Source organism: Panthera onca, chromosome F1 (assembly GCF_046562875.1).
Source record: "Panthera onca isolate mPanOnc1 chromosome F1, mPanOnc1 haplotype 2, whole genome shotgun sequence".
NCBI classification, from domain to species: domain Eukaryota; kingdom Metazoa; phylum Chordata; class Mammalia; order Carnivora; family Felidae; genus Panthera; species Panthera onca.
The window spans coordinates 721,773-1,875,205 of NC_138355.1; the positions used below are offsets into that span (position 1 = coordinate 721,773).

The 1,153,433-nt window shown below is 43.0% G+C and overlaps 3 protein-coding genes, 3 long non-coding RNA genes and 8 pseudogenes across 18 annotated transcripts; 8 read left to right on the forward strand and 6 right to left on the reverse strand.

Annotated features, from left to right (window-relative positions):
* Positions 1 to 1,072: 1,072 nt before the first annotated feature.
* On the reverse strand, positions 1,073 to 14,603 carry LOC145713372 (uncharacterized). Its single transcript, XR_014136478.1, has 3 exons — positions 14,565 to 14,603; positions 9,931 to 10,003; positions 1,073 to 1,635 (listed from the first exon to the last, which is right to left on the reverse strand). It is a non-coding gene; the product is annotated as an uncharacterized LOC145713372 (long non-coding RNA).
* A 3,390-nt stretch (positions 14,604 to 17,993) lies between these two features.
* LOC145713330 (uncharacterized) lies at positions 17,994 to 31,510 on the reverse strand. The gene is made up of 3 exons (XR_014136394.1): positions 31,472 to 31,510; positions 26,841 to 26,913; positions 17,994 to 18,556 (listed from the first exon to the last, which is right to left on the reverse strand). It is a non-coding gene; the product is annotated as an uncharacterized LOC145713330 (long non-coding RNA).
* Positions 31,511 to 34,901: 3,391 nt separating this feature from the next.
* LOC145713331 (ankyrin repeat domain-containing protein 26-like) lies at positions 34,902 to 78,637 on the reverse strand. 3 transcript variants are annotated; one of them, XM_081791798.1, is made up of 10 exons: positions 78,167 to 78,635; positions 73,349 to 73,463; positions 73,015 to 73,188; positions 66,673 to 66,779; positions 62,600 to 62,667; positions 55,732 to 55,768; positions 50,305 to 50,377; positions 47,328 to 47,388; positions 47,013 to 47,215; positions 34,905 to 35,462 (listed from the first exon to the last, which is right to left on the reverse strand). In XM_081791798.1, the coding sequence occupies exons 1-10, from the start codon at positions 78,415 to 78,417 to the stop codon at positions 35,328 to 35,330; spliced, it is 1,224 nt and encodes a 407-aa protein (XP_081647924.1). In that variant the 5' UTR covers positions 78,418 to 78,635; the 3' UTR covers positions 34,905 to 35,327. The 3 variants fall into 3 exon arrangements, with proteins under 3 accessions (XP_081647925.1, XP_081647924.1, XP_081647926.1); XM_081791800.1 differs by lacking the exon at positions 50,305 to 50,377 and having other exon boundaries at positions 78,167 to 78,637; XM_081791799.1 differs by lacking the exons at positions 47,013 to 47,215; positions 47,328 to 47,388 and having other exon boundaries at positions 34,902 to 35,462; positions 78,167 to 78,637.
* A 408-nt stretch (positions 78,638 to 79,045) lies between these two features.
* LOC132676164 (IQ motif and SEC7 domain-containing protein 1-like) lies at positions 79,046 to 139,380 on the forward strand. Of its 5 annotated transcripts, none has more exons than XM_078441073.2 (14): positions 79,046 to 80,540; positions 81,091 to 81,224; positions 98,983 to 99,055; positions 101,924 to 101,984; positions 102,097 to 102,299; positions 121,743 to 121,904; positions 124,738 to 124,860; positions 126,395 to 126,561; positions 131,463 to 131,572; positions 133,649 to 133,774; positions 134,991 to 135,090; positions 137,599 to 137,760; positions 138,598 to 138,774; positions 139,083 to 139,380. In XM_078441073.2, the coding sequence occupies exons 6-10, from the start codon at positions 121,849 to 121,851 to the stop codon at positions 133,742 to 133,744; spliced, it is 552 nt and encodes a 183-aa protein (XP_078297199.1). In that variant the 5' UTR covers positions 79,046 to 80,540; positions 81,091 to 81,224; positions 98,983 to 99,055; positions 101,924 to 101,984; positions 102,097 to 102,299; positions 121,743 to 121,848; the 3' UTR covers positions 133,745 to 133,774; positions 134,991 to 135,090; positions 137,599 to 137,760; positions 138,598 to 138,774; positions 139,083 to 139,380. The 5 variants fall into 5 exon arrangements, with proteins under 5 accessions (XP_078297199.1, XP_078297200.1, XP_078297203.1 ...); XM_078441074.2 differs by having other exon boundaries at positions 133,649 to 133,740; XM_078441077.2 differs by having other exon boundaries at positions 133,670 to 133,774.
* Positions 139,381 to 149,025: 9,645 nt separating this feature from the next.
* LOC144614945 (uncharacterized) lies at positions 149,026 to 176,568 on the reverse strand. 7 transcript variants are annotated; one of them, XR_013553283.2, is made up of 4 exons: positions 176,409 to 176,557; positions 161,622 to 161,727; positions 160,630 to 160,725; positions 149,026 to 149,420 (listed from the first exon to the last, which is right to left on the reverse strand). XR_013553283.2 is itself a non-coding variant. In XM_078441343.2 (4 exons), the coding sequence occupies exons 1-4, from the start codon at positions 176,465 to 176,467 to the stop codon at positions 154,627 to 154,629; spliced, it is 288 nt and encodes a 95-aa protein (XP_078297469.2). In that variant the 5' UTR covers positions 176,468 to 176,568; the 3' UTR covers positions 151,827 to 154,626. The 7 variants fall into 7 exon arrangements, 2 of the variants coding, with proteins under 2 accessions (XP_078297469.2, XP_078297468.2); XR_013553282.2 differs by lacking the exon at positions 149,026 to 149,420 and adding an exon at positions 150,447 to 151,818 and having other exon boundaries at positions 176,409 to 176,556; XR_013553281.2 differs by lacking the exon at positions 149,026 to 149,420 and adding an exon at positions 151,827 to 154,694 and having other exon boundaries at positions 176,409 to 176,555.
* Positions 176,569 to 223,548: 46,980 nt separating this feature from the next.
* LOC144614857 (uncharacterized) lies at positions 223,549 to 938,992 on the forward strand. Its single transcript, XR_013553092.2, has 3 exons — positions 223,549 to 223,893; positions 278,394 to 278,566; positions 938,572 to 938,992. It is a non-coding gene; the product is annotated as an uncharacterized LOC144614857 (long non-coding RNA).
* Positions 385,264 to 423,164, forward strand: LOC145713349 (vomeronasal type-1 receptor 90-like; annotated as a pseudogene).
* On the forward strand, positions 438,380 to 439,316 carry LOC132676802 (putative vomeronasal receptor-like protein 4; annotated as a pseudogene).
* Positions 515,928 to 540,637, forward strand: LOC145713373 (vomeronasal type-1 receptor 5-like; annotated as a pseudogene).
* Positions 575,639 to 576,669, reverse strand: LOC144614929 (putative vomeronasal receptor-like protein 4; annotated as a pseudogene).
* LOC144614924 (putative vomeronasal receptor-like protein 4) lies at positions 794,726 to 795,760 on the forward strand (annotated as a pseudogene).
* Positions 938,993 to 1,001,351: 62,359 nt separating the features above from the next.
* LOC144614843 (transmembrane protein 65-like) lies at positions 1,001,352 to 1,016,127 on the reverse strand (annotated as a pseudogene).
* A 50,571-nt stretch (positions 1,016,128 to 1,066,698) lies between these two features.
* Positions 1,066,699 to 1,078,132, forward strand: LOC132676913 (vomeronasal type-1 receptor 90-like; annotated as a pseudogene).
* Positions 1,078,133 to 1,089,568: 11,436 nt separating this feature from the next.
* On the forward strand, positions 1,089,569 to 1,090,555 carry LOC132676637 (putative vomeronasal receptor-like protein 4; annotated as a pseudogene).
* The last annotated feature ends 62,878 nt before the right edge of the window (positions 1,090,556 to 1,153,433 follow it).

Here is a 1,153,433-nt window from a genome sequence, read left to right on the forward strand (position 1 = left end):
TCGGGCACTGAGTATCCATAAGCCTCGTACTGGCAGACAACATTTCACTTGTGCTGTCCTAATTTCATGATGGAGGAATTTAGCACATCCTGCTAACTCCATAGAGAAAGGATTGCTGGAAGCCTGCGCTTGGTTTCCTCTGGCCTTCACCCCATGCACCATTGCTCGGTGCTCATTGGCCTTTCTAGCCTGTCCCCATACCAAGCCACACGCATGACTACAACTATATGCTGAGTCCTGTGAGCTCTTCTAGTGAATAATCAAATCTGGGTGTCATTGGGATGCCTCTAACACAACTGCATTATATGGAATTTTATTGTTTCGGTTGATGTCTTTCACGTGGTTACAGTCAGAAGGTTATGTCACAGAATACCTTTCCTGGAATCTCTTTTCTTGGTGTTTGCCTTGAAAATTCCTACATCCCTACATATCCATTTGAAGAAAGGTTTAAAAGGAATAGATGAAATCATGATGTCAGAAAGTGTGAAACAAGCAACAATCTTATTTTACTCTGAAAAAAAAAAAAAAAAAAAAAACAGAGAGAGAGAGCAAATCCTGGTGATTGCCCCTATGTTCTACCATATAAAAGTTCTCTGAAATATGAAAAGTCAGTTAATTTTCTCCAACTACCTAGGACTTAGTTCATTTTTCTGGCAGATAGGAATCAAAGAAGTAACAGGGATCATTCTACAACAATCAGAACTGTCAGACAGAATATGAAAACATACTACTGATTATAGTGTTCTTTTGTTTCTTTTCCTTATGTTCCTAGAACATTAAAAATATAGTTCACCTATTAGAGGCAGTTATCGCCAAAATAATCAAAACTCACAAATACGGCATCCAAAATGTCAGATGAGTTATCTTGATGTCTCCCTATCTGACCCTCCTTCCAATTCTCTTATTTTGCCCTAAATGATACTACCGTATGAAGTACCCCCATTTTATATGGCATTAACGTATATACATTTATCACTGACTACAAATGCTTATGTTCGTTCACCCATGGTAGTTAGGACATAACTCTGCATCATCAGCTAGGTCAGTCCTTAATGTCTTGCCAACAGTGAGGATCACAGTAAGAGTGGGGACATTTGGGGATACTACTCTGACAAATTCTGGTACGAGAAGCTCACCTGATAGTGTTGCTGCACTTCAAATAGTCTGCTCTTCCCTTTAAAGGACTAGTGTATTTTACCACCTTCCAGTAGAAACACAATACACACCGGCTTACTTTCCTTCATTTACTCCCTGTAGTCTCCGCCATTCACATCATTCCCTGTTTGGCTCGTCTCTTCTTTCCTGAGGTTCCTTAGGCCTTCCAGTGTGTTGAAAGGGAACTAGCCATTTAGGTCCTTTGGTGGCACTCTCAATTTAATCTGTTGCTGACACCACATACGATATGCAACTTATCTCCTTTTCACATCTCTTTCTCTTTCCTATGCACTTAACAGGCCGTTTTCTTTAGATATTAGAATATATCAGTATTCCTGTTTGAAATCAACATTCTGTCAAATGACCTTTGAATAAAATACAGTTCTTACCTTCTACTTGTCCATTTAATACACTTTGCCCTTTCTGATCCACAGCTCCAGAGACATGAGGAACATCTTTGTTGGGCTTCTCAGACACACACTGTTAAAAGTAGCATCAGTAATGAGTTGCGTGAAGACTTCCTAATCCTTTTCCAAGAAAATATCTGAATTTATGATTTTAATAACTATCAGACTTGCAAATAAGAAAACCGTATTGAACACCAAAACATTTAAATACAAAACCTCATATATGCTCTCTTGATTCAGCGTCCCTTTGAATCTTCATTTGGCTATTGACTCTCTAAACTGATCATGGAAGGCCAGAATAAATACTTTCAAAGGCAGAAGCCTGGCTTGTATGCAGATTTCAAAAAGGAACTAACAAAACCCCTTCCTTTGCATTCCTGACCAAAATAAAAGGACATGTGAAATAAGTTTTGAAACAAAATCTTTAAAAGTGTACTTGCTATAAATGAAAACTGCTTCTAGTAAAATGGCAGACATTTGTTTCAGTGTCAATTCATACCTCACATGATCAGAAACTTTGGAGTATATCATGCTGTGTATCAACAAAACACTGTCGTAGCTGCTGCTTCGTTTAGGTAAACAGAGGCTTGACCTTTTTCTTGACGAAAGAAGGGTTGGATCGAATGGCAAAGTAGTAAGAAAAACTTTTCTTAAAATTATGATGAACTAGTAGCAGAAACAATGTAGATATAGGTATGGAACTCTTCAGAATGTGTAGTAAGCATTCAAACGGCAAGTATAAGAACATGTATGTCTTAGTCACCTAAAATGTGCCAAGCACTCATTTCACTATGCACATTTTCTTTTTTACACACAACAACAATAATGATGATGATGATGGAGTGAGCCTTCCTACAGCTTGGTCACTCTAAGACGTTGGAGTAAAATGATGATCCGTGGTCCTCTCTGTCCAGAATGTCCCTCGCCACGGTCTACACGACTGGTCCTTCTCATCTTTCACTTGGCACCTTTTGCCACTCTCAGATCTTTTCTGACTACCAAAATTCCCACTCCCACTCTCATCCTCATCCTCACTACAAACGCCCCCAATATTCTCTCAACTAACATCGTCCATTCCCTACCGATGAAGCCTTTATAGTGACTTATAACAGATTGCTGTTGACTTACTTTTCTGCTCCGACCACAACAACCTAAACCCTCCACTTGTACACTCAGTAGCTAACTGCTTGGTACGTACTCAGTATACAAGGACCAATTAATTAAGGTCAAAACATTTACACTAATCTCACTGAGAAGATCTCAAAAGTACCAAATCACTATACCGTTGGCCCTTGAACAAAGCAAGGGTTACGGGCTCTGATGGCCATGCCCTCGAAAATCCACAAATATCTTTTGAAACCTCAAAACCAAATCAAAAAAACAAAAATTCCTACCGAATTTCCTACTTTAAAAGCAATCACACTTAAAAATCAAAAAGTATATATGTATTGAAAACCAGAACATTAAAGCAGAATCGCTTGTATATGCTCTCTAGGTCTAATCTACCTTTTCGGCCTAGTTTGGCCATTGACTCTGTAAACTGAGCATGGGAGGTCAGAGTTAGGATAACGGAATGCTGAGCTTACCAACAATATACACAGTCGATTAATGCATGTTTTCCCTGTTATATGTATTACATACTGTATTTTTACACTATAAACTGAAGGAAAGGTTACTAAGAAACTCGTAAGGAAGGGGTGCTGGGTGGCACTGTCGGTTCAGGGTCAGGCTCTTGACTTTGGCTCAGGTCATGATCTATACTTCCTGAGTTGAACGCTGACAGTGTGGAGCCTGATGAAAATTCTCTCTCTGCCCCCACTTCCCTACTCACGTGCTCTGTCCTCTCTCTCTCTCCCAAAATGAATAATTAAAAAAAAAAAAAAAACCAAGATGCAAAAGAAAATCATAAGGAAGAGAAAATATGTTTACAGGATGGTACTGTATTTATTGAAAAAAATCTGTATGTATGTGGACTCCCACAGTCCAAACGCATCTTGTTCAAGGGTCAAATGTATACCTTTATGATGTCATCGCTAAGAGCTTACGGGAACTTATTATAGCCCCAAATGAGAACATCAAAAACCCATTCTAACTTTGCCATTCTTTTCTGGACACAAGGGCCATTTTATTGGCCTTTGAACATCTTCCCATGGAAAACAAGTATTCTTTGGGGGGCCTGGGTGACTTAGTCGATTAGGCACCCAACTTTGCAATTGCGAAAAGCAAAGCAAAAGGTGGAGGGGGGAGTTAAGATGGCAGGGGAGGGGATCAGAATTTCCCTTGTCCCTCAAACACAGCAGTATTGAGGTCACAACACTTGGAATACCAGGAATACAGGCTGCAGAGGGACAGAAAAATCTCCGCAGGTGCAGAGTGACAGCTTGGCGGGACAGAAGGGTGTGTATGAGAATTGGGAGAAATAAAATGGGCAGCACAGGCATGCAGTGGGGGAAGGCCTTTGGTGGAGAAACGAAAGGAAGGTAGAGAGAGAGAGGCTGTGGCAAGTGCATTTGGATATGAGAAAGCCTGTCCGGACCACAGACCAAGGAGAGGTCCAGAGAGCCAGTTTCTACTTTGGAAAACAGCCGTAGAGGGTAAAAAACAGAATTTTCAAGGTGGCCACACTTTCTCTCGACCAAAGCTACCACCTCCCATGCCTGGTGGGGAGGGAGCCGCCCCTAGGCTTGGTAGCAATCTCAGGGCTACACTGGGAGAGAACACCTTGAGTATGGTGGAAAGGGGAGGTATTGCCCTGCCCAAGGGAAAAAGACCGTGCAGGCACGAGCCAGAGGCCCTCTGTCCACTGGGCAGAGTGGCGCAACTCCACTACCAGGTCCGAGCAAAGCGGGATCCTGCAGGGTTTTGAATCCCAGCTCAGTACTCAGGTGGCACAGGGGACTGTGCAGCAAGGCAAGCCGGCTCCCCAGGCTATTCCGTGAGGATAGCCTAAACAGTGAGTTTTGAGACACCTCGTGTGGGCAGGATAGATGGGGTGTCGCCATGTCTCTCCCCATGACCAACATCGTGGGGCTTCAGGGAATGGACAGTGAGCCTCAGTGAAGGCAGGCCCATTACACCAAACCCTGACACTCTGTGCCTCGTAACTGCTTCTCTATAGGAGTGAGACTGACACTGATGGGACCAGATAGCCCCTGCTCTAGACCAGCACAGCCACCAGTCCCAGGCACCAATAGACAACTCTCCTCCGGTTTTCTATCTTAGTTTGTTTGTTTGTTTGTTTGTTTGTTTTCGTTTGAGTTATTATTCTTTTGTCTTTCCTTTTCTTTTTTAATGTTTATTTCTTCATTTTGAGAGAGAGAGTGAGTGATCAAGCAGAAGAGATGCAGAGAGAGGGAGAGAGAGAGAATCCGAGCAGGATCCATGCTCTCACTGCAGAACCTGTTGGGGGTTTCGAACCCACCAACAGCGACAACATGACGTGAGCCAAATTCAAGAGTCAGACGCTTCACCTACTGAGCCACCCAGGCGCCCATCTTTTCTTTCCTTTGCTTTCCCTTTCTTCTCTTTTCCCTTTTTTCTCTTTCTACTCTCCTCTTTCCCCTTCTCCCTTTGGAAACAGCCTAGTAGTCTCGAGTTGACGTGGGTCAAAGCTAATTATATATCTACATTTATCTCTATATCTTAATATATACCTATATATCTATACACAGATATATCTATAGATATATCTATATATTTTTTTCCTTTGATCCTCTGTTCTGGTTCTTTGTTTGTTTGATTGTGCATTTTCTCTATACTTTTCTAGATCTCCTTCTTCATTTTCCTCCCTCTCTTTCTGGATTAAGCCCTCTAGCTCCTTTGAGTCACTTCCTGGTCTTTTTTTCAACTCCAGTCATTTCTCTTTTTGTTTGGGCTAAGGATTCTTCCCCATCTTCTTCCCCTTTTTTCCAGGATTACTTCAACAAACAAATCAAAGCACACCTGTTGGAAGGCCCAAACCGCCACTCCAAGTAGCGAGAACAGCAGCCAAAGACGCACCGAAAGAGTGCACACAACACACTCAAAAAAAATTTGTTCAACTGCCAGGCCCTGGACAGTGTAGGGGGTCTTTTTATTACAGTAGTACTCGCAGGTGTGGGACACAGAACAAGCTATTAACACACATAAAGGGCAGGAATCTAGCCAAAACGACGAAATCGCAGAATTCCCCTCAAAAAAATTCCGGGAAGAAAGGACAGCCAGAGAAGGGCTCAAAAGAGACAGAAACCATATATGTGAGCACATTTTTGGAATGACACTCATAAGACGCATAGTTGCGCTTGAAACCACGCATAGAAGACAGCAGACAATCTACTGCTTCAGAGATCAAGGACCTAAGGAATCGTCACGATGAACGCTGAACATGAAATGGTGTAAAGGAGATACAAAGTAAACTAGATGCAGTGACAGCAAGGACGGGAGAAGCAGCAGACAGAATCCGTGAAACAGAAGATACAATTGTGGACAAAGATGAAGCAGGGAAAGGAAAGGAAGGAAATGACTAGATCACGAGGCAGGTACTAGAGACCTAGGTGATTCAGTGAGATGAAATATTAGCCAGATCCTAGGAGTCCCAGAAGAAGAAGAGTGAGAGAAAGGGGCAGAAGGTTTTTTTTGAACAACTTATAGCTGAGAGCTTCCCTCATCTGGGGAAGGAAACGGGCATCCAAGTCCTGGCGGCACAGAGAATTCCTTTCCAAATCAACAAACCCAGGTCAACACCACGACATGCCATAGCGAAACTGGAAAACTACAAAGATAAGGAGAGGATTCTGAAATCAGCTAGGGACAAACGGGTCTTAATCGACAAGGGAAGACACATAAGGGTAGCAGCAGACCTGTCCAAAGAAACTTGGCAGGGCAGAAGGGAGGGGTAGGAAACGGTCAATGTGCTGAATGGGAACATCTGCGGCGAAGAATCCCTTCCCAGGCAAGGCTGACATTTAGAACAGAAAGAGAGAGAAAGGCTTTCCCAGACAAACAAAACCTAATGGAGTTCATGACCACTAAACCAGCCCTGCGGGAGATCCTAACGGGCGACTCTGTGAGTGGAAAGCAGCAGAGACTACAAAGGACCAGAGGCCTCACCAAAAGCATGAAACCTTCAGATAACACAATGACACTAAATCCATATCTTTAACTAATCACTCTGAATGGGAATGGACTCAATGCCGCAATCAAAAGACACAGGGAATCAGAATGGGTAAAACACAAAACAAAACCAAACAACAAGATCCATCTATATGTTGTCAACAAGACACTGATTTTAGACCCCAGGACACCTCCAGGTTCAAAGTGAAGGTATGGGGAACCACCTATCATGCTACTAGAAGTCAAAAGAAAGCTGGAGTCGCCACACTTCCACCAGACAGACTAGATTTTAAACCAGAGGCTGTAGTAACAGATTCAGAAGGGCATTGGGTCATAATTAAGGGGTCTATCCATCAAGAGGAGCTAACAATTGCAAGTGTTTATGCCCCCAAAGTGAAACGCCCACACATATGAATCGATTACTCACAAACATGATTAAATGTATACATACAAATACCATGATTGTAGACGACTTTAAGACTCCACTCATGGCAAAAGGCGGATCGTCAAGGCAGAAAATCAGTAAGGAAACACAGATCCAATGTGTCATTGGACCAGATGTATTCAGATATACATAGATATATATTGGCCTCATATATATACATTTATATACATGGATATCAACACCGATATATTAAGATCTTTTCATCCAACAGCAGTAGAACGCACATTCTTCTTAAGTGCACATAGAACATTCTCCAATGTCTCCAAGTGACATCCTGGGTCACAAAACAGCCCTCCACAAATATAAAAGGACTGAGATCATACCTTGCATATTGTCAGATCACAACAACGAGCACTTGCTCATTCTTTCTCTCTCTCCCTCCCTTTCCAAGAGAAATGCAAACATTTCAAAAACATTTATCTCAGCCCCTTCCAAGAAAGAGAAAAACAAGAATAATAAACCTTGTGGGGCAACGAGCCCTGGATGGAAACCACACACAGACAGTAGAATTCCATAACCAATATGTTGACAATGGAGTTGACAGACAGTGATGTACTAAAAGAACAGACACTAAAGAAATAGTTTCTGCAAGGACAAATTAGGGTAGGGGTAAACCATTAAAAACGAGCCCGGTGCGGGGAACACATATGTGGCACAGTCAGTTCAGCATCCACCTTCAGCTCATGAGTCATGATCTCACGGTTTGTGGTTATCAGCCCCACGTTGAGCTCTGTGTTGACAGCTCGGAGCCTGCAGCCTGCTTTGGATTCTGTGTGTCTCTCTGTCTCTGCCCCTACCCCGCTTGCACTCTGTGTCTCTCTCTGTCTCAAAAATAAATAAACTTTGAAAAAAAATTAAAAATACCGTAATAAGCATGGGTTGAGAAGAGGGAAAAAGGAAAAAACAAAACAAAACAAAACAAAACAAATGACCAATCAATCAAGCATGAGCTTAAGACAAAAAAGAAAAGGAAAAATGTGAGCCAAAGAAGGTAAGTGGAAACAACATACATTTTTCAACAGGTACATAAGTAGGATTGGGAATATACTATGAAAAATAGTCCCTTTTAAACCTTTTAAAGATATATGTCTTTATATATGTGTGATATACATATATATATATATATATATATATATATATATATATATGTATGTGTGTGTGTGTGTGTGTGTGTGTGTGTACGTATAGGTGTACATAAATATGTATACATATAAGTGTGTATTTATATATAAGTGTAAATATATGTGTATATATGTGTATATTATATATATCTCTACCTATATCTATCTATCTATATCTATCTATCTATCTATCTATCTATCTATCTATCTATATCCATATCCATCTATGTATCTATGTATATAATATTTATGTAAAAGAGAGGCTTTGATTCACAGTATATCCCTAATAATACTGACTCTTATCACTCTACAGTTATCTGGTTATAAATACTGTAATAAAGAATTTAATTTTTTTCACTATAAATAAATTGTTCAATTCCTGGCATCTATCGCTTCCGAAAAGCTAGAAATTATTACTAGACTAACAAAAGAACAGAAAAAGAGAGGTTCCTAACACGTCAACATTCACTATGGAGAAAGAATTGGGAATGAGAATTCTAGGAAGAAATGGGAACATTTAAAGGATGTAGGTAATGGGACACAGATGGGGTTCAACCAACAAAGGCTGACGACTTTTTCCCTGCACTTCTAAGCTCACAATGGGAGGATACTAAAAATATACTGTAACCTTCTTTCTTATGTAACTCCTGATTGCCTCAATAGGATTCATTTGCGTGTATACATGTTAAACACTAAAACGGAATATAAACTGAAGCCTGACTTTTTAAATTCACATATTTAATTGTGATATATCATGCGTATTTTGTTACTTTTCAAACTCCATTCTACGGAATTCCATTTCCCTACTCATTTGTTCACATTCAAAAACCATGACATTGCTTCTTCCAAGCAAGACTTTATTTTAGGAGCTCCAGGAGTCAAACCAGTGCGTTTCCTAACCTCCAGGAGCTTATCATGATTTAGGGGCTTTGAAATGAATACTGAAATAAATATCAGATGTCTGAAACTTTAAATTTTAGAATCTGACACAAGGACTAGGAGGAGATAGTGTTCAAAGCTAGAATGGGCAAGATTTCTGAAATTAGAAATTTGACACCTTGGCTATGAAGAGCCTCTGCCCATAGAGCTACTCTTTTCAGCAAAATACGTATTCTTCGGGGAGATGCACAATTTTAACTTACTCTTCATGGAGTTATTTCAAAACTACAGGGGAACACCTTTGTAAGGTAAATGTTGAGAAATAATGTAAACATCTAAATTTCTACATTTTCTAATATGGTTTTATTCTAAATGTAGAACAAAGGATAGAGCCAAAGGAAAATCCTGTATCTCACCAAAATAAAACTTGCCCGGGGCGGGGGGCAACCTACAATAGATACTTGGACCCAATCACGTTTCATTTAGGCGTGAGTATTATCAGTCATGTTACGATCACAGTAAGAATCCTTATCCTTAAGCAAACGTCATATTGCCTCCATTGTGGGAAAGCTTGTCCCAATATAATTTGACGGTCATTATATATTTTCCAGCCCATTCTTTTATCAGCCTCCACCTGTAGGATTTACCAAAGTACAACAAAACAAAACAAAACATTCAACGCGTCATGTATCTGTAAAGTGGTTTGTTCTTGCCAACTTTCCATGACACACATAAAATGATGATACACAGGCTCCTCTTAAATTTTCAGAGTGAATAAGGGAGAAAACTCAATTCAGAGCAGGAAAGTGAGTTTCACAGGAGGGTACTTTACCTTGGTACCAAAATCTAAGTCTTGGCTAGATGAGGTAGACCATGAATCGTCAGGACCAGGTTTGTCGGAAAGCCTTTAGAGCAAAAAAATACAACAAACACATGTTCATTCATTTAAAAACAAAATTTAAAAAAGTTAAGGGAAAGGTCACCTATCTGTTTATTCCACGAAGTTTCTTGGTATAATGAAAAGTTGGCCTCTGGTTTTGTCATTAAGTTTTATTTTAATTCCGGTAATAGGAACATCCAGAGTTATAGTAGTTTAAGTTGTACAAAATAGTGATTCACCAACTCCATACTCACCCCGTGCTCATCATGACAAGGGCACTCCTTCATCCCCATCATCTCTTTCACCCCTCCCACCACTCACCTCCTCTCCACAACCATCCGTTTCTTCTCTGCAGGTAAGAGCCTATTTCTTGGTTTGTCTCCCCTTTTGTTTCCTCCCTTTGCTCGTTTGTTGCTTCTTAAGGGCTACATGAGTAAAATCATATGGTATTTGTCTTTCCCTGACTTTGCTTACCATACTACCCTCAGGCTCCATCCAGGTGATTGCAAATGGCAAGATTGCATTGTTTTATGGTTGAGTAATATTACAGTGTGTGTGTGTGTGCATGTGTGTGTGCGTGTGTGTGCGTGTGTGTGTGTGTGTGTGTGTGTGTGTGTGGATATACATATACACACACACATACATTCATATAGGGCTTCTTCTTCGTTCACTCAGCTGTCAATGGACGCTTGCGCTGGCTGTTGGAAATAATGCCGCAATAAACACAGGAGTGCGTGTGTCCCGTGGAATTCTTGTTTTTGTATTCTCTTGGGTAGTATCCAGTAGTGCAATTACTGGATCATAGGAGAGTTCTGTTTTTAATTTTTTGAGGAACCTGCATACTGTTTTCCACAGGGGCCGCACCCATTTGCATTTCCACCAACGGTGCAAGAGGTTTCCTTAGTCTCCACATCCTCGCAAACACTTGCTTCTTGTGTCTTGGAGTGTAGCCATTCTGACAGGTGTGACGTGGTATCTCGTTGTAGTTTGGGGGAGCATCTTTTCATGTGTCTGTTGACCATCTGTATGTTGTCATTGGAAAAGTGTCTGGTTATGTGTACTGCTCATTTGTAAACTGGGCTTTTTTGGAGGGGGGTGATGTTGACATGAATCAAGTTTTTAGACATTGTGAACACTAACCCTTTACTGGATTTGCCAAATATTTCCAAATTTGTTCTCCCATTCCAGAGGTTGCCTTTCAGTTTTGACTCTTTCCTTTACTGTGCAAAAGCTTTGTAGGTTGAAGTAGTCCTCAAACTTTATTCTTGTTTTATTTCCCTTGGCTCAAGAGACATAAATAGTAAAATGTTGCTACAGCCAAAGTTACAGAAATGACGGCCTGTGCTCTCTTCAAGGATTTTTTTTTTTTTTTTATGGTTTCAAGCCTCACACTTAGGTCTTTAATTCATTTTGAGTTTATTTGTGTGTATGGTACAGAAATTGGTCCAGGTTCATTCTTTGGCATGTGGCTTGTCCAGTTGTCCCAACACCATTTGGCGAAGAGACTGCCTTTTCCCCACTGGATAGTCTTTCCTGTTTGTGGAAGATGAACTGACCATACAGTGGTGGATTGATGCCTGGGTTTGCGGTTCTATTCCACTGAGCAATGAGGCTATTTTGTACGCCAGTACCCACAATACTGTTTGGATACCACACACACACAAACACACACGCAGACACACACACACAATGAAATATTACGCAGCTCTAAATGAGAATGAGATCCTGCTACCTGCAACATCATGGATGTACCTAGATGGCATGAGGATAAGTGAAATAAGTCAGACAGAGAAAGACAAATCCTCTATGATTTCACTTCTGTGTAGAATGTAAAAAGGGGAATCAATGAACAAACAGAGCAAAAGCAGAAACACACCCATAAATGCAGAGATTTGACTCTTGCCAGAAGGGAGGGGAGGTGGGGGGATGGACAAAATGGGGGAAGGGGAGAGGGAAGTTCAGGGTTCCAGTTATAGAATGAATAAATCACAAGGCTCAAAGGTACAGCATAGGGAATCTAGCCTGTGGTATCGTAATAGCCTCATACATTAACAGATGGGAGCTACGCTTATGGCGATCACGGTGAAACATCCAGAGTTGTTGCATCACATATTACATTGTGTGTCACGTAGACCTCCGTTTAAGTAAACGTATCGAAGTTTAGGTTTCTATGTTATGAGTGGTAGTACTAACTAGAGATTGAAAGACTCAAAGTTCCCAAGGCCAACTTTGTTCCCACACTGGTCTTGCCTTACTTAGGTCCATAATAACTAGCAAGACACTCCAAGCCTTCAGGGGCATTCAGCTACCCAAGGAGGGAGACTGTGATCAAAATGGTCCTGGTAGTTGTGCCTCTATTTCTCTATACGCTGCCTGAATATTTTCTTCCCTATGAGCTCCCACTCCTACATCACTCTTCAGCACGGTTCTGTGGCATTCCCCAACCTTTCAATCTGTAGCCTATGAAGCCATACACTCCTACAACAAGGATGGGCTCCAATGACCGAGGGTAGGGACCATGTCCTGCTCCTGGAGAACAAGCGAATTGGGAGCCTCACTCATCCACACAGTCACCTCAACATAGGCATGTTACCACCGATCCAGATGAAGCTCCCTTGCTGATTTCACAAGTCAGACCTACCCCTGCCCAGCCCTACAAGTACATGGGAAGGGCATCACAGATTTAGGAAAAGAGGTGGAGTGAGGAGACAGCTTGCCTTGGGCCATACATCTCTGATGTTCGGAATCTTCACCCCCACCCCCAATTCCTTGAGAGGATCTAAGCTATCCTCCCTCAGTTGGGGTGGAAGTAGGGGATATCATATTTCTATCTGCTGTAAACAGACTCTTCCCAGAAGCTCAAATGATTTTTAATCTCTCTCATCAGAAAATCTGAGGTATGCTCGCACCTTTAATGAAACCAACACACACAAAAGCAGAAAACTGATCACGACCCTCTTGAACTCTCTATTTGAATATGCCTTTCTAAACAACTCCCCTAATCCTGGGTCCTTCATTCCTGTCATTCACCTTTATCTCACTTGGCATAACCCCCCAAATTCTGACATCTTTTCTCAAACTCGTATTCCTAACCAACTCAGTGTTGTTCTCCTTGAAACCTGGTCTCCTCTGCTAATTCGATTCTTACCCTCCTTCACTCTATTCATTAGACCCACTCCCCAGCCTTCTATTATTAAAACAGTTGCCTGCAAGATCAAGACAAAAAAGAAGGAAGGAAAGAAAGAAAGAAAACCAGAATTTAAATCGCATTTCTGTCACTTATCATATCCAAATAGGTCACTTCAATCTCTTTTGAGTTTCCAATTCTCCAGGGAAACAACCATTGGGCAAGGAGGTGAAACATAGGTTGACGGACCAGAGGGTGTTTTGAGGAATTAATCTCTGAGGTTCCCTAAATCTGGAGACTCTAAGTGCTTTTGATTTGGCCTCTGGAATAATGGAGAGTCCTTAAATGGCAGAAGTAGGGAAATTATTGGAAAAAAAAAAGAAGAAATACCAAGGAAAAAAGAGAAGAAAGTCAAAAGGCAAAAACACAGAACAAAAAGTCATTGGAAAAAAAAAAAATCCAAAAAAACCCGAAAAGATTCCTAGAACTAGACAAGGATACTAGCCCAAAGGGAAACCAGCCTGGGAACTTAGGCAACAGAGAATCATATAGCAATATCCTCGAAATAGAGAGTGAGTTTAGTTAATGTAACATGGTCTACAACTAAATATCCTTCCCTTACAGAAAACTCATTTGTCTCAAGAAGAGGGGATATCACTACATGTAAGGAGTTGCCTGATGACATCTTGCTTTTTATGGAAAAGCCTTGACACCATGGCCATAGCTGACAACCACCCTAAAATCTCGGATGGTAAAAACAAGGGACTAGTTACCACTGCACTAATGACTTTGGTTGGCACTAGTGGTCAAATATATGAGGCCAAATGCTTGGACTAACCTGGGTTCTTAAGCAAACCCTAAATTAGTGTTCCGACATCATTACCTTTGACATTCTGAGTTGATCTGCCCTAGGATCTGTATCCTCATCTCAGTGCTGCTGAGGAACCAGGGAATGGATGTGGAAGCTTCACGGGCTGATGGGCAAAGCCCCTCAGCTACCCGTTAACTATGGAATCATGGTCGAGTCGTCAACCTCCCTGAACCACAGTTGCCAAAGTAATAAAATGTAGGCTACAACAGCACAGCTACTTGGCAAAGCTATACAATGACTATATAACTGAACAGATGTTACCCATAGGATATAGTGTCTGGTCCAGTGTAGAACACGCAACAACTGCTTTTGTTCTCTGCGTTCCCTTAGGAGACACATAATTTTCAGTTCATTCATTCCCTTCCCTTTCCTTTCATTATCCGTTTCATTTCATTTCATTCCTTTATACTTTAAGAGTGAGTGCCCACAGAAGTCGGGAAAGATATCCTAAGGAGGCTGTGAGCGCAAAACCCGACGGGGGGCTTGAACTCACAAACCTGAGTTGAAATCAAGAGTCACACCCTTAACCGACTGAGCCACCCGGGTGCCCCAGCAAATGTCATTTTTACAAATCCATAAATATCCTACCTGGCTATAGAATCTTCCTCAGCATTCTTATCTGCTCCTAAAGATGAAAGCAAAATACATGTTAAATCAACAATCGAAAAATAGAGGAAAATTACAAGTGTACGGCTTATGATTTGTTAAAAAGTATTGCTTTGGGACCACACCTGGAAACCACACTACACTGAATGGTAATTATACCATTCGTAGGCTTAAAGCACTAAGAAATCTTACTTTCTCCTCTATATTGACCAAGAGCAAGAATGGGTTTTATCAGAATTTGACACCTACAGGGGGACTGATGTTTACAATGGCCATCACTGACCGACACTGTGACACTGGAGGAAACTGGTATCGTTAGGAGAATGATTATCATGAGCTGACAATGTCAGACTGAAACTAGCATGATTTTTCTGGACTTTCAGTACTAGAGGAGTTGAAAGAGAGTATCTTTGTTTTGCTGTAACACGGCAGAACCTCCCCAGCTCTTCAACAGACACTCTTCAGTTTTAGGAGGAAACACCCCCTCACAAAGTGTGCTCTATAGCTATTGTACTTTGCAGCATGGCCAAACCATAGCAAACAGACTCTCCCTCGTCTTATTTCCAATGGCAACGTAAGAAGGAAAGATTTGGCATTCCACTTTGATATAGTTCTAACCTCTTGAGGCTGTCTCCTTCCATTGCTAGAGAGTCTATCTAGACCCACCGCACATCACAGAGGAGGATGATCCCAATGTGAGTGCTCTGTAGTGGTTCATGAGGTCATTTTTCTCAACCCTCCCCATTAGGTGACACACATCTAGAGAAATCATACTTTTTGTCATGGAAGGCAGAGGTCATCAGATCCTCTACTGATGAGCAACTAAACAAAACAAAGGGCAAAGAATATCTTGAATGCCTACATTCAATTACCAGGATATTTTCACTTTCTAAACATTCAAAGACATCCACTCTATGATTCTAACTACATGACACCTGGAAAGAGCAAGGCTATGGAGCTAAGGGTTGGGGTGAATGTAGGGAGAAACGGGCACAGCACAGAGGACTTTTCAGGCAGTGGAACTCTTTCACACGGTACCACAAAGGTGGATTCACATCATTACACCTTTGTTAAGACTCATAGAATGTATAACACCAAGGCTGAACACTAATGCAAATTAGAGACTTGGCCTCCAAATGAAGAGTTCGTGTCCAGAGAAAATGCACCACTGTTGTCAGGGTGCCTGGGTGGCTCAGTTGGTTCAGCGTCCAACTCTGGATCTGAGCTCAGGTCATGATCTCACAGTTCATGGGATCAAGTCCTGCATCAGGCTCTGGGCTGACAGCACAGGATTCTTTCCCCCCTCTCCCTCTGCCCCTTGGCTGCTCACACGCATGCATGCTCTCTCGCTCAAAACTCAACCAAGGAACTGAAAAAAAAAAATTCCTACTCAAAATGGACCACTGTCGTGCAAGATGTTAACAACAGGGGAGGCTAGGCGTGTACGGGAGCATGGTATGGTATATGGAGACTCTGTACTTCCTATTATATTTTGCTGTGAACTTAAAACTGATGTAAAACATCAGGCTTACTAAATGTATGAAACAACAAAAACAACAAAATATGGTTTCCATTGAAGCTACTCTTAGCATATACTAACTCATGATACAGTCACCTTGAACATTAAAATAGAGATCAAAGTAACACAATAGGGGTACTGTCTCCCATTTGGAAGTGTATGAAAATGCATAAACAAAACACAAAAATACAACAGTTATTTGTATACTTAGGCAACAAAACAATTGATGAATATGATCCAAAATCTTATACCTATAAACAGGGGTTCAGCACCATAGGAATCAAACCTGGGTTTTCCATATAATTACGAGATTTTCATTCTAATTTTAAATCAAAAATCATTATGTTGATCATACCTCAGAATCATAATGAAAGCTTAATCACATAAAAAAAAGAGATTATAATGACCTCATATTGCCCTAGTAATTTTTATACAAATACCTACTTCATATGGATGATGAAACTGAAACCAGTACCATGGTAACCATCATGTTACTTGCTAGTAAAACAAAATTTGAAGACACCACCAAAAATGACGTCAGGGCTATAATTCCTATGCAGAACAGATTTCATCCAGCAGGCCAAAGATGGCTACCCTCAGAACATCCTACTTGAATGACTGGCCCTTGGTTGTTCCCTGGGATCTTGGATTTAAGGAGGGTTCCCACCATTCCCTAGCTGGTTAAGAGTGGTTCACTGTGCCTAAGTGCTGGTACAAGCAATGTCCTTAAGGCTGTACACTTGATTTCCTTGGTGGAAACCTGGAATTTTGGGACATGCTAAGGAGAAGATGCCTATGTGATTAGCATTTGATGAAAACCTCGGGCACTGAGTATCCATAAGCCTCGTACTGGCAGACAACATTTCACTTGTGCTGTCCTAATTTCATGATGGAGGAATTTAGCACATCCTGCTAACTCCATAGAGAAAGGATTGCTGGAAGCCTGCGCTTGGTTTCCTCTGGCCTTCACCCCATGCACCATTGCTCGGTGCTCATTGGCCTTTCTAGCCTGTCCCCATACCAAGCCACACGCATGACTACAACTATATGCTGAGTCCTGTGAGCTCTTCTAGTGAATAATCAAATCTGGGTGTCATTGGGATGCCTCTAACACAACTGCATTATATGGAATTTTATTGTTTCGGTTGATGTCTTTCACGTGGTTACAGTCAGAAGGTTATGTCACAGAATACCTTTCCTGGAATCTCTTTTCTTGGTGTTTGCCTTGAAAATTCCTACATCCCTACATATCCATTTGAAGAAAGGTTTAAAAGGAATAGATGAAATCATGATGTCAGAAAGTGTGAAACAAGCAACAATCTTATTTTACTCTGAAAAAAAAAAAAAAAAAAAAAACAGAGAGAGAGAGCAAATCCTGGTGATTGCCCCTATGTTCTACCATATAAAAGTTCTCTGAAATATGAAAAGTCAGTTAATTTTCTCCAACTACCTAGGACTTAGTTCATTTTTCTGGCAGATAGGAATCAAAGAAGTAACAGGGATCATTCTACAACAATCAGAACTGTCAGACAGAATATGAAAACATACTACTGATTATAGTGTTCTTTTGTTTCTTTTCCTTATGTTCCTAGAACATTAAAAATATAGTTCACCTATTAGAGGCAGTTATCGCCAAAATAATCAAAACTCACAAATACGGCATCCAAAATGTCAGATGAGTTATCTTGATGTCTCCCTATCTGACCCTCCTTCCAATTCTCTTATTTTGCCCTAAATGATACTACCGTATGAAGTACCCCCATTTTATATGGCATTAACGTATATACATTTATCACTGACTACAAATGCTTATGTTCGTTCACCCATGGTAGTTAGGACATAACTCTGCATCATCAGCTAGGTCAGTCCTTAATGTCTTGCCAACAGTGAGGATCACAGTAAGAGTGGGGACATTTGGGGATACTACTCTGACAAATTCTGGTACGAGAAGCTCACCTGATAGTGTTGCTGCACTTCAAATAGTCTGCTCTTCCCTTTAAAGGACTAGTGTATTTTACCACCTTCCAGTAGAAACACAATACACACCGGCTTACTTTCCTTCATTTACTCCCTGTAGTCTCCGCCATTCACATCATTCCCTGTTTGGCTCGTCTCTTCTTTCCTGAGGTTCCTTAGGCCTTCCAGTGTGTTGAAAGGGAACTAGCCATTTAGGTCCTTTGGTGGCACTCTCAATTTAATCTGTTGCTGACACCACATACGATATGCAACTTATCTCCTTTTCACATCTCTTTCTCTTTCCTATGCACTTAACAGGCCGTTTTCTTTAGATATTAGAATATATCAGTATTCCTGTTTGAAATCAACATTCTGTCAAATGACCTTTGAATAAAATACAGTTCTTACCTTCTACTTGTCCATTTAATACACTTTGCCCTTTCTGATCCACAGCTCCAGAGACATGAGGAACATCTTTGTTGGGCTTCTCAGACACACACTGTTAAAAGTAGCATCAGTAATGAGTTGCGTGAAGACTTCCTAATCCTTTTCCAAGAAAATATCTGAATTTATGATTTTAATAACTATCAGACTTGCAAATAAGAAAACCGTATTGAACACCAAAACATTTAAATACAAAACCTCATATATGCTCTCTTGATTCAGCGTCCCTTTGAATCTTCATTTGGCTATTGACTCTCTAAACTGATCATGGAAGGCCAGAATAAATACTTTCAAAGGCAGAAGCCTGGCTTGTATGCAGATTTCAAAAAGGAACTAACAAAACCCCTTCCTTTGCATTCCTGACCAAAATAAAAGGACATGTGAAATAAGTTTTGAAACAAAATCTTTAAAAGTGTACTTGCTATAAATGAAAACTGCTTCTAGTAAAATGGCAGACATTTGTTTCAGTGTCAATTCATACCTCACATGATCAGAAACTTTGGAGTATATCATGCTGTGTATCAACAAAACACTGTCGTAGCTGCTGCTTCGTTTAGGTAAACAGAGGCTTGACCTTTTTCTTGACGAAAGAAGGGTTGGATCGAATGGCAAAGTAGTAAGAAAAACTTTTCTTAAAATTATGATGAACTAGTAGCAGAAACAATGTAGATATAGGTATGGAACTCTTCAGAATGTGTAGTAAGCATTCAAACGGCAAGTATAAGAACATGTATGTCTTAGTCACCTAAAATGTGCCAAGCACTCATTTCACTATGCACATTTTCTTTTTTACACACAACAACAATAATAATGATGATGATGATGGAGTGAGCCTTCCTACAGCTTGGTCACTCTAAGACGTTGGAGTAAAATGATGATCCGTGGTCCTCTCTGTCCAGAATGTCCCTCGCCACGGTCTACACGACTGGTCCTTCTCATCTTTCACTTGGCACCTTTTGCCACTCTCAGATCTTTTCTGACTACCAAAATTCCCACTCCCACTCTCATCCTCATCCTCACTACAAACGCCCCCAATATTCTCTCAACTAACATCGTCCATTCCCTACCGATGAAGCCTTTATAGTGACTTATAACAGATTGCTGTTGACTTACTTTTCTGCTCCGACCACAACAACCTAAACCCTCCGCTTGTACACTCAGTAGCTAACTGCTTGGTACGTACTCAGTATACAAGGACCAATTAATTAAGGTCAAAACATTTACACTAATCTCACTGAGAAGATCTCAAAAGTACCAAATCACTATACCGTTGGCCCTTGAACAAAGCAAGGGTTACGGGCTCTGATGGCCATGCCCTCGAAAATCCACAAATATCTTTTGAAACCTCAAAACCAAATCAAAAAAACAAAAATTCCTACTGAATTTCCTACTTTAAAAGCAATCACACTTAAAAATCAAAAAGTATATATGTATTGAAAACCAGAACATTAAAGCAGAATCGCTTGTATATGCTCTCTAGGTCTAATCTACCTTTTCGGCCTAGTTTGGCCATTGACTCTGTAAACTGAGCATGGGAGGTCAGAGTTAGGATAACGGAATGCTGAGCTTACCAACAATATACACAGTCGATTAATGCATGTTTTCCCTGTTATATGTATTACATACTGTATTTTTACACTATAAACTGAAGGAAAGGTTACTAAGAAACTCGTAAGGAAGGGGTGCTGGGTGGCACTGTCGGTTCAGGGTCAGGCTCTTGACTTTGGCTCAGGTCATGATCTATACTTCCTGAGTTGAACGCTGACAGTGTGGAGCCTGATGAAAATTCTCTCTCTGCCCCCACTTCCCTACTCACGTGCTCTGTCCTCTCTCTCTCTCCCAAAATGAATAATTAAAAAAAAAAAAAAAACCAAGATGCAAAAGAAAATCATAAGGAAGAGAAAATATGTTTACAGGATGGTACTGTATTTATTGAAAAAAATCTGTATGTATGTGGACTCCCACAGTCCAAACGCATCTTGTTCAAGGGTCAAATGTATACCTTTATGATGTCATCGCTAAGAGCTTACGGGAACTTATTATAGCCCCAAATGAGAACATCAAAAACCCATTCTAACTTTGCCATTCTTTTCTGGACACAAGGGCCATTTTATTGGCCTTTGAACATCTTCCCATGGAAAACAAGTATTCTTTGGGGGGCCTGGGTGACTTAGTCGATTAGGCACCCAACTTTGCAATTGCGAAAAGCAAAGCAAAAGGTGGAGGGGGGAGTTAAGATGGCAGGGGAGGGGATCAGAATTTCCCTTGTCCCTCAAACACAGCAGTATTGAGGTCACAACACTTGGAATACCAGGAATACAGGCTGCAGAGGGACAGAAAAATCTCCGCAGGTGCAGAGTGACAGCTTGGCGGGACAGAAGGGTGTGTATGAGAATTGGGAGAAATAAAATGGGCAGCACAGGCATGCAGTGGGGGAAGGCCTTTGGTGGAGAAACGAAAGGAAGGTAGAGAGAGAGAGGCTGTGGCAAGTGCATTTGGATATGAGAAAGCCTGTCCGGACCACAGACCAAGGAGAGGTCCAGAGAGCCAGTTTCTACTTTGGAAAACAGCCGTAGAGGGTAAAAAACAGAATTTTCAAGGTGGCCACACTTTCTCTCGACCAAAGCTACCACCTCCCATGCCTGGTGGGGAGGGAGCCGCCCCTAGGCTTGGTAGCAATCTCAGGGCTACACTGGGAGAGAACACCTTGAGTATGGTGGAAAGGGGAGGTATTGCCCTGCCCAAGGGAAAAAGACCGTGCAGGCACGAGCCAGAGGCCCTCTGTCCACTGGGCAGAGTGGCGCAACTCCACTACCAGGTCCGAGCAAAGCGGGATCCTGCAGGGTTTTGAATCCCAGCTCAGTACTCAGGTGGCACAGGGGACTGTGCAGCAAGGCAAGCCGGCTCCCCAGGCTATTCCGTGAGGATAGCCTAAACAGTGAGTTTTGAGACACCTCGTGTGGGCAGGATAGATGGGGTGTCGCCATGTCTCTCCCCATGACCAACATCGTGGGGCTTCAGGGAATGGACAGTGAGCCTCAGTGAAGGCAGGCCCATTACACCAAACCCTGACACTCTGTGCCTCGTAACTGCTTCTCTATAGGAGTGAGACTGACACTGATGGGACCAGATAGCCCCTGCTCTAGACCAGCACAGCCACCAGTCCCAGGCACCAATAGACAACTCTCCTCCGGTTTTCTATCTTAGTTTGTTTGTTTGTTTGTTTGTTTGTTTTCGTTTGAGTTATTATTCTTTTGTCTTTCCTTTTCTTTTTTAATGTTTATTTCTTCATTTTGAGAGAGAGAGTGAGTGATCAAGCAGAAGAGATGCAGAGAGAGGGAGAGAGAGAGAATCCGAGCAGGATCCATGCTCTCACTGCAGAACCTGTTGGGGGTTTCGAACCCACCAACAGCGACAACATGACGTGAGCCAAATTCAAGAGTCAGACGCTTCACCTACTGAGCCACCCAGGCGCCCATCTTTTCTTTCCTTTGCTTTCCCTTTCTTCTCTTTTCCCTTTTTTCTCTTTCTACTCTCCTCTTTCCCCTTCTCCCTTTGGAAACAGCCTAGTAGTCTCGAGTTGACGTGGGTCAAAGCTAATTATATATCTACATTTATCTCTATATCTTAATATATACCTATATATCTATACACAGATATATCTATAGATATATCTATATATTTTTTTCCTTTGATCCTCTGTTCTGGTTCTTTGTTTGTTTGATTGTGCATTTTCTCTATACTTTTCTAGATCTCCTTCTTCATTTTCCTCCCTCTCTTTCTGGATTAAGCCCTCTAGCTCCTTTGAGTCACTTCCTGGTCTTTTTTTCAACTCCAGTCATTTCTCTTTTTGTTTGGGCTAAGGATTCTTCCCCATCTTCTTCCCCTTTTTTCCAGGATTACTTCAACAAACAAATCAAAGCACACCTGTTGGAAGGCCCAAACCGCCACTCCAAGTAGCGAGAACAGCAGCCAAAGACGCACCGAAAGAGTGCACACAACACACTCAAAAAAAATTTGTTCAACTGCCAGGCCCTGGACAGTGTAGGGGGTCTTTTTATTACAGTAGTACTCGCAGGTGTGGGACACAGAACAAGCTATTAACACACATAAAGGGCAGGAATCTAGCCAAAACGACGAAATCGCAGAATTCCCCTCAAAAAAATTCCGGGAAGAAAGGACAGCCAGAGAAGGGCTCAAAAGAGACAGAAACCATATATGTGAGCACATTTTTGGAATGACACTCATAAGACGCATAGTTGCGCTTGAAACCACGCATAGAAGACAGCAGACAATCTACTGCTTCAGAGATCAAGGACCTAAGGAATCGTCACGATGAACGCTGAACATGAAATGGTGTAAAGGAGATACAAAGTAAACTAGATGCAGTGACAGCAAGGACGGGAGAAGCAGCAGACAGAATCCGTGAAACAGAAGATACAATTGTGGACAAAGATGAAGCAGGGAAAGGAAAGGAAGGAAATGACTAGATCACGAGGCAGGTACTAGAGACCTAGGTGATTCAGTGAGATGAAATATTAGCCAGATCCTAGGAGTCCCAGAAGAAGAAGAGTGAGAGAAAGGGGCAGAAGGTTTTTTTTGAACAACTTATAGCTGAGAGCTTCCCTCATCTGGGGAAGGAAACGGGCATCCAAGTCCTGGCGGCACAGAGAATTCCTTTCCAAATCAACAAACCCAGGTCAACACCACGACATGCCATAGCGAAACTGGAAAACTACAAAGATAAGGAGAGGATTCTGAAATCAGCTAGGGACAAACGGGTCTTAATCGACAAGGGAAGACACATAAGGGTAGCAGCAGACCTGTCCAAAGAAACTTGGCAGGGCAGAAGGGAGGGGTAGGAAACGGTCAATGTGCTGAATGGGAACATCTGCGGCGAAGAATCCCTTCCCAGGCAAGGCTGACATTTAGAACAGAAAGAGAGAGAAAGGCTTTCCCAGACAAACAAAACCTAATGGAGTTCATGACCACTAAACCAGCCCTGCGGGAGATCCTAACGGGCGACTCTGTGAGTGGAAAGCAGCAGAGACTACAAAGGACCAGAGGCCTCACCAAAAGCATGAAACCTTCAGATAACACAATGACACTAAATCCATATCTTTAACTAATCACTCTGAATGGGAATGGACTCAATGCCGCAATCAAAAGACACAGGGAATCAGAATGGGTAAAACACAAAACAAAACCAAACAACAAGATCCATCTATATGTTGTCAACAAGACACTGATTTTAGACCCCAGGACACCTCCAGGTTCAAAGTGAAGGTATGGGGAACCACCTATCATGCTACTAGAAGTCAAAAGAAAGCTGGAGTCGCCACACTTCCACCAGACAGACTAGATTTTAAACCAGAGACTGTAGTAACAGATTCAGAAGGGCATTGGATCATAATTAAGGGGTCTATCCATCAAGAGGAGCTAACAATTGCAAGTGTTTATGCCCCCAAAGTGAAACGCCCACACATATGAATCGATTACTCACAAACATGATTAAATGTATACATACAAATACCATGATTGTAGACGACTTTAAGACTCCACTCATGGCAAAAGGCGGATCGTCAAGGCAGAAAATCAGTAAGGAAACACAGATCCAATGTGTCATTGGACCAGATGTATTCAGATATACATAGATATATATTGGCCTCATATATATACATTTATATACATGGATATCAACACCGATATATTAAGATCTTTTCATCCAACAGCAGTAGAACGCACATTCTTCTTAAGTGCACATAGAACATTCTCCAATGTCTCCAAGTGACATCCTGGGTCACAAAACAGCCCTCCACAAATATAAAAGGACTGAGATCATACCTTGCATATTGTCAGATCACAACAACGAGCACTTGCTCATTCTTTCTCTCTCTCCCTCCCTTTCCAAGAGAAATGCAAACATTTCAAAAACATTTATCTCAGCCCCTTCCAAGAAAGAGAAAAACAAGAATAATAAACCTTGTGGGGCAACGAGCCCTGGATGGAAACCACACACAGACAGTAGAATTCCATAACCAATATGTTGACAATGGAGTTGACAGACAGTGATGTACTAAAAGAACAGACACTAAAGAAATAGTTTCTGCAAGGACAAATTAGGGTAGGGGTAAACCATTAAAAACGAGCCCGGTGCGGGGAACACATATGTGGCACAGTCAGTTCAGCATCCACCTTCAGCTCATGAGTCATGATCTCATGGTTTGTGGTTATCAGCCCCACGTTGAGCTCTGTGTTGACAGCTCGGAGCCTGCAGCCTGCTTTGGATTCTGTGTGTCTCTCTGTCTCTGCCCCTACCCCGCTTGCACTCTGTGTCTCTCTCTGTCTCAAAAATAAATAAACTTTGAAAAAAAATTAAAAATACCGTAATAAGCATGGGTTGAGAAGAGGGAAAAAGGAAAAAACAAAACAAAACAAAACAAAACAAATGACCAATCAATCAAGCATGAGCTTAAGACAAAAAAGAAAAGGAAAAATGTGAGCCAAAGAAGGTAAGTGGAAACAACATACATTTTTCAACAGGTACATAAGTAGGATTGGGAATATACTATGAAAAATAGTCCCTTTTAAACCTTTTAAAGATATATGTCTTTATATATGTGTGATATACATATATATATATATATATATATATATGTGTGTGTGTGTGTGTGTGTGTGTGTGTGTGTGTGTGTACGTATAGGTGTACATAAATATGTATACATATAAGTGTGTATTTATATATAAGTGTAAATATATGTGTATATATGTGTATATTATATATATCTCTACCTATATCTATCTATCTATATCTATCTATCTATCTATCTATCTATCTATATCCATATCCATCTATGTATCTATGTATATAATATTTATGTAAAAGAGAGGCTTTGATTCACAGTATATCCCTAATAATACTGACTCTTATCACTCTACAGTTATCTGGTTATAAATACTGTAATAAAGAATTTAATTTTTTTCACTATAAATAAATTGTTCAATTCCTGGCATCTATCGCTTCCGAAAAGCTAGAAATTATTACTAGACTAACAAAAGAACAGAAAAAGAGAGGTTCCTAACACGTCAACATTCACTATGGAGAAAGAATTGGGAATGAGAATTCTAGGAAGAAATGGGAACATTTAAAGGATGTAGGTAATGGGACACAGATGGGGTTCAACCAACAAAGGCTGACGACTTTTTCCCTGCACTTCTAAGCTCACAATGGGAGGATACTAAAAATATACTGTAACCTTCTTTCTTATGTAACTCCTGATTGCCTCAATAGGATTCATTTGCGTGTATACATGTTAAACACTAAAACGGAATATAAACTGAAGCCTGACTTTTTAAATTCACATATTTAATTGTGATATATCATGCGTATTTTGTTACTTTTCAAACTCCATTCTACGGAATTCCATTTCCCTACTCATTTGTTCACATTCAAAAACCATGACATTGCTTCTTCCAAGCAAGACTTTATTTTAGGAGCTCCAGGAGTCAAACCAGTGCGTTTCCTAACCTCCAGGAGCTTATCATGATTTAGGGGCTTTGAAATGAATACTGAAATAAATATCAGATGTCTGAAACTTTAAATTTTAGAATCTGACACAAGGACTAGGAGGAGATAGTGTTCAAAGCTAGAATGGGCAAGATTTCTGAAATTAGAAATTTGACACCTTGGCTATGAAGAGCCTCTGCCCATAGAGCTACTCTTTTCAGCAAAATACGTATTCTTCGGGGAGATGCACAATTTTAACTTACTCTTCATGGAGTTATTTCAAAACTACAGGGGAACACCTTTGTAAGGTAAATGTTGAGAAATAATGTAAACATCTAAATTTCTACATTTTCTAATATGGTTTTATTCTAAATGTAGAACAAAGGATAGAGCCAAAGGAAAATCCTGTATCTCACCAAAATAAAACTTGCCCGGGGCGGGGGGCAACCTACAATAGATACTTGGACCCAATCACGTTTCATTTAGGCGTGAGTATTATCAGTCATGTTACGATCACAGTAAGAATCCTTATCCTTAAGCAAACGTCATATTGCCTCCATTGTGGGAAAGCTTGTCCCAATATAATTTGACGGTCATTATATATTTTCCAGCCCATTCTTTTATCAGCCTCCACCTGTAGGATTTACCAAAGTACAACAAAACAAAACAAAACATTCAACGCGTCATGTATCTGTAAAGTGGTTTGTTCTTGCCAACTTTCCATGACACACATAAAATGATGATACACAGGCTCCTCTTAAATTTTCAGAGTGAATAAGGGAGAAAACTCAATTCAGAGCAGGAAAGTGAGTTTCACAGGAGGGTACTTTACCTTGGTACCAAAATCTAAGTCTTGGCTAGATGAGGTAGACCATGAATCGTCAGGACCAGGTTTGTCGGAAAGCCTTTAGAGCAAAAAAATACAACAAACACATGTTCATTCATTTAAAAACAAAATTTAAAAAAGTTAAGGGAAAGGTCACCTATCTGTTTATTCCACGAAGTTTCTTGGTATAATGAAAAGTTGGCCTCTGGTTTTGTCATTAAGTTTTATTTTAATTCCGGTAATAGGAACATCCAGAGTTATAGTAGTTTAAGTTGTACAAAATAGTGATTCACCAACTCCATACTCACCCCGTGCTCATCATGACAAGGGCACTCCTTCATCCCCATCATCTCTTTCACCCCTCCCACCACTCACCTCCTCTCCACAACCATCCGTTTCTTCTCTGCAGGTAAGAGCCTATTTCTTGGTTTGTCTCCCCTTTTGTTTCCTCCCTTTGCTCGTTTGTTGCTTCTTAAGGGCTACATGAGTAAAATCATATGGTATTTGTCTTTCCCTGACTTTGCTTACCATACTACCCTCAGGCTCCATCCAGGTGATTGCAAATGGCAAGATTGCATTGTTTTATGGTTGAGTAATATTACAGTGTGTGTGTGTGTGCATGTGTGTGTGCGTGTGTGTGCGTGTGTGTGTGTGTGTGTGTGTGTGTGTGTGGATATACATATACACACACACATACATTCATATAGGGCTTCTTCTTCGTTCACTCAGCTGTCAATGGACGCTTGCGCTGGCTGTTGGAAATAATGCCGCAATAAACACAGGAGTGCGTGTGTCCCGTGGAATTCTTGTTTTTGTATTCTCTTGGGTAGTATCCAGTAGTGCAATTACTGGATCATAGGAGAGTTCTGTTTTTAATTTTTTGAGGAACCTGCATACTGTTTTCCACAGGGGCCGCACCCATTTGCATTTCCACCAACGGTGCAAGAGGTTTCCTTAGTCTCCACATCCTCGCAAACACTTGCTTCTTGTGTCTTGGAGTGTAGCCATTCTGACAGGTGTGACGTGGTATCTCGTTGTAGTTTGGGGGAGCATCTTTTCATGTGTCTGTTGACCATCTGTATGTTGTCATTGGAAAAGTGTCTGGTTATGTGTACTGCTCATTTGTAAACTGGGCTTTTTTGGAGGGGGGTGATGTTGACATGAATCAAGTTTTTAGACATTGTGAACACTAACCCTTTACTGGATTTGCCAAATATTTCCAAATTTGTTCTCCCATTCCAGAGGTTGCCTTTCAGTTTTGACTCTTTCCTTTACTGTGCAAAAGCTTTGTAGGTTGAAGTAGTCCTCAAACTTTATTCTTGTTTTATTTCCCTTGGCTCAAGAGACATAAATAGTAAAATGTTGCTACAGCCAAAGTTACAGAAATGACGGCCTGTGCTCTCTTCAAGGATTTTTTTTTTTTTTATGGTTTCAAGCCTCACACTTAGGTCTTTAATTCATTTTGAGTTTATTTGTGTGTATGGTACAGAAATTGGTCCAGGTTCATTCTTTGGCATGTGGCTTGTCCAGTTGTCCCAACACCATTTGGCGAAGAGACTGCCTTTTCCCCACTGGATAGTCTTTCCTGTTTGTGGAAGATGAACTGACCATACAGTGGTGGATTGATGCCTGGGTTTGCGGTTCTATTCCACTGAGCAATGAGGCTATTTTGTACGCCAGTACCCACAATACTGTTTGGATACCACACACACACAAACACACACGCAGACACACACACACAATGAAATATTACGCAGCTCTAAATGAGAATGAGATCCTGCTACCTGCAACATCATGGATGTACCTAGATGGCATGAGGATAAGTGAAATAAGTCAGACAGAGAAAGACAAATCCTCTATGATTTCACTTCTGTGTAGAATGTAAAAAGGGGAATCAATGAACAAACAGAGCAAAAGCAGAAACACACCCATAAATGCAGAGATTTGACTCTTGCCAGAAGGGAGGGGAGGTGGGGGGATGGACAAAATGGGGGAAGGGGAGAGGGAAGTTCAGGGTTCCAGTTATAGAATGAATAAATCACAAGGCTCAAAGGTACAGCATAGGGAATCTAGCCTGTGGTATCGTAATAGCCTCATACATTAACAGATGGGAGCTACGCTTATGGCGATCACGGTGAAACATCCAGAGTTGTTGCATCACATATTACATTGTGTGTCACGTAGACCTCCGTTTAAGTAAACGTATCGAAGTTTAGGTTTCTATGTTATGAGTGGTAGTACTAACTAGAGATTGAAAGACTCAAAGTTCCCAAGGCCAACTTTGTTCCCACACTGGTCTTGCCTTACTTAGGTCCATAATAACTAGCAAGACACTCCAAGCCTTCAGGGGCATTCAGCTACCCAAGGAGGGAGACTGTGATCAAAATGGTCCTGGTAGTTGTGCCTCTATTTCTCTATACGCTGCCTGAATATTTTCTTCCCTATGAGCTCCCACTCCTACATCACTCTTCAGCACGGTTCTGTGGCATTCCCCAACCTTTCAATCTGTAGCCTATGAAGCCATACACTCCTACAACAAGGATGGGCTCCAATGACCGAGGGTAGGGACCATGTCCTGCTCCTGGAGAACAAGCGAATTGGGAGCCTCACTCATCCACACAGTCACCTCAACATAGGCATGTTACCACCGATCCAGATGAAGCTCCCTTGCTGATTTCACAAGTCAGACCTACCCCTGCCCAGCCCTACAAGTACATGGGAAGGGCATCACAGATTTAGGAAAAGAGGTGGAGTGAGGAGACAGCTTGCCTTGGGCCATACATCTCTGATGTTCGGAATCTTCACCCCCACCCCCAATTCCTTGAGAGGATCTAAGCTATCCTCCCTCAGTTGGGGTGGAAGTAGGGGATATCATATTTCTATCTGCTGTAAACAGACTCTTCCCAGAAGCTCAAATGATTTTTAATCTCTCTCATCAGAAAATCTGAGGTATGCTCGCACCTTTAATGAAACCAACACACACAAAAGCAGAAAACTGATCACGACCCTCTTGAACTCTCTATTTGAATATGCCTTTCTAAACAACTCCCCTAATCCTGGGTCCTTCATTCCTGTCATTCACCTTTATCTCACTTGGCATAACCCCCCAAATTCTGACATCTTTTCTCAAACTCGTATTCCTAACCAACTCAGTGTTGTTCTCCTTGAAACCTGGTCTCCTCTGCTAATTCGATTCTTACCCTCCTTCACTCTATTCATTAGACCCACTCCCCAGCCTTCTATTATTAAAACAGTTGCCTGCAAGATCAAGACAAAAAAGAAGGAAGGAAAGAAAGAAAGAAAACCAGAATTTAAATCGCATTTCTGTCACTTATCATATCCAAATAGGTCACTTCAATCTCTTTTGAGTTTCCAATTCTCCAGGGAAACAACCATTGGGCAAGGAGGTGAAACATAGGTTGACGGACCAGAGGGTGTTTTGAGGAATTAATCTCTGAGGTTCCCTAAATCTGGAGACTCTAAGTGCTTTTGATTTGGCCTCTGGAATAATGGAGAGTCCTTAAATGGCAGAAGTAGGGAAATTATTGGAAAAAAAAAAGAAGAAATACCAAGGAAAAAAGAGAAGAAAGTCAAAAGGCAAAAACACAGTACAAAAAGTCATTGGAAAAAAAAAAATCCAAAAAAACCCGAAAAGATTCCTAGAACTAGACAAGGATACTAGCCCAAAGGGAAACCAGCCTGGGAACTTAGGCAACAGAGAATCATATAGCAATATCCTCGAAATAGAGAGTGAGTTTAGTTAATGTAACATGGTCTACAACTAAATATCCTTCCCTTACAGAAAACTCATTTGTCTCAAGAAGAGGGGATATCACTACATGTAAGGAGTTGCCTGATGACATCTTGCTTTTTATGGAAAAGCCTTGACACCATGGCCATAGCTGACAACCACCCTAAAATCTCGGATGGTAAAAACAAGGGACTAGTTACCACTGCACTAATGACTTTGGTTGGCACTAGTGGTAAAATATATGAGGCCAAATGCTTGGACTAACCTGGGTTCTTAAGCAAACCCTAAATTAGTGTTCCGACATCATTACCTTTGACATTCTGAGTTGATCTGCCCTAGGATCTGTATCCTCATCTCAGTGCTGCTGAGGAACCAGGGAATGGATGTGGAAGCTTCACGGGCTGATGGGCAAAGCCCCTCAGCTACCCGTTAACTATGGAATCATGGTCGAGTCGTCAACCTCCCTGAACCACAGTTGCCAAAGTAATAAAATGTAGGCTACAACAGCACAGCTACTTGGCAAAGCTATACAATGACTATATAACTGAACAGATGTTACCCATAGGATATAGTGTCTGGTCCAGTGTAGAACACGCAACAACTGCTTTTGTTCTCTGCGTTCCCTTAGGAGACACATAATTTTCAGTTCATTCATTCCCTTCCCTTTCCTTTCATTATCCGTTTCATTTCATTTCATTCCTTTATACTTTAAGAGTGAGTGCCCACAGAAGTCGGGAAAGATATCCTAAGGAGGCTGTGAGCGCAAAACCCGACGGGGGGCTTGAACTCACAAACCTGAGTTGAAATCAAGAGTCACACCCTTAACCGACTGAGCCACCCGGGTGCCCCAGCAAATGTCATTTTTACAAATCCATAAATATCCTACCTGGCTATAGAATCTTCCTCAGCATTCTTATCTGCTCCTAAAGATGAAAGCAAAATACATGTTAAATCAACAATCGAAAAATAGAGGAAAATTACAAGTGTACGGCTTATGATTTGTTAAAAAGTATTGCTTTGGGACCACACCTGGAAACCACACTACACTGAATGGTAATTATACCATTCGTAGGCTTAAAGCACTAAGAAATCTTACTTTCTCCTCTATATTGACCAAGAGCAAGAATGGGTTTTATCAGAATTTGACACCTACAGGGGGACTGATGTTTACAATGGCCATCACTGACCGACACTGTGACACTGGAGGAAACTGGTATCGTTAGGAGAATGATTATCATGAGCTGACAATGTCAGACTGAAACTAGCATGATTTTTCTGGACTTTCAGTACTAGAGGAGTTGAAAGAGAGTATCTTTGTTTTGCTGTAACACGGCAGAACCTCCCCAGCTCTTCAACAGACACTCTTCAGTTTTAGGAGGAAACACCCCCTCACAAAGTGTGCTCTATAGCTATTGTACTTTGCAGCATGGCCAAACCATAGCAAACAGACTCTCCCTCGTCTTATTTCCAATGGCAACGTAAGAAGGAAAGATTTGGCATTCCACTTTGATATAGTTCTAACCTCTTGAGGCTGTCTCCTTCCATTGCTAGAGAGTCTATCTAGACCCACCGCACATCACAGAGGAGGATGATCCCAATGTGAGTGCTCTGTAGTGGTTCATGAGGTCATTTTTCTCAACCCTCCCCATTAGGTGACACACATCTAGAGAAATCATACTTTTTGTCATGGAAGGCAGAGGTCATCAGATCCTCTACTGATGAGCAACTAAACAAAACAAAGGGCAAAGAATATCTTGAATGTCTACATTCAATTACCAGGATATTTTCACTTTCTAAACATTCAAAGACATCCACTCTATGATTCTAACTACATGACACCTGGAAAGAGCAAGGCTATGGAGCTAAGGGTTGGGGTGAATGTAGGGAGAAACGGGCACAGCACAGAGGACTTTTCAGGCAGTGGAACTCTTTCACACGGTACCACAAAGGTGGATTCACATCATTACACCTTTGTTAAGACTCATAGAATGTATAACACCAAGGCTGAACACTAATGCAAATTAGAGACTTGGCCTCCAAATGAAGAGTTCGTGTCCAGAGAAAATGCACCACTGTTGTCAGGGTGCCTGGGTGGCTCAGTTGGTTCAGCGTCCAACTCTGGATCTGAGCTCAGGTCATGATCTCACAGTTCATGGGATCAAGTCCTGCATCAGGCTCTGGGCTGACAGCACAGGATTCTTTCCCCCCTCTCCCTCTGCCCCTTGGCTGCTCACACGCATGCATGCTCTCTCGCTCAAAACTCAACCAAGGAACTGAAAAAAAAAAATTCCTACTCAAAATGGACCACTGTCGTGCAAGATGTTAACAACAGGGGAGGCTAGGCGTGTACGGGAGCATGGTATGGTATATGGAGACTCTGTACTTCCTATTATATTTTGCTGTGAACTTAAAACTGATGTAAAACATCAGGCTTACTAAATGTATGAAACAACAAAAACAACAAAATATGGTTTCCATTGAAGCTACTCTTAGCATATACTAACTCATGATACAGTCACCTTGAACATTAAAATAGAGATCAAAGTAACACAATAGGGGTACTGTCTCCCATTTGGAAGTGTATGAAAATGCATAAACAAAACACAAAAATACAACAGTTATTTGTATACTTAGGCAACAAAACAATTGATGAATATGATCCAAAATCTTATACCTATAAACAGGGGTTCAGCACCATAGGAATCAAACCTGGGTTTTCCATATAATTACGAGATTTTCATTCTAATTTTAAATCAAAAATCATTATGTTGATCATACCTCAGAATCATAATGAAAGCTTAATCACATAAAAAAAAGAGATTATAATGACCTCATATTGCCCTAGTAATTTTTATACAAATACCTACTTCATATGGATGATGAAACTGAAACCAGTACCATGGTAACCATCATGTTACTTGCTAGTAAAACAAAATTTGAAGACACCACCAAAAATGACGTCAGGGCTATAATTCCTATGCAGAACAGATTTCATCCAGCAGGCCAAAGATGGCTACCCTCAGAACATCCTACTTGAATGACTGGCCCTTGGTTGTTCCCTGGGATCTTGGATTTAAGGAGGGTTCCCACCATTCCCTAGCTGGTTAAGAGTGGTTCACTGTGCCTAAGTGCTGGTACAAGCAATGTCCTTAAGGCTGTACACTTGATTTCCTTGGTGGAAACCTGGAATTTTGGGACATGCTAAGGAGAAGATGCCTATGTGATTAGCATTTGATGAAAACCTCGGGCACTGAGTATCCATAAGCCTCGTACTGGCAGACAACATTTCACTTGTGCTGTCCTAATTTCATGATGGAGGAATTTAGCACATCCTGCTAACTCCATAGAGAAAGGATTGCTGGAAGCCTGCGCTTGGTTTCCTCTGGCCTTCACCCCATGCACCATTGCTCGGTGCTCATTGGCCTTTCTAGCCTGTCCCCATACCAAGCCACACGCATGACTACAACTATATGCTGAGTCCTGTGAGCTCTTCTAGTGAATAATCAAATCTGGGTGTCATTGGGATGCCTCTAACACAACTGCATTATATGGAATTTTATTGTTTCGGTTGATGTCTTTCACGTGGTTACAGTCAGAAGGTTATGTCACAGAATACCTTTCCTGGAATCTCTTTTCTTGGTGTTTGCCTTGAAAATTCCTACATCCCTACATATCCATTTGAAGAAAGGTTTAAAAGGAATAGATGAAATCATGATGTCAGAAAGTGTGAAACAAGCAACAATCTTATTTTACTCTGAAAAAAAAAAAAAAAAAAAAACAGAGAGAGAGAGCAAATCCTGGTGATTGCCCCTATGTTCTACCATATAAAAGTTCTCTGAAATATGAAAAGTCAGTTAATTTTCTCCAACTACCTAGGACTTAGTTCATTTTTCTGGCAGATAGGAATCAAAGAAGTAACAGGGATCATTCTACAACAATCAGAACTGTCAGACAGAATATGAAAACATACTACTGATTATAGTGTTCTTTTGTTTCTTTTCCTTATGTTCCTAGAACATTAAAAATATAGTTCACCTATTAGAGGCAGTTATCGCCAAAATAATCAAAACTCACAAATACGGCATCCAAAATGTCAGATGAGTTATCTTGATGTCTCCCTATCTGACCCTCCTTCCAATTCTCTTATTTTGCCCTAAATGATACTACCGTATGAAGTACCCCCATTTTATATGGCATTAACGTATATACATTTATCACTGACTACAAATGCTTATGTTCGTTCACCCATGGTAGTTAGGACATAACTCTGCATCATCAGCTAGGTCAGTCCTTAATGTCTTGCCAACAGTGAGGATCACAGTAAGAGTGGGGACATTTGGGGATACTACTCTGACAAATTCTGGTACGAGAAGCTCACCTGATAGTGTTGCTGCACTTCAAATAGTCTGCTCTTCCCTTTAAAGGACTAGTGTATTTTACCACCTTCCAGTAGAAACACAATACACACCGGCTTACTTTCCTTCATTTACTCCCTGTAGTCTCCGCCATTCACATCATTCCCTGTTTGGCTCGTCTCTTCTTTCCTGAGGTTCCTTAGGCCTTCCAGTGTGTTGAAAGGGAACTAGCCATTTAGGTCCTTTGGTGGCACTCTCAATTTAATCTGTTGCTGACACCACATACGATATGCAACTTATCTCCTTTTCACATCTCTTTCTCTTTCCTATGCACTTAACAGGCCGTTTTCTTTAGATATTAGAATATATCAGTATTCCTGTTTGAAATCAACATTCTGTCAAATGACCTTTGAATAAAATACAGTTCTTACCTTCTACTTGTCCATTTAATACACTTTGCCCTTTCTGATCCACAGCTCCAGAGACATGAGGAACATCTTTGTTGGGCTTCTCAGACACACACTGTTAAAAGTAGCATCAGTAATGAGTTGCGTGAAGACTTCCTAATCCTTTTCCAAGAAAATATCTGAATTTATGATTTTAATAACTATCAGACTTGCAAATAAGAAAACCGTATTGAACACCAAAACATTTAAATACAAAACCTCATATATGCTCTCTTGATTCAGCGTCCCTTTGAATCTTCATTTGGCTATTGACTCTCTAAACTGATCATGGAAGGCCAGAATAAATACTTTCAAAGGCAGAAGCCTGGCTTGTATGCAGATTTCAAAAAGGAACTAACAAAACCCCTTCCTTTGCATTCCTGACCAAAATAAAAGGACATGTGAAATAAGTTTTGAAACAAAATCTTTAAAAGTGTACTTGCTATAAATGAAAACTGCTTCTAATAAAATGGCAGACATTTGTTTCAGTGTCAATTCATACCTCACATGATCAGAAACTTTGGAGTACATCATGTTGAGTATCAACAAAACACTGTTGTAGCTGCAGCTTCATTTAGGTAAACATAGGTTTGACCATTTTCTTGACAAAAGAAGGGTTGTTTCGAATGGCAAAGTAGTAAGAAAAACTTTTCTTAAAGTTATGGTGAACTAGTAGCAGAAACAATGTAGATATAGGTATGGAACTCTTCAGAATGTGTAGTAAGCATTCAAATGGCAAGTATAAGAACATGTATGCCTTAGTCATCTAAAATGAGCCAAGCACTCATTTCACTATGCACATTTTCTTTTTTACACACAACAATAATAATGATGATGATGATGGAGTGAGCCTTCCTACTTCTTGGTCACTCTAAGATGTTGGAGTAAAATGATGATCCGTGGTCCTCTCTGTCCAGAATGTCCCTCGCCACGGTCTACACGACTGGTCCTTCTCATCTTTCACTTGGCACCTTTTGCCACTCTCAGATCTTTTCTGACTACCAAAATTCCCACTCCCACTCTCATCCTCATCCTCACTACATAGGCCCCTAATATTCTCTCAACTGGCATTGTCCATTTCCTATCGATGAAGCCTTTATAGTGACTTATAACAGATTGCTGTTGACTTACTTTTCTGCTCCGACCACAACAACATAAATCCTCCACTTGTACACTCAGTAGCTAACTGCTTGGTACGTACTCAGTATACAAGGACCAATTAATTAAGGTCAAAACATTTACACTAATCTCACTGAGAAGATCTCAAAAGTACCAAATCAGTATACCGTTGACCCTTGAACAAAGCAAGGGTTACGGGCTCTGATGGCCATGCACTCAAAAATCCACAAATATCTTTTGAAACCTCAAAACCAAATAAAAAAAAACAAAAATTCCTACTGAATTTCCTACTTTAAAAGCAATCACACTTAAAAATCAAAAAGTATATATGTATTGAAAACCAGAATATTAAAGCAGAAGCACTTCTATATGCTCTCTAGGTCTAATCTACCTTTTCGGCCTAATTTGGCCATTGACTCTGTAAACTGAGCATGAGAGGTCAGGGTTAGGATAACGGAATGCTGAGCTTACCAACAATATTCACAGTCGATTAATGCATGTTTTCCCTGTTATATGTATTACATACTGGATTCTTACACTATGAACTGAAGAAAACGTTAGTAAGAAAATTGTAAGGAAGGGGTGCTGGGTGGCACTGTCGGTTCAGGGTCAGGCTATTGACTTTGGCTCAGGACATGATCTATACTTCCTGAGTTGAACGCTGGCAGTGTGGAGCCTGATGAAGATTCTCTCTCTGCCCCCGCTTCCCTACTCTCGTGCTCTGTCCTCTCTCTTTCTCCCAAAATAAATAAGTAAAAAAAGAAAGAAAAACCAAGACGAAAAAGAAAATCATAAGGAAGAGAAAATATATTTACAGGATGGTACTGTATTTATTGAAAAAAATCTGTATGTATGTGGACTCCCACAGTCCAAACGCATCTTGTTCAAGGGTCAAATGTATACCTTTATGATGTCATCGCTAAGAGCTTACGGGAACTTATTATAGCCCCAAATGAGAACATCAAAAACCCATTCTAACTTTGCCATTCTTTTCTGGACACAAGGGCCATTTTATTGGCCTTTGAACATCTTCCCATGGAAAACAAGTATTCTTTGGGGGGCCTGGGTGACTTAGTCGATTAGGCACCCAACTTTGCAATTGCGAAAAGCAAAGCAAAAGGTGGAGGGGGGAGTTAAGATGGCAGGGGAGGGGATCAGAATTTCCCTTGTCCCTCAAACACAGCAGTATTGAGGTCACAACACTTGGAATACCAGGAATACAGGCTGCAGAGGGACAGAAAAATCTCCGCAGGTGCAGAGTGACAGCTTGGCGGGACAGAAGGGTGTGTATGAGAATTGGGAGAAATAAAATGGGCAGCACAGGCATGCAGTGGGGGAAGGCCTTTGGTGGAGAAACGAAAGGAAGGTAGAGAGAGAGAGGCTGTGGCAAGTGCATTTGGATATGAGAAAGCCTGTCCGGACCACAGACCAAGGAGAGGTCCAGAGAGCCAGTTTCTACTTTGGAAAACAGCCGTAGAGGGTAAAAAACAGAATTTTCAAGGTGGCCACACTTTCTCTCGACCAAAGCTACCACCTCCCATGCCTGGTGGGGAGGGAGCCGCCCCTAGGCTTGGTAGCAATCTCAGGGCTACACTGGGAGAGAACACCTTGAGTATGGTGGAAAGGGGAGGTATTGCCCTGCCCAAGGGAAAAAGACCGTGCAGGCACGAGCCAGAGGCCCTCTGTCCACTGGGCAGAGTGGCGCAACTCCACTACCAGGTCCGAGCAAAGCGGGATCCTGCAGGGTTTTGAATCCCAGCTCAGTACTCAGGTGGCACAGGGGACTGTGCAGCAAGGCAAGCCGGCTCCCCAGGCTATTCTGTGAGGATAGCCTAAACAGTGAGTTTTGAGACACCTCGTGTGGGCAGGAGAGATTGGGGTGTCGCCATGTCTCTCCCCATGACCAACATCGTGGGGCTTCAGGGAATGGACAGTGAGCCTCCGTGGAGGCAGGCCCTTTACACCAAACCCTGACTCTCTGTGCTTCATAACTCCTTCTCTATAGGAGTGAGACTGACACTGATGGGACCAGACAGCCCCTCTTCTAGACCAGCACAGCCACCAGTCCCAGGCACCAATAGACAACTCTCCTCCGGTTTTCTATCTTAGTTTGTTTGTTTGTTTGTTTTCATTTGAGTTATTATTCTTTTGTCTTTCCTTTTCTTTTTTTATGTTTATTTCTTTATTTTGAGAGAAAGAGTGAGTGATCAAGCAGAAGAGATGCAGAGAGAGGGAGAGAGAGAGAATCCGAGCAGGATCCATGCTCTCACTGCAGAACCTGATGGGGGTTTCAAACCCACCAACAGCGACAACATGACTTGAGCTAAATTCAAGAGTCGGACGCTTCACCTACTGAGCCACCCAGGCGCCCATCTTTTCTTTCCTTTGCTTTACCTTTCTTCTCTTTTCCCTTTTTTCTGTTTCTACTTGCTTCTTTCCTCCTCTCCCTTTGGAAACAGCCTAGTAGTCCCGAGTTGACGTGGGTCAAAGCTAATTATATATCTACATTTATCTCTATATCTTAATATATACCTATATATCTATACATAGATATATCTATAGATATAACAAGGACGGGAGAAGCAGCAGACAGAATCGGTGAAACAGAACATACAATTGTGGACAAAGATGAAGCAGAGAAAAGAAAGGAAGGAAATGACTAGATCACGAGGCATGTATAGAGACCTATGTGATTCGGTGAGATGAAATATTAGCCACATCCTAGGAGTCCCAGAAGAAGAAGAGTGAGAGAAAGGGGCAGAAGGTTTTTTTGAACAACTTATAGCTGAGAGCTTCCCTCATCTGGGGAAGGAAACGGGCATCCAAGTCCTGGCGGCACAGAGATTCCCTTCCAAATCAGCAAGCCCAAGTCAACACCACGACATGCCATACCGAAACTGGAAAACTATAAAGATAAGAAGAGGATTCTGAAATCAGCTAGGGACAAACGGGTCTTACTTGACAAGGGAAGACACATAAGGGTAGCAGCAGACCTATCCAAAGAAACTTGGCAGGGCAGAAGGGAGGGGTAGGAAACGGTCAATGTGCTGAATGGGAACATCTGCAGCGAAGAATCCCTTCCCAGGCAAGGCTGACATTTAGAATAGAAAGAGAGAGAAAGGCTTTCCCTGACAAACAAAACCTAATGGAGTTCATGACCACTAAACCAGCCCTACAGGAGGTCCTAAGGGGCGACTCTGTGAGTGGAAAGCAGCAGACACTGCAAAGGACCAGAGGCCTCACCAAAAGCATGAAACCTTCAGATAACACAAGGACACTAAATTCATATGTTTAACTAATCACTCTGAATATGAATGGACTCAATGCGCCAATCAAATGACACAGGGAATCAGAATGGGTAAAACACAAAACAAAACCAAACAACAAGATCCATCTATATGTTGTCAGCAAGACACTGATTTTAGATCCCAGGACACCTCCAGGTTCAAAATGAAGGTATGGGGAACCACCTATCATGCTACTAGAAGTCAAAAGAAAGCTGGAGTCGCCACACTTCCACCAGACAGACTAGATTTTAAACCAGAGGCTGTAGTAACAGATTCAGAAGGGCATTGGGTCATAATTAAGGGGTCTATCCATCAAGAGGAGCTAACAATTGCAAGTGTTTATGCCCCCAAAGTGAAACGCCCACACATATGAATCGATTACTCACAAACATGATTAAATGTATACATACAAATACCATGATTGTAGACGACTTTAAGACTCCACTCATGGCAACAGGAGGATCGTCAAGGCAGAAAATCAGTAAGGAAACACAGATCCAATGTGTCATTGGACCAGATGTATTCAGATATACATAGATATATATTGGCCTTAATATATACATTTATATACATGGATATCAACACCGATATATTAAGATCTTTTCATCCAACAGCAGTAGAAGCACATTCTTCTTAAGTGCACATAGAACATTCTGTAATATAGATCACATCCTGGGTCACAAAACAGCCCTCCACAAATATAAAAGGATTGAGATCATACCATGCATATTTTCAGATCACAACGCTCAGACACTTGGAATCAACCACAAGAACAAAAACCCGAAAGCCTCCAAATGCATGGACGTTACAGAATTTCATACTCAAGAAAGAATCGGTCCACCAGGCGATTAAGGAAGAAATTGAAAACCATATGGAAGCAAATGAAATTTAAAAAACGCAATCCAAACCCTTTAGGATGCAGCAAAGGCAGTCATTATAGGAAAATACATTGCAATCCAGGCCTATCTCCAGAAGCAACGATGGTCCCAAATACAGAAACTAACTTCACTCCTAAACGAACTAGAAACACAGCACAAAGACAGCCTAACGTCAGCAGAAGTAGGGAAACAAAAAAGAGTAGCAGAAAGAAATCCTATAGAATCCAAAAACAAGGTTGCAAACATCAATCAATCTAAGAGATGTGTTTTTTTAAATAAATAAAATTGATAACCCCCTAGCCACACTTCTCAAAAAGAAGAAAGACAGGCCCAAACAGATAAAATCACAAATGAAAGACGAGAGATCACAACCAACACCACAGAAATACAACAAGGATCCAAGGATACTATGAAAAAGTATATGCCAACAACCTGGACAACCTGGAAGACATGGACAAATTCCTAGACACCCACACACTACCAAAAGCCAAACGGGAAGAAATAGAAAACGTGATCAGACCCATAACCCGTGAAGACATTCAATTAGTTATTAAAAATCTCCCAACAAATAAGAATCCTGGGCAGGATGGCATCCCAGGGGAATTCTACCAGACCTTTAAAGCAGAGTTAATTGTTCTTCTTCTCAAGCTGTTCCAAAAAAATAGAAACAGAAGGAAAGCTTCCGGACTCCTTCTATGAAACCAGCATTACGTTGATTTCCAAAACAGAGACCCCACTAAAAAGCAGAATGACAGGCCAATGTCCCTGATGAAAATGGATGCAAACCTTCTCAACAAGATACTAGCAAATGTAATGCAACAGTATATTAAGAGAATGATTTGCCAGGATCAAGTGCAATTCTTTCCTGGGCAGCAGGGCTGGTTCAATATTCACAAATCAATCAACATGGCACGTCCCATGTAGAGAAGAAAGGATAAGAACCATATGATCCTGTCAATAGATGCAGAAAAAGCATTTGACAAAATACAGCACCCTTTCTTAATACAACCCTCAAGAAAATCGGAGAGAAGGAATAGACCTTCAAACCCTAAAATCCACATATGAATGGCCCACAGCTAATAGCCTCCTCCATGGAGAAACACTGAGAGCTTTTCCCCTGAGATCAGGAACATGAAGGGATTTCTACTCTCACCACTGTTGCTTAACATAATGTTGGAAGTCCTAGACTCAGACATCACACAACAAAATGAAATAAAAGGCATCCAAGTTGGCAAAGAAGAGGACAAATTTTCATAGTTTGCAGATGACATGATACTCTATGTTGACATCCTGAAAGCCTCCACCAAAAAACTGCTAGAATGGATACATGCATTCAGCAAAGCTGCAGGATAAAAATCAATGCACCCAAATCGGTTGCATGTCTATACACCAATCATGAAGCATTAGAAAGAGATATCAAAGAATCGATTCCATTTACCACTGCACCAAAACATTAAACACCTAGCATTAAACATAACCAAAGAGGTAAAAGATCTGTATGTTGAAAACTATAGACAACTTATGAAAGAAACTGAAGAACACACAAAGAACCCGGAAAATATCCCATGCTCATAGATTGCAAGAACAAACATTGTTAAAATGTCAATACGACCCAAAGCAATCTGCACATTCAATGCAATCCCAAACAAAATAACAGCAGCATTCTTCACAGAACTAGAACAAACAATCCTAAACTTTGGAGAGAACCACAAAAGACCCAGACCAGAACAACCAAAGTAAGGTTGAAAAAGAAAACCAGAGTGGGGGAGTCATCACAATCCCGGACTTTAGACTGTACTACAAAGCTGGACCCCTCAAATGCATGGTATTAGCTCCAAACAAGCACAGAGGCCAATGGAATAGAATAGAGAACCCAGAAATGGACCCACAGATGTGTGGCCAACTAAGCTCCAACAAAGCAGGAAAGAGTAGCCAAAACAAAAAAGACAGTCTCTTTAGCTAATGGTGCTAGGAGAACTGGACAGCAACATGCACAAGAGTGAACCTGGACCACTTTCTTACACCTTACACAAACATAAACTCCAATTCATGAAAAAGGTAACCGTGAGACAGGAAACCATCAAAATCCTAGAGGAGAAAACAGGCAACCACCTCTCTGACCTCGGCTGCAGCAATTACTTACTTGACATGTCTCCAAAGGCAAGGGAAAATAAAAGCAAAAGTGAACTTTTGGGACCTCATCAAGATACAAAGCTGGGGGGTGCCTGGGTGGCTCAGTTGGTTAAGCGTCCGACTTCGGCTCAGGTCACGATCTCGCGGTCCGTGAGTTAGAGCCCCACGTCGGGCTCTGGGCTGATGGCTCAGAGCCTGGAGCCTGCTTCCAATTCTGTGTCTCCCTCTCTCTCTGCCCCTCCCCCATTCATGCTCTGTCTCTGTCTCAAAAATAATAAAATAAACATTAAAAAAAAAAAAAAAAAGATACAAAGCTGGACACACTAAAGGCAACAATCAACAACTTTAAAGGCAACCAACGGAATGGGAGAAGATATGTATTTGCAAATGGCATATCACATAAAGAGTTAGGATAAAAAAGTCTATAAAGAACTTGCCAAACTCAACACCCCAAAACCAAGTAAGCGAAGAAAGGGGCAGAGGACGTGAATAGACAACTTTTCCAAAGAAGACATCCAGATGGCCAACGGACACATGCAAAGATGCTCAACATCATGCATCATCCAGGAAATACAAATCAAACCCCACTGGGATAACACCTCAATCAGTCAGAGTGTGGTGGTGAAATTCACACTTCTGGAAATAACAGATGTTGGCGAGGATGTGGCGAAATGGGAACCCTCTTGCACTGTTGGTGGCAATGCAAACGGGTGCAGCCACTCTGGAAAGCAGTGTGGAGGTTCCTCAAAAAAATTAAAAATAGAATTACCCTACAACCCAGCAACAGCACTATTAGGCATTTATCCAAAGGATACAGGAGTGCTGATTTGTAGGGGCACACGTACCCCAGAGTTGATAGCAGTTCTATCAACGATCGCCAAATTATGGAAAGAGCCCAAATGTCCATCAACTGATGAAAGGCTAAAGAAGAGGTGGTGGTCTATCTACAATGGAATAATACGACTCGGCCATGAAAAAGAATGGAATCTTGCCATTTGCAACACTGTGGAAGCAACTGGAAGGTATGATGCCAAGTGAAATAAGTCAGTCAAGAGAAAGATATCGTATGTTTTCACTCATAAGTGGAATTTGAAAACTTCACACAAGATCATAGGGGAAGGGAAAGAATAAATAGTTACAAATACCTAGAGGGAGGCAAACCATATGACGCTCTTAAAAGGCAGAGAACAAGCTGAGGGTTGATGGGGGTGGGGAGATAAGGGGGTGGAAAAAAGGGATGGTGGGCATTGAGGAGGGCACATGTTGGAATAAGCCCTGGGGTTATCCGGAAGTGATGAATTCCAGGAATCTACTCCCTAAGCCAAGACTACACTGTACACACTATATATTCCCTTATTGGACACTAAATTGTCAAATAATAAAAATAAAGAATAAATAAAGAATAATAATGAAAACAGGGGAGGGGCGCCTGGGTGGCTCAGTCAGTTAAGTCTCCGACTTTGGCTCACGTCATGAGCTCTTGGTTCATGACTTCAAGCCCCGCATCAGGCTCTCTGCTGTCAGCACAGAGCCTGCTTTGGTCCCTCTGTACGCCTCTCCCTACCCCTCCCCTTCTCCCTCACTTTCTCTCTCTCAAAAATAAACAAACACTAAAAATATTCTTAAGGAGTAAAAATAATACAATCACAAAAGCAGGGGAAAAAAAAACATGAGATTCAAGATTTCAACTCTATATTTCAACAGTAGTTTTAAGGATGTAAAATATGCTTTTACTAATATACACAAATAGTCATTTCTGTAGTGAATAGCATTAAGAGTCATAAAAAGTTTTAACTGTGAAACACTAATTCAGGATTTTATAAGAATACTGCTTTTTAGTAATTAATCTTGGGACGCCTGGGTGGCTCAGTCAGTTGCACATCCAACTCTTAGTTTCAGCTCGAGTCATGATCCCAAGGCCGTGGGATCAACCCCTGCGTCAGGTCCACACGAAGCATGGAGTCGGCTTGCGATTCATATTCTCCCTCACTCTCTCTCAAAAATCAACATTAAAAAAAATAGTAAAACGAATGAAAAAGTTAATCTTAAGGGACAAGATTTAAAGTATAGAAGAGAAATACAGGATTACAGAATTTTGAGCCATTTTCCAGCACTACCACGATGTCTAAGAAAAATATAAAACCCGATTTTAAACTTCATATAGTTTTATTATTCCACTGGGAACAGCATATGAAGAGCTCTAATTTCCTATCTACACCATATAGGAAGGTGGTTAAAGACCCAAGAAGGAATCTAGCATTAAGCAACTAATATATTTATGATCATCCAATTTGAAGATTTTAAAGTCTTCAAATACATGTTTGATTATCAAGGAAGACTGAACATTCCCAGGAGGAAAGAAGAAAGGGACCAAAAAAAGAAAAAAAAAAAAAAACAAACTCAGCAGTCTTTCTCAGTTTTAGACATGAAAGAATAATTTACATGCTAAGTTGAACAACTATGAATACTAAAGTTTCCCCTGAATAATATAAAATGTATCTTGGGGTGCCTGGGGGACTCAGTCGGCTAAGCATCCGACTTCAGCTCAGGTCACGATCTCATGGTTCCTGAGCTCGATCCCCGCATGTCAGGCTCTGTGCTGACAGCTCAGAGCCTGAAGCCTGCGTCAGATTCTGTGTCTCCCTCTCTCTCGGCCCTTCCCCCACTCATGCTCCATCTCTCTCAAAAATAAATAAATATTGTTTTAAAAATGTATCTATTGTCGGAAATATTCAAAAAAGTAAAAATCACCTCCTACAACGAATTTTGCATACCCTCTTGGCAACCTTTCATTCCTTATGATTCTGTCATGACAAAGAGTTCATATTAGACAAAAATTTATACATGTTGAGTTCATTCATTTGAAATGTGTGTATGTGTCTATTCTATGCAGATACTATTAAAACAAGAGTGGCACCTGGGTGGCTCAGCTGGTTAAGCGTCCAACTTGATTTGGGCTCAGGTTATTCAAGTTCTGTGTCGGGTTTGACACTGGCAGCACAGAGCCTGCTTAGGATTCTCTCTCTCTCTCTCTCTCTCTCTCTCTCTGCCTCTGTCTTACTCTTTCTCTCTCTCAAAATAAAGACTTGAAAACTCAAAATTAAAAAAAGATAATTCAGAATGCAGAAAACATATTTTATATATTTTTTTCTTTCAGAGTGTGGCAGCTTAAGTGGCACCTGGGTAGCTCAGGCAGTTAAGCATCTTGATTTGGGCTCAGGTCGTCATCTTGCAAACCGGTTTGTGAGTCTGAGCTATGCATCGAGCTCTGTGCTGACAATGAAGAACCTGTTTGGGATTCTCTCTGTCTCTCCCCTCTCTCCCTGTCCCTACCCTGCTTGCTCTCTCTCTCAAAATAAATAAAGAAGCTAAAAAACAAAAAACAAATTCAGTGTTGCAGCTTCAAATTTAGTTTTTCATTTCATGGATAAAGAACCTTATTTACATCACCAGAAATTTTATTTAATGAAAAGAATAAATGTTTATTTCCTCTCTTTCTACTCAAAAAGACCTAAAATATACCAAGATTATACCACACAATAGGTTACCTTAGAAACCCCAAGAAAGACAATAGCCAAAAAGTGAAAATTCGCAATCAACCTGGTATGGACTAAAACAGATTTCACTTTGCATTCCTTAGAAACACAGGTTTTGCTAAACTAAATCTAGGATATCACCTTTATTAAACTGAAAGGCAAGGGCAAAATTTCTTTCGGTTCTTCAAAGAAATCAGCTGTAAGTCATTCAGAAGAGTCTAAGTATTTTTTGGTTGTTACCTGGCTTTTTTTTTCTTAATTTGCACTGAAAATATTCCCTCCCACATTTTATAATTTAAAGAGCATCTTCTCTGCCTTAATCCTACTATTGCTGCTGTGATTTTATGATACTTTCTCTCAACTCTTCATACTTTAAGTTCAACTCGCCCTTCTAAAATGAATTCTTCCCCTTCACCCCCCTCCTCATCTTCATATGCATCGAGCTATTCTTTCCAGCTGCCTTCTCCTTCTTTGCTTCCATAACGGCATACCCGAGATTTGTCTACTCCCACCAAACTTTCTAAATTTCAATCCTGTACCTTCCTCTCTGTTGTCATTACACTGATTTCTATTATGATCTTGAGGACTTCCATTTCTTCCTAAGATCCTTTTCATCATTATAAGGAGCAAGAGGATGGTACGGGTGGGGGCAGTATAAAACGAAACAACTTACATTTGCAAGACCAAGGACAGCTAACGTCTTGAGAGAAGGTTTCAGAAGAGATTTAGATGATGGTAAAACAGGAACAGGATCGCCATAAACTCTGACTGGTGGTTTGGAAAGAGTTTCAGCCATATCTTTATTTTCAGAATCAGGATTGCTGTCCTCAGATAAGGTTCCATCTTCTGGTTTCATAGTGCCACGTTTTGGTCTCACTTAGTAGAAAACAAAGTAAAGAGGACATGAAAATATCTGTAACTTCAAATTAGTGAATAACACAAGAATGGACAAGAATTAGTGAATAATACAAGTCTTCCAATAGCTTACTGTTTTTAATGAATTGCCAAGAAGAATGCAGTAGCTTTGCTATGCGTGATTTCGGGACATTCTAGAAAAGAATTAATAGCTTTAAGGATTACAAGAATCCAATTCGATAAAATCATTGTAATATTCACCATTACCAAATGAGCACCATTACACAAGGAACACAGGCTTTGGAATCATTCAAATGTAGATTCACATCTCAGTTATGCCGTTAACTATTTATTACCAGTCTCCATTTCCTTATGTGGTGAGGATTAAAAGAGATCTCATAAGTAGTCCCAAATGTTACTCGCCGTACCTGTAACTGATTAATATCGGGTAAATACTTTACCAAAGTAACCTCAGATAAACATTGAACCCTAGGTAATTGAAAGCATGTTGAAAAAACTAACACTAAGAAATTTAAATATGTTATCTTGTGAAGTGTTTGCATGATTTATACTGGCATGAACTATCTCTTGTAAGAGAAAATATACAAACTTACTCTTCAGTAGTATCTTATGTTGGTAAGTTGGAATTGCAAACAGTTTAAGTGGCTTATGTTTCTCAAAACACTAAATACAAATAAGACTATTTAAATGTAGCTCCTTCTGGGACGCCTGGGTGGCTCAGTCAGTTAAGTGACCCAGTTTTGATGTCAGCTCAGGTCATGAACTCACAGTTAGTGGGGTTCAAGCCACACATCGGGCTCTGTGCTGACAGCGTGGAACCTGCTTGAAATTCCCTCCTTCCCTCTCTGTCTGCGCCTCCCTACTAGCACTTGCTCATTCTCTCTCTCTCTCCCTCCCTTTCCAAGAGAAATACAAACACTACAAAAACATTTAGCTCAGCTCCTTCCAAGAAAGAGAAAAAAGAATAATAAACCTTGTGGGGCAATGAGTCATGGATGAAAACCACACACAGACAGTAGAATTCCATAACCAATATGTTGACAATGTAGTTGACAGAAAGTGATGTACTAAAAGAACAGACACTAAAGAAATGTTTTCTGCAAGGAAATATTAGGGTAGGGGAAACCATTAAAAAAGAGCATGGTGGTGAGAACACATAGGTGGCTCAGTCAGCTCAGCGTCCAACTTCAGCTCATGAGTCATGATCTCACGGTTTGTGGGTTTGAGCCCCACATGGAGCTCTGTGTTGACAGCTCCGAGCCTGGAGCCTGCTTTGGATTCTGTGTCTCCCTCTGTCTCTGACCCTACCCCGCTTGCACTCTGTCTCTCTCGCGCGCTCCATAATAAATAAACTTAAAAACATCAAAAATATCTTTAAAAGCATGGGGGGAGAAGAGGAAAAAAGGGAAAAAAAATGAGACATGACCAATCAATGAAGCATGAGCTTAAGACAAGGAAGAAAAGGAGAAATGTGAGCAAAATAAGGTAAGTGGAAACAACATACATTTTTCAACAGGTACATAAGTAGGACTGGGAATATACTATGAACAATAGTCTCTTTTAAACCTTTGAAAGATATATATATATATATATATATATATATATATATATATATATATATAACCTATACGTAAAACAGAGGCTTTGATTCACAGTATATCCCTAATAATACTGACTTTAATCACACTACAGTTACCGGGTTATAAGTACTGTAATAAATAATTTAATTTTTTTCACTATAAAATAAATTGTTCAATTCCTGGCATCTACCACTTAGTAAAAGCTATAAATTACTACTAGACTAACAAAAGAACAGAAAAAGAGAGGTTCCTAACACATCAACTTTCACTATGGAGAAAGAATTGGGAATGAGAATTCTAGGAAGAAATGGGAACCTTCAAAGGATGTATGTAATGGGACACAGATGGGGTAAGCAAACAAAGGCTGAGGACTTTTTCTCTGCAATTCTAAGCTCACAATGGGAGGATACTAAAAATATACTGTAACCTTCTTTCTTATGTAACTCCTGATTTCCTCAGTAGAATTCATTTGCGTTTATATGTATTAAACGCTAAAACGGAATGTAAACTGAAGCCTTACTTTTTAAATTCAAATATTTAATTGTGATATATCATGCATATTTTGTTACTTTTCAAACTCCATTCTACGGAATTCCATTTCCCTACTCATTTATTCACATTGAAAAACCATGACATTGCTTCTTCCAAGCAAGACTTTATTCTAGGAGCTCCAGGAGTCAAACAAGTTTGTTTCCTAACCTCCAGTAGCTTATAATGATGTAGGGGTTTGAAATGAATATTTAAATAAATACCAGATGTCTGAAACTTTAAATTTTAGAATCTGACACAAGGACTAGGAGGAGATAGTTTTCAAAGCTACAGTATGAAAGATTTCTGAAATTAGAAATTTGACAACTTGGCTATGAAGAGCCTCTGCTCATAGAGCTACTCTTTTCAGCAAAATACGTATTCTTCGGGGAGATGCACAAATTTAACTTACTCTTCATGGAGTTATTTCAAAACTACAGGGGAACACTTTTGTAAGGTAAATGTTGAGAAATTATGTAAACATCTAAATTTCAACATTTTCTAATATGATTTTAGTCTAAATGTAGAACAAAGGATAGAGCCAAAGGAAAATCCTGTATCTCACCAAAATAAAACTTGCCCGGGGTGGGGGGCAACCTACAATAGATACTTGGACCCAATCGGGTTTCATTTAGGCATGAGTATTATCAGTCATGTTACTATCACAGTAAGAATCCTTATCCTTAACCAAATGTCACATTTCCTCCATTGTGGGAAAGCTTTTCCCAATATAATTTGACAGTCATTATATATTTTCCACCCCATTCTTTTATCAGCCTCCACCTGTAGGATTTACCAAAGTACAGCAAAACAAAACAAAACATTCAACGCGTCATGTATCTGTAAAGTGGTTTGTTCTTGCTAACTTTCCATGACACACATAAAATGATGATACACAGGCTCCTCTTAAATTTTCAGAGTGAATAAGGGAGAAAACTCAATTCAGAGCAGGAAAGTGAGTTTCACAGGAGGGTACTTTACCTTGGTACCAAAATCTAAGTCTTGTCTAGCTGATGTAGACCATGAATCATCAAGACCAGGTTTGTCGGAAAGCCTTTAGAGCAAAAATATACAACAAAAACATGTTCATTTATTTTAAAAGAAAATTTAAAAAATTAAGTGAAAGGTCAGCTATCTGTGTATTAAACCACGTTTCTTGGTATAATTAAAAGTTGGCCTCTGGTTTTTTTCATTAAGTTTTATTATAATTCCAGTAATAATAGCATCCAGTGTTATATTAGTTTATTAATATAGTGATTCACCAACTCCATACTCACCCCATGCTCATCATGACAAGGGCACTCCTTCATCCCCATCACCTCTTTCAGCCCTCCCACCACTCACTTCCTCTCTGGCAACCATCTGTTTGTTCTCGGCAGTTAAGAGCCTATTTCTTGGTTTGTCTCTCCTTCTTTTTCTCCTTTGCTCATTTGTTGTTTCTTAAGTGCTACATGAGTAAAATCATATAGTATTTGTCTTTCCCTGACTTTCCTTAACATACTGCTCTCAGGCTCCATCCAGGTCATTGTAAATGGCAAGATTTCATTGTTTTATGGTTGAGTAATATTCCAGGGTGTGTGTGTTTGTGTGTGTGTGTGTGTGTGTGTGTGTGTGTGTGTGTGTATGAAAAACATATAAACACACAGATACATACATATAGAACTTCTCCATTCACTCAATTGTCAATGGACGTTTGCGCTGGCTATTAGAAATAATGCTGCAATAAACACAGGGGTGCGTGTGTCCCATGGAATTCGTGTTTTTTGTATTTTTTTTGGTTAGTATCCAATAGTGCAATAACTGGATCATAGGAGAGTTCTCTTTTTAATTTTTTGAGGAATCTCCATACTGTTTTCCAGAGGGGCCGCACCCATTTGCATTTCCACCAACAGTGCAAGAGGTTTCCTTTGTCTCCACATCCTCGCAAACACTTGCTTCTTGTGTCTTGGAGTTTAACCATTCTGACATGTGTGACATGGTATCTCGTTGTAGTTTTGGGGAGCCTTTTTTCATGTGTCTGTTGACCATCTGTATATTGTCTTTGGAAAAATGTCTGGTTATGTCTTCTGCTCATTTTTAAACTGGGCTTTTTTGGAGGGGAGGATGTTTACTCATATCAATTTTTTATACTTTGTGGATACTAACCCTTTACTGGATTTGCAAAATGTTTGCAAATATGTTCTCCCATCCCAGAGGATGCCTTTTAGTTTTGACGTTTTCCTTCACTGTGCAAAAGCTTTATAGGTTCATGTAGTCCCCATAGTTTCTTCTTGCTTTATTTCCCTTGGCTCAGGAGACATAACTAGTAAAATGTTGCTACAGCCAAAGTCAGAGAAATGACAGCCTGTACTCTCTTCAAGGATTTTTTATGGTTTAAGGTCTCACACTTAGGTCTTTAATTCATTTTGAGATTATTTGTGTGTATGGTACAGAAATTGGCCCAGTTTCATTCTTTGGAATGTGACTTGTCTGGTTTACCCAACACCATTTGGTGAAGAGACTGCCTTTTCCCCACTGGATAGTCTTTCCTGTTTGTGGAAGATGAACTGACCATACAGTGGTGGATTTGTTTCTGGGTTTCGGTTCTATTCCACTGAGCTATGAGGTTATTTTGTATGCCAGTACTCACCATACTGTTTGGATTACTACAGCTTTGGAAGAAAACTTGAAATCTGAGACTGCGATACCTCCAGTTTTCCTCTTTTGCAATACTGCTTTGGCCATTCAAGTTTTTGTGGTTCTATACAACGTTTAGGATTGTTTATCTAGCTCTGTGACAAATGCTGTTGGTATGTTGACAGGGATTGCATGACATCTGTAGATGCTTTTGGGTAGTGTAGACACTTTAAAAATATGTATTCTTCCCATCTGTGAGCATCGGATGTCTTTCTCTTTCCGTCACCTTCAATTTCTTTCATCAGTGTTTTACGGTTTCTAGAATACAGGTCTTTCACAATTTGGACCCTGTTTTAAAAAAACTTTCAGTTCTCTATTTTGACTCCACCTCTGCTAACCTGTGAAATCTCCAGGAAAGACCCAGTCTGAGTTTCCATAACCAAATGTGACAGGCAGGGAATGCTCTGACACGGTTGAAAATTAAATGTATAAACGTTACTACAATGACTTCTCACCTCACATCTGTCAGAATGGCTCAGTTTCAACACACAGGAAACAACAAGGGTGCTCAGGATGTGGAGAAAAAACAACCCTTGTGCACCGGTCATGGGATGTAAATTGGTATCACCACAGTGAAAGCCAGTATGGAGGGGCCTCAACAAATTAAAAACACAAATACCATAGGATCCAGTGATTCCACTACTGGGTATTTATTTACCCAAGGGAAATGGAAATACTAATTCAAAAAAGATATATGCACCCCTATCTTTATTATAGCATTATTTACAATAGACAAGATATGGAAGCAACCCAAGTGTCCACCAATACATGAACAGACCAAGCACACACACACACACACACACACACACACACACACACGCACACACTCACACAATGAAATATTACGCAGCTATAAAACAGAATGAGATCTGCAACATCATGGATATACCTAGATGGTATGAGGCTAAGTGAAATAAGTCAGACAGAGAAAGACAAATCCTATATGATTTCACTTCTGTGTAGAATGTAAAAAGGGGAATAAATGAACAAACAGAGCAAAAGCAGAAACAGCCCCATAAAAACAGAGAATTGACTATTTCCAGAAGGGAGGGGAGGTGGGGGGATGGACAAAATGGGGGAAGGGGAGAGGGAAGTTCAGTGTTCCAGTTATAGAATGAATAAATCACAAGGATCAAAGGTACAGCATAGGGAATCTAGTCAGTGGTATCGTAATAGCATCATACTTTACCAGATGGGTGTTACACTTATGGTGAACATGGTGGACCATCCAGAGTTGTTGCATCACATATTACATTGTGTGTGAGGTAGACCTCCGTTTAAGTAAATATATCAAAGTTTGGGTTTCGAGATTATGAGTGGTCGTACTAACTAGAGATTAAAAGATTAAAAGTTCCCAAGGCCAACTTTGTTCCCACTCTGGTCTTGCCTTATTTAGGTCCATAATATCTAGCAAGACATTCCAAGCCTTCAGGGGCATTCAGCTACCCAAGGAGAGAGACTGCGATCAAATGGTCCCGGTAGTTGTGCCTCTATTTCTCTATACGCTGCCTGAATATTTTCTTCCCTATGAGCTCCCACTCCTACATCACTCTTCAGCATGGTTCTGTGGCATTCCCCAACCTTTCAATCTGTAGGCTATGAAGCCATACATTCCTACAACAAGGATGGGCTCCAATGACCGAGGGTAGGGACCATGTCCTGCTCCTGGAGAACAAGCGAATTGGGAGTCTCACTCATCCACACAGTCACCTCAACATAGGCATGTTATCACCGATCCAGATGAAGCTCCCTTACTGATTTCACAAGTCAGTCCTACCCCTGCACAGCCCTACAAGTACATGGGAAGGGCATCACAGATTTAGGAAAAGAGGTGGAGTGAGGAGACAGCTTGCCTTGGGCCATACATCTCTGATGTTCAGAATCTCCACCCCCCACCCCCAATTCCTTGAGAGGATCTAAGCTATCCTCCCTCAGTTGGGGTGGAAGTAAGGGATATCATATTTCTATTTGCTGTAAAAATACTCTTCCCTGCAGCTCAAATGATTTTTAATCTCTCTCATCAGAAAATCTGAGGTATGCTCACACCTTCAATGAAACCAACACACACAAAAGCAGAAACCTGGTCACGACCCTCTTGAACTCTCTATTTGAATATGCCTTTCTAAACAACTCCCCTATTCCTGGGTCCTTCATTCCTGTCATTCTCCTTTATCTCACTTGGCATAAACCCCCATATTCTGACATCTTTCCTAACACTCTTGTTTCTATCCAACTCAGTGTTGTTCTTCTTGAAACCTGGTCTCCTCTGCTAATTCGATTCTTACCCTCCTTCATTGTATTCATTAGACCCACTCCCCAGATTTCTATTATTAAAATATTTGTCTGCAAGATGAAGACAAAAAACAAAGAAAGAAATGAAAGAAAGAAAGAAGGAAAAAAACCCAAATTTAAGTCTCATTTCTGTGACTTATCATATCCAACTAGGTCACTTCAATCTCTTTTGAGTTTCAAACTGTCCATGTAAGCAACCATTGGGAAAGGAGGTTAAACAGAGGTTGAATTACTAGAGGGTATTTTGAGGAATTAATCTCTGAGGTTCCCTAATTCTTGAGACTCTAAGTAGTTTTGATTTGGCCTCTGGAAAAATGGAGAGTCCTTAGCTGGCAGAAGAGGAAATATTAATGGAAAAATAAAGAAATACCAAGAAACCCAGAGAAGAAAGTAAAAAGGCAAAAACACAGTACAGAAACGTCATAGGGAAAAAATCTCCAAAAAAGAAATAGCTTCCTAGAACTAGTCAAGGGTACTAGTCCAAAGGGAAACCAGACTGGGAACCTAGGCAACAGAGAATCCTTGAAATATCCTAGCAATATCCTTGAGATAGAGACTGAATTTAATTAACGTAACATGGTCTACAACTAAATACCCTTCCCTTACAGAAAACTCATTTGTGTCAAGAAGAAGGGATATCACCACATCTAAGGAGCTGCCTGAAACATCTTGTTTATTATGTAAAAGCTGTGACACCATGGCCATAGCTGACATCCATCCTAAAATCTCGGATGGTAAAAATAAGGGACTAGTTTCCACTGCACTAATGACTTTTGTTAGCACTAGTGGTCAAATACATAAGGGCAAATGCTTGCACTAATCTGGTTTCTTAAAAAAACCCTAAATTAGAGTTCCGACATGATTAGCTTTGACATTCTGAGTTGATCTGCCCTAGGATCTGTATCTTCATCTCAGTGCTGCTGAGGAACCAGAGAATGGATGTGGAAGCTAAACAGGCTGACGGGCAAAGCCCCTTAGCCACCCATTAACTATGGAATCATGGTCGACTCATCAACCTCCCTGAACCACAGTTGCCAAACTAATAAAAAGTAGGCTACAGCAACACAGCTATTTTGCAAAGCTATGCAATGCTATATAACTTAACAGATGTTATGCGTAGGAAATATTGTCTTGTCCAGGGTAGACACTCAACAACTGCTTTTGTTCTCTGCGTTCCCTTAGGAAACACATAATTTTCAGTTCATTCATTTCACTTCCTTTCCTTTCATTTTCCATTTCATTTCATTTCATTCCTTTATACTTTGAGAGTGAGTGCACACAGAAATCGGGAAAGATATCCCAAGGAGGCTGTCAGCGAAAAACCTGACATGGGGCTTGATCTCACAAACCTGAGTTGAAATCAAGAGTCACACCCTTAACCGACTGAGCCACACGGGTGCCCCAACGAATGTCATTTTTACAAATCCATAAAAATCCTACCTGGTTATAGAGTCTTCCTCAGCATTCTTATCTGCTCCTAAAGAAGAAAGCAAAATACATGTTAAATCAGCAATCGAAAAATAGAGGAAATTACAACTGTACAGCTTATGATTTGTTAAAAAGTATTGCTTTGGGACCACACCTGGAAACCACACTACACTGAATGGTAATTATACCATTCGTAGGCTTAAAGCACTAAGAAATCTTACTTTCTCCTCTATGTTGACCAAAAGCAAGAATGGGTTTTATCAAAATTTGACACCTACAGGTGAGCTGATGTTTACAATGGCCATCACTGACCGACTCTATGACACTAGAGGAAAATGGTGTCGTTAGGAGAATGATTATCACAAGCTGACAATGTCAAACTGAAACTAGCATGATTTTTCTGGACTTCCACTGCTATAGAAGTTAAAAGAGAGGTTTTTTTTTGTTTTTGTTTTTATTTTGCTGTAACACAGCAGAACTTCCCCAGCCGTTTAGTAGAGACTGTTCAGTTTTAGGATGAAACAACACCTCACAAATGTGCTCCATAGCTATTGTACTTTGAATCATGGCCAAACCATAGCAAACAGACTCTCCCTGGCCTTATTTCCAATGACAAGGTAAGTAGGAAGGATGTGGCATTCCAATTTGATAAAGTTCTAACTTCTCGAGACTGTCTCCTTCCATTGCTAGAGATCTAGACCCAATGAACATCACAGAGGATGATCCCAATGTTAGTGCTATGCAGTGGCTCATGATGTCATTTTTCTCAACCCTCCCCATTAGGTGACACACATCTAGAAAAATCATGCTTTTATTCATGGAAGGCATATGTCATCAGATCCTCTACTGATGAACAACAAAACAAAACAAAGTGCAAAGAATATCTTGAATGCCTACATTCAATTAGGGGAATGTGGGGAATTTTAATGTTCTAAACATTCAACGATATCCACTGTATGATTGTTACTATATGACACTCTTTAAAGAGCAAGACTATGGGGTAAGGGTTGGGGTGAATGTAGGGAAAAAGGGGCACACCCCCGAGGACTATTTTTTAAATTTTTTTAACGTTTATTTATTTTAGAGACAGAACATGAATGGGGGGAGGGTCAGAGAGAGAGGGAGACACATAATCGGAAGCAGGCTCCAGGCTCCGATCTGTCATTCCAGAGCCTGTCACGGGGCTCGAACTCGGGAACCACGAGATCATGACTTGAGCCAAAGTCGGACACTTAACCGACTGAGCCACCCAGGCGCCCAAGCACAGAGGACTTTTAAGGCAGTGAAACTCTTTCACACGATACCACAAAGGTGGATTCACATCATTACACATTTGTTAAAACTCATAGAATGTATAACACCAAGGCTGAACACTAATGCAAATTAGAGACTTTGCCTGAAAATTATGAGTTAGTGTCCATATAAAATGCACTCTTGTCAGGGTGCCTCAGTGGCCCAATTGTTTCAGCGTCCATGTCTGGATCTGAGATCAGGTCATGATCTCACAGTTCATGGGATCAAGTCCTGCATCAGGCTCTGTGCTGACAGCACAGGATTCTTTCTCCCTTCTCCCTCTGCCCCTTGGCTGCTCACACGCATGCATGCTCTCTCACTCAAAACTAAACAAAGGAACTGAAAAATAATTACTACTAAAAATGGACCACTGTCGTGCAAGATGTTAACAACAGGGGAGGCTAGGCGTGTACGGGTGCATGGTATGGTATATGGAGACTCTCTGTACTTTCTATTATATTTTTCTGTTTACTTAAAACTGCTGAAAAAATAAGGCTCATTAAATGTAAAAAACAATCAAACAAAGTACAACAACCAAACACGGTATCCATTGAAGCTACTCTTAGCATATATTAACCATGATACAGTCACCTTGAACATTAAGATAGAGATCAAAGTAACACAATAGGGGTACTGTCTCCCATATGGAAGTATATGAAAATACATAAAGCAAAATACAAAAATACAAGTTATTTGTATACTTAGGCAACAAAACAATTGATGAATATGACCAAATATAACTATAAACAGGGATTCAGCACTATATGAGTCAAACCTGGGTTTTCCATATAATTGAGATTTTATTCTAATTTTAAATCAAAAATCATTATGCTGATCGTATCTAAGAATCATAATGAAAGCTTAATCACATAAAAAAAGATGATAATGACCTAATATTGCCCTAGTCTTTTTTGTACAAATACCTACTTCATATGGATGATGAAACTGAAACCAGTACCATGTTAACCATCATTTCACTTGCTATTAAAATAAAAATTTAAGACACCACCAAAAATGAATTGAGGGCTGTAATCTCTATGCAGAAAAGGTTTCAACCAGCAGGCCGAAGATGGCTACCCTCAGAATATCCTACTTGAATGACTGGCCCTTGGTTGTTCCCTGGGATCTTGGATTTAAGGAAGGTTTCCACCATTCCCTAGCTCGGTAATAGAAGCTCACTGTGCCTAAGTGTTGGTAAAATCAGTGTGCTTAAGGCCATAAACTTGATTTCTTTTTGGAAACCTGGAATTTTGGGACATGCTAAGGAGAAGATGCCTATGTGATTAGCATTTGATGAAAACCTCGGGCACTGAGTATCCATAAGCCTCATACTGGCAGACAACATTTCACTTGTGCTGTTCTAATTTGATGCTGGAGGAATTAAGCACATCCTGATAACTCCATAAAGATAGGATTCCTGGAAGCCTGTGCTTGGTCTACTCTGGACTTCACCCATGCACCTTTTGTCTGTGCTGATTGGCCTTTCTAGCCTGTCGCCATAACAAACCATAGGCAACAACTATATGCTGAGTTCTGTGAGCTCTTCCAGTGAATAATAAAATCTGGGTGTCGATGGGGTGCCTCTATCACAACTGCATTATATGAAATTTTATTATTTGGGTTGATGTCATACACGTGGTTACAGTCAGAAGGTTATGTCACAGAATACCTTTCCTGGAATCTCTTTTTCTTGGTATTTGCCCGGAAAATTCCTACATTCCTATATATCCATTTGAAGAAAGGTTTAAAAGGAATAGATGAAATCATGATGTCACAAAGTGTGAAACAATCAACAATCCTATTTTACTCAGAAAAAAAAAAAAGAGAGAGAATCCTGGTGGTTGCCACTATGTTCTACCATACACAAGTTCCTCTCAAATATGAAAAATCAGTTAATTTTTCCAACTAACTAGGACTTAGTTCATTTTTCTGGCAGATAGGAATGAAAAGAAGTAACAGGGATTGTTCTAGAAAAAACAGAACTATCAGACCCAGTATAAAAACATACTACTGATTATAGTTTTTTGTTTCTTTCCTTTCCTTAATTTCTTAGAAAATTAAAAATATACTTCACCTATTAAAGGCAGTCATTGCCAAAATAATCAAAAAGACATAATTACTGTGTCCTCATTCCTGCTGCTCTCCTCTGTTCATCTGATAAAGTCCTACACATTTTTCATGTCCAATTTACATGCTGGCACACATCCTGGAAACTTCTGAATCTTCTGAGAGTCCTCTCTCACCCCCTAACTTTTCATATTCAGGAATCACAGATTCGTATTAACTATACAGTTTCAGTCTCTGCTTTATCTTTTCCCTGCCATTGCCCTAGTCAAACATGAATTCTTAACTGATAATTTTCGCAGGGAAAAAAAAAAGCCACAAAATATTATTGTTATTTCTTAAATGAATACAAAAAATAAGCAAAACAAATGAGAAAGACACAAGGCCCTGAAAAAAAAATTAATGGAATAAATTGAACCCCCTGACGTTTTCAAACTACACAGCTGAAAGTTTCACAATGGACTAATACCAGGCTAAGAAAACAAGAGCTTCCTTTGCCTCCCAGTCTCTTTATGTGGTTTCCTATAACCTATCCTTCATATGAGGGTTCAGCAAGCTACGGCCACTGGTCAAATCCAACCTGCCATCTGGTTCTGTAAATAATGTTTTATTGGGGCATAGCCCCATGTCTTCACTTACATATTGCTATGGCTGCTTTCACAAGGGCAGAGCTGAGAAACCACATCACCTAAATTATTCACTGGCTCTTTAGGAAAAAGGCTTGGTGATCTGTATTTTATGCCATAACCAGAGTGTCCTAACTCAAAACTAATCTTAGTAGTCTTCTGCTTCAAATTCTCCAAAATCCCTGCATCAAATACTGCTGGCTCCCTCCCTAAGAGCCATTCCATATTCTTCATTCTTGGTAGAGAATCACAATTTATTTGGATATTTATTGTCTCCATACACAGAGAAGGTGGCCTCACCCTGGCTTCAAAAAGAGAAAGGATTATTCCAAGCTAATCACAGTACCTGATTTACCAGGGACCAGTTTAGGAATGAGTATGTGACATAACCTAGTCTTTAAAATGTTAGAGGAAGTCTACTGCAAGTCTCTTCCTAGTGAAAAGAAACACCTAAAGAAAAGCAGTCCTTCCCACCCACTGGATGTTGCCATGTGAGAATATGATACCTGGAGCTGTTGCTAATTAGCCACCCCGGAAAGGAGAAATAAAAATACCAGCAACTCCAAAACTGAACAAGAGATGACTGGGATCCTGATGACATCACTGATCCATCAAAACATTTCTGGTTCCTACTGGTTTAGTCACTGTTAGAAGTCACCTATTATTTGCCGCTAAAAGCATTCTACAGAAGAAATTTCCCAAGGCATATCGGGTAAGATCTACTCCTTTCTATAGCACTAACAAACTTCCATAAGCTTGTCTTACCTAGGTATTCACCTCATTCCCAACCATTCCCATAGCACACGTTTTCTACCAGCAAAACCCAACTGCTCATAAATCCTGCTAAGTTCACTCGTACACCTTCGCCTCTGCACTGCTGTGTACTCCGCCAAACACGTAATCGTGATAGTTTACAAACATTGTCAAACATACAAATGTTGGTCCTTCTGCCTCTCTACCTGGCAAACTGAACTCTTAACTCTGCATGCTTACCATAGATTCTACCCAGTCCTTGAAAACTCGGATTCCTCACCAGGAACTTACGGTAACTGGAACAAATGTCAATACAAAATAACAATGATAATTATAAGCACTACGAGACTCTGGCACCCAGTAAGCACTAAATAGAGTAAATAACACAAACGGCAGTGGGAGTAAATAACACAAACGGCAGTGGTAACAACAAAGTCCTGGGGTGCAGAGACTGGTTTTTGAATGTTTGTATTCTACAACAACAGGATAACACTTAGTAGCTAACAGGCACTTAAGAGTTACTTGTGAAGTGAACAAATGGACATGAATAAAAATGATTCCTTTGAAAATTATTTTTAAAAACCACAGAAACTTTTCTGTTTCAAAAACCGCAGGGACAGCTCTATTCTGTTATGAGCACCTTAATGATCAAAACGCTGTCTGTTCTACCTTTACCTTTCTTGTAACTTCCAAAACTAACCTACAGAAGTCCTTTGGTAACAGTCTACCAAGCTAAAGCTTTCTTCTTACTTTTCAGATTGTACAGTGCACTGGGTCCCACAACTAGGGAGAAACAGTAGCATTTTGTGTGTGTGTGTGATTGTGAAACATCTTTGTGCTGTTATTATAATTTCTGGAGCCCAAGTTGCCCTATTTGAATACTTGTGAAGATAAAATTTTGACTAATGGCAACAGAGTATCTTATTCTAACAAAATTACAGTGTCATGACAATTCTCCAACAAACAGAAGAAAACATTGTTCTAATGAAGTCAACATATCTCATTCTGGATTTGTTGTTGTTGTTGTTTTTAAATGTTTATTTTTTTTGAGAGATACAGAGCATGCATGTACAGGGGAGGGGCAGAGAGAGAAGAAAAAGGGAAAATGCCACACAGGCTCTGAGCTGTCAGCAAAGAGCCCAACAGAGAAGTCTGACACAGGACTCCAACTCACCAACTGTGAGATGATGATGACCTGAGCTGAAATCAAGAGTTGGACACTTAACTGACACAGCCACCCAAGCGCTCCTCTCATTCTGTCTTGATTTATGAGGAGTGAAGATGATAATGGTGAGACCTTGTTGAGACAATATGTGAAATAACCTATGCCTCTCAACAAGGCAGTGCTTTTCTTCGGTACTCCTGGAAGCTATCTATAAAAAAACAATCTCCTTGGGAGTGCTGCACACTAGCTAAGATTTTCAGTTCTTATTATTTGCCATTTGTTTATGGTACCAGGAAAGTACTGTAGAATTCCCAGTTTTAGGGCTGGTTCATTTTTTAATGAGACAAATCGCTAGGTAACAATATTTTCTAAATATAATCCATTTGTAAACATTTTATACAAGATCCATTTTTATAACAAGTGCAATTTGTTATAATATGTTTATGGAGGAAACATAAAACATGCTAACTTAAAAATCTTTTTTTCCTCTGGGCACCTGGATGGCTCAGTTGGTGAAGCATCTGACCTTGGCTCAGGTCGTGATCTCGCAGCTCACGAGTTCGCGCCCCACATTGGGCTCTCTGCTCTCAGTGGTGGAGCCTGCTTTGGATCCTCTGTCTACCTTCCTCTGTCCCTCTCCTGCTCTCTCTCTCTCTCTCTCTCAAAATTAAATAAACAGTTAACAAAGCATTTTCATATTTATTACACAAAGATGTCACATGGTATTTTAGGGGTCATGACTAAAATAATGAATTTCTTTTCAGATAATACTGCCTCATATTTTCAATTACCTACAGTTAACTTCTTAAATCATTCTGAACATTAGACTATAAAGAAAGAAATTAAGAAAGAAAAAAATACGTATGCAATTTACACATTGGTGTTCTTTTCTTCATTGTTCTTTCTTTATCAAAACACCCTTACTCTGACTTTACTTATGTTAGGACCACCAAGAGCAATTCACTATGTAAAGTCTTACCAGGATTGCTGTTTTGCAAAGAATTTTTAAGCATGATTTCTTCTTTATGTCGACAAATTATTTCGTAACTGCAAGGTATAAAAAAGGGTGATAAATAATATTACTATTTTAACGCTGATACGAAAAACATTTACCAAATACATCAAATTCTTAGAGTATTTCAAATAATAACAGAGCAAATATCAAAACTTGAATTACCCAATATACTTCAAATTTGTACGTTCTAGAAGCTTTTCATTAAGTCTGTACTTAAAGAAGAAAAAAACAGGAAGATGAACCAGTCATGAATTGAGGGCATTCTAGCTTAGTAAATTAGAACTAGCTTGCCAGGGGCACCTGGGTAGTTAAGCGTCCAACTTTAGCTCAGGTCATGATCTCACGGTTTATGGCTTTGAGCCCCACGTCGGGCTCTGTGCTGATAACACAGAGCCTGGAGCCTGCTTCGGATTCTGTGTCTCCCTCTCTCTCTGCAACCACCCCCCACCCCAGCTCGTACTCCGTCTCCCTCTATCAAAAGTAAATACACATCAAATAGAAATGAGAATAATTAGAATTCGCTTGCCAGAATGGAGTGTTTGGAACTCAGAGGTTCCAAAACTAGCTCTATAACCTATAGCTATTTGTTCTTGGAGAAGCCACTTCTCTTTGGCTCAAAATCTCCCTCTATAAAAGAAGGGAAATTACTGCTTTATTTTACAAGGTTGATAAGAGGATTTAATGAGATATTATACCCAAAACATGGCCTCTCAGGCCACCTCTTAGGTGATGCTCATTACTCTGGGAAGGGCAAGATGAGACCTTCCTTGACTTCAGAAAAGATGCTCCACAGGATTTAAAGCGGTGGTCCAGGGGCACCTGGGTGGCTCAGTCCGTTGGGCATCCAACTCTTGATCTCAGCTTGGGTCTTGATCTCAGGCTCGTGAGTTCAAGACCCATGTTGGACTCCACGCTGGGCATGGAGCCTACTTAAAAAAAAAGGCAGGGGTACAGATCTGGTAACAAAGGAGAAAGGGAAGTCCGATCTCTTCCTGCAGCATCATTTGAACCTCTCTGACAGCTTAGAATGGTCCCAACTAACATCTTCTGGCAAAAAAAAAAAAAAAAAAAAAAAAAAAAAAAGACAAACAAGATCCTCAAAGGGTAACTCATAAGGAAAGTCTAGGCTAAGATATGGGTTCCACATAAGGTCTTTGAGTGTGGAGGGACAGGGGTGTATGGCGAAAGCCAGGAGGCCCAGCTGCCCAAACAGGGTGCTGGTGCTTTGGGATAGCTGCTGAGCATATGTGCATGTGCAGTGAACAAAGAAACTTTGTAGCTTTGAAATCTAAGTGTGGAACACCATGAAGACTGTAAACTCTGGATCAGCAAGGGAATCCTGGGAGTAAAGGTCAATCACGACCAGACTGCAGCACCAGTTTCAACAGCAATGCCACAGCAACAGAATCAAAGGAAACTGTAGAATGATCAGGATGTCCTTTTTTCCCCCTCCAAATGACTTGTGAAAGAGGACTGTCTCTTTGGTCTTAGGGTGCTCCTTAGGTTCTTGGAAAATTCAAGGGACAGAGTACAGGAGATAGCCCTCAAAGGAAAGTAGAGGGTCTTCTACAAAACTGAACATTTCAAGACCCAAGTTACTAGTTAGAAAACACAGATGTAACATTATTTGTGTCCCATGCAGAGGGGTTATACTTGAAATGAAATGGATAAGGTTAGGCTCCTGGAGGATAAAGGTCTCAAAAGTCCTGAGATAAAGAATCCTGCACACATTCCTACTTCCAACTAGTCTAGTCCTTTGCTTGATTTCTGGCTAATGTTGTGGACTAACCGACTGCCATTCCAAAACTGCCTGACCAAACTACGAAATCCCATCTGTTACATACGAAGTTAACAGTTAAATTATTTTAAGCCTCAGTTTAGTAATAACTAGCATTTTAGTACAAACACTTACAGATTAAAACCCTTAATATAAGCATATTCATCTGCAGCCCATCCATATACATCTTGAGGAAAGGGGTCAATACCTTGCTGAAGAAGAAGCCTGACTACATTTGTTGAGTCATAATTTACAGCAAGCATGAAGGCTGTTCTAAAATAACAGAGATAACTTCACTCTTAGGAATTTAGAGTTATTTAAACAGCTAATTTGATATACTTTATCAGGTTAATATCTTGCCTATCTGTTCAGAATCGACCATTTACATGTTTCAGTGTTCATCTGTGTAAATGATCTCCAAGACTAAAATGAAGGGACAAAAAGGAAGCTTCTTGTCCCACCTGGGTAATGTATTATAGAGTTGCTAATTTAGAGTCGTTTGATAAACAAGAAACTATGCTAGGTCACTTATCTGAATAGGTAAAGATTTAAAAAAAAATAATTCCCCATGTCTTCTTCATCTGATACAGTGCACTTCAAAGCCATCTAGAGGTCAAGTAAGTATAAAAACTATCTGCAGGCTTGAAATGATAATATTTTAATGCGAATGCTAACAAAATAGGCATAATTATAGTTAACGATGCTGATAAGCATATGGTAGGCACTAAATTAAATGCTATGTATATAAAATATGATTTACGCACAACCACCCTTGAAGGATATATTATTATCCTCCTTTTTATATCAGGAAACATATTTAGTGATGATACGTAACACTCCCAAGGTCACAACACCTAGCTAGTAGGAAAGCTATGAATCAACCTAGTCTTGTGTGAATCTAAAGCACAGCTCTTCCTTCTTTATCACCCACCTATAACTTATCCTCATTAAAGGAAAAGTCTATACGGTTAAAGTTATTTTTCATCTTTCTACTCCTACCAATTGAAAATAAAATCAAAAATACATATACTGTACATGAAAAAGGATAAAACCTGATGAGACTTGGCAATAGTAATTAATCATCATTTAGAGATCACCTAACGACATCAGTATTACTCAAAAAGGAAAAAAAAGCAATTTAAAGAAAAGTGTCATCCAAAAGACACAACTCTATGTTTAATATGCATCTTTTTTTTAACATTTATTTGCTTTTGAGAGACAGAGCTCAAGCAAGGAGAGGGAGAGAGAGCGGTATACACAGAATCCAAAGCAGCTCCAGGCTCCGAGCTGTCAACACAGAGCCCGGCGTGGGGCTCGAACCCACGAACCATGACATCATGTCCACAGCCAAAGTCATAGACTTAACCAACTGAGACACCCAGGCACCCCAATAAACATCTTTGAAGGAAAATGTATATGAAGTAGAAATTCTTTTTTTTTTTAAGTTTATTTACGATTTATTTTGAGAAAGAGAGTGAGTGCACACCAGAGTGTGGGCAAGAGGCAGAGACACTGAGAGAGAGAGAGAGAGAGAGAGAGAGAGAGAGAGAGAGAGAGAGACAGAGAGAGAGAGAGAGAGAGAGAGAGAGAGAGAGAGAGAGATTGAGAATCCGAAGCAGGCTCTGCACTGTCAGCACAGAGCCTGATGTGGGGTTCAACCCACGAACCATGAGATGATCACCTGAGCCAAAGTTGGATGCTTAACCAACTGAGCCACCCAGGTCCCTCTATGAAGTAGAAATTTAAAAAATACCATAAAAGGGTTAAGAAGGCCAATATTGTGCCATTAAGTAAATTAAGAGCTGAGAGTCCACATTTTATAAAACTAAAATGAAATCCCTTTAGTTAATACAAAATCATGTGGCAGAAAAAAAAACAAAAAAACAAAGAAACAAACAAAAAACTGAGCAACTGGGTGACTCAGTTGTTTAAGCATCAGACTCTTGACCTCAGCTCGGGTCTTGATCTCAGAGTCATGAGTTTAGGCCCAGCATTGGACTCCACGCCGAACATGGAACCTACTTAAAAATAAACACTGCAAATGACATGAGTCAACATCATCAAGGAATATGAATTCTGCTATACCCTGTTCTTCATGTTGCCCAGTCAGAATAATTGCTTTCTACCTAACTGGTGATGTGTTGACATTTTTCACTATATAATTATAAATTAATCTTCTTCTTCTGAAGTTAATCTTCCTGACTTGAATAATTATTACCACTGTAGAACCATACTAAGGTTGAAAAGAAAACTACTGCACCTTTTTAATTTATCCTCTGCATGTATATTTGTTGCCTTTTCTACCAGAACTTCCACTATTTGCTGTTTGTTTTCATTTACGGCAACTAGAAGTGGTGTGATGTTATCCTGTAAAAGAGCAAAAACAATTTAGAATTTACAAAATTACACCTTTCCATACGGAATTTTAAAACATACAAAAGATCCTCTAAACTGAAACATATAATACAAAAAGTAAATAAAAAATGGCCTCTTCCTTCCCACCACTGTGCTTTCACCTGCTGCTGCTTCTCTTTAAAATAGCCCTCCTCCACTGGGGCACCTGGGTGGCTCAGTTGGTTAAGTGACCAACTGCAGCTCAGGTCATGAGCTCAGGGTTTGTGAGTTCAATCCCTGCATTGTGCTCTATGCTGGCAGCGCACAGCCTGGAGCCTGTTCCAGATTCTGTCTCTCTGTCTCTCTCTCAAAAAGAAATACACATTAAAAATTGTTTTTAATAAAATAGCCCTTCTCCACCTTCTTCAACAGATCATATGAAGTCATTCTCCCAAACTCACTTCAAACACTCACTGGTTCCAAGATTGTTGCTTCTATCACAGTACTTATCATGGTATACTGTATTGTTCCCTATCTAAACCAAGAGCTTCTTGAGATCAGGGGCTATTTCTTATCTCTGTATCTCCAAACTCCAAAACACAGCAGTATATGCTTTAAGTACTTTTACTGAATTAATAACCTAAATGATGATCTCTGGAGTAGTGTTTCTTAAATTATCTTCCAAAGAATACCTACTTTGCCAGAAGGTAAGTACTATGTCCCAATGGAAAGATTTCATGATCATCTATGTTTGAGAAATATTATAAAACTGCATTATATGTCTGGCATTACAGAAATCCATGTAAATCTGCTCAGTCCCCATTTGACAATCCTTTTTGTGGCAAACATTCACATTTGAGGAATCAGAGTTTCCGGGATATAGTTTGGAGAGATTTCCGATAAAGGTGAAGCTTTTCCCCAAGTTATACAAACTTGCTTGTCTTCTGTCAGTGGTATCAGGATCCACTGACATCCGAGATGTCAACATAAGGCATCGCTGCTCCAAATGGGTCACTAAGGAGATGGGCTCAGAACTCCAAGAGTTAAGCTTCAAACGAACTTTGATTACTTAATATTAAATAGCCCATGGGCTTTCTCCTATTATAAAATGCTAAATTTTTATCTTAACTGTTAGGAAGCTCCATATGAAATTTTATTGTCAATTATAATAATCCTGGGACCCTAATACGTATCTACTTCTAAAAAAATCTGTTTGTATTCTAGTTGTATTCCAGTTTCCACTGGAATAGCTACTTACTTTATATTTTAGGCAAACTATAAATTGGAAATAAAAATGTAATGGCTTATCAATAAAAATTCAAACACTGATTTATACAGATCATTTTTAGCATAATGAAAGTGACTACATTATTTGCATTTTTAGGGAACAATGCTGAGGAGAAAGAGAATATTGTCTGCAATAGACATAACCTATTCAACTGTAACCATGATTAATCTAATACGGTTTGCAAATATTCCAATAGGAATACGATTATTCAAATGTTGTTTCTTTTAATGTTATTTAGTTTTGACAGAGAGAGACAGAGCCTGAGTGGGCAAGGGGCAGAGAGAGAGGGAGACACAGAATCCGAAGCAGGCTACAGTCTCTGAGCTGTCAGCACAGAGCCCCACCCGGGGCTCAAACTCACAGACAGCGAGATCATGACCTGAGCCGAGGTCAGACGCTCAACCGACTGAGCCACCCAGGCACCCCAGGAATACGATTATTTATAGTACACAGAAGGAATAAGTGTCTTGTTTTCAAACTAACTTATGGGGCACCTGGGTGGCTCAGTCAGTTAAAAGGCTGACTTTGGTTCAGGTCATGATGTCATGGTTTGTGAGTTCAAGCCCTGCATTGGGCTCTATGCTGACAGCTCAGCCTGGAGCCTGCTTGGGATTCTGTGTCTCCCTTTCTCTCTGCCCCTCCCCCACTCATGCATGTGCTCTCTCCTTCAAAAATCAATAAACGTTAAAAAAATGAATACAATACAAAAACAACTTAGAAAGTTTAACTTGGAAAATTCAATCCTATTCCGAAGACATTAACATAAAATACAAAATATATATTATGAATTAATATGGATTGCCTTGAAAACCTTGAAATATTTATCAAAATAGACCATAAAACAGAGGCACCTGGGTAGCTCAGTCAGTTAAGCATCTGACTCTTGACTTTGGCTCAAGTCATGGTCTCATGATTCATGAGTTCAAACCCAGTGCCTCCTAGGGATTCTCTGTCTCTGTCAAAATTAACTTTAAAAAAAATTACCAAGGTTTCTTGGTGTCCAAAAGAGATCTGATTAGCACAGTCTTATATATATATATATACATATATATATATATATATATATATATATATATATATGTGTGTGTGTGTGTGTGTGTGTGTGTGTTTGTGTGTGTGGATATATATATATATATATATATATATATATCATAAAACATATATATATATGTATGTTTTATATATATATATATATATATATATATATATATATATATATATCATAAAACAGTAATTGTAAACGCAATGCTTATGGAGGCAAAGTAGGTGACTTGAGTAAGTGAAGAACCTAAGTGGGGACAGTAGCAAACTGGAGACACACATAACTCATATAAACAGTCAGCCACTGGAATGCATACCAAACAGTAGTATGGGCTCAAAGTACCAGGTATGATTCTATAAGAAAAGTCTGAAATCCAGATTTCTGCATGGGTGTCATAATTTTAAATGTTGACTCAATTTATGGAGGAAAGGAAACACATCCAGGGGCCAAATTTAGTCAATAGCCCACGGGTATTTTGGTTGTGCATAAAGCATATATTTGTATGTAAATCTTTCCTGAAGTATCAGTATCACGTTTTACCAAAAATTTAGGCCCCAACATGTAATAAAAATTGCTATTAAGACTCATAAGAGGGGAGCCTGGGTGGCTTAGTCAGTTGAGCATCCGACGCTTGACTTCAGCTCAGGTCATGATCCCAGAGTTGTGGGACTGAGTCCTGCATCAAGCTTGGCACTGAGCTTGGAACCTGCTTGAGGTTCTCCCTCTCTCCCTCTGCCCTTCTCCCCCACTCACGCTCTCTCTGTCTAAAAGAATCACAACAAAAAGACTTGTAACACCCACCTTAAGAATTTTTCCAACGCTTATTAAATCTTTTTTTTTTTTTTAACGTTTTTATTTATTTTTGAGACAGAGAGAGACAGAGCATGAACAGGGGAGGGGCAGAGAGAGAGGGAGACACAGAATTAGAAGCAGGCTCCAGGCTCTGAGCCATCAGCCCAGAGCCCGATGCGGGGCTCGAACTCACGGACCGTGAGATCGTGACCTGAGCTGAAGTCGGATGCTTAACCGACTGAGCCACCCAGGCGCCCCTCCAACGCTTATTAAAACTGCAATCTATCTGTGTTTAATTCTCCCAGACTGTTAATCAAATAGACAAATTAGTTCACAACTATGCTGAAACTAAATTCTGAAAACAATTCCCAACTGTATTGTCACTAACTACATTTCCATGTTTAAAACTACCATTTGGATTATGTCAGGGCTATATGAATTTAACAGACATCATAAGACAGTCGGTCACATAGCTTCAACTAATAAAGAAGATTCAAGATTTTCTCCTATTGCAATCAGGAAAACACTGCTTGTAATAACCAAATGGCTATGAATATGAGCGAGAGAGAGAGAGAGAGAGCAAGCGTGAGCGAGTGGGTAGGGGCAGGGAGAGAGACTCTCATGTGTCTCTGCACCATCAGTGCAGAGCCCAATGTGGGGCTCGAACTCACAAACCATGAGATCACAACCTGAGTGGAAGTCGGACGCTTAATCAACTGAACAACCTGGGTACCCCTCCATTCAGTAGTTAGCTTTTTAAAATTTTTTTTTAAATGTCCACTTTTTGTGGAAGAGAGAGAAAGAGCATGAGCAGGGGAGGGGCAAAAAGAGAGGGCGACTACAGAATATGAACCAGGCTCCAGGCTCTGTCTAAGCTGTCAGCACAGAGCCCAACACGGGGCTAGAACTTGTGAACTGTGAGATGATGACCTGAGCCTGAAGTCAGACGCTTAACCGACTGAGCCACCCACACACCCCAGTAGTTCTTAACCAAGAGTTGTAGCACAGTCTCAAAAAAAATATTTCTAAATATCCATGTCTATGTATACATGTTACTAGACTTACTCAAACTCTTCAGGGGAGAGTTTAGGGTTGTTTAAAAAAAATTGAAACCTCCCCAGGGCACAGGGATTCACCACCACAATTCTAGCTGAGAGCTGATGCAGCAGACTATCACATCAGTCTCATCTATGTGGCCAACTCCCTCTATCATTTGAAGATTTAGCCAAAAGAATGACTTATCAAAACTGCATTTAATTTCCCTGAGCAGAGGTAGAACAGGGACTAAATGTAAAGTCAAAATGCAACTTGATTTCATTACTTTTAAACTTCTTACTTCCCATCAAGATATTCTAGATTTCAGAGCAGAGTTTAGACTCTTACCTAAGTGGGTGTTTCTGCCAGAATAGGATTATATGACAGTTAATTATTTGTTTTTCTTCTCCTTGCCCACATAATCAACCACCTGTTCACTGCCAATCTGATTTCCTCTGAGTCCTCCTACACTTGGTCTCTAGGCAGGTTTGCAACTCACTCTTTCCCTAAGTAACAACTATTCCCCTCAAAAATTGAAGACTCCTTGACTAAACATATAAACTGAAGGGGAAAAATAATAAAACAAACAACCTCTTCTTGTTATTTTTTCTCACTTGTCAAATTTCCAAATTGGCCCACTTAGTTCTGACTGCTCCCTCCTTTCCCCTTTTATCTCTTAAGCCTTGGCCAATAAAAGATAAATCCCATTTTTATAAATCACTTTTTTATCAAATAGAAACTTGTCAACAGCAGCAATATTTTTTATTGTAAAATGCATTTGTTTTCTTTGAGTTTTAAGACAAAGCCTAGGGCAAATTTTGCTTTCCTGTGTTGTTTTTCACTAATAAAAAAAATTGGATGGGAAAAATATTTGAAAACAAAATAAGTTTTACCTTTAACAAATATATTGTTTTCATAAATATTTGCCATAAATACATAAAACAAAGCAGTATTCTCTGTTTCTTTAGAAGTATCCTCATTTAAAATGAAATCTTAGGGGTGCCTAGGTGGCTCAGTTGGTAGAGCATCCAACTTCGGCTCAGGTCTTAATCTCATGGCTCATGAGTTCATGCCCTGCATTGGGCTCTGTGCTGACAGCTGGGAGCCTGGAGCCTGCTTCAGATTCTGTGTCTCCCTCTCTCTCTCTGCCCCTCTCTCCCTCTTGTTCTGTCTCTGTCTCTGTCTCTCTCAAAAATAAATAAAAAATATTAAGAAGGAAGGAAGGAAGGAAGGAAGGAAGAAAGAAAGAAAGAAAGAAAGAAAGAAAGAAGAAATCTTAGATAAATAAGTTATTGCCAAATATTTTCATTCAGGGAATCCTTGAACTTCCAAATACGTAAAATTGACCCTGCCCGTGTCAACCAAGGGTGTTCCTCTAGGGGCTTCAGCAATGAAAGGTAATGCATGTCAAAGAAAAGGAAGGTGGGCCAGCAAGTGTGGCCATCATCTACTCCCCATGTACAGCTACAACCCTGCTGAGGAGCTACACAAGGTTAAGCAGGAGCTACTCTCTGAAGTGGGACACCCCAACATGGTACATGGCTGGCTGAGTGGCTACCAACACAAGTAGATGTCTTTGCTGGATGTCAAGACGTGACCTGACCCCAATGCCCTCATCTTCAGAGCACCGGGGCCTGCAGTGCCTAGCACCTACAACCTGCTGCTTTCTCCTTCCACTTGCACACATCCAAGCTCTCCCTGCTGGGTCTGGGTCTCCATTCCTCCTCCCACCTATCCCCAGCAGCACCCCTTGCCTAAGCCCCTGCATTGCACCCAGCCTCCATCATCACCTCACTCCCCTCTAGACCTTTAGTCCTTTATGGGCTCTGAGACTACCATCCACTTGTAGGCACTAATGGAAACATTTTCTTTCTGGGGTGGAAGGGTGGCTGGGAGATACAACTTTGCCCTTTCTGTGGGCACTACCTTTTTCTAGCCCTCCCTGACTTGGCATTGGAGTTATTTCCATGATGACAGGGCCTGATGTATAGAATTCAGTGAGTGAGTGTGTGTGTGTGTGTGTGTGTGTGTGTGTGAAATAAAACATTTTGAGGCTAACATATTCATGTATATATATAAAATTTCAAATAATGTATAAATCAGTTATTTACCTTATTTCTTGCTTCAGTATTCGCATTGTATAGCAGCAGCTTCTCTATTATGGATATATTATCACCAAAGGCCGCATAGTGGAGAGCAGTGTTGCCACTCACATCCCTAATATTTGGATCGGCACCATTTTCCAATAGTATGTTTACACATTTCTCTTCCTGGCACTGTACAGCCTGTCAGTGATATGCCAAGAACAGAGTGTAAATTCTGAGAATTTAAAGTAAGCATGCCACAGGTTTCACCAATTCGTTTTGTTTCAAGTCAATAACTTCATTTTCATTCTAAGTAATGACATCAAATCTATCTCAGGCAGATATAGCTGGTACTACATACCTTCATGAGAGCTGTCCTGTTTTCATGATCACAGAGGTCAAGATGACATTTCCTCTCTACTAGGAGGGTCACCACTTCTGGATGGCCATAGGCACAGGCCAAATGGAGAGCAGTCCTAAAAACGTGAGAGGAGTTTTTAGGAAATGATAGTGCAATGTCTCAAAACTTGCAGTTAATTCAGGAAATTGTAAACATTAAGTAGCATGTTATTCCTATGCCTCCAAAACAAAGATTCAGTTTTCCTCTGGAGAAAGTACAATATTTAGTAGTGATTACTCATCACGCTAATAAAAGAGCAGCCTGTTTGAAGACAAAGAGCATGACCTCGGGATTCAGCTCCACTTGGGTTTGAATCCTAGTTTAACTCTGTCACTCACTAGTTATTGCTTAGACTTATCCTCAATGTCCTCAACAAAAGGGGATAAAAATAGTAGTTGTCTTGTGTCACCTGGCTAGCTCAGTCTGAAGAGCATGTAACTCTTGATCTCAGGGTCGTGAGTTTGAAGCCCCACAGTAGGTGTAGAGATCAGTAAAAAAAAAAAATAATAATAATAATAAAATGAAATGAAATGAAATAAAATAAAATAAAATACTGAGTAGTTATCTCACAAGACCTCGTTGTGATGCTTAAATGAGGATCTATGCAAGTATTTAGAACACTTCCTAGCACAAATAACATCTCAATAGTTGTTGGATAATATAATTTTTACCATTACTACTGCTTTACATAGACAACACTTCAATTAGGTACCTTGATACAATTACACCTAATTTGCAGACATGTTTTAAGGATTAGCAAGAATACTGCATTTCAATGATTCTAACATGCTCATTTTGTCACATTTTAATATCTCTGACATTGGAATGCAATTTATAACTCAAAATGTCTTACAACTGAAAATGGCAGGACTTTAAAAAAATAATTGGTATATAAAATAGTGGGACACCATAGAATCTTGGTGCCTTCCATTATGTGAAATGAGGGTATATACAATAGGTCTATTGCAGTTCTAGTCATATGATTGGCACTTAAATAAATTTTAGTTCTGAAAAGCATTATAGGAAAAGAGGACTAAATTAGCAAAAGGAAAACATTTTTAAGAACTTCTTACTTTGCTTCTCAAGAAAGTTTAAGCCACAGGAAACTCAGGATTCCAATGACTAGGAACAGCTCATTTTATTAAATATTGAGGTCTACAGATTGTACAAAAATCAAGTATTTCCAGTGATCGATATTAGTAGTTACTACTCTCATAAATTTCAGAAGGTCAGGTAAAGGTTATCTTTTACAATTTCCTATCTTCAGAAACTTTGAAAGGAAGGAGGAAAACTTCCCATTGAGATTAAGTCCTAATACTTCAATGTAAAATTTCTCATCTTAGGGGTGCCTTGCCGGCTCAGTCAGTAGAGCATAGGACCTTGATCTCAGGGTTGTAAATTTGAGCCCCACGATGGGTATAGAGATTACTTAAAAATAAAATCTGGTGCAGAGCCTGCTTTAGATGCTCTGTCCCTCCTCTCTCTTTCCCCTTCCCCCTGCTCATGCTTTCACCCTCAACAATAAATAACACTTAAAACATAAAGTAAACAAGATAAAAGCTGGGGCACCTGGGTGGCTCAGTCTGTTAAGCGTGCAGCTCTTGATCTGGGCTCAAGTCACGATCTCATGTTCACTGGCTCAAGCCCCGTGCTGGGACTCTTTGAAAAGTGTATTGGAAAAGTTCCTGCTTTCAGCACGGGGCCTGCTTGGGATTCTCTCTCTGTCCTTCCATTCCCCCCACCCCCACCCCCACCCCATCCTTCTCAAAAAATAAATAAATAAACTTAAAAAAATAAAATCTTTAGAAAATAAATAAATAAAATTCCTCATCTTTCTCATACTGTGCAAAATGAAGTCTTTGAGAACAAAAGGATCTTGGGTAGAGTATGTCTGCTATATAATGTATGTGCAGGTTCTAGGTGATAAATGGATGGAAAGAGTGGATAAATACATTTGGAGAGTTCAATATTTTTAAAGAAAAGGTATATAAAGGAAAGCATACTTCTGAAACAGTAAATAATCACTTATATTTGCTAGGTCTTATTTTTTTCACAAGGACACAACTAATATATTTTATTTTCATGATTAATATAAATCATTTACCTATTACACGTAATAAAGCTACCTATAACAGAAAACATATGTATAATATATGCATAATAAAATCTACAAGTGCAAATAAAAATACTCCCTTTACTTCTGAAGAGGCCAAAAGTTGTCCAAATATGCCAATCCTCAAAAAACATTTTAATTAACTCACTTTTCTTATTTTACATCCAAAAATATTTTTTAACACAAAGTGAGAAATTATTTTTATGTATATAAGATCAATATTCTTGCTCTTCTCCAGGATTACTTCAACGACAATAAACCCTTTCTGTTGATAATAAACTTTTAATAAGACCTTTATACACCTTTTCATGTAGAAAGCACAGATTTTCTTTGAAGGCAAAGAAAAATGCATGTAAATACAAAGGCTCAGAAATAACAAATGTCATCACATTTTGTGCATTTTTGGGCCTAACATAAAACCGTAGTCTGCTTGTGTGTACCTATGATCACACTGATTTTTGTTCTCACTTAATGATCAACTAAAGCACAGCTCTGCATGTCTGTGTATATCTATTATCTATGCCACTTTCAATGATCACATATCCATCTTATGGATGTAATGACATTTACTTATAAAAGCCATTATACGAGTTCTTCTTAATACATTGCTATTTTAAATAGTGCTGAGAAAAGCAAAATGTATGCCATTTATCTCTAGTGATTTCCTAAAGATATTTTAGTAGAAATAAAATTGATGGATAAAAGGAATACATATTTTTAAATGTGGTACTTACACCAAATTGTCTATTGGAAAGTCGAAAACAACTTAAACTTTAAGCGGCAGTATAAGCACCATCACTCTATTTTCACAAAGGTTGTAGACGGAAAACCGTATTTCAGTCCCTTTTTCACTTAAATTTCTTTTTTCCCAGGGACACTATATTTCCCTATGTCCACTGGTCCCTTGTAGATATGCAAAGAAATACTTTGCACGATTTCAAATTACAGGTTTTTGTTCGTTTTGATTTCAAAGACTTTCCTGTAAAACGAAGATAGATTCTGTTGTCTGATACAAATATGTTGTAAATATTTGCAAGTGCATTGTCTTTTATTTTAATAATATTATTTTCTGATGGAGGCTTTTACTTTTTTATGTTGCTAAATCAATCTCCAGAATTCTTGATTTAAAAAAATATTTTTTAATATTTATTTATTTTTGGGAGACAGAGACACAGCGTGCAAGCAAGGGAGGGGCAGAGAGAGAGGGAGACACAGAATCTGAGCTGTCAGCACAGAGCCTGAAGCGGGGCTCGAACCCACAAAGCACGGGATCATGACCTGGGCCAAAGTCAGACAGCTTAACCAACTGAACCATCCAGGGGCCCCAATTTTTTCTTTTTTGAGACAGAAATAGAGAGAGAGAGAGAGAGAGAGAGAGAGAGAGAGAGAGAGAGAGAGAGAGAGAGAGAGAGAGGCAACACAGAATCCCAAGCATGCTCCACATTGACAGCAGGGAGCCCGTCGAAGGGCTTGAACCCATGAACACCTGAGATTATGACCTGAGCCGAAATCAAGAGTCAGAGGCTTAACTGACTGAGCCACCCAGGCACCCCCCAAAAGTCTTGCTTTTCAAGTCATTCTTAGGATGGGTAAATAGGCATTTGTGGGATTTTTTTCTGTCACTTTTCTTATTTTGCATATTACAATTTTTAAATTGATATCCCATCTGGAACTTATTTTAGGGAGATAAAATTCTAACAAGTTTTCTCCAAATCGGCTGTTTCTCCACTACTTATGAATAATTCACCTTTTCCTACTAATATGAAATGTCACCAGTATCAAATTCAAAAGTCTTATGTATATTTGAGCGTTGGTCACGTTCTACTCTGCACCACTCCTTTATCGGTCTTTTCAGCTGTTTGTAAATGAATAATTTGTGGAAATTTCAGGTACATTTTGATATCTGGAAGGGCAAATCTACCTCCTATACAAAAACATAAGTTCTTAGGTTAATTCCAGTTTGTTAACATACAGTGTTCTATCACTTTCAGATGTACAAGATAGTGAGTCCAAAAATTTCCTTAATGACATCACAAGAAGAGCATGTGTAGCTCAAAATTCTTAAAACCAGGATGCTTTCATTTGCTTTACCTAACACTGACAAATACAGGAAGGGTACACATTTTGAGAAAAAGGAGTCCTCCTATTCAGAGCCATCTTCCACTTGAAAATGTCCTTCCAAGGTCCCTCAGGAAATAGCATACATACCTAAGTGTACACAGACATAAACTGGATACTGGATTTTGTCCCAAGAATTTCTAGCCCAGAAGTTGATTACAGGAATTATTTCTCCCATTATGCGCTTTTCTATGATGTTATAGTATGAAAATGAGTCCATTAAAAACAACATGTTGCCGACACTTAATTTCGTGTGTATTACTATTGAAATTTGGGTAAATCACGTCAAACTTGAGAGTCAAGTGGTCTATTCAGGAATTACCGGGTACGTGCCAGGGCAGCTGAAGACTCTGTTTTTGCCGCTCACGCTGTCGGCCTGGTGCTAGACCACATAGGGTTCCCACGACCGAGGGGCAGCGGGACCTCAGGAGGGAAGAGAACCCAGCTCCCCGAGGGAGGGCTCGGATGCACAGATAGAGCTAGGCCAGGTGTGCTCTTCTCCCAGGTCCGTCCCGCCTCCTCCCTGCCAGCCTCCAAGCCCCTGTTACCTGTTCATCTTGTCTCTATCATCCACGCCATTTTCCGCGAAGAACAGAATCTGCTGCACTTGTGCTGCGTTGCCCACACAGGCAGCCTTGTGGATCTTTCTGAGATCTCTGTCTTGGACATGGTAACCCAGCAGCAAGTTGTCAATTCCATTGTTCTTCTGCCCAACGCCCCTGCCCTGCCTCTGCAAGCTAGAAGCGGAGCCCAAGGGCGACATGCCCTTCTCCCTCCCGAACCCCCAATTCCTCTTCATTGTGAAGCCTGCGGGCTCCACAGAGACTTCACCCCGCCCTCCCTTTCCACTACCTCCCGAGCCCAACACTAGCGCCGGAGACAGGCCAAACCCGCCTGGCCACAACACCCCAGCAGTGAGGATCCGCGTTTGGGTAGCTGCCACTTCTCAGTAACCGGCAACAAGCAATACCGCCAGACACAAGCGCGCTTGCGCACTTCAGAAGAGGCAACCACTGCGCATGCGCACAGAGGCCTAACTGTCAACGGTAACCAACGCTCCGACGCCCCCCACCCCCCCACCCCAGGCCCAGCGCGGCGCAGCGAACAGAGAGGAGGGGGCTCCGGTGGGGGGTGGGGCGGGGTCCAAAGCCGCGGAAACTAGCGGGAGCCAGCACCTCTGCTCGCCACGCTCGGGTCTCGCCTTGGCACCCTTCTCGCCCCACGCGCGCCTCCCGAGGGGCCCCTTCCCCGCGCCGCAGCCCAGGGTGCAGCCAGGTGGCCGTGCCTGGACCACGGGAAGGGGTGGAAGTGGGGCGTGAGGCGGGGATAGGGGCCGGGCCCGGGGCCGCGACGCCCGCGAAGCCTGGAGCCCGCTGCAGCCGCCACCGGATCTCGGGATGGGACGAGAGACTGCGGCGGAAGCCACCATCTCCCAGCCTGGGGCTCCAGGAGCCGCGGAGCCAATGCCGCTGCCGCCGCCACCGCCGCTGTTGCCTCCGCTGCTGAGACCAGGCTGGAGATGGGTGAGTTGACATTGGCGTCCCGGGGGACCCGCGCCACAGCCCCTCCATCCACGCACTCCTAGCCCTCCGCCTTGAACTCCGCGCTGCCGGCACAACCCCCCTCCCCTCACGCCTTCAGGGCTCCCACAGCCCCCACCCTCCCTGAGCATGACCCTAGGGGCGGGAGCGGGAACCCCGGGCCCGGGGGTTGGGGGCTTCGATACAGGGAGGTGGGGACCGGATGCCAGGGAGACTATTGGGCTCCCACTCCCACGCCCAGGCCCAGCGGGGCACTGTGAACGGAGGTGGGGGGGCCTCCGGTGGGTGGTGGGGCAGGGTCCGGAGCTGCCAAGCCAGGCGGGAGCTGGCACCTCTGCTCGCCGCGCTCCGACCTGCCTTTGGCACCCCTCTCGCCACATACGCCCGTCCCAGGTGGCCCCTTCCCCGCGCCGCGTCCCAGTGTGCAGCCTGGCCGCCGTGCCTGGACTGCGGGAAGGGGTGGAGGTGGGGCCGGGACGCGGGGCTATGGGCCGGGCGCGGGGCCGCGATGCCCGCGATGCCGGGCGCATGCCTCAGCCTCCGCCCGAGCCCGGGATGGGGTCAGAGGCTGCAGCAGACGCCAGCATCTCCCCACGGGGGCCTCGAGGTCCGCGCAACCATCGCCGCCGCCGCCACCGCCGCTGTTGCCTGCGCTGCTGAGACCAGGCTGGAGATAGGTGAGTTGACCCTGGCATCCCAGGGAACCCGCTTCGCAGCCCCACCATCCACGCCCTCCTACTGGCCCTCCGCCTCCATCTCTGCGCTCCCGGCACAACCACCCTCCCACGGCGTCAGGGCTCCCACAGCCCACTCCCTCCCTGAGCGTGACCCTTGGGGCAGGAGTGGGAGCCCCGGGCCCGGGGGATGGGGGCGTGGAGACAGAGAGGTGAGGGCCGGATGCCAGGGAGACTATTGGGCTCCGACGCCCCCCCCCCCCCAGGCCTACAGGGGAACTGCGAGCAAAGGGCAGGGGGCTCTGGTGGGGGAATGGGATGGGGTCCGGAGCCGGGGAGCCTGGCGGGAGCCAACACCTCTTCTCGCCTAGCTCGGCCTCCCCTTGACACCCCTCTCGCCCCACACACCCTTCCCGTGGGGGGGCCCTCCCCCGCGCCGCGTCCCAAGGTGCACCCTGGCGGCCTTGCCTGGAGGCGGAAGGGGTGGAGGTGGGGGCGTGAGGCAGGGATGTGGGCCAGGCGCTGGGCCGCAAGGTCCGCGATGCCGGGCGCGTGCCTCAGCCTCCACCAGAGCCCGAAATGGGGTGAGAGGCTGCAGCAGACGCCAGCATCTGCCCGCCAGGGCCTCAAGGGCCGCGCGGCCATCGCTGCCGCCGCCGCCGCCGCCGCTGCTGTTGCCTGCGCTGCTGAGAACAGGCTGGAGATGGGTGAGTTGACCCTGGTGCCCGGGTGACCCGAGCCGCAGCCCCTCCATCTAAGCGCTCCTGGCCCGCTGCCTCCATCTCCGCGCTCCAGGCACAACCCCCCACCCCCAGCATTCAGGGCTCTCACAGCCCCCTCCCTCCCTGAGAGTGACCCTAGGGGCATGAGCGGGAGCCCCGGGCCAGGGGTTGGGGGCGTCGAGACAGGGAGGTGGGGGCTGGATGCCAGGGAGACTATTGGGCTCCGATGTCCCCTCCAGGCCCAGCTGGGCACTGCGAAAGGAGGGGAGGGGTCTCCGGTGGGGGGGTGGGGCGGGGTCCGGAGCCTCCGTGCCAGGCGGGAGCTGGCACCTCTGCTTGCCGCGCTCAGGCCTCGCCTTCGCACCCCTCTCGTTCCACACGCCCCTTCCGGGGGCACCCGCCCCCGCGCTGCGTCCCAGGGTGCAGCCTGGCGGCCGTGCCTGGACCGCAGGAAAGTGTGGAGTTGGGGGCGTGAGAGGGGGATGTGGGCCAGGCGCTGGTTCGGGATGCCCGCGATGCCCTGCGCTCGCCCCAGACTCTGCAGGAGCTCGAGATGGGGTGAGAGGCTGTAGCAGACGCCAGTATCTCCCCGCTGGGGCCTCGAGGGCCGCGCAGCCATCGCCGACGCTGCTGCTGTTGCCTCCGCTGCTGAGACCAGGCTGGAGATGGGTGAGTTGACCCTGGCGTCCAGGGTAACCCTAGCCGCAGCCCCTCCATCCCCGCACTCCTGGCCTTCCGCCTCCATCTCTGGGCTCCTGGCCCAACCCCTACCCCGCCAAGCCCTCAGGGCTCCCACAGCCCCCTCCCTCCCTGAGCGTCACCCTATGGGAGGGAATGGGAGCCCCAGGACCAGGGGTTGGGGGCATAGAGACAAGGATGTGGGGGCGGGATTCCAGGGAGTCTACTGGGCTCTGACGCCCCCTCCCCCAACCAGGCTGGCCCCAGGACCTTTCCCAGGCCCTGGAGGGCAAAGCCTCATGCCTTAGATCCCCTCCCTAGGCCTGGGCAGGGGCCTCCCCTAGGCGCTGGGCTCAAAAGGCTCTTTGTGAGCTGTGCCCCCCACTTCCCAAGCCTCCAGTGGGGTCCTGGAACAGGGCGGGTGCGGAGGCTGGGACTGTGACTGCTTGTCTGGACCAGGCGGAGGGGCATGGGGAGAGCACCCCTAGTCCTTTCCTTGAGGTTGGGGCGGGGGGGGGGGGGGCGCATCCAGGCTCATGTGCTTTTCACTGCACTGCCCAGGGTGGGGAAGGGAACCTGGCTGGAGGAGGGCTCTATCAATATCTGCAAATAGTGTGTTCTGGAAGCTGGGTTGGGGAGGGGAGCTTGGATGTAAGTCAGAATGGTGGCACCTGAGCTGGAGTGCCATGAGAAGCAGAGGTGGGTCTCAGCCAGCCCTAGTAGCTGGAGGTCAGGTGACTCTCCTGGCTCTGGAAGACTCCCTAGAAGGCCTGTGGGCAGGAATACTACCCCAGAGAGACCCCTCCATTGCCCCCCAGGACTGGCACTGCCCCATCCCCATAGCACTCCTTGCCACTCCTGGGACACCAGTCCTGACCTGACAGCGAGGAGCTGATGGGGCGGCAGTGCTGCCATCTGGCTCAGCAGCCCCTCTGGAGTCTGCCCAGGGTCCCTGCTGTGGTCAGGGCTGCTTGGCCCACATCTGCCGGTGGCTGGACCACCCCAAGCAAGTCTGCTTTCTGAGTCTCAGTGTCCACATCTGTCAAACGGGGAGACTCCTCCACAGGGTTGTGGAGAGGTCTTTATGAGGTGATGAGTGTAGGGAGCCCAGCACCTGAGAAGGCCTCGGGAAATCCTTGGCCGCTGTGCCAGTACATTTACCTGGAAAACGGGGGCATTGATGTCAGCTGATGGGCCAGGCTCACTTTACCTTGTGGCGATGAGGATCCTGTGAGGGCTGGATGTGACCCAGGGAAGTCAGGGCTGGGGGCACTGCAAGTCCGTGTGCTCATGCTATTCTGGAAGAAGAGAGAAGCAGTGGGCGGTGGCCGGGGTGGGGTGGTCCTCCTTGTGCCCCTATGGGCACCTTAGCCATGGCATTCAACGGACCCTGCTGTGTTCCCCAAGGCCAAAGCCTCTTCGTTCTCCATGCTGCACGATGCACCCCTTCCTCCTAGTCAGCACTAGCTCTGCACATGGGGGACCAGGGCTCCCTTCCAGAAGGTTCTTCAGACAGTAAGACCAACAAACACAATATCTTCCTGTCAGGGGCACTGTCATGGGCAGCTGGGTGGAGAGGACACAGACCTTAGCCCTAGGAGAATGGAATCTAGTTGGGCAGCAAAACCAGTCAGGCCTCCCTGGTTTTGCGTATCCCTGTGCTGGCTGCTTAGGGGTGTGTGTGGGGGGCAGGGGTGGGGGGCTGGGCATTGCAATAATTGCACCATGGGACAGTCAAGGGCAGAAGTGAAAAGCAAGGACTCCAGATCCAGTGGCCCAGGTTCAAATCTCAACTCTGCCACTTCTTACTGTGTGAACGTGGACTGGTGACTCTGCCTCTCTGTGCCTCTGTTTCATTGCCTCTAAAATGGGAACGAGGCACACTAGTGCTATTTGAACAGCTTGGTTCAGTTTCTAGTGGGGATTTATGCCCCCTTTTCCAGAATGGGTCCCCCAGTTCACCCCTGCGTCCTGGAAGACTACACAGCCTGCTCCAGTAGGCTATCGTCTTCCTTTTGTGTGAGTCCCTATAGGCAGGGGCCTGCCTTTCTGTGTCCTTGCTTGGGCAGGGGGCAATGGTGTGCTGGCAACAGGCCCTCTGGGAGAAAAAGTACCTGATAAACAGCGTTGGCAGGTTTCCATGGTGTAAATCTCCCAGCAAGACTCATTTGAGGCTACCAACAGCTTAACCATTCGCAGTGGGAGCTGGTCCATGCCAGCTTTAGCACCCAGGCATTCAGTAGGTGCTTAATAAATGATGGTTGAATAAGGAGAGAAGGCTCCAGAGACTTGGAGAGCTGTCAGGCCATACTGTAGCTGAGAGAGGGAGGCATCCGACAGGCTGAGGCCAGGACAAGAGACCACTCTGAATAAGTAACCCGTGGTGAGATGGAGGGCAGAGGGGAAGGAGGACTGGTGTCCTCCCTTCCTGGGAACCTCTGCACCTCTGACCCTGCGTCACTTCTGCTCTGGATCCTCTTGACTTTGGCCTGGTTTCGGCTGTCTGCACAGAATGACCTAACTGGATCCCAAGCATTAACCTGACAGAGCTCTGAGAAATGGTCCAGACGGGTCTCAAACGTCAGATTCTATTCCCTTGCTTATGCTGTTCCCTCTGCCTGAATGTCTGTTCCACTCACTTCTTCCTATGTGCCCTGAAGCTCTGTCACCCTTCAAAAGCTTCCTCCACCCCAAATCCCACAGACCCTCCTCCCCTTCTGCTGTTTCTCTGGCCTTGCAGCCCCTCTCGTGTGCACCCTGCCTGCCCATAAAAATATTAGTAGCTAACATTGCATCTGGACAGCAACCTATGATAGAGGTACCATGATAATCCCTTTTGCAGATGGGGGAATGGAGGCTCTGTCTTGTTAACGACTACCCATCCTTTGCCTCTCGGCTTCAGCATCCGTTCATTGTTCAGAGAGGCTCCTTGCTGTGGGCTGGGCAGAGCACCACTTCTCTTTCTTCAGTGTGTTTGCTGTGGCGTGTTCCACTAGGCCGTGAGTTCCCTATCATATAGGAGCTTAAATGAATGAATGAATGAATGAAATGAATGAGTGAATGACTTTCAGCCCCAGGGAGCATCCCTGTTCTTTTACCCATTCCTCCTCCCTTTCCATCCCTGTGGGAGGAGACTGACCCTCCAGAGGGCATCCTCACACCATGGAGGGATGGTCACAGGGACCCTGCTTAGCCACACCTGCCAGAAGGGAAGGGGAAGTGAGGCTTTGGGTGGGGCTGAAAGCAGGATTTCTTTCTCTTTCTTCTTTGCATGGTTATTAGTGGGTTTTGGTATATGATAAGCATTAATTTGTATATCACCTCTTCTGCGTGTAGCAGTCTATATTAAGCTGATGGTCACTTAAGTTAGAGCTAATTTATTTTCTCCGCCCCATGATTTGATAAGCTATTATATTGTATATCATTTTTGGGGGCATTCCTTGACGATTTTTTTTTACAGAAATATACATTTTTACTGCTTTTACATTTCCTGCCTTTATACTGTCACTTTTGATTTCTCCTTTCCACTCAGAGTCCCGATAATATTTCTTACAGGCTGATTTAGTGGTCACACACTCCTTCCATTTTTGTTTGAGAAATTCTTCATCTCTCATTCTATTATGAATGATAGCCTTACTGGATAGAGTATATTTGGCTGCAGATTTTTCTCATTCAGCACTTTGAATACATCATGCCATTTCCTTCTGCCTTGCAAAGTTTCTGTTGAAAAATCTCCTGCTAGCCCTGTGGGTTTTCCCTTGGAAGTGAATGACTTGTTTTGCTGCTTTTAAGATTTGTAGCAGTGGGGCACCTGCGTGGCTCAGTCGGTGAAGCATGACTTGATCTTAGCTCAAGTCGTGACCTCGCAGTTTGTGGCTTTAAGCCCTCCAGTGGGCTCTGCACTGACAGCACAGAGAGTGCTTGGGAATCTCTCTCTCTCTCTCTCTCTCTCTGCCCCTCCCCTGCTTGTGTCTGCGTTCTGTCACGGAAATAAAAAATAAAAAAAAAAAAAAAAAAAAAACAAAACACTAAAAAAAAAAAAGATGTTAGCAGTATATTTTGCAAATTTCATTACAACATGTCTTGGGTATTGATTTTGATGGTAGTTCTCTGTGCCTCCTGGATCTGGATGTCTGTTTTCTTCTCCACATTAGGGAATTTTTCAGTTATTGTGTCTTCAAATCAATTATCTGTCCCCTTCTCTCTGTCTTCTTCTTCTGGGACTCCTATCATATGAATGTTTTTACATTTGACGGAGTCACTGAGTGCCTTAAGTCTATTCTTGCATTGGATAATTCGTCTTTGTTTCTTCAGCTTCACTACGTTCCATTACTTTGTCTTCTAGGTCATTAATTTGTTCCTCTGCTTCTTCCAGCTTGTTGTTCATTTTTACTTCACTCTTCATCTCTGATTCTTCAACTCTTTTTTGTCTGTGGTAAGGGTCTCTTGGATGTCTTCCATTCTTTCCTCAAGTCCAGTGAACATCCTTATGATCATGGTTTTTAAATTCTCCATTAGGTGTGTTATTTACATCTGTCCCATTTACGTCTCTGGCCATGGCCTTATCCTGTCCTTTCATTTGGGATAAATGCCTCTGTCTTTTCATTTTATCTAAGTATCTGCCAGCTTCTGTGTGTTAGAGAAGCCAGTTATGTCACATGCTCCCGAAAGTAATGGACTTAGGAAAAAGACGTCATGTAATGCCCAGGGTCTAGCACTTCAGGGAGTGTCACCAGTGTGTGCTGCGTGTGTTCTGCTGTTGTGTTCTGGCTATGCTATCCTTCAGGCCAGTCGTCTGCAGAGGCTCTCCTTGCCTGGTCTGGTGAGTGTTTGGTCCCTGGCCTGAACATAGCGAGTTTTAACTAGGTGTGCTCTGGTCTGCTTATGAAATGAGACCTGTCACCACCTCTCCTGGAACTGAGGCCAAGGGAAACTCTCTGGTTGGGAGATGTGGTGTGGGCAGGCATTTGTCCTGGTCTTCTGGGGGAGGGGTAGCTGTGCTGGAACTCAAGCAAGAGTGATTGAGAAAGGAAGTTCCACCAGAGTGCAAGGGGGTGGCGTTTTGTGTAAGCAAGTTAGGTAACCAGAGTTAGCAATGCACTGCTTCCTGCAGGTGGGTTTATGTTTGTGGTGAGGGGCAGGAGAAGGAGATGGTGCCAGCCAGCGGCTTTGTTCCTACAGACAGGTCTCTCTGAACTTTGCCTCTGAGGGACGTGCTCTGAGAAGAGCAACTAATCTCGCCACTGTGTGCCCCAGGCACTCTTCAGACCACTGTACCCATGCTATATGCTCCCACGTTGTTAGCCTGCCCTCTGTCCAAGAGCAGTGCGTACCTCAGGGCACTAAACCAGCTAAACCGGATGCGCTTTAAAACTCCAGACTTTATGCACTGCTGGTTGCAAGAACTCACGAAATGCAGCCCCTCGTTTTCCAAGCCAGTGGGTATGGGGAAATGTTCTCTTTCTGCGTTCCCTTGTGCGTTCCTCTCTCTCACCCTTACCCACATCCTTGACTCCCTCCCCTCTGCAGAAGCCAGGATCTGTTTCTCTTCTAGACGACATTTCTGCATCAAGGACCTTCTTTGATGTGGCCTCTTCTCTCCCTTTTGTTGTGGAGTTTGTTCTGTCAGTCTTCAGGTCGATTTCTGGGGTATTTAGGGTGAGCTGATTGTTATCTAGTTGTATTCGTGGGATGAGGCAAGCCTATAGTCCTCCTACTCCTCTGCGTTCTTCCTGTCTCTAAGATCTTTTTCTAAGATTCCCTTCAATTCCAACAATTCTTACAAGTAAGCAGGAATGCCTCTTTAGAATGTCCCCTCAAGTTAAGGTAGAAGCACAGAGACATACGATTTGAAGCACAATAGTTGAAAAACTAGAAAGAGTCAATTGGATAACCAAAATTGGCCCTTTGATCTGATTTCAATTAAAGGAAATAGGCAGCTTTGAGTATTTTTTAATCCATTGAATACTCAATCTTCATTCTCCTTTCCTCAGTGAGGAAATAAAGAGAATGTCATGGAATCATTTTTCATCTTTTCAGTAGCAAAACAAATGTACTGTCCTTTAGCACTACTTAAATTAAGTGCGCATTCTCCTTTACCTTATTCCAACCTTCTTTGTGTGGGGAGGTAAGACCATTTCATCTTTGTGTTGTCCCACAATGCTTCTCCATATCATACAAGTAGGCTTCAAAAGTTTGTTGTCATTCAAATTACCAATCTACTATTTGTCTCTGATAAATCAACTTAATACTACCTCACTTTGTACAGCTGTATTATTTGAATGATGTAATGTTTATTCCATTAATTATACGCTGAGCTATAAAATATAGCTATGCATATCTTTCTATTTAAGTGAAAGAAGGGGAAACAGGCTACTGTGTTTTCCAAGAATGTAGGATCTGTGCAAGAACAGGATTAACACCAGTGTTACACACAAGAACCAGGTCAGAAGAGGATCTCATTGTGAATTGCAAGATGATGGGTTAGCAAGATTGTTTAATAGGAAAGAGGAATACCCAAAGTTAATCTTTTCCTTCCTAGATGGTGAAAACTATGGATGAGTCTATGCATTATAATGAGATAATAAAACATAATGAAGTGAACGGTAGACTGAGTCAAGAGATCTTATGGCCAAGATTTGATGGAAATGAAAGTGGGCAGCACTGACTGAGACACTAAAAGTTTGCACAGGCGGGGAACCTGGGTGGCTCAGTCAGTTGAGCCTCAACCTCTCAGGTCGTGATCCCAGGGTCATGGGATCAAGACCCCTGTCAGCCTCCACACTAAGTGTGAAGCCTGCTAAAAATTCTCTCTCCTCTCTCCTGTCTCTCTCTCTCTCTCTTTCTCTCCCTACACACCCCCTCTTCCTGCTTGTGCACGCACTAAAAATGTATATAAATATAGATAAATAAATAAATAAAAGTCTGAACACACTAAAGAAAGAGCATTTTATGTTTTTGAGCCTGACTTCACATCGAGTCATGGGGTCAGCAAGGCATAGGCTGGTGAAAGGGTTCTTCAAGAAACAAAAATCTCTATAGGAGCAAAGTTAAGTTCTACTACATTGACTTTTTATTATTACATAAGTGACTGGTAATTTGCAAGATAACTAGGAAAAAGTTTTCATAAAATTTGATATGGTACTGGCATAAGGACAGACATATAGATCAATGTATTGACATTGAGCATCTAAACATAAACTCTCACATTATAGTGAACTGATTTTCTACAAGGGTGCCAGACAATTAAATGGAATAAGACTAGTCTTTGTAACAAATGGTACTGGGACAAATGGATATCCACATGCAAAATAATAAAATAAGACCTCTACCCCATAGCATATATACAAAATTACTTAAAATCTAAGAGCTAAAATGATAAAACTCTTAGAAAAATGCTTACGTGTATATGTTTGTGACTGGATTTGACACTGATTTCTTAGACATGACACCAAAAGGCAAAAGCAGATTAAGTTCACTTCATCAAAATTAAAAATTACTATGCTTCAAATATTACCATCAAGAAAGTGAATAGGCAAGTGACTAAATAGGAGAAAAATACCTGAAAATCCCGTATCTGCTAAGGGATTTGTATGTAGGATATTTAAATAACTCTTCCAATAATGAAAAGACAATCCAATATAAAAACGGGCAAAAGAATGGATTAGTTCTTTAAAGACAATACAGAAATGGATAATAATCACATTAAAAGGGATATGTTCGGGGTGCCTGGGTGGCTCAGTCAGTTAAGCTTCTGACTTGGGCTCAGGTCACGATCTCACGGTTCGTGGGTTCGAGCCCCGCATCGGGCTCTGTGCTGACAGCTGGGAGCCTGGAGCCTCTTTCAGATTCTGTGTCTCCCTCTCTCTCTGCCCCTCCCCTGCTTACACTGTCTCTCTCAAAAGTAAAAGAGACACGTTCAACATCATTAGTTATAAGAAAATGCAAACCAAAAACCACAAGATGCCATTTCATAGCCACTAGAATTGCTATCATAAAAGCAACAGATAATGACAAACATTGGCAAGAATCAGGAAAATGGGAACTCTCAAAAACTGCTGATGAAAATGTAATGTTGCTGCCACTTTGGAAACATTCTGGCAGTTCCTCAAAAGGTTAAACTAGAAAAACAATTGTTCTACACTTATTTGAGAGAGAGTGCACAAGTGGGGTAGAGGAACAGAGGAGAGGAAGGGAGAGAATCCCAAGCAGGCTCCATGCTCAGAGCAGAGCCCAATGTAGGGCTCGATTCCACAACCCTGAGATCATGACCTGAGCTGAAATCAAGAGCCGGCCACTCAACCAGCTGAGCCACCCAGGTGCCTGCCCCTCCTCAAAAGGTTGAAAAAACAAAACAAAAACAAACAAACAAAAAAGGTTTATTTAACAGAGTTACCATATGAACTAGCAACTGTATTTATAGGTATATACCCAAGAAAAATCAAAACATGTTCACATAAAAAGGTGTTCATCACACAAAAAATAACCTCAAAATGGATGAAAGACCTCAATGGAAGACAGGAAGCCATCAAAATCCTCAAGGAGAAAGCAGGCAAAACCCTCTTTGATCTTGCCTACAGCAACTTCTTATTCAAAACGTCTCCAGAAGCAAGGGAAACAAAGGCAAAAATGAACTAGGGGGACTTCATCAAAATAAAAGCTTCTGCACAGTGAAGGAAACAATCAGGAAAACTAAAAGGCAACCGACAGAATGGGAGAAGGTATTTGCAAATGACATATCAGATAAAGGGTTAGTTTCCAAAATCTACAAAGAACTTATCAAACTCAACACCCAGAACACAAGTAATCTAGTGAAGTAATGGGCAAAAGACATGAATAGACACTGCTACAAAGAAGACATCCAGATGGGCATAAAAATCAAAACCACACTGAGATACCACCTTGCACCTGTCTCTGTTTTCTAAGAAATTAAGGAAATGAAACAAACAAACAAAAAACTATAATCAGTAGTATGTTTTTATACGGGGTCTGATAGTTCTGTTTTTTCTAGAACAATCCCTGTTAATTCTTTTGATTCCTATCTGCCAGAAAAGTGAACTAAGTCCTAGTTAGTTGGAGAAAATTAACTAATTTTTCATATTTGAGAGGAAATTGTATATGGTAGAACATAGTGGCAACCACCAGGATTCTCTTTTTTTTCCTTCTGAGTAAAATAGGATTGTTGCTTGTTTCACACTTTCTGACATCATGAATTCATCTATTCTTTTTAAGCCTTTCTTCAAATGGATATATAGGAATGTAGGAATTTTCCAGGCAAATACCAAGAAAAAGAGTTTCTAAGAAAGATATTCTGTGACATAGCCTTCTGACTGTAACCATGTGTAACACATCAACCCAAATAATAAAAATTTCATATAACGCCATTGTGTTAGAGGCACCCCAACGACACCCAGATTTGATTATTGACCAGAAGAACTCCCAGACCTCAGCATATAGTTGTACTCATGCCTGTGGTTTGGTATGGGGACAGGCTAGAAAGGCCAATCAGCGCAGAGAAAAGGTGCATGGGGTGAAGGCCAGAGAAGACCAAGCGCAGGCTTCCAGGAATCCTTTCTCTATGGAGTTAGCAGGATGTGCTTAATTCCTCCAACATCAAATTAGGACAGCACAAGTAAAATATTGTCTGCCAGTACAAGGCTTATGGATACTCAGTGCCCGAGTTCTCATCAAATGCTAATCACATAGGCATCTTCTCCTTAGCATGTCCCAAAATTCCAGGTTTTCAGAAGGAAATCAAGTGTACGGCCTTAAGCACATTGATTGTACCAGCACTTAGGCAGAGTGAGCCACTTTTAAGCAGCTAGAGAATGGTGGGAACCCTCCTTAAATCCAAGATCCCAGGGAACAACCAAGGGCCAGTCATTCAAGTAGGATGTTCTGAGGGTAGCCATCTTTGGCCTGCTGAATGAATGAAACCTGTTCTTCATAGGAATTATAGCCCTGACATCATTTTTCGTGGTGTCTTCAAATTTTATTTTACTAGCAAGTAATATGATGGTTACCATGGTAGGCCTTTCAGTTTCATCATCCATATGAAGTAGGCGTTTGTACAAAAATTACTAGGGCAATATTAGGTCGTTATAATCTTTTTTTATGTGACTAACTTTTCATTATGATTCTAAGATACGATCAACATAATGATTTTTGATTTAAAATTAGAATAAAATTTCTTAATTATATGGAAAACCCAGGTTTTGTTCCTATAGTGCTAAATCCCTGTTTGTAGTTATAAGATATTTGATCATATTCACCAATTGTTTTCTTGCCTAAGTATATGAATAACTTTTGTATTTTTGTGTATTGCTTTATGTATTTTCATATACTTCCATATGGGAGAGAGTCTCCATATTGTGTTACTTTGATCTCTATCTTAATTTTTAAGGTGACTGTATCATGCGTTAATATATGCTAAGAGTAGCTTCAATGGATACCGTGTTTTTTTTATTATTGTTGTTTTATACATTTAATAAGCCTTATTTTTCACAGCAGTTTTAAGTTCACAGCAAAATATAATAGAAAGTACAGAGAGTCTCCATATACCATACCATGCTCCCGTACACACCTAGCCTCCCATTGTTGTCAACATCTTGCACGACAGTGGTCCATTTTAGTAGTATATTTTTTTCAATTCCTTTGTTTAATTTTTAGCGAGAGAGCATGCATGTGTGTGAGCAGCAAAGGGGCAGAGAGAGAGGGGAGAAAGTATCCTGTGTTGTCAGCACAGAGCCTGATGCAGGACTTGATCCAATGAACTGTGACATCATGACCTGAGCTCACATCCAGACTTGGATGCTGAACCAAATGAGCCACCCAGGCACCGTGAGAACTGTGATGCATTTTATATGGACACTAACTCATCATTTTCAGGCCAAGTCTCTAATTTGCATTAGCGTTCAGCCTTGGTGTTATACATTCTGAGTTTTCACAAATGTGTCATGATGTAAATCCACCTTTGTGGTATCGTGTGAAAGAGTTTCACTGCCTTAAAAGTCCTCTGTGCTGTGCCCATTTCTCCCTACATTCACCCCAACCCTTACCTCCATAGTCTTGCTCTTTCCAGAGTGTCATATAGTAAGAATCATGCAGTGGATATCTTTGAATGTTTAGAACATTAAATTTTCCCGGTAATTGAATGTAGGCATTCAAGATATTCTTTGCCCTTTGTTTTGTTTAGTTGCTCATCAGTAGAGGATCTGATGACCTCTGCTTTCCATGAAAAAAACATGATTTCTCTAGATGTGTGTCACCTAATGGGGAGGGTTGAGAAAAATGACATCATGAACCACTACACAGCACTCACATTAGGATCATCCTCCTCTGTGATATGCGGTGGGTCTAGTTAGACTCTCTAGAAATGGAAGGAGACAGTCTCAAGAGGTTAGGACTTTATCAAACTGGAATGCCAAATCCTTCTTACTTACCTTGCCATTGGAAATAAGGCCAGGGAAAGTCTGTTCGTTATGGTTTGGCCATGAAGCAAAGTACAATAGCTATAGAGCTCTAGCTCTATAGAGCCCACTTTGTAAGGGGGTGTTACATCCTAAATCTGAACAATCTCTACTGAAGGGCTGGGGAAGTTCTGCCGTGTGACTGCAAAGTAAACATACTCTCTTTTAACTCCTCTCATAGTGGAGGTCCAGAAAAATCATGCTCGTTTCAGTTTGACATTTTCAGCTTATGATCATCATTCTCCTAATGATACCATTTTCCTCCAGTGTCATAGAGTCAATCAGTGATGGTCATTGTAAACATCAGCTCACCTGTAGGTGTCAAATTCCGATAAAACCTATTCTTGCTTTGGTCAATATAGAGGAGAAAGTAAAATTTCTTAGTGCTTTAAGCCGACCAATGGTATAATTACCATTCAGTGTAGTGTGGTTTCCAGGTGTGGTCCCAAAGCAATACTTTTTGACAAATCACAAGCCGTACACTTGTAATTTCCTCTATTTTTCAATTGTTGATTTAACATGTATTTTGCTTTCTTCTTTAGGAGCAGATAAGAATGCTGAGGAAGACTCTATATCCAGCTAGGATTTTTATGGATTTGTAAAAATTACATTTGTTGGGGCACCTGGGGGCTCAGTCAGTTAAGGGTGTGACTCTTGATTTCAACTCACGTTTGTGAGTTCAAGCCCCATGTCCGGTTTTGCACTGACAGCCTACTTGAGATATCATTCCCTCCTTCTATGTGCGCTCACTCTCAAAGTATAAAGGAATGAAATGAAATGAAACAGAAAATTAAAGGAAAGGAAAGGAAAGGAATGAACTGAAAATTACGTGTTTCCTAAGGGAACGCAGAGAACAAAAGCAGTTATTGAGTGTTCTACCCTGCTCTAGACACTATATCCTATGCACAACATCTGTTAAGTTATACACTCATTGCATAGCTTTGCAAAGTATCTGTGTTATTGTAGCCTACTTTTTATTACTTTGGCAACTGTGGTTCAGGGAGGTTGATTACCCGCCCCATGGTTCCATAGTTAATGAGTAACGAGGGGTTTGCCCGTCAGCTTGTGTAGCTTCCACATCCATTCTCTGGTTCCTCAGCAGCACTAAGATGAAGATACAGATCCTAGGGCAGATCAACTCAGAATGTCAAAGCTAATGATGTCGGAACTCTAATTTAGGGTTTTCTTAAGAACTAAGTCCAAGCATTTGGCCTTATATATTTGACCAGTAGTGCTAACAAAAGTAATTAGTGCAGTGGTACAATTCCCTTGTTTTTACCATCAGAGATTTTAGGGTGGATGTCAGCTATGGCCATGGTGTCACGGCTTTTACATAATAAGCAAGATCAAGTCAGGCATATCCTTAGATGTCGTGATATCTCCTCTTCTTGAGACAAATGAGTTTTCTGTAAAGGAAAGATACCTAGTTGTAGACCATGTTAGTTAATTAAATTCAGCCTCTATTTCGAGGATATTGGTATATGATTCTCTGTTGCCTAAGTTCCCAGGCTGGTTTCTCTTTGGGCTAGTATGCTTAACCAGTTCTAGGAAGCTTTTTCTTTTTTTGGAGATTTTTCCCCATGATTTTTCTATACTGTATTTTTGCCCTTTTACTTTCTTCTCTGGTTTTATTGGTATTTTTTCCATTAATTTTTCCAATTGTGCCAGCTAAGGTCTCTCCATTTTTCCAGAGGCCAAATCAAAAGCACTTAGAATCTCAAGATTTAGTGAACCTCAGAGATTAATTCATCACAATACCCTCTGGTACTTCAACCTATGTTTAACCTCCTTGTCCAATGGTTGTACCCATGGAGAATTTGAAACTCAAAAGAGATTGGAGTGACCTAGTTGGATATGATAAGTGACAGAAATGAGATTTAAATTTGGGTTCTTTTCTTTTTTCTTTACTTCCTTTCTTTCTTTGTTTTTTTGTCTTCATCTTGCAGGCAAATGTTTTAATAATAGAAAGCTGGGAAGTGGGTCCAATGAATACAATGACGGAGGGTAAGAATCGAATTAGCAGAGGAGACCAGGTTTCAATATGAACAACACTGAGTTGGATAGGAATAAGAGTTTTAGAAAAGATGTCAGAATATGGGGGTTCATGCCAAGTGAGATAAAGGTGAATGACAGGAATGAAGGACCTAGGATTAGGGGAGATGTTTAGAATGGCATATTCAAATAGAGTGTTCAAGAGTGTCCTGACCAGGTTTCTGCTTTTGTGTGTGTTGGTTTCATTAAAGGTGCGAGCATACCTCAGATTTTCTGATGAGAGAGATTAAAAATCATTTAAGCTGCTGGGAAGAGTCTGTTTACAGCAAATAGAAATATGATATCCCATACTTCGACCCCAACTGAGGGAGGATGGCTTAGATCCTCTGAAGGAATTGGGGGTGGGGGGTGGAGATTCTGAACTACAGAGATTTATGGCCCAAGGCAAGCTGTCTCCTCACTCCACCTCTTTTCCTAAATCTGTGATGCCCTTCCCATGTACCTGTAGGGCTGGGGAGGGCTAGGATTGACTTGTCAAACCAGTAAGGGAGCTTCATCTGGATCGGTGATAACATGCCTATGTTGAGGTGACTGTGTGGATGACTGAGACTCCCAATTATCTTATTCTCCAGGAGCAGGACATGGCTCCTACCCTCGGTCATTTAAGCCCATCCTTGTAGGAGTCTGTGCCTTCATAGGCTAAAGATTGAAAGGTTGGGGAATGCCACAGAACCGTGCTGAAGAGTGATGTAGGAGTGGGAGCTCATAGGGAAAAAAATATTCAGGCAGTGTATAAAGAAATAGAGGCACAACTACCAGGACCATTTTGATCGCAGTCTCTCTCCTTGGGTAGCTGAATGCCCCTGAAGGCTTGGAAGGTCTTGCTAGTTATTATGGACCTAAATAAGGCAAGACCAGTGTAGGAACAAAGTTGGCCTTGGGAACTTTTCATCTTTTAATCTCTAATTAGTACTACCACTCATAACATAGAAACCTTAACTTGGATATATTTACTTAAACGGAGGTCTACGTGACACACAATGTAATATGTGATGCAACAACTCTGGATGTTCCATCATGCTCGCCATAAGCGTAGCTCCCATCTGTTAATGTATGATGCTATTACGATACCACTGACTAGATTCCCTATGCTGTACCTTTGAGCCTTGTGATTTATTCATTCTATAACTGGAACCCTGAACTTCCCTCTCCCCTTCCCCCATTTTGTCCATCCCCCCACCTCCCCTCCCTTCTGGCAAGAGTCAAATCTCTGCATTTATGGGTGTGTTTCTGCTTTTTCTCTGTTTGTTAATTTGTTCCCCTTTTTAGATTCTACACAGAAATGAAACCATATAGGATTTGTCTTTCTCTGTCTGACTTATTTCACTTAGCCTCCTACCGTCTATGTATATCCATGATATTTCAGATGGCATGATCTCATTCTGTTTTATAGCGGCATAATATTCCATTGTGTGTGTGTGTATGTGTGTGTGTGTGTGTGTGTGTGTGTGTGGTCTTTTCATGTGTTGGTGGACACTTGGGTTGCTTCCATATCTTGCCTATTGTAAATAATGCTATAATAAAGATAGGGGTGCATATATCTTTTCAAATTAGTATTTCCATTTCCCTTGGGTAAATAAATACCCAGTAGTGGAATTACTGGATCCTTTGGTATTTGTACTTTTAATTTGTTGAGGCCCTTCCTTACTGGCTTTCATTGTGGCGATACCAATTTACATCCCATGACCAGTGCACACGGGTTTTTTTTTTTTCCACACCCTAAGCAACCCTTGTTGTTTCCTGTGTGTTGAAACTGAGCCATTCTGACAGATGTGAGGTGAGAAGTCATTCTGGTAACGTTTATAGATATAATTTTCAACCATTTCAGAGAATTCCCTGCCTGTCACACTTGGTTATGGAAACTGAGACTGGGTCTTTCCTGGAGATTTCACAGGTTAGGAGAGGTGGAGGCAAAATAGAGAACTTAAAGTTTTTTTTTTTTTCAATATATGAAGTTTGTTGTCATATTGGTTTCCATCCAACACGCAGTGCTCATCCCAAAAGGTACCCACCTCAATACTCATCACCCACCCTCCCTTCCCTCCCACCCCCATCGATGCTCAGTTTGTTCTCAGTTTTTAAGAGTCTCTTATGAGTTGGCTATCTTCCACTCTAACCTCTTTTTTTTCCCTTCCCTTCCCCCATGGGTTTCTGTTAAGTTTCTCAGGATCCACATAATAGTGAAACCGTATGTTATCTGTCTTTCTCTGTATGGTTATTTCACTTAGCATAACACTCTCCAGTTCCATCCATGTTGCTACAAAGGGCCATATGTCATTCTTTCTCATTTCCACATAGTACTCCATTGTGTATATAAAGCACAATTTCTTTAACAGGGTCCAAATGTTGAAAGACCTATACTCTGAAAACCGTAAAACACTTATGAAAGAAATTGAAAGTGACAGAAAGAGAAAGACATACAATGCTCATAGATGGGAAAAATACATATTTTTAAGTGTCTACACTACCCAAAGCAATCTACAGGTGTAATGCAAGCCCTGTCAACATACCAACAGCATTTGCCACAGAGGTAGACAAACAATCCTAAAGGTTGTATAGAACCACAATAGACCTTGAATGGCCAAAGCAATATTGAAAATGAGGACCTGGAGGTATCACAATCTCAGCTTTCAAGTTTATTTCAAAGCTGTAGTAATCCAAACAGTATGGTGGGTACTGGCGTAAAAAATAGCCACATAGCTCAATGGAATAGAACCAAAAAGCCAGAATTAAATCCACGACTGTACGGTCAGTTCATCTTCCACAAACAGGAAAGAGTATCCAGTGAGGAAAAGGCAGTCTCTTCACCAAATGATGTTGGGAAAAACGGACAAGCCACATGCCAAAGAATGAACCTGGACCAATTTCTTTACCATAACAGAAATAAAGTCAAAATGAATTAAATACCTAAGTGTGAGACCTGAAACCATAAAAAATCCTTGAAGAGAGCACAGACCGTCATTTCTGTGGCTTTGGCTGTAGCAAAATTTTACTAGTTATGTCTCCTGAGCCAAGGGAAATAAAGCAAGAATAAACTATGGGGACTACATGAACCCACAAATGTTTTGCACAGTGAAGGAAACTGTCAAAAGTAAAAGGCAAGCTCTGGGATAGGAGAACATATTTGAAAATGTTTTGCAAATCCAGTAAAGTGTTAGCATCCAGAATATATAAAAAATTGATACAAGTCAACATCCCCTCCCACCAAAAAAGCCCAGTTCAAAATGAGCAGAAGACATAACCAGACATTTTTCCAAAGACAACATACAGATGGTCAACAGACACATGAAAAGATGCTCCCCAAAACTACAACGAGATACCACGTCACACCTGTCAGAATGGCTATATTCCAAGACACAAGAAGCAAGTGTTTGCGAGGATGTGGAGACAAAGGAAACCTCTTGCACTGTTGGTGGAAATGCAAATGCGTGCGGCCCCTGTGGAAAACAGTATGCAGGTTCCTCAAAAAATTAAAAACAGAACTCTCCTATGATCCAGTAATTGCACTACTGGATACTACCCAAGAGAATACAAAAACAAGAATTCCATGGGACACACGCATCCCTGTGTTTACTGCAGCATTATTTCCAATAACCAGCGCAAGTGTCCATTGACAAATGAGTGAACGAAGATGTCCTGCATGTATGTGTGTGTGTTTGTATGCGTAATTCATACACACACACACACACACACACACACACACACACACACTGGAATATTACTCAACCATGAAACAATGAAATCTTACCATTTGCAATCACCTGGATGGAGCCCGAGAGTAGTATGGTAAGCAAATTCAGGGAAAGAGAAATACCATATGATTTTACTCATTTAGCACTTAAGAAACAACAATTGAGCATAGGGAGAAAAAAAAGGGAGATACAAACCAAGAAATAGGCAATTAACTGCAGAGAATAAACAGATGGTTCCCAGAGAGGAGGCGAGTGGTGGGAGTGGTGAAAGAGGTGATGGGGATCGAGGAGTAGCCTTGTCATGATGAGCACGGGGTGAGTATGGAGTTGGTGAATCACTATATTAATAAACTAAAATAACCATGGATGTTACTATTACTTGAATTAAAATAAAACTTAATGAAAAAACCAGAGGCCAACTTTTAATTATACCAAGAAACTTTGTTTAATAAACAGATAGCTGAACTTTCACTTAATGTTTTAAATTTTGTTTTTATATAAATGAACATGTGTTTGTTGTATATTTTTGCTCTAAAGGCTTTCCCACAAACCTGGTCCTGATGATTCATGGTCTACATCAGCTAGCCAAGACTTAGATTTTGGTACCAAGGTAAAGTACCCTCATGTGAAACTCACTTTCCTGCTCTGAATTTAGTTTTCTCCCTTATTTACTCTGAAAATTTAAGAGGAGACTGTGTATCATCATTTTATGTGTGTCATGGAAAGTTAGCAAGAACAAACCTCTTTACACATACATGACGCGTTGAATGTTTTGTTTTATTTTGTTTTACTTTGGTAAATCCTAGAGATGGAGGCTGATAAAAGAATGGGCTGGAAAATATATAATGACGGTCAAATTATATTGGGAAAAGCTTTCCCATAATGGAGGAAATATGACATTTGGTTAAGGATAAGGATTCTTACTGTGATAGTAACATGACTGATAATACTCATGCCTAAATGAAATCTTATTGGATCCAAGTATCTATTGTAGGTTGCCCCCGCCCTGGGCAAGTTTTATTTTGGTAAGATACAGGATTTTCCTTTGGCTCTATCCTTTGTTCTACATTTAGACTAAAATAATATTAGAAAATGTAGAAAGTTAGATGTTTACATTATTTCTCAACATTTACCTCACAAAGGTGTTTCCCTGTAGTTTTGAAATAACTCCACGAAGAGTAAGTTAAAATTGTGCATCTCCCTGCAGGATACGTATTTTGCTGAAAAGAGTAGCTCTATGAGCAGAGGCTCTTCATAGCCAAGGTGTCAAATTTCTAATTTCAGAAGTCTTTCATATTCTAGCTTTTAAAAATATCTCCTCCTAGTCCTTGTGTCAGATTCTAAAATTTAAAGTTTCAGACATCTGATATTTATTTAAATATTCATTTCAAAACCCCTAAATCATTATAAGCTACTGGAGGTTAGGAAACCTACTTGTTTGACTTCTGGAGCTCCTAGAATAAAGTCTTGCTTGGAAGAAGCAATGTCATAGTTTTTGAATGTGAACAAATGAGTAGGGAAATGGAATTCCGTAGAATGGAGTTTGAAAAGCAATGAAATACGCATGATATATCACAATTAAATATGTGAATTTAAAAAGTCAGGCTTCAGTTTATATTCCGTTTTAGTGTTTAATACGTATAAACGCAAGTGAATTCTATTGAGGAAATCAAGAGTTACATATGAAAGAAGGTTACAGTATATTTTTAGTGTCCTCCCATTGTGAGCTTCGAATTGCAGAGAAAAAGTCCTCAGCCTTTGTTTGTGTAACGCCAACTGTGTCCCATTACATACATCCTTTGAAGGTTCACATTTCTTCCTAGAATTCTCATTCCCAATTCTTTTTCCATAGTGAAAGTTGATGTGTTAAGAACCTCTCTTTTTCTGTTCTTTTGTTAGTCTAGTAATAATTTATAGCTTTTCGGAAGGGATAGATGCCAGTAATTAAACATTTTTTTATAGTGAAAAAACTTAAATTCTTTATTACAGTATTTGTAAGCAGATAACTCTAGAGTGATAAAAGTCAGTATTATTAGAGACATACTGTGAATCGAAGCCTCTGTTTTACGTATAGTGTTTATATATATCTTTAAAAGGTTTAAAAAAGACTATTGCTCATTGTATATTCCCAATCCTACTTATGTACCCGTTAAAAAGTGTATGTTGTTTCCACTTACCTTATTTTGCTCACATTTCTCCTTTTCTTCCTTGTCTTAAGCTCATGCTTGATTGATTGCTCATGTTCTGTTTTTTTTCCTTTTTCCTCTTCTCCCCCCATGCTTTTTAAGGTATTTTTGATGTTTTTAAAGTTTATTTATTTTGGAGGGAGAGAGAGAGACAGAGTGCAAGCAGGTTAGGGGCAGAGACAGAGGGAGACACAGAATCCAAAGCAGGCTCCAGGCTCCCAGCTGTCAACACAGAGCTCAATATGGGTCTCAAACCCACAAACCATGAGGTCATGACTCATGAGCTGAAGTTGGGCACTGAACTGACTGAGCCACCTATGTGTTCCCCCCACCATGCCTTTTTTTTCATGGTTTACTCCTACAATAATGTTTCCTTGCAGAAAACATTTCTTTAGTGTCCTTTTAGTACATCACTTTCTGTCAATTCTGTTGTCAACATATTGGTTATGGAATTCTACTGTCTCTGTGTGGTTTCATCCATGACTTATTCCCCACAAGGTTTATTATTCTTTTTTCCTCTTTCTTGGAAGGAGCTGAGCTAAATGTTTTTGTAATGTTTGTATTTCTCCTGGAAAGGGAGGGAGAGAGAGAGAGAATGAGCAAGTGCTAGTAGGGAGGGGCAGACAGAGAGGGAAGGAGGGAATCTCAAGCAGGTACTGCACTGTCAGCACAGAGTCTGCTGTGTGGCTTGAACCCCACTAACAGTGAGTTCATGACCTCAGCTGAAATCAAAAGTGGATCACCTAACTGACTGAGCCACCCAGGCATCCCAGAAGGAGCTACATTTGAACAGTCATATTTTTTTAGTGTTTTGAGAAACAGAAGCAACTTAAACTGTTTGCAATTCCAACTTACCGACATAAGATACCACTGAAGAGTAAGTTTGTATATTTACTCTTACAAGAGATACTTCATGCCAGTCTAAATCATGCAAACACCTCACAAGATAACATATTTAAATTTCTTAGTTTTTTCAACATGCTTTCAATTACCTAGGGTTCAATGTTTATCTGAGATTACTTTGGTAAAGCATTTACCTGATATTAATCACTTACAGGTATGGCGAGTAACATTTTGAGACTACCTATGAGATCTCTTGTAATTCTCACCACATGAAAAAATGGAGACTGGTAATAAATAGTAAATGGCATAACTGAGATATGAATCTACATTTGAATGATTCCAAAGCCTGTGTTCCTTGTGTAATGGTGCTCATTTGGTAATGGTGAATATTACAATTATTTTATTGAATTGGATTCTTATAATCCTTAAAGCTATTAATTCTATTCTAGAATGTCCCGAAACCATGCATAGCAAAACTCCTGCATTCTTCTTGGCAATTCATGAAAAACGGTAAGCTATTGGAAGACTTGTATTATTCACTAATTCTTGTCCATTCTTGTGTTATTCACTCATTTGAAGTTACAGATATTTTCATGTCCTCTTTACTTTGTTTTCTACTAAGTGAAACCAAAACGTGGCACTGTGAAACCAGAAGGTGGAACCTTATCTGAGGACAACAATCCTGATTCTCAAAATTAAGATGTGGCTGAAAATCTTTCCAAAACACCAGCCCGAGTTTATGGTGATCATCTTCCTGTTTTACCATCATCTAAATCTCTTCTGAAACCTTCTCTCAAGACGTTAGCTGTCCTTGGTCTTGCAAAGGTAAGTTGTTTTGTTTTATACTGTCCCCACCCCATACCATCCTCTTGCTCTTTATAATGATGAAAAGGATCTTAGGAAGAAACGGAAGTCCTCAAGATCATAATAGAAATCAGTGTAATGACAACAGAGAGGAAGGTACAGGATTGAAATTTATAAAGTTGGGTGGGAGTAGACAATTCTCGGATACGCCTTTATGGAAGCAAAGAAGGAGAAGGCAGCTGGAAAGAATAGCTCGATGCATATGAAGATGAGGAGGGGGGTGAAGGGGAAGAATTCATTTTAGAAGGGCGAGTTGAACTTAAAGTATGAAGAGTTGAGAGAAAGTATCATAAAATCACAGCAGCAATAGTGGGATTAAGGCAGAGCAGATGCTCTTTAAATTATAAAATGTGGGAGGGAATATTTTAAGTGCAAATTAAGAAAAAAAAAAGCCAGGTAACAAAAAAATATGCTTAGACTCTTCTGAATGACTTACAGCTGATTTCTGTTAAGAACTGGAAGAAATTTTTGCCCTTACATTTCAGTTTAATAAAGGTGATATCCTAGATTTAGTTTAGCAAAACCTGTGTTTCTAAGGAATGCAAAGTGAAATCTGTTTTAGGCCATACCAGGTTGATTGCGAATTTTCACTTTTTGGCTATTGTCTTTTTGGGGTTTCTAAGGTAACTTACTGTGTGGTATAATCTTTGTATATTTTAGGTATTTTTGAGTAGAAAGAGAGGAAATAAACATTTATTCTTTTCATTAAGTAAAATTTCTGGTGATGTAAATAAGGTTCTTTATCCGTGAAATGAAAAACTAAATTTGAAGCTGCAACACTGAATTTGGTTTTTTTTGTTTTTTAGCTTATTTATTTATTTTGAGAGAGAGAGCAAGCAGGGTAGGGACAGGGAGAGAGGGGAGAGACAAAGATAATCCCAAACAGGCTCTTCATTGTCAGCACAGAGCTGGACCCATAGCTCAGACTCACAAACCGGTTTGTGAGAATATGACCTGAGCCCAAATCAAGATGCTTAACTGCCTGAGACACCCAGGTGCCACTTAAGCTGCCACACTCTGAAAGAAAAAAATATATATAAAATAGTATTTCTGCATTCTGAATTATCTTCTATTAATTTTAAGTTTTCAACTGTTTATATATTTTGAGAGAGAGAGAGACAGAGATTGAGACAGAGGCAGAGAGAGACAGAGAGAGAGAGAGAGAGAGAATCCTAAGCAGGCTCTGTGCTGCTAGTGTCAAACCTGAAACAGAGCTTGAATAACCTGAGCCAAAATCAAGTTGGACGCTTAACCAGCTGAGCCACCCAGGTGCCACTCTTGTTTTAATAGTATCTGCATAGAATAGACACATGCACACATACCAAATGAATGAACTCAACATGTATAAATTTTTGTCTAATATGAACTCTTTGTCATGACAGAATCATAAGGCAGGAAATGTTTCCAAGAGTGTATGCAATATTCTTTGTAGGAGATGATTTTTACTTTTTTGAATATTTCCGACAATAGATACATTTTTAAAACAATATTTATTTATTTTTGAGAGAGATGGAGCATGAGCGGGGGAAGGGCAGAGAGAGAGGGAGACACAGAATCTGACGCAGGCTTCAGGCTCTGAGCTGTCAGCACAGAGCCTGACATGCGGGGATCGAGCTCAGGAACCATGAGATCGTGACCTGAGCCGAAGTCGGATGCTTAGCCGACTGAATCCCCGTGGCACCCCAAGATATATTTTATATTATTCAGGGGAAACTTTAGTATTCATAGTTTTTCAATTTAGCATGTAAATTCTTTCATGTGTAAAACTGAGAAAGACTGCTGAGTTGATTTTTTTTGGTCCCTTTCTTATTTCCTCCTGGGAATGTTCAGTCCTGGTTGATAATCACACATGTATTTGAAGACTTTAAAATCTTCAAATTGGTTGATCATAAACATATTAGTTGCTTAATGCTAGATTCCTTCTCGGGTCCTTAACTACCTTCCAATATGGTGTAGATAGGAAATTAGAGCTCTTCATATGCTGTTCCCAGTGGAATAATAAAACTATATGAAATTTTAAATCGGTTTTTATATTTTTATTAGACTTCATGGTAGTTCTGGAAAATGGCTCAAAATTCTGTAATCCTGTATTTCTCTTCTATACTTTAAATCTTGTGCCTTAAGATTAACTTTTTCATTTGTTTTACTATTTTTTTAATGTTGATTCTTGAGAGAGAGTGAGGGAGCATATGAATCGCAAGCCGACTCCATGCTTCGTGTGGACCTGACGCAGGGGTTGATCCCACGGCCTTGGGATCATGACTCGAGCTGAAACTAAGAGTTGGATGCCCAACTGACTGAGACACCAAGGGGTCCCAAGATTAATTGTTAAAAGCAGTATTCATATAAAATCCTTAATTAGTGTTTCACAGTTAAAATATTTTATTACTCTTAATGCCATTCATTACAGAAATGACTATTTGTCTATATTAGTAAAAGCATATTTTACATCCTTAAAACTACTGTTGAAATATAGAGTTGAAATCTTGAATCTCATGTTTTTCCACCCTGCTTTTGTTATTGTATTATTTTTACTCCTTAAGAATATTTTTAGTGTTTGTTTATTTTTGAGAGAGAGAAAGTGAGGGAGAAGGGGAGGAGTAGGGAGAGGGGGACAGAGGATCCAAAGCAGGCTCTGTGCTGACAGCAGAGAGCCTGATGCGGGGCCCGAACTCATGAACCAAGAGCTCATGACGTGAGCCAAATTCAGAGACTCAACTGACTGAGCCACCCAGGCGCCCCTCCCCTGATTTCATTATTATTCTTTATTTATTCTTTATTTTTATTATTTGACAATTTAGTGTCCAGTTAGGGAATATATAGTGTGTACAGTGTAGTTTTGGCTTCGGGAGTAGATTCCCGTGATTCATCACTTCCGGATAATCCCAGGGCTCATTCCAGCATGTGCCCTCCTCAGTGCCCACCATCCCTTTTTTCCACCCCTTTAACTCCCCATCCCCATCAACCCTCAGCTTGTTCTGTCTTTTAAGAGCGTCATATGGTTTGCCTCCCTCTAGGTATTTGTAACTATTTTTTCTTTCCCTTCCCCTATGGTCTTGTGTGAAGTTTTCAAATTCCACATATGAGAGAAAACATATGATATCTTTCTCTTGACTGACTTATTTCACTTAGCATCATACCTTCCAGTTGCTTCCACAGTGTTGCAAATGGCAAGATTCCATTCTTTTTCATCGCCAAGTCGTATTATTCCATTGTATATAGACCACCACCTCTTCTTTAGCCATTCATCAGTTGATGGACATTTAGGCTCTTTCCATAATGTGGCAATTGTTGATAGAACTGCTATCAACTCTGGGGTACATGTGCCCTTACAAATCAGCACTCCTGTATCCTTTGGATAAATGCCTAATAGTGCTGTTGCTGGGTTGTAGGGTAATTGTATTTTTAATTTTTTTGAGGAACCTCCACACTGTTTTCCAGAGCGGCTGCACCAGTTTGCATTGCCACCAACAGTGCAAGAGGGTCCCCGTTTCACCACATCCTCGCCAACATCTGTTATTTCCAGAGTTGTGAATGTCACCACCACACTCTGACCCACTGAGGTGGTATCCCAGTGGGGTTTGATTTGTATTTCCTGGATGATGCGTGATGTTGAGCATCTTTGCATGTGTCCGTTGGTCATCTGGATGCCTCCTTTGAAAAGTGTCTATTCACGTCCTCTGCCCCTTTCTTCACTTACTTGGTTTTCAGGTGTTGAGTTTGGCAAGTTCTTTATAGACTTTTTTATCCTAACCCTGTATGTGATATGCCATTTGCAAATACATATCTTCTCCCATTCCGTCGGTTGCCTTTAATGTTTGTTGATTGTTGCCTTTCCTGTGTGGCAGCTTAGTATCTTGATGAGGTCCCAAAAGTTCACTTTTGCTTTTATTTCCCTTGCCTCTGAAAGTAAGTAAGTAATTTGAGCCTTTGGCTCAAGTAAGTAATTGCTGCAGCAGAGGTCAGAGAGGTTGTTGCCTGTTTTCTCCTCTAGGATTTTGATGGTTTCCTGTCTCCCGGTTAGCTTTTTCATGCATTGGAGTTTATGTTTGTGTAAGGTGTAAGAAAGTAGTCCAGGTTCACTCTTGTGCATGTTGCTGTCCAGTTCTCCCAGCACCATTAGCTAAAGAGACTGTCTTTTTTGCATTGGCTACTCTTTCCTGCTTTGTTGGAGCTTAGTTCACCACACATCTGTGGGTCCATTTCTGGGTTCTCTATTCTATTCCATTGGCCTCTGTGCTTGTTTGGAGCTAATACCGTGCGTTTGAGGAGTCCAGCTTTGTAGTTCAGGCTAAAGTGCGGGATTGTGATGCCTCCCCCACTCTGGTTTTCTTTTTCAACCTTATTTTGGTTGTTCTCGGTCTTCTGTGGTTCTCTCCAAAGTTTAGGATTGTTTGTTCTAGTTCTGTGAAGAATGTTGCTGTTATTTTGTTTGGGATTGCATTGAATGTACAGATTGCTTTGGGTAGTATTGACATTTTAACAATGATTGTTCTTGCAACCCATGAGCATGGAATACTTTCCAGGTTCTTTGTGTGTTCTTCAGTTTCTTTCATAAGTTGTCTATAGTTTTCAGCATACAGATCTTTTACCTCTTTGGGTAGGTTTAATGCTATGTATTTTATGGTTTGGTGCAGTGATAAATGGGATCGATTCCTTGATATCTCTTTCTAATGCTTCATGATTGGTGTATAAACATGCAACCGATTTGGGTGCATTGATTTTTTATCCTGCAGCTTTGCTGAATACATGTATCCATTCTAGCAGGTTTTTTTTGGTGGAGGCTTTCAGGATGTCCACATAGAGTATCGTGTCGTCTGCAAACTGTGAAATTTTGACCTCTTTGCCAACTTGGATGCCTTTTATTTCATTTTGTTGTGTGATGTCTAATGCTAGGATTTCCAACACCATATTAAACAACAGTGGTGAGAGTAGAAATCCCTTCGTGTTCCTGATCTCAGGGGAAAAGTTCTCAGTGTTTCTCCACGGAGGAGGCTATTAGCTGTGGGCCATTCATATGTGGCTTTTAGGGATTGAAGGTCTATTCCTTCTATCTGACTTTCTTGAGGGTTGTATTAAGAAAGGGTGCTGTATTTTGTCAAATGCTTTTTCTGCATCTATTGACAGGATCATATGGTTCTTATCTTTTCTTCTCTTGATGGGATGTGTCATGTTGATTGATTTGTGAATATTGAACCAGCCCTGCCGCCCAGGAATGAATCGCACTTGATCCTGGTGAATCATTCTCTTAATATACCGTTGCATTACGTTTGCTAGTATCTTGTTGAGAAGAAGAAGGATTAACTCTGCTTTAAATGTCTGGTAGGATTCCCTTGGGAAGCCATCCTGCCCAGGACTCTTATTTGTTGGGAGATTTTTAATAACTGATTGAATGTCTTCACGGGTTATGGGTCTCTTCATGTTTTCTATTTCTTCCCGTTTGGCTTTTGGTAGTGTGTGGGTGTCTAGGAATTTGTCCATGTGTTCCAGGTTGTCCAGGTTGTTGGCATATACTTTTTCATAGTATCCTCGGATTCTTGTTGTATTTCTGTGGGGTTGGTTGTGATCTCTCGTCTTTCATTTGTGATTTTATCTGTTTGGGCCTGTCTTTCTTCTCTTTGAGAAGTGTGGCTAGGGTGTTATCAATTTTGCCTATTTAAAAAAAAAAAAACATCTCTTAGATTCATTGATGTGTGAAACCTTGTTTTTGGATTCTATAAGATTTATTTCTGCTCTACTCTTTTTTGTTTCCCTTCTTCTGCTGACGTTGGGCTTTCTTTGCTGCTGTGTTTCTAGTTTGTTTAGGAGTGAAGTTAGTTTCTGTATTTGGGACCATCCTTACTTCTGTAGATGGACCTGGATTACAATGTATTTTCCTCTAAGGACTGCCGTTGCTGCATCCCAAAGGGTTTGGTTTGCGTGTTTTCATTTTCATTTGCTTCCATATGGTTTTTAATTTCTTCTTTAATCGCCTGGTGGACCCATTCTTTCTTGAGTAGGAAGTTCTGTAACCTCCATGCATTTGGAGGCTTTCCAATTTTTGTTCTTGTGGTTGATTCCAAGTGTCTGAGTGTTGTGATCTGAAAATATGCATGGTATGATCTCAGTCCTTTTATATTTGTGGAGGGCTGTTTTGTGACCCAGGATGTGATCTATATTGGAGAATGTTCTATGTGTACTTAAGAAGAATGTGCATTCTAATGCTGTTGGATGAAAAGATCTCAATATATCGGTGTTGATATCCATGTATATAAAGGTATATATTAAGGCCAATATATATCTATGTGTATCTGAATACATCTGGTCCAATGACACATTGGATCTGTGTTTCCTTACTGATTTTCTGCCTTGATGATGCGCCTATTGCCATGAGTGGCATCTTAAAGTCATCTACAATCATGGTATTTGTGTGTATACATTTATTCATGTTTGTGAGTAATCGATTCATATATGTGGGCCTTTCACTTTGGGGACATAACCATTTGCAATTGTTAGCTCCTCTTGATGGATAGACCCCTAAATTATGATATAATGCCCTTCTGAATCTGTTACTACAGTCTTTGGTTTAAAATCTAGTCTGTCTGATGGAAGTATGGTGACGTCAGCTTTCTTTTGACTTCTAGTAGCATGATAGGTGGTTCCCCATACCTTCACTTTGAATCTGGAGGTGTCCTGGGGTCTAAAATCAGTGTCTTGTTGACAGCATATAGATGGATCTTGTTGTTTGGTTTTGTTTTGTGTTTTACCCATTCTGATTCCCTGTGTCTTTTGATTGGGGCATTGAATCTATTCACACTCAGAGTGATTAGTTAAAGATATGGATTTAGTGTCATTGTATTATCTGAAGGTTTCATGCTTTTGGTGAGGCCTCTGGTCCTTTGTAGTCTCTGCTGCTTTCCACTCACAGAATCTCCCCTTAGGGTCTCCTGCAGGGCTGGTTTAGTGTTCATGAACTCCATTAGGTTTTGTTTGTCTTGGAAAGCCTTTCTGTCATTTTCTATTCTAAATGACAGCCTTGCTGGGGAAAGGATTCTTCACTCCATATGTTCCCATTTATCACATTGACTGTTTACTACCCTTCCCTTCTGCCCTGCCAAATTTCATTGGATAGGTCTGCTGCTACCCTTCTGTGTCTTCCCTTGTCGATTAAGACCTCTTTGTCCCTAGCTGCTTTCAGAATTCTCTCTTTATCTTTGTATTTTTCCAGTTTCGCTTTGACATGCCGTGGTGTTGACCTGGTTTTGTTGATTTGGAAGGGAATTCTCTGTACTGCCAGGACTTGAATGCCTGTTTCCTTCCCCAGATGAGGGAAGTTCCCAGCTATCTTTGTGTCTTTTCCTATAACTGGAACCTCACAATAGATGCCTTTGTGTCTGCCCACACATTCTAAGATGGGACAGATTAATATTTGTATTTTGTGTTTATTTGAAACAGGATTTTTCTCATTTGATATTGAAATCCCCAAAGGATTAAAAGTTGGATGTGAAAAAATTAGACCCCTTTGGTAAAATTGGTCATAACCTTAGGGTAGAGGCTCCTGTTTCTTCTGTGACACCATAGCCTGATGCCAGGGAAGACATGGTTGTTGCCCCTTTGGTGAAAACATAAAGAAGGAAATGCAGAAAGCTGGACAGTGGCACCACATAGGGGAAAAGTGTTACTCACACCCAACTCCAGAGAAACGTTTCCCAAGCCTCTGTTCCTAAAATACTACAAAGTCCATGTGTTCCTAGGATGAAGAGCAGACACATGCAGGTCCAAGGGGAGGTGACCTCCATGGGGAGCAGTTGTCAGAGATGTGGGGCATTCCTGGAAGGAATTCAGGCAAATTAAACCCTATGGGGCAGTGCTGATCGCCCTCAGATGGTGGTTTATGGTCTGGGGAGCAGCAGGTCCGTTGACAACATAAGGAAACCAAGCCCCAGGAGATTCACAGTGAGAAGTCCTGACCTGAAGGGGAGCAGCTGTCCAGTACCAGGAGAGTTCATGGAGCCCAACTCATCTGGTATCAAGAGAAACCACAGAGCCCTGGTGGTCCCATACTGGGAGAGCCTACAGAGCCCAGGGTCCTCCCTTTCCCAGCCACCATGTCTGGTCCCAGGCTGATGGCTCAGCTCTGCTCCCCTGAGTTCAGAGGGGCCTCATGGCAGGAGAGTGGGGTGCTCCAGGAGGTAGGATCTGAGTTCCAGAATGCTGAGATACAGGCCTGATGTTATGACAATCGAAAGTCAAGGGTACTGGGATGCTCACCTAGCTTGTTTTACTAGTGAACCCAGGCTGTGATGTTAGCTTTAGTTTCCACATCTGTGACTGGAGGACATAACTTGGCCTTCTTGATGGGTTGTCTGTTGGATTCTCTGAGAGATGAGGTGAATCATTGCCTGGTGCCTACAAGACATAAAGAGCCACCTGGCAGGTTGCCACATGATCCTCTAGGGCAGGGCACTCCTGGAAGACCCTGCTCAGGTCTCTGCCTGGTTCCCACCTCCTGGGAACATTCAGCATTGTCTGAGGAGATGGAGATGATCCCAGATATCAGCAGGTGCTACACGAAGGAAGGCCAGCCATGGGAGGAGAGCAGGACACACCCTGTGCCACCTTCTAGGACCCAGGCTGTTATACCCTCTGACCTCAGCCCAAATAAATTCCCCTGCTGTGTGGACTTGACCTCCATCATTCACTTCTTCACTCCTTCTCTCATTAACTCCCTCATTCACTCACTTCTTCTTCATTTAGCAGGTGATCTCTGGTCCCTGCCATGTGCCCAGCACACTGACTCCATCCATGAGCATGACCCCAAGGGGTCACCACATGAGGCATCTTCCTTTGCAGAGTCTGTGCCTTCCTGCGCTCTGCCTCCTTTGACGAGGCTCAAGTCTGCTGTGTGACCGTGTCCCCCTGACCAGCTCTGTCCCCAGGGCTTGAGGTCCTCAGAATATCTGTGCTCCCAGGCTGCCAGGAGAGGATGTGCCTGTGAGTGTGGTGAAGGACCGAATCCTCTGGCAGAGTTCAGGGTCACAGATGCGACTCTTCTGCAGGGGCAGGTGGACTCTGGGGGCATGAGGTGTCATCAGCAGGACTGCAGTGCTGTCCTAGTGCATTGCCAGCTTCAGTTTCCCAAATCCAGCACCAATACCCTAACAGCACCTGCCATACACCCTTTTGCTGTCAAAGTGACAGTCCCCATCCTGTGTCCCTGCTTGCAGCCTGCTCTCTTTGCATTTGATCATGTTCTGTCCTGACTTGGGGAGGTGGGGTCCTTCTTCTGTGTGATAAGATTATAAACAAGGAACATGGAGGATCCTGCCTTTGTGTAGACTTGGATTCTCAATGTTTCTCTTATCTAGAAATAGAGTGGATGCAGAACTGAATAAAAGAGTGGCTACTGTCAGGAAGGAGAAAAGAGCCCTGAGTAAGGGTCTTTGCTCTGTATTTTTAGCATCAGAAGGCTTACCAACATGATGGATGTATAGAAAGAATAAAAGGTTGATTATTAACCTATGTGTGTGAGAGAAAGGAGCTTTTTATGTTATGTGGTGTTAGGGTTTGGGTCAATATAAAAAACAAATCCTGGCATCCAGCAGATGGCTCTTCATGACAGGCATGAGACACATTGTCTGTTTATCTTAATTTGCCTACGGATTAGACAGAGAATGCTACCTCAGAGTTAAGAAGGCAGGTTTCTGTTGCTGGTTAGCTCTGCTCCAGGTGATTTCACCCTGTTGAGGCTGTATTTATCCCTCTTTACCTGTATACCTATTCTGGAGCTTCCATCTTCTGAAAGCAGCTTTCTGCTTTTGTACTATGCTGGGGGTGCTTTCGCCCTGTTTACGTAATCTTGGATGCTTTCACTCTGTGTCTTCCTATTCCTGTGTCTTTGTTCTATGTTGGGGGTGCTTTCCCCCTGCTTACCTCTTCTGGATGCTTTCATCCTGCGACTTCCTTTCCTCTGTCTTTTTCCATGCTCAGGACGCTTTTTCCCTGCTTACCTAAACTTGGATGCTTTCATCCTTAGCCTTGTTAACCCATTGGTACAAGCTCTGGGATTCCTATACTCAATTCCTACAGTCCCACCTTTTTTTTTTTCTTGGTTTTCTCTAGTTTTTTGTTCACAGACCATCATGACAATTCCTGGTCCTTGTTTTGTTTTTGGGTGGCTTGGCGGGTGACTCTGCAAAGATATAAAAAGAGACACGGTATAAGTATTCTGCTTCCCAGAGTTATCCATAATTTGACATGTGTGCTGGCTGTAAGTGAGAAAAGATTTAAGTCATGCCACATTGCCCAGGAATCAGGCCATTCATTTCTAATTTGGTCGTCTGTATATTGTAGCTGTTGGCTCAATGTCACAACCACATTTCCTATAATGTTAGAGGCATAGAAAGGAAAAAAAAAAAAAAAAACACTGTAAAGGTGTGTCTGGAAAGCATCCCAGGCTTGGGAGTGACCATAAGGAATGGCAGTTATGCAAATATGCTGGTCGTTAAGGTCACGGGGCAGTTTAGAGTGGAGAAACAAGGCCTTTTTCCAATAAATTCCACTGCAGCTTCAAAAGCTTCAAGGCAGGCCAAAGCTTGTCTATCAATAGAAATTTGGTTTAATTTTTTGGTAGTATTGACCACAAATTTAACGAGGACATGGGCAGTTTGATGTAGGCCAATTCCAGTGACAGTGACAGAGGGGATAATGCTTACTGCTGCTAAGGTGCCCATGATTAAATGGCCAACAAATCATTTTTGCCTTAAAGCTGAATACCAGTGTTTAACAAGCTTGGAAAGTGAGCCTCATCCTGATGGATGCATATAGGGCTCAGAGCTATTAATAGGAACCCAGGCTGAGACACACTAAGAACTAATAAAGAGGGGAAATTTAATTGGTAGATGTTATATTTATTTACTCGGGACATAAACCCACCCATGGTGGTAGAAATGTTATACTTATTTTCTATTGGTTGGGTTTGTAAAGTGGAGGTAATAAAGAGAATGTAAGGAGAAGGAATGAAAATAGTAGGCCATGCAAATTGGTCAGGGAGTCCCATGTTTTGTTAATATGTTTATTTATATAAATTCCATCATGGCTAACACTATGAGTCAAGAAGGGAAGGCCTAGGTCTCAAAGATTAACAACCATTTTACATTTTCCTTTATGAGTAGAAATATAGGGCCAGACCAACCTCTGTCCTTCCAAAAAAAAATATTATTCTTACTAGATTGGTCGAAGGATATGGTCTTATTCAAATATTTTGTTTCAAGGTGGCCTCTGGGACCCAGTCAATTAAGGTCCAAGTGACCTAGCGAATATTATGCTCAGTCTCTCCATACCAGGTTGTCCAAAGAATATTATTCGAGCGGTGGTATGAATACTTGAGATTAGAGCAAGCTAGAAGATTAGGAGTATGAGATAAGTTTGTTTTTGAGGTATATCAAAATTTGTGGCTGAGAAAAATTTTAAATTGTCTGGCCTTGTAGAGGTTTTGGGCTGTACATGTAAATGCCAGTTGATTCTTCATTTGAGACAAGCACATAAGCTACTAAGTTTAGTAACACACCTAAGGAGGTTCTGAAGTAAGCCACCATTGTGGTCTAGTCATATAAAGCCAGTGCTCTTGTTCAGCTTGGAAGGGTGGGTTAAGATTGACTCCTCCCATGATCTCCATGTCATTATTGCTAATAGGTATATCCCCATCTAGGAGTGTTAAGCTTGTCACATATAGGTGTGTTATGTAGATGAGCATAATCTAAATATTGAGCTTGGCCTGGACAAATGAAGGCAAGGAGAAGAATCAGGGTTACCTGTATCGAATTCCTGTCAGTGATTGATATCATGGCTATCAGATGCATTTCAGAAGTATATGCAATACCATTGTGTTGTAAGAGGATGCTTGCCTGGTTAGACAGACATTTGAGGCTTCCCAATGTTATATCAGGGACAAAGACTTGCATTTGCGAAGTGGCTTCAGGGTGAAGAGTCAATGAAGAGGGTTCTTCCAAAAAGGGGGGCGTGGTTTCCCATTCTTCCGAGACTCATTCCCTGGAAGTCCTGGTCATTTGGAAGATATCATGGTGGTCTCCACCATGCCATGGTACAGCTTTACCAACTGAGAGGGAACCCACAGAAGTCCAAGAAAGAATACAGTCCTAAAAGAACACAGGAATATCCTCAACCCATGTGGAAGTTTAGTGGGCCAAGTCTGTGTGGGCCCCCCTCCAGGGGTTTTGTATAGCACCATAGGATGAGAAGGTTTCTCTGATTTTGAAGGATGTGGCATAGCTGTGGTTAGTCCTTGAGGATTAAGATTTTAGAAGTTAAGAATAATCACAGCACAAAAAGGAGCTGAGGTTGTTATGCAGACAGCCAAGGTATCCCCCCCTTTTCTGATATATATTTGAGCTTATTATGTGCTCATTTTACAATTGCTTTGCCTTATAGATTAAAAGGAATGCATAATTCTGACCAAGCCTTAAGTAAGAAACTCAAAAGGGCATGCTATTCTGTTTTTTTAAACCCTATTTGTTAAGATTGTGTTTTTATTTATTTATTTATATCTTTAACAAAAATATGTTTTTATTTTCGTATCTTCTTTTACATATCTCTTACTCTTTTATACACAGAATGACTTTCTTTATTTACATTAGCCTAATTACATTTAGCAGAATTTTAAAGCTTAGAGACCTAAGTCTCTAGTGAAAACTTAGTAGTAACATTTGTGAACTCTGCTATATCAGAAATTTTGTAGGTGGCAGACTTATGAAGCACAAGTTATATTTTTAATGGATTTTAGTAACTTTAGGTTTTTTTTTTTTTGCCAAAGAAACCCATAGCACAAATCTATATTTACTAAGCAATGCTTCAGCATTCTATTTGTTGTGGAAGAGACCTCAATGTCCAATGGATTTAACTTAATTTATCATTTAAATAAAAACTAAAGTGTAAGGATACCAAAGTCCCGGAAGGGCATCTAAACAATTACCCATGAAAAGTAGAGATGGACAAAGTTAACGATTGCTTTAAGTTATCCTTTTGCTAACAAATTGGAACACAGATAACATGAGCTAATTTGACCTTCAGTAAACCTTAGTACAATGAGTGAATATTTATTATTCAATTCTGATCATTTAAAAGAAATGAGCCCTGGGTGTTGTCTGCAAATCAATTTGTCAATCAATTATATTAAAATAAATAAAATGCATGTCTATCCTAATTTTATTTCATTTGTGTCCTCTTAAAAGTTTACCATTGTCACTTTTTTCCTGTGGAAGCAGTGAGGAAATCTGAAGTGAGTGGTGAAAGTCTAAGGGGGATATTTTTTGCTCTTTGACAATGTGGAGATAGTAGGTAATGCTGCTTGAGACACTGAAGAGCCAGATATGCAGACCTCACCCGAGGTGGTGCAGAAATTGTAGGAGGGGGAAAGGAAGGCAGAAAAATTGAGGTGCCACCAAGTAGCCTGGAGGCAGACAAAGGCACAGAAGGTAGAGGAAGAGTTCTCATGGTCCCAAAGCCTGTCAGCTCAGATATATGAGCAGGTACAGATTTTTGTTTTGTTTTATTTGGTTTTCCACTAGTGCATTAGGCAGTCCACGTCAGGCCAGAGATGACAGGGACATTCCCCAAAGCAAAAGGAGCTTCAGCGGCTGCTAGGGAATATTCCTTAAAGTCTCCATCCCGAGGTACACTAATCAGAGACAATTGGCTCTATTCATTATAGTCATTGGCCCAGGAAATGAACGAGAGAGAAGCTCACACATAAAGTTAGATATTGGGAGAAATGGGGAGAGACAGTTAGAGTCCCCTTCAATAGGGATGGCCTGTGTAGAATATGACACACTATTTTAGTGCATTGTTGTTTGACAATTATTCGAAGCTGGGCTAGCTGCCTTAGTTGGGAATAGTGTCCTGGGCCAGAAAATTGTTCAAAAGACACCAGGATAGCAGCATCAAAGTTAAGCATGACATGAGTCACACAAGCATATAAAACACTTGGGTATACACAGCATGGACGGCTGGGCTCAAAATGATTTTCAGAAGAGAGCCCCCATCACAGGCAGACATGGAATAAGTGCCACAAATAGGTTCTAAACTGATGATTTTAAAAGGGCTGTGGAGACCATTCAACTGAACTGATTTCTGCAATTCTTTTACTATTTGGCAGAGCAGGACTTCATGGACATATTGCCCATTTTGCCTGACAGTGTGAAATGGCTGGAAGTCACCGGTCTTATGGGCATCCTTAATGTACTTTTGCATTGGGGTGAGGACTTTATCAGAGCTAGTCAGTGAGGTTTCTGGACGCTCAATATCTTCTAACCCTTTTGAGTGGGGGGAGGAGTATCTTTTGGCTATAAAGGCACCAAAGGCACAGGCTGACTATAAAAGTTTATTTCCCCTCTCTTTTGGGTAATTCTACATCTTCATATACATCGTCTGAACTCAAGGGGAGAAGGGAAGAATGGACAAGGGACTGAGTGAGGATTACCTCGGGGTTGGGGGCATTAGCCTCCTCAGAATGTTGAGCTTTTAATGTTTTCTGTACTCATTCCCAGATATCCAGATCATAAGTTCTTTGTTTGGGGAACCAAGTGCATTGTTGCTTGTTAATAATTTATAACTTAAGGAGTGCTTTCTGATTGAGTACATTGGTGAACCTATCCCAAAGATTGTAAAATATGAATGTTAGTATTTCTGCTCTGGGGATAGGAAGTCTCCCATAAAAATTCTCTCAAAAGTCCCATGGCAGCAAATCCTTATATAGTTTCACTGTTCTCTGACCTCGTCAGGGAAAGATTGAGGTCTGATGCATTTTTTGTAGAGATCTTTTGTCATTCTGCAGAGTTCTGCTGTCCTTGAGTTGTGTCAGCTTCTGGCCATGTTCACTTCTAATCACGTTGACTTCTAGTCATGTCAGGGTCACGATCTGTCACAGACTTTGAGTCTGGAGTTCTCTCTTGTCCTAAAATTTCCCTCCTCATTTTTCTTTCTTTCTTTTTTTACTTTCTTTATTTATTATGAAGAGAGAGAGAGAGAACCAGTGGGGGTGGGGCAGAGAGAGAGGAAGATAGAGGACCCTACGTGGGCTCTGTGCTGACAGCAGAGAGCCCAATGCGAGGCTCAAACCTATAAACCACGAGATCATGATCTGAGGTGAAGTCGAATGCCCAATGGACTGAGCGCCCCAGGCAACCCTAAGTTTTCTCTCACTAAATAATCAACATTACTTTAGGATACAATTACTTCTTTGTTTCCTCAAGAAAAAGTACATCTTCTTTTCTTTTACTGAAAGCAAAGGTTTGGCTCTGGTGATAAAATGACAATTCAACACGTCAGGACATTTTGTTGCTGTGGCCAAGATTGTTTACATTAATAACTCCTTTTTTCTGGAAAACTCAATGGAAGCCACAGGCACAAAATCAGTAATTTGCAGAGACAACAGTGGGGAAGGAAAGCAGGAACAAAAAATCAAGCTAATTCTGACTCAGCAACAAGCCACCTGCTCCCTCTGCCCACTGTGCCTGCACCATAACCCCAGGTGACGTGTTTGCTCTTCAAGGTGTCAGGAGAAAGGGACTGGGTTTTCATTTAGCAGCTAATTCTGGGGACCTCAGTCCAAGGACACCTTGTGCCTTGTGCCAGCAGTGCACCGTTGAGTGTGAGGAAGAGACAAGGCTTAAAGCTAAGGTCCTAAATTCATGATGCTCCTCCATGAACCTTTTCCTCATGTGTGCTTGGCTGTGGTGGGATTATGATTCTGAAATCTCAGAACTGTTAGAGCCCTGAGGAAGCCATGGGTTCCATGGAGCCCTGGTCATAGCCAAATATCTTTCATCCTGAGAATGGAGTCTCCATGCTGGTGGACAGTTCGAGAGCTGTCACATACCCCATCTCCAAATCCTATTTCCTGAGATTTCCTTTGGCCCCTTCACTGACTGCACTGAGGACAAGGAGTCCAGGTCCTGGTGCTGATGCTGACTGTGCTGTAAATTCCCCAAAGACTGTTCTGGGTGTATTAGGGGGTGCTGTAGGTGGAGGAGTGATGAGGGGCAAAGGACAAACCTGGTTCTAAGCATGTGAGCCTCTTATTTTGGCTCCGTGCTGCCACAATCCCTTTCTTCTAGAAGAGGACAGCAGGAGCCAGAGGCTACAGTGCAGATCTTAGTATGTGAGCAGGCTGCCCCGCCCCAGAAACCCCTCACTTACAGCTGCATAGTTGCCTGGTCTCAGCCCCACTGAGGCTGCAGACCCACAGGGCATCCAAAACGTTTCTTAAATGATCACTTGGTTGAAGAGATGTAGGAGCAGATATGGGGACAGGGAGGGGAAATTCAACTTGTATAAAAAAAGGCACTGGAGTAGTTAAAATAGGTACCTGTTGATTTCAAAAGGTGAGAAGCCAGTAAACCTACCGTTCCACCCACTTTGATCCCAAGCTCTTTTTATGCTCAGTGGCTTGTGTTGAGGGAAGCTGAATGCCTGCGGCATGGGGACATGCCTGCTCCTGGGCTGTCTTGTCTGGAGACAGAGACTTCTCCAACCTCATGCTGTGTCTTCAGTATTCTCACAGCCATCCTGGCTGGAAGAACTTCCCTTACAGCCTCCAAACCCACCTGCAAAGCAAAGAGGTTGTGTCCTGTATGGTCACCATGTGCTCCTGCAGAATTTTGGGCAGAAGTAATTCCTGCATCCCCCAAGGCCAGCCACACAGAGGTTCAGGGTGCCCTGGGGGTGACCTACCTGGCAAGCACTTCTGCCCCTGAACCAGTGGCCTAAGTGAGCCATTATGCAGAGCAGTCCATACAGAAGGCTGAAGTTGCTCAGGATGCAGAAGCTGAAGGTTGGGCACAGAGCCCAAAGTGGGACACGAGGATACCAGTGACCACCACACCTCACTTGTTGCCCTAAGGAGCATGGGCTGGTAGGTGCCCATGGGCAGTGCCTACTTGATATCTGTGTGAGGAACCCGGAGTCTGAAATGTGCCCCATATATGTGGTTCTGGGCCTTTCAGAGCTGTGGCTTTACTCCCCACCCCCTACCATGGTCCTGTCCTGAGGCTCCATCTGCCCTGAGTCTCGTATCCATTTGGATTTAATGCATGGTTTACCCAACAATAAATCAAGCCCACTCTGGGTTCAGGGCCCACTCAGAGGAAAACCAGATTCCCCCTGTGGCCTCCACAGTGCTGTGGGGTCTCGCCCACCCTCCCTGCTGCTTTTCTGCCCCTCCCCTCATGCCCCCACTGTCAGCCACCCTCAAGCAGCTTCCTGGTCCTCAATCCTGCAAAGCCCATGGCTGCCTCAGGGCCTTTGCATGCACTATTGCCTCCACCTAGGAAGCTCCTTAATGACTTAGGTGCCCAATGTCACCTGCTCAGAGAAGTCCTCTGATTCACCCGCAGGAGAACTTCCCTACACCCTCCTGCCATCATTCTGTCCCTTTGTCCTTGAGACCAAGGGTTAGAGCCTGCCTTTGTGCTAGGCATCCGTTCATGACCAGCCCCGTTCACTGCTATCATCCTGAGCTGGGCCTAGTGAAAAGTAGACTCTCTGTCCTTAATTTTTGAAGAATCCGCATTCCCCTGGCCCCTTGTAAGACTCTCCTTCCAAAGTGCATTCCACTTTCCCTCTGCATTCTGCTCCTCCCCGGGTAGAGGAGCCCAAATCTTGGAAGTCTGACATCCTGTGTGATGTTGGCAGGCTGGGCCTGGATCTGGGCCCCATATTGGGGACTCAGGGGAGGGACCAGGCAGGCCCCGGGGTGGGTGGCTGATGCAGGGTGCCTGAGCGAGGAGGTCCAGCCCAGCTCTCCAGTCATTGCCACACGGGATCACAGGCCCAGGAGTGCCAGACAGCCTGATTTTTCAAGAGAAGCCAGAAATCTAGATTCTGTGTTGACCTCTCCCAATTTCTAAATGCTGGCGACTAACTAGAATTCTTTCCGCTAATGTCGCATGAGCTAAAGAAAGCCCATCTGCGGGCTTGCCGTGGTGACCCCTTGCCACAGGGCTGGAGTCCTGTAGGGGCTGGCGTGAAGCAGGGCTGTGAGGGAGCATGACCTGCCCTGACCACAGCATGAGCAGCTGAGTGGCTGGGGAGGTCTGGGACGGGAGCAGTTCTAGGTTGGATACACCAGAGTCATGGGGAGGAATGGGGTATGTGGCAGGGGGTGGAGGTAGGGTCCCACCAGGGGTGGGGGAGCAATGCTACTCTGTCACGACTTCTGTGCTGGGCCCAGCTGGCCAGCAGCTGCTCCCTGCCAAAACTCCTGAAGGTGATGTTAGGGTGTGTGGTCATCCTGGGGTAAAAATAGCAAGGTCACCTTGCAGCAGGAAGTTTGCTTTCCCTGGCAGGTGGAAATACAGTACCTGCTGGACGCTGCTCTCAGCCAGGAGCTTCATGGTTTACGGGGACAGGTGGACACTGGCTCTCACCTTCCAGGCTCCTGGGGGACAGCAGTACACGGATCTCTACCTGCTGGAGCAAGGGAGGGGGAGGCTCCCAGTCAGCAGGTAGCCCTGCTGATCTCACCCCTGCACGGTGGCAGGTACACCACAGCGGTTCCACAGCTCCTCAGGCCCGTCTGAGGCTCGGGAGTTGTCAGAGGACACCTGCTTTCCTAGGGTCACACATGTGGCCCCGTCACACCACCCTGTGAGGTCAGCCAAGCCTGTCCTGGGCCTCCTGCCCAGCCCCTGAGGGGGCTCCCTCCACCACAGCCCACCAGGGCCCCATGGCTCCCAGTGCAGGTGGACACACTCAGCCCTGCAGGGCCAGCCCAGCCCTTCCCGGAAACTCCCTTTGCCCAGGAGGGGTCAATGCTGCACCTTTGCTTCCTCTCCCATAAGTTGGAGCTAGTCACGAGAACCTTCCACGGTGCTTACCGCACAGATCATTCCAGGCACCTGACTCTGTTCAAACTCAGGAAGTCCTTACAAGGGTGGTTGAGGCCCCTGGTGAGGTGACGGGGCTGTCAGGCTCCTAAACAGCTCAGGTTACAAGAGTGCCAACCGGCAGGGGGAGTGTGAGAAGAAAGTTAATATGTGTAGGTGCTTGGACATTGGTGCTCAGAGTAAGTGCTCAGCGCCTATTAGAGACTGTTTACTCTCGGTAGGTGGAGGGCAGGCCAGCATATGCTGGGCAGGGGGTTCCAGTCTGCCTGGCTGTGAAGTACAGGGCAGTGCAGAGTGGTAGGGGGGTGGGGAGGGTCCCTGCTCCAGCACCCGTGCCCACACTCCTGCCAGTGGCCCAGTCCCAGCCCGCGCCCGGTGCACAGTCTGGGCACTCCCGGGTTCCCCCATATTGCGGGCTCCGGGCGGAACAGGATAGGGCACTTAGGGTACCCAGGGAGGAGAGAGGCAAGCCAGGAGGGGCCGGGACAGCCAGGGCTAAGCCTTTCTCTCGTCCCATCCCCAGGAAGCCTGAGAAAGGCGTCCAGTACCTCATCGAACGTGGCTTTGTGCCTGACACGCCAGTGGGGGTGGCCCACTTCCTGCTGCAGCAGAAGGGCCTCAGCAGGCAGATGATCGGCGAGTTCCTGGGCAACCGACAGAAACAGTTCAACAGAGATGTGCTGGAGTGAGTTCCACGGCTGGGGGGGTGGGGGCAGGGACCTGTGGCGCATGCAGCGTCAGATTCGCCTGCTTGCTGGAGCATACACCCAATCCTCCCCTTATCTCTTTATTGCTCTGAGACACAAACGGATGCCCCCCACCGGTTCATACATCACACCCTGCTGCATACGTGCGTGCTTGCACCCTCGGGCACCATATGTCACACATGGACCCCACGGGCCCCCTGGCACACACCCTCAGCACCTCCATCCCTCTCCAGCAGAGCCGAGCCACTGCAGGGCTGGAGGGTTGGAGGTCTAGGCTCCCTTCCCCAGCTTGGCTGCCAGCTGTCCCAACACACCCTCAGGGCGAGGGGTGGGGAGCCCAAAGAGACCCCCGGTGCCTCCCTCCCCTGCCTCTTTCCTGCCTCTCCTGGCTGGGAGATCTCAGGGTGAGAGTCCAACCATGGCTGACGGCCAGAGCCCTCCCAGCTACTTGGAACTCTGCAGAAAGCCGGGTTTCCAGCTCCCTGGAAACTGCCGACAGTTTGAAAAGCTCGGACCCCAAATCTCTCCATTCCTCCTTGAGACTGCCCTGAGTAGACAGGCACCCTGCGCTTGGACCCTTGGGTCTGTTGTAGTGCAGTTACTGTGCACAAGCCCTGTGTCTTCCCCTCACACGCAGGGGTCGGGGGATGCCGGGTCTCGCTAACTCCCTCTCTCAGAGGAGGAGCCAAAACTGCAGAATAGCATGGCACAGGGTGGCTCAGGGCCTGGGGGAGCACCTGCAGCCCGTTGAAGATTTTCCTGACCAGGCAGCTGCACAGACATGTAGGCCAGGAGCAGAAATCAGAGCAGGGTAAAGAGCGGACTGTTAGTAACAAGGGCAGTGCCCTGCATCTGTCCAGCTCTGCCCCACGGGATGAAAGAACAAAGCAAGGGGGGGCGGGCTCAGGCCTGCTGGGGCAAGGCGCCTCTGCAATAAGGAAGAGCCTGGCCATGCGTGTTCCCGCCATCTCTACACTTCCCTGGGAGGAGGCGGGCATCTGCCTGGGGCCTCTTTTTTGGCTCAGGGAGGGGCTGGCCTCGGTGCTCCCCCCATCCCCACACACACACACGGACTCACGTACACACGTTTGTCCTCATTTCGGCACACAGACACCCACTTGTACACACAGGTAGATGCGCAGGCACACAGGATGCAATGAGCCAGGCCTTTGGTGGCAGCTGGCTGTGCCTGGCACCGGGCATGCCCACCTGGGCTGCTTTCTCCCTGCTTGGCATTTGTGTTCCCCCATCAGGAAAAGCCTGCTGCATTGTTAGTGTGGCTAGTGCCCCTCTCTCCCTTTAACCCAGCCTCAGGAAGCAGTCCAGGGGAAAGCAGATGAGGTCCTTAGAGAATTGGGCCTAAGGCTGTCTTGTGCCAGTCCTCCATCCACTGCCCCCGTTCCTGCGTTCCCCCCCACACACCCCAAGCTGGCTGCTGGTGGTAGGAAATCCAGGCATTGTTCTTCCCCATCAGAAAATAGCAGCAGCCTGAGGAAGTAGCAATCCTAACCGCACCCCCCACCCCCCCACACCAGGCGTCCAGCTCAGATGCTAGTCAGCAAAATTACTCAGTGTGGCCCCATCCCCCTCCCCCACCTGCTCTGCCCCAGCCTCCAAGGATGCTGCCCCCAGAGCTGTGAGCACTCAGAGAAGTTGGGGGCAGCACAGTTTATGCTCAAGCCCATGGCACCCAACAGAGGGAGGGCGGCCCTGGAAGCGAGGACTAGGCCCCCCCCCATGGCCGAGACCTCTGCAGCCACACCCGAGGTGGCCATGGCTTTGTTGCAAATGGATACACTGGATACCAGAGCCTGCTGAGTGGGTCCCTGGTGCAGACCCCGCCTTCTCTGTTCAGGAAACGGAGCAGGCTGTGCTGGGGGGCAGCGCTGGGATGAGTGGAATGAACCAAAACCCGGTTACCAGTGCCTTCTGTCAGCTCCGCCTCCACTCGGGGGATTGGCAGATGAGGATGGCAGAGGTTCTCCAAGATGCCTCTCGAAAATCCCCGGCAAAACCCAGGCACCTCGCCCCAAACCCTCCACGTGGGAGGACCGGCTCAGGGCAGAGTCACTGCCTGGCGAGGTAGCACCCTGGGCCTCCGCTTCCTCCTGGAGAAGATAGGCACGTGCTCCTGGAATCCCTCGAGGACAGCCCGAGCAGACTGGAGCAGTAACGTCTCGCTTTGTGCCCTGTGGACGTCTCGCTTTGTGCCCTGTGGACCACGCGCCCCGAGAGCCGATTGTTTGTGCCCCGGCGGCCTTTATCAGGAGCAGCCATAGGCTCTGTCTGGCTCCTCTATAGAAAATCACACACGTACGAGGTGCCCGGGTGGCGCAGTTGGTTAAGTGTCTGACCCTTGATTTCATCTCGGGTCATGATCTTGCAGTTGTGTGAGTTCAAGCCCCACGTCGGGCTCTGCGCTGGCAGCAGGGAGCCTGCTTGCAATTCTCTCTCCGTTGCTCTCTGCCCCTCCCCCACTCATGCTGTCTCTGTCTCTCTCAAACAATTTTTAGAAAAAAGAAAAAATTACACACATAGATATAAGAACTAATGTCTTCCCATAGTTTCAGTGGGGTCTGTAGACATCCCAGAAGCATGGGGGGTCTTTGGGCTACATAATCTGAAGTGTTTGCTGATTGGAGGAAGCCGGGCGGAGGACCCTCCTGGACAAGAGGCGGCCGGCCCTCCCGGCTCCAGGCAGCTCAGCACCTGCCCCTGCACTGACTCCCTTTGCGCTCCGCCCCCAGCAGGAAGGCCGGCAGAGGCCCTGCGGGCAGCAGGCGCTGACGTGGCCTTGGTGTCTCTTTCCAGCTGCGTGGTAGACGAGATGGATTTCTCCGCCATGGAGCTGGACGAAGCTCTCCGGAAGTTCCAGGCACACATCCGGGCCCAAGGGGAGGCTCAGAAGGTGGAGCGGCTCGTCGAGGCGTTCAGGTCGGGGGCGAGGCAAGGCATGGGTGGGTGTGGGCAAGAGGAAGGTTACTTGTCATGAAGCCCAGGTCCAGGGCCCGCATCCCCCTTCACCCCCTCCCCTAAGCAGGGTCAGGTGGCCTTGCCCTTGCCTGGGGAGATGAGGCAGTGGCCCCTTCTGCATGCCAGGGGCTGTGCTGGTTATTGCCAGAAGCAGACTTTTGGACAGTCCGTCTTCCTCCAGGTCCTCATGAGCGTCACTCACTCGTGAGCCCATGTCCCCATCGTCCGCCCATTCACAGAGGGCAGCCAGTCTCACACAGTGACCCAGAGCACAAGCTGCAGAGCCACACGGCCTGGCTGTAGCACCCGCTCCACCGCTTACTAGCTGTGTGACTTTGCCCTAGTGACTTCATCTCTCTGTGCCTCACGTCCTTGCCTATAGAGTGGGGATAATGAAAGTACCTGCCCTGGACAGAGTGGAAGGACTGAACCCCTTTGGACGTGTGGGCACGCTTAGCCCATGCCTAGCATGACAGAGCCCATAGTCAAGGGCAGCTACGACCCTACAGTCATTCATCCCGGGACTGTGTGCACAGTGACTGGGTGGGATCCTCTGTGCACTTGCTGGGTATGGGACACATGAGTCAGCCACTGACCCAGCCCTCCAGGCTCAGCACCACTGGTGGGGCCAAGGTGGGGAATGAGGACACAATAGGAGGACAACTCTGGGGCCCTGAGTGGGGGGTTGTTCAGGCACTTCCTTCCAGGAGGGCTTCTTGGAGGTGGTGGCACTAATGGAAAAGGCAGGATTGAAGCCCACGTCATCTGAGCTGTGATAGCCACTGCCTTAGTCCTGGCACCCCATGGTTCCTCTTCTCTGATCTGCCCCCCTCACCCAGCTCCCCCTGAAGTCCCCAGTGGCTGGGGGCCTCTTGGAGTTTGGGGCAGGGGCGCACATTTGAGGCAATGAGAACAATAAGCAGAATACATTAGTGAGGCTGTTGCTTCAGCTGCTGTAACAAAGATGCTCCAGCAGCCGTGGCTGAAACAAGATGGAAGTGCATCTCCCTCTGAGCTGGCATGAAGGAGGCCCAAGCCGGGCTCCCTTCATCTCAGGGTCCCAGGGAGCAGGGCCAACACACACCACCACAGGGGAGAGGAGTGGGCTCTGCCTTTTAAGGTACAGCCTCGAAGATGCCCACATCCCATCTGCTCTTATCCCATTGGCCAGAACTTAATCACCTTCTGGGCTGCATCCAATCCCGAGGGAGACTGGGGCATGCAGTCCTCGTCCTAAGAAGACATTGCCAGCCTAAATACAGGTAGAAGATGTAACCAGTGTGAGAAGGAGAGAGTGGATAGAGCGGCACTCTGCCTGGCAGGTGTTACTTACCCCCGTTTACCAGATGCAGAAACTGAGGCTTGTAAGGCAGCACCCGGCCTCAGCCATTAGGTGCCAGGGCCCAAGTGAGGGTGACTGCCAGGCGTGAGGGCTAGACCCACTCCCTGCCCTGACTGAAGTGGTCCTGACCCTGCTCCCTCTCCCAGCCCCCAGCCAGCGGTACTGCATCTGCAACCCTGGGGTGGTTCGGCAGATCCAGAACATAGACACCATTTTCATCCTGGCCTTTGCCCTCATCCTGCTCAACACAGACATGTACAGCCCCAACGTCAAACCTGAGCGGAAGATGAAGCTGGAGGACTTCGTCAAGAATCTGCGAGGTGAGCGGCCCCGGGACCCGGACTGTGGCATACAACCGTCCCACAATCTGCACACACACCCAGCTGGGCGTGGGGCCAGGACGTGAGTGTGCTGGGCTCAGGGCAGCGCAAGGGAGCTGGGCTCCAGCGCACCCAACCATCGCACATAGGGGCCTTGGGTGAGCACCGGCTCCACAGACACGGCACAAGTCATCCTGAAGAGGGCAGACTCCTGTCACGCTCCGTGACACACACTGGGAGCATGGACAGAGTGACCCATACCCGGGTCTTGTGCTGTGATGGTTTTAGCTTGTTTCGCAAAGATGCACAGGGATTCGACAGGTGGGCAAGCTCAGCCCAGCTCGGGAGGGCCAGGCCAGACATGGTCCACAGAGGCCGATGGGGTGATGTGTGGGAGCACAGTCGGGAACAGGGCAGGAGGGGGGAAGCCAGGCAGGGGAGGGGCCGGGCAGAGTGTCTGTGCCACCATCCCTGCTGTGCCCTCTCCTACACTCCGTGTTCCTTATGAAACTGACTTGACTTTTTTTTATGTTTATTTTATTTTAGAGAGAGAGACAGAGTGGGAGCGGGGGAGGGACAGACACACACACACACACACACACACACACACACACAGAATCTAAAACAGGTTCCAGGCTCCCGAGCTGTCAGCACAGAGCCGGACATGGGGCTCGAACCCACAAAATGTGAGATCATGACCTGAGCCGAAGTTGGACATGACTGACTGAGCCACCCAGGCATCCCCTGACTTGCTTTTTGTGTGTGTGTTTTTTTAATTTTTTAACGTTTTTTATTTATTTTTGAGACAGGGAGAGACAGAGCATGAACAGGGGAGGGTCAGAGAGAGAGGGAGACACAGAATCTAAAACAGGCTCCAGGCTCTGAGCTGTCAGCACAGAGCCCGACGCGGGGCTCGAACTCACAGACCATGAGATCGTGACCTGAGCGGAAGTCAGACGCTTAACCGACTGAGCCACCCAGACGCCCCTTGTGTGTATTTTTAAGAGGAACCTTATATAAGCACACTGTAAACAGGAAGACCGTATCATTTGCCACACGTAGGCAGCCATTGTAAAAATGAATTCAGTGCACGAAAACACCAGGCCGGGGCGAGTGGCCCATGTTAGACAGGTGCTAACGGTGGGCAGCAGGAAGGAAGGCCTTCCTGGTGTTGTTGCAGAGGAAAGGAATTGAAAAGGAGACAGCTGTCTCCCAAGTGGCACCATGTTAGCTGACAGCATGTCCTCGTTTACCTGGAGTCCCTGCAAGGAGGAGGAGGGACTATGTCCCTTTCCTTGGGAAACACCAAGCTGCAGCAGGCTGAGATCCCCTTAGGGTGTCATATTTTTTTTAAAAAAGGAAAAAAAGTTGGTCTGAATCAGGTCCAACTTTGTCAGCTTGTTGAGCTATTTTTTTTTCCTACCCAGTTCTTTAAGTCTTCTGAACTGATGACAAAACTTTAAGTTTTTGATCTTTGTTGCGCCATTTAAATTTCCTATAAAACCACCGCTCTGTCGTCCCCTTTCCTGGGGCAGGAAGGCCCTCCCCTCCCACCCCCCCCCCCACCCACCCGCAGCAGGGTTTGAACTGTCCTGGTGCGCCCCCTGGTGGTGGGTACCCTGCAACAGGCCAGCTAATGGGGTGCCCATCCAGAAGAGTGCCAAGCTGCCCGCTTTTCCCAGCTGGGCTCCAGGACCTGATCAGTCAGGGAAGCGGAGGGGCAGGGCTTGGTTCAGACCAACCAGACGGCCATTCCCTGCCCAGAGCACTCATGGTGTGTGGTCCTCTGCTAGATCTCAGGAGTGCTGTGGACCCCAAGGAATTCAGGTCTTAGCTACAGTTCCCAGGAAGCTAAGGAATCTGGGAATTTTCTTAATGGCAATTCAGCACCAGAGCGTGCGAGAGAAACCAGCAGATGCTTTGATGGGACAGGGGCTGTCTCTCCTCACAGGGCTGAGCCTGATTCTGGTCTTCACAGGGTCCCCCGTGGCCTTAGCGTGTAGGCCTGTGCTCCCTCGCTGCCCAGAGAGCAGGCTGTGTGCTGCATGCTGTTGGTGACCCCATGCGCTGCACTTTAAAGGTCTTTGCGATTTGACTCTGATTTTTTTTTCTGCCTTTAGACCTCACCCACATAATTGGGACTCCCCTGTATGGGGAACAACAGGAGCAGCCTGAAATGATTAGCCCAGAGGAGAGAAGGCTCGGGGAGGGAAGGGTTTCTCAGTCAGATTGCCAGTTGGCCACCCTCACATCAGTGGCTTTGTCGTTTGTATCCGGCCTTGCACCCGACCATCCCAGCAGTCTGGGGGAGTTATCATCCCACTTCTCAGGAGATCGAGCTGTCAGCTATCTCCCAAGCCTGAACCATTCCCTCCAAATCCCATCTTTTCAAGCCAGGAACTCAGGAGTGTTCTGTTCAGTCTTCCTTGTGTTCAGAAGGGTAGCCAAGGCAGAGGGAAGGGATCTGCCCAAGGTCACGTCCACGGGGGCAGGACTCTGGTCTCCCACAGCCTGGCTGGTGCTCCGCACCAGGCAGACGTCCAGCTTGGTGTTTGTAGAGGAGACCTTCCCCCCTGTACACACTGGGCGCATTTTCTCTGGAATTCCTCACTCTGGTTCCCCCGGGGAGACCCTCAGCAGGAGTGCCTTTGGGGGGTTGGAGGGTAAGCGGGGGAGGAATCGCTCACCAGCATGGCAGCCAGACGAGCAATGATTTTCTTTTATTGATGTTTGTTTTTAAGTTTTCTAGATTAATTTTTTTTAATGGCTATTATCCTCACATAGTTTCAAAAAAAAAAAAAACACACAAAGTAAGACAAGCTAGCAATCACATTCTTTGGTATTTACCCAAAGGAATTGAAAACCCCGTACATCCACACAGAATCCTGCACAGGATGTTTATAGCAGTTTTATTCATAGTTGCCAAAACTTGGCAGCAGTCGAGAGATGTCGTTCGGTGGGGGAACGGATACATAAACGGTAGTCCATGCAGACAATGGAATATTATTCAGCACTAAAAAGAAAAAAGCCATGAGAAAACAGGGAGGAACCTTAAAAATGCATACCACCAAGTGAAGAAAGCCAGTCTTAAATGGTTGCATACCATAGGAGGCCAGCCATATGACCTTCTGGAAAAGGCAAAACTATGGAGACATAAAAGATCAGTTGTCACCAGGGATTGGAGGGAGGAGGGGCGGAGGAGGTAGAGCACGGGGGAGTTTTCGGGCAGTGACACTATTCCACCTGACTCCGTGATGGTGGAGACGTGTCGGTAAACGTTTATTATCGAACACACAACACCAAGAGTGAATCCCAATGTAAATTATGGATTTTGGGTGATAATAGTGTGTCAGTGTGGGTTCACTGGTTCTAATAAATATATGACTCTGGTGTGGGAAGTTGGTAGTGTGTGGGGGCCAGTGTTACGGGGAAATCTATGGGCTTTCCCCTGAATTTTGCTGTGAACTTAATTGCTCTAAAACACAGTACTAAAAAATAGTCTGGTTTTAAAAAATGTGTGGGGTGCCTGGGTGGCTCAGTTAGTTGAGCGTCCAACTCTTGATTTCAGCTCAGGTCATGATCCCAGGGTCATGGGATTGAGCCCTGTGTTGGGCTCTGCTTAGGATTCTCTCCCTCTCTCTCTGTCCCCCCCTCTTCCCTCTGCCACTCTCCCCGCTCTCACACTCTGTAAATCTAAAAAAAAAAAAGTATGAATGGTCAGTAGCAGAGCCCCTCCCACCCCTACCTGTGTGCCCAAGGCCACACCCTCCCCCTTACAGTTCCGTGTCCGTTCCCTGTGGTCATCCTCATTTTCCTGGCAGCTGTGTGGTATTCCATTGCACCTGTGCAGGGATGGCTTAACCAGTCCCCTATTAATGGGTAAATGGGTGAATCCCAATCTTCTGCTCTTTGGAAACCATGCTGCCATGAGTGCCCTGGTCTGTGCATCATGGCCCATGGGATAAATTTCCCCCGGATGCAACCACTGGCCCAGAGGGGCTTTGAGTGTATATTTGTGACCCTCCCACCAGCAGTGGCTGGGAGGCCCCTTCCCACAGCCTCGCCAACTGCGCAGTTTACCAAACCTCTGGACCTCTGCCAGTCTGTGGTCTGAGGACTGGCATGGGGTTGCGTTTCTCTCTTGAGTGGGGCCGAGTTTTCCTCGCAGCAGTTTTTCAGGGTATAGCGGAAAGGGTGCATGCCTGTCTTCAGAACAACCTGGCTTCAAGGCCAGACCCCAGCTTCTTTCGCATGTGACGTGGGACAACAGCTGGTGGCGCTGCTCAGGTGCACGGAGTTCTCGCTTTCTGGGAACGCACCGCCGCTGCTCTGTCTTCTTCATGAGACCTCCATGAAGTCACCCGTGCGCTTGGTGGCCCACTTCACAGAGGACCCCCAGTGCAGAGACTCGGTCCCACGGCTCGTGAGGGGCAAAGCAAGAACTTAGGCCCATGCCTGTGGGAGCCTGAAGCCACAAACACCAGCTTCACAGCCACCCCCAACCCCGGGCCCTTCCCTGAGCCTTGCTTTCCCAGCTGCGGAATGGAGACGGTCACACCCACCCAGCGGGGCTGTGGTCAGGATTAGCAAGCTGATGTTTATAAAGCCCTTGGAGCATGGCTGGAAGCTGGCACAGCCCTCTGTGTGCTGATCTGGGTGGCTATGCTGGCCTTGTCCTGGTGGAAGGATCCTAGGGCATTTCATAATTGACTGAAGGTGTTCAGTAGCTGTGGGTCTGGAAGGTCTCTGGTTCTGCTGAGGATTGATGAAAGGGATTGATATTCTGATTGGGTTTAGAAACTTGGTAAATCAGGGGTGAGCCTGGGGCCCTGAAGCTGAGTGGTGCCACAGCCACCCAGACCCTGGCCCGCCCTGATGCCTGGCTACTGTCTCCTTCCCAGGTGTGGACGATGGTGAGGACATTCCCTGGGAGATGCTAATTGGGATCTATGAGCGCATTCGCAAGCGGGAACTGAAAACCAACGAGGACCATGTGTCCCAGGTGCAGAAGGTGGGAAAGCTCATCGTGGGGAAAAAGCGAGTATGTGGTGGCCCTGCATCCCTGGCTCCCTCACTCCCACCCACCCCCCTGATGTGACCCCAGGCCTGCCCCACTGGCATTAGCTTTGGACAGGGGCCCTGATGCCATTTGGAACCTGGCTTCTTCAGGGCATAGTTGGGGGGGGGGGGCGGTTCCTTTAGGTTTAGGGTGGCTCCTGCCTGATATGGGGGAATAATAACCATTGGCCCTGGGTTATATTTAAAGAGAGCCTGAGGCTCTTAAGAAACCAGCCCAAGTTGAGCAGTGGTCCCTTGGTGGCCTGGGAATGCCCTTATCGGCCTTTCCAAGTTCTGGCAGCGAGGAGGTCTCCTGAGCTGTGTGTGGCATGTCTGGACAAAGGCTATGGGAACATGCCTCTGGAGGGGTGCTTACCTACTCGGATGTCATCCCATTAGCTCTCTCATGTCCCAGGTGCATGCTTTGGATCATTAATATCTTTTCTTGTTTGTTTAATGTTTCCCACATGGATTGGATCCCTGCATCACGGGCTTGGCTGTGTGAGTATCCCTCTGCTTTTACATCCTGGCTGATATCCCGCACCAGGTTGGGGTTGGGGTGGGGGCAGAGAGGTCCACCATGTTCTGTGTTCACCTCCCTGCATGCCCTGGTTCCCAGATCTACAATTCTGGCTGCTTGAGTTCCTTTCCAGAGTGATAAGAAATTTGATTTTCATAATTCTCCCAGCCTCGAACCTCTGCAGGCCCAGACTGCAGCCACCTGGGGAGTGTTGTGTACCCTCAGGCCAGGGCAGATGGTGTCCCTCCCTCTCATCCGGCCCGGTTGAGCGCAGAGGCCAAGGCTTGCCTCCGACCTGAGGCACTGTGCCCAAAACAGATGAGGCTGATGGGCCATTGCAGGCCTGCCCACCCAACCAGCCCTCTGCCGCCCACACTCCACTGTCACCACCTTGAGCAGGTCTGCCTGCCTGCTCACCCCAGGAGCAGCAAGGCTAGCCTTGCAGTCACGTGGCACTTTCCTTATGTGTCCGTCTTTACCCTTCACCAGGCAGCCTGCACTGCAAGAGTCAGTGTCGCAAACCGGTCTGCTCCCCCCTCTTCCCACCTTGGCCTAGAGACAAACCACTAGACGCTGCCGTGGCCAGCCCTCACCCACCTCTCTGGCCCCGCCTCCCGCCACCCTCTCCCCTTCATGCTTTTATCCCAAATGATGCCCCTCCCTGAGCACGCCAGCCTGGGCCAAGCCCTTCCTCCCATCTTCCTGATGCGCTGAGCTCCGGCCTCCCACCAACAGGGCACCCGTTGCAGAGTGAACCCTCCCTGCCAGCACATCCCTTTACAGGAGACCTGCTGTCTCCTGCATGAGCCTGGGTGCTCCAGAGCCACCACTGGGCCTTCCCAGTGACTTGTCACCACAGCCCTTAGACACCATACAGGTTGTACCTGGCCTTGTGAGTGGCTCGGCCTTCGGCAGAGTGGGGGGTTCACGTGAACTCATGGCAGGCGTGCTCCGTGTGGAGGCCCAGGCCAGGCCCCAAGGGGTGGTGTGGCTGCCGGCCCAGGAGTTGGGGCAGGGAACCATCAGAAGCATCGGGATTCTTTAGGAGGGGCCTGGAATCCTCTCTCGGCTCTGCACCTTCCCAGTTGTGTGACTGAAGCAAGTTGCTCAACCTCTCTGTGCCTCAGTGTCCTCATCTCAAGTAGACACTCTGGAGAAATCTTTGCCGGGACTAACAGGCTTATGTGTGTGATGGGCACTTTATGGGGACTGAGAAATCACGAATTCCTCACTGTGGGGGCTCCCGTGTGCACGTGATGCTCTAAGACTTCTGGGACCTGCCTGAAGGAAAGGAAAGGAGGTGTCGCGAGAGGCAGGGACGCTTTCCACGGCCCTTCAGGAGAACTCCTGAGGAAGAGCAGGGAAAGTTGCAAGGAGTCCAGACACGTCTGCTGTGTGCGGTTGGTGGGAGAAGGCGTTTTCGAAGGCCAGGCCCAAGGCTGGGTTCCCAGCACACAGGGACTGCAGCGGAGGGGCTGGGGGCTGACGCAGCGCTTCCTCCCCATACAGGTGCTCTCTCTGCCCCACCAGTGGCTGGTCGGCTACTGCCGGCTCTTCGAGGTTCCAGACCCAAAGAAGCCCCAGAAGCTCGGGCTGCACCAGTGAGAAATCTTCCTGTTTAATGACGTCCTGGTGGTATGTGGTTCCCCAGAACGTGTCATGGCTGGGACCCGTGGTTTGGGGCAGCCTTGAACTATAGCTCAGGTCTCCCATCTGGCCTTGTGTGCCTGCGCTTGGGGAAAGGCACCCACGTGCGTGGGGTGGAGGTGAAGGGGATGGAGTCAGCCCCACGGTCTTGGGTTACAAGAGGCAGAATCTAACTCATAGTGCGGCCGACGAAAACAGGGCTTCGTCAGCTTATGTAAAAGCCCAGAGGGGGGTGTGGGGCTTCAGCCCCAACTATTTCTAGAAGCTTACACAGTGTCAGTGGGACTGCTTTATTAGGCTCTCTGTCTCTCAGCTGCGTGGGCTCCCTTCTCAGGAGCTCTGTCCACAAAGAGAAAGTCAGTCTCCGCAGTTGCAGGCTTAATCCTGCCCCCTCCCTGCATCCCCAGCCACCAGGGGGATTTTCTTGGGAAGAGTCCTGGCAGAGGTCTTACTGGTTCCCGGGCCCATGCCTGAGCCGCTCACAGGGGCCAGGCAGGTGCAGTGCTGTCTCATTGGCTAAACCTGGGTCACTGCTCACCCCCAGGAGTGCCGGGTGGCAGAGAGGGGGTTCCCCAAAGGGAAAATGCGGAGCTCTTGCCCAAAAAAAGGTGGCATGGATGCTGGCCACTGGGGATAAAGATGCCCCTGGAGACAATGGGGGGAAACTGTCCCTTAGGTCTTTGTCTCTCCTGCATTCCCCGAGCTTTCTTGCTAGAGGCCCTTGTCCCTGACCCCTCCCTGCCTGAGAACCAGCCACTTCTCTATGACTGCTGAGGTTGGAATCTGGACCTGTGGGTTTCAAGTCTTTGCCAAGAGTCCCTGACCTCAAGCAAGTGACTTCAAATTCCTGATCCTCTGTTTCCTCCTCCAAAATCTCTCAGGCAGTCACAGAGCTTAGGTGGGGTCCCGGGTGTCCGAGCCCGGCCTGGCACCTTCGGGGTCATGTGCAGCACGGTGCCTGCCACCTCTCTGCTGAGGGGCTTCATCGCCAGCCAGGACGACAGCTGGGATTCACGGGAGCGGATGCCAGCATCCATGTCAGGATGTGCCTGGACACACAGGCCTGCCCTGCCCCAGAGGCCTCCTGACCTCTGCACTGCTGAGAGGGTTTTGACGTTAGTCTCGGTCAGAATCCCGAGCACCCAGAGTTGCCCCTGAGCGGTGCAGGCGATACAACTCAGCCTATGTCTTTGGCTGCCCCCAGGTGACCAAGATCTTCCAGAAAAAGAAGAACTCCGTGACGTACAGCTTCTGACAGTCCTTCTCCCTGTACAGCATGCAGGTTCTGCTCTTCGAGAACTAGTGTAAGTCCGTGCTGGGGGCCTGCCGTGGCCCGGCCGCGAGTGTGCGTGCTGGAGCACTCGTCCACACGTGGCCGTGTGTTACGTGGCGGAAACGGTGTCACAACTCCCACCTTGTAGTCACGAAGTGCTGTGCTCCCCAAGGATCTCCCCCTGGGGATCTCCCCCAGCTCTCCCACGTGTGTTCCGTATTCCTGCTTCGCCAGCAGAGAGAAGTTTGCAGGCCAGGGGTCTAACGAGCAACAGTACCTGGGGAGATTTTGATAACATTGTACATGGTGGTGATCGCCTTTGCTTTTGCTCCTACGTCTTCTTACCGTGTGGTTAAGATTTTTTTTAATTCAGGGAGGAGTGGATTTATGCCAATAAAATGTTGCCTGGAAGACACCAAGTAAATGGCACAGTGATGTGCAAACACAGGCAAACAAACAGGTGCAGGAAAGGCCTGGGGGGCTGTAGGACAGGAGCCCGGTCCTGAGCGGAGAGCCCGGGTGCAAATGCGTCAGGTCCTAGAGGTCCCTGGGCCACATTCCCTTTGTCTGTAAAGTGGGGTGATAGCACCTACCTCAGGGACTTAGGTGAGTCCATACATGAAGTGCTTAGAGCAGGATTTATTCTTAGGTGTTATTGGAGTCTTCTCTGGGTATGAGTGGGCCATGGGGCCTGAGGACTTGGGGGAGGAGCTGACACCCCCACTGACTTTTTTCTGTTGACCTGGTCTTTCTCTGATACCCAAGCCCTTCCCTTTACCTTTCTCCCTCTTTTTCCCGTCCCTGTTGGAGGTCCCTGAGCTGTAGGCTGAGCCAGGCCTCCTGAGATGGGGGGTGAGGGGGAGATCCTGTTGCCCTGCCCATTTTGCACTGGCCCCAGGGGAGGACCGTTCCAGTCAAGCGTCATGATATCTCCAGCAGCAGGGAAGCCCTCATCCTCTCAGACAGGTTGCCAAGCTACCGTCTGATCCGCTTTCAATCTGCAGGTTGAAAAAGAACCAGGGACCTGTGCCTGGGCCATCCCTGCCTTGCCTTGGTTTCTACCAGGGTGGAAGGTGGCCTCAGGGAGCATGGTGCCACCCCACATCGTCCTGACCGGAAGGCCCTCTCTCCGAAGGGGTGGCGGTGGTTGTGATGCTCCCAGCAGTGGGCCCGACCAGACTGAATCTGCAGGCAGAGGCTGTGCCCTCCTCGTTTTTACATTCCCAGGGCTCAGCCCTCAGCCCTGAACCCAAGATCCTGGCATAAGCCCAAGAGTCGACACTGACATTTCTATGGGACATGCCTTCATAGCAGGGATCTCAAAGTGGTAGCCGTGGGTCAGTCGCAGCCCAGTTATGTGTTTGGTTTACACATTTAAAAAAATTTGTTGAGCTGATACTTAATATATAAAATTACTAAAATTGGGGGCACCTGGGTGGCTCAGCCCATTAAGCGTCCAACTTCATCTCAGGTCATAATCTCACAGTTCGTGAGTTTGAGCCCTGCATCGGGCTCTGTGGTGATGGCTCAGAGCCTGGAACCTGCTTTGGATTCTGTCTCCCTCTCTCTCTCTTTGCCCCCTCCCCCCTCACACTCTGCCTCTCTCTCTCTCTCTCTCTCTCTCAAAAATAAACATTAAAAAAATTGAATTAAAAAATAAAATAACTAAAATTTTAGATATTTTTGAGTTTTCTTGAAAACCGAGAAGGTTTTTGCTAGGCCCACATTCCCACGTCATGTGGCTGTCATGGGCTGCACGCCCATCACCCCCCCCCCCCCCCACTCTGTTGCTCAGTCTCATGTGGTTTACTTCCTACATTTATGGGAACACACTAGGCATTTGAGTTCCCTCCCTTGACTTAGGTCTGAGCAAAAGTGGGTTTGGTGTTTGGACCAAGAACTTCCAAACATCCAGTAGCTTATGCTTGATTCCCACTGAGGAGAGAGATGCTACCAGGGGACAAAAGCCACAGAGATTCTGTGAGCTTGGAGGTGGCACCAGGCAGGTCACAGGCCAGAAAGACTGAGCATTCAGCATAGAGTGCATTGGGTATGGGGCGCCCATGAAGCACCCAAGGGAACTGAGGGTCTGGAGGCCACTTGTGAGAGAACAGAGCTCAGTGTGCACTCAGAATTGCCCAGGGAGACCAGATAAGACTCCCCCCCAGCACAGGACACTGACTGTGACTCCCGGACTCCACCCCTGGCCATTCTCGAGCTTCAGGCAATGACCAAGGACCTTGACTTGAAGGGTCTAGGCTCCATGACCTTCAGGTTGAGGAAGTAATAGGGGCCCTGACCTCTGTTCAGATTGGCCAAATCTGCCCCAGACTTCTGCATAGAACAACACAGACCCAAGTCAGGAGATGGGGATTTCCTGGCAGTCTCTCTGGTCTGCCCTGTGGATGCCTTTCCTCCCTGGTTAGACATGTCTGCTGAGAGCCTGGACCCTTAGACTTAGCATTTTCTTGACCAGCAGAGAGAGTGCAGAGAGCACCCAGGGATCCATGGGTTCTTCTCCTCCCCTTCTCCTTTGTAGACTACCCCAATGGCATCCAGCTCACATCTGCTGTCCCCGGAGCAGACATCAAAGTGTTAATAAACTTTAATGCTCCCAATCCTCAAGACCGGAAGAAGTTCACCAACGACCTGTGGGAGTCCATCAAGGAAGTGCAGGAGATGGAGAAGCACAGGATAGAGTGTAAGTCCCAGGCCCCCTGGAGAGGAAGAGCCAGCAGCCCCGGCATCTCATGGGACTTGCTGGACGCGGCCGTTGGCTCCCATCTGGTGCCAGGGACTCTGGGGGCCCACAAAAGTGAAGTGCCCTGGTCTCACCTGGCCTTCCCACAGCCCTGTGACAGGGCAGCCCCCATACCAGGGCCAGAGGAGGTGGCGTGGGGAGGGCAGCAGAGGCCTCTGCGTGAGAGTGAGGGCTTCCATGGCCCAGGCCCATCCTGCCTGTGGGACCACATGGCATGGCCTGAGAGAGCCTGGTTCCCCCGTCGCCCCACGAGACGAGATTTCCCGGAGATCCGGAGCTGATCTCGTTTCACCTTGGTGTGCTTATTCTTCTTTTGTCTTCCACGTCAGGGAAGTCACCACCAAGCCCATCCTGTGGGTTTCATCGGACCTGATTATCATCTTTTCTCTCCTGGCTCCAAGCCTCACTCCCTGGAGACACACAACTACCCCCACCTTTGGGCCCCACCCACGGCAAGGTCGGGTTACCCCTTGCTCATCCGCAGACCCAGGCCAGACAGTCTCCTTGCCAGCCCTCAAGCCTGCAAAGTGACGGTCTTTCCTGCAGACCCCAAGGCCCGTGCCTCTCCAGCCTCCCTTTCAGAGTTTCCTCCTGGCTCCCTTTTGTCAAAGGCAGCGTTCACACCTTCTCTTTCTTTCCCAAGACAGCTGTGGGCCCTGACTTTTCCTCAGGCTAAACAGATGGCAGCTGGGTGTGATGCCAAGCCTACACAGAGGGCCCAGAGCCTCCCCCTCAAGGCTTTGTTTTCTCACTGGTCCCTCGCCCCCTCTGTTTCAGCGGAGCTCGAGAAGCAGAAAGGCGTCATGCGGCCCAGCATGTCCCAGTGCTCCAGCCTCAAAAAGGAGTCCGGCAACAGGACGCTGAGCCGAGCCTGCCTGGATAACAGCTAAGCCAGCGGTGAGGGCCTCAAGCGCAGTGCCCTCAGCAGCTCCTTGCGGGACCTCTCTGAAGCGGGTAAGAGCGGGCCAGGACCCCCTTCCTAGCCCAGCACACGCAGGACTCAGACCGGGCAGCTGGGGCACGCGTTGCGTGCCGGGAAAGGACTGCAGTGGCGGCTGGTGGCGGCAGGGCTAGGACGGAGTGCCGTTGGGTTTCCCGTGACTGTCCCCAGACCTTAGTAGCATCTGACCACACAGAGAGGGTGTCCCAAAAAGGCCAGAGGAAACAGGATCCAGTTGTCAAGGCAGAACAGCCAGGAGGTTACCCCTATTCTCCCTTTCTTCTTCTAGGGTTTTTATTTTTTTCTTTTATTTATTTTCCAGAAACTGCTCTCACACAGAGTGAGCCAGGCCCCACTGATGGATGTGTCCCTTGTCCTCTGTGCTGCCGTGTCCCTGTGTTTTATGCTGATGAATGAAATGGAGTGAAGCCCTCGAAACTGTGTTTGGAGACCCCCCTCTCCCACTGTCCCTGGTCTCATTTCCCTCACGGAGGTCTCCCTTCCTGGGAAACCCGGACCCCCATCTGGCCCAAGGGCAGTGGCCGCAGCTGCCCCCTGGATGTTGTGGCGGTGGGGGGAGGGGGGAGAGCCCTGGCACAACCGTGGTTTTTGTTACTGTTTCTTTGTTTCTGTGTGTGTTTATTTGCTGCCAGCCTCTTAACCCCTAAGCAAGCAGCACCCCTAGAGCCTCCCAGATTTCCCAGGGGAGGAGGTGTGTCTAGAGTGTCAGGGAGCTTTTGGGGGCCGCTCGCCCGGCCGGGTCCCCTGGGCCAGCCACCCGTGAGTGTTGTTTAGCCTGCTTTGCCTGCAGTGCTGTCAGAGAAGCTGTGGAGGGACAGCCCCTGAAGCCCCCCAGTCACATCTCAACAGGCAGCTTCTCCTGGGAGGAGGCTCCAGCTACAATGGAGCAGAGGTTACAGGACGTTGTCCCACAGAGGGCACGCGGCTCTGGGTGTCCCGGCTCTAGGAGCCTGATTGCAGGCCCTGGGTTGTCGGAAAAGACCCTTTCTTGGGCCAAGATCAGCCGCCTCCTCTCCAGGGGCCTGGCAGCCCCCTCCACTTCTAGGGGCCTCACCTGCCCCACCCTGCCTCGGACATTACCTCGTGGCCAGCCCTGGGCCCTGCTACTAAAAGAGCCCGCTCATGACTCCATCCCACACCTGCCCCACCGGCCGCACTGCCTCCCTCCAGCTTACTCATTTCCCAGAATTTTTTTTTCTTTTTTTTCTTTTTTTGAGTTGGAATTTTTTTGTCCTTATTTTGTCCTGTCATTTTTTTTTTATAGTAAAAATCAGAAATCCATTGCCAGCATGAGGGTTTACCCAGGGTTTCTCAACCCCAGCACCATTGACGTTTTGTGCCAGATAATTCTGTGCTGTTGGAGGATGCTGTCCTGTGCACTGCAGGATGTTTACCAGCATCCCGGGCCTCTACTTAATAGATGCCAAGAGTATCCCCCCCCCCAGTCATAACAGACAATGTCTCCAGAAATGTCTAGGGGTCCTCTGGGGGACAAAAATCACCCCTAGTTGGCAAAGTGCCACGGGTTGAGAACCACTGGTTTTCCCTATGGCTTGTTAAACCCAGCTAAACGTAATTGGACAGCTCTGGGCCTCTGCAGGCTGGTAGCTGGGACCTCTGTTTGGGTTTGTGCAGTGGCATTAGGCCTGGCCTCTCTGTTCCCTGATGCAGCACCTGGAGGGCGGATGGGTCCCGTCCAGTCCCTCAGGTAACAGTGGCTCTGTTGGAACCAAGGCTCCCAGCGTAGACAGCCACACCTAGGGCTCCAGCTCCTGGGGGTCAGATAGAGCTGCACCCCCAGGCCTGTGTGAGGGACAGAGTGCTGGAGTTCAGCTGCTTTCCTTCTATCGTCGCCATTGCCATTGTCGTTTGGACATTCTGAACTAAGAAAAACTCTAGTGATTGAGTCTTCCCAGGAGACCATGTGAAGAATCCCCCGGGAAGGCAGCCCCCTGTCCCCAGGAAGCCTGGAGGGTGTGTTTGAATCCTGGCAGCTGCCAAGGCCCCAGACTGGGAGCCCTCCACGTGCAGTCTCCAGAGGGAGACCGGCCAATGTTGGCAGCCATCCAGGAAGATGCTGGGCTCAGCACCCGAAGACGTGCCCCAGACTGGGTCGGAGTGAAGCTCTCCAGAGGCAATGTCACTCTCCCCACCGTGGCCCTCACTAAGAGGGCTGCTGGAGAAAAGGCAAGGCCTCGGGGATACTCTCTCCCTTCGGGAAAGCTAGTGCTCAGTTGTTGGCACATCACTGCTCTGGGGACGTCTGCCCTGGACCTGCAATCACACGTCATTCCGGGTGACGACACACCTCAGACGTGGAACCCCCCACCCCCCACCACCAATTCTCTCCACACGGTCTTCCTTCGTCCGGGATCCATGCTCATTTCAGTGGCACCAGAGCCCTGTCGGACTGCGATCAAGGGCCTGCGTGGACCAGGGACACAGGTGTGACTGCGGCCTTAACCCCTGGCCCAGATCAGTCAAGTCATGATGGACACTATCCCCAAGCCCCCAGGGTCCTCCTTCCCCTCCCAGCCAAGCTGCCCAACATCAGTCTCCAGAGAGAGGATGTCTCCCAGAGGCCATGGGACCTGCCTGCACCTGTCATTGCTCCAGGGCCTAGCCAGAGACCTGCCACGTTCTGCCCCAGGGAACCCGGGAAGCCCTCTCAGGGGAGATTTGGTGGCTCCTGGTGGCCAGTGTCCAAAGCAGCACCTGCTCAGCCTCCAGCATTATTAAGGACCACAGGGTAGGACCCTGCGTTGAGAGCCCTTGCTTCATTCTGTGCCGATACCAAGAAGCAGGAGAAAGCTGTGAAGAGCCATGCTGGGAACTCCTTCCAGACGTGGTTACTGATTCTGGCCACGGTTGGCCTGGCAGGGCCTGATCAGGTTCTGGGAGAGGCACTGGGCGGGGCAGGGCTCACCTGTGGCTGGTGCAGGACCCCCCCCCCCCCAAGAGAGAGGGAGCATAGCAGGAGATAGAGTGCAGGTGAGGGATAGTGTGGGTGCATGGGTGAGAGCCACTTTCCCAGCATGCTTCACCTCCATTAGCACATGATGTGCACCTGTGTGCACACACCCGGACACAGGTCTATAGCGAGCAGGTGTCTGTGGGGTAGGCCCATGACTAGGTGCTCTGGGACTGGACTGCAGACAGCAGTGAGGTAGGGATACCTCACATCTCATGTTTATTTGGGAAGTTGAAAAGATGGATTCTGAGAAACTTAGCATCACTCAAAGACATCCAAGTTAAAAGTGTCCTAAGTCTTGGCCCACTTGGGGGCAGGAGGAGGAGGGTTTTGTTGTACTTCAGGTCAGATACCACACAGAGCCCCCAAACCTAGCTCCAGGCCTGGCCTAAGTCCCCTTGAGAGAAGCACATCAGTCGGAAGACATTGCTGGGCACTGGTGGGACGGGCTGGCCTTACTGTGTCCCTGGTTTTCAGTTAAGGGAGCCCTCTAGGCTTCGAGGGGCCAGAGAGCTGATTTTAAAACCGCAGAGACAGCAGAGATCTGACTTCAGCATTTCTGCATGGTGCCACAAGATCCCGAGTATCTGATGCTCACGTCTACCCTTCTCAGAGGAAGGCGCGTACCCATTTCACAGACGCAGAAACTGTGCTAAAGAATCAAAGGAGTGCCAGGTGGGGTTACCTCTTCAGCCAAAGAGCCTCATTCTGCTCTATGTCCCTGGACCACTGTGTTGGGACAAAAAGCAGGAAGGGAAGATGGCCAGCCTCTCTTCTCATATGAGCTGAAAGATGAGGATATGTGACGACCCTCATCTTTCTTCCAGCTGGGAATAAGGGCCAGGTCCTACGTGGTTCTCCCTGGTCCTCAGCAACTGGTGGAAAACACTCTTGCCCTAATCTTCTGTGTGGCCCTGTCCTGAGCGAGCTCTGAAGCCCTCTCACACATGCCTGAGTCAAGCAAAGTTCCCAGCTGGGACTCAGGTTTGGGGGTTGGCAGGCCAAGGAAAGGGTCCGAATGTCCCCCGAGTCCACTGTTGTATGCCCAAGATCAAGGCTCCGTCCCAGTACTCTCAGACGCCACGGTGAGGCCTGAAGGACCCACAGACCCACTCTCTACGCCGCACAGGGACAGCTTCTTGGCCACAGAGAGGCACGTAGCAGCCTTTCCATCTTTCAGGCTCCTGGGCTCACTCAGCCTGCATTCCACTCAGAAGGCAGCATGGCCAAGCTTCCCAGCCCCAGAGATGGACAGGCAGACCTGGGTGTGAGTCCCGCTCACTCACTGTGGAATTGGACAGTCGGTCCATGAGCCTCAGCCTCCACCTCCTCCTCCTGCTTGGCACAAAGGGACACCTGTACTGCATTGCTGCGGGGCTTGACCAAGAACAAATGTGTTCGGCTCGTGGCCAGGGCTGCACAGGTGGAAGCCTCCAGAACATCAAGTGGGCGGCCCCTTCTCTGTCCCCTCTTCCTATCTGCTTTCCTGAGGGCTGGACCCCGAAGCTTGGGCACCCACCATTCTTGCCAGCCTCAGTGTCCTGCAGGAATCCATGGAGAGGGCCTCCAAAAGGACCCTGGAGGCCAGGCTGAGCCTTAGGCCTCCAGAACCAAGAAGACACAGCCTTCCTGTAACACAGCCAACATATATTGAGTGCCTATATATGCCATGTGCCGGGGGGTAGTAGAAAGCCATCGGCAGGCAGCGCTCACAGCTGAGGGAGCACTTGTGGCATCCGGAAGGGTGGTACCCGCAGAAGGGAAGCAGGACTCTGGGCTCTCCCAGCAGTCCCTACCCTGCCTCCTGCCCCTGGCCAGGGCACTGCACAAACGAAACAGTTGGCTCCAGAGGCACCAGTACATTTGAGCTCCCCAGAAGGAAAAGACAGGACACCAAGTTTAGTTTTCTCCTAACCATCAACCCCACCCTGCTTGCAAGGGGGGAGATGTATATGTATGTGTGAATATGCATATACATATGTATATGAAATCCACGCAGTCAGGGCCTCATAGGACCACATCTTGTTTGTTTTGAGCCATTGGAGAAGCTGCCCCTGTCCCATCCCCTGTTGGCAGGTGGCTGGAGCCAGGGCATCTGGCCCCCACTGTGCATGCGCCCCAGCCCACCTGGAGGCATCCCCCCACCCCCCACCTCCCCACCAACAGACTGCCAGTCCAGGAGAAGTGGTATCAAGTTGGGGCTGGTTGAAAACGATTTTTTTTCTTTGAACTCCCCCTCCTTTTTTTTTTTTTTTCTTTTGAAACTCATTACTGCCCTCCCAGGGGCTTCCCTATGGAGCCAGTCCTCTGACCGTCCCCCCCTCCTGCGGCAGTGGTGACCCAGGGCCAGGCAGGCGGCGGCCTGGCCTCATGTCCGTGTCTAACCTCTGGTATTGCATGTTCTGGGCAGGGAGGCGAGGGCGTCGCAGCAGTGTGGGATCGCTAGAGAGCAATGTGGAAGTAAGTAGGAAGCGCCTACGTCCAGCTGGCTGTCGTGTGTTGCCTCCCTGATCCTTGGTTTATATCTGTTGTCTTTTTCTTTTCGGTTTTTTTTTTCCGTTTTGCTCTTCCTTCCCCCTACTACACAGAGGCGCAGACACGCCCCGTCCCCCATGCCTGCCTCAGCCCCAGTGCATGCCAGCTTCCCCCCTCCTAGAATCGCCCGTGTCTCTCACCGCTTGTTTGGGCTGGACCCATGGGAGGTGGGGGTGGTTCTGGATTTCGTGTTTTAGTTCCCGCTTAACCCCGTCCCCTGTGCCCCCCCCCCAAGCATGGTTAACATCCCTGCTTCCTGACACTCCCCCACCCCCACCCCGGGGACCCGGCCTGCCGACACTGCTCCTGGGCGGGAATCACCGCCCGCCAGGCATCTGTGCACCCTCCATCCTCACTGTCGGGGGCGTGAGGGTGGGTTTTGTCCATCTCTTGACTTCCATGCTCCGCCATCCCCATCGCTTCCTTCTTGGAGTTCCGATTGCTGTGTGTCTGCAGTCAGGACATCATGGAATTGCTTAGCTAGCTCGGGGGAGGAAAGCCATGAGAGAAAGAAAAAAGTCCGTGTGGATTTCATGAGATTACATTCATCTGCCAACCATTTCTATATTACTGTTCACATCGTAACCTCAGCTTGCAGACCTTTTTGTTTCCTTCTTTTTCCTTGTTTGATTTGCAGTAGGTAGCTGCAGTGAAATGCCTAGGCAGCCCCCCCACCCCTCCAACAAGGACAAGGTCCCCCGAGCCCCCGCCCTGTCCCTACCACCAGCTTCCCAGAAAGCTCGGGGCCCACACAGGCAGAGCAGATGGTGCAGTTTTAGCAGGAACGGGGTTCTTCTTCATGCACATCAGCCCAGCCTACTCCACACAGCACATGGCGCTCACAGGCACCCCCGGGCCAGTCTTTCTGATCCGAAAGCTCAGGCCGCCTTCCGTATCAGGACGAGAGCAGAAGTCACACTTATGTTTCTGCTGCTGCTGCTTTGACCAGACAGGAGCTTCCCTCATCCCCTACCCCATCCCCACTCCTCTCAGTGGAAGGCCACCCTGGGTCCCTGTGGCCCCCAGTCGCATGAGAAGAGGTGGCACTGACCCAGCCTCACCCAGCCCCACCCTCTGCAGCCAGAGAGTTAACTAAGGCTTAGCAGTCAGTGGGTGAACATTTTACATCAAAAAAAAAAAAAAAATCCTTCTGACATAAGTGCTGTAAGGTCTTTTAATTTTGATTTCTATGAATTTCCTTTTTAGGGGTCCATCATTAGCAGTCCTCACATGCGCCAGAGAGCTACATCAACATGAGAGTGTCCATCTCACCCACACCAGACTATGCCTAACTCACCCTCCCTCCTGGGCTCCTTATTTGGGAGTAAGAGAGGGAAGCCCCCTCCCCAGGCCCACCTGCCCTCAGCCCCTCCCCAGCCACCCCCCACCCACCGGGCCTGCCCCACGCGCAGCACTCTGGGGCCAGCCACCACCAGGGGCCTGCTGAGGGCCTGCCCCAGGCCCAGGAGCACGGGCACCACGCCCAGTACTGCCACGTGCAGCAGAACCCGCCCCCCTACCACCACCACCACCACTACCACCCCCCCAGCACATCCAGCATGCACACCAGTACCACCACGGCCCCCACGGGGGGCACCCACCCTATGGGGCCCACGTGCACAGCCACCCACCGCTGCCCTCGGCCCACGCCAGCCACCAGGGCCACATGGGCCATGGCCACACAGTGCACCACCATGGGCAGCCCCTCGCCCCACTGCCCAGCGGCATCAGCACAATTGTGTAGACAGCCTGGGCGGGGTCCCAGACTGCCTTGGAACACCTGCACACCACACAGAGCCATGCCCGGGGGCGGCCGGCCTCAGACCAGACCCAGGGCACCTCTGTTTCCACCTCTCCCCTCTGCTCCCCGCGGCCTGGATGGAGCCCTCTGAGCCCACGGGGCTTGTGTTGCAGGGAACAAAGTTCACGATCTCACTTAGCGTTGGTGTCCTGGGTTCCATCCACTTGGACCCAAGGGGTGGGCCTCGGCCACCATCAGCCTTGAAAACGGCGCCACCGGCCACGTAGATGTTGAGCTGTCCCCCACCCCAAAGCAGCCCTCACCTCTGCTCCCCAACTGTACACGCATATGAAAACCCAGCCTAGGAAAAGAAGAAACGAGACACAAAAACCAGAGACAGAACAAGACAAAACAAAAACAAAAACAAACCAAACTTGCTGCATTTATTGCTCTTTTATTGACAATGGGCAGAAAATTAAGTAGACCTGATATGGTTGATGAAAATACGTAAGTAAACTTTATATAATATAAATATTATTAATAAATATAATAATAAAAATAATAAATATAAATATAAATATTATATATATATATATATATATATATATATATATATATATATATACTGTATAGGTAGTATTTGTGTGAAAGGAAATGTCTCAGTCCACAAAATTAGCAATATAGACTTTCCAAGGAGCTCCCCTTACCCGCTAGGAAGACAGTATCTTACATGAATGTGAGAGAGTAAACCAAAAACGTAAACGCTAGGAACAAATTCAGATACTTCCATATTTTCATAAAAAAAAGAGGAGAAGTCCCTCCAGGGACTGGCTAAATTCTTTACGCAATCATTACTAACTGTGCCAAGTAACATAGCATCTAACTGTTTAGAAAGTCCAATATTGCTTTGTATAAATCCTTATTTTATTAACAGAAAACTATCATAAGTAATCAGTATTATAAACTACTCTGTTATTTCAGGTAAGCAAATAGATACAAATGCAGGAAACTCTACAGTAGCAACTCAGGACAAGTGGTTAGGAACTGGTTGAGGATATTGGTTCCACAGATTCTTAGACACTTTAATGGCTGTGATAACTGTGAATTTCCATGATCCGTATTTCTTTTATATGCATATGATTTAATGCACACTCATTCAGAGTCCTCTCAGGGGGGCACCCATCCATGGCAGAAGTGTTCATCTCCAACATGAGGGCGGCCATCTCCAACATGAGGGCGGCCAGCTCCCATAATCGCCTCCCCAACACCATAACTAACTCATCCTGTGTCCAACTGCCACAGGCACCACCCCCACCCCCACCCCACCCCAGTGAGTTTCCGCTGGGAACCGCTCCAAACCCGAAGGCTGATTCTAGCATGTAGCAACCCAGGGCGGTGTGTGTGTTTCCCATTTTGTTTTCTGAGCGGTAGCCGCGATCATCGTGATTCCATGTGGCCATGTGCTAGCACAACCCCTGTGTCCTCACCGTGGCCCCTCTGACCCCCACCTCCTGGCCAACGAGTGCCGGCCCTCGCCAGCAAAGCCCCCTCTGCCTTCCCATGGTACAGTTAGCTGCCAGGGCATCACATGACTCTCAGCTGTGCTCTTGTCGCTCCCGTGTTGTGGTGACACCATCGGCTCCCCTGGGGCCGGGTGCCGCACGCGTCCAGTTCTGTGACTGAGTCACCCACGGGCCGTACTTTGTAGTTTCAGCCTTTCGAGCTAGTGCAGCTGCCAGTGCTATACTCCTAAGCCGTGGGACTGGAGGACTGCCCCGGTGGAGAGCTCTTTCAGAAAGGGCGAAGGTAGTGCTGCACTCCGCGGGCCACAGGCTCCGCATGCCATGGACGGCGTGGTGTGCCGTGGCCAGATGGCAGGACGACAGAGGGGAGCCCACCTGGCGGGCCGGCCGGGGGCCCCTGCCCGTTTCCCTCCCCACCCGCCCCTTTGTCATATCATCAAGGCCACCATAGCAGCAAATCTGCAAACCAAGCACTTTGTTAATCTCCACAGAGAGCAAATACAGCAATCTAGAGTTTAGCCTTTTTTTTTTTTTTTTTTTTTTTGGAAGAAGTGTGACTTTAACCTGCCCACCTTTATCTTCCCATCATGTCGTGTTTCTCTCCCGGGCACCTGCTCGGAAGGAGGGATGTGTACAAAGCACGGGTGCGTCTCATCTGGTCCAGGCCAGGCTGGTGGGAGGCTCCCTGCTTCCACCGGTTCCTAGATTCTTGGTTTTCCTGCAGAATCAGGCTCCCCGAGGCGTTCTCTGTCTTGTGGTTTAAAGGTTGTTGTTCTGACCAGGAGAAGTCGAATTGTACTGCATGCCATCTGGCGTCAGTCGTGTGAGGCCACACTCTATGTATTGTGTATTTGCAAACTATATCAGTGTTACTGTTGACAAATAAAGTGATAACATATTAAATATGTCGGCCTTTCTTCACCCTCTGTACCAATAGTAGAGTCTACCTGTAAACTTGAGGTTATTCCAGAAAAGACGCAGGCTGTTTGGCACAAGGTTGCCCTTTCTGAAGGGGTGACCACCGATGAAAAAGGGTGGACAGCAAAGCCGATGGGGTCGGGTTCGGGGGCGTTGTCTCCATCGCCGTCCTTCGTGCACCACGGGCCACTCAGAACCCTTACTTCCAAAACTGCCGTCCATGTGTCCTGAAGCGTGGTCTGGTGGCCACACGGCTGGATCTAGTGAAAGGGGGCTTCTGGAACCAATTCCCTTTCTCCCCATGTGTCCAACTTTGTATAGTGTGTTGGGCTCAGGTCAGCGAGGCTTCATCATTCTTTGTTTGATTTACATGCTTACCTTGGGAAGCGTCTCCAGGGAGTGTTTCCAAGGAGGCTGGAGCCACGCTGCCCGGAATCTCATTTGGGAAGCAAAAACTGCCAACAGATTGCTTTCCCGTGCCCCACCCCCACCCCCTGGGTGGCGCTCTCGTGGGACTGTTCTTTCTAGACCCCAGCCTGCCACAGGGTCAGCGCTGTGGGGGCCTGCCGTCCACCCACCCCCCACCCCGGGGATAGGCAGCAGGACGCCGAGCAGGACGTTTGTGTCCTCCTTCCCCACTGTCAGGACACACTTGGGACCTTTCTCTCAAGTCGTGCAAATTGTTCCAGTGAAACGGTCATTTCTGACACGAGCAGGAGTAGAGGAAGCGGCAGGTAGCACCACAAAAATCTGTTCTGGGACAACAATTAAATCATGTGTTTGTATTTTTTTTTAAGTTTACGAATGAATTGTACAACAATGTAAAAATAAAGTTCATCCTAATATGATGTGCACATCTTGCTTAAAAATGTCTTCAGTCACCCAGCATAGAGCGATGTTTCCATTACGCGCTGCATGCAGAAGAAGCCTCTTGTTTGTCTTTAAAAGGAGCTGAAAAGACAGCAGATATGTAAACACGATCCTAGGTGTTGACGCAGCACTCCCTGCAAAGCTGGGTCTCTACGGGTAAGCATGCATCTTACGGTTTCGTTGTAAAATACCATCACTTTTCCTGCCTGAAAACTGAGGAATTTTGTAAAGTATCTCCAATAACAACAATAATCCAGGAAACATATTTCGAGACAGATCAGTGCCAAGTGGGGGGTGGTGGAAAGGGAGAGGTGGGAGGAGGGGCGTGTGCCTCTTTCTTACCCACAAAGGGGCACACGTTAGCCTAACCGCGGTCGCATCGAGGTCCCACACAGGACCCGTCTCCTCTTGGGAACTGTCGTCCCATGTGGTACTCATGTCAGTGAGAAATCCAGAAATGTTTCTGTGGTCATCTGGAATGTACACACAGCATTTTGTTTTGATGAGAGTAGAAGTTACACCTTGTGCAGCAGTTAGCACATATGCCATTCTATTTTGTAGAACTGTTTTCTGCATTCGAGTTATGTTCGTATTTAACACTATAATAGTATGTTGAGAGTCATTTAAGGCCTTAACTGTGTAACAAGTGATGTATGTACAGCCATCCTGTAGACTCTGTTTGGTTCAGTAAGCAATCAGCTAATTAATCAGAGGTACTCTTCTGGAACCGAGAAAAATGAGGGTGACTGGTTAGAGCAAATTACAAACTTAGTGTTTCCCAGTGCTGCCAGTGAGATGTTAGATGTCGGGCAGGAAGCATCCTCAGAGGAGAGTGGGAAGAGGCAGCAGGAATGAGGTTGGTCTTTCTGGTTTGTACCTCAAATGTCTGTGGTGGTCCTTTTGAATGACCCATTGTAAGAAGGACTTGTTAGTAGAACTTGGGGAAAGAGAATGAAAAAGAAAGTTGCCATCATCATAAGAGGTGTGAACAAGTGTTCCACAGGTTCACAGGAAGAAGAAGGCACATTCGTGTGCTCATGGATTTCCTGCGAAAGGGGGTACAGGTTTCATTTAGATACGGGTGCCCGTGAAAAATGCCCCTGTAACTTGACTGCAGCCCTTTTATTTTGGAGTCAAATCCCCTGTTGTATTCGACTTTCCATCCTTTGAATAAACCAGGTCTTTTGGGTTTCTATGGGGTAGGTTTCTAGTAACTGTCAGATCAGGTTTAGGAGGGATATGTTTGCATGCTTAGAGATTTATGAATTAACCCAGCCTCAAGTGAAGGATGAATAAACCACTAGCCTCTTTGTCTATTGATAGGTGAATCCATCCCACATTCCAGTCGTTTAAATCATATACCCATGGGGTTATTATTCCTGGAGAATAACAAGCAAGAAGATTGTCCATACCTGTGCTACTGTGACAAAGTTTACCTCGAGTTGTCTAGCTTAGGCAAACAACAAACTTTTAAAGACAATCATAACTAGGATTTACCATCCCTAACGATGCATTCTTGAAACATAGTTTGTCTCTGTAAAAACCCTCATTTCCAGAGATGGCCAAATCGAGACTAATTGACTCGTAGGACAAGTCCAGCTTTAACAACCTTGGCCCAATTGTTTCCATAAATTCAGCAAGAATAGCGATGGATCATAAGGATCTTTTCAAGTCTGCTCTGCCGGAACCTTTTATCAGGAATCTCCAGACTGAACTTTTTGTAGCCTCTCCGGGCCAGAAGCCAAGCCAGTTACTTCTGTCAGACAGGCCTGCAATATCTGTGGAATTGGACGAATTTCTCTTCACGAGGTCCCCGAGATATCCTGAGGTTCCTGCACCTGCCAGGAAGTGACATTCTTGACTCACCTGGGGAGGCTACTGGGAACTCTGGAAGCAAGGTATCGGGTCAACATTTCCAAGGGGCTGTATGGCTCCATGTTTCCCAAAGTCAACCTTGGTCCCTTGGAGCTACACGCTCACACCTCTGAGTCTGTGCATGGCTCTCAAATAGGACATCCCAAAGCCTTGGTAAAAATAACCAGTATTTCCAATGGTGTCCCATTCCAAGGACTTAACGCAAATGAGTACGATTGTCACGAGGGAAAGGATACTCACTGGGAGGGTGTGAATGCCAGAGGGTTTAGGCAGAGAGAAAAGATAAATGCTTCCACTCACAAAGGAATGCTTGATGACATTTCCGTAGATCATAGCTATCTTAAGAGGAAGTTTCCTTCACCAGAAAGAGCAAACATCAGAAAACCAGCAGTGTGTCTGACAAGAGTCCCAAAACTCTGATCTTCCTCAGTTCGTTCAGTCCCACGTTCCCAACTCTTGTTCAGTTTGATTGCGGCTTTTTAATTCTGAATCTGGACATTCTTACCCGTTTTCAAACGCTTTCAAACCCGTGTTTGTCCACAGAGCCCTTTTTCCGAATCGAGAGGTCCTTAAGGATGCAGCTGACGAGGAAACTCAGTTATTTCTGCAACACATAACACTTCAATAATCAGACTATCAAGTGAGAACCTTATGCCAAAACACTGAAAACTTTAGGAATCGCGTGTAGAGTGGGGGTAGTTGCAACATTTACCCGTGCAGTACAGCCCAAGGTTTACCATCATTTGATAGAGCTTTTCTGAGTAACTTAACATACCAAATGAAAAGGCCTACCTGGTCAGAAAGACTTCATTTACAATTGAAATCTTGGGAAAGTCTGCTAAAACCTTGGAAGGTTATGAGGCCTGTCCCAAATAGGATTGCAGGTCATTACAAACCTTACAACTTTATTTATTCAACCAAGGTTGAAGGTGGCAATGAGAGATCCTACAGGCAAACGTGTAGCATCATAGAGCTGTTAGCAAAGCCTAGCTCCTTTACCAAGGACACGTTTTCACTTGAGGTCATCAAAGACCTGATCTTTAGAAAGCTTTAGAATGCTTTAGAAAGCTTTGGTTCTCCTGGCAGACAACTGAGAAAAAGAACCTTGTTTCCAAAGCAGACAAACCTTATATTTAGGAATCAATGCTTGAGCACTCGGTCCTATTTGGAAAAAAAAACAAAAAAAAACCTAGATATCCAATGAACTTCATCTCCTTTGCATGCAGACTGGAAAGAAAACTTCGAAGTTTCAGGTTACTGAAGCGCCTGGGTGGCTCAGTGGGTTGAGCGTCGGACTTCGGCTCAGGGCATGACCTCCTGGTCCGTGAGTTCAAGCCTCATGTCAGGCTCTGTGCTGACAGTTTGGAGCCCAGAGCCTGCTTCGGACTCTGTGTCTTCCTCTCTCTCTAGCCCTCCCCCGTTTGCTCTCTTTCAAAAATGCATAAATGTTAAAAAAAAAAAAAACAGCAACAACGAAACCTTAAAGTTTCATGTTACCAAAGACTTTGAAAGCTATCTTAACCTGTGACAACTTTGAACCAGGCACAACTAACCATTATTTTAAGTCATCTTTGTGCTAACAAATTGCAACCAACATAAAATGAGCTTCTCTGACCTTTGGCAAACCTTGGTAGAAAAAACGTTTTCTATTTAATGCAGATAAGTCTAAAGACAGGTCCACCAAACTTAGGTGAGTTTCAACACTGAATTTTTTCACCTGCGTCCACTTAAAAAAAGAAAATCCGTTTGTTCTCCCGGGATGCCAGTGGGGGGGGGGGATCTGGGGCGGGTGGTCCCAGGGGTGCTCTGGGCTCCTTGACCTGGAGGGTAGGAGAAGGAGCCGGCGGTGCCGAGGCACTGAGGATGGGATAGGAACCAGGTACTCAGGCCACAGCCAAGGTGGTGCAGAAACAGGAGGAGGGGGAGGGGAAGGCAGAAGAGGTGAGGTGCCAGCAGAAGGCAGGCAAGGACAATTTCCTGGTTCCAACCTCATCAGCTCTGTCAGAGGCACAGATGCCATGTTTTCTGTTCCCCCAAAGTGGAAATGGGCGATCTGGGTCAGGCCAGAGAAGAGGGGAAAACAAATGGAGTTTTAGCAGCTGCTCGGGAATATTCCTTCAAGTCCCCGTCCAAGGAAGACTAAGCACACGTGGCTTTAATCATAGCTGTGAAGCCGGGAAATAAATGAGGGAGAAGCCCTCACATCTAGTAGGAGGAGGAACAGAGAGAAAGAGTCTGCGTCCCCTTTGTCAGGGATGGCCTGAGTTTCCTCCCTTAACCTGGGTTCTCTTAGGAGGAAGGAGGCCTGTTGAGACAACTATCTTCCGATATATCAGGAGGGAGTTTCCTGACCTGGTTCCTGAGCACGTTCCCCAAGGGGCCCCAGGGTCCGGGTAGCCATGAAGGCCTGGAGGTGGGTACCTCTGTCCGTTTACTAAGGCCACACAGTGTTACAGGATCAGTCCTTTCTGCATTTTGCAAGCCCAGTTGTTGCCAGTGGGTTACAAAGGCATCCCAAGGGAGAATCTTTGGAGACTGAAGAGAAGCCCCCATGCTCCTCCCAGAGAGAAAAGTCGAAAGAAAAGAGAGAGAGGCTCCGTTGCCGCTGACCATGCCCCCGACTCCTGGGTGGCACCCCATGCACACGGTATGTCAGAGCTTCCTGGTGTCAATGTGCCCCAGGCGTCCCTTGAATAAAATCTCCATGACCGCCAACTGGCCGAGTAAGGGCTCCTGAAGGAGGGATGCTAGTGTCCCCCCACTTCCCCGTTGCATTCTAGACTGCAGATGGGTGCCCGGCGAATGGACCGAAATACCTTACCCCGAAGGCCGTGCTTGAAAAGGGCCCTGATGGTCATGTCCTGATTCCCTGGTCTTTGAAGAGCATGCCACAGAGGCCAGGCTCCAGGTTCTTGAAGAACCTGCCGTTTGTAACCCACGGAAAACACTAGAAAAGTTTCACAAGGGGGAATCAATTGCACAGTCTTGTAATTTCAGTAGTAGTTAGTAGAGGACATTGACAGAAAGCAGCACAGGTGTAAATCCATCATGGTCCAAGTGACAGTCCCACCCATAGAGTCTTCACAAGCAACTCCCCTAGGGAACGGTCCCCAGTTGGGTTTTAATTCACTCAGGTACTGGTTCCTGCTGTCTCCCAGTGGAGCTGTTGCGGCCACAGGTGGCTAGTCCAGAGTGGTGGAGGGGATCGCATTAGACCCCTGACGAGGAAACCTCACTTGGGAGTCTTAGGCTTCGTGGCTTAGGTGGCTGTCCCGTGCCCTACGCAGACAACGTTGTCTAAGGACAGGAGTGAAGACAGGACATCAAGTTTCTGGATCTCATTACCATCCCGGCCAGGGTACCAACTTGCAGCCAAAGGGCAGGCGCTCTCCTCCCCACAGAGTGGCCGGGGCTAGAGGGTGGCAGCTTGCTCAATCGACAGGAGAGTGTTCCAGTAAGACCACACTCCCCGAAAAGCCCCTGAAATGAGAGTAAAGGAGGAAAAGAGAAAAGTAGAAGCTTGCAGGATGATTGCCAGCTTCTATCGTGGGGGACTTGAGACAAAGGAAGCAGACTTCCTCGAAGGAAGGATCCTCAAGGATCCTCGAGGTTGGGATCATGTGAAGCTAAGGTTCTCTTTTGTCCCCCACCACAATGTCATCCTCAGGGCAGCTGAACTCCCACAGGGAGGCCACTCTGCCTGTTTCAAGGACTTGTCAAAGGGCTGTAGGCAGTAAGGGGATTTATTTTCCACTGGCCTTACTTTCCACACATCACCATGGCAAGCCCTTAAACCCCTTTCCTTTCTTCTTGGGTAGCCAGGACTGTCTGGGGTTATCAAACATATTCCAACCAGGGGGGTGGGAGGGGTGCAGTACCGGCCTGTATTTTGCCCTCAGCCTACCTTATGCTCCCTCATCACAGGGCACACCATCATGGTAAGGCCCTCCCGTTTTGCCAACTCCCACAGCCACAGTCCTTCCCCAAACCAGGAGGTACAACAGGTCAGTGGCAGGACAAAAGACTGCCAGCGAGCCCGCTATACCTGCCGAACTCCTCAAAGAGAAACCGAGGCCCGAAGAGCACCAGGTGACAGAGCACAAGGAAAAAATGCCAGACAGTCTCCCAGCCAGCCTAGAGTCCAGGATCCCCAAAGGGAGCCCAGCCCCCTAGCGGAGCCCTGGAGCCTTCTCCTCCAGCTCCAGCTTAGCCCCGCCCCGCCCCCCCCCCCCACTGGAGCTTGGGCACATCATCCGGCAGCAACACCCCCAGCAATAGGCTGAGCCCCAGAGGGAACAGACAGGACCCAGCCTCTGTCATGGGGAACAAGGTCCACCGCCAGTAGTGAATACTGGGAGCCATGGACAATGACCCCAGGATCCCAATTTGGCAACACGAGCCAAAAGGGACCGGTACAAAGGTTATTCAGATTCTTAGTAACAGCGTTTTGCTATGTGACACCTAATAAAGGGAATAAAATCATACCCCTTTGACCTTAATAAATATCAAATAACACCATTTGAAACCTACCCTGAAGGAAGATAGGAAGCTGCACCGAAGGAAGCAGCTGAGCCACAGTCCATGTCTTTATTTTGTTCTTTCACTTTACCTGGGTTTTATTGTATTTGATTATTCTTTTTATCTGTTTATATTGGTTTAATCCATGCCCATTGTAGTTTACAAAGTGACAAGACAAGTACCTTTGTATACAATATACAGACACAGCGTTGCACAGTGGGGCCCAGGGGTGGGGCAGAGGAGACCACTTTCCCTGGGAACAAAAGTTCTAATGCCAGGAATGGATCTGGGTAGAAGGCTGGGCAGCCAGCCATGCCAGCCCCTGCTTAGGTCAATTCCCATTTCCTGGGTCTCCCCTCTCCCCCCAACTCCTAAAAAAGAGCCCCAGAGATAACACCAAGGACGGGATCCTGTCCCATTGGGCGAGTGCCCACGTCAAGAAATATACACCCCTGAACACATAGCACGTGGGAAGGGATACCGTTTCAAAAAACTTAAATGAATATTTACTTAGAGAGGGACAGTGCGAGTGGGGGAGGGACAGAGGGAGAATCCCAAGTCTACTCTGTGCTATCAGCTCGGAACCCGACGCGGGGCTCCAGCTCACAAAACTGTGAGATGGCGACCTGAGCAAGACCAAGAGTGGGACGCTTGAGCCACTGAGGCCCGCCCAGGAGCCCCGTCCCTGCATTTTAAGTGCAGGGAATGATGCTGAGCTCCAGGAAGCCCGGGGACATGGCACAGGAGATTGGCCAGGGCGATGGGTGGGACCAGATCCAGAACAGTTTCACAGGCTGGAGGAGTGTCGGTGGGATAGTGACCTGCTGGATTTGGAGTTGTAGGAAGCACAAGGTGGAGGGCCACACCATCATGGTGAGGCCCTTCCTTTTTGCTGACTCCATGAGCCACAGCCCTTCCCCAATCCAAGTTCCAGCCATCTGGGGCGGCGGGGGGGGTTCTTCTGGGATGCGCCAGGACAAATACCGAGCGGGGAATACAACTATGTTCTAGTATTTGCGACCCTTAAATGAGAAAACCTTTGGAGGAAATTGATGAGCGTCCACCCAAGCAAGAGAGCAGAGTTCAAAGCCGTTATGAAGGGCCGATGGGAAAATATAGGGCAGGAGGAAGGACTCAGTCCTTATGTGGAGCCAGGCCATGACACCGAGGACCCCCCAGCTGCCTCAGGTAATGACAGAGAAGAAGGCAAAATGTCCAGGCAGTCTCCCACCAGCCTAGAGCCCAGCCCTCTCCTGGAGCCTCATTCCAGCCTTCTGCAGCTCCAGCATATTCTCAAAGCGGAGCCTTTTGACTTCTGTAGGAACCAGCATCATGAGAACCATTAGCCCGGCCAGGTGTGACCCATTCACCACAGACTCAGACACGCACGGCGAACGCTGGGAGCCAGGGAGCACATCCCTAGAGCCAGAAAACCGCTGTGTAGAAACTGCATACAGATTGAAAAAAAAGATTTTTCAAAACAGTAAAGTAAAATAAAACCCAAATGAGAGAACCACGGCTCCATGCCTCCATTTTATTTTGTTTTGTTTTGTTTCATTTTTGAAGTTTAAAGCAACTTCAATAAATACTTGTTTTGAAAGAGAGGGACAGTGCGAGTGCTGGAGGGGCAGAGAGAGAACCCAAGCAGCCTCTGTGGTGTCAGCTCAGAGCCTGATGTGGGGCTCCAACTCACAAAACTGTGAGATCACGACCTGAGCAAAACCACGTGTGGGATGCCGAGGGACTGAGGCCCACCCAGGTTCCCCATCCCTGCATTTTAAGTGCAGCGAAAGATGCTGAGCTCCAGGAAGCCCCGGGACAGGTGCAGGACACTGGCCAGGAATCGGACCCAAACCCACGCGGGTGTGTGTGATGCAACGTGCGTGCACCGTGTGGACACAGTGGCCCGGGCAAGCAGATACTGTCCCGTGGACAACGGGAATGTGCACACCCCTCAGAGTTCTCTGCAGTGGATTCCCATCAAGAGGGTATCTCGTGTCCGCGGCCTACGAGAGGAGAGGCCACCCTAGCTGCGGGTCTGTCCTTCTGTCCCCAGCTGGGTGAAGCTTTAGAGACTGGGCTGCTTTTCCTGAGGCATCTCTCTCCTCCCCTGCTCTTGTGTTTTTTGTATGGGGAGGAGGGAGGCCGTTATTCCAAATCTTGTAATGAAGTCGGTGCCACAGAAAGGTGTATCACAGATACTCTGTTTGCATCCTCGCCGCACAGAATTGGGGCCGCGCATGTCACGGTCGGAGGAGTGTGGAGTGATGCAGTCCTAGGGAATTCACCAGAACAACTAAATGGAAAAATCACCTAAGGGACTTGTCGTGGGAGTATTGCAGGGCAGAAATGCCCACTGTGGAGGCGCCTGGGTGGCTCAGTCGGTGAGTGGCCGACTTCGGCTCAGGTCACGATCTTGCAGTTCCTGGGTCCGAGTTCCTCATCGGGCCCTGCGCTGATGGCTTGGAGCCCGGAGCCTGCTTCAGATCCTGTGTCTCCCTCTCTCTCTGCCCCTCCCCAGCTCTCACTCTGTCTCTGTCTCTCTCGAAAATAAAGAAATGTTATAACAAAAATTTTTTTTTTTTTACAGAAATGTAGAGATTGTGGGGCGCCTGGGTGGCTCAGTTGTTTAAGTGTCCCAATTTAGCTCAGGTTGTGACCTTGCAGTTTGTGGGTTCGAGCCCCGCGTCGGGCTCTGTGCTGACAGTTTGGACCCTGGAGCCTGCTTCGGATTCTGTCTCACCCCCTCTCTCTGTCCCTCCCATGCTCATGCTCTATCTCTCTCTGTCTGTCAAAAATAAATAAACATTAAAAAAGTTAAAAAAAAAAAAAAGAAAGCAATGTAGAGATTGTATCCTACCTTCCTACACTAACATTGCCCCACATTTTCAGAAGGGCCAAGGGGAACATTTAGGTCCTGTGGCCTATGTTGCTTATGACCAAGAGTTCACAACAGGGTAACAAAGTCCCGAGAACCGGCCTGGGTGGGAGTGGAAATGGCGTGGGGGTGGGACCCCAAAGTAGCTTAGGGGTCTCAAACATTGCAGCTGAGTCTCCACTGTAATGCAGGAGTCTAGCTTTTCCATGTCCCACATGGGGAGCGATTCCCCCCCCCCCACCACAGGAACCTGGAGGGTTTTAACACCAAAGGAAGCTGTGCACATACAGGACAGAGGTGGGGGAGGCAGGCAGGGGTGGGCATTTGGAGCAGCACCCCTTATTTCCAGGACCACACCCACTAGTGCATTTTGCTCTGCATCCCCAAACTTGAATGTCCCCTAGCTCAGGGCCTGGGAAGCAGTCTGCTGGGAGCATGGGATGCTCCACCAATGAGACTTTCTCCTGTGAGCTCAGGGCCCCTGGCTACCTCTGGTCTCCTTAGTCCAAGTGGGTTCTTGGGGACAGTCTTCATGTTCTAAAGAGTGGGGACCAATGTGATGACTTCTGCGACTCAAAACACCTTTGGCTGCAGGTACTCAGTGGGCTCTGGGTGGGGAGCTTCAGAGACAGTCATCACGTCCCTCAGCGATTTGACACCCCTGGTGGGTTCTCACCTGCTTCCTGAATTATGAAATTACTTCATAGAGCTTGTGCGATGAACAGTCTCTCGTAAAACATGAACTCAGGGTAGAGAGTGGTCAGTGCTGAGAGAGGACATTAAAGGGGATGTGGCAGACGTGTCCATGTGGCTCCCGGTGGCATTATCCACTACTCAGAGTAACCAGACACCGGACTTTGAACTGCGCGTGTGGCTGCCCAAGACCCTAGGGTTCCCGGCATCCTCTGTAGCAGGGCCGGTTGAGTGACCAGACTCTCCGCCCTGGATGGGACAGGAAGCGATTTGTCCTTCTGGGGTGTCTCCTAGCAGAGAATCAGGCCCTTTCTGCTTCTCTCCCTGTCCTGCTGCTGGGAACGCAAACTCCCACACTGGCCCCAGGGTGGCTCCTCTGGGATGACAGGGCTTTGGGGAGAGGAGCTTCCTGGGGCAGCCCTGCCAGGCCAGCCCTGGACCGTCTGCCTGTAGACCGAGCCAGAGAGAGATGCAAACTCATGCGGGGCACCTCCATGACAGCAGCTGAACCTTGTCGTAACCAGGACAGCAGTCTTGGGGCAGACTTTTCCGTGTACTTCCTTTGGGCCAGGCTGCTCCCAGAACCACAGCCCTCCGAAATTCTCAGCCCTTCCTTCCGTGGGGTGAACAGCCAAGCTCGGCTCTAGCCCTCCCCTCTTCAGGGGCTTCCCTGGAAATACAAGAGGCTCCACGCTCCCAACGTAAGGAGTCCACCTCGTATCTTCAGGGACTTCATCCTCTTCCCTCCCACACTGTGCATTCCCACCCTCCGCCAGAGAGGTAGCTGGCTTTGAAATAGGCTGTGCTGACTCTCGCCCAGCTAATAGCTGCGGATTCTAATTAAATAACTCCGGGAACAGGCCGTCTCGTGCACGGTGTAACTTGATTATTGCTTGAAAGATGAGTTTGGAGCTGACAAGTTCCCTGCGAAGCTGACAAGTCTAAAAGCTGAATTTGACAAACCGACCAAACAGCAAGCACGGTAGGAAGGTGGAGCCCGAGACTTGGGGATGACTGGACCTGAGCTCTCAGTCTGGGGAGACAGATACCGAGAACTTCGCAGGTGCCTGGTCTGCTCAGGGTCATTTCCTATACGCCCTCCGCTCTTACGGAACCTTCATCTTATGGGGGGGAAGGACTTCTAATAACATTAACTTTGCTGAAGATGTCATGACAACGTATACAGTCCATTTGTTTGTTACTCTTAATTGTCTGCAAAGGGTCTGGTAGTGCCGCATTAAAATAAAGTGTATCTAGAGAAAATCTGAGGTTCAGTAAGGCCTACAGATCAGGAGACGATGCCTTTGAGAAGAGTTTGTTACTCACGGTTCCCAGGAGGAAGGGGCACGCCACACTGTGCAGGGCCACGTGACGAAACCCCAGGAGGAGGGACAATTGTGACAGGCGCCTTACTTGTGGTTTCTGCAGGAGGGAACAAGCAAGGCAGGTGACACGCTTAGGATTGGCTAATGTGGATAATTTCAGGACCCTGGGGCCTGGGTGGGGGCTGTCCGAATGATCTGGTACCTGGCCCGGGGGTGATTACGCCAGGTAGACAGTGGCCCAGAGTCGGAGAGTCTGACAGCCTGGAAGGAGGTGGGGGGCTGTGGGCTCTGCGTTGGTCATTTCTATTTGGCGAGTGGGCCCCTAGAAGGAGGATTCTTCCTGGGGGCGGGAGGGGGTGGTGACAAGCCAGAGAGGTCAAGTCAAAGTGACTCAGCACGCGACCTGTCAGGCAGACAGACGCATGCACACCGGCCTCATCTTACGTGTCACCTTCTCGGAGGAACCATCCCCGCCTACCCAACCCCCAGTCACAGCATCCCCCACCCCTAGTCTCCCTTGCCATTACCAACTTCATCCCTTCGGGGCATTCAGGCCTCCACCCCTGCTCGAGCACCCAGGCACGGCTCCCCCATCCGGAGGAAGAGTCCTCATGCACAAGGGCACCAGGTCCTGTGCAATCTCTTCTCCCATGATTGTTCCCCCACGCCCCAGCCGTGGCTGGCCCCCAACCTCCTCCAGCCCCACCCTGGCACTTCTGAGCCTCCTGACTCCTGCCTTTCCTCTGCCGTGCATGCCCCTTCTAACACAGTGTGCTCACTGTCTACCCTCCACAGTGTCTTTGCCTCAGGAGCAGGGCACAGAGGTATCTGGGGGTTCTTGTTTGTTTGTTTGTTTGTTTCTTTTGTCTCATTCATTGCTGTGTCTATGCCTAGGTCGGTGCCAGGCACACGTAGGGGGTCAATAAAGGGTGAATAAACAGCCCTCAGCACTACCCAGGACATTCTGGTTTGTGGTCTACAACATTCACTCACCCGGGGCACATTCACTGAGGCCCTCACATGCCAGGCTGGTTCCAGACACCAGGGCACAGCGGTGGCTCAAGCCAGCAGGGGTCTCCATTCTCATGTAGCCAACGGTCTAGTGGGAGAGACGAAAAAAAAAAGAAGTGATGTGTACACGAAGTCAGGTGGCGGCGTATAGAGTGGAGAAAAATAAAATCAGGAAGGATGTTGGACGCAGTTCCTAAAGGTGTTTCGGGAGCAAGTGATGCACTGGGCAGAGTTCCAGGTTGCGAGAAGAGCAAGTGCAAAGGCCCTGAGGCTGCAGTGGGATGCCCGTGTCTTAATTATTAGTGTGGAATCTTAGCTTTGTCTCGAGTCTGTATTTCGTGCATTCGGTACTCCTTGGTTTCACCTTTCTAGCTAATTAACCCGAGTCTGCGTTATCAATCTGTTGAACTCAGCCAACCCCCAGGGGGCAGGTACAAGTACACGTGGGGATACTGAGGCCACCCTGGGGGATGTTGCTAGGAATGATGAGCAGTGTCCTGGAGCAGAGGACAGAGCAGGACTCCCATGCAGCCAGCTCAGGCTAGGTGTGGCAGCGAGAGGGCCATAAGGACAGGTGTGTGGCAGTTATCACACTACAGCCCTCCCACTCAGGGTGCCTCGCGTTTCCACCCGGGCCTGGGCTGGCTGCTCCTTCTTGCTCTCTGTTGGATGGGCACCCATTTGTTCATTCGTTCATTCATTCATTCACTTACTCATTCATCATGTATTCCCATTGCTTCCCTGTGGCCAGATGATGGCTCATCCTGGGAGACCCTCCTCCTCGAAGCCCTTCTTGGTTCTCACCGCCTTCCACAGCCCCCTCTGGCCTCACCGAGATCCCTCCAGCACAGGGCTGTGATCACCCTGGTTCCTCTCCAGTCCATGAGCTCTCTAAGGGCTCTGGGCCAGATGCAGAAACGTGCTGAGAAAAATGTGATGATAGATAGAATACTGAATAGACACAGGCCACCTGTGGGTCAAGCCCACCTCCTCCCTCTCTCTAGGACCAGAAGGGCTCCATCATTAATAGGAGCCGAGGGACCTTCTCTTACTCCCGTGCTCATTTACACCATTAATAGTCTGGATTTTTTTTTTCCAATTTTAATTTATGTTAAACTTTGAGGACATGTCAGGATGGTACCTCTCGGTAATGAGAAACTAATTATCACTTCAAGGGCCGGAATCCATCTGTTGTGTCTGAGCCAAGACAGGACAGTGTGGAATCTCAGGACGCTGAGGAGATGGCTAGGGGGCCGGGCCTTGGGGCAAGAGACAGATGGAGACGTGGAGCCAGGGCTGCCAGGACATGGGTGGAGCAGGGAGGAGGGGGGAATCTGGGGGCTTCCACACGTGGGGGCGAGTGTGCCCAGCGTCACCTTCTGTCCCACCCCACTGCTCCTGCCTTAGCATGTGAGCCCTGTCGCCCCCATTGCATCCCACCCCTGGGCGTTTGCACAAGCTGGGTCCTCAGCACCTAGCAAAGCCCCTCCCCCTTCAGGACTCTGCTCTTCCAACCCTGCCTGCCCACTGCCCACCCCCACCCTGACACACTCACCGCATCTATACTCAAATCACCTGATTGTAACTGCCTGATGACCGGTCTCCTGGGGACATGGTCTGCTTTTTGAGGCGCAGCTTTATAGACTGGCAGAGTGAGGTTCTAACCCCTATTAGTGTGCATGACCTCGGGCAAGCCCCTTGTCTCCCTGCAAGTGGGCCTGGCCACAGCCGCCTCACAGGATGCTGTGCTATACATGAGCACATGTGCCATACATGAGCTATACATGCCAGAACTGGAGCGCTGGGCCGGGCGTCTGCTGCTGTGTGCCCTCAGTGTTGACCTTGGGACCACAGACACCCGCTGGCTGGGGTCTGCAAATGCCTGATGGAGGGCCATATGAGGGACTGTTAGGGTGGATCTTGGGAATTCAGAAGCCGTGGCATACCTTGGGGACACTTCCCAGAGCCCTTGTTCCCAACTCCTGGCCCACCTCCTCCCCTTCTCAGCTGCCTCTGCAGGGCTGGCCTTGAGGGCTAACTTCTCAGCCCATTGAGACCCCTGGCCAGGGACTGGGGCAGGCTGACATGGCTGTGGCTCATGCCCAGATGAGGAAGTGAAGCTCCATGAGGCAGCAGGGAGGACAGCAAACTCAGATGACTCCAGGGGCCGAGTCTGGAGAGGCAGGGGGAGCTTAGGGAGCAGTGGGGACTGTGGAGGGGGACAAGCTCTGTCCACAGGATGGCTCCAGCTCAGCCCCAGAAGAGAGCGGCCCGGAGGGAATGTCCCCCAAGCGTCTGGATCTTCTTTTTCCGTTTATATTTATTTTTTTGACTTTATATGCAAGTTAGTTAGCATATAGTGCAACAATATAGATTCCTTAATGCCCCTTACACATTTAGCCCATCCCCCCTCCCACAACCCCTCCAGTAACCCTCTGTTTGTTCTCCAGGTGTAAGAGTCTCTTATGTTTTGTCTCTCTCCCTGTATTTATATTATTTTTGCTTCCCTTCCCTCTGTTTTGTATCTGAAAGTCCTCATAGGAGGGAAGTTATAGGAATTTGTCTTTCTCTGACTAACTTCACTTAGCATGATACCCTCTAGTTCCATCCACGTAGTTGCAAATGGCAAGATTTCATTCTTTTTGATTGCCGAGTAATACTCCATTGTATGTATATACCACATCTTTATCCATTCATCCAGAGATGGACATTTGGGCTCTTTCCATACTTTGGCTATTGTCGACAGTGCTGTTGTAAACATTGGCATGCACGTGTCCCTTCAGAACAGCATACCTGTATCCCTTGGATAAATATCTAGTAGTGCAATGGCTGGGTCATAGGGTAGTTCTATTTTTAATTTTTTGAGGAACCTCCATACTGTTTTCCAGAGTGGCTGCGGCAACTTGCATTGCTACCAACAATGCAAGAGATCCTCTTTCTCCGCATCCTCGCCAACATCTGTTGTTGCCTGAGTTGTTAAGGTTAGCCATTCTGACAGGTATGAGGTGTTCTCTCAATGTGGTTTTGATTTGTATTCCCCTGATGATGAGTGACGTTGAGCATTTTATCATGTTTTGGTTGGCTATCTGGATGTCTTCTTTGGAGAAGTGTCTTCATGTCTTTTGCCCATTTCTTCACTGGATTGTTTGATTTTTGGGTGTTGAGTTGGATAAGTTCTTTATAGCTTTTGGATACTAACCCTTTATCTGATATGTCATTTGCAAATATCTTCTCCGATTCTATTGGTTGCCTTTAAGTCTTGCCGATTGTTTCCTTCGCTGTGCAGAATTTTTCTTTTGATGAGGCCCCAGTAGTTCATTTTTGCTTTTTGTTTCCTTGCCTCCAGAGACGTGCTGAGTACGAAGTTGCTGTGGCCAAGATCAAAGAGATTTTTGCCTGCTTGCTCCTGGAGGATTTTGATGGCTTCCTGTCTTATGTTTAGGTCTTTCATCCATTTTGAGTTTAGTTTTGTGTATGGTGTAAGAATGTGGGCCAGGTTCATTTTTCTGCATGTCGCTGTCCAGTTTTCACAGCACCAATTGCTGAAGGGACCGTCTTTATTCCATTGGGTATTCTTTCCTGCTTTGTCAAAGATTAGTTGGCCATACATTTGTGGGTCCATTTCTGGGTTCTCTATTGTGTTCCATTGATCTGAGGGTCTGTTTTTGTGCCAGTACCATACTGTCTTGATGATTACAGCTTTGTAATAAAGTTTGAAGTCTGGGGTTGTGATGCCTCCCGCTTTGGTTTTCTTTTTCAAGATTGCTTTGGCTCTTCGGGGTCTTTTGTGGTTCCATACAAATTTTAAGATTCTTTGTTCTAGCTCTAGGAAGAATGCTGGTGTTATTTTGATAAGGATTGCATTGACTATGTAGATTGCTTTGGATAGCATTGACATTTTAGCAATATTTGTTCTTCCTATCCAGGACCATGGAATATTTTTCCATTTCTTTGTGTCTTCTTCAAATTCTTTCATAAGCTTTCTATAGTTTTCAGTGTATAGATTTTTCACCTCTTTGGTTAGATTTCTCCCTAGGTGTTTCATGCTTTTTGGTGCAGTTGTAAATGGGATCGATTCGTTGATTTCTCTTTCTGTTGCTTCATTGTTGGTGTATAGGAATGCAACTGATTTCTGTGCATTCATTTTATGTCCTGTGACTTTGCTGAACTCATGGGTCAGTTCTAGCAGTTTTTTGATGGAATCTTTTGGGTTTTCCATATAGAGTATCATGTCACCTGCAAACAGTGAAAGTTTGACCTCCTCCTGGCTGATTTGGATACCTTTTATTTCTTTGTGTGGTCTGATTGCTGAGACTAAGAATCTCAATACTATGTTGAATAACAATGGTGAGAGTGCACATCCCCGCCGTGTTCCTGACCTTAGGGGGAAAGCTCTCAGTTTTTCCCCATTGAGGATGATATTAGCATTGGGTCTTTCATATATAGCTTTTATGATCTCAAGGTGTGATCCTTCTATCCCTACTCTCTTGACGATTTTTATCAAGAAAGGATGCTGTCAAATGCTTTCTCTGCATCTATTGAGAGGATCATGTGGTTCTTGTCCTTTCATTTATTGATGTGATGAATCCTATCTATTGTTTGCAGATATTGAACCAGCCCTACATCCCAGGTATAAATCCCACTTGGTCATGGCGAATAATTTTTTTAATGTATTGTTGGGTCCTGTTGGCTAATACCTTGTTGAGGACTTTTGCATCCATGTTCAGCAGGGAAATTGGTCTATAGTTCTCCTTTTTAGTGGGGTCTCTGTCTGGTTTTGGCATCCAGGTAATGCTGGCCTCATAGAAAGGGTTTGGAAGTTTTCCTTCCACTCCTCTATTTTTTTGGAACAGCTTCAAGAGAATAAGTGTTAACTCTTCCTTAAATGTTTGGTAGAATTCCTCTGGAAAGCCATCTGGCCCTGGACTGTTGTTTTGGGGGAGATTTTTGATTACTATTTAGATTTCTTTACTGGTTATGGGTCTGTTCAAATTTTCCATTTCTTCCTATTTCAGATTTGGCATTTATATGTTTCTGGGAATTTGTCCATTTCTTCGAGAGTGTCCATTTTATTGGCGTATAATTGTTCATAATAATCTCTTATTGTTTTTATTTCTGCGTGTTGGTTGTGATCTCTCCTGTTTCATTCCTGATTTTATTTATTTGGGTCCTTTCCTTTTTCTTTTTGGTCAAACTGGCTAGTGGTTTATCAATTGTGTTAATGCTTTCAAAGAACCAGCTTCTGGTTTCATTGATCTGTTCTACTGAGTTTTTGTTTTGTTTTGTTTTGTTTTGTTTTTTGGTTTCGATAGCATTGATTTCTGCTCTAATCTTTATTATTTCCTGTCTTCTTCTGGTGTTAGGTTTTCCTTGCTGTCCTTCTTCCAGCTCTTCAAGGTGTAAGGTTAGGTTGTGTATCTGAGACCTTTTCTCCTTCTGTCAGAAGGCCTGGATTGCTATATCCTTCCCTCTTATGACCGCCTTTCCAGTGTCCCAGAGGTTTTGGTCCCAGTACATGATCTATTCTGGAGCAAATTCTGAGCGCACTGGAGAAGAATGTATATTCCATTGCTTTAGGATTTAAATTTTTTTTAACGTTTCTTTATTTTTGAGACAGAGAGAGACAGAGCATGAATGGGGGAGGATTAGAGAGAGAGGGAGACACAGAATCTGAAGCAGGCTCCAGGCTCTGAGCTGTCAGCACAGAGCCCGACTTGGGGCTTGAACTCATGGACCACGAGATCATGACCTGAGCCGAAGTTGGACGCATAATTGACTGAGCCACCCAGGCACCCTGTGTTGCTTTAGGATTTAATTTTCTGAATATATCTGTTAAGTCCATCAGGTCCAGTGTGTCATTCAAAGCCATTGTTTACTTCTTGATTTTCTGTTTAGATGATCTGTCCATTGTCTTTTGTTTTTGTTTTTGTTTTTGTTTTAAATTTTTTTAACCTTTATTTATTTTTGAGACAGAGAGAGACAGAGCATGAATGGGGGAGGGTCAGAGAGAGAGGGAGACACAGAATCTGAAACAGGCTCTAGGCTCTGAGCCATCAGCACAGAGCCTGACACGGGGCTTGAACTCACGAACCGCGAGATCATGACCTGAGCCGAAGTCGGACGCTTAACCGACTGAGCCACCCAGGCGCCCCAATCTGTCCATTGTTTTAAGCGGGGTGTTGAATTCCCCTACTATGATGGTATTATTATCAATGAGTTTCTTTCTGTTTGTGATTAATTGACTTATATCTTTGGGTCCTCCTACATTTGGAGCATAAATCTTTACAATTGTTAGGACTTCTTGGTGGATAGACCCTTCATTATGATATAATGCTCTTCTTCATCTCTTGTTACAGTCTTTATTTTAAAGTCTAGATGGTCTGATATAAGTATGGCTACTCTGGCTTTCTTTTGTCAGCCATTAGCATGATAGATGGTACTCCATCCCCTTACTGTCAATCTGAAGATATCTTTAGTTCTAAAGTGGATCTCTTGTAAACAGCATATACATGGATCTTGTCTTCTTATCCATTCTGTTACCCTATGTCTTTTTATTGGAGCATTTAGTCCATTGACATTTAGAGTGAGTACTGAAAGATATAAATTTATTGCCATTATGTTTCTTGTGGAGTTGGAGTTACTGGTGGTGTTCTCTTGTCCTTTCTAGTCTTTGTTGCTTTTGGTCTCTCTCTCTCTCTCTCTCTCTCTCTCTCTCTCTCTCTCTCTCTTTTTCATCCTTTCCCCCCTCAGAGAGTCCCCCCTAAACTTCCTTGCAGGACTGGTTTAGTGGTCACAAGCTCCTTTAATTTTTGTTTGTCTAAGAAACTTTTAATCTCTCCTTCTATTTTGAATGACAGCCTTGCTGGATAAAGAATTTTTGGCTGCATATTTTTCCAATTCAGCACATTAAATATATTCTGCCACTCCTTTCTGACCTGCCTAGTTTCTGGTGATAGGTCTGCTGAAAACCTGACCTGTCTTCCCTTGTAGGTTAAGGACTTGTTTCCCTTGCTGCTTTCATGATTCTCTCCTCGCCTGAGTATTTTGTGAATTTGACTATGAGATGCCTTGCTGATGGTCAGTTTTTGTTGAATCTAATGGGAGTCCTCTGTACCTCCTGGATTTTGATGTCTGTGTCTTTCTCCAGATTAGGACACTTTTCTTCTGTGATTTGCTCACTTAAACCTTCTACCCCTTTCTCTCTCTCTTCATCTCCTGAGACCCCTATGATTCTGATGTTGTTCCTTTTTAATGAGTCACTGATTTCTCTAATTCTTAAATCGTGCTCTTTTGCCTTGGTCTCCCTCTATTTTTCTGCTTCATTATTCTCCATAAGTTTGTCCTCTGTATCCCTGAATCACTTCTCTGCCTCATCCATCCTTGCCACCATGGCATCCTTTCAAGATTGCAGCTCAGTATAGCATTTTTTATTTCATCCTGATTAGATGTAACTTCTGTTATCTGTGCAGAAAGGGGTTCTAATCTATTTTCGACTCCAGGTAGTATTCTTATTATCGTGATTCTAAATTCTGATTCAGACATCTTGATTGGGTCTGTGTCGGTTAAAGTCCCTGGCTGTCGTTTCTTCCTGCTCTTTCTTTTGGGGTGAATAACTTCATCTTGTCATTTTCAAGGAAGAAGAGGAATTAATCATGTAAAAAATATAAAATTAAAAATTAAACACACACACACAAAAATCAAATAAATGATGCTAGATCCTAGGTGTGTTTTGTTCTGGTTATTGAAATGAGATTGATAGATTGGAGGGGAAAGGGGGGGGGAAGGAAAACATTTGAATATTTGAAAAAAAATGAATATAGAATGAAAAATGAATATAGAATAAAATGAAATGATGGAAGTTAAATAGAATTTGAAAACTTACAAAAAAGTAAAAAGTATAGTAGAAAGAAAAATTAAAGAAAAATTTTTTAATAAAAATTGAAAATAAAAATAAATTTTTTCTCTTCCTGTAGTCAAGAAAAAGAAAAGAAACAAAAAAAGAAAAAGAAAATGGAATAGATGGACCAGCAAAGAGCCTGAAATATGGTTGAAATTACATCCTTTTCCCCTAGAAGTCAAACTATGAAGCACTTTATAGTCCATAAACTAAGCAAGCAGAGAGACTTGTGGTGTTCCTGAAGAGCGAGGTTGGCCCACTTGGGCGGGGCTTAGTGTAACGGCTCCATTCTCCACTAGATGGCGCTGCTGAGCTTACTGGGGTGGATTGTTGTGGCGCTTGTAGGTATGTATGCTCATGCACGGGAGGGGTGAAAATGGCGACTCCCGGCTACCCAGTCTCTAGTATGGGAACTCTGCTCTCCCCAACCAGCAGTCGCACACCTGTCCTTTGTCTCCGGCTTCCATTCACTGCCTGCTTTTACACTGTCCGTGACCAAGCCGTCAGGTTGCCAGGCGGCACCTCCCTCCTGAGTTTTATCTCAGATGCAGCGGTGTTTCCCGACCCCTCATTTCTGAGGGTCTGTGGCTTTGACCCGCTGAGACTTTCCGCGGGAGAGTCTCACTGAGCAATGGCCAGGTGCCAACCGCACCCAGGAACGTTCACAGGACCGTGCTGCTGATGATGCGCAGAGACTGCGACCGGGTGCCAGCCCGCCCCAGAAAAAGTTCACGCAATCATATAGCGGCAGCATTTCAGGGATTATGCAAAATCACTACACAATTCTGGTGCCAGGCTTCACCCTTGACAACCTTGTTCCAGCACCAGCGAATATGGTTGTTCTCCAGGGTCTGCTGGTACCTGTGCCTCTGTGGGGGCCGCACCGCCTCTACCAGATGTTCTCCCAGCAGGGGAACCACCTCTCCCCTGTGGCTCGAAGACCCACTGGACTTCACTCTCCTCCTGGGGATTTGCCCTTCCCACCAGAGCACTGCCAGGTATTGAGCTGTGGACGTCCAGGCTCTGCGTTCCACCTGTTTATAGCATCTTAATGGAATTTAAGCCCTCTCCTTTCTCCTTTCTCCCTTTTTAGTTCAGTCACTGTGGCTGTTTCCACTTTTTCACTTTCTCTCCAAATGCTTTTGGGGGGGGGGAGTGCTTTTCCCATACCTCACCCCCCCGCCCGCATCTCCATCCTCTCTCTACATGCAAAAAAAGCTCCCTGCCCTCCGCAGCTTCTCTCTCCCCCAGTTCGCCTCTCCGTGTCGTGTACCTGCTGAGTTCTGTGGTTCAGGTTGTGCATGTTGTTGTGTTAATACTCAAATCAGTTTTCTAGGTGTGCAGGATGGTTTCGAGTTGATCTGGCTGTATTTCATGGATGCAAAATGCAAAAACAACTTGCACGCTCTCCCTCCATGTTGGCTCCTCCCCAGCTAGATCTTCTCATGTCAGATCACACAGCCACCACTAAAATCGCCACACCTGGGTTTCCATCTGAACTCTCCCAATATTGAATGGAAAATTAATTCTTTCAAAGTCTGGATTTGGCCCCTGAGGCCTAATTCCTGGCCCTTGGTTAAAGTCGCTTGACTAGAGATGGGTTGAGGGCCAGGAGCCCCAAGACAGGGTCCAGATTCAGGATAGGCGCAGCCCCTTTGCCCCTACCTGGTGGCCTCCTTGTGGACATGCAGGGGCACCCTTTCACCACCACCACCACCCCAAAATCATCCTCCTGGGCAGGGTGCGGTGGCCTGCAGGCCACTAGGTCTCTGCCTCCCTGGCAGAGCTGCCTCACTGCCTAGAGCTGGCTTCGGATTCCGTGTCTCCCTCTCTCTCTGGCCCTTCCCTTGCTCACGCTCTGTGTGTGTCTCTCTCTCTCAAAACTAAATAAAAAACGTTAATTAGAAAAATTTAAAAAGTAGTTGCTGATTTCAGCACCATGGGGACAGGAGGACTTGGCGACTCACCCGGAGACAGAGTCAGGATTCAAACCCAGCCTGGCACCCTGGAGACGTCCCTGTCCTTCCTCCCTTTTATGACTGCCTGGTTGTTGGGCAGGGATGGCTCCCGGGGCTGATAGCTGGTACCTCTCCGAGGGACACTGGCATGTGTCATGATGGCTCCTGGGGAAGTAGAGAGTGTGGGCCTGGGCATCAGGTCTGCATCAGACCCCAGCTCTGCCCCTACCTGCTGTGTGACCTGGAAATAGCCCTGACCTCTCTGTGCCCGGCTTTCCCAACCTGACTCGTAGGGTTGCTGTGCTTGGCACGCAGTCGGCTCTCCATCGAAGGACAGAAGCCAGTGCTTCCAAAGGGACCTTCTCTTACAAGCTGAAAGGTGACACACGTGGGCCATGTGTCACCCAGAGCTGCTCCTTGACAGGCCAGGCTAGCGTGACCCAACAGGTCCTCCTGCCCACACACCCCTCCCACCTGAGGCCTTTCCCTTGTCACTGACAGTGATGAAGAGCAGGTCACAGTGCCCCAGGAAGTCTGAACTGAGTTTGTGTAACCTGGGCGAATCCCCTGTCTCCCACGACTGGGTTTCCAGGTCGTTTGAATAAGGGACAGAGCGCCACTCACTCGGGTCTTAGCTGCAAGGCCCCCAGGGGCACGATTTACTAATTGCCCCACTGCTTGGGGGCCGGGAGGTATGGATTCCAGGGCACATGAGCCTCTGCCCGGGGACTTTAGGGGACTCCAGGGGACTCATGCCCAGCCAGCCTCCTAGAACAGGGTTAGTGATCCAAGGCCAAGTGTAACTTGTTGGGAAAACAACCCTGCCCACTGCTGAAAATGCGACTGCGACACATGGCGGGTCCCAGGTGCCTGAACCCCCATCACCCAGAAAGCAGTGCTGGAGAGTGCGGACTACCTATGGCTAAGGTTTGTTTTGCACCAGAACAGCAGAGATGAGGAGTTGTGGCAGACACATAGGCGGAGTAAAATGCTTTATGGAGAAAGCATTCCGACCCTGCCCTGGAAGACAGGGATCACGACAGCAATGATAGCGTGTCTGGGAGTACACTCAGCCCCAACCAGCTTCCGAGCTAACCCGGTGTTACCTCGCTTAATTACCCCCCCCCCACCCCACCCTAAGAGGGAGGGCTTTCAAGAGTCCCAGTTTACAGATAAGAAAACTGAGGCTCATTTTCCTTTTGATGACTAAGTGATGGAGCCAGCTTTGAATGCCAGTGTTCCTATTTCAACGCCATGTCTCGCCACCTGGTTTGGAGAAAGGGCGGGTCCAGGCAGCTGGGACACTCCATCTTTCACACATACAGCCCCCCTCCGGGGCCTGCTGTCCTGGAGGCACCTGGATGAATCCACTTAATCAAGTTCCTCTAAACCCACTCAATCCCTGGCGGCAGCTCTCCTGGCGGCCTGACACTTTGCTGGCTGAGGTTTTCTGGGTGAATCCTTGGTGCCCACCCACCCGCCCTGCTTGGTCAGACAGGCCCCTCCAAGCCTTGTGATTCTAAACCCTCAGCTCAACGTTTTACAGAACTGCATGAAAAGAGGCCTACTGGCCTGTGTGCGAGGGGGAGTTTATTGGGGTGGCCTCTTAACACTAAAGTCAACGCAGGAAGGGAACAGAATTGATATACATAATGGTACTCAACTTGAAGCTTAGAAGCTGTGGCGCCAGAAGAAATCAAAGCTGAGGCTGAGGGCTACAAGAGAGCAGGATTGGGGCTTGACTAGTGGGTTCTCAATGTGCCATTTAATTAAAAAAAATCAGCCGCCTGGATGATACCAGCTTGCCCTTTAAGGCCAGAATTGGCTGACCTGGCAACCCGGGCACCTGTCCATCCCAGGATGTGATTTCCTGGAACAGAGGGTCTTCATTAGGGCTGCTGCCCTCTCAGACACGGGCTGGACCGTGAGGGCCTCCCCCGCGGTGCACCTGCCCACCTGGTCACCCCCGGACTGTGTGGTCCCTGCAAGAGCAGGGTATTCTTAACACTTGGCTTGGAGGGCCCCAGGGCATAACAGATGGATGACATGTTTATGGGGTCACATGTGTGTCCTTCTGCATGGGTGAGCATGGCACAGAGCAGAGCCCTCCTCCCTCCCCTCCCCATGTCCTCTCCCTTCCCATCCTCTGATCCCCCCCTGGTGGAGCGCTGGAGTGAGCAGGAGTTCTGAGCCCCCCTTGGGTTTGTTTAGCCAATAAGCAAACTTCCTAAAGTCCTGAAGTCATACATAGCACGGTGGACGGGGAAAGGTAGCGGCTCTGGTGTCACACCCTACCCCACACCTCACAGCAAGCCCCCACTCACTTCTAGCCTCTGCTGTCTTTTCTGGAGAGTGGGACACAGTCAGCCCCACCCTCGAGCTGGGGGCATCCCGTGTACATGACAACACCGGGCACCGAGTCATTTCAGGCACCCTGGGGCCTCCGGCTGGAAGCCAGGCTGAGGGAAGGTGGGACCGGTGGGGGCCACAGGGTCGCGGATGTGACATAGTAGCTGTCTAAAGGACCAGGCTGAGGGTGTGCGTTCTAATATCCAGAAACAGGTAGCTGCCACTACCAAATGTATGAGTTAAGGTCATGTTTGCTCTCTCTTGTCAATTATAATCATCCGTTTGAATAGAGGCCACCAGAGTTTTATTAGCGACATTATTGGCTGTCACAGAATGGCTCTACTCCGTTCCTAAAGTGCCCGTACAAAACTGCAATTTCCCCTCTGCTCCCGCACTCACTCTCATGCTCAGCATCTCCTAGGAGCTCCCCATAGCCTAAGGCCTGCCCCACTCCAGGCCTAAACTGGAAAATGAGGACCTGCCCAACTTTCCCACCTGTGCTCTGTTCCCACGGTAATGAACCAGCAGTAATCCCGAGCACCCAAGCTGTCCCCACACCTCTGCACCTCTGTGCCATTCCTTCTGCTCTCCATCCCCTGTGCTTTGAGCCCTCAGCTCCCTTATCCACTTGTCCCTTCGAGCTGGATGGTGTCAGATGCTCACATAGTAGCCTTTGTCCAGCCCACCCTGCCTTCTTCCTGTGGATGCTCCACTTGGAGGAATCAGGGTTGGTCCAAGCCAGTCACGGCAACCACTTTTCCTGCAGCTGGTGACTGGCTGGGGAAGGGGCTCGGGACCCAGTTCTGGCCAATGAGGTATTAGAGGAAGTCTTTGGGGGCTTCTGTGAGAGATTCTCCTTCTTGAGTAGAGGTGGGCAGGGTTCAAGAAGGTGCCCCCTTGCTTCCGACTTGAGTGCTAATTGTGCAGATGTCACGGCTGGAGTGGAAGCAGCCACACGGCAACCGTGAACCAGTGACACCAATATTCTGTTAACGGTATAACGGAGAGGCAGGAGGCACCTGGGTCACTGATGACATTGTGAGCCACCAGACCACCTCTGGACCTCCCATCTCTCACATCGTCATTAAACATTCAATGTTAGATGCCTTCATAGTTTAAGCCACTCTTGGTAGGGTTTTCTGTCACTTCAGCCAAACACATCCAACTGATACAGCCTTCTAGTGTCGGTTAAAATTTCTCTGTTCTTAACTAGTTCCCCAGCAGACTTGGATCTCTGCCCCTGTCCCTGTACTCTACACCCATGAGCTACGGTGCTCTGTCTGTCTGGTTGGCCCATTCATGTTTGGTCTGTGAACACCTCTGAGACAAGCCTCTGCCTTTTCCTCTCTGGCCAACCTGACCCTGCACGCAGTGGGCCTTCGGGTCACCCCAAGGGACCTCACCACACCCTCTCCTCCCCCATCATGGCCAGAGCCTCCAGCCGTCATGAAGTCTTCCAGTTCACTTTGGCCCAAGCACTGCTTCCGGACCCTGAGGGCTTCGACAGCCTCTTCAGTTTTAAGCGTGAGGTCTTTTCTAAATAGAACTTTCCAGCTGTCAGCTCTTGCCTCGTGTGTCCCTTCAAGTGCTAAGCTGTTGAGTTCTTGTCAGCTTGGCCTTTCCTGTGGCAGGCATGGGAGGCCACAGTGCACAGAAAGGAGTGCACGAGTGAGACATGGAAAGTGCAGTGATGGATACATCCCATTCTAAACCGAGTGAGACTCTTGGCATGTTCTGGAAAAGACCTCGGGTGTGCAAGTCGGGCGTCAGGTTCCCCAAGGCTCCAAGGAAAGAGATGTCCCCAGGCATAGTGGAGGGGTGAAGGCTCTTGGCCTCCCTTGTAGCAGCTCCCAATGCCGGCTGTGAATGGGGGACTGCCCTGTGGTCACAAGAGCAGGACTCTTCCAAGGAAAGCAAGGGAAAGAGAGGGATTCTAGTCCTCGGGGAACTGGGAAGGTGTGTTAGTGCTGGGGAAAGAAGGTCCCTGCCTGCCTCAGTGCACATTGCTTTTTTGAGTCTTGTAACAGGCACATGACAGTTACCAAGTCTCAGGCACCCACAGAATGCCAGGCGTGGGGCCAGGTGCCCTGACACACGGACAGGCCATACCATGAGGCTTCTCAGGCTGCACACAGCAGAATCCAGGTGTGCAATCTTGGCTCCACACTTCCAAGCTATAGCCTTGTCACCTCCTTTCTCTGAGCCTCTGCCACGTCCTCTAAAATGGGGTCATCAGTTGCTACCTTAACAGGGTCGGTCCTATGAGGATTAATTTGGGTAATGTGACTGGCCCAGCCTATAGCAGGCCGCCAACAGATACGGTTTGAATCCATTTGGATCTCCAGGTTAGACTGTGGAGTTTTGCACTGTTATCTCAAAGTCCCCCTTGAACCTAGCCTAAATCCATACTGTCACAATTCCAGGATGCTCCATTTAGACAACTTCAAGGAACAATTGGAGTTGTTGTTGTTGTTGTTGTTGTTTTTTGATAGCCACTGAGTGACAGAAAAACCAAATCGGCCTAAACAAGCAATCAAACGAAGCAGGAGAGAATGATTTACGTACCTAAGAAGGCTAAGGGCAGACAGTTTTAGGCAAGGCCGTACCTGGGTGCTTGATGACATCAGTAGCAATCATCTTTCCCGACCTCTTGGCCTTGCTTACTTTCCTCTGTGCTGGTGTCATTCTCAGCTGGGCTTTTCTGTTAGGAAAGCAGGATGGCCCCCAACAGTCACCTTCAGCCTCCCAACAGAAAAAGAACCCCTCATTCCCTATGATTCCAGCCCTAAGGTCTGGACCCACTGGGACCTGACTGGCACATACCCAGTGCTGAGCCAATCACTGTGGCCAGGGAGGATGGCCAGATTGAGGTCATGTGACCACCCTCCCTAAGGAAACTCCTGAGCTGTTCAACCTGTTTTCCTGGGTGGGAGTGAACCTGAGAGAACAGAGGTTAGTGTCCAGTTGCTGCCCTCCTCTGTGCTCAATATCCTGGGTTGCACCTGCTCTTATCCTCTTCCCGCCACCCCACTGTCTTCGTGGCAGCACTTCTTACCTTCCCCCACTGCTTTCTTCGGTACCATTTCACCCATACCAAAAAGGAACACGACTTCCTGTTTGAATTCAGGATCTGGGGCCCAAGCCCAGCTTCAAGATTTTTTTTTTTTTTTTTTTTTTTTTGCGTCCCGGTATAATCGTTTATTCAGTCAACCAGTGTCCAATGAGTACCTACTATGTGCTCCAGTGAGTTTTCAGGGTCTAATTATTCTGGGTTTCTGGGGGGAAATCCCAGGAGCCTTCCAAGGAAATGAGTTTTGTCTGAGCAAGCATCTAGAGGCTAGCTTCCAGTCCCTCGGTGCCACCCACTGTGTGGCCCCGAGGGAAGTCTTTCCCCTCTCTGGACTTGTGCTTTCTTATCTGCAAAATGAGGCACTGGGAAAGTTGAAATCCTGGAGCCCTCTCAGCTCTGACATCCTGTGTGGTTGGGTCTTAGAACAAGCCTCTCCAGGTGAGTCAGCCTGTAAGCACCATGGACAGTGACCACAATACTCCCTCTGCTGCCACAGGGAGCATCTTGTTTGCTGTCCCCGTGGGTGCGCTGAACTGAGTCCACAACCATACAGTTCTGTGTCTGAACCTTTCACTTCTTGGCTAATGAGAACATCCAGGGCAGAGGAGACCCCACGGCTTTCTGTGCCTGTGTGGACCCCAAGGCTCTAAATTCCTGTAAGGTGGCCTAATGCTGCTGCTACAGAAATTCTCTTTTGAGGTGTTTGTGAATCCCAAGCCCTCCCACCACCGAAAGTCAAGTCTGGAACTCTGAAAAGAAAGCATAGGGAGGGAGGCTACATGGAGGAGAGGAGAGGATTCTATAGAGGTTGCTATATGTCCATGGAGTCCATCCTTCCTCTGCCTCCCTGTCCCTCCCTTCTTCTTCTCTCACCCACTCCCCTTTCTCTGTTATAGCCGAAATTGGTCATAGCCCCGTGGAAGAAGAAAGATGCCTGATGTGTCAGTAGGGAGGCAAGGGATCCTTTTGAGGCATGCCCAGTGGGAGGACTTTCTTTTTCTTCTGGTTGAGTCTAGTTTCTCTTCACTCTTAACACTTGGAGACATGAATTAATTCCCTTGGTCACTGTGTCACTCATTTGTCAGCTCACTCGCCTGCTCACCACATCCATGTGTTCCCATCTTTATTTAGTTCAGCCGTTTTTTTTTTTTTTTTCAAGCAAGAAGGGAGATTTCTTAGGAGAACATAGAGAACCCAAGGACAAGTAGAGAATAGAGTAGCTGGTCCTCCCCAAAGATGGGAGCCAGCAACTGTTTAAGACATGAGAAGCCAAGCCTGCTGTATCTTTTCACCATTCTGGCATCACACATTCACTCACCTCTGCTCCTCTTTGTACATCACTAGATCCTTCCATCTTTTAAACCTCTTGGCTTCTCTCCATTTCCACTGCCATGACCCTAGTGTAAAGTACTTTTCTTTTTTTTTCCCTGGGAAACTGAGGCAGCCTCCAGAATTTTCTCCCGAATCCCACCCTTGCCCGTTTCCAATCTGTGTCTCTCACTACAGCCAGAGGGATTTTTAGAAATGAACAGTTTATTCAACAGATTTCACTGATCCTAGGAAAGACGTCAAAATCATAAGCACGGTGTGGAACTGGATTACCACTCCCCCACATTCGGTGCCCTGTATCGAAGTGCCCTGCTCGGTTGGAGGATTATACAGCATGGCCCATGTTGTCCTCAGGCATGGCAGAGGGGCTGGTGAACAGTGAAAACAGATGTGAGCACACGCTTTAAGAACCAGTGAGTAATTTACCACTTTTCTTTTCCTTTTTCCACGACAATGGCAATATTCCAGACAGAGACAGACTGCTCTGTCAACCTGAGTCCAGAGGGGAGAGGAGACGAAGGAGAGCCACATGTGCGTGTAGTCTGAGACATAAAGAAACTTTATTGTAGGCCACGGAGATTTAGAGAATTGTGTGTTATGCAGCGTAACCCATCCTAACCTAACCGATATGCATAATCCATGAACTCTTGCCCATCGCCCCATTGCTTTGCTGAGGCACCACTGGCCTTTCGGTCCTTACACAAGTTGCTCCCTCCCACCTTACAACATTTGTCTGTGACTCTCTCTCTCCTGGGAAAGTTCTTCACTCCCATTGTTGGGCAGTTGACAGTTACTCACCAATGAGGTCTTGGCTTCACTGTGAAATACTCAGGAAAGGATTGCCTGGTCTCTGTTCAGAATACCTAGAATTTACCTTCTTTGTCATTAGAGCTCTTTCACTACACTCTAAGTTTGAGGAAAACAGAGCCCAGGGATTTAGATCATGCTTCTTTGAGGCCCTACTCCACCCCCCCACCAATGTGCCCGGGCCCATGTTGAGGGGCTGGAGGTAACGGGGGTACATCAGCCCTGTGCCCTGCTCCCACCACCTGCCCCGTGACGGGGGAGATAGGTGTGCAAGCAGCAACATTTGAACCCATTATGATCGTTCTAGCAGGAAATTAGTGTAAAGAGGCCAGCAAGAAGGCAAGGAGACTGCCTGGAAGAGGGGGAGTCAGAGATGGCTTTGAGTAGGATTTGGAGATGTCCAGGTGGGGGGAGCTTCCTGGGAGAGTGGGCGATGGGGGGATCTGATGGAGGGATTGTAGGGCAAGAAGTGGTGCCCAGAGTTTCCAGGACTTGAAAGAGGATGAACCCAGGAGAAGTTGGAACCAGAAGTAAATATCTGGCATCTGTGTGTATTCCTGGGAACACAAGTGAGCATTCCTGTTGGAGTGCCTTTGCAAGCCCATGGTGTTTGCTTCTTGGGGAAGAGGGATGGTGATAAAGATGACAGTGGGTTCCAAGCCCTTTCACACAGTGGATATCAGTGGCAGGCTCTGATCCGAGGTTGTGGTAGGCGTGTGTGGGCAGCTGTGTTCCCAGACACAGCAGCAGGAGAGACATCTTTGTCTCCACTCTGCTCATTGGACACGTCTGGATGCCTTAAATTCCTGACCTTGTCTTCTAAGAAAACCCACCACGGTTCTTTCTAGCAAATCAAGGCTTCCTGTGTACATAGCCCAGTAGTCATTTAAAACATGTATCAGGTGAACAAAATGAAAGAGAGACGAATCGCCGAAGCATCACGTCCCTGGGTATGATGTCTCTCCACATGATCTTGTTATTAAAAGAATCCGCAGGGACACGGATGAAACCAGATGCTTCATGATTAGGGGCTGTGGTCACTCAGCAGGCCCCTGCTCTGGGGAAATGAGGTGTTTCCTGGGGTTTGAGGGCCCTGATGGGACATGACAGAAAAGCTTCTCAGCCTCCCAGAAGGTTGGAGGGTGGGCAGTGATGCTGGAGAATTCACCCACCTCTGTGGCCCTTGAGTTTCTCACTGTTGGAATAGGGAGGGAGGTACCATTCCCCGACTGCCAACCTCACTGGCTGTGCGGCTTAGGTAATAGGTGGACAGTTCTCGGAGAAGCCCATTGATTCCAAGGAATTGTGGCTGTTTGATGGTATTATTTTGTGAGGTGGACCCTGCTGGGCTCCCCATACTGGAGGGGACAGACACCCACAGAAACTGGACCAGACCGAGCACACAAGCTCTCCTCGGAAAAGCTGACCTCTGTGTGGTGGTTGTCTAGAGGAAGGGACGTCAGCGGTCACTGGGGGGGGTGGGGGTGGGAGGTAGATGGAATAGCACAACCAAGGAGGAGTCTTGTGAGCTGGGACCATAAGGGGAGGAAGAGGGGACAGGCGGGGGCAGGGGGGGCAGGTAGGGAGGGGAGCAGAGGAGCAAAGGCCTGCAGGCCCAGACAGGCCTAGGCGGTGGTGAAAGGAATGCCATCCTCCTGCCTCAGAGAGCTTGTTGAATCTGGCACAACGGGGCCGCTTCCACGGCTCTTTGGGCTAGAGGGTGTTGCTGAGCTCCTGCCTGGCCCTTTGCCTGTCTTGCCGTTTTCAGGTCCAGCAGAGCTCACCCGCAGAGTGTAGACATGAGCCTGCCCACCCGACGGATGGGAGCACGGGCTCTGGTCAGATGATGGGGGGGGCAGGGACCCCCCCCACGGCGGACCAGAGGCCACAGGCGTGGGCTGTGTAGAAGCTGAGGCTGCACGCTGCCAGGGTCCGGCTAGGGTCAGTTCCAAAGCCAGTCGGCTCCTCCTTAGGGCCCCTGCCTCTCAGACTAGCTAGTGACTGCTGGTGAGGCTTCAGAACCTTCCAGGCCACAGCTGGAGGGACTCTCTCCAGATCAGCATGTAAGTATTTATCACTTAGTGTGCCCTCTCAGACTGGCATCCCTGGCAGCCTGCAGGGCCCAGCTGTGGAGTCCAATGCTGCGTGTCTGTGCTCCATGTGAAACAGTGCTGCAATCCATGAGTGGTGTCCACAGCGGGTGAGGAAGGGGAGACCTGGGTTATGCACGCCAGCCATTTGCCACTCCTGGTACACCCCCTTATCTTGCATATGGAGAAACTGAGGCCCAGAGGGAAGAATGCCCTCGTCCAATTGCCTGTCCTTTCACTTCCCACTCTGGCCTCTTGACGGAACTCTTGGTACCCCCCGTGACACCACGTGAAAACAGTGAACTATGTGTGTGACAAGGAAATCATACTGGATGTGTCTGGACCCACACCATGTTTCTCTTCTTGTTTTTCTCCTTTGCCTCTGTTCTGTTTTAATACTTCGTGTGTTTCGTGCATTATGAAGGATGGTGGGACAATGAACATCCGTGGGCCCGCAGCTCAACTCCAGAACTAGAACATTCCCAGTCACTTCCATCTTCTCCTTGCCTGGAGGTCACCCCTCTCTGCAATTTGGTGTTTGTTTGTTTGCTATTCTCTTGCTCACAGGCCGACTGAATAAGCCTAAACATTAGATTGCTTCTTTGTTCTCAAGCGGTAAAAACTTGCTCTCTGTATGTAGATCTCTAAAATTTGCATTTTTGTACTCAACATTTCCCTGTCTCTAAGCTTGAGCTGTGCTGCTGTGTAGCTGGAGTTTGCTGTCACCAGTGTGGAAAGAAATTGTGTGACTGTGCTACAATTTCTTTTTGCATTGCTCTGTCAATGAGTATCTGGGTCATTTCCTTTCTTCCCCTCCTCTTGCTAACAGTGCTGCGACGAACTCTTCTTGGGTGTGCCTTGTGTGACTCCTGGGAGTGGATTTGCAGGGTTCTAAGGTATGGGACTGGTCAACCTAACAAGAAAAGGCCAAAGTGGTTTTCAGTGTGGCCAGACCAGGTTTCACACTCATCAACTGTGGGTGCCAGCTGATCCTCTCAGACCCTCGGTGCTTTCAGATGTCACATGTCTTCCTCACTGTGAGCCTGATGGATGTGAAATCTCTCACGGGGACCTTACCTTGCACTTCCCTGCATCCTCGTGACATCCGGCAGCTTTTCCCGTGTTCATCTGTGCACTCCATTTCCTCCTCTACCACATGCCTGCTGTGGTCTTTTTGCTCATTGCCTCTCTTCTTCCTGTGGATTTGTAGGACTTCTTTATGTATTCTGGATACTGATCCTTTGCTAGTTGTACATATGCCAGAGGTCTTCTGCTTTTAGTGATTTGTCTTTTCACCCGTCATTTGGTGAAGGGAAATTTACATTTTCCTGCAGTCAAACCTATCGATTTTTTTTTATGCTTACTGAGATTTTAACACCTTGTTAAAGAAATTGTTCCCAACCCCAAGTTTGGAAAGATATTCCCCCAGAATATCCCCCTCTTCAACTTCTCTTTTTCAAATATAGATTTTTAATGTGTCTGGAATTGGTTCCGATGTCCCAGCACCGTTTACTAACTGGGCCCCCTTTCTCCAGTCACATGTCAAGAAGCCTTTTTAAAACTCCTAAGAATTGAGCTCTTCAGATCTCTGATCATTTGTAGCACACCTGCAGTCATTCATGCCTGCTGTCCACATGTTCTCCCCTCTCCCTCTTTTTACCATTGCGATCCCTGGTACGTGCAGGTGCCCCAGGAGGCCCTGTGTAGCCATGTATGGATATTTTTTTCTATGTTTCTTTCTTTATCATTTTTTTGAGAAGGAGAGAGAGAGAGAGTGGGGAAGGGGCAAGGACAGAGAAAATCCTAAGCAGGCTCCATGCTGTCGGTGCAGAGCCTCATGTGGGGCTCAGTCCCCTGACTCTGAGATCGTGACCTGGGCTGACAGCAAGAGTCAGACGCTTAACCAACAGAGTCACCCAGGCGCCCCATCCATGGATGTTTTTGTGAGGATGAGGAAACAGGATCACAGAGGAGGGTTGAGTTTGTAATGGCCACACAACGACCGTGTTGGGTGACCCCAACGTGGAGTCTGTCTCTGATTCTCTGAAGGCGGGTTCTGTGTTCCTTCCTCTTGGTGTCTGGCTGTGCACAGTAGGGCTGGTGGGTTGGGACCCAGGACCCTGGGGCTGTCAGTGGAGGGATCAGACATGACAGCCTGCCTTTCCGTTTCCATCCCATGGGCTCCCCTGAGCTGCTGTGAAACTATTTGGGCACATTGTTCCTGGGGGCCTGAAAACCTCCTGTCACCTCTGCTTCTCACCCCTGCCTCATCCCTCCTGCTGTCCTTTTGATGATGAAGCAGCTGAGGTTTAACTCCTGCCTCTCACTCCCCACTAGCTCCTTGCCCAGTAAGGGGAGGGAGAGCCCTGGGAGCAGTACCCCAGCAGCCTCAAACCTGGAACAGAGTCGAATCCTTGCTGGGAAGACTCCACCCTTGCTCTGAGTGATGCAGAGTCATGGCCTCTGATGATGTGGATGACAACTCACTTCTGCAGCATTTGTGATGTGCTGGGGCCCAGTCTGAGCATTCCGTGGGGGTCCTCGCCACCCTGTGAGGAGACACTGTTTTTACACTCATCTTATAGATGCGGAAGCTGAGGCTCAGAGCTGTTATGAGGCTTGCCTGGGGTCACTCAGCAGGGCAGTGATGGAGTGAGCTGCAATTTGATCCCAGGCAGTCTGGCTCCAGACTCCACGCTCTTTACCACGAGACTGCATGGTCCCTTTGGACCCCAACCAGGCCCTAGCTCTCCCTCCTGGTGACTGGTCCAGGACTCTGGGATGGGTCTGCCATGGGGCCCCTCACGGAGTACAGAAGAGCTTTGTCCCTGAACCCTGGATCCATGGTGGGTCTGGGCCTGCCCTGGGCCTCCTTGGACCTGGAGGGTGCCCTTCCCAGCTTCCGAGGCTGAGCCAGGCCACCCGGTGTTGCTCCTGTTTGCGGCCGGGGAGTCCCAGCTCCAGTTAGAGACTTCTCTCTTTTGTAGGCTCTAGAAACTCTGAGAAGGGACCTAAATGGTGGGCCCTCGATTAAGGGGTTTCAGAAGGCAGGAGCCCCAGGGACACCTTGCTTTGTGAAGCCTCTTGTGTTCCAGGGAACTGCTCTCTGTGGCCACCTCAAGATGAGGTGTTTTTGACAAACATGTGTCACCTGCACAACACTTGTAAGCAGTTATGCCATGGCCATAAACCTGGGCTTGTGCTGCCGAGTGAGATACCAGCTCTTACATGTGGCTAAAGCACTGCCAACAGTGTCTCTGCTGGTTTGTCTGGCAGTGGGGGGTGCCAGGCTGCTTCAGGACACATCAGCTCCCAGGCAGTGGCTGTGTGCTATGAAGGTCCCAACGCCGACGTCTTTCTCAGCATCCCACCCTCCCTTCCTAACCTTCGCTGGCTCCCTCTGGATGTCTCACAATGTGGACACTTTTGCACCCAGTCATGCTAATTGCTCTGAAAAGAAATAAAGCGGACAGTGACACAGGCCATTTGGTAAGAATGATCTGTGATCTCTGGTTTGTTTAACAAAGCCTACTGGGTCAGAGCCTGAAAGAAAAGGGGGGGAGCCGTGTGGGTATCTTGGAAGAGCATGCTAGTCAGGAGAGTTGCACATGCAAAGGCCCGGAGGTCAGGTTAGGTCTTATGGGTTGGAGGCAGGTGTGTCTGGAGTGCAGTGAGAGGCACAAACCTGGGAGCAGGGTGGGAATAGGGAGCATGGTGTGGGATGGTGTGGCATTTGGGTTTCACCTGGAGTGTCATGGAAAGCGGCTGGAAGGCCCTGGGTAGGTCCAGGAAACCGTAGAGGAGGCCAGATGGCTTAGGCGCAGCCACTACCAGGCCAACTATACCTTGGTTGTAACTGTGAGGACTGTAGATCCTAGCTGTACAGCAGAACCCAGGTAACAGCAAACATGAGGGCCAGGTGAAGGTCCCAAGGCCAGCCAGTCCATCTGTCTGCAGCCAGGCCTCTGCCTATAAATCCTGCAGCCTGTGCATCCTGCCCAGAATGCTGGGATGCCTGGATCTGTTAGTTTCTGCTGCGGAATAACCACCCCGAAATGTACCAGCTTGCACCAACTGTTGAGTTAGCTGAGCAGCTAGCTGGTCGGGCAGGTCTTCCAGGCTCCCTCAAGCATGTGTGGTCAATGGCAGAGGTCGGCTGATTGCTGGCTGGCTGTTGGCCGGGGCGACTAGGGTGGTGGTGAGTAGACTACATGTGTCCCATTCTTCCAGGAGGCCATCTGGGCTTCTGCACATGGTGGTGCCAGGGTCCCAAGAGGGTGGGCACGCAAGGCCACGAGGCTCTTTGAGGCCTACGCCTGAAATTGGCACGGCATCATTTCCACCACATTCTGTCGGCCAGAGCAAGTCACGGAGCCAGTGCAGATTCAAAGCGGGGGGATCTAGACCCCTCCCCTGATGGGAAGAGCTACCCCATCATAGTGCAAAGGGTACGGAGACAGGGGGGTGGAAGAACAGAGCTGTTTAGGGGTCAACCGCAGTGTCCCGTGTTCTTGAGAGAGGAGCAAGGCAGGAGCCGGGGCCCCAGAACAGTCAGCCATGGCTGTGTCTCTGTCGCCCTGAAGAAACCAGACCCCCAACAATCCAGGACTAGGCAGAGGAAGCTCGGACCATTTGTTACTTTGTCACCAAATGCCACATAGCCAGTAGCGATAGACTCAACAGTCCCCATGGAGGTGTCTTTCTCTGGGATGCTTACACCCAAGGACTGCAGAGATCATATGGAACATCACACACCTTTGGCACCACCTCTTCCAGGAAGCCCTCCAGGCTTCTTCTGGGCTCTCCCAGGCTCACCCCCCCCCCCCCCCCCCCGTCACAGAAGACAGTGTATTTGTGTCCCTCATTGGTGCATGTGTGTGTCAGCCTCCTGAATCAGAAAGGCCAAGGCCAGAGGACGGGGCTGTGTCTCACTCACCCCAAATCCCTACGGCTGGGAGTGTGCACTGAGGATGAGGCTGGCAAGGTATGGGTATACTGGGGACCTGCATTCAGTGCTGACTCACAGTTGATGTCTGCAAGGGAAGGGGAGTACTGTGCCTGGTAGCAGGCCCCAGATGAGCTCGGCCTGGAGCGGGGACAGGGGGTGCTGGGAACGGATGCTGGATGCAGGTGGCAGCCAGAGCTCAGTGGAGCAAGGGCAGAGACCAGAGTCCTCTTGCAGACAGAAATGGGTCTCAAGCTCTGGGCGCCAGCACCAAGGCAGGAAGGCAGCCCACAGGAGAGCATGCAGAGAAGCCACTCTGGGTGTTCAAGGCCAGCACTGGGCAGATGGAAAGGCAGGCAGGGCCTGCCAACCCTGAGGAAAAAAGAAACATCAGCCACGTTTGGCTATAGTCAGCTTTTGTTTACTGGAGTTTCGCTTGCCTGAGATCCACTGTACCCAAAATCAATATTATTGGCATTAAAAAAGAGAAACAAGCCAACTAGGATGTAGCAACCCTGAATGCACTGTGGTTTTGGTGCCATCACAGCGCACGAGAAAAATCTTCATCACCTTCTCATGCATACCAGAGACCAAGGAGGGAAGAATGGAGGCGGGGGGGGGGGGGGCGGTCTTCACGAGGCCTCCAGGAGTGCTTCCCTGGGGCTCATAGTGAGTTAAGCCAGCCAGGCCTGCTAGTGTGCCAGCTCATCCTGCCAACCTGGTGTCAGCACCATTGCCCCGGGCTGGGCCGGGCAGTCTCCCTTGGGGAGAGAGCTTGAAGCTTTTGCAGTTTGTAGTGGTCTGTTGTATTTAGAAACCCGAGCATCCCAGAGTCATAAATTACCCTGAACTAGTTTGCTAACCCTTGTGACTCGATACAGCACCTTTTCAGAAGCGGCCAGTTATGTAACTGACTGAGTCAGGCATGGCCCAGTCCCCTCAGTGAGGCAGTGTGTGCCAGGCCTGGCGTGGATGGTAGCCACCCAGGACCACGGGGACAATGCAGGGAGGTTCCGCAGGTCTGTGCACGGCATTTCTGTGGAAATGCACTCCCAGAAGGGAGAAGGGTCTGTGAGTCCATGAAGTGGGATTCTCACTCCCAGCACGTGGTCGTGAGATCTGTTCCACATGGAAGAGGCAGAGCGCACCCTGTAGTTCAGCATCTCCTGTTACATCCCTGTTAGAGGATCAGCTCCTGCTTGCACCTTTCCAGGGATGGGGGCTCATCACTGCCTGAGAAATTTCACACTGACAGGAAGTTAGCTTCCCGCAAATTCCAGCTCCATCATCTGGGTACATGTTCTGAATCCATGCTTGCAACAGCCTGGACAGAGTGGGAGGCCGTTGCAAGGCTGCTGGCCAGCTAGGACGACTCTCCCAGCCTTTCCTCCATTGCCACAGCCCTCTGGTCACAACAGGTGCTAAAGGGCCCATCTGGTTAGACATTCCGAGTTTTATCCCTGCACTGCAAGTTCATTGGCCACGGCAATGTTGACATCAAGAGAAACACGTGTCATTTTCTTATCTCTAAAAAGCGCTCCAACCCCCTCCCCGTTTTTGTATTCAGAGAGCAGAGGGGTGACCCACACTTTCTGGGGTCATGGGGAGGAGATTCAGGTGTGAAGGGAGCATCTGCTTGTAATGTGGGATCCAGTTCCAGCATCCCCTGGGGTTCCTTGAAATTTGCTGGAGAAACAAAACCCATTTGATGTTCAAACCCAGGCTTCCAACAGAATGGGACAGCTGAAACACCCCAAAAATGGACAAACCACATGAAACAGGTTTTGAAGGCCACAGCCTTTCTGGCAGTCTGAGCCTCCCCGAGCAGCAGGGAACAGGTTTTGGTGAGAGACGCCCGTTTGCGATGGCGCAAGTGCTACTTTTCCCCTGGGCGAGACAGGTGCAAACTCAGATGTATTCATTTTCCACAAACGAAACGACTCGGCTTTGACCATGTTGCAGACCTAGGACTTGGCTCCCTTGTTCCTGCGGGGCATGTGTCTGGTTTTCACTCCATTCCGAAGGAGCCTGTGGAGGCTCCCAACTTTGAACCTTCTAATGATAATGATTTACTGGTTTCAGGGGGTTCGGGGTGGGGGTGGCGGGGAGAGGTGGGACAAGAAGAGTGATGCAGAGTTTAGAGTCTGAAGGAATGATTAGCTGCGTGGAGGGCCCGGGGCCAGTGCTGATGCTGTAGTTAAGGCACAAGGACTTTCCGCAGCACCAAAGCATCACCTTTTGCTTCTCATCAACCCCTTGAAACGAACTCAGTCATGTTCACTGATAGGAATCAGTACCACGTAATGAGTGTTCGCCATGAGTTGGGACCTCACTGCACCTGTACAACCAACCCCACCCGTTCAAGAGGGTTATGGTGCGCCCCAGTGTTTGAGCTCTGGGAAACTGGGGTAGAGAAATGCTGAACAGCTTCCCTAGATAACACGGCTTTCAAATGCAGATCTGAGACTTCCCACCCAAAGCCTTTCCAGGTCCTGTCCTTGGTGCCAGTGGAAGGTACAGATTTCCAGGCCCTGTCCTTGATGTGTCTGACTCGGTAGGGTTGGGGGGTGGGGCCCGAGACTCTGAATTTTGCCCCTTTCCTGCGTGATTCCAGCAGGCAGCCTGGACACCCAGCCTCTGTCCAAGCAGGCCGGCGTCCAGTATTCGGCTGTGCCCAGCTCACCAGTGTGAGCTCAGAAACATGGAACCAAACAGTTCCCGTAGGTCCCCCCACCCCCCACCCCTGGCAGAAGAATCCTAAAACCCTGACTGGCATTTTCCAAAGGTCCCAGCAAGCTTCTTGGGACCCTGAACAGCCAGCCAGTGAAACCTGAGGACTGCTTGTTTGGGGAGTGTGGGGGCTGCTTCCGGAGAAGGTGGGCTTGGTTACAAGTGTTGTCTTAATTGGAACGAGGACGTGGAAGGGAAAGCAATGAGTCCAAATTAATCCGTTTTCCTGTGAACATCTCCCACCACTCCATGCCAAGGCGAGGCAGCCTTTGTAATTAACTGACTGGGCCTTTTCTCCCCCCAAACCCAAAATGGGAGCGTGCAATTTATTTTGTGTGCGAGGTGGTATGAAAATTGCCAAAGTTGGCAGATGAGGCTGGGATGTTGGTGGAGCTGGGTAAACAGGGCTGAGCTGTCTGTCACCTCCAGGTCAGAATGGGGAGCTGGCTCCAAAGCAGGGACAGGAGCTGGGGCCACGGAGGTGCTGTGCCAAGGGCTGAGCAGGTGGCCTTGGCAGGAGAGCAGAAACTTCTTAGCACTGTGGATGGGAGTAGAGGCACTACAGTTCTGAAATCAAACCCTTCTCCTCATCCTACCCTGTGTCACCACGGACCAGACACTTAACTCTCCAAGCGTCAGAGTCCACGTGGGTTCAGCAGTCTTTACTGAGTGACTGCCATGTGTAGTGAACCCAAGTTCATCTGTCTGATGCGCATAAAGACCATCACTGACATGGAGTATAAAGCAAAGCAAGAGTTTATTCCAGAGGCAGGAGGACGAGCCTCACATCCACCTCCCTAGAGGAGGAGAGTCAGGGGTACTTAGTGGCAAAGGAAAAAGGTCAGGGTACAAAGTTGCGGCTGCTAACCCTTTGGTGACCCTTTTCAGTCCCCAGGGTCTTTTGATCCGTCCTCATTCTTGTGGGTATTGGGACCACGACCCGGCCGCGGCCGTTACTTCCTGCTGAGGTGGGGTGAAGACTGGGGTTAGACAAGTGGAAATTTTGGGGTGGAAAGGAATGTTCTGCATTACTGGGATTTTTGTACTTTGGTCAATAGTTCCTGTACCATGTTGTGTCTAGGGTTTTAGGGGTACTAGAGAACAACAGGTAGCATGTTGTACTCATGGCTTGATTCCCTTGGACCAGTTCCCCCGAGTCGGAGTTTCAGGTCCGGCAGAGGCTCACTGGTCTGAGCCGGGTCCCTTTCGACCTCCTCCCTGCTGACAGGGTGTAGGGAACCTGTGGATTCTTGTTATTCAAGTGTGAATCCATGGCTCAATTCCCTGTAGTTTCGGAGGAGTGGGGGGTCAACGGCACCTCGCAGGGTCTGACCTGTCCAGTGAGGCTGGAGCTGGTCCTCTGGGCTCCCGCTCTTCAGGTCTTTAGTGACATCTTTAGTGACACCTTTGGATGTCACTAAGGGATTCAGGCAGCGTGAAGACACATCTGTGAGGTACATCAGCCTGCCGGAAGCAAACTCAGGCCCTGGATGTACCTGATAGTATCCAAATCGCTGGTGGGAGCCCCGCCAGCAACTCCCAGGTCATGAAAAGGACATAGAAAGTCTTCCATATAACATTCCACAGGGGCTTAAACCAAGCCCTCTTCTAGGGAACACTCTTTCCCAAAGCAGGGCAGATGGCACGGGTTGTTCCCAAGTGAAGTGGGTTTCTTGGCAGAGCTTTGCCAAAGTTCATTTTTTTCCCCTTTTTCCACTCTCTCGGTGTCTCCAGGAAGCGTGTGATTTCCACTGAATGCCCAAGGCCTTGGACGCTGTGGTTGTTATTCCATTGTCACTCTGAATTATTAGCGGCAGTCCAAACCTAGAAATGATCTTGCTTAAAAGCATTTTGACAACTCCCATGGCCTTCTGTGAACAGCAGGGAGGAACCTCAACCCCATTGACAAAGGTGTCTGCAGATACAAGCAAACCCTGAGAATTACCCATTGTTCTTTGCATTCCGGGAAAGGCTGCTTGCTGGTCTTCCCCAGATTTGGGGCCTCTCAGTTGTATACCCTTGAGAACTTGTGGGCACCCAGTCTTAGGATTGTTTTTAGCACAAGTGTTGCCTTTTGTAACATTTTGCTGAAATCGGAGCCCGCAGTATACTTCTGGATCCACTGGAGAGTGGCATCTTTCCCATAACGGGTGCTTCGAGGAATGTGGCTAATTATTTCTTTCATCAGATGCTCTAGGGTAAGGATTCATTCTATTTCCAGCCAGTGTCAATGCCATCACAGTGTCCAAACCCCCACTCCTTACTTAACTCCTCTTTGGTCTTCCAAGGGACGTTGGGGTTGATTGTAGTTAAGTCTATCTTTGGCACTAAAGCTCTTCCAGAGGGTCTTGGAGTCTTCGACGGGCTGCCAGCATGGTTCCCTTGGGCAGTCGGTCCACTTTGTGGCGTCTTCCGCAGCGGACGATAGCTGATGGGTCACCACTGCACCCAGCTCTTCCTTGTCTTTGACCCGTGAAACTGTCCCCATCCATGAACACGTCCACGTCTGGATGCTCCGATGGCAGCTTGTCCAGTCAGGAAAGCTGTGATCAGCTTGTTCAGCTATCCGTGTGTCTCTGGTGATCTTTCTGAGTGGCCCTTAGATCACCGGGCCACTTTTCTCTCACGTGTACCTCGGGTGGTCTAGCTTCGGTTTGCGGGGCTTCAGGGAAAAGCAGTTTTCATTCTCAGTGCTCCCAGTCAACACAGTGGGAGAAAACTGGAAACCTTAGTTTGGAGAGTCAGGGTCAGACATTCAAGGAAACCAGAAGAATTCAGGACCCAGCCCAGGTGTATAGACAACCAACAAACCCTCAAAGACGGTTCATCGGAACTATGATCTTACATTTTCACAGGTGTGTTACTGGAACAATCTCTCTCTCTGAAACCACGCTCATTTCCACAAAAGATAGCCAAATTAGGACACATTTGTTTGTAAAATTGTCCAGTTGAAGCTGGGCCTGTTTACACAAGCACCATCACAACGGTGATTGGTCATATAGGTGTTTGGTTTTTTCAATCTGCTTCGCTGGAACTTTTCGTAAGGAATGTCAGATTGAACTTTAACAGCCTTGTCAGGCTAAAGAAGCCAAGCCAAATACTGGCCATCAGCCTTTGCCTGCCATACCTATAGATGTGGGTGGCTCCCTCTCTTCTCGAGATCCCCCAAATACCCTGAGGTTCCTGAACCTGCCAGGAAGTGACAACCTTCCTTATTCACCTGGTAGGGCTGCTGGAAACTTTGTAAGCAAGGTACGAGGCAAGTTTTCCAAGGGGCTTCATTGGCTCGGCAAAGTCAAACTTAATTAGTTCCTTAAAGCTCTCTGATTGTAGCTGAGTCTAGGCATATCTCCCTCAACTATGACATTCCAGTCAAAGCCTTGGCAACATGACCAATGTTTCCAGTGGCGTCCTGTTGCAAGGAGAACGGATTCGTATCGAACTTCTGCAAATAAATACACTGCCGTGAAAATACGAGAATAATCCCTGAGAGTTTTGAATTCTGGTGGTACCAGGTAGGGAGAAAGGGATAAATGTTTCCTATCTGTTTATGAAGAAATTATTTACCAAACGTCTACCAAATGTCATAGGCAGCCTTAAATTTAGAAGAGCAAACATTAGAGGATCAGCAACGTTTACACAAGTGTCTGTTTGAAAGCAGTTTCCCCATTAGTTCTGGGAATTCTTACTAAGCTTAGCTTTATGATCCTGAAGGGATCAGAGAGCTGTATTTGTCAATGCAGTGCAGCTGGCAAGAAGATTCTGTGACACACGATACTTCAGTAGTTAGTATTACAAGCGATGACGCTATACCAGGACATATCAAAACCTTAGGAATCTTATAAAATCTCTAGGACACTTAGAGCAATCACCCATACAACAAAGCCTAAGAAGGTTCCTCATCACTTATTTGATGATGCCTCCCATGTCATTTGACACACCAGGGAATAAGCCTAATTTGTCAAAAAGACTTCCATTCACAAGCTGGGTTTTTGGAAGTTGGTGAATTACCAGAAGGTTTCAAAACACATGCCTAAATAGGATTACAGATCGTTACAAAACAGGATACTTATTTAGCCAGGATGGCAAGAAGAGATTCTCAAGGTAAATGCAGACAGCAAGGTAAATGGAGCTGTGAGCAAACCTTAGCTCTCTTAACACTGAGCAGATTCAACTTTCTTAAGTAAGCAAAGACCTAACAAAGACAAGACATAGAAACTTTGTTTTTCTAGGCAGATTAAAGATAAAGAAAAACCTCTGTTGATAATTTAGACCCATCATCTAAGAAGCCTCTGTCACATTAACAGCGATAAAACCCAAATTCCAGTCTTATACTGCTGTACTTTGGATATTAAAACTCATTCGTTGCAACAAGATGAATTTTTAAAAAGACATGCAGTCCCTTCTTTCTTCCTCCATGTCACCTCCCACGTTGATACATACTTATTTGGACAAGGACATCAAGGGCACTGCATGGGTCTGAGTTCTTGTGATGGGTGTTGGGATGTGCTGACCAGAATCTCCGGCAGGAACCAAGGTCTCCCAGCCATAGCAATGCTGCCTACAGCCTTCGACACTCAGACATCATCAGGGATCGCCGTGACTGTAGACAGCGGCCTTGCCAAGGGCATTGCCCGCTGCCCAGGTGGTCAAATCCAAAGACGCTTACGAAGAGCCAGCCTCTTTCACCTAAGTTTGGATGCTTCCGAAGGGCAGTCCAACTTTTGGGACTGCTCAGAGATTCGGCTAAGGCTTCCGTTGAAGTGTCACTGCTCAACTTCTGCCTGACATCGTTCTCTGCCTCCCCCTTCTCTTCCCTGGGGGTCGATTGCTGCCCTCATAAACTTGTTTCTTACATGCAAAACTCCAGAATCTCGGTCCTGACCATGCATAGCATTTCTTTCGAAAGATTCCCTTCTCGCAAACCTTCTGCAATTTTCCCTTTCGCATTCCTTCAGATTTTGTCCTACGTTTTCCCCTCTTTTTTTTTTTAATTTTGTTTGAGAGAGAGAGAGCACAAGCGGGGGAGGGGGGAGAGAGAGACACAGAGAGACACAGAGAGAGAGAGAGAATCTCAAGCAGCCTCCACTTGGAGCCTGACACGGGGCTCAATCCCACAACTCTGGGATTATGACTTGCGCAGAGGTCAGGAGTGGGATGCTCAACAGACTGAGCCACCCAGGTACCCCAAGTTTTCCCTCTTTGAATAACCAGTCTCACTTTCATTAAATACAGAATTTTTCCCTTATTTTTTCAAGTAGCCTTAATTACATTTATTAAAATTATTTACATCTGTCTGTCTGTCCTTCTCTTGCCCATAAAGCTTCAGAAGCCATTGGACAGCACTCTAACGTCTTTTTCTTTTCCATCACATTTTGTGACAGTCACAACGCCAACAGCTGGTTTGACTTACAGTAAACACAAGCAGAGTGAAACTATCATATTTAATGTTGGCAATTCTAAAGACTTATGTCCATTTTAACTAAACAAACAACGTTACATTAGCTTTCATACCAAATATTATCCAAGATCACTTGAACCTGAAAGACACCTGGGGTTAGTTTCTATCTTTCTGAGTTTTAGAACACCAGTTCTTTTTTTCTTTTAATTTTTTTAATGTTTATTTACTTTTGAGAGAGAGACAGACAGACAGAGAGAGACAGAGCATGAATGGGGGAGGATTAGAGAGAGAGGGAGACACAGAATCTCAAGCAGGCTCCAGGCTCTGAGCCCTCAGCACAGAGCCCTATGTGGGGCACGAACCCACAGACCACAAGATCATGACCTGAGCTGAAGTCAGACGCTTAACCGACCGAGCCACCCAGGCGCCCCTAGAACACCCAGTTCTTACAAGCACTTGCCTTCAAACCAGCTAAGTAGAGCACTTTTACAAATTAATTTTCACAACCACCACCCGGAGGTACAGAAACGATCTCACATTTACAACATACATAGACATACGTACCATTCCACAAACAGGGTGCAAGCAAAACCTTAAAGGCCCAGTTTCCTAATATCTCCCTTTTACAAAACACAGCTAAGTGCAAGATGGTCTTACCATTTATGGATCCCTTCATCGGTCGTCTTTCTCAGGAGTCTGATGAATATTGTGGTGGAGCAGAGTTGCCAAAAACAAACGATGGCCTCGTTTGGGAGACTCCAGCCCATAGGGCTGGATGTGCAGATAGATTGTCCTTTCCCAGCGTCCAACGAGGACATGGCTTGTTGTATTCAAAGATGCCCAAAGCAGTCAAAGCAGCTGACAGACCAATTGAAGCCCAGGTTACCTCCGTGAATTTTCCCCTCCCCAACTCACCCCCTGCCCCGCTTCAGCTGTGTCCAGTCTGCGGTGTGGCCCATCCGTTGTGGACGGAGGCTCTCAGAAGAGGTCCATAGATGTTCAGCCTGATTCTGGAGACACTACTGGTCCTCTCTTTCCACAGACAAGAGAAAGGTCTCTTTTGTCGCTGAGAAAATAACTCATGTGGCTGGATGTTTTAGAAAACTCCTCTGGTGGCTGTCTGGAAGGTGGCCCAGAGATATTTAGGGTGCATCAAAGCAATGCCGGCCTGATAGAATTAGTTAGGAAGTGTTCTTTCTCCTGAATTTTTTGGAAGAGTTTGAGAAGATTGGTGTCAATTCTTCCAATGTTTGGTAGAATTCACCAGTGAGGCTGTCAGATCCGGGGCTTTTTTTTGTCAAGTGGTCTTCGATTACAGCCTCAATCTCCTCCCTAGTTATGTACGAATCTCTTCCGATTTTCTCTTTCTTTGTGATTTAGTCTTGGTAGGTTTTCTAGGTCTAGAGATTTGTCCATTGTATCTGGATTCTCCAATGAGCTGGAATACACTTGTTGATAGCACTCTAACCCTTTCTACGTCTGTAAGGAGTCAGTGGCAATGCAGTCATTGAGTCTTCTCTGCCTGCACCGGCAATCCGGCTAGCAGTTTGGTGTTTTCATAGGACCAGCTCTTGGGTCCATTGATTTTCTCTTTCGTTTTTCTAGCCTCTGTTTCATTTATCTCCGCTCTAATCTTTATTATTTCCTTCCCTTTGCTACCTTTGGCTTTTTCTAGTTTCTTAAGTTGCACGTCTATGGTGTTGATTTAAGATCTGTCTTGATGTTTACTGTGAGCGTTTACAGCTATAAATTTCCCCCTCACCACTGCTTTGTTGTTTTCCAGGAGTTTTGACGCGTCGTGTTTCATTTCCCTTCACCTCTACATATTTTTGCATTCCACTGTGATTTCTTCCTCGACACATTGGTTCTTTGAGAGTGTGTTTTCAGTTTTCACAGCTTTTTAAATTTTCCACTCTTCCCTCTGTTACCGATTTCTGACTTCATCTTCTTGCGGTTGGAAAAGATACTTTGTATGATATCTATCTTGTAAAATCTACTGAGACTTAACTTGTGACCTAATGCAAAGACTGTCTCAGAGAAGGTCCCGCGTGCCGTTATTGTTGGGTGGGGTCCCGTGCCCATCTGTTAGATCTGGTTGGGCTATCGTGTTCTTCAAATCCTCTGTGTCCTTACTTACCTTCTGTCTGGTTGTTCTGTCCATTATTGACAGTGGGGTATTGAAGGCTCCAACGATTATTATAGAACTATTTTTCCCTTCAGTTCTGTCGATAAGGGCCTCTCATTATGTGTGTAAATGTTTATCATTTTTTCTTCTTGCTGTACTGAACCTCTTAATTCATATAAAATGTCCTTCTTTGTCTCTTGTAACATTTTCTGATTTAATGTCTGTTTTGTCTGGTATTATTACAGCCACTCCACCCTTTCTTTTGGTTACTATTTGCATGGATTATCTTTTTCCTTCCTTTCATGTTCAATTTTTTTGTGTCTTTGGATCTGAGTCCCTTGTAGGTAACAGATAGTTGGATCCTATGTTTTTATCCATTTCACTAATCTGTTTAATCTGCTTACATTTAAAGTCATTACTGATAAGGAAGGAATTCCTTCTGTGGTTTGCTCTTTGTTTTCTATATGCCTTAATTGCTTTCTGTCTCAAATTTTCTGCATGACTATCTTCTTTTGCATTTAGTTGATTTTTTTTGTAGTGAAACATTTTAATTCCCTTCTCATTTACTTTTGTGTATGTTCTGTGGCGTGTGTGTGTGTGTGTGTGTGTGTGTGTGTGTGTGGTTGTGTGTGGTTACCATGGGATTGCTTTTAACATCCTAAAGTTACAACATTGTAATGTCAATTTATACCAGCTTAACCTCAATAACACATGAAAACTCAGCTACTTTACAGCCCTGACCCCACCTTCTTTCAGTTGTTAATGTCACAAAATTACATCTTTATGCATCTTGTGTCCAAAAGCGTAGATGAATAATTAGGTTTTTAAATATATCAGTCTCTTAACATAGAGAACAAAAAGTAGAGCTACAGACCAAAGTCATAACAGTACTAGCGTACATAATTGTCTGTCTATTTACTTTTACTGGAGATTATTTCTTCAGAAGGCTTTCAGTTACTTGTTCAGTGCCCTTTCATTTTAACCTGAAGGATCCCCTTCACTGCAGGGCTGGTCTAGTCATCAGGGCAAGGCTTTCAGCTTTGGTTGATCTGGGAATGTCTTCATTTCTTTCTCATTTTTGAAGGACAGTTTTCCCAAATGTAGGATTCTTGGTTGACAGCTTTTTTCCTTCAATGCTTTAAACACATCAACCCATGCCTTCTAGCCTCCAAGGTTTCTGAAGAGAAATCTCCTCACAACCTTATCAGTGAAAATATGATGAAAAGCAATCTTCCTCTGAGCTTTATAGATGTTAATAATGAGCCTTATCGTGTTTTACACAACACAACATTTCCTTATACGTTGTAGCTCCATTTTGAGACCAGGAACTGCGTATTTTAAGTGTAGACATTACGAGGTCTATACAAGCCAAAATTACAGTTTTCTAAGCTTGAAGTGAAAAGGCCACTGAACCATCTTATAGATTTTGATTTCTAACAAAGTAAATATCAATCTTGAAAAGCCCACACAAACAAACAAAAAGCCCATTGGGGGTCTTTTTTTTTTTTTATTGAGTAAAGGGGTTTTGGGAATAAAAAGTGAGGAAACCACTGTGGTCTCAGACATCCCCAGCCATGATTGCATAATTGGCCCATTTCTTGCTGTGCCCTCACAAAGCCCCATGGTGAAGTCATGGCAAGACCTGTCTATATAAGACCCTAGCTCGGCTGGGTGTTTGGTCTTTACAGCCCAGGAAGCTTTGGTGACCTGTCGGCCTCTGACCCTAGCTAGTTTGATTTCGACTTCTCTTTTTTTCATTTTGTTTATTTATTTTTTTATTTTCATTTTTCTTTTTTCTCTACTCCTTTTCTCTCCCAATATTTTTTGCCTTTTTCTGTTTTTAATTTTTTTCTTTTTTTCTGCTTTTTTAGTTTTTCTTTTTCTCAATTTTTCTTCGTTTCCTCCCTTCATTTTCTTTGTGTGTGTGTGTGTGTGTGTGTGTGTGTGTGTGCACGTGTGTGTTTTTCATTTGTTTTTTTGTGTTAGTGTTTTAGTACAGTTAGTATAGTTCATATTGTTAGTATATTTCATACTGTTAGTATAGTTCATAAGCATAGCATTGTTAGTAGTGGCAAATTTTGTAGGTTGGTATTGTTGGTTAGCATAGTCCGTGTAATTAGCATTATTTAGCGTTAGTATAGTTAGTAGGTCACCATGCTTCAGGGGCGCAAGGCCATTACCGCTGGTGAGGAGGACATCTGTATTTACGAGATCCCCGAGACCACCAGTGAGGACAGCGTCCCCCCCAGGAAGCAGTCAGATGTGATGTTCATCAGGAAAACCCAGAAGGACCCCGCTGGCCTCCAGGGACTTTGTCGTGAAGCCCAGAATATGAAGACCTCAAGTCACCCAAGTATTGTCAAGTCACTCGAGGTGATCAACACCAAGGAAATGTTAGTCCTCCTTTGAGAATACGTAAGCAGAGACAACATGTGTGACAATTTTACGCACCATGGCCAAGTGATGGAGGAGGTTCCAGACAAATTCTGCCAGCTGTTATCGGTGGTGGAGTACTGCCACCAACAAGGTATGATAGGCGGGTATCTGAAGCTAGAGACACTGCTTTTTGACAAGAAGCTGAAGGTAAAACACACGGGGGTTGGACTGAGCATCCAGTTTGCTGGCTACAAACTCAACACTTTCTGGGACAGCCCCCCTTATTCTGCCCTGCGACTCTTCCTGCAGCAAAGGGAGGACAACCCTTCTGCAAACGCTTGGAACCTGGGGGTGGTTTGGTACTGCTTGGCCACCGGGTTGGAGCCGTTTGAGGAGGAAGTCTTCTGGGACGCGGAACGAAATATCGAAAACAGGGAACACAGTGCTCTGATTTTCATGTCCCTGGAGAGTGAAAACATGTGGTACACGTTGACAACTATCCAGCCCACGATCAGCACACCAACCACAGTCCTCTCCTGGAGCTCCATCGCAACCTGTTCCAGCACAGGCCTGTCCTCAGAGCGGAGTAGTCTGACCTCTGAAGGGAACAGCATAGGGACCACGATTAGCGGGCCCAGATGCAACTCACCAGCCACAAACTCCGACACCAGCAGTGAATACAGGCAGCCAGGGAGGATGTCCCTAGAGCCAAAAAATCAGGTTCTCAAACCTCTTGATAAATTAAAAAATGTATTCAAAAAGAACAATAAAATACAACCCCAAAAAAATGCAAATAAATGAGAGCCATAAGAGAGCCACGTGTCCGTGCCTTTATTTTATTTTGTTTTTTAACTTTAAAGGAACTTAAATGTTTGTTTTGAAAGAGAAGAGACAGTGCGAGTGGGGGAGGGACAGAGAGAGAACCCCAAGTCTACTCTGTGCTATCAGCTCGGAGCCCGACGCAGGGCTCCACCTCACAAAACAGATGGTGACCTGAGCAAGACCAAGAGTGGGACGCTTGAGCCACTGAGGCCCACCCAGGAGCCCCGTCCCTGCTTTTTAAGTGCAGGGAACGATGCTGAGCTCCAGAAAGCCCGGGGACATGGCACAGGAGATTGGCCAGGACGACGGGTGGGACCAGATCCAGAACAGCTTCACAGGCTAGAGGAGTGTCGGTGGGATAGTGACCTGCTGGATTTGGAGTTGTAGGACGCACAAGGTGGAGGTGAAGTTTTGGAGTGATGGGGGGTTCGTGGGTCTGGAGCCGATGGCCAAGGAAGAATTCGTGAAGAAGTCTTTGGTGAAAAAAGGTGATTTTATTAAATCACGGGGACAGGTCCCATGGGCAGGGAGAGCTGCACTGGCGTCGTGACGGGTAGCTCATTATATACCCTCAGGTTGGGAGGGGGTTAGGGAGAGAGCCAGAATTCCTTGGAGACTTACTCTAGGACTCAAGGTTCCAGGACCTTGAGGGGCTAGCTGTTGCCAGGAAAATGCCATTTCTTGCTGTTTAATGAAACCTCAGCCATGAGACCCATTAGATGGATCTGGGCAGGCCATAAGCGTGGAGGATGATTGCCAGCATATATGTTGTGGGGGTTGAGATGAAGTAGATTTGTCATTATTTGTCATAATGGTGTGTGGGCAGCAGGGGCCCCGGGGGGTGGGTCACAATGGGGTGTGGTCAGCGGGGGCCCCGGGGATGGTTCACAATGGGGTGTGGGCAGCGGGGGCCCCGGGGATGGGTCACAATGGCGTGTGGGCAGCGGGGGCCCCGGGGGTGGGTCACAATGGCGTGTGGGCAAAGGGAGCCCCGGGTCCCCTTCCAGGGACTGCCCAACTGGTGGGGAAGGAATGAGCTGGGTGGAAACACTCTGGATATCACCCTCTCTTTCCTGTGCACCTACTGGGGACCAGACCTCAGCCAGTGGATATCCCAGCTCTCCCTACCCCACCCTCCCCCCTGCTGTCCCCCTCCTCCCTTCTGCCCTGGGTCCAGACTCACCTGCTGTCACTGGTCACAGGTGCAGGGTCCATCATGGCCCCCTTCCCTTCATGTCTCACTTTGGCCACCTCCAGAAGCTGACTTGGATGACCACGCATAGCAGGCTCTTTTTGCCCAGATGTTGGGTCAACAGTAATCCACTTATCTCACTGGAAAGTCTTAAGACACCACATAAAACCAAATCATGGCTCTGTGCCCTCTGTATACATGACAGAGAACCCCAATATAACAGACTGGTGAGGAAGGAGGTGGGGTGAGATCAGAGGGTCCCTGTTAATGGCCCCCGAGTTGTAACTACTGAGGGGCTTGTCACCTCTGCGTGCCCCAGGAGATTCACTCCTCTCTCCCCTTCGTCCCCAACCAGAAACACTCCAGATTTGTGCCAGCAGACTGGTTGTCTGTACTGTGTTTTAAAGGACAAGGAGTGCGTAATTCACTCGTTTATTCACTCAACAAACACGTTTACATGATGGTATATATGGTGGAGGTTCCATGGGGCACAGGACCCAGTTCCTGCCCTTCAGAGCTGAGGCCACTGGGAATAGGTAAGGGAGTGTGGAGTGCAGTTCCAGAATCAGGTTCAGATCGCAGCTCTACCACTGACTCGCCATGTGACCTTGGGGAAGTCACTTACCCTCTCGGGGCCTCAGTCTTCTCACCTATAAAATGCATACACTAGTGATGCCTGCCTCGAGGACAGCTGTGAAATTGAAATAAGGTCATTTAGAGAAGCTCTGGGAACACTGCCCAGGGCAAAGTGCGGCAAGTATTTACTGCTCATTTAGTGGCCATTACTGAGCACCTACTATGTGCCAGGCACCAGGGATGCAGCAGTGATGGAGACACTGATGGGGTGCTAGGCCCCAGAGGGGTAGAGAGGTGAGCAGTGCGGAATACCCAGGAGACCCCAGGTGTGGGAAAGCAGAGGCTCCTTGGGATCACACTCCCTCCACCTTTTCCTGCCGTGAACCTACAGCTGCTGGCCCCTCCTGCTCACCTGCCAGCCAGACCCCATTGTCCTGTGGCATCTGGGGAGCGCTTTGCCAATTGCCTGCCTCAAAGGTGCACTTGTCCTAGCTCTTGACAGCTGGGGGACCTCAGGACACTGCCTTGGCCTCTCATCACCTGCTTTCTTTCTGTGAGGGAGGACCCAGCCCCTTCCACGGTGGTTCAGCAAGGAGCAGGGGACAGAGTGGATGGCATCCAGCCAGCAGGGTCAGCTCCTGCGGTGACCGGAAAGCAGCTGGTCAGCTTTAAACACACCTGCAGCTCCCCCGTGGCTCGCGGAGCCTCGTGGTCTGTGGTCTGCAGAGGCGGCCCAGGGCAGGTGATGTATCTGTGCCCCAGGTGTGGTGGAGGGGGGTTAATTAAAAAGGTGGCTGGGAGGTGAATTTCTGGAAACACAAATTGGAAACCAGTGGAAGCTATTGATCTGCCTAATGGGAAGCCGATGGTTTCTGAGCGTGCAGACAGCTCCGGCACAGGCAGGTGGCAGGAATCGATGTGGCCCCTTCCCCGAGCTGATCAGCCCCAGGTGCACTGGGAACATGGGTCGGGGAAGGGCCGAGGAGGTGCCCACAGCCTCCCGGTTGGGCCCTGGGGTACTGATTCTGGCTCAGAGCTGGGGAGCCTGCTGCATTTCTGCTTGGGGTCCTCATCAGAGGAACTCCTATCCTGCCTCAGTTTCCTCATCTGGAAACTCCCGACCCCTGGTATTATTGTCAGGTTAAGTGGGTTGTGAAAAATACCATCCTCAGTGCTGGGTACATGGTAGTAAATACCCTGGCCCACGTCTCAGCCCTCCTGGAGCTCACACTCTAGTGGGTGCGACACACAATGAGCAGATACAGTTTCAGGGAGAACTGCCTGTGCAAAGGCCTTGAGGGGGGAGGACCCGGTGGCCTGCAGTTGGCAACAGTAGCCTGTGATGTGAATAGACATCACCGTGGCAATCCACAAATATCCCCCAAATTTCAGATCCCCACACCCCCAGGGGACTGCGGCACCATTGCGGAGAACCAGTGATGTGGATCTGCTCCTTTCCTTTTCACGGAGTCCCTGCGGCATACACGTAATTTTATGCCCGTTACACAGATAAACAAAGTAGAGCTCAGAGACGCTTGGCCAGGGCTGAAGGCCACACAGCTAGGAAACCGAGCCTCCAGTGCAGTGCTTTGCCACAGCTCATGGAGCGGGCGTGGCTGTATTCCTTTGGTGTCCCCGCACTATCACAGCAGGGCTGGGCCCAGGGCCTGGCTCACCAGCTCCAGCCCATCTTGTGCTGCGCTGCTTTAGAATGTAGGCAGGTGACTGTTCACACTGCCCCTGGTGAGTGGATGCCATTGAGGCGTGGGCAGACTTTATCAAGCTCCGGCTGGTGCCTGGGCTCCTGTCTCACCGCACCCCCTCCTTCCCTCCCTAGACCAGAGTCATTTTGAAAGCACTTACTCATGAAATGCTCTCTCATGATTTGGGTGGGGAAGATGGCCAGTGTTAGTCTGCTTATTGATCGCTGGACTTTATAAGGGTTTATCTCTGAAACAATAAAACTGAAAGATGGCCTCTAAATTTATATCTCCAGCCTATATCTCCACCGCCTCCCCCCCCCCCCCCCCCCCCCCGCCAATTCCAGGCTTTTTAGCACCAGTGGCCCTTCAGGCATCACACTGTCCATCCACCCAAGGGCCTCCTGGGTCTCCGTTTCCTTTCTACTGTCTCAGTAGGGGGAACTTTTATAAGCACAAACCACATCATGTTGCTGGTTTGGAACACCCGATGCTTTGCACTTTGCCCAAAATCTAGATTCCCCATCACACCTGCCCCGCCTCCCCCTCTACCTCCCCTGAAGGGGCACTCCCCTTCAGACACTCCGTTCCCCTTGCAGCTCATCAAGTACACAGGGTGTTCTCTGGCCTCAGGGGACTTTGCACTGGCCACTCCCTGTCTGAACCACTAGTATCCCAGGTCTTTGCATGACTGGTGCCTTGTCACTATCCAGGTCTCAGCTCACAGGTCACCTCCTTGGGAAACACTCCCGGACCATCCACAGACACCTTCACGGTGCGTAGTGCCCTCTCCAAGTTTTGAGTGTGCACCTGTGCACAAGCTTCCCGTCTATCCCTACCCCCATGGTAGCAGGAACTGTCTTTCCTACTTACCGCCCCATCCCCAGGGCCTAGGCCAGGGTTCGGTAAACATTTGTACAATTAATCAATGAACAGAGTGTGAGGCTTTGCAAAAATTCAGCCAGAGACACAACCTGACTTGGCCCGGAATTCTGGGCTTTGCTGGATTTACCCACACTTGGTGGCATTGTGCTGGGTCTGCCCGCCACCCCCTCCACCAGTCCCAAACCACTGACCTGAGGATAGGTAACCCTGTGGTGTCCTCAGCCCCTGGCTCTGTCCCAGCTCAGAGGGCGGGCCTCAAGTGGATGTCCTGGAGGCCGGTCTGCACTGAAAGTCCAAGCCCTCTGTGTGTGTTGAGGGGAAATGCCTCACCCTGGACTGCCAACCCCAGCAGAGGAAACCACCCCAACACCCAAGGGGTTAGGACTTGAGGATGAAGTTTCACCAGGCAGTTGAGGAGAGAGGGAAGAGTGTCCTGGGCAGAGGGAACAGTGTGTGCGAAGGCCTAGATGTAGGAAGAGCCTGGTATAAAGACAGAAGAGGAAAGAGCCAGCCAAACCTCATTTTGGAAGGAGGACTATGGTCTTCATCTGTCTCATTTGATCTCCCCCACCACTCTATGCTAAGGAGGAGTCGGTGGAGCTTCACTCAAGATCATGGGGAAGTCTTTTCCCATGGCCCCTTGTACCAGCCTCCTCCCTGCCCTCCCTGTTCCTGCCCTTGCCACCCTGCTATCTGTTCTCAGCACAAAGCCAGAGGGGGCCTTCCCAAAGCTCCCACCTTAGAGTAAAGGCCAAGGCTATCCAAAGCCTGCACCAGCTAGTCCTCTGACCACCCCTCCTCCACTGTCCCCATCACTCCCTCTGCACCAGCACAGCGGCCTCCTCGCTGATCCTGGAACACACCAGACACACTCCTACCTCACTCAGGGCCTTTGCACGTGCTGAGCCCTCTGCCCAGAACCACCTCCTTCATTGCTGGTTCTGCTTTTATAGGGAGACAAGGTGAATTGGGCACGAACAGGGAGCACTTTGAGGTTGAGGGGGCTTTCCTGGTATCTAAAGCTGCCCCAAGGGAGACCTTTTGGGGAACACTGATGGCTATTTTCCTAAAACTTAGGGCCAAGAAGCCCTCCCAGAGCTGGAGCCCCAGGGTGATCTGGGAGAAGTCCCATTTACCTTGGCCTGCTTCATTCCTGTAAATACTGACTTTGGCTTCCCAAAAGATCGAGCTCTGCCAGTGATGTGACTTAAGCGGGGCCTCTAAGGGCTACGGATGCCTGGGCCAGCACTCAGGCACAGAATGGCCACTACCCATAAGCCCCACCTGGTGCCGCCTCCGCTCTTTCTGAACAGAGGACGGTAGTGACCTCCATGACCACCTGAGGGACCTGAGCCTGAAAAGCATTTGTCTCACTGGCTCTGAGACGATGCAAGTCTTAGTGGTATTAAAACGTCAGATTCTCATGAAATGCCATCCAGCACACCTGATGTGGCATCCCCTCCCACCCCACCGAGTACTTATCAGCACCCCCAGGCCGGAGTCTGACATGCCCACGTGCCCAACTCTGGCATCAACTTCCCCAGGTGGCAGACACAGGCAGCCTAGTCCAGCTGCACCCATTCCTGGACCTGAAACTCCACTCAGGTCTCTGCTCAAGTGTCGACTTCTAACCCCCCTCCTCATCTTATCCCAGTTCCTTCTCCTTCAGGGCACTGTTGGCTACCTGACATGTGACATAGTCATTGTGCAACAGCTTCGTCGGTAGGTAATTTACATACTAGAAAACTCACCCGCTTAAAGCATGCAAGGCAACGGTTTTAGTATATTCAGAGTTGTGCAACCATCACCACTGTCTAATTTTGTGATGTTTGCGTCACCCATAAACCTATATCCATTAATAGTCATTCCCCATTATTACCCCCATCTTCCAAGCCCCTGGCAACCACTTACCCATTTCCTGTCTCTGTGGACTCGCCTGTCCTGAATATTCCTATAAACGGGACCATGCGCTCTGTGGTCTTTTGTGACCGACTTCGTTCATGGAGCAAAGTGTTATTTCTAATCATCCATTTCCCCCTACCTCAGGGCCTTTGCACTGCTGCTCCCTTTGCTGTGAATGTTCTTCCTCAGATACCTCTGCGGCTCCTTCTTTCACTCCCCTCCTCAGCAAGGGTTTCCCCAACCCCTATTTAAATGGGTAATTCTTGCCCTCTTCCTGGCCCTTCCAACCTTACCAGCTTTGCTTTCCTTCAGAGATCTTAGCTTCCCCCCACTCCCCGACATCGCTGCACTTCCCTATGATTCTGTTATCAGCCTCCCCAAAAGTCAGGGACCTTGTCTCGCTCACTGCTCAGTGCCCCCCAAAATGGCTGCATGTAATAGCTGCTCTGTGTTGGTTGAATGAAGAAATTCCAGGATCTTCTGGGATCCTTTTAACCTTATTCAGAGCCAGCCTAGGGTCTGGTGAGGCCATGAGCCACCTGGGGGCTGGCATGCATCAGGAGCGCTATCACCCTGGGATGCTCAGTTTCTGCCTCTAGATGCTGCCACAGTGCTCAGGGTTCCAGGGGCCTAGCTCAGCAAGGGCCTTAAGTGTCCGAGGCCTTCGGTGCCCACGAAGGGCAGCTGGGCATCTCCCACAGTGCCATGGAGCTGGCCATGAGGACAAGGTCTGCAAGCAGGGCTCAGTCCTCAGCCTTCCCCGGTGACAAATGGCTGATAATTAATGTTGGTCCCGCACGTTATTGATCAATTTAAAGTCGAGTGCGCAGCCAGAAGCGATTCTGAGGGAAAAAAATGTTCAGCCCCACATCCTCCTCATTCTTACTCATCAATCACCAATTTTGCAGGCAGCTTATTAAAATGTAGAGAAAAGCGTGGCTGGAGAAATAAAAATCCCTTAAAGGCCCAGAGATGGTTTATCAGCGTTTTGCAGATGCGGAGGCAAAGGGTGGGGAGAGGGGTGTCTGGAATGGCAGAGCTGAGGGGCCAGGCCCCATTTCACAGAGGGAGGGGCTGAGGCCAGATCCTCAAAGGTGAAGGGCAATGGTGTGAAATCCAGAAGGGTTCATGCCAGCCCAGGATCATGGCCAGAGGGTCGAGCCCCCAGCCCAGGAGGGGTGTGAAAGGGGGGGAGGTGGGTGGAGCTTGCATAACATGCCAGCAGACAGAAGGAAGATCCCATGTGGAGGACTTAGTGACCGAGGACAGCGGATCTAGATCCAAATGCAGGGCAGGGGAAGACCATTGCTTTGGAGTTAGGTAGATCTGGATTCAAACCCCAGCTCTTCTCCCGACCAGTGGTATTAGCGGGTAAGTCACTTTCTGTCTTGGAGCCTCAACTTCCTCCTGAGCCAGGAGAAAACCAGACCACTCTCAAAGGTTTGCAAGCATGGAAGGAGACCACGTATACGAAGGTCTGGGAGACTTTAGGCAGAGAATAGATGCTCAGTAAATGAGAACTATCTCTGAAGGCCCAGAACTGGTCACAGACCACAGCTGGTGTTTCTTCCGTGTCTCCGGAGGGCATGAGGATGTATTTTGAGTCTAGAGCCAAGCAGGTTTGCCCTCTGCTCGGACAGTCTTTCCAAGCACCAGAAGTCTGCTATGCTTTTGCTTGTCCTGTTTCTTTTCTGGGAGTGTGCTTTCTTGTCTCCTTCCCCTAGGGAACTCTTACGCATCCTTCAAAACCTAGCTCATACGGCACCTCCTCTGTGCTGCCTTCCCAGTACTGTCAGTTGCTTGACTTCTGTGTTCCAAACATACTGGATTCTTGCGAGATTGTGAATCCCTTGTGGGAAGGGCCTTGCTTTGTGCTGCCTCAGGCGGTGACATAATACCTTTAATTGGATGAATAACTAAAGGGATGAGCAAATAAATGAATGGCCATTTACCCCTTCCCTGATGTCACTTAGAGGCCTGTCCCTCACCATCCTTTGCCTCCATGACTGTGAACTTCTCAAGAGCCAGAGCCTGGTCTAAGGGTTTTGCCTTTGTCTGTCTCCCACTGGCCAGGTCCATTCTTGATACATACTAGCTACTCAAAAGATGTCAGAATGACCGAGAGGGAAAAGAGGAGACGGGAAAGCTGAGCCCATGTTTAGTAAGCACCTACTAAGAGTCAAGGGTGGTGCTGAGCATTTTTACCTGTATGATCCTTTTTTTAGCGTCATACCAAGCTCATGGTGCAGATGTGGGTACTGGGGCAGAAGGACCCAGATATGTGCAGGAGCCAGAATTTAAACCACAGAGTCTGAATGACCCTTGAGAGCTGTTGCCATTTCATGATGATGCCTTCCAAAGGCGTTCATGCATGCATGAGTGACTTAATGAGTACACAGATAAATGAATGAATTACAGAGTTCTCAGGAGAAGACTGCTGCCTCCTTCCTCTCTCACGCCAGTCCCTCTGCCTCCTGCCCAGGCCTTTTTCCGGTACAGCTGGGTCAGCGCTTTTATTTGGGGCTGTAGAATGAGACCTGGCCCGCCCCATGCCTTTGCAGGACTCCTACCTCCCTGCAGATTTTCCTGTGCGCCGCCCCCCTCCTACACCCCACCTTTCCTTGCTCTGCAGCTGCTGGCCCTTCCTGCTCCCCTGCCAATCAGACCCCCATTGTCCTGCCACATCTGGACTGCTCTGCAAATTGCCAGCCCCGAAAGGCTCACTCAGCATTCTCTGCAAGAAGACGTCCAGGCTTCATTCACAAACACGCGTTCCTAAAAGGCTGGTGATTGTGTCCTCAGCATCCCCATTAGGGCCTACCTGGAGACTTGGAGTGGCAGAAAAAGCCCCAGATGGCTGGGGAGGGAGGGGTGATGGAGCAGGAATGGAGCTTGGCCTCTGGGAAGTGCAGGGCATTCATTACAATATCCTTTGCTCCATCAGCCGGCCGCCAAAGCCTGTGTTCCTGCCTCTCGAGAGGTAGTGTCTCCCTAATAGGGCTGCAAGGATGTCGGCGGGAAGGCTGTTAACACCCCGAGGGCTGGACCTGCCCCGGGGTTCTGGTTCAAGAAGCCTGGGGTGGACATTTGATGCTTTGGTTAGGGGAACCATGAAGAGGCTTCAGGAAGGGCGAGACCCTGCCCAGCTGGGCTCGCCTCTGGGGAAGGCAGTGACCATCTGGACCGGGTCACACGCAGCCTAGGGGAACCAAGGGACAGGGATGGTGGCAGTCTCTGGCTCATTTGCCTGTGCAGTAAGCCTAGAGCAAGGTGAGGAAGAGGGAGGGTGCTCAGAGAGCAAGATCTGACTGGTGCCAGCTCACTGATGACCATGGTCACTACCATGGTGAAACAGCAGCAGTGGCCCCTCTGAACCCCTACCGTGCGCCAAGTACAGAACACCTACCTCACTTAGGTTCTGATTTGACATCAGTGAAGTCTTTGTTTGTGAATAATCTGAATGTGCCCCTCTGCTTTCTGGGGAGGTAATGATTGAACTGAACTCCCACCCTCCCTGAATTTCCAGTAGAAGCCCAGAGAGGGCATGCACTCTACCCCAGGTCACACAGCTTAGCAGGTGCAGGACTCACTGAGAGAAGGCCCTCGTGAACATGTGGTTGCTGGAATCAGTTGGCCTGGGTTTGGCTCCTGGGCCCCTCTGCTCAGCTGTGTGGCGAGAGACAGACCCCAAGCTTCACTGTCCTCAGTTTCTACTTCTGTACTATGGGCCTGAGGAGAAGACAGAGGCTGCTGTGACCACTCATGCTCAACCCCCCATCAGTGGACGTGGCTGCTTCTCTGCCACCACCTCCTTATGGCAAACCTGAGAGATGAGGAGCCTGAGGGTCAGGGTGAGGCGGTCCCCAGGGTCACACAGTGCAGTCCCCTCCTGAGACATCGCTTCTCCTCTGGAAGCTGCTTTTAGAGGCTCGTGGCCTCCTGGGAGAACATGTGCAGGCTGTGCTCACCCTGAACCTGGTATCAGAGCCGGGGTGAGGATCTTCCTGAGCACAGGCAGGGCAGGGCCAGGCCTATAAGCTCCTCACAGGGCTGTGGGAGGCAGGACTCAAAATGCCTTGGATTAAAATACATAAGAAAAACGGACAGTGGAAATTGATAAATGCGAAATTAGTGTCCTCACGGTAGGATATGGCAGCTGACCAGGCACAGCGCGGCCCACCTCCCTGGGCTCTCAGAGCAGACTGCCGAGGGACACCGTGTGACTTAGGACCTGGGTGGGTCACTGAGAAGTGACAGTATCTGAGTGGGACCTTCAAGTCTGACTTAGTGCATGGGTGAGGCCACTGAGGGGTGACTTTGGACCTGGGTGGGGCTAAAACAATCCCACGCACGGAGATGTTGCCAAAAGGATCCAATCTAGAAACAAGATGCTAGGGACTGGTGTGGGTGTGGAGGTGGTGAGTGGTTACATGGGCAGGCCTGGGAGGGAGCCAGGTCTGTTGGGCCTCTCTGGACCTCCTTGAGTCCCAGAGGTTTGGGGTTTTGCCAGCAACTCTTTCCAGGACTGTGTGGCAGCCACATTCTGCCCTCTGCTAGGACATCGTAGTATTACACCCCATGACATTGGGCTTGGGGCAACACCAGGGCTTCCCTGAGAACTTCATGGGGACATCCCTGGGATCCAGAGTCCTCAGGGCTGGCAGAGCCTCCCAAGGCCTTCTTCTGCCCCTGATAGACCCTTGCTTTCTTAGTCACGGAGACGGGGAACTCACTCCTTTTTGCAGTCAGCTTCAACCCTGCACAGCGCGGATCAGCTTGGCCCAGAAGGCGTTGCAGTTGGCTCCCTCCTGGTGTCATCTCTGCTCTCTGGGTTTCAGGACTGCCTGTAGAGCCTGGGGGTGCTGAGCTTCCCTCCACCAGGCTGCCCTGCTCCAGACCGGGCTGTCTGGTTCCTCCAGGCCCTGCCCACCCTAGCCCTACACAAGCTGCCTTATGCCTGCTCATCTTCCATGGGGAGCTCCAGACCAAAGAGACCTGGCAGGAGCTCCAAACAGCTGAGCACCCCCCCTCCCCTGGAGGGTGAGGCTTTCTCAGGAAAATCCCTGCAGATCTCCCAGACTTGCCTGTGTCTTTGTTTCTATGCCAGAGATGCTCAGTGTCCCTGGATCCAAAGGGAGGCTGACAATGGGCCAGGAGTTGAGGAATGGCTGGATATGGACAAAGGGGTGAATGGCCGGCTCAGAGAGGCCAGCCAGGGTGAGGCCGCCGCACAGGCGGGAGCTGGGACTTCTCTGGAGCATCATGGGCAGGTCCCACAGGGGGCTCTCAGGACCTTCCACGCCCAAGTTCCTGCTCCTGCAGGAGCCGCAAAGGAGGGTATTCTCAGGGAGGCCAAGGAGAAAGGAGAGGAGAGGGGTAAGTTGGCAGGCTTGGTGGTGAAGGAAGAGGACCGATCACTTGAGTAAAAAGCCCAGCGACTTTATCCGTCATCATGTAAGCAGACTCGTTCATTTGCTCGTTCCTCAAATATTTTTTGAGTACAAGCACACCTAACCTTATTGTGCTTTGCAGATACTGCATTTTTTTTTTTTTTTTTTTTTTTTTACCAATCGAAGGTTCGTGGTGACCCTGCTTTAAGCAAGTCGGTCGGCACCCTTTCTTCTGCAGCATTTGCTCGCTTCACATCCCTGTGTCACATCTTGGTAATTCTCGCAGTATTTCAAATTTTTTTGTTGTTAATCTATTTGTTCTCGCGATACGTGATCAGAGATTGTTGAATGTTGCTGCTGTAACTGATTTGAGGTGCCGTGAACCGCGTCCATAAAAGATGGGGAATTTAATCGAAAGATGTGCGTGTTCTGACGGTTCCAGCGACTAGCCCCTCCCCTTCCCCCCTTCCTCTCCTCGGGCCTCCCTGTTCCCCAATACACAATAATATTGAAATCAGGCCAGTGAAGAGGCCTACAGTGGCCTCTACGCGTTCGAGTGAAATGAGGACTCCCACGGCTCTTACTTTACGTGAAAAGGTAGAAGTGATTCCGCTTAGTGAGGCAAGCGTGTCAAAAACTGAGAAAGGCCCCAAGCCAGGCCTTGTGCAGCAAATAGCCAAGGAACGTGGCTGTGATGCGAATGCGAAGGAAAAGTTCTGGAAGGAAATTCAAAGTGCTCCGCCAGTGAACACAAAAACGGTAAGAAAATCACGCAGCCTGAACGCAAATATGGAGAAGGTTTTAGTGGTCTGGATAAGAGATCAAACCAGCCACAACATTCTCTTAAGCCAAAGCCTAATCCAGAGCAAGGCCCTGACTCTCTTCAATTCTGTGAAGGCTGAGAGAGGTGAGAAAGCCACATAAGAAATGTCTGAAGCTACCGGAGATTGGTTCATGAGGTTTAAGGAGAGAAGCTGTCTCCCCAACATACGAGTACAAGGTGAAGCAGCAAGTGCTGATGTAGAACCCACAGCGAGTTATCCAGAAGGTCAGGCTGAGATCACGAATGAAGGTGGAGTCACTAACCAGATTTCCAGTGTAGATGAAACAGCCTTCTGGTGGAAGAAGATGCCGTCTAGGATTTTCATAACGAGAGAAGAAAAGTCAATGCCTGGCTTCAAAGCTTCAAAGGACAGGCTGCCTCTCTTGTTAAGGGCTAATGCAGCTGGTGACTTTAAGTCGAAGCCAGTGCTCACTTACCATGCAGAAAATCCCAGGGCCCTTTCTCTCTCTGCCCCTTCCGTGTTCATGGTCTGTCTCTCTCTGTCTCAAAAATAAATAAACGTTAAAAAAAATTAAAACAAACAAAAACATCCAAGTTAAAAAAAAATCAGCTTAAAGTGAGCCATTACGTGGATACTGGTGCAAAGGGCACAGTGTTCACGGTGGCAGAGGGTTGAGATTGGCTCATGGACTCCTTCCCGGAGAGGTGGGTGTTATCACCCCACTTTACAGATGAGGAACTGGAGACTGAGGGAGGTAAAGGGCTTGTCTCCAGGCCTCCCGCGTGCACTTGAGGCTCTTTCTGCACCAAGAGACTTTTCTCCCATGAGCGGTGAATTTGGGAGCTCTCCGAAATAGCCAGGGAACGTTCCACATGCAAATATTCCATCCGGTCTATTAACTAAAATCGCAGCAAAAAAACTATAATCATAAGACCTATTATTAGTGCGGATGCGCAAGTAATTGCCCTGTGCAGATTTAGACTGTGGGAAGAACATTCGTCTGGGCTGGGATTTTTACCAAACCCACAGAGGTTGTGACATGTGGAAATAATGAGAAGCTACGGGGTGGTACACATGTTCCCTCGGATCCAGTGGGGATGAGCCAGGTAGTGTGGCTTGAGATCATCCATTTATGTTTTCAGCTGGTGAACATTTATTAGGCACCTACTGTATGCCAGGGCAACATCAGTGCACTGGGAGATGCTGTGATGACCAAGACAGGTGTGGACTCTGTCCCTGGGGACCCAACATTCTCTTGATGGCAGACAGATGTTGAAAAAGAAGAATAAAAAAAACAACTAAACAGATTGATTTAAAATACTCTGGATGAAATAAAATGGGCCCAGGGCAGGGGGTGAGGAACATTTCACCAAGGGTGCTCAGGAAATGCCTCCCAAAGAGGTAATTTCTGAGTGGAGACCTAGAGAGTGAGCCATGCAGAGATTGGGGGGGGGGGCGGCGGGGAGGGTGTTCTGACAAGGGGAATATCATGTGCAAAGGCTCTGAGGCAGGAACAGGTTGGCATGGAACAGAGCGGGCGAAGGGATGAATGAGCCTGGCAGAGCCGTAATGCCAAGCCAGGCATGTGGATTCTATTCTGAGGGCCATGGGAAGCTAGAGAAGGACAGATCTGATTTGTGTTTGTGTGAGATGATGTGCCACAGTCTGAGTTGGCAGTAATCCAGACTAGGGTAGAGAAAGATCCTGACCCTCCCAGAAAAGATTCCCTCTGGTTCTCACTCCTGGGGGTGTCTCTGCGCATCTAGCCTCCTCCAGACCCCTCTCCCGAGGCTGAACCAGCATGGAGACAGGGACAGACCTCTCAAGGCCGAGGACTACTATTTTGCATGCCCTCCCTGAGCCCAGGCTTCCCCTAGTGTGTGTGTGCTGTGGCAGGCACATCTCCTGTAACCCTTCTTGTGTCTGTTCCCAGTTGGGGTCTGCTTTTCCCATTTTCCAGGGTAGGAACTGAGGCACAGAGACGGGCAGTCCCTTGCCCAATGTCACACAGCAGGTAAGCGGTTGGTGGAGACCTGAACTGAGGAACTGAGGCCTGAGAACAGAGTCTGTGTCTGCTGTGCCCCCAGCCTGCCCCAGCCCAGTCTGCCCTGGGAACAGCCCTCATCAGACCAGACAGACTATGTCTCTCTGGACAGGGTGACTCCAGACCCCAGCCCTCCCACAAGGGCCCCACTCGTAGCCCAGCTCACCGGCCAGATCAGCCCCAGCCAGCCAGAGAAGAATCACCTTCCAAATCCCCTCTACGGAGAGGACAAGCGGGTGACAGACAGGAAAACTCAGGCCCAGAGCCACCTGGAGACATGGGGAGAGGAGACCGCAGGGCCCGGGCTCCCAGGGTCAACCTTGTCAGTGGTCCTGTCCTCAGGCCCCACCTGGCCTCCAGGTCTGGGGCCCGACAGAAAGAACTAGGACAGCCGCTCCCACCTTCTGGAGCCGAGTGGAGCCTCGCTCTAGGCCCAGACTCCCACACGCCCTTCAGCCCAGGAACGACTTTCCTAGGGAGGCTCCAGACGTGGCCTCGGGGCTTCATGTCCAGCCTCAGTCCCCATCGGTAACACAGGGTCTGGCTCCCAGGCTTCCAGGGTACTGAAGGTGGCGCTTTTGTGCACCATGGACGCTCGGTTCAGCAGGACCCACTCAGGATGCGGCCAGCGCCCAGCCAGTTACACATTGTGCCCAAAGGGTCACCTTCACAGCATCCTGATTTTGTGACCTCTGAGGATGCTGGTCATCTTTGTGCAACACCTGTCTGGCGCACCCACTCTTCCTGGCTCGCTGCCTACATCCACCTGTCTGGTACCCATGTAGGCCTGTGCGAGGTGCTGGGATGAACCTTTGGAGGGAAAACCAGACTGGAAGGAGCTAGAAGGCGCCCAGCACCGAGGCAGGGCAGGGAGCTGGATTCAAACGTACATGTGACTCCGAACCTATGTGCTGGCCCCTGCAGAAAACGGTATTTTCCCTTATTATATTTAAGCATGTTGTAGAAATTGTGGAAAACAAAACGAAAAGGGAAATAAAGTTGGCCCGTACTTCCAACACTCAGAGGTGGCAACGAAAAATGGTGGCATGTTGGCATGTGTGCTTCCATTTTTCTCTTTGTTTAAAAAAATTTTTTTAATGTTTACTTTTGAGAGACACAGACAGAGTGTGAACAGTAGAGGGGCAGAGGGAGGGAGACAGAATCTGAAGCAAGCTCCAGGCTCCCAGCTGTCAGTGCAGAGCCTGATGTGGGGCTTGAACCCACAAACTGTGAGGGATCATGACCTGAGCCGAAGTCAGACGCTTAATGGACTGAGCCACCCAGGCGCCCCTGGGCATTTTTCTAGCTGTGTGTTACACTCACATCACAGGGTTCATACTACATATATACTTTGAGAACCTATTTTGTTTTAATTTCTTTTTTAACATTTATTTATTTTTTGAGAGACAGAGAGAGACAGGACATGAGCAGGAGACGGGCAGAGAAAGAGGGAGACACAGAATCCAAAGCAGGCTCCAGGCTCTGAGCGGTCAGCACAGAGCCCCACACGGGGCTGGAACTCACGAACTGTGAGATCATGACCTGAGCCGAAGTCAGCGCTTTACTGACTGAGCCCCCCAGGTGCCCCGAGAACCTACTTTTTGCTTAACTAACAAACATTAACATCATTGCTTGTAAACATGTCCTTTAAAGGCTGCCTGCTAGCACGTGCAAAGCCATGCATTTTTAGGCAGCTCCCAATGTTGGACATTTACCTTAATATTTGTTTGGAGTTTTGGTTTGCTCATTGTTCTTATAAATAATGCTGCGATGAACATCTTTGAACATGAAGCTTGGTGCTCATTTGGGATTCCTTTTTGCTAAGAAATGCCATTCTTATGTTATCTCAGGTCCTTGGAGAGGCAAGAGCAGGTCCTAACTCACTGTGGCAGGACAGGGCAGATGGCGGATCCCCAGGAAGGACCTGCAGGGGAGGGTCTGCGGAATGCAGCTTGCAGCTGTGGGCAGGGAGCTCGCCAGGCCTCTTCCCACTGCTCCAGCGGCTCCTTCTCCCTCTCCTTTGCTGGCCTTTGCTTCTGCCCATAAATATCCACATGCCAGGGCTCTGCCCGGCCTTTCCTCTTCAACCCACTCTCTCCCCACCTCTCCCTCCTGGAGCCAGGCCTCCAGCCAGATTCTTATAGCCTCCTGGATGCTTCTCCTGAGCATCCCCGAGGCTCCATACCCCAGCACATCCAAAAGGGGCCGGGTCGTCTCTCCTTATACCCTGTACCTCTTCTTGGGTCCCCAGGTAGGTAAATGGCACTACCATCCATCCAATGCCCAAGCTAGGAACCTGGGTGTTGACTTTGACCCTGCGTCACCGTCATACCTCACTCATATGTCTCCCCAACACATTTCTTCTCTCCCATCCCACCCCTTGCTGTATACAGGGCAGAGAGAAGTACCGACTGTCCACCACAGGCCTCCAGTCCTGCCGTTCCCTTTCTCCAGAGGCACTGTCCTCCTGCCTCTAACCTCTCCCCCTTGAACCCATACCCTGCAAAGGGATTTATTTAGTTTCATGTCCCTCCTCAGCATCCTTCCGAAGAAGCCCAAGCCCTTCAGTAAGTTGACTTTCGCTGTTGTGCTTCTCACCTCCACGCCTTTACACATGCTGTTCCATATGGATGTAATGCCTTTCCATGCACTGTCTGCCTGACAAGCTTCTAGTCATCCTTTTAGACTCAGCTTCAACATCCTGGAAATGGAAGCTTCCATTTTTCCTTCCTATATCTCTTTTCTCAAAGAACTTGCCCCTCCTTCCCTCATATCATATAGTTTTCTGTGTACCCTTCTATTGAAACAATCACTCAATATTAAAATATCCATTCAGAATTATAACTATTAGAAGGTAAATGGATTAGGACTTTTGGTTGCAAGTGACAGAGTGTCCACTTCAAACTGGCCTAAATGAAATGAGATTCTCACATATCCCCAAAGCTTCAGGCATGGCTAGATCCAGAAGTTCCAGTCCTGACCCTGGACCTGTCCCTCTTCTGCTCTGAGTCTAGCTTCCCCCTGCATTGGCTTCCTCCTCACGGGGCCCAATGGAAAGTGCTGGCTCATCCCTTTCACATTTAAGTTTGAATTCAAGGTCAGAGCTTCTCTCTTGCGACAGTGTCAGTGAAGCCTGGGCCTGCCTCTCCTGGGCCCAGCTTGAGTGCCATGCCTGTTCTTGGGAGCAGAGTCAGGCCCACCTGAGCCCCAGACACTGAGAGGGATGCAGGGGTGATTGCCAGGAGGGGAGGCAGCTGGGCAGGGAGAGGTGTTGGCTGTCAAGGCCTCAAGATGTGTTCCCTTCCTCCGGGCAGGACACATGGCTTTTTATCTCACCTTGTACCCCCACTGCCTAGACTGGGCCAGGCCCAAAGCAAGAAGTAGTCGGCATTCTATGGATGGAGATACAAGCGAATAGAGAATTAGTGCTGCTCTGTGGTCAGGAAATGCTCATGGCCCTGTGAGCTGGGGGCTGGGCACACTTGCTGGTCCCCAGCCACACACGCAGCCCAGCATGACTTCGCAGATTCCCATGAAGACCCAGGAGGAGACCACCCAGCAGACCAGCCTGTGGCAATGATATAAGGTGGCCATAGAGGACTGCTGTCCCCTTCATATGGGCCTGAGGCCTTTCCACTCTGTTTCTGAGGAGCGGTGCCAGTCACCAAAAATAGACACAGATAGACACACACACACACACAGGCGGATGCACACACACACAGGCACGCAGAACCCCACAGCTGAGGCAAGCAAGATGGATTCCTGGAGAGGAAAGTGAGTCGCCACCCCCACAGTGACCACGGATAGCCCTGTGACCTTCCCCAACACTGCCACACGTATCCCTGGTCTTTTCTGACCCAGCTTACAAGCAGGGCCATCCCCGCTGCCCGCCCCGACATCTGCCCTGTGTCCACCCTGCCTGGTGTCCCCAGCATCAGCCCGGGGTTTTCCAGCCAGGGACATTCAGACCCCTGAGGCCAAGGGAGGGCTTCAGGCGAGCAATTTTTCTTTCATAACCCTATTTATCTGAGTATTTATTTGTGGTGTAACTAGCCCATCAAGTACACGATTTACCACAGTGACAGGAAGTTTCACTTTCAAATAAAAACTAGTTTTAGATTTAAGAAAACTATTAGTCAAATTCGTCAGGAGGGTGAGAAACGGGAGGTGCTGTGAGGTTGGTTTGGGGTACACCGCAGGCTCTCATCTCAGCTGGGGTGGTGGGGAGGTGTCACCCCCATCTTCTAGCTCCTGTTCCCTGCGAATTTCAGTTCTGTGAACTTTCCAGCAGCCCGGCCAGCTCGAGAACAATAACCAGCCTGGCTGACACTTCTGGGGCAAGGAGGCATTACCAGGCCCTGGTCTAAGGGCTTTGCCCACGGTAACTCGTTTAGACCTTGCCTGGAGGCAGAAGGAGATGCCCTGTGAGCCTCAGTGCATAGATGCAGAGGCTGACATTGGGTCACCCGCCCAGAGTCACATGGCTGGTGGCAGAGGTGGCTCCCAGCCTGGACTACCAGGCTACGTTGCCTGCTGAGCAGATGCAGGTTCTTGGGTGGGGGAGAGTGGAGAGGCAGTATGTTAGGAGAGGGAGGGAGCCTACACCCCAAGGCACACTCAGACCCATCAGCTCTGGCTTAGTGTCTGTGGCTGGTTCATCCTACACGGGCCTCAGGACACCTGCACTTGACCAGTGGTGCCTCTCGTTCACAGCCACGCCAGCCCTCCATCACGCTGGGGGGCTCTCGGAGGCTCACGAGTGGAGGCTCAGAAAGGCAGGGGCTGTTCCCAGCACCCTCTGCTCCTGCTAGTTCTCACCCTCCAGGTGAGCGGGACATAGAGGCTCAGCCCCTGCAGAAGCAGACACACGGAGCAGCACCCCTCTCCCGCACCCCCTTTCCTGCACCAGCACGGCCCAGATGTAGCAGGAGCTTCTGCAGGCAGTGTCCTCCTGGCCACAGCCCCCTCGCTTGTCACGGGCCTCAGCCAGCTCCGGAGACCAGGGCCGTCCTTGGCAAGCCTGGCACAGCAGTGGGAGGGCAGAGACTGATGCCAGCCCTGTGGGCTTCCAAGTCTCCATTGGTCGGGGCTCCAAATGGCCCTGAGAAGCAGCAGCCATTGCATTCCAGCGGCATGTCAGGGACCCCCTCCTACAGCCATCCAGGGGCCAGGGTCTTGTCTTCTCCCCAAGTACAGGGGACAGGGCACCTTGGTATTTTGGTGCAGTGCAGAGAGGGTGTCTGCCAAGCTTCCAGGAGTCCACATGCGTTTCCAGAGATATTTGCAGTAGCTGCCTCCTCCCTTCCTCTGCTGCCTGCACTTGAGGAGCAGGGGTGGGACGGGGGCGGGGGTGGGGGGAGGCGGTTTCAGAACCAAATGAGGCCTGTGCAGGAGCCTGCCAGACCCCTCTCAGCAACAAGAGCCCAGCCCACGACTGTGATCAGAAAAGCCTAGGATTTGGCCACTCAGCAAAGAAGAGTCTGGTTTAGAGATTCCATCAGTCGGTGCCCCGAGTGGAATGTTGACTGGGGAAAGAGGATCGCAGAAAGCGACGTCAGTGTGATTCTGTTTGTGGGAAGTTTAAAAACATGTGCAAGCATCCCTGCCCTTTGTGGGCACCTGTCTGAGTAGGAACGCTGTATAGGAATGATTCACTCTGCAGTGAACTCACTGTGTAAATGTGAGGAGGGAAGGGCTGGGGAGGAGGCAGAAGAGAGGCAGCGATACGGCTTCCATCAGCTTCGTGATGGTCTGATTCTTGTAGGAGGCCCTGCGGACAACAGAGTTTACTGTCTCTCTCTCTCTTTCTCTTTTTTCAATATTTTACTTTTGAGAGAGAGACAGGTAGAGCATGAGCGGGGGAGGGGCAGAGAGAGAGGGAGACACAGAATCCAAAGCAGGCTCCAGGCTCTGAGCTGTCAGCACAGAGCCCGAAGGGGGCTCGAACTCACGAACTGTGAGATCATAACCTGAGCTGAAGTCAGACGCTTAACCGACTGAGCCACCCAGGTGCCCCACTGTATCTCTCTTTATGACTTTTGGTGTATTTAAAGTTTTAAAACTTTCATAACTTAATATGATGCCATTTTTTAAGGTCCGTGCATGTAATTCTTCATATTTTCTATAGGCATATAAATGTAGCTAGCTAGAGACTTCGCTAAAGTTCTGGAAGCATGTGCTCCAAACAGAGGACAGCAGTTACCTCTATGGAGGTGGGCAAAGGGAGTGAGATGTAGGGGTGCGGTCAAGGGGACTTCATTGTGTTGAAAGAGAAGAGATTTTCAGATTATTTGTGCAATTAAGGTTCTGTTTCTTTCCGATGTGAAGCTTACGCTAAAAGGGAAAAAAAAAATCCAGGATTTGAAGGATTTGTGATTCTGAGCTTTGAAGAGTCAGAATGTTGACAGTTCTGTGTTTCCACGGCTAGAACAGTTGGTGGCTTGAGGACAAGGACTGGAGCTCCATCCTGCCCCCGTGGAAGAGGTTCAATCCCTGGGACTCCTGGGCTGGCAGCCTGAAAGGTGCTGTGGCCTGGGGATCTGTGGACTGTGTGTTCCAGCCCTTTCTGTCCTGCCTCTTTCCAAATGCCATTGTGCCTTCTTTTGTGCTGGGGACAGATGGGGACACATGGGCAGCAGGGTGCAGGAGCCAGACATTCCCTGCGTGAATCTGCCTGTCAACCTGCAGGTTGGAATTTTCCAGTCCAGGAGGGGAGTCCTGGGTGTGGAAGATTTCCCCACCTGCTCTTTGTCAGCCACTTTCTCATCCTAGTCTGGGTTGCTTGCAGGGGGCCACAGACAGATACAAGGTGTGGGTGTGTGTTTGGGGGGGGTTGTTTGTGCAGGCATTTCCAGAGGGGCCTTGAGAGTGAGTGGCGGCTGCAGCTGTCCCAACGCCAATTCCCTGCCGGGCCTTGGATCCACGAGTTTTGGAGACTCTCTGGTGCCTGACCCTGTGGTGGACACCCACCATCAGAAATCAAAAACAGCCCGGGGGTCCTGTAAACACAGCCCAGGTGCCTACGCTCTTGGCGTTTGCTTCCGAATGCATGTTTTTGCCATGTACCCTATTGTGAAATAACAGCATAACATACAAGAAACAGACATGCAAGTTTGTTTTTAAGGAGAAAGTGCCAAAAAGTAGTTAATATGCAGAGGGGTGTCCTGGCCCCCCCAGGGAGGCTCCCTGGGGCACTGGGGCAGGAGAGGAAACCCAGGAAAAGGATGCTGGTGCCGGCACTGCAATCAGGGCCTGCCTGGGCTCTGAGCCTCAGTTTCCTCTTCTGGAAGATGGGGGTGATAAAATAATCCCCATGTGGAGGAGGCCGTGCGGGGAGTTGCTAGGGCCCAGGCTTGGGAGTCACGGAGAGGTGGCTTCGAGTCTGCTCTGCTGCTGTGTAGACGTGAGACCTCTCTGCGTAGGAGGGGAAATCAACCTACTTTGTACAGTGCCTCTACGAATTCACTGAACATCATATCAGATCTGAAGCAAAATGATCCTCCTGAAGCCCTCGTGGTTGTAGCTGCTGCTATGTTTGTATTGTTATTAAAGTCTTGTCCGAAAATAAAAAACAAAAGAACTTGTCCAACTCCAGGAGAGACAGGGGAGGGGGGAGGGGCAGGGGGGATCTGTAACATGTTAAGCCCACAGAAATACCAATTATGTCCATGAGTGCATTATTCTCAGGGAGGGAAGCCCCCTGTGTAGGAAGCTTGGTCATTCAAAGATTTGTTATAGGAGGTGAATCAGGAAGCATCGTGCTATTCTGATGCCATTTACCAGTCACTCAGATGCTCCGCTCTACCCTGGCCCCATAAGGGACATGGAGCCAGAGGAACTGGGTCCCAGTCCCACTTCTGCCACCCAGTGCTGTGCAACTTCAGGCACATCACTCACCCTTTCTGAGCTCCATTTTGTCCACTGTGCAAAGGAAGGAACAAAACTTAAGGATGCAGGATCCCTCCTTCCCCTAACTTCAGTGAGTCTGAGACTCCAGAGAGAATAGGAAAAAGGGAATGGCCCTCACAGCTGCCCAGGGCGGGTGGGCTTTTCACAGCCGTTGTCTCATGTGATCTTCCCAAAGAGGAAGATTTGCAGGTGCTTAAGAGCCGGGACTCCAGAGCCAGACTCCCCTGCCATACCACTCACCAGCTGTGTGGCTCTGGGCCAGCTGCTAAACCTCTGGCTTTAGTTTTCTCCCTGGAGAATATGATGATAATCTTATACCTCATTGACGTCATAAAGATTATAATGGAAATAAGAATTATAGGTGTGTACATATACGAGATAGATTTTGGATTCCTGATTTACAGACGAGCAAACAGACTGATCAGTGAAGCATCAGACAAGAAGAGAGAGATCTGCGCGTGAAAGAGAAAATCTGGAGGGGAGAGGGTGGATGTAGGCCTTCTCACCCTCACATCCTTGTGGTTCACCACTTGCGGCCACTCTGGCCTCCTCAGTGTTGCTCAAACACACTCCGCTCCTTCCTGCCTCAGGGCCTTGACACTAGCTTTTCCCTCTGCCTGGAATGCTCCTTCCCAGGATCTTCCATTATTCAGCCCACACGTGCCCTCTTAGAGAGGCCTTCCCTGAGCACCCCATCTGATGTATATGGCTTCCTCCTTCTTTCCTGCTGTCCCCCTCCCTTCTACCTCTTCGGCTTTACTTTTTGTCCTCCTCCTTACCATGTAAAATTATATATTTGACTGCATGTTGATTTCCTGTTTCCCTCTTAAGAGGTGAACACCATGAGAGCATCGCCTTATTCATCACTGAGCTGCCAGTCCAGAAACAGTAAATGAGTGAGTGAGTGGTGAAGGAACGAATGGGCTCCACAGCTACAGCAGAAATTCTCCCTAGCTCCAGGACATGGCCAGCACACATCATAACAGCTATGCATCTGTGCAGCTACTGTGTGTGACAAGCCCTCCTGGACCCCTGTGACGTAGCCATTATGATCCCATTTCAGGATAGCATCAGTCGAGGAGGCTCCCAGAAGGGAAGCGGCTTGTCCACAGCCTCGAGGCCCTTAGGGGTCAAAGCCAGCCTTGGAACCAGTGGGCCTGACTCCAGGGCGCCAGCCTGTTGCGCTCCATGGCTTGCACGACTCCGTGCCAAAGGCAGAAAAGCCACCCTGGAAAGCAGCGTCATCGCAGGCTCTGGACAGCGTCGTGCCTTTTAGCAACGAGATTTCCAGGTTTCCAGAGCCAGCCAGGAAGGGGCCCCGGCAGGCTGCAGGCTGCGGCACCCTCGCACTGCAAGGGCACTCTCAGTGGGGCGGGTGGCTTTGCCGCGAGGGCGCCGCCAGGTGGCCGCGCCTGATGCTACAGTTGTCATGGCGAGGAGCGCCTTGGCGATTGGTCCAGCGCGGCCACACTACCTTGCTCCTTGGCGCCCAGAAGCGGTGGGGGGGCGGGGGGAGGCTCGCGAGCGCCCGCCCCTCCTTCGGATGCTGAGAGAGCAAAGCGGGCGCAGATTCCCCCCAGCACCCCCTCCTCCCCGCGCTCGGCCACCCCGGATGTGCGGAAGGGAAAAAACCGGAGGTGGTCCCAGGTACCAGCGAGGCCGACGCCCCCGCCCAACCTGGCGACCATGGTGACTGGATGACTTGGCAGGCTCTTGGGCATGGTGTGAGCCCTGCTGTGCCCGGGGCCCCTCGGAGCCTGCTGCTGTCACCCCCCAACCCCTGCTCCCGCCCCAGGGTAGGAGCCCGCCGCCCCCGGGGAATCTGACTTGCCCCTCTATTTAATTTTATTCCCTTCCACTTCTCGGCTGAGCATCCTGCTCCTCCTCTAACCACGCGGAACCTTCCCAGCTGGGGAGAGAGAGGGAAGGGGAAAATTGCCCCCAGACAGGATGGCATGCAGAAGACACTACTTGTGAGTATATGTGGCAGGTATATACCTGAAACCAGGGGCGGAGGCCAGAGGGGCCCGAGCTGAGCTTGGAGCCGGATTGGGGGCTTGGTGGGGGGAGGGGGGGTTACTGTGCAGGTGTCTCGCAGAGGGAGCTGGCCTCCGGGCAGAGGTTGTCAGCGTTTGTGCCCTGCAGTGGAGCTATTTGTTGGTGGTGACGACGAGGAAAAGGTTGTTAGTCAGCAGGTCTCCATCGTGCTGTGAAATTCCCTATCGCTGAGGGCAAGTAATCCCCCCAAATCCATATCCAGGGTTTTCAAAGCCACCACTACCATTTCGGCTTTTGGTATAGCCCTCAGCATGACTATTTGGAAGAAGGTTCTCCTGCCCAGCTCATCCCTGACCGGCAGTTCTGCCGTGCCTGATGGAAGGCTAGCAGGCAGGTCGGGGTGGGGACAGGATGCCGTGTCCTCCACAGACAGGTGAAGGTCCGGCCTGCCATCGAGAGCAGGGGTGTTGGTGTCCTTCTGGGCCACGCAGGTGTTCTGTGGGCTAGCGGCAGACCACTTGTCTGCTGGGCCTACAGCCAGTGGCAGAAGCTGTTAAACTATGCATGGGGTGGTGACATCACGGGTCCAGGTATTTATGGAAACCAAAGTCCATAAAGCCTCATTAAGCTAGGCTTCCCGGGGGGGCAACGGATTAGAACACCAGCTTGCCTCACGGCTCTCGGGCTCTGCACCGTGCTGTTCTAGAGCGAGGAACCTTCGGTCTCTGGCCTTGCAGGATCCTTCCTCTAGGGCTCGGAGCTGTAGGGTGGGACACAGCTACACATCTCCACCTGCCCTAGGCAATTTGCCCCACACCTCAGCTTTCCGGGGCTGTTCAGTGACCTCAGACCTTGTAAGGTTAGAGAACAGAGTTGGAGCCTCTTGGGCTGGGCTCCATCCCCAGGACTAGAAAGGAGAAGCCTGGAGCCTTATTTAGGGGGACATCTTGGGGGCCACTCCAAGGCCCCACGACCCTATACCGTGACAAGGACCTGTGGAGCTCCCAGTTAAGCAGCACCCCCACCCCTCCGGGGAGGGACAGCTCTCTCGCTAATGGAGCGTGAAGGAAAATAAACATACTTCTTGCCATGCGCCAGCAGGCCCCGACAGGAGCCCTGGGTGGTGGTGAATGTGGCCTGTGTCTATGGTTTGCTGTGATGTTCATTTGCTTTTTTAGTGGAAAAGCCCACAGGTTGTGGTGCTGATGTGAGCAGGACACCCCAGTGTTCTCTCTCACTCGCTGTGACAAGGCCCTAGCTGTATTTTTGGAAACAAATAGTAAATCCTTCCCCACTGTTGCTGCATCCGCCACCGTTGCTGGGAAGAGGGCCCTCCCCGGGCAGCCGTCTTCTTCCTGCCACACCTTTGCCCGGGCCCAGGACCTGGCCAAGCCTATCTGCTCACGGTCTTGCCAGGGACACAGTTGCCATCCAGTACTTGCCCCAATACCAGTACAGACTGGTTCGGTCCGCCAGGAGCCCTGGAACCTGCACTTTAAGCTCCTGGCAGTTTCGTCTCCTGGACGAAGCCAGCCCTGCCCTGCCCAGCTTGCCTGGGAGAGGGGCTGAGCCGGTGCAGAGGGAGGGCCTGTTGGGGGGCTCTGTGCCCCCTGCCTCTCATTTGTGTGGGTCCTTTTATGCTCCGGCTCTCAGGCTCCTACAGCCTGGTACCGTGACATCCAGCACCCAGGTGCTGCCACAAACCTATGGCTACCAGAGGTGGCAAAGAGGCTGGGGAGGGGGCGACTGGAGATGAGCCATTGCCCCATTGTTTTTAGGGAAAGACTTGGGAACCAGAGCAGGCCTACTTGACAAGGCTGCACAGCAGACACAGAGCCCTGTGTGTTTGCTCCCCACTTCACCGTGGCCAAGAACCAGGGCTCTCCTAGCACCTGCTGCTCGACCTTTGTTCCCAGCGCTTTTGATGCGGTAGGGGGGACGGGGGACGGGGAGCGGCGTGTCTCTAGCTGTTTAACTCTCAGGGCAGCTGGAAACCCAAGCATGGTAGTGTCTGGCTGACATACTGTTGTACCATTTAGCTTCAGAGCCCTTTCCGCCCAGTTGCCCTGTTGGTTCTCACCAACTGTTCTAGAATGGGGGTGTTGTTGATATCATCTTACAGAAGAGGAAACTGAGGCTCAGGGAGGGTAGGAGCGTGGCCGAGGCCATGTGGCTGTTTCCTGCTGTATCCTCGACAGTGGGGTCCCTCCCCTGGTATGTCACGTTCCAGACTCGACCGACTCGCTCCGGGGTCCCCGTGCGTGGCAGGATCAGGGTGTCCCGTGGCTTAGAGGAGCTCGTCCAGGTAGCCATCCTCTGGGTCCCCTGGAGCAGGCCCTAAGAGAGTGTTATGACATTTGGGCTCTGTCCGAGGGTGGGTACCTGCCGGCGGTGGGGGGGGGGGGCTCAGTCACTTACAGCGGTGGCAGAGTGAATAAGATAAAGGACGGCAATATGACACGAGCAGGAGATTTATTAATGCAACGGGGGGAAATCGCGAGGTCTCCAGAATCAGCTCCTTAATCGAATTTGCTAACAACTGAGATCATTACCATACTGACAGCTTAATTAATGGTGTCTTAATTAAGGTGAGCCCCTTTCAGACTGTAACTACACTTAACAGGGTAACCACTGTCTTACGGGCACGTCACATCCTGCTGCTTGAACACGGTGAGCTGGGGCTGCAGTGAGTTCGCACTGAGTGTGAAATTCACAGCTTCTGGGGGGTTGGGGGCTGAAGTGGGGCGCCTCCTGCTCATTCGTTCATTCACTCTGGCTGGAACTTCCGTGACCCCTCACCTGACATTCCTCTATTCCTTCTCTGCCCAGCGCTGTCTCCATCTGCCCGCTGCCGTTGGTTGATTTGCTCACCTGCTAGAACGTACCAGGGCAGAGAGGTTGACAGTGTGTTAGCTGCTGCTACCCTAGCATCTAGAAAAGCACAGGCATATAGTAACTGCTCAGTAAATCTCTGTTGAATGAATGAATTATGGATCTGCAGTGGGCACTGCCCTAAGCAGTGGGGCACATTGCTGAGTAATAGATAGTTTCTGCCTTCTGGGAGCCTGAAGGCCGGTGGGCGAGACAGACATGAACAGACACTCTCAATACACAGTGCCAAGGGCTGGGACAGGAAGATGACCCGGCGATGGGGAGGGTCACTGCATCCTACAGCAGGCATGCAGTGTGAATGGGAATTTTCCAGGTGGTCAAGGAGGGAAGAGCACTCCAGGTACACAAATGTTAGGCCACAATCGCAAGAGTTTTGCAGGCATAAGCTCGTTTGACCTTCACAGTGACCCTGGGAGGTGGGGCTCTTATTATCCCTATTGTGCTGACAATGCCACTGAGTTATCAAATAACTTGTCCCAGGTGGCACCCGGTGAGGGGGTAGCACAGGGCTTGAGGCTGCACAGCCAGCCCCTAAAGCCCAGCTCCGGTGCTGTGCGTATACTAAAGGCTTTTACTGAAAGCAGCTACGTCTGGTCCGAGCCCCAAGCGTGAGGGAAAAGACAGAGACGACCCTGAAAATGTGGGCAGGACCCAAGGCAGAAGTCACCTGGAGTGCCAGGAGTAGACTCTCTCTGCAGGTAGTGGCCAGGAGGGAGCCATGGAGGGTCCTGATCAGGGGTGGTGGCCATGGTTCCATGGCTGGACTGTGGGGGCAGTTGGAGGGGAGGCCAGACAGGGCTCTCCTTTGTCCTTTTCCCATGCCCGTAGCAGGGCACATGTGTCCCCAGAGACTAGTGACATCCTAGGGCCTCAGACCTCCACACCCCATTTGGACAGCCAGGAAAACTGCTGGCGAGGCAGAGGCTGGCTAAGCAGGGGTGAAGCTTGCTCCCTGCAGGTCTGCTAATGGCAGGGGCTGGGAGCCAGGATGCTCCTGAGAATGACCCCGGATCACGGTCTAACCCCGGTTCTGTTGTGGTCAACAGGGGCCCAGGAGGCATTGTTGTTGGGTGCCGACTGAGCACCCACCGGCTTATCTGAGGCTGCCACTTTCCCTTGCGTGTCTCACCCCACCTGCACTCTGGCTCCTGTTGTCTCTTTGCCACCTCACCCCTGCCCCTAGGTCTCTGAGGCCCTCCCAGGGTCTTCTAGAACAAGAGAAGGACATTCCACTCCAGCTCTGGCCCTGCTTGGCTCTGTGATCCTGGGCAGGCCTCTCACCCTCTCTGGGCCTGTGTTGTCACCCGGAAGCAGAGCAGCAGGGTCAGCTCTTGCCGGGTGCCGGACCGCATGGGTGGCTGGGAGGAGAGGGACTGGCGGCTCCAAGAAGGGGAAGCTGCATTCAGACATCCTGAATCTTTCACACACACCCGAGTCTGCCTGTCATACGTGGTCACCGTGGGATCATCATCCACGCGCCAATTCATTCATCCGACCCGGTCTGTGCGCCTGGTGGGGCACTCGCAGCAAGTAGCTGCGGTCCGGAGGGACAGTGAACAAGGCCACAAGGGCCCAAGCCCTGGAGAGACGGAGGGAAGAAAAGAGGGCTGGCACCATAGAGCAGTGGGGGGCCCTGCTCGCACACTCCCCGTCTCTGGCTCCATGGCCCCTACTGCTTCCCGCTTCTCCTATCCTGCGCTGACACCGCTGCACCCCACTCCTGCCCAGGCTCTTAGGAGACAGAGTTCACGCCTCCACATGTTGGCCCCTGCTGGTTCCTCTTCCAAGGATACCCTTTCCGCCCCTCGCCTCAGGCCCCAACATCCAGCTCGTGCCTCTTTCTGGACTCCCCAGGCAAATGGGTCCCCTCGCTGGGCTCCTGGATCCCCGGGCCTCCCCTGTGCCACACTACAGGGCCCTCTGTTGTCACCGACTACCCGCTTCCCTGTCTCCCCCACCAGACTCGGGGCGTTCCTTGCAGGCAAGGCCCCACTTTGTTTCTCGGCAGCCCTGCAGACCCTGGCCTGGCAAGGCACCGACAACCTTCTTCTTAAAGTTGTGGTAAAATATACACATAGCATAAAATTTACCATTTTAACCATCTGTAAGGGTGCAGCTCAGTGGCATGAGATACAGTCACAGTGCTGGGGAACCAGGGGGCTCAGTTGGCTGAGCACCGTCCTCTTGATTTCGGCTCGGGTCATGACCCCAGGGTCATGAGGTCAGGCCCTCAGTGCTTGGGATTCACTCTCTCCCTCTGCCCCTCCCCCCCCAAATTAAAAAAAAAAAAAAATATATATATATATATATTTTCACACGGTTGTGCAGCCTTCCCCACCATCCATCTCCAGAACCTTTTCATCTTCCCAAACTGAAACTCTGTCCCCATTAAACACTAACTCCCCATTCCCCTCCCCCAGCTTCCGCCACCACTTACGTTTTGTCTGCTCTAGAGGCCTCATATAAATGGGATCATAGGTAGGGTATTTGTCCTTTCGTGACTGGCTGATTTCACTTAGCATTACGTCCTCAAGGTTCATCCATGTTGTAGCGTCTCTCACAATGTCCTTCCTTTCTAGGGGTGAATAATATTCCATTGTGTGGATTGACCGCATCTTCTTTATTAGTTCTCCCGTCAGTGGACACTTGATGCATCCACGTTTAGCTCTTGTGAATAACACTGCCATGAGCATGTGTGTACCAACATCTCTTCCAGACCCTGCTTTTGATCCTTTTGGTTACATACCCAGAAGTGGAAATGCTGCATCATCTGGTAATTCTGTATTTAGTTTTTAAAAATTGTTTAGTTATTTATTTTGGGCGGGGGGGGGAGGCAGAGAGACAATCCCAAGCAGCCGCTCCACTCAGCATGGAGCCCGACGCGGGGCTTGATCCCACAAAGTGCCAGATCATGACCTGAGCCCATATCATGACCTGAGCTTAACCGACTGAGCCACCCAGGTGCCTCGATATTTAATTAATAAAACATTTTTTTAGTGTTTACTTTTGAGAGAGAGACAGACAGACACAGCCTGTGAATGAGGGAGGGGCAGAGAGAGAGAGAGGGAGACACAGAATCCGAAGCAGGCTCTAGGCTCTGAGCTGTCAGCACAGAGCCCGACGCGGGGCTTGATCCCACGGACTGCGAGATCGTGACCTGAGCCAAAGCTGGACGCCCGACCGACTGAGCCCCCCAGGTGCCTGTGTATTTAATTCATTGAGGAACCAGTGTATTGTATTCCACAGCAGCTGCACCATTTTACGTTCCTTCCAGCAATGCACACATGTTTCAATTTCTCCGCATCCTCAACAGTACTTGCTATTTTGTGCTTGGGGTTTTTCATAACAGCCATCCTCATGGTGTGAAGTGGTCTCTCATTGTGGTTCTGATCTACCCTTTCTTTGATAAAGGCTGAGCGATGCAGGCCTCGCACTTTCTGTTGGACAGCTTAGCTCCGGGGACCCCTGGCGTTGACTCAGGAGGGGTGGGACTGGCTGGGCACCCGGCAGTGCCTCCACTGCCTTCACTGGGGTCTCTGTCCAGGGACAGAGGGGAGATTCGGGGGGCTCTGGGCCCTCCATCCAGAACCCAGTCCTTAGGACATAAGCATTCCAGGAGGATGGGCTCTCTGGGGGTGCCTGGCACACAGTAGGTGCTCAAACAATTTTTAATCACACAAGTAATACCTGCTTCGATCTGGTTTTTTTGGTGATTATTTATTCATATAATTGAGAGATAATTCATCCACATGGAACAAAACTGCCTGTACACAAGAGCACCTGGGTGGCCCAGTTGGTTGATCGTCTGACCTTGGCTCAGATCATGATCTCACAGTTTGTGAGTTCGAGCCTCGCGTCGGGTTCTGTGCTAACAGCTCAGAGTCTGGAGCCTGCTTCAGATTCTGTGTCTCCCTCTCTCTCTCTCTGCCCCTCCCTGGCTTGCACTCAACAAAGTCTCTCTCTCTCTGTCTCAGAAATAAATAAACATTTTTTTAAAATGTACACAGTACAAAATCAATTCCTCCCTCCTTGTCCATCTACTTAGAGGGACACTGCTGTGTCTGCTTCCTTTGGGTCCTTCAGGGAAGTTCTGTGTATTTGCATATGTGCTTTATTATTGAGATGCCCCAGCTGCCAAGCCAGTTGCATAAAGCAATTTTGTTTCCAAGCACTGCTTTGAAGTTCCGGATTTGAGCCAATTAAAAGCTCAGTTTGGAGGACATGGTGACCAACGGGCCCTTAAAGGAAGCAGCAGTCTCCTGATGGGAAGCCCTGACCCACCAGGCTTCAGGGGAGCCAGTTCATCATAGCTTCACCATTGTCACCTTGGCTGACTCTGTCCAGATCAGCCCTATTGGGCACATTTATTAGCACCTGTCCAGCACCGGGCCTGGGCTGGATCCTGGAGGACCACAGCCCCTGCCCCTGGGGAGACAAATACAAGTGGAACTGTCCGTGTGGGGACAGAGAGTGAGTTGTGGGGACTTTCAGCAGGGCCACACTGCCTCCTTGGGGCCATTGGAGATGTTAGCAAGCATTATGGGGGCCTCAAGGAAAGGTGTCTGGCTGGCAGGGGTCAGAGGTCTAGCTCCGTGCACCGTGTGAGGCAGGCCTGCACAGCCAAGAACCTGCGAATGTCTAACCCCAGATTCACGGGATTGAAAATCCGTGTGTAATTAACTGAGCCTGGGACCTCACTCCATTCGACATCCGAGCTACAAAATGCATTTCATATGATTTTAATATACATTGAGTTTCCCAGGAACACACTGCTCTTCTCACAGTCGAGGGCAGATCAGACTTTGGTATGTTCAGAGCTTTGGCAAGTGCTGTCACCATTCAAAGAATCCCGTCACAGAGGGCAGCATCCCCTGTGGCACCGACTGGACGGCAAGCCCCTGCATCCATCTGGGTTGGAGCCACCATCTCCTAGAGAGGCAGGCAGCTGACTTCCTCATTTGCCCTGTGGGACAGCCAGACCCACCGCTATCACACCTGATGCCTGTCACTTCCTTGTGGGTCACTTTCCTCCTTTTCTGTGTTGTTACAGTGAGAGCATTCTATTGACTTTTGTTTTAAAATATGCATGTAGATAGATCCGTTATCTGTGAGCTCTGTTTCAGAACAGAGAAGGGGGTCGCAGAAGGTTTGGGTTGTAAAAGAGAGGGGTGGATGAGGGCTCCTTGTAATGGAACGGTTGCGTGTTTTGACTGGGAGGGTGGGTATGTGAACCTGCACGTGCGATGGGAGGACATGGAACCAAACTCACACCTGCACGCATGGGCACACGCACACATGCAGACGCATGCACATGAGTGGTAGTAAAACGGGAAATCCAGGATGATGGACGGTACAACGTCAGTATCCTGGTGGTGATATTGTCCTCTACACATAGGATTTCTCTCTATTACTTTCATCAACTACCAGTGAATCTACAGGGGTCTCAAAATAACAGGTTTAACTTTTTAAAAGGGCTGAGGACTGGTGCTGGGTCTGATGGGCTACTACGAGACAGGAAGACCAGCAACCCCCTGTCTTGGTCCTTCCAGGAGAAGCCTGTGTGGTCACTGACCTCTGTCGCCCTCCCCTCCCTGACAGGTGAGACCCCTTGACCTCTCCCCAGCCAGGGGCACGGGGACCTGCTTCCTTCCCTACCCCAGAAAGACAACATAGGCCCCTTTTGCTGCCAGCCGGTGCCTGGTCAGCCCTGGCAAGAAGGTTGAGAGTCTGGAGCTCTCCCTAGAGACCCTAACCCCAAAGCACCCCACCCTCCCAAAGCCTGGGCCCGGCCCCACCTAGAGGCTCCCCCAAGTGGGCCTGTCTGCTCCCCTGTGCCTGCGGACCGTCCACTCCCTCCCGCTCAGCCTCCGCCCAGTGCCACCTGTGTGGGTGATAATACAGCCACCTCATTCTTCCTCTGTCCCCTCTGTCCCTCTGTGCCCATTCTCAGGGAGACACAAATCAAACCTTCGTTCAAATGCCATTTGAAAGCAAAAACGTAACCCGGCCAACTAAAACAAAAAGGTTAAGGGAATTGAGTGTTTTTGATGAGCTTGTCGTCCTGCAAATTGACTATTCAGTGAACGGGATTTTGGCAAATTGACTTGTCACGGGTTGAGGGAGAGCCAGGACAAGGCTGGTGATGCTGGGGACAGCGGGGCTGAAGCCAGACCGAGTGTGGTGTGGGCTCAGGGCCTGATCCACCTGGGATCTCGGGGGCTGGGCTCCCTGGACAGACCCCAGATGGAGGACTCTGGCCTCCTACTCTTGTCCACCTGACCTTCTGGGGATGAGCTGGGGACACGAGGCCTGGGCTGGAGATGCCCCGAGTCTCCCAGTCTCCGGTCACGCCTGACCTTGTTGGACACTGGTGCATTGGCCTGTCCTCAGAGCGACAAATCATCCAATTGTGACAGGGTCCCACTGGAGCAGCCTCAAAGCTTAGCGGGCAGCCCATCTGAGTGTGGCTAATTGCATGATGTTTTATTGGCTTCGGCGGTTCCATTCCTCATCAAGACGGTCCCGGCATCTGTTTGGAATGGTTAATAAGGGAAGTGATGCATTTTTAATCACCACAGCCCTCACTGAAAATCACAGCCTGTGTCTCGCCACGCTTGCTGGGCCCTGCGATAACACAGAGAGCCTTCCTCACATTTGCTCTCATTATCGAACAAGAGAGAAACGCCCGGCTTCACTCCGTTGTCACCCAGATGGCTGCAGGCACCTTCCAAGTCCCTCAATCCCCCATCCTGGGTCGGCTTCAGTCCCCGACAATCTCCAGGGCTGCTGGGTGATCAGGCCGCCTCAGAGGAGCTCCCTGAGACTAGGGCAGGGGTTGGGGGGACAGCGGAGCTGGGAGGGGGCACCGTGTTGGCATTCTCGAGGGCTTTTCCAATATCACCCCCTGCCACAGGGCCCAGCCACCCTCCAAGAAGTTGCTCAGATGGAGCCCCGTATCTGCCACCCGGTGGCAGTGGGGCTCGGGACAGATGGCTTAACCTCTCTGAAGCTCAGTTTCCTTTTCTGTCAAGTGGGGCCAATAATTCCAGCTTTGCAGGGTAGCCACCGGGATTCAGTGAGGTAATAAAGCACTTGGTGGATCTGTGACCCAAAATACTGTTCTCGTCCCCTGCCTTCCCTGGATTCTCACCACACAGAGAGAAGCTTTGGGACACACTGGGGCTTAAGAAACATGGACATCTGGGAAGGGAAGGAAGCCAGGCCGGGGCTGGGGAGCGTACTTAACCCAGGAGCCCTTGGGTGGCAAAGGACAGAAACTCGAGTCAGAAGAGATTTGAATGGTTACTATCCGGGCACAGCCCAGGGGTCTGCTTCAGTGTGGCTGGTTCCAGGGGCTCTAATACTCTGCTCCCCTGTTTGTCTGCCCCTGGGGTCATGTTCCCCTGTGGGAGCTCTGGCCTCCCATCTCACTGGTCAGCCCTGGGGCTCATGGCCACTCCCGAAACCACCTCCATGGCCCAGGGAAGGCTGTATGCCAGTCAGCTAGCTTCTGTCGGTGGTATTGGGAGGCTCAGTGGGCCTCCTTCTCCAAGCCAGGCTTCGTTCCTGCAGCAGATGCCTGGCCTGGCCCCGTGCGCCACAAGAGGGACCCTCACCTTGAACGTGCACAGCTGGCTCCCGCCTCAGGCCTTTCCCTTGCTTATCCATTACACGGAGCCCCGCCCTTCAGAGTCAGCGGTCACTTCTTCTTAGGGGCTTTTCTTGGCTAGTGTCTCTCCTGTCTCGTGCAGCTGCTCCTACTTTCTGTACTGGTCCAAGCGGCCTTGTCTGTGCACATATCCTTATCTACTTTTCTTGTGTGCCCCCTCCGTCCACACAGACAGTGATGGGTCTGTCTTATTCACTCCGTATCATCCTGTGCTTGGAATAATGCCCCTGATCACATCCGGCAGCCTCTGTTTTCTCATCTGTGAAGTGGAGATAAGGACATCCCACATCGCAGGCTGGCTGTGAGGGTGATGTGAGTCAGTCCTAAGCTCTTAGAGAGCCTGGCCCAAAGTGGGGACTGCATGGTTGCTAAGTGGGATGAATGAATCACTGTCCCCAAATGGCCTGACGCACCCCCCCCCACACACAGAGTGAAGAACCACTTCTTTAGACAAACACCCTCATGGTGCAGGCAGGGAAACTGAGGCCCAGAGAAGGACTAGATGCCCTCGGGTCTCACCCAGGGCCCCTGACTGGCCACCCTGATCTCTCTCTCCACACCTCTGCCCAGGGGACGTTGCAAAGAGACACATCCCACCCCCATCCCACCGCCAGCAGGGAGTTTTCCAGACTCAGGCTGAGCTCCTGGGCAGAACTGCCTGGCAGGACGGAAGGGCACAGAGGCCAGCCTGGAGATAATTGTCTCACTTGCTGCTGGGCGGTAGGGCCTCAGGCTGCCAGGCAGGGCTGTCTGGGGCCCAGAGCCAGGACAAGAAGACAGAGGGTGGGCGGGCAGGAGCCCTCTGTGGCCTTTTCAGAGGGAGGCCCCAGGTGGGGTTTGGGGGACTGGGCGGGACAGCCCGGGCATGAGCCAGCATGGCAACACTTCACGTCCGTCTGTTTACAAGGCACCTCCAGTCTGTAAGCTCCCAGGAGCCTCATTAACGGTCTCTGAGGTGGGAAGATCAGCCCCGTTTCATAGATGAGGAAGAAGAGACTGGGGCAGGGTCATTTCGCTTGTGAGACCAGAACTGGGAACCCCAGCTGGTGGGCAAAAAGCCTCACGCCTGAGGGATAAGGGCACCTTCTCTGTGTCTCTGCTTCCATGCCCCCAGAGAGGCACTCTGCTTACTGACTCTGGAGGCCAGTGGTGAGGGGCGAGCCCCAGACCTGGCCCTGGCTGTTAGCTACTTTCTCCCGACAGCCAGTGGAGGGGTCAGAAGCACAGCCCTGGTGCACCATAGCTCACACAGCCTCGGCGGCATGTCTCATGGCTGATTCCTGTGGACCTGGTGTCGAGTAAGGGCATTCTGCGTGGGGCACAGTGCCACCCAGCACCTTCTCCCTTGCGCTCATCTCTGCCCCAACAGAGAAATTTCTGGAGCCCCGAGATGGCCAAACACTCACCATCACTGCCACCAGGAATGTGTTGGCCCAACCTCTTGGGTCAGCGTCTGTGTGTACCCAGAGACATCAAAACACTCCCACCCTGTGACCCAGAAATTCCAGGAATGTGTCCTAGAAGAACATCCCAACCTGTGCACAGAGGTCGCATTGATGGGACGGTCCCGCAGCTTTGTTTACCAGGAGAGGAGAGATGGACCTAAGGCCAGCGCCCACCTGGGGCGATGAGGAACCCACAGGGCTTTCAGGCAGCTTCCAAAGGGGTGACGTGGAGGGATGTTTGAAGACCTTAAAACATGCTTGAGACAAGTGTGGGGTGAGGGGGTGGATGTATTTTATAGAACAGAATGTATTTCTGTGTAACCAAAAAACATATATACGCCCAGTCACAGGCACACATTTAGAGAAAGGCCCAGCCAGAAAGTACCCTCAAATAGTTACACTGGTTAGTCCCTAGAGAGCTGGGACGGCGGATGATTTTATTTCCTTGCTGTGCTCTGCTGTTATTTCTACAGTTGGTGCAGTGGGCATTTATTGCTTATTTAATGAGAGGGAGGGGGCCCTGTAACTGGCAGGGGTACGGCCTTCCCCACCCCTTTGGAGACTGACGTAAACTCCACAAATAGGTCCATTCAGGGGCCTGCAACAGTCTGGAGCTGGCTTGCCTCAAGTTCCCTCCTGGCTCATGCCCTCGCCCTAGACATGGACTTAGCCACTCACTGCTCTGTACGAGACAGTAATACCTGTAGAGGCTCCCGTGGGAGGGAGGGGTCCCCTCCTCTACCACGTGGCCTCCAGAGCCTCCTTCTCCCCTCTGTCTCTGCTCTCTGTTTTCTCCCCATTCCTTCTCAGGAACATACAAACTTCCCCCTCTGGCCTGAGACACAGTAACTCCAAGCCACCTGTAGCAGCCTGGACCCCACCACAGAACTCTGCAGGTAGCCCTTCCAGAAAGCGCAGGCTGCCCAGAATTCTTACAGCAGCGACCATGTTCTTTTTAAAACTGACAGAACTTCCCAAGCTCGGAAGCTCCTAGGGGATTAGCTGGTCACACATCAAACCCATCCGGGGAGCATTTAAAAATGAAGGTGCACGCGAACAGACATTTCACCAAAGAAGATACGCGGCTGGCAGGTAAACACACGTAACAATAATGGCCAACAACATGGGCCATCAGTGAGATGCACCCCAAAACCACAGTGAGCTCTCGCCCCGTAGCTATTAGAGTGGCTGATGTAAAAAAAAAAAAAAATAGTAGCAGCATGAGACGCTGGCAGGGATGCGGAGAAACCGGACCGCTGCTGCCTCGCTGTTGGGAATGTAAGATGGTCCAGCTGCTCTGGAAGACAGTTTGGCGGTTTCCTTTCAGAGTAAATGCACGCTTCTTGTATGACCAAGCTATTGCACTCTTGGGCATTTATTCCAGAGAAATGAAGACTTATGGTCACACAACATCCTGTATCAGAATGGTCATCGTGGTTCTATTCAGAACAGCCCCCAAACTGGAAGTTGCCCCGATGCCCTTGGGGGGGTGAATGGATACTAAACTGGTGCATCTGTGCCGTGGAGCAAGTTTTCCGCAGCCATCAAGAGGAAGGAAGTAATGATGAACTTCCAGGGACACTGAGTGAAAGACTACGATTTCATTTGTATAGCATTCCTGAAAGGGCAAAATGGTGGAGCCTGGGGACAGATTGGTGGCTGTCGGCGGGGAGGGACTGTGGAGGACAGGTGGGCGTGGCTACGGGGGGTAGCACCGAGCGCCTGGTGATGGAACAGTTGTCTGATTGATCACGGCGGGGGACTACCACAAGCGATCCGGGTGTAAAATTACACGGAGACCCACATGCACGCACACGCATGTGCTCGTCTGGTGCAGTCAGAATAACCTCGGCAGATTTACCTATGTCAGTTTCCTGGTCTGGTTGGTGTCTGCAGTTGCAAGGGGTTATGGCTGGAGGAGGCTGGGGATGGGGATTCATGGGACCTCCCAGGATGTTGTATTTTACAGCTTCCTGTGAAGCTATGGTTTTTTCAAAGGAAAGAATTAGAACAAACAAAGGTGCAGAAACACACCCCCAGAGGCTGTATGACTTAATTGGTCCGTCTTAGGGCCCAGGCATCTGTACATCAGTGTTTCTCAGAGGCTCCCTTCCTGCTGTACAGCCAGTAATAGACACACTGACCACTTCCTCATTCAGCAGAGGGAAACTGAGGCCACAGAGGGGAAGGGGTTTTCCCAGGGCCACAGAGCTGCTGCAGGGTGACTGAAGGGGATGGCATCCAGCTGCAAGTGGCCCAAGGTTTTTCCTGCTGCCCCGGGGCTGGGACCGAACCAGGCAGTTTGTTTTCATGTAAACTTTTATTAAAATACAGTGTACAGCTTATTGCATTGTCACAAACAACACACTCACGTAATCAGCACCAAGCCCCAAAACCAAGACGACCCAGGCCCCCTCTAGAACCCCTCTCATAACAAACCCCCTGGGGCCCCCATGGGGCCCTGCCAGTCTTGGCCCATCCCCCAGGGGAGCCCTCCCCTGACTTCTTACAGCACACAGAGTAGTTTTTCCTGTTCCTGAACTTTGTGTAAATAGTTGGGTGCTGTTTAGAAGCTGTGCCAGGGGAGACTGGAGCACCCAGTTTATTCTGAAGGAAAAGGAAGTGGCCTCCCCAGGAGCCCCACAAAGGAGGGCTGGGGGTGGGGGATTCAGAGGAAGGACTGTCCCAGGGCGGTCTTCCTTGTCCAGGGTGGCCGGAATGAGCTATTTATGCCCTGAGCTAGAACTGGAGACCAGAAGAGGAGCTGGAGCCCTGCCTAGCTGACTGAGAGCCCTGTGTCCATGAACCTGGTCCAGGGTCCCCCAAAGATCCTGGGGCCCCTGAGCAGGGGGATGTACAGCAGCACCAGTCCTCATGTAGGACTGGTGGCATTGAAGAAACCACCTCTCAGTTTCCCTGCATATAAAATGAGGATTTTATATATGTGAATAACACAAATATCTACTAATGTAGAATCAATGTTAATGTAACACATTAATATTTCACTTCTATACTGTTGGTGTTAGACATTAATATATTCTATATCATATGTTACATAAGATATATTGAGTAATACGCAAATCTTTTGAATCCTATCTATACTAGTGATAGCTGGCATTTATGGAATGCTGATTCTGTATCTGGAATTTTCTTAAGTGCTTTAAATGTATAAACCAATAGGGTGGCTGGGTGGCTCGGCCAGTTAAGCATCCAGATTCGGCTCAGGTCATGATCTCGTGGTTCATAAGTTCAAGCCCTGCATCGGGCTCTGTGCTGACCATCTCATCTCACATCATCCGTGTGAGGTGGAGCTCTTATCACCGGAGGAGAAGGTCGAGGCTTCGAGTTTCTGTCGCCCCCAAGGTTGGACTGGGGTGTGAGCTCAGGTGGTTGGTTCCAAAGCCAGGTATGCTCAGCCAGGCAGTCTCTCGTGTTCTCCGAACACCCTCAACCTGGGCCTGTCCTGCACGGGCCTGAACCTTTCCTGTTGACCACTGGGCTGAGCAGCAGACAGTGGTGAGCGGAACGGGCTTCCATCTGTGACTCCAAAGCTGCATGGACCCAGCAGGGTGCATGGCAGAGGCTGGTTCTCCTCTTAGAGCCAGTCCTCACTGGGCTGATGGCGGGTCAGTGAGACAGCAGGAAGGGGACCGCCAAGGGGCTCAGGCCACCGAGGGGACCCCAGGGATAGGAGAGAGGGTGGGGAGGAGTGGAGAGCCCAAGCAGAGGTCACCACCCGCCACAGGGTTTAGGGTTGGGCCACGGCAGGCCAGGTCAGCCCTGCATGGCTATTAGGGCCCCTCAGTCCTGTGGGGGCAGGTGGTGCTCAACAGACAGTCCCCGTCTTCACATGCATACTTCAGTGACAGTACTATCTGCTTGGAAAATCTCATGCACCCTTCAACATCTTGGACCCGTGTGTCACAACATAGCAGAGTGTCACTGTACCTCCCTCCTGGGCTCCGGCGAAGACTGAATGAGTTGATCGCCGTAAAGTGTTAACAGCTACGCCTCCCCCGTAGCACATAGGAACTGCTCAAAATATACTCATGGTCATTGGGGGAGTGGGAGAGAGAAGGAAGGGAGGGAAGGAGGGAGAGGGGAAAGGAGGAAGGAAGGGAGACGGTAGTCTGCGTGGGGGGTCAGGGTGGGCAAAGAAGGCTGCACCAAGGAGTTGACATTTGAGCACAGTTTTGCAGGGTGAATAGGAGTTTGCTGTGGGATAAAGAGGCAGGGGATGGAGTGGTGTTCCGGGTATAGAGTGCCTCTGAGCTGCACTGGTAGCATTTGTAAATTCCTTGTGCCTCATGAGGTTTATGCAAGGGTTAGATGAGAAAGGCACCTGGCACTAGGGGGCTCTCGTACTGGTATCTCCTCACCTGACTGGAGAGGCCAGTCACTGGGCGACAGGCGTTGAGGGCTGGGTCCCCTTGTCTGGACTAGGGGCTTCCCAAAGGCAGGAATTGCTCGCCTCTGCCAGTGAGGGTCCTGGCGCGGCAGGGAGGTGAGGCCTGCCTCGCCAGCCCCACCCTCTCTCCCTCCCAGAAAAGCCATTGCTCACTGGGGCAGGCGCAGGACAGCAAACAGTCTGGGACAGTGACGGGGTGGCATCCTGACACCGTCCTTTACGTCCCCTTTTCTCATTGGGCTCTGGCAAGGTGCTGTTGACACAGGCACAGTGCACGGCCCTGGGGCAGCTCTGGCTCCAGGGGGGAGGGAAGCTTGTCCGTGGCCTCTTCAGCCCGGGCTGGAGAAGGAGGGGGCGCCTGGGGCAGGGCTTGGTTCTGGGGAAGCTAATCTGCTGAATACGGGACCCAGAAAACCAGCGATGCTTTCATTGGACCGGAAGTGGGGATGTGGAAGGGGCGGGGGGTCAGCCTCCAGCAGGGAGAGTTTCCATCAAGGCTGTGGTAAGGACAAGTAGGTAAACCGAGGCCGAAGCTCAGATGACCCGTGGTAAGCACCCATCATTGGCTCAGAATGGCAAAGCCCAAGCGCCAAGCACAGGCCCACGGGAAGCAGGGGCCCTGGGCTTCTGAGACATTGGGTGGGGGAGAGGTGTGCAGGGGACCCCCAGTGGGGAGAGGTGGTGTCACATGAGGAAAGGCAGCCTGGCGTGGGAGGAGAGGTCCAGGGACAGTGCCTCCACGGCTGTGTCGGCTGTCATAGCAGCCACTGCCCAGAAAGGCAGGGACAGGGCAGGGGGAGCCAGGCCACCGAGTAGTGACAGGCACACCCTAAGACCCCAAAGGCCTCAGACACTGGCCATGCCACCGTGCGTAGCAAACAGAGGCTCCTGTTTCTTTCTCCACAGTCATTTCACATCCATTATTTCCCCCTGTGAGTGACTTACTGTTACTTACCATCATTTTACAAATGTGGAAACTGAGGCACAGAGGGCAGAAGGGACTTGTACCAAATCCATGGTGAGTCAAGGGCGGAATGGGCCCTGACCTCAGGTTGGGCTGTCTCTGGGGCCAGATCCAAAGCTGGACATCAAGTCTCTTTGCCGGGCCTCTGGGCTCTGGGCATGGAGATCGTAGGCCTGGCCTGTGGTCTGCAAGGACTCGGCCAGGAGGCCTCTTTGGGGACAGAACACAGTGGTCCCAGGCCAGACAGACCTGAGTACCAACCCCAGCCCAGCCTCTCAGAGCTGTTAGACTCTGCGCATGGTGCTAACCCCTCTGAGCCTCAGTTTCCTCACCCCCAATGGGGGCTAAGAGGCTGCCTCACAGGTTGCTGTGGGACCTCGGGCAGGGCCCCCTCCTCTCATCTGACTGCACCCACCTGCCCTTAGTGGAGCTAAAAATGTCCAGGGCACACAAGGCCCTGCCTTTGGGGAGGGACACCCGAAAGGCAGTGAACAAGCACACAGATAAATGGCTTAGCCCTTTTCACATAGGGCTCTGAAAGAAATAAAACTGAGTGATGAGTGGAGAGCATAAGGGGCTGGGGCCTCTATAGACACCAAGGAAAGGCCTCCCTGGCAAGTGAGTTATGGGGACTGAGCATCCTAAGTAAAGGGAACAAGTGCAAAGGCCCTGGGGCAGGAGCATGTTGCAGGAAAAAGCAAGGCAGCAAGTTGGTTGGTGGTGTGTCCACGTGGGCAAAGAGTGTATTGTGGCCTTGGGCAGTGTTTACAGCAGGACCTGGGTTCAAATCTGGCTCTGCTCACCAGCTGAGAATCCTGAACAAGCGGCTTCTGTAAAATGGGGTAAGATGAGAGGAGGGTGAAGACGCAGGGGCCAGCTCCTGCATGGCAAGGGTTTGTCAGTGGCGGGGGTGGGGGTGGGGGCCATGAGCAGAGCTGCACACTAGCAGGCCAAGGCCCCAGTTGGGTCTCTGACTACAAAGAGCCTCGGCCTGGGAGACTCCCTGGGGGACCCCGGGCCTTGGCTTCCCCAGCGAACAAAGAGCAGCTGGACTTGATGCTGCTAAAGATGCTTTGTAACTGAGCTCTCTGAGTGGGGGTGTGGGAGAGAGACAGAGGGCGAGAAAGCACATGGTGTCTTGCATGTGGGTGCCAAACCCTTCCCGGGGCTGCTCACCCACCCCAGGACCTGTCCTGGGACCACCCAGTGTGGCCTGAGCCGGCACGGCCCCCGGGAGCATTTGTTGTGTGTCGGGGGTCACCGGTAACCGTGTCTCACTTGTGTCACCCTCAGGAGTTCCCTGGAGACCAGAAGCAGCCTGTCCACTGACCGCTACGGGTACCGTCGCTCCCTCCACTCTGGGCCCACTGTTCCCATCGGCACCGCGGGTGGGCCCCAGGAGGCATCAAGGGAAATTAGTCCCCCCATTGGGCCCTCAAACTCCCCCAGGGACCAGCAGTACTGCTGACACATCCCCTGAGGACTAGTCCAGCTAGGAATGGTCCCTCAGGGGCTCGGCTAAGGGTACCTCTGAGAACCAAGGCTGGTGGTCCCTCTGAGGGCCAGCCCGCAGCCGCCCGTTCCCATGACGCCCAGGCTGCAGCCCAGGGGCCAAGCTGATGCTTCCAGTTGGTTTTCCGATCGCGGTTCGTGGAAGCCGGGGTGTCTGAGGACCTCTGCCTTCACATGGCTTTTGGATCTTGTCATTTCTACGAGATGTCTTCAGAAGGAGGCATTGCCTAATGTTACAAGAAGGGGCCAGAGACTGAGGCACACAGGAAGGTCCCCTGGGTCGGAGGTCAGCCGATCTCTGCTCACAGGCTGGGGCCACAAAAGACCAGGAAGGGGCAGCTAGCTGGCCCCGGCGCGGTGTTGGCATGGGGAGCCACGTCCAGTGTAGCGGCGTGAGTCAGGGAGGGGCGGACTGGGCCACGCTGACTGGAAATAGGCGCATCCCTCTCCGTGGGTGGGAGATGCGCCACTGCCAGGAAAGGGCATATACCCGGTGAGGAGCCACAGGGCTGGATGTGGTCGGACGTGCCCAGCCGGGGAGGGTGAGGCAGAGGGCCCTGCGGAGCTGAGTCGCACCAAGGGGCCCGAACGGCCGAAAGCAGGCCCAGTGGTCGTGAGCCCCCTGCATTGGCGACACGACAGGGCCTGGGCCCCCTGTGCAGGGGGCGGGTCTAGTAGTTGCTCCCCTGGGACGAGACGGTCATGGCCACCAGCTCTGAGACCCTAAAGCTGCCTGAGGCTGTGAGAAGGGCAGAGGGGTGCTTTCCTGAGCCAGCGTGGGGCTGGCGGCTGCCGGCACACTCCAATAACCCTGTAGGGGGACGCTCCACGGCCACAGCCACACGTGACGCTAACAGGCGTGCGCGGGTGCCACGAAAGCTGACGGTGTCCTACTTCCTCACGAGCACTCGGAACGGGTTGGTGTTAGCACTCGGAACGGGTTGGTGTTGGAAACGGGTTAGTTTCACAGAAGTCCCTGGTTCAGGATTCTCAGCTGGCCAGCAGAGCCGGACTTGAACCCAGATCCTGCTGTGAACGCTGCCCAAGGCCACAATACACTCCTTGCCCCCGTGGACACACCTCATACCCCCAGCTCTTCGCACAGCGCTTTGCACAGTCTCACACACACCGCGTGCAGAGCATCGGCACCCTCCGTTGCTCACACGGGCAGACCCTCACTCCATCCCTCCTGTGCGTGGGCTCACCCCCCCCCCCAACCACTGGCCACGCTCTGCTTTCCCAGGCTCACAGCTGGATGCCCCTGCCTGGCCGGCCTGGGGTGCTGGGCAGGTGTATGGGTGTCTGTGGCAGAACGGGCTGAGCCCAGGGTGAGAGGCTCACGAAACTCCTGTAAACCAGCTGAGCCACCGGCTTCTCTGAAAGCCACCAACATGTCAGATGGCGGTGTGGCTCCACCCGCTTTGCCTACCCCCGACAGCCAGCTAGTCAGCACTCTGCTAGGGGCCAGGCCGGAGAAGGCTCTGGAACGAAGGGGGGCAGGGGGTGAGGCTTTTGTCCCAGGTGTCTGGGGGTTGGGTGGGGACTGTCACGTGTCCCCCTGCCCCCTCAGGTTTAACCCAGACCCAGCTCTCGCCAGGCCTGGCAGGCGGCCGTGGTCAGGGAGCGGCCATAGTAATCACCCCCCTGAGGCTGGCCGCACTTGACCCAGTGCCTTCACAGTCCCAGAGGACCAAGCTAGGGGTCAGAGCAGACAGCAGGACCACCTTGAGCTCTGCTCTATCCCCTCTTCCCCCCAGCCCTTATTTCAGGTGTCAGGTGCTTGCTACACCACGGTCAACAGTGCTGCCTTTGCTGGGCTACTGTGTTAGGCAGGGGCTCAGGCAGCAAAGGAAAAAAGGAATCAGGTTTTAATATACTATGTTGGGTGGCAAATGCTATGAAGGAAAAGAAATCAGGGTGAAGGAGATAGAGAGCGATCAGAGGGTGGCCAGGGAAGGTCTGTGAGGAAGTGCCGTTTAACCAGAGACCAGAAGGAACGTGGGGGTGAGTCCCATGACTGGAGGAAGAGCATCCAGGCGGTGGAGATGGCCAGTGCAAAGGTCCTGAGGTGGAGCATGCTTGGCCCATTTGAGGAACAGAAAAGAGGCAGGCACTAAACAGGATCTGCCCCCATTCCTGTGATCCTGCAGTCCCACGCGTCCTGACTGCTGACCCTCGCAGCAGCCTTGGGACACAGGCAGAGCCAGGCTCGATGTTCATATTTCACAGATGAGGAAAACTTGAGATGCAGAGACCAGAGGGATATTGGTGCCAGATCCAGGCCTGGGACCCAGGGCCCTCACCTACCCCTACCACCACGTGGCCTCTGTGCCCTTTTCGTGCAACAGGGTCACCAGCTCTGCTGTGGGAGCCTCTGGGAAACCTGGCCCTCAGGCCCCAGTGGAGGGGAGGAGGTGCCATTCGAGGTCCTGGACGCCCCATTCACGGCTTGGGAATTCAGAAACAAAGGTCCCAGCCAGTAATTGCCTCCTTTCAAAGGCACAGCCGCCTTCCTCTGCCACAGGCGTGAGAGGGAAGCTGATGTCCTTGTCCGGGGGAGAGGGGCGGGGCAGCACTCCACAGGGCCTGTGCTACCTTGGCAAACAGGCCAACAGGCTCATCACCCTTGGCAGATGGCCACTGTCACCCTCTGTCCCCATCTATCCCCCAGTTACCAGCCCAGTTATCCAGTGGCTCGTCTCTCCCCAGCCCCAGAACAGCGTGGGGCTTCCTGGGTCCAGCTTGGACCCATCCTGTTGATGCTGGGTGTGCCCTTTCCCTCACTGGGCCTCCCTCTCCTTGTTTATACAAGAGGAGGCTTGGACTGAGCCATTTGAAATGCCCTTCCAGTTCTGGCTGTCCACGATGGGACATTTCTGAGAGTGCTACTCTCCGAAGCAGGGGAGGGATCATTCTCTGGCGTGGGAGCTCTCCTGAGCCCTAGGGGATGTTCAGCAGCATCGAAATGCCGCTAGATGCCAGTAGCACACTCCTTCCCGGTTGTGGCCACCCCAGACTTCTCCAGACATTGCCAAGTGTCCCCTGGTGGCGAGGGGGACGGTGCCCTAACAGTCGCTGGGTGAGAAGCTCTGCTCAGCATGTTTGCCAACAGCAGACAGAAAACTGCCCTCCTGAGCCCGTTGACCTTATTCTTGGGCTTTGCCAGAGCACGGGGCTGGGGTCAGGCCCCTGAAGCCTGGCGGGCTTGCTCAGCGCCGGCTCCCATCTGCAGCCGATGTCTCCTGGATGTCACCCCTCACCCATGGGCATATAGTCTTTTCTGAGCCTCAGCTTCCCCATCTTCCAGCAGGGGAGGGTTGTAAGGATGCCGAGGGACCACCGCTTTGTAAATGATGTTGAGCAAACTGGGGACCTGAAGGAGCGGAGGTGTGAGCGTGCTGTGCTTTGTGGGTCCAGACCCTTCCGTTCTGCTACCCAAGACTCTTTGTTCCTTCAACTAATGATGACAGGGTGCCTGCGGTGGGTGAGGCGTGAGGCTGGCCCGTGAGATGGGCTGTGAAAGGAGGGGTGTGGGCCCTGCCCGGGAGATGCCCAGGAGATGCTCGTGCTGCAGCCACGGCAGAGAGGCAGAAAACGAGTGAATAAACGGGATCGTTTCAGAGGATGGTGTGTCCAGGGGAGAGAATGAGACAGGGTGTAGGGTGAAGGAGGCTCGGATGGTCAGAGAAGGCTCTGAGGAGGTGTTGGAGGTGATATCTGTTGGATGATGAGTCTCTGCCCCGGGGGAGGGGGCACCCCCAGCAGAAAGCCCTGCACAGAAGACCTGAAGGGGGTGGTGGGTCAGGGGGTGCAATGGGGGCCAGGTGTCTGGGAGTCGGGAGCCTCAGAGAGGTCAGGTGGTGTGGTCTGTCAGTCCATCAGCAGGAGCCGGTCACCAGTTGGGAGTTTGGCCTTTATTCTGAGAGCAGCGTGGGGCCACATGAGGGTGTGGCCAAATGACACGAAGGTCCCTGTGGCTGGTGTATAGGGAATGGTCTCTAGGGTGGTCAGAGCAGAATCAGGACCCACGGGCAGGGATGGAGAGAGAGGCCCCGCTGGTGGTTCTGCTCCATTGCCTGTGACTGCCAGGTCCCGAGGCCACCGAGCCACCCACTCTGCCTGTCCCCCCCCCCATCCTCCCACCCCGTTCCTGCCCAAAAGCCCCTGGCTGGCCTAGGCCCCCAGCCTAGCCCAACAGCTCTTCTCCCTCCCTCCCTCACTAGCTACAGGAGTTCCCCTCCCGGCAGCCGATGAACAGCTGTCATCGAGGTTCCATTTTAGATTTTATCAATGTGACCCTGTCGCCCGGGCAACCGCTCCTGGTGGCCCTGTCAGTCTTTCTCCGCCTGTCTTTCAGAGCCAAGCTGCTCCCACCCACACCATGTGGCTATGTGGTGAGTTCTCGCTCACTCGGACCGGACCAGGATTCCACCAAACGTAATTGATCTGGGTGTCAAGGTCAGCGTTTGTCTGTCATTTCGCCCCCTCCTTGCCTCACGCCCGGGTCTTTGGGGCCTGAGTCACTCTGGGCCAGGCAGGCGGGTGGCCGACTGCCTGGCCAGGTGCAGGCACGGTCGCCAAGTGTCCGGGGCCTGGCTGGAAGAAGAGGCTTGGGGAACGGCCATCAGGAGCCCCCAGCATCCAGGCCCCCCAGGATGACAGTCCAGGGGCCCCTGCAGCTCGGCACAGCCAGGGCTACCTCGGCGTACCCTGGGGACCCGCAGAGGAGCCCCAAGAAGAACCAGCCGCCAGAGACAGCAGCAGTCTAAGACTGGCCGGGTGAGCCGCACCAATGAGTTGCTAGGCTTTTGTGCACGCTGCTCTTTGTATTGGAGGCCTGTGCTCTAGGAGCGGGCTGGGCAGGGCCGGGCCATGTGAGTGGGGGCCGCCGTAGGACCAGGGTGGGCCTGCGTGGCCGTCCCCCAACCACCCCCAAACCCTCTCCAACCCCGGTGGAGGAGCCCCAGTGGTCCGGCTGGAGACTGAAAGGTGACAATGCTCAAGTTCAAGGCCTTTTGCCTGGATTACTGGCAGTTCCTGTGCCTGCAGCCGCTGCATGGAGTCTATAAAAGGTATGTGCACGGTCTGGGGAGGACCTCCGCCGTAGGCAGGGGGCTGTGAGGTAAAGTCCCCCCCACACCCTGGCCTGCCCACTGGAGGGCCTTCCCAGGTCGGCCCAGGGTCCTTGCCACCGGCCAAGAACGGCGGCGGCCTGTGCTGTGGGTCACTTTGCAACTTGGCGTGATTGTCCCCTCCTCTCCCTCCGGCCCTGAAACCGGTAGGCTTTCTGCAGGGAAGTGGTCACCCCAGAGTGTTCTGTGGCCAAATGCTGCTTTCATTGTTTCTTGCTGTCGGGGTCCTCCCTGGAGCGGACTTGATCCTGGGCAGGGCTGACCCCACAGGAGGGCAGCCTGGCCCTGCCGGGGTACATTCCCTCCAGCCTGATGGGTGGCTCATCTGATTAACAGGCACGACTACCTGGATACCAAGCAGGAATTTGAGAACTGTTTGGGGAGGCTGAATGGGGGATCCCTGTTCTGGAGGTCAGGAGACCAGAGTTCAAGTCCCTTCCCTTGCTGTGTGACTTTGGGCAGGCTGCTTTCCCTTGCTGAGTCCCGGTTTCCCCATCTTTAGGTATTTGGAACTGATAACAGCGGCATTTGGGGACTGCTCCCTGAAATGATGCAGGCTGCCAACACCATGCGTTCAAATGTTAACAAACCTGACAATATGGTCTGCACGTGTGTTCTGTTTGCTCGCACCCCTTGGCCGAGAAACGCCCGTGCCTAGGCCAGCAGAAGGGGCATCGTGGAGCCATCCCCGTGGTTGCCTTGAAAGATCTGGGAGGAGGGAATCAGAATATCAGCTATTCTGAGGGAATTAGTTTTTCCTGATTTCACACTCTGTGAATTCCATGGGCATTAGCATGCGAGCAGTTCTGGGAAAGTGTGGGAACTTTTCTTTTCTCTTCCAGGGGCTTTCTGCAAAAGGGGCGGGCACTGGGGGTCTCACGGCTGCCTCAGAAAGGAAGTCCCTACTCTTGGGGGGGTGCCAGCGACAGAGGCCTGTCCTGCATCTGATTAGCACGGCCACATCTGAGCAGAAGGCCACACCAGGTGGGATCTGCACGCTGTGCAGGTGGATGAGTCTTCACCCCCCACTTTGGGGAGTTTGTTGTTAGAGCCTTGGGGCACCTGGCGTATTCTGGCTGTTGGTTATTGACTGCTGAGGGCGGGGCACTTTACCTGATGGTTAAACCCTCACCCCTTCTGTAAAAGAGGCATTAAGCCCCCGCTTTGAGCAGGTGAGTCGAGGGAGAATGAAGGGCAGGTAGCCAAGTCAGCGGGGCCACAGTATTTGGAACTAAGGTCTCTCTTGTCCCAAGATGATCTCTCCGGAGTGCTCACGGCTTGAGGCCTTGCAGCACACCGGGGTCTTGGGGTGAGAGGATCAGAGGAAGCTGGGGGAGTGGGCTGGGCCCCCGAGCAGGACCGCTGTGCTCCCTGGAGAGCCGCCCAGCTGTGAAGAAGGCTGCCTGCATCCATGGAGCCCTCAGCTGTGTGTCTCCACTCAGGAAGTAAAGTCTGGGGCACGAGTCTGACGGGTCCGGCGTGGGCCATTTCCTGCCCCTCACTGTGCTGAGGCCAGGGGGAGTATCTGTAGGAAGGAGCCTTCAGGGACCCCTTGGCCCCCACCCCCACCAGCACTACACTCTGTGTGGGAGAGGCCGGGCCCTGGGCTATACGGGAGAGCTGTTAGGAAGGAGTCGTGGGGTGCGAAATGGCCCGTGTTCCCCGTGAGCGTGGCCTCCCCATTCAGGCACTGCTGGACCAGAGTGAGGCATGGTGATGTATACACCAGAGGCTCAGTGTCACCAAATTGTCAGGGGCCTGGAGAAGCTGGGCTTCAGTGGGATAGTCAGGGAAGGCTTGAGGATCCGGGAGCCAGAGCTGAACCTAACTCAAGTTCAGAGAGACTGCGATGAGGCCGCCTGCCTCCATCCACCTGTCCTCCCCAGGTGCATCTAGAGGGCGCTGGAAGCAGGCTTCAGGGCTCCAGTCTTTCACGCTTGAGGTGTCCTGGCAGCCTTGTGTCTTAGCAACAACCCTCTGGTGGCCGGCGGGCATGGGAGAAAATACTGGCTCTCCCCAACAACCACTTTTGTCTTGGCAATTGCTGGACTTTGCAATGAGATTATCCAGACTGAGTGATTGTCTGCACCTCAGCCCTGTATTGGCAGCCATTGGATGGATGGGTCAGCCTGCCTGGGGAAGGGCATGCCAACATGAGGGGCCCCAGATGCCCACGCAACTCACAGGAGGAAAGAGCTAGGCCCCAAAGCTTATAAGCTGGGTCCCTTCTCTAGTCAGGGCCTGTTATGGGGTCAGTTGTGCCCCCCACCCCGAGTTTATATGTTGAAGTCCTAACCCCAGTAACTCAGAATGGGACTGCATTGGAGATACAGTCTTTAAAAGGGCCATTAAGTTAAAATGAAATCATTAAGATGGCCCTCATCCAATATTACTTGTGTCCTTTTAAGAAGATATTAGGGCAGGGGTGCCTGGCTGGCTCATTTGGAGGAGGGTGCAACTCTTAATCTCAGGGTAGTGAGTTTGAACCCCATGTGTAGAGATTACTTAAATAAACAAAACTTAAAAAAAAAGAAGGGGTGCCTGGGTGGCTTGGTTGGTTGAGCATCCAACTTCAGCTCCAGTCATGATTTCACAGTTCATGGGTTCGAGCCCCCATCGGGTTCTGTGCTGACAGATCAGAGCCTGGAGCCTGCTTGGGATTCTGTGTCTCCCTCTCTCTCTGCCCCTCCCCTGCTCATACTTGCTCTCTCTCTCTCTCTTTCTCAAAAATAAACATTAAAAAGAAATAGATTAGGGCACAGACATACACAGAAGGAAGACCATGTCTGATGATTAACTTTGTGTGTCACCTTGACAGGGTGAGGGGTGTCCACATCTTTGGCTAAACATCCTTCTGAATGTATCTGTGACAGTGTTTCTGGATGAGATGAACATTTGAATCAATAGACTGAGCAAAGCAGATTGCCCTCCCCAGCGTGGGTGGGCCTTGCCCAATCAGTTGAAGGCCTGAGTAGAGCACAAACTCCCCCTGCCTGCCTGCCCTTGAGCCCTGGCTCTAGACTCCCACCAACACCTCGGCTCTTCCTGGGTCCAGAGCCTCCCAGAATTTGGACTGAAACTTGCCATCAGCACTCTGGGTTTCCAGCTTGCCAGCTGCCGACCTCGGGACTTGCCGGACTTCCTAATCGTTTATGATAAATAAATGTGTGCGTGTATGTGTGCGTGTACACAGACACATACATCCCGTTGGTTCTCTTCCTCTGGACGACCCTGAATGATTCATGGCGTGAGGACACAGGGAGAAGAGGCCATCTATCCACCAAGGAGAGAGCCCTCGGAGGAAACCAACCCAACCCTGTGGACACCTAGATCTCAGACCTCTAGCCTCCAGAACAGAAAAAAAAAAAAAAAATCATTTCTGTTGTTTAAGCTCTCTAGTCCGTGATACTTTGTTATAGCAAACCTCTCTGTGTTCATCTGTGAAGTGGGCCCAAGGGCCCCTCCCCAGGCTTACCATGAGACTGCCACGCACAATGGGGTGAGGCCAGTGAGGCCCTCCCCGCGGGCACAGGGTGGAAGCAGGCACCAGACAACCCTCAGCAATCAAGCAAATCAAATGTCAAAATCATACCCAAAGACAGGCTGCTGTTTGATTTACGGTGCTGCATCACTGAGCCACGGGAACGGTCATTTCTACAGGGGCTGCAGCCCGGTGTCCCCCGTAGGCTAGGTTTGTGAGGGTTGGCAGTGATGTGCAAATAGACAGAGAACCCTGAGGCTGTGTATATGTTCTTTTATTATTATTACTATTATTTTAAAGCCTTATCAACCTTTTCACTTTGTTCAAGATACAGCATGTTCTTTTGGTAAGTGTATGTAGGGGTGCACATTTTTCCCTTCACAGGGGGCTCTGATGTGACTCTGCCCTGTGCTATAGCTGGCCCTGAGCCAGCTGTCCACATGCTGCGTTGTCCACTTTAAAGGGTCAGGCAGGGTGTTCTCCTTGGAAGGCCATCCCGAGACTGCATTTCCCTCTGGATATGTATAAAGGAGGCTTAAGAATGAGGGATTGGAGGGGCGCCTGGGTGGCTCAGTCAGTTGAGTGTCTGACTTTAGCTCAAGTCATGATCTCACAGTTCATGGGTTCCAACCCCACATCGGGCTCACTGCTGCCAGCGTGGAGCCTGCTCCGGATCCTCTGTCCCCCTCTCTCTCTGCCCCTGCCCTGCTATTGTTCTCCCTTTCAAAAATAAATAAACATTTAAAAAAAAGAATTAGGGATTGTTTCTCCATAGAGGACATCGTTAGGTCAGTTGGCAAGTTTGAATAAGATTCGAGGATTAGATAATAGTATTGAATCAATGTTGATGTCCTGACTTTGAAAACCATACTGTGATTGTGTCAGAGAACGTCCTTGTTTTAGGGCAGACACTCTGGAGTAGCAGGGGCTTGAGGTGGGCAACTTACTCTCAGAGAATTCTGGGGAAAAAAAAGTACGTGTGTGTGAGTGGGTGTGGGTGTGCTTGTACGTGTGGAAGTGTGGGGCGGGGAGGGGGGGAAGAAAGAAAGACAATATGATAAAGCAAATTGGGTACAGTGTGAACGTGTGGGGAATCTGGGTGAAGGATACAAAGGGTTCTTTGTACTCTTCCCCCCACTTTCCTGTAAGCCTGAAATTAGCTCAAGATATTTTAAAAATAGTGTCGGGGTGACTGGGAGCTAGTTCACTGCTCACGCTCTCCTTCTGCAGCCTCCTGACCCCAGATTTCTCCTCTGCCTCCTTCCTAGACCTTTAGGTCTCAGCTGGAATGCCACCTCCTCGGTGAGGGCCTCCTTGATCACCTTGTCTGGCACAGCACCACCCTGTCCTACTTGTCATCTTTCACGCCCGCCAGTTTTGTTTGATCGCCCTCACCAGCATCAGAAATTATCATACCATTTGCCTAACGGTTGTCTCTTCTGCCCCCTCCCTCCAAATGTCAGCTCTATGGAACTCTGTCTTGTCCCTGCCCCGCACCCCCCTCCATCCTCTGTGCCTGGCACACAGTAGAGCTGCAGGTCAAAAAACTCCGAGTCTTGTCCTTCCTGGTTTCCCCCTCAGACTTGCCAAGTGACCTTGGGCAGTGTCCCACCCGACTCTGGCCTTCCATTTCTTCATCTTGACCCCAGCTCTAAAGCTTTTGGACTGTGTGATACAGAAAGCCACAGGCTGCTGCACCGTCTCAGTGTCCCCCAGCTGAGATCCTCTCTGCTGCCGGGATTGCCGGGCCCCTCACTGCTCTGTCCCCGAAGAGGGAACGAGCAGAAGACAATGTGTTTCGTGCACCTGACCTGTCAAGACACTGTCCCCAGACAGTGGGCCCACAAGGAGAGTGGGTTCACTTCTCTCCCCTGGCTTCTTCAGAACAACGACGGGGCAGATTTTAAGCCCAGCGCCTGTGTTTTGTGCACCTGACCTGTCAGGACACTGTCCCCAGACAGTGAGCCCACAAGGAGAGTGGGTTCACTTCTCTCCCCTGGCTTCTTCAGAACAACGACGGGGCAGATTTTAAGCCCAGCGGCTTCGGCAGGAAACAGTATCTGCCTGAAATTGAATAATATTGTCTTGTTTTCATGGTAACCTCTACTTCAGCAAGTGATATGAGTTTTCCATTTGGGGGAGTGATACAAAGTTTCCTTTTAAAATAAATGTATTCAGTAGTGAAAGCCAGTTAGTTTGGTTTCTTCGTGCATTGTTTTTAAACTTTTTTTTTTTTTAACATTTATTTATTTTTGAGAGAGGCAGACAGAATGTGAGTAGGTTGGGGCAGAGAGAGAGGGAGACACAGACTCCAAAGCAGGCTTCAGGCTCTGAGCTGTCAGCACAGAGCCTGATGCTGGGCTTGAACTCACAGACCACAAGATCATGACCTGAGCATAATTCATTCATGCATTAAATGAACTATCAGCATGTCCACAGAGAGAGTCTGCAGCATAAGGGTGGGGTGACAGTGGAGCTGGGAACTGCCTGTGAACAGAGGAAGGAAATGGTTGGGACTCAGCCAGGGTGCTGACCCGGACAGGGTAGGGCTGCGGTATTGGGAACAGCCCTGAGGCAGGGAGGCCACTGAGGAGATGGGGTCCTGGCCCAGGGTGGTGCAGTCCTCATCAGTTCTCTTTGAAGGAGTTTCGTGTGTGGGCACAGTCAGTCAAGGGGAGATTTCCTATTTGGAGTCTCTTGACCTGAATGCCAAGATCCAGGAATCTAGGAGCCAGGGGCCACAGATGTTAGGCCTTTCAGCACCTGATGGGCATCCAAGGGAACAGCTTTTCTCCTTTGCCCGAGAAGGAGCTAGGGGCTGGGCTCAGCCAGCAGCAAGTGGGATTTAGGTTAGGCATAGAGGAGGACTTCCATACCGGAGGAGGAAAGTTTTGTTTACTGGTGGCTATAATGTGTGTTTTGAAGCAAAAGTGCTTGGGCCCAAATCCTTGCTCTGCCATTTCCTATTTGTATAACCCAGGGCATTCTGGTCAGCCTCTCAGTGCCTTAGTTTCTCCACTCTATAGATGAGGTAATAACAGTACCTACCTCAAGGACGGGCTTAAGGATTCAGTGAGGTAATCACATGTAGGGCACTGGCTACGGTGTTATTGTTATTAGATGACAGTGAGATGTCTCTCCCTGGAGGTTTTGGTGGTTGCCACACCCAGCGACTCGAGAGACTAGAAGCTCCAGAGAGCATTGCTTTCCGTTCATGATCCTTTGTGAACTTCTCAAAGCACGATCACATAGCATCGGCTCCTTGGATGCACTTGCTATTCACAAAACACCCCCAAGGCAGGTTTTGTTCTGTCCCCGTTTTGCAGATGAAGACACTGAGGCAGTGGGGGCCGGGCGGGTATCAGGAATGGATTATAAAGACCCCCCCAGCCAGTGCAACTCAGTGGTGTGGAGAGGATACAGGTCTTAGTCAGGACCCCTGGTCAGAGTCCCAGATCTTCTGCTCCCTGGCTGTGTGATCTTAAGTCACTTAACCCCTCCGTGACTCCGTTTCTCCATCTCCAACATTAGGGAATGGGAGTTGGACCTCCATCGTTTCAACTGTCTGGTTTCCCTATGTGGCAGATCAGGGCACCAACCCTGAAGGCCCCAGTACTGCCTTCGCCAGGGCCCAGAGAGAACGGAGTCATAAGTCCCAGAAGAGAGAAGCCAGGAGGACTGACTGTCGGTGTGAAGGATGGCTGATGTCAGACCCCGCCCCTTGGGGCTCCACCTGTCCCACAGCCAGGCTGCCTGCAGCGGTGTCCAGTCCTAGCCCTGAGGTCTGGCTCTGCCCAGATCCCAGCGGGCATCCACCATACCAGGCATGTCCCTGGAACAGTCTCCCCCAACCCACCCCGACACTTAGGAGCTTCCTAGGGTCCTGGCTTTCCCTCCACTGGCAAAACTCGATAAGCTCGTGGTGCCGTCTTTGTACTTCCTGCCCCCACCCAGTCTCAGGGGCAGGTGACACACAGAGGCTGGATGGTGAGCAGGTCCTGGCCCCAGACCTCATCCAAGGCAGGCCGTATCCTTTCTCTGGGCCTCAGTTTCCTCACTTACAGTGTTACCAAATAAAAAGGCAGACAGATCAAGTGAAAGAGCTATTCCTTCATTCAGCACATACTCATTTATTAACTCCTTCTTGGGGCCAAATTGTCTACCAGGGCCTGAGACACTGATGAGCAAATCCCATGTCCACCCTCGGTCACTCCCAGTCTGGCTTTTGCCCTGGCATCAGGGCTGTGAGGAGCCACAGGCATCTCTGGAGCTGGACCAGTCATGGCAGCATCCAGTAGGACATGGCAGCTCAGAGAGCCTTGGCGGGTGAGAAGGAACTCTTGAGAGTTCAAGAGGCGGTGACCCACGAGCCAGACACCCACAAATGGACTTTATTTGGCCTGCATGGAATTAGCCCTAACAGGGCATTTTAAGTTTGAATTTATTGCAGATGTGTAAAAACTGAGAGCTTTCAGGGAAAAATCTGGATTTCTGACTTCTGAGAAAACAGAGCTCTCATTCCTACAGAGCAACAGTTGTCTGTTTAGACTGCGTGGTTCCCACCCCTCCGTCCCACCTGACCATCCTCCCCACCTCTTCCCACAAGCCGTCCCCATGTCCCCATCGCCGTCCGTGGAACCTCCAATAGCCCAGTTGCTCAGGCCAGAAACCCAGGCATCATCTCTGGCTGGACTTTCTGTCTCACCCCTTATTGTATCCATCAGCAATCCCTACTGGCTCTCTGCTTTGAGAACATTTCAGTTACTTGTCCCCACCATCTGGGCCACCCCCCGGGTCCAGGCACCAGCTGCTCCCTGATCCTTGCTTTTGTCATTGCCCTCCAGAGTCTCCTGTCTGCACCACAAGCCAAGTGAGACCCTGCGCACCCAGTCGCGGACCTTGGACACAATGTGCCTCATGCTCCCCAAGATGGGTGGGGCAAAGCTCTTTCTCTGGCTTCTTCCTCAACACCTGACCTGAGTCAGTGTCCTGCTTTCCTGCACCCTCAGCCATTAGTGGCCTTCTGGGCCTGAGACAAGGTGGCAGGAGTCAGGTTGGCCAGATGCCCAGGGGCTTGGGAGCCCAGCAATGATCACCCGTGAGCCAAGGCTCTTAACCACCTCGGGCCTCCATTTTCCCATCTGAAAAATAGGGGCATCTCTGTGCATCCTCTTCGTAAGACAAACACCGCTTAAGAGGCAGGAAGGTTAAGGGTTTCAACATTCAGCCAACTTGGCATGCATCGAGTGCCTGCCTCACGCCTGGCCCTGCTCTGGGCACCACGGGAAGTCTCTCAATATACATGATGGGTGATTCATTTTGCTTTCAGCTTGAGGCAGGAGAAAGAGCTCTGGCTTCGGAGTTGGATGGGCGGAGCCAGGCTTAGAGGTTACTCTGGACAAGGCATCTGAACCTCGGTGTGTTAATTTGTAAAAGAGGCAGATGATAATGAGTGCCATTACTCAGGGTGTGGGGAGGTGTGCAAAGAGCTAAGCTCTGTGGGTATTTGCCCCGCCTCCTACGGGCTCCCAGAGCAGGGAGGGAAAGGGATACAGACACAGGCGATGTCCATGCAAGGTAAAGACTGGCTGTAGCCCAGGCTCAGGGACTGGAGAGGATGTGGGGCGGAAGAGGCGGGAGCCCCAGAAAGCTTATCAGGTTCATTTATGTGCTTTGTGCTGGTTGTTCCTCCCACACCAGACATCAGCCCTGCTTGGCTTCACGGTCTTCCTCGCCGGGTCTTCGAGTGGCATCCTGCACAATGAGGCAGTAAAGACGTGTACACTGGATGAAGGAACACCTAGAGTGATGGCCTTGGAAGGGCCACCTTCCAACGTGTATGGAGGGTTCACCAGAAGTGTGTGTGTGTGCAATGCCGGCCACACTTGAAGTGGGGCCGCGTGCAATGGTGGGGAAGCCTTACAACCCAGGCCCTGAGGATGGGGAGAGAGAGTAGTTACGTGCAGCAGGGGAAAGAGAGAGAGAGAGAGATAGAGCTGTGTGGAAAGGGCCACCTGCCAGGCACTGTGGCTGCAGAGGGGCAGTGAGTGCCCTGACCACACCCCCGCTCCTCTGCCTCCTGCCCTCCTGCCAGGGTCTCCCACTGGCCACAGCCAACAGGTAACAGAGGGCATGGGGGCCTGGTGATTCAATCCATGGGCCCAGAGCAAAGTAGACAGTCCCATCTGCAGGACATTTGGAGAAGAGCGGGCCCAGGTATGCAGAGCTCCTGTCCAGAGAGGGTAGGCTTGGAGCCAGGAGGGCTGGGGTGTGGCGGGACCACTTGTGGGGATCAGCAAGCTTCATGTGGGTGGCAGATGGCAAGGGGTCTTGCCTGCCTAGCTGTGGTTTGGCCAGGAGGAGGCCACATCCAGCGGCAGGGAGGATGTCTGGTGTTAGAAGGAACCTGATGATGGACAGTGGGAGGCGGGCCGAAGGCAGGCAGAGCACTGGGGAGGCTGCACGGAGATCCAGAGAGCGGGGAGGGGGCCGATGTCTGGCCTCATAAATCCCACCATCATGTCAAGCCCAGTGCTCAGGAGTGGGGCAGAGTGTGACCGTTTTGTGGAGGAGACAGGCAGACGGGGAGCGATAACCTGCCTTTTAAGTCAGAGGCAGAATCTGGGGGGGCTTTAGAGCCCTGAGCCCACAGGCCCTGCTCACAGATAAGTAGAAGGGGCAAACCCAGCTGGGGCTGGAGGCTAGACCCTCCCTTGGCCTGCAGAGGAGGGATGCACCCCACCCCCCAGTCTCCATCTCCCTGAACAGTGTCTCCACCCACTGCCCTCCCCACTGGTGCGGTTGGGTCCCTCCAGTGAGCACAGGCCCTGAGCCGTGTCCTGCCCTCACAGGCCAAGTTCACCATGGCATCGGCATCTCCCAGGGAACAAATGTATCCTTTTCTTTGCCTGGGCGGCAGTGACTTCATCCCCAGTGGGCCGTGTGAGTCACTGCACCGAGGGTGGAGGGCTGGCCAGCTCTCCGCAGAGCCAGGCTTTGGCCGTGTGGCTGGGGAGAGGGAGTAGCTGAAGGTGTGAACGTTTCCATGCAGACCTACCTCACTTCTCTCTCTTCCTGCTGTGGCCCCCTGGGTCCCACCGGGGAGGGAAGGGCAACGTCACCAGTCACCTAACACAAGCCCCGCAGTGCCAGGGGCTTTTGAAATGACCATTGATAGGAAGATGCCCCTGAGAGGCTGTCTCACACCCAGGGCCACACAGTCCTTTTTTTCCTCCCCACAGCCAGGAGGGTAGGGATGCTTATTCCCACTTGGCAGAGGAACACTGAGACTCAGAGCGATGAGATGACTGGTGTTAGGGACGAGGGAGTTAGAGGTGAATAAGGAGCCCGACCCCGTTCTTGGGGACAGGCCACCCTCAGTGATGAGGACAGACGGAGTGTGTGGTAAGAGCACGTTCAGGAAACCTCAAAGCACTTGGAGCCTCGCGTTCCTCACCTGTAAAATGGGGATAATGACAGCCACCCCTCAGGGCTGTTGAGAGAACATGTTAAGAGGGACCATCACGAAGGGAGGCAGCACAGCCCCAGGGCACCTCCGCTGGGACCCCACTGTTTGACAACGACTGCACCATCAGCACCCTGCGAAGTCGGGGACCAGGTTGACCGCCAAGGTGTGGAGACTGCCCAAGCCTTCTGAAAGCAGATCCTTGAGGGCCACCCGCAAGGGAGTGTGGGAGATGGCTCAGAGCTTGGCCCCTGCTGGGTGGCCGCACCCTCAGCGCTTCCCTGAAGCTGTCCTAACCCTCCATCGGCTCCCCCCTCCCTCCCCATCAAGCCAAGGCAGCAGTATTCTGAGAAGCAGGCGATGCCCTGGCAGCTGGGGAAAGCCGCACTCATCCTTTCTCGGTGCCTTAGTTTCCCCATCTGTAAAGTGGGGGCGAGAAGCCCGAGGGCAATGCTGTTAGAGAGGTAGACACAGGTGGATGCAGCCAAGGGGAACAACACAGAAGTGAGGCCTGGGCCCTCCAGGCGCTTTGGTGTCAGCGGTGTGTTCCAGGACACAGGGACTTGGAAGGGGCCCCCCACAAGGGCCTCGGCCTCCTGTCTGAAAATGACACCTCTCTCTGAGATCACCTCCAGGGCCCAAAGTTCCACTTTTCCCCTCTCCGGGTGGAGAGGTACCTGCCATGACCGGTGTCCCGCACAGAGCAGGCATGGGAGGTGCACGTGACAAATACTCCTCCCCTCTGAGTGATGAGTGGCTCTGGGGCTAAGCCCAGGCCTGGCAGGGGGCGGTGGGGGGGTGGTCTGCCCCAGACAGAGCCTGAGGCCATAGGGCCCAAGAGACATGGGAATCCAGAGCCTGGGGGACATGGGGCAGGAAGTGAGAAGGGTCAGGTTTGCCAGGCATGTGACAGGCCATGGGTTGAATCCTGGGGGATCAGGTGAGAGGCTACGGGCTGGTAGGGAGGCTGAGACGAGGGTTCTGGAAGATGCCTCCGGAAGAGAAGGGGGTCTCTGCCATCGCCTATCATACCTCTTCACCCTGTGGGGATAAGGGGCCAGCCAGGGCCATAAGGGGAGTGAGTGAGGGGACAGACGGAAGGGAGAAGAGAGGACAGACGGGCGGATGATTGGAAAGGAAGAGGTTGAGGGCTGGGGGGGATGCGCATGGATGTCTGAGTGGGTGAGTGAGTCCGTGGATGGTGTGAATATAGTGGTGGCCGGTGGAGATATGTAAACAGACTGCCTCCACCCACAATAGATGTTGACAAAACTTTCACCAGCAGCACAGACCAGACAAACTCTTGAATGGAGGTCTTAGGCTGTGTGGCTCATGGAAGTGAGGCTCTGTCCCAGGGAGAATTTCCTTAGGTCAGCAGAGGTTCATGATGCAACGGCAGCCTCGAGAGGTAATGAGCTTCCCATCACTCAGGGTGTTCAAACCGAGGCTGGGCAGCCAGTTCCCCAGGGTGCCGTGGAGGAGCTCCTAAGGCAGGCACTGGGCTGCTGTGGTAGCTTCTGGTGACAAGGAAAGAGAATTGGGGTTCCTGAGCTCCCCCAGGGAGGACACAACCTTTGTAGAAGCCAGTCTTGCTTTCGGATAGAAAGTTCTTTCCAGGCTTGGGGGACAGACAAGCATTCAGCTGCTGGTCTTTGCTGTGGGAATCAGGCTGGAATCCGAGACATCCCACCCAGGCCAGGGCAGGGGGCCTGGGGACAGAGCAAGGCTTCGACCTGGAGACCCAGGCTCAGGCCCACCTCTGAGCCTCAGTTTCCTTCTAGGTGGAATGGGGGCCTTGGTGGCCACTGGACGTGATGACACTGGCTGCTATGCCTGATGCCCAGGGCCTTGCAGGGTGCCGAGATCTGGACCCACCTGACCCTGGGGGACTTCCTGGGGGCTGTGGGTGGATAGAAGTAGGTTCTGTGAATGCAGACCTTGAGCTGTGAGTCATTGTACCTGGGTGCTCTGCTTGGGAAACCCCAGCTGCCTGCCCTGGGCTGGGCCTAGGAACAGCTGGTAGGGGGTGGAGAGCAGGGGCGGGAGCTCCAGCTGGGACCCCGGTCTGGAAATGCCCCAGACCCAGCTCAGGCCCAGGCCCCACGGCCGCTCAGAGGGGCCGAAGCCCTCCAGCCCACCCCCCACCCCCCACTCCCACCCAGAAGAGATGGCGTGCGCTTGCTGCTCCCAGAGCCAGACTGCCAGGGCACAGATCCCACATTCACCGCTTCTTAGGGCTGTGACCTGGGGTTAGTGACTTCCCCCGTCTGTGCCTCAGTTGCCTCACATGGGAAATGGAGCTGATGATAAAATCATAAGGCCGTTGGGAGAACTGGACGTGTTGGTTCTCCACCCGTGGAGAGCTGACACCACTGCCCAGGGCTCCCTGAGCCCGAGGTGGTCAGGGAGGAATGAAGGTCACAGGGGCCAGCCACACACAGCATCATCCGTCACAGGGTGAGGAAGTGGTCTGGCCAAGCCTGGGAACTTTGTCTCTCCCAGCAGACGGAGACCCTCATGGGCCAGCTACTCTCCCAGGAAGCAGCCCTGACTTCGTCTTTCCTTTGTCTCCCGTGCACCCCGAGCTCCCCGCCAGGAGCCAAGCAGGCAGAACAGCCCCTTTCCCCTTCCTGGCTGGCTCCTGGTCCCTGCTTGGGGTGGGCCAGGCTGCAGGGTGGGTGTTGGGTTTAAGCCTCTGGGGAGATGGGGGAGGATGTGGGCCTGCCCTCGCCTCCCTGCCCACCTCCCTCCCTCTCGGGCTTAGCCTCTGCTGTCCCAGGCCAGCCTCTGGACACAGGACCAGCACTCTCCCTCACCTGGCAGATGCCCCTCACCCATCCTGCTCCGAATGACTCACTGCTCCCCTGGCCCACAGCCACCGCTGTCTCCTGGCAGGAGGCAGGCGCAAGGTTGTGCAGAAGCCACGGGGTCTGGTGCGAGAGGGCTGCTCAACCAGGAGGGTCTGGAGCAGACGGACAGGCCAGCTCGCAGAGGCTGGCCTGGGGACAGCAAGGCCGGTGGCTGAGACTTACAGTGGCCAGTGGGAGCCAGTGCCTCCCCCCTCTCCTGGCTTTTAGGCCTTGTCTTTCTTCTTCCCACCATGAAGAAGGAAGTGACCTGAGAGCCAGCAAAGACAGCCAGCCCCCGGCCGGGAGGAGTCCAGGGTTGGAGGGCTATGGCTGTGGGTCCTTCAGCCGCCGGCTCTCCCAACTAGCCAGGCATGAAGGGCGGTGGCAGTGCCGTGTGGAGCCTTATGTGGAAATACTGCATCTCCGTGAGGACCCTCAGGTACCAGGGGATGTGTGTCTGGAGGCAGCTGTGCCTGGCCATCGCCTGGCGGGAGGGGAGTCCTGGGCACCAGGCCGGCAGGTTTGCATTGACTCTGTGAGGTCCAGGACAGCTCCAGCCTGGGGGGGAGCAAGGATGGAGGGCAGGAAAGGTCATGCCTGGTGCCCTCCGGAGAAACTCAGAGTCTCTAGCAGGGAGGGAGGGAGGACAGAGGAACACTAGTTAGGGAGTGTGCAGGCATTTGGCCGGGACCCGGAGTGCCCACTGGAGTATGCCAGGGGCAGGTAGTGTGTCTGGCAGGTAGTGTGTCTGTCCCAAGTGAGCACGGAAACGGGCGTGTGTTACGTAACATGCCGGCACTGAACACAGCCGGTGACCTTGGCCCCGTCCCCTAGCCTCTCAGAGCCTACTCCCCATCAGTGAAATGGGGGCTCACGCTCCTCCCTTCAGACGACGATTTCGTGTGACTGTCAATGGCAGTCACCGAGTGGCGGAGAATTCGGCCCCGACTCTGGCACCGCGCTGCCCAAGTTCATACCTGGCTTTGGCGTTAGCACAGGCGTGAAGGGGACTCATCTCTGTGGCCATGGCTTCCCGCCTGCAGGTCCTTACAGGATTAGCATGAGGATTAAATGAGATGGTGTGCAAAGAACAGGGCCAGGCACACTGCCAGCTCGGGGTAAACATTAGGTGTGATTACCGCTGCTGTCATTCGGTACCTCCCCCCCTCAGCCAGATGGATGGGGAGGAGTGGCTGGAACAGAGCCCCTGTGCTTGTCAGTGGAGATGGGGTGGGGGAGGGGGCGCAAGGCTCTTTGCCCCCTGGGGAGGGTGCACATCTCTGGGTTGACTCCCGCCTCTGCACCTGCCGGAGGGGTCCAGACCAGGGAGTGGGAAGCTGGATCCTGTGTGATCTCAGGCAAGTCTGGGGCTCATCTGTAAAGGGGGATTAGGTGGGGCCAGGATTTTAAAGGGCGGGGCTTAGAGGCAGCTGCTTGGAAGGGCTGGAAAGAAGACATCTATTTAGATACTAGCTAAGGGCATATTTGTTACTTCAAGGGGAGGTTGTACAAAGGGGTAGGGATCGGAAGATGCTCCCTCTTTCTTCCCGCCCTCATCACCTGGTATATAAACTATATTAACTCTCCTTTCCTTCCTTCCTTTTTTCCTCTCCAAAATATTTGTGATCACTTATAGGAAATACCTACAATAAATAAAATAAAATATCCGGAACAGGGTAAGCACAATATAGAACAGAATGCCGTGACCTACGGGAAAAAAATAGAATGGAACAGAGATAAACAGGGTCCTGAGGTCATTCTGTTGAGCTAAACATTACTGAGCTTCCTGGCAGCCAAAGAGAAAGGGGAAACCTAGCCCCTCAGCCCACACTCACTGTGATAGGACATCATCATTACAATGGCCATAGTTGCCTTTGCTGCTGAGTGAGAGTGTCTGGGACCTTGGGCCTTTGGCCTGAACAGGTGTGTGGGGGAAGGTGAGAGACATTGCAGAGATAGGCCTGGGGCCTGGTTTTAGGAGAACGGGGCAGACAGAGAGGGCAGAGGCATTCTCTTGGATGGGGATGTGGCTGACTATGGGAGTAGAGAGAGGAGAGCTCACCCCAGGGGTGAGTCAGCGGCCACCTGTCCCTCCTTAGACCCTGGGATAGGCCTCCTTGGGTGGGGACCTTGGAGGTCAGGCCAGGCAGGGGGTGAGTCCCCGGGCTCTGGCAAGAGCACTGTGTGCCTTTCCCTACAACCTCAGCTGGATTTCCCTGTGTCTCATTCTCTCCTGTGGTTTCCGGGGACTGGCACTACGGAAACCTCGAGGGCTGTTTACAGGATGCAGGGGGCCCAGCACTGGGAGGCCCAGCCGTGCTCTGCCAGGGGCTCTCCCGCGCTCAGGAGGAGTTGCGCAGCTTCACAGAGCCCGGCAGACCAGCCTCTCCGTGCCTCAGTTGCCACATGTACAGCACAGGGGTAAAGGCACAGGGGCTAACTACCAGTCAGGGCTGTGGGGTAGAGCCTCGCGTGGCTCGTGGTAAGTCCTCCAAGAGTGTTTTTTGGCCTGGTGGCCCGACAGCATCGCAGGGCTGGAAGGCAGCTCTGGGTGGGTGCAGACATCGTAATTGGCACCGGGTTGGCCCCCAAACCCGCACTTAGCACCTGTAAGTACAGGGCACTTCCATGGTTAGCTGGGGAGGATGGCCCTTAGGGGGCTCCGGGAGACTTGCTCTGCTCTCCAGACCCCCCCACCCCATTTTGTTAGGAGGCCCCCGAGAGGGTGGAAGGTGCTCCAAAGTCAGACAAACAGACAGACGGACAGAGCAGGCCCTCGGCGGGATCCCAGACCCCTCAGCTGCCAGGGAAGACCTGAGTCAGCAGGTCTGCGGCCTGAGGAGGGGCTGGCGGCAGCTACAGTGACAAATTGGAGGGTTGCGATCGGACAGCACATAGTTTTCCACTTGCGTCTTCAGATTCCCCTCCGCCTGGGTCTGTCACTCCTGGCCCGGACCTGCTCACATCTGAAAAAGCAAGAGGTATGTGCGGGGAGCGGGCTGCTGGCCGGCCAGCCCTGGCCCCTTGCCCAGGGGTTCAGCGACTGCAGCCCAGAAGCCAGGGACGGGGTCTCTGGGACTTCAGCCCCAGGCCTCCGAGAGAGGACACCACAACTAGGAGCCGGGCACGCCGGGGCCCAGAGCACAACGGTAGGTTGTATGAGGTACATTTTGGGGCGAGTTGCTAGACCCCCTCTGGGCCCGTTTCCTTGGGCAGCGGGTAATGAGAGGAGAACGGTGCCAGCTAGGTGCTCCTTGGGAAACTCACAGATGGGTTCTGTTGGCCCAGCACCCGGCGGAGCGTCTCCCTGTGATACCCGCTCCCTTCTTCCCTCTCAGCCTCAGTGTTGAAGAGGCGGAGTGATGGAGTAGGGAGGACACGGGCTTGGCAGTCAGGCCTGTCTGGGTTCGAAACCCTGCACAGTCTCTTTCTAACGTGTAAGTGACTTTTAGGGCTGTTCTGGGATGAAAGGAGTCGGGCCTGTAGGCCTGCCGGGGAAGGGTCGGTGCCGCGCGGTGGCCCTGTCTCTGAGCACCCACCTCCAGGGCCCTGTCTGTCGGAAGCCTTAGTCTGTGGTATTGGTAATCCTCAGCCTCCAGGGCCAGGCTGGAAAATCACTTTTGCATCTGGTGTTATTTTGGGAACGAGAGATCGTTTTGTGCCTTGAGGGCCCATGGGACATTTGAGCTGCCTGGTGGGCAGAGGCAGCCTGCTTGGGGTGCCTGTGGGGGGTGGGGTGGGCAGGGGGCTCTGCTGAGCAAGCCCCGCCCCCACCCCTCCCCCACTGTGGTGTGTCTGAGGAGGAGGGCCTGGGAGCAGTTGGCAGTGGGTCTCTGGAAACTTCCAGGGCGCTTCCCTGACAATTAGCCATCTGAGATTGCCCCTCCGCGGGAGGCCCTGTGTGAACACACCTCCTGGGACACAGAGCTCACCGCCTCCCAGCATGGACCATGCCTGGGCAGCTCTGATACAAGGAAATACTTTCCCACTTGGAGCTGACACCCCTCTTCCGATGATGCACCCCACACACACACACCCACGCACACACACACCCACACACACCGGGAGGGCGCGGCCCTGCTCTCAGGGCCCCTAACCCATCCGCTTTGCCGTCCTGGGAGAGCCTGCAGTGGCCAGGATTCCCTGAGGCTGCGGATGGGTCTCCAGTCCCCTCCCCACCTCCTTCCCCTTCTGGACAGGCCCAGACGATCCCTGTCCCTCCCTGAGCAGAGTCTGGGGCTGAGTATGGGACTGGGGAGGAGCTCCTGGGCAGGACTGCCACCTCCCTAAGCACACACGGATCCTTCTGGCAGCTGCTTTACCCTTTCATACATGGGACTTACTGCCTCAGCCTTGTCCTCCCCCCGCCTCCGCCCCTCCCCATCCCCCCCTTCCAGTCTTTGTGTGGGGTTGAACACCTACTCTGTCCCTGGCACTGTGTCGGATGCTCATGTACAGCCTCCCATCCAGCCAGCTAAGGTCTACCCGTGAAGGCCACTATCCCACTGGACAGAGGAGGAACATGGGGCTCCAGAGCCTCGAGTTACTGATCCCCATGCTGGGTCACTTGGTGAGGGCCGCACATGTCCTCCGAGCCGGGCAGGGAGATTGGGCATCTCGCTGGAAAAAGGCTTCGTTTGGCCAGCGAGTAAATATTTGCTGGGCCCCTGCTCTGCATCAGGCCCGTGCCAGAGCCCTGGGAATATGGCAAGGAGTAAGGCGGCGGCCCAGACCTCATGGAGCCGAACATTCGGGGTGGGGGTTGAGGGGGGTGGACAGAAACAGTAAACAGAGCAAAAGGATGAAGGTGCCTTTGGCCAGGGATTAAAGGAAAAGGATAAAACCGGGAAGGCTTATCAAGTGAGGGGAGCAGAGAGGGCACGTGACCTGGGTGGTGAGGAAAGGCCTGTCCCAGCTGCGCACTGGCTGATGAGCAGACAAATGAAATGGGGTCTGTCCACATGACGGAGTGCCATGCAGCCGCGAAGAGAAATTAAGTGGTGCCCTGTGTCACAGCACAGAGCAGCCCTTGGAAACGTTATGCTAAGAGAGAAGCCGGAGCCACAGAACACAGGCCTCGGTGTGGCACAAAACCAACTCTGCCTCTTCCCAGCTGTGTGGCTTCGGTGATGTTGCCTCCCCTGTCTGAGCCTTGATTTTCCCATCCATGAGATGGGGCTCCCTGGAGGGGATATGAAGCTTGGCCAGGTGACTTATACCTATTAGATGCCCCAACAAGTGACAGCTGTCAACATCAGCATCATCACTGCCGCTTCTCTTTGGAGAGCTACTGAGTTAAAGTGGCTCCTAGCGGTTTTCTTTTTCAGTGGCTCCTGGAACTGCATGGCTTTTTGTGCAACCCCTGTCCTTGAGGGTAAGGCATGGTCCTAGCTGCTCTGACTTTAATGTCCTTTTATGCATTATTTGAACGTAGCCATGGCTTCCCTGCTTCTTGATGGAGAGGGTCATTCTTTCCGTTTTCTTTCCTTGGTTTGCCGCTTTCCTAACATGGTGACAGTCTAATCTGAACTGAAGGCCCAGATGCAGAAGCATAGCAAGAGTCCTTCCTTGTTTGTCTGGATGGGGAAACTATGGCCACATTTGTTTTTTCCTCTTTGCTCAAAGGTCAGTGTAGTAATAATAATAATAGCATTCCGTCCCCATTTGGGGAACAGTTGGGGAAAGGTTATGTGACTTGCCCAGGGTCACTGGCCGGCAGGTCTTAGAGCTGGGATTTTGCACTCAGTCTGCCTGGCTTTGGGGTCTATGTTCTTCATTAGCCAGCCCTTGCCTCCTCTGGGATTAAATAACCTTTAACAAAATATGTCACGTCACAATGGAGTCTTTTGCATCTTTCCCAAGCCATGGAACAGGTGTGTCTGGTATCCCCTGGTGTCATCATTTCCAAAATGTTCCCAAATGTCCCAGCCTCAGGCTGGTTTGATGACAACCCTCTGGGCCCCCCTGGGGTCTCGCCAGACCCCTCAGACCCCAAGAGCTCCTCCCCCAGATGCTCCAACCGGAATCTGAGACCAAGCCCTTTGGTCCCGAGCACTTGTGCAGTCTGAAGGGAGCACACTTGCCCCAGGCCAGCCTCAGCACAGACCGGGCTCTTGGGGACAAAAGCCAGCTGTCCCCTGACTCTCTGCAGGAGCAGTGCAAACACAACCAGCTTCTGCATGGTGAGGAAACCCAAGGCCAGGGCCTTTGACGTCATTAGGAGACACACATGCATGTGGGCTGCTGAACTCGCTCCCACGAGAGAGGAGAAGGACTGTTAATAAACTGGAAAGTTTGGAAGAATCCCCAGCTAGGAGACAGCCTCCTCATTCAGGTTCCCCAAAATCACCTGTTGCCCAAGCCCAGTCCAGGTCTGTCCACCACCATGAATACTTTGTCCCCGGTGGCTGTTTTAAAAGATGGAAGAAACTGGTGTTTGCTTTTCCTTTTTCTGGCAGGGAGGCTAGGTGGCACAAGAATTAAATGAGTCAGTACACGTGAAACACTTAAAACCGTGCCTTATCGTATTATATACAGTAAGTGCTCAATAAATGTTAATTATAGTCATTGTGGTTGTTACTATCCATCCTGATTCTTGCTAAGCTTGGAAGGTTCTCTCCCTCCAGAGGCCTGGGCAGAGCTGGCTCTAACTGGCTGTTGGCATTCAGCCTCCCTAGAAGCTCCGGCGCCCATCACCTCTTCCCATCCCCTTTCTGGGCCTTGGTTTCCCCTCTGTGAAGAGGGATGGGCTTCATGACTCTTGTGGTCATTCGCTGAGGAAGGACGTTTGACCCAGTGTTACAGGAGCAGATTCTGTGGCCAGCCCGCCCATAGCCCTAACCCCAGCTCTGCTCCGCACACTCTCTGTGATCTCAGGCATGGTCCTCAGGCTTCCTGTGCCTTGGTTTCCCCATTTGTAAAACATAGGTGACAGTAGGAACCAAGGGAGTTTCTGTGAGGATTAAACAAATTAATCCATGTGAAGTGCTTAAATGCCACACAGTTAACACCCGAGAGGTGCTAGCTTTTAGCTGTGACATCAGCGCTTCCAGGTCCAACTGTGCTGAAATTGGACCGTGGTACTCATTCAGGGGAGATGTGTTGTTAGACAGGAATGCATCTTCTCTCCTTTTGGCCACAGACAAAGCCAGGGGTAAGAGTGAGAAGGAAGAAGAGGGGTGCAAGTTGAGGGGAGCCACGCGAGGGTCGTGGTGCTGCTCACGAGTGAGACAGTCGCAGCCTTGGTGACAGGCGATGAAAGCCCATAAGCTTGTGCATGTGCTTGTAGCCTGCTAAGAGAGGACGGTCCAAAGCATTTTGGGAATCGCTTTGCCTATGTGTTGGAAAAATTGCAAAATAAGGTGGCTTGGCTCTCAGCTAGAGTGAAGGTTTCTTAGACAGGACAGGGAAATGGTCTGCACCATGGGTGATGGAGAGGCCCCCTGGGGACACTTCAGGAGTGGGGACATTGAGGCTGATGTCTCAGCCCCGTGCCCCTGAGGTGGGGCATGGTGGCCTCCGGAGTTCTCGGCCGGATGCCTGTGCTGAGATCTGGTACTTAGGGAAAGTGTGGCATCTGGTCTACCTGGGGTTGCTCCTGGTGCCAAATGCAGCTAAGAGCTCCAGAGCCTGGCCTTGGGTCCTTCACTGTGCTGTCCTGCCCTCCCCAGCCTGGTCCAGCTGCCAGGCAGTGAGGCAGCTGGCCGCAGCGGGAAGAAGGTGACATTTGGGCTGGAGAAAGTTGACATGAGTCCCAATTCTGCTCCTCTGTGAATGAATGGCCAGGGCAAGGTGGCCACCTCTGTGACTGGGGATCGTGCGAGGTGGTTGTGGGTGGCATATACAACAGTGCCTAGAACCTGCTGGTATGAAAGGGAAAGGGTTCAGCTGGCTTTGAGCAAAGCCACAACTGTTTTTGGTGGGTCTGGAGTTGGCAGAGGTTTGAGACCGGAGCCAGAACAGGCCACAGAATAAAAATGATAGTATCTGACATTTGGGTGGCCTTTGAATTTTACACACTTACCTTATTTGAACCTCCCCAGACCCTTAGGATGTAGCTGGTGGCATTCCCACTTTACGGATAAGCAAACCAAGACAAAAATGAAAATAATGCCCAAGCTTTGCAGAAGGTCATTTGGTATTCTGGTTAATGTATCTTTCCTGCTCCCTGACATCACTAGGTGGGGGGAGTCTGGGCCTTAGAATGGTGGGCAGAGGAGAGGGAGGGCACCGGCAGGACCCCACTGGGCCCTGGCACTCAGATGGGCACAGAGGTGCACTGTCATTTTGCAGAGTTGACAGAGGACCCTTGGAAGCCCTGGCAAGTGGCCTTGAACCCCAGCAGCAGTGTTTGCCAGCCCCAGGAGGTCATCTGGGTGTAAGAACTGTCTTCCACATTCCCTGGGATGACTCTCCACGGAGATGACGAGAAAGGGGGGGCTAGAACGGTGCCAGACTTGTAGTAGGTGTTCACTAAATGCCAGTCGTTCCTACGGTTCTTATTAATTGGTATCGACCACAGTTGTTATTCCTGCCGTGATTTCCCCGTACAGGCCCTGGACTGGACCCCGAAGTGCAATTAGTCCCATGCAGGGGTGGGGAGGGGGGGTGGTTGGAAAGGAAGTGTTTGGGGAAGCAGCTCTTTCCTCTGCTGTTACCAGAGGAGGAAGGAGCAGGGGAGGTGCAGCCATGCAAACTCCTCTCTGTTTCTTTGGGGCCACTGACTTTTCTAAGAGCCTTAACTTAAATGTGCAGGAACTGGGATTTTGTTTTTATTTTCCTACTTAGTAAAAATTGGCGAAATGGCCCGGGGAAGGCCTTGATGTGGATAGCAGATTCTTAGCACTATTTTGAACTTTTCCTTATGGAATATTATAAACATACACAGAACTAGAGAGAATGGTACGATGACCCCTATGGACAATTGTATTTCATTGCCCCCAGATTATTTCAAAGCACATCCCAGACATTTTGATGGTTTTAGTCAAGGGCCTGTCGTGTGGAGGCGGAGATGTCTAGTTTGTTGGGGTGGGTTCCCAGGACAAAGCGTAGAGTTCCTTAAACAACCCTTGGCCACGTTGACCCAACTGGGGAAGCTGGAGGCCGGGCCAGTTTCCCAGCCTTGAAGACCAAGCGATGCCTGCCCAATTCAGAGAAGTCTGTGTCAAAGGCGTTGTGTCTACAGGTGGCTAGGGGAGGCCAGGCTCGTGCGTCCCCATCAGGCGAGGACTTTCCTGGGCTCGCATCAGGTCAGGAGTGCCCCAGGCTCTTGCCGTCATGCCTCGGCTCCCCAGGCAGGACTGGGACTCTGCTGAGTGGCTCCACAGGCCCCGCCTGCTGCCCTCCTTGCCCCTTGCCTGCTGGCAGAGTTGGGCAGTGGCACCTGCCTTTGCCCCGAGACAGGTTGGTCCCTCACCTTGCTTGGCCTCTGGACACTCTGAGCGCTCTTCCCTGGCCTAAGCGACCAGGCTTTCCCGGCTTCCTCCCGCCACACTGTGTCAGTCCCGGGCTTCCCTAGGCCTCTGCCAGGTCCCCTTCCCTTCTCACCACGTGGTCTCTTCCACCCTGCTGCTTCTAATGGTGCTGCTTTTGGAGCCTGGCACATAACAGGTGCTTGGCAAATTTTAGTTGCAATTCCTGTATTAGTTTCAATAATATTCTGATATATTTTTAGGAACATATACTACCCCTTGCACCTTACAGTGCTTGGCACCCAGTGGGCCCTCAACCCAGTTTAGTTAAAAAAACAAACCGTGGGCCTGAGTCCCATCCCTGTTCTGCTCTGAGCATTGGCCATGCCCTGTCAGCTCACCCCTTGCTCTCCTCAGGTGCACGTGCTGGGGCTGGGTCACAGGGTCCAGCGCCTACTTGTGAACAAAGGGTGTGCTTAAGGCTTCTTCCCATTGTTGCACACTCACAGCCTTAGAGTCCCTCCCTTAGTCCCCATGGCCCCCGTGCACCGTGGGGAGTAATAATCCTGTATTGTGATAATAACAGCAGCTACCCTGAGCACTCTGGGTGACAGGCCCCAGGCTGAGGATTTGTGTCTGCATTATCATTTGCCTGTGAGATAGACAGTACCCACATTTTACGGCCGACAGATGGAGGCACAGAGAAGCCAAGTCACTTACCCAAGGTCACACAGCCCCTTTCTGCCAGGTGCCAGACAGGCAGTCTACAGGGGAGGGCCGTGTGCCAAAGCTGCAGATGCAGGAGGTTGAGGGGTTGGTGCTCCCTACCCTGAGCCTCCATCTTTCCCCCAGACGTGGGCAGATGGGGGGCGGCGGGTGACGGGGAGGCTTTCCCAGGAGAGGGAAGACCATGCGGAAGGTGGGGGGCGTGAAGTGCTTGGCCCGGTGCCTCAGTCACCTGCGTGGGTGTTGTGTGGGCTGTGCTAAGTCACATCGCCCCACTGCACGTCAGTTTCTCCATCCATGAAATGGGGAGATGACGCTGCATCCGTCTCCAGTAGTGGTTGCCCGCACCACCAAGAATGAAGCCTCCTGTAATCTGTGGACTTGGGGTGAAAACCTCATGTCAGTATAGGTCCATGGATTAGCAAATGCAGCACAGAGAGGGTTGGGGAGGTGAGAGCCGGGGAGGTTATGCGTGGGGCCGGGGGATGACGGAGAATATGGGATATCTCTACTTTCTGCTCAGCGTTTCTGGGAACCTAAAACTGCTTTAAAGAATGAAAATCTGTTTTAAAACATTGTGACAGGACGCTACGAGTTATTTCTGTGCGAGCATCTGTTGTTGTCAGCGTAGTATTTTTTGCGCCGTCGTCCATTCATTTATTTGCTCATTTACATATTTTATACGTGGGTTTTCATCCCCAAGGACCCAGACACATGAAATGCGCTGCCTCCTAGGGTCAGCTCACAGCTGGGCAGAGCAGTCCCGTGGGCTCTCGTGGGCTCTGCTCCCCCAGGGTGGCACATCCAGGGCCAGGCCAGGAGTCACAGCACTGCAGAACTGCAGCCTGGGAGTGAGGTGGGGTCAGTGGGAGAGGCAGCAGTCTGGGAGGTGGGTTGGGAGCCTGTGGGAGGGCAGAGGAAGTGCCCCATTGAGACGCCTGGACCATGACAAAGATTTTATGCCCGAAAAGACTTGAGCGATTTGCAATTTAGAAAGTGCTTTTCTGGCTGTTGAGGGTAGGCAAGCTTAGTATGCGTGCCAGTCTGGGTGGGACTGGAGAGCTGGGGCCGAGGCTGTCCCAGGCTCCCAGATGGCCACATGCCTGGCCCTGGCCAGCAGGGTGGGGCGGAGGCAGCGAGGCCTGCACAGCGGGCATCTTCCTCCTCTCTGCCAACACTCTTTCCCAGCGCCAGCCTCCCCAGCCTGTGCCTCCCGCCCGGCACTCCTTGGGCATCCCTGGGGCCTGGCCCAGCCCTGTCTGCTGGAGCCTGCCACAGAGAACTACTTTATTTGAGTCCATTTTGCACGTATGGAAATAACTAGAGGCCTCTGTATTTAATTTGGCTCAGCCAGGAAGATTTTTGGCTGTGTGTGTGTGTGTGTGTGTGTGTGTATTCTGAAAAATCTTTCCGAGTGAGCCCCAGGGGTTGGAAGCTCTGGTCGTCTTTATGCAGTAAAAAGTCAAAACCAACAAGGACTACCCTGGCTTAGCTGGGGGTGAGGGTCTGGCAGAGTATATAGAAAATAGCTATATAGAGAGAAAAGGAAGAGGGCAATGCCATACACAGATGAGATCATAGTCAGGGAAGCTGTTTTGTAAACTTTATTGCTTGAGACCAGGTAAGCAGTGGGAAGGATGCAGGGAAAGGGGCTTCTGAAAGTATAAAGCTCTGTACAGATCCACAAGAGACATTTCTGGTTTCCCAAGCAGGAAGTGCTTAGTTTGGTGCTTGGCTGGAGGACACTTATCCTGAATCCCTCTTTTTGGCCTTGACAATCCCAGCAAAAGACTCTCTACTGAGCCCTTCTTCTCTGATCAGCAGTGGGAGCACAGCAGAGACAGCCCCACATGCCTACACAGGGGTTTGTAGCTGGCAAAGTGTGTCCCCTCTTGATTCCCACATTTCTGTTGGGCAAGAAGGGCAGGAATGATCCCCACTGCAAAGATGAGACAACCAGAAGCCCAGAGAGGTGAGGTAACTTGCCCCAGGTCACTCAGCCCAGAAGTGGGAACCTCATCTCAACATGGTCTGATCTCACCGATCTTCCCCATACTCTCTGTGGGTGCTTCTGGAGCCATGAGGGCATTGTTCCAAATACAGAGACAGGCAGAGGAGGCGGCCGAGGGTGGGCAGAGCAGAGCTTCCAACCCCAGGAGACCACCTGAGAGTCCAGTTTGAGAATAAACACCAGGTTATCACAGGGCTCTTTTCTTTTCTTTTCTTTTCTTTTCTTTTCTTTTCTTTCTTTTCTTTTTTTTCTTTTTAATGTTTATTTATTTTTGAGACAGTGAGAGACAGAGCATGAACGGGGGAGGGACAGAGAGAGAGAGGGAGACACAGAATCTGAAGCAGGCTCCAGGCTCCGAGCTGTCAGCACAGAGCCAGACACGGGGCTCGAATCCACGGACCATGGGATCATGACCTGAGCTGAAGTCGGACGCTTAACCAACTGAGCCACCTAGGTGCCCCATCAGAGGGTTTTTCAAATGATATCTTGACCATATGGAACTGAGAAATGAGGGCATCTGGGAAATTGAGGCTTGGTGGCTATGATGGCCACGTGGTTTTGGATCAGAACCAGTGTGGTGGCATTACATTGGTAAGGTCTTGTAAAAGTTAAATACATGATGCAGCAGAGCAGAAGGCCCTGACGTTCCCACTAGCCATGCAGAACTGTGGGAAGTCTTGGATCCTGCCCCTCGGGACTTGGTGTTCTAAATCAGGTTCCCTGGGAATGGCTGAGCCTGGGTCCGCAGATCAGACTGCTGCTCTTTGAGATGGGTCCTCTGTGAGCAGGGCAGCAGGCAAGAAGGTGGCCAATGGGGGAGGAGCAGGCCGAGTATGGCGAGCAATAGGGAGCGGTGAGGACTAGGGCGGAGGAAGAGCATGCCCCATCTGGGTGTGGCTACCCCTGCTCTGTCTGTCATCAGGCAGGACCCTGGGCCCAGTATGGCCAGATCCTCAACCGTTTCTCTCCCCAAGAAAAGTCAGAAGCCTGGATTTGCATTTAAAGGAGAAAAAATACCTTCTAGATGTCAAGTGTGGTGATTTATTATAGCTTTGGAGGGTTTTTTGTTTGTTTCTTTTTTAAATACTCTTTAGGCCCAGGGCTGCTGACCTGGAGCTCTGTGTTGAGACCCCGTGAACCATGAGCAGAGAGACTCTCTGGCTTTCAGGGAGCTCTGTGAGGTCTACAGTGTCTGTATGGGGGAGGGGAGCATCAGGCCTCCCACCCAGCTTTGCCCCGGCGGCAAGGCTCAGGGTCCCGGATGGGCCTCACCCTGCCTTGGCCTGGCCCAGATAGCACTGGGGAGAATAAAGGGCTTTTTCATAGCCTCTCTGTGGAAAGGCTGCCCATCCTGGGCTTGACTGCAGGACTGGTGTTGAAGCCTGATTATTCTCCTGGTTTAGGCCTATCCCCAGCTTAATGCTCCGGACTCCAGGATGTACGGTGAGATCCCAGGTAAGTTGAAAACCAACTGCTCTGGGACTAATGGCGATGCCACTAGGACTGGCCCCTCACCGAGCCGAGGCCATGGCTGGACTTGACTGCAGGGTGTTTGTGTCGGCCCCGGGCGCCTGCCCTCGTGCAGAGTTTCATGGCCAGCCCTTTGCCAGCTGGCTTTCAGCCTAAGTAAAAGGGCACATTCACCAACTTATGGAGTGAGACTCTGTTTCTGCTTCCTGTCTGCTGTCCCGCCAGAGCCGGCCTGGCCTCACAGCCTTCCCAGGATTGTGGGAGATGGGCACAGGGCAGAGGTAGGCCCAGGGGAACTGAGCCGGGGTCCCCAAGGAGTGGGACCGCATGAAGCCCCTGTCCCCCTGTGACTCAGGCCTGGAGAGCAGTGTTCTGGGTGCAGACCACATATCTGTATCTCGGAGAAACATTCTGCAGCCGTTTAATATTTCTGAGGCCCAGCTGCAGGGTGAGGGAGTGAGCCCCATCTCGGCTGTGCAGTGTGTCAGTGACCCAGCTAAGCCTCGCTCCCCTCCAGGCCTCGGGGCCCCTGCTTGCAAACCAGAGAGGAGTGAGCCCTGCCCTGGGTTCACAGGGAGTGAACAAGGGGGCCCAGCTGAAATGCCAGGGGACAGTGTGATAAGGGGATGCCGCCCAAGGGTCTTAGAAAGAAATGAGAAGGGTTTGGTCCCGCGGCCCTTGGTCCAGGGGAGAAGGTCAGATGAGGTGCGGTTGTGGGAGGGTGCACCTGGCATAGAGCTCTCTGTGTTTGTTGAATGGACAGATGAGTGATACTGCCTTCCAGGTTCATGTGGGCTCCTTAGTCACCAGTAGCATCCATCACTCATCCATCCATCCATCCACAAATACTAACTGAGCACCTGCTTGTGCTAAGCCCTGTTCACAGCACTGGGGATGCCTGATCCAGAAACAGAAGTAGCACAGGCAGCCACACCTCCACCCTTCTGGAGTCAGCTTTCTCACAGCAAGAGACAGACTTACAGAACAAATGGATGGAAAAAAGATAGTGAGGTGTGCTATGAAGAGACCCAAGAGCTCGACATGACTGAGACAGTGGAGGTGGCACTTGTAGATCTAGAACCCCTTTTCCTTCCCTCCTGCCTGGGTGACCCCTTTCCTCCCCACATTTGCCATGCTCTGAGCTCCATGGGACCCCCTGGGCAGGCACCCATGCACCATGCGGGGCCTCCCCTGGCCTTGCATTGGGCTCAGTGTTTATGAACAACCAAGACCCTCATCCCCATGGGAGCCCCCAGGATCATAAACATTCAAGGGATATCTGATTGCAGGTTCCAAGGGCTGCCCTCCCACCCGTCCCTGTCTCCAGGACCCTGAATTCCCATCTCCAAAGCCCGTTCTGGTCCTCCGGGTTATTTTAATGGGACTGACTCACAAGCAGAGAACTGGGACAGTCCAGCCCATCTCCAGCAGGCTGGAGACAGATTTTCTTTATGTTTAGGAGTGAGGCCTGGGCTGGGGAGACTGGAGCCACCACTTCTCCAGGGCCAGAAAGATGACCTTGGAAAACATGTTGACAGGACAGGGTGAGGGCCTGGCTGCATGCGCTGGCTTCACAGGACAGCAGACTTTTTTCTTCTCTCTGGCTGTGCGCGGATGAGAACAAGCCCCAACTGAGGAAGGGTGCTGCCGAGGCCCTTCCTGGATAATTCCCTCTAATTAGGCAGGGTATTGGCTGTCTGCAGGGCTCCTTGCCAGGGCGCCATTCACCTGACTCCATCACATTGCCTCGAAGTGGTGGCCGTCCCCCCACCCCAGGCAAGTGGGAAATCGAGGCTCAGGGAAGCTGGGGTTGGAGATTTTCCCTGTCACTCATGTTGTCATGACATTAGGATGGAGGCAGACCTTGCAGAGCTGTGCAGGGCGCTCAGGACCAGAGGGCAAGGAGCAAGAGCTGGCTGCCACCGCCACGCGCCCGCCAGCTTGGGCGTCCAGCCAAATGGCCCCTTTCCTGCTATGCTCGAGAGGTCTGAGAAGACCCCACCATTCCTAAGCGCTGCCTACATATCCCTGTGGCGCCTGCCCATCCCGCCGGGAGCTGCTGACAAGCAGGGAAATGCTGGATGCTGGTTCAGTAAGCATAGCTCTAAAAATAGGCTCTGCTTTGAGAAGTTTATTGTTCAGAGCTGTATATTTTTATATGTATACAGAAAGTTACTCCTGTAGATCAAGGTGCCGGGTAATGAGAGATCATGCTATAGCCTGGGAGGTATATCTGGGCCAGATCTTGTCTAGGCCTCGGCAGGGCAGGCCTCAGGGTAGGGAGTCAGCAGGCCGGGACTGGTTGTGGCTCTCTTCCCTGAGATAAGGGGGCAGTCAGCAGAGAGGCAGCTGGGCACCCATGTAGGGATTCTTTAGAAGCAGCTATTATGGGCTCAGGGTCCAACTGAGAGGTCTGTGGGCCCCCTTCTTGCAATGTGGCACAGGCTTGGAGTGAACCCCCATTTTCTCTTGATTGAGACCTCGGGCCAAGGTATGGTTGAGACCTGAAGTTGGCCATGCCTTGGCCCCAGCCTGCTGGTGGGAGGCGTCAGGCCCCCTCAGCAGACCTCTGACACCCTTCCCTGCCCCTCAGGGAGCAGGGAGACCCCCAGAAGATGGGCCCTACCTGGCTGCATCCCCCCCTAACAGCTCAAATCTCAGGGACCCCAGACCCATGCCTAACCCTAACCCTAAGCCTAACCCTAAACCCTAACACCTAACCCTAACCCTAACCCCTAACCCTAACCCTAACCCTACCCCAATACCAGAACCCTCCACCGAAACCTAAGCCAGCCTCGAACCCTATCCCTCCACTAGAGCTGCCCCATCGCATGGGCCGTCACTTCAGACTTCGAGGGAGATCACGAGTCCGGAGTCACTTCGGCCCTGGCGAACTCCATGGACGAAACCCTAATCCTAGCTACTGCTCTCTCCCCATGGGGACCCAATAGAAAAGTCTGACAACACCACGCACCTAGGGTCCAGAAGCGGTGCAGGATCACTCAGCAGGGAACCTGGAAGCTCACCATGTCTTTTCCCAGGCCTGGCTGCAGCTGCCTGAGAGGATTCCTGAGGCCTCCCCGACCAGGGTCCCATCGACTTGTGTGGCCTTGGCAGCCAAAGACTGATCCTGACCGGCACCCTCCCTTGTGCCCTCAACTGAGCCCTCGGGGAGACCACTGTCCTGCTGTGGGTTCAGCGCCTGGATCCTCCTGTATGTATATATCTATATATCAATATATCTATATATCTATATCTATGTACATATGGATTATGTTTATTCATTGGAGAGAGACAGAGTGCAAGTGGGGAAGAGTGAAAGAGAGAGGGGCACACAGAATCTGAAGCAGTCTCCAAGCTCTCAGCTGGCAACACAATGCCTGACCTTGGGCTCGAACTCACGTACTGCAAGATCGTGACCTGAGCTAAAGCCAGATGCTTAACCAACTGAGCCTCCCAGATGCCCCAAGAATGGACCTCTTTCTTTGGCCACATACAGAAATATGAACTCATAAGACATTAAATAGCAAAAGTAGTCAAAATGGCAGAGTAGTAGGGGGACCCTGGACTTGTCTTCTCCCTTGTACACAGTACACAGCTACATCAACTACAAATCATTTTGAACATCTAGGAAATAGATCTGAGAATTAAGAAAACAATGTACATAATTTGAGTGAGAGACGTGGCAGGCATTCTGTGTGGAGACATAAATTGGGGGTGAGAAAAGACTCAGTGTCAAAGAGGGGATAGAACTCTTTTTGCAGAGAGGAGAAAGACAGAAGGGGAGAGAGAGTACTGCATTGGGTTCACTTAATCAAAGCACTCCTCCCAAATAATTTAACTTGGGAATTGGGAGGAATTTAATATTGCACATTTTTGCAAACATTGGAGCTCAAATTATGAGAGTTCATAAGTGTGTGTCATTTTCCAGAATCAAACCTGGTGGGATGTGATGCTCCTGGGGTTGGGGCAGAGGCACAGAGCAGAAAGCATGCTGTGGGGAAATCCTGGTTTGCACTGGCAGAGAATGTTCCCCCTCCTGGAGTACATTTGGAAGAGGGTTTATAGTCTCTCAAGAACAAAAGACCCCCTGGTACCTTTGAGCAACTGTTCAACAGCAAGGACAGAGTCCCACACAGTGGGTACATAACCTGGTCACAGATTTCCCTGTGCGTTACCATAAACTCCAGGCCCTTGCTCGGGCATACAATTGTTTTTCCAGCACAGAAGGGACCAGGTGTAGTGGTGAGAGGCTCTCCTCCAGAGGAGGGGATTGGGTCCACAGCTTGCTGAGTCCTGTAAGATTTGGAGTTTTTAATACCAGCCATGCACCAGAGATAAAACACAGGAGAGCTGTGATGCCAGGCATGTCAATGTCCCAGGCAGAGATGAGTTGAGGGCAGAAATATGATGGAAACCTGAGACATAGAAGAGGAGATTTCTTTTCTGTTATGGATCCCTGAACAACAGTGGGCGTGAGATCTCCCACCTGGGACAGAAGAGCAAGGTGATGCCATCTTCCCTCTTCGCCCACTGCCCACTTGCAAGGTCAGAATTCAGAGAGCAATTCAACACCCCTAGTGGAGGCTGGGGCTGCTTATATCAGCCACCTTCTACTCATCCACCACCCCCCTGTCGTGCGGGTTCTCTTTACCAGGACAGTTCTGCCAGCAGACATTTCCCCCAGGGAACCAAGACAGTCCTTCCTGTCATGGATGCACCAGGTCTTCTGATCACAAAGTGCTCCAAATTATCAGCTCTAGTGTGGTGGAAATAGCACCAGCGTTTTTCTTTTTTTTTCTTTTTTTCTTTTCTTCTTACTTTTCTTTTTTTCCTTTCCTTTCCTTTCCTTTCCTTTCCTTTCCTTTCCTTTCCTTTTCCCTTTCCCTCTTCCCTTCCCTTCCCTTCCGTTCCCTTCTCTTCCCTTCCCTTCCCTTCCTTTCCTTTCAATTACTTTCCTTTCCTTTTTTTCTTTTCCTTTGAGATGCAGCAAAGTTAGTCCTAAGAAGAAAATACAATGCAATCCACTCCTATCTCAAGGAACAAGAAAACTCAGTAGAACAGATCAATGAATCGAAGAGCCTTTTTTCTTTATGAAAAAAAAAATTGATAATGGTATAGCTAGACTTCTCAAAAAGAATAGAGTGGTCCCAAATAAATGAAATCTCAAATGAAAAATAACAGACCACAATCAACACCACAGAAATATAATCAATTATTATAGAATAGTATGAAAAATGATATGCCAACAGTCTGGACAACCTAGAGGAAGTGGACAAAATCTTAGACACCACACCCTACAACAACTCAAAATGGGAAGTAATAGAAAATTTTTACAGACCCATCACTAGCAAATAAATTGAATCAATTATAAAAAATATCCTAAAAAAATAAGAGTCCTGGTCCAGTTGGCTTACCAGGGGAATTCTACCAGATATTTAAAGCAGATTTAATATTGCTTCTTTGAGAAGGATAGGATCCAAAAAAGTAGAAACGGAAGGAAACCTTCTGGACTCATTCTATAAAGTGAGCATTACCTTGATTCTTAAACCAGGCAGAGACCTCACAAAAAAGGAGAATTACAGACCAATATCCATGATGAACATGGATGCAAAAATTCTCAAGAGGATAATATCATATCGATATCAATAGTACACAAAAATTATTCACCGTTATCAAGTGGCATTCATTCCTAGGCTGTAGGACTGCTTCAAAATTACAAAATTAATCAAGTGAAACAACACAGTAATAGAAGAAAAGAACCATATGACTCTGTCAATAGATGCACAAATGGCATTTGTCAGAATACAGCATCCTTGATTTTTTTAATTTTTAATTTTTAAAATTTTATTTTTAATATACTTTACTGTCAAATTGATTTCCTTTCAACACCCACTGCTCATCCCAACAGGTGCCCTCTTCAATGCCCATCACCCACTTTCCCTCTCCCCACCCCCCCATAAACCTTCAGTTTGTTCTCTGTATTTAAGAGTCTCTTAAGGTTTGCTTCCTTCTCTCTCTGTTTATAATTTTCCCCTTCCCCTCCCCCATGGTCTTCTGTTAAGTTTCTCAGGATCCACGTAGGAGTGAAAACATATGGTATCTGTCTTTCTTTGACTGACTTATTTCACTTAGCATCATTTTTTAACAAAAATCCTCAAGAAATTCGAGATAGAAGGAACGTACCTTAACATGACAAAAACCATATATGAAAAGCCCACAACTAATATCATCCTCAATAGGGGAGCAGTGAGAGCTTTCCCCATGAGATCAGGAACACTACAGGGATGTCCACTCTCACCACTGTTGTTTAACATAGTGTAGGTAGTCCTAGGCTCCCTCAGCAATCAGACAACAAAATGAAATAAACGACATCCAAATTGGCAAAGAAGAGGTCAAACTTTCATTTTTCTTAGATGACATGATACTCTACATAGAAAACCTGAACGACTCCACCAAAAAGTTTCTAGAACTAATACATGAATTCAGCTAAGTGGCAGGGTACAAAATCATTGTACAGCAATCGGTTGCATTTCAATACACCAATAATGAAACAACAGAAAGAGAACTCAAGAAATTGATCCCATTTACAATTGCACAAAGAAACATAAAGGACCTAAGAATAAATGTAACAAAGATGTAACGACCTGTGTGCTGAAAACAATAGAAAACTTTTGAAGAAAATTGAAGAAGATCCAAAGAAATAAAAAAAAAAAAATCCATGCTCATGGATGGAAGAACAAATATTGTTAAAATATCAATACTACTCAAAGCAATCTATAAATTCAATGCAATCCTAATTAAAATTGCACCAGAATTCTTCTCAAAGCTAGAACAACCCTAAAATTTGTATGGCACTACACATGAATCGAAATAGCCAAAGTAACATTGAAAAAGAAAACCAAAGCATGAGACATCACAATTCTGGACTTGAGCTTCTACCAAAAGCTGTAATCAACACGACAGTATGTACTGGCACAAAAAAAGACACATAAACCAATGGAATAGGATAGATAATCTAGAATTGGACCCACAAATATATGGCCAAGTAATCTTTGACAAAGTAGGAAAAAGTATCCACTGGATAAAAGACAGTCTCTTTAGCAAATGGTGCTAGGAGAGCTAAGTAGCAACATGCAGAATGAAACTGGACCAATTTCTTACACCATATACAAAAATAAACTCAAAAGGAATGAAAGACCTAAAAGGGAGGCAGGAAACCATCAAAACTGTAGAGTAGAAAACAGGCAACAACCTCTGTGATGTCGGTCAAAGAAACTTCTTACTTGACATGTCTCTGAAGGCAAGGGAAATAAAAGCAGAAATGAACTATTGGGACCTCATCCAGATAAAAAGCTTCTTCACTGCAAAGGAAACAATCAACAAAACTAAAAGGCATGGGAATGGCATGGAATGGGAGAAGATATTTTCATATGACATATTAGACAATAGGTTAGTATGCAAAATCTATACAGAACTTACCAAACTCAACACCCAAAAACAAATAATCCAGTGAAGAGATGGGCAGAATTCACAAATAGGAACTTTTCAAAGGAAGACATCCAGATGCCCTACAGACACATGAAAAGATGCTCAACATCAGTCATCATCAGGGAAATACAAATCAAAACCACACTGAGCTACTATCTCACACCAGCCAGAGTGGCTACAATTAAAAACCTAGGAAACAACAGATGTTGGTGAGGATGTGGAGAAATAGGAAACCTCTTGCACTGTTCGTGGGAATGCAAACTGGTGTAGCTGCTCTGGAAAACAGTGTGGAGGGTCCTCAAAAAATTAAAAACAGAACTACCTATGACCCAGCAATAGCACTGCTAGGCATTTATCCAATGGATACAGGAGTGCTGATTCAAGGGCAATGTACCCCAATGTTTATAGCAGCACTTTCAACAATAGCCAAATTATGGAAATAGCCCAAATGCCTACCAACTGATGAATGGATAAAGAAAAAGTGGTTTGTATAAACGATACAATACTACTTGGCAATGAGAAAAAATGAAATCCTGCCATTTGCAACAATGTGGATGAAATTAGAGGGTATTATGCTAAGTGAAATAAGTCAAGCAGACAAAGACAGACATCATATGTTTTCACTCATATGTGGAATTTGAGAAATTTAACAGAAGACCATGGGACAAGGGAAGGGGAACATTTAGTTTCAAACAGAGAGCGAAGCAAACCATAAGAGACTTAAATATAGAGTAAAAACTGAGGCTTGATGGGGAGGAGAGTTCCCTTGATGGGGACTCCCCTTGATGGGGAAGAGAGTCAGGGAGAGAGGAAAATATGTGACGGGCATTGAGGAGGGCACTTATTAGGATGAGCATTTGATGTTGTATGTAACAGTGAGTCACAGGAATATATCCCCAAAACTAGGAGCACACTGAATACATTGTATGTTAGCTAAATTGACAATATGTTTTAATAAAAATATAAAAAATAGAATAAGATGAAATTATGTCTCCTAAAATAAATAAAGAACAAGAGTAAACTAGACATTGACATTAACAATTAATAAATGACTCTTGGGATGCAATGGAAATAAAACCAAAGATGAACAATTGTGACTGTATCAAAATAAACATTGTGCACAACTAAAACCACATACACAAGTTCACACACACACACACACACACACACACACACACACACACAAACCCGGCAATTTAACAAAAGGACCACATCCAAATGGGAGAAGATATTGGCAAAAATTATTTCAAAAACACGAGTTAATAATCAAAATATACAAAGATCTTATACAACTCAACTCTAACACACACACACACACACACACACACACACACACACACAGAGTGATTTAAACAATGGGCAGATGACCTGAATATTTTACAAAGAAGACATCCACAACCAAAAAATAAAATGAAAAGTTAATGAAATGAAATGAAAAGAAATGAAATGAAAAGAAATGAAATGAAAAATTGCTCAGCATGAGTGTTTGTCCAGAAAATGCAAGTGAAAAGCACAATGAGATATCACCTCAGGCCTGTTTTAATGACTAAAATAATTGTAAGAAATAATACATATTGACAAGGATATGGAAAAAAGTGTATAAATTATCATACACTGTTGGCAGCAATGTAAATTGGTTCCACCACAATAAAAAACAGTATGGAGTTTTCAAAAAAAGAAGAGTAGAAATACAAAGTGATCTAGTCATTCCACCATGAGCATTCATACAATAAAACGAAAACCTAATTCTAATATATGTGAATATTTTGTTTATTACAGAATTATTTATAGTAGCCAAGACATGGAAGGAAACCAATTGCCCATCCAAATATGAATGAATAAAAATGTGGCATATGTACAGTGGAATATTAGTCAGCTATAAAAAATAATGATATCCTGCCATTTGCAACAACGTGAATGGACATTCAGGGTATCATGTATTGTGAAATACATCAGAGAAAGACAAATACCATATTAGTTAATTATATTAAATTTAACACAAAACGTACAAACAAAAAATGAACATAAAATAATGAACCAAATAGGGGCACCTGGGTGGCTCAGTCGGTTGAATGTCTGACTTAGGCTCAGGTCATGATCTTGTTGCTCATGGGTTGGAGCCTTGCATCTGGTTCTGTGCTGACAGCTCAGAGCCTGGGGCCTGCTTCAGATTCTATGTCTCCTCTCTCTGCTGCTCCACTGCTCATGCTCTGTCTCTCTCTTTCAAAAGTAAATGAACTTAAAAAAATTAAAAAAAAAATTAAACCAAACAGACTTATAAGTAGACAGAACAAAATGGTGGCTGCCACATAAGTGGTGATGGTAGGATTTGTGAAGGACACAAAGGGGATTAAGAGATACAAACTTCAAGTTATACTATAAATGTCACGGGGATTTAAAAAGTACAGCATAGGGAATATAATTAATGATATTGTAATAAAACTGTATGATTAAAGATGGTGACTACATTTATATTAGTGAGAATAAAACAATGAAAATAATTTTTAAATCAATATGTTGTGAACCTGACACTAATAAAGCATTGTATGTGATATAATTCAATAATAATAATAAAATTACCATCCAACAATCCCTTAGAAGTGAGACAGCAGATTTTACATTAGAAACTTTAATGCAAGAGGGGAACGGAATAATAAGTGGAAAATCCTAGGAGAAAGAAAACTACCAAACAAGAATATTATTACCAGAATAATTGTCCATCAAACATAGGACAAAATTGTCCTTTAAACAAGGAGATATCACAATTGCCCTCGTTAAACAAAATTTGATGCAATGTATCACCACTAGATTTAAAGATGGGATAAAAGCAATAGTTTTAGTTGAAATAAATGGACAGGGGAAAAAATATCTTATTAAAGTAAAAATATCACTGATTATAATAAATATATAGATAAATAGAATATTGGAATAGTTTTATGGTGGGTAAATCAATTATAATACTAGTAAATGAGAAAATGAGCAAATGTATTGGGAATAATAATAACTACAAAATCTTTAATATATACACAACATAAGAAATAAGTTGTGGTATCAGAACTTAAATAATGTGGATTAATAGTAGTGCACAGCATTTTAATGACATTGATGTTATCTTGTTACCAGATTAAAGAGACATTTATGTCCATAATAGTTTTATATCGTATTTCAACACAGTAATAGCAGATACACAAAGGTTAAAGAGAAAAAAATCAAATTGTATCACCAAAGATGATCAAACCACTAAGAAAGACAGGAGGAACATAGTTAGGAACAAGAGAACTACAAAATATAAAGAAAATTGTTAATAAAATGGAAATAATAAGTTTTTACATTTGAGTAGTTTCTTTAAATGTAAATGGAGAATTATGCCAATCAATGCAGACATATAGATTGTTCAATGAAAAAGAAACAAAAGCAAACTAAAAAATATGTTATTTGCAGGAAACATCTTTGATTTATAAACACATAAATCTTAAAGTGAAGGTACAGAAGTAGATATTTTATGCAAATGTTTACAACAGGGATAGTAAAAAACAGGGGGAGTCAGCTATGCTTAAAATACACAGGAAGTCAATATTTGCGACAAGAGAAAACAAGTTCATTACATAATGACTAAAGGTTTGAATCAATAGCATGATACAACAGTTGTAAATACATGTGTCCCCAACACCTGAATATTTAAAGCCAATATTGATACATCTGCAGGGAGAAATAGACAGCAACATCATAGATAATAGACTTCAAGAACCCACTTGTTATAATTGGTATATCATCCAGAGAGACTATATATAATAATCGTTTTAAAAACCAGACTTGAAAAAGATATAAACCAAATGTGTGAATCAATTCCATACAGAACATTCTACCCAACAACAGCAAAATACATCTTCCTATCAAGCACACTTAAATAAAACATTGCCTACATTGGATCACATACTAGGTCACAAAGCAAATATAAAGTGATTTAAAGGGAATGTGGTTATCCCAAGGATCTTTTATGAAAAAAAAAATGAAAAATGATAGCGATAACTTAAGGAAAAGAGAAAATTCAAAATTATATGAAAATTAAGCAGCACACTGTTGAACAAACACGAGGGTAAAATAAAATAACATAAGAAAATTTGTCTCCAGACCATGAAAAAAAAAACACAAAAGTTAAAACACAACATACTAAAGCCTATGAGATTGAACATAAAAAAGTAGTAAAGATGGAAAATGCCTACATTAAAAAAAAAATTTAATAAATAAGATGCCTACATCTCACAACATTTGAAAAAGAGGAAACTGAGGTCAAAGTTGGCAGAAGGAATTAACATGGTGTATATCATAAATATCAAATAGAGAATGACAAATTTAAAAAGTAAAATCAATCCAATTAACAGATCTGTTTTTTTCTTGGAAATATAAGCAGCTTCAGTTTTTTTTTTGTTTGTTTTGTTTTGTTTTTTCCTGGAGTGAGACAGAGAGTGAAAGAAAGGATAAATGGAAGGAGGAAGGGAAGGAAGGAGAGATATAATAACAGATTATTATAACTACATGTCAAAAATGTATACAACTTAGATAAAGATAATAATTCCTATAAACACAAAATCTACCAAGATTGAATTGAAAGGAAGTTGAAAGTTTGAACAACCCAATAATAATCAATGAAACAATATCAAATATCTTTCAGTAAAACAAACCCAAAACTAGATATATTCCAGGATAATTCTATTAAATAATTTTAAAAATACTTAATTGTGGGAGATGCAGGAGAGAAGCATCAAAGGAAAAGACTTCAAAAGGGAAGGGCTGGAGAAGGTGCAAGGCCTTAGGACATGTTTACATAGCTGAACTTGGCTGTGGCTCCTAAGGAATGCCTAGAGACATTAACATCCTCCAGGGCCAGATCCTCCTTCACACCTGACCCTTCCTAGTTTATAGAAACCAATTAACTCAAAATTCAACCTTGAAAAGCTAAACCGCTAGACTGATTAACACACTTGCTTAGCTGACTTTGTGCACGTAGTCTTTAGCAATTATCCTAATAAAGAGAAACTCCATTCTGGAGTCAGGGCCTCATTCTGACTCCAGTATGAGGACCTTCACTTAACTGCATATTGTTTGCGGACTCATTTTTTGAAACTCCAGCCATACTTCCTGCAACACTTAACATTGACTCTTTCTCAACTCTTCCAAAATGATAAAGAGGAAACATTTCTGAGCTCATTTTATGTGGCCTTATTACACTGATGCCAAAGCATGAAAATTACACTACAAAATAGGAAAGCTACATGTCAATACCCTGATGAACATAGATGCAGATATTATTTTTCTTTATGTTTTTTTTTCTAAATTTATTTTTGAGAGAGAGAGAGAACACAACTTGGGAAGTGCCATAGAGAAAGAGAGAGACACAGAATTTGAAGAAGACGGGGCTCAAACCCATGAACCCTGAGATCATGACCTGAGCTGAGGTCAGATGCTTAACCGACTAAGACACCAAGGAACTCATAAATGCAGAAATTCTTAACAAAATAGAAGAAAAACAAACAACACATGAAAATATTCATATATCATGATCAGCAGAATATCTTCCTAATACACAACATATATAAATCAGTCAGTGTGATAAGCCACATTAGGAAATTATGGAGGGGTGACCTGGATGGCTTGGTTTGTTAAGCCACTGGCTCTGGATACCAGCATAGGTTACGATCTCCCAGGTTCATGAATTTGAGCCCTGGATCTCTTTCTGTGGTGGCAGTGTGGAACCTGCTTGGAATTGTCTCTCTGTCCCCTCTTTCTGCCCCTCCACCCACTCATTTTGTTGCTATCTCTCAAAATAAATAAATAAACTTTAAAGAAATATGGATTAAGATTACAGGACTATCTCCATTGGTCCAGATAAAACATTTGACAAAATTCAGCCCCTTTCGTGATAAAAATTTTCAAGAAATAATTTATAGTAGTATGTTAGCACAACACAATACATGCCATGTAACTCAACCTCACATCTTCCTCCTGCTCAATGGTGAAAAACTGAAGTTTTCTTTTTCCTGTATAATTTTACTAAGGACAAAATTCCCCATTCTCATTCCTCCTATTCAATATCATATGGTTATTGCTAGTCAAATTAATTGTATCAAAAATAAAAATAAAAGGCATCCAAATCTGAAAGGAAATTTTAAATTAATATTTATTTGCAGCTGGCTTAATTCTACATAGAATCAATAAACAAACTTAGTAAGTTTTCTGGATTCAAGGTCAACACATTTAAATTTTTATACTACCTATGAAATATCTGAAAAGTAGATCACAAAAACAATCCCATTTTCAACAGTATCAACAAGAGTAAAATACTTGTGAATAAGCCTATACAGGGAGGAAAATAATTGTATGTACACTGAAAAGTATAAAACATTGCAAAATTTGAAAAAGACAGAAATAGTTAGAAATATATTCTGGATTTATAAATTGGATGAATCAATATTGTCAAAATGTCCATACTAACACTGTAAATTACACATTCAGCAGAGACCCTATCAATACCCCAATGACTTTTTTTACACACATAAAAAAATACACTTAAAAGTTTTTTGGAACCATGAATTACAATGAATATGCAAATCAGTCTTGAAAAAAGAGAAGCAAATTGGGGAAATAACACTCCTCTTTTCAATATATATTACAGGCTAAAGTGTAGTACTGGCATATAGACATGCACGATAGACGAAAAACGATTCTGAAATTAATGCACACATATAGAGACAATTGATCTTTGATAGTAGGTTAAAGAGCATATCATGGCCAAGCTAAATCTCCACAAAAAATATATTTTTGGAAAATTAATAATGACATGTAAATGAATTAAATCCCACTATTTCCTTATACTATACATAAACACAACTATATACTAATTAAGATTTAATGAAACCCCTAAAAATGTAAATCTATTAGAAAAAAAAAACATAGAGGAAAAACTTCTTGATTTTATCTTTGGGAATTATTTCATACATGATACCAAGAGCATGTAAACACAAAATTTCATTTAAGCAAGATACTAAGTTCTAGAAAGCTGCTGTACAACATCCTACTTATATTCAACAATAATACATTGTACACACAAAACTATGTTAAGAGTATCAGTTTAATGTTAAGAATTCATTTCAAAATAAACTGAATCTAAAAAATAGCATAACATAATCAGTTCAATGCTTTAAGTGTATTTGTATATTTATTTTATTAGATTTATTAATCCATAATTTAAATACAATCACAGATATTAAAAAAAAACAATTCAATGCTTTTGAAATGTGTAGTGACTCACATAGCAAGATTATAAACTTGGAATATTTTGACCTACATAGCTGGACAAACCTACATTCTATTTTGAAGGATTATTTTAATGTATAACTTTTGTCAGGGAAATCATACATTATATGGTCTTTTCTATATGGTTTATTTCATTTAATATGATGTACTTTTGAGGTTCATACGTGCCATGTGAGATATTATCTCTTTTCATTGTGGAACACTACCCAATTGTATGGATGCACCACCTTTTTCTTTGGCTTATATATTTTATTATTGTTAGAGACCAGAGACCACAGGGGACAGTGAACTAATACAAATGAAAAGCTTGCAAGCAGATGCCATAAGGCAGTGGAAGGAGTAGAAGAGAGGCTTAAAGAGACCACAGGTAAGGAGACAAGAAATGAGAATGTGGCCATGAAGGTACCTCTTTAGAAAAGAGAGGGTGGATGATTACCCACCACCAGAGGGAGTCTACAGGTAACATCTTTCCCCTCCCTTTCCTCTGGCTATGTTCAAATGCCCTTTTGAGTTTCCTGTTCTCTGGGAAGTTGTCTTTGACAGCCAGGTCCATGTGTGTTCTGAGAATACCCTGGATTTTCTCCTATCAGAACACTTATTCCACAGCACAGCAACTACCTATCAGCTATCTGTTTCTTCCACTGTTCTGTCAGGAGCTCCTAGAAGACAGACACTATTTTCTCTGTATTGTCAGTACCAAAGACAGAGCCTGACACACAACTGGCTCCTTCTCTGTTGGGCAAACACGCATCAAGCACTTGCTATCTGTTACCATTGTATCAACAGTATAGATACATCAGGAGCAGGGGAGACACATTTGGTCGCTGCCTTCATGGAGCCTGTTTAACTGGTAAGTGCTACAAAGGGCACCAGGGACATGTCTACAGTGGGAGTGATACATGAGTTGGGGGAGGTGCTTGGTAGCCCAAAGGGAAAAAAAAAAACAACTCTCATTGGCCAGAGGAGGAGGGATTGGGTCTGGAGCAGAGAGTGGAACACAGAGAGCCAAGGAGACTACCTTTTGACCTCATCTCAGAACAACACATAGCCTTTAAAGGTTTTTAAGCATTAGGGCCCTGGTGGTAGCTTTGGCCATGACTTTACAGGGCCAATCTTTCATCAAACACTCATGACTGAGAGCCACCTCACCTCAAAGCTAGATTCCACTCTAAATCCCATTCACCCCTTTTCTTTATGGCTTAGCACACCCCAAATGTATCCCATCCTCCTCCTAGACAGAACGGGTCCCTCTGTGCTTTAAATCAGTTATCTCAAACTTTATAAATGTATACTCCACCAGGAAATGCTTTTTGCCCATGAAGCCGGAACCACACATCCATTTTTCAACTGTATTCATGCTCAAATGTGTTTTTATACACAGCATGAAATCCACAAGACCAGGATTTAGGATGTGGGGATGGTGGCTGCAGTTAGAAGTGACTATTTGTACACAGGAATGACTCTTCTTCCATGAGACTATCTTCCATTTGTGAGCCAGACAAGGGAATCACTAAGGAGACAACCTGCCCATGTGCCACTTACTAAATTTCACTATATGCTCATAAAATAACTCCTATAAAAATCACAAATAAGCTCCAATTACAGACATAGTGCACAAAACAGCATGGTACTGGCATAAAAATAAACACATGGATCAAGGGAACAGAAAATAGAGAATAGAAATGAACCCATATACATAGAGTTAATGATTTACAACAAAGAAGTCAAGGACACAAAATGGTGAAAGAACAGTCTCTTCAATAAATGGTCCTGGGAGAATCGCAAGCCACATGCTGAAAAATGAACCTGGACCCCTATCTTCAACCACACCTAAAAGTCTCTTCAAAATATGTTAAGGAGTGAAACATAAGACGTGAAACCATAAAACTGCTAGAAGAGAATGTAAGTGGTAAGCATCATGACATCAGTGTTTGCGATGAATTTTTTGGAGGGATTTCACACCACAAGTAAATAAATGTAAAAATAAACAAGTGGGACTATATCAGACTAAGAGTTTTGCACATCGACAGAAACCACCAATAAAAATGAAAGGGCAACCTAATGAATTGGTAAAATACTCTCAAATTTTAATCTAAAAAAGGGTCTACTCTCCAAAATATAAAAATAAAATAGTTTCTACAACTCAATAGCAAAACAGCCATTCATCCAATGAAACCATGGAAAGTGCTGACCAGCAGGAAAATCACAATAAAAAACACAAAGAGCTATCACCTCACACCTATCCCAATGGGTTTCACTAAAAAGACAAGAGATAACAAGTGTTGGCAATACTGTGGAGAAAAGGCAATCCTGTGCACAGTTGGTGGGAATATAACTTGGTACGATCCCTCTGGATAACAGCATGGTGTTTCCTCAAAAATTAAAACTGAAACTAACATACATTCCAGAAATTCACTTCTGGGTATTAATCTGAAGTAAACAAAAATGCTAATCCTAAAATATATATCCACACCCACAATAACTGCAGCATTGTTTACAATAGCCAACCTCTGGAAACAGCCTATATGACCATAGATGGATTATGGGTACAGAAAACATCGCGTGCACGCGCGCACACACACACACACACACACACACACACACGAGTACAATTTAGCCATAAAAATAATTAAATCTGGCCATTTGTGTCAACATGGATTGACCTTGAGTGCATTATGCTAACTGAAGTAAGTCAGAAACAAATACACATTATCATTTATATGTGGAATTAAAAAAAAAAACAATAAAACTCCTAGATACAAATAAGAGATTGGTAGTTCTGACGTGGGGTCAGGAAGTGGGTAAAATGGGTGAAAGTGGTCAAAAAGTATAAACTTCCAGTTAGACACACAAACCCTGGGCATATAGCTAACATGCAGCATGGTGACTATAGCTAATGATCTTGTCTATTTGAAAGATATTAAGAGAGTTGATTTTCACTAGAAGAAAAAATGTCACGCATGGTGATGAATATTAACTACATGTTCTGTTGATATTTTCACACTATATACAAATATCAAATCATAATGTTGTATGCCTAATACTGTTATATACCAATTATATCTCAAAAACAAACAAACAAAACTACTATGTAATGTGTAAGAAGATACATGTGAGAACATGAATATTTAGTGACATTGAAGGTAATAATAATGGTGATCCTGACTGGGCACATTCTAAGGATAGACACTGTGCACAGGGTTTCATATGCATGATCTCATTTAAACCACACACAACCCTAACAAGATATGCACATGATGTCATTTTACAGAGAATGAAACTCAGGCTTACTGAAATTAAGAAATTGTCTTAAGACAGCACATGGTAGGGCAAAGATTCAGTCTCAGGTATTTCATGTAAAACTAATTTAGAGCACAAGTGATGGACATTCCCTAAAAAGGAACATACCTGAAGCAGATAACTGCAAACTCAGCAGGCAGGTAGGAGGGAGGGATTCCAGGTGGTAGAACCACAGGAGCTATGCCAGCATCCTGCTTTGGGGAGGGTCTTGAGCCTGTGACTGTAGAAGCCGGGGTGGGGGGGGGGGGGCGGGTGTCTCCTGCTTCAACCTCTGTCTTCACTTCCAAACTTCATTGCCCACCTGAGAACCCCAGGCTGGGGAGATTCTGATTGGCTGGTCCTCTATGACATCATGTGTGCACTGGACATCCACCTGGGATGCTGCCATGATGGTATTTGTGATGCAATCCTCCTTTACTCTAATGAGTGTCCATGAGCACACAGTAACACACAGAAACTAGCAAATGCTAGTACAAACATGGGCGTATAGTACACAGACTAGTTCACATTAGCATGTCTAGCACACTCTACTACTCACTAGCACACAATAGCACACAAGCTAGTACTCATACTAGGACAAATATAAGTACACAGCTAGTACATGCACTAGTACACACTAGTATACAACTGGTGTATGTCAGTACACATAGTAGTATGTTCAGTACATACTACTACACATCAATACACAATAACACACATGCTATACTGAACCTAGTACACAGACTTGCAAACCTATTACACATTAGCACACAAGCTAGTACTAGTGCACACTAGTGAACACACTGGCATCGACTAGTATACACACTAGTACATACTAGCATACATTAGCACATCTCATACACACTAACACATACTAGTACACATACTAATTTCCAAATATTAGTTCACACGAGTACACCTATGAGCACACACACTATCATATGCAAGTACACATGCTAGTATACACATGAGCACACACAAGCAGTAGTTGTACACTCACTGGCACGCCTAGGACACATATTAGCACACACCCTAGCAGGCACAAGTACACATGCTAGTATACAAAGTTTCCACACTAGCACTAGCTGTAGGCTCACTGGCACACCTAGAACACATACTAGCACACAATAGCAGAAACAATTACACACACTAGTATACACACATTTACACACTGGCACTAGCTGTATGCCCATTGGCACACCTAGGACACATTAGCACACACAACAGCAGACGTAAGTACACATGCTGGCATGTGCACTAATGTGCACTAACACTACTAACAGTACACACACGGAAATCCTGGAACACATCAAGTGGGAAGTCCGACACAAAACTTGTGACGTGTGTGTCTAAATGCCCAATTTACCTCTCTCAGTACTAAAAATATGCACTGCAAGGGGTGCCTTGGTTGCTCAGTCAGTTAAGTGCCTAGCTCTTTTGGCTCAGGTAATGATCTCACATTTCCTGTGTTTGAGCCTCATATCGGGATCTGTTCTGACAGTGTGGACCCTGCTTGGATTCTCTTGCTCCTTCCCTCTCTCTGTCGCTCCCCTGCTCTATCTCTCTATCTCAAATAAATAAATAATTTTGGATTCTAATTAAAAGTAGCTGGCAATTGAAGAGTGTAATTTGTGATTTTTCAATTGCATTTACTTTCCTGAAGGTGTCTTATGTATAAGTTCAAGTCTGCAAAAAGAATCAGGCAGGTACAAAATATCAATTTGTGGCTTTCAACAAGAATTCAGTAATTTATCATAATTAACAATAATAATTTCCAAAATGATCTTTTTGGCTTGCTATTGACCACCGTAAACAAAGAAATGAGATGGTTTTCTTTTTTAGGTACAACTGGTTCTTTGGTAAAAACATAATTTAATGTTTTTATGAAAGAGAAATATAAAACACTTTTCTACAGCAGTTTCTCAGTTAGGAGCCATGATCATAGAAATGTGTAAGTACCAACACTCACACACACAACCTGTGTCAGATGCTTTGATAAGCTAGGAACACAGATATAGGGTAAAGTTAGAAAGAAAGGGAAGTAAAAGGCATCCACATAGAGAGGATATTTACACACATCTGATGAAGTGGGGCACTTATTTTCAATCCATTTTGATATGTTTATACTAAAGTTTTCACACTGCTGTGGTGTATATCTTTTTTTAATTTTTTTTAAAAAAATGTTTTTATTATTTATTTTTGAGACAGAGCATGAGCAGGGGAGGGGAAGAGAGAGAGGGAGACACAGAATGTGAAGCAGGCTCCAGGCTCTGAGGTGTCAGCACAGAGCCCGACATGGGGCTTGGGTTCACGGATGGTGAGATTATGACCTGAGCTGAATTCGGACACTTAACCGACCGAGCCACGCAGGTGCCTCTAGTGCTGTGGTGTATTTCAGGAATACAGCACACTTCAGGGCTCCCCTTGGCATATCTGCTCCTGGAATATATGGAAACAGAGTGGGAGGCAGGGAGTGGATGAGAACTCCCCTCCCTGTACTTATGTGAGCACAGAGTGTTTCATTTGGACAAGTGCTTGGGTCACTGCAGTGTAAGCCCAGTCCTTTCAGTGATGTTATCATTAAGACACTCAGTCTTACTTACATAAACTTCAGAGTGTTCCCAACACAGAAAAAATGATGGACATTTCTGTTTTTGCTAGGCCACTCACACACACACACACACACACACACACACACACACACAAAACAAACAAACAAACAAACAAACAAAAAACAGTATTAATAGAATTAAAAATCAAAGAAAGCTGTATTGAAATCCAAATAGAGTAAAATTATATCAGCTTTTCTTCAGTCTGTTTTGGAAACAGAAATATTATTATAACATTTATTGAATATATTTGGCTGACTTCTGTGAAAACATACAAACAAATAAACAAAAACTACAAACACTGTTTTCCTGGGGTAGGTGTAAATAAAGGAAGGGAGGTACAAATAAGATAGGTGACCTTGGTGGAAAACCTCATCGTGGTTTACTTAAATGTCAACCTATGGGTACCTAGCATTGACAACAACGTAGGATTATATGCAAAGAAGCTGACATGTCTTTACACGATACTGGTTATTTGAATTATATGGGAATATAGGCATTGGAACCTTTATAACAAAATTTTGGAAATGGTTGTAAACTCCTTTTATCTGAATGACTGCAGATTGAAATGAAAGAGCCACTTTTTTGAGTATCTTAACATTACCAATTGTCCATTGTGAAAAATGGGCTTCAGAACACTGGTGAGTACTAGGCATTTTCTATTCATAATTCAACTGAGTCTAACAAGGCCTAGTACCGAAGTTGATATTGATGAGATACGTAAGGAGCCACCATTGGCATGAAAGACACAGAAGAACCTCTTTCTGAAGATCATCAAAACAAACAGAGTCATGACAGTTCTCTACCGTGTGTATTGTGGATAGACATGAAATCTTACAAAACCCTAGATAAGATAGTGATGGGATTTATTCAAGGAACACTCCATTCTATAGTATGCTAAATATGTTTGCTTTCTTATGGTGGGGTGTTTTCTATTTTATGTTTATATGTCATATGTGTCTGTGTTATTTTCATATATATGATATTTTTCCAGGTAGAATTAAATTATATTGCTTTATTAATTGATCAATACCAGGATTGGGGTGTCTGGGTGGGAAGCCCATGTGAGGTCCAGGGTGGTACAAATAAGGCAGGAGGGCTCTCAGAATCCATCTATGCACAGTCCTCCCCTCCCCCACTTCTTTATGCCTCACCACATGCAAGGTAATCCTGCCATCCCTGACTATATTCTAAGGGATCAAATCCCTCTCAGAAATGAAGGAAACAATAGACCAACAATTGTAGAAAATTCCATGTCGCTCTGTGCTGACAGCTCAGAGCCTGGAGATGCTTGGGATTCTGTGTCTCCCTCCCTCTCTGCCCTTCCCCTGCTTGTGCTCTGTGTGTCTCTCTCTCTCAAAAACAAACCCCACTTTGGTTCTTTTCTCTACCATCTATTCTAGACACAGGGTTGTGGAAGGACTAAAATGAAATAATGGATGTGTCCAGGAAGTTATTAAAGTTACATTCCAATGCAAAGCATTAATGCTAGGAGTCTGAACTGTAATCCATGACTACACACCCAAAGCAAAACTTTTGGTGGACACAGGGGTTAAACCACTTCCTTTCAGAGGACACAACATGGAGTAAGATACTCTAGAACTAGAGCTTAGAGATGGAATGGAGAGGAAATCTTAAAGTCAAGGAGTTTAGTGGCGGGACACTGTCTTAGAGCCCCAAAGAACATGCAAAAGCCAAACACCCTTCCCCAGGTCCTGGGCTCTTGGAAGATAAGTCTGCTTCAGCCCACCTCCTTCTGTCCCCCTGCTGGCCCACCCCCACCAGGTTATAGTTTATGTACTAGGCAGAAGTTACCACAGAAGGCATGCATTTGAATGAAACCTCAGATGTCTCCAACTACTCAAAGTCACTACAGAAAATTCTTTCTAGAACTGAAGAGAAATAAAGGTGTATTTTTTTCTCAGCATGTATCAGCAGCGGGCAATTTTATGCTTAACTGTTTAATGAGAAGACAAATATTCAAATCCACTGCAAGAGAACATACCAGCATAGAGGAGAAGTATGGTGCCTCCTGTTGGTTTGCAGTTCCTCTCTCTAATGTCCTTCTGCCTGAGGCACAGAATCCAGTAACATATGCCAGGCTGCATATCTGTGGACCAGCCATCACAGACTGGCACATAGCATGCTTGGTCTTGGCTAGGCACTAAGGTGCTATAGAAAGATAGCCTTTGAGTCATATGGGCCTGGATTCATGTGACTTTCCTAGGTGACCTTGAGGGAGGTATTTATTAATCTTATGCATCAGTTCCCAACTGTGTAAAATGAAGATAATTCCTACTTCATGTGTGTGTGTGTGTGTGTGTGTGTGTGTGTGTGTATTAAACTGGATGATGTATATAAAAGTGCACTTTTTATTTAAAAAAAACTTAATGTTTATTTTTGAGAGAGAGAGGCACACAGAGCGTGAGGAGGGGAAGGGCAGAGAGGGAGACACAGAATCTGAAACAGGCTCCAGGCTCTCCACTGTCAGCACAGAGCCCGATGTGGGGCTCAAACTTATGAACTGTGAGATCATGACCTGAGGTGAAGTCAGGCACTTAACCGAGCCACCCAGGAACCTCAAGAGTTCATTTTTTTTAAACTTTTTTTTTTAATTTTCTTTTATTATTTTTTTTAATTTTTTTAACGTTTATTTATTTTTGAGACAGAGAGAGACAGAGCATGAACGCGGGAGGGTCAGATAGAGAGAGGGAGACACAGAATCTGAAACAGGCTCCAGGCTCTAAGCTGTCAGCACAGAGCCCCATGCGGGGCTAGAACTCACGGACCGTGAGATCATGACCTGAGCTGAAGTCGGCCGCTCAACCAACGGAGCCACCCAGGTACCCCCACAAGAGTTCATTTTTTAAGGATGTATAAAAAGCATAGGGCTTGGCACGTTGAAGAGACTCAACAAATATTAATTTCCTTCCCTTCTCTACATTCTGATTCAAGGGAGTTATAATCAAATTCGTTAGTTCACAAATTATGTCTTTACTTTTTTTTTTTTAATTTTTAACGTTTATTTATTTTTGAGACAGGGAGAGACAGAGCATGAACGGGGGAGGATCAGAGAGAGGGAGACACAGAATCCGAAACAGGCTCCAGGCTCTGAGCTGTCAGCACAGAGCCCGACGCGGGGCTCAAACTCACGGACCGCGAGATCATGACCTGAGCCGAAGTCGGACGCTTAACCGACTGAGCCACCCAGGCGCCCCAATGTCTTTACTTTTAAATCTCCCTCTTCTCTGAAAACACCCCTTCCACCAACACTCGTAATCACAGATACACATACACACATTCTCACACCTTTGACTGGCCTGTGTTCTACTTCCCAGCCCAAACTTCTAACCCCAAATTTCATTTCCAGAAACCATTTTGGTGCTTCTGGCCCACAGCAGATCCTTCCTGTCTGAACACTTCTAGCCATAGATATATAAGCCACTCGTTTAATACTCACTGACAAGAAACACAGTGGTATTAACACACACACACACACACACATACACTCACAGCCCTATCTTACAAATTCTCTGAATCTCAGCCTCCATTTTTCAATGGGAAATAGCACTACTGTTTTTTTTTTAAGTTCATTAATTTATTTTGAGAGATCAAGAGAGAGCATGAGCAGGGGAGGGGAAGTGAAAGAGGGAAAGGGAGTATCTCAAGCAGGTTCCACGCTGTCAGTGCAAAGTCTGATGTGGGGCACAATACCATGAACCTTGAGATCATGGCCTGAGCCAAAACCAAGAGTTGATGCTTAGCCAATTGAGCTAACCAGGTGCCCCAATAACACTACCTTCTCTGTCTACCTCACTATTTTGCTTTAGGCTCAAGTAAGATTACCTGTATGGAAGAGCTATGTGATCTGCCAGTATTACACAAGTACAAGGTCTCTTCTTTACCACCATCATCGTCATGACTATTCCCATCACCACCATCACCCCTCCATCATCATTAATATCACTATCACCACTACCTCCAAAATCATCACTGCTCCCATCATCACCATCATCATTACCACCATCACTTCCATCGTGTCTACCACCACCTCTATCATCACCATGATCACTACCTCCATAATGATCACCACCACCTTCACTACCACCATCACCACTACCACTCTCGTAAATACCCTCATCACCATCACCTCCACCTCTACCACCATCACTATCATCACAATGCACAAAGGGTTATTAGGGCTGTAGGCACTCACATAAATCATTGAATTCACTAGCTGCTTCCAGACTGGCTGTGTAATGGAAATTTACTTCTGTCAGGCTTTTCCTTGAAGACAGTGGTTATGTATGGCAGTCACCCTGAAACAAGGAGTGGATAACCCTCCTACCCACACACACCCTTGGCCAGGGCCCTGGAGAAAGGAAAATTCAAACTTAGCCAGCCAAGTGTCCATGAATATCATTGTAAGCCCCAGAACATTCAGTTCAGCTGCTGAGCAGCAGACTGAAAATTCATGCCTGCTAACCTGGTCAATTCTCAAGATTTCTGAGTTATTGATACTGCACAAGTATGTGAAATCCAAGTCCCCAGTTTCCTGGGATGTAAGAGAAACTGGCACAATGTCCTCCTATAAATGGCTAACCAAAAGTAGATGGTACTAAGGATTCTAATATTCTACCCCACTGAATTCTCCCAATCTGATTCTACCCACCTACATTAACCTTGACTCCTCATGGACTCCCATCCTCAGGGAACACCTGAAATCTGTCTGCTTATGGAAAACCTTGAAGTTCTTGCCCAAATTTCACCTGTTGCTGGAAGTAGGTCCAGGACTTCCCACCCCACGATGGTCAACGATCCACAGAAGCTTTCTTGCATCAACATCATGGATCTTAGTTCTTAAGAGTAAGCTCTATCAAAGTGCTTCTTGACCAGCCAGTGAGCTCCTGATGCTTATGTTCCAGCATTCTCTCCTGGGTTCATTGCTGGCTGGGCATATCTTCCGTACATAGTAATTACTTGCTGATAAGATTTGGTAAAATGAAGGATGCTTAAGAGGTCAGGGGAGATAAGTATGAGAACAATTTGCAAGTTTATCATGCCTGTAATAAAGGAAAGGGGAAAACCCTCACCCTTCAGTACATGACCTAAATCTCAGAAATGAGCAACTCGTCATTTTAAAGAATAATCTACAAGTCCTGGTGGCCTGACACCAGGCTCCAGATATTTCTCTTTTTGCTGGGAGTCCTAGCCACTGCAATCAGACAACAAAAAGAAATAAAAGCATCCAAGTCAGTAAGGAAGAAGTAAAGCTTTCACTATTTGCAGGTGACATGATACAATATGTATAAAAAATCCAAAACACTGCACAAAAAAAAAAAACCCTGATAGAATTGATAATTGAATTCAGTAAGTTGCAGGACATAAAATCAATGTACAGAAAAATGCAGATTGTGTGTATTCAGAAATACACACAAAAGATTATTTGTGTGTATTTCTATACACAAATAATGAAGCAGCAGAAAAGAGAAATTAAGAAAACAGACCCATTTACAATTGCACCAAAAGTAAGACACCTAGGAATAAACCTAACCAAAGAGGTGAAAGACCTATACTCTGAAAACTATAACACACTGATGAAAGAAACTGAAGAAGACACAAAGAAATGGATAGGCCTTCCATTGCTCATGGATTGGAAGAACAAATAATGTTAAAATGTCTATACTACTGAAAGGAATCTACACATTTAATACAATCCCTATCAAAATACCAACAGCATTTTTCACAGAAGTAGAACAAACAATCCTAAAATTTGTATGGAACCAATAAAGACCCCGGATAGCCCAAGCAATCTTGAAAAAGAAAAGCAAAAGTGTAGGCTTCACAATTCCGGACTTCAAGTTATATTACAAAGTTGTAGTGACCAAGACATATGGTACCAGCACAAAAATAGACACACAGATCAATGGAACAGAATAGAAAACTCAGAAATTAACCCACATGATATGGTTAATCACTCTTTGACAAAGCAGAAAAGAATATCCAATGGTAAAAAGACAGTCTCTTCAACAGATGGTGCTGGGAAAACTGGACAGCTACATGCAAAAGAATGAAACAGCCAATTTCTTATACCATGCACAAAAATACATTCAAAATGGATTAAAGACCTAAATGTGATACCTGAAACCATAAAAATCCTAGACTAGAACACAGGCACTAATTTCTCTGACATCAGCTATGGCAACGATTTTAAAGAGAGATCTCCTGAGGCAAGGGGAATAAAAGCAAAAATAAACTATTGGGATTACATAAAACAAACAAACAAACAAACAAACAAAACAAAACAAAAACAAAACAAAACAAAACAAAACAAAAAAACACTTCCGTACAGTGAAGAACACAATCAACAAAACTAAAAGGCAAACTATGGAATGGGAGAATATATTTGCAAATGGCACAGCTGATGAAGGGTTAGTATCCAAAATATATAAAAAAACTTATAAAACTCAACACCCAAAAAACAAATAATTCCGTTGAAAAGGGGGCAGAAGAACAGATATTTCTCCAAAGAAGACATCCAGATGGCCAACACACACACAAATGCTCAACATTACTCATCATCAGGGAAATGCAAATCAAAACTAAAATATCACTATATCACCTCACATATGAGAGAATGGCTAAAATTAACAACATAAGAAACAACAACAAGTGTTAGTGATGATTTGAAGGAAAAGGACCTCTCTTGCCCTGTTGGTGGGAATGTAAGCTGGTACAGCTACTGTGGAAAACAGTATGGAGGTACCTCAAAGGAGGCAACTGCACAATGGGGTATTTACCCAAAGAACACAAAAGCACTAATTCAAAGGGATACATGCACCCCTATGTTTATAGTAGCAGTATTTACAATAGCCAAGATATGGAAACAGCCCACAGATCCACGGATTGATAAATGGATAAAGATGATGTGGAATATATATACAATGGAATATTACTCAGCCATAAAAAGTAATGAAATCTTGCCATTTGCAACATGGACGGAGCCAGAAAGTACAATGCTATGTGAAATAAGTCAATCAGAGAAAGATAAACACCATATGATTTCGTTCATATGTGGAATTTAAGAAACAAAACAAATGAGCAAAGGGAAAAAAACGAGCAAGAAACCAAGAAACAGACTCTAGCTATAGAGAACAAACTGATAGTTACCAGAGAGGAAGGGGTTGAGGGGATGGGTGAAATAGGTGATGGGGATCAAGGAATGCACCTGTGATGAGCACTGGTGGTTAAAATAAAAATAAAGCCTTTAGCAAGCTTATCCTTGAGGCAGAGTTGGGTACCTTTTTTAAAATTAACCCTGCCTACCATGCCCATCATCACTTTCCCTCGTCCTCTTTGGTGTTCCCTAGTTTCCCCTCACTGAGCCTATCTATGAACTCTGGCTGTTTAGTCCTGGCTGCCATGGACCCTGAAGCTGGTCCCTTGTCCTCTGTTCTCAGAGCTGTCCACATCTCAGCTAGATGATGAGCCCTGAGGCATCCAGAACTCTGCTGTCCTCTGCACAGCCCAGGCCTGGCTTTGGTAACTAGCCTGTGCCTTCAGCCATGAACACCTGCCCTCAATCCAAGGTCTGCATTTGGGTCTCACTTCCCCCATCAATCAATTTTGTGCCACCAGTACAAATGAAAACACTTGTTCTTCTCAGCGTTGTGTTTGGGCCAATGATAAAACAACAGCATCTCTAATATTTACAGAGCACATACTATTTGTTAGGCACTCTTCCAAACACTTTATGCGTGTTCTCTCCTTTAAGCGTTATGACAACCTCATGAGGCAGGGGGCTGGGTATTAGTATTTTTCCTGGTGAGTTAACTAGGCCAAGGTCCCATTGCTGGAAAGTGGCAGAGCCCTGTACAATGTGGGCAGGAGGCTACATTCCCAACCTCCCTGCTCTCCATTCAGCACCTATATGCAGTGAAGAATTCAACCAACCCCAACATCCATTGTTTTCTTAATGCCTCCTCTGTCTTCAGTCCTTCATCTTTCTATTCGGAACCAACTGATCTGGTAAAGAAAGACTCAAGTTTGTACAAGGATTTCTTTCTTCAGGAAGTGGACATATCAGTTTTACCTGTCCACAAAAGTATATTTGTTTCTTTTTGTTAAAATGATCAAGAAACAGATTACTTAGCAACTACATGGCTGGGCCAGGGAGTTCTACTGTCTGTCCCCATGCATGGGGAAAGGTTCCTGCCTAAGTTCCTGAGAAACTGAAGTCGCAGGGGAAGACGATTCTCCCTCCACAGAGAATATGGACCAGTGGATTGGATCCATTTGTTTATCGGGAATGAAGTCGTGTGGAGGGAGACCTCACATTCATACACCTCCCTCTCTTCCTCCTCTTTTTATCTCCACAGAGTCTAAGACAAAACAAACTCATATTTAAGTAAACGCTGATTTAGTCACACCCTTTTCTCAAAACTTCTGATAAACCCCTCTCCTCACATTGCCTGTTGCACCCAAGAACATTCAGCTCTGGTCAGTGAGATTCCCACATATTCCTAACCCCACCTCCCCCATGGAGGCTTACCAACACTGTGAAGTCTGAGCAAGAGCCCCTGATCTGGTTCCTACCTCATGAAGTCCATGCTACACAAGTCGGCACTGAAATAACTATACATCTTCATGCACTGTTTTACATGTGTCTTCTCAACTAATCCAGGGATAGAAATCAAGTGTCTTACACTTATGTATCTTCCACAGAGTCTAAAATGGTGTCAAGTCGGCAATTTGCCAGTCAGATCCTACTGACCCCACATAGTATCTCTTCCTCTGATCCTCAGGCCCTCTTCTGTGAGCCTCAGGGAGTTGGGCTCACAGCTGTCCCATCAGGGTGCCGTTCTGGGCACACAGGCACATTTGTCTGTCAAAGGACTAGTTAAATCCTCCCAAATGATCCAGCCCTCCTATCTGCATAACTGAAAGCTGTCAAAACCTCAAGAAGTGGTAACTATCAGCTCAGGGGGCCAGGGATCTATACATTCTGCATTTTCTAAAATAATTTTAGTGCCACCCTCTCTCCAACAGAACCTTTCTGAAATGCTCCTCACTCGGGGAGACTTATTCCTCCCCATACAAATGAATAGTCACTCTGAGGAAAATTCAAAAGCACCATTTCCCTCCCCTCCTTTATACACACACCACTCAATTTCTGGTTCTTTCCTTTATCCTGCTTTACAGATGTGTGGTATTTGCTTTCCTCTTATGTCCTGAAGAATCACCAATCCCAGTAATCCTGGGGATATCGAACACGATCTTTTGTGTACTTGCTATTTCCAATGTCAAATACATGAAGGATGTACTACCCTGAAGTTATAGGGATTTAGAATAAAAGCAGACCTGTGAGAGAACGGTTTGGTGGGTTTTAGGCACCTGAGCATATCCCAGCACCAGATGAGATACCCACCTGTGGCCTCAATTCCATGATAATCTCCAGGCAACCAAAAGCCAGCTACTTAGCAACAAGAGCTGGAGGATCTTGCCTCTTGTTAAGCACAAGTCTCCACTGCAGGTGCCCTGGGCAGCCCCAATTACTGGCAGAGGTGGGGCACACAGGCTTGGGGTGAGGGCATACCAGGAGGAATTGTTTAGTGATTACAGAAAGTGGGAAGTGAGTGGGTGGCAGACTTCCCGGAATTTAAGGAAGGAATTCCAAATGAGACACTGGCTACAATTCCAGGGAGGGAACTTAACCCCTTCGAGGGGTTCTGTAACACTGCCTTGCACTTAACTTCTTATTCCTCCATTTCCCTGTCTGGACACTAAACCCCTTGAGGTCGCAAGGGGACCCTGGCTTCAGAAAGGTCTCAGAGTTGGTTAGTCGTTCAGCCAGTACAAAGAATTTTGGGGCCTCTACTGCAACTATTTTCCATTGGACCACAAATAAACCTAAGTGTAAAACCGATAGGGATTCCTGAAACCACTATTTAACAGATTGCTATGGAACTCAAGCTTTTCCAGATGCTCTGAGGGGTAGCAACAAGAACATAGGATCAGAAAGCAAGCTGTGATTTGGAATATAGGATACCTGGGGTGGACATCAGACTATCACTCACCAGCTCTAGAACCAGAGGAAAAAAACGCTTTCCAAATCTCATCTATAAGAGAGGGATAATAAGCACTTGCCTTGTTCACCCCAGTGTTGCTGCAAAGGTTAAATGAGAAAATGGGTGTCTGCAAGAATTCTGTGGAGCTCTAGTATTAATACTATGCAGGGTGCCTGGGTGGCTCAGTTGGTTGAGCGCCCCAGTCTTGATTTCAGCTCAGGTCATGATCCTAGAGTTGTGGGATCGGGGCCCATGTTGGGTTCTGCAGTAAGTAAGGGGCCTGCTTAAGATTCTGTCTCTCCTTCTGCCCCTATCTCCCACTTGTGCCCCCACTCACGTTCTTGTGTCCTCTCTCTATCTCAAATAAATTAAAAAAATACTATCATAGATCAAGACACCTGTCCCGAGGGGTGCTCAGCTAGAGAGAGACCAATGTATGATATAATGTGAACTAGGGACCAGGCAGCTGGCAAACCTGTATGAAAATGGAATCGAGACTGGAGTCTCTTTTTTCCATTGCCCAGTTTCCTAACCACTTGCCTAAAAGCTGGGCAATGAAAAGTATAGGAAAAACAATTTACATTAATCCAGAGGGGTCCTTGGGGACAGTTCCTTTGAAATAGGGCTTAACTGTTCCCTGTCCTGAACCAATTCTATGGATTTTAATTATCCAGGCTACCGCAACCCCCCAGAGCCAGAAACAGCCTCAAGTGGATGTCACTGGAGACACACTCATGCCATCTCCACTCCAGAGCTTTCGGTGTGACCTCCCAGAGGAACAATAGCTCATTAGCAACCACACACATGTCATCAGGTATCGTTAAGAAAATCAAGTCCCTAAACGGAAGATGTCTTCTGTGCAGAAAAGGTTTTTGAGATCTCAGAGTACCTGCCCACTTATAATCTCATTTGAATCTTAGACTCACTTTCCTATATAAGGGTGCAAATGGATATATATATATATATATATATATATATATATATATATACACACGTTCATATATATATACGTTCATATATATATACATTCATATGTATATACATTCATATATATATACGTTCATATATATATATATATACGTTCATATATATATACGTTCATATATATATATATATATATATATATACGTTCATATATATATATATATATAATTTATAATTATACTTCTATCCCCACTGCTGACAAATATAGAAACCAATCTAGAAATCAGTTAACCACCTTCATTTGTTATACATCCAAATTATGTATCGAGTCCTTTCTATAAGCAAGCAGGCATCACACCAGGAGGAGATACCAAAATGAAGACAATACTAGATGTGCCCTCCAAGGTCATACAGAAGGGCTATGGCCCAGGGGTGTCACACAAGTGTACCTTTGCTATGGAATGGCACATGTGGGAAATGATAGTGTTTGGTTAGCACATACACGTACCTGGAGGAAACTGCTTATGGCCAGAGACAGCAGGCCAGGGGCTTGGGCCACTGGGACCGGCTTGTCAATTTATCCTAGCTCTGCCATTTGCCAGCTGTGTGATCTTAGGCAAGTAACCCAACTATCTGAGTTTCCTAATCTAGAAAACGGGGATGCTAATAGCAAATAACTCATTGGCTTGTCTTGTGAGGAACAAATACACTAAGACATACAAAACAGTGTCTGGAAAAGCAGAAGTGTTCCATTAAGGCCAACAATCACCAATTTTCCCCATCTTTTAAGGGGAACCCATTAACTCTTTTTAGACAATTGCACCTTATTCATCTATATTTTCTATCATCGTCAGTCAGTTTCTCTCGGAGGACATAGGAATTTCAGCAGCTCCAACTCCACATATAGTACATCTCCTATTTACAAAAACTGGGGGATTCTATCAAGGGCTTTGACATGTAAGATGCCCCCCCCAGCCCCCCAACACACACACAGCTGTATTTGGCCCATATTCTTCAATATCCTCTGGTTCATTGAAGACCTCTGCCTAATCATTGGCATTCTTTTCTGTGATATATTTTTAAGTCAATATTTTAGGGCAGGGGCCATCTGCAGACTTCCTCGTGTCTGACGTCCATCTTAGAGTGTGCGTCTCTCATTTCTGAAGCTCAGTTTAGCAGGAATGGGCTGAGTGTCTGGCCGCTTGTTAGAAATGTTTAACCATAGGCCCAAGCAAGGCGAGGGGAGGGAACAATTATTGGGTTGATCGTTTTACAAAACTTCACATACCATAATTTCATCCCTTTAAACTATACTATTCGATGCATATAGACTTGTGCAACCATCACCACAGGCCATTTTAAAGCACTTTTTCACCTAAAAAAAAGCCTCTTTTAAACTGTCACCCCCATAACTCTCCAATTTCCCATCTCCAGCCTAGTCAACCACTAATGCATTTCCTATCTACAGATTTGCCTACTCTGGACATTTCACATGGTGGAACCCTCTAACACCAGTATTTGTGTCTGGTTTCTTTTACTTAGACAATATTTTCAAGGCTTATTCATGCTGTACCAGGTATCCATACTTCATTCCTTTCTATGGCTCAATAACATTCCCTTGTATGAATACTCCATATCTCACTTATCCATTCAACAGTTTACAGACATGTGTGTTGTCTCTGCTCTTTGGCTATTGTGAATAATGCCACAAAGACCGTTACAAGTTTTGTGTGGACATAGGTTTTCATTGCTCTTGGGAACATACCTAGAAATTGGAATTGCTGGGTCAGGTACATCTATGTTTATTCACTGGAGGGACTGGTAGACCATTTACAAAGCAGCTGCACCATTTACACTCCCCTATGTGATTAATTATCGAGCTGTCATTTAGAAAGCCTAAAGCTGAAGCCCTAGTGTACACCCCTTCACCTTCTAAAGTTTTGCCCTCAAGCTTAGGTCACTTTACTTCCTTCATGAGACCTTAGGAATGAAGCTTTTCTCTTGCCAAAGAGAAACTTGACTGTGAGATTGTTCAGACCCTGCCTTAACACTGCAGAGCAAAGCAGTGTCCTTACCTCCCAGTGGGGCCACTGGCCTCCGCCCCACCAGTCTTGAGGCTGGAGATGAAGATGACAGGGGTGGACTGCCGTGGCTGGGCCACCATGCAGGCATGTGGAAACAAAACCTGAGACCCGCTGGCTGGCCTGAGATCACTGGGCAAATGGAACGGTTGGGGTGACACAAAACAGGTCTTGATTCCAAGTGCCTTCCTCTTCCCTTTACCAGTGTCTCTCCTTTACCCGCCTGAAGCCTTCCCATGCCTGACAGACACACATCAAGCATATTGAGCCAGACTGGAGGGTGGAGGCAAACACCTTCACACACATGGCCTTCCCTGTGGCCTCCCTCACTAAGTAATTTGGACATGCCTTGGAAAGGAAGAGGATCTCTGAGTCCAAGCCAGTGCCCGAAGATCCAACATGGCCTGCCCACAGCTGGTCTTCTCGGGGAAACTGGTGCTGACAAGTGTCAGCCTGCTTCTGCTTCTGCTCTCTGGATGGGCTCTCTGTGCTGCATCACCCCTGCCCCCAGCTCAGACCAGGCCTCTTTCCCATGGTCCACCCACCCCCTCCCTTCCTCCTCTCTGGGACCTGATGTGCTCCCATTTTCAACTAAACTGAAGTGAAACCAGCTATCTCTGCAGAGCCACCTCTATTTACATAGGCCTTATTCAAGCCAGAACCAGCTGGCTTCATGTCTGTTCTGACACACTCTCTGGGTGGTTGTCTCTCCCACTGGAACAGGCTGGCCTCTGCCACATCCTGCCAGCTCTTCCCAGTGAGCGTCTCCAGGCCCCTGAGGTAGCTTACACTCTCCTCCCTCTGCACCCATTAGCAGCCCCAACCCCCCTTCTCCAGCCCAGCCCACAGATGCCTTTCCTGGGGATGCGGCCCACAGTCACTCCCTCCCCCTCCCTCTCTCTACTGGCCTGTCCCTACCACCTGCTCTGACATTCATTTTCATCTGTCTGTGACATCTCTTGAATAGCAACCTTTTTATTTCCGTCATGAACTCTATATAAGATTATCGAAGAAAATCTGGCCAATTAAACAGGTGTGGAAGAAAAGCTATTCAAAAACTCCACCATCCAAACACAGAACTGTTAGCGTTTGGAAGTATTTCGTCTCAGAGCCATCTGTGTATGTGTACACCTCACAGATCTTGCCTTGTTTAGCTTTTCAGTTCTGCCCTCCCTGTATACCTATCTGAAAAGGATGCTCCTTGAAGACAAGGGCTGTTTGACAGGAAGGACAACATAAGTTGGGCCCTGGAAAGAGCTGTGAGGCCTTCCAACTGCTTCGACATCTGGCCTAACAACAGTGTCTGTCCTCTGGGCTTCTGCAAAAACACAGACAGGCTTGTGGGACTCCAGCTCAGTGGCCTTTCACTGCCCCCCAACAGGCTCCTGTGTGCCCCACCCTGCTGTCAGCCTTGGCCAGCCCCGCCACAGAGGACTCAAGCTGGCAGTAAACATGACCCATGAAAAATAATTCCTATCTATGCCTTTACTTTCCAGCTGGTGTACAGATGGTTTACTATACACATGAAATCCATGAAAGTTTCAGGGATTTGGACCGAATTTAATTATCTGATTTTAAAGGAACTATAGAAACCTAAAAATGATTTCTATGGTGATTTTCCCTTCTGAAATTCCATTTATTGTCTGAACCTTTTTCTGGTCCTTAATCCCAGGTAGCCTTTATGGTCATCATCTACGTATGTGTGTTTATACACACAGGCCTTCACATAAGAAGAGCCACCTCTGCCTTGGCTCCTTGACAAGTCAAGATGCTTCTTGGTTCTGGTCATGCTGTGCTCCACAGTCCTTGCAAAATGGTAACCAAAGAATAGAGGCATAATGCCACATGTTTGGTACAATGATCAGAGCTTCACTAAAAATACAGGAGTTGTGATTTTGAACAAAAGTTAGAGTAAAGTGCTTTCAGAGAGCAGACACAGAGAGACGAAGCTAGAACCCTCCTTACAAACCTCCTCCCTCACAGGTCGGGGGAAGAATTGCCCACCCACCCCTCCCATGGAGAGCAGGCAAAGTTGCATGTGCAATATTAAGTGAGCTGATGAATATCAAGATGGGGCTTTACTGTGTTGGGACAGTATGTTCTTATAAAAGTATAGCCAAGAGAGACCAGAGCATTGAACATTCTCTATTTGGCTAAACAAATACTCAGTGTGAGAGGATGTGGAAATTACCCAGGTAAAATGCTATTACTGCAGACATGCATCTGTCAAGTAAGACATTTCCCCAATGCAAACAGAAGAAACCCATGACACTCTCCTGCCATAAAAATACTATGTCCTAGAAAACTTTCAAGGGAAAGTAAGTCATGCAGGGAGAGACCACCACATGCCCACGATAGAGCAGAGGGGTCCTTCTCTGTGTATACATTTCCTTCTCAACCTGATGGCCTCTCCTCTCATGAGCCCCAGAACCACCCTAACTCTCCAACTTCTACCTTCTTTTCACAGTAAAGGGTGAGCTCCTTTCGACCGATTTGGAACACGGTCCTACCTTTTCTGGCTGATGGCAATTCTAAGAGGATGTGGATGCTGCAGAGGTCTCCATTGCCGGGGAGGGGGGTTAGGGACAAGTTTCTCCCAGGTTTGTTCATCCCACCCACATCTCTTGTGACCTCCCCTTTGAGACCAAGAGCATACAGGGATGAGTCACACCCAAACAAGGCCAGGACACAGCCCCACTAGCACCATCCCCCGCTGAGCTAACCAGAAAATGTGGAAAAGATGGTGTGGGTTTGGTACCACTTTGGGAAGGTTTGAAAATCTAAGTCCATCTCTAGGAGGCTACGGTGACTATCATTTGCCCTTTTTTTTCAATCCTCATGTAAAAAATAATTGCTCCTAGAGAGGTCCCAGGGGGAACTAATCTCTAATGATGAGGGGCTGAGTTCTTTAGGGTTCACTGGAGCTTTAGTGAATTCTAGAATACTCATAAGAATAGCCAATTCTCAATTTCATTAATATTTAAAACCTTTCTTTTTATAAATTCATAGCATGGATATTGAAGATGTGTTTAGATGCTAACAACGGATGTACCAGCTAAACACTTTTTAAAAAAACATCTATTCATTCCTTAAAAAAAAAAAATAAATATTCTCATTGGGCTGAAAGAACAGCATGCCCTACTCCTCCATTGTTTTGAATTATTTTGCACAAAACTTCAGATGCAGGGAATGAACAAAAATCTCTTCAGTCTGAGGGGAGCCTTGGTGGCTCAGTCGGTTAAGCATCTAACTTTTGATTTAGGCTCAAGTCATGCTCTCACGGTCGGTGTGGTTGAGCCGCATGTTGAGCTCGGTGCTGACAACCAGAGCCTGCGTGGGATTCTGTCTCTCTCTCTCTCATTCTCTCAAAGTAAATAAATAAACATCAAAAAAATCACTTCAGTCTGAAATTATACAGTATGGTAAATCCTAAGAAAAAGATTTTTTTTTTTTTGGTGGCTGATAATAAGGGAAGATATAAATTTGAGGAAGGAAGCCCAATAAAGATTTCGCTATTGGGTTTACATGTGTAATCCCCAGGGCTGGGTGCTCTGGGAGAGCTATGCATGGTATTCATTCATTTCTATGTATGTCAAGCCAATAAAAGAAACACTTGAATAATTTGCCATCAATGAAAGAATCTGTGGACTCTTAAAAAATTCCTAATCTGATTATGGCTCATCAACTTTAACAGGAAACTGAGAATAATATTTGATGTTGAGAGTCATATACCCCCTCCTCCTAGTTAACCCCAAAACCAGAACTTTGTAAAGTGGGTCACGCAGCCAAGCAGCCTCACTTTACAAATGAGGAAACCAAGGCCCAGAGATGAGATGGCTAACCCAGGGTCATATCACTAGCACTGACAGAAGCAGAAGTCCTCGCTCAGAGCACTAATTTGCACTGAATTTAGTGAAGTGTGCTCTCTTTTTGACAAACGTTCAAAAAAGTTCAAAAGGTTCAGAGATGCTAAGGTAGGCTCATGAAGACTCTTGCTCCTGTAATACCCTGAATCGCTTAAGTCAACAAAAGGAAAAGCTTCAGAGAAAACAAAACCCGCTTTTTTTCTTTTTTGCAGGGCTGTGTGTGTGAAGGCCATGACAGATTCACTCTGTAGAGCTCCAGGGATTGACCAAAGCCTGCCAGAGTGAAAGCTTTAGGTAAGCTGGGTTTGGATCAACCCCAAGACAAGTTTCTAACAAGAAGGTGCATCCCACGATGCATGGAATACCTGCTGTTCTGTGAGGAAACAGCTTACAAATGAGGCTATTCATGCACATCCCTGCTGGCAAACAGGAAGAGAAAGGCTGGCATCCAGCGTCTTGGTTATCACTGGCCAAAAGTAATATAAAAGGGGATCCTCTTTTGGCTGCGAGTTTGAACCAGACAAGCAGATCTTCAACATGGTTGATGTTTGGACTCTCTGGGAATGCTTTCTCATACCAATTACTGAAAACAACGGGTATATATCAGCCTGGAAATAGGGTAATTAAAAAAATTATCTGATTTCAATGATTGTACAAATATGGAGCCAATGAAATGGGTCAGTGGCTCCCATACTTTTTGACCACGACCCCAGAGTATGAAAAACTATGTTTGGCAGAGAAACTCAGGACACACACATTCATATAACTGAAAGAGAAGTTTCACAGAACAAATGTTGCCCCTACTGCATATGATGTGCTTTGATATTTTTTTAATTTTGTGTGTGTGTGTGTGTGTGTGTGTGTGTGTGTGTGTGTGTGTATAAAGTTATTTGAGATTCACTAAATTCACTTCACAACCAACTATGGGTCACTTTGAAAAATACTGAAAATCTCACATCCTTTCAGTCATTTTACATGTGGTTTGGTTGCTTTAGGTATAGATGAGAAGGGATAAGGCAGAACCCTGAAGGAAACGGCTCACTCAAAAAACAAATATTCAGGGGTGCTTAAGTGGCTCAGTTCGTTAAGCATCCGACTTTAGCTCAAGTCATGATCTTATGGTTCATGGGTTTGAGCCCTGCATTGGGCTCTGTGCTGACAGCTCAGAGACTGGAGCCTGCTTCAGATTCTGTGTCTCCTTCTCTCTCTGCCCCTCCCCCACTCGTACTCTGTCTCTCTCTCTCTCAAAAATAAATAAAACATTAAAAAAAGTATTTAAGGAGGTGGCTGCTAAAAACAAAACAAAACAAAAACAAACAAACAAAACCCCAAAAACCCCTCATAGGTAGGCACCTACTGAATCTTTCAGAGCAAAATATCTGAACACACCTCTTGCACAAGAGTTATCTTCCCTTTGGAGACCTTTGAAGAGGCAACAAAGATCAGGCTAATCTACACAGCTCAATTACACTAGCAATGGAAAGAGTGTTTCCTTCCTTTGCATCTGAATTATTATTTGAAGAAAATGGTTGTTAATTAAAAATGCAGGAAAACTTACTCAGAGCCCAGGGTGCTCCATCAGTGTCTGGTCAAGGTGGGCGTTGTGGCCCCAGTCCCATGGCTTGGTAGCCAGTGCATGCCCTTCCTGGTAAAGGGAGCTCCTCAAGGCCACCTGAGCATATGCAGCTTTTCAAACTGTTCAGAGAAGGGAAATGCACACCTTTTGCCCCATTTCTCTTCTCCCAAGGTAGTTTGGGTCCTTCTTACCTGATACCTGGATTATTAACGTGTGATATGGAGGAAAGCGCAGAGCAGTGCTTCTCACATTTTAAAGTGCATGTATCTCCTGTCCAGAATAAGCTGGGGGCATGCAGGTGGTGGAATAAGATGATCTTACCAAACATCTTATGTCTTCGTGAGATAATCTTTCTTTCACTTTCCTACCCTTGCCCCTCGCTGGGCTATTTTGAATGAGTTGTTTGCTAAATTTAGACTTCTAACTGGAGGAAGAACGGTGCCTGTCTAAGCCCAGGCTCTTCGGTCTCTTCAAAACATCTCATGGTCAGAAACATTAGCCTGGGCGGGGCTTTGGCATTCTGGCATTACCATTTTCTACAAGAGGGAGGAGAGATTTTAAAGATACTTGGTTACAACCAAATGCGGCCTGAGAAAATCTTTAACAAGACGGTACGGACTGCTGGGATAGCTTGCATTTGCGGTGAAGTTTGGTACCTCTATTAATCGTGCATTCATTGATGCACCATGTGTTCATCCACTGATTTTTCTGTATGCAGAATCGACTGTTGCATGCCAGGTATTAGGAATATAGGGAAGAGAAAGTTAAAGACTGGTCTTAGAGTAGAGATGGAAGGAGATACAACTGATCAGTTCATTTTTCTCCAGGAGCTTTGAGATTTTTATTTTTTTCTACCTTTTCCTCGGTATTTTAAGATAATTTTAAAGTAAACATTTTTAATTTAAAATTATAATTGTTTTTATGTTAGAAAGGAATTGTAGATATTTTAATTTGGCTTTTTATTTTTAACCTTTTATTTACTTAATTCTAAGTAGGCTCTAGGCCCACAGTGGGGCTTGAACTCATGACCTGGAGATCAAGAGTCCCATGCTCCACTGACTGAGCCAGCCAGGCACCTCTTAAATAATTATTTTAAAAAAATAACTTAATTAATATTTTTAAAGAATTGTATGTGGTGAAGCATATATAACATGAAATTTAGCATCATAAGCATTATTTTAAAAAAAATAACGTTTATTTTTGAGAGACAGAGCATGAGCAGGGAAGGGGCAGAGAGAGAGGGAGACACAATCTGAAGCAGGCTCCAGGATCTGAGCTGTCAACACAGAGCCCTATGTGGAGCTCAAACCCATGAACAAAATCATGACTTGAGCTGAAGTCAGATGCTTAACCAACGAGCTACCAAGGCACCCCAGCATCATAAACATTTTTAAGTGTGCAGTTCAGCACCATTAAGAACATTCACAGTGTTGTGCAGCCATCATCTCCACAACTCTTTTCATCTTGCAGGTCTGAAACTGTACCCAGTAACAGAAACCACCCCCCTCTCTGGGAGATTTCAGCTGTCGCCAGTTTTGGTTTTTTCCTACATGGTGGTCACCTCTTCATCCTATATAAAATGGGAGTCTTTGCTGTGCCCCCCTCCGCCTTGCATTAAATACTAATTATTTGTTGGGTTTTCATTTAGCACTATTGGGTCTTTTTCAGTGTGGGGAAGAGAAATGAGGGTTAAGAGGGTGCTGCACAAATGAGGTACAAAATAAAATCTCTGCCCTCCAGCATTTTCACTTCAGATCCAGGAAAAGCTGTGGGACAGCAGAGGCCAAGAGACTACCTATTAAAATGGGAGGCACACAATCTCAGGGACTAAAATAGAGGAGGGAGGCTTTGAGTGAGCTAAGCTGTATTTTGGAGGATAGGCAGACAAAATAAGAGTGAATTAAGGAGAGCATTATGGATTGACAGGGAGATGTCTATGGGAAGACTGTTCATCTAGGAGAGAGGGGTAGAATTGTAGTGAGGAGGCCTCAGGCAGGTAGGGCACACATCCCTGTTTCTTTCCTTTACTGAGCATTTTCTTTGCTCCAGAGTTCTGTTCGAGGCGACTCAGGTCAAAAGATGAATTCCTTCTACAATTAGAGGGAGTATTTTTGAGCATCTATTCACATTTAACCAGTGTCACATCGCTGAATTCTCATAAGAACCCTGTGCAGGTATCTTCATTCTACAGAAGGAAGCTGAAGCTCTGAGTGGTTAAAGTAACTTAGCCAGTCAATACGTAGTCAATACCTTGAATAGGCAGTAGTGCTGGGATTCACATCCAAGCCTTTCTACCTCGAAGGCTGAGCTTTCTAAGAAGGAGGGAACAGGTGACGTTTTAAGAGTTCGAAGAAATGTATTTATTTATTAATATTTTTTTTAACGTTTATTTTTAAGAGAGAGAAAGACAGATCCTGGGTGGGGGAGGAGCAGAAAGAGAGGGAGACACAATCTGAGGCAGGCTCTGGGCTCTGAGCTGTCAGCACTCAGGCCCGAACCCACATATCCATGAGATCATGACCTGAGCTGAGGTTGGATGCTTAACTGACTGAGCCACACAGGCCCCTTAGCAGTTCAAAGAAATTTAATCTTGGGGCACCTGGGTGGCTTGGTCGGTGATGTCTGACCCTTAATTTATGCTTAGGTCATGGTCCTGGGGTTGTGGGATTGAGCCCTGTGTCAGGCTCTGTGCTATATAGAGCCCAGACAGCGTGGAGCCTGCTTGGTATTCTCTCTCTCGCTCTCTTCCTGCCCCTCCTCATTTTTCTGCCCCTCCCCCCAATAAATAAATATTAATAAAAGAAAAAAATAAACTGCATGTATCTCACCTGAACTTTATTCAGGAGTTTCTGAGTAGGTCTGGGGTGGGTCTTGAGAAGCTGCATTTCTCATCAGGTCCCAAGTGATGCCCATGTTACTGGTACCCACACCACACTTTGAGTAGTAAAATACCAGACTTCAGAGCCAGGCATACTGGGATTTGAATCCCCACGCCACCATGCTCTGTTTGTAGTACCTTTGGGAAAACTGAATAACCTTTACGGGGGTGTGTGAGAGCAGGGTTTCTGTTTGTAATAGTAATGTGAAAAGGGACAAAATATTTCAACTCTCTGAGCCTGGTCTCCTCTGTAATCAGAAAACAACAGCCCCCACCTCAGGGGGGTGGTGGATATTAAAAGCTCTGACCTTTACTTTCTCCTCCCCTTACAGTCCTGAAGGTGGCCCCTCCTAGTCCCTTCAGTGCACCTGACCTTGCCCTCAATTTCCTTTTGACATGTCTCTCACCCAGAATGTTAGATTCCAACAGGTGTTGCTGCCCTGCTGTCATCTGGATCCCTCATGAACATCAGAAACTAGCTTCCTCTTTGTGCCTAAAGACTCTTTGGTTTGGGGAATAGCCCCCACCTCCACCTCCCGGTTTTTCTTCAGCTCCTCTGGTCAGCCCTCCTCCTTTGGAGATTCTTCTTCCTCTCCCTGTCCAAGTATCTGGGGATTCCTTAGACTCCTGCTTTTTGTCAGATTCTTCTCCACACACTTCCTTGACCATCTGGCACTGGGATTCTCCAAATGTTGGCAATTCCCAAAACTAGATCGACAGCATGGAACACTCCTCAAAGCTCCAGACCCAGAGAGCCACCAGCTCTTTGTCCTCAAGACACCCCCAACTTCACACGACTGAACATAATTTGTCTCTTGTGTTCACATATTCAGTCCCTGGGCCTGCAATCCACCCACCTTAGCTATCTGAGGGGCTGTGGCATTTACCCTACACTGGCCTGTATCATTCATTACTTCTTGAATTCACACATGGATTTATTATCTCCCTAACAGCTATGTAGTAAAACTCCCTAATGCCTTCAGAACACTTAAACTATACCCATACTTCTAATTTAAGTCACCAATAAGTTATTTCAGAAACCAGCGTGTGAATTACACTTTGCTGCAAACGCAGAGAAAACTGCATCCACTAGTAGCTCTTGGCTTTTTTAATGTTTCTACTTGGAAGAAAAGTACTACGTTCCATTAAGTTTGTAGGTCACAAATAAAATCTCAGAAATAAAAAAGGGGGGAGCATGGGATCCTTGTTTTCCTAGGACTTGAATAAACACTCGAGTTTTGGCTGCGGCATTATCACTATTGTCCTGGAATTATCACAGATGAGGGGTACACAGTGTATTGCACAATCACATGTCTATTTATACACCTGGCTTCTTTCCCTGACTATATAGTAGGTAGACGACAGGTTACAGTCCCAGAAGCCCAGAGCTGTGCTCAATGTATTAGAGTTGCCTGACTGAGTAGATGGACAAGTAGACAAAAAACTGGTCTACTGATGCTTAAGTAGGCCTTTGCACCTTAAGTCTTAAAAATGGGCTGGAGAGATTAGAACTGGCCTCACACTTCAAGAAGCCCTCAGATGAGATCATCTAATTCAATGAATACCAGAACCCAATAATCCTCTTTGTGTCTGACCATGATCTCTCCTTACACAAAGTAAACACAGGCTCTGTCTTCTCCATAAATCCAGGGGTTAGAGAGTACATATATCATGGGGTACTTGTCTAGCTCCCTCATTAACTTGCTCCTGAGTGCCAATTCCATACAGTGCAGTAACATCACTGCTATTGTCCTATCTCGAGTGGCCCAGTGAGTTATTGGCTTGAACTTCAAGATGTTCACTCCAGCTCTGGTGGGAGTCAGCTGGCAGCCCCCAGGAGGCTCCCAGGCAGTACACTAAAAATGTACAGGTGGGTCCTTTCCCAACACCTGAGCTAACTCAGTCTGTTTTGTCATTTCCAAACCTTCCACGTCACAGACTTTCTAAAGCTTTTCCTTTGAAAGCTATTCTGTATTAGAAGCCCCCACCTGGCTGAAGCCAGGGGCCAAGAATGGGTCCTGGCTCCTCCAGTTGCGTTTCTGGTGAGACATGCTTCTAAGATTGGTCTCTGAGGCCACTCCAGGCCACCTGAAAAGCCTGTCTCTCAAATGCCCCCCATGGAGGCTCTTTCCAGCCTCCTGAATGATCACCCCCACCAGGAGCTGTCAGATGCCTTCTTCTCTGACAAAGGCTTGGGCTAGGAGTCTCAACCCCTCTGTAGTCAGGCTCTGTAGTGTATGGCAGAACCTGGCCCCCACCCACCCCGCAGGAAGCTAAGGTTCCAAGGCAAAGTGCCCCCCTCCCTCAACTGAAGGCAAAGCAGATGAAAGGTGGTGGGGGTGATAGCTGTATGTGATTTCCTTCCTCTCTCTCCTTCATTGCACCTGGAGCATGCTCAGAGGGCAGTGCCACTGACCTGCAGTAGGGTGGCATGTATCATCGGGCCTCCATCTGTCACTGACAAGCCTGATGGCTTCAGCCAGAACAAGTACCCTGCATCTCATCTATCATGCAAGATAACACCTTTCCTGCCTTTCAGAGTGTTGTAAGGATCCAGTGAGATTAGGAGTACGTTTGCAAAACACTTGCTTTCATCCAGGTGTTTTCCGTATTGCTATGACCAATATGCCCCACTAGTGAGAAGCCACTCTCAGGGTTCTTCCTTAAATTCAGTTACCAATAGGTTTAGGCAATATTCTCCTGGCTCTCTAGCAAACTAAACATTCCCTATTTTTCTCTACTTTCTTTGTCAATGTGCATTCCTGTGACAGCTGAGCCACACTGCCTCCAGTCCTTGAAGCCAGATACCATTAGCAGTCCAGATTCCCAAAGTCTCCGAAAATGCACAGAGGCTCTGAGTGGTGATATAACCAATCCATCCTCTGCCTTTGGGTTGGGCTTACAAAGAATACTCCTTAAAATCAATTTCTCATCTGGCCTCCAGGGTTTAGCAGAAACGAAACCACATACAGCCCAGGAGCATGCATGGCCTTGCCGGGACTAGAGTCACAGCTGCTTCCAGTCACACTTAGGATTTGGTGACCCATTGTCCCAAGGGACCATCATGCTCTGCATCCATAATGCACTTCTGAACCAGCAGCACACTCATCCCCTAGCCCTCTGCAGGCGTGATCTACTCCTAGGGCCTATTTCCTCAGTGATTCATTGGTTTTGTTTTTGTTTTTGTTTGTTTTGAGAAATGTCGGGGAGGGTTGTGTAGCAGTAGGGCTGGGGAAGGTGCTTACAGCAAAAAAGACACAGGGTTTTTCTTTGTTTGTTTCTTTGTTTGTTTGTTTGTTTTTTAAAGAATGCATCACTTCCTAACCTTGATTCATAAGCCTTTTCCCTAGATTTCAGTCAAAAGAAATTTGTAAGGAAAATCCCTTCGGGCTGACAGTGCTGAAGGTGCATATCTCTTTGGTAAAGGCAGAACACACAGGCCTTTGCCTAGGTTTGAGCAACAGTGCACTGCTGTGGGCCACCTACAGCAATTGGTGCAGCTAATGTGGAAAACAGTGATCCACTCCAACCCCTTCCCCACTCTCAACTCTCCCCTGCCCTTACACCCTTCCTCCCCCTCTGCCACTGCTCTGCCCTCCTCTGATAGGTGGGAAGGAAAAGAAGGATGGAACTAGGAGTGTTCAGGGAGGGCCTGCTACATGCAAGACCATCCTAGGCTCTTCAACGTGCACCATTTCACTTTGCACTGGTAGCCACCTGACTGAGAAGTCAAGGCGCCCAGGTACCAAGAAGCCAACAAAGTCCCTGAGCTCCTGAGTGGAAGATTTATGATCTGATCCACAGCCTGCCTCTGGGAGAGGCGCTCCCAGTTTCCTTTCCACTGCACAGCTGGAACACAGATGCAGTGCTGGAGAATGGGTACATTATGGTCTTCCCTCCAGATGGCAAATCCTTTCAGGGCAGGATTCCTGTTTGAGCACTCTCTAGATTACCCACCACCACCTCCTCTCATTTCCCAGTTACCCCACCTGGAACATTGCAGGCAGTTGTAGGGACTCCAGAAGAACTGGGTCCCAGTAACAGTGGCCTTCAGAGCCAATTTTATGGTGAGACTCTCCTTGTGCTTGGTCACTTTTTTTTTTCTTTTTTACACAGCAACTTAGCAGTACTTTCCTGGAATCAGTAACTACAAAAGAAGCTTAGAAGGGATTGTTCTCAGGTGTCTTGTTTTGCTGTAAGTACCCTGTGGGGTGAGTTTCAGGGCCCTGCTCACACATTTCTGGGCACTCGGATGGGGGCAAGTTTACCAGCAGGGGCTGCTCACAGACATGCAGCTCTGTCACTTCCACTTTGCACATACTCACAAGTGTGATCCCAGCTCTATTTGAGGGAGAAGGCAGTAGACGGTCTCTATGGCAACTGGAAGCAGCATGTGAAATAGCCTAAACAAGGTTTGGGGAAAATTCAGTTGTGGCTTGCCACCTGTCCATCCCACCTTGTCAAGGCCAGTGGCTTGAAATGCCTTCCTGAAGGCAAAAGAAAGGTGTGGTGACCTGGAGGAACCATTCCAGAAAGGAGTCCAACATGCACCACACAAATGACCCCCTGCCTGGCTTTTCTAAATGCTTCCCTGAGGGATGTCAACCTTGCCGGGAAAACCAGGCAAAGTGTGTGTGCACACATGTGAAATTGAGAGAAAGTGAGAGAACAACTAACTTATAACACGTTTTCTAGCTTATTTCTCTATGGCTTGGTTTTCTCTGACTTTGTTCACTCTATTCACTTTTTCTAAAAACACTTTTTTAAACTTCAGAGCATTCTCAGCTATGCACTTAAGCAACAATGTGACCACTGTCATTTCAAGAAGACTCTTAACACAGCTGCAGGAAGGCCACACTATGAGTGTCGTCTCTGGTATGGCATCACGATGCCTGGGCTGGGGTGAATTATGACCCAGGGGATCAGCAACTGGTTCAACTAATTCCACTCCATATGAATATGCACCCACATCCCAATTCTGTCTCCCCCAGCTCCCTGTGATCCTGACAAGCTCATAAACCAATCTGAGCCTCAGTTTCCTGAAGATGATAATCTTTTATCCCATAATGGATTTTTAAGTATCAGATAAGATAATGGTGGTGAACGTGCTTTGTAAAATAGAATATAACCGACAAATGGAAAAGAGTGCTATTATCGTATTATTAATAAATGCAGGGTTTAATGCAAGGAGGTTGCATTACTAATGACGTTATTTTAGTCAAACAGCTTGCTGTTTTTCCTCCCTAACCTTCTTCAGAGTTCAAAGAGACAGTGAAAGACAGAAACCTGCTTGGCTGGCTGGCTGGCTGGCTTCAAGGTCAAAACTCAGTCATGCATTTTTTTGTGGCACAAAGTGTGGCCAATCGATTGAACACAGAAATCAGAGCGCTAAGTAGAATGCTACCTGAACAGATGACTGCAGGGCTCAGAGGATGGAGCAGGAGGTACCAATCTGTCAGCTGCACAGCAAGCCCACTCCCCTCTATCTAGGGATGCACCCGCCCTGGAGGATAACCCTTCTCTCTCGGGAAGAGCAGAGCAATATGCTCTCAGAGAGGTCCTCCACTTTTCCCCAGTAGGACCTCACCAGCCTGAGTGAGTTGTTCCCATCCAGCTGGTGTTGAGAAACCTGTGAGCCAAGAAGGAAAATAAAAGCCATGCACTACATAAATAGAAGCAGTGCACACTGATGGGAAAAGATATCTGGCCCATGCCCATGCACCCTCTACACCCTCACCACTGGACCAGGTCCATGAACAGTGCATGGGCAAGACTGGGAGCTGGGGAGAAATGCAGAACCTGTGGCTGTACGTGGACCCACTGAGTCAGAACCTGCATTGTAATGTGATGCCCGGGCTCCCCTGGTACAATTCAAGTCCAAGAAGCACTGCTCTTGTACCCAAGGGGTAGGAAATGGGGTGAGCACTCCTCGGCTTGTGTTTGGTGAGCTTCTCCCATCTGCTTTGATTCTGATGAGTTCTGGCAGCCCCTGCCTCCTGATCACTTGGTACAGAGCAGGACCACCACCCGGAGTGTGCCACTTTTCGACAAGAAGCCCATAGGCCAGATCAGCTTTCTCCTCCTCTCCACCCAGGAATAACAGGTGACCTCAGCCTCTTCAGTGCTGTGGGAAATTCACCTTTCCTGTTCACTAAGCCCCTGTCCAAAGAACTTGAGGGGCTGGAGCGGTCACTTCCAATCACACTTCCTTAGCAGTTGGGAGCAGGCTGCACGCTGGACCTTTAAGCCTAGACTGTGGGGTTGGTCCCCTCTACAGGCTGTGCAGTGCCTGGCCTGCAGTGCAGTCCCCTCCCCCATCGGGGCCTGGCTGCTTCCTAGGCACTTACTTCTTCCAGGTGATTAGGACTGACTTTGTCATCTGTTAGTTTGTATTCATCCCATGCCCAGCGATTGGGCCCCTACAGTGGATGACAAGACTGGGAAACTGAGGGAAAGTGGAGAAACTCGGATGCAATTCCTTCCCCTCTGAAGGTGGTATGGTCGACGGCTCGGCTCCTTGGTTTCCACTCTGCCCAGCCACTAACCAGCCATGGACACTCTGGCAAGTTCTCCAAAGTCCCCTTGTATTTTCCCCATCTCTAAAATGGGCGAAAGTCCCTCCACACCTTAGAGGTTTGTAGAAGATGAAACAGAATTACAGGAAGTGAAAACTTGGATGAACAGATCATTCTGGACAAGGTGTTTTATTCATTAAGATAGGCTGAGGGCACAGCTCTCAGCACCTTAAGCATGCTGAACCTGAGTTGGAACAACAGGGCCTGGTTTAGGATGAGACCTGGAGACCCAGAGTCAAGGAGTTTGCCCACGGTCACCCCTGTGGAAACTGGCAGAGGGGTGCTGTGATTCCAGGTGGAGCTCCAGGATGGTGTTCCACAGGGACTCAGAGAGGAGTCCTGCCTTGACAGTTGTCTAGACTGGCTCTCAGGCTGGGGGAATACACAAGATGCATGACAAAGGTCAGCCACACCCTCTTCATCCTCCTCCACCAGGAAGCCCTCAGAGAAATGTGCTCCATCCTTGGCTACCACCTGGTCAGGGACAAATCCAGTCAAATTTAGTTTTTTTGTTTGTTTGTTTGTTTGTTTGTTTTCTTTTTTCTTTTTTTTTTCTAAATGCACAGGAGAGTGACCCCCAGGAGCTCTTTAGAAAACACACAACAGCCTCAAAGAAGTTCTTGACCTCTGAACCCAAATACAATCTGGAGCATTCAAATGTTTCCTCAGTATCTAATTGGTCTTGCCTCTGACTCCTGAAAGTTGCTCAACAGGGGGTTGCTTTATTTCTCCCTTTGCCAACTGCCAACCCACTTAAAACCCTGTTACTCCAAGTCTGATGCTCTGTGATATGTAAGCTTTGACTTTCTTCTTTCTCAGGCTATCTCTTCCATTGCTGATCCAGTCACTTCTGCCCACCATTTAACATTTGCTCTTGAGCAATTTAACTTACCAGATGCCCCCTGGACTCCTTTCATCTGTCTTTTACCACATACCTCCCCTCTCTTGTTCTGGGGCTGACCAAGGAGGCTTCCCCACATGGTGCCTGTGGGGGGCCATGAGAGATTTCCCCCTATGTGCCCCCTACAACTCACCAGGGGCCCCCCACCAGGTTCTCTGGATCTGGACTGACCAGCAGAATCCAGTGTGGCCTGCATGGAGGACAATAGGCAGACACCTTGCAAAACCCTGCCCCAGCCAATGGTGGGACAGTCTCCAACAGGAGTTTCAGTCAGTGCTGGTTTGGGCCCCTCCACCAGGCTTGCATGCTCAGCCATCTTGGAAGCTGATGGAATATTGACACCCAGGGGCAGAGGCAGCAACACATCATGGTATTTGCTCCTGCTGCCCCTTAATCAAGGGACATGGGGAGGAGCACACCACCTTGTCAAGGCAGAGACAGCCACCCCCCCTCCCACTTCCCAGCAGTAAGATCGAGGGGTGACCCACAGATAAACACCATCCAGGCCTGTGTTCAGAACCAAGTGAAAGACAATCAGGGAAAACACGCACCCTGCACCCTCCTTCCCACCTGGGTTAAACCAAGGCGTGCATAGCCCCACAGATAGAAAGGGCTCACCTTGGTTTAACTGTGGGAGTTTGATCTTTCTTTTAATAAACACACAATTTTAAATCTTCAGAGTCTCTCAGAGCAATTTTGCAGCTGGTGAGCTATAGGGGTTTAATTAGCCTAATTACCTTCAACTTCCTGCCTCCAGAAACCTGTTCTGTAAACGTTGGCAGTGACCTGGCCCTGCGGTCTCGGCCCAGGCAGAGCTGCCTGTACCCTGTGAGCTGGGCTAGACTCTCAGACTCAGCATCGTCATGCCTAGCAGTGACCCCGATGGGCAGGAGTTGCCCAATAGTCCAGGGGCCAAGACTGTTCAAGTGTCCATGGCACAGCTAATTAGGAGAATCCATATGAGATTCCCACGTACTACCACAAAGCACGTCACTCTCCAGACCTAGGGTCATGCAGGTGGGAGGAGCTCCACTGAAGGCAGCCCTCCTCCAGACTCCCTTCAGCCCATGCACACTTGCACACAGACACACACATGCACACACATCATGCTATGCACAAACTGCCCTCCTCCCACTGAGACTCTTGGAATAATGGCCTTAAAGGAAATGGCTTTCCAGTGTAGATGCAATGTCTCACCCAGCTTGGGATCCTGAGAACAGAGCTGGGGAAGCAGTTCAGGGAAAGACATGTGCTTCTGGACTGCAAGGGGCAAGAGCCAGCCCCCGTGAGCCCTTCAATACACATCCTGCCTTCACATCACAGTTGAGGGGCTTTGCCCCCAGCATCCACCCTCCTGTCAGGCTCCTGTTCACCCCAATACCTGCAGAGGCTTCATCTGGGGCCCAAGCCAACACCTCTGTCTTTTAGGAAGAGCTCACAGGGCCATGATACAGGGCTCAGCTCAGCCTGCTCTGGCAGGCTTTCAGGAAAGCACAAAGGGCTCCGATGTGCGGAAGCTGTGTTTTGCTAGACTTCAGGATATATTTAGCTGACTATAAAGTCATGGTCTACTATGGCCCATCAACAACCAATTTGGCCCCACTAAAATGGGTTCCAATTCCCTTAGTACTAGTCTCCTAGCAATCAGCTCATCAATATACATCATGTTTAGAAGCTGGGATATTGATTGTGGAATTTAATGGACTCATTATTTAGGATTCAGCTTGACCTCTGGAATAAACTTTTTTGGAGCTCCCCTCTCTTTCCACTACCAAATTCCAAAACGGGTGGTTGTGTGGGGCAGCAGGGATGTTGAAGGACAAGCAAAGAATTTCCTGGGGCTTGACCATAAGTCAAGAATGCTCATAATCCAGGGTTTTCCCCCGAGCCCACATGAAGTGGCCTATTCCACTGCTTGGCCCCAGATTCACTGAATTAACAAGCAGCTGCCATTGCCATAGGATACAGCAAGCACCAGTGGTGTGATTAACATGGGTGGCACCAGTGTGTCACAATGCCTGCAGAGATGACTTGGAGTCCATGCCAGTGCCTGTTCAATGATCAACAGAAGCTCCATGCCCCGACCCTCATATATGGCCCCCAAAGCCTAGTTTCCCAGTGTTCCCTGACTCCTCACTCAGGGCCACCAACACCCATTCACTGCACAGGAGCTGTCCCCAACCTCCTAAGTCCCTGCTGTCAGGAGTATGTCCCACACACAGCTGGGGAAAGGTGGGCTCCTGGGGCAGAGAGGAAGTGGGGGGGTAAGTCATCAGGAAGAGGAGGATAGCTGTGGTGGGCAGTCCAGCTACCCAGCAGGTCATGGGGAGACCTTTCCCACAAAGAATTTGGTTTGATTCTTTCTCCTCCTGATGATATCCCTGAGCAGAGACCGCTGATAAGGCCTGACCTTTTAGTAACAACCAAACCATCACTAAACATGGAACAGAGATATTCCACTTCCCAGCAGGGAAAGGGACACCAGAGTCTGTGTATCCCAACCAAGGATAGCCCTCCCTGGCCAACCTCCATTTACAGATCTTTTGGTTTCAAGACTTTTAGGTTCAGACACAACTGGCTTCTTCCTACAAAACTATTGGCTTTTTTCATTTTCAGATCTGTGCTTTTGGGAGTAAACTTTTGATTGTGACATTTGTTTGCAAAATTGTGTGAACCACCTAAAGGCTATGACCTCTCACATACAAACTCTCCCATGCCCAGGAGAATGTGGGTGACCACAGGGAGGGGGCTTGAGGATGTAGTCACACATCTCCTTGGAGGAGGGCCTAGGCTCTCAGGAACTTGGCATACATCCACTTTACCTTGCCTTTACACTGTTAATCACTTTCTGGTCCTAGAGTGGCTAGGCTCCCCGAGCATCTCGGACAAGAGTGTAAGATTTAGAAAATAAAAATACCAGATGCCTTGTGAACTTTCAATTTCAGGTAACAATGAATAATTTTTGTGTGCAATTATGTCCCATGCAGTATCGGGGACACAGTTATACTGAAAAATTATGCAGAGTTGACCTGAAATTCAAATGTAGCTGGCATCCTGTATTTTATCTGGCAAGTCCTCTGTGCCAGCTAACCTCCAAGGCTCTGTCTCTATAGTGAGGCTATGCTGTGGATACAAAATCCTTCCCCATATTTTAAGAGAAGCAAGGGCATAACAGTAACAGAAACAATATTTTGTGAAGCCTATGTTATGTGTGTATTCATATCCTGGGGAATAACTTCTGAACAAAGATGGTATTTAAATCCAAGCTCCATCCTTGAAGGGCCACTTATTTGCTGGTTTCTTTAAATGAAGTCCCTCTAAAATCCTTCCAATGAATCCACTTGGGCATTCAGACCACTGAAAACATGACTTTATTGCTAGTGACTTGCACTGAAAAAAACACATGGAAGTAAAATCATTTAGGTTAGCATTTCCCCAACTCAATTACATTCTTTGCAACCCTATTCCTACAGGAACCTCCTGGAGAAAATACATGGTTTGTGGTCAAATAAACAGGAAACTGCATGTTATGTATGCCCATCTGGGAAAGTCACTGTGAATGTCATCATATAAAAGGCCTGAGGAGTATTGCAGCAAGGAAAATCTCATTTGCTTATTCTAGCACTATCCAAACTTATTTGACCACAGAGCCCACTGGCCTCCAATTCCCCCTTTTAATACTTATGAGCCCTAAAGATAAAACTTTGGATATTTGAAACAGATGAATGCTTGTGTTAGCTAACAACTAACCCTTGAGTTAGTATTTCTATTCCTTACTTGGATCCGGGGTTCTTCTGGGTTCTTCTAAAGTCTTTTCCTAGCCTCGCTTAGGGGAATACAAAAAAGAAGCTTAAGGGGAAAAACAAGCATTCAGGTGGTTGGTCACACTATCCTTGAAGCAGGATAAGAAGCTGAGACTCCCAGGAGACAGAATGGAGCAGAGAGGTGCTTGAGCCTGTGTAGACCACCTGTAGGCAAGAGCTATATGTATTTGAAAGAGGTTACCATGACTCAGATGAGGTAACAGTGCTGGGCACCATGCAGGGGCAACATCCGTGTAATAAACACAACTTTGTGGCAGACTTCCCCGGCTCAGGCATGTCCAGGACAGCCATCCTAAAGTGCTGTGACTCTCTGTCAAGTGCCTTCGACACCTGAGGCCTTCCTCATGGACACATATTCATGCAGAGAGCCTTGGCCATGGCCCACACACCGGCTCCTCTAGAACCCTTGCTCATGCCCCCACCTTTCCATATTAGTGGCTCCATCCTCCGTGCCCCGCAGCACTTCTGTACCCCTGTACCTATCTCATCTTGCCAAGACAAGTCCTGGTTCCCTGACACACTGGGATGGGAAGCGTGCCCTCCTCCACTTGGGTTCCCCAGCCCTTAACAGAGCAGAAGGGCTCTGTAACATGTGACTCAGCTGAGATGGCAAAGCTTACATCACCCGCCCTACATGCCTTAAGAGTGACTTCTACCAAATGATGAATAAAACATGATCACTTTGCATAAATTCAGAGAAGCATTTTTCTCCTAACCAAACCGAAGAAGTAAAGAATGAATTAGGCCATCCTCGTGTCATACAGTTACTCTTCTTAAAATCACCACATGGCTGTCTTTCTTGGTCCCATGCACTATTTACCCACACAGTCTGAGGGCAGTCAAATGCCATTAGAGTACCTGGAGACAGCCAGACCTACTCCCACCACCACTGGGGAGCTACCGTCGCAGCTGTCTGTGTTCTGGAGGAACACACCAACACTCTATCGTGTGACCACGAGTGAAAATGAACCAGAACAGAAATCAACTTGTGAAAACACAGCCAATCTACACCCTTTATGCTACAAAAGTTATATTTCTTGGCAGACATTCTTCTCAGCATGCAGCCAAACCCTTACAACTTAATTCTGTCAACAGGCACTCCTGTCCGTCTAAGTTCTTGAGTCTACCCAGACCCAGAAAGGAGCATGGATAACAGGATCGGACCCACTTTGAAAATGGTCAGGTATTTCCCCTTCAGAGGGAAGTGGTCACATCATCTAACTGTGTGCCAGGCAATGGGGAGAGTGTCTCACATATACAGCCGAGTCTGTATTCGCATCAACTCTGAGCACTGGCATTACCCCCACCCCAAGGTTAAGAAAAGGAGCTGGCACACTGAAGAAGGTGAGAAAGCTGCCTCCCTGACACCCTGCCAGGCTGCCTTATGCATCCCAGCTATTCTTCTGCTTAGGTTTATCCTATTAATTTATTTTTTATTTATTTTTTTAAATTTTTTTAACATTTATTTATTTTTGAGACAGAGAGAAACAGAGCATGGACGGGGAGGAGAAGAGAGAGAGGGAGACACAGAATCAGAAGCAGGCTCCAGGCTCTGAGCTGTCAGCCCAGAGCCCGACGCAGGGCTCGAACTCACAGACTGTGAGATCGTGACCTGAGCTGAAGTCGGACGCTCAACTGACTGAGCCACCCAGGCGCCCCTATCCTATTAATTTTTATCTTTCCATTTACTGAATGATTAACTTCCTCTCTCTTAAGAGGCCTCTACCTGGCATTCACCAGATATTCATTTCTCAGCAAAGCAATTAGTTACCTTAATCTTCCTTTATCATCAAACCTGCATCCTTAATCCCTCAGCATAAGTTCCAGGTCCCCCCAGTGATTCTAGATCCAAATGCTAGCAGGATGAAGTCAGAGCCCTAAAAGAAACCTTCAAAAACAGATGTCATTAAACTCTCATCACCATCTACCAGCACGTATCGACAGAACAACTATTATGCACGGAACCTGTGTGGTTACCTGTATGGGCTGCAGGGGAGGGGAGAGGGTGCTCATTTGGACAGCATGTGCTGAATGCCCACTATAGGTTGACCACTTTAATGAGATACATGTGTGTCCTTTTTACAAATGAACACACTGAAGGTAAAGATCTTCACCTGGAAGCAGAGAGGCAGGATTATGGCCCTAGAGCTGGGCCCTCCCCCTTCCCCCCATGCTGTTTGGCACAGTGCTAAGTACCCTAGGGCATACACAGAACAAGCCAGTTCCAGGCTCCAAGCACCAGCCTGGCTGTTGAAAAAAATAGGGCCCATAATTCAAGTGAGTGTTTGCAGAGGGATGAATGGCTGTCTGCAAAGAAGGGGCCTGCCCCTGAGGCAGGAGAAGATGGGCTTCTGGGGAGGCCCTGAGCAGAAAAGACACGAGCCAGCTGTGATGAGGGAGATAGAGGCTGATCTTGAAGGACAACCTCACTTCAGAGCCCCAGCACATTGACCCCACCGGATGGCAGTCATTCTCATGGGCCTTTCCTTCCACTGCCCACTCACCACAGGCCTCAGGAGGCACGGGTCACTTCTCTGCTTCCACCAATTGCCCAGCCCGACACTCTCTTGGTGCCCCTACTCTTCCTTCTCATTCCTCCCTACTTGATCTTTGCTGTGGACATGGCCCTGAGGGTTCTGTGAGGGATGTAAATCATCAGCCCAAACTGAGGGCCCCCTTTAAACACTTTTCTGGACAGATGAATGAGACTTATGGGAAAGTGGGCAGAAGGCCCTGGACTGTGTCAAGATGATTTCCTGAATGCCTGAGGATGCTGCCCATGAGAAGTCACCTGTCATCAGAAAGCCCAGCCAGCAGAGTGGGAAGGTGAATTAGTGACACCTATGCATTTCTGAGCTCTCTGAACCCTCCTGCTGCAAAGACCACAATGATCTATCTCAAAGTTCCCCACTGTTGCTCGAGCACATGCCACTCTTGCCTCTATCTAAACAAAAACATGCTGAAATCTCCAGAAAGCCTCGCTGCTGGACTCTTGGCCTCCTTCAGAACATCGTTTCAAACCAGGTGGTGCTCAGAGTACGCCTGGAGCACACAACCCAAGTGTACTCCACAAACAGAGCAGATACACAACCGCCCCATCTTCCCAAACTCACCTTCCATGCCAGCTTGCCTGACCTCAACTTAGGCTCATGGTTTTCTACCTCTGCGTTTTACATTTGACCTTCCCTGCGTCTAATGTCCCCTCCACTCTTCATTCCTTCTTTGAAAAAACAAAGCATCAAATGTCTGGGGATCTCCCATGTGCTCAGCACAGTGCTGGAATGTAAGAGAAATACAAGGAGCTGCAGCATGCTGTCCGATGAGCTCATCAGTCTACATGAACACACGTGGGGCATGAAGGGGCCCAGTAAATGCACAAACGTGCCACAGGCTAAATGCAGGCAGTCCCCTCTCTCTGGGGATGTACACGGAACCTGAGTGGAAGAGAACTTTGCTGTGTAGGCAGCAGCAACTAAGGTCTTCTGGACAACAGAACAGTCAGTGGACAAAGCATGAAGCCAGCAAGGCACAGGGTGTACCTGGGGACCTGCTTAGTCAGGGAGAAGAGTTTCCAGAATGACAGACAAGGTTGCAAATGGAGACCAGATGTCGACTGTGGAAGGCAGGGCCAATGGAAGGAGTCAGTCTTCATCCCCCAGGCAACAGGAGGATAGCAAAGAATTTTCGAGCCACCGTGCTGTTTCGTGGGGATGGGTGCAGCAGCGGCCCCGAGTGGGAGGCCTGCAGGTGGGAGCCACCAGAAGGAACCTGCTCAGATGCTCTGAGACACCTGCTGGTGAGGGGGCCCTGGGCTCTTGAGGTTGCCACGGGAACAGAAAAACAGGAGTGACGAATGTAAATGGCTTTCTTAAGGAAAAGGAAGGTGTTGTGTCCCTGCTGAGAGCAGTGGAGAGAGAACAGTCCATGAAGACAGTGATGCTCAGAGTGGACACTTCTGTTTTGAGGAGCTTAGCATCGAAACCCTTTTCTATCTTGGAAGAACATCCCCCACCCCATCGCATGCTTCTTGACGGAAGGCAGAGCCTGTATCTTCTAGAGTAGTTGAAGGAGACAGACTGTCCTCTCCCTCTCCCCTTGGCAGCCTATGTTCAGAGGTATGACCTCCCCCAGATGGTCCCACCTGATCTGCAAAACTCAAGGGGTGACAAGGACATAGGGACAGTTTAGGATTCAGTCCCAGGGGAGGCATCCAGCAGCGATCAGGGCTGAACCTGGGGCCATAATCAAGCCAGAGAGCTTCTGTGGTTTGACTTGGGCCGGGCTTCCTGTAGTCTGACAGACTGTGGTTCTCCAGCCCTGCTTCAGCCTGGAGATTCCTGAGTTACTCAATAGGCCCCCAACAGATTCCTTTAGTCAGAATCATACTGGTAAAAATATTAAATCTACTCCTGAAATCCTTGTTGCACTATATGCTAATTTGATGTAATCTTTAAAAAATAAAATAAAACAAATCAAATCAAATCCATTCTCTGTGCCCTTCCTCAAAGCCTTTGTCCCCAAACACCCAGATGGCACAGCCTCTTGTCAGTTGAACCTTTCTATCTCCTCTGAACAGATGTTCACTAGGTACCCCCTTTGTACTCACTTCTATCAGCCAGAGATACACTGACTAGGCTTTAGGTGCAGCCAGGACAGAACCCACATTTTTTAAGGGTAGGGAGGGGCAGAGGGAGACAGAATTTTAAGCAGGCTCCATGTTCAGGACAGAGCCCAACATGCAGCTCGATCCTGCATCCCTGGATCATGACCTTAGCCGAAATCAAGAGTCCCACTGAGCCCCACAGGCGCACCCACATCTTCTCTTAAACTTACCTCCGTTGCCTTTCTCTACCCCACCCATCAAAACCTGGCCCACTCTCACAATAGCACAACTCTGTGGGTAGGGCAGGCACTCTGGATACACCTACAGAAGGATCTGAATTTCATTTAGTCACTCTGGGAAAAATCTGAAAAGCCTCTCACAGGAGTTAAAAGTCCACAATGATGCAATGTTTGGAAAATTTTTTGTAAAAATATTGAGAGATAAGGTAGAGAAAGAAGAGGGCTGGTAGAGTAACATCAAAATATATTTAATGATAATTTTGTCCTCAAAATAATCCAGGGGAAAGAAGAACTTCTTTCAAGTATAGATTCAACATGGGATTTATTTTACTATTCTCTTTAGTTTTGATGTTGAAAATTTCCACAAAAAAACCTTAAAACATTCAAGATATCAACATTTAATGGCTGTCTTGAGAGTCTAAGCATGAATGGAGAAGGGATTGAAATCTCCCATGACCGTGTGATAATTGCTCAGGATGGAGAGTAAGCAGCAAGCTCCATGCATTTAGGAAAAGCTTACATTTAGTCATAATGCTAAAACTTCCATTTATTAAAGAGCTTACAGGGGTGGGAGGTGGGAGATAGTGCTTCAGTAATGGAATCAGCATGGAGGGATTTCAGCCCAAAGAGCACACAAAGGGGAAGCAGTGGTGATAATACCCACTGGTATAGTGCATACAGTTCCCTGCCCCATCTGCTCCTCAGGGTGACTTGGAGGAGAATGACTGATACCCATGATTTACCTTTGTATACATAAGAAACTGCCATCCATCCCATAATCTCAGGGTCAGTGAACCAGAGCACATAAAGATATAAGGAGTCAGAAACATGCTCATGACCACAGAGACGTAACTTCCACCTTTTGATCTTGTAAATCCCATGTCCCCGTTCCTGGGAAAGCTGCCTATAAATCTATTTAAGGCATGGCGGACTGACCTCCTGTGGGAACCCACCTGGTGTTCAGAAACAGAGGTGTACACTGAGATTTTTTCAAAAACCTGGTGCATCATTTCAGTGCTTTGACCGAAACTTCATAAAGGGCTGGCTTGAGAATGACACACCCTTGCCACAGATGACCTCTGTGTCAGATGGTAAAGGCAGAAAATTAAAATCAATAGAAGATGAGCTATAAGAGAGAAGTCCATCTCTGAAGGGTTCTGCTCTTACCCTCTTCTGCATCACTGGAGTTTCAGAAGGTGCTTACTGACTACATTTACTACTGGTCCAATCCTCATCTCCATCGCTGGGATTTTGCCGCCATCCTGGCTGCAAATTCTTCTAAGAGGGGGTCTGTCTTCCCCTGCCCTCAGCTGCAGCTGTCACTCACAGAGGTTCCCTGCACTCATCCCTGCCTCCCCCTCTCTACCCAGGACACTCATCAGAGACTCTGAGCTCCCTCTCCTGCTGACTTTATTTTCCTTGAGCTAAATGCAATTCCTTCCCTGCAACACCACCTGCTTCTGTAACAGATCAACACACATGAGATGTGGCCTATCGCTGATTAACACTGTATTATTGTTGTAACTTCTAGTGATTACAAGCCTACTTCCTTAGAGGCCCCTAAATGTGCCATCTGGGTCCCTAAGGGAACCCCCTCTGTCCACACAGGCTCATTTCACTAGGCAGGTGAATGTCCCCTCCTTTCTGGTTCTCCTTGAAGGACACGGCATCACCCAACCTTTAGGAAACCCTATCATTTCAATGGTAAATGTTCCTGATTGAGGCTACAGAAAAGGTTCAGTTCCTTGGAAATGAAATAAACCCCTCCTCCAAGGAACTCCCTTGCTTCCTCTTTGAATTAGAAGGAATGTGTGTTCCCCCACATATGTTAGGGAACACTACTTCTATGTCTCTTAAAAGCAGGGCTTTCCTGTGACCAAGTTGGGAGAAACTTGCATTCTGTATTCTCGCTGAGGAGAGATTCACACACATATTAGTATAGTAAAGACTAAAACTAGGACTGTAATGTATCATTTCCCCTAATAGCATCCAGTGAGATTAGAATTTTCTAGAACTCCCCCTTGGGATGTTGCAGCTACAGCTTAATAGTCCCAAAGAAGCTAAGCAGAAACCAGAGGGCAAACCTGTGGCCTTTGCTGCTTTTAACTCCTTGCCGTCTGTTATCTGGAGTCATTAACACATAAACCCCGAAAGATTTATGACGATTCCATGCTCTGGCTATAACTTCATTTCTGTCCACGTCAGCTGACTCAAAAATCAAGGCCCATTTCTACTGACCATCAAGCATGGAGTACACAAAGGATTGGCTTTCAGCACACATGCTATTCTCCTCCCAGTGTTCCCACCTATTCTGCAGGGGATGCAAAGCCAGAACCACATCTCCCAGATCTGTCAGGGCTAAGGTTCCAGATGTGAGTTCAGCGGGGCCATTTAGATGTACTGTTGGGAAATTTGGAAAGCAAAAGTGAGGCAGAGGTCATAGTTCTGTTGTCACTCCTTCCACAGCAAGCCAAGTCCAAGAGGCACTCAGTTCTTCTATGATGGTTTTAGCCAAGGTTCCAGCATGCAGCTGCCAGTTTCATGGGTGTCAGGAGCAGGACTAAAACACCCATGTGTGGCTATAGATCACATCAGTGTGGCTGGTTTTGATTGAGGCAGCCTCTTAAGCATGGCAGTGCCAACGTGGTCCTGGGGATGCTGCTCCATCACTGTAGAAGAGGTAGCAGCTTCCTTGGTGGTCCAGCTCTCTAGTATGGCTTTCGGACACTCAGTTGTGAAACCTCGATCTGGAGAACAGCGTCATAAGAACTCTTAATAATTAAAGCCAGTCAATTCCCTGCAACAAATCCCTTCCTCCTGCAGTTTGCTATAGAGTATTCTGCTTCCTAAAACTGAATCTTGATCCATACTCCAGCTCTGTGTTCCTGCAAGGATGACCTAACCTCTCAGTCGCACTGTAATGACTGGGATTCTGAATAGCCATAGACTACATTCCATCCAGGCAGGAAGCCTCCTGTATGGATGACTGTGGGAAAAATGATGAAAACCTGGCCTTCTGAAACCAAGCGTGCATCCTGGGTCCGGTCGACATAGATGCCTGCCTCTCAAGTAAGTAATGATGCCAAAACTCCTAGAGTGGCAACTATATGTTGCATGCCACCAGAAGTTGAAACCATGTAAATCCCAGGCAGCAGAGTTTACCAGAAGAAGAAATATACCTGGGTTCTAACTGCAACCCATGCCATTTAAACTGTGAGTTGCAGACCCCCTGTTCTTCCCAGTGGGGGCAGTGACATCACCCACCTCAAAGGGAGACAGAAAAGAAGAGTAACCTGAAAGGTCTTTGGGCAGCAGGGGTGGGGTAGGGGGAAGGGTGTTGGTGGGAGATGAAGAAGAGTATTATTATTATTATTATTATTATTATTATTATTATTATTATTGAAGGGTGGTATTTATTACTACTAATTATTATTAGGATACAGAAATCATAACCAAGAAAAGTATATTTTCCATACTTTGAAATATACTGGCTAAATCTTTAATACTCATAACTTTTCAGCACATTGGAATTTAGAGACAAAGTTTAATGAGCCTCATAAAAAGAAAATCACAGCAATAAAGTGCAATATTTCCTTTAGATTACAGTCAAACATTGGAAAGGTTTTTTGTTTGTTTGTTTGTTTTTTTCTCAAAAATCATCTGATTTCAACAGTACTACCAAGACCCATGGCAGGGTTATTATTTTCCGGTCAGTTATCCTTTTGTGCTGTCCCACAAGATAGCTGGAATATTTCCTGTACCTCCATGGCTCTGTTTGTGTTTTGTTGTTGTTGCTATTGTTTTTGTTTTTGAGCAAGAATCATTCCTGTTTCTTCAGTTTTTGACACAAAAGGAAATTAATATGGCAGGTTTGTATCACTGCTAGCCTTAAAATGCCATGACCCCTTGAAGCAAATACTCGATACAATCTCAAATTGCTGCTCTAAGATAACAGAGAGCCACAAGGCAAGGAGTTCTTGGGAAGAATTAGACTAACAGGCAGGAAAGCAGGCAGTGGCCAGACCAAGGGGAAGGAGGTCAGTACTGTCAGTGTGCAGCAGAGCAGCAGGGTAGGAATTGGGACAAGTGACAGAAGGGGACTGAGAGTCGTGTAGCCAGAGCTCCCTGGGATGAGGACAGTTCTGAAATCAACTCACCATGCATTCCAGGACCCAGAACATAAGTCAGCCACAGAGTAGAGCCCAGAGCCCATGGGCTATGGCAGGTAAGGGTTATACTTGCCAGCAAGAGCTGGGTTCATCACAAGAGACCAAGGGAGGCCCCTGGGGAGGTCTCTGATCAGGGAGCCCTGAGGAAAGGATCCAGACCCTAAAGAGGGGGTAGGTCCAACAGTGTCTCCACCACTGATTCTTGCACTTATGTTACCAAAAAGACTTCAGTGAGACAAAGCAAAACACATAACTCAACAGGATTCCTTAAGGTTCCCTAGCACATTTAAAATAGGATTTAGCTTTTTTAAATGGTCTTACATGTAACATTTTGGGAAAATAGCATAAAAATCAAAGCACCAAAACCCTGTAAATCTATGGATTTTTTTTGAGCCATAAGAGAAAACATTTCACCTTGCAAAATGAAATCCTAGGAGGTGCTCTAACCTTAAAATATCCACTTTAGGATGTCTCAAGTGTTTGCTTTAACCATGGAACTAAACCAAATTTGTTGCCAATGACAGGCAAAGAAGTCAGACTAGGGGATGATTGTGTAGTGCTCAAAGAGCAGGCAGGTCCAATACAATCAAAGGGATACATGAATTCATGTAGATTAACTGATTTTTAAAACAAATTTGGCTAGATTTGTGTGTAGGGAGACATGTTTTAAAAATACATGCAGCCATCTTCTACGATCCAATTAATGGCAACAGCTTTATCCAAGGACACTGAAGAGTTAGCTGCAAATATAAATGTTCCAAGAAGGAGGGCTCTGCAAACAGGGCTGCCTGAAGACAGCTTTGCTATATTCTCTCGGATCCAAAAAGGGAAGGTTTGTCAGGTCCTTCCCTCCACACACACACACACACACACACACACACACACACATCATTTTATTTGGATGTCACATTGTGTGATTAAATTTAACTGGGTGGGCCAGTGGAAAACCATAGCATTAACACCATAATTTTTTGAGGAGAGATTCTTTCTGCCAAGTGCAAAGGAGATAATTCTGAAAGTGGTGAGCTGCTAAGAACTGCTTTCAGCATTTTTTAAAATCTAGAGGTACCAAGATAAAAAATCTCTGCTCATTATGGCACTGCTTCTTAATAACCAAATCCGGGGAGTGACCTGGGTTTTCATCATTTGGGCTCCTGGTGGAAAAAAAATCATAGCCCATATAGGAGAGATTATCTGTTTACACAACTTATAGAAGTTAATGTCTGTGTGTGTCCATGTGCCCAGTTTCTGGAAGGTTACAGAAGAAGTAAACAGAAGTCATCTCTGGAGAATAGAACAGATTGGGGGAGGAGTGTCTTTCCCTCTCCAGTTTACACCCTTTTGTCCTAGCTGAAATTTTATGCTAAGTATTACTTTTATAGTAGAAAAACTAGCCATGAACATATGTTTAAAAATCACTTTAAGGGGCGCCTGGGTGGCTTGGTTGGTTAAGCATCCGACTTCGGCTCAGGTCATGATCTCATGGTCCGTGAGTTCGAGCCCCGCATCGGGCTCTGTGCTGACAGCTCAGAGCCTGGAGCCTGTTTCAGATTCTTTGTCTCCCTCTCTCTCTGCCCCTCCCCTGTTCATTCTCTGTCTCTCTCTGTCTCAAAAATAAATAATTGTTAAAAAAAATTTAAAAAAATCACTTTAAGAGCCCAGAGGCCAGGAATCCAAGAAAGCTCAGTCTCAGCCCTGCTCAGTCACCAGGAAACTATAAAGCTAGAAATACTCTACAGCTGTAACACTCCCTACAGTTTCCAAGGCCTACACTGCCTCCCTTTATTCCTGTAACACTGTCATAGGTGTCAAGACAAGACACTACTCTGATTTCACTCATAAAGAAATGGAGGTTCTGAAGACTAAATATCCTGCCCGGGGCCACAGGGGCTACAGCTGGGGAAGCTGCACTTGAACCCAGGCCAACTGCATCATTGCCATCCTGCCTTCATTCTGGAAACCTTGTGCAGGTCACGTCTGGGTCTTGGACCACACATCAATAAAATGGAGACATTATCATAGGCATCCTTTCAACAAATAAGTAAATAGTAGCTTATTTTACTAAAGACAAAACTGAACTCAGGTCAAGTAACTTCTTGTCCAGGGACAGACAGCACTTGAACCCAGAAGCCCTCTCACTCCATTTTCTGGCTGCTATTCCAGACATCTCTCCCAATTGTCCCTTCCACCTAAAACAGGGCTGGTTTCAGGCGCCCAGATGTTCACAACAGTCTTGATTTTCAAAAATACGTGTCCTAGAATGTTCATGGCAGGGACAAGTGCTGATAACCCATCCACAGAGTCACCCACTGTTGAAGCATTTGCCTAAAATCTGCTCCATGCCCCAGAAGACCTCAAGCAAGCTCAAGGATTCCAAGCTGCTCTGCAGGAAAGGAAAAAATAAACTTCAGCTCTGCATAATGCTGACAATTAGGGCAGAAACTTCCAAGGAAAGATTCTCAGGACCTTTCCCCAAAGTTGGAGCCTGCACATTTCTCCAGGAGATGCTGGGAGAATGATGGTCTCCCCCATTCCCCTGCCTTTGCTATGCCCTGATCTCCAGTGCCCACTCCAGCTGTGCAGAAACAGACTTGCCAGCCCTACCTGCCCTTCCCCACAGTGTTACAGGGAGAGAAGAGAAGTCCCTCCTAAGATATGGACTAGACATGATCCGCGCAGGGATGGGAGACAGGCACTACAGTCTTACGGGCTCACTTTTAGCACATGCCATGAGAACAACTATCAATGTGTGAAAAGTACAGTATAAATTTAATTCCTCCTGCCCAGGAAAAGCAAAACCCCATCCAGAAGAGCCGGGAGGAGGAGTCCATCAGAATGGCCAATGCAGAGGGAAGTAGCTCCATCTGTAACCCTAACACACAGGGAGCTCACCCAGGAACCTTTCACACTTGGGGCCTAGCTCCCTTGGGACAGCAGCCACTGACCACAGCTCAGGATCCTGTAATGGGCCTGGGGCCCTCACCCACACCCTGGGGCCAGCCGAGGGTCATCCCTGCAGGGCCCTCAGAGTCCTCTCCCAAGTGCCCTGCAATTGCTCTACAGTTTCCAATCAATGCAAACTCAATATCCAGTTAATCTCTACAAAATCAAAATCTCTACTTGGCTCTATTCATGAGCAAACTTGTAGGGAAGCCCCCACATGGCCAGCTGAAATGCTGTGAACACACACAATGACCACGCACAGTGTCTGGCTACAGCAGTGACAGTGAATACCTAAGACTGGGACTAAGACATTCACTTGTATATGTGAGTTGTTTTGTTTGTTTCGTTTTGTTGTCCCCCCACTAAGATTTAAAGCCCAGATAGCCAAATAGTTTTGTGGTGACTGGTCATTGCTACACATTGCTGTGGCATGTGGTTTCCGTCCAGGTCTGGAGGAGCAAATGGCAAACCTTTAGATTTCCAAATGGTGGCCATCTTTATTAACAATATCCAAGTCCTTCTGAAGGAAGCCTGCTTTCCTCCACACAGGTTGGCCCTGCCAGGGCCAGCGACAGAAGCCAGAGATACCCAGGAACCCGTGAACTCAGAGGTGCCACATGAAGACTTCAGAAGAAAGTGCAGTGCAGGCTCCAAAGGGGCATGTGGAATCTTGAACTCTAACTCACCAGGCACTTTCCATTCACTTTCCTCCTCATCGTTTTCCTCCACTTGTGGATAGGTCCCCAGGGTCAGAGAGTTGCTGAGAATTAGGCTGGTTTTGGGGGTAATGCAGGAAAATAAAAATGCCCACCAAAATATCAAGGTGAGGAAAGGCATTTGGGAAAAGGCGATCAATGACTTTTTATCCCACAACAGAAATTTTCCAAGCATCATTTTCCCCCATCATTGAATGCATATCCCCAAGATGTCTTTGTATTCTTGGAGCCCAGCTGTTTTAGAAGGACCCAACACCACAGAGTAGCCCTCCCAACGAAGAAATCCTCAGAATCCCACAGCCTCAGATCGCTGTGTGACTTACACTGTCAGGGCAAAGCTGTTGCATTAACTCCCACATGTCCCTTCCCAGCTTCTACATAGTCATGTACAACGTGACAGCCACACCATGAAAGCTGGAACCTGCTCTCCACAGAGGAGTAACTGCATCCCCACAAAATACAAAGGAAGTAGGCGAGACATGTCACCAAAGAAGAGAACCCCTTCTAACATAGCCATTTATTCTTTACACGTTAAAAAAAAAAATACTTATTTTTGTTTTTTTTTTCTTTCCACAGAAAAACTTCATTTCCCTAAGCCAGCCAGACCTGACACAGTTGTTTTTTTTTTTTTTTTTTTTTGAAATAACTCAAAAATCCAATGGAAGGCAGGAAAATGCCCCTGCAGAGGCTATGGCATAAAGATGCACAGAGCTCCAGAGGTCCTGGAGCTACCACTAAGCATCTTAGTCTTTGGTTCACATGCACAGCACCACACAGCCCTGGATAGACTCAGAAAAGCCACTTAGGATTCAATCTTGTTCCTTGCAACCCTAGAATGGGCAATTAAGAAGACACACATCAGAGCCAGAGGGAAGGACTCTGTTCAAATCTTGATGCTGCCTCTTACTCTGTGATCTAGTTACTCCATCACACTGGGCCTCAGTTTCTTCAACTATAGAAATGGGGATGATAAGAGCATCTACCCCACAATATTGAAATGATTAGATAAATTTATAGAACATAGTTAATATACTTCTTGAGATATAGCAAGCATGATGTAAGTGTTGGCTATTATTTTTTTTAATTAATGTTTATTTATTTTTGAGAGAGAGAGAGGCAGAGCATGAGTTGGGGGAGAGGGGGCAGAGAAAGAGCGGGAGACACAGAATCCGAAATAGGCCGCAGTCTCTGAGCTGTCAGCACAGAGCCCGATGTGGGGTTTGAAATCCCAAACCATGAGACCATGACCTGAGCCGAAGTCAGACGCTCAAGTGACTGAGCCACCTAGGTGCCCTAAGCACTGGCCATTATTAGCTAGAATTGCTTAATTCACTGAGGGCCTACTAAGGACTGTGAATACAAAAGCTTCTAAATTGCAATAATAACTATATTCATAAATTTCTGACTCGGGTACTTGAAGGTTATTGGTGCTATGCATTATCAAAATATACTAGTGAGGCCTGCAAATTCTGTTGATTTGAAATGTGTACACCTAGATATTTTTAGAGTTGTACACCTAGATTCCAGATGTGCTCCCCCTTTGTTTTTCAGGATGTACGGGACAAAATTCAAACACAGCATGTCTTATATGTGGATTGCCTTGATTCTGTGGTTTGGTCTCTTCTGGCAGATGCTGCATAGAGAAGGTGGGCATGTTCAAATGCCAGCTGCAGTCTCTGAAATCTTGAAAGACCTTTTCCAAGCCATTAGGATGTAGCTCTCACTTACTGATCCATGAGAATGTGACAAATGGTGCTTCTTGATAGAACTGTATTCAAACCACCATAGTCCTTTGCATCTAGCCAGAACCTACAGACCCAACAAATACTCTGCTGCATTCATTTTCCTAGAGACCAGATATTTACTGTGCACCTACTATGAATGAGACGCTGTGCTAGACACTGATATACGTACACTCTCTGCCCCCACATAGCCATCCAGGCCGATTTTTTTAATCATGAAAATACACATAAAAGTACAAATTGAGATAAATGTATGAAGATAAAAACAGGGTTATGAAAGTGTATATGGAAGAGACATAATGGATACTGGCCTTAGCCAATTCTCTGCTGGAGAAGTGACATCCAAAGTGAGACCTCCAGTTTCTGGTAATGGTAGACTAGGTAATGGTAGTTGGGCCGACTGTACCACCAAAAATAATGAGCAGATTAAAAAAATGTCAGATAAAATTATTCTTTAAACCACTGAAAAGTATAGGGGTGCCTGGGTGGCTCAATCAGGTAAGCATCCAACTCTTGATTTTCGCTCAGGTCATGATCTCGTGGTCCATGAGATTGAGCCTGCATCGTCTGGCACTGTGCTGACAGCGTGGAGCCTGCTTGGGATTCTGTCTCTCCCTCTCACTTTGCCCCTACCCTGCTTGTGTGAGCAAGTGCTCTCTCTCTCTTTCTCTCTCTCTCTAAAAATAAATAAATATTTGAGACAAAAAATAAATAAATAAAGCATCAAAGTGTAGATGAGATAGTAGTGAAGAACTAGGGAAATTTCAGAGAAATAGGAACACAAGGAGCCACTTTTGCCCTGAGGGTATTTCTGAAATAAATTTTTCAAATTTTGAAAAATTTGTTGTTTACAAGCCACTCAATCTATGGTATTTTGTTATAGCAGCCCAAAGAATCTAAGACAGAAATAGCAGCCTGGATGGGATAAGACAGAGACTCCAGCCCTAAACTTGGCTTAAGTTGGCTCTGGAAAAGAGGCATTAAGCAGAAACAAATACTAGAGGAAGGCACCTTCGTAACAGGTCCCAAATACAAATCAGCACAAAAACCAAAGATAACTAAGTCCATAAGGAAAGAAGCACCATGAGTAAGAACTAGTTGAAAATAATAATAATAAAACCAGAACTACAAAAAATTCAAGTATTGGAACTGTCAGACCATAAACTATGCTTACAAATGGGAAGATTTTAAAAAGAACAATTGGAAAATATGTACCAGTAATAGGAAAACCAGTGACCTAAAAGATTTAAAGAAGAACCGAATACAAATCTAGAAATTAATATACTACCAACAATTTAAAACTCAAGATTTTAATACCAAATTAGATACAATTAGGGAGAGATGTGAACAATCAGACTAAATTATCCAGAGTATACCATTTAAAGACAGAAAGGATGGAAAATACAGAAGACAGGATAGAGAATGCAGAGGAAGAGAAAATGAAGTGTTCTGTAATCAAGACCTCAGAAAGAGAAAAGGGGATGCAGTAGAGGTAATACGTGAAGAGATAAAGGCTGATCATTTTCCAGAATTTTTGTTTCTTTTTTTTAATCACAAAAAAATTTTTTACATTTACTTTTGAGAGTCAGAGCACAAGTCGGGGAGGGGCAGAGAGAGAAGCAGACACAGAATACGAAGCAGGCCCCAGGCTCCGAGCCATCAGCAAAGAGCCCGACGTGGGGCTTGAACTCACAAACCGTGAGATCATGATCTGAGCTGAAGTTGGACACTTAACCCACTGAGGCACCCACGTGCCCCTTTTTAAAATTTTTTAATGTTTACTTTTTAATATAATTATTGTCAAATTGGCTAACATACAGCGTGTAAAGTGTGCTCTTGGCTATTAGGGTAGATTCCTGCAGTTCATCGCTTACATACAACACCCAGTGCTCATCCCAACAAGTGCTCTCCTCAATGCCCATAACCCATTTTCCCCTCTCCACCACCACCCACATCCAATCAACCCTCAGTTTTTTCTCGGCATTTAAGAGTCTCTTATTTATTTTTGAGTGACAGAGCATGAGCGGGGGAGGGGTAGAGAGAGAGAGGGAGACACAGAATCCAAAGAGCTGTCAGCACAGAGCCTGACACAGAGCTCAAAACTTGAGATCATGACCTGAGCCAAAGTCAGATGCCCAGCAGACTGAGCCACCCAGGTGCCCCTCCAGAACTTTTGAAAGACATTAATATGTAACTTTAAAACCTCATTCAGTTCTAAGAAGGAAAAATGAAAAGCCAAACCTTAACACAATACGATTAAAATGTACACCACTAAAGATAAGGAGAAAAATCTTAAAGGGATCCTGAAATAAAGCCAAACATATTACCTTCAATAGTGACAGCCTGACGGGTATCCTCTCAGTGAGGACAATGCACGATAGTGGAATTTTTCCTTTAATGTGCCAAAAGAAAATAACTCCCTACCTAGAATTCTATACCAACGAAAACAACAAAATCATCCAGGGATAAAGGTCATCAAAATATTTTTTTAAAAACTAAGAGTGTTTGCCATCAGCATACTGAAATGTGAATTGTAAGGGCAATTATAAAGGATGTACTTTAGGCAGAAGTATCCTAAATGATAGACTTGAAGTATAAGAAAGAACAAATGGCAAAGAAAGTGGTAAATATGTGGTACTATCAACAAAATATTGGCTATGTAAAACAATAACAATAATGTTTTATAGTCTCCTTTAATTAAAATTTTTATCATCAGTAAATAGCATGTAAGATGAGCATGGGGAAAATAAATGTAATTATTCTAAGAGCCTCATATTATCTGAAAAGAGGGTAAAAGTTTGATTAAACTTTAAAGTTTGAAAGTTTGAAAAATTAAGTGTCAATTTCCAAGGTAATTACTAAGAGAAAAAGACATTTTCCAAACTAGTAAATGGCAAAAATAAAATGTTAAAAAAAATCAAGAAAGGAGGTTAAAATACCAGGGTACATGTAGAAAGAATAAAATGTTAGGTTTAAATCTAAATATATCAGCAATTACATTACATGTGAGTAGATAGAGATATTCTAGTGAAAAGGCAAGAACTATCAGACTGGATTTTTAAAAAAATTCCGCAGTATGATATTCACAAGAGACAATGTATAATATAAAGAATCAGAAGTTGATCTGGCCAACAACAGTATTCCAGGCAGAAAGAATAACATATGCAAAAGACCAGCAGTAGGAAAGCCCAACTGATAGGAGGTCAGTGTGGAAAGGTGTAGTGATTAAAAAGAAATACAGTCTTAACTGAGCTGGAGGTGTAGGCTTAGCCACTCCACACAGGTGCAGGCAGAAAAGAACAACAAAATTTATCCTAAATGGCTGAAAAGTATTGGAAGAAATACACAAGACACAATCTAGGATCTCAAGATGCAATGCAATCGACTTAAGCACAAATAATAAAAGAGCTAGTGCTTCTAAGGGCACCTTGGTCCATTTGTGAAATGGTGTGGTTCAACTATGATTTCAGAGGTGAGGATAAGCTGAAAGTGACCTGGGAAGAACCACAGGGATGATGGAGGGCTTGTATTCTGATAAGGGAATGTAGATTTGTACGTTGCAGGTGATAGGAGACTGTTGAAGGATTTTAAGCTGTAGAGTAATTTGATGAGAAGTGCATTTAAAACTAATCAGGCATGACTCTGGAAGATGAAATAAGAGGGGGAATGGAAGTAGGGAGACGAGTTAGACCACTCATGATTTCAGAGCCACTGTCATTTTTTCTTACTACCTCTCATACTCAGCATTGTACAGAGAAACAAGCACTCTTTAAGTTTATGTATTTATATGTTTTGAGAGAGGGAGAAAGTAGGGAAGGGGGGAGAGAGGGAGAGAGGGAGAGAGAGAGAAAGAGAGAGAGAGGGAATATCTCAAGCAGGCTCTGCACTGTCAGAGCATAGCCCAATGGGGGGCTCAAAATCAAGAGCCTTAATGGGGCGCCTGGGTGGCGCAGTCGGTTAAGCGTCCGACTTCAGCCAGGTCACGATCTCGCGGTCCGTGAGTTCGAGCCCCGCGTCAGGCTCTGGGCTGATGGCTCGGAGCCTGGAACCTGTTTCCGATTCTGTGTCTCCCTCTCTCTCTGACCCTCCCCCGTTCATGCTCTGTCTCTCTCTGTCCCAAAATAAATAAAAAACGTTGAAAAAAAAAATCAAGAGCCTTAAGATCATGACCTGAGCCAAAATCGAGTCTGGTGCTTAACTGACTGAGCCACCCAGGTACCCCAAGAAGCATGCATTATTATCTCACATTCCCTAGAGGGACCAAAATCAGAGAAGCAGAAATGGATTTTCAAGCACCCATAGATTATTCCCACCATGGTACCAAACTGTAGAAAATTGCTTAATTTTGAAATTATAAAATCTACCCACTGTACTATTAATTAGCAAACATTAATTTAGCATTTTCTGAGGACTAGGTATCTGCTAACATGGTGGGAAATACAAAAGACTTAGCACTTTTAACTGGGAAGAGATGTTATGTCATTCGCTTTCCAAAATGGCTGTGAGGCCTTTGACAACTCATTAAGTTCGACCCTCCAGGCATTGCCCAAACCCCCTGTAGGTCATTATCTCGAGGTTCTGGAGTTCAAACCCTGCATCAGGGTCGCTACTGTCAGCATAGAACCTGCTTCGGATTCTCTGTCCCCACCACACTCTCGGCCCCTCCCCTGCTGTACTCTTCCAAAAATAAATAAGTATTAAAAAACAAAGCTCCCAGGTGTCATGCTCTCCTCCAGCTCTCCTCCAGACTTACAGTTCCATAGACTGCCTACCTGCTCTCGACTCCTCAGTTCATATCTCCAGCCTGGACCTCTCCCCTGAGCACCAGAGCCATATATCCTGTGGCCTACTTGATGCCTACCCTCAAGATCTCCCAGACATCTCAAACTAAAACGTAACAAAGGCAGAGCTCCAAAATACCCACCATCCCTCTTGGTCTCTCCCATATCAGTTAATGGCCAACTCCATCCACGCAATTGCTCACACCAAACATCTTGGAATCATCCTTGATTTCTCCTTTTATCTTGCAAATTCCAACATATAAATAAAATTTTCAACTTACATGCTCACATGTACCCCAAATGCAACTCCTTATCATCCTCACCACCATGATCCAGGCCACACCATTCCACTGCTGGCCTGACTTATGACTCTGGTTCTGCCTTTGCTCCTCTGCTTTCCACTCGTGCACGGCAGCCAGAAGGATCCTGTTAAAACCCAGATCACCTCTCCTCTGCTCAGAACATTCCAGGCTCCCCACGCACCCCCCACCTTTCTTCAGGGCAAAGGCAAGAGTCCCAACTGTAATCTGCAAAGCCCTATGTAAGCGGACTCTCTGCTGCCCTCTGACCTTGCTTTTTATCCTTTGCCTCTTTATTCTCTCTGCTCCAGTCACACAGGCTCCCTTACAGTCTTTCACTTGCTGTTCTCTCTGCCCAGAATGTTCTTCTTCCATTTCCGCAGAACTCATCCCCTGATTTCCTTCAGGAATGTACCCAAAGATCTCCCTGGTCCCCTAACATCTCAGGGTCCGCCAACCCCTAAAATTCATATCCCACTTTCTTAATGTTTTCTCCTTAGCAGTTACAATTAGGTAATGATCCCTCATCTTGTTCGCGGTCTGTCTCCCGAACCAGAATGTAAGCGCTCGAGGGCAGTGATTTTGTGTTTTGTCCAGGGTCCAGCCCCAGGGTCTACTACAGTGCCTGGAACAAGGTAGGTGGTCAACACATCTGTGTAACAAGGGAAGGAGTTCTGAGGGTCACTGGTCTAGCTGGTCCAAGGTCTTCTGGTGGCCCCTTCTCCACTTGGTCACCAGACCCAGACAGCAAACATCTCAGGCCTAAGGGGACAATTCCAGCAAGGCATGATAAAGGCCCATCATCATAGCTTGGGCACGGTCTTGGGAGGGGACTGCACAGATGTCCGCTCCTCACAAATGCCCCAGCTTCCACAGCTGCTGCTGTGCACCCTCATCTCTGCAAAGGAAATTACCCCCTAGGATGTCTTTAAAAACCAAGTCCCATGTAAACCCTTCAGCTGTTTGCCTGAATTCCTTTTAATCTCCTATAGAGATGTCACTAAATAACCAGCTCTCAAGGGCTCCTCCTCAGAAAATGTTTTTATCACCCTGCTGCTGAGGAAACAGGATTTAATTTCCATCAAGAGAAGTACAAAGCAATAGAGCAATTATTCATATTTTTCCTCAGTGCTGGATTATCTAACCAGGGGTCTCAAAGCATTTAATCTCCAACAGGTAAAGGGTTTTACCCAGGCAAATTCACCTTCAGACAAAGATCTCGAGCCCCACTTGCAGGCTTGTGTGTGAACCTGCTGGACCTTCCATTTGACCTCATCATGGAGGTCATGAAATACTCTCAAAGGCAGAGCCATTCACAAATGAGAACTTTCTCTTTTGGGGTAGGAGGTGGGGGGCAGAGAGGGTCTCTTCCATCTCTGTGGTTCATGGGATGTCTGATGTCTCATTCCACATCCAATGGCATTCCCTCTGAGAGGAGCAGGACACCCCAGAGGATCTCAAGACAAGAATCACCTGGAAGGCCCTGAGGCACTCTACTCTCTGAGAAGTCCCTTCCACAACATCCCAGACAACCGGGACCCCAGGTCCACTGTTTTCCCAAATGCTTCTGGGGATAGGGCATTCACTCTCCATCTTCTGGAAAGCCTGTTCTTCCTAAGTGCCATTGGTCCCCCGGGATTACTCTTTTCAAAGATCCTGGGTCTTTGTAATCACTGAGTGTTCACACGGTGCCCAGCACTATACATAATTTACTTCACTTAATTACTCTAGTCTGAGGAGAGAATTGCCATCCCCATTTTCAGATGGGGAAACGGAGGCTTCCACTACTTCCATCCCTTCCTAGCCACTCTCCTTGTGACATGGGTTCTAATGCGGCATTTTATTTTAGGAACGCTGCAACCACGACAGTAATCTCTTTACCTCTTATTCTAGAAACACAGGCTAGCACTTGTAAACACACTAAAGTCTTCAAAGACAGGGATAAAAAGAAAAAAAAAAAAAAAACCCACAGCATGCTTAGCCTAAACACCAAGAAAGAAATTGAAGAAACTCAGGTTCATCACAGGAATAAATAATGTGGCAGGTCAGCCTCTCAGCTGATATGACTCAAAATTAGATGCCGACCCTGTGCACCTTAATTTCACCAAGGCCTTCTATCATCTTTGAAATAGCTTTTAGAGTAGTTTTAGTTTTATGTGAAAATTAAACAGGAAGTACAAAGTTCCAAAAAACACCCTGTCCCCAGAAACACAGTTTCCTTTCTTATTTACATCTTGTCTTAGTGTGGTACATTTGTTATAACTGATGAACCGATATTGATACATTAGCATCTACAGCTTCCTTTAGGGGTCACCCTGTATTATGTTCTATGGGTTTGGACAAATATATAATGACACGTGTCCATCATTACTGTATACAAAATAGTTTACCGCCCTAAAAATCCCCTGTGTTCTACCTGCTCATTCCTCCCTACCACCCCCCTCCACAACTCCACCCTCTGGGAACCACTGATCGCAAATGACAAGAAACCCTGGAACTAATAAGCAATTAGAGTAAGGTTGCCTAATACAAGCAATTGCTTTCCTATATCCTAGTCATGAACGATTGGAATTTGAAATTAAAAACACATTAGCAACAAACAAACAAAAACCAAAAAAATGCTCAGGTATAAACAGATATGAGGCTAACAAAATATTAACATGATCTATAGGAGGAAAACTATAAACCTCTGATGAAAGAAATCAAAGATTTACATAAATGGCTATTCCTTCATTGAACTTTAAGAGAAAATCCTCCAATTGCCTCTGTTACCCCGATCTCAAATTGTAGCAATAGTTAACAGACAAAATCTCCAAGCAGATGTAGCCCCATGGATGTGCTGCTACAAACACAAAGTTCAGGCCCTCTGCCTAACGTGGCCTGTGGCAGGGAAAGAGGTGCCCAACGGGGAAGGCATATAAAATACAAACAAGTGCTTAGTATGTATACGTCCCAAACATTGCATGGAACATATTTACACTAAAAATTAGAAGGTAACTGTTAGTGTCAGGCATTGTGTGGGGTAAAGATAGGAGTGAGAGTCAAAAACAATTTTTGCAGTATAAGGCCTTATTGGGAACTAAGGTTCCAGGCGAGGTTCCATGACTCAAGGAGGGAGTCAGGGAAGTTGCACCCAGGTATGGTGGGGTAGGGTTTTTAAGCTGTAGCAGTTCTGGGTTTAGGCTCCGGTGGGTCTTTCTCTCGTGCCAGGTTGTGCTGTTGCTCGGTAATTGGTTGACCTTCAGTTGTTCTGGAGAGCCGCTGGGGGCTCTCCGCTGGGTTGTGCTGGCGCTTGGTGATTGCTTGCCCTTCAGTTTCTTCTGGCCCGCTGGCGATGTTTCTTCCTGCGGGCTGGCGACAGGGCCGTCCCCCTCCAGGGACATCCTAACAGTAACTTGTACTTTAGCTAAATTTGAAATTTACCTGGGGCTCCTGTATGTTTATTTGCAGTATCTTGCAACCCTACTCCAAGGCCTCACTGAAGCCAGACTGGGGGTGGGAGGAAGGAAGACAAGGCAAAGTAACAAACCTGTTATTGTACCCAGTGCTTCATATTTTTCAAAGCTTTTTCAACTCTCTTTCTCCAGATTTGCTACATGTCTGAGAGGAAAACAAGACAACAATTTCCACCCTCATTAACCAGAGGAGAGGGCGAAGACAAGCACCAAGCAATGGAGCCAAGACTGTGAGAGTCAAGAACACAGCTGGCTTTCATGATGCCTTAGCCCACCTGTTCAATTAGTCCAGTGGTTGCAACTTTGGATCACCTGGCGAGCTGCCAAAAGCCCCTGAGGCTTGGGCCCCACTCCTAATGCCTGGGTATCTTTTAAAAAACTTCACGATAGGGGTACCTGGATGGCTCAGTCCGTTGAACGTCTGAGTTCGGCTCAGGTTATGATCTCACAGTTCGTGGATTTGAGCCCTGCGTCGGGCTCTGTGGTGACAGCCTAGAGCCTGCTTCGGATTCTGTGTCTCCCTCTCTTTCTGCCCCTCCCCTGCTCATGCTCTGTCTCTCTCCCTCAAAAATAAATAAACATTAAAAAAAACTAAAACACTTTGTGGAGGAACTGCTTTTTTAGTTTTTAAAAATGTTTAGTTGATTTCAATTCAAAAAGTCACAGGCAGCTGGTGGCTATGTATTGGATACCCCAGATCAGTAATCTCACCCATTTCTCCCCACCACGTTTTTCATTTTTTAAGTTTTTATTGAAATTCCAGTTAACATACTACCACGTTGTTTTAAAGCAAATCCCAAACATATTATTTAATCCATGTACCAATATCTTTTAAAGCTTTCCAGATGATTTAACTGTGAAACCACGGTTGGAAACCAATCACTAGTCTATCAAATACTCAAAACTGTAACACTTCATTTAATTTGGGGACTTTCAGCAACTTCACAACCTTGACAACCAGGTTCTAACCTTGAGTGCATATCCAATCACCTGATGAGCCCAGACTCCACTCCCAGAGATCTGGATTTGGGGAGATAACTTTTTCTCTCCCTCATCCTCTTGCTCCTTCCCCATTTTTCCACAAGCTCGTTTTGTGATTCTAATGTGCAGTCTGAATTGAGAAGCACTGCTTAAAAGTCTTTCTATATAAAGCATCTTCCACAGACCAGCCTCACCTGGAAGCTGGTTGAAAACAGCAGAATCTAGGGGCCCAGCCCAGACCTTCTGAATCAGAATGTACATTTTAACAAGCTTCCCCAGGTGCACACTGAACATGCACACTGAAGTTTAAGGAGTACTACTCTAAAGCAGTGGTTCTCAGAGTGTGGTCCCCTGACCAGGACCCTTGGGCTGCAAACTTGGTAACAGTATAAGTTCTGGAGCCTCATCCCAAGCCTACAGAATCAGAAACGCTGGGGGCCAGGCAGAGCAAGCTTTATTTGTACTTTTACCAGCCCTCCTGGTGATGCTGATGCACATTCTAGTTCAAGACCCACTGCTCTGAAGTCTAGAACTTGACTGTATTGCCCAAGCAGCAAGTACTGCTTACAAAAACAACACTTCACTTCAAAATAGAAGCTGAAGCCATCCTTGGGCTTCTACACAAACAATTCTACATAAATTAAGATATCTCTTTTTAACTCTCTTTGACATATGAAAGTAAGGAGTGCAATTAAAAACAAAGCAACCTGGGATCCTTAGGAAAGTATAGGCCAATAACTGATGTTCATAAAAGCATCCAAGATACTAAACATGTCGGTGATGTTCCATACATTCTCCTTGAGAAGGCACCCAAGTTTACATTTTAGAAATAGTTCTATTACAATGTTGTACATTTCTTCCAAGCAAAAAAGAATTGCTTAGAATAGTCTATTGTGTCACACAGTTCATTCCTAAAATGGGGAGGTGGAGGAGGGGCACAAGAAGAAAAGTCCTTCTAGGATGGCATGGGAGGACCCAGCACCACTCTCCGGAGAATTTCCTGTTAAGCTTTTTGAGGTCTTGAATTCTTCTGAGAACTGGAGCAAAGACCTTCTGCCTTTAAAATGCGTGTCCAGAATGTACATAAAATTTTTCACAGTGTCAGAGGAGTCAAGGCACTTAAGCCAATGGGTATGATGCTGAGGATGCCTATTCCGGTACAGAAAGCAGGCAGAGAGAAGAGAATGCAGCTGTCTCCAGGACAGAACCATTCAGACCCCTGCCAAATCCTAGCTTATTCTCTCACCAGCTAAACAACAATCAGAGATTCATATTCCACTGAAAAAGTGGGTGCAGGAAGACCGGTTTTACTGCTGCCATCTACGAGTAAGGAAACTGAAATCCAGAACAGTGAGAGGCTAGTCTAGGTGGGCCAGTGACAGTCAAACTCGACCTTTCCACTGGCCCATCTCCTGCATACTAGGATGCAAGAACTCTGCCTTCCTCACAGCTCCAGGACTGCCAGGCACACCGGTCTCTCTCTCTTTACTGCCCACCCTTTAGAGCCCATCTCCCACACAGTCACAGCCTGCCATCCATTACCCTTTGTCGCCTCCTGACCAGGGAAAGCCCATTTCTGCCTCCAAGCCTCTATTCCAAGCTGGGTAGTGTTGGCCAGCCCATCCTTGAAGCCTCAATGAATCCTGAACAGGAAGAAGTCTTAAATCAATGACACTCTGGCGCTGACTGTTGTAATGCCTTTTCCCACAACTAAAAACATGAGATCCTTGCGAGTAGAGTCATGTGCCTCATGTCTGCATCCCCAGAGTTGACCAGTGAGCACTCAACCAACCGATGAGGCAGGGAGGCCAGACACCACTCCAGACTGTGGAGATTAATAATGGAGAAGACTTCAGGCCTTTGCAAGTGTTAGTTTACCCTGGTATTGTGTTTGCAGACAAGGCTATCTCCAGTACTAAACTTTAAGCCCCTGAGGACACAGGTGAGTTTCCTATCTTTATGTGAGAAGTACCAAGGGCCATGTTGTATAGGCGTTATATATAGAGCGGGTGGCCTTAAGACCCTCCATTTTCCTGAAGAGTCAAGTTCTTCCAAACAAAGTAGCCATAGGGTCTAGGCTGAATGCTAACGAGATATCAGGAAATGGGGAGCCTAATCCTACACACCACCTTTCAGGAACCCCAAACACACATTAATTGGACAAACTGCAGGTCAGTCTGCCCTCTCCCACAGCCTCACAGCTCCTCAAACCACACACACTGTCCCCAACTTCTCTCTTCTCCTCCAACAGAGCCCCAGCAGGCTGCTTTTTGCAAAACTGTTCTCATCCATCACGCTCTGACCTGGGGTGAGAGGGTGCCTGTGTTTCCAGCACCAATGTCACTTCTGTAGAGCTTCCAGAGGACACGGCATCTGGCAAGCTTGGAGCCCAGGGGCACACCACACAGGTGATTGTGAATGCATGTGAATGTGTGTGTACGTGAATGTGCACAAGCATGTACAAGCACAAGTCTTGGGAGCTGGAACACAGTTGACTTTAGTAACTGGCTGCCTGCCCTGAGTCCTAGCAGCAAGCAAAGCCCTGGGTATCGCACCCTTATTCCTATCACCTGTAAGGGGATGAGGTAGTATATGTTTCCCAGCACAGCAGCCCTTGGGAATGGGCCACAGAAGTTGTGACTCAATTCCAGCTCCAGGAGCACAGACAGCCCAAAGTCCCAGGCAAAGAGATCCTTGCCCCTCAGGCTGCAACTTGATGCCTCCTCATACAGTGTCATCTTCTTTCCTGACAGTCTATTTGAAGAGCAGTGATAACCGTGAAATAAGGCAGAGAACAACCTAAGAGAGGCCTAATGTATTGCTAAGCTGTGCAGTCAGAGAGTCCTGAGGGGCTTCAGAAATGAGGCCAAGCTACACCTTCCGGAGGGGTCCCAGGGTGCTATGGCGGGGGGGGGGGGTGAAACTTGCAAATGTGACGGAGGAGGTAGTAGTCATGTATGCTAGGAGACAACATGGTGAGGAGTGCAGATGAGCAGATTACAAATATATGCTCAAGATAAAAAGGACATGGGGGCAGGAAAGAGTCCTTTGCTCCCATTCCAACTTGTCAGAGGTAAAATTTTGTGTGTGTACACATGTCCAGCACGTATATGTGTGTGTGTTTCTTTTTGCACGATCATACCATATCTATGATTTCAACTTACTTACTTTACTCAACCATTAGTTTTGAACATCTCTCCCTGTTAATATATAACAATCAGCCTGAAAACTTGTAATGGTTGCTTATTCCTCTACAGGAGGGTACAGAATTGCCCCTTAGCTGTAGGATTTTTGCTTGTTTCCAATATTCTGCTATTTCAAATCCAGAAATTTGTCTTTGCCAGTGGGATAACCCTACAGAAGAATTTCTGGGTCAGGGGCAACTCCAAGTACATTCCTACCAACAGTTCAAATGGCACTTACTGAGCATTTACCATGTGTACAGAAGCAGTAAAATAAAACAGCTTTTATTTTAATGGCACTGAAAGTAAACTGATCCTCAGCTACTGACCCCAACAAGGAGGAGACCATTTATTGAGGGATGAGTTCAGGGCCTTTCTACTCTTTGTACATATTTTTCTATTGCATGCACATATATATTTATTATAAATATTAAATGTGCATTCTAACATGTGAGTTATGAAACATCAGTGCATATCAGGTGCATATTTACCCCAATCTAGTATACATCATAAATTCTTTTCACTGTCTTCAGCACAACCCAGTGTGAGATGAAATTATGTCCATAAAAAAAAAAAATCACCCTGCACTTTTTTAGAATTCTCTCCCAGGGGTTGCAAGGATTGCCTGTGGGGGAGAACCAAATTAGTCTATAGCCTCAAACCCACTCCCACCCCTCATACCAGCCCCAGCATGAAGGAACATTAACATCAGGCAATAGCTCAGCTTGCTGATTTTCCAGCTGGAAAACCAGTGAGTAGGAAGCAGGGCTCCGCACTTGGGTTCTGATTTCCTACAAAGCCAAATTCTCATAGCTCTCCCCACGCAGACCCTTTCTCTGCCCCCACCCTTTGGTCAAAAGTGACAGTCACTGCCACAGCACACAAGCCTTGGCCTCAAAGATCCGTGTTACTCACTGGTTCCCAGAAAAGCACTTGTCTGGGACACGGCTTAAGGAGCAGCCAAGAAGAGTTCATTGATCTCTGTCTCCAGGGCTCAGTGGCTTTGGCACCAGGAGGGGCTAAGGCTTTCCAGATGTTCCAAGGAATGGCTGGAGTAGCTCCAGGAAAGCCCTGAAGGCCTACAAAGGGACGCCTGTTCCCCAAGTGTGGGCCATTCTAAATCACAAGCTCTCTGAGGAGAGCGCCCTCCAAAGCAGGCAGGGCCTTCATAGAGAGGTCTACAGGGTCCTCACTCCGTGTCCTGGGCCACCACCCAGCTCTGGAGCTCTGCCACTTCCATGACACCCCTCCCCCAGAATTCACATGCACAAACATTTCCCCCAAACTACCAGCTCTGGTTTCTATAGCAACAAAGCAAAAGCCAACAGGGTTTGAAAAAGCAGCACACTTGATGGCAACCATGCAGATGGGCAGAGAAAAAATCCTGGGAAACTCTGGCCTCTTCCTAGCAATCTGCCCTCAGAGGAGTGCCAGCCCACCAGGGGCCGGAGCTACAAATCTAAAAACTGAGCTCTCTGCTCCCAAGGGTGCAATTCCCTTCCTTTGGCTCCACCTACCCTCCCTGGAAAGAAGAAGGCCATAGAATACACAGAATAGTGCCCTACACAAGTTGGAAAGTTATCTGAACAGGGAGCAAATCCTAAATACAGCATTGGGATGATCACACTGCGATAATACCATGACTGCTACGAATACCACTGGCTCAAACTCACTGCACACTTTTGAGCATGTAGTTTGTGCCAGGCACTAATCCAGATTGCCAGGAATGCAATGACAACCCAGCAAGATAAAATATTTGCGCTCTGCAGCTTATATGCTAGAAAAGCAAATAGATAACAAGTGAAAAAAAATGTCAATAATAATTTCAAAAGACACCCAGTGCAATTAAAAAAAAAAAAAGCAACTCAACAACAAAAAAAGATTTCCAGAGAAGATGTTATGGTATAGAAATGAAGACTGTATGACAATGTAGAAAAAAGTACACTTTCCATCTATGTGTATGGTGCTTTACTTTCAAAGTGGGTTTTCATGCATATAAACCCCTCCCGCCATCACTCTCTTTTAGTGAGTAGGATGGGAATGCATCAGGACGCTCACTTGATTGAGCAGAAACAGAAGCCCAACCATGTGAAATGACATGTTCTAGGTCCACACGTTTCACTTCTAGGATCTCTATTTACCAGATGGCCATAGAGAGAATGTAAATATCAGCCTCATATAAACATTAGGGGAAGATATTTGCAACAAATGTAACTGACTCTGAAGCTATAAGATTTAGAAAAAAGCTATGTAAAAGTTTAAAAAGTAATGAACAACTATCTTTCAGGAGTGATCAAAAACCTGTAGATACATAAAAAGTTTCTCAATATCACTAATAATCAGAGAAATACAAATTAAAACTCCGAGGAAGCATTCCCCACCATACTAGCAGAAATGTAAAAGTCTGATAATACCAACTATGAAGCTATAAAGTGATTGGAAACCATAAACATGTCTGGTGGTAGCAGCAACTGGCATGATAGTTTGAACAACAATTTATCATTACCTAGTAAAGTTGAACATACACAAAAATATTGAGCCATCATTTCCACACGAAAAGAAACCTAAAGAAACTGTAGAAGCAAGTATGCCCCAGAACACAGTATTGTCCCCGATAGCAAAAACTTAAAAACGACCCAGATATCCTGAATAGAACACCTAAATGAATTTTAATATATTAATGTAATAGAATAAAAAATGAATGAACTACAGCCACCCACATCAATATGGATGAATCTCAAAAATATAACACTGCATGAACCACAAAAAATTTTACATAGGATGTTACCACTTAAATAAACCTTCAAAAGTAAGTAAAAACAGGGGTGCCTGGGTGGCTCAGTTGGTTAGGCGTCTGACTTCAGCTCAGGTCATGATTTCACGGCTCGTGAGTTTGAGCCCCACGTCGGGCTCTGTGCTGGCAACTCACAGCCTGGAGCCTGCTTCGGATTCTTTGTCTCCCTCTCTCTCTCTACCCTTCCCCCACCACTCATGCTCTCTCTTTGTCTCAAAAATAAATAAACAGTAAAAAAAAAAAAAGAAAATTAAAGTAGGTAAAAAAAGATATTATTTAGGGAAACATAAATACAGGTGGTCAAATCATAAAGAAATGGGAGAAAACAACACACAATTCAGGACAGTAGTTACCTTTGGGGATAAATGGTGAAGACAAGATCACCAAAGTGTCACAGGGGGCTACAAAGGCACCAGAAATGTGCTTTTTCTCTATCTGGATCATAGGTACATATTACCCATGATACATAATATATAATTTCCAAATAAAAATAGTGGGAAGAGAGTAAGGGAGAGACAGAGGGTAAGGCTGATTTAAATTAACCTCAAAGGAGAGATTGATACAAGGGAAACAGATCACAAGAGGGTCTTATTTCCTCCAGTCAAACCAATAAATTATCATTTTTCATTTTCTAGGGCAAGACAGTCTGGTGAGGGCCTCGGGCAGTATGGGAAGGAAATTGAAAGTACTCTGGTTTGATTTATGTTGTAAAAAATTAAAAATAAAAACAAAATAGGTCCTTCTGCAGTGCAAGCTAGGTCTTTCTAGTTCGCCTGGCAGTATAGTGGCTTCAAAGACCATAATTACAGCCAGGGAGAAGTCCAGTGGCTAGACGGACATCTGTAGGCAGGTGAAGTCTGCCTTACAGGCTCCAGGTGCTTGGCCGACAACCCTGCTGACCCCAAACCCACCTATGACAGGCAGTTCTGGGCATCCATACATTTCGGATTCTGACAACACACATGGATGCTCGGCTGACAGCTGGAAATCGCGTTTCACAGTGGTGTTCTCTGCCTGCCAAGCCACTGTGTCACCTTCACGCCTTCACCATACTTACCTGGACACTCATTAATTCATGCAACAAACATTTCCGAAGTATGCCTGGACCCTGGTGCTGTGTGAGGCCATGAAGGTAGAGCAGAGAACAAAACAGACATCGTCTCAGCCTCCATAGAGTCTAAAGAGTCTAAAGAAAGTGATTTTGCAATTATTTTAATATTTTGCTGTTTTCTGCTTTTTTTGTTGTTAAATGAAAATAATAGTAAGAAAAAATGGGAATATCGGCCTTTGTGATAAGATACATCTTTTCTACTTCGGAGAGTAGATTCTAATATAGCAAATCAGCAAAGGGTCCTCAGGGGGCTGCAAAGGCCCCTAGTTAGCCTCAGCTGGACCCTCCCAGCCTGTAAACAGGTCGATAGGTTGCCCAAATGACCAAGTGGGGAAGAATGCTGCAAATAGGATTAAAGACAGTATCTAAACAACAAGACACAATGAGAGCCATTTTATAATGTATTTTTGTTCTCTGACATACGTAGAAAAATGCTGCTACAGACCACGTCAAAATAAATTACTGCCTATACTTTGTTCTAATACATTTATGGTTTTAGGTCTCAACATTTAGGTCTTTAATCCATTTGGAGTTTAGTGTTGTGCATGGTATAAGAAAGTGGTCGAGTTTCTCCTGCATGTAGCTTTCCAGTTTTCCCAATATCATTCAATAAATTATATTGAAAAGACTTGTTTCCCCACTACCTTCATCATAGATTAGTTGGCCAAAAAATGTGAGTTTATTTATGGGCTCTCTATTCTGTTCCATTGATCTCCATGTCTGTTTTTGTGCCAGTTCCATATTGTTTTGATTACTACAGCTTTGTAATGTATCTTGAAATCCGGGATTGTGATACCTCCAGCTTTGTTCTTTCTCAAGATTGCTTTGGCTACTCAGGGTCTGCTGTGGTTTCATACAAAATTTAGGATTATTGGTTCTGATTCTGTGAAAAATGCTGTTGGCATCTTATAGGGATTGCACTGAACCTGCAGATTACTTTAGGTAGTGTGGACTTTTTTTTTTTAATGTTTATTTATTTTTGAGAGAGAGAGAGTGAGAGAGAGAGAGAGAGAGAGAGAGAGAGAGAGAGAAATGGGGGACAGGCAGAGAGGGAGGGATACAGAGAATCCAAGGCAGACTCCAGGCTCTGAGCTGTCAGCACAGAGCCTGACACGGGGCTCAAACTCATGAACTGCAAGGTCATGACCTGAGCAGAAGTCAGACTCTCAACCAGCTGAGCCACCCAGGTGCTCCAGTAGTGTGGATATTTTAACTGTGTTAATTCTTCCAATCCATGAGCATGGAATATTTTTCCGTTTGTTTGTGTTGGGTTCAATTTCTCTCATCCGTGTTTACAGTTTTCAGAGTACAGAGCTATTATTTCCTGGTTAAAATAATTCCTAGGTATTTTATTCTTTTTGGTGCAACAGTAAATATTTTAACTCTCTGCAATGTAATCTCCCATTACAACATTAACTCAGTTATTCAAACTTTCACTATTTTAACCTCCAGACACCTTTTTAGAAGTGTGTACAAATTTAAGGACCTACCTACAAACATAGCTGTTGGTTCTCTGAGCATGAGGAAATTCAAGAGATACTTAGGATTTCATCTTTCTGTAAGGATTGGTCTTTTCTTTTCCTTTTTCTTCTTTATTTCCTTCTTTCTTTCTTTACTTCTTTCCTTTTATTTCTCTTTATTCCTCTATTTATTCCTTTCCTTACTTCTTTTTTTTAATAAAGGAATAGTTAGATATTCCATAAGTATCAAGAGGTTAAACCAGCAACACATGAAAGTTCTGAAGGTAAAATATCAAGCACTTAAAAATATATAGGTAAACGTTAAGGGGAAATGGTCATGCGCCTTCCTGGTGCCCACCTCATACAGGCAATAAATTATTAATTGGAGTTTTTATACCAATACATCACAAACCATGGTGAGAATTTATCTATTCAAAATCAAACCATTTCTCAGGGCAAGAAGTTGAGTAAAGTCCAATCAAAGGAACTTCCATTCTTCCTACATCTATACCTCCTGTGCTTCTTAAATCTGAGGAGAAATTCTTTACTCACGGAACACATGAACTGATTCTGTTTCCCCAAAGTCTGAGGAGAAGATACCCTCAGCACAAAGAACTGATGATCCTTCCACTAAGTCTAAGGAGAAACTCCTGATGCCCAGCACGTAAGCACTGATTCTGTTTCCCTCAAGTGTGTGGAGAAATTCCTTACCCCAGCACAAATGAAATGACGCTGCTTACCCTAAGTCCGAGGAGAAATTCCTTACCCTCAGCACCCATGAAGTGATGCCGTTTCCCTTCATTCTGAGGAAAAACTCCTTACCCCCAGCACGCATGCACTGATGCGGTTTCCCCAAAGTCTGAGGAGAAGATACCCTCAGCACACATGAACTGATGGTCTTTCCCCTAAGTCTAAGGAGAAACTCCCTACCTTCAGCACCCATGAAGTGATGCTGTTTCCCTTAAGTCCGAGAAGAAATTCTTTACCCCCAGCACCCATGAAGTGATGCTGATTCCCTTAAGTCTGAGGAAACCTGCTTACCCCAAGCACACATGACCTCATGCTGTATCCTTCAAGTTTGAGGTGAAACTCCTTACCCCCCAAAACCATGAACTGATGCTGTTTCCCCTAAGTCTGAGGAAAGCCTCCTTATGCCCAGCACACCTGAACTGATTCTGTGTCCCTACGTGTGAGGAGAAAATCCTTACCCCCTGCACACATGCACTGATGCGGTTTCCCCTCAGTCTGAGGAGAAACTCCTTATGCCGAGCACATATCATCGGTTGCTGTTTCCCATAATTCTGAGGGGAAACTCCTTACCCAGCATGCTGAACTGATGCTGTTTCCCCTTAGTCTGAGGAGAAACTCCATTCCCCCAGGATACATGAACTCATGCTGTCCCCCTAAGTCTGAGGGGAAACTCCTTAATGCAGGCACCCATGATCTGTTGCCGTTTCCCTTCATTCTGAGGAAAAACTCCTTACCCCCAGCACGCATGCACTGATGCGGTTTCCCCAAAGTCTGAGGAGAAGATACCCTCAGCACACATGAACTGATGGTCTTACCCCTAAGTCTAAGGAGAAACTCCTTGCCCTCAGCACCCATGAAGTGATGCCGTTTCCCTTCATTCTGAGGAGAAATTCATTACCCCCAGCACGCGTGAACTGATGCTGTTTCCCCTAAGTCTGAAGGGAAACTCCACACCTCCAGCACGCATGAACTGATGCAGTTTCCCTTGAGTGTGAGGAGAAACTCCTTACCCCCAGCACACCCGACTTCATACTATTTCCCTGACTCTGAGGAGAAACTCGTAGCCCAAGCACACAAACACTGAACCTGTTTCCCTTAAGTCTGAGGAGAAACTCCTTACCCCCAGCACGCATGCACTGATGCTGTTTCCCCTATGTCTGAGGAGAAACTCCAAAATGCCCGGCACCCATGGACTGGTTCTGTTTGCCTAAGTCTGAGGAGAAACTCCTTATCCACTGCACATGGGAACTGATGCTGTTTCCCTTAATTCTGAGGAGAAACTCCTTACCCAGGGCATACATGAACTACTGCTGTTTCCCGTACATCTGAGGAGAAACTCCTTACCCCAAGCACACATGAACGGATGCTATTTCACCTAAGTCTGAGGAGAAACTCTGTACTTCCTCAACTGATGCTGTCTCGCTCATGTCTGAGGAGAATATCCTTACCCCAGGCACACTTGAACTGATGCTGTCTCACTTCATTCTGAGGAGAAACTCCTTAACCCTGTACACATGAAACGGTTGCTTTCAGCCTTTCTTATTGCCGAGTAGCTTTCCATTGTATATACAAACCAAATCTATTTTATCCATTCATTAGTGGATGGATATTTAGGCTCTCCATAATTTGGCTATTGCTGAATGTGCTTCTATAAACCAGACCATGCCATCTGCACCAATATAGATGTAACTGAAAGGCATTATGCTAAGTGAAATAAGTCAGGCAGAGAAGAACAGATATCATATGTTTTCACTCATATGTGGATCTTAAGAAACTTAACAGAAAACCATTGGGGACAGGAAGGGGGAAATTAGTTACTAACAGAGAACAGAGAAAAATTAAAGAATAAAAAAATAGTTTTAGACAGATTTCTTTTTCTTTGTATATAATACTATTTTGTTGTAAAGGATAGGCACCCATAGATACACAGTTAAGTAATCAATGATGAGGTTCTCCACCAGGGACACCTGTTATATTGATACATCCCTTCCTTATTTAAACCTAGCCCAGGAAAACTTTGTTTGCTGTTTTATTGTTGTTGTTTGTTTGTTTTCACAAGTGTAAGCCAAATATATTCAATAAACATGTTAAAATAATAGTTCTGTTTCCAAAAAAACCACTGAAGTCAAAGTGTTTTAAATTAATTCTATTTGGATTTCATTCCATCTTTCTTTGTTTTTAATACTATTAATACTAATTTGTGTAAGGGGTCTGGTAAAACCAGAAATGCCCTTAACCCTTTCTATGTTGGGACAACTTTGAAGTTTATGTCACTAAGACTGAGAGTCTTTAATTATAACACTGGGAAGTACAGGGGTTACACTGCAGTGGTCAAGGCACTTGTCCTTCACAATCACCTTCTGTGCTCATGTAAGTACAGGGAGGGGAATTCTCATCCACCCACTGGGTCACACTCTGATTCCATATATTCAAGAAGGCAGGTATGCCAAGGGGAACCCTGAGGTGTGCTGTGTCCCAGAAATACACGTACCCTAACAATGTATTTTTCCCTCAGGGTTCCCACGCGCTATATCTATGAAAAGAACAGAATCAGGGCCCAAGCCTGGCACAGAATGATGGAGTGAGAAGCCAAGACATTCCCCATGCTGCCTCCAAGCCAATGATGGGGCTACAGTAGGGGAGTTTCAACTCACTCCTACACACTGCCCACGTACTCGGCTGGCCCCTGAGCCAAAGTTCTCAGCCTGAACTGCAACCTGAACCTCCCCTCATCTCAGACATCCTGGGGAACCACTGTCTGCAGTTGCTTTGGATCATGTCTCCGCCCAGGACCTACCCTAACCATAGCCTTGGCTCTGGCCTTAGGTGTCCCTCGTCCTAGCTCTGAAGAATCAATTGAATTGAGACCCATGACCTTGCAAATCTTGTCAGGAAAGAAGGGGAAACATCACCATGACATTTTCATGTATGGGGTGGAGCTCCAGAAAGGGATCCCCAGCTAAAGCATAAGCCTTTCCCACAGGATCAACCAACGCCTGAACCCAAATCCTAATGCTGACCGGCACCCTCACATTGCCCCCAACTCACCCTGCCCTGGAGATCACTGCACAGCTGGCTGTTTTCCCCTTGCCACCTCTGGGGACCAAACCCTAACCCCATGATGCCACTGCACATGCTCCTGCAGATAGGAAGAGAAAGATAAAGGTCATTATTTCATCCCATGTAAATGTGAACTAAACACTTCTTTCAGATACTCCATTCTTACTAAGGAGCTTCTATTACCATAGAGCAAAAGTCAAACTTATGAGATCTATTCAGAATTTAACCCAGAAATGTCTTTAAGAAAATTTCTTTTCAGAAAGAGCTTTAAGCAGTAAAAGATAAATTCTAGATTCCTTTTGTCCATCTTCATGAATTTGTTTCTTACTCAACTCTTTCCCTTACCATTTATGTAAAATGAGCTTTAGATTTCAAAAAAAATGCAAAATTTTGATAACCAGTTGAAAAATACATTGATAATTAAAGACATCATAAATTAGTGCTTATAGGCACTGCATGAAAGGAAACTGGATAGTCAAACCTAATTCTGTAACCAGGCATAAACTGGTCACTTTGGGAAATAATGATTGAAAAAAATGTCCTTTTATATTTCACTTTAATCCCCTATATTTTCAATGTTCTTAACATCAGCAAGTTGGCAATCCATAACCTGTATGTGTAAGTTCAAAGAGAGATGTCCTACAGACATAGTCCCCTGTTTCACTGCTGGTTTAGAGAAGAAATAGGTGCAATAGCCAGAATACAGGATGAGTTGAGTGCTCAGAAAAAAATCACAGCATGGACATAGTAGGAGAAGGAAAGAACTCTTCTGACCTCTTACTTTAAAACATGATACAAATCCACTTCCAGAATCAATTCCCTTAGTTAAAAGATGCACCTAAGGAACTGAGAATGTTGTAAAATGCTGTCCCATATTTGTAGGGCATTTCCTAAAAAGATCCAATTAATATTAGCAGTGTCAGTTTATACTGAGAAGCTGGTGTCCTATACTGCATCCTGGCTTTGCACTTTCGGTCCAGGTAAAGTGGTCATGAAGCTTGTGGCCATGGTGTACTGGGAAACACATGTCTGGAACTTCATCACTGAAAACAGCTTAAGACAAAGTGCCCTCATTTCTCATCGAATGAGGCTACAGAACACCACCATGAGTTGGAGATATAAAGAAATTTAATATCTGAACTATCGAAGGGCCCATATAGTGGGAGAGGCAGATACATAAACAGATTGTTTTAAAAACACTGTGGTCAAGTAACACCCAAGAGTAAAAAGTTGCAAGGTAGCATAAGAAGTTGTTTTGAGAAATGACGAAATAACTCATGAAGCAGCAAAGGTTGAAAGTGGCTGCCTGTAGGAAAACATACTGTTGACTGTTGTAGACTGCTGACTGGTATTTTAAGGTTTGTGCACATGTAACTTTGATGACAAACACATAAAATTTGTTTCTTTTGCTTGGTTTCAGCATCCCTGGGGAAAAAAAAAACCACCCATCACCAACCCTTGATATACATTCTTTTTTTTTTCTTCTAATTTCCTCAAAGATGTTTTGTTCAATCCTTTGTAAAAACATACAGTGGCAACACAATGCACCAAATTTTTTAAATTTTTTTTGAAATTTATTGTCAAATTGGTTTCCATACAACACCCAGTGCTCATCCCAAAAGGTGTCCTCCTCAATACCCACGCCGACCCTTCCCTCCCACCACCCCCCCATCAACCCTCAGTTTGTTCTCAGTTTTTAAGAGTCTCTTATGCTTTGGATCTCTCCCACTCTAACCTCTTTTTTTTTTGTTTGTTTTTTGTTTTCCTTAGCCTCCCCTATGGGTTCCTGTTAAGTTTCTCAGGATCCACATAAGAGTGAAAACATATGGTATCTGTCTTTCTCTGTATGGCTTATTTCACTTAGCATCACACTCTCCAGTTCCATCCATGTTGCTACAAAGGGCCATATTTCATTCTGTCTCATTGCCACGTAATACTCCATTGTGTATACAAACCACAATTTCTTTATCCATTCATCAGTTGATGGACATTTAGGTTCTTCCCATAATTTGGCTATTGTTGAGAGTGCTGCAATAAACATTGGGGTACAAGTGTCCCTATGCATCAGTACTCCTGTATCCCTTGGGTAAATTCTTAGCAGTGCTATTGCTGGGTCACAGGGTAGGTCTACTTTTCATTTTTTGAGGAACCTCTACACTGTTTTCTAGAGTGGCTGCACCAATTTGCATTCCCACCAACAGTGCAAGAGGGTTCCCGTTTCTCCACATCCTCGCCAGCATCTATAGTTTCCTGATTTGTTCATTTTGGCCACTCTGACTGGCGTGAGGTGATATCTGAGTGTGGTTTTGATTTGTATTTCCCTGATGAGGAGCGACATTGAGCATCTTTTCATGTGCCTGTTGGCCATCCGGATGTCTTCTTTAGAGAAGTGTCTATTTATGTTTTCTGCCCATTTCTTCACTGGGTTATTTGTTTTTCGGGTGTGGATTTTGGTGAGCTCTTTATAGATTTTGGATACTAGCCCTTTGTCCGATATGTCATTTGCAAATATCTTTTCCCATTCCGTTGGTTGCCTTTTAGTTTTGTTGGTTGTTTCCTTTTCTGTGCAGAAGCTTTTTATCTTCATAAGGTCCCAGTAGTTCATTTTTGCTTTTAATTCCCTTGCCTTTGGGGATGTGTCAAGTAAGAAATTGCTACGACTGAGGTCAGAGAGGTCTTTTCCTGCTTTCTCCTCTAGGGTTTTGATGGTTTCCTGTCTCACAGTCAGGTCCTTTATCCATTTTGAGTTTATTTTTGTGAATGGTGTGAGAAAATGGTCTAGCTTCAACCTTCTGCATGTTGCTGTCCAGTTCTCCCAGCACCATTTGTTAAAGAGACTGTCTTTTTTCCATTGGATGTTCTTTCCTGCTTTGTCAAAGATGAGTTGGCCATACGTTTGTGGGTCTAGTTCTGGGGTTTCTATTCTATTCCATTGGTCTGTGTGTCTGTTTTTATGCCAATACCATGCTGTCTTGATGATGACAGCTTTGTAGTAGAGGCTAAAGTCTGGGATTGTGATGCCTCCTGCTTTGGTCTTCTTCTTCAAAATTACTTTGGCTATTCGGGGCCTTTTGTGGTTCCATATGAATTTTAGGATTGCTTGTTCTAGTTTCGAGAAGAATGCTGGTGCAATTTTGATTGGGATTGCATTGAAAGTGTAGAGTGCTTTCGGTAGTATTTATTGATATTTTGACAATATTTATTCCTCCAATCCATGAGTATGGAATGTTTTTCCATTCTTTATATCTGCTTCAATTTCCTTCATAAGCTTTCTATAGTTTTCAGCATACAGATCTTTTACATCTTTGGTTAGATTTATCCCTAGGTATTTTATGCTTCTTGGTGCAATTATGAATGGAATCAGTTTCTTTATTTGTCTTTCTGTTGCTTCATTATTAGTGTATAAGAATGCAACTGATATCTGTACATTTATTTTGTATCCTGCGACTTTGCTGAATTCATGTATCAGTTCTAGCAGACTTCTGGTAGAGTCTATCGGATTTTCCATGTATAATATCATGTCATCTGCAAAAAGTAAAGCTTGACTTCATCTTTGCCAATTTTGATGCCTTTGATTTCCTTTTGTTGTCTGATTGTTGATTCTAGAACTTCCAACACTATGTTAAACAACAACAGTGAGAGGGGACATCCCTGTCGTGTTCCTGATCTCAGGGAAAAACATTGAGGATTTTGTTAGCTGTGGGCTTTTCATAAATGGCTTTTATGATGTTTAAGTATGTTCCTTGTATCCCAACTTTCTCGAGGGTTGTTATTAAGAAATATTGCTGAATTTTGTTAAATGCCTTTTCTGCATCGATTGACAGTATCATATGGTTCTTATCTTTTCTTTTATTAATGTGATGTATCACTTTGATTGATTTGTGAATGTTGAAGCAGCCCTGCATCCCAGGAATGAATCCCATTTGATCATGGTGAATAATTCTTTTTATATGCTGTTGAATTCGATTTGCTAGTATCTTATTGAGAATTTTTGCATCCATATTTATCAGGGATATTGGCCTGTAGTTCTCTTTTTTTACTCTGTCTCGTAAACGGTCTCGAAAGGGTCTCTGTCTCGTTTAGGAATCAAAGTAATACTGGCTTCATAGAATGAGTCTGGAAGTTTTCCTTCCCTTTCTATTTTTTGGAATAGCTTGAGAAGGATAGGTGTTGTCTCTGCTTTAAACATCTGGTAGAACTTCCCTGGGAAGCCACCGGGTCCTGGACTCTTCTTTGTTGGGAGATTTTTGACAACTGATTAAATTTCTTCACTGGTTATGGGTCTGTTCAAGCTTTCTATTTCCTCCTGATTGAGTTTTGGAAGCGTGTGGGTGTTTAGGAATTTGTCCATTTCTTCCCAGGTGTCCAGTTTGTTCGCATATAATTTTTCATAGTATTCCCTGCTAATTACAATGCACCCAATTTACATGAATCAACACGTCAACAAATCGTAATACATGATTTTCGAACAAACAGTACTAAAGTAGCTCATATTCCGTTTAACTAAAGTTATGGTGCTTTCAACAAAGAAATAGCTAACATGAGAAATAAGATTCCAGTTTCAATTTGAAGTAAGGTTATTTGTGACAAGTACCATGAAACAATGATTTAATGACATCGTTATCTTAAAGAGTACCATTTTTCAGAAGTTACAAAGCACCAATACTCATGTAGAATAAGATCTTAAAAAGATGTAAACTTAAGGCAAATTGTCTCCATTTTTTGAAAATTAATTATCTGAATGATTTGAATTTTTCTTTCAATAAATTAAAAGATCTTTCAACATGAAAGAAATATATACTATGTTCTGACACCTCAAATAATTCTGCAGACATTCAGCTCAGCTGAAAGCTTCTGTAGGACTACTTTCAAGACCAAAAAGTGGAAACCAACAATCAAAAGCCCTTTCTATACTCACAGACAAGGACTCTGGATATGGGATCTAATGAATAAGAAGAAAATTTAAGTATCACAATAAAATACTTTTTAGAAAACAGAAAGGACTGGCAATATACAAGTTGGGAACAAAAGCATGTATATGTTTACCCCCACTCCCCAAATTGTTTAAATAAGCACTTGAATCCTGTCAGCTAAAGTAACAAAGAAGTTCTTTTTGGTGTGTGTGTGTGTGTGTGTGTGTGTGTGTGTGTGTGTAGTACTAGGTGGAAGATAAAACCACAATTCCGTTTAAGAGGTCAAGTTCTGTAATTCTAATTTGATCAAATGAGTCTGTTGTATTACCTGTTCATAATAAGAAAGTTATACATTAATTTTTACATTATATGATTTATTTTCTTCTTTTTCCTTGAAATCTATGATTAAAGGATAGCTTTAAATTATTTTGAAGCTCACAGAGCAGAAATTATGTCAAATGGCTTTGTAGGAAAAAACAGCCCCTCTGAAAATAAGAGGTCTAAGTAATTATGTGCAAATAAAACTTCAAAATAAGGTAGCTGAAAATATATCCTTCTTAGAAGTGTCCCTTCTGTTGTCTCTATTTAGAATATAAATAATTTCAGTGGCCCAAACAGTAACTTTCTTTTTTTTAATATGAAATTTATTGTCAAATTGGTTTCCAAACAACACCCAGTGCTCCTCCCAACAGGAGCCCTCCTCAATGCCCATCACCCAGCCTCCCCTCCTTCCCGTCCCCCATCAACCCTCAGTTTGTTCTCAGTTTTTAAAAGTCCAAACAATAACTTTCACTTCAGTTTTTCTTCTCCATGGTGTTTACTCTTACAAGTAAGAGTAATTTTAGCATATGCTAAAAGTAAAACTTATGATTCATATATAGTTATGCTATATTTCAGGTATGGAAGGCTGAACATAAGTAATTTCAACCTAGAACATTACTTGAACATCACAAAAGAAAAAAGAAGACAAAAAAGATTTCTCCTCACATCACTTGGACTACTAGACTATTCATAGAAAAAAAGCAAAATATAAAATATATAGTTTTCAGCTCCATGTAATTATCCGGAAATAAAATTCACTAAATGAGATAAGACACCAGAATTATGAGTATAGAGTACTCAGAGTCGTTCAAAGCAGATGAGAAGACACATTGGGGAAATGAAATCCATCCCAAACAATATAATTTTATCTCATCAACCCTCTAAACACCACAACTTCACCGCTTATACCATAAGCCTTCTCAACAGTTCCCATTTTCTTCTTCTCTAAAAAAAAAAAAAAAAAAAAAAAGGTTTTAGAGTCCTAATTTCCAAGTGGCATTTCAACCCCCTTATTTTACCCTCATTCCATACTCCGGATTTATAAAAGACCCTAAAGTAATCATTTTCTTCACCTAAGCAGTTAGAAATGACCATGTATTGACTCAAAATTGAGGAATTAAAGGTTAAAAACATCAACTGAAAATACACTTATTAACATTTATACTTTTATGTAGTAGGGACACCACATAATAACTCATTCTGATTAACCTCTGGCTCCTGAGATAGTGAGGTCAGAAAATTAAAATGAGTAATAGATTCGTAAAATACTTGAAGTGTGCATCTATCTTGAATAGGATGAGTTAATAAAGTGACTGAAATTATATGATTATAAATGTTTACTGTAAAACAGTACAAGATTGATGTTATCAAATGGGTAAAAAAGAAAAACCTTTAACTTAGACTAAATATCTTCAGTACTGTGGAAAAAGGTCTCAAGGTTGAATAGTAACTAGAGAACAACAGCCACAAAGGAAGACCCTTTCATGCATGCACACACATGAAATAACAAATAAGGAAACCCCAACTCAGTACAGTACATCAATGACTGATACTTAAATGATATTTTGATATATATAGAAAAGCTAAAATGTTGACTGCCATTGATAAAAAAACATTTCACCAATTCATACAAATGATACTAAACATTTTTTTAAAAGATGTCCTGTGAAAACCAAGCCACAATAAGTTACTGTTTTCCATTAAACATGCTGAATTATTTGATCCCATATTCCATACACTTTTATTGTGTTAAATCCTAACTGTTGTGACAGCATGCTTAGTAACTAGGGTACATTACTTTACATCTTTTTATAGATAATCTAGGAGGGTTAATTTTTCTTTTCCAGTTTTTAATCTTCCAAGCAGCACACATTCGTTGCCTTAGCATTCTGGGGCTGGAAGTTCCAGATTCAGGTGTCAGAGTGTTGGTTTCTTCTGAGGGTATGAGGGAGAATCTGCTCCAGGCGTCTCCCCCAGCTTCTGGTGGCTTACTGGCAGTCTTGGGTGTTCCCCAATCTCTGCCCTCATGTTCACTTGGTATCCTCCTTGTGCATGTCTGTCTGTTCACATGGCTCTGTTTTTTGAAGGACATCAGTCCTATTGGGTTAGGTACACACCCTATTTCAGTATGACCTCGTCTTACCTAATTACATCTGGGATGGCCTAACTTCCAAATAAGGACGTTCTGGAGTTAGGATTTCAACTGCGAATTTTGGGGAGTACAGTTCAGCCATGACAGTGGGACTTCCTGACGTCCATTCACCTTTGGAGCCCCCACAATCCTGATGACCTCACCCTCTTCTCTAGACACACTCACCGTGCTCCCTCCGCTTTCTCATCCTGTTGGGTATGCTGGGTGTACATGGGGTGGGGAGTGGATCTCCAAACCCCTGAGTGTACCCTGTTGTTCCCAGAACGGTGTGCTGGTCCCTAGATTGTCCTAACCTCAGCCTTCACACATGCTCTTCCCCCTTCCTGGGTTCACCTAAGTCATCTTTTGGGAAACATTCTGTGATGATTATGATCATTAATATGATGAAGAAAACAAGCTAGGTAGCCTGAGGAGCTCTGTGTGGACGGGCTCATTAATTGTCTGACACTGATAAAGATAGTACCCTGTGTTTTACAGGAGTCAGGGGAAAGCAGGCTGCTGGGACCACACGTGTCATCATTAGGCCCCCCAGGACCATGAGGGGCTTCCCTTTGATGGAGACACTGCTCCCCCAGAGGCTTTCTCTGGGACCAAGGGGGCACAGAGATGCTGGGTACCATCTCTTAATGCAAAGCAGACAAGCCTTGTTAGGCCTCCTCAGCTGACTGCTTCCTTTTCTCCATGGAACTACACCCTGGACTCACCCAAGAGGACCCTCGCTGACTTCCTCCTGGCCCACCCATTTCCAACTCTCTCCCATATACTCTCTGCCCACCTGGGTGATCCCTGTCCGTCTCCCTGGCCCTGCCTGCTGTCAACTCCTCACTGCCTGGTGTCATGCCCTACTGGACTGTCCTTAGGCAGGTCTGACAGTTCCAATGAGAAACCATGTTTCCTGGCATTGTGCCCTGCCAGGAAGAGGGGCTATTACCACGCCAGACATACTGCCCCATCAGGGACTGGAAGGCCAGGGAGGAGCTCTCTCAGGGGGACCTTGGGCACCATATCAAGGTGCTTGGAATGGAAAAGGGGTCAGGCTTGAGGAGAGGAAGCAGCTGGCAGGTGCAGTCTTGCACCCAGGCAGAGTGGAGAGACGAAGACCCACTTCTTTGTACCACAGGGTCTGTGGCATCGTCATCCCCTGGAACTATCCCCTGATGATGCTCTCCTGGAAGATGGCTGACTGCCTGGCTGCTGGGAACACAGTGGCGATCAAGCCTGCCCAGGTGGGTCTGGGTGTGTTCCAGGTGGGTCCTATGGACTGTAGAGGAGGAGACAGGTGCCCCGTTGGGCCCTCTGCCCACCCAGGACTGGTACGTCCTCAAGGGAGGAAGGGTACTGCTGATGAGGGCTGGCCTTCCGTGGGCTCTGCTCACAGTGGCAGAGTCAGCACGCAGCAGGGGTCAGTGTGGGCTGTATGCAGAGTCAGGTAAGCTGTGTGTGTACCTGCATCTACTTGGTGAGCAGAGTTAGGGATTTTCCCATAGATGCCAGCCCTCTGAATTTGGGAGAGAAGAAACCCTGTTTCGTATCCCTTGTCCAGGCCACATGCTCTGAGAGAGCTTTGGTGCTTTATTTGGCTTCAGAGCCTGAAAGTCCTGGAGGGAGCAAGGGAGGGTGGGGTTTGTACACATGCACCCCCCCCCCAGCCCCTCACACAGAAGCTGCATTGGTAGATGTTAGGGTCACTCAGGCAGGCTGGAAGAACCTGAGCAGTGTCCCCTGGGGATGAGGACATCCCCTGCACGAGCCCCAGCTTCTTCACCTGTATACTGAAAGTAACAGGCTGTCCCCTGCCTGCCCCCAGGGGTGTTAGGGACTGAAGGCAAGATGCTCCATCATGTGGCTCTGGACAGCATGCTCAGGAGGTCTTCTAGCTGCTTTGGGGCAACTTGGATCTAAGAAAATTACAATTTAAAACCCAACAATAGTGACAGCTAGCATTTACAGTATTAACCCTGTGGCAGCATTTTAGTCCATAACAACTTACATGAAAATTAAAAGTTTGCATACATTTGCTTATTTGAGCATGGCAACAATCCTCTGAGATGACCCATAACCTCTCGCATTATTGGGGTTTGCTGTGCACAGATCCAGGAATTGTCCCTAGAATGCCCGGTAGTAGGCCTGTGCCCTCCCAGGGCCAGCACCCCACAGATTTTGTGGCTCACCCTAAGAACACGTGGTGGGCGGAGCACAACCCAACCTTTACAAGGAAAATTACCTGGGTTAGAAGAGGAGCCACTGCTCACAGGGCTGAGGAAGGCAACGGCCTCAAGCCACAAGGTGGTAATTAGAATCTCACACCCATCAGGGAGCTGTTGGCACTGCCTGGCACTGAGGTGCTTCCAGGCAGTCCTGGATCGCTCCACTCCCTGAATGAAGTAGGTATGAACATTCAGGAAGGGCCCAGGCCTGGCTACAAGGCTGGAGCCTGCTAGGAGAAGGCACTAGAAGGTACAGGAGGGAGCACCTTTACTCCCCACCTTCCCCTGGAGCTGTGGGGTAGCTACCTGGGGTAGCTCTCTTCTTCTTCTTCTGGAACTCCTATGATATGGATATTGTTCCGTTTGATTGCATCACTTAGTGCTCTAATTCTCCCCTCATACTCCTGGATTTTTTTTATCTGTCTTTTTCTCAGCTTTCTCTTTTTCCATAATTATATCTTCTAATTCACCTATTGTCCCCTCTGGCTCTTCAATCCGTGCTATGGCCAACTCTATTTTATTTTGCATCTCATTTATAGTATTGTTTAGATCCTTCTATTTCCTAGTCCCTTGATCTCTGTAGCAATAGATTCTTTGCTGACCTCTATGCTTTTTTCAGTGCCAGTGATTAATTTTATGACTATTATTCTAAATTATTTTTCCGTTATATTGCTTAAATCGTTTTTGATCAATTTGTTAGCTGTTGCTACTTCCTCGGGGTTTCTTTTGAGAAGAATTCTTCCATTTCATCACTTTGGGTAGTCCCTGAGTTGACTCCAAACTACAGCCACTTCCCCTGTGCTGTCTGGAGTAACTTGTGTTGGTGGGCAGGGCCACAGTCAGACCCGATGTCTGCCCCCAGCCCACTGCTTGGGCCACAGTCAGACTTGTGTGTACCTTATCTTCCCCTCTCCCAGGGGCAGGACTCACTGTGGAGTAGTGTGGCCCTTGTCTGGGCTACATCCACACTGCCAGGCTTGTGGTGCTGCTTTGATGGGAACTGGCCAAGGGCGTATTAGAAGGGGTGGATCTACGAGGTGCACAAGGGCTGGAGGGTCAGGCTTAGCTAGCTTTGCCACCGGTGGTCCCCTGCGGGAGGGGCCCTAGAGCACCATGAGGGAGACAGGCCAGTCAGAGAGATGGATCCATAGAAGCACAACATTGGGCATTTGCCCGCTGCAAGCAAGTTCGGTGATGGAAACTGGTTCCCTTTGGAATTTCAGCTGGGGGATGGGAGAGGGAAATTGCACTTGCCAGTGCCTTTGTTCCCTGCTGAGCTGAGCTCTGTCTTCCTGGGCTCAACAACTCTCCCTCCTGGAGTCCTCTCACCCTCCCTGCTCTCTGAGAGCAGAGCTGTTGACTTTTAACATTCCAGATGTTAAGTCCCACTGGCTGTCAGAACTCACAGAGTCCAGCCCCTCCACTTTTGCAAGCCAGAATTTGGGGGCTCTGCCTTGCAGGGCGGGCTGCCCCTCCACTGCCCTGTCTCCCTCCCGCCAATCCGCGTAGTGCGCACCACCTCTCTGCCCTTCATACCCTCTTCTGTGGGCCTCTTGTCTATACTTGGCTCCAGAGATTCCATTCTGCTAGTCTTTTGGCAGTTTTCTGGGTTATTTAGGCAGATGTGGGTGGAATCTAAGCGATCAGCAGCACGTGGTAAGCCCGGTGTCCTCCCACACCGCCATCTTCCCCTCTGGAAGCAACTTCATAATAGACATGCCTCTTTTGCTAGGGAGATAAAAGAAAAATAGAGTATTGGGAATTCATGTATATAAAATGTTTCTGAACAGTGAACTAAATTATCAACAAAACTAAAAGGCAACCTTTAGAATGGGAGAAGTCATTGCCAACATCATACCTGATAAATGGTTAGTATCCAAAATGGATTAAAAAAAAAAAACTTATAAAAATGAGCACCAGAAAACAAATAATCAACTTAAAAATGGTCACAAGGCAGTAATAGCCATTTTCTGAAGAAGATATAGAGATAGCTAACAGACACATGGAAAGATGCTAAAATCACTCATCATTCATTCTTTTTTTAAAAAAAATTAATTCTTATTTACTTTTGACAAAGAGACAGAGGAGTGAGTAGGGGAGGGACAGAGAGAGAGGGAGACATAGAATCTGAAGCAGACTCCAGGCTCTGAGCTTGGCAGCAGAGAACCAGATGAAGGGCTCAAACTCATGAACAGCAAGATCACAACCTGATCTGAAGTCAGATGCTTAACCAACTCAGCCACCCAGGCACCTCAACTCATCATTCATTCTTGTGACTGCTTTTGGTGCATCCCAAAGGTTTATTTATTTATTTTTTACATTTATTTAGTTTTTTTGAGAAACAGAGTGAGACAAAGCATGAGTGGGGGAGGGGCAGAGAGAGAAGGAGACACAGAATCTGAAGCAGGCTCCAGGCTCTGAGCAAGTGGTCAGCACAGAGCCTGATGCAGGGCTCGAACCCATGAACTGTGAGATCATGACTTGAGCCGAAGTCAGATGCTCAATCGACTGAGCCACCCAGGTGCCCCCCAAAGGTTTTAGACTGCTGTGTTCTCATTATTATTTGTTTCCATATATTTTTCATTATGTTTTTAAATTTCTAATTTGGCCCATTTATTCTTTAGCAGTATGTTGTTTAACATTCATGTATTTGTGGTTTTTCAAAAAAAAATATTGTGGCTGACTTCCAGTTTCATAGCATTGTGGTTAGAAAATAATCATAGTATTATCTAAATCTTTTTGCACTTATTGAGACCTTATTTGTGACCTAGTATGTGATCCTCCCTGGAGAATGTCCCATGTGCACTTGAAAAGACTGTGTAGTCTGCTTCTTTAATATGGATAGTTCTGACTATATCAGCTAAATCCATCTGGTCCAGTGTGTCTTTCATAGCTATTATTACCTTGTTGATTTCTGCTTAGATTATTTGTCCACAGCTGTAATTGTGCCATTAACATCTGTTAATACTATTAACGACTTCCTGTGTATTTGTTACTGTTCTGTGTATTTGAGTGTTCCAATTTGGGCATAAATATTTACAATTGTTCGATCTTTTTGTTAATTAGACCTCTATATTATGATAGAACGACCTTATTCATCTCTTGTAAGCCTTTGGTTTAAAATCTAGTTTCTCTAATGTAAGTATTGTTCCTCTGGCTTTCTTTTGACATCCATTTTCATGATAAATATCTCTCCATCCCTTCACTTCAGGGTGCAGGTGTCTTTAGGTATGAAGTGATTCTCTTAAAGGCAGCATATTCACGGGTGTTGTTTTCCTTATGCATTCTGACACCCTATGTCTCTTGATTGGAGCATGTAGTCTACATTCAGAGTGACTATTGACAGTTATTAATTTACTGCCATGTTTGTTTTGTCATTGCTTATGGAGATTTTCTCTTTTTCCTTCTAGTCTTTGTTGTTTTTGTCTTTCTCACTCAAAGAATTCCCTTTTACTATTTCTTGAAGGTCTGGTTTAATGGTCATGAACCAATATAGTATTGTTTGTCAGGGAAACTATTTATCTCTGCTATTCTGAATGACAGCCTTCATGTATAGAGTATTCTCAGCTACACATTTCTCTCATTCAGTGTGTTGAATATATCATGCCACTCCTTTCTGCTGGCCTGGTTTCTGTGGGGGAAGTCTGATGTTAACATCATTTGTCTTTCCTTATAATTTGGACTTCTTTTTTCTTCTACTTTCAGAATGTTTTTATTATCTCTATATTTTACAAATTGTATTACAATATGTATTTGATTTTGGCTTGTTTTGTTGAATTTGATGGGGTTTCTCTTTATCTTTTGGATTTGGATGTCTCAGATTATAGAAGTCTTCAGCTATAATTTCTTTTTGGAGCAATTATAGACGAGATTTTTTATCTTTCTGCTACTTCATCACGAGTATAGAAATGAACAGACTCCTGCATAATAATTGTGTATTGTATAAATTTATTGAATTAATTTTCAATTCCAGTGGTTTATTGGTAGATTAATTAAGGTTTTTTATATAGTATCATATCATGTTTTTATATAGTATCATATCATCTGCAAATAGTAAGTTTCCATTCTCACTTACCATGTTGGATGACTTTTCTTTCTTTTTTCTTGTCCTATTGCTATGTTTACCACTTTTTTGTATTATGTTGAACAAAGATGGTGAAAGTAGATATTTGTACTTCCTTCCTGATCATAGAGGAAAGGTTTTCACTTTGTCACCATTGAGTATGTTAGCATGTTTTATTTTTATACATGGCCTTTTTCATGTTGAGATATATACTTTCTTTTTTAAAATTTTTTTAATGTTTATTTATTTTTGAGACAGAGAGAGACAGAGCATGAGCAGGGAAGGGGCAGGGAGAGAGGGAGACACAGAATGTGAAGCAGGCTCCAGGCTCTGAGCTGTCAGCATAGAGCCCGAAGTGGGGCTCGAACTCACGAACTGTGAGATCATGACCTGAGCCGAAGTCGGACGCTTAACTGACTGAGCCACCCAGGTGCCCCAAGGTATATACTTTCTAAACGCACTTTGTTGAGTTGTTAAAATGAACAGATGATGTATTTTGTCAAATGCTTTGTCTGCATCTATAGAGATGATCATATGGTATTTACCCTTCATCTTTTTAAGTATGATTTATAAAATTGTTTTACCTGTGAATTGTGAACCACCCATGCATTCCTAAAATAAATCACAGTGGATTGTGATTAATGATGTTTACATTTTAGGGGCACCTGGGTGGTTCTCTCAGTTAAGCGTCCGACGTCGGCTTCAGGTCTTGATCTCATGGTTCGTGAGCCATTTGCTGAAGGGGAACATCTCTATAGATTTCCATTCTCCATTTTCAGAGAAGAAAGATGTCTACAAAGGTTTCTACAATGCAATCATGGTCCACCTTCAGCTTCACTGTCCTGTGACACCCTCACAACCCTGTTTCTGGTGAGTCTATCGGGGCCATTGCTCAACTGTACCTGTCTCAGCCCCTCCGGTCCTCCACCCTTCAGTCTGGTCCTCCCATTGCTGCCACACTGAGGGGCGTGCAGCACGAACAAGCTGAACTCATCTTCAGGTTTCCCATATGGAGCTGAAGTATCTGACTTTGAGAAGTGGTTATAGACGTCACTTCCATTTCAGGAAAATGACTCCTTGCAAGTAAGGGTCAGGGTTAATTTTGGAAAAATACAAAAAACAAAAACAAAAAAAAACCTTCCCAAAGATATGTTTTACTTAGCCCATAATGAATGAGCTCCCCCATCTTTGTGGCCAGACTGATGTAATATTGGGGAAAGTTCTGGTAGGGACATATTTGGGTTGAAATGACTGATCCATACATTGGGAGGTACAAGGACATTCCCCTCATCCTGTCTAACTGGGGTTATCTGAAAAGTCAACTTATTCCAGCCATTCTGTGTTGCTGTGTTCTCCAGTGTAAGTGAAGATGCTGGTTTTGCCTAAAGAGAGGAAGAATTAACCTGTCAGGAAACAGGCACATGGGCCGTGCTCCCCAGAAAAGGCTGGACTAGGGATGGAAATGTTCTTGGGTGTATGCCTGAAGGAAGAACATGAGACCCCGGGTCCTGTAATTAATAGTGAGTGTTCCACATCTCCTATGGAGTGCCAAGGTGAATGTCAGAGGACACCACTCCTGTCCCAAGTTTATGCAGAGAGAGGGAGGGACTGGCCTTGAGGTTGCCAGATGAGCTGACCACCAGCATGTTCCTCTGTAACTCCACTGTGGTGGTGGGCATGAGGCAAAGTTCATTCCCAAGCAGGCATTCAGGAAGTGTGGCTACAGTGGATGTGTCATGTCTCACACAAGTCAGCACACCAGTTCAGGGCTCACTCCTCTATCTGACCTGGCTGCCTTTGGCAGGTCTTGGGAGGGATGATATTTAGGCTAAAGACACCAGTAAGAGGAGCCAATTTGATGTAAGTTTTGAGCAAGCCCAACATCAATGACAACCATCCCATTAAAACCCATAATTACCTACTTCTACTAGAATAAACTAAACTTCTCAAATGCCCTCAACACACAGAACACACTTTTCCTCAATAATTCCAACTGTCAACCAGACTTTTGGTCTTTACAAGTACTTATCCTTCCATCTTTGGAAATACATTTGGCAAACAATGTGTTTTAGCTACCTTATGCACTCATCGTTGCCTGTAGAGAAGAAAGCCATGATGATGTGACTTTCCACACAGGTTGCCCTGTATCTTCCCAGCTGTGTCTGGCCAGGGCTCACTGTGCTCCTTCTGGTTTAGGCACAGAACTGGGGCTACATTTGCTAGTCACAGTCTTATTGACCCACCACTTGCTAACACACCATGTTTAAGAACATCCAGAGTCTTATGACACACCCTAAATATGAAAGATGAATAATTAAGAACACTCGCCAAATAAACCCCAGAGAAATGTCATCTTTAATATGTCACACAATTCACAGACCCCCAAAGCCAATGATAACCTAGGAGTTAGGATTCCCAATGGATTTGAAAGGAGACATCATTAAAAAAATGCTTTGCCAAGCAATTACAAAAGTGTTTGAAACAAATGAGAATAAGTCTCAGGAAATGAAGAAAGGTGTAAAGAAGTACATAATGGACAATTACAACTGAAAAGTATAATGACTACAATTTTTAAAATACAAACATATACACAGACAACACAAAGAATAAAACCTAATATTTATGTCACAGGAGTCTCAGAAGGAGAAAATATAAAAAAGTAGGGACTAAAAATATATTTCAAGAGAAAAATAAAAAAAAATTGTTTCAGGAAATCATGGCTGATTTGCCAAATTTGACAAAAGATGTGAACCTAATGATCTAAGAAAATGAGTAAATACCAAAGAGTTGAAACCTCAAGAAGTCCACCAAGAAACATGCTATGGACTACACTATGCTCCCACCCCATTCACAATTTTCCAGTTCTATCCCCATAAACTTGCATGTGGGGACTTGGAAGGTAATGAGGTTATGTTAGGTCACAAGTTTAGGACCCTCATGATGAGGTTAGCATGCTTACAAGGAGAGATGCCAGAGAGCTGGCACACTCTCTCCATGCACACATACAGAGAGAGGTCATGTGAGCACAAAGCCAGAAGGTGGCCATCTGCAAGCCAAGAAGATGAGTCTCCCCAGAACGTGACCACACTGGTGCCCTTGTTGGATTTCTACCCTAGAAACTGTAAGAAAGTGCATTATGGATATTTATCCATTGGCTTAAACTTAGTGCATTTTTACACATTTCAATAAAGCAAGATTCAGGAACTAAAATACATGGTGAATTGGACTTTATCAAGGTTAAAACATTTTGCTCTTTTTTTTTAAATTTTTTTTAACGTTTATTTATTTAGACAGAGAGACAGAGAGAGACAGAACACGAACGGGGGTGGGTCAGAGAGAAAGATGGAGACACAGAAGCTGAAACAGGCTCCAGGCTCTGAGCTGTCAGCACAGAGCCCGACCCGGGGCTTGAACTCACGAACCGCAAGATCATGACCTGAGCTGAAGTTGGACGCTTAACCGACTGAGCCACCCAGGTGCCCCATTTTTAAATTTTTTTTTAACGTTTATTTATTTTTGAGACAGAGAGACAGAACATGAATGGGGGAGGGTCAGAGAGAGAGAACATTATGCTCTTTTAAAGACCCTGTTTGTTAGCTAACAATATAACATATATTACAATTGTATTAATTATATAAATAATAAATATAATTAATTATAATGATAATACTATAATGTAAATTATATTGAAAATAATGTAGGGGCACCTGCGTGGCTCAGTCCATTAAGTGTCCGACTTTAACTCAGGTCAAGATCTCCTTGTTCATGTGTTCGAACCCTACATCAGTCTCTGTGCTGACAGCTCAGAGCCTGGAGCCTGCTTCAGGTTCTGTGTCTCCCTCTCTCTCTGCCCCTCCCCAACTTGCACTCTGTCTCTCTCTGTCAAAAAAATAATAAACATTAAAAAAATCCTGTTAATATGATAAAAATGCAAGCTATACACTAGGCGAACATGTTTGCAAACCACACATGTGACAAAGAACTTGTATATACACAGTATAAAAAATTTCAGAATGCAACAAAAAATAACAAAAAATAATAAGGAAAACATTTTCCAAATGGGAAATGGACAAAATACATGAAGAAACATTTCAGCAAAGACAACATACAGGTGGCATAAGCACATGAGAAAATGTTCTACATCACTAGCCATGAGGTAAATACAAATGACAACTGAGTAATCACTCCCAGCCTGTTAGAAGAGCTGGTTCAACTAACACAGTGAAAAGATAAAATGTTGGAAAGAGGCGGTTCTCTCATGCATTGCTGGTGGGAAAGTAAATAGTACAGCCACTCCGGTAAGACAGTTTGATAGCTGAACATAAACCCTACAACCTAGCGGTCAGATTCCTGGACAGTTATTTATCCCAGAGAATTAAACTTAAAATCCCACAGAACACTGAGCACAAATGTTCACTGCAGGGTAATGTGTAATAGCCAAACCACTGAAAGCAAACAAAATGTCCCTCGAATGGATAAACAAAGCATTCCATCCACACTAGGGAGCCCTACACAGTGATAAAGAACATATATACATATATATGTACACACACACACACACACACACACACACATACACACACACAAAGTAAACTCAGCTAAACAGTCTTCTCAGTGGAGATGCAGAGCCAGGAGGGAGGCATCAGCCTAAGGTTCAAAATGAAATGGAAACATCATTCACTTACATTTCAATATGTGCCATGACATGGAGACACACGTCAGGGTTCTGGTAGGTAGGAAGCTGCTTCCAAGGAGAATGCAGGCAAATGCTGTGTATAGAGCCAATGAAGCAGGAGTCCACTTCTGGGATGAGACTGATAAATGAGGCAGAAAACTGGTAAAGTTTTTAATGCTAGCAGAGGTCATGGGCTTTTGTATAGCATGAGATCATTTACATTGCCCCTGGGGGGAGAAAGGTTTTGCATCTCTATTCTCCTAGGCTTGAGGCTTAGTTTTCTCTTCACTTGTGCACTTGAAAGAGTCCTAACAGGTCCTCATTGTACACAGTATGTCCAAGTTGCCAGAGTCCAGAGTCCCTTGGTGGGCTTGTGTGATGGTGCCCTTACCATAACCATGAAGTCCACAGACGAGTTTTGTGCTTTTCCTGTAAGTCCTGCTTCTAACCTGTCCAGTCTGGGGGTGCCTATTTTCAAGTCCTCAGTTGAGGACATGTGATGAAGGCTGGAGATTGGGACTAACCTTTGATGATCTATATTTCCATGACTCCCTGTTCTCCTTCCAGTGCTGCGTAGGTTCGTGCCTTTGATGCTCCTTTCGTATAAACCCTTGACTACTTGGTCTCTCTACTCCTCCTCACCCTGTATGGTAGTCCTGTGGCTACCCTTGAAACCTCAGGCATAAGTTTTCTTGCCCACCTCTGCACACTGGCCCGCCAGATCAGGGTCTGGTACACCTTACACGTTCAATAGATGCTTGTTGAAAAATTGCACGTGGATGCCCTGTCTCTCTCTGTCACCAAAATAAATAAACATGAAAATAAATTGAAAAAAAAGAAAAGAAAAATCGCACGGATGAGTTGGGATCCGAGGCACACTGTGAAGAAAACATGGGGGTTGGGAGGTAGTGGAGGTGGAAATGCAGTTCCACAGAGTTGAAGGACATGACAAAGTCAGCGATGGCAGGGTGGTGTAGTCCAGGTAGAGCCATGGGAAGGGCATGCAGAGCTGAAAAGCACCGACATTTCAAGCAGAAGGGAGGTGGAAGGAGTCTCGTATTCCCAGTGTGTCTCCCTGTCCCTCAGGGCTGCCCTTTCAGTCATGGGTCACGAGTGGGGAGGGTGCACAGCTGCAGATGTCCACAGTTAGCAGGAACCTGAGGGAGACTGAGGAACAAACACAGAGGCCTAGGATGCAAGAGGGAGCACTAGGTTCATGTACAGCCACCTCCCTGTGAAACCAGCTTTTCAAAACCTTCCTGGGTCTCTTCAGGGATGACAGGGAGGTCTCCACCTGGGGATGAGACACCTGACAGTCCCTCTCCCACTAGCCTGGTCTCTGGAGTCCTCTCTCTGGCTCCTGGCCGTCAGGCTGGTGGGCAGGCGGCCATATCATCTGGTGGGCACACAGAGGTGCGGTGTTGCAGACCCTCGCGCCCAGCAGCTGTGTCCCCTGCAGGGGGTGGGGGAGGCGGGGAGGGAATTGGATCCTGGATACAAGAGGTGTGCAGGAGTGAGCCCACTGGTGCGCATAGGTGCATGGGTCAGGGGCGGAGCCCGGTGAGGGATGCAGCTGAGGGTGCAGCTGTGCTGTGCATCCTGGCTCCCAGACCACCTGCCACCCCAAGCTCCCAAGTCTCTCTGCCAGCCAGGGGCTTTCGCCCACCCCACTCTCCCACCAGGGACATGGCTGTTGCCTGGCACCTGTGTCCAGGTAGCTGTGGAGGTAACGGTAGCGGGGCACTTGCAGGGAGGACTGGGAGCCATGAGCCTCCAGCCCCGGAGGGTGGCAGCCCTGCTGCTCCTGCTGCTCCGGGAGGCAGAGGCCAAGTCCCTGGATGTGCTCCCAAAGGCGCCTCTCAGCTGCAGCTGCGCTCCTGAAGCACCAACACTGCCAGGGGCTGAGCATGATGCGATGCCCCCAGGTGCCCCCAAAAGACCATCTGGAGAAGCCTAAAGGTGGAACAGCTGAGACCCACAGCCTCCCTCCAGGACCTGCCTCAGTCGCGGTGCTGCCAAGGTAGGGATCCTAGTGACAAGGTGCCATGTGGACTTCCCCCTGCCCCTCTCTGTCTTCCCCTTTCATCCCCACCCCCCTCCCTCATGCTACGGGGTTCTTCTTGGGCTCCTTTCTGGCTGTGGTCATAGGAGTGACCTTTATGGGTTGTACCCTGGTTCCCTGGAGGAGGAGGGTCCGAGATGGAGTAGAGGGTTAGGCTCCGGTGGTGGGGAGAAGAGCAGGTACAGAGAGGGGACGCCCTGAGTGCCCTTGGAGGTCTGACTGGGTTGGTGGCTGGAGGGTGGAGGTGTGAACAAATGAAGGAAAGAACGCGTGGACCTGCGGTTGTCGGACAATGTCAAGGCAGAGCCAGGGAAGTCACAGTCATGAGCAGGATGAAACAATCCTACCTGTGAAAATGAAGCGCAGGGACCTCAGTTTGCAGAGAAACATTCCAGGGAGAGTCAGGGTGGTGGGCTTCAGTTGCTGGAGCCCAGCAAGGGAACTTGTTGAAGCCATTTATAGTGGAAGCGGCAGGTGAACACAAGCCTCCTGCCTCCCCCCTCCACACCCCCTGCCCTGCCCCACCCCGCCCCTGGTAGCAAGGGTGCACCCTCTGATGGGGCAGGGAGATCCCACCCCGCTTTTGGCTAAAGGCAGTCCTCTAACATGGGAGTTAATGGGACTATGGGGTATGGAGTCTGAATTAGGGGTTGTGCAACTCCCTTTGAGTTCTTCATTTCTGAAGGCAATTTGCATTCAATCGATGAACTCAAAGCAAATGGGCGATGAACAAGTGGAGCTTCGTTCTTTTAGAGGGTGGTCCAGACTCTTTCATACTTGGAGTTGTGTGCTGGAGAGGACTGGGTTTTTGGGATTCAGCACAAAATAATCTTTGGGAAATGTTCGGTGGGAACGTCTTCTTCGCAATCTCACAAGGAAAGTGGATGGAAAGGCTCCTTGTTCCAGGCAGACTTTTCGGTTTTGTTCTTCATATCTGGGGGGCGTGGTGCTTCATGTTTCTGTGGAGCGCCTCCTCTCTTGCATTCATCCTGTGTTCCAAGAGTTTCATACCTTAGGAATCACATCTCCTCTGGGACTCACCAGGCAGCACGAGGGAGAATTGACTCTGAGACCACCATGTCCCTAGAAAACAGTGCATGTGTATGTCAGCAGGCAGGGCTCACCTCTCAGCCTCCTTCTAAAATCAGCTCTTGAGCAAATGCTCTTTCATTCCATGGGTTCTCCCTCTCCCATGTTGTTGGTGTGTGTGTGTGTGTGTGTGTGTGTGTGTGTGTGTGTGTGGTGCTGTGGACTGTATGTAGTCTGGACCACGATACGGTCCCAGTTCTTTCCAAAGACACTGTTTTGTTGCATGGGAATATCTCAATTCAATAGACTGTTCCAATCTTGTCTCAAAGGTTGAAAACACCCTGAAGGCAGCACCATGACCTCACTGAAAGCAAAAGCCTAAGAGCAGAGGCTTTCACAAACTTACATATCAAGATGACTGGTACTTTAGGTTTTCAGTAACATGGTGTGGTGTAGGCCACTTTCAGCAGCAGCTGCTCCTAAGCATCTGTTTTGTCCTTGGGGGGTGGGGGGTGAGTTGTCTCTCTCAGGAATTAAGGAGATTATGATTATCTTGAATATTGTTATTTTCATGATTACCATGATTGCTATATTCTTCATATCCCATCGCATGGAATTTGATACATGTGCTCGATACCCGAAATGTTTTCATCACAAAATGCTCGCTACAACAAGGAGGAAAAACTCACTGTTGTGCGATGGACAATGTACCTTATCTTTATTGTACTGTTTTAGTGGTATGTACATAGGTTGACTGATGAGAGTGTCCACTTAGATCTAAGGGGATTTTTGTGATATAATGATACTTCAATAAACCATAAAAATAATTGAAAATCTGACATAGCTAGTAATCTAAGCACTCTGTCCTCTTTGATATGAAATACTAAGTAAAGAAATCATCTTTCAAAAACTTCTGAGTCATCATAATTCCTTATTATTCAGGTAGGCCTGGTGAATGTAATGGAATGAACTAAGGTCTTTGAAATAGAAGAAGCTAGAATTTGAGCTATTGAAGTCATATTTACTATTTCCCTGTTGACATGGTCTTTTTTTATTTGCTGATGTCTTTTGCCCTTTATGTCTTTTGTCTATTTCCCTCCTTCCTGCTCCTCACCTTTGCAATCATCTTTACGTATTTATGAGTTTGTTTTATTATGTTTTGAGGATTTTTGTATTTTGTTTTCTTATTTTTGTTACATTTTCTACATATATGTGTGAGCATTTAGTATTTGTCTTTCTCTGTGTGATGTATTTCACTTAGCATAATGCCCTCCACGCTATTAAAACCAATGTGTCTTAATACAGGTGTGAAGGTATTTTGGGGAGTTAGTGATTTCATGTGTTCTGAGCAATACCTAGGGGGGTTATTGAGGGAAATTGCTGGATCATATGGATGTTCTAGTTTGAATTTTTTGAAGAAATTTTATATTGTTTTCGACTGCTGCTGCACCAAGTTCCAATCCCACCAACAGTGCACAATGATTTGCTTTCCTCCACAGTTTACCCAACGCTTGTAATTTCTTGCCTTTTTGATAAGATCATTCAGACAGGTTTCAGGTGATATCTCTTTGGCTTTGGCTTTTTATTTCCCTAATGTGGAGTGACATTGAACATCTCTTCATGTATGTGGTGGCCATCTGCATGTCTTCATTGGAAAAATGCCTCTTCAGGACTCTGCCAGTTTCATCATTGCTCTTTGCTTTTGCATTGTTGTCCTGTAGGAGTTCTTCATATCTTTTGTGTATTAACCCTTTACCATGTATGTAGTTTGCAAGTATTTTCTCCCATTAACTATGTTGCCTTTTCATTCCTTTGAAGATATTTTTGCTGTGCAGAACTCATTTTTTTTAGTTTCATGTAGTCCCACTTCTTTATTTTTCCTTTGTACCTTTGGCTTCTGGTGTCGAATCCAAAAACTCAGTGTTTAGACTGAGGTGTGTCTTGTGGTCAGCAGAGGGTGTCGTGTAGCTGCTCATGACAAGGACACTGCTCCCCAGATGGGGCTGGCAGGTGCAGGGCGTCACTGCTGGAGGAGCCTGAAGGGTGGAGGGGCTTTACTCGGTATCAAACCCTTGACTGAGTCTCCATCCTGCAGTCTCCTTGAGCTCCTGATGTGCTTTGTAAAGGACTCTCTTCCTTGCCGAGGTTCAAGTGGGTCTTGCTGTTGTCACTCAATCCTCAGGATGAACACATTCAGGTCATGGTCTTTAACTCATTGACCTGACCTGCACTTACAGGTACTTTCCTGAGAGTAAGGGACCCAGCCTGGGTGGAGGGCCAGCAAGCAGACAGCAGTGGCCCAGTCTGCATCCTCCACGGTCTGAAAGCAGGGACTGGTTGCTCTACCGAGAAGTAGAGCTATGGAACAGGAGGTGCACAGGTGGCTAGGTTTTATCATGGGACGGGGCCTGGATGAGTGTGTTCCAGGACATGGGGTCAGGGATGCTGTGCAGAAGGTCAGAATGAGGGAGTGTGGTTTCTTTCCTGCCCCATGGGTCACTCCTAGGTACCCTGATGGCCTCAGTGCTGGCTTGTCCTCCTATTTCTTCAGGTATCCGCTCAGTCCCAGGGGTCCCTGCTTTTCACATAAGGCCCCAATGTATAAAGAGTCTGTAGATATTTGAAAGTGGAAGCAGCACCCGAACAATGGATATAAATAATGTTCCAAAAGTTGTGCTCGGTGTACATGCCTAAAGAAAGAAAGATTTGTGGTACAGATGTACCCTTTTGTACAATGATGAGAGCCAAAATATTGGAATGGGCTCAGTCATTCAGCTTCTGGAAACGCAGAGTAAATGATGATGTGTGGCCACTGAGAATGAAGAAGGGGACAGGACTGTGCCTGCCCACTGTGGGGACATCACGTACTACAAGACCATAGTCCTGGATCCTTACACGCCCAACCTGTCACATCACTCGTAGACACAAACACAGACACCTGCTACAATCAAAGCAAAAGGACTGTGAATATGACACCATGTCTTATAGGCAATTATTTCTTTGAAGAATATAAATTTTTTCTCCGTATTTATTTTTTTTTTCATATTTATTTATTTGGAAAGAGCGAGAAGGAGAATTCTGACCAGGGCTTCAAGCTGTCATTGCAGAGCCTGACTTGGGTCTTGATCTCAAGAACCATGAGATCATGACCTGAGCCAAATTCAACTCGGAAACTCAAACGATTGAGCCACCTTGGTGCCTGTCCTCATTATTTAAATCTTAATTTTACTACTTAAACGTCACTTATAGAAAACTTTTAAGAACTTCATACTTTATTGTCTAATAGATTAGCATAAATGGGATATTGAATATTTCATTTGGGTATTTTTATAATATACACATTAGACCGATATCAACATGGCCTGTCCAGGGAAATGAAAGATTTTCAAGGTATCACTCTGGTCCACACATTTCTCTTCTGGCATATCTGGGTTGAGACATAACTCTTCATTCTTACCTCCTTCTGGTCCCAGATTCGCGATTGTGCTTCTCAGGGATGGTCCATGTATTTTTTGCCCAATGGATATAATTCTAGCATGTACTTCCTTAGGATGTCCTCAAGCATATGTGGGATGATACCTGTGAAATTGGAGGAGTGGTGTCACCCATTGGAAATTTATCCAACCATATTTACTTCAACTTCTCGCCTCCTCTGATTCTGCTGCTCCTCTGATCCCAAGTGTGCATACGTGTGTGCCTACGTGTGTGCATGCAAGTGTGTGTATGTGCATGTATGTGTGTTTACCGGTGCTCATTTTCTGGAGTCCCAGAAGATAACATCCCCACCTAGGGAAGGATGGCCAAAATTTTCTTAAGAGCTTAGGTTCTCTAATTTCTAAAGTGATCCCTACAGATGGGATTGCAGTTGTGGTCTAATAGGACAGAACTGAATTTACCTAGACTTTGTAGTTGTGTGCCATGAGCCATTCCCTCCCACTCCACTGGGTACAGTGGGGTCAGGGTTGTACTCAGTGGGTTGCCATAGCCTGGAGTGCTCCTCAGAGAAGAACATGCTGGAATGCCTCCTGTTACACTCCTCTTCAGCCTCACCCCCATGCCACCTCCATGTCTGCACACAGTTACAGTGACACAACATTTTCCAGAGCCCCCTCAGAAAACCTGGGTCAAGACAAGGTCCCCATGTTGAGGACATGGAGTTGGGTTCATGCCTGGTTCGGACTTTTTACCAGTCTTTGGTTCTGGGCAAGGCACTGACCCTGGCAGGGTCTTCACTTTCTCCTCCTCTCAGTGGCTCCCTGGGATCCTCACATCCTGTAAACACATCCTTGTGTAATTTCCTCCTTGGAGTGTGGTATGGACTTAGTGTTTCATTTCTGTTCCAAAGAAGATGGCAATGTGACCCCCAAACCACCAAAGTTTTGGTGATAAAAAGTCTATGACACTGCCACGTGCACACTGTCACTCTCTGTGTTGTCTCTCAGATCCTCACACTGGGGAACAACACCCTGTGTTGAGTAATGACACAGACAGTACACACAACCTAGCCCTGAGAGACAACAACAGACAGGGAAGAACTAAGGCATTCAATGTGGACTGAATCCTGCCACCACCCTGAAGTGAGCTCAGGGGTTGAGTGAAGCAGGTTCTGTCTCAGTAATGATAGCAGCCCCAATGTCCTGAGAGGCTCTGGCAAGAGCCCTCAGCAGAGCACTGCTGAATTCCCGGTCCCCTGGGCCTGTGAGATGGTAAGTTTATGGGGAAGCCATTAAGGGTGAGGGAATATTGTCACACAGCACTAGAGCAGAGTACTGAAAATGTCCTCCTGCCCCAGGCCCTGGCCCTCCTCACCCTCCCTCTCTGCTCTCTTCCCCAGCTCTTTCTGGTCTCCCTGGTATCCTTTCACATGTCCACCCTGACAACACCGACCTCTGCCTCCGAGGGTCTGCACCACTGTGCCTTCTGCCAGGCTGCATATACTCGGATTTGTGCAGGGCTGACTCATTCTTGCACTGCTGCAGGAGGTATTAATGTTTCCTCAGCACAGACTTGTCAGACCCTCACCTGGTGGAGCTCAGGACCCTGTTTAGCACCTTGATTTTTTTCTATGGAGTCATTGCTCATGTCATTCACATTTTTCTTTCATGTTCTTTCCATCTTCCTGTCTAGATCTTGAGCTTCTAGAGGGAAGGCCTGGCTTCCTTACCAGCACTGGCACTATCTGAATGCTCAGATGTTCATTCCCAGTGGCTGAATGAAGAGGTAAGGGGATCCATCCCACCATTTAGCAGCCCAGTCATTATAGCCTGATTTACTTGGGTCATTTTTCAATACATATTTTATTTTATATTTTTTCAGTCTACTACACTCCTAACTTGGGGTGTAAAATCACACTCCAAGATCAAGAGTCTCACGCCCTACTGAGTGAAACAGCCAATTTTAATGGAACTAGACTGATTTATAAGTTATCTTGAAGGTTAACATTTTGTAGGTATATTAAGTTATGCTGAATTACCAGAGAACGCGCCAAATTTCAATAGCTTGTCCCCATAGATTTCCTCACATGACAGTGCTGGGTGCGTGTTTAGATTGGAGACTAAACTTCTTCATATGGTCTTTCAGGAACCCAGAGTTCCTCCATTTTGTCCCGTCTCCCTCCTGAGGTTATCAGGTACTTCCACAACCAATGGCACAAGGTGTGATAAAGGGGAAAGGGAACAAAGAAATCCACATGGGAGCATGTTATCAGCCAGGTCTAGAGTGCCTAAAATATCTGCCTTTACACTCATTCCGTGTTTTAAAGGCAAGGGTTTTTAAATAATGATCTGTGAGAAACTATGTCCCACAAAACATAGAAAATGCATCCCTAGATATGCACCACAAAATATACAAAAGGTAATTCCTGAGCTGAAGGAAAATTTTCTCCCTCCAGTAAACATTTATGAAGGAAATAAGAAGAGTAAAAATCTATGTGTGTGTTTGTGTGTGATTTATACATATTAATGAATATGACGTTTAATGAATATATATGAATATTTTAAGTGAATGATCATTAACTTTTAAATAGAAGAATTAGTAAAACAATAAGTTAAAAATAAGAATTAGTGAGCTTACAGACATATAGTATTAAGATATATGACAGTATCGAGGCGCCTGGGTGGCTGAGTCAGTTGAGTGTCCGACTTCATCTCAGATCATGATCTCATGGTTCGTGAGTTCGAGCCCCGCATCGGGCTCTGTGCTGATATCTCAGAGCATGGAGCCTGTTTCAGATTCTGTGTCTCACTCTCTTTCTGCCCCTCCCCCACTCACACTTTGTCTCCCTCTGTCTCAAAAATAAATAAACATTAAAAATTTTAACGACATTACATTAAGATATATGACAGTATGAATTAAACGATTGGTGGTTGAGAAATCAATTAAGTGCCTCTTAAAATTGTTTTCAAGTACGAAAACTCTTTAAACCACTTGACTGTAAGTATAGTGTAAATATTGAAACTCCAGCACAGTTAGCCAGTTAAATTGAAAGAATTACATATATCTATGTTCACTTACACTTAAGCACCCCACTCTTTGTTTCTGTTCAGGTCATGATCTCTGGGTAGTGAGAACGCTGAGAGACAGAAGAAGTTCAAAGGAGCCCCCTTGTGTCTTGGTGCTGGTGACATGGAGGGGGCTATTGTGGGACCCCATGTTTTCCTAGGTGTCCCCGGTCCAGGAATATTACAACCCTCCCTAATTCCCCTGCACAAACCGGGGCTAGGCAAGGAGGTTGTGGCTGCCGCAACTTCCTGTAAGATTTGGCCCGAGATCTCTACATATTTGACCTAAGATCTCATGATATTTGCCCCTAGATCTCATGACATCTATCAACAGGACAGAGTTGGCCCATTGCTCTGAGATTAGAAGAAACACAGACTCCCCTGAAGGTTCCATAGCCTGGGAGAATCATGAGGGCTTATTGTGTGTTCAGAGGAGCCAGGTCCTGCGCACTTTCCTTTCCTCTATGCATCCTCACCTCCCATTTCAATCCCCTCTAGCTTCACAGAAATAAAGGGCCACCAGGCCAAGTCTTCCCTATTTTAGTGGTGGTTCTTACCCCCACTGCTCTTAGAATGCTGGATGAGTTGGAAAGTATGAGCCAGGGACCTCATATCCTTTTGGTGGTGGCTTTGGGTTGTTTGTGGGACCCTGGGTGTTGGTAGCACTCCACAAACCAGGAGTGTCTCAACCTGCCTATTTACACTTCATAAAGGTGACTACACTAAGGAGTTCTCATGCCTGCCTCCTTCTGGCTATATTTGGCCTGACATCTCATGAGATTTGGCTTGGGGATCTCATAAGATTGGTCAACAGAGCAGAGGTGGCTGCATCTTTTCGAGTCACAACAGACACAGACTGCACTAAGTGTCCATGGCCTAGGACAGCACTCAGAGATACTTTTTCTGTGTTCACAGGAGTCAATTTCTGTGCACTGTGATTCACCCCACACCTCCTTCTCTCCTATGTCTTGTGCCTCTAGTTTACTGGGAATAACAGGCTAGTCTGGTTCAGCAGCCCCTGTTTCTGTAGCCAGGTGTTTCGCCCACCACATCTAGGATGCTGAGACAGACAGGAAATATGAACACGACCCCCCGTGTCTTGGTGCTGGTGACATGGCAGGGTCTATTGTGGGACCACAGGTTTTCCAAGGTGTCCCCTACCCAGGCATATCACAACTCTACTATTTTATCCTGCACAAAAGAGGTTATGCTACCTAGTTCCCGCTCCTGCCAAGTTCCCAGGAGGTTGGAAGAGATCTTGCCAAATTTGGCCATAGATCTCATGAGATCTGCCCCTGGATCACAGGAGACTTGTCAACAGGGACAAGGTGGATGTGTTGTCTGGAGGCAGGAGAGACACAGAATACCCTGAAGTTCCTGCACCCTAGGAGGTGCAATGGCAGACTGCCTGTGTGTTCAGAAGAGGCGGCACTTTCTTTCTCTCTGTACCTCCTGACCTCCTTTTTGTATCACCTCTTATTTAGCATGAACAATATGAAGTCCAGCTGTTACAGCAAATGCTGTGCCCAGAAAGAGACAAGCCACAGAACTCAGGGAATCTGAAAAACTGTTTATTGTGCACCCATGACGCCCCAGCAGAGTCACCTCCAAAGGCTGAGCCCCGTACCTTGGCATTCACCTCCTTATCTGGCTGTGATGCTAGGCAGTTGGGAGACAATGGAAAAATAGAGGGGTCCTTACCAGTGGTGCTAAATGGATAGTTGGTGGAGGCAGGAGGAAAACAAGATTACAGAAGAAGCCAAAAGAATGCATGGGAAGCATGCAGCCTCAGGCATCTGGCTGGCCCCTTTTATCTTGTTGTTGTTGTTGTTGTTGTTGTTGTTGTTTTCCCTAGTTTTTCTTCTCACAGCCATTCTCTCCTAGGTCAGTGGTCCTTGTTACCCCCACTGCTCCTAGAATGCTGGGAGGGATAGGGACTACTAGTGAGACACTTTATGGCATTTTGATGGTGGAGTTTGAAGACATTTGTGGGACCCTGGTGCTCCTAGGTGTCCCCAATCCATGAATGTCCCTGCCATGCACAAAGCAGACTTGGCTAGGGGGTTCCCCCTCCTGCTGTGTTCCTGGGAGATTTGGCTCCAAATCTCCTGAGAGTAACAGTGAGATCTTGCAAGATTTGGCATTATATCACACGAGAATTGTCCCTAGATCATGGGATACTTGTGAACAGGGGACTGGGGCTTCGTTTTACAGACCCAGGATGGAAACAGACTATGCTCAAATGTCCAACGTCTAGAACAGCTCTCAGGTAGCCTCTTTGTGTGATCACAGAAGCCACTTTCTGTGCACGTTGTTTCTGCCTTCCCCTCCTGCCCTCAGGTTTCTCTGTCCTGTAGTTCAGTGTTCCAAGTGGGCCTCTGGTCCATTTGTTCTTATTTCATTGGTCTGTGTTTAGCTCTAATGTACCTAAAGGCTGGGAGCGGCAGGAAGTATGAGTGAGGCGCTTCGTGTGAATTGCTTATGGTATCTGTTGGCTTTTGTACAACTCTGGATGTCGCAGCAGTCCCCATCCAAAAATGTCCCAGCCCTGGCGGTGTGCCTTGCAGGTACCAGGCAAGACCAGGGAATTCCCCCTCCTGCCAGTTTCCTGTGAGATGTGACTCAAGGTCTGGTGAGCTTGGGACACATGTGTTCTGAGATATGACCTTAGATCTCAGGAGATTTTCCCCTTCGTCAAGCGCTTTTAGTCAACAGGGAAGAGTGGCTGTGAATTCAGGAGCAGGACGACACAGACTGCACTGAAATGTCCAAAGCCTGGGAAAGTTCTCAGGGACTCGGTTCATTTTTCAATCATCTGTATCTGTCATAACAGATTACCAGTTTTAGTTTCTTAAAACTACACCAACTTATTCTTATGGTCTGAACATGAAAAGTCCACGAGGTTCACTGCACTAAAGTCAACAAGGCAGCAGGGCTGCGTTTCTTTCTGGAGGCTCCATGGAAGAATCTGTTTGTTGTCCCTTCCAGCTTCTAGAAGATGCCCACATTGTCAGCTCAGAGCCCGTTCCATCTCCAAAGCTGGCCATGGCTGATCAGTTACTCTCAAAATACGGTATCTTGACACTGACTCTCCCTCTTTCACTTCCATGGACCCTTGTGATTACATTGGCCCCTCCAGGCTAATCTCCTCAGATCAAGTTCCTTAATGTAATCACATCTACAAAGTCTCTATGCCATGTAAAGTAGCATTTCCCCAAATTCATGGGGTGATCATGTGGACATTTGTGGGAAGCTCTACTCTACCATAGGTACCCCCATCAGTGAACACATTTCTAAAGCATGTCAATCAATGCAGTCTCCGCATTACTGTAAATCAGCACGTTACCACATCTTAGTCTACTTCTTTTGAGTGCCAACCTGCCATCAGCTGACACCAGCTCATTTATGTCCTTGACATTCACCATTTCCAGAACTCCACACTTCCCAAAAATTCTACATAAGATCAGCAGTGTGGCCAGTTCAGAGAGACCATGAGTGACTGACGGGGCTTGTCCTTCCTGAAGGAAGCAATACATTCAGCTCTGTGCTTGGTGCTGCAGAAATTATGAGGAGAGATTGTCATTTTTCAACATATTTCAGTATTATGTGTATACACTTACCAGAACATAACTAAATGAAAGGGAAAAGAGAAAGAAAGACCATGCACGTACCAGTGTTGAGGCATTTGAATTGGGGAGAAGGAAGGAGAAAATCTGTGGTGAGATGAATATGAGGATCCTGTGCTTCAAAGGTTCTCAGGGATCAGAGCTGTGTGCTGCAAGCAGTTTTAAGGGGGGCCAGGGCTGAGGGAGTGGGTATGGATTGACTGTGTCCTGTTAAAATTCATACGTTCAACTCTAATGCCCAGTGTGACTGTACTTGCAGAAAGGCCTTTACAGAAGATATAAGGTTAAATGAAGTTAAGGGCATGGGGCCCTTGATCCAATAGGTTTAATGTCTCTGAAACAGTGAGCTTGAGCTCCCCACCTCCCACCTGAGCACAAGCACCCAGAAAAGGACACATGAGACCACACAGCAAAGAGGGTTCTCTGTGAGGACAGGAATAGAGCTCTCACTCAAACCTGAATTGCTGAGAACTTCCAGTCTTGATCTTAGATTTCCAGCCTCCAGAATTGAGAGAAAACACCTGTCTCTTAAATCCATGTAACATGTGGTATTCTGTGAAGGCAGCCCAAGCTGACTAATGTGGGTCTCACTCAGTCATTGGCCTCAGCAGCTTATCCTACCTGGGCATTTCCAGACTCGAACTCAGTTTTGTCTATATTCTGGAACTGGCACTCACTATCCACTTTCTCCTTGTGAAGAATGATCTGTGAATTTCCTTTTTTTTAAGTTAGCTCTATGCCCAATGTGTGGCTTGAACTCACTGACCCCAAGATCAAGAGTCACATGCTCTATCAATGGAGCCAGCCAGGTGTGACTGACCTGTGACTTGTCACATGGTTGATGATTTCATAGCACAATTTACCACATGTAGGAATGACCTAGACCAAAGATCTTCCTGGATTTTCTTTTGATCAAGTTTGACCTCAAATATCAACCTAGAATGACCTGGGAATTCTAGATCCAGATTCTGCAGGGTGACTCCTTGACCCCACATGGCATGCTCTTCCTTTTCTCTTGGAAAATTTCTGTGCTTCTGACTCTCCAGAACCACAAGACATGTATTTGACTACTGTTGAGGGAGCTGGGCTTAGTCTTGGGGAGACACAGTTGAAAAGGAAAGAATCCCCAGAATCAGGGCATGTTGGGGTGGATGGAATTATAGAGGATGTGGGAGGAAAAGAAGCTGAGGATGAGAGCCCCTCTCGCACTCCACTTTTTTGAGGGCCAAAAATTTCCTTTTCTAGGAGCAGCAGATGAGACACTTCCAGCAATAGTAAATAATAATAATATTAATAATAATAATAATAATAATAATAATTTATAGAAGCAAGGATTCAGTGCAGCCTCTAGGTTTGAAGGCCTGGAGGCTCTTACATAGATGCCAAGCCAGCACAGCAGAAGAGGACCTCAAAGTCCGTGAAGTGTGAGTTCACCAAGCAGATAAGGAGCTCTTTGCAGATAGCCGGAGTGTGCTTAGTGGAGGTGATCTCGCAAATGAAAACTCAGGTGGGAAGAACATGCACAGGCCAATGGCACTGTGGGCTGAGGGAGAAGACAGTCTGTTCCAGCGCAGGTGTATCTGCTCATGGCCACCAGCTCCATTTGGGCAGGCACAGGTACTCTGCTAATCTAGGTTTGCTTGGCTCCGCCTTGAAGTCTTCTTTGACACAGGCCAACACAGGAAATGCTGTGTCAGCCTGAGGGGAAGATGAAGGAAAACTTTCCACCAGCAAGAAAAGCACTAATCTTTCTCCCTGTTTGATCAGATCCTGGGGAGCGCAGCATTCATGGCCACCTGCCCCCAGACCCTTCCCCCTACAAGACTAGGCATGACAGGTCTTAGGCCAATGTTGGGGGAAGGGTGACCAAGAGTCAGGAAGCCCTGGGCATTCAGGATGACATCTGCCTGCAAAATCTCCACGCACTGAACATTGAGTGCCTGCTTCTACATTGTGGGTTCCGAGAGCAGGACCATGGCGCCCCTCGTGGCCTCTTGGGGGAGGCGCACAAGGATCCCAGGATTGAGGCAAGGGCATGTATAAAGGATACAATCCCACCTTCCCCTCTAGACCCAGCTGAGAGTTCACAGCAGGAGGTGAGCCGGGTTCCAGGCACACCTCATCCTTCCCTTCAGTTCCTCCACAACTGTACTTTGGATGAGATTTCTGCAGTCCAAATCAGCCCTTGGAAGGAACGATACCATGTCTTGAAAACAAAACAAAACAGCTATTCCGAAGACACTAGAAGAATCTGGGCAATTTTATGTTCATCAGCGGACACTTCTAGGATTCTGATTGCCTATGTCTGGATTGCGCCTCTAGGTACTGTCTTACTTTTACATACACACACACACACACACACACACACATATGTATATACATACATATATACACATATATATGTATATGTATATGTACATATATATGTATATATATTTCCAGAATCAGTTGCTCTAGTAATGAACCCTCTACCTTCACTGCCCTCTTTTAGCTTCTCTTGGTCTTCTTTATTGCTACCATTTCCTTTGAGCATCTATTGGGTCATTATTATGGCTGAACTGCCAGATTCTTTGTCCATTTAATAGGCTTCATGAGGTACTGTACTGCATCTTTGTGAGATCTGTGAGATCATTTTGGTGTCTATTTGTATGGTATTTGTGTTGTACTTTCCTATGATCCTGTTGCCAGAGATTGATTCTAGAGCTGCTTTAATTAAGTGGGCTGGGTTGTTGGTGCACTACTAAGAAAGAATGAGTCCATCAGTAAGTATATTTTGTCATGAAGACCTTGGCTTGCCTCCTATGTCTTCCCCATTGTGTCTTGAACATTCAGGACACTCTCTTCTATAGATGTGATCTGACTGGCTCTATCACAAACCTCCTGTGGACCTTGTCATATGCAGATAAGATAAGCCAAGAGATTCACATTGAGTTTTCAGTGACATTAAAATCTTTTGACAAGGGTTCCTGGTAACCCACAAATCTTCACAACATTTGTGGAGATGTATACTGTAATTTACATTTTTTGAAAACTGTAAATGGGGCGCCTGGGTGGTTCAGTCAGTTGAGCGTTTGACCTTGGCTCAGGTCATGATCTCGCGGTTTGTGTGATCACCGAGTTGGGTTCTGTGCGGGGCCTGGAGCATGCTTCAGATTCTGTGTCTCCCTCTCTCTCTGCCCCTCCCGTGTTCATGCTCTGTCCATCTGTCTGTCTCTCCCTCTCAAAAATAAAACGTTTAAAAAAACCCTGAAATTGAGGTCAATATATTTATTGTAATTCTATTTTACATTAACATTCTTCATCTCATCTTGTTAAACTTGTCAACATCTGTTTGGGTGGTGACTCCGTCCATTTGGACTACTCTAACAAAATAGACCAAAGAAATTTATTTCTTAAGGCTCTGGAGGCTGCAGATGTTTCGGGAAGAAACACAAACTCCACACACACACGCAGAAACACACATACACACACACAATGAGAGTTACAGCACATGGATTCACATGTAGACACATCTACTTCCCTGCACACAAACTCACACCACCTAATGACACTACTGTGCTGCCAGGGACACTCCCAAGTGAGAAAAACTCCAATGTGACCATCGTTCTTTTCCTGGGAAACCCCTATGGACTGCCATGTCCCTTATTCTCTTTCCAAAAGGAGGTATAATCATAGTGGCCCTGCACAATAAGCCTGCAAAACAGCCCCACCTTTCTCATATTCCAGATTTCTCCTCACATAGGTAGGGGCTGCAGAATACATTCCCCATTCACATTCCCGCAGTGTGCTCTGCAGTGTCAGAACAGAAAACACTATGAGGAACAGATCATGCTGTGTTTTTTTGCACATCTCTTTTGTTATGTTAGTGACAGGAACAAACCAGATGGGAAAGAGTGATAGAGGCCAGGGAACCTCAAAGTAAGAGCAGAGCAAATATAGTCACAGACAAAGATATCATATATTCCTACAGGATGTGCGTTTCAAGTCCTTTTTAAATTTTATTTTTTAATGCGTTTTGGTTTTAAGAGGGAGAGACACACAGAGTGAGGTCAGGATAGGGGCCTAGAGACGGGGATACACAGAATCCAAAGTAGGCTCCAGGTTCTGAGCTTCAGGACACACCCCTATGCAGGGATCGTCTTCTTGCTCCGTGACATCATGACGTGAACCAAGTTCGGGCATTTAGCAGACTGGGCCATCCATGCACTCCACAAGTTGGTTAGGAAAAATGATATCCAAGAATGTAATTTGGATGCTCGTGAAAAGCTCAGGATCCTGCAGACAGTAACTGATTCTGCAATTTTTCAACACCTTTGTAATCATGTATCTGTTGGTAATGGACTGTCACTGGACATTGTCACTTTTGACTGTTATATACCAATCAGTGTGCACATAATTAGAGTCATATGCCTTAATTCTATTGAAGGAGAAAGAAAATAATCTTCATTCTTACATAAGGAAAGGGAAGCTTACTTCCGAAGTCGATGTGGAATCTCCTTCTCTGTTCTCCATGGAAATTCCATCATTCAGGTCACTGATGGAACCTAAAAAGATACACAGATAGTTTCAGGACACCAGTGGGACTGCTCAGGAGTGTTCCCTGGTTTTTGCTTCGTGGAGTTATTGACACAAGTATATGGAGACCGGTGGTTCCTGAGTATCAACAGACCTGCTGCTGGGTCATCCTTGGTACATAAAGGAAGGTAAAGGAAAGGAGCAGGGAAGCAAATGGAAACAAGGCCTGTGAATTTTCGCTGCAGGGAATATAATCAATGGGAAATATTGGAAACAGTGAGATGCATGCTATGTTTTGCTAATGGATCCCAATGATCCTAATGCTTGTTTCAAGATCAGGAAATGATCCTGCATTGCGGACATTTTCAAGACAATGTGTTTGCCCTGACTATGCAGGACATATGCAACCAGGTGGTGGAAACAATCCTCACTACCAAAGTTTGATCTGGGTTCCTGTTTACCACGGTCCTTTCAGTGTGCACGTTAAGGTTTGAGTACTTCCTAAGGCTTATCATACTGTTATGAAATTGACTAGAAATCTTCCTGATTCTTCACTGCCTAGGCCCCATATGAGAGATGCTGTTAAGTGTGAAAGATTTTGGGCCATTTTTTTTTCCTTCTTTATCTCCACCTCCCTAGAGGGAATACCAAACAAACTTTCAGGTGCATCTGTCCTGAGGGAAGAATGTACTGTTGTAGGCAGTGTGCACTGACCCTGACTTAGAGTCCTGGAAATTGGTCACCTGAATTGTTGTGTGTGAGTAGCACATATCTTCTGAAGAAACACCCACTCCACACACACACACACACACACACACACACACACACATCACAGAGAAACATCCACCACCCTCATACACAAAAACCACACCAGCTAAATGGTCTACGTGCTGTCCATACCTGTAGAACAAGGTTTTTGTCTTACCGTACAATCCGTTTTCCTCACAAAACTCCATCTGCCACTCCCAGCAGGAACCCAGAAATCAGGGATTCTCTCCAGACCAAAACAGATGAGAAAGCCTCACCCTCAGAGTCATCAAGAGTCCTTCTCAAGAAGTTTCCAATTCCAGAATATATACCATGAACGTTTACTGTGGCCTCACCCTGCAATTACAGAATAGGCAACAATATGAGGTTCACATCATCCTGTGCACAGGGTTTGCACATGAATTTTGTTCTCTTGGTGATGTTAGCAGCTAATCGGGATGCAGGTTTTGAGTCAATGACTTCAATCATACAAAGGTGACCTGTGAAAAGGCTTCCGTTTTCAAGGTCACATCTCCCAAGTCAGTTTAATCAGCACATACAAAATTCTTTTCCACAGAGGAAAATGATCTCCTGACAAATGCTGACTACCATACAGTTTCTCACTGGTGGTGTAATTATTACTTTTTTCCCTTGGTGAAATCATATCAGTTGGTGATAGAATCACAGGAAAAAACCTTCAACAGTAATAAATTGGATATAACCTCACAGATGGCCAAGCACAGATGTTCATATCTTAATTCCCTTGAAATCGAAGTAAAGCAATCGTGCTCTTTCAGGTACAGAAAATATCTTTACCTCAGGAAGAGTTGTGGGTGCTTCTTCCACCTTTGTGCTGGGAAGCTTTTGCATCAGGTCTTCGGGGGCAGCTAGGAGGAATCAGAGCAACCATCAAGACACTGGTGGGGCAGCTCAGGAACTAGTCAGAGGTTTTATTGATTGAACATGAGGCAAGCGTGTGCATGTGGGTGAAGAGTAATTATGGACTGTGCTGCAGCTGGGCATTCTCTAGGGGGACCAAGGATGGCACAGAAAAGGAGCAGGAAATAAATGGGCTACAGGGGGTTTGTCTTTCCAGCAGAGACGATCCTGAGGGAGATGAGATAGTTAATGAAAGTCGTGGAAAGCCTGAAGTGCCTTGCATGTCAAGATTGAGTCTCCTGGCCTCTCTTGATTGTTTGAAGGTCAGCCCATTTATCACTGTCTGCCTCTTTGAAAATCTGTTCTTCTGCCAGAATCCCCATCGTGTATTTGCTAGGAATTTATATTGATCATGTCTACTTTGGAATTTGTCCTTGACGAAATGCAACTTTGAATGTGAAGGTGCATTTCATCCTAGGAAAAGAATCCTCTTAGATTTCCTCATGAATCATTTTGTCATAAAGATTATTACATCTAGAAGCCTTGAAAATACTGGCATCCCATCATGTGAAAGGAAACACTATTGATCCCCTTGCTATACTCCGCCCACTTTTCTTTGGTCTGTAAGATGTACGTGTGTCCAGGGAGTCAGTGCTGTCCATCATGGCCCATGCCATCCAACAAATGACAAGTTCCTTGTGGAGGGGAGGCCTGGAATGAGCACTGAAAATGTCTACCATTGCCATGCAGGAGGTTTGAAATAAAAGTGCTAGACACGTAGCTTACTACCCAGTTTTACTTTGAGTTCCTCTTTCAGAATGGCCTATGGGTGTGTGCTTACAGTTTTGTGGTATTTCTTTCCTTTTGTGTTCATGGTTATTTCTTTAGTTTGAGAAAGTGCATGAGATGGGGAAGAGCAGAGACAATGAGAGAGAGCATCCCATCAGGCTTCGTGCTGTCAGCATAGAGCTTGACGTAGGGCTTGAACTCCAGAAACTTGACAACATAACCTGGACCGAAATAAAGAGTCAGACGCTGAACCGACTGTGCCGCACAAGAGCCCACAGAATTGGAGCACTTTTAATGCTATTGGTAATGTCATCAAATACACTAAGTTGTCTCTCTTCCTTTTCTGCTATTGGCTATGTGTAAGCAAAGACCCCAGCTATGAGAGATGTGGACTTGCACTGTCCTCCATGCAGCGTCTCACTTTCCAGAATCTCTGGGCTGACCACAAGAATGTGGTCCTTTTATGTGCATTTGAGACAACGACATGCCCAAATCATCTGCGCCTACTTCTCTGCCCTGCTTATGTGACTACTTAGGACACTGTGTGAGTTTAGGAGGTGATTGGGCCTTGTAGAGTCTAGCATTTCCAGGCAGCTACAAATTGCTAAAATTCCTTTCCTCTGTGACTAATGGTGCCATGGCTGAGTGCTAGGTGTATATTAGTAGTCCAGAGCAACTGGGGACTGACTCCTGCGTTCAGATCTTGGCTCTCCATGTAATAGGGCAAGTTTTAGGGTCATAAAGCAAACATGGTCATAGTGCTTTACTGGACATCTCTCTCAGTACACCTTAACCATCATTCCCAGGAGGAACACAGACACAGGACACAACCTACTTTATCCCACAAAGTTTTCCACAAAGACTGATTTTCCTAAATATGAACACTTTTCCTTTGCCCCAGCATCGATCTGTAGTTGAGAAAATAAAACACGATGAAGATCACACCATCCTATACACTTTGGCATAGGTCTTTCATTTGGTGAAGATCAGGAGATAAAACACTATGTACAGTGGTTGAGTCTTTTCCCACCCCCAAGTTAAGGAAGACACACATAAGGATTTTGAGCTTGTTATGCCAGATGTGTCAAGTTCATTCTTATCATCAAATCCTAAATTCTTTTTAGGAGGAACATGTCCTGCTGAGGAAAGTGTTCACTGACATATAGTTTGAAACAGGGACTCTCACGTTTTATTTCCCTTTTGTACTTGCTGTCACTGGGTAATAGACTTTCACTCAGCATTCCCCCAAGCAAGGAAACTGCATATCTAATCATTAAGTTTCATTGTCAGATTTACCTCTCTGCATTTGATTGAAGAGGTAAGAAAGGAAGTAACACTTCTCAGAGAAAGTGAAGTGAGCTTACCTCGGAAAGAGATGGGACTACTTCCTCTGCCCTGTCTCCGGGAAGGTCCTCAGATGGCTCCTCTCAGGCATCTAGGAGGACACAGAGTAGCTGTCAGGACATTGGTTGTGCTGCTCAGGAATGACTCAGGGAGATTTGTTTGAGTGGACATGGAGCCACAGTGCATGCATGTGATTCCTGAACAAGCAAGGCCTGACATGCTGATGATCCAATGTCCTTGGTGGACAAAGAGGAGCAGGAAGGAAATGAGATAGAGAGCCTTTGCTTTCAAGCCAAAGGGATCTACTCAATGTGAAATCATCAGTCTCAAATAGGGAAACGCTCAATGCGCACTGTGTTTCAGTGATGGAGTCCGCTCACTTGTCCTGCCCACTGGAAAGGGCCATTTCAGCTTCCAGGCCTGCATATATGCCGCTGGCGAATTTGTCTTCTATCCTTCTGCGTTATTAGGTTTGTACAGGATGAAATACACATTAATTTGATCCTTCTATGACTCTACAAGTACACACTGGGTGGCATTCTTTACACGAATAATGCTGTGGACTCAGCACTAATATCTACTTCCAAGACATTTCCATTCTATTGTAAATAACCTCTCTCTCTTTCCACTGCTGCAGCCATCCTACCTTCTACTTTCTGCGTCTACAAATTTGTTTACTCTAGTTTCCTCATATAGTGGTATGTCTTTCCATGTGAGTCTTCTTTCAAAGAGCATATTACTTATTCAAAGTTCATGCATTTTTTAGCATATGGTAAAATTTATGATATTTTATGTTTGAATAATTTTCCATTGACTGCACAGATCATATTTTATTTATACTCTCATCACTTGATGGACTTTTGGGTGGTGTCTCTATGTCTACTGGAAAATCTGCTGCCATGAATATTTGGTGCAAATTTCTGTCAGTTACTGTAATGGGGATACTTGTAATTCTGCATTTGTCAGTCGCATAGAACCCTGAAGCACAAAGAAGGTCTTTCAACATAAACTGTGTTTTGACTTCATAAGAAGTATGTATGTTCTTTCCTGAATTGTGATATATGTAATACCCTCATGTATGATGTTGTGAATGGGGGAAAGTGGAGGGGTGGTATATTGGAACTTGCTGTATTATGTGTTAAAAGTTTATGTTAAGTGAACCTGTTGCCAATCATGTCTACTATTTTCGAAAAATCGGAAAACACTGTTTCATGGAGAGATCTATATTGATCTCTGTTCAAAAGGTAGCTAATGTGCATACATTCAGGTACTAGACACTTGTGTACCATTCAACATGGATCCTTCATTGATATAGAAATGTTTCTTAATTTCTATAGTTATTGTAGTATGATTGACTCAAGGAGTTTAAATTTTTAGCCTTGAAATCGCTGAAACGCCTGCCTCGACATTTTATACTGTTCTGAAAGTACAGGACAATGAATGAAAAAAATAATTCTTAATCAACTTAATGAGTAAATTTCCACGGTACCTTCCTCCCTCTGGTACAGGAAGATGGTGCACCCTGGTGTGCGACCAGAAGCAGTCTCTTTTCTTCATGGATATTGTTGTCCTGGGTGGCACATCTTGTGCTTCATTTCCACAGCAATTTCCTGGGCAATGCAGAGAAATAGTAAGGTTGGCATCTTGATGGAAGAAGACCATAGAACAATTTGTCATGCTTTTCTCGTAGTTCATCCTTCCACTCTCCCTGCTCACCAGCTGCGTGACAAATCTCATGCATCAAAAATGGACTTAGGAAAATGTTGAGCTTTGGTTTTCACCTCAAATGGCTCACAGCCAGGTTTGGTGGGCCAATCCTGTTATTTAGCAGAGACATTAATAGAAATGCAGTAAAGCACAGTCACCACACATGATGGCCAGGGTTGACATCACAATAAGAATCTACACATACCTGACAGTGGTAAGAGAGGGCTCTGTTCCTCAGTTTCCTGTTCTCACATGTGAACGTGTTAAGATGCTGTGCTCATTCATGGCTCTGATGGGGCTAAAAGTGATGTACTACAAGTGAAACCTCGAGAACAACAAATGTTGGGTGCTTTACAATTTCTCTTTAAGTGTTCAGTTACTGCATGTCTATAGGAAGAGTTAGACACATGATAACGGTTGGCTCCAGAGAGGATACTTGGAGGGATGCACCATGTTGGAGGGTGGAACCTCACTGTTTCACCTTCCCATGGTAGTGATTCTCTACAGCTCAGAGAATACATGTATTATCTACTCTTATCATCCCCGTGTCAGTACTGTTGGGAGGGCAAGCAGAGGCTGTCCCCAATATTTCACAGTGGTTGACAAAGAAATTTAGGGACACGAAGTGACCTGATTGGAGTGTCCACCATGATGTATGACGTATCCTGGAGAGCAAGGTAGTTACGTCTCTGGTTCAGAGATCGCTGACCACCTGAGACCTGTCCAGGGTCTGTGAGGAAGTGCTTTGTACCTCTGAATCAGGAACTGCCCTCACTTACAGACATCCTCCTGTCCCAAGATTCTGTGGGAGACAGTGGGTGCCGGGCAGGAGGGGCCTGTGCTACGGAAATAATCTGCATCCTACCCCAGCCTCCTGCCTCTCTGTTTCAGTCCGTGACAGAAAATATGGTGCAGTTTTTCCAAATGAAGACCCAATGGAAGACCAGGGAAGTGTACCTTTAGCCATCCTCCCCCAGCTTTTCAGAAAGTCAGCTCACTCACCTAAGGCATTCCCAATAGCTATTTGAACATTCACATGGACCAGTGGTCTGCTTGGCCCCAAAGATGATTCAATATTTGGGCCATTCCAGACCAACTGCCACACTAGGACTCAGACAAGACTTTGCTTCCCTTCAACTGACCAACCCTGATGAGAAGTTTGTGGGGATGAACAGGAAAGTTACCATCTGTGCTGGGGCTTGCTGATTGAATGACTTAAGTTTATGATGCTCAGAGTGTTACTATTGATCTGAGGAAAATCCTAAGGGGCCTGGAATAAGGTCTGGCCTAGAGCCACTGGCTTGGATTCAGTGGCTGCAGTGAACACCTCCTTGCTCCTTCCTTCCTCTCCCACATCTAGTCTTTATTTTTAGGTCTCTTTATCCTATCTGGACACTGTAGGTATAGAGTTCAGACTCCTGTCTGTTTTTAGAGCGTCTCCTCCTTGTGCCCAGCCTGGAGACCCCACCTGAGGTCTCCCTTTGACTGTTATCAGGCAGTCCGTTACTAAGTTGCCAAACATTGCCAGACATTTATTCCACCCACCCAATGGCATGTTCCCTTCTCCTTTGCCCTCAGGCATCACCCAGACAGCTCGTGGTCCCTTCCATACCAGCCCAGGACAATACCCAAGAAATCCTAGTTCCTTTCCGTCTAAAAATGTCGCGATTTAGACTACTCATATTTACGTTCAGAATTTGACATCTGCATTCAGAAGAGTTGAGTTCCAATTCCCTTCCCTGTCATGTCTGTTGCTGGGGTGGAATCAAGATTCTCCTGACCCAATGAGAGCAGTGTGGGTGTGTTCTCTGTGTGTGTACTCAGTAAGACTGTGTACACACTGGGAATTCAGAAATAGCACAGTTTTCTGTATTGTGGAAGATCTTTATGAAAGCCAGCTCCATGGAAAAATCAAACGTAGAACTTAAGTTTTACAGCAAAATAAGATAGTACATTCATAGAACTCAGTTGACAAATTAGGGGTGGAGGTGAACACCAAGAGAAAAGTTCAGTGGCAGATAGCCTACTTGAAAGAACAGAATTCAGAAAATGAGTAGGAACATACCTAAAGAACAACAATTCACATTTCCCATCATGGGGGAACTTCTCACCAGTGACCAAACTGCAACAGCTCAGCTCACACGGTAACAATTGGAATGGAAGCAAAGGTGCATCATCACATCTCCATGGTGATGGGTCATCAGACAACTTTCAGAGTGAAGGCACCTCTACATTCTGTGGTTCCAGCTTGCTCCTGTCTTGCCTAGTGTATGTCCTCATGGGCAAGTGGGCCATTTAAGACGGTATGTTTTGTTTTGAAACATGATTCCTATCCCACACCATATTCTCTGTGAAAACAGGGATAACAGAAAAAAAAAAAAAGAATAAAAAAGAAAAAAAAAGAAAAGGAAAAGTCCTGCTTTCTAATGGAGTTAATGGTGAAATTTTCAGTGTGGAGAGGAATAAATGGAATATGTTCAGAATGCAAAGATATTCCTTTCTTGAGTAGAAATCCCAGCTCATCCCATTTCTGATATTCCTCATTGATGGGACAAATTTAGACAAACCAATTCACATTTGTTCTAGAGAGAAAATGAGCATCAGTAGGAATTCAATTTTAAAAAATTATAATACTTTCTCAGAACATAACTATCAAGTTATATCTTATCATCATCCTATATTAAATATGTTTACACTGTATGCAACAAAATCTGTACACTTAGTTAACCCTTCTGAGCTCCTTGAATATTGTCACTGTTACAATACATATACAGTGAGCAATTAATAAAGTAAGACTCAGAATATTCCCATCCAAGTGTTCAGTAAAAACATAATCAAGGCTATTTTTGTCTCAATGTACTTATTAATGTGTTTATTGATTTCTTTGTTCATTTCCATGTGTATTTACCTAATTTATTTGGAGAGCTTGAGATGTGGAGAGGGTGTGAGGTAGAGAGAGTGAGGGAGAAACAAAAGCATGCTTCATGCTAGCACGGAGGTCAACGTGGGGCACTAGGGAGACCCTGAGAAGGCCAGGATTTGTGCAGGGTCACACTCATGGTCAGGGGCAGGAGCCTGGCCTCAACCCAGCCTTGTGTCATCAACGCTGAGGCACTGGCTGCGCCCAGGCCTCCTGGGGGCATTTGGTGAGGTGTGTTGGTGTCACTGTATGGACAGGGTATGGGGTGGAGTGGAGCCCTTCTGCAGCCTGAGTGCATGGTTCTTGCATGAGGAAGAAGTCTGGTAAGGGGACCACAGGCAGTGACCTCACGTCCTTGACAACAGAACACAACAGAATTCACAACACAGTAAGCAGGCACCCACATTCTGGAGACAGCGTCTTGCTGGGCTTATTTGTTTGGAAACCTGCACATAAGCAACATGCTTTCCTGCTGTGTGCCCATGTCACAAGGCTATCAGCTCAGGAGAGCCAACAGTGACACTGTTTCCCGATCCTGGAGACAGTGTGTCATGTCTCACACGGGGCGCCTCTGGATTCTAGCTTGGAAAGACCCAAAGGTAACAGAGAGAGTCCCAGATCTGTCCAGTCAAGCCTGATACCTCTTTTACTGACCTGTGCGGCCCCACTTCCCCTTCCCATGTGTGTGTCTATGTGTGGAAGGAAGGGTCATGTGTGGCAGGCCCACCTGAGGGGATACAGTCTGATAAAGGGTCAGATGCCCAGTGGATGGTCATGCTCACAACCCAGGTCAAGGCTGGCTGAAAGGGACAGGGTGTTCTGGGGCTTCCCTCTTGTCCCCAAGTTTCATCCTGAGACCTAAAGGTGTATGTCACTGCGTCCTGGGTGCAGGGCTGTAGACAGGTTAGTTATCAAACTGGGAGCATCCGTGGGAGAAGACAGAAGGACCCTGACGATGGCTGGGCAGGTCTGTGATACCTCTGGGACAGCGGCTATTCAGTGCCTTTGCAGAAGACTACAGATAAGATCAGGGATTGGCTGGCAGACCCATGCTCTGTCTATCCTGTTGAGGTGCCCATGTGTGCAACTTCCCAGGAGGGCCACTCTGGACACAGGGAGAATGTGACCAATGGGGAGTCTCCAGAAACAAGAGCTGACCCTAGCCCTGTTTCTGCTCCTGCCCCCAGCCCTCCCACAGTTCCTGCCCCTGGCCTCGCTCCTGCCCTGTTGGTGCCACTGCCCCTGCCCCTGCCCTTGGTCCTGTTCTTTCCTTGCCCCTGCTCCTGCCTCTGCCCCAGTCCCTGCTCCTGCCCCTGTTCTTGCTCTTTCCCCTGACCTTTTCCCTGTCACTGCCCCCACCAGGATCCCAGAGACCTTGTGAGCCCCCACAGCCCCATGGGGACACTTAGTTGTAGGATGACACTTAGGATGTAGGATGACACTTAGTTCAATCACCCAAGCCCAACACCCTAGCAGAATTCTTCTTCCTCTCCCTATTTGTGCTTTCATCCCCTAGGATGTCCACATCCAAATCTTCATATCTCTAATGTGAGTACAATAGTTTATGTGTCAATTGTAGAAGAACGATTAATAATTATCTGATTTTAAAGTGAGATCGTTCTGAATTATGAGGATAAGCCCAATGTAAATATGATGGTCCCTAAGGGTGGAAGGAGGAAGAAGAAAGGGTCACAATTCCTGATGGAAACCTCACCTGGACATTATTTTTCCCAAATGTTTGATTGACAATTCTTTCCCATTAACATAACATATACAACAGCGCAACTATACAAACACTTGCGCATTCTTTTTATGACTATTAGTATTCTTGGTGCTGAATATGAGACAGGATAACGCAGAACAGAAATTTAAAAAAAATGCATGTACCATAGCAGTGTGAGAAATGGATACATTATCTTGACATGAAGTTGAATATGTTGTGTGAAATCTATCTCTCCCTCTCTCTCTGTCTTTGCCCTCTTTCTCTCTCTCTCCCTAGTTAGTGATAAATAGGTGATGGATATAGATTGATAGATAGATAACATACAGATTTCAGATACGTATGTACATATGTAAAATGCTCACAAACTCAAATTGGATGTACAAATAATGTTGAGAATGTATTTCTAAGACAACATAGCTTTTCTGACAAATTGGATGAAATACATTTGAGTAAATTAAAAACTGTGATATGGTGATGAGTTTGACAACAATGTAAATGACATTAATGTTGTGAGGTCTTGTTTTTCAGATACACAAAATACGTTTTTTCTTGGTGCCTATGATAAACACATTTTCCATTTACATTACTATTAAACTATGCCAACTTTTACAAATAGGCATTAGAATCAGCCAACCCAGTCCTCCTTCTCTTCCATACCTTCGTACTCCTGCATCACAGGCCTAAACCCACTGACCTTATGATTGGTCACTTCGCCCTTGTCCACATAACGAAACAATTCACTATACTGTTTATGATGTCTACAGATCTGATTGAAATATTAAACTTTTGGAATACTTTCAAGTGTAAGGCTTTATTCTGCAAAGACACTTGGTCTGTCTATGAGCACCACCTGCCTCCTGAGCATCCTCTAGGCCATCATCATCATCATCGCCAGCACCTCCTGGTTGGTCAGATTTAAACAGAAATGCACAGGGATGCCTGGGTGGCTCTGTTAAGTGTCTGGCTTCATCTCAGGTCATGATCTCATGGTCCATGAGTTCAAGCTCCACATCGGGTTCTGTGCTGACAGCTCAGAGCCTGGAGCCTGCTCCAGGTTCTGTGTCTCCCTCTCTCTCTTCCCCTCCCCTGCTCTTGCTCTGTCTCTGTCTCTCTCAAAAATAAATAAGGATTAAAAACTCTTTAACAGAAATTCACAAAGTACATCTTTCATTCTTTTATCATCCAGTGGCTTCTGTTTGTCTCTCAATAATAACTGTATCTTCCATACTTCTGCTTCTAATGTGACCCAGAGGAATCTACTGCATGTCAGTAAATACTGTCCATTTTACCACATAAGCTCCATCATCAGGTGCTGTTTTTCATTTTGACATTATCCAGGGATTTTTTCTTCATGGGAGTCAGGCTGCTCTCAAGTGCATACATGGTGACTTTCTTGTCCAGGCATCAGAGGCAGTGCCAGCACCTTCACAGCACCAGCCTCTCCTCAAGAGTCTCCCCAGAGACAAGGGTCACCCAGACTGTCCTATTGTTTGTGAGTTTCTTTGTGGCCATGTACTGGGTGGACGACATCATCTCCTTGTCCGCTACTCTGTTATGGACATAAGATAGAGTCATCCTGGATTTTCAGAAGCTTGTGTCCAATGTCTATGCCACTATCAGTGCATTGGTGTTAATTTGTTCTGACAAAAGAAAAAAAATGTGTTTCAAAAGTGTAGGAAAATGACAATCAATTTACAATTATTTATTCATGAAGTAATTAACCTGAAAATTGGTTCTTTTCCTTTAATCAAATGTCAGATTATTTGTTTTATGTAACATTTAAACTGTAGTTTTAATTTAAAGGTAATTTAAAATTATATTTTGGGGGGTACCTGGGTGGCTCAGTCAGTTGAGCATCAGCTTCAGCTCATGTAATGATCTCACACTTTGTGAGTTACAGCCCCATATTGGCCTCAGCTTCTGTCGGCCTGTCAGACTGCTAGCAAGGTGCAGTGTTTGGATATTCTGTCCCTCTGTCTTCCCCTTCCCAGTTTGCGCTCTCCCCCAAATGAATAAATATTTATAAAAATAGTATCAGGAGTTCTGGGTGGATCAGTGCGTGTTAGCGTCTGATTCTTGATTTCCGCTCAGGTCATGATCTCATGTTCTATGAGTTCAAGCCCCACATCAGGCTCTCTGCTGACAGCACAGAGCTTGCTTTGGATTCTGTGTCTCCTTCCGTCTCCCTCTCCTTCTCTCCTGATTGAGCTCTCTCTCTCTCAAAAATAAACACTAAAAAGTTAAAATAAATAAATAAACTTAAAAAATAAAAATAAATAAAACAAAAAATATCTTAATTTATCTAAATATTTTGAAACCTGTGATGTGAAGGAGCCTCCAGTTTGTTTAGTTTACCATTCAGGAAGATTAGATATTCCTATGCATTTACAATTCCTGTCTCTTTCACTTTAATTCTCAAACTCCCTTTAGGAAAATTGTCTCTTGTACAAGAAAATTACACTCTAAATTATTATTGTGAATTAGTACAATGTTAGTATTACCTATTGGTTATGCAGTATTTTTAAACTTAAATTTACTCTTATTCAAGAGACTTAGCTATGTATCCAATTTTACTTAGCAACAATTTCTCTCTGCCCTCTTTATACTTACTTCTCTGTGTTCTGGCTTCTATTAAGGCTGCAGAGATTTTACCCTCACCTTTGTAGTTTTTCTCTATTTTATCTTTCATTGCTTTTAAACCTCTCCCCCCTTTTCTCAGTGCTTTTACATTTTTTTTTTTGCTTTTCTTTTTTTAAATTTTTTTTTAATTTAAATTCCTGTTAGTTAACATACAGTGTAATATTAGTTTCAGAGGCACAAAATAGTGATTCAACACTTCCATACATCACCCCCTGCTCATCAAGACAAGTGCACTTTTTAATTCTCATCACCCTTTTAACACAGCATCCACCCATCTCCCCCCGGGAACCATCAGTGTGTTCTTTATACTTATGAGTCTGTTTGTTGGTTTGCCTCTCTCTCTCTTTTTTCCCCCTTAGTTTGTTTTGTTTCTTGAATTCCACATATGAATGAAGTCATATGGTATTTGTCTTTCTCTGACTGACTTATTTCACTTAGCATTATCCTCTCTAGCTCCATCCATGTTATTGAGATTAAAATGTTTTTGATGGCTGAATAATATTCCATTGCATACATATATGTCACTTCTTTTTTATCTATTCATCAGCTGATGGACACTTGGGCTCTTTCCATAGTTTGGCTATTGTTAGATATGCTGCTATAAACATCAGGGTGCATGTATCCCTTTGAATTAGTATTTTTTTATCCTTTAGATATTTCCTTTTCTTTTGTGTTATCCAGTTTGGTTAATATTTTATGTAATTTTAGTACATTTTTGTTACAATGAATTTCTGATTTGTAACATTATTGTCTAAATTTGAATTTAGAAATTTATTAATCATTTATTTAATTTTATTTTCTATTTTTATATACTCTAGTGAACCAACTTTTTTCCTCTCATTTTGATCTTCCTACATCTGTAGTGAAAAGTGAATTCCTCATAATACTCCAGTCTTTAATGTGCTTGGTTGCAATATTGCTTCTCAAGATTCTAGCTATTATAACTTTCATCAACTTAGATTCATTTTTAAACTTTTAAAATTTATTATTTAAATTTAAGTTCATTAACATACACTATAATATTGGTTTCAAATGCATAACCCAGTGAATAACCACTTACATGCAACACCCAATGCTCATCCCAACAAGTGTCCTCCTTAATGCCCATCACCCTGCTGCCCCATCATTCACACAGCTCCCCTCCAGCAACTCTCAGTTTGTTCTCTGTGTTTGTCTTTTATGGTTTGCCTCCCTCTCTGTTTTTCTCTTATTTTTTCCCTTTCCCTATGTTCATGTGTTGAGTTTCTAAAATTCCACATATGAGGGAAATCATGTATTTGTCATTCTCTGCCTGACATATTTTGCATATCATAATACCCTGTAGTTCCATCCACATTGCTGCAAATGGCAAGATTTCACTCCTTTTCATCACTGAGCAATATTTCACACTGCTCTCTCTCTCTCTCTCTCTCTCTCTCTCTCTCTCTCTCACACACACACACACACACACACACACACACACAAATCACCTTTTCTTTATCCATTCACCATTTGATGGATTTGGACTCTTTCAATAATTTGGATATTATTTAAATTTTTTTTTCAACATTTTTTATTTATTTTTGGGACAGAGAGAGACAGAGCATGAACGGGGGAGGGGCAGAGAGAGAGGGAGACACAGAATCGGAAACAGGCTCCAGGCTCCGAGCCATCAGCCCAGAGCCTGACGCGGGGCTCAAACTCACGGACCGCGAGATCGTGACCTGGCTGAAGTCGGACGCTTAACCGACTGCGCCACCCAGGCGCCCCAATAATTTGGATATTATTGATGGCACTGCTATAAACATTGGTGAGCATATGCCCCATCATAACAGCTTTTTGGTATCATTTGAATAAATCCCTAGTAGTGCAATTGATGGGCCACCAGGGTAGTTCTATTTTTAATTTTCTAAGGAAACTGAATACTGTTTATCAGAGTGCTGCATCAGTTTCCCTTCCCACCAACAGTGCAAAAATATTCCCCTTTCTTTCCCACCTTGACAACATCTGTTTTTTCCTGAGTTGTTAATTTAAGACATTTTTTTTCAGGTGTGACATGATACCTCGTGGTTTCAATTTGTATTTCCTTGATGATGAATGATGTTGAGCTTCTTTTCATGTGAGCATTAGCTCTCTGGATGTCTTCTTTGGAAAAGTGTTTATCCATGTCTTCTACCCATTTATTCAATGGATTGTTGTGCTTTTATTTTTTTTGTTTCTTTGTTTTTAATTTCTGGGGGTGTCTGCTAAGTTCTTTATAGATTTTGGATACAAACTCTTTATCAGATGTGTTATTTGCAAATATCTTGTCCCATTCAGTTTACTTTTTTTTTTTAGCAGAAGTGTAAATTTGTTTAATACTTATGGAAAACAATTGATAATTGGCAATATTGATAAATGTAATGTCCCCTCTGGCCTAGAAATTACATTTTAAAAATTTTACCTTAAAATCTATCAGCACACACACATGAAATTGCATTGATTTCAGCAACATTTGTAAAAACAAAAGATTGGAAACAACCCAGATACCAGATGTCCACGCACAAAACTGACTATGGTACATTCATATAGTAGGATAGTATGCAACTATTAAAAAGCATGAAGATGTATACCAAATACTTTTTTTTCAATATATGAAATTTATTGTCAAATTGGTTTCCATACAACACCCACTGCTCATCCCAAAAGGTGCCCTCCTCAATACCCATCACCCACCCTCCCCTCCCTTTACTTTTGCTGATTGTTTCCTTTGTTGTGCAGAAGCTTTTTATCTTGATGAAGTCCCAATAGTTCATTTTTGCTTTTATTTTTCTTGCCTCCAGTGACATGTCTAGTAAGAAGTTGCTGTAGCTGAGGTCAAAGACATTGTTGCATGTGTTCTCTTCTAGGATTTTGATGGTTTCGTGTCTCAAATTTTGTTCTTTCATCCATTTTGAATTTATTTTTGTGCATGGTGTAAGAAAGTGATCCAGTTTCATTTTGCTGCATTTCGCTGTACAGTTTTCTCAAAAACATTTGCTGAGGAGATTTTTTTAATCTTTATTTATTTTTCAGAGAGAGAGACAGTGCACAAGTTGGGGGAGGGGCACAGAGACATAGAGACAGAATCTGAAGCAGGCTCTGGGCTCTGAGCTGGGCTCTGAGACCCTGATGTGGGGCTGGAACTCACGAAAGGTGAGATCATGACCTGAGCCAGTGTTAGATTCATAAACCACTGACTCACCAAGGCACCCAAGACTGTTTTTTTTCTTCCATTGGATAATCTTTCCTGCCTTCTTGACGATGAGCTTACTATATAGTTGAGGGTCCATGTATTCAGTTTCAGTAATCAATCTGTTTTTGTTCCAGTACCATACTGTTTTCATGACTTCAGCTTTGGAATATAGCTTGAAATCCAGAATTGTAATGCCTCCAGTTTTATTTTTTAGGATTTCTTCGCTATTCAGCGTCTTTTGTGGTTCCACACAAAGTAGGATTGTGTGATCTAACTCTGCATAGAATGCTGGTGGTATTTTGTTAAGGGTAGCATGAAATGTGTAGGTTGATTTGGGTAGTCATTTTCAGATTGATTTGGGTAGTATTGTTCAGAGTATACACCTCTTTAGTTAGGTTTATTCCTAAGAATCATATGTTTTCTGGTGCAATTGTAAATGGGGTTTATTCCTAGATTTATTTTTCTGTTGTTTTGTTATGTTGTATAGAATTGCAACAAATTTCTGCACATTGATTTTATATCTTGCAACTTCCTTAATTTGTGGATTAGTTCTAAAAATTTTTTGGTGGATATCTTTTGTGTTTTGAATATAGAGTAGCATGTAATTTACACATAATGAAATTTTTATTTTTCCTTGCCAATTTGTATGCCCCTTATTTCTTTTTGTTGTCTGATTGCTAAGGTTAAGACTTCTACTACTTATTAATTAGAAATGGTGAGTGTGGGCATCCTTATCTTGTTCCTGACCATAGGAGAAAGGCTCTTGGCTTTTCCCCAATGAAGGTGAAATTAGCTGACGGTCTTTCATTCATTGTCTTTGTAATGTTGAGGTATGTTTCATCTACCCCTACTTTGTTGAGTTTTTTTTTTTTTTAATCAGGAATGGATGCTGTACTTTGCCAAATGCTTTTTGTGCATCTATTGACAAGATCATATCGTTTTTATTCTTTCTTTTATTAATGTGGTTCTGTCACATTGAATGATCTGCAAATATTGAACCAGCCCTTCAATACAAGAATAAATCCCTGATCATGATGAATAATTCTTTTAATGTACACTTGAATTCAATTTTCTAGTATCTTGTTGAGAATTTTTCCATACATGTTTATCAGGGGTATTGGCCTGTAATTCTCCTTTTTAGTGGGGTCTTTGCCTGCCTTTGGAATCAAGGTCATATTGGTTTTATAGAATGAATTTGAAGTTTTTGTTCTGTGGCTATTTTTATGGAATAGTTTGAGAAGGATAGGATTCACTCTTCTTTAAACATATGGCAGTATTCCCCTGGGAATTTATCTGGCCCAGAACTTTTACTTGTTGAGAATTTTTTGAAACTGATTCAATTTCCTTGCTGGTTTTGGGTCTATTTAAATTTTCGATCTTTACTCTTTCAGTTTGCAAGTTGGTAAGTGTCTAGGAATTTGTTTATTTCTTCCACATTGCCCAGTTTTTGGCATATACTTTTTCATAGTATGCCCTTAACAACTATAACAACTTTGTTATAATTAACTTTAAACTTTATCCTTGTCATAACTGCATTTATGTTTCTGTATCATACACCATGGGTTACTTCAGTGGTGACTTTATTCTATAAACAACCAAAGAGGCTGTATATGCATGACTTGTACTCTAAGACATTCTGTAAATATCAAAATTGCAGAGAAATGAAAAGATCAATGATTGCCCACCTTTACAAGAAGAAACAGTGTTGAATATTTGGAATACAGGGGACTTTTAGGACAACAGGGACACTGTGTATGATTCCAAAATGGTGCCTAGAAATAACTATCCATTTCTCCAAACCCACACAATGTGCAACACCAGAAGGGCACAATAATGTAAACTCTGGAATTTGGGTGATTATGATGTGTCAAAGTATGTTAAGCAGTTGTAACAAATTGTACTACTGCAGTAGAGGATGGGTATATGGAGGAGGCTATGCATGTGTGGAAACAGAGTATATCTGTAGCTTTATCTCAAATTTTCTGCAAAAAAATAATTTGAAAATTTGAAATGTTTACAAAACATAAGATTTACTACATAAGCAAAGTGAACAAAAGTCTATTTGCACCACTTGCCACCTAATCATAAACAAGGTCATCAATGACAGTCCCAGAACTTTCTGGTTGCAAAATAAAAAAAAAAATTTCACCATCTAGGAATATAAACTAAGAAAAAAATAGAACTATTAATGAATTCAAGAGCAGATTCTTTAAAAAGATTTTCAAAAATGGTGAGGCAATTGGAAAATAGATAAAGCTCAGAAGTTGTGCTAGACTTCTCATAAAAAGAGAAGACAACTAAGTGAAACCATAATGAATGGGGAGAAATAAGAACCGAGAACACAGAAATGGAAATAATTATAAGATTATATTATTAAAATTATATGCAAACAAATTGAACACTACGGAATAAACTTATACATTATCAGAAACATATAATCTTCCAAAATGAATCAGAAAAAAATATAGAACATTTGAACAGACCAATAATTTGTAATAAAATTGAATCATTAAACAAAAAATCTCCCAAAAAGCAAACTCCAGGGACTGCATTGAATGTGTAGATTGTTTAGGATAACATAGATATTTTACCAATATTAGTTCCATCAATCCATGAGCATGGAATGTTTTTCCATTTCTTTGTGTCTTCTTCACTTTCTTTATAAGCTTTCTATAATTTTCATAATACAGAACTTTTACCTCTTTAGTTAGGTTTATTCCCAGGTATCTTATGGGGTTTTTTTGGTGCAATTGTAAATGGGATTTATTCCTTGATTTCAATTTCTGGTGCTTCTTTATTGATGTATAGAAATTCAACCAATTGCTATACATTGATTTTATGTCCTGTGACTTTAGTGAATTTATGTATCAGCTCTAGCCAATTTTCAGTGGATTTTTTTGAGTTTTCCCTATAGAGTATCATGTCATCTGTGAAGAGACAGAGTTTGACTTCTTCCATGCTGATTTGGTTCTTTTTGATTTCTTTTTGTTGTCTGATTAGGAGGCTAAGACTTCCAGTACAATATTGAACAACAATGGTGAGAATGGACATCCCTGCCATGTTAAGATCTTAGGGAGAATGCTCTTAGTTTTTCCCCATTGAGGATGATATTAGCTGTGTGGCGGAAATGAACAACTCAGGAAACCACAGCTGTTGTTGAGGATGCAGAGAAAGGGGAACTCCTTTGCACTTTTGGTGGGAATGTAAACTGGGGCAGTCACTCTGGAAAATAATATGGAGCTACGTCAAAAAGTTAATAATAGAACACCTCTATGACGCAGCAATTGCACCACTAGGTACTTACCCAAAGGATACAAAATACTGATTTGAATGGGACCATGCACCCCAATGTCTATAGCAGTTCTATAAACTATAGCCAAATTATGGAAATAGCTCAAATGTCCATCAACTGATGAATGGATAAAGATGTGATATATATAATACACACACACACACACACACACACACACACACACACACACACAATGGAATGCTACCCGGTAAAAACATCTAACATTTTCCCCTTTCCCTCTCCCATGGTCTTGCATTAAGTTTCTCAGGATCCACATAAGAGTGAAAACATATGGTATCTGTCTTTCTCTGTATGACTTATTTCACTTAGCATAACACTTTCCAGTTACATCCACGTTGTTATAAAAGGCCCTGTTTCATTCTTTCTCATTGCCAGGTAGTATCTCAGCTATGATTTGTTCAAGTACATCTTCAGCCCCTTTTTCTCTCTCTTCTTCTGGAATTTCTTTGATATGGATATTGTTCCATTTGATTGCATCACTTATTTCACTAATTCTCCCCTCTTGATCCTGGATTTTTTTTTTATCTCTCTTTTTCTCAACTTCCATTTTTCCATAATTCTACGTTCTATTTCATGTATTCTCTCCTCTGCCTCTACAATCCATGTTATGGCCATCTCCATTTTGTTTTGCACCTCATTTATAGCATTTTGTAACTCCTCATGACTATTTTTTAGTCCTTTGATATCTGTAGCTATAGATTCTCTGTTGTGCTCTATGCTTTTTTCAAGCCCAGTGATTAATTTTATGACTATTATTCTAAACTCTTGTTCTGTTGTATTGCTTAAATCGGTTTTGATCAATTTGTTAGCTGACACTACTTCCTGGAATTTCTTTTGAGGAGAATTCTTCCGTTTTGTAATTTTGGGTAGTCCTTGTGGTAGCTCCAAAGTACAGGGAATTTTCCTGTTATTGTCCAGAGAAACTTGTGTTGGTGGGCGGGGCCACAGTCAGACCTGATATCTGCCACCAGCCCACTGCTGGGGCCACAGTCAGGCTGTTGTGTACTTTATCTTCCCTTGTCCCAAGGGAAGGACTCACTGTGGAGTCGTGTGGCCTCTGTCTGGGCTGCTTGCACACTGCCAGGCTTGTGGTGCTGCTTCTATGGAATCTGGCCCAGGCCATATTAGCTTGGGCGGATAAGCAAGCTGCACAGGGGCAGGAGGGGCAGGCTTAGCTAACTTTCCCATAGCTGGTGCCCTGTGGAAGGGGCTGTGTAGTTCTGGGAGAGGGCAGTCCTGTCAGAAGGATGGATCCACAGAAGTCTAGTGTTGGGTGTTTGTGTGGTGCAAGCAAGTTCAGTGATGGGAACTGTTTCCCTTTGGAATTTCGGATGGGGGATAGGAGAGGGAAATGGAGCTTTCCAGCACATTTGTTCCCCCAGAGTTCTGTCCTTCTGGGCCTTAACAACTTTCCATCCTGGCATCCTCTGGCCCTCCTTGCTCTCTGAGAGCAGAGATGTTGACTTTTAACATTCCAGAAGTGCAGTCCCACTGGCTGTCAGAACTCATGCAATCTGGCTCCTTCTCTTTTGCAAGCTAGACTTCAAGGGCTCTGTTTGCCCAGCAGGCTGTCCCTCCAAAGCCCAGGCTCCCTCCTGCCAGTCAATGTAGCAAACATCTCCTCTTTGCCCTTCCTACCATCTTCCAGTTTTAATACACACAGTATCATGTCATCTGCAAGTAGTGAACGTTTGAATTTTTGCCGATTTAGATGCCTTTTATTTCCTTTTTCTGTCTGATTACTGAGGCTAGGACTTCCATTACTATGTTAAATTCCAATGGTGAGAGTGGACATCACTGTCTTATTTATGACTGTGGAGGAAAAGCTCTCAGTTTTTTTCCTTCCCATTGACGATCAAGTTAGTTGTGAGTCTTTCATACATGATCATTCTACTGTGGAGGTATATTACCCATACTCCTACTTTACTGATGACTTTTCTCAAGAAATGACACAGCGGTTTGTATACATTTTTTCTACGTAGTTTTAGAGGACCATATAGTTCTTATCCATTTTTAATTCATATTGTACATCACATTGAAATTTGTGAATATTGAAGCACCATTTCAGTCCAGGAATAAATACCACTTGAATGATTCTTTAAATGTACTGTTGGACGTCACTTGCCAGGGTCTTGTTGAGAATTCTTGCATCCATTTTCATTAGGGTTATTGCCCTGTATTATCTTTTCTAGTGGAGTATTTTCTGGTTTTGTATTCTTGCATTGAAAGGTAAAGATTGCCTTGTAGAATGAGTTTGGAAATTTCCTTCATTTATATTTTTTTGGGGGGATCTGCTTGAGAAGAATGGGCATTAACACTTCTTTTAATGTTTGGTGGAATTCCCCTGGAAAACCATCTGGCTGAGGACTTGTTTGTTTGGGGCGTGGGGTTGATTACGAATTCAGTTTCTTTGTTGGTTATAAGTGTATTCAAGCTTTCTATTTCTTCCCGTTTCAGCTTTAGTAATTTGTATGTTTCTAGGAATTATCCAATAATTCCAGATTGCCCAACTGGTTGGCATTAATTTTTCATAATATCCTTTTACAATTTGTTGCATTTCTGTGTTGTTCATGGTAATCTCTTCTTGCTCATTCGTAATTCTACTTATTTGGTTCATTTCTCTTTTAGTTTTAGAAGTCTGGATGAGGGTTTATGAATTTTACTAATTTATTCAAAGAAACACCTTCTGTTTCATTGATCTGTTCTACTGATTATTTTTATTTTTTTCTATATCATTTATTTTAGTATAATTTTTATTATTTCCATTTTTTCTGCTAGCTTTCAGATAAATTTGTCGTGCTTTTTCTAGCTCTATGAGGTGTAAATTATGGTTGTGTATTTGACCCTTTTCCTACTTCTTCAGGTAAGCCTATATTTCAAAACACTTCACCGTTATGATTATTTGCTCCATCCCAAATGTGGACTGTCATGTATTCATTATCATTTGTTTCCATGTATTTCTTCTTCTTTTTTTTTTTAATTTCCTGGTTGGCTCAGCCATTCTTTAGTAGGATGTTGTTTAGCCTTCATGTATTTGTGATCTTCCCAATGTTTTACTTGTGGTTGACTTCAAGTTATATACTGCTGTAGTTGGAAAATATGCATGGTACAATCGCAATATTTTGTACTTATTGAGGTAGTTTCTGACTAAGCATGTGATCTAATCTGGAGAATGTCCCATAAGCACTTGAAAAGAATGTGTATTATGACGTTATAGGATGGAATGTTCTGAATGTATCTGTTAAATCATCTGGTCCTGTGTCTCTTTCAAAGCCATTGTCACGTTGTTGACTTTCTCCTTAAATCATCTGTCCATTGTTGTAATTGGGGTGTTAAAGACTCATATTCTATTATTATCAAAGGGTTCCTTTATGTTCGTTAGCAAGTGTTTTATGGATTTTGTTTGTATCAAGTTGGGGCATAAGTATTTACAATTGTTAGATCTTGTCAGACCTCTTTATTATGATATAGTGATGTTCTTCATCTCTTGTTACAGTCTTTTGCTTAAAATCTTGTTTCTTTGATAGAAATATTGCTACTCTGGCTTTGTCTTGACTTCCATTTGTGTGATAAATGCTTTCCAGCCCCTTACTTTCAATATACAGGGGTCTTTAGGTATAAAAGCAGTGTATTGTAGGCAACATATTGATGAGTGTTGTTTTTGTTATCCATTCTGACACTCTGTGACTTTTCTTGGTGCAATTGTGAATGGGATCAGTTTCTTTATTTGTCTTTCTGTTGCTTCATTGTTAGTGTATAAGAATGCAACTGATTTCTGTACATTGATTTTGTATCCTGCAACTTTGCTGAATTCATGTATCAGTTCTAGCAGACTTTTGGTGGAGTCTATCGGAATTTCCATGTATAATATCATGTCATCTGCAAAAAGCGAAAGCTTGACTTCATCTTTGCCAATTTTGATGCCTTTGATTTCCTTTTGTTGTCTGCTTGCTGATGCTAGAACTTCCAGCACTATATTAAACAACAGCGGTGAGAGTGGGCATCCCTGTCGTGTTCCTGATCTCAGGGAAAAAGCTCTCAGTTTTTCCCCGTTGAGGATGATGTTAGCTGTGGTCTTTTCATAAATGGCTTTTATGATCTTTAAGTATGTTCCTTCTATCCCGACTTTCTCAAGGGTTTTTATTAAGAAAGGGTGCTGGATTTTGTCAAAGGCCTTTTCTGCATCGATTGACAGGATCATATGGTTCTTCTCTTTTTTTTTTGTTAATGTGATGTATCACGTTGATCGATTTGCGAATGTTGAACCAGCCCTGCATCCCAGGAATGAATCCCACTTGATCATGGTGAATAATTCTTTTTATATGCTGTTGAATTCGATTTGCTAGTATCTTATTGAGAATTTTTGCATCCATATTCATCAGAGATATTGGCCTGTAGTTCTCTTTTTTTACTGGGTCTCTGTCTGGTTTAGGAATCAAAGTAATACTGGCTTCATAGAATGAGTCTGGAAGTTTTCCTTCCCTTTATATTTCTTGGAATAGCTTGAGAAGGATAGGTATTATCTCTGCTTTAAACGTCTGGTAGAACTCCCCTGGGAAGCCATCTGGTCCTGGACTCTTATTTGTTGGGAGATTTTTGATAACCGATTCAATTTCTTCGCTGGTTATGGGTCTATTCAAGCTTTCTATTTCCTCCTGATTGAGTTTTGGAAGAGTGTGGGTGTTTAGGAATTTGTCCATTTCTTCCAGGTTGTCCAATTTGCTGGCATATAATTTTTCATAGTATTCCCTGATAATTGTTTGTATCTCTGAGGGATTGGTTGTAATAATTCCATTTTCATTCATGATTTTATCTATTTGGGTCATCTCCCTTTTCTTTTTGAGAAGCCTGGCTAGAGGTTTGTCAATTTTGTTTATTTTTTCAAAAAACCAACTCTTGGTTTCGTTGATCTGCTCTACAGTTTTTTTAGATTCTATATTGTTTATTTCTGCTCTGATCTTTATTATTTTTCTTCTTCTGCTGGGTTTAGGCTGCCTTTGCTGTTCTGCTTCTATTTCCTTTAGGTGTGCTGTTAGATTTTGTATTTGGGATTTTTCTTGTTTCTTGAGATAGGCCTCGATTGCAATGTATTTTCCTCTCAGGACTGCCTTCGCTGCGTCCCAAAGCGTTTGGATTGTTGTATTTTCATTTTCGTTTGTTTCCATATATTTTTTAATTTCTTCTCTAATTGCCTGGTTGACCCACTCATTCGTTAGTAGGGTGTTCTTTAACCTCCATGCTTTTGGAGGTTTTCCAGACTTTTTCCTGTGGTTGATTTCAAGCTTCATAGCATTGTGGTCTGAAAGTATGCATGGTATAATTTCAATTCTTGTAAACTTATGAAGGGCTGTTTTGTGACCCAGTATATGATCTATCTTGGAGAACGTTCCATGTGCACTCGAGAAGAAAGTATATTCTGTTGCTTTGGGATGCAGAGTTCTAAATATATCTGTCAAGTCCATCTGATCCAATGTATCATTCAGGGCCCTTGTTTCTTTATTGACTGTGTGTCTAGATGATCTATCCATTTCTGTAAGTGGGGTGTTAAAGTCCCCTGCAATGACCACATTCTTATCAATAAGGTTGCTTATGTTTATGAGTAATTGTTTTATATATCTGGGGGCTCCGGTATTTGGCGCATAGACATTTATAATTGTTAGCTCTTCCTGATGGATAGACCCTGTAATTATTATATAATGCCCTTCTTCATCTCTTGTTACAGCCTTTAATTTAAAGTCTAGTTTGTCTGATATAAGTATGACTACTCCAGCTTTCTTTTGGCTTCCAGTAGCATGATAAATAGTTCTCCATCCCCTCACTCTCAATCTAAAGGTGTCCTCAGATATCGTGCCAAGCCTTTCTGGCCTGCCAAGTTTCAGAGGAGAGATCAGTCACGAGTCTTATAGGTCTCCCTTTATATGTGAGGGCACGTTTATCCATTGCTGCTTTCAGAATTTTCTCTTTATCCTTGTATTTTGCCAGTTTCACTATGATATGTCATGCAGAAGATCGATTCAAGTTACGTCTGAAGGGAGTTCTCTGTGCCTCTTGGATTTCAATGCCTTTTTCCTTCCCCAGTTCAGGGAAGTTCTCAGCTATAATTTCTTCAAGTACCCCTTCAGCACCTTTCCCTCTCTCTTCCTCCTCTGGGATACCAATTATGCGTATATTATTTCTTTTTAGTGTATCACTTAGTTCTCTAATTTTTCCCTTGTACTCCTGGATTTTTTTATCTCTCTTTCTCTCAGCTTCCTCTTTTTCCATAACTTTATCTTCTAGTTCACCTATTCTCTCCTCTGCCTCTTCAATCCGAGCCGTCGTGGTTTCCATTTTGTTTTGCATTTCGTTTAAAGCGTTTTTCAGCTCCTCGTGACTGTTCCTTAGTCCCTTGATCTCTGTGGCAAGAGATTCTCTGCTGTCCTGTATACTGTTTTCAAGCCCAGCGATTAATTTTATGACTATTATCCTAAATTCACTTTCTGTTATATTATTTAAATCCTTTTTGATCAGTTCATTAGCTGTTGTTATTTCCTGGAGATTCTTCTGAGGGGAATTCTTCCCTTTGGTCACTTTGGATAGTCCCTGGAGTGGTGAGGACCTGCAGGGCACTTCCCCTGTGCTGTGGTGTATAACTGGAGTTGGTGGGCGGGGCTGCAGTCCGACCTGATGTCTGCCTCCAGCCCACCGCTGGGGCCACAGTCAGACTGGTGTGTGCCTTCTCTTCCCCTCTCCTGGGGACGGGATTCACTGTGGGGTGGCGTGGCCCCTCTGGGCTACTTGCACACTGCCAGGCTTGTGGTGCTGGGGATCTGGCGTATTAGCTGGGGTGGGTAGGCAAGGTGCACGGGGGCAGGAGGGGCAGGCTTAGCTCACTTCTCCTTAGGTAATCCACTTCAGGAGGGGCCCTGTGGCAGCGGGACCGAGTCAGATCCGCTGCCGGAGGTTTGGCTCCGCAGAAGCACAGAGTTGGGTGTTTGCGCAGAGCAGGCAAGTTCCCTGGCAGGAACTGGTTCTCTTTGGGATTTTGGCTGGGGGATGGGCGGGGGAGATGGCGCTGGCGAGCGCCTTTGTTCCCTGCCAAGCTGAGCTCTGTGGTCCGGGGGCTCAGCAGCTCTCCCTCCCTTTGTCCTCCAGCCTTCCCGCTTTCTGAGCAGAGCTGTTAACTTATGACCTCCCAGACGCTAAGTCACGCTTGCTGTCGGAACACAGTCCGTCCGGCCCCTCCGCTTTTGCCAGCCAGACTCGGGGGCTCTGCTTGGCCGGCGAGCCACCCCTCTGCCTCGGCTCCCTCCCGCCAGTCCGTGGAGCGCGCACCGCCTCGCCGCCCTTCCTACCCTCTTCCGTGGGCCTCTCGTCTGCGCTTGGCTCAGGAGACTCCGTTCTGCTAATCCTCTGGCGGTTTTCTGGGTTCTTTAGGCAGGTGTAGGTGGAATCTAAGTGATCAGCAGGACGCGCGGTGAGCCCAGCGTCCTCCTACGCCCCCAAAGGGGTGCACTCTGTGACTTTTGTTTGGAGCATGTAATCATTTTACATTCAGATTGATCATTGATAGATATGAATTTAGTGCCATTTTATTATTTTGTCATTGCTTCTGGAGACTTTCTCTGTTTCATTCTAGTCTTCATTTCATTGGGTCTTTCTTCTTGAGTCCCCCTTTAATATTTCCTACAGGCTTGGTTTAAAGGTCATCAACACTTTCATGTGTTGTTTTTTTTTTTTTTTGTCTGGGTAAGTCATTATCTCTCCTGATACTATGATCAACAGCCGTAGTGGATAAAATATACTTGGCTGCATATTTTTTTCCCATTCAGCATGTTGAATGTATTATGCCACTACTTCTGGTCAGCCCAGTTTCTATGGCGAGGTCTTGTGCTAACCTCATTCATCTTCCCTTGTAAGATGCAGACTTCTTTTCTCTTGTTGCTTTTACAGTTTTCATTATGTCTATATTTTGCAAATTGTACTAAAATATACCTTGATGTTTGCCTGCTTTTGTGATTTTGATGGCACTTCTTTGTGTCTCTTGGATTTGGATGTCTCAGATGAGAGAAACCTTCATTTATAATTTCTTTCTCATGCAATTGTAAATGACATTTTTTTCTTTCTGCTACATCATAATGAATGCATGAAATGCAACAGAACCTGTATATTAGTTGTGAATTTTACAACTTTACTGAATTAATTTTCAGTTCTAATATGTTTAGGTGGATTCAATAAGGTTTGCATATAAAATGTCATGTCCTAATTCCTAAACACCCACACTCTTCCAAAACTCAATCAGGCAGAAATAGAAAACTTGAACAGACCCATAACCAGAGAAGAAATTTAAACAGTCATCAAAAATATCCCAACAAATAAGAGTCCAGGACCAGTTGGCTTCCTAGAGGAGTTCTACCAGACGTTTAAAGCAGAGATAATACCTATCCTTCTCAAGCTATTCCAAAAAATAGAAAGGGAAGGAAAACTTCCAGACTCATTCTATGAAGCCAGTGTTACTTTGGTTCCTAAACCAGACAGAGACCCAGTAAAAAAAAAAAGAGAACTATAGGCCAATATCCCTGATGAATATAGATGCAAAAATTGTCAATAAGATACTAGCAAATTGAATTCAACAGTATACAAAAAGAATTATTCACCATGATCAAGTGGGATTCATTCCTGGGATGCAGGGCTGGTTCAACATTCGCAAATCAAACAATGTGATACATAACATTAACAAAAGAAAAGATAAGAACCATATGATCCTGTGAATCGATGCAGAAAAAGAATTTGACAAAATTCAGCAACGTTTCTTAATAAAAACCCTTGAGAAAGTCGGGATAGAAGGAACATACTTAAAGATCATAAAAGCCATTTATGAAAAGCCCACAGCTAACATCATCCTCAATGGGGAAAAACTGAGAGCTTTTTCCCTGAGATCAGGAACACTACAGGGATGTCCCCTCTCACTGCTGTTGTTTAACATAGTGTTGGAAGTTCTAGCATCAGCAATCAGACAACAAAAGGAAATCAAAGGCATCAAAATTGGCAAAGATGAAGTTAAGCTTTCACTTTTTGCAGATGACATGATATTATACATGGAAAATCCGATAGACTCCACCAGAAGTCTGCTAGAACTGATACATGAATTCAGCAAAGTTGCAGGATACAAAATCAATGTACAGAAATCACTTGCATTCTTATACACTAACAATGAAGCAACAGAAAGACAAATGAAGAAACTGATCCCATTCACAATTGCACCAAGAAGCATAAAATACCTAAGGATAAATCTAACCAAAGATGTAAAAGATCTGTATGCTGAAACTATAGAAAGCTTATGAAGGATATTGAAGAAAATATAAAGAAAAGGAAAAACATTCCGTGCTCATGGATTGGAAGAATAAATATTGTCAAAATGTCAATACTACCCGAAGCTATCTACACATTCAGTGCAATCCCAATCAAAATTGCACCAGCATTCTTCTCGAAACTAGAACAAGCAATCTTAAAATTCATATGGAACCACAAAAGGCCCCGAATAGCCAAAGTAATTTTGAAGAAGAAGACCAAAGCGGGAGGCATCTCAATCCCAGACTTTAGCCTCTACTACAAAGCTGTAATCATGAAGACAGCATGGTATTGTCCCAAAAACAGACACATAGACCAATGGAATAGAATAGATACCCCAGAACTAGACCCACAAACATATGGCCAACTAATCTTTGACAAAGCAGGACAGAACATCCAATGGACAAAAGACAGTCTCTTTAACAAATGGTGCTGGGAGAACTGGACAGCAACATGCAGAAGGTTGAAACTAGACCACTTTCTCACACCATTCACAAAAGTAAGCTCAAAATGGATAAAGGACCTGAATGTGAGACAGGAAACCATCAAAACCATAGAGGAGAAAGCAGGAAAAGACCTCTCTGACCCCAGTCGTAGCAATTTCTTACTTGACACATCCCCAAAGGCAAGAGAATTAAAAGCAAAAATGAAGTACTGGGATCTTATGAAGATAAAAAGCTTCTGCACAGCAAAGGAAACAACCAACAAAACTAAAAGACAACCAACGGAATGGGAAAAGATGTTTGAAAATGACATATTGGACAAAGGGCTTGTATCCAAAATCTATAAAGAGCTCACCAAACTCCACACCCGAAAAACAAATAACCCAGTGAAGAAAAGGGCAGAAAACATGAATAGACACTTCTCTAAAGAAGATATCCAGCTGGCCAACAGGCCCATGAAAAGATGCTCAACGTCGTTCCTCATCAGGGAAATACAAATCAAAACCACACTCAGATATCACCTCACGCCAGTCAGAGTGGCCAAAATGAACAAATCAGGAGACTATAGATGCTGGCGAGGATGTGGAGAAACGGGAACCCTCTTGCACTGTTAGTGGGAATGCAAATTGGTGCAGCCACTCTGGAAAACAGTGTAGAGGTTCCTCAAAAAATGAAAAGTAGACCTACCCTATGACCCAGCAATAGCACTGCTAGGAATTTATCCAAGGGATACAGGAGTACTGATGCATAGGGGCACCTGTACCCCAATGTTTATAGCAGCGCTCTCAACAATAGCCAAATTATGGGAAGAACCTAAATGTCCATCAACTGATGAATGGATAAAGAAATTGTGGTTTGTATACACAATGGAGTACTACGTGGCAATGAGACAGAATGAAATACGGCCCTTTGTAGCAACATGGATGGAACTGGAGAGTGTTATGCTAAGTGAAATAAGCCATACAGAGATAGACAGATACCATATGTTTTCACTCTTATGTGGATCCTGAGAAACTTAACAGAAACCCATGGGAGAGGGGAAGGAAAAAAAGAAAGAGGTTAGAGTGGGAGAGATCCAAAGCATAAGAGACTCTTAAAAACTGAGAAGAAACTGAGGTTTGATGGGGGGTGGGAGGGAGGGGAGGGTGGGCGATGGGTATTGAGGAGGGCACCTTTTGGGATGAGCACTGGGTGTTGTTTGGAAACCAATTTGACAATAAACTTCATATATTGACAAAAATAAAAAAAAATAAATAAAATGTCACGTCCTTTGACAATTGTAAGTTTTCATTCTCCTTTACCTATTTGAAATATTTGTCTATCTTTGTCTTATGTTATTGCTGTGTTTACCACGTTCAGTACTATCTTGAACAAAGGTGGTGAAAGTAGGTATTTGTGTTTCCCTCCTGATCTTACAGGAAAGGTTTTCATTTTTTCACTATTGAATACGATTTTAGCATGTTTTCCCCATATTTGAACCTTTAATATTGAGATATGTTCTTTCAAAAACCGCTTTCTGCGCCTTATTATAATGAATGAATGTTGTAGTTTGTCAAATGCTTTCTCTGCACCTACAGGGAGGATCCTATGGGTTTTACCCTGCATTGTTTTGATGGCATTTATCAAGTAGTTTTAATTGTGAATTTTCAACCACCCATGGATCACTACAAAAAATCCCAGTGGAGGATGGGTAATGATTTCTAAAATTTAATATTGAATATTGTTTGGTAAAATTTGTTGAGGAATTTCTGCATCTATATTCATCAGAGTCATTGGCCTGTAGGTTTTGTTATTTTATATTTTAGTTTCTTTGTCTGGTTTTTGATATCTGCGTAGTAGTGGCCTTTATAATCGATTTGAAAGTTTTTATTTATCTTCTATTTTGTTTTGGTTACTTTGGAAATAGTTGTTAATGCGTCTTTAAATATTTGATAGAATTCACCTGTGAAGCCATTAGATTGTGGATTTGATTTAATTTGTGTGCGTGTGTTTTGGTTACTGATTCAATTTCATTATAATAGCATGTTCAAACTGTCTATCTCCAGGAATTTATCTGTTCCTTCTGGTTTGTTGAGTTGTTACCATGTAATGTCTTTCTATATTATTTTATAATTCTTCTCATTTCTGTGTTTCTTCTGTCAGTTTAGTTTCTTTATTTCTGATTTTATTTATTTGAGTCTTCTCAAATAAATGTTTTGAGACTGGCTGTAGTTTTTCATTTATGATTGTTTTTTTCAAAGAACAACCTCTTGGGGCGCCTGGGTGGCTCAGTCGGTTGGGCGGCCGACCTCCGCTCAGGTCATGATCTCATGGTACGTGAGTTTGAGCCCCGCGTCGGGCTCTGTGCTGACAGCTCAGAGCCTGGAGCCTGTTTCAGATTCTGTGTCTCCCTCTCTCTGACCCTCCCCCGTTCATGCTCTGTCTCTCTCTGTGTCAAAAATAAATAAACGTTAAAAAATTAAAAAAAAAGAACAACCTCTTGATTTAAATTATATTATTTTATTTTAGTGTTTTAGAAGGTTGATTTTTTTTTAATTTGGAAAACAGGAAATGCTGAGTCTGTTATTTATTGCCTGGTACCTGCTTAGGTAGCAAGGGTTGTAGATGGAGACCACTCTTCATTGTCATGGTGAAATAAATCTTACATTTTTAAAGACTATGTGCCAACAGTGATTTTTATTCAAAGAAAAATGAGAATAAGGTATAGAGAATTTCAATATACTTTATGCTTCCACACATGCATGGCTTCCTCCAGAATCAACATACTCTACCAGAGTAGAACATTATTTACAATAGATAAACCTACACTGACACATTACAATCAACCAAAATCCATAGCTTGCATTATTGTTCATTTGTGGTGTTGCACATTTCTTTTGTCTTTGAAAACATGGTATGTTGAGTTGTACGTACCATTATAGAATGACACAGAGTATTCTCAATGTCCAAAAAGTCCTCTCTTTTATAAATACTCCTCCCTCTCTATTTTTGCAACTATTCATGTTATTATTTTCTCTGCGCTTTCACTTTTTCCAGAAAGTCTTATAGTTGGAATCATACTGATGCATAATTGTTATTGGTTTATAAAAGAAGAAGTCATTACTCAAATACCGGATTAGTTGCTTGATAAAGAAAATGGACCACAAAACAACAATCATTGTAAGGATTAAGGTTAAACTTAACAATAAAAAGTTGCTGTGGATGGGTATTATTAAAGCAAACATTCTGTAAGTCTCTAGAATTGTTTCCTTGGTGCAGCGTGTGTGAAATAAAGAAACTTATAAAAAGAAGCAACTGAGGAAAAGGATTGGGAGTGACAGAATACACCACCGCAGGAGACTACAATTCTAAGTCAAATGAGACATTGTGGCAAGAGTGTATATCTTAACCTTAAGTGATGCTTGAATGTAGATTCACTTTTTATGTTTACTAAGTGCATCTGGCCAAGCTGGTGGAGGATTAGATTCTTAGAAGTCAGGTTACAATTTTCACACCATGAAGATGCCCTGTAATACTACTGAGTTCCCTCTACAAATGAGAACTTCAAGGGAGGTGGGATGGCACAATTTGTTAAGAGTCTCTTGATTTCAGCTTTGGTCATGATCTCGTTGTTTGTGAGATTGAGCCTTGCACCAGGTTCTCTCTGCTGACAATGCAGAGACTGCTTAGGATTCTCTATCTTCCTCTCATCCACTGCCTCAACACTCTCTATATCTCTCAAATAAACATTAAAAAAATCATTACTGCACCCAAGTGAAGTGGAGGAGACACTATTCACTCCCAAATGTTATAACTTAGCTATGCTCCTGAGACTAATTTAGAACACGTGTGAAGTCTTCTGAACACTCTTGAATCATCAGAGATACACTGGGCAATATGACATGGTGATCTGCTCATTTGAAGTTCATGTTATGCGAAGACTTTGGGTTTTTTGACAAATATTGAGACCACAAAACTCCTAGAAAGGTTACCTAGAGAAATGAACTTATGTTGTAGAAAAGTTTGAAACCCAGTTGTTTCTCACCATTCCCCAGGAATTAGACAATTTCAGTTTTCCCTGTTGTGTCCGTACTTCCTAAAAACCCCAAAGTTAGGCATGTCCTGTTTCGACAGGTGACGTGACACATGTAGGCACTAGGGAGATGAGCTGAGGACAACCATTACCTATAACCTCTTTTTGTAGTCCCATTTCCCACAATCTGACTCTAAAGTCTCATTCGTGTAGGTGATTGTTTCTAAGCTTCACTAACAATGAGTGTTCAAGACTCAGATGGGAGGTGAGATGAGGCAGGATTGTGTGTGTGTGTGTGTGTGTGTGTGTGTGTGTTAAAGTATTAGAATTCTCTTCTCATAGTTTCAGTCTTTTATTGAACTATAAGTACCATCAGTTTATGTTTCCAGATTAAAGGTGAATTTAAGTAATGTTATTAGAGTATAAACTTATATATAATATATATATATTGTATGTATATATACATATATATGTATATATGTTTCCATATATACATATGTATATATGTAATATATATGTATATGTATATACATATAATGTATAATACATTGTATATACATGTATATACATATACATATGTATATGTATATGCATATAATACATTGTATATACATATTGTATATATACATGTATATACATATACATATGTATATGTATATACATATAATATACATGTATATACATATAATAATACATATATATATTGTATATATATACATATATATGTATATTGTATATTATATATATAATATTTGTGTTTTCCTGATGTTCCATTTAAATTTGAATGCTTTTCACTTTTTCTCACTATGCTTTTCCCCAGTATTTCTGAAAATTAAATGCCTTAAAAAGAATGATATCTTTGTCAGAAATCATTGTTTTCCTCTTGGTTCTGTACTAATTTCAGATGCTTTTCAGTTATTCAAAAGTATCTGGTGACTAAAATACATAATATTTTGGTATTGAAACATTTTTCCAAAAACATTTTCATGGAACTTATCTATGTAGTGTTTTTTTTTCTTTTTGAAATTGCCAACTCCGTTTCTCATGGTGCCACTATCACCACTGAACCAACCAACTTACTTGCACCTTTTCACTTGCAATTCTCATAATGACTTTATCCTATCAATAACTAGTCATATGTATTGCAATTTTTAATAGAATATAGTAAAGTTAGTTGGGGATATGATGTTATAGACTAATACAATAATAAAATACAAGACAGGATGTGCTTCGTCATTTTGATGATATATTGTGTGTGGACAAGTCTGGAAAGAACTGTGTAAATATAAGATATATTAAATACAACTCTCAATGCAAGATTTTCTATACCACTGAGGAAATACATTTTTTTCATACTTATTTCCTCTATATAACATAAAATCTACTGAGAAATATAACTTGTGCTTTTATAAATGAATTCTTTTTCATTACCCCTTAAGTTTTCAGACATTTTATTTCATTCCAAAAAAAAAAAAACTTATGGTGAGTGTTTGTGCCAGGTTTGTTTAATGGTGACATTTATCCACTATTATCTATGGGTATAATGATACATAATTTGGCCTTAAAAATTGAAAATGCCCTCAAGCGACAGCATACAAATTAGAAGGAACTTCATACGCATCATCTGTCTTCTGGCACAATTCAGGTTTTGCACCTTCAGCACCAAACTTGTCTCTTAGACGGAGTGCTGAGATGTGTATTTAGGTTTATAAGGTTTCAACATTTGAGCCAGGTCCATGTTCCCCTTTACCTATTCACCATTCTATGAAATCTACATTTTTATATCTCATTTCTCCAGATACAGTCTATATTTTCCCTATTCCATGATTTTTCCTTAGTAGCGTTGCCAGATTTACTGAATATAAGCACATGATGCAGAAATTGAAACTCAGAAAAGTGGCGATGACTTTTATGGGCCACTATGAAATACTTGCTTATTTACATGTAATATGTGTAGGCAATAGTTGGGATATACATCTACTAAAATAATTATTCATCACTGCTTGATAATGAAATTTAACTATCTAGCACTTTATTCCCCAACTCAAATCTATGAGGAACATAGTACTTTCTTGTCCAGGCTCATACAAAAATTATCAAGAGTGTCACCGGATGAAGAAAAAACATTATTTATTTGTTCACCAGGAGTATGCCTTCAGTATGTGATAGCCATTTACAGAAAGCAGACATGAATTAGAGGAGGCCAGACATATATACCATAAGCTGGCAGAATAAAATATTAATATTTTTCCATATCATTTTATTGAATATATTTTACTATATCTTTTTAGGACATGGCTTGTGATATATGTCGTATATCTTTAAATGATTCAAATATACACTTCTTAAATAATTACACCTTTATGTTAGTGGCCAACATGCTAATGTTTTAGTGAGACTCGACTGTGATCCCCCAGATTTGTATATAATTGTGCCTTTAAGCAAATATCATCCTTGTCCTTAGGGTGAGAGCAGACCCCAAGTGTTCAGTGGGTACAGATATGTTTGTAGCAACTATTGTACTATTGTAGTTTTTTGTTTGTTTCTTTTTTTATGATATTGAAGGTAAATTTTCTTCAGATAAGAAAAGGTAATAAAATTTTGGAAAAATAGTCACAGACATTTAATCAAATGCACAATCACTTCATAAAAAACACATATCAGGTGATTAAGAGCAATGTTTTACTTCAGCAAAGACATTCTGAGTTTCAGTCAAGAACACTTACTCTCAAAATTTCTTCATTGAAGACAAAACGTAGCACTCTTTCCTTTCAAGAGAAGAACAAATAGAATAAGTACTATGGCTAAATATTTCAAGCCTTGGATCACATTAATTGGGTAAAATAATTATGACTGCATACAGGGCAAATTACATGAGAAAATAATTGCAAAACTGTTCATTGACATTTTACAAAGATTTTGATATTGGAAATGTTCTGATGAGGTATGAATATAAGCATTTTTATGGGACCATTTTTGAAATTGTTTATTTATTTTGAGGGGGTGGGATCTTCAGAGAGAGAGGTACAGAGAAAATACTAAGTAGCTTCTGAGCTGTCAGTGCAGAGGTTGACACAGGGATCAATTTTATGACAATGAGACCATGAATTGAGCTGAAGTCAATAGTCAAACCCTTAACCGATTCAGACACCCAGGCTCCCCTATTGAAGAATTTTTAATGGAATGAGAGTATATCCTTTTATTAAATAAAATTCCCAGAATAGATATCCATATAAGCATTTTGACACAAATTTGTGGATGTCATAAATTGGAAAATTGTGTGTTGTCTTCTTGTCCTCTTGAAAATTTAGAGCTGGCAATCAGCAATTTCTTACTGATATAAAAAGAAATTATAGAAGGAATCATTGTGAATGAAAAAAAAGTAATGATCCATGTTCATGTTGAATAAATTTTGTTAATATGATTTGTAATAAAAGAATATTTCTACCCCCTGGGATGCTTATATCCAAATCCTCATATCCCTGATATAAATACATTAGGTTGTGTGACAATGAGAATTAATGTTGTAGATAGAAGGATGATTAATAAGTATGTGATTTTAAGTTGAGATTATGCTGAGTTATCAGAATAAGCCAAATGTAGTCACAATGGTATCTAAATGTGGAAGTACGAAGAAGAGAAATTGTGAAAGTTTCATGGTATGTGAAGGAAAACTCACCTGGGCATTACATTTTTGCAATTATTTGTTTGGTAATTCTTTCCCTGTTAGTATAAAATGTATATCACTTCAACTATACAAACACCTATGCATACTTTATATAGATATTGGCATTCTTAATGCTAGATATGAGACAGTATAAGGCAGAACAGGAAAGCAAACTTTCTAAAAAAGAGTATAGGGAATGGTACATTATCCTGGCATGAGGAGTATAGGGAATGTGTACATTATCCTTGCATGAATATCTATATGAGATATCTCTCTCTCCTTCCTATATTTCCTTCTCTCTTTCTCCCTATTTAGATAATACATATATTATAGATGACAGATACATAGATAGATAGATACTACATAGATATGAATGTGTATAATATATGCCTACACTTAGAATTGGTATACAAAAACTTTTGATACTGTATTTCTAAGACTTTTATGACATAGGTTTAATGATTAATTGGGTGAAATAAAAATTGTGTTGTGTTGATGGTTTTGATCACAAAGTGAATGGCATTGATGATGTAAGGTCTAATTCTTTAAGATACAAAAAAGTATATATTTTCTTGGCCACTGTGATGATGATATCTTCCATTTATATCACTATTAAGATAGGACGATTTTTACAAGTTGGTATTGTAATTTTTGTCACCACCTTCTTCCTTCTCTTCCATATCTTCACACTGCTTCTGGATTACAGGCCTAAATCTTCTGACATGATCATCTGTCTCTGGGCCCTTGTCCACATAATGAAACTCTTCACTGAACTGTTTCTGTTGTCTACAGACCTGTTTGAAGTTCTGAAGTTTCTGCATGATTTCAAAAGTAAGGCTTTATTCTTCATGATCACAGTGTCACAAAGAATCTCCGTGAGCAACACCTGCCTCCTTACCATCCCCCAGGCCATCATCATCAGCCCCAGCACCTTCTGGTTGGCCAGGTTTAAACATAAGTGCACAAAGTACATCTTCTGTGCTTTTATCATCTTATGGTTTCTTAGTTTGTCTCTAAATAGTAACTGCCTCTTGTATACTGCTGCTTCTAATGTGACCCAGAGCAATCTACTGCATGTCAGTAAATACTGCTCATTTTCTCACATAAACGCCATCATCAGGAAAGAGTTTTTCACTTTTTTTTTATTATCCAGAGATGTTTCCTTTATAGGAGTCATGCTGCTCTCAAGTGCATACATGGTCATTCTCTTGTCCAGGCCTCAGAGGCAGTGTCAGAACCTTCACAGCACCAGCCTGTCCTCAAGAGTCTCCTCATAGACAAGGGCTACCAAGACCATCCTGTTGTTGGTTAGTTGCTGTGTCATTTACTGGGTGGATGTGTCATCATCTCCTCCTCAAGTCTGTTATGGACATATGACCCTGTCATCCTGGATTTCCAGAAGCTTGTGCCTAATGGATATGCCGCTGTCAGGAATTGGTAATAACAGGTTCTGATAAAAAAGTAAAAAATGTGTTTCAAAAGTTTTGGAAAATTATGGGGTGCCTGGGTGGCTCAGCCAGTTAAGCGTCTGACTTCAGCTCAGGTCATGATCTCGTGGTCCGTGAATTCGAGCCCCGCGTCGGGCTCTGTGCTGACCGTCCAGAGCCTGGAGTGTGTTTCGGATTCTCTGTCTCCCTCTCTCTCTGACCCTCTCCCATTCATGCTCTGTCTCTCTCTGTCTCAAAAATAAATAAACGTTAAAAAAAAGTGTTGGAAAATTATAATCAAGTTGTAACTGTTTATTCATGAAATAGTTATTGAAAAAATGATTGTTTTTATTTTCTTCAAATGATAGAGTATTTATATGACATTTAAAATTTAATTTTAATTTAAATGTAATTTAAAGGTATATTTTACTTTTTCTAAATATTTTTGAAACCTGTGATGGCAAGGACAGTCCAGTTGCTAGTTTAGTATCAAGAAAGATTCGATATTCCCATGTGTTTACAAGTTTCTTTATCTTTCATTTTATTTCTCAAACTCCCTTAAGGAAAATTTTCTCTTTATACAGGAAAATTGTACCCTAAGCACTACTATTATACTTTAGTTCAATGTTAGTGTTCCCTATTGATAATGCAATATTCTTAAATTCAATTACACTCCTTACTTCAAGACATTTAGCTACACAACTAATTTTAATTGAGCAACAGTTTCTCTCTGCACTTTCTACTTATTTCTCTGTGTTTTCTGAGTTCTGGCTTCTGTTAAGGCTGCAGAGATTGTACTCTCACCTCTGTAGTTTTTTCTATTTTATTTCTCTCATTTTATTACACGGCGTTTCTGTTTTATAACATCATGCCTAGGTTTAAAATTAGAAATTTATTTATTTTTACTTTTTAACTTAATTTCATTTTTGAGTGAGAGAGAACACGGGGCGGGGTGGGGCGGGCAGAGAGTGGGGAGAGAGCCTCCCAAGCAGGCTCCATATTGTCAACGCAGATCATGATGCAGGGCTTGAACCCTTGAATTGTGAGATTCTGATCTGAGTTGAAATCAAGAGTCAGACACTTAACCAACTGAGCCATCCAGGCGCCCCTGAAATTAGAACTGTATTAATCATCATTTCTTTAATTTTATTTGATTATTTTGTATACTCTAGTGAAACTATTAAATGTTTGTTAATTCTTCCCATTCTGATTTTCATTTATCTGTTGTGACAATTGTATTCTCTCTCTTTTTTTTTATTTTTTTTTACTGTTTATTTATTATTGAGAGCGAGGGAGAGAGAGTGAGCACAAGCAGGGGAGGGGCAAGAGAGAAAAAGAGACAGAGACAGAGAATCTGAAGCAGGCTTTGCACTGTCAGCACAAAGCCTGACGTGGGGCTTGAACCTATGAGCCCGAGATCATGACCTGAGCTGAAGTTAGATGTTCAACCAACTGAGCCACCCAGGCGCCCCAACAATTGTATTCTCTATAAATGATCTTACTTTAATGTCCTTGGCTGCAATATTTTTGCTCAATATTCTAGTTTATTATTTTTTAAATCACCTCAGACTAATGTAATATTTAACAAAAATATTGTGTACTAAATTGTGTCATTTTATTTTTCAAGATGTAATTATATTAGGCTCCTTTTTAATATATTTGACTATTGTATAGTTTCTTACTCTTTCCACATTACTTTGATTTCCTATTTTTCCTGCCTTTACTTAACTATTTTAAACATACTGTCAATATCTTTATTGTGTGACATGTAATTTCTTCTCCCTTTTACTCAATACCTTATTCAATGGTGTCTTTCACCCTAATTCCCTTATAAAATTTGGGACATATCAAAGTGGGTATCCAGTCACTTTGTTTCCTTTTTGTACCAATCATCCTGAGGGCAAGTTGGAGTACCAAACAGGTTTGAACTCCTTATGGTCAGCCAGGATCTGGATGAGGAGTTGTCTTTTTATTTTGATTAATACTTTTGACGTATAGATGACTTTGTCTATAGACGGACACATGAAAAGATGCTCAACACCACTTATAACCAAGGGAATATGAATAAAACCAAAAGAATTTCCATGTCACAGTTGTCAGAATGACTAAAATCAACAACACAAGAAACATCATATGTTGGTGAGGATATGAAGGATGAGGAACCGTTTTTGCCCTATTGGTGGGAATAGAAATTGGTGTAGCACATTTGAAAATAGTACAGAGGTCTCTCAAAAAGTAAATATATAAAACTGCCCTATACCCAGCAATTGATTTACCCAAAGGGTAAACAAATGCTGATACAAAGGGGTGCATTAACCTCAATATTTATAAGTACCACAATGTTAATAACAAAGTCATCTACAAATACCTGAATTATGAAATCAGCCAAGATATCCATTGAATGATTATAAACATACACACAAAAATTCCCCCTCACACACACACACTGGAATATTACTCAGACATAAAGTCAACAAAATCTTGCCACTTGTAAGCCATAGATGGAGCAAGAGTTTATTATGCTTAACAAAGTAACTCATAGAAAGACATATACCACATGATTTCACTCATATGGGGAATTTAAGAAACAAACCAAATGAACAAAGAAAGAAAAAGAGAGAGGGGAACCAAGAAATAGGTTCTTACCTACAAGAGCACTCACAGATAGTTATCAGAGGGGAGGTGGGGAGGATGGGTTAAATGGATGATGGGGATCAAGGAGTGCACTTGTCATTAGCTGTAGGTTATATATGTAGTTATGAAATCATCATATTTACACCTGAAATTATAGTACACTGTAAGTTAATTAACTGGAATTAAAATAAAATATTAAAATAAGTTACATGGTGATTAATGAAACAATTTTAGCTGTAGTGGACAATTTCGGCCACAAGCACAGAATGCTGTTAAGGTAACTTCCCTTTAATGTCACTGAAGTATGTAACAGAATTCACTTTGCAGTGAACTGTCAAAAAAGGTCCTTGCTATGTTCTTTGAAACAGTTATGGGTTTTAAAAAGATATGTATCAATGACCAATCTTGCTATTGATCAATTGATAAAGCAATATATTTTAATTCTACTAGTAAAACATCAACACATACAGTAACACTAGTAACACACCAACACATACATGACACATAAACATGAAAAAGAAAACACAAAACCATAAAAAAGCAAATAAATTTAGCATGTTATAAAATGGAGTGTTCCTTGAATAAAGCTTAACACTAACTTATATAGGTTTTGTAGGATTTCATGTCTACCCACCATAGACAGACACATTATAGAACTGTCATGATTCTGTTAGGTTTTGATGACCTTCAGAAAGGGGTTCTTCTGTGCCTTCCGTGCCACCAGTGGTTCCTTATGTATCTGGTCAACATCAAATTCCCTACTTAGAACATGTCAGACAAAACTGAATTATAAATACAAAATGCCTAGTACCCACCAGCGTTCTGGAGCCAATTGTTCACAATGGACCATTGGTAACATTACAATACTCAACAATGTGGCTATTTCATTTCAATTTGCAACCATTCAAATAAAAGGGATTTACAAACACTTCAAAAATTTTGTCGTAAGGATTCCAATGCCTACATATCCATATAATTCAAATAACAGTTTCATGTAAAAGAGATGTCAGTTTCTTTGCATATAATCCTATGTTGTTGTCAATGCTAGGCACCCATGGATCGTCATTTAAGTAAACGATGATGAGGTTTTCCACCCAGGTCACCTGATTTATTAGTACAACCCTTCCCTTATTTAAACCTAGCCCAAGAAATCGTGGTTTATTTGTTTTTGCTTATTTGTTTGTGTTTGTTTCGTTTTCTTTTTCATATTTAGCAAATATGTTATAATGATATTTCTGTTTCCAAAACAGACTGAAGAATAGATCTTTTAAATTCAATCTATTTGGATTTTAATCCAGCTTTCTTTGATTTTGAATCCTATTAATACTGTTTCTCAACAGTCTTGCCAACACTTATTTCTTGTCTTTTGTGGTGAAAGCCATTGTGACAGGTGGGAGGTAATAGCTCTTTGTGGGGCAGACTGTTATTTTCCTGATAATTAGTGTTTCAGCACTTTCCATGTTTTCATTGGATGGATTATTGTTTTGCTATTGAGTTGTGTAAGTTGTTTTATTTTTATATTTTATATACTAGTCCCTTTTTCAGATTATTATTTGAAAGTATTTTCTCTCTTTCAATAGGTTTCTTTTCATTTTAATTGATGGTTTATTTTGGTGTGCAGAACTTTGTAGTTAGATGTAGTACCACTTGATTATTTTTACATTTATTTCCTTTACTTTTGGTGTCAAATCCTGACCCCCCCAAAAAATTCATCACAAAGACTGATGTCAAGATGCTTTTCACCTATGTTTTATTGTGGCAGTTTTATGGTTTCAAGTCTTATGTTTCACTCCTTAACACATATTAAAGTGACTTTTTCATGTGGTTGAAGAAAGGGTCACAGGTTAATTTTTTTCATGTGCCTGTTTGTTCTTCCAGCACCATTAATTGAAGAGACTGTCCTTTCCTCATCGTGTGTCCTTGGCTCCTTTGTTGTAAATTCATTAACTATATGTACATGGGTTCATTTCTATTTTCTCCATCCTCCTCCATTGATCCATGGACTTATTTTTATGCCAGTACCATGATGTTTTGTGTACTATTTCTTTGTAATTGGAGTTTATTTTTTATTATTTTGATACGAGTTATTTTATGAGTAGAAAATGGATTTTAGTAAGTGGCACAGCTGCAGGTTGCCTCCTTAGCGATGCCCATGCTAGCTCACAAATGGGAGTTAGGCTCAGAGAAGGAGAGTCATTCCTCTGTGCAGATAAAGTAACTTCTAACTGCAGCCACTTTCCCCACATCTTAAATCGTGGTCATGTGAGTATTATGCTGTGTATAAAAACACAGTTGAACATGAATATAGCTTACAATGGTTGTGTGATTCAGGATGTGTGGCCAATAGTGTTTTTCTAATAAGTGTACATTCAAAAGTTTGAGATAACGCAATTAAAGCACAGAGAAATCTGTTGTCTGGAGCGATGATGGGGCACATTTGAGGTGTGTTAAGTCACAAAGAAAAGGGGTGGGAGAGATTTAAAGAAGCATCTAGCTGTGAGGTGAGGTGGCTGTTAGTCATGATTGTTTGAAAAGACTGGCCCTGTTGACGTCTTGGCGAATGGTGACCGCCAGGGCCCTAATGCATAAAACTCTTTAGTATCTACGTGTTGTCCTGAGATAAGGCCAAAAAGTTGACTGTGGTCTTCCAGTCTCTGTATGTTCCCCTCTCTCTTCCAGATGCATTCTCTTTTCCTCTAGCCAAAGAGACTTTTTCTCTTTGGTCTTCCAAGTACCCTTCCCCAACCATGCATCACTTCTTCTGTGGACCTGTCCCTGTTCCACTTTATAGCATGTACCAGTAAATCATGCTCCATGAAGTCAAAGACCAGCTGTGCTCCTCTCGCCCCTCTTGTGTCTATATTGCTAATACAGTGGTAGGAGATAGCAAGTGCTTGATGAGTGTATGAAAAACAAGGAAGGAGTCAGTGGTGTGGCAGGTCCAGTTTCTGGTGCTAGCAAGAAAGAGAAAATCATCCCTGTCTTCAAGGAGCTCCTGAAAGTGCAGTAGAAGAAACAAGTAGCTGGCAGGCAGTTGCCGTGCTGTGGTCTCCATGCTCTGGCAGAAGAAAACCCAGGGCACTCTGAGAACACACGTGGACCTGGTTGTCAAAGAAACCTTCCCAGAGAAGAGGAAACTCAAAAGGACATTTGGACACAACCAGGGGAAAGGGAAGGGAGAGGTGTTACCTATAGGCTCCCTCTGCTGGTGGGTAATCACCCACCCTGTCTTCTCTCAAGATTCAGCTGCATGGCCACATTCTCATTTCCTGTCTCTCTCCCTGTGGTCTGTTTGGGCCTCTATTCTACTCCCTCCAGTGTGTCATGGCAGATGCTTGCCACCTTTTCATTTACATTAGGATACTGCCCATTGTGGCCTCTGGTTTTGTCCTTGTAGTTGCTTGGCAAATGACTGTTGGTGGTATAACTTTCTTGTGATCATGTATTCCTATTGTGGGACGGAACCTTGTAGACCATCTCCTCATTGTATGGATGGACAAACTGAAGCTAGGAGGAAAAATTACTTGCTAAAATACAAACCCTTGGCTGGCCCAAATGAAGACCAGCACTTATTTTTCCTGACTGTTGAGGCAAAGACTCCATCCTAGGCATACTTCCTTTTTTTTTTCCATGTCTTCTTTTTCTTTTCCTTTTCTTTTTAAATTCAGGTTAGTTAAGATACAGTATATTCTTGGTTTTGGGACTAGAAGCTAGTGATTCATCTCTTATATATGACACCCAATGCTCATTCTGTAAAGTGCCCTTCTTAATGCCCATCACCCATTTAACTCCTCCAACCACTCCCTCCCCTTCCAGCAACCCTCAGTTTTGTTCTCTGTATTTAAGATCTCTTATGGTTTGCTCCATCTCTGTTTTTATGTTATTTTTCCTTCTTTTCCCCTTGTTCATCTGTTGTGTTTCTTAAATTCCACATATGATTGAAATCATATGACATATGTCTTTCTCTGACTAATTTCACTGAGCATAATACACTCTAGTTCCATACATGTCATTGACAATGGCAAGATTTAATTCTTTTTTATGGCTGAATAGTATTCCATTGTATACACACCACATCCTCATTTTTAAATTTTTTTAATGTTTATGTAGTTTTCAGAGATACAGAGACAGAATGCGAGTGGGGGAGGGGCAGACAGAGAGGGAGACACAGAATTCGAGGCAGGATCCAGGCTGAAAGCTGTCAGCACAGAGCCTGACATGGGGCTCGATCTCACGAGCTGCGAGATCATGATCTGAGCCGAAGTTGGACACTCAACTGACTGAGCCACCCAGGCACCCCTACACTACATCTTCTTTATCCATTCATCAGTTGATGGACATTTGGGCTCTTTCCATAGATTATCTATTATTGATAGTGTTGCTATAAATATTAGAATGTATGTGCTTGAGGACTTATAACTTGAGACTTTAATCTGCTACCATCTGCCCTATACAAATAATACACAACACAATAATAAATCCATTCCCGTTTTTGAGCACTCTTCCATTCTTGTCCTATGTTTTACTTGACATTTGCTACACAATCAACAGTATATTGCTTTTATAGTCACTTAAACTTTCCAGTATCTTGTAGAGGCAAATTTTAAATGAGATGATGAAAGCCTGACATATTTCCAATTACTGTTTCTACCCAACTTATTCTTTCCTAAATACAAGTGCTCATCTTGTACCATTGTCTGTTGGCCTAAAGAATTCCCATTCACTTTTATTGTAGCGTGAGTCTATTCTCAGACACTCTCAGTGTTGATATGCCTGAAATTGATTTATTTGTCTTTATTTATTAAAGAAAATTCTGCTAGGCGTGGAATTCTGTGTTGGCAGGGTCATTTTTATTCTTTAAGATTTTGAAGATGTCATTCAATATTATTAGTTTGCATTTTCTTCTAAAAAAGTTTTCGCAGTTCATTTACCCCTTTTTCCCATGTGTATCATGTGTGTTTTCTGCCTGTTTTCAGATTTTCCCTTTCTCACTGATTGCCACAATCTCATTATTTCAGTCCACTGTTTGCTTTTGTGTGTGTGTCTTTTGCTTGGGGTTCACATAACCACTGATGTGTGTCCTTTGATGGGGTTTCATGACCCATGTATTGATTCACATTGGTGTGTTATAGTGAATGGTGATTCTGAGTGACACGTTTGGCTTTGTTCCAGTTGACTCTTTCAACATCACCATGAATGTACTATAAATATATCCAAAATATTAATTTTCACCATGAAGAAATGTTAACATGTTTTCCTTTAAAACATGGTGTCCAAGCAATGATGTCAGCAGGGCTAATGAGAAAGCCATCTGTTATTGGCTAGCTGAGCTGCCAGGTGATTGGCTGCATGATCAAGGCCAACCTAAGAGAATCCTGGTGATTGGCCAGATATGGTTTTGATGTCACAAGAGAGCAATATGATGAACCAGCGCTTTAATAAAGGCAGGCAACAGCTCAGGCCATACTGAGGAAAGAGATGGCAAGGCCACCACAGCTCTTCCTGCTGTTCCTCAAATTATCTGTCCTGTTCCCTGCCCCTGATGATGGCAAGATGTGTGCTTACTCCCCAGTGTGAGGCCTCTTGCTGACACTCTGCATTCCACATGCATGTTTGTTCTTACCTTTACACCCTTATGTAGTTCTGAGGGTCTGTGTAACCACACCTCATGTTTCCAGGACCTATTTCCCACTGTAAGTTTGGCTGGGCCACTCACCTATGCATTCCAACTTGGCAAGTGGGTCGGGGCACTAGTAAACAGAGTACAGTGGATTTTCAGCCAGGTGGGAGAGCCCCTCCCAAACTTCTGTGATCAAAACAAGGGTCAGCACAGGAAAGCCAAGGCCATGTCCTGAGAGAACCCAGAACACCTTACTCCCCTTGGAGTCCTGCAACTCAGCACAGGGCATATAAATGCTTGGCACATCAGGCTGACCCAGATGTTCACAATGTGGACAATGCTCACAGACACCTGGAAAAGAGGAGATTTTTTTGACACAAGAAAGTACTGGGAGGAGTCACCACAACACTGGACACAGTGGAGGTCTTTGTAACACAGAACAATGAGCTGTCTTATCCAGCTCAGTGGTGGGAAAACAAATTCCCAAGACACTTGGGTGACCAGAAGCCATTAGAGCACTACCATTCCAACCCAGAATATCACAGTACAATCGAATCCCCAGAATACCGGGTTTGTTAGGAGCCACTCTACCATGAGTCCTGCATACCAGCTCAGTATTGGGCAAAAGAGTCACCTGGAAACCAAGCTGACTAGAGGCCCTTGAACTATGGGACCTTCAACTCAGGATAGAGGACAATTGAGTGCTCGGGACACTAGATTTGCAAGGTGCTTTCAGAAAACAAGCATTCCAATTGAGAAGAGGAGACATCAATCAAGTCTCCAGAATACTGGTCTTGCCAAGACCCATCAGACCATGATTCCTCCAACCCAGCTATATACTAGGCTAAGGAGTCATTTGGACACTGAGCTCACCGCAAGTCAATGTACCTGTAGCCCAAAAAGCCATGTCTGCACTAGGCTATGTTCTCACCTGGTCAGTGAGCTCACCATGTGCCCTTAGGCCTGGAGTCCTCCAAAAGAGCAGAGCGCTGGACAATCAAGCCTCCAGAATACCAGGTTTCCCATGAGCCTTCAGATTATGAACCATTCAATTCAGCTCTCCATGAAGCCAAGATGTGACCTGGACAGTGGACTCACTATTTTCCCTTGGACCTGGAGGACTCCAAAGCAGCTCAGTACTAGGCCAAGGAGTATCTTAGAGAGTGGGGTCACCACATGCCCTTGGATCTGGAGCCCCACAATAGAGCACAGCACTGGGAGATAAATTCTCCAGAACCCCAGGCTTTCCAAGAGCCATCAGACCATGATTCCTACAACCCAGCTCTGAACTAGGCCAAGGTGTCACCTGGACAACATGCTCAACACATGCCCTGGAACATGCAGCCTGAAAACCTACTTCTGCACTATTCCATGAAGTCATCTGATCGGTGAGATCACCGTGTACCCTTGGACCTGGAGACTTCCAAACAGACTGCCAGGGCGATCAAGTCGTCAAAACACTGGGCTTACCAGGAGACTTCAGACCATCAGGCATTCAACCCAGCTCTGTACTAGGCCAAGAAGTGATGTGGACATTGGGATCACCACCTGCCTGTGGAGTTGGAGGCCTCCAAATGGCTCAGAACTAGGCCAAAGAGTGTCCCGTTTAGTTGGCTTATCACGTGCCCTTGGATCTGGAGCACTCCAACAGAGCAAAGCACAAGGCAATCAAGTCTCGAGAACACTGGGTTTGCCAAGAACTTCAGACTACATGCCATCCAAACCAGTTCTTCCCTAGGCCAAGGAATCAGGTGAAAAGGAGGCTCACTATGTGACCTTGTAACTGGAGCCATCCACCACAGCTCTACACAACATCATGTAGTCACCGGGAGAATGAGCTCACTATGTGTCCTTGGACACGGGGCTGTACAAGAGAACAACACGACTCTAATCAAGCAGAGTTCAGGGCAACTGAACACAGAGCTTGCCAATTGGCTTTAGTCTATGAAACCTCCAAGCCCAGCTCAGCACTGCACCCACGTGTCCACTGGACCTTTGGCCAAATGGGAGCCTTAAAACCATAAGCCCTCCAACTCTGCTTAGCACTGGGCAAAAAAAGTCACTGGAACACTGGCCTGACCCAATCGTGTCTCTCTAGGAGCCTTCCAACCCAGCACAAAAGTGAGCAATTGAGTTATCAGGACATCAGTTTCACTGGTAGCCCTGTGACCCCCAAGCCCTCTATTCTAGCTTGACACTGGACCAATGGTTACCATGGACACTGCGCTAACTGGGACTTTCGACCAAAATCTCCACATCCCAATAAAGCACAGGAAAACTGAGTCCCTTTGCACCCAGGACTGACTTCAAACATAAGTCCTTGTGGTCTGTAACCTGTGAAGCCTTCCTCTTTTGGGAGTCCCCCTCTTCAGAAGAAACAAACACCATCCAATAAAAGAAGAGACAGACCATTTTTTTGAAGACTTTGTACTGAAACTCATGGCAGAACATGAGCAGGGGAGCTGGGAGGAAGTTGTAGAGGAAACCTAGGCCCTTAACACAGAGTAGTCATTGAATGAAATCCTCCAGATAAAGGAATGGTGTTCCCACCTGGAGAAATGGGGCCTTAGAAGAACAGGCCAAGTAGTGAGGAGGGAGACAGGCTCAGCTCCATGAATTAGAGAGATTCTTTGTGCACGTGGCGGTCTTACTGGATGCTTTTTACTTCCAAGCAATGTCCAAGGAGTGCTGCCCTCCGTCCACACAAGATGACATAAAAGGAGAGCATCAAAAAGTGTGGTCATCTCCAGAAGTGGGGTCATGTCATAAGTTTATAATTTACATGAGTTTTAAATGAATAACTGAGAATGATATTATAAGAATAATGACGAGGAACAATCCCTGGGTGATTGTGATGTGCAGATTGGCTCAGTCAACACTGCTTTATGCCACATAACATCATCCTAATGGTGGACAGTGTCTCCACGGCTCTGAGAAAGTGTAAGTGAACTACAGGGAGATGACCTTGATCACAACATGCCTGTCCCCATGAGCACATTCACACACAGTGACTTCTCAAACCCAAGGTCAGTTGATCAAGTCAGCTCTATTCTGATAGAAAGGATAAGAGAAGCAGTATGTCTGTACTCAGGTATTTCTGCATAAAGCATTTCTGTCCTGAGACGTCCCAGACACGTTGTTGCTAAACTTGAGTATGGACCCTGATGCCATGGCTTCAAACACAAGCCGTGGAAGCGGATGTTTGTACACTTAGGTTTCTTTTCTGATCCAGGCCTTTGAAGAACAAATATCACACGAATACCAGATAACCAGAGAGGAGGGAGGCCAGGGGCATTGGATAATTCCCTGTCTCTGCTTGAGGAGGTGCAGTAAGCAGAGAGTGGTGTGAGGGGCCATGATGGTGGGTTCTGTTCTGACAAAGGAAACAATGAAGGACTTGGGACACACATGTGGGATTCAAATTGGGTGTTTTAGATGCAGAGGTCGGGGACAGAGGAAGGCATAGTGTGAAAGAGGTGGAAACAGTTGCATCTTGACAATTGTAGGGTGTGCATAGGCATGACGGAAAGTGGTCACTCTCAAGAGGCAGAGCTAAGATTCCTTCGTGAATTGGGCACTGGGGTTAGAAGATACTTGGAGGTTAAATTTTCAGGCTCAACCCCTCCTGGGAAATGGTCCCTCTTAGCTCCAGGGATGTGGGGTGGAAGCTCAAGTGTGGTGCAGAACCAGTGAGGTGGGGCCCACCTATAGTTCCACCTGAGATGCGAGGGAATTGTCTAGTCCAGTGGCTCCTGAGCTCACCTCAAGGCAGTGTGCTCCCAGCCACTGGGCATAAACTGATGGGAACCATGAGGAAACTAGCTGTGGAGGTGGAATATGAAGTTCATGAGGACATAGGAAGTGTAGGATTCTGTCTTTAAGATGGATGGTGTCTGAGCTTATATTAGAGCTGCTGCTTTTAGGAGCCTGTGGGGAGGCTGGTGGAGTCTGGGTCACTTAGATGTAAGGGAGATGTATGTCGCTTATGTGATCCCACCATTGGAACATCCTATGTGTGGCTGCTCACACCCTGTTCATCACACCCTGGGTTTCCAGAAACATCAGACTGCTGGTTGAGCTGAGACCCCAGAGCTGCTCATCCCCAAGTCCCCATTTTGTCATGTGTAGAATGTAGACAACTTGGGTGGGAGGTGTTTATGTGAATAAGAGGCAAAAGATGGCAGGTTTGGGAAGGGGATCCACAGGGTACAAGAGAGATGTTTTCTAATAGATGGAAAAAAGTGGAAGGTCCGCTTTGATCCTGGTCCTTTCTTCCTAAAGGGAAAATTTCAGGTCTGGGAGGATAGAAGCCTGGGTTCTGCTTCTATCCCACACCTGGCCTACACTGACCCTCAGGATTACAGTTTGTCACAGGGCAGCACTTGCCCAATCACAGCCCAGAATCAGACCCCTCTTGCTCCTTCCATGCTGCTTGATGCCCACAGCTTATGGTCCTGGGGAAGCTTGGAACTCCAAGAAGCCAATATGAGACTGTTAGCTTTTCTGAGATGTAATGACATGTATGACATTAGTGAAGGTAGATAGGTATATAGGTAGGTAGGTATTTTTGTAGACTTATAGGAATCTTGAGGTTTTACAGAAAGGTCCCTTCACAAAGGCACCTTTCACTCTCTCTACCACAATGTAACATCTGCTAAAGAATAGTAACATCAGGAAACCAACAGTGGCATGATTGGTGTGTCTGGGTCTGTCAGTTTGTCATCTACATTTATGTATCCAACAGCACAATCTATGTGTGGAACTGCTCTATCAGCATAAAGATTTCCCTAATGCTATTGACTCCTGCCCCAGCATCCCTGGCCATGGCAATAACCAATGTGTTTTACATTTTGGGAGTTTGGGCATTTTGTTAAGGAGGAGAATCCTGCAGTTGTGATATTTGATGTAGGTTTTGTTTATTGCTTGTTTGTTTTGGTTTCACTCAGCATAAAGATCCTCAGATCCACCCAAATCTTGTGCATGAATTTTTTAAAAATACTTTATCATTGAGTAGGGATCCCTAGTGTGGATGTAACATTTAATTCAGCCATTTGAGGGACATTTTGTATGTTTCAAGTGGTTCGGCTATTACACATTACCCTGCCGTGAACATTTGTACACAATGTTTTGTGGGATCTTAAGTTTACATTCTCTGGGATAAATGTCCAGGAGCCTGACCACTGGGTTGTATGGTTTATGTTTAGCTCTCAAAATGACTTTCCAGAGTGGCTGTGTCATTTACATTACCATCAGCAATGTATGAAAGAGCCACCTCTTTACAATATTTGATCTTTTAACTATTTCATTTTAACCAGCTGTTCTAACATTTTGGAAGTAATTATGCAGTCAGGGTTTCATCATTTCATTTCATTTCATTTCATTATTCCATTCCATTCCATTTCATTTACCTCATGGCTAGTGATGTAGAACGTTTTCTTATGTGCTTATGCGATCTGTATGTATTTTATAATGATATGTCTGTTCATGTCTTTTACCCATTTCCTACTTGGACAGTTTTTTTATTTCTGTTGCTTTTTCAGTGTTTTAATACGGTGTAGATACAAGTCCTTCATCACTTATATGGTTTGAAATATGTTTGCCTAGTCTATAGTCATATTTTATTTATTTTACATCTTTTTTAAAAGTATAGTTATATATTTTGAGAGAGTACAAGCAGGGGAGGGCCAGAGAGAGAGGGAGAGAGACAGAAAATCCAAGGCAGGCTCCACACTGACTGCATAGAGCCTGATGCAGCGCTCAAACCCACGAATCATGAGAACATGACCTCAGCCCAAACCAAGAGTCAGACGCTTATCCAACTGAGCCATCCCAGGCGTCCCATGATTTCTTTTTTGTTTATATATTTTTGAGAGAGAGAGACAGAGACAGAGACAGGGACAGAGACAGAAAGTGAGCAGTGGAGGTGCAGAGAGAGACACACACACAGAATCTGAAGCAGGGTCCAGGCTCTAAGTTGTAAAAACATAGCCCAAACAGGGGCTTTAACTCATGGACCGCAATATCATGACCAGAACTGAAGGAAGTTTGACCAACTGAGTCACCTGGATGACCCTTGTAGCTTGTATTTTCATCCACCTAATAGGAGCTTTACTAGAGCAAAAGGTTTTAATCTTGTTAAAGTCCTAATCACCATGTGTTTTAGCTTATAAGTCATGCTTTCATATAATATGTAAAATGCACTAATTTTAGGCCAATGACTAAACATCCGTATTGTACTTTCTCACAGTTCTGTAGGGTAGAAGTCCAACATAGGGCACCAGTGTGGTCATGTTCCAGCAAGGCCCATATTCCTGGCTTTCAGATATCCACCTTCTGGCTGTGTGTTCACATGACCTCTGTCTGTATGTGTGCACTGAGAGTGCCGACTCTCTGGTTACTCATCTCCTAAGTATCCTAACCCCATCATGAAGGTCCTAACCTTGTGCCCCAAGTCACACTCAGAGTCTCCTGAAGCCCCACAAGCAAGCTCATGGGAATAGGACTGGAAAGATGTGAATGGGGTGGGTGCATAATATAGTCCATACCATGTGTCCTGGGGATATCTTGGGGTTTCAAGTCTTCTGTTTTTAATCACTTTCATAGATCATTAGGTTCATGTTTTTGGTCAAATTTATGCTATTATTAGCCATTTTTTGAAATATTTTTATCCCTATTTTTTTTTGTTTTATTCTGAGATTCCTGTAACATGAATATTAGGTTTTGGTTTCTGGGTTTTTGTTCATTGGTTGGTTATTTCTTGTAGTTTCTCATGCACGGGGGACTCTGTTCATTTTTTTTCCAGCCTATTTTTTCTCCATTGTTCACATACGGTACTTTCTGTTGTTCTACCTTCATGTTTACTGACTCTTTCTGGTGTCATATCCTTTGTCCTTCTGAGGCAATTGACTGTTTTAAAATTTTTACTTATTATATTGTTCAGTTCTGTTAATTTCTTCTTTACATATTTCTTTTCAGAGACTTGCTCTTATTAACTTCAAGCACGTTTGAAGTTGCTTCTTGAAGCATTTTTCTGATGGTTCCCTTCAAATCAATTGGTAATCCCACATCTAGGTCAGAATTTGATTTGGAGATCTATGGATTGTGTGACATGTTCAAGATGACATTTTCTGGGCTTTGCTTTCGAGAGTGTTCTTAATTATACATTTTTCGTATGTGAGGTGTGTCATAAGACTCTATATCTTCTTAAATCTGGTGTGTCAGCAGGTGGTGGGTCTACAAGGCTGTGGCTAGCAAGTGAAGCCCCATTAATGTTCCCAAACCAGAAGAAAGTTATAGGACTACTGTGTAGAAAGACACATCATCATCATGGCATTCTTTCCTGCAGGCAACAGTGAATGTACAATGCAGCTAAAAATATTTTGTCTACTGATTATTTCTAAGATGGAATGATGAGACTTTATAAAGACCAAAAGTCTGGTTGGGAGTGGGAATGTTTCAGGAAAAGTGTGTTCTGTGTGTTGAGGATATTGGAGAATTTTAGTTTACACCACAGGAAGTAGGTAAGCATACACTTTACTGGGACATTTGGCATTGATGTTGGGCTTGCTAAAACCTTAAAGCAAGGTGGCCTCTCTTATTAGTGTCTTCAGCTTAGATAGCATATCCCAGGGTCTGCCAACACAGATAAGTTCACTGGTGGGGATGAGCCCTGAGCTGTTGTGGTTACTTGTGTGACACGGGATACACTCCTCTATACCCACTCTCCTCATATGCCTGCTTGGGAATGACTTTTGCCCACATCACCACCAGCACAGTAGAATCACAGAGGGAGAAGAACCTGGTGGTCAGCTCACCTGGAAGCCTAAAGGCCAGTCTCTCCTCCTTTGCGGATGAACCTGGGGCAAGGGTGGGGTACTCTGACATATACCTTGACACCACCTAGAGAGTGTGGATCTCTCAAAACTGACTAAAGGACCAGAGATCTAAAGGAGGGTTATCACTTCAGACATACACCGAGGACCATTCCCAGTTCTGATCCAGATATCTCTCCTCTGCCAGCCAAAGGTATTTATTTCCTGATGATTAAATCTTCCTCTGTTTAACCAAATCAAGCATCTCCACTTGAACTGGAGAACCCACGTGACATGGAGCAGCTGGAATAAGTTGACTTTTCAGATCATCCCAATTAGACAGGATGAGACTATCCTTGTGACTCCCAATGTGTGTATCATTCATTTCAACCCAAGTCTGCCTTTATGAGAACTGCCCCTACGGTCCATCAGTCTGGCTCCACAGATGGGGGAGTCCATTCATTCTGGGCAAAATAAAACATATCTTTCGGGGAAAATTTTTTGCCAAATTTACCATTACCATTTCCTGCAAGGAGTGGTTTTCCTGAAAATGGAAGTGATGTCCTTAGTCACTTTTCAAAGTCAGACACTTTAATTCCACACCGGAAAACTGAAGGTGAGTTCATCTTGTTAGTGCTATGCTCCTGAGTGTGGCAGCAGTGGGAAGACTGGACTGCAGGGTGGAGGGATGGAGAGACTCTCTGGGAACTGGTATAACGATGCTCCAGGTAGACTCACCAGCAACAGGGTTGTTAGGATACTACAGGACAGTGAATCTGAAGGTGGAACATGCCTGAACCTCACCTTGTATAAGCCTTTGTAGACACCTGCTTTCTGCTGTGTAAATGAAGAAAGCACTGTGGGGTATTGCTATACAAATCCATGGTGATGGTCACCCCAACTCCCATTCATCAAATGGCCACAATCTACCTGCTCATGCCCACGACCAAAGTGTCTCCATAGACAACCTTCCTGCACACACACATCTCCCTGGCTTTGTTTCTCTCTGCCTGAGCAACTGTTCTCCCTGTGGCAGCCTGAATAAAGCTGAGCAAATCCCCTGTATCCCACCATAGCCCTGAACAGTCCTCATGTGGATGCCAGGACACATGTTCCTTGTTTGACCCCACCCAACAGGGTCCCCCAGTCCTGCATTCACCCACTCTATCACTATCTATTTCCCCTGGATTGCTCCTCACCACCGCCATGTGCTTGGGGCATGCACATTCCTTAAGAAACTCCCAAAGATCTCTCTCCACAAACTAATCCATCACCCAGCACTCTACATCCAGCCCCGGATCTAACACACTGGCCCCAGGATTCCTTACGATTACCTCATTTCACTGTCTTAGTTCTCCCAGAACATTATCTCCATGAGCACAGAGACTTAACCCCTTAGTCTGGTCAGTGTCCAGCAGGTATCTTTTTCACTAATTATCACATTTTTTTAGATCAAGCCACATTGAAATATACAGTCTAACTAAATCTAGGTCTATGCAATATGGAGTAACATCTGAACAGTAGCTCTTCATCCAAGGGCTCCACTGACCCCACAATCTTTATTAAATGCCTTAATGCATTGTCCTTGTGAACAGGACAGAGAACTACCCTGAACCCAGAGTGGGCTTGATTTGTTGTTGGGTAAGGATGCATTAAATTCAAATGGATATGAGACTCAGGGCAGATGGAGCCTCAGGACAGGACCATTGTAGGGAGTGGGGAGTAAACTACAGCTCTGAAAGGCCCAGGACCACATATGCTGGGCACATTTCAGACTCTGTGTGCCTCACACAGATATCAAGTATGCACTGCCCATGTGCACCTATCAGTCCGTGCTCCTGAGGGCAAAAGTTGAGGTGTGGTGGTCACTGGTGCCCTCGTGTCCCAGTTTGAGTTCTGTGCCTCACCTCCATTTTCTGCATCCTGGATGACTTCAGCCTTCTGTATGGACTACTTTGCATAATGGCTCACTTTGGCTACTGGCTCAGGGGCAGAAGTGCTTGCCTGGTAGGTCACCCCCAGGGCACTCTGAGCCTCTGTTTGGTTGGCCTTGGGGGATGCAGGAATTACTTCTGCCCAAAATTCTGCAGGAGCATATGGTTACCATACCGGACACAGCCTCTGGCTTGCTTTGAAGGTGGATGTGAAGTCCATTGGGGAAGTTCTTCCAGCCAGGATGGCTGTGAGAACACTTCAGACACAGCATGAGGTTGGAGAAATCTCTGTTCCAGATAGGACAGCCCAGGAGCAGGCATGTTCTCAACTCACAGGCATTCAGGTTCCTTCAACTCAAGCCACTGAGCATAACAAGAGCTTGGGACAAAGGTGGGTGGAACGGTAGGTTAACTGGCTTCTCACCTTTTGAAATAAACAGGTACCTATTTTAACTACTCCACTGCCCTTTTTTATACAAGTTGAATTTCCCCTCCCTGTCACCGTATCTGCTCCTACATTTCTTCAACCAAGTGATCATTTAAGAAATGTCTTGGATGCCTTGTGGCTCTGCAGCCTCAGTGGGGCTGAGACCAGGCAACTGTGCAGCTGTGAGTGAGGGGTTTCTGGGGTGGGGCAGCCTGCTCACACACTAAGGGCTGCACTGTGGCCTCTGGCTCCTGTTTTCCTCTTCTAGAAGAAAGGGATCTTGGCAGCACTGAGCCAAAACCAGAGGCTCACATGCCCAGAACCAGGTTTGTTCTTTGCCCCTCATCACTCCTCCACCTACAGCACAACCTAAAAGACCAAGAACAGACCTTGTGGAACTAACAACACAGTCAGCATCAGCACCAGGACCTGGACTCCTTGCTCTCAGTGCACTCAGTGAGGGGCCAAAGGAAATCTCAGGAAATAGGATTTGGAGATGGGGTGTGGTGACAGCTCTTGACCTGTCCACCAACATGGAGACTCCATCCTCAGGATGAAAAATATTTGGCCATGATCAGGATTCCAGGGAAACCATGGCTCCCTCAGGGCTCTAACAGATCTGTGCTTTCAGAACTGTAACCCCACCACGGCCAAGCATGCATGAGGAAAGGAGAATGGAGGAGCCCCATGAATTTAGGGCCTTAGCTTTAGGCATTGTCTCTTCCTCACACTCAACCATGCACTGCTGGCATAAGGCACAAGATGTCCTTGGACTTAAGTCCCCAGAACGAACTGCTAAATGAAAACCCAGTCCTTTTCTCCTGACACCTTGAAGAGCAAACATGTCACCTGTGGTTATCTTGCAAGCTCAGTGGGCAGAGGGAGCAGGTGGCTAGCTGCTGAGTCAGAATTAGCTTGATTTTTTTGTTCCTGCTTTCCTTCCCCATTGTTGTCTCTGCAAATTACTGATTTTGTGCTTGTGGCTTCCATCGAGTTTTCCAGAACAAAGGAGTCATTCAGGTAAACAATCTTGGCAGCAGCAGCAAAACATCCTGAAGTGTTGAATTGTCATTTTATGGCCAAGGCCCAACTGTCTGAGAAAGGGCCCAGGAGGTCTGATTACCCCATGTCCTGGATCCCAAGAACCCCCTGTGTACTGTCTAGGTGACATGCTACACTAAGATCACACAGAATTTGTGTTCTCCAGGATGATGGGAAAGCATCTGTGATGCTGGCATATTGGTGGCCTTTCACTCACAGATTGATTGTTGAAACTCACAGTCAAACTGAAGAGGAAAGCCTGACATGCCTCCCTCCCTGCTGACCTCTACCTTAACACACAGCAAACAAATGTAATCATGTTCTCAGGCATATCTGGGAGACTGCATCATCAGACTCTGTCCTGAGGACACACAAATTCACCTTCCACTAAGGTGTGACAGCAGGGAGACAGGCAGGCTGTGGGTGGGCCTGGCCTCACCAGGGAGGGGCAGGCAAAGGATTTATGAGCTTCAGGGGACCTCCCATTCTGGAGGTGCGAGAGTGCCCACCTGACACTTCACTTCCTCCTGCACGGGGGTCTTCACATCAGTGTCCATCTGCACCTGGAGGAACAGAGGCAGGATATGGGTGTCCATAAGGCACCCCACAGATAAGTGCAGAAGCCTGGTGGGACTTTGCCTCACTCACTGCTGTGGCCTATCCACCCACTAGGTCCTTGCCAGCATGTCTCAGCCGTGGGCTCCCATCAGCACCACATGAAACACATCACCCACCTCCAGAGTGGGTCATCCCCTGTGACAGGATGGAGCATGGGCACCTGCATTTCCAGCCTGTTGCTTCCCGGGACCACCATGCTGACCCAGGGCCAGCACATCCCTCAGCAGGGGTCACAACTTCACTCACCTCTAGGCCTGCTATGTCCACTTCACTCTGGTATCACACCAGGACTTTTAGGAGTACTTTTCACATAGTTTCCCCACATCTTTTTTGTATCCTGAAATCTTCATGAGGGTAAAGTTAAGGGTTGAGTAAAGTTAAATTCTCTACTGCATATCATGACCATTTCCAAATATGATGAAATAATGAGATGTTCTTAGTCAACATGAGTTTACCCATTTTTGGCTCCCTCAACATACAAAACTGGAAGGTAAATTTAGGTCTCTTAATAAACTCATTTTGTGCTTTATTGAAAGATTGTACTGTGCAGATGCCCACATTGCTGGGACTTAAGAAATTTTTTTCTGAAATATGCCGGTGTAATGGATGGTGGTACAGCAGATTGTCTGCAACTCCTTACAATTAGTTTTCACTAAAAGTTAGGGTTAAGAATTCTAATTCATGTAGTGGTTGAAGCTACTAGAATAAATAAGGGGAAAACCTCCATGCAAAAAAGTAGGATTCATGCTTTCAGTAAAAGAAGATACACTTTTTTCCTGAGGAAAAAAGAAGTAATTGTATCCTAAAGTGATGCTGATTATTTAGTGAGAGAAAATTTAGGGTTGCCTGGGGGGCTCAGCACAGAGCCCACCTACGGCCCTCTATCTGCCTCTCTCTCTGCCCCACCCCCACTGGTTCTCTCTCTCTCTCTCTCACTCTCTGACTCTCTCTCTCCATAATAAATAAAGAAAGTAAAAAAAGAAAGAAAGAAAGAAAAAAAATTAAGAGGGAAAATTTAGGGCAAGAGAGAACTCCAGACTCAAAGCCAGTGACAGATGGTGACCCTGATGTGTCTAGAAGTCAACGTGACTAGAAGTGAACATGGCCAGAAGCTGTTGCGACTCAAGGACAGCAGAACTCTGCAGAATGACTAAAGAGCTCTACAAAAAAAAAAAAAAATGCTTCAGACCTCAATTTCTTCCTGACGAGGTCAGAGAAAAGTGAAACGATATTAAGATTTGCTGTCATGGGACTTCTAAGAGAATTTTTATGGGAAATTCCCTATCCTCAGAGCAGAAATAATACATCCATATTTTACAATCATTTGGATAGGTTCACCACTGTACTCAATCAGAAAGCACTCCTTAAGTTAAAATGATTAACAAGCAACAATGCACTTGGTTCCCAAAACAAGGAACTTATGATCTGGATATTTGGGAACGAGTACAGAAAACATTAAAAGCTCAACATTCTGAGGGGGCTAATGCCCCCTCCCCCACGAGGTAATCCTCACTCAGTCTCTTGTCCATTCTGCCCTTCTCCCATTCAGTTCAGACAATGTATATGAAGAGCTAGAATTACCAAAATAGAAGAAAAAAAACTAAGCTTTTTATAGTTAGCCTGTGCCTTTGGTACCTTTATAGCCAAAAGATACTTCCCTCATCCCATTCAAAGGGTTGGACAATATTGAGCCTCTACAAACCTCACTGACTAGTTCTGATATAATCCTCACCCTAATGCAAAAGTACATTAAGGAAGCCCATAAGGCCGGTGACTTCCAGCCATTTCACACTGTCAGGCAAAGTGGGCAATATGTCCATGAAGTCCTGCTCTGCAAAATAGTAAAAGAATTGCAGAAATCAGTTCAGTTGAATGGTCTCCATAACCCTTTTAAAACCAGCAGTTTATGGGACCCAAGGAATTTAACAAAAATCCCCTACCCCTGGACAAGCAGATCAAGACTAACTCCATTTTGTGCTACACCCACCATCTCATGTATAACCCCCACATGACCTACTTATTGCTTAAGACACTCCCCCACCCTAGTCAAGCTGCTGAGCGCATCCTTACTGGAAACTGGCTCATATAGGAAAGTGGAACCCCTAACCGCCAAAGAATGTAAACCCCGCCTTTTGCCCGCCAAACTTGCACGCCAATTCTGACCAGAGTGATAGGCTAGTTCAAACAGTTACTATAGGTAAATTGTAATTCAATTGGCCACCTGCGTGTGGACTGACATGACTATGCAACTTTCTGTGTGTGTTACAATCTCATTGGCCACAGGCCCCTATAAAACTGCTACGCCTCTTAACTTAGGGGTCCAAGTCCCTGCTCCGCTGTGTCGGGTATACTTGGGCCCAAGCTCGAGCTTGCAAATAAACCCTCATGCGTTTGCATCGGTATCTGCTCCTTGGTGGTCTCTCGGATTCGAAATCGGGGGGCATTACACAGTTTAGAACCTATTTGTGGCACTTATTCTATGTCGGCTGGGATGGGGGCACTCTTACGAAAATAATTTTGACCCCAAGCATCTATGCTGTGTATGCTCAAGAGTTTTATAATGCTAATGTGACTCATGCCATGCATAACTTTGATGTTGCTATCCTGGTGTCTTTTGAACAATCATCTGGCCCAGAACACTATTCCCAACTAAGGCAGTTAGCCCATCTTCCAATAATTCTCAAACCACAATGCACTAACATTTTACACAGACTATCCCTACACTCTAACTCTCTCTGTTTCTGCCAATACACTCTGTTTACTCTAACTTATGTGGAAGCTTCTCTCTCATTCATTTCCTGGGCCAATGACTATGATGATTAGAGCCAATTGTCTCTGATTAGGCTACCTCGGGATGGAGACTTTAAGGTATATTCCCAAGCAGCCGCTGAAACTTTTTTTGTTTTGGCGAAAGTCCCTGTCTTCTCTGGTCTGACATGGACTGCCCAATCCACAAGCGGAAAACCAAATAAACAAAACAAAACAAAAATCTGTATCTGCTCATCTATCTGAGCTGACATGCTTTGGGACCACAGGAACTCTTTCTCTACCCTCTGTGCCTTTGTCTGCCTCCAGGCTGTGTGGTGACACCTCACTTTTTCTGCCTTCCTTTCCCTCTCCTCCAGTTTCTGCACCATCTGAGGTGAGGTCTGCATATTTAGCTCTTCAGTGCCTCAAGCAGCATCACCTCCTACACCCCACATTGTACCAGAGCAGTAAATACCCCCCCCCCCACCCTTTGACTTTCACCACCCACTTCAGATTTCCTCACTGGTTCCACAGGAGAAAAATGACAAAGGTAAACTTTCAAGAGGATACAAATTGAAAGGCCTACGCCGGCTGACTCCATCTTGTTCTGTGTCCTTCACCTTGACCACGCCTCCTCCCCTTGAGTAAACTCTCACTCACCCCTTCAAATTTCCTGATCAAAACACACCCGGCGACCTGTGTAACAGGACTCTGACCCTTCCCCAGGCAATAGGCTGAGGCCACAGCCAATACCTCACCAACTGCCCCTAGACCCCAATGAAACCTTTGTGCTTTTGTAACTCGTTTTCTCTCTCCGCCTGGTATCTCACCTCTACGTTGGTGCAGGTAGGGGATTGAGCTAGAGATGCTCGAGTAAAGGCTCTTTTGCATTTGCATCAGACTCAGCTCCCTGGTGGTCTTTGTGGATCACGAATTCTGGGCATGACACAAATGAAATAGAATTAAGATAGATATGCATTTCATTTATTTTTAATATAACTTATTGACAAATTGACTTCCATTCAACGCCCAGTACTCATGTCTTTTAAATTATCATAATTGAATAATAAATATTCATTCTACTAAGGTTTACTGAAGGTCAAAGTAGCTCATGTTATCTGTGTTGCAATTTGTTAGCAAAAAGATAATTTAAGGTAATGGTTAACTTTGTCTATCTCATACTTTTCATAGGTGATTGTTTAAATACCCTTCAGGGACTTTGGTACCCTTACACTTTAAGTTTTTATGTAAATGATAAATAAAGTGAAATCCATTATACATTGTGGCCTCTTCCATATCAAATAGAATGCTGAACAATGGCTTAGTAAACATAGATTTTGTACTACGGGTTTCTATGGGGAAAAAAAGGATATTTATATCTGTTAAAAAATGCTTTGTGCATAATGGATTCATAAGTCTGCCACCTACAAAATTTCTGATATAGCAGAGTTCACAAATGTTACTACTTAGTTTTCACTATAGACTAAGGTTTCTAAGAGTTAAAAATCTGTTGAATGTAATTAGGCTAATGTAAATCAGGAAAATAATTCTGTGTTTAAAAGAATAAGAGACATGTAAAAAATGTATGAAAGTAAAAATATATTTTTAAAGGTAATAAACAAAAAAACAAACATGATCTTAACAAATAGGGTAAAAAAAGAGTAGCCTGCCCTTTTGAGTTGTTTACTTAAGCCTTGGTTGGAATTATGCATTCCGTTTAATCTACAAAGTGAAGCAATTGTAAAATGAGCACATAATACGCTCAAATATATGTTAAAAAATGGGGGATACCCTGACTGTCTGCATAACAACCTCAGCTCCTTCTTGATCCTGCTATGATTATTCTTAACTTTTAATGTCTTAATCCTCAAGGACTGACCAGAGCTAAGCCACATTCTTCAAAATCAGATAAACCCTCTCATCCTATGGTGCTATACAAAACCCCTGATATGGGGCCCACACAGACTCCGCCCACTAAACTTCCACCTGGGTTGAGGATATGTTTGTGTTTTCATATTCTGGACTTCTGTGGTCCCCTCTCAGTTGATAAAGCTGTACCATGGCATGGTGGAGACCACCATGATATCTTCCAAATGACCAGGACTTACAGATAATGACTCAATGGGCAACCACCCTCCCCTTTTTGGAAGATCCCTCTTCATTGACCCTTCACCCTGAAGCCACTCCACAAATGCAAGTTTTTGTCCCTGATATAACATTGGGAAGCCTCAAATGTCTGTCTAACCAGGCAAGCATCCTCTTACAACACAATGGTATTGCATATACTTCTGAAATGCATCTGATAGCCATGATCTCAATCACTGACAGGAATTCGATACAGGTAACCCTGATTCTTATCCTTGCCCTCATTTGTCCAGGCCAAGCTCAATATTTAGGTTATGCTCATCTACATAACACACTTATATGTGACAAGCTCAACACTCCTAGATGGGGATATACCTATAAGCAATAATCACTAGGAGATCATGGGAGGAGCCAATCTTAACTCACCCTTCCAAGCTGAACAAGAGCATTGGCTTTATATGACCAGACCACAATGGTGGCTTACTTCAGAACCTCCTTTGGTGTGTTACTAAACTTAGTAACTTATGTGCTTGTCTCAAATGCAGAATAACTGGCATTTACATGTACAGCTCAAAACCTCTACAAGGCCAGACAATTTAAAATTTTTCTCAGCCACAAATTTTGATATACCTCAAAAACAAACTTATCTCACACTCCTAATGTTCTAGCTTGCTCTAGCCTCAAGTATTAATACCACCGCTGGAATAATATTCCTTAGACAAACTGGTATGGAGAAACTGAGCATAATATTCGCTAGGTCACTTGGACTTTAATTGACTGGGGTCCCAGAGGCCACCTTGAAACAAAATATTTGAATAAGACCATATCCTTCGACCAATCTAGTAAGAATAATATTTTTTTGGAAAGACAGAGGTTGGTCTGGCCCTATATTTCTACTCATAAAGGAAAATGTAAAATGGTTGTTAATCTTTGAGACCTAGGCCTTCCCTTCTTGACTCATAGTGTTAGCCATGATGAAATTTATATAAATACACATATTAACAAAACATGGGTCTCCCTGACCAATTTACATGGGCCACTATTTGCATTCCTTCTCCCTACATTCTCTTTATTACCTCCACTTTACAAACCCAACAAATAGAAATAAGTATAACATTTCTACCATCATGGACTGGTTTATGTCCTGAGTAAATAAATATAACATCAACCAATTAAATCTCTCCTCTTTGTTAGTACTTAGTGTGTCTCAGCCTGAGTTTCTGTTAATAGCTCTGAGCCCTATATGCATCCATCAGGACGAGGCTCACTTTCCAAGCTTGTTCAACACTCGTATTCAGCTGTAAGGCAAAAATGATTTGTTGGCCTGTTAATCATGGGCGCCTTAGCAGCAGTAAACATTATCACCTCTGCCACCGTCACTGGAATCAGCCTGCACCAAACAGCCCATGTCCTCAATAAATTTATGGTCAACAGTACCAAAGAATTAATAAACCAAATTTCTATTGATATACAAGTTTTGGCCTGCCTTGAAGCTTTTGTGCTGCAGTGGAATTTATTGGAAAAAGACAGGAAACCTTGTTCCTCCACTCTAAACTGCCCTGTGACCCTAAATACCAGCATATTTCCATAACTGCTATTCCTTATAGTCACTCCCAAGCCTGAGATGCTTTCCAGACACAACTTTGCAGTGTTTTGTTTTTCTTTCTGTCTCTAAGAATATAGGAAATTTGGATGTGATATTGAGCTAACAGCTACAATATTACAAACGACAAAATTAGAAATGAATGGCCTGATTTCTGGGCAGTGTGGCATGACTTAAACCTTTTCTCACTTATAGCCAGCACACATATCAAATTCTGGATAACTCTGGGAAGCAGAATACTTATACCGTGTCTCTTTTTATAACTTTGCAGAGTCACCCGCCAAGCCACACAAAAACAAAAGAAGGACCAGGAGCTTGTCATGACGGTCTGTGAACAAAAAAAAACTAGAAAAAAAAACAAGAAAAAAAAAAGGTGGGATTGTGGGAATTGAGTATAGGAATCCCTGAGCTTGTACCAATGGGTTAACAAGGCTAAGGACGAAAGCATCCATGATTAGGTAAGCAGGGCAAAACCGCCCTGAGCATGGAAATAGAGGAATAGGAAGCCGCAGGATGAAAGTATCCAGAAGAGGTAAAGAGGGTGAAAGCACCCCCAGCATAGAACAAAGACACAGGAATAGGAAGCCACAGATGAAAGCATCTAAGATTAAGTAAACAGGGTGAAAGCACCCCTAGCATAGTACAAAAGCAGAAAGCTGCTTTCACAGGATAGAAGGTCCAGAATAGTTATACAGGTAAAAAGGGCTAAAGACAGCCTCAACAGGGTGAAATCACCTGGAGCAGAGCTAACTAGCAACAGAAACCTGCCTTCTTATCCCTGAGGTAGGATTCTCTGTCTTATCTGCTAGACAAGTTAAGATAAACAGACAATGTGTCACATGCTGCTATAAACAGCCATCTGCTAGGTGCCAGGATTTTCTTTTCTTTTTTTCTTTTTAATATTGACCCAAACCCCCAACACCACATAACATCAAAACCTTCTTTCTCTCACACACGAGTTAATAATCACCCTTTTATTCTCTCTTTCTACATGTCCATCTTGTTTGTAAGCCTTCTGATGCTAAAAATACAGAGCAAGGGCCCTTATTCAGGACTCTTTTCTCCTCCCTGACAGTAGCCACTCTTGTATTCAGTTCTGAATCCGCTCTATTTCTGGACAAGAGAAACCCCAAGAATCCAAGTCTGCACAAGAGCAAGACCCTCCCTGTTCCTTGTTTATAATTTTGTCACACAGAATGTGGCCCCCACCTCCCCAACTCAGGACAGAACATGATCAAATGCAAACAGAGCAGACTGCAAGCAGGGACACAGTATGGGGACTGTCACTTTGACAGCACAAGTGTGTGTGGCAGGTGCTGTTAGGATCTTGGTCTTGGATGTGGGAAACTGAAGCTGGCAATGCACTGCAGTCCTGATGACACCTCATGCCCCCAGAATCCACCTGCCCCTATATGAGAGTCGCAAATGTGACCCTGCACTCTGCCAGAGGACTCGGTCCTTCCCCACAGTCACAGTCACATCCTCTTCTCGCAGTCTGGGAGCACAGATATCCCAAGGACCTCAAGCCCTTGGGACAGAGCGGGTCAGGGGGACACGGTCACACAGCAGACCTGAGCCTCATCAAAGGGGACACAGCACAGGAAGGTGCAGACTCTGCAAAGGAAGATGCCTCATGTGGTGACCCCTTGGGGTCATGTTCACGGATGGAGTCAGTGTGCTGGGCACATGTCAGGGACCAGAGATCACCTGCTGAATAAGGAAGGAGTGAGTGAATGAGGGAGTGAATGAGAGAGGGATTCAGGAAGTGAATGAGGGAGGGTCAAGACCACACAGCAAGGGAATTTGTTTGGGCTGAGATCAGAGGGTGTAATAGCCTGGGCCCTGGAAGGTGGCACAGGATGCGTCCTGCTCTCCTCCCATGGCTGACCTTCCTTCGTGTGGCACCTGCTGACATCCGAGATCATCTCCATCTCCTCAGAATATATGAATGTTCCCAGGAGCTGGGCACCAAGAAGAGGCCTGAGCAGGGTCTTCCAGGAGTGCGCTGCCCTAGAGGATCATGTGGCAACCTGCCAGGTGGCCCTTTATGTCTTGTAGGCACCAGGCAATGATTCCACCTCATCTCTTAGAGAATCCAACAAACAACCCATCATGATGGCCCAGTTATGTCCCCCAGTCACAGATGTGGAAACTGAGGCTAATAGCACAGCCTTGGGTCACTAGTAAGACAAGCTAGGTAAGGATCGCAGTCCCTTTGACTTTTGATTGTCCTAACCTCAGGTCTGCATCTCAGCATTCTGGAAATCAGGTCCTGCCTCCGGAGCACCCCACCCTCCTGCCATGAGGTCCCTCTGAACTCAAGGGAGCCGAGCTGACCCATCTGCTTGGGACCAGACATGGTGGCTGGGGAAGGAAGACCCTGGGCTCTATAGGTTCTCCCAGTACTGGACCATCTGGGCTCTGTTGTCTCTCCCAGTAACAGACCAGCTGGGCTCCATGGACTCTTCTGGTACTGGACAGCCACTCCCCTTCAGGTCAGGACTTCTCACAGTGGATATCCTGGGGCTTGGTTTCCTTATGCTGTCAACTCGCCTGCTGGTCCCCAGACCATAAACCACCATCTTAGGGTGATCAGCACTGCCCCCATAGGGTTTCATTTGCCTGAATTCCTTCCAGAAACATCCCACATCTCTGACACCTGCTCCCCATGGAGTTCACCTCTCCTTGGACTTCCATGTGTTTGCTCTTCATCCCAGGAATACATTGGCTTTGGAGTATTTTGGGAACAGAGGCCTGGAAACCCTTCTCTGGACTTAGGTCGTGAGGAACACTTTTCCCCCTTTGTGGTGTCATCGTCCAGCTTCCTGCATTTGCCTCTTTCTGTTTTGGCCACAGGATGAACATCCATGTCTTGTTGTGAGTCAGGCTGTGGTGTCACAGGAGGAACAGGGGTCTCAACCCCAAGACGTGCCTTTTCTTACCAAAGTGGTCTTATTTTTTCACATCCAATTTTTAACCCATTGTGAATTTCAGTATCAAATGAGAAAAATTCTATTTCAAATAAACACAAAATACAAAAAGTAATCTGTACCATCTTAGAAAACGTGGGCAGACACAAAAGCATCTATTGCAAGGTTCCAGTTATAGGAAATATCCATAGTAGGTTAAGAGCAGGGAGAAAGCAGACTCATGGTTCACAGAGGCTGGGTGAGGGGACAAATGGGAAGTGAGGGCTTCAGGTACATGGTGTCCCTTGGGGACTGAGATATTCTGCAACAATATTCTGTGGCGTGTTTTCAGAGCATTGTGAGTGTACTGAATGCCCAGGAATCGTACAATTTCAATCATATACACATTTCTTAAAAAATTAATAATAAATACTATACAAAACACAAAATTATAAAATAATAGTTGAACTATAGCAGGAAGAAAGCACAAATGGGGAGAGGAAGAAGTATTCTGCTGGGGTGTTGGGGTTGGGTGATTGAACTAAGGGTCATCCTACAACTAGGTGTCCCCACGGGGCTGTGTGGGCTCTCAATGTCTCTGGGATCCTGGTGCGGGCAGTGACAGTGACAGGGGCAGAGCAGGAGCAAGAACAGGGACAGGGGAAGGAGCAGGGGCAGATACAAGGCAAGAACAAGACCAAGGGCAGGGGCAGGGGCACCAACATGGGCAGGAGTAAGGCCAGGGGCAGGAACTGCGGGAGGGCTGGGGGCAGGAGCAGGAACAGGGCCGGGGGCAGGAGCAGGAACAGGGCCAGGGGCAGGGGCAGGGGCAGGGGCAGAACAATGGCAGAGGTAGGAATAGGGACAGGGGCAGAGGCAGTGGCAGGGGCAGGAGTAGGAACAGTGGAAGCCACAGAGGCAGGAGCAGGAAACGTGTCAGGAGAAGGAGCTGGAATAAAAGCAGGAATAGTGTCAGGAGCTGAGGCAGGAGCAGGGGCAAGAATTGGAGCAGGAGCTGGTTCACTCTGCACAGGTGCTGGCTGTCCTGCACATGTGCCAGATCACCTTCTGGCTCCTGGACTCCTGCAGGAGTCCCTCCAGACAGCACCTTCCCTGCAGAGCGGTTGATGCCAGTGATCATGTGGCCTGGAGACACAGTGGCTTCTGCTCCTGCACCTGACTCTTCAGAATAATACAGAGTGATATTTGGAGCAAGTCTAAGTCCTAAGCTGTGAGATGAGAAAGATCACCCCCATGCCTGCCTCTGCAGGTGCCTTGGCATAGAGAGAACACACCCCTGAGCATCCCAGACAAGCCACAGCCAGGAACCCACACCAGGACCTGTTCCCTTCTGCAAACCACAGCTGGGTACTCTGAGGCCAGAGTTTGCTCCTGTCCCCCACCATGACCTGGGGGCTCCTCCCTGGGTGAACAATTACTGACTGGCCCCATACACCCACATCACCCATCCTTAGCCTTCTCACCCTCTGGATCTACCTCCGCAGGCTATAGCTCCTGGACCAGTGACTGGCTGACCATTGTCCTGTACATTGTTCTGGACTGTGACCCCTCCAAGCAATCTCCACTCCCTGTTTCTGGAGACTTCCCACTGGTCACTTTCTCCCTGTGTCCAGGCTGGCCCATCTGGGTCGTTGGACACATGGGCATCTCAACAAGGTAGACAAAGCATGGGTCTGCCAGCCGCTTCCTGATCCCATATGTAGTTTTCTGTAAAGACATTGAATAGGAGCCATCCCAGAGGTGTCACAACCATGCCCAAACATCCTCAGGGTCCTTCTGACTTCTCCCACTGATGTTTCTAGATTGGACACTGACCTGTGTACAACCCTGCACCAATGACACAATGACATACAACTTCAGTGCTCAGGATGAACTTTGGGGACAAGAGGAAAGCCTCAGAACACCCAGTCCCTCTCCGACAGCCTTTACCAGGGTTGTGAGCATGACCTCCCACCAGGCCTCTGAATGCTCATCAGACTGCACCTTCTCAGCAGGCTCTCCACATGACCCTTCCTTCCACACATAGACACATACACATGGGGGAGGGTGGGTAAGTGGGGCCACACAGGTCAGTAAGAGAGGTATCGGGCTTGACTGGCCAGATATGGGACTCTCTATGTTACCTTTGGTTCTTTCCAAGCTAGAATCCAGAGGTGCCAGTGTGAGACATAGCACTGTCTCCAGGATCGTGAAGCAGTGTCACTTTTGGCTCTCCTGAGCCGAAAGCCTGGTGACATGGGCACACAGCAGGAGAGCATGTTGCTTATGTGCAGGTTTCCAAACAAATAAGCCCAGCAGGACGCTGTTTCCAGAATGTGGGTGCCTGGTTACCCGAGTTCTGAATTCTGTTGTGCTCTGTTGTCAAGGAAGTGAGGTCACTGCCTGGTGGCTCCTTGCCAGGCTTCTTCCTCATGCAAGAGCCAGTCCATCAGGCCTCAGTTGAGACGGGCTCCACTCCACCCCATGCCCTGTCCATACAGTGACACCAACACACCTCACCCAAAGACCCCAGGAGTCCTGGGTGCATCCAGAGCCCCAGTGTTGAGGACATAGAGCTGGGTTGAAGCCAGACTCCTACCCCTGACCATAAGTGTGACCCTGCACAAATCCTGGCCTGCTCAGGGCCTCCCAAGTCTCCCCATCTTCACTGTGTGGTCATTCTGGCATCTACTTCTAGGCACACCATCAAGGGAGTGGCCTATAGAAACGCCCGTACTTGCTATCACATGAGGCTTATGAATACACAAGGCCAGGGAAGGGTGATAAAAAGGTGACCATGGCATATAACACACTCTAAAGGGCCTGAGTTGACTCTGGGGTCCAGAAAGAGCCACCCCTTCCTGCCTGGTTCCCAGGGACAGTGGGAAATTTTAAATGAACTCATTCAGATCTTGTCCCACCTGACACACACTTACAGGGGCTCCCATGATATTTGGGCTCAGGTCCCAGTGTCTCCTCTGGGCCAAAGTGCTGAGCAGGCCCCATAATGTCTCCCAGTGTTTCTGAATCCTGGTCACACATCCCTCCACTCCCGGGTGGGTGGCCCATCTGACTTTGTTCTAAGGGATAGAAGAGAATGATGGTGTGTCATTTCCAAGGTGTTTTGTGCAAGTCTGTGGTTTCTCCTGGTTTCCTCTCTCCTTTGACCATTCTGTTTCTGCCTCACACTGTCTGTCTCTGTGTCTCCACATGACCAGAGCGGGTGGAATTCAGATTCCAGATGAGAATCCTCAGAATCCTCCCTGGTGCCCTGTTTTCCACACATGTCTTGGTATTCATATCCCTCCTGAGGCATCCTCCCGCATCCAGGACTGCCTCTGGAACCACTTCCTAGGGAGGACCTGAGACTCCAGCAAGGAAGCTCTTGACCTTGGTCCCCACAATGGCATCCATTGCTCTGCTGCGTTCCACAAACAAAGGTCCTCAGTCCTCCAAGTCCCAGGTTTTCCTCTGTTCATGACCTTGAGGGAGTAGAAGCATTGTCCTCGGATGGGATATATGCAGTATATTCTCCACATCCATCCTGTTATTGCAAATGGCAAGATTTCCTTCTTCTTTAAACAGTATAATGCTAAGCAAAATAACTCATAAATTGAAAATTCCATTTTATTTCACTCATATGCACAATTTGGAACCTAAGCAAATCAATATTAGAGGAAAGGAGAAGCAATCCAACAAACTCAGAAACAAACTGTTCGACACCAGAGAATAGGTGAGTGGGAGATTGAGTGAAATGGGTGATGGGGATGATAAATATATATATACATATCTTGAACATTTTTGGCATTTGGAATATTTTGTGATTAATGTTGAAAATGTAAAAATAAAATGTATATTCCCTTACTTCTAATTGCATACAGGAAAAAAACCTCTAGAAACAGCAAGAAATGGATGACAAAAGTTTATTCTCAGAGAGCACAGATTTACAGTGACTGAAATTGTATATTTATATTTATTTTCACATGAGAATACCTTCCTATCATCCAGCTAAGATTACTTCTTTTTCATTGTAACATAAATCCTAAAAATCATTCACCATCATGTGTCTTGAACCTGTGAGGGTGTGATAAGCCCAATTAAAATTTTAAAAATTCTGAAAAAAAATGTTTTAAGAAGATGGCAGCGTAGGAGGATGCTGGGCTCACTGCGCATCCTGCTGATCACCTAGATTCCACCTACACCTGCCTAAATAACCCAGAAAACCGCCAGAAGACTAGCAGACTGGAGTCTCCATAGCCAAGCACAGACCAGAGGCCCACGGAAGAGGGTAGGAAGGGCGGTGAGGTGGTGCGCACTCCACAGACTGGTGGGAGGGAGCCGGGGCGGAGGGGCGGCCCGCCGGCCAAGCAGAGCCCCCGAGTCTAGCTTGCAAAAGCGGAGAGGCCAGAAGGAGTGTGTTCTGACAGCAAGCGGGACTTAGCATCTGGGAGGTCATAAGTTAACAGCTCTGCTCAGAAAGCGGGGAGGCTGGAGGACAAGGGAGGGAGAGTTGCTGAGCCCCAGGAGGACAGAGCTCAGTTTGACGGGGAACAAAGGCGCTCGCCAGAGCCATCTCCCTCGCCCATCCCCAAGCCAAAATCCCAAAGGGAACCAGTTCCTGCCAGGGAACTTGCTCACTCTGTGCAAACACCCAATGCTGTGCTTCTGCGGAGCCACCCCTCTGGCAGTGGGTCTGACTCCCTCCCACTGCCACAGGGCCCCTCCTGAAGTGGATCACCTAAGGAGAAGTGAGTTAAGCCTGCCCCTCCTGCCCCCGTGCACCTTGCCTACCCACCCCAACTAATACTCCAGATCCGCAGCACCACAAGCCTGGCAGTGTGCAAGTAGCCCAGGTGGGCCACGCCACCCCACAGTGAATCCCGCCCCTAGGAGGGGGGAAGAGAAGGCACACACCTGGCTGACTGTGGCCCCAGTGGTAGGCTGGGGACAGACATCAGGTCTGACTGTGGCCCGCCCACCAACTCCAGTTATTCAAACAACACAGGGGAAGTGCCTTGCAGGTCCGCACCACTCCAGGGACTATCCAAAATGACCAAACGGGAGAATTCCCCTAAAAAGAATCTTCGGGAAATAACAACAGCTAATGAACGATCAAAAAGGATTTAGATAATATAACAGAAAGTGAATTTAGTATAATAGTCATAAAATTAATCTCTGCACTTGAAAACAGTATAGAGGACAGCAGAGAATCTCTTGATACAGAGATCAAGGGATTAAGGAACAGTCCGGAGGAGCTGAAAAACGTTTTAAACGACATGCAAAATAAAATGGAAACAACCAAGGCTCGGATTGTAGAAGCAGAGGAGATAATAGGTGAACTAGAAGATAAAATTATGGAAAAAGAGGAAGCTGAGAAAAGGAGAGAAAAAATCCAGGAGTATGAGGGGAAAATTAGAGAAATAAGTGATACACTAAAAAGAAATAATATACGCATAATTGGTATCCCAGAGGAGGAAGAGAGAGGGAAAGTGCTGAAGGTGTACTTGAAGAAATAATAGCTGAGAACTTCCCTGAACTGTGGAAGGAAAAAGGCATTGAAATCCAAGAGGCACAGAGAACTCCCTTCAGACGTAACTTGAATCGATCTTCTGCATGACATATCATAGTGAAACTGGCAAAATACAAGGATAAAGAGAAAATTAAGAAAGCAGCTAGGGATAAACATGCTCTAACATAAAAAGGGAGACCTATAAGACTGGTGACTGATCTCTCTTTTGAAACTTGGCAGGCCAGAAAGGATTGGCACGAGATCTTCAATGTGTTGAACAGAAAAAATATGCAGCCGAGAATCCTTTATCCAGCAAGTCTGTCATTTAGAATAGAAGGAGAGATAAAGGTCTTCCCAAACAAACAAAAACTGAAGGAATTCGTCACCACTAAACCAACCCTACAAAAGATCCTAAGGGGGATCCTGTGAGACAAAGTACCAGAGACATTGCTACAAACATAAAACATACAGACATCACAATGACTCAAAACCCGTATCTTTCTATAATAACACTGAATGTAAATGGATTAAATGTGCCAACCAAAAGACATATGGTATCAGGATGGATAAGAAAAACAAGACTCATCGATTTGCTGTCTACAAGAGAGTCATTTTAGACCCGAGGACACCTTTAGATTTAGAGTGAGGGGATGGAGAACTATTTATCATGCTCCTGGAAGCCAAAAGAAAGCTGGAGTAGCCATACTTATATCAGACAAACTAGACTTTAAATTAAAGGCTGTAACAAGAGATGAAGAAGGGCATTATATAATAATTACAGGGTCTATCCATCAGGAAGAGCTAACAATTATAAATATCTACGTGCCGAAAACCAGAGCCCCCAAATATATAAAACAATTACTCACAAACATAAGCAACCTTATTGATAAAAATGTGGTAACTGCAGGGGACTTTAACACTCCACTTACAGAAATGGATAGATCATCTAGACACACGGTCAATAAAGAAACAAGGGCCCTGAATGATACATTGCATCCGATGGACTTAACAGATATATTTAGAACTCTGCATCCCAAAGCAACAGAATATACTTTCTTCTTGAGTGCACATGGAACATTCTCCAAGATAGATCATATACTGGGTCACAAAACAGCCCTTCATAAGTTTACAAGAATTGAAATTATACCATGCATACTTTCAGACCACAATGCTATGAAGCTTGAAATCAACCACAGGAAAAAGTCTGGAAAACCTCCAAAAGCATGGAGGTTAAAGAACACCCTACTAACGAATGAGTGGGTCAACCAGGCAATTAGAGAAGAAATTAAAACATATATGGAAACAAACGAAAATGAAAATACAACAATCCAAACGCTTTGGGACGCAGCGAAGGCAGTCCTGAGAGGAAAATACATTGCAATCCAGGCCTATCTCAAGAAACAAGAAAAATCCCAAATACAAAATCTAACAGCACACCTAAAGGAAATAGAAGCAGAACAGCAAAGGCAGCCTAAACCCAGCAGAAGAAGAGAAATCATAAAGATCAGAGCAGAAATAAACAATATAGAATCTAAAAAAACTGTAGAGCAGATCAACGAAACCAAGAGTTGGTTTTTTGAAAAAATAAACAAAATTGACAAACCTCTAGCCAGGCTTCTCAAAAAGAAAAGGGAGATGACCCAAATAGATAAAATCATGAATGAAAATGGAATGATTACAACCAATCCCTCAGAGATACAAACAATTATCAGGGAATACTATGAAAAATTATATGCCAGCAAATTGGACAACCTGGAAGAAATGGACAAATTTCTAAACACCCACACGCTTCCAAAACTCAATCAGGAGGAAATAGAAAGCTTGAACAGACCCATAACCAGCGAAGAAATTGAATCGGTTATCAAAAATCTCCCAACAAATAAGAGTCCAGGACCAGATGTCTTCCCAGGGGAGTTCTACCAGACATTTAAAGGAGAGATAATACCTATCCTTCTCAAGCTATTCCAAGAAATAGAAAGGGAAGGAAAACTTCCAGACTCATTCTATGAAGCCAGTATTACTTTGATTCCTAAACCAGACAGAGACCCAGTAAAAAAAGAGAACTACAGGCCAATATCCCTGATGAATATGGATGCAAAAATTCTTAATAAGATACTAGCAAATCGAATTCAACAGCATATAAAAAGAATTATTCACCATGATCAAGTGGGATTCATTCCTGGGATGCAGGGCTGGTTCAACATTCGCAAATCGATCAACGCGATACATCACATTAACAAAAAAAAAAGAGAAGAACCATATGATCCTGTCAATCGATGCAGAAAAGGCCTTTGACAAAATCCAGCACCCTTTCTTAATAAAAACCCTTGAGAAAGTCGGGATAGAAGGAACATACTTAAAGATCATAAAGGCCATTTATGAAAAGCCCACAGCTAACATCATCCTCAACGGGGAAAAACTGAGAGCTTTTTCCCTGAGATCAGGAACACGACAGGGATGCCCACTCTCACCGCTGTTGTTTAATATAGTGCTGGAAGTTCTAGCATCAGCAAGCAGACAACAAAAGGAAATCAAAGGCATCAAAATTGGCAAAGATGAAGTCAAGCTTTCGCTTTTTGCAGATGACATGATATTATACATGGAAAATCCGATAGACTCCACCAAAAGTCTGCTAGAACTGATACATGAATTCAGCAAAGTTGCAGGATACAAAATCAATGTGCAGAAATCAGTTGCATTCTTATACACTAACAATGAAGCAACAGAAAGACAAATGAAGAAACTGATCCCATTCACAATTGCACCAAGAAGCATAAAATACCTAGGAATAAATCTAACCAAAGATGTAAAAGATCTGTATGCTGAAAACTATAGAAAGCTTATGCAGGCAATTGAAGAAGATATAAAGAAATGGAAAGACATTCCCTGCTCATGGATTGGAAGAATAAATATTGTCAAAATGTCAATACTACCCAAAGCTATCTACACATTCAATGCAATCCCAATCAAAATTGCACCAGCATTCTTCTCGAAACTAGAACAAGCAATCCTAAAATTCATATGGAACCACAAAAGGCCCCGAATAGCCAAAGTAATTTTGAAGAAGAAGACCAAAGCAAGAGGCATCACAATCCCAGACTTTAGCCTCTACTACAAAGCTGTCATCATCAAGACAGCATGGTATTGGCATAAAAACAGACACATAGACCAATGGAATAGAATAGAAACCCCAGAACTAGACCCACAAACGTATGGCCAACTCATCTTTGACAAAGCAGGAAAGAACATCCAATGGAAAAAAGACAGTCTCTTTAACAAATGGTGCTGGGAGAACTGGACAGCAACATGCAGAAGGTTGAAACTAGACCACTTTCTCACACCATTCACAAAAATAAACTCAAAATGGATAAAGGACCTGAATGTGAGACAGGAAACCATCAAAACCTTAGAGGAGAAAGCAGGAAAAGACCTCTCTGGCCTCAGCCGTAGCAATCTCTTACTCGGCACATCCCCAAAGGCAAGGGAATTAAAAGCAAAAGTGAATTACTGGGACCTTATGAAGATAAAAAGCTTCTGCACAGCAAAGGAAACAACCAACAAAACTAAAAGGCAACCAACGGAATGGGAAAAGATATTTGCAAATGACACATCGGACAAAGGGCTAGTATCCAAAATCTATAAAGAGCTCACCAAAATCCACACCCGAAAAACAAATAACCCAGTGAAGAAATGGGCAGAAAACATGAATAGACACTTCTCTAAAGAAGACATCCGGATGGCCAACAGGCACATGAAAAGATGTTCAACGTCGCTCCTTATCAGGGAAATAGAAATCAAAGCCACACTCAGATACCACCTCACGCCAGTCGGAGTGGCCAAAATGAAGAAATCAGGAGGCTATAGATGCTGGAGAGGATGTGGAGAAACAGGAACCCTCTTGCACTGTTGGTGGGAATGCAAATTGGTGCAGCCGCTCTGGAAAGCAGTGTGGAGGTTCCTCAGAAAATTAAAAATAGACCTACCCTATGACCCAGCGATAGCACTGCTAGGAATTTATCCAAGGGATACAGGAGTACTGATGCATAGGGGCACCTGTACCCCAATGTTTATAGCGGCACTCTCAACAATAGCCAAATTATGGAAAGAGCCTAAATGTCCATCAACTGATGAATGGATAAAGAAATTGTGGTTTATATACACAATGGAATACTACGTGGCAATGAGAAAAAATGAAATATGGCCTTTTGTAGCAACATGGATGGAACTGGAGAGTGTGATGCTAAGTGAAATAAGCCATACAGAGAAAGACAGATACCATATGGTTTCACTCTTATGTGGATCCTGAGAAACATAACAGAAACCCATGGGGGAGGGGAAGGAAAAAAAAAAAAAAGAGGTTAGAGTGGGAGAGAGCCAAAGCATTAGAGACTGTTAAAAACTGAGAACAAACTGAGGGTTGATGGGGTTGGGAGGGAGGGCAGGGTGGGAGGAAGGGCAGGGTGGGTGATGGGTATTGAGGAGGGCACCTTTTGGGATGAGCACTGGGTGTTGTATGGAAACCAATTTGACAGTAAATTTCATATATTAAAAAAAAAAAAAAAAAAACAAAATCTCCACATCTCAGCAAAGCACAGGAAAACTGAGTCCCTTTGCACCCAGGACTGACTTCAAACATAAGTCCTTGTGGTCTGTAACCTGTGAAGCCTTCCTCTTTTGGGAGTCCCCCTCTTCAAAAGAAACAAACACTATGCAATAAAAGAAGAGACAGACCATTTTTTTGAAGACTTTGTACTGAAACTCATGGCAGAACATGATCAGGGGAGCTGGGAGGAAGTTGTAGAGGAAACCTAGGCCCTTAACACAGAGTAGTCATTGAATGAAACCCTCCAGATAAAGGAATGGTGTTCCCACCTGGAGAGATGGGGCCTTAGAAGAACAGGCCAAGTAGTGAGGAGGGAGACAGGCTCAGCTCCATTATGTACAGAGATTCTTTGTGCACATGAAGGACTTGCTGGATGCTTTTTACTTCCAAGAATGTCCAAGGAGTGCTGTCCCCCGTCCACACAAGATGACATAAAAGGAGAGCATGGAAAAGTGTAGTCATCTCCAGGAGTGGGGTCATGTCATAAGTTTATAATTTACATGAGTTTTAAATGAATAACTGAGAATGATATTATAAGAATAATGATGAGGAACAATCCCTGGGTGATTGTGATGTGCAGATTGGCTCAGCCAACACTGCTTTATGGCACATAACATCGTCCTAATGGTGGACATTTTCTACACAGCTCTGAGAAAGTGTAAGTGAACTACAGGGAGATGACCTTGATCACAACATTCCTGTCCCCATGAGCACATTCACACACAGTGACTTCTCAAACCCAAGGTCAGTTGATCAAGTCAGCTCTATTCTGATAGAAAGGATAAGAGAAGCAGTATGTCTGTACTCAGGTATTTCTGTAGAAAGCATTTCTGTCCTGAGACGTCCCAGAAAGGTTGTTGCTAAACTTGAGTTTGGACCCTGATGCTATGGCTTCAAACTCAGGCCGTGGCAGCAGGTGTTTCTACACTTAGGTTTCTTTTCTGATGTAGACCTTTGAAGAACAAATATCACACGAATACCAGATAACCAGACAGGAGGGAAGACAGGGGCATTGGATAATTCCCTGTCTCTGCTTGAGGAGGTGCAGTAAGCAGAGAGTGGCGTGAGGGGCCATGATGGTGGGTTCTGTTCTGACAAAGGAAACATTGAAGGACTTGGGACACACATGTGGGATTCAAATTGGGTGTTTTAGATGCAGAGGTCGGGGACAGAGGAAGGCATAGTGTGAAAGAAGTGGGAACAGTTGCATCTTGACAATTGTAGGGTGTGCATAGGCATGAAGGAAAGTAGTCACTTCCAAAAGGCAGAGCTAAGATTCCTTCGTGAATTGGGCACTGGGGTTAGAAGATACTTGGAGGTTAAATTTTCAGGCTCAACCCCTCCTGGGAAATGGTCCCTCTTAGCTCCAGGGATGTGGGGGTGGAAGCTCAAGTGTGGTGCAGAACCAGTGAGGTGGGGCCCACCTATAGCTCCACCTGAGATGCGAGGGAAGTGTCTAGTCCAGTGGCTCCTGAGCTCAGCTCAAGGCAGTGTGCTCCCAGCCACTGGCCATAAACTGATGGGAACCATGAGGAAACTAGCTGTGGAGGTGAAATATGAACTTCATGAGGACATAGGAAGTGTAGGATTCTGTCTTTAAGATTTTCACTCTCTCTACCACAATGTAACATCTGCTAAAGAATATTAACATCAGGAAACCAACAGTGGCATGATTGGCGTGCCTGGGTCTGTCAGTTTGTTATCTACATTTATGTATCCAACAGCACAATCTATGTGTGGAACTGCTCTATCAGCATAAAGATCTCCCTAATGCTATTGACTCCTGCTCCAGCATCCCTGACCATGGCAATAACCAATGTGTTTTACATTTTGGGAGTTTGGGCATTTTGTTAAGGAGGAGAATCCTGCAGTTGTGATATTTGATGTTGGTTTTGTTTATTGCTTGTTTGTTTTGGTTTCACTCAGCATAATGATCCTCAGATACACCCAAATCTTGTGCATGAATTTTTTAAAAATACTTTATCATTAAGTAGGGATCCCTAATGTGGATGTAACACTTAATTCAGCCATTTGAGGGAAATTTTGTATGTTTCCAGTGGTTTGGTTATTACACATTACTCTGCCGTGAACATTTGTACACAGTGTTTTGTGGGATCTTAAGTTTACATTCTCTGGGATAAATGTCCAGGAGCCAGACCACTGGGTTGTATGGTTTATGATTAGCTCTCAAAATAACTTTCCAGAGTGGCTGTGTCATTTACATTACCACCAGCAATGTATGAAAGAGCCACCTCTTTACAATATTTGATCTTTTAACTATTTTATTTTAACCAGCTGTTCTAACATGTTGGAAGTAATTATGCAGTCAGGGTTTCATCATTATTTCATTTCATTTCATTTCATTTCATTTCATTTCATTTCATTTCATTTCATTTCATTTATTTCATTTCATTTCATTCCATTCCATTCCATTTCATTTACCTCATGGCTAGTGATGTAGAATATTTTCTTATGTGCTTATGCCATCTGTATGTATTTTTTGATGATATGTCTGTTCATGTCTTTTACCCATTTCCTACTTGGACAGTTTTTTTATTTCTGTTGCTTTTTCAGTGTTTTAATACGGTGTAGATACAAGTCCTTCATCACTTATATGGTTTGAAATATGTTTGCCTAGTCTATAGTCATATTTTATTTATTTTACATCTTTTTTAAAAGTATAGTTATATATTTTGAGAGAGTACAAGCAGGGGAGGGCCAGAGAGAGAGGGAGAGAGACAGAAAATCCAAGGCAGGCTCCACACTGACTGCATAGAGCCTGATGCAGCGCTCAAACCCACGAATCATGAGAACATGACCTCAGCCCAAACCAAGAGTCAGACGCTTATCCAACTGAGCCATCCCAGGCGTCCCATGATTTCTTTTTTGTTTATATATTTTTGAGAGAGAGAGACAGAGACAGAGACAGGGACAGAGACAGAAAGTGAGCAGTGGAGGTGCAGAGAGAGACACACACACAGAATCTGAAGCAGGGTCCAGGCTCTAAGTTGTAAAAACATAGCCCAAACAGGGGCTTTAACTCATGGACCGCAATATCATGACCAGAACTGAAGGAAGTTTGACCAACTGAGTCACCTGGATGACCCTTGTAGCTTGTATTTTCATCCACCTAATAGGAGCTTTACTAGAGCAAAAGGTTTTAATCTTGTTAAAGTCCTAATCACCATGTGTTTTAGCTTATAAGTCATGCTTTCATATAATATGTAAAATGCACTAATTTTAGGCCAATGACTAAACATCCGTATTGTACTTTCTCACAGTTCTGTAGGGTAGAAGTCCAACATAGGGCACCAGTGTGGTCATGTTCCAGCAAGGCCCATATTCCTGGCTTTCAGATATCCACCTTCTGGCTGTGTGTTCACATGACCTCTGTCTGTATGTGTGCACTGAGAGTGCCGACTCTCTGGTTACTCATCTCCTAAGTATCCTAACCCCATCATGAAGGTCCTAACCTTGTGCCCCAAGTCACACTCAGAGTCTCCTGAAGCCCCACAAGCAAGCTCATGGGAATAGGACTGGAAAGATGTGAATGGGGTGGGTGCATAATATAGTCCATACCATGTGTCCTGGGGATATCTTGGGGTTTCAAGTCTTCTGTTTTTAATCACTTTCATAGATCATTAGGTTCATGTTTTTGGTCAAATTTATGCTATTATTAGCCATTTTTTGAAATATTTTTATCCCTATTTTTTTTTGTTTTATTCTGAGATTCCTGTAACATGAATATTAGGTTTTGGTTTCTGGGTTTTTGTTCATTGGTTGGTTATTTCTTGTAGTTTCTCATGCACGGGGGACTCTGTTCATTTTTTTTCCAGCCTATTTTTTCTCCATTGTTCACATACGGTACTTTCTGTTGTTCTACCTTCATGTTTACTGACTCTTTCTGGTGTCATATCCTTTGTCCTTCTGAGGCAATTGACTGTTTTAAAATTTTTACTTATTATATTGTTCAGTTCTGTTAATTTCTTCTTTACATATTTCTTTTCAGAGACTTGCTCTTATTAACTTCAAGCACGTTTGAAGTTGCTTCTTGAAGCATTTTTCTGATGGTTCCCTTCAAATCAATTGGTAATCCCACATCTAGGTCAGAATTTGATTTGGAGATCTATGGATTGTGTGACATGTTCAAGATGACATTTTCTGGGCTTTGCTTTCGAGAGTGTTCTTAATTATACATTTTTCGTATGTGAGGTGTGTCATAAGACTCTATATCTTCTTAAATCTGGTGTGTCAGCAGGTGGTGGGTCTACAAGGCTGTGGCTAGCAAGTGAAGCCCCATTAATGTTCCCAAACCAGAAGAAAGTTATAGGACTACTGTGTAGAAAGACACATCATCATCCTGGCATTCTTTCCTGCAGGCAACAGTGAATGTACAATGCAGCTAAAAATATTTTGTCTACTGATTATTTCTAAGATGGAATGATGAGACTTTATAAAGACCAAAAGTCTGGTTGGGAGTGGGAATGTTTCAAGAAAAGTGTGTTCTGTGTGTTGAGGATATTGGAGAATTTTAGTTTACACCACAGGAAGTAGGTAAGCATACACTTTACTGGGACATTTGGCATTGATGTTGGGCTTGCTCAAACCTTAAAGCAAGGTGGCCTCTCTTATTAGTGTCTTCAGCTTAGATAGCATATCCCAGGGCCTGCCAACAGAGATAAGTTCACTAGTGGGGATGAACCCTGAGCTGCTGTGGTTACTTGTGTGACACGAGTCACATATCTCTATACCCACTCTCCTCATATTCCTGCTTGGGAATGACCTTTGCCCACATCACCACTGGCACAGTGGAATCACAGAGGTAGAAGAACCTGGTGGTCAGCTCACTTGGAAGCCTAAAGGCCAGTCTCTCCTCCTTTGCGGATGAACCTGGGGCAAGGGTGGGGTACTCTGACATATACCTTGACACCACCTAGAGAGTGTGGATCTCTCAAAACTGACTAAAGGACCAGAGATCTAAAGGAGGGTTATCACTTCAGACATACACCGAGGACCATTCCCAGTTCTGATCCAGATATCTCTCCTCTGCCAGCCACAGGTATTTATTTCCTGATGATTAAATCTTCCTCTGTTTAACCAAATCAAGCATCTCCACTTGAACTGGAGAACCCACGTGACATGGAGCAGCTGGAATAAGTTGACTTTTCAGATCATCCCAATTAAACAGGATGAGACTATCCTTGTGACTCCCAATGTGTGTATCATTCATTTCAACCCAAGTCTGCCTTTATGAGAACATCTGCCCCTACAGTCCATCAGTCTGGCTCCACAGATGCGGGAGTCCATTCATTCTGGGCAAAATAAAACATACCTTTGGGGGAAAATTTTTTGCCAAATTTACCATTACCATTTCCTGCAAGGAGTGGGTTTCCTGAAAATGGAAGTGATGTCCTTAGTCACTTTTCAAAGTCAGACACTTTAATTCCACACCGGAAAACTGAAGATGAGTTCAGAACCTCCTTAGGTGTGTTACTAAACTTAGTAACTTATGTGCTTGTCTCAAATGAAGAATCAACTGGCATTTACATGTACAGCTCAAAACCTCTACAAGGCCAGACAATTTAAAATTTTTCTCAGCCACAAATTTTGATATACCTCAAAAACAAACTTATCTCACACTCCTAATATTCTACCTTGCTCTAGCCTCAAGTATTCATACCACCGCTGGAATAATATTCCTTAGACAAACTGGTACGGAGAGACTGAGCATAATATTCACTAGGTCACTTGGACTTTAATTGACTGGGGTCCCAGAGGCCACCTTGAAACAAAATATTCGAATAAGACCATATCCTTCGACCAATCTAGTAAGAATAATATTTTTTTTGGAAAGACAGAGGTTGGTCTGGCCCTATATTTCTACTCATAAAGGAAAATGTAAAATGGTTGTTAATCTTTGAGACCTAGGTCTTCCCTTCTTGACTCATAGTGTTAGCCATGATGAAATTTATATAAATACACATATTAACAAAACATGGGACTCCCTGACAAATTTGCATGGGCCACTATTTGCATTCCTTCTCCCTACATTCTCTTTATTGCCTCCACGTTACAAACCCAACAAATAGAAATAAGTATAACATTTCTACCATCATGGACTGGTTTATGTCCTGAGTAAATAAATATAACATCAACCAATTAAATCTCTCCTCTTTGTTAGTACTTAGTGTGTCTCAGCCTGGGTTTCTGTTAATAGCTCTGAGCCCTATATGCATCCATCAGGACGAGGCTCACTTTCCAAGCTTGTTCAACACTGGTATTCAGCTGTAAGGCAAAAATGATTTGTTGGCCTGTTAATCATGAGCGCCTTAGCAGCACTAAGCATTATCACCTCTGCCACTGTCACTGGCATCAGCCTGCACCAAACAGTCCATGTCTTCAATACATTTATGGTCAACAGTACCAAAGAATTAATAAACCAAATTTCTATTGATATACAAGTTTTGGCCTGCCTTGAAGCTTTTGTGCTGCAGTGGAATTTATTGGAAAAAGACAGGAAGCCTTGTTCCTCCACTCTAAACTGCCCTATGACCCTAACTACCAGCATATTTGCATAACCGCCATTCCTTATAGTCACTCCCAAGCCTGGGATGCTTTCCAGACACACATTTGCAGTGTTTTGTTTTTCTTTCTATGTCTCTAACAATATAGGAAATTTGGATGTGATATTGAGCCAACAGCTACAATATTACAGACGACCAAATTAGAAATGAATGGCCTGATTCCTGGGCAGTGTGGCATGACTTAAATCTTTTCTCACTTATAGCCAGCACACATATCAAATTCCGGATAACTCTGGGAAGCAGAATACTTATACCGTGTCTTTTTTATAACTTTGCAGAGTCACCCGCCAAGCCACCCAAAAACAAAAGAAGGACCAGGAGTTTGTCATGACAGTCTATGAACAAAAAACTAGGAAAAAAAAAAAAAAAAACAAGAAATAAAAAGGTGGGATTGTGGGAATTGAGTATAGGAATCCCTGAGCTTGTACCAATGGGTTAACAAGGCTAAGGATGAAAGCATCCATGATTAGGTAAGCAGGGCAAAACTTCCCTGAGCATGGAAATAGGGGAATAGGAAGCCGCAGGATGAAAGCATTCAGAAGAGGTAAAGAGGGTGAAAGCACCCCCAGAATAGAACAAAGACACAGGAATAGGAAGCCACAGATGAAAGCATCTAAGATTAAGTAAACAGGGCTAAAGCACCCCTAGGTTCCCAGGAGCTGGGCACCAGGAAGAGGCCTGAGCAGGGTCTTCCAGGAGTGTCCTGCCCTAGAGGATCATGTGGCAACCTGGCAGGTGGCTCTTTATATCTTGTAGGCACCAGGCAATGATTCCACCTCATCTCTCAGAGAATCCAACAAACAACCCATTAAGATGGCCCAGTTATGTCCCCCAGTCACAGATGTGGAAACTGAGGCTAGTAGCACAGCCTGGGGTCACTAGTAAGACAAGCTGGGTGAGGATCGCAGTCCCTTTGACTTTTGATTGTCCTAACCTCAGGTCTGCATCTCAGCATTCTGGAAATCAGGTCCTGCCTCCGGAGCACCCAACCCTCCTGCCATGAGGCCCCTCTGAACTCAAGGGAGCCGAGCTGACCCATCTGCCTGGGACCAGACATGGTGGCTGGGGAAGGAAGACCCTGGGCTCTATAGGTTCTCCCAGTACTGGACCATCTGGGCTCTGTTGTCTCTCCCAGTAACAGACCAGCTGGGCTCCATGGACTCTCCTGCTACTGGACAGCTGCTCCCCTTCAGATGAGGACTTCTCACTGTGTATCTCCTGGGGCTTGGTTTCCTTATGCTATCAACTGGCCTGCTGCTCCCCAGACCATAAACCGCCATCTTAGGGTGATCAGCACTGCCCCCATAGGGTTTCATTTGCCTGAATTCCTTCCAGGTAATCCCACATCTCTGACAACTGCTCCCCATGGAGGTTGCCTCCCCTTGGACTTCCATGTGTTTGCTCTTCATCCAAGGAATACATTGGCTTTGGAGTATTTTGGGAACAGAGGCCTGGAAACCTTTCTCTGGACTTAGGTCGTGAGGAACACTTTTCCCCCTTTGTGGTGTCAGTGTCCAGCTTCCTGCATTTGCCTCTTTCTGTTTTGGCTACAGGATGAACATCCATGTCTTGTCGGGAGTCAGGCTGTGGTGTCACAGGAGGAACAGGGGTCTCAACCCCAAGACCGTGCCCTTTCTTACCAAAGTGGTCTTATTTTTTCACATCCAATTTTTAATCCATTGTGAATTTCAGTATCAAATGAGAAAAATTCTATTTCAAATAAAAACAAAATACAAAAATTAATCTGCCCCATCTTAGAAAATTTGGGCAGACACAAAAGCATCTATTGCAAGATTCCAGTTATAGGAAACATCCATAGTAATTTAAGAGCAGGGAGAAAGCAGATTCATGGTTCCCAGAGGCTGGGTGAGGGGACATATGGGGAGTGAGGGCTTCAGGTACATGGTGTCCCTTGGGGACTGAGATATTCTGCAACAATATTTTGTGACATGTTTGCAGAGCATTGTGAGTGTACTGAATGTCCAGGAATCGTACAATTTCAATCATATACACATTTCCTAAAAAAATTAATAATAAATACTATACAAAACACAAAATTATAAAATAATAGTTGAACTATAGCAGGGAAAAAGCACAAATGGGGAGAGGAAGAAGCATTCTGCTGGGGTGTTGGGGTTGGGTAATTGAATTAAGTGTCATCCTACAACTAGGTGTCCCCATGGGGCTTTGGGGGCTCTCAATGTCTCTGGGATCCTGGTGCGGGCAGTGACAGTGACAGGGGCAGGGGCAGAGCAGGAGCAAGAATAGGGACAGGGGAGGGGCAGGGGCAGATACAAGGCAAGAACAGGACCAAGAGCAGGGTCAGTGGCACCAACAGGGGCAGGAGTAAGGCCAGGGGCAGGAATTGTGGGAGGGCTGGGGGCAGGAGCAGGAACAGGGCCAGGGAAGGGGCAGAACAATGGCAGGGGTAGGAATAGAAACAGGGGCAAAGGCAGTGTCAGGGGCAGGAGTAGGAACAGTGGAAGCCACAGAGGCAGGAGCAGGAAGAGTGTCAGGAGAAGGAGCTGGAATAAAAGCAGGAATAGTGTCAGGAGCTGAGGCAGGAGCAGAGGCAAGAATTCGAGCAGGAGATGGTTCACTCTGCACAGGTGCTGGCTGTCCCTGCACAGGTGCCAGGTCATCTTCTGGCTCCTGGACTCCTGTAGGAGTCCCTCCAGACAGCACCTTCCCTGCAGAGCGGCTGATGCCAGCGATCATGTGGCCTGGAGACACAGTGGCTTCTGCTCCTGCACCTGACTCTTCAGAATAATACAGAGTGAAATTTGGAGCAAGTCTAAGTCCTCATCTGTGAGATGAGAAAGATCACCCCCATGCCTGCCTCTCCAGGTTCCTTGGCTTAGAGAGAACACACCTCTGAGCCTCCCAGAGAAGCCACAGCCAGGAACCCACACCAGGACCCGTTCCCCTCTGCAAACCACAGCTGGGTACTCTGAGGCCAGAGTTTGCTCCTGTCCTGGGTGACATGACCTGGGGGCTCCTCCCTGGGTGAACAATTACTGGCTGGCCCCATACACCCACATCACCCATCCTCAGCCTTCTCACCCTCAGGCTCTACCTCCGCAGGTGGTAGCTCCTGGACCAGTGACTGGCTGACCATTGTCCTGTACATTGTTGTGGACAGTGACCACTCCAAGCAATCTCCACTCCCTGTTTTTGGAGACTTCCAACTGGTCACTTTCTCCCTGTGTCCAGGGTGGCCCTCCTGGGTGGTTGGACACATGGGCATCTCAACAAGGTAGACAAAGCATGGGTCTGCCAGCCGCTTCCTGATCGCATATATAGTCTTCTGTAAAGACATTGAATAGGAGCCATCCCAGAGGTATCACAGCCGTGCCCAAACATCCTCAGGGTCCTTCTGCCTTCTCCCACTGATGCTTCTAGGTTGGACACTGACCTGTGTACAACCCTGTACCCATGACACAATGACATACAACTTCAGTGCTCAGGATGAACTTTGGGGACAACAGGAAAGCCCCAGAACACCCAGTCCCTCTCCGCCAGCCTTTACCTGGGTTGTGAGCATGACCCTCCACCAGGCCTCTGAATGCTCATCAGACTGCACCTGCTCAGTGGGCTCTCCACATGACCCTTCCTTCCAACACATAGACACATACACATGGGGGGGTGGGAAAGTGGGGCCACACAGGTCAGTAAGAGAGGTATCGGGCTTGACTGGCCAGATATGGGACTCTCTATGTTACCTTTGGTTCTTTCCAAGCTAGAATCCAGAGGTGCCCAGTGTGAGACATAGCACACTGTCTCCAGGATCATGAAGCAATGTCACTTTTGGCTTCCCTGAGCTGAAAGCCTGGTAACATGGGCACACAGCAGGAGAGCATGTTGCTTATGTGCAGGTTTCCAAACAAATAAGCCCAGCAGGACTCTGTGTCCAGAATGTGGGTGCCTGGTTACCCGAGTTCTGAATTCTGTTGTGCTCTGTTGTCAAGGAAGTGAGGTCACTGCCTGGTGGCTCCTTACCAGGCTTCTTTCTTATGCAACAGCCAGTCCCTCAGGCCTCAGTTGAGACAGGCTCCACTCCACCCCGTGCCCTGTCCATACAGTGACACCAACACACCTCACCCAAAGCTCCCAGGAGTCCTGGGTGCAGCCAGTGCCCCAGGGTTGAGGACATAGAGCTGAGTTGAGGCCAGACTCCTACCCTTGACCATAAGTGTGACCCTGAACAAATCCTGGCCTGCTCAGGGCCTCCAAAGTCTCCCCATCTGCACTGTGTGGTCATTCTGGCATCTACTTCTAGGCACACCATCAAGGGAGTGGCCTATAGAAACGCCCATACTTGCTTTCACATGAGGCTTATGCATACACTTGTCCAGGGAAGGGTGAGAAAAAGGTTACCATGGCATATAACACACTCTAAAGGGCCTGAGTTGGCTCTGGGGTCCAGAAAGAGCCACCCCTTCCTGCCTGGTTCCCAGGCCCAGTGGGAAATTTTAAATGAACTCATTCAGATCTTGTCCCGCCTGACACACACTTACAGGGGCTCCCATGATATTTGGGCTCAGGGCCCAGTGCCTCCTCTGGGCCAATGTGCTGAGCAGTCCCCATAGTGTCTCCCAGTGTTTCTGAATCCTGGTCACACATCCCTCCACTCCCGTGTGGGTGGCCCATCTGACTTTGTTCTAAGGGATAGAAGAGAATGATGGTGTGTCATTTCCAAGGTGCTTTGTGCAAGTCTGTGGTTTCTCCTGGTTTCCTCTCTCCTTTGTCCATTCTCTGTTTCTGCCTCACACTGTCTGTCTCTGTGTTTCCACATGACCAGAGCTAGTGGAATTCAGATTCCAGATGAGAATCCTCAGAATCCTCCCTGGTGCCCTGTCTCCCACACGTGTCTTGGTATTCATATCCCTCCTGAGGCATCCTCCCGCATCCAGGACTGCCTCTGGAACCACTTCCTAGGGAGGACCTGAGACTCCAGCAAGGAAGCTCGTGACCTTCGTCTCCACAATGGCATCCATTGCTCTGTTGCGTTCCACAAACAAAGGTCCTCAGTCCTCCAAGTTCCAGGTTTTCCTCTGCTCATGACCTTGAGGGAGTAGAAGCATTGTCCTCGGATGGGATATATGCAGTATGTTCTCCACATCCATCCTGTTATTGCAAATGGCAAGATTTCCTTCTTCTTTAAACAGTATAATGCTAAGCAAAATAACTCATAAGATGAAAATTCCATTTTATTTCACTCATATGCACAATTTGGAACCTAAGCAAATCAATATTAGAGGAAAGGAGAAGCAATCCAACAAACTCAGAAACAAACTGTTGGACACCAGAGAAGAGATGGGTGGGAGATTGGGTGAAATGGGTGATGGGGATTATGACTATATACATACACATCTTGAACATTTTTGGCATTTGAAATATTTTGTGATTAATGTTGAAAATGTAAAAATAAAATGTATATTCCCTTACTTCTAATTGCATCCAGGAAAAAAAAAACCTCTAGAAACAGCAAGAAATGGATGACAAAAGTTTATTATCAGAGAGCAGAGATTTACAGTGACTGAAATTGTATATTTATATTTATTTTCACATGAGAATACCTTCCTATCATCTACCTAAGATTACTTCTTTTTCATTGTAACATAAATCCTAAAAATCATTCATCATCATGTGTCTTGAACCTGTGGGGGTGTGATAAGCCCAATTAAAATTTTGAAAATTGTGTTCTATGAAAATTTTCTTTTTGATAGTAACATAATACCATTTAAGCAAACAAAAAAAGAACAAAATAATGAAAAATGACACAAACATATGGGAAGATATGCAATCCTCATGAATGGGAAGAATTAATATTGATGAAATATATATACAACCAGAGTAACCTAGGGATACAGTGGACTCGCTATCAAAATGCTAAAAGCGTTTTTCACAAAAGTAGAATAAAGATGCCAATATTTGAATGGAACCACAAACAAATCCACATAGAAAGCAATTTTGAAAAAAAAAGAAAAAGAAAAAGAACAAAGCTGGCATCATCACAATCTCACATTTCAAGATACACTGCAATGAGAAAAACCACAAAACATCATGGTATTGGCACAAACATAGTTACACAGATCAATGAAACTGAATAGAGACCCACACTTATATGGTCGATATATTTACACCATTAGAAAATTGAACAGGCATATGCAAAAGAAAGAACCTGGATCATTTCTTAATGATATATAAAATACCATCAAACTCTACTAAAGACCTAAATGTGAGACCAGAACACCATATATATATATATGTTTTTTAATTTTTAATTTAAATTCCAGTTAGTTTACCTAAAGTGAAATATAGTTTCATATATAGCATATAGTGATTCAACCTTTCCGTACATCACACAGTGATCATTACAAGTTCACTCCTTAATCCCCATCACCTATTTACTCCATTTCCCACTGACCTCCCTCTTGGTAACCATCAGTTTCTAATCAATACTTAAGAGTCTGTGGTTTGATTTGCTTCTTTCTCTTTTTACTCATTTTCCTCATTGATTTTCTTTCTTGAATTTGACATGTGAGTGAAATCACATGGTATTTGTCTTTTTTCCCACTGGCTTATTTCGCTTAGCCTCATACCCTCTCTCTCAGCCACATGACCTTGCTAATAGCAAGAATATGTTGTTGTTGGCACAAGAGCAGATACTAAGATCAATGGAACAGAATAGAGAACCCAGAAATGGACCCACAAATGTATGGCCAACTCAGCTTTGACAAAGCAAGAAAGAACATCCAATGGAATAAAGACAGTCTCTTCAGCAAGTGGTGCTGGGAAAACTGGACAGCGACATGCAGAAGAATGAACATGAACCACTTTCTTTCTCCATACACAAAAATCAACTCAAAACGGATAAAAGACCTCAAAGTAAGACAAGAACCCATCAAAATCCTCGAGAGAAAGCAGGCAAAAACCTCTTTGATCTTGCCCACAGCAACTTCTTACTCAACACGTCTCCAGAGGCAAGGAAAACAAAAGCAAAAATGAACTAGTGGGACCTCATCAAAATAAAAAGCTTCTGCACAGCGAAGGAAACAATCACCAAAACTAAAAGACAACCGACAGAATGGCAGAAGATATTTTCAAACGACATATCAAATAAAGGGTTAGTATCCAAAATCTATAAAAACTTATCAAACTCAACCCCCAAAAAACAAGTAATCCAGTGAAGAAATGGGCAAAAGACATGAATAGACACTTCTCCAAGGAAGACATCCAGATGACCAACCAACACATGAAAAAATGCTCAACATCTCTCATCAGGAAAATACAGATAAAAACCCATGAGATACCACCTTACACCTGTCGGAATGGCTAACATTAACAACTCAGGCAACAACAGATGTTGGCAAGGATGCGGAGAAAGAGGATCTCTTTTGCATTGTTGGTGGGAAAGCAAGCTGGTGCAGCCAATCTGGAAAATATTATGGGGGTTCCTCCAAAAGCTAAAAATAGAACTACCCTATGACCCAGAATTTGCACTACTAGATATTTTTTCCAAGGGATACAGTTGTTCTGTTTCAAAGGGACACATGCACTCCAATGTTTATAGCAGCACTATCAACAATAGCCAAAGTATGGAAAGAGCCCAAATGTCCATCGATGGATGAATGGATAAAGAAAGTGTGGTATATATATATACAATGGAGTATTACTCGGCAATCAAAAAGAATGAAATCTTGCCATTTACAACTATGTGGATGGAACTGGAGGGTATTATTCTAAGCGAAATTAGTCAGAGAAAGACAACAATCCTAAGACTTCACTCATACGAGGACTTTAAGAGACAAAACAGATGAACATATGGGAAGGGAAACAAAAATGATATGAAAACAGGGGAGGGGGGACAAAACAGAAGAGACTCATGAATATTGAGAACAAACTGAGGGTTGCTGGAAGGGTTGTGGGAGGGGGGGTGGGCTAAATGGGTAAGGGGAATTAAGGAATCTACTCCTGAAATCATTGTTGCACTATATGTTAACTAACTTGGATGTAAATTTAAACAAATAAAAAAATAAAATTAAAAAAAAAAGAAAATAAAAAGAATACTTTGTTGTTTGTTTTGTTTTCTTGGTGTAGAAATATTCCATTATATGTAATACCTATACATGCATTTCCTTACCTATTCATTGGTCAATGGACACTTGACCAATTTTGGCTATTTTAGGTAATGCAAGTATAAACATCTGGGTGCACATATTCCTCTGAAATATTATTTTTGTGTTCTTTGTGTAAGTACCTAGTAATGCAATCGCAGAATCATAGGGTACTTATATTTTTCACTTTTTGAAGAAACTCCATACTGTTTTCCAGAGTGGCTGCACCAGTTTGCATTCCCACCAACAGTGTAAGAGGTTACGTCCTTCTCCACAACCATGCTAACAGGTGTTATTTCCTGTTTTGCTGATTTTACCCATTCTGAGAGTGTGATCTGATATCTCATTGTAGTTTGAATTTGCATTTCCCTGATGATCATATATTGGGCATATTTCAAAGGGTCTATTGGCCATCTCTATGTCTTCTTTTAAAAAATGTCTTCTCATGTCTTCTGCCCATTTTTAATTGTATTAATCAGTTTTTGCATATTGGGTTTTATAAGTTCTTTATATATCTTGGATACTAACACTTACCAGATATGTTATTTGAAACTATCTTCTCCAAGTTTGTAAGTTGCCCTTTAGTTTGTTTGACTGTTTCCTTCACTGTGCAGAAGCTTTTCCTTTTAATGAAGTCCCCAAAATTTATTTTGCTTTTGATTCTTTCTTCAAGACACATATCAGTAAAGAAGTTGCTACAGCTCAACTGAAAGAAGTTATTGCCTGTGTTATTTTCTAGGATTTTTATGGTTTTAGGACTCACATTTACATTTTTAATCAACTTTGATTTTAATTTTGTGTATTGTGTATGAAAGTGGTACAATTCCATTTTTCTCATGTCGCTTGCCACGTTTCCAAACACTCTTTGTTGAAGAAACTGTCTTCTGCATAGGATATTCTCTCCTTTTTTGTCAAGATTATTTGACTTAGGGGCAGATTCATTCCTGTGTTTTCTATTCTGTTCTATTGGTCTGTGTGTCTATTTTTATGACAGTAGTATACTTTTTTGATTATTCCAGATTTTATTTATTTATTTATTCATTCATTCATTCATTCATTCATTTATTTACTCCAATACAGTGGAGTGTTGACATCAGGAGTAGAACCCAATGATTCATCACTTGCATATAACACCCAGAGCTCAACCTATCAAGTGTCCTTCTTAATGCCTACAACTATTTAGCCCATCCCACCCCTCACTTTCCCTCTGTCAACCCCCTGTCGGTTCTGTGTATTTAATAGTTTTTTATGGTTTACATTGCTCTCTGTTTTTCTCTTACCTTTCCTTCCCTTCCCCAGTAATTCTGTTGTGCTTCTTAAATTGTGCATATGAGTGAAATCATATGATACCTGTTTGTCTCTGGCTGACTTTTTTTCCCTAGCTTAATACACTATTTCCATACACGTTGTTCAAAGAGCAAGGTTTCATTTCTTTTCCTTGCTAAAGAGTATTCCATTGTATATATATGCCACATCTTCTTTATCCATTCATCAGTTGATGGACATTTAGGCTCTTTCCCTAATTTGTCTGTTTTTGATACTGTTGCTATAAATTTGGGGTGCATATGGTTTTCAAATCAGCACGTTTGTATCCTTTGTATAAATACCTAGTAGTGAAATTGCTGGCTCATAGCCTAGTTCTATTTTTAATTTCTTCAGAAACCTCTGTAATGTTTTCCAGAGTGGCTGCACCAAGAATACCTAACAATTATAAATATTTAAGATCCCAGCATCGGAGGGCCCAAATATATAAATCAATTAATCACAACCACAAACACATTTACTAAAAACAATGCTGTAATACTAGGTGACTTTACTACCTCACTTACAACATTGGGTCACTCCACCTTTGTAATATAATTTGAAATCTGGTATTGTGATACCTCCAGCTTTGCTTTTCTTTTTCAAGTTTCTTTGGTCTATGGTGTTTCCATATTCATTTTAGGATTGTTTAATCTATCTGTGTCAAAAATGCTGTTGGTATTTTCACAGGGATTGCATAAAAGTGTAGACTCTTGGGGCGCCTGAGTGGCTCAGTCGGTTGAGCGGCTGACTTTGGCTCGGGTCATGATCTCGCGGTCCGTGAGTTTGAGCCCCGCGTCAGGCTCTGTGCTGACAGTTCAGAGCCTGGAGCCTGTTTCAGATTCTGTGTCTCCCTCTCTCTGACCCTCCGCTGTTCATGCTCTGTCTCTCCCTGTCTCAAAAATAAATGTTAAAAAAAATAAAAAAAAAATGTGTAGACTCTATTGGACAGTATAACCTTTTTAACAATATATGCTTTTTAATCCATGAACATGGGACATTTTCCCATTTCTCTGTGTCATCTCCCATTACTTTTCAGAGCACAGGTATTTCACCCCTGTCCTTTTTAAATTTTGGTTTATTTTTAAATATCTGATGCAATTGTAAATGGAATTGATTGCTTATTTTCTTCCTGCTGCTTCATTACCATTGCATAGAAACATAATAGATTTCTGTACATTGAGTTTGTGTTCTCAGGGTTACTGAATTTGTGTAACAGTTCTAGCAGTGTTTCTGTAGAGTTTAGGTTTAGTATAGAGATTATCCTGTTATCTGCAAAAAGAGAACCTACTTAGTATTCTTCTGTGTCATTTGCATATCCTTTATTTTTATTTAATTTCAATTTTTATTTTTGTCTATTTGCTGTGGTGTGGGTATGACTTCCTGTACTATCTTAAATAACAGTGGTGAGAACACACATCCTTATCATCTTCTTCAACATGGAGGAAAAGCTCTCAGTTTTTCTCCATTGAGGATAATATTAGCTGTGGGGTTTTCATAGATGGTTTTTATTATATTGAGGTATGATCCCTCTACACATGCTTTAATGAGGGTTTTTAAAATAAATGGATGCTTGTCAATTATTTTTGTGTCTATTGAATGGATTAGATTGTTCTTATCCTTTCTCTTATTGACATGATGTATCACATTGATTAATTTGTGAATATTGAACCACCCTTGCAGCCCAGGAATAAATCTCACTTGATCATGGTGAATAATTTTTTAAATGTATTGTTTGGATGACTACTATTTCATTGAGAATTTTGCATCTCTGCTCATCAGGGATATTGGTAGTTATCTTTCTTAGTGGAGTATTGATCTGGTTTTGGTATCTGTGTGATGCTGGACACTTAGTGTGAATTTGCAAGTGTCCCTTCCTTTTCTATATTTTAGGAAAATTTGAGAAGAATGGGTATTAATTTTTGTCTAAATGTTCGACAGAAGGTTCATGTGAAGGCATCTGGCCCTAGATTTGTATTGTTTGGGAGATCTTTGATTATTTACTCTCATTCTTTGCTGGGTATCCGTCTGTTAATGTTTTCTATTACTTCCTCTTTCAGTTTCGGTAAACCACATTTCTCTGCATTGTCCAATTTCTTGGCATATGGTTTTTCTTTACATTATTATATAATTGGTGGCAGTTTTGTGGTGTTGACTGTTATTTCTCCTTCTCATTTTTTGTTTTATTTATTTGGGTCATTTCTCTTTTCTTTCTGATATTGTGACTAGACGTTTATCATATTTTTTTTCAACAATACTAGCTCCAGGTTTCATCGATCTGTTCTCTTTATTCTTTGTTTGGTTGTTTGTTTGTACTTCCTATATTATTTATTTCTACTCTCTATATTATTTCCTTCCTTTGGTTGGTTTCATTTCTTGTTTGCTTTCTATCTCCTTTAGGTGTAAAATTGTGTTGTTTGAGCTTTTTCTAGTTTCTTGAGGTAGATCTGTATTGCTATATACTTCTCTCTCATGCTCACTTTTCTTGCATACCAAAGGTTTGTACCATTGCATTTTCCTTTTCATTTGCTTCCATGCATTTCTAAAATTTCTTCTTTGATTTCCTCATTTCCTCATTATTGTTTAGCAGCACGTTGTTTAACCTCCATGTATTTGTAGACTTTAGAATTATTTTCTAGTGATTGACTTCTAGTTTCATAGTGTTGTGACCAGAAAATATGCATAGTATGATTTTAATATTTTGTATTTTCTCAGGCATGTTTTGTTACCTAGTATGCAATGCATTCTAGAGAATGTTTCGTGTGTGCACTTTATGAGAATGTGTATGATGCTGTTTTAGGATGAAATGTTCTGAATATATCTGTTATCCAGTGTATCATTCAAATCTACAGTCTCCTTGTTGATTTTCTGTTTATATGATCTTTCCATTGAAGTAAGTGGGGTTTTAAATCCCCTAACTTATTTTAGTACAATCGGTTAGTTCCTTTATGTTTGTTAGTAATAATTTTATATATTTGTGTGATACCATGTTGGCTGCATAAACATTTGCAATTACTATGTCTTCTTCTTGCATTGACACTTCTATTATTTTGTACTGTCATTCTTCATCTCTTGTTTAATGTCTTTGTTTAATATCTAGTTTCTCCATGTAAACTTTGATGCTCTAGCTTCCTTTTGACATTCACTTACATGATTCACACTTCTCCATCCCCTCACTTTCAATATGTAGGTGACTTTAGCTCTAAAACACATCTCTTCTAGGCCGCTTTCAGTTGGATCTTGTTTCCTTACCCATTCTGAAACCCCTTACATTTTGACTGGAGCATTTAATCCATTTTCATTCAAGCAAATTATTGATAGATATTTGTTGGTAGGTTATATTTGTTGTTAGATATTTATTGATAGTTATTGTTTCTGGAGTTTTTCTCTGATACTTTCTTGTCATTGTCACTTCTATCTCTTTTGTTCACTCAATCAGTCCTTTATATTATGTCTTTCAGGACTGGTTTAGTGGTCAGAAACTCATTCAGTTTTCATTTCTCTGGGAAAATCTTTATCTCTCCTTTTTCTCTGAATGAAACCCATTCCGTATACTGTACACTTGGCAGCAGATTTTTCCCAATCAGCACCTTGAATAGATCATCCCACTCACTTCTGACTTGTCAAGATTTTGCTGAGAAATCTACAGCTAGCTTATGGGCCTTATCTTCTTTTGTCTTACTGATTTTAAGATGTTGTTTTTATCAGTATAAGTTGTAAATCTATTGACCACATACCTTGATTTGGGTCTGGTCTTGTTGATTAGGTTTGGGCTTTCTGTGCCTCCTGGGTCTGGATATCTGTTTCCTTTTCCAAATTAGAAAATTTTACAGCTATCGTTTCTTAGAGGAAATTTTCCACTTCTTTCTTTCTCTTCAATCACTCCTATAATACATGTTATTATATTGGATGGAGTCACTGAGGTCCCTAAGTCTATTGCCATTTTGCATAATACTTTTTCCTTTTTGTTCAGCTTGATTACCATCCAGAACTGTGTCTTCTAATCTTAATTCATTCCTCTGTTTCTTCCATCCTACTTTTTACTCCTTCAAGCATGTTTCTCATTTTAGGCACACCACTGAGTTTCAAAACTCAAATTTTAGGGATTCTCTCAGAATGGACCTCTGCTGCTTCTTGGGGGAGGGTCTGGCCATGCTTTTGCTGGCCTTTGCAAAACAAATAAATGAACAAAGCAAAAAAAGCAATTGCATGACTAAGCGACTGTTCAGTTTCACTCATAACAGAGCAGAAAGCACGCACCCCTGCTTGTAGCCCTCAGCTGGAGCAAGTGCCCTCTCTTATGCCTGGAAATAGCACAGCACATTGGCAGGACCTATCTTTCTTGTGACCCAAGGGATCCTCAGAACACACTGTCACTCCTGGGATTCTATTGTGTTTCACCACTTGAGCCCCTTAACCAGGCACTTCCCCTACTGTGGAAAACTGCTGAAAGGTTGAGATTTTGCGCGATGTTCCTTATACTACTTTGCTGTAGCTTCTGTAAGCAGGCTCCGTCCTGGTGGCTGGACCCAGAGCAATTTCTCCCCAGGTAAACTCTGCATCTCCTACCTTCCAAACAGTGGTCCGTTTTCTACATAAAGTTTTGCAGTTTTTGTTCATTACAGATTCTGATTTATTTCTTTGGATTTCAGAATGATTTAATAACTGTCTAGCTGTGTTCAAAGCATGAGACAAGCTTAGGGTCTCCCTACTCCTCAACCATCTTAACTCCTGCCTCCATCACCATACATAGTTATATTTTTTTCTTGTGATGAGAATTGTTAAGAGGTACTTCTAGCAACTTTCAAGTATGCAATACACTATTAACTATATTAAATACCCTTATGACATTATTTTATAACTGGGCGTTAGTACCTCTTTACCCCATTAACCAATTTTGATCATTTTTCTATCCCTACCTCTGGAAATCACCAGTCCATTCTCTATACTTTTGAGCTCTATTTTTCTTAGCTTCCATATATAGGTATTTCTCATGGTATTTGTCTTTCACTGTTTGACTTATTGTACTTAGAATAATTCCCATAAGACCCATCCATCCATGTTCTAAAAGGCAGGATTTTTTTTTTTAACTCAATAATAGTCCCTTCATATTTGTCCCACATTTTCTTTGTCCATGTATCTATTTGATGGACCCAAGTTGTTTTCATATTTTGGCTACTGTAAATAATGCTGCAATGCACATGTAGATACATATATATTTTTTTAGTGTTTATATCATTTCTCAATATATACTCAGAAGTGAAATTGCTAGATCATGTCTTAGTTGTATTTTTAATTTTTTAAAGAAACCTTTACACTGTTTCCCATAGTGGCTGCATGAATTTACATTCCCACCAATAGTACACAAGTATTTCCTTTTTTTTCTATATACATGCAAACTCTTTTTTTATTATTTCTTGGCTTATGATAATAGCCATTCTACTCCATATGAGGTAATGGCTCCTTGCTTTCATTTGCATTTCTTTGATAATTCCTGGGGTTGGCCACCGTGACATTTACCTCTTTTGCCATCTGCAGGTCTTCTCTTTATAGCTATCTATTCAGATTTTCTGCTCATATTTTATTTGAAATTTTTGAGATTTATTTAATTTTTAGAGGGACAACATGCAAGCAGGGGAGGGGGCAGTGGAAGGGATATAGACAATTCCAAGACAATTCCACACTCACCCCGGAGCTTGATGCAGGGCTTGATCCCACAACCCTGGATCATGACCTGAGCCAAAAATCAAAAGTTGGATACTCAAATGACTGAACCACCCAGGTGCCCCAATTGGCCCATATTTTAAAGAAATTATTTTTTTCTTTGTTATGAAGGTATATACATTAAAGAGTAAACCCCAATCAAATAAATAATTTATAACTATTTTCTCACATTCAGTAAGTTGCCTTTTCACTTTGTTTTTGGTAAATAGATACGTTTCAATCATAACATCAGAGTTATCTGTACCATTTTAATAACAACAACTTCCTATAAAGATAGCACTAAAAACAAAGAATAGAAGCTTGAATTTCTCTAGAGCACCGCCAATCCACTAAAGATGTATGGCTTATAAAACAATGTCCACAGCTCCCCCCCAAAATTTCCATACTTTATCCACTTCTTGTGGATTAAGGTATTTTGACTGAAGTTCAATCAAATATGACTAGGCAATATGTTATTGAGAAGAACAACCTGGGCACTATGTTGAACAGGGATTCACTCATACAGAAAGTGTAGTAATGATTATGAATATCAGTGACACTCAGAACTACCTGAAGGAAGCTGAACTTACCATGGCCAAAATAATATCTGATCAAACCTGATGGAGAAAATTTCTCATTCATTAGATTGGATGAAATTATTTCAATGTAGTCAGTACACTGAGATGATATAACTCAGGTCAAATGACAGTTTCTAACATATAATTAATAATTGTATCATTCAAATATCCTCCACCAATTTAAACCCATATTTGCCATGCAGCTACCACATCATTTCTTTCTTTCTTTTCCTTACAGCACAATTCCTGAAACTCACTGCACTCCTTGTCTCCATTTTTGCTCTATTTATTCTCTTAAAGGGAGGGTGAGTTTTGGTTTCCTCCCAAACTCCACTCTAGCTTCTAAATTTAATATAAGATACCAGATCTAGCTTTCTATCCCACTTAAACCACACACCTGATGCTTCTTCTCTGGTTGCTTCTCATCACATGATGTCTGGGACCCCACTCTCAGCCGTCTTCATTCCCTGGAAGACACTTCAAATTTAACAAGTCCAGAATTTACAATCTGAATTACTTTGTTCCAAATTTCACCCATTGTCCCCTCCATCTCTGCTAATTAAAAATTCACCTCTAGTTTCCAAGATCAAACACCTTGGAACTTTTTTGGCTCCTCTCTTTTGCTTACACCTTGTCCTTTGTTAACATAATTGTCCAATCTACCAGAGAAGACCATAACTAAAACACTTTGACTGACTTCCTAGCAACATCCCAGACCCTGTGACCATCATTTCCATTTAATTTTTCATTAGCATCTTTTTCCACCATGTTGTTTTTAAGTGTTTATTTTTGAGAAAGAGAGAGACAGAGACAGAGACAGAGACAGAAGGTGAGCAGGGGAGGAGCAGAGAGAGAGGGAATCCAAAACAGGCTCCAGGCTCTGAGCTGTCAGCACAGAGCCCGATGCGGGGCTGAACTCATAAACCGTGAGATCATGACGTGAGCCAAAGCCGGACACTCAACTGACTGAGTCACCCAAGCGCCCTCAAAGTAATATCTGTGTATGTTTTGTTTGTTTTAGTTTATTTTGTTTTATATACAAGTTAGTTGATATACACTGCAGTCTTTGCTTCAGGAGTAGAACCCAGTGATTCATCTCTTATTTATGACACCCAATCGTAATCCCGAAAAAATGCCCTCCTTAATGCCCATCAACCATTTAACTTACCCTGTGCCCCCTTCCAGCAACCCTCCGTTTGTTCTCTGGATTTAAGAGTCTCTTAGGGTTTGCCTTCCTCTCTGCCTTTAGCTTTTTTTCCTGTTCCTGCCCTTATGTTCACCTGTTGAGTCTCTCAAGTTCCACATATGAGGAAATCATATGATATCTGTGTTTCTCTGACTGACTTATTTGGCTTGTTGCAAATGGCAAGATTTCATTCTTTTTCATCATGGAGTATATACCCATTGTGTATATGTACCACATATTTTTTATCCATTCATAAGTTGATGGACATTTGGTTTGTTCATAATGCTGCCATAAACATTGGGATATATGTGCTCCTTCAAATCAGGACTTTTTTATTCTTTGGATCACTTCTTAGTAGTGCAATTGTCAGTGTTGCAGAGTTCTACTATTTTTGATTTTTTGAGGAACTCCCACCCTGTTTTCCATAAGGGCTACACCGGTTTGCATTCACACCAACAGTGCAAGATAGTTCCCCTTTCTACTTCCTTGCCCACATCTGTTATTTTCTGAATTGCTAATTTTAGCCATTCTGAGAGGTGTGACATGGTATCTCATCATGGTTTTGATTAATATTCTCCTGATGATGGGTGCAGTTGAGCATCTTTTCATGTGTTTGTAAGCCATATGTCTTTTTGGAAGTGTATATACATGACTTCTGCCCATTTCTGCACTGGATTATTATTATTATGTGTGTGTGTTGAGTTTTGTAGGCTCTTTATGGATGTTGGATACCAACCCTTTATCTGATATGTCATTTTCAAATATCTTCTCTCATTCTATCGGTTGCAATTTAGTTTTGCTGATTTTTTAAATTTTTTGTGCAGAAGTTTTTAACTTGATGAGGCCCCAATTGTTCACTTTTGCTTTAATTTCTCTGGCCTCTGGAGACATGTCAGTTAACAAGTTTCTGTGGCCTAGGTGAAAGACATTGCTGCCTGTTTTCTCCTATAGGATTTTGAAGGTTTCCTGTCTCACATTTAGGTCTTCATCCATTCTGAAGGTATTTTTGTGTATAGTGTAAGAAGGTAGTCCAGCTTCATTGTACAGCATGTTGCTTTCCAGTTCACCCAGCATCATTTGATAAAAAAAAAAAAAAAAAAAAAAGAAAGTATATATATATATTTTTTCCATTGCATAATCTTTCCTGCTTTGTAGAAGATTCACTGGCTATATATGTTCGTGTCAATTTCTGGGTTCTCTAATCTATTCCATTGATCTATGTGTGTTTTTTTGTGCCAATATCATACAGTCGTTATTATTACAGCTTTGTTATATAGGTTATAAGTCAGGATTGTGATGCGTCCAGGCTTGGTTTTCTTTTTAAACATTACTTTGCAAATTCAGGGTCTTTTGTGTCTCCACACAAATTTTAGAACTGTTGCTCTAGCTCTGTGAAGAATGCTGGTGTTATTTTGATAGGAATATCACTGAATGTGTAGATTGCTTTGGGTAGTATCTACATTTTAACAATATTCCTTGTTCCAATCCATAATCATGGAATGTTTTCCCGTTTTTTTGTGTGTCTTCTTCAATTTATTTCATAAGCTTTCTATACTGTTTAGCATACAGATCTTTTAACCCTTTGCTTAGGTTTATTCCTGGGCATTTTACGGGTTTGGGTGTCATTGTAAATAGTATTGATTCCTTGATATTTCTTTCTGTTGCTTCAGTATTTGTATATAGAAATTCAACTGATTTCTATACATTGATTTTATATCTTGCGACTTTGCTGAATTCCTGTATCAGCTCTAGCAGTTTTTTGGTGGAGTCTTTTAACTTTTCTATGTTATATGCGAGGAATGGAACTTTGACTCTTTCACTAACATCTTTTACTGAACTTCCAGATTCCACCCCACTCTGCATTCTGATCTTTCAACCCAGCAGCCAGAGTGACACTGTCACAATGTCAGGTTGCATATGTCATTCGTTTGGTCAAGACCCTCCACTGGCTTCTAATCTCATAGTAAATTTTTCATCCTTTTTTTCCACCTGCAAGTCCCTAAGGGCACTGATCTTTTCTTCAGCTGATGCTTATTTCATGAGCATTCGGTATTACACTACACGTGAGGAGTTAAAATTACTTCTCCATTCCACGTCCTTTTCCACCTGCCTGCAATTTTTCTTCCAATTTCCACACACTCATGCCCTTACTTCTTGAGGTTGTTCCCTCCAAAGTCTTCTTCCTATCGAGAACTTCCTTAGTCCTGTCTTCTCAACTGTTTTACCTGCCTTATACTTCATTCTCTCTTTTTTATGTATGTTGCCCTCTTTTAATTAGCTCTCTAAGAATGACATAGGTTTTTACATGTTTACTTAATGTCTTACTTAGTGTTCATATGTTACAGTGGTAGCATAAGCATCATTACATTAGTAAATGTTGTCTTTTTTATTCCAAAGTTGCATTATCAGCTTATACAACTGTCCCTTGAGGCCTGGATGAGAAGGAAGTTCTTAATTGTCATCTGAAAATAGAAGCTAATGGGGAACATGTGTGCAGACCACTAGAAAGTACTTGAACCTATGGGGTGCATTAAGGAAATGTGACACACTATTCTATTCATCTGGAGTAAGAGTTATTGTTTAAAATTTTGTTGACAAGAACTGAGACAATATAACCTACCAGGGCAAGGTGACATAGGAAAACAAATTCACCCATGGGAAAGTTTGGAACCCAGATGCTTCTTGTTATACTCCAAAAATAAGTTCAGTTTTTCTTTTGGTGGCTCCTATGTCTAACCATCCAAACACCAGGTCTTGTTTAGCTTCTATAGATGACATGATAATTATGGAGATGAGCTACTGAATCCCGCCTTAAAACTATCTTAAATAGGCCTCTGCTTATATACACGAATGCACTGCAATGACAGTCAAGTAAGTATGTATTTCTCAGTTTTATTAAATATGAATATTCAAAACTCAAGAGGAGGGTGAGATAAGGAAAGTGTTTTCAATAAGATGTTAAAGGAATCTAATTCACATATTCAAACTCTTAGTAAGTCATAACAAATACAGTAGATGCTTCAGAGAAAAAAGACAATTTTTGTAAATCGTATGAGACAATAAGTTTATAGATTTTTGAAAACACCTTTCAAATTTTGTGGTATTTTATTTGAATTGGAAGTACACTTGTCTTTTTATTATTTTATTTATTTTCACAATGTCACTATTATATGCTTTTAGTAAAACATCTTTGATCTTAAAAAAATAGTGTTTATTTTTGAGAGAGAGACAGAGAGTGAGCAGGGGATGGGCAGGGAGAGGAAGAAACGGCATCCAAATCAGGCTCCAGGCTCTGTACGGTCAACACAGAGCCTGACGCGAGGCTCAATCCCATGAATCGTGAGATTATGACCTGAGCCAAAGTCAGACACCCAACTGACAGAGCGACCCAGGCACCCCAGTACTTTTATCTTTAAAAGAGAAGTTGTTTGAAATAATTTAGAATATTGTAATTATATGTCTTTACTCTTTTAAGCTTGTAGTTACTTTGGTGTGTGTGTGTGTGTGTGTGTGTGTGTGTGATATATATATATATATATATATATATATACACACATATATATAATTTTTTTTAATGTTTATTCATTGGAGAGAGAGCGTAAGTGGGGAAGATGCATAGAGAGCGGGGCACACAGAATTGGAAGCAGTCTCCAGGCTCTCAACTGGCAACACAGGGCCTGATCTAGGGCTCGAACTCATGTACTGCAAGATCATGACCTGAGCTGAAGCCAGATGCTTAACCAACTGAGCCAACCTGATGCCCCAAGAATGGACCACTTTCTTTGGCCACATACACAAATATAAACTCATAAGATATTAAATATCAAAAGTAGTTAAAATGACAGAGTAGTACGGTCCCTGGACTTGCCTTCTCCCTTGTACATAGTACACAGTTACATCAACTACAAATCATTTTGAACATGTAGGAAATCGATCTGAGAATTAAGAAAACATTATACATAATCTGAGGGAGAGAAGTGGCAGGTATTCTGTGTGGAGAGATAAGTTGAGGGAGAGAAAGCCTCAGTGTCAGAGAGGGGAGAGAACTCTTTGTAGAAAGGAGAAAGACAGAGGGGAAGAGAGAGTACTGCATTGGGTTCACATAAGAAAAGGGCTCCTCCCAAATCATTTAACTGGGGAATCAGGAGGAATTTCTTATTGCAAATTTTTGCAAACAGTGGAGCTCCAATTATGAGCTTTTTTAAGCGTGTATCAATTTCCAGAGTGGGATGTGGGATGTGGTGGGATGTGACGCTACTGGGGATGAGGCAGAGGCCCAGAGCAGAAAGCATGGCATGGGGAAATCCTGGTTCATACAGGCTGAGAATATTCCCCTTCCTGGAGTACGGTTGGAAGAGTCTATATAGCTTCTTAAGAACAAAAGACCCTCTGGCACCTTTGAGCAACTGTTCAACAACAAAGACAGAGTCCCACACATTGGGTGCATAACCTGGTCACATATTTCTCTGTGGTTCACCATAAACTCCAGGCCCTTATTCGGGGATGCGATTTTTTTCCAGCACAGAAGGGCACCAGGTGTAGTGCTGAGAGGCTCTCCTCCAGAGGAGAGGATTGGGTCCACAGCTTGCTGAGTCCTGTAAGATTGGGAGTTTTTAATACCAGCTATGCACCAGAGATAAAACACAGGAGAGTTGTGATGCTGGGCATGTCAATGTCGAGGCAGAGATGAGTTGAGGGCAGAGATATGATGGAAGCCTGAGGCACAGAAGCAGAGATTCCTTTTCTGTTAGGGCTCCCTGAACAACAGCGGGTGTGAGATCTCCCACCTGGGACAGAAGAGCAGGGTGATGCCATCTTCCCTCTTCACCCACTGCCCAGTTGCAAGGTCAGAATTCGGAGAGCAATGCAATACCCCTAGTGGAGGCTGGGGCTGCTTATATCAGCCACCCTCTACTCACCCACCACTCCCCACGCTCTGAGGGGCATCTTTACCAGGACAGTTCTTCCAGCAGACATTTCCCACAGAGAACCAACACAGCCCTCCCTGCCATGGATACACCAAGTCTACTGATCACAGAGCACTCCAAATCATCAGCTCTAGTGGGGTGGAAATAGCACCAGCGGTTTTTCTTTTCTTTTCTTTTCTTTTCTTTTCTTTTCTTTTCTTTTCTTTTCTTTCCTTTTCTTTTTTCTCGTTTCTTTTTTTTTTCGTTTCTTTTTTTTCTTTTTCTTTTCTTTTCACTTTCTCCTTTCCTTTACTTTCTGTTCCTTTCCTTTCCTTTCCCTTCCTTTCATTTCCTATCCTTTCCTTTTCATTCCCTTCCCTTCCATTCCCTTCCATTCCCTTCCCTTCCCTTCCTTTCCTTTCCTTTGCTTTCCTTTCCATTTGTTTCTTTCCTTTCCTTTCCTTTCCCTTCCCTTCCTTTCCTTCCTTTCCTTTCGCTTCCCTTCCCTTCCTTTCCTTTCTTTCCCTTCCCTTCCCTTCCCTTCCCTTCCCTTCCCTTCGCTTCCTTTCCCTTCCCTTCCTTCCCTTTCCTTTCTGTTCCATTCCTTTACTTTCCTTTCCATTCCTTTCCTTTCCTTTTTTCCTTTTCCTTTGAGATGCAGCAAAGTTAGTCCTAAGAAGAAAATACATTGCAATCCACTCCTATCTCAAGGAACAAGAAAAATCAGTAGAACAGATCAATGAACCGAAGAGCTGTTTTTTTTTTCTTTTTGAAAAAATGAACAAAATTGATAACGCTATAGGTAGACTTCTCAAAAAGAATAGAGAGTGGTCCCAAATAGACCCACAATCAACACCATAGAAATATAATCAATTATTGTAGAACAGTATGAAAAATGATATGCCAACAATCTGGACAACCTAGAGGAAGTGGACAAATTCCTAGACACCCACACCCTACAACAACTCAAAATGGGAAGGAATAGAAAGTTTGACCAGACCCATAACTAGCTAAGAAATTGAATCAATTATAAAAAATCTCCCCCCAAAATAAGAGTCCTGGTCCAGTTGGATTCTGAGGGGAAATCTACCAGAAATTTAAAGCAGAGTTAATATTGCTTCTTTGAGAAGGATAGGTTACGAAAAGTAGAAACAGAAGGAAAGCTTCTGGACTCATTCTATAAATGAATATTACTTTGATTTTTAAACCAGACAGAGACCTCACAATATAGAATAACAGACCATCATCCATGATGAACATGGATGCTAAAATTCCCAACAAGATAGTATCAAATTGATATCAATAGTACACTAAAAGTATTCATTGTGATCGAGTGGGATTCATTCCTAGGCTGCAGATCTGGTTCAATATTACAAAATTCATCAACGTGAAACAGCACATTAATAGAAGAAAAGATAAGAACCGTATGACTCTGTCCATAGATGCACAAATGGCATTTGGCAAAATACAGCATCCTTTTTTTTTTTAATTTTTAAATTTAAAATTTTATTTTTAATATACTTTATTGTCAGATTTATTTCCTTTCGACACCCAGTGTTCATCCCAACAGGTGCCCTCTTCAATGCCCATCATCCACATTCCTCTCTCCCCCAGCCCCCATAAACCCTCAGTTTGTTCTCTGTACTGAAGAATCTCTTAAGGTTTGCCTCCCTCTCTCTCTGTTTATAATTTTCCCCATTCCCCTCCCCCATGGTCTTCTGTTAAGTTTCTCAGGATCCACATAGGAGTGAAAACATATGGTATCTGTCTTTTTCTGACTGCTTATTTCACTTAGAATCACTTCTTACCAAAAATCCTCAAGAAATTTTGGATGGAAGGAACATACCTTAACATGACAAAAGCCATGTATGAAAAGCCCACAACTAATATGATCCTCAATAGGGGAACAGTGAGAGCTTTCCCCCTGAGATCAGGGATGTCCAATCTCACCACTATTCTTTAACATAGTGCAGGTAGTCCTAGGCTCCCTCAGCAATCAGACAATAAAACGAAATAAAAGACATCCAAATTGGCAAAGAAGAAGTCAAACTTTCATTTTTCTCAGACGACATGATACCCTACATAGAAAACATGAAAGACTCCACCAAAAAGCTTCTAGAACTAATACATGAATTCAGCCAAGTGGCAGGGTACAAAACCAATGTACAACAATCGGTTGCATTTCAATACACCAAAAATGAAACAACAGAAAGAGAACTCAAGAAATTGATCCCACTTACAATTGTACCAAGAAATGTAAAGGACCTAAGAATAAATGTAACAAAGATGTAAAGACCTGTGTGCTGAAAAGTATAGAAAACTCATGGAGGAAATTGAATAAGATCCAAATAAATGGAAAAACATCCCATGCTCATGGATGGAATAACAAATATTGTTAAAACATCACTACTACTCAAAGCAATCTACAAATTCAATGCAATCCTAATTAAAATTGCACTGAATACTTCTCAAAGCTAGAAAAACGCTAAAATTTGTATGGCACTACACATGAATCCAAATAGCCAAAGTAACATTGAAAAAGAAAATCAAAGCATGAGACATCACAATTCTGTACTTGAGCTTCTTCTAAAAGCTGTAATCAACACGACAGTATTGTACTGGCACAGAAACAGACACATAGACCAATTCAATAGAATAGATAATCCAGAATTGGACCCACAAATCTATGGCCAAGTAATCTTTGACAAAGTAGGATACAGTGTCCAATAGATAAAAGACAGTCTCTTTAGCAAATGGTGCTAGGAGAGCGAGGCAGCAACATGCAGAATGAAACTGGATCACTTTCTTACACCATATACAAAAATAAACTCAAAAGGAATGAAAGACCTAAAAGGGAGGCAGGAAACCATCAAAACTGTAGAGGAGAAAACAGGCAACAACCTCTTTGACATCAGTCAAAGAAACTTCTTACTTGACATGTCTCTGAAGGCAAGGGAAATAAAAGCAGAAATGAACTATTGGGACCTCATCCAGATAAAAAGCTTCTGCACTGCAAAAGAAACAATCAACAAAACTAAAAGGCAACCGACAGAATGGGAGAAGATATTTGCAAATAACATATTAGACAATGGGTTATATCCAAAATCTATACAGAACTTACCAAACTCAACACCCAAAAACAAATAATCCAGTGAAGAGATGGGCAGAATTAACGAATAGAAACTTTTCAAAGGAAGACATCCAGATGGCCTACAGACACATGAAAAGATGCTCAACATCAGTCATCATCAGGGAAATACAAATCAAAACCACACTGAGCTACTATCTCACACCAGCCAGAGTGGCTACAATTAAAATCTCAGGAAACAGTAGATGTTGGTGAGGATGTGGAGAAATAGGAACCATCTCGCACTGTTCGTGGGAATGCAGACTGGTGTAGCTGCTCTGGAAAACAGTGTGGAGTTTCCTCAAAAATTTAAAAATAGAACTACCTATGACCCGGCAATAGCACTACTAGGAATTTATCCAAAGGATACAGGAGTGCTGATTCAAGGGGAACATGTACCCTCATGTTTATAGCAGCACTTTCAACAAGAGTCAAATTATGGAAAGAGCCCAAATCCTTACAAACTGATGAATGGATAAAGAAAAAGTGGTTTGTATATATGATAGAATACTTCTTGGCGATGAGAAAGAATGAAATCCTTCCATTTTCAAAAATGTGGATGAAATTAGAGGGTATTATGCTAAGTGAAATAAGTCAAGCAGACAAAGACAGATATCATATGTTTTCACTCATATGTGGAATTTGAGAAATTTAACAGAAGACCATGGGACAAGGGAAGGGGGACATATAGTTTCAAACAGAGAGGGAAGCAAACCATAAGATATTCTTAAATATAGAGTAAAAACTGAGGCTTGATGAGGAGGAGAATCCCCTTGATGGGTACTCTACTTGATGGGGAGGAGAGTCAGGGAGAGGGGGAAAATAGGTGATGGGCATTGAGGAGGGCACTTATTGCCATGAGCATTGGGTGATGTATGTAAACAATGAGTCACAGGAATATATCCCCAAAACTAGGAGCACACAATACATTGTATGTTAGCTAAATTGACAATACATTTTAATAAAAATATAAAAACTAGAATAAAATGAAATTATAAGTCTCCTAAAATATATAAAGAACAGGAGTATTCTCCTAGACATTGACATTAACAATGTATTAATAAATAACTCTTGGAATGCAATGAAAATAAAAACAAAGATGAACAATTGTGACTGTATCAAAATAAAATTGTGCACAAGTAAAACAACATGCACATGCACACACACACACACACACACACACACACACAGAAACCCAGAAATTTAACAAAAGGACCACATCCAAATAGGAGAAGATATTGGCAAAAATTATTTCAAAAACACGGGTTAATAATCAAAATATACAAAGATCTTATACAACTCAACTCTAACATACACACACACACACACACACACACACACACACACATCTGCACACACACACACACACACACACACACACACAGTGATTTAAACAATGGGTAGATGACCTGAATATTTTACAAAAGATATCCGCAACCAAAAAATAAAATGAAAAGATTGAAATGAAATGAAATGAAATGAAATGAAATGAAATGAAATGAAAAATTACTCAGCATGAGTGTCCAGAAAATGCAAGTGAAAAGCACAATGAGATGCCACCTCAGGCCTGTTTTAATGACTAAAATAATTGTAAGAAATAATAAATATTGACAAGGATATGAAAAAAAGTGTATAAATTATCATACACTGTTGGCAGTAATGTAAATTTGTTCCACCACAATAAAAACCAGCATGGAGTTTTCAAAAAAAGAAGAGTAGAAATACAAAGTGATCTAGTCATTCTACCATGAGTATTTACACAATAAAATGAAAACCGAATTCTAATATATGTGAGTATTTTGTTTATTGCAGAATTATTTATAGTAGCCAAGACATGGAAGCAAACCAAGTGCCCGTCCAAATATGAATGAATAAAAATGTGGTTAATATGTACAGTGGAATATTAGTCAACTATAAAAAATAATGATACCCTGGGGCGCCTGGGTGGCGCAGTCGGTTGAGCGTCCGACTTCAGCCAGGTCACGATCTCGCGGTCCGTGAGTTCGAGCCCCGCGTCAGGCTCTGGGCTGATGGCTCGGAGCCTGGAGCCTGTTTCCGATTCTGTGTCTCCCTCTCTCTCTGCCCTTCCCCCGTTCATGCTCTGTCTCTCTCTGTCCCAAAAATAAAAAAAATAAAAAAAAAAAAAAAAAAAAAATGATACCCTGCCACGTGCAAGAACATGAATGGACCTTCGGGGTATCATGTATTGTGAAATACATCAGAGAAAGGCAAATACCATATTCATTATATTAAATTTAACACAAAACCTAAAAACAAAAAACAAACATCAAATAATTAACCAAATAGGAGCGCCTGGGTGGCTCAGTCTGAATGTCCAAATGTCTGAATGTCCGACTTAGGCTCAGGTCATGATCTTATTGCTCATGGGTTGGAGCCCTGCATCTGGCTCTGTGCTGACAGCTCAGAGCCTGGAGCCTGCTTCAGATTCTATGTCCCCTCTATCTGCTCCTCCACTGCTCATGCTCTGTCTCTCTCTTTCAAAAGTAAATAAAAAAAATTAAACCAAATGGACTTATAAATAGACGGTACAAACTGGTGGCTGTCACATAAGCGGTGATGGTGGGATTGGTGAAAGAGACAAAGGGGATTAACAGATACAAACTTCTAGTTATACTATAAATGTCACGGGGATTTAAAAAATACAGCATAGGGAATATAATTAATGATATTGTAATAAAACTGTATGATTAAATATGGTGACTACATTTACATTACTGAGAATCAAACATTGAAAATAATTTTTAAATCAATATGTTGTAAACCTGAAACTAATGTAGCATTGTATGTAATATAATTCAATAATAATAATAAAAATTATCGTCTAACAACCCCTTATAAGTGAGACAGCAGATTTTACATTGGAAACTTTAATGCAAGAGGGGAATGGAATAATAAGAGGAAAATCCTAGGAGAAAGAAAACTACCAAACAAGAATATTATTACCAGAATAACTGTTCATAAAACATAGGACAAAATTTTTCTTTACACAAGGAGATATCACAATTGCCCTCGTTAAACAAAATCTGATGCAATGTATCACCACTAGACCTGGTTTAAAGATGGGATAAAAGCAACAGTTTTAATTGAAATAAATGGACAGGAAAACAACAAAAGATCTTGTTAAAGTAAAAATATCACTAGTTAGAGTAAATATATAGATGAATAGAATATTGGAATAGTTTTATGGTGATGGGTAAATCAATTATAATACTAGTACACGAGAAAATGAGCAACTGTATTGGGAATAATAATAACTACAAAATCTTTAGTATATACACAACGTAAGAAATAAATTCTGGGGTGGCGTGTCCCGTCTGGGCTACTTGCACACTGCCAGGCTTGTGTTGCTGGGGATCTGGCGTATTAGCTGGGGTGGGTAGGCAAGGTGCACGGGGGCTGGAGGGGCAGGCTTAGCTCGCTTCTCCTTAGGTGATCCACTTCAGGAGGAGCCCTGTGGCAGCGGGAGGGAGTCAGATCCGCTGCCGGAGGTTTGGCTCCGCAGAAGCACAGAGTTGGGTGTTTGCGCAGAGCGAGCAAGTTCCCTGGCAGGAACTGGTTCCCTTTGGGATTTTGGCTGGGGGATGGGCGGGGGAGATGGCGCTGGCGCCTTTGTTCCCCGCCAAGCTGAGCTCTGCCGTCCGGGGGCTCAGCAGCTCTCCCTCCCTTTGTCCTCCAGCCTTCCCGCTTTCCGAGCAGAGCTGTTCACTTATGACCTCCCAGACGCTAAGTCGCGCTTGTTGTCGGAACACAGTCCGTCCGGCCCCTCCGCTTTTGACAGCCAGACTCGGGGCCTCCGCTCGGCCGGCGAGCCGCCCCTCCGCCCCGGCTCCCTCCCGCCAGTCCGTGGAGCGCGCACCGCCTCGCCGCCCTTCCTACCCTCTTCCGTGGGCCTCTAGTCTGCGCTTGACTCCGGAGACTCCCTTCTGCTAATCCTCTGGCGGTTTTCTGGGTTCTTTAGGCAGGTGTAGGTGGAATCTAAGTGATCGGCAGGACGCGCTGTGAGCCCCGCGTCCTCCTACGCCGCCATCTTCAGGAACCCCCCATTCTCAATTCTTATTCAAAATACCTGTCTTTAATTTGTATTACTGTATTTTTTACTTTTGCGTAATTTTTTTCAAATTCTACTTTACTTCCATCATTTATTTTAGTCTATCTCAGTGAACTCATCTTTCAAATTTTCAAACAATTTCCTTTTTTTCTTTTTTTTCTCTTTCATTTCTTTTCTTTACTTGAATGCAGAAAGAGAAAACGTCATTTTTACTTTCAATTTCTTTTAAATTATTTTTAACTTTTACTATAATTTTGCTTTTATGTAAAATTCTTATTTAAATTCAATCTTACTCCCATTATTTTATTTCAGTCGACTATAATATATTCACTTTTTTCAAGTTTGTAAATGATTTCTTTTTTCTTTTCTTTTTTTCTTTTTTATCTTTTTTCTTTTTCATTTCTTTTCTTTTTTCTTAAATACAGAAAATGAAAAAATTCATATTTCTTTTTAATTTTTATTAAAAATATTTTTCTTTAATTTTTTTCTACTATATTCTCTACTTTTGTGTATATTCTTTCAAATTGTATTTTACCCACATCATCTCATTTTAGTCTACTTTATGGTATTCATATTTTCAAATTCTCAAATGATTTCCTTTTTTTTTTCCCCCTGTCCCTCCCGTTTTCCTTTGCGTTTCTCTAATCTGTCAAACAACTTTCAACACCCAGACCAAAACACAGCTAGGATCCAGCATCATCTATTCAATTTGTGTGTGTGTTTTTGATTTTTAATTTTAATATTTTTTTAATTTTATTTTTTTAATTTCAATTTTTCTACTTCATTAATTCCTTTTATCCCTTCAAAGTGAAAAAAATGAAGGAATTCACCCCAAAAGAAAGAGCATGAAGAAACGACAGCCAGGGATTTAACCAACACAGATACAAACAAGATATCTAAACCAGAATTTAGAATCACGATAACAAGAATATTAGCTGGAGTTGAAAATATATTTGAATCCCTTTTTGCAGAGATAAAATAAGTAAAAAATAGCCAGACAGCACCCCTCCCTACAGAGCAGCTGATGCCAGTGATGGTGTTGCCTCAATTTCTGGAGACACAGTGGCCTCTGCTCCTGCACTGACACTTCAGAGTACAAAAGAGTGATATTTGGAGAAAGTCTAAGTCCTCAGCAGTGAGAGGAGAAAGGTCACCCAGATGCCTGCCTCTCCAGGTGACTTTGCAGGAACAGAACACACCCGTGAACCTCCCAGAGAAGCTACAGCCAGGAACCCACACCAGGACGTCTTCCCTCCTGCAATCCACAGCTGGGTACTCTGAGGCCAGTCTTTGCTCCTGTCCCCACCAGGCCCTGGGGGCTCTTCACTGGGTAACTAATAACTGACTGGCCCCATACATCCACATCACACACCCTCAAACTTATCACCCACTGGCTCTGCCGCCGTGGGCTCTAGATCCTGGACCAGCAACTGGTGGACCACTGTCCTGTGCAGTAGTCTGGACTGTGACCTCTCCAGGCAATCTCGAGGCACTGCTTCTGGAGAGGTCCCATTGGTCACTTTCTCCATCTGTCCAGGGAGGCCCTCGGGGTGTTTGGACACATGGCCACCTCAACAGGGTAGACGGAACATGGGTCTGCCAACAACTCCCCGATCTCATCTGTAGTCTTCTGTAAAGGCATTGAATAGCAGCTGGCCCAGAGGTATCTCAGCCCTGCCTGAACATCCTCAGGGTCCTTCTGCCTTCTCCCCCTGCTGATCCCAGATTGGAAACTAACCTGTCTACAGCCCTGCACTCAGGACGCAGTGACATACACCTTCAGGTCTCAGGATGAACCTTGGGGACAAGAGGGAAGACCCAGAATACCCTGTCCCTCTCAGCCAGCCTTGACCTGGGTTGTGAGCATGATGGCCCACCAGGCATCTGACCCCTCTTCAGACTGCACCTGTCCAGGTGGGTCCTCCACACATGACCCTTCCTTCCACACATAGACACATACACATGGGGAGAGGATGTGGGGCTGCACAGGTCAGTAACAGAGGTATCGGGGTTCACTGGTTAGATCTGGGACTCCCTATGTTACCTTTGGGTCTTTCCAAGCTAGAATCCAGAGGCTCCAGTGTCAGACATGACACACTGTCTCCAGGATCGGGAAACAGTGTCACTATTGGCTCTCCTGAGCCAATAGCCTCGTGACATGGGCACACAGCAAGAGAGCATATTGCTTATGTGCAGGTTTCCAAACAAATAAGCCCAGCAAGACGCTGTCTCCAGAATGTGGGTGCCTGGTTACTGGGTTCTGAATTCTGTTGTGCTCTGTTGTCGAGGAAGTGAGGTCACTGCCTGGGGTCCCCTAGCCGGGCTTCCTCCTCATACAAGAGCCACTCACTCATGCTGCAGAAGGGCTCCGCTCCACCCCATACTCTGTCCATACAGGGACACCAACCCACCTCACCCAAAACCCCCAGGAGGTGTGGGTGCAGCCAGTGCCACAGCTTTGAGGACACAGAGCTGGGTTGAGGCCATGCTCCTGATCCTTATCAGGAGTGTGACCCTGCACAAATCCGGGGCCTCTTGGGCCTCCCAGTCTCCCCATCTGCAGATGTCCCATTGGTCATTCTGGCATCTGGCTCTAGGGACACCATCAGTGGAGCTGCCTGTAGAAATGCCCCACACCTGCTATCACATGAGGCTCACGCACACACTTAGCCATGGAAAGGTGAGAAATGGGTGGTCATGGCATACAACACACTCAAAAGGGCCTGGGTCTGCCTTGGGGTCCAGGCACAGCCACCCCTTCCTGCCTGGTTCCCAGGCCCGGTGGGAAAGTGGAAATGAACTCATTCAGATCCTGTCCCCACCTGACACACACTTACATGGCCTTCCATGATATTTGGGCTCAGGTCCCAGGGTATCCTCTGGGCTGATGATGCTATGGGGCAGTCCCCATAGTGTCTCCCAGTGTTCCTGAAATCTGGTTACACATCCCTCTCATGCCCTCCCCTCCCGGGTGGGTGGCCCATGTGACTTTGTTCTAAAGGATAGAAGAGAATTAGTGGATGTCAGTTCCAAGCTGCTTTATGCAAGTCTGTGTTTTTTCCTGGTTTCCTCTCTCCTGTGTCCATGCTCTGTCTCTGCCTCAGTCTGTCTCTGTGTCTCCACATGAACAGAGCTTGTGGAATTCGTGTTCTAGGTGAGAATCCTCAGAATCCTCCCTGGTGCACTGTCTCCAACCCTTGTTCTGGTGTTCACATCACTCATGAGGCATCCTCCCACATCCAGGAGTGCCTCTGGAACCAGTTCCTAAGCAGTACCTGAGACTCCAGCAAGGAGGCTCCTGACCTTGGTCCCCACAGTGACATGCACTGCTCTGCTGCAATCTGCAAACCAAGGTCCTCATTCCTCCAAGTCCCAGGTTGTCCTCTGCTCATGACCTAGAGGGAGTAGAAAGCATTTTCCTAGGATGGGATATATGCACTATATTCTCTAGATCTATCCTGTTATTGCAAATGGAATCATTTCCTGAATTTTAAACCGTATAATGCTAAGAGAAATAACCCAGAAGACCCAAAATCCATTTTATTTCACTCATATGCACAATATAAGAAATTAAGAAAATCGATAAAAGGAGGAAAAGAGAAACAGTCCGACAAACACTCTTAACTCTTGGAAACACTGTTGGGCACCAGAGAGAAGAGGTGGGTGGCAGATTGGGTGAAATGGGTGATGGGGATTAAGACTATACATATCTTGAACACTTTTGGAATATGAAATATTTTGTAATTAATGTTGAAAAGGTAAAAATAAAATATATATTTCCTTCACTTCTAAGTGCATAGAGAAAAAAATGTCTAGAAACAGCAAATAATGGATGATAGAAGCTTAATATTAGAGAGCAGAGATTTACAAACACAGTGACTGAAATTGTATATTTATATTTATTTTCAAATGAGAATACCTTCCTATAATCTCCCTAAGATTATTTCTTTTTCAGTGTAACTTAACTTAAAAATCATTCACCATCATGTGTCTTGAACCTGTGAGGCTGTGAGAAGCCCAACTGAAATTTTTAAAATTGTGTTCAATGAAAATTTCCTTTTAGATAGTAACAAAATACCATTTAAACAAACAAACAAACAAACAAACAAAAGACAACAAAATAATGAAAAATGACAAACATATGGGAAGATATACAATCCTCATGAATGTGAAGAATTAATATTGATAAAATATATATACTACCAGAGTAACCTAGAGATGTAATGGACTCCCTATCAAAATGTTAATAGCGTTTTTTCACAAAAGTAGAATAAAGAATCCTAATGTTTGAATGGAACCACAAATAAATCCACATAGAAAGCAATTTTGAAACAAAACAAAACAAAACAAAGCTGGTGGCATCACAATCTCAGCTTTCAAGATGCACTGCAATGATAAAAAACACAAAACATCATGGTATTGGCACAAACATAGTTACATAGATGAATGAAACTGAATAGAGACCCACATTTATATGGACGATATATTTACACCATTAGAAAATTGAACAGGCATATGCAAAAGAAAGAATCTGGATCATTTCTTAATGATATATAAAATACCATCAAACTGTACTAAAGACTTAAATGTGAGATCTGAGTTTTATTTAGGAAGGTGGCGGCGTAGGAGGACGCTGAGCTCACCGCGTCTTGTGGATCACTTAGATTCCACCCACACCTGCCTAAATAACCCAAAAAATTGCCAGAAGACTAGCAGAACGGATTCTCTGGAGCCAAGCGTAGACGAGAGGTCCACGGAAGACGGTAGGAAGGGCAGAGAGGCGGTGCGTGCTACACGGACTGGAGGGAGGGAGTCAGGGCGGAGGGGCAGCCCCCCTGCAAAGCAGAGGCCCTGAGTCTGGTTTGCAAAAGCGGAGGGGCCAGACGGAGTGTGTCCGGACAGCAAGTGGGACTTAACACCTGGAAGGTTATAAGTTAGCAGCTCTGCTCAGAGAGCGCAGAGCGCGAGGGCTGGAGGACAACGGGAGGGAGAGTTGTTGAGCCCCGAATGACAGAGCCGCTTGGCGGGGAACAAAGGCACTTGCCAGGGCCATCTCCCTCACCCACCCCTCAGCCAAAATCCCAAAGGGAAACAGTTTCTGCCAGGGAACTGGCTTGCACCGCGCAAACAACGAACACTGTGCTGCTACGGATCCATCCCTCTGACAGGTCTGACTCCCTCCCAGTGCCACAGGGCCCCTCCTGAAGCGGATCACCGAAGGATAAGCTAGGTGAGCCTGCCCTTCCCGCCCCCTTGCACCTTACCTATCCACCACAGCTAATACGCCAGATCCCCAGCACCACAAGCCTGGCAATGTGCAAGTAGCCCAGAAGGGCCACGCAACCCCACAGTGAAAGCCACACCTAGAAGAGGGGAAGAGAAAGTACACATCAGTCTGACTGTGGCCCCAGAGGTGGGCTGGGGGCAGACATCAGGTCTGACTGTGGCACCGCCCACTAATGCAAGTTATTCAAGACAACACAGGGGAAGTGCCCCCCAGTTTCACACCATTCCAGGGACTATCCAAAATGACAAAACGAAAGAATTCCCCTCAAAAAAACCTCCAGGAAATAACGACAGCTAACGAACTGATCAAAAACGATTTAAACTATATACCAGAAAGTGAATTTAGAATAATACTCATGAAATTAATCGCTGGGCTTGAAAACAGTATAAAGGACAGCAGAAAATCTATTGCTACAGAGATCAAGGGACTAAGGAACAGCCAGGATGAGCTAAAAAATGCTATTAACAAGCTGCAAAATGAAATGGAGACGATCACAGCTCAGATTGAAAGGGCAGAGGAGAGAATAGGCGAACTAGAAGATAAAGTTATGGAAAAAGAAGAAGCTGAAAAAAAGAGAGATAAAAAAAATCCAGGAGTATGAGGTGAAAATTAGAGAACTAAGTGATGCACTAAAGAGATATAATCTACGCATAATTGGTATTCCAGAGGAGGAAGAGAGAGGGAAAGGTGCTGAAGGTGTACTTGAAGAAATATAGCTGAGAACTTCCCTGATCTGGGGAAGGAAAAAGGCATTGAAATCTAAGAGGCACAGAAAACTCCCTTCAGACATAACTTGAATCAATCTTCTGCACGACATATCATAGTGAAACTGGCAAAATACAAGGATAAAGAGAAAATTCTGAAAGCAGCTAGGGATAAACGTGCTCTAACATAAAGGGAGACCTATAAGACTCATGACCGATCTCTCTACTGAAACTTGGCAGGCCAGAAAAGAATGGCAGGAAATCTTCAATGTGATGAACAGAAAAAAATATGTAGCCAAGAATCCTTTATCCAGCAAGTCTGTCATTTAGAATAGAAGGAGAGATAAAGGTCTTCCCAAACAAACAAAAACTGAAGGAATTTGTCACCACTAAACCAGCCCTACAAGAGATCCTAAGGGGGATCCTGTGAGACAAAGTACCAGAGACATTGCTACAAGCAGGAAACCTACAGATATCACAATGACTCTAAACCCATATCTTTCTATAATAACACTGAACGTAAATGGACTAAATGCACCAACCAAAAGACATAGGGTGTCAGAATGGATAAAAAAACAAGACCCATCTATTTGCTGTCTACAAGAGACTCATTTTAGACCTGAGGACACCTTCAGATTGAAAGTGAGGGATGGAAAAATATTTATCATGCTACTGGAAGTCAAAAGAAACCTGGAGTAGCCATACTGATATCAAACAAACTAGATTTTCAATTAAAGGCTGTAACAAGAGATGAAGAAGGGCATTATATAATAATTGCAGGGTCTATCTATCAAGAAGAACTAACAATTATAAATGTCTATGCGCTGAATACGGGAGCCCCAAATATATAAAACAATTACTCACAAACGTAAGCAACCTTATTAATGAGAATGTGGTAATTGCAGGGGACTTTAACACCCCACTCACAGCAATGGATAGATCATCTAGACACACGGTCAATAAAGAAACAAGGGCCCTGAATGATACATTGGATCCGATGGACTTGACAGATATATTTAGAACTCTGCATCCCAAAGCAACAGAAGATACTTTCTTCTCGAGTGCACATGGAACATTCTCCAAGATAGATCACATACTGGGTCAGAAAACAGCCCTTCATAAGTATACAAGAATTGAATCATACCATGCATACTTTCAGACCACAATGCTATGAAGCTTGAAATCAATCACAGGAAAAAGTCTGGAAAACCTCCAAAAGCATGGAGGTTAAAGAACACCCTACTAAAAAATGAATGGGTCAACCAGGCAATTACAGAAGAAATTAAAAAAGATGTGAAAATAAATGAAAATGAAGATACAACAATCCAAACGCTTTGGGATGCAGCGAAGGAAATCTTGAGAGGAAAATACATTACGATCCAGGCCTACCTCAAGTAACAAGAAAAATCCCAAATACAAAATCTAACAGCACACCTAAAGGAAACAGAAGCAGAACAGCAAAGACACCCCAAGCCCAGCAGAAGAAGAGAAATAAGAAAGATCAGAGCAGAAATAAACAATATAGAATCTAAAAATACTGTAAAGCAGATCAACGAAACCAAGAGTTGGTATTTGGAAAAAATAAACAAAATTGATAAACCTCTAGCCAGGCTTCTCAAAAAGAAAAGGGAGATGACCCAAATAGATAAAATCATGAATGAAAATGGAATTATTACAACCAATCCCTCAGAGATACAAGCAATTGTCAGGAATACTATGAAAAATTATATGCCAACAAACTGGAAAACCTGGAAGAAATGGACAAATTCCTAAACACCCACACACTTCCAAAACTCAAACAGGAGGAAATAGAAAGCTTGAACAGACCCATAACCAGCGAAGAAATGGAATCAGTCATCAAAAATCTCCCAATAAATAAGAGTCCAGGACCAGATGACTTCCCTGGGGAATTCTACCAGACATTTAAAGCAGAGATAACACCTATCCTTTTCAAGCTATTCCACAAAATAGAAAGGGAAGGAAAACTTCCAGACTCATTCTATGAAGCCAGCATTACTTTGATTCCTAAACTAGACAGATACCCAGAAAAAAACAGACAACTACAGGCCAATATCCCTGATGAATATGGATGCAAAAATTCTCAATAAGATACTAGCAAATAGAATTCAACAGCATATAAAAAGAATTAGTCACCATGATCAAGTGGGATTCATTCCTGGGCTGCAGGGCTGGTTCCACATTCACAAACCAATCAATGTGATACATCTCATTAATAAAAGAAAGATACGAACCATATGGTCCTGTCAATCGATGCAGAAAAAGCATTTGACAAAACTCAGCATCCTTTCTTAATAAAAACCCTCGAGAAAGTTGGCATAGAAGGAACATACTTAAACTTCATAAAAGCCATTTATGAAAAGCCCACAGCTAACATCATCCTCAATGGGGAAAAACTGAGAGCTTTCCCCCTGAGATCAGGAACACGACAGGGGTGTCCACTCTCACCGCTGTTGTTTAACATAGTGTTGGAAGTACTAACATCAGAAATTAGACAACAAAAGGAAATCAAAGGCGTCAAAATTGGCAAAGATGAAGTCAAGCTTTCACCCTTTGCAGATGACATGATATTATACATGGAAAATCCGATAGACTCCACAAAAGTCTACTAGAACTGATACATGAATTCAGCAAAGTCGCAGGATATAAAATCAATGTACAGAAATCAGTTGCATTCTTATACACTAATAATGAAGCAACAGAAAGACAAATAAAGAAACTGATCCCATTCACAATTGCACCAAGAAGCATAAAATACCTAGGGATAAATCTAACCGAAGATGTAAAAGATCTGTATGCTGAAAACTATAGAAAGCTTATGAAGGAAATTGAAGAAGACACAAAGAAATGGAAAAAGATTCCGTGCTCATGGGTTGGAAGAATAAATATTGTTAAAATGTCAATACTACCCAAAACTATCTACACATTCAGTGCAATCCCAATCAAAATTGCACCAGCATTCTTCTCGAAACTAGAACAAGCAATCCTAAAATTCATATGGAACCACAAAAGGCCCCGAATAGCCAAAGTAATTTTGAAGAAGAAGACCAAAGCAGGAGGCATCACAATCCCAGACTTTAGCCTCTACTACAAAGCTGTCATCATAAAGACAGCATGGTATTGGCACAAAAACAGACACATAGACCAATGCAATAGAATAGAAACCCCAGAACTAGACCCACAAAATTATGGCCAACTAATCCTTAAAGCAGGAAAGAACATCCAATGGACAAAAGACAGTCTCTTTAACAAATGGTGCTGGGAGAACTGGACAGCAACGTGCAGAAGGTTGAAACTAGACCACTTTCTCACACCACTCACAATAATACTCTCAAAATGGATAAAGGACCTGAATGTGACACAGGAAACCATCAAAACCCTAGAGGAGAAAGCAGGAAAAGACCTCTCTGACTTCAGCCGTAGCAATCTCTTACTTGACACATCCCCAAAGGTAAGGGAATTAAAAGCAAAAAATGAACTATTGGGACCTCATGAAGATAAAGAGCTTCTGAACAGCAAATGAAACTATCAACAACACTAAAAGGCAACCAACAGAATGGGAAAAGATATTTGCAAATGACATATCAGACAAAGGGCTAGTATCCAAAATCTATAAAGAGCTCATCAAACTCCACACCCGAAAAACAAATAATCCAGTGATGAAATGGGCAGAAAACATGAAAAGAGGCTCAACATCGCTCCTCCTCAAGGAAATACAAATCAAAACCACACTCAGATATCACCTCACGCCAGTCAGAGTGGCCAAAATGAACAAATCAGGAGACTATAGATGCTGGTGAGGATGTGGAGAAACGGGAACCCTCTTGCACTGTTGGTGGGAATGCAAATTGGTGCAGCCACTCTGGAAAACAGTGTGGAGGTTCCTCAAAAAATGAAAAATAGACCTACCCTATGAGCCAGCAATAGCACTGCTAGGAATTTACCCAAGGGATACAGGAGTACTGATGCATAGAAGCACTTGTACCTCAACGTTTATAGCAGCACTTTCAACAACAGCCAAATTGTGGAAGGAGCCTAATTGTCCATCAAATGATGAATGGATAAAGAAATTGTGGTTTATATACACAATGGAGTACTACATGGCAATGAGAAAGAATCAGATATGGCCCTTTGTAGCAACGTGGATGGAATTGGAGAGTGCGATGCTAAGTGAAATAAGCCATACAGAGAAAGATATATACAATATGTTTTCACTCTTATGTGGATCTTGAGAAACTTAACAGAAACTGACGGGGGAGGGGAAGGAAAAAAAAGAAAAAAAAAGAGGTTAGAGTGGGAGACAGAGCCAAAACATAAGAGACTCTTAAAACCTGAGAACAAACTGAGGGTTGATGGGGGGTGGGAGGGAGGGAGGGTAGGTGATGGGCATTGAAGAGAACATCTTTTGGGATGAGCACTGTGTGTTGTATGGAAACTAATTTGACAAAAATTTCATATAACAAAAAATAAATAAATAAATGTGAGACCTGAACACCACATGTTTATTTTTTTTTTAGTTTTTATTTAAATTCCAGTTAGTTTACATATAGTGAAATATAGTTTCATATATACCATATGGTAATTCAACATTTCCATACATCACAGGGTGATCATTACAAGTTCACTCCTTAATCCCCATCACCTATTTACTCCATTTCCCCCTGACTTCCCTCTTGGTAACCATCAGTTTGTTATCAATACTTAAAAGTCGGTGTGGATTCGCCTCTTTCTCTTTTTCGTCATTTTTCTCATTGGTTTTCTTTCTTGAATTCCACATATGAGTAAAATCACATGATGTTTGACTTTTTTTATCACTGGTTTATTTCTCTTAGCCTCATACCCTCTAGCTCAATCATATGACTTTGCTAATAGCAAGAATCCTTTGTTGTTGTTTTTGGTTTTGTTTTTGTTTGTTTTCTTTTTATGGCATAGTAATATTCCATTATATATGATACCTATATATACATTTCTTTGTCCATTCATTGGTCAATGGACACTTAAGCTGTTTGCAAATTTGACTATTGTAGGTAATGCAGCTATAAACATCTGGGTGCACATATTCCTCTGAAATACTATTTTTGTGTTCTTTGGGTAAATACCTAGTAATGCAATCGCTGACTCATGGAGTACTTATATTTTTAACTTGTTGAAGAAACTGCATACTGTTTTCCAGAGTGGCTGCACCAGTTTGCATTCCCACCAACAGTGTAAGAGGGTTACTCCCTCTCTAAATCCACGCAGACATGTGCTATTTACTGTGTTGTTGATTTTATTCATTCTGACAGGGGAGAGGTTCATTGTAGTTTGAATTTGCATTTCCCTGATGATCATATTGAGCGTCTTTTAAAAGGTCTGTTGGCCATCTGTATGTCTTCTTTGAAAAAAAAAGTCTTTAAATATCTTCTGCCCATTTTTAATTATATTAATCAGTTTTGGGGTATTGAGTTTTATAAGTTCTTTATATATTTTGGATATTAAAACTTACTAGATATGTCATTTGAAATTATCTTCTCCCATTCTGTAAATTGCCTTTTAGTTTTGTTGATTGTTTCTTTCACTGTGCAGAAGCTTTTCCTTTGATGAAGTCCCAAAAAATTATTTGTGCTTCTGATTCCCTTGCTTCAAGACACATATCAACAAAGAAGTTGCTACAGCTCAACTCAAAGAAGTTATTGCCTGTGTTCTCTTCTAGGATTTTTATGGTTTCAAGTCTCACATTTACATGTTTAATCAATTTTGATTTTAATCTTGTGTATGGTGTAAGAAAGTGGTGCAGGTTCATTCTTTCTCATGTCGCTAACCACGTTTCCCAGCACTATTTGTTGAAGAGACTGTCTTCTGCATAGGATATTCTTTCCTTTTTTGGTCAAAGATTATTTGACTTAGGTGTGGGCCCATTCCTGTGTTTTCTATTCTGTTCTACTGGTCTGTGTGTCTATTTTTATGCAAGTAGAATATTGTTTTGATTACTCCAGCCTATTTTTTTTTTTTAATTTACTTTTTCATTCAAGTTAGTTAACATACGGTGGAGTATTGACATCAGGAGTAGAATCCAGTGACTCATCACTTGCATATAACACCCAGAGATCAACCTATCAAGTGTCCTTCTTAATGCCTACAACTATTTAGCCCTTCCCACCTCTCAATTTCCCTCTATCAACCTCCTGTCGGTTCTCTGTATTTAATAGTCCTTTATGGTTTGCCTTGATCTCTGTTTTTATATTATTTTTCCCTCCCTTCCCCATTTCATCTGTTGTGCTTCTTAAATTCCATATATGAGTGAAATCATATGATACCTGTTTGTCTCTGGTGACTTATTTTGCTTAGATTAATACACTCTATTTCCATACACGTTCTTCAAATATCAAGATCTCAATCCTTTTCCTTGCCAAGGAGTATTCCATTGTATCTATAAGCCACATCTTCTTTATCTGTTCCTCAGTTGATGGACATTTAGGCTCTTTCCCTAATTTGTCTGCTTCTAATACTGCTGATATAAATGATGGGGGTGCATGTGGCCTTCAAATCAGCATGTTTGTATCCTTTGTATAAATACCTAGTAGTGCAATTGCTGCCTCATAGCATAGTTCTATTTTTGGTTTCTTCAAAAACCTCTGTACTCTTTTCCAGAGTGGCTGCACCAAGAAGATCTAACAATTATAAATATTTATGATCCCAGCATCGCATCGCCCAAAAAGATAAATCAACTAATCACAACCACAGAGAAATTTACTGAAAACAATGCTGTAATAGGATGTGATTTTAATACCCCACTTACAACATTGGGTCACTCCACCTTTGTAATATAACTTGAAGTCTGGTTTTGTGATACCTCCAGCTTTGCTTTTCTTTTTCAAGGTTGCTTTGGCTATTCAGTGTCTTTGGTGTTTCCATATTCATTTTAGGATTGTTTAATCTATCTGTGTCAAAAATGCTGTTGGTATTTTGAGAGGGATTGCATTAAATGTGTACACTGTTTTGGGTAGCATAGCCTTTTTAACAATATATGCTCTTTAATCCATGAACATGGCTTATTTTTCCCATCTCTCTGTGTCATCTTCCATTACTTTTATCAGTGGCGTATAGTTTTCAGAGTACAGGTCTTTTACCTCTGTCCTTTTGAAATTTTGGTTCAGTTTTGGGGCGCCTGGGTGGCGCAGTCGGTTAAGCGTCCGACTTCAGCCAGGTCACGATCTCGCGGTCTGTGAGTTCGAGCCCCGCGTCAGGCTCTGGGCTGATGGCTCGGAGCCTGGAGCCTGTTTCCGATTCTGTGTCTCCCTCTCTCTCTGCCCCTCCCCCGTTCATGCTCTGTCTCTCTCTGTCCCAAAAAAAAAATAAATAAATAACGTTGAAAAAAAAAAATTTAAAAAAAAAAAAAAAAAAGAAATTTTGGTTCAGTTTTAAATGTCTGGTGCAATTGCAAATGGAATTGATCGCTTATTTTCCCTTCCTGCTGCTTCATTACATTGTGTAGAAATGTGATGGATTTCTGTACATTAGTTTTGTGTTCTGCAAGGCTACTGAATTTGTGTATCAGTTCTAGCAGTGTTTTCGTAGACTCATTTAGGTTTAGTACAGATATTATCCTGTTATCTGCAAAAGGAGAACCTAGTATTCTTCCATGCAATTTGGATGGTTTTTTTTTTAACTTTTATTTAATTTTAATTTTTATTTTTGTCTGACTGCTATGTGTATGACTTCCCGTACTATGTTAAATAGCAGTGGTGAGAACGCACATCCCTATCTTCTTCCTGAACATAGAGGAAAAGCTCTCAGTTTTTCCTCATTGAGGATAATTATAGCTGTGGAGTTTTTATAGATGGCTTTTATTATGTCGAGGTATGATCCCTCTACACATGCTTTAATGAGGGTTTTTTTTTTTTAAATAAATGGATGCTTGTCAATTAATTTTTGTGTGTCTATTGAATTGATTAGATTGTGCTTATCCTTTTTCGTGTTCCTATGATGTAACATGTTGATTGATTTTTTAATACTGAACCACCCTTGCAGCCCAGGAATAAATCTGTTGATCACGGTGAATATTTTTTTAATGTATTGTTTGGATTACTACTATTTCGTTGAGGATTTTTCATCTCTGCTCATCAGGGATATTGGTCTATAGTTCTCTTTCTTAGTGGAGTATTGATCTGATTTTGGTATCTGTGTAATGCTAGACTCATAGAGTGAATTTACAAGTGTTCCTTCCTTTTCTATATTTAGGAAAATTTGAGAAGAATATGTGTTAATTGTGGTCTAAATGTTGATAGAATGTTCCTGTGAAGGCATCTGGCCCTAGATTTCTGTTTTTAGGAGATTTTTCATTACTTACTCACTCTCTTTGCTGGGCATCAGTCTGTTAAAGTTTTCTATTACTTCTTTCTGTTTTCGTAGTTTATATGTTTCTAGGAATTTATCAATTTCTCCAGTTGTCCCGTTTGTTGGCATATATTTTATCTTTATATTATCATATAATTGGTGGCGGTTTTGTGGTGTTGGCTGCTATTAATCCTCTCTCATTTGTGTTTTTTTTTTTTAATTTGGGTTATTTCTATTTTCTTTGTCATATTATGACTAGAGTTTATCAGGATTATTTTTTCAACAAAACTAGCTCCAGATTTCATCCATCTGCTCTCTTTTTTTTTATTGTTTGTTTTTTTACTTCTTATATTAAGTATTTCTGCTCTCCTCTATATTACTTCCTTCCTTTGGCTGGATTCATTTGTTGTTTGCCTTCTAGCTCCTTTAAGTGTAAAGTTGGGTTGTTTATTTGACCTTTTTCTAGCTTCTTGAGGTAGATATGTGTTGCTATATACTTCTCTCTTATGCTCATTCTTCTTGCATACCAAAGGTTTGTACCATTGTATTTTCCTTTTCATTTGCTTCCATTCATTTCTAAAATTCCTCCTTTGATTTCCTGGTTTACTCGCTATTGTTTAGTAGCATGTTGCTTAACCTCCATGGATTTGTGGACTTGAGAATTATTTTCTAGTGATTGACTTCTAGTTTCATAGTGTTGCGGTCAGAAAATATGCATAGTAGGATTTCAATCTTTTGTATTTGTTCAGGCATGTTTTGTTACCTAGTATGTAATGTATTCTGAAGAATGTTCCCTGTATGCCCTTTATAAGAATGCGTATCATTCGGTTTTAGGATGAAATGTTCTGAATATATCTATTAACCGGCGTACCATTCAAATCCATTGTTTCCTTTTTGATATTCTGTTTAGATGATCTTTCCATTGAAGAAAGTGGGGTTTTAAACCCCCTAAGCTTATTGTAGTAAAATGGATTAGTTTCTTTATGTTTGTTATTAATAATTTGATAAATTTGTGTGGTACCATGTTGGTTGCATAAACATTTACAATTCCTTTGTCTTCTTCTTGCATTGATACTTTTATTATTTTCTACTGCCATTCTTTTTTTAATTCTTTTTAATTTTATTTTTTATTTTTTAAAATTTATATCCAAATTGGTTAGCATATAGTGAAACAATGATTTCAGGAGTAGATCCCTTAATGCCCCTTACCCATTTAGCCCATCCCCTTCCTACAACCCCCCCAGTAACCCTCATTCTTCATCTCTTGTTACAGTCTTTGTTTTAATGTCTAGTTTGTCTATGTAAGCTTTGATACTCTAGGTTTCTTTTGACATCCATTTACATGATTCACATTTCTCCACCCCTGACTTTCAATATGCAGGTGAATTTAGGAATAAAATACACCTTTCTTTTTTTTTTTTTTTTTTAACATTTTAGATTTTTATTAATGATTATTTCCCTTGAAAATAATATAACTATTTATTACTCATATAAATTTACTGATAGCAAGAATTTAAGAACTAGACTGTATTCATGATATGCCTAGCAAGTTCCACATTATCAAGAAGAATTTGAGGACTACTAAAGGTAATGAAATTTCCCAATATCTTAAAACTAGGTAGTGGCAAGACAATTAAAAAAAATGTTTCTACCACACTCAGGCCAGTGTTTAGAACCTATTCATGGTAATATTGAGTCATACAAATTATAATTATCTTTGTAAAATACACCTTTCTAGGTCACTTGTAAGCGGATCTTGTTTCCTTATCCATTCTTAGACTCTTTACCTTTTGACTGGAGCATTAAATCCACTTTCATTCAAACTAATTATTGATAGATATGTTTAGATAGTGTCATTTCATCACTTGTTTTGTTATTGTTGCTAGAGTTTTTCTCTGATACTTTCTTGTCATTGTCACTCCTGTCTCTTTTGTTAACTCAAATACTCCTATTATGCCTTGCAGTGGTCACAAACTCATTCAGTTTTCATTTCCTGTGTGCTGTGTGTGTTGGCTGTGTACATGCCAACTCTTTTTTAATTTCTTGGTTTTTGATAATAGCCATTCTAATAGGTATGAGGTAATAACTCCTCATTTTCATTTGCATTTATTTGATGATTCGTGGGGGTTACCTTGTTGTCATTTACCTCTTTTGCCATCTGCAGGTCTTCTTTTTATAGATATCTATTCAGATTATCTGCCCATATCTTATTTTAGTTTTTCTAAGATTATTTCATTTTTAGAGAGACAGCATGCAAGCAGGGGAGAGGGGCAGAGGAAGAAAGATAGATAATCCCAAGCATGCTCCACACTTACCCTGGAGCCTGATGCAGTTCTTGTTCCCACAACACTGGATCATGACCTGAGCCAAAATCTAAAGTTGGATACTCAAACGACTCAGCCACCCAGGTGCCTCAATCTGCCCATATTTTAATGAAAATTTTTTCTTTGTTATTGAGGTATATACTTTAAAGGGTAAACCTCAACCAAATAAATAATTTGTAACTATTTTCTCACATTCAGTAAGTTGCCTTTTCACATTGTTTTTTGATATATAGATCAGTTTCAATCATAATATCAGTTATCTATACTATTTTAATAATAATAACTTCCTGTAAATATATAACTAAAAGAAAAGAATAGAGGCTTGAATTTCTCTAAGGCACATCCAGTCCACTAAAGATGAAAGGCTTATAGAACAATTTCCACAGCTCCCCCCCAAATTTCCATACTTTATCCACTTCTTGTGACTTAAGGTATTTTGACTCAAGTTCAACCAAATATGACTAGGCAATGTGCTATTGAGAAGAACAACCTGAGCACTATGTTGAAGAGGGATTCACTCATGCAGAAAGTGTACTGCTAATGATCATGAATATCAGTGACACTCAGAACCACCTGAGGGAAGCTGAACTTACTATGGTGAAAATATGTACCTAATCAAGCCTGATGGAGAAAATTTCTCATTCATTAGATTGGATAAACTTATTTCAATGCAGTCAGTACATTGGGATGATATAACTCAGGTCAAATGACTGTTTCTAATATACAATAAATAATTGTATCATTCAAATATCCTCCACAAATTTAAACCCATTTTTGCCATGCAGCTACCACATCATTTCTTTCTTTCCCTTTACAGCAAAATTCCTGATGCTGCGCTCCTTGTCTCCGTTTTTGCTCTATTCATTCTCTTTTAAAGGCAGTCCCTAGCTTCTAAATTCAAGATCAGATCCCAGGTTTAGCTTTCTTCCCCATCTGAACCACACACCTGATGCTTCTTCTCTGGATACTTCTCATCACATGCTGTCTGGGACCCCACTCTCAGCTGTCTTCATTTCCTGGAAGACGCTTCAAATTTAACAAGTCCAGAATTTACAATCTGAATTCCTTCCCTCCCAATTTCTCCCATTGTCATCTCCATCTCTGCTAATTACAAATTCACCTTCTAATTTCCAAGATCAAAACCTTTTAACTTTTTGGCTCCTCTCTTTTGCTTACAGCTTATCCTTAGTTAGCATAATTGTCCAATCTACAAAAGAAGACCATAATTAAAACACATTGACCAACTTCCTAGCAGCATCCAGGACCCTGCGACCACCATTTCCATTTAATTTCTCATTAGCATCATTTTCCCCCATGTTTTAAGTGATATTGGTTTATGTCTTGTTTATTTCATTTTGTTTTATATACAAGTTAGTTAATATACACTGTGGTCTTGGCTTCAGGAGTAGAACCCAGGGATTCATCTCTTACATATGACACCCAGTGCTAATCCTGAAAAATGCCCTCCTTAATTCCCATTACCCATGTAACTCATCCTGTACCCCCTTCCAGTTAACCCTCAGTTTGTTGTCTGGATTTAAGAGTCTCTTATGGTTTGCATTCCTCTCTGCCTTTATCTTGTTTTTCTATTCCTGCCCTTATGTTCACCTATTAAGTCTCTCAAATTCCACATATGAGTGAAATCATATGATATCTCTGTTTCTCTAACTGACTTATTTGGCTTGTTGCAAATGGAAAGATTTCATTCTTTTCATCACGGAGTATGTACCCATTGTATCTATGTACCACATCTTTTTATCCATTCATAAGTTGATGGTCATTTGGGGTCTTTTCATAATTTGGTTATTGTTGCTAATGCTGCCATAAACATTGGGATACATGTGCTCCTTCAAATCAGCACTTTTGTATTCTTTGGATAACTTCTTACTAGTGCAATTGTCATTGTCTCAGGGTACTTCTATTTTTAATTTTTTTTTTTTAAGAACCACACTGTTTTCCAGAATGGCTTCAGTGGTTTGCATTCCCACCAACAGTGCAAGAGGTTCCCCTTTCTCCACATCCTTGCCCACATCTGTAATTGCCTGAGTTGTTAATTTTAGCCATTCTGACAGGTGTGACATGGTATCTCATCATGGTTTTGAATAGTATTTTCCTGATGATGAGTGTTGTTGAGCATCTTTTCATGTGTCTGTGAACCATCTGATGTCTTCTTTGGAAAAGTGTCTACATATGACTTCCGCCCATTTCTTCACTGGAATATTTGGTTTTTTTATGTGTTGAGTTTGGTAAGTTCTTTTTGGATGTTGGGTACTAACCCTTTATCTGATAAGTCATTTGCAAATATCTTCTTCCATTCCATCGGTTACATTTTAGTTTTGCTGATTTTTTTGTTGGTTGTGCATAAGCTTTTAACTTGATGAGGTCCCAATAGTTCACTTTTGCTTTAATTTCCCTGGCTTCTGGAGACATGTCAATTAAGAAGTTGTTGTGTCCAAGGTCAAAAAAGTTGCTGCCTGCTTTCTCCTGTAGGGTTTTGAAGGTTTCCAGTCTCACATTTAGGTCTTTGATCCATTTTGAATTTATGTGTATAGTGTAAGAAATTAGTGCAGCTTCATTGTTCTGCATGTTGCTGTCCAATTCACACAGCACCATTTGATAAAGAGAGTGTCTTTTTTTCCATTGCATACTCTTTCCAGCTTGTCCATGATTAGTTGGCCATATATTTGTGTGTCCATTTCTTGATTCTCTATTCTATTACATTGATCTATGTGTCTGTTTTTGTGACCATATCATACTGTCCTTATTATTACACCTTTGTTCTATAGGTTAAAGGTCAGGATTGCAAATGCCTACAGCCTTGGTTTTCTTTTTAAATATTATTTGCAAATTCAGGGTCTTTTTAGCTGCACACAAGTTTTAGAATTGTTGCTCTAGCTCTGTGAAGAATGCTGCTGTCATTTGGATAGGGATTTCACTGAATTTGCAGATTTCTTTGGGTAGTATCTACAGTTTAACAATATTTGTTCTTCCAATCCATAGGCATTGAATGTTTTCCCATTTTTTTGTGTGTCTTCCTCAATTTATTTCATAAGCTTTCTATACTGTTCAGCATACAGATCTTTTAGCTATTTGCTTAGGTTTATTCTTAGGTGTTTTATGGGTTTTGGTGTCATTGTGAATGGTATTGATTCCTTGATATTACTTTCTGCTGCTTCATTATTGGTGTATAGAAATGCAACTGATTTCTATACATTGATTTTATATCCTGCGACGTTGCTGAATTCATGTATCAGCTCTAGCAGTTTCTTGGCGGAGTTTTTTTTTTTTTTACTTTTCCATGTAGAGTATCATGTTATCTGTGAAGAGTGGAAGTTTGACTTCACTAACATCTTTTACTGAATTTCCAGATTCAACCCCATTCTGCACTTTGATCTTTCAACCAAGCAGCCACAGTGACACTGTCACAATGTCAGGTTGCATATGTCATTCCTTTGGTCAAAACCCTCCACTGGCTTCTAATCTCAAAGTAAATTTTTCATCCTGTTTTTCCACCTCTAAGTTACTAAGGATCCCTGATCTTTTCTTCAGCTGATGCTTATTTTATGAGCCTTCTGTACTACACTACACTTGAGGATGTGAAATTACTTCTCCATTCCAGGTGCAATTTCCACTGCAGTTGTTTGCACCTTTTCCTTCTGCCTGCAATTTTTTTTTTTTTCTTTCAGGTTCCAACAGAACTCATGCCCTTACTTCTTGAGGTTGTTCCCTCCAAAGTCTCTTTCCCCCTAAGAACTTCCTTAGTCCTGTCTTCTCAACTGTTTTTTCCTTCCCTCAACTCATTCTCTCTTTTCTAGGTACATTGTCCTCTTTTAGTTAGCTCTCTAAGAATGACATAGATTTTTATATGTTTACATAATTTCTTACTCAGTGTTCACTGTAACATAAGCACCATTAAATTAGTGAATGGTGTCTGTTTTATTCCAAAGCTGTTTTCTCAGCTTATACAACTGTACTTTGAGGTCTGGATGAGAAGGCAGATTCTTAATTCTCATCTGAAAATAGAGATTAATGGGGAACATGTGTGCAGACTACTAGAAAGTACTTGAACCTGTAGGGTGCATTAAGGGAATGTGACACGCTATTCTATTAATCAGAAGTAAGAGTTACTGTTTTAAATTTTGTTGACAAGAATTGAGACAATATAATCTACCAGGGCAAGGTGACATAGGAAAACAAGTTCACCCATGGGAAAGTTTGGAACCCAGATGCTCTTCCTTCTTTGTTGTTCTCCAGAAATAAGCTCAGTTTTTCCCTTTGGTGGCTCCTATGTCTAACCATCCAAACACCAGGTCTTCTTTAGCTTCTATATATGACACGATAATTATGGAGATGAGCAACTGAAATCCCTTCCTTAAAACTATCTTGAACCATCGTCTTCTTATATACATGAATGCACTGTAACGACAGTCAAGTAAGTCTGTATTTCTCAGTTTTATTAAAATGAATGTTCAAAACTCAAGACGGGAGGTGAGATAAGGAAAATTCTTTCAAAAAGATGTTAAGGGAATCCAATTCACATATTCAACCTCTTAGTGAGTTATAACACATACAGTAGAGGTTTCAGAGTAGAAAGACCACTTTTTTAAATCTTATGAGACAATAAATTTATAGATTTTTGAAAACACCTTTATAAATTTGTGATTGTTTTGAATTGCAAATACACTTGTCTTTTTCTTATTTTACTTGTTTTTCCCAAGGTCACTTCTATATGTTTTTAATAAGACATCTTTTATCTCTTTCAAAAAAAATTCTTTATTTATTTTTGAGAGAGAGGCAAAGAGAGAGTGAGCCGGGGGTGGGCAGGGAGAGGGAGAAACAGCATCCAAAGCAGGCTCCAGGTTTTGAACTGTCAGCACAGAGCCCGATGGGGGTCTCAAACCCAGGAATTGTGACATCATGACCTGAACCAAACACGGTCGCCCAACCGATTTAGCCACCCAGGCACCCCAGAATTTTATCTTTAAAACAGAATTTGTTTGAACTAATTTAGAATACTTTAATCATGTGCCTTTACTCTTTTAACCTTGTAGTTATATAAGGTTCTGGAAAATGAAGATCCTCTCTCTCTCTCTCTCTCTCTCTCTCTCTCTCTCTCTATATATATATATATATATATATATATATATATATATATATATATATAATACGTAGGGATTTTACCTACCAAGGTATGGAAAAACATGAGATGTGGTGGTCAGAAAAAAACACCGCTAGTCAGGAGTCTTGTAGTTCACTTATTATTTAATATGACTGTAATCAAAGCTTTCCTGTAGTTTTTTGTCTCTTACTTTTTCAGTGAACACTTTCCCTTCTTTTATTTTCCATAGGGGAACTGAGAAATTAATGTCTGGAAATTATAAATACCCTTCTCAGGAAACAAAGTGTTTATGGCTTCACCCTACACTAAATAAATTGCCACACAATCATAGATGAATTTTATTTATTCAATTTGATATGGGTATCTGATTTCTTCTTTGGCATTTGTACACTCAACAAAGTTCTTCTTATGACTAACCTTGGTGAGGAAAATGATTTCCTTTCCTGGCATTCTTAGCTCTGTTTTCCATGTTACCAAATAATGTCATTGTTTCCATTCACAGAAACCCTCAAAATTACGTAATTCTGTCAGTGTCCAGTCACATGTCTCAAATGATATTCATAGAATATTGTAAATATAATGAAAATGAAACTCTTTGTTAGTGTAATCATAAGTAGAACACAGTATGTTATTTTGTCATGTGGATCATATATTTAAATAAATATACAACAGACTGAACGCAAATATCTGTAAAAATAATTGTAATCCTTATATAACATAATTCTAACAATCCCATATTATTGTCAATATAAGGGAACAGATTTTATCAAACTTTCCTTTATTCAAAAGAACATATTCATCTTATGAAAAATAGCACATGCTTTTTTGTAAAAATCTTCTTCATTTTATTACATCTCTAGTTCAATGAACTGATTTAAGTGCCAACTTTATGGTTAGTGTCTTGTTTCATCCATTCAGTGCCATTTTTTCCTAGAAATATTCACAATTATGCATATATTTGGGGACTTGTAATATTGAGAATTTCCTGAAATGAAAGCCAGTAGAATGAAGATAAATTTGACTTTTATTATCTGTCTTCTACGAATGTTCAGGAACATCACTTCTTCAACAGCAAATTTATCACTGTTCATAGTGAGTGCTCCTATATGCATTTAGATGTTAAAGTTGTTAACGTATCTAATAGGACCCCATTTTTCTTCACACTCTGGTCTATCTCTAGGTGACCTCTATGAATTTTTTCTCTATTTCATTTTTTCCCATATTATCACTATATTATTTCAAATTCCACAATTTGTTCATGTTGGAGTTTCCAAATTCATCAAAGAAAAATGCAAGACACAGAGTTAAGAATTTAGATAAATTTTAAAAATTGAGGTGAACAAGTATGTTCATTCCTGGGAACTATTAGTTACTCAGTTCCCAAGGTATATATAAATATCCAAATATACACTAAACATTATAATTTAGCTTCCCACCCAATGAGTGGGAACCACGTTACTTTCCAGTCCAAGCTGTCCTCAAGAGTCTCATAGCAAAAATAATGCATATGATGGTCAAGAAGATAAACTCTTTTTCAGGATTTAATCATCATTTACAGAATAAGGGGCATGAATTACAGTATATGAGCTGAATATCCCTTGGAACTTAAATATAATGGATTTAAATTCTTATGAATGTTATTTTATCTAATCATTTTGTTGTTGAAGGACTTCTGATGTATGTGGTATATCCACATATCAGTTATGTACTCATCATATATTGAGCTAATCAATAATTGTACTTATATTGATGGTTAGATTATGCCCAAACATTCTCTGGCTACATGTCCAAGGACACTGTTCCTTGGAAAATGAAGATCCTTATTCCTTTAAGTCAACATCCTATCGTGCTTCCCCTGAGTCCACCAGGACAATAAAAAAAATGTACTGAGGTTTCAGATGTATGTTGGTGGGAATTATCAGTTTTCTTGTTCTATCACATACAACATATGTGTCCATCTATTAGATTAGGCTTGGTAAAAAATAGTATCAATCATAATCAACTATACATTTTAAAATAAATTTACACCATACTAGGTTATCTTAGATTTTTTAGACCAATGTTCTATCTCAAGCTTGGGATTCTGAGCATTTGCCAAGAGGAAGAAATGTCAACATTTCTGCATCTGATTACATATTTATATTTATTGTCCATCTAGTTATAAGTGATTTTGAATATATAATTGAACACTATTGCATAACAAAAAAACAAAACTGGAGTGAATGTGGCTTTTTGTTCTATTTTATTTGCAGCATTCAACTGATCACTGGACTAGAATAAATACAGAAATGATTGTGCACGTATCAAGGAAAAATAAAGTGAAAAGTAATGGAGAGTTATTTGGTGAATTTTAACAGGATGTCTTGATACTGCAGATATCTTGATAACATCCTGAGTGGAAATTTCTTCATTTTTGAGGACCTAAATATTTTTCAACTTATGGGAGGATATCCATGTGGTACATGAGGACTTCAGTATATGATCCCCCATGATAATGTTTTAAATATGAAATTTATTGTTAAATTGGTTTCCGTACAACACCCAGTGCTCATCCCAGCAGGTGCCCTCCTCAATGCCCATCCCACACTTTTCCCTCCCTCCTCCCCCATCAACCCTCAGTTTATTTTCCATGATAATTTTGATGCAACCTCACTGATGTCATAAAGTAAATAAATGCAATGTTTCTTTTTTGGTATTGAGAGCTAGAATTTCGCAATTCACTTCTGAGGTTAGAAAAGTTTACATGAGGGATTTCTGTGATAAAAACTGAGCTAGGAGGGATCCAGGGCTATTTTGAGGTCATACAGTTAGAGGAGTTGTAGAAAAAAAGTCATCAATGATATTTATGTGCAAGTCTCAGATACTTGAACATTAGATATTTTGTCAATAAAAAATAAGGTGTTAGAGGTAATCAAGTATGCTTATCTCACTAACTAATATAGGGGATTATTCTGTATTCTGTATTCTTGAGGCCATAGTCACTATGGTTCATAAGTGAGGAAATGATGAATAAGAGAAAATGTCAGGGTTATTTGATGTGAATCCAACTGGAATATTTTTCAATTTTTCTTTTGAAAGTTCTTTCACCACTCATAAAATTTTATTCATTGAACCTTAAAAACGAAATGAGTAACTTAATATACTGATCACTTTTTTATTTTTTTTAATTTTTAAATATTTTTATTTATTTATGAGAGAGAGAGATTGTGAGTGGAAGAGGGAGAGATAAAGAGGGAGACACAGGATCTGAAGCAGGCTCCAGGCTCTCAGCTTTCAGCACAGGGCCCAAAGCGGGGCTCAAATTCAGGAACTGCAAGATCATGACCTGAGCTGAAGTCAAATGCCCAACCAGCTGACCCACTCAGGCACCCCTACTTATCACTATTTTAAATGTTAATTATTAAATGAGGAAATGGGTAATAGAAAATAATACTATTTAACGTGTGAGGCTAAAATACTTGGGCAACCTATAGAGACATGTTCGTGGGGTTCTTAGGGGTTAGATATATACACTATATTGTATATAATATATACTACATCTATGTTATATTTTGGTAAATCTACAAAATATACATATAATTTAGTGCAGAAAATAAGCATGAGACTTAATTTTCAAAGATTTACACAAGATAGATTGAGTAAAGAATATTTGAGAGAAATAAAAATAATTATTTTAATACTGAAGAAATATGTTGATGATATGAAGTTTTTTTTTTTTGAAGTTACACAAAACATGTTTTACTCTATGCCATGAAGAAGATCACTTTCCATTTATCTTAATTTTTTTTCAAGCTGGAATTGGACTCTTAGCCACACTTTTCTCCTTTTTTTTTTCTGCATCTTTATGTTTTTCCTGGATTGAGGCCTAAGCCTACTGACCTTGTCAGCTGTCACTTGTCCTTCATCCACATGGTGAAGTTCTTCATTGCAGTGTTTTTGGTGTTTCCAGAACCTTTGAGTCAGTGAGTTATAAGGCACTTTTTTTTTCTTTTTTCGTGAGCAAAGTGATGATGAGCCTTTCCATCTGCACCGCAGACCTTCTGAGCACAATCCAGGACATCACCATCAGCCCCAGCACCTCCTGTTTGGCTACATTTAAACTGAAATCTTCAGTTTACATCTTATATTGCTTATCCTAGTTCTGCTTTCTGAGTTTATCTTTCAATATCAACCTGATATTCCACTTTGTACATTCATCCAATGTGACTAAGACCAGTTTAGTCAATGTTAGAAAATATTGTTCACATTCCCCCCATGAACTCCATTATCAGTAGCATGGTTTCCATTCTGACGATATTCAGGGACATCTTCTTTGGAAGGAAGGATTTATGCTTGTATCAAGTGTGTATATGGTAAATTTCTTGTCCAGACCTCAGAGGCAGTGCCAGCACCTTCACAGCACCAGCCTCTCCCCAAGAGTCTCCACAGACAAAAGGGCCACACAGACGGTCCTGCTGCTGGTGAGTTTCTTTGTAATAATGTATTGGGTGGACTCCATCATCTCCTCCTCCATAACCCTGTTATGGACATAAAACCCAGTCTTTCTGGGTGTCCAGAGGCTCGTGGTCAATGTCTATGCAACTGTCAGTTCTTTGGTGTTCATTGATTCTGACACAAGGTTAATGAATATTCTGCAACATATATGTAGCGAAAGTATCATCAATTTTTAAAAACTTAAGAATGAAAACATTTATCTAAAAATAGATTATTCTCAAATCAGTCGAATTACCCAAATATCTAGGGATTTACTCTGATTTGATTAAAATGTTATGTCTGAAAACTTTTGAAACCAATGGTCCAAGCACTCTTGCTCCTTCACCCAATGTGCAGCATGATTTGATTTTCCCATTGCAAATCTTGTACTCATCATTTTGATTTTCAGACTTTCATATAGAAAAAAAAAATTTCCTTAAGTGGACTTTTAAGGATCTCCTATTGAGAATAAAGACTTTTAAAATATTTTAATTTTCCCTTATTCATTATATATATTTTGCCTATGTGGTCCAATCTAACTTAAATAATTTCTACAATGGTTTTAATATATATATGTCCCTGTGTACTGGCTTTAAACAGATTTTTTTTCAACCCTGTAGGTCATCTCTCTTTCCCTATCACTGCTTTATTTATTTATGTTTTTAAATTCTCTTGGTGTGTCATTTGTGTGAACACCTAGTAGTACAATTGGTGGGTTGTAGAGAAGTTCTATTTTTAACTTTTTGAGTAACCTCCATAATGTGCTGCACCAATTTACCTTCCCACCAATACGGTATGAGGGTTCTCCTTTCTCCACATCCTCGCCAACCTGTGCTCCTCTTGTGTTGTTAATTTTAACCATTCGACAGGTGTAAAGTGATATCTCATTGTACTGTTCATTGGAGCTTGTACATGATAAGTGATGTTGAGCATCTTTTCATTTAGCTATTGGCTATTGGCATGTCTTCTTAGGGAAAATGTGTATGCATGTCTTCTACACTCTTAGGGTTTTTTAGTGTTCATTTATTTTTGAGAGAGAGACAGAGCACAAATGGGGTAGGGGAAGAGAGAAAGAGAGGGAAACACAGAATCTGAAGCAGGCTCCAGGCTCTGAACTGTTAGCATGGAGCCCAGCATGGGGCTTGAACTATGAACTATGACATCATGACCTGATCTGAAGCCGGATGATTAAAAAAGGAGCCACCCAGACGCCCCTATTTTTGTGTATGGTGTAAAAAAGTGGTCCAATTTCACTCTTTTGCATGTTACTATCCAGTGTTCCCAACACAATATGTTGAAAAAACTGTCTTTTTCCCACTGGCTATTCTTTCCTGCATTCTTGAAGATTGATTGACCATATATTTGTCAGTTCATTTCTGGGTTTTCCATTCCATTCAATTGATGTATGTGTCTATGTTTGTTCCACTACCATACTGTATTAATCCCTACAGCTTTGTAATCATATAACTTGAAGTCCAGGATTGTTCTGCCTCCAACTTTGCTTTGCTTTTTCAAGCAAAGGCTATTCAAAATTTTTGTGGTTGCATACACATTTCAGGATTTCACAGTTTTAGCTCTATAAAAATGCTGTAGTATTTACGGGGCTCCTGGGTGGCTCAGTCGGTTGAGCTTCCGACTTCAGCTCATGATCTCACATTCTGTCAGTTCGAGCCCCAAGTCCGGCTCTGTGCTGTCAGTTCGGAGCCTGGATCCTGCTTCGGATTCTGTGTCTCCCTCTCTCCCTGCTCCTCCCCCACTCATGCTCTGTCTCTCTATCAAAAAAATGAATAAACGTTAGAAAAAAAGGTAGTGGTATTTTGATAGGGATTACATTAAATATGTAGATTGCTTTGTGTAGTATAGCTATTTTAGCCATATTTCTTGTTCTGTCCTTGATCACAGAATGTCTTTCTGTTTCTTTGTGCCATCTTCAATTTATTTCATCTGTCATAGTTTTCAGAGTACAGGTCTTTCACTCTCTGGTTAAGTATATTCCCAGGGATATCACTGTTTTCAGCGCAATTGTAAATCAGATCGCTTCCTCGATTTCACTTTCTGTTGCTTCATTACTTTGTATACGTTAATTTTGTAACCTTGGACCTTACCGAATTTGTGTATCAGTTCTAGCGGATTTTTATAGTCTTTGAAGTTTTCTGTATAGAATATCACTCATCTGCCATTAGTGAAATATTGACTGCATCCTTACTGATTGTATGTCTTTATTTTTGTCTTATTGCTGAAGCTAAGACTTCCATTCCTATGTTGAATATTAATGTTGGAATTGGACATCTCTGTCTTGCTCCTGACTCTAGAGGAAGAGCTGTCAGTTTTTCAGCATTGAGGATGATATTAACTGTGGGTCTTTCATATATGGACTTTATGATGGTGATGTATGTTCCTTCTATCCCTATGTTGTTGAGAGGTTTTTTTTTTTTTAAATAAAAAATGGATGCTATATTTGATCAATTGCTTTTTGTGCATTTATTGAGAGGTTTCTTATCCTTTCCATATTGATGTGGGGGATCACTTTGATTAACTATGTATATTGAACCACTCCTGCAGCCCAGGAATAAATCCCACTTGACACTGGTGAACAATTCTTTTAATATATTGTTGGATTCAACTTGCTAGTATCTTGTTCAAATTTTTGCATCTTTGTTCATCAAAGACATTGGCTTGTAATTCTGCTTTTAAGTCAGGTCTTTGTCTGGGTTTGGATTGAAGGTAATTCTAGCATCGTAGGAGTGTAGAAGTTTTCCTTCCACCATTTCGATTGTTTAGAAAAGCTTGAAAAGAATGGGTATTATTTCTTCTTTAAATAGCTGGCAAAAATCCCATGGGAAGCAATCTGGCCCTGGAATTTTGGGGAGATTTTTTTATTATTATTATTGATTCTATTTCCTTGCTGACTATGAATTTTTCTATTAAGAAATTTTCTATATCTTTCTGTTTCACTTTTCTTAGTGTGTGTTTATATTTAAATTTTTTTTTACAGATTTCCTAGTTTGTTGGCATACATTTTTATCATATACCATTAAAATTGTTTGTATTTCTGTGGTGTTGGTTGTGATTTCTCCTCTTTCATTTGTCATTTGTATTATTTGGGTCCTTTTATTTTTCTTTTGATAAGTCTGGCTAGGAGTTAATAAATTTCATTAATTCATTCAAAGAAACACCTCTTAGTGTCATTGATCTGTTATGGTGGATTTGCATTTGTTTGTTTCTACATCATTTATTTCTGCATTAATGTTTATTGTTTTCTTTCTCCTACTGGCTTTAGGCTTTATTTCCTGTTCTTTTCTAGCTCCCTTAGGTGTAAGCTTAGGTTTTGTATTTGAGATTTTTCTTCCTTCTAGAGGTAGGCCTGTATTGCAATATACTTCTGCCTTTTTTTTTTAATATGAAATTTATTGTCAAATTGGTTTCCATACAACACTCAGTGCTCATCCTAACAGGTGCCGTCCTCAATGACCATCACCCATTTTCCCCTCCCTCCCACCCCCATCAACCCTCAGTTTATTCTCAGTTTCTAAGAGCCTCTAATGGTTTGCCTCCCTTCCTCTCTAACTTTTTTTTTCCTTCCCCTCCCTCATGGTCTTCTGTTGTTTCTCAGGATCCACATATGAGTGAAACATATGGTGTCTGTCTTTCTCTGCCTGGCTTCTTTCACTTAGCATAATACCCTCCAGTTCCATCCACGTTGCTACAAAAGGCCATATTTCATTCTTTCTCATTGCCAAGTAGTATTTCATTGTGTATATAAATCGCAATTTCTTTATCCATTCACCAGTTGATGGACATTTAGGCTCTTTCCATAATTTGGCTCTTGTTGCAAGTGCTACTATAAACATTTGGGTTCATGTCCCCCTATGAATATGCACTCATGTATCCTTTAGGTAAATTCCTAGAAGTGCTATTGCTGAGTCATAGGGTAGATCTATTTTTAATTTCTTGTGGAACCTCCACACTGTCTTCCAGAGTGGCTGCACCCATTTGCATTCCTACCAACAATGTAAGAGGGTTCCCATTTCTCCACTTCCTCTCCAGCATCTATAGTCTCCTGATTAAACACATTTTTAAAATATGCATTGCATTCTTGGTCCTATAAGAATAGAAATACATATTTTAAACATGTTTTTTCTTTTTTTTTAATTTTTTTAACGTTTATTTATTTCTGAGACAGAGAGAGACAGAGCATGAACGGGGGAGGGTCAGAGAGAGGGAGACACAGAATCTGAAACAGGATCCAGGCTCTGAGCTGTCAGCACAGAGCCCGATGCGGGGCTCGAACTCACAGACCGTGAGATCATGACCTGAGCTGAAGTCGGCCGCTTAACCGACTGAGCCACCCAGGCACCCCTACATATTTTAAACATGTTTTTCTTAAAGTAAATTAAGAAAAGGCAAGACATATACATTCTTACTGTTTTTTATTTTTTATAATTCTTGCAATGTTTACTTAGTTTGAAAGAAACCGAGCATATGATGGGGAAGGGCAGAGGGAGACACAGAATCCAAGGCAGGCTCCAGGCTCTGAGATGTAAGCAAAGGGCCTGATGCGGGACTTGCACTCAGGTGCCATAAGATCATGACCTGAGCCAAACTCGGACACTTAACTGACTGAGTCACCCAGATGCTCCCTTACTATCTTTTATAATTATAAAATCATTTATACTGTTACTATTTGTGTGTGTGTGTGTGTGTGTGTGTGTGTGTGTGTGTGTAGGCATGCACGCATACACACACAAGAATGTGTATACTGTTTGTGGTCATATGTTTTCTAACTGAAGAGCTTCCTCTAGTATATAAGGTGGCTAGCAACAATTTAACTCAAGTTTTCTTTTTCTGGGATGTCTTCATTTTTATTTTTCATAGTTTCCTGGGTACGGGATTCTTGGTTGAAAAGGTTTTTGTTTGTTTGTTCATTTGTTATTGTTGGTTTTTTTTTTTTTTTGTTTTTTATTTTGGAGTGCTTGTTGGAGGCGGTCAAAGAGGACAGGACTGTTGGTTGGCCTGTGAGCTACAACTGGACATTTAGAGAATCCTCGCCCTTTCCCCTGTCTTTGGAAGGTATATGCTACACCAATCCTATGGTGGGAGCTATTTCAAGGACCATAGCCTTGGAGAGTAAAGTGTATTTGAGACCATCTGGATGGTGTTCATGACTAAGCCCAGTCATGTGCTATGTAAACTTTAAGATTTTGGTGAGAGGATCCAGATCTCTACTCATCTATTCATCTTGCAGCCAATCTAACTGAACTTTGTATGTGCTACTGCTTATTAAGTCTTCCACCTACCAATCTGGACTGTTCTGCCTATTTTTTCTTTTTCTTATCTCTTGTCCTCTGTGAGTACAGGGTCCAGTTTCCAACCCAAAAGCTCTATACAAAAAAATTTAAAAGAAGGAGTTTAGAGAGATTTCAAAATGGTAACAAATACTAGACCTAAGAAATTGTCCTGGATTCGACAGTGTCATAGTGATAGGGGCGAATAATAGATTGAGCTGGATTGATGGCAGAAATAATTGTAATTTTAGACTGTAGAATACTGTAGAACAGGTACTTCTCATGCCAAATGAATATTTTTTTTGGAGAAGCACAGAATGATTTGTGAGAAGTATACTATGTTGAGTTCAAACAGGCTAAGAACTGGTATCCTATTCATATATTCATAACTTTAGAAATACAAAAGTCACCAATTTAAGAAAAATGATGTTTTGATAAGAAAGGGAACAGAAACGTGTCAGTCATAACTAAGGTTAGTGTTAAGGTTCAGGGTAGTTATAATAAAGATGCAGTTGATCGGTGTCACAGACAAAAAAATAGAAATGACAGTTGCTAAGGAGTGTTCGGTCTAATACGGAGTGTGTGACATAAAACAACCTGTTGGGTACAAGCATCAGAATGGACTAAGTTATGGGCCAGGCATAACACACCTCTACGAGATCCTGACACTTCATATCAAAGTAAGATATCTTTGCACAGACATTTCATATTCCAACCGCCATCTCTGCTTGGATGGAGCTGTCCTTTCTGCCACCTATAAGTTCCCCTGAAAAAATGGGTGGAGGAGTGAAAAACAGCCTGAATTTTTCTCCCCATGCCAGATTGCTTTTTACTTCCAGAGCTGTGTTCTTAGGAGGACAAGATTTTACCCAGTATGGGTCAGGATGAGAGGACATTTTCCTAACTCCTCAAATGAGCTTGTAGTTTAGTTTTGACCTAAAATAGAGACCAGTTGGGAAACATGTAAAAGACACTTGGAATCACTTAAATTAGTGTGGTATCCTGGAGAATCTTCCATGGTATTCTACTTCTTTTGAAATTAGGATGGTTGATTATTTTTTGTTGACAGTAACCAAAACAATACAATCCACTGGGACAAGGTGGCCATGCAAAATGAGATCATACATGGAAAATTTGGGAAAGCAACTGCTCCTTGTCTATTCTTGCCCTGGAGTGAAATAAGTTTAGTTTCCCTTTCGTGGCTCCAAGTATAGCATTTCCAAGCCAGGGCTTGTCCTAGTTCTACAGGTGACATGATAATTCTGGACCTGAAGGGAGATTATCTAATGGAGTCTTTTCTCTTATAACAGTATAATGTGGGACACATCTCACAAACAGACTCACCCCAAAGACAGTCTGGTGAGGGTCTATTCCTCAGGCTCATTAACCGAGACTGCTCAAGAAGCAGGTGGGTGATGGGATGAGAGAGGATATTAACAAAGTATTATAACTTCCTTATAATTCCAGGCATTTTCCAGCAAAGCATACTTAGATACAGCAGACGTTATAAGACTAAAAGACCAATTTTATGAATCATGGGAGGTTAACAACGTTTAGATTTTTGGAATAATTTTTTATAATTTTTGATATATTTTAACTGGAATTGTTTTTCTCTTTTTCTTATTATACCATTTTTTCTCAGTTTATGTGTTTGGGTGTTATTATGTGTTTTAATATATAAGGAATCTGAAATAACTCAAAATGACAATTATACTTCCTTCCTTTAAGTCATTTTTAACATTTTGGGACTCATTACAATTATTATGTCATAAAAGTGATGTTTTAAACATTTTTTACATGAATTCTATATTAGCATATTAATGTAAATATTTTATTTTATTCCTTTATAGTGGGTTCTAACATAGCAAAATTGTCTTGTTTACAAAAATTTGATCTGGGAATTCCACTTTCTGGCACTTATATAATATTTGCAGAAATAATGAAGATAGTACATGATATGTTGAATATTCATACATGAATATTACAAGAATGCTTAGTCTGCATGATTTCAAATTCCATTATTTCCTAAAATAAATTCTGTTTACATATTTTAAATATAGTAAATCATAAGATGTCCTTTACATTAATTTTGTTGAGATAGATTAAGAACAGAGCAACAGTTGGGCAAAATGGAAAGACAAAGCATTATCTTGTGATAAAATTTATTTTCTAAATATTGTGACCATGCTGTTTCTTCTGAACACTTCAAATTGTTATTTGTTCATTGGAACTTTTACTGACAAATGTGCAGGTAAACTATAATTTTATTATTAAAATCCATAACTAAAGTAAGTGAATTCATTTGGCATAGTGCCTTCCAGTGTGTATGCTCTAAAAGTATGAGAAAGAATTGGTGTAGGATAAAGAAAGATATGATGATAAATGTCATTGCTTATTTGCATGAGGACATCAAGCTCTCTTGGATTTCAAACAGTAAAAACCCTCTCTGCCTCTGGATATGAAAAAATGTTAAGATTTCAAGAGAGAACTCATGTAAAAAAAAAGTCTACCCTTCATGCAATTAGGGAGGATTGTGTCAAGAAAGAGACAGCTTGAGTGATTCTAATTAACATACTTAGAAAACAGAATATACTCCTCCAAATTCCAGTTTCACAATTGATGATATCCCTACATGTTAATTTTTTTATACACTTGATGTGACTCCCTTTTATTACTTTGTGGAACACACTCACAATGATAAAACACTTTGCAAGATCTTGGAATAAAAAAGTGTTATACTTTTCTGTCATCCTCTGTTGTGATGGCCACAAAGGCACACCACCAAGATTTTTACATTTTTCCAAAATTTATTGCATGATATTTCTGATAAAGCTCTTCCAGCATTTTTTCTGTCTCCTAATTCTGCAGTGATATTTCCTTCTTATGATTTTCCCCAGGGAAACTAAGAATTAAATATCTTGAAATTGCAAATCTCCTTGTCAGCAAACATAGTGGTTTCAGCTTTACCCTACTCTAAGATCCATTGCCAGACTACTACATGCATTTCAGTTATTCAATGACTTCTGATTCTTATATATATTAATGTGGGACTTGTACCTTTTTTAAAAATAAATTTTTATGGAACTAATTTTAATGAGAATGGTGTTTTCTTTTCCTGAAATTGGCAGCTGTACTTCTCAGGTAGAAACCTATTGCCACTGAAACAAAAAATATCCACTCATTTATTTATCTGCAATTCCAACAATCACTTTATGTGTTACGATGTCCAGTCATAGAGTATACAATGCTCTTCATATAATATAATGACATTGATCACTAAAATGATACTTTTTATTTGTATAGTAATAAAACAAACATATATATTTTTAAATTTTTTAACGTTTTATTTACTTTTGAGACAGAGAGAGACAGAGAATGAATGGGGGAGGGGCAGAGAGAGAGGGAGACACAGAATTGGAAGCAGGCTCAAGGCTCTGAGCCATCAGCCCAGAGCCCGACGCGGTGCTCAAACTCATGGACTGCGAGATTGTGACCTGAGCTGAAGTCGGACGCTTAAACAAATGTGCCACCCAGGTATCCCAAACAAACATAATATTTTATTGCACAGATAATATTCTGAAAACTATAATGGGGAGTGTGCCAATATCTTGTACTTCATAAAATAATGCAAATTTAAAATTGGATTATTAAAAATTTGGTAAAACAGATGTTACAAAATTTTGTTACTACAAAAAGCATTTTCGGGGCGCCTGGGTGGCGCAGTCGTTAAGCGTCCGACTTCAGCCAGGTCACGATCTCGCGGTCCGTGAGTTCGAGCCCCGCGTCGGGCTCTGGGCTGATGGCTCGGAGCCTGGAGCCTGTTTCCGATTCTGTGTCTCCCTCTCTCTCTCTGACCCTCCCCCGTTCATGCTCTGTCTCTCTCTGTCCCAAAAAATAAATGAAAAAAAAAAAAACAAAACAAAAAAAAAAAAAACGTTGAAAAGCATTTTCATCTTACACAAAATAGTCCTTAAGTTCTTGAAAGTTATGTATTTTTTTTTCTTTCTTATACTCCTCTTTACTCCAGACAGCTGATCTAAACCCATAGACTTTATGATCGGTCTTCTGTCTGGTACATGTAACAGTGTTATTTTCCCCACCATTATCTGGTATTGTGTACATACTTTGGGACTTCCAATATTTATTATAGGCTGGGTAAAAGTCAATGCAAGAGCATAAATTTGACCTGCATTTTGCCTTCTGTGAGGGATCAGATGCAAGTCACTTAGCTCGTCCAGCCCATTATTGTCACATAGTAAATTGTCAGATGCACATCTGATTTTAAGTTCTCAATGTATCAGTTTGGATCCAATTATACTTTGCACTCTAGCCATCTATAGATGCCAGCCATAGATTAATTTTGTTCGAATTCTTCTGGGCCATTACTATATTATTGCAAATCCTAACATCTTTCCATCGTGGAGCTATAGGCTATTTTTTAAAAACAGAAAACACATCATTAAGTTTAAATTAAAGAGAAACAAAGATGACCTTTTGATATCTTGATGACAACTATCAGTTGTTTGGTTCTAGAAGTTAAATTAAATTTTCACATTTTGTACTGAAAGAAGTTACACTTTACACCCTAGTCCATGGGCACCATAACTAGTTTGTTGTCCAGACTCAGCCTTATTGAGCTGAAGAGCCTCCCTGGAGAAACATAACATTTGATGATCCAGATCAAAGATTTTGTCAGTGACATAGTCATTTACAAAATGAAAGATATGAATTAGAATGCAAAAAATGGAGAGAACTTGGTCTGAGATAAAAAAAAAAAAAGTATTGTCAGTATAAGAGTCTCTTACCGTTTGCCTCAGGGTTGATGGGAGTGGGGGAGAGGGGAAAGTGGGTGATGGGCATTAAGGAGGGCACCTGTTGGGATGAGCACTAGGTGTTGTATGGTAACCAATTTGACAATAAATTATATATACAAAAATTAATTAATTAAATAATTAGAAATTTTCAAAAAGTATTAGAATTCTTATTTATGTTACTTTATTTATCTCTCTACACGATGTGCCATAAGCTATGTGTGGTATATTAATAAAATGATTCAGATATATTGTTAATAAGTAAATTTATCTGTAAGAAGTCTCTTATGCCCATATATTCTGTTATGGTACCGGAGCATGATCCTTTTAATGTGGAAAGCATTGTGACATTAAATGAATGCTTTCCTCTTGCTTTTCCTGTATACCACATAAAAATAGAACCCATCAATGCTGAGGTTGCAAATGTATTTTGGTGGCATTTGTCAGTTGTTTAGTTCTTATAGATAGGGTAAATGTGTCCCTTTTTAGATCAGGCTTATGAAGAAAATGTAAAATCCATTAAATCCACTACAAATATGTCCTTTATAAACTCCTGCTTGGGAGGCAATTTTAGAAAATGTTCAACCTCAGACATTAATTTCCAAGCATGAGCCAATAACATTAATACCAAACATTTCTGTATTGTCTCACATATTTATATGTATTGACCAGTATAATTATAAATGCCCTGAATATATAATTGAACATTTTTCCACCTCAGAGTAATCTGTGAATGTGATGGTCTTTCATTATACTTCACCATACTTAAGCCGTATGGTTTAAGTTTTGTAAATCATGTATTAAATCATATTGATAAAATAATTATGCCTGCTTCCAGAAAAATAATATAAAATCTTAGGTGCAAAATTATTCAGTTACAAACTTTGTAAAAATTATGATTTGAGATATTTTGATAACCTTTAGAGGAAATATTTTACTCTTGATACCCTAGGTATTTTTCAAGGCATATGGATATAGACCTATATTAAGTAAAGTTTCAAAAAAAGGAATTAATACATAGTTATTTCTATGCAACTTCATGAGTGTAACACAATAGATAAATGTTGTTTTTATCCTTTTGATAATTGATAGTTGGGCTAGCATTTAACTCCTGAGATGAAAATAATTTACATTAGAGACCTCGGGAATGGAAATTAAACGGGGAGAGAATCAATTTGTAGTTGTGGGAAGATAATTTTGATACGGTTTGAGTTAAGGAGAATAATTCTTTTCCCACAACTATTTTTGTGTCTTTATCGCCAGAACCTGGAAATATTTTGGATTTAATGGAAAATGGAATATAATTTTATGGAGGCTGGCAAGATTACTAATATCCTTGTTTAAAATACAGAAATTATGGGAGGCTGGGTCGCTCAGTCAGTTAAGCGGCTGACTTCAGCTCAGGTCACGATCTCATGGTTCGTGGGTTCAAACCCCACATCGGGCTCTGTGCTCCCAGCTTGGTACCTGGAGACTGCTTCAGGTTCTGTCTCTCTCTCTCTCTCTCTCTCTCTCTCTCTCTCACTCTCTCTCTGCCCCTCCCATGCTCAATCTATCTCTCTCGCTAAAATAAACAAACATTAAAAAATTTAAAATAAATAAAGTAAAATACAGAAATATATGGGATTGTTAAAATATGTCACATATAATCACAATGGACCACAAACTTGGGAGAATAAGAAAATTAGAAAATATCAAAGTGATGCAATGAGACAAAAACTCAATTTGGAAATTACTTTTTTTCTCATTATTTGCTTAGATTAGTCTTTCTTATTTGTAAAAAAAATTCAGTTTTCCTTACAACTACCTTTTTTTTGGATTTTATATGCACATCACTGTCATGGGTGCTAAAAAGTAAGTTAACATAAAACAAGAAAAATGTTTTGCAAAGAGGAGGACTCGGGTACAATAGGAATATTCATAATGGAAACCTTATGTAGGCATGACTGTGAGTGTGTTGGTGTTTGATATATACTAAAGTCATTTGGTCTAGAAAATATTGCTGAGGCAATTACTAAAAATAATGAGGTGAAAACCCTAATGGCTGTGAGGATTTTGACTCCTGAAGAAAGAACATTGGTGATAAGTAGTTTATTTTTTTCCCAGATATACAAAACATTTATTACTTATGTCATTAAGACCATCTCTGTTCCCTTATTTTTACCATTAAATAATGTGGTTTTTTTTTCAAGCTGGCATTGGACTTTCAGCCAACTTTTTTCTCATTTTCTTCCACATCTTCACACTTCTGAATCGCAGACCTAAGCCTACTGACCTGATCACATGTCACTTACCCCTTGTCCAAATAATGATGCTCCTCATGATACTGTGATTGTTGTATCCAGACCTGTTTAACTCACTGTTTTCTCAGAATGACCTCAAATCTAAGGTATTTTTCTACATGTACAGGGTGAGGAGGAGTCTCTCCATCTATACTACCTACTTACTGACCATGAGTCAAGCCATCACCATCAGCCCTAGCACCTCCTGTTTGTCCTGTTTTAAACATAAATTCACAAATTATGTGATCTATATTTTTGTCTTCTCATGGTGCCACAGTTTGTCTTGCAGTAGTTACCTGATCTTCTACACTATGGCTTCTTCCAATGTGAACCAGACACAACTGCTGTCTCTCAGCAAACTTTGCTCACTCTCCCCCATGAAATCTATTATTCATGAACTGTTTTCCACCCTGAAAACATCTTGTGATATCACCTTTATAGGGATCATGCTTCGTTCAAGTGCATACATGGTAATTCTCTTGTTCAAGCCTCATAGACGGTCCCAGCACCTTCATATCACCAACTTCTCCACAAGAGTCTCCCCAGAGAAAAGAGCCACACACATACACACACACACACACACACACACACACACACACACAATTATGCTGCTGGTGAGTTTCTTCGCAGTCATGTACTGGATGAACCTTATTATGTCATCATTGGCAATACTGTTTTGGGTGAATAACTCAGTCATCTTGGGTATCCAGAAGCTTGTGGTCAATGTCTATGCCACTATCAGCCCTTCGGTGCTAATCATCTCTGATACAAGAATAACTAATATTCTCCAATGAAAATGTCATCCATTTTTAAAAAGTTAACGCTGCAAAAAAACAAACAAACAAACAAACAAACAAACAAAAAACTGGATACTTTTTTTTTTACCCATTAAAAAAATGTGTGAAATAACAAAATAACACCTTTAATTATATTTGAATACTCTTAAAACCAATATTGCCAATGATGATATAGTTCTTTTAGTCCCATGTCCACCATTACGTTCTATTACCATACAGTGGAACTTACCCATTCATTTTGATTCTTAGACCTTTCTACAAGATACCTTTTCTTTCCTCTTGAAGTATACTATTAGGAAGCTCATATTTCTCTAAAGGATATCAAAATGCTGATTCCAATGGGCACATGCGCTCCAATGTTTATAGCAGTGCAATCAACAATAGCCAAGTTATGAAAAGACCCCAAATATCTATCACTGATGAATGGATAAAGAAAATATGCTGTCTATACCCCGGAATACCACATGTTGATCAAAACAAATGAAATCTTGCCATTTGTGAAAACGTGGATGGAATTAAAGTGTGTTCTGCTAAGAAAAATAAGTCAGTCTGAGAAGGACAAATATATAATTTCACTCATATGTGGAATTTAAGAAACAAAACAGATGGGTATAAGTTAGGAAAGGGAAAATAATGTAAAAACAGAGAGGGTGGCAAACCATAGGAGACTTTTTTTTATTTTTATTTTTTTTTGAAATTTATTGTCAAATTGGTTTCCATACAACACCCAATGCTCATCCCAAAAGGTGCCCTCCTCAATACCCATCACCCACCCTCCCCTTCCTCCCACCTCCCATCAGCCCTCAGTTTGTTCTCAGTTTTTAAGAGTCTCTTATGCTTTGGCTCATAAGAGACTCTTTAATACAGAGAACACATAGGGTTTCTGGAAAAGAGGTGGGTGGGAAATGGCTGAGTCATAGGCATTAAGGAGGGCACTTGGGATGAATACCAGGCATCATATGTAAGTGATGAATCACTAAATTGTACTCCTGAAACCAATACTGCACTATACGTTAACTAACTTGTATTTAAATTAAAAAAAAAATAAAAAATATATACGTAACATGGGGGAAAGAAGGAGTAGAAAATTGCTGGGATAGTGTGTGTGGGGAAATAGGGAGCGGCTGGTAAAAAGGTGCAAACTTTCAACTATAAGGTCTGAGACTAATGTGAAACTTGGTGACTATCATTGATAACACTGTATTGTATAATTGAAATTTGATGAGAGTAGAACTTAAATTTTGTATCAGAAAGAACCATGTGAGATGATGGATGGGTTAATTAACTAGATGATGGGATTGCTTTCACAATGTATATGCATATCAGATCACCAAAGTGTACACATTACATGTCAAACAATTTTGTCAGTTATACCTCAATAAAGCTGAAATTTAAAAATCAAGTCCTTAATGTTAGTCAAATTTCTTAGGCTTTTACTTTTTTTTTTTTTTAAGGGAGCAAATAATTTATTTATTTATTTGTTTATTTTACTTTTATTTTTTTAAATTTACATCTAAATTAGTTAGCATATAGTGAAGCAATGATTTCAGGAGTAGATTCCTTAATGCCTCTTACCCATTTAGCCCACCCCCCCTCCCACAACCGCTCCAGTAACCCTCAGTTTGTTCTCCATATTTATGAGTCTCTTCTGTTTTGTCCCACTCCCTGTTTTTATATTATTTTTGTTTCCCTTCCCTTATGTTCATCTGTTTTGTCTCTTAAAGTCCTCAGTGCTTGTACTTTTGAAAATAGTATTCTTATTTATTAAAGTTATTTAATTATCCAGTTTTGGCTTGAATGATAATTTGTATGGGCATCAATATTTTTTTTTCTTTCTTTTCTGGCAATACAATAGCTGTGGAGATTTTGCTCTCATATTTGTAGGTTTTCTATCTCTTTGTCTCTCACCCTCTCTCTCACACTGTTTTTAATCCTTTTTTCAACTTGTGGAGTTTCTCTGTTTTACTAACATATATTTTAATTATTTTATTTATCTCTCTTTGGCACAACTCTCTTCTAAATTCAAGTCTTCTTGTCAGGTGTTTGAACTCAAGAATTTATAATTCGCTATTTATTTGATTATTCATTTTTTATTTTACATATTTAGTGAAACAGTTGGATGTGTCTATTGTCTTATTCCTTCTCATGCTAGTATTCATGTTTCTACAACTAGTATGTACAAGTTGTACATACTTTTGACTAAATTTTTTAGTCATTGAGTTTCATACTCCAGTTTACTCTTCCTCTCATCATCTCAGTCTAATTTAATCTTTAACTCTTATATATGTATTAAGTGTATTATGTCTAGAATTTTATTTTTTATATGACCATTGCCAAGCTTATGGTGTCTTGTTATTCCACAGTATTTTGATTTTCTGTTTTTCCTACATATTTTTTTAACATTTTAAACATAATGCCAATATCTGACATTTATGTGACATCTAATTTATGACACACCATTCTGATTTTGTATTTTCTTATGGGCTTTATGTTTACTTTTTATTTATTTTTGAGAGATAAAGAGACACACCAAGAGTGGGGAACAAGCAGAGAGAAAGAGAGAGAGAACGAGAGAGAGAGAGAGAGAGAGAGAGAGAGAGAATCTGAAGCAGACTCTAGGCTCTGAGCTCTCGGCACAGAGACCAATGTGGGGCTCCTACCCACAGACTGTGAGATCATGGCCTGAGTTGAAGTTGGCCGCTTAAATAAGTGTGCCACCCAGCGCCTTGGGTTTCAAAATTTTTAATTTGATTCTTACTTTTGGGAAATGTCACATTTGAAATTCAGTGCATTTGTTTATTCCATTTGCCCTGGGGGAAAAAAAAGTTCAACACACATGAATTTTAAGTCCCAGTGATAAACCATTATCTGGAGGGAACACTTGCTTCTTAGACAACTCATCTAGATATTCCCTTGATGTATTTCTGCTCTAGAGGAGTTCTCATATTTACCTTCCAATTCTATTCAGCAGGTTTTAGGGTTCTTGTAACTTCTTGAAGGTTTTTTATTACCTACATTAAAAGATTAGGAAATAACTAGTATTTTACTTAAAAGCACATATATCCAGTGACTACACTAGTAAACTATTTCACAAAGATATTTTTGGCAGACAACAACATCTCATGACTCTCAACTTTGTATATTTCTGTAATTATAAATATATTTATAGTAATACTAATTTGTAGAATATAAATAATTTTTGTTAAGTTTTGAAAATTTATTTTATGTTTTACACAATTTCATGGTATGATATACTCCACTGTATTTAATATTACCCGTATATGGTCAGAATTAGTTATTTTCTTAGCATTATGCCACCATTAATATAGTTATTTACCTGAATTTATGTCTTTGACTTCAACGCTCTTTTAGCTCATGCCCCCCTTTCACTTCCAAGGTCATTTTGAAAAATCTCAGGTTTAATATTTATTTATTCTACAATATACTTAAAATTCTATTAACATCCTGTGAGATTTATGTTTTCAGGAAGTTAATTATGATTAATAGGTATACAGCCATTATCATTAAAATTTATGCTTTTTATATGAAAACAATGTGTATCCTATATTCACTGGTTTAAAATGTTAATATTTTGTATTTATCTCTAATTAAAGAAACTGCTTAACAAAGTCACTTGTAATCCTTTATATTTATTGTAGTATACAAAACAATTTCTTATCTATGATGGCTTAAATGTCATTTAATATGATAAAGATGTACCAAGTTGGCATCTTCCATAAATTTAAGTTGAACATTTTTAATTCAAGTGTCACCTAAATGTATAAAAGACTAGTGTCTAACAGACTGTATTTTCTAAGTTTGTTTTACCCATTGTGATTCATGAAATGTTTATTTTTATAACTTTCTTAATTTACTATGTCATTTTTCATTTGTTCTTATGGAAAATTTAGTATTAGGTCTAAACTCAATATTTATTTTGAAAAAAGAACCGGATCCTTCTTTTGTTTTGATAAAATCTAAATTCAAAAGACATTATTCATAAATTCAGTTTGTATTTCGCATCTATTTTGGTCACACAATAAACATGAGTGTTTATATTCATAACCTGTATCCTACAACAGTATAATCATTGGATCATTAATTGATTTCTCCAAATCATTATTCTCATGATTTATTATTCCTGATTCGTTTATGCCAACTGACTAGAAAATCATGAAACAAAGAATACTAAACATTAGCAATAAACACCTCGATATGCACAAGGTACAAAGATAAATCAAGAAATGAAATATCTGAATAGACATTTAGAGAAAGAAATATATAAATAGATTTATAGCAAGAAAAAGGATTAATTAAAAATAACTTCACAGACAAAAACGAAAACCTAAATGACTTAATTGGTAATTTTGCCAAATATTTAGTGACTAATTGATTCAAAGTCTGCACAAACACTTCCAAAAAATACTAGAAGTGGGAATACTTCCCAGGTAATATTAGGTGATTAGTATTACTCTGATTCCAAAAGCAGACCGAGGCATGATAACAAAAGAACATGACAGATTATTATCTCTTGAATATAGACTCACGTTCTCAAAAAGAAAGCAAATGAAATTCAGCAAAATACATACAAATTATACTCCATGAATTTTGAGATTATTTCACACATAAAACGTAGGCTAAACTTCCAAAAATCAATGTTTTCCAGAATGGAAAAAAAAAAAGGAACTAAAACTGCATTTTGTTACACATGATATGATTCTGTATATCAAATTTGTAGGGAGTTACCGAAATTTCACAAGAAATAATAAACAAGTTGAACAAGATGCAAGATACAAAATCAATATTAAATAAAAACCTAAAATATATATTTATATACTAGCAATGAAAAAATTGAAAAGGAAATGAAAAATACATCCATAATTGTATTAAACAAATAAAAAACATTTAGAAATAACTTGAAGAAATGAATTTAAGGTATTGAAAATAAGGAGATATAAATTTAAACTTTTTACAAGTAGGGGCACCTGAGTGACTCAGCTAGCTGAGGGTCTGTCCTCAGCTCAGGTTATGTTCTCAGGGTTTGTGAGTTTGAGCCCCATATTGGGCTCTCTGCTATCAGCCCAGAGCCCTCTTTGGATCCTCTGTCCTCCTTTCTCTGTGTCCCACGCCTTTCACGCTTTCTCTCTCAAAGATAAATAAAGCTTTAAAAGCTAAAGTTGTTGAAAATAAAATATTCTTAGCTACATAAACTTTAAAAATCAAAAAAAACTTAGAAAGACGTTAGATGTTTAAGGATAAAATTACTTATTATTTAAGAGTAGGAGGCCTCGAAGTTTGCCTTCTCCTTCAAACACAGCTAGATAAATGTTAAATCATTCTGGACACCCAGAAAATCAATTTGAGGACTTAGAGAACAAAACTGCAATTCTATAAGAATCATTCAAGATAGGAGATGCAAAGAATTGATTTCGTGTAGATAAGGACTGAGGGTGTTGAAGGTGTTGCAGATGGGAAGGAACCCTGCTTACTGTGTCTACCACAAGACATTATAAGCAGCAGAGTAAAAACTCTGAAGATTTAGAAGTTCACCACCTTCAGGGTTATGACAAGCTCAGTGATACTATTTTGGGAAGAAGGGCAGAGACACTGGACTGGACAGTGTGGTCTGAGGATCTCCTGGGTCACACAGGGGAAAGGCTCCTCCACTTGGAGTGCATTTGAGAGTGGCAGCGAGGTCTCTATGGGGACAGAAGGAAGGGTGGTGCCCACCTGCTGCACCATCCCAGACATAGGAGCAGCAGCTGGGGGTTGTGAGTCTTGGTACCAACTTTCTGCTCCACTTTGCCATAACTTATGAACCCCTGGGCGATTGAGTTAATGTTTTCCTGGGAATGGACAGGAAATAGCAGAAATGTATTGAGGTCCTCCCCCAGAATCAACACTGGACCACCGCACACAAGTCTCTAAAATTTGGAGTTTAGAAACCCAGCCTGGTGCCTGTGATAAAACAACTCTTACACACACAGGGTGAAAGTAAGGATCTGGTGGAAGCTGGGTACATAAGAAGGGTGATTATTTATATTCTTTAAGGACATACTGATGAGTGGCAGGCACAAGCTCTCCACCTCTGGGACAAGAGAGAGGGTGAGGGAGGAAGAAATAAAACATTCACTCTTTGCAGATGTCATGGTACTCTACCTGGAAATCCCAAAAGACTCCACAAAAAAAAAAAAAAAAAAAAAAAAAAAAAAAAAAAAACACAACAGCTAGAACTGATACATGAATTCAGCAAGGTGACAGGAAACAAAATCAACATAAAGAAATCAGTGACATTTCTATACACCAATAATGAAGCAACAGAAAGAGAAATCAAGAATTGACACCTTTTACAATTAAACCAAAAACTTTAAAATACATAGGAATAAACGTAACAAAGAGGTAAAATATCTCCATGCTGAAAATTATAGAAAGCTCATGAAAGGATTGAAGAAGACACGAAGTAATGGAAAAACAGTCCATGCTCATGGATGTAGAGAAAGAGGAATAATCTCTTTGCATGGCTTGTAGAAATTCAAACAGGTACAGCCACTCTGAAAAACAGTAGGGAGGTTCCCCCAAAAATTAAAAGTAGAACTACCCCAAAACACAACAATTGCAATACTAGGTATTTATTGAAAGGATTCAAAAATGCTGATTTGAAAGGGAACATGCATCCCATTGTTTACAGCAGCACTATCAACAATAGCCAAATTATGGAAAGAACCCAAATGTCCATCACTGATGACTGGATAAAGAAGATGTGGTCTACATATATACAACGGAATATTACTTGGCAACCAAAACAATGAAATCTTGCCATTTGGAACAATGTGGATAGAAATAGACTGTATTATGCTAAGTTAAATAAGTCAGAAAAGGAAATACATCATATGATTTCACTCATATGTGAAATTTAAGAAACAAAATAGAAGATCATAGGGGGAAGGAAGGCAAAATAAGATAAAAACAGAGATGGAAGCAAACCATAATTATGAGACTCTTAAATACAGAGAACAAACTGAGCATTGTTGGAGAGGTATTGGGTGGGTGTCTGGCTAACTGGCTGATGGGCATTAACGAGGGCACATGTTGGGATGAGCACTGTGTGTTATATTTAAGTAATGAATTGCTAAATTCTATTCCTCAAATCATTATTAGAGTATGTGTGAACTAACTTGGATTTAAATAAAAATTTAAAGACTAAAAGAAATAATCTAAACTAATGTAAGAGAAATTATTAACAAGAGAGAAAGGGTGAAGTTATTTTGGCCTCATCCATTAAGACTAAAAAAACTCAGTGAGCTAAACATTGCCACCAACTGGGGACTGGAGCAAAATACACCAAACCCAGTCGCTTTATGCCCTGCAGGTGCATCTCTAAACAGGCAAGTGAGCATAAGACACAGTGCAACAGGCCCTTCCCACAGAAGACTAGCACAGACCACTCACATGCACCAAATCTACTGATCATAGACTGCTGCAAACCTTCAGTTTAGTGCAGATAGAATCTGCACAGAATATATATATTCTTTCATTATTTGGATCTACCTTATTTTTTAAAAGATTTTATTTTTAATTACTCTCCATTCCCAACATGGAGCTTGAACTTACCCAAGTTCAAGAGTGGCAAGCACACCAACTGACCTAGCCAGGCGCCCTAGATCTAGCTTCTTTAAGAAACATAACAAAACACTCCTAAGATCAAGCTTGCTTGCTTGCATGCTTTCTCTTTTTCTTTCTTTCTTCATTTGTTTCTTTTTCCTTGACAAAATGGCAAAACAGAGTAATTCACTGCAACAGATAAGAACAAGAAGTAGAAGTAATAGACATGGATTTAATCAACAGAGGTATAGGTAAAATACAGACATAAAATTTAAAGTGACAATTATAAGTATGCTAGCTTGGCTTCAAAAAAGAAAAGACTATAGAGAATCCTTTACAGCAGAGATAAAAGAGTTAAAATCTAGGCCGAAATTGGAAATTCTAGAACTGAAATGCAAACCATACGGAAAGCCATAAAAAGAGGGTGCATAAATCAGACGTATGAATCAGTGATGTAGAAAAGTATGCAAAATAATGAAGCTGAAAACAAGGGGGGAATTAAAGTATTTGGATCATGAAAGTACACTGAGCAAACTCAGCAAATTCTACAAATGTAATCACATTCATATGAAGGAGTCCCAGCAGATGAAGAGAGAACCAAAAGGGCAGAAGGTTTACATGAGCAAATTATCGCTTAAAGATTCCTGAATCTGGGGGAAAGACACAGACATCAACATTCAAGAAACCCAGAGATCTCCTGTTAAATTCAACAAAAGCCAGCTATCACAAGACATATCATAATAAAATTCACAAAATACACAGTCAAAGAAAGAATCCTGAAGCCAACAAGGGAAAACAAGTCCTTAACCTACAAAGGAAAAGAGATCAAGTCTGCAGCAGATTTCTCCAAAGAAAGTTAGCAGGCCACAGTGGAAAGTCAGTATATATTCAACATGCTGAAAGTATGAAGACAAGACTACTTTATCCAGCGAGGCTGTCATTCAGAATGGAAGAAGTAGTTTCCCAGACAAACAAAAACTGAATAAGTTTGTGACCACTAAACAAGCCTTGCTAAAAAATATTAATGGGTACATTGTGTGTGGAGAAAAAAGCCCAAACAATAAAGACTGGAAGGGAGCAGAAAACATCACAGAAACACAAGCTTTACAGGTAACATAACGATATTAAATTAATGTCTTTCAATAATAACTCTGAATATAAATGCATTAAATATTCAGATCAAGACATAGGGTACCAGAATAGATAAAAATAAGACCTAGGTACAGGCTGCCTAAAGAGACCCATTTTAGTCCTAAAGACAACAGCAGATTGAAAGTTAGGGATAGATGGGGCACCTGGGTGGTTCAGTTGGTTAAGCCTCTGACTTCAGCTCAGGTCATGATCACATAGTTCATGATTTGAAGGCCCACATCTGTCTCTGCACTGGTGGCACAGAGCCTGCTTTGGGCTCTCTCTGCCCTTCCACACTTGCATGCTTTCTCTCAAAATAAATACATAAACTTAAAAAAAAACATAAAGTAAGGTAATGGAGAACCATCTGTCATATGAAAATATTTCAAAAGAAATCTTCAATAGCCATACTTATATCACACATACTATACTTTAGAAACAGAGTGTAACAAGAGGTGAAAACTGGCATGATATAATAATCTAAGGGATCTATCCATCAATAAGATTTAACATTTGTAAATAATTGTGTCCCCAACATGGTAGATACCATACTGCAATACAATACAATACACACTACAGTAATCTAAGAGACAGTGATAACCCACTTAGGGAGTGGACAAAGTATCGAAGCAGAAAATCAAAAGGAAACAATGACTTTGAATGACACACTAGACCACATGGATTTAACAGATATATTCAGAATATTTCATCCCAAATCAGCAGAATACATATTATTCTCAAGTGCACATGGGACGTTATCTAGAATAGATCGCATAGTGGGTCACAAAACATCCCTCAACAAATGCAAAAAGATCGAGATCATAGCATGAATATTTTCAGACCACATCGCTATGAAACTTGAAGTTGACCTGAAGGAAGAATTTAGAAAAGCTACAGATATACGGAGGTTAAAGAACATCCTACTAAAGAATGAATGTGTTAACCAGTAAGTTAAAAAAATACATGGAGACAAATGAAAATAAGAATACAACAGTCCAAAACTTTTGGATTCAAAAAAAGGCAGTCCTAAAAAGGAAGTGTATTCCAAATCAGGCCTACCTCAAGCAGCAAGAAAGATCTCAACTAATCATACTAGCCTCATACCTAAAGGAACTAGGAAAGGAAGAGTACACAAAGCCTAAAGCCAGAATAAGGGACATAATAAAGACTAAGAAAAAATAAATGGTATGCAAACAAACAAACAAAAATAATAGCACAACAGGGCACCTGGGTGGCTCAACTGTTCAAGCGTCCAACTCTTGATTTAGGATCAGCTTATGGTCTCATGGATGTGAGATCTAGCACTGCATAGGGGCTCTGCTGTCAGTGCAGAGCCTGCTTGGGATTCTCTCTTTCCTTTCTGCCCCTCCCCTGCATTCTTTGCCTCTCTCTCAAAATAAATAAATAAACATTTTTAAAAATACCAGTGGAACAGATGACTGATACTAAGAGTTGTTTCTTGAAAAAATTAATAAGATTGATAAACTCTGAGACAGACTTACCAAAACAAAAAAGAAAGAAAATAAATAGATGAAATATTGAATGAAAGAGGAGATCAAAGCCAACACCACAGATATACAAATAATCATAAGATAATACTATAAAAAATTATATGGCAATAGTCTGGCAATCTGGAAGAAATGGTCAAATTCCTAGAAACTCATAAAGTACCCAAACTGAAACATTAAGAAATAAATATTTGAGAAAACATATAACTAGCAAAGAGATGGAATCAGTATTCAAAAATTTTCCAATAAACAAAACTCCTGGTCCAGGTGACTTCCCACGTGAGTTCTACCAGACATTTATAGAAGATTTGACACATATTCTTCTCAAAATTTTCTAAAACTACAAATGGAAGGAAAACTTCCAATCTCCTTCTGTGATATGCTAGAATTACCTGAAATCCAAAACTTCACAAAGATCCTACAAGAAAGTAGAAATACAGACTAATATCCCTCATGAACATGGATACAAAAATTCTCAACAAGAGAGTAACAAATCAAATCCAACAGTCATTAAAAGAATTATTCACCATGATCAAGTGAAATTTATTCCTGGGATGAAGGGCCGATTCAATGTTCGCAAATCAATCAACGTGATAAACCACATTAATAAGAGATAAGAATCATATGATTATCTCAATATGTGAAGAAAAAGCATTCAAAAAAATACAGAATCCATTATTGATAAAAAAAAAAAACTCAAAGAAGGAAATAAGGGGGCCCTGGAAGAAGATGGTGGCGTAGGAGGATGCTGGGCTCACCGCGTCCTGCTGATCACTTAGATTCCACCCACATCGGTCTAAATAACCCACAAAACCGCCAGAAGACTAGCAGAACAGACTCTCTGGAGCAAAGCATAGACAAGAGGCCCATGGAAGAGGGTAGGAAGGACAGAGAGGCAGGGCATGCTACACTGACTGGCAGGAGGGAGCCAGGGCGGTTGAGGGGCAGCCCGCCCTGCAAGGCAGAGCCCCCGAGTCTGACTTGCAAAAGCAGAGAGGAGGTACAGAGTGTGTTCTGCCAGCCAGTGGGACTTAACATCTGGAATGTTATAAGTCAACAGCTCTGCTCTGAGAGTGGGAGGGCTAGAGGACAATGGGAGGGAGAGGTGTTGTGCCCCAGAGGACAGAGCTCAGCTCAGCGGGGAACAAAGGAACTGGCCAGAGCCATCTCCCTTGCCCATCCCCCAGCCAAAATCCCAAAGGGAACCAGTTCCCATCACGGAACTTGGTTGCACTGCGCAAACATCCAATGCTGTGCTTCTGTGGATCCATCCCTCCAATGGGTCAGCCTCCCTCTCGGTGCCACTGGGCCCCGCCCACAGTGGACAACCAAAGGGAAAGCAAGCTGAGCCTGCCCCTCCAGCCCCTGTGTACCTTGTGGATCCACCCCGGCTAATACGCCAGATCCCATAGAAGCAGCAAGACAAGCCTGGCAGTGTGCAAGTAGCCGAGACAGGGGCCATACCACTCCACAGTGAGTCCTGCCCCTGGGAGAGGGGAAGATAAGGTACACACCAGTCTGATTGTGGCCCCAGTTGTGGGCTGGGGCAGACATCATGTCTGACTGCAGCCCTGCCCACCAACACAAGTTACTCCAGACACCACAGAGGAAGAGCCCTGCAGTTCCGCGCCACTCCAGGGACTATCCAAAATGACAAAACGGGAGAATTCTCCTCAAAAGAAACCCCAGGAAGTAGCGACAGCTGATGAACTGACCAAAAACGATTTAAGCAATATAACAGAAAATGAATTTAAAATAATAGTCATAAAATTAATCGCCGAGCTTGAAAAAAGTATAAAGGACAGCAGAGAATCTATTGCTACAGAGATCACGGGACTAAGAAACAGTCAGGAGGAGCTAAAAAATGCTATAAATGAGGTGCAAAATAAAATGGAGACGACCACAGCTCGGTTTGAAGAGGCAGACGAGAGAATAGATGAATTAGAAGATAAAATTATGGAAAAAGAGGAAGCTGAGAAAAAGAGAGATAACAAAATACAGGAGTATGAGGGGAGAATTAGAGAACTAAGTGATACCATGAAACGCAATCATATACGTATAATAGGGATTCCAGCAGAGGGAGAAAGAGAGAAAGGTGCTGAAGGTGTACTTGAAGAAATCATAGCTGAGAACTTCTCTGATCTGGGGAAGGAAACAGGCATTGAAATCCAAGAGAGACAGAGAGCTCCCTTCAGATATAACGAGTCGATCTTCTGCATGACATATCATAGTGAAACTGGCAAAATACAAGGATAAAGAGAAAATTCTGAAAACAGCTAGGGATAAACGTGCTCTAACATATAAAGGGAGACCAATAAGAGTAGTGACAGATCTATCTACTGGAACCTGGCAGGCCAGAAAGGAATGGCAGGAGATCTTCAATGTGATGAACAGAAAAAAATATGCAGCCGAGAATCCTTTATCCAGCAAGTCTGTCATTTAGAATAGAAGGAGAGATAAAGGTCTTCCCAAACAAACAAAAACTGAAGGAATTCGTCACCAATAAACCAACCCTACAAGAGATCCTAAGGGGGATCCTGTGAGACAAAGTACCAGAGACATTGCTACAAGCAGGAAACCTACAGACATCACAATGACTTTAATCCATATCTTTCTATAATAACACTGAATGTAAATGGACTAAATGTTATAACCAAAAGACATAGGGTATCATAATGGATAGAAAAATAATACCCATCTATTTGCGGTCTACAAGAGACTAATTTTAGACCTGAAGTCACCTTCAGATTGAAGGTGAGTGAATGGAGAACTATCTATCATGCTACTGGAAGTCGAAAGAAAGCTGGAGTAACCATACTTGTATGAGACAAACTAGAATTTCAATTAAAGGCTGTAACAAGAGATGAAGAAGGGCATTATATAATAATTACAGGGCCTATCCATCAGGAAGAGCTAACAATTATAAATATCTATGCGCCGAATATGGGAGCCCCCAAATATATAAAACAATTAATAACAAACATAAGCAACCTTATTGATAAAAATGTGGTAACTGCAGGGGACTTTAATAATCCACCTATAGCAATGGATAGATCATCTACACACAGGATCAATAAAGAAACAATGGCCCTGAATGATACATTGGATCAGGTGGACTTGACAGTTATATTTAGAATCTCTGCATCCCAAAGCAACAGAAGATACTTTCTTCTCGAGTGCACATGGAACATTCTCCAAGATAGATCACATACTGGGTCAGAAAACAGCCCTTCATAAGTATACAAGAATTGAATCATACCATGCATACTTTCAGACCACAATGCTATGAAGCTTGAAATCAATCACAGGAAAAAGTCTGGAAAACCTCCAAAAGCATGGAGGTTAAAGAACACCCTACTAAAGAATGAATGGGTCAACCAGGCAATTACAGAAGAAATTAAAAAAGATGTGGAAATGAATGAAAATGAAGATACAACAATCCAAACGCTTTGGGATGCAGCGAAGGAAATCTTGAGAGGAAAATACATTACGATCCAGGCCTACCTCAAGTAACAAGAAAAATCCCAAATACAAAATCTAACAGCACACCTTAAGGAAACAGAAGCAGAACAGCAAAGACACCCCAAGCCCAGCAGAAGAAGAGAAATAAGAAAGATCAGAGCAGAAATAAACAATATAGAATCTAAAAATACTGTAAAGCAGATCAACGAAACCAAGAGTTGGTATTTGGAAAAAATAAACAAAATTGATAAACCTCTAGCCAGGCTTCTCAAAAAGAAAAGGGAGATGACCCAAATAGATAAAATCATGAAGGAAAATGGAATTATTACAACCAATCCCTCAGAAATAAATACAAGCAATTATCAGGGAATACTATGAAAAATTATATGCCAACAAACTGGACAACCTGGAAAAAATGGAGAAGTTCCTAATCACCCACCCACTTCAAAACTCAAACCAGGAGAAATAGAAAACTCAAAAACACCCATAACCGGTAAAGAAATTCAATCAGTCATCAAATATCTCCCAACAAATAAGAGTCCAGGACCAGATGGCTTCCCAGGGGAATTCTACCAGACATTTAAAACAGAGAGAATACCTATCCTTCTCAAACTATTCCAAAAAGTAGAAGGGGAAGAAAAATTTCCAGACTCATTCTATGAAGCCAGCATTACTTTGATTCCTAAATAAGACAAAGACCCAGTAAAAAAAGAGAACTACAGGCCAATATCCCTGATGAATATGGATGCAAGAATTGTCAATAAGAAACTAGCAAATTGAATTAAACAGCATATAAATAGAATTATTCACCATGATCAAATGGGATTCATTCCTGGGATGCAGGGCTGGTTCAACATTCACAAATCAATAAACGTGATACATCACATTAATAAAAGAAAAGAGAAGAACCATATGATCCTGTCAATCGATGCAGAAAAAGCATTTGACAAAATTCAGCACATCCTTTCTTAATAAAAACCCTCGAGAATGTCGGGATAGAAGGAATGTACTGAAACATCATAAAAGCCATTTATGATAAGCCCACAGCTAATATCATCCTCAATGGGGAAGAACTGAGAGCTTTCTCCCTGAGATCAGAACACGACAGGGATGTCCACTCTAACCACCATTGTTTCACATAGGGTTGGAAGTTCTGGCATCAGCGATCAGACAACAAAAGGAAATCAAATGTGTCAAAATTGGCAAAGATAAAGTCAAGCTTTCACTTTTTACAGATGACATGATATTATACATGGAAAACCCAATAGACTCCACCAAAAGTCTACTAGAACGGACGCATGAATTCAGCAAAGTCGCAGGATACAAAATCAACGTAGAGAAATCAGTTGCATTCTTATACACTAATAATGAAGCAAAAGAAAGACAAATAAAAGAAACTGATTCCATTCACAATTGCACCAAGAAGCATAAAATACCTAGGAATAAATGTACAAGATCTGTATGCTGAAAACTATAGAAAACTTATGAAGGAAATTGAAGAAGATATAAAGAAATTGAAAAATATTCCATGCTCAAGGGTTGGAAGAATAAATATTGTTAAAATGTCAATAATACCCAAAGCAATCTACACATTCAATGCAAATTTAATCAAAATTGTACCAGCATTCTTCTGGAAGCTAGAACAAGCAATGCTAAAATTTGTATGGAACCACAAAAGATCCCAAAGAGTCAAAGTAACATTGAAGAAGAAGACCAAAGCAGGAAGCAACACAATCCCAGACTTTAGCCTCTACTACAAAGCTGTAATCATCAAGGCAGCCTGGTATTGGTACAAAAACAGACACATAGACCAATGGAGTAGAATAGCGACTCCAGAATTGGACCCACAAAAATATGGCCAACTCATCTTTGACAAAGCAGGAAAGAGTATCCAATAGAAAAAAGACAGTCTCTTTAATAAATGGTGCTGGGAGAACTGGACAGCAACATGCAGAAGAATGAAACTAGACCACTTTTTTACACCATTCACCAAAACAAACTCAAAATGGATAAAGAACCTGAATGTGAGACAGGAAACCATCAAAGCCCTAGAGAAGAAAGCAGGGAAAAACCACTCTAACCTCAGCTGCAGAAATTTCTTACTTGCTACATCCCCAAAGTCAAGGGAATTAAAAGCAAAAATGAACTATTGGGACCTCATGAAGATAAAAGCTTCTGCACGGCAAAGGAAACAATAAACAGAACTAAAAGGCAGCCAATGGAATGGGAAAAGATATTTGCAAATGACATATCAGACAAACGGCTAGTATCCAAAATCTATAAAGAGCTCATCAAACTCCACACCCGAAAAACAAATAATCCAGTGAAGAAATGGGAAGAAAACATCAATAGACACTTCTCTAAAGAAGACATCCAGATGGCCAACAGGCACATGAAAAGGTGCTCAACGTCGCTCCTCGGCAGGGAAATACAAATCAAAACCACACTCAGATATCACCTCTCGCCAGTCAGAGTGGCCAAAATGAACAAATCAGGAGACTATAGATGCTGGAGAGGATGTGGAGAAGTGGGAAACCTCTAGCACTGTTGGCAGGAACGCAAGTTGGTGCGGCCGCTCAGGAAAACGGTGTGGAGGTTCCTCAAAAAATTAAAACTAGACCTACCCTATGACCCAGCAGTAGCACTGCTAGGAATTTAACCAAGGGATACAGGAGTACTGATGCATAGGGGCAACTGTACCCCAATGTTTATAGCACCACTCTCAACAATAGCTAAATTATGGAAAGAGCCTAAATGTCCATCAACTGATGAATGCGTAAAGAAATTGGGGTTTATATATACAATGGAATACTACTTGGCAATGAGAAAGAATTAAATATGGCCTTTTGTAGCAACGTGGATGGAGCTGGAGAGTGTTAAACTGAGTGAATATATATATATATATATATATATATATATATATATATATATATATATATGACGTATATACTTGGCAATGGGACAGAATGAATCCAGCCATTTGTAGCAACGTGAATGCATGAATGAACTGGAGGGTATCATGCTAAGTGAAATAAGTCAGATAAAGGCAGTTAATAATGTTTTCACGCATATGTGGATCTTCAGAAACTTAACAGAAAAACATGGGGGAGGGGAAAGGGCGAAATAACAGAGGGAGGGAGGCAAACCGTCAGAGACTTAAATGCTGAGAAAAAAATGAGGGTTGATGGGAGGTGGGGGAGATGGGAAAGTGGGTGATGGGCAGTGAGGAGGGCACCTGTTGGTATGAAAACTAGGTGTTGCATGGAAACCAATCTGACAGTAAGTTGTATTTAATATATAAAAAAAGAATGCATAGGTTAACCAGGAAATCAGCAAATAATTTAAAAACATATACATGAAAGCAAATGAACTTGAAAACACGACTGTTCAAACTCTATGTGATTCAGCAACGATCATCTTAACAGGCATATACATAAAAGTCTATCTCAAGAAGCACGATAGGTCCCAAAATACACATCTCACGTTACACCTAAAGAAACTAGAAAATGTGCAGCAAATAAAGCCAAAAGCCAGCAGAAGAAGGGGAATGATAAACATTAGAGCAGATATAAACAATATTTGAAACCAACAAACAAAACAGTACAATAGATAACTAAAAGTAAATGTAGGTTCTTTCAAAGAAAAAAAAAAACTGATAACATCCCTAGTCAGACTTATCAAGAAGAAAATAAAGAATACTGAAATCGAAAAAATCACAAATAAAAGAGGGAAGACCACAATGTATGTCAAAGAAATATAAACAATTATAAGATCCTGGACAAGTTGGCTTCCCAGGAAATTTCCACCAGGCATTTAAGAGGAATTAATACCTACTTTTCTCAAAGTTTTCCCCAAAAATATAAATGGAAGGAAGTCTGCCAAACTGATTCCAGGACACCATCATTACCTTGGATCCAAAACCAGACAAAGATGCCACACACACACACACACACACTCACACATACACACAAAACAAACAAACAAACAAACAAACAAACAAACAAAGGAGACTTATCGGCCAATATCAGTGATTAACCTGGATGCAAAAATCTCAACAAGTACTAGCAAATAGAATTCAACATTACGTTAATAGAACTATGCACAGAGATCAAGTGGGATATATACCTGCACTGCAGGGCTTATATAAATATTTGCAAGTAAGTCAACGTGATATACCACATTAATAAAAGTAAGATAAGAATCATGATACCCTAAATAGATACAGAACATGCATTTGACAAAATACAGCACTCTTTCTTGATAAAAACCCTCAAGAAAATAAGGATAGAAGGAACAATCCTCAACATTATAAAGGCCATATAGGAAAGACCCACACCGAATATCATCCTCAATGGCAAAAGCTGAGAGTTTCCCCACAAATGTCAGGAACACGACACAGATGTCCATTCTCACAGCTGCTGTTCGGTATATTACTGGAAGTCCTAGCCTCAGCAATCACACAACAGAAAGAAATAAAAGACATTCAAATTGGCAAGGGAAAGTCAAATTTTCACTCTCCACAGATGACATGATATTCTATGCTAAAACCCCAAAGACACCAAAAACTGCTAGAACTGATTCATGTATTCAGAAAGCTGCAAGGTATAAAATCAACATACTGAAACTGGTTTCATTTCTTTACACCAATAGTGAAACAGCAGGAATAGGAACCAAGGAATCAATCCCATTTACAATTACACCAAATGATGTAAAATACCAAAAAATAAACCTAACCAAAGAGGTCAAAGACCTATATGGTGAAAAATATAGAAAGCTTATGAAAGAAATTGAACACACAAAGTGGGGCGCCTGGGTGGCTGAGTCAGTTAAGCATTTGACTTTGGCTCAGGTGATCATCTCTGAGAGTGTGATTTAGAGCCCTGTGTTGAGCTCTATGCTGACAGATCAGGACCTGGAGCCTGCTTCGGACTTTGTGTCTTCCCCCCCCCCCCCACTCACACTTTGTCTCTGTCTCTCAAAAGTTAATAAACACTTAAAAATTTTAAAAAAGAGGACACAAAAAAGCATAAACATTCCATGCTAGTAGATTGGAGGAACAAATATTGTTAAAATGATTATACTACCGAAAACAATCTATACATTCAATGGAATCCTTATTAAAATAACACCCGCATTCATCAGAGTTTGAAAAAACAACTTTGAAATTTTTATGGAAAGAGAAACATCCCCAAGTAGCCAAAGTAATGTTGAAAAGGAGAAACTATGGAGGCATCACATTATGGACATCAAGCTGTATTACAAAGCTCTAATCATCAAGACAGTATGGTATTGGCACAAAAACAGACACATAGTTCAGTGGAACAGAACAGAGCATCCAGAAATGGACCCACAATGTGTGACCAACTAATCCTTGACAAGACAGGAAAGAATATCTAGTGGAAGAAAAGACAGTCTCTTTCGCAAATGGCGCTGAGAAATCTGGATAGTGAAATGCAGAAAAATGAAGCTGGATCACTTTCTTATACTATAAACAAAATTAATATAAAAATATATGAAATCCCTAAATATGAGGCAGGAATCCGTCAAAACCCCAGAATAAGAAACAGACAGTAGCCTCTTTGAACTCTGCAACAGCAAATTCTTACTAGACATACCTCCGGGAGAAAGGGAAATTAAAGGAAAAATGGACTATTAGGACCCTATCAAGATAAAAAATCTGCACATCAAAGGAAACAAACAACAAAACTAAAGGACAGTGCATGGGATGGTAGAAGAGATTTGTAGATTAGATATCAGATAAAGGGTCAGTATCCAAAATAGGTACTTATTAAACACAACAACCAAAATACAAATAATCCAGTGAAGAAATGAGCAGAAGGCATTAATGCACAATTTCCAAAGAACACACCCAGAGGACCAACGGACACAGAAAAGATGCTCAACCTCACTCATTATCAGAGAAATACAAATCAAAATCACAATGAGATACCACCACACACCTGTTAGAATGGCTAAAAAAACAAGAGAGGAAACAACAGATTTTGGTGAGGATGTGGAATTAGGAGAACGCTTTTACACTTTTGGTGGAGATACAAACTGATGCAGTCACTCTGAAAACAGCATGGAGGTTCCTCAAAAAATTAAAAATAGACCTACTGTATGACCCAGCAATTGCACCAGTGGGTATATACCCAAAGGATACAAAAATGCTAATTCAAAGGGACACATGCACCACAATGTTTATACCAGCACTATTAACAATAGCCAGAGTATGTAATGAGTCAAAAGGTCCAATGACTGACGAATGGATAAATATATTACATAGTGGAATATTATTCAACAATCAAAAAGAATGAAATCTTGCCATTTGCAAACATGTGGATGGAACTAGAGTATTATGCTAAGGGAAATGAGTCAGAGTAAAACCAATATATGATTTCACTCATATGCGGAATTTAAGAAACACAACAGATGACTATATGGGAAGGTAGGGAAAATGAGATAAAAATGGAGAGAGGAAAACCATAAGAGACTCTAAAATACAGAGAACAAACTGAGGGTTGCTGGAGTGGTGTTTGTTGTAGGGATGGGGTAATTGTGTGACGGGGATTAAGAAGGCAGTTGTTCAGATAAGCCCTGGTCATTATTGAAAGGGATGCATCACTGGGTTGTACTCCTTACAACAATACTACACTACAAGTTAACTAACTTTAATTTAAATAGAAAAAAATATATATAAAATACAAAAGTAAAAGAATCCTTATAATGTACAGCAAGGATAATAATAAAATATAAGATCATCCCAGAAAGCTAAGTAATTCAAGTTAAGGATCTAAAGAAGCAATCAAAATCAGAGACCGTCTCGCCATCCAGATCTTGACTGACTACAAGGAGCTCAAACCTGTGTGGTACTCCAATTCGTCCTCAGGGTGATTGGTACAAAGAGACTAGAGATACCTGCACTGTGATATGTCCCAAAGTTCACAATGAAATTATTAATGGTGAAACACAATTAAATTAGTTTTGGGTATAGGGTAGAAGAAATTACATGTCACAAAATAAATATATCAGCAATATGTTTAAATTATTTGATAGTTATTGAGGAGGGCACCTGTTGGGATGAGCACGGGGTGTTGTATGGAAACCAATTTGACAATAAATTTCTTCTACAACATATAAAATATTTAAGTAAAGACAGGAAAAATAGGAAATAAAAATAATGTCGAAAGACAAACTATACACATGTAAGAGATATTGTGAAGAAGAGGCCTAATACAATTAAATCTTGAAAATTAAATAACTCAATTTAATACATAATAATTTAGTTAAATATTGTATTAGTCTGAGTTGATGAAAGAAATAATAAACTAGAATATTGAACAAAAATGTTGAAGCCAAATCCATTCAAGAGAGAAGATTTATAGAGAATGGAATTGTCGCTATATTATATGAAGATCAGAATGGGAAGAAATAAGAATCATTTAAATGTTTCACTACTGTATACAAATTAAAAAACAAAACCAAAAAAATGACGATTATAAATTTCTAATTTCAAAACTAGGCATGAAGTTACAAATAAGAAATTAATTGTAACAAAAGCAGATAAAATACTCACCAGAAATATTACTCAAACTGTGTAAATAAAAGAAATTAAAAAATATATATGTTGTAACATGAGACAAAGTTTACAACCTTTAAAAGAAGAGAATGATAAATTTGAAAACATACAGAGGTGAGAGTACACTCTCTGCAGCCCTAATAGAAGCCGGAACTCATAGAAATAAATATAAATAGTGCTGAGAAAAGTGTTGCTCAGTTAAAATTAGAGGCAAAGCTAAATATCTTGAAGTAAAAAGAGTAAACAGAATTTTCAAATGTTGCATTAGCAACAAGTAATGCATTGTAATAGAGTACAATAGTCATGCTTTAGAGTGTATTTTACTTTTATAGAGAAAATTATCCTTAAGAGTGTTTGAGAAATAAAATGAAAGATAAAGGAATGTTCAACACATGGCAATATTGAATCTTACTTGATACTAAACTCAAAAAAAGCTGGTGGGTAATTGTTACCAGAGGTTTCAAAAACATTTATTATTTATACACAGTAAACCTTTCAATAACATACAAATTAAAATTACATTTAAATGTTATATATAAATACTCTATAATTTGAATGAAATCAAAATGATCAGTTCTAGATAATGATTTCCACAGTATGTACCTATAACTTGATTGCAATTTTCCCACACTTTCGAAACACATTTTCTATCCTTTTATCAGAACTTATTAGCACCAACGCACTGACAGTGGCATAGACATTGGGCACAAGCTTCTGGAAATCCAGAATGACTGTGTCATATGCCCATAAGAGAGTGGAGGATAAGGAGATAATGACGCCCACCTAGTACATGACCACAAAAAAACTTGCCAACAGCTGGATGGTTTCGGTAGCCCTTCTCTCTGGGGAGACTCTTGAGGAGAAGCTGTTACTGGGAAGGTGCTGGCACTGCCTCTGAAGCCTGGACAAGAGAATCACAATGTACACACTTGAGAGCAGCATGCCTCCAACAAAGAAAACATCCCTGGATATTGAAAACGTGAAAAACAGTCCCCTGATGATGGAGTTTAGGTGGGAAAGTGAGCAGTGTTTACTGACACACAGTAGATTGCTCTGGGTCACATTAGAAGGAGCAGCAGTATACAAGATGCAGGCACTAATGAGAGACAAACTGAGAAACCATAAGATGATAAAAGAATGGAAGATGTCCTTTTTGCACGTATGTTTAAAGCTGGCCAACCAGGAGGTGCTAGGGCTGATCATGATGGCCTTGAACATGCTGAGGAGGCAGGTGGTGCTTAAGGAGAGACCCCGTGTCACCCTGATCATGCAGAATAAAGCCATGCATTTGAAATCATTTAGAATGTTCAGTACTTCAAACATGTCTGTAGACATTAAAAAAACAGTGCAGTGAACAGTTTCATTATGTGGACAAAGGCCAAGTGATACATGATCAGGACAGTTGGCTTAGGTCTGTGATCCAGAAGTAGCATGAAGATGTGGAAGAGAAGCAGGAAGGTGTTGGCAAAAATTCCAATACGAACTTGTAAAAACTGGCCTATCTTCATACAAATATAATGGACAATATCATCATCACAGTGACAAAGAAAAAACATATTTTGTCTATCTGAAAAGTTAGACCTCACGTTATCAATGTCATTTATTCCTTTGTCAAAATCATCACCACAGATCATTTTTTGTTTTACTCAATTAATCATTAAGTCTATGTTGTATAAAGTCTTAGAAATAGAGTCTCAATATTTTTTGTACACCATTTTACTGTGTGTATATTATGTACATACGTATCTATATGTTATCTTTCTATATCTATCTATCTATCTATCTGTTTGTCTATATGTGTCATCTAAATTGGAAAGGAGAGAAGGAAAGAGAGGAAGGAGAGAGACATAGAGAAAGAGAGATCTCATACCCATATTAATGCCAGGATAATGTCCCCATTCCCCATACTCCCCGTACAGTATATTCATTTCTTTTTTAAAAGTTTGCTTTCCTGTTCTGCACTTTCCTGTCTCATATTCAGCATCAAGAATCCTAATAGCCATTAAAGTTTGCATAGATGTTTGTATAGTTCAACTGTTGCACATTTTACACTAATGGGAAAAGAATTACGAAAGAAACAATTGGGGGAAAAATTATGCCCAGGCAAGTCTTCCATCAAATACTGTGACACTTTTTCTTCTTCTTCCTTCCAAACTTAGAGACCATCATGATCGCGTTTGGTCTATCCTGTTAATTCAGCACAATCTCCCCTTAAAATTAGATAATTATTAATAATCTTTCAACAAAAACCTTAATTCTCATTGTCATACAACCTAATGATTCATATCAGGGATATGAAGATTTGCATACAAACATATGAGAGGATGGAAATAACAATTGTATTACAAATCCTATTAACAAACTTTATTGACATTGAACCTGGCACACTGCCCTTTATTTTCATCATGGTGATTCATTTTATAATCTCTTTTTATATCAGTAGGGAATTGCTGAAGTTCAACTCTCAATTTTCAAGAGGACAAGAGGACAAACAACTAATATCCACTTTATGATGTCCACAAAATTGTTTTCAAATATTTTTATGGAGATCTTTGCAGGGAACTTCATTTAATAAAAGGATAGCCTCTCATGCCATTAAAAAATCTCCAATAGGGGCACCTGAGTGGCTCAGTCAGTTAGGGTCTGACTCTTGATTTTGGGTGTGGTCATGATCTCAGGGTAGTGACTGATGTAAGCCTCTGCACTGACAGCTCAGAGCCTACTTGGGATTCTCTCTCCCCTCTGTCTCCCCTTGCCCCCTCTCACACACTCACTCTCAAAATAAATAATCATTTGTAAAATTGATTTGTATAATTGGACATATTGGATACACACACACGCTCACACAAATATATGAATATATGCTCATCCTTGTGTGTGTGTGTGTGTATATATATATATATATATATATATGCTCATCCTCATGTCTCTTCAGGATATTTCCAATATCAGAATACTTTGTAAAATGCCATTGAACTCTTATCATGGTATTTGCCCTATATGTAGGCATAATTATTTTACTCAATTAACGTGATAAGAATATTTAGCTGTATACATATTTCATTTATTCTTCTATTGAAATGAGAGAGTACTCACCTTTGTTTTCAGTGAAGAAATTTTGAGAGTGAATATTCTTGGCTGAAATTCAGAATATCACTTGCTCTATAAAATTGCTGGGGTAAAAAATTGCTCTATAATCAATCACCTGATATATGGGATTTTATAATGCAGTAATTATACATTTGATTAAATGGCTGTAACTATGTTACCAAATAATTATTATGTGAGAAATTTATCAAAAAGTCAGAAACAAAAAACTAACAGTTGCCACAAATATATATCTGTACCGCAGTGCACTTAGGTTATGCTGCCTATTAGGCCCTAGAGACTAGAACTTATCTATTAGGCTATACTGCCTTAAAGGCACAATGATATCCAAATTGTAGGCATTATATTCCAGTGTCAGTAAAGCCACATTTGGATCATGGCCACTAACATACATGTATAATTACTTAATAAGTGTATATATGAAATATTATTTTTTTATTTTAATTTTTAATTTTTTTATTTTTTAAAAATTTACCTCCTAATTGGTTAGCATATAGTGCAACAATGATTTCAGGAGTACATTCCTTAGTGCCCCTTACCCATTTGACCCATTCCCCCTCCCACAACCCCTCAAGTAACCATCAGTTTGTTCTCCATATTTGTGAGTCTCTTCTGCTTTGTCCCCTTCCCTGTTTTTATATTATTTTTGTTTCCCTTCCCTTATGTTCATATGTTATGTCTCTTAAAGTCCTCATATGAGTGGAGTCATATGATTTTTGTCTTTCTCTGACTAATTTCACTTAGCATAATACCCTCCAGTTCCATTCACATTGTTGCAAATGACAAGATTTCATTCTTTTTGATCGCTGAGTAATACTCCATTGTATAGTATATATACGACACTTCTTTATCCATTTATCCATCGATGGACTTTTGGGCTCTTTCCATACTTTGGCTATTGTTGATAGGGCTGCTATAAATGTGGGGGTGCATGTGTCCCTTCGAAGCAGCACAGCATACCTGTATCCCTTGGATAAATACCTAGTAATGCAATTGCTGGGTTGTAGGGTAGATCTATTTTTAGTTTCTTGAGGAACCTCCATACTGTTTCCCAGAGTGGCTGCACCAGCTTGCATTCCCACCAACAATCCAAAAGAGATCTTTTTTCTCCGCATCCTTGCCAACATATTTTGGTGCCTAAGTTGCTAATGTTAGCCATTCTGACAGGTGTCAGGTGGGATCTCTTTGTGGTTTTGATTTATGTTTTCCTGATGATGAGTGATGTGGAGAGTTTATCTGGATGTCTTCTTTGGAGAAGTGTCTATTCATGACTTTCACCCATTTCTTCACTGGATTATTTGTTTTTCTTTTTGTTTTTTGTCTTTTTTTTTGGTGTTGAGTTTGATAAGTTCTTTATAGATTTTGGATACTAACTCTTTATCTGATATGTCATTTGCAAATATATTCTTCCCTTCTGTCGGTTGTCTTTTAGTTTTGCTGATTGTTTCCTTTGCTGTGCAGAAGTTTTTATTTTGGTGAGGTCCCAGTAGGTCATTTTTTCTTTTGTATCCCTTGCCTCCAGAGACGTGTTCAGTAAGAAGTTGCTGAAGGCAAGATCAAAGAGGTTTTTGCCTGCTTTCTCCTCGAGGATTTTGATGGCTTCCTGTCATACATTGTATGTACACACATACATACCTCAATGTATGAGGTCTTTCATCCATTCTGAGTTAATTTTTGTGTATGATGTACGAAAGTGGTCCAGTTTCATTCTTCTGCATGTCGCTGTCCAGTTTTCCTAGGACCACTTGCTGAAGAGACTTTTATTCCATTGGAGATGCTTTCCTGCTTTGTCAAAGATTAGTTGGCCATACACTTGTGGGTCCTTTTCTGGGTTCTCTATTCTGTTCCATTGATCTGAGTGTCTGTTCTTGTGCCAGTACCATATTGTCTTGATGATTACAGCTTTTCAGTATAGCTTGAAGTAAGTAATTGTGATGCCCGCTGCTTTCGCTTTCTTTTTCAAGATCGCTTTGGCTATTTGGGGTCTTTTCTAGTCCCATACAAATTTTAGGATTATTTATTCTAGCTCTGTGAAAAATGCTGATGTCACTTTGATAGGGATTGCATTGAACATGTAGATTGCTTTGGGTAGTATTGACATTTTTACAATATTTGTTCTTCCTATCCAGGAGCATGGAATCTTTTTCTATTTTTTTGTGTCTTCTTCAATTTCTTCCATAAGCTTTCTATAGTTTCATTGTATAGGTTTTTCACCTCTTTGGTTGGATTTATTCCTAGGTATTTTATGGTTTTTGGTGCAACTGCAAATGGGATCGATTCACTGATTTCTCTTTCTGTGGCTTCATTGTTGGTGTATAGAAATGCAACTGATTTATGTGTGTTGATTTTATATCCTGCAACTTTGCTGAATTCATGAATCAAGTCTAGCAGTTTTTTGGTAGAATATTTTGGGGTTTCCATATAGAGTAGCATGTCGTCTGCGAAGAGTGAAAGTTTGACCTCTGGTGATTTGGATGTCTTTTATTTCTTTGTGTTTTCTGATTGCAGAGGCTAAGACTTCTAATACTATGTTGAATAACTGTGGCGAGAGTGAACATCTCTGTCTCATTCCTGACCTTAGGGGGAAAGCTCTCAGTTTTTCCCCATTGACCATGATATTAGTGTTGGGTCATTCATATATGGCTTTCATGATCTGGAGGTATGATCCTTCTATCCCTACTTTCTTGAGGGTTTTTATCAAGAAAGGCTGCTGTATTTTGTCAAATGCATTCTCTGCATCTATTGAGAGAATCATATGGTTCTTGTCTTTTCTTTTTCCGATGTGATGAATCACATTAATTGTTTTGGGGATATTGAACCAACCCTGCATCCCAGGTATAAATCCCACTTGGTCATGGTGAATATTTTTTTAATGTATTGTTGGATCCGGTTAGCTGATATCCTGTTGAGGATTTTGCATCCATGTTCATCAGGGAAATTGGTCTAGAGTTCTCCTTTTTAGTTGGGTCTCTGTCCAGTTTTGGAATCCAGGTAATACTGACTTCATAGAAAGAGTTTGGAAGTTTTCCTTCCATTTCTATTTTCTGGAACATGTTGAAGAGAATAGATGTTAACTCTTCCTTAAATGTTTGGTAGACTTACCCTGGGAAGCCATCTGACCCTGGACTCTTGGTTTTTGGCAGATTTTTGATTACTAATTCTATTTCCTTACTAGTTATGGGTCTGTTGAAATTTTCTATTTCTTCCTTTTTCAGGTTTGGGAGTTTATATGTTTCTAGGAAGTTGTCCATTTCTTACAGATTGTCCATTTTATTGGCATGTAATTGCTCATATTCTCTTATTATTGTTTTTATTTCTGCTGTGTTGGCTGTGATCTCTCCTCTTTCATTCTTTATTTTTTTATTGTGTCCTTTTCTTTTTCTTTTTGGTCAAACTGGCTAGTGGTTTATCAATTTTGTTAATTCTTTCAAAGAACCAGCATCTGGTCTCATTGATCTATTCTACTGTTTTGTTTTTGTTTTTGTTTTGTTTTTGGTTTCAATAGCATTAATTTCTGCACTAGTCTTTGTTATTTCCTATCTTCTGCTGGTTTTGGGTTCTATTTATTGTTCTCTTTCTAGCGCCTTAAGGTGTAAGGTTAGGTTGTATATCTCAGAACTTTCCTCCTTTTGTAGGAAGTCCTGGATTGCTATATACTTCCCATTTATGACCTCCTTTGCTGCGTCCCAGAGGTTTGGGTTGTGGTGTTATCATTTTTATTGACTTCCATATACTTTTTAATTCCCTCTTTAACTGCTTGGTTATCCCATTCATTCTTTAGTAGGATGTTCTTCAGTCTCCAAGTATTTGTTACTTTTCCAAATTTTTTTCTTGTGGTTGGTTTCGAGTTTCATAACGTAGTGGTCTGAAAACATGTATGGTATGATCTCAATTTTTGTTCTCACTTAGGGCTGATCTGTTGTCCAGTGTATGGTCTATCCTGGAGACCATTCCATGTGCACTGGAGAAGAATGTATATTCTGCTGATTTAGGAGGAAATGTTCTGAATATATCTGTTAAGTCCATCTGGCTCAGCATGTCACTCAAAGCCATTGTTTCCTTGTTGATTTTCGGATTAGGTGATCTGTCCATTGTTGTGAGTAGGGTGTTGACGTCTTCTACTATTATGGTATTACTATTGGTGAGTTTCTTTATGTTAGTGATTAATTGACTTATATACTTGGGTGCTGTCACATTTGGCACATAAATGTTTACAATTGTTAGGTCTTCTTGGTGGATGACCCCTTGGTTATGATATAATGCCCTTCCGTATCTCATGATACAGTCTTTATTTCAAATTCTAGATTGTCTGACATAAGTATGGCTATTCCAGCTTTCTTTTGTTGACCATTAGCATGTTAGATGATTCTCCATCCCTTACTTTCAATCTGAAGATGTCTTTAGGTCTAAAGTGGGTATCTTGTAAACAGCATATATATGGATCTTGATTTCTTAGCCATTCTGTTACCCTATGTCTTTTTTTTATTGTTTTAATGTTTTTTTTTTATCTTTGAGACTTAGAGAGACAGAGCATGAATGGGCAAGGGGCAGAGAGGGAGGGAGACACAGAATCCGAAGCAGGGTCCAAGCTGTCAGCACAGAGTCCAACATGGGGCTCAAACTCGCAGACCGTGAGATCATGACCTGAACCAAAGTTGGACACTCAACCAACTGAGCCACCCAGGTGCCCCTACCCTATGTCTTTTGATTGGAGCATGGAGTCCATTGACCTTTAGAGTGAGTACTGAAAGATATGAATTCATTGCCATTATGATGCTTGTAGAGTTGGAGTTTCTGCTGGTGTTCTCTGGTACTTTCTAATCTTTGGTGCTTTTGGTATATATACCAAAACTACCATATATTTTTCATCTTTTCTCCCCTCAGAGAGACCCCCTTAAAATTTCTTGCAGGGCTGGTTTAGTGGTCACAAACTCCTTCCATTTTTGTGTGTCTGGGAAACCTTCTATTTTGGATGACAGCCTAGCTGGATAAAGAATTCTTGGCTGCATTTTTTTTTTTTTCTGATTCAGCACACTGAATATATTTTGCCACTCTTTTCTGGCCTGCCAAGTTTCTGTTGATAGGTCTGCTGAAAACCTGATATTTCTTCCCTTGTAGATTAAGGTCTTTTTTTTCCCTTGCTGCTTTCACGATTCTCTCCTTGCCTGAGTATTTTGTGAATTTGACTGTGATATGCCTTGTTGATGGTCGGTTTTTGTTGAACTTAATGGAGGTCCTCTGTGCTTCCTGAATTTTTATGCCTGTGTCTTTCCACAGATTAGGAAAGTTTTCTGCTAGGATTTGCTCACATAACCCTTCTACCCCTACGTCTCTCTCTTGCTCTTCTGGGACCCCTATGATTCTGACATTGTTCCTTTTTAATGAGTCACTGATTTCTGTAATTCTTATATCCTGCTCTTTTGCCTTAATCTCTCTTTTTTTCCTGCCTTGTTATTCTCTATAAGTTTGTCCTATATATCACTGATTCTCTGTTCTTCCTCATCCATTCTTGCGCCTCCGCATCCATCATGAGGGCAGCTCATTTATAGCATTTTTAATTTCATTCTATTTTTTACTTCTTTTATCTTTGCAGAAATGGATTCTCATCTATTTTCGACTCCAGATAGTATTCTTATTGTCGTGATTCTAAATTCTGGTTCAGAAATCTGGCTTGTATCTGTGTTGGTTAAATCCCTGGCTGTCGTTTCTTCATGTTTTTCCTTTTGGGGTGAATTCCTTCGTTTTATCATTTTGAAAGAAGAAAAGGCATGAATGAGGTAGAAAGTTAAGATTGAAAAAAAATAAAATTTAAAAATATTAAAATTTAAAAAATTAAACACACATACACACACAAAAATTGAATAAATGATGCTAAATTCTGTGTGTTTGGTATGGGTGTTGAAAGCGGTTTGACAGATTACAGCAAAAAGAGAGGGGGAGACAAACAAGGCAAGTCATTTGAGAATTGGAAAAAATGAATATACTGAAGTAGACTAAAGTGAGATGATGTTAGTAAAATAGAATTTGAAAAAATCTACACAAATGTAAAGAATAAAGTAAAAAAATAAAGAAAATTAATAAAAATGAAACATAAATTTGAATCTTTTCCTTTCCTGTATTCAAGGAAAAGAAAAGAAAAGAAAAAGAGTAAAAAGATTTTAAAAAGATTAGAAGAAGAAAGAAGGAAAAAGGAAATAGTTTGAAAATTATAAAACGTGGATACACTGTAGTAGACCAAAATAAAATGATGGAAGTCAATAGAATTTGAAAAAAAAAATACATAAAGGCAAAAAATATAGTAAAAAATAATACAAATTGAAAGTAAAAATGAAATTTTTCTCTTTCTGAATTCAAGAAAAAGATAACAAACGAAAAATTAAAAATAGAAAAAGAAAGAAATAAAAAGGAAATTGTTTGAAAATTTGAAAAGGTGAATACACTGAAGTAGACTAAAATAAAATTATGGAAGTAAAAAATAATTTGAAAAAATTTACTCAAAAGTAAAAACAAATATATAGTAATAAAAATTAAAGAAAACTATTTTTAATAAAAATGGAAAATAAAAATGATTTTTTTCTTTCAGTATTCAAGAAAAAGACAAGAAGTGTAAAAGAGAGAAAAAAAAGAAAAAAATAAAATTGAATTGATGGACCTGCTAACAGGTTGAAGTATGATTGAAATTACCTGGTCCTCCCCTAGAAGTCAGTCTATGTAGCGCTGTAGAGTCCATACACTAAGCTGGTAGTAAGACTTGAGTTCTTGGGAATGAAGTTGGCCCAGTTGGGTGGGGATTAGTGTAAGGGCTCCGTTCTCCACTAGATGGTCCTGCTAGCCTACTGGGGTGGATTTTTGCAGAGCTCATGGGTGCTTATATGCATGTGCGGGAGCAGTGAAAATGGCTCCATCCAGCTATCCAGCATGTTCTCCTGGATCAGCAAACATGCACCTGTCCTCTGTCTTCAGCTTTCCTCCACTCCCCATGTTTTCACTCACTGTGAGCAGGCCCCAGGCAGTACCTTTCCCCCAAGTTTTGTCTCAGATGCGACTGTTTTCTCCAGCCCCTTACTTCCAAAGGACTGCAGCTTTGACCAGGAATTATCCAAGAAATGAAAATGAAAATGAGGAGGGGCGCCTAGGTGGCACAGTCGGTTGAGCGTCCGACTTCAGCCAGGTCACGATCTCGCGGTCCGTGAGTTCGAGCCCCGCGTCAGGCTCTGGGCTGATGGCTCGGAGCCTGGAGCCAGTTTCCGATTCTGTGTCTCCCTCTCTCTCTGCCCCTCCCCCGTTCATGCTCTGTCTCTCTCTGTCCCCAAAAAAAAAATAAATAAAAAACGTTGAAAAAAAAATTAAAAAAAAAAAAAAGAAAATGAAAATGAGGAGCCATTACCTTATACCAATTAGAATGGCTATTATCAAAAACCAAGAAATAAAAAAGAGTTGGTGTGTTTATAGAAAAAAGAAAAGGGAACACTTGAGTACTATTGGTGGGAATGTAAATTCATGCAGTCACTATGGGAAACAGTATAAAGGCTTCTTTAAAAAATTAAAAATAGGGGCGCCTGGGTGGCGCAGTCGGTTAAGCGTCCGACTTCAGCCAGGTCACGATCTCGCGGTCCGTGAGTTCGAGCCCCGCGTCAGGCTCTGGGCTGATGGCTCGGAGCCTGGAGCCTGTTTCCGATTCTGTGTCTCCCTCTCTCTCTGTCCCTCCCCCGTTCATGCTCTGTGTCTCTCTGTCCCAAAAATAAATAAAAAAACGTTGAAAAAAAAAAAAAAAAAAAAAAAAAAAAAAAAAAAAAATTTAAAAAATTAAAAATAGAACTAAGACATGATCCAGCAATTTCACTTCTGAGTATATACTGAGAAAGAGTATAAACACTAATAAATATACACACATTTTCATGTGCATTGCAGCATTATTTACTGTAGCCAAAATATGAAAACAACTTGTGTCCATCAAGTAGATACATGGACAAAGAAAATGTAGTGCAAATATGAAGGGACTATTATTCAGTCAAAAAGCAATCTTGCCTTTTAGAACAGCATGGATAGATGGGTCTTATGGGCAATATTCTATGTGAAATAAATCAGACAGAGAAATACAAATACCACATGAAATATTTATATGTGTAATCTTAAAAAAAAAATAGAGCTCATAAATACAGAGAATAGACTGGTGGTTGCCAGAGGTGGGGGTATGAAAATGATCAAAAGGGGTAATGGGGGAAAAAGGTACTAATGCCCAGTTATAAAATAATGTCATAAGGATATATGATACAGTTAATAATATTGTATTGCATACTTGAACGTTGCTAGAGTTATCCTTTAACAATTCTCATCACACACACAGAAAATATAACTATGTATGGCGATGGGGGCAGGTGTTACAATGGTTTAGAAATAGGGAGACCCTAAGCTTGTCTCATGCTTTGAACACAGCTAGATAGTTATCAAATAATTCTGAATGACAAAGAAATCAATCAGAGTCTGAAATGAACAAATACTCAAGACTTCATGTAGAAAAGGGACCATCATTTGGAAGGTAAGAGATGCAGAGAGTTCCCCTGGGGACATATTCCTCTGAGTCCAGCCACCAGGAGAGAGCCTGCTTACAGAAGCTACAGCAAAGTAGTGTAAGGAACATAGTGCAAAATCTTAATCTTTCAGCAGTTTGTCAGGTGGGGGAAGTGCATGGTTAAGGGGCTCAAATGGTGAAGCACGATGGAATCGCAGGAGTGACAGTGAGGTCTGAGGATACCTTGGGTCACAAGAAACATAGATCATGCCAAAGTGCTGTGCTACAAGGCATAAGAGAGGGGACTTGCTCCAGCTGAGGGCTACAAGCAGGGGTGCCTGCTTTCTGCTCTGTTATGCGTGAAACTGAACAGCAGCTTAGTCATGCAATTGTTTTGTTTGCTTTGTTCATTCATTTGTTTGTTTTGCAAAGGCCAGCAAAAGCACGGCCAGACCCTCCCCCAAACCAGCAGAAGTCCCTTCTCAGAGAATCCCTAAAATTTAAGTTTTGAAACTTAACTTAGTTTCATGCTTGAAACATGCTTGAAGGAGTAAAAGTAGGATGGAAGAAACATACGAATGAATTAATGACCTAGAAGACAGTACAGGAAGGTAATCAACTGAACAAAAAGGGAAAAGAATTATTCAAAATGACAATAGACTTGGGACCTCAGTGATTCCACCCAACATAATAACATGTATTACAGGAGTGACTGAAGAGAAGTGGAAAGAAGTGGAAAATTTACCTTAAGAAATGATAGCTGAAAAAATTTCTAATTTGGAAAGGTAAACAGATACCAGACGCAGGAGGCACAAATAGCCCAAAACTTAATCAACAACAGCAGACCCAAATCAAGATATGTGGTCAATAGATTTACAAATTACACTGAGAAAAACAACATCTTAAAAGCAGGAAAACAAAAGAAGTCATTGACTTACAAGGTAAAGCCTATAGGCTAGCTGTAGATTTCTCAACAAAATCTTGACAAGTCAGAACTGAGTGGTATGATATATTCAAAATGCTCATTGGGAAAAATCTGCTGCCAAGTATACACTATACAGAATGGGTATCATTCAGAGTAGAAGGAGAGATAAAGAGTTTCCCATACAAATGAAAACTGAATGAGTTTCTGACCACTACACCAGTCCTGAAAGACAGAAGGGACTGTTTGAGACAACAAAAGAGATCGAAGTGACAATGACAAGAAAGTATCAGAGAAAAACTCCAGAAACAATAACTATCAATAAATATCTATCAACAAATATAAACTATCAACAAATAACTATCAATAATTTGCTTGAATGAAAATGGGTTTAATGCTCCAGTCAAAAGGTAAAGGGTTTCAGAATGGATAAGGATACAAGATCCACCTGAAAGAGGCCTAGAATAGATGTATTTTCGACCTAAAGTCACCTGCATATTGAAAGTGAAGGGATAGAGAAGGGTGAATCATGTAAATGAATGTCAAAAGAAAGTTAGGGTATCAACATTTACATAGAGAAACTAGACATTAAAACAAAGACATTAAAACAAGACATGAAGAATGGCAGTACAGAATAATAAAAGTGTCAATGCAAGAAGAAGACATAGTAATTGTAAATGTTTATGCAGCCAACATGGTAACACACAAATATATAAAATTATTAATAGCAAACATAAAGTAACTAATCCATTGTACTAAAGTAAGTTTAGGAATTTTAAAACCCCACTTACTTCAATGGAAAGATCATCTGAACAGAAAATAAACAAGGAAACAATGGATTTGAATGATACACTGGATAACAGATACATTCAGAACATTTCATCTTAAATGAGCATGCTCATGTAAGCATGCTACACATTCTTATAAAGTGCACACAGGGAACAGTCTTCAGAATACATTACATACTAGTAACAAAACATGCCTCAACATATACAAAAGATGGAAATCGTACTCTTTAGAGAAGTGTCCATTCATGTTTTCTGCCCATTTCTTCACTGGGTTATTTGTTTTTCGGGTGTGGAGTTTGGTGAGCTCTTTATAGATTTTGGATACTAGCCCTTTGTCTGATATGTCATTTGCAAATATCTTTTCCCATTCCGTTGGTTGCCTTTTAGTTTTGTTGGTTGTTTCCTTTGCTGTGCAGAAGCTTTTTATCTTCATAAGGTCCCAGTAATTCATTTTTGCTTTTAATTCCCTTGCCTTTGGAGATGTGTCGAGTAAGAGATTGCTACGGCTGAGGTCAGAGAGGTTGCACCAGATATTTTAAAATAAACCAAAATTTAAAAAGGACAGAGGTGAAAGACCTGTACTCTGAAAACTATAAAACTCTGATTAAAGTAATGGAAGATGACACAGAGAAATGGGAAAATATCCCATGTTTGTGGATGAAAGAGCATATATTGTTAAAAAGGCTATACTATCCAAAACAGTCTATACATTTAATGCAATCCCTCTCAAAATACCAACACCATTTTTGACACAGAGAGATTATACAATCCTAAAATTAATACGAAAACACCAAAGACACTGAATAGCCAAAGCAACCGTGAAAAAGCAAAGCAAAGCTGGAAGTATCACAATACCAGTCTTCAAGTTGTATTACAAAGGTGGAGTGACCCAATGTTGTAAGTGGGGTATTAAAGTCACCTACTATTACAACATTGTTTTCAGTAAATTTCTTTGTGGTTGTGATTAATTGATATATATTTGGGCGCTCCTATGCTGGGACGATAAATATTTATAATTGTTAGGTCTTCTTGGTGCAGCCACTCTGGAAAACAGTACAGAGGTTTCGGAAGTAATTAAAAATAGAACTATGCTATGAGCTAGCAATTGCGCTACTAGGTATTTATACAAAGGATGCAAACATGCTGATTTGAAGGCCACATGCACCCACAATAGTTATAGCAGCAGTATTAGAAACAGACAAATTAGAGAAAGAGCCTACATGCCCATCAACTGATGAATGGATAAAGAAAATGTGGCATATATTCCTTGGCAAGGAAAAGGAATGAAATCTTACTATATGAAGAATGTGTATGGAAATAGAATGTATTAAGCTAAGCCAAATACGTCAGCCAGAGACGAACAGGTATCATATGATTTCACGCATATGTGGAATTTAAGAAGCACAACAGATGAAATGGGGAAGGGAAGGGAAAATAAGATAAAAACAGAGAACAAGGAAACCATAAAAGACTATTAAATACAGAGAACCAACAGGAGGTGGATAGTGGTATAATATGATGGGCTAAATAGTAGTAGACATTAAGAAGGACACTTGATAGGTTGATCTCTGGGAGTTATATGCAAGTGACGAATCACTCAGTTCTACTCCTGATGTCAATACTCCACTGTATGTTAATTCACCTGAATGAAAAAAGTAAATTTAAAATAAATAAATAAATAAATAAATAATAAATAAATAAAAGCTGGAGTAATCAAGCAGTACACTACTGGCATAAAAAATAGACACACAGACCAGTAGAACAGAATAGAAAACCCAGAAATGAACCCGCACATAAGTCAAATAATCCTTGACAAAAAAGGAAAGAATATCCTATGCAGAAGACAGTCTCTTCACAAAAATACTGCTGGGAAAGTGGCTAGTGACCTCTGATAGAATGAAACTCTACCACTTTCTTACACCATACACAAAATTAAAATCAAAGTTGATTAAAAATGTAAATGTGAGACCTGAAACCATAAAAATCCTAGAAAATAACACAGGCAATAACGTCTTTGAGTTTAGCTGCAGCAACTTCTTTGTTGATATGTGTCTTGAAGCAAGGGAATCAAAAGTAAAAAATAAATTTTGGGGACTTCATCAAAAGGAAAAGCTTCTGCACAGTGAAGGAAACGACCAAATAAACTAAAAGGCGACTTACAGAATGGGAGAAGATAGTTTCAAATGACATATCTGGTAAGTGTTAATATCCAAAATATATAAAGAACTTATAAAACTCAATACTCAAAAATTGATTAATATAATTAAAAATGGGCAGAAGATGTAGAAAGATATTTTTTCAAAGAAGACATACAGATGGCCAAGAGACCCTTTAAAAAATTCTCAATATGGGGTCTCCTGGGTGGCTCAGTCGGTTAAGCGGCCGACTTCAGCTCAGGTCATGATTTCGCGATCCGTGAGTTCAAGCCCCGCGTCGGGCTCTGTGCTGACATCTCAGAGCCTGGAGCCTGTTTCAGATTCTGTGTCTCCCTCTCTCTGACCCTCACCGGTTCATGCTCTGTCTCTCTGTCTCAAAAATAAATAAACGTTAAAAAAATTGTTTTTTTTAATATAAAAAAATTAAAAAAAATTCTCAGTATGATGATCATCAGGGAAATGCAAATTCAAACTACAATGAGATATCACCTCACCCCTGTCAGAAAGGCTAAAATCAACAACACAGGAAATGACATGTGTTAGTGTGGATGTAGAGAAGGAGGAACCCTCTTACACTGTTGGTGGGAATGCAAACTGGTACCTCCACTCTGGGAAACAGTATGGAGTTTCTTCAAAAACTTTAAAAATATAAGTACCCTGTGACTCAGCGATTGCATTACTAGGTATTTACCCAAGGAACACAAAAATAGTATTTCAGAGGAATAAGGGCACCCAGATGTTTATAGCCGCATTACCTATAATAGCCAAATTTGCAAACAACTTAAGTGTCCATTGACCAATGCATGGACAAAGAAATGCATATATAGGTATCATATACAATGGAACATTACTACACCATAAAAAGAAAACAAACAACAACAACAATGAATTCTTGCTATTAGCAAGGTCATATGACTGAGCTAGAGGGTATGAGGCTAAGCAAAAGAAGCCAGTGAGAAAAAAAGACAAACACGATGTGATTTCACTCATATGTGGAATTCAAGAAAGAAAACCAATTAGGAAAATGACGAAAAAGAGAAAGAGGCAAATCCAAACACAGACTTTTAAGTATTGACAACAAACTGATGGTTACCAAGAGGGAGGTCAGTGGGGAATGGAGTAAATAGGTGATGGGGATTAAGAAGTGAACTCATAATGATCACTGTGTGATGCATGGAAATTTTGAGTCACTATATGCTATGTATAAAACTATATTTCACTATATGTAAACTAACTGGAATTTAAATAAAAATCAAAATATATATAAATGGTTTTCAGGTCTCACATTTAGGACTTAAGTACATTTTGATGTTATTTTATATATAATTAAGAAATAATGAAGGTCCTTTCTTTTGCATGTATCTGTTCAATTTTCTAATGGTGTAAATATATTGACCATACAAGTGTAGGTCTCTATTCAGTTTCATTGATCTGTGTAACTGTGCCAATACCATGACATTTTGTGTTTTTTATCATTGTAGTGTACCTTGAAATCTGAGATTGTGATGCCGCCATCTTTTTTTTTTTTTTTTTTCGAAATTGCTTTCTATTTGGATTTGTTTGTAGTTCCATTCAAATATTAGTATTCTTGGGGCGCCTGGGTGGCGCAGTCGGTTAACCGTCCGACTTCAGCCAGGTCACGATCTCGCGGTCCGTGAGTTCGAGCCCCGCGTCGGGCTCTGGGCTGATGGCTCAGAGCCTGGAGCCTGTTTCAGATTCTGTGTCTCCCTCTCTCTCTGCCCCTCCCCCGTTCATGCTCTGTCTCTCTCAGTCCCAAAAATAAATAACGTTGAAAAAAAACCCAAATATTAGTATTCTTTATTCTACTTTTGTGGAAAAAAACGCTATTAGCATTTTGATACGGAGTCCATTGTATCTCTAGGTTACTCTGGTCATATATATATTTTATCAATATTAATTCTTCCATTCATGAGGATCGTATAACTTCCCATATGTTTGTGTCATTTGTCATTATTTTGTTGTTTGTTTGTTTGTTTAAATGGTATTATGTTACTATCTAAAAGGAAATTTTCACTGAACACAATTTAAAACGTTTCAGTTGGGCTTCTCACACCCTCACAGGTTCAAGACACATGATGGTGAATGATTTTTGGATTTACGTTACACTGAAAAAGAAGTAGTCTTAGGTAGATTATAAGAAGGTATTCTCATTTGAAAATAAATATAAGTATACACTTTCAGTCGCCGTGTTTGTAAATATCCGCTCTCTGACATTAAACTTCCATCATCCTTTACTTGCTCTTTCTAGAGAATTTTTTTCCTCTAAGCAATTAGAAGTGAAGGAAATATACATTTCATTTCTACATTTTCAACATTAATTACAAAATATTTCAGATTCCAAAGTGTTCAAAATATATATAGTCTTAATCCCCATCACCCATTTTATCCAATCTCCCACCCACCTCTTCTCTAGTGTTCCAACAGTTTGTTTCCGAGAATTAAAAGTCTGTTTGTTGGACTGTTTCTCCTTTCCTCCTTTTATTAATTTGGTTTCTTAAATTCTGCATATGGGTGAAATAAAATGGAATTTGCCTTTTCTGGGTTATTTTTCATAGCATTATACTGTTTAAAGAAGAAGGAAATCTTGCCATTTGCAATAACAGGATGGATCTAGAGAATATAGTGCATATATCCCATCCTATGCAAATGCTTTCTACTCCCTAAAAGTCATGAGCAGAGGACAACCCGGGACTTGGAGGACTGAGGACCTTGGTTTGCAGATTGTGGCAGAGCAGTGGATGTCAGTGTGGGGACCAAGGTCACGAGCCTCCTTGCTGGAGTCTCAGCTCCTCCTTAGGAAGTGTTTCCAAGGCAGTGCTGAATGCAGGAGTATACCTCATGAGTAACCTAAACACCAGGACAGGGGTGGGAGACAGGGCACCAGGGAGGATTCTGAGAATTCTCACATGGAACCTGAATCCCACAAGCTCTGTTCATGTGGAGATGCAGAGACAGTCTGAGGCAGAGACAAAGCATGGACCCAGGAGAGAGGAAACCAGGAAAAACCACAGACCCGCATAAAGCAACTTGGAAATGACACCCCACCGTTCTCTTCTATCCCTTAGAACAAAGTCACATGGGCCACCCACCCAGGAGGGGAGGGCATGACAGGAATGTGTGACCAGGATTCAGGAATGCTGGGAGACACTATAGGGACTGCCCATAACATTGGCCCAGAGGAGGCACTGGGACTTGAGCCCAAATATCATGGGAGAGACCCTGTAAGTGTGTGTCAGGTGGGGACAAGACCTGAACGAGTTCATTTCAACTTTCCAACCAGGCCTCGTAACCAGGCAGGAAACGATGGCTGTATCTGGACCCCAGAGCAGACCCAGGCCCTTTTGAGAGTGTTCCATGCTGTGTCCACTTCTTTCTCACCTTTCCATGGCTAAGTGTATGCATGAGCCTCATGTGATAGCAGGTATGGGGCATCTCTATAGGCAGATCCCCTGATGGTGTCCGTAGAAGTAGATGCCAGAAGGACCCCACAGTGGAGATGGCGAGACTGGGGAGGCCCTGAGAAGGACGGAATTTGTGAAGGGTCACACTTCTGCTTGGGAGAAGGAGCCTGGCCTCAAGCTATCACTGTATCCTCAAGGCTGGGGTACTGGCTGCACCCAGGCCTCCTGGGGGCTTTTAGGGAGGTGTGTTGGTGTCACTGTATGGACAGGGCATAGGGTGGAGTGGAGCCCTTTTTCAGCCTGAGGGAGTGGCTCTTGTATGAGGAAGAAGCCCAGCAAGGGGACCCCAGGCAGTGACCTCACTTCCTTGAGAGCAGAGCACAACAGAATTCAGAACCCGGTAACCAGACACCCACATTCCGGAGACAGCGTCCTGCTGGGCTTATTTGTTTGGAAACCTGCACATAAGCAACATGCTCTCCTGCTGTGTGCCCAGGACACGAGGCTATTGGCTCAGGAGAGACAACAGTGACACTGTTTCCCGATCCTGGTGACACTGTGTCATGTCTCACACTGGGTGCCTCTGGATTCTAGCTTGGAAAGACCCAAAGGTAACATAGGGAGTCCCAGATCTGACCAGTCAAAGCTGTTACCTCTCTTACTGATCTGTGTGGCCCCACTTCCCCTCCCCATGTGTATGTGTATGTGTGGAAGGAAGGGTAATGTGTGGAGGGCCCACCTGAGCAAGTGCAGTCTGAAGAGGGGTCAGATGCCCAGTGGGCCGTCATGCTCACAACCCAGGCCAAGGCTGGCTGAGAGGGACAGGGTGTTCTAGGGCCTTCTCTTGTCCCCAAAGTTCATCCTGAGCCCTGAAGTTGTATGTCACTGCATCCTGGGTGCAGGGCTGTGCAGAGGTCAGTGTTCAATCTGGGAGCAGCAGTGGGAGAAGACAGAAGGACCCTGAAGATGTTCGAGCAGGTCTGTGATACCTCTGGGCCAGCTGCTATTCAAAGCCTTTACAGAAGACTACAGATGAGATGAGGAAGTGGCTGGCAGACCCATCTCAGTCTACCCTGTTGAGGTGCCCATGTGTCCACCCAGGAGGGCCACCCTGGACACAGGGAGAAAGTGACCAATGGGAAGTCTCCAGAAACAGGGCCTGGAGATTGCCTGGAGTGGTCACAGTCTAGACCACTGCAGAGGACAATGGTCCACCAGATGCTGGTCCAGGAGCTAGAGCCCACGTAGGCAGAGCCAGAGGGTGAGAAGGCTGAGGGTGGGTGATGGTGGTGTATGGGGCCAGTCAGAGATTGGTCACCCTGGGAAGAGCCCCCAGGTAGTGGTGGGGGATAGGAGCAAACACTGACCTCAGAGTACCCAGCTGTGGATTGCAGAAGGAAAGAGGTCCTTGTGTGGGTTCCTGGCTGAAGCTTCTCTGGGAGGCTCAGGGGTGTGTTCTATGCCTGCAAAGGGACCTGGAGAGGCAGGCATGGGGGTGATTTTTCTCATCTCTCAGCTGGGGACTTAGACTTTCTCCAAATGTCACTCTGTTTTATTCTGAAGAGTCAGCTGCAGGAGCAGAAGCCACTGTGTCTCCAGAGCTTGAGGCAACGCCATGTCTGGCATCAGCAGCTCTGTAGGGAGGGGCGCTCTTTGGAGGGACTCTTGCAGGAGTACAGGAGCCAGAAGATGACTTGGCACCTGTGCAGGGACAGCCAGCAACTGTGCACAGTGAACCAGCTCCTGCTCCGTATTTTGTCTCTGTTCCTGCCTCTGCTCCTGACCCTATTCCTGCTCCTATTCCAGCTCCTGCTCCTGACACTGTCCCTGATGCTGCCCCTGCTCCTGACAATGTTTTTTCTCCTGACATTCTTCCTGCTCCTGCCTCTGCTGCTTCCACTGTTCCTGCTCCTATTCCAGCTCCTGCCCCTGCCACTGCCTCTGCCCCTCTTCCTGTTCCTACCCCTGCTATTGTTCTGCCCCTGTACCTGTTCATCCTCCTGCCCCCAGCCCTCCCACATTACCTGCTCCTGGTCTTGATCCTGCCCCTGTTTGTGTCATTACCCCTGCCCCTGCCTTTGGTCCTGTTCTTGCCTTGCCTCTGCCCAACACCCCAGCAGAATGCTTCTTCCACTCCCCATTTGTGCTTTCCTTCTGCTATATTTCAACTATTATTTTATCATTTTGTGTTTTGTATAGTCTTTATTATTAATTTAAAAAGTTGTTTACATGATTGAGATTGTAGAATTCCTGGGCATTGAGTACACTCACAACCTCTGCAACCACAGCACACAATATTGTTGCAAAATATCTCAGTCCCCAAGGGACACCATGTACCCAGAGCCCTCATTCCCCATTGACCTACTCATCCAGCCTCTGGGAACCACTAATCTCTATTCTGTCTCTTTTCCTTACCTACTCTGGATGTTTCCTATACCTGGAACCTCACAAAAGATGTCTTTGTCTCTGCCCACACATTCCAAGATGTGACAGATTAATTTTTGAATTTTGTGTATATTTGAAATAGATTTTTTCTCATTTGATATTGAAATCCACAATGGATTAAAAATTGGAAAAATGTGAAAAAATGTGACTTTTTGGTATAAATGGTCATAACCTTGGGGTAGAGACCCATGTTCATTCTGTGACACTACAGCCTGATGCCAGACAGAACATGGCTGTTCCTCCTATGGCAAAAACAGAAAGAGAGGAATACATAGAGCTGGGCAGGGACACCACAGAGGGGAAATCATTCCTCACAGCCCAAGTCCAGAGACAGGTTTCACAGGCCTCTCTTCCCAAAATGCTCCAAAGTCATGGTGTTCCTGGGATGAAGAGCAAATACATGCAAGTCCAAGGAGAGGCGAACTCCATGGGGAGCAGTTGTCAGAGATGTGGGATGTCCCTGGCAGGACTTCCGGAAAATGAAACCGTAAGGGGGCAGTGCTGGTCACCCTCAGATGGTCAGGTTTATGGTCTGGGGACAGCAGCCCAAGTGAAAAAATAAGGAAACCAAGCCCAGGAGATCCACAGTGAGAAGTCCTCACCTGAGGGGAGCAGCTGTCCAGTACCAGGAGATTCCATGGAACCCAGCCGGTCTGTTGCTGGGAGAGACCACAGAGCCCAGGTGGTCCAGCACACGGATAGCCTACAGAACCCAGCGTCCTCCCTTCCCAGCCACTATGTCAGGTCCCAGGCAGATGGGTTAGCTCTGCTCCCCTGTATTCAGAGGGACCCTATGGCAGGAGGATGAGGTGCACAAGGAGGAGGGACCTGTGTTCCAGAATAATGAGGTGCAGGCCTGAGGTTAGGTCAATCCAAAGTCAAGGCAGTGGGGAGCCTCACCTAGCTTGTCTTACTAGTGACCCTAGGCTGTGCTATTAGCCTCAGTTTACCCATTTGTGACCAGAGGACATAACTTGGCCTTCTTGATGGGTTGCTTGTTGGAATCTCTGAGAGATGAGCTGATATCATTGCCTGGTGCCTGGAGGACAAAAGAGCCACATGGCAGGCTGTCACTGGATTATACAGGGAACAGGCTCCTGAAAACCCTGTTCAGGCCTCTGCCTAGTACCCAGATTCTGGGAACATTCATCATTGCCTGAGGAGATGGAGATGATCCAGGATGTCAGCAATTCCCATGTGAAGGAGGGTCAGCCATGGGAGGAGAGCAGGACACATCCTGTGCCAATTTCCAGGGCCCGGGGATTACATACTCTGACCTCACCCCACACAAAGTCTCCTGCTGTGTGGACCTGACCCTCCCTCATTCACTTCCTCACTGCCTCTCCCATTCACTCCCTCATTCACTCCCCCCTCTCCTAATTCAGCTGGTGACCTCTGGTCCTTGTCATGTGCCCTGCAAGGTGACTCCATCAGTGACCCAACGGGGTCCCCACATGTGGCATCTTCCTTTGCAGAGTCTGTACATTCCTGTGCTGTTTCCCCTCTGACAAGGCTCAGGTCTGCAGGGTGACCATGTGCCCCAGACCAACTGTGTTCCCAGGGCTCGAGGTCCTTGGGTGTCCGTGCTCCCAAGCTGCCAGGAGAGGTTGCTACTGTGGGGAAGGACTGAGCCATCTGGCCGACCTCAGGGTCACAGATGCTATTCTTCTGCTTAGTTAGTTAGACTTCGGGGCCATGAGGAGTCATCAGCGAGGATGCAGCACATTGTTGGCTTCAGTTTCGCACATCCAAGACAAAGATTCCAACAGCACCTGATGCACACCGTTGTGCGGTCAAAGTGACAGTCCCCATATGTGTCACTGTGCTGCTTGTAGCCTGCTCTGTTCGCATTTGATTATCATCTGTCCTGACTTGAGGGGTCGGGGGCCACCTTCTGTGTGACAGGATTGTAAACAAGGAATAGGGAGGTCTTACTCTTTCACAGATTTGGATTCTGGAGATTGTTTTTTGTCAATCAAGAGAGCGGACCCACAATTGAATACAAGAGTATCTAATGTCCAGGAGGAGAAAAGAACCCGAGTAAAGGTCCTTGCTCTGTATTTATTAGGATCACAAGACTTGCAAACGTGATGGACGTTATAGCTAATGAAATCCCTGGAGTTTGCTTTTCGGGAGATTTTTTGTTTTGTTTTGTTTAATGATTCAATTTTATTACAAATCATTGGCCTGTTCAAATGTTTTATTTTTCCTGATTCAGTTTGGAAGATTGTATGTTTCTCATAATTTATCAGTTTATTCCATATTGTTCAATTTGTTTGCATATAATTTTTAATAATATTGTCTTATAATTCTCCCATTTGTTATATGTTGTTGGTTCTTATTTCTCCTCATTCATTTATGGTTTCATTTATTTGTCTTCTCTTTTTTTGGGAAGTCTAGCACAATTTCTGAGTTTTATCTATTTTCCAATTGAGTCATCATTTTTGAAAATCTTTTTAAAGAATCTGCTCTTGAATTCATTAATAGTTCTATTTTTTTTTCTTAGTTTATCTTTCTAGATGGTGTATTTTTTTATTTTAAATTTTGCAACCAGAAAATTCTGGGACTGTCTTTGGTGGCATTGTTTATGATCAAGTGGCAAATGGTGCAAGTAGACTTTTCTTCACTTTGATTATGTAGTAAATTTTATGCTTTGTAAACATTTCAAATTTCCAAATTATTTTTTTGCAGAAAATTTGAGATAAAGCTACAGATATACTCTGTTTCCACACATGCATGGCCTCCTCCATATACCCATCCCCTACTGGAGTAGTACAATCTGTTACAATTGATGAACATGCTTTGGCACATCATAATCACCCAAATTCCAGAGTTTGCCTTATTGTTCCCTTCTGGTGTTGCACATTGTGTGGATTTGGAGAAATGGATAGTTGTTTTTATGCACCATTTTGGAATCATACACAGTGTCCCCATTGTCCTAAAAGTCCCCTGTATTCCAAATATTCAACACTGTTTCTTCTTGTAAATGGGGCAATCATTGATCTTTTAATTTTCTCTGTAATTTTGATATTTACAGAATGTCTTAGAGTACAAGTCATGCATATGCAGCATATTTGGTTGTTTACAGGGAAAAAGTCACCACTGAAGTAACAGATGGTGTATGATGCAGAAACATACATGCAAGTATGACAAGGATAAAGTTTAAAGTTAATTATAACAAAGTTGTTATAATTATAAGGGTATGCCCTGAAAAAGAATATGCCAAAAAACTGGGCAATGTGGAAGAGGAACACATTCCTAGACACTTACCAACTTCCAAACTGAAACAGTAAGGAATCAAAAATTAAAATAAACCCACAACGAGCAAGGAAATTGAATCAGTATCAAAAACTTCTCAACAAACAGGAGTCCTGGGCCCGATCAATTCCCAGGGGAACTCTGCCATATATTTAAAGAATCCTATCCTTCTCTAACTATTCCATAAAATAGAATCGTAATTGATGGGTATTGAGGAGGGCACCTTTTGGGATGAGCACTGGCTGTTGTATGGAAACCAACTTAACAATAAATTTCATATTTAAAAAAAGAGGTTTTCTTAAAAAATAGAAACAGAAAGAAAACTTTGAAACTCATTCTATAAATCCAATATGATCTTGATTACAAAGGCAGACAAAGGCCCCATTAAAAAGAAGAATTAAAGGCCAATATCCCTGATAATTATGTATGGAAATATTCTCAACAAGATACTAGAAAATTGAATTCAAGAGTACATTAAAAGAATTACTCACCATGATCAGGGATTTATTCTTGGACTGCAGGGCTGGTTCAATATTTGCAAATCAATGAAAGTGATAGAACCACAGTAATAAAAGAAAGAATAAAATGATATTATCCTGTCAACAGATGCAGAAAAGCATTTGACAAAGTACAGCATCCATTCCTGATTAAAAACAACAACAACAACAACAACAACAAAGTAGGGGTAGATGAAAAATCCCTCAACATCAAAAAGCTAGACTAATCCCTAGTCTAGCTAATTAGACCTTCAGCTAATTTCACTTTCATTGAGGAAAAACCCAGAGCTTTTCCCCTATGTTCAGGAACAAGATAAGGATGCCCACTCTCACCATTACTAATTAATAAGTAGTAGAAGTCTTAACCTCAGCAATCAGACAACAAGAAGAAATAAGGGTCATATAAATTGGCAAGGAAGAAGTCAAAATTCCATTATGTGTGAATGACATGCTACTCTATGTTCAAAACACAAAAGATCTCCACCAAAAAAATTCTAGAACAAATCCATAAATTCAGCAAAGTTGCAAGATATAAAATCAATGCGCAGAAATTTGTTGCAATTCTATACAATGTAACAAAACAACAGAAAAATAAATCTAGGAATCAATCCCATTTACAATTACACCAGAAAACATATTATTCTTAGGAATACACCTAACTAAAGAGGTATATATTCTGAACACTACCACCCACATCAATCTGAAAACGACTATGCAAATCAACCTACACATTCATGCTATCCTTAACAAAATACCACCAGCATTCTATGCAGAGCTAGATCACACAATCCTAGTTTGTATGGAACCACAAAAGACCCTGAATACCCAAAGCAATCCTTAAAAAGAAAAAGAACACTGGAGGCATCACAATTCTGGATTTCAAGCTATATTCCAAAGCTGAAGTCATGAAAACAGTATGGTACTCGAACAAAAATACACACAGACTGATTACTGAAACTGAATACAATACTCAGATATGGACCCTCAACTATATAGTAAGCTCATCTTCAAGAAAGCAGGAAATATTATCTAATGGAAGAAAAAAAAACAGTCTTGGGTGCCTTGGTGACTCAATCATTTATGAATCTGACACTGGCTCAGGTCATGAACTCACCTTTCATGAGTTCCAGCCCCATATCGGGCTCTGTGCTGACAGATCAGAGCCCTGAGCCTGCTTCAGATTCTGTCTTTATGTCTATGAGTCCCTCCCCCACTCGTGCTCTGTCTCTCTCTCTCAAAAATAAATAAAGATTAAAAAAATCTCTTCAACAAATGTTTTTGAGAAAACTGTACAGTGAAATGCAGAAAAATGAAACTGGATCACTTTCTTACACCATGCACAAAAATAAATTCAAAATGGATGAAAAAACAAATTTTGAGACAGGAAACCACCAAAATCCTAGAGGAGAACACATGCAGCAATGTCTTTGACCTCTGCTACAGCAACTTCTTACTAGACATGTCAGTGAAGCAAAGAAAATAAAAGGAAAAATGAACTATTGGGACTTCATCAAGATTAAAAGCTTCTGCACAACAAAGGAAACAATCAGCAACTAAAAGTAAACTGAAGAAATGGGACAAGATCTTTGCAAATAACATATCTGATAAAGAGTTTGTACCCAAAAATCTACAAAGAACTTATCAGACACCCACCTAAATTAAAAACAAACAAAAAAACCAATAAAAACACAACAATCCATTGAACAAATGGGTAGAAGACACAGATAAACATTTTTCCAAAGAAGACATCCAGAGAGCTAATGCTCACATGAAAAGAAGCTCAACATCATTCATCATCAAGGAAATACAAATCGAAACCACAATGAGATATCATGTCACACCTGAACAAAATTCTTAAATTAACAACTCAGGAAACAACAGATGTCGTCAAGGTGGGAGAGAAAGGGTAATCGTTTTGCACTGTTGGTGGGAAGGGAAACTGATGCAGTACTCTGGTAAACAGTATACAGTTTCCTTAGAAAATTAAAAACAGAACTACCCTATGACCCATCAATTACACTACTAGGGATTTATTCAAATGATACCAAAAAGCTGTTATGACGTGGCATATGCTCACCAATGTTGAAGTGAGGTCCTTAAACACTTTTCAAAGTCAGACACTTCAATTCCACACGGGAAAACTGAAGAGTACTTCAGCTTGTTCATGCTGTACTCCTGAGTGTAGCAGCAGTGGGAAGTTTATACTGCAGGGTGGAGGGATGGAGGGGCTGATCCAGGCACAGGTGCAGGGCTGCTCCAGGTAGACTCACCAGAAACAGGGTTGTGAGAATATCACAATACAGTCAAGTTGAAGCAGAGCATGGCTGCACCTCAACTTGTATAAGCCTCTGTAGACCCCTGTTTTCTGCTGTGAAAATGAAGAAAGCACTGTGGGGAGTTGCTATACAAATTCGTGGTGATGGTCATCCCAACTCCAATTCATCAAATGGCCCCATTCTGCCTGCTCATGCCCACAACCAATGTGTCTTCATAGACAACCTTCCTGCACACACTCATGTCCCTGGCTTTCTCTCTGCCTGTGCAGCTGTTCTCCCTGTGGTAGCCTGAGTGAAAGCTGAGAAAATCCCATGTATTCCACCCTGGCCCTGAACCGTGGCCATGTGGATTCCAAGACACATGTTACTTGTTTTACCCTACCCAACAGGGTCCCCCAATCCTGCAGTCACCCACTCTGTCACTATCTATTTCCCCTGGAGTGCTCCTCACCACATCCATGTGCTTGGGACATTCACATTCCCTAGTAAACGCTCAGGGTAGGTCTCCCTTCACAAACTAATCCATCACTCAGCACTCTACATCCAGCCCCTGAGCTATAATTGAAATATACAGTCTAATAGAATCTAGTTCTATGCAATATGGAGTAATATCTGAACAGCAGCTCTTCATCCAAGGGCTCCACTAACCTCACAATCTTTATTAAATGCCTTCACGCATTGTCCTTGTGAACAGGATAGAGAACTACCCTGAACCCAGAGTGGGATTGATTTGTTGTTGGGTAAACCATGCATTAAATCTAAATGGATACAAGACTCAGGGCAGATGGAGCCTCAGGACAGCATGGTAGGGGGTGGGGAGTAAAGCCACAGCTCTGAAAGGCCCAGGACCACATATATGGGCACATTTCAGACTCCGGGTTCCTCACACAGACATCAAGTAGGCACTGCCCATGGGCACCTACCAGCCCATGCTCCTTAGGGCAACAGGTGGGGTGTGGTGGTCACTGGTATCATCGTGTCCCACTTTGGGGTCTGTGCCAAACCTTCAGCTTCTGCATCCTGAGCGACTTCAGCCTTCTGTATGGACTGCTCTGCATAATGGCTCACTTAGGCCACTGGTTCAGGGGCAGATAGGTCACCCCCAGGGCACCCTGAACCTCTGTGTGGCTGGCCTTGGGGGATGCAGGAATTACATCTGCCCAAAATTCTGCAGGAGCACATGGTGACCATACAGGACACAACCTCTTTGCTTTGCAGGTGGATTTGGAAGCTGTAAGGGAAGTTCTTCCAGCCAGGATGGCTGTGAGAATACTGAAGACACAGCATGAGGTTGGAGAAGTCTCTGTCTCCAGACAAGACAGCCCAGGAGCAGGCATGTCCCCATGCCGCAGGCATTCAGCTTCCTCCAACGTAAGCCACTGAGCATAAAATGAGATTGGGATAAAAGTGGGTGGAATGGTAGGTTAACTGGCTTCTCAACTTCTGAAATCAACAGGTACCTATTTTAACTACTCCACTGCCTTTTTTTATACAAGTTGAATTTTCCCTCCCTGTCCCCATATCTGCTCCTACATCTCTTCAACCAAGTGATCATTTAAGAAACGTCTTGGATGCCTTATGGCTCTGCAGCCTAAGTGGGGCTGAGACCAGGCAACTGGGCAGCTGTAAGTGAGGGGTTTCTGGGGTGGGGCAGCCTGCTCACATACTAAGATCTGCACTGTAGCCTCTGGCTCCTGCTGTCCTCTTCCAGAAGAAAGGGGTTGTGGCAGCACGGAGCCAAAATAAGAGGCTCACACGCCTAGAACCAGGTTTGTCCTTTGCCCCTCATCACTCCTCCACCTACAGCACCCCCTAACACACCTAGAACGGTCCTTGTGGAATTTACAGCACAGTCAGCATCAGCACCAGGACCTGGACTCCTTGCTCTCAGTGCAGTCAGTGAAGGGGCCAAAGGAAATCTCAGGAAATAGGATTTGGAGATGGGGTGTGGTGACAGCTCTCGACCTGTCCACCATCATGGAGACTCCATCCTCAGGATGAAAGATATTTGGCCATGACCAGGGTTCCAGGGAACCCATGGCTTCCTCAGGGCTCTAACATTTCTGAGTTTTCAGAACCATAATCCCACCACGGTCAAGCATGCATGAGGAGAAGGATCATGGAGGAGCATCACAAATTTAGGACCTTAGCTTTAAGCCTGTCTCTTCCTCACACTCAACCGTGCACTGCTGGCACAAGGCACAAGGTGTCCTTGGACTGAGGTCCCCAGAATTAACTACTAAATGAAAACCCAGTCCCTTTCTCCTGACACCTTGAAGAGCAAAGACGTCATCTGGGGTTATGGTGCAGGCACAGTGGGCAGAGGGAGCAGGCGGCTTGTTGCTGAGTCAGAATTAGCTTGATTTTTTGTTCCTGCTTTCCTTCCCCACTGTTGTCTCTGCAAATCACTGATTTTGTGCCTGTGGCTTCCATTGAGTTTTCCAGAAAAAAGGAGTTATTAATGTAAACAGTCTTGGCCACAGCAACAAAATGTCCTGAAGTGTTGAATGGTCATTTTATCACCAGGGCCCAACCTTTGCTTTCAGTAAAAGAAAAGAAGATGTACTTTTTCTTGAGGAAAAAAAGAAGTAATTGTATCCTAAAGTAATGTTGATTATTTAGTGAGAGAAAACTTAGGGTTGCCTGGGGCGCTCATTGCATTGGGCATTTGACTTCAACTCAGATCATGATCTCGTGGTTTATAGGTTTGAGCCTCGCATTGGGTTCTCTGCTGTCAGCACAGAGCCCACGTAGGGTTCTCTATCTGATTCTCTCTCTGCCCCACCCCCACTCATTCTCTCTCTATATATATTCATAATAAATAAAGAAAGTAAAAAAAGAAAGAAAGAAAAATGAGGAGGGAAAATTTAGGACAAGAGAGAACTCCAGACTCAAAGTCTGTGACAGATGGTGACGCTGATGTGACTAGAAGTCAACGTGATTAGAAGTGAACATAGCCAGAAGCTGACACAACTCAAGAACAGCAGAACTCTGCAGAATGACTAAAGATCTCTACAAAAAAATGCATCAGACCTCAATCTTTCCCTGATGAGGTCAGAGAAAAGTGAAACTACATTAGGATTTGCTGTCATGGGACTTTTGGGAGAATTTTTATGGGAGACTTCCTATCCCCAGAGCAGAAATAATAACATTCATATTTTACAATCATTGGGATAGGTTCACCAATATACTCAATCAGAAAGCACTCCTTAAGTTATAAATGATTAACAAGCAACAATGCACTTGGTTCCCCAAACAAAGAACTTATGATCTGGATATCTGGGAATGAGTACAGAAAACATTAAAAGCTCAACATTCTGAGAAGGCTAATGCCCCCAACCCTGAGGTAGTCCTCACTCAGTCCCTTGTCCATGCTGCCCTTCACCCCTTGAGTTCAGACGATGTATATGAACATGTAGAATTACCCAAAAGAGAGGGGATATAAACTAAGCTTTTATAGTCAGCCTGTGCCTTTGGTGCCTTTACAGCCAAAAGATACTCCTCCCCCGACTCAAAAGGGTTAGAAGATATTGAGCGTCCAGAAACCTCACCGACTAACTCTGATAAAGTCCTCACCCCAATGCAAAAGTACATTAAGGAAGCCCATAAGGCCGGTGACTTCCAGCCATTTCACACTGTCAGGCAAAGTGGGCAATATGTCCATGAAGTCCTGCTCTCCCAAATAGTAAAAGAATTGCAGAAATCAGTTCAGTTGAATGGTCTCCACAGCACTTTTAAAATCATCAGTTTAAGGGGCGCCTGGGTGGCGCAGTCGGTTAAGCGTCCGACTTCAGCCAGGTCACGATCTCGCGGTCCGTGAGTTCGAGCCCCGCGTCGGGCTCTGGGCTGATGGCTCAGAGCCTGGAGCCTGCTTCCGATTCTGTGTCTCCCTCTCTCTCTGCCCCTCCCCCGTTCATGCTCTGTCTCTCTCTGTCCCAAAAAAAAATGAATAAAAAACGTTGAAAAAAAAAAATCATCAGTTTAAAACCTATTTGTGGCACTTATTCCATGTCTGCCTGTGATGGGGGCTCTCTTATGAAAATGATTTTGACCCCAGCCGTCCATTCTGTGTATGCTCAAGAGTTTTATATGCTTGTGTGACTCATGTCATGCATAACTTTGATGCTGCTATCCTGGTGTCTTTTCAACAATTTTCTGGCCCAGGACACTATTCCCAACTAAGGCAGCTAGCCCAGCTTTGAATAATTGTCAAACAACAATGCACTAAAATAGTGTGTCGTATTCTACACAGGCCATCCCTATTGAAGGGGACTCTAACTGTCTCTCCCCGTTTCTCCCAATATCTAACTTTATGTGTGAGCTTCTCTCTCATTCATTTCCTGGGGCAATGACTATAATGAATAGAGCCAATTGTCTCTGATTAGTGTACCTCCGGATGGAGACTTTAAGGAATATTCACTAGCAGCCGCTGAAACTCCTTTTGCTTTGGCGAATGTCCCTGTCTTCTCTGGCCTGACATGGACTGCCTAATCCACTAGTGCAAAACCAAATAAAACAAAACAAAAATCTGTACCTGCTCATCTATCTGAGCTGACAGGCTTTGGGACCATGAGAACTCTTTCTCTACCCTCTGTGCCTTTGTCTGTCTCCAGGGTACTTGGTGGCACCTCCCTTTTTCTGCCTTCCCTTCCCCCTCCTACAATTTCTGCACCACCTGGGGTGAGGTCTGTATATCTGGCTCTTCAGTGTCTCAAGCAACATTACCTACTACCTACACATTGTCAAAGAGCAAAAAATATCCCCCTTAGACTTTCACCACTCACTTCAGATTTCCTCATTGCTTCCACAGGAAAAAAGTGACAATGGTAAACTTTTAAGAGGACACAAATGAAATAAAATTAGGATAGACATGCATTTTATTTATTTTAATATAATTGATTGACAAATTGATTTGCAGACAACACCCAGGGCTCATTTCTTTTAAATGATCAGAATTGAGGGGCGCCTGGGTGGCGCAGTCGGTTAAGCGTCCGACTTCAGCCAGGTCACGATCTCGCGGTCTGTGAGTTCGAGCCGAGTCAGGCTCTGGGCTGATGGCTCAGAGCCTGGAGCCTGTTTCCGATTCTGTGTCTCCCTCTCTCTGCCCCTCCCCCGTTCATGCTCTGTCTCTCTCTGTCCCAAAAATAAATAAAAAACGTTGAAAAAAAATTAAAAAAAAAAGATCAGAATTGACTAATAAATATTCTTTCATTCTACTAAGGTTTACTGAAGGTCAAATTAGCTCATGTTATCTGTGTTCCAATTTGTTAGCAAAAGGATAACTTAAAGGAACCGTTAACTTTGTCTATCTCTACTTTTCATGGGTAATTGTTTAAATGCCCTTCCGGGACTTTGGTATCCTTACACTTTAGTTTTTATTTAAATGATAAATTAAGTTAAATCCATTGGACATTGAGGTCTCTTCCACAACAAATAGAAGGTTGAAGCATTGCTTAGTAAATATAGATTTGTGCTATGGGTTTCTATGGAAAAAAAACAAAACAAAACAAAACAAAACCTAAGGTCACTAAACTCTATTAAAAATATAATTTGTGCTTCATAAGTCTGCCACCTACAAAATTTCTGATATAGCAGAGTTCACAAATGTTACTACTAAGTTTTAACTAGAGACTAAGTTCTCTAAGCTTTAAAATTCTGCTAAATGTAATTAGGCTAATGTAAATAAAGAAAGTCATTCTGTGTATAAAAGAGTAAGAGATATGTAAAAATAAATATGAAAATAAAAACACTTTTGTTAAAGATATAAATAAATAAATTAATTAATTAATTAACTAACACAATCTTAACAAATAGGGTTTAAAAAAACAGAATAGCATGCCCTTTTGAGTTGTTTACTTAAGGCTTGGTCAGAATTATGCATTTCTTTTAATCTATAAGGTGAAGCAATTGTAAAATGAGCACATAATAAGCTCAAATATATGTCAAAATAGGGGGGGACACCTTGGCTGTCTGCATAACAACCTCAGCTCCTTTTTGTGCTGTGATTATTCTTAAATTTTAACGTCTTAATCCTCAAGGACTAACCACAGCTATGCCACATTCTTCAAAATCAGAGAAAGCTTCTCATCCTATGGTGCTATACAAAACCCCTGGAGGGGGGCCCACACAGACTGGGCCCACTAAACTTCCACCTTGGTTGAGGATATGCTTGTGTTCTTTTAGGACTGTGTTCTTCCTTGGACTTCTGTGGGTTCCCTCTCAGTTGGTAAAGCTGTAACACGGCATGGTGGAGACCACCATGATATCTTCCAAATGACCAGGACTTCCAGAGAATGAGTCTCAATGGGCAACCATGCCCCCTTTTTTGGAAGAACCCTCTTCATTGACTCTTCACCCTGAAGCCACTTCGCAAATGCAAGTCTTTGTCCCTGATATAACATTGGGAGGCCACAAATGTCTGTCTAACCAGGCAAGCATCCTCTTACAACACAATGGTATTGCATATACTTCTGAAATGCATCTGATAGCCATGATCTCAATTACGGACAGGAATTCGAAACAGGTAACCCTGATTCTTCTCCTTCCCCTCATTTGTCCAGGCCAAGCTCAATATTTAGATTATGCTCATCTACATAACACACCTATATGTAACAAGCTTAACACTCCTAGATGGGGATATACCTATTAGCAATAATGACATGGAGATCATGGGAGGAGCCAATCTTAACCCACCCTTCCAAGCTGAACAAGAGCATTGGCTTTATATGACCAGACCACAATGATGGCTTACTTCAGAACCTCCTTAGGTGTGTTACTAAACTTAGTAACTTATGTGCTTGTCTCAAATGAAGAATCAACTGGCATTTACATGTACAGCTCAAAACCTCTACAAGGCCAGACAATTTAAAATTTTTCTCAGCCACAAATTTTGATATACCTCAAAAACAAACTTATCTCACACTCCTAATCTTCTAGCTTGCTCTAGTCTCAAGTATTCATACCACTGCTGGAATAATATTCCTTGGACAACCTGATACGGAGAGACTGAGCATAATATTCGCTAGGTCACTTGGACTTTAATTGACTGGGGTCCCAGAGGTCACCTTGAAACAAAATATTCGAATAAGACAATATCCTTCGACCAATCTAGTAAGAATAATATTTTTTTTTGGAAAGACAGAGGTTGGTCTGGCCCTATATTTCTACTCATAAAGGAAAATGTAAAATGGTTGTTAATCTTTGAGACCTAGGCCTTCCCTTCTTGACTCATAGTGTTAGCCATGATGAAATCTATATAAATACACATATTAACAAACATGGGACTCCATGACCAATTTGCATGGGCCACTATTTGCATTCCTTCTCCCTACATTCTCTTTATTACCTCCACTTTACAAACCCAACCAATAGAAAATAAGTATAACATTTCTACCACCATGGGTGGGTTTATGTCCTGAGTAAATAAATATAACTTCTACCAATTAAATTTCTCCTCTTTATTAGTTCTTAGTGTGTCTCAGTCTGGGTTCCTGTTAATAGCTCTGAGCCCTATATGTATCCATCAGGACGAGGCTCACTTTCCAAGCTTGTTCAACACTGGTATTCAGCTGTAAGGCAAAAATGATTTGTTGGACGTTTAATCATGGGCATCTTAGCAACAGTAAACATTATCCCCTCTGCCACTGTCACTGGAATTGGCCTGCATCAAAAAGCCAATGTTCTCGTTAAATTTGTGGTCAATACTACCAAAAAATTAATAAACCAAATTTCTATTGATAGACAAGCTTTGGCCTGCCTTGAAGCTTTTGAAGCTGCAGTGGAATTTATTGGAAAAAGGCCTTGTTCCTCCACTCTAAACTGCCCCGGGACCCTAACTACCAGCATATTTGCATAACTGTCATTCCTTATAGTCACTCCCAGGCCTGGGATGCTTTCCATACACACCTTTACAGTGTTTTTTTTTTTTTTTTTCCTTTCTATGCCTCTAACATTATAGGAAATTTGGTTGTGACATTGAGCCAAAAGCTACAATACACAGACGACCAAATTAGAAATGAATGGCCTGATTCGGGGGCAATGTGGAATGACTTAAATCTTTTCTCACAGCCAGCACACATGTAAAATTCTGGATAACTCTGAGAAGCAGAATACTTATACTGTGTCTCTTTTTATATCTTTGCAGAGTCAAGCGCCAAGCCACCCAAAAACAAAAGAAGGACCAGGAACTTGTCATAACGGTCTGTGAACAAAAAACTAGAGAAAACTAAGAAAAAAAAAGAAAGGTGGGACTGTGGGAATTGAGTATAGGAATCCCTGAGCTTGTACCAATGGGTTAACAAGGCTAAGGGTGAAAGCATCCAAGTTTAGGTAAGCAGGGCAAAAGCGCCCTGAGCATGGAAAAAGACAGAGGAATAGGAAGTCGCAGGATCAAAGCATCCAGAAGAGGTAAGCAGGGCGAAAGCACCCCCAGCATAGAACAAGGACACAGGAATAGGAAGACACAGAGTGAAAGCATCCAAGATTAAGTAAACAGGGCGAAAGCACCCCCAGCATAGTACAAAAGCAGAAAGCTGCTTTCAGATGATGGAAGCTCCAGAATAGGTATACAGGTAAAGAGGGATAAAGACAGCCTTAACAGGGTGAAATCACCTGGACCAGAGTTAACTAGCAACAGAAACCTGCCTTCTTAACTCTGAGGTAGCATTCTCTGTCTTATCCATAGGTAAATTAAGATAAACAGACAATGTGTCTCATGCCTGCCATAAACAGCCATCTGCTGGATGCCAGGATTTTTTTTTTAATATTGACCCACACCCTAACACCACATAACATAAAAAGCTCCTTTCTCTCACACACATAGGTTAATAATCACCCTTTTATTCTTTCTATACATACATACATACATCATGTTGGTAAGCCTTTTGATGCTAAAAATACAGAGCCAGGACCCTTACTCAGGGCTCTTTTCTGCTTCCTGACAGTAGCCACTCTTTTATTCAGTTCTGCATCCACTCTATTTCTAGACAAGAGAAACATTGAGAATCCAACTCTGCACAAGGGCAGGATCCTCCCTGTTCTTTGTTTATAATCTTATCACACAGAAGAAGGACCCCACCTCCCTAAGTCGGACAGAACATGATCAAATGCAAAGAGAGCAGGCTACAAGCAGGGACACAGGACTGTCACTTTGACAGCACAAGGGTGTATGGCAGGTGCTGTTAGGGTCTTGGTCCTGGATTTGGGAAACTGAAGCTGGCAATGCTCTGCAGTCCTGCTGATGACACCTCATGCCCCCAGAGTCCACATGCCCCTGCAGAAGAGTCGCATCTGTGACCCTGAACTCTGCCAGAGGATTTGGTCATTCACCACAGTCACAGGCACATCCTCTTCTGGCAGCCTGGGAGCACAGATATCCTGAGGACCTCAAGCCCTGGGGACAGAGCTGGTCAGGGGGACACGGTCACACAGCAGACTTGAGCCTCGTCAAAGGAGGCAGAGCACAGGAAGGCACAGACTCTGCAAAGGAAGATGCCTAATGTGGTGACCCCTTGGGGTCATGCTCATGGATGGAGTCAGTGTGCTGGACACATGACAGGGACCAGAGATCACCTGCTAAATGAAGAAGAAGTGAGTGAATGAGGGAGTGAATGAGAGAGGGAGGGAAGAATTGAATGATGGAGGTCAAGTCCACACAGCAGGGTAATTTATTTGGGCTGAGGTCAGAGGGTACAACAGCCTGGGCCCTAAAAGGTGGCACAGGATGTGTCCTGCTCTCCTCCCATGGCTGACCTTCCTTCGTGTAGCAACTGCTGACATCCGGGATCATCTCCATCTCCTCAGACAAAGATGAATATTCCCAGGAGGTGGGAATCAGGAGGAGATCTGAACAGGGTCTTCTAGGAGTTCTCTGCCCTAGAGGATCATGTGTCAAACTGCCAGGTGGCTCTTTATGTCTTGTAGGCACCAGGCAATGATTTCACCTCATCTCTCAGAGAGTCCAACAGACAACCCATCAAGAAGGCCAAGTTATCTCCTCCAGTCACAGATGTGGAAACTAAGGAAACTAAGCACAACCTGGGTTCACTAGTAAAACAAGCTAGGTGAGCATCCCAGTACCCTTGACTTTCGATTGTCCTAACATCAGGCCTGTATCTCAGCATTCTGGAACTCAGATCCCACCTCCTGGAGCACCCCACTCTCCTGCCATGAGGCCCCTCTGAACTCAGGGAAGCAGAGCTGAGCCATCAGCCTGGGACCAGACATGGTGGCTGGGAAATGGAGGACCCTGGGCTCTGTAGGCTCTCCCAGTACGGGACCACCGGGGCTCTGGTCTCTCTTGATACCAGATGAGTTGGGCTCCATGAACTCTCCTGGTACTGGACAGCTGCTCCCCTTCAGGTCAGGACTTCTCAGTGTGGATCTCCTGGGGCTTGGTTTCCTTATGTTGTCAACGGACCTGCTGCTCCCCAGACCATAAACCACCATCTGAGGGTGATCAGCACTGCCCCATAGGGTTAAATTTGCCTGAATTCCTTCCAGGAACGTCCCACATCTCTGACAACTGCTACCCATGGAGGTCGCCTCCCTTTGGACCTGCATGTGTTTGCTCTTCATCCCAGGAACACATGGACTTTGGAGTATTTTGGGAAGAGAGGCCTGGGAAACGTTTCTCTGGAGTTGGGTTGTAAGTAACGCTTTTCCCCTCTGTGGTGTCACTGTCCAGCTTTCTGCATTTCCTGCTTTATGTTTTCACCAAAGGGGCAACAACCATGTCTTTTCTGGCATCAGGCTGTGGTGTCACAGAAGGAACAGGGGCCTCTACTCCAAGGTTATGACCAATTTTACCAAAGGGGTCTAATTTTTTCACATCCAACTTTTAATCCTTTGGGGATTTCAATATCAAATGAGAAAAATTTTGTTTCAAATAAACACAAAATACAAAAATTAATCTGTCCCATCTTAGAATGTGTGGGAAGACACAAAGGCATCTATTGTGAGGTTCCAGTTATAGGAAAAGATAAAAAGATAGCTGAGAACTTCCCTCATCTGGGGAAGGAAACAGGCATCCAAGTCCTGGCAGCACAGTGAATTCCCATCCAAATCAACAAAAGCAGTTCAACACCATGACATGTCAAAGCGAAACTGGAAAAATACAAAGATAAAGAGAGAATTCTGAAAGCAGCTAGGGACAAACGGGTCTTAATCGACAAGGGAAGACACATAAGGGTAGCAGCAGACCTGTCCAAAGAAACTTGGCAGGGCAGAAGGGAGGGGTAGGAAACGGTCAATGTGCTAATTGGGAATATATGCAATGAAGAATCCTTTCCTCAGCAAGGCTGTCATTTAGAATAGAAAGTGACAGAACAGCTTTCCAAGACAAACAAAACCTAATGGAGTTCATGACCACTAAACCAGCCCTGCAGGAGATCCTAAGGGGCGACTCTGTGAGTGGAAATTAGCAGAGACTACAAAGGACCAGAGGCATCACCAAAAGCATGAAACCTTCAGATAACACAATGACACTAAATCCATATCTTTAACTAATCACTCTGAATGTGAATGGACTCAATGCCCCAATCAAAAGACACCGGGAATCAGAATGGATAAAACACAATACAAAACCAAAGAACAAGATCCATCTATATGCTGTCAACAAGACACTGATTTTAGATGCCAGGACACTTCCAGATTCAAAGTGAAGGTATGAAGAGCCACCTATCATGCTACTAGAAGTCAAAAGAAAGCTGACGTCGCCATACTTCCATCAGACAGACTAGATTTTAAACCAAAGACTGTAGTAACAGATTCAGAAGGGCATTGGATCATAATTAAGGGGTCTATCCATCAAGAGGAGCTAACAATTGCAAATGTTTATGTCCCCAAAGTGAAAGGCCCACATATATGAATCGATGAATCACAAACATGAATAAATGTATACATACAAATACCATGATTGTAGACGACTTTAAGACTCCACTCATGGCAATAGGTGGATCATCAAGGCAGAAAATCAGTAAGGAAACACAGATCCAATGTGCCATTGGATCAGAGGTACTCAGATATACATAGAAATATATTGGCCTTAATATATACATTTATATACATGGATATCAACACCGATATATTGAGATCTTTTCATCCAACAGCAGTAGAATGCACATTCTTCCTAAGTGCACATAGAACATTCTCCAAAATAGATCACATCCTGGGTCACAAAACAGCCCTCCACAAATATAAAAGGACTGAGATCATAACATGCATATTTTCAGATCACAACGCTCAGACACTTGGAATCAACCACAAGAACAAAAATTGGAAAACCTCCAAATGCATGGAGGTTACAGAACTTCCTACTCAAGAAAGAATGGTCCACCAGGTGATTAAGGAAGAAATTAAAAACCATAAGGAAGCAAATGAAAATGAAAACACGCAATCCAAACCCTTTGGGATGCAGCAAAAGCAGTCCTTAGAGGAAAATACATTGAAATCCAGGCCTATCTCCAGAAGCAAGGATGGTCCCAAATACAGAAACTAACTTCACTCCTAAACGAACTAGAAACACAGCAGCAAAGAAAGCCCAACATCAGCAGAAGAAGAGAAACAATAAAGAGTAGAGTAGAAATAAATCCTATGGAATCCAAAAACAAGGTTGCACACATCAATGAATCTAAGAGATGTGTTTTTTTAATAAATAAACAAAATTGATAATACCCTAGCACACTTCTCAAAAAGAAGAAAGAGAGGCCCAAACAGATAAAATCACAAATGAAAGACGAGAGATCACAACCAACACCACAGAAATACAACAAGAATCCGAGGATACTATGAAAAAGTATATGCCAACAACCTGGACAACCTGGAAGACATGGACAAATTCCTAGACACCAACACACTACCAAAAGCCAAACGGGAAGAAATAGAAAACGTGAACAGACCTATAACCCGTGAAGACATTCAATCAGTTATTAAAAATCTCCCAACAAATAAGAGTCCTGGGCAGGATGGCTTCCCAGGGGAATCCTACCAGACATTTAAAACAGAGTAAATCCTTCTTCTTCTCAACAAGATACTAGCAAACATAATGCAATGGTATATTAAGAGAATGATTCGCCAGGATCAAGTGCAATTCATTCCTGGGCAGCAGGGCTGGTTCAATATTCACAAATCAATCAACATGACACATCCCATGAAGAGAAGAAAGGATAAGAACCATATGATCCTGTCAATAGATGCAGAAAAAGCATTTGACAAAATACAGCACCCTTTCTTAATACAACCCTCAAGAAAGTCGGATAGGAGGAATAGACCTTCAAACCGTAAAAGCCACATATGAACGGCAGGCCCACAGCTAATAGCCTCCTCCATGGAGAAACACTGAGAGCTTTTCCCCTGAGAACAGGAACACGAAGGGATTTCTACTCTCACCACTGTTGTTTAACGTGATGTTGGAAGTCCTAGCATTAGACATCACACAACAAAATGAAATAAAAGGCATCCAACTTGGCAAAGAGGACAAATTTTCACAGTTTGCAGATGACACGATACTCTATGTGGACATCCTGAAAGTCTCCACCAAAAACCTGCAAGAATTGATACATTCATTCAGCAAAGCTGCAGGATAAAAAATCAATGCACCCAAATAGGTTGCATGTTTATACACCAATCATGAAGCATTAGAAAGAGATATCAAGGAATCGATCCCATTTACCACTGCACCAAACCATAAAATACATAGCATTAAACCTAACCAAAGAGGTAAAAGATCTGTATGCTGAAAACTATAGACAACTTATGAAAGAAACTGAAGAACACACAAAGAACCTGGAAAATATTCCATGCTCATGGGTTGCAAGAACAATCATTGTTAAAATGTCAATACTACCCAAAGCAATCTGTACATTCAATGCAATACCCATCAAAATAACAGCAGCATTTTTCACAGAACTAGAACAAACAATCCTTAAACTTTGGAGAGAACCACAGAAGACCCAGAACAACCAAAGTAAGGTTGAAAAAGAAAACCAGAGTGGGGGAGGCATCACAATCCCGCACGTTAGCCTGAACTACAAAGCTGGACTCCTCAAACGCACGGTATTAGCTCCAAACAAGCACAGAGGCCAATGGAATAGAATAGAGAACCCAGAAATGGGCCCACAGATGTGTGGCCAACTAAGCTCCAACAAAGCAGGAAAGAGTAGCCAATGCAAAAAAGACAGTGTCTTTAACTAATGGTGCTGGGAGAACTGGAGAGGAACATGAACAAGAGTGAACCTGGACCACTTTCTTACACCTTACACAAACATAAACTCCAATGCATGAAAAAGCTAACTGTGAGACAGGAAACCATCAAAATCCTAGAGAAAGCAGGCAACCACCTCTCTGCCCTCGGCTGCAGCAATTACTTACTTGACATGTCTCCAAAAGCAAGGGAAATAAAAGAAAAAGTGAACTTTTGGGACCTCATCAAGATACAAAGCTGCCACACAGCAACGGCAACAATCAAAAAAGCTTAAAGGCAACCGACACAATGGGAGAAGATATGTATTTGCAAATGGCATATCATATAAAGGGTTAGGATAAAAAAGTCTATAAAGAACTTGCCAAACTCAACACCTGAAAACTAAGTAAGCAAAGAAAGGGGCAGAGGACGTGAATAGACACTTTTCCGAAGGAGACATCCAGATGGCCAATGGACACATGCAAAGATGCTCAACATCACGCATCATCCAGGAAATACAAATCAAACCCCACTGGGATACCACCTCAATCGGTCAGAGTGTGGTGGTGACATTCACAACTCCGGAAATAACAGATGTTGGCGAGCGTGTGGCGAAACGGGAACCCTCTTGCACTGTTGGTGGCAATGCAAACTGGTGCAGCCGCTCTGGAAAACAGGGTGGAGGTTCCTCAAAAAATTAAAAATAGAATTACCCTACAACCCAGCAACAGCACTATTAGGCATTTATCCAAAGGATACAGGAGTGCTGATTTCTAGGGGCACATGTACCCCATAGTTGATAGCAGTTCTATCAACAATCGCCAAATTATGGAAAGAGCCCAAATGTCCATCAACCGATGAATGGCTAAAGAAGAGATGGCGGTCTATCTACAATGGAATAATATGACTCGGCCATGAAAAAGAATGGAATCTTGCCTTTGAAACACTGTGGAAGCAACTGGAAGGTATGATGCTAAGTGAAATAAGTCGGTCAAGAGAAAGATATCGTATGTTTTCACTCATATGTGGAATTTGAAAACTTCACACAAGACCATAGGGGAAGGGAAAGAAAAAATAGTTACAAATACCTAGAGGGAGGCAAAGCACACGATGCTCTTAAAAGACAGAGAACAAGCTGAGGGTTGATGGGGGTGGGGAGTTAAGGGGGTGGAAAAAAGGGATGGTGGGCATTGAGGAGGGCACATGTCAGAATGAGCCCTGGGGTTATCCTGAAGTGATGAAACACGGGAATCTACTCCCGAAGACAAGACTACACTGTACACACTATATATTACCTAACTGGACACTAAAGTGTAAAATAATAAAAATAAAGAATAAATAAAGAACAATAATGAAAACAGGAGAGGGGCGCCTGGGTGGCTCAGTCAGTTAAGTCTCCGACTTTGGCTCACGTTATGAGCTCTTGGTTCATGAGTTCAAGCCCCGCATCAGGCTCTCTGCTGCCAGCACAGAGCCTGCTTTGGATCCTGGGTCCCCCTCTCCCTACCCCTCCCCTTCTCCCTCACGTTCTCTCTCTCAAAAATAAACAAACACTAAAAATATTTTTGAAGAGTAAAAATAATACAATCACAAAAGCAGGGGGAAAAAAACATGAGATTCAAGATTTCAAGTCTATATTTCAACATTAGTTTTAAGGATGTAAAATATGCTTTTACTAATATAGACAAATATTCATTTCTGTAATGAATGGCATTAAGAGTCATAAAATGTTTTAACTGTGAAACATTAATTCAGGATTTTATAAGAATACTGCTTTTTAAAAATTAATCTTGGGACTCCTGGGTGTCTCAGTCAGTTGGGCGTCCAAATCTTAGTTACAGCTCGAGTCATGATCCCAAGGCCGTGGGATCAACCCCTGCATCAGGTCCACATGAAGCATGGAGTCGGCTTGCGATTCACATGCTCCCTCACTCTCTCTCAAGAATCAACATTAAAAAAAATAGTAAAACAAATTAAAAAAATTAATCTTAAGGCACAAGATTTAAAGTATACAAGAGAAATACAGGATTACAGAATTTTGAGCCATTTTCCAGAACTACCATGAAGTCTAATAAAAATATAAAAACCGATTTAAAATTTCATATAGTTTTATTATTCCACTGGGAACAGCATATGAAGAGCTCTAATTTCCTATCTACACCATATTGGAAGGTAGTTAAGGACCCAAGAAGGAATCTAGCATTAAGCAACTAATATGTTTATGATCACCCAATTTGAAGATTTTGAAGTCTTCAAATACATGTGTGATTATCAATCAGGACTGAACATTCCCAGGAGGAAAGAAGAAAGGGACTAAAAAAACAAAAATCAACTCAGCAGTCTTTCTCAGTTTTAGACATAAAAGAATTTACATGCTAAATTGAAAAACTATGAATACTAAAGTTTCCCCTGAATAATATAAAATGTATCTTGGGGTGCCTGGGGGACTCAGTCGGCTAAGCATCCGACTTCGGCTCAAGTCTTGATCTCATGGTTCCTGAGCTCGAGCCCCGTGTGTCAGGCTCTGTGCTGACAGCTCAGAGCCTGAAGCCTGCTTCAGATTCTGTGTCTCCCTCTCTCTCTGCCCTTCCCCCGCTCATGCTCCATCTCTCTCAAAAATAAATAAATATTGTTTTAAGAATGTATCTACTGTCGGAAATTTTCAAAAAAGTAAAAATCATCTCCTACAAAGAATTTTGAATACTCTCTTGGAAACCTTTCCTGCCTTAAGATTCTGTCATGACAAAGAGTTCATATTAGACAAAAATTTATACATGTTGAGTTCATTCATTTGGTATGTGTGCATGTGTCTATTCTATGCAGATACTATTAAAAAAACAGTGGCACCTGGGTGGCTCAGCTGGTTAAGCATCCAACTTGATTTTGCCTCACGTTATTCAAGCTCTGTGTCAGGTTTGACACTAGCAGCACAGAGCCTGCTTAGGATTCTCTCTCTCTCTCTCTCTCTCTCTCTCTCTCTGCCTCTTCTCACACTCTCTCTCTCTCTCTCTGCCTCTGTCTAAATCTCTATCTCTCTAAAAATATATAAACAGTTGAAAACTTAAAATTAAAAAAAAGATAAATCAGAATGCAGAAAACATATTTTATATATTTTTTCTTTCAGAGTGTGGCAGCTTAAGTGGGACCTGGGTGGCTCAGGCAGTTAAGCATCTTGATTTGGGCTCAGGTCATGAACTCGCAAACCAGTTTGTGAGTCTGAGCTATGCATCAAGCTCTGTGCTGACAATGAAGAGCCTGTTTGGGATTCTCTATGTCTCTCCCCTCTCTCCCTGTCCCTACCCTGCTTGCTCTCTCTCTCAAAATAAATAAATAAGCTACAAAAAAAACCAAAACAAAACAAAACAAACAAAAAACAAATTCAGTGTTGCAGCTTCAAATTTAGTTTTTCATTTCACAGAGAAAGAACCTTATTTACATCACCAGAAATTTTACTTAATGAAAAGAATAAATGTTTATTTCCTCTCTTTCTACTCAAAAAGACCTAAAATATACCAAGATTATACCACACAGTAAGTTACCTTAGAAACCCCAAAAAGACAATAGCCAAAAATTGAAAATTTACAATCAACCTGGTATGGCCTAAAACAAATTTCACTTTGCATTCCTTAGAAACACAGGTTTTGCTAAACTAAATCTAGGATATCACCTTTATTAAACTGAAACGTAAGGGCAAAAATTTCTTCCAGTTCTTCACAGAAATCAGCTGTAAGTCATTCAGAACAGTCTAAGCGTTTTTTTTTTTGATTGTTTGTTTGTTACCTGGCTTTTTTTTTTCTTAATTTGCACTTAAAATATTTTCTCCCACATTTAATAATTTAAAGAGCATCTGCTCTGCCTTAATCCCACTATTGCTGCTGTGATTTTATGATACTTTCTCTCAACTCTTCATTCTTTAAGTTCCTCTCGCCCCTCTATAATGAATTCTTCCCCTTTACCTCCCTCCTCATCGAGCTATTCTATGCATTGAGCTATTCTTTCTAGCTGCCTTCTCCTTCTTTGCTTCCATAAACACATACCCGAGAATTGTCTACTCCCACCAAACTTTATAAATTTAAATCCCGTACCTTCCTCTCTGTTGTCATTACACTGATTTCTATAATGACCTTGAGGACTTCCATTTCTTCCTAAGATTCTTTTCATCATTATAAGGAGCAAGAGGATGGTATGGGGTGGGGGTAGTATAAAACAAAACAACTTACCTTTGCAAGACCAAGGACATCTACCGTCTTGAGAGAAGGTTTCAGAAGAGATTTAGATGATGGTAAAACAGGAAGATGATCACAATAAACTCTGGCTGGTGGTTTGGAAAGAGTTTCAGCCATATCTTAATTTTCAGAATCAGGATTGTTGTCCTCAGATAAGGTTCCACCTTCTGGTTTCACAGTGCCATGTTTTGCTCTCATTTAGTAGAAAACAAAGTAAAGAGGACATGAAAATATCTGTAACTTCAAATTACTGAATAACACAAGAATGGACAAGAATTAGTGAATAAAACAAGTCTTCCAATAGCTTATCGTTTTTCATGAATTGACAAGAAGAATGCAGTAGCTTTGCTACGTGTGGTTTTGGGACATTCTAGAATAGAATTAATAGCCTTAAGGATTACAAGAATCCAATTCGATAAAATCATTGTAATATTCACCATTACGAAATGAGCACCATTACACAAGGAACACAGGCTTTGGAATCATTCAAATGTAGATTCACATCTAAGTTATGCCATTTACTATTTATTACCAGTCTCCATTTTCTCATGTGGTGAGGATTACAAGAGATCTCATAGGTTGTCTCAAAATGTTACTCGCCGTACCTGTAACTAATTAATATCGGGTAAATGCTTTACCAAAGTAACCTCAGATAAATATTTAACCCTAGGTAATTGAAAACATGTTGAAAAAACTAACACTAAGAAATTTAAATATGTTATCTTGTGAAATGTTTGCATGATGTATACTGGCATGAACTATCTCATGTAAGAGTAAATATACAAACTTACTCTTCAGTGGTATCTTATGTCAGTAAGTTGGAATTGCAAACAGTTTAAGTGACTTCTGTTTCTCAAAACATTAAAGACAAATATGAATGTTTAAATGTAGCTCCTTATAGGACCCCTGGGTGGCTCAGTCAGTTACGTGACCCACTTTTGATTTCAGCTCAGGTCATGAACTCACGGTTAGTGGGGTTCAAGCCACACATCGGGCTCTGAGCTGACAGCGCAGAACCTACTTGAGATTCCCTCCTTCCTTCTCTGTCTGCCCCTCCCTACTAGCACTTGCTCATTATCTCTCTCTCTCTCTCCCTTTCCAGGAGAAATACAAACATTACAAAAATATTTAGCTCAGCTCCTTCCAAGAAAGAGGAAAAAAGGATAATAAACCTTGTGGGGCAATGAGTCATGGATGAAAACCACACACACACAGTAGAATTCCATATCCAATATGTTGACAACGGATTTGACAGAAAGTGATGTACTAAAAGAATAGACACTAAAGAAATGTTTTCTGCAAGGAAACATTATTGTAGGGTTAAACCATGAAAAAAAAAGCATGGTGGGGGGAACACGTAGGTGGCTTAGTCAGTTCAGCATCCAACTTCAGCTCATGAGTCACAATCTCACGGTTTGTGGGTTTCAGCCCCACATTGAGCTCTGTGTTGACAGCTGGGAGCCTGGAGCCTTCTTTGGATTCTGTGTATCCCTCTGTCTCTGTCCCTACCCTGCTTGCACTCTGTCTCTCTCTCTCTCTCTCGTTCCAAAATAAATAAACTTTAAAAACACCAAAAATAACTTAAAAAGCATGGGGGGAGAAGAGGAAAAAAGGAAAAAAAAAAAAAAGACATGACCAATCAATCAAGCATGAGCTTAAGACAAGGAAGAAAAGGAGAAATGTGAGCAAAAGAAGGTAAGTGGAAACAACATACACTTTTTAACGGGTAATAAGTAGGATTGGGAATATACTATGAACAATAGTCTCTTTTAAACCTTTTAAAGGTATATATAAAATCTATACGTGAAACAGAGGCTTCGATTCACAGTATATCCCTAATAATACTGACTTTTATCACTCTACAGTTATCTGGTTATACATACTGTAATAAAGAATTTGTTTTCACTATAAAAAAATGTTCAATTACTGGCATCTATCACTTCTGAAAAGCTATAAATTATTACTAGACTAACAAAAGAACAGAAAAAGAGAGGTTCCTAACACATCAACTTTCACTATGGAAAAAGAATTGGGAATGAGAATTCTAGGAAGAAATGGGAACTTTCAAAGGATGTATGTAATGGGACACAGATGGGGTTACACAAACAAAGGGTGAGGACTTTTTCTCTGCAATTCTAAGCTCACAACGGGAGGATACTAAAAATATACTGCAACCTTCTTTCTTATGTAACTCCTGATTTCCTCAGTAGAATTCATTTGCGTTTATATGTATTAAACACTAAAACGGAATGTAAACTGAAGCTTACTTTTTAAATTCACATATTTAATTGTAATACATCGTGCGTATTTCGTTACTTTTCAAATTCAATTCTACGGAATTCCATTTCCCTACTCATTTATTCACATTCAAAAACTATGACATTGCTCCTTCCAAGCAAGACTTTATTCTAGGAGCTCCAGAAGTCAAACAAGTAAAACAAGTATGTTTCCTAACCTCCAGTAGCTTATAATGATGTAGGGGTTTTGAAATGAATATTTAAATAAATATCAGATGTCTGAAACTTTAAATTTTAGAATCTGACACAAGGACTAGGAGGAGATAGTTTTCAAAGCTAGAATAGGAAAGATTTCTGAAATTAGAAATTTGACAACTTGGCTATGAAGAGCCTCTGCTCATAGAGGTACTCTTTTCAGCAAAATACGTATTCTTCAGGGAGATGCACAATTTTAACTTTCTCTTCCTGGAGTTATTTCAAAACTACAGGGAAACACCTTTGTGAGGTAAATGTTGAGAAATAATGTAAACATCTAAGTTTCTCTAAATGTAGAACAAAGGATAGAGCCAAAGCCAAAGGAAAATCTTGTATCTCACCAAAATAAAACTTGCCGGGGGCGGGGGGCAACCTACAATAGATACTTGGACCCAATAAGATTTCATTTAGGCATGAGTCATGTTACGATCACAGTAAGAATCCTTATCCTTAACCAAATGTCATATTTCCTCCATTATGGGAAAGACTTTCCCAATATAATTTGACGGTCATTATATATTTTCCAGCCCATTCTTTTAACAGCCTCCACCTCTAGGATTTACCAAAGTAAAATAAAACAAAACAAAACAAAACAAAACACAATACAAAACATTCAACGTGTCATGTATCTGTAAAGTGGTTTGTTCTTGCTAGCTTTCCAATACATACATAAAATGATGATACACAGGCTCCTCTTAAATTTTAAGAGTAAATAAGGGAGAAAACTAAATTCAGAGCAGGAAAGTGAGTTTCACAGGAGGGTACTTTACCTTGGTACCAAAATCTAAGTCTTGGCTAGCTGATGTAGACCATGAATCATCAGGACCAGGTTTGTCGGAAAGCCTTTAGAGCAAAAATATACAACAAAAACATGTTCATTTATTTAAAAACAAAATTTAAAAAATTAAGTGAAAGTTCAGCTGTTTATTAAACGAAGCTTCTTGGTATAATTAAAAGTTAGCCTCTGGTTTTTTCATTAAGTTTTATTTTAATTCCAGTAATAGTAACATCCAGGGTTATATTAGTTTATTAATATAGTGATTCACCAACTCCATACTCACCCCGTGCTCATCATGACAAGGGCACTCCTTCATCCCCATTACCACTTTCACCCCTCCCACCACCTCCTCTCTGGGAACCATCTGTTTGTTCTCTGCAGTTAAGAGCCTATTTTTTGGTTTGTCTCTCCCTTTTTTTTCCCTTTGCTCAATTGTTGTTTCTTAAGTGCTACATGAGTAAAATCATATGGTATTTCTCTTTCCCTGAATTTGCTTACCATACTACTCTCGGGCTCCATCCAGGTCATTGCAAATGGCAAGATTTCTTTGTTTCATGGTTGAGTAATATTCCAGTGTGTGTGTGTGTGTGTGTGTGTGTGTGTGTGTGTGTGTGTATTACGTATACACACACACATACATACATATAGGACTTCTTCGTTCACTCATTTGTCAGTGGACGCTTGCGCTGAGTATGGGAAATAATGCTGCAATAAACACAGGGGTGCGTGTGTCCCATGGAATTAGTGTTTTTGTATTCTTTTGGGTAGTATCCAGTAGTGCAATTACTGGATCATAGGAAAGTTCTGTTTTTAATTTTTTGAGGAACCTCCATACTGTTTTCCACAAGGGCCACACCCATTTGCATTTCCACCAACACTGCAAGAGGGTTCCTTTATCTCCACTCCTCGCAAACACTTGCTTCTTCTGTCTTGGAGTTTAGCCATTCGGACATGTGTGACGTGGTATCTCGTTGTAGTTTTGGGGAGCATCTTTTCATGTGTCTGTTGAACATCTGTATGCTGTCTTTGGAAAAATGTCTGGTTATGCCCACTGCTCATTTTTCAACTGGGCTTTTTTGGCGGGGGGGGGATGTTGACTTGTATCCATTTTTTAGACATTGTGGATACTAAACCTTTACTGGATTTGCAAAACATTTCCAAAATTGTTCTCCTGTCCCAGAGCTTGCCTTTTAGTTTTGACGGTTTCCTTCACTGTGCAAAAGCTTTGTGGGTTCATGTAGTCCCCATAGTTTATTCTTGCTTTATTTCCCTTGGCTCAGGAGACATAACTAGTAAAATGTTGCTACAGCCAAAGTCAGAGAAATGACGGCCTGTGCTCTCTTCAAGGATTTTTATGGTTCCAGGTCTCAAACTTAGGTCTTTAATTCATTTTGAGTTTATTTCTGTGTATGGTAAATAAATTGGTCCAGGTTCATTCATTGGCATGTGGGTTGTCCGGTTTTCCCAACACCATTTGGTGAAGAGACTGCCTTTTCCCCACTGGATAGTCTTTCCTGTTTGGGGAAGATGAACTGACCATACAGTGGTGGATTTATGTCTGGGTTTTCGGTTCTATTCCATTGAGCTATGTGCCTATTTTTTACGCCAGTACCTACCATACTGTTTGGATGACTACAACTTTGAAATACAACTTGAAATCTGAGATTTTGATACCTCCATGTTTCCTCTTTTTCAATATTGCTTTGGCCATTCAAGGTCTTTTGTGGTTTTATACAACCTTTAGGGTTGTTTGTCTAGCTCTGTGACAAATGCTGTTGGTATGTTGACAGGGATTGCATTACATCTGTAGATGGCTTTGGGTAGTGTAGACACTTTAAAAATATGTATTCTTCCCATCTACGAGCATCGTATGTCTTTCTCTTTCCGTCACCTTCAATTTCTTTCATAAGTGTTTTACGGTTTTCAGAGCATAGGTCTTTCAACATTTGGACCCTGTTAAAGAAATTGTGGTTTATATACACAATGGAGTACTATGTGGCAATGAGAAAGATGAAATATGGCCCTTTGTAGCAACATGGATGGAACTGGAGAGTGTTATGCTAACTGAAATAAGCCATACAGAGAAAGACAGATACCATACGGTTTCACTCTTATGTGGATCCTGAGAAACTTAACAGAAACCCATGGGGGAGGGGAAGGAAAAAAAAGAGGTTAGAGTGGAAGAGAGCCAAAGCATAAGAGACTCTTAAAAACTGAGAACAAACTGAGCGTAGATGGGGGGTGGGAGGGAAGGGAGGGTGGGTGATGAGTATTGAGAAGGGCACCTTTGGGGATGAGCACTGGGTGTTGGATGGAAACCAATATGACAACAAACTTCATATATTGAGAAAAAAAAAACTTTCAGTTCTCTATTTTGCCTCCACATCTCCTAACCTGTGAAATCTCCAGGAAAGACCCAGTCTGAGTTTCCATAACCAAGTGTGACAGGCAGGAAATTCTCTAAAATGGTTGAAAATTATATCTATAAACGTTACCACAATGACTTCTCACCTCACATCTCTCAGAATGACTCAGTTTCAACACACAGGAAACAACAAGGGTTGCTCAGGGTGTAGAGGAAAAAACCCGTGTGCACTGGTCATAGGATGTAAATTGGTATCGCCACAATGAAAGCCAGTATGGAGGGGCTTCAACAAATTAAAAAAAAAATACCATAGGATCCAGTGATTCCACTACTGGGTATTTATTTACCCAATGAAAATGGAAATACTAATTTGAAAAGATATATGCACCCCTATCTTTAAGATAGCATTATTTACAATAGACAAGATATGGAAGCAACCCAAGTGTCCACCAATACATGAACAGACCACACACACACATGCACATACACACACACACACACACACACACACACACACACACACACAATGGAATATTACGCAGCTATAAAACAGAATGAGATCTTGCCATCTGCAACATCATGGATATACCTAGACGGTATGAGGCTAAGTGAAATAAGTCAGACAGAGAAAGACAAATCCTATATGATTTCACTTCTATGTAGAATATAAAAAAGGGGAACAAATGAACAAACAGTGAAAAAGCAGAAACAGACCCATAAATGCAGAGAGTTGACTCTTGCCAGAAGGGAGGGGAGGTGGGGGGATGGACAAAATGGGTGAAGGGGAGAGGGAAGTTCAGGGTTCCAGTTATAGAATGAATGAATCACAAGGCTCAAAGGTACAGCATAGGGAATCTAGTCAGTGGTATCGTAACAGAATTATACATTACCAGATGGGAGCTACACTTATGGCGATCATGGTGGACCATCCACAGTTATTGCATCACATATTACATTGTGTGTCAGATAGACCTCCGTTTAAGTAAATATACCAAAGGTTTCTATGTTATGAGTGGAAGTACTAACTAGAGATTAAAAGTTCCCAAGGCCAACTTTGTTCCTACACTGGTCTTGCTTTATTTAGGTCCGTAATAACCAGAAGACTTTCCAAGCCTTCAGGGGCATTCAGCTACCCAAGGAGAGAGGGTGCGATCACAATGGTCCTGGTAGTTGTGCCTCTATTTCTCTATACCCTGCCTGAATATTTTCTTCCCTATGAGCTCCCACTCCTACATCACTCTTCGGCACGGTTCTGTGGCATTCCCAACCTTTCAATCTTTAGCCTGTGAAGGCACAGACTCCTACAACAAGGATGGGCTCAAATGAACGAGGGTAGAAGCCATGTCTTGCTCTTGGAGAACAAGCTAATTGGGAGTCTCAGTTATCCACACAGTCATCTCAACATAGGCATATTATCACCTATCCAGATGAAGCTCCCTTGCTGGTTTGACAAGTCAGTCCTACCCCTGCCCAGCCCTACAGGTACATGGGAAGGGAATCACAGATTTAGGAAAAGAGGTGGAGTGAGGAGACAGCTTGCCTTGGGCCATACATCTCTGTTGTTCAGAATCCACCCCCCACCCCCAATTCCTTGAGAGGATCTAAGTCATCCTCCCCAAGTTCGGAAGGAAGTAGATGATATCATATTTCTATTTGCTGTAAACAGACTCTTCCCAGAAGCTCAAATGATTTTTAATCTCTCTCATCAGAAAATCTGAGGTATGCTCGCACCTTCAATGAAACCAACACACACAAAAGCAGAAACCTGGTCAGGACCCTCTTGAACTCTCTATTTGAATATGCCTTTCTAAACAATTCCCCTAATCCTGGGTCTTTCATTCCTGTCATTCACCTTGATCTCACTTGGCATAAACCCCCATATTCTGACATCTTTTCTAAAACTCTTATTCCTATCCAACTCAGTGGTGTTCTTCTTGAAACCTGGTCTCCTCTGCTAATTCGATTCTTACCCTCCTTCATTGTATTCATTAGACCCACTCCCCAACTTTCTATTATTAAAACATTTTCCTGCAAGATGAAGACAAAAAACAAAGAAAGAAAAGAAAGAAAGAAAGAAAGAACCCGAATTTTAATCTCATTTCTGTCACTTATCATATCCAAATAGGTCACTTCAATCTCTTGAGATTCAAATTCTCCATGAAACAACCATTGGACAAGGAAGTTAAACAAAGGTTGAAGTACGAGAGGGTATTTTGATGAATTAATCTATGAGGTTCCCCAAATCATGAGATTCTAAGTGCTTTTGATTTGGCTTCTGGAAAAATGGAGAGTCCTCAGCTGGCAGAAGTGGAAAAATTAATGGAAAAAAAAGAAATACCAAGAAAACCAGAGAAGAAAGTAAAAAGACAAAAACTCAGTACAGAAAAGTCATGGGAAAAAATTCTCCAAAAAAAGAAAAATCTTTCTAGAATTAGTCAAGGGTACTAGCCCAAAGGGAAACCAGACTGGGAACTTAGGCAACAGAGAATCATATAGCAATATCCTCGAAATACAGGCTGAATTTAATTAATGTAACATGGTCTACAACTAGATATCCTTCCCTTACAGAAAACTCATTTGTCTCAAGAAGAGGGGATATCACCACATCTAAGGAAGTGCCTGACTAGATCTTGCTTATTATGTAAAAGCCGTGACACCATGGCCATAGCTGACATCAACCCTAAAATCTCGGATGGTAAAAACAAGGGATTAGTTACCACTGCACTAATTACTTTTGTTAGCACTACTGGTCAAATATATAAGGGCAAATGCTTGGACTAACCTGGGTTTTTAGAGTTCTGACATCATTACCTTTGATATTCTGAGTTGATCTGCCCTAGGATCTGTATCTTGAGCTCAGTGCTGCTGAGGAACCAGAGAATGGATGTGAAAGCTACACAAGCTGACGGGCAAACCCCCAGGTCAGCTACTCATTAACTATGGAATCATGGGGCGGGTATTCAACCTTCCTGAACCACAGTTGCCAAAGTAATAAAAAGTAGGCTACAATAACACAGCTACTTTGCAAAGCTATGCAATGACTATATAACTTAACAGAGTTTACGAATAGGATATAGTGTCTAGTCCAGGGTAGAACACGCAACAACTGCTTTTGTTCTCTGCGTTCCCTTAGGAAACACATAATTTTCAGTTCATTCATTTCCTTTCCTTTCCTTTCATTTCCCGTTTCACTTCATTTCATTCATTTATACTTTGAGAGTGAGTGCACACAGAAAGAGGGAAAGATATCTCAAGGAGGCTGTCAGTGCAAAACCCACCGTGGGGCTTGAACTCACAAACCTGAGTTGAAATCAAGAGTCACGCCCTTAACCGACTGAGCCCCCCAGGTGCCCCAACAAATGTCATTTTTACAAATCCATACAAATCCTACCTGGTTATGGAGTCTTCGTCAGCATTCTTATCTGCTCCTAAAAAAGAAAGCAAAATACATGTTAAATCAACAATTGAAAAATAGAGGAAATTACAAGTGTACAGCTTATGATTTGTTAAAAAGTATTGCTTTGGGACCACACCTAGAAACCACACTACACTGAATGGGAATTATATGATTGGTAGGTTTAAAACACTAAGAAATCTTACTTTCTCCTCTTTATTGACAAAAAGCAAGAATAGGTTTTATCACAATTTGACACCTACAGGTGAACTGATGTTTACAATGACCATCACTGATGGCCTCTATGACACTGGAGTAAAATGGTATCGTTAGGAGAATGATGATCATAAGCTGACTATGTCAAACTGAAACTAGCATGATTTTTCTGGACTTCCACTATGAGAGGAGTTAAAAGAGAGTACGTTTATTTTGCTGTCACACAGCAGAACTTCCCCAGCCCTTCAGAAGAGACTGTTCCGTTTAAGATGAAACACCCCCTCAAAAAGTGTGCTCTACACCTATTGTACTTTGCAGCACGGCCAAACCATAGCAAACAGACTCTCCCTGGCCTTATTTCCAATGGCAAGGTAAGTAAGAAGGATTTGGCATTCCAGTTTGATAAAGTTCTAACCTCCTGAGACTGTTTCCTTCCATTGCTAGAGAGTCTATCTAGACCCACCGTATATCACAGAGGAGGATGATCCCAATGTGCTATGTAGTGGTTCATGATGTCATTTTTCTCAACCCTACCCATTAGGTGACACACATCTAGAGAAATCATGCTTTTTTTCATGGAAGGCATATATCATCAGATCCTCTACTGATGAGCAACAAAACAAAACAAAGGGCAAAGAATATCTTGAATGCGCACATTCAATTACGGAGGAAGTATAATTTTCTAAACATTCAAAGATATCCACTGTATGATTCTTACTATATGACACTCTGAAAAGAGCAAGACTATGAAGGTAAGGGTTGGGGTGAATATAGGGATAAAAGGGCACAGCACAGAGGACTTTTAAGACAGTGAAACTCTTTCACACGATACCACAAAGGTGGATTTGCATCATTACACATTTGTTAAAACTCATAGAATGTATAACACCAAGGCTGAACACTAATGAAAATTAGAGACTTTGCCTGAAAATGATAAGTTAGTGTCCATATAAAATGCACCACTGTTGTCAGGGTGCGTGGGTAGCTCAGTTGGTTCAGCGTCCAACTCTGGATCTGAGCTCAGGTCATGATCTCACAGTTCACGGGATCAAGTCCTGCATCAGGCTGTGTGCTGACAGCACAGGATCCTTTCTCCCCTCTCTCCCTGCCCCTTTGCTGCTCACACACATGCATGTACTCTCGCTCAAAACTAAACAAAGGAACTGAAAAAAATATATTACTAAATTGTACCACTGTCGTGCAAGATATGACAACAGGGGAGGTTAGCCGTGTACAGGAGCATGGTATGGTATATACAGACTCTCTGTACTTTCTATTATATTTTGCTGTGAACTTAAAACTGTTGTAAAAAATAAGGCTCATTAAATGTAAAATACAAAAACAACAAAAAAACACGGTATCCACTGAAGCTACCCTTACCATATATTAACGTGTGATACAGTCACCTTGAAAATTAAGATAGAAATCAAAGGAACAAAATAGGGGAACTGTCTCCCATATGCAAGTATATGAAAATACATGTAGCAAAATACAAAAATACAAAAGTTATTCGTATACGTAGGCAAGAAAACAATTGGTGAATATGATTAAATATCTAATAACTATAAACATGGATTCAGCACTATAGGAATCAAACCTGGGTTTCCATATAATGAAGAGATTTTATTCTAATTTGAAATCAAAAATCATTATGCATATCATATCTAAGAATCATAATGAAAGTTTAGTCACTTAAAAAAAGATTATAATGACCTACTATTGCCATAGTAATTTTTGTACAAATACCTACTTCATATGGATGATGAAACTGAAACCAGTACCATGGTAACCATCATATTAGTAGCTAGTAAAATAAAATTTTAAGACATCACCAAAAATGACGTCAGGACTATAATTCCTATGCAGAACAGGTTTCATCCAGCAGGCCAAAGATGGCTACCCTCAGAACATCCTACTTGAATGACTGGCCCTTGGTTGTTCCCTGGGATCTTGGATATAAGGAGGGTTCCCACCATTCCCTAGCTGGTTAAGAGTGGCTCACTCTGCCTAAGTGCTGGTATAATCAATGTGCTTAAGGCCGTACACTTGATTTCCTTTTGAAAACCTGGAATTTTAGGACATGCTAAGGAGAAGATGCCTATGTGATTAGCATTTGATGAAACCCCGGGCACTGAGTATTCATAAGCTTCGTACTGGCAGACAACATGTCACTTGTGCTGTCCTAATTTGATGTTGAAGGAATTAAGCACATCCTGCTAACTCCATAGAAAAAGGAACCCTCGAAGCGTGTGCTTAGTCTCCTCTGGCCTTCACCCCATGCACATTTTCTCTGTGCTGATTGGCCTTTCTAGCCTGTCCCCATACCAAACCACAGGCATGAGTACAACTATATGCTGAGGTCTGGGGGCTCTTCTAGTCAATAATCAAATCTGGGTGTCATAGGGGTGCCTCTAACCAACTGCGTTGTATGAAATTTATATTATTTGGGTTGATGTCTTACACGTGGTTACAGTCAGAAGGTTATGTCAGAGAATACCTTTTCTGGAAACTCTTTTTCTTGGTATTTGCCTTGAAAATTCTTACATTCCTATATATCCATTTGAAAAAAGGTTTAAAAGGAATAGATGAAATCATGATGTCAGAAAGTGTGAAACAAGCAACAATCCTATTTTACTCAGAAAAAAAAAGAGAATCCTGGTGGTTGCCACTATGTTCTACCATATACAAGTTCCTCTCAAATATGAAAAATGAGTTAATTTTCTCCAACTAACTAGGACTTAGTTCATTTTTCTGGAAGATAGGAACCAAAAGAAGTAACAGGGATTGATCTAGAAAAACAGAACTATCAGACCCAGTATAAAAACATACTACTGATTATAGTGTTTTGTTTCTTTGTTTCTTTTCCCTAATTCCTTAGATAATTGAAAATATAGTTCACCTATTAAAGGCAGTTATTGCCAAAATAATCAAAAGTCATAATTACTGTGTCCTCATTCCTGCTGCTCTCCTCTGTTCATCTGATAAAGTCCTACACATTTTTCATGTCCAATTTAAATGCTGATACACAACCTGGAAACCTCTGAATCTTCTGAGAGTTCTCTCTCTCCCCCTAATTTTTATATTCAGGAATCACAAATTCGTATTAACTATACTGTTTCTGTCTCTGCTTTATCTTTCCCCTACCACTGCCCTAGTCAAACATGAGTTCTTAACTGATGATTTTCACAGGGAAAAAAAGCCACCAAATATTATTGTTATTTCTTAAATGAATAAAAAAATTTTAAGCAAAACAAATGATAAAGACACAAGGCCAAGAAAAAAAAAATAATGGAATAAATTGAACCCATGACGTTTTCAATCCACACAGCTGAAAGTTTCACAATGGACTAATACTAGGCTAAGAAAACAAGAGCTTCCTTTGCCTCCCAGTCTCTTTATGTGGTTTCCTATAACCTATCCTCCATATGAGGGTTCAGCAAACTACGGCCACAGGTCAAATCCAACCTGCCATCTGGTTCTATAAATAATGTTTTATTGGGGCATAGTCCCATGTCTTCACTTACATATTACTATGGCTGCTTTCACACTACAAGGGCAGAGCTGAGAGACCACATCTCCTAAAATATTCACTGGCTCTTTAGGAAAAAGGCTTGGTGATCTGTATTTTATGCATCAACCAGAGTGTCCCAACTCAAATCTAATCTTATTAGTCTTCTGCTTCAAATTCTCCAAAATCCCTGCATCAAATACTGCTGGCTCCCTCCCTAAGAGCCATTCCATATTCTTCATTCTTGCTAGAGAATCACAACTTTATTTGGATATTTATTGTCTCCATACACAAAGAAGGTGGCCTCACCCTGGCTTCAAAAAGAGAAAGGATTATTCTAAGCTAATCACAGTACCTGATTTACCAGGGACCAGTTTAGGAATGAGTATATGACATAACCTAGTCTTTAAAATGTTAGAGGAAGTCTACTACAAGCCTCTTGCTAGTGAAAAGAAACACCCAAAGAAAAGCAGTCTTTCCCACCCACTGGATGTTGCCATGTGAGAATATGATACCTGGAGCTGTTGCTAATTAGCCACCCCGGAAAGGAGAAATAAAAATACCAGCAACTCCAAAACTGAACAAGAGACGACTGGGATCCTGATGACATCACTGAACCATCAAAACATTTATGGTTCCTACTGTTTTAGTCACCATTAGAAGTCACCTATTATTTGCTGCTAAAAGCATTCTACCAAAGAAATTTCCCAAGGCCTATCGGGTAAGATCTACTCCTTTCTATAGCAGTAACAAACTTCTATAAGCTTGTCTTAACCTAGGTATTCACCTCATTCCCAACCATTGCCATAGCACACGTTTTCTACCAGCAAAACCTAGCTGCTCATAAATCCTGCTAAGTTCACTCATACACCTTCGCTTCTGCACTGCTGTGTACTCCGCCAAACCCGTAATAGTGACAGTTTACTAGCATTGTCAAACATACAAATGTTGGTCCTTCTGCCTCTCTACCTGGCAAACTGAACTACTCACTCTGCACGCTTACCGTAGATTCTACCCAGTCTTTGAAAACTCGGATTCCTCACCGGGAACTTACGATAACTGGAACAAATGCCAATACAAAATAACAATGATAATTATAAGCTCTATGAGACTCTGGCACCTAGTAAGCACTAAATAGAGTAAATAATACAAATGACAGTGCTAACAACAACTCCTGGGGTGCAGAGACCGGTTTTTGAACGTTTGTATTCTACAACAACAAGATAACATTTAGTAGCTAACAGGCACTTAAGAGTTACTTGTGAAGGGAACAAATGGACATGAATCAAAATTCATTCCTCAGGGCACCTGGGTGGCTCAGTCAGTTAATCGGCCGACTTCGGCTCAGGTCATGATCTCGCGGTCCGTGAGTTCGAGCCCCCCATTGGGCTCTGTGCTGACAGCTCAGATCCTGGAGCCTGTTTCAGATTCTGTGTCTCCCTCTCTCTGAACCTCCCCCGTTCATGCTCTGTCTCTCTCTGTCTCAAAAATAAATAAACGTTAAAAAAAATTCATTCCTTTGAAAATCATTTTTAAGAACCACAGAAACTTTTCTGTTTCAAAAACCACAGGGACAGCTCTATTCTGTTATGAGCACCTTAATGATCAAAACGCTGCCTGGTCTATCTTTGCCTTTCCTGTAACTTCCAAAACTAACTTACAGAAGTTCTTTGGTAACAGTCTACCAAGTTAAAGCTTTCTTCCTACTTTTCAGATGGTACAGTGCACTAGTGTCTGGCTTCGGCTCAGCTCATGATTGCACAGTTTGTGGGTTTGAGCCCCGCATCGGGCTCGGTGCTGACAGTTAGAGCCTGGAGCCTGCTTCGAATTCTGGGTCTCCCTCTCTCTCTGCCCCTCGTCTGCTCATGCTCTGTCTCTCCTTCTCCTTCAAAATTAAATAAAAACATTATTTTTTTTAATAGAAAAAATAAAAAAGCCACTGACTGTTAAGGCAACAGTTCTAGAAAGAAGGGTGGAAGGTGTCTCTGGGCAAGGCTGTGACAGGCAGGGATGTGGCTCCTCTGAACCCAGAAAATGGGGAGAAGGAATAGTTGACTTGATTCCTGGATTTCTAGGCGAAGGGCTTCCCTATGCCACTCCACTGGAGCCTGGCTCTCTGATACTGGGGGGAGATGCTCCCCAAAGAGGTAGGCAGAGAAGGGAAGGAGAGAGGAAGTCGGCTTTGGTGGGACATGGGCTTGTGGCCATGCCCTCAGGGGGCACCCGTGCTGAACAAAGGGCTCACAAACAGAAGACCTGAACTTGTACTTTACTGGTTCTGTGCCCTTGGGACATCATTTATTCTCTCTGGGCCAGTTTTCACATCCATGTGATGGAAATCATGGCACCACACATGCTGACATTGCAGTGCTGTGTAGACGTGGATGGACACGTTTGGGTTATGAGAGGTAAAAGCGTAGCTATGATGTCAGACAGACCTGGGTGTGAATTCCCGGCTCCACACCCTGTTGACTGTGTGCTCTTGAGCAACTCATGCCTCCCTTCCAAGCTCGGTTTCTCTGTCTGTAAAGTGGGGACAATTGCACTCACCTCAGAAAGTTACCTGTACACACAGGGTACGGCACAGAGTAGCCCCCAGTAAATTGAAGTTCTGATTCCTGAAATGTTGTGCCCCAAGAAATACAGAATTCAGAATCAGCCACCAACTCACTACTGTAAGGCATGCCTTCTGACTGCAGATCCGGAGTCAATGGGCGCTAGAGGCCTTTTGCCCAAATTTGCAAGGTTCTGTCCCTGGCCCCCTGAGGCACCAAGTGGGATGCCACACAGGTCCCTCTGATCAGGCGATGGCCTTTGCCTCATGTCAGGCAGAAAGCTCATTCCATTGCCCAAATTCGCCTGCTCCCAGGAGAAAGGACGCAGGCCCACACCTCTGATCACCAGGGGCAAAGTATACCCACCCCTCCCCCCCACCCCGTGGCCAATAATCAAACTAGACTGACATGGGTGGGACCTCCACCCATGTACGCTCCTTCTCCACATGTGGAAACTGAGTCCTTGAGAGGAGAAAGGCCTTGTCCATGGCATCCAGGGAGATGCTGGCAGAGCTGGGACCAGGGTCCCAGCTGGAGCCCTGCCCAGAGGCAGATGCCTTGTTCACACATTCTTCTGCCTGTGGCCCCCACTCCCAGTTGAACAGCCAACCATTTCCTTGAAAACACAGCCATTTCAATTGCAAACATCTGGAGAGCACATATTACAACTAGGTTTGGTTAAACAATGAACAAAGAGTCTGCAGGTTTTTAACCTGAAGGCTTTTGGGGGAGGTGCTAGAGACATCCTCCCCTAACATAGTCATCACGATATTGTAGCTCTGTATGTTTTGTTGGAAGGTGGTCTATCTACATAGAGCTTTCTTCAGGTCCCCACAGGGCCTCTAAGAGGCCTAAACTGAAATCATCTGGGCGTTTCTGAGGAATTCCACACATCCCACCTTATTCCAAAATGCTAGAATGAGGGGTGCCTGGGTGGCTCCGTCGGTTAAGCATCCGACCTTGGCTCAGGTCATGATCTCGGGGTCTGTGAGTTCCAGCCTCGCATTGCGCTCTGTGCTGATGTCTCAGAGCCTGGAGCCTGCTTCAGATTCTATGTCTCCCTCTCTCTCTGATCCTCCCCCATTCATGCTCTGTCTCTCTCTGTCTCAAAAATGCATAAACGTTAAAAAAATTTAAAAAAAAAAAAAAAGAAAAACGCTAGAATGTAGAGTCAGCCCTGGAGCTGATTCTTTCAACAACACGGGACATGCCACACCTAGAGACCTATACACAGACATATGCCCCAGCTTTCTGAGCAGGGAGGGGCAGCAACAGGTCCTGGCTTCAAGGCTGTCCTTTGGTGGCTGTCTGCCACCAGGCGGGGAGGGGCTTCTTGGTGCTCAGTGCTGACACCAGATGCGGACACCCTCAATACACTACACAGGCACAGAATTTAGGCCAGCCCCCAAGGTCTGTGGGCATTTCTGGTCTCAGGCTGAGGACTCAAGATACAGGTGTGAGGCAGCTCAGCAGTGACGGGGTCCCAGGATGTGAAGTGACATAAGGAAGGTAACAGACACACATACAATCACACATACATGGTCACGGCCTCACCCATGTACACAGAGACTCATACATCACACAGATACACCTCATACTCAAGAAAACACATAAACCCACAGACCCATGTACACGCAATAAGAAGATATACTTGGATATCTCCAGACCGATGCACAGACATCCTCGGAGGCACACACTCACAGCCACATGTCCTCGCCCACACAGGCATGTGCATGCTTTACACACAACGCACACACACAGTCCAAGCATCTAAATGCTTCCCAGGAACCAACCACTATGGATTCTCCCCTCTGTGGGAAGTCCAGGGCTAGAAACTAAAGGCTGGACTGGGGTCCCAGTTGGCCCCAAGGAGAGGGAAGGGACAGAGACACAGTTGAACCTTGCTTGCTTCTCACTCTACTGCATGTGGGGGTGGGGGAAGGGGGAAGGGAAACCCACCTGCCAAAACAGCAGGGGACAAGTCCACAAATGGGGTAGTAACCCACTTGCCAGGGGCATTCAGGGAGGGGGGCAGGGAGAGCCTCTTGGCTCCTGGGGTTAGCTCCAAGGACTGAGAATTTGCGGGAAAGGGGAGATCTGGGATGAGGGGCATTTTTCACAGTGATCTGTAAGGGTTAAATTGTAGTGTAGGGCTAAAGCTTAGCTTGAAAAATAACAGCTTTGTGTTGATACTGAAGGTTAAGAGATAACATCCTTGCTTTACTCTGGTAAACTACGCCTCATACTCTTGTAAATTAGGCTTCACCAATTAAGGAAACAAAAGTTCAAAGAAAAGAGCATCAGAGGCAGGGTCAAGGAGATCCACTGGTTGCAACTTAGAGGCAGAAAGTCTAAAATAAACACCTCATTAGGCAGCTGTTTCTAACTCATCTGGCAACTGTTTCTGACTCATCTGGAAACTGTTTCTTTGTTCTGTTCCCAGGTGATGATAAAACGATGTGATCAGCTATAAAAACTCAGTACCCCGGCTGTTCGGGGCCACACTCTTATCAAGAGTGTTGGTCCCGTTCAGTCGGCCTTGCCTCTCATTGTAATAAACTTTTGTGACTGTCACTGATGCCCGTAGCATACTGTTTCAGGAGTCGTGTGATGCAACAGAACCTTTTCCCCCTCCGAAGTCTGGTCTTCCTTCTGCAGCTCCATTCAGCCCCCACCACACAATACGCCCAGTCAGAACCCCCAGGCGCTTGCCTCACCTTACTGAGATCCAACCACAGGCTCCTCCACAAGAGGAGGTCCTACCCAGACATATCCAGGGGTGCCCCACACCCGGGGAGCCCTCCTGCTGCACCCGCCCCTGCACACAGCATAAAAATATCCACAGTCCCCCTATACCCCCACCCCCAAACTCACCGGCATCCCGTTCCTTGGGAGGTAAATACCCAGCCAGGTGAGCCCCAAACCGGAAATGGCCATCCCCGCCACCGCCACCGGCCACCTCTCCTTTGGAGACCCTTCCCCTGGTGGCTTGGAAGCCCCCTTCACCAGGATTGCGCCCCCCGCCCCCACCCCCACCTCAGGCACCCCCCTCGTTCTTGACAGTGCATAGCAGACTCTGTTGAGTGTTCGCCTCTGTGGGATGAGACGAGGGGGCAGCCGGTCAGCCGAGCGCTGGGGGCAGGGGGCCGGAGCTGGCCTCCCACCGCCCCCGCGCCCTGCGCCTGCTTAGCCGCTGCACCGGAGGCCATGGCCGCACGCGCCGCGTTCCCAGCACAGGCTGCAGCGGTGCCCGCTCTCTGGTTGTGCAGCTGAAGCTTCGGCAGGGCCAGCCAAGCGCCCAGTGACCTCAGGCCCCTCCTCGCAGCCACGCCTTGCAGCCTGGCCCCTGGCGGGAAGGTCCTGGGGGCCTACGCACGCTCTGAGCCCCTACCACCTGCAGCCCCACCTCTGCGGGAAGCCCCGCCTCCCACGCCTGGCGGCCCAGCTCCCACCCACTACCCCTCTATTGGGCAGGACCAAAATGTATCCCTCATTCCCAGATCAGCTCCTTGCCTGTCTGCAGGAAAGTGGCCTGAGGTGGTGGGGCCTGTTATTGACACTCTCCAAGCCTCAGGGTTCTCATCTTTAAAATGGATGTAATAGGGGAGCCTGGATGCCTCAGTCAGTTGAGTGTCTGACTTCGGCTCAGGTCATGATCTCATGGTTTGTGGGTTTGAGCACTGCATCGGACTCTGTGCTGACTGCTCAGAGCCTGGAAACTGTTTCCGATTCTGTCTCCCTCTGTCTCTGCCCCGACTCCGCTTGTGCTCTGTCTCTAAAATAAATAAACATTTATATATATATAATGGATGTAATAGGACCACCTCATTGGAACAATACGAGACGTAAAAATATAGTGAATGTAAAGCACTTAACTGAGAGCTAGGAAAAAAGAGCAGCAACCATAAAAGCTGCCATTATTATTATTATTATTATTATCGAGTCTTCTAAAATACAGTGGCTCTCCACCCAGATTGGCCAGGCCTTACGTGGCTCTCTCCCCCACACCCAGGTCACTGGGAGAGTGGCAGAGTGGGATCCTTCCAGGACCCGAATAGGGCACTTGTCAGCCAGGATCTCCAAGACTCTTTGCGACCAACACTCATTCCACCAAGTTCCTGACCGCTTCCACCCAGACAGCAACACGGGTTTACAAATGTTTATTGAGAACCTACCACATGCCAGGTTACTGTACTCAGGATACGGAAGTGAGCAAGATGGACAAAAGCCAGCCCTCACAGGGCATAGGAGGTAGACAGAAAAATAAATAAGCAGATGATGTGGTATGTTGGAAGTTTCTGGAGAAAACTGAAGTAGGCAGAGGAGACAGGTGCAGTTTGTATTTTTGAAGTAGGGTGCTTGAGGGAGGCCCCATGAGGAGATGCCATTTTAGCAAAGAAGAGAAGAGTAGATTGGGGGAATTCTGGAGGAAGAGCATTCCAGTCAAAGGAAACAGCAAGTGCAAAGGCCCTGAGGTAGGAGGGTGCCACTGGGTGTGACAAATAGCTAGGAGGCCAGTGGGGCTGGAATGGCATGAACAAGAAGGATTGGCAGTCTTCCAAGGTCCTGTTAAGGCCTTGAAGTCCACTTAAAGGACTTGCATTCTGCCCTCAAGAGGCGCCCGGGTTTCAGCCCTCCAGTCACTAGGACTGTGGACAGCTCAGAGCAGCCCTTTTGCTGAAGAGATTCAGAGTCCCTTTTCTCCATTTGTCAGTGCCATAAGCAAGAGCAGATGATTTTGACTAGCCTAGGGAAAAGAAAATAAGCTGGAAGGATAATGGGTATTCCCAGAGTCCAAGGGGGGCCTGGAGGACTGGGTTGAAAGCAGGGTGGCTCCAGAAAGAGAGAACCTTGGGAATAGTTGCCTGGCAAGGACAGAGTGGTTAGGGTGCCACCACTCAGGCGGAAGGAGCTCCAGGTGTTGGAGGTTCCCGTTCCAAGGAGGGAGCATCCTACTGGCCTGGCCTGAGACCTACGCCTGCTTCTTGCTGGGCAAGGGGAGTCTCAGCCACAATCCCACCACCCCACTATCTCCAGTGAGAGTCCCTGGGGAGCCCAGAGAATGTGAAATGGTTGCTTGGTAGCCAACACCCCCCCTATATATTAGAACCATATATTGAGGACCTGCTGTGTGCCAGCCACTGCATTAAGGGCTTTAGGGTTTGGGTTGCCTCCTTTCAACACAACACGGACATGAGCCCAAGCTTCACTTTTGGCTTCTTAATATTATGTTCTTCAATATATTACATTGTGAAAGGTGTAATGAAATAGTCACTTATGTCAACAGGTTTTCAAATGGAGCCAGAGGCCAGTAAGGAGATGGGCCTTATGCACATCCTCACCGGTAGGAGAACCACAAATGTTGGAACGGGGCCATACTGCAACTCTTCCAGGGACTCGGCCCAAACACCTGCAGCTTGCTATAGTGAGAGACCCCACTTAGTGATAGCCTTAGAAACCAGGTACGGTCATCAAATTTACTTTCCTGCCACCAACACCAATCTTGGTCATCAGAATTCTTAGTAAATGACATATACAAGCATTCCCTTTTGTCTTCAAAAACCTCTTACTTTTCTTCCCTGGATGGGGGTGGGGAGGGTAGAGGCACTCTTTTGGTTTCTGCCCACATGTGTCTTTCCCAAACTGCAATTCTGAGACCCCAAATAAATAACTTTGTTTTTATTTCAGCTCTGCTTCTTCTCTCAGTTGACAGAGTACATTGTGCATCGCTAATTAGGAATGCACAAATGCTTTTTTCACAGCTTCTAGGCCTCTTAATTTTGATACAATTTGAAACCTGTGGGGGTGGTGGGCGGAGGAATTCAAGCACAGCACAAAGCATCTTGATATATTGACCAACTGAATGCATCAGTTGTTAACTGCGATTCACCAACTGTTAACACTTGCTGCATTAACTTTATGTTCTCTGTCTCCCTCTTTTTACAACAAATTGCACACATTGATTGTATGCATCTTGATGAATTTTCCCCTATTCGCTCACCTTTAATACCATCACTATAACGAAGGTACTGAACATATTCATCACCTCCAGAAATGGATGTGTGTTCTTTCGTGGTTATTTATTTATTTGGGTAGGAACGTGCATGTGATCTATCTCCTAGAAGCAGAAGCGTGGGAACAAGGTGTGGGAGGGAAACATGAAGGAAGCAGAGAGGGAGCACTTGATGTGATTTTATGCAAGGTGGTGTAGACAGCCATCCCTTTTACCCAGGTTTCTCCTTTACTTTGCAGAGGCCTGCTAATTATTCCTCTTCTCATCCTTTCCCTCTGTGTGATCATTTCTTCATTATATTTGCAAAGATTCTCGGCGCTTTCTTTTTGTCTTAATTAGGCTTCTTGGTGGTTTAGCCACTTAGCTGCTATCTGATTTCTTAAAGAACCACCTTAGTTTTTTCACCTTCCATTTTGTCAGCCTCTTCCATTAGGTTTATTTTGGTGTGTGATTGTGTTTTCTCATTTCAGGTGTAAATACATAGATACATACTTTAGTTTATGCAAGAATGTGTGTGTAGATCCAATATATGTAGAAACTGTATATCCAAATTGCATTTACTCGTCTACCGCTTTTTGACTGTGTATCCCCACTTTTCCAACTTAAATACCACCTTCTCTCCCACTGCCCTCCACTCCTTTTTTTTTTTTTTTTTTTTGCCCAGAAAGAACACTAGCAGATTCCTGCATGTCATCAGGAAAGTAATGATAATCAGATCAACTCTGTGGCATTTGGGGTTGTTTATAAGAGTTATAAGTCAGGGGCACCTGGGTGAGTCAGTCATTTGAGTGTCTGACTTCGGCTCAGGTCATGATCTCGCGGTCCATGAGTTCGAGCCCGGCATCAGGCTCTGTGCTGACAGCTTAAAGCCTGGAGCCTGTTTCAGAGTCTCTGTCTCCCTCTCTCTGCCCCTCCCCAACTCATGCACTGTCTGTGTGTGTGTGTGTGTGTGTGTGTGTGTCAAAAATAAGTAAACTTTAAAGAAAACAAAAGAGTTATAAGTCAGTCAGATTTCCCAGGGATTCATCATTAAATGTAATCAATCATTCAAGCATCCACCGATTCTCTCTTAACATATGAATTGAGTGCCTAGTCCTGGTCAGGTACTGTTATCTCTATTGGGGAAAGAGCAGAGAAAGAACAGATCCTTCCCTTGAGGCGCTTCTATTCTGTTGGTGAAAGACTAGTCATAAGTAGTGATGTAGACTCTATGGAGCTCAGGACAAATTCAGTGCATGACCCGTTAATGCCAGTGGGCAGAAAGTGGTATAACTTTCCTGAAAGGCATGAGAGAAGACTTACTTGGAAGTGTCCCAAGTGTCATGAAGAGGCAGATCCTTACTGAAAGATGCATCTCAGGTGTGCTTAATACTAAGAACCTGCTATACCCAAGGACTGGGCTGGACTCAGGGCACGACGCCAAGTCCATAAATGATGTCGGGAGTCTCATCCAATTTGCTATTCCAGAGTTTTCTCCTCTTCTTCTCCCTACACCCTCTCACAGGTTACTCTCCACCAGACAAACCAGAATCTGAAACCAGAACACTCAGTACATATGGTCCCCACCCCGGGGAACCTGGGAGCCAGTTTCCAGGGTGCTCTCTGTACAGCAACCTGGATAACCCCAAATATATTCCTTGGAATCACTTATGAGCACAAGTATTTTCCAGGAAAACCTTAGTGAAGACTCTGCAACTCAGAAGAACTAAATCAATGTCTAAATTCAATCCAGCCTCAGAGTCACCAGGCAATGGCATTTATTATATTCTGGAACTTAATACACTGACTCAAAAACTCATTTGAAGGAACAGCCAGGGATTTTCAAGTGCTTAGCCAATTTAGGCTTTTCTAGTCTTTAGCATACTTTCAAGATCAACGAACAAAACATCATGTTACTGGTACACCAGACAAAGCAGAACTGAGTTTGGAATTAGAGCCAAAGGCACACACAGGTTTCTGCAGAATTACGATGGGACTTCAAAGCAGGGGCAAGCTTAGGATTATTTTAGAAATGGGGTCAGATAACTCTCTCTGAATTAAAATGAGTGTCCAGTGGAAACTAATGCAATGCTGTAACGCTAACCGGAATTAAAATAAAAAAGTTAAACAATGAAATGGGTATGCAGTATGTGCATCAAGGATTTAAATGCAAGACAATGCAATTACAAAAATTAAAGAATTAGTGAATTAAAAAAAAAAACAATTTTAAGTGCCAAAGTCAAAGAGTGACAGAAACTCGGAAACAATGGACAAAAAAGCCTGATTCAACAACAACAATTTTTTTTTAAATTTCCCCAATACTTAAAAGCTTACAAATCACTGAGAAGTGTCAGAAGATGGCGGAGGAGGAGGACGCTGGGCTCACAGCGCATCCTGCTGATCACTTAGATTCCACCTACACCTGCCTAACTAACCCAGAAAACCACCAGAAGACTAGCAGAATGAAGTCTCCAGAGCCAAGCACAGACGAGAGGCCCACGGAAGAGGGTAGGAAGGGCTGCGAGGCGGTTCGTGCTCCACGGACTGGTGGGAGGGAGCCGGGGTGGAGGGGCGGCCCGCCGGCCAAGCAGAGGCCCCAAGTCTGGCTTGCAAAAGCAGAGGGGCCGGACCGAGTATGTTCCAACAGCAAGCGGGACTTAGCATCTGGGAAGTCATAAGGTAACAGCTCTGCTCGGAAAGCGGGAAGGCTGGAGGACAAAGGGAGGGAGAGTTGCTGAGCCCCCGGACGACAGAGCTCAGTTTGGCCGGGAACAAAGGCTCTCGCCAGCGCCATCTCCCTCACCCATCCCCCAGCCAAAATCCCAAAGGGAACCAGTCCCTGCCAGAGAACTTGCTTGCTCCACAAAAACACCCAACACTGTGCTTCTGCGGAGCCACCCCTCCGGCAGCGGGTATGACCCCCTCCAGCTGCCACAGGGCCCCTCCTGAAGTAGATCACCTAAGGAGAAGCGAGCTAAGCCTGCCCCTCCTGCCCCCGTGCACCTTGTCTACCCACCCCAGCTAATACGCCAGATCCCCAGCACCACAAGCCTGGCAGTGTGCAAGTAGCCCAGACAGGCCACGCCACCCCACAGTGAATCCCGCCCCTAGGAGAGGGGAAGAGAAGGCACACTCCAGTCTGACTGTGGCCTCAGCGGTGGGCTGGGGGCAGACATCAGGTCTGACTGTGGCCCCGCCCACCAACTGCAGTTATACACCACAGCACAGGGAAAGTGCCCTGCAGGTCCGCACCACTCCAGGGACTCTCCAAAATGACCAAACAGAAGAATTCCCCTCAGAAGAATCTCCAGGAAATAACAACAGCTAATGAACTGATCAAAAAGGATTTAAATAATATAACAGAAAGTGAATTTACAATAATAGTCATAAAATTAATCGCTGGGCTTGAAAACAGTATAGAGGATAGCAGAGAATCTCTTGCTACAGAGATCAAGGGACTAAGGAACAGTCAGAAGGAGCTGAAAAACGCTTTAAACGAAATGCAAAATAAAATGGAAATGACGACGGCTCGGATTGAAGAGGCAGAGGAGAGAAAAGGTGAACTAGAAGATAAAGTTATGGAAAAAGAGGAAGCTGAGAGAAAGAGAGATTAAAAAATCCAGGAGTATGAGGGGAAAATTAGAGAACTAAGTTATACACTAAAAAGAAATAATATACGCATAATTGGTATCCCAGAGGAGGAAGAGAGAGGGAAAGGTGCTGAAGGGGTACTTGAAGAAATAATAGCTGAGAACTTCCCTGAACTGGGGAAGGAAAAAGGCATTGAAATCCAAGAGGCACAGAGAACTCCCTTCAGATGTAACTTGAATCGATCTTCTGCACGACATATCATAGTCAAACTGGCAAAATACAAGGATAAAGAGAAAATTCTGAAAGCAGCAAGGGATAAGCTTGCCCTAACTTATAAAGGGAGACCTATAAGACTCGTGACTGATCTCTCTTTTGAAACTTGGCAGGCCAGAAAGGATTGGCACGAGATCTTCAATGCGTTGAACAGAAAAACTATGCAGCCGAGAATCCTTTATCCAGCAAGTCTGTCATTTAGAATAGAAGGAGAGATAAAGGTCTTCCCAAACAAACAAAAACTGAAGGAATTTGTCACCACGAAACCAGCCCTACAAGAGATCCTAAGGGGGATCCTGTGAGACAAAGTACCAGAGACATTGCTACAAGCATAAAACATACAGACATCACAATGACTCTACTCCCGTATCTTTCTATAATAACACTGAATGTAAATGGATTAAGTGTGCCAACCAAAAGACATAGGGTATCAGAATGGATAAAAAACCAAGACCCATCTATTTGCTGTCTACAAGAGACTCATTTTAGACCTGAGGACACCTTCAGATTGAGAGTGAGGGGATAGAGAACTATTTATCATGCTCCTGGAAGCCAAAAGAAAGCTGGAGTAGCCATACTTATATCAGACAAACTAGACTTTAAATTAAAGGCTGTAACAAGAGATGAAGAAGGGCATTATATAATAATTACAGGGTCTATCCATCAGGAAGAGCTAACAATTATAAATGTCTATGCGCCAAATACCAGAGCCCCCAAATATATAAAACAATTACAAACATAAGCAACCTTATTGATAAGAATGTGGTAATTGCAGGGGACTTTAACACTCCACTTACAGAAATGGATAGATCATCTAGACACACGGTCAATAAAGAAACAAGGGCCCTGAATGATACATTGGATCAGATGGACTTGACAGATATATTTAGAACTCTGCATCCCAAAGCAACAGAATATACTTTCTTCTCGAGTGCACATGGAACATTCTCCAAGATAGATCATATACTGGGTCACAAAACAGCCCTTCATAAGTTTACAAGACTTGAAATTATACCATGCATACTTTCAGACCACAATGCTATGAAGCTTGAAATCAACCACAGGAAAAAGTCTGGAAAACCTCCAGAAGCATGGAGATTGAAGAACACCCTACTCAAGAATGAGTGGGTCAACCAGGCAATTAGAGAAGAAATTTAAAATATATGGAAACAAACGAAAATGAAAATACGACAATCGAAACGGTTTGGGACGCAGTGAAGGCAGTCCTGAGAGGAAAATACATTGCAATCCAGGCCTATCTCAAGAAACAAGAAAAATCCCAAATACAAAATCTAACAGCACACCTAAAGGAAATAGAAGCAGAACAGCAAAGGCAGCCTAAACCCAACAGAAGAAGAGAAATCATAAAGATCAGAGCAGAAATAAACAACATAGAATCTAAAAAAACGGTAGAGCAGATCAACGAAACCAAGAGTTGGTTTTTTGAAAAAATAAACAATATTGACAAACCTCTAGCCAGGCTTCTCAAAAAGAAAAGGGAGATGACCCAAACAGATAAAATCATGAATGAAAATGGAATTATTACAACCAATCCCTCAGAGATACAAACAATTATCAGGGAATACTATGAAAAATTATATGCCAACAAATTGGACAACCTGCAAGAAATGGACAAATTCCTAAACACCCACACTCTTCCAAAACTCAATCAGGAAGAAATAGAAAGCTTGAACAGACCCATAACCAGCGAAGAAATTGAATCGGTTATCAAAAATCTCCCAACAAATAAGAGTCCAGGACCAGATGGCTTCCCAGGGGAGTTCTACCAGATGTTTAAAGCAGAGATATAGCAGAACTCTCAACAATAGCCAAATTATGGAAAGAGCTTAAATGTCCATCAACCGATGAATGGATAAAGAAATTGTGGTTTATATACACAATGGACTACTACGTGGCCATGAGAAAGAATGAAATATGGTCTTTTGTAGCAATGTGGATGGAACTGGAGAGTGTGATGCTAAGTGAAATAAGCCATACAGAGAAAGACAGATACCATATGGCTTCACTCTTATGTGGATCCTGAGAAACTTAACAGAAACCCATGGGGTAGGGGAAGGAAAAAAAAAAGAGGTTAGAGTGGGAGACAGCCAAAGCATAAGAGACTGTTCAAAACTGAGAACAAACTGAGGGTTGATGGGGGGTGGGAGGGAGGGGAGGGTGGGTGATGGGTATTGAGAAGGGCACCTTTTGGGATGAGCACTGGGTGTTGTATGGAAACCGATTTGACAATAAATTTCATATATAAAAAAAAATAAAGGAGAGATAATACCAATCCATCTCAACCTATTCCAAGAAATAGAAAGGGAACAAAAACTTCCAGACTCATTCTATGAAGCCAGTATTACTTTGATTCCTAAACCAGACAGAGACCCAGTAAAAAAGGAGAACTACAGGCCAATAACCCTGATGAATATGGATGCAAAAATTCTCAATAAGATACTAGCAAATCGAATTCAACAGCATATAAAAAGAATTATTCACCATGATCAAGTGGGATTCATTCCTGGGATGCAGGGCTGGTTCAACATTCGCAAATCAATCAACGTGATACATCACATTAATAAAAGAAAAGATAAGAACCATATCATCCTGTCAATCGATGCAGAAAAGGCCTTTGAAAAAATCCAGCACCGTTTCTTAATAAAAACCCTCAAGAAAGTCAAGATAGAAGGAACATACTTAAACATCATAAAAGCCATTTATGAAAAGCCCACAGCTAACATCATCCTCAATGGGGAAAAACTGAGAGCTTTTTCCCTGAGATCAGGAACACGACAGGGATGCCCACTCTCACCGCTGTTGTTTAACATAGTGTTGGAAGTTCTAGCATCAGCAATCAGACAACAAAAGGAAATCAAAGGCATCCAAATTGGCAAAGATGAAGTCAAGCTTTCTCTTTTTGCAGATGACATGATACTATACATGGAAAATCCGATAGACTCCACTAAAAGTCTGCTAGAACTGATGATTGAATTCAGCAAAGATGCAGGATACAAAATCAATGTACAGAAATCAGTTGCATTCTTATATACTAACAATGAAGCAACAGAAAGACAAATAAAGAAACTGATCCCATTCACAATTGCACCAAGAAGCGTAAAATAACTAGGAATAAATCTAACCAAAGACGTCAAAGATCTGTATGCTGAAAACTATAGAAAGCTTATGAAGGAAATTGAAGAAGATACAAAGAAATGGAAAGACATTCCCTGCTCATGGATTGGAAGAATAAATACTGTCAGAATGTCAATACTACCCAAAGCTATCCACACATTCAATACAATCCCAATCAAAATTGCACCAGCATTCTTCTCGAAACTAGAACAAGCAATCCTAAAATTCATATGGAAACACAAAAGGCCCCGAATAGCCAAAGTAATTTTGAAGAAGAAGACCAAAGCAGGAAGCATCACAATCCCAGACTTTAGCCTCCACTACAAAGCTGTAATCATCAAGACAGCATGGTACTGGCACAAAAACAGATACAGAGACCAATGGAATGGAATAGAAACCCCAGAACTAGACGCACAAACATATGGCCAACTAATCTTTGACAAAGCAGGAAAGAACATCCAATGGAAAAAAGACAGTCTGTTTAACAAATGGTGCTGGGAGAACTGGACAGCAACATGCAGAAGGTTGAAACTAGACCACTTTCTCACACCATTCACAAAAATAAACTCAAAATAGATAAAAGACCTGAATGTGAGACAGGAAACCATCAAAACCCTACAGGAGAAAGCAGGAAAAGACCTCTCTGATCTCAGCCTTAGCCATCTCTTACTCGACACATCCCCTTTTCTCTGATCTCAGCCTTAGCAATCTCTTACTCGACACATCCCCAAAGGCAAGGGAATTAAAAGCAAAACTGAATTACTGGGACCTTATGAAAACTGAAAGCTTCTGCACAGCAAAGGAAACAACCAACAAAACTAAATGGCAACCAACGGAATGGGAAAAGATATTCGCAAATGACATATGGGACAAACGGCTAGTATCCAAAATCTATAAAGAGCTCACCAAACTCCACACCCGAAAAACAAATAACCCAGTGAAGAAAAGGGCAGAAAACATGAATAGACACTTCTCTAAAGAAGACATCCAGATGGACAACATGCACATGAAAAGATGCTCAACGTCGCTCCTTATCAGGGAAATACAAATCAAAACCACACTCAGATATCACCTCACGCCAGTCAGAGTGGCCAAAATGAACAAATCAGGAGACTATAGATGCTGGAGAGGATGTGGAGATAAGGGAACCCTCTTGCACTGTTGGTGGGAATGCAAACTGATGCAGCCACTCTGGAAAACAGTGTGGAGGTTCCTCAAAAAATTTAAAATACACCTACCCTATGACCCAGCAATAGTACCGCTAGGAATTACCCAAGGGATACTGGAGTACTGATGCATAGGGGCACTTGTACCCCAATGTTTATATCAGCACTCTCAACAATAGCCAAATAATGGAAAGAACCTAAATGTCCATCAACTGATGAATGGATAAAGAAATTGTGGTTTATATACACAATGGAGTACTACATGGCAATGAGAAAGAATGAAATATGGCCCTTTGTAGCAACGTGGATGGAACTCGAGAGTGTGATGCTAAGTGAAATAAGCCATACCGAGAAAGACAGATACCATATGATTTCACTCTTATGTGGATCCTGAGAAACTTAACAGAAACCCATGGGGGAGGGGAAGGAAAAAAAAAAAAGAGGTTAGAGTGGGAGACAGCCAAAGCATAAGAGACTTAAAAACTGAGAACAAACCAAGGGGTGATGGGGGGTGGGAGGGAGGGAGGGTGGGTGATGGGTATTGAGAAGGGCACCTTTTGGGATGAACACTGGGGGTTGTATGGAAACCAATTTGACAATAAATTTCATATATTGAAAAAAAAAGCTTACAAATCACTGCAAACCCACTTGTAGGGATCTAGGCCAAGGAGACGATGATGAAGGAGCCTAGATTTGGATCCAAGGATAGTCACAGTGGTTACAATGTAGTTTTATTGGGATCCGTGGGGAACTGGTTAAAGTATTAAGTGGTAACGGCCATAGTTTCTGGAGCTCCATGTGCACTTCTTTGGTGAAGTCACTGGCAGGTTAATCGGGGGATGGTTGGTGGGGGAGGTTGGGTGGGGCAGGAGAGTGGGCAGAACCACTCACGCCCATCTCCCTGAGACTCAGAGCACCTTTGAAACCGCCAGGTGCACTACTAGGTAGGCCTCATTTGGGCCCGGATGGAGGCGGTGTCTGAGGGGGCTGGGCCAGCAGGGTTGAACTAGAAATGAGGGTGGGGGCTGGTTGGGGCCAGCCTTGCTGACTGTGGGAGTGTCCCACAAGGAGGCCAGGCTAGTCCTACTGCCCCTCGGTGACCACGGCGAGGTACAGGTACAGGGCCAGTCCCGGGAAAGGCTGAACCTTTCCGAGAGGAGCTTTGCCCCTCTGACCCCGCGGATGTCAGCGCTCAGGCGCTGCGGGGCTGGAAGAGGAACTCTAGGCTACAGGGCGTGAAAGAAGGCAACTAACACCCCACAGATCAGACTAATGCTTCAGGAGGCAGGAACGAAGGTGAGTTGTGTCAGCGGAGTCAGGGGTGGGTGACCCGTTCGGGTGGCGGTAGCCCTGGGTGTGTGTGCGTGTGGGTGTGGGGTGTGTGTGTGTGCACGCGCCATGGGGATAGGTGGTAGGTGTGAACTCCGTGCACACCGGGCTCCTACAAGCAAGCAGGGTAACCCACAGTGACGTGTCACTTGGTGTGGGGGAAAAGAATCCTAGTAAATAATGATCTGCACATCTCTAAGAATGTTTTACTAGGTTCCCTGTTACCACAGGATCCTTCTCTGACAACTTGGCAGTTAGCAGTATTTTGGGTGTGATTGGAAAACACGTGTAGTTAGCAACTGGATGCCTTCTTCAAAGTCCTGGTTTGTAAAAGGTGACCAGACAACTACCTAGAGAAGTCGAACATAACTGTGCCCCCTTCCAGGGTCTGTCTGCTTCAGGGTAGCAATGTCAGGTCGGGCCAGGACCCGAACCCGAGGCCGCGTGCAAGTTCGGGCGCCCTCTCAACCCACCCTGCCGCAGGGAGCCGCCGCACCTCCACCGCCTGGAGCCTCCAGAGCCTGTTCAGTCTCCTTGGTGCAAAAGATGCTTTATCTTCTTCCGCTACTACTTCCTTCTCATGCGTTTTCTCATATGCAAATAGACTTACCTACAACCTGAGTGGATGGAATGGTTTCTAAAGAGCTTGGCCCTAGCCAATGACCCCTCTTTGAAAGTGACTTCAAAACAGGCAACTAACACCCCACAGACATCTCTGAGTTCCTGATTCTCCCTCCCAGACTTGTCTGGCTTGCTTCGTTGGAAGAAGCTCCATTCTTCCAGTTGCTCAGGCTAAAGTCTTTGCATCCGCCCTAGATTCCTCTCTCGACCCCAAACTTCCTGCACACCAACATCCAGGAAACACTGTCATCTCCCAATTTTCCAAAAACTATCTGGCATCTGACAATGTGTCACCACCTCTGTTACTACCCTCTGATCCAAGCCACCAGCATCCCTTGCTGCATGTGGCAAGTGGTCTCCAAACTAGTCTTCTTGCTTCCACCCTGGTATTTCCTTCTACCTGTTTCCCAGCACACAGAACCATATAAATGGTCCATGCAGTTCCTTTGCCCGACATCCTGTAAAGGTTCCCATTTTCTCAGTCAGAGGCACATTCTTTGAGATGGCTTCCCTCCTGGGGTGCACCAGTGGCTCATTCCATTAAGCCCTGACTTCAGCTCAAGTCATGATCTCACGGTTTGTATGTTTGAGCACCAAGTGTGACCGTGCAGAGCCCGCTTTGGAACCTCTGTCTTCCTCTCTCTCTCTCTCTCTCTCTCTCTCACTCTCTCTCCCTCTCTCAAAAATAAACATTGAAAAAAATGGCCTCTCTCCCACCACGTCTCTGACCTAAGCTTCTCTACCTCGTGCTCACCTTGCAGTAGTCACATCGGCCACCTTGTTCTTTCTTGCACGTTTCTACATTAGAAAATTTGCTCTTTCCTCTACCTATGGCTCGTATAACCTTGTAACTCACTCTCCTCTTTCCAGTCTTTGATTCAGCGGCAACTTCTCACTGAGGGTCTGCTTTGTCCCCCATGAATTCAACCAGCCCCCTCGCATCCCACCTTCTGGTAATACCCAGTTTTCTGTACTTTGCTTGTTTCTACATTCATATGTCTGTTTGCCATTTATATGTCTTCTTTGGAGAGATGACGATTCAGGTCCATACCCATTTTAAAAAAATGGGTTATTAGGTTTTTTGGCTATTGAGTAGCAGGAGTTCCTTATATATTTTAAATCAACCCCTTATCAGATACATGGTTTGCAAATACTTTCTCCCATTCCATAAGTTGCCTTTCATTCTGTTGATTGATTCATTTGCTGTACAGAAAGTTTTTAGTTTGAATTCCCACTTGTCTATTTTGCTCCTGTTTCTCTGCTTTTGGTATTCTCTGTTGTAGATACGTTTATAATAAACTGAGACAAAATCCAGACCCCGTAAGACCACGTGATAAACATGAATATACAATATTAAGATACCTATTTTTATCATCTATGTCACATCTCAGGGGTTTTTAATATTTTATGTAAGTACACTGTATGTAGCAAGTACTAATGGATGATGCTTGGTGTTTTCTTTCACTGAAGTTGAATATGATAAATTTGATTGCTGGGTGTGTCAGGAATTAGTTGAGAGTTTGATAAAAAATCATTTAAAAACTTATGTGTAAAATGAAATAAGATTTTCCTATTATGGAAATTCAGACTGTGTTTTTATAAGAGCATCATAAGCTAGGGATAATAGCTTCCAGAAGTAACATTTTGAAGAAAACCAGTTTGTGCAACCCAAGGCATGGACTGTATTACCCATTTATGGAGGTTTCTTTCATAATATGTGAAAGATTGCCTTGCACTGTGCTCAAATATTCACCTTGTAAAATAGTTAAATTAGATGAATATTACAATGTGATAAAAATAACATGAGAGCCTTTCCCAGTTGCTGTTAAAAAAATTTATCAGTTGTTTTTAAAAAAAAACCCTGAAATTGGCTTTTGATAAGTTTTTTTTTTCAGTTTGTTTATGTAGATATACCGAGAGAGCAAGAGCAGGGGAGGGGCAGAGAGAGAATCCCAAGCAGACTTCATGCTGTCAGCACAGAGCTCTGATGCAGGGCTCGAATTCAGCAACTGTGAAATAATGACCTGAGCTGAAACCAAGAGTCCTCAGGTTCATCCACTGAGGCCACTCAAACACCTCTCATGCATTTTTTTTTGAAAGGACTGCTTATTTACTCAGCATTTTCTGATGCCCACTAGAGGGCACTCTGATACCAGGTGATTAGCCAATAAAGAAGGTAGAGAAAGGACAAAGTTTCTGATTAGAAGAAGCTTGCACTCTGAACAAATACCGGATGAAAGGAGGCAAACACCATAGCAGCAATGAATGCGGTGCTAGGGTAGCTGCTGACATGGAATGGGGTCTTGTTGAGAAAGGCTTCTGGGTAACATTCACCTTTTCTGGTGATCCATTACTGAACTACTATTGTTTGGATCCTTTAACCACCCTCTTTTCTACCTCCAACTACCTCAACTTAAGTTGTACTTAACATTGTCCTTTGTTTAAGTTTCCATTTGTTTTTTATCATATAAAATTCATGGTTTTTGCATTTCTTTCTGTGCAGAGGAACTTCAGCTGGGGGCTGGATTGCAGGCACTGTCGCTGAAGGGGAAAAGCGGTCTTGGAGCCATTTTTCAAGACCAGGTGGTGAATATCCGACGGTACATGGAACATGTGAAAGACTCCACAACAGGTGTGCTGGCCTTTAACAACCTAGCGTTATGGAATTGTTCGTGTTGATCTTGTTCTGAGGTTCGTGTTTGAGAATCTTAGAGCTTCACCCTATCACTGAGTGGAGGTACCTTCCCACCCCCTCATGTTGTAATAACCTCCACCTTTGCAGAAATAGAGACTTATTTTAGGGACCTGGATGTACTCTTCAGTTTTCTTTTCCTTTTATATCAACTAAAATCAAATGACCCAGTTCTTTGGTTGTGCTGAGCCTTTTTTTTTTCTTATGCTAAACACTATTACAAACAGTGGCTCCCCACTCGCCCTCCCCTTTTGGAAGCTTTGTGTTCCAAAGGATTTCTTTTGATCTCTTGTTATTGTTAATTTAATATTTTAATCTCCTATTTTAACTCTAAATGTATGTTTGTGTGAGGATTCCTCCGAAAGGCCGGTACATATTCTGGGCATCAGGTGTGTGTAAGTGTTCGTTACTTGTTCATGTCTTGGTTTGACCTAGCTTAAGCTCTCAAGATCGTGGTGTCTCCATTGTTTTGGGAGCGATTGGTCAACTTGTTTCATTATTGACATGTGCCTCGGTTTTTGCAGGAATGCAAGGTAGAGTGGTGAAGCTATTCCCCAACCATTTCCGAGTGACCTCTTGCCCTGAACTCCTCACTTATAAGTACAACATTGATTACATGCCAGAGATTGAAGATGGAAAGGTTCGTACAGATTTGCTTTGCCAGCATAAACATGTAATTGGAGAGTGTCCTATATTTGATGGGAACTCTTTATTACTGCCTCATAAACTACAAAAGCAGGGTAAGTAATGTGATTGGACATTTTCTTTTTCTTTAAGTTTATTCACTTATTTTGAGAGAAAGAAAGCACATGTAGGGGAGGAGCAGAGAGAAAGGGAGAGAGATTCCCAATCAGGCTCTGCACTGATTGTGCAGGGCCACAGGGCTTGAACTCACAAACCACAAGATCATGACCCGAGCTGAAGTCAAGAGTTGGGCACTTAACCAACTGAGCCATGCAGGCACTCCTGTTAGTGGACATTTTCTTGACCTTTGTTCTTTCTTTCTCTCACATTCTCCCTGTATTAGAGCAAATATACCAAAATCATACAATGGTTCATGGACACCTCTCGAAGATCTCTTTCCCATAGGATTTGTAACAAAATCCACATGCCATGTTTGCCTATCACTGATGTTCCCTCATGCCTCATTTTGGTGGTTAAAATGAATTTAAGAGCAAAATATATATTTTTTACCTTTCCAATGGCAAATAGGGCTCAAATCCTGATGAAGTATTGAAAAAGTTTTTATTTCTTGTTCCAAAACTTCACACACACACACACACACACACACACACACACACACACAGAGAGAGAACTGGAAGGACTTAATACTCCATTTCTTTTCCTTAATTTAATATTTTTGAGAACGAGCAATTGGGGGAGGGGCAGAGAGAAAGAATCTTAAGCAGGTTTGACACAGCACAGAGCTTGAAGTGGGGCTCAAACCCCTGAACCATGAGATCATAACCTGAGCTGAAATCAAGAGTCAGAGGCTTAACTGACTGAGCCACCTAGCTGACCGTCTTCAATAAACCTTAAAAAATATTTTTTAAAACGTTTATTTTTGAGAGAGAGAGAGAGAGAAAGAGAAAGAGAGAGAGAGACAGGCAGAGTGTGAGCAGGGGAGCGGCAGAGAGAGAGGGAGACACAGAATCTGAAGCTGGCTCCAGGCTCTGAGCTGTCAGCACAAAGCCCGATATAGGGCTAGAGCCCATAAAATGTGAGATAATGATCTGAGCTGAAGTCAGCAATTTAACTGACTGAGCCACCCAGAAACCCCACTTCAATAAACTTCTATATTTATTTACCAAGTGCATAATTTACAGGAGCTTGTTTAAGCTAAAAAAAAAAAAATCATTGTAAATATTTGATTCGGACCCTCATTTGGGTCTCCTAAATCGTATTTTCTACCTGCATGTTTCTCTGGAGGTTAAGATTGCTCCTGCCAGACACCCAAGTGACCTGTTGCTTTGTGGTCCAGTACTGAGCGTACTCTCCTTGGAAGGAGCACTAGACCTTTTTGTTTTTTCTTTACCTCAGAAAACAGAACTGGTCAGCTGGTGGGGCAACAAGATTGTGAAGGTCATCACTGAATTCTTCAGTGAACTCAAACCCACCTCACTGGACTGCTTACATTATTACAACATACTCTCTAGCAAGTGTGTTTTTGAGATTTCATTTCCTTGAGATTTGGTTGCATGTTAGTGTGTCAGTGGCACTGTACATAGCTGTTTGGTCCTAGAATTTGTGTTCTCGATGTCTCCTCATGTTCTGGGAGGGCAAGCGATCTTTGAGATGCATCGGCACTTGAACCTCACCTAGATGTGCTTGAGTTGTGTGGATTATTGTTGACATTGTTCTTCCTGCCTACCCCCACATCCCATGTCTGCTCCCCGTCTAGGGAGGGGCAGATGTCAACTGTGCACAATGATGCCTCTTTCTCCCTGGAGTAAGTGTGCATTTGTTTTCTTTTCTAAATGAGAGAGCACAAGCAGGGGAGGGGCAAAGAGAGGGAGACACAGAATCTGAAGCAGGATCCAGGCTCTGAGCTGTCAGCACAGATCCCATGTGGGGCTTGAGCCCTCAGTGGAAGAACATGCCCTGAGCCAAAGTCTGGTGCTTAACCGACTCAGCCAAGAAGGCACCCCTACATTTGTTTGGTGTTCTACACTTATGGTGATGCACAAATAGTGAAAATGAAAATTGGAGGCACATAGTCTGCAAAAGAGGTTTCAGTTCATTTCTGGGAATGAAGGACCTTCTGATGACCTTCCCATGACCCTTTGTTGTAGATTATGTAAAGGAGGGAAAAAATGGAGGTTCAAGGGGCCTTAATATCTACCTTACTATGTCAGTTACTTGTTGTATCAGGCACTTCCTGTTAATCGTTTGTAAGACAAGGTCACTGATCGATTTCTTTCCCCCAGTGTATCTCCGTGTTTGTTAGTAAATGCTTAATAATATTCACTGCTGTTTCCACAAAATCCATTCTTCCAATTTCTAGAATTTTGAAGATGATGGATTTGAAGCAAGTTGGTCGCAACTATTACAAAGAGAATGAGGCCACGGAGTTCCTCAATCATAAGTACACAGTGGAAAGTTTCACATTCTACAGACCTGACCATAGAAGCATTTGAGAAAGTGACTCTCATTTGAAGCAGTAGGATTTATAAGTGATGGTCTTTTCAGTAGTACCCACTGGCCATGAACGATTAAGTTAGAATTTAATGTAAATTTGAAACGAAGTGAAAAGATTCACTCTTAACAATCCTAGAGTGATAAGCATAAACCTTGAGGTATTCGGTAGTTATATAAACCTCATAAGAAGTCTAAATCTTCTAAAATTTGGATAATAAATTTCTCTTAAATACTTTCAATCATAGTAATTATAGCTACATGTATGTATGTGTATATATTGTGTATATGTTTGTAATTGATACACCTATATCCTATATATTCTCACATACATACATACGTATGTGTGTGGCTATAGGTGTGTGAGCCTGTGGGTGGTAACAATATGGTTTAACAAAGAGAGTGTAAGAGTTATAACTAGCACATCAGGTAAATCTCTATTGGAAAGGTCCTTCAAAAGATCAGCTCTTACTAAAAATAAGAAATTGAAACTGCTTGACTCCTAAGCACCAATTTTAGACCCCAAGTTCCAACCCTGGGACTCTTGCTTCTTTGTTCAGAGCTTGGACTTTGACCCTTACATCTAATGTCTTCTGTTTGCGGGCTGGTAATCTGGCCTGGATATAGTGCTTCTAATCTTGAGTATGAAACCAGCATTACCCTCTGTGCTGATGTGAAACACAAACTGCTCCGAATGCAAACTGCTTATGACCTAATAATGCATGTTGATAACAAATCCCAAAGGAAAGAAGCTATGGAAATTTTAAAGAATTAGTTGGATCAATTGTTTTTACATCTGTGTTTATTAACTATTTTAATGTTTATTATTTTTTTTGAGAGAGAGAAGCTGAGAGAGTGTGGGGGAGGGGCAGAGAGAGTGAGACAGAGAGGGAGACACAGAATCCGAAGCAGGTTCTAGGCTCTGAACTGTCAGCATAGAGTCTGATGTGGGGCTCTAACCCACGAACCATGAGATCATGACCTGAGCTGAAGTCGGACACTTAACCAACTGCGCCACCCAGGTGTCCTGTGAGTGTGCTTTTTAAAAACCTATCCAATCACTTTGAGAACTTTTTCCCCCCATAAGAGATGGTCCTATAGTTTTTGAATCAATAAACGTTAAAGGTCAGAGGCAGAAATAGCATGGAAATGTTGAGAATCCATCCACGCTTTTCTCATCTGGCTATACAGCATGAGAGAAAGATAAGTTTCAGTTGTAGATTTTGCTGTTCTTGTGATTCCTGATGTTGATCCAGTCACCTGCTCTGAACCCTCACTCACATGTAACAGAATATGCTCCTTCCAAATTTCTTTTCTCTTGCTTTGTGTCTAACTATTTTTAAAAATCAGGGCTTAATTATCATCCATTAGCAAATTTCCACTTGATGGAAGTGTTTTACTTTTAATCTTCTTCTAGACCAGACATTTTAAGCTGAAGAGAGTGGATGTAAAGCTGCTTGGCCAGCATCATCTTTGGAGTTCTCAATTTTATTCTTGCTTCCCAATTTCAAAATTTACTACAAAGCTCTAGGAATCAGGACAGTGGGATACTGGTATGAAGATAGACCTAAAAATCAATGGAATAGAATTGATAATCCTGGAGTTAACCCTCACATTTATAGTCCATTGATTTTTTTTTCCAGCAAGAGTTTCAAGACCGCTTTCTTGGGGAAGGAATACTCTTTTCCTCAAATATTGCTGGGACCACTGGATATCCACCTGGCCGTTCCTCACAGAAGATACAAAATTAACTCCAATTTATCCCCAAAATTAACTAAAAATAGACCTAAATGTAAGTGTTAAAACTCTATAAAATTCCTAGAAGCAAGTCTAGGAGTAAATTTTCTTGACTTTGGGTTAGACAAAACTTTATAAAATAAAATGCCAACAGAGAAAGGATGACAGAAGGAAAACATAAATTGGACTTCACCAACTTTAAAACTTTCTTTCTGTAAAGTAAAAAAAAAGGGGGGGCGCCTGCGTGGCTCAGCCGGTTATGCGTCCAACTTCAACTCAGGTCATGATCTCGCAGTCCGTGAGTTCGAGCCCCGCGTCAGGCTCTGGGCTGACGGCTCGGGGCCTGAAGCCTGCTTCAGATTCTGTATCTCCCTCTCTCTCTGCCCCTCCCCCGTTCATGCTCTGTCTCTCTGTGTCTCAAAAATAAATACACATTAAAAAATTTTAAAGTTTAAAAAAAAGAAAGAAAAAAAAGGAACAGAATGAGAGAACATTTGAAATCACATATCTCCGAAACAACTTGCATCTACATATGTAAGAAATGTTGACAAGTCAATAATTAAAAGAGAACCTAACTTTTACTTATTTATTCAACCCAACTTTCAAAAAATGGGCAAAGGATCTGAATAGACAGGCCTCCAAAGAAAATATACAAATGGCCAATAATCACATGAAAAGATACTCAGTATTATTGGCCATCAGGGAAATGCAAAGTCAAACCACAGTGAAATGCCACTTCATATATGATGGCTAAATTTGAAAAGGCAGAGATTAAGTGTTGGCAAGGATGTGAAAAAGTTGGAACCACCCGTCAAATACTGCTGGTAGAAGTAAAAATGGTGTGGTCTCTTTGGAAAACAGGATGGCCCTTTCTCAATATGCTAAATATAGTGTCACCATATGAGCCAGTAATCTATTCCTAGTTTTATACCCAAGAGAAATGAAAACCTGTGTGTACCAGAATTGATACATGAATGTCCATAACCTCATTATTCATAATAGCTCAAGGGTGTTAACAACTCAAATGTTCATCAACTGATAAATAGAAAAATAAAAATGTATATCCATAAAATAGAGTGTCATTTGGCAACAAAAAGGAATGAAATACCAATACATGCTACAGCATAGATAAACCTTGAAAAATAGTACACTAAGTGGAAGAAGGCTGTCAGGAAAGGTCACATACTGTATCATTCAATTCATGTGAAATAGGGTGGGTAGGCAAATGTATAGGATTTACAACTCTGTGAATACACTCAAACCATTGGACTGTACCCTTACATAGGTGAATTATTTGTCGTATGAATTTACTAAAGTGGATATATCCTGAAATTTCTTGTAGGATTTAAAGCTTCTCACTTCTTACATGATCCCATGCCATAAATATGTTAGGAATACTACTATGTGTTGTGACCATTCCACAGGTATAACAATAGAACCTATCGAGTGGATGCTATTAATTGGGAGGAGACTCCCTGAAGTACATTTAAGAAATCAGGTGGTGAGGAAATCAACTTCATAGACTACTACAAGGAGGTAGGAAATCTCCTGTCTTTCAGTGTATTTAAATCTCATTTTGTTCTTATTATGTAGTCAAATATTTGTCTCCTAAAAATACATGTGCAATATAGAGTCCTATATGTTAGATTATAATAATATAACATCATCTATTAACCTATAACATATATATAATCTATTATAAAATTTCTCCTTAGTGGTATTGTAACTTGACAGATCTATTATCCATGCATTCGAGGGCCTCATGTATAGGGTAATGTCACATGATTAGAATGGCTCCAATATGGCCTCTCTCGTGGGCCTAAGAGGAGGCTATGGTAGTTTGAAACATGTTGATGGATCATTGGGTAGAAAATAGAATATGGCAAGACTTCATGTGTGAACACTTTCCTTATATAGAAGTTTGAGCCCTATAGAATTTGGTTTGAAAAGAAGAAACAAATGACCAATTACCATCTGGAAAGATGTCAGTTGTGTGCTGAATCTCAGAACTCATGGATTCCTCAATCTCTGTTCACAAAGACATAAGTAAACTTAGCTTGGTGCACAAATATACACTAGTTGAGGAGATTAGTTTTCTAGCTTTGGCAGATGAGAGAAAGGAATTACAGATATCCGTAGCAAATGGAAAGAACTTATAATTTTTTGTTTAAAAATTATAAGCTTGTATTTTTATACTGGAATCCAAACCATGGCTACTTGGAACCACCAAGGCTACAAGGGGATGGTGCTATTACATTATCCTCACTTGTGCTTCATACTTAGTTCTTGTTCATTCAATCCAAAAAAGCACTTAATGAATGCCCATTACACATCTTGGGTATACATTGGTAAGACCACTGAGTTGTCTGTTCTTAAGGAACTTGAATCCTTATGGCAGGAAGAGAGACAGCAGACAAGAAGACTATTCTAAGGATTATGAGGGATATATCCAGATAATTAAAATTGAGAGGTATTATGGACAGTGTCTGGTGGTTCAGAGTAGGGGGTCATGGAAAGCTCTGAGAAGCTGGTATGTGAATGTCTGAAAGGAGCAAGCTGTGTGCAAATGAGCGAGAAGAGAAAAGACCCCACTTTCCAGATGGGCAAGATGTATCCAGATCCCAAACAAGGCTAGATTATTCTGTGAAGAAGTGCCCATGGTTGCAGGGAGGACATCCTTGGGTTGTAGGATATGAAATCAGAGGATGAAGTGGGGGCCACGTTGTATAAAGTTCTGTCCACTGAGGCAAATCAAATATTGTCAGATGTTATACAGATGGATGAAGTGATATATTTTATTTTACAGATATGTGTCTAATTACAAGGAATGGGCTGTATGTGGGTAAAAAAGGAGGCAGAGACATCAGTGAGGAGGTGGCTAAGTCACTTTAGGTCAATGATAATGGTGACCGGAATTAGGGTGGGAGAGGTAGGAAGTGAGTGGATGCCAGAGTCATTTACTACAAAGGGGGAGTCGGTGTGAGAAGATTGGGGATTTGGGGGTTGACTTAGGCCCTGATGGAGGTGGTAGATGGAGATACCAGGCTGATATTTGCTTGTTCATTCTCCAAATTGACCTCAAATGTCATTGAGAAGAACCATGCTGGGTATCCAGAGTACATCTGCCCCACCCCCACACCTACCTGCAACCTCAGACCTCTGTGTAGTCCCCCTGTTCTGTTGTGCTCTTGCATTTCATAGCATCTATCCCAATTCATAATTCTGTATTTGAGTGGTTATTTTATTAATCTCTCCCCTCTCTGTAGACAGAGTTCCACCAGGGCATGACAATGTTGGTTTTGCTCCTTGTAAATACCTCTTCTGTCTTATACCATGACTAGCACATAGAAGTTCAAATATATATAGGTTGTAGTAAATTCACACATGCTAGCATCACAGAGCAGTGGGCTTGGGGATAATTAGAGGATTTGTCACATGAAGACAAACCACCTTCCTGGCACGAGTTGATAGGCAGGAGCCTTGGATGTAAAAGAAACATAAGACTGTGGTTTCAGCAGATTTAATTGAGAAAAAAGAGATGGGCTGAAATATTTGAAATTATTTGGGTCGTCTTGGGATGCCCTGGTGGGAACTCAGTCTAATGACAGATGGCAATTTAGTTGTCCTGTTGTCATGAGATCTAGAAAAATCCTGGAATCGATCGATGAGTCCTTATAAAGAAGGTACAATCCTGGCCTTCAAAAAAGATTTCATAATGCTGCAAAGAAGAACCATAGAACTCCTGTTTAGGTGCAGAGGTTGATGTTGGAGGAGGAGATCCTTCTAGGATGTTGCATGGCAGCTTTGGGAAATAAGAGGTGTGTTTCCCAAAGTTTTTGACAGGAAGAATAGCTCGTCCCAAGGTTTTGATAGATGAGGCCCTAAAAGGATGCCATGATTCTACACACAGTAGATACCTGCACAAGCTTGGGCCTTCAGACGCTAGAACCAGGAAAATGGGGGTGAATCCCAGCTCTCTTTCAAATAACTAAAGACCACTCTAAGAGTGAAAAAAAAAACATGTATAGTCTGCAATGAGATCATAAGAAGTAAAACTAATAGTTCAGCTTAAGAGAAAAAGAGCCATGAGCACTGGATTTGAAGTTTTGTCTCGGGTAGGAACTCCTTTGAAGTTCTCGGGATGTTTAGCAGGCATATAATACCAGAATTCATGTGGCTAAATTCTTACTGATGAGGACCTTGCTGATCGGCATGGAAGGATCTATGAAGAACCACTGCTGTGTGTTGGAGAGTAAAGGCAGTTTGTGGCACGGAAATTGCATCCCAGGGGTAGGATGTCTTGGCAAATATCTCTTCCTCCTGGAAGCAGGGACTGAGAGTTTAGGGGAAATGATGCAGGAGACATGTTGGGAATAGATGTGGAATTGCAACTCTAAAAAGTTGACTGGGTTTTTTGCCCACCCCTTTGTCTGGGAATCGTCTTGAAAGTTCTCAAGTGTGTTTGAGGAATCTTTAAGACAGTGCTGTAGTGAGAAATACAGATCCTAAGAGTATGTCATATGTTTACATATATGTAATGAAAGGATTGTACAATGACCCCCAATATAATGTCTGTGAGGATCCCGCTCTCCTTGGCTACGTGTGTTGACAGAGAAAAAAAGAGGCCATCTGTGGGACGTCTAACTAAGAGAATATTAAGAGAATCTTTAATGTGTTCTTAAACTTGAGGAAACCGTATCACCAGCCCAGGCCTCTGTTGGTGACCCCAAAATGCACTTCTGTACATATTTCTGTGACTTCGCTGAGGCTTCACTGATAGTTACAGCAGTGTTCTTTCTTGTTTCTGTTGAGCAGCGACATGGTCTACTAGTCACTGACCTCACTCAGCCACTTTTGGTCAACAAAGGAAATGGAAAAAGAGCCAACAGGACATGCCCCATGAGCCTATAATGCTGGTTCCTGAGCTATGCTACCTGACAGGTACTACAGATTTATGCAGTCTTCAGATAAGTCCACCCCTTTTAAGCCCCAGGTGTTAGGATGTAGAAGTACCGGCTTTTCATAATACTCCATATGGCCCAGAGCTGCATTCTCTCTGCTGGTTCTCCCTCTTGCAGGTACAGTGGTCAAGGCTTCTCTCGTGTAAATCTATTCTTGCTTCTTTAGCTATATCTTTTCTAAACTTTTTAGTTTTTGTTTTTGTAAAGGTCTAACAGGTGAAATTCATAAAGACTACAGAGGGATGAGAGACTTGGCTATGCATACAAGGTTGGATCCAGAATTACGAAGATGCATGAATATTGTACAAAAGTAAGTGTTATTTTTCTGTGTGTGTGTGTGTGTGTGTGTGTCCTGAAGTGGAGACTGTGTAGAACCCCTGGCATCTCAGATTCTCGAACTAAAATATGACAGTTGGGACGAAAACGATATCTTGGAGGAAACAACTCTATTTTTTGTCTGTCAGTACAAAGTTAGGGGAAGTCTGGAGGGGGAGAATTATATACAAAGATCCTAAGACCCTGCGCAAATGTGAGAGCAAAGACATGATTTCAGGGTACCAGGGACCTTCTTTGTACCATGTCAGCACAGAGGACAATAGAAGACATCTTTAGATTAGAGGAGAATTTTATAAGTGGATCATTGCCTTTGCTTATTTTGTTTGGATTGATTTGTGGAAATTTTAACTTTCAGAAATAAGAGTGCACAAAAGGAACTCCAACACTGGGATTTGAAATTTGACCCCAACTTCGTGTCCTTCTCAGGAAGAATTATGAAAGAAGTAAGAATTCTTCAAGGAAGCAGAGCGGTAAGACCATTTCAAAGTGGCCATGTTTCTTTCTCTCTCTTTTTGTCACCTTCTTTTTCCATAATTTTATCTTCTAATTCACCTATTCTCTCCTCTGCCTCTTCAATCCGAGCTGTGGTCACCTCCATTTTATTTTGCAGCTCATTTATAGCATTTTTTAGCTCTTCCTGACTGTTTCTTAGTTCCTTGATCTCTGTAGTAATAGATTCTCTGCTGTCCTCTATACTTTTGTCAAGCCCAGCGATTAATTTTATGACTATTATTTTGAACTCATTTTCTGCTATATTGCTTACATCGTTTTTGATCAGTTCGTTAGCTGTCGCTACTTCCTGGAGTTTCCTCTGGGAGAATCTCCAGGAGTTCTCCTTGAGGAGAATTCCTCCGTTTCGTCATTTTGGATAGTCCCTGGAGTGGCGCGGAACTGCAGGGCTCTTCCTCTGTGCTGTCTGGAGTAACTTGAGTTGGTGGGTGGGGCCACAGTCAGACCTGATGTCTGCCCCCAGCCCACCACTGAAGCCACAGTCAGACTGGTGTGTACCTTATCTACCCCTCTCCCAGGAGCAGGACTCACTATGGAGTGGTGTGGCCTCTTTCTGGGCTACTTGCACACTGCCAGGCTGGTGGTGCTGCTTCGATGGGATCTGGTGTATTAGCTGGGTTGGATCTGCAAGGTGCACAGGGGCGGGAGGGGCAGGCTCAGCTCACTTTGCCTTCGGTGGCCGCTTTGGAGGGGCCTAGTAGCAATGGGAGGGAGGTAGACCTGTCGGAAGGATGGATCTGCATAAACACAACGTTGGGTGTTTGCAGGGTGCAAGCAAGTTCCATGACAGGAACTGGCTCCCTTTGGGATTTTGTCTGGGGAATGGGCGAGGGAGACGGCACTTCCAGCGCCTTTGTTCCCCGCCAAGCTGAGCTCTGTTGTCCAGCGCTCAACAACTCTCCCTCCCACTCTCCGAGCACAGCTGTTGACTTACGACATTCCAGATGTTAAGTCCCACTGGCTGTCACAACACACTCCATCCAGCCCCTCCGCTTTTGCAAGGCAGAGTCGGGGGTTCTGCCTTGCCGGGTGGGCTGGCTGTCCCTCCATCGCCCTGGCTCCCTCCCGCCAGTCCGTGTAGCACGCACCGCCTCTCCACCCTTCCTACCCTTTTCTGTGGGCCTCTCGTCTATGCTTGGCTCCAGAGAGTCTGTTCTGCTAGTCTTCTGGTGGTTATTGGGGTAAATTAGGCAGATGTGGGTGGAATCTAAGCGATCAGCAACCAATCCTTCAGAAATACAAGCAATTATAAGGGAATACTATGAAAAATTATAGGCCAACAAACGGGACAACCTGGAAGAAATGGACAAATTCCTAAGCACCCACACACTTCCAAAACTCAAACAGGAAGAAATAGAAAACTTGAACAGACCCATAACCAGTGAAGAAACTGGATCAGTATCAAAAATCTCCCAACAAATAAGAGTCCAGGACCAGATGGCTTCCCTTGGGGAATTCTATCAGACATTTAAAGCAGAGATAATACCTCTCCTTCTCAAGCTGTCCCAAAATATAGAAAGGGATGGAAAGCTCCCAGACTCATTCTATGAAGCCAGCATCACTTTGATTCCCAAACCAGACAGAGACACAGCAAACAAAGAGAACTACAAGCCAATATCCCTGATGAATATGGATGCAAAAATTCTCAACAAGATACTAGCAAATCAACATTTATATGAATTCAACATCATATAAAAATAATTATTCACCATGATCAAGTGGGATTCATTCCTGGGCTGCAGAACTGGTTCAACATTTGCAAATCCATCAATGGGATACATCACATTAATAAAAGAAAAGATACGAACCATATGATCCTGTCAATCAACGCAGAAAAAGCATTTGAAAAAATTCACTATCCGTTCTTAATAAAGAAACCTCGAGAAAGTCGGGGACAGAAGGAATATACTTAAACATCATAAAAGCCATTTATGAAAAGCCCACAGCTAATATCATCCTCAATGGGGAAAAACAGAGTTTTCCCCGAGATCGGAAATACCACAGGGATGTCCACTCTCACTGCTGTTGTTTAACATAATGTTGGAAGTGCTAGTATCAGCAATCAGACAACAAAAGGAAATCAAAGGCATCCAAATTGGCAAAGATGAAGTCAAGCTTTCTCTTTTTGCAGATGACATGATATTCTACATGGAAAACCCAACAGACTCCACCAAAAGTCTGCTAGAACTGATACATGAATTCACCAAAGTCACAGGATACAAAATTAATGTACAGAAATCAGTTGCATTGTTATACACTAATAATGAAGCAACAGAAAGACAAATAAAGTAATTGATCTCATTCACAATGGCACCAAGAATCATAAAATACCTAGGAATTAACCTAACCAAAGATGTGAAAGATCTGTATGCTGAAAAGTATACAAAGCTTATGAAGGAAATTGAAGACGATACAAAGAAATGGAAAAAACATTCCATGCTCATGGATTGGAAGAATAAAATTGTTAAAATGTCAATACTATCCAAAGCAATCTGCATATTCAAAGCAATTCCAATCAAAATTGCACCAGCTTTCTTCTCCAAGCTAGGACAAGCAATCCTAAAATTTGTATGGAACCACAAAAGACCCCGAATAGCCAAAGTAATATTGAAGAAGAAAACCAAAGCAGGAGGCATCACAATCCCAGACTTTAACCTCTACTACAAAACTGTAATCATCAAGACAGTATGGTATTGGCACGAAAACAGACACATAGACCGATGGAATAAATAGAGACTCCAGAATTGGACCCACAAACGTATGGCCAACTCATCTTTGACAAAGCAGGAAAGAATATCCAATGGAAAAAAGACAGTCTCTTTAACAAATGGTGCTGGGAGAACTGGACAGCAACATGCAGAAGAATGAAACTAGAGAACTGTCTTACACCATTCACAAATATAAACTCAAAATGGATAAAGGACCTGAATGTAAGACAGGAAACCATCAAAACCCTAGAGGAGAAAGCAGAAAAAAACCGCTCTGAACTCAGCTGCAGCGATTTCTTACTTGACACATCTCCAAAGGCAAGGGAATTAAAAGCACAAATGAACTATTGGGACCTCATCAAGATGAAAAACTTCTACACTGCAAAGGAAACATTCAACAAAACTAAAAGGCAACCGATGAAATGGAAAAGATATTTGCAAATGACATATCAGACAAAGGGCTAGTTTCCAAAATCTATAAAGAACTTACCAAACTCCACACCAAAAAACACATCCTCCAGTGAAGAAATGGGCAGAAGACATGAATAGACAGTTTTCGAAAGACATCCAAATGGCCAACAGGCACATGAAAAGATACTCAATGTCACTCCTCATCAGGGAAATACAAATCAAATCCACACTGAGATATCACCTCACGACAGTCAGAGTGGCTAAAGTGAACAGATCCAGAGACTATAGATGCTGGAGAGGATGCGGGGAAATGGGAATCCTCTTGCACTGTTGGTGGGAATGCAAACTGGTGCAGCCACTCTGGAAAACAGTGTGGAGGTTCCTCAAAAACGTAAAGATAGATCTACCCTATGACCCAGGAATAACACTCCTAGGAATTTACCCAAGGGAAACAGGAGTACTGATGCATAGGGGCACTTGTACCCCATCGTTTATAGCAGCACTTTCAACAATAGTCAAATTATGGAAAGAGCGTAAATGTCCACCAACTGATGAATGGATAAAGAAACTGTGGTTTATATACACAGTGGAATACTACTTGGCAATGAGAAAGAATTAAATATGACCTTTTGTAGCAACGTGGATGGAACTGGAGAGTGTTATGCTAAGTGAAATAATGTATCCAGAGAAAGACAGATACCATATGTTTTACTCTTATGGGGCTCCTGAGAAACGTAACAGAAGACTATGGGGGAGGGGAAGGAAAAAAAAGTCAGGGAGGGAGTCAAACCATAAGAGGCTCTTTAAAACTGAGGATAAACTGAGAGTTGATGGAGGGTGGGAGGGAGGGGAAAGTGGGTGATGGGCTTTGAGGAGGGCACCTTTTGGGATGAGCACTGGGTGTTGTATGGTAACCAATTTCACAATAAATTTCATATTTAAAAACAAAAAGACTCCACCAAACAACTGCTAGAACTGTTACATGAATTCAGCAAAGTCACAGGATATGAAACCACTTTACAGAAATCAATTGCATTCTATACACCAATAATGAAGCAGACGGAAGAGAAATTAAGGAATCTATCCCATTAACAATTGCATCCCAAACCATAAGATTCATAGGAATAAATGTACCCAAGGAGGTAAAAGATCTGTACGCTAAAAAGTATTGAGAGCTGATGAAGAAATTGAAGAAGACACAAAGAATTAGAATGACATTCCACGCTCATGGATTGGAAGAAAAAATACTGTTCAAACGTTGATACTCCCCAAAGCAATCTACAGCCTCAATGCAATCTCTATCAAATAACATTAGCATTCTCCACAGAGCTAGAACAAACAATTCCAAAATATGTATGGAACCGGAGAAGACCCCGAATAATTCAAGTGATGTTGAAAAAGAAAACCAAACCTGGAAGCATCACAATTCCAGACCTCAAGCTATGTTACAAAACTATAATCACTAAGAGAGTATGGTACTGGCATAAACACAGATACATACATCCATGGAACAGAATAGAGAACCCAGAAATGGACTCACAAGTGTATAGCCAAGTCGTCTTTGACAAAAGAGGAAAGAATATCCAATGGAAAAAGACAGTATCTTCAGCAAATGGTATTGGGAAAACAGGATAGTGACATGCAGAAGAATGAAATGGGACCGCTTACCTACTTTACACAAAAATGAACTCAAAATGGATGAAAGACCTACATGTGAGACAGAAAGCCATCACAATCCTAGAGGAGAAAACAGGCAACAACCTCTTGACCTCAGCCACAACAGTGTCTTAATAGACATGTTTCAGGAGAGAAAGGAAACAAAAGCAAAACAAAACAAAACAAACAAACAAACAAAAACAAAACTCTTGGGACCTCATCAAGATAAAAAGCTTCTTCACGGCAATGGAAACAACCAACAAAACTGATGGAATCAGAGAAGGTATTTGAAAATGACATATCAGATAAAGGGTTAGTTTTCAACATCTGTAAAGAACTACCAAACTCAACACCCAAAAAACAAAGAATTCAGGGAAGAAATGGTCAAAAGACATGAACAGACGTTTTTCCCAAGAAGACAACCAGATGGCTAACAGACACATGAAAAGAGGCTCAACAGCAGTCATCATCAGGGAAATACAAATCAAAAGCAGAATGAGATACCACCTCATACCTGTCAGCATGGCTCAAATTAACAACACAGGTAACAATAGATGTTGGCGAGGATGCGGAGAAGGGGGAACACTTTTGCACTGTTGATGGGAATGCAAACTAGTGCAGCCACTCCAGAAAATAGTATGGAGGTCTGCAAAAAAATTAAAAATAGAGCTACCCTACATCCTAGCAATTGCATGACTAGATATTTATCCAAAGGATACAGGAGTGCTGATTCAAAGGGGCACATGCACCCCAGTGCTTATAGTGGCACTGTCAATAATAGCCAAATTATGGAAGTAGCCAAGGTGTCCAGTGACTGATGAATGGACAAAGAGGATATAGATATATACATATATACATACATATATATATATATATATATATATATATATATCTGTCTATCTATATTTAGATATCTATTTCTATATCTATATCTATCTATCTATATAGAATAGAATATTATTCCATGATCCAAAAGAATGAAATTTTGCCTTTTGCAAATATTATTCCATTATCCAAAACAATTAAATCTTGCCTTTTGCAAATATTATTCCATGATCCAAAAGAATGAAATCTTGCCTTTTGCAACAACATGGATGCAACTAGAATGTGTTATGGTAAGCAAATTATGTCCGTCAGAGAAAGACAAATATATGATTTCACTCATGTGTGGAATCTAACAAAATAGATGAACATAGGAGAATGGAAGGAAAAATAAGATAAAAACAGAGATGAAGACAGTCCATAAGTGACTTGATTAACTCTTCACACACTGAGGACTGTTGGAAGGGTGTTGGGTAGAGGGATGTACTAAATAGGTGATGAGCATTAGGGAGGGCACTTGGTGCGGATGACCACTGGGTGTTATATGGAAGTGATAAATCACTAAATTCTATTACTGAAACCATTATTACACTATGTGAACCAACTTGGTTTAAAAAAAAAACTTTAAAAAGATGATTACAGACAGAGCACATTCAAAGCCCAGAGGGAGACCACATCTATTCTATTAAAAGACGCTACTATTATATTAAAAGAACAAAACAAGGCTTTGCACATCCTTGCTTTGTCTTTCTGATTTCATACCTCCCACTCTACGTCTACAAAGCAGCAGGTTTAATGTATAAGGGAGTTGCTGCTCAAGTGAGGCCATGCTGGCTCAGCTGGCATCACTTGACCTTCCTCTGGGTCCTCAGACCTTCCCTGGGCTTGGCAGAGGCAGAGCCCTTCAACAAGGCATTGACCACAGTTGCAAACCTTCAAGCAAGAGAAAGGATCCCCCTTCATCTTGTACTTCCCCAGCTGCACTGGATCATGATAGCTCTCACCAGCGCAAGAAGGTGCCACCTACGCAACCTGACATTCCAACTGTTACAGACAGACATAGGGTTTGGCGGGTTCCACGAGCAGACCCTGTGCCCGGCTCAGAGCAGCTGCCCAGAAGAACCCTCTGTGAGGGTGGAAATATTCTGCGTTGTAAACATGCGTCTGCTGGGCACCAGAAATGTGGCTAGTGTGGCTAATGGCTATGTGGAAAGTGGCTTCTGCCCTGGATAGCACAGCTTTAGGATGTACACATGAGGAAGACGTGACCTCCCAGTCCTGGAGGTTTCTGCAGAGGAGCTTGCTGGCCTGATCTGATCATTCATTTGTAGGTTCTCCCTGGGCTCATACATATGTGGCAGCCACTGCGTGAGGCCCTGGGGACACTTAGAGTGGGAGGTCAACACCCAGGTCTTAGGGGAATCCCAGCAGGGGCACATTATAAACAGAGCAAAGAGCATGACATCCCCACACTCATGCTGGATGTAATCAGAGCCGCGGGGCAGAGGGGGAGCACCTCACTGTCTTCAGGAGCCGACCCTTCTCATTCTGATCTGGACTAGTGCCTGGGCAGACAGCTAGCATAGTGTGGGGCCCAACAGGCCTGGGTGAGCTAAGGAGGGGCCTTTCCACCCTTAAACTAGTTCCCAGCCCAAGGCTGTGAACAGCAGGCGTTTATTGGGGCCCAACATGGGCTGCATAGGGCTGAGCCCCTGGGGGACAAGCAATGATAGAGACGCTGTCGGTGCCCTTGAAGTGACCATCCAGAGCTATGGCTCCTGTGCCCATGAATGGAAGGAAGGTCAGAGACAGTATTTGGACCTGACAGTTCCCATACCTTTCAGACAAACTCTCACACTGATGTCCTCGGGCCAGGAAAGAGCACAGCAAGGACCACCTCCACTCTGAAATCAGCCCCCACCACTTTGCTGAGCTCCCTGTGCACTGTAGCCTGTGCCCCTCTCACCTCCTCTGCAACTGGAATGTTCTACAGCTGCCCTGGTCACATGGGATGAGATCCCTTTTGTATGAATGTGTTTCCAGCCAGACAACCCTTGGCCAACAGTGTGTAGACAAGGACTGGCTGTCAGGTGACCGCCAGAAGCAGGTGAAAAGTGAAAACTGGTCCCTCCTGGCCCAGGTGGATCGGGCCTGGAAACGTACTTGTGTCTGGCATGACCCTGGTTCCATCCCTGCTGGTGTGTCCCAGGTGGGAGAACAGGAGACTTGACTCCATTGTCTGCTCCTCCCCAGTGTCCACCAATGAAAGAGTCTGGTAGATGGAGAAGAGGCTGGCACAGGAAGGATGCCCCTCTCCCCAGGCTTTTAGGAAGATGTCCATACGGTGCTCTCACCTGGCATGCCGGTTCGTCCTATCCTCATCCCACCCAGAAGGAGCCCAAATGTCATCCTCGGTGAGGATAAGGCTGGGCCCAGGTGCTGATGCTACACTGATTCAAATAATCCTGCCACCGTGGTGTCCCCTCCCACCCTCACATAGCCTGGATGTTCTTCATGTCTTCCCTCTGCAATCTCTCAGTATTTCCCGCTTAACATCTAGTCCAAGACCATGGATCGTGCTCTTACCCTTTCAAGCTGAAGTCTTTGATGGAGCAAGGACTCTTAGAGCCTGGCTGCTGGTTTCATTCCTGCATTCGACCACGCACAGCAGGCATTATCTTCCACACCACTGGGATACTAAGATCTAGAGATAAAGGATTTCTAGAAGCTGGAGGATCCTCTTCTCAGATGCCATCCAGAACTGGGTGTGGCATACGCCTGCACCAGGGGCCACCTGCCCCAGCCCTCCAGCTAAGAGGGGGAGGATTCCTTCTCAGGCTCCTTGAGTCTCCTTTTTGGAAAGGATAGGAGGGGCATGAAGGCAGTAATCCTGGGGTAGTTATCCCTTTACTGCTGAAGTATGATGGAGCAAGGACTCTGGGATCACTCTAGTCTCAGCTCTGGAGGGTGCCCCACACAAGGAGGGTCAGGAACAAGGATTGAAATGATTACTGATGACAAACTCAGCCTAGAAATTCAGGGTCTGCCTCAGAAAGTAGAGATGTCAGAGAAAGTACTAGGAATTGGGGGTTAAAGGGCCTCGTCTCCCCATCCAGCCCCCATCCCCACAGCCTGTGCCAACCCCTCCATAATTCATCACTTCCATAAGCTTCCTTTTCTCAGAGGCCAATTAGATACCATTAGGGCTCCTTCTCTTTCATCAGGATTGATCCAAGTGCCCTGAGGGCGATGAAACAGCCCCCTCAGAGTTGAGGTCTACCCTGAACCGAAGTCATGATTCACAGAATCATATGGATTCTGAAAACATATTTCCCTTTCAGAATCCTGTGAATATTTTCCTGGCTACTAATAGGTCTTTTTTCAGCCTAAACAAGCTATATTTGGTGTATAATATACTGACTATATTTAAATTTTCCATATTTATATACTTTGACATACAGACACATATCATGAAGCTCGGTGATGGGATTTTTCTTATAAATGACAAAGTTCACACCAGCAACTGTGCTATTTAGGGAAATGCAAATCTAGAAACACAGAACCTTCTCACACAGAGACCACATACAAGCACATACCTGCTCACTTCACACACTTGTCAGTTCACAAAGAGATTCACCCAATCTTCACGCACATAAACTCACTACCTGAATGCCACATGCATGCTTGTAAACACATGAACATGGTTTACCCTTCAACAAATCGCTTTGTCACTACATCTGTGATCCTCATTTCAATGGAAACCCAAAGTCAGAAGGACTTCCCTGACTAAAGACAGCAAATGATTGATTCCTGAATACCTACCATTCTCTGCTGCAAGCTGAGCTATCCAGCCTGAGTGGCAGGGCCCAGGCTGTCAACGGATTGGTGACTGAAGGGCGGCCCACCGACAGTGAAGCTTCTTGTACTCCAGCTTTTAGGTAATTTGGCCTTAAAACTCCCTGGGGTATTGTCTGTTGTGCAGTTGCCCTCAGCAGGCTCCCTGGGAAAAGAACCATTAGGGAAGAAAATAAGGTTCCGCAAGAAATTGTGCAGCCTTACGTTTAGCCCTTGCCATTCCCTATGGAGACTCCTCTACTTACAGGAAGGATAGCTTTGTACCTTTGTCAGCAAAGAGAGCCTGTATAGGAGAGACATATGGATTTGAAAGCCTCACTCCATCAACTAAGGAGTGTATCTCTGGGCACAGGTGACTTCAACCCCTAGGCCCACCTGGCCCCCCGGAGGTATTCCACATGATGACTGAACCTAGTCGGTTAAGCTACAGAATGGTTCATTGGTTCCTAAGTGCATTCTCTCTGAGAACGTATGAGGCATGGGTTTCTAAGGCCCTTTCAGCCCCTTTCTGGCACCTCGGACTGAGGCAAACACATTATTCTTCTGGCCTCATGTGGTTAGGAGGTCATGTCCCTGTAACTGTTCCACCTGAGGTGTTGAGAAATGGAGGGCCTTTCACAAGAACAGCAAAGCAAATGCTTTGTACATTATAGATAAATGCAGATGCATAATGGAATAATGTAAGAAATTAATCTATAATCAAAGGGTATGCGGGAAAGTTAGGGGAAAATCACCATGTTATTTCTTAAAGGTCGTTTATACATAGGAACATTTTCAAAATTAGATAATGTTAGAAAAACATAGATGACGTACGCTACAAGGAAATCACTAGCATATATAATGCCATGTTTACTGCAGTAAATCGTCCAGATCAACACACTGCTCTTGTCTGTGTCCATTTTTATTTTAGTTTTAGTTTTTTATTTTAGTTTTTTATTTTCCAGGTTTTTTTTTATTTTAGTTGTATTTTATTTTCACTGACGCTGTTCTTCCTTCGGGAACCCCTGGACCTGCTGGAGCTGGACTCCAGCAATTCTCCATGGTTCCAGAGACCACAGGAAACTATAGAAAAGAAAATAGCATAAGGGTAAGAAGGTGAGGCACACTGATTGCACCACTCTTTAGATCTTGTTGATATTAGGATCCAATAGGGAACACAGTGGTTGAGTCAAAGGCCACAAAAGCAAATGAATATCAGAAGTTGTGTATTCTGGGGGATGTGTCTCTCAAGTTCACTTAGTATGGAGACTCTAAAATTCTTCACCCAAGCAGGGAAAATTTCTGCTGATAAAATTAATCCTAACACACTGTTTATCACCAGGTTTGGCATTGCCAGTGGTAAATGTCCTCTTTTTTTTTTATTTTTTTATTTTTTTATTTTTTAATATATGAAATTTACTGTCAAATTGGTTTCCATACAACACCCAGTGCTCATCCCAAAAGGTGCCCTCCTCAATACCCATCACCCACCCTGCCCTCCCTCCCACCCTGCCCTCCCTCCCACCCCCCATCAACCCTCAGTTTGTTCTCAGTTTTTAACAGTCTCTTATGCTTTGGCTCTCTCCCACTCTAACCTCTTTTTTTTTTTTTTTCCTTCCCCTCCCCCATGGGTTTCTGTTACGTTTCTCAGGATCCACATAAGAGTGAAACCATATGGTATCTGTCTTTCTCTGTATGGCTTATTTCACTTAGCATCACACTCTCCAGTTCCATCCATGTTGCTACAAAAGGCCATATTTCATTTTTTCTCATTGCCCCGTAGTATTCCATTGTGTATATAAACCACAATTTCTTTTTTTTTTTTTTTAATTTTTTTTTTCAACGTTTATTTATTTTTGGGACAGAGAGAGACAGAGCATGAACGGGGGAGGGACAGAGAGAGAGGGAGACACAGAATCAGAAACAGGCTCCAGGCTCTGAGCCATCAGCCCAGAGCCTGACGCGGGGCTCGAACTCACGGACCGTGAGATCGTGACCTGGCTGAAGTCGGACGCTTAACCGACTGCGCCACCCAGGCGCCCCTAAACCACAATTTCTTTATCCATTCATCAGTTGATGGACATTTAGGCTCTTTCCATAATTTGGCTATTGTTGAGAGTGCTGCTATAAACATTGGGGTACAGGTGCCCCTATGCATCAGTACTCCTGTATCCCTTGGATAAATTCCTAGCAGTGCTATTGCTGGGTCATAGGGTAGGTCTATTTTTAATTTTCTGAGGAACCTCCACACTGCTTTCCAGAGCGGCTGCACCAATTTGCATTCCCACCAACAGTGCAAGAGGGTTCCTGTTTCTCCACATGCTCTCCAGCATCTATAGTCTCCTGATTTGTTCATTTTGGCCACTCTGACTGGCCTGAGGTGGTATCTGAGTGTGGTTTTGATTTGTATTTCCCTGATAAGGAGCGACGTTGAACATCTTTTCATGTGCCTGTTGGCCATCCGGATGTCTTCTTTAGAGAAGTGTCTATTCATGTTTTCTGCCCATTTCTTCACTGGGTTATTTGTTTTTCGGGTGTGGAGTTTGATGAGCTCTTTATAGATTTTGGATACTAGCCCTTTGTCCGATGTGTCATTTGCAAATATCTTTTCCCATTCCGTTGGTTGCCTTTTAGTTTTGTTGGTTGTTTCCTTTGCTGTGCAGAAGCTTTTTATCTTCATAAGGTCCCAGTAATTCACTTTTGCTTTTAATTCCCTTGCCTTTGGGGATGTGCCGAGTAAGAGATTGCTACGGCTGAGGTCAGAGAGGTCTTTTCCTGCTTTCTCCTCTAAGGTTTTGATGGTTTCCTGTCTCACATTCAGGTCCTTTATCCATTTTGAGTTTATTTTTGTGAATGGTGTGAGAAAGTGGTCTAGTTTCAACCTTCTGCATGTTGCTGTCCAGTTCTCCCAGCACCATTTGTTAAAGAGACTGTCTTTTTTCCATTGGATGTTCTTTCCTGCTTTGTCAAAGATGAGTTGGCCATACGTTTGTGGGTCTAGTTCTGGGGTTTCTATTCTATTCCATTGGTCTATGTGTCTGTTTTTATGCCAATACCATGCTGTCTTGATGATGACAGCTTTGTAGTAGAGGCTAAAGTCTGGGATTGTGATGCCTCCTGCTTTGGTCTTCTTCTTCAAAATTACTTTGGCTATTCGGGGCCTTTTGTGGTTCCATATGAATTTTAGGATTGCTTGTTCTAGTTTCGAGAAGAATGCTGGTGCAATTTTGATTGGGATTGCATTGAATGTGTAGATAGCTTTGGGTAGTATTGACATTTTGACAATATTTATTCTTCCAATCCATGAGCAGGGAATGTCTTTCCATTTCTTTATATCTTCTTCAATTACCTGCATAAGCTTTCTATAGTTTTCAGCATACAGATCTTTTACATCTTTGGTTAGATTTATTCCTAGGTATTTTATGCTTCTTGGTGCAATTGTGAATGGGATCAGTTTCTTCATTTGTCTTTCTGTTGCTTCATTGTTAGTGTATAAGAATGCAACTGATTTCTGCACATTGATTTTGTATCCTGCAACTTTGCTGAATTCATGTATCAGTTCTAGCAGACTTTTGGTGGAGTCTATCGGAATTTCCATGTATAATATCATGTCATCTGCAAAAAGCGAAAGCTTGACTTCATCTTTGCCAATTTGGATGCCTTTGATTTCCTTTTGTTGTCTGATTGCTGAGGCTAGAACTTCCAGCACTATGTTAAACAGCAGCGGTGACAGTGGGCATCCCTGTCGTGTTCCTGATCTCAGGGAAAAAGCTCTCAGTTTTTCCCCGTTGAGGATGATGTTAGCTGTGGGCTTTTCATAAATGGCCTTTATGATCTTTAAGTATGTTCCTTCTATCCCGACTTTCTCAAGGGTTTTTATTAAGAAAGGGTGCTGGATTTTGTCAAAGGCCTTTTCTGCATCGATTGACAGGATCATATGGTTCTTCTCTTTTTTTTTGTTAATGTGATGTATCACGTTGATCGATTTGCGAATGTTGAACCAGCCCTGCATCCCAGGAATGAATCCCACTTGATCATGGTGAATAATTCTTTTTATATGCTGTTGAATTCGATTAGCTAGTATCTTATTAAGAATTTTTGCATCCATATTCATCAGGGATATTGGCCTGTAGTTCTCTTTTTTTACTGGGTCTCTGTCTGGTTTAGGAATCAAAGTAATACTGGCTTCATAGAATGAGTCTGGAAGTTTTCCTTCCCTTTCTATTTCTTGGAATAGCTTGAGAAGGATAGGTATTATCTCTGCTTTAAATGTCTGGTAGAACTCCCCTGGGAAGCCATCTGGTCCTGGACTCTTATTTGTTGGGAGATTTTTGATAACCGATTCAATTTCTTCGCTGGTTATGGGTCTGTTCAAGCTTTCTATTTCCTCCTGATTGAGTTTTGGAAGAGTGTGGGTGTTTAGAAATTTGTCCATTTCTTCCAGGTTGTCCAATTTGCTGGCATATAATTTTTCATAGTATTCCCTGATAATTGTTTGTATCTCTGAGGGATTGGTTGTAATCATTCCATTTTCATTCATGATTTTATCTATTTGGGTCATCTCCCTTTTCTTTTTGAGAAGCCTGGCTAGAGGTTTGTCAATTTTGTTTATTTTTTCAAAAAACCAACTCTTGGTTTCGTTGATCTGCTCTACAGGTTTTTTAGATTCTATATTGTTTATTTCTGCTCTGATCTTTATTATTTCTCCTCTTCTGCTGGGTTTAGGCTGCCTTTGCTGTTCTGCTTCTATTTCCTTTAGGTGTGCTGTTAGATTTTGTATTTGGGATTTTTCTTGTTTCTTGAGATAGGACTCGATTGCAATGTATTTTCCTCTCAGGACTGCCTTCGCTGCATCCCAAAGCATTTGGATTGTTGTATTTTCATTTTCGTTTGTTTCCATATATGTTTTAATTTCTTCTCTAATTGCCTGGTTGACCCACTCATTCGTTAGTAGGGTGTTCTTTAACCTCCATGCTTTTGGAGGTTTTCCAGACTTTTTCCTGTGGTTGATTTCAAGCTTCATAGCATTGTGGTCTGAAAGTATGCATGGTATAATTTCAATTCTTGTAAACTTATGAAGGGCTGTTTTGTGACCCAGTATATGATCTATCTTGGAGAATGTTCCATGTGCACTCGAGAAGAAAGTATATTCTGTTGCTTTGGGATGCAGAGTTCTAAATATATCTGTCAAGTCCATCTGATCCAATGTATCATTCAGGGCCCTTGTTTCTTTATTGACTGTGTGTCTAGATGATCTATCCATTTCTGTAAGTGGGGTGTTAAAGTCCCCTGCAATGACCACATTCTTATCAATGAGGTTGCTTATGTTTATGAGTAATTGTTTTATATATCTGGGGGCTCGGGTATTTGGCGCATAGACATTTATAATAGTTAGCTCTTCCTGGTGGATAGACCCTGTGATTATTATATAATGCCCTTCTTCATCTCTTGTTACAGCCTTTAATTTAAAGTCTAGTTTGTCTGATATAAGTATGGCTACTCCAGCTTTCTTTTGGCTTCCAGGAGCATGATAAATAGTTCTCCATCCCCTCACTCTCAATCTAAAGGTGTCCTCAGATCTGAAATGTGTCTCTTGTAGACAGCAAATAGATGGGTCTTGTTTTTTTATCCATTCTGATACCCTATGTCTTTTAGTTGGCGCATTTAATCCATTTACATTCAGTGTTATTATAGAAAGATATGGGTTTAGAGTCATTGTGATGTCTGTATGTTTTATGCTTGTAGTGATGTCTCTGGTACTTTGTCTCACAGGATCCCCCTTAGGATCTCTTGTAGGGCTGGTTTCGTGGTGACAAATTCCTTCAGTTTTTGTTTGTTTGGGAAGACCTTTATCTCTCCTTCTATTCTAAATGACAGACTTGCTGGATAAAGGATTCTCGGCTGCATATTTTTTCTGTTTAGCACACTGTAGATATCGTGCCAAGCCTTTCTGGCCTGCCAAGTTTCAAAGGAGAGATCAGTCACGAGTCTTATAGGTCTCCCTTTATATGTGAGGGCACGTTTATCCCTTGCTGCTTTCAGAATTTTCTCTTTATCCTTGTATTTTGCCAGTTTCACTATGATATGTCGTGCAGAAGATCGATTCAAGTTACGTCTGAAGGGAGTTCTCTGTGCCTCTTGGATTTCAATGCCTTTTTCCTTCCCCAGTTCAGGGAAGTTCTCAGCTATAATTTGTTCAAGTACCCCTTCAGCACCCTTCCCTCTCTCTTCCTCCTCTGGGATAGCAATTATGCGTATATTATTTTTTTTTAGTGTATCACTTAGTTCTCTAATTTTCCCCTCATACTCCTGGATTTTTTTATCTCTCTTTCTTTCAGCTTCCTCTTTCTCCATAACTTTATCTTCTAGTTCACCTATTCTCTCCTCTGCCTCTTCAAGCCGAGCCATCGTGGATTCCATTTTGTTTTGCAATTCGTTTAAAGCGTTTTTCAACTCCTCGTGACTGTTCCTTAGTCCCTCGATCTTTGTGGCAAGAGATTCTCTGCTGTCCTGTATACTGTTTTCAAGCCCAGCGATTAATTTTATGACTATTATTCTAAATTCACTTTCTGTTATATTATTTAAATCCTTTTTGATCAGTTCATTAGCTGTTGTTATTTCCTGGAGATTCTTCTGAGGGGAATTCTTCCGTTTGGTCATTTTGGAGAGTCCCTGGCGTGGTGAGGACCTGCAGTGCACTTCCCCTGTGCTGTGGTGTATAACTGGAGTTAGTGGGCGGGGCCGCAGTCCGACCCGATGTCTGCCCCCAGCCCACTGCTGGGGCCACAGTCAGACTGGTGTGTGCCTTCTCTTCCCCTCTCCTAGGGGCGGGATTCACTGTGGGGTGGCGTGTCCCGTCTGGGCTACTTGCACACTGCCAGGCTTGTGTTGCTGGGGATCTGGCGTATTAGCTGGGGTGGGTAGGCAAGGTGCATGGCGGCTGGAGGGGCAGGCTTAGCTCGCTTCTCCTTAGGTGATCCACTTCAGGAGGAGCCCTGTGGCAGCGGGAGGGAGTCAGATCCGCTGCCGGAGGTTTGGCTCCGCAGAAGCACAGAGTTGGGTGTTTGCGCGGAGCGAGCAAGTTCCCTGGCAGGAACTGGTTCCCTTTGGGATTTTGGCTGGGGGATGGGCGGGGGAGATGGCGCTGGCATGCGCCTTTGTTCCCCGCCAAGCTGAGCTCTGCCGTCAGGGGGCTCAGCAGCTCTCCCTCCCTTTGTCCTCCAGCCTTCCCGCTTTCTGAGCAGAGCTGTTCACTTATGACCTCCCAGACGCTAAGTCGCGCTTGCTGTCGGAACACAGTCCGTCCGGCCCCTCCGCTTTTGCCAGCCAGACTCGGTGGCTCTGCTTGGCCGGCGAGCCGCCCCTCCGCCCCGGCTCCCTCCCGCCAGTCCGTGGAGCGCGCACCGCCTCGCTGCCCTTCCTACCCTCTTCCGTGGGCCTCTAGTCTGCGCTGGACTCCGGAGACTCCCTTCTGCTAATCCTCTGGCGGTTTTCTGGGTTCTTTAGGCAGGTGTAGGTGGAATCTAAGTGATCGGCAGGACGCGCTGTGAGCCCCGCGTCCTCCTACGCCGCCATCTTCCGGACCATCGGTAAATGTCCTCTTGAACCAGGCAACAGTTGGCAAGACACAACCTCTCACCACTCTCCCCACCAGCAAATTAATGGTATCATCTGAAACGTCCATTGACAGATTTACAACTGAATGTGATTGGAAGGTCACTAAGGAAGCAACATGAATTCCTCAGTCAAAGAAAGGCAAGCTCACCTTGGCCACAGATTGGTCCTCCTTATAGTCCCGCATCGTCACATCTACTATGCAAAGGTCTTCCCTCTCATGGGTTCCTAGAAGGACACAGAAGATATGTCAATACATTGGTGGTGCTTGTCAAGAATAACTCAGGGAGTATTGCTTGACATCAACATGGGCCAGAGCATATGGAGGATTTGGTTGTCTGCATGGACTGAATGCTACTAATGGGCCATGCTCAACAATATTTCTATAAAGTATGCAGTGTGTGGAGGTTTTTTGAAAAGGTAGACATTGACCATTGTGCAGTGTCAGTGACACATATCTCCTAGGGAAACACACAACTCTCTCTCTCTCTCAATGTGTGTCTCTTACTCTTTGTGTGTGTTTTTCTGTCTCTTTCTCTGTCCCTCATTTTCTCTCAAACACACGAACACAAAGACACACAGTCACACTGACAATCAAACTACAAAGAGTCACACAAGACACCTTGAAGCCTAATGTACACACATATCCACAACATACACAGTGAATGCATTGCCTTCCTCACACTGTAATGATGGACATAGGTTTTCACCTGGATAATCCATCATTCCACCACACCTCAAGCATCTGTCCTACCAGAAAGCTGGAGTCACAGTAGCTCTCCAGACTGAAGACAGCAGGAAAGCACAATCTGCCTGACTCCAGAGTTTTTCATCAGCAAGAGACTGATCCAAAATACATACCATTATCCATTGCGCCCGAGGCCACCTGAATGTATAGAAAAGAAACACCATCAGGGTCATATCATGGTGTATACTCACTGCTACTCTCTTTAGTTCTCCTCTTGACTTTAGGAAACAAGATGGCACACAGTAGTTGAGTCAAGAGTCCCAAAAGCAAATAAATAGGAAGCCTGTCAGAAGTTGTTTTTCCTGGAGATGTGTCTTTCAAGACCACTTAGGTTAGTGACTACAAAATTCTTCACTGAAGCAGGAAAAATTGCTGCTGATGAAAAAGATCCTATGACACTGTTTATTATCAGGTTTGGCACGGTAAGTGATAAATGTCTCCCTGACCAAGGTTACAGTTGGCAAGACAACCAGGGACATTAACAATATGTTTCTCCCTGCAGGGAAAATAACAATATCATCTAAACTGTACATTGTCATATTTACAAGAGAAGTTGATTGGAAAGACTCTAAGAAGCACTTGTGTTCCTCAAGGAAAGACAGGAAGCTCACCTCAGCAACAGCCTGGTGACTCATGACAGGAAGGGACCGCCGCTTTTCCTCCTTAGGGACAACTAGAAGGACACAGAATACATATCAGAACCCTGTTGGTGCTGCTCCAAAATAACTCAGGGACTGTTCCTTGATATGAACATGGGCCAGAGCATATGGAGGATTTGGTTACCTGCATGGACTGAATGTTACTGCTGAGCGTGGCTTGAAGAGTGCAGTATGAAGAGGTTTTTGAAAATGAAAACAGGGGCGCCTGGGTGGCTCAGTTGGTTAAGCGGCCGACTTTGGCTCAGGTCATGATCTCATGGTCCGTGAGTTTGAGCCCCGCGTCGGGCTCTGTGCTGACAGCTCAGAGCCTGGAGCTTGTTTCAGATTCTGTGTCTCCTTCTCTCTGACCCTCCCCTGTTCATGCTCTGTCTCTCCCTGTCTCAAAAAAAAAAGTTAAAAAAATAAATAAAGATGAGCAGTTATTACCTTTAAAAAAAAAAGAAAATGTAAACACCGGTCATTGTGCAGTGTCAGTGGCACATATCTCCTGGGCAAACCCACCTCTCTCTCTCTCTCTCTCTCTCTCTCTCTCTCTCTCTCATGTGTCTGACCCTTTCTGTGTGTGGCTCTGTCTCTCTGTCTCTGAGTCTCTCAAGAAAACGCATACACACTCACAATCATGCGACATACAGACCCATACAGAACAACCCCAAGACTCATGCACACAGAATCACACTGCACAGAAGTAATACATTATCTTTCTCATACTGTAGAAACAACACCTAGTTTTTCACCTGGGACATCGGTCTTTCCCCCCCACCCTCAAGCACCAGTCCTCCCAGGACTCTGGAATTAGGGTAGTTCTCCAGAATGAAGACAACAAGAATGCCCCACCTACATCACCATCTAAAGATTTTCCTCAGCAAGAAACTGTTTCCAGGATACATACCTTTTTCCTGTGCTCCTACGGCCACCTGAATGTTAGGAAAGAAAACACCATCAGGGTGAGATCATGATATACAGTATTTGCACCACTCTTCAGTTCTCTTGGTGACTTTGGGATACAACATGGGACACAGTGGTTGAGTCAAGGCCACAAAAGGAACTGAATAAGATGCCTGTATGATATTGTTTTCCCTGGGGATGTGACTCTAAAGAACACTTAAGATGCAGATTACAAAATACTTTCCCCAAGCAGGAAAAATTGCTGCTGACGAAAAAGATCCTTTGACACTGTTTCTTACCATGCTTGGCACTGTCAGTGGTCAATGTCCCCCTGACCAACGTTACAGTTGGCAAGAAGCAATCAGGGAAATTGACAATATGTTTCTCCCCAGAGGGAAAGTAACAATGTCATCTGAATTGTACAGTGTCACATTTACAACAGAAGTTGATTGGAAAGACTCTAAGAAAGCACTTGTGTTCCTCAATGAAAGACAAGAGCTCACCTCAGCAACAGGCTGGTGACTCATGACAGGAAGGGGTTGCCACTTTTCCTCTTTAGGGACACCTAGAAGGACCAGAATACATGTCAGTACCATGTTGGTGCTGCTCAAGTATAACTCAGGGACTGTTCCTTGATATGAAAATGGGCCAGAGCATATGGAGGCTTTGGTTACCTGCATGGACTGAATGTCAGTATTCCTTGAAATGTGCAGTATGAGGAAATTTTTGAGAATATAGACATTGGTTATTGTGCAGTGTCAGTGGCACATATCTCCTGGGGATGGACACATCTCTCGCTGTCTCTCTGTCTGTCTCCCTAATGAATGTGTGTGTCTTTCTCTCAGTGTGTTTCCCTGCCTGCTTCCCTGTCCTGAAGTTTCTGTCTCTCTCAAACATACACACACTCACACACACACACACACACACACACACACACATACACACAGTGAATACATTGTCTTCCTCACACTGTAAACATGGACATAGGTTTTCCCCTGGGAAATCTCTTTTCTCCACACCCTCAAGCCTCTGTCCTACAGGGAACCTGGAGTCAGGGTAGCTCTCTAGACTGATGCCAGCAGGAATATCCCAACTTCCTGACCACATAGATTATTTCATCAGCAGGGAAATGATTCCATAATCCATACCATATTCCCTTGCTCCCGCGGCGACCTGAATGTAGAGAAAAGAAACACCATCCGGGTCAGATCATGATGAACACGCATTGCACTGGTCTTTGGTTCTCCTCTTGACTTTAGGAAACCAGATGCACACAGCGCTTGAGTCAAGGTCCCCAAAAGCAAATGAATAAGATGCCTATCAGAAGTTGATTTTTCTTGGGGATGTGTCTCTCAAGACCATTTAGGGTGCCGACTACAAAATTCCTCACCCAAGCAGGGAAAATTGCTACTCAGGAAAAGATCCTATGACACTGTTTATTAGCAGTATTGGCATTGTCAGTGGTTAATGTCCTCTAGATCAAGTTACAGTTGGCAAGAGACAACCACTCACCAATCTCCCTATCAAGGAATTGAATGCTATCATGTAAAATGTACCTTGTCATATGTCACCGAATATGACTGGAAATACACTAAGTAATCAACTTGTCTTCCATAGGCAAAGACAGGCAAGTTCACCTCAGCAACACCTTGGTGTCTCCTGACAGGAATGGCCCACACATTTTCCTCTTTAGGGACACCTAGAAGGACACAGAATATATGTCAGTACATTGTCGGTAATGCTCAAGAATAGCTCAGGGACTGTTCCTTGATAAGAACATGCACCACAGCATATGGAGGCTTTGGTAGCCTGCATAGAATGAATGTTACTGCTGAGCCACGCTCGGCAATAATCTTTATGGTGTGCAGTATGAGGAGTTTTGTTGAGAAACTAGACATTGGGTATTGTGCAGGGTCAGTGACACATATCCCCTGGGGATACACACATACATATCTCTCTCTCTCTCTGTCACCCTCCTCTCTCCCTCTCTCTCTCTCATGAATGCGTGTGTCTCTTTCTTTTTGTGTGTTTCCCTGTCTCTTTCTCTGTCCTTCAGTTTCTGTCACCCCCAAACCCCCACGCACACACCCAGAAACACAACACATAGTGAATACATTGTCTTCTTCACACTGTAAACATGGACATAGGTTTTCCCCTGGGAAATCTCTTTTCTCCACACCCTCAAGCCTCTTTCCTACAAGGTACCTGGAGTCAGGGTAGCTCTCTAGACTGATTCCAGCAGGAATATCCCAACTTCCTGACCACATAGATTATTTCATCAGCAGGGGACTGTTTCCAAAATCCATACCATATTCCGTTGCTCCCGCGGCGACCTGAATGTAGAGAAAAGAAACACCATCACGGTCAGATCATGATGAACTCTCATTGCACTGGGCTTTCATTCTTCTCTGGACTTTAGGAAACCAGATGGCACACAGCGCTTGAGTCAAAGGTCCCCAGAAACAAATCAATAGGATGCCTATCTGAAGTTGTATTTTCCTGGGGATGTGTCTCTCAAGACCATTTAGGGTGCCAACTACAAAATTCCTCACCCAAGCAGGGAATATTGCTACTCAGGAAAAGATCATATAACACTGTTTATTAGCAGGATTGGCATTGCCAGTGGGGAATGTCCCCCTGACCAAGGTTACATTTGGCAAGAGACACCCATACTCCACATTCCCCACCACGGAAAGTAACAATATCATCTACAATGTACATTGTCCTATTTACAACAGACGTTGATTGCAAAGACACTAAGAAATGACTTGTGTTCCTCAGGGAAAGACAGGCAAGCTCACCTCAGCAACATCCTGCTGCCTCCTGCCAGGAACGGCCCACATCTTTTCCTCCTCAGGGACACCTAGAAGGACACAGAACACACGTCAGTACATTGTTGGTGCTGCTCAAGAAAACTCAGGGACTCTTCCTTGATATCAACATGGGCCAGAGAATACGGAGGCTTTAGTTACCTGCATGTGCTGAATGTGACTCCTGAGCCACGCTCAGCAGTATTCCTTGAAGTGTTCAGTTTGAGGAGTTTTTTGAGAATATAGACATTGGTTATTGTGCAGTGTCAGTGGCACATATCTCCTGGGGAAGGACACATTTATCGCTGTCTCTCCTCTCTCTCTGTCTCTCTAATGAATGTGTGTGTCTCTTTCTTTTAATGTGTTTCCCTGTCTCCTTCCCTGTCCCTCAATTTCTGTCTCTCTCAAACATACATGCACTCACACACACACACACACACACACACACACACATACACACACAAACACAAATGCACACAGTGAATACATTGTCTTCCTCACACTGTAAACATGGACATAGGTTTTCTCCTGGGAAATCTGTCTTTTCTCCTCACCCTCAAGCCTCTGTCCTACAAGGAACCTGGAGTCAGGGTAGCTCTCCAGACTGATGCCAGCAGGAATGCCCGATCTTCCTGACCATATAGATTATTTCATCAGTTGGTTAAATTCCCCACTCTTGATTTGGGCCCAGGTCATGATCTCAAGGTGTCTGGGATCAAATCCCTGACTGGGATTCCACCCCACTCCCTCAATCAACCAAGCAATCAATCACCTTTTAAAAGTTACCCAACAGAGAATGTAAACTGATGCAGTCACTATGAAAAAACAATATGGACGTTCTTCAAAACATTTAAAAAAGAACTATCATTTGATCCAGCAATCCCCCTTTGGGCTAACACATCCAAAAGTATTGAAATCTTGTCTTCCAAATGATACCTGAACTCCCTTGTTCTGCATTCACAAAAGCTAATATAGAGAAACAACAGAAGGTCCATTGATGAACAAATGCACACAGACAATGTGGTCTGTTCATACATTGCGAGACTATTCAGCCTTAAAAAGGAAGGAAATCCTGTCATTTGTGACAACATGGATGGCCCAGGGGACTTGTGTTAAGCGAAATAAGCCAGACACAGAAAGACAAATACTGCAGGATGTCACTTACATGTGGAACCTAAAATAGTCAAATGCATAGAAACAGAAAATAGAATAAGGGCTGGAGGGAGGGGAAAGGGAGGAAATGTTGGTGTTCAGGGCACCAAGTTTCATTTATACAAAAGAAGTTAGTTGTGGAAACCTACCTTGCAACATAGGGCCTGTGATGAACTGTTTGAAAATCAGTGAGAGTGAGTTTGTAGGTTGAGTACCATTACCACGAAAGAAAAAGAAGAAACGCTCCAACAGACATTGTGTGGGCAAATACCTTTGTCTGGGTGAGACACTATAGAAATCAGAGCAATCCAGTCATTGGGAGCATGGGGTTGGTGCCAGTTGGGCTGTGCCTATGTTCCCTGTACTGCACAATGAAAACTTTCTTAGGGTCTGCTTATTAGTCTTATGGTATGAAGTTGAAAGTGATTAAATGCAGGAAAAGTCTTCGGAAAAAAATGACTGATGGTTCAGAAGCAGTGTGTAAGTGTTCAGTCACTAACTGTCTGGAACATTAACCTAAACACTTGGTAGTGGTTGAATCTAGAGTGGGGACTTGGATGGCTATAGGACAAAGGAGGATGGAAGCTTCCTTTTCATCCTGTCCATGGCTAGGATGCTTTACAGCTCATGGGGAAGACCTGTTACCATCTCCTGGGATCCCCATATCAACCTGTGGGGCAGAGAGGGCAGGGCCTGTGACCCATATTTTCTGTAAGAGATTAAGTGACTCACCAAGATTCACTATTCTGAAGAGTGGGAGGTCCAGGATAGGAATGTAGATGTTCCCCGGGGATAGAGATCCCTGAAAATCTGGGACCTTCCCAGGTCACCTGAGATCATGCCTTGAACCCCTGAGCCAGGGGCTCCCCCAGTCTCTTTATCAAATCTTCCTCCCCAAGGTCTCTGTGGAAGACAGTTGATGCCCTGGAGGAGGTGCCTAAGCTAGGAGAAAAAATGCAAATCCTAACTCAGCCTCCCACCTCTAGGTTTCAACCCCTGACCCAAGGCACAATGCAGTTACCACCAAGTGAAGCCCTTCTGAAGGAGCAGGGGGAGCCCAACAGTGGCCATCCTCACCCGGCGTCCACACTACCAGGGCTCTCACAAGGAGCCTTCCTCAATGGCCACTTGGCCACCTTCAGTGGCCAGTGGTCTGCTCAGCTCCCAAGCTGACTCCGAAGCCACGACATTCAAAACCAACTGTCATGTGATGGCTCTGCCCAGAATTAGCTTCCCTTCAGTTGACTAAGCCTGGCTGAGCAGCTACTGTGAATTAACTGCGAAATTGGCGCATCAAGCTGGTGCTTTGATGGTTTATTGAATGTAGGCTGGGACACTTAACGTGGCACTGACTATTGGTCTGAGGAACCATCTGAGCAGCCAGGACTAAGGCCTGGCTGGTGGAGGGCAGGGGCTGTACTGGCTCTGAGTGGGCCCCTTCCCAGTTCCTCCTCCTTCCCCAAAATCTGATCTCTATGGACTCCTCATCCTTCTTGAGACCCTGCAGTGGCAGGGGCCCATGTCCCATCTCCTTTTAGATGGACCCCTCTATACCCACGGCCTGGAGAAGCCTCCTCCCTCTCCACTGCCATGACTCTCCCTAAGGATCACCCGGACCTGCATTGATCTTTCATCTGCTGTTTACTGTTTTGCAGGTGATTATAAACAACCCTTTACTGAGAGACTAGATTCAAATCTAGGCACAGCAGTCTGTGTTATTTAATCATAAATCCTTTGTTATGAACCTCATCAATTATTAACAAATTGTACATAAGTAAAGCCCACCGTTGAAAACCAAACAGTATTATTATGTGCTATTTTTCTTCTAGTCTTGCTTTGCAATGCTACCCGGATATACATTCATTAAGCATGTCAGCTATTGGCTTTCATTTACTAGCAAGCAATGGGATAGTTCATTAAGGAGCAAAGGCCCCACTGGAGCATGGGTGAGAGTGTCAAAACAAGGAGGATGGACACCGGGCTACTAATCATATGTTTGAGTTCTATTGGTCACGGTCCCTATGGTGTGTAGTTCATGGGAATCAAGCTGTTTTTAGGGCTCATGCTGATAATGTTACCGAATATACTACATTATGTCCCTGAATCTTTTTTCCTTAATGAGTCTTCACACACCACATGCGACGGGGCCTGAACTCATCACCCAGGGAGCAAGAGATGCATGCTCCAGCAGCTGAGTAAGGCACCATCCCATTATGTTCCTGATTCTTACCAGATTTGAGCCGTGTCCTGAAGAATGTCCACACCGTGAAACTGAGTGAGCAGGCACTGACCAGCTCTCTAACTCAGCTGTACAAGGGAGTAGCAATGAGGGTGATGGCACAAGGTTCATTGTGAATTGGTACTTTGAGGCCTCATTTTCATTGTCTCACGGGTAGACTCACAGAACTTCAGCATTACTAGTGCTGACTCATATTGACAATGCCATCCAACACCTCTAAAGGATCTCCTCAGTCCTTACTGGACTCAGGCCAAGTGCTGAGGAGTAGCTCAGCACTGGCAGAATTCGACCAGGTTTTCCTAACTTGTGCCTCCAAACTTTCAGAATCTTTGAACTGACCAGAACCATGTAAGATTTCTAGATCCTTTTCATATTAGTGACTAAGGCAAGTTCTATAATAATCTGCCTTGAGAGTTTCCCTGGGCTATGGGACCACAGAGACTACCTCATAATAATAGAGAGCATGTGGCATTTTCCTTGGTCCAGGTGATTCCTGACATACACACAGATGCTGGAACTCCTTTGCACACACAGTGATCCAATGGCTAAGTAGAAGTGCAGTTCAGTAGTTAAAGCATGAGCATTGGGACTACATTCCTGGGTTCACATCCTGACTCTTAGGAGTTCATGCTCCTGGACACAAGAATCTCTGTGCCTCAGTTTCTCTTCCTGAGAAGTAGGAAGAGAAACAAACCATCACATATGTTTGTGATGGCATTGAATGAATTATTGCATGTAGAGTGTGGTGTATAACAAGTGGTCAGAAAGATTCATTAGAGGGTATAGATATTGAATGAGACCTTACAATTTTGCAAGTTCTGGAGGTGGATTCAAACCTGGGAGTCTGAGTTCCCAGACCATTGTTCTATGACACACAGCTGCTTTGCTTTGCCTAAAAACTATCATTTTACCTCAACATAATTTAGTTTTGACAGAATCAGAGGCATCAAAAAAAAAAAAAGAACACAAAAGAAAAGAAAAAAAGAAAAAAAAAAGTTGTTCATGACCCTGGATCCCACTCTCTGTGGCCCTTGACCAGAAATATTCATGATTGTTCTCCAGGGTGATCCAATGTATACAGTGTAATTCTGGATAACACCCAAAGGATAAAAGTAAATGTGTGTTTGGGGGCCACAAATTGTTGAAACTCTCATATTGTTAGGGTCTCTTTTGGACAACTCTTTATGTGAATGAAGGAACACATCTCCCCAGATATTGAACCCAATACCCCTTTTTGGTATAAAGAGTATAGGGAAAGCATGTTAAAAACAATGATGGATACCTTCCATATCAACCACCATTCTGGATTCACTCTACATTTCTGTAATGAATAATTTGAATACATACTTTTGGAGTTTTAAAAGATCTTACATTACAATAGACATTGCCGTGTGTTTTCCCCTAGGAATACCTAGTGGTGACAAGAAAGGGGTGCAGGATATAGTCCATTTTTCTCAATGGAGAAAAAATATCAAGGGAGCTATCTTGATAGAATAACCGAAAATCAAGAGATAAAACAAAACTATAAAACATATTCATAACTCTGTACGACCAGATAGAGAGAGGAGATTTTAAACCATGGAAAAACATTTTAAGCAACAGCTAACTGTCCAGTTAGTAGGAGACAGTGTTAAGAAGATCTTTATGAACATACCACGGCAGCAACAATTCAGATTGCCCATCTTCGAAGACGCTAGGTACAGATCTGAGAACTCACTCGCTATCAGATTTCAACTGCTCAGCTCAGAGACTGGCAGTTGGAAAAAAGGGCATCTTCCATCATTTCATCGCCATGGCAACAGAGCTTTCATGGGGAATGCAGGTGCACACCGTCCAACTTCTGCTGTGTGGACAGTTGTGTCTCTACAGAGACAGGGGCAACATTGGAGATTAAGTGCTTATGTTTCAAAAGTTGAACCCTGGTCTCACACATTATCATTCTCTGTTTTGAAAATAAATTACATGAAGGGAAATGACTTGACCCCTCCAACACCAATTACAATCACTAGTCAAAATTTCAGGGTGAAGAGGGAAAAAGAAAATATTTTGAGAACAAAGAGAGGTCCCATTTTTTTTTAATTTAAAACACAATCCATTCCCATTTCTACCAACCTGAGTCAAAGGACATATCTAGAATGAAGTTTAAAATTTGTCCCAGATGAAATATTAGAAGTAATCATTATATCTTAAAGTAATTTAGTCAGGTTATAGACCCATTAATTATAAACACAATTTGATGTAGAGTACTTACATAGAAGGCATATTTATTTTCTTAGCAAAGGTGTGGGACAAGGAGTTTACCTTTAGCTCTTCACTGAAACACACATGCCTGTGTTTTTGATAAAAAACTAACAGCCACATTAATTACATGTTTTTTCTCTACCAAATTAGTCTAGAAGTTTAGAATCAGGGATGATACATATAGAAAAAGTCATAAAATGAAAAATAGTAATTAAAATAATATTTACATTAAGAAAATATAATAAAAAGAAAAATTTCAACTAAAACTAAGGGAAAATTTTCTTGTGTCAATATGGGAAAGGTGAACAGAAATGTTATCGTGTCCTTTTTGAATAGTAGAATCAGACGTCTATTAATTTTATATGTTCTAAATCTTAAGATTTTCTACTTTGTCATTGTATGTATGTTTTAATCAGAAAAACAATAGGAAAGGTATTAAATTAAGATAAATTTTATAAAGGTATAACATTAAGTAATAAAGATATGTATTTACATTGCAAAAAAATGTCCAGGGCTTTGAGCTGAGATGCAAGGAGGACCCAGACTTAGCAGGATCCCCCGTTCTGTCTTCATGTACTACCTGGCGTAGACATGAACCCAGAACAAAGGTGACTTTCAGGATTCCAACAGGGCACAATTCTCCACCTTCTAGGTCACTGTTCTCTGATAAAAATTATGCAAAGCACATACATAGTTTCGGCTTTTCCAGTAAATACACTGTAAAAAGGAAAATCAAAAACAGTAAAACAGTGAAGCTAATGTGAGTAATATATTTTTAATCCGATATATCCAAAATGTTAAGATTTCCACTGTGACACATGAAATGTGACCACATTTCAAGGGCTTGAGAGCCGCTCAGAGCTGGTTGCTACTGTAGAGGACAGTGTAGATGGAGTTCATTCACAGCACACCAATAGAGTGGACAGTACTGTTCAGGATCTCCTAGGCTATACTTTAGGAACATAATGAAATAATCCAATTTGTCAGACTGAGTACTGAGAATCACATCTCTACCTGGAATCTCCAGACCCAGAGTCAGTGTGTGACAAAACCACATCCATGTTGCCAGGCATGGATTGGATGGTAGGCACTCAGTAATGGTTTAATCATCTAAATTCTCCATCTTGCTATCTCCTTAGCCATCTTCTTTAAAATGTGAGAAACCAATTAATTTAATGAATGTATAGGAATCATTTAAATTAACTAAAATAATTCAACGCTCCCCTCACCTCCCCTTGAATCCTGGCCTCCAGACTTACATTGGAGTTTCTCTCACTCACTGTATTCACACCCTCTCAATGTCTCATTAGTCCAATATTACTGTTACTTAATTCAGGTACATACTAGATTATTGTACCTGGAGAGAGTACCTTCCCAGTTCTCTGGGACACATGATATTGGCTTCTGGTGGCCCCCAATCAGGGAGAAATTGGCCCCCCAGGGGACATCTGGAAAATTCTGGATACATTTAAGGTTGTCAACAGTGGGGAAGGCACCGCTGGCATTTGGCAGGCTGAGGCCAGGGATGCAGCTAAACATTTTGTAAGACATCCTGCAGCTCCTCACAAGACTTATCTTGCGCAAAATGTCGACAGAGCCCAGTTTATGAAACCCCGTCTTAAGCCATGTCTATTAAGTCTCTTTAAGAAAAAGGAGGATTCCTCCCAATCTCTGAACCCAATGTTAAAGGGTCGATATCTATCTATCTATAAAGAATTAGGCACATTCACTGGTGTGAATGCAATAAATATATTCTCATATTTAGATTTTGTAAAAAGTAATGAGGGCTTGCCTGGTTGGCTCGATCTGTGGAGCGTATGACTCTTGATCTCGGAGTCGTGAAGTTGAGCCCCAAATTGGGTGCAGAGATTACTTAAAAGGAAAATTAAAAAAAAATAAATTAATGTTTATTTATTTTTGGGAGACAGAGAGACAGAGTAGGGGAGGGGCAGAGAGAGAGAGAGGGAGACACAAAATCCAAAGCAGGCTCCAGGCTCTGAGCCAGTCAGCACAGAGCCCGACACATGGCTCAAACTCACGAAGCACGGGATCATGAACTGGACCGAAGTCGGATGCTCAACTGACTGAGGCACCCAGGCGCCCCAAACATAAACTTTTTTAATGTTTACTTGTTTTTGAGAGAGACACAGACAGACAGAGTATGAGTGGGGGAGGGGCAGAGAGAGAGGGAGAACACAGAATCCTAAGCAGGCTCCAGGCTCTGAGCTGTCAGCACAGAGCTGATGTGGGGCTTGAACGTGTAAAACAACAAATCATGACCTGAGCCAAAGTCGGATGCTTAACTGACTGAGCTACCCAGGGGCCCTGTTAAAAACTAAAATGTTTTAATGAAATGTAACAATCATTGCTTCGAGAAGTGTACTCTAAAAGCTCACTCCGTGGACACCATCATTTCTCCCCAGATATTTCTCTCTGTGATTGCAAATATGTATTTTCAAGGATTTCTTTTTTTTTTCTTTTTTTTATTATTTTTTTTATTTTTTAATATATGAAATTTACTGTCAAATTGGTTTCCTTTTCAAGGATTTCTGAAGCAAACTTGAGTGTGTGCAAAATCACAGGAAATTGGACAACAACGTTTCTGTTTTGAATCTTCTGCTACCGAGTGTAACAGAAATGAGACTACTAATGTTACAATAAATCCTATCCTGCATCTTCTATCTAAACTAAAATTCACATCAAAACTACTATTGATTAGCCATTTCACAGAATTTCCAGGCCTTGGTAATCCTAGTAAAGTGTATGAGGTTTAAATCTGTTGGTGGCTGACAAAGGTGTGAACTCAGAGCATTTATAATCCATTTAGAACAATGTCTCTCAAAATCAAAAACAACCACCACTTTTCAATATTGGCATTGTATGAGTTTCACGTTTGCTTTCCTTTGTTCAGCTCAAGTTTGGACATGTGTGAAAATGTACAAGAAGCACGAGAATTGTAGATTTAACTTCTGTGGTAGGAAATTAGAAATAATTCTTAGATAATCTTAGTATTTCCCCTTCTTGATGTCGTGCCACAATTCAGGTAAGTTTCCTTTGCTTTATTCTTTATATAGTGTGCAATCAAGTTTTCTCCCTTCCATTATGTTCTGTTGTTTGTATTACTCCTAGATAACCAGGAAAGTGTAGGGAGAAGCAAGGTCAGGAGACAATGTATAGGAAATCTGATGGATTTCAAAGTATTAAGTCATAGATCAATCCAAGAGTCACTATTTGTTGTCTACTTTTCTCCTTGTATTTGATATCCAAAATCAAGACCACAGGCCCAGCTCTCTTCTAAATTTGTGTCATGAAAGAAAATTTAAGACCACCCCCATCCAAATAAATACAGTGACGGATTCTATCAGAAGCCCCCGCAAGTTGTCCTGGGAGAGCAAAGTACAAACATCATTTGTCTTGGGACAAAAGGAAATGTTTCTACAGGTAGGAACAATTGAGGGGACATTGGGTGTAGTGGAGTTTGGCCACACAGTAAGGATGGATCAAAGTTCCCCGGAAAATGGGAAGGCTGAACACGTACCTACGAGTTGAAATGGCTACAGTTTTTAATCGTCCTGTTAAGAAGCAGGGGGTGAGGCTACCCTTGGTTATCAGGAGACAGAAATGTTTACTGAACGGAGCAACTGGAGGATCAGGTGGGTGTTTGCCTTCCGGTGGACATTTCAGAAGGTAAGAGTGGATGCCTTAAGCCTGCATGAGGCCAGGGAACAGGGAATTGCTTCCATCGTCTTTGACATACCTCCACCTAGCGGCCAGCCATGTTTACTACCACTCGGTTCACCCAACCTTCTTCCTGTGTCTGCCAGTCACTCAAGAACTACAATCCTTCTGCTTTTCTACAGTTGAAGAATAAAGACCCAAATAAGTGACACACAACAAAAACTCCTCAAATTTCATCGACAGATCACTAATAAAGATATTTAAAATGCGTGTAATTTACCAATTGTTGTTATGACCTTCCCATATTTTGAAGCTCAAATCTGTTTAAAATATGCTTGGTGGGCTTTGATACACCGATAATCTTATATTTTACTGTGCAGGAAAACGTGATGGCAGTACGAGATTTCTACTTTCTAGTCACTGAGTGGCAATAAAATCAAAGTGAAGAATTTATCTCCTAGGAGTGGAACCAAGCACAGCCAATTTCCATCCCCTCCTCAGCTTGGTACCCCCACGGTTCCTCAAAAATAGGTTCTGTGCCCATCACTCTGGGCCCACATGTTTCAAATCGTTGAGCTAACATGAGTGAAAATTCATATCCTATAGAAGCTAAGTGTATTAAGTAGTAAACCAGAAGGTTTTAATTTTAAACAGTGAGTCAAATTGAAATGGGAATTTTATGACACATTATGTGCTTGACAGATGAAGCATATTTGTGTAAGCAACATAACTATGGAGTATTGTATAGAGAGAGTAATAGTAATGAAATTAAATATTCATGTCTGGTTTTGTCCACAAGACAAGGAAAACATGATATTTATTGACCACAGATAATTCTTCACATTTATCAATTCTCACATTCAAAATTTCTGAAACTGCTGTTTCTTTTGAAATTTCGGTTCCATGTGGAATAAAAACACATGTGGCACCATTTCTGTCATCAGGAAATCTCAGTCCTCCCATAATTAAATTAAAACATAATCGGATGATGAAATAGGTGAGTCCTGGTATGGCAGAGTGGCAAGAGGACCCTTTAACATAAGAAGCCCATTCTGAATCAATCTCATTTCAGAACTGAGTCCCCTTGGAAGGGAGTTGGAAACCAGACAAGAATCTCCTAGAGGAGGAGTCCACTCTTCTGCAACCTCCTTTTTGCTGGTCGGTGTTCTACAAAAGGCACATGGGAGACGGCAAAGTCCAGGGAACAAATCCTTCTATGAATATAGCAAGTGTTATTGAGGCTACGTCCATCACAAACACAGTGTGTGCCCCTAGGGACACTGTATACGCCTGGGCTCTTTGCTCTAGGGGCTGTGGGCGGGAGTAGATTTTCAGTACCCAGGCTTGAGAGATGACATATTCTTTCTTTTCCCTAAACAGATCATGACTTGGACTGTTGTACGAGATGTTGAATTTTCTCCCATTGATTGGTTCAAGCTCTCAGCTGCTGCTGTGGGTCTGAGCCACGGCCAGGTTGGAGTGGTTCTGCGAGTTGGGAGGATCTCTCAGCCTAGAGTGGCAATCGCAGGCAGAAATAGAATGGGACCCACCCATGTCAACTACAGATTGTCTAGTAGCTCTATGGTAAAAAGAAACAAGTCAAAAATCAAATCATTGTAATGGGCAAAATGGTACTACTTCAACATGTCTTTGATTTCAAAAATACATTGTTTTTAAAACCTCAACAAGAAAGTTTCTTCTTCTTCTTTTTTTTTTTCTTATTCTGTCCTCAGAATCAGTGTGCATGTCACACTCAGAGCACAGCTCAATTCAGAGGAGCTGAATTCCAGGGGCTTGATTTCCACAGGCGGTTGGTGGCTACAATATTGAACACTCCAGGTCTGGTCTATTTTACCAGCTCAGGTCAAAGCTGAATGACCAACTGAGTCTTTAGTTCTACTTAGCATCTAAAATATCAGAAGATATCAGAAGAGCAGCACCAAGAGTCACTTATGTTTATATTTGTAGTGCGTGGCATTTCCTAGTAGAGGGAGGACACGTAGTAGGTATGTGACATGTCTATGCAAATAAAGAGGATAAAACCCAAAGCAGTCCTGTTTCTTTAGGTCCTTAGGAAACTCTAATATCATGTTCATTTTTCCACCGAGAGTGGGTATGGATGAACATTTTAAAGAAGGAAGGAGATGTCTCATCTGCCTCAGTTATCTTGAAAAACCCATGTTCCTAAAATGTGGTGATGTCCGCTGCCTCCAGTGTGTCAATTCATGCCAGAAGGAGCCCTGTGAGGATGGTTTGTTGTGCCCATTTTGTCTGTGCTCACTTAGAAAGATAAGATCAAGACAGGTGGTTAGCTGGGGAAGCTGGTGTCCGAGATTGAGGACCTGGAGTGACCTTGGAGAATTATTCTCATCCTTTTCAAAGAAGGATGCTGAAACACCAAGGTGAGGCATCTGTCCTGTCCCAGGTCCTCTGACTCACGTCCGGGGACAGGAGGTAGGAATTGGCCTTGGCTAAGTTAGATGTTGAAACGCAAGGTCCAAGCAAGCATAGGTGGCCCTTATAGACCGGATCCTTTCCTATGGGCAAGGAAAGCTTTACCACTCTCCCAGGGGGAAACAGACCAGCTCCTCTCTACACAAAGCTCCAATTGGGGAAGCTAACGAAAAGAATTACAAGAGGAAAAGCCCAAGTCCCACCCTCTGGGCCCTGTGAGGAACAAGAGGTCTAATGATACAGGGTGGTGAGAGTGGCGACCCTGCTCCCCACCCCACATGCAATACAGACTATCATGACACCTGCACAGTCACAATGGACTGTGAAACTCTCCGCTCTTTTCCTCACTCACAATCCTTCTTCCTAACACCCCATCAAACTTTGCCTACAGCTTTCAATTAAAACACAATCAGTACGCGTCCTATTGAAATCATGAATTATATGTCTTTAGCATATTCCAGCAAGGTAAGGTCACAGAAGACACTGATTTTTAAAATATAATACAAGTTCTATTTCTTACATTTATTTACAAAATTGGAAAGAGAAATGTAAGTAACTGGAAAACCTGACTCCTTAACATATTCCAAGTTAGCACTGCATTGAATTTGCTTGAAAATTGTCTGCTCTCTTTGGCTTTTCTGCATATATGACAAATCTGTAGAATCCCAGTCTGAGAAATGGTGCCACAAGGTGACCCAGGGTGTGCAGAGGACTCTGAAGGGTTTGGGGGGGTGACTGGCCTTGGGAAACTCCCAGCCCGGACTGGAGGCTGCTGTGGCCCCTATCTAAAGACAGGCTGCTCTGTGCCCATGAGGATGCGGAGCTGAGCCAGGGGAACCACCTTCTTTGATTCACAGGGAGACTCCCGGCCTCTGTCCTCCTCCCTCTTTCCCCGGGAGCCTGAACTGGGAAAAACCCAGCCCACCCTGCACTATCTCACCTTGTTGAGTGGCTGATGTGCTCCCTGTTTCCCTTGAGAGGGGTGGGCAGCATAGGGTCCTGCAGGACTGAGATGTTGAACCCTCCAGGGACACCTTTCCCAAAGAACACAATGTGACCTGCTCCATGTAGCCCCGCAGGGGCCTCCAGCCCTGTCGCCCAAATCCAGGAGTCCATGGAGTCAGGAGTCAGTGTCCCAACCGAGTTAGGGCTGGGCAGGGCATGGCTATCTGCTCCCTGGGCTATGTTGTCAGTACACCCTTCACTTGTGGCACGTGGCCATAACCTTCAGGTCCTCCTGCAAGGTCACGTGCATTGTGGGCTGCCCCAGTGAGCTCCTGGGCGTTTTAGTTCCCTGAAGGGCACTTGTTTGCCTTCTGCACTTCCTCCTGCCTCTCTGCACTCCATTTCCTCCTCCTGTTCCACTCCATTCCCCTTCTTTCTTGACACATTCTCTTTCATCCACGACAGGAGGATTTCTGGAATCAGATTCCTGATGGAATAATTCTTGTTTTAAAATTGTGTGATCTTGGTAGCTGTAAGGCAGAAGACAGTCATGTGATTGCAAAGGCCCCCATCCCCATCTCTGGGGCAGGAGAGCACCAAGACGGGCTCGGCCAGGGCAGACACAGGCTCCCAGGGGGGCCCTCCAGCAGAGCAATCCCAGCCCTCCTCATTCCAGCCTGGTGCCCAACCCACCACACAGGGCTGCTCAGCCCTGGAAACAGGGTGCTGCTGGGAAAGCTGGTGATGGGATGCTGGGGAGATTATATAGACACTGGAGATGCTAGGCCCTCCTGGGCCTGGATGGGACTGGGTCCTTCAGGATGGGAATCATCCAAAGAGGGAGCAGGGAAGAGTCACACAGGAGACTTAAGCGCCAGAAATAAATAGAAAAGAGCCAGAAGTAGGAAGTCAATTATATGGGCAGATGGCTAGTGTCTGAATCCTAATCCTCAGGATCTGTAAAACAGACTTCTGCATGCACAAGGGCAGCGACAGTGATGGGGTGGCCGTGGGAAAGAGAGGATGAGGTCAGGGGAGGTGAGAACTCAGGCTGCTGCTTCTGGGATTACATCCCTGACCCCAGATGGCAACTGTGCCCTCACACTACAATCCCCCTGGGGCCCTCTTCCCACCTTTCTCCAATGTGATGAGGAGCAGGTCCAGGGACTCCAGGTCCTTCCTAGTCCTCAGATTCCATACCTGGGACCAGGAAGCAGCACCTGAGCCACCCCGTCCCTCCAAGAGGCAGTCACTGTCTCTAGGACTTTGTGTGCAATACACTGCCTGCCTCCCAAGTTCCCTCCCCAATGACCACCTGGACTCCTTCCTGCCTCTAGATTCCTGTCCATTTCCTGTCTCCTGGTCAGCCTCCACCTTTGTATTTTCCTCTAATATGGGGAGAGTGGAACCCAAGTGTGCATGCCATGGCTATACTGCCACCTTCCCTAACCAATCAATCCATCAATTAATCAATCCAGCCAAATCCAGGGGCACCTTCATGGTTGTGCTGGGCCGTTGGAGAAGACAATCCATTCCCCATACCGTGTGGCTGGCCTGTGCTTGCTCTGACCTTAGGTACCTGGAGGACACTGGACGTTCCCACAGCCCTTTCCTCCACATAGGTCCCAGCTCCTTAGGGACAGTGACCATGACATTAGAGGTAACATAACTTGCCCAAAGTCCACAGTCTATAGGTGAAGCGAGGGGAAAACATCAACAGGTGCAGCCATAGAAAACCCTGTGCCTGCCAGCCTCTGCCCTGAGCACTGGAAGGAGTGGGGGAGGACCCAGGCAGGCATAAGAAAGATCACACGGAAGGCTATAACCGTGGTGTGGGGAGCAGGCCCATTGTTGTGGCTGGAAGAGTGGGATCTGACAGGGACAGGAACCTCAGCCCACTGCCAAGAGCCTCTTTCCTGGGGCTGTTCACTCCCAGGAGACAGCTCAGAGGGGCCTGGAGACCCATTGTGTGCGAGGGCCCAGCGGCATTCACACAGACCTCTAGAAATCCTGCCAACCAGGGAGGGTATCAGCGGGTGGGAGGGGGGAGCTGCACAGAGTCCCTTCCACGTGGAGGAAAGTACAGGATTTATTCGGCTCCAGGGACCCAGGATTTGGGTGAGAAGAGGAGGAGAGAACTTGCACCAGGGAGCACCTCCCACCTTACTTCTTCACAGGGTCCCAGGAGGACTTGCAGGAGCTGGAGAGGAAACATTCTCTGTGATGCCCACCCAGGGAGCACCCTTACACCCAGGTGCAAAGCTGAAGGTAGCCCATACAGGTGCTGCTCTGTGACCTGAAGGTGCAGAGGAGAGGGTCCCCGGGTCCCCAGTACCCAGCTCACATAGAAGAACTTTGTCTCCGTTTCAAGTGTGCATGCCAGAATATGCCTCATCAGACAACCTCTGTCACAGATCACACCAAATCCGACCCAGTAAACTGCCCTTGCTCAAGTCCCAAGACATGTGAACCTACCGTAACCAAGGCTTTAATGCTTGGCAGAGGCAGAGCAGAAGAGAGCAGGTCTTAGCGGAAAGAGAGACTTTAAATAACAAAGCAAGAAAAGATTGAGAACAGTACACCCTAAGCCAACAGACATAACAGCTCTTATTCCTACAGCATTAAAATATGAGAAGGACGCACATTTCCTTTTCTCTCTGATTTCATACCCACCTCCCTCAGTCTCCAAAGCTGCAGGTATAACCTGACAGCTCCCAGAAACCATTTCCTGATACACCTGAGGGCTGTTCCCTACCTAGGGGTTCTTCATCCTCGCTGCTCAAATCATATCTTCAGTGGACAATCCAATCTTTACAGACACAAGCATGAGCAAGCAGGGTACTAGAGAGAGGGTCTCCCCTGTTCCTGCTGCTCCATCTAGGCCATGCTGGCACACCCAGCATCAGCTGTCCTTCCTCTGGGTCCTCAGAACTTCTCTGGGCTCGGTGGAGTCAGAGTCCTTCAACGAGACATTGACCACACTTACAAACCTTCACATGAGAGAAAGGATCCACCTTCACCTGGCACTTCCCCAGTTGCACTGGATCGTGATAGCTCTCGCCTGGGCACGAACCAACCTGACCTTCCCACTGTGATGGACACATGTTGGGTTAGGTGGGTTCCATGAGCACACCCTGGGCCAGGCTCAGAGCAGCTGCCCAGGAGAGCCATCTGTCGGGATGGAAATGCTCTGTGTTGTAAACATGCACCTGCTGGGTACCTGAACAGTGGCTAGTGTGATGAGGGATGGAATGTTTAACTTCATTTACTTTAATTAATTTAAACATGTGTCAGCACATCTGGCTAGTGGCTTCCCCCCTGGATAGTGCTTCTGTAGGATCCAAAGATGCAGAAGACGTGACATGCCTGCCCTGAGGGTGCCTGCAGAGGATTTGCTGGCCTGACACGGTCTTTCATTAATAGGTTCTTAGGGCTCATACACATGTGCCAGGCACTCCATGAGTCCCCGGGAACACTCAGAGAGGATGGCCACCACCCAAGCCCTAGAGGAATCCCAGAAGTGGCCCACTTGTAAGCAGAGTGAAGAGCATGACCCCCCACACCTGTGCTGGATGTAATCAGAGCAGCAGGGTAGGGGGGAGCACCTCACTGTCCTCAGGAAACCACCCCTCTCTCTCAGATCTGGACTAGAGCTGGGGCAGATACCTAACTTAGTGTGGGGCCCAATAGGCTGGGACAAGCTGAGGAGGGACCTTTCCACTCCTGAACTAGATCCCAGCCCAGAGGTTTTACAAGAGGCGCTTCTCAGTGCTGAGCACTGTGTGAGACAAGAGTGAGGGAGATGCTGTCAGTGCCCTTGTAGTGACCACCCAGGGCTAGGGCTCCTGTGCCTACGAGTGGAAGGAAGGATACGGATAGGGTTTAGAACCGAGAATTCCAATACCTGTCAGACAAACTCTCCAACTGATGTCCTCGGAGCCAGGGAAAGGTACAGCGAGGACTACCTTAACCCTGCGATCAGCCCCCACCACTTTGCTGAACTCCCTGTGCACTGGAGCCTGTGCCCCTCTCACCTCATCTGCAACTAGAATGTTCTACAGCTGCCCTGGTCATGTGGGGTGAGATCCCTTTTGTATGAATGTGTTTCCAGCCAAACAACTCTTGGCCAACAGTGTGTAGACAAGGACTGGTTGTCAGGTGACCCCCAGAAACAGGTGCAAAGTACAAACTGGTCCCCCCTGGCCCCCAGTGGACCAGGCCTGGGAACCTCTTTGTGTCTGGAATGGCTCTGGTTCCATCACTGTGGTATGTCCTGGGTGGGAGAACAGGAGACCTGACTCCATTGTCTGCCCCTCCCCAGTGTCAATGAAGGAAAGAGTCTGGTAGATGGAGAAGAGGCTCAGACAGGAAGGAAGGCCCTCTCCCCAGGCTTTTGGGACGATGTCCATGCGGTGATCTCACACGGCACCCCAGCTCGTCCTGCCTCATCCCTGCTCATAAGTGGTACCCAGGCAGGGGATGCGTGAGACACAGTCCATGGGGCTGAGGGCTGAGGGCCTCGTTGCAGTGCCTGGCTCCCCATCCAAAGGCTGTGCTATTCCCCATAATCCATCACCCTCTCTGGCCTCCCTTTTCCCAGAGGTCAATTAGATACCATTAGGGCTCCTTCTCTTAAATTAGAATTGATCCACCTGCCATGGGGTTAAGGAAACAGCCTGCTCAGAGGTGAGATCTATCATTAAATGAAGTGGTTATTGACCCAATAATGGTGATTCTGAAATAGTTTTGTCCACTTAGAATGCTGGGAACCCTTCCCACCTGGCAATGGGATTTCCCCCCAAGTTTATTAGCATACAATGAACTGTACACACTCAAAGTGCAGAATTTGATCAAGTTTGAAATACATATAATTGCATGAAACAATGGTGATGGGAATTTTCACTTAGAAGCTGATGTTGTCAACTGTGTTTTTGGAGGAGACACCAGTCTAGGGACACACACACACACACACACACACACACACTCAGAGCCACATCACCTAGATTCACACAGGGAAGAGCCCACCACCATACACACAAACCCTCACCACCCAAAGGGAGCAAAAGTGCTTGTGAAGAAATGGCCACAGTTCTTTCCCTGTAGTGTCAGCCTCGTTCCCCACATCCCCAGCCCCCGTTCCCAGCAGGCACCCAGAATCGGGATGGTGCTACCAACGAAAGCCAGCAGGAAAGCCCCGCGTCTCTTACCACCTAATCTTTCCCCAGCAAGTGTGGGACTCTGCAGAACTTACTCTTTTCACTTACTCCCGAGACCACCTGCAATGACAGAAAAGCATGAGGATTAGATCGCTCCCATGTATCCTCTGGGTGACTTTAGAGACCTAGCTGGGAGACCATCCAGTAGAAGCCCCAAAGACCAGAGTAGAGAACGCTGCTGAAAATTCCTGGATCACGTCCTCTCAAGTCCATGTCGGTTGTCAATCATGAAATTCTTAATCCGATGAGGGGGGATTTCTGCTAAGGGAAGCCCTTCCCCCCTCAACCCCCCCCCCCCCACACACACACACAGTCTACGAGCTGGTGCAACCCTTTGCAAACAGCCGCATGAACCAGATGTCACTGGTAGGACTTGACACCCATCCCCAACAAGGAATTGATAAATATCGTCTCTGATGAGCCTGCCCACATTTTCATACATGAATTCAACTGAAAGAAAGAAACCTAGAAAGCAGCGTTTGTGTCTCAGACAAAGGCAGGTCAGCTCACCGTGGCATTGGACGGGGCCTTTGCCTCAGCCCTGTCCCAGGATGCTGTTCCGCCAGGCCCTCGGGGGACAGCCAGGAGGACACAGTGTAACTATCACTCAATGGTGGTGCTGCTGTGCTCACGTAGGGGGTTCTGCTTAACATGACATGGGCCCAGCCTGCCTGGCAGCAATGGGTTAACAAGCAAGAACTGAGCTGTTCGGGTCACCTGTCTTGGTGAAGGAAGGAGGCAAAGGAGAGGGGCTGGAAGGGAGAGAGAGGCAGAGTCCAGGCTGATAACAAAGTGCATATTGAGTTCCTGTTTGTCACTGTCCCCGGCCATTAGGCTCACGCAACCCAACGCTTCAAGGGCTTGTGATGATCCTATTATTAAATGCCCTAAAGTATCTCCCTGAGTCTTATCTGCTTTGGGCCAGAGACTGAGGAGTGACCCCAGCACTGACAGGTGTTGACCTACATTGTCTGAGGTGGCCTCACACTTCTCAGAAACTGTGGGCCGACTGGGAGCACAGGGCTTGCTACGTGCATTTCACACTAATGACCGTGCCGAAGTCAGGTGAATGCACATGTGGCTGCGGGGGGCTGCGTGACCGATGAGGCCACCTTGTAAGGCTGGCAGGATCTGGGACCTGGGTGGACTCCGGCGCTCCAGGTATGTTCCCAGATGCCGTAACTCCCTCGCCCCACGTCGAGTGCGAGTGACGAGTGCAGGTCAGAGTTCAGAGCTGAAGCCACGTGCCTGGGGGCCACATGGTAGCTCCTGAGCTTGGGCCCTTCATCTCTGCACCTCTGCCCCTCTCCCCAAGGGGCAGGGAGAGAAAGCCAACACCAGCACAGCTGTGGCGAGGGGTGAACAAGACAATGTATGCAAAGCATGCGGGGTGATGGGGTTCTTTCTGAGAAAAAGGACCCAGCGTTGTGACGTGTACATGGGGCATATATCTACTTGGGAAACACATGCTCTTACCCACAGACACTGCCCACACCAGATGTTCACACCACACAGACGCACACAGAGACCCTGCCCATAAAGGCCATACACACAGACCCACACCATATAAGGGAACATGGCTGTTCCCAGGGACTATAGCACTGGCCATGGTTCTTATCTGGAAAATCGGTCCTTCCAGAAATGTCCCCTTTCCCAACAGGAAGCTGGAAATAGGGTAACCTTCCAGACTAACACCAGCAAGAAAGCCCCACCTTTTCCTTTCTTAAGGATTTTTCCTCCATAGGTAAATGATTCTAAAACACGTACCATTTTCATGGGGCCTTGAGTCCCCCTGCAATCACAGAAATGAAAACACAGTAAGAGTCAGTTCATACTGTATTCTGCTTGCATGGGGCTTTCGGTCTCTAGGTGAGTCTAGAAAAACTGATGGGAAAAAGCAGTTGACTCAAGGGAACCCAAAAGCAAGAGTAGAGCAAATGTACTTATTCCAGAAGGCACCAACTTTTCCTGGACAGTAGGTCTCAGGTCCATTTTGATTGGCAATTATAAAATTCTTGTCCAAGGAAGAGAAATGCCAAGATGTTCACTACTGTCCAGTTTGGAATGGATGCTGTCATTTTTGAGTGCCCTCTTGACTCAGGTATCTGTTGGTAAGAAACTCCCAACTGACACTCTCCCCACCATGGAAACTGCATATGCCATCCATAATATACACTGTCAGATCATCCTGCGTGAAATCCATCAAACCAGAAATAAACCGCCAAAGCAACATATCAATCTCAAAGACAGGAGACCTTACCTTGGCGTTAGATGGAGCCTCTTCGTCTGCTGTGTCATGAGGAATTTCCTCGATAGGCCCTGTGGGAGATCTAGAACGACGTGCCAGTCATGGGTGGTGCTAGTTGGCACTTAGGCAGCTTTGGTTGACTGGGCACGGAAGGGGGCTTATGGAGCCGGTTAGTTAATATCCATGACCAGGGTTTTCCTTGGTGGAAAAGGAAGGCAATGGGAAGAAGCAGAAGAGAAATGAGAAACAGAGCCTTTTGACTTTCCAGTAAAGGCCATCTAAGTCACAGTGAAATGTTCATGATTGCAACTGTATGACATTTTGGAAAGGGCAGATCTAGAGAGACACTAAAAAGATGAGGGGTTTCAAGGAAAGAGGAAGGGGTGAACAGGTGAAACCAGGGGATCATTAGAGCAGTGAGACTCTTCTGGTGGTTGGTACCAGATATTCAGTATTTTTCCCAAATAAGGACATAGAAATTGGGGCACCTGGGTGGCTTAGTTGATTATGAAGCATCCGACTCTTGATTTCAGCTCAGGTCATGACCTCACAGTGCGTGGGTTGGAGCCCTGCGTCAGGCTCTGCACTGACAGCTTGGGATTCTCTCTCCCCCTCTCTCTCTGCCTCTCCCCCATTTGCACGTGTGCACGCTCTCTTTCCAAAATAAATCTTTAAAAAACAGAAATGTACAACACAAGGAGCGAACATCAATGTTGAGTACCCATCAATATTGGCTCACTAATAGTGACAGGCATAGCACAAAACGATTAGGGGTGAGTAATAAAAGAAATAGGATGGGGGGAGAGGATAGGGCATAGGAGAACTTCCTCTGTTATCTGTTCCATTTTTATGTTAATCTGAAGATCTTCAGTAATTACAGAATAATTTAATTAATTAAATAATTTATTTTTATTAAGAATTACTTTTACAACACCTGTTTTATTAAGTTGAAAATAATCTGGCAGCCCTGTTTCAAGGAGAGATCTAGCTCCACTAATGTTCAGCAACCAGTTAATATGCAAACATTAGCTTGAGACATTGTTTCCCATGAAATGTCAACAAGGCTGAGTTGTTAACCCATGTTCACTTCCACGGTCATAGCGTTACTGTCTGTCTGATACAGTCAATGAGAACTTTTCACATGTGGAATAAAAAAGCATATGGCGTAGCATCTTACACTTTTCAATTATACGGGTACACTGAATAAACTTCCATCAGTATTGAATTTGCTTAATGATTTAATTTCTACAGTACCTTGCATTGATTTGTTTGCAGGGTGCACCCTGGGGTGCGGCAGGATGCTGTTTTTGTTACCCGCTGCTGGGGGTGAGGTGTGTGTCTTCTTAAATGAGGAACACATTGTCTTTCCATATCCATCTCATACCATTCTGGGAAATGCATTCACACAATAAGAGCTAGTGGGCACCTTGCCGGCAGAAGATCACAGTGAAAGTAGTAATGACTTATTCACAGTTCAAACTTTTGATCTCCTGTGCACCAGCTGATCCTGCGCTCCAGGATCTTGCAGTGTGCTCTTAAAAAACCCAGCAGATATGGGTGCCTGGGTGGCTCAGTCGGTTAAGTGTCCTGATTTCAGCTCAGGTCGTGATCTCACAATGCCTAGGTTTGAGCCCCGCGTCAGGCTCTGGGCTGACAGCGCAGAGCCTGGAGCCTGCTTCAGAGCAGGGCCTGGGGACCCCTATCTTAGAGTTGCCGGCATGGAACCTTAGAGACCTTCAGAGATTCACAACACCGATGAGTGATGGATCTTGGACAGGAATGCAACGGGTTCCTGGGGACAGAGATCCCTGAACCCCCAAGCAAGTCCTTTGGATCATGCCCTTGACTCCTGAACCAAGGGCTTCCCTCCCTTCAATCCTCAACTCCTCCTGCCCCAATGTTCCTCCTGGAGGAGGCGTCTGAGCCACAAAAGCAGCCTGAATCGCAGCTCAGCCTCTTCTCTTTGTCTATCAATCCCTGACCCAAAACATGACACTGTTTTCCCCAAACCAAGCCCCACTGAAGGAGCAGGGGAAGCCCAGCCCTGCACATCCTGCCCTCACACCTTCACACCATCAGCCGCCTTGTGTGGAGCCTTCCCCACTGGCCAGTTGACCACTGTCAGTGGCCAGGCATCTGCTCGGCTCCCAAGCTGACTCAGAAGCCAGGACGCCCCAAACCAACCGTCACACGACGGCTCTACCAAGAATTAGGTTCCTTTCAAATGGCCAACCCTGGCTGAGCAGCTAATGTCAATCAACTGGGAACGTGGCCTGTTGGGCTGGCGCTTTGGTGGTTTATTGAATGAAGTCTGGGACTCTCAGTGTTTCATTGACTGTTGGTCTGAGTAACCGACCAAGCAGTCTGGGCTAAGGCCCGCCTGACAGTAGGGAGGGGTTGTACTGGCTCTGAGGGGGCACCTTCCCTGCTCCTTCCTTTCTCCCCAAAATCCAGGCTCTAGGACTCCTCATCCATCCCTAGACTCTGCAGGGACAGGGGACAGAGTCCCATCTCCTCTTAGATGGTCCACTCCTTAACCACAGTCTGTGACCCCACTCCGGGATTTCCCGAAGGATCCCCAGACCCTTATGACCTCTGCTACCAAATGCTTATTTCATGAACCTGAAGGAACTGTCCCTTCTCACCACTCTCCCAGGCAGACAAGGCCAGGAGAGAATGCTGCTTTGTTCTGGATTCTTTTGGCAGAAGGCAGAGGGGAAGGGCTGTGGGCAGGGGTGTGAGAGAGGGCAGGGGGGTGGTAGGGAAAGGGGAAGGGACAGCATTCTTGAACATTCCTGCAGAGACCAGCAGAGCCAGAAACCCAAGGAAGGAGCTGGTGTCCAGAGGGACGCAGGCCCAACTGCTGATGGGCGGCCCAGAGCCATGGAGACGCCCAGCTGCGCCCTGCACAGAGCCCTCTCCTGCCCAGTCATCCTGAGTGCTGGGGACGTGGGGGCAGTGGAGGCAGTGCCCTTAGCTGGACACAGTACAGATGGAGCAGAACAGGGAAGATGGGCCTCTGAGCCCGCGGACCTGGAGACCCAGCACCTGGGGAGGCCAGGAGGGAGGGATGCAGGGAGAAGGCTGTTCTGGCACTGGCCCTGAGTCTTGGGTCCTGTTAAGGGGACCTTGTCTAACCTCCTGTGCTGAGGGCACCAGCTCATGCGGGTCACATTCCTGGCTTCTGTGCCAACCTCTGTCCCAGCCTCTGAAACTATCTCTTCCAAATGTCATTCCCTTCCACTAGATGCTGCTCTACCATCCGTTACAACACCCCCATTTCTGATTCCTCGGTCCTCGTGTGGACGAGGCATGGAGGTGATCTGGGGAGTCCTCCCCATTCCCTGCAAGGTGAGTGGAGATCCGAGGGGTTGCCTGGGCTCCTTGACATCAAGGTGGCAATATTAACTACTAGAGCTAGAGCTGGAAAGGCGCTCAGCCTGAGTCAGGCTCTTTTCACCCGTCAGCTTCTTAACCACCACCAGGCCCCTTGAAGTTCGTTCCTGCCCTACATTCCAGGAAACTGAACCTCAGAGAGGTGACGCGACCTGCCCAGAGTCACACGGCACGTGAGTGGACAGGCTGTGATTCAAACCGAGGTTCCTAGGTTCCAAAGACCAGAGACTGAACCACTTTTCTGTCCCATTGTCTAAGGCAGTGGCTAATGATTGAGTGCCTTCTACGTGCTGGACAGCAGCCAAAGCTTAGGGAACGGAGATAAATAAGTCAGACTCACTGTGTCCCCTCTCCTGGGAATCTAGCCCCCACAATGCCCCAGCATCTAGCACAGAGCTTGGCACAGACTGAGGCCTCAGTCAGTGACGGATAAATGAACAGGTATTGGTTATACAATAAGCACTTAAGTCTGAAGACTTTTTGTGGTCCATCCCAGGGAAAGTGCAGGACAGACGATGTCCTGGGACCTCACGTTTTTCCCATCCGGGCATCTGTCTGGGTCCTCAGGTATCTGTTTGGGTCTGTCAGCTTAACACCACTGGACAATCCCAAAGGCTCCTCCCGGTCCTGGAGTGCCGCTCTCTGTAAAACAGTGGTTTAGGATGACTTTCCCAGTGGCACATACTTCTTCATTTTTCCCAGGGTTTCTCGATTTCTTGGGAGCCTTAAACAGTATAGAGAATATGGTGAGTTCTGTAGATGCCTCCCCCTGAAAAGCACACGTGAACCCGTAGTTTACATCCAGTTTCAGGGGCTTCCTAGACCCTAAGTTAAGAATCTCGGCCGTAGAGGATCTTGAAGACCACAGACATTCAAAACAAACAGAACCGCATCTCAAAGGGTGCCATGGATTCAATCAGCAAATTCGTATCAAATTCACGCCATGCTCTGTGCATCATGTTGGGTTCTGGGGACCTCAGGGGACAGCTGCAGCATCCAGGGGAGTCAGGAGGCAGCTCCTGGGAAGCAGGAATCCAGTCAGCAGCCTCTAGGCTCCCAAGCAACACCTACAGAGTGAACTCCAGTGGCTTCCATAGATTCCCACATCCCTGAGGTGCCTGTGACTTTTCTCCCTCCTGGTCTCTCTCCATTAGAGTCCTCGGAAGCAGTCTTATCCAAAGATGAAGGTGGATGATTCTGAATGTAGGCACTGTCCTTAGTGCTTCTGCTCCAGAGTATATCCCACAGGTGTGCAAGTTCAGCTGCCAACTTAGTGTTACAAGTTCAAAGCCACCCTCATCCTAACTTCCTCAACAAAATGTCAGGAACCTCTTCCTCTCCTTTTTGTTGCTAACAATAATAATGACAACCACCAATAATAACAAAAGATTTAGCCATTCATTGGGCAGATGTGTATTGCTCCTCTGGGGGCACCTGGGACTATGGGGTGAACAAGATCCCAGGTGCCCAGGTGGCTGAGGGGTAGGGGTGGGGACAGGATGAGTTGATGCCTGGCCACAAGTGCCAATCTACATTTCACAGGGTCTGAAACTGCCAGAATTTTGAAGACCGCTTTGAGGAAAAAATTAAAACTGCAAAAACAAATTTTGGTTCAAAAGTGGCAAACTACAGCGTTAAGAAAAAGTCTAAATATTGGCGACATTACAAACCCAGAAAATAATGCTTTCCTGTATTGCCTGCCAAACGTATAACACTTCTCATTTTTTTTAATTTTAAAAAATTTACTTTGATGCCATGGTTTTTGATCGCTTCTCCATAGGGCAATGCTTTTTCTAATATGTTCTGAAGAACAAGTAAACTAGGATTGCAGTCTTTCTTCTAACATAGAAGATACCAACTTGTTCTTTCTTAGTTTACAAAACAACGTCAGTGTTGGGGTGCCCAGGTGGCTCAGTCAGTTAAGCATTCGACTCCTGATTTCGGCTCAGGTCATGATCTCACAGTTTCGTCAGAACGAGCCCCATGTTGGGCTCTGCGCTGACCCTGCGGAGACTGCTTGGGATTCCCCCCCCCCCCCCGTCTGTCTCTGCCCCTCCCCTGCTAGTGCTCTGTCTCTCTCAAAATAAATAAACTGAAAAACAAACAATGTCAGTGTCGCATATCATCATTTGTAACACCATCTAAGTTTTTGAGATTGTTGTCAAATTTGGGAAGGACTTTCCTGAACTTCTATCATTATGTGATAATGTCCATGATCTGAGCATTTTGAGTGTTCTTTGTGAACTGATTAACTTTTAATACTCTTTGAGGTAATCACACTCAGTAACTAATTGGTCATCAATGTAAATTTGTAAAGAGTTTTCTATTATCTTGATTTTGTGTGAACCCAGTCAGTCAGAACTTTTTCTATTCCTTCAATAGGTTAAGATTTACTCCACTCTCTTAATTTGATTATCAAATAATCCAAGAGCCTAATCTTTGATTCTATTTGAAATTTATCTCTTCCTCTTCATGAATGGTGACTTTTGATATGAAAAATCTTTGTGTTAGAATCCTCATTGTTTGGTGCATTGATAACGATATATGCTGCACTATTGAGTTTATTCCAGTAGGAATGGATACCAGCATAATTCTGTTGGCTCAATATGTCCTAACTGAGCACTCCAACTTGTTCATTAAGGAAAAAGTTCAATCCTGAGTATTTGGGGCATGAAAACTGTGGCAAAAAGTATTGGATAGGAAATGTTTTCCCTTGGTGATTAAGGACACACACACACACACACACACACACACACACACTACATATCCATTTTCTCCATCATTTCCTAAAAGGGAGGCCATTTTAATACACAGAGTAAGAAGGACATAACTGTAGAAAAAACGAACAATAGCCCTTTCCAGGCAGGGACAGTTGGCAACTTGTAACACTGGTTTATGGATTTCAGTCTTGTTCCATTACCTCCTAGCTGTGTGACCTTGGGTGAGTAACCTGGCCTCTCTGTGCCTCACTGCCTGCTCCAGGTCCTTGGGAGGATGAAGTAATCTAATCAGTCACAAGGTTAAACTACTGCAGCTGGTTGTTGCCTTTGTTGTCATTTACGGGGCAACAGTGCCACTCAGTGTCCTTTCATTCAGGCTTCAGACAGGCCGCTCCTGAGCAGCAAAAATGAGTGGGAACCTTGTGCATCCGCCAAGGCTGAGGCCCAAGCAGAGGGAAAGGCCATAAATGTTCATGGAATCCGGAATGAAGTTGGACCTTCCCCTCACACTCAAGGCAGAAGTTAATTCAAGGGCCCCTGGGTGACTCAGTGGATTAAACATCTGACTCTTGATTTTGGCTCAGGTCATCAGCCCCACACAGCACGGAGCCTGCTTGGGATTCTCTCTCTCTCTCTCTCTCTGCCCCGCCCCCCACTGGCAGCTCCCCCCACCAAAATAAATAAATAAGCTTTAAAAAGGATTAAGACAGTAAATTTCATATTCTGCATATTTTAGCACAATTTAAAAAATGAATACAGAAGTACCACAAAAGACAACACAAAGTTAAAAGTTAAGACACAGACTTTAAGAAAAAACATTTGTCGTAAAAGAAAAAAAAAAGAAAAAACATTTGTAACTCATATGCAAATAAACCTACAGACTATATAAATAACATTTCTCTATAAATAGGAAATGATTGAAGATCAAGTGACAGAAGAATAAAATACAAATGGCTATTAAATATATGCAAATATATGCAATCTCACTAATAATTTGAGAAAAAGAAGTTAAAAGGAAAAATTATTTCTCAATCACCAAATTGACTAATTATGATTGATCATATTCTCTGCAATCAAGGCTGTGGGTAAATAGGAATTCTCATATACTGATGGTGGTACCCTAAATCAGTGACTTCTTTTTGGAACGCCAATCTTTCATTTTTACCAAAATATTAAATATCCACACCTTTTCCTTAGTATTCTATTTCTAAGATCAATCATTGAAGAAAAAAATATAGCTTATGTAAAAACCAATGAATATATAGGTTATGTCCCATTCAGTATTATTGATAAAAGTACATAACTGATACCAATGTGTCTCTCAATAAATAAACCTTAAAAAATTAAGAATTAAAAAGAAGACATCATCATAGGTACAGCAGAGATAGAAAAGACAACAAATGGATCTTATGAACACATTTATGCCAATACATTTGAAAAATGTGTACCAAATGTACAAAGTCTTTGAAAAACACAAATTTCCCAAATGGATTCTTTTTTTATAATGTTTATTTTTGACAGGGGGGGAGGGGTAGACAGAGCGAGACGGAGACACAGAATCTGAAGCAGGCTCCAGGTTCTGAGCTGTCAGCACAAAGCCTGACGCGGGCCTCGAACTCACGGACTGTGAGATCATGACCTGACCCGATGTCGGAGGCTTCACCCACTGCACCACTCAGGTGTCCCCAAAACGGATACTTAGACAAATGTAACCTCAAAATAGTCTTATAGCCGTTGAATAAATGTAATCATAATTTAAAAGCTTTTTTTCTATTTCTCTCTCTCTCTCTCTCTCTCTCTCTCTCTCACACACACACACACACACACACACATATACACACCAGTCCTTATTGGTATTATTGGCTAAATACCAAAGTTTCTTTGGAGATGTCATTCTAATCTTATTGCAATATTTCCATGAGTGGTGAAAAGGGCTACTTTCCAATCCATTCGATGAGAACACTGTGATCTTAATACCAAAATCAGACAAAAACTAAGTAGAAGAAAGAAGAACTATAGGCCAGTCTTCCTGTGGATCACTGATAGACAAAAGAAACAGGAGGAGAAGACATTGACCCAGTCTTCAAGTCAAAGAACCTAACGCAACCCAAACCAAACCAATTTAGTGTATGGTTGAAGATAACATACCCTGAAGTGCTAAAAACTGTTAATGACTTTAAAAATATTAGATAAACAAAGACTGGGGTGGGGGATGGCTGCTGGAGAAATTCTCATGAAGGAAGTAGGATAGGAAATAACCATTTCAATTAACAACTCAGGCAACAACAGATGTTGTTGAGGATGCAGAGAGAGAGGATCTCTTTTGCACTGCTGGTGGGAATGTGAACTGGTGCAGCCACTGTGCAAAACAGTATGGAGGTTCCTCAAAAAGTTAAAAATAGAACTACCCTATGACGCAGCAATTGCACTACTAGGTATTTATCCAAGGGATACAGGTCTGCTGTTTCGAAGGGGCACATGCACCCCAATGTTTGTAGCAGTGCTATCAACAATAGCCAAAGTATGGGAAGAGCCCAAATGTCCATTGATGGATGAATGGATAAAGAAAATGTGATATATATATATATATATATATATATATATATATATATATATACACACACACACACACACAATGTAGCATTACTTGGCAATCAAAAAGAATGAAATCTTGCCATTTGCAACTCTGTGGATGGAACTAGAGGGTATTATGCTAAATGAAATTAGTCAGTCAGAGAAAGACAAATATCATATGACTTCACTCATACGAGGACTTTACGACACAGAACAAGGAACACAAGGGAAGGAATGCAAAAATAATATAAAAACAGGCAGGGGGACAAAACATAAGAGACTCTTAAATATGGAGAACAAACAGAGGGTTACTGGAGGGCTTGTGGGGGGATGGGCTAAATGGGTAAGGGGCATTAAGGAATCTACTCATGATCATTATTGCACTATATGCTAACTAACTTGGATGTAAACTTAAAAAATTAAAAAAAATAAAATCTGGGAAAAAAAGAAAGAAAGAACCATTTCAGGGGTACCTGGGTGGCTCAGTCGGTTGAGCGTCCGTTGAGCACCTCGCTCTTGATTTTAGCTCTGGTCCTGATCACAGGGTGTGGGACAGAGGCCTGCGTCAGGCTCTGTGTTGAGCATGGAAGCTGCTTGAGATTCTCTCCCTCTCTGCCTCTCTCTCTCGCTCTCTAAAAACTGAAAAAAATAAAAATAAAAAAATAACTGTTTTAGAAATGTCTTTAAAAAGCAGTCTTTGTTTTCTCTCCACAAGGAAGGAGAAATATGGTATTGCATGTGTGGGGAGCTTGGTATATGTGGGTAAAAGTGAAGAAATCTGCCTGGCTGGAACAGAGGATGTATTAGGGGCATATGGAAATAAGATAGGAGGAGAAGATGGGGTGCCTGGGTGGCTCATGCGGTTAAGCGTCCCACTCTTGATCTTGCCTCTGGTCTTGAACTCAGGGTTGTGAGTTCAAGTCCCATATTGAGCCTATTTAAAAAAAAAAGATAGGAGGAGAAGATATGATTGTTTAATCACAATCAAACAAGATCGATTTGTTGAACACAGTTGGTGGCTATGGACGGAGTGTTTGGAACTGTCAGCCCAACAGCTGACACACAGATCCACGTGATCGATGATGGATGGATAGACAGACTCATAGACACACAGATGAAGGGATGGATTTCATCTGTGACAACTTGTCTCACAGTTTGTGGGTTCAAGCCCCGCATTGAGCTCTGTACTGACAGCTCGGAGCTTGGAGCCTACTTCAGATTCTGTGTCTCCCTCTCTCTCTACCCCTACCCCACTCGGGCCCTGTCTCTCTCTCTCTCAAAAATAAATAACCATTAAACAAAATTTAATCGATTTTGTCAGAGGCTGAATTTAGTGACATTGAAAGACACACCCCAAGCCAGGCACACAGAGTCCCTACGTGAAAACCAATTGTGAACCGGATAGTATTTTCTTCAGGACCATCATCAGCTTCTTCCTGTCTTTTCTCTTCTGCATCTATATTGATTTATTCCTCTGAACTGTTCCGCAGAGCTCATTTGGCATGGGCGATACAGTTGCCCAGAGACCACAGTCAAGTACATGAGTGATGGGCAAATGTTTACAGTTCTATAATGTGACCTCCTAAAAAGTCATTCTGAAATTTTCTGATCATTACTAGTGAGGTCACATGCATGATGAAAACGCTGCCATTCCTGTCCCCCCCACCCCCACCAAAGAAGATGTCCTAGCCTGCGACCTCACCCTCCTCCTATCCTTAGGAAAACTTCCCATTTTGTACAACTCCTTGGAGCATCTCTCCTTGCTAGCTGTGATGCTGCCGGATTTGTGGACTGCTTAATATAGTGAATTAGATCTCCAAATGTACTCCATTGGATTTTGTTTTGTTGTTATTTTTTTTTTTAATTGAGGTAGAGTTGGCATACAATGTTGTATTAGTTTCAGGTATACGACATAATGATTCAGCAATCCCGTACATCACACAGTGCTCCCCATGAATTTGATTTTGAACATTACCAATCAAGATGCCTACAGATCCAAGGTCTGTGGTCACATGATCTCACGGGAAGGAGGATCCCACTGTGCTGCCTTTCCCAGTGTTTATGTGCAGTGCAGCTGGTTTGAGATGAAGGATACCCCCCAGGACACACACTTCCTCCCAGCATGAGAAAGATTCAGAGTCTGAGGCTGTGGGTGAAAATAATTGCCAGTGAGGAGGGGTGGCCTTGACAAGTATATTACAATCTGGCTCTGTTTCATGAGCCATGGTGTAGCTTCTGGAGCCACGTCAGGAAAGTCCTGCCATGTGAGAACTCCCTCCGAGAGCTAAGCCTCTTGCTTTAGTTCAGCGGAGTGGGGGGATACAAAGTCCAGAACATTTGGCTCTACATTGGGGCAGGTGCTCAGGTTGCCCTACTACCAGTCCTCGAGGCAGAGACTTGATCTGCTTGCATCTTCGCAGAAATACCCCCCACTCTTAGCATATGTCATTTTATGGATGTGTTCTGTCTCACATATTTCTAGGATGACGTTTCAATACCACACGAGACCCAAGAATGTCTTTATGCCTCAATATAATGTGAGGTACTTTATGCCCATAGCATGCATGCCTAAGGGGTTGCCTCAATTTTGGAATCAAGAAGTATTCTAATCCAAAAATGCAGCTGTCATCTGAGAGAGCTGTACAGAATTCTCTCAGAAACTCCAGCCTGGTGGTGTCTGGGTGGCTCAGTCAGTTAAACATCTGACTGCAGCTCAGGTCATGATCTCATGGTTTGTGGATTCGAGCTCCGCATCAGGCTCTGTGATGACAGTTTGGAGAGTTCCCCCTCTCTCCCTCAAAATAAATAAATAAACTTAAAAAAAGAAACTCGAGCCTGGTGTGGGGGCTTAGTTGCTTACACTAGCATTTGAATCAGAGGGGCGATTTTCCACTGTCCTCTTGGAATACAAAACTCTTTTTTCCTTATATTTAATTTTGGGAGAGTGCAAGTGGGGGATGGGCAGAGAGAGATCCTTAGAGGATCTGAGGCAGACTCCTCACTGCCAGCAGTGAGCTCAATGTGGCGCTTGAACTCAGGAACCACGAGATCATGACCTGAGCTGAAGTCGGACGCTCAACCAACTAAGCCACGCAGGCACCCCATGACTCTTGAATATTTACTGCATAGGTGGGCTCAGACAAAGCAACGGGCTCCCATTTATTATGGGCAATTCAACTGGGCAGAGGATGGGCTTGCCAGTGTTCATCTAAGAGCTGGTGGTCGGACGCTCAACTGACTGAGCCACCCAGGTGCCCCTGACTTATAACTCTTATAAACAACCCCAATTGCCACAGAGTTGATCTGATTATCATTACCTTTCTGATGACATGAAGGAATCTGCCAGTGTTCTTTCTGGGCAAAAAAAAAAAAAAAGAGTGGAGGGCAGTGGGAGAGAAGATGGTATTTAAGTTGGAAAACTGGGGATACACAGTCAAAAAGCAGTAGACAACTAAATGCAATTTGGATATACAGTTTGTACATATACTGGATCTACACACACATTCTTGCATGAATGTATGTATGTATGGACTTTTTACACCGGAAATGAGAAAACACAATCACACACCAAAATAAACCTAATGGAAGAGGCTGACAAAATGGAAGGTGAAAAAACTAAGGTGGTTCTTTAAGAAATCAAGATAGCAGCTAAGCGGCTAAAACACCAAGAAGCCTAATTAAGACAAAAAGAAAGCGCCGAGAATCTTTGCAAAGATAATGAATAAATGATCACAGAGAGGGAAAGGATGAGAAGAGGAATAATTAGCAGGCCTCTGCAAAGTAATGGAGAAACCTGGGCAAAAGGGATGGCTGTCTACACCACCTTGCATAAAATCACATCAAGTGCTCCCTCTCTGCTTCCTTCATGTTTCCCTCCCACACCTTGTTCCCACGTTTCTACTTCTAGGAGATAGATCACATGCTACACGTTCCTACCCAAATAAATAAATAACCACGAAAGAACACACATCCATTTCTGGAGGTGATGAATATGTTTAGTACCTTCGTTATAGTGATGGTATTACAGGAGAGTGCATAGGAGAAAATTCATCAAGATGTATACAATCAATGTGTGCAATTTGTTGTAAAAAGAGGGAGACAGAGAACATAAAGTTAATGCAGCAAGTGTTAACAGTTGGTGAATCGCAGTTAACAACTGATGCATTCAGTTGATCAATATATCAAGATGCTTTGTCCTATGCTTGAATTCCTCCGCCCACCACCCCCACAGGTTTCAAATTGTATCAAAATTAAGAGGCCTAGAAGCTGTGAAGAAAGCATTTGTGCATTCCTACTTAGCGATGCACAATGTACTCTGTCAACTGAGAGAAGGGGCAGAGCTGAAATAAAAACAAAGTTATTTATTTGGGGTCTCAGAATTGCAGTTTGGGAAAGACACATGTGGGCAGAAACCAAAAGAGTGCCTCTACCCTCCCCACCCCCATCCAGGGAAGAAAAGTAAGAGGTTTTTGAAGACAAAAGGGAATGCTTGTATATGTCATTTACTAAGAATTCTGATGACCAAGATTGGTGTTGGTGGCAGGAAAGTAAACTTGGTGACCGTCACTGGTTTCTAAGGCTATCACTAAGTGGGGTCTCTCACTATAGCAAGCTGCAGGTGTTTGGGCCGAGTCCCTGGAAGAGTTGCAGTTTGGCCCGGTTCCAACATTTGTGGTTCTCCTACCGGCAAGGATGTGCATAAGGCCCATCTCCATACTGGCCTCTGGATCCGTTTGAAAACCTGTTGACATAAGTGACTATTTCATTTCACCTTTCACAATGTAATATATTGAAGAACATAATATTAAGAAGCCAAAAGTGAAGCTTGGGCTTATGTCCATGTTGTGTTGAAAGCAGGCAACCCAAACCCTAAAGCCCTTAATGCAGTGGCTGGCACACAGTAGGTCCTCAATATATGGTTCTAATATATAGGGGGGGGTGTTGGCTACCAAGCAACCATTTCACATTCTCTGGGCTCCCCAGGGACTCTCACTGGAGATAGTTGGGTGGTGAGATTGTGGCTGAGACTCCCCTTGCCCAGCAAGAAGCAGACGTAGGTCTGAGATCAGGCCAGTAGGAAGCTCCCTCATTGGAACGGGAACCTCCAACAGCTGGAGCTCCTCCCACCTGAGTGGTGGCACCCTAACCACTCTGTCCTTGCCAGGCGACTATTCGCAAGGGTCTTTTTTTCAGGAGCTACCCTGCTTTCAACCCAGTCCTCCAGGCCCCCCTTGGACTCTGGGAATGCCCATTATCCTTCCAGCATATTTTCTTTCCCCTAGGCTAGTCAAAATCATCTTCTCTGGCTTATGGCACTGACAAATGGAGAAAAGGGACTCTGAATATCCTCAGCAAGAGGGCTGCTCTGAGCTGTCTCCAGTCCTAGTGACCAGAGGGCTGAAACCCGGGCGTCTCTTGAGAGCAGAATGCAAGTCCTTTAAATGGACTTTAAGGCCTTAATAGAATATTGGAAGATTGCCAATCCTTCTTGTTCATGCCACTCCAGCCCCACTGGCCTCCTAGCTATTTTTCACACCCAGTGGCACACTCCTACCTCAGGGCCTTTGCACTTGCTGTTTCCTTTGCCTGGAATGTTCTTCCTCCAGAAATCCCCCAATCTACTCTTCTCTTCTTTGTTCAAATGGCATCTCCTCATGAGGCCTCCCTCAAGCACCCTACTTCAAAAATACAAACCCCACCTGTCTCCTTTGCCTACTTCAGTTTTCTCCAGAAACTTCCAACATACCACATCATCTGCTTATTTATTTTTCTGTCTACTTCCTACACCCTGTGAGGGCAGGCTTTTGCCCATCGTGCTCACTTCCGTATCCTCAGTACAGTAACATGGCATGTGGTAGGTGCTCAATAAACGTTTGTAAACCCGAGTTGCCGTCTGGTTGGACGCGGTCAGGAACTTGGTGGAATAAGCATTGGTCACAAAGAGTCTTGGAGATCCTGGCTGACAAGTGCCCTATTGGAGTCCTGGAAGGATCCCACTCTGCCACTCTCCCAGTGACCTGCGTGTGGGGGAGAGCGCCACGTAATGCTTGGCCAATCTGGGTGGAGAACCACTGTATTTTGGAGGACTCCATAATAATAATAATAATAATAATAATGACAGCTTTTATGGTTGCTGGTCTTTTTTCCTAGGTCTCGGTTAAGTGCTTTACATTCACTATCTCTTTTATGTCTCATATCGTTCCGATGAGGTGGTTCTATTACATCCATTTTATACATATACATATATTTTAATGTTTATTTATTTTAGAGACAGAGTACAAACGGAGTCGGGGAAGAGACAGAGGGAGACAGAATCGGAACCAGGTTCCAGGCTCTGAGCAGTCAGCACAGAGCCCGACGCGGGGCTCGAACCCACGAACCATGAGATCATGATCTGAGTCAAGTTGGACGCTAACCGACTGAGACACCCAGGAGCCCCTATTACATTCACTTTAAAGATGAGAACCCGGAGGCTTGGAGCGTGTCAAGAACAGGCCCCACCGCCTCAGGCCACTTCCCTGCAGCCTGGCAAGGAGCAGATCTAGGAATGAACAATGCATTTCTGCCCTGCCCAATAGAGGGGAGTGGGAGCTTGGCCGCTGGGCGTGGGAGGCGGGGCTTCCTGCGGAGGCGGGGCTGCTGGTGGTAGGGGCCCAGAGCGTTCGTCCGCCTGAGGACCTTCCCTCCAGGGGCCAGGCTGCGTGGTCTCCGCAGCGGCTCACCGGAGGGGCAGGGCGGCTGCGCTGCGCAGCTGCACGGCCAGGCCTGAGGTCATCGGGCGCTTGGCCCGCCCCGCCGCGGCTGCAGCTGCGCACCTGGAGAGTGGGCACTGCCGCCACCTGGGCTGGGAATGCAGCAGCGTGCGCGGCCATGGTCTCCAGCGCCGCGGCTAAGTGGGCGCAGGGTGCGGGGGTGGCGGGAGGGCAGCCCCAGGCCCCCGCCCCCAGCGGTTGGCTGACCGGCTGCCCCCTCGTCTCGTCCCACAGAGTCTGACACTTGACAGAGGCTGCTGCGCACCGTCAAGAAGGAGATGGGTGCTGGAGGCGGAGGCGGGGGCGAGTGGCGCGATCCTGGGGGAGGGGGCTTCCAAGCCACCCTGGGAAGGGTCTCCGAAGGAGAAGTGGCCAGTGGTGGTGGCTGGGACGGCCATTTCCGGTTTGGGGCTCACCTGGCTGGGTATTTGCCTCCCGCAGAACTGGAGGTGGGTGAGTTTCGGGGTGGGGGTATAGGGGGACTCTGGATGTTTTTATGCTGTGTGCAGGGGTGGGTGCAGTGGGAGGGCCCCCCGGGTGTGGGGCACCCCTGGATATGTCTGGGTAGGACCTCCTCTTGTGGAGGAGGCTGTGGTTAGATCTCAGTAAGGTGAGGCAAGCACCTGGGGGTGCTGACTGGGCGTATTGGGTGGTGGGGGGCTGAATGGAGCTGCAGAAGGAAGACCAGACTTTGGAAGGGGGGAAAGGTTCTGTAGCATCCACACAACTCCTGAAACAGAATGCTACGGGCACCAGTGACAGTCACAACAAAGTTTGTTACAATGAGAGGTAAGGCCAACCGATCGGGACCAACATTCTTGATAAGAGTGAGGCCCCGAACAGCCGGGGTAGAGAGTTTTTATAGCCGATCACATCGTTTTATCATCACCTGGGTACAGAACAAAGAAACATTTTCCAGATGAGTCAGAAACAGTTGCCAGATGAGTTAGAAACAGTTGCCTAATGAGGTGTTTATTTTAGACTTTCTGCCTCTAAGTTGCAACCAGTGGATCTCCTTGACCCTGCCTCTGATGCTCTTTTCTTTGAACTTTTGTTTCCTTAATTGGTGAAGCCTAATTTACAAGAGTATGAGGCATAGTTTACCAGAGTAAAGCGAGGCTGTTATCTCTTAACCTTCAGTATCAACACAAAGCTGTTATTTTTCAAGCTAAACATTAGCCCTACACTACAATTTAACCCATACATTTCCCCTTTTTCTTGTCAGTGAATCAATCCCTTGATTCATCATTAGGAACTAAGGGGATATAATTGGACCTAATCACCATAATTTTTATTTCACTAACTCGCCTCTTGACATATTGTACTAACCAATTGATAATGCATGGGCCAATAGTTAACCCGAGAAGTAACAATAGCAGTGGCCCAGATACGGCGGTAAGCAGTGATGTGAGCCAGGGGGACCAAGAGAATAAACTCTGATGCCAATTATTGCTGGCCTCCCTGGCACGTTCCCTGGTCCTAAGATTATCCCTGACCAAACTGAGAGTGTCTCGGATTACTCTGGAATTGTTCGCATAAAAACAGCACGTTTCTCTGAGGGCCACGCAGAGGCCCCTTTCCTTCATGAAGAGTAAATCAAGCCCTCTTCCGTTTTGTAATACAACCTCGGTAAAGAGTCTACTTAGTGTTCCAGCCAAGAAATTGAAGTTTCCAAGTAGCCTAGGTCTCGGTCTACTTGCTTGCTTACGGTTTTGAAATTTTGGTCCCCCACAATGAGTCCAGCAGTTCCAATAGCTGTGGATCCTGCAATTCTCAGTCCCACTAGGAGTGGAATGAGGACTGGTGCTGCCCTTTTTACCCTGGTATGTTAGCAAATTTTTGTTCTTGATCCCTGTGTCCACATCCATAGGTAACCATATAGGGGTTTTCTGGGACCGGAGGAGTGAAGCCTGTTGGCTGTTTATAATTAATAACTAAAGACACCCATGAGTCCCCACCAAGTCGCATAAATCAAACAAACAACAAAAAAAAACAAGGCACAGTGGAATAGGTATTAGATGCTATCACCTTCCCCGTGACAGTGACCCTGAGTTCCCATTGGTATGGCCAAAAAGATAGGGGATGCAATTCCATACAGCCCCCCACACTTAACACCATACAAACCCAGAAATTTATTATTATGCCCGCATCAGTCTTAGCTTTAAAGGATCCTCTGGGTGACTTTGAACCTTCCATTGCTGTTTGTTATCTGGTTCTGTATCAGTCTGGGTTGTTCCCACCTTCACACAGTTTTTCTTAACCTGAGAGTGATGAATCCAGGTTCGGACACCATCTACCTTGACGGCCATGTTCATAGTCAGAATCACGGTGTGTGGTCCTTTCCAGCATGGCTCCAGGGTTTTAGGCCCCTGCCTTTTGACCCAGACTAAGTCTCCTGGTTGAAAGGGGTGGGTAAGAACAGGGGGATGAGCGAACGCTTCTCTCAAGGCCCTGCTTATTTCCTTCTGTACATGTTGCAGGGCCATGAGTGAAGCCAGCAAATGGTCCCATTCCAACTGTTCCATTACGTCGTCTCCTAGCCTCGGCAGGATAGGTGGAGGTCTGCCAAATAAAATTTCATAAGGGGAAAATACCTTGATAAATGGAGTACAAAGCACTCGCAAAAGGGCAAAAGGCAGGACATCAACCCAATTTTCGCGTCTCAAGGGACAATTTGGTTAAGGTCTCTTTTAGGGTCCGATTCATCCTTTCTAATTGACCCGAGCTCTGGGGTCTATATGTACAATGTAATTTCCAATCTATTCCCAATGCCCAGGCTAGACCCTGGGACACCTGCTCCGTGAAGGCCGGGCCATTGTCTGATCCTATGCTCAGAGGCAGCCTGAATCTAGGAATTATTTCATTTAATAATTTCTTAACTGTGCCTGACCCGTTTCTGATTCAGTGGGGAATGCCTCGAACCACCTGGAGAAGGTGTCTACAAACACAAGCAAGTATTTATATCCGTATTTCCCTGGTTTAATCTCATTAAAATCTACTTCCCAAAAGCGGCCTGGCTCAATCCCTCTATCTCTTTTAGCTTATGAATCCTTCCTATTTGCACCCTGATTTACTTGGGCGCAACTTACACACCTTTCAGCCATCTCTTCAATCTCTTTTCCCAGCCCTTGCGCCCTGAACTTTCTCTGCACTAATTCCGCCATCCTCGTTTTTCCCAGATGAGTCCCTTGGTGGAGCTGACACACCATGCACCACCCCAGTGCAGCGGGTAAGAATATCTTACCTTCAGGATCTTGAAACCACTTTTGTCCCGGCATCTTACTTCCCCCTTTTCTGGAAATCCACTCCAAATCTTTAGGAGTGTAACTGGGCTCCAGTGGAAGCAAGTGCTCTGTCAAGATCTGAAGCTCCAAGGCACTTTCACTTTTAGTTAGGGCAGCTTCTCGGGCTGCTGCATCAGCCAGGCGGTTTCTGATTGCCTCTAGGGAGTTGCCTTTTTGATGTCCTGGGCAGTGAATGGTTGCCAGCCTTGCAGGTTCCCAGATGGCTGCTAGAATATCTAAAATTTCAGGTGTATTTTTGATGGCCTTGCCTTCTGCCATGAGGAGACCGCACTTTTGATAAATGGATCCGTGTACATGCGTGGTTGCAAAAGCATAGCGGCTGTCCATATAAATGTTAACTGACTTGTTTCTTCCGAGTTTTAGGGCTTTTGTTAGCATGATGAGCTCTGCACGTTGGGATGAAGTTCCTGGGGGAAGGGTCTGTTGCCATAAAACTTCACGGTGTGTCGTCACTGCAGCACTGGCATACCTTTGCCCTTGAAACACAAAACTACTGCCGTATGAAAACATGCTGATATCAGGGTCATGTAAAGGAATGTCTGTAAGATCAGAGCAGAGAGACGAGATCGTTACCAAGGTTTCTGGGCAAGAGTGCAGAGGGGGATTCTGTCCTTTGGGTAGCAAAGTGGCTGGGTTTAAGGTTGTGGGAGCACAAAAACGTATTCAGGGCTCATCGAGTAGCAATGCTTGATATTGGGTAATCCAAGCATTTGACAGCCATCACTCTGGGGGAACCCGCAGTAAAGTTTCCACTTCATGGGGCCCCGTGATAGACAATGCTTGCCCCAAGGTTAGTTTGTCTGCATCTTTAACTAGAAGCGTGGTGGTGCCAATTTGTCAAATGCATGGGGGCCATCCAGAAGCAACTGGGTCCAGCCGTTTGGATAAATAAGCCACCGGTCGGTGCCAAGGTCCTAGGTTCTGAGTCAGAACTCCCTTGGCTATCCCCCCTTTTTCAGCTACAAACAAATGGAATGGCTTGGTGGGATCTGGCAAAGCCAAGGTTGGTGTGGTTATGAGAGCATCTCGTAAGGCTTGGAAGGCTTTAGTTTGAGTCTTTCCCCATGTGAAGCACTCTGGAGATCCTTTGAGACTGGCATACAAATGGGCTGCCAGTTCAGCAAAGCCAGGTATCCATAGTCTGCAGTGGCCTGCCGCCCCAAGGAACTCGCGGACTTGTTTGCGACTTCTAGGCTGAGGAATATCGAGTATAGCCCGAATTCTTTGTTCAGTGAGATAGCGCTTACTTTTTTTAAGGTTGTAACCTAAATAGGTCACTGCAGTACGACAGATCTGTGCTTTTCTGGATGACACTCGGTACCCCAGTTTTTGTAGGAGACTCAAGAGTTCTTTGGTGGCACTCAGGCATCCTAAATGAGAGGGGGATGCCAACAAGATATAATCAACATATTGCAATAGAGTTACCTGTGGGTTGGAGATCCGAAATGGCTCTAAATCTTGGTGCAGGGCTTCATTAAAAAGAGTAGGAGAATTTTTTTTTAATGTTTATTTATTTATTTATTTATTTATTTAATATATGAAATTTACTGTCAAATTGGTTTCCATACAACACCCAGTGCTCATCCCAAAAGGTGCCCTCCTCAATACCCATCACCCACCCTACCCTCCCTCCCACCCCCCATCAACCCTCAGTTTGTTCTCAGTTTTTAACAGTCTCTTATGCTTTGGCTCTCTCCCACTCTAACCTCTTTTTTTTTTTTCCTTCCCCTCCCCCATGGGTTTCTGTTACGTTTCTCAGGATCCACATAAGAGTGAAAGCATATGAAATCTGTCTTTCTCTGTATGGCTTATTTCACTTAGCATCACACTCTCCAGTTCCATCCACGTTGCTACAAAAGGCCATATTTCATTTTTTCTCATTGCCACATAGTATTCCATTGTGTATATAAACCACAGTTTCTTTATCCATTCATCAGTTGATAGCACTGCTAGGAATTTATCCAAGGGATACAGGAGTACTGATGCATAGGGGCACTTGTACCCCAATGTTTATAGCAGCACTCTCAACAATAGCCAAATTATGGAAAGAGTAGGAGAATTTTTAAATCCCTGGGGAAGTCGTGTCCAGGTGAGCTGTCTGGCTTTTCCCTCTTCAGGATCAGTCCATTCAAATGCAAATAATGGCTGGCTTTGTGGGGCCAGTGGGATGGCAAAGAAGGCATCTTTTAAGTCTAGAACTGTATAATACACTTGAGAAGGGGGAAGCAAACTAAGGAGAGTATAAGGGTTGGGCACAGTGGGATGAATGTCCATTACCCTGGCATTTACTGCTCTTAGGTCTTGCACTGGCCAGAAATCAGATGAGTTAGGCTTCCGGACTGGAAGAAGTGGAGTATGTCATGGCGACTTGCATGGGATCAAAATGCCAGAGTCGTGCAAACGCTTGATGTGAATAGCGATTCCCCGCCTAGCCTCCCCGGACATGGGATATTGTTTTAGTCTTACCGGAAGTGCGGATGCCTTAAGTTCTACTATTATGGGAGCATGATGAATTGCCAGCCCAGGTGGATTGGTTTTAGCCCATACCTGGGGGAAATTCGCCTGGAGGCTTTTAAGGAGGGGATCGACTGCATGGACATTTTCATTAGTCACTGGAGTGAGCAGGCCCTCTTCCCCAAGTGGCACAGTCACCGTTACTGTTGTTGGGTCATCCTGGCCGACTTTAATATGCATACCCCCTTTAGTGAATTTCAAAGAAGCCGTTAGTGTATGTAGTAGGTCTCTACCTAGTAATCCAGGATAGGGGCATTCAGGCAGGATTAGGAAAGAATGTGTAACAGTTTTAGGGCCTAAATCTACTTGTCCTTCAGTGGTCCATTTACAAGTCTGTGACCCAGTTGCTCCTTGCACCAGGGTTGCCCCTTGCCTGGTGGGGCCAGGATCTTGTTTTGGAACTGAAAAGGTTGCCCCAGTGTCCACCAAGAAGGTCTTAGGTTGCCCCCCCCTATATTAACAGTAACCAACGGCTCAGAAGGGGCCACGAAGCCACGGCCCCGTCAGTCGGAATCGACTCCCATCACAGATACCTGGGGTGGCTGAGTTTTGCATTAGGCTAGTTGGGGCAATCCTTTCTCCATTGTCCCTCTTGTTTGCAATATGCACACTGGTTTTTTCCTAGTGACACTTTAACCTTTTGTTTATCTTTTTTCTTTTGTCCAGACCAGAATTCATTGGGAGTTCCAGGTCCTCTTCCCTCACGGGCATCCAGGAGAGCCGCCACCACCCTACTTAATTTTTTTTTTTTTGTCTGTCTTTCTTCCTGAGAATCCCTATTGTTGAAAACTTTTTGGGCTATTTCAACTAACTCAGATAATTTTTTTCCTTCAAACCCATATACTTTTTGTAACTTTTTCCGAATGTCTGGGGCTGCCTGTGAGACAAAAGCCAGATTTAATGCCCTTCTATTTTCAGGTGCTTCAGGGTCAATAGGGGTAAATGTGCCGTACGCCTCCATGAGCCTTTATAAGAAGACTGACTGGCTTTCCTCAGCTCCCTGAATTACTTCTGTTACCTTAGACGTGTTTGTGGGCCGGCGGGCGGCCGCTCGGTGACCTCCCAGTAGAATCTGGCGAAATAGGGTCAATGACTGCCTACCGTGAGGAGTGTTTGGGTCCCAATTCTCAGGATGCAAGGAAGGAAAAACTTCCTAGAGCACAGCAGGATTCTCGGTGGGTTGCCCGTTTGGCCCCATCACTAATTTCTGGGCCTCGCGTCGGATCTTATCTCTCTCCTCAGTGGTGAAGAGAACCTGTAAGAGCTGCTGGCAGTCATCCCAGGTTGGCTGATGGGTCACAAATATAGTGTCAAGAAGAGAAATTAATATTTGGGGTTTCTCTGAGAATGAGGGGTTTTGAAGCTTCCAATGATAAAGGTCACTAGTAGAGAAGGGTACATAAGTCATAAAGGGTCGGATATCACTCTGCAGGGGTGGCCCCGGATGAAGGGGTAGGGCAGCAGGAGGGGGGGGTGGAAGGGAGTCCCTGACTGGGTGTGAGACAGGCTCAGGAGAATGTCCTGACTCTGGCTTGCCTCCTGATCTGAAGCATCTTGACCCGTATTTTTTTGGGAGAGAACTATAGGATGGCGGGTGCAAAGTTTCTTCTTCTTCCTCCGGTGCAGGTGATAGAGGGGGCAGCCGCTTGTTCCCGTCAAGATTCTTATTTTGAGCTCCAGAAGGGCTGCCTTTGAGTGGTAAAGCCTGTACTTTAGGGAGGCAAGGGGGAAGGGGAAGGAGAAGTTTTAACCAATCTGGAGGGTTTTCGATGATGGTCCTCCATGCCCCAATTTATGGGATTTGGTCTTTGTGCCTAGAAAAGACGATATCATGAACCTTATATACCAATATAAGGTCAAAGGTCCCCTGTGGAGGCCATTCCACCTGAAAGGTGGTCCATTCCACCTCGCAGAGAGTTCAAAGGACTGGCTTTTTAACATCGAGGCCGAAAACTGAGGTAGGTCTCCTATAGTCCTGGAAATGGGTTAGTATGAGACTCAGAAGGGTGGGGGTACTCTGATTTTGACTCATGAGAAAGATAGGCAGAACTGACAAGGACTCACAGACAGTCAACAGGAAGAAGACAATTAAGACATGAAGAAAACACAAGTTTGAGATCTCTAGGTCAGTAGGCCGTGGCAGCCACCTGAAACTAGGATCCTTCTTGACAAAAACCAAACCAAATGGGGTCCACCAGCATCCCGGTAGGATCCCTGACTCTGGGTCTATAGCCGGGTCCAGCAGACCCTCCTGAGTCATTCAAATGGCACACCCCAAGAATTCCTTACCTCTCCCAATCCCGAGCTTCTTCCCAGGGGTTGGAGGAACAATCTGAGGAAAGGGCCCTGTTTCAGACCTTTAACTTTCCCAGCCAATGCACCAAATGTTGCATCCACACGACTCCTGAAACAGAATGCTACGGGCACCAGTGACAGTCACAACAAAGTTTGTTACAATGAGAGGCAAGGCCGACGGATCGGGACCAATACTCTTGATAAGAGTGCAGCCCCGAATAGCCAGGGTAGAGAGTTTTTATAACCGATCACATCGTCTTATCATCACCTGGGAATAGAACAAAGAAACAGTTTCCAGTTGAGTCAGAAACAGTTGCCAGATGAGTTAGAAACAGATGCCTAACGAGGTGTTTATTTTAGACTTTCTGCCACTAAGTTGCAACCAGTGGATCTCCTTGACCCTGCCTCTGATGCTCTTTTCTTTGAACTTTTGTTTCCTTAATTGGTGAAGCCTAATTTACAAGAGTATGAGGCATAGTTTACAAGAGTAAAGCAAGGCTGTTATCTCTTAACCTTCAGTATCAACAAAAAGATGTTATTTTTCAAGCTAAGTGTTAGCCCTACACTACAATTTAAATCTTACAATTCACTGTGGAAAAATGCCCCTCATCCCAGATCTCTCCTTTCCCACAAACTCTCAGTCCTTGCAGCCAACCCCAGGAGCCAAAGGACTCCCCCCCGCCCCCATCCATGAAAGCCCCTGGCAAGTGGGTTACTACTCCATTTGTGGGCTTGTCCCCCGCTGTTTTGGCAGGTGGGTTTCCCTTAACCCCTACCCCACCCCCACATGCAGTAGAGTGAGAAGCAAGCAAGGTTCAACTGTTCCTCTGCCCCTTCCCTCTCCTTGGGGCCAACTGGGAACCCAGTCCAACCTTTAGTTTCTAGCACTGGACTGCCCGTAGAGGGGAGAATCCATAGTGGTTGGTTCCTGGGAAGCATTTAGATGCTTGGATTGTGTGTGTGAGTTGTGTGTAAAGCATGCACATGCCTGTGTGGGCGAGGACATGTGGCTGTGAGTGTGTGCCTCTGAGAATGTCTGTGCATCGGTCTGGAGATATCCAAGTATATCTTCTTATTGGGTGTACATGGGTCTGTGTGTTTATGTGTTTTCGTGAGCATGAGGTGTATCTGTGTACATGGGTGAGGCTGTGACCATGTATGTGTGATTGTATGTGTGTCTATAGCCTGCCTTATGTCACTTCACATCCTGGGATCCCGTCACTGCTGAGCTGCCTCACACCTGTATCTTGAGTCCTCAGCCTGAGACCACAAATGCCCGCAGACCTTGGGGGCTGGCCTCATTTCTGTGCCTGTGTAGTGTGTTGAGGATGTCCGCATCTGGTGTCAGCACTGAGCACCAAGAAGCCCCTCCCTGCCTGGTGGCAGACAGCCACCAAAGACAGCCTTGAAGCCAGGACCTGTTGCTGCCCCTCCCTGCTCAGAAAGCTTGGGCATATGTCTGCATATAGGTCTCTAGGTGTGGCATGTCCTGCGTTGTTGAAAGAATCAGCTCCAGGGCTGACTGTAAATTCTAGCATTACTTGCTTTCTTTTTTTAAATTTTTTTAAGGTTTATGTATTTTTGAGACAGAGACAGAGCATGAGTGGGGGAGGGTCAGAGAGAGAGGGAGACATAGAATCTGAAGCAGGCTCCAGGCTCTGAGACGTCAGCACAGAGCGCAATGCGAGGCTGGAACTCACAGACCACGAGATCATGACCTGAGCCAAAGTCGGACGCTTAATGGACTGAGCCACCCAGGCACCCCTCATTCTAGCATTTCAGAATAAGTTGGGGTGTGTGGAATTCCTCAGAAAGGCCCAGATGTTTTCAGTTTAGGCCTCTTAGAGGCCCTGTGGGGACCTGAAGAAAGCTCTGTGTAGATAGACCACCTTCCAACAAAACATACAGACCTACAATATTCTGAGGACTATGTTAGGGGAGGGTGTCTCTAGCACCTCCCCCAAAAGCCTTCAGGTTAAAAACCTGCAGACTCTTTGTTCATTGTTTAACCAAACCTGGTTGTAATATGTGCTCTCCAGATGTTTGCAACTGGAATGGCTGTGTTTTCAAGGAAATGGTTGGCTGTTCAACTGGGAGTGGGGGCCACAGGCAGAGGAATGTGTGAAAAAGACATCTGCCTCTGGGCAGGGCTCCAGCTGGGACCCTGGTCCCAGCTCTGCCAGCAGCTCCCTCAATGCCCTGAACAAGTCCTTTCCCCTCTCAAGGACTCAGTTTCCACATGTGGAGAAGGGGCGACCTTGGAGGTCCCACCCATGTCGGTCTAGATTGGATTATTGGCCGCGGGGTGGGGGACTGGGGTGGTGGCGTGGGTATACTTTGCTCCTGGTGAGCAGAGGTGTGGGCCTCCATCCTCTCTCCTGGGGGCAGCCGAGTTTGGGGCATGGAATGAGCTTTCTGCCTGACATGAGGCCAAGGCCATCACCTGATCAGAGGGACCTGTGTGCCATCCCACTTGGTGCATCAGGGGGGCAAGGACAGAACCTTGCAAATTTGGGCAATAGGCCTCTAGCGCCCTTTGACTCTGGATCTGCAGTCAGAAGGCACAGCTTACAGTAGTGAGTTGGTGGCTGATTCTGAATTCTGTATTTCTTGGGGCATATTGTTTCAGGAATCAGAACTTCTGTTTACTGGGGGATACTCTGTTCTGTATCCTGTGTGTACAGGAAACATTCTGAGGTGAGTGCGATTGTCCCCACTTTACAGACAGAGAAACTGAGCTTGGAGGGGAGACATGAGTTGCTTGAGCACACAGCCAATAGGGTGCGGAGCCAGGGACTTCACCCCCAGGTCTGTCTGACATGAGAGCCAGGCTTTTCCCTGTCATAACCCAAACGTGTCCATCCACATCTATGCAGCACTGCAACCTCAGCACATGTGGAGCCATGATTTCGATTGCACGGATGTGAAAACTGGCCCAGAGAGAATAAATGATGTCCCAAGGGCAGAGAACCAATAAAGGACAAGTTCAGATCTTCTGTTTGTGAGCCATTTGTTCAGCCCGGGTGTCCCCTGAGGGCATGGCCACAAGCCCATGTCCCACCAAAGCCGACTTCCTCTCTCCTTCCCTTTCTCTGCCCACCTCTTTGGGGAGCATCTCCCCCAGTAACAGAGAGTCAGGCTCCAGTGGAGTGGCATAGGGAAGCTCTTTGCCTAGAAATCCAGGAGTGAAGTCAACTATTCCTTCTCCCCATTTTCTGGGTTCAGAGGAGGCACATCCCTGCCTGTCACAACCTTGCCCAGAGACACCTCCCACCCTTCTTTCTGGAACTGTTGGCTTAATAGTCAGTTGCTTTTTTATTTTTTACTATTTAAAAAAAATTAATGTTTTTATTTATTTTTGAAGGAGAAAGAGAGACAGAGCATGAGCGGGGGAGGAGCAGAGAGAGAGGGAGACCCAGAATTCGAAGCAGGCTCCAGGATCTAAGCTGTCAGCACAGAGCCCAATGCGGGGCTCAAACCCACAAACTGTGCGATCATAACCTGAGCCGAAGCTGGACACTAGTGCACTGTACCATCTGAAAAGTAGGAAGAAAGCTTTAACTTGGTAGACTGTTACCAAAGAACTTCTGTAAGTTAGTTTTGGAAGTTACAGGAAAGGCAAAGATAGAACAGACAGCGTTTTGATCATTAAGGTGCTCATAACAGAATAGAGCTGTCCCTGGGGTTTTTGAAACAGAAAACTTTCTGTGGTTTTTAAAAATAATTTTCAAAGGAATTCATTTTTATTCATGGCCATTTGTTCACTTCACAAGTAACTCTTAAGTGCCTGTTAGCTACTAAGTGATATCCTGTTGTTGTAGAATACAAACTTTCAAAAACCAGTCTCTGCACCACAGGAGTTTGTTGTTACCACTGTCCTTTGTATTATTTACTCTATTTAGTGCGTACTAGGTGCCAGAGTCTCGTAGAGCTTATAATTATAGTTGTTATTTTGTATTGGCATTTGTTCCAGTTACCGTAAGTTTATGGTGAGGAATCCGAGTTTTCAAAGACTGGGTAGAATCTACGGTAAGCGTGCAGAGTGAGTAGTTCAGTTTGCCAGGTAGAGAGGCAGAAGGACCAACATTTGTATGTTTGACAAATTTGTAAACTGTCACGATTACGTGCTTGGCGGAGTACACAGCAGTACAGAGGCGAAGGTGTACGAGTGAACTTAGCAGGATTTATGAGCAGCTGGGTTTTGCTGGTAGAAAACGTGTGCTATGGCAATGGTTGGGAATGAGGTGAATACCTAGGTAAGACAAGCTTATAGAAGTTTGTTACTGCTATAGAAAGGAGTAGATCTTACCCGATAGGCCTTGGGAAATTTCTTCGGTAGAATGCTTTTAGCAGCAAATAATAGGTGACTTCTACAGTGACTAAAAGAGTAGGAACCAGAAATGTTTTGACGGTTCAGTGATGTCATCAGGATCTCAGTCGTCTCTTGTTCAGTTTTGGAGTTGCTGGTATTTTTATTTCTCCTTTCCGGGGTGGCTAATTAGCAACAGCTCCAGGTATCATATTCTCACATGGCAACATCCAGTGGGTGGGAAGGACTGCTTTTCTTTAGGTGTTTCTTTTCACTAGGAAGAGGCTTGTAGTAGACTTCCTCTAACATTTTAAAGACTAGGTTATGTCACATACTCATTCCTAAACTGGTCTCTGGTAAATCGGGTACTGTGATTAGCTTAGAATAATCCTTTCTCTTTTTGAAGCCAGGGTGAGGCCACCTTCTTTGTGTATGGAGACAATAAATATCCAAATAAAGTTGTGATTCTCTAGCAAGAATGAAGAATATGGAATGGCTCTTAGGGAGGGAGCTAGCAGTATTTGATGAAGGGATTTTGGAGAATTTGTAGCAGAAGGCTAATAAGATTAGATTTGAGTTAAGACACTCTGGTTATGGCATAAAATACAGATCACCAAGCCTTTTTCCTAAAGAGCCAGTGAATATTTTAGGTGCTGTGGTCTCTCAGCTCTGCCCTTATAGTGTGAAAGCAGCAATAGCAATATGTAAGTGAAGACATGGGAGTATGTCCCAATAAAACATTATTTACAGAACCAGATGGCAGGTTGGATTTAGCCTGTGGCCGTAGTATGCTGAACCCTCATATGGAGGATAGGTTATAGGAAACCACATGAAGAGACTGGGAGGCAAAGGAAGCTCTTGTTTTCTTAGCCTAGTATTAGTCCATTGTGACACTTTCAGCTGTGTAGATTGAAAACGTCAGGGGGTTCAATTTATTCCATTAATTTTTTTTTTCTTTGCCTTTTGTCTTTATCATTTGTTTTGCTTAATTTTTTTATTCATTTAAGGAATAACAATAATATTTGGTGGTTCTTTTTTTCCCTGTGAAAATCATCAGTTAAGAACTAATGTTTGACTAGGGCAGTGGCAGAGGAAAGATAAAGCAGAGACAGAAACAGTATAGTTAATATGAATTTGTGATTCCTGAATATAAAAAGTTAGGAGGAGAGAGAGAACTCTCAGATGTTTCAGAGGTTTCCAGGTTGTGTGCCAGCATTTAAATTGGACATGAAGAATGAGTAGAACTTTTTCAGATGAAGAGAGGAGAGCAGCAGGAATGAGGACACAGTAATTATGACTTTTTGATTATTTTGGAAATAACTGCCTTTAATAGGTGAACTATGTTTTTAATTTTCTAAGAAATTAAAGAAAAGGAACAAACAAACAAAACACTATAATCAGTAGTATGTTTTTTTACTGGGTCTTATAGTTCTGTTTTCTCTAGAATGATTCCTGATACTTCTTTTGGTTCCTATCTGCCAGAAAAATGAACTAAGTCCTGGTTAGTTGGAGAAAATTAACTGATTTTTCGTATTTGAGAGGAACTTGTATAAGGTAGAACAGAGTGGCAAACACCAGGATTCTCTTTTTTTTTTTTTCTGAGTAAAATAGGATTGTTGCTTGTTTCACACTTTCTGACATCATGATTTCATCTATTCCTTTTAAACCTTTCTTCAAATGAATATATAGGAATGTAGGAATTTTCAAGACAATACAAAGGAAAAGAGTTTCCAGGAAAGGTATTCTGTGACATAACCTTCTGACTGTAACCACGTGTAAGACATCAACCCAAATAATAAAAATTGCATATAACGCAGTTGGTTAGAGGCACCCCTATGACACCCAGATTTGATTATTCACTAGAAGAGCTCACAGACCTCAGCATATAGTTGTACTCATGCCTGTGGTTTGGTATGGCGACAGGCTAGAAAGGTCAATCAGCACAGAGAAAAGGTGCATGGGGTGAAGGCCAGAGGAGACCAAGCGCACACTTCCAGGAATCCTTTTTCTATGGAGTTAGTAGGATGTGTTTAATTCCTCCAGCATGAAATTAGGACAGCACAAGTGAAATGTTGTCTGCCAGTACGAAGCTTATGGATACTCAGTGCCCAGGGTTTCATCAAATGCTAATCACATAGGCATCTTCTCCTTAGCATGTCCCCAAATTCCAGGTTTCCAGAAGGAAATCAAGTGTACGGCCTTAAGCACATTGATAGTACCAGGACTTAGGCACAGTGAACCACTCTTAACCAGCTAGGGAATGGTGGGAACCCTCCTTAAATCCAAGATCCCAGGGAACAACCAAGGGCCAGTCATTCAAGTAGGATGTTCTGAGGGTAGCCATCTTTGGCCTCCTGGATGAAGCCTGTTCTGCATAAGAATTATAGCCCAGATGTCATTTTTGGTGATGTCTTAAAATTTTATTTTACTAGCTACTAATATGATGGTTACCATGGTACTGGTTTCAGTTTCATCATCCATATGAAGTAGGTATTTGTACAAAAATTACTAGGGCAATAGTAGGTCATTATAATCTTTTTTTAAGTGATTAAGATTTCATTATGATTCTTAGATACGATAAATATAATTTTTGATTTAAAATTCAAATAAAATCTCTTAATTGTATGGAAACCCAGGTTTGTTCATATAGTGCTGAATCCCTGTTTATAGTTATAAGATATTTGATCATATTCACCAATTGTTTTCTTGCCTAAGTATACGAATAACTTTTGTATTTTTGTACTTTGCCTTATGTATTTTCATATACTTGCATATGGGAGACAGTTCCCCTATTTTGTTTCTTTGATCTCTATCTTAATTTTCAAGGTGACTCTATCAAACGTTAGTATATGTTAAGAGTAGCTTCAGTGGATACCGTGTTTTGTTGTTGTTTTTGTTTGTTTATATTAATGAGCCTTATTTTTTACAGCGGTTTTAAGTTCACAGCAAATTATAATAGAAAGCACAAAGAGTCTCCATATACTATATCATGCTCCCGTACACGCCTAACCTCCCCTGTTGTCAACATCTTGCACAACAGTGGTCCAATTTAGTAGTATATTTTTTCAGTTCCTTTGTTTAGTTTTGATCGAGAGTGCATGCATGTGTGTGAGCAGCAAAGGGGCAGGGAGAGAGGGGAGAAAGGATCCTGTGCTGTCAGCACACAGCCTGATGCAGGACTTGATCCCATGAACTGTGAGATCATGACCTGAGCTCAGATCCAGAGTTGGACGCTGAACCAACTGAGCCACCCAGGCATCCTGACGACAGTGGTGCATTTTATATGGACACTAACTCATCATTTTCAGGCAAAGTCTCTAATTTGCATTAGTGTTCAGCCTTGGTGTTATACATTCTATGAGTTTTAACAAATGTGTAATGATGTGAATCCACCTTTGTGGTATCGTATGAAAGAGTTTCACTGCCTTAAAAGTCTTCTGTGCTGTGCCCATTTATCCCTATATTCACCCCAATCCTAACCTTCATATTCCTGCTCTTTCCAGAGTGTCATATAGTAAGAATCATAGAGTGGATATCTTTGAATGTTTAGAAAATTAAAATTCCCTCGTGATTAAATGTGCGCATTCAAGATATTCTTTGCCCTTTGTTTTGTTTTGTTGCTCATCAGTAGAGGATATGATGATATATGCCTTCCTGAAAAAAAGCATGATTTCTCTAGATATGTGTCACCTAATGGGGAGGGTTGAGAAAAATGACATCATGAACCACTACACAGCACTCACATTGGGATCATCCTCTTCTGTGATATGAGGTGGGTCTAGATAGACGCTCTAGCAATGGAAGGAGACAGTTTCAAGAGGTTAGAACTTTATCAAACTGGAATGCCAAATCTTTACTTCTTACCTTGCCATTGGAAATAAGGCCAGGGAGAGTCTGCTGTGGTTTGGCCATGCTGCAAAGTACAATAGCTATAGAGCACACTTTGTGAGTGGTGTTTCATCCTAAAACTGAACAGTCTCTACTGAAGAGCTGGTGAAGTTCTGCCGTGTTACAGCAAAATAAACATACTGTCTTTTAACTCCTCTAGGAGTGGAAGTCCAGAAAAATCATGCTAGTTTCAGTTTGACATTGTCAGCTCATGATAATCATTCTCCTAACGATACCATTTTCCTCCAGTGTCATAGAGTCGGTCCGTGATGGACATTGTAAACATCAGTTCACCTGTAGGTGTCAGATTCCGATAAAACCTATTCTGGCTTTTGGTCAATAAAGAGGAGAAAGTAAGATTTCCTAGTGCTTTAAGCCTACGAATGGTATAATTACCATTCAGTGTAGTGTGGTTTCCAGGTGTGGTCCCAAAGGAATACTTTTTAAGAAATCTTAAGCCGTACACTTGTAATTTCCTATATTTTCGATTGTTGATTTAACATGTATTTTCTTTATTCTTTAGGAGCCGATAAGAATGCTGAGGAAGATTCTATAACCAGGTAGGATTTTTAGTGATTTATAAAAATGACATTTGTTGGGGCACCCGGGTGGCTCAGTCGGTTAAGGGTGTGACTCTTACTTTCAACTCAGGTTTGTGAGTTCAACCCCACGTCGGGTTTTGCACTGAGAGCCTCCTTGAGACATCTTTCCCTCTTTTTGTGTGCACTCACTCTCAAAGTATAAATGAATGAAATGAAATGAAAGGAAATGAAATGAATGAACTGAAAATTATGTGTTTCTTAAAGGAACACAGAGAACAAAAGCAGCTGTTGAGTGTTCTATCCTGGACTAGACACTATATCCTACGCATAACATCTGTTAAGTTATATAGTCATTGTATAGCTTTGCAAAGTGGCTGTGTTATTGTAGCCTTTTTATTACTTTGGCGACTGTAGTTCAGGGAGGTTGATTACTTGCCCCATGATTCCATAATTAATGAGTAGCTGACCTGGGGGTTTGCCCGTCAGCTTGTTTTGCTACCCCATCCATTCTCTGGTTTCTCAGCAGCACTGAGATGAAGATACAGATCCTAGGGCAGATCAACTCAGAATGTCAAAGGTAATAATGTCGGAACTCTAATTTAGGGTTTTCTTAAGAACCCAGGTTAGTCCAAGCATTTGCCCTTATATATTTGACCAGTAGTGCTAACAAAAGTAATTAGTGTAGTGGTAACTAGTCCCTTGTTTTTACCATCAGAGATTTTAGGGTGGATGTCAGCTATGGCCATGGTGTCACGGCTTTTACATAATAAGCCAGATCTAGTCAGGCACTTCCTTAGATGTGGTGATATCCCCTCTTCTTGAGACAAATGAGTTTTCTGTAAGGGAAGGATACATAGTTGTAGACCATGTTACATTAATTAAATTCAGCCTGTATTTCGAGGATATTGCCATATGATTCTCTGTTGCCTAAGTTCCCAGTCTGGTTTCCCTTTGGGCTAGTACATTTGTCTAGTTCTAGGAAGCTTTTTCTTTTTTTGGAGATTTTTTTTCCCATGTCTTTTCTGTACTGTGTTTTTGCCTTTTTACTTTCTTCTCTGGTTTTCTTGGTATTTCTTTTTTTTTTTTTCCATTAATTTTTCCACTTCTGCCAGCTCAGGACTCTCCATTTTTCCAGAGGCCAAATCAAAAGCCCTTAGAATCTCAAGATTTAGGGAACCTCAGAGATTAATTCATCAAAATACCCTCTGGCACTTCAACCTCTTTTTAACCTCCTTGCCCAATGGTTGTTTCCATGGAGAATTTGAAACTCAAAAGAGATTGAAGTGGCCTATTTGGATATGATAAGTGATTAAAAATTAGGTTTACATTTGGGGTTTCTTTCTTTCTTTCTTTTCATTCTTTGTTTTTTGTCTTCATCTTGCAGCAAATGTTTTAATAATAGAAAGCTGGGAAGTGGGTCTAGTAAATACAATGAAGGAGGGTAAGAATCGAATTAGCAGAGGAGAAGAACAATAGGAATAATAGTTTTAGAAAAGATGTCAGAACATGAGGATTTATGCCAAGTGAAATAAATGTGAATGACAGGAATGAAGGACGCAGGATTAGGGGAGTTGTTTAGAAAGGCATATTCAAATAGAGAGTTCAAGAGGGTCCTGACCAGGTTTCTGCTTTCTTGTGTGTTAGTTTCATTGAAGGTGCGAGCATACCTCAGATTTTCTGATGAGAGAGTTTAAAGATCATTTGAGCTGCTGGGAAGAGTCTGTTTACAGCAAATAGAAATATGATATCATCTACTTCCTTCCCAACTTGGGGAGGATGGCTTAGATCCTCTCAAGGAATTGGGGGGTGGGGGTGGAGATTCTGAACAACAGAGATGTATGGCTCAAGGCAAGCTGTCTCCTCACTCCACCTGTTTTCCTAAATCTGTGATGCCCTTCCCACGTACTTGTAGGGCTGGGCAGGGATAGGACTGACTTGTAAAACCAGTATGGGAGCTTCATCTGGACAGGTGATAACATGCCTATGTTGAGGTGACTGTGTGGATAACTGAGACTCCCAATTAGCTTGTTCTCCAAGAGCAAAACATGGCTTCTACCCTCGCTCATTTGAGCCCATCCTTGTTGTAGGAGTCTGTGCCTTCACAGGCTAAAGATTGAAAGGTTGGGAATGCCACAGAACCGTGCCAAAGAGTGATGTAGGAGTGGGAGCTCATAAGGAAGAAAATATTCAGGCAGCGTATAAAGAAATAGAGGCACAACTACCAGGACCATTTTGATCGCAGTCTCTCTGCTTGAGTAGCTTCATGCCCCTGAAGGCTTGGAAGGTCTTGCTAGTTATTATGGACCTAAATAAGGCAATACCAGTGTAGGAACAAAGTTGGCCTTGTGAACTTTTAATCTTTTAATCTCTAGTTAGTTCTTCCACTCATAACATAGAAAACTTTGGTATATTTACTTAAACGGAGGTCTACCTGACACACAATGTAATATGTGATACAACAACTCTGGATGTTCCACCATGCTCGCCATAAGTGTAGCTCCCATCTGTTAATGTATAATTCTATTACGATACCCTGACTAGATTCCCTATGCTGTACCTTTGAGACTTGCGATTTATTCATTCTATAACTGGAACCCTGAACTTCCTTCTCCTCTTTACCTATTTGTTCCATACCCCCACCTTCCCTCCCTTCTGGCAACAGTCAATTCTCTGCATTTACTGGTCTGTTTCTGCTTTTTCTCTGTTTGTTCATTTGTTCCCCTTTTTAGATTCTACACAGAAGAGAAATCATATAGGATTTGTCTTTCACTGTCTGACTTAATTCACTTAGCCTCGTACCGTCTAGGTATATCCATGATATTGCAGATGGGAAAATCTCATTGTTTTATAGCTGGGTAATATTCCATTGTGTGTGTGTGTGTGTGTGTGTGTGTGTGTGCATGGGTGTGTGTGTGTGTTTATGCATTTGTGAGTGTTGGGTCTGTTCATGTATTGGTGGACACTTCGGTTACATATCTTGTCTATTGTAAATGCTATAATAAAGATAGGGGTGCATATATTCTTTGAAATTAGTATTTCCATTTCCCTTTGGTAAATAAATACCCAGTAGTGGAATTACTGGATCCTATGGTATTTGTATTTTTAATTTGTGAGGCCCCTGTATACTGGCTTTCATTGTGGTGATACCAATTTACATCCCATGACCAGTGCACAGGGGTTTTTTTTCTCCACACCCTGAGAAACGCTTGTTGTTTCCTGTGTGTTGAAACTGAGCCATTCTGACAGATGTGAGGTGAGAAGTCATTGTGGTAAAGTTTATAGATATAATTTTCAACAATTTCAGAGAATTCCCTGCCTGTCACACTTGGTTATGGAAACTCAGACTGGGTCTTTCCTGGAGATTTCACAGGTTAGGACAGGTGGAGGCAAAATAGAGAACTGAAAGTTTTTTTTTTCAATATATGAAGTTTATTGTCATATTGGCTTCCATACAACACCCAGTGCTCATCCCAAAAGATGCCCTCCTCAATACTCATCACCCACCCTCCCTTCCCTCCCACCTCCCATCAACCCTCAGTTTGTTCTCAGTTTTTAAGAGTCTCTTACGCTTTGGCTCTCTTCCACTCTAACCTCTTTTTTTTTCCTTCCCCTCCCCCATGGGTTTCTGTTAAGTTTCTCAGGATCCACATAAGGGTGAAACCATATAGTAACTGACTTTCCCTGTATGGCTTATTTCACTTAGCATGACACTCTCCAGTTCCATCCACGTTGCTACAAAGGGCCATATTTCATTCTTTCTCATTGCCACATAGTACTCCATTGTGTATATAAACCACAGTTTCTTTTACAGGGTCCAAATTTTGAAAGACCTATACTCTGAAAACCGTAAAACACTTATGAAAGAAATTGAAGGTGACGGAAAGAGAAAGACATCCGATACTCATAGATGGGAAGAATACATATTTTTAAAGTGTCTACACTACCCAAAGCAATCTACAGATGTAATGCAATCCCTGTCAACATACCAACAGCATTTGTCACAGAGCTAGACAAACAATCCTAAACGTTGTATAGAACCACAAAAGACCTTGAATGGCCAAAGCAATATTGCAAAAGATGAAAACTGGAGGTATTGCAATCTCACATTTCAAGTTTTATTCCAAAGCTGTAGTAATCCAAACAGTATGGTGGGTACTGCGTAAAAAATAGCAACATAGCTCAATGGAATAGAACTAAAAACCCAGAAATAAATCCACCACTGTATGGTCAGTTCGTTTTCCACAAAGAGGAAAGACTATCTAGTGGGGAAAAGGCAGGCTCTTCACCAAATGGTGTTGGGAAAACCGGATAAGCCACATGCCAAAGAATGAACCTGGACCAATTTCTTTACCATACACAGAAATAAACTCAAAATGAATTAAAGACCTAAATGTGAGACCTGAAACAATAAAAAATCCTTGAAGAGAGCACAGGCCATCATTTCTCTGACTTTGGCTGTAGCAACATTTTACTAGTTATGTCTCCTGAGCCAAGGGAAATAAATCAAGAATTAACTATGGGGACTACATCAACCTACAAAGCTTTTGCACAGTGAAGGAAACCGTCAAAACTAAAAGGCAACATCGGGGATGGGAGAACATATTTGCAAATGTTATGCAAATCCTGTAAAGGGTTAGTATCCACAATGTATAAAAAATTGATACAAGTCAACTTCCCCCCCCAAAAAAGCCCAGTGTAAAAATGAGCTAAAGACATAACAAGACATTTTTCGAAAGACAGCATACAGATGGTTAACAGACACATGAAAAGATGCTCCTCAAAACTACAACGAGATACCACATCACACCTGTCAGATTGGCTAAACTCCAAGACACAAGAAGCAAGTGTTTGCGAGGATGTGGAGACAAAGGAAACCTCTTGCACTGTTGGTGGAAATGCAAATGGATGCGGCCCCTGTGGAAAACAGTATGGAGGTTCCTCAAAAAATTAAAAACAGAACTCTCCTATGATCCAGTTATTGCACTACTGGATACGACCCAAGAAGATACAAAAACATGAATTCCATGGGACACATGCACCCCTGTGTTTATTGCAGCATTATTTCCAATAGCCAGCGCAAGAGTCCACTGACAAATGAGTGAACGAAGAAGTCCTATATGTATGTATGTGTGTGTGTATACGTAATCCATACACACACACATACACACCCTGGAATATTACTCAACCATGAAACAATGAAATCTTGCCAGTTGCAATGAACTGGATGGAGCTCGAGAGTAGTATTGTAAGCAAATTCAGGGAAATACACATAACATATGATTTTACTCATGTAGCACTTAAGAAACAACAATTGAGCAAAAGGAGGGAAAAAAAGGGAGAGACAAACCAAGAAATAGGCTCTTAACTACAGAGAACAAACCGATGGTTCCCAGAGAGGAGGTGAGTGGTGGGAGAGGTGAAAAAGGTGATGGGGATGAAGGAGTGCCCTTGTCGTGATGAGCACGGGGTGAGTATGGAGTTGGTGAATCACTATATTAATAAACTAATATAACCCTGAATGTTAGTATTACTGGAATTAAAATAAAACTTAATGAAAAAAACAGAGGCCAACTTTTAACTATACCAAAAAAACTTCGTTGAATAAACAGCTGAACTTTCACTTAATTTTTTAAATTTTGTTTTTAAATAAATGAAAATGTGTTGTATATTTTTGCTCTACCTCTAAAGGCTTTCTAACAAACCTGGTCCTGATGATTCATGGTCTACATCAGCTAGCCAAGACTTAGATTTTGGTACCAAGGTAAAGTACCCTCCTGTGAAACTCACTTTCCTGCTCTGAATTGAGTTTTCTCCCTTATTCACTCTGAAAATTTAAGAGGAGCCTGTGTATCATCATTTTATGTATGTATTGGAAAGCTAGCAAGAACAAACCACTTTACAGATACATGACACGTTGAATGTTTTGTTTTGTTTTGTTTTGTTTTGTTTTATTTTACTTTGGTAAATCCTAGAGGTGGAGGCTGTTAAAAGAATGGGCTGGAAAATATATAACGACCGTCAAATTATATTGGGAAAATCTTTCCCATAATGGAGGAAATATGACATTTGGTTAAGGATAAGGATTCTTACTGTGATAGTAACATGACTGATAATACTCATGCCTAAATGAAATTGTATCGGGTCCAAGTATCTATTGTAGGTTGCCCCCCGCCCCAGGCAAGTTTTATTTTGGTGAGATACAGGACTTTCCTTTGGCTCTATCCTTTGTTCTACATTTAGACTAAAATAATATTAGAAAATGTAGAAATTTAGATGTTTACATTATTTCTCAACATTTACCTTACAAAGGTGTTCCCCTGTACTTTTGAAATAACTCCATGTAGAGTAAGTTAAAATTGTGCATCTCCCCGAAGAATACGTATTTTGCTGAAAAGAGTAGCTCTATGAGCAGAGGCTCTTCATAGCCAAGTTGTCAAATTTCTAATTTCAGAAATCTTTCCTATTCTAGCTTTGAACACTATCTCCTCCTAGTCCTTGTGTCAGGTTCTAAAATTTACAGTTTCAGACACCTGATATTTATTTCAGTATTCATTTCAAAGCCCCTAAATATGATAAGCTCCTGAAGATTAGGAAACACATTTGTTTGACTCCTGGAGCTCCTAGAATAAAGTCTTGCCTGGAAGAAGCAATGTCATAGTTTTTGAATGTGAAGAAATGAGTAGGGAAATGGAATTCCGTAGAATGGAATTTGAAAAGTAATGAAATATGCATGATATATCACAATTAAATATGTGAATTTAAAAAGTAAGGCTTCAGTTTATATTCCGTTTTAGTGTTTAACATGTATAAACGCAAATTAATTCTACTGAGGAAATCAGGAGTTACATAAGAAAGAAGGTTACAGTATATTTTTAGTATCCTCCCATTGTGAGCTTAGAATTGCAGAAAAAAACTCCTCAGCCTTTGTTTTTTTAACCCCATCCATGTGCCATTACTTACATCCTTTGAAGGTTCACATTTCTTCCTAGAATTCTCATTCCCAATTCTTTTTCCATAGTGAAAGTTGATGTGTTAGGAACCTCTCTTTTTCTGTTCTTTTGTTAGTCTAGTAATAATTTATAGCTTTTCGGAAGGGATAGATGCCAGTAATTGAACACTTTTTATAGTGAAATAAATTAAATTCTTTATTACAGTATTTATAACCAGATAACTGTAGAGTGTTAAAAGTCAGTATTATTAGGGATATACTGTGAATTGAAGCCTCTGTTTTACGTATAGACTTTATATATATCTTTAAAACATTTAAAAGGGACTATTGTTCATAGTATATTCCCAAACCTACTTATGTACCTGTTAAAAAATGTATGTTGTTTCAACCTGCCTTATTTTGCTCACATTTCTCCTTTTCTTCCTGTCTTAAGCTCATGCTTGATTGATTGATCATGTCTTATTTTTTCCTTTTTTCTCTTCTCCCCCCATGATTTTTAAGGTGTTTTTGATGTTTTTAAAGTTTATTTATTTTGGAGCGAGAGAGAGAGACAGAGTGCAAGCAGGGTAGGGGCAGAGACAGAGGGTGACACAGAATCCAAAGCAGGCTCCAGGCTACCAGCTGTCAACACAGAGCTCAATATGGGTCTCAAACCCACAAACCGTGAGATCATGACTCATGAGCTGAAGTTGGATGCTGAACTGACTTAGCCACCTATGTGTTTCCCCCACCATGCTCTTTTTTCATGGCTTACCCCTACAATAATGTTTCCTTGCAGAAACTATTTCTTTAGTGTCTGTCCTTTTAGTACATCACTTTCTGTCAACTCCATTGTCAACATATTGGTTATGGAATTCTATTGTCTGTGTGTGGTTTTCATCCATGACTCATTGCCCGACAAGGTTTATGATGCTTTTTTCCTCTTTTTTTTTTTGGAAGGACCTGAGTTAAATGTTTTTGTAATGTTTGTATTTCTAGTGGAAAGGGAGAGAGAGAGAGAGAGAGTGAGCAAGTGCTAGTAGGGAGGGGCAGACAGAGAGGGAAGGAGGGAATCTCAAGCAGGTTACACGCTGTCAGCACAGAGCCCGATGTGTGGCTTGAACACCACTAACCGTGAGTTCATGACCTGAGCCGAAATCAAAAGTGCGTCACCTAACTGACTGAGCCACACAGGGGTCCCATAAGGAGCTACATGCAAACAGTCATATTTGTCTTTAGTGTTTTAAGAAACAGCAGCAACTTATACTGTTTGCAATTCCAACTTACCGACATAAGATACCACTGAAGAGTAAGTTTGTATATTTTCTCTTACAAGAGATAGTTCATGCCAGTCTAAATCATGCAAACACTTCACAAGATAACATATTTAAATTTCTTAGTGTTAGTTGTTTCAACATGCTTTCAATTACCTAAGGTTCATTGTTTATCTGAGGTTACTTTGGTAAAGCATTTACCTGATATTAATAAGTTACAGGTACGGCAAGTAACATTTTGAGACTACCTATGAGATCTCTTGTAATCCTCACCACATGAGAAAATGGAGACTGGTAATAAATAGTAAATGACATTACTGAGATGTGAATCTACGTTTGAATGATTCCAAAGCCTGTGTTCCTTGTGTAAAGGTGCTCATTTGTTAATGGTGAATATTACAATGATATTATCGAATTGGATTCTTGTAATCCTTAAAGCCATTAATTCTATTCTAGAATGTCCCAAAACCATGCCTAGCAAAGCTACTGCATTCTTCTTGTCAATTCATGAAAAACAGTAAGCTATTGGAAGACTTGTATTATTCAGTAATTCTTGTCCATTCTTGTGTTATTCAATAATTTGAAGTTACAGATATTTTCATGTCCTCTTTACTTTGTTTTCTACTAAGTGAGAGCAAAACGTGGCACTGTGAAACCAGAAGGTGGAACCTTATCTGAGGACAACAATCCTGATTCTGAAAATTAAGATATGGCTGAAACTCTTTCCAAACCACCAGCCAGAGTTTATGGCGAGCCTCTTCCTGTTTTACCATCATCTAAATCTCTTCTGAAACATTATCTCAAGATGTTAGCTGTCCTTGGTCTTGCAAAGGTAAGTTGTTTTGTTTTATACTGCCCAACCCCATACCATCCTCTTGCTCCTTATAATTATGAAAAGAATCTTAGGAAGAAATGGAAGTCCTCAAGATCATAATAGAAATCAGTGTAATGACAACAGAGAGGAAGGTACAGGATTGAAATTTAGAAAGTTTGGTGGGAGTAGACAATTCTCAGGTATGCCTTTATGGAAGCAAAGAAGGAGAAGGCAGCTGGAAAGAATAGCTCGATGCATATGAAGATGAGGAGGGGGGTGAAGGGGAAGAATTCATTTTAGGGGGGCGAGAGGAACTTAAACTATGACGAGTTGAGAGAAAGTATCATAAAATCACAGCAGCAATAGTGGGATTAAGGCACAGCAGATGCTCTTTAAATTACAAAATGTGGGAGAAATATTTTAAGTGCAAATTAAGAAAAAAAAAAAGCCAGGTAACAAAAAAAATGCTTAGACTCTTCTGAATGACTTACAGCTGATTTCTGTGAAGAACTGGAAAAAAATTTTGCCCTTACGTTTCAATTTAATAAAGGTGATATCCTAGATTTAGTTTAGCAAAACCTGTGTTTCTAAGGAATGCAAAATGAAATCTGTTTTAGGCCATACCAGGTTGATTGCAAATTTTCAATTTTTGGTTATTTTCTTTTTTGGGGTTTCTAAGGTAACTTACTGTGTGGTATAATCTTGGTATATTTTAGGTCTTTTTGAGTAGAAAGAGAGGAAATAAACATTTATTCTTTTCATTAAATAAAATTTCTGGTGATGTAAATAAGGTTCTTTATCTGTGAAATGAAAAACTAAATTTGAAGCTGCACACTGAATTTGGAGTTTTTTTTGTTTTGTTTGGTTTTTAAGCTTATTTATTTATTTATTTTGAGAGAGAGAGCAAGCAGGGTAGGGACAGGGAGAGAGGGGAGAGACATAGAGAATCCCAAACAGGCTCTTCATTGTCAGCACAGAGCTCGACGCATAGCTCAGACTCACAAACCTGTTTGCGAGATGATGACCTGAGCCCAAATCAAGATGCTTAACTGCCTGAGCCACCCAGGTGCCACTTAAGCTGCCACACTCTGAAAGAAAAAAATATATAAAATATGTGTTCTGCATTCTGAATTATCTTTTTTCAATTTTAAGTTTTCAACTGTTTATGTATTTTGAGAGAGAGAAAATATGAGACAGAGGCAGAGAGAGAGAGAGAGTGAGCAGAGGCAGAGAGAGAGAGAGAGAGAGAGACAGAGAGAGAGAGAGAGAGAATCCTAAGCAGGCTCTGTGCTGACAGTGTCAAACCTGACACAGAGCTTGAATAACCTGAGCCAAAATCAAGTTGGATGCTTAACCAGCTGAGCCACCCAGGTGCCACTGTTTTTTTAGTAGTATCTGCATAGAATAGACACATACACACATACCGAATGAATGAACTCAAAATGTATATATTGTTGTCTAATATGAACTCTTTGTCATGACAGAATCATAAGGCAGGAAGGTTGCCAAAAGAGTATGCAAAATTCTTTGTAGGAGATGATTTTTACTTTTTTGAAGATTTCCAACAATAGATATATTTTTAAAACAATTTTTATTTATTTTTGAGAGAGATGGTGCATGAGCGGGGGAAGGGCAGAGAGAGAGGGAGACACTGAATCTGAAGCAGGTTTCAGGCTCTGAGCTGTCAGCACAGAGCCGGACACGCAGGGCTCGAGCTCAGAAACCATGAGATCATGTCCTGAGCCAAAGTCGGATGCTTAGCCGACTGAGTCCCCCAGGCACCCCAAGATACATTTTATATTATTCAGTGGAAACTTTAGTATTCATAGTTGTTCAATTTAGCATGTAAATTCTTTCATGTCTAAAACCGAGAAAACTGAGTAATTTTTTTTTTTAATCCCTTTCTTCTTTCTTCCTGGGAATGTTCAGTCCTGATTGATAATCACACATGTATTTGAAGACTTTAAAATCTTCAAATTGGATGACCATAAACATATTGGTTGCTTAATGCTAGATTCCTTCTCGGGTACTACCTTCCTATATGGTGTAGATAGGAAATTAGAGCTCTTCATATGCTGTTCCCAGTGGAATAATAAAACTATATGAAATTTTAAATCGGTTTTTATATTTTTATTAGACTTCATGGTAGTTCTGGAAAATGGCTCAAAATTCTATAATCCTGTATTTCTCTTCTATACTTTAAATCTTGTCCCTTAAGATTAATTATTTATTTGTTTTACTATTTTTTTAATGTTGATTCTTGAGAGAGAGTGAGGGAGCATATGAATCGCAAGCCGACTCCATGCTTCGTGTGGACCTGACGCAGGGGTTGATCCCACGGCCTTGGGATCATGACTCGAGCTGAAACTAAGATTTGGATGCCCAACTGACTGAGACACCCAGGAGTCCCAAGAGTAATTTTTAAAAAGCAGTATTCTTATAAAATCCTGAATTAATGTTTCACAGTTAAAATATTTTATGACTCTTAATGCCATTCATTACAGAAATGAATATTTGTCTATATTAGTAAAAGCATATTTTACATCCTTAAAACTAATGTTGAAATATAGAGTTGAGGGGCGCCTGGGTGGCGCAGTCGGTTAAGCGTCCGACTTCAGCCAGGTCACGATCTCGCGGTCCGTGAGTTCGAGCCCCGCGTCAGGCTCTGGGCTGATGGCTCGGAGCCTGGAGCCTGTTTCCGATTCTGTGTCTCCCTCTCTCTGCCCCTCCCCCGTTCATGCTCTGTCTCTCTCTGTCCCAAAAAAAATAAATAAAAAACGTTGAAAAAAAAAAAAAAAAGAAAGAAATATAGAGTTGAAATCTTGAATCTCATGTTTTTTCCCCTGCTTTTGTGATTGTATTATTTTCACTCTTTAAAAATATTTGTAGTGTTTGTTTATTTTTGAGAGAGAGAACATGAGGGAGAAGGGGAGGGGTAGGGAGAGGGACACAGAGGATCCAAAGCAGGCTCTGTGCTGACAGCAGAGAGCCTGATGCAGGGCGCAAACTCATGAACCAAGAGCTCATAACGTGAGCCAAATTCGGAGACTTAACTGACTGAGCCACCCAGGCGCCCCTCCCCTGTTTTCATTATTATTTTTTATTTATTCTTTATTTTTATTATTTTACACTTTAGTGTCCAGTTAGGTAATATATAGTGTGTACAGTGTAGTCTTGTCTTTGGGAGTAGATTCCCGTGATTCATCACTTCAGGATAACCCCAGGGCTCATTCCAACATGTGCCCTCCTCAATGCCCACCATCCCTTTTTTCCACCCCCTTAACTCCCCACCCCCATCAACCTTCAGCTTGTTCTCTGTCTTTTAAGAGCGTCATATGGTTTGCCTCCCTCTAGGTATTTGTAACTATTTTTTCTTTCCCTTCCCCTATGGTCTTGTGTGAAGTTTTCAAATTCCACATATGAGTGAAAACATACGATATCTTTCTCTTGACCGACTTATTTCACTTAGCATCATACCTTCCAGTTGCTTCCACAGTGTTTCAAAGGCAAGATTCCATTTTTTTCATGGCCGAGTCGTATTATTCCATTGTAGATAGACCACCACCTCTTCTTTAGCCATTCATCGGTTGATGGACATTTGGGCTCTTTCCATAATTTGGCGATTGTTGATAGAACTGCTATCAACTATGGGGTACATGTGCCCCTAGAAATCAGCACTCCTGTATCCTTTGGATAAATGCCTAATAGTGCTGTTGCTGGGTTGTAGGGTAATTCTATTTTTAATTTTTTGAGGAACCTCCACCCTGTTTTCCAGAGCGGCTGCACCAGTTTGCATTGCCACCAACAGTGCAAGAGGGTTCCCGTTTCGCCACACGCTCGCCAACATCTGTTATTTCCGGAGTTGTGAATGTCACCACCACACTCTGACCGATTGAGGTGGTATCCCAGTGGGGTTTGATTTGTATTTCCTGGATGATGCGTGATGTTGAGCATCTTTGCATGTGTCCGTTGGCCATCTGGATGTCTCCTTTGGAAAAGTGTCTATTCACGTCCTCTTCACTTACTTGGTTTTCGGGTGTTGAGTTTGGCAAGTTCTTTGTAGACTTTTTTATACTAACGCTTTATGTGATATGCCATTTGCAAATACATATCTTTTCCCATTCCGTCGGTTACCATTAAGGTCTGTTGATTGTTGCCTTTGCTGTGTGGCAGCTTTGTATCTTGATGAGGTCCCAAAAGTTCACTTTTGCTTTTATTTCCCTTGCCTTTGGAGACATATCAAGTAAGTAATTGCTGCAGCCGACGTCAGAGAGGTGGTTGCCTGTTTTCTCCTCTAGGATTTCGATGGTTTCCTGTCTCACAGTTAGCTTTTTCATGCATTGGAGTTTATGTTTGTGTAAGGTGTAAGAAAGTGGTCCAGGTTCACTCTTGTGCATGTTGCTGTCCAGTTCTCCCAGCACCATTAGCTAAAGAGATTGTCTTTTGCATTGGCTACTCTTTCCTGCTTTGTTGGAGCTTAGTTGGCCACACATCTGTGGGCCCATTTCTGGGTTCTCTATTCTATTCCATTGGCCTCTGTGCTTGTTTGGAGCTAATACCGTGCGTTTGAGGAGTCCAGCTTTGTAGTACAGGCTAAAGTACGGGATTGTGATGCCTCCCCCACTCTAGTTTTCTTTTTCAACCTTAATTTGGTTGTTCTGGGTCTTTTGTGGTTCTCTCCACAGTTTAGGATTGCTCGTTCTAGTTCTGTGAAGAATACTGCTGTTATTTTGATGGGGATTGTATTGAATGTACAGATTGCTTTGGGTAGTATTGACATTTTAACAATGATTGTTCTTGTAACCCATGAGCATGGAATATTTTCCAGGTTCTTTGTGTGTTCTTCAGTTTTCTTTCATAAGTTGTCTATAGTTCTCAGCATACAGATCTTTTACCTCTTTGGTTAGGTTTAATGCTATGTATTTTATGGTTTTGTGCAGTGGTAAATGGGATCGATTCCTTGATATCTCTTTCTAATGCTTCATGATTGGTGTATAGACATGCAACGGATTTGGGTGCATTGATTTTTTATCCTGCAGCTTTGCTGAATGAATGTATCAATTCTTGCAGGTTTTTGGTGGAGGCTTTCAGGATGTCCACATAGAGTATTGTGTCATCTGCAAACTGAAAGTTTGATGTCTTTGCCAACTTGGATGCCTTTTATTTCATTTTGTTGTGTGATGTCTGATGCTAGGACTTCCAACATCATGTTAAACAACAGTGGTAAGAGTAGAAATCCCTTCATGTTCCTGATCTCAGGGGAAAAGCTCTCAGTGTTTCTCCATGGAGGAGGCTATTAGCTGTGGGCCTGCCATTCATATGTGGCTTTTACGGTTTGAAGGTCTATTCCCCCTATCCGACTTTCTTGAGTGTCGTATTAAGAAAGGGTGCTGTATTTTGTCAAATGCTTTTTCTGCATCTATTGACAGGATCATATGGTTCTTATCCTTTCTTCTCTTCATGGGATGTGTCATGTTGATTGATTTGTATATATTGAGCCAGCCCTGCCACCCAGGAATGAATCACACTTGATCCTGGCGAATCATTCTCTTAATATACCGTTGCATTATGTTTGCTAGTATCTTGTTGAGAAGAAGAAGCATTTACTCTGCTTTAAATGTCTGGTAGGATTCCCCTGGGAAGCCATCCTTCCCAGGACTCTTATTTGTTGGGAGATTTTTAATAACTGATTGAATGTCTTCACGGGTTATGGGTCTTTTCACGTTTTTTATTTCTTCCCGTTTGGCTTTTGGTAGTGTGTGGGTGTCTAGGAATTTGTCCATGTCTTCCAGGTCGTCCAGGTTGTTGGCATATACTTTTTCATAGTATCCTCGGATTCTTGTTGTATTTCTGTGGTGTTGTTTTTGATCTCTCATCTTTCATTTGTGATTTTATCTGTTTGGGCCTCTCCTTCTTTTTGAGAAGTGTGGCTAGGGTGTTATCAATTTTGTTTATTATTAAAAAAAAAACATCTCTTAGATTCATTGATGTGTGAAACCTTGTTTTTGGATTCTATAGGAATTATTTTTGCTCTACTCTTTATTGTTTCTCTTCTTCTGCTGACGTTGGGCTTTCTTTGCTGCTGTGTTTCTAGTTCGTTTAGGAGTGAAGTTACTTTCTATATTTGGGACCATCCTTGCTTCTGGAGATAGACCTGGATTGCAATGTATTTTCCTCTAAGGACTGCTTTTGCTGCATCCCAAAGGGTTTGGATTGCATGTTTTCATTTTCATTTGCTTCCTTATGGTTTTTAATTTCTTCCTTAATCGCCTGGTGACCCATTCTTTCTTGAGTAGGAAGTTCTGTAACCCCCATGCATTTGGAGGCTTTCCAATTTTTGTTCTTGTGGTTGATTCCATGTGTCTGAGTGTTGTGATATGAAAATATGCATGGTATGATCTCAGTCGTTTTATATTTGTGGAGGGCTGTTTTGTGACCCAGGATGTGATCTATATTGGAGAATGTTCTATGTGCACTTAAGAAGAATGTGCATTCTACTCCTGTTGAATGAAAAGATCTCAATATATCGATGTTGATACCTATGTATATAAATGTATATATTAAGGCCAATATATATCTATGAATATCTGAATACATCTGGTCCAATGACACATTGGATCTGTGTGTCCTTACTAATTTTCTGTCTTGATGACCTGCCTATTACCATGAGTGGAGTCTTAAAGTCGTCTACAATCATGGTATTTGTATGTATACATTTATTCATGTTTGTGATTAATCGATTCGTATATGTGGGCCTTTTACTTTGGGAACATAAACATTTGCAATTGTTGGCTCCTTTTGATGGATAGACCCATTCATTATGATATAATGCCCTTCTGATTCTGTTACTACAGTCTTTGGTTTAAAATCTAGTCTGTCTGATGGAAGTATGGCGACTCTAGCTTTCTTTTGACTTCTAGTAGCATGATAGGTGGTTCCCTATACCTTCACTTTGAATCTGGAAGTGTCCTGGCATCTAAAATCAGTGTCTTGTTGACAGCATATAGATGGATCTTGTTCTTTGGTTTTGTTTTGTGTTTTATCCATTCTGATTCCCTGTGTCTTTTGATTGGGGCATTGAGTCCATTCACATACAGAGTGATTAGTTAAAGATATGGATTTAGTGTCATTGTGTTATCTGAAGGTTTCATACTTTTGGTGAGGCCTCTGGTCCTTTGTAGTGTCTGTTGCTTTCCACTCACAGAGTCACTCCTTAGGATCTCCTGCAGGGCTGGTTTAGTGGTCATGAACTCCATTAGGTTTTGTTTGTCTGGGAAAGCCTTTCTCTCTCTTTCTATTCTAAATGACAGCCTTGCTGGGGAAAGGATTCTTCGCTGCATATGTTCCCGTTCAACACATTGACTGTTCCCTACACCTCCCTTCTGCCCTGCCAAGTTTCATTGGATAGGTCTGCTGCTACCCTTATGTGTCTTCCCTTGTCGATTAAGACCTGTTTGTCCCTAGCTGCTTTCATAATTGTCTCTTTATCTTTGTATTTTTCCGGTTTCACTTTGACATGTCGTGGTGTTCACTTGTTTTTTTGTTTTTTTGTTTTTTTTTTTTTTTTTTGATTTGGAAGGACATTCTCTGTGCTGCCAGGACTTGGATGCCTGTTTCCTTCCCCAGATGAGGGAAGTTCTCAGCTATCTTTGTATCTTTTCCTATAACTGGAACCTCACAATAGATGCTTTTGTGTCTGCCCACACATTCTAAGATGGGACAGATTAATTTTTGTATTTTGTGTTTATTTGAAACAAAATTTTTCTCATTTGATATTGAAATCCCCAAAGGATTAAAAGTTGGTTGTGAAAAAATTAGACTACTTTGGTAAAATTGGTCATAACCTTGGGGTAGAGGCCCCTGTTCCTTCTGTGACACCACAGCCTGATGCCAGAAAAGACATGGTTGTTGCCCCTTTGGTGAAAACATAAAGCAGGAAATGCAGAAAGCTGGACAGTGACACCACAGAGGGGAAAAGCGTTACTCACAACCCAACTCCAGAGAAACGTTTCCCAGGTCCCTGTTCCCAAAATACTCCAAAGTCCATGTGTTCCTGGGATGAAGAGCAAACACATGCAAGTCCAAGGGGAGGCGACCTCCATGGGGAACAGTTCTGAGAGATGTTGGAGGTTCCTGGAAGGAATTCAGGGAAATTCAACCCTATGGGGTAGTGCTGATCACCCTCAGATGGTTGTTTATGGTCTGGGGAGCAGCAGGTCCGTTGACAACATAAGGAAACCAAGCCCCAGGTGATCCACACTGAGAAGTCCTGACCTGAAGGGGAGCAGCTGTCCAGTACCAGGAGAGTTCATGGATCCCAGGTCATCTGGTATCAAGAGAGACCACAGAGCCCTGGTGGTCCCATACTGGGAGAACCTACAGAGCCCAGGGTCCTCCATTTCCCAGCCACCATGCCTGGTCCCAGGCACATGGCTCAGCATTGCTCCCCTGACTTCAGAGGGGCCTCATGGCAGGAGGGTGGGGTGCTCCAGGAGTTGGGATCTGAGTTCCAGAATGCTCAGATACAGGCCTGATGTTAGGACAATCGAAAGTCAAGGGTACTGGGATGCTCACCTAGCTTGTTTTACTAGTGAACCCAGGCTGTGCTATTAGCCTTAGTTTCCACATCTGTGACTGGAGGAGATAACTTGGCCTTCTTGATGGGTTGTCTGTTGGACTCTCTGAGAGATGAGGTGAAATCATTGCCTGGTGCCTACAAGACATAAAGAGCCACCTGGCAGGTTGACACATGATCCTCTAGGGCAGAGAACTCCTAGAAGACCCTGTTCGGATCTCCTCCTGATTCCCACCTCCTGGGAACATTCATCATTGTCTGAGGAGATGGAGATGATCCCGGATGTCAGCAGTTGCTACACGAAGGAAGGTCAGCCATGGGAGGAGAGCAGGACACATCCTGTGCCACCTTTTAGGGCCCAGGCTGTTGTACCCTCTGACCTCAGCCCAAATAAATTACCCTGCTGTGTGGACTTGACCTCCATCATTCAATTCTTCCCTCCCTCTCTCATTCACTCCCTCATTCACTCACTTCTTCCTCATTCAGCAGGTGATCTCTGGCTCCTGTCATGTGCCCAGCACACTGACTCCATCCATGAGCATGACCCCAAGGGGTCACCACATGAGGCATCTTCCTTGCAAAGTCTGCACCTTCCTGCGCTCTGCCTCCTTTGACGAGGCTCAAGTCTGCTGTGTGACCGTGTCCCCCTGACCAGCTCTGTCCCCAGGGCTTGAGGTCCTCAGGATATCTGTGCTCCCAGGCTGCCAGGAGAGGATGTGCCTGTGACTGTGGTGAATGACCAAATCCTCTGGCAGAGTGCAGGGTCACATTTGCGACTCTTCTGCAGGGGCAGGTGGACTCTGGGGGCATGAGGTGTCATCAGCAGGACTGCAGTGGATTGCCAGCTTCAGTTTCCCAAATCCAGGACCAAGACCCTAACAGCACCTGCCACACACCCCTGTGCTGTCAAAGTGACAGTCCCCATCCTGTGTCCCTGCTTGCAGCCTGCTCTCTTTGTATTTGATCATGTTCTGTCCCGACTTGGGGAGGTGGGGTCCTTCTTCTGTGTGATAAGATTATAAACAAGGAACAGGGAGGATCCTGCCCTTGTGCAGACTTGGCTTCTCAATGTTTCTCTTGTCTAGAAATAGAGTGGATGCAGAACTGAATAAAAGAGTGGCTACTGTCAGGAAGCAGAAAAGAGCCCTGAGTAAGGGTCCTGGCTCTGTATTTTTAGCATCAGAAGGCTTACCAACATGATGTATGTATGTATAGAAAGAATAAAAGGGTGATTATTAACCTATGTGTGTGAGAGAAAGGAGCTTTTTATGTTATGTGGTGTTAGGGTGTGGGTCAATATTAAAAAAAAAAAATCCTGGCATCCAGCAGATGGCTGTTTATGGCAGGCATGAGACACATTGTCTGTTTATCTTACTTTGCCTATGGATAAGACAGAGAATGCTACCTCAGAGTTAAGAAGGCAGGTTTCTGTTGTTAGTTAGCTCTGCTCCAGGTTATTTCACCCTGTTGAGGCTGTCTTTATCCCTTTTTACCTGTTATACCTATTCTGGAGCTTCCATCTTCTGAAAGCAGCTTTCTGCCTTTGTACTATGCTGGGGGTGCTTTCGCCCTGTTTACGTAATCTTGGATTACGTAATCTGTGTCTTCATATTCCTGTGTCTTTGTTCTATGCTGGGGGTGCTTTCGCCCTGCTTACCTCTTCTGGATACTTTCATCCTGCGACTTCCTATTCCTCTGTCTTTTTGCATGCTCAGGGCGCTTTTGCCCTGCTTACCTAAACTTGGATGCTTTCATCCTTAGCCTTGTTAAACCATTGGTACAAGCTCAGGGATTCCTATACCTAATTCTAACAGTCCAGCCTTTTTTTTTTCTTAGTTTTCTCTAGTTTTTTGTTCACAGACCGTCATGACAAGTTCCTGGTCCTTCTTTTGTTTTTCGGTGGCTTGGCGGGTGACTCTGCAAAGATATAAAAAGAGACACGGTATAAGTATTCTGCTTCCCAGAGTTATCCAGAATTTGACATGTGTGCTGGCTGTAAGTGAGAAAAGATTAAGTCATGCCACATTGCCCCCGAATCAGGACATTCATTTCTAATTTGGTCGTCTGTATATTGTAGCTGTTGGCTCAATGTCACAACCAAATTTCCTATAATGTTAGAGGCATAGAAAGAAAAAAAAAAAAACACTGTAAAGGTGTGTCTGGAAAGCATCCCAGGCTTGGGAGTGACTATAAGGAACGGCAGTTATGCAAATATGCTGGTAGTTAGGGTCGCAAGGCAGTTTAGAGTGGAGGAACAAGGCCTTTTTCCAATAAATTCCACTGCAGCTTCAAAAGCTTCAAGGCAGGCCAAAGCTTGCCTATCAATAGAATTTTGGTTTATTAATTCTTTGGTAGTATTGACCACAAATGTAACGAGGACATGGGCTGTTTGATGCAGGCCGATTCCAGTGACAGTGGCAGAGGGGATAATGCTTACTGCTGCTAAGGTGCCCATGATTAAACGGCCAACAAATCATTTTTGCCTTACAGCTGAATACCAGTGTTGAACAAGCTTGGAAAGTGAGCCTCGTCCTGATGGATGCATATAGGGCTCAGAGCTATTAACAGGAACCCAGACTGAGACACACTAAGAACAAATAAAGAGGAGAAATTTAATTGGTAGATGTTATATTTATTTACTCAGGACATAAATCCACCCATGGTGGTAGAAATGTTATACTTATTTTCTATTGGTTGGGTTTGTAAAGTGGAGGTCATAAAGAGAATGTAGGGAGAAGGAATGCAAATAGTGGCTCATGCAAGTTGGTGATTGTGCCAGGAGGCTCATGTTTTGTTAATGTGTTTATTTATATAAATTTCATCATGGCTAACATTATGAGTGAAGAAGGGAAGACCTAGGTCTCAAAGATTAACAACCAATGTCCTTTATATTTTCCTTTGTGAGTAGAAATATAGGGCCAGAGCAACCACTGTCTTTCCAAAAAAATATTATTCTTACTATATTGTTCGAAAGATATGGTCTTATTCGAATATTTTGTTTTAAGGTGTCCTCTAGGACCTCTGTCATTTAAAATCCAAGTGACCCAGTGAATATTATGCTCAGTCGAAAGACCAGATTGTCAAAGGAATATTATTCCAGCAGAGATATGAGATATGATACTTGAGGCTACAGCAAACTAGAAAATTAGGAGTGTGAGATAAGTTTGTTTTTGAGGTATATCAAAGCTTGTGGCTGAGAAAAATTTTAAATTGTCTGGCCTTGGAGAGGTTTTGGGCTATACATGTAAATGTCAGTTGATACTTCATTTGAGACAAGCATATAAGTTGCTAAGTTTAGTAACACACCTAAGGAGGTTCTGAAGTAAGCCACCATTGTGGTCTGGGCATATAAATCCAATACCCTTGTTCAGCTTGGAAGGGTGGGTTAAGATTGGCTCCTCCCATGATCTCCATGTCATTACTGCTAATAGGTATATCCCTGTCTAGGAGTGTTAAGCTTGTCACATATAGGTGTTTTATGTAGATGAGCATAATCTAAATACTGAGCTTGGCCTGGACAAATGAGGGCAAGGAGAAGAATCAGGGTTACCTGTATTGAATTTCTGTCAGTGATTGAGATGATGGTCATCAGATGCAATTCAGAAGTATATCCAATACCATTTTGTTTTAAGAGGATGCTGACTTGGTTAGACAGACACTTAAGGATTCCCAGTGTTATATCAGGGACAAAGACTTGCATTTGCAAAGTAGCTTCAGGGTGAAGAGTCAATGAAGAGGGTTCTTCCAAAAAGGGGGGCATGGTTGCCCATTGAGACTCATTCTCTGGAAGTCCTGGTCATTTGGAAGATATCATGTTGGTCTCCACCATGCCATGGTACAGATTTACCAACTGAGAGGGAACCCACAGAAGTCCAAGAAAAACATATTCCTAAAAGAACACAAGTATATCCTCAACCCAGGTGGAAGTTTAGTGGGCCCAGTCTGTGTGGGCCCCCCTCCAGGGGTTTTGTATAGCACCATAGGATGAGAAGGTTTCTCTGATTTTGAAGAAAGTGGCATAGCTGTGGTTAGTCCTTGAGGATTAAGATTTTAAAAGTTAAGAATAATCACACCACAAAAAGGAGCTGAGGTTGTTATGCAGACAGCCAAGGTATCCCCCCCTTTTTGACATATATTTGAGCTTATTGTGTTCATTTTACAATTGCTTCGCCTTATAGATTAAAAGGAATGCATAATTCTAACCAAGCCTTAAGTAAACAACTCGAAAGGGCATGCTATTCTGTTTTTAAACCCTATTTGTTAAGATTCTGCTTATTTATTTATTTATTTATATCTTTAACAAACTTAGTTTCTAGTTAAAACTTAGTAGTAACATTTGTGAACTCTGCTATATCAGAAATTTTGAAGGTGGCAGACTTATGAAACACAAATTATGTTTTTAATAGATTTAAGTAAACTTAGTTTTTTGTTTTTTTTTTCGTGTTTTTTTTTTTTTGCCATAGAAACCCATAGCACAAATCTATATTTACTAAGCAATGCTTCAGCATTCTATTTATTGTGGAAGAGACCTCAATGTCCAATGGATTTAACTTAATTTATCATTTAAATAAAAACTAAAGTGTAAGGATACCAAAGTCCCGGAAGGGCATCTAAACAATTACCCATGAAAAGTAGAGATGGACAAAGTTAAACGATTGCTTTAAGTTATCCTTTTGCTAACAAATTGGAACACAGATAACATGAGCTAATTTGACCTTCAGTAAACCTTAGTACAATGAGTGAATATTTATTATTCAATTCTGATCATTTAAAAGAAATGAGCCCTGGGTGTTGTCTGCAAATCAATTTGTCAATCAATTATATTAAAATAAATAAAATGCATGTCTATCCTAATTTTATTTCATTTGTGTCCTCTTAAAAGTTTACCATTGTCACTTTTTTCCTGTGGAACCAGTGAGGAAATCTGAAGTGAGTGGTGAAAGTCTAAGGGGGATATTTTTTGCTCTTTGACAATGTGTAGGTAGTAGGTAATGTTGCTTGAGACACTGAAGAGCCAGACATGCAGACCTCACCCCAGGTGGTGCAGAAATTGTAGGAGGGGGAAGGGAAGGCAGAAAAAGGGAGGTGCCACCAAGTACCCTGGAGACAGACAAAGGCACAGAGGGTAGAGAAAGAGTTCTCATGGTCCCAAAGCCTGTCAGCTCAGATAGATGAGCAGGTACAGATTTTTGTTTTGTTTTATTTGGTTTTGCACTAGTGGATTAGGCAGTCCATGTAAGGCCAGAGAAGACAGGGACATTCGCCAAAGCAAAAGGAGTTTCAGCGGCTGCTAGTGAATATTCCTTAAAGTCTCCATCCGGAGGTACACTAATCAGAGACAATTGGCTCTATTCATTATAGTCATTGCCCCAGGAAATGAATGAGAGAGAAGCTCACACATAAAGTTAGATATTGGGAGAAACGGGGAGAGACAGTTAGAGTCCCCTTCAATAGGGATGGCCTGTGTAGAATACGACACACTATTTTAGTGCATTGTTGTTTGACAATTATTCAAAGCTGGGCTAGCTGCCTTAGTTGGGAATAGTGTCCTGGGCCAGAAAATTGTTGAAAAGACACCAGGATAGCAGCATCAAAGTTATACATGACATGAGTCACACAAGCATATAAAACTCTTGAGCATACACAGAATGGACGGCTGGGGTCAAAATCATTTTCATAAGAGAGCCCCCATCACAGGCAGACATGGAATAAGTGCCACAAATAGGTTTTAAACTGATGATTTTAGAAGGGCTGTGGAGACCATTCAACTGAACTGATTTCTGCAATTCTTTTACTATTTGGGAGAGCAGGACTTCATGGACATATTGCCCACTTTGCCTGACAGTGTGAAATGGCTGGAAGTCACCGGCCTTATGGGCATCCTTAATGTACTTTTGCATTGGGGTGAGGACTTTATCAGAGCTAGTCGGTGAGGTTTCTGGACGCTCAATATCTTCTAACCCTTTTGAGTCGGGGGAGGAGTATCTTTTGGCTGTAAAGGCACCAAAGGCACAGGCTGACTATAAAAGCTTAGTTTATTTCCCCTCTCTTTTGGGTAATTCTACATGTTCATATACATCGTCTGAACTCAAGGGGTGAAGGGCAGCATGGACAAGGGACTGAGTGAGGACTACCTCAGGGTTGGGGGCATTAGCCTCCTCAGAATGTTGAGCTTTTAATGTTTTCTGTACTCATTCCCAGATATCCAGATCATAAGTTCTTTGTTTGGGGAACCAAGTGCATTGTTGCTTGTTAATCATTTATAACTTAAGGAGTGCTTTCTGATTGAGTATATTGGTGAACCTATCCCAATGATTGTAAAATATGAATGTTATTATTTCTGCTCTGGGGATAGGAAGTCTCCCATAAAAATTCTCCCAAAAGTCCCATGACAGCAAATCCTAATGTAGTTTCACTTTTCTCTGACCTCATCAGGGAAAGATTGAGGTCTGATGCATTTTTTTGTAGAGATCTTTAGTCATTCTGCAGAGTTCTGCTGTTCTTGAGTTGTGTCAGCTTCTGGCTATGTTCACTTCTAATCACGTTGACTTCTAGTCACATCAGCGTCACCATCTGTCACAGACTTTGAGTCTGGAGTTCTCTCTTGTCCTAAATTTTCCCTCCTCATTTTTCTTTCTTTCTTTTTTTACTTTCTTTATTTATTATGAATATATATAGAGAGAGAATGAGTGGGGGTGGGGCAGAGAGAGAGGCAGATAGAGAACTCTACGTGGGCTCTGTGCTGACAGCAGAGAACCCAATGCGAGGCTCAAACCTATAAACCACGAGATCATGATCTGAGTTGAAGTCAAATGCCCAATGCAATGAGCGCCCCAGGCAACCCTAAGTTTTCTCTCACTAAATAATCAACATTACTTTAGGATACAATTACTTCTTTTTTTCCTCAAGAAAAAGTACATCTTCTTTTCTTTTACTGAAAGCAAAGGTTGGGCCCTGGTGATAAAATGACCATTCAACACTTCAGGACATTTTGTTGCTGTGGCCAAGACTGTTTACATTAATAACTCCTTTTTTCTGGAAAACTCAATGGAAGCCACAGGCACAAAATCAGTGATTTGCAGAGACAACAGTGGGGAAGGAAAGCAGGAACAAAAAATCAAGCTAATTCTGACTCAGCAACAAGCCGCCTGCTCCCTCTGCCCACTGTGCCTGCACCATAACCCCAGATGACGTGTTTGCTCTTCAAGGTGTCAGGAGAAAGGGACTGGGTTTTCATTTAGTAGTTAATTCTGGGGACCTCAGTCCAAGGACACCTTGTGCCTTGTGCCAGCAGTGCACGGTTGAGTGTGAGGAAGAGACAGGCTTAAAGCTAAGGTCCTAAATTTGTGATGCTCCTCCATGATCCTTCTCCTCATGCATGCTTGACCGTGGTGGGATTATGGTTCTGAAAACTCAGAAATGTTAGAGCCCTGAGGAAGCCATGGGTTCCCTGGAACCCTGGTCATGGCCAAATATCTTTCATCCTGAGGATGGAGTCTCCATGATGGTGGACAGGTCGAGAGCTGTCACCACACCCCATCTCCAAATCCTATTTCCTGAGATTTCCTTTGGCCCCTTCACTGACTGCACTGAGGGCAAGGAGTCCAGGTCCTGGTGCTGATGCTGACTGTGCTGTAAATTCCACAAGGACCGTTCTAGGTGTGTTAGGGGGTGCTGTAGGTGGAGGAGTGATGAGGGGCAAAGGACAAACCTGGTTCTAGGCGTGTGAGCCTCTTATTTTGGCTCAGTGCTGCCACAACCCCTTTCTTCTGGAAGAGGACAGCAGGAGCCAGAGGCTACAGTGCAGATCTTAGTATGTGAGCAGGCTGCCCCACCCCAGAAACCCCTCACTTACAGCTGCCCAGTTGCCTGGTCTCAGCCCCACTTAGGCTGCAGAGCCATAAGGCATCCAAGACGTTTCTTAAATGATCACTTGGTTGAAGAGATATAGGAGCAGATATGGGGACAGGGAGGGAAAATTCAACTTGTATAAAAAAAGGCAGTGGAGTAGTTAAAATAGGTACCTGTTGATTTCAGAAGTTGAGAAGCCAGTTAACCTACCATTCCACCCACTTTTATCCCAATCTCATTTTATGCTCAGTGGCTTACGTTGGAGGAAGCTGAATGCCTGCGGCATGGGGACATGCCTGCTCCTGGGCTGTCTTGTCTGGAGACAGAGACTTCTCCAACCTCATGCTGTGTCTTCAGTATTCTCACAGCCATCCTGGCTGGAAGAACTTCCCTTACAGCTTCCAAATCCACCTGCAAAGCAAAGAGGTTGTGTCCTGTATGGTCACCATGTGCTCCTGCAGAATTTTGGGCAGATGTAATTCCTGCATCCCCCAAGGCCAGCCACACAGAGGTTCAGGGTGCCCTGGGGGTGACCTATCTGCCCCTGAACCAGTGGCCTAAGTGAGCCATTATGCAGAGCAGTCCATACAGAAGGCTGAAGTCGCTCAGGATGCAGAAGCTGATGGTTTGGCACAGACCCCAAAGTGGGACACGATGATACCAGTGACCACCACACCCCACCTGTTGCCCTAAGGAGCATGGGCTGGTAGGTGCCCATGGGCAGTGCCTACTTGATGTCTGTGTGAGGAACCCGGAGTCTGAAATGTGCCCCATATATGTGGTCCTGGGCCTTTCAGAGCTGTGGCTTTACTCCCCACCCCCTACCATGCTGTCCTGAGGCTCCATCTGCCCTGAGTCTTGTATCCATTTAGATTTAATGCATGGTTTACCCAACAACAAATCAATCCCACTCTGGGTTCAGGGTAGTTCTCTATCCTGTTCACAAGGACAATGCGTGAAGGCATTTAATAAAGATTGTGAGGTTAGTGGAGCCCTTGGATGAAGAGCTGCTGTTCAGATATTACTCCATATTGCATAGAACTAGATTCTATTAGACTGTATATTTCAATTATAGCTCAGGGGCTGGATGTAGAGTACTGAGTGATGGATTAGTTTGTGAAGGGAGACCTACCCTGAGCGTTTACTAGGGAATGTGAATGTCCCAAGCACATGGATGTGGTGAGGAGCACTCCAGTAGAAATAGATAGTGACAGAGTGGGTGACTGCAGGATTGGGGGACCCTGTTGGGTAGGGTCAAACAAGTAACATGTGTCTTGGAATCCACATGGCCACGGTTCAGGGCCAGGGTGGAATACATGGGATTTTCTCAGCTTTCACTCAGGCTACCACAGGGAGAACAGCTGCACAGGCAGAGAGAAACAAAGCCAGGGACATGAGTGTGTGCAGGAAGGTTGTCTATGAAGACACATTGGTTGTGAGCATGAGCAGGCAGAATGGAGCCATTTGATGAATTGGAGTTGGGATGACCATCACCACGAATTTGTATAGCAACTCCCCACAGTGCTTTCTTCATTTTCACAGCAGAAAACAGGGGTCTACAAAGGCTTATACAAGTTGAGGTGGAGCCATGCTCTGCTTCAACTTGACTGTATTGTGATATTCTCACAACCCTGTTTCTGGTGAGTCTACCTGGAGCAGCCCTGCACCTGTGCCTGGATCAGCCCCTCCATCCCTCCACCCTGCAGTATAAACTTCCCACTGCTGCTACACTCAGGAGTACAGCATGAACAAGCTGAAGTACTCTTCAGTTTTCCCGTGTGGAATTGAAGTGTCTGACTTTGAAAAGTGGTTAAGGACCTCACTTCAATATTGGTGAGCATATGCCCCGTCATAACAGCTTTTTGGTATAATTTGAATAAATCCCTAGTAGTGTAATTGATGGGCCATAGGGTAGTTCTATTTTTAATTTTCTAAGGAAACTGTATACTGTTTATCAGAGTACTGCATCAGTTTCCCTTCCCACCAACAATGCAAAAATATTCCCCTTTCTCTCCCACCTTGACAACATCTGTTGTTTCCTGAGTTGTTAATTTAAGACATTTGTTCAGGTATGACATGATGTCTCATTGGGGTTTCGATTTGTATTTCCTTGATTATGAATGATGTTGAGCTTCTTTTCATGTGAGCATTAGCTCTCTGGATGTCTTCTTTGAAAAGTGTTTATCTGTGTCTTCTACCCATTTGTTCAATGGATTATTGTGTTTTTATTGTTTTTTTTTTTGTTTGTTTTTAGTTTAGGTGGGTGTCTGATAAGTTCTTTGTAGATTTTTGGATACAAACTCTTTATCAGATATGTTATTTGCAAAGATCTTGTCCCATTTCTTCTGTTTACTTTTAGTAGCTGATTGTTTCCTTTGTTGTGCAGAAGCTTTTAATCTTGATGAAGTCCCAATAGTTCATTTTTCCTTTTATTTTCTTTGCTTCACTGACATGTCTAGTAAGAAGTTGCTGTAGCAGAGGTCAAAGACATTGCTGCATGTGTTCTCCTCTAGGATTTTGGTGGTTTCCTGTCTCAAAATTTGTTTTTTCATCCATTTTGAATTTATTTTTGTGCATGGTGTAAGAAAGTGATCCAGTTTCATTTTTCTGCATTTCAATTTACAGTTTTCTCAAAAACATTTGTTGAAGAGATTTTTTTAATCTTTATTTATTTTTGAGAGAGAGAGACAGAGCACAAGTGGGGGAGGGACTCAGAGACATAAAGACAGAATCTGAAGCAGGCTCAGGGCTCTGATCTGTCAGCACAGAGCCCGATATGGGGCTGGAACTCAGGAAAGGTGAGTTCATGACCTGAGCCAGTGTCAGATTTATAAATGATTGAGTCACCAAGGCACCCAAGACTGTTTTTTTTCTTCCATTAGATAATATTTCCTGCTTTCTTGAAGATGAGCTCACTATATAGTTGAGGGTCCATATCTGAGTATTGTATTCAGTTTCAGTAATCAGTCTGTGTGTATTTTTGTTCGAGTACCATACTGTTTTCATGACTTCAGCTTTGAATATAGCTTGAAATCCAGAATTGTGATGCCTCCAGTGTTCTTTTTCTTTTTCAGGATTGCTTTAGCTATTTAGGGTCTTTTGTGGTTCCATAGAAACTAGGATTGTGTGATCTAACTCTGCATAGAATGCTGGTGGTATTTTGTTAAGGATAGCATGAATGCGTAGGTTGATTTGCATAGTCGTTTTCATATTGATGTGGGTGGTAGTGTTCAGAGTATATACCTCTTTAGTTAGGTGTATTCCTAAGAATAATGTGTTTTCTGGTGTAATTGTAAATGGGATTGATTCCTAGATTTATTTTTCTGTTGTTTTGTTACATTGTATAGAATTGCAACAAATTTCTGCGCATTGATTTTATATCTTGCAACTTTGCTGAATTTATGGATTTGTTCTAGAAATTTTTTGGTGGAGATCTTTTGTGTTTTGAACATAGAGTAACATGTCATTCACAAATAATGGAATTTTGAATTCTTCCTTGCCAATTTGTATGACCCTTATTTCTTCTTGTTGTCTGATTGCTTAGGTTAAGACTTCTACTACTTATTAATTAGGAATGGTGAGAGTGGGCATCCTTATCTTGTTCCTGACCATAGGGGAAAAGCTCTGGGTTTTTCCTCAATGAAAGTGAAATTAGCTGAGGGTTTAATCAGCTAGACTAGGAATTAGTCTAGCTTTTTGAGGTTGAGGGATTTTTCATCTACCCCTACTTTGTTGTTTTTGTTGTTGTTGTTGTTGTTGTTTTTAATCAGGAATGGATGCTGTACTTTGTCAAACGCTTTTTCTGCATCTATTGACAGGATAATATCATTTTATTCTTTATTACTGTGGTTCTATCACCTTCATTGATTTGCAAATATTGAACCAGCCCTGCAGTCCAGGAATAAATCCCTGATCATCGTGAATAATTCTTTTAGTGTACTCTTGAATTCAATTTTCTAGTACGTTGTTGAGAATAATTCCATACATGTTTATCAGGGATATTGGCCTGTAATTCTTTTTAATGGGCCCTTTGTCTGCCTTTGAAATCAAGATCATATTGGATTTATAGAATGAGTTTGAAGGTTTTCTTCCTTTTTCTATTTTTTAAGAAAACCTTTTTTTAATATGAAATTTATTGTTAAATTGGTTTCCATACAACACCAGTGCTCATCCCAAAAGGTGCCCTCCTCAATACCCATCAATTACGCTTCTATTTTTATGGATAGTTTGAGAAGGATAGGATTCTTTAAATATATGGCAGAGTTCCCCTGGGAATTGATCGGGCCCAGGACTCTTGTTTGTTGAGAAGTTTGTGATACTGATTCAATTTCCTTGCTGGTTGTGGGTTTATTTAAATTTTCGATTCCTTACTGTTTCAGTTTGGAAGTTGGTAAGTGTCTAGGAATTTGTTCATTTCTTCCACATTGCCCAGTTTTTTGGCATAGTCTTTTTCAGAGCATACCCTTACAATTATAACAATTTTTTTAAAAATTAACTTTAAACTTTATCCTCATCATACCTGCATGTATGTTTCTGTATCATACACCATCTGTTACTTCAGTGTTGACTTTTTCCTATAAACAACCAAATAGGCTGCATATGCATGACTTGAACTCTAAGACATTCTGTAAATATCAAAATTGCAGAGAAAACTAAAAGATCAATGATTGCCCCATTTACAAGAAGAAGCAGTGTTGAATATTTGGAATACAGGGGACTTTTAGGATAACAGGGACACTGTGTATGATTCCAAAATGGTGCATAAAAACAACTATCCATTTCTCCAAATCCACACAATGTGCAACACCAGAAGGGAACAATAATGTAAACTCTGGAATTTCGGTGATTATGATGTGCCAAAGTATGTTCATCAATTGTAACAGATTGTACTACTCCAGTAGAGGATGGGTACATGGAGGAGGCAATGCATGTGTGGAAAGAGAGTATATCTGTAGCTTTATCTCAAATTTTCTGCAAAAAAATAATTTGGAAATTTGAAAAATTTACAAAACATAAAATTTACTACATAATCAAAGTGAAGAAAAGTCTATTTGCACCACTTGCCACCTGATCATAAACAATGCCACCAAGACAGTCCCAGAATTTTCTGGTTGCAAAATTAAAAAAAAATCCACCATCTAGAAAGATAAACTAAGGAAACAAATATAACTATTAATGAATTCAAGAGCAGGTTCTTTAAAATGGTTTTCAAAAATGATGAGTCAGGGGCGCCTGGGTGGCGCAGTCGGTTAAGCGTCCGACTTCAGCCAGGTCACGATCTCGCGGTCCGTGAGTTTGAGCCCCGCGTCAGGCTCTGGGCTGATGGCTCGGAGCCTGGAGCCTGTTTCCGATTCTGTGTCTCCCTCTCTCTCTGCCCCTCCCCCGTTCATGCTCTGTCTCTCTGTCCCAAAAATAAAGAAAAAACGTTGAAAAAATTAAAAAAAAAAAAAACAAAAAAACAAAAATGATGAGTCAATTGGAAAATAGATAAAACTCAGAAATTGTGCGAGACTTCTCAAAAAAAAAGAGAAGACAAATAAATGAAACCATAAATGAATGAGGAGAAATAAGACCAACAACATATAACAAATGGGAGAATTATAAGACAATATTATTATAAATTATATGCAAACAAATTGAACAATATGGAATAAACTGATAAATTATGAGAAACATACAATCTTCCAAACTGAATCAGGAAAAAATAGAACATTTGAACAGACCAATAATTTCTAATAAAATTGAATCATGAAACAAAAAAATCTCCCGAAAAGCAAACTCCAGGGATTTCATTAGCTATAACGTCCATCACGTTTGCAAGCCTTCTGATCCTAATAAATACAGAGCGAGGACCTTTACTCGGGTTCTTTTCTCCTCCTGGACATTAGATACTCTTGTGTTCAATTGTGGGTCCTCTCTCTTGGTTGACAAAAAACAATCTCCAGAATCCAAATCTGTGAAAGAGTAAGACCTCCCTATTCCGTGTTTACAACCCTGTCACACAGAAGGTGGCCCCCGACCCCTCAAGTCAAGACAGATGATGATCAAATGCAAACAGAGCAGGCTACAAGCAGCACAGTGACACATATGGGGACTGTCACTTTGACCGCACAATGGTGTGCGTCAAGTGCTGTTAGAATCTTTGTCTTGGATGTGCGAAACTGAAGCCAACAATGTGCTGCATTCTCGCTGATGACACCTCATGGCCCCGCAGTCCAACTACCCAAGCAGAAGAATAGCATCTCTGACCCTGAGGTTGGCCAGATGGCTCAGTCCTTCCCCACAGTTGCAACCTCTCCTGGCAGCTTGGGAGCATGGACACCCCGAGGACCTCGAGCCATAGGAACACAGTTGGTCTGGGGGACATGGTCACCCTGGAGACCTGAGCCTGTCAGAGGGGAAACAGCAGAGGAATGTACAGACTCTGCAAAGGAAGATGCCACATGTGGGGACCCCGTTGGGTCACTGATGGAGTCACCTTGCAGGGCACATGACAGGGACCAGAGGTCACCAGCTGAATTAGGAGAGGGGGGAGTGAATGAGGGAGTGAATGGGAGAGGCAGTGAGGAAGTGAATGAGGGAGGGTCAGGTCCACACAGCAGGAGACTTTGTGTGGGGTGAGGTTAGAGTGTGTGATCCCTGGGCCCTGGAAATTGGCACAGGATGTGTTCTGCTCTCCTCCCATGGCTGACCCTCCTTCACATGGGAACTGCTGACATCCTGGATCATCTCCACCTCCTCAGGCAATGCTGAATGTTCCCAGAATCTCGGTACTAGGCAGAGGCCTGAACAGGGTCTTCAGGTGCTTGTTCCCTGGATAATCCAGTGACAGCCTGCTATGTGGCTCTTTTGTCCTCCAGGCACCAGGCAATGATATCACCTCATCTCTCAGAGATTCCAACAAGCAACCCATCAAGAAGGCCAAGTTATGTCCTCTCGTCACAAATGGGAAAACTGAGGCTAATAGCACAGCCTGGGGTCACTAGTAAGACAAGCTAGGTGAGGCTCCCCACTGCCTTGACTTTGGATTGACCTAACCTCAGGCCTGCACCTCATTGTTCTGGAACTCAGGTCCCTCCTCCTTGGGCACCTCATGCTCCTGCCATAGGGTCCCTCTGAACACAGGGGAGGAGAGCTAACCAATCTGCCTGGGACCTGACATGGTGTCTGGGAAGGGAGGGCCCTGGGTTCTGTAGGCTATCCGTGTGCTGGACCACCTGGGCTCTGTGGTCTCTCCCAGCAACAGACCGGCTGGGTTCCATGGACTCTCCTGGTACTGGACAGCTGCTCCCCTCAGGTCAGGACTTGTCACTGTGGATCTCCTGGGGCTTGGTTTCCTTATTTTGTCACCTGGACTGCTGTCCCAAGACCATAAAGCTGACCGTCTGAGGGTGACCAGCACTGCCCCTTTAGGGTTTCATTTTCCGGAAGTCCTGCCAGGGACACCCCACATCTTTGACAACTGCTCCCCATGGAGTTCACCTCTCCTTGGACTTGCATGTATTTGCTCTTCATCCCAGGAACACCATGACTTTGGAGCATTTTGGGAAGAGAGGCCTGTGAAACCTGTCTCTGGACTTGGGCTGTGAGGAATGATTTCCCCTCTGTGGTGTCCCTGCCCAGCTTTCTGCATTCCTCTCTTTCTGTTTTTGCCACAGGAGGAACAGCCATGTTCTGTCTGGCATCAGGCTGTAGTGTAACAGAAGGAACATGGGTCTCTACCCCAAGGTTATGACCATTTATACCAAAGGAGTCACATTTTTTCACATTTTTCCAATTTTTAATCCATTGTGGGTTTCAATATGAAATGAGAAAAAATCTATTTCAAATACACACAAAATACAAAAATTAATCTGTCCCATCTTGGAATGTGTGGGCAGAGACAAAGACATCTATTGTGAGGTTCCAGGTATAGGAAACATCCAGAGTAGGTAAGGAAAAGAGAGAGAATGGAGATTAGTGGTTCCCAGAGGCTGGATGGGTAGGTCAATGGGGAATGAGGGCTCTGGGTACATGGTGTCCCTTGGGGACTGAGATATTCTGCAACAATATTGTGTGCTGTGATTGCAGAGGTTGTGAGTGTACTCAATGCCCAGGAATTGTACAACTTCAATCATGTAAACAACTTTTTAAATTAATAATAAAGACTATACAAAACACAAAATGATAAAATAATAGTTGAAATATAGCAGAAGGAAAGCACAAATGGGGAGTGGAAGAAGCATTCTGCTGGGGTGTTGAGCAAGGCAAGAACAGGACCAAGGGCAGGGGCAGGGGTAATGACACAAACAGGGGCAGGATCAAGACCAGGGGCAGGTAATGTGGGAGGGCTGGGGGCAGGAGGATGAACAGGTACAGGGGCAGAACAACAGCAGGGGTAGGAACAGGATGAGGGGCAGAGGCAGTGGCAGGGGCAGGAGCTGGAATAGGAGCAGGAACAGTGGAAGCAGCAGAGGCAGGAGCAGGAAGAGTGTCAGGAACAAAAACATTGTCAGGAGCAGGGGCAGCATCAGGGACAGTGTCAGGAGCAGGAGCTGGAATAGGAGCAGGAATAGGGTCAGGAGCAGAGGCAGGAACAGAGGCAAAATACGGAGCAGGAGCTGGTTCACTCTGCACAGTTGCTGGCTGTCCCTGCACAGGTGCCAGGTCATCTTCTGGCTCCTGGACACCTGCAGGAGTCCCTCCAAAGAGCGCCCCTCCCTACAGAGCTGCTGATGCCAGAGATGGCGTTGCCTCAAGCTCTGGAGACACAGTGGCTTCTGCTCCTGCAGCTGACTCTTCAGTATAAAACAGAGTGAAATTTGGAGAAAGTCTACGTCCCCAGCTGAGAGATGAGAAAGATCACCCCCATGCCTGCCTCTCCAGGTCCCTTTGCAGGCACAGAACACACCCCTGAGCCTCCCAGAGAAGCTACAGCCAAGAACCCGCACCAGGACCTCTTTCCTCCTGCAATCCACAGCTGGGTACTCTGAGGTCAGTTTTTGCTCCTATCCGCCACCACGACCTGGGGGCTCTTCCCTGGGTGACCAATCTCTGGCCCCATACACCCCCATTATCCACCCTCACCCTTCTCACCCTCTGGCTCTGCCTACATGGGCTCTAGCTCCTGGACCAGCATCTGGTGGACCATTGTCCTCTGCAGTGGTCTAGACTGTGACCACTCCAGGGAATCTCCAGGCCCTGTTTCTGGAGACTTCCCATTGGTCACTTTCTCCCTGTGTCCAGGGTGGCCCTCCTGGGTGGACACATGGGCACCTCAACAGGGTAGACTGAGCATGGGTCTGCCAGCCACTTCCTCATCTCATCTGTAGTCTTCTGTAAAGGCTTTGAATAGCAGCTGGCCCAGAGGTATCACAGACCTGCCCGAACATCTTCAGGGTCCTTCTGTCTTCTCCCACTGCTGCTCCCAGATTGAACACTGACCTCTGCACAGCCCTGCACCCAGGATGCAGTGACATACAACTTCATGGCTCAGGATGAACTTTGGGGACAAGAGAAGGCCCTAGAACACCCTGTCCCTCTCAGCCAGCCTTGACCTGGGTTGTGAGCATGACGGCCCACTGGGCATCTGACCCCTCTTCAGACTGCACTTGCTCAGGTGGGCCCTCCACACATGACCCTTCCTTCCACACATACACATACACATGGGGAGGGGAAGTGGGGCCACACGGATCAGTAAGAGAGGTAACAGGTTTGACTGGTCAGATCTGGGGCTCCCTATCTTACCTTTGGGTCTTTCCAAGCTAGAATCCAGAGGCGCCCAGTGTGAGACATGACTCAGTGTCACCAGGATTGGGAAACAGTGTCACTGTTGTCTCTCCTGAGCCAATAGCCTCGTGTCCTGGGCACACAGCAAGAGAGCATGTTGCTTATGTGAAGGTTTCCAAACAAATAAGCCTAGAAGGACGCTGTCTCCAGAATGTGGGTGCCTGGTTACCGGGTTCTGAATTCTGTTGTGGTCTGCTCTCAAGGAAGTGAGGTCACTGCCTGGGGTCCCCTTGCTGGGCTTCCTCCTCATACAAGAGCCACTCCCTCAGGCTGAAAAAGGGCTCCACTCCACCCCATGCCCTGTCCATACAGTGACACCAACACACCTCCCTAAAAGCCCCCAGGAGGCCTGGGTGCAGCCAGTACCCCAGCTTTGAGGATACAGTGATAGCTTGAGGCCAGGCTCCTTCCCCCAAGCAGAAGTGTGACCCTTCACAAATTCCGTCCTTCTCATGGCCTCCCCAGTCTCGCCATCTCCACTGTGGGGTCCTTCTGGCATCTACTTCTACGGACACCATCAGGGGATCTGCCTATAAAGATGCCCCATACCTGCTATCACATGAGGCTCATGCATACACTTAGCCATGGAAAGGTGAGAAAGAGGTGGACACAGCATGGAACACACTCAAAAGGGCCTGGGTCTGCTCTGGGGTCCAGATACAGCCATCCTTTCCTGTCTGGTTCCGAGTCCCGGTTGGAAAGTTGAAATGAACTCGTTCAGGTCTTGTCCCCACCTGACACACAGTTACAGGGTCTCTCCCATGATATTTGGGCTCAAGTCCCAGTGCCTCCTCTGGGCCAATGTTATGGGCAGTCCCTATAGTGTCTCCCAGCATTCCTGAATCCTGGTCACACATTCCTGTCATGCCCTCCCCTCCTGGGTGGGTGGCCCATGTGACTTTGTTCTAAGGGATAGAAGGAACGGTGGGGTGTCATTTCCAAGTTGCTTTATGCGGGTCCGTGGTTTTTCCTGGTTTCCTCTCTCCTGGGTCCATGCTTTGTCTCTGCCTCAGACTGTCTCTGCATCTCCACATGAACAGAGCTTGTGGGATTCAGGTTCCATGTGAGAATTCTCAGAATCCTCCCTGGTGCCCTGTCTCCCACCCCTGTCCTGGTGTTTAGGTTACTCATGAGGTATACTCCTGCATTCAGCACTGCCTTGGAAACACTTCCTAAGGAGGAGCTGAGACTCCAGCAAGGAGGCTCGTGACCTTGGTCCCCACACTGACATCCACTGCTCTGCCACAATATGCAAACCAAGGTCCTCAGTCCTCCAAGATCCGGGTTGTCCTCTGCTCATGACTTTTAGGGAGTAGAAAGCATTTTCATAGGATGGGATATATGCACTATATTCTCTAGATCCATCCTGTTATTGCAAATGGCAAGATTTCCTTCTTCTTTAAACAGTATAATGCTATGAAAAATAACCCAGAAAAGGCAAATTCCATTTTATTTCACTCATAGGCAGAATTTAAGAAACCAAACAAATTAATAAAAGGAGGAAAGGAGAAACAGTCCAACAAACAGACTTTTAATTCTCGGAAAGAAACTGTTGGAACACCAGAGGAGAGGTGGGTGGGAGATTGGATAAAATGGGTGATGGGGATTAAGAATATATATATTTTGAACACTTTGGAATCTGAAATATTTTGTAATTAATGTTGAAAATGTAGAAATGAAATGTATATTTCCTTCACTTCTAATTGCTTAGAGGAAAAAAAATTCTCTAGAAACAGCAAGTAAAGGATGATGGAAGTTTAATGTCAGAGAGCAGATATTTACAAACACGGCGACTGAAAGTGTATACTTATATTTATTTTCAAATGAGAATACCTTCTTATAATCTACCTAAGACTACTTCTTTCTCAGTGTAACTTAAATCCAAAAATCATTCACCATCATGTGTCTTGAACCTGTGAGGGTGTGAGAAGCCCGATTGAAATGTTTTAAATTGTGTTCAGTGGAAATTTCCTTGTAGATAGTAACATAATACCATTTAAACAAACAAACAAACAAACAATAAAATAATGACAAATGACACAAACATATGGGAAGTTATACGATACTCATGAATGGAAGAATTAATATTGATAAAGTATATATATGACCAGAATAACCTAGAGATACAATGGACTCCGTATCAAAATGCTAATAGCGTTTTTTCACAAAAGTAGAATAAAGAATACTAATATTTGAATGGAACTACAAACAAGTCCAAATAGAAAGCAATTTCGAAAAAAAAAAACAAAGCTGGCGGCCTCACAATCTCAGATTTCAAGGTACACTACAATGATAAAAAACACAAAACATCATGGTATTGGCACAGTTATATAGATCAATGTAAATGAATAGAGACCCACACTTGTATGGTCAATATATTTACACCATTAGAAAATTGAACAGATACATGCAAAAGAAAGGACCTTCGTTATTTCTTAATTATATATAAAATAACATCAAAATGTACTTAAGTCCTAAATGTGAGACCTGAAAACCATTTATATATACTTTAATTTTTATTTAAATTCCAGTTAGTTTATATATAGTGAAATATAGTTTTATACATAGCATATACTGACTCAAAATTTCCATGCATCACACAGTGATCATTACGAGTTCACTTCTTAATCCCCATCACCTATTTACTCCATTCCCCATTGACCTCCCTCTTGGTAACCATCATTTTGTTGTCAATACTTAAAAGTCTGTGTTTGGATTTGCCTCTTTCTCTTTTTCGTCATTTTCCTAATTGGTTTTCTTTGTTGAATTCCACATATGAGTGAAATCACATGGTGTTTGTCTTTTTTTCTCACTGGCTTCTTTCGCTTAGCCTCATACCCTCTAGCTCAGTCATATGACCTTGCTAATAGCAAGAATCCATTGTTGTTGTTGTTGTTTGTTTTCTTTTTATGGTGTAGTAATATTCCATTGTATATGATACCTATATATGCATTTCTTTGTCCATGCATTGGTCAATGGACACTTAAGTTGTTTGCAAATTTGGCTATTATAGGTAATGCAGCTATAAACATCTGGGTGCCCATATTCCTCTGAAATACTATTTTTGTGTTCCTTGGGTAAATACCTAGTAATGCAATCGCTGAGTCACAGGGTACTTGTATTTTTAAAGTTTTTGAAGAAACTCCATACTGTTTCCCAGAGTGGAGGTACCAGTTTGCATTCCCACCAACAGTGTAAGAGGGTTCCTCCTTCTCTACATCCACACTAACACATGTCATTTCCTGTGTTGTTGATTTTAGCCTTTCTGACAGGGGTGAGGTGATATCTCATTGTAGTTTGAATTTGCATTTCCCTGATGATCATCATACTGAGAATTTTTTTTTAATTTTTTTTATATTAAAAAAACAATTTTTTTAACGTTTATTTATTTTTGAGACAGAGAGACAGAGCATGAACCGGTGAGGGTCAGAGAGAGGGAGACACAGAATCTGAAACAGGCTCCAGGCTCTGAGATGTCAGCACAGAGCCTGACGCGGGGCTTGAACTCACGGACCGCGAAATCGTGACCTGAGCCGAAGTCGGCCGCTTAACCGATGGAGCCACCCAGGCGCCCCCATATTGAGAATTTTTTAAAGGGTCTCTTGGCCATCTGTATGTCTTCTTTGAAAAGATATCTTTCTACATCTTCTGCCCATTTTTAATTATATTAATCAATTTTTGAGTATTGAGTTTTATAAGTTCTTTATATATTTTGGATATTAACACTTACCAGATATGTCATTTGAAACTATCTTCTCCCATTCTGTAAGTCGCCTTTTAGTTTGTTTGATCATTTCCTTCACTGTGCAGAAGCTTTTCCTTTTGATGAAGTCCCAAAAATTTATTTTTTACTTTTGATTCCCTTGCTTCAAGACACATATCAACAAAGAAGTTGCTGCAGCTAAACTCAAAGACGTTATTGCCTGTGTTATTTTCTAGGATTTTTATGGTTTCAGGTCTCACATTTACATTTTTAATCAACTTTGATTTTAATTTTGTGTATGGTGTAAGAAAGTGGTAGAGTTTCATTCTATCAGAGGTTGCTAGCCACTTTCCCAGCAGTATTTTTGTGAAGAGACTGTCTTCTGCATAGGATATTCTTTCCTTTTTGTCAAGGATTATTTGACTTATGTGCGGGTTCATTCCTGGGTTTTCTATTCTGTTCTACTTGTCTGTGTGTCTATTTCTTATGCCAGTAGTGTACTGTTTGATTACTCCAGCTTTTATTTATTTATTTATTTATTCATTTTAAATTTACTTTTTTCATTCAAGTTAGTTAACATACAGTGGAGTATTGACATCAGGAGTAGAACTCAGTGATTCATCACTTGGATATAACACCCAGAGATCAACCTATCAAGTGTCCTTCTTAATGCCTACAACTATTTAGCCCATCCCACTATCCCACTATCCACCTCCTGTTGGTTCTCTGTATTTAATAGTCTTTTATGGTTTCCTTGTTCTCTGTTTTTATCGTATTTTTCCCTTCCCTTCCCCATTTCATCTGTTGTGTTTCTTAAATTGCACATATAAGTGAAATCATATGATACCTGTTCATCTCTGGCTGACGTATTTGGCTTAGCTTAATACATTCTATTTCCATACACATTCTTCATATAGCAAGATTTCATTCCTTTTCCTTGCCAAGGAATATATGCCACATTTTCTTTATGCATTCATCAGTTGATGGGCATGTAGGCTCTTTCTCTAATTTGTTTCTAATACTGCTGCTATAAATATTGTGGGTGCAAGTGGCCTTCAAATCAGCATGTTTGCATCCTTTGTATAAATACCTAGTAGTGCAATTGCTAGCTCATAGCATAATTCTATTTTTAATTACTTCCAAAACCTCTGTACTGTTTTCCAGAGTGGCTGCACCAAGAAGACCTAACAATTATAAATATTTATCATCCCAGCATAGGAGCGCCCAAATATATATCAATTAATCACAACCACAAAGAAATTTACTGAAAACAATGTTGTAATAGTAGGTGACTTTAATACCCCACTTACAACATTGGGTCACTCCACCTTTGTAATACAACTTGAAGACTGGTATTGTGGTACTTCCAGCTTTGCTTTGCTTTTTCAAGGTTGCTTTTGCTATTCAGTGTCTTTGGTGTTTTCGTATTAATTTTAGGATTGTATAATCTCTCTGTGAAAAATGGTGTTGGTATTTTGAGAGGGATTGCATTAAATGTATAGACTGTTTTGGATAGTATAGCCTTTTTAACAATATATGCTCTTTCATCCACAAATATGGGATATTTTCCCATTTCTCTGTGTCATCTTCCATTACTTTAATCAGAGTTTTATAGTTTTCAGAGTACAGGTCTTTCACCTCTGTCCTTTTTAAATTTTGGTTCATTTTAAAATATCTGGTGCAACCTCTCTGACCTTAGCTGTAGCAATCTCTTACTCAACACATCCCCAAAGGCAAGGGAATTAAAAGCAAAAATGAATTACTGGGACCTTATGAAGATAAAAAGCTTCTGCACAGCAAAGGAAACAACCAACAAAACTAAAAGGCAACCAACGGAATGGGAAAAGATATTTGCAAATGACATATCAGACAAAGGGCTAGTCTCCAAAATCTATAAAGAGCTCAGCAAACTCCACACCCGAAAAACAAAGAACCCAGTGAAGAAATGGGCAGAAAACATGAATAGACACTTCTCTAAAGAAGACATCCGGATGGCCAACAGGCACATGAAAAGATGTTCAACGTCGCTCCTCATCAGGGAAATACAAATCAAAACCACACTCAGATATCACCTCACACCAGTCAGAGTGGCCAAAATGAAGAAATCAGGAGACTATAGATGCTGGAGAGGATGTGGAGAAACAGGAACCCTCTTGCACTGTTGGTGGGAATGCAAATTGGTGCAGCCGCTCTGGAAAGCAGTGTGGAGGTTCCTCAGAAAATTAAAAATAGACCTACCCTATGACCCAGCAATAGCACTGCTAGGAATTTATCCAAGGGATACAGGAGTACTGATGCATAGGGGCACTTGTACCCCAATGTTTATAGCAGCACTCTCAACAATAGCCAAATTATGGAAAGAGCCTAAATGTCCATCAACTGATGAATGGATAAAGAAATTGTGGTTTATATACACAATGGAATCCTACGTGGCAATGAGAAAGAATGAAATATGGCCTTGTGTAGCAATGCGGACGGAACTGGAGAGTGTGATGCTAAGTGAAATAAGCCATACAGAGAAAGACAGATACCATATGGTTTCACTCTTATGTGGATCCTGAGAAACTTAACAGAAACCCATGGGGGAGGGGAAGGAAAAAAAAAGAGGTTAGAGTGGGAGAGAGCCAAAGTATAGGAGAATTTTAAAAACTGAGAACAAACTGAGGGTTGATGGGGGGTGGGAGGGAGGGGAGGGTGGGTGATGGGTATTGAGGAGGGCACCTTTTGGGATGAGCACTGGGTGTTGTATGGAAACCTATTTGACAATAAATTTCATATATTGAAAAAAAAAAAAAAAAAAAAACAAGGGAGGTCTGAGAAACTATCACAGCCAAAAGGAGTTTAAAGAGACATGACAACAAAGTGCAACATGTCCTGCATGGGATCCTGGAACAGGTGAAAACTCTTTGGAAAAACTAGTGAAATTTTAATAAAGCATTACTTAATTATAATGTATCAATATTGGTCATTCATTGTAACAAATATCATAGCAATCTAAGATGTTAACAGGGGAAACTGGGTGTGGGGTACGTGCCAACTTTCTGTACAATTTTTGTATCTGTTCTAAAAATCTAAAGCTATTCTAACATGAAAAAAGTTTGTTTTTAAGAAAACAGAATTTAGAAATAAAGCATTTGCTTTTTTCTTTAAAAAAATGAAAATAAATAAAAATAAAATATCTGGTGCAATTGCAAATGGAATTGATTGCTTATTTCCTCTTCCGGCTGTTTCATTACCATTGTATCGAAATGTAATGGATTTCTGTACATTGATTTTGTGTTCTGCAAGGTTAATGAATTTGTGTGTTAGTTCTAGCAGTGTTTTGGAGAGTCTTTTAGGTTTAGTACAGATATTATCCTGTTATTTGCAAAAAGAGTACCTGGTATTTTTCCGTGAAATTTGGATTTTTTTAATTTTTATTCAATTTTAGTTTTTATTTTTTCTAATTGCTATGGGTATGACTTCCCGTACTATGTTAGGTAACAGTGGTGAGAACTCACATCCATACTTCTTTGTGAACATAGAGGAAAAGCTCTCAGGTTTTTTTTTTTTTTCCATTGAGGTTAATATTAGCTGTGGGTTTCTCATAGATGGCTCTTATTATGTTGAGGTATGATCCCTCTACATATGTTTAATGAGGGCATTTAAACTAAATGGATGCTTTTCAACTATTTTGTGTCTATTGAATTGATTAGATTGTTCTTATCATTTTTCTTATTGATATGATGTATCATGTTGATTGATTTGTAATATTGAACCACCCTTTCAGCCCAGGAGTAAATCTCACTTGATCATGGTGAGTCAGAATCAGAATCAGAATCAGAATCAGAATCAGAAGCTATATGCTTCTCTCTTATGCCCGCTCTTCTTGGATACCAAAGGTTTGTACCATTGTATTTTCCTTTTAATTTGCTTCCATGCATTTCTAAAATCCCTACTTTGATTTCCTGGTTCACTCATTATTGTTTAGTGGCATGTTTTTTGACCTCCATGTACTTGTGCACTTTAGAATTATTTTCTAGTGATTGACTTCTAGTTTCTTAGTGTTGCTGTCAGAAAATATGCATAGTACGATTTCCATCTTTTGTATATGTTGAGGCGTGTTTTGTTACTAGTATGTAATGTATTCTGAAGAATGTTCCCTGTGTGCACTTTATAAGAATGTGTAGCATGCTTACATGAGCATGCTCATTTAAGATGAAATGTTCTGAATGTATCTGTTATCCAGTGTATCATTCAAATCCATTGTTTCCTTGTTTATTTTCTGTTCAGATGATCTTTCCATTGAAGTAAGTGGGGTTTTAAAATTCCTAAACTTATTTTAGTACAATGCATTAGTTACTTTATGTTTGCTATTAATAATTTTATATATTTGTGTGTTACCATGTTGGCTGCATAACCATTTACAATTACTATGTCTTCTTCTTGCATTGACACTTGTATTATTTTGTACTGCCATTCTTCATGTCTTGTTTTAATGTCTTTGTTTTAATGTTTAGTTTCTCTATGTAAACTTTTATACTCTAGCTTTCTTTTGACATTCATTTACATGATTCACCCTTCTCTATCCCCTCACTTTCAATATGCAGGTGACTTTAGGTCGAAAATGCATCTCTTCTAGGCCTCTTTCAGGTGGATCTGGTATCCGTATCCACTCTGAAACCCTTTACCTTTTGACTGGAGAATTAAACCCATTTTCATTCAAGCAAATTATTGATAGATATTTGTTGATAGTTTATATTTGTTGATAGATATTTATTGATAGTTATTGTTTCTGGAATTTTTCTCTGATACTTTCTTGTCATTGTCACTTCGATCTCTTTTGTTGTCTCAAACAGTCCCTTCTATTATGTCTTTCAGGACTGGTGTAGTGGTCAGAAACTCATTCAGTTTTCATTTGTCTGGGAAACTCTTTATCTCTCCTTCTACTCTGAATGATACCCATTCTGTATAGTGTATACTTGGCAGCCGATTTTTCCCAATGAGCACTTTGAATATATCACACCACTCAGTTCTGACTTGTCAAGATTTTGTTGAGAAATCTACAGCTAGCCTATAGGCTTTACCTTGTAAGTCAATGACTTCTTTTGTTTTCCTGCTTTTAAGATGTTGTTTTTCTCAGTGTAATTTGTAAATCTATTGACAACATATCTTGATTTGGGACTGCTGTTGTTGATTAAGTTTGGAGCTATCTGTGCCTCCTGCGTCTGGTATCTGTTTACCTTTCCAAATTAGAAATATTTTCAGCTATCATTTCTTAAGGTAAATTTTCCACTTCTTTCCACTTCTCTTCAGTCACTCCTATAATACATGTTATTATGTTGGATGGAGTCACTGAGGTCCCAAGTCTATTGTCATTTTGAAGAATTCTTTTCCCTTTTTGTTCAGTTGATTACCTTCCAGTACTGTCTTCTAGGTCATTAATTCATTCGTATGTTTCTTCCATCCTACTTTTACTCCTTCAAGCATGTTTCTCATTAAGTTTCAAAACTTAAATTTTAGGGATTCTCTCAGAAGGGACTTCTGCTGCTTCTTAGGGGAGGGTCTGGCCATGCTTTTGCTGGCCTTTGCAAAACAAACAAATGAATGAACAAAGCAAACAAAACAATTGCATGACTAAGCTGCTGTTCAGTTTCACGCATAACAGAGCAGAAAGCAGGCACCCCTGCTTGTAGCCCTCAGCTGGAGCAAGTCCCCTCTCTTATGCCTTGAAGTAGCACAGCACTTTGGCATGATCTATGTTTCTTGTGACCCAAGGTATCCTCAGACCACACTGCCACTCCTGGGATTCCATCGTGCTTCACCACTTGAGCCCCTTAGCCATGCACTTCCCACACTGTGACAAACTGCTGAAAGATTAAGATTTTGCACTATGTTTCTTACACTACTTTGCTGTAGCTTCTGTAAGCAGGCTCCCTCCTGGTGGCTGGACTCAGAGGAATATGTCCCCAGGGGAACTCTCTGCATCTCTTACCTTCCAAATGGTGGTCCCTTTTCTACATGAAGTCTTGAGTGTTCATTTCAGACTCTGATTTCTTTGTCATTCACAATTATTTGATAACTATCTAGCTGTGTTCAAAGCATGAGACAAGCTTAGGGTCTCCCTACTTTTAAACCATTGTAACTCCTGCCCCATCGCCATACATAGTTATATTTTCTGTGTGTGTGATGAGAATTGTTAAAAGGTAACTCTAGCAACGTTAAAGTATGCAATACAATATTATTAACTGTATCATATATCTTTATGACATTATTTTATAACTGGGCATTAGTACCTTTTTCCCCCATTACCCCTTTTGATCATTTTCATACCCCCACCTCTGGCAACCACCAGTATATTCTCTGTATTTATGAGCTCTTTTTTTTTAAGATTCCATATATAAATATTTCATGTGGTATTTGTATTTCTCTGTCTGATTTATTTCACATAGAATATTGCCCATAAGACCCATCTATCCATGCTGTTCTAAAAGGCAAGATTGCTTTTTGACTGAATAATAGTCCCTTCATATTTGCACTACATTTTCTTTGTCCATGTATCTACTTGATGGACACAAGTTGTTTTCATATTTTGGCTACAGTAAATAATGCTGCAATGCACATGAAAATGTGTGTATATTTATTAGTGTTTATACTATTTCTCAGTATATACTCAGAAGTGAAATTGCTGGATCATGTCTTAGTTCTATTTTTAATTTTTTAAAGAAGCCTTTATAATGTTTCCCATAGTGGCTGCATGAATTTACATTCCCACCAATAGTACTCAAGTGTTCCCTTTTCTTTTTTTCTATAAACACACCATCTCTTTTTTATTTCTTCGTTTTTGATAATAGCCATTCTAATTGGTATAAGGTAATGGCTCCTCATTTTCATTTTAATTTCTTGGATAATTCCTGGTCAAAGCCGCAGTCCTTTGTTAGTAAGGGGCTGGAGAACACAGTCGCATCTGAGACAAAACTTGGGGGAAAGGTACTGCCTGGGGCCTGGTCACGGAGAGTGAAAACATGGGGAGTGGAGGAAAGCTGAAGACAGAGGACAGGTGCATGTTTGCTGATCCAGGAGAACAGGCTGGATAGCTGGATGGAGCCATTTTCACTGCTCCCGCACATGCATATAAGCACCCATGAGCTCTGCAAAAATCCACCCCAGTAGGCTAGCAGCGCCATCTAGTGGAGAATGGAGCCCTTACACTGATCCCCACCCAACTGGGCCAACTTCATTCCCAAGAACTCAAGTCTTACTGCCAGCTTAGTGTATGGACTCTAAAGAGCTACATAGACTGACTTCTAGAGGAGGACCAAGTAATTTCAATCATACTTCAATCTGTTAGCACGTCCATCAATTCAATTTTATTTTTTTCTTTTTTTACTCTTTTACACTTCTTTTCTTTTTCTTGAATACTGAAAGAGAAAAAAAATCATTTTTATTTTCAATTTTTATTAAAAATAGTTTTCTTTAATTTTTATTACTATATATTTATTTTTACTTTTGAGTAAATTTTTTTCAAATTATTTTTTACTTCCATCATCTAATTTTAGTCTACTTCAGTGTATTCACCTTTTCAAATTTTCAAACAATTTCCTTTTTACTTCTTTCTTTTTCTATTTTTTAATTTTTCGTTTGTTATCTTTTTCTTGAATTCAGAAAGAGAAAAATTTCATTTTTACTTTCAATTTGTATTAAATTTTTTCTTTAATTTTTTACTATTTTTTTTGCATTTATGTATTTTTTTTCAAATTCTATTGACTTCCATCATTTTATTTTGGTCTACTACAGTGTATCCACGTTTTATAATTTTCAAACTATTTCCTTTTTCTTTGTTTCTTCTTTCAATCTTTTTAAAATCGTTTTTCTCTTTTTCTTTTCTTTTCTTTTCCTTGAATACAGGAAAGGAAAAGATTCAAATTTATGTTTCATTTTTATTAATTTTCTTTATTTTTTTTTACTTTATTCTTTACATTTGTGTAGATTTTTTCAAATTCTATTTTACTACCATCATCTCATTTTAGTCTACTTCAGTGTATTCATTTTTTCCAATTCTCAAATGATTTGCCTTGTTTTTCTCCCCCTCTCTTTTTGCTGTAATCTGTCAAACCTCTTTCAACACCCATACCAAACACACAGAATTTAGCATCATTTATTCAATTTGTGTGTGTGTGTGTGTTTAATTTTTTAAATTTTAATACTTTTAAATTTTATTTTTTTTCAATCTTAACTTTCTACCTCATTCATTCCTTTTCTTCCTTCAAAATGATAAAACGAAGGAATTCACCCCAAAGGGAAGAGCATGAAGAAATGATAGCCAGGGATTTAACCAACACAGATACAAGCAAGATTTCTGAACCAGAATTTAGAATCATGACAATAAGAATACTATCTGGAGTCGAAAATAGATGAGAATCCCTTTCTGCAGAGATAAAAGAAGTAAAAAATAGAATGAAATTAAAAATTCTATAAATGAGCTGCCCTCATGAAGGATGCAGAGGCAGCAAGGATTGATGAGACAGAACAGAGAATCAGTGATATATAGGACAAACTCATAGAGAATAACAAAGCAGAAAAAAAAAAGAGAGAGAGATTAAGGCAAAAGAGCAGGATATAAGAATTACAGAAATCAGTGACTCATTAAAAAGGAACAATGTCAGAATCATAGGGGTCCCAGAAGAGCAAGAGAGAGACGTAGGGGTAGAAGGGTTATGTGAGCAAATCCTAGCAGAAAACTTTCCTAATCTGTGGAAAGACGCAGGCATAAAAATTCAGGAAGCACAGAGGACCTCCATTAAGTTCAACAAAAACCGACCATCAACAAGGCATATCACAGTCAAATTCGCAAAATACTCAGGCAAGGAGAGAATCGTGAAAGCAGCAAGGGAAAAAAAAGTCCCTAATCTACAAAGGAAGAAATATCAGGTTTTCAGCAGACCTATCCACAGAAACTTGGCAGGCCAGAAAAGAGTGGTAAGATATATTCAGTGTGCTGAATCAGAAAAAAAAATGCAACCAAGAATTCTTTATCCAGCTAGGCTGTCATTCAAAATAGAAGGACAGATAAAAAGTTTCCCAGACACACAAAAATGGAAGGAGTTTGTGACTACTAAACCAGCCCAACAAGAAATTTTAAGGGGGTCTCTCTGAGGGGAGAAAAGATGAAAAATATATGGTAGTTTTGGTATATATACCAAAAGCACCAAAGATTAGAAAGTACCAGAGAACACCAGCAGAAACTCCAACTCTACAAGCATCATAATGGCAATGAATTCATATCTTTCAGTACTCACTCTAAAGGTCAATGGACTCCATGCTCCAATCAAAAGACATAGGGTAGGGGCACCTGGGTGGCTCAGTTGGTTGAGAGTCCAACTTTGGTTCAGGTCATGATCTCACGGTCTGCGAGTTTGAGCCCTATGTTGGACTCTGTGCTGACAGCTTGGACCCTGCTTCGGATTCTGTGTCTCCCTCCCTCTCTGCCCCTTGCCCATTCATGCTCTGTCTCTCTAAGTCTCAAAGATAAAAAAAAACATTAAAACAATAAAAAAAAAGACATAGGGTAACAGAATGGCTAAGAAATCAAGATCCATATATATGCTGTTTACAAGATACCCACTTTAGACCTAAAGACATCTTCAGATTGAAAGTAAGGGATGGAGAATCATCTAACATGCTAATGGTCAACAAAAGAAAGCTGGAATAGCCATACTTATGTCAGACAATCTAGAATTTGAAATAAAGACTGTATCATGAGATGTGGAAGGGCATTATATCATAACCAAGGGGTCATCCACCAAGAAGACCTAACAATTGTAAACATTTATGTGCCAAATGTGACAGCACCCAAGTATATAAGTCAATTAATCACTAACTTAAAGAAACTCACCAATAGTAATACCATAATAGTAGAAGACGTCAATACCCTACTCACAACAATGGACAGATCACCTAATCCGAAAATCAACAAGGAAACAATGGCTTTGAGTGACATGCTGAGCCAGATGGACTTAACAGATATATTCAGAACATTTCCTCCTAAATCAGCAGAATATACATTCTTCTCCAGTGCACATGGAATGGTCTCCAGGATAGACCATACACTGGACAACATATCAGCCCTAAGTGAGAACAAAAATTGAGATCATACCATGCATGTTTTCAGACCACTACGTTATGAAACTCGAAACCAACCACAAGAAAACAATTGGGAAAAGTAACAAATACTTGGAGACTGAAGAACATCCTACTAAAGAATGAATGGGATAACCAAGCAGTTAAAGAGGGAATTAAAAAGTATATGGAAGTCAATAAAAATGATAACACCACAACCCAAACCTCTGGGACGCAGCAAAGGCGGTCATAAATGGGAAGTATAAAGCAATCCAGGACTTCCTACAAAAGGAGGAAAGTTCTGAGATATACAACCTAACCTTACACCTTAAGGCGCTAGAAAAAGAACAATAAATAGAACGCAAAACCAGCAGAAGATAGGAAATAACAAAGACTAGTGCAGAAATTAATGCTATTGAAACCAAAAACAAAACAAAAACAAAAACAAAAACAAAACAGTAGAAGGATCAATGAGACCAGATGCTGGTTCTTTGAAAGAATTAACAAAATTAATAAACCACTAGCCAGTTTGACCAAAAAGAAAAAGAAAAGGACACAATAAAAAAATAAAGAATGAAAGAGGAGAGATCACAACCAACACGGCAGAAATAAAAACAATAATAAGAGAATATTATGAGCAATTACTTGCCAGTAAAATGGACAATCTGTAAGAAATGGACAACTTCCTAGAAACATATACACTCCCAAACCTGAAACAAGAAGGAATAGAAAATTTGAACAGACCCATAACTACTAAGGAAATAGAATTAGTAATCAAAAATCTGCCAAAAACCAAGAGTCCACGTTTAGATGGCTTCCCAGGGTTAGTCTACCAATAATTTAAGGAAGAATTACATCTATTCTCTCGAACATGTTCCAGAAAATAGAAATGGAAGGAAAACTTCCAAACTCTTACTATGAAGTCAGTATTACCTTGATTCCAAAACTGGACAGAGACCCAACTAAAAAGGAGAACTCTAGACCAATTTCCCTGATGAACATGGATGCAAAAATCCTCAACAGGATATTAGCCAACTGGATCCAACAATACATTAAAAAAATATTCACCATGACCAAGTGGGATTTATACCTGGGATGTAGGGTTGGTTCAATATCCCCAAAACAATGTGATTCATCACATCGGAAAAAGAAAAGACAAGAACCATATGATCCTCTCAATAGATGCAGAGAATGCATTTGACAAAACAGAATCCTTTCTTGATAAAAACCCTTAAGAAAGTAGGGATAGAAGGATCATACCTCCAGATCATAAAAGCCATATATGAATGACCCAACACTAATATCATGGTCAATGGGGAAAAACTGAGAGCTTTCCCCCTAAGGTCAGTAATGAGACAGAGATGTTCACTCTTGTCACTGTTATTCAACATAGTATTAGAAGTCTTAGCCTCTGCAATCAGAAAACACAAAGAAATAAAAGGCATCCAAATCAGCCAGGAGGTCAAACCTTCACTCTTCGCAGACGACATGCTACTTTATATGGAAAAACCAAAATATTCTACCAAAAAATTGCTAGACTTGATTCATGAATTCAGCAAAGTTGCAGGATATAAAATCAACACACATAAATCAGTTGCATTTCTATACACCAACAATGAAGCGACAGAAATAGAATTCAGTGAATCAATCCCATTTGCAGTTGCACCAAAAACCATAAAATACCTAGGAATAAATCCAACCAAAGAGGTGAAAAACCTATACAATGAAACTATAGAAAGCTTATGGAAGAAACTGAAGAAGACACAAAAAAATAGAAAAAGATTCCATGCTCCTGGGTAGGAATAACAAATATTGTAAAAATGTCAATACTACCCAAAGCAATCTACATGTTCAATGCAATCCCTATCAAAGTAACATCAGCATTTTTCACAGATCTAGAATAAATAATCCTAAAATTTATGTGGGACCAGAAAAGACCCCATATAGCCAAAGCGTTCTTGAAAAAGAAAATGAAAGCAGCGGGCATCACAATTACTTACTTCAAGCTATACTGAAAAGCTGTAATCATCAAAACAATATGGTACTGGCACAAGAACAGACACTCAGATCAATGGAACAGAATAGAGAACCCAGAAAAGGACCCACAAGTGTATGGCCAACTAATCTTTGACAAAGCAGGAAAGTATATCCAATGGAATAAAAGTCTCTTCAGCAAGTGGTGCTAGGAAAACTGGATAGCGACATGCAGAAGAATGAAACTGGACCACTTTCTTACATCATACACAAAAATTAACTCAGAATGGATGAAAGACCTCATACATTGAGGTATGTATGTATGTACATACAATGTATGACAGGAAGCCATCAAAATCCTCGAGGAGAAAGCAGGCAGAAACCTCTTTGATCTTGCCTGTAGCAACTTCTTACCGAACACGTCACTGGAGGCAAGGGATACAAAAGCAAAAATGAACTACTGGGACCTCACCAAAATAAAAAGCTTCTGCACAGCGAAGGAAACAATCAGCAAAACTAAAAGGCAACTGACAGAATGGAAGAAGATATTTGCAAATGACATATCAGATAAAGAGTTAGTATCCAAAATCTATAAAGAACTTATCAAACTCAACACCAAAAAAAAAAAAAAAAAAAAAAAAAGACAAAAAACCAAACCAAACCAATAATCCAGTGAAGAAATGGGCGAAAATCATGAATAGACACTTCTCCAAAGAAGACATCCAGATAAATTCTCCACATCACTCATCACTAGGAAAATATAAATCAAAACCACAATGAGATCCCACCTGACACCTGTCAGAATGGCTAACATTAACAACTTAGGCACCAACATATGTTGGCAAGGATGCGGAGAAAAAATATCTCTTTTGGATTGTTGGTGGGAATGCAAGCTGGTGCAGCCACTCTGGGAAACAGTATGGAGGTTCCTCAAGAAACTAAAAATAGATCTACCCTACAACCCAGCAATTACATTACTAGGTATTTATCCAAGGGATACAGGTGTGGTGTGCTGCTTCGAAGGGACACATGCACCCCCACATTTATAGCAGCCCTATCAACAATAGCCAAAGTATGGAAAAAGCCCAAAAGTCCATCGATGGATAAATGGATAAAGAAGTGTTTTATATATACTATACAATGGAGTATTACTCAGCGATCAAAAAGAATGAAATCTTGTCATTTGCAACTATGTGGATGGAACTGGAGGGTATTACGCTAAGTGAAATTAGTCAGAGAAAGACAAAAATTATATGACTTCACTCATATGAGGACTTTAAGAGACATAACATATGAACATAAGGGAAGGGAAACAAAAATAATATAAAAACAGGGAAGGGGACAAAGCAGAAGAGACTCACAAATATGGAGAACAAACTGAGTGTTACTTGAGTGGTTGTGGGAGGGGGAATGGGTCAAATGGGTAAGGTGCACTAAGGAATGTACTCCTGAAATCATTGTTGCACTATATGCTTACCAATTAGGATGTAAATGTTAAAAAATAAAAAAATAATAAATTAAAAATTAAAATAAAATAAAATAAAATATTTCATTCATACACTTATTAAGTAATTATACATGTATATTAGTGGCCATCACCCAAATGTGGCTTTACTGACACTGCAATATAATGCCTACAATTTGGATATCATTGTGCCTTTAAGGCAGTATACCCTAATAGATAAGTTCTAGTCTCTAGGGCCTAATAGGACAGCATAAACCAAGTGCTCTGTGGTACAAATATATATTTGTGGCAACAGTTAGTTTTTTGTTTCTGACTTTTTGATAAATTTCTCACATAATAATTATTTGGTAACATAGTTACAGCCATTTAATCAAATGTATAATTACTGCATTATAAAATCCCATATATCAGGTGATTGATTATAGAGCAATTTTTTACCCCAGCAATTTTATAGAGCAAGTGATATTCTGAATTTCAGCCAAGAATATTCACTCTCAAAATTTCTTCACTGAAAACAAAGGTGAGTACTCTCTCATTTCAATAGAAGAATAAATGAAATATGTATACAGCTAAATATTCTTATCACGTTAATTGAGTAAAATAATTATGCCTACATATAGGGCAAATACCATGATAAGATAATTGCAAAAGTGTTCAATGACATTTTACAAAGTATTCTGATATTGGAAATATCCTGAAGAGACATGAGGATGAGCATATATATATGATAATATATATCTCCAATATATTCATATATCCTATATATATATCCTATATATATATATATATACACACACACACACACACACATGAGGGTGAGCATATATTCATATGTGTGTGTGTGTGTATCCAATATGTCCAATTATACAAATCAATTTTACAAATGATTATTTATTTATTTTGAGAGAGTGAGTATGTGAGAGGTGGCAAGGGGAGAGAGAGGGGAGAGAGAATCCCAAGTAGGCTCTGAGCTGTCAGTGCAGAGGCTTACATCAGTCACTACCCTGAGATCATGACCACACCCAAAATCAGGAGTCAGACCCTAACTGACTGAGCCACTCAGGTGCCCCTATTGGAGATTTTTTAATGGCACGAGAGGGTATCCTTTTATTAAATGAATTTCCCTGCAAAGGTGTCCATAAAAATATTTTAAAACAAGTTTGTGGACATCATAAAGTGGATATTAGTTGTTTTTCCTCTTGTTCTCTTGAAAATTGAGAGTTGAACTTCAGCAATTCCCTACTGATATAAAAAGAGATTATAAAATGAATCACCATGATGAAAATAGAGGGGAGTGTGCCAGGTTCAATGTCAATAAAATTTGTTAATAGGATTTGTAATAAAATAGTTATTTCCATCCTCTCATATGTTTGTATGCAAATCTTCATATCCCTGATATGAATCATTAGGTTGTATGACAATGAGAATTAAGGTTTTTGTTGAAAGATTATTAATAATTATCTAATTTTAAGGGGAGATTGTGCTGAATTAACAGGATAGACCAAACGCGATCATGATGGTCTCTAAGTTTGGAAGCAGGAAGAAGAAAAAATGTCACAGTATGTGATGGAAGACTTGCCTGGGCATAATTTTCCCCCCAATTGTTTCTTTCATAATTCTTTTCCCATTAGTGTAAAATGTGCAACAGTTGAACTATACAAACATCTATGGAAACTTTAATGGCTATTAGGATTCTTGATGCTGAATATGAGACAGGAAAATGCAGAACAGGAAAGCAAACTTTAAAAAAAAAGAAATGAATATACTGTATGGGGAGTATGGGGAATGGGGACATCATCCTGGCATTAATATGGATATGAGATCTCTCTTTCTCTGTGTCTCTCTCCTTCCTCTCTTTCCTTCTCTCCTTCCCAGTTTAGATGACACATATAGACAGACAGATAGATAGAGAGGTAGATATAGAAAGATAACATATAGATACGTATGTACATAATATACACACAGTCAAATGGTGCACAAATAATATTGAGACTCTATTTCTAAGACTTTATACAACATAGACTTAATGATTAATTGAGTAAAACAAAAAATGATCTGTGGTGATGATTTTGACAAAGGAATAAATGACATTGATAACGTGAGGTCTAATTTTTCATATAGACAAAATATGTTTTTTCTTTGTCACTGTGATGATGATATCGTCCATTATATTTGTACGAAGATAGGCCAGTTTTTACAAGTTCGTATTGGAATTTTTGCCAACATCTTCCTGCTTCTCTTCCACATCTTCATGCTACTTCTGGATCACAGACCTAAGCCAACTGTCCTGATCATCTATCACTTGGCCTTTGTCCACATAATGAAACTGTTCACTGCACTGTTTTTTAATGTCTACAGGCCTGTTTGAAGTACTGAACATTCTAAATGATTTCAAATGCATGGCTTTATTCTGCATGATAAGGGTGACACGGGGTCTCTCCTTGAGCACCACCTGCCTCCTCAGCATGTTCAAGGCCATCATGATCATCCCTAGCACCTCCTGGTTGGCCAGCTTTAAACATATGTGCAAAAAGGACATCTTCCATTCTTTTATCATCTTATGGTTTCTCAGTTTGTCTCTCATTAGTGCCTGCATCTTGTATACTGCTACTCCTTCTAATGTGACCCAGAGCAATCTACTGTGTGTCAGTAAACACTGCTCACTTTCCCGCCTAAACTCCATCATCAGGGGACTGTTTTTCACGTTTTCAACATCCAGGGATGTTTTCTTTGTTGGAGGCATGCTGCTCTCAAGTGTGTACATTGTGATTCTCTTGTCCAGGCTTCAGAGGCAGTGCCAGCACCTTCCCAGCATCAACCTCTCCTCAAGAGTCTCCCCAGAGAGAAGGGCCACCCAAACCATCCTGCTGCTGGGAAGGTTTTTTTTGTGGTCATGTACTAGGTGGGCGTCATTATCTCCTTCTCCTCCACTCTCTTATGGGCATATGACACAGTCATTCTGGATTTCCAGAAGCTTGTGCCCAATGTCTATGCCACTGTCAGTGTGTTGGTGCTAATAAGTTCTGATAATGATCATTTTGATTTCATTCAAATTATAGAGTGTTTATTTATATATAACATTTAAATGTAATTTTAATTTGTATGTCATTGAAAGGTTTACTGTGTGTAAATAATAAATATTTTTGAAACCTCTGGTAACAATTACCCACCAGCTTTTTTTGAGTTTAGTATCAAGTAAGATTCAATATTGCCATGTGTTGAACATTCCTTTATCTTTCATTTTATTTCTCAAACACTCTTAAGGAAAATTTTCTCTATAAAAGTAAAATACACTCTAAAGCATGACTATTGTACTCTATTACAATGCAGTGAAATACACTCTAAAGCATGACTATTGTACTCTATTACAATGCATTACCTATTGATAATGCAACATTTGAAAATTCTGTTTACTCTTTTTGCTTCAAGATATTTAGCTGTGCCTCTAATTTTAACTGAGCAACACTTTTCTCAGCACTATTTATATTTCTTTCTTTTTTTTTTTAACATTTATTTATTTTTGAGACAGAGAGAGACAGAGCATGAACGGGGGAGGGTCAGAGAGAGAGGGAGACACAGAATCTGAAACGGGCTCCAGGCTCTGAGCAGTCAGCACAGAGCCCGATGCGGGGCTCGAACTCACATACCGCGAGATCGTGACCTGAGCCGAAGTCGGACGCTTAACTGACTGAGCCACCCAGGCGCCCCTATTTATATTTATTTCTATGAGTTCCGGCTTCTATTAGGGCTCCAGAGAGTGTACTCTCACCTCTGTATGTTTTCTAATTTATCATTCTCTTCTTTTAAATGTTGTAAACTTTGTCTCATGTTACAACCTATATATATTTTTTAATTTCTTTCATTTACACAGTTTGAGTAATATTTCTGGAGAGTATTTTATTTATCTGCTTTTGTTACAGTTAATTTTTTATTGGTAACTTAATGCCTAGTTTTGAAATTAGAAATTTATAATCGTCATTTTTTTAGTTTTGTTTTTTAATTTGTATACAGTAGTTAAACATTTAAATGATTCTTATTTCTTCCCATTCTGATCTTCGTATAATATAGTGACAATTCTATTGTCTATAAATGTTCTCTCTTGAATGGATCTGGCTTCAAATTTTTGTTCAGTATTCTAGTTTATTATTTCTTTCATCAACTCAGACTAATATAATATTTAACTAAATTATTGTGTACTAAATTGAGTTATTTAATTTTCAAGATTTAATTGTATTAGGCCTCTTCTTCACAATATATCTTACAAGCGTATAGTTTGTCTTTCGACGTTATTTTTATTTCCTATTTTTCCTGTCTTTACTTAAATATTTTATATGTTGTAGATGAAATTTATTGTCAAATTGGTTTCCATACAACACCCCGTGCTCATCCCAACTGGTGCCCTCCTCAATAACTATCAAATAATTTAAACATATTGCTGATATATTTATTTTGTGACATGTAATTTCTTCTAACCTATACCCAAAACTAATTTAATTGTGTTTCACCATTAATAATTTTATTGTGAACTTTGAGACATATCACAGTGCAGGTATCTCTAGTCTCTTTGTACCAATCACCCTGAGGACGAGTTGGAGTACCACACAGGTTTGAGCTCCCTGTAGTCAGTCAAGATCTGGATGGCGAGACGGTCTCTGATTTTGATTGCTTCTTTAGATCCTTAACTTGAATTACTTAACTTTCTGGGATGTTCTTATATTTTATTATTATCCTTGCTGTACATTATATGGATCCTTTTACTTTTGTATTTTATATATATTTTTTCTATTTAAATTAAAGTGTAGTATTGTTGTAAGGAGTACAACCCAGTGATGCATCCCTTTCAATAATGACCAGGGCTTATCTGAACAAGTGCTTTCTTAATCCCCGTCACACAATTACCCCATCCCTACAACAAACACCACTCCAGTGACCCTCAGTTTGTTCTCTGTATTTAAGAGTATCTTATGGTTTTTCTCTCCATTTTTATCTCATTTTTACCTCCCTTCCCATATATTCATCTATTGTGTTTCTTAAATTCCGCATATGAGTGAAATCATATATTTCTCCATTCCTCAGTCAATGGACCTTTTGACTCATTACATACTCTGGCTATTGTTAATAGTGCTGCTATAATCATTGTGGTGCATGTGTCCCTTTGAATTAGCATTTTTGTATCCTTTGGGTATATACCTACTGGTGCAATTGCTGGGTCATACAGTAGGTCTATTTTTAATTTTTTGAGGAACCTCCATGCTGTTTTCAGAGTGATTGCACCAGTTTGTATCTCCACCAAAGTGTAAAAGGGTTCTACTAATTCCACATCCTCACCAAAATCTGTTGTTTCCTCTCTTGTTTTTTTAGCCATTCTAATAGGTGTGAGGTGGTATCTCATTGTGATTTTGATTTGTATTTCTCTGATAATGAGTGATGTTGAGCATCTTTTCTGTGTCCGTTGGTCCTCTGGGTGTGTTCTTTGGAAATTGTGCATTAATGCCTTCTGCTCATTTCTTCACTGGATTATTTGTATTTTGGTTGTTGTGTTTAATAAGTACCTATTTTGGATACTGACCCTTTATCTGATATCTAATCTACAAATTTCTTCTACCATTCCATCGGCTGTCCTTTAGTTTTGTTGTTTGTTTCCTTTGATATGCAGATTTTTTATCTTGATAGGGTCCTAATAGTCCATTTTTCCTTTAGTTTCCCTTTCTCCCGGAGTTATGTCTAGTAAGAATTTGCTGTTGCAGAGTTCAAAGAGGCTACTGTCTGTTTCTTATTCTGGGGTTTTGACGGATTCCTGCTTCATATTTAGGGATTTCATATATCTTGAATTTAGTTTTGTTTATAGTATAAGAAAGTGATCCAGCTTCATTTTTCTGCATTTCACTATCCAGATTTCTCAGCGCCATTTGTGAAAGAGACTGCCTTTTCTTCCACTAGATATTCTTTGCTGTCTTGTCAAGGATTAGTTGGTCACACATTGTGGGTCCATTTCTGGATTCTCTGTTCTGTTCCACTGAACTATGTGTCTGTTTTTTGTGCCAATACCATACTGTCTTGATGATTAGAGTTTTGTAATACAGCTTGATGTCCACAATGTGATGCCTCCATAGTTTCTCCTTTTCAACATTACTTTGGCTACTTGGGTATGTTTCTCTTTACATAAAAATTTCAGAATTGTTTCTTGAAACTCTGTGAATGCGGGTATTATTTTAATAAGGATTCCATTGAATGTATAGATTGTTTTCGGTAGTATAAGCATTTTAACAATATTTGTTCCTCCAATCTACTAGCATGGAATGTTTATGCTTTTTTGTGTCTTCTTTTTTTAAATTTTTAAGTGTTTATTAACTTTTGAGAGACAGAGAGAGACAAAGTGTGAATTGGGGGGGGGGGAGGACACAAAATCCGAAGCAGGCTCCAGGTCCCGAGCTGCAGCATAGAGCTCAACACAGTGCTCTAAATCACACTCTCAGAGATGATCACCTGAGCCAAAGTCAAATGCTTAACTGACTCAGCCACCCAGGTGCCCCACTTTGGGTGTTCAATTTCTTTCATAAGCTTTCTATATTTTTCACCATATAGGTCTTTGACCTCTTGGGTTAGGTTTATTTTTTGGTATTTTACATCATTTGGTGTAATTGTAAATGGGATTGATTCCTTGGTTCCTATTCCTGCTGTTTTACTATTGGTGTAAAGAAATGCAAACAGTTTCAGTATGTTGATTTTATACCTTGCAGCTTTCTGAATACATGAATCAGTTCTAGCAGTTTTTGGTGTCTTTGGGGTTTTAGCATAGAATATCATGTCATCTGTGGAGAGTGAAAATTTGACTTTTCCCTTGCCAATTTGTATGTCTTTTATTTCTTTCTGTTGTGTGATTGCTGAGGCTAGGACTTCCAGTAATATACTGAACAGCAACTGTGAGAATGGACATCTGTGTCGTGTTCCTGACATTAGGGGGGAAACTCTCAGCTTTTACCATTGAGGATGATATTCGGTGTGGGTCTTTCCTATATGGCCTTTATAATGTTGAGGATTGTTCCTTCTATCCTTATTTTCTCGAGGGTTTTTTATCAAGAAAGAGTGCTGTATTTTGTCAAATGCATGTTCTGTATCTATTTAGGGTATCATGATTCTTATCTTTACTTTTATTAATGTGGTATATCACGTTGTCTTATTTGCAAATATTTATATCATCCCTGCAGCCCAGGTATAAATCCCACTGGGTCTCTGTGCATAGTTCTTTTAACGTAATGTTTAATTCTATTTGCTAGTACTTGTTGAGATTTTTGCATCCAGATTAATCAGGGATATTGGCCGATAAGTCTCCTTTGTTTGTTTGTTTGTTTGGTGTGTGTGTGTGTGTGTGTGTGTATGTGTGTGTGTGTTTGTGTTGTATGTGTGTGTGGCGTCTTTGTCTGGTTTTGGATCCAAGGTAATGATGGTGTCCTGGAATCAGTTTGCCTGCCTTCCTTCCATTTATATTTTCGGGGAAAACTTTGAAAAGTAGGTATTAACTCTTCTTTAAATGCCTGGAAGAAATTTCCTGGAAAGCCAACTGGTCCAGGATCTTATAATTGTTTATATTTCTTTGACATACATTGTGGTCTTCCCTCTTTTATTTGTGATTTTTTTCGATTTCAGTATTCTTTATTTTCTTCTTGATAAGTCTGAGTAGGGATGTTATCAGTTTTTTTTTTCTTTGAAGGAAACTACATTTACTCTTAGTTATCTATTGTACTGTTTTGTTTGTTGGTTTCAAATATTGTTCATATCTGCTCTAATGTTTATCATTCCCCTTCTTCTGCTGACGTTTGGCTTTATTTGCTGCACATTTTCTAGTTTCTTTAGGTGTAACGTGAGATGTGTATTTGGGACCTATCTTGCTTCTTGAGATAGACTTTTATGTATATTCCTGTTAAGATGATCTTTGCTGAATCACATAGAGTTTGGACAGTCGTGTTTTCAAGTTCATTTGCTTCCATGTATATGTTTTTAAATTATTTGCTGATTTCCTGGTTAACCTATTCATTCGTTTTTTTTAATATATTAAATACAACTTACTGTCAGATTGGTTTCCATGAAACACCTAGTTTTCATCCCAACAGGTGCCCTCCTCACTGCCCATCACCCACTTTCCCATCTCCCCCACCTCCCATCAACCCTCATTTTTTTCTCAGCATTTAAGTCTCTTGCAGTTTGCCTCCCTCTCTCTTTGTTATTTCCCCCTTCCCCTCCCCCATGTTTTTCTGTTAAGTTTCTCAAGATTCACATAAGCTTGAAAACATTATTAACTGCCTTTATCTGTCTGACTTATTTCACTTAGCATGATACCCTCCAGTTCATTCACGCATTCACGTTGCTACAAATGGCTGGATTTCATTCTGTCCCATATGTGTGTGTATACACACACACACACACACACACACACACGCACACACACACCTATATATGCAATATCTTCTTTATCCATATGTACGTTGCTGGACTTTTAGGCTCTTTCCATAATTTGTTTATTGGTGAAACTGCTGCTATAAACAATGGGGTACAACTGACCTTATGCATCAGCACTCCTATATCCCTTGGGTAAATTCCTAGCAGTGCTATGGCTGGGTCATAGGGTAGATCTATGTTTAATTTTATTAATATGAAATTAATTGTCAAATTGGTTTCCATGCAACAGTCAGTGCTTATCTGAACATGTGCCCTCCTCACTGCCCATCACCCACTTTCATCTCCTTCCCACATCCCATCAACCCTTAGTTTATTCTCAGTTTGTAAGAGTCTTTTATGGTTTGGCTCCCTCCCTCTCTAACATTTTTCTCTTCCCCTTCCCCATGGTCTTGTGTGAAGTTTCTCAGGATCCACATAAGTGTGAAAACATATGGTATCTGTCTTTCTCTATATGACTTATTTCACTTAGTTTAACACACTCCAGCTCCATCCACGTTGCTACAAAAGGCTATATTTAATTCTTTCTCATTGCCAAGTAGTATTCCATTGTATATATAAACCCCAATTTATTTACCCATTCATCAGTTGATGGACATTTAGGCTCTTTCCATAATTTAGCTATTGTTGAGAGTGCTGCTATAAACATTGGGGTACTGTTGCCCCTATGCATCAGTACTCCTGTATCCCTTGGGTAAATTCCTAGCAGTGCTACTGCTGGGTCATAGGGTAGGTCTAGTTTTAATTTTTTGAGGAACCTCCACACCGTTTTCCTGAGCGGCCGCACTAATTTGCGTTCCTGCCAAAAGTGCAAGAGGGTTCCCATTTCTCCACATCCTCTCCAGCATCGATAGTCTCCTGTTTTGTTCATTTTAGCCACTCTGACTGGCGGGAGGTGATATCTGAGTGTGGTTTTGATTTGTATTTCCCTGAGGAGGAGCGACGTTGAGCAGCTTTTCATGTGCCTGTTGGCCATCTGGATGTCTTCTTTAGAGAAGTGTCTATTCATGTTTCCTGCCCATTTCTTCACTGGATTATTTGTTTTTCGGGTGTGGAGTTTGGTGAGCTCTTTACAGATTTTGGATACTAGCCGTTTGTCTGATATGTCATTTGCAAATATCTTTTCCCATTCCATTGGCTGCCTTTTAGTTCTGTTGATTGTTTCCTTTGCTGTGCAGAAGGTTTTATCTTTATGAGGTCCCAATAGTTCATTTTTGCTTTAAATTCCCTTGCCTTTGGGGATGTATCAAGTAAGAAATTGCTGCAGCTGAGGTCAGAGTGGTTTTTCCCTGTTTTCCTCTCTAGTGTTTTGATGGTTTCCTGTTTCACATTCAGGTCCTTTATCCATTTTGAGTTTGTTTTGGTGAATGGTGTAAAAAGTGGTCTAGTTTCATCCTTCTGCATGTTTCTGTCCAGTTCTCCCAGCACCATTTGTTAAAGAGACTGTCTTTTTTCTATTGGATTCTCTTTCCTGCTATGTCAAAGATGAGTTGACCATACTTTTGTGTGTCCAATTCTGGAGTCTCTATTCTACTCCATTGGTCTATGTGTCTGTTTTTGTACCAATACCAGGCTGCCTTGATGATTACAGCTTTGTAGTAGAGGCTAAAGTCTGGGATTGTGATGCCTCCTGCTTTGGTCTTCTTCTTCAATGTTACTTTGACTCTTTGGGATCTTTTGTGGTTCCATACAAATTTTAGCATTGCTTGTTTTAGCTTCCAGAAGAATGCTGGTACAATTTTTATTGAATTTGCATTGAATGTGTAGATTGCTTTGGGTTGTATTGACATTTTAACAATATTTATTCTTCCAACCCATGAGCACGGAATGTTTTTCCATTTCTTTATATCTTCTTCAATTTCCTTCATAAGCTTTCTATAGTTTTCAGCATACAGATCTTGTATATCTTTGGTTAGATTTATTCCTAGGTATTTTATGCTTCTTGGTGCAATTGTGAATGGAATCAGTTTCTTTTATTTGTCTTTCTTTTGCTTCATTATCAGTGTATAAGAATTCAACTGATACTCTACGTTGATTTTGTATGCTGCAACTGTGCTGAATTCATGTGTCCATTCCAGTAGACTTTTGGTGGAGTCTATTGGGTTTTCCATGTATAACATCATGTCATCTGTAAAAAGCAAAAGCTTGACTTCATCCTTGCCAATTTTGACACCTTTGATTTCCTTTTGTTGTCTGATTGCTGATGCCAGAACTTCCAACCTTATGTGAAACAACAGTGGTTAGAGTGGACATCCTGTCGTGTTCTGATCTCAGGGAGAAAGCTCTCAGTTCTTCCCCATTGAGGATGATATGAGCTGTGGGCTTATCGTAAATGGCTTTTATGATGTTTCAGTACATTCCTTCCATTCCGACATTCTCGAGGATTTTTATTAGGATGTGCTGAATTTTGTCAAATGCTTTTTCTGCATCGATTGACAGGATCATATGGTTCTTCTCTTTTCTTTTATTAATGTGATGTATCACGTTGATTGATTTGCGAATGTTGAACCAGCCCTGCATCCCAGGAATGAATCCCACTTGATCATGGTGAATAATTCTTTTTATATGCTGTTGAATTCAATTTGCTAGTATCTTATTGACAATTTTTGCATCCATGTTCATCAGGGATATTGGCCTGTAGTTCTCTTTTTTTACTGGGTCTCTGTCTTGTTTAGGAATCAAAGTAACGCTGGCTTCATAGAATGAGTCAGGAAATTTTTCTCCCCTTCTATTTTTTTGGAATAGCTTGAGAAGGATAGGTATTCTCTCTGCTTTAAATGTCTGGTAGAATTCCCCTGGGAAGCCATCTGGTCCTGGACTCTTATTTGTTGGGAGATTTTTGAGGACTGATTCCATTTCTTCACCGGTTATGGGTCTTTTCGAGTTTTCTATTTCTTCTGGTTTGAGTTTTGATGTGGGTGGGTGATTAGGAACTTCTCCATTTCTTCCAGGTTGTCCAGTTTGTTGGCATATAACTTTTCATAGTATTCCCTGATAATTGCTTGTATTTATTTCTGAGGGATTGGTTGTAATAATTCCATTTTCATTCATGATTTTATCTATTTGGGTCATCTCCCTTTTCTTTTTGAGAAGCCTGGCTAGAGGTTTATCAATTTTGTTTATTTTTTCCAAGTACAAACTCTTGGTTTCATTGATCTGCTTTACCTTATTTTTAGATTCTATACTGTTTATTTCTGCTCTGATCTTTCTTATTTCTCTTCTTCTGATGGGCTTGGGGTATCTTTGCTGTTCTGCTTCTGTTTCCTTTAGGTGTGCTGTTAGATTTTGTATTTGGGATTTTTCTTGTTACTTGAGGTAGGCCTGGATCATAATGTATTTTCCTCTCAAGACTTCCTTCGCTGCATCCCAAAGCGTTTGGATTGTTGTATCTTCATTTTAATTTGTTTCCACAACTTTTTTAATTTCTTCTCTACTTACCTGGTTGACCCACTAATTTTGAGTAGGGTGTTTTTAACCTCCATGCTTTTGGAGGTTTTCCAGAATTTTTCCTGTGGTTGATTTCAAGCTTCATAGCATTGTGGTCTCAAAGTATGCATGGTATGATTCAATTCTTGTATACTTATGAAGGGCAATTTTGTGACCCAGTATGTTATCTATCTTGGAGAATGTTCCATGTGCACTCGAGAAGAAAGTATCTTCTGTTGCTTTGGGATGCAGAGTTCTAAATATATCTATCAAGTCCACCTGATCCAATGTATCATCAGGGCCCTTGTTTCTTTATTGATCCTGTGTCTAGATGATCTATCCATTGTTGTAGGTGGAGTATTAAAGTCCCCTGCAATGACCACATTCTTATCAATAAGGTTGCTTATGTTTGTGATTAATTGTTTTATATATTTGGGGGCTCCCATATTCGGCGCATAGATATTTATAATTGTTAGCTCTTCCTGATGGATAGGCCCTGTAATTATTATATAATGCCCTTCTTCATCTCTTGTTACAGCCTTTAATTGAAAGTGTAGTTTGTCTGATACAAGTATGGTTACTCCAGCTTTCTTTTGACTTCCAGTAGCATCATAGATAGTTCTCCATCCCCTCACTTTCAATCTGAAGGTGTCCTTAGGTCTAAAATTAGTCTCTTGTAGACAGAAAATTGATGAGTATTCTTTTTTTATCCATTATGATACCCTATGTCTTTTGGTTAGAGCATTTAGTCCATTTACATTCAGTGGTATTATAGAAAGCTATGGGTTAAAGTCATTGTGATGTCTGTATGTTTCATGCTTGTAGTGATGTCTCTGGTACTTTGTCTCACAGGATCACCCTTAGGATCTCTTTTAGGGCTGGCTTATTGTTGATGAATTCCTTCAGTTTTTGTTTGTTTGGGAAGACCTTTATCTCTCCTTCTATTCTAAATGACAGACTTGCTAGATAATGGATTCTCGGCGCCATATTTTCTGTTCATCACATTGAAGATCTCCTGCCATTCCTTTCTGGCCTGCCAGGTTTCAGTAGATAGATCCGTCACTAGTCTTATTGGTCTCCCTTTATATGTTAGAGCACGTTTATCCCTAGCTGCTTTCAGAATTTTCTCTTTATCCTTGTATTTTGCCAGTTTCACTATGCTATGTCGTGCAGAAGATTGATTCAAGTTACGTCTGAAGGGAGTTCTCTGTGCCTCTTGGATTTCAATGCCTGTTTCCTTCCCCAGATCAGAGAAGTTCTCAGCTATGATTTCTTCAAGTACACCTTCAGCACCTTTCTCTCTTTCTTCCTCTGCTGGAATCCCTATTATACTTATATTATTGCGTTTCATCGCATCACTTAGTTCTCTAATTCTCCCCTCATACTCCTGTATTTTTTTAACTCTCTTTTTCTCAGCTTCCTCTTTTTCCATAATTTTATATTCTAATTCATCTATTATCTCATCTGCCTCTTCAATCCGAGCTGTGGTCGCCTCCATTTTATTTTGCACCTCATTTATAGCATTTTTAGCTCCTCCTGACTGTTTCTTAGTCCCTTGATCTCTGTAGCAATAGATTCTCTCCTTTCCTCTATACTTTTTTCAAGCTCAGCGATTAATTTTATGACTATTATTTTAAATTCATTTTCTGTTATATAGCTTAAATCGTTTTTGGTCAGTTCACTAGCTGTCGCTACTTCCTGGAGTTTCTTTTGAGGAGAATTCTTCCGTTTAGTCATTTTGGATAGTCCCTGGAGTGGCGCAGAACTTCAGGGCTCTTCCCCTGTGGTGTCTGGAGTAAATTGTGTTGGTGGGCAGGGCCGCAGTCAGACCTGATGTCTGCCTCATCCCACCGCTGGGGCCACAATCAGACTGGTGTGTATCTTATCTTCTTCTCCCCCAGGGGCAGGACTCACTGTGGAGTGGTATGGCCCCTGTTCTGGCTACTTGTACACTGCCAGGCTTGTCTTGCTGCTTCTATGGGATCTGGCGTATTAGCTGGGGTGGATCCACAAGGTGGACAGGGGCTGGAGGGGCAGACTCAGCTTGCTTTCCCTTCAGTGGTCCACTGCGGAGGGGACCCAGTGGCACCGAGAGGGAGGCTGACCCGTTGGAGAGATGGATCCACAGAAGCACAGCATTGGGTGTTTGCGCAGTGCAACCAAGTTCCGTGATGGGAACTGGTTCCCTTTGGGATTTTGGCTGGGGGATGGACAAGGGAGATGGCTCTGGCCAGTTCCTTTGTTCCCCGCTGAGCTGAGCTCTGTCCTCTGGGGCTCAACACTTCTCCCTCCCATTGTCCTCTAGCCCTCCCGCAGTCAGAGCAGAGCTGTTGACTTATAACATTCCAGATGTTAAGTCCCACTGGCTGTCAGAACACACTCTGTCCCACCCCTCTGCTTTTGCAAGTCAGACTCAGGGGCTCTGCCTTGCAGGGCGGTCTGCCCCTCAACCGTCCTGGCTCCCTCCTGCCAGTCCATGTAGCACGCACTGCCTCTCCGTCTTTCCTACCCTCTTCCTTGGGCCTCTTGTCTATGCTTGGCTCCCTAGAGTCTGTTCTGCTAGTCTTCTGGCGGTTTTGTGGGTTATTTAGGCAGATGTGGGTGGAATCTAAGTGATCAGCAGGACGCGGTGAGCCCAGCATCCTCCTATGCCGCCATCTTCTTCCAGTGCTCCCTTACTTCCTTCTTTGAGGGTTTTTTTTTTATCAATAATGGATTCTGTATTTTTTCGAATGCTTTTTCCTCATATATTGGGATAATCATATGATTCTTATCTTTTATTAATGTGGTTTATCACGTTGATTGATTTGTGAACATTGAATCGGCCCTTCATCCCAGGAATAAATTTCACTTGATCATGGTGAATAATTCTTTTAATGACTGTTGGATTTGATTTGTTACTCTCTTGTTGAGAATTTTTGTATCCATGTTCATGAGGAATATTGGTCCGTATTTCTATTTTCTTGTAGGATCTTTGTGCAGTTTTGGATTTCAGGTAATTCTAGCATATCACAGAAGGAGATTGGAAGTTTTCCTTCCATGTCTATTTTTAGAAAATTTTGAGAAGAATATGTGTTAAATCTTCTATAAATGTCTGGTAGAACTCACGTGGGAAGTCACCTGGGCCAAGAGTTTTGTTTATTGGAAAATTTTTGAATACTGATTCCATCTCTTTGCTAGTTATATGTTTTCTCAAATATTTATTTCTTAATGTTTCAGTTTGGGTACTTTGTGAGTTTCTAGGAATTTGACCATTTCTTCCAGATTGCCAGACTATTGCCATATAATTTTTTATAGTATTATCTTATGATTATTTTTATATCCGTGGTGTTGGCTGTGATCTCCTCTTTCATTCAATATTTCATCTATTTATTTTCTTTCTTTTTTGTTTTGGTAAGTATGTCCCAGAGCTTATCAATTTTACTAATTTTTTCAAGAAACAACTCTTAGTATCAGTCATCTGTTCCACTGGTATTTTTAAAAATGTGTATTTATTTATTTTGAGAGAGAGGCAAAGCATGCAGGGGAGGGACAGAAAGTGAAAGAGAGAATCCCAAGCAGACTCTGCACTGACAGCAGAGCCCCTATGCAGTGCTAGATCTCACAACCATGAGATCATAAGCTGATCCTAAATCAAGAGTTGGACGCTTGAACAGTTGAGCCACCCAGGTGCCCTGTTGTGCTATTATTTTTGTTTGTTTGTTTGCATACCATTTATTTTTTCTTAGTCTTTATTATGTCCCTTATTCTGGCTTTAGGCTTTGTGTGCTCTTCCTTTCCTAGTTCCTTTAGGTATGAGGCTAGTGTGATTAGTTGAGATCTTTCTTGCTGCTTGAGGTAGGCCTGATTTGGAATACACTTCCCTCTTAGGACTGCCATTTTTGAATCCAAAAGTTTTGGACTGTTGTATTTTTATATTCATTTGTCTCCATGTATTTTTTTAATTTACTGGTTAACACATTCATTCTTTAGTAGGATGTTCTTTAACCTCCGTATATCTATAGCTTTTCTAAATTCTTCCTTCAGGTCAACTTCAAGTTTCATAGCGATGTGGTCTGAAAATATTCATGCTATGATCTCGATCTTTTTGCATTTGTTGAGGGATGTTTTGTGACCCAGTATGCGATCTATTCTGGATAACTTCCCATGTGCACTTGAGAATAATATGTATTCTGCTGATTTGGGATGAAATATACTGAATATATCTGTTAAATCCATCTGGTCTAGTGTGTCACTCAAAGTCATTGTTTCCTTTTGATTTTCTGCTTGGATACTTTGTCCACTCCCTAAGTGGGTTATCACTGTCTCTTAGATTACTGTATTATGTATTGTATTGTACTGCAGTATGGTATCTACCATGTTGGGGACACAATTATTTACAAATGTTAAATCTTATTGATGGATAGATCCCTTAGATTATTATATCGTGCCAGTTTTCACCTCTTGTTACACTCTGTTTTTAAAGTATAGTATGTGTGATATAAGTATGGCTATTGAACATTCTTTTGAAATATTTTCATATGACAGATGGTTCTCCATTACCTTACTTTATGTTTTTTTTTTAAAGTTTGTGTATTTATTTTGAGAGAGAGCATGCAAGTGTGGAAGGGCAGAGAGAGCCCAAAGCAGGCTCTGTGCCACCAGTGCCGAGACAGATGTGGCCCTTCAAATCATGAACTGTGTGATCATGACCTGAGCTGAAGTCAGATGCTTAACCAACTGAACCACCCAGGTGCCCCATCTATCCCTAACTTTCAATCTGCTGTTGTCTTTAGGTCTAAAATGGGTCTCTTTAGGCAGTATGTACCTAGGTCTTATTTTTATCCATTCTGGTACCCTATGTATTTTGATCATTTAGTGCATTTATATTCAGAGTTATTATTGAAAGACATGAATTTAATATCGTTATGTTACCTGTAAAGCTTGTGTTTCTGTGATGTTCTCTGCTCCCTTCCAGTCTTTATTGTTTGGGCTTTTTTCTCCACACAGAGTGTACCCATTAATATTTTTTAGCAAGGCTTGTTTAGTGGTCACAAACTTATTCAGTTTTTATTTGTCTGGGAAGCTACTTCTTCCATTCTGAATGACAGCTTCGCTGGATAAAGTAGTCTTGTCTGCATACTTTCAGCATGTTGAATATATACTGACTTTCCGCTGTGGCCTGCCAAGTTTCTTTGGAGAAATCTGCTGCAGACTTGATCTCTTTTCCTTTGTAGGTTAAGGACTTGTTTTCCCTTGTTGGCTTAAGGATTCTTTCCTTGACTGTGTATTTTGTGAATTTCATTCTGATACATCTTGTGATGGCTGGCTTTTGTTGAATTTAACAGATCTCTGGGCTTCTTGAATTTTGATGTCTGTGTCTTTCCCCCAGATTCAGGAAGCTTTAAGCGATAATTTGCTCATGTAAACCTTCTGCCCTTTTGGTTCTCTCTTCATCTGCTGGGACTCCTTCATATGAATGTGATTGCATTTGTAGAATTTGCTGAGTTTGCTCAGTCTACTTTCATGATCCAATACTTTAATTCCCCCCCCTTGTTTTCAGCTTCATTATTTGGCATACTTTTATCTTCTACATCACTGATTCATACGTCTGATTTATGCACCCTCTTTTTATGGCTTTCCGTATGGTTTGCATTTCAGTTCTAGAATTTCCAATTTCGGCCTAGATTTTAACTCTTTTATCTCTGCTGTAAAGGATTCTCTATAGTCTTTTCTTTTTTGAAGCCAAGCTAGCATACTTATAATTGTCGCTTTAAATTTTATGTCTGTATTTTACCTATACCTCTGTTGATTAAATCCATGTCCATTACTTCTACTTCTTGTTATTATCCGTTGCAGTGAATTACTCTGTTTTGTCATTTTCTCCAGGAAAAAGAAAAAAGGAAGCAAGAAAGAAAAAGAGAGAGAAAGCATGCAAGCAAGCAAGTTTGATCTTAGGAGTGTTTTGTTATGTTTCTTAAAGAAGCTAGATCTAGGGCGCCTGGCTAGATCAGTTGGTGTGCTTGCCACTCTTGAACTTGGGTAAGTTCAAGCTCCATGTTGGGAATGGAGAGTAATTAAAAATAAAATCTCTTAAAAAATAAGGTAGATCCAAATAATGAAAGAATATATATATATTCTGTGCAGATTCTATCTGCACTAAACTGAAGGTTTGCAGCAGTCTATGATCAGTAGATTTGGTGCATGTGAGTGGTCTGTGCTAGTCTTCTGTGGGAAGGGCCTGTTGCACTGTGTCTTATGCTCACTTGCTTGTTTAGAGATGCACCTGCAGGGCATAAAGTGTCTGGGTTTGGTGTATTTGCTCCAGTCCCCAGTTGGTGGCAATGTTTAGCTCACTGAGTTTTGTCAGTCTTAATGGGTGAGGGCAAAATGACTTCACCCTCTCTCTCTTTTTAATAATTTCTGTTACACTAGTTTAGATTATTTCTTTTAGTTTTTAAATTTTTATTTAAATCCAAGTTAGTTCACACATACTCTAATAATGATTTGAGGAGTAGAATTTATCAATTCATTACTTAAATATAACACGCAGTGCTCATCCCAACATGTCCCTCGTTAATGCCCATCAGCCAGTTAGCCAGACCCCCACCCATTATCCCTCCAACAATGCTCAGTTTGTTCTCTGTATTTAAGAGTCTAATAATTATGGTTTGCTTCCATCTCTGTTTTTATCTTATTTTGCCTTCCTTCCCCCTATGATCTTCTATTTTCTTTCTTAAATTTCACATATGAGTGAAATCATATGATGTATTTCTTTTACTGACTTATTTAACTTAGCATAATACAATCTATTTCTATCCACATTGTTGCAAATGGCAAGATTTCATTCTTTTGGTTGCCAAGTCATATTCCGTTGTATATATGTATACCACATCTTCTTTATCCAGTCATCAGTGATGGACATTTGGGTTCTTTCCATAATTTGGCTATTGTTGATAGTGCTGCTGTAAACAATGGGATGCATGTTCCCTTTCAAATCAGCATTTTTGAATCCTTTCAATAAATACCTAGTATTGCAGTTGTTGTGTTGTGGGGTAGTTCTACTTTTAATTTTTGGGGGAACCTCCCTACTGTTTTTCAGAGTGGCTGTACCTGTTTGAATTTCCACAAGCCGTGCAAAGAGATTATTCCTCTTTCTCTACATCCATGAGCATGGGCTGTTTTTCCATTACTTCGTGTCTTCTTCAATTTCTTTCATGAGCTTTCTATAATTTTCAGCATGGAGATATTTTACCTCTTTGGTTACGTTTATTCTTAAGTATTTTAAAGTTTTTGGCTTAATTGTAAAAGGCGTCGATTCCTTGATTTCTCTTTCTGTTGCTTCATTATTGGTGTATAGAAATGCCACTGATTTCTCTATGTTGATTTTGTTTCCTGTCACCTTGCTGAATTCATGTATCAGTTCTAGATGGTTTTTTTTTTTTTTTTTGGTGGAGTCTTTTGGGATTTCCAGGTAGAGTACCATGACATCTGCAAAGAGTGAAAGATTTTTTTTCTTCCTCCCTCACCCTCTCTCTTGTCCCAGAGGTGGAGAGCTTGTGCCTGCCACTCATCAGTATGTCTTCAAAGAATATAAATAATCACCCTTCTTATGTACCCAGCTTCCACCAGATCCTTACTTTCACCCTGTGTGTGTAGGAGTTGTTTTATCACAGGCACCAGGCTGGGTTTCTAAACTCCAAATTTTAGAGACTTGTGTGCGGTGGTCCAGTGTTGATTCTGGGGGAAGACCTCAATACATTTCTGCTATTTCCTGTCCATTTCCAGGAAAACATTAGCTGAATCGCCCAGGGGTTTATAAGTTATGGCAAAGTGGAGCAGAAAGCTGGCACCAAGACTCACAGCTCCCAGCTGCTGCTCCTATGTCTGGGATGGTGCAGCAGGTGGGCACCACCCTTCCTTCTGTCCCCATAGAGGCCCCGCTGCCACTCTCAAATGCACTCTAAGTGGAGGAGCCTTTCCCCTGTGTGACCCAGGAGTTCCTCAGACCAGACTGTCCAGTCCAGTGTCTCTGCCCTTCTTCCCCACAAGACCATCACTGAGCTTGTCATAACCCTGAAGGTGGTGAACTTCTAAATCTTCAGAGTTTTTACTCTGCTGCTTATAATGTCTTGTGGTAGACACGGTAAGCAGGGTTCCTTCCCATCTGCAACACCTTCAACACCCTCAGTCCTTATCTACACGAAATCAATTCTCTGCATCTCCTACCTTGAATGATTCTTATTGAATTGCAATTTTGTTCTCTAAGTCCTCAAATTGATTTTCTGGGTGTCCAGGATGATTTAACATTTATATAGCTGTGTATGAAGGAGGAGGCAAACTTCGAGTCCTCCTACTCTTAAATAATAAGTAATTTTGTCCTTATACATCTAATGTCTTTCTAATTTTTTTTGGTTTTTAAAGTTTATGTAGCTATGAATATTTTATTTTCAAAAACTTTAGTTCTTTAAAGCTTTATTTATCTTTGAGAGAGAAAGCATGAATGGATGGGACACAGAGAAAGGAGGACAGAGGATCCAAAGAGGGCTCTGCGCTGACAGCAGAGAGCCCAATGTGGGGCTCAAACTCACAAACCCTGAGATCATAACCTGAGCTGAGGACAGACCCTCAGCTAGCTGAGCCACTCAGGTGCCCCTACTTGTAAAAAGTTTAAATTTATATCTCCTTATTTTCAATACCTTAAATTCATTTCTTCAAGTTATTTCTAAATGTTTTTTATTTGTTTAATACAATTGTGGATGTATTTTTCATTTCCTTTTCAATTTTTTCATTGCTAGTATATAAATATATATTGTAGGTTTGTATTTAATATTGATTTTGTATCTTGCATCTTGTTCACCTTGTTTATTACTTCTTGTGAAATTTCGGTAACTCCCTACAAATTTGATATACAGAATCATATCATGTGTAACAAAATGCAGTTTTAGTTCCTTTTTTTTTCCATTCTGGAAAACATTGATTTTTGGAAGTTTAGCCTATGTTTTATGTGTGAAATAATCTCAAAATTCATGGAGTGTAATTTGTATATATTTTGCTGAATTTCATTTGCTGTCTTTTTGAGAACGAGAGTCTATATTCAAGAGATAATCTGTCATGTTCTTTTGTTATCATGCCTCGGTCTGCTTTTGGAATCAGAGTAATACTAATCACCTAATATTACCTGGGAAGTATTCCCACTTCTAGTATTTTTTGGAAGTGTTTGTGCAGACTTTGAATCAATTATTCACTAAATATTGGCAAAATTACCAGTTAAGGCATTTAGATTTTCGTTTTTATTTGTGAAGTTATTTTTAATTAATCCATTTTCTTGCTATATATCTATTTATATATTTCTTTCCTAAATGTCTATTCAGATATTTTATTTCTTGATTTATCTTTGTGCCTTGTGCATATCGAGGTGTTTATTGCTAAAGTTTAGTATTCTTTGTTTCATGATTTTCTAGTCAGTTGGCATAAACTAATCAGGAAGAATAAAACATGAGAATAATGATTTGGAGAAATCAATTAATGATCCAATGATTATACTGTTGTAGGATACAAGTTATGAATATACATACTCATATTTATTGTGTGACTAAAATAGATGCTAAATACAAACTGAATTTATGAATAATGTCTTTTGAATTTAGATTTTATCAAAACAAAAGAAGGATCCTGCTCTTTTTTCAAAATAAGTATTAAGACCTAATACTAAATTTTCCATAAGAACAAATGAAAAATGACATAGTAAATTAAGAAAGTTATAAAAATAAACATTTCATGAATCGCAATGGGTAAAACCAACTTAGAAAATACAGTCTGTTAGACACTAGTCTTTTATACATTTAGGTGACACTTGAATTAAAAATGTTCAACTTGGGGCACCTGGGTGGCTCAGTCGGTTGAGCGGCCGACTTCGGCTCAGGTCATGATCTCACGGTCCGTGAGTTCGAGCCCCGCGTCGGGCTCTGTGCTGACCGCTCAGAGCCTGGAGCCTGTTTCAGATTCTGTGTCTCCCTCTCTCTCTGACCCTCCCCCGTTCATGCTCTCTCTCTGTCTCAAAAATAAATAAATGTTAAAAAAAAAATGTTCAACTTAAATTTATGGAAGATGCTAACTTGGTACATCTTTATCATATTAAAGGACATTTAAGACATCATAGACAAGAAATTGTTTTGTACACTACAATAAATATAAAGAATTTCAAGTGACTTTATTAAGCAGTTTCTTTAATTAGAGATAACTACAAAATATTAACATTTTAAACCAGAGAATATAGGATACACATTATTTTCAAATAAAAAGCATAAATTTTAATGGTAATGGCTGTAGACCTATTAATCATAATTAACTTCTTGAAAACATAAATCTCACAGGATGTTAATAGAATTTTAAGTATATTGTAGAATAAATAAAAATTAAACCTGAGATTTTTCAAAATGACCTTGGAAGTGAAAGGGGAAGCATAAGCTAAAAGAGCGTTGAAGTCAAAGACATAAATTCAGGTAAATAACTATATTAATGGTGGCATAATGCTAAGAAAATAACTAATTCTGACCATATACAGGTAATATTAAATACAGTGGAGTATATCATACCATGAAATTGTGTAAAACATAAAATAAATTTTCAAAACTTAACAAAAATTATTTATACTCTACAAATTATTATTAACATAAGTATATTTATAATTACACAAATATACAAAGTTGAGAGTCATGAGATGTTGTCTGCCAAAAATATCGTTGTGAAATAGTTTACTAGTGTAGTTACTGGATATATGTGCTTTTAGGTAAAATACTAGTTATTTCCTAATCTTTTAATGTAGGTAACAAAAAACCCTCAAGAAGTTACAAGAACCCTAAAGCCTGCTGAATAGAATTGGAAGGAAAATATAAGATCTCCTCTAGAGCAGAAATACATCAAGGGAATATCTAGATGAGTTGACTAAGAAGCAAATGTTCCCTTCAGATAATGGTTAATCACAGGGACTTAAAATTCATGTGTGTTGAACTTTTTTTTTTTTCCCCAGGGCAAATGGAATAAACAAATGCACTGACTTTCAAATGTGATATTTCCCAAAAGTAAGAATCAAATTAAAAATTTTGAAGCCCAGGGCGCCTGGGTGGCACACTTATTCAAGCGGCCAACTTCAACTCAGGTCATGATCTCGCAGTCTGTGGGTAGGAGCCCCACATTGGTCTCTGTGCTGAGAGCTCAGAGCCTAGAGTCTGCTTCAGATTCTCTCTCTCTCTCTCTCTCTCTCTCTCCCTCTCTTTCTCTCTGCCTCTTCCCCACTCTTGGTGTGTCTCTTTATCCTTCAAAAATAAAGAAAAAGTAAACATAAAGCCCATAAGAAAATACAAAATCAGAATGGTGTGTCAGAAATTAGATGTCACATAAACGTCAGATATTGGCATTATGTTTAAAATATTTAAAAAATATGTAGGAAAAACAGAAAATCAAAATACTGTGGAATAACAAGACACCATAAGCTTGGCAATGGTCATATAAAAAGTAAAAATTCTAAACATAATACACTTAATACATATATAGGAGTTAAAGATTAAATTAGACTGAGATGATAAAAGGAAGAGTAAACTGGAGTATAAAACTCAATGAGTAAAGAATATAGTCCCAAACAATAAAGTATGTGCATACTGGTTGTAGAAACATGAATACTAGCATGAGAAGGAATAAGACAATAGACACATCCAACTGTTTCACTAAATGTGTAAAATAAAAAATGAATAATCAAATAAATAGTGAATTATAAATTCTTGAGTTCAAACACCTGACATGAAGACTTGAATTTAGAAGAGGGGTGTGCCAAAGAGAGATAAATAAAATAATTAAAATATATGTTAGTAAAACAGAGAAACTCCACAAGTTGAAAAAAGGATTAAAAACGGTGAGAGAGAGAGGGTGAGAGACAAAGAGAAAACCTACAAATATGAGAGCAAAATCTCCACAGCTATTGTATTGCCAGAAAAGAAAGGAAAAAAAATATTGATGCCCATACAATTTATTATTCAAGCTAAAACTGGATAATTAAATACCTTTAATAAATAAGAATACTATTTTCAAAAGTACAAGCACCGAGGACTTTAAGAGACAAAACAAATGAACATAAGGGAAGGGAAACAAAAATAATATAAAAACAGGGAGGGGGACAAAACAGAAGATACTCATAAATATGGAGAACAAACTGAGGGTTACTGGAGGGGTTGTGGGAGGGGGGATGGGCTAAGTGGGTAAGAGGCATTAAGGAATCTACTCTTGAAATCATTGCTTCACTATATGCTAACTCATTTAGATGTAAATATAAAAAAATAAAAAATAAATAAATAAATAAATAAATAAATTACTTGCTCCCTTAAAAAAAAAAGTAAAAGCCTGAGAAATTTGACTACATTAAGGACTTGATTTTTAAATTTCAGCTTTATTGAGGTATAACTGACAAAATTGTTTGACATGAAATGTGTACACTTTGGTGATCTGATATGCATATACATTGTGAAAGCAATCCCATCATCTAGTTAATTAACCCATCCATCATCTCACATGGTTATTTCTGATACAAAATTTAAGTTCTACTCTCAGCAAATTTCAATTATACAATACAGTGTTATCAATGATAGTCACCAAGTTTCACATTAGTCTCAGACCTTATAGTTGAAAGTTTGCACCTTTTTACCAGCCGCTCCCTATTTCCCCACACACACTATCCCAGCAAACAATTTTCTACTCCTTCTTTCCCCCATGTTACGTATGTATATATATTTTTTAATTTAAATACAAGTTAGTTAACGTATAGTGCAGTATTGGTTTCAGGAGTAAAATTTAGTGATTCGTCACTTACATGTGATGCCTGGTATTCATCCCAAGTGCCCTCCTTAATGCCTATCACTCATTTAGCCATTTCCCACCCACCTCTTTTCCAGAAACCCTATGTGTTCTCTGTATTAAAGAGTCTTTTATGAGCCAAAGCATAAGAGACTCTTAAAAACTGAGAACACACTGAGGGCTGATGGGGGGTGGGAGGAAGGGGAGGGTGGGTGATGGGTATTGAGGAGGGCACCTTTTGGGATGAGCATTGGGTGTTGTATGGAAACCAATTTGACAATAAATTTCAAAAAAAATAAAAATTAAAAAAATTAAAAAAAAGTCTCTTATGGTTTGCCACCCTCTCTGTTTTTACATTATTTTCCCTTTCCTAACTTATACCCATCTGTTTTGTTTCTTAAATTCCACATATGAATGAAATTATATATTTGTCCTTCTCAGACTGACTTATTTTTCTTAGAAGAACACACTTTAGTTCCATCCACGTTTTCACAAATGGCAAGATTTCATTTGTTTTGATCACCATGTGGTATTCTGGGGTATAGACAGCATATCTTCTTTATCCATTCATCAGTGATAGATATTTGGGCTCTTTTCATAACTTGGCTATTGTTGATTGCACTGCTACAAACATTGGAGTGCATGTGCCCATTGGAATCAGCATTTTAATATCCTTTAGAGAAATATGAGCTTCCTAATAGTATACTTCAAGAGGAAAGAAAAGGTATCTTGTAGAAAGGTCTAAGAATCAAAATGAATGGGTAAGGTCCACTGTATGGTAATAGAACGTAATGGTGGACATGGGACTAAAAGAACTATATCATCATTGGCAATATTAGTTTTAAGAGTATTCAAATATAATTAAAAGTGTTTTTTTGTTATTTCACACTTTTGTTTAATGGGTAAAAAAAAGGATCCAGTTTTTTTTTTTTTTTTTTTTTTGCAGCGTTAACTTTTTAAAAATGGATGACATTTTCATTGCATAAATTGGAGAATATTAGTTATTCTTGTATCAGAGATGATTAGCACCGAAGGGCTGACAGTGGCATAGACATTGACCACAAGCTTCTGGATACCCAAGATGACTGAGTTATTCACCAAAAACAGTATTGCCAATGATGACATAAGGTTCATCCAGTACATGACCCCGAAGAAACCCACCAGCAGCATAATTGTATGTGTGGCTCTTTCCTCTGGGGAGACTCTTGGGGAGAAGTTGGTGATATGAAGGTGCTGGGACCATCTATGAGGATTGAACAAGAGAATTACAATGTATGCGCTTGAACAAAGAACGATCCTTATAAAGGTGATATCATAAGATGTTTTCAGGGTGGAAAACAGTTCATGAATAATAGATTTCGTGGGGGAGAGTGAGCAAAGTTTGCTGAGAGACAGCAGTTGTGTCTGGTTCACATTGGAAGAAGCCACAGTGTAGAAGATCAGGTAACTTCTGCAAGACAAACTGTGGCACCATGAGAAGACAAAAATATAGATCACATAATTTGTGAATTTATGTTTAAAAGAGGACAAACAGGAGGTGCTAGGGCTGATGGTGATGGCTTGAGTCATGGTCAGAAAGCAGGTAGTATAGATGGAGAGACTCCTCCTCACCCTGTACATGTAGAAAAATACCTTATATTTGAGGTCATTCTGAGAAAACAGTGAGTTAAACAGGTCTGGAGACAACAATCACAGTACGATGAGGAGCATCATTATTTGGACAAGGGGTAAGTGACATGTGATCAGGTCAGTAGGCTCAGGTCTGTGATTCAGAAGTGTGAAGATGTGGAAGAAAACGAGAAAAAAGTTGGCTGAAAGTCCAATGCCAGCTTGAAAAAAAAAAAACACATTATTTAATGGTAAAAATAAGGGAACAGAGATGGTCTTAATGGCATAAGTAATAGTTTTGTATATCTGGGAAAAAATAAACTACTTATCACCAATGTTCTTTCTTCAGGAGTCAAAATCCTCACAGCCATCAGGGTTTTCACCTCATTATTTTTAGTAATTGCCTCAGCAATATTTTCTACACCAAATGACTTTAATATATATCAAACACCAACACACTCACAGTCATGCCTACATAAGGTTTCCATTATGAATATTCCTATTGTACCCAGGTCCTCCTCTTTGCAAAACATTTTTCCCGTTTTCTGTTAACTTACTTAATATTTAGCACCCATGACATTTATGTGCATATAAAATCCTTAAAAAAGATAGTTATAAGGAAAACTGAATTATTTTTTTTTACAAATAGAAAAGACTAATCTAAGCAAATAATGGGAAAAAAAGTAATTTCCGAATTGAGTTTTTGTCTCATTGCATCACTTTGATTTTTTCTAACTTTCTTATTCTCCCAAGTTTGTGGTCCATTGTGATTATATGTGACACATTTTAACAATCCCATATATTTCTGTATTTTACTTTATTTATTTTATTTTTTTAATGTTTGTTTATTTTAGCGAGAGAGATAGACTGAGCAGAGGGGGCGGGGCAGAGAGAGAGTGAGAGAGAGAGAGACAGAACATGAAGCAGTCTCCAGGTACCAAGCTGTCAGCACAGAGCCTGATGTGGGGTTCGAACCCACGAACCATGAGATCGTCACCTGAGCTGAAGTCAGCCGCTTAACTGACTGAGCCACCCAGCCTCCCCTAATTTCTGTATTTTTAAACAAGGATATTAGTAATCTTGCCAGCCTCCATAAACTTATATTCCATTTTCCATTAAATCCAAAATATTTCCAGGTTCTGGCGATAAAGACACAAAAATAGTTGTGGGAAGAGAATTATTCTCCTTAACTCAACCCTATCAAAATTATCTTCTCACAACTACAAATTGATTCTCTCCCAGTTTAATTTCCATTCCAGAGATCTCTAATGTAAATTATTTTCATCTCAGGAGTTAAATGCTAGCCCAACTATCAATTTTCAAAAGGATAAAAACAACATTTATCTAGTGTGTTACACTCATGAAGTTGCATAGAAATAACTATGTATTAATTCCTTTTTTTTGAAACTTTACTTAATATAGGTCTATATCCATATGCCTTGAAAAATACTTAGGGTATCAAGAGTAAAATATTTCCTCTAAAATATCTCAAATCATAATTTTTACAAAGTCTGTAACTGAATAATTTTACACCTAAAATTTTATATTATTTTTCTGGAAGCAGGCATAATTATTTTATCAATATGATTTAATGCATGATTTACAAAATTTAAGCTGTATGGTGCAGTATAATGAAAGACCATCACAATCACAGATTACTCTGAGGTGGAAAAATGTTCAATTATATATTCAAAGCATTTATAACTATACTGGTCAATACATATAAATACATGAGACAATACAGAAATGTTTGCTATTAATGTTATTGGCTCATGCTTGGAAATTAATGTCTGAGGTTGAACATTTTCTAAAATTGCCTCTCAAGCAGGAGTTTATAAAGGACACATTTTGTAGTGGATTTAATGGATTTTACATTTCTTCATAAGCCTGACCTAAAAAGGGACACATTTACCCTATATATAAGAACTAAACAACTGATAAACGCCACCAAAATACATCTGCAACCTCAGCATTGATGGGTTCTATTTTTATGTGGTATACAGGAAAAGCCAGAGGAAAGCATTCATTTAGCGGCACAATGCTTTCCACATTAAAAGGATCATGCTTCAGTACCATAACAGAATATATGGGCATAAGAGACTTACAGATAAGTTTACTTATTAACAATATATCTGAATCATTTTATTAATATACCACACATAGCTTATGGCACATCGTGTAGAGAGATAAATAAAGTAACATAAATAAGAACTCTAATACTTTTTTAAAATTTCTAATTAATTAATTAATTTTTGTATATATAATTTATTGTCAAATTGGTTTCCATACAACACCTAGTGCTCATCCCAACAGGTGCCCTCCTTAATGCCCATCACCCACTTTCCCCTCTCCCCCACCCCCCACCATCAATCCTGGAGGCAAACCATAAGAGACTCTTAAATACTGACAATATATATTTTTTTTAAATCTCACACCAAGTTCTCTCCACTTTTTGCTTTCTAATTCATATCTTTAATTTGGTAAATGACTATGTCACTGACAAAATCTTTGATCTTCTGGATCATCAAATGTTATGTTTCTCCAGTGAGGCTCTTCAGCTCAATAAGCCTGAGTCTGGACAAGAAACTAATTATGGTTCCCATGGATTAGGGTGTAAAGTGTAACTTCATTCAGTACAAATTGTGAAAATTTAATTTAACTTCTAGAACCAAACAACTGATAGTTGTCATCAAGATATCAGAAGGTCATCTTTGAGGAGGGAAGATGGCGGCGTAGGAGGACGCTGGGCTCACTGCGCGTCCTGCTGATCACTTAGATTCTACCTACACCTGCCTAACTAACCCAGAAAACCACCAGAAGACTAGCAGAATGGAGTCTTTGGAGCCAAGTGCTGACGAGAGGCCCAAGGAAGAGGGTAGGAAGGGCGGAGAGGCGGTGAGCGCTGCACGTACTGGCGGGAGGGAGCCGGGGCAGAGGGGCAGCCTGCCAGCCAAGCAGAGCCCCTTAGTCTGGCTTGCAAAAGCAGAGGGCCGGACGGAGTGTGTTCTGGCAGCAAGCGGGACCTAGCATCTGGGAGGTCATAAGTTAACAGCTCTGCTCAGAAAGCTGGAAGGCTGGAGGACAAAGGGAGGGAGAGTTGCTGAGCCTCGGGACAACAGAGCTCAGTTTGGTGGGGAACAAAGGCGCTTGCCAGCGCCATCTCCCTCGCCCATCCCCCAGCCAAAATCCCAAAGGGAACCAGTAACTGCCAAGGAACTTGCTCGCTCACCCAACGCTGTGCTTCTGCGGAGCCAAACCTCTGGCTGCGGATCTGACTCCCTCTCGCTGCCACAGGGCCCCTCCTGAATTGGATCACCCAAGGAGATGCGAGCTAAGCCTGCCCCACCTGCCCCTGTGCACCTTGCCTACCCACCCCAGCTAATACGCCAGATCCCCAGCACCACAAGCCTGGCAGTGTGAAAGTAGCCCAGATGGGCCATGCCACCCCACAGTGAATCCCGCCCCTAAGAGAGGGGAAGAGAAGGCACACACCAGTCTGACTGTGGCCCCAACAGTGGGCTGGGGGCAGACATCAGGCCTGACTGTGGCCCCACCCACTAACTCCAGTTATACACCACAGCACAGGGAAAGTGCCCTGCAGGTCCGCACCACTCCAGGGACTATCCAAAATGACCAAAGGGAAGAATTCCTCTCAGAAGAATCTCCAGGAAATAACAACAGCTAATGAACTGATCAAAAAGGATTTAAATAATATAACAGAAAGTGAATTTAGAATAATAGTCATAAAATTAATCGCTGGGCTTGAAAACAGTATAGAGGACAGCAGAGAATCTCTTGCTACAGAGATCAAGGGACTAAGGAACAGTCAGGAGGAGCTGAAAAACGCTTTAAACGAAATGCAAAACAAAATGGAAATGACGGCTCGGATTGAAGAGGCAGAGGAGAGAATAGGTGAACTAGAAGATAAAGTTATGGAAAAAGAGGAAGCTGAGAAAAAGAGAGAAAAAATAATCCAGGAGTATGAGGGGAAAATTAGAGAACTAAGTGATACACTAAAAAAAAATAATATACGCATAATTGGTATCTCAGAGGAAGAAGAGAGAGGGAAAGGTGCTGAAGGGGTACTTGAAGAAATAATAGCTGAGAACTTCCCTGAACTGGGGAAGGAAAAAGGCATTGAAATCCAAGAGGCACAGAGAACTCCCTTCAGACATAACTCGAATCTATCTTCTGCACGACATATCATAGTGAAACTGTCAAAATACAAGGATAAAGAGAAAATTCTGAAAGCAGCAAGGGATAAACGTGCCCTCAATATAAAGGGAGACCTATAAGACTCGTGACTGACCTCTTTTTTGAAACTTGGCAGGCCAGAAAGGCTTGGCACGATATCTACAGTGTGCTAAACAGAAAAACTATGCAGCCGAGAATCCTTTATCCAGCAAGTCTGTCATTTAGAATAGAAGGAGAGATAAAGGTCTTCCCAAACAAAAACTGAAGGAATTTGTCACCACTAAACCAGCCCTACAAGAGATCCTAAGGGGGATCCTGTGAGACAAAGTACCAGAGACAATGCTACAAGCATAAAACATACAGACATCACAATGACTCTAAACCCGTATCTTTCTATAATAACACTGAATGTAAATGGATTAAATGCGCCAACCAAAAGACATAGGGTATCAGAATGGATAAAAAAACAAGACCTATTTGCTGTCTACAAGAGACTCATTTTAGATCTGAGGACACCTTTAGATGGAGAGTGAGGGGATGGAGAACTATTTATCATGCTACTGGAAGCCAAAAGATAGCTGGAGTAGCCATTCTTATATCAGACAAACTGAACTTTAAATTAAAGGCTGTAACAAGAGATGAAGAAAGGCATTATATAATAATTACAGGGTCTATCCATCAGGAAGAGCTAACTATTATAAATGTCTATGTGCCGAATACCGGAGCCCCCAAATATATAAAACAGTTACTCATAAACATAAGCAACCTTATTGATAAGAATGTGGTAATTGCAGAGGACTTTAACACTCCACTTACAGAAATGGATAGATCATCTAGACACACGGTCAATAAAGAAACAAGGGCCCTGAATGTTACATTTGATCAGAGGGACTTGACAGATATATTTAGAACTCAGCATCCCAAAGCAACAGAACATATGTTCTTGTCAAGTGCACATGGAACATCCTCCAAGATAGATCATATACTGGGTCACAAAACAGCCCTTGATAAGTATACAAGAATTGAAATTATACCATGCATACTTTCAGACCACAATGCTATGAAGCTTGAAATCAACCACAGGAAAAAGTCTGGAAAACCTCCAAAAGCATGGAGATTAAAGAACACCCTACTAGAGAATGAGTGGGTCAAACAGGCAATTAGAGAAGAAAATAAAAAATATATGGAAACAAACGAAAATGAAAATACAACAATCCAAACGCTTTGGGATGCAGCAAAGGCAGTCCTGAGAGGAAAATACATTGCAATCCAGGCCTATCTCAAGAAACAAGAAAAATCCCAAATACAAAATCTAACAGCACACCTAAAGGAAATAGAAGCAGAACAGCAAAGTCAGCCTAAATCCAGCAGAAGAAGAGAAATAATAAAGATCAGAGCAGAAATAAACAATATAGAATCTAAAAAAACGGTAGAGCAGATCAACGAAACCAAGAGTTGGTTTTTCTGAAAAAATAAACAAAATTGACAAACCTCTAGCCAGACTTCTCAAAAAGAAAAGGGAGATGACCCAAACAGATAAAATCATGAATGAAAATGGAATTATTACAACCAATCCCTCAGAGATACAAACAATTATCAGGGAACACTATGAAAAATTATATGCCAACAAATTGGACAACCTGCAAGAAATGGACAAATTCCTAAACACCCACACTCTTCCAAAACTTAATCTGGAGGAAATAGAAAGCTTGAACAGACCCATAACCAGCAAAGAGATTGAATCAGTTACCAAAAATCTCCCAATAAATAAGAGTCCAGGACCAGATGGCTTCCCAGGGGAGTTCTACCAGACGTTTAAAGCAGAGATAATACCTATCCTTCTCAAGCTATTCCAAGAAATAAAAAGGGAAGGAAAACTTCCAGACTCATTCTATGAAGCCAGTATTACTTTGATTCCTAAACCAGACAGAGACCCAGTAAAAAAAGAGAACTACAGGCCAATATCCCTGATGAATATGGATGCAAAAATTCTCAATAAGATACTAACAAATCGAATTCAACAGCATATAAAAAGAATTATTCACCATGATCAAGTGGGATTCATTCCTGGGATGCAGGGCTGGTTCAACATTCACAAATCAATCAACGTGATACATCACATTAATAAAAGAAAAGAGAACTATATGATCCTGTCAATCGATGCAGAAAAGGCCTTTGACAAAATCCAGCACCCTTTCTTAATAAAAACCTTTGAGGTTGTCGGGATAGAAGGAACATACTTGAACATCATAAAAGCCATTTATGAAAAGCCCACAGCTAACATTATCCTCAATGGGGAAAAACTGAGAGCTTTTTCCCTGAGATCAGGAACATGACAGGGGTGTCCACTCTCACCGCTGTTGTTTAACATAGTGTTGGAAGTTCTAGCATCAGCAATAAGACAACAAAAGAAAATCAAAGGCATCAAAATTGGCAAAGATGAAGTCAAGCTTTCACTTTTTGCAGATGACATATTATACATGGAAAACCCGATAGACTCCACCAAAAGTCTGCTAGAACTGACACATGAATTCAGCAAAGTTGCAGGATACAAAATCAATGTACAGAAATCAGTTGCATTCTTATACACTAATAATGAAGCAACAGAAAGACAAATAAAGAAACTAATCCCATTCACAATTGCACCAAGAAGCATAAAATACCTAGGAATAAATCTAACCAAAGAAGTAAAAGATCTGTATGCTGAAAACTATAGAAAGCTTAAGAAGGTAATTGAAGAAGATATAAAGAAATGGAAAGACATTTCCTGCTCATTGATTGGAAGAATAAATATTGTCAAAATGTCAATACTACCCAAAGTTATCTACACACTCAATGAAATCCCAAACAAAATTGCACCAGCATTCTTCTCGAAACTAGAACAAGCAATCCTAAAATTCATATGGAACCACAAAAGGCCCCGGATAGCCAAAGTAATTTTGAAGAAGAAGACCAAAGCAGGAGGCATCAAAATCCCAGACTTTCGCCTCTACTACAAAGCTGTCATCATCAAGACAGCATGGTATTGGCACATAAACAGACACACAGACCAATGGAATAGAATAGAAACCCCAGAACTAGACCCACAAACGTATGGCCAACTCATCTTTGGCAAAGCAGGAAAGAACATCCAATGGAAAAAAGACAGTCTGTTTAACAAATGTTGCTGGGAGAACTGGACAGCAACATGCAGAAAGTTGAAACTAGACCACTATCTCACACCATTCACAAAAATAAACTCAAAATGGATAAAGGACCTGACTGTGAGACAGGAAACCATCAAAACCCTAGAGGAGAAAGCAGGAAAAGACCTCTCTGACCTCAGTCGTAGCAATTTCTTACTCGACACATCCCCAAAGGCAAGGGAATTAAAAGCAAAAATGAACTACTGGGACCTTATGAAGATAAAAATCTTCTGCACTGCGAAGGAAACAACCAACAAAACTAAAAGGCAACCAACGGAATGGGAAAAGATATTCGCAAATGACATCGGACAAAGGGCTAGTATCCAAAATCTATAAAGAGCTCACCAAACTCCACACCCGAAAAACAAATAACCCAGTGAAGAAACGGGCAGAAAACATGAATAGACACTTCTCTAAAGAAGACATCCGGATGGCCAACAGGCACATGAAAAGATGTTCAACGTCGCTCCTTATCAGGGAAATACAAATCAAAACCACACTCAGATATCACCTCACACCAGTCAGAGTGGCCAAAATGAAGAAATCAGGAGACTATAGATGCTGGAGAGGATGTGGAGAAACGGGAACCCTCTTGCATTGTTGGTGGGAATGCAAATTGGTGCAGCCACTCTGGAAAGCAGTGTGGAGGTTCCTCAGAAAATTTAAAATAGACCTACCCTATGACCCAGCAATAGCACTGCTAGGAATTTACCCAAGGGATTCAGGAGTACTGATGCATAGGGGCACTTGTACCCCAATGTTTATAGCAGCACTCTCAACAATAGCCAAATTGTGGAAAGAGCCTAAAAGTCCATCGACTGATGAATGGATAAAGAAATTGTGGTTTATATACACAATGGAGTACTACGTGGCAATGAGAAAGAACGAAATATGGCCCTTTGTAGCAACATGGGTGGAACTGGAGAGTGTGATGCTAAGTGAAATAAGCCATACAGAGAGAAACAGATACCATATTTTTTCACTCTTATGTGGATCCTGAGGAACTTAACAGAAACCCATGGGGGAGGGGAAGAAAAAAAAAGAGGTTAGAGTGGGAGAGAGCCAAAGCATAAGAGACTGTTAAAAACTGAGAGCACCTGAGGGTTGATGGGGGGTGGGAAGGAGGGGAGGGTGGGTGATGGGTATTGAGGAGGGCACCTTTTGGGATGAGCACTGGGTGCTGTATGGAAACCAATTTGACAATAAATTTCATATTTTGAAAAAAAAGGTCATCTTTTTTCTCTTTAATTTAAACTTAATGATGTGTTTTCTGTTTTTAAAAAATAGCCTATAGCTCCACGATGTAAGGATGTTAGGATTTGCAATAATATAGTAATGACCCAGAAGAATTCGAACAAAATTAATCCATGGCTGTCATCTATAGATGGCTTGAGTGCAAAATATAATTGGATCCAAACTGATACATTGAGAACTTAAAATCAGATGTGCATCTGATAATTTACTATGTGACAATAATGGGCTGGACGATCTAAGTGACTTGCATCTGATCCCTCACAGAAGGCAAAATGCAGGTCAAATTTATGCTCTTGCATTGAATTTTACCCAGCCTATAATAAATATTGGAAGTCCCAGAGTATGTACACAATACCAGGTAATGGTGGGGAAAATAACACTGTCACTTGTAACAGACAGAAGACCGATCATAAAGTCTATAGGTTTAGATCAGCTGTCTGGAGTAAAGAGGACAATAAGAAAGAAAAAAATACATAAATTTCAAGAACTTAAGGGCTATTTTGTGTAGATGAAAATGCTTTTTGAAGTAACAGAATTTTGTAACATCTGTTTTACCAAATTTTTAATAATCCAATTTTAAATTTGCATTATTTTATGAAGTACAAGATATTGGAACACTCACTTCCCATTATAGTTTTCAGAATATTACCTGTGCAATAAAATATTATGTTTGTTTGGGGCGCCTGGGTGGCTCAGTCGGTTAAGCATCCAACTTCAGCTCAGGTCAGGATTTCGCGGTCCGTGAGTTCGAGCTCCGCGTCGGGCTCTGGGCTGATGACTCAGAGCCTTGAGCCTGCTTCCAATTCTGTGTCTCCCTCTCTCTCTGCCCCTCCCCTGTTCATGCTCTGTCTCTCTCTGTCTCAAAAATAAATAAAACGTTAAAAAAATTAAAAAATATATTATGTTTGTGTTATTACTATACAAATAAAAAGTATCATTTTAGCGATCAATCTCATATTATATGAACAGCATTGTGTACTCTATGACTGGACATCGTAACACATAAAGTGATTGTTGGAATTGCAGGTAACTAAATGAGGGGATATTTTTTTGTTCAGTGGCAATAGGTTTCTACCTGAGAAGTACAGCTGCCCATTTCAGGAAAAGGAAACACCGTTCTCATTAAAATTAATTCCATAAGAATTTATTTTTAAAAAAGGTACAAGTCCCAAATTAATAAATATAAGAATCGGAAGTCATTGAATAACTGAAATGCATATAGTAGTCTGGCAATGGATCTTAGAGTAGGGTAAAGCTGAAACCACTATGTTTGCTGACAAGGAGATTTGTAACTTCAAGATATTTAATTCTTAGTTTCCCTGGGGAAAATCATAAGAAGGAAATATCACTGCAGAATTAGGAGACAGAAAAAATGCTGGAAGAGTTTTATCAGAAATATCATGCAATAAATTTTGGAAAAATGTAAAAATCTTGGTGGTGTGCCTTTGTGGCCATCACAACAGAGGATGACAGAAAAGCATAACACTTTTTTATTCCAAGATCTTGCAAAGTATTTTATCATTGTGACTGTGTTCCACAAAGTAATAAAAGGGAGTCACATCAAGTGTATAGAAAAATTAACATGTAGGGATATCACCAATTTTGAAACTGGAATTTGGAGGAGTATATTCTGTTTTCTAAGTATGTTAATTAGAATCAGTCAAGCTGTCTCTTTCTTGACATAATCCTCCCTAATTGCATGAAGGGTAGACTTTTTTTACATGAGTTCTCTCTTGAAATCTTAACATTTTCTTATATCCAGAGGCATAGAGGTTTTTACTGTTTGAAATCCGAGAGAGCTTGATGTCCTCATGCAAATAGGCAATGACATTTATCATCATATCTTTCTCTATCCTACACCAATTCTTTCTCATACTTTTAGAGCATACACACTGGAAGACACTATGCCAAATGAATTCACTTACTGTAGTTATGGATTTTAATAATAAAATTATAGTTTACCTGCACATTTGTCAGTAAAAGTTCCAATGAACAAATAACAATTTGAAGTGTTCAGAAGAAACAGCATGGTCACAATATTTAGAAAATAAATTTTATCACAAGATAATGCTTTGTCTTTCCATTTTGGCAAACTATTGCTCTGTTCTTAATCTATCTCAACAAAATTAATGTAAAGGACATCTTATGATTTACTATATTAAAAATATGTAAACTGAATTTATTTTAGGAAATAATGGAATTTGAAACCATGCAGACTAAGCATTCTTGTATTATTCATGTATGAATATTCATCATATCATGTACTATCTTCATTATTTCTGCAAATATTATATAAGTGCCAGAAAGTGGAATTCCCAGATCAATTTTTTGTAAACAGGAAAATTTGGCCATGTTAGAACCCACTATAAAGGAATAAAATAAAATATTTACATTAATATGCTAATATATAATTCATGTAAAAATGTTTAAAACATCATTTTTATGACCTAATAATTGTAATGAGTCCCAAAATGTTAAAAATGATTTAACAGAACAAAGTATAACTGTCATTTTGAGTTATTTCAGATTCCTTATATATTAAAACACATAATAACACCCAAACACATAAACTGAGAAAAAAAATGGTATAATAAGAAAAAGAGAAAATAAATTCCAGTTCAAAATATATCAAAAATTATAAAAATTATTCCAAAAATCTAAACGTTGTTAACCTCCCATGATTCATAAAATTGGTGTTTTAGTCTTATAACGTCTGCTGTATCTAGGTATGCTTTGCTGGAAAATGCCTGGAATTATAAGGAAGTTATAGTACTTTGTTAAGAATATCCTGTCTCATCCCATCACCCACCTGCTTCTTGAGCAGTCTCGGTTAATGAGCCTGAGGAATAGACCCTCACCAGACTGTCTTTGGGGTGAGTCTGTTTGTGAGATGTGTCCCACATTATACTGTTAAAAGAGAAAGAGTCCATTAGATCATCTCCCTTCAGGTCCATAATTATCATGTCACCTGTAGAACTAGGACAAGCCCTGGCTTAGAAATGCTATACTTGGAGCCACGAAAGGGAAACTAAACTTATTTCACTCCTGGGCAAGAACAGACAAGGAGCAGTTGCTTTCCCAAATTTTCCATGTATGATCTCATTTTGCATGGCCACCTTGTCCCGGCAGATTGTATTGTTTTGGTTACTGTCAACAAAAAATAATCAAGCATCCTAATTTCAAAAGAAGTAGAATACCATGGAAGATTCTCCAGGATACCACACTAATTTAAGTGATTCCAAGTGTCTTTTACATGTTTCCCAACTGGTCTCTATTTTAGGGCAAAACTAAACTACAAGCTCATTTGAGGAATTAGGAAAATGTCCTCTCCTCCTGACCCGTACTGGGTAAAATCTTGTCCTCCTAAGAACACAGCTCTGGGAGGAAAAAGCAATCTGGCATGGGGAGAAAAATTCGGGCTGTTTTTCACTCCTCTACCCATTTTTCCAGGGGAACTTATAGGTGGCAGAAAGGACAGCTCCATCCAAGCAGAGATGGCGGTTGGAATATGAAATGTCTGTGCAAAGATATCTTACTTTGATATGAAGCGTCAGGATCTCGTGGTGGTGTGTTATGCCTGGCCCATAACTTAGTCCGTTCTGATGCTTGTACCCAACAGGTTGTTTTATGTCACACACTCCGTATTAGACCAAACACTCCTTAGCAACTGCCATTTCTATTTTTTTGTCTGTGACATGGATCAACTCCATCTTTATTATAACTAACTTTAACCTTAACACTAACCATAGTTATGACTGACACGTTTCTGTTCCCTTTCTTATCAAAACATCATTTTTCTTAAATTGGTGACATTTGTATTTCTAAAGTTATGAATATATGAATAGGATACCAGTTCTTAGCCTGTTGAACTCAACATAGTATACTTCTCACAAATCATTTTGTGCTTCTCCAAAAAAAAAAAGTTCATTTGACATGAGAAATACCTGTTTTACAGTATTCTACAGTCTAAAATTACAATTATTTCTGCCATCAAAATCCAGCCCAATCTATTATTTGCCACTATCACTACGACATTGTCGAATCCAGGACAATTTCTTAGGTCTAGTATTTGTTACCATCTTGAAATCTCTTTAAACTCCTTCTTTTAAATTTTTTTGTATAGAGCTTTTGGGTTGTAAACTGGACCCTGTACTCACAGAGGACAAGAGATAAGAAAAAGAAAAAAAATAGGCAGAACAGTACAGATTGGTAGGTGGAAGATTTAATAAGCAGTAGCACATACAAAGTTCAGTTAGGTTGGCTGCAAGAAGAGTAGATGAGTAGATCTCTGGATCCTCTCACCAAAATCTTGAAGTTTACATAGCACATGACTGGGCTCAGTCATGAACACCATCCAGATGGTCTCAAATACACTTTACTCTCCAAGGCTATGGTCCTTGAAATAGCTCCCACCATAGGATTGGTGTAGCATATAACTTCCAAAGACAGGGGAAAGGGTGAGGATTCTCTAAATGTCCAATTGTAGCTCACAGGTCAACCAACAGTCCTGTCCTCTTTATGACCACCTGCAACAAGCACTCCAAAATAAATAACAAGAAAACAACAACAATAACAAATAAACAAACAAACAAAAACCTTTTCAACCAAGAATCCTGTACCCAGGAAACTATGAAAAATAAAAATGAAGACATCTCAGAAAAAGAAAACTTGAGCTAAACTGTTGCTAGCCACCTTATATACTAGAGGAAGTTCTTCAGTTAGAAAACATTTGACCACAAACAGAATACACGTACTTGTGTGTGTGTGTGCGCGCGCACACACACACACACACACACACACATAGTACCAGTATAAATGATTTTATAATTATAAAAGACAGTAGGGGAGCATCTGGGTGACTCAGTTAAGTGTCCGAGTTTCGCTCAGGTCATGATCTTATGGCTCCTGAGTGCAAGCCCCGCATCAGGCCCTTTGCTTACATCTCAGAGCCTGGAGCCTGCCTTGGATTCTGTGTCTCCCTCTGCCCTTCCCCATCATATGCTCTGTTTCTTTCAAACTAAGTAAAAATTGCAAGAATTATAAAAAATAAAAAACAGTAAGAATGTATATGTCTTGTCTTTTCTTAATTTACTTTAAGAAAAACATATTTAAAATATGTATTTCTATTCTTATAGGACCAAGAAGGCAAAGTATATTTTAAAAATGTGTTTAATCAGGAGACTGTAGATGCTGGAGAGGAAGTGGAGAAACGGGAACCCTCTTGCATTGTTGGTAGGAATGCAAACGGGTGCAGCCACTCTGGAAGACAGTGTGGAGGTTCCACAAAAAATTAAAAATAGATTTACCCTATGACTCAGCAATAGCACTACTAGGAATTTACCCAAAGGATAAATGAGTGCATATTCATAGGGGGACATGAACCCAAATGTTTATAGCAGCACTTGCAACAAGAGCCAAATTATGGAAAGAGCCTAAATGTCCATCAACTGGTGAATGGATAAAGAAATTGCGGTTTATACACACAATGGAATACTACTTGGCAATGAGAAAGAATGAAATATGGCCTTTTGTAGCAACGTGGATGGAACTGGAGGGTATTATGCTGAGTGAAAGAAGCCAGGCAGAGAAAGACAGACACCATATTTTTCACTCATATGTGGATCCTGAGAAACTTAACAGAAGACCATGAGGGAGCGGAAGGAAAAAAAAGTTAGAGAGGGAGGGAGGCAAACCATAAGAGGCTCTTAGAAACTGAGAATAAACTGAGGGTTGATGGGGGTGGGAGGGAGGGGAAAGTGGGTGATGGTCATTGAGGACGGCACCTGTTGGGATGAGCACTGTTATATGGAAACCAATTTGACAATAAATTTCATATTAAAAAAAAAAGGCAGAAGTATATTGCAATACAGGCATACCTGTAGAAGCAAGAAAAATCTCAAATACAAAACCTAACCTTACACCTAAGGAAGCTAGAAAAGGAACAGGAAATAAAGCCTAAAGCCAGTAGGAGAAAGAAAACAATAAATATTAATGCAGAAATAAATGATGTAGAAACAAACAAATGCAAATCCACCATAACAGATCAATGACACTAAGAGGTGTTTCTTTGAATGAATTAATGAAATTTATTAACTCCTAGCCAGACTTATCAAAAGAAAAATAAAAGGACCCAAATAATACAAATGACAAATGAAAGAGGAGAAATCACAACCAACACCACAGAAATACAAACAATTTTAATGCTATATGATAAAAATGTATGCCAACAAATTAGGAAATCTGGAAAAATTTTTTTTAATATCTAGAAACACACACTAAGAAAAGTGAAACAGAAAGATATAGAAAATTTCTTAATAGAAAAATTCATAGCAAGGAAATAGAATCAATAATAATAATTAAAAAATCTCCCCAAAATTCCAGGGCCAGATTGCTTCCCCTGGGATTTTTGCCAGCTATTTAAAGAAGAAATAATACCCATTCTTTTCAAACTTTTCTAAACAATCGAAATGGAAGGAAAACTTCTACACTCCTTCTGCATTTCTAGAATTACCTTCAATCCAAAACCAGACAAAGACCTGACTTAAAAGGAGAATTACAAGCCATTGTCTTTGACGAACATAGATGCAAAAATTTGAACAAGATACTAGCAAGTTGAATCCAACAATATATTAAAAGAATTGTTCACCAGTGTCAAGTGGGATTTATTCCTGGGCTGCAGGGGTGGTTCAATATTTATAATCAAAGTGATCCCCCACATCAATATAGAAAGGATAAGAAACCTCTCAATAAATGCACAAAAAGCAATTGATCAAATATAGCAACCATTTTTTATTAAAAAAAAACCTCTCGGGGCGCCTGGGTGGCGCAGTCGGTTAAGCGTCCGACTTCAGCCAGGTCACGATCTCACGGTCCGTGAGTTCGAGCCCCGCGTCAGGCTCTGAGGCCCGCGTCAGGCTCTGAGCCCCGCGTCAGGCTCTGAGCCCCGCGTCAGGCGCTGGGCTGATGGCTCGGAGCCTGGAGCCTGTTTCCGATTCTGTGTCTCCCTCTCTCTCTCTGCCCCTCCCCCGTTCATGCTCTGTCTCTCTCTGTCCCAAAAATAAATAAATAAAAAAAAAAAAAAAAAAAAAAACGTTGGAAAAAAAAAAAAACCTCTCAACAACATTGGGATAGAAGCAACATACATCACCATCATAAAGTCCATATATGAAAGACCCACAGTTAATATCATCATCAAGGCTGAAAAACTGACAGCTCTTCCTCTAGAGTCAGGAGCAAGACAGAGATGTCCAATTCCAACATTAATATTCAACATAGGAATGGAAGTCTTAGCTTCAAGAATAAGACAACAATAAAGACATACAAACAGTAAGGATGCAGTCAATACTTCACTAGTGGCAGATGAGTGATATTCTATACAGAAAACTTCAAAGACTATAAAAAGCTGCTAGAACTGATACACAAATTCGGTCAGGTCCAAGGGTACAAAATTAACGTATACAAAGTAACGAAGCAACAGAAAGTGAAATTGAAGAAGCGATCTGATTTGCAATTGCGCTGAAAATAGTGATATCCCTGGGAATATACTTAACCAGAGAGTGAAAGACCTGTACTCTGAAAGCTATGACACACAGATGAAATAAATTGAAGATGGCACAAAGAAACAGAAAGACATTCTGTGATCAAGGACAGAACAACAAATATGGCTAAAATAGCTATACTACCCAAAGCAATCTACATATTTAATGTAATCCCTCTCAAAATACCACTAGCTTTTTTTCTAACGTTTATTTATTTTTTTGATAGAGAGACAGAGCATGAGTGGGGGAGGAGCAGGGAGAGAGGGAGACACAGAATCCGAAGCAGGCTCCAGGCTCCGAACTGACAGCACAGAGCCCAACTTGGGGCTCGAACTGACAGAATGTGAGATCATGACCTGAGCTGAAGTCGGAAGCTCAACCGACTGAGCTACCCGGGACCCCCGTAAATACCACAGCATTTTTATAGAGGTAAAACTGAAATACTGAAATGTATATGCAACCACAAAAATTTCGAATAGCCTTTGCTTGAAAAAGCAAAGCAAAGTTGGAGGCAGAAGAATCCTGGACTTCAAGTTATATGATTACAAAGCTGTAGGGATTAATACAGTATGGTAGTGGAACAAACATAGACACATACATCAATTGAATGGAATGGAAAACCCAGAAATGAACCGACAAATATATGGTCAATCAATCTTCAAGAATGCAGGAAAGAATAACCAGTGGGAAAAAGACAGTTTTTTCAACATATTGTGTTGGGAACACTGGATAGTAACATGCAAAAGAGTGAATTGGACCACTTTTTTACACCATACACAAAAATAGGGGCGTCTGGGTGGCTCCTTTTTTAATCATCCGGCTTCAGCTCAGGTCATGATGTCATACTTCACGAGTTCAAGCGCCACTCTGGGATCCATGTTAACAGTTCAGAGCCTGGAGCCTGCTTCAGATTCTGTGTTTCCCTCTCTTTCTCTCTTCCCCTACCCCATTTGTGCTCTGTCTCTCTCTCAAAAATAAATGAACTCTAAAAAACCCTAAGAGTGTAGAAGACATGCATACACATTTTCCCTAAGAAGACATGCCAACAGCCAATAGCCAAATGAAAAGATGCTCAACATCACTTATCATGTACAAGCTCAAATGAAAAGTACATGAGATATCACTTTACACCTGTCGAATGGTTAAAATAAACAACACAAGAGGAGCACAGGTTGGCGAGGATGTGGAGAAAGGAGAACCCTCATACATATTGGTGGGAATGTAAATTGGTGCAGCACATTATGGAGGTTACTCAAAAAGTTAAAAATAGAACTTCTCTACAACCCACCAATTGTACTACTAGGTGTTCACACAAATGACACACCAAGAGAATTTTAAAAAATTAAATAAATAAATAAATAAATAAATAAATAAATAAAGCAGTGATAGGGAAAGAGAAAAAAAATCTGTTTAAAGCCAGTACACAGGGAAATATATATTAAAACCATTGTAGAAATTATTTAAGTTGGAATTGACCACAGAGGCAAAGTATATATATATATATATATATATATATATATATATATATATATATATATATTGAATAAGAGAAAATTAAAATATTTTAAAAGTCTTTATTCTCAATAGGAGATCCCTAAAAGTCCACTTAAGGAAGACTTTTTTTCTATATGAAAGTCTGAAAATCAAAATGAGTACAAGATTCGGTATGGGAAAGTCAAATCATGCTGCACATTGGGTGAAGGAGCAAGAGTGACATCAGTGAGGTTGCATCAAAATTATCATGGAAAATAAACTGAGGGTTGATGGGGGAGGAGGGAGGGGAAAGTGTGGGATGGGCATTGAGGAGGGCACCTACTGGGATGAGCACTGGGTGTTGTATGGAAACCAATTTGACAATAAATTTCATATTTAAAACATTTTCATGGGGGATCATGTACTGAAGTCTTCATGTACCACATGGATATCCTCCCATAAGTTGAAAAATATTTAGGTCCTCAAAAATGAAGAAATTTCCACTCAGGATGTTATCAAGATATCTGCAGTATCAAGACATCCTGTTAAAATTCACCAAATAACTCTCCATCACTTTTCACTTTATTTTTCCTTGATACGTGCACAATCATTTCTGTATTTATTTTAGTCCAGTGATTAGTTGAATGGTGCAAATAAAATAGAACAAAAAGCCACATTCACTCCAGTTTTGTTTTTTTTTTTTTGTTATGGAATGGTGTTCAATTATATATTCAAAATCACTTATAACTAGATGGCCAATACATATAAATATATAATCGGATGCAGAAAGGTTGACATTTCTTCCTCTTGGCACATGCTCAGAATCCCATGCTTGAGATAGAACATTGGTCTAGACAGGGGGGTTCCGGAAGATGGCGGCGTAGGAGGACGCGGGGCTCACAGCGCGTCCTGCCGATCACTTAGATTCCACCTACACCTGCCTAAAGAACCCAGAAAACCGCCAGAGGATTAGCAGAAGGGAGTCTCCGGAGTCAAGCGCAGACTAGAGGCCCACGGAAGAGGGTAGGAAGGGCGGCGAGGCGGTGCGCGCTCCACGGACTGGCGGGAGGGAGCCGGGGCGGAGGGGCGGCTCGCAGGCCAAGCAGAGCCCCCGAGTCTGGCTGGCAAAAGCGGAGGGGCCGGACAGACTGTGTTCCGACAGCAAGCGCGACTTAGCGTCTAGGAGGTCATAAGTTAACAGCTCTGCTCGGAAAGCGGGAAGGCTGGAGGACAAAGGGAGGGAGAGCTCCTGAGCCCCCGGATGGCAGAGCTCAGCTTGGCGGGGAACAAAGGCGCCAGCACCATCTCCCCCGCCCATCCCCCAGCCAAAATCCCAAAGGGAACCAGTTCCTGCCAGGGAACTTGCTCCTTCCGCGCAAACACCCAACTCTGTGCTTCTGCGGAGCCAAACCTCCGGCAGCGGATCTGACTCCCTCCCGCTGCCACAGGGCTCCTTCTGAAGTGGATCACCTAAGGAGAAGCGAGCTAAGCCTGCCCCTCCAGCCCCCGTGCACCTTGCCTACCCACCCCAGCTAATACGCCAGATCCCCAGCACCACAAGCCTGGCAGTGTGCAAGTAGCCCAGACGGGACACGCCACCCCACAGTGAATCCCGCCCCTAGGAGAGGGGAAGAGAAGGCACACACCAGTCTGACTGTGGCCCCAGCGGTGGGCTGGGGGCAGACATCGGGTCGGACTGCGGCCCCGCCCACTAACTCCAGTTATACACCACAGCACAGGGGAAGTGCACTGCAGGTCCTCACCACGCCAGGGACTCTCCAAAATGACCAAACGGAAGAATTCCCCTCAGAAGAATCTCCAGGAAATAACAACAGCTAATGAACTGATCAAAAAGGATTTAAATAATATAACAGAAAGTGAATTTAGAATAATAGTCATAAAATTAATCGCTGGGCTTGAAAACAGTATACAGGACAGCAGAGAATCTCTTGCCACAAAGATCGAGGGACTAAGGAACAGTCACGAGGAGTTGAAAAACGCTTTAAACGAATTGCAAAACAAAATGGAATCCACGATGGCTCAGCTTGAAGAGGCAGAGGAGAGAATAGGTGAACTAGAAGATAAAGTTATGGAGAAAGAGGAAGCTGAAAGAAAGAGAGATAAAAAAATCCAGGAGTATGAGGGGAAAATTAGAGAACTAAGTGATACACTAAAAAAAAATAATATACGCATAATTGGTATCCCAGAGGAGGAAGAGAGAGGGAAGGGTGCTGAAGGGGTATTGAACAAATTATAGCTGAGAACTTCCCTGAACTGGGGAAGGAAAAAGGCATTGAAATCCAAGAGGCACAGAGAACTCCCTTCAGATGTAACTTGAATCGATCTTCTGCACGACATATCATAGTGAAACTGGCAAAATACAAGGATAAAGAGAAAATTCTGAAAGCAGCAAGGGATAAACGTGCCCTCAATATAAAGGGAGACCTATAAGACTCGTGACTGATCTCTCCTTTGAAACTTGGCAGGCCAGAAAGGCTTGGCACGATATCTACAGTGTGCTAAACAGAAAAACTATGCAGCCGAGAATCCTTTATCCAGCAAGTCTGTCATTTAGAATAGAAGGAGAGATAAAGGTCTTCCCAAACAAACAAAAACTGAAGGAATTTGTCACCACGAAACCAGCCCTACAAGAGATCCTAAGGGGGATCCTGTGAGACAAAGTACCAGAGACATCACTACAAGCATAAAACATACAGACATCACAATGACTCTAAACCCATATCTTTCTATAATAACACTGAATGTAAATGGATTAAATGCGCCAACTAAAAGACATAGGATATCAGAATGGATAAAAAAACAAGACCCATCTATTTGCTGTCTACAAGAGACTCATTTTAGATCTGAGGACACCTTTATATTGAGAGTGAGGGGATGGAGAACTATTTATCATGCTCCTGGAAGCCAAAAGAAAGCTGGAGTAGCCATACTTATATCAGACAAACTAGACTTTAAATTAAAAGCTGTAACAAGAGATGAAGAAGGGCATTATATAATAATCACAGGGTCTATCCACCAGGAAGAGCTAACTATTATAAATGTCTATGCGCCAAATACCCGAGCCCCCAGATATATAAAACAATTACTCATAAACATAAGCAACCTTATTGATAAGAATGTGGTCATTGCAGGGGACTTTAACACCCCACTTACAGAAATGGATAGATCATCTAGACACACAGTCAATAAAGAAACAAGGGCCCTGAATGATACATTGGATCAGATGGACTTGACAGATATATTTAGAACTCTGCATCCCAAAGCAACAGAATATACTTTCTTCTCGAGTGCACGTGGAACATTCTCCAAGATAGATCATATACTGGGTCACAAAACAGCCCTTCATAAGTTTACAAGAATTGAAATTATACCATGCATACTTTCAGACCACAATGCTATGAAGCTTGAAATCAACCACAGGAAAAAGTCTGGAAAACCTCCAAAAGCATGGAGGTTAAAGAACACCCTACTAACGAATGAGTGGGTCAACCAGGCAATTAGAGAAGAAATTAAAACATATATGGAAACAAACGAAAATGAAAATACAACAATCCAAACGCTTTGGGATGCAGCGAAGGCAGTCCTGAGAGGAAAATACATTGCAATCCAGGCCTATCTCAAGAAACAAGAAAAATCCCAAATACAAAATCTAACAGCACACCAAAAGGAAATAGAAGCAGAACAGCAAAGGCAGCCTAAACCCAGCAGAAGAAGAGAAATCATAAAGATCAGAGCAGAAATAAACAATATAGAATCTAAAAAAACTGTAGAGCAGATCAACGAAACCAAGAGTTGGTTTTTTGAAAAAATAAACAAAATTGACAAACCTCTAGCCAGGCTTCTCAAAAAGAAAAGGGAGATGACCCAAATAGATAAAATCATGAATGAAAATGGAATGATTACAACCAATCCCTCAGAGATACAAACAATTATCAGGGAATACTATGAAAAATTATATGCCAGCAAATTGGACAACCTGGAAGAAATGGACAAATTTCTAAACACCCACACGCTTCCAAAACTCAATCAGGAGGAAATAGAAAGCTTGAACAGACCCATAACCAGCGAAGAAATTGAATCGGTTATCAAAAATCTCCCAACAAATAAGGGTCCAGGACCAGATGGCTTCCTAGAGGAGTTCTACCAGACGTTTAAAGTAGAGATAATACCTATCCTTCTCAAGCTATTCCAAGAAATAAAAAGGGAAGGAAAACTTCCAGACTCATTCTATGAAGCCAGTATTACTTTGATTCCTAAACCAGACAGAGACCCAGTAAAAAAAGAGAACTACAGGCCAATATCCCTGATGAATATGGATGCAAAAATTCTTAATAAGATACTAGCAAATCGAATTCAACAGCATATAAAAAGAATTATTCACCATGATCAAGTGGGATTCATTCCTGGGATGCAGGGCTGGTTCAACATTCGCAAATCGATCAACGCGATACATCACATTAACAAAAAAAAAGAGAAGAACCATATGATCCTGTCAATCGATGCAGAAAAGGCCTTTGACAAAATCCAGCACCCTTTCTTAATAAAAACCCTTGAGAAAGTCGGGATAGAAGGAACATACTTAAAGATCATAAAGGCCATTTATGAAAAGCCCACAGCTAACATCATCCTCAACGGGGAAAAACTGAGAGCTTTTTCCCTGAGATCGGGAACACGACAGGGATGCCCACTGTCACCGCTGCTGTTTAATATAGTGCTGGAAGTTCTAGCATCAGCAATCAGACAACAAAAGGAAATCAAAGGCATCAAAATTGGCAAAGATGAAGTCAAGCTTTCGCTTTTTGCAGATGACATGATATTATACATGGAAAATCCGATAGACTCCACCAAAAGTCTGCTAGAACTGATACATGAATTCAGCAAAGTTGCAGGATACAAAATCAACGTGCAGAAATCAGTTGCATTCTTATACACTAACAATGAAGCAACAGAAAGACAAATGAAGAAACTGATCCCATTCACAATTGCACCAAGAAGCATAAAATACCTAGGAATAAATCTAACCAAAGATGTAAAAGATCTGTATGCTGAAAACTATAGAAAGCTTATGCAGGTAATTGAAGAAGATATAAAGAAATGGAAAGACATTCCCTGTTCATGGATTGGAAGAATAAATATTGTCAAAATGTCAATACCACCCAAAGCTATCTACACATTCAATGCAATCCCAATCAAAATTGCACCAGCATTCTTGAAACTAGAACAAGCAATCCTAAAATTCATATGGAACCACAAAAGGCCCCGAATAGCCAAAGTAATTTTGAAGAAGAAGATCAAAGCAGGAGGCATCACAATCCCAGACTTTAGCCTCTACTACAAAGCTGTCATCATCAAGACAGCATGGTATTGGCATAAAAACAGACACATAGACCAATGGAATAGAATAGAAACCCCAGAACTAGACCCACAAACGTATGGCCAACTCATCTTTGACAAAGCAGGAAAGAACATCCAATGGAAAAAAGACAGTCTCTTTAACAAATGGTGCTGGGAGAACTGGACAGCAACATGCAGAAGGTTGAAACTAGACCACTTTCTCACACCATTCACAAAAATAAACTCAAAATGGATAAAGGACCTGAATGTGAGACAGGAAACCATCAAAACCTTAGAGGAGAAAGCAGGAAAAGACCTCTCTGACCTCAGCCGTAGCAATCTCTTACTCGGCACATCCCCAAAGGCAAGGGAATTAAAAGCAAAAGTGAATTACTGGGACCTTATGAAAATTAAAAGCTTCTGCACAGCAAAGGAAACAACCAACAAAACTAAAAGGCAACCAAAGGAATGGGAAAAGATATTTGCAAATGACACATCGGACAAAGGGCTAGTATCCAAAATCTATAAAGAGCTCACCAAACTCCACACCCGAAAAACAAATAACCCAGTGAAGAAACGGGCAGAAAACATGAATAGACACTTCTCTAAAGAAGACATCCGGATGGCCAACAGGCACATGAAAAGATGTTCAACGTCGCTCCTTATCAGGGAAATACAAATCAAAACCACACTCAGATACCACCTCACGCCAGTCAGAGTGGCCAAAATGAAGAAATCAGGAGACTATAGATGCTGGAGAGGATGTGGAGAAACAGGAACCCTCTTGCACTGTTGGTGGGAATGCAAATTGGTGCAGCCGCTCTGGAAAGCAGTGTGGAGGTTCCTCAGAAAATTAAAAATAGACCTACCCTATGACCCAGCAATAGCACTGCTAGGAATTTATCCAAGGGATACAGGAGTACTGATGCATAGGGGCACCTGTACCCCAATGTTTATAGCGGCACTCTCAACAATAGCCAAATTATGGAAAGAGCCTAAATGTCCATCAACTGATGAATGGATAAAGAAATTGTGGTTTATATACACAATGGAATACTACGTGGCAATGAGAAAAAATGAAATATGGCCTTTTGTAGCAACGTGGATGGAACTGGAGAGTGTGATGCTAAGTGAAATAAGCCATACAGAGAAAGACAGATACCATATGGTTTCACTCTTATGTGGATCCTGAGAAACATAACAGAAACCCATGGGGGAGGGGAAGGAAAAAAAAAAAAAAAAGAGGTTAGAGTGGGAGAGAGCCAAAGCATTAGAGACTGTTAAAAACTGAGAACAAACTGAGGGTTGATGGGGGTGGGAGGGAGGGCAGGGTGGGTGATGGGTATTGAGGAGGGCACCTTTTGGGATGAGCACTGGGTGTTGTATGGAAACAATTTGACAGTAAATTTCATATATTAAAAAAAAAAAAAAAAGAACATTGGTCTAAAAAATCTAAGATAACCTAGTATGGTGTAAATTTATTTTAAAATGTATAGTTGATTATGACTGATACTATTTTTTACCAAGCCTAATCTAATAGATGGACACATATGTTGTATGTGATAAAACAAGACAACTGATAATTCCCACCAACATACATCTGAAACTCAGTACATTTTTTTTATTGTCCTGGTGGACTCAGGGGAAGCACTATAGGATGTTGACTTAAAGGAATAAGGATCTTCATTTTTCAAGGAACAGTGTCCTTGGACATGTAGACAGAGAATGTTTAGGCATAATCTAACCATCAATATAAGTATAATTATTGATTAGCTCCATATATGATGAATACATAACTGATATGTGGATATACCACATACATCAGAAGTCCTTCAACAACAAAATGATTAGATAAAATAGCATTCATAAGAATTTAAATCCATTATATTTAAGTTCCAAGGGATATTCAGCTCATCTACTGTAATTCATGCCCCTTATTCTGTAAATGATGATTAAATCCTGAAAAAGAGTTTATCTTCTTGACCATCATATGCATTATTTTTGCTGAGACTCTTGAGGACAGCATGGACTGGAAAGTAACGTGGTTCCCACTCATTTGGGTGGGCAGCTAAATTATAATGAAGTTTAGTGTATATTTGGAAATTTGTATCTACCGCGGGAACTGAGTAATAGTTCCCAGGAATGAACATACTTGTACACCTCAATTTTTTTTTTTTTAATTTTTTTTTAACATTTATTCATTTTTTTTGAGACAGAGAGAGACAGAGCATGAACAGGGGAGGAGCAGAGAGAGAGGGAGACACAGAATCTGAAACAGGCTCCAGGCTCTGAGCTGTCAGCACAGAGCCCGACGCGGGGCTCGAACTCACGGACCGTGAGATCATGACCTGAGCCGAAGTCGGACGCCCAACCGACCAAGCCACCCAGGCGCCCCTACACCTCAATTTTTAAAATTTATCTAAATGCTTAACTCTGTGTCTTGCATTTTCATTTGATGAATTTGGAAACTCCATCATGAACAAATTGTGGAATTTGCAATAATATAGTGATGATATGGGAAAAAATGAAATAGAGAAAAAATGCATAGAGGTCACCGAGAGATAGACCAGAGTGTGTAGGAAAATGGGGTCCTATTAGATACATTAACAATTTTAACTTCTAAATGCATATAGGAGCACTCACTATGAACAGTGATAAATTTGCTTTTGAAGAAGTGATGTTCCTGAACATTCGTAGAAGACAGATAATAAAAGTCAAGTTTATCATCATTACACTGGCTTTCATTTTAGGAAAGTCTCAATATTACAAGTCCCCAAATATATGCATAATTTTGAATATTTCTAGGAAAAAAATGGCACTGAATGGATGGAACAAGACACTAACCATAAAGTTTGCACTTAGATCAGTTCATTGAACTAGAGATGTAATAAAATGAAGATGTTTACAAAAAAGCATGTGCTATTTTCATAAGATGAATATGTTCTTTTGAAAAAAGGAAAGTTTGATAAAATCTGTTCCCTTATACTGACAATAATATGGGATTGTTAGAATTATGTTATATAAGGATTACAATTATTTTTACAGATATTTGCATTCAGTCTGTTTATTAATTTAAATATATGATCCACATGACAAAATAACATACTGTGTTCTGCTTATGATTACACTAATAAAGAGTTTAATTTTCATTATATTTACCATATTCTATGAATATCATTGTGAGACATGTGACTGGACACTGACAGAATTACGTAATTTTGAGGGTTTCTGGTAATGGAAACAATGACATTATTTAGTAACAAGGAAAAGAGAGCTAAGAATGCCAGGAAAGGAAATCATTTTCCTCACCAAGGTTAGTCATAAAAAGAACTTTGTTGAGTGTACAAATGCCAAAGAAGAAATCAGATACCCATATAAAATTGAATAAATAAAATTCATCCATGATTGTGTAGCAATTTATTTAGTGTAGGGTGAAGCTAGAAACACATTGTTTCATGAGAAGGGTATTTATAATTTCCAGACATTAATTTCTCAGTTCCCCTATGAAAAATAAAAGAAGGGAAAGTGTTCACTGAACAAGTAAAAGACAAAAAACTACTGGAAGGCTTTGATTACAATCTTATTAAATAATCAGTAAACTACAAGAATCCTGACTAGCGGTGTTTTTTTCTGACCACCACATCTCATGTTTTTCCATACCTTAATAGGTAAAATCCCTAAGTATTTATATTAAAGGATCTTCATTTTCCACAACCTTATATAACTACAAGGTTAAAAGAGTAAAGGCATATGATTAAAATATTCTAAATTAGTTCAAACAAATTCTGTTTTAAAGATAAAAGTTCTGGGGTGCCTGGGTGGCTAACTCGGTAGGGCGTCCGGGTTTGGTTCAGGTCATGATGTCACAATTCCTGGGTTTGAGACCCCCTTCGGGCTCTGTGCTGACAGTTCAAAACCTGAAGCCTGCTTTGGATGCTGTTTCTCCCTCACCCTGCCCACCCCCGGCTCACTCTCTCTTTGCCTCTCTCTCAAAAATAAATAAAGAATTTTTTTTGAAAAGAGATAAAAGATGTCTTATTAAAAACATATAGAAGTGACCTTGGGAAAAATAAGTAAAATAAGAAAAAGACAAGAGTATTTGCAATTCAAAACAATCACAAATTTATAAAGGTGTTTTCAAAAATCTATAAATTTATTGTCTCATAAGATTTAAAAAAGTGGTCTTTCTACTCTGAAACCTCTACTGCATGTCTTATAACTCATTAAGAGGTTGAATATGTGAATTGGATTCCCTTAACATCTTTTTGAAAGAATTTTCCTTATCTCACCTCCCATCTTGAGTTTTGAACATTCATTTTAATAAAACGGAGAAATACAGACTTACTTGACTGTCATTACAGTGCATTCATGTATATAAGAAGAGGCCAGTAAGACAGTTTTAAGTAGGTTGCTTAAGTTTTAAGGAAGTTTAAGTTTGCCCATCTCCATAATTATCATGTCATCCATAGAAGCTAAAGAAGACCTGGTGTTTGGATGGTTAGACATAGGAGCCACCAAAGGGAAAAACTAAGCTTATTTCTGGAGAACAACAAAGAAGGAAGAGCATCTGGGTTCCAAACTTTCCCATGGGTGAACTTGTTTTCCTATGTCACCTTGCCCTGGTAGATTATATTGTCTCAATTCTTGTCAACAAAATTTAAAACAGTAACTCTTACTTCTGATTAATAGAATAGCGTGTCACATTCCCTTAATGCACCCTACAGGTTCAAGTACTTTCTAGTGGTCTGCACACATGTTCCCCATTAATCTCTATTTTCATATGAGAATTAAGAATCTGCCTTCTCATCCAGACCTCAAAATACAGTTGTATAAGCTGAGAAAACAGCTTTGGAATAAAACAGACACCATTCACTATTTTAATGGTGGTTATGTTAAGTGAACACAGAGTAAGAAATTATGTAAGCATATAAAAATCTATGTCATTCTTAGAGAGCTAACTAAAAGAGGACAATGTACCCAGAAAAGAAAGAATGAAGTTGAGGGCAGGAAAAAACAGTTGAGAAGACAGGACTAAGGAAGTTCTTAGGGGGAAGGAGACTTTGGAGGGAACAACCTCAAGAAGTAAGGGCATGAGTGCTGTTGGAACCTGAAAGAAAAAGAAAATCGCAGGCAGAAGAAAAAGGTGCAAACAACTGCAGTGGAAATTGCACCTGGAATGGAGAAGTAATTTTACGTCCTCAAGTGTAGTGTAGAACAGAAAGCTCATAAAATAAGCATCAGCTGAAGAAAAGATCAGGGCTCCTTAGTAACTTAGAGGTGAAAAAACAGGATGAAAAATTTACTTTGAGATTAGAAGCCAGTGGAGGGTTTTGACCAAAGGAATGACATATGCAACCTGACATTGTGACAGTGTCACTGTGGCTGCTTGGTTGAAAGATCAGAGTGCAGAGTGAGGTGGAATCTGGAAAAGATGTTAGTGAAGTCAAACTTCCACTCTTCGCAGATAACATGATACTCTACATGGAAAAGTCAAAAGACTCCACCAAGAAACTGCTAGAGCTGATACATGAATTCAGCAACGTCGCAGGATAAAAATCAATGTATAGAAATCAGTTGCATTTCTATACACCAATAATGAAGCAGCAGAGAGAAATATCAAGGAATCAATACCATTCCCAATGACACCAAAACCCATAAAACACCTAGGAATAAACCTAAGCAAATAGATCTGTATGCTGATATGTATAAAAGATCTGTATGCTGAACAGGATAGAAAACTTATGAAATAAATTGAGGAAGACACACAAAAAAATGGGAAAACATTCAATGCCTATTGATTGGAAGAACAAATATTGTTAAACTGTAGATACTACCCGAGGAAATCTACAAATTCAGTGAAATCTCTATCCAAATGACAGCAGCATTCTTCACAGAGCTAGAGCAACAATTCTAAAACTTGTGTGCAGCTACAAAAGACCCTGAATTTGCAAATAATATTTAAAAAGAAAACCAAGGCTGGAGGCATTCACAATCCTGACCTTTAACCTATAGAACAAAGGTGTAATAATAAGGACAGTATGATATTGTCACAAAAACAGACACATAGATCAATGGAATATAATAGAGAACCCAAAAATGGACACACAAATATATGGCCAACTAATCATGGACAAGCCAGAAAGAGTATGCAATGGAAAAAAAGACACTCTCTTTATCAAATGGTGCTGCGTGAATTGGACAGCAACATGCAGAACAATGAAGCTGGACTAATTTCTTACACTATACACATAAATTCAAAATGGATCAAAGACCTAAATGTGAGACTGGAAACCTTCAAAACCCTACAGGAGAAAGCAGGCAGCAACTTTTTTGACCTTGGTCACAACAACTTCTTAATTGACATGTCTCCAGAAGCCAGGGAAATTAAAGCAAAACTGAACTATTGGGACCTCATCAAGTTAAAAGCTTATGCACAACAAAGAAAAAAATCAGCAAAACTAAAATGTAACCGATGGAATGGTAGAAGATATTTGCAAATGACATATCAGATAAAGGGTTAGTACCCAACATCCAAAAAGAACTTACCAAACTCAACACATAAAAAACCCAAATATTCCAGTGAAGAAATGGGCGGAAGTCATATGTAGACACTTTTCCAAAGAAGACATCAGATGGTTCACAGACACATGAAAAGATGCTCAACAACACTCATCATCAGGAAAATACTATTCAAAACCATGATGAGATACCATGTCACGCCTGTCAGAATGGCTAAAATTAACAACTCAGGCAATAACAGATGTGGGCAAGGATGTGGAGAAAGGGGAACCCTCTTGCACTGTTGGTGGGAATGCAAACCACTGAAGCCATTCTGGAAAACAGTGTGGTTCTTAAAAAAAAATTAAAAATAGAAATACCCTGAGACAATGACAATTGCACTAGTAAGAAGTTATCCAAAGAATACAAAAGTGCTGATTTGAAGGAGCACATGTATCCCAATGTTTATGGCAGCATTAGCAACAATAACCAAATTATGAAAAGACCCCAAATGTCCATCAACTTATGAATGGGTAAAAAGATGTGGTACATAGATACAATGGTACATACTCCGTGATGAAAAGAATGAAATCTTTCCATTTGCAACAAGCCAAATAAGTCAGTCAGAGAAACAGAGATATCATATGATTTCACTCATATGTGGAATTTGAGAGACTCAATAGGTGAACATAAGGGCAGGAATAGAAAAAAAAAAAACATAAAGGCAGAGAGGGATGCAAACCATAAGAGACACTTAAATCCAGACAACAAACTGAGGGTTAACTGGAAGGGGGTACAGGATGAGTTACATGGGTAATGGGAATTAAGGAGGGCATTTTTCAGGATTAGCACTGGGTGTCATATGTAAGAGATGAATCCCTGGGTTCTACTCCTGAAGCCAAGACCACAGTGTATATTAACTAACTTGTATATAAAACAAACTGAAATAAGCAAGACATAAACAGATATCACTTAAAACATGGGGGAAAATGATGCTAATGAAAAATTAAATGGAAATGGTGGTCGCAGGGTCCTGGATGCTGCTAGGAAGTTGGTCAATGTTTTAATTATGGTCTTCTTTTGTAGATTGGACAATTATGCTGACTAAGGATAAGCTGTAAACAAAAGAGAGGAGCCAAAAAGTTAAAAGGTTTTGATCTTGGAAATTAGATGGTGAATTTGTAATTAGCAGAGATGGAGATGACAATGGGAGAAATTTGGAGGGAAGGAATTCAGATTGTAAATTCTGGACTTGTTAAATTTGAAGCGTCTTCCAGGAAATGAAGACAGCTGAGAGTGGGGTCCCAGACAGCCTGTGATGAGAAGTATCCAGAGAAGAAGTATCAGGTGTGTGGTTCAGATGGGGAAGAAAGCTAAACCTGGGATCTGATCTTGAATTTAGAAGCTAGGGACTGCCTTTAAAAGAGAATGAATAGAGCAAAAACGGAGACAAGGAGCGCAGCATCAGGAATTTTGCTGTAAAGGGAAAGAAAGAAATGATGTGGTAGCTGCATGGCAAAAATGGGTTTAAATTTGTGGAGGATATTTGAATGATACAATTATTTATTATATGTTAGAAACAGTCATTTGACCTGAGTTATATCATCCCAGTGTACTGACTACATTGAAATAAGTTTATCCAATCTAATGAATGAGAAATTTTCTCCATCAGGCTTGATTAGGTACATATTTTCACCATAGTAAGTTCAGCATCCCTCAGGTGGTTCTGAATGTCACTGATATTCATGATCATTACCAGTACACTTTCTGCATGAGTGAATCCCTGTTCAACATAGTGCTCAGGTTGTTCTTCTCAATAGCACATCGGCTAGTCATATTTGGTTGAACTTGAGTCAAAATAACTTAAGTCACAAGAAGTGGATAAAGTATGGAAATTTGGGGGGGAGCTGTGGAAATTGTTCTATAAGCCTTTCATCTTTAGTGGACTGGATGTGCCTTAGAGAAATTCAAGCCTCTATTCTTTTCTTTTAGTTATATATTTACAGGAAGTTATTGTTATTAAAATAGTATAGATAACTGATATTATGATTGAAACTGATCTATATATCAAAAAACAATGTGAAAAGGCAACTTACTGAATGTGAGAAAATAGTTACAAATTATTTGGTTGAGGTTTACCCTTTAAAGTATATACCTCAATAACAAAGAAAAAAATTTTCATTAAAATATGGGCAGATTGAGGCACCTGGGTGGCTCAGTCGTTTGAGTATCCAACTTTAGATTTTGGCTCAGGTCATGATCCAGGGTTGTGGGAACAAGAACTGCATCAGGCTCCAGGGTAAGTGTGGAGCATGCTTGGGATTATCTATCTTTCTTCCTCTGCCCCTCTCCCCTGCTTGCATGCTGTCTCTCTAAAAATGAAATAATCTTAGAAAAACTAAAATAAGATATGGGCAGATAATCTGAATAGATATCTATAAAAAGAAGACCTGCAGATGGCAAAAGAGGTAAATGACAACAAGGTAAACCTCACGAATCATCAAATAAATGCAAATGAAAATGAGGAGTTATTACCTCATACCTATTAGAATGGCTATTATCAAAAACCAAGAAATTAGAAAAGAGTTGGCATGTACACAGCCAACACACACAGCACACAGCAAATGAAAACTGAATGAGTTTGTGACCACTGCAAGGCATAATAGGAGTATTTGAGTGAACAAAAGAGACAGGAGTGACAATGACAAGAAAGTATCAGAGAAAAACTGCAGCAACAATAACAAAACAAGTGATGAAATGACACTATCTAAACATATCTATCAATAATTAGTTTGAATGAAAGTGGATTTAATGCTCCAGTCAAAAGGTAAAGAGTCTAAGAATGGATAAGGAAACAAGATCCGCTTACAAGTGACCTAGAAAGGTGTATTTTATTCCTAAATTCACCTGCATATTGAAAGTCAGGGGTGGAGAAATGTGAATCATGTAAATGGATGTCAAAAGAAACCTAGAGTATCAAAGCTTACATAGACAAACTAGACATTAAAACAAAGACTGTAACAAGAGATGAAGAATGAGGGTTACTGGGGGGAGGGGTTGTGGGAAGGGGATGGGCTAAATGGGTAAGGGGCATTAAGGGATCTACTCCTGAAATCATTGTTTCACTATATGCTAACCAATTTGGATATAAATTTTAAAAAATAAAAAATAAAATTAAAAAGAATAAAAAAAGAATGGCAGTAGAAAATAATAAAAGTATCAATGCAAGAAGAAAACAAAGGAATTGTAAATGTTTACGCAACCAACATGGTACCACACAAATATATCAAATTATTAATAGCAAACATAAAGAAACTAATCCATTGAACTACAATAAGCTTAGGGGATTTAAAACCCCACTTTCTTCAATGGAAAGATCATCTAAACAGAGTATCAAAAAGGAAACAATGGATTTGAATGGTACACCGGTTAATAGATATATTCAGAACATTTCATCCTAAAACAGAATGATACGCATTCTTATAAAGGGCACACAGGGAACATTCTTCAGAATACATTACATACTAGGTAACAAAACATGCCTGAACAAATACAAAAGATTGAAATCCTACTATGCATATTTTCTGACCGCAACACTATGAAACTAGAAGTCAATCACTAGAAAATAATTCTCAAGTCCACAAATCCATGGAGTTTAAGCAACATGCTACTAAACAATAGTGAGTAAACCAGGAAATCAAAGTAGAAATTTTAGAAATGAATGGAAGCAAATGAAAAAGAAAATACAATGGTACAAACCTTTGGTATCCAAGAAGAATGGGCATAAGATAGAAGTATATAGCAATACATATCTACCTCAAGAAGCTAGAAAAAGGTCAAATAAACAACCCAACTTTACACCTAAAGGAGCTAGAAGGCAAACAACAAATGAATCCAGCCAAAAGAAGGAATATAGAGGAGAGCAGAAATACTTAATATAAAAAGTAAAAAAACAAACAATTAAAAAAAAGAGAGCAGATCAATGAAATCTGGAGCTAGTTTTGTTGAAAAAAAATAATACTGATAAAATTCTAGTCATAATATCACAAAGAAAATAGAAATAACCCAAATAAAAAAAAAACCCACAAATGAGAGAGGATTAATAACAGCCAACACCACAAAACCGCCACCAATTATAAAGTGGTCATCTCCAGGAGTGGGGGCATGGCATAAGTGTACAATTTAAATGAATTTTAAATAAATAATTTACGATGATATTATAAGAAAAATTATGAGAAACAATCCCTGGGTGATTGTGATGTGCAGACTGGCTCAGTCAATACTGTGCTTTATGACTCATAACATCGTTCTGATGGTGGACAGTGTCTACATGGCTCTGAGAAAGTGTAAGTGAACTACAGGGAGATGACCTTGATATCAACTTGCCTGTCCCCATGAGCACTTTCGCACACACTGACTTCTCGAACCCCAGGTCAGTTGATCAAATCAGCTCTATTCTGTTAGAAACAATAAGAGAAGCAATATGTCTGCACACAGATATTTATGCATAAAGCATTTCTGTCCTGAGATGTCCCAGCCAGGTTGTTCCTAAACTTGAGTTTGGACCCTGATGCTATGGCTTCAAACTCAGGCCATAGCAACAGGTGTATCTACACTTCAGTGTCTTTTCTCATGCAGGCCTTTGAAGAGCTAATGTCACAAGAATACCAGGTAACCAGAGAGGAGGGAGGCCAGGGGCACTGGATCATTCCCTGCCTCTGCTTGAGGAGGTGCAGTAAGCAATGAGTGGGGTGAGGGGCCATGATGGTCGGTTCTGTTCTGACAAAGGAAGCACTGCAGACTTGCGGGGACACATGTGGGATTCAAATTGTGTGCTTTAGATTCAGAGGTCTCGACAGAGTAAGGCAGTGTGTGAGAGAGGAGGAAACAGATACACCTTGGCAATTGTAGGGTGTGCATGAGCATGAAGGAAGTAGTCACTCTCAAGAGGTACAGCTAAGATTCCATGATGAATTGGGCACTGGGTTTAGAAGGGATTTCGAGGTCAAGGTTCCAGTCTCAAACCCTCCTTGGAAATGGTCCCTCTTAGTTGCAGGGATGTGGGGTGGAAGCTCAAGTGAGGTGCAGAACCAGTGAGGTGGGGCCCACTTGTGGCTCCACCTGAGATTCAAGGGAAGTTCCTAGTCCAGTTGGTTCTCAGCTCAGCTCAAGACATTGTTCTCCTAGCCACTGGGCACAATTGATGGGAGCCATGAGGAAACTAGCTGTGGGGGTGGAACACGAATTTCAGGAGGATATAGGAAGTGGAGGAGTCTGTCTTTAAGATGGATGGTGTCTGAGCTGACATGAGAGCTGCTGCTTTTAAGAGCCTGTGGGGAGGCTGGTGGAGTCCAGGTCACTTAGATGTAAGGGGGATGTGTGTTACTTATGTGATCCCTACACTTGGAACATCCTGTGCATGGCTGCTCAGACCCTGCTCATCACGCCCTGGGTTTCCAGAAACATCAGACTCCTGGTTGAGCTGAGACCCCGGAGATTCTCTCACCCCCTGAATCCCCATTCCTTCATGTGTAGAATGTGGACAACTTGGGTGGGAGGTGATTGTATGAATAAGAGCCAGGAGAGGGCAAGTTTGTGGAGGGATCCACAGAGCACAGGAGAGATGGTGTCCAATGGATGGAGGAAAAGTGGAAGGTCCACTTTGATCCTGGCTCTTTCTTCCTAACGGGAAAATTTCAACTCTGAGAGGAAAGCAGCCTGGGTTCTGTTTCTATCCGACACCTGGCCTACCCACATGTTTACCCACAATACACAGACACTGTATACAACTGTCATGACTCTTATGTGTTGATGATCTTCAGAAAGGGATTCTTCTGTGTCTTTCATGCCATTTCATGTGGTTCCTTACATGTCTCGTCAATATCAACTTTGGTACTAGGCCTTGTTAGATTCAGTTGAATTATGAATAGAAAATGCCTAGTAATCACCAGTGTTCTGAAGCCCATTGTTCACAGTGGACAATTGGTAATGTTAAGATACTCAACAAAATGGCTCTTTCATTTCAATCTGCAGTCATTCAGATAAAAGGAGTTTACAACCATTTCCAAAATTTTGTTATAAGGGTTCCAATGCCTACATTCCCATATAATTCAAATAACTGGTATCGTGTAAAGACATGCCAGCTTCTTTGCATATAATCCTATGTTGTTGTCAATGCTAGGTACCCGTAGATTGACATTTATGTAAACCACGATGAGGTTTTCCACCAAGGTCACCTATTTTCCAACGTTTTTTTTTTTTTTTTTTTTTTTTTTTATTTATTTTTGGGACAGAGAGAGACAGAGCATGAACGGGGGAGGGGCAGAGAGAGAGAGGGAGACACAGAATCGGAAACAGGCTCCAGGCTCCGAGCCATCAGCCCAGCGCCTGACGCGGGGCTCAGAGCCTGACGCGGGGCTCGAACTCACGGACCGTGAGATCGTGACCTGGCTGAAGTCGGACGCTCAACCGACTGCGCCACCCAGGCGCCCCACAAGGTCACCTATTTTATTTGCACCTCCCTTCTTCTATTTAAACCTACCCCAGGAAAACAGTGTTTGCAGTTTTTGTTTGCTTTCTTTGTTTGTTTGTATGTTTTCATAGACGTCAGCCAAATATACTCAATAGACATGTTACAATAATGTTTATGTTACCAAAGACTTTCTTCCAAGACTGAAGAAAAGGTGATATAATTTCACTCTGGATTTCAATTTAGCGTTCTTTGATTTTGAACACTATAATTCTGGTGTGTGTGTGTGTGTGTGAGCAGCCTTGAGAAAACAGAAATGCCCTTAATTTTTTCTATGTTGGGAACACTTTGAAGTTTATGTAGCTAAGAGTGAGGATATTTAATGATAACAGCACTGGAAGGACTGGGTTTACACTGCAGTGATCCAAGCACTTGTCCATCTGAAACACTCTGTGCTCACGTACGTACAGGGAGGGGAGTTCTCATCCACTCACTGCCTCCCACTCTGATTCCATATATTTCAGACGCAGCCATGACAAAGGGAACCCTGAAGCGTGCTGTAGTCCAAAAATACACCACCCCACTGTGAGGACTTTAGTATAAACATGTTAAAATGGATTGAAAATCAGTGCTCCACTTAATCAGATGTGTCTAAATATCCTCTCTGTGGATGCCTTTTCCTTCCCTTTCTTTGTAACTTTACCCTATATGTGTGTTCCTAGCTGATCAAAGCATCTGACACAGGTGGTGTCATAAAAACATTAAATTGTTTTTTTTAACGTCTATTTATTTTTGAGACAGAGAGAGACAGAGCATGAACAGGGGAGGGGCAGAGAGAGAGAGACACACAGAATCTGAAACAGGCTCCAGGCTTTGAGCTGTCCGCACAGAGCCCGATGCGGGGCTTGAACTCACGGAACGTGAGATCGTCACATGAGGCGAAGTTGGACGCTTAACCGACCAAGCCACCCAGGCACCCCTAAATTATGTTTTTACCAAAGAACCAGTTGTATCTAAAAAAGAAAACCTTCTCATTTCTTTGTTTATGGTGGTCAATAACAAGCCAAAAAGATCATTTTGGAAATTATTAATGTTAATTATGATAAATTACTGAATTCTTGCTGAAAGCCACAAATTGATATTTTGTACCTGCCTGCTTGTTTTTGCAGACTTGAACTTATAAATAAGACACCTCCAAGAAGGTAAAGTCAATTGTAAAGTCACAAATTACACTCTTCAATTGCCAGCTACTTTTAATTAGAATCCAAAATTATTTATTTATTTGAGGTAGAGAGATAGAGCAGGGGAGCGACAGAAAGAGGGAAGGAGCAAGAGAATCCAAGCAGGATCCACAGTGTCAGAGCAGATCCCGATATGGGGCTCAAACACAGGAAATGTGAGATCATGACCTGAGCCAAAAGAAAGACCTAGGCGCTTAACTGACTGAGCAACCAAGGCGCCCCTTGCAGTGCATATTTTCAGTACTGAGAGCAGTAAATTGGGCATTTAGACACACGTGTCACAAGTTTTGTGTCGGACTTCCCACTTGATGTGTTCTGTGTTTTAGTGTGTGTAATGATGTAGTGTTAGTGCACATTAGTGTATATTGCAGCATGTGTGCTTACGTCTGCTGTTGTGTGTGCTAATGTGTCCTGGGTGTGCCAGTGAGCCTACAGCCAGTGCTAGTGTGGAAACTTGTGTATACTAGCATGTGTACTTGTGCCTGCTAGTGTGTGTGATAGTATGCGTCCCAGGTGTGACAGTGAGTGTACAACTACTGCTTGTGTGTGCTCAGGTGTATACTAGCATGTGTACTTGCATATGATAGTGTGTGTGCTCATAGGTGTACTCGTGTGAACTAATATTTGGGAACTAGTATGTGTACTAGTGTGTGTTAGTGTGTATGAGATGTGCTAATGTATGCTAGTATGTACTAGTGTGTATACTAGTCGATGCCAGTGTGTTCACTAGTGTGCACTAGTACTAGCATATGTACTAATGTGTAATATGATTGCAAGTCGGTGTGCTAGCATTCATGCTAGGTTGAGTATAACATGTGTGCTATTGTGTATTAATGTGTAGTAGCATTTACTGAACATACTACTATGTGTACTGACATACACCAGTTGTATACTATTGTGTACTAGTGCATGTACTAGGAGTGTACTTGTATTTGTCCTAATATGAGTACTAGCTTGTATGCTTTTGTGTGCTAGTGAGTAGTAGAGTGTGCTAGACATGCTAATGTGATCTAATATGTATAATGTGTAGTAAATTACACCAATGTTTATACTAGCGTGTTCCAGTTTGTGTGTGCTAGTGTGTGCTCATGGACACTCATTAGAATAAAGGAGGATTGCACCACAAATACCATCATGGCAGCATCCCAGGCGGATGTCCAGGGCACATATGATGTCATAGAAGACCAGCCAATCAGAATTCCCCCAACCTGGGGCTCTCAGGTGGGCAATGATTCTTGGGAGTGAGGACAGAGGTTGAAGCAGGAGACCCTCCACCCCAGGGTTCCCATGGTCACAGGCTCAGGACTCTTCCCACAACAGGGATGCTGGCATAGTACTTTGGTTCTACCACTTGAATCCCTCCCTCCCACCTCCCTGCATGGATCCTGCCACCTGAGTTTGCAGTTACCTGCTTCAGGTATATTCCTTTTTAGGGAATGCCCATAACTTGTGCTCTGAATTAGTTTTACTTGAAATACCTGGGATTGAATCTTTGCCCTACCATTTGCTGTCTTAGGAAAATTTCTTAATTTCAGTAAGCCTGAGATTCATTCTCTATAAAATGACATCATGTGCATATCTTGTTAGGGTTGTATTTGGTTTAAATGAGATCATGCATATGAAACTGTGTGCACAGTGTCTATCCTTACAATGTGCCCAGTCAGGATCACCATTATTATTACCTTTAATATCACTAAGTATTCATGTTCTCACAATGTATCTTCTTACACATTACATAGTAGTTTTGTTTGTTTGTTTTTGAGATATAATTGGTATATAACAGTATTAGGCACACAACATAATGATTTGATATTTGTATATAGTGTGAAAATATCAACAGAACATGTAGTTAATATTCGTCACCATGTGTATTTACATTTTTTTCTTCTAGTGAAAATCAACTCTCTTAATATCTTTCAAATAGAAAAGATCATTACCTATAGTCACCATGCTGCACATTAGTTATATGCCAAGAATTTGTGTGTCTTGTAACTGGAAGTTTCTACTTTTGGCCCACTTTCACCCATTTTACCCACCTTCTGACCCCACTTCAGGAACTACCAATCTCTTCTTTGTATCTAAGAGTTTTATTGTTTTTTTTTTTAATTCCACGTATAAATGATCATGTATATTTGTTTCTGACTTACTTCAGTTAGCACACTGCACTCAAGGTCAATCCATGTTGACACAAATGGCCAGATTTAATCATTTTTATGGCTAAATAGTACTCCACTGTGTGTGTGTGTGTGTGTGTGTGTGTGTGTGTGTGTGTGATGTTTCCTGTACCCACACATCCATCTATGGTCATATAGGCTGTTTCCAGATGTTGGCTATTGTAAATAATGCCACAGCGATTGTGGGTGTGGGTATATATTTTAGGATTAGTGTTTTTTGTTTCCTTCAGATTAATACCCAGAAGTGAATTTCTGGAATATATGGTAGTTTCAGTTTTAATTTTTGAGGAAACACCATGCTGTTATCCAGAGGGACTGTACCCAGTTACATTTCCACTAACTGTGCACAGGATTCCTTACTCTCCACAGTATGCCAACGCTTGTTAGCTCTTGTCTTTTTACTGAAAGCCATTGGGATAGGTGTGAGGTGATAGCGCTTTGTGATTTTGATTATGATTTTCCTACTGGTCAGCACTTTCCATGGTTTCATTGGATGAATGGTTGTTTTGCTATTGAGTTGTAGAAATTATTTTATTTTTATATTTTGGATACTAGACCCTTTTTCAGATTACAATTTGACAGTATTTTACCAATTCGTTAGGTTGCCTTTTCATTTTTGTTGATGGCTTCTTTTGATGTGCAGAACTCTTTAGTCTTATGTAGTCCCACTTGTTTATTTTTACATTTATTTACTTGTGGTGTGAAATCCCTCCAAAAAATTCATCACAAAGACTGATGCCATGATGCTTACCACTTACATTCTCTTCTAGCAGTTTTATGGTTTCATGTCTTATGTTTCACTCTTTAACATTTTGAAGAGACTTTTGGTTGTGGTTGAAGATAGGGGTCTAGGTTCATGTTTCTGCATGTGGCTTTCTATTCTCCCAGCACCATTAATTGAAGAGACTGTCATTTCACCATTGTGTGTCCTTGGCTTCTTTGTTGTAAATTCATAAACTCTATGGGATCATTTCTGTTCTCTCCATTCTGTTCCATTGATCCATGTGTTTATTTTTATGCCAGTACCTTGCTGTTTTGTGTACTATCTCTGTAATTGGAGCTGCTTTTGTGATTTTTATAGGAGTTATTTTATGAGAATAAGGTGAAATTTAGTAAGTGGCACAAGGGCAGGTTGTCTCCTTAGTAAATCCTTTGGCTCACAAATGGGAGATAGTCTCACGGAAGAAGAGCCATTCCTGTGTACAAAGAGTCACTTCTAACTGAAGCCACCTTCCCCACATCCTAAATCCTGATCATGTGGGTTTTATGCTGTGTATAAAAACACATTTGAGCATGAATACAGTTTAAAAATGAATGTGTGGTTCACGCAGAATGGGAAAAAAGCATTTTCTGGTGGAGTGTACATTCATAAAGTTTGATAACTGATTTAAAGCACAGAGTGATCTGTTCTGTCTGGGAGGAGGATGGGGTACATTTGGTGTGTGCTAAGCCATAAAGAAAAGGGGTGAATGGGATTTAGAGTGGAATCTAGCTTTGAGGTGAGGTGGCGCTCACTCATGAGTGTTTGATGAAAGATTGGCCCTGTAAAGTCATGGCCAAAGCTACCACCAGGGCCCTAATGCTTAAAAACCTTTAATGGCTATGTGTTGTTCTGAGATAAGGTCGGAAGTTGGTCTCCTAGGCTCTCTGTGTTCCACTCTGTGCTCCAGACCCAATCCCTCCTCCTCTGGCCAATGAGAATTTTTTTTCCCTTTGGGCTTCCAAGCACCTCCCCCAACTCATGTATCACTTCCACTGTAGACATGTCCCTGGTGCCCTTTGTAGCACTTACCAGTTAAACAGGCTCCATGAAGGCAGAGACCAAATGTGCCGCCCCTGCTCCTAATGTATCTATACTCTTAATACAATGGTAGCAGATAGCAAGTGTTTGATGCGTGTTTGCCAAACAGAGAAGGAGCCAGTTGTGTGTCAGGCTCTGTCTTTGGTACTGACAATACAGAGAAAATAGTGTCTGTCTTCTAGGAGCTCCTGACAGAACAGTGGAAGAAACAGATAGCTGACAGGCAGTTGCTGTGCTGTGGAATAAGTGTTCTGATAGGAGAAAACCCAGGGTATTCTCAGAACACACATGGACCTGGCTGTCAAAGACAACTTCCCAGAGAACAGGAAACTCTAAAGGGCATTTGGACATAGCCAGAGGAAAGGGAGGGGAAAGATGTTACCTGTAGACTCCCTCTGCTGGTGGGTAATCATCCACCCAGGTTTTTCTGAAGAGGTACCTTCATGGCCACATTCTCATTTCTTGTCTCCTTACCTGTGGTCTCTTTAAGCCTCTATTCTACTCCCTCCAATGGCTTATGGCATCTGCTTGCAAGCTTTTCATTTCTATTAGTTCACTGTCCCCTGTGGTCTCTGGTCTCTAATAATAATAAAATATATAGGCCAAAGAAAAAGGTGGTGCATCCATACAATTGGGTAGAGTTCCACAATGAAAAGAGATAATATCTCACATGGCACGTATGAACCTCATAAGTACATCATATTAAATGAAATAAACCATATAGAAAAGACCATATAATGTATGATTTCCCTGACAAAAGTTATACATTAAAATAATCCTTCAAAAAAGAATGTAGGTTTGTCCAGTGATGTAGGTCAAAATATTCTAAGTTTATAATCTTGCTTCTATGAGTCACTACACATTTCAAAAGCATTGAATTGTGTTTTTAATATCTGTGATTATATTTAAATTATGGATTAATAAATCTAATAAAATGAATCTATAAATACACTTAAAGCATTGAACTTTTTGTGTTATGCTATTTTTTAGATTCAGTTTATTTTGAAATGAATTCTTAACATTAAACAGATCCTATGTTAAGAGGATTGTACACACAATGTATTATTGTTGAATATAAGTAGAATGTTGTACAGCAGCTTTCTAGAACTTAGTATCTTGCTTAAATAAAATTTTGTGTTTACATGCTCCTGGTATCATGTATGAAATAATTCCCAAGGATAAAATCAAGAAGTTTTTCCTCTATGTTATTTTTCTAGTAGATTTACATTTTTAGGGGTTTCATGTAAATCTTAATCAGCATATAGTTGTGTTTCTGTATAGTATAAGGAAATAGTGGGATTTAATTCATTTACATGCCATTATTAAGTTTTTAAAAATATATTTGTTGTGGAGATTTAGCTTGGCCATGATATGCTCTTTAACCTACTGTCAAAGATCAATTGTCTCTATATGTGTGCATTAATTTCAGAATCCTCTTTGGTCTATCGTGTATGTCTATATGCCAGTGATACACTTTAGCCTGTAATATATATATTGAAAAGAGGAAGTATTATTCCCCCAGTTTGTTTCTCTTTGTTCAAGACTGATTTTCATTTTGATTGTAATTTATGCTTCCAAAAAACTTTTCAGTGTATATTTTTATGTCTGTAAAAAACAGTCATTGGGATATTGATAGGGGCTCTGCTGAATGTGTAATTTAGTGTTAGTATGGACATTTTGACGTTATTGATTCATCCAATTTATAAACCCAGAATATATTTCTAACTATTTCTGTCTTTTTCATATTTTGCAATGTTTTACACTTTTCAGGGTACATACAATTATTTTCCTCCCTGAATAGGCATATTCACAATTATTTTACTCTTGTTGATGCTGTTGAAAATGGGATTGTTTTTGTGATCTACTTTTCAGATATTTCATAGGTAGTATAAAGGTTTTAATGTGTTGACCTTGAATCCAGAAATATTACTAAGTTTGTTTATTGATTCTAATTGTGGTTATAAGCCAGTTGCAAACAAATATTTTAAAATTTCCTTTCAGACTTGGATGTCTTTTATTTTTTTGATACAACTAATTTGACTAGCAATAACCATATGATATTGAATAGGAGGAATGAGAATGGGGAATTTTTTTCCTTATTAAAATTTTACAGGAAAAATAAAACTTCAGTTTTTCACCACTGAGCAGGAGTAAGATGTGAGGTTTAGTTACATGGCATGTATTGTGTTGTGATAACTTACTCCTCTAAATTATTTGTTGAAAATTTGTATCATGAAAGGGTGCTGAAGTTTGTCAAATGTTTTGTCTGCATCCATTGACATAGTCCTGTAATCTTAATCCATATTTTTTAAGGTTATTTATTTATTTTGAGAGATAGCAACAAAATGAGCGGGTGGAGGGGCAGAAAGAGGGGACAGAGAGACAATCCCAACCAGATTCCACACTGCCACCACAGAACGAGATCCTGGGCTCAAATTCATGAAGCTGGGATATCATAACCTAAGCTGGTATCCAGAGACAGTGGCTTAACCAAAAAAGCCATCCAGGTCACCCCTCCATAATTTCCTAATGTGGCTTATCACACTGACTGATTTATATATGTTGTGTATTAGGAATATATTCTGCTGAAAATTACATATGAGTATTTTTATGTGATGTTTGATTTCTCTTTCCTCTATTTTGTTAAGAATTTCTGCAATCAGGGGCTCCTGGATTGCTTAGTTGGTTAAGCATCTGACTTCAGCTCAGGTCATGATCTCAGGGTTCGTGGGTTTGAGCCCTATATACGGCTCTGTGCTGACAGCTCAGAGCCTGGAGCCTTCTTCAGATTTTGTGTCTCTCTTTCTCTATGACACTTCCCAAGTTGTGTTCTCTCTCTCTCTCAAAATAAATTAAGAAAAAGAATATATGCATCTATGTTCATCAGGGTATTGGCAGGTAGCTTTCCTATTTTGTAGTGTAATTTTCATGCTTTGGTATCAGTGTAATAAGGCTACATAAAATGAGCTCAGAAATGTTTCCTCTTTATCATTTTGGAAGAGTTGAGAAAGAGTCAATGTTAAGTGCTGCAGGGAGTATGGCTGGAGTAGCAAAAGATGAGTCTGCAAACAAAATGCTATTAAGTGAAGGTCCTCATACTGGAGTCAGAATGAGGCCCCAACTCCAGAATGGAGTTCCTCTTTATGAGGACAATTGCTAAAGACCACGTGCATAAATTCAGCTAAGCAAGTGTGTTAATCAGTCTAGCGGTTTAGCTTTTCAAGGTTGAATTTTGAGTTAATTGGTTTCTATAACACTAGGAAGGGTCAGGTGTGAAGGAGGATCTGGCCTTGGAGGATGTTAATGTCTCTAGGCATTCCTTAGGAGCCACAACCAAGTTCAGCTAAGTAAACATGTCCTGAGGCCTTGCACCTTCTCCAGCCCTTCCCTTTTGAAGTCTTTTCCTTTGATGCTTCTCTCCTGCATCTCCCACAATTAAGTATTTTTAAAATTATTTAATAGAATTATCCTGGAATATATCCAGTTCTGGGTTGGTTTATTATTGGGTTGTTCAAACTTTCAACTTCCTTGCAATTCAATATTGGTAGATTTTGTGTTTATAGGAATTATTTTCTTTATCTAAGTTGTATAAATTTTTGACATAACATTTATAATAATCTCTTATTATATCTCTCCTTCCTTACCTTCCTCCTTCCATTTATCCTTTTTTTCACTCTCTGTCTCAGTCCGGGAAAACAAAACAAAACAAAACTGAATCTGCTTATATTTCCAAGAACAAAAACATATATCTTATCTTGATTGATTTTACTTTTTAAATTTGTTGTTCTCTATTTGATTTATTTCTGATATACACCATGTTAATTCCTTCTGCCAACTTAGAGCTCAGTTTCCCCTTTTGCAAATGTTGTGAGATGCAGGTATCTTGTTTATTGAAATGATTTTTTAATGTAGGCATTTTCCATCTTTACTACTTTTTTCATGTTGCATCCCATAGGCTTCAGTATGCTGTGTTTTAACTTTTTTTTTCGTGGTCTGGAGACAAATTTTGTTGTTTTGTTTTAACCTCATGCTTGTTCGACAGTGTGCTGCTTAATTTTCATATAATTTTGAATTTTCTCTTTTCCTTAAGTTATTGATATCATTTTACATTTCGTTTTTCTCAGAAAAGATACTTGGGATAACCCCATTTCTTTAAATCACTTCATATTTGCTTTGTGACCTAGCATGTGATCCAATTTAGACAATGATGTATTTAAGTGTGCTTGATAAGAAGATGTATTTTGTTGTTGTTGGGTAGAATGTTCTGTATGGGATTGATTCACACATTTGGTTTATACCTTTTTCAAGTATGATTTTTAAAAAGATTATTATATATATTCTCTCTGGATGAGATACCAATTATCACAAGTGGGTTCTTGAAGTCTACTATTATATATGATGTTGCTGTCTATTTCTCCCTGAAGCTGTATCAATATTGGCTTTAAATATTCAGATGTTGGGGACATATGTACTTATAACTGTTGTATCATGCTATTGACTCAAACCTTTAATCATTATGTAATGAACTTGTTTTCTCTTGTGGCAAATATTGACTTCATGTGTATTTTAAGCATAACTGACTCCCCCTGTTTTTTACTACCCCTGTTGTCAATATTTGCATAAAATATCTATTTCTGTACCTTCACTTTCAGATTTATGTGTTTATAAATCAAAGATGTTTCCTGCAAATAATGTATGTTTTAGTTTGTTTTTGTTTATTTTTCATTGAACAATCTATATGTCTGCATTGATTGGCATAATTCTCCATTTACATTTAAAGAAACTACTCAAATGTAAGAACTTATTATTTCCATTTTATTAACAATTTTCTTTATATTTTGTAGTTCTCTTATTCCTAACTATGTTCCTCCTGTCTTTCTTAGTGGTTTGATCATCTTTGGTGATACAATTTGATTCTTTTCTCTTTAACCTTTGCGTATCTACTATTACTGTGTTGAAACATGATAGAAAACTATTATAGACATAAATGTCTCTTTAAACAAGTAACAAGGTAACATCAATGTCATTAAAATGCTGTGCACTACTACTATTATTTTCTTGTTCCTTGAGATAGGAGTGGATTATAACGTATTTTCTTCTTAGGACTAACTTTGCTGCATCTCAAAGGAAAACGAAAAAAGTAAGGGAAAGGAATGGAAAGGAAAGGAACAGAATGGAATGGAAAGGAAAGGGAAGGAAGGGAACGGAAGGGAAGGGAAGGGAAGGAAAGGGAAAGGAAGGGAAGGGAAGGGAAGGGAAAGGGAAGGGGAAGGGAAGGGAAGGGAAGGGAAAGGAAAGGAAAGGAAAGGAAAGGAAAGGAAAGGAAGGGAAGGAAGGGAAGGGAAGGGAACGGAAGGGAGCAGAAGGGAAGGGAACGGAAAGGAAAGGAAAGGAAAGGATAGGAAGTGAAAGAAAGGGAAAGGAAAGGAAAGGAAAGGAACAGAAAGTAAAGGAAAGGAAAAAGGGAAAAGAAAGTAAAATAAATAAAAGGAAACAAAAAAAAAAAGAAAAAGAAAGAAAAGAAAAGAAAAGAAAAGAAAAGAAAAGAAAAGAAAAGAAAAGGAAACAAAAAAACAGAAAAAAAAATGCTGGTGCTATTTCCACCACACTAGAGCTGATAATTTGGAGCACTCTGTGATCAGTAGACTTGGTGTGTCCATGGCAGGGAAGGCTGTGCTGGTTCTCTGTGGGAAATGTCTGCTGGCAGAACTGTCCTGGTGAAGAGGCCCCGCAGGGAGTGGGGGGTGGTTGATGAGTAGAGGGTGGCTGATATGAGCAGCCCCAGCCTCCACTAGGGGTGTTGCATTGCTCTCCAAATTCTGACCTTGCAAGTGGGCAGTGGGCAAAGAGGAAAGATGGCATCTCCCTGTTTTTCTGTCCCAGGTGGGAGATCTCACACGCGCTGTTGTTGAGGGAGCCCTAACAGAAAAGCAATCTCCTCTTCTGTGCCTCAGCCTTCCATCATATCTCTGCCCTCAACTCATCTCTGCCTCGACATTGACATGCCCAGCATCACAGCTCTCCTGTGTTTTATCTCTGGTGCATAGCTGGTATTAAAAACTCCAAATCTTACAGGACTCAGCAAGCTGTGGACCCAATCCCCTCCTCTGGAGGAGAGCCTCTCAGCACTACACCTGGTGCCCTTCTGTGCCGGAAAAACAATCGCATCCCCGAACAAGGGCCTGGAGTTTATGGTGAACCACAGAGAAATCTGTGACCAGGTTATGCACCCAATGTGTGGGACTCTGTCTTTGTTGTTGAACAGTTGCTCAAAGGTACCAGAGGGTCTTTTGTTCTTAAGAAGCTATATAGCCTCTTCCAAACGTACTCCAGGAAGGGGAATATTCTCAGCCAGTATGAACCAGGATTTCCCCATGCCATGCTTTTTGCTCTGGGTCTCTGCCCCATCCCCAGTAGCGTCACATCCCACCAGGTTTGACTCTGGAAAGTGACACGCGCTTACAAAAGCTCATAATTGGAGCTCCACTGTTTGCAAAAATTTGCAATAGGAAATTCCTCCAGATTCCCCAGTTAAATGATTTGGGAGGAGTCCTTTTCTTATGTGAACCCAATACAGTACTCTCTCTCCCCCTCTTTCTTTCTCCTTTCTACAAAGAGTTCTCTTCCCTCTCTGACACTGAGGCTTTCTCTCCCTCAATTTATGTCTCCACACAGAATACCTGCCACTTCTCTCCCTCAGATTATGTATAATGTTTTCTTAATTCTCAGATCGATTTCCTAGATGTTCAAAATGATTTGTAGTTGATGTAACTGTGTACTATGTACAAGGGAGAAGGCAAGTCCAGGGACCGTACTAATCTGCCATTTTAAATACTTTTGATATTTAATATCTTATGAGTTTATATTTGTGTATGTGGCCAAAGAAAGTGGTCCATTCTTGGGGCATCTGGGTGGCTCAGTTGGTTAAGCATCTGGCTTCAGCTCAGGTCATGATCTTGCAGTACGTGAGTTCAAGCCCTAGGTCAGGCCCTCTGTTGCCAGTTGAGAGCCTGGAGACTGCTTCCAATTCTGTGTGCTCCTCTCTCTATGACTCTTCCCCACTTACACTCTCTCTCCAATGCATAAACATTAAAAAATTATATATATACATATGTGTGTGTGTGTGTGTGTGTATCTCACACACACACACACACACACACACACACACACACACACCCCAAAGTAATTACAAGCTTAAAAGAGGAAGGCATATAATTACAGTATTCTAAATTAGTTCAAACAACTTCTCTTTTAAAGATAAAAGTACTGGGGTGCCTGGGTCGCTCAGTCGGTTGGGTGTCTGACTTTGGCTCAGGTCATAATCTCACGATTCATGGGAATGAGCCTCGCATAGGGCTCTGTGTTGACCGTACAGAGCCTGAAGCCTGATATGGATGCTGTTTCTTCCTCTCGCAGCCCATCCCCTGCTCACTTTCTGTCTCTCTCTCAAAAATAAACACTATTTTTTTAAGATTAAAGATGTTTTACTAAAAGCATATAATAGTGACATTGTGAAAAATAAGTAAAATAATAAAAAGACAAGTGTAATTCCAATTCAAATAAAACACAACAAATTTTGAAAGGTGTTTTCAAAAATCTATAAATTTATTGTCTCATAAGATTTACAAAAATTGTCTTTTTTCTCTGAAACATCTACTGTATTTGTTATGACTAAGAGTTTGAATATGTGAATTAGATTCCTTTAACATCTTATTGAAATCACTTTCCTTATCTCACCCTCCTCTTGAGTTTTGAACATTCCAATTTAATAAAACTGAGAAATACATACTTACTTGACTGTCATTGCAGTGCATTCATATATATAAGCAGAGGCCTATTTAAGACAGTTTTAAGGCGGGATTCAGTAGCTCATCTCCATAATTATCATGTCATCTATAGAAGCTAAACAAGACCTGGTGTTTGGATGGTTAGACATAGGAGCCACCAAAAGAAAAACTGAACTTATTTTTGGAGTATAACAAAGAAGAAGCATCTGGGTTCCAAACTTTCTCATGGGTGAATTTGTTTTCTTATGTCACCTTGCCCTGGTAGGTTATATTGTCTCAGTTCTTGTCAACAAAATTTTAAACAATAACTCTTACTCCAGATGAATAGAATAGTGTGTCACATTTCCTTAATGCACCCCATAGGTTCAAGTACTTTCTAGTGGTCTGCACACATGTTTCCCATTTGTCTCTATTTTCAGATGACAGTTAAGAACTGTCTTCTCATCCAGACCTCAAGGTACAGTTGTATAGGCTGATAATGCAGGTTTGGAAAAAAAAGACACCATTTACTAATGTAATGATGTTTATGCTACCACCATAACATATGAACACTAAGTAAGACATTAAGTAAACATGTAAAAACCTATGTCATTCTTAGAGAGATAATTAAAAGAGGGCAACATACATAAAAAAGAGAGAATGAAGTATAAGGCAGGGAAAACAGTTGAGAAGACAGGACTAAGGAAGTTCTCGATAGGAAGGAGACTTTGGAGGGAACAACCTGAAGAAGTAAGGGCATGAGTTTTGTGGGAATCTGGAAGAAAAATTGCAGGCAGGTGGAAAAGGTGCAAATACCTGCAGTGTCAATTGCACGTGGAATGGAGAAGTAATTTTAAGTCCTCACGTGTAGTGTAGTACAGAATGCTCATGAAATAAGCATCAGCTGAAGAAAAGATCAGAGCCCTTAGGGACTTGCAGGTAGAAAAAAAGGATGAAAAATTTACTATGAGATTAGAAGCCAGTGGAGGGTCTTGACCAAAATAATGACATATGCAACCTGACATTGTGACAGTGTCACTGTGGCTGCTGGGTTGAAAGATCAGAATGCAGAGTGGGGTGGAATCCGGAAGTTCAGTAAAAGATGTTTGTGAAAGAGTCAAACTTCCATTCCTCGCAGATAACATAGAAAAGTTAAAAGACTCCACCAAAAAACTGCTAGTGCTGATACATGAATTCAGCAAAGTGGCAGGATATAAAATCAATGTTTAGAAATCAGTTGAATTTCTATATACCAATGGTGGAGCAACAGAAAGAAATATCAAGGAATCAATACTATTTACAATGGCACCAAAACCCGTAAAATACCTAGGAATAAACCTAAGCAATGAGTTAAAAGATCTGTATGCTAAACAGTATAGAAAGCTTATGAAATAAATTGAAGAAGACACAAAAAACGGGAAAACATCCCATGATTATGGATTGGAACAAGGAATATTGTTCAAATGTAGATACTACCCAAAGCAATCTACACATTCAGTGAAATTCCTATCAAAATAACACCAGCATTCTTCACAGAGCTAGAGCAACAGTTCTAAAATTTGTGTGGAGACACAAAAGACCCTGAATTTCCAAAGTAATATTTAAAAAGAAAACCAAGCCTGGACGCATCACAATCCTGACCTTTAACCTATATAACAAAGCTGTAATAATAACGACAGTATGATATTGGCACAAAAACACACACATAGATCAATGGAATAGATTAGAGAACCCAGAAATTGACACACACACATATATAGCCAGTGAATCTTCAACAAAGCAGGAAAGATCATGCAATGGAAAAAATATATACTTTCTTTATCAAATGGTGCTGGGTGAACTGGAAAGCAACATGCTGTACAATGAAGCTGGACTACCTTCTTACACCATAACCAAAAATACCTTCAGAATGGAGGAAGACCTAAATGTGAGACAGGAAACCTTCAAAATCCTATAGGAGAAAACAGGCAGCAACGTCTTTCACCTAGGCCACAGAAACTAGTTAACTGACATGTCTCCAGAGGCCAGAGAAATTAAAGCAAAAGTGAACAATTGGGGCCTCATCAAGTTAAAAACCTCGGCACAAAAAATTTAAAAAATCAGCAAAATTAGAATGCAACTGATAGAATGGGAGAAGATATTTGAAAATGACATATCTGATAAAGGGTTGGTATCCAAAATCCATAAAGAGCCTACAAAACTCAACACACACACATAATACTACTACTACTAATAATCCAGTGCAGAAATGGGCAGAAGTCATGTATATACACTTCCAAGGAAGACATCATATGGCTTACAAACACATTAAAAGATGTTCAACAACACTCATCATCAGGAAAATATTAATCAAAACAATGATGAGATACCATGTCACACCTCTCAGAATGGCTAAAATTAACAATTCAGACATTAACAGATGTGGGCAAGGACGTGGAGAAAGGGCAACTATCTTGCACTGTTGGTGTGAATGCAAACCGGTGTAACCATTATGGAAAACAGGGTGGGAGTTCCTCAAAAAATAAAAAATAGTAGAACTCTGCAACACTGACAATTGCACTACTAAGAAGTGATCCAAAGAATAAAAAAGTGCTGATTTGAACAAGCACATATATCCCAATGTTTATGGCAGCATTATCAACAATAACCAAATTATGAGAAGAAACCAAATGTCCATCAACTTATGAATGGATAAAAAATATGTGGTACATATACACAATGGTTATATGCTCCATGATGAAAAAGAATGAAATCTTGCCATTTGCAACAAGCCAAATAAGTCAGTCAGACAAACACAGATATCATATGATTTCCTCATATGTGGAACTTGAGAGACTCAACAGGTGAACATAAGGGCAGGAACGGAAAAACAAGATAAAGGCAGAGAGGGAGGCAAACCCTAAGAGACTCTTAAAACCAGAGAACAAACGGAGGGTTGCTGGAAGGGGGCACAGGGTAAGTTAAATGGTTGATTGGCATTAAAGAGGGCATTTTTTGGGATTACTTTTGGGTGTCAAAAATAAGAGATGATTCACTGGGTTCTACTCCTGAAGCCAAGACTGCAATGTATATTAACTAACTTGTATATAAAACAAAATAAACTAAAACAAACAAAATATACACAGATATTACTTTGGGGGCGCCTGGGTGTCTCAGTCGGTTGAGCAGCCGGCTTGGGCTCAGGTCATGATCTCATGGTTTGTGAGTTCAGCCCCCGTAGGGCTCTGTGCTGACAGATCAGAGCCTGGAGCCTGGTTTGGGTTCCCCCTCTCTCTGCTCCTCCCCTGCTCACATTCTGTCTCTGTCTTTCTCTCTCTCAAAAATAAACATTTAAAAAACAACACGGGGGAAAAAGATGCCAATGAAAAATTAAATGGAAATGGTGGTCACAGGGTCTGGGATGTTGCTAGGAAGTCAGTGAAAGTGTTTTAGTTATGGTCTTCTCTGGTAGATCGCACAATTATGTTAACTAAGGACAAGCTGTAAGCAAAAGAGAGGAGCCAATAAAGTTCCAAGGTGTTTGATCTTGGAAACTAGAAGGTGAATTTTTAATTAGCAGAGATGGAGAGGACAATGGGAGAAATTTGGAGCAAAGTAATTCAGATTGTAAATTCTGGACTTGTTAAATTTGAAGTGTCTTCCAGGGAATGAAGACGGCTGAGAGTGGGGTCCCAGACAGCATGTGATGAGAAGCATCGAGAGAAGAAGCATCAGGTGTGTGGTGTAAGTGGGGTAGAAATCTGGATCTGGGATCTGATATTAAATTTAGAAGCTAGAGTGGAGTTTGGGAGGAAACCAAACTCACCCTACCTTTAAGAGAATAAATAGAGCAAAAATGGAGACAAGGAGTGCAGTGAGTTTCAGGAATGGTGCTGTAAGGAAAAGAAAGAAAGAAATGATGTGGTAGCTGCATGGCAAATATGGGTTTAAATTGGTGGAGGATATTTGAATGATACAATTATTAATTATATGTTAGAAACTGTCATTTGACCTGAGTTATATCATCTCAGTGTACTGACTACATTGAAATAATTTCATCCAATCTAATGAATGAGAAATTTTCTCCATCAGGTTTGATCAGATATTATTTTGGCCATGGTAAGTTCAGCTTCCTTCAGGTGGTTCTGAGTGTCACTGATATTCATAATCATTACTACACTTTCTGTATGAGTGAATCCCTGCTCAACATAGTGCCCAGGTTGTTCTTCTCAATAACATATTGCCTAGTCATATTTGATTGAACTTCAGTCAAAATACCTTAATCCACAAGAAGTGGATAAAGTATGGAAATTTTGGGGGGGAGCTGTGGACATTGTTTTATAAGCCATACATCTTTAGTGGATTGGCGGTGCTCTAGAGAAATTCAAGCTTCTATTCTTTGTTTTTAGTGCTATCTTTATAGGAAGTTGTTGTTATTAAATTGGTACAGATAACTCTGATATTATGATTGAAACGTATCTATTTACCAAAAACAAAGTGAAAAGGCAACTTACTGAATATGAGAAAATAGTTACACATTATTTATTTGATTGGAGTTTACTCTTTAATGTATATACCTTCATAACAAAGAAAAAAAAACCAATTTCTTTAAAATATGGGCCGATTGGGGCACCTGGGTGGTTCAGTCATTTGAGTATCCAACTTTTGATTTTTGGCTCAGGTCATGATCCAAGGTTGTGGGATCAAGCCCTGCATCAGGCTCTGGGGTGAGTGTGGAGCCTGCTTGGAATTGTCTATCTCCCTTCCACTGCCCCCTCCCCTGCTTGCATGTTGTCCCTCTAAAAATTAAATAAATCTCAAAAATTTCAAATAAAATATGAGCAGAAAATCTGAGTAGATAGCTATAAAGAGAAGACCTGCAGATGGCAAAAGAGGTAAATGTCAAGGTGGCCAACCCCAGGAATTATCAAAGAAATGCAAATGAAAACAAGGAGCCATTATCTCATATGGATTGGAATGGCTATTATCATAAGCCAAGAAATAATAAAAAAAAGAGTTTGCATGTATATAGAAAAAAAAGGAAACACTAGTGTACTATTGGTGGGAATGTAAATTCATGCAGCCACTATGGGAAACAGTGTAAAGATTTCTTTAAAAAATTAAAAATACAACTAAGACATCATCTAGCAATTTCACTTCTGAGTATATATTGAGAAATGATATGAACACTAAAAAATATATGTATCTCCAAGTGCATTGCAGCGTTATTTACAGTAACCAAAATATGAAAACAACTTGGGTCCATCAAATAGATACATGGACAAAGAAAATGTGGGACAAATATGAAGGGACTATTATTGAGTCAAAAAAAAAAATCCTGCCTTTTAGAACATGGATGGATGGGTCTTATGGGAATTATTCTAAGTACAATAAGTCAGACAGTGAAAGGCAAATACCATGAGAAATACCTGTATGTGGAAGCTTAAAAAAATAGAGCTCAAAAGTATAGAGAATGGACTGGTGATTTCCAGAGATAAGGATAGAAAAATGATCAAACTCGGTTAATGGGGTAAAAAGGTACTAATGCCCAGGTATAAATAATGTCATAAGGGTATTTAATATAGTTAATAGTGTATTGCATATTTGAAAGTTGCTAGAAGTACCTCTTAACAATTCTCATCCCAAGAAAAAAATATAACTATGTATGGTGATGGAGCAGGAGTTAAGATGGTTGAGGAGTAGGGAGACCTTAAGCTTGTCTCATGCTTTGAGCACAGCTAGACAGTTATCAAATCATTCTGAAATCCAAAGAAATAAATCAGAATCTGTAATGAACAAAAACTGCAAAACTTTATGTAGAACAGGGACCACTGTTTGGAAGGTAGGAGATGCAGAGTTTACCTGGGGAGAAATGCTCTGGGTCCAGCCACCAGGAGGGAGCCTGCTTACAGAAGGTACAGCAAAGTAGTATAAGGAACATTGTGCAAAATCTCAACCTTTCAGCAGTTTTCCACAGTAGGGGAAGTGCCTGGTTAAGGGGCATAAGTGGTGAAACACAATAGAATCCCAGGAGTGACGGTGTATTCTGAGGATCCCTTGGGTCACAAGAAAAATAGGTCCTGCCAATGTGCTGTGCTATTTCCAGGCATAAGAGAGGGGACTGGCTCCAGCCGAGGGCTACAAGCAGGGGTGCCTGCTTTCTGCTCTGTTATGAGTGAAACTGAACCGTCGCTTAGTCATGCAATTGCTTTTTTTGCTTTGTTTGTTCATTTGTTTGTTTTGCAAAGGCCAGCAAAAGCATGGCCAGATCCTCCCCCAAGAAGCAGCAGAGGTCCATTCTGAGAGAATCCCTAAAATTTGAGTTTTGAAACTCAGTGGTGTGCCTAAAATGAGAAACATGTTTGAAGGAGTAAAAAGTAGGATGGAAGAAACAGAGGAATGAATTAATGACCTAGAAGACACAGTTCTGGAAGGTAATCAAGCTGAACAAAAAGGAAAAAGTATCATGCAAAGTGGCAATAGACTTAGGGACCTCAGTGACTCCATCCAATATAATAACATGTACTATAGTAGTGATTGAAGAGAAGTGGAAATAAAAGGAAAATTTCCTCTAAGAAATGATAGCTGTAAAATTTTCTAATTTGGAAAAGGAAACAGATATCCAGACCCAGGAGGCACAGAAAGCCCAAACCTAATCAACAAGAGCAGACCCAAATCAAGGTATGTGTTCAATAGATTTATAAATTATACTGATAAAAACAACATCTTAAAAGCAGTAAGACAAAAGAAGACAAAGCCCATAGGCTATCTGTAGATTTCTCAACAAAATCTTGACAAGTCAGAAGTGAGTGGGAGGATGTATTCAAGGTGCTGATTGGGAAAAATCTGCTGCCAAGTGTACAGTATACAGAATGGGTTTCATTCAGAGACAAAGGAGAGATAAAGATTTTCCCAGAGAAATGAAAACTGAATGAGTTTCTGACCACTAAACCGTCCTGAAAGACATAATATAAAGGACTGTTTGAGTGAACAAAAGAGATAGAAGTGACAATGACAAGAAAGTATCAGAGAAAAACTCCTGAAACAGTAACTATCAATAAATATCTAACAACAAATATAAACTGCCAACAAACATGTATCAATATTTTGCTTGAATGAAAATGGATTCAATGCTCCAGTCAAAAGGTAAAGGGTTTCAGAATGGATAAGGAAACAAGATCCACCGGAAAGCGTCCTAGAAGAGATGTATTTGAGAGTTCAAGTCACCTACATATGGAAAGTGAGGGGATGGAGAAGCGTGAATTATGTAAATGAATGTCAAAAGAAAGCTAGATCATCAAAGTTTACATGGAGAAACCAGACATTAAAACAAAGACATTAAAACAAGAGATGAAGAATGGCAGTACAAAATAATAAAAGTGTCAATGCAAGGAGAAGACATAGTAATTGCAAATGTTTATGCATCCAACATAATATCACACAAATATGTAAAATTATTACTATTCATCAAATGGCCCCATTCTGCCTGCTTATGTCCATAACCAAATTGTCCTTGTAGACAACCTTCCGGCACACACCCATCTTCCTGGTGTTGCTTCTATTTGCCTGGGCAGATGTTCTCCCTGTATTAGCCCGAGTGAAACCTGAGCAAATACCCTGTATACCACCCTGTCCCTGAACCGTCCTCATGTGGATTCCAAGACACATGTTTCTTGTTTGACCCTACCCAACAGGGTCCCCCAGTCCTGCAGTCACCCACTCTGTCACTATCTATTTCCCCTGGAGTGCTCCTCACCACATCCATGTGCTTGGGGCATTCACATTCCCTAAGACACCCCTCAGGGTAGGTCTCTCTCCACAAACTAATCCACCACTCAGCACTCTACATCCAGCCCCTGAGCTAACACACTGGCCCCGGGATTCATTATGATTACCTCATTTGACTGTCTTCTTTTTCCCAGAACATTACCTCCATGAGCACAGGTACTTAACCCATCAGTCTGGTCAGTGTCCAGTAGGTATTTTTTTCCACTAATGAATGCATTTTTTTAGCAAGCCACATTGAAAGATGCAGTCTAACAAAATCTAGTTCTATGCAATATGGAGTAATATCTGAACAGTAGCTCTTCATCCAAGGGCTCCACTGACCCCACAATCTTTATTAAATACCTTAACGCATTGTCCTTGTGAACAGGATAGGGAACTACCCTGAACCCAGAGTGGGATTGATTTGTTGTTAGGTAAACCATGCATTAAATCCAAATGGACATGAGACTCAGGACAGATGGAGCCCCAGGACAGGACCATGGTAGGGGGTGGGGAATAAAGCCACAGCTCTGAAAGGCCCAAGACCACATATATGGGGCACATTTCAGACTCTGGGTGCTTCACAGAGACATCAAGTATGCACTGCCCTTGGGCACCTATCGGCCCATGCTCCTCAGGGCAACAGGTGACGTGTAGTGGTCACTGGTACCCTCGTGTCCCACTTTGGGCTCTGTGCCCAATCTCCAGCTTCTGCATCCTGAGCGACTTCAGCCTTCTGCATGGACTACTCTGCCTAATGCCTCACTCAGGTCACTGGTTCAGGGGCAGAAGTGCTTGCCAGGTATGTCACCCCCAGGGCACTCTGAGCCTCTTTCTGGCTGGCTTTGGGGAATGCAGGAATTACTTCTGCACAAGGTACAAGATGTCCTTGGACTCAGGTCCCCAGCATGAACTGCTAAATGAAAACCCAGTCCCTTTCTCCTGACACCTTGAAGAGCACACACATCACCTGTGGTTTTCGTACAGGTTCAGTGGGCAGAGGGAGCAGGTGGCCAGTTGCTGAGTCAGAATTAGCTTGATTTTTTGTTCCTGATTTCCTTGCCCACTGTTGTCTCTGAAAATTAGTGATTTTCTGCCTGGGGCTTCCACTGACTTTTCCAGAACAAAGGAGTTATTAATGTAAACAATCTTGGTCTTAGCAACAAAATGTCCTGAAGTGTTGAATTGTCATTTTATCACCAGGACCCAACCTTTGCTTTCAGTAAAGGAAAGGAAAATGCACTTATTCTTGAGGAAAAAAGAAGTAATTGTATCCTAAAGTAATGCTGATTATTTAGTGAGATAAAACTTAGGGTTGCTTGGGGCGCTCATTGCATTGGGCATTCGACTTCACCTCGGATCATGATCCTATGGTTTATGGGTTTGAGCCTCTCATAGGGCTCTATGCTGTCAGCACAGAGTCCACGCTGTGTCCTCTGTCTCTCTCTCTGCCCCACCCCCACTGGTTCTCTCTCTTCATAATAAGTAAAGGAAGTAAAAAAAATAAAGAAAGAAAAATGAGGAGGGAAAATTTAGGACAAGAGAGAACTCCAGACTCAAAGCCTGTAACAGATGGTGACCCTGACGTGACTAGAAGTCAATGTGGCCAGAAGCTGACGTGACCCAAGGGCAGCAGAACTCTGCAGAATGACAACAAAAATGCATCAGACCTCAATCTCTTCCTGACGAGGTCAGAGAAAAGTGAAACTGTATTAGGATTTGCTGCCATGGGACTTTTGAGAGAATTTTTAGGGGAGACTCCCTACCCCCAGAGCAGAAATAATACATTCATATTTTACAATCATTGGGATAGGTTCACCACTGTACTCAATCAGAAAGCACTTCTTAAGTTATAAATGATTAACAAGCAACAATGCACTTGGTTCCAAAAAAAGGAACTTATGATCTGGATATTTGGGAACGAGTACAGAAAACATTAAAAGCTCAACATTCTGAGGGGGCCAATGCCCCCCACCCCCGCCCCATGCCGAGGTAATCCTCACTCAGTCCCTTGTCCATTATGCCCTTCTCCCCTTGAGTTCAGACGATGTATATGAAAATGTAGAATTACCAAAATGGGGGGGGGGGGGACTAAGTTTTTTATAGTCAGCCTGTGCCTTTGGTGTCTTTACAGCCAAAAGATACTCCTCCCCCCACTCAAAAGGGTTAGATGATAGGGGCGCCTGGGTGGCGCAGTCGGTTAAGCGTCCGACTTCAGCCAGGTCACGATCTCGCGGTCTGTGAGTTCGAGCCCCGCGTCAGGCTCTGGGCTGATGGCTCGGAGCCTGGAGCCTGTTTCGGATTCTGTGTCTCCCTCTCTCTCTGCCCCTCCCCCGTTCATGCTCTGTCTCTCTCTGTCCCAAAAATAAATAAAAAACGTTGAAAAAAAAAAAAAAGGGTTAGATGATATTGAGAGTCCAGAAACCTCACTGACTAGTTCTGATAAAGTCCTCACCCCAATGCAAAAGTACATTAAGGATGCCCATAAGACTGGTGACTTCCAGCCATTTCACACTGTCAAGCAAATGAAGTCCTTCTCTGCCAAATAGTAAAAGAATTGCAGAAATCAGTTCAGTTGAATGGTCTCCACAGCCCTTTTAAAATCATCAGTTTAGGACCTATTTGTGGCACTTATTCCATGTCTGCCAGTGATGGGGGCTCTCTTATGAAAATCATTTTGACCCCAGCCGTCCATGCTGTGTATGCCCAAGAATTTTATATGCTTGTGTGACTCATGCCATGCATAACTTTGATGCTGCTATCCTGGTGTCTTTTGAACAATTTTCTGGCCCAGGACACTATTCCCAACTAAGGCAGCTAGCCCAGCTTCGAATAATTATCAAACAACAATACACTAAAATAGTGTGTCTTATTCTACACAGGCCATCCCTATTGAAGGGGACTCTGTCTCTCCCCTTTCTCCCAATATCTAACTTTATGTAGGAGCTTCTCTCTCATTCATTTCCTGGGGCAATGACTATAATGAATAGAGCCAATTGTCTCTGATTAGCGTACCTCGGGATGGAGACTTTAAGGAATATTCCCTAGCAGCCGCTGAAACTCCTTTTGCTTTGGCGAATGTCCCTGTCTTCTCTGGCCTGACATGGACTACCTAATCTGCTAGTGCAAAACCAAATAAAACAAAACAAAAATCTATATCTGATCATCTATCTGAGCTGACATGCTTTGAGACTACAGGAAATCTTTCTCTACTCTCTGTGCCTTTGTCTGCCTCCTAGACGGGGATAATATACCTATTAGCAATAATGACATGGAGATCATGGGAGGAGCCAATCTCAACCCACCCCTCCAAGCTGAACAAGGGCATTGGCTTTATATGTCCAGATCACAATGGTGGCTTACTTCAGAACCTCCTTAGGTGTGTTACTAAACTTAGCAACTTATGTGCTTGTCTCAAATGAAGAGTCAACTGACATTTACATGTACAGGCCAAAACCTCTACAAGGCCAGGCAATTTTAGATTTTTCTCAGACACAATCTTTGATATACCTCAAAAACAAACTTATCTCATGCTGCTAATGTTCTAGTTTGCTCTAGCCTCAAGTCTCATATCTCATATCTCCGCTGGAATAATATTCCTTTGACAACCTGGTATGGAAAGACTGAGCATAATATTTGCTGGGTCACTTGGACTTTAATTGATAGGGATCCTAGATGACACCTTGGAAGAAAGTATTCGAATAAGACCATATCCTTTGACCAGTCTAGTAAGAATAATATTTTTTTTTGGAAAGACAGAGATTGGTCTGCCCCTGTATTTCTACTCATAAAGGAAAATGTAAAGGACCTTGGTTGTTAACCTTTGAGAGCTTGGCCTTCCCTTCTGGACTCATAGTGTTAGCCATGATGAAATTTATATAAATACACATATTAACGAAACATGGGACTCCCTGACCAATGACCAACTTGCATGGGCCACTATTTGCATTCCTTCTCCCTACATTATCTTTATTACCTCCACTTTACAAACCCAACAAATAGAAATAAGTATAACATTTCTACCACCATGGGCTGGTTTATGTCCTGAATAAATAAATATAACTTCAACCAATTAAATCTCTCCTCTTTGTTCGTACTTAGTGTGTCTCAGCCTGGGTTTCTGTTAATAGCTCTGAGCCCTATATGCATCCATCAGGACGAGGCTCACTTTCCAAGCTTGTTCAACACTCGTATTCAGCTGTAAGGCAAAAATGATTTGTTGGCCTGTTAATCATGGGCGCCTTAGCAGCAGTGAGCATTATCACCTCTGCCACTGTCACTGGAATCAGCCTACATCAAACAGCCCATGTCCTCAATAAATTTATGGTCAGCAGTACCAAAGAATTAATAAACCAAATTTCTATTGATAGACAAGTTTTGGCCTGCCTTGAATCTGTTGAAGCTGCAGTGGAATTTATTGGAAAAAGAAAGGAAGCCTTTTTCCTCTACTCTAAACTGCCACGTGACCCTAACTACCAGCACATTTGCATGACTGCCATTCCTTATAGTCACTCCCAAGCCTGGGATGCTTTCCAGACACACCTTTGCAGTGTTTTGTTTTGTTTTGTTTTGTTTTGTTTTTCTGTCTATGTGTCTAACAATATAGGAAATTTGGATGTGACATTGAGCCAACAGGTACAATATTACAGACGACCAAATTAAAAATGAATGGCCTGATTCGGGGGCAAGGTGGCATGACTTAAATCTTTTCTCACTTACAGCTAGCACACATGTCAAATTCTGGATAACTCTGGGAGGCAGAATACTTATACCGTGTCTCTTTTTATATCTTTGCAGAGTCAAGTGCCAAGCCACCCAAAAACAAAACAAGGACCAGGAGCTTATCATGACGGTCTGTGAACAAAAAAAAACTAGAAAAAAAAAAAAACAAGAAAAAAAAAGGTGGGACTGTGGGAATTGAGTATAGGAATCCCTGAGCTTGTATCAATGGGTTAACAAGGCTAAGGATGAAAACATCCATGATTAGGTAAGCAGGGCAAAAACGCCCTGAGCATGGAAATAGAGGAATAGGAAGCCGCAGGATGAAAGCATCCAGAAGAGGTAAAGAGGGTGAAAGCACCCCCAGCATAGAAAAAAGACACAGGAATAGGAAGACACAGATGAAAGCATCTAAGGTTAAGTAAACAGGGCGAAAGCACCCCTAGCATACTACAAAAGCAGAAAGCTGCTTTCTCAGGATGGAAGGTCCAGAATAGTTATACAGGTAAAGAGGGATAAAGACAGCCTCAACAGGGTGAAATCACCCGGAGCAGAGCTAACTAGCAACAGAAACCTGCCTTCTTAACCCTGAGGTAGCATTCTCTATCTGTCTTATCTGCTAGGCAAGTTAAGATAAACAGACAATGCGTCTCATGCCTGCCATAAACAGTCATCTGCTGGGTGCCAGCATTTTTTTTTTTTATATTGACCAAACCCCTAACACCACATAACATAAAACGCTTCTTTCTCTCACACACGTGAGTTAAAAATCACCCTTTTATTGTCTCTTTCTACATGTCCATCATGTTTGTAAGCCTTCTGTTGCTAAAAAATACAAAGCAAGGACCGTTAGTTCTTTTCTCCTCCCTGACATCTCCTCACTGACTCTCATATTATTTCTGCAACCACTCTCTTTCTGGACAACACAGAACTCGAAAATCCAAATCTGCACAACAGCAGGACTCTCCCTGTTCATTCTTTAGAATCCTGTCAGACAGAAGGTGGCCCCTTCTCCCCAAATCAGGAAAGAACATGATCAAATGCAAATAGAGCAGACTGCAAGTAGGGACACAGGATGGTGACTGTTAGTTTGACAGCACAAGGGTGTGTGGCAGGTGCTGTTAGCGTCTTGGTCCTGGATTTGGGAATCTGAAGCTAGAAATGCACTGCAGTCCTGCTGATGACACCTCATGCCCCCAGAGCCCACCTGCCCCTGGAAGGGAGTCGCATCTGTGACTCTGCACTCTTCCAGAGGACTTGATCCTTCCCCACAGTCACAGTCACATCCTCTCCTGGAAGTCTGGGAACACAGATATCCTGAGGACCCCAAGCCTTGGGGACAGAGCTGGTCAGGAGGACACGGTCACACAGCAGACCTGAGCCTCATCAAAGGGGACACAGCACAGGAAGGTGCAGACTCTGCAAAGGAAGATGCCTCATGTGGTGACACCCTTGGGGTCATGTTCACGGATGGAGTCAGTGTGCTGGGCACATGTCAGGGACCAGAGATCACCTGCTGAATAAGGAAGGAGTGAGTGAATGAGGGAGTGAATGAGAGAGGGAGTGAGGAAGTGAATGATGGAGGTCAAGTACACACAGCAGGGGAATTTATTTGGGCTGAGGTCAAAGGGTATAACAGCCTGGGCCCTGAAAGGTGGCACAGCATGCGTCCTGCTCTCCTCTCATGGCTGACCTTCCTTCGTGTGGCACCTGCTGACATCCGGGATCATCTCCATCTCCTCAGACTATGATGAATGTTCCCAGGAGCTGGGCACCAGGACGAGGCCTGAGCAGGGTCTTCCAGGAGTGCCCTGCCCTAGAGGATCATGTGGCAACCTGCCAGGTGGCTCTTTATGTCTTGTAGGCACCAGGCAATGATTCCACCTCATCTCTTAGAGAATCCAACAAACCACCCATCATGATGGGCCAGTTATGTCCCCCAGTCACCTATGTGGTAACTGAGGCTAATAGCACAGCCTGGGGTCACTAGTAAGACAAACTAGGTGAGGATTGCAGTCCCTTTGACTTTTGATTGTCCTAACCTCAGGCCTGCATCTCAGCATTCTGGAAATCAGGTCCTGCCTCCGGAGCACCCCACCCTCCTGCCATGAGGCCCCTCTGAACTCAAGGGAGCCGAGCTGACCCATCTGCCTGGGACCAGACATGGTGGCTGGGGAAGGGGGACCCTGGGCTCTATAGGTTCTCCCAGTACTGGACCATCTGGGCTCTGTTGTCTCTCCCAGTAACAGACCGGCTGGGCTCCATGGACTCTCCTGGTACTGGACAGCCGCTCCCTTTCAGGTCAGGATTTCTCACTGTGGATCTCCTGGGGCTTGGTTTCCTTATGCTGTCAACTGGACTGCTGCTCCCCAGACCATAAACCACCATCTTAGGGTGATCAGCACTGCTTCCATAAGGTTTCATTTGCCTGAATTCCTTCCAGAAACATCCCATATCTCTGACAACTGATCCCCATGGAGGTGACCTCCCCTTGGACTTGCATGTGTTTGCTCTTCATCCCAGGAATACATTGACTTTGGAGTATTTCTGGAACCGGGGCCTGTGAAATGTTTCTCTGGACTTGGGTTGTGAGGAACGCTTTTCCCTTCTGTTGTGTCAGTGTCCAGCTTCCTGCATTTCCCTCTTTCTGTTTTGGCCACAAGATGAACAGTCGTGTCTTGTCTGGTGTCAGGCTGTAGTATCACAGAAGGAACAGGGGTCTCTACCCCAAGATTGTGCCCATTTTTACCAAATGGTCTTATTTTTTCACATCCAATTTTTAATCCATTTTGGATTTAAATATCAAATGAGAAGAATTCTATTTCAAATAAACACAAAATACAAAAATTAATCTGTCCCAACTTAGAATATGTGGGCAGACACATAGCCACGTATTGTGAGGTTCCAGTTATAGGAAACATCCATAGTAGGTAAGAGAGAAAGCAGATTAGTGTTTCCCAGAGGCTGGGTGCAGGGACAAATAGGGAGTAAGGGTTTCGGATACATGGTGTCCCTTGGTGACCGAGATATTCTGCAACACTATTCTGTGGCGATGTTACACAGCTTTGTGAGTGTACTCAATGCTCAGGAATTTTACTATTTCAATCATATAATCAATTTTTAAATTAATAATAAAGAATATACAAAACCCAAAATGATAAAATAATAGTTGAAATATAGCAGAAAGAAAGCACAAGTGGGGAGAGGAAGAAGCATTCTGCTGGGGTGTTGGGCTTGGGTGATTGAACTAAGGGTGATCCTACAACTAGGTGTCCCCATGGGGCTGTGTGGGCTCTCAATGTCTCTGGGATCATGGTGGGGGCAATGACAGGGAAAAGGTCAGGGGAAAGAGCAAGAACAGGGGTAGGGGAAGGAGCAGGGACTGGGGCAGAGGCAGGAGCAGGCACAGGGGCAAGGGAAGAACAGGACCAAGGGCAGGTGCAGGGGCAGTGACACCAACAGGGGCAGGAGCAAGGCCAGGGGCAGGAACTGTGGGAGGGCTGGGGGCAGGAACAGGAACAGGGGCAGAGGCAGTGGCAGGGGCAGAAGCTGGAATAGGAGCAGGAACAGTGGAAGCAGAGGCAGGAGCAGGAGGAGTGTCAGGAGCACAAACACTGTCAGGAGTAGGGGCAGGGTCAGGAAAAGTGTCAGGAGCAAGAGCTGGAATAGAAGCAGGAATAGGATCAGGAGCAGAGGCAACAATTGGGGCAGGAGCTTGTACACTCTGAACAGGTACTGGCTTTCCCTGCAAATGTGCCAGGTCATCTTCTGGCTCCTGGACTCTGCAGGAGTCCCTCCAGACAGCACCCTTCCCTGCAGAGTTGCTGATGCCAGCGATGGTGGTGCCTCAAGCTCTGGAGACACAGTGGCTTCTGCTCCTGCACCTGACTCTTCAGAATAAAACAGTGATATTTGGAGCAATGCTAAGTCCTCAGCTGTGAGACGAGAAAGATCACCCCTCAGGGTGCCTTTGCAAGGAGAAAACACACCCTGAGCCTCCCAGAGAAGCCACAGACAGGAACCCACATCAGGACTTCTTCCTTCCTGCAATCCCAAGCTGGGTACCCTGAGGCCATTCTTTGCTCCTGTCCCCCAACACGACCTGGGGGCTCCTCCCTGGGTAACCAAACTCTGACTGGCACCATACACCCACATTATCCACCCTCAGCCTTCTCACCCTCTGGCTCTACCTCCGTGGGCTTTTATCTCCTGGACCAGTGACTGGTGGACCATTGTCCTGTGCAGTGTTCTGGACTGTGACCTCTCTAAGCAATCTCCAGGCCTTGTTTCTGGAAACTTCCCAATGGTCACTTTATCCCTGTGTCCAGGGTGACCCTCCTGGGTAGTTGGACACATGGGCACCTCAACAGGAGAGACAAAGCATGGGTCTGCCAGCCGATACCCGATTTCATCTGTAGACTTCTGTAAAAGTGTTGAATAGCAGCTGTCCCAGAGGTATCACAGCTCTGCTCGAACATCCTCAGGGTCCTTCTGCCTTCTCCCCCTGCTGCTCCCAGATTGGACACTGACCTGTGCACAGCCCTGCACCCAGGACACAGTGACATACAACTTCAGGGCTCAGCATGATCTTTGGGGACAAGAGGCAAGCCCTAGAACACCCTGTCCCTCTCAGTCAGCCTTTACCTGGATTGTGAGCATGAGGGCCCACCAGGCATCTGACCCCTCATCAGACTTCACCTGCTCAGGTGGGCCCTCGAGACATGACCCTTCCTTCCACACATAGACACATATACCTATGGAGGGGAAGTGGGGCCACACAGGTCAGTAAGAGTGGTATCAGGCTTGGCTGGTCAGATCTGGGACTCCCTATGTTACCTTTGGGTCTTTCCAAGCTAGAATCCAGCGGTGCCCAGTGTGAGACATGACACAGTCTCCAGGACCGGGAAACTGTGTCACTGTTCGCCCTCCTGAGCCAATAGCCTCATGACATGGGCACACAGTAGGAGAGCATGTTGCTTATGTGCAGGTTTCCAAACAAAGAAGCCCAGCAGGATGCGGTCTCCAGAATCTGGGTGCCTGGTTACCCAGGTTCTGAATTCTGTTGTGCTCTGTTGTCAAAGAATGGAGTTCACTGCCTGGGGTCCCCTTACTGGGCTTCCTCCTCATACAAGAGCCACTCCCTCAGACTTCAAAAGGGCTCCACTCCACACCATCCCCTGTCTATACAGTGACACCAACACACCTCACTTAAAGCCCCCAGGAGGCCTGGGTGCAGCCAGTACCCCAGATTTGAGGACACAAAGCTGGGTTGAGGCCAGGTTCCTGACCCTGACCAGAAGTGTGACCCTGCTCAAATTCTGGCCTTCTCAGAGCCTCCTCAGTCTTTGTATCTACAATGTGGGGTCATTCTGGCATCTATTTCTAGGGACACTATGAGGGGATCTGCCTATAGAAATGCCCCATACCTGCTATCACATGAGGCTCATGCGTACATTTGGCCATGAAAAGGTGAGAGAGGGGTGGTCATGGCATAGAACACACTCAAAGTGTCCTGGGTCTGCTCTGGGTTCCAGGCACAGGCACCCCTTACTGTCTGGTTCCCAAGCCCAGTGGAAAAGTTGAAATGAACTCATTCAGATCTTGTCCCCACCTGACACATACTTACAGGGGATCCCATGATATTTGGACTCAGGTCCCAGGGCCTCCTCTGGGCCAATGTGCTGGGCAGTCCCCATAGTGTCTCCCAGAGTTCCTGATTCCTGGTCACACATCCCTGTCATGCCCTCTCCTCCCAGGTGGGTGGCCCATGTGACTTGGTTCTAAGGGATAGAATAGAATTATGGGGTGTCATTTCCAAGCTGCTTTGTGCAACTCTGTGGTTTCTCCTGGTTTCCTCTCTCCTGTGTCCATTCTGTTTCTGCCTCAGACTCTCTCTGTGTCTCCATATGAACAGAACTTGTGGGATTCAGCTTCCAGGTGATAATCCTCAGAATCCTCCCTGGTGCCCTGTCTCCCACCCCTCTCCTAGTATTCTGGTCACTCCTGAGGCATCCCCTCCCGCATCCAGGACTACCTCTGGAACCAGTTCCTAAGGAGGACCTGAGACTCCTGCAAGTAGGCTTGTGACCTTGGTCCCCACACCTGCATCCACTGCTCTGCTGCATTCCAGAAACCAGGGTCCTCAGTCCTCCAAGTCCCAGGTTGTCCTCTGCTCATGACCTTGAGTGATTGGATATATGCAGTATGTTCTCTATATCCATCCTGTTATTGAAAATGGCAAGATTTCTTTCCTCTTTAAACAGTATAATGTTAAGCAAAATAATTCAGAAAATTCAAATTCCATTTTATTTCACTCACATACACAATTTAAGAACATAAGCAAATCAATAATAGGAGGAAAGGAAAAACAATCCAACCAACAAACTTGGAAACAAACTGTTGGACACCAGAGAAGAGGTGAGTGGGAGATTGGGTAAAATGGGTGATGGGGATTATGAATATATATATATATATATATATATATATATATATATATACATATATACACACACATATATCTTGAACATTTTTGGAATCAAATATTTTGTAATTAATGTTGAAAATGTAAAAATAAAATGTGTATTTCCGTTACTTCTATTGCATAGAGAAAAAAATCTCTAGAAACATCAAGTAATGGATGACAGAAGTTTATTTTTTTTTATTTATTTTTTTTTTAATATAGAAAAATACTTTATTTTTTTTTTATTTTTTTTTTTAATATATGAAATTTACTGTCAAATTGGTTTCCATACAACACCCAGTGCTCATCCCAAAAGGTGCCCTCCTCAATACCCATCACCCACCCTGCCCTCCCTCCCACCCCCCATCAACCCTCAGTTTGTTCTCAGTTTTTAACAGTCTCTAATGCTTTGGCTCTCTCCCACTCTAACCTCTTTTTTTTTTTTTTTTTTTCCTTCCCCTCCCCCATGGGTTTCTGTTATGTTTCTCAGGATCCACATAAGAGTGAAACCATATGGTATCTGTCTTTCTCTGTATGGCTTATTTCACTTAGCATCACACTCTCCAGTTCCATCCACGTTGCTACAAAAGGCCATATTTCATTTTTTCTCATTGCCACGTAGTATTCCATTGTGTATATAAACCACAATTTCTTTATCCATTCATCAGTTGATGGACATTTAGGCTCTTTCCATAATTTGGCTATTGTTGAGAGTGCCGCTATAAACATTGGGGTACAGGTGCCCCTATGCATCAGTACTCCTGTATCCCTTGGATAAATTCCTAGCAGTGCTATTGCTGGGTCATAGGGTAGGTCTATTTTTAATTTTCTGAGGAACCTCCACACTGCTTTCCAGAGCGGCTGCACCAATTTGCATTCCCACCAACAGTGCAAGAGGGTTCCTGTTTCTCCACATCCTCTCCAGCATCTATAGTCTCCTGATTTGTTCATTTTGGCCACTCTGACTGGCCTGAGGTGGTATCTGAGTGTGGTTTTGATTTGTATTTCCCTGATAAGGAGCGACGTTGAACATCTTTTCATGTGCCTGTTGGCCATCCGGATGTCTTCTTTAGAGAAGTGTCTATTCATGTTTTCTGCCCATTTCTTCACTGGGTTATTTGTTTTTCGGGTGTGGAGTTTGATGAGCTCTTTATAGATTTTGGATACTAGCCCTTTGTCCGATGTGTCATTTGCAAATATCTTTTCCCATTCCGTTGGTTGCCTTTTAGTTTTGTTGGTTGTTTCCTTTGCTGTGCAGAAGCTTTTTATCTTCATAAGGTCCCAGTAATTCACTTTTGCTTTTAATTCCCTTGCCTTTGGGGATGTGCCGAGTAAGAGATTGCTACGGCTGAGGTCAGAGAGGTCTTTTCCTGCTTTCTCCTCTAAGGTTTTGATGGTTTCCTGTCTCACATTCAGGTCCTTTATCCATTTTGAGTTTATTTTTGTGAATGGTGTGAGAAAGTGGTCTAGTTTCAACCTTCTGCATGTTGCTGTCCAGTTCTCCCAGCACCATTTGTTAAAGAGACTGTCTTTTTTCCATTGGATGTTCTTTCCTGCTTTGTCAAAGATGAGTTGGCCATACGTTTGTGGGTCTAGTTCTGGGGTTTCTATTCTATTCCATTGGTCTATGTGTCTGTTTTTATGCCAATACCATGCTGTCTTGATGATGACAGCTTTGTAGTAGAGGCTAAAGTCTGGGATTGTGATGCCTCCTGCTTTGGTCTTCTTCTTCAAAATTACTTTGGCTATTCGGGGCCTTTTGTGGTTCCATATGAATTTTAGGATTGCTTGTTCTAGTTTCGAGAAGAATGCTGGTGCAATTTTGATTGGGATTGCATTGAATGTGCAGATAGCTTTGGGTAGTATTGACATTTTGACAATATTTATTCTTCCAATCCATGAGCAGGGAATGTCTTTCCATCTCTTTATATCTTCTTCAATTACCTGCATAAGCTTTCTATAGTTTTCAGCATACAGATCTTTTACATCTTTGGTTAGATTTATTCCTAGGTATTTTATGCTTCTTGGTGCAATTGTGAATGGGATCAGTTTCTTCATTTGTCTTTCTGTTGCTTCATTGTTAGTGTATAAGAATGCAACTGATTTCTGCACGTTGATTTTGTATCCTGCAACTTTGCTGAATTCATGTATCAGTTCTAGCAGACTTTTGGTGGAGTCTATCGGATTTTCCATGTATAATATCATGTCATCTGCAAAAAGCGAAAGCTTGACTTCATCTTTGCCAATTTTGATGCCTTTGATTTCCTTTTGTTGTCTGATTGCTGATGCTAGAACTTCCAGCACTATATTAAACAGCAGCGGTGACAGTGGGCATCCCTGTCGTGTTCCCGATCTCAGGGAAAAAGCTCTCAGTTTTTCCCCGTTGAGGATGATGTTAGCTGTGGGCTTTTCATAAATGGCCTTTATGATCTTTAAGTATGTTCCTTCTATCCCGACTTTCTCAAGGGTTTTTATTAAGAAAGGGTGCTGGATTTTGTCAAAGGCCTTTTCTGCATCGATTGACAGGATCATATGGTTCTTCTCTTTTTTTTTGTTAATGTGATGTATCGCGTTGATCGATTTGCGAATGTTGAACCAGCCCTGCATCCCAGGAATGAATCCCACTTGATCATGGTGAATAATTCTTTTTATATGCTGTTGAATTCGATTTGCTAGTATCTTATTAAGAATTTTTGCATCCATATTCATCAGGGATATTGGCCTGTAGTTCTCTTTTTTTACTGGGTCTCTGTCTGGTTTAGGAATCAAAGTAATACTGGCTTCATAGAATGAGTCTGGAAGTTTTCCTTCCCTTTCTATTTCTTGGAATAGCTTGAGAAGGATAGGTATTATCTCTGCTTTAAATGTCTGGTAGAACTCCCCTGGGAAGCCATCTGGTCCTGGACTCTTATTTGTTGGGAGATTTTTGATAACCGATTCAATTTCTTCGCTGGTTATGGGTCTGTTCAAGCTTTCTATTTCCTCCTGATTGAGTTTTGGAAGAGTGTGGGTGTTTAGAAATTTGTCCATTTCTTCCAGGTTGTCCAATTTGCTGGCATATAATTTTTCATAGTATTCCCTGATAATTGTTTGTATCTCTGAGGGATTGGTTGTAATAATTCCATTTTCATTCATGATTTTATCTATTTGGGTCATCTCCCTTTTCTTTTTGAGAAGCCTGGCTAGAGGTTTGTCAATTTTGTTTATTTTTTCAAAAAACCAACTCTTGGTTTCGTTGATCTGCTCTACAGTTTTTTTAGATTCTATATTGTTTATTTCTGCTCTGATCTTTATGATTTCTCTTCTTCTGCTGGGTTTAGGCTGCCTTTGCTGTTCTGCTTCTATTTCCTTTAGGTGTGCTGTTAGATTTTGTATTTGGGATTTTTCTTGTTTCTTGAGATAGGCCTGGATTGCAATGTATTTTCCTCTCAGGACTGCCTTCGCTGCATCCCAAAGCGTTTGGATTGTTGTATTTTCATTTTCGTTTGTTTCCATATATGTTTTAATTTCTTCTCTAATTGCCTGGTTGACCCACTCATTCGTTAGTAGGGTGTTCTTTAACCTCCATGCTTTTGGAGGTTTTCCATACTTTTTCCTGTGGTTGATTTCAAGCTTCATAGCATTGTGGTCTGAAAGTATGCATGGTATAATTTCAATTCTTGTAAACTTATGAAGGGCTGTTTTGTGACCCAGTATATGATCTATCTTGGAGAATGTTCCATGTGCACTCGAGAAGAAAGTATATTCTGTTGCTTTGGGATGCAGAGTTCTAAATATATCTGTCAAGTCCATCTGATCCAATGTATCATTCAGGGCCCTTGTTTCTTTATTGACTGTGTGTCTAGATGATCTATCCATTTCTGTAAGTGGGGTGTTAAAGTCCCCTGCAATGACCACATTCTTATCAATAAGGTTGCTTATGTTTATGAGTAATTGTTTTATATATCTGGGGGCTCGGGTATTTGGCGCATAGACCTTTATAATAGTTAGCTCTTCCTGGTGGATAGACCCTGTGATTATTATAAAATGCCCTTCTTCATCTCTTGTTACAGCCTTTAATTTAAAGTCTAGTTTGTCTGATATAAGTATGGCTACTCCAGCTTTCTTTTGGCTTCCAGGAGCATGATAAATAGTTCTCCATCCCCTCACTCTCAATCTAAAGGTGTCCTCAGATCTAAAATGAGTCTCTTGTAGACAGCAAATAGATGGGTCTTGTTTTTTTATCCATTCTGATACCCTATGTCTTTTAGTTGGCGCATTTAATCCATTTACATTCAGTGTTATTATAGAAAGATATGGGTTTAGAGTCATTGTGATGTCTGTATGTTTTATGCTTGCAGCGATGTCTCTGGTACTTTGTCTCACAGGATCCCCCTTAGGATCTCTTGTAGGGCTGGTTTCGTGGTGACAAATTCCTTCAGTTTTTGTTTGTTTGGGAAGACCTTTATCTCTCCTTCTATTCTAAATGACAGACTTGCTGGATACAGGATTCTCGGCTGCATATTTTTTCTGTTTAGCACACTGTAGATATCGTGCCAAGCCTTTCTGGCCTGCCAAGTTTCAAAGGAGAGATCAGTCACGAGTCTTATAGGTCTCCCTTTATATGTGAGGGCACGTTTATCCCTTGCTGCTTTCAGAATTTTCTCTTTATCCTTGTATTTTGCCAGTTTCACTATGATATGTCGTGCAGAAGATCGATTCAAGTTACGTCTGAAGGGAGTTCTCTGTGCCTCTTGGATTTCAATGCCTTTTTCCTTCCCCAGTTCAGGGAAGTTCTCAGCTATAATTTGTTCAAGTACCCCTTCAGCACCCTTCCCTCTCTCTTCCTCCTCTGGGATACCAATTATGCGTATATTATTTTTTTTTAGTGTATCACTTAGTTCTCTAATTTTCCCCTCATACTCCTGGATTTTTTTATCTCTCTTTCTTTCAGCTTCCTCTTTCTCCATAACTTTATCTTCTAGTTCACCTATTCTCTCCTCTGCCTCTTCAAGCCGAGCCATCGTGGATTCCATTTTGTTTTGCAATTCGTTTAAAGCGTTTTTCAACTCCTCGTGACTGTTCCTTAGTCCCTCGATCTTTGTGGCAAGAGATTCTCTGCTGTCCTGTATACTGTTTTCAAGCCCAGCGATTAATTTTATGACTATTATTCTAAATTCACTTTCTGTTATATTATTTAAATCCTTTTTGATCAGTTCATTAGCTGTTGTTATTTCCTGGAGATTCTTCTGAGGGGAATTCTTCCGTTTGGTCATTTTGGAGAGTCCCTGGCGTGGTGAGGACCTGCAGTGCACTTCCCCTGTGCTGTGGTGTATAACTGGAGTTAGTGGGCGGGCCGCAGTCCGACCCGATGTCTGCCCCCAGCCCACCGCTGGGGCCACAGTCAGACTGGTGTGTGCCTTCTCTTCCCCTCTCCTAGGGGCGGGATTCACTGTGGGGTGGCGTGTCCCATCTGGGCTACTTGCACACTGCCAGGCTTGTGTTGCTGGGGATCTGGCGTATTAGCTGGGGTGGGTAGGCAAGGTGCACGGGGGCTGGAGGGGCAGGCTTAGCTCGCTTCTCCTTAGGTGATCCACTTCAGGAGGAGCCCTGTGGCAGCGGGAGGGAGTCAGATCCGCTGCCGGAGGTTTGGCTCCGCAGAAGCACAGAGTTGGGTGTTTGCGCGGAGCGAGCAAGTTCCCTGGCTGGAACTGGTTGCCTTTGGGATTTTGGCTGGGGGATGGGCGGGGGAGATGGCGCTGGCTCCTTTGTTCCCCGCCAAGCTGAGCTCTGCCATCCGGGGGCTCAGCAGCTCTCCCTCCCTTTGTCCTCCAGCCTTCCCGCTTTCCGCGCAGAGCTGTTCACTTATGACCTCCCAGACGCTAAGTCGCGCTTGCTGTCGGAACACAGTCCGTCTGGCCCCTCCGCTTTTGCCAGCCAGACTCGGGGGCTCCGCTTGGCCGGCGAGCCGCCCCTCCGCCCCGGGTCCCTCCCGCCAGTCCGTGGAGCGCGCACCGCCTCGCCGCCCTTCCTACCCTCTTCCGTGGGCCTCTGGTCTGCGCTTGACTCCGGAGACTCCCTTCTGCTAATCCTCTGGCGGTTTTCTGGGTTCTTTAGGCAGGTGTAGGTGGAATCTAAGTGATCGGCAGGACGCGCTGTGAGTCCCGCGTCCTCCTACGCCGCCATCTTCCGGAACCGACCTCGGATGACAGAAGTTTAATACCACAGAGCAGAGATTTACAAACAGTGAAATTGTATATTTATATTTATTTTCACTTGAGAACACCTTCCTATAATCTAGCTAATATTACTTCTTTTTCGGCGTAGCATAATTCTAAAAATCATTCACCATAATGTGTCTTGAACCTGTGAGGGTGTGATAAGCCCAATTAAATTTTTGAAAATTGTGTTCTACAATACAGTACTACGTGGCAATGAGAAAGAATGAAATATGGCCCCTTGTAACAACGTGGATGGAACTGGACAGTGTTATACTAAGTGAAATAAGCCATACAGAGAAAGACAGATACCATATGTGTTCACTCTTATGTGGATCCTGAGAAACTTAACAGGAACCCATGGGGGAGGGGAAGGAAAAAAAAAAAGGTTAGAGTGGGAGAGAGCCAAAGCATAAGAGACTCTTAAAACCTGAGAACAAACTGAGGGCTGATGGGGGGTGGAAGGGTGGGGAGGGTGGTGATGGGTATTGAGGAGGGTACCTTTTGGGATGAGCACTGGGTGTTGTATGGAAACCAATTTGACAATAAATTTCATATATTTAAAAAAAAGAAAATTGTGTTCTAAAATTTCCTTTTACATAGTAACATAATACCATTTAAACAAACAAAAAACACAACAAAATAATGAAAAATGACACAAACATATGGGAAGATATGCAATCCTCATGAATGGGAAGAATTAATATTGATGAAATATATATACAACCAGAGTAACCTAGAGATACAGTGGACTCCCTATCAAAATGCTAATAGGGTTTTTCACAAAAGTAGAACAAAGAATCCTAATATTGGAATGGAACCACCAACAAATCCACATAGAAAGCAATTTTGAAAAGAAAAAAAAAGAAAAGAAAGAACAAAGCTGGAGGCATCACAATGTCAGATATTAGGGGCGCATGGGTGGCTCAGTTGGTTAAGCGTCCGACTTCAGCTCAGGTCAGGATCTCGCGGTCCGTGGGTTTGAGCCCCGAGTCAGGCTCTGGGCTGATGGCTCAGAGCCTGGAGCCTGCTTCCGATTCTGTGTCTCCCTCTCTCTCTGCCTCTCCCCCATTCATGCTCTGTCTCTCTCTGTTTCAAAAATAAATAAACGTTAAAAAAATTAAAAAAAAACAATCTCAGATTTCAAGGTACACTACAATGATAAAAAACACAAAACATCATGGTATTGGCACAAACATAGTTACATAGATCTATGAAAATGAATACAGACCCACAACTATATGGTCAATATATTTACACCATTACAAAATTGAACAGGCGTATGCAAAAGAAAGAACCTGGATCATTTCTTATTGATATATAAAAATAAAATCAAACTGTACTAAAGACCTAAATGTGAAACCTGAAAACCATACATTTAAAAAAAAATTAATGTTTTCATTTATTTTTGAGACAAAGAGAGAGAGAGCATGAGCAGGGGAAGAGAAGAGAGAGAGGGAGACAGAGAATCCAAAGCAGGCTCCAGGCTCTGAGCTGTCAGCACAAAGCCTGATGCAGGGCTCAAATTCACGGACTGTGAGATCATGATCTGAGCTAAAGTTGGAAGCCTAACCAACTGAGTCACCCAGGCGCCCTTAATTTTTATTTAAATTCCAGTTTTTTTACATATAGTTAAATATAGTTTCATATATACCATATAGTGATTCAACATTTCCATACATCAGACAGTGATCATTACAAGTTCACTCCTTAACCCCCATCACCTATTCACTCCATTCTCCACTGACCTCCCTCTTGGTAACCAGAAGTTTGTCATCAATACTTAAGAGTCTGTGGTTTGATTTGCCTCTTTCTCTTTTTTGTCATTTTCCTCATTGGTTTTCTTTCTTGAATTCGACATATGAATGAAATCACATGGTGTTTGTCTTTTTATCACTGGCTTATTTCGCTTAGCCTCATAACCTCTCTCTCAGTCACATGACTTTGCTAATAGCAAGAATACATTGTTGTTGGCACAAGAACAGACACTCAGATCAATGGAACAGAATAGACAACCCAGAAACTGACCCACAAATATATGGCCAACTAATCTTTGACAAAGGAGGAAAGAACATCCAATGGAATAAAAACAGTCTTTTCAGCAAGTGGTGTTGGGAAAACTGGACAGCGACATGCAGAAGAATGAACCTGGACCACTTTCTTACACCATACACAAAAATAAACCCGAAATGAATGAAAGACCTCAATGTAAGACAGGAAGCCACCAAACTCCTCGAGGAGAAAGCAGGCAAAAACCTGTTTGATCTTGCCCGCAGCAACTTCTTACTCAACACGTCTCTGGAGGCAAGGGAAACAAAAGCAAAAATGAACTACTGGGACCTCCTTCTGCACAGCAAAGGAAACAATCAGAAAAACTAAAAGACAACCAACAGAATGGCAGAAGATATTTTCAAATGACGTATATCAGATAAAGGATTAGTATCCAAAATCTATAAAGAACTCATCGGGGTGCCTGGGTGGCGCAGTCGGTTAAGCGTCCGACTTCAGCCAGGTCACGATCTCGCGGTCCGTGAGTTCGAGCCCCGCGTCAGGCTCTGGGCTGATGGCTCGGAGACTGGAGCCTGTTTCTGATTCTGTGTCTCCCTCTCTCTCTGCCCCTCCCCCGTTCATGCTCTGTCTCTCTCTGTCCCAAAAATAAATAAAAAACGTTGAAAAAAAAAAAAAAGAACTCATCAAACTCAACCCCCAAAAAACAGGTAATCCAGTGAACAAATGGGCAAAAGACATGAATAGACACTTCTCCAAGGAAAATATCCAGATGGCCAATGACACATGAAAAAATGCTCAACATCACTCATCATCAGGGAAATACAAATCAAAACAATGAGATACCACCTTACACCTGTCGGAATGGCTAACATTAACAACTCAGGCAACAACAGATGTTGGCAAGGATGCAGCGAAAGAGGATCTCTTTTGCACTGTTAGTGGCAATGCAAAATGGTGCTGCCATTCTGGAAAACAGCATGGAGTTTCATCAAAAAACTAACAATAGAACTACCCAGGAATTGCACTACTAGGCATTTAGCCACGGGATACAGATATGCTGTTTTGAAGGGACACATGCACCCCCATGTTTATAGCAGCACTATCAACAATAACTGAAGTATGGAAAGACCCCAAATGTCCATCTATGGATTAATGGATAAAGAAAAATGGTCGGGGCGCCTGGGTGGCTCAGTCGGTTAAGCGTCCGAACTCGGCTCAGGTTGTGAGTTCGAGCCCCGCGTCGGGCTCTGTGCTGACAGCTCAGAGCCTGGAGCGTGCTTTGGATTCTGTGTCTTCCTCTCTCTCTGCCCCTCCCCTGTTCATGCTCTGTCTCTCTCTGTCTCAAAAATAAGTAAAAAAAAAAAAACATTAAAAAATGGTATATAGAATGGAGTATTACTCTGCAATCAAAAAGAATGAAATCTTGCCATTTGCAACTATGTGGAGGGAACTGGAGGGTATTATGCTACGTGAAATTAGTCAGTCAGAGAAAGACACAAATAATGACTTCACTCATATGAGGACTTTAAGAGACAAAACAGATTAACATAAGGGAAGGGAAACAAAAGTAATATAAAAACAGGGAGGGGGACAAAACAGAAAGGACTCATAAATATAGAGAACAAACTGAGGGTTGCTGGAGGGGGTGTGGGTGGGCTATGGGCTAAATGGGTAAGGGGCATTAAGGAATCTACTGCTTAAATCATTGTTGCACTATATGCTAACTAATTTGGGTATATATTTAAAAGAATAAAAAAATAAAATTGAAAAAAAAAGAAAAGAAAAAGAATACGTTGTTTTGTTTTGTGTTGTTGGCGTAGTAATATTCTATTATATGTGATACCTACATACACATTTCCTTTTCCATTCATTGGTCAATGGACACTTAAGCTGTTTGCAAATTTGGTTAGTGTACGCAATGCAGGTATAAACATCTGGGTGCATGTATTTCTCTGAAATACTATTTTTGTGTTCTTTGGGTAAATACCTAGTAATGCAATCACTGAGTCATAGGGTACTTATATTTTTAACTTTTTGAAGAAACTCCATACTGTTTTCCAGAGTGGCTGCACCAGTTTACATTCCCACCAACAGTGTAAGAGGGTTACTCCTTATCCACAACCATGCTAACACGTGTTATTTCCTGTGTTGTTCATTTTAGCCATTATGAGGGGGGTGAGGTGATATCTCATTGTAGTTTGAATTTGTATTTCCCTGATAATCATCATATTGAGCATCTTTTAAAGGGTCTGTTGGCCATCTGTATGTCTTCTTTGAAAAAATGTCTTTTCATATCTTTTGCCCATTTCAGTTTTTGGGTATTGAGTTTTGTAAGTTCTTTATATACTTTGGATACTAACACTTACCAGAAATGTCATTTGAAACTATCTTCACCCATTCTGTAAGTTGCCTTTTAGTTTTGCCAATTGTTTCCTACACTGTGCAGAAGCTTTTCCTTTTGATGAAGTCCCAAAAATTAATTTTTGCTTTTGATTCTCTTGATTAAAGACACATATCAGCAAAGTTGCTACAGCTCAACTCAAAGAAGTTATTGCCTGTGTTCTTTTCTAGGATTTTATGGTTTCAGGTCTCACATTTATATTTTTAATCAATTTTGATTTTAATTTCGTGTATTGTGTAAGAAAGTGGTACAGTTCCATTTTTTCTCATGTCACTAGCCACTTTACCCAACACTATTTATTGAATAAACTGTCTTCTGCATAGGATATTCTTTCCTTTTTTGTCAAACATTATTTGACTTAGGGGTGGGTTCATTCCTGGGTTTTCTATTCTGTTCTATTGGTCTGTGGGTCTATTTTTATGCCAGTGGTATGCTGTTTTGATTATTTCAGCTTTATTTATTTATTTATTTACTCCAATACAGTGGAGTATTGACATCAGGAGTAGAACCCAGTGATTCATCACTTGCATATAACACCCAGAGCTCAACCTATCAAGTGTCCTTCTTAATGCCTACAACTATTTAACCCATTGCACTCCTCACTTTCCCTCTGTCAACCCTCTGTCGGCTCTCTGTATTAATAATCTTCTACAGTTTACCTTGTTCTCCGTTTTTATTTTATTATTCCTTCCCTTTCCCATTTCATCTTTGTGCTTCTTAAATTGTACATCTGAGTGAAATCATATGATACCTGTTTTTCTCTGGCTGACTTTTTTTCCTTAGCTTAATACACTCTATTTTCATACACGTTGTTCAAACAGCAAAATTTCATTCCTTTTCCTTGCTAAAGAGTATTCCATTGTATATATATATGCCACATCTTCTTTATCCATTCATCAGTTGATGGACATTTAGGCTCTTTACCTAATTTGTCTGTTTTTGATACTGCTGCTATAAATATTGGGGTGGATGTGGCCTTCAAATCAGCATGTTTGTATTCTTCGTATAAATACCTAGTGGTGCAATTGCTGGCTCATAGCATAGTCCTATTTTTAATTTCTTCAGTAACCTCTGTACTGTTTCCCAGAGTGGCTGCACCAAGAAGACCTAACAATTATAAATATTTATGATCCCAACATCGGAGCGCCCAAATATATAAATCAATTGATCACAACCACAAAGACATTTACTGAAAAGAATGCTGTAATACTAGGTGACTTTAATACCCCACTTACAACATTGGGTCACTCCAACTTTGTAATATAACTTGAAGTCTGGTATTGTGATACCTCCAGCTTTGCTTTTCTTTTTCAAGGTTGCTTTGGTTGTTCAGTGTCTTTGGTGTTTCCATATTCATTTTAGGATTGTTTAATCTATCTGTGTCAAAAATGCTGTTGGTATTTTGAGAGGGATTGCATTAAATGTGTAGACTGTTTTGGATAGTATAGCCTTTTTAACAATATATTGTTTTTAGTCCATGAACATGGGATATTTTCCCATTTCTCTGTGTCATCTCCCATTACTTTTATCAGAGTTTTATAGTTTTCTGAGTACAAGTCTTTCACCTCTGTCCTTTTTAAATTTTGGTTTATTTTTAAATATCTGGTGCAATTGTAAATGGAATTGATTGCTTATTTTCTTCCTGCTGTTTCATTACCATTGTAGAGAAGTGTAATAGATTTCTTTACATTAAGTTTGTGTTCTGCAGGGTTACTGAATTGTGTATCAGTTCTAGCAGTGTTTTGGTAGAGTCTTTTAGGTTTAGTATAGAGATTATCCTGTTATCTGCAAAAAGAGAACCTAGTATTCTTCTGTGCCATTTGAATGTCCCATGATTTAATATTTATTTTTATTTTTGTCTAATTGCTATGAGTATGACTTCCTGTAGTATGTTAAGTAACAGTGGTGAGAACACACATCCCTATCTTCTTCCTGAACATAGAGGAAAAGCTCTCAGTTTTTCCCCATCAAGAATAATATTAACTGTGGGTTTTTCATAGATGGCTCTTATTATGTTGAGGTATGATCCCTCTACACATTCTTTAATGAGGGTTTTTAAAATAAATGGATGCTTGTCAATTATTTTTTGTGTGTGTCTATTGAATAGATTGTTCTCATCCTTTCTCTTATTGATATGATGTATCACGTTGATTAATTTGTGAATATTGGGCCCTAAATTTGTGTTTGTTGGGAGATTTTTGATTACTTATTTGCTTTCTTTGCTGTGTATCGGTTTAAGTTTTCTATTACTTCCTCTTTCAGTTTTGGTAGTTTATATGTTTCTCAGACTTTATCCATTTCTCCATGTTGTCCAATTTCTTGCCATATAGTTTTTCTTTATATTATCATATAATTGGTAGCAGTTTTGTGGTGTTGGCTGTTATTTCTCCTCTCTAATTTGTGGTTTTATTTGGGTCATTTCTCTTTTCTTTGTGATATTATGAGTAGAAGTTTATTGTATTTTTTCAACAATACTAGCTCAAGGTTTCATCGATCTGTTCTCTTTTTTCTTTGTTTGATTGTTTGTTTTTTATTTCCTATATTATTTATTTCTGCTCTCTGTATTACTTCCTTCCTTTGGCTGGTTTCATTTGTTGTTTGCTTTCTAGCTCTTTTAGGTGTAAATTTGTGTTTTTTTGAGCTTTTCCTAGCTTCTTGAGGTAGATCTGTATTGCTATATACTTCTCTCTCATGCCCACTTTTCTTGTATACCAAAGGTTTGTACCATAGTATTTTCCTTTTCATTTGCTTCCATGCATTTCTAAAATTTCTTCTTTGATTTCCTCTTTTCCTCATTAGCATGTTGTTTAACTTCCATGTATTTGTAGACTTTAGAATTATTTTCTAGTCATTGACTTCTAGTTTCATAGTGTTGTGACCAGAAAATATGCATAGTATGATTTTAATATTTTGTATTTGTTCAGGCATGTTTTGTTACCTAGTATGTAATGTATTCTGGAGAATGTTCCTTGTGTGCACTTTATAATAATGTGTATCATGCTGTTTTAGGATGAAATGTTCTGAATATATCTTTATCCAGGGTATCATTCAAATCCAATGTTTCCTCTTTGACTTTCTGTTTATATGATCTTTCTATTGAAGTCGGGTTTTAAGTCCCCTAACATATTTTAGTACAGTGGGTTAGTTCCTTTATGTTTGTTATTAATAATTTTATATATTTGTGTGATATTATGTTGGGTGCATAAACATTTGCAATTACTATGTCTTCTCCTTGCCTTGGAACTTTTACTATTTTGTACTGCCATTCTTCATCTCTTGTTTTAAAGTCTTTGTTTTAATATCTAGTTTCTGTATGTAAACTTTGATACTCTAGCTTTCTTTTGACATTCATTTACACTATGCACATTTCTCCATCCCCTCACTTTCAATATGCAGATGAATTTAGGTCTAAAATACATCTCTTCTAGGTTACTTTTGGGTGGATCTTGTTTTCTTATCCATTCTGAAACCCTTTACCTTTTGACTGGACCATTAAATGCATTTTCATTAAAACTAAGTATTGATAGATACGTTTAGATAATATCATTTCATCATTGTTTTGTTATTCTTTTCTGGAGTTTTTCTCTGATGCTTTCTTGTCATTGTCACTTCTATCTCTTTTGTTCACTCAGTCACTTATATTATGTCTTGCAGGACTGGTGTAGTGGTCAGAAACTCATTCAGTTTTCATTTGTGTGGAAACTCTATCTCTCCTTCTACTCTGAATGATCCCCTTTCTGTGTAGTGTATACTTGGCAGCAGATTTTTCCCAATCAGCACCTTGAAAACATCATCCCACTCACTTCTGACTTGTCAAGATTTTGTTGAGAAATCTACAGTTAGCCTATGGGCCTTGCCTTGTAAGTCAATGACTTCTTTTGTCTTACTGCTTTTAAGACGTTGTTTTTATCTGTATAATTTGTAAATCTATTAACCACATATCTGGATTTGGGTCTGCTATTGTTGATTAGGTTTGGGCTTTCTGTGCCTCCTGGGTCTGGATATCTGTTTCCTTTTCCAAATTAGAAAATTTTACAGCTATCATTTCTTAGAGGAAATTTTCCACTTCTTTCTTTCTCTTCAATCACTCCTATAATACATGTTATTATATTGGATGGAGTCACCGAGGTCCCGAAGTCTATTGCCACTTTGCATACTTCTTTTCCCTTTTTCTTCAGCTAGATTACCTTCCAGAACTGTGTCTTCTAGGTCATTAATTTATTACTCTGCTTCTTCCATCCTACTTTTTACTCCTTCAAACATGTTTCTCATTTTAGGCACACCACTGAGTTTCAAAACTCAAATTTTAGGGATTCTCTCAGAATGGACCTCTGCTGCTTCTTGGGGGAGGGTCTGGCCATGCTTTTGCTGGCTTTTGCAAAACAAACAAATGAACAAACAAAGCAAAAAAAGCAATTTCATGACTAAGCGACTGTTCAGTTTCACTCATAACAGAGCAGAAAGCAGGCACCCCTGCTTGTAGCCCTTGGCTGGAGCCAGTCCCCTCTCTTATGCCTGGAAATAACACGGCACATTGGCAGGACCTATCTTTCTTGTGACCAAGGAATCCTCAGAACACATTAACTCCTGGGATTCTATTGTGTTTCACCACTTGAGCCCCTTAACCAGGCACTTCCCCTACTGTGGAAACTGCTGAAAGGTTGAGATTTTGCACGATGTTCCTTATACTACTTTGCTGTAGCTTCTGTAAACAGGCTCCCTCCTGGTGGTTGGACCCAGAGCAATTTCTCCCCAGGTAAACTCTGCATTTCCTACCTTCCAAACAGTGGTCCCTTTTCTACATAAAGTTTTGCAGTTTTTGTTCATTACAGATTCTGATTTATTTCTTTGGATTTCAGAATGATTTAATAACTGTCTAGCTGTGTTCAAAGTATGAGACAAGCTTAGGGTCTCCCTACTCCTCAACCATCTTAACTCCTGCCTCCATCACCATACATAGTTATATTTTTTTCTTGGGATGAGAATTGTTAAGAGGTACTTCTAGCAACTTTCAAGTATGCAATACACTATTAACTATACTAAATACCCTTTTGACATTATTTTATAACTGGGCTTTAGTACCTTTTTACCCCATTAACCCATTTTGATCATTTTTCTACCCCTACCTCTGGAAATCACCAGTCTATTCTCTGTACTTTGAGCTCTATTTGTTTTAAGATTCCATATATAAGTATTTCACATGGTATTTGTCTTTCACTGTCTGACTTATTTCACTTAGAATAATTCCTATAATACCCATCCATTCATGTTGTTCTAAAAGCCAGGATAATTTTTTTTTTGACTGAATAATAGTCTCTTCATATTTGTACCACGTTTTTTTTTTGTTTTTTTTTTTTGTTTTGTTTTTTTTTTGGTCCATGTAACTATTTGATGGACACAAGTTGTTTTCATATTTTGGCTACTGTAAATAATGCTGCAATGCACATGTAGATGCATATATATTTTTTAGTGTTTATATCATTTCTCAATATATATTCAGAAGTGAAATTGCTGGATCATGTCTTAGTTGTATTTGTAATTTTTTAAAGAAAGCTTTATAATGTTTTTATAGTGGCTACATGAATTTACATTCCCACCGATATTACACAAGTGTTTACTTTTTTTATATATATACATGCAAACTCTTTATTATTATTATTATTTCTTGGTTTTTGATAATAACCATTCTAATCCGTATGAGGTAATGGCTCCTCGTTTTCATTTGCATTTATTTGATAATTCCTGGGGTTGGCCATCCTGTCATTTACCTCTTTTGCCATCTTCCTTTTATAGATATCTATTTGGATTTTCTGCCCATATTTTATTTTAAATTTTTAAGATATTTAATTTTTAGAGAGACAACATGCAAACAGGGGAGGGGGCAGTGGAATGGAGACAGACAATTCCAAGCAGGCTCCACACTCACCCTGGAGTCTGATGCAGGGCTTGATCCCACAACCCTGGATCATGACCAGAGCCAAAATCAAAAGTTGGATACTCAAACAAGTGAACCACCCAGGTGCCCCAAACTGCCCATATTTTAATGAAATTGTTTTTTACATTGTTATTGAGGTATATACATTAAAGACTAAACTCCAATAAAATAAATAATGTGTAACTATTTTCTCACATTCAGTAAGTTGCCTTTTCACATTGTTTTTGGTATATAGGTCAGTTTCAATCATAATATCAGAGTTATGTTTATCATTTGAATAACCACAACTTCCTATAAAGATAGCACTAAAAGCAAAGAATAGAAGCTTGAATTTCTCTAGAGCACAGCCAATCCACTAAAGATGTATTGCTCATAGAACAATTTCCACAGATCCCTCCCACAAATTTCCATTCTTTTCCATTTCTTGTGGCTGAAGGTATTTTGACTGTACGTCAACCAAATATGACTAGGCAATGTGCTATTGAAGAACAACCAGGCACTATATTGAACATGGATTCACTCATACAGAAAGCATACTGGTAACGATTATGAATATCAGTGACAGAACCACCTGAGGGAAGCTGAACCTACCATGCCTAAAATAAGTACCTAATTAAGCCTGATGGAGAAAATTTCTCATTCATTAGATTGGATGAAATTATTTCAATGTAGTCAGTACACTGAGATGATATAACTCAGGTAAATTGACTGTTTCCGATATGTAATGAATAATTGTATCATTCAAATATCCTCTACATATTTAAACCCATTTTTGCCATGCAGCCACCATGTCATTTATTTCTTTCTGTCCCTTTACACACAATTCTTGAAACTCACTGCACTCCTTGTCTCCATTTTTGCTCTATTTATTCTTTTTTTTTAATACATGAAATTTATTGTCAAATTGGTTTCCATACAACATCCAGTGCTCATCCCAAAAGGTGCCCTCCTCAATACCCATCACCCACCTTCCCCTCCCTCCCACCCCCCATCAACCCTCAGTTTGTTCTCAGTTTTTAACAGTCTCTTATGCTTTGGCTCTCTCCCACTCTAACCTCTTTTTTTTTTCCTTCCCCTCCCCCATGGGTTTCTGTTAAGTTTCTCAGGATCCACATAAGAGTGAAACCATATGGTATCTGTCTTTCTCTGTATGGCTTATTTCACTTAGCATCACACTCTGCAGTTCCATCCACGTTGCTACAAAAGACCATATTTCATTCTTTCTCATTGCCAAGTAGTACTCCATTGTGTATATAAACCACAATTTCTTTATCCATTCATCAGTTGATGGACATTTAGGCTCTTTCCATAATTTGGCTATTGTTGAGAGTGCTGCTATAAACATTGGGGTACAAGTGCCCCTATGCATCAGTACTCCTGTATCCCTTGGGTAAATTCCTAGCAGTGCTATCGCTGGGTCATAGGGTAGGTCTATTTTTAATTTTTTGAGGAACCTCCACACTGTTTTCCAGAGTGGCTGCACCAGTTTGCATTCCCACCAACAGTGCAAGAGGGTTCCCATTTCTGCACATCCTCGCCAGCATCTAAGGTCTCCTGATTTGTTCATTTTGGCCACTCTGACTGGCGTGAGGTGATATTTGAGGGTGGTTTTGATTTGTATTTCCCTGATGAGGAGCGACATTGAACATCTATTCATGTGCCTGTTGGCCATCCGGATGTCTTCTTTAGAGAAGATACTTCTTTAGAGAAGTGTCTATTCATGTTTTCTGCCCATTTCTTCACTGGGTTACTTGTTTTTCGGGTGTGGAGTTTGGTGAGCTCTTATAGATTTTGGATACTAGCCCTTCGTCCGATATGTCATTTGCAAATGTCTTTTCCCATTCCGTTGGTTGCCTTTTAGTTTTGTTGGTTGTTTCCTTTGCTGTGCAGAAGCTTTTTGATTTTAAGCTTCATAGCATTGTGGTCTGAAAGTATGCATGGTATAATTTCAATTCTTGTATACTTATGAAGGGCTGTTTTGTGACCCAGTATATGATCTATCTTGGAGAATGTTCCATGTGCACTCGAGAAGAAAGTATATTCTGTTGCTTTGGGATGCAGAGTTCTAAATATATCTGTCAAGTCCATCTGATCCAATGTGTCATTCAGGGCCCTTGTTTCTTTATTGACCGTGTGTCTAGATGATCTATCCATTTCTGTAAGTGGAGTGTTAAAGTCCCCTGCAGTTACCACATTTTTATCAATAAGGTTGCTTATGTTTATGAGTAAATATTTTATATATTAGGGGGCTCTGGTATTTGGCGCATAGACATTTATAATAGTTAGCTCTTCCTTATGGATAGACCCTGTAATTATTATATAATGCCCTTCTTCATCTCTTGTTACAGCCTTTAAGTTAACGTTTAGTTTGTCTGATATAAGTATGGCTACTCCAGCTTTCTTTTGGCTTCCAGTAGCATGATAAATAGTTCTCCATCCCCTCACTCTCAATCTAAAGTTGTCCTCAGATCTAAAATGAGTCTCTTGTAGACAGCAAATAGATGGGTCTTGTTTTTTTATCCATTCTGATACCCTATGTCTTTTGGTTGGCGCATTCAATCCATTTACATTCAGTGTTATTATAGAAAGATACGGGTTTAGAGTCATTGTGATGTCTGTATGTTTTATGCTTGTAGCAATGTCTCTGGTACTTTGTCTCACAGGATCCCCCTTAGGATCTCTTGTAGGGCTGGTTTAGTGGTGACAAATTCCTTCAGTTTTTGTTTGTTTGGGAAGACCTTTATCTCTCCTTCTATTCTAAATGACAGACTTGCTGGATAAAGGATTCTCGGCTGCATAGTTTTTCTCTTCAGCACATTGTAGATCTCATGCCAATCCGTTCTCGCCTGCCAAGTTTCAAAAGAGAGATCAGTCACAAGTCTTATAGGTCTCCCTTTATATGGGAGGGCACGTGTATCCCTTGCTGCTTTCAGAATTTTCTCTTTATCCTTGTATTTTTCCAGTTTCACTTTGATATGCCATGCAGAAGATCGATTCAAGTTATGTCTGAAGGGAGTTCTCTGTGCCTCTTGGATTTCAATGCCTTTTTCCTTCCACAGTTCAGGGAAATTCTCAGCTATTATTTCTTCAAGTACCCCTTCAGCACCTTTCCCTCTCTCTTCCTCCTCTGGGATACCAATTATGCGTATATTATTTATTTTTAGTGTATCACTTAGTTCTCTAATTTTCCCTTCATACTCCTGGATTTTTTTATGTCTCTTTTTCTCAGCTTCCTCTTTTTCCATGACTTTATCTTCTAGTTCACCTATTCTCTCCTCTGCCTCTTCAATCCGAGCTGCCGTCCTTTCCATTTTATTTTGCATTTCATTTAAAGCATTTTTCAGCTCCTCCTGGCTGTTTCTGAGTCCCTTGATCTTTGTAGCAAGAGATTCTCTGCTGTCCTCTATACTGTTTTCAAGCCCAGCGATTAATTTTATGACTATTATTCTAAATTCACTTTCTATTATATTATTTAAATCCTTTTTGATCAGTTCATTGGCTGTTGTTATTTCCTGGAGATTCTTTTGAGGGAAATTCTTCCGTTTGGTCATTTTGGATAGTCCCTGGAGTGGTGCGGACCTGCAGGGCACTTTCCCTGTGCTGTGGTGTATAACTGCAGTTGGTGGATGGGGCCGCAGTCAGACCTGATGTCTGCCCCCAGCCCACCGCTGGGACCACAGTCAGACTGGCATGTGCCTTCTCTTCCCCTCTCCTAGGGGCAGGATTCACTGTGGGGTGGCGTGGCCCCTCTGGGCTACTTGCATACTGCCAGGCTTGTGGTGCTGGGGATCTGGCGTATTAGCTGGGGTGGGTAGGGAAGGTGCACGGGGGCAGTAGGGGCAGGCTTAGTTCACTTCTCCTTAGGTGATCCACTTCAGGAGGGGCCCTGTGGCAGCGGGAGGGAGTCAGACCCGCTGCTGGAGGGGTGGCTCCACAGAAGCACAGCGTTGGGTGTTTGCACCAAGCAAGCAAGATCCATGGCAGGAACTGGTTCTCTTTGGGATTTTGGCTGGGGGGTGGGCGAGGGAGATGGCGCTGGTGAGCACCTTCTTTCCCCAACAATCTAAGCTCTGTCATCCTGGGGCTCAGCATGTCTCCTTCCCTGAGTCCTCCAGCTTTCTGGCTTTCCGAGCAGAGCTGTTAACTTATGACTTCCCAGATGTCAAGTCCCGCTTGCCGTCAGAACACACTCCATCGGCCCCTCCACTTTTGCAAGCCAGACTCGGGGGCTCTGCTTGGCCGGCAGGCTACCCCCTTGCCCCGGCTCCCTCCCGCCAGTCCGTGCAGCGCGCACCGCCTCTCCACCCTTCCTTCCCTCTTCCGTGGGCCTCTCATCTGTGCTTGGCTTCGGAGACTCCATTCTGCTAGTTTTCTGGTGGCTTTCTGGGTTAGTTACGCAGGTGTAGGTGGAATCTAAGTGATCAGCAGGATGCGCGGTGAGCCCAGCGTCCTCCTACACTGCCATCTTCCCTTCTCCCCTGCAATCAGTTGCATTTCAATACACCAATAATGAAACAACAGAAAGAGAACTCAAGAAATGGATCCCATTTACAATTGCACCAAGAAACAAAAAGGACCTAAGAATAAATGTAACAAAGATGTAACGACCTGTGTGCTGAAAACAATGGAAAACTTATGAAGGAAATTGAAGAAGACCCAAAGAAATGGAAAAAAAAAAACATTCCATGCTCATGTGTGGAAGAACAAATATTGTTAAAATATCAATACTACTCAAAGCAATCTATAAATTCAATGCAATCCTAATTAAAATTGCACCAGAATTCTTCTCAAAGCTAGAGCAACCCTAAAATTTGTATGGCACTACACATGAATCCAAATAGCCAAAGTAACATTGAAAAAGAAAACCAAAGCATGAGACATCACAATTCTGGACTTGAGCTTCTACTAAAAGCTGTAATCAACACGACAGTATGTACTGGCACAAAAACAGACACATAAACCAATGGAATAGGATAGATAATCTAGAATTGGACTCACAAATGTATGACCAAGTAATCTTGGACAAAGTAGGAAAAAGTATCCACTGGATAAAAGACAGTCTCTTTAGCAAATGGTGCCAGGAGAGCTAGGTAGCAACACACAGAATGAAACTGGACTACTTTCTTACACAATATACAAAATAAACTCAAAATGAATGAAAGACCTAAAAGGGAGGCAGGAAACCATCAAAACTGTAGAGGAGAAAACAGGCAACAACCTCTTTGATGTAGGTCAAAGAAACTTCTTATTTGACATGTCTCTGAAGGCAAGGGAAATAAAAGCAGAAATGAACTATTGGGACATCATCCAGATAAAAAGCTTCTGCACTGCAAATGAAACAACAAAACTAAAAGGCAACCGATGGAATGGGAGAAGATATCTGCAAATGACATATTAGACAATAGGTTAGTATCCAAAATCTATACAGAACTTACCAAACTCAACACCCAAAAACAAATAATCCAGTGAAGAGATGGGCAGAATTCAGAAATAGAAACTTTTCAAAGGAAGACATCCAGATGGCCTACAGACACATGAAAAGATGCTCAACATCAGTCATCATCAGGGAAATACAAATGAAAACCACACTGAGCTGCGATCTCACACCAGCCAGAGTGGCTAAAATTAAAAACTTAGGAAACAACAGATGTTGGTGAGGATGTGGAGAAATAGGAACCATCTCGCACTGTTCGTGGGAATGCAGACTGGTGTAGCTGCTCTGGAAAACAGAGTGGAGGGTTCTCAAAAAATTAGAAACAGAACTACCTATGACCCAGCAATAGCACTACTAGGAATTTATCCAAAGGATACAGGAGTGCTGATTCAAGGGGAACATGTACCCCAATGTTTATAGCAGCACTTTCAACAATAGCCAAATTATGGAAAGAGCCCAAATGCCTACCAACTGATGAATGGATAAAGAAAAAGTGGTTTGTAAAAACGATAGAATACTACTTGGCAATGAAAAAGAATGAAATCCTTCCATTTTCAAAAATGTGGATGAAATTAGAGGGTATTATGCTAAGTGAAATAAGTCAAGCAGACAAAGACAGACACCATATGTTTTCACTCATATGTGGAATTTGAGAAATTTAACAGAAGACCATGGGACAAGGGAAGGGGACCACATAGTTTCAGAGAGGGAAACAAACCATAAGAGACTCTTAAATATAGAGTAAAAACTGAGGCTTGATGGGGAGGAGAGTCCCCTTGATGGGTACTCCCCTTGATGGGGGGAAGAATCAGGGAGAAGGGAAAATATCTGATGGGCATTGAGGAGGGCACTTACTGGGATGAACATTTGGTGTTGTATGTGAGCAGCGAGTCACAGGAATATATCCCCAAACCTAGGAGCACACTGAATACAGTGTATGTTAGCTACATTGACAATACATTTTAATAAAAATATAAAAAATATAATAAAATGAAAATATAAGTCTCCTAAAATAAATAAAGAAAAGGAGTAAACTAGACATTGACATTAACAACGTATTAATAAATGACTCTTGGGATGCAATGAAAATAAAAACAAAGATGTACAATTGTGACTGTATCAAAATAAACATTGTGCACAACTAAAACAACATGCACACATGCACACGTGCTCACACACACACACACACACAAACCCAGAAATTTAAAAAAAGGACCACATCCAAATGGGAGAAGATATCGGCAAAAATTATTTCAAAAACACGGGTTAATAATCAAAATATACAAAGATCTTATACAACTCAACTCTAACACACTCACACACACACGTGCACACACACACACACACACACACACACACACCCAGAGTGATTTAAAAAATGGGCAGATGACCTGAATATTTTACAAAGAAGACATCCACAACCAAAAACTAAAATGAAAAGATTGAAATGAAATGAAACAAAATGAAATGAAATGAAAAATTGCTCAGCATGAGTATTTGTCCAGAAAATGCAAGTGAAAAGCACAGTGAGATATCACCTCAGGCCTGTTTTAATGACTAAAATAATTGTAAGAAATAATAAATATTGACAAGGATATGGAAAAAAGTGTATAAATTATCATACACTGTTGGCAGCAATGTAAATTGGTTCCACCACAATAAAAACAGTATGGAGTTTTCAAAAAAAGAAGAGTAGAAATACAAAGTGATCTAGTCATTCCACCATGAATATTTACACAATAAAACGAAAACCTAATTCTAATATATGTGAATATTTTGTTTATTACAGAATTATTTATAGTAGCCAAGACATGGAAGCAAACCAAGTGCCCATCCAAATATGAATGAATAAAAATTTGGTTAATATGTACAATGGAATATTAGTTATAAAAAATAAAGATATCCTGCCATTTGCAAGAACATGAATGGACTTTCGGGGTATCATATATTGTGAAATACATCAGGGAAAGACAAATAATAATTAACCAAATAGGGGTACCTGGGTGGCTCAGTGGGTTGAATGTCTGACTTAGACTCAGGTCATGATCTTGTTGCTGATGGGTTGGAGCCCTGCATCTGGCTCTGTGCTGACATCTCAGAGCCTGGAGCCTCCTTCAGATTCTATGTCTCCTCTCTCTGCTCCTCCACTGCTCATGCTCTGGCTCTCTCTTTCAAAAGTAATTGAACTTAAAAAAATAAAAAAAAAATTAAACCAAACCGACTTATAAATAGACGGTACAAAATGGTGGCTGTCACATAAGTGGTGATGGTAGGACTTGTGAAGGACACAAAGGGGATTAAGAGATACAAACTTCAAGTTATACTATAAATGTCACGGGGATTTAAAAAGTACAGCATAGGGAATATAATTAATGATATTGTAATAAAACTGTATGATTAAAGATGGTGACTACATTTATATTAGTGAGAATAAAACAATGAAAAGAATTTTTAAGTCAATATGTTGTAAACCTGAAACTAATAAAGCATTGTATGTAATATAATTCAATAATAATAAAATTACCATCCAACAATCCCTTAGAAGTGAGACAGCAGATTTTACATTAGAAACTTTAATGCAAGAGGGGAATGGGATAATAAGTGGAAAATCTTAGGAGAAAGAAAACTACCAAACAAGAATATTATTACCAGAATAATTGTCCATCAAACGTAGGACAAAATTGTCCCTTAAACAAGGAGATATCACAATTGCCCTCGTTAAACAAAATTTGATGCCATGTATCACCACTAGGTTTAAAGATGGGATAAAAACAATAGTTTTAATTGAAATAAATGGACAGGGAAAAAAAACAAAAGATCTTATTAAAGTAAAAATATCACTGATTATAATAAATATATAGATAAATAGAATATTGGAATAGTTTTATGGTGGTGGGTAAATCAATTTATAATACCAGTAAATGAGAAAATGAGCAAATGTATTGGGAATAATAATAACTACAAAATCTTTAATATATACACAATATAAGAAATAAATTCTGGTATCAGAACTTAAATAATGTGGATTAATAGTAGTGCGCAGCATTTTAATGGCATCGATGTTATCTTGTTACCAGATTAAAGAGACATTTATGTCTATAGTAGTTTTATATCATATTTCAACACAGTAATAGCAGATACACAAAGGTTAAAGAGAAAAGAATCAAATTGTATCACCAAAGATGATCAAACCACTAAGAAAGACAGGAGGAACATAGTTAGGAACAAGAGAACTACAAAATATAAAGAAAATTGTTAACAAAATGGAAATAATAAGTTCTTACATTTGAGTAGTTTCTTTAAATGTAAATGGAGAATTATGCCAATCAATGCAGACATATAGATTGTTCAATGAAAAAAGAAACAAAAGCAAACTCAAAAATATGTTATTTGCAGGAAACATCTTTGATTTATAAACACATAAATCTGAAAGTGAATTTACAGAAATAGATATTTTATGCAAATGTTGACAACAGGGGTAGTAAAAAACAGGGGGAGTCAGCTATGCCTAAAATACACATGAAGTCAATATTTGCCACAAGAGAAAACAAGTTCATTACATAATGATTAAAGGTTTGAATCAATAGCATGATACAACAGTTATAAATACATGTGTCCCCATCACCTGAATATTTAAAGCCAATATTGATACATCTGCAGGGAGAAATAGACAGCAACATCATATATAATAGACTTTAAGAACCCAATTGTTATAATTGGTATATCATCCCGAGAGACTATATATAATAATCGTTTTAAAAACCAGACTTGAAAAAGATATAAACCAAATGTGTGAATCAATCCCATACAGAACATTCTACCCAACAACAGCAAAATACATCTTCTCATCAAGCACACTTAAATAAAACATTGTCTAAATTGGATCACATACTAGGTGACGAAGCAAATATAAAGTGATTTAAAGGGAATGTGGTTATCCCAAGGATCTTTTCTGAAAAAAAAAAAAATGAAAAATGATAGCGATAACTTAAGGAAAAGAGAAAATTCAAAATTATATGAAAATTAAGCAGCACACTGTTGAACAAACATGAGGGTAAAATAAAATAACAGAATAAAATTTGTCTCCAGACCATGAAAAAAAAAATTAAAACACAACATACTAAAGCCTATGAGATTCAACATAAAAAAGTAGTAAAGATGGAAAATGCCTGCATTAAAAAAAACATTTTAATAAATAAGATACCTACATCTCACAACATTGAAAAAGAGGAAACTGAGGTCAAAGTTGGCAGAAGGAATTAACATGGTGTATACCATAAATAAATCAAATAGAGAATGACAAATTTAAAAAGTAAATTCAATCCAATTAAGAGATATGGTTTTTTTTCTTGGAAATATAAGCAGCTTCAGTTTTTTTTTTTTTTTTTTTTTCCTGGAGTGAGACAGAGAGTGAAAGAAAGGATAAATGGAAGGAGGAAGGGAAGGAAGGAGAGATATAATAACAATTATTATAACTACATGTCAAAAACGTATACAACTTAAAGAGAATAATTCCTATAAACACAAAATCTACCAAGATTGAATTGAAAGGAAGTTGAAATTTTGAACAACCCAATAATAATCAATTAAACAATATCAAATATCTTTCAATAAACCAAACCCAGAACTAGATATATTCCAGGATAATTCAATTAAATAATTTTAAAAATAATTGTGGCAGATGCAGGAGAGAAGCATCAAAGGAAAAGACTTCAAAAGGGAAGGGCTGGAGAAGGTGCAAGGCCTCAGGACATGTTTACATAGCTGAACTTGGCTGTGACTCCTAAGGAATGCCTAGAGACATTAACATCCTCCAGGGCCAGAACCTCCTTCACACCTGACCCTTCCTAGTGTTATAGAAACCAATTAACTCAAAATTCAACCTTGAAAAGCTAAACCGCTAGACTGATTAACACACTTGCTTAGCTGACTTTATCCACGTAGTCTTTAGCAATTATCCTAATAAAGAGAAACTCCATTCTGGAGTCGGGGCCTCATTCTGACTCCAGTATGAGGACCTTCACTTAACTGCATATTGTTTGCAGACTCATTTTTTGAAACTCCAGCCATACTCCCTGCAACACTTAATATTGATTCTTTCTCAACTCTTCCAAAATGATAAAGAGGAAACTATTCTGAGCTCATTTTATGTGGCCACATTTCACTGATACCAAAGCAAGATAATTACACTACAAAATAGGAAAGCTACATGTCAATAGCCTGGTGAACATAGATGCAGATATTCTTTTTCTTAATGTTTTTTTTTCTTAATTTATTTTTGAGAGAGAGAGAACACAAGTTGGGAAATCCCATAGAGAAAGAGAGAGACACAGAATTTGAAGAAGGCTCCAGGCTCTGAGCTATCAGCACAAAGCCCTATACGGGGCTCAAACCCATGAACCCTGAGATCATGACCTGAGCTGAGGTCAGATGCTTAACCGACTAAGACACCTAGGAGCCCATGGATGCAGAAATTCTTAACAAAATTGAAGAAAACAAACAGCACATAAAAATATTCATATATCATGATCAGCAGAATATCTTCCTAATACACAAAATATATAAATCAGTCAGTGTGATAAGCCACATTAGGAAATTACGGAGGGGTGACCTGGACGGCTTGGTTTGTTAAGCCACTGGCTCTGGATACCAGCTTAGGTTATGATCTCCCAGCTTCATGAATTTGAGCCCTGGATCTGGTTCTGTGGTGGCAGTGTGGAACCTGCTTAGAATTGTCTCTCTGTTCCCTCTTTCTGCCCCTCCACCCACTCATTTTGTTGCTATCTCTCAAAATAAATAAATAAACTTTAAAAAATATGGATTAAGACTACAGGACTATCTCAGTGGGTGCAGACAAAACATTTGACAAAATTCAGCACCCTTTCATCATAAAAATTTTCAAGAAATAATTTATACTAGTATGTTAGCACAACACAATACATTCCATGTAACTCAACCTCACATCTTCCTCCTGCTCAATGGTGAAAAACTGAAGTTTTATTTTTTCCTGTATAATTTTAATACGGACAAAATTCCCCATTCCCATTTCTCCTATTCAATATCATATGGTTATTGCTAGTCAAATTAATTGTATCAAAAAAAATAAAAGGCATCCAAATCTGAAAGGAAATTTTAAATTAATATTTACTTGCATCTGGCTTAATTCTACATAGAATCAATAAACAAACTTAGGGGGCGCCTGGGTGGCTCAGTCGTTTGGGCGTCCGACTTCGGCTCAGGTCATGATCTCGCGGTCCGTGAGTTCGAGCCCCGCGTCAGGCTCGGAGCCTGGAGCCTGCTTCCGATTCTGTGTCTCCCTCTTTCTGGCCCTCCCCCACTCACGCTTTGTCTCACTCTCTCTCTCAGAAATAAATAAACATTTAAAAAAAAAAACAAACTTAGCACGTTTTCTGGATTCAAGATCAACACATAAAAATCGTTATACTACCTATGAAATATCTGAAAAGTAGATCACAAAAACAATCCCATTTTCAACAGCATCAACAAGAGTAAAATACTTGTGAATAAGCCTATACAGGGAGGAAAATAATTGCATATACACTGAAAAGTATAAAACATTGCAAAATTTGAAAAAGACAGAAATAGTTAGAAGTATATTCTGGGTTTATACGTTGGATGAATCAATATTTTCAAAATGTCCATACTAACACTGTAAATTACACATTCAGCAGAGCACCTATCAATATCCCAATGACTTTTTTACACACATAAAAAAATACACTTAAAAGTTTATTGGAACCATGAATTACAATGAATATGCAAATCAGTCTTGAAAAAGAAGAAGCAAATTGGGGGAATAACACTTCCTCTTTTCAATATATATTACAGGCTAAAGTGTAGCACTGGCATATAGACATACACGATAGACCAAAGAGGATTCTGAAATTAATGCACACAAATAGAGACAATTGATCTTTCACAGTAGGTTAAAGAGCATATCATGGCCAAGCTAAATCTCCACAACAAATATATTTTTGGAAAATTAATAATGACATGTAAATGAATTAAATCCCACTATTTCCTTATACTATACAGAAACACAACTATATACTAATTAAGATTTACATGAAACCCCTAAAAATGTAAATCTACTAGAAAAAAAAACATAGAGGAAAAACTTCTTGATTTTCTCTTTGGGAATTAGTTCATATATGACACCAAGATCATGTAAACACAAAATTTCATTTAAGCAAGATATTAAGTTCTAGAAAGCTGCTGAAGAACATCCTACTTATATTCAACAATAATACATTGTACACACAAAACTATGTTAAGAGGATCAGTTTAATGTTAAGAATTCATTTAAAAATAAACTGAATCTAAAAAATAGCATAACATAATCAGTTCAATGCTTTAAGTGTATTTATAGATTTGTTTTATTAGATTTATTAATCCATAATTTAAGTACAATCACAGATATTAAAAACACAATTCAATGCTTTTGAAATGTGTAGTGACTCACATAGCAAGATTATAAACTTAGAATATTTTGACCTACATAGCTGGACAAACCTACATTCTTTTTTGAAGGATTATTTTAATGTATAACTTTTGTCAGGGAAATCATACATTATATGGTCTTTTCTATATGGTTTATTTCATTTAATATGATGTACTTTTGAGGTTCATACGTGCCATGTGAAATATTATCTCTTTTCATTGTGGAACTCTACCCAATTGTATGGATGCACCACCTTTTTCTTTGGCCTATATATTTTATTATTATTAGAGACCAGAGACCACAGGGGACAGTGAACTAATAGAAATGAAAAGCTTGCAAGCAGATTCCACAAGCCACTGGAGGGAGTAGAATAGAGGCTTAAAGAGACCACAGGTAAGGAGACAAGAAATGAGAATGTGGCCATGAAGGTACCTCTTCAGAAAAACCTGGGTGGATGATTACCCACCAGCAGAGGGAGTCTACAGGTAACATCTTTCCCCTCCCTTTCCTCTGGCTATGTCCAAATGCCCTTTAGAGTTTCCTGTTCTCTGGGAAGTTGTCTTTGACAGCCAGGTCCATGTGTGTTCTGAGAATACCCTGGGTTTTCTCCTATCAGAACACTTATTCCACAGCACAGCAACTGCCTGTCAGCTATCTGTTTCTTCCACTGTTCTGTCAGGAGCTCCTAGAAGACAGACACTATTTTCTCTGTATTGTCAGTACCAAAGACAGAGCCTGACACACAACTGGCTCCTTCTCTGTTTGGCAAACACGCATCAAGCACTTGCTATCTGTTACCATTGTATTAACAGTATAGATACATCAAGAGCAGGGGGGACACATTTGGTCTCTGCCTTCAAGGAGCCTGTTTAACTGGTAAGTGCTACAAAGGGCACCAGGGACATGTCTACTGTGGGAATGATACATGAGTTGGGGGAGGTGCTTGGAAGCCCAAAGGGAAAAAAAGTCTCATTGGCCAGAGGAGGAGGGATTGGGTCTGGAGTAGAGAGTGGAACACAGTGAGCCAAGGAGACTACATTTTGACCTTATCTCAGAACACATAGCCTTTAAAGGTTTTTAAGCATTAGGGCCCTGGTGGTAGCTTTGGCCATGACTTTACAGGGCCCATCTTTCATCAAACACTCATGAGTGAGAGCCACCTCACCTCAAAGCTAGATTCCACTCTAAATCCCATTTACCCCTTTTCTTTATGGCTTAGCACACTCCAAATGTATCCCATCCTCCTCCTAGACAGAACAGGTCCCTCTGTGCTTTAAATCAGTTATCTCAAACTTTATAAATGTATACTCCACCAGGAAATGCTTTTTTCCCATGCTGCCTGAACCACACATTCATTTTTAAACTGTATTCATGCTCAAATGTGTTTTTATACACAGCATAAAACCCACATGACCAGGATTTAGGATGTGGGGATGGTGGCTGCAGTTAGAAGTGACTATTTGTACACAGGAATGGCTCTTCTTCCATGAGACTATCTTCCATTTGTGAGCCAGACAAGGGAATCACTAAGGAGACAACCTGCCCATGTGCCACTTACTAAAGTGCACTACATGCTCATAAAATAACACCTATAAAAATCACAAATAAGCTCCAATTACAGAGATATTACACAAAACAGCATGGTACTGACATAAAAATAAACACATGGATCAAGGGAACAGAAAATAGAGAATAGAAATGAACCCATATACATAGAGTTAATGATTTACAACAAAGAAGCCAAGGACACACAATGGTGAAAGAACAGTCTCTTCAATAAATGGTGCTGGGAGAATCGCAAGCCACATGCAGAAAAATGAACCTGGACCCCTATCTTCAACCACACCCAAAAGTCTCTTCAAAATATGTTAAGGAGTGAAACATAAGACCTGAAACCATAAAACTGCTAGAAGAGAATGCAAGTGGTAAGCATCATGGCATCAGTGTTTGCGATGAATTTTTTGGAGGGATTTCACACCACAAGTAAATAAATGTAAAAATAAACAAGTGGGACTACATCAGACTAAAGAGTTTTGCACATCGAAAGAAGCCACCAATAAAAACGAAAAGGCAACCTAATGAATTGGTAAAATACTGTCAAATTGTAATCTGAAAAAGGGTCTACTCTCCAAAATATAAAAATAAAATATTTTCTACACTCAATAGCAAAGCAACCATTCATCCAATGAAACCATGGAAAGTGCTGACCAGCAGGAAAATCACAATAAAAACCACAAAGAGCTATCACCTCACACCAATCCCAATGGCTTTCACTAAAAAGACAAGAGCTAACAAGTGTTGGCAAGACTGTGGAGAAAAGGCAATCCTGTGCACAGTTGGTGGGAATATAACTTGGTACAATCCCTCTGGATAACAGCATGGTGGCTCCTCAAAAATTAAAACTGAAACTACCATACATTCCAGAAATTCACTTCTGGGTATTAATCTGAAGGACACAAAAACGCTAATCCTAAAATATATACCCACACCCACAATAACTGCAGCATTATCTACAATAGCCAACCTCTGGAAACAGCCTATATGACCATAGATGGATGTATGGGTACAGGAAACATCACACGCACACACACACACACACACACACACACACACACACACAGTGGAGTACTATTTAGCCATAAAAATAATTAAATCTGGCCATTTGTGTCAACATGGATTGACCTTGAGTGCATTGTGCTAACTGAAATAAGTCAGAAACAAATACACATGATCATTTATACGTGGAATTAAAAAAAAACAATAAAACTCCTAGATAAAAAGAAGAGATTGGTAGTTCCGATGTGGGGTCAGGAAGTGGGTAAAATGGGTGAAAGTTGGCCAAAAGTATAAACTTCCAGCTAGACACACAAATCCTGGGCATATAGCTAACATGCAGCATGGTGACTATAGCTAATGATCTTGTCTATTTGAAAGATATTAAGAGAGTTGATTTTCACTAGAAGAAAAAATGTCACGCATGGTGATGAATATTAACTACATGTTCTGTTGATATTTTCACACTATATACAAATATCAAATCATAATGTTGTATGCCTAATACTGTTATATACCAATTATATCTCAAAAACAAACAAACAAAACTACTATGTAATGTGTAAGAAGATACATGTGAGAACATGAATATTTAGTGACATTGAAGGTAATAATAATGGTGATCCTGACTGGGCACATTCTAAGGATAGACACTGTGCACAGGGTTTCATATGCATGATCTCATTTAAACCACACACAACCCTAACAAGATATGCACATGATGTCATTTTACAGAGAATTAAACTCAGGCTTACTGAAATTAAGAAATTTTCTTAAGACAGCACATGGTAGGGCAAAGATTCAATCTCAGGTATTTCATGTAAAACTAATTCAGAGCACAAGTGATGGGCATTCCCTAAAAAGGAACATACCTGAAGCAGGTAACTGCAAACTTAGCTAGCAGGATCCATGCAGGGAGGTAGGAGGGAGGGATTCCAGGTGGTAGATCCACAGGAGCTATGCCAGCATCCCTGCTATAGGGAGTGTCCTGAGCATGTGATTGTGGGAGCCGGGGGCGGGGGGTGGGTGTCTCCTGCTTCAACCTCTGTCTTCACTTCCAAACATCATTCCCCACCTGAGAACCACAGGCTGGGGAGATTCTGATTGGCTGGTCCTCTATGACATCATGTGTGCACTGGACATCTGCCTGGGATGCTGCCATGATGGTATTTGTGATGCAATCCTCCTTTATTCTAATGAGTGTCCATGAGCACACAGTAGCACACACAAACTAGCAAATGCTAGTATAAACATGGGCGTACAGTACACAGACTAGTTCACATTAGCATGACTAGCACGCTCTACTACTCACTAGCACACAATAGCACACAAGCTAGTACTTATACAAGGATAAATATAAGTACACAGGTAGTACACGCACTAGTACACACTAGTATACAACTGGTGTTTGTCAGTACACATAGTAGTATGTTCAGTAAATGCTACTACACATTAATACACAATAGCACACATGCTATACTCAACCTAGCACACAGACTTGCAAACCTATTACACATTAGCACATATGCTAGTACTAGTGCACACTAATGAACACACTGGCATCTACTAGTACACACAGTAGTACATACTAGCATATATTAGCACATCTCATACACACTAACACACACTAGTACACATACTGGTTCCCAAATATTAGTTCACACGAGTACACCTATGAGCACACACAATCATATGCAAGTACACATGCCAGTATACACCTGAGCACACACAAGCAGTAGTTGTACACTCACTGGCACACCTAGGACGCATACTAGCACACACCTTAGCAGGCACAAGTACACATGCTAGTATACACAAGTATCCACACTAGCACTAGCTTTAGGCTCACTGGCACACCTAGGACACATACTAGCACACAATAGCAGAAACAATTACACACGCTAGTATACACACATTTACACACTGGCACTAGCTGTATGCCCATTGGCACACCTAGGAAACATTAGTACACACAACAGCAGATGTAAGTACACATGCTGGCATGTGGACTAATGTGCACTAACACTACTAACAGTACACACACTGAAATCCTGGAACACATCAAGTGGGAAGTCCAACACAAAACTTGTGATGTGTGTGTCTAAATGCCCAATTTATCGCTCTCAGTACTAAAAATATGCACTGCAAGGGGCGCCTTGGTTGCTCTGTCAGTTAAGTGCCTAGCTCTTTATTTTGGCTCAGGTCATGATCTCACATTCCCTGTGTTTGAGCCCCATGTCGGGATCTGCTCTGACAGTGTGGAGTCTGCTTGGATTCTCTTGCTCCTTCCCTCTCTCTGTCGCTCCCCTGCTCTATCTCAAATAAATAAATAATTTTGGATTCTAATTAAAAGTAGCTGGCAATTGAAGAGTGTAATTTGTGACTTTTCAATTGAATTTACTTTCTTGGAGGTGTTTTATGTATAAGTTCAAGTCTGCAAAAAGAAGCAGGCAGGTACAAAATATCAATATGTGGCTTTCAACAAGAATTCAGTAATTTATCATAATTAATAATAATTTCCAAAATGATCTTTTTGGCTTGCTATTGACCACCATAAACAAAGAAATGAGATGGTTTTCTCTTTTAGATACAACTGGTTCTTTGGTAAAAACATAATTTAATGATTTTATGAAAGAGAAATATAAAACACTTTTCTACAGCAGTTTTTCAGTTAGGAGCCATGATCATAGAAATGTGTAAATACCAACACTCACACACACAAACTGTGTCAGATGCTTTGATCAGCTAGGAACACAGATATAGGGTAAAGTTAGAAAGAAAGGGAAGTAAAAGGCATCCACATAGAGAGGATATTTACACACATCTGATGAAGTGGGGCACTTATTTTCAATCCATTTTTATATGTTTATACTAAAGTTTTCATACTGCTGTGGTGTATTTTTTTTTAATGTTTTAAACATGTTTTTATTATTTATTTTTGAGACAGAGCATGAGCAGGGGAGGGGCAGAGAGAGAGAGAAAGACACAGAATGTGAAGCAGGCTCCAGGCTCTGAGGTGTCAGCACAGAGCCTGACATGGGGCTTGGGCTCACGGACTGTGAGATCATGACCTGAGCTGAAGTCGGACACTTAACCGACTGAGCCACCCAGGGGCCCCTAGTGCTGTGGTGGATTTCTGGAATGCAGCACGCTTCAGGGCTCCCCTTGGCATATCTGCTCCTGGAATATATGGAAACAGAGTGGGAGGCAGGGAGTGGATGAGAACTCCCCTCCCTGTACTTATGTGAGCACAGAGTGTTTCAGATGGACAAGTGCTTGGGTCACTGCAGTGTAAGCCCAGTCCTTTCAGTGCTGTTATCATTAAGACTCTCAGTCTTAGTTACATAAACCTCAGAGTGTTCCCAACACAGAAAAGATGATGGACATTTCTGTTTCGCCAGGCCACTCACACACAAAACAAACAAACAAACAAACAAACAAACAAACAAAAAACAGTATTAATAGGATTCAAAATCAAAGAAAACTGGATTGAAATCCAAATAGAGTAAAATTATATCAACTTTTCTTCAGTCTGTTTTGGAAACAGAAATATTATTATAACATTTATTGAATATATTTGGCTGACTTCTGTGAAAACATACAAACAAATAAACAAAAACTGCAAACACTGTTTTCCTGGGGTAGGTGTAAATAAAGGAAGGGAGGTACAAATAAAATAGGTGACCTTGGTGGAAAACCTCATCGTGGTTTACTTAAATGTCAATCTATGGGTACCTAGCATTGACAACAACGTAGGATTATATGCAAAGAAGCTGACATATCTTTACACGATACTGGTTATTTGAATTATATGGGAATATAGGCATTGGAAGCCTTATAACAAAATTTTGGAAATGGTTGTAAACTCCTTTTATCTGAATGACTGCAGATTGAAATGAAAGAGCCACTTTGTTGAGTATCTTGACATTACCAATTGTCCATTGTGAACAATGGGCTTCAGATCACTGGTGAGTACTAGGAATTTTTTATTCATAATTCAACTGAATCTAACAAGGCCTAGTACCAACGTTGATATTGATGAGATATGTAAGGAACCACCATTGGCATGAAAGACACAGAAGAACCTCTTTCTGAAGATCATCCAAACAGAGTCATGACAGTTCTATACTGTGTCTGTGTATTGTGGGTAGACATGAAATCTTACAAAACCCTAGATAAGATAGTGATAGGATTTATTCAAGAACACTCCATTCTATAGTATGCTAAATATGTTTGTTTCTTATGGTGGGGTGTTTTCTATTTTATGTTTCTATGTCATATGTGTCTGTGTTATTTTCATATATATGATATTTTTCAAGGTAGAATTAAATTATATTGCTTTATTAATTGATCAATACCAGGATTAGGGTGCCTGGGTGGGAAACCCATGTGAGGCACAGGGTGGTACAAATAATGCAGGAGGGCTCTCAGAATCCATCTATGCACGGTCCTTTCCTTCCCCACTTCTTTATGCCTCACCACATGCAAGGGAATCCTGCCATCCCTGACTATATTCTAAGGGATCAAATCCCTCTCAGAAATAAAGGAAACAATAGACCAACAATTGTAGAAAATTCCATGTCGCTCTATGCTGACAACTCAGAGCCTGGAGCTGCTTGGGATTCTGTGTCTCCCTCCCTCTCTGCCCTTCCCCTGCTTGTGCTCTGTGTGTCTCTCTCTCTCAAAAATAAACCCCACTTTGGATCTTTTCTCTACCATCTCTTCTAGACACATGGTTGTGGAAGGACTAAAATGAAATAATGGATGTGTCCAGGAAGTTATTAAAGTTACATTCCAATGCAAAGCATTAATGCTAGGAGTCTGAACTGTAATCCATGACTACACACCCAAAGCAAAACTTGTGGCGGACACAGGGGTTAAGCCACTTCCTTTCAGAGGACACAACATGGAGTAAGATACTCTAGAACTAGAGCCTAGAGATGGAATAGAGAGTAAATATTAAAGTCAATGAGTTTAGTGGTGGGACACTGTCTTAGAGCCCCAAAGAACATACAAAAGCCAAACACCCTTCCCCAGGTCCTGGGCTCTTGGAAGATAAGTCTGCTTCAGCCCACCTCCCTCTGTCCCCCTGCCTGTCCACCCCCCCCACCAGGTTATAGTTTATGTACCAGGCAGCAGTTACCACAGAAGGTATGCATTTGAATGAAACCTCAGATGTCTCCAACTACTCAAAGTCACTACAGAAAAGTCTTTCTAGAACTGAAGAGAAATAAAGGTGTATTTTTTTCTCAGCATATATCAGCAGCGGGCAATTTTATGCCTATCTGTTTAATGAGAAGACAAATACTAAAATCCACTGCAAGAGAACATACCAGCAAAGAGGAGAAGTATGGTACCTCCTATTGGTTTGCAGTTCCTCTCTCCAATGCCCTTCTACCTGAGGCACAGAGTCCAGTAACATATGCCAGGCTGCATATCTGTGGACCAGCCATCACAGACTGGCACATAGCACGCTTGGTCTTGGCTAGGCACTAAGGTGCTTTAGAAAGATAGCCTTTGAGTCATATGGGCCTGGATTCATGTGACTTTCCTAGGTGACCTTGAGGGAGGTATTTATTAATTTTATGCATTAGCTCCCAACTGTGTAAAATGAAGATAATTCCTACTTCATGTGTGTGTGTGTGTGTGTGTGTGTGTGTGTGTGTGTGTATTAAACTGGATGATGTGTGTGTGTATTAAACTGGATGATGTATATAAAAGTGCACTTTTTTATTTAAAAAAAAACCTTAATGTTTATTTTTGAGAGAGAGAGGCACACAGAGCGTGAGGAGGGGAGGGGCAGAGAGGGAGACACAGAATCTGAAACAGGCTCCAGGCTCTCCACTGTCAGCACAGAGCCCGATGTGGGGCTCGAACTTATGAACCATGAGATCATGACCTGAGGTGAAGTCAGGCACTTAACCGAGCCACCCAGGTACCCCAAGAGTTCATTTTTTAAGGATGTATAAAAAGCATAGGGCTTGGCATGTTGAAGAGACTCAACAAATATTAATTTCCTTCCCTTCTCTACATTCTGATTCAAGGAATTTAAAATCAAATTCGTTAGTTCACAAATTATGTCTTTACTTTTAAATCTCCCTCTTCTCTGAAAACACCCTTCCACCAACACTCGTAATCACAGATACACATACACACGTTCTCACACCTTTGACTGGCCTGTGTCCTACTTCCCAGCCCAAACTTCTAACCTCAAATTCCATTTCCAGAAACCATTTTGGTGCTTCTGGCCCACAGCAGACCCTTCCTGTCTGAACACTTCTAGCCATAGATATCTAAGCCACTCGTTTAATACTCACTGACAAGAAACACAGTGGTATTAAACACACACACACACACACACACACACACACACACACACACTCACAGCCCTATCTTACAATTTCTCTGAATCTCAGCCTCCATTTTTCAATGGGAAATAGCACTACTGTTTTTTTTTTAAGTTCATTAATTTATTTTGAGAGATCAAGAGAGAGCATGAGCAGGGGAGGGGAAGTGAAAGAGGGAAAGGGAGTATCTCAAGCAGGGTCCACGCTGTCAGTGCAAAGTCTGATGTGGGGAACGATCCCATGAACCTTGAGATCATGGCCTGAGCCAAAACCAAGAGTTGATGCTTAACCAATTGAGCTAACCACGTACCCCAGTAACACTACCTTCTCTGTCTACCTCACTATTTTGCTTTAGGCTCAAGTAAGATTACCCGTATGGAAGAGCTATGTGATCTGCCAGTATTACACAAATACAAGGTCTCTTCTTTACCACCATCATCATCATGACTATTCCCATTACTACCATCACCCCTCCATCATCATTAGTACCACTATCACCACTACCTCCAAAATCATCACTGCTCCCATCATCACCACCATCATTACCACCATCACTTCCATCGTGTCTACCACCACCTCTATGATCACCATGATCACTACCTCCATAATGATCACCACCACCTTCACTACCACCATCACCACTACCACTCTCATAAATACCCTCATCACCATCACCTCCACCTCTACCACCATCACTATCATCACAACGCACAAAGGGTTATTAGGGCTGTAGGCACTCACATAAATCATTGAATTCACTAGCTGCTTCCAGACTGGCTGTGTAATGGAAATTTATTTCTGTCAGGCTTTTCCTTGAAGACAGTGGTTATGTATGGCAGTCACCCTGAAACAAGGAGTGGATAACCCTCCTACCTACACACACCCTTGGCCAAGGCCCTGGAGAAAGGAAAATTCAAACTTAGCCAGCCAAGTGTCCATGAATATCATTGTAAGCCCCAGAAAATTCAGTTCAACTGCTGAGCAGCAGACTGAAAATTCATGCCTGCTAACCTTATCAATTCTCAAGATTTCTGAGTTATTGATACTGCACAAGTATGTGAAATTCAAGTCCCCAGTTTCCTGGGATGTAAAAGAAACTGGCATGATGCCCTCCTAGAAATGCCTAACCAAAAGTAGATGGTACTAAGGATTTTAATATTCTACCCCACTGAATTCTCCCAATCTGATTCCACCCACCTACAGTAGCCTTGACTCCTCATGGACTCCCACCCTCAGGGAACACCTGAAATCTGGCTGCTTATGGAAAACCTTGAAGTTCTTGCCCAAATTGCACCTGTTGATGGAAGTAGTCCCAGGATTTCCCACCCCATGATGGTCAACGATCCACAGAAGCTTTCTCGCATTAACATCATGGATCTTAGTTCTTAAGAGTAAGCTCTATCAAAGTGCTTCTTGACCAGCCAGTGAGCTCCCAATACTTATGTTCCAGCATTCTCTCCTGGGTTCATTGCTGGCTGGGCATATGTTCCGTACATAGTAATTACTTGCTGATAAGATTTGGTAAAATGAAGGATGCTTAAGAGGTCAGGGGAGATAAGTATGAGAACAATGTGCAAGTTTATCACGCCTGTAATAAAGGAAAGGGGAAAACCCTCACCCTTCAGTACATGACCTAAATCTCAGAAATGAGCAACTCGTCATTTTAAAGAATAATCCACAAGTCCTGGTGGCCTGACACCAGGCTCCAGATATTTCTCTTTTTGCTGGGAGTCCTAGCCACTGCAATCAGACAACGAAAAGAAATAAAAGCATCCAAGTCAGTAAGGAAGAAGTAAAGCTTTCACTATTTGCAGGTGACATGATACAATATGTATAAAAAATCCAAAACACTGCACACACACACACAAAAAAAAAAACCTGCTAGAATTGATAATTAAATTCAGCAAGTTGCAGGACATAAAATCAATGTACAGAAAAATGCAGATTGTGTGTATGCAGAAATACACACAAAAGATTATTTGTGTGTATTTCTATACACAAATAATGAAGCAGCAGAAAAGAGAAATTAAGAAAACAGACCCATTTACAATTGCACCAAAATAAGACACCTAAGAATAAACCTAACCAAAGAGGTGAAAGACTTATAATCTGAAAACTATAACACACTGATGAAAGAAACTGAAGAAGACACAAAGAAATGGATAGGCATTCCATTGCTCATGGATTGGAAGAACAAATAATGTTAAAATATCTATACTACTGAAAGCAATCTACACATTTTATACAATCCCTATCAAAATACCAACAGCATTTTTCACAGAAGTAGAACAAACAATCCTAAAATTTGTATGGAACCAATAAAGACCCCAGATAGCCCAAGCAATCTTGAAAAAGAAAAGCAAAAGTGTAGGCTTCACAATTCCGGACTTCAAGTTATATTACAAAGTTGTAGTGACCAAGACATATGGTACCAGCACAAAAATAGACACACAGATCAATGGAACAGAATAGAAAACTCAGAAATTAACCCACATGATATGGTTAATCACTCTTTGACAAAGCAGAAAAGAATATCCAATGGTAAAAAGACAGTCTCTTCAACAGATGGTGCTGGGAAAACTGGACAGCTACATGCAAAAGAATGAAACAGCCAATTTCTTATACCATGCACAAAAATACGTTCAAAATGGATTAAAGACCTAAATGTGATACCTGAAACCATAAAAATCCTAGACTAGAACACAGGCACTATTTTCTCTGACATCAGCTATGGCAACGTTTTTTAAAGAGACATCTCCTGAGGCAAGGGGAATAAAAGCAAAAATAAACTATTGGGATTACGTAAAAAAAAAAAAAAAAAAAAAAAACTTCCATAAAGTGAAGAACACAATCAACAAAACTAAAAGGCAAACTATAGAATGGGAGAATATATTTGCAAATGGCACAGCTGATGAAGGGTTAGTATCCAAAATATATATAAAAAAAACTTATAAAACTCAACACCCAAAAAACAAATAATTCCGTTGAAAAGGGGGCAGAAGAACAGATATTTCTCCAAAGAAGACATCCAGATGGCCAACACACACAAAAATGCCCAACATTACTCATCATCAGGGAAATGTAAAGCAAAACTAAAATATCACCATATCACCTCACACATGAGAGAATGGCTAAAATTAACAACATAAGAAACAACAAGTGTTGGTGAGGATTTGAAGGAAAAGGACGTCTCTTGCCCTGTTGGTGGGAATGTAAGCTGGTACAGCCACTGTGGAAAATAGTATGGAGGTACCTCATAGGAGGCAACTGCACAATGGGGTATTTACCCAAAGAACACAAAAGCACTAATTCAAAGGGATACATGCACCCCTATGTTTATAGTAGCAGTATTTACAATAGCCAAGATATGGAAACAGCCCACAGGTCCACTGATTGATAAATGGATAAAGATGATGTGGAATATATATACAATGGGATATTACTCAGCCATAAAAATGAATGAAATCTTGCCATTTGCAACATGGACAGAGCCAGAAAGTACAATGCTATGTGGAATAAGTCAGTCAGAGAAAGATAAATACCATATGATTTCATTCATATGTGGAATTTAAGAAACAAAACAAATGAGCAAAGGGAAAAAAGGAGCGAGAAACCAAGAAACAGACTCTAGCTATAGAGAACAAACTGATAGTTACCAGAGAGGAAGGGGATGAGGGGATGGGTGAAATAGGTGATGGGGATCAAGGAATGCCCCTGTGATGAGCACTGGTGGTTAAAATAAAAATAAAGACTTTAGCAAGCTTACCCTTGAGGCAGAGTTGGATACCTTTTTAAAATACCCTGCCTACCATGCCCAGCATCACTTTCCCTCGTCCTCTTTGGTGTTCCCTAGTTTCCCCACACTGAGCCTATCCATGAACTCTGGCTGTTTAGTCCTGGCTGCCACGGGCCCTCAACCTGGTCCCTTGTCCTCTGTTCTCAGAGCTGTCCACATCTCAGCTAGATGAGGAGCCCTGAGGCATCCAGAACTTTGCTGTCTTCTGCACAGCCCAGGCCTGGCTTTGGTAACTAGCCTGTGCCTTCAGCCATGAACACCTTCCCTCAATCCAAGGTCTCCATTTGGGCCTCACTTCCCCCATCAATCAATTTTGTGCCACCAGTACAAATGAAAACAATTGTCCTTCTCAGCGTTGTGTTTGGGCCAATGATAAAACAACAGCATCTCTAATATTTACAGAGCACATACTATTTGTTAGGCACTCTTCCAAACATTTTATGCGTGTTCTCTCCTTTAAGTGTTATGACAACCCCATGAGGCAGGGGGCTGGGTATTAGTATTTTTCCTGGTGAGTTAAATAACTAGGCCAAGGTCCCATTGCTGGAAAGTGGCAGAGCCCTGTACAATGTGGGCAGGAGGCTACATTCCCAACCTCCCTGCTCTCCATTCAGCACCTATGTGCAGTGAAGAATTCAACCAACCCCAACATCCATTGTTTTCTTAATGCCTCCTCTGCCTTCAGTCCTTCATCTTCCTATTCGGAACCAACTGATCTGGTAAAGAAAGACTCAAATTCGTATAAGGATTTCTTTCTTCAGGAAGTGGACATATCAGTTTTACCTGTCCCCAAAAGTATATTTGTTTCTTTTTGTTAAAATGATCAAGAAACAGATTACTTAGCAACTACATGGCTGGGCCAGGAAATTCTACTGTCTGTCCCCACGCCTGGGGAAAGGTTCCTGCCTAAGTTCCTGAGAAACTGAAGTCGCAGGAGAAAGACAATTCTCCCTCCACAGAGAATATGGACCAGTGGATTGGATCCATTTGTTTATCGGGAATGAAGTCGTGTGGAGGGAGACCTCACATTCATACACCTCCCTCTCTTCCTCCTCTTTTTATCTCCACAGAGTCTAAGACAAAACAAACTCATATTTAAGTAAACGCTGATTTAGTCACACCCTTTTCTCAAAACTTCTGATAAACCCCTCTCCTCACATTGCCTGTTGCACCCAAGAACATTCAGCTCTGGTCAGTGAGATTCCCACATATTCCTAACCCCACCTCCCCCATGGAGGCTTACCAACACTGTGAAGTCTGAGCAAGAGCCCCTGATCTGGTTCCTACCTCATGAAGTCCATGCTACACAAGTCGGCACTGAAATAACTATACATCTTCATGCACTGTTTTACATGTGTCTTCTCAACTAATCCAGGGATAGAAATCAAGTGTCTTACACTTATGTATCTTCCACAGCATCTAAAATGGTGTCAACTCGGCAATTGGCTGGTCAGATCCTACTGACCCCACATAGTATCTCTTCCTCTGATCCTCGGACCCTCTTCTGTGAGCCTCAGGGGTTGGGCTCACAGCTGTCCCATCAGGGTGCCGTTCTGGGCACACAAGCACATTTGTCTGTCAAAGGACTAGTTAAATCCTCCCAAATGATCCAGCCTTCCTATCTGCATATCTGAAAGCTGTCAAAACCTCAAGAAGAGGTAACTATCAGCTCAGGGGGCCAGGGAACTATACATTCTGCATTTTCTAAAAGAATTTTAGTGCCACCCTCTCTCCAACAGAACCTTCCTGAAATGCTCCTCACTCGGGGAGGCTTATTCCTCCCCATACAAATGAATAGTCACTCTGAGGAAAATTCAAAAGCACCATTTCCCTCCCCTCCTTTATACACACACCACTCAATTTCTGGTTCTTTCCTTTATCCTGCTTTACAGATGTGTGGTATTTGCTTTCCTCTTATGTCCTGAAGAATCACCAATCCCTGTAATCCTGGGGATATCGAACACGATCTTTTGTGTACTTGCTATTTCCAATGACAAATACATGAAGGATGTACTTACCCTGAAGTTATAGGGATTTAGAATAAAAGCAGACCTGTGAGAGAACGGTTTGGTGGGTTTTAGGCACCTGAGTATATTCCAGCACCAGATGAGATACCCACCTGTGGCCTCAACTCCATGATAATCTTCAGGCAACCAAAAGCCAGCTACTTAGCAACAAGAGCTGGAGGATCTTGCCTCTTGTTAAGCACAAGTCTCCACTGCAGGTGCCCTGGGCAGCCCCAATTACTGGCAGAGGTGGGGCACACAGGCTTGGGGTGAGGGCATACCAGGAGGAAGGGTTTAGTGACGATAGTAAGTGGGAAGTGAGTGGGTGGCAGAATTCCCGGAATTTAAGGAAGGAATTCCAAATGAGACACTGGCTACAATTCCAGGGAGGGCACTTAACCCCCTCGAGGGGTTCTGTAACACTGCCTTGCACTTAACTTCTTATTCCTCCATTTCCCTCTCTGGACACTAAACCCCTTGAGGTCACAAGGGGACCTTGGCTTCAGAAAGGTCTTAGAGTTGGTTAGTCGTTCAGCCAGTACAAAGAATTTTGGGGCCTCTACTGCAACTCTTTTCCATTGGACCACACCTAAACCTAAGTGTAAAACTGATAGGGATTCCTGAAACCACTATTGAACAGATTGCTATGGAACTCAAGCTTTTCCAGATGCTCTGAGGGATAGCAACAAGCACATAGGATCAGAAAGCAAGCTGTGATTTGGAATATAGGATACCTGGGATGGACATCAGACTACCACTCACCAGCTCTAGAACCAGGGGAAAAACGCTTTCCAAATCTCATCTATAAAAGAGGGATAACAAGTAATTGCCTCGTTCACCCCAGTGTTGCTGCAAAGGTTAAATGAGAAAATGGGTGTCTGCAAGAAGTCTGTGGAGCTCTAGTATTAATACTATGCAAGGCGCCTGGGTGGCTCTGTTAGTTGAGTGCCCCAATCTTGATTTCAGCTCAGGTCATGATCCTAGAGTTGTGGGATCGCGCCCCATGTTGGGTTCTGCACTGAGCAAGGGATCTGCTTAAGATTCTGTCTCTCCCTCTGCCCCTATCTCCCACCTGTGCCCCCACTCACGTTCTTGTGTTCTCTCTCTCAAATAAATTAAAAAAAATACTATCATAGATCAAGACACCTGTCCCGAGGGGTGCTCAGCTAGAGAGAGACCAATGTGTGATACAATGTGAACTAGGGACCAGACGGCTGGCAAACCTGTATGAAAATGGAATCGAGACTGGCGTCTCTTTTTTCCATTGCCCAGTTTCCTAACCACTTGCCTAAAAGCCGGCAATGAAAAGTATAGGAAAAACAATTTACATTAATCCAGAGGGGTCCTTGGGGACAGTTCCTTTGAAATAGGGCTTAACTGTTCCCTGTCCTGAACCAATTCTATGGATTTTAATTATCCAGGCTACCACAACCGCCCCCCCCGCCGAGTCAGAAACAGCCTCAAGTGGATGTCACTGGAGACACACTCATGCCATCTCCACTCCAGAGCTTTCAGTGTGGTGTGACTTCCCAGAGGAACAATAACTCATTAGCAACCACACACGTCATCAGGTATCCTTAAGAAAATCAAGTCCTTAATCGGAAGATGTCTTCTGTGCAGAAAAGGTTTTTGAGATCTCAGAGTACCTGCCCACTTATAATCTCATTTGAACCTTAGGCTCACTTTTCCTATATAAGGGTGCAAATGGATATATATTATTTATAATTATACTTCTATCCCCACTGCTGAAAAATATAGAAACCAATCTAGAAATCAGTTAACCACCTTCATTTGTTATACATCCAAATTATGTATCGAGTCCTTTCTATAAGCCACCAGGCATCACACCAGGAGGAGATACCAAAATGAAGACAATACTAGATGTGCCCTCCAAGGTCATACAGAAGGGCTATGGCCCAGGGGTGTCACACAAGTGTACCTTTGCTATGGAATGGCACATGTGGGAAATGATAGTGTTTGGTTAGCACATACACGTACCTGGAGGAAACTGCTCATGGCCAGAGACAGCAGACCAGGGGCTCTGGCCACTGGGACCGACTTGTCAATTTATCCTAGCTCTGCCACTTGCCAGCTGTATGATCTTAGGCAAGTGACCCAACTATTTGAGTTTCCTAATCTAGAAAACGGGGGTGCTAATAGCAAATAACTCATTGGCTTGTCTTGTGAGGAACAAATACACTAAGACATACAAAACAGTGTCTGGAAAAGCAGAAGTGTTCCATTAAGGCCAACAATCACCAATTTTCCCCATCTTTCAAGGGGATCCCATTAACTCTTTTTAGGCAATTGCACCTTATTCATCTATATTTTCTATCATCCCCAGTCAGTTTCTCTCGGAGGACATAGGAATTTCAGCAGCTCCAACCCCACATATAGTACCTCTCCTATTTACAAAAACTGGGGGATTCTATCACGGGCTTTGACATGTAAGATGCCCCCCCCCAGCCCCCCAACACGCACACAGCTGTATTTGGCCCATATTCTTCAATATCCTCTGCTTCATTGAAGACCTCTGCCTAATCATTTGACTTCTTTTCTGTGATATATTTTTAAGTCAATATTTTAGGGCAGGGGCCATCTGCAGACTTCCTCGTGTCTGACGTCCATCTTAGAGTGTGCGTCTCTCATTTCTGAAGCTCAGTTTAGCAGGAATGGGCTGAGTGTCTGGCCGCTTGTTAGAAATGTTTAACCATAGGCCCAAGCAAGGCGAGGGGAGGGAACAATTATTGGGTTGATCGTTTTACAAAACTTCACATACCATAATTTCATCCCTTTAAACTATACTATTCGATGCATATAGACTTGTGCAACCATCACCACAGTCCATTTTAAAGCACTTTTTCACCTAAAAGAAAGCCTCTTTTAAACTGTCACCCCCATAACTCTCCAATTCCCCATCTCCAGCCTAGTCAACCACTAATGCATTTCCTATCTACAGATTTGCCTACTCTGGACATTTCACATGGTGGAACCCTCTAACACTAGTATTTGTGTCTGGTTTCTTTTACTTAGACAATATTTTCAAGGTTTATTCATGCTGTACCAGGTATCCATACTTCATTCCTTTCTATGGCTCAATAATATTCCCTTGTATGAATATTCCATATCTCACTTATCCATTCAACAGCTCACAGACATGTGTGTTGTCTCTGCTCTTTGGCTATTGTGAATAATGCCACGAAGACCATTACAAGTTTTGTGTGGACATAGGTTTTCATTGCTCTTGGGAACATACCTAGAAATTGGAATTGCTGGGTCAGGTACATCTCTGTTTATTCACTGGAGGGACTGATAGACCATTTACAAAGCAGCTGCACCATTTACACTCCCCTATGTGATTAATTATCGAGCTGCCATTTAGAAAGCCTAAAGCTGAAGCCCTAGTGTACACCCCTTCACCTTCTAAAGTTTTACCCTCAAGCTAAGGTCACTTTACTTCCTCCATGAGACCTTAGGAATGAAGCTTTTCTCTTGTCAAAGAGAAACTTGACTGTGAGATCGTTCAGACCCTGCCTTAACACTGCAAAGCAAAGTAGTGTCCTTACCTCCCAGTGGGGCCACTGGCCCCCGCCCCACCAGTCTTGAGGCTGCAGGAGATGAAGATGACAGGGGTGGACTGCCATGGCTGGGCCACCATTCAGGCATGTGGAAACAAAGCCTGAGACCCGCTGGCTGGCCTGAGATCACCGGGAAACTGGCACGGTTGGGGTGACACAAACCAGGTCTTGATTCCAAGTGCCTTCCTCTTCCCCTTACCAGTGTCTCTCCTTCACCTGCCTGAAGCCTTCCCATGCCTGACAGACACAGGTCGAGCATATTGAGCCAGACTGGAGGGTAGAGGCAAACACTTTCACACACATGGCCTTCCCTGCGGCCTCCCTCACCAAGTAATTTGGAGATGACATGCCTTGGAAAGGAAGAGGATCTCTGAGTCCAAGCCATTGCCTGAAGATCCAACATGGCCTGCCCACAGCTGGTCTTCCAGGGGAAACTGGTGCTGACAAGTGTCAGCCTGCTTGTGCTTCTGCTCTCTGGATGGGCTCTCTGTGCTGCATCACCCCTCCCCCCAGCTCAGACCAGGCCTCTTTCCCATGGTCCACCTACCCCCCTCCCTTCCTCCTCTCTGGACCCTGATGTGCTCCCATTTTCAAATAAACTGAAGTGAAACCAGCTGTCTCTGCAGAGCCACCTTTATTTACATAAGCCTTATTCAAGCCAGAACCAGCTGCCTTTATGTCTGTTCTGACACACTCTCTGGGTGGTTGTCTCTCCCACTGGGACACACTGGCCACTGCCATATCCTGCCAGCTCTTCCCAGGGAGCATCTCCAGGCCCCTGAAGTAGCTTACACTCTCCTCCCTCTGCACCCATTAGCATCCCCAACCCCCCTTCTCCAGCCCAGCCCACAGATGCCTTTCCTGGGGATGCGGCCCACAATCACTCTCTCCCCCTCCCTCTCTCTACTGGCCTGTCCCTACCACCTGCTCTGACATTCATTTTCATCTGTCTGTGACATCTGTTGAATAGCAACCTTTTTATTTCCGTCATGAACACTATATAAGATTATCGAAGAAAATCTGGCCAATTAAACAGGTGTGGAAGAAAAGCTATTCAAAAACTCCACCATCCAAACACAGAACTGTTAGCCTTTGGAAGTATTTCCTCTCAGGGCCATCTGTGTATGTGTTCACATCACAGATCTTGCCTTGTTTAGCTTTTCAGTTCTGCCCTCCCTGTATACCTATCTGAAAAGGATGCTCCTTGAAGACAAGGGCTGTTTGACAGGAAGGACAACATAATTTGGGCTCTGGAAAGAGCTGTGAGGCCTTCCAACTGCTTCGACATCTGGCCCAACAACAGTGTCTGTCCTCTGGGCTTCTGCAAAAACACAGACAGGCTTGTGGGACTCAGGCTCAGAGGCCTTGCACTGCCCCCCAACAGGCTCCTGTGTGCCCCACCCTGCTGTCAGCCTTGGCCAGCCCCGCCACAGAGGACTCAAGCTGGCAGTAAACATGACCCATGAAAAATAATTCCTATCTATGCCTTTACTTTCCAGCTGGTGTACAGATGGTTTACTATACACATGAAATCCATGAAAGTTTCAGGGATTTGGACCGAATTTAATTATCTGGTTTTAAAGGAACTATAGAAACCTAAAAATGATTTCTATGGTGATTTTCCCTCCTGAAATTCCATTTATTGTCTGAACCTTTTTCTGGTCCTTAGTCCCATGTAGCCTTTATGGTCATCATCTACGTATGTGTGTTTATACACACAGGCCTTCACATAAGAAGAGCCACCTCTGCCTTGGCTCCTTGACAAGTCAAGATGCTTCTTGGTTCTGGTCATGCTGTGCTCCACAGTCCTTGCAAAATGGTAACCAAAGAATAGAGGCATAATGCCACATGTTTGGTACAATGATCAGAGCTTCACTAAAAATACAGGAGTTGTGATTTTGAACAAAAGTTAGAGTAAAGTGCTTTCAGAGAGCAGACACAGAGAGACGAAGCTAGAACCCTCCTTACAAACCTCCTCCCTCACAGGTCGGGGGAAGAATTGCCCACCCACCCCTCCCATGGAGAGCAGGCAAAGTTGCATGTGCAATATTAAGTGAGCTGATGAATATCAAGATGGGGCTTTACTGTGTTGGGACAGTATGTTCTTATAAAAGTATAGCCAAGAGAGACCAGAGCATTGAACATTCTCTATTTGGCTAAACAAATACTCAGTGTGAGAGGATGTGGAAATTACCCAGGTAAAATGCTATTACTGCAGACATGCATCTGTCAAGTAAGACATTTCCCCAATGCAAACAGAAGAAACCCATGACACTCTCCTGCCATAAAAATACTATGTCCTAGAAAACTTTCAAGGGAAAGTAAGTCATGCAGGGAGAGACCACCACATGCCCACGATAGAGCAGAGGGGTCCTTCTCTGTGTATACATTTCCTTCTCAACCTGATGGCCTCTCCTCTCATGAGCCCCAGAACCACCCTAACTCTCCAACTTCTACCTTCTTTTCACAGTAAAGGGTGAGCTCCTTTCGACCGATTTGGAACACGGTCCTACCTTTTCTGGCTGATGGCAATTCTAAGAGGATGTGGATGCTGCAGAGGTCTCCATTGCCGGGGAGGGGGGTTAGGGAAAAGTTTCTCCCAGGTTTGTTCATCCCACCCACATCTCTTGTGACCTCCCCTTTGAGACCAAGAGCATACAGGGATGAGTCACACCCAAACAAGGCCAGGACACAGCCCCACTAGCACCATCCCCCGCTGAGCTAACCAGAAAATGTGGAAAAGATGGTGTGGGTTTGGTACCACTTTGGGAAGGTTTGAAAATCTAAGTCCATCTCTAGGAGGCTACGGTGACTTTCATTTGCCCTTTTGTTCACTCCTCACGTAAAAAAATACTTGCTCCTAGAGAGGTCCCAGGGGGACCTAATCTCTAATGATGAGGGGCTGAGTTCTTTAGGGTTCACTGGAGCTTTAGTGAATTCTAGAATACTCATAAGAACAGCCAATTCTCAATCTCATTAATATATAAAACCTTTCTTTTTAGAAATTCATAGCATGGATATTGAAGATGTGTTTAGATGCTAACAATGGATGGACCAGCTAAACACTTCTTAAAAAACATCTATTCATTCCTTAAAAAAATAAAGACTCTCATTGGGCTGAAAGAACAGCATGCCCTACTCCTCCTTTGTTTTGAATTATTTTGCACAAAACTTCAGGTACAGGGAATGAACAAAAATCTCTTCAGTCTGAGGGGAGCCTGAGTGGCTCAGTCGGTTAAGCATCTAACTTTTGATTTAGGCTCAGATCATGTTCTCACGGTCATTGAGATTGAGCCCCATGTTGATCTCGGTGCTGACAGCCAGAGCCTGCGTGGGATTCTCTCTCTCTCTCTCTCTCGTTCTCTCAAAATAAATAAATAAACATCAAAAAAAATCTCTTCAGTCTGAAATTATATAGTATGGTAAATCCTAAGAAAAAGATATTTTTTTTGGTTGCTGATAATAAGGGAAAATATACATTTTCGGAAGGAAGCCCATATGTCAAGCCAATAAAAGCAACACTTGAATAATTTGCCATCAATGAAAGAATCTGTGGACTCTTAAAAAAATCCTAATCTGATTATGGCTCATCAACATTAACAGGAAACTGAGAATAATATTTGATGTTGAGAGTCATATAGCCCTCCTCCTAGTTAACCCCAAAACCAGAACTTTGTAAAGTGGGTCACGCAGCCAAGCAGCCTCACTTTACAAATGAGGAAACCAAGGCCCAGAGATGAATGAGATGGCTAACCGAGGGTCATATCACTATCACTGACAGAAGCAGAAGTCTTCGCTCAGAGCACTAATTTGCACTGCATTTAGTGAAGTGTGCACTCTTTTTCACAAACGTTCAAAAAAGTTCAAAAGGTTCATAGATGCTAAGGTAGGCTCATGAAGACTCTTGCTCCCATAATACCCTGAATTGCTTAAGTCGACAAAAGGAAAAGCTTCAGAGAAAACAAAACCCGCTTTTTTTTTTTTTTTGCAGGGCTGTCTGTGTGAAGGGCATGACAGATTCACTCTGTAGAGCTCCAGGGGATTTACCAAAGCCTATCAGAGTGAAAGCTTTAGGCAAGCCAGGTTTGGGTCAACCCCCAGGATAAGTTTCTAACAAGAAGGTGCATCCCACGATGCATGGAATACTTGCTGTTCTGTGAGGAAGCAGCTTACAAATGAGGTTATTCATGCACATACCTGCTGGCAAACAGGAAGAGAAAGGCTGGCATCCAGCGTCTTGGTTATCACTGGCCAAAGGTAATATAAAAGGGGATCCTCTTTGGCTGCGAGTTTGAAGCAGACCAGCAGATCTTCAACATGGTTGATGTTTGGGCTCTCTGGGAATGCTTTCTAATACCAATTACTGAAAACAATGGGTGTATATCAGCCTGGAAATAGGGTAATTAAAAAAAATGATCTGATTTCAATGATTGTACAAATAGGGAGCCAATGAAACGGGTCAGTGGCTCCCATACTTTTTGATCATGACTCCAGAGTATGAAAAACTATTTTTGGCACAGAAACTCAGGACACACACATTTATATAACTGAAAGAGAAGTTTCACAGAACAAATGTTGCCCTTACTGTGTATGATGCGCTTTGATTTTTTTTATTTTTATTTGTGTGTGTGTGTGTGTGTATAAAGTTCTTTGAGATTCACTAAATTCACTTCACAACCATGGGTCACTTTGAAAAATACTGAAAATCTCACATCCTTTCAGTAATTTTGCGTGTGGTTTGGTTGCTTTAGGTATAGATGAGAAGGGATCAGGAAGAACCCTGAAGGAAACAGCTCACTCAAAAAACAAATATTCAGGGGTGCTTAAGTGGCTCAGTTGGTTAAGCATCCGACTTTAGCTCAAGTCATGATCTCATGGTTCATGGGTTTGAGCCCTGCATTGGGCTCTGTGCTGAAAGCTCAGAGACTGGAGCCTGCTTCAGATTCTGTGTCTCCTTCTCTCTCTGCCCCTCCCCCACTCGTACTCTGTCTCTCTCTCTCTCTCTCAAAAGTAAATAAAACATTTAAAAAAAGTATTTAAGGAGGTGGCTGCTAAAAACAAAACAAAACAAAACAAAACAAAACAAAAACAAGCAAGCAAAACCCCAAAAACCCCTCATAGGTAGGCACCTACAGAATCTTTCAGAAGCAAAACATCTGAACACACCTCTTGCACAAGAGTTATCTTCCCTTTGGAGAATTTTGAAGAGGCAACAAAGATCAGGCTAATCTACACAGCTCAATTACACTAGCAATGGAAAGCGTGTTTCCTTCCTTTGCATCTGAATTATTATTTGAAGAAAATGGTTGTTAATTAAAAATGCAGGAAAACTCACCCAGAGCCCAGGGTGCTCCATCAGTGTCTGGTCAAGGTGGGCATCGTGGCCCCAGTCCCATGGCTTGGTAGCCAGTGCATGCCCTTCCTGGTAAAGGGAGCTCCTCAAGGCCACCTGAGCATATGCAGCTTTTCAAACTGTTCAGAGAAGGGAAATGCACACCTTTTGCTCCATTTCTCTTCTCCCAAGGTAGTTTGTGTCCTTCTTACCTGATACCTGGATTATTAACACGTGGTATGGAGGAAAGTGCAGAGCAGTGCTTCTCACACTTTAAAGTGCATGTATCTCCTGTCCAGAATAAGCTGGGGGCATGCAGGTGGTGGAATAAGATGATCTGACCAAACATCGTATGTCTTCATGAGATAATCTTTCTTTCACTTTCCTACCCTTGCCCCTCGCTGGGCTATTTTGAATGAGTAGTTTGCTAAATTTAGACTTCTAACTGGAGGAAGAACGATGCCTGTCTAGGCCCAGGCTCTTCGGTCTCTTCAAAACATCTCGTGGTCAGCAACTTTAGTCTAGGCGGGGGGGGAGGGGGGGGGGCTTTGGCATTCTGGCATACCATTTTCTGCAACAGGGAGGAGAGATTTTAGAGATACTTGTTTACAACCAAATGCGGCGTGAGAAACTCTTTAACAAGACGGTATTGACTGGTGGGATAGCTTGCATTTGCGGTGAAGTTTGGTACCTTTACTAATCGTGCATTCATTGATGTACCATGTGTTCATCCACTGATTTTTCTGTATGCAGAATCGACTGTTGCATGCGAGGTATTAGGAATACAGGGAAGAGCAAGTTAAAGACTGGTCTTAGAGTAGAGACGGAGATACAACTGATCAGTTCATTTTTCTCCAGGGGCTTTGAGATTTTTGTTTTTTTTCTACGTTTTCCTCAGTATTTTAAGAGAATTTTTAAGTAAAAATTTTTAATTTACAATTTTCATTGTTTTTATGTTAGAAAGGAATTTTAGATATTTTAATTTGGCTTTTTGTTTTTAACTTTTTATTTACTTAATTCTAAGTAAGCTCTAGGCCCACAGTGGGGCTTGAACTCATGACCTGGAGATCAAGAGTCCCATGCTCCACTGGCTGAGCCAGCCAGGCACCTCTTAAATAACTATTTAAAAAAATTAATTAATATTTTTAAAGAATAATTGTATGTGGCGAAGCATATATAACATGAAATTTAGCATCATAAGCATTATTAAAAAAAATAACGTTTATTTTTGAGAGACAGAGCATGAGCAGGGAAGAGGCAAAGAGAGAGGGAGACACAATCTGAAGCAGGCTCCAGGATCTGAGCTGTCAACACAGAGCCCTTTGTGGGGCTCATACCCATGAACAAGATCATGACTTGAGCTGAAGTCAGATGCTTAACCAACGAGCTACCAAGGCACCCCAGCCTCATAAACATTTTTAAGTGTGCAGTTCAGCACCATTAAGAACATTCACAGTGTTGTGCAGCCATCGTCTCCACAACTCTTTTCATTTTGCAGGTCTGAAACTGTACCCAGTAAACATAAACCACTCCCCTTCTCTGGGAGATTTCAACCGTCGCCAGTTTTGGTTTTTTGCTACATGGTGGTCACCTCTTCATCCTATATAAAACAGGAGTCTTTGCCCTGCCCCCCCTGCCTTGCATTAAATACTAATTATTTGTTGGGTTTTCATTTAACACTATTGGGTCTTTTTCTGGGTGGGGAAGAGAAATGAGGGTTGAGAGGGTGCTGCACAAAAGAGGTACAAAATAAAATCTCTGCCCTCCAGCATTTTCACTTCAGATCAAGGAAAAGCCATGGGACAGTGGAGGCCAAGAGATTTCATATTAAAATGTGAAGCACACAACCTCAGGGACTAGAATAGAGGAGGGAGGCTTTGAGTGAGCTAAGCTGTATTTTGGAGGATAGGCAGACAAAATAGGAGTGGATTAAGGAGAGCATTATGGATTGACAGGGAGATGTTTATGGGAAGACTGTTCATCTAGGAGAGAGGGGTAGAATTGTAGTAAGGAGGCCTCAGGCAGGTAGGGCACATATCCCTGTTTATTTCCTTTACTAAGCATTTTCTTTGCTCCAGAGTTCTGTTCGAGGCAACTAGGTCAAAAGATGAATTCCTTCTACAATTATAGGGAGCATTTATTGAGCATCTATTCACATTTAACCAGTGTCACATCGCTGAATTCTCATAAGAACCCTGTGCAGGTATCTTCATTTTACAGAAGGAAGCTGAAGCTCTGAGTGGTTAAAGTAACTTAACCAGTCAATACCTAGTCAAAACCTTGAATAGGCAGTAGTGCTGGGATTCACATCCAAGACTTTCTACCACTGAGGCTGAGCTTTCTAAGAAGGAGGGAACAGGTGACCTTTTAACAGTTTGAAGAAATGTATTTATTTATTAATAATTTTTTAACATTTATTTTTGAGAGAGAGAGACAGATCCTGGGTGGGGGAGGAGCAGAAAGAGAGGGAGACACAATCCGAGGCAGGCTCTGAGCTCTGGGCTGTCAGCACTCAGGCCCGAACCCACATATCCATGAGATCATGACCTGAGCTGAGGTTGGATGCTTAACTGACTGAGCCACCCAGGCCCCTTAGCAGTTCAAAGAAATTTAATCTTGGGGCACCTGGGTGGCTTGGTCGGTGATGTCTGACCCTTAATTTATGCTTAGGTCATGATCCTGGGGTTGTGGGATTGAGCCCTGTGCCAGGCTCTGTGCTATATACAGCCCAGACAGCGTGGAGCCGGCTTGGGATTCTCTCTCTCCCTCTCTTTCTGCCCCTCCTCCTTTTTCTTCCCCTCCCCCCAATAAATAAATATTAATAAAAGAAAAAAAATAAAGTGCATGTATCTCACCTGAACTTTATTCAGGAGATTCTGAGTAGGTCTGGGGTGGGGATTGAGAAGCTGCATTTCTCATCAGGTCCCAAGTGATGCCCATGTTACTGGTCCCCACACCACACTTTGAGTAGTAAAGTCCCAGACTTCAGAGCCAGACATACTGGGATTTGAATCCCCACGCCGCCATGTTCTGTTTGTAGTACCTTTGGGAAACACTGAATAACCTTTAAGGGGGTGTGTGAGAGCAGGGTTTCTGTTTGTAATAGTAATGTGAAAAGGGACAAAATATTTCAACTCTCTGGGCCTAGTCTCCTCTGTAATCAGAAAACAACAGCCCCCACTTCAGGGGGGTGGTGGATATTAAAAGCTCTGACCTGTACTTTCTCCTCCCCTTACAGTCCTGAAGGTGGCCCCTCCTAGTCCCTTCAGTGCACCTGACCTTGCCCTCAATTTCCTTTTGACATGTCTCTCACCCAGAATGCTAGATTCCAACAGGTGTTGCTGCCCTGCTGTCATCTGGATCCCTCATGAACATCAGAAACTAGCTACCTCTTTGTGCCAAAAAGCTCTTTGGTTTGGGGAACAGCCCCCACCTCCACCTCCCAGTTTTTCTTCAGCTCCTCTGGTCAGCCCTCCTCCTTTGGAGATTCTTCTTCCTCTCCCTGTCCAAGCATCTGGAGATTCCTTAGACTCCTGCTTTTTGTCAGATTCTTCTCCACACACTTCCTTGACCATCTGACACTGGGATTCTCCAAATGTTGGCAGTTCCCAAATCTAGATCGACAGCATGGAACACTCCTCAAAGCTCCAGACCCAGAGAGCCACTAGCTCTTTGTCCTCAAGACACCCCCAACTTCACAGACTGAACATAATTTGTTTCTTGTGTTCCCATATTCAGTCCCTGGACCTGCAATCCACCCATCTTAGCTATCTGAGGGGCTGTGGCATTTATCCTACACCGGCCTGTATCATTACTTGTTGAATTCACATATGGGTTTATTATCTCCCTAACAGTTATGTAGTAAAACTCCCTAATGCCTTCAGAACACTTAAACTATACCCACACTTCTAATTTAAGTCACCAATAAGTTATTTCAGAAACCAGCGTGTGAATCACACTTTGCTGCAAACGCAGAGAAAACTGCATCCACTAGTAGCTCTTGGCTTTTTTCATGTTTCTACCTGGAAGAAAAGTACTAGGTTCCATTAAGTTTGTAGGTCACAAATAAAATCTCAGAAATAAAAAAGTGGGGGGTGAGGGATCCTTGTTTCCTAGGACTTGAATAAACACTCGAGTTTTGGCTGCGGCATTATCACTATAGTCCTGGAATTATCACAGATGAGGGGTACACAGTGTATTGCACAATCACATGTCTATTTATACACCTGGCTTCTTTCCATGACTATATACTAGGTAGACGACAGGTTACAGTCCCAGAAGCCCAGAGCTGTGCTCAATGTATTAGAGTTGCCTGACTGAGTAGATGGACAAGTAGACAAAAAACTGGTGTACTGATGCTTAAGTAGGCCTTTGCACCTTAAGTCTTAAAAATGGGCTGGAGAGATTAGAACTGGCCTCACACTTCAAGAAGCCCTCAGATGAGATCATCTAATTCAATGAATACCAGAACCCAATAATCCTCTTTGTGTCTGACCATGATCTCTCCTTACACAAAGTAAACACAGGCTCTGTCTTCTCCATAAATCCAGGGGTTAGAGAGTACATATATCATGGGGTACTTGTCTAGCTCCCTCATTAACTTGCTCCTGAGTGCCAATTCCATACAGTGCAGTAACATCACTGCTATTGTCCTATCTCGAGTGGCCCAGTGAGTTATTGGCTTGAACTTCAAGATGTTCACTCCAGCTCTGGTGGGAGTCAGCTGGCAGCCCCCAGGAGGCTCCCAGGCAGTACACTACAAATGTACAGGTGGGTCCTTTCCCAACACCTGAGCTAACTAAGTCTGTTTTGTCATTTCCAAACCTTCCACGTCACAGACTTTCTAAAGCTTTTCCTTTGAAAGTTATTCTGTATTAGAAGCCCCCACCTGGCTGAAGCCAGGGGCCAAGATTGGGTCCTGGCTCCTCCAGTAGCGTTTCTGGTGAGATATGCTTCTAAGATGGGTCTCTGAGGCCACTCCAGGCCACCTGAAAAGCCTGTCTCTCAAATGCCCCCATGGAGGCTCTTTCCAGCCTCCTGAATGATCACCCCCACCAGGAGCTGTCAGATGCCTTCTTCTCTGACAAAGGCTTGGGCTAGGAGTCTCAACCCCTCTGTAGTCAGGCTCTGTAGTGTCTGGCAGAACCTGGCCCCCACCCACCCCGCAGGAAGCTAAGGTTCCAAGGCAAAGTGCCCCCCTCCCTCAACTGAAGGCAAAGCAGATGAAAGGTGGTGGGGGTGATAGCTGTATGTGATTTCCTTCCTCTCTGTCCTTCATTGCACCTGGAGCATGCTCAGAGGGAAGTGCCACTGACCTGCAGTAGGGTGGCATGGATCATCGGGCCTCCATCTGTCACTGACAAGCCTGATGGCTTCAGGTAGAACAAGTACCCTGCATCTCATCTATCATGCAAGATAACACCTTTCCTGCCTTTCAGAGTGTTGTAAGGATCCAGTGAGATTAGGAGTACATTTGGGAAACACTTGCTTTCATCCAGGTGTTTTCCGTATTGCTATGACCAATATGCCCCACTAGTGAGAAGCCACTCTCAGGGTTCTTCCTTAAATTCAGTTACCAATAGGTTTAGGCAATATTCTCCTGGCTCCCTAGCAAACTAAACATTCCCTATTTTTCTCTACTTTCTTTGTCAATGTGCATTCCTGTGACCGCTGAGCCACACTGCCTCCAGTCCTTGAAGCCAGATACCATTAGCAGTTCAGATTCCCAAAGTCTCAGAAAATGCACAGAGGCTCTGAGTGGTCATCTAACCAATCCATCCTCTGCCGTTGGGCAGGGCTTACAAAGAATACTCCTTAAAATCAATTTCTCATCTGGCCTCCAGGGTTTAGAGGAAACAAAACCACATACAGCCCAGGAGCATGCATGGCCTTGCCGGGACTGGAGTCACAGCTGCTTCTAATCACACTTAGGATTTGGTGACCCATTGTCCCAAGGGACCATCATGCTCTGCATCCATAATGCACTTCTGAACCAGCAGCACACTCATCCCCTAGCCCTCTGCAGGCGTGATCTACTCCTAGGGCCTGTTTCCGCAGTGATTCATTGGTTTTGTTTTTGTTTTTGTTTGTTTTGAGAAATGTTGGGGAAGGTTGTGTAGCAGTAGGGCTGGGGAAGGTGCTTACAGCAAAAAAGACATAGGGTTTTTGTTTGTTTGTTATTTAAAGAATGCATCACTTCCTAACGTTGATTCATAAGCTTTTTCCCTAGATTCCAGTCAGAGGAAATTTGTAAGGAAAATCCCTTCAGGCTGACAGTGCTGAAGGTGCATATCTCTTTGGTAAAGGCAGAAGACACAGGCCTTTGCTTAGGTTTGAGCAACAGTGCACTGCTGTGGGCCACCTACAGCAATTGGTGCAGCTAATGTGGAAAACAGTGATCCACTCCAACCCCTTCCCCACTCCCAATTCTCCCCTGCCCTTACACCCTTCCTCCCCCTCTGCCACTGCTCTGCCCTCCTCTGATAGGTGGGAAGGAAAAGAAGGATGGAACTAGGAGTGTTCAGGGAGGGCCTGCTACATGCAAGACCATCCTAGGCTCTTCAGTGTGCACCATTTCACTTAGCAATGGTAGCCACCTGACTGAGAAGTCAAGGCGCCCAGGTACCAAGAAGCCAACAAAGTCCCTGAGCTCCTGAGTGGAAGATTTATGATCTGATCCACAGCCTGCCTCTAGGAGAGGCGCTCCCAGTTTCCTTTCCACTGCACAGCTGGAACCCATATGCAGTGCTGGAGAATGGGTACATTATGGTCTTCCCTCCAGATGGCAAATCCTTTCAGAGCAGGATTCCTGTTTGAGTACTCTCTAGATTCCCCACCACCACCTCCTCTCATTTCCCAGTTACCCCACCTGGAACAGTGCAGGCAGTTGTAGGCACTCCAAAAGAACTGGGTGCCAGTAACAGTGGCCTTCAGAGCCCATTTTATGGTGAGGCTCTCCTTGTGCTTGGTCACTTTTTTTTTTTTTTTTTTTTACACAGCAACTTAGCAGTACTTTCCTGGAATCATAAACTACAAAAGAAGCTTAGAAGGGATGGTTTTCAAGTGTATTGTTTTGCTGTAAGTACCCTGTGGGGTGAGTTTCAGGGCCCTGCTCACACATTCCTGGGCACTCGGATGGGGGCAAGTTTACCAGCAGGGGCTGCTCACAGACATGCAGCTCTGTCACTTCCACTTTGCACATACTCACAAGTGTCATTCCAGCTCTATTTGAGGGAGAAGGTAGTAGACGGTCTCTATGGCAACTGGAAGCAGCATGTGAAATAGCCTAAACAAGGTTTGGGGAAAATTCAGTTGTGGCTGGCCACATGTCCATCCCACCTTGTCAAGGCCAGTGGCTTGAAATGCCTGCCTGAAGGCAAAAGAAAGGTGTGGTGACCTGGAGGAACCATTCCAGAAAAGAGTCCAACATGCACCACACAAATGACCCCCTGCCTGGCTTTTCTAAATGCTTCCCTGAGGGATGTCAACCTTGCCAGGAAAACCAGGCAAAGTGTGTGTGCACACATGTGAAATTGAGAGAAAGTGAGAGAACAACTAACTTATAACACGTTTTCTAGCTTATTTCTCTATGGCTTGGTTTTCTCTGACTTTTTTCACTCTATTCACTTTTTCTAAAAACACTTTTTTAAACTTCAGAGCATTCTCAGCTATGCACTTAAGCAACAATGTGACCACTGTCATTTCAAGAAGACTCTTAACATAGCTGCAGGAAGGCCACACTATGAGTGTCGTCTCTGGTATGGCATCACGATGCCTGGGCTGGGGTGAATTATGACCCAGGGGATCAGCATCTGGTTCAACTAATTCCACTCCATATGAATATGCACCCACATCCCAATTCTGTCTCCCCCAGCTCCCTGTGATCCTGGCAAGCTCATAAACCAATCTGAGCCTCAGTTTCCTGAAGATGATAATCTTTTATCTCATAATGGCTTCTTGAGTATCAGATAAGATAATGGTGGTGAACGTGCTTTGTAAAATAGAATATAACTGACAAATGGAAAAGAGTGCTATAATCGTATTATTAATAAATGCAGGGTTTAATGCAATTAGGTTGCATTACTAATGACGTTATTTTAGTCAAACAGCTTGCTGTTTTTCCTCCCTAACCTTCTTCAGAGTTCAAAGAGACAGTGAAAGACAGAAACCTGCATGGCTGGCTGGCTGGCTGGCTGGCTTCAAGGTCAAAGCTCAGTCATGCATTTTTTGTGGCACAAAGTGTGGCCAATTGATTGAACACAGAAATCAGAGCGCTAAGTAGAAAGCTACCTGAACAGATGACTGCAGGGCTCAGAGGATGGAGCAGGAGGTACCAATCTGCAAGCTGCACAGCCAGGCCACTCCCCTCTCTCTAGGGATGCACCCGCCCTGGAGGATAACCCTTCCCTCTTGGGAAGAGCAGAGCAATACGCTCTCAGAGAGGTCCTCCACTTTTCACCAGTAGGACCTCACCAGCCTGAGTGAGTTGTTCCCATCTGGCTGGTGTTGAGAAACCTGTGAGCCCAAGAAGGAAAATAAAAGCCATGCACAACAGAAATAGAAGCAGTGCACACTGATGGGAAAAGACATCCGGCCCATGCCCATGCACCCTCTACACCCTCACCACTGGACCAGGTCCATGAACAGTGCATGGGCAAGACTGGGAGCTGGGGAGAAATGCAGAACCTGTGGATGTACTTGGACCCACTGAGTCAGAACCTGCATTGTAATGTGATGCCCGGGCTCCCCCAGTACAATTCAAGTCCAAGAAGCACTGCTCTTGTACCCAAGGGGTAGGAGATGGGGTGAGCACTCCTTGGCTCATGTTTGGTGAGCTTCTCCCACCTTCTTTGATTCTGATGAGTTCTGGAAGCCCCTGCCTCCTGATCACTTGGTACAGAGCAGGAGCACCACCCGGAGTGTGCCACTTTTCGGCAAGAAGCCCATAGGCCAGATCAGCTTTCTCATCCTCTCCACCCAGGAATAATAGGTGACCTCAGCCTCTTCAGTGCTGTGGGAAATTCACCTTTCCTGTTCACTAAGCCTCTGTCCAAAGAACTTGAGGGGCTGGAGCGGTCACTTCCAGTCACACTTCCTTAGCAGTTGGGAGCAGGCTGCACGCTGGACCTTTAAGCCTAGACTATGGGGTTGGTCCCCTCTACAGGCTGTGCAGTGCCTGGCCTGCAGTGCAGTCCCCTCCCCCATCAGGGGCTTGGCTGCTTCCTGGGCACTTACTTCCTCCAGGTGATTAGGACTGACTTTTTCATCTGTTAGTTTGTATTCATCCCATGCCCAGGTGTTGGGCCCCTACAGTGGATGACGAGACTGGGAAACTGAGGGAAAGTAGAGAAACTCGGATGCAATTCCTTCCCCTCTGAAGGTGGTATGGTCGATGGCTCGGGTCCTTGGTTTCCACCCTGCCCATCCACTAACCAACCATGGACACTCTGGCAAGTTCTCCAAAGTCCCCTTGTGTTTTCCCCATCTCTAAAATGGGGTGAAAGTCCCTCCACACCTTAGAGGTTTGTAGAAGATGAAACAGAATTACAGAAAGTGAAAACTTGGATGAACAGATCATTCTGGACAAGGTGTTTTATTCATTAAGATAGGCTGAGGGCACAGCTCTCAGCACCTTAAGCATGCTGAACCTGAGTTGGCACAACAGGGCCTGGTTTAGGATGAGACCCGGAGACCCAGAGTCAAGGAGTTTGCCCATGGTCACCCCTGTGGAAACGGGCAGAGGGGTGCTGTGATTCCAGGTGGAGCTCCAGGCTGGTGTTCCACAGGGACTCAGAGAGGAGTCCTTCCTTGACAATTGTCTAGACTGGCTCTCAGGCTGGGGGAATACACAAGATGCATGATAAAGGTCAGCCACACCCTCTTCATCCTCCTCCACCAGGAAGCCCTCAGAGAAATGTGCTCCATCCTTGGCTACCACCTGGTCTGGGACAAATCCAGGCAAGTTTAGTTTTTTTTTTTTTTTTCCCCTAAATGCACAGGAGAGTGACCCCCAGGAGCACTTTAGAAAACACAACAGCCTCAAAGAAGTTCTTGACCTCTGAACCCAAATCCAATCTGGAGCATTCAAATGTTTCCTCAGTATCTAATTGCTCTTGCCTCTGACTCCTGAAAGTTGCTCAACAGGGGGTTGATTTATTTTTCCCTTTGCCAACTGCCAATCCAATTAAAACCCTGTTACTCCAAGTCTGATGCTCTGTGATATGTAAGCCTTGACTTTCTTCTTTCTCAGGCTTTCTCCTCCATTGCTGATCCAGTTACTTCTAGAGCCCATCATTTGACATTTCCTCTTGAGCAATTTAACTTACCAGATGCCCCCTGGACTCCTTTCATCTGTCTCTTACCACATACCTCCCCTGTCTTGTTCTGGGGCTGACCAAGGAGGCTTCCCCACATGGTGCCTGTGGGGAGCCATGAGAGATTTCCCCCTATGTGCCCCCTACAACTCACCAGGGGCCCCCAACCAGGTTCTCTGGATCTGGACTGACCAGCAGAATCCAGTGTGGCCTGCATGGAGGACAATAGGCAGACACCTTGCAAAACCCTGCCCCAGCCAATGGTGGGACAGTCTCCAACAGGAGTTTCAGTCAGTGCTGGTTTGGGCCCCTCCACCAGGCTTGCATGCTCAGCCAGACATCTTGGAAGCTGCTGGAATACTGACACCCAGGGGCAGAGGCAGCAACACATCATGGTATTTGCTCCTGCTGCCCCTTAATCAAGGGACATGGGGAGGAGCACACCACCCTGTCAAGGCAGAGACAGCCACCCCCCCTACTTCCCAGAAGTAAGATCGAGGGGTGACCCAGAGATAAACACCATCCAGGCCTGTGTTCAGAACCAAGTGAAAGACAATCAGGGAAAACACGCACCCTGCACCCTCCTTCCCACCTGTGTTAAACCAAGGCGTGCATAGCCCCACAGATAGAAAGGGCTCACCTTGGTTTAACTGTGGGAGTTTGGGCTTTCTTTTAGTAAACACACAATTTTAAATCTTCAGAGTCTCTCAGAGCAATTTTGCAGCTGGTGAGCTATAGGGGTTTAATTAGCCTAATTACCTTCAACTTCCTGCCTCCAGAAACCTGTTCTGTAAACGTTGGCAGTGACCTGGCCCTGCGGTCTCGGCCCAGGCAGAGCTGCCTGTACCCTGTGAGCTGGGCTAGACTCTCAGACTCAGCATCGTCATGCCTAGCAGTGACCCCGATGGGCAGGAGTTGCCCAATAGTCCAGGGGCCAAGACTGTTCAAGTGTCCATGGCACAGCTAATTAGGAGAATCCATATGAGATTCCCACGTACTACCACAAAGAATGTCACTCTCCAGACCTAGGGTCATGCAGGTGGGAGGAGCTCCACTGAAGGCAGCCCTCCTCCAGACTCCCTTCAGCCCATGCACACTCGCACACAGACACACACATGCACACACATCATGCTATGCACAAACTGCCCTCCTCCCACTGAGACTCTTGGAATAATGGCCTTAAAGGAAATGGCTTTCCAGTGTAGATGCAATGTCTCACCCAGCTTGGGATCCTGAGAACAGAGCTGGGGAAGCAGTTCAGGGAAAGACATGTGCTTCTGGACTGCAAGGGGCAAGAGTCAGTCCCCGTGAGCCCTTCAATACACATCCTGCCTTCACATCACAGTTGAGGGGCTTTGCCCCCAGCCTCCACCCTCATGTCAGGCTCCTGTTTACCCCAGTACCTGCAGAGGCTTCAGCTGGGGCCCAAGCCAACACCTCTGTCTTTTAGGAAGAGCCCACAGGGTCATGATACAGGGCTCAGCTCAGCCTGCTCTGGCAGGCTTTCAGGAAAGCACAAAGGGCTCCAATGTGCAGGAGCTGTGTTTTGCTAGACTTCAGGATATATTTAGCTGACTATAAAGTCATGGTCTACTATGGCCCATCAACAACCAATTTGGCCCCACTAAAATGGATTCCAATTCCCTTAGTACTAGTCTCCTAGCAGTCAGCTCATCAATATACATCATGTTTAGAAGCTGGGATATTGATTGTGGAATTTAATGGACTCATTATTTAGGATTCAGCTTGACCTCTGGAATAAACTTTTTTGGAGCTCCCCTCTCTTTCCACTACCAAATTCCAAAACGGGTGGTGGTGTGGGGCAGCAGGGATGTTGAAGAACAAGCAAAGAATTTCCTGGGGCTTGACCATAAGTCAAGAATGCTCATAATCCAGGGTTTTCCCCCGAGCCCACATGAAGTGGCCTATCCCACTGCTTGGCCCCAGATTCACTGAATTAACAAGCAGCTGCCATTGCCATAGGATACAGCAAGCACCAGTGGTGTGATTAACATGGGTGGCACCAGTGTGTCACAATGCCTGCAGAGGCGACTTGGAGTCCATGCCAGTGCCTGTTCAAAGATCAACAGAAGCTCCATGCCCCAACCCTCATATATGGCCCCCACAGCCTAGTTTCCCAGTGTTCCCTGACTCCTCACTCAGGACCAGCAACACCTATTCACTGCACAGGAGCTGTCCCCAACCTCATAAGTCCCTGCTGTCAGGAGCATGTCCCACACACAGCTGGGGAAAGGTGGGCTCCTGGGGCAGAGAGGAAGTGGGGGGGGGTAAGTCATCTTCCTGATGACTTCATCAGGAAGAGGAGGAGAGCTGTGGTAGGCAGTCCAGCTACCCAGCAGGTCATGGGGAAACCTTTCCCACAAAGAATTTGGTTTGATTCTTTCTCCTCCTGATGATATCCCTGAGCAGAGACCGCTGATAAGGCCTGACCTTTTAGTAACAACCATCCCATCACTAAATATGGAACAGAGATATTCCACTTCTCAACAGGGAAAGGGACACCAGAGTCTGTGTATCCCAACCAAGGATAGCTCTCCCTGGCCAACCTCCAATTTACAGTTCTTTTGGTTTCAAGACTTTTAGGTTCAGACACAACTGGCTTCTTCCTACAAAACTATTGGCTTTTTTCATTTTCAGATCTGTGCTTTTGGGAGTAAACTTTTGATAGTGACATTTGTTTGCCAAATTGTGTGAACCAACTAAAGGCTATGACCTCTCACATACAAACTCTCCCATGCCCAGGAGAATGGGGGTGAGCGCAGGGAGGGGGCTTGAGGCTGTAGTCACACATCTCCTTGGAGGGAGGGCCTAGGCTCTCAGGAACTTGGCATACATCCACTTTACCTTGTCTTTACACTGTTAGTCACTTTCTGGTCCTAGAGTGGCTAGGCTCCCCGAGCATCTCGGACAAGAGTGTAAGATTTAGAAAATAAAAATACCAGATGCCTTGTGAACTTTCAATTTCAGGTAACAATGAATACTTTTTGTGTGCAATTATGTCCCATGCAGTATTGGGGACACAGTTATAATGAAAAATTATGCAGAGTTGATCTGAAATTCAAATGTAGCTGGCATCCTGTATTTTATCTGGCAAGTCCTCTGTGCCAGCTAACCTCCAAGGCTCTGTCTCTATAGTGAGGCTATGCTGTGGATACAAAATCCTTCCCCATATTTTAAGAGAAGCAAGGGCATAACAGTAACAGAAACAATATTTTGTAAAGCCTATGTTATGTGTGTATTCATATCCTGGGGAATAACTTGTGAACAAAGATGGTATTTAAACCCAAGCTCCATCCTTGAAGGGCCACTTATTTGCTGGTTTCTTTAAATGAAGTCCCTCTAAATTCCTTCCAATGAATCCACTTGGGCATTCAGACCACTGAAAACATGACTTTATTGCTAGTGACTTGCACTGAAAAAAAACACATGGAAGTAAAATCATTTAGGTTAGCATTTCCCCAACTCAATTACATTCTTTGCAACCCTATTCCTTCAGGAACCTCCTGGAGAAAATACATGGTTTGTGGTCAAATAAACAGGAAACTGCATGTTATGTATGCCCATCTGGGAAAGTCACTGTGAATGTCATCATATAAAAGGCCTGAGGAGTAAAGCAGCAAGGAAAATCTCATTTGCTTATTCTAGCACTATCCAAACTTATTTGACCACAGAGCCCACTGGTCTCCAATTCCCCCTTTTAATACTTATGAGCCCTACAGATAACACTTTAGATATTAGAAACAGATGAATGCTTGCGTTAACTAACAACTAACCCTTGAGTTAGTATTTCTATTCCTTACTTGGATCCGGGGTTCTTCTGATTTCTTCCAAAGTCTTTTCCTAGCCTCGCTTACAGACCTGCTCAGTTATGGCCATCTGTCAAGGCCTTCTCCAAGCTCTACATGCTCTGAGAAGGTCCCTGACCTCATACCTCTCCAGCCCAAAGTGACCATTCCTTGCTTATCTGATCTTTCAATCAGAACCTATTGTCGACACATATAGCTTGCCTTGAGGGATCCACGTATCCTGCTTTGCCTTGATATGATAGCTTGCCTTGATATGATCCACATATCCTGATTTTTTTAGCTATTATTTCCTGATTCTTTCATTTCTATATATTTTGGCTCTCCAACCAGACTTGAAGCTACTTGGGGGCAAGACTCGTCTTGCTTAACTACAGCCACTTAGTGCAAAATGGATTGGGCATCCAATGGGCCTTGGTAAATGTTTGTTGACAGAATTATGTCTATTCATGCACCCATATTCTAATTGTTGCAAATTTGGGGGGTGGGCGGATGGACGGTTTCCCTAGAAGAGCCATGAGCTGGCTTCTCTCCTGCACCATGAACGATCAAAGATCAATCTCAGACTTGTCTCCTGAGCCATGCACAGTGTACCCCTCACATCAGTCACTACTCCCCTGGCAGAAGCCCCAACTCTGACCCAAATGCCCGGGGATGAGAAAGACTTGATTTTCATCAGCTTTCCAGCGACTTTCCAGTTCGTTTATGTAAAAATTCCCAACAATTATGGGACCCACAGCAGAATGTTCGGTGCAGTGCTGTGTCTCCAGTGCCTAGGTCTGGGCCTAGCAGCATCAATTTGTAAACCACTTGCATTAAAAAACGTTTAACTTTATTGTGACAAAATATATATTACATAGCATGTATTAATTTAATCATTTTAAGTATACAGTTCAGAAGCATTAAGGACGTTCACTTTATTGTGCAAAGAATCACCACTGTCTATCTCCAGAACCTTCTCATCTTTCCAGACTGAATCTGTACCCATTAAACACTGATTCTCCATCCCTTCCCCCACCCCCCACCAGAAACCACCATTCTACTTTATGTCTCTATGAATGTGACCACTCTAGGTACCTCATATTAGTGGAGAGATACAAGATCTGTCCCTTTGTGTCTGGCTTGTTTCACTTTGCAGTATGTCCTCAAGCATCATCCCCACTGTAGCCTGTGCCAGAATTTCCTTCCTTTAGAGGCTGAAGAGAATCCCATTACAGACATATACCACACCCTCTCAAGTCATTCATTTATCAATGGACATTTGAATTGTTTTCACCTTTTGGCTATTGTGAATAATGCTGCTATCAACAGTAGTGTGCAGGTATCTGCTCAATCCCCTGCTTTCAATCCCCTGGGGTGTCCATTCGGCGGCAGAACTGCTGAATCTAGAACGGTAGTTTCTAGGTTTAACTTTCTGAGGAAACATCATTCTGTTTTCCACCGGCTTCTAATTTCTCATCATCGAAACTTGTTGTTTTCCATTGTTTTGTTTGTTTGTTTTGGTTTTTCATATTTTGGATTGTGAATTGCATTTTACTTGCACCAATTGTTCCTCCTTATGTCTCTTGTAGATTAATGGATCTAATGAGAACAACCTTTGCACATTATTTGGCTTACCACCTAGTGCATAGTCAGCAGTCACAAGCCACTAAACAAAAATAATTTAATTTCCACAGGTCAGCCTGAGCTAATTAGCACAGGATTACTTCTGAATATTTAGACTCACCTTACACTATACCTGCCAGCAAGTGAAAGTAAAGAGAACCACTTGCTGAATAGCTTTCTCCTCATACTAGTGTCAAACAGCCCCAGCAAACAGCAAGAGGGACCTCAGGCAGTAGCTGCTCTGTGCAGCATTAACTTCAGGCCTGTCACTTGTGGGCGAGCATGAAAAGGCCTCTGGAAATGGTGTGGTATGGGTCATTAAGACTTGGAAAGAAAAAGGAGTGAAATTATGGCCATCTGAATGCAACTGCCTGGCTTTATCTTTGCCCGACACTATGAGAGCCCAGAAAAAAACAGCAGAGGGAAAAAGGTTTAATTTCTAAAGACATAAAATTTTTAGGGCTATGTGAACTCTGAGAGTATATGGCCATCTGAGAAAACTATTTCCTGCAACTCAAACCTAGGATTCAGGGGTGAGGCCACCAGCCAAGGCTCAGTCTTCTCGAAATGACTGCATATCAGTCTTTCCTGCCTACGCAAACATGTTGCCGCATCCCTTAGTAGAGGGCCTGATACCCAGCTGGGAATAAATACATATTTCCTGAAGCAATAAATGTATGGATAACAAGTCTAAGAAAACTGGGGGCTTTCTGGTTCCAAAGGTGAGACAATGTTGCCTTCTTGGTACTTTCTATCCCAACTGTTCCCTTTCTCACAGACTAAGCCTCAGTGTTCTGTAAAGACCAAGACAGCAGTCCTTCACAGAAATTCCTATAACTGTCAGAGTCTCACATGAGTTTATGGTCAAGACAGGCCTTCTCCATTCCTGCCTTGGAGCCAGCTCTAGGGAATACTAATCTGGTTAGAATAGTTTTCAATCCCCAGTCCATTTTTATGCCCCACTCCTTCATCTCACAGCAGTACCTCCTTCCAACAACAACAATGGTCATGGTGATAATGACAGCAACAACCAGCTTCCTTTATTGCTTTATGGTTTACACAGGGCCTTCAAGTGCATTAGTTTATTTGATCCACGGCATAACCTGACAGGAAAACCAAAGAGAAACTGGATTTACCAATGGTATGTGAGGAATATATGGTAGAACCAAGTTTCTAGATTCCAAAAACTCACTCCTCTTTCTTGTTAGTGGCTTCTTATTCCTTAAATACTACCCAAGCACATACTAATCTCAAAACCAAAACTCTCATTCTTTAGGAATATCTTCAATTACCCTCTGAGAGGAAAGATGGCTCCCAGTGAAGAGATCCTAACCATACTAATGACTGTGAATGATCTCACATGTTCATGGTTGTTTTAAAAATATGTCCACAAATTCATACCCCTCTCTTCCAAAGGGGGAGTTTACTACCCTACATTTCAGTGTGGGATGGATGGACTCAGTGACTTGCCTCTAATGAATAAATTGAAATGATGTGTGATTTCAGAGACTAAGTCATAAAAGCCCCTGTGGCTTCCTCCTTGCTCTCTCTCAGCTCACTCTCGGTGGGGGAAGCCAACAGCCATATTGTGACAACATTCAAACAGCTCTATGGACATGGTCACATTGCAAAACCTGAGGTCTCCTGCCAACATCCATGAAAGAGTGTTTGCGAAGTGGATCCAACAGCCCCACTCAAGCGTCCAGATGACTGCAGTCCCAGCCAGAAGACTGACTACCTCATGAGAGTCCCTGAGTGAGAACCAGCAAAACTAAGCTCCTGAATTCCTGACCCACAGAAATTGTAAGATAATGTCTTTTGTGTAAAGTAGCTAAGTTTGAAGGTAGTTTTTTTTTGTACAGCGATAGGTACCTAAGACAGTTTTCTGCCACTTTGGGACTATACTTTAAGAAAGGTTGTCCATAAAAAAAATTATATTTATACCATTAAAGTATGCTTATATTAGAATTTTAAGTATACATGAGAAAAAAGACACATTTAAAAAAATTATCCATATTCTCCTTCAAAGATAACTAATTTTATCATTTTAATATATAGTGTTTCATGTTTTCTATTTGTGTATGTTTTTCTTACAAAAATGAACTCATATTACTTGGAATCTGCTTGATCATTCAACAATACTGAATAATATTTCAAGTCAAAGAAAATTAGAATAATATGTGGAATAGTGCATACTATGTGCATGGTATTTTCTTGGATAGGTACACAAAATATACTTAATTTTTTAAAGAGATTCAGGCTATCACCAGTGGCTAGCCATCCATGTGGCTCTTATGTGCTTGCCCAGGTATGTCCTTAGCGGTGATTGATAGAAGTACAACTGCTGGGTAAGAAAACGCACATACTTCTTAAATGATTGACATACATATTGCCAAATTACATAAAATATTGGGCAAATTTAGATCCTTCTAGCAATTTATCAGGGTGTTTCTCCCACCATACCCTGGCTAACAGCAGTGCTCATCAGAATCATTAATGGCCAATTCTAAATGAACTGAATCCCTAGTGGTGGAATTTATAGAAGACTAACAAAAAGATATCTGGGCGGCTGAGAAAGGATCTCTCTCCAATCATACACCATACTGCAATATTCCCTCTCATCTATGTCCCTCTAAGCTTCCCCTTGGCTCCTCTTACTTCAGCTGCACAGACCAGGGGAGGAGGCAGAGGTAATCTCTGCCATGAAAGTCCCCAAATGCAGTTGTAGAAAATGTGGCACCATCTTCTGGTGCCCCTCACGACAGACAGCAGTTATCTTGGACAAAATGCACCTTTTTCTTCTGAAGATCGTCAACTGCATGCTATTCTCTAACACTAGTTATTCATTCATCCTTTTAGCCTACATAAACTCATTCTCTGATTTGTAAAATAAAAATTTTAAATAAAAGCCACCAAATGACTTATTTCTCTTGGCATGGACCAAGATGGGCAGGCGGACCAAAAGGAGGAGCTTTGATTCCTCAGACCCATGGACATGCAGCCTTGAACAGTATTTACCAGGCAGTGTTCTGTGGAAAATCCTACAAGAGGTCTAAAGGTAGGAGATAAGAATCTGGGGGATGCTCACATTACATGGATGGATGGATGGATGGATAGATGAAACGAATAGAAATGCCTATATTAGTTATGGAACTAAAAAAATTGCTAAATTATTTAAGTGTATGTTTAATATAATTTTAGCTATTTCAAAGGACATAATATTACATGTAATGATACTACCAATCCAGTTAATGGTCATTATTTTTCTCTTGTATACACCTGCAGCACATGAAGCTATGGGCCACAGTGGTTCACTGCTGGTCACCTACAAACACGTATATATTTATCTCAGGATTATTTACCAAGTGTGTATATTTTCTCCATAATCCATTCAAATAAAAATGTGTGTGTATTTTACTCCTTTGATAAGAGGCAATTTTGAGTTGATATACACTTATATGGAAAATATATATATTGTGCTGTTTGCCAGTTTAAAAAAGCCAATGTCTTGATTCAAAAGTATAAATCCGATATATATCCAAAGCCAGGGAAGGGGAATACAGAAAAGAAGCTGAAGGGGAAAAACAAGCATTCAGGTGGTTGGTCACACTATCCTTGAAGAAGGATAAGAAGGTGAGACTCCCAGGAGACAGAATGGAGCAGAGAGGTGCTTGAGCCTGTGTAGACCACCTGTAGGCAGAGCTACATGTATTTGAAAGAGGTTACCATGACTCAGATGAGGTAACGGTGCTGGGCACCATGCAGGGGCAACATCCATGTAATAAACACAACTTTTGTGGCAGACTGCCCCGGCTCAGGCATGTCCAGGACAGCCATCCTAAAGTGCTGTGACTCTCTGTCAAGTGCCTTCGACACCTGAGGCCTTCCTCATGGACACATATTCATGCAGAGAGCCTTGGCCATGGCCCACACACCGGCTCCTCTGGAACCCTTGCTCATGCCCCCACCTTTCCATATTAGTGGCTCCATCCTCCGTGCCCCACAGCACTTCTGTACCCCTGTACCTATCTCATCTTGCCAAGACAAGTCCTGGCTCCCTGACACACTGGGATGGGAAGCGTGCCCTCCTCCACTTGGGTTCCCCAGCCCTTAACAGAGCAGAAGGGCTCTGTAACATGTGACTCAGCTGAGATGGCAAAGCTTACATCACCCGCCCTACATGCCTTAAGAGTGACTTCTACCAAATGATGAATAAAACATGATCACTTTGCATAAATTCAGATAAACATTTTTCTCCTAACCAAACTGAAGAAGTAAAGAATGAATTAGGCCTTCCTCGTGTCCTACAGTTACTCTTTTTAAAATCACCACATGGCTGTCTTTCTTGGTCCCATGCACCATTTACTCACACAGTCTGAGGGCAGTCAAATGCCATTAGAGTACCTGGAGACAGCCAGGCCTACTCTCACCGCCGCTGGGGAGCTACCGTCGCAGCTGTCTGTGTTCTGGAGGAACACACCAACACCCTATCGTGTGACCACGAGTGAAAATGAACCAGAACAGAAATCAACTTGTGAAAACATACCCAATCTACACCCTTTATGCTACAAAAGTTCTATTTCTTGGCAGACATTCTGCTCAGCATGCAGCCAAACCCTTACAACTTAATTCTGTCAACAGGCACTCCTGTCCATCTAAGTTCTTGAGTCTACCAAGGCCCAGAAAGGAGCATGGATAACAGGATTGGACCCACTTTGAAAATGGTCAGGTATTTCCCCTTCAGAGGGAAGTGGTCACATCATCAAACTGTGTGCCAGGCAATGGGGAGAGTGTCTCACATACACAGCCAAGTCTGTATTCGCATCAACTCTGAGCACTGGAATTACCCCCACCCCAGGGTTAAGAAAAGCAGCTGGCACACTGAAAAAGGTGAGAAAGCTACCTCCCTGACACCCTGCCAGGCTGCCTCATGCATCCCAGCTATTCTTCCTCTTAGGTTTATCCTATTAATTTTTATCTTTCCCTTTACTGAATGATTAACTTCCTCACTCCTAAGACGCCTCTACCAGGCATTCACCAGATATTCATTTCTCAGCAAAGCAAATAGTTACCTTAATCTTCCTTTATCATCAAACCTGCATCCTTAATCCCTCAGCATAAGTTCCAGGTCCCCCCAGTGATTCTAGATCCGAATGCTAGCAGGATGAAGTCAGAACCCTAAAAGAAACCTTCAAAAACAGATGTCATTAAACTCTCATCACCATCTACCAGCATGTATCTACAGAACAACTATTATGCACAGATCCTGTGTGGTAACATGTATGGGATGCAGGGGAGGGGAGGGGGTGCTCATTTGGACAGCATGTGTTGACTGCCCACTATAGGTTAACCTCTTTAATTAGATACATTTGTGTCCTTTTTACAAATGAACACACTGAAGGTGAAGACTTCTTCACCTGGAAGCAGAGAGGCAGGATTATGGCCCTAGAGCTGGGTCCTCCCCCTTACCCCCATGCTGTTTGGCACAGTGCTAAGTACCCTAGGGCATACACAGAACAAGCCAGTTCCAGGCTCCAAGCACCAGCCTGGCTGTTGAACAAAAAGAGGGCCCATAATTTAAGTGAGTGTTTGCAGAGGGATGAATGGCTGTCTAAAAAGAAGGGACCTGCCCCTGAGGCAGGAGAAGATGGGCTTCTGGGGAGCCCTGAGCAGAAAAGACACGAGCCAGCTGTGATGAGGGAGATAGAGGCTGATCTTGAAGGACAACCTCACTTCAGAGCCCCAGCACATTGACCCCACCAAATGGCAGTCATTCTCATGGGCCGTTCCTTCCACTGCCCACTCACCACAGACCTCAGGAGGCATGGGTCACTTCTCTGCTTCCACCAATTGCCCAGCCCGACACTCTCTTGGTGCCCTTACTCTTCCTTCTCATTCCTCCCTACTTGATCTTTGCTGTGGACATGGCCCTGAGGGTTCTGTGAGGGATGTAAATCATCAGCCCAAACTGAGGGCCCCCTTTAAACACTTTTCTGGACAGATGGACGAGACTTATGGGAAAGTGGGCAGAAGGCCCTGGACTGAGTCGAGGTGATTTCCTGAATGCCGGAGGATCCTGCCCATGAGAAGTCACCTGTCATCAGCAAGCCCAGCCAGCAGGGTGGGAAGGTGAATTAGTGACACCTATGCATTTCTGAGCTCTCTGAACCCTCCTGCTGCAAAGACCACAATGATCTACCTCAAAGTTCCCCACTGGTGCCTGAGCACATGCCACTCTTGCCTCTATCTAAACAAAAACATGCTGAAATCTCCAGAAAGCCTCGCTGCTGGACTCTCGGCCTCCTTCGGAACATCGTTTCAAACGAGGTGGTGCTCAGAGTACACCCGGAGCACACAACCCAAGTGTACTCCACAAACAGAGCAGATACACAACCGCCCCATCTTCCCAAACTCACCTTCCATGCCAGCTTGCCTGACCTCAACTTAGGCTCATGGTTTTCTACCTCTGCGTTTTACATTTGACCTTCCCTGCGTCTAATGTCCCCTCCACTCTTCATTCCTTCTTTGAAAAAATAAAGCATCAAATATCTGGGGAGCTCCCATGTGCTCAGCACAGTGCTGGCATGTAAGAGAAATATGAGGAGCTGCAGCATGCTGTCCGATGAGCTCATCAGTCTACATGAACACACGTGGGGCAGGAAGGGGCCCAGTAAATGCACACACGTGCCACAGGCTGAATGCAGGCAGTCCCCCTCTCTCTGGGGATGTACACGGAACCTGAGTGGAAGAGAACTTTGCTGTGTAGGCAGCAGCAACTAAGGTCTTCTGGACAACAGAACTGTCAGCGGACAAAGCACGAAGCCAGCAAGGCACAGGGTATACCTGGGGACCTGCCTAGTCAGGGAGAAGAGTTTCCAGAATGACAGACAAGGCTGCAAATGGAGACCAGATGTCGACTGTGGAAGGCAGGGCCAATGGAAGGAGTCAGACTTTATCCTCCAGGCAACAGGATCATAGCAAAGAATTTTCGAGCTACCGTGCTGTTTTGTGGGGATGGGTGCAGCAGCGGCCCAGAGTGGGAGGCCTGCAGGTGGGAGCCACCAGAAGGAACCTGCTCAGATGCTCTGAGACACCTGCTGGTGAGGGGGCCCTGGGCTCTTGAGGTTGCCATGGGAACAGAAAAACAGGAATGACGAATGTAAATGTCTTTCTTAAGGAAAACGAAGATATTGTGACCCTGCTGAGAGCAGTGGAGAGAGAACAGTCCATGAAGACAGTGATGCTCAGAGTGGACACTTCTGTTTTGAGGGGCTTAGCATCGAAACCCTTTTCTATCTCGGAAGAACATCCCCCACCCCATCGCATGCTTCTTGGTGGAAGGCAGAGCCCATATTTTCTAGAATATTTGAAGGAGACAGACTGTTCTCTCCCCCTCCCCTTGGCAGCCTCTGTTCAGAGGTATGACCTCCACCAGATGGTCCCACCTGAACTGAAAAACTCAAGGGGTGACAAAGACATAGGGATAGTTTAGGATTCAGTCCCAGCGGAGGCATCCAGCAGCGATCAGGGCTGGACCTGGGGCCGTAATCAAGCCAGAGAGCTTCTGTGGTTTGACTTGGGCCGGGCTTCCTGTAGTCTGACAGACTGTGGTTCTCCAGCCCTGCTTCAGCCTGGAGATTCCTGAGTTACTCAGTAGGCCCCCAACAGATTCCTGTAGTCAGAATCATACTGGTAAAAATATTAAATCTACTCCTGAAATCCTTGTTGCACTATATGCTAATTTGGATGTAAACTTTAAAAAATAAAAAAAAAATAAATAAAATAAAATAAATCAAATCCAATTCATGCTCTGTGCCTCTCCTCAAAGCCTTTGTCCCCAAACACCCAGATGGCACACCCTCTTGTCAGTTGAACCCTTCTAGCTCCTCTGAACAGATGCTCACTAGGTACCCCCTTTGTACTCACTTCTATTAGCCAGAGTTACACTGACTAGCTTTAGGTGCAGCCAGGACAGAACCCACATTTTTTAAGGGTAGGGAGGGGCAGAGGGAGACAGAATTTTAAGCAGGCTCCATGTTCAGGGCAGAGCCCAACATGCAGCTTGATCCTGCATCCCTGGATCATGACCTTAGCCGAAATCAAGAGTCCCACTGAGCCCCACAGGTGCCCCCACATCTTCTCTTAAACTTACCTCCGTTGCCTTTCTCTACCCCACCCATCAAAACCTAGCCCACTCCCACACTAGCACAACACTGTGGGTAGGGCAGGCACTCTGGATACACCTACAGAAGAATCTGAATTTCATTTAGTCACTCTGGAAAAATCTGAAAAGCCTCTCACAGGAGTTAAAAGTCCACAATGATGCAATGTTTGGAAAATTTTTTGTAAAAATATTGAGAGATAAGGTAGAGAAAGAAGAGGGCTGGTAGAGTAACATCAAAATATATTTAATGATAATTTTGTCCTCAAAATAATCCAGGCGAAAGAAGAACTGCATACAAGTATAGATTCAACATGGAATTTATTTTACTCTTCTCTTTAGTTTTGATGTTGAAAATTTCCACAATAAAAACCTTAAAAGATTTAAGATATCAAAATTTAATGGCTGTTTTGAGAGTCTAAGCATGAATGGAGAAGGGATTGAAATCTCCCATGACCGTGTGATAATTGCTCAGGATGGAGAGTAAGCAGTGAGCTCCATGCATTTAGGAAAAGCTTGCATTTAGTCATAATGCAAAAACTTCCATTTATTAAAGAGCTTACAGGGGTGGGAGGTGGGAGATAGTGCTTCAGTAACGGAATCAGCATGGAGGGATTTCAGCCCAAAGAGCACACAAAGGGGAAGCAGTGGTGATAATACCCACTGGTATAGTGCATACAGTTCCCTGCCCCATCTGCTCTTCAGGGTGACTTGGAGGAGAATGACTGATACCCATGATTTACCTTTGTATACATAAGAAACTGCCATCCATCCCATAATCTCAGGGTCAGTGAACCAGAGCACGTAAAGATATAAGGAGTCAGAAACATGTTCATGACCACAGAGACATAACTTCCACCTTTTGATCTTGTAAATCCCATGTCCCCATTCCTGGGAAAGCTGCCTATAAATCTACTTAAGGCATGGCGGACTGACCTCCTGTGGGAACCCACCTGGTGTTCAGAAACAGGTGTACACTGAGATTTTTTCAAAAACCTGGTGCATCATTTCAGTGCTTTGACCGAAACTTCATAAAGGGCTGGCTTGAGAATGACACACCCTTGCCACAGATGACCTCTGTGTCAGATGGTAAAGGCAGAAAATTAAAATCAATGGAAGATGAGCTATAAGAGAGAAGTCCATCTCTGAAGGGTTCTCCTCTTACCCTTTTCTGCATCACTGGAGTTTCAGAAGGTGCTTACTGACTATATTTACTACTGGTCCAATCCTCATCTCCATCACTGGGATTTTGCCGCCATCCTGGCTGCAAATTCTTCTAAGCAGGGTCTGTCTGCCCCTGCCCTCAGCTGCAGCTGTCACTCACAGAGGTCCCCTGCACTCATCCCTGCCTCCCCCTCTCTACCCAGGACACTCAGCAGAGACTCTGAGCTCCCTCTCCTGCTGACTTTATTTTCCTTGAGCTAAATGCAATTCCTTCCCTGCAGCACCACCTGCTTGTGTAACAGATCAACACACATGAGATGTGGCCTATCGCTGATTAACACTGTATTATTGTTGTAACTTCTAGTGATTACCAGCCTACTTCCTTAGAGGCCCCTAAATGTGCCATCTGGGTGCCTAAGGGAACCCTCTCTGTCCACACAGGCTCATTTCACGAAGCAGGTGAATGTCCCCTCCTTTCTGGTTCTCCTTGAAGGACACAGCATCACCCTACCTTTAGGAAACCCTATCATTTCGATGGTAAATGTTCCTGATTGAGGCTACAGAAAAGGTTCAGTTCCTTGGAAATAAGATAAACCCCTCCTCCAAGGAACTCCCTTGCTTCCTCTTTGAATTAGAAGGAATGTGTGTTCCCCCACATATGTTAGGGAACGCTACTTCTATGTCACTTAAAAGCAGGGCTTTCCTGTGACCAAGTTGGGAGAAACTTGCATTCTGTATTCTCGCTGAGGAGAGATTCACACGCATATTAGTATGGTAAAGACTACAACTAGGGCTGTAATGGATCATTTCCCCTAAGTGCATCCAGTGAGATTAGAATTTTCTAGAACTCCCCCTTGGGATGTTGCAGCTACAGCTTAATAGTCCCAAAGAAGCTAAGCAGAAACCAGAGGGCAAACCTGTGGCCTTTGCTGCTTTTAACTCCTTGCTGTCTGTTATCTGGAGTCATTAACACATAAACCCTGAAAGATTTATGACGATTCCATGCTCTGGCTATAACTTCATTTCTGTCCACGTCAGCTGACTCAAAAATCAAGGCCCATTTCTACTGACCATCAAGCATGGAGGACACAAAGGATTGGCTTTCAGCACACATGCTATTCTCCTCCCAGTGTTCCCACCTATTCTGCAGGGGATGCAAAGCCAGAACCACATCTCCCAGATCTGTCAGGGCTAAGGTTCCAGATGTGAGTTCAGCGGGGCCATTTAGATGTACTGTTGGGAAATTTGGAAAGCAAAAGTGAGGCAGAGGTCATAGTTCTGTTGTCACTCCTTCCACAGCAAGCCAAGTCCAAGAGGCACTCAGTTCTTCTATGATGGTTTTAGCCAAGGTTCCAGCATGCAGCTGCCAGTTTCATGGGTGTCAGGAGCAGGACTAAAACACCCATGTGTGGCTATAGATCACATCAGTGTGGCTGGTTTTGATTGAGGCAGCCTCTTAAGCATGGCAGTGCCAACGTGGTCCTGGGGATGCTGCTCCATCACTGTAGAAGAGGTAGCAGCTTCCTTGGTGGTCCAGCTCTTTAGTATGGCTTTCGGACACTCAGTTGTGAAACCTCCATCTGGAGAACAGCGTCATAAGAACTCTTAATAATTCAAGCCAGTCAATTCCCTGCAACAAATCCCTTCCTCCTGCAGTTTGCTATAGTGGATTCTCCTTCCTGAAACTGAACCTTGATCCATACTCCAGCTCTGTGTTCCTGCAAGGATGACCTAACCTCTCAGTCACACTGTAATGACTGGGATTCTAAATAGTCATAGTCTACATTCCATCCAGGCAGGAAACCTCCTGTATGGCTGACTGTGGGAAAAATGATGAAAACCTGGCCTGAAACCAAGCGTGCATCCTGGGTCAGGTCGACATAGATGCGTGCCTCTCAAGTAAGTAATGATGCCAAAACTCCTGGAGTGGCATCTATATGTTGCATGCCACCAGAAGTTGAAACCATGTAAATCCCAGGCAGCAGAGTTTACCAGAAGAAGAAATATACCTGGGTTCTAACTGCAACCCATGCCATTTAAACTGTGAGTTGCAGACCCCCTGTTCTGCCCAGTGGGGGCAGTGACATCATCCACCTCAAAGGGAGACAGAAAACAAGAGTAACCTGAAAGGTCTTTGGGCAGCAGGGGTGGGGTAGGGGGAAGGGTGTTGGTGGGAGACGAGGAAGAGTATTATTATTATTATTATTATATTATTATTAATATTCTTATTATTATTATTGAAGGGTGGTATTTATTACTACTAATTATTATTAGGATCCAGAAATCATAACCAAGGAAAGTATATTTTCCATACTTTGAAATATACTGGCTAAATCTGTAATACTCACAACTTTTCAGCACATTGGAATTTAGAGACAAAGTTTTATGAGCCTCATAAAAAGAAAATCAGAGCAATAAAGTCCAATGCTTCCTTTAGATTACAGCCAAGCATTGGAAAGCTATTTTGTGTGTTTGTTTTTTCTCAAAAATCATCTGATTTCAACAGTACTATCAAGACCCATCGCAGGGTTACTATTTTCAGGTCAGTTATCCCTTTGTGCTGTCCCACAAGATAGCTGGAATACTTCCTGTACCTCCATGGCTCTGTTTGTGTTTTGTTGTTGTTGCTATTGTTTTTGTTTTTAAACAAGAATCATTCCTGTTTCTTCAGTTTTTGACACAACAGGAAATTAATATGGCAGGTTTGTATCACTGCTAGCCTTAAAATGCCATGACCCCTTGAAGCAAATGCTCTTGACACAATCTCAAAGTGCTGCTCTAAGATAACAGAGAGCCACAAGGCAAGGAGTTCTTGGGAAGAATTGGACTAACAGGCAGGAAAGCAGGCAGTGGCCAGACCAAGGGGAAGGAGGTCAGTGCTGTCAGTGTGCAGCAGAGCAGCAGGGTAGGAATTGGGACAAGTGACAGAAGGGGACCGAGAGTCGTGTAGGCAGAGCTCCCTGGGCTGAGGACAGTTCTGAAATCAACTCACCATGCATTCCAGGACCCAGAACAGAAGTCAGCCACAGAGTGGAGCCCAGAGCCCATGGGCTATAGCAGGTAAGGGATATACCTGCCAGCAAGAGCTGGGTCCATCACAAGAGGCCAAGGGAGGCCCCTGGGGAGGTCTCTGACCAGGGAGCCCTGAGGAAAGGATGCAGACCCTAAAGAGGGGGTGGGCCCAACAGTGTCTCCACACCTGATTCTTGCACTTATGTTACCAAAAAGACTTCAGTGAGAGAAACCAAAACACATAACTCAACAGGATTCCTTTAAGGTTCCCTAGCGCATTTAAAATAGGATTTAGCTTTTTTAAATGGTCTTACATGTAACATTTTTGGAAAATAACATAAAAACCAAAGCAACCAAAACCCTGTAAATCTATCTATTTTTTTTGAGCCATAAGAGAAAACATTTTACATTGCAAAATGAAATCCTAGGAGGTGTTCTAACCCTAAAATATTCACTTTAGGATGTGTGAAGTGTTTGCTTTAACCATGGAACTAAACCCCATTTGTTGCCAATGACAGGCAAAGAAGTCAGACTAGGGGATGATTGCGTAGTGCTCAAAGAGCAGGCAGGTGCAATACAATCAAAGGGATACATGAATTCATGTAGATTAACTGATTTTTAAAACAAAGTTGGCTAGATTTGTGTGTAGAGAGACATGTTTTAAAAATACATGCAGCCATCTTCTATGATCCAATTAATGGCAACAGCTTTATCCAAGGACACTGAAGAGTTAGCTGCAAATATAAATGTCCCAAGAAGGAGGGCTCTGCAAACAGGGCTGCCTGAAGACAGCTTTGCTATATTCTCTCGGATCCAAAAAGGGAAGTTTTGTCAGGTCCTTCCCTCCATACACACACATCATTTCATTTGGATGTCACATCGTGTGATTAAATTTAACTGGGTGGACCAGTGGAAAACCATAGCATTAACAACATAATTTTTTGAGGAGAGATTCTTTCTACCAAGTGCAAAGGAGATAATTCTGAAAGTGGTGAGCTGCTAAGAACTGCTTTCAGCATTTTTTAAAATCTAGAGGTACCAAGATAAAAAATCTCTGCTCATTATGGCACTGCTTCTTAATAACCAAATCCAGGGAGTGACCTGGGTTTTCATCATTTGGGTTTCTGGTGGAAAAAAATCATAGCCCATATAGAAGAGATTATCTGTTTACATAACTTATAGAAGTTAATGTCTGTGTGTGTCCATGTGCCCAGTTTCTGGAAGGTTACAGAAGAAGTAAACAGAAGTCATCTCTGGAGAATAGAACAGATTGGGGGAGAAGTGTCTTTCCCTCTCCAGTTTACACCCTTTTGTCCTAGCTGAAATTTTATGCTAAGTATTACTTTTATAGTAGAAAAACTAGCCATGAACATATGTTTAAAAATCACTTTAAGAGCCCAGAGGCCAAGAATCCCAGAAAGTTCAGTCTCAGCCCTGCTCAGTCACCAGGAAGCTATGAAGCTAGAAACGCTCTACAGCTGTAACACTCCCTACAGTTTCCAGGGCCAACACTGCCTCCCTTTATTCCTGTAACACTGTCATAGGTGTCAAGAAAAGACACTACTCTGATTTCACTCATAAAGAAATGGAGGTTCTGAAGACTAAATGTCCTGCCCGGGGCCACAGGGGCTACAGTTGGAGAAGCTGCACTTGAACCCAGGCCAACTGCATCATTGCCATCCTGCCTTCATTCTGGAAACCTTGTGCAGGTCACGTCTGGGTCTTGGTCCACCAATCAATAAAATGGAGACATTATCATAGGCATCCTTGCAACAAATAAGTAAATAGTAGCTTATTTTACTAAAGACAAAACTGAACTCAGGTCAAGTAACTTCTTGTCCAGGGACAGACAGCACTTGAACCCAGAAGCCCTCTCACTCCATTTCCTGGCTGCTATTCCAGACATCTCTCCCAATTGTCCCTTCCACCTAAAACAGGGCTGGCTTCAGGCGCCCAGATGTTCACAACAGTCTTGGTTTTCAAAAATACATGTCCTAGAACGTTCATGGCAGGGACAAGTGCTGATAACCCATCCACAGAGTCACCCACTGTTGAAGCATTTGCCTAAAATCTGCTCCATGCCCCAGAAGACCTCAAGCAAGCTCAAGGATTCCAAGCTGCTCTGCAGGAAAGGAAAAAATAAACTTCAGCTCTGCATAATGCTGACAATTAGGGCAGAAACTTCCAAGGAAAGATTCTCAGGACCTTTCCCCAAAGTTGGAGCCTGCACATTTCTCCAGGAGATGCTGGGAGAATGATGGTCTCCCCCATTCCCCTCCCTGAGCTATGCCCTGATCTCCAGTGCCCACTCCAGCTGTGCAGAAACAGACTTGCCAGCCCTACCTGCCCTTCCCCACAGTGTTACAGGGAGAGAAGAGAAGTCCCTCCTAAGATATGGACTAGACATGATCCGCGCAGGGATGGGAGACAGGCACTACAGTCTTACGGGCTCACTTTTAGCACATGCCATGAGAACAACTATCAATGTGTGAAAAGTACAGTATAAATTTAATTCCTCCTGCCCAGGAAAAGCAAAACCCCATCCAGAAGAGCCGGGAGGAGGAGTCCATCAGAATGGCCAATGTAGAGGGAAGTAGCTCCATCTGTAACCCTAACACACAGGGAGCTCACCCAGGAACCTTTCACACTTGGGGCCTAGCTCCCTTGGGACATCAGCCACTGACCACAGCTCAGGATCCTGTAATGGGCCTGGGGCCCTCACCCACACCCTGGGGCCAGCCGAGGGTCATCCCTGCAGGGCCCTCAGAGTCCTCTCCCAAGTGCCCTGCAATTGCTCTACAGTTTCCAATCAATGCAAACTCAATATCCAGTTAATCTCTACAAAATCAAAATCTCTACTTGGCTCTATTCATGAGCAAACTTGTAGGGAAGCCCCCACATGGCCAGCTGAAATGCTGTGAACACACACAATGACCACGCACAGTGTCTGGCTACAGCAGTGACAGTGAATACCTAAGACTGGGACTAAGACATTCACTTGTATATGTGAGTTGTTTTGTTTGTTTCATTTTGTTGTCCCCCCACTAAGATTTAAAGCCCAGATAGCCAAATAGTTTTGTGGTGACTGGTCATTGCTACACATTGCTGTGGCATGTGGTTTCTGTCCAGGTCTGGAGGAGCAAATGGCAAACCTTTAGATTTCCAAATCGTGGGCAGCTTTATTAACAATATCCAAGTCCTTCTGAAGGAAGCCTGCTTTCCTCCACACAGGTTGGCCCTGCCAGGGCCAGCGACAGAAGCCAGAGATACCCAGGAACCCGTGAACTCAGAGGTGCCACATGAAGACTTCAGAAGAAAGTGCAGTGCAGGCTCCAAAGGGGCAGGTGGAATCTTGAACTCTAACTCACCAGGCACTTTCCATTCACTTTCCTCCTCATCATTTTCCTCCATTTGTGGACAGGTCCCCAGGGTCAGAGAGTTGCTGAGAATTAGGCTGGTTTTGGGGGTAATGCAGGAAAAGAAAAATGCCCACCAAAATATCAAGGTGAGGAAAGGCATTTGGGAAAAGGCGATCAATGACTTTTTATCCCACAATAGAAATTTTCCAAGCATCATTTTTCCCCCATCATTGAATGCAAATCCCCAAGACTTCTTTGTATTCTTGGAGCCAAGCTGCTTTAGGAGGACCCAACACCACAGAGTAGCCCTCCCAACGAAGAAATCCTCAGAATCCCACAGCCTCAGATCGCTGTGTGACTTACACTGTCAGGGCAAATCTGTTGCATTAACTCCCACATGTCCCTTCCCAGCGTCTACATCCCAGCTTCATGTACAATGTGACAGCCCCGCCATGAAAGCTGGAACCTGCTCTCCACAGAGGAGTAACTGCATTCCCACAAAATACAAAGGAAGTAGGCAAGACATGTCACCAAAGAAGAGAACCCCTTCAAACATAGCCATTTGTTCTTTAGACGTTAAAAAAAAAATACTTATTTTTGTTTTTTTTTCTTTCCACAGAAAAATGTCATTTCCCTAAGCCAGCCAGACCTGACACATTAGTTTTTTTTGAAATAACTCAAAAATCCAATGGAAGGCAGGAAAATGCCCCTGCAGAGGCCATGGCATAAAGATGCACAGAGCTCCAGAGGTCCTGGAGTTACCACTGAGCTTCTTAGTCTTTGGTTCACATGCACAGTGTCACACAGCCCTGGATAGCCTCAGAAAAGCCACTTAGAATTCAATCTTCTTCCTTGCAACACTAGAGTGGGAGATTAAGAAGACACACATCAGAGCCAGAGGGAAGGACTCTGTTCAAATCTTGATGTTGCCTCTTACTCTGTGATCTAGTTACTCCATCACACTGGGCCTCAGTTTCCTCAACTATAGAAATGGGGATTATAAGAGCATCTACCCCACAATAATGAAATGATTAGATAAATTTACAGAACATAGTTAATATACTTCTTGAGATATAGCAAGCATGATATAAGTGTTGGCTATTATTTTTTTTAAATAATGTTTATTTATTTTTGAGAGAGAGAGAGAGGCAGAACATGAGTTGGGGGAGAGGGGACAGAGACAGAGTGGGAGACACAGAATCCGAAACAGGCCACAGTCTCTGAGCTGCATTGGCACAGAACCCAATGTGGGGTTCGAACTCCCAAACCATGAGATCATGACCTGAGCCAAAGTCAGACGCTCAACCGACTGAACCACCCAGGTGCCCTAAGCACTGGCCATTATTAGCTAGAATTGCTTAATGCACTGAGGGCCTACTAAGGACTGTGAATACGAAAGCTTCTAAATTGCAATAATAACTATATTCATAAATTTCTGACTCGGGTACTTGAAGGTTATTGGTGCTATGCACTATCAAAATATATTAGTGAGGCCTGCAAATTCAGTCGATTTGAAATGTGTACACCTAGATATTTTTAAAGGTGTACACCTAGACTTCCAGATGTGCTCACCCTTTGTTTTTCAGGATGTACGGGACAAAATTCAAACACAGCATGTCTTATATGTGGATTGCCTTGATTCTGTGGTTTGGTCTCTTCTGGCAGATGCTGCATAGAGAAGGTGGGCATGTTCAAATGCCAGCTGCAGTCTCTGAAATCTTGAAAGACCTGTTCCAAGCCCTTAGGATGTAGCTCTCACTTACTGATCCATGAGAATGTGACAAATGGTGCTTCTTGATAGAACTGTATTCAAACCACCATCGTCCTTTGCATCTAGCCAGAACGTACAGACCCAACAAATACTCCGCTGCATTCATTTTCCTAGAGACCAGATATTTACTGTGCACCTACTATGAATGAGACGCTGTGCTAGACACTGATATACGTACACTCTCTGCCCCCAAATAGCCATCCAGGCCGATTTTTTTAATCATGAAAATACACATAAAAGTACAAATTGAGATTAATGTATGAAGATTAAAAACAGGGTTATGAAAGTGTTTATGGACGAGACATAATGGACACTGGCCTTAGCCAATTCTCTGCTAGAGAAGTGACATCCAAAGTGAGACCTCCATTTTCTGGTAATGGTAGACTAGGTAATGGTAGTTGGGCCAACTGTACCACCAAAAATAATCAGCAGATTAAAAAAAATGTCAGATAAAATTATTCTTTAAACCACTGAAAAGTATAGGGGTGCCTGGGTGGCTCAATCAGGTAAGCATCCAACTCTTTATTTTCGCTCAGGTCATGATCTCATGGTCGATGAGATTGAGCCTGCATCGTCTGGCACTGTGCTGACAGCGTGGAGCCTGCTTGGGATTCTGTCTCTCCCTCTCTCTTTGCCCCTACCCTGTTTGTGTGAGCAAGCACTCTCTCTCTCTCTTTCTCTCTCTCTCTCTCTCAAAATAAATAAATAAATATTTGAGACAAAAAATAAATAAATAAAGCATCAAAGTGTAGATGAGATAGTAGTGAAGAACTAGGGAAATTTCAGAGAAATAGGAACACAAGGAGCCACTTTTGCCCTGAGGATATTTGCCAATTCTGAAAAATTTGTTGTTTACAAGCCACTCAATCTATGGTATTTTGTTATAGCAGCCCAAAGAAACTAAGACAGAAATAGCAGCCTTGATGGGATAAGACAGAGACTCCAGCCCTAAACTTGGCTTAAGTTGGCTCTGGATATGAGGCATTAAGCAGAAACAAATACTAGAGGAAGGCACCTTCGTAACAGGTCCCAAATACAAATCAGCACAAAAACCAAAGATAACTAAGTCCATAAGGAAAGAAGCACCATGAGTAAGAACTAGTTGAAAAAAATAATAATAAAAACAGAACTACAAAAACTTCAAGTATTGGAACTGTCAGACCATAAACTATGCTTACAACATGGGAAGATTTTAAAAAGACCACTTGGAAAATATGTACCAGGAATAGGAAAACCAGTGACCTAAAAGATTTAAAGAAGAACCGAATAGAAATCTAGAAATTAATATAGTACCAATAATTTAAAACTCAAGATTTTAATACCAAATTAGATACAGTTGGGGAGAGATTTGAAAAATCAGACTAAATTATCCAGAGTATACCATTTAAAGACAGAAAGGATGGAAAATACAGAAGACAGGATAGAGAATGCAGAGGAAGAGAAAATGAAGCGTTCTGTAATCAAGACCTCAGAAAGAGAAAAGGGGATGCGGTAGAGGTAATACGTGAAGAGATAAAGGCTAATCATTTTCCAGAATTTTTGTTTCTTTTTTTTAATCACAAAATTTTTTTTACATTTACTTTTGAGAGTCAGAGCACAAGTCGGGGAGGGGCAGAGAGAGAAGCAGACACAGAATGCGAAGCAGGCCCCAGCCTCCGAGCCATCAGCAAAGAGCCCGACGCGGGGCTTGAACTCACAAACCGTGAGATCATGATCTGGGCCGAAGGTGGACACTTAACCCACTGAGGCACCCACGTGCCCCTTTTTAAATTTTTTTTTAATGTTTACTTTTTAATATAATTATTGTCAAATTGGCTAACATACAGCGTGTAAAGTGTGCTCTTGGCTATTAGGGTAGATTCCTGCAGTTCATCGCTTACATACAACGCCCAGTGCTCATCCCAACAAGTACTCTCCTCAATGCCCATAACCCATTTTCCCCTCTCCACCACCACCCCCAACCAATCAACCCTCAGTTTTTTCTCGGCATTTAAGAGTCTCTTATTTATTTTTGAGTGACAGACCATGAGCGGGGTAGGGGCAGAGAGAGAGGGAGACACAGAATCCAAAGAGCTGTCAGCACAGAGCCTGACACACAGCTCGAAATTTGAGATCATGACTGAGCCAAAGTCAGATGCCCAGCAGACTGAGCCACCCAGGTGCCCTTCCAGAACTTTTGAAAGACATTAATATGTAACTTTAAAACCTCATTCAGTTCTAAGAAGGAAAAAAATAAAAAGCCAAACCTTAACATAATACGATTAAAATGTACACCACTAAAGATAAGGAGAAAAATCTTAAAGGGATCCTGAAATAAAGCCAAACATATTACCTTCAATAGTGACAGCCTGACATGTATCCTCTCAGTGAGGACAATGCACGATAGTGGAATTTTTCCTTTAATGTGCCAAAAGAAAATAACTCCCTACCTAGAATTCTATACCAAGGAAAGCAACAAAATCACCCAAGGATAAAGGTCATCAAAATATTTTTTAAAAAACTAAGAGTGTTTGCCATCAGCATACTGAAATGTGAATTCTAAGGGCAATTACAAAGGATGTACTTTAGGCAGAAGTATCCTAAATGATAGACTTGCAGTATAAGAAAGAACAAAGAGCAAAGAAAGTGATAAATATGTGGTACTATCAACAAAATATTGGCTATGTAAAACAATAACAATAAAGTTTTATAGTTTCCTTTAATTAAAATTTTTATCATCAATAAATAGCATGTAAGATGAGCATGGGGAAAATAAGTGTAATTATTCTAAGAGCCTCGTATTATCTGAAAAGAGGGTAAAAGTTTGATTAAACTTTAAAGTTTGAAAAATTAAGTGTTAATTTCCAAGGTAGTTACTAAGAGAAAAAGACATTTTCCAAACTATTAAATGGCAAAAGTAAAATGGTAAAAAAAATCAAGAAAGGAGGTTAAAATACCAGGGTACATGTAGAAAGAATAAAATGTTAGGTTTAAATCTAAATATATCAGCAATTACATTAAATGTGAGTAGATAGAGATATTCTAGTTAAAAGGCAAGAACTATCAGACTGGATTTTTAAAAAAAAATTCCGCAGTATGATATTCACAAGAGACAATGTATAATATAAAGAATCAGAAGTTGATCTGGCCAACAATAGTTTTCCAGGCAGAAAGAATAACATACACAAAAGGTCAGAAGTAGGAAAGCCCAACTGATAGGAGGTCAGTGTGGAAAGGTGTAGAGATTAAAAAGAAATACAGTCTTAACTGAGCTGGAGGTGTAGGCTTAGCCACTCCACACAGGTGCAGGCAGAAAAGAACAACAAAATTTGTCCTAAATGGCTGAAAAGTATTGGAAGAAGTACACAAGACACAATCTAGGATCTCAAGCTGCAATGCAATCGACTTAAGCACAAATAATAAAAGAGCTAGTGCTTCTAAGGGCACCTTGGTCCATTTGTGAAATGGTGTGGTTCAACTATGATTTCAGAGGTGAGGATAAGCTGAAAGTGACCTGGGAAGAACCACAGGGATGATGGAGGGCTTGTATTCTGATAAGGGAATGTAGATTTGTACGTTGCAGGTCATAGGAGACTGTTGAAGGATTTTAAGCTGTAGAGTAATTTGATGAGAAGTGCATTTAAAACTAATCAGGCATGACTGTGGAAGATGAAATAAGAGGGGGAACGGAAGTAGGGAGACGAGTTAGACCACTCATGATTTCAGAGCCTCTGTCATTTTTCTTACTACCTCTCATACTCAGCATTGTACAGAGAAACAAGCACTCTTTAAGTTTATGTATTTATATGTTTTGAGAGAGGGAGAAAGTAGGGAAGGGGGTAGAGAGGGAGAGAGGGAGAGAGAGAGAAAGAGAGAGAGAGGGAATATCTCAAGCAGGCTCTGCACTGTCAGAGCATAGCCCAATGGGGGGCTCAAAATCAAGAGCCTTAAGATCATGACCTGAGCCAAAATCGAGTCTGGTGTTTAACTGACTGAGCCACCCAGGCACCCCAAGAAGCATGCATTATTATCTCACATTCCCTAGAGGTACCAAAATCAGAGAAGCAGAAATGGAATTTCAAGCACCCATAGATTATTCCCAACATGGTACCAAACTGTAGAAAATTGCTTAATTTTGAAATTATAAAATATGCCCACTGTACTATTAATTAGCAAACATTAATTTAGCATTTTCTGAGGACTAGGTATCTGCTAACATGGTGGGAAATACAAAAGACTTAGCACTTTTAACTGGGAAGAGATGTTATGTCATTCGCTTTCCAAAATGGCTGTGAGGCCTTTGACAACTCATTAAGTTCGACCCTCCAGGCATTGCCCAAACCCCCTGTAGGTCATTATCTCGAGGTTCTGGAGTTCAAACCCTGCATCAGGGTCGCTACTGTCAGCATAGAACCTGCTTCGGATTCTCTGTCCCCACCACACTCTTGGCCCCTCCCCTGCTGTATTCTTCCAAAAATAAATAAGTATTAAAAAACAAAGCTCCCAGGTGTCATGCTCTCCTCCAGCTCTCCTCCAGACTTACAGTTCCATAGACTGCCTACCTGCTCTCGACTCCTCAGTTCATATCTCCAGCCTGGACCTCTCCCCTGAGCACCAGAGCCATATATCCTGTGGCCTACTTGATGCCTACCCTCAAGATCTCCCAGACATCTCAAACTAAAACGTAACAAAGGCAGAGCTCCAAAATACCCACCATCCCTCTTGGTCTCTCCCATATCAGTTAATGGCCAACTCCATCCACGCAACTGCTCACACCAAACATCTTGGAATCATCCTTGATTTCTCCTTTTATCTTGCAAATTCCAACATATAAATAAAATTTTCAACTTACATGCTCACATGTACCCCAAATGCAACTCCTTATCATCCTCACCACCATGATCCAGGCCACACCATTCCACTGCTGGCCTGACTTATGACTCTGGTTCTGCCTTTGCTCCTCTGCTTTCCACTCGTGCACGGCAGCCAGAAGGATCCTGTTAAAACCCAGATCACCTCTCCTCTGCTCAGAACATTCCAGGCTCCCCACGCACCCCCCACCTTTCTTCAGGGCAAAGGCAAGAGTCCCAACTGTAATCTGCAAAGCCCTATGTAAGCGGACTCTCTGCTGCCCTCTGACCTTGCTTTTTATCCTTTGCCTCTTTATTCTCTCTGCTCCAGTCACACAGGCTCCCTTACAGTCTTTCACTTGCTGTTCTCTCTGCCCAGAATGTTCTTCTTCCATTTCCGCAGAACTCATCCCCTGATTTCCTTCAGGAATGTACCCAAAGATCTCCCTGGTCCCCTAACATCTCAGGGTCCGCCAACCCCTAAAATTCATATCCCACTTTCTTAATGTTTTCTCCTTAGCAGTTACAATTAGGTAATGATCCCTCATCTTGTTCGCGGTCTGTCTCCCGAACCAGAATGTAAGCGCTCGAGGGCAGTGATTTTGTGTTTTGTCCAGGGTCCAGCCCCAGGGTCTACTACAGTGCCTGGAACAAGGTAGGTGGTCAACACATCTGTGTAACAAGGGAAGGAGTTCTGCGGGTCACTGGTCTAGCTGGTCCAAGGTCTTCTGGTGGCCCCTTCTCCACTTGGTCACCAGACCCAGACAGCAAACATCTCAGGCCTAAGGGGACAATTCCAGCAAGGCATGATAAAGGCCCATCATCATAGCTTGGGCACGGTCTTGGGAGGGGACTGCACAGATGTCCGCTCCTCACAAATGCCCCAGCTTCCACAGCTGCTGCTGTGCACCCTCATCTCTGCAAAGGAAATTACCCCCTAGGATGTCTTTAAAAACCAAGTCCCATGTAAACCCTTCAGCTGTTTGCCTGAATTCCTTTTAATCTCCTATAGAGATGTCACTAAATAACCAGCTCTCAAGGGCTCCTCCTCAGAAAATGTTTTTATCACCCTGCTGCTGAGGAAACAGGATTTAATTTCCATCAAGAGAAGTACAAAGCAATAGAGCAATTATTCATATTTTTCCTCAGTGCTGGATTATCTAACCAGGGGTCTCAAAGCATTTAATCTCCAACAGGTAAAGGGTTTTACCCAGGCAAATTCACCTTCAGACAAAGATCTCGAGCCCCACTTGCAGGCTTGTGTGTGAACCTGCTGGACCTTCCATTTGACCTCATCATGGAGGTCATGAAATACTCTCAAAGGCAGAGCCATTCACAAATGAGAACTTTCTCTTTTGGGGTAGGAGGTGGGGGGCAGAGAGGGTCTCTTCCATCTCTGTGGTTCATGGGATGTCTGCTGTCTCATTCCACATCCAATGGCATTCCCTCTGAGAGGAGCAGGACACCCCAGAGGATCTCAAGACAAGAATCACCTGGAAGGCCCTGAGGCACTCTACTCTCTGAGAAGTCCCTTCCACAACATCCCAGACAACCGGGACCCCAGGTCCACTGTTTTCCCAAATGCTTCTGGGGATAGGGCATTCACTCTCCATCTTCTGGAAAGCCTGTTCTTCCTAAGTGCCATTGGTCCCCCGGGATTACTCTTTTCAAAGATCCTGGGTCTTTGTAATCACTGAGTGTTCACACTGTGCCCAGCACTATACATAATTTACTTCACTTAATTACTCTAGTCTGAGGAGAGAATTGCCATCCCCATTTTCAGATGGGGAAACGGAGGCTTCCACTACTTCCATCCCTTCCTAGCCACTCTCCTTGTGACATGGGTTCTAATGCGGCATTTTATTTTAGGAACGCTGCAACCACGACAGTAATCTCTTTACCTCTTATTCTAGAAACACAGGCTAGCACTTGTAAACACACTAAAGTCTTCAAAGACAGGGATAAAAAGAAAAAAAAAAAAAACCCACAGCATGCTTAGCCTAAACACCAAGAAAGAAATTGAAGAAACTCAGGTTCATCACAGGAATAAATAATGTGGCAGGTCAGCCTCTCAGCTGATATGACTCAAAATTAGATGCCGACCCTGTGCACCTTAATTTCACCAAGGCCTTCTATCATCTTTGAAATAGCTTTTAGAGTAGTTTTAGTTTTATGTGAAAATTAAACAGGAAGTACAAAGTTCCAAAAAACACCCTGTCCCCAGAAACACAGTTTCCTTTCTTATTTACATCTTGTCTTAGTGTGGTACATTTGTTATAACTGATGAACCGATATTGATACATTAGCATCTACAGCTTCCTTTAGGGGTCACCCTGTATTATGTTCTATGGGTTTGGACAAATATATAATGACACGTGTCCATCATTACTGTATACAAAATAGTTTACCGCCCTAAAAATCCCCTGTGTTCTACCTGCTCATTCCTCCCTACCACCCCCCTCCACAACTCCACCCTCTGGGAACCACTGATCGCAAATGACAAGAAACCCTGGAACTAGTAAGCAATTAGAGTAAGGTTGCCTAATACAAGCAATTGCTTTCCTATATCCTAGTCATGAACGATTGGAATTTGAAATTAAAAACACATTAGCAACAAACAAACAAAAACCAAAAAAATGCTCAGGTATAAACAGATATGAGGCTAACAAAATATTAACATGATCTATAGGAGGAAAACTATAAACCTCTGATGAAAGAAATCAAAGATTTACATAAATGGCTATTCCTTCATTGAACTTTAAGAGAAAATCCTCCAATTCCCTCTGTTACCCTGATCTCAAATTGTAGCAATAGTTAACAGACAAAATCTCCAAGCAGATGTAGCCCCATGGATGTGCTGCTACAAACACAAAGTTCAGGCCCTCTGCCTAACGTGGCCTGTGGCAGGGAAAGAGGTGCCCAACGGGGAAGGCATATAAAATACAAACAAGTGCTTAGTATGTATACGTCCCAAACATTGCATGGAACATATTTACACTAAAAATTAGAAGGTAACTGTTAGTGTCAGGCATTGTGTGGGGTAAAGATAGGAGTGAGAGTCAAAACAATTTTTGCAGTATAAGGCCTTATTGGGAACTAAGGTTCCAGGCGAGGTTCCATGACTCAAGGAGGGAGTCAGGGAAGTTGCACCCAGGTATGGTGGGGTAGGGTTTTTAAGCTGTAGCAGTTCTGGGTTTAGGCTCCGGTGGGTCTTTCTCTCGTGCCAGGTTGTGCTGTTGCTCGGTAATTGGTTGACCTTCAGTTGTTCTGGAGAGCCGCTGGGGGCTCTCCGCTGGGTTGTGCTGGCGCTTGGTGATTGCTTGCCCTTCAGTTTCTTCTGGCCCGCTGGCGATGTTTCTTCCTGCGGGCTGGCGACAGGGCCGTCCCCCTCCAGGGACATCCTAACAGTAACTTGTACTTTAGCTAAATTTGAAATTTACCTGGGGCTCCTGTATGTTTATTTGCAGTATCTTGCAACCCTACTCCAAGGCCTCACTGAAGCCAGACTGGGGGTGGGAGGAAGGAAGACAAGGCAAAGTAACAAACCTGTTATTGTACCCAGTGCTTCATATTTTTCAAAGCTTTTTCAACTCTCTTTCTCCAGATTTGCTACATGTCTGAGAGGAAAACAAGACAACAATTTCCACCCTCATTAACCAGAGGAGAGGGCGAAGACAAGCACCAAGCAATGGAGCCAAGACTGTGAGAGTCAAGAACACAGCTGGCTTTCATGATGCCTTAGCCCACCTGTTCAATTAGTCCAGTGGTTGCAACTTTGGATCACCTGGCGAGCTGCCAAAAGCCCCTGAGGCTTGGGCCCCACTCCTAATGCCTGGGTATCTTTTAAAAAACTTCACGATAGGGGTACCTGGATGGCTCAGTCCGTTGAACGTCTGAGTTCGGCTCAGGTTATGATCTCACAGTTCGTGGATTTGAGCCCTGCGTCGGGCTCTGTGCTGACAGCCTAGAGCCTGCTTCGGATTCTGTGTCTCCCTCTCTTTCTGCCCCTCCCCTGCTCATGCTCTGTCTCTCTCCCTCAAAAATAAATAAACATTAAAAAAAACTAAAACACTTTGTGGAGGAACTGCTTTTTTAGTTTTTAAAAATGTTTAGTTGATTTCAATTCAAAAAGTCACAGGCAGCTGGTGGCTATGTATTGGATACCCCAGATCAGTAATCTCACCCATTTCTCCCCACCACGTTTTTCATTTTTTAAGTTTTTATTGAAATTCCAGTTAACATACTACCATGTTGTTTTAAAGCAAATCCCAAACATATTATTTAATCCATGTACCAATATCTTTTAAAGCTTTCCAGATGATTTAACTGTGAAACCACGGTTGGAAACCAATCACTAGTCTATCAAATACTCAAAACTGTAACACTTCATTTAATTTGGGGACTTTCAGCAACTTCACAACCTTGACAACCAGGTTCTAACCTTGAGTGCATATCCAATCACCTGATGAGCCCAGACTCCACTCCCAGAGATCTGGATTTGGGGAGATAACTTTTTCTCTCCCTCATCCTCTTGCTCCTTCCCCATTTTTCCACAAGCTCGTTTTGTGATTCTAATGTGCAGTCTGAATTGAGAAGCACTGCTTAAAAGTCTTTCTATATAAAGCATCTTCCACAGACCAGCCTCACCTGGAAGCTGGTTGAAAACAGCAGAATCTAGGGGCCCAGCCCAGACCTTCTGAATCAGAATGTACATTTTAACAAGCTTCCCCAGGTGCACACTGAACATGCACACTGAAGTTTAAGGAGTACTACTCTAAAGCAGTGGTTCTCAGAGTGTGGTCCCCTGACCAGGACCCTTGGGCTGCAAACTTGGTAACAGTATAAGTTCTGGAGCCTCATCCCAAGCCTACAGAATCAGAAACGCTGGGGGCCAGGCAGAGCAAGCTTTATTTGTACTTTTACCAGCCCTCCTGGTGATGCTGATGCACATTCTAGTTCAAGACCCACTGCTCTGAAGTCTAGAACTTGACTGTATTGCCCAAGCAGCAAGTACTGCTTACAAAAACAACACTTCACTTCAAAATAGAAGCTGAAGCCATCCTTGGGCTTCTACACAAACAATTCTACATAAATTAAGATATCTCTTTTTAACTCTCTTTGACATATGAAAGTAAGGAGTGCAATTAAAAACAAAGCAACCTGGGATCCTTAGGAAAGTATAGGCCAATAACTGATGTTCATAAAAGCATCCAAGATACTAAACATGTCGGTGATGTTCCATACATTCTCCTTGAGAAGGCACCCAAGTTTACATTTTAGAAATAGTTCTATTACAATGTTGTACATTTCTTCCAAGCAAAAAAGAATTGCTTAGAATAGTCTATTGTGTCACACAGTTCATTCCTAAAATGGGGAGGTGGAGGAGGGGCACAAGAAGAAAAGTCCTTCTAGGATGGCATGGGAGGACCCAGCACCACTCTCCGGAGAATTTCCTGTTAAGCTTTTTGAGGTCTTGAATTCTTCTGAGAACTGGAGCAAAGACCTTCTGCCTTTAAAATGCGTGTCCAGAATGTACATAAAATTTTTCACAGTGTCAGAGGAGTCAAGGCACTTAGGCCAATGGGTATGATGCTGAGGATGCCTATTCCGGTACAGAAAGCAGGCAGAGAGAAGAGAATGCAGCTGTCTCCAGGACAGAACCATTCAGACCCCTGCCAAATCCTAGCTTATTCTCTCACCAGCTAAACAACAATCAGAGATTCATATTCCACTGAAAAAGTGGGTGCAGGAAGACCGGTTTTACTGCTGCCATCTACGAGTAAGGAAACTGAAATCCAGAACAGTGAGAGGCTAGTCTAGGTGGGCCAGTGACAGTCAAACTCGACCTTTCCACTGGCCCATCTCCTGCATACTAGGATGCAAGAACTCTGCCTTCCTCACAGCTCCAGGACTGCCAGGCACACCGGTCTCTCTCTCTTTACTGCCCACCCTTTAGAGCCCATCTCCCACACAGTCACAGCCTGCCATCCATTACCCTTTGTCGCCTCCTGACCAGGGAAAGCCCATTTCTGCCTCCAAGCCTCTATTCCAAGCTGGGTAGTGTTGGCCAGCCCATCCTTGAAGCCTCAATGAATCCTGAACAGGAAGAAGTCTTAAATCAATGACACTCTGGCGCTGACTGTTGTAATGCCTTTTCCCACAACTAAAAACATGAGATCCTTGCGAGTAGAGTCATGTGCCTCATCTCTGCATCCCCAGAGTTGACCAGTGAGCACTCAACCAACCGATGAGGCAGGGAGGCCAGACACCACTCCAGACTGTGGAGATTAATAATGGAGAAGACTTCAGGCCTTTGCAAGTGTTAGTTTACCCTGGTATTGTGTTTGCAGACAAGGCTATCTCCAGTACTAAACTTTAAGCCCCTGAGGACACAGGTGAGTTTCCTATCTTTATGTGAGAAGTACCAAGGGCCATGTTGTATAGGCGTTATATATAGAGCGGGTGGCCTTAAGACCCTCCATTTTCCTGAAGAGTCAAGTTCTTCCAAACAAAGTAGCCATAGGGTCTAGGCTGAATGCTAACGAGATATCAGGAAATGGGGAGCCTAATCCTACACACCACCTTTCAGGAACCCCAAACACACATTAATTGGACAAACTGCAGGTCAGTCTGCCCTCTCCCACAGCCTCACAGCTCCTCAAACCACACACACTGTCCCCAACTTCTCTCTTCTCCTCCAGCAGAGCCCCAGAAGGCTGTTCTTTGCAAAACTGTTCTCATCCATCACGCTCTGACCTGGGGTGGGAGGGTGCCTGTGTTTCCAGCACCAATGTTGCTTCTGTAGAGCTTGCGGAGGACATGGCATCTGGCAACCTTGGAGCCCAGGGGCACACCACACAGGTAACTGTGAATGCACGTGTGTGTGCGTGAATGTGCACAAGCATGTACAAGCACAAGTCTTGGGAGCTGGAACACAGTTGACTTTAGTAACTGGCTGCCTACCCTGAGTCCTAGCAGCAAGCAAAGCCCTGGGTATTGCACCCTTATTCCTATCACCTGTAAGGGGATGAGGTAGTATACGTTTCCCAGCACAGCAGCTCTTGGGAATGGGCCTCAGAGGTTGTGACTCAGTCCAGATCCAGGAGCACAGACAGCCCAAAGGACCAGGCAAAGAGATCCTTGCCACTCAGGCTGCAACTTGATGTCTCCTCGTACAGTGTCATTTTCTCTCCTGACAGTCTATTTGAAGAGCAGTGATAACCGTGAAATAAGGCAGAGAACAACCTAAGAGAGGCCTAATGTATTGCTAAGCTGTGCAGAGAGTCCTGTGGGGCTTCAGAAATGAGGCCAAGCTGCACCTTGCGGAGGGGTCCCGGGGTGCTATGGCGGGGGGGGGGGGTGAAACTTGCAAATGTGATGGAGGAGGTAGTAGTCATGTATGTTAGGAGACAACATGGTGAGGAGTGCAGATGAGCAGATTACAAATATATGCTCAAGGTAAAAAGGACATGGGGGCAGGAAAGTGTCCTTTGCTCCCATTCCAACTTGTCAGAGGTAAAATTTTGTGTGTGTACACATGTCCAGCACGTATATGTGTGTGTGTTTCTTTTTGCATGGTCATACCATATCTATGATTTCAACTTACTTACTTTACTCAACCATTAGTTTTGAACATCTCTCCCTGTTACTATATAAAAATCAGCCTGAAAACTTGTAATGGTTGCTTATTCCACTACAGGAGGGTACGGAATGCCCCTCAGCTGTAGGATTTTTGCTTGTTTCCAATATTCTGCTATTTCAAATCCAGCAATTTGTCTTTGCCAGTGGGATAACCCTACAGAAGAATTTCTGGGTCAGGGGCAACTCCAAGTACATTCCTACCAACAGTTCAAATGGCACTTACTGAGCATTTACCATGTGTACAGAAGCAGTAAAATAAAACAGCTTTTATTTTAATGGCACTGAAAGTAAACTGATCCTCAGCTACTGACCCCAACAAGGAGGAGACCATTTATTGAGGGATGAGTTCAGGGCCTTTCTACTCTTTGTATATATTTTTCTATTTCATGTACATATATATTTTATTATAAATATTAAATGTGCATTCTAACATGTGAGTTATGAAACATCAGTGCATATCAGGTGCATATTTACCCCAATCTAGTATACATCATAAATTCTTTTCACTGTCTTCAGCTCAACCCAGTGTGAGATGAAATTATGTGCATAAAAAAAAAATCACCCTGCACTTTTTTAGAATTCTCTCCCAGGGGTTGCAAGGATTGCCTGTGGGGGAGAACCAAATTAGTCTGTAGCCTCAAACCCACTCCCACCCTTCATACCAGCCCCAGCATGAAGGAACATTAACATCAGGCAATAGCTCAGCTTGCTGATTTTCCAGCTGGAAAACCAGTGAGTAGGAAGCAGGGCTCCGCACTTGGGTTCTGATTTCCTACAAAGCCAAATTCTCATAGCTCTCCCCACACAGACCCTTTCTCTGCCCCCACCCTTTGATCAAAAGTGACAGTCACTGCCACAGCACACAAGCCTTGGCCTCAAAGATCCGTGTTACTCACTGGTTCCCAGAAAAGCACTTGTCTGGGACACAGCTTAAATAGCAGCCAAGAAGAGTTCATTGATCTCTGTCTCCAGGGCTCAGTGGCTTTGGCACCAGGAGGGGCTAAGGCTTTCCAGATGTTCCACGGAATGGCTGGACCAGCTCCAGGAAAGCCCTGCAGGCCTACAAAGGGACGCCTGTTCCCCAAGTGTGCACCATTCTAAATCACAAGCTGTCTGAGGAGAGCGCCCTCCATAGCAGGCAGGGCCTTCATAGAGAGGTCTGCAGGGTCCTCACTCTGTGTCCTGGGCCACCACCCAGCTCTGGAGCTCTGCCACTTCCATGACACCCCTCCCCCAGAATTCACATGCACAAACATTTTCCCCAAACTACCAGCTCTGGTTTCTATAGCAACAAAGCAAAACCCACAGGGTTTGAAAAAGCAGCAAACTTGATGGCAACCATGCAGAAGGGCAGAGAAAAAATGCTGGGAAACTCTGGCCTCATCCTAGCAATCTGCCCTCAGAGGAGTGCCAGCCCACCAGGGGCCGGAGCTACAAATCTAAAAACTGAGCTCTCTGCTCCCAAGGGTGCTATTCCCTTCCTTTGGCTCCACCTACCCTCCCTGGAAAGAAGAAGGCCAGAGAATACACTGAATAATGCCCTACACAAGTTGGAAAGTTATCTGAACAGGGAGCAAATCCTAAATACAGCATTGGGACGATCACACTGCGATGATACCATGACTGCTACGAATACCACTGGCTCAAACTCACTGCACATTTTTGAGCACGTAGTTTGTGCCAGGCACTAATCCAGATTGTCAGGAATGCAATGACAACCCAGCAAGATAAAATATTTGCCCTCTGCAGCTTGTATGCTAGAAAAGCAAATAGATGGGGTGCCTGGCTGGCTCAGTCGGTTAAGCGGACGATTTTGGCTCAGGTCATGATCTCGCGGTCTGTGAGTTCGAGCCCCGCTTCGGGCTCTGTGCTGACAGCTCAGAGCCTGGAGCCTGTTTCAGATTCTGTGTCTCCCTCTCTCTGACCCTTCCCCTTTCATGCTCTGTCTCTCTTTATCTCAAAAAAATAAACATTAAAAAAAATAAAAATAGAAAAGCAAATAGATAACAAGTGAAAAAAATGTCAATAATAATTTCAAAAGGCACCCAGTGCAATTAAAAAAAAAAAAAAAGCAACTCAACAACAAAAAAGATTTCTAGAGATGATGTTATGGTATAGAAATGAAGACTGACAATGTAGAAAAAAGTACACTTTCCATCTATGTGTATGGTGCATTACTTTCAAAGTGGGTTTTCATGCATATAAACCCCTCCCGCCATCACTCTCTGTTAGTGAGTAGGATGGGAATGCATCAGGACGCTCACCTGATTGAACAGAAACAGACGCCCAACAGTGTGAAATGACATGTTCTAGGTCCACACGTTTCAATCCTAGGATCTCTATTTAACACATGGCCATAGAGAGAATGTAAATATCAGCCTCATATAAACATTGGGGGAAGATATTTGCAACAAATGTAACTGACTCTGAAGCTATAAGATTTAGAAAAAAGCTATGCAAAAGTTTAAAAAGTAATGAACAACTATCTTTCAGGAGTGATCAAAAACCTGTAGATACATAAAAAGTTTCTCAATATCACTAATAATCAGAGAAATACAAATTAAAACTCCAAGGAAGCATTCCCCACCATACTAGCAGAAATGTAAAAGTCTGATAATACCAACTATGAAGCTATAAAGCGATTGGAAACCGTAAACATGTCTGGTGGTAGCAGCAACTGGCATGATAGTTTGGACAACAATTTATCATTACCTAGTAAAGTTGAACATACACAAAAATATTGAGCCATCATTTCCACACGAAAAGAAACCTAAAGAAACTGTAGAAGCAAGTATGCCCCAGAACACAGTATTGTCTCTGATAGCAAAAACTTAAAAATGACCCAGGTATCCTGAATAGAATACCTAAATGAATTTTAATATATTAATATAATGGAATAGAAAATGAATGAACTACAGCCACACACATCAATATGGATGAATCTCAAAAATATAACACTGCATGAACCACAAAATAATTTACATAGGATGTTACCACTTAAATAAACCTTCAAAAGTAAGTAAAAACAGGGGTGCCTGTGTGGCTCAGTTAGTTAGGCATCTGACTTCAGCTCAGGTCATGATTTCACGGCTCGTGAGTTTGAGCCCCACGTCGGGCTCTGTGCTGGCAGCTCAGAGCCTGGAGCCTGCTTCGGATTCTGTGTCTCCCTCTCTCTCTCTACCCTTCTCCCACCACTCATGCTCTCTCTCTGTCTCAAAAATAAATAAACAGTAAAAAAAAATAAAATTAAAGTAGGTAAAAAAATGTATTATTTAGGGAAACATACATACAGGTGGTCAAATCATAAAGAAATGGGAGAAAACAACACACAATTCAGGACAGTAGTTACCTTTGGGGATAAATGGTGAAGACAAGATCAGCAAAGGGTCACAGGGGGCTACAAAGGCACCAGAAATGTGCGTTTTCTCTATCTGGATCATAGGTACATATGACCCATGATATATAATATATAATTTCCAAATAAAAATAGTGGGAAGAGAGTAAGGGAGAGACAGAGGGTAAGGCTGATTTAAATTAACCTCAAAGGAGAGATTGATACAAGGGAAACAGATCACAAGAGGGTATTATTTCCTCCAGTCAAACCAAGAAATTATCATTTTTCATTTTCTAAGGCAAGACAGTCTGGTGAGGGCCTCGGGCAGTATGGGAAGGAAATTGAAAGTACTCTGGTTTGATTTATGTTCTAAAAAATTAAAAATAAAAACAAAATAGGTCCTTCTGCAGTGCAAGCTAGGTCTTTCTAGTTGGCCTGGCAGTATAGTGGCTTCAAAGGCCATAATTACAGCCAGGGAGAAGTCCAGTGGCTAGACAGACACCTGTAATTAGGCAGGTGAAGTCTCCCTTACAGGCTCCAGGTGCTTGGCCGACAACCCTGCTGACCCCAAACCCACCTATGACAGGCAGTTCTGGGCATCCATACATTTCGCATTCTGACAACACACATGGATGCTTGGCTGACAGCTTGAAATCGCATTTCACAGTGGTGTTCTCTGCCTGCCAAGCCACTGTGCCACCTTCACGCCTTCACCATACTTACCTGGACAACGTCACTCATTAATTCATGCAACAAACATTTCCTAAGTATGCGTGGACCCTGGTGCTGTGTGAGGCCATGAAGGTAGAGAACAAAACAGACATCGTCTCAGCCTCCATAGAACTTAGAGTCTAAAGAAAGTGATTTTGCAATTATTTTAATATTTTGCTGTTTCCTGCTTTTTTTGTTGTTGAATAAAAATAATAGTAAGAAAAAATGAGAATATCGGCCTTTGTGATAAAATACATCTTTTCTACTTCGGAGAATAGATTCTAATATAGCAAATCAGCAAAGGGTCCTCAGGGGGCTGCAAAGGCCCCTAGTTAGCTTCAGCTGGACCCTCCCAGCCTGTAAACAGGTCGACAGGTTGCCCAAATGACCAAGAGGAGAAGAATGCTAGAAATAGGATTAAAGACAGTATCTAAACAACAAGACACAATGAGAGCCATTTTATAATATATTTTTGTTCTCTGACATACGTAGAAAAATGCTGCTACAGACCATGTCAAAATAAATTACTGCCTATACTTTCTTCTAATAAATTTACGGTTTTAGGTCTCAACATTTAGGTCTTTAATCCATTTGGAGTTTAGTGTTGTGTATGGTATAAGAAAGTGGTTGAGTTTCTCCTGCATGTAGCTGTCCAGTTTTCCCAATATCATTTATTGAAAAGACTCTTTTCCCCACTACCTTCATCATAGATTAGTTGGCCATAAAAATGTGAGTTTATTTATGGGATCTCTATTCTGTTCCATTGATCTCCATGTCTGTTTTTGTGCCAGTTCCATATTGTTTTGATTACTACAGCTTTGTAATGTATCTTGAAATCTGGGATTGTGATACCTCCAGCTTTGTTCTTTCTCAAGATTGCTTTGGCTACTCAGGGTCTGCTGTGGTTTCATACAAAATTTAGGATTATTGGTTCTGATTCTGTGAAAAATGCTGTTGGCATCTTATAGGGGTTGCACTGAATCTGCAGATTACTTTAGGTAGCGTGGACTTTTTTTTTTTAATGTTTATTTATTTTTGAGAGAGAGAGAGTGAGAGAGAGAGAGAGAGAGAGAGAGAGAGAGAGAGAGAGAGAAATGGGGGACAGGCAGAGAGGGAGGGATACAGAGAATCCAAGGCAGACTCCAGGCTCTGAGCTGTCAACACAGAGCCTGACACGGGGCTCAAACTCATGAACTGCAAGGTCATGACCTGAGCAGAAGTCAGACTCTTAACGAGCTGAGCCACCCAGGTGCTCCAGTAGTGTGGCTATTTTAACTGTATTAATTCTTCCAATCCATGAGCATGGAATATTTTTCTGTTTGTTTGTGTTGTGTTCAATTTCTCTCATCAGTGTTTACAGTTTTCAGAGTGCAGAGCTATTACTTCCTGGTTAAGATAATTCCTAGGTATTTTATTCTTTTTGGTGCAACAGTAAATATTTTAACTCTCTGCAATGTAATCGCCCATTACAACATTAACTCAGTTATTCACACTTTCACTCTTTTGACCTCCAGACACCTTTTTAGAAGTGTGTACAAATTTAAGGACCTAGCCACAAACATAGCTGTTGGTTCTCTGAGCATGAGGAAATTCAAGAGATACTTAGGATTTCATCTTTCTGTAAGGATTGGTCTTTTCTTTTCCTTTTATTTCTTTCCTTCCTTCTCTCTTTCTTTACTTCTTTCCTCTTATTTCTCTCTTTATTCCTCTATTCCTTTCCTTACTTCTTTTTTTTTTAATAAAGGAATAGTTAGATATTCCATAAGCATCAAGAGGTTAAACCAGCAACACATGAAAGTTCTGAAGGTAAAATATCAAGCATTTAAAAATATATAGGTAAACGTTAAGGGGAAATGGGTCACGTGCCTTCCTGGTGCCCCAGCTCATACAGGCAATAAATTATTAATTGGAGTCTTCATAGCAATACATCACAAACCATGAATTGAATACATCACAAACCATGAATTGAATTTATTCAAAATCAAACCATTTCTCAGGGCAAGAAGTTGAGTAAAGTCCAATCAAAGGAACTTCCATTCTTCCTACATCTATACCTCCTGTGCTTCTTAAATCTGAGGAGAAATTCTTTACTCACGGAACACATGAACTGATTCTGTTTCCCCAAAGTCTGAGGAGAAGATACCCTCAGCACAAAGAACTGATGATCCTTCCACTAAGTCTAAGGAGAAACTCCTGATGCCCAGCACGTAAGCACTGATTCTGTTTCCCTCAAGTGTGTGGAGAAATTCCTTACCCCAGCACAAATGAAATGACGCTGCTTACCCTAAGTCCGAGAAGAAATTCCTTACCCTCAGCACCCATGAAGTGATGCCGTTTCCCTTCATTCTGAGGAAAAACTCCTTACCCCCAGCACGCATGCACTGATGCGGTTTCCCCAAAGTCTGAGGAGAAGATACCCTCAGCACACATGAACTGATGGTCTTACCCCTAAGTCTAAGGAGAAACTCCTTGCCCTCAGCACCCATGAAGTGATGCCGTTTCCCTTCATTCTGAGGAGAAATTCATTACCCCCAGCACGCGTGAACTGATGCTGTTTCCCCTAAGTCTGAAGGGAAACTCCACACCTCCAGCACGCATGAACTGATGCAGTTTCCCTTGAGTGTGAGGAGAAACTCCTTACCCCCAGCACACCCGACTTCATACTATTTCCCTGACTCTGAGGAGAAACTCGTAGCCCAAGCACACAAACACTGAACCTGTTTCCCTTAAGTCTGAGGAGAAACTCCTTACCCCCAGCACGCATGCACTGATGCTGTTTCCCCTATGTCTGAGGAGAAACTCCAAAATGCCCGGCACCCATGGACTGGTTCTGTTTGCCTAAGTCTGAGGAGAAACTCCTTATCCACTGCACATGGGAACTGATGCTGTTTCCCTTAATTCTGAGGAGAAACTCCTTACCCAGGGCATACATGAACTACTGCTGTTTCCCGTACATCTGAGGAGAAACTCCTTACCCCAAGCACACATGAACGGATGCTATTTCACCTAAGTCTGAGGAGAAACTCTGTACTTCCTCAACTGATGCTGTCTCACTCATGTCTGAGGAGAATATCCTTACCCCAGGCACACTTGAACTGATGCTGTCTCACTTCATTCTGAGGAGAAACTCCTTAACCCTGTACACATGAAACGGTTGCTTTCAGCCTTTCTTATTGCCGAGTAGCTTTCCATTGTATATACAAACCAAATCTATTTTATCCATTCATTAGTGGATGGATATTTAGTCTCTCCATAATTTGGCTATTGCTGAATGTGCTTCTATAAACCAGACCATGCCATCTGCACCAATATAGATGTAACTGAAAGGCATTATGCTAAGTGAAATAAGTCAGGCAGAGAAGAACAGATATCATATGTTTTCACTCATATGTGGATCTTGAGAAACTTAACAGAAAACCATTGGGGACAGGAAGGGGGAAATTAGTTACTAACAGAGAACAGAGAAAAATTAAAGAATAAAAAAATAGTTTTAGACAGATTTCTTTTTCTTTGCATATAATACAATTTTGTTGTAAATGATAGGCACCCATAGATACACAGTTAAGTAATCAATGATGAGGTTCTCCACCAGGGACACCTGTTATATTGATACATCCCTTCCTTATTTAAACCTAGCCCAGGAAAACTTTGTTTGCTGTTTTATTGTTGTTGTTTGTTTGTTTTCACAAGTGTAAGCCAAATATATTCAATAAACATGTTAAAATAATAGTTCTGTTTCCAAAAAAACCACTGAAGTCAAAGTGTTTTAAATTAATTCTATTTGGATTTCATTCCATCTTTCTTTGTTTTTAATACTATTAATACTAATTTGTGTAAGGGGTCTGGTAAAACCAGAAATGCCCTTAACCCTTTCTATGTTGGGACAACTTTGAAGTTTATGTCACTAAGACTGAGAGTCTTTAATTATAACACTGGGAAGTACAGGGGTTACACTGCAGTGGTCAAGGCACTTGTCCTTCACAATCACCTTCTGTGCTCATGTAAGTACAGGGAGGGGAATTCTCATCCACCCACTGGGTCACACTCTGATTCCATATATTCAAGAAGGCAGGTATGCCAAGGGGAACCCTGAGGTGTGCTGTGTCCCAGAAATACACGTACCCTAACAATGTATTTTTCCCTCAGGGTTCCCACACGCTAGATCTATGAAAAGAACAGAATCAGGGCCCAAGCCTGGCACAGAATGATGGAGTGAGAAGCCAAGACGTTCCCCATGCTGCCTCCAAGTCAATGATTGGGCTACAGAAGGGGAGTTTCAACTCAGTCCTACACACTGCCCACATACTCGGCCGGCCCCCGAGCCCAAGCTCTCAGCCTGAACTGCAACATGAACCTCCCCTCATCTCTGGCATCCTGGGGAACCACTGCGTGCTGTTGCTTTGGATCATGTCTCCGCCCAGGACCTACCCTAACCATAGCCTTGGCTCTGGCCTTAGGTGTCTCTCGTCCTAGCTCTGAAGAATCAATTGAATTGAGACCCATGACCTTGCAAATCTTGTCAGGGAAGAAGGGGAAACATCACCATGACATTTTCATGTATGGGGTGGAGCTCCAGAAAGGGATCCCCAGCTAAAGCATAAGCCTTTCCCACAGGATCAACCAAAGCCTGAACCCAAATCCTAAGGCTGACCGGCACCCTCACATTGCCCCCAATTCACCCTGCCCTGGAGATCACTGCACAGCTGGCTGTTTTCCCCTTGCCACCTCCGGGAACCGAACCCTAACCCCATGATGCCACTGCACATGCTCCTGCATATAGGAAGAGAATGATAAAGGTCATTATTTCATCCCATGTAAATGTGAACTAAACACTTCTTTCAGATACTCCATTCTTACTAAGGAGCTTCTATTACCATAGAGCAAAAGTCAAACTTATGAGATCTATTCAGAATTTAACCCAGAAATGACTTTCAGAAAATTTCTTTTCAGAAAGAGCTTTAAGCAATAAAAGATAAATTCTAGATTCCTTTTGTCAATGTTCATGAATTTATTTCTTACTCAACTCTTTCCCTTACCATTTATCTAAAATGAGCTTTAGATTTCAAAAAAAATGCAAAATTTTGATAACCAGTTGAAAAATACATTGATAATTAAAGACATCATAAATTAGTGCTTATAGGTACTGCATGAAAGGAAACTAGATAGTCAAACCTAATTCTGTAACCAGGCATAAACTGGTCACTTTGGGAAATAATGATTGAAAAAAAATTCCTTTTATATTTCACTTTAATCCCCTATATTTTCAATGTTCTTAAAATCAGCAAGTTGGCAATTCATAACCTGTATGTGTAAGTTCAAAGACAGATGTCCTCCAGACATGGTCCCCTGTTTCACTGCTGGTCTAGAGAAGAAATAGGTGCAATAGCCAGAATACAGGATGAGTTGAGTGCTCAGAAAAAAATCACAGCATGGACATAGTAGGAGAAGGAAAGAACTCTTCTGACCTCTTACTTTAAAACATGATACAAATCCAGTTCCAGAATCAATTCCCTTAATTAAAAGATGTACCTAAGGAACTGAGAATGTTGTAAAATGCTGTCCCATATTTGTAGGGCATTTCCTAAAACAATCCAATTAACATTAGCAGGGTCAGTTTTATAGTGAGAAGCTGGTGTCTTATACTGCATCCTGGCTTTGCACTTTCGGTCCAGGTAAAGTGGTCATGAAGCTTGTGGCCGTGGTGTACTGGGAAACACATGTCTGGAAAACATCTTAAGACAAGTGCCCTCATTTCTCATCTACTGAGGCTACAGGACACCACCATGAGTTGGAGATATAAAGAAATTTAATATCTGAACTATCGAAGGGCCCATATAGTGGGAGAGGCAGATACATAAACAGATTGTTTTAAAAACACTGTGGTCAAAGGTAACACCCAAGAGTAAAAAAGTGCAAGGTAGCATAAGAAGTTGTTTTGAGAAATGACGAAATAGCTCACAAAGTAGCAAAGGTTGAAAGTGGCTGCCTGTAGGAAAACATACTGTTGACTGTTGTAGACTCCTGACTGGTATTTTAAGGTTTGTGCACATGTAAGGTTGATGACAAACACATAAAATTTGTTTCTTTTGCTTGGTTTCATCATCCCTGGGGAAAAAAAATCACCAGCCCTTGATACACATTCTTTTTTTTTTTTTCCTTCAAATTTCTTCGAAGATGTTTTGTTCAATTCCTTTGTAAAAACATTGGTCACCATTTAATATACAGTAGCAACACAATGAATCCAATTTAAAAAATTTTTTTTTGAAATTTATTGTCAAATTGGTTTCCATACAACACCCAGTGCTCATCCCAAAAGGTGCCCTCCTCAGTACCCATCGCTCACCCTCCCCTCCCTCCCACCCCCTCATCAACCCTCAGTTTCTTCTTAGTTTTTAAGAGTCTCATGCTTTGGCGCTCTCCCACTCTAACCTCTTTTTTTTCCATCCCCTCCCCCATAGGTTTCTGTTAAGTTTCTCAGGATCCACATAAGAGTGAAAACATATGGTATCTGTCTTTCTCTGTATGGCCTATTTCACTTAGCATAACACTCTCCAGTTCCATCCATGTTGTGACAAAGGGCCATATTTCATTCTTTCTCATGGCCACGTAGTACTCCATTGTGTATATAAACCACAATTTCTTTACCCATTCATCAGTTGATGGACAATTAGGTTTTTTCCACAATTTGGCTATTGTTGAGAGTGCTGCTACAAACATTGGGGTACAAGTGCCCGTATGCATCAGTACTCCTGTATCCCTTGGGTAAATTCCTAGCAGTGCTATTGCTGGGTCATAGGGTAGGTCTATTTTTCATTTTTTGAGGAACCTCCACGCTGTTTTCCAGAGTGGCTGCACCAGTTTGCATTCCCACCAACAGTGCAAGAGGGTTCCCGTTTCTCCACATCCTCGCCAGCATCTATAGTCTCCTGATTTGTTCATTTTGGCCACTCTGACTGGCGTGAGGTGATATCTGAGTGTGGTTTTGATTTGTATTTCCCTGATGAGGAGCGACGTTGAGCATCTTTTCATGTGCCTGTTGGCCATCTGGATGTCTACTTTAGAGAAGTGTCTATTCATGTTTTCTGCCCATTTCTTCACTGGGTTACTTGTTTTTCGGGTGTGGAGTTTGGTGAGCTCTTTATAGATTTTGGATACTAGCCCTTTGTCTGATATGTCACTTGCAAATATATTTTCCCATTCCGCTGGTTGACTTTTAGTTTTGTTGATTGTTTCCTTTGCTGTGCAGAAGCTTTTAATTTTCATAAGGTCCCAGTAATTCATTTTTGCTTTTAATTCCCTTGCCTTTGGGGATGTGTCAAGTAAGTAATTGCTACTACTGTGGTCAGAGAGGTCTTTTCCTGCTTTCTCCTCTAGGGATTTGATGGTTTCCTGTCTCACATCCAGGTCCTTTATCCATTTTGAGTTTATTTTTGTGAATGGTGTGAGAAAGTGGTCTAGTTTCAACCTTCTGCATGTTGCTGTCCAGTTTTCCCAGCACCATTTGTTAAAGAGACTGTCTTTCTTCCATTGGATGTTCTTTCCTGCTTTGTCAAAGATTAGTTGGCCATCCGTTTGTGGGTCTAGTTCTGGGGTATCTATTCTATTCCATTGGTCTATGTGTCTGTTTTTGTGCCAATACCATGCTGTCTTGATGATGACAGCTTTGTAGTAGAGGTTAAAGTCTGGGATTGTGATGCTTCCTGCTTTGGTCTTCTTCTTCAAAATTACTTTGGCTATTCGGGGCCTTTTGTGGTTCCATATGAATGTTAGGATTGCTTGTTCTAGTTTCGAGAAGAATTCTGGTGCAATTTTGATTGGGATTGCATTGAAAGTGTAGAGAGCTTTGGGTAGTATTGACATTTTGACAATATTTATTCTTCCAACCCATGAGCACGGAATGTATTTCCATTTCTTTATATCTTCTTCAATTTCCTTCGTAAGGTTTCTATAGTTTTCAGCATAAAGATCTTTCACATCTTTGGTTAGATATATCCCTAGGTATTTTATGCTTCTTGATACAATTGTGAATGGGATCAGTTTCTTTATTTGTCTTCCTGTTGCTTCATTATTAGTGTATAGGAATGCAACTGATTTCTGTACATTGATTTTGTATCCTGAAACTTTGCTAAATTCATGTATCAGTTCTAGCAGACTTTTGGTGGAGTCTATAGGATTTTCCATGGATAATATCATGTCATCTGCAAAAAGTGAAAGCTTGACTTCATCTTTGCCAATTTTGATGCCTTTGATTTCCTTTTGTTGTCTGATTGGTGATGCTAGCACTTCCAACACTATGTTAAACAACAGCAGTGAGAGTGGACATCCCGGTCGTGTTCCCGATCTCAGGGAAAAAGCTCTCAGTTTTTCCCCACTGAGGATGATGTTAGCTGTAGGCTTTCATAAATGGCTTTTATGATCTTTAAGTATGTTCCTTGTACCCTGACTTTCTCGAGGGTTTTTATTAAGAAACATTGCTGAATTTTGTCAAATGCCTTTTCTGCATCGATTGACAGGATAAGTTGGTTCTTATCTTTTCTTTTATTAATGTGATGTATCACGTTGATTGATTTGCGAATGTTGAACCAGCCCTGCATCCCAGGAATGAATTCCACTTGATCATGGTGAATAATTTTTTATATGCTGTTGAATTCGATTTGATAGTATCTTCTTGAGAATTTTTGCATCCATATTCATCAGGGATATTGGCCTGTAGTTCTCTTTTTTTACTGGGTCTCTGTCTGGTTTAGGAATCAAAGTAATACTGGCTTCATAGAATGAGTCTGGAAGTTTTCCTTCCCTTTCTATTTTTTGGAATACCTTGAGAAGGATAGGTGTTATCTCTGCTTTAAATATCTGGTAGAACTCCGCTGGGAATACACCTGGTCCTGGACTCTTACTTGTTGGGAGATTTTTGATAACTGATTCAATTTATTCTCTGGTTATGGGTCTGTTCAAGCTTTCTATTTTCTCCTGATTGAGTTTTTGGAAATGTGTGGGTGTTTAGGAATTTGCCCATTTCTTCCAGGTTGTCCAGTTTGTTGGCATATAATTTTTCATAGTATTCCCTGATAATTACAATGCACCCAATTTACATGAATCAACACGTCAACAAATCGTAATACATGATTTCTGAACAAACAGTACTAAAGTAGCTCATGTTCTGTTTAACTAAAATTATGGTGTTTTCAACAAAGAAAGAGCTAACATGAGAAATAAGGTTCCAATTTCAATCTGAAGTAAGGTTATTTGTGACAAGTACCATGAAACAATGATTTTATGACATCATTATCTTAAAGGGTACCATTTTTCAGAAGTTACAAAGCACCAATACTCATGTAGAACAAGATCTTGAAAAGATGTAAACTTAAGACAAAAGGGCTCCATTTTTTGAAAATTAATTATTTGAATGATTTGAATTTTTCTTTTAATAAATTAAAAGATCTTTCAACATGAAGGAAATATATACTATGTTCTGACTCCTCAAATAATTCTGCAGACATTTAGCTCAGCTGAAAGCTTCTGTAGGACTACTTTCAAGAGCAAAAAGTGGAAACCAACAATCAAAAGCCCTTTCTATACTCACAGGCAAGGACTCTGGATATGGGATCTAATGAATAAGAAGAAAATTTAAGTATCACAATAAAATACTTTTTAGAAAACAGAAAGGACTGGCAATATACAAGTTAGGAACAAAAGCATGTATATGTTTACCCCCACTCCCCAAATTGTTTAAATAAGCACTTGGATCCTATCACCTAAAGTAACAAAGAAGTTCTTTTGGTGCGTGTGTGTGTGTGTGTGTGTGTGTGTGTAGTACGAGGTGGAAGATAAAACCACAATTCCGTTTAAGGAGTCAAGTTCTGTAATTCTAATTTGATCAAATGAGTCTGTTGTATTACGTGTTCATAATAAGAAAGTTATACATTAATTTTTACATTATATGATTTATTTTCTTCTTTTTACTTGAAATCTATGATTAAAGGATAGCTTTAAATTATTTTGAAACTCACAGATCAGAAATTATATCAAATGGCTTTGTAGGAAAAAAAACAGCCCCTCTGAATATAAGAGGTCTAAGTAATTATGTGCAAATAAAACTTCAAAATAAGGTAGCTGAAAATACATCCTTCTTAGAAATGTCCCTTCTGTTGTCTCTATTTAGAATATAAATAATTTCAGTGTCCCAAACAGTAACTTTCTTTTTTTAAATATGAAATTTATTGTCAAATTGGTTTCCAAGCAACACCCAGTGCTCCTCCCAACAGGAGCCCTCCTCAATGCCCATCACCTAGCCTCCCCTCCTTCCCGTCTCCCATCAACCCTCAGTTTGTTCTCAGTTTTTAAAAGTCCAAAGAGTAACTTTCACTTCAGTTTTTCTTCTCCATGGTGTTTACTTAAGAGTAATTTTAGCGTACGCTAAAAGTAAAACTTATGATTCATATATAGTTATGCTATATTTCAGGTATGGAAGGCTGAACATAAGTAATTTCAACCTAGAACATTACTTGAACATCACAAAAGAAAAAAGAAGACAAAAAAGATTTCTCCTCACATCACTTGGACTACTAGACTATTCATAGAAAAAAAGAAAAATATAAAATATATAGTTTTCAGCTCCATGTAATTATCCAGAAATAAAATTCACTAAATGAGATAAGACACCAGGATTATGAGTATGGAGTACTCAGAATCGTTCAAAGCAGATGAGAAGACACTTTGGGGAAATGAAATCCATCCCAAACAATATAATTTTATCTCATCAACCCTCTAAACACCACAACTTCACCGCTTATACCATAAGCTTTCTCAACAGTTCCCATTTTCTTCTTCTCTAAAAAAAAAAAAAAAAAAAAAAAAGTTTTAGAGTCCTAATTTCCCAGTGGCATTTCAACCCCCTTATTTCACCCTAATTCTATACTCCTTATTTATAAAAGACCCTAAAGTAATCATTTTCTTCACCTAAGAAGTTAGAAATGACCATGTATTGACTCAAAATTGAGAAATTAAAGGTTAAAAAAATCAACTGAAAATACACTTATTAACATTTATACTTTTATGTAGTAGGGACAGCACATAATTACTCGTTCTGATTAACCTCTGGCTCCTGAGATAGTGAGGTCAGAAAATTAAAATGAGTAATAGATACGTAAAATACTTGAAGTGTGCATCTATCTTGAATAGGATGAGTTAATAAAGTGACTGAAATTATATGATTATAAATGTTTATTCTAAAACAGTACAAGATTGATGTTGTCAAATGGGGAAAAAAGAAAAACCTTTAACTTAGACTAAATATCTTCAGTACTGTGGAAAAATGTCTCAAGGTTGAATAGTAACTAGAGAACAACAGCCACAAAGGAAGACCCTTTCATGCATGCACACACATGAAATAACAAATAAGGAAACCCCAACTCAGTACAGTACATCAATGACTGATACTTAAATGATATTTTGATATATAAAGAAAAGCTAAAATGTTGACTGCCATTGATAAAAAAGCATTTCACCAATTCATACAAATGATACTAAACATTTTTTTTAAAAGATGTCCTGTGAAAACCAAGCCACAATAAGTTACTGTTTTCCATTAAACATGCTGAATTATTTGATCCCATATCCATACACTGTTATTGTGTTAAATCCTAAATGTTGTGACAGCATGTTTAGTAACTAGGATACATTAGTTTACATCTTTTTATAGATAATCTAAGAGGGTTAATTTTTCTTTTCCAGTTTTTAACCTTCTTCACCTCCTCCAAAGAAAAACAAAGGAAACATTCCTAGAATACTCACACCAACAGCTTTGCTATGTTTCTACTAACACGTATTTACCACGTGTCCACTTGTTTTGGTGTAAAATCAGGAACTGACAAGCCTAATCTGGAAGCAAAAGCTTCAACTGTGCCTGCAAATTCTAGTCCAGATAAATCTGACAACAAGATTTCCCAAAGCAGCAGCTGCCATAGTTGATATTCCCCCAAAATTCCAATAGACATCTCAATATGCCTGCAACAATCGTAATCGCATTATCCAAGAAGCCAAGCACTATGAAAGATATTGCAATGTGGATGAATACCTCTCTCAGTTATCCTGTTGTGGGTGATGGCGCTTCCAATTTTTCCTGGGCGATGGTAATGGAATGGAAGGGGTGCAGCTCCTTCAGCAGCCAGCTCCTCTCTGGAGTGCAGGTTGTACATGAAGTTGCATGCATGCCTGGAGCTGTGTTTGGCACCTCCATGGGCTCCTTGGGGCGGTTCACCAGGGGCCACTAGAACCAGCAGCCCCCACCCACAGCAGCACCAAGACTGCGGGTGGGGCGCAGCTGCCTGACCAGGCCTCAACCTGCAACGGTGTCAGGCTCCTCAGCAGGCAGAGCAGCCTGGACCTGGCTGGCTGAGGAGCAGTGACAGGGAGCAGAGAGCAGGGACCGCCCACCCCTCCCCCCCCACCCCCGCCTCCGTGGCAGTCCCAGAGAGCAATTTCTGGCAAGGCGGGGGAAGAAGGAGCTTGACTCCCCCTAATATACATTCTTAAGAAGACCCAGACTCTTTGTTCAAGTTCTTCTATAAGCGCTTCCCCACTTACAGTGGACCTCCCTTTTCTATCTCCTACTTTCTCAGGGTGGGCTCACTCCTGTGTCCAATCACCAGGTGGCTCTCATCTTGGTGTCACTCCTGTATCCATCAAGAGGAAGTTCTCAATGTATCTTGCTCACTTGCCCAATCACTAAGAGCCTCTCATATTGATCTTAACCAGGTGTCCAGTCACCTGGTGGCTCTCACCTGGCCCTCCTCCCTTCCTCCCCCAGGGGTCATCTTGGATCCGCAGTGCAGGGAGGACACACGACAGCCTCTTGAGCGTCCTCTTTCAGCACAGAGCCTGGCTTTCTCTCCCCTGTGGCCCAGCCTTCCTGTCCCAGTTGAGAAACTGGAGGTGAGGTCAGTGACCTGAGGCTCACAGGCCCTGGGAGATGTGGTGTAAACGGGTTGGACATGCCCTGCAGTCGTGGTGTTTCCTTTGTCATCAAGGCAGGTTATTTAGTACTACAAAGAGGTCAGCGCCCTGTGGTTGTGTCTCATTTCAGGAGGTGGGGCTGCAGGTGCACCAAAGTTGGGGTGTACATGTTTGTGTCAGGATGTTAAGGGGTGTTTCCGTGGAAACAAAAGGACAAAGGTTAAATATTGGGGCAGATTATAACCCCAGTTCTGAGTTCTGAAGGCAGCATGTGGAAATTACTAGATGTTGGTTTGGAAGCCTCCTGTTGTCCCACCTCAGCCTGCATGGCTTTGGGAAAAGGCCAGTTTAGTCCTCAGCGATTCCAAATCAGAAATAGGAGAAAATTGCACACATGGGTTTGGAGACTTTTTGTGAGATGTTGCAAGAGCCTGGAAGGATCCAGCCCTCACATAGTTTACAGCAAACAGTTTACAGTGAACAGGTTTAGAATCCAACATCCACACGACTGTGTGGTGAATCTTCATTGTTCTCTTAAGTTAATCACCCCAAATATACATGCTAATGGTCTCCAAACTCACTCTGTCATGACTTGAATTCCATTTTCTGTGATCCCCGTCCTGCCTGTGGGGACTGAGGACCGTGGTACTGTGTCCACTCATCCTCTGTCTGTCTCTGTCAATTGAGGGTTTTCTGTACAAAAACTGTAGGAAGGTCTGTACACAAAAAAACTCTATTTGCAACTACTCAGGTCATGGTAAATGCTGAAATCACAACTACGATAACCTAAATTATTCTCCTCACTTCCAACTATGGTGCAAGTGAGACTAATTTGTTTGCAAAGTAAGTGTATTTTCACGTCTTGTCCTGGTTCTTTACATAAGTGCAACAAGGATAGCCCTCGATCATGCAGGCTATTTTCAACCCACTTTGCTGGAACTTATCCTATGAAATCTCAGATTAATTTCTAACAGCTGCTCAATGGCAGAGGCCAAGCCAGATACTTGCCATCAGACGTTGCCTACAGTTCCCACTGATTTGGGTTCACTCTTTTCTTCTCAAGGTCTCCAAAATATCCCGAAGTTCTGGCACTTTCCCAGAAGTGGGTCCTTCACTCACCTGAATGGGCTGCTGGGAACCTTGCAAGCAAGGTATCTGGCTGCTGTTTCCTGGGGCTTCATTCCTTCAAACTGTCTGGTCACACCTGAGATAGAGAGAGTGTGAGCAGGGGAGGGGCAGAGACACAGAATCCAGTGCAGGTTCTGTGCTGTCCCCACACGGGACTCGATCTCACATGCCCTGATTTCATGACCTGAGACAAAATCAAGAGTCCTACATTTAACCAATTGGGCCACCCAAGCACCCTTCAGTTTACTGTGATTCATGAATATTGTGTTGGTATTATTTTGGTATCTCCTCTGCAATGTCTAGTAAAGATTTACTAGCCCATCATTGCCTTGGATGTGGCATGAAGAACTTCTGGGCTTCTCACTGAATCATTGTGTGCCTGGCATGGGTCCTGATTCAGTTCTTTGATGAGACCTAGTGGGTGTGCCCCTGAGAGCCAAAACCATGGGTAGGGTTAGGATCAAGCCACTGGAGGACATAGCCTCAGAAATAACAGCCGTGTAGGGATTAACCTTCCCAGAGGAGTGAGTTGAGGGTGCGTGTTAGTGTTCTGGTCAGGCATAGCATTTGGCTCCAGGGTGTGGCCAAGCGTTTCTGAAAGACTGAGGTCTGGACTCATGATGAGTTTCTGCAGAGCCATACAGCCTTGTACTTGTCAGGACAAACTTCTGGCTTCCTCCCTGAAGAAATCTCAGGTGGCCATGAGCACCAATTCAGTTCCTGGCCCACAGAAGCTTAGGAACAAAATCGGCTTATTTCTTTGAGTTCTGGAGGCTGGAAATGTGACGTCCGGTTCTTCTGAGAGCCCTCTTTCAAGGTACCGATGACTGACTACGTGCTGTGTCTTCACACGGTGGAAGGGACAAGGGATCTCTCAGGAACCTCTCTGAAGTTGGCACTAATCTCATTGATGAGGGCTTCACTTTCATGACCTACTAATTTCTCAAAGCCCCTTCCTCCTAACATCATCTCCTTGGGGGTTATCATCTCAATGGATGAATTTGTGGGAACACAGCCATTCAGAGTGCAGAAAGATGAGTAAAATATTGTCAATCTGCCAAGAAAAGTTGGGTTACTGAGGCACGAAAATCACTGTGTGCATCAGACAAGGAGGTGGGAGAGGGAGGCATGGAAATCCCAAATGTGGCCAGAGTTTCAATGGCCTCAGAGACAGGCCATAAAGAGAATACTTGCATGCCAGAGGAACAGATTTCATTCTACATGATTGCATTTTTGCAAAATCCATTCTCTGCTGTGGGGAATCATTGCATGGGAGCTAAATCAAGGAGAGGAAAATCAGAAGAATATATCAATAATGCAGCATGCTAACAAAGTAAATGGATCCAGAGGGATGCCAAGCCAAGAGGGAGAAAAGGAGAAGTCGCTCCAATTGGAACAGTCATGCTCTAGGAAACAGTGTAGTTGATTGCTTTTAATTTGTCTGGGCCAAGTGGCCAGATAATTGTTCAAACATCATTGTGAATGTTTCAATGCGAATGATACTTAGATGAGATTATGAGTGAAATCAGTAGACATTGAGTCAAGCACACCATTCTTCCCATTGTGGGTGGACCCCATCTAATTAGTTGAATGTCTGTATAAAAGGCCAAACTCTCACAGGCCATGAGGCTCTCTCCAGCAGAGTACCCTTGGGTTCCATCTGCAACACTGGCTCTTCCCAGTTCCATGGTGGAAAGCCTTCGAATTTGAACTGCAACTTTCTCTTGAGTCCTCAGCCAGCAAGACTTCCCCTTCAACCGTAGGACTCACCAAACTTCCACAGCCCCAAGAGTGCATTATTTTAAAAGAATCTCCGATAGATAGATAGATAGATAGATAGATAGATAGATAGATGATAGATAAATAGATAGATAATATATACATAGATAGATAGTAGATATATAGATAAGCTGATAGATGATTGATGATAGATAGATAGAAGAATAAGAAAGATAGGTGACAGGTGGATGAGAGCTAGCTAGCTAGATTGATAGATATGTGATAGATAGGTGATAGGAAGCTAGATAAGATAGGTGATAGATAATAGATAGATGATGGATAGATGGATGGATGGATGGATGGTTGGATGGATGGATGGATAGATAGGTAGATAGATAGATGACTATTTACTATTGGTTCTGTTTCTCTGGAGTTCCTGAAGGCAAATTGCTTAGAGAAAGAAGCAGCATCTCAGCTCATTCACTCCATACAATGAACACTGAAGTGCACAGCTGAGTGATGCCCCATAAATGGCATGGTAAAATCCAGGCACAGAGCAAGGGTGTGTGTGGTGACAGTTATCTACCCTAGACTGCCTTTGATGACCTACAGAATGAAGACTACCCTCAGCTTCCACAGCTTCTTTGTTCTTTAAAGAGCTCCTGGATGGTGAAATGGGAATATTGGAATAAAATCCCTTCCCAGGGGCAGGGTCCTTGGGCATGAAGATGATGTATTTGGTCCAGTGGACACACAGGCTAGTGACAGAAGTGCCCCTCAGGTTGACCTGGATCATTTTCCTTTATCTTTTCAAATATTTATTTGTTTATTTATTTATTGTAAGAGAGTTAGAACATGACCTGGAGAGGGGCAGAGGGAGAGAGAGTCAGAATCCGAAGCAGGCTCCAGGCTCTGAGATGTCAGCACACAGCCGACACAGGGCTTGAATCCACAAACTGTAAAATCATGACCTGAGCCAATGTCGGAAGCCACCCAGGAGGCCCAGTCTTGGGTAATATTCCATCCACTCCCTTTCCCTGCCTGTGGCTGTAAAACCCATCTTGTATTCAAAGTAAAGTTCTCTCTCTCTTCCCTGTTGCAGGAGTCTTGAATAAAGTCTCACTTGCCTGTTCAGCTGGCGTGGTGTGATTTCTCCTATACAGGTCTGTGACACATCTGGAGTTCTCTTTGAGTCCTGTCTCCATACAGCACACAGATCCCAACACATATGACTTTCCTTTGCCAGCACATGCATGATTCCTAATGCTAGGTGTGTTTTTATTTTTGGCGTGTTTAGTTTTGAGAGAAAGAGAGAGAGAGAGAGAGAGAGAGAGAGAGGAAGAGGGGGAGGGGAAGGTAGAGGGAGAGGGAGGGGCAGAGAGAAGGGAAGACAGAGGAATCAAAGCAGGCTCAGTGCTGTTAGTACAGAGCCCAATGTGGGGCTCAAACCCATGAACCATGAGTTCATGACTTGAGCCAAAGTCAGATGCTTAACTGGCTGAGCCACCCATGTTCCCCTTGATATGTTTTCATACCTAGAATTGACATATCTTCTCTTGTTTAACAGTCACTGTTTACTGTTGCCCCTTTTGCATCTTATGCAGAGGAGGGAAGTAAAACCAAATGGGCCTACTGGGAGGAAGCAGCTAAGAGTCCTTGGTCATCTGGTACTCACCCCAGTGCAGAGTGGGAGCACCACCAGAAGCCTGGCTGCCTGGCAGTCACTTACAAGCCACACAGCTTGGGATCAATTTTAACCTATTGCATGCTTTGGATACGTCATCTGTACCAAGGGCTGTAAGGGTTAATCATGTGAGCCATAGGGTTTTGGGGATTCGAGATAGAACCTGACACTTGGAATTGCCAAAGTGTGATTCTGATCTTGGTGTATCAGGTGAGTACCTGGAACCTAAGACTTAGAACAAGGAAGACCTTTCTAATTTGTGGGATCATCAGACAGTGAAGGGGCGGGTCTCTGAAGCAGTGCACTCCCTACCCTGCTGCAAGATTTCTTGCTGACTCAGCAGACAGCAGAAAAGCTCCCCATGGTAGCCCACACAAGATGTCAGACAGTCCTCATCCTGCAAAAGCTGGGGGAAGAGGTCAGGCAGAAGCAATTTCCTGCCCACCCATGCAGCTTCTGTGTGGTCTGTGGTCTCACCTCACTTGTCCTTTAGCTAAGTTATTTCTCTAGGACCTGACAGAGGTAGGGTCCTCTGGTTTGGGGGAAAAGGTGTCCTACTGTCTGGATATTGAGAGTCTGAGACCAGGATGCCAGCATGCTGGCATGCTTGGGTTCTGGGGAAAGCTCACACAGCTGAGAAAGAGAAAACAAAAGAGCAAGCTGTGTACTGACTTTATAAGGCTGCTGATCCCATGGGCTCCACCCTAACCACCTCTCCAAGGCCCTGCCTCCTAATACTTTCCCACTGGAGGCTAGGGCTCCAACACAGGCGCTTGTGGGCAACACAACTCAGTTCACAGCAGAGGGGATCTCAGCTGTGCCCTGCCTGCAACTCAGGATCTCACCTTAAGAAGGCACCTAATGTCTCACTTGTCTTGGCAAATCCAAGCTTAGACCGGGAGCTTACAAAAGAAACACTTGCAAAATCCCTTGTCCCTCAGAGTGTCCATGCATCTGTGCTGGCCACTCACGATCTGAAAGAAGTGTCTTCATAGGACCCATATAAATGAGGAGGACATGATACAAGCAAAAATGGGCCAGAAGGACAGCCAGTGGTCAAGTATGTAGTTACCTACTGGGAATTCTTCCTCTCCCTGCACCCCAGCTCCAGAATAACCCCACTCATCTCCCCCCACTTTCTCTCTTTCCCATGGTGACCCCATACCCTGAGAGCAGATGCAGGAGACATCGGCAGAGATGTGCCTCCACCTTATTGGGCCTGAAGTAACCAAATAAGGAAGTAGACAACTCCTCCCCCTCCAATTTACCCAGGAAACACCTACCTCATTTTATTGTGCTTTGCTTTCTCGGTCTTTGAGGACACTACGTTTTGTGCAAATTGAGGGTTTGTAGCAACCATGAGTAGATCAAGTCTATGGGGGCCACTTTTCCTAGAGCATTTGCTGCCTCTAGGTCTCTGCTAAGTTTTGCCCCTTATTATATTCTTTTCATTATTATATCTGCTCTGGTGATCTACAATCACTGATTACCTATTGCTGAAAGCTCAGGTGAAGGTTAGCATATTTTTATAAAAAGAACATGTTTTTAAGGGGCACCTGGTTGGCTCAGGTGGTTAAGCATGTACTTCAGCTCAGGTCATGATCTCACAGCTCCTGGGTTCGAGCCCAGTGTTGGGCTCTGTGCTGACAGCTCAGAGCCAGGAGCCTGCTTTGGATTCTGTGTCTCCCTCTCTCTGTGTCACTTCCCCACTCATGCTTCATCTCTCTTTATTTTTTTTTCCCATGTCTATTTTTTTTTCAATATATGAAGTTTATTGTCAGACTGGTTTCCATACAACACCCAGTGCTCATCCCAAAAGGTGCCCTCCTCAATACCCATCACCCACCCTCCCCTCCGTCCCACCCCCTATCAACCTTCAGTTTGTTCTCAGTTTTTAACAGTCTCTTATGCTTTGGCTCTCTCCTACTCTAAACGCTTTTTTTTTTCCTTCCCCTCCTCCATGGGTTTCTGTTAAGTTTCTCAGGATCCACATAAGAGTGAAAACATATGGTATCTGTCTTTCTCTGTATGGCTTATTTCACTTAGCATCACACTCTCCAGTTCCATCCACGTTGCTACAAAGGGCCATATTTCATTCTTTTTCGTTGCCATGTAGTACTCCATTGTGTGTATAAACCACAACTTATTTATCCATTCATCAGTTAATGGACATTTAGGCTCTTTCCATAATTTGGCTATTGTTGAGAGTGCTGCTATAAACATTGGGGTACAAGTGCCCCTATGCATCAGTGCTCCTGTATCCCTTGGGTAAATTCCTAGCAGTGCTATTGCTGGGTCATAGGGTAGGTCTATTTTTAATTTTCTGAGGAACCTCCACACTGCTTTCCAGAGTGGCTGCACCAATTTGCATTCCCACCAAAAGTGCAAGAGGGTTCCCGTTTCTCCACATCCTCGCCAGCATCTATAGTCTCCTGATTTGTTCATTTTGGCCACTCTGACTGGTGTGAGGTGATATCTGAGTGTGGTTTTGATTTGTATTTCCCTGATGAGGAGCGACGTTGAGCATCTTTTCATGTGCCTGTTTTCCATCCATCTCTCTTTCAAGAGTAAACTGAATATATTAAAAATGTTAACAACCATAAAGTGCTTTTTAATTATGGTATGTACGTTATTTTTTCAACATAATGCTATTGTGCATGATAGACTCCAGTCTAGTGATAACTTTCATGCCCATTAGGAAACCAAATGATTCATTTGAGCCGCTTTGTGGTGGCATTCATTTTATTGCAGTGTTCTGGACCCAAACTCACAACTTCCATGCATTCCGGAGAGATTTCTCAATTCAGACCCCTGGGAAGATGCCTGCAGTTGTTGTGCGGGATCAGGCATTGCAGCCAGATTTGGATGGAGGAAATGACTCTGGACTGTTCCTTCCTCATGAGCTTAGGAATGACCACGGTTGGAAGGATTGCACTGGGTCTCAGTGAACCTAAAAAGGAGGCGGCATGTGTCACATGCTGACCTCATCCCCCCAATCCATCCCCTGGGTGAGCTGGAGTAATCCACCAGTTAACATGCTGAACCACAAGGGGGAAAAAAAAAAGACTATGATCTAAAGGACCACCTTTTCCTCCTGCACACTGCATGGCTCACCTTGCCGCACCAGATTTCTTCTCAAATCTAGAACAAACAATCCTAATATTTGTATGGAACCACAAAAGACCCCGGATAGCCAAAGTAATATTGAAGAAGAAAACCAAAGTGGGAGGCATCACAATCCCAGACTTTAGCCTCTATTACAAAGCTATAATCATTAAGACAGTATGGTATTGGCACAAAAACAGACACATAGACCAATAGAATAGAATACAGACCCCAAAATTGGACCCACAAATGTATGCCAACTAATATTTGACAAAGCAGGAAAGAGGAGCCAATGAGCAAGACAGTCTCTTTAACAAATGGTGCTGGGAGAACTGGAGAGGAACATGCCGAAGAATGAAATTAGACCACTTTCTTACACCATTCACAAAAATAAACTCCAAAAGGATGAAGGACCCGAATGTGAGACCATCAAAACTCTAGAGGAGAAAGCAGGGAAAAAAAACCCTCTTTGACCTCAGCCATAGCAATTTCTTACTTGACACATCTCCAAAGGCAAGGGGATTAAAAGCAAAAATGAACTATTGGGACCACATCCAGATGAATAGCTTCTGAACTACAAAGGAAACAATCAACAAAACTAAAAAGCAAAGGATGGAATGGGAAAAGATATTTGCAAATGACATATTGGATAAAGGACTAGTATCTGGTATCTCCAAAGAACTCACCGAACTCCACACCTGAAAAACAAAGAATCCAATGAAGAAATGGGCAGAAGACATGAATGGACACTTTTTCAATGAAGACATACTGATGACCATCAGACACATGAAAAGATCTCAATGTCACTCATCATCAGGGAAATACAAATCAAAACTACAATGAAATGTCATCTCACGCCGGTCAGGGTGGCTAAAATGGACAGATCAGTACACTATAGGTACTGGTGAGGACGTGGAGAAAAGGGAACTGTCTTGCACTGTTGGTGGGAATGCAGACTGGTGCGGTCACTCTGGAAAACAGTGTGGAGTTGAGTCCAAAAATTAAAAATAGAACTACCCTATCGCCCAGCAATAGCACTGCTAGGAATCTGCCCAAAGGATACAGGAGTGCTAATGCATAGGGGCACTTGTACCCCAATGTTTATAGCAGCGCTTTTAACAATAACCACATTATGGAAAGATCCTAGTCCAATCACTGGTGAATGGACAAAGAAGATGTGGTTTATATATACAATGGAATATGACTTGGAAGTGAGAAAGAATTAAATCTGGCCATTTGCAGCAATATGGATGAAACTAGAGGGTATTTTGCTAAGTGAAATAAGCCAGGTAAAGAAAGACAGATACCATATGTTTTCACTCATATATGGATCTTGAGAAACTTCACAGAAGAACACGGGGGAGGGGAAGTAGAAAAAAAGTTACAGAGAGGCAGGGAGGAAGACCATAAGAGACTCTTAAGGACTGAGAACATACTAAGGGTAGATGGGGGTGTGGGGGAGAGAGGAAAGTGGGTGATGGGCAGGGAGGAGGGCACTTGCTGGGATGAGCACTGGGTGTAGTATGGAAACCAATTTGACAATAAATTATATTAATAAATATTAAAAAAATAAAAAATCAAACCTTCAAAAAATAAAATAAAAAATGACCTCCATGCAGGGGAAGGGCTTCTCCCCATGTGACCTATGGACCCCTTGGATCTCACTGCGTGCTTCTGAGGATTTGCCTTGCTTCCTCACCAGAGAACCACCTGGTATTGAGCTCCAGAATTTCTGACTTTGCACTCCCCTGTTTATAGAGTCCTAATGGTATTCAAACTATCTCCTTTATCACTGTCAGTGGTTTTGGGGAACATATTTCTTTTCAGTCCATTGTGACTGTTTCTACTCTTTCTCTTTCTGTCCAGCTACTTTTGTGGGGAGTACTTTTCCTGTACTGTCCCTTTGTACCATACCCTCCCCCCCTTCTCTGTCCTCTTGCTGAAAAAACAGCTCCCTACCCTCCATGGCTTCTCTCTCCCAGTTCACCTCTCCAGAGCACATACCTGCTGAATTCTGAGGCCAAGTTATGCAGATTGTTAATGTCAATCCTCAGATCAATTTCCTAGGTAGGCAAAATGGTTTGGAGATGCTGTAGCTGCGTTTCAGAAGCTGAGAACATCCATGCTGTTCAGCCATCTTGGCCTCCTTTAAAACTATCCCTCAGTGGAGATTTATCTGATGTGTTCCCTCATAATTAGAAAGGGGTATGGGTTTGAGAAAATACAGAGATCAAGTGTCATTCTCCTCACATATCAAGGGAGCATGCTATCAACATGATGTATCACTGTTGATAGTGACCATAATCACCTGGCTGAGTTCATGCTTGTCGGTGTCTCTACTGTGAACTGACTCTTTTCCTCACATTTCCATACTGTATTCTTTGGAAGGAAGCTACTATCTGCAGCCCATGTTCAAGGCTCCTGAAAACAGAGTATTTACCTAAATTATTTAAAAATTTCCTACATGGAGAGTTGTCTCTTTTCTCCCATTTATTTATTTATTTATTCAGTCAGTCATTTATTTATATCAGTATGGAGCTTTAAATATGTCTTATTCTTGGGTTAAATCCAATACTAATTTACTGATTTTCCCCCCTCAGATTGTTTAAGCTTTGTCTAATGCAAGCTCTTTCAGTTGTCTCTTGTATACCTTTGACATGTCCCCCATCTTTTTCCAAGCTCTTCTTTCTTTGTGGCACTACAAGATGTTCTTGTATATTCCTTGCCATAGCCCTGGAATCAGGCATTTCTCCTAGGACCCTTGTTTCCTTTTATTGGAGAATGGAATTAGAAACCAAGATATGGGTGACAAGTGTGCTCCTCTCTACTCATGTAGTATTGTATCTTGGCTCTCCCAGATGACAGAGAAGAAAATAGATCTATAGCTATCACTCTGTATATATACCCATGTGTATCTATCTATCTATACATACACACACACACACACACACACACACACACACACACATTTATGTATATTTATTCCCCCCTCTATATCTAGTATATCTGTGTGTATCATCATGAGGGTGTGAGGGACTCCGAGACAAAGCAAGTAATGTCAACAAATTTCCTCAATTTTTATTTTTCTGAGAAAGTCTTTATTTTTATTTCACTTCAAAGCATTTTTTAAAGTTTTTTTTTTATTTTTATTTTGAGAGTGAGACAGAGAAAGAACTGGCCAGGGACAGAGAGAGAGAGAGAGAGAGAGAGAATATCCCAAAGCAGGCTCCATGCTGACAGCAGAGAGCCCATTGCAGGGCTCAGTCTTCCTAAGCATGAGATCGTGACCTGAGCCAAAACCAAGATTCAGAAGCTTAACTGACTGAGCCACTCACTTACCCCTTCTTTCACTTTTTAAGAATAATTTTGCTGTCAGGGTGCCTGGTGACTCAGTTGGTTCAGCGTCTGACTCTTGATTTTGATTCAGATCATGATCTCATGGTTTCATGAGGCTTAGCCCCATGTCTGCCTTCACACTGATAGTGCAGAGACTGCTTGGGATTCTCTCTCTCACTCTCTCTCTCTCTCTCTGCATCTCCCCTGCTCATATGTGTGCACTCTTTGATTCAAAATAAATAAATAAACATCTAAAAAAAAGAATATTTTTCTGGATACAGAATTCTATGTTAAGTTCTTTCAATACTCTAGATAGTTCACTCCATTCTCTTCTTACTGGCATGGTTTCTGAAGAGAAGTCCAATGTAAATATCACCCTGTTCTTCTATAAGTAAGACACTTCTTCCTCTCATTTCTTACCAGAGTTTCTCTTTATCTTTGATTTTCTACACTTTGAATATGATGTGCTTATGTATATATGGAGTTTTTGAAAAAAATAGTATTTGGTGTTCCTTGAGCTTCCTGTATCTGTGATTTAGTGTCTCTCTTTGATTTTGGAAAAGTCTCAGCAATTATTACTTCAAATATTTCTGTGATTCCTGTCTCGCCTTTCCTTCCAATATTCTAATTATGTTTATGTTATTCCTTTAGTAATTGTCTTACAGTTTTGGACATTCTGCTCTTTTTCATTCCTTCTTCATTTTGTGTTTTGGTTTTAGAAGTTTCTGTTGACTTGCCTTAACACTTACTGATTCTTTTCTTCCTTCTGTCCAGTCTACTGATGAACCCTTAAAGGCATTCCTCATTTGTTACTATACTTTTTATTTCTAGCATTTCCTTTTCATTCTTTCTTAAAGTTTCCATCTCCCTGCTTACATTGCTACTGCTTTATTGCACATTGTCCACTTTTCCCATTAAAGCCCTTATCATATTGCATATATTAATCTTTAACTCTCGCATATAATATTCTCAAAATGTGCCATATCTGAGTCTGGGTCTTATACTTTCTTGGTCCCTTCTGACTGTTTATTTTTACTTTTAGCATGGCTTGTATTTTTCTGTTGAAAGGTGGATGTACAATATTGAATGATAGAAACTAGAGTACATAGGCCTTTAGTGTGAAGTTTTATGTTTATCTGGTTAGGGGTTAGGCTGTGTTATAGCTGTAGGTGTCAAAGAATAAAACTTCTATCATCTTTGTTTTGGTGTTCTCTGTTGTCTTTGGGTTTTCCTAGAGACTAATTAAAGAGAAGCTGCCTTCTTTTCACAATAACCACCTATTATTTTGCACGAGTGCTCTTCATACAGTGTTAAGATGTGGTGGGAAAGGAAACCTTGGGTAGTTGTATGATTAGGTCTCAGTCTTTCAGTGAGCCTGTACCCCTGGGATATGACCTTCACAAGTGCCTTTCAGTTCTCTATTATGGTATTGCAGGGAAGGTCTAGAGGTATTGCAGGGAAGGTATAGAGGACCAGAGGTGGGTATTACCCTTCGCTCACATTTGTTACCTTCCAAAAAAACAGTTTCTCTTGAGGGCAGGCCTTTTTAAGAGCAGAAGGCTGTGGGGGCATCTTTTTTTGTGTGTTCCCTGTTGTCTTTGGGTCTTCCTAGAGACTAATTAACGAGAAGCTTCCTTCTTTTCACAATAACCCCCTATTATTTTTGCAGGAGTGCTCTTGATACAGTGTTCAGATGTGGTGGGAAAGGAAACCTTGGATAGTTGTATGATTAGGTCTCAGTCTTTTAGTTATTCTGTACCCCTGGGTTATGACCTTCACAAGTATCTTTATTTCAGTTCTCTATTCTGGGGTTTCAGGAAATGCGGAGAGGGCCACAGATAGGTATTACTCTTCCCTCAGGTTTGTTAACTTCCAATAAAATAGTTTCTCTTGAGGGCAGGCTTTGTTAAGGGCATAATGCTGTGGGGGGGTATTTCAGAATGGTTACTTTCCCCTCCTCCTGCCAGAAGCACTAAGGGATTTTCTTCCCATCTTTCACATGAGAACTTGATTTGCGACTCCTGGAGGTAAAACTCACAAAAGCGTGGGTCCTCCATAAGACCAGATCCCCAGGAGTTTTTAATTCTCAACTAGTTCTCAACTTACTTTTATTTGGTTCTCAATAATTTTAATTCCCAATTAATTCACGTGGTGCCTCCAGCATTTCTTGAATTACGGTTTAAAGTGTTCCTGTCAGCAACTTCTACTTGTGCCTTTCTGCTTAAGTAAACTGTGTGCCACTCTGTGTTGGGGGCAGCACTCTGCCCTGTGACCTCAATTCTCTTGTGGATCCTAGAAGAGTTTTGATTTCAAGTTTTTTTTTTTCTTTTTGTGAGAATGGGAGTGATGACCTCCCAACTCTTTACATGCTGGACCAAAATTTGGAAGTCTACAATCAATCGCCTCTAAATCATGCAAACAACGTGGCTTATGCTGAGCACTTGCCTTGCACTGGGGAGTCGTTTTGGTAAGTACAAGGCAGCGGGTGTCTAGATGGCTAGAAGGCACCTTAAGGTGTTGAGTCTCTGGGGACACGGTGCAAAGACCTGTGTTGTCACAATTCATTGCTGGAAGAAGTAAGCATTGCCTTTGTGACTCCACTGGGAGACAGTCCTTGGCACCTTGCACCTGGCTTCCCCCTGGCTTTGATCTTATGCCTACTTCTTTTGCTATTTTTCCCTTATTTCCTTTTCGTGTAATAAATCTGAGCGACAAGTATGACTGTATCATGAGTTCTGTGAGCTTTCTTGGGTAATCAGTGGGCCTGGGTAGGTAAAAACAAAACAAAGGAAAACAAAAGAAAACCAGCAAACGTGTTCAGATTTTAATAGAGGTATCATTGAAACTGAAGATCACTTTGTGTAGTGGTTCATCTGAACAATATTAAATCTTCTAATTGAGGGAAATGAAGATTTTTTTTTTCATTTTATTCAGGTCTTCTAAAATTTCCTTCAGCAATAGATTACAGTTCTCAGTGCACAACTCTGTTGTCTCCTTGGTACGTTATTGCTATTTTATTCCTTTTGATGCGATTGTAAGTGAAATTGTTTCCTTACTTTCATTTTTGTAGTGTTCATTTCTACTGTATAGAAATGCTACTGATTTTCACATATTGCTTTTATACCCTGAAACACTGTGGTGTTTGCTTTTTAGCACCAATAATATGTCAAGTTTTCTTTTTTAAATATATAATATGCCGGGTTTTTTTGGGGGGGGGCGGGGGGAGGATGTTAAATCTTTGCATGTGTGTGTTCCAATCAAACTTTATTTATAAAAATAGGCTGTAGCAAACTGATTTCTGCCTTAAATAAAAAAACTGGGGATAATTTTTTCTGACCGTGAAAGAGGCACTGAGGACAGAACCCAGTTGTGCTTCTTATGTGAGCAAATAAGCCTTTCTTCCTCCATTACTGCCTTTTCTTGCTTCATAGCATAAAAGTCATTTTATTATTTTTACTTTATTTAATAAAATGTAAATATTTAAGGTATAAAATATTATACTTTGAGATATATATACATATATATAGTTATGTATATATATAACTATATATATACATATATATAGTTATGTATATATATAACTATATATATATACTATACTACATATTGTTATATATATATAGTTATATATATACATATATACATAGTTAACTATATATATATAGTTAAATGATTATATATATAGTTATATATATACATATATACATAGTTAACTATATATATATAGTTAAATGATTATATATATAGTTATATATATATATATATATATATATATATATATAGTTAAATGATTATTACAATCAAACCAATTAACATGTTCATCTCACATAGTTACTTTTAGTTTTTGGCAGTGAGAGCATCTGAGAACTACTCTTTTTAAAATTTTTTTAACATTTATTTATTTTTGAGACACAAAGAGAGACAAAGCATAAGCAGGAGAGGGGTAGAGAGAGAGGGAAATGAATCTGAAGCAGGCTCTAGGCTCTGAGCCCGATGTGGGACTCGAACTCATGAACTGAGAGAATATGACTTAAGCTGAAGTCGGACACTTAATCGACTTAGCCACCCAGGGGCTCCTGAGAGCTACTCTTCTGGCAAATTTCTAGTACGCAATACAATATTATTAACTATAGTCAATCTGATGTACATCAGATCTCTAGAACTTGTTCATCGTGTATAACTGAAACCTTGCCCCGCTGACCATAAGGTAAACCATCCTTGCAACTGAGAATTCCACTTGTTCAAGGTGAATTCAGCTTGCTAGTATTTTATGGAGGTTTTTTTGCATTTTTATTCATCAGGAATATTGACCTGGAGTTTTCTTTCCTTGTAGTGTCTTTTTCTGGCTTTGGTATCAGGGTATTTTTGCCCTCATTGAATTAATCAGGACATATTCATTCTTCTTCAGTTTTTATGGGGGGGATGATTTAAAAAATTTTTCTTTTTAATGCTTATTTATTTTTGAGACAGAGAGAGACAGAGCATGAACGGGGGAGGGTCAGAGAGAGAGGGAGATACAGAATCCAAAGCAGGCTCCAGGCTCTGAGCTGTCAGAGCCTGATGCGGGACTCAAACTTACGGACCGGGAGATCATGACCTGAGCCGAAGTCGGACGCTTAACCGACCGAGCCACACAGGCGCCCCTATGGGGGGGATGATTTTGAGAAGGATTGGTGAAGTCATTCAGCCCCAGGCTTTTCTTTGTTGGGGGTTTTGTGATTATTGATTTAATCTCTTTACTATTTATGGGTCTATTCAGATTTTTTACTACTTCATGAGTTAGTTTATGTTGATTGCATGTTTCTAGCAATTTGTCCATTTCACCTAGGTAATCAAATTTTTGGTGTATAATTTATCACAGTATTCTCTTATCCTTTTTATTTATGTATAATTGGTATAATCACTTTCATTTCTGATTCTAGTAATTTAAGTATTTTTCTGTTTTTTCTTTTTTTGGTCATTCCTGTTTGTCAGTTTTGTTGATTTTTTTTTTTTCAAGGAACCAACTTTGGTTTCAGTGATTTTATGTATTGTCCTTTTATTCTCTCTTTTATCTGTATCTGCTCTGATGTTTATTATTTCCTTCCTTCTACTAGTTTTGAGTTTAGGTTACCCTTTTAAAAAATTCCTTAAGATGTACAATTACGGTATTGACTTGAGATCTTTTTCAGTGTACGCATTTACAGATACAGATTTCCCTGCACTACCTTTGTTAAGCCCATGAGTTTTGGTATGTTGTGTTTTTGTTTGTGTTTGACTAAAGGCATTTTCAGTTTCCTTGTCATTTCTTCTTTCACCCATTGGTTGTTTAAGCGTGTGCCATTCAATGTCTACCTATTTGTGAATTTTCCAATTTTTCTTTGGCAACTGATTTCGAGCTGTGTTCCACTGAGATCAGAAAAGATGTTGTATAAGTTTGGAATCTTTTAAAATGTATTAAGACTTATTGTGTAGCCTGGGGAACCTGGGTGGTTCAGTTGGTTAGGCATGTCACTTTGGCTCAGGTCATGATCACTTGATTGGTGGCTTTGAGCACCATGTCGGGCTCTGTGCTGACAGCTCGGAGCCTGGAGTCTTCTACAGATTCTGTGTGTGTGTCTCTCTCTCTGCCCCTTCCCTGCTTGCACTCTATCTCTCTCTCTCAGAAAAATAAACAAATGAAATAAAACACAGCAAAAAGACTTATTGCATAGCCTAACAAATAGTATCCTGGAGAATATTCCATGTGTTCTTGAGAAGAATGTGAATTCTTCTCTTCTTGGGTAGAGTATTCTGTATATGTTGGCTCTGTATGTATACAATTGGTTTATAGCATTGTTTAATTCCTCTGTTTCTTTATCATCTCTCTGGTTGTTGCATCCATTATTGAAAGTTAGGCATTTTAATCTCCAACTACTATTGTAGAAAAGTCTATTTCTCCTTCAGGTTTTGCTATATATATCTTGGGGGCTGTGTTGTTGGTGCCTGTATGTTTATAATTGTTATATCCTCTTGTTGTGTTGAACCTTTTATTAATAGTCTCTGTTTCTCATAACCTGTTTTGATTTAAAGTCTATTTTTTCTTTTTCCTTTTTTAAAATATTTTTAATGTTTATTTATTTTTGACAGAAAGAGAGAGAGAGAGAGAGAGAGAGCATGAGCATGAGTGGGGGAGGGGCAGAGAGAGACACACAGAATCTGAAACCTGCTCCAGGCTCCAGTCTCCGAGCTGTCAGCACAGAGCCCGAGTGGGACTCGAACTCCTGGATCCCAAGATCATGACCTGAGTCAAAGTCAGATGCTCAACCGACTGAGCCACCCAGGCGCCCCTAAAGTCTATTTTTTTCTGATAGTAATATAGAAACCCAGCTGTCTTTTGGTTACTCTTTGCATGAGATACGTTTTCCATCTTTTTACTTTCAATTTGTTGTGTGTACTTACATCTAAAGTGAATGTCTAGCATCTGGATGGAGGATGTATTTTATCCCACATTTCAATTTATGTTTTAATAGGAGATTTATTTTCATTTAAAAAGTTTGCTAATAAAGAAGGATTTACTTCTCTTTACCTGTTTGTTTTTAGTACATCTTTTATGCTTTCTGTTCCTCAGTTTCTTTATTACTGCCATCCCTTTTCTGGGTACTATACCACTTTGATTCCCTTTTTAAAAGTTATTTCTTAATGACCTTAGAGATTACAATTAACATATAACAGTGTAATTTACATAATGCTGATTTAGTTTCAATAGTGTATACTCTGATCCTGTATGTCTCTATTCCTACCCCAACTAGTATTGTCACAGATTAATCTTTATGCATTTCATAGACATTAATATTGATTTAAAATTATTGTGTTCTGCATTTGGCTATTATATAGGAAAAAGAGAGAAGTTGCAAATGATACCAAAAGTACACTAATACTGGCTTTCATATTTACCCCTGTGGTTACCTTTACCAGTGTTCTTACGGTAACCTTACCTTTTTTCTTATGACTTGGAGTTATACTCTTTAATGTCCTTTCATTTTAGCCCAAGAAATTCTCTTTAGTGCTCCTTTTTCGTATGTATAACTTTTTAAATGTTCTTAAAATTTTATTTTTGAGAGAAACTGGTAGTGGGGGAGGGGCAGAGAGAGAGGGAAAGAGACAGAATCTCAAGCAGGCTCTGAGGCTCTGCACTGTCAATGCAGAGCCTGATATGGGGCTCAAATCCACAAGCCATGAGATCCTGACCTGGGCCAAACTCAGTGCTCAAGCGTCTGAGCCACCCAGGCACCCCAAGGGAAATCAGCTCTTCATTTTAGGGAGGATCCTTTGTAGGTGATGAATTAGTTTTCTCTTCCTGCTTTCTAAATTCCTTCTTAATGTTTCAACAAGTTGACTGTAAAATGTGTCATGGTGTAAATCTCTTTGAGTTTATCCTCCTTGGAATTGATTGATCTTCTTGGATGTATACATTCATTTATTTCCTCAGACTTGAGAACTTTTGGAATGTGATTTCTTCAAATATTTTATCTGCCCTTTCTATCTCTCGTCTTCTTTGGAACTCCTAAAATGAGAATGTTGATGACTTTGATGATGTCTCACAGACTCTGTTCATTTTTATTCATCCTTTTTTTTCCTTCTTTTCTTCAGACTGGATAATTTCAAGTTCACCAATCCTTTCTTCTGCTTTCTCAAATTGACACTGAACCTCTCTACTGAGTGTTTTGTTGTAGCTATTGTACTCAGCTTGAGAATTTGTTTGGTTTATTATTAAATTTCCTATGTCATTATTGATATTCTCCTGTTTTTCTCACATCATTTTCCTTATTCCCTTTAGTTCTTTGTCCAAGGTTTCCTTTAAATTCATTGTACATCTTTAAGAGAGTTGATTTAGCATCTTTGACAAATAATTCTAATATTTAGTCTTCCTAGAGGATGATTATTTCTAAATTCTTATATTTTTTCCTGTAAATCAGCTGTATTTGCCTGTTTCTTTGTATGTTTTACTATTTTTTGTTAAAAACTGGACATTTTGAGTGTTGTGTAATTCTGAAAAAGTAATCCTCTCAGCCTTCAGTGATTGCTAAGTCTTGCTTGTGAAGGGTTGAATTTATCCATTTGTGACTTTTCCAAACTTTTTCTTTCTTTTCTTTTCTTTTTTTGTAAAGTGTCTATTCCTCATTGTATGTAGTAATTGAAGTTTATTTTCTGTTACCTCTGTGATCAGCCAGTGGCCTAAAAACAATTTTCTTAAATGTCTGACTCCCAAAAGAGCATGGGGAAAGTACTGCCTTTTAAATCTCCTGGGAGCTGCTTCAGTCTTTGAGGGTTAAAACTGCGGCTGCCAGTTTTTGTGCTGGCCCCTCAGTGATCAAAAGGAACATGGGCCCGAAGAACACACAATCTAGATGTAGGGAGGGGAAGGTCCTTACTGCCCACCCTGGCTCCAGAAAGCTGTACCAGGAACAAGTTCAGCTTCCCCCAATGCCTCCTACCAGGAGGATGGGGAGTAACACCCCACCAAATGCTGAAATTTGCTAACATTTATCAGCCTCTTCATCATCTTCTTCCCTGGGTGTTGACAATGTTTGACTGACTCGTAGAGTTCTAGAACATTTGATTCAGACAATTATGCCAGTTCAATACCTGTTTACATGGAGGAATGGATCTTTGGAGCTTCCTACTCTACCATTTTCTTTCTGTAGGTAGGTTTTTACTTCTCTTGAGTAAATATCTGGGAGTGAAATGGGAAGTACATGTTTAATTTTTGGGAAACTGCCAAACTGCTCTCCAGCATGGTTTCCAAAGTACCATTTTAAACAAATCCACCAGCAGTGTGTGAGAGCTCAGTTGCTCTGTATCTTTACCAGTGATACATATGGTCAGACTTTAATTTTAGATTTTCTGGTAAGTGTGTAGACATATCCCATTGTCATTTTAATTTGCATTTCCCTAATAACTTGTGATGTTGAACATATTTTCATATGCTTTTTGCATCTGCATTTCTTCTTTGGCGAAGGATCTGTTCAATCTTTTGCCAATTTTCACTTGGATTGTTTGTTTTTTCCTTAGTATTGAAAGTTGAGACATCTTTATATATTCTGAGTGAAAATCCTTTATTAGATATTTTATTTGGAAATATTTTCCCCCAAACTGTGGTTTGCCTTTTCATTCTTTTTATTATTATTATTTTTTAGAGAGTGAGAGAATGAGAGATTGGGGGAGAGGGGCGGAGGGGGAGAAACAGACAGAATTTTAAGCAGGATCCACGCTCAATGCAGAACTCAGTGTGGGGCTCTATGCCATGACCCTGGGATCATGACCTGAGCCTAAATCAAGATTTGAACTCTTAACCTCCTGAGCTGCTGAGGAGTGTCAACCTTTTCATTCTTTTAACATATCTTTCAATGACTATTCTTAATCTGCTATTGATTATTCTCAAAATGTAGATTATCTCATTTACTTATCAGAAAATAGTAGAGGAGCTATTATTGTAGTTTTGCAGGTGAAGAAACTAAGACTCAGAGTTTTCCACTTGTGCAAGGTCATGTATTAGTAAGTAGTGGAGCCATAGGTTGAAACTAGGGCCTTGTGAATCCATGGACTGGGCTCTTAACCCCAGTTCAAGATTAACACCGACAGTTTGGTTGTTGAGATGAAGTTTCCTTCTGGGTAAATGTTTGGCACCATAACCTCTGCCGCTAGAATGACGCAGGTCTGCCAAGCCTCTTCCATGCACCCACTTTCCCATCTTCTTTTCTCCAGACTGGTTGAGGAAATGAAGGAGATGTGTGATGGACTGGAATTAGAAAATGAGGATGTTTATGTGGCAACGACCTTTGGGGACTTCATCCAACTATTAGTGAGGAAGCTACAAGGGGACAACAAAGAGAGCGAGTGAATCATTGGCTATGTGAGTCCTGGGACCCTCCATGTGGCCTTGGCCCTGAAGACCTCTCAAACACTCACATCCGTGATCTCAATGACACATGGGGAAAAACTGAGCATCCCAGAATCCAGGGCACTCAAGAGCCCACCTTCAATGTCCCAAACTCTCCCTGGTAACCCTGATAGCCTGAGGCTGCCAGCACAGGTAGGCAAATGCAACAGAGGAAATTGTTGTCTATGGGACAAATTTTGACCCCCAAAGATATGAGAGTAGGATATTAAGAAGTGACATTTACAGAGTACTTCCTACCCTCTATGTCCTATGGTGATTTTTCCAAGTAGTTGCCTTCTCGCTGCTGTGGCTCCAGCCTCTGCCAGATCACCCTTCCAGTATTCTAGTTTTGCTGGCAGACCCTAAACCCTAGTTCTGGGACCACCACTTCCTCCATTTGTCCTTTTAATCTATTAATGGCAGGGGTTTCCTGCTGTTATCAATCTCTGGTTTGACTCATAGCTTCTCAGCTCTTTCATCACCTCTGTAACGAACTGCATGCATTAAATTATTTTTGTTGAAACGTCAAAAGAAAGAAAGGGAGAGAGTGAGGTAGCTATATGGAAAGAGAAGGAGAGAAAGAGACAGAGAATGAGTAATTGAGAACATTTTCCCAATAAGGGAAACAAGTGATCTTATACATTCAACTTGCATATATGGAAGTGTGATGGTATAATTGCAAACTTATTTTTAATTTTTAAACATTTTATTCAATTTTTAGAGAGAGAGTATGCGGGGAGGGACAAAGAGGCAGGTAGTGGAGTATCTGATGTAGATTCTGTGTTGACCATGGAGAGCCCAATGCAGGGCGCGAACTCACGAATCTTGAGATCACCCAAGCACCCCTGCAAGCATATTTTTAAAAGAAACTCTTGAAAAATCATCCTGAGGTGTCTTGGCAGGCTACGAGCTGCCATAGGAATTAAATTTGGGATAGTTTGTTTGGATCAAAAGCTGATGAAGAAAGTGTAGGTGGCCAGGATGGATACCAGGTTGGCCTTAGGATTGTGGTCAGATGACTGATGAACAGATTTCAGGAGACAGATGGTGTTTCAGAGGATGCCATTCCGTCTGGAATTTCAGGTCTACAGGGAAGTGAGCGATGGAGTTGGTGTCATGTCTGGTGACTCACAAGTGTCTGTCTGCCAGCTGGCACTTCCTACTTGCAGATGCCTAGCAACCAGTCTGAGATCACACAGCGGGTAAGTGGCAGGACAGAGGTTGCAGCCCAAGCAGCCTGACCTCAGATTCCATGCTCATCATCGCTTCTAATTGTTCAGCTGCCACCACTGCCTACATAACAGCTCCCTGGGATAAGGAGGGCAGCAGGACTGGATTTGGCTAAAGAGACCTGACAAGGCCAAGGGGCCTTGAGCCCTGACCCCTTGGTGTGTGTGTGTGCGCGCACATGTGTGCATGAGTGGTTATCTATCTGTCTGTGTTTTCTGTGTCTCTCTGTGGGTTCATATCTGTCACTAATGCACCTTGTGAAGACTCCACACTGCAGTAAATCTGTGCAAAAATTCCCTTCCCAGGTGGAAAAGGTGGTGAAAAAGCTGACCCTCCAGATGCCCAGAGCTCTTCACTCGGGACGTGTTTGGGGTGCCAAGACCTAGAAGGCCGTCAACCCAACAGATTGATGGGTAAGTACACTTCCTGCACTCCCTCCTGCTCTCCCTCCACCTTCCCCCTGCAAGGCCTCCTCTCTCATCTACTCCACCTGTTGTCTGGGATGCTGGATTAAGGAGCCTCTACTTGCACACAGAATGGTTGCAGTCAGTTTACACTCCTTCCACAGGAATGGCTCAGAGGGGAGCTGGAGCTGGGAGGAGGGAGGATTCCAAAGGTCTGGAGCCTGCTTCAGAGACTGGGACCAGACCTAACATCCCCATGGAAGAAATGAAGCCATTCCTTCCCCTTCCACGTGTCAACAATAATCTCAACATGGGTGTTCCCTTCTTGAATATGTGACACTCCACTGTTGAGAACTCTTCCTTGAATCCCATGTTTGTCAGACTTTCTGGACCTTGGCCTTTTTATGTCATGACCCAGTATGCACATATCATATTCACGCACATGCACACGCGCAGACACACACACACACACATACACACACCTACCTGAAACAACACTTATTCCTACAGGTGCATACTCAGTTTTCCATTTTGCCCTACCTATATCATCCCTCAGGGCCTGCAGAAAACAGCACAATCAAATGGGTCAGTTGAAGGTAGCTTAAAGAAAATAATTGACAAAGGAGTATACCGGGTGTGGGGACACAAACAAGGGGATCCTCAGGCAGAAACATGAGCTGCTACCACCTTGAGGCCTGTTTGGGGAATCCCAGAAGGGAAGCTGTCTGGACAGGGTTGCCTGGGTTCTGGGCCCTTGGGCAGGGAGGGTGTACCATGCCTGTGGTAACAAGCAGGGTGCTGGCCTTGCTGCCTCATTCAACCTCCCAGTCCCCATGGTGGAGGTTCACCCATTGCTGGTTCAGAATGGAGCAGCCCCTGGTTCAATGAGGAAACTAGACCACCATGGATACATATTATGGAATACAGAATACATTAGAGGGTTGAGACATTATGCAATTGTGGGAGATACTAGGAAGAAAAACCCAGAAAAGTAGTTAAAGTCAATAGACAGGCCGCAAGAACCATTGAGGGAGAAGATAGAGCCTCTCAGGAACCTAGAGGCTAGTGTCCACAGCTGCCAGAGTGGGGCCACCAAGAGCTGGTGGCAGAGTCTGTAGGAAGCTGTCACCTTTTCTTTAGACACTTCCTTAGGTTCACAGACAAGCATCTGGTGGTGGCCCAGGTTGATGGGAGTGAGGCTGAGCCTGTGTGGCACCACACACTTGCCCTTCCTCATGGCTGTCCTGAGGACCTCTGGGATGATGGTGGTTGCTTCACTGCCTTCCCCCTGGTGCTTTCTGTAGACAGGATGCTGGAGGCAGAGGTACAGCTCAACAAAGTTGACAGTGAACAATCCTACTCAGTTCTCGTTGAGCCTCCCAAATGGCGTGCTCAGGTGATAGTTACTTCAGGGCTTTATGACATGGCATCATGTGCACGTGCAGGTGACATTGTTTGGAAGAATTGGAAGGATTTGGGGCTAATCGAGGGGAAAGATCAGACTATGAGAAGTAGAAACACGCAACAGGCTTCAGGAGGCGACATCCCCTTAGTGGGAGACCCTCCAGAGACTGTAGTGGGGCGGTCTCTACTCAAAATGGGAAGGCTGCAAAGGAACTTTTGGAGGAACTCCCCTGCCCAGGTGTCAGAGTGTAGAGTGAGAGCCCTGCATAGCCCATGTGCTTGGAGCCCTTTCCTTGGGCATAGGCCTGAGAAGGGCTGGACAGGGGGACCAGGGCCCACTTGGCTGCCAGTCACAGGAATTTTCATGGTCACTGCTCTTCCAGATGCCTCCTGAGGAGTCTGTCCCCATCAGACTGAGGAGGATACTAATGCAGAGCCTCCCAGGGAGTTGGGGGACTGGGAAAGCTGTCCCTATATGGGCGGGTTTATGTGTCTGCTAGAGCTGCCATAACAAAGTACTGAAACTAAGAGACTCAAGCAGCACACATTTGTTGCCTTAGCATTCTGGGGCTGGAAGTTCCAGATTTGGTTGTCAGAGTGTTGGTTTCTTCTAAGGGTATGAGGGAGAATCTGCTCCAGGCGTCTCCCCCAGCTTCTGGTGGCTTACTGGCAGTCTTGGGTGTTCCCCAATCTCTGCCCTCATGTTCACTTGGTGTCCTTCTTGTGCATGTCTGTCTGTTCACATGGCTCTGTTTTTTGAAGGACATCAGTCCTATTGGGTTAGGTACACACCCTATTTCAGTATGACCTCGTCTTACCTAATTACATCTGGGATGGCCCAATTTCCAAATAAGGGCGTTCTGGAGTTAGGATTTCAACTGCGAATTTTGGGGAGTACAGTTCAGCCATGACAGTGGGACTTTCTGACGTCCATTCTCCTTTGGAGCCTCCACAATCCTGATGACCTCACCCTCTTCTCTAGACACACTCACCGTGCTCCATCCTCTTTCTCGTCCTGTTGGGTCTACTGGATGTACATGGGGTGGGGAGTGGCTCTCCAAACCCCTGAGTGTACCATGTTGTTCCCAGGATGGTGTGCTGGTCCCCAGATTGTCCTGACCTCAGCCTTCACACACGATCTTCCCCCTTCCTGCATTCAGCTAAGTCCTCTTTTGGGAAACATTCTGTGGTGATGATGATCATTAATATGATGAAGAATACAAGCTAGGTAGCCTGAGCAGCTCTGTGTGGATGGGCTTATTAATTGTCTGACACTGATAAAGACAGTGCCTTGTGTTTTACAGGAGTCAGGGGAAAGTAGGCTGCTGGGACCACATGTGTCATCATTAGGCCCCCCAGGACCATGAGGGGCTTCGCTTTGATGGAGACACTGCTCACCCAGAGGCTTTCTCTGGGACCAAGGGGGAACAGAGATGCTGGGTACCATCTCTTAATGCAAAGCAGACAAGCCTTGTTAGGCCTCCTCAGCTGACTGCTTCCTTTTCTCCATGGAACTACACCCTGGCCTCACCCAAGAGGACCCTAGCTGACTTCCTCCTGGCCCACCCATTTCCAACTCCCTCCCATATTCTTTCTGCCCACCTGGGTGATCCCTGTCCTTCTCCCTGGCCCTGCCTGCTGTCAACCCCTCACTGCCTGGTGTCATGCCCTACTGGACTGTCCTTAGGCAGGTCTGACAGTTCCAATGAGAAACATGTTCCCTGGCATTGTGCCCTGCCAGGAAGAGGGGCTATTGCCACGCCGGACATACTGCCCATCAGGGACTGGAAGGCCAGGGGTGAACTCTCTCAGGGGGACCTTGGGCACCATATCAAGATGCTTGTAGTGGAAAAGGGGTCAGGCTGGGGGAGAGGAAGCAGTTGGCAAGTGCAGTCTGGCACCCAGGCCAAGTGGAGAAACAAAGACCCACTTCTTTGTACCACAGGGTCTGTGGCATCGTCATCCCCTGGAACTACCCCCTGATGATGCTCTCCTGGAAGACGGCTGACTGTCTGGCTGCTGGGAACACAGTGGCGATCAAGCCTGCCCAGGTGGGTCTGGGCGTGGTCCAGGTGGGGCCTATGGACTGTAGAGGAAGAGACAGGTGCCCCGTTGGGTCCTCTGCCCACCCAGGACTGGTACCTCCTCAAGGGAGGAAGGGTACTGTTGATGAGGGCTGGCCTTCCGTGGGCTCCGCTCACAGTGGCAGAGTCAGCACGCAACAGGGGTTAGTGTGGGCTATATGCAGTGTCTGTCCACTCGACCAGGGGTGGCTGAGTCAGGTTAGCTGTGTGTGTACCTGCAGCTACTTGGTGAGCAGAGTTAGGGATTTTCCCATAGACACCAGCCCTCTGGATTTGGGAGAGAAGAAACCCTGTTTCGTATCCCTTGTCCAGGCCACATGCTCTGAGAGAGCTTTGGTGCTTTATTTGGCTTCAGAGCCTGAAAGTCCTGGAGGGAGCAAGGGAGTGGTGGGATTTGTACACCTGCACACCCCCCCACCCAGCCCCTCACATAGAAGCTGCATTGGTAGATGTCAGGGTCACTCAGGCAGGCTGGAAGGGCCTGAGCAGTGTCCCCTGGGGATGAGGACACTCCCTGCACGAGCCTCAGCTTCTTCACCTGTATACTGAATGCAACAGCCTGTCCCCTGCCTGCCCCCAGGGGTGTTAGGGACTGAAGGCAAGATACTCCATCATGTGGCTCTGGACAGCATGCTCAGGAGGTCTTTTGGCTGCTTTGGGGCAACTTGGATCTAAGAAAATTACAATTTAAAACCCAACAATAGTGACAGCTAGCATTTACAGTATTAACCCTGTGGCAGCATTTTAGTCCATAACAACTTACATGAAAATTAAAAGTTTGCATAGGTTTGCTTATTTCAACATGGCAACAAGCCTCTGAGATGACCCATAACCTCTTGCATTATTGGGGTTTGCTGTGCACAGATCCAGGAATTGTCCCTAGAAGCCTCGGTGAACCTAATGATCTAAGAAAATGAGTAAATACCAAAGAGTTGAAACCTCAAGAAGTCCACCAAGAAACATGCTATGGACTACACTATGCTCCCACCCCATTCACAATTTTCCAGTTCTATCCCCATGAACTTGCATGTAGGGACTTGGAAGGTAATGAGGTTATGTTAGGTCACAAGTTAAGGACCCTCATGATGAGGTTAGCATGCTTACAAGGAGAGATGCCAGAGAGCTGGCACACTCTCTCCATGCACACATACAGAGAGAGGTCATGTGAGCACAAAGCCAGAAGGTGGCCATCTGCAAGCCAAGAAGATGAGTCTCCCCAGAACGTGACCACACTGGTGCCCTTGTTGGATTTCTATCCTAGAAACTGTAAGAAAGTGCATTATGGATATTTATCCATTGGCTTAAACTTAGTGCATTTTTACACATTGCAATAAAGCAAGATTCAGAAACTAAAATACATGGTGAATTGGACTTTATCAAGATTAAAACATTTTGCTCTTTTTTTTAAAATTTTTTTTAACGTTTATTTATTTTTGAGACAGAGAGAGACAGAACATGAACGGGGGTGGGTCAGAGAGAGAGATGGAGACACAGAATCTGAAACAGGCTTCAGGCTCTGAGCTGTCAGCACAGAGCCCGACCCGGGGCTTGAACTCACGAACCGCAAGATCATGACCTGAGCCGAAGTCGGACGCTTAACCGACTGAGCCACCCAGGTGCCCCATTTTTAAATTTTTTTTAACGTTTATTTATTTTTGAGACACAGAGAGACAGAACATGAGCGGGGGAGTGTCAGAGAGAGAGAACATTATGCTCTTTAAAGACCCTGTTTGTTAGCTAACTTAATATAACATATATTATAATTTTATTAATTATATAAATAATAAATATAATTATTATAATTATAATGATGATACTATAATGTAAATTATATTAAAAATAATGTAGGGGCAGTGGCTCAGTCCATTAAGTGTCCGACTTTAACTCAGGTCAAGGTCTCCTTGTTCATGTGTTCGAACCCTACATCAGTCTCTGTGCTGACAGCTCAGAGCCTGGAGCCTGCTTCAGGTTCTGTGTCTCCCTCTCTCTCTGACCCTCCCCCACTTGCACTCTGTCTCTCAAAAAAAATAATAAACATTAAAAAAATATCCTGTTAATATGATAAAAATGCAAGCTATACACTAGGCGACCATGTTTGCAAACCACACATGTGACAACGAACTTATATCTACACAGTATAAAAAAATTCAGAATGCAACAAAAAATAATAAGGAAAACATTTTCCAAATGGGAAATGGACAAAAGACATGAAGAAGCATTTCAGCAAAGACAACATACAGGTGGCATAAGCACATGAGAAAATGTTCTACATCACTAGCCATGAGGTAAATACAAATGACAATTGACTGAGTAATCACTCCCTGCCTGTTAGAAGAGCTAGTTCAACTAATACAGTGAAAAGATAAAATGTTGGAAAGAGGCGGCTCGCTCATGCTTTGTTGGTGGGAATGTAAATAGCACAGCCACTCTGCAAGACAGTTTGATAGCTGAACATAAACCCTACAAGCTAGCGGTCAGGTTCCTGGACATTTATTTATCCCAGAGAATTTAAACTTAAAATCCCACAAAACACTGAGCACAAATGTTCACTGCAGGGTAATGTGTAATAGCCAAACCACTGAAAGCAAACAAAATGTCCCTCGAATGGATAAACAAAGCATTCCATCCACACTAGGGAGCCCTACACAGTGATAAAGAACATATATACATATATACGTACACACACACACACACACACACACACACACACACACAGACACACACACAAAGTAAACTCAGCTAAACAGTCTTCTCAGTGGAGATGCAGAGCCAGGAGGCAGGCATCAGCATAATGTTCAAAATGAAATGGAAACATCATTCACTTACATTTCAATACGTGCCATGACATGGAGACACACGTCAGGGTTCTGGTAGGTAGGAAGGTGCTTCCAAGAAGAATGCAGGCAAATGCTGTGTATAGAGCCAATGAAGCAGGAGTCCACTTCTGGGATGAGACTGATAAATGAGGCAGAAAACTGGTAAAGTTTTTAATGCTAGCAGAGGTCATTGGCTTTTGTATAGCATGAGATCATTTACATTGCCCCTGGGGGGAGAAAGGTTTTGCATCTCTATTCTCCTAGGCTTGTGGCTTAGTTTTCTCTTCACTTGTGCACTTGAAAGAGTCCTAACAGGTCCTCATTGTACACAGTATGTCCAAGTTGCCAGAGTCCAGAGTCCCTTGGTGGGCTTGTGTGATGGCGCCCTTACCATGACCATGATGTCCACAGACGAGTTTTGTGTTTTTCCTGTAAGTCCTGTTTCTAACCTGTCCAGTCTGGGGATGCCTATTTGCAAGTCCTCAGGTGAGGACATGTGATGAAGGCTGGAGATTGGGACTAGCCTTCGATGATCTATATTTCCATGACTCCCTGCTCTCCTTCCAGTGCTGCGTAGGTTCATGCCCTTGATGCTCCTTTCATATAAACCCTTGACTACTTGGTCTCTCTACTCCTCCTCACCCTGTATGGTAGTCCTGTGGCTACCCTTGAAACCTCAGGCATAAGTTTTCTTGCCCACCTCTGCACACTGGTCCGCCAGATCAGGGTCTGGTACACCTTACACGTTCAATAGATGCTTGTTGAAAAATTGCACGTAGGATGCCCTGTCTCTCTCTGTCACCAAAATAAATAAACATTGAAAAGAAATTGAAAAAAAAAGAAAAGAAAAATCACACGGATGAGTTGGGATCCGAGGCACACTGTGAAGAAAACATGGGGGTTGGAGGTAGTGGAGGTGGAAAGGCAGTTCCACGGAGTTGAAGGACATGACAAAGTCAGCGATGGCAGGGTGGACTTAATGGTGGTGTAGTCCAGGTAGAGCCATGGGAAAGGCATGCAGAGCTGAAAAGCACCGACATTTCAAGGAGGAGGGAGGTGGAAGGAGTCTCGTATTCCCAGAGTGTCTCCCTGTCCCTCAGGGCTGCCCTTTCAGTCATGGGTCATGAGTGGGGAGGGTGCACAGCTGCAGATGTTAGCTGCAGATGTTAGCAGGAATCTGAGGGAGACTGAGGAACAAACACAGAGGCCTAGGATGCAAGAGGGAGCACTAGGTTCATGTACAGCCACCTCCCTGTGAAACCAGCTTTTCAAAACCTTCCTGGGTCTCTTCAGGGATGACAGGTAGGTCTCCACCTGGGAAAGAGACACCTGACAGTCCCTCTCCCACTAGCCTGGTCTCTGGAGCCCTCTCTCTGGCTCCTGGCTGTCAGGTTGGTGGGCAGGCCATCATACCATCTGGTGGGCGCACAGAGGTGTGGTGTTGCAGACCCTGGCGCCCAGCAGCTGTGTCCCCTGCAGGGGGAGGGGGAGGCGGGGTGGGAATTGGATCCTGGATCCAAGAGGTGTGCAGGAGTGAGCCCACGGGTGAGCATAGGCGCATGGGTCAGGAGCGGAACCCGGTGAGGGATGCAGCTGAGGGTGCAGCTGTGCTGTGCATCCTGGCTCCCAGACCACCTGCCACCCCAAGCTCCCAAGTCTCTGCCAGCCAGCGGCTTTTGCCCACCCACTCCCCCACCAGGGACATGGCTGCTGCCTGGCACCTGTGTCCAGGTAGCTGTGGAGGTAAGAGTAGTGGGGCACTTGCAGGGAAGACTGGGAGCCATGAGCCTCCAGCCCCGGAGGGTGGCGGCCCTGCTGCTCCTGCTGCTCCTGGAGGCAGAGGCCAAGTCCCCGGACGTGCTCCCAAAGGCACCTCTGAGCTGCAGCTGTGCTCCTGGAGCACCAACACTGCCAGGGGCTGAGCATGATGCGATGCCCCCAGGTGCCCCCAAAAGACCATCTGGAGAAGCCTAAAGGTGGAGCAGCTGAGACCCACAGCCTCCCTCCAAGACCTGCCTCAGTCGCGGCGCTGCCAAGGTAGGGATCCTAGTGACAAGGTGCCATGTGGACTTCCCCCTGCCCCTCTCTGTCTTCCCCTTTCATCCCCACCTCCCTCCCTCATGCTACGGGGTTCTTCTTGGGCTCCTTTCTGGCTGCGGTCATAGGAGTGACCTTTATGGGTTGTACCCTGGTTCCCTGGAGGAGGAGGGTCCGAGATGGAGTAGGGGGTTAGGCTCCGGTGGTGGAGAGAAGCACAGGTACAGAGAGGGGACGCCCTGAGTGCCCTTGGAGGTCTGACTGGGTTGGTGGCTGGAGGGTGGAGGTGCGAACAAACGAAGGAAAGAACGCGTGGACCTGCGGTTGTCGGAAAATGTCAAGGCAGGGCCAGGGAAGTCACAGTCATGAGCAGGATGAAACAATCCTGCCTGTGAAAATGAAGCGCAGGGACCTCAGTTTGCAGAGAAACATTCCAGGGAGAGTCAGGGTGGTGGGCTTGAGTTGCTGGAGCCCAGCCAGGGAACTTGTTGAAGCCATTTAGAGTGGAAGCGGCAGGTCAACACAAGCCTCTTGCCTCCTCCCTCCACACCCCCTGCCCTGCCCCACCCCGCCCCTGGCAGCAAGGTTGCACCCTCTGATGGGGCAGGGAGATCCCACCCCGCTTTTGGCTAAAGGCGGTCCTCTAACATGGGAGTTAATGGGACTATGGGGTATGGAGTCTGAATTAGGGGTTGTGCAACTCTCTTTGAGCTCTTCATTTCTGAAGGCAATTTGCATTCAATCAATGAACTCAAAGCAAATGGGTGATGAACAAGTGGAGCTTCGTTCTTTTAGAGGGTGGTCCAGACTCTTTCATACTTGGAGTTGTGTGCTGGAGAGGACTGGGTTTTTGGGATTCAGCACAAAATAATCTTTGGGAAAAGTTCGGTGGGAATGTCTTCTTCACAGTCTCCCAAGGAAGGCAGATGGAAAAGCTCCTTGTTCCAGGCAGACTTGTCGGTTTTGTTCTTCATATCTGGGGGGCGTGGTGTTTCATGTTTCTGTGGAGCGCCTCCTCTCTTGCATTCATCCCGTGTTCCAAGAGTTTCATACCTTAGGAATCACATCTCCTCTGGGACTCACCAGGCAGCACGAGGGAGAATTGACTCTGAGACCACCATGTCCCTAGAAACCAGTGCATGTGTATGTCAGCAGGCAGTGCTCACCTCTCAGCCTCCTTTTGAAATCAGCTCTTGAGCAAATGCTCTTTCATTCCATGGGTTCTCCCTCTCCCAGTTTGTTGGTGTGTGTGTGTGTGTGTGTGTGTGTGTGTGTGTGTGTGTGTGTATGTGTGTGGTGTTGTGGACTGTATGTAGTCTGGACCACGATAGGGTCCCAGTTCTTTCCAAAGACACTGTTTTGTTGCATGGGAATATCTCAATTCAGTAGACTGTTCCAATCTTGTCTCAAAGGTTGAAAACATCCTGAAGGCAGCACCATGACCTCACTGAAAGCAAAAGCCTAAGAGCAGAGGCTTTCACAAACTTACATATCAAGATGATTGGTACTTTAGGTTTTCAGTAACATGGTGTGGTGTAGGCCACTTTCAGCAGCAGCTGCTCCTAAGCATCTGTTTTGTCCTTGGGGGGTGGGAGGGTAAGTTGTCTCTCTCAGAAATTAAGGAGATTATGATTATCTTGAATATTGTTATTTTCATGATTACCATGATTGCTATTTTCTTCATATCCCATCGCATGGAATTTGATACATGTGCTCGATACCCGAAATGTTTTCATCACAAAATGCTCGCTACAACAAGGAGGAAAAACTCACTGTTGTGCGATGGACAATGTACCTTATCTTTATTGTACTGTTTTAGTGGTATGTACATATGTTGACTGTTGAGAGTGTCCACATAGATCTAAGGAGATTTTTCTGATATAATGATACTTCAATACACCATAAAAATAATTGCAAATCTGACATAGCTAGTAATCTAAGCACTCTGTCCTCTTTGATATGAAATACTAAGTAAAGAAATCATCTTTCAAAAACTTCTGAGTCATCATAATTCCTTATTATTCAGGTAGGTCTGGTGAATGTAATGGAATGAACTAAGGTCTTTGAAATAGAGGAAGCTAGAATTTGAGCTATTGAAGTCATATTTACTCTCTATTTCCCTGTTGACATGGTCTTTTTTTATTTGCTGATGTCTTTTGCCCTTTATGTCTTTTGTCTATTTCCCTCCTTCCTGCTCCTCACCTTTGCAATAATCTTTATGTATTTATGAGTTTGTTTTATTATGTTTTGAGGATTTTTGTATTTTGTTTTCTTATTTTTGTTTCAGTTTCTACATATATGTGCGAGCATTTGGTATTTGCCTTTCTCTGTGTGATGTATTTCACTTAGCATAATGCCCTCCAGGCTATTAAAAACAATGTGGCATAATACAGGTGTGAAGGTATTTTGGGGAGTTAGTGATTTCATGTGTTCTGAGTATTACCTAGGGGGGTTATTGAGGGAAATTGCTGGATGATATGGATGTTCTAGTTTGAATTTTTTGAAGAAACTTTATATGTTTTCGACTGCTGCTGCACCAAGTTCCAATCCCACCAACAGTGCACAATGATTTGCTTTCCTCCACAGTTTACCCAACGCTTGTAATTTCTTGTCTTTTTGATAAGATCATTCAGACAGGTTTCAGGTGATATTTCTTTGGCTTTGGCTTTTTATCTCCCTAATGTGGAGGGACATTGAACATCTCTTCATGTATGTGGTGGCCATCTGCATGTCTTCATTGGAAAAATGCCTCTTCAGGACTCTGCCAGTTTCATCATTGCTCTTTGCTTTTACATTGTTGTCCTGTAGGAGTTCTTCATATCTTTTGTGTATTAACCCTTTACCATGTATGCAGTTTGCAAGTATTTTCTCCCATTAACTGTGTTGCCTTTTCATTCCTTTGAAGATATTTTTGCTGTGCAGAACTCATTTTTCTTAGTTTCATGTAGTCCCACTTCTTTATTTTTCCTTTGTACCTTTGGCTTCTGGTGTTGAATCCAAAAACTCAGTGTTTAGACTGAGATGAAAAACATTGTCCGGGTTTCGGCATTTGGATTTGTCCAGCAGAGCCAAGGACAGCAGAAAGGATTGCTTAAGACTTCATGCAAGTCAAGAGAGGTGAAAGGGAGTTTAAGGGACATCTCCATGAGCTGCTCTCAAGCTCCCTTATTCATTAAGCCTACATACAACGTACAACACGTTAGTGGGCCACATATTGGAAAGAAAGTAGTGAAGACATGGTGAAAACCAAATATAGATAAGATAAAATATTCCATGCAACAACATGATCTAAACACTTTGTGAGCACATGCAGAACCCAACCCCTAGATACACATCCACTGGATCAGTGAAGTCTAGCCTGCCCCCCAGATACACACCAACTAGGTAAGTGAACTGCTGCTGGCTGTTTGCACCAAGGCCAGAGAGCAGTGATCTGCTTTGCAAAGCCTTCCCTATAATCTCCTAACTCAGGACATAGTTGTGTGATCCCACACCTTCTGCCCAAGTTTTTATCCAGGATATTTCTGGTTTTAGACCTTAAGTCTTTAATACATTTTGAATTCGTTTCTGTGTGTGTTGTTAAATAGGCGTCAAGTCGTTTTTCTTTGCGTGTTGTTTTTCTGTGCCCAGTGTTTCTGACACCACCTATTGAGGAGATTGCCTTTTCCTCATGTTATATTCTTGATTCTTTTGTTGTGAATTCATTGGTTACATATGTGTGGGTTTCTTCCTGGGCCTTCAGTTCTGTTCCAATGATCTGTGTGTCTGCTTTTACCCCAATACCGTACTGCTTGGGTTATTGTAGCTTTGAGAGCTAGTTGAAAATCAGAAAGCATGATGCATCCAACTGTGTTCTTCCTTCTCAAAATTACTTTGGTATTCAGAGCCTTTTGTGGTTCTGTCTGCATTGAAGGATTATTCTAGTTTTGGAGACGTGCTTAAACTTTGATAGGGATCATAGCTAGGGAATATGCAGATGGCTTTAAGTAGTGTGAATATTTTGACAATCTTAATTCTTGGGATCCACTAGCATGGAATGTCTTTCCGCTTATTTCTGTCTCCAAATTCTTTCTCCACTGATTTCTGGGTTTCAGTACAGAGGTCTTCATCTTCTTGGTTAAAGTCATTCTTTTCTTTTTTGAGTTTTCTATGTTTATTCTTGACAGAGAGAGAGAGAGATACATAGACACAGAGACAGAGAAAAAGAGAGAGAGAGAGCGTGTATGAGTGGGGAAGAGGTGCGAGAAAGGGAGACACAGACTCTGAAGCAGGCTCCAGACTCTGAGTTGTCAGCAAAAAGCCCAATGCAGGGCTCAAAACACAAATCATCAGATCACGACCTGAGCCAAGGTCAGATGCTTCACTGACTGTGCCACCCAGGTGCCTGTAGGCTAAATTTATTCTTAAATATTTTATTCTTTTGGAGTGATTTTAAATTATTTTCTTAATTTCTCTCTCTGATAGTTTGATTCATGTATAGAAATGAAGCACATTATATACATCAACATACATATCTTAATTACTGAAATCATTTATTAGGTCTACCAGTAATGTTCTAGAGTCACTGCAGTCTCTATATAGCATATCATGCACTCCTAATAAGTGAAATGTTATCTGGGAATATAGGATGATGTGATCAAATTTAGATGAGAGTAAGCAGATATATGGAGCGATACTATACAAATTTTCTGAAATGTTTTGTGGTTGATATAATCAAACAACTCCATAAATAAGGTTTGTTTGGATATAAGTTTGTTTTTTTGTTTTTTGTTTTTTGTTTTTTGTTTTTACCAGACACAAGAGCTGTAACATAGGCATATGCTTCCCAACACATTCCCACAACACACCCTGTGCATCTTGGGAGGTAGCCACCCTGTCTCTATTTTCTGTCCTGGAACCCAGTGCCTGACTCAACCACTCAGTGAATTCATCTCAGAATACTGCATTTGGGAAGAGACCTATATTTTTCATAGGCTTCCTGAAAGGCACCTGAAAAATCATTGAATTTTACAGTGATCTGCCTGGAATCCTCTGAGGATGTCTAAGTTGGAATGGCACTTTCTTTGCTGAGAGATCAGGGAGCCCTGAAATATTCCTGTGTGTCTTGTGGTCAGCAGAGGGGGTCGTGTAGCTGCTCATGACAAGGACACTGCTCCCCAAAGATGGGGCTGGCAGGTGCAGGGTGTCACTGCTGGAGGAGCCTGAAGGGTGGAGGGGCTTTACTCGGTATCAAACCCTTGACTGAGTCTCCATCCTGCAGTCTCCTTGAGCTCCTGATGTGCTTTGTAAAGGACTCTCTTCCTTGCCGAGGTTCAAGTGGTTCTTGCTGTTGTCACTCAATCCTCAGGATGAACACATTCAGGTCATGGTCTTTAACTCATTGACCTGACCTGCACTTACAGGTACTTTCCAGAGAGTAAGGGACACAGCCTGGGTGGAGGGCCAGCAAGCAGACAGCAGTGGCCCAGCCTGCATCCTCCACTGGCCTGAAAGCAGGGACTGGCTGCTCTACTGAGAAGCAGAGCTATGGAACAGGAGGTGCACAGGTGGCTGGGGTTTGTCATGGTATGGGGCCTGGATGAGTGTGTTCCAGGACATGGGGCAGGGGTGCTGTGCAGAAGGTCAGAATGAGGGAGTGTGGTTTCTTTCCTGCCCCATGGGTCACTCCTAAGTACCCTGATGGCCTCAATGCTGGCTTGTCCTCCTATTTCTTCAGGTATCCACTCAGTCCCAGGGGTCCCTGCTTTTCACATAAGGCCCCAATGTATAAAGAGTCTGTAGATATTTGAAAGTGGAAGCAGCACCCGAACAATGGATATGAATAATGTTCCAAAAATTGTGCTCGGTGTACATGCCTAAAGAAAGAGAGATTTGTGGTACAGATGTAACCTTTTGTACAATGATGAGAGTCAAAATATTGGAATGGGCCCAGTCATTCAGCTTCTGGAAACGCAGAGTAAATGATGATGTGTGGCCACTGAGAATGAAGAAGGGGACAGGACTGTGCCTGCCCACTGTGGGGACATCACGTACTACAAGACCATAGTCCTGGATCCTTACACGCCCAACCTGTCACACCACTCGTAGACACAAACACAGACACCTGATACACTCAAAGCAAAAGGACTGTGAAGATGACACCATGTCTTATGGGCAATTATTTCTTTGAATAATAGAATTTTTTCTCCGTATTTATTTATTTTTTCATATTTATTTATTTGGAAAGAGCGAGAAGGAGAATCCTGACCAGGGCTTCAAGCTGTCATTGCAGAGCCTGACTTGGGTCTTGATCTCAAGAACCATGAGATCATGACCTGAGCCAAATTCAACTCGGAAACTCAAACGATTGAGCCACCTTGGTGCCTGTCCTCATTATTTAAATCTTAATTTTACTACTTAAACGTCACTTATAGAAAACCTTTAAGAACTTTATACTTTATTGCCTAATAGATTAGCATAAATGGGATATTGAATATCTCATTTGGGTATTCTTATAATATACACATTAGACCGATATCAACATGGCCTGTCCAGGGAAATGAAAGATTTTCAAGGTATCACTCTGGTCCACACATTTCTCTTCTGGCTTCTGCTCTTGTGTCAAACCTCAAAGGGTCCCCATGTCAGATAAAGAAGATATTTCAAGTAGGAGTTTCACATAATCTTTGTCTTTTGGGGAATATTCCTCTGTCATAAAAATATTAGTTTCATTAAATATTTAACCAATTATTAATCGCTCTCATGTTATGTAGCCAGACACAACAAGAAATGTTGTGTGTTTGCACACACCTGAAAATTTTAGAGGAGCTAAAGCAGCAGAAACCTAGATAGGTGGTTTCAGAGTACTGGGGTGAGGGAATGAGCTGTGGGTGATTAGTAGTATACGTTTTTCTGTGATGCAAATGTTCGAGTACATAGTGGTCACAGGTGTAAAATCCTGCGAATGTACGTAATGAGATTTGAATTTGTAAATTAAAAGGATAAGAGTAAATTTTTGGAAGTTAATTTATGTTTTATTTATAAAACAATACCTAAGACAGTAAATACCTCTATAAAAACCACAAAAATTACAAAGAACACAATGACAGGGTCAGGGAATTCATTGTTTGGGGCTGCAGCCAACATGACCCACTGCTTGGGAGCAGAGGCTGGTTGCTCAGCTGCAGCAGGTGGTTGCTCCAGCCTTTCCGTGACCCCGCCAGCTGGGGCTGGAGGCTGCTCAGATTGTGAGTCCACCAAAGGGGCAGGTGGCTCTTCCAGCTCCTGACAGTGAAGCAGAGCTGGGACTACCACCTGCACTGGTGGTGACTCTGCAGGGAGCATCACTGCTTCTAATTGCTGAGCTCCAGGATGAGTGGTGGCTTCAGGCAACCTGGGCTGTGAAGCTGAAGTGGGCACCACAGAGATAGTGGGGGCTAGCTCCTGAGTGATGTCTGGATCTTGCTCTGGAGCTGGTGTCATAGCTTCAAGAATAGAAAGTGTCATCACCGTGATTGCCATTCCATGGCCCTTCCAAATAAAGGAAACCTCTCCCATAGACATTGTCAACTGAGTCAAAGAACCCACCAGGAGGAAATCTCCCAGATGGCAGGCTAATGGAACAGTGATCTGAGACTACTCACAACTCCTAGCCCACCCGCAGTCTCAAAAAACGTGCTCTGTGTGGCATACCCTGTCACTTCCACATCCCCACATCTCCCACCCAGAGTCCTCCTCACCCAGGGACTCTGGCTCATTGGGCTCATGGTTTCTCCACAATGAGTAGAGAAGGCGAGTGTGGTGCTGCAGTTCGGAGCCTGGCATGTGGACCCATACATATTCCTGCAACATCTTACGGCTGATGAAATCTGGGGTCTGGAAAAAGTCCTCCGGGTAGTGGTCCAGCCAGGTGCCCAGGATGGAAGACATGGCTCTGGGGATACAAAAGTAGCCAGAACAATCAACATGGGGTGTTCCTCTTTCCCTGATGTCTCAGGACAGCCCTGTGGGGCCTGGCCTCTATACTCCTGCTCCTGGATGTACAGAGGGTGGTTCTATACCTTGTCCACCTGGGGTTTGGCAGTCCCACCTAAGAGAGTCCTGGTCACTGAAGAGGGACTGTCAAGACTCTGTTTGACGGGAACCCCTTAACCAATGATGTGGCCAAGTCTGTCCCTCTTGGGGAAGCCAGCCAGACTCCTCAGTGTGTCCCCCTGCCTACCTCCTACTAGAATTCAACTCCGTGCGTGAGTGAAGGGGTTGTGTCAGGATGAGTCAGTGCCTTCACTGCATACCTTAGCGCTCCATGAAAATCTGAACAAATATGGGACAAAGGGACTCTGTCTCTTACCTGGGCTTGCTGGGACCCTCCTCATACCTTCAACGTGGCGACCTGTGCCTCTATGCTGCCTCATTCACTCAGTGCACATGTGGGTGTCCTCCCACTGACACTGGTCTCCCATAGTGTGGGTGATATGTGCTCCTTGAACCCTCACTGTGTCTCCTGAACTCATGCTAAGCACACACTGTTGATGTTCTACAAGGTGGTGAGTGTGATGTTCCCCAAAACCTTTATCTGGGTCCCCTGATGGGGGTGGAGGCAAGGCTGTGAGTGGGAAAGGGATGGGGTTGGACTCTCAAAGGGGCTGATGCTGTCCTCTGGTGCTGTCTACTGTCTCACTGTGCCCACAGCCCATCCTCTACCAGACAGGACAAGACCCCTTTCCTTGCTTCCAAGGAGAAGCCCTCAGGCCTTTGCCTTCTCACAGGACTCTCAGATGTGTGGGATGCTGGGTCCTGCAGGCCCTCCCACGCACAGTCTCAGAATTGCAATCTTGGAGAAGGAAGGCCCTCCAGCATGAGCTCAGCCTACTCAAATTTTCTCCTGCTCCCAGGGTCCGCCATCCTCCTCAGTCTCAGGAAGGAAGCAGTCATATCTGGAGGAGGCCAGAAGGGCATCATATCAGGTGTCCTGTGGATACTACCTCTTGTCATATCCAGAGTCACTGACTGCTGACTAGAATGGAGCTCTGGAGGGGAGGGTGCTGTCTGCTCTGTGCATTGGATCCCAGTCAGCTCCTACAGACGTGCCTGCATGTAGTGGGGCTTCCTGTATGTTTGATGAATGATAGGGCCCCAATCAGCTCCATCACACATATTGGTGTGGGTCTGGGCCTGCTGCTTATCCTGGGCATCCTTGACTGGTTTGACCCAGGACTCAGACACACAGATAGAACCTCCAATCTCCTTTTCAAATGGGGAAACAGCACAACACAACACCTGGTGACAGTGAGGGATGAGGCAGAAACTTGATCATGGGGAAGAGGACAAAGATCACCCAGCACAGACACAGCCCTTCCAGCAGACATTTCTGCAGGGCCAGGGTGACGTTCCCTGCAGTGCCCCCCACTGAGTGCCTGGAGTTATTCTACTCTTATGAGAGGAAAAAAATCAGACTCAAGGACATTTGGTGACTTTCCTTAGACTCAAAGCTTTAAGGGGCTGAATCACACTAGGCTGTGAAGGGCAAGGTGCTCACCTCATAAACAACAGTTCCAGGACCTGCTGGGTGGTAGCAAAAGCTATGTACGTGCCCATGAATGTGGAGACATACATGGGGTCTCTCCCCAGGAAGGCAGGCACGAGGTGCTCCACTCGCTGCTTCAGCAGGCCTGCCTCGATGGTCCACCCCACACAGTTCTCATTCTCATTCCCGGGTGTGACCTTTGTACCCTGAGGTAGAACACAGGAAGGACACAGAATCAGACACAGCACTATGGCCAACAGGAGGGTTGGAGTCCAGAATGCAGACCAAATCCCCAGACCCCAGTGACTTGTGGCAAGCATGAGACCTGGGTGCCCAGAGTAGGAAAAAGGATCTTGGCATTCACACGAGAATTTGAGGTGGGGAATGACTGAACACGTTAGGATCTCAAGTCAGATTCTTAGATGAGTATGGACAGCATCCCCCTGCATTAACAGCATTGTCCCTGTGATTTCTAACAGTACAGCCCTTTCTAGGGACCAGAAGACAGGAACATTACCTGGCAGAGGTTGGGTCAGGATAATAGGACATGTAGGATGTTCAGTGCAGCACTGTAACATGGCAACAGAGGGAATCATGTCACAGTCCCGCATTTGTGAAGGGCTGAATGGGTGAGGTAAGTGATCTCATTTCCAGAATGTAGTCTCAGTGGTAAGGCCTTTGCTCCTGATCTGGAGGGGCCCCAGGCGTGTGTTCCTTGGCAACCAAAGTGCAGAGCAGTAGACATAATACCATGAGCCCCATGCCCTTTGTGTAAAAATCTCCCTGCTCATCATGAACATGTGTCAGACGTGGAGAAGTTGTGGAAGGATGGTCAGGTGAACCAGGACACCTGGGAACAGTTGTTGAGGAAACATGTACGACAATGCCAATATATTCTAGACAGAATGGGACGTGAAATGGTTTCACATCTCTTTTCTGATATTCCTACAAATAAGTGGAGAGTGACGTTGCATCTGGCCATGGCAGGGGCTGGGCCATGAGGTCATGTTTGGGGAGCACATGGGGTTCCAGGTTCATCTGGGAACAGGAGTCTACGAGAGATACCAGGAGAGTAGCAGTGTGTTTTCTGTGCCCTGGGATTCTTTTCATTGCCTGGGGGCCTGGGTGTTGGGTTTCCCTGGTACCTGCACTCACCCTGAGCCAGCGCAGCATCCTCCTGATGGCATGGGGCTTCTTCCTGTCCTTCAGGGAAGTAGAGCAGGGGCTCTCATCATTCAGCTTCTCCTCCATCTGTGTCATGTGGCTCTGTAAAGACAGTGCCCAGCAGGCAGGCAGGAGTCCTCAAAGCCCTGTGTGCTTGCTTTTGCTTCTCCTCAGACCCATGTGAATTCATTCCAGATATGACACCACAGTGTGCACACACCTCGCCCAAGAAGGAGAAGCAATGTGGTTTGAGGACCTTGGATTAAACCTGTAATCGGCTAGCGGCATCTAAGAGATCCCTTTTCCCTCCTTCCCAGCATGACATCTACATGGCCATGATGGGTCCACCAGGTCGTCCACTGCCATCCAACCTCCCTCAGTCCAGGAGAGGAGCGCCTCACATGTCCCCCTTTCCCTGGAACTGAACTCGAGGGGATAGGGGTGCCCAGAGATGGCTCATAGCTGTGTCCTGACCTGACCTGACCTGCCATGCTCTAGGTGCTCTGTGTTACCTTATGTGACCTCCTGGAAAACATCCTGAGACATCGCCAGTGTGGGTTAAGTAACCCTCTCCAACATCCAAATGATACTGCACACTGGGGTTTCTGGTATCCAGAGCCCCGGTACCTGGGAAAACAACAAGAGAACATCCCAAACTCTCTGTGTCTGTACACAAGTGAGCCTGGTATGGGACCTTACTAGAACATGGGTGCCAGGTTACAGGAGTCCCAAGATCTCCTGGGGCCTATTGTGAACAAAGTGATGGCACTGCCTATGATCCACCTCCTGAGATGGTCCCCTCCTAGGATAACACCTATGCAAATAGTTCTCTATTTGCTGACTTCTCACCCCTTTCTCCATGAACTGTCACATCGGTCCACAGTTACACCAATGCACCCCTCTCCACAGCCCCCTGGAAAGGTATAGGGGCAGCCAGGGTCCCAGCCGTGAGACATATCTGGGTTGAGACATAACTCTTCATTCTTACCTCTTTCTGGTCCCAGATTCGCGATTGTGCTTCTCAGGTATGGTCCATGTCTTTTCTGCCCAATGGAGATAATTCTAGCATGTACTTCCTTAGGATGTCCTCAGGCATATGTGGGATGATACCTGTGAAATTGGAGGAGTGGTGTCACCCATTGGAAATTTATCCAACCACATTTACTTCAACTTCTCACCTCCTCTGATTCTGCTGCTCCTCTGATCCCAAGTGTGCATACGTGTGTGCATATGTGTGTGCGTGCAAGTGTGTGTGTGTGCGTGTATGTGTGTTTACCGGTGCTCATTTTCTGGAGTCCCAGAAGACAACATCCCCACCTAGGGAAGGATGGCCAAAAATTTCTTAAAAGCTTAGGTTCTCTAATTTCTAAAGCAATCCCTACAGATGGGATTGCAGTTGTGGTCTAGTAGGACAGAACTCAATTTACCTAGACTTTGTTAGTTGTGTGCCATGAGCCATTCCCTCCCATTCCACTGGGTACAGTGGGGACAGGGTTGTACTCAGCGGGTTGCCATAGCCTGGAGTGCTCCTCAGAGAAGAACATGCTGGAATGCCTCCTGTTACACTCCTCTTCAGCCTCACCCCCACGCCACCTCCATGTCTGCACACAGTTACAGTAACACAACCTTTTCCAGAGCCCCCTCAGAAAACCTGGGTCGAGTCAAGGACCCCATTTTGAGGACATGGAGTTGGGTTCATGCCTGGTTCGGACTTTTTACCAGTCTTTGGTTCTGGGCAAGGCACTGACCCTGGAAAGGTCTTCACTTTCTCCTCCACTCAGTGGCTCCCTGGGATCCCCACATCTTGTAAACACATCCTTGTGTAATTTCCTCCCTGGAGTGTGGTATGGACTTAGTGTTTGATTTATGTTCCAAAGAAGATGGCAATGTGACCCCCCACACCACCCAAGTTTGATGATAAAATGTCTATGACACAGCCACGTGCACACTGTTACTCTCTGTGTTGTCTCTCGGATCCTCACACTGGGGAACAACGCCTGTGTTGAGTAATAACACAGACAGTACACACACCCTAGCCCTGAGAGACAACAACAGACAGGGAAGAACGAAGGCATTCAATGTGGACTGAATCCTGCCACCACCCTGAAGTGAGCTCAGGGGTTGAGTGAAGCAGGTTCTGTCTCAGTAATGATAGCAGCCCCAATGTCCTGAGAGGCTCTGGCAAGAGCCCTCAGCTGAGCACTGCTGAATTCCCGGTCCCCTGGGCCTGTGAGATGGTAAGTTTATGGGGAAGCCATTAAGGGTGAGGGAATATTGTCACACAGCACTAGAGCAGAGTACTGAAAATGTCCTCCTGCCCCAGGCCCTGGCCCTCCTCACCTTCCCTCTCTGCTCTCCTCCCCAGCTCTTTCCGGTCTCCCTGGTATCCTTTCACATGTCCACCCTGACAACACCGACCTCTGCCTCCGAAGGTCTGCACCACTGTGCCTTCTGCCAGGCTGCATATACTCGGATTTGTGCAGGGCTGACTCATTCTTGCACTGCTGCAGGAGGTATTAATGTTTCCTCAGCACAGACTTGTCAGACCCTCACCTGGTGGAGCTCAGGACCCTGTTTAGCACCTTGATTTTTTTCTATGGAGTCATTGCTCATGTCATTCACATTTTTCTTTCATGTTCTTTCCATCTTCCTGTCTAGATCTTGAGCTTCTAGAGGGAAGGCCTGGCTTCCTTACCAGCACTAGCACTATCTGAATGCTCAGATGTTCATTCCCAGTGGCTGAATGAAGAGGTAAGGGGATCCATCCCACCATTTAGCAGCCCAGTCATTATAGCCTGATTTACTTGGGTCATTTTTCAATACTTATTTTATTTTATATATTTTCAGTCTACTACACTCCTAACTTGAGGTGTAAAATCACACTCCAAGATCAAGAGTCTCATGCCCTGCTGAGTGAAACAGGCAATTTTAATGGAACTAGACTGATTTCTAAGTTATCTTAAAGGTTAACATTTTGTAGGTACATTAAGTTATGCTGAATTACCAGAGAATGGGCCAAATTTCAATAGCTTGTCCCCATAGATTTCCTCACATGACAGTGCTGGGTGCGTGTTTAGATTGGAGACTAAACTTCTTCATATGGTCATTCAGGAACCCAGTGTTCCTCCATTTTGTCCCGTCTCCCTCCTGAGGATATCAGGTACTTCCACAACCAGTGGCACAAGGTGTGATAAAGGGGAAAGGGAACAAAGAAATCCACATGGGAGCATGTTATCAGCCAGGTCTAGAGTGCCTAAAATATCTGCCTTTATACTCATTCCTTGTTTTAAAGGCAAGGGTTTTTAAGTAATGATCTGTGAGAAACTATGTCCCACAAAACATAGAAAATGCATCCCTAGATATGCACCACAAAATATACAAAAGGTAATTCCTGAGCTGAAGGAAAATTTTCTCCCTCCAGTAAACATTTATGAAGGAAATAAGAAGAGTAAAAATATATGTGTATGTTTGTGTGTGATTTATACATATTAATGAATATGACGTTTAATGAATATATATGAATATTTTAAGTGAATGATCATTGACTTTTAAATAGAATAATTAGTAAAACAATAAGTTAAAAATAAGAATTAGTGAGCTTACAGACATATAGTATTAAGATATATGACAGTATCGAGGCGCCTGGGTGGCTTAGTCGGTTGAGAGTCTGACTTTGTCTCAGATCATGATCTCATGGTTTGTGGATTTGAGCCCCGCATCGGGCTCTGTGCTGATATCTCAGAGCGTGGAGCCTGTTTCAGATTCTGTGTCTCCCTCTCTCTCTGCCCCTCCCCCACTCACACTTTGCCTCCCTCTGTCTCAAAAATAAATAAACATTAAAAAATTTTTAAAGAAATTACATTAAGATAAATGACAGTATGAATTAAACGATTGGTGGTTGAGAAATCAATTAAGTGCCTCTTAAAATTGTTTTCAAGTATGAAAACTCTTTAAACCACTTGACTGTAAGTATAGTGTAAATATTGAAACTCCAGCACAATTAGCCAGTTAAATTGAAATAATTACATTTATCTATGTTCACTTACACTTAAGCACCCCACTCTTTGTTTCTATTCAGGTCATGATCTCTGGGTAGTGAGAATGCTGAGAGACAGAGGAAGTTCAAAGGAGCCCCCTTGTGTCTTGGTGCTGGTGACATGGAGGGGGCTATTGTGGGACCCCATGTTTTCCTAGGTGTCCCCAGTCCAGGAATATTACAACCCTCCCTAATTCCCCTGCACAAACCTGGCTAGGCAAGGAAGTTGTGGCTGCCGCAACTTCCTGTAAGATTTGGCCCAAGATCTCTACATATTTGACCTAAGATCTCATGATATTTGCCCCTATATCTCATGACATCTATCAACAGGACAGAGTTGGCCCGTTGCTCTGAGATGAGAAGAAACACTCCCCTGAAGGTTCCATAGCCTGAGAGAATCAATGAGGGCTTATTGTGTGTTCAGAGGAGACAGGTCCTGCGCACTTTCCTTTCCCCTATGCATCCTCACCTCCCGTTTCAATCCCCTCTAGCTTCACCAGGCCAAGTCTTCCTTATTTTAGTGGTGTTTCTTACCCCCGCTGCTCTTAGAATACTGGATGAGTTGGAAAGTATGAGCCAGGGACCTCCTATCCTTTTGGTGGTGGCCTTGGGTTGTTTGTGGGACCCTGGGTGTTGGTAGCAGTCCACAAACCAGGAGTGTCCCAACCTACCTATTTACACTTCATAAAGGTGACTACACTAAGGAGTTCTCATGCCTGCCTCCTTCTGGCTATATTTGGCCTGACATCTCATGAGATTTGGCCTGGGGATCTCATAAGATTGGTCAACAGAGCAGAGGTGGTTGCATCTTTTCGAGTCACAACAGACACAGACTGCACTAAGTGTCCATGGCCTAGGACAGCACTCAGCGATACTTTTTCTGTGTTCACAGGAATCAATTTCTGTGCACTGTGCTTCACCCCACTCCTCCTTCTCTCCTGTGTCTTGTGCCTCTAGTTTACTGGGAATAGCAGGCTAGTCTGGTCCAGCAGCCCCTGTTTCTGTGTCCAGGTGTTTCACCCACCACATCTATGATGCTGAGACAGACAGGAAATATGAACACGACCCCTCGTGTCTTGGTGCTGGTGACATGGCAGGGTCTATTGTGGGACCACAGGTTTTCCAAGGTGTCCCCAACCCAGGCATATCACAACTCTACTATTTTATCCTGCACAAAAGAGGTTATGCTACCTAGTTCCTGCTCCTGTCAAGTTCCCAGGAGGTTGGAAGAGATCTTGCCAAATTTGGCCATAGATCTCATGAGATCTGCCCCTATATCACAGGAGACTTGTCAACAGGGACAAGGTGGCTGTGTTCTCTGGCGGCAGGAGAGACACAGAATACCCTGAAGTTCCTGCACCCTAAGAGGTGCAATGGCAGACTGCCTGTGTGTTCAGAAGAGGCGGCACTTTCTTTCTCTCTGTACCTCCTGACCTCCTTTTTGTATCACCTCTTATTTAGCATGAACAATATGAAGTCCAGCTGTTACAGCAAATGCTGTGCCCAGAAAGAGACAAGCCACAGAACTCGGGGAATCAGAAAAACTGTTTATTGTGCACCCATGACGCCCCAGCAGAGTCACCTCCAAAGGCTGAGCCCCGTACCTTGGCATTCACCTCCTTATCTGGCTGTTATGCTAGGCAGTTGAGAGACAATGGAAAAATAGAGGGGTCCTTACTAGTGGTGCTACATGGATAGTTGGTGGAGGCAGGAGGAAAACAAGATTACAGAAGAAGCCAAATGAAGGCATGGGAAGCATGCAGCCTCAGGCATCTGGCTGGTCCCTTATCTTGTTGTTGTTGTTGTTGTTGTTGTTGTTGTTTTTCCTAGTTTTTCTTCTGACAGCCATTCTCTCCTAGGTCAGTGGTCCTTGTTACCCCCACTGCTCCTAGAATGCTGGGAGGGATAGGGACTACTAGTGAGACACTTTATGGCATTTTGATGGTGGAGTTTGAAGACATTTGTGGGACCCAGGTGCACCTAGGTGTCCCCAATCCATGAATGTCCCTGCCATGCACAAAGCAGACTTGGCTAGGGAGTTCCCCCTCCTGCTGTGTTCCTGGGAGATTTGGCCCAAAATCTCCTGAGAGTAACAGTGAGATCTTGCAAGATTTGGCATTATATCACACAAGAATTGTCCCTAGATCATGGGATACTTGTGAACGGGGGACTGTGGCTTCGTTTTACAGACTCAGGATGGAAACAGACTATGCTCAAATGTCCAATGTCTAGAACAGCTCTCATGTAGCCTCTTTGTGTGATCACAGAAGCCACTTTCTGTGCACGTTGTTTCTGCCTTCCCCTCCTGCCCTCAGGTTTCTCTGTCCTGTAGTTCAGTGTTCCAAGTGGGCCTCTGGTCCATTTGTTCTTATTTCATTGGTCTGTGTTTAGCTCTAGTGTACCTAAAGGCTGGGAGCGGCAGGAAGTATGAGTGAGGCCCTTCGTGTGAATTGCTTATGGTATCTGTTGGCTTTTGTACAACCCTGGATGTCGCAGCAGTCCCCATCCAAAAATGTCCCAGCCCTGGCGGTGTGCCTTGCAGGTACCAGGCAAGACCAGGGAGTTCCCCCTCCTGCCAGTTTCCTGTGAGATGTGACTCAAGGTCTGGTGAGCTTGGGACACATGTATTCTGAGGTATGACCTTAGATCTCAGGAGATTTTCCCCTTCATCAAGCGCTTTTAGTCAACAGGGAAGAGTGGCTGTGAATTCAGGAGCAGGACGACACAGACTGCGTTGAAATGTCCAAAGCCTGGGAAAGTTCTCAGGGACTCGGTTCATTTTTCAATCATCTGTATCTGTCAATGACCACTCTAGGAGCCTCCTATTCCTATTGTAACAGATTACCAGTTTTAGTTTCTTAAAACTACACCAACTTATTCTTATGGTCTGAACATGAAAAGTCCACAATGAGGCTCACTGCACTAAAGTCAACAAGGCAGCAGGGCTGCGTTTCTTTCTGGAGGCTCCATGGAAGTATCTGTTTGTTGTCCCTTCCAGATTCTAGAAGATGCCCACATTATCAGCTCAGAGCCCGTTCCATCTCCAAAGCTGGCCATGGCTGATCAGTTACTCTCAAAATACGGTATCTTGACACTGACTCTCCCTCTTTCACTTCCATGGACCCTTGTGATTACATTGGCCCCTCCAGGCTAATCTCCTCAGATCAAGTTCCTTAATCTAATCACAACTAAAAAGTCTCTATGCCATGTAAAGTAGCATATTACCAAATTCATGGGGTGATCATGTGGACATTTGTGGGAAGCTCTACTCTACCATAGCTACCCCCATCAGTGAACACATTTCTAAAGCATGTCAATCAATGCAGTCTCCGCATTACTGTAAATCAGCACGTTACCACATCTTAGTCTACTGCTTTTGAGTGCCAACCTGTCAGCAGCTGACACCAGCTCATTTATGTCCCTGACATTCACCATTTCCAGAACTCCACACTTCCCAAAAATTCTACATAAGATCAGCAGTGTGGCCAGTTCAGAGAGACCGTGAGTGACTGACGGGGCTTGTCCTTCCTGAAGGAAGCAATACATTCAGCTCTGTGCTTGGTGCTGCAGAAATTATGAGGAGAGATTGTCATTTTTCAGCATATTTCAGTATTATGTGTATACACTTACCAGAACATAACTAAATGAAAGGGAAAAGAGAAAGAAAGACCATGTACGTACCAGTGTTGAGGCATTTGAATTGGGGAGAGAGAAGGAGAAAATCTGTGGTGAGATGAATCTGAGGATCCTGTGCTTCAAAGGTTCTCAGGGATCAGAGCTGTGTGCTGCAAGCAGTTTTAAGGGGGGCCAGGGCTGAGGAAGTGGGTATGGATTGACTGTGTCCTGTTAAAATTCATACGTTCAACTCTAATGCCCAGTGTGACTGTACTTGCAGAAAGGCCTTTACAGAAGATATAAGGTTAAATGAAGTTAAGGGAATGGGGCCCTTGATCCAATAGGTTTAATGTCTCTGAAACAGTGAGCTTAAGCTCCCCACCTCCCACCCGAGCACAAGCCCCCAGAAAAAGACACATGAGACCACACGGCAAAGAGGGTTCTCTGTGAGGACAGGAATAGAGCTCTCACTCAAACCTGAATTGCTGAGAACTTCCAGTCTTGATCTTAGATTTCCAGCCTCCAGAATTGAGAGAAAACAACTGTCTCTTAAATCCATGTAATATGTGGTATTCTGTGAAGGCAGCCCAAGCTGACTAATGTGGGTCTCACTCAGTCATTGGCCTCAGCAGCTTATCCTACCTGGGCATTTCCAGACTCGAACTCAGTTTTGTCTATATTCCGGAACTGGCACTCACAATCCACTTTCCCTTTGTGAAGAATGATCTGTGAATTTATTTTTTTAAGTTAGCTCTATGCCCAATGTGTGGCTTGAACTCACTGACCCCAAGATCAAGAGTCACATGCTCTATCAATGGAGCCAGCCAGGTGTGACTGACCTGTGACTTGTCACATGGTTGATGATTTCATAGCACAATTTATCACATGTAGGAATGACCTAGACCAAAGATCTTCTTGGATTTTCTTTTGATCAAGTTTGACCTCAAATATCAACCTAGAATGACCTGGGAAATCTAGATCCAGATTCTGCAGGGTGACTCCTTGAACCCACATGGCATGCTCTTCCTTTTCTCTTGGAAAATTTCTGTGCTTCTGACTCTCCAGAACCACAAGACATGTATTTGACTACTGTTGAGGGAGCTGGGCTTAGTCTTGGGGAGACACAGTTGAAAAGGAAAGAATCCCCAGAATCAGGGCATGTTGGGGTGGATAGAATTATAGAGGATGTTCCTGTGGGAGGAAAAGAAGTTGAGGATGAGAGCCCCTCTCACACTCCACTTTTTTGAGGACCAAAAATTTTCTTTTCTAGGAGCAGCAGATGAGACACTTCCAGCAATAGTAAATAATAATAATAATAATAATAATAATAATAATTTATAGAAACAAGGATTCAGTGCAGCCTCTAGGTTTGAAGGCCTGGAGGCTCTTACATAGATGCCAAGCCAGCACAGCAGAAGAGGACCTCAAAGTCCGTGAAGTGTGAGTTCAAGCAGATAAGGAGCTCTTTGCAGATAGCCGGAGTGTGCTTAGTGGAGGTGATCTCGCAAATGAAAACTCAGGTGGGAAGAACATGCACAGGCCAATGGCACTGTGGGCTGAGGGAGAAGACAGTCTGTTCCAGCGCAGGTGTATCTGCTCATGGCCACCAGCTCCATTTGGGCAGGCACAGGTACTCTGCTAATCTAGGTTTGCTTGGCTCCGCCTTGAAGTCTTCTTTGACACAGGCCAACACAGGAAATGCTGTGTCAGCCTGAGGGGAAGATGAAGGAAAACTTTCCACCAGCAAGAAAAGCACTAATCTTTCTCCCTGTTTGATCAGATCCTGGGGAGCGCAGCATTCATGGCCACCTGCCCCCAGACCCTTCCCCCTACAAGACTAGGCATGACAGGTCTTAGGCCAATGTTGGGGGAAGGGTGACCAAGAGTCAGGAAGCCCTGGGCATTCAGGATGACATCTGCCTGCAAAATCTCCACGCACTGAACATTGGGTGCCTGCTTCTACATTGTGGGTTCCGAGAGCAGGACCATGGCGCCCCTCGTGGCCTCTTGGGGGAGGCGCACAAGGATCCCAGGATTGAGGCAAGGGCATGTATAAAGGATACAATCCCACCTTCCCCTCTAGACCCAGCTGAGAGTTCACAGCAGGAGGTGAGCCGGGTTCCAGGCACACCTCATCCTTCCCTTCAGTTCCTCCACAACTGTACTTTGGATGAGATTTCTGCAGTCCAAATCAGCCCTTGGAAGGAACAATACCATGTCTTGAAAACAAAACAAAACAGCTATTCCGAAGACACTAGAAGAATCTGGGCAATTTTATGTTCATCAGCGGACACTTCTAGGATTCTGATTGCCTATGTCTGGATTGCGCCTCTAGGTACTGTCTTACTTTTACATACACACACACACACACACACACACACACACACACACACACACATATGTATATACATACATATATACACATATATATGTATATGTATATGTACATATATATGTATATATTTTTCCAGAATCAGTTGCTCTAGTAATGAACCCTCTACCTTCACTGCCCTCTTTTAGCTTCTCTTGGTCTTCTTTATTGCTACCATTTCCTTTGAGCATCTATTGGGTCATTATCATGGCTGAACTGCCAGATTCTTTGTCCATTTAATAGGCTTCATGAGGTACTGTACTGCATCTTTGTGAGATCTGTGAGATCATTTTGGTGTCTATTTGTATGGTATTTGTGTTGTACTTTCCTATGATCCTGTTGCCAGAGATTGATTCTAGAGCTGCTTTAATTAAGTGGGCTGGGTTGTTGGTGCACTACTAAGAAAGAACGAGTCCATCAGTAAGTATATTTTGTCATGAAGACCTTGGCTTGCCTCCTATGTCTTCCCCATTGTGTCTTGAACATTCAGGACACTCTCTTCTATAGATGTGATCTGACTGGCTCTATCACAAACCTCCTGTGGACCTTGTCATATGCAGATAAGATAAGCCAAGAGATTCACATTGAGTTTTCAGTGACATTAAAATCTTTTGACAAGGGTTCCTGGTAACCCACAAATCTTCACAACATTTGTGGAGATGTATACTGTAATTTACATTTTTTGAAAACTGTAAATGGGGCGCCTGGGTGGTTCAGTCAGTTGAGCGTTTGACCTTGGCTCAGGTCATGATCTTGCAGTTTGTGTGATCACCGAGTTGGGTTCTGTGCGGGGCCTGGAGCATGCTTCAGATTCTGTGTCTCCCTCTCTCTCTGCCCCTCCCGTGTTCATGCTCTGTCCATCTGTCTGTCTCTCCCTCTCAAAAATAAAACGTTTAAAAAAACCCTGAAATTGAGGTCATTATATTTATTGACCAGATCTCTCCTCACATAGGTAGGGGCTGCAGAATACATTCCCCATTCACATTCCCTCAGGGTGTTCTGCAATGTCAGCACAGAAAACACTATGAGGAACAGATCATGCTGTGTTTTTTTGCACATCTCTTTTGTTATGTTAGTGACAGGAACAAACCAGATGGGAAAGAGTGATAGAGGCCAGGGAACCCCAAAGCAAGAGCAGAGCAAATGTAGTCACAGACAAAGGTATCGTATACTCCTACAGGATGTGCATTTCAAGTCCTTTTTAAATTTTATTTTTTTAATGCGTTCTGGTTTTAAGAGGGAGAGACACAGAGAGTGAGGTCAGGATAGGGGTCTAGAGACGGGGATACACAGAATCCAAAGTAGACTCCAGGTTCTGAACTTCAGGACACACCCCTATGCAGGGATCGGCTTCTTGCACCCTGAAATCATGACGTGAACCAAGTTCGGGCATTTAGCAGACTGGGCCATCCATGCACTCCACAAGTTGGTTAGGAAAAATGATATCCAAGAATGTAATTTGGATGCTCATGAAAACCTCAGGATCCTGCAGACAGTAACTGATTCTGCAATTTTTCAACACCTTTGTAATCATGTATCTGTTGGTAATGGACTGTCACTGGACATTGTCACTTTTGACTGTTATATACCAATCAGTGTGCACATACTTAGAGTCATATGCCTTAATTCTATCGAAGGAGAAAGAAAATAATCTTCATTCTTACATAAGGAAAGGGAAGCTTACTTCCGAAGTCGATGTGGAATCTCCTTCTCTGTTCTCCATGGAAATTCCATCATTCAGGTCACTGATGGAACCTAAAAAGATACACAGATAGTTTCAGGACACCAGTGGGACTGCTCAGGAGTGTTCCCTGGTTTTTGCTTCGTGGAGTTATTGACACAAGTATATGGAGACCGGTGGTTCCTGAGTATCAACAGACCTGCTGCTGGGTCATCCTTGGTACATAAAGGAAGGTAAAGGAAAGGAGCAGGGAAGCAAATGGAAACAGGCCTGTGAATTTTCGCTGCAGGGAATATAATCAATGGGAAATATTGGAAACAGTGAGATGCATGCTATGTTTTGCTAATGGATCCCAATGATCCTAATGCTTGTTTCAAGATCAGGAAATGATCCTGCATTGCGGACATTTTCAAGACAATGTGTTTGCCCTGACTATGCAGGACATATGCAACCAGGTGGTGGAAACAATCCTCACTACCAAAGTTTGATCTGGGTTCCTGTTTACCACGGTCCTTTCAGTGTGCACGTCAAGGTTTGAGTACTTCCTAAGGCTTATGATACTGTTATGAAATTGAGTAGAAATCTTCCTGATTCTTCACTGCCTAGACCCCATATGAGAGATGCTGTTAAGTGTGAAAGATGTTGGGCCATTTTTTTTTCTTCTTTATCTCCACCTCCCTAGAGGGAATACCAAACAAACTTTCAGGTGTAGCTGTCCTGAGGGAAGAATGTACTGTTGTAGGCAGTGTGCACTGACCCTGACTTAGAGTCCTGGAAATTGGTCACCTGAATTGTTGTGTGTGAGTAGCACATATCTTCTGAAGAAACACCCACTCCACACACACACACACACACACACACACACACACACATCACAGAGAAACATCCACCACCCTCATACACAAAAAACACACCAGCTAAATGGTCTACGTGCTGTCCATACCTGTAGAACAAGGGTTTTGTTTTACCGTACAATCCGTTTTCCTCACAAAACCCCATCTGCCACTCCCAGCAGGAACCCAGAAATCAGGGATTCTCTCCAGACCAAAACAGATGAGAAAGCCTCACCCTCAGAGTCATCGAGAGTCTTTCTCAAGAAGTTTCCAATTCCAGAATATATACCATGAACGTTTACTGTGGCTTCACCCTGTAATTACAGAATAGGCAACAGTATGAGGTTCACATCATACTGTGCACAGGGTTTACACATGGATTTTGTTCTCTTGGTGATGTTAGCAGCTAGTCGGGATGCAGGTTTTGAGTCAATGACTTCAAACAATCATACAAAGGTTACCTGTGAAAAGGCTTCCGTTTTCAAGGTCACATCTCCCAAGTCAGTTTAATCAGCACATACAAAATTCTTTTCCACAGAGGAAAATGATCTCCTGACAAATGCTGACTACCATACAGTTTCTCACTGGTGGTGTAATTATTACTTTTTTCCCTTAGGAAAATCACATCAGTTGGTGATAGAATCACAGGAAAAACCTTCAGCAGTAATAAATTGGATATAACCTCACAGATGGCCAAGCACAGATGTTCATATCTTAATTCCCTTGAAATCAAAGTAAAGCAATCGTGCTCTTTCAGGTACAGAAAATATCTTTACCTCAGGAAGAGTTATGGGTGCTTCCTCCACCTTTGTGTTGGGAAACTTTTGCATCAGGTCTTCAGGGGCAGCTAGGAAGAATCAGAGCAACCATCAAGACACTGGTGGGGCAGCTCAGGAACTAGTCAGAGGTTTTATTGATTGAACATGAGGCAAGCATGTGCTTGTGGGTGAAGAGTAATTATGGACTGTGCTGCAGCTGGGCATTCTCTAGGGGGACCAAGGATGGCACAGAAAAGGAGCAGGGAACAAATGGGTTACAGGGGGTTTGTCTTTCCAGCAGAGACGATCCTGAGGGAGATGAGATAGTTAATGAAAGTCGTGGAAAGCCTGAAGTGCCTTGCATGTCAAGATTGAGTCTCCTGGCCTCTCTTGATTGTTTGAAGGTCAGCCCATTTATCACTGTCTGCCTCTTTGAAAATCTGTTCTTCTGCCAGAATCCCCATCGTGTATTTGCTAGGATTTTGTATTCATCATGTCTACTTTGGAATTTGTCCTTGACGAAATGCAACTTTAAATGTGAAGGTGTATTTCATCCTAGGAAAAGAATCCTCTTAGATTTCCTCATGAATCATTTTGTCATAAAGATTATTACATCTAGAAGCCTTGAAAATACTGACATCCCATCATGTGAAAGGAAACACTATTGATCCCCTTGCTATACTCCTCCCAATTTTCTTTGGTCTGTAAGATGTACGTGTGTCCAGGGTGTCAGTGATGTCCTTCATGGCCCATGCCATCCAACAAATGACAAGTTCCTTGTGGAGGTGAGGTCTGAAATGAGCACTGAAAACGTCTACCATTGCCATGCAGGAGGTTTGAAATAAAAGTGCTAGACACGTAGCTTACTACCCAGTTTTATTTTGAGTTCCTGTTTCAGAATGGCCTATGGGTGTGTGCTTACAGTTTTGTGGTATTTCTTTCCTTTTGTGTTCATGGTTATTTCTTTAGTTTGAGAAAGTGCATGAGATGGGGAAGATCAGAGACAATGAGAGACAGCATCCCAAGCAGGCTTCGTGCTGTCAGCATAGAGTTTGACGTAGGACTTGATCTCCAGAAACTTGACAACATAACCTGGACCGAAATAGTCAGACGCTGAACCAACTGTGCCACACAAGAGCCCACAGAATTGGAGCACTTTTAATGCTTATGGTAATGTTATCAAATACACTAAATTGTCTCTCTTCCTTTTCTGCTATTGGCTATGTGTAAGCAATGACCCCAGCTATGAGAGATGTGGACTTGCACTGTGCTCCATGCAGCATCACACTTTCCAGAATCTCTGGGCTGACCACAAGAATGTGGTCCTTTTATGTGCATTTGAGACAACGACATGCCCAAATCATCTGCGCCTACTTCTCTGCCCTGCTTATGTGACTACTTAGGACACTGTGTAAGTTTAGGAGGTGATTGGGCCTTGTAGAGTCTAGCACTTCCAGTCAGATACACATTGCTAAAATTCCTTTCCTCTGTGACTAATGGTGCCATGGCTTAGTGCTAGATGTATATTAGTAGTCCAGAGCAACTGAGGACTGACTCCTGGGTTCAGAACTGGGCTCTCCATGTAATAGGGCAAGTTTTAGGGTCATAAAACAAACATGGTCATAGTGCTTTACTGGACATCTCTCTCAGTACACCTTAACCATCATTCCCAGGAGGAACACAGACACAGGACGCAACCTACTTTATCCCTTAGAGTTTTCCACAAAGACTGATTTTCCTAAATATGAACACTTTTCCTTTGCCCCAGCATCGATCTGTAGTTGAGAAAATAAAACACGATGAAGATCACACCATCCTATACATTTTGGCATAGGTCTTTCATTTGGTGAAGATCAGGAGATAAAACACTATGTACAGTGGTTGAGTTATTTCCCACCCCCAAGTTAAGGAAGACACATGTAAAGATTTTGAGCTTGTTATGCCAGATGTGTCAAGTTCATTCTTATCATCAAATCCTAAATTCTTTTTAGTAGGAACATGTCCTGCTGAGGAAAGTGTTCACTTGCATATAGTTTGAAACAGGTGCTCTCACGTTTTATTGCCCCTTTGTACTTGCTGTCACTGGGTAATAGACTTTCACTCAGCATTCCCCCAAGCAAAGAAACTGCATATCTCATCATTAAGGTTCATTGTCAGATTTACCTCTCTCCATTGGATTGAAGAGGTAATAAAGGAAGTAACACTTCTCATAGAAAGTGAAGTGAGCTTACCTTGGAAAGAGATGGGACCACTTCCTCTGCCCTGTCTCCGGGAAGGTCCTCAGATGGCTCCTCTCTGGCATCTAGGAGGACACAGAGCAGCTGTCAGGACATTGGTTGTGCTGATCAGGAATGACTCAGGGAGATTTGCTTGAGTGGACATGGAGCCACAGTGCATGCATGTGATTCCTGAACAAACAAGGCCTGACCTGCTGATGATCCAATGTCCTTGGTGGACAAAGAGGAGCAGGAAGGAAATGAGATAGAGAGCCTTTGGTTTCAAGCCAAAGGGTTCTACTCAATGTGAAATCATCAGTCTCAAATAGGAAAATGCTCAATGCACACTGTGTTTCAGTGATGGAGTCCGCTGACTTGTCCTGCCCACTGGAAAGGGCCATTTCAGCTTCCTGGCCTGCATATATGCCGCTAGCGAATTTGTCTTCTATCCTTCTGCGTTATTAGGTTTGTACAGAATGAAATACACATTAATTTGATCCTTCTATGATGCTACAAGTACACAATGGGTGGCATTCTTTACAAGAATAATGCTGTGGACTCAGCACTAACATCTACTTCCAAGACTTTTCCATTCTATTGTAAATAACTTCTCTCTCTCTTTCCACTGCTGCAGCCATCCTACCTTCTCCTTTCTGAGTCTACAAATTTGTCTACTCTAGTTTCCTCATAGAGTTGTATGTCTTTCCAGGTGTGTCTTCTTTCAAAGAGCGTATTACTTATTCAAAGTTCATGCATTTTTTAGGATATTTTATGTTTGAATAATTTTCCATTGGCTGCACGGATCATATGTTATTTACACTCTCATCACTTGATGGACTTTTGGGTGGTGTCTCTATGTCAACTGGAAAATCTGCTGCCATGAATATTTGGTGCACAATTTCTGTCAGTTACTGTAATGGGGATACTTGTAATTCTGCATTTGTCAGTCGCATAGAACCCTGAAGCACATAGAAGGTCTTTCAACATAAACTGTGTTTTGACTTCATAAGAAGTATGTATGTTCTTTCCTGAATTGTGATTTATGTAATACCCTCATGTAAGATGTTGTGAATGGGGGAAAGTGGAGGGGTGGTATATTGGAACTTGCTGTATTATGTGTTAAAAGTTTATGTTTTTAAAAAAATTTTTTTTTAATTTTTTTCTTTTTTTTAATGTTTATTTATTTTTGAGACAGAGACAAAGACAGAGCGTGAGTGGGGGAGGGGCAGAGAGAGAGGGAGACACAGAATCCTAAACAGGCTCCAGGCTCTGAGCTGTCAGCACAGAGCCCGACGCGGGGCTTGAACTCACGGAGTGTGAGATCATGACCTGAGCCAAAGTCAGACGCTTAACTGACTGAGCCACCCAGGTGCCCCAAAAGTTTATGTTAAGTGAACATGTTGCTAATCATATCTACTATTTTTAAAAAATCGGAAAACACTGTTTCATGGGGAGACCTAGATTGATCTCTGTTCAAAAGGTAGCTAACGTGTATACATTCAGGTACTAGACACTTGTGTACCATTCAACATGGATCCTTCATTGATATAGAAATGTTTCTTAATTTCTATAGTTATTGTACTATGATTGACTCAAGGAGTTTAAATTTTTAGCCTTGAAATTGCTGAAATGCCTGCCTCGACATTTTATACTGTTCTGAAAGTACAGGACAATGAATGAAAAGAATTATTCTTAACTTAATGAGTAAATTTCCACGGTACCTTCCTCTGGTACAGGAAGATGGTGCACCCTGGTGTGCGACCAGAAGCAGTCTCTTTTCTTTATGGATATTGTTGTCCTGGGTGGCACATCTTGTGCTTCATGTCCACAGCAATTTCCTGGGCAATGCAGAGAAATAGTAAGGTTGGCATCTTGATGGAAGAAGACCATAGAACAATTTGTCATGCTTTTCTCGTAGTTCATCCTTCCACTCTCCCTGCTCACCAGCTGCCTGACAAATCTCATGCATCAAAAATGGACTTAGAAAAATGTTGAGCTTTGGTTTGCACCTCAAACGGTTCACAGCCAAGTTTGGAGGGCCAATCCTGTTATTTAGCAGAGACATTAATAGAAATGCAGTAAAGCACAGTCACCACACTTGATGGCCAGGGTTGACATCACAATAAGAATCTACACATACCTGACAGAGGTAAGAGAGGGCTCTGTTCCTCAGTTTCCTGTTCTCACATGTGAACGTGTTAAGATGCTGTGCTCATTCATGTGCTCTGATGGGGCTAAAAGTGATGTACTACAAGTGAAACCTCGAGAACAACAAATGTTGGGTGCTTTACAATTTCTCTGTTAAGTGTTCAGTTACTGCATGTCTACAGGAGGAGTTAGGCACATGATAATGGTTGACTCCAGAGAGGATACTTGGAGGGCTGCACCATGTTGGAGTGTGGAAGCTCACTGTTTCGCCTTCCCACGGTAGTGATTCTCTACAGCTCAGAGAATACATGTATTATCTACTCTTATCATCCCCGTGTCAGTACTGTTGGGAGGGCAAGCAGAGGCTGTCACCAATATTTCACCAAGGTTGACAAAGAAATTTAGGGACACGAAGTGACCTGATTGGAGAGTCCACCATGATGTATGACATATCCTGGAGAGCAAGTTAGTTACGTCTCTGGTTCAGAGATCGCTGACCACCTGAGACCTGCCCAGGGTCTGTGAGGAAGTGCTTTGTACCTCTGAATCAGGAACTGTCCTCACTTACAGACATCCTCCTATCCCAAGATTCTGTGGGAGACAGTGGGTGCCAGGTGGGAGGGGCCTGTGCTACGGAAATAATCTGCATCCTACCCCAGCCTCCTGCTTTCAGTTTCAGTCCATGACAGAAAATATGGTACAGTTTTTCCAAATGAAGATCCAATGGAAGACCAGGGAAGTGTACCTTTAGCCATACCCCCCAGCTTTTCAGAAAGTCAGCTCACTCACCTAGGGCATTCCCAATAGCTATTTGAACATTCACATGGACCAGTGGTCTGCTTGGCCCCAAAGATGATTCAATATTTGGGCCATTCCAAACAAACTGCCACACTAGGACTCAGACAAGAATTTGCTTCCCTTCAACTGACCAATCCTGATGAGAAGTTTGTAGGGATGAACAGGAAAGTTACCATCTGTGCTGGGGCTTGCTGATTGAATGAATGAAGTTTATGATGCTCAGAGTGTTACTATTGATCTGAGGAAAATCCTAAGGGGCCTGGAATAAGGTCTGGCCTAGAGCCACTGGCTTGGATGCAGTGGCTGCAGTGAACACCTCCTTGCTCCTTCCTTCCTCTCCCACATCTAGTCTTTATTTTTAGGTCTCTTTATCCTATCTGGACACTGTAGGTATAGAGTTCAGACTCCTGTCTGTTTTTAGAGCGTCTCCTCCTTGTGCCCAGCCTGGAGACCCCACCTGAGGTCTCCCTTTGACTGTTATCAGGCAGTCCGTTACTAAGTTGCCAAACATTGCCAAACATTTATTCCACCCACCCAATGGCATGTTCCCTTCTCCTTTGCCCTCAGGCATCACCCAGACAGCTCGTGGTCCCTTCCATACCAGCCCAGGACAATACCCAAGAAATCCTAGTTTCTTTCCATATAAAAATGTCACGATTTAGACTACTCATATTTACGTTCAGAATTTGACATCTGCATTCAGAAGAGTTGAGCTCCAATTCCCTTCCCTGTCATGTCTGTTGCTGGGGTGGAATCAAGATTCTCCTGACCCAATGAGAGCAGTGTGGGTGTGTTCTCTGTGTGTGTACTCAGTAAGACTGTGTACACAATGGGAATTCAGAAATAGTTTTCTGTATTGAGGAAGATCTTTATGAAAGCCAGCTCCGTGGAAAAATCAAACGTAGAACTTAAGTTTTACAGCAAAATAAGATAGTACATTCATAGAACTCAGTTGACAAATTAGGGGTGGAGGTGAACAGCAAGAGAAAATTTCAGTGGCAAATAGCCTACTTGAAAGAACAGAATTCAGAAAATGAGTAGGAACATACCTAAAGAACAACAATTCACATTTCCCATCATGGGGGAACTTCTCACCAGTGACCAAACTGCAACAGCTCAGCTCACACAGTGACAATTGGAATGGAAGCAAAGGTGCATCATCACATCTCCATGGTGATGGGTCATCAGACAACTTTCAGAGTGAAGGCACCTCTACATTCTGTGGTTCCAGCTTGCTCCTGTCTCGCCTAGTGTATGTCCTCATGGGCAAGTGGGCCATTTAAGACGGTATGTTTTGTTTTCAAACATGATTCCTATCCCACACCATATTATTCTCTGTGAAAACAGGGATAACAGAAAAAAAAAAAGAAAAAAAAGAAAGAAAAAGTCCTGCTTTCTAATGGAGTTAATGGTGAAATTTTCAGTGTGGAGAGGAATAAATGGAATATGTTCAGAATACAAAGATATTCCTTTCTTGAGTAGAAATCCCAGCTCATCCCATTTCTGATATTCCTCATTGATGGGACAAATTTAGACAAAACAATTCACATTTGTTCTAGAGAGAAAATGAGCATCAGTAGGAATTCAATTTTAAAAAATTATAATACTTTCTCAAAACATAACTATCAAGTTATATCTTATCATCATCCTATATTAAATATGTTTACACTGTATACAACAAAATCTTTACACTTAGTTAACCCTTCTGAGCTCCTTGAATATTGTCACTGTTGCAATACATATACAGTGAGCAATTAATAAAGTAAGACTCAGAATATTCCCATCCAAGTGTTCAGTAAAAACATAATCAAGGCTATTTTTGTCTCAATGTAGTTATAAATGTGTTTATTGATTTCTTTGTTCATTTCCATGTGTATTTACCTAATTTATTTGGAGAGCTTGAGATGGGGAGAGGGTGTGAGGTAGAGAGAGAGAGGGAGAAACAAAAGCATGCTTCATGCTAGCATGGAGGTCAATGTGGGGCACTAGGGAGACCCTGAGAAGGCCAGGATTTGTGCAGGGTCACACTCATGGTCAGGGTCAGGAGCCTGGCCTCAACCCAACCCTGTGTCCTCAACGCTGAGGCACTGGCTGCGCCCAGGCCTCCTGGGGGCTTTTGGTGAGGTGTGTTGGTGTCACTGTATGGACAGGGTATGGGGTGGAGTGGAGCCCTTCTGCAGCCTGAGGGCATGGTTCTCGCATGAGGAAGAAGCCTGGTAAGGGGAACCCAGGCAGTGACCACACTTCCTTGACAACAGAACACAACAGAATTCACAACCCGGTAACCAGGCACCCACATTCTGGAGACAGCGTCTTGCTTGGCTTATTTGTTTGGAAACCTGCACATAAGCAACATGCTTTCCTGCTGTGTGCCCATGTCACAAGGCTATCAGCTCAGGAGAGCCAACAGTGACACTGTTTCCCGATCTTGGAGACAGTGTGTCATGTCTCACACTGGGCGCCTCTGGATTCTAGCTTGGAAAGACCCAAAGGTAACAGAGAGAGTCCCAGATCTGGCCAGTCAAGCCTGATACCTCTTTTACTGACCTGTGTGGCCCCACTTCCCCTCCCCATGTGTGTGTCTATGTGTGGAAGGAAGGGTCATGTGTGGCAGGCCCACCTGAGGAGATACAGTCTGATAAAGGGTCAGATGCCCGGTGGATGGTCATGCTCACAACCCAGGTTAAGGCTGGCTGAGAGGGACAGGGTGCTATGGGGCTTCCCTCGTGTCCCCAAGGTTCATCCTGAGACCTGAAGTTGTATGTCACTGCATCCTGGGTGCAGGGCTGTAGACAGGTTAGTTATCTGGGAGCATCCGTGGGAGAAGGCAGAAGGACCCTGACGATGGCTGAGCAGGTCTGTGATACCTCTGGGACAGCAGCTATTCAGTGCCTTTGCAGAAGACTACAGATAAGATCAGGGATTGGCTGGCAGACCCGTGCTCCGTCTACCCTGTTGAGGTGCCCATGTGTCCAACCTCCCGGGAGGGCCACTCTGGACACAGGGAGAAAGTGACCAATGGGGAGTCTCCAGAAACAAGGGCTGACCCTAGCCCTGTTCCTGCTCCTGCCCCCAGCCCTCCCACAGTTCCTGCCCCTGGCCTTGCTCCTGCCCCTTTGGTGCCGCTGCCCCTACCTCTGCCCTTGGTCCTGTTCTTGCCTTGCCCCTGCTCCTGCTCCTGCCTCTGCCCCAGTCCCTGCTCCTGCCCCTGTTCTTGCTCTTTCCCCTGACCTTTTCCCTGTCACTGCCCCCACCAGGATCCCAGAGACATTGTGAGCCCCCACAGCCCCATGGGGACACCCAGTTGTAGGATGACCCTTAGTTCAATCACCCAAGCCCAACACCTCTCCCTATTTGTGCTTTCTTCCCCTAGGATGTCCACATCCAAATCTTCATATCTCTAATATGAGTACAATAGTTTATGTGTCAATTGTAGAAGAAAGATTAATAATTATCTGATTTTAAAGTGAGATCATTCTGAATTATGAGGATAAGCCCAATGTAAATATGATGGTCCCTAAGTGTGGAAGGAGGAAGAAGAAAGGGTCACAATTCCTAATGGGAACCTCACCTGGACATTATTTTTCCCAAATATTTGATTGACAATTCTTTACCATTAACATAAAATATACAACAGTGCAACTATACAAACACTTGTGCATTCTTTTTATGACTATTAGTATTCTTGGTGCTGAATATGAGACAGGATAATTCAGAACAGAAAGTAAAAAAAAATGCATGTACCATAGCAGTGTGAGAAATGGATACATTATCTTGACATGAAGTTGAATATGTTGCGTGAAATCTATCTCTCCCTCTCTCTGTCTTTCCCTCTTTCTCTCTCTCTCCCTAGTTAGTGATAAATAGGTGATGGATATAGATTGATAGATAGATAACATACAGATTTCAGATACATATGTACATATGTAAAATACTCACATACTCAAATTGGATGTACAAATAATGTTGAGAATGTATTTCTAAGACAACACAGCTTTTCTGACAAATTGGATGAAATACATTTGAGTAAAATAAAAACTGTGATATGGTGATGACTTTGCCAACAATGTAAATCACATTAATGTTGTGAGGTCTTGTTTTTCAGATACACAAAATATGTTTTTTCTTGGTGCCTATGATAAACATATTTTCCATTTACATTACTATTAAACTATGCCAACTTTTACAAATAGGCATTAGAATCAGCCAACCCAGTCCTCCTTCTCTTCCATACCTTCATACTCCTGCATCACAGGCCTAAACCCACTGACCTTATGATTGGTCACTTCGCCCTTGTCCACATAACGAAACAATTGACTATACTGTTTATGATGTCTACAGATCTGATTGAAATATTAAACTTTTGGAATATTTCAAGTGTAAGGCTTTATTCTGCAAAGACACTTGGTCTGTCTATGAGAACCACCTGCCTCCTGAGCATCCTCTAGGCCATCATCATCATCATCCCTAGCACCCCCTGGTTGGTCAGATTTAAACAGAAATTCACAGGGGCGCCTGGGTGGCTCTGTCTGTTAACTGTCTGGCTTCGTCTCAGGTCATGATCTCATGGTCCATGAGTTCAAGCTCCACATCGGATTCTGTGCTGACAGCTCAGAGCCTGGAGCCTGCTCCAGTTTCTGTGTCTCCCTCTCTCTCTTCCCCTCCCCTGCTATTGCTCTGTATCTGTCTCTCTCAAAAATAAATAAGGATTAAAAACTCTTTAACAGAAATTCACAAAGTACATCTTTCATTCTTTTATCATCCAATGGCTTCTGTTTGTCTCTCAATAATGACTGTATCTTCCATACTTCTGCTTCTAACGTGACCCAGAGGAATCTACTGCATGTCAGTAAATACTGTCCATTTTACCACATAAGCTTCATCATCAGGTGCTGTTTTTCATTTTGACATTATCCAGGGATTTTTTCTTCATAGGAGTCAGGCTGCTCTCAAGTGCATACATGGTGGCCTTCTTGTCCAGGCATCAGAGGCAGTGCCAACACCTTCACAGCACCAGCCTCTCCTCAAGAGTCTCCCCAGAGACAAGGGTCACCCATACCGTCCTGTTGTTTGTGAGTTTCTTTGTGGCCATGTACTGGGTGGACGACATCATTTCCTTCTCCGCAACTCTGTTATGGACATAAGATAGAGTCATCCTGGATTTTCAGAAGCTTGTGTCCAATGTCTATGCCACTATCAGTGCATTGGTGTTAATTTGTTCTGATAAAAGAAAAAAAAATGTGTTTCAAAAGTGTAGGAAAATGACAGTCAATTTACAATTATTTATTCATGAAGTAATTAACTTGAAAATTGGTTCTTTTCCTTTAATCAAATGTCAGATTATTTGTTTATGTAACATTTAAACTGTAGTTTTAATTTAAAGGTAATTTAAAATTATATTTTGGGGGGTACCTGGGTGGCTCAGTCAGTTGAGCATTGGCTTCAGCTCTTGTTATGATCTCACACTTTGTGAGTTACAGCCTCATATTGGCCTCAGCTTCTGTCAGCCTGTCAGACTGCTAGCAAGGTGCAGTGTTTGGATATTGTGTCCCTCTGTCTTCCCCTCCCCAACTTGCGCTCTCCCCAAAATGAATAAATATTTATAAAAATAGTATCAGGAGTTCTGGGTGGCTCAGTGGGTGTTAGCGTCTGATTCTTGATTTCCTTTCAGGTCATAATCTCATAGTTCATGTGTTCCCATTGGGCTATGTGCTGACAGTGCAGAGCCTGCTTAGAATTCTTTCTTTCCCCTCTATCTGCCCCTCCCCACACTCTGGTGCTCTCTCTCTCTCTCAATATACATAAATTAGGGGCTCCTGGGTGACTCAGTGGCTTAAGAAGCCAACTTGAGCTCAGGTCATGATCTCATGTTCTATGAGTTCAAGCCCCACATCAGGCTCTCTGCTGACAGCACAGGGCTTGCTTTGGATTCTGTGTCTCCCTCCCTCTCCCTCTCCTTCTCTCCTAATTCTGCTCTCTCTCTCTCTCTCTCTCTCTCTCTCTCTCAAAACTAAATAAACACTAAAAAGTTAAAATAAATACATAAACTTAAAAAATTAAATAAAACAAAAAATATCTTAATTTATCTAAATATTTTTGAAACCTGTGATGTGAAGGAGCCTCCAGTTTGTTTAGTTTACTATTCAGGAAGATTAGATATTCCTATGCATTTACAATTCCTGTCTCTTTCACTTTAATTCTCAAACTCCCTTTAGGAAAATTGTCTCTTGTACAAGAAAATTACACTCTAAATTATTATTGTGAATTAGTACAATGTTAGTATTACCTATTGGTTATGCAGTATTTTTAAACTTAAATTTACTCTTATTCAAGAGACTTAGCTATGTATCCAATTTTACTTAGCAACAATTTCTCTCTGCCCTATTTATACTTACTTCTCTGTGTTCTGGCTTCTATTAAGGCTGCAGAGATTTTACCCTCACCTTTGTAGTTTTTCTCTATTTTATCTTTCATTGGTTTTAGACCTCTCCCCGCTTTTCTCAGTGCTTTTACATTTTTTTTTTGCTTTTCTTTTTTTTTCTTTTTTTAATTTAAATTCTTGTTAGTTAACATACAGTGTAATATTAGTTTCAGAGACACAAAATAGTGATTCAACACTTCCATACATCACCCCCTGCTCATCAAGACAAGTGCACTTTTTAATCCTCATCACCCTTTTAACACAGCATCCACCCATCTCCCCCCGGGAACCATCAGTGTGTTCTTTATACTTATGAGTCTGTTTGTTGGTTTGCCTCTCTCTCTCTTTTTTCCCCCTTTGTTTGTTTTGTTTCTTGAATTCCACATTTCAGTGAAGTCATATGGTATTTGTCTTTCTCTGACTGACTTATTTCACTTAGCATTATCCTCTCTAGCTCCATCCATGTTATTGAGATTAAAATGTTTTTGATGGCTGAATAATATTCCGTTGCATACATATATGTCACTTCTTTTTTATCCATTCATCAGCTGATGGACACTTGGGCTCTTTCCATAGTTTGGCTATTGTTAGATATGCTGCTATAAACATCAGGGTGCATGTATCCCTTTGAATTAGTATTTTTTTATCCTTTAGATATTTCATTTTCTTTCCTGTTATTCAGTTTGGTTAATATTTTACGTGAGTAATTTTAATACATTTTTGTTACAATGAATTTCTGATTTGCAACGTTATTGTCTAATTTTGAATTTATAAATTTATTAATCTTTTCTTTAATTTTATTTTCTTATTTTTATATACTCTAGTGAACCAACTTTTTTCTTCTCATTTTGATCTTCCTACATCTGTAGTGAAAAGTGAGTTCCTCATAATACTCCAGTCTTTAATGTGCTTGGTTGCAATATTGCTTCTCAAGATTCTAGCTATTATATCTTTCATCAACTTAGATGAATTTTAAACTTTTAAAATTTATTATTTAAATTTAAGTTCATTAACATACACTATAATATTGGTTTCAAATGCATAACCCAGTGAATAACCACTTACATGCAACACCCAATGCTCATCCCAACAAGTGTCCTCCTTAATGCCCATCACCCTGCTGCCCCATCATTCACACAGCTCCCCTACAGCAACTCTCAGTTTGTTCTCTGTGTTTGTCTCTTATGGTTTGCCTCCCTCCCTGTTTTTCTCTTATTTTTTCCCTTTCCCTATGTTCATGTGTTTAGTTTCTAAAATTCCACATATGAGGGAAATCATGTATTTGTCATTCTTTGCCTGACATATTTTGCGTATCATAATACCTTGTAGTTCCATCCACATTGTTGCAAATGGCAAGATTTCACTCCTTTTCATCAATGAGCAGTATTTCACACTGCTCTCTCTCTCTGTGTCTCTCTCTCTCTCACACACACACACACACACACACACACACACACAAATCACCTTTTCTTTATCCATTCACCATTTGATGGATTTGGACTCTTTCCATAATTTGGATATTGTTGATGGCACTGCTATAAACATTGGTGAGCATATGCCCCATCATAACAGCTTTTTGGTATCATTTGAATAAATCCCTAGTAGTGCAATTGATGGGCCACCAGGGTACTTCTATTTTTAATTTTCTAAGGAAACTGAATACTGTTTATCAGAGTGCTGCATCAGTTTCCCTTCCCACCAACAGTGCAAAAATATTCCCCTTTCTTTCCCACCTTGACAACATCTGTTTTTTCCTGAGTTGTTAATTTAAGACATTTTTTTTTCAGGTGTGACATGATACCTCATTGTGGTTTCAATTTGTATTTCCTTGATGATGAATGATGTTGAGCTTCTTTTCATGTGAGCATTAGCTCTCTGGATGTCTTCTTTGGAAAAGTGTTTATCCATGTCTTCTACCCATTTATTCAATGGATTGTTGTGCTTTTATTTTTTTGTTTGTTTGTTTTTAATTTCTGGGGGTGTCTGATAAGTTCTTTATAGATTTTGGATACAAACACTTTATCAGATGTGTTATTTGCAAATATCTTGTCCCATTCAGTTTACTTTTTTTTTTTTAGCAGAAGTGTAAATTTGTTTAATACTTATGGAAAACAATTGATAATTGGCAATATTGATAAATGTAATGTCCCCTCTGGCCTAGAAATTCCATTTTAAAAATTTTACCATAAAGATCTATCAGCACACACACATGAAATTACATTGATTTCAGCAATATTTGTAAAAGCAAAAGATTGGAAACAACCCAGATACCAGATGTCCACGCACAAAACTGACTATGGTACATTCATATAGTAGGATAGTATGCAACTATTAAAAAGCATGAAGATGTATACCAAATACTTTTTTTTCAACATATGAAATTTATTGTCAAATTGGTTTCCATACAACACCCAGTGCTCATCCCAAAAGGTGCCCTCCTCAATACCCATCACCCACCTTCCTCTCCCTTTATTTTTGCTGATTGTTTCCTTTGTTGTGCAGAAGCTTTTTATCTTGATGAAGTCCCAATAGTTCATTTTTGCTTTTATTTTTCTTGCCTCCAGTGACATGTCTAGTAAGAAGTTGCTGTAGCTGAGGTCAAAGACATTGTTGCATGTGTTCTCTTCTAGGATTTTGATGGTTTCGCGTCTCAAATTTTGTTCTTACATCCATTTTGAATTTATTTTTGTGCATGGTGTAAGAAAGTGATCCAGTTTCATTTTGCTGCATTTCGCTGTACAGTTTTCTCAAAAACATTTGCTGAGGAGATTTTTTTAATCTTTATTTATTTTTCAGAGAGAGAGACAGTGCACAAGTTGGGGGAGGGGCACAGAGACATAGAGACAGAATCTGAAGCAGGCTCTGGGCTCTGAGCTGGGCTCTGAGACCCTGATGTGGGGCTGGAACTCACGAAAGGTGAGATCATGACCTGAGCCAGTGTTAGATTCATAAACCACTGACTCACCAAGGCACCCAAGACTGTTTTTTTCTTCCATTGGATAATCTTTCCTGCCTTCTTGACGATGAGCTTACTATATAGTTGAGGGTCCATATCTGAGTATTGTATTCAGTTTCAGTAATCAATCTGTTTTTGTTCCAGTACCATACTGTTTTCATGACTTCAGCTTTGGAATATAGCTTGAAATCCAGAATTGTAATGCCTCCAGTTTTATTTTTTAGGATTTCTTTCGCTATTCAGGGTCTTTTGTGGTTCCATACAAAGTATGATTGTGTGATCTAACTCTGCATAGAATGCTGGTGGTATTTTGTTAAGGGTAGCATGAAATGTGTAGGTTGATTTGGGTAGTCGTTTTCAGATTGATTTGGGTAGTATTGTTCAGAGTATACACCTCTTTAGTTAGGTTTATTCCTAAGAATCATATGTTTTCTGTTGCAATTGTAAATGGGGTTGATTCCTAGATTTATTTTTCTGTTGTTTTGTTATGTTGTATAGAATTGCAACATATTTCTGCACATTGATTTTATATCTTGCAACTTTGATGAATTTGTGGATTAGTTCTAGAAATTTTTTGGTGGAGATCTTTTGTGTTTTGAATATAGAGTAGCATGTCATTTACACATAATGAAATTTTGATTTTTCCTTGCCAATTTGTATGCCCCTTATTTCTTTTTGTTGTCTGATTGCTGAGGTTAAGACTTCTACTACTTATTAATTAGAAATGGTGAGTGTGGGCATCCTTATCTTGTTCCTGACCATAGGAGAAAGGCTCTTGGCTTTTCCCCAATGAAGGTGAAATTAGCTGACGGTCTTTCATTCATTGTCTTTGTAATGTTGAGGTATGTTACATAAACCCCTACTTTGTTGAGTTTTTTTTTTTTTTTAATCAGGAATGGATGCTATACTTTGTCAAATGCTTTTTGTGCATCTATTGACAAGATCATATCATTTTTATTCTTTCTTTTATGAATGTGGTTCTGTCACATTGAATGATCTGCAAATATTGAACCAGCCCTTCAGTCCAGGAATAAATCCCTGATCATGATGAATAATTATTTTAATGTACACTTGAATTCAATTTTCTAGTATCTTGTTGAGAATTTTTCCATACATGTTTATCAGGGGTATTGGCCTGTAATTCTCCTTTTTAGTGGGGGTCTTTGCCTGCCTTTGGAATCAAGGTCATATTGGCTTTATAGAATGAATTTGAAGTTTCTGTTCTGTGTCTATTTTTATGGAATAGTTTGAGAAGGATAGGATGCACTCTTCTTTATATATATATATATATATATATATATATATATATATATATATATGGCAGTATTCCCCTGGGAATTGATCGGGCCCAGAACTTTTATTTGTTGAGAATTTTTTGAAACTGATTCAATTTCCTTGCTGGTTGTGGGTCTATTTAAATTTTCGATCTTTACTCTTTCAGTTTGCAAGTTGGTAAGTGTCTAGGAATTTGTTCATTTCTTCCACATTGCCCAGTTTTTTGGCATATACTTTTTCATAGTATACCCTTACAACTATAACAACTTTGTTATAATTAACTTTAAACTTTATCCTTGTCATAACTGCATTTATGTTTCTGTATCAAACACCATGGGTTACTTCACTGGTGACTTTATCCTATAAACAACCAAAGAGGCTGCATATGCATGACTTGTACTCTAAGACATTCTGTAAATATCAAAATTGCAGAGAAATGAAAATATCAATGATTGCCCACCTTTACAAGAAGAAACAGTGTTGAATATTTGGAATACAGGGGACTTTTAGGACAACAGGGACACTGTGTAAGATTCCAAAATGGTGCCTAGAAATAACTATCCATTTCTCCAAACCCACACAATGTGCAACACCAGAAGGGCACAATAATGTAAACTCTGGAATTTGGGTGATTATGATGTGTCAAAGTATGTTAAGCAATTGTAACAAATTGTGCTACTCCAGTAGAGGATGGGTATATGGAGGAGGCTATGCTTGTGTGGAAACAGAGTATATCTGTAGCTTTATCTCAAATTTTCTGCAAAAAAATAATTTGAAAATTTGAAATGTTTACAAAACATAAGAGTCACTACATAATCAAAGTGAACAAAAGTCTATTTGCACCACTTTCCACCCAATCATAAACAAGGTCATCAATGACAGTCCCAGAACTTTCTGGTTGCAAAATTAAAAAAAAATCCACCACCTAGGAATATAAACTAAGAAAAAATAGAACTATTAATGAATTCAAGAGCAGATTCTTTAAAAAGATTTTCAAAAATGATGAGGCAATTGGAAAATAGATAAAACTCAGAAATTGAGCTAGACTTCTCAAAAAAAGAGAAGACAACTAAGTGAAACCATAATGAATGGGGAGAAATAAGAACCGAGAACACACAAATGGAAATAATTATAAGATTATATTATTAAAATTATATGCAAACAAATTGAACACTACGGAATAAACTTATACATTATGAGAAACATATAATCTTCCAAACTGAATCAGGAAAAATATAGAACATTTGAACAGACCAATAATTTGTAATAAAATGAATCATCAAACAAAAAAATCTCCCAAAAAGCAAACTCCAGGGACTGCATTGAATGTGTAGATTGTTTAGGGTAACATAGATATTTTACCAATATTAGTTCTATCAATCCATGAGCATGGAATGTTTTTCCATTTCTTTGTGTCTTCTTCAATTTCTTTCATAAGGTTTCTATAATTTTCATGATACAGGGCTTTTACCTCTTTAGCTAGGTTTATTCCCAGGTATCTTATGTTTTTTGGTTTTTTTTTTTGGTGCAATTGTAAATGGGATTTATTCCTTGATTTCAATTTCTGGTGCTTCATTATTGATGTATAGAAATTCAACCAATTGCTATACATTGATTTTATATCCTGTGACTTTGCTGAATTTATGTATCAGCTCTAGCCAATTTTCAGTGGATTTTTTTGAGTTTTCCCTATAGAGTATCATGTCATCTGTGAAGAGACAGAGTTTGACTTCTTCCTTGCTGATTTGGATCCTTTTGATTTCTTTTTGTTGTCTGATTCAGAGCTAAGACTTCCAGTACAATATTGAACAACAATGGTGAGAATGGACATCCCTGCCATGTTAAGATCTTGGGGAGAATGCTCTTAGTTTTTCCCCATTGAGGATGATATTAGCTGTGTGGCAGATATGAACAACTCAGGAAACCACAGCTGTTGTTGAGGATGCAGAGAAAGGGGAACTCCTTTGCACTTTTGGTGGGAATGTAAACTGGGGCAGTCACTCTGGAAAATAGTATGGAGCTACCTCAAAAAGTTAAAAATAGAACTCCTCTATGACACAGCAATTGCACCACTAGGTACTTACCCAAAGGATACAAAATGCTGATTTGAATGGGACCATGCAGCCCAATGTCTATAGCAGTTCTATAAACTATAGCCAAATTATGGAAATAGCTCAAATGTCCATCAACTGATGAATGGATAAAGATGTGATATATATAATACACACACACACACACACACACACACACACACACACACACACAATGGAATGCTACCCGGTAAAAACATCTAACATTTTCCTCTTCCCCTCTCCCATGGTCTTGTATTAAGTTTCTCAGGATCCACATAAGAGTGAAAACATATGGTATCTGTCTTTCTCTGTATGACTTATTTCACTTAGCATAACACTTTCCAGTTACATCCACGTTGTTATAAAAGGCCCAATTTCATTCTTTCTCATTGCCAGGTAGTATCTCAGCTGTGATTTGTTCAAGTACACCTTCAGCCCCTTTTTCTCTCTCTTCTTCTTCTGGAATTTCTTTGGTATGGGTATTGTTCCATTTGATTGCATCACTTATTTCACTAATTCTCCCCTCTTGATCCTGGATTTTTTTTTTATCTCTCTTTTTCTCAGCTTCCATTTTTCCATAATTCTACGTTCTATTTCATGTATTCTCTCCTCTGCCTCTACAATCCATGTTATGGCCATCACCATTTTATTTTGCACCTCATTTATAGCATTTTGTAACTCCTCATGACTATTTTTTAGTCCTTTGATATCTGTAGCTATAGATTCTCTGATGTGCTCTATGCTTTTTTTCAAGCCCAGTGATTAATTTTATGACTATTATTCTAAACTCTTGTTCTGTTGTATTGTTTAAATCGGTTTTGATCAATTTGTTATCTGTCACTACTTCCTGGAATTTCTTGTGAGGAGAATTTTTCCGTTTTGTAATTTTGGGTAGTCCTTGTGGTAGCTCCAAAGTACAGGGCATTTTCCTGTTGTCCAGAGAAACTTGTGTTGGTGGGCAGGGCCACAGTCAGACCCGATATCTGCCACCAGCCCACTGCTGGGGCCACAGTCAGGCTGTTGTGTACTTTATCTTCCCTTGTCCCAAGGGAAGGACTCACTGTGGAGTGGTGTGGCCTCTGTCTGGGCTGCTTGCACACTGCCAGGCTTGTGGTACTGCTTCTATGGAATCTGGCCCAGGGCATATTAGCCTGGGAGGATAAGCAAGTTGCACAGGGGCAGGAGGGGCAGGCTTAGCTAACTTTCCCATAGCTGGTGCCCTGTGGAAGGGGCTGTGTAGCTCTGGGAGAGGGCAGTCCTGTCAGAAGGATGGATCCACAGAAATCTAGTGTTGGGTGTTTGTGTGGTGCAAGCAAGTTCAGTGATGGGAACTGTTTCCCTTTGGAATTTCGGATGGGGGATAGGAGAGGGAAATGGAGCTTTCCAGCACCTTTGTTCCCCCAGAGTTCTGTCCTTCTGGGCCTTAACAACTCTCCATCCTGGCATCCTCTGGCCCTCCTTGCTCTTCGAGAGCAGAAATGTTGACTTTTAACATTTCAGAAGTTAAGTCCCACTGGCTGTCAGAACTCATGCAATCTGGCTCCTTCTCTTTTGCCAACTAGACTTCAAGGGCTCCATTTGCCCAGCAGGCTGCCCCTCCAAAGCCCAGGCTCCCTCCTACCAGTCAATGTAGCAAACACCTCCTCTTTGCCCTTCCTACCATCTTCTAGTTTTAATACATACAGTATCATGTCATCTGCAAGTAGCGAAAGTTTGAATTTTTGACGATTTGGGTGTCTTTTATTTCATTTTTCTGTCTGATTATTGAGGCTAGGACTTCCATTACTATGTTAAATTCCAATGGTGAGAGTGGACATCACTGTCTTATTTCTGACTGTGGAGGAAAAGCTCTCAGTTTTTTCCTTCCCATTGACGATCAAGTTAGTTGTGAGTCTTTCATACATGATCTTTCTACTGTGGAGGTATATTACCCATACTCCTACTTTACTGATGACTTTTCTCAAGAAATGACAGCAGTTTGTATACATTTTTTCTACATAGTTTTAGAGGACCATATAGTTCTTATCCATTTTTAATTCATATTGTACATCACGTTGAAATTTGTGAATATTGAAGCACCATTTCAGTCCAGGAATAAATACCACTTGAATGATTCTTTAAATGTACTGTTGGACGTCACTTGCCAGGGTCTTGTTGAGAATTCTTGCATCCATTTTCATTAGGGTTATTGCCCTGTATTATCTTTTCTAGTGGAGTATTTTCTGGTTTTGTATTCTTGCATTGAAAGGTAAAGATTGCCTTGTAGAATGAGTTTGGAAATTTCCTTCATTTCTATTTTTTTTGGGGGGGAGCTGCTTGAGAAGAATGGGCATTAAAACTTCTTTTAATGTTTGGTGTAATTCCCCTGGAAAACCATCTGGCTGAGGACTTGTTTGCTTGGGGCGTGGGGTTGATTACGAATTCAGTTTCTTTGTTGGTTATAAGTGTATTCAAGCTTTCTATTTCTTCCCGTTTCAGCTTTAGTAATTTGTATATTTCTAGGAATTATCCAATAATTCCAGATTGCCCAACTGGCTGGCACTAATTTTTCATAATATCCTTTTACAATTTGTTGCATTTCTGTGGTGTTCATGGTAATCTCTTCTTGCTCATTCGTGATTCTAATTATTTGGTTCCTTTCTCTTTTAGTTTTAGAAGTCTGGATGAGGGTTTATGAATTTTACTAATTTATTCAAAGAAACACCTCCTGTTTCATTGATCTGTTCTACTGATTATTTTTCTTTTTTTCTATATCATTTATTTTAGTATAATTTTTATTATTTCCATTTTTTCTGCTAGCTTTCAGATGAATTTGTCGTGCTTTTTCTAGCTCTATGAGGCGTAAATTATGGTTGTGTATTTGACCCTTTTACTACTTCTTCAGGGAACCCTATATTTCAAAAACATTCACTGTTATGATTATTTGCTCCATCCCAAATGTGGACTGTCATGTATTCATTATCATTTGTTTCCATGTATTTCTTCTTCATTTTTTTTTTTAATTTCCTGGTTGGCTCAGCCATTCTTTAGTAGGATGTTGTTTAGCTTTCATGTATTTGTGATCTTCCCAATGTTTTACTTGTGGTTGACTTCAAGTTATACACTGCTGTGGTTGGAAAATATGCATGGTACAATCGCAATATTTTGTACTTATTGAGGTAGTTTCTAAGTATGTGATCTAATCTGGAGAATGTCCCATAAGCACTTGAAAAGAATGTGTATTATGATGTTATAGGATGAAATGTTCTGAATGTATCTGTTAAATCCATCGGGTCCTCTGTCTCTTTCAAAGCCATTGTCACGTTGTTGACTTTCTCCTTAAATCATCTGTCCATTGTTGTAATTGGGGTGTTAAAGACTCGTATTGTATTATTATCAAAGGGTTCCTTTATGTTCGTTAGCAAGTGTTTTATGGATTTTGTTTGTATCAAGTTGGGGCATAAGTATTTACATTTGTTAGATCTTGTCAGACCTCTTTATTATGATATAGTGATGTTCTTCATCTCTTGTTACAGTCTTTTGCTTAAAATCTTGTTTCTTTGATAGAAATATTGCTACTCTGGCTTTGACTTGACTTCCATTTGTGTGATAAATGCTCCCCAGCCCCTTACTTTCAATCTACAGGGCTCTTTAGGTATAAAAGCAGTGTCTTGTAGGCAACATATTGATGAGTGTTGTTTTTCTTATCCATTCTGACACTCTGTGACTTTTGATTGGAGCATGTAATCATTTTACATTCAGATTGATTATTGATACATATGAATTTAGTGCCATTTTATTATTTTGTCATTGCTTCTGGAGACTTTCTCTGTTTCATTCTAGTCTTCATTTCATTGGGTCTTTCTTCTTGAGTCCCCCTTTAATATTTCCTACAGGCTTGGTTTAATGGTCACCAACACGTTTCATTTTTTTTTTTTTTTTGTCTGGGTAAGTCATTATCTCTCCTGATATTATGATCAACAGCCTTAGTGGATAAAGTATACTTGGCTGCATATTTTTTCCCATTCAGCATGTTGAATGTATTATGCCACTACTTCTGGTCAGCCCAGTTTCTATGGAGAGGTCTTGTGCTAACCTCATTCATCTTCCCTTGTAAGATGCAGACTTCTTTTCTCTTGCTGCTTTTACAAAGTTTTCATTATGTCTATATTTTGCAAATTGTACTATAATATACCTTGATGTTTGCCTCCTTTTGTGATTTTGATTGCACTTCTTTGTGCCTCTTGGATTTGGATGTCTCAGATGAAAGAAACCTTCATTTATAATTTCTTTCTCATGCAATTGTAAATGACATTTTTTTCTTTCTGCTACATCATAATGAATGCATGAAATGCAACAGATACCTGTATATTTGTTGTGAATTTTACAACTTTACTGAATTAATTTTCAGTTCTAATATGTTTATGTGGATTCAATAAGGTTTGCATATAAAATGTCATGTCCTAATTCCTAAACACCCACACTCTTTCAAAACTCAATAAGGAGGAAATAGAAAGCTTGAACAGACTCATACCAGCGAAGAAATTTGAACAGTCATAAAAAATATCCCAACAAATAAGAGTCCAGGACCAGTTGGCTTCTCAGAGGAGTTCTACTAGACGTTTAAAGCAGAGATAATACCTATCCTTCTCAAGCTATTCCAAAAAATAGAAAGGGAAGGAAAACTTCCAGACTCATTCTATGAAGCCAGTATTACTTTGATTCCTAAACCAGACAGAGACCCAGTAAAAAAAGAGAACTACAGGCCAATATCCCTGATGAATATGGATGCAAAAATTGTCAATAAGATACTAGCAAATCAAATTCAACAGCATATAAAAAGAATTATTCACCATGATCAAGTGGGATTCACTCCAGGGATGCAGGGCTGGTTCAACATTCGCAAATTAACCAATGTGATACATCACATTAATAAAAGAAAAGATAAGAACCATATGATCCTGTGAATTGATGCAGAAAAGGCCTTTGACAAAATTCAGCAACATTTCTTAATAAAAACCCTTGAGAAAGTCGGGAAAGAAGGAACATACTTAAACATCATAAAAGCCATTTATGAAAAGCCCACAGCTAACATCATCCTCAATGGGGAAAAACTGAGAGCTTTTTCCCTGAGATCAGGAACACGGCAGGGATGTCCCCTCTCACCGCTGTTGTTTAACATAGTGTTGGAAGTTCTAGCATCAGCAATCAGACAACAAAAGGAAATCAATGGCATCAAAATTGGCAAAGATGAAGTTAAGCTTTCACTTTTGCAGATGACATGATATTATACATGGAAAATCCGATAGACTCCACCAGAAGTCTGCTAGAACTGATACATGAATTAAGCAAAGTTGCAGGATACAAAATCAATGTACAGAAATCAGTTGCATTCTTATACACTAATAATGAAGGAACAGAAAGACAAATAAAGAAACTGAACCCATTCACAATTGCACCAAGAAGCATAAAATACCTAGGGATGAATCTAACCAAAGATGTAAAGGGTCTGTATGCTGAAAACTATAGAAAGCTTATGAAGGAAATTGAAGAATATATAAAGAAAAGGAAAAACATTCCATGCTCATGGATTGAAAGAATAAATATTGTCAAAATGTCAATACTACATTTGCACATTCAGTGCAATCCCAATCAAAATTGCACCAGCATTCTTCTCGAAACTAGAACAAGCAATCCTAAAATTCATATGGAACCACAAAAGGCCCCGAATAGCCAAAGTAATTTTGAAGAAGAAGACCAAAGCAGGAGGCATCACAATCCCAGTCTTTAACCTCTACTGCAAAGCTGTCATCATCAAGACAGCATGTTATTGGCACAAAAACAGACACATAGACCAATGGAATAGAATAGATACCCCAGAACTAGACCCACAAACGGATGGCCAACTAATCTTTGACAAAGCAGGAAAGAACATCCAATGGAAAAAAGACAGTCTCTTTAACAAATGGTGCTGGGAGAACTGGACAGCAACATGCAGAAGGTTGAAACTAGACCACTTTCTCACACCATTCACAAAAATAAACTCAAAATGGATAAAGGACCTGAATGTGAGACAGGAAACCATCAAAACCCTAGAGGAGAAAGCAGGAAAAGACCTCTCTGACCTCAGTCATAGCAATTTCTTACTTGACATATCCCCAAAGACAAAGGAATTAAAAGCAAAAATGAACTACTGGGACCTTATGAAGATAAAAAGCTTCTGCACAGCAAAGGAAACAACCAACAAAACTAAAAGTCAACCAACAGAATGGGAAAAGATGTTTGCAAATGACATATCAGACAAAGGGCTAGTATCCAAAATCTATAAAGAGCTCACCAAACTCCACCCCCGAAAACAAAGAACCCAGTGAAGAAATGGGCAGAAAACATGAATAGACACTTCTCTAAAGAAGATATCCAGATGGCCAACAGGCACATGAAAAGATGCTCAACGTCGCTCCTCATCAGGGAAATACAAATCAAAACCACACTCAAATATCACCTCACGCCAGTCAGAGGGGCCAAAATGAACAAATCAGGAGACTATAGATGCTGGGAAGGATGTGGAGAAACGGGAACCCTCTTGCACTGTTGGTGGGAATGCAAACTTGTGCAGCCACTCCGGAAAACAGTGTGGAGGTTCCTCAAAAAATGAAAAGTAGACCTATCCTGTGACCCAGCAATAGCACTGCTAAGAATTTACCCAAGGGATACAGGAGTACTGATGCATAGGGGCACTTGTACCCCAATGTTTATAGCAGCACTCTCAACAATAGCCAAATTATGGGAAGAACCTAAATGTCCATCAACTGATGAATGGATAAAGAAATTGTGGTTTATATATACAATGGAGTTCTATGTGGCAATGAGAAAGAATGAAATATGGCCCTTTGTAGCAACATGGATTGAACTGGAGAGTGTTATGCTAAATGAAATAAGCCATACAGAGAAAGACAGATACCATATGTTTTCACTCTTATGTGGATCCTGAGAAACTTAACAGAAACCTATGGGAGAGGGGAAGGAAAAAAAAGAAATAGGTTAGAGTGGGAGAGATCCAAAGCATAAGAGACTCTTAAAAACTGAGAACAAACTGAGGGTTGATGGGGGGTGGGAGGGAGGGGAGGGTGGGTGATGGGTATTGAGGAGGGCACCTTTTGGGATGAACACTGCGTGTTGTTTGGAAACCAATTTGACAATACACTTAATATATTGACAAAAATAAAAAAATAAATAAAATGTCATGCCCTTTGCCCATTGTAAGTTTTCATTCTCCTTTACCAATTTGAAATACTTGTCTATCTTTGTCTTCTGTTATTGCTGTGTTTACCACGTTCAGTACTATCTTGAACAAAGGTGTTGAAAGTGGGTATTTGTTTTTCCCTCCTGATCTTACAGGAAGGGTTTTCATTTTTTCACTATTGAATATGATTTTAGCATGTTTTCCCCATATTTGAACCTTTAATATTGAGATATGTTCTTTCAAAAACCGCTTTCTGAGCCTTATTATAATGAATGAATGCTGTAGTTTGTCAAATGCTTTCTCTGCACCTACAGGGAGGATCCTATGGGTTTTACCCTGCATTGTTTTGATGGCATTTATCAAGTAGTTTTAATTGTGAATTTTCAACCACCCATGCATCACTACAAAAAAATCACAGTGGAGGATGGATAATGATTTCTAAAATTTAATATTGAATATTGTTTGGTAAAATTTGTTGAGGAATTTCTGCATCTATATTCATCAGAGTCATTGGCCTATAGTTTTTGTTATTTTATATTTTAGTTTCTTTGTCTGGTTTTTGATATCTGCGTAGTAGTGGCCTTTATAATCGATTTGAAAGTTTTTCTTTATCTTCTATTTTGTTTTGGTTACTTTGAGAATAGTTGTTAATGCGTCTTTAAATAGTTGATAGAATTCACCTGTGAAGCCATTAGATTGTGGATTTTGATTTGATTTGTATGCATGTGTTTTGGCTACTGATTCAATTTCATTATAATAGAATGTTCAAACTGTCTATTTCCAGGAATTTATCTGTTCCTTCTTGTTTGTTGAGTTGTTACCATGTAATGTCTTTCTATATTATTTTATAATTCTTCTCATTTCTGTGTTTCTTCTGTCAGTTTAGTTTCTTTATTGCTGATTTTATTTATTTGAGTCTTCTCAATTAAATGTTTTGAGACTGGCTGTAGTTTTTCATTTATGATTGTTTTTTCAAAGAACAACCTCTTGATTTAAATTGTATTATTTTATTTTAGTGTTTTAGAAGGTTGATTTTTTTAAAATTTGAAAAACAGGAAATGCTGAGTCTGTTATTTATTGCCTGGTACCTGCTTAGGTAGCAAGGGTTGTAGATGGAGACCACTCTTCATTGCCATGGTGAAATAAATCTTACATTTTTAAAGACTATGTGCCAACAGTGATTTTTATTCAAAGAAAAATGAGAATAAGGTATGGAGAATTTCAATATACTTTATACTTCCACACATGCATGGCTTCCTCCAGAATCAACATACTCTACCAGAGTAGAACATTATTTACAATAGATAAACCTACACTGACACATTAACAATCAACCAAAATCCATAGCTTGCATTATTGTTCATTCTTGGGGTTGCACATTTCTTTTGTCTTTGAAAACATGGTATGTTGGGGCGCCTGGGTGGCGCAGTCAGTTAAGCGTCCGACTTCAGCCAGGTCACGATCTCGCGGTCCGTGAGTTCGAGCCCCGCGTCAGGCTCTGGGCTGATGGCTCGGAGCCTGGAGCCTGTTTCCGATTCTGTGTCTCCCTCTCTCTCTGCCCCTCCCCCGTTCATGCTCTGTCTCTCTCTGTCCCAAAAATAAATAAAAAACGTTGGGAAAAAATTTAAAAAAAACAAAAACAAAAAAACATGGTATGTTGAGTTGTACGTACCATTATAGAATGACAGAGTATTCTCATTGTCCAAAAAGTCCTCTCTTTTATAAATACTCCTCCCTCTCTATTTTTGCAACCATTCATGTTATTATTTTCTCTGCGCTTTCACTTTTTCCAGAAAGTCTTATAGTTGGAATCATACTGATGTATAATTGGTATTGGTTTATAAAAGAAGAAGTCATTAATCAAATACCGGATTAGTTGCTTGATAAAGAAAATGGACCACAAAAACAACAATCATTGTAAGGATTAAGGTTAAATTTAACAATAAAAATTTGCTGTGGATGGGTATTATTAAAGCAAACATTCTGTAAGTCTCTAGAATTGTTTCCTTGGTGCAGCGTGTGTGAAATAAAGAAACTTAGAAAAAGAAACAACTGAGGAAAAGGATTGGGAGTGACAGAATACACCACCGCAGGAGACTACAATTCTAAGTCAAATGAGACATTGTGGCTAGGAGAGTGTACATCTCAACCTTAAGTGATGCTTGAATGTAGATTCACTTTTTATGTTTACTAAGTGCATCTGGCCAAGCTGGTGGAGGATTAGATTGTGAGAAGACAGGTTACAATTTTCACACCATGCAGATGCTCTGTAATACTACTGACTTCCCTCTACAAATGATAACTTCGAGGGAGGTGGGATGGCACAATTTGTTAAGAGTCTCTTGATTTCAGCTTTGGTCATGATCTCGTTGTTTGTGAGATTGAGCCTTGCACCAGGTTCTCTCTGCTGACAATGCAGACTGCTTAGGATTCTCTATCTTCCTCTCGCCCACCGCCTCAACACTCTCTATATCTCAAATAAACTTTAAAAAATCATTACTGCACCCAAGTGAAGTGGAGGAGACACTATTCATTCCCAAATGATATCACTTAGCTGTGATCCTGAGACTAATTTAGAACACGTGTGAAGTCTTCTGAACACTCTTGAATCATCAGAGATACACTGGGCAATATGACATGGTATTCTGCTCATTTGAAGTTCATGTTATGCAAAGACTTTGGGTTTTTTGACAGATATTGAGACCACAAAACTCCTAGAAAGGCTACCTAGAGAAATGAACTTATGTTGTAGAAAAGTTTGAAACCCAGGTGTTTCTCACTATTCCCCAGGAATTAGACAATTTCAGTTTTCCCTGTTGTGTCCGTACTTCCTAAAAACCCCAAAGTTAGGCATGCCCTGCTTCGACAGGTGACGTGACACACGTGGGCACTGGGGAGATGAGCTGAGGACAACCATTACCTATAACCTCTTTTTGTAGTCCCATTTCCCACAATCTGACTCTAAAGTCTCATTCGTGTAGGTGATTGTTTCTAAGCTTCATTAATAGTGAGTGTTCAAGAGTCAGATGGGAGGTGAGATGAGGCAGGATTGTGTGTGTGTGTGTGTGTGTGTGTGTGTGTGTGTGTGTGTGTGTGTTAAAGTATTAGAATTCTCTTCGCATAGTTTCAGTCTTTTATTGAACTATAAGTACCATCAGTTTATGTTTCCAGATTAAAGGTGAATTTAAGTAATGTTATTAGAGTATAAACTTATAGATATATAGAATAATATTTGTGTTTTCCTGATATTCCATTTAAATTTGAATACTTTTCACTTTTTCTCACTATGCTTTTCCCCAGTATTTCTGAAAATTAAATGCCTTAAAAGAATGATATCTTTGTCAGCAATCATTGTTTTCCTCTTAGTTCTGTACTAATTTCAGATGCTTTTCAGTTATTCAAAGGTATCTGGTGACTAAAATACATAATATTTTGGTACTGACACATTTTTCCAAAAACATTTTCATGGAACTCATCTTTGTAGTGTTTTTTTTTTCTTTTTGAAATTGCCAACTCCGTTTCTCATGGTGCCACTATCACCACTGAACCAACCAACTTACTTGCACCTTTTCACTTGCAATTCTCATAATGACTTTATCCTATCAATAACTAGTCATATGTATTGCAATTTTTAATAGAATATAGTAAAATTAGTTGGGGATATGATGTTATAGACTAATACAATAATAAAATAGAAGGTAGGATGTGCTTCGTCATTTTGACGATATATTGTGTGTGGACAAGTCTGGAAAGAACTGTGTAAATATAAGATATATTGAATACAACTCTCAATGCATTTTCTATACCACTGAGGAAATACATTTTTTCATACTTATTTCCTCTTTATAACATAAAATCTACTCAGAAATATAACTTGTGTTTTTATAAATGAATTCTTTTTCATTACCCCTTAAGTTTTCAGACATTTTATTTCATTCCAAAAAAAAAAAAAAAAAACCTTATGATGAGTGTTTGTGCCAGGTTTGTTTAATGGTGACATTTATCCACTATTATGTATGGGTATAATGATACATAATTTGGCCTTAAAAATTGAAAGTGCCCTCAAGTGACAGCATACAAATTAGAAGGAACTTCATATGCATCATCTGTCTTCTGGCACAATTCAGGTTTTGCACCTTCAGCACCAAACTTGTTGTCTCTTAGACAGAGTGCTGAGATGCGTATTTAGGTTTATAAGTTTTCAACATTTGAGCCAGGTCCATGTTCCCCTTTACCTATTCACCATTCTATGAAATCTACATTTTTATATCTCATTTCTCAAGATATAGTCTACATTTTCCCTATTCCATGATTTTTCCTTAGTAGGGTTGCCAGATTTGCTGAATATAAGCACATGATGCAGAAATTGAAACTCAGAAAAGTGGCGATGACTTTTATGGACCACTATGAAATACTTGTATATTTACATGTGATATGTGTAGGCAATAGTTGGGATATACATCTACTAAAATAATTATTCATCACTGATTGATGATGAAATTTAACTTAATATCTAGCACTTTATTCCCCGACTCAGATCTATGAAGAACATAGTACTTTCTTGTCCAGGCTCATACAAAAATTATCAAGAGTGTCACCGGATGAAGAAAAAAAACATTATTTATTTGTTCACCAGGAGTATGCCTTCAGTATGTGATAGACATTTACAGAAAGCAGACATGAATTAGAGGAGGCCAGACATATATACCATAAGCTGGTAGAATAAAATATTAATATTTTTCCATGTCATTTTATTGAATGTATTTTACTATATCTTTTTAGGACATGGCTTGGGATATATGTCGTATATCTTTAAATGATTCAAATATACACTTCTTAAATAATTACACCTTTATGTTAGTGGCCAACATGCTAATGTTTTAGTGAGACTCGACTGTGATCCCCCAGATTTGTATATAATTGTGCCTTTAAGCAAATATCATCCTAGTCCTTAGGGTGACAGCAGACCCCAAGTGTTCTGTGGGTACAGATATATGTTTGTAGCAACTATTGTACTATTGTAGTTTTTTGTTTGTTTCTTTCTTTATGATATTGAAGGTAAATTTTCTTTAGATAATAAAAGGTAATAAAATTTTGGAAAAATAGTTACAGACATTTAATCAAATGCACAATCACTTTATAAAAAACAAATATATCAGGTGATTAAGAGCAATGTTTTACTTCAGCAAAGACATTCTGAGTTCCAGTCAAGAGCACTTACTCTAAAAATTTCTTCATTGAAGACAAAACGTAGCACTCTTTCCTTTCAAGAGAAGAACAAATAGAATAAGTACTACAGCTAAATATTTCAAGCCTTGGATCACATTAATTGCGTAAAATAATTATGACTGCATACAGGGCAAATAACATGAGAAAATAATTGCAAAACTGTTCATTGGCATTTTATAAAGATTTTGATATTGGAAATGTTCTGATGAGGTATGAATATAAGCATTTTTATGGGACCATTTTTGAAATTGTTTATTTATTTTGAGGGTGTGGGATCTGCAGAGAGAGAGGTACAGAGAAAATACTAAGTAGCTTCTGAGCTGTCAGTGCAGAGGTTGACACAGGGATCAATTTTATGACAATGAGATCATGAATTGAGCTGAAGTCAATAGTCAAACCCTTAACCGATTCAGACACCCAGGCTCCCCTATTGAAGAATTTTTAATGGAATGAGAGTATATCCTTTTATTAAATAAAATTCCCAGAATAGATATCCATATAAGCATTTTGACACAAATTTGTGGATGTCATAAATTGGAAAATTGTGTGTTGTCTTCTTGTCCTCTTGAAAATTTAGAGCTGGCAATCAGCAATTTTTTACTGATATAAAAAGAAATTATAGAAGGAATCATTGTGAATGAAAAAAAAGTAATGATCCATGTTCATGTTGAATAAATTTTGTTAATATGATTTGTAATAAAAGAATATTTCTACCCCCTGGGATGCCTATATCCAAATCCTCATATCCCTGATATAAATACATTAGGTTGTGTGACAATGAGAATTTTTTTTTATTTATTTTTTATTTATTTATTTTTATTTTTTTATATATGAAATTTACTGTCAAATTGGTTTCCATACAACACCCAGTGCTCATCCCCAAAGGTGCCCTCCTCAATACCCATCACCCACCCTGCCCTCCCTCCCACCCCCCATCAACCCTCAGTTTGTTCTCAGTTTTTAACAGTCTCTTATGCTTTGGCTGTCTCCCACTCTAACCTCTTTTTTTTTTTTTCCTTCCCCTCCCCCATGGGTTTCTGTTACGTTTCTCAGGATCCACACAAGAGTGAAACCATATGGTATCTGTCTTTCTCTGTATGGCTTATTTCACTTAGCATCACACTCTCCAGTTCCATCCACTTTGCTACAAAAGGCCATGTGACAATGAGAATTAATGTTGTAGATAGAAGGATGATTAATAAGTATGTGATTTTAAGTTGAGATTATGCTGAGTTATCAGAATAAGCCAAATGTAGTCACAATGGTATCTAAATGTGGAAGTACGAAGAAGAGAAATTGTGAAAGTTTCATGGTATGTGAAGGAAAACTCACCTGGGCATTACATTTTTGCAATTATTTGTTTGGTAATTCTTTCCCTGTTAGTATAAAATGTATATCACTTCAACTATACAAACACCTATGCATACTTTATATAGATATTGGCATTCTTAATGCTAGATATGAGACAGTATAAGGCAGAACAGGAAAGCAAACTTTCTAAAAAAGAGTATAGGGAATGGTACATTATCCTGGCATGAAAAGTATAGGGAATGTGTACATTATCCTTGCATGAATATCTATATGAGATATCTCTCTCTCCTTCCTATATTTCCTTCTCTCTTTCTCCCTATTTAGATAATACATATATTATAGATGACAGATACATAGATAGATAGATACTACATAGATATGAATGTGTATAATATATGCCTACACTTAGAATTGGTATACAAAAACTTTTGATACTGTATTTCTAAGACTTTTATGACGTAGGTTTAATGATTGATTGGGTGAAATAAAAATTGTGTTGGGTTGATGGTGAATGGCATTGATGATGTAAGGTCTAATTCTTTAAGATACAAAAAAAGTATATATTTTCTTGGCCACTGTGATGATGACATCTTCCATTTATATGACTATTAAGATAGGACTATTTTTACAAGTTGGTATTGTAATATTTGTCACCACCTTCTTCCTTCTTTTCCATATCTTCACACTCCTTCTGGATTACAGGCCTAAATCTTCTGACATGATCATCTGTCTCTTGGCCCTTGTCCACATAATGAAACTCTTCACTGAACGGTTTTTTGTTGTCTACAGACCTGTTTGAAGTTCTGAACTTTCTGAATGATTTCAAAAGTAAGGCTTTATTCTTCATGATCACAGTGTCACAAAGAATCTCCGTGAGCAACACCTGCCTCCTTACCATCCTCCAGGCCTTCATCATCAGCCCCAGCACCTTCTGGTTGGCCAGGTTTAAACATAAGTGCACAAAGTACATCTTCTGTGCTTTTATCATCTTATGGTTTCTTAGTTTGTCTCTAAATAGTAACTGCCTCTTGTTTACTGCTGCTTCTAATGTGACCCAGAGCAATCCACAGCATGTCAGTAAATACTGCTCATTTTCTCACATAAACGCCATCATCAGGAAAGAGTTTTTCACTTTTTTTTTATTATCCAGAGATGTTTCCTTTATAGGAGTCATGCTGCTCTCAAGTGCATACATGGTCATTCTCTTGTCCAGGCCTCAGAGGCAGTGTCAGAACTTTCACAGCACCAGCCTGTCTTCAAGAGTCTCCTCAGAGACAAGGGCTACCAAGACCATCCTGTTGTTGGTGAGATGCTGTGTCATTTACTGGGTGGATGTCATCATCTCCTCCTCAAGTCTGTTATGGATATATGACCCTGTCACCCTGGATTTCCAGAAGCTTGTGCCCAATGTATATGCCGCTGTCAGTGCATTGGTAATAACAGGTTCTGATAAAAAAGTAAAAAAATGTGTTTCAAAAGTGTTGGAAAATTATAATCAAGTTATAACTGCTTATTCATGAAATAGTTATTGAAAAAATGATTGTTTTTATTTTATTCAAATGATAGAGTATTTATTTATATAACATTTAAAATTTAATTTTAATTTAAATGTAATTTAAAAGTATATTTTACTTTTTCTAAATATTTTTGAAACCTGTGATGGCAAGGACAGTCCAGTTGCTAGTTTAGTATCAAGAAAGATTCGATATTCCCATGTGTTTACAAGTTCCTTTATCTTTCATTTTATTTCTCAAACTCCCTTAAGGAAAATTTTCTCTTTATACAGGAAATTGTACCCTAAGCACTACTATTATACTTTAGTTCAATGTTAGTGTTCCCTATTGATAATGCAATATTCTTAAATTCAATTACACTTCTTACTTCAAGACATTTAGCTACACAACTAATTTTAATTGAGCAACAGTTTCTTTCTGCACTTTCTACTTATTTCTCTGTGTTTTCTGAGTTCTGGCTTCTGTTAAGGCGGCAGAGATTGTACTCTCACCTCTGTAGTTTTTTCTATTTTATTTCTCTCATTTTATTACACGGCATTTCTGTTTTGTAACATCATGCCTAGGTTTAAAATTAGAAATTTATTTATTTTTACTTTTAAACTCAATTTAATTTTTGAGTGAGAGAGAACACGGGGCAGGGTGGGGCCGGCAGAGAGTGGGGAGAGAGCATCCCAAGCAGGCTCCGTATTGTCAACGCAGATCATGATGCAGGGCTTGAACCCTTGAATTGTGAGATTCTGATCTGAGTTGAAATCAAGAGTCAGACACTTAACCAACTGAGCCATCCAGGCGCCCCTGAAATTAGAACTGTATTAATCATCATTTCTTTAATTTTACTTGATTATTTTGTATACTCTAGTGAAACTATTAAATGTTTGTTAATTCTTCCCATTCTGATCTTCATTTATCTGTTGTGACAATTGTATTCTCTCTCTTTTTTTTAATTTTTTTTTTACTGTTTATTTATTATTGAGAGCGAGGGAGAGAGAGTGAGCACAAGCAGCGGAGGGGCAAGAGAGAAAAAGAGACAGAGACAGAGAATCTGAAGCAGGCTTCGCACTGTCAGCACAAAGCCTGACGTGGGGCTCAAACCTATGAGCCCGAGATCATGACCTGAGCTGAAGTTAGATGTTCAACCAACTGAGCCACCCAGGCACCCCAACAATTCTATTCTCTATAAATGATCTTACTTTAATGTCCTTGGCTGCAATATTTTTGCTCAATATTCTAGTTTATTATTTTTCAAATCACCTCAGACTAATGTAATATTTAACAAAAATATTGTGTTCTAAATTGTGTCATTTTATTTTTCAAGATGTAATTATATTAGGCTCCTTTTTAATATATTTGACTATTGTATAGTTTCTTACTCTTTCCACATTACTTTGATTTCCTATTTTTCCTGCCTTTACTTAACTATTTTAAACATATTGCCAATATCTTTATTGTGTGACATGTAATTTCTTCTCCCTTTTACTCAATACCTTATTCAATGGTGTCTTTCACCCTTTCTAATTCCCTTATAAAATTTGGGACATATCAAAGTGGTTATCCAGTCACTTTGTTTCCTTTTTGTACCAATCATCCTGAGGGCAAGTTGGAGTACCAAACAGGTTTGAACTCCTTGTGGTCAGCAAGGATCTGGATGAAGAGTTGTCTTTTTATTTTGATTAATACTTTTGACGTATAAATGACTTTGTCTATAGACAGACACATGAAAAGATGCTCAACATCACTGATAACCAAGGGAATATGAACAAAACCAAAAGAATTCCCATGTCACAGTTGTCAGAATGACTAAAATCAACAACACAAGAAACATCATATGTTGGTGAGGATATGAAGGATGAAGAACCGTTTTTGCCCTATTGGTGGGAATAGAAATTGGTGTAGCACATTTGAAAATAGTACAGAGGTTTCTCAAAAAGTAAATATATAAAACTGCCCTATACCCAGCAATTGAACTACTGGGTATTTACCCAAAGGGTAAACAAATGCTGATACAAAGGGGTGCATATACCTCAATATTTATAAGTACCCCAATTTTAACACAGTCATCTACAAATACCTGAATTATGAAATCAGCCAAGATTTCCATTGAATGATTATAAACATACACACACAAAAAAATACCCCCCACACACCCACTGGAATATTACTCAGACATAAAATCAACAAAATCTTGCCATTTGTAAGCCATAGATGGAGCAAGAGTTTATTATGCTTAGCAAAATAACTCATAGAAAGACATATACCACATGATTTCACTCATATGGGGAATTTAAGAAACAAACCAAATGAACAAAGAAAGAAAAAGAGAGAGGGGAACCAAGAAACAGATTCTTACCTACAAGAGAACTCACAGATAGTTATCAGAGGGGAGGTGGGGAGGATGGGTTAAATGGATGATGGGGATCAGAGTGCACTTGTCATTAGCTGTAGGTTATATATGTAGTTGTGGAATCATCATACTTACACCTGAAATTATAGTACACTGTAAGTTAATTAACTGGAATTAAAATAAAATATTAAAATAAGTTACATGGTGATTAATGAAACAATTTTAGCTGTAGTGGACAATTTCGGCCACAAGCACAGAATGCTGTTAAGGTAACTTCCCTTTAATGTCACTGAAGTATGTAACAGAATTCACTTTGCAGTGAACTGTCAAAAAAGGTCCTTGCTATGTGCTTTGAAACAGTTATGGGTTTTAAAAAGATATGTATCAATGACCAATCTTGCTATTGATCAATTGATAAAGCAATATATTTTAATTCTACTAGTAAAACATCAACACATGCAGTAACACTAGTAACACACCAACACATACATGACACATAAACATGAAAAAGAAAACACAAAACCATAAAAAAGCAAATAAATTTAGCATGTTATAAAATGGAGTGTTCCTTGAATAAAGCCTAACACTAACTTAGATAGGTTTTGTAGGATTTCATGTCTACCCACCATAGACAGACACATTATAGAACTGTCATGATTCTGTTAGGTTTTGATGACCTTCAGAAAGGGGTTCTTCTGTGCCTTCCGTGCCACCAGTGGTTCCTTATATATCTGGTCAACATCAAATTCCCTACTTAGAGCATGTCAGACTCAACTGAATTATAAATACAAAATGCTTAGTACCCACCAGCGTTCTGAAGCCAATTGTTCACAATGGACCATTGGTAACGTTACGATACTCAACAATGTGGCTATTTCATTTCAATTTGCAACCATTCAAATAAAAGGGATTTACAAACACTTCAAAAATTTTGTTATAAGGATTCGAATGCCTACATTTCCATATAATTCAAATAACAGTTTCATGTAAAAGAGATGTCAGTTTCTTTGCATATAATCCTATGTTGTTGTCAATGCTAGGCACCCATGGATCGTCATTTAAGTAAACAATTATGAGGTTTTCCACCCAGGTCACCTGATGTATTATTACAACCCTTCCCTTATTTAAACCTAGCCCAGGAAATCGTGGTTTATTTGTTTTTGCTTATTTGTTTGTGTTTGTTTTGTTTTCGTTTTCTTAAATGTAAGCCAAACATATTTAGTAAATATGTTATAATGATATTTCTGTTTCCTAAACAGACTGAAGAATAGATGTTTTAAATTTAATCTATTTGGATTTTAATCCAGCTTTCTTTGATTTTGAATCCTATTAATACTGTTTCTCAACAGTCTTTCCAACACTTGTTATTTCTTGTCTTTTGTGGTGAAAGCCGTTGTGACAGGTGGGAGGTGATAGCTCTTTGTGGGGCAGATTGTTATTTTCCTGATAATTAGTGTTTCAGCACTTTCCATGTTTTCATTGGATGGATTATTGTTTTGCTATTGAGTTGTGTAAGTTGTTTTATTTTTATATTTTATATGCTAGTCCCTTTTTCATATTATGATTTGAAAGTATTTTCTCTCTTTCAATAGGTTTCTTTTCATTTTAATTGATGGTTTATTTTGGTGTGCAGAACTTTGTAGTTAGATGTAGTACCACTTGATTATTTTTACATTTATTTCCTTTACTTTTGGGGTCAAATCCTGACCCCCCAAAAAATTCACCACAAAGACTGATGTCAAGCTGCTTTTCACCTATGTTTTATTGTGGCAGTTTTATGGTTTCAAGTCTTATGTTTCACTCCTTAACACATATTAAAGTGACTTTTTCATGTGGTTGAAGAAAGGGTCACAGGTTAATTTTTTTCATGTGCCTGTTTGTTCTTCCAGCACCATTAATTGAAGAGACTGTCCTTTCCTCATCGTGTGTCCTTGGCTCCTTTGTTGTAAATTCATTAACTATGTGTATATGGGTTCATTTCTATTCTCTCCATTCTCCTCCATTGTTCCATGGACTTATTTTTATACCAGTACCATGATATTTTGTGTACTCTTTGTAATTGGAGTTTATTTTTTATTATTTTGATACGAGTTATTTTATGAGTAGAAAATGGATTTTAGTAAGTGGCACAGCTGCAGGTTGTCTCCTTAGCGATGCCCATGCCAGCTCACAAATGGGAGTTAGGCTCAGAGAAGGAGAGTCATTCCTCTGTGCAGATAAAGTAACTTCTAACTGCAGCCACTTTCCCCACATCTTAAATCCTGGTCATGTGAGTATTATGCTGTGTATAAAAACACAGTTGAACATGAATATAGCTTACAATGGTTGTGTGATTCAGGATGTGTGGCCAATAGTGTTTTTCTAATAAGTGTACATTCAAAAGTTTGAGATAACTGAATTAAAGCACAGAGGAACCTGTTGTCTGGAACGATGATGGGGCACATATGGGGTGTGTTAAGTCACAAAGAAAAGGGGTGGGAGAGATTTAAAGCAGCATCTAGCTGTGAGGTGAGGTGGCTGTTAGTCATGATTGTTTGAAAAGACTGGCCCTGTTGACGTCTTGGCGAATGGTGACCACCAGGGCCCTAATGCATAAAACTCTTTAGTATCTACGTGTTGCCCTGAGATAAGGCCAAAAAGTTGACTTTGGTCTTCCAGTCTCAGTATGTTCCCCTCTCTCTTCCAGATGCATTCTCTTTTCCTCTAGCCAAAGAGACTTTTTCTCTTTGGTCTTCCAAGTACCCTTCCCCAACCATGCATCACTTCCTCTGTGGACCTGTCCCTGTTCCCCTTTATAACATGTACCAGTAAATCATGCTCCATGAAGTCAAAGACCAGCTGTGCTCCTCTCGCCCCTCTTGTGTCTATATTGTTAATACAGTGGTAGGAGATAGCAAGTGCTTGATGAGTGTATGCAAAACAAGGAAGGAGTCAGTGGTGTGGCAGGTCCTGTCTCTGGTGCTAGCAATAAAGAGAAAATCATCCCTGTCTTCAAGGAACTCCTGAAAGTGCAGTAGAAGAAACAAGTAGCTGGCAGGCAGTTGCCGTGCTGTGGTCTCCACACTCTGGCAGAAGAAAACCCAGGGCACTCTGAGAACACACGTGGACCTGGTTGTCAAAGAAACCTTCCCAGAGAAGAGGAAACTCAAAAGGAAATTTGGACACAACCAGGGGAAAGGGAAGGGAGAGGTGTTACCTATAAGCTCCCTCTGCTGGTGGGTAATCACCCACCCTGTCTTCTCTCAAGATGCAGCTGCATAGCCACATTCTCATTTCCTGTCTCTCTCCCTGTGGTCTGTTTGGGCCTCTATTCTACTCCCTCCAGTGTGTCATGGCAGATGCTTGCCACCTTTTCAATGTGTATCAATGGGATACTGCCCATTGAGGCCTCTGGTTTTGTCCTTGTAGTTGCTTGCAAATGACTGTTGGTGGGACAACTTTCTTGTGATCATGTATTCTTATTGTGGGACGGAACCTTGTAGACCATCTCCTCATTGTATGGATGGACAAACTGAAGCTAGGAGGAAAAATTACTTGCTAAAATACAAACCCTTGGTTGGTGCAAATGAAGACCAGCACTTATTTTTCCTGACTGTTGAGGCAAAGACTCCATCCTAGGCATACTTCCCTTTTTTTTCCATGTCTTCTTTTTCTTTTCTTTTTCTTTTTAAATTCAGGTTAGTTACAGTATATTCTTGGTTTGGGGACTAGAAGCTAGTGATTCATCTCTTATATATGACACCCAATGCTCATTCTCTAAAGTGCCCTTCTTAATGCCCATCACCCATTTAACTCCTCCAACCACTCCCTCCCCTTCCAGCAACCCTCAGTTTTGTTCTCTGTATTTAAGATCTCTTATGGTTTGCTCCATTTCTGTTTTTATGTTATTTTTCCTTCTTTTCCCCTTGTTCATCTGGTGTGTTTCTTAAATACCACATATGATTGAAATCATATGACATATGTCTTTCTCTGACTAATTTCACTTAGCATAATACACTCTAGTTCCATACATGTCATTGACAATGACAAGATTTAATTCTTTTTTATGGCTGAGTAGTATTCCATTGTATACACACCACATCTTCATTTTTAAATTTTTTTAATGTTTATTTATTTTTCAGAGATACAGAGACAGAATGCGAGTGGGTCAGGGGCACACAGAGAGGGAGACACAGAATCCGAAGCAGGATCCAGGCTGAAAGCTGTCAGCACAGAGCCTGACATGGGGCTCGATCTCACGAGCTGCGAGATCATGATCTGAGCCGAAGTTGGACACTCAACTGACTGAGCCACCCAGGCACCCCTACACTACATCTTCTTTATCCATTCATCAGTTGATGGACATTTGGGCTCTTTCCATAGATTATCTATTATTGATAGTGTTGCTATAAATATTAGAATGTATGTGCTTGAGGACTTATAACTTGATACTTAAATCTGCTACCATCTGCCCTATACAAACAATACACAACACAATAATAAATTCATTCCCGTTTTTGAGCACTCTTCCATTCTTGTCCTATGTTTTACTTGACATTTGCTACACGATCAACAGTATATTGCTTTTATAGTTACTTAAACTTTCTAGTATCTTATAGCGGAAAATTTTAAATGAGATGATGAAAGCCTGACATATTTCCTATTACTGTTTCTACCCACCTCATTCTTTCCTAGATACAAGTGCTCATCTGGTACCATTGTATGTTGGCCTAAAGAACTCCCATTGACTTTTCTTGTAGCGTGAGTCTATTCTCGGACACTCTCAGTGTTGATATGCCTGAAATTTATTTATTTGTCTTCATTTATTAAAGAAAATTCTGCTAGACGTGGAATTCTGTGTTGGCAGGGTCATTTTTATTCTTTAAGATTTTGAAGATGTCATTCAATATTATTAGTTTGCATTTTCTTCTAAAAAAGTTTTCGCAGTTCATTTACCCCTTTTTCCCATGTGTATCATGTGTGTTTTCTGCCTGTTTTCAGATTTTCCCTTTCTCACTGATTGCCACAATCTCATTATTTCAGTCCACTGTTTGCTTTTGTGTGTGTGTCTTTTGCTTGGGGTTCACATAACCACTGATGTGTGTCCTTTGATGGGGTTTCATGACCCATGTATTGATTCACATTGGTGTGTTATAGTGAATGGTGATTCTGAGTGACACGTTTGGCTTTGTTCCAGTTGACTCTTTCAACATCACCATGAATGTACTGTAAATATATCCAAAATATTAATTTTCACCATGAAGAAATGTTAACATGTTTTCCTTTAAAACATGGTGTCCAAGCAATGATGTCAGGAGGGCTAATGAGAAAGCCATCTGTTATTGGCTAGCTGAGCTGCCAGGTGATTGGCTGCATGATCAAGGCCAACCTAAGAGAATCCTGGTGATTGGCCAGATATGGTTTTGATGTCACAAGAGAGCAATATGATGAACCAGCGCTTTAATAAAGGCAGGCAACAGCTCAGGCCATACTGAGGAAAGAGATGGCAAGGCCACCACAGCTCTTCCTGCTGTTCCTCAAATTATCTGTCCTGTTCCCTGCCCCTGATGATGGCAAGATGTGTGCTTACTCCCCAATGTGAGGCCTCTTGCTGACACTCTGCATTCCACATGCATGTTTGTTCTTACCTTTACACCCTTATGTAGTTCTGAGGGTCTGTGTAACCACACCTCATGTTTCCAGGACCTATTTCCCACTGTAAGTTTGGCTGGGCCACTCACCTATGCATTCCAACTTGGCAAGTGGGTCGGGGCACTAGTAAAGAGAGTACAGTGGATTTTCAGCCAGGTGGGAGAGCCCCTCCCAAACTTCTGTGATCAAAACAAGGGTCAGCACAGGAAAGCCAAGGCCATGTCCTGAGAGAACCCAGAACACCTTACTCCCCTTGGAGTCCTGCAACTCAGCACAGGGCATATAAATGCTTGGCACATCAGGCTGACCCAGATGTTCACAATGTGGACAATGCTCACAGACACCTGGAAAAGAGGAGATTTTTTTGACACAAGAAAGTACTGGGAGGAGTCACCACAACACTGGACACAGTGGAGGTCTTTGTAACACAGAACAATGAGCTGTCTTATCCAGCTCAGTGGTGGGAAAACAAATTCCCAAGACACTTGGGTGACCAGAAGCCATTAGAGCACTACCATTCCAACCCAGAATATCACAGTACAATCGAATCCCCAGAATACCGGGTTTGTTAGGAGCCACTCTACCATGAGTCCTGCATACCAGCTCAGTATTGGGCAAAAGAGTCACCTGGAAACCAAGCTGACTAGAGGCCCTTGAACTATGGGACCTTCAACTCAGGATAGAGGACAATTGAGTGCTCGGGACACTAGATTTGCAAGGTGCTTTCAGAAAACAAGCATTCCAATTGAGAAGAGGAGACATCAATCAAGTCTCCAGAATACTGGTCTTCCCAAGACCCATCAGACCATGATTCCTCCAACCCAGCTATATACTAGGCTAAGGAGTCATTTGGACACTGAGCTCACCGCAAGTCAATGTACCTGTAGCCCAAAAAGCCATGTCTGCACTAGGCTATGTTCTCACCTGGTCAGTGAGCTCACCATGTGCCTTTAGGCCTGGAGTGCTCCAAAAGAGCAGAGCGCTGGACAATCAAGCCTCCAGAATACCAGGTTTCCCATGAGCCTTCAGATTATGAACCATTCAATTCAGCTCTCCATGAAGCCAAGATGTGACCTGGACAGTGGACTCACTATTTTCCCTTGGACCTGGAGGACTCCAAAGCAGCTCAGTACTAGGCCAAGGAGTATCTTAGAGAGTGGGGTCACCACATGCCCTTGGATCTGGAGCCCCACAATAGAGCACAGCACTGGGAGATAAATTCTCCAGAACCCCAGGCTTTCCAAGAGCCATCAGACCATGATTCCTACAACCCAGCTCTGAACTAGGCCAAGGTGTCACCTGGACAACATGCTCAACACATGCCCTGGAACATGCAGCCTGAAAACCTACTTCTGCACTATTCCATGAAGTCATCTGATCGGTGAGATCACCGTGTACCCTTGGACCTGGAGACTTCCAAACAGACTGCCAGGGCGATCAAGTCGTCAAAACACTGGGCTTACCAGGAGACTTCAGACCATCAGGCATTCAACCCAGCTCTGTACTAGGCCAAGAAGTGATGTGGACATTGGGATCACCACCTGCCTGTGGAGTTGGAGGCCTCCAAATGGCTCAGAACTAGGCCAAAGAGTGTCCCGTTTAGTTGGCTTATCACGTGCCCTTGGATCTGGAGCACTCCAACAGAGCAAAGCACAAGGCAATCAAGTCTCGAGAACACTGGGTTTGCCAAGAACTTCAGACTACATGCCATCCAAACCAGTTCTTCCCTAGGCCAAGGAATCAGGTGAAAAGGAGGCTCACTATGTGACCTTGTAACTGGAGCCATCCACCACAGCTCTACACGACATCATGTAGTCACCGGGAGAATGAGCTCACTATGTGTCCTTGGACACGGGGCTGTACAAGAGAACAACACGACTCTAATCAAGCAGAGTTCAGGGCAACTGAACACAGAGCTTGCCAATTGGCTTTAGTCTATGAAACCTCCAAGCCCAGCTCAGCACTGCACCCACGTGTCCACTGGACCTTTGGCCAAATGGGAGCCTTAAAACCATAAGCCCTCCAACTCTGCTTAGCACTGGGCAAAAAAAGTCACTGGAACACTGGCCTGACCCAATCGTGTCTCTCTAGGAGCCTTCCAACCCAGCACAAAAGTGAGCAATTGAGTTATCAGGACATCAGTTTCACTGGTAGCCCTGTGACCCCCAAGCCCTCTATTCTAGCTTGACACTGGACCAATGGTTACCATGGACACTGCGCTAACTGGGACTTTCGACCAAAATCTCCACATCCCAATAAAGCACAGGAAAACTGAGTCCCTTTGCACCCAGGACTGACTTCAAACATAAGTCCTTGTGGTCTGTAACCTGTGAAGCCTTCCTCTTTTGGGAGTCCCCCTCTTCAGAAGAAACAAACACCATCCAATAAAAGAAGAGACAGACCATTTTTTTGAAGACTTTGTACTGAAACTCATGGCAGAACATGAGCAGGGGAGCTGGGAGGAAGTTGTAGAGGAAACCTAGGCCCTTAACACAGAGTAGTCATTGAATGAAATCCTCCAGATAAAGGAATGGTGTTCCCACCTGGAGAAATGGGGCCTTAGAAGAACAGGCCAAGTAGTGAGGAGGGAGACAGGCTCAGCTCCATGAATTAGAGAGATTCTTTGTGCACGTGGCGGTCTTACTGGATGCTTTTTACTTCCAAGCAATGTCCAAGGAGTGCTGCCCTCCGTCCACACAAGATGACATAAAAGGAGAGCATCAAAAAGTGTGGTCATCTCCAGAAGTGGGGTCATGTCATAAGTTTATAATTTACATGAGTTTTAAATGAATAACTGAGAATGATATTATAAGAATAATGACGAGGAACAATCCCTGGGTGATTGTGATGTGCAGATTGGCTCAGTCAACACTGCTTTATGCCACATAACATCATCCTAATGGTGGACAGTGTCTCCACGGCTCTGAGAAAGTGTAAGTGAACTACAGGGAGATGACCTTGATCACAACATGCCTGTCCCCATGAGCACATTCACACACAGTGACTTCTCAAACCCAAGGTCAGTTGATCAAGTCAGCTCTATTCTGATAGAAAGGATAAGAGAAGCAGTATGTCTGTACTCAGGTATTTCTGCATAAAGCATTTCTGTCCTGAGACGTCCCAGACACGTTGTTGCTAAACTTGAGTATGGACCCTGATGCCATGGCTTCAAACACAAGCCGTGGAAGCGGATGTTTCTACACTTAGGTTTCTTTTCTGATCCAGGCCTTTGAAGAACAAATATCACACGAATACCAGATAACCAGAGAGGAGGGAGGCCAGGGGCATTGGATAATTCCCTGTCTCTGCTTGAGGAGGTGCAGTAAGCAGAGAGTGGTGTGAGGGGCCATGATGGTGGGTTCTGTTCTGACAAAGGAAACAATGAAGGACTTGGGACACACATGTGGGATTCAAATTGGGTGTTTTAGATGCAGAGGTCGGGGACAGAGGAAGGCATAGTGTGAAAGAGGTGGAAACAGTTGCATCTTGACAATTGTAGGGTGTGCATAGGCATGACGGAAAGTGGTCACTCTCAAGAGGCAGAGCTAAGATTCCTTCGTGAATTGGGCACTGGGGTTAGAAGATACTTGGAGGTTAAATTTTCAGGCTCAACCCCTCCTGGGAAATGGTCCCTCTTAGCTCCAGGGATGTGGGGTGGAAGCTCAAGTGTGGTGCAGAACCAGTGAGGTGGGGCCCACCTATAGTTCCACCTGAGATGCGAGGGAATTGTCTAGTCCAGTGGCTCCTGAGCTCACCTCAAGGCAGTGTGCTCCCAGCCACTGGGCATAAACTGATGGGAACCATGAGGAAACTAGCTGTGGAGGTGGAATATGAAGTTCATGAGGACATAGGAAGTGTAGGATTCTGTCTTTAAGATGGATGGTGTCTGAGCTTATATTAGAGCTGCTGCTTTTAGGAGCCTGTGGGGAGGCTGGTGGAGTCTGGGTCACTTAGATGTAAGGGAGATGTATGTCGCTTATGTGATCCCACCATTGGAACATCCTATGTGTGGCTGCTCACACCCTGTTCATCACACCCTGGGTTTCCAGAAACATCAGACTGCTGGTTGAGCTGAGACCCCAGAGCTGCTCATCCCCAAGTCCCCATTTTGTCATGTGTAGAATGTAGACAACTTGGGTGGGAGGTGTTTATGTGAATAAGAGGCAAAAGATGGCAGGTTTGGGAAGGGGATCCACAGGGTACAAGAGAGATGTTTTCTAATAGATGGAAAAAAGTGGAAGGTCCGCTTTGATCCTGGTCCTTTCTTCCTAAAGGGAAAATTTCAGGTCTGGGAGGATAGAAGCCTGGGTTCTGCTTCTATCCCACACCTGGCCTACACTGACCCTCAGGATTACAGTTTGTCACAGGGCAGCACTTGCCCAATCACAGCCCAGAATCAGACCCCTCTTGCTCCTTCCATGCTGCTTGATGCCCACAGCTTATGGTCCTGGGGAAGCTTGGAACTCCAAGAAGCCAATATGAGACTGTTAGCTTTTCTGAGATGTAATGACATGTATGACATTAGTGAAGGTAGATAGGTATATAGGTAGGTAGGTATTTTTGTAGACTTATAGGAATCTTGAGGTTTTACAGAAAGGTCCCTTCACAAAGGCACCTTTCACTCTCTCTACCACAATGTAACATCTGCTAAAGAATAGTAACATCAGGAAACCAACAGTGGCATGATTGGTGTGTCTGGGTCTGTCAGTTTGTCATCTACATTTATGTATCCAACAGCACAATCTATGTGTGGAACTGCTCTATCAGCATAAAGATTTCCCTAATGCTATTGACTCCTGCCCCAGCATCCCTGGCCATGGCAATAACCAATGTGTTTTACATTTTGGGAGTTTGGGCATTTTGTTAAGGAGGAGAATCCTGCAGTTGTGATATTTGATGTAGGTTTTGTTTATTGCTTGTTTGTTTTGGTTTCACTCAGCATAAAGATCCTCAGATCCACCCAAATCTTGTGCATGAATTTTTTAAAAATACTTTATCATTGAGTAGGGATCCCTAGTGTGGATGTAACATTTAATTCAGCCATTTGAGGGACATTTTGTATGTTTCAAGTGGTTCGGCTATTACACATTACCCTGCCGTGAACATTTGTACACAATGTTTTGTGGGATCTTAAGTTTACATTCTCTGGGATAAATGTCCAGGAGCCTGACCACTGGGTTGTATGGTTTATGTTTAGCTCTCAAAATGACTTTCCAGAGTGGCTGTGTCATTTACATTACCATCAGCAATGTATGAAAGAGCCACCTCTTTACAATATTTGATCTTTTAACTATTTCATTTTAACCAGCTGTTCTAACATTTTGGAAGTAATTATGCAGTCAGGGTTTCATCATTTCATTTCATTTCATTTCATTTCATTATTCCATTCCATTCCATTTCATTTACCTCATGGCTAGTGATGTAGAACGTTTTCTTATGTGCTTATGCGATCTGTATGTATTTTATAATGATATGTCTGTTCATGTCTTTTACCCATTTCCTACTTGGACAGTTTTTTTATTTCTGTTGCTTTTTCAGTGTTTTAATACGGTGTAGATACAAGTCCTTCATCACTTATATGGTTTGAAATATGTTTGCCTAGTCTATAGTCATATTTTATTTATTTTACATCTTTTTTAAAAGTATAGTTATATATTTTGAGAGAGTACAAGCAGGGGAGGGCCAGAGAGAGAGGGAGAGAGACAGAAAATCCAAGGCAGGCTCCACACTGACTGCATAGAGCCTGATGCAGCGCTCAAACCCACGAATCATGAGAACATGACCTCAGCCCAAACCAAGAGTCAGACGCTTATCCAACTGAGCCATCCCAGGCGTCCCATGATTTCTTTTTTGTTTATATATTTTTGAGAGAGAGAGACAGAGACAGAGACAGGGACAGAGACAGAAAGTGAGCAGTGGAGGTGCAGAGAGAGACACACACACAGAATCTGAAGCAGGGTCCAGGCTCTAAGTTGTAAAAACATAGCCCAAACAGGGGCTTTAACTCATGGACCGCAATATCATGACCAGAACTGAAGGAAGTTTGACCAACTGAGTCACCTGGATGACCTTGTAGCTTGTATTTTCATCCACCTAATAGGAGCTTTACTAGAGCAAAAGGTTTTAATCTTGTTAAAGTCCTAATCACCATGTGTTTTAGCTTATAAGTCATGCTTTCATATAATATGTAAAATGCACTAATTTTAGGCCAATGACTAAACATCCGTATTGTACTTTCTCACAGTTCTGTAGGGTAGAAGTCCAACATAGGGCACCAGTGTGGTCATGTTCCAGCAAGGCCCATATTCCTGGCTTTCAGATATCCACCTTCTGGCTGTGTGTTCACATGACCTCTGTCTGTATGTGTGCACTGAGAGTGCCGACTCTCTGGTTACTCATCTCCTAAGTATCCTAACCCCATCATGAAGGTCCTAACCTTGTGCCCCAAGTCACACTCAGAGTCTCCTGAAGCCCCACAAGCAAGCTCATGGGAATAGGACTGGAAAGATGTGAATGGGGTGGGTGCATAATATAGTCCATACCATGTGTCCTGGGGATATCTTGGGGTTTCAAGTCTTCTGTTTTTAATCACTTTCATAGATCATTAGGTTCATGTTTTTGGTCAAATTTATGCTATTATTAGCCATTTTTTGAAATATTTTTATCCCTATTTTTTTTTGTTTTATTCTGAGATTCCTGTAACATGAATATTAGGTTTTGGTTTCTGGGTTTTTGTTCATTGGTTGGTTATTTCTTGTAGTTTCTCATGCACGGGGGACTCTGTTCATTTTTTTTCCAGCCTATTTTTTCTCCATTGTTCACATACGGTACTTTCTGTTGTTCTACCTTCATGTTTACTGACTCTTTCTGGTGTCATATCCTTTGTCCTTCTGAGGCAATTGACTGTTTTAAAATTTTTACTTATTATATTGTTCAGTTCTGTTAATTTCTTCTTTACATATTTCTTTTCAGAGACTTGCTCTTATTAACTTCAAGCACGTTTGAAGTTGCTTCTTGAAGCATTTTTCTGATGGTTCCCTTCAAATCAATTGGTAATCCCACATCTAGGTCAGAATTTGATTTGGAGATCTATGGATTGTGTGACATGTTCAAGATGACATTTTCTGGGCTTTGCTTTCGAGAGTGTTCTTAATTATACATTTTTCGTATGTGAGGTGTGTCATAAGACTCTATATCTTCTTAAATCTGGTGTGTCAGCAGGTGGTGGGTCTACAAGGCTGTGGCTAGCAAGTGAAGCCCCATTAATGTTCCCAAACCAGAAGAAAGTTATAGGACTACTGTGTAGAAAGACACATCATCATCATGGCATTCTTTCCTGCAGGCAACAGTGAATGTACAATGCAGCTAAAAATATTTTGTCTACTGATTATTTCTAAGATGGAATGATGAGACTTTATAAAGACCAAAAGTCTGGTTGGGAGTGGGAATGTTTCAGGAAAAGTGTGTTCTGTGTGTTGAGGATATTGGAGAATTTTAGTTTACACCACAGGAAGTAGGTAAGCATACACTTTACTGGGACATTTGGCATTGATGTTGGGCTTGCTAAAACCTTAAAGCAAGGTGGCCTCTCTTATTAGTGTCTTCAGCTTAGATAGCATATCCCAGGGTCTGCCAACACAGATAAGTTCACTGGTGGGGATGAGCCCTGAGCTGTTGTGGTTACTTGTGTGACACGGGATACACTCCTCTATACCCACTCTCCTCATATGCCTGCTTGGGAATGACTTTTGCCCACATCACCACCAGCACAGTAGAATCACAGAGGGAGAAGAACCTGGTGGTCAGCTCACCTGGAAGCCTAAAGGCCAGTCTCTCCTCCTTTGCGGATGAACCTGGGGCAAGGGTGGGGTACTCTGACATATACCTTGACACCACCTAGAGAGTGTGGATCTCTCAAAACTGACTAAAGGACCAGAGATCTAAAGGAGGGTTATCACTTCAGACATACACCGAGGACCATTCCCAGTTCTGATCCAGATATCTCTCCTCTGCCAGCCAAAGGTATTTATTTCCTGATGATTAAATCTTCCTCTGTTTAACCAAATCAAGCATCTCCACTTGAACTGGAGAACCCACGTGACATGGAGCAGCTGGAATAAGTTGACTTTTCAGATCATCCCAATTAGACAGGATGAGACTATCCTTGTGACTCCCAATGTGTGTATCATTCATTTCAACCCAAGTCTGCCTTTATGAGAACTGCCCCTACGGTCCATCAGTCTGGCTCCACAGATGGGGGAGTCCATTCATTCTGGGCAAAATAAAACATATCTTTCGGGGAAAATTTTTTGCCAAATTTACCATTACCATTTCCTGCAAGGAGTGGTTTTCCTGAAAATGGAAGTGATGTCCTTAGTCACTTTTCAAAGTCAGACACTTTAATTCCACACCGGAAAACTGAAGGTGAGTTCATCTTGTTAGTGCTATGCTCCTGAGTGTGGCAGCAGTGGGAAGACTGGACTGCAGGGTGGAGGGATGGAGAGACTCTCTGGGAACTGGTATAACGATGCTCCAGGTAGACTCACCAGCAACAGGGTTGTTAGGATACTACAGGACAGTGAATCTGAAGGTGGAACATGCCTGAACCTCACCTTGTATAAGCCTTTGTAGACACCTGCTTTCTGCTGTGTAAATGAAGAAAGCACTGTGGGGTATTGCTATACAAATCCATGGTGATGGTCACCCCAACTCCCATTCATCAAATGGCCACAATCTACCTGCTCATGCCCACGACCAAAGTGTCTCCATAGACAACCTTCCTGCACACACACATCTCCCTGGCTTTGTTTCTCTCTGCCTGAGCAACTGTTCTCCCTGTGGCAGCCTGAATAAAGCTGAGCAAATCCCCTGTATCCCACCATAGCCCTGAACAGTCCTCATGTGGATGCCAGGACACATGTTCCTTGTTTGACCCCACCCAACAGGGTCCCCCAGTCCTGCATTCACCCACTCTATCACTATCTATTTCCCCTGGATTGCTCCTCACCACCGCCATGTGCTTGGGGCATGCACATTCCTTAAGAAACTCCCAAAGATCTCTCTCCACAAACTAATCCATCACCCAGCACTCTACATCCAGCCCCGGATCTAACACACTGGCCCCAGGATTCCTTACGATTACCTCATTTCACTGTCTTAGTTCTCCCAGAACATTATCTCCATGAGCACAGAGACTTAACCCCTTAGTCTGGTCAGTGTCCAGCAGGTATCTTTTTCACTAATTATCACATTTTTTTAGATCAAGCCACATTGAAATATACAGTCTAACTAAATCTAGGTCTATGCAATATGGAGTAACATCTGAACAGTAGCTCTTCATCCAAGGGCTCCACTGACCCCACAATCTTTATTAAATGCCTTAATGCATTGTCCTTGTGAACAGGACAGAGAACTACCCTGAACCCAGAGTGGGCTTGATTTGTTGTTGGGTAAGGATGCATTAAATTCAAATGGATATGAGACTCAGGGCAGATGGAGCCTCAGGACAGGACCATTGTAGGGAGTGGGGAGTAAACTACAGCTCTGAAAGGCCCAGGACCACATATGCTGGGCACATTTCAGACTCTGTGTGCCTCACACAGATATCAAGTATGCACTGCCCATGTGCACCTATCAGTCCGTGCTCCTGAGGGCAAAAGTTGAGGTGTGGTGGTCACTGGTGCCCTCGTGTCCCAGTTTGAGTTCTGTGCCTCACCTCCATTTTCTGCATCCTGGATGACTTCAGCCTTCTGTATGGACTACTTTGCATAATGGCTCACTTTGGCTACTGGCTCAGGGGCAGAAGTGCTTGCCTGGTAGGTCACCCCCAGGGCACTCTGAGCCTCTGTTTGGTTGGCCTTGGGGGATGCAGGAATTACTTCTGCCCAAAATTCTGCAGGAGCATATGGTTACCATACCGGACACAGCCTCTGGCTTGCTTTGAAGGTGGATGTGAAGTCCATTGGGGAAGTTCTTCCAGCCAGGATGGCTGTGAGAACACTTCAGACACAGCATGAGGTTGGAGAAATCTCTGTTCCAGATAGGACAGCCCAGGAGCAGGCATGTTCTCAACTCACAGGCATTCAGGTTCCTTCAACTCAAGCCACTGAGCATAACAAGAGCTTGGGACAAAGGTGGGTGGAACGGTAGGTTAACTGGCTTCTCACCTTTTGAAATAAACAGGTACCTATTTTAACTACTCCACTGCCCTTTTTTATACAAGTTGAATTTCCCCTCCCTGTCACCGTATCTGCTCCTACATTTCTTCAACCAAGTGATCATTTAAGAAATGTCTTGGATGCCTTGTGGCTCTGCAGCCTCAGTGGGGCTGAGACCAGGCAACTGTGCAGCTGTGAGTGAGGGGTTTCTGGGGTGGGGCAGCCTGCTCACACACTAAGGGCTGCACTGTGGCCTCTGGCTCCTGTTTTCCTCTTCTAGAAGAAAGGGATCTTGGCAGCACTGAGCCAAAACCAGAGGCTCACATGCCCAGAACCAGGTTTGTTCTTTGCCCCTCATCACTCCTCCACCTACAGCACAACCTAAAAGACCAAGAACAGACCTTGTGGAACTAACAACACAGTCAGCATCAGCACCAGGACCTGGACTCCTTGCTCTCAGTGCACTCAGTGAGGGGCCAAAGGAAATCTCAGGAAATAGGATTTGGAGATGGGGTGTGGTGACAGCTCTTGACCTGTCCACCAACATGGAGACTCCATCCTCAGGATGAAAAATATTTGGCCATGATCAGGATTCCAGGGAAACCATGGCTCCCTCAGGGCTCTAACAGATCTGTGCTTTCAGAACTGTAACCCCACCACGGCCAAGCATGCATGAGGAAAGGAGAATGGAGGAGCCCCATGAATTTAGGGCCTTAGCTTTAGGCATTGTCTCTTCCTCACACTCAACCATGCACTGCTGGCATAAGGCACAAGATGTCCTTGGACTTAAGTCCCCAGAACGAACTGCTAAATGAAAACCCAGTCCTTTTCTCCTGACACCTTGAAGAGCAAACATGTCACCTGTGGTTATCTTGCAAGCTCAGTGGGCAGAGGGAGCAGGTGGCTAGCTGCTGAGTCAGAATTAGCTTGATTTTTTTGTTCCTGCTTTCCTTCCCCATTGTTGTCTCTGCAAATTACTGATTTTGTGCTTGTGGCTTCCATCGAGTTTTCCAGAACAAAGGAGTCATTCAGGTAAACAATCTTGGCAGCAGCAGCAAAACATCCTGAAGTGTTGAATTGTCATTTTATGGCCAAGGCCCAACTGTCTGAGAAAGGGCCCAGGAGGTCTGATTACCCCATGTCCTGGATCCCAAGAACCCCCTGTGTACTGTCTAGGTGACATGCTACACTAAGATCACACAGAATTTGTGTTCTCCAGGATGATGGGAAAGCATCTGTGATGCTGGCATATTGGTGGCCTTTCACTCACAGATTGATTGTTGAAACTCACAGTCAAACTGAAGAGGAAAGCCTGACATGCCTCCCTCCCTGCTGACCTCTACCTTAACACACAGCAAACAAATGTAATCATGTTCTCAGGCATATCTGGGAGACTGCATCATCAGACTCTGTCCTGAGGACACACAAATTCACCTTCCACTAAGGTGTGACAGCAGGGAGACAGGCAGGCTGTGGGTGGGCCTGGCCTCACCAGGGAGGGGCAGGCAAAGGATTTATGAGCTTCAGGGGACCTCCCATTCTGGAGGTGCGAGAGTGCCCACCTGACACTTCACTTCCTCCTGCACGGGGGTCTTCACATCAGTGTCCATCTGCACCTGGAGGAACAGAGGCAGGATATGGGTGTCCATAAGGCACCCCACAGATAAGTGCAGAAGCCTGGTGGGACTTTGCCTCACTCACTGCTGTGGCCTATCCACCCACTAGGTCCTTGCCAGCATGTCTCAGCCGTGGGCTCCCATCAGCACCACATGAAACACATCACCCACCTCCAGAGTGGGTCATCCCCTGTGACAGGATGGAGCATGGGCACCTGCATTTCCAGCCTGTTGCTTCCCGGGACCACCATGCTGACCCAGGGCCAGCACATCCCTCAGCAGGGGTCACAACTTCACTCACCTCTAGGCCTGCTATGTCCACTTCACTCTGGTATCACACCAGGACTTTTAGGAGTACTTTTCACATAGTTTCCCCACATCTTTTTTGTATCCTGAAATCTTCATGAGGGTAAAGTTAAGGGTTGAGTAAAGTTAAATTCTCTACTGCATATCATGACCATTTCCAAATATGATGAAATAATGAGATGTTCTTAGTCAACATGAGTTTACCCATTTTTGGCTCCCTCAACATACAAAACTGGAAGGTAAATTTAGGTCTCTTAATAAACTCATTTTGTGCTTTATTGAAAGATTGTACTGTGCAGATGCCCACATTGCTGGGACTTAAGAAATTTTTTTCTGAAATATGCCGGTGTAATGGATGGTGGTACAGCAGATTGTCTGCAACTCCTTACAATTAGTTTTCACTAAAAGTTAGGGTTAAGAATTCTAATTCATGTAGTGGTTGAAGCTACTAGAATAAATAAGGGGAAAACCTCCATGCAAAAAAGTAGGATTCATGCTTTCAGTAAAAGAAGATACACTTTTTTCCTGAGGAAAAAAGAAGTAATTGTATCCTAAAGTGATGCTGATTATTTAGTGAGAGAAAATTTAGGGTTGCCTGGGGGGCTCAGCACAGAGCCCACCTACGGCCCTCTATCTGCCTCTCTCTCTGCCCCACCCCCACTGGTTCTCTCTCTCTCTCTCTCACTCTCTGACTCTCTCTCTCCATAATAAATAAAGAAAGTAAAAAAAGAAAGAAAGAAAGAAAAAAAATTAAGAGGGAAAATTTAGGGCAAGAGAGAACTCCAGACTCAAAGCCAGTGACAGATGGTGACCCTGATGTGTCTAGAAGTCAACGTGACTAGAAGTGAACATGGCCAGAAGCTGTTGCGACTCAAGGACAGCAGAACTCTGCAGAATGACTAAAGAGCTCTACAAAAAAAAAAAAAAATGCTTCAGACCTCAATTTCTTCCTGACGAGGTCAGAGAAAAGTGAAACGATATTAAGATTTGCTGTCATGGGACTTCTAAGAGAATTTTTATGGGAAATTCCCTATCCTCAGAGCAGAAATAATACATCCATATTTTACAATCATTTGGATAGGTTCACCACTGTACTCAATCAGAAAGCACTCCTTAAGTTAAAATGATTAACAAGCAACAATGCACTTGGTTCCCAAAACAAGGAACTTATGATCTGGATATTTGGGAACGAGTACAGAAAACATTAAAAGCTCAACATTCTGAGGGGGCTAATGCCCCCTCCCCCACGAGGTAATCCTCACTCAGTCTCTTGTCCATTCTGCCCTTCTCCCATTCAGTTCAGACAATGTATATGAAGAGCTAGAATTACCAAAATAGAAGAAAAAAAACTAAGCTTTTTATAGTTAGCCTGTGCCTTTGGTACCTTTATAGCCAAAAGATACTTCCCTCATCCCATTCAAAGGGTTGGACAATATTGAGCCTCTACAAACCTCACTGACTAGTTCTGATATAATCCTCACCCTAATGCAAAAGTACATTAAGGAAGCCCATAAGGCCGGTGACTTCCAGCCATTTCACACTGTCAGGCAAAGTGGGCAATATGTCCATGAAGTCCTGCTCTGCAAAATAGTAAAAGAATTGCAGAAATCAGTTCAGTTGAATGGTCTCCATAACCCTTTTAAAACCAGCAGTTTATGGGACCCAAGGAATTTAACAAAAATCCCCTACCCCTGGACAAGCAGATCAAGACTAACTCCATTTTGTGCTACACCCACCATCTCATGTATAACCCCCACATGACCTACTTATTGCTTAAGACACTCCCCCACCCTAGTCAAGCTGCTGAGCGCATCCTTACTGGAAACTGGCTCATATAGGAAAGTGGAACCCCTAACCGCCAAAGAATGTAAACCCCGCCTTTTGCCCGCCAAACTTGCACGCCAATTCTGACCAGAGTGATAGGCTAGTTCAAACAGTTACTATAGGTAAATTGTAATTCAATTGGCCACCTGCGTGTGGACTGACATGACTATGCAACTTTCTGTGTGTGTTACAATCTCATTGGCCACAGGCCCCTATAAAACTGCTACGCCTCTTAACTTAGGGGTCCAAGTCCCTGCTCCGCTGTGTCGGGTATACTTGGGCCCAAGCTCGAGCTTGCAAATAAACCCTCATGCGTTTGCATCGGTATCTGCTCCTTGGTGGTCTCTCGGATTCGAAATCGGGGGGCATTACACAGTTTAGAACCTATTTGTGGCACTTATTCTATGTCGGCTGGGATGGGGGCACTCTTACGAAAATAATTTTGACCCCAAGCATCTATGCTGTGTATGCTCAAGAGTTTTATAATGCTAATGTGACTCATGCCATGCATAACTTTGATGTTGCTATCCTGGTGTCTTTTGAACAATCATCTGGCCCAGAACACTATTCCCAACTAAGGCAGTTAGCCCATCTTCCAATAATTCTCAAACCACAATGCACTAACATTTTACACAGACTATCCCTACACTCTAACTCTCTCTGTTTCTGCCAATACACTCTGTTTACTCTAACTTATGTGGAAGCTTCTCTCTCATTCATTTCCTGGGCCAATGACTATGATGATTAGAGCCAATTGTCTCTGATTAGGCTACCTCGGGATGGAGACTTTAAGGTATATTCCCAAGCAGCCGCTGAAACTTTTTTTGTTTTGGCGAAAGTCCCTGTCTTCTCTGGTCTGACATGGACTGCCCAATCCACAAGCGGAAAACCAAATAAACAAAACAAAACAAAAATCTGTATCTGCTCATCTATCTGAGCTGACATGCTTTGGGACCACAGGAACTCTTTCTCTACCCTCTGTGCCTTTGCCTCCAGGCTGTGTGGTGACACCTCACTTTTTCTGCCTTCCTTTCCCTCTCCTCCAGTTTCTGCACCATCTGAGGTGAGGTCTGCATATTTAGCTCTTCAGTGCCTCAAGCAGCATCACCTCCTACACCCCACATTGTACCAGAGCAGTAAATACCCCCCCCCCCACCCTTTGACTTTCACCACCCACTTCAGATTTCCTCACTGGTTCCACAGGAGAAAAATGACAAAGGTAAACTTTCAAGAGGATACAAATTGAAAGGCCTACGCCGGCTGACTCCATCTTGTTCTGTGTCCTTCACCTTGACCACGCCTCCTCCCCTTGAGTAAACTCTCACTCACCCCTTCAAATTTCCTGATCAAAACACACCCGGCGACCTGTGTAACAGGACTCTGACCCTTCCCCAGGCAATAGGCTGAGGCCACAGCCAATACCTCACCAACTGCCCCTAGACCCCAATGAAACCTTTGTGCTTTTGTAACTCGTTCTCTCTCTCCGCCTGGTATCTCACCTCTACGTTGGTGCAGGTAGGGGATTGAGCTAGAGATGCTCGAGTAAAGGCTCTTTTGCATTTGCATCAGACTCAGCTCCCTGGTGGTCTTTGTGGATCACGAATTCTGGGCATGACACAAATGAAATAGAATTAAGATAGATATGCATTTCATTTATTTTTAATATAACTTATTGACAAATTGACTTCCATTCAACGCCCAGTACTCATGTCTTTTAAATTATCATAATTGAATAATAAATATTCATTCTACTAAGGTTTACTGAAGGTCAAAGTAGCTCATGTTATCTGTGTTGCAATTTGTTAGCAAAAAGATAATTTAAGGTAATGGTTAACTTTGTCTATCTCATACTTTTCATAGGTAATTGTTTAAATACCCTTCAGGGACTTTGGTACCCTTACACTTTAAGTTTTTATGTAAATGATAAATAAAGTGAAATCCATTATACATTGTGGCCTCTTCCATATCAAATAGAATGCTGAACAATGGCTTAGTAAACATAGATTTTGTACTACGGGTTTCTATGGGGAAAAAAAGGATATTTATATCTGTTAAAAAATGCTTTGTGCATAATGGATTCATAAGTCTGCCACCTACAAAATTTCTGATATAGCAGAGTTCACAAATGTTACTACTTAGTTTTCACTATAGACTAAGGTTTCTAAGAGTTAAAAATCTGTTGAATGTAATTAGGCTAATGTAAATCAGGAAAATAATTCTGTGTTTAAAAGAATAAGAGACATGTAAAAAATGTATGAAAGTAAAAATATATTTTTAAAGGTAATAAACAAAAAAACAAACATGATCTTAACAAATAGGGTAAAAAAAGAGTAGCCTGCCCTTTTGAGTTGTTTACTTAAGCCTTGGTTGGAATTATGCATTCCGTTTAATCTACAAAGTGAAGCAATTGTAAAATGAGCACATAATACGCTCAAATATATGTTAAAAAATGGGGGATACCCTGACTGTCTGCATAACAACCTCAGCTCCTTCTTGATCCTGCTATGATTATTCTTAACTTTTAATGTCTTAATCCTCAAGGACTGACCAGAGCTAAGCCACATTCTTCAAAATCAGATAAACCCTCTCATCCTATGGTGCTATACAAAACCCCTGATATGGGGCCCACACAGACTCCGCCCACTAAACTTCCACCTGGGTTGAGGATATGTTTGTGTTTTCATATTCTGGACTTCTGTGGTCCCCTCTCAGTTGATAAAGCTGTACCATGGCATGGTGGAGACCACCATGATATCTTCCAAATGACCAGGACTTACAGATAATGACTCAATGGGCAACCACCCTCCCCTTTTTGGAAGATCCCTCTTCATTGACCCTTCACCCTGAAGCCACTCCACAAATGCAAGTTTTTGTCCCTGATATAACATTGGGAAGCCTCAAATGTCTGTCTAACCAGGCAAGCATCCTCTTACAACACAATGGTATTGCATATACTTCTGAAATGCATCTGATAGCCATGATCTCAATCACTGACAGGAATTCGATACAGGTAACCCTGATTCTTATCCTTGCCCTCATTTGTCCAGGCCAAGCTCAATATTTAGGTTATGCTCATCTACATAACACACTTATATGTGACAAGCTCAACACTCCTAGATGGGGATATACCTATAAGCAATAATCACTAGGAGATCATGGGAGGAGCCAATCTTAACTCACCCTTCCAAGCTGAACAAGAGCATTGGCTTTATATGACCAGACCACAATGGTGGCTTACTTCAGAACCTCCTTTGGTGTGTTACTAAACTTAGTAACTTATGTGCTTGTCTCAAATGAAGAATAACTGGCATTTACATGTACAGCTCAAAACCTCTACAAGGCCAGACAATTTAAAATTTTTCTCAGCAACAAATTTTGATATACCTCAAAAACAAACTTATCTCACACTCCTAATGTTCTAGCTTGCTCTAGCCTCAAGTATTAATACCACCGCTGGAATAATATTCCTTAGACAAACTGGTATGGAGAAACTGAGCATAATATTCGCTAGGTCACTTGGACTTTAATTGACTGGGGTCCCAGAGGCCACCTTGAAACAAAATATTTGAATAAGACCATATCCTTCGACCAATCTAGTAAGAATAATATTTTTTTGGAAAGACAGAGGTTGGTCTGGCCCTATATTTCTACTCATAAAGGAAAATGTAAAATGGTTGTTAATCTTTGAGACCTAGGCCTTCCCTTCTTGACTCATAGTGTTAGCCATGATGAAATTTATATAAATACACATATTAACAAAACATGGGTCTCCCTGACCAATTTACATGGGCCACTATTTGCATTCCTTCTCCCTACATTCTCTTTATTACCTCCACTTTACAAACCCAACAAATAGAAATAAGTATAACATTTCTACCATCATGGACTGGTTTATGTCCTGAGTAAATAAATATAACATCAACCAATTAAATCTCTCCTCTTTGTTAGTACTTAGTGTGTCTCAGCCTGGGTTTCTGTTAATAGCTCTGAGCCCTATATGCATCCATCAGGACGAGGCTCACTTTCCAAGCTTGTTCAACACTCGTATTCAGCTGTAAGGCAAAAATGATTTGTTGGCCTGTTAATCATGGGCGCCTTAGCAGCAGTAAACATTATCACCTCTGCCACCGTCACTGGAATCAGCCTGCACCAAACAGCCCATGTCCTCAATAAATTTATGGTCAACAGTACCAAAGAATTAATAAACCAAATTTCTATTGATATACAAGTTTTGGCCTGCCTTGAAGCTTTTGTGCTGCAGTGGAATTTATTGGAAAAAGACAGGAAACCTTGTTCCTCCACTCTAAACTGCCCTGTGACCCTAAATACCAGCATATTTCCATAACTGCTATTCCTTATAGTCACTCCCAAGCCTGAGATGCTTTCCAGACACAACTTTGCAGTGTTTTGTTTTTCTTTCTGTCTCTAAGAATATAGGAAATTTGGATGTGATATTGAGCTAACAGCTACAATATTACAAACGACAAAATTAGAAATGAATGGCCTGATTTCTGGGCAGTGTGGCATGACTTAAATCTTTTCTCACTTATAGCCAGCACACATATCAAATTCTGGATAACTCTGGGAAGCAGAATACTTATACCGTGTCTCTTTTTATAACTTTGCAGGGTCACCCGCCAAGCCACACAAAAACAAAAGAAGGACCAGGAGCTTGTCATGACGGTCTGTGAACAAAAAAAAACTAGAAAAAAAAACAAGAAAAAAAAAGGTGGGATTGTGGGAATTGAGTATAGGAATCCCTGAGCTTGTACCAATGGGTTAACAAGGCTAAGGACGAAAGCATCCATGATTAGGTAAGCAGGGCAAAACCGCCCTGAGCATGGAAATAGAGGAATAGGAAGCCGCAGGATGAAAGTATCCAGAAGAGGTAAAGAGGGTGAAAGCACCCCCAGCATAGAACAAAGACACAGGAATAGGAAGCCACAGATGAAAGCATCTAAGATTAAGTAAACAGGGTGAAAGCACCCCTAGCATAGTACAAAAGCAGAAAGCTGCTTTCACAGGATAGAAGGTCCAGAATAGTTATACAGGTAAAAAGGGCTAAAGACAGCCTCAACAGGGTGAAATCACCTGGAGCAGAGCTAACTAGCAACAGAAACCTGCCTTCTTATCCCTGAGGTAGGATTCTCTGTCTTATCTGCTAGACAAGTTAAGATAAACAGACAATGTGTCACATGCTGCTATAAACAGCCATCTGCTAGGTGCCAGGATTTTCTTTTCTTTTTTTCTTTTTAATATTGACCCAAACCCCCAACACCACATAACATCAAAACCCTCTTTCTCTCACACACGAGTTAATAATCACCCTTTTATTCTCTCTTTCTACATGTCCATCTTGTTTGTAAGCCTTCTGATGCTAAAAATACAGAGCAAGGGCCCTTATTCAGGACTCTTTTCTCCTCCCTGACAGTAGCCACTCTTGTATTCAGTTCTGAATCCGCTCTATTTCTGGACAAGAGAAACCCCAAGAATCCAAGTCTGCACAAGAGCAAGACCCTCCCTGTTCCTTGTTTATAATTTTGTCACACAGAATGTGGCCCCCACCTCCCCAACTCAGGACAGAACATGATCAAATGCAAACAGAGCAGACTGCAAGCAGGGACACAGTATGGGGACTGTCACTTTGACAGCACAAGTGTGTGTGGCAGGTGCTGTTAGGATCTTGGTCTTGGATGTGGGAAACTGAAGCTGGCAATGCACTGCAGTCCTGATGACACCTCATGCCCCCAGAATCCACCTGCCCCTATATGAGAGTCGCAAATGTGACCCTGCACTCTGCCAGAGGACTCGGTCCTTCCCCACAGTCACAGTCACATCCTCTTCTCGCAGTCTGGGAGCACAGATATCCCAAGGACCTCAAGCCCTTGGGACAGAGCGGGTCAGGGGGACACGGTCACACAGCAGACCTGAGCCTCATCAAAGGGGACACAGCACAGGAAGGTGCAGACTCTGCAAAGGAAGATGCCTCATGTGGTGACCCCTTGGGGTCATGTTCACGGATGGAGTCAGTGTGCTGGGCACATGTCAGGGACCAGAGATCACCTGCTGAATAAGGAAGGAGTGAGTGAATGAGGGAGTGAATGAGAGAGGGATTCAGGAAGTGAATGAGGGAGGGTCAAGACCACACAGCAAGGGAATTTGTTTGGGCTGAGATCAGAGGGTGTAATAGCCTGGGCCCTGGAAGGTGGCACAGGATGCGTCCTGCTCTCCTCCCATGGCTGACCTTCCTTCGTGTGGCACCTGCTGACATCCGAGATCATCTCCATCTCCTCAGAATATATGAATGTTCCCAGGAGCTGGGCACCAAGAAGAGGCCTGAGCAGGGTCTTCCAGGAGTGCGCTGCCCTAGAGGATCATGTGGCAACCTGCCAGGTGGCCCTTTATGTCTTGTAGGCACCAGGCAATGATTCCACCTCATCTCTTAGAGAATCCAACAAACAACCCATCATGATGGCCCTGTTATGTCCCCCAGTCACAGATGTGGAAACTGAGGCTAATAGCACAGCCTTGGGTCACTAGTAAGACAAGCTAGGTAAGGATCGCAGTCCCTTTGACTTTTGATTGTCCTAACCTCAGGCCTGCATCTCAGCATTCTGGAAATCAGGTCCTGCCTCCGGAGCACCCCACCCTCCTGCCATGAGGTCCCTCTGAACTCAAGGGAGCTGAGCTGACCCATCTGCTTGGGACCAGACATGGTGGCTGGGGAAGGAAGACCCTGGGCTCTATAGGTTCTCCCAGTACTGGACCATCTGGGCTCTGTTGTCTCTCCCAGTAACAGACCAGCTGGGCTCCATGGACTCTTCTGGTACTGGACAGCCACTCCCCTTCAGGTCAGGACTTCTCACAGTGGATATCCTGGGGCTTGGTTTCCTTATGCTGTCAACTCGCCTGCTGGTCCCCAGACCATAAACCACCATCTTAGGGTGATCAGCACTGCCCCCATAGGGTTTCATTTGCCTGAATTCCTTCCAGAAACATCCCACATCTCTGACACCTGCTCCCCATGGAGTTCACCTCTCCTTGGACTTCCATGTGTTTGCTCTTCATCCCAGGAATACATTGGCTTTGGAGTATTTTGGGAACAGAGGCCTGGAAACCCTTCTCTGGACTTAGGTCGTGAGGAACACTTTTCCCCCTTTGTGGTGTCATCGTCCAGCTTCCTGCATTTGCCTCTTTCTGTTTTGGCCACAGGATGAACATCCATGTCTTGTTGTGAGTCAGGCTGTGGTGTCACAGGAGGAACAGGGGTCTCAACCCCAAGACGTGCCCTTTCTTACCAAAGTGGTCTTATTTTTTCACATCCAATTTTTAACCCATTGTGAATTTCAGTATCAAATGAGAAAAATTCTATTTCAAATAAACACAAAATACAAAAAGTAATCTGTACCATCTTAGAAAACGTGGGCAGACACAAAAGCATCTATTGCAAGGTTCCAGTTATAGGAAACATCCATAGTAGGTTAAGAGCAGGGAGAAAGCAGACTCATGGTTCACAGAGGCTGGGTGAGGGGACAAATGGGAAGTGAGGGCTTCAGGTACATGGTGTCCCTTGGGGACTGAGATATTCTGCAACAATATTCTGTGGCGTGTTTTCAGAGCATTGTGAGTGTACTGAATGCCCAGGAATCGTACAATTTCAATCATATACACATTTCTTAAAAAATTAATAATAAATACTATACAAAACACAAAATTATAAAATAATAGTTGAACTATAGCAGGAAGAAAGCACAAATGGGGAGAGGAAGAAGTATTCTGCTGGGGTGTTGGGGTTGGGTGATTGAACTAAGGGTCATCCTACAACTAGGTGTCCCCACGGGGCTGTGTGGGCTCTCAATGTCTCTGGGATCCTGGTGCGGGCAGTGACAGTGACAGGGGCAGAGCAGGAGCAAGAACAGGGACAGGGGAAGGAGCAGGGGCAGATACAAGGCAAGAACAAGACCAAGGGCAGGGGCAGGGGCACCAACATGGGCAGGAGTAAGGCCAGGGGCAGGAACTGCTGGAGGGCTGGGGGCAGGAGCAGGAACAGGGCCGGGGGCAGGAGCAGGAACAGGGCCAGGGGCAGGGGCAGGGGCAGGGGCAGGGGCAGAACAATGGCAGAGGTAGGAATAGGGACAGGGGCAGAGGCAGTGGCAGGGGCAGGAGTAGGAACAGTGGAAGCCACAGAGGCAGGAGCAGGAAACGTGTCAGGAGAAGGAGCTGGAATAGAAGCAGGAATAGTGTCAGGAGCTGAGGCAGGAGCAGGGGCAAGAATTGGAGCAGGAGCTGGTTCACTCTGCACAGGTGCTGGCTGTCCTGCACATGTGCCAGATCACCTTCTGGCTCCTGGACTCCTGCAGGAGTCCCTCCAGACAGCACCTTCCCTGCAGAGCGGTTGATGCCAGTGATCATGTGGCCTGGAGACACAGTGGCTTCTGCTCCTGCACCTGACTCTTCAGAATAATACAGAGTGATATTTGGAGCAAGTCTAAGTCCTCAGCTGTGAGATGAGAAAGATCACCCCCATGCCTGCCTCTCCAGGTGCCTTGGCATAGAGAGAACACACCCCTGAGCATCCCAGACAAGCCACAGCCAGGAACCCACACCAGGACCTGTTCCCTTCTGCAAACCACAGCTGGGTACTCTGAGGCCAGAGTTTGCTCCTGTCCCCCACCATGACCTGGGGGCTCCTCCCTGGGTGAACAATTACTGACTGGCCCCATACACCCACATCACCCATCCTTAGCCTTCTCACCCTCTGGATCTACCTCCGCAGGCTATAGCTCCTGGACCAGTGACTGGCTGACCATTGTCCTGTACATTGTTCTGGACTGTGACCCCTCCAAGCAATCTTCACTCCCTGTTTCTGGAGACTTCCCACTGGTCACTTTCTCCCTGTGTCCAGGCTGGCCCATCTGGGTCGTTGGACACATGGGCATCTCAACAAGGTAGACAAAGCATGGGTCTGCCAGCCGCTTCCTGATCCCATATGTAGTTTTCTGTAAAGACATTGAATAGGAGCCATCCCAGAGGTATCACAACCATGCCCAAACATCCTCAGGGTCCTTCTGCCTTCTCCCACTGATGTTTCTAGATTGGACACTGACCTGTGTACAACCCTGCACCAATGACACAATGACATACAACTTCAGTGCTCAGGATGAACTTTGGGGACAAGAGGAAAGCCTCAGAACACCCAGTCCCTCTCCGACAGCCTTTACCAGGGTTGTGAGCATGACCTCCCACCAGGCCTCTGAATGCTCATCAGACTGCACCTTCTCAGCAGGCTCTCCACATGACCCTTCCTTCCACACATAGACACATACACATGGGGGAGGGTGGGTAAGTGGGGCCACACAGGTCAGTAAGAGAGGTATCGGGCTTGACTGGCCAGATATGGGACTCTCTATGTTACCTTTGGTTCTTTCCAAGCTAGAATCCAGAGGTGCCAGTGTGAGACATAGCACTGTCTCCAGGATCGTGAAGCAGTGTCACTTTTGGCTCTCCTGAGCCGAAAGCCTGGTGACATGGGCACACAGCAGGAGAGCATGTTGCTTATGTGCAGGTTTCCAAACAAATAAGCCCAGCAGGACGCTGTTTCCAGAATGTGGGTGCCTGGTTACCCGAGTTCTGAATTCTGTTGTGCTCTGTTGTCAAGGAAGTGAGGTCACTGCCTGGTGGCTCCTTGCCAGGCTTCTTCCTCATGCAAGAGCCAGTCCATCAGGCCTCAGTTGAGACGGGCTCCACTCCACCCCATGCCCTGTCCATACAGTGACACCAACACACCTCACCCAAAGACCCCAGGAGTCCTGGGTGCATCCAGAGCCCCAGTGTTGAGGACATAGAGCTGGGTTGAAGCCAGACTCCTACCCCTGACCATAAGTGTGACCCTGCACAAATCCTGGCCTGCTCAGGGCCTCCCAAGTCTCCCCATCTTCACTGTGTGGTCATTCTGGCATCTACTTCTAGGCACACCATCAAGGGAGTGGCCTATAGAAACGCCCGTACTTGCTATCACATGAGGCTTATGAATACACAAGGCCAGGGAAGGGCGATAAAAAGGTGACCATGGCATATAACACACTCTAAAGGGCCTGAGTTGACTCTGGGGTCCAGAAAGAGCCACCCCTTCCTGCCTGGTTCCCAGGGACAGTGGGAAATTTTAAATGAACTCATTCAGATCTTGTCCCACCTGACACACACTTACAGGGGCTCCCATGATATTTGGGCTCAGGTCCCAGTGTCTCCTCTGGGCCAAAGTGCTGAGCAGGCCCCATAATGTCTCCCAGTGTTTCTGAATCATGGTCACACATCCCTCCACTCCCGGGTGGGTGGCCCATCTGACTTTGTTCTAAGGGATAGAAGAGAATGATGGTGTGTCATTTCCAAGCTGCTTTGTGCAAGTCTGTGGTTTCTCCTGGTTTCCTCTCTCCTTTGACCATTCTGTTTCTGCCTCACACTGTCTGTCTCTGTGTCTCCACATGACCAGAGCGGGTGGAATTCAGATTCCAGATGAGAATCCTCAGAATCCTCCCTGGTGCCCTGTTTTCCACACATGTCTTGGTATTCATATCCCTCCTGAGGCATCCTCCCGCATCCAGGACTGCCTCTGGAACCACTTCCTAGGGAGGACCTGAGACTCCAGCAAGGAAGCTCTTGACCTTGGTCCCCACAATGGCATCCATTGCTCTGCTGCGTTCCACAAACAAAGGTCCTCAGTCCTCCAAGTCCCAGGTTTTCCTCTGTTCATGACCTTGAGGGAGTAGAAGCATTGTCCTCGGATGGGATATATGCAGTATATTCTCCACATCCATCCTGTTATTGCAAATGGCAAGATTTCCTTCTTCTTTAAACAGTATAATGCTAAGCAAAATAACTCATAAATTGAAAATTCCATTTTATTTCACTCATATGCACAATTTGGAACCTAAGCAAATCAATATTAGAGGAAAGGAGAAGCAATCCAACAAACTCAGAAACAAACTGTTGGACACCAGAGAATAGGTGAGTGGGAGATTGAGTGAAATGGGTGATGGGGATGATAAATATATATATACATATCTTGAACATTTTTGGCATTTGGAATATTTTGTGATTAATGTTGAAAATGTAAAAATAAAATGTATATTCCCTTACTTCTAATTGCATACAGGAAAAAAACCTCTAGAAACAGCAAGAAATGGATGACAAAAGTTTATTCTCAGAGAGCACAGATTTACAGTGACTGAAATTGTATATTTATATTTATTTTCACATGAGAATACCTTCCTATCATCCAGCTAAGATTACTTCTTTTTCATTGTAACATAAATCCTAAAAATCATTCACCATCATGTGTCTTGAACCTGTGAGGGTGTGATAAGCCCAATTAAAATTTTAAAAATTCTGAAAAAAAATGTTTTAAGAAGATGGCAGCGTAGGAGGATGCTGGGCTCACTGCGCATCCTGCTGATCACCTAGATTCCACCTACACCTGCCTAAATAACCCAGAAAACCGCCAGAAGACTAGCAGACTGGAGTCTCCATAGCCAAGCACAGACCAGAGGCCCACGGAAGAGGGTAGGAAGGGCGGTGAGGTGGTGCGCACTCCACAGACTGGTGGGAGGGAGCCGGGGCGGAGGGGCGGCCCGCCGGCCAAGCAGAGCCCCCGAGTCTAGCTTGCAAAAGCGGAGAGGCCAGAAGGAGTGTGTTCTGACAGCAAGCGGGACTTAGCATCTGGGAGGTCATAAGTTAACAGCTCTGCTCAGAAAGCGGGGAGGCTGGAGGACAAGGGAGGGAGAGTTGCTGAGCCCCAGGAGGACAGAGCTCAGTTTGACGGGGAACAAAGGCGCTCGCCAGCGCCATCTCCCTCGCCCATCCCCAAGCCAAAATCCCAAAGGGAACCAGTTCCTGCCAGGGAACTTGCTCACTCTGTGCAAACACCCAATGCTGTGCTTCTGCGGAGCCACCCCTCTGGCAGTGGGTCTGACTCCCTCCCACTGCCACAGGGCCCCTCCTGAAGTGGATCACCTAAGGAGAAGTGAGTTAAGCCTGCCCCTCCTGCCCCCGTGCACCTTGCCTACCCACCCCAACTAATACTCCAGATCCGCAGCACCACAAGCCTGGCAGTGTGCAAGTAGCCCAGGTGGGCCACGCCACCCCACAGTGAATCCTGCCCCTAGGAGGGGGGAAGAGAAGGCACACACCTGGCTGACTGTGGCCCCAGTGGTAGGCTGGGGACAGACATCAGGTCTGACTGTGGCCCGCCCACCAACTCCAGTTATTCAAACAACACAGGGGAAGTGCCTTGCAGGTCCGCACCACTCCAGGGACTATCCAAAATGACCAAACGGGAGAATTCCCCTAAAAAGAATCTTCGGGAAATAACAACAGCTAATGAACGATCAAAAAGGATTTAGATAATATAACAGAAAGTGAATTTAGTATAATAGTCATAAAATTAATCTCTGCACTTGAAAACAGTATAGAGGACAGCAGAGAATCTCTTGATACAGAGATCAAGGGATTAAGGAACAGTCCGGAGGAGCTGAAAAACGTTTTAAACGACATGCAAAATAAAATGGAAACAACCAAGGCTCGGATTGTAGAAGCAGAGGAGATAATAGGTGAACTAGAAGATAAAATTATGGAAAAAGAGGAAGCTGAGAAAAGGAGAGAAAAAATCCAGGAGTATGAGGGGAAAATTAGAGAAATAAGTGATACACTAAAAAGAAATAATATACGCATAATTGGTATCCCAGAGGAGGAAGAGAGAGGGAAAGTGCTGAAGGTGTACTTGAAGAAATAATAGCTGAGAACTTCCCTGAACTGTGGAAGGAAAAAGGCATTGAAATCCAAGAGGCACAGAGAACTCCCTTCAGACGTAACTTGAATCGATCTTCTGCATGACATATCATAGTGAAACTGGCAAAATACAAGGATAAAGAGAAAATTAAGAAAGCAGCTAGGGATAAACATGCTCTAACATAAAAAGGGAGACCTATAAGACTGGTGACTGATCTCTCTTTTGAAACTTGGCAGGCCAGAAAGGATTGGCACGAGATCTTCAATGTGTTGAACAGAAAAAATATGCAGCCGAGAATCCTTTATCCAGCAAGTCTGTCATTTAGAATAGAAGGAGAGATAAAGGTCTTCCCAAACAAACAAAAACTGAAGGAATTCGTCACCACTAAACCAACCCTACAAAAGATCCTAAGGGGGATCCTGTGAGACAAAGTACCAGAGACATTGCTACAAACATAAAACATACAGACATCACAATGACTCAAAACCCGTATCTTTCTATAATAACACTGAATGTAAATGGATTAAATGTGCCAACCAAAAGACATATGGTATCAGGATGGATAAGAAAAACAAGACTCATCGATTTGCTGTCTACAAGAGAGTCATTTTAGACCCGAGGACACCTTTAGATTTAGAGTGAGGGGATGGAAAACTATTTATCATGCTACTGGAAGCCAAAAGAAAGCTGGAGTAGCCATACTTATATCAGACAAACTAGACTTTAAATTAAAGGCTGTAACAAGAGATGAAGAAGGGCATTATATAATAATTACAGGGTCTATCCATCAGGAAGAGCTAACAATTATAAATATCTACGTGCCGAAAACCAGAGCCCCCAAATATATAAAACAATTACTCACAAACATAAGCAACCTTATTGATAAAAATGTGGTAACTGCAGGGGACTTTAACACTCCACTTACAGAAATGGATAGATCATCTAGACACACGGTCAATAAAGAAACAAGGGCCCTGAATGATACATTGCATCCGATGGACTTGACAGATATATTTAGAACTCTGCATCCCAAAGCAACAGAATATACTTTCTTCTTGAGTGCACATGGAACATTCTCCAAGATAGATCATATACTGGGTCACAAAACAGCCCTTCATAAGTTCACAAGAATTGAAATTATACCATGCATACTTTCAGACCACAATGCTATGAAGCTTGAAATCAACCACAGGAAAAAGTCTGGAAAACCTCCAAAAGCATGGAGGTTAAAGAACACCCTACTAACGAATTAGTGGGTCAACCAGGCAATTAGAGAAGAAATTAAAACATATATGGAAACAAACGAAAATGAAAATACAACAATCCAAACGCTCTGGGATGCAGCGAAGGCAGTCCTGAGAGGAAAATACATTGCAATCCAGGCCTATCTCAAGAAACAAGAAAAATCCCAAATACAAAATCTAACAGCACACCTAAAGGAAATAGAAGCAGAACAGCAAAGGCAGCCTAAACCCAGCAGAAGAGGAGAAATAATAAAGATCAGAGCAGAAATAAACAATATAGAATCTAAAAAAACTGTAGAGCAGATCAACGAAACCAAGAGTTGGTTTTTTGAAAAAATAAACAAAATTGACAAACCTCTAGCCAGGCTTCTCAAAAAGAAAAGGGAGATGACCCAAATAGATAAAATCATGAATGAAAATGGAATGATTACAACCAATCCCTCAGAGATACAAACAATTATCAGGGAACACTATGAAAAATTATATGCCAGCAAATTGGACAACCTGGAAGAAATGGACAAATTTCTAAACACCCACACGCTTCCAAAACTCAATCAGGAGGAAATAGAAAGCTTGAACAGACCCATAACCAGCGAAGAAATTGAATCGGTTATCAAAAATCTCCCAACAAATAAGAGTCCAGGACCAGATGGCTTCCCAGGGGAGTTCTACCAGACATTTAAAGCAGAGATAATACCTATCCTTCTCAAGCTATTCCAAGAAATAGAAAGGGAAGGAAAACTTCCAGACTCATTCTATGAAGCCAGTATTACTTTGATTCCTAAACCAGACAGAGACCCAGTAAAAAAAGAGAACTACAGGCCAATATCCCTGATGAATATGGATGCAAAAATTCTTAATAAGATACTAGCAAATCGAATTCAACAGCATATAAAAAGAATTATTCACCATGATCAAGTGGGATTCATTCCTGGGATGCAGGGCTGGTTCAACATTCGCAAATCGATCAACGCGATACATCACATTAACAAAAAAAAAAAGATACGAACCATATGATCCTGTCAATCGATGCAGAAAAGGCCTTTGACAAAATCCAGCACCCTTTCTTAATAAAAACCCTTGAGAAAGTCGGGATAGAAGGAACATACTTAAAGATCATAAAGGCCATTTATGAAAAGCCCACAGCTAACATCATCCTCAACGGGGAAAAACTGAGAGCTTTTTCCCTGAGATCAGGAACACGACAGGGATGCCCACTGTCACCGCTGCTGTTTAACATAGTGCTGGAAGTTCTAGCCTCAGCAATCAGACAACAAAAGGAAATCAAAGGCATCAAAATTGGCAAAGATGAAGTCAAGCTTTCGCTTTTTGCAGATGACATGATATTATACATGGAAAATCCGATAGACTCCACCAAAAGTCTGCTAGAACTGATACATGAATTCAGCAAAGTTGCAGGATACAAAATCAATGTGCAGAAATCAGTTGCATTCTTATACACTAACAATGAAGCAACAGAAAGACAAATGAAGAAACTGATCCCATTCACAATTGCACCAAGAAGCATAAAATACCTAGGAATAAATCTAACCAAAGATGTAAAAGATCTGTATGCTGAAAACTATAGAAAGCTTATGCAGGTAATTGAAGAAGATATAAAGAGATGGAAAGACATTCCCTGCTCATGGATTGGAAGAATAAATATTGTCAAAATGTCAATACTACCCAAAGCTATCTACACATTCAATGCAATCCCTATCAAAATTGCACCAGCATTCTTCTCGAAACTAGAACAAGCAATCCTAAAATTCATATGGAACCACAAAAGGCCCCGAATAGCCAAAGTAATTTTGAAGAAGAAGACCAAAGCAGGAGGCATCACAATCCCAGACTTTAGCCTCTACTACAAAGCTGTCATCATCAAGACAGCATGGTATTGGCATAAAAACAGACACATAGACCAATGGAATAGAATAGAAACCCCAGAACTAGACCCACAAACGTATGGCCAACTCATCTTTGACAAAGCAGGAAAGAACATCCAATGGAAAAAAGACAGTCTCTTTAACAAATGGTGCTGGGAGAACTGGACAGCAACATGCAGAAGGTTGAAACTAGACCACTTTCTCACACCATTCACAAAAATAAACTCAAAATGGATAAAGGACCTGAATGTGAGACAGGAAACCATCAAAACCTTAGAGGAGAAAGCAGGAAAAGACCTCTCTGACCTCAGCCGTAGCAATCTCTTACTCGGCACATCCCCAAAGGCAAGGGAATTAAAAGCAAAAGTGAATTACTGGGACCTTATGAAGATAAAAAGCTTCTGCACAGCAAAGGAAACAACCAACAAAACTAAAAGGCAACCAACGGAATGGGAAAATATATTTGCAAATGACACATCGGACAAAGGGCTAGTATCCAAAATCTATAAAGAGCTCATCAAACTCCACACCCGAAAAACAAATAACCCAGTGAAGAAATGGGCAGAAAACATGAATAGACACTTCTCTAAAGAAGATATCCGGATGGCCAACAGGCACATGAAAAGATGTTCAACGTCGCTCCTTATCAGGGAAATACAAATCAAAACCACACTCAGATACCACCTCACGCCAGTCAGAGTGGCCAAAATGAAGAAATCAGGAGACTATAGATGCTGGAGAGGATGTGGAGAAACAGGAACCCTCTTGCACTGTTGGTGGGAATGCAAATTGGTGCAGCCGCTCTGGAAAGCAGTGTGGAGGTTCCTCAGAAAATTAAAAATAGACCTACCCTATGACCCAGCAATAGCACTGCTAGGAATTTATCCAAGGGATACAGGAGTACTGATGCATAGGGGCACCTGTACCCCAATGTTTATAGCGGCACTCTCAACAATAGCCAAATTATGGAAAGAGCCTAAATGTCCATCAACTGATGAATGGATAAAGAAATTGTGGTTTATATACACAATGGAATACTACGTGGCAATGAGAAAAAATGAAATATGGCCTTTTGTAGCAACATGGATGGAACTGGAGAGTGTGATGCTAAGTGAAATAAGCCATACAGAGAAAGACAGATACCATATGGTTTCACTCTTATGTGGATCCTGAGAAACATAACAGAAACCCATGGGGGAGGGGAAGGAAAAGAAAAAAAAAAAAAAAAAAAGAGGTTAGAGTGGGAGAGAGCCAAAGCATTAGAGACTGTTAAAAACTGAGAACAAACTGAGGGTTGATGGGGGGTGGGAGGGAGGGCAGGGTGGGAGGGAGGGCAGGGTGGGTGATGGGTATTGAGGAGGGCACCTTTTGGGATGAGCACTGGGTGTTGTATGGAAACCAATTTGACAGTAAATTTCATATATTAAAAAATAAAAAAAAAATAAAAAACAAAACAAAACAAAACAAAAATCTCCCAACATATAAGAGTCCAGGACCAGATAGCTTCCAAGGGGAGTTCTATCAGACGTTTAAAGCAGAGATAATACCTATCCTTCTCAAGCTATTCCAAGAAATAGAAAGGGAAGGAAAACTTCCAGACTCATTCTATGAAGCCAGTAATACTTTGATTCCTAAACCAGACAGAGACCCAGTAAAAAAAGAGAACTACAGGCCAATATCCCTGATGAATATGGATGCAAAAATTCTCAATAATATACTAGCAAATCGAATTCAACAGCATATAAAAAGAATTATTCACCATGACCAAGTGGGATTCATTCCTGGGATGCAGGGCTTGTTCAACATTCTCAAATCAATCAACGTGATACATCACATTAATAAAAGAAAAGATAAGAAGCATATGATCCTGTGAATCGATGCAGAAAAGGCCTGTGACAAAATTCAGCGCCCTTTCTTAATAAAAACCCTTGAGAAAGTCGGCATAGAAGGAACATACTTAAACATCATAAAAGCCATTTATGAAAAGCCCACAGCTAACATCATCCTCAATGGGGAAAAACTGAGAGCTTTTCCCCTGAGATCAGGAACACGACAGGGATGCCCACTCTCACCGCTGTTGTTTAACATAGTGTTGGAAGTGCTAACATCAGAAATTAGACACCAAAAGGAAATCCAAGGCATCAAAATTGGCAAAGATAAAGTCAAGCTTTCACTCTTTGCAGGTGACATGATACTATACATGGAAAATCCGATAGACTCCACCAAAAGTCTGCTAGAACTGAAACATGAATTCAGCAAAGTAGCAGGATATAAAATCAATGTAGAGGAATCAGTTGCATTCTTATACACTAATAATGAAGCAACAGACAGACAAATAAAGTGATCCCATTCACAATTTCACCAAGAAGCATAAAATACCTAGGGATAAATTTAACAAAAGATGTAAAAGATCTGTATGCTGAAAACTATAGAAAGCTTGTGAAGGAAATTGAAGAAGATATAAAGAAAAGGAAAAATATTCCGTGCTCATGGATTCAAAGAATAATATTGTCAAAATGTCAATACTACCTAAAGCTATCTACACATTCAGTGCAATCCCAATCAAAATTGCACCAGCATTCTTTTCGAAACTAGAACAAGCAATTCTAAAATTCATATGGAACCACAAAAGGCCCCGAATAGCCAAAGTAATTTTGAAGAAGAAGACCAAAGCAGGAGGCATCACAGTCCCAGAATTTAGCCACGACTACAAAGCTGTAATCATCAAGACAGCATGTTATTGGCACAAAAACAGACACAGAGACCAATGGAATAGAATAGAAACCCCAGAACTAGACCCGCAAACATATGGCCAACTATCTTTGACAAAGCAGGAAGGAACATCCAATGGAAAAAAGACAGTCTCTTTAACAAATGGTGCTGGGAAAACTGGACAGCAACATGCAGAAGGTTGAAACTAGACCACTTTCTCTCACCATTCACAAAAATAAACTCAAAATGGATAAAGGACCTGAATGTGAGACAGGAAACCATCAAAACCCTAGAGGAGAAAGCAGGAAAAGATCTCTCTGACCTCAGCCGTAGCAATCTCTTACTCGATACATCCCCAAAGTCAAGGGAATTAAAAGCAAAACTGAATTACTGGGGACCTATGAAGATAAAAAGCTCTGCACAGCAAAGGAAACATCCAACAAAACTAAAAGGCAACCAATGGAATGGGAAAAGATATTTGCAAATGACATATCAGACAAAGGGCTAGTATCCAAAATCTATAAAGAGCTCACCAAACTCCACCCCCGAAAACAAATAATCCAGTTAAGAAATGGGCAGAAAACATGAATAGACACTTCTCTAAAGAAGACATCCAGATGGCCAACGGCACATGAAAAGATGCTCAACGTCGCTCCTCATTAGGGAAATACAAATCAAAACCACACTCAGATATCACCTCACGCCAGTCAGAGTGGCCAAAATGAACAAATCAGGAGACTATAGATGCTGGGAAGGATGTGGAGAAACGGGAACCCTCTTGCACTGTTGGTGGGAATGCAAATCGGTGCAGCCACTCTGGAAAGCAGTGTGGAGGTTCCTCAGAAAATTGAAAATAGACCTACCCTATGACCCAGCAATAGCACTGCTAGGAATTTACCCAAGGGATACAGGAGTACTGATGCATAGGGGCACTTGTACCCCAATGTTTATAGCAGCACTCTAAACAATAGCCAAGTTATGGAAAGAGCCTAAATGCCCATCAACTGATGAATGGATAAAGAAATTGTGGTTTATATACACAATGGAGTACTACGTGGCAATGAGAAAGAACGAAATATGGCCTTTTGTAGCAACATGGATGGAACTGGAGAGTGTGATGCTAAGTGAAATAAACCATACAGAGAAAGACAGATACCATATGTTTTCACTCTTATGTGGATCCTGAGAAACTTAACAGAAACCCATGGGGGAGGGGAAGGGGAAAAAAAAAAGAGGTTAGAGTGGGAGAGATCCAAAGCATAAGAGACTCTTAAAAACTGAGAACAAACTGAGGGTTGATGGGGGATGGGAGGGAAGGAAAGGTGGGTGATGGGTATTGAGGAGGGCACCTTTTGGGATGAGCACTTGGTGTTGTATGGAAACCAATTTGACAATAAATCTCATATATTGAAAAAATGTTTTTAAATAAAAAAACAAGTTTCTACCAAAAAAAAATAAATAAAATTTTGAAAATTGTGTTCTATGAAAATTTCCTTTTAGATATTATGTTACATAATACCATTTAAACAAACAAAAAAAACAAGAACAAAATAATGAAAAATGACAGAAACATATGGGAAGATATGCAATCCTCATGAATGGGAAGAATTAATATTGACGAAATATATATACAACCAGAGTAACCTAGAGATACAGTGGACTCGCTATCAAAATGCTAATAGCGTTTTTCACAAAAGTAGAATAAAGATGCCAATATTTGAATGGAACCACAAACAAATCCACATAGAAAGCAATTTTGACAAAAAAAAAAAAAAAAAAAGAAAAGAAAAGAAAAGAACAAAGCTGGCGGCACCACAATCTCAGATTTCAAGATACACTGCAATGATAAAAACCACAAAACATCATGGTATTGGCACAAACATAGTTACATAGATCAATGAAACTGGATAGACACTTGAACAGGCATATGCAAAAGAAAGAACCTGGATCATTTCTTAATGATACATAAAATACCATCAAACTGTACTAAAGACCTAAATGTGAGACCAGAACACCATATTTATTTTTTTTAATTTTTTATTTAAATTCCAGTTAGTTTACCTAAAGTGAAATATAGTTTCATATATAGCATATAGTGATTCAACATTTCCGTACATCACACAGTGATCATTACAAGTTCACTCCTTAATCCCCATCACCTATTTACTCCATTCCCCACTGACCTCCCCCCTGGTAACCATCAGTTTGTTATCAATACTTAAGAGTCTGTGGTTTGATTTGCTTCTTTCTCTTTTTCCTCATTTTCCTCATTGATTTTCTTTCTTGAATTCGACATAGAGTGAAATCACATGGTATTTGTCTTTTTTCCCACTGGCTTATTTCGCTTAGCCTCATACCCTCTCTCTCAGTCACATGACCTTGCTAATAGCAAGAATATGTTGTTGTTGGCACAAGAGCAGATACTAAGATCAATGGAACAGAATAGAGAACCCAGAAATGGACCCACAAATGTATAGCCAACTCATGTTTGACAAAGCAAGAAAGAACATCCAATGGAATAAAGACAGTCTCTTCAGCAAGTGGTGCTGGGAAAACTGGACAGCGACATGCAGAAGAATGAACCTGAACCACTTTCTTTCTCCATACACAATAATAAACTCAAAACGGATAAAAGACCTCAATGTAAGACAAGAACCCATCAAAATCCTTGAGGACAAAGCAGGCAAAAACCTCTTTGATCTTGCCCACAGCAACTTTTTACTCAACACGTCTCCGGAGGCAAGGAAAACATAAGCAAAAATGAACTACTGGGACCTCATCAAAATAAAAATCTTCTGCATACCGAAGGAAACAATCAGCAAAACTAAAAGACAACCGACACAATGGCAGAAGATATTTTCAAACGACATATCAAATAAAGGGTTAGTATCCAAAATCTATAAAAACTTATCAAACTCAACACCCAAAAAACAAGTAATCCAGTGAAGAAATGGGCAAAAGACATGACTAGACACTTCTCCAAGGAAGACCTCCAGATGGCTAACCAACACATGAAAAAATGCTCAACATCTCTCATCAGGAAAATACAAATAAAAAACCCATGAGATACCACCTTACACCTGTCAGAATGGCTAACATTAACAACTGAGGCAACAACAGATGTTGGCGAGGATGCAGAGAAAAAGGATCTCTTTTGCACTGTTGGTGGGAATGCAAGCTGGTGCAGCCACTCTGGAAAACATTATGGGGGTTCCTCCAAAAGCTAAAAATAGAACTAACCTACGACCCAGAATTTGCACTACTAGATATTTTTCCAAGGGATACAGGTGTTCTGTTTCAAAGGGACACATGCACTCCAATGTTTATAGCAGCACTATCAACAATAGTCAAAGTATGGAAAGAGCCCAAATGTCCCTCGATGGATGATTGGATAAAGAAAATGTGGTATATATATATATATATATATATATATATATATATACACACACACACAATGGAGTATTACTCGGCAATCAAAAAGAATGAAATCTTGCTATTTACAACTATGTGGATGGAACTGGAGGGTATTATTCTAAGTGAAATTAGTCAGTCAGAGAAAGACAACAATCCTAAGACTTCACTCATACGAGGACTTTAAGAGACAAAACAGATGAACATAAGGGAAGGGAAACAATAATGATATGAAAACAGGGAGGGGGACAAAAACAGAAGAGACTCATGAATATGGAGAACAAACTGAGGGTTGCTGGAGGGGTTGTGGGAGGGGGGACGGGCTAAATGGGTAAGGGGCATTAAGGAATCTACTCTTGAAATCATTGTTGCACTATATGCTAACTAACTTGGATGTAAATTTTAAAAAATAAAAAAAATAAATTAAAAAAAAAGAAAATAAAAAGAATACGTTGTTGTTGTTTGTTTTGTTTTCTTGGTGTAGTAATATTCCATTATATGTGATACCTATATATATATTTCCTTTCCTATTCATTGGTCAATGGACACTTAAGCTGTTTGTAATTTGGCTATTTTACGTAATGCAAGTATAAACATCTGGGTGCACATATTCTTCTGAAATATTATTTTTGTGTTCTTTGGGTAAGTACCTAGTAATGCAATCGCTGAGTCATAGGGTACTTATATTTTTTTAACTTTTTGAAGAAACTCCATACTGTTTTCCAGAGTGGCTGCACCAGTTTGCATTCCCACCAACAATGTAAGAGGTTCCTCCTTCTCCACAACCATGCTAACACGTGTTATTTCCTGTGTTGTTGATTTTACCCATTCTGAGAGTGTGAGCTAATATCTCATTCTAGTTTGCATTTCCCTGATGATCACATATTGGGCATATTTTAAAGGGTCTGTTGGCCATATCTATGTCTTCTTTGAAAAAATGTCTTCTCATATCTTCTGCCCTTTTTTAATTGTATTAATCAGTTTTTGTGTATTGGGTTTTGTAAGTTCTTTATATATCTTGGATACTAACACTTACCAGATATGTTATTTGAAACTATCTTCTCCAAGTTTGTAAGTTGCCCTTTAGTTTGTTTGACTGTTTCCTTCACTGTGAAGAAGCTTTTCCTTTTAATGAAGTCCCCAAAATTTATTTTTGCTTTTGATTCTCTTTCTTCAAGACACATATCAGCAAAGAAGTTGCTACAGCTCAACTGAAAGTAATTATTGCCTGTGTTCTTTTTTAAGATTTTTATGGTTTCAGGACTCACATTTACATTTTTAATCAATTTTGATTTTAATTTTGTGTATTGTGTAAGAAAGTGGTACAGTTCCATTTTTTCTCATGTCACTTGCCACTTTTCCCAACACTCTTTGTTGAAGAAACTGTCTTCTGCATAGGATATTCTTTCCTTTTTTGTCAAGATTATTTGACTTAGGGGCAGATTCATTCCTGGGTTTTCTATTCTGTTCTATTGGTCTGTGTGTCTATTTTTATGACAGTAGTATACTGTTTTGATTACTCCAGATTTTATTTATTTATTTATTTATTTGCTCCAATACAGTGGAGTGTTGACATCAGGAGTAGAACCCAATGATTCCTCACTTGCATATAACACCCAGAGCTCAACCTATCAAGTGTCCTTCTTAATGCCTACAACTAATTAGCCCATCCCACCCCTCACTTTCCCTCTGTCAACCCCCTGTCGGTTCTGTGTATTTAATAGTCTTTTATGGTTTACATTGCTCTCTGTTTTTATCTTACCTTTCCTTCCCTTCCCCAGTAAATCTGTTGTGCTTCTTAAATTGTACATATGAGTGAAATAATATGATACCTGTTTGTCTCTGGCTGACTTAATTTCCCTAGCTTAATACACTATTTCCATACACGTTGTTCAAAGAGCAAGGTTTCATTTCTTTTCCTTGCTAAAGAGTATTCCATTGTATATATATGCCACATCTTCTTTATCCATTCATCAGTTGATGGACATTTAGGCTCTTTCCCTAATTTGTCTGTTTTTGATACTGCTGCTATAAATATTGGGGAGCATATGGCCTTCAAATCAACATGTTTGTATCCTTTGTATAAATCCCTAGTAGTGAAATTGCTGGCTCATAGCCTAGTTCTATTTTTAATTTCTTCGGAAACCTCTGTACTGTTTTCCAGAGTGGCTGCACCAAGAAGACCTAACAATTATAAATATTTATGATCCCAGCATTGGAGCGCCCAAATATATAAATCAATTAATCACAACCACAACCACATTTACTAAAAACAATGCTGTAATACTAGGTGACTTTACTACCTCACTTACAACATTGGGTCACCCACCTTTGTAATATAATTTGAAGTCTGGTATTGTGATACCTCCAGCTTTGCTTTTCTTTTTCAAGGTTGCTTTGGTCTTTTGTTTCCATATTCATTTTAGGATTGTTTAATCTATCTGTGTCAAAAATGCTGCTGGTATTTTGACAGGGATTGCATTAAAAATGTAGACTCTTGGGGCGCCTGAGTGGCTCAGTCGGTTGAGCGGGCGACTTTGGCTCCGGTCATGATCTCACGGTCTGTGAGTTTGAGTCCCGTGTCAGGCTCTGTGCTGAACGTTCAGAGCCTGGTGCCTGTTTCAGATTCTGTGTCTCCCTCTCTCTGACCCTCCCCTGTTCATGCTCTGTCTCTCCCTGCTTCAAAAATAAATGAGTGTTAAAAAAAATTAAAAAAAAATAGTGTAGACTCTTTTGGACAATATAGCCTTTTAAACAATATATGCTTTTTAATCCATGAACATGGGACATTTTCCCATTTCTCTGTGTCATCTCCCATTACTTTTCAGAGCACAGGTGTTTCACCTCTGTCCTTTTTAAATTTTGGTTTATTTTTAAATATCTGATGCAATTGTAAAGGGAATCGATTGCTTATTTTCTTCCTGCTGCTTCATTACCATTGTATAGAAATGTAATGGATTTCTGTACATTGAGTTTGTGTTCTGCAGGGTTACTGAATTTGTGTAACAGTTCTAGCAGTGTTTCCGTGGAGTCTTTTAGGTTTAGTATAGAGATTATCCTGTTATCTGCAAAAAGAGAACCTAGTTAGTATTCTTCTGTGTCATTTGCATATCCTTTATTTTTATTTAATTTCAATTTTTATTTTTGTCTGATTGCTGTGGGTATGACTTCCTGTACTATCTTAAATAACAGTGGTGAGAACACATATCCCTATCATCTTCTTCAACATAGAGGAAAAGCTCTCAGTTTTCCCCATTGAGGATAATATTAGCTGTGCGGTTTTCATAGATTGTTTTTATTATATTGAGGTATGATCCCTCTACACATGCTTTAATGAGGGTTTTTTAAATAAATGGATGCTTGTCAATTATTTTTGTGTGTGTCTATTGAATAGATTAGATTGTTCTTATTCTTTCTCTTATTGATATGGTGTATCACATTGATTAATTTGTGAATATTGAACCACCCTTGCAGCCCAGGAATAAATCTCACTTGATCATGGTGAATAATTTTTTAAATGTATTGTTTGGATGACTACTATTTCATTGAGAATTTTGCATCTCTGCTCATCAGGGATATTGGTAGTTATCTTTCTTAGTGGAGTATTGATCTGGTTTTGGTATCTGTATAATGCTGGACTCATAGAGTGAATTTGCAAGTGTCACTTCCTTTTCTATATTTTAGGAAAATTTGAGAAGAATGGGTATTAATTCTTGTCTAAATGTTCGACAGAAGGTTCATGTGAAGGCATCTGGCCCTAGATTTGTATTGTTTGGGAGATCTTTGATTATTTACTCTCATTCTTTGCTGGGTATCCGTCTGTTAATGTTTTCTATTACTTCCTCTTTCAGTTTTGGTAAACCACATTTCTCTACATTGTCCAATTTGTTGGCATATAGTTTTTCTTTACATTATTATATAATTGGTGGCAGTTTTGTGGTGTTGACTGTTATTTCTCCTCTCTCATTTTTTGTTTTATTTATTTGGGTCATTTCTCTTTTCTTTCTGATATTATGACTAGATGTTTATATTTTTTTCAACAATACAAGCTCCAGGTTTCATTGATCTGTTCTCTTTATTCTTTGTTTGATTGTTTGTTTGTATTTCCTATATTATTTATTTCTACTCTCTATATTATTTCCTTCCTTTGGCTGGTTTCATTTCTTGTTTGCTTTCTATCTCCTTTAGGTGTAAAATTGGGTTGTTTGAGCTTTTTCTAGTTTCTTGAGGTAGATCTGTATTGCTATATACTTCTGTCTCAAGCTCACATTTCTTGCATACCAAAAGTTTGTACCATTGCATTTTCCTTTTCATTTGCTTCCATGCATTTCTAAAATTTCTTCTTTGATTTCCTCATTTCCTCATTATTGTTTAGCAGCATGTTGTTTAACCTCCATGTATTTGTAGACTTTAGAATTATTTTCTAGTGATTGACTTCTAGTTTCTAGTGTTGTGACCAGAAAATATGCATAGTATGATTTTAACATTTTGTATTTGTTCAGGCATGTTTTGTTACCTAGTATGCAATGCATTCTAGAGAATGTTCCGTGTGTGCACTTTATGAGAATGTGTATGATGCTGTTTTAGGATGAAATGTTCTGAATATATCTGTTATCCAGTGTATCATTCAAATCCACTGTCTCCTTGTTGATTTTCTGTTTATATGATCTTTCCATTGAAGTAGGTGGGGTTTTAAATCCCCTGACTTATTTTAGTACAATGGGTTATTTCCTTTATGTTTGTTAGTAATAATTTTATATATTTGTGTGATACCATGTTGGCTGCATAAACATTTGCAATTACTATGTCTTCTTCTTGCATTGACACTTTTAGTATTTTGTACTGCCATTCTTCATCTCTTGTTTCAATGTCTTTGTTTTAATGTCCAGGTTCTCCATGTAAACTTTGATGCTCTAGCTTTCTTTTGACATTCATTTACATAATTCACACTTCTCCATCCCCTCACTTTCAATATGTAGGTGATTTGAGCTCTAAAATACATCTCTTCTAGGTCGCTTTCAGCTGGATCTTGTTTCCTTATCCATTCTGAAACCCTTTACCTTTTGACTGGAGCATTGAATCCATTTTCATTCAAGCAAATTATTGATAGATGTTTGTTGGCAGTTTATATTTTTTGTTAGATATTTATTTTACAAAAAATTTTTAATGTTTATTTATTTTTGAGACAGAGAGAGACGGAGCATGAACGGGGGAGGGTCAGAGAGAGAGGGAGACACAGCATGTGAAACAGGCTCCAGGCTCTGAGCAGTCAGCACAGAGCCCGACGCGGGGCTGGAACTCAAGGACCGCGAGATCGTGACCTGAGCCAAAGCCGGACGCTCAACCGACTGAGCCACCCAGGCGCCCCATGTTGTTAGATATTTATTGATAGTTATAGTTTCTGGAGTTTTTCTCTGATACTTTCTTGTCATTGTCACTTCTATCTCTTTTGTTCACTCAAACAGTCCTTTATATTATGTCTTTCAGGACTGGTTTAGTGGTCAGAAACTCATTCAGTTTTCATTTCTCTGGGAAAATCTTCATCTCTCCTTTGTCTCTGAATGAAACCCATTCTGTATACAGTACACTTGGCAGCAGATTTTTCCCAATCAGCACCTTGAATAGATCATCCCATCATTACTTCTGACTTGTCAAGATTTTGTTGAGAAATCTACAGCCAACCTATGGACCTTGTCTTCTTTTGTCTTACTGATTTTAAGACGTTGTTTTTATCAGTATAAGTTGTAAATCTATTGACCACATACCTTGATTTGGGTCTGCTCTTGTTGATTAGGTTTGGCCTTTCTGTGCCTCCTGGGTCTGGATATCTGTTTCCTTTTCCAAATTAGAAAATTGTACAGCTATCATTTCTTAGAGGAAATTTTCCACTTCTTTCTTTCTCTTCAATCACTCCTATAATACGTGTTATTATATTGGATGGAGTCACCGAGGTCCCGAAGTTTATTGCCACTTTGCATAATACTTTTTCCTTTTTGTTCAGCTTGAACACCTTCCAGAACTGTGTCTTCTAGGTCATTAATTCATTCCTCTGTTTCTTCCATCCCACTTTTTACTCCTTCAAGCATGTTTCTCATTTTAGGCACACCACTGAGTTTCAAAACTCAAATTTTAGGGATTCTCTCAGAATGGACCTCTGCTGCTTCTTGGGGGAGGGTCTGGCCATGCTTTTGCTGGCCTTTGCAAAACAAACAAATGAACAAACAAAGCAAAAAAAAAGCAATTGCATGACTAAGCGAGTGTTCAGTTTCACTCATAACAGAGCAGAAAGCAGGCACCCCTGCTCTTAGCCTTCGGCTGGAGCCAGTCCCCTCTCTTATGCCTGGAAATAGCACAGCACATTGGCAGGACCTATCTTTCTTGTGACCCAAGGGATCCTCAGAACACACTGTCACTCCTGGGATTCTATTGTGTTTCACCACTTGAGCCCCTTAACCAGGCACTTCTCCTACTTTGGAAAACTGCTGAAAGGTTGAGATTTTGCACGATGTTCCTTATACTACTTTGCTGTAGCTTCTATAAGCAGGCTCCGTCCTGGTGGTTGGACCCAGAGCAATTTCTCCCCAGGTAAACTCTGCATCTCCTACCTTCCAAACAGTATCCCTTTTCTACATAAAGTTTTGCAGTTTTTGTTCATTACAGATTCTGATTTATTTCTTTGGATTTCAGAATGATTTGATAACTTTCTAGCTGTGTTCAAAGCATGAGACAAGCTTAGGGTATCCCTACTCCTCAACCATCTTAACTCCTGCCTCCATCACCATACATAGTTATATTTTTTTCTAGTGATAAGAATTGTTAAGAGGTACTTCTAGCAACTTTCAAGTATGCAATACACTATTATCTATATTAAATATCCTTATGGCATTATTTTACAACTGGGCGTTAGTACCTTTTTACCCCATTAACCGATTTTGATCATTTTTCTATCCCTACGTCTGGAAACCACCAGTCCATTCTCTATACTTTTGAGCTCTATTTTTTAAGCTTCCACATATAGGTATTTCTCATGGTATTTGCCTTTCACTGTCTGACTTATTGTACTTAGAATAATTCCCATAAGACCCATCCATCCATTTTCTAAAAGGCAGGATTTTTTTTGACTCAATAATAGTCCCTTCATATTTGTCCCACATTTTCTTTGTCCATGTATCTATTTGATGGACCCAAGGTGTTTTCATATTTTGGCTACTGTAAATAATGCTGCAATGCACATGTAGATACATATATATTTTTTAGTGTTTATATAATTTCTCGATATATACTCAGAAATGAAATTGCTAGATCATGTCTTAGTTGTATTTTTAATTTTTTAAAGAAACCTTTACACTGTTTCCCATAGTGGCTGCATGAATTTACATTCCCACCAATAGTACACTAGTGTTTCCTTTTTTTTTCTATACACATGCAAACTCTTTTTTTTATTATTTCTTGGTTTATGATAATAGCCATTCTAATCCATATGAGATAATGGCTCCTTGTTTTCATTTGCATTTCTTTGATAATTCCTGGGGTTGGCCACCTTGACATTTACCTCTTTTGCCATCTGCAGGTCTTCTCTTTATAGCTATCTATTCAGATTTTCTGCTCATATTTTATTTGAAATTTTTGAGATTTAATTTTTAGAGGGACAACATGCAAGCAGGGGAGGGGGCAGTGGAAGGGAGATAGACAATTCCAAGAAGGCTCCACACTCACCCCGGAGCCTGATGCAGGGCTTGATCCCACAACCCTGGATCATGACCTGAGCCAAAAATCAAAAGTTGGATACTCAAATGACTGAACCACCCAGGTGCCCCAATCAGCCCATATTTTAAAGAAATTGTTTTTTTCTTTGTTATGAAGGTATATACATTAAAGAGTAAACCCCAATCAAATAAATAATTTATGACTATTTTCTCACATTCAGTAAGTTGCCTTTTCACTTTGTTTTTGGTAAATAGATACGTTTCAATCATAATATCAGAGTTATGTGTACCATTTTAATAACCGCAACTTCCTATAAAGATAGCACTAAAAACAAAGAATAGAAGCTTGAATTTCTCTAGAGCACCGCCAATCCACTAAAGATGTATGGCTTATAAAACAATGTCCAGGGGCGCCTGGGTGGCTCAGTCGGTTAAGCGTCCGACTTCGGCTCAGGTCATGATCTCGCGGTCCGTGAGTTCAAGCCCCGCATCGGGTTCTGTGCTGACTGCTCAGAGCCTGGAGCCTGTTTCAGATTCTGTGTCTCCCTCTCTCTCTGACCCTCCCCCACTCATGCTCTGTCTCTCTCTGTCTCAAAAGTAAATAAACGTTAAAAAAAATTAAAAAAAAAAAAAACAATGTCCACAGCTCCCCCCCAAAATTTCCATACTTTATCCACTTCTTGTGGATTAAGGTATTTTGACTGAAGTTCAATCAAATATGACTAGGCAATATGTTATTGAGAAGAACAACCTGGGCACTATGTTGAGCAGGGATTCACTCATACAGAAAGTGTAGTAATGATTATGAATATCAGTGACACTCAGAACCACCTGAAGGAAGCTGAACTTACCATGGCCAAAATAATATCTGATCAAACCTGATGGAGAAAATTTCTCATTCATTAGATTGGATGAAATTATTTCAATGTAGTCAGTACACTGAGATGATATAACTCAGGTCAAATGACAGTTTCTAACATATAATTAATAATTGTATCATTCAAATATCCTCCACCAATTTAAACCCATATTTGCCATGCAGCTACCACATCATTTCTTTCTTTCTTTTCCTTACAGCACCATTCCTGAAACTCACTGCACTCCTTGTCTCCATTTTTGCTCTATTTATTCTCTTAAAGGTAGGGTGAGTTTGGTTTCCTCCCAAACTCCACTCTACCTTCTAAATTTAATATCAGATCCCAGATCCAGCTTTCTACCCCACTTAAACCACACACCTGATGCTTCTTCTCTGGATTATTCTCATCACAAGCTGTCTGGGACCCCACTCTCAGCCGTCTTCATTCCCTGGAAGACACTTCAAATTTAACAAGTCCAGAATTTACAACCTGAATTACTTTGTTCCAAATTTCTCCCATTGTCCTCTCCATCTCTGCTAATTAAAAATTCACCTCTAGTTTCCAAGATCAAACTCCTTGGAACTTTTTTGGCTCCTCTCTTTTGCTTACAGCTTGTCCTTTGTTAACATAATTGTCCGATCTACCAGAGAAGACCATAACTAAAACACTTTGACTGACTTCCTAGCAACGTCCCAGACCCTGTGACCACCATTTCCATTTAATTTTTCATTAGCATCTTTTTCCCCCGTGTTGTTTTTTAAATATTTATTTTTGAGAGAGAGAGAGAGAGAGAGAGAGAGAGACAGAATGTGAGCAGGGGAGGAGCAGAAAGAGAGGGAATCCGAAACAGGCTCCAGGCTCTGATCTGTCAGCACAGAGCCCTACGGGGGGCTGAACTCACAAACCGTGAGATCATGACGTGAGCCAAAGCCGGACGCTCAACTGACTGAGCCACCCAGGCGCCCCCAAAGTACTATCTGTGTATGTTTTGTTTGTTTTAGTTTATTTTGTTTTATATACAAGTTAGTTAACATACACTGCAGTCTTGGCTTCAGGAGTAGAATCCAGTGATTCATCTCTTATTTATGACACCCAATCGTAATCCCGAAAAAATGCCCTCCTTAATGCCCATCAACCATTTAACTTACCCTGTGCCCCCTTCCAGCAACCCTCCATTTGTTGTCTGGATTTAAGAGTCTCTTAGGGTTTACCTCCCTCTCTGCCTTTATCTTGTTTTCCTGTTCCTGCCCTTATGTTCACCTGTTGAGTCTCTCAAGTTCCACATATGAGGAAATCATATGATATCTGTGTTTCTCTGACTGACTTATTTGGCTTGTTGCAAATGGCAAGATTTCATTCTTTTTCATCATGGAGTATATACCCACTGTGTATATGTACCACATATTTTTTATCCATTCATAAGTTGATGGACATTTGGTTTCTTTTCATAATTTGGTTATTGTTGATAATGCTGCCATAAACTTTGGGATATATGTGCTCCTTCAAATCAGCACTTTTTTATTATTTGGATCACTTCTTAGTAGTGCAATTGACAGTGTTGCAGAGTTCTATTTTTTTTTTTTTGAGGAACTCCCACCCTGTTTTCCATAAGGGCTACGCCGGTTTGCATTCACACCAACAGTGCAAGATAGTTCCCCTTTCTACGTCCTTGCCCACATCTGTTATTGTCTGAATTGTTAATTTTAGCCATTCTGAGAGGTGTGACATGGTATCTCATCATTGTTTTGATTAATATTTTCCTGATGATGAGTGTTGTTGAGCATCTTTTCACGTGTTTGTAAGCCATATGATGTCTTCTTTGGAAGTGTATATACATGACTTCTGCCCATTTCTGCACTGCATTATTTACTGTTGTGTGTGTGTGTGTGTGTGTGTGTGTGTGTGTGTGTGTGTTGAGTTTTGTAGGCTCTTTATGGATGTTGGATACCAACCCTTTATCTGATATGTCATTTTCAAATATCTTCTCCCATTCTATTGGTTGCATTTTAATTTTGCTGATTTTTTAAATTTTTTGTGAGAAGTTTTTAACTTGATGAGGCCCCAATTGTTCACTTTTGCTTTAATTTCTCTGGCCTCTGGAGACATGTTAGTTAACAAGTTTCTGTGGCCTAGGTGAAAGACGTTGCTGCCTGTTTTCTCCTATAGGATTTTGAAGGTTTCCTGTCTCACATTTAGGTCTTCATCGATTTTGAAGGTATTTTTGTATATGGTGTAAGAAGGTAGTCCAGCTTCATTGTACAGCATGTTGCTTTCTAGTTCACCCAGCACCATTTGATAAAGAAAGTATATTATTTTTTTCCATTGGATGATCTTTCCTGCTTTGTTGAAGATTCACTAGCTATATGTGTGTGTGTCAATTTCTGGGTTCTCTAGTCTATTTCATTGATCTATGTGTGTGTTTTGTGCCAATATCATACTGTCGTTATTATTGCAGCTTTGTTATATAGGTTAAAGGTCAGGATTGTGATGCGCCCAGGCTTCGTTTTCTTTTTAAACATTACTTTGCAAATTCAGGGTCTTTTGTGTCTCCACACAAATTTTAGAACTGTTGCTCTAGCTCTGTGAAGAATGCTGGTGTTATTTTGATAGGAATTTCACTGAATGTGTAGATTGCTTTGGGTAGTATCTACATTTGAACAATATTCCTTGTTCCAATCCATAATCATGGAATGTTTTCCCGTTTTTTGTGTGTCTTCTTCAATTTATTTCATAAGCTTTCTATACCGTTTAGCATACAGATCTTTTAACTCTTTGCTTAGGTTTATTCCTGGGTATTTTACGGGTTTGGGTGCCATTGTAAATAGTATTGATTTCTCGATATTTCTTTCTGTTGCTTCACTATTGGTATATAGAAATTCAACTGATTTCTATACATTGATTTTATACCTTGCGACTTTGCTGAATTCATGTATCAGCTCTAGCAGTTTTTTGGTGGAGTCTTTTAACTTTTTATGTTATCTGCGAGGAATGGAAGTTTGACTCACTAACATCGTTTACTGAACTTCCAGATTCCACTCCACTCTGCATTCTGATCTTTCAACCCAGCAGCCACAGTGACACTGTCACAATGTCAGGTTGCCTAAGTCATTCCTTTGGTCAAGACCCTCCACTGGCTTCTAATCTCATAGTAAATTTTTTTCATCCTTTTTTCCCACCTGCAAGTCCCTAAGGGCCCTGATCTTTTCTTCAGCTGATGCTTATTTCATGAGCATTCTGTACTACACTACATGTGAGGACTTAAAAATTACTTCTCCCTTCCAGGTGCAATTGACACTGCAGGTGTTTGCACCTTTTCCACCTGCCTGAGATTTTTCTTCCAGATTCCCACAGCACTCATGCCCTTACTTCTTGAGGTTGTTCCCTCCAAAGTCTCCTTCCTATCGAGAACTTCCTTAGTCCTGTCTTCTCAACTGTTTTCCCTGCCTTATACTTCATTCTCTCTTTTTTATGTATGTTGCCCTCTTTTAATTATCTCTCTAAGAATGACATAGGTTTTTACATGTTTACTTAATGTCTTACTTAGTGTTCATATGTTACAGTGGTAGCATAAGCCTCATTACATTAGTAAATGTTGTCTTTTTTATTCCAAGTTGCATTATCAGCTTATACAACTGTCCCTTGAGGTCTGGATGAGAAGGAAGTTCTTAATTGTCATCTGAAAATAGAAGCTAATGGGGAACATGTGTGCAGACCACTAGAAAGTACTTGAACCTATGGGGTGCATTAAAGAAATGTGACACACTATTCTATTCATCTGGAGTAAGAGTTATTGTTTAAAATTTTGTTGACAAGAACTGAGACAATATAACCTACCAGGGCAAGGTGACATAGGAAAACAAATTCATCCATGGGAAAGTTTGGAACCCAGAAGCTTCTCCTTCTTTGTTATACTCCTAAAAATAAGTTCAGTTTTTCTTTTGGTGGCTCCTATGTCTAACCATCCAAACACCAGGTCTTGTTTAGCTTCTATAGATGACATGATAATTATGGAGATGAGCTACTGAATCCCGCCTTAAAACTATCTTAAATAGGCCTCTGCTTATATACACGAATGCACTGTAATGACAGTCAAGTAAGTATGTATTTCTCAGTTTTATTAAATTTGAATGTTCAAAACTCAAGAGGAGGGTGAGATAAGGAAAGTGTTTTCTTTTTTTTTTAAACGTTTATTTATTTTTGAGACAGAGAGAGACAGAGCATGAACGGGGGAGGGCCAGAGAGAGAGGGAGACACAGAATCCGAAACAGGCTCCAGGCTCCGAGCTGTCAGCACAGAGCCCGACGCGGGGCTCGAACTCACAGACCGTGAGATCATGACCTGAGTCGAAGTCAGATGCTTAACCGACTGAGCCACCCAGGCGCCCCAAGGAAAGTGTTTTCAATAAGATGTTAAAGGAATCTAATTCACATATTCAAACTCTTAGTAAGTCATAACAAATGCAGTAGATGTTTCAGAGAAAAAAGACAATTTTTGTAAATCTTATGAGACAATAAATTTATAGATTTTTGAAAACACCTTTCAAAAATTTGTGGTATTTTATTTGAATTCAAATTACACTTCTCTTTTTATTATTTTACTATTTTTCACGATGTCACTACTATATGCTTTTAATAAAACATCTTTGATCTTAAAAAAATATAGTGTTTATTTTTGGGAGAGAGACAGAGAGTGAGCAGGGGGTGGGCAGGGAGAGGAAGAAACAGCATCCAAATTAGGCTCCAGGCTCTGTACGGTCCACACAGAGCCTGACGCGAGGCTCAATCCCATGAATCATAAGATTATGACCTGAGCCAAAGTCAGACACCCAACCGACTGAGCGACCCAGGCACCCCAGTACTTTTATCTTCAAAAGATAAGTTGTTTGAACTAATTTAGAATATTTTAATTATATGTCTTTCCTCTTTTAAGCTTGTAGTTACTTTGGTGTGTGTGTGTGTGTGTGTGTGATATATATATATATATATATATATATACACACACATATATATAATTTTTTAATGTTTATCCATTGGAGAGAGAGTGTAAGTGGGGAAGAGGCATAGAGAGAGGCACACAGAATTGGATGCAGTCTACAGGCTGTCAACTAGCAACACAGGGCCTGACCTAGGGCTCGAACTCACGTACTGCAAGATCATGACCTGAGCTGAAGCCAGATGCTTAACCAACTGAGCCAACCTGATGCCCCAAGAATGGACCACTTTCTTTGGCCACATACACAAATATAAACTCATAAGATATTAAATATCAAAAGTAGTTAAAATGGCAGAGTAGTAGGGTCCCTGGACTTCCTTTCTCCCTTGTACATAGTACACAGTTATATCAGCTACAAATCATTTTGAACATCTAGGAAATCGATCTGAGAATTAAGAAAACATTATACATAATCTGAGGGAGAGAAGTGGCAGGTATTCTGTGTGGAGACATAAATTGAGGGAGAGAAAGCCTCAGTGTCAGAGAGGGGAGAGAACTCTTTGTAGAAAGGAGAAAGACAGAGGGGGAGAGAGAGTACTGCTTTGGGTTCACATAAGAAAAGGACTCCTCCCAAATCATTTAACTGGGGAATCTGGAGGAATTTTCTATTGCAAATTTTTGCAAACAGTGGAGCTCCAATTATGAGCTTTTGTAAGTGCGTGTCACTTTCCAGAGTCAAACCTGGTGGGATGTGATGCTACTGGGGATTGGGCAGAGGCCCAGAGCAGAAAGCATGGCGTGGGGAAATCCTGGTTCATACTGGCTGAGAATATTCCCCTTCCTGGAGTACGGTTGGAAGAGGCTATATAGCTTCTTAAGAACAAAAGACGCTCTGGTACCTTTGAGCAACTGTTCAACAACAAAGACTGAGTCCCACACATTGGGTGCATAACCTGGTCACAGATTTCTCTGTGGTTCACCATAAACTCCAGGCCCTTGTTCGGGGATGTGATTGTTTTTCCGGCACAGAAGGGCACCAGGTGTAGTGCTGAGAGGCTCTCCTCCAGAGGAGGGGATTGGGTCCACAGCTTGCTGAGTCCTGTAAGATTTGGAGTTTTTTTTTTTTTTTTTTTTAATTTTTTTTCAACGTTTTTTATTTATTTTTGGGACAGAGAGAGACAGAGCATGAACGGGGGAGGGGCAGAGAGAGAGGGAGACACAGAATCGGAAACAGGCTCCAGGCTCCGAGCCATCAGCCCAGAGCCTGACGCGGGGCTCGAACTCACGGACCGCGAGATCGTGACCTGGCTGAAGTCGGACGCTTAACCGACTGCGCCACCCAGGCGCCCCAAGATTTGGAGTTTTTAATACCAGCTATGCACCAGAGATAAAACACAGGAGAGCTGTGATGCTGAGCATGTCAATGTCGAGGCAGAGATGAGTTGAGGGCAGATATATGATGGAAGCCTGAGGCACAGAAGAGGAGATTGCTTTTCTGTTAGGGCTTCCTGAACAACAGCAGGTGTGAGATCTCTCACCTGGGACAGACGACCAGGGCAATGCCATCTTCCCTCTTCACCCACTGCCCAGTTGCAAGGTCAGAATTCGGAGAGCAATGCAATACCCCTAGTGGAGGCTGGGGCTGCTCATATCAGCCACCCTCTACTCACCCACCACCCCCACGCCCTGTGGGGCCTCTTTACCAGGACAGTTCTGCCAGCAGACATTTCCCACAGAGAACCAACACAGCCCTCCCTGCCTTGGATACACCAAGTCTACTGCTCACAGAGTGCTCCAAATTATCAGCTCTAGTGTGGTGGAAATAGCACCAGCGGTTTTTTTTTCTTTTCTTTTCTTTTCTTTTCTTTTCTTTTCTTTTCTTTTCCTTTCCTTTCTTTTCTTTTCTTTTCTCGTTTGTTTTTTTTTTCTTTTTCTTTTCTTTTCCCTTTCTCCTTTCCTTTCCTTTCTTTTCCTTTCCTTTCCTTTCCCTTCCTTTAATTTCCTTTCCTTTCCTTTCTGTTCCCTTCCCATCCGTTCCCTTCGTTTCCCTTCCCTACCTTCCCTTCCCTTCCTTTCCATTTCTTTCCTTCCTTTCCTTTCCTTTCCTTTCCTTTCCTTTTCTTTCCTTTCCTTTCCCTTCCCTTCCCTTCCGGTTCTGTTCCATTCCATTCCTTTCCTTTCCATTCCTTTCCTTTCCTTTCCTTTTTTCCTTTTCCTTTGAGATGCTGCAAAGTTAGTCCTAAGAATAAAATACATTGTAATCGACTCCTATCTCAAGGAACAAGAAAAATCAGTAGAACAGATCAATGAACCAAAGAGATGTTTTTTTTTCTTTTTGAAAAAATGAACAAAATTGATAATACTATACCTAGACTTCTCAAAAAGAATAGAGAGGGTCCCAAATAGACCCACAATCAACATCATAGAAATATATTCAATTATTGTAGAACAGTATGAAAAATGATATGCCACCAATCTGGACAACTTAGAGGAAGTGGACAAATTCCTAGACACCCACAACTTACAACAACTCAAAATGGGAAGGAATAGAAAGTTTGAACAGACCCATAACTAGCTAAGAAATTGAATCAGTTATAAAAAATCTCCCCCAATAATAAGAGTCCTGGTCCAGTTGGATTCTGAGGGGAAATCTACCAGAAATTTAAAGCAGAGTTAATATTGCTTCTTTGAGAAGGGTAGGTTCCTAAAAGTAGAAAAAGAAGGAAAGCTTCTGGACTCATTCTATAAAGTGAGTATTACCTTGATTCTTAAACCAGACAGAGACCTCACAAAAAAGGAGAATAACAGGCCAATATCCATGATTAACATGGATGCTAAAATTCCCAACAAGATAGTATCAAATTGATATCAATAGTACACTAAAAGTATTCATTCTGATCGAGTGGGATTCATTCCTAGGCTGCAGGTCTGGTTCACTATTACAAAATCAATCAATGCGAAACAGCACATTAATAAAAGAAAGGGTTAGGAACCGTATGACTCTCTCAGTAGATGCACAAATGGCATTTGGCAAAATACAGCATCCTTTTTTTTTAATTTTTAAATTTAAAATTTTATTTTTAATATACTTTATTATAAGTTGGTTTCCTTTCGACACCCAGTGTTCATCCCAACAGGTGCCCTCTTCAATGCCCATCACCCACTTTCTCCTCTCCCCAGGCCCATAAACCCTTAGTTTGTTCTCTGTATTTAAGAGTCTCTTAAGGTTTGTCTCCCTCTCTCTCTGTTTATAATTTTCCCCATTCCCCTACCCCATGGTCTTCTGTTAAGTTTCTCAGGATCCACATAGGAGGGAAAACATATGGTATCTGTCTTTTTCTGACTGACTTATTTCACTTAGCATCATTTCTTACCAAAAATCCTCAAGAAATTTGGGATAGAAGGAACATACCTTAACATGACAAAAGCCATATATGAAAAGCCCACAACTAATATGATCCTGAATAGGGGGACAGTGAGAGCTTTCCCCCTGAGATCAGGAACACTACAGGGATGTCCACTCTCACCACTGTTATTTAACATAGTGTAGGTAGTCCTAGGCTCCCTCAGCAATCAGACAACAAAACGAAATAAAAGACATCCATATTGGCAAACAAGAGTTCAAACTTTCATTTTTCTCAGACGACATGATACTCTACATAGAAAACCTGAAAGACTCCACCAAAAAAGCTTCTAGAACTAATACATGAATTCAGCCAAGTGGCAGGGTACAAAATCAATGTACAACAATCGGTTGCATTTCAATACACCAATAATGAAACAACAGAAAGAGAACTCAAGAAATTGATCCCACTTACAATTGTACCAAGAAACGTAAAGGACCTAAGAATAAATGTAACAAAGATGTAAAGACCTGTGTGCTGAAAACTATAGAAAACTTATGGAGGAAATTGAAGAAGATCCAAAGAAATGGAAAAACATCCCATGCTCATGGGTGGAAGAACAAATATTGTTAAAACATCACTACTACTCAAGGCAATCTACAAATTCAATGCAATCCTAATTAAAATTGCACCAGAATTCTTCTCAAAGCTAGAACAACCCTAAATTTTGTATGGCACTACACATGAATCCAAATACCCAAGGTAACATTGAAAAAGGAAACCAAAGCATGAGACATCACAATTCTGGACTTGAGCTTCTACTAAAAGCTGTAATCAACACCACAGTATTGTACTGGCACAGAAACAGACATATAGACCAATTCAATAGAATAGATAATCCAGAATTGGACCCACAAATGTATGGCCAAGTAATCTTTGACAAAGTAGTAAACAGTGTCCAATAGATAAAAGACAGTCTCTTTAGCAAATGGTGCTAGGAGAGCGAGGCAGCAACATGCAGAATAAAACTGGATCACTTTCTTACACCATATACAAAAATAAACTCAAAATGAATGAAAGACCTAAAAGGGAGGCAGGAAACCATCAAAACTGTAGAGGAGAAAACAGGCAACAACCTCTTTGACGTCAGTCAAAGAAACTTCTTACTTGACATGTCTCTGAAGGCAAGGGAAATAAAAGCAGAAATGAACTATTGGGACCTTATCCAGATAAAAAGCTTCTTCACTGCAAAGGAAACAGTCAACAAAACTAAAAGGCAACCGACGGAATGGGAGAATTTATTTGCAAATGACATATTAGCCAATGGGTTATACACAAAATCTATACAGAACTTACCAAACTCAACACCCAAAAACAAATAATCCAGTGAAGAGTTGGGCAGAATTAACGAATAGAAACTTTTCAAAGGAAGACATCCACATGGCCTACAGACACATGAAAAGATGCTCAACATCAGTCATCATCAGGGAAATACAAATCAAAACCACACTGAGCTATGATCTCATACCAGCCAGGGTGGCTACAATTAAAATCTCAGGAAACAGCAGATGTTGGTGAGGATGTGGAGAAATAGGAACCCTCTTGCACTGTTCGTGGGAATGCAGACTGGTGTAGCTGCTCTGGAAAACAGCGTGGAATTTCCTCAAAAATTTAAAAATAGAACTACCTATGACCCGGCAATAGCACTACTAGGAATTTATCCAAAGGACACAGGAGTGCTGATTCAAGGGGAACATGTACCCTAATGTTTATAGCAGCACTTTCAACAATAGTCAAATTATGGAAAGAGCCCAAATCCTTACAAACTGATGAATGGATAAAGAAAAGGTGGTTTGTATATACGATCGAATACTACTTGGCAATGAGAAAGAATGAAATCCTGCCATTTGCAACAATGTGGATGAAATTAGGGGGTATTATGATAAGTGAAATAAGACAAGCAGACAAAGACAGATATCATATGTTTTCACTTATATGTGGAATTTGAGAAATTTAACAGAAGACCATGGGACAAGGGAAGAGGAACATAGAGTTTCAAACAGAGAGGGAAGCAAACCATAAAATATTCTAAAATATAGAGTAAAAACTGAGGCTTGAT

Bases quoted from the DNA above. Each gene is read 5' to 3' on its own strand.
- LOC145713331 (XM_081791798.1), bottom strand. From the start codon at position 78,417: ATGAAGAGGAATTGGGGGTTCGGGAGGGAGAAGGGCATGTCGCCCTTG. The intron at 47,389-50,304 runs GTAAAGTACCCT...ATTCTTTTCTAG, and splicing joins ACTTAGATTTTGGTACCAAG to AATGTCCCGAAATCACGCAT. The intron at 35,463-47,012 runs GTAAGTTGTTTC...TACTTTTAACAG, and splicing joins CTGTCCTTGGTCTTGCAAAT to TGTGTGTCTGAGAAGCCCAA.
- LOC132676164 (XM_078441067.2), top strand. From the start codon at position 80,024: ATGGGGGCGTGGAGACAGAGAGGTGAGGGCCGGATGCCAGGGAGACTA. The intron at 80,541-81,090 runs GTGAGTTGACCC...CGCTCGCCCCAG, and splicing joins TGAGAACAGGCTGGAGATGG to ACTCTGCAGGAGCTCGAGAT. The intron at 81,225-84,075 runs GTGAGTTGACCC...TCCCTTTTGCAG, and splicing joins TGAGACCAGGCTGGAGATGG to ATGGGGGAATGGAGGCTCTG.
- LOC144614945 (XM_078441342.2), bottom strand. The intron at 160,726-161,621 runs GTGAGTGAATGT...TCCCTCCTGCAG, and splicing joins CCTCAGTGAATGTGCCCCGG to AAACCACAAGTAAGGCGCCT. The intron at 157,180-160,629 runs GTGAGTAACAAA...ATCTGTATGCAG, and splicing joins GCCCCTTCCTCCTGGGAACC to TTTCTACACAGCGGTTTTCT.